At 34.7% G+C, this 1,153,433-nt stretch overlaps 14 protein-coding genes and 5 long non-coding RNA genes across 46 annotated transcripts in view; 10 read left to right on the top strand and 9 right to left on the bottom strand.

Annotated features, from left to right (window-relative positions):
* The window catches only part of gukh (NHS actin remodeling regulator GUK-holder), a 198,194-nt gene extending 70,894 nt beyond the window's left edge, over positions 1-127,300 (top strand). The window contains exons 2-7 of one of the 4 annotated variants that reach the window (XM_074129587.1): positions 91,702-91,937; positions 116,132-116,292; positions 117,157-117,363; positions 117,451-117,714; positions 118,721-120,486; positions 124,287-127,300. In XM_074129587.1, coding sequence (XP_073985688.1) covers positions 91,702-91,937; positions 116,132-116,292; positions 117,157-117,363; positions 117,451-117,714; positions 118,721-120,486; positions 124,287-125,110 — 3,458 coding nt within the window. In that variant the 3' untranslated portion in view covers positions 125,111-127,300. Of the gene's footprint in view, positions 1-91,701; positions 91,938-114,349; positions 114,451-114,563; positions 114,704-116,131; positions 116,293-117,156; positions 117,364-117,429; positions 117,715-118,720; positions 120,487-124,286 lie in introns of those variants that run through there. The other 3 variants (XM_074129586.1, XM_074129588.1, XM_074129589.1) reach the window with 3 other exon arrangements.
* A 2,340-nt stretch (positions 127,301-129,640) lies between these two features.
* On the bottom strand, positions 129,641-136,501 carry LOC141454900 (hypoxia-inducible factor 1-alpha inhibitor-like). Its single transcript, XM_074129596.1, has 6 exons — positions 136,361-136,501; positions 134,850-135,100; positions 134,607-134,755; positions 134,171-134,316; positions 131,229-131,399; positions 129,641-130,897 (listed from the first exon to the last, which is right to left on the bottom strand). Exons 1-6 carry the CDS (start codon positions 136,478-136,480, stop codon positions 130,733-130,735), a joined length of 1,002 nt encoding a protein of 333 aa, XP_073985697.1. The 5' UTR covers positions 136,481-136,501; the 3' UTR covers positions 129,641-130,732.
* A 140-nt stretch (positions 136,502-136,641) lies between these two features.
* mRpS31 (mitochondrial ribosomal protein S31) lies at positions 136,642-187,160 on the top strand. Its single transcript, XM_074129595.1, has 7 exons — positions 136,642-136,802; positions 136,895-137,012; positions 137,606-137,708; positions 137,788-137,938; positions 138,222-138,368; positions 139,061-139,284; positions 186,813-187,160. Exons 1-7 carry the CDS (start codon positions 136,771-136,773, stop codon positions 187,076-187,078), a joined length of 1,041 nt encoding a protein of 346 aa, XP_073985696.1. The 5' UTR covers positions 136,642-136,770; the 3' UTR covers positions 187,079-187,160.
* A 1,329-nt stretch (positions 187,161-188,489) lies between these two features.
* Positions 188,490-280,671, bottom strand: LOC141454906 (uncharacterized). 5 transcript variants are annotated; one of them, XR_012459029.1, is made up of 6 exons: positions 280,412-280,671; positions 259,531-259,594; positions 258,637-258,712; positions 234,917-234,970; positions 190,270-190,488; positions 188,490-189,492 (listed from the first exon to the last, which is right to left on the bottom strand). It is a non-coding gene; the product is annotated as an uncharacterized lncRNA (long non-coding RNA). The 5 variants fall into 5 exon arrangements; XR_012459031.1 differs by lacking the exon at positions 234,917-234,970; XR_012459028.1 differs by lacking the exons at positions 234,917-234,970; positions 258,637-258,712; positions 259,531-259,594; positions 280,412-280,671 and adding exons at positions 191,058-191,640; positions 192,504-192,642.
* LOC141454907 (uncharacterized) lies at positions 192,706-195,215 on the top strand. Of its 3 annotated transcripts, XR_012459035.1 has the most exons (5): positions 192,706-193,105; positions 193,353-193,465; positions 194,175-194,378; positions 194,493-194,867; positions 194,938-195,215. It is a non-coding gene; the product is annotated as an uncharacterized lncRNA (long non-coding RNA). The 3 variants fall into 3 exon arrangements; XR_012459034.1 differs by having other exon boundaries at positions 192,708-193,465; positions 194,142-194,378; XR_012459033.1 differs by having other exon boundaries at positions 192,710-193,465.
* Positions 256,847-273,396, top strand: LOC141454904 (uncharacterized). 4 transcript variants are annotated; one of them, XR_012459024.1, is made up of 5 exons: positions 256,847-258,475; positions 258,645-258,783; positions 261,982-262,157; positions 266,115-267,236; positions 273,283-273,396. It is a non-coding gene; the product is annotated as an uncharacterized lncRNA (long non-coding RNA). The 4 variants fall into 4 exon arrangements; XR_012459026.1 differs by lacking the exon at positions 273,283-273,396 and adding an exon at positions 259,534-259,597 and having other exon boundaries at positions 256,856-258,475; positions 266,115-267,572; XR_012459025.1 differs by lacking the exon at positions 273,283-273,396 and having other exon boundaries at positions 256,862-258,475; positions 258,563-258,783; positions 266,115-267,569.
* Positions 278,425-283,509, top strand: LOC141454903 (uncharacterized). Its single transcript, XM_074129603.1, has 2 exons — positions 278,425-278,576; positions 282,925-283,509. Exons 1-2 carry the CDS (start codon positions 278,565-278,567, stop codon positions 283,327-283,329), a joined length of 417 nt encoding a protein of 138 aa, XP_073985704.1. The 5' UTR covers positions 278,425-278,564; the 3' UTR covers positions 283,330-283,509.
* A 5,431-nt stretch (positions 283,510-288,940) lies between these two features.
* Positions 288,941-292,314, top strand: LOC141454901 (uncharacterized). 2 transcript variants are annotated; one of them, XM_074129598.1, is made up of 2 exons: positions 288,941-289,081; positions 291,140-292,314. In XM_074129598.1, the coding sequence occupies exons 1-2, from the start codon at positions 289,079-289,081 to the stop codon at positions 291,863-291,865; spliced, it is 729 nt and encodes a 242-aa protein (XP_073985699.1). In that variant the 5' UTR covers positions 288,941-289,078; the 3' UTR covers positions 291,866-292,314. The 2 variants fall into 2 exon arrangements, with proteins under 2 accessions (XP_073985699.1, XP_073985698.1); XM_074129597.1 differs by lacking the exon at positions 288,941-289,081 and adding an exon at positions 289,150-290,067.
* Positions 292,315-298,195: 5,881 nt separating this feature from the next.
* LOC141454958 (centrosomal protein 43-like) lies at positions 298,196-308,164 on the bottom strand. 3 transcript variants are annotated; one of them, XR_012459062.1, is made up of 8 exons: positions 307,820-308,164; positions 306,881-306,934; positions 305,517-305,724; positions 304,313-304,637; positions 304,053-304,192; positions 303,492-303,625; positions 302,356-302,476; positions 298,196-300,465 (listed from the first exon to the last, which is right to left on the bottom strand). XR_012459062.1 is itself a non-coding variant. In XM_074129684.1 (7 exons), exons 1-7 carry the CDS (start codon positions 307,898-307,900, stop codon positions 302,408-302,410), a joined length of 1,011 nt encoding a protein of 336 aa, XP_073985785.1. In that variant the 5' UTR covers positions 307,901-308,164; the 3' UTR covers positions 302,317-302,407. The 3 variants fall into 3 exon arrangements, 1 of the variants encoding a protein (XP_073985785.1); XR_012459063.1 differs by lacking the exon at positions 298,196-300,465 and adding an exon at positions 300,472-300,919; XM_074129684.1 differs by lacking the exon at positions 298,196-300,465 and having other exon boundaries at positions 302,317-302,476.
* Dora (zinc finger SWIM domain-containing dorado) lies at positions 307,526-347,614 on the top strand. Of its 5 annotated transcripts, none has more exons than XM_074129681.1 (27): positions 307,526-307,749; positions 308,602-308,822; positions 318,412-318,663; positions 322,123-322,295; positions 322,820-322,993; positions 323,316-323,452; positions 324,245-324,440; positions 324,521-324,748; positions 325,027-325,260; positions 326,041-326,186; positions 326,260-326,743; positions 327,043-327,261; positions 327,340-327,510; positions 328,165-328,351; positions 329,625-329,778; positions 330,191-330,423; positions 330,549-330,696; positions 331,224-331,504; positions 332,031-332,242; positions 332,330-332,458; positions 332,599-333,057; positions 333,595-333,618; positions 333,738-333,848; positions 333,952-334,141; positions 334,452-334,626; positions 336,114-336,263; positions 337,910-347,614. In XM_074129681.1, the coding sequence occupies exons 2-27, from the start codon at positions 308,624-308,626 to the stop codon at positions 337,977-337,979; spliced, it is 5,136 nt and encodes a 1,711-aa protein (XP_073985782.1). In that variant the 5' UTR covers positions 307,526-307,749; positions 308,602-308,623; the 3' UTR covers positions 337,980-347,614. The 5 variants fall into 5 exon arrangements, 4 of the variants coding, with proteins under 4 accessions (XP_073985782.1, XP_073985781.1, XP_073985783.1 ...); XR_012459061.1 differs by lacking the exon at positions 307,526-307,749 and having other exon boundaries at positions 308,228-308,822; positions 337,910-346,700; positions 346,794-347,614; XM_074129680.1 differs by lacking the exon at positions 307,526-307,749 and having other exon boundaries at positions 308,228-308,822.
* LOC141454959 (uncharacterized) lies at positions 312,657-321,191 on the bottom strand. Its single transcript, XR_012459064.1, has 4 exons — positions 320,900-321,191; positions 320,698-320,805; positions 317,808-318,136; positions 312,657-312,998 (listed from the first exon to the last, which is right to left on the bottom strand). It is a non-coding gene; the product is annotated as an uncharacterized lncRNA (long non-coding RNA).
* Positions 347,615-355,433: 7,819 nt separating the features above from the next.
* On the top strand, positions 355,434-367,533 carry LOC141454860 (uncharacterized). Its single transcript, XM_074129509.1, has 4 exons — positions 355,434-356,615; positions 356,814-356,974; positions 360,750-360,905; positions 366,336-367,533. The coding sequence occupies exons 1-4, from the start codon at positions 356,611-356,613 to the stop codon at positions 366,443-366,445; spliced, it is 432 nt and encodes a 143-aa protein (XP_073985610.1). The 5' UTR covers positions 355,434-356,610; the 3' UTR covers positions 366,446-367,533.
* A 2,714-nt stretch (positions 367,534-370,247) lies between these two features.
* Positions 370,248-397,713, top strand: LOC141454859 (U-reduvitoxin-Pr21-like). 2 transcript variants are annotated; one of them, XR_012458991.1, is made up of 7 exons: positions 370,248-371,946; positions 373,036-373,194; positions 379,315-379,443; positions 381,357-381,476; positions 381,584-381,703; positions 394,030-394,112; positions 397,656-397,713. XR_012458991.1 is itself a non-coding variant. In XM_074129508.1 (6 exons), the coding sequence occupies exons 1-6, from the start codon at positions 371,901-371,903 to the stop codon at positions 390,677-390,679; spliced, it is 684 nt and encodes a 227-aa protein (XP_073985609.1). In that variant the 5' UTR covers positions 370,265-371,900; the 3' UTR covers positions 390,680-390,795. The 2 variants fall into 2 exon arrangements, 1 of the variants encoding a protein (XP_073985609.1); XM_074129508.1 differs by lacking the exons at positions 394,030-394,112; positions 397,656-397,713 and adding an exon at positions 390,570-390,795 and having other exon boundaries at positions 370,265-371,946.
* LOC141454861 (uncharacterized) lies at positions 390,934-393,100 on the bottom strand. 2 transcript variants are annotated; one of them, XR_012458993.1, is made up of 4 exons: positions 392,007-393,100; positions 391,721-391,918; positions 391,517-391,648; positions 390,934-391,437 (listed from the first exon to the last, which is right to left on the bottom strand). It is a non-coding gene; the product is annotated as an uncharacterized lncRNA (long non-coding RNA). The 2 variants fall into 2 exon arrangements; XR_012458992.1 differs by having other exon boundaries at positions 391,721-393,100.
* A 3,494-nt stretch (positions 397,714-401,207) lies between the features above and the next one.
* LOC141454909 (U-reduvitoxin-Pr21-like) lies at positions 401,208-409,838 on the bottom strand. 2 transcript variants are annotated; one of them, XM_074129606.1, is made up of 5 exons: positions 409,684-409,838; positions 406,169-406,327; positions 405,917-406,063; positions 403,485-403,640; positions 401,208-403,347 (listed from the first exon to the last, which is right to left on the bottom strand). In XM_074129606.1, the coding sequence occupies exons 1-5, from the start codon at positions 409,727-409,729 to the stop codon at positions 403,337-403,339; spliced, it is 519 nt and encodes a 172-aa protein (XP_073985707.1). In that variant the 5' UTR covers positions 409,730-409,838; the 3' UTR covers positions 401,208-403,336. The 2 variants fall into 2 exon arrangements, with proteins under 2 accessions (XP_073985707.1, XP_073985708.1); XM_074129607.1 differs by having other exon boundaries at positions 406,169-406,324; positions 409,684-409,837.
* Positions 409,839-445,231: 35,393 nt separating this feature from the next.
* Positions 445,232-451,211, bottom strand: LOC141454893 (uncharacterized). The gene is made up of 6 exons (XM_074129581.1): positions 451,066-451,211; positions 450,821-450,952; positions 449,374-449,484; positions 447,208-447,309; positions 446,656-446,762; positions 445,232-445,656 (listed from the first exon to the last, which is right to left on the bottom strand). Exons 1-6 carry the CDS (start codon positions 451,106-451,108, stop codon positions 445,633-445,635), a joined length of 519 nt encoding a protein of 172 aa, XP_073985682.1. The 5' UTR covers positions 451,109-451,211; the 3' UTR covers positions 445,232-445,632.
* A 2,859-nt stretch (positions 451,212-454,070) lies between these two features.
* Positions 454,071-945,778, bottom strand: LOC141454934 (glutamate receptor ionotropic, kainate 2). 4 transcript variants are annotated; one of them, XM_074129640.1, is made up of 18 exons: positions 945,325-945,778; positions 695,691-695,852; positions 607,090-607,344; positions 605,889-605,909; positions 596,765-596,940; positions 583,484-583,537; positions 569,730-569,894; positions 540,592-540,744; positions 532,916-533,119; positions 510,067-510,267; positions 506,378-506,482; positions 501,309-501,566; positions 473,755-473,952; positions 468,872-469,097; positions 466,149-466,313; positions 464,313-464,413; positions 462,991-463,081; positions 454,071-459,509 (listed from the first exon to the last, which is right to left on the bottom strand). In XM_074129640.1, the coding sequence occupies exons 1-18, from the start codon at positions 945,413-945,415 to the stop codon at positions 459,457-459,459; spliced, it is 2,679 nt and encodes an 892-aa protein (XP_073985741.1). In that variant the 5' UTR covers positions 945,416-945,778; the 3' UTR covers positions 454,071-459,456. The 4 variants fall into 4 exon arrangements, with proteins under 4 accessions (XP_073985741.1, XP_073985739.1, XP_073985742.1 ...); XM_074129638.1 differs by having other exon boundaries at positions 462,991-463,143; positions 945,325-945,776; XM_074129641.1 differs by lacking the exon at positions 501,309-501,566 and having other exon boundaries at positions 462,991-463,143; positions 945,325-945,776.
* A 36,778-nt stretch (positions 945,779-982,556) lies between these two features.
* The window catches only part of LOC141454926 (glutamate receptor ionotropic, kainate 2-like), a 381,268-nt gene continuing 210,391 nt past the window's right edge, over positions 982,557-1,153,433 (top strand). For all 3 annotated transcript variants that reach the window (XM_074129632.1, XM_074129631.1, XM_074129633.1), the window contains exons 1-2: positions 982,557-982,737; positions 1,014,117-1,014,242. In XM_074129632.1, coding sequence (XP_073985733.1) covers positions 1,014,170-1,014,242 — 73 coding nt within the window. In that variant the 5' untranslated portion in view covers positions 982,557-982,737; positions 1,014,117-1,014,169. The remainder of the gene's footprint in view (positions 982,738-1,014,116; positions 1,014,243-1,153,433) is intronic.
* LOC141454993 (uncharacterized) lies at positions 1,004,403-1,005,689 on the bottom strand. Its single transcript, XM_074129784.1, has one exon. The coding sequence runs from the start codon at positions 1,005,687-1,005,689 to the stop codon at positions 1,004,403-1,004,405; it is 1,287 nt and encodes a 428-aa protein (XP_073985885.1).

Here is a 1,153,433-nt window from a genome sequence, read left to right as displayed (position 1 = left end):
TTTTGTGCACAGATCTAAAAAGGTAGAAGATATAAAGGGTTGAAATTTTTTTGGGTCATGTAATTCTGTAAAACTGTGCCCGTTCTATATCTCTCACTGTGAACCACGTATTGATATGGAATTTTGTTCTCTTATACACTTTGTTTTTCTCAATTATAAACTATAGTTATTTTGTGCACAGATCTAAAAAGGTAGAAGATATAAAGGGTTGAAAATTTTTTGGGTCATTAAATTCTGTAAAATTATGACCGTTCTATATCTCCCACTGTGAACCACGAATTCGTATGAAATTTTGTTCTCTTGTACACTCTGTTTTTCTCAATTATAAACTATAGTTATTTTGTGCACAGATCTAAAAAGGTAGAAGATATAAAGGGTTGAAAATTTTTTGGGTCATGAAATTCTGTAAAATTGTGGCCGTTCTATATCTCTCACTGTGAACCACGTATTGATATGGAATTTTGTTCTCTTGTCCACTTTGTTTTTCTCAATTATAAACTATAGTTATTTTGTGCACAGATCTAAAAAGGTAGAAGATATAAAGGGTTAAAAAAATTTTGGGTCATGAAATTCTGTGAAATTGTGGCCGTTCTATATCTCCCACTGTGAACCATGTATTGGTATGGAATTATTTTCTCTTGTACAGTTTGTTTTTCTCAATTATAAACTATAGTTATTTTGTGCACAGATCTAAAAAGGTAGAAGATATAAAGGGTTGAAATTTTTTTGGGTCATGAAATTCTGTAAAACTGTGCCCGTTCTATATCTCTCACTGTGAACCACGTATTGATATGGAATTTTGTTCTCTTATACACTTTGTTTTTCTCAATTATAAACTATAGGTATTTTGTGCACAGATCTAAAAGATACGAAAACCAAAAATTGTTCCTTTTTTTTTATTTGAATTTAATTTTAAGTTCTTGCTAAATACCGAATTTCAAATTATTTAATGTTAGTTTTCCGCGAGGAAAATATTTACATATAATTGTGTTCCGCGTCTATGAATAGGGTAAGAACCACTGGTCTAGAGACTCGTGAAGAACTACAAAAATTAACCGAAAAGTATTTATTGAAGACGCTTAGAAAAAGGGCCTCGCCAAAACGTGGTTCGAACCATTGGTTGAAAAGCCATAAAAGTGGATGATTAAATTAGTTTGATTAACGATTGAAATTGAACTAATTCGGTGATTAAAATCAATGTTCAATTTAATTCTCAGATTTAATCATGATTTTTTTAGTTTGATTAAATTAGTTTGATTAACGATTAAATCTGAAATTTAATTGATTAAATGTCATATGATTAAAATTACGATTAAATTCGCTGATTAAATTCTGATTAAAATTAAAAATAAATTTAATCAATTAAATTTAGAATTTAATTGTTTTTTTAATCAGTGCCCAACTTTGGCTGTAAGGGTATAAAGGTTCGAGCCTTAAGCGCTCGAGCTTTCAGGACTCAGTGGGTGGCTCGAGCTCAAAAGGCTCGAGCTTTTTTTTGTTTTTATATGAAGCATTTTATTTGCACTATTAATAAATTCATTTCTTAAAATAAAATCAAGTTATAGCAGCAGCTAATGAATATTTCAAACATATTTTTTGTATAAATGAATCCAATAATTTCTAAAATGGTCGTTGCTCATTGAAATTGATTAATCGTCATTCCTTAAGAATTTTAAAAGGCTCGCAATTGGTGACTGCCTTCAACTCCAGGTTTATGAGCCTCCAACTTCACAGCTTCACGGCTCCAGCTTCGAGGGCTATAAGGCTCGAGCTCTGAAGGCTCGAGTCAAAGCTCGACTCTGTTGAGCCTTCAGCTCGAACCTCAACTGAACAATTTGGTATAACCATATTTTGAAATAACCAATAGGGTTAGATTGGAGTTAACAACAAACAGCTTTGACGTTTCGCTTCCCTGAAGATTACTGCATTCTTGCCTTGAGAGATACTCTATTGCCCAAAATGTTGAATGTCTTGATCTACTCCTGAGTATTCTCCTCGACAGGGCACAGTAGTAGCGAGGAAACTGCGGTTTATTTAACATTTAAACTGCAGCTAGTCACTTTTACATTTCGGTTATTTTTTTGGTTTGTTTTCCGTTTAGAAAAATTTGGAAAAACCGCAAGAACTTTGTTCTTTCTTCATGAATAAAACAACCTGCTCAATTATAACCTAACCGCTTCCTGCTATAAAACAATTGAATTTTCCTGTTTTATGTCTGCGGTGCGAACCGACATGTTCTATTTCACACAGTCTTTTATTTATATACTCGTATGTACATATATATATACATCATAACATAATAAAGATTTATTTACTCACTTGTTGATCGGAAATGACTTACGTAACCATAACGATTATTATGAATTAGATTATAATTTGATAAGATCCTGTATAACAAGAAAAGATTATATCAGTATCAGTTTGAATAGACTTCATTGGTCAGATAATTGTGACAGAAAAGAGGGCTCCACTCATTCTGTTATAATTTGATGAAACATTTTCTTTCTCTTTTTGATTTAATCGATTTGTTTTATTAATATCGAAATGTTTTATCATATTATAAGAATCGCCCCCCCCCAGATAACAGCTAGAACATCGAATTTTATCATCTTAAAAGCAAACAATAGCTTTGTTGTCTTTAATATCATGTATAACAATATGGCGTTAAAAAAAAGATTGCTTCTTTTAGTGATTTATTAATGATTTAAGGTGCACTGCCATCCTCCGGTACAGTGTTCTCTCGTTACTGTCCATCAGCTGTTTTGTAAGCTTCTAGGAAGAGAAAAATCTAAGGACCAGCAGCTGGGTCCTTATAATTACGTTTTTATTTTTTCTTAACTACCTCTTATGGTAATTAAAAGAATGTTTTTAATAATCAGCTGATCTAATTAATCAGCTGTTTTTAATTTTATTTTTTATTCAACTTAGTTTTTTGTGTTCCTTTAGTTTTATTCGATCTCTTTCTGTTGTGGTTTGTTTCCTGTTTGAACAGTATCTCTCTTTCTTTCTTTCTTCGCTAGACTTCCTTTCTGGGCTCCAACTCTCCGAACTGAATTGGAGTCCAACCGTGCGCAGAGAGCTGTTTGGTGGCATCCATCTTGTCTAATGTGGACGGAATTAGCGCAGGTGTGGCCGTGTAGACTATTTCCTGTTCTGTGTATATCTGTCTGCCACTGTGTTGTTGTTGTCTAAATAAATTACTAATACTAACAGAATTGGCCTGACAGATTGACTTGATTTGCCTTTTTTATTTTTAATGCTTATTATTTACGCGTTGTTTTTTGTTTAGCTTCTGAAATTGTTCAAATGTATTATGTTGAATTGTTTGTAATTATTAGTTTACCTATTAAGTGTGCTATTTTCTTTGTTACAGGTAAGTAACCAGTTTATACGTTACTTCTTTCCGTTTGTACGTAAGTACTAGATAGATGTTAATTTTATATTAAAGTAATTTGCTTGTTGCAACAACTGTTGCAGTGGTAAATGACAATAAACGAAACCAAAATTTAACTCTAAATATCTCGTTTCCTGCTCGATAGATTTTTACGAAATTTTATACAATTATAGACAAAAGTTGTCTCCACATAGAAGTAAAATATAAACAAAATCTATCGAGTAGTTTACGAGATATTTGAAGTTAAAAGTTTCACTGTTTTAAAAGAAACCAAAATTTAACTCTAAATATCTCGTTTCCTACTTGACAGATTTTTACGAAATTTTATACAATTATAGACAAAAGTTGTCTCCATAAGGAGGTAAAATATAAACAAAATCTATCGAGTAGTTTACGGGATATTTGAAGTTAAAAGTTTCGCTGTTTTAAACGAAACGAAAATTTAACTCTAAATATCTCGTTTCCTACTCAACAGATTTTTACGAAATTTTGTACAATTATAGACAAAAGTTGTCTCCACATAGAGGTAAAATATAAACAAAATCTATCGAGTAGTTTACGAGATATTTGAAGTTAAAAGTTTTTACTGTTTTAAACGAAACGAAAATTTAACTCTAAATATCTCGTTTCCTACTTGACAGATTTTTACGAAATTTGATACAATTATAGACAAAAGTTTTCTCCATAAGGAGGTAAAATATAAACAAAATCTATCGTGTAGTTTACGAGATATTTGAAGTTAAAAGTTTCACTGTTTTAAACGAAACGAAAATTTAACTCTAAATATCTCGTTTCCTACTCGACAGATTTTTACGAAATTTTATACAATTATAGACAAAAGTTGTCTCCATAAGGAAGTAAAATATAAACAAAATCTATCTTGTAGTTTACGAGATATTTGAAGTTAAAGAATTCAATGTTTTAAAAGAAACAAAAATTTAACGCTAAATATCTCGTGTCCTCTAATTGCAGCATCCTCTAATTTAGCACAATGAAAATTCGAACTCCAGGTACCTCGAAGCGGGGTATTTTCTATGAAAACTTGAAAATCGTAAAAAAAAAAATCGACTTTTATTTTTTTTTAGTCAGACTGAGATCTGAATTTTCCATTTTAAACAATAAAACTGACGACTAATAACTCTGGCTGAAATCAGACTGCGAAGCGAATCTAATTTCTATTGGACGCCTTAGATGTTCAATGAGAGGGCAAAATTGATGGTTTGCGATTCTGGTGCAAGACAAGCATCGCCACAATGAGTAACGGTTTGAATGAGTTCGTATCGGCTGATTGAATTTTATTGTTTTATCATCTGTGAATGACTTCCTTTCATTTAGAAATTCCCTCCATTTTATATATCCGGTGCACAAATGTTTTTAACTGTTTGTCGAACACAAAATTTGAACAGAAATCAGATTGGTCGATTTCTCATCTATTTCGATCTAATATTTATTCTACGAATTTGCTTTCTGTGTTAATATGCTAGATGTAAGCATATGCTGTGCTTATCTGCACGTGTTTGTGTGATAGAAGTAGGCCTATAGCAACTTTCGATTTCATCAATGCATTATGCATAACAGCAACGCGCTCTTTCTGCATACTAAAAATCATGATATAATTTTTTGTATGGCATCTGTGCCACCATACAGATCACCATTACTGTATTTTTTTTTATTATTATTACATATTTATATAAAATATTACCAAAAATGGAGAAAAAATCTCAGTAAGTAAGCTTGCTGATTACGTGGTGGTTACCATGGTTACTGATTGTTTGTTTTTTTTTGCGCATCAACAGCTGAGGTCATTAGCGCCCGGAGCTTTTTCCAGTGCACTGCCGGCCTCCGGACAGTGTTCTCTCGTTACAGACAACACTGTCCATCACCGGACAGTGAGCTGTAAGAAGCTCCTAGGAAGAGAAAATCTAAGGGGTCAGCAGCTGGATTCGAACCCGGGACCTCCGCGTGGGAGTCCAGTATGCTAACCTCATAGCTAATCCCAGGTTACTGATTGTTTGATTTTAAACGAAAATCGCTAGCCGGAAGTAAGATTCTCTTAAAGCTTTTGGAAAATTGTGCCCTAGAAAATAACTAAGGTGACGTCCCCTCCTCCAAAACTAATTTTAACACTTTTTTGTAACTACGATTCTCAAGATCCTAACATTTTGTTTAAATTCTGATTTTTTTTTAAAAAAACATGTAATTCTTACTAACACGTTCAACTGAAATTACTCGTATAAAACTTCTTAAATCGTAATAGCCATTTACGAAAAAAATGAAATGAAAAAAATGTTTTAAGTTATCATTTCCGGTTGTAGAATATATCTTCAAAACATGGTAATTTTATCAATTCACTGGATTCCACTTTACAAGACGCAGAACCATGCAATATTCTAAAATTGTACAGTAGAGGATTCTGGGGCTAACGCTAAACATTGACTTCCGTTACAATTCATTCACGTAAGTTTTTTGAAAGTATTTTGTGATGAAAATTTGCTGAAAACCAAAAAAGTTCTGCTCAGTGAAGTAGCACTTCCGGTAAGCCTTTTTTCCCCTTAAGGCTCTGAATCGCAGCAATCAAATTTGGGCTTAACGCTATGTTCTGTTTTTGAATATACAAAGAGAAATGGACAATCAAAAAATCAGCACTAACGTAATCAATACTTCTTTCACTCCACGATAAGTATTACTTTAAACTTAGGCGCCACGGTAGCCGAGCAGTTAGAGGCGAGACCTGCGAAGCTAATATGTATTGTGGTACTGGGTTCGATTCCCGGTCTTTAGGCCTTGGATTTTATTTAATGGTTAATAAAAGAAATTTACAGTAAAGTATGTTTGCTAGTCGCCTCCGTCCACGACACCTAATTGGTAGTTGGACGTTAAGCCCCGCCTGAAAAAATAGGCGATTACTTTACTTTTACTTTACTTCTTACTTTAAACTTAGTATAAGAAGTAATTAAAAGTATTGAAAGGAAAAGAAGTTAAAGTCTATCGTCCCCATTCCTGTGTAGCGCCTCTTTGTGTAGACGTGAGCTTATATAAGTGATATCTGTTTACAAAGAGATAGCTGGCTGTTTTTATTGAGAGCACACAGGTAATATGATCCCAAATAAAAGGTGCTGGGCAGTAACCGAGAGATATGAACGGTTAGCCGTTTTGCTGCTATGTCCAGCTAGACGAGACAATTCCCCTACCACATCTAGTCTAGTAGGGTATATGATCCCCACATACTGCTCGAAGCACTCGGTGGCCATTGTTTGTGTAAAACTTACAACTTTGTATCTCTTGAAAGCTATAAAATGAAGAAAACCGTCAATGTAGCAATCATATTGTTTTTAGACGTAACTTCAAAGGTGAAAAACTAAATTGTAAAGTTGATGACATCGTAATACTTCCTGTTTACTCGAGATGAGAGACTGCAATAATGATTCTCTCAATTAAAAGAAAAAAAAAAAAAAAAAAGAGTAAAGTAATTGCCTACTTTTTCAGGCGGGGCTTAACGTCCAACTACCAATTAGGTGTCGTGGAGGAGGCAACTAGCAAACATCCTTTACTGTAAATTCCTCATATTAACCATTGGGAATATAGACTAGTACCTCAATACATCTTAGCTTTGCGGGTCTAGCCTATTACCGCCTAACATACTTTACTATAAATTTCTCATATTAACCATTGGGAATATAGACTAGTACCTCAATACATCTTAGCTTTGCGGGTCTAGCCTATAACCGCCTAACATACTTTACTATAAATTTCTCATATTAACCGTTGGGAATATAGACTAGTACCGCAATATATTAGCTTTGCGGGTCTAGTCTATATCCGACTAACATACTTTACTGTAAATTTCTCATATTAACCATTGGGAATATAGACTAGTACCGCAACACATCTTAGCTTTGCAGGTCTCGCCTCTTAACCGCTCGGCTACCGTGGCGCCTAATTCTCTCAATTTAAGAAATAGTTTGCTGATTCTTTTCACAAGAACATCAAATACCTACTTCCAGTATTTCCGAAAAATTCAACTGCGCAATTGATCATAATATTACCCACTTTAAAGATGTAACAGGATGAGAAAATAAATAACCTAACCTAACCTAATCTAACCTAACCTAACCTAATCTAGATGAGAAAAGGTTTATAATGTTCGCTTTGTGAAGAGAATTTCTTTTCTTTTCTTTTTCTATCGCCTGGAAACTGTTATCTTCATGGAAGGTTAAAGAACGGAAATGATACAGCATTATTTCTTTTTAGCACGGTGAGTTCCGCCGCTGTGAAGTGTACTGCCCTGTGAGAGTTTTTTTCTTGCCATAGCCTCTATAATTTCTGTTGCATTGTATTGTACAACTTTGTACAAAATATAAAAGTTTATGTTAAAAAGAAATAAATAAATAAAATAACAAAAAGGTTACGAAGATAAAGTGTTATCGTAGATAGTATTTCATGTAAGCAGAGCTTTTTCCAGTTACATAACTTATTTAAAGTATATTTTTCCCTTAAAGACATATTTCTTAGACAGTATGAACATTCTTTTTATGTAAGGTTTTATGTAACAAAGAAGCCATTTTGGGGAAAAGGAAATACGTAAAAATTCCGGTGTGTGAAACTCAATCCTGAACCCTTACTTACTTCCGGTGTTCACATGCTCAGCCATATTTCTGGATATTTTTCTTTAATTGTGGCCATCGGAAAAACTGGTTTAAAACAACGTTAATCATTTAATTATTAATAGAGTAATAAAGAAAATTGGTCCAGCTGTTTAACGTCGAGCGGAAATAGAAAATAAAAAAAAATGGCGGTTCAAGGTCGTTGACTTCATTATAATACGTCTTTACTTCGTAAAAAAAGGTTAGGTTAGGTTTTATGGGTTATTTGGAATAAAGTTAATGCAGTAATTACTGATCATTATTTTTGGCGACTGAATCATAGTTTCAATAGGATGAAAAAAATAAATGCCAGTTTCAGTCATGATAAACTTTATTATGCCGAGCTTTCTCGACCTAGGGTGATTAGGTTACATCTTCAGGGCTGTGGAACATATTTACAGTATGTTAACAATAATTATATAACAATGAATATGTATAACGAAATTTTACAAAAATATTTACCTAATTTACAATATACTGTTTTTACATCATTAGAGAGTTGGTATGTCTTCTGTCTTGTCTATGTTCGTGGACTGAATGTGATCGGTCTGTGTATGATTGTGTTTGGTTGTAAGGAAGTCTGTGTTGCCAATTGTCACAAGTATTTTGTAGTAAGTTGGCGTATGTGTTTTTTAAATTGTTCTTGTCAGTTTTGAAATTTAGACTGTTTTCTGCCTTAGATATGTATAATATATCATTTCTAGCACTTTCCCTTTTTCATGTGTTGGTTTCTGATTTAAGTATCTTTGTGTGTTTTGGGAAATCGAAAGTGTGATGATTTTCTGTGCTATGTAAGGAAAAATGCAGTAAAATTACTTAAATGATATCATGAAGTTATAATGAAAAGTTAGGTACCAGCTGATTTGTGTACCTATTATCGTTTAATCAACTCTTATTCTTAAAAATGTAAGCTTTTGTTAAGAAGATTACATAAACAAAGTGGAGTCCTGTGAAATTCAAGGCGTTGCCCGCACTCCAGGGCGGTCAGACCTCTGGAGGGTTGCAGATGAAATGACTGTGTGTTTATTGCATTGGAGTGTGTCTAGTGCAATGCAGGCTCTCCACGCCCCCCGGGGCCATCGACTCCTAGTTAGTGTACTCGTCGGGAAAATTGGTCGGCTCGTTTCTTTTTTTTCCCATCTTTACTCCGCTCTTTCCCCCTAGCAATTCGTTTTCCTATTTCAAGGGAACATCTCTTAGGGGAGAGTGGCAAAGATGGACTCTCTCCCCCTGGAGAGAGAGAATGACTCACACATAAGACGGTAGGACACAACTCCGTCTCTTAACTTGATCATCTTATCTCCCACATGAAGAAGTAAGTAGCAGCCACCAAAAACAACCATTATACACCATGTTTCCTTCTCTGTAATTCAGTTAGCAGGTACTTCCGTTATAGAAGGAGAGTTGAGATCGTATATAATTTTCTATTTCCAGTTTTTACCGGAAACGTTCAGTTTTAAAGTCCCCGAGCCCTCCTCAAAATTATATTTTATATACGCAGAAACTCCTAATTTAAGGGGCGCCACGGTAGCCGAGCGGTTAAAGGCGAGACCGGCAAAGCTAATATGTATTGTGGTACTGGGTTCAATTCCAGGTCTTAGGCCTTGGATTTTATTATTGGTTAATCAAAGAAATTTACAGTAAAGTATGTTTGCTAGGCGCCATGATAGCCGAGCGGTTATAGGCTAGACCCGCAAAGCTAAGATGTATTGCGGTGCTAGTCTATATTCCCAATGGTTAATATGAGAAATTTATAGTAAAGTATGTTTGCTAGTCGCCTCTGTCCACGACACCTAATTTGGTAGTTGGACCTTAAGCACCGCCTGAAAAAATAGGCAATTACTTTACTTAACTCCTTATTTAAATAAAGGAAGGGATTAGCTCAGTCGTCAGCCAATCTGCTGGAGCTAATTGGCTAGTAATACTGGAGATCCCAGGTTCGAATCCAACCGCTAACTCTTTTAGGTTTTCTCTTTCCGAGGAAACACTGTCTCGGAAGCCGGCAGTGCAACAAAAAAAAAAAATAATAGAGCTCCAAGCGCCAATGACCTTAAAAATGTTGACGCGCCTTTAAAAAAAAGAATTCTTCAGAAATTTAAGTGCTTTAGAATAACGTTGTGGAAAAAAAGGGGTTAACAAAGTGACTCTACCTTCGGCCCTTTACATTTCGGTCCCTTTATTGATAGCCTCAAGCATGGGATGGATATAGCAATGCTAAGTGCTGGAAACCCAATAAAATAAACTCCAGTTCCTGTAAAAATGAAGATTAGGTTGTTTACCCCGTTTCTCTTGTATTATTTTGAAAGTTATTGTGTGTATCTCTCGCATTGTTCTTCTCTCTTCTACTCTTTTTTTTGTTTATTATTTTTACAATCTCTTTTTACATCATTCTTTTAGAAAGTATTAACTGCTTTTGTTTTGTTTACAATTTATTTGTATATTTATTTTTGGAGCTGTAATAAATAAATGTATTTACTTATTAATTTATTACAGAAAGCTATGCTTAAAGCTAGTAAATCTAAATCCCATCTAAATAGAAAGCATTTTCTTTAGGGTTCACCCAGAATCCCTATCAGTACATTAAGATCTACCACATTTACCTGCATAGTGCAGTTAACATTTCTGAATAGCCTAACATTACCTACTTGTTTTTACTCTAATTACGTGGGTAGTAGAGGTTACAATGTTTAAGGTTATTTCTATGCCTTGTGGGAAAGTGCCTTTAATTACTTAGCTGGGAATTTAATTAGATCTGAACTTCACAATATTAGAGAAAACTTATCTTTGAAGGGTAGTAGTGGGAGCAAAACAAGTCCCCCTTTGGGGTTTAAGATGCATTTAAACTGAGTGAGTTAAAAAACTTTATCATCGATAATATTGTAGCTTTTCTATAAATCTACATATTTATGGGGAAAGAGGATGAAAAAATATATAAAAATGACCTATCACGTGCTCTTCTTTCTCTTTGATAACAAGTTAAAAAAATTGAAATATGATTCAATTAATATCCAGATTTTGAAATGGTCTAGCACCTTTAATTTTAAAGATATCGAATTGTGGTTTCCGGTTTCTTTCATAACTTTTTATACTCTTTAAAACTGTGTATAAGAAAATGGGGGTCAACTGCGGAACCCTCACTTTTGGACGCGCGTCTGCCGTGTATGCGGGCAGAAATCAAAAAATCAAGTCACATATTCTGAAACTAGAGGTGACGGGCAACAAATTTTTCCTCTACCATTTTTTTTGGCTCAGATTAACCGTTTAAGTATGAAATGAATTTGAGCCGTCTTAAAATGGGACACCCTGTATATTCAAACTTCTCCGTGAGTTACTTCAGTTGATGAAAAAATAGTTATTTATTTAACAAGTGTGGAAAGTAGTGAGGAAAATACTTTACACTAGAGTTAAATATTATATTTTTTCTGCAACCATTTATTAACTAAAAAAATTAAAAATTTCATTTTTACAGTCTACAAAAAGTAATTTATTTATTATAAACATTTATTGTTATATTACAATTATTTACATTACTTACGTATTTACATTACTTATTACATTTTCTGCTGTTTCTTTTATTGATGGAGGAGTGTTTTCTAAACAGGCATCACTAGAATCCATTTTAAATTTCTATAAGGTAACACTATAACCTTTTTAACTGTTATAATTAAAAATATCTAATTATTTATTAAAATATTATTTTTATTTCTATATTCCTTTCAATTTTTATTTTATTTTTTAATATTCGTTTTTTAATTATTTAAATAAAATAAATTTAAATAAGCTTATTAGAGTTTTACAGAAAATATTTAATAACAAAACTTCTTATATCAAGGAAGCACAATAAAGTTTTTTCACTCACTAGTGAGGAAAGTGACACTAATGGGAATTTTTCCCCACTAGTGAGGTAAAGTTGGGCATTACACAGCTGATTTTAATTGAGTAATGAGAACATTCCTACACGGTTGCAGAAAATAGTATATTAAATGTTTGTTTTTTTTTAAATGTTCTTCAACTTTTATTTATAAGACTTCCATGTTCCATGGCATTAATATCTCCTTCCGGAAAATTAAAATAAAAATTATAATCTCCTACAAGAATTAGTACTCGTATAAATAGGTAACCAAATTTTAAGAAATATCAACGAGAAAAATTTTCGAGAGCAAAAAAAAAGAAAAACTTTCTGGGAAATTCATTCCCAAGTCACGTCATTTTCATCGGCCTCACTTAATTTTTTTTTTGAGAACCGGAAATACATCCTAAATTTACACCAAATTAAATAATTTTTACTTCCGCTTTTCTCTTCAGTAATTATATAATTCTGGTGCAGATTTCCGATTCTGCGTTTTTCACCGGAAATACCCGTTTTTGTTTTTTTTTTAAGCTCGTAAGGGGATACCAGGAAACGGAAGTTAGCTGAATCTTCGCAATTTTAGCAATATTCAAGCTTACAAATACCATTTTAAGAATTAACAGTTTTTCTGCATGCTTCACTTCGTTCCATGTTGCTGACTAATGTGTTCAGAAAAACTGCCAGCTCAAATTTCCTTTTTTTATTTTCTATACGATTTATATATACGTGGGAAAGTGTTATTTGATGTTGCATTTTTCAAGGTGTTGGTATTTATATTTTTTAAAAAGTGCAAATAATATAATCGATCGATATATTTACAAATAACCTTGATTTAAGCAACAGTAATTTTTTTAATGAACTTTTAAGTTGTTCATTTAATTTTTGATTATGCTTTCTCCTATTTCCTGTGCTTTTAACTTTATCCTAAAGTAATCAAGTTAGTGACTTTTCTAATTTAAATTGCAAAAAAAAAAAAATTTGTACCAGCTGGAAACATTCTCTGCCCACTTTGCTGAGGAAACGAGTTGATCGCAACTCTTGTATTTCCACGTCTGATATCCGTTCGTTCGTGTATTATGATTTTTAACCAGATAAGCGGTGGAATTTAGTTTGAACCCCCCCCCCTCCCACACAGTCTGCGCGGAATTAAACTCAGACAATGACGTGTATACACGACGTCGAACGCAGGGGGCAAAACAACCAAAAGTTTACAACGTCACTGCAAGCGACTTTTTCTGCAATCTCTCTGGACAGGGGTGGGCAACCTATTTTAAGTAGAGAGCCATTTCTCCTTAAATAATTTTAATAAATCTTACCAAGAGCCGCAAGGATGATTGTGTAGAAACCTCTGAAGATCATTTGTATTCGCAAATTATAATTTTATGATTTTCAATAACATTTAAATGTTTTATATATTTATTTTCATGTATTGCAAAGTAAATAAACAAATAAATAATAACTTAAGGAATGAAAAGGCGGCAGTCTTACAATATAAATCAAGTACTTTATTTTGATATTGTGAAATTCCATTCAATTTCGAACCTATCGCATTTAAAATTATTTTTGAAAAAATACCTTTAATAAATGGAATTTTCATTCGTTTCAATAAAATTAAAATATACAATATATTTTGGACAGGCTGAAGAGCCACACAATTGGAATAAAAGAGCCGCATGCGGCTCGCGAGCCGCGGGTTGCCGACCCCTGTCTCTGGAGCTTACAGATTACCAGAGCATTCTGTGCTCATTCAAAAAATCTTGCACCGTCTTCACGTATGCATTGATTGCTCTAGTTAAATAGGGACGCAAGTTGCTTTTACTAGGTAGAAAAGAGCTTTGAATTCTGTGCAAAATGAAATCATGCTCGTACTGTGAGGTCTGAATCTCTACCTAAAAGGTAAAAAACGGGCATTGCACAAGGGTTGAGAGCTTCTATTTGTGTGCGTAATTCCCCAGTCTCTAATGCGGAGACCAAACATGTACCAACCACTTATCATTTGGCTGACTCCCACCAACCCCCTCCGTATAAAATACTTGGCAGTTCTATTGAGTAAGATAAAGGAAACATCCCACCAAATAATATTCTTATTGTATTTAATTAAAATTTCGAGTTTTTATAGTTAATAGTAATTTTATATTTCTTCACAACGAGTATACACGTCGAACGTACCGTAATAGAGATTTGTGGTTTGACGAGTATACTCGTCATACACGCTTAACTGGTTAATTGCGGAACTTACTTGATAGGAAATAAGTCACAGATAAATAAACTGCTTTAGATACTAAGATTTTGGGCTGAAAAGCTTCAACCGGAAGTGCGCCTTTACTGAGGCGGATTAGTCAGTAGATTAACTGTTACTCTGTTCGAATCTAAACGGAATCGGAACTTCCTTTTATTTTTCCATCTTTTAAAAGTCACTTTTGTCAACGGGGGGCCTTCAAAGGCTCTCAAAATGGTTACTTCCGGTTTGAAAACTGTAAAAAAAGACTCTACACGATTCCACAGAGTGCAGTAGATTTAATAAAACTCTCCCAAAGGATGGACGGGGTAAAAAAAATTACTTTACCAACATTCCAAATAATTGTCGTCAATCTTCCACCGGAAACTGAAATTTAGTTATAGAGTATCATTCTCATATAGCGTCACATTTCTCATGGCAGTGGCAGACAAGTTGCTATGGAGACAGACAGACTGTTGTGAAGACTGTTAGTGACAACTTTGCACAATATTATATTAAACCAGTTAACAGATACGGCTTCAAGTACAATGCGCGCTTAAATGCCTTCAGCACAGCTATTACGTCATTCATCACATTTTAATATCTGGTGCAGAAATTCGCCCCCCCCCCCCCACACACACACATTTTGGTAAGCTCTGACGTAGATTAAGTAATTACTTTTTCTTGTACTTATTTTTTTTTATTGCTTTTTTCACCGAAACTCTGGGGCAACAGGAAGTTGTGTAAATATTTACGTTAATTTTTTCGACTTTCCGCTTTTCACCGGAAATACATGTTTTGAGGCCTTCTTCTGGTTTCGAAACAACGTTTATTTTAGAAAATCTGTTTTGGAACAGAATATTCTTCTTAAAAAAAAAAAAAACTTTAAAAGAGAAAGTGATTCTTACAACATTTTCGGTGGTTTTCGAGTTTGGACTGCATAACTCAGGGACACGAGAAGTTAGATTTTTTATTTGATTTTATTGAGTGTCTCCTTTGGGGACGCATCAAATATCAGCTAACTGAAAAGGTCAATTCAGTTTTTACCCATTTTGGGGCCATTCAGTACTTATCTATATTCTACGGTTCTAACATTGCCATTAATATGAGTGTGAAATTTCTTAATATCAGTTCTACCGGAACAGAAAGCAGTCCAGAAAGAAAAGCGTTTTTTTTTTTTCCTGTTTTCTGGTGTTCGTTTTCTCTTACTCTCTGAAAGAAGAACCGTATTGGTTTCACTCTGGACATCATCATTATCTGCATCGAATTGGATTGCAGGGAGTATCAACCTGACTTCTTCACTCACCAGGTGTTTTGTAGCCTCTATCAAAGACGTCTGGTCTTTGTTAAGATTTTTGTTGGATGCTGTTAAGCTAAACAAAAATGGTTTTTTGAGAAATGTTTATGTTGGAAACATTCTGAGGTTTATCCTGTACGGTTACCCCGGATGTTCAAGTTTATCAATTTTGTCTGTAAGTTTGTTGAATTTTTGTTTATCAACTGCAGTGGAGTCTCGGTTATCCGTCATGTCCAAGACCGGATAGTCGAATAGACGGATAATGGAAAAAAACAGGAAAATTTCCAGATTCTTTTGTTTAACGTGTATAAAACTTTGTATTAACTGGTATACATATTTTATACGTCTATACGCTTAAGCCTTAAAGGTCAGCTATCTTTCATTATTCAATTCATTCTATTGTGTATTAAAATTAATGAATACAATGTCTGCGACATCTAATCGGTTTTGTGGGCGGTTTTGTTTGTGGTTGATCTTTTCAGGAAAAAAACCCACAAACTGTCGAATGATGGACAATTTTTTTTTTAAATTTATAAATACTGAGTACAGTGACGGCTAATTGGAATAGACGGATAAATGGGTGACGGATAACCGAGACTCCACTGTATTTCACACTTCTAGCTATAATGAACATTGATTGGTTCGTAGTGTGGTTACGAATGATCACCAGTTCGAATCTCGCATGTACCTACTTTTTATTTGTTAGCAATAGTAAAGTATGTGCTTCCGCCCCCCATCCACGACATCTAATTGGTAGTTGGACTTTAAAAACTAGACATTTTCTGTACTTTAATTTATTCTTCACTCGTGATTGGCCAACAAAAGAAGAAGCCGAGTATAATTGCCATTGCGGTGGCTGAAAATACAAAGTTAGGGTTCCGCAAGGATGGCTTCCTTCAGCTTTTGGCGGAGGGTACTAAAGCAGTAGTCTTGCCTCAAAAGTGGGAAAATTGGGCCAATTATTATCCCGTCAGATGGTTTCGTCCCCAAAACCACTATGGAAGAATACAGGGACTTCCTCGCACAGTGAGCATCACTTTTATTATTAGTATTATTACTTTTTTTTTAATGATTTAAGGCGCGTCAACATTTAAGGTTATTGGCGCCCGGATTTTTTTTTCAGTGCACTGCCGGCCTTTGGACAGTGATTTCTCTCGTTACAGACAACACTGTCCATCACCGGACAGTGAGTTGTAAGAAGCTCCTAGGAAGAGAAAATATAAGGGTCAGCAGCTGGATTCGAACCCGGGACCTCCGCGTGGAAACTAACCGCATAGCTAATCCCTTCCCTTAATAATAATAATTATTATTATTATTTCATTTCTAACTTCTTATTAGGGAAATCACTTAGGGGGGGGTGGACTTTGCCACAACCCCTTATCTAAATTACTATCTATCTCTCGGAGTTAAATACTAGATCCAAATAATAACGGGCTGCACGCGGCGATTGGCTGTATTGATCTGCTTAATGGGCAGCACTCAGGAACTTTCGGACGATACGTACCGTATCTAGGAGGACTGCCTTCTGCGCCTCTAAAACCAGATCAGTGGATAGGCCCAACTCATTGTCAGCAGTCACCGTTGTTCTGGGCACGAGGCCACTCGTGGAAAGTATTATAGGCGCAATCGTTGTTTTGTCCAGGTTGTACGTTTCTCTTAGTTGGAAACTAAGGTCCTGGTACTTCCGGATCTTTTCGCCCCGGCTTTTCTGCATGTTATCAACATTGGGTATGGCGATATCGACGATATGTGCCACTCTACCCTTCCTATCCATAACTAGTATTTCCGGCTTGTTGTTAGCAACACTCCTATCCGTTACTATCTGAGTGTCCCAATATACTTTTGTGTGCGCATTCTGCAGCAGCGTCGGCGGGTTATATTTTTATAATATGGCACTTCGGTCTTCAGCAGCCCAAACTTTGAGCAAAGTGCTTTATGGATAATTTTAGCCACATTATTGTGCCTGAAAAGGTACTCCTTCGGCGCAAGTACTGAACATCCTGAAACTATGTGCTGTACGTATGCTTTCCGAAGTGGAGTTGCACATTCTGCATTTATCGTGCACTAGACTTTCCCCTAGAACCCATCTTCGGTACGCCTTCGTACCTATCACCTGGTCCTGCATCGCCATTACGAACCCTTCCATATAATAATATAATAATAATAATAATTATTATTATTATTATTTATTTATTTATTCATTTATTCATACTTAATGAATGTGAAACCACTATTTCGCTGTTTAAGTTGTTAAATTGGTAGTCTTATTAGAGTACCTGTTATCAGTGAAGTATGTTCAATGTCGCAACAATGTATAACCAAATGTGATAAGAAATTCAGGTTATGTATCGAGCCAATTGGGATAGAACGCTTTCCATATTTTGTAATTTACTTTTTTGTTAATCGGTTTAATTTTCTCCTATTTCTTGTAAGGAGAAGGGGAAAGCCCCAACATTAAGTTGGGAATGTGCAAAGCCACGTGCAAAAACGTTGGGAGGGTGAACGCGTTCATTGTTGCGGTCATTCGCGGACGATTATCTGTTGCACTTCCTGCTTCAATGGCCACCCTCCCGATCTAGGGTCTCCCTTCTCAGCTTTTTGGGAGGGGGTGCTTCAAAATTCCAGCATTTTGTAGCTAACTTCTGACAAACTGAAGAAATAATGCCATAGAAGTTTTATTAAGTAACTGATATCTGGACGAATATTGTTTACAATTTTTGGTGTCGAAAGTTATTGTTACTGAATTCAGTAAAGTAGAATTTGGTATACCAAAGACAATTTTGGACTTAGCGAGCGAGCTTCGTTCTTAATTTATTTTGTTTTTCAATTTTCCGGTTTAAAACAGAAAAAGTTGCTTAACCACTAATAGAGCGATAACTTAGTTATAACTCGCCTTGATTGGATGGTAACGTCTTCCTTCAAGAAAATTTGACGTCTAAAGGAAAAATAGGCGCCATGAGAAGAAGTGACGGAAGTGTACAGAATCGATTTTTGTTTTTAAATTATATTGAGTCACCAATGGTTGCCGATAAACTTTCCGCTAATTACTATTCTCATCATTATGTTAATGAACCGGAAGTGATCAGTCATATTGACGTCATTATTATCATTGAAAAATTTTCTTGCGTTCTTTTTCCCGTAATTCTAATACTTCACTTTTTTAAAAAAATAAAATTATGTTACCCTACCATTATTTCTCTAAAGTTGGGTTTAGTTTACACGATATTGTTGTGTCAAGAAGGATGTGAGGTTAATGAAATGCAATAGAATATAGCGGGGAAAGATTGTTGCTGCTGTTACAGGGTTGGCGGGATTGTTCGCGTGTCGCTCGTGAATGTCCCTCTAAGTTCGCCAACCCAATTAAAAGCCTCCTCTTTCTCCATACGTGCGCTTGGCTTTGCACGACTTTAGTGTTTGCCTCTGACTATCCTCTCTTTCTAACGGGGCAAGCGGGGGCGGTGGGGAGGTTAGGGAAGGAAGTAGTCTGGTACAGACCCACGATTTTACTCTTAATACAAATCTCTAAAGATTTCTACAGACTTGGAATGTTTACTAAAGCTTGAGATTTTTTTGTTAACTACTGTTATGAAACTTCCCAGGCCAAAAAAAAATTCCTTCAGGTTTTCCATTTCCTTCAAATTCAATTTTTGAACAAATCTTTTAAAATTTAAATTTCTAGCAACACAATCCTCTTAAATGGAACGATAAAGTGGTACGTCCATACTTTTTACTCATAAGACGCACTTTAGAGGGGGGGATCTTAGCCCATATTCTTGAAGGGCTTGATGAATCTAATTTTTGAAAACCATTTCATTTGTTCGTTCCCCTAAATCAGTGATGGGGAACATATGACCCGCGGGTCAGACACTGACCCGCGCAAGCTTTTTCACTGATCCACAATTGCTAGGCAACCGTTTGTTTGTTTACGCGGGTTGATTTAGCCTTTTCTAATTGTTGTGGATAATTTATATTCTAACTGTATTTTTTTTTTCAATCACACATTGACACAAAAGCAATTTAAATGCTATCTAAAAAACCTTTAGTTTGATCATTACAGTTCTAAAACGCAGATGGCGACAAATGCTTTTGTAGTATTTTGAAATAAAGCAAAAGTGTTCACAAAATATCAAATAAAATGAATAATTTTACTCATATTTTGTTTGTTACAAAAAAAAAAATCGACAACCCAAAGCAAATAACCATATTTAGATTTTTCTTCAGATAAAACACACTTTTGTTCAGGTTTTGTTCAGTTATGTTTGTAAAAAAGAGACTTCCATAGCCACTTGTTTCGTCCCGTTTTACCCAGTTAAGCCAAACTGAATTTTAAAGATGTTTAGTTATGAAAATATTCAGTTTAAAATTTTTAAACTTAACTCTTGTGCAAATGGGCATTAGTGACCCAAGAGCTAGTACTAAAAAAAATGAACAAAATTTGACCCACGTCTCAAAAAGGTTCGCCATCCCTGCCCTAAATCTTTAGTGACTATAATTAGAATTAATACTTTTTTTTTAGTAATGGCGGAAAAAAAATTAGTTCCATTTATAAGTGCAAAGAAAACTCCAATAACAGAAAATTTGTTTAATCAGAACTTTTTACTGGCAGTTTTCATTTGAAAAGCGCAAAGCGTAAGAAAAGTTTTTTAGCTAATAAAATTTCATTTCCTTTTACGTAATATAGTAATCAAGTTGGCCGTTATTGTTTTTAATATTTCTTCTTTTTTCTTTTATTAACGAGATCATCTGTGTACGAAGTTAGTGGCGAAAGCTGTGTGGCTCAGATGGTAAGAGGGAAGACGACGATACAGTAGTTCTCTGCGCGGAGTGTAGCAGATGTTCTTCAGCCTGGTTGTGTGTGTCGCTCTTGCAAAGACTTCCTGCAGGTGTATATAGAGCCCTGCTTAGTTCGGCCAGCACGTGCTACTTAAAACATCTTCCTCCTCCTCCTCCACCACCTCCGCCTCGTACTGTCTTTGTCTCAATATTAATATATTATTTTTAAGTAGGAAATTCAGGTTTTCAGCATTAGGGTGTACTAGATGGAGGGAAGTTATTTTGAATAAAGCTTTTTCCCTCCTTTTTGTTTACTTCCTTTTTACTTTCGTCTTGAGAAGTAAATTGTAATTGGGCAGATTTCCTGTTTTTTGGAGCTTTTAACCACATATAATCGTTTTGAGAGAAAAAAAATAATAATTTTACCCAATCAGATTGTTTAATTTATGTAAACAAAATTCCAAATTTTGACCGGAAGTTGTTAGTGAGTCGACTTTTAGTAGATTTGCCGAGTCGATCTTTTGAATCAATTCTCTGTCTCCAATTTACATCTAACTTCTATTTCCTTCCTTTCTTAGTACCGAAGATTGTGGCACTTCTACTCCTTCACCCATCTCGCCGTTCTGAAGACACCTTCTCCTTGAAACCACCTGTTATTTACTCGTTTTTCGTTGATGTTAATAATATTTAGTGATTATACATTATGGAATGCTACAGTCCAAGGTTGAAATAAATCAATATTAACTCAAGCACCTACAAGTATTAAGCCGGAAGTGGTAAAGTATTAAAAAAAAAAAAAAAAAAAAAAAAACTTTAGCGGAAGCATTCTTAAATAAGGATAATAATCCTGTTACTCTGTTATTCTACTTGAACACCATGATGTACATGAGGTAAAGAACAAAAGGCCCTTGCTTTTACTGTTGAAGAGCCCTTTAGAACACTCTAAATTAGGGTTTTTTGTATTTTGTCACGCACTCCCGGTATTAATACAATTTTACATATCCCCTTTTTTCTTCTGTTCCCACTAACTCATATTAAAAGAATTATTGCTACGCCAAGACTAAGATATTGAATTCAAGCCGGGAATGTTTTAGAAGATTTCAGTCCCACTACTACGTTCTAATTCAATGGTGCCGTTTTGTTGTCCTACAGTAAGCTTACTTTCTTAAAGTTCATTCTAAAAAGTTCGCCTAAAGGTGCTTCAAAGAAATAAGTACAGTAAAGTAAAGTAATGGCCTATTTTTCCAGGCGGGTTTATGTCCAACTCCCAATTAGGTGTCGCGAACTGAGGCAATTAACAAACATACTTTACTGAAAATTTCTCTTATTTACCATTGAGAATATAAACTAGTACTGCAATATTGTGTAAATTTTAGTAAAAATCTATCGAGCAGAAAACGAGATATTTATAGTTAAAGTTTGTATCTGTCCATAAAGTGAAAACTTTAACTTCAAATATCTCGAAAACTACTCCATAGATTTTGTTTGTATTCTACATATATATGGAGACTACTATTTTATATAAATGTATAAATTTTAGTAAAAACCTATGCAGTAAAAAACGAGATATTTAGAGTTAAAATTTTTTCTGTTCTATAAAGTGAAAATATTATCTCGAAAACTACTCGATAGATTTAGTTTATATTTTACCTGTATATGAAGACTACTATTGTCTATAATTGTGTAAATTTTAGTAAAAATCTATCGAGCAGGAAAGATAGATTTTGTTTATATTTTACCTGTATATGGAGACCACTATTGTCTATAATTTTGTAAATTTCAGTAAAAACCTATCGAGCAGAAAACGAGATATGTAGAGCTAAAGTTTGTTTCTGTTCTATAAAGTGAAAACATTAACTTCAAATATCTCGAATACTACTTGATAGATTTTGTTTATACATCACCTGTATATGGAGACCACTATTGTCTATAATTTTGTAAATTTCAGTAAAAACCTATCGAGCAGAAAACGAGATATGTAGAGCTAAAGTTTGTTTCTGTTCTATAAAGTGAAAACATTAACTTCAAATATCTCGAATACTACTTGATAGATTTTGTTTATACATCACCTGTATATGGAGACTACTATTGTCTATAATTGTGTAAAATTCAGTAAAAATCTATCGAGCAGAAAACGAGATATTTATAGTTAAAATTTGTTTCTGTTCTATAAAGTGAAAACATTAACTTGAAATATCTCGAAAACTACTTGTTAGATTTTGTTTATATTTCACTTGTATATGGAGGCATCTTTTGTCTATAATTGTACAAGATTTAGTAAAAATCTGTGGAGTAGAAAACGAGATATTAAGAGTTAAGATTTTGGTTTCGTTTGAAACAGTGAAATCTTTAACTTCAAATCTCTCGAAAACTACTCAATAGATTTTGTTTATATTTGAGAACAGAATTTAGCATCGTTGGAGTTAACAAATATCATCCATCGTTAAGTGCTCAGTACTGAGGATCATGGATCCAAATGGCACAGCCCTGCAGTTTTAGAGTATTGATCTAGTTCTTTAACTATAGTGCGAAAAAAATTGGCCTCATTTGATTTTCCTTCATTTCTGGGCGTCAATATGATTCACACCACTTGCAGGAAGAACTGTGAAAAACTTAATACAGGAAATCAGTTAACAATTTTATATGCAAAGACTTTTCTTTAGAATAAATTTTCTTCAAATACTGCCACCTTGATTAGTTTCCGTGATTCCAAAAGTAGCCGGTTGGTGGCACTCTGCTGCGTTTTTAAGGAAAATTACTGATTTAGTAATATAATTGTCCCGCTCATTGTTTTAAAATCGGTAGTTTATCAGCATTTTCTTTAGCGCTTTTAATGTTAGCGTACGTTTGATAAAAAGCGCTATGCTTATGAATTCACCGCAGCTCCAGAGCACGTAACGTGACGTTGAATTTTGATCCTAATCAAAATATCTGGGCTATTTTCTGCAAATTGTGAACGTTGCGCAATGCTCGTCGAATAAACTTGTCAGCAAAATTATCACTTAGTTACATATCAGCAGTATTCATTATTTGCCTGCACACAATTAGTTTCGACAAAAAATTAATAAAAATAAATTATTAAATAAATATAAGACCCGCATTTCATTCATGGTGAATACTGCACGATTTGTTGTTTTGTTTAAACTTGCATGAAAATCGTTGGCCATGTTTGGGGCATCACGTTCTCACGTTTAAACCTAGCGACCGCGTTCGCCATACTGCCTATGATTACATTAATTTGTTTTTTCTTTCTCTTTCTTTTTAGTAAGAGGAAGTATTTAAAATTGAGTTGACACCGGAAATAAATGTTCTTTTTGCCCACTTTCTGTTCGTGGCGCTTCAGATAGTAAAGTTTTCAGTTTTCCTGAGTTTAGAATGAGATAGATACAATTTGAAAACATACAGGTGGCTTCCGGTTTTTTGTGGGAGATATGTAGCTCCTGATACACTTCCTTTTATTTTTATGACAGTTTCCAACGTTACCAGATAAATAAACAACGCGTCCACCAAAATGTAATATTAATATCTAATTGTAAAAATTATAAGTAGGATTGTTTAGTTGGATTAAGAGGAAGTCGTGAGAGTACCTACATCCTTTTTTCCCCCCTATTTTTCGCAATAAAATAATACAAGATTGTTATGTATATTCTAAGATCTACGTGTTAGGCGCCACGGTATCCGAGCGGTTATAGGCTAGACCCGCAAAGCTAGGATGTATTGCGGTACTAGTCTATATTCCCAATGGTTAATATCAGAACTTTATAGCAAAGTATGTTAGGCAGTTATAGGCTAGACCCGCAAAGCTAAGATGTATTGCTGGTTTAGTAGGTTCGATTCCCGGTCTAGCCCTTTAGATTTTATGTAATGGTTAATAAAAGAAATTTATAGTAAAGTATGTTTGCTAGTGGCCTCCGACCACGACAACCTAATTGGTAGTTGGACGTAAAACATGCCTGAAAAAATAGGCAATTACTTTACTAAGATCTGTGTGACATTTAAAATAAACAATTTTAGCCGTGGCCGAAATCGGAAGTGATTAGAAATCAATCAAAATTGAATGAATAAAAAATTTCTAGAATCCAGAGTAAATTGGATACGTCACTCACAATGGCCTTATAAATCAATACACTCTTCGATTATAGATTTGGGTGAATAACTAAATTATTATGAACAGTGAATAGCAAAGATAACGACCATTCAGGACAGATATCAGCGAACTGCAAGTCACACTTTAGTGAATCGATTTTCTGCAGCTTTTCCTACAATCGATTTTTTGGGGGTTTTCATGAAAGTAGCTCCTGTGATTTTTAATATTTAAAACCACTTTTTGTACTAATCGCTTACGTATGATCTATAAGTTTGGTACGAACAGGTTTTCTAGGAAAAAGTCATGTGAGTGGCACTTTTGAGAGGGAAGGGAAATCGTGTTAGTTTTTCTCATCATGTATTGAGTGAAAACTTAGGCGCCACGGTAGCTGAGTGGTTAAGAGACTAGATCCGCAAAGCTAAGATGTATTATTTTTATTTATTTTATTTATTTATTTCCAAGCTTATAGGTAAATACCTTTAGCAGGGAGTTGTAACAGTAATATACAAATAGTAAAAAATAAAAGTAAATAAATGAAAAATACAAAATACAATAATAAAATAAAATAAAGTAAAATAGTTAAATCAAATAACATTTCAATAATATAGTAATAAAATAAAGAAAACTATTGCTTGTGAGGTAAAAAAGTGGAAAAACTAAAACATAATCATTGACATATGTACATAAGTGAAAAATATCTTAATTATTTAGGCATAGATTACTCAACAGTTATCACTCTAAGAGCAAAGAACTTCTGAGCTTCAGAGCTTGGTGCATAAAACTATAAATGTCATTAATTTGGTGTACACTATTTATATTTAACAATTTGAGAAGGTTATCATTTTTAGATGCATTTAAAGAATAGTATGAGTTGAGAAAATGACTTCTGATGGGTAATAGTGAGGTACATTCAAAGAGGAAATGAAGAACTGAATCTGGAGAAAAAGAGTTACAGATGAGACAAAGATTGTTTTCGTCAAATTCATAATAGGTGTCATTAATACAGAATCTTGCCTTGGATAAATTGCACAGCCTTAATTGCACTACCACTCTCACTTTTTTAATATTTACTTTCCAATCCAGATATGGCTCTGGTAATCCGAGTGTAGCTAAGGATCTATATAAACAGTTGTATCTGGAGCTGAGTATGCAATCAATATCCTCACTGACACATTTATTTTTAAATTTGTTAATGAGATTGTGAAATTCTTTCCTCAGTACAGCAGCACTTTGACAGTGAAAGAGATCCAACGAACCCACAGAGATAAATATATTTTTCAAATTGGAGACCCAGTTGTTATCCTTACTAGAAAAAGAATTACCTAAATTAAAGAGAGCGTTATAAGAGGTTCTGAGCAAACGAAAGTGAGGCATATCTAAAATTTTAATAAGTAATGAAAGCATAGACTGAAATACAATTACTTTAACTGGGAGAAGATTGAATTCAGAACGTACATACGTGTTAGGAGTGTTTCTATTAAGTAAATAAATTTGTTTAAATAATTGAAGTTGAACAGTTTCTAGCTGATTAGTGTAATTATAGGCCCATATCCCACCGGCATATAATAAGGTGGTTTTAACTAAGCTATCCGTAAGTTTGATTCTAACTTGGTTCGAATTTGCTCCAGAATTAATTAAAATATTTTTGACTTTAGATGCCGCGGCTTTCCCTTTAGAAATAAAGTAGTGACAAGTTTGGTAAAATTTGCCAGATGAGCAAAAAAGAACACCTAAATAAATAATAGAATTCACAATTTCAACTGTTCTGTTGTTAATTACCAATCTTCTAAATCTCTTAGCACGAGTACTTTTTGAAAAATGAACCACCTTAGTTTTGCTTACATTTACAGTTAGCGAGTTAATTTTGCAGTATTCTTCTAAGACAGAAAGTTTCTCTTGCACATCAATAATTGAATTAGCAAAAATCACCACATCATCAGCAAAACACAGCAACAAAATCTTATTATTATTATCTATTGTCACTAAAGAGGCATTTCTGGACTTGAAGAAATCAACCAGATCTGAGAGGTAGAGACTAAAAAGCAAGGGTGACAGGGGTTCCCCTTGCAAAACCCCTGAGGAAACGCTAATATCATCGGTTTGGTCGTCAGAAGTAACCACAGACATTTTAGCATTATTATACAGGCTTATCAGGATATTAGTAATTTTAGAACCTACTCCCAATTTAATAAGTTTCTCCCATAATAACCCATGGTCTACATTGTCAAATGCTCTCTGAAAATCGACAAAGATGGCAAACAGAGGCACATTTTTTGATAACTTTATTGAAATTAAGGAAGATAAGATAAATAAATTATCGTTGCAACCTCTCTTCGCTCTGAAGCCATTTTGTTCATCAGGCAAAAGTGCGCAATTTTCCACCCATGTTGAAAGACGATTCAGTATGACTGATGTAAAAATTTTTGACAATGAATTCAAAAGAGCAATGCCTCTGTAGTTTCGTGGATCACTCACATCACCTTTTTTATAGAGCATTTTCATATTAATGTGAGACCAACTAACCGGAACTTTCTCTTTTTCCATTATTAAATTAAATAAACTTAGAATGTACTGCTCCCAAACCTCTGGCAGATTACGATAGAATTCATAGGGGATCGAATCTCTTCCGGGGCACTTATTATTTTTACATTTCTTCAAAACCCATTTAACTTCATCCATGGAGATAGCACAATCAAGAACTTCATTAGAATACAGCGGAAATGGTTCGTAAAGTATTTTAGGTGGGAATTGTTCTTGATAAAACTGGAACCAAATATTTATGTCAGAAATTGATTTTTCATATTTTATGGGAGAAGTCCGACGTACAACAGACCAAAATTCTTTGGAATTTTTCACATTTCCTATTTGCTCAATCGTCATTTTAAATAATTCCTTCTTTTTAAATTTAATAAGATTTCTATAAAAATTACGTGAATTAATATAAATTTGCAGCAAAACATTATTATCTTTAGAATGTTTCCAATTCTTATAAGTTAATTTTAGTGTTTGTTTAGCTTGAGAACACTCAACATCAAACCAAACATTATTTTTAAAATAATTATTTGTCGTCTTAACTTTGTAATGTTTAACCAAACCTAAGGAGATAGCAGAGTTAGTTATTGCAGAGTTAATGTTAAAGTTCAACATATCACAATCATCTGAACAAAAACAAAGCTCATGTGAATTAGACAACTGTTTACAAAATCTGGACCTTAACTCTTCATTCCAAGAATATTTCAGCCTGTATTTTTCATTTATTGGTTTTATAACAAAATTTTTAGATAACTTAAAATTTAGTGCACAAGTAAAATGTTGAAGTGTAAGAAACAGATTCTGAATTTCAAAATTAGTAATGAAGTCTATAGCCGTTACATTAATCCATAAATGATCAATTATACTAGAACCAATACTTGAGGCAAATGTAAATTGGGCCGGAAAATCAAGAGGAACACGGCCGTTAATAATAAAGAACCCATTATCTTCCATACATTCTACTAATAATCGTCCCCTTTTATTAATATGAACATCGGACGTTTCACGAATTGGTATTAGAATTGAACCATTGAAAATATCTTCGTCCAGATAATTTAAAGAACCGATTCGCGAATTGAAATCGCCTCCTATAAGAACTGGCAAGTTAGAATATTTAGTAGTAATCTCCTGGAGAAGCTCAGCTAATGTAGAGATATATAAATCATTTATTTTAATTGGCCTCCAGTATATCACTCCCAAAATAAACGAAAATGAATTTGTTCTTAACTTTAGCAAAACAATAGTATCATCTTTATAAATTAAATTAGAATTAAAAGAACATCTTCTATTTAACAAAACCATTATGCCGCCACTAGCTCTACCCAGAGATTTCTCTTTAACTGCCTCACTCAAAATTATATCAAAATTATTCTTTAGAAAATTTGGAACTCTAAATGCTTTCTTATAAATCCAAGTTTCAGTAAAACACAAAATATCAAAGTTAGAAACTATTGATTGCAAAGAGTTATCAAGATGATATATAGTATTCCAACCATTAATATTTTGAAAAATAATTGACGGGAAAGTAAATTTATTTGAATCAAAACCAGTATTAGGGGAATTATTTACCTCAATTACCTCAGAGAAACAATTGGACGTAGAGTTAACATTTTGTAAAGGAACTGTTGCAATATGTTTCCTGTTATTGATCTTATAATTACTTAAATTTTTACACACTGCTACACTTGAAGGTCCGGGGTTTTCTGCTGTTTCCTTAAAAAAGGGTGTAGAGAGCCAGATCCAGATGATTTACTGGTTTTTATCTTCCTCTTCTTTTTAATCTGAGCCTTATTCGGAGACAATGGAAGAGATGAGTCAGTTTCCGGTTCGTCAAATTCGGAAGTAAGTTCCATTTGTGAATCAGAAAACCTGAAGAAGTCATCCTTACATCTGATTCTGATAGCAGGCGATTTATCATCAATACGTACTAAAAGTCTGTTGTTTCTGAACCACACGTATTTTAGTTTATTAATACGCTGATATTGCTTGGCTTCCTTCAGTAGAGTGTAGAAATACGGGGACAGTAATTCATTAATATATATCCTTGAACTGTCGCCACTAGTAAATAAACGAGAAACTAGTTTTTCCCTATTCAATTTCTCCTTCTCTAAAAATTCACTCCTATCTCTCTCATTGATAAATTTCAAGATAATAGTTGGAGGAAAATTTGTATTCATTTTATTAAATCTAGAAATCAGTCTAAAACAATTAGCGAATTTATTCGTTTTAAAATCAAATTCTATAACATCGCAAATAATTTTAAGTTTGGCATATAAATCTTCATCAGCAGAATAAGGAATATTAGAAATTTTCACACCACTGAAACGTGAATACTGTAAATTTTCTTGTAGCATTACGTTAAGATTAATAATATCTTTTTCAAGTTGGCTTGTTTTTTTCTTTAAAGAAGCATTTTCTGAGCGGAATTTCTCTAAATTAGCCTCTAAATTAGTAGTAACCTGCTTAAAGTCATCTTTTATTTCTTTAATTTCCTTTTTAATATCAAATGTTTTAAGTTCTAAATCTTTTGTAATCAAATCTAATTTTGACATTATGGCACTGATACCGCTGCAGTCGACAGTTAAACTGTCACCACAATTTGATTGGCTAGATTCTTTAGCCCCACCACTATTCATGATAACTATAACGACTTACCAGTTTCTCAAAAAGTAATTTATTTTCGATAAATAATCCAAACAAAGTTTCTAAATCCAGTTTATTTCGTCACCTTGATAACCACTGAATCAAAGCTAAGATGTATTGCTGGTTTAGTAGGTTCGATTCCCGGTCTAGCCCTTTAGATTTTATGTAATGGTTAATAAAAGAAATTTATAGTAAAGTATGTTTGCTAGTGGCCTCCGACCACGACAACCTAATTGGTAGTTGGACGTAAAACATGCCTGAAAAAATAGGCAATTACTTTACTAAGATCTGTGTGACATTTAAAATAAACAATTTTAGCCGTGGCCGAAATCGGAAGTGATTAGAAATCAATCAAAATTGAATGAATAAAAAATTTCTAGAATCCAGAGTAAATTGGATACGTCACTCACAATGGCCTTATAAATCAATACACTCTTCGATTATAGATTTGGGTGAATAACTAAATTATTATGAACAGTGAATAGCAAAGATAACGACCATTCAGGACAGATATCAGCGAACTGCAAGTCACACTTTAGTGAATCGATTTTCTGCAGCTTTTCCTACAATCGATTTTTTGGGGGTTTTCATGAAAGTAGCTCCTGTGATTTTTAATATTTAAAACCACTTTTTGTACTAATCGCTTACGTATGATCTATAAGTTTGGTACGAACAGGTTTTCTAGGAAAAAGTCATGTGAGTGGCACTTTTGAGAGGGAAGGGAAATCGTGTTAGTTTTTCTCATCATGTATTGAGTGAAAACTTAGGCGCCACGGTAGCTGAGTGGTTAAGAGACTAGATCCGCAAAGCTAAGATGTATTGCGGTACTAGTCTATATTCCCAATGGTTAATAAGAGAAAATTACAGTAAAGTATGTTTGCTAGTCGCCTCCGTCCACGACACCTATTTTAGTAGTAGGACGTAAAGTCGGCCTGAAAAAGTAGGCATTACTTACTTCTTTACTTAATGTCAGAAATTTGTCACGATCGCAAAGCATTATTATACATTCAATGCAAGAATATCATCTCCCATTTTTTAAAGTTTGTATATTTTGTTTCTCCTAAATGTGGAAAATATATATTTAGCAGAACATCCCTTTAAAACAGGAAGTGAACCATGGCTATGGAGCTGACGGCGGAGGTGTGGTACAAGTCTGTGGCCGTAAGGGGCGGCTGAATCTCCACTTTTCTTCTGGTGGGGGCTCCGATGTTTACGTTGACAATGGGGCCCCCGGCGCTGTAACATTCGTATTATACGGCCACTTTTATAACCGTGGGCTTTTTTCTCTTTTTTATCTACAAGCCTACAGTACTGGGTGAGCTCCATGTTTTCGTATGCAGAACGCCAACCTAAAATAGACCTGGGTATGCAAAAAAAGGAGCACAATCTAGCTTAAATATTTTCTTTCAACCACAAAAATATATGTTGGTTTTGGCGAAAATAAAAAAGATCTACCACAGGGCTGTTGTTCCTTTTGAGTTATGTTAATTTAGTGAAATAATATAAAGAGAGATGATTTGTGTTTTGAGAATGTTATCTTTCACTGTTTTTCTCTCATCCTGTCTTCTTTGGTTATGATTCTCCTAACCTACTTCTCACCCACTAGGTAACCCACTTTTTCTTTACTAGGTAAGAAAAGTGTTGCAAACAGGAAAAGAACGAAGAAATTCAGGAGACTTCCCACTTTTTAATGAGTCAGTTTTCCGGTGTTTTTTTGCAGATTTTCTTTAAAAAAAAAACGACTCCAACGATTTTCCTTAAACTTTTATTTAAAAACAGTTTTCCCTGGGAAATTCTATTCAAGGGACTTTTCTAGGAGAGGAAATCGGTTAGGTTTCCCCCCCCTCTTAAAGTGCCGTTGCCATTACTGTTCATTGTGCCGGCTTACCACCTGTATAATATTAGTACGAATCAAATGTACTGAATTTCCACACTTTAGGAAAATTAGCTGACCGGAATGAGTCAGTTTTCCCAGTTCTTTGAAGATTTTCTTTTTAAAAAACCGGCTCCAAAGATTTTTCTTCGAACTCGATGTTCTAGTTGCACCGTGACATAAGATCGATAACTTCTATTCCAAACAGTTTTTCCAGGGCAATTTCCCAAGAGTTTTCCGCTTTTCACCAAAGTGCTAATACTGTCTTAGCACCTGTTTAGTATTAATACGAAATTAAATTTGGTTCTGAATATCGAAATTTGAGGAAAATTGGTTGACCACTTTTTAAGGGCCACTTTTCATTGAGTAGAATTTACCGTATTTATAGATTTCCTCGCTAATCGCTTTACTTTAAACTTTCTACAGTGATCACAAACACATAAATCTACAAACGTTTTATTCTGAGACTTTTCCCATTAAAATTCGAGTAAGGGGGTATTTCTTTTCAGAATGGGGCGAAGTAGTAGATTCCTTCGAAAGTGATAAGAATTGAATATCAAACGTTCGAAGTTTAACACGTTGACTGCCGACTCGAGATATCTCGCAGTACTAAAATTAAAGTTATTGGTAATATACGAGTACAAGGTGGGGCTATTAAATAACGAGACTTGCTGTAAAACATTTTATTTTATAAATTTATACATACGAGGTGTGTTCAAAAAGTAACGGGAATTTTTAAATTTCGCGGGTTTGGAGAGTCTGATTGTAAATATTTTTTTTTTATTATGTTGGTACACATGCCCCTGAAGTACGATAAAATTTTCAGTAATATTCATTGTTTACTTCTTAAGTGGCAGCCGTTAAGGTTAGACGTGTTTTTCGAGCTTGGCGATTTTTGTTTGTTAAAAAAAATGGATCAAAGAATTTGTATTAAATTTTGCGTAAAAAATGAAATAAAGTGTGTGAAATGTTAATAAAGGCATATGGTGAGTCTGCTATGAGTAAAACAAGGATTTACGAGTGGTATAAGCGTTTCCAAGATGGCCGCGAAAACGTTGAAGATGACGAACGACCTGGACGTCCAAGCACATCAACAACCGATGAAAACGTGAAAAAAGTGAAAGAAATGGTTATGAACGATCGCCGAATCACAATCAGAGAAGTCGCTGATGATGTTGCCATATCAATTGGCTCATGCCATGAAATTTTTTCGGATGTTTTGGGTATGAAACGTGTGGCAGCAAAATTTGTTCCAAAATTGTTGAATTTCGAACAAAAACAGCGGAGAATGGAAGTTGCTCAAGAGTCACTCAATGAAGTCGACAACGATGCGGATCTACTGAAACGTGTTATAACAGGTGACGAAACATGGGTTTACGGATATGATGTCGAAACTAAGGCTCAATCGTCCCAGTGGAGGCATTCTGGATCGCCAAGACCGAAAAAGGCTCGACAAGTGCGGTCGAATGTGAAGGTTATGCTCACTGTGTTCTTCGATTTTAATGGCATAGTGCATCATGAATTCTTGCCACAAGGTCAAACAATCAATAAGGAGTACTACCTACAAGTTCAACGCCGTTTGCGTGAAGCAATCCGAAAAAAACGCCCGGATTTGTGGCAAAACAATTCATGGATTTTGCACCACGATAATGCTCCTGCTCACACTTCATTGCTTGTTCGTGAATTTTTGGCCAAAAACAAAACTTTAACGATGCCCCAGCCTCCATATTCGCCAGACATGGCTCCATGTGACTTTTTTCTATTTCCAAACATAAAGAGAACATTAAAAGGCCGTCGTTTTACAAGCATAGATGACATTAAAAGCGAATCGCTGAAAGAGCTGAAAGCTATCACTAAGATCGAGTTTCAGAAGTGTTTCGAGGATTGGAAAAAGCGCTGGCACAAGTGTATTGTATGCGAAGGGGACTACTTTGAAGGCGACAATATTAATGTAGATGAATAAATAAATATTTTTTTCAAAAAACGAAAATTCCCGTTACTTTTTGAACACACCTCGTATTTAGTTATTATCCCCTTCAATATACACCCCTCCCCTATCCCTAACAACGCTCCACAGCGAATTTACCATTGTTCCCAAACAGTGCCGGAAGTCTTTTTTCTGTGAACTCCTGCATGACGCGTGCCGCTTTTTCTTTCACAGCTTCAACTGGATTGAAGAAATCGTGTTCCTTTTAATGCAGACTTTGACTTTGGGGAACAGAGTTCTAAAGTCACTTGGGGCCGCCAGGTCAGGCGGCGAATAAGGAGGATTGGCCTAAAACTGGGATGTTGTACTTGGCTAGAAACGTCGTCTTGACAGACACAATGCAGTGTGAGCCGGCGCCGGTTTGTCTTGATGGAGAACCCCGTGACTTGTTCTTCCACAAATCGGGTCGTTTTTTTATGCTTACTCTTTCACGGAGTTGAGCAAGCTGCTCACAGTAGTAATGTTGATTAATTACTCGTAATATGATTAAATAAAATTAGCTTCTTAGACCGGAATCCTGTAAAGTTCCGTGGCAGTCAACGTGTTAAAGATTAATTGGTGAATTAGAACTCTGAGAAAAAGTCGTGTGAGTGTGCTCACAAGATTTATTTTTGTTTTTTTCCTTTTTGTTTTATATTTCCTCAGAACAAAGATTTTGATGTCGTATATTTTGATGGGAAATTTCTATTATAAGTTAGTTGAAGGCGGTAGATAGGTTTTCCTTTAACGTACCATAATTAGTAGAATTTATGGTCGTAACACATAGTTTGGCAACCAGGAAGGGTTACCATTTTTGGCTAAAATTTAGGAAAGTTGCTCTACCGGAAGTTCCGATAGTGGCGTCTAAGAATTAAAGGGAAAAAAAGACAGCATCTTTGAATGCACATACGAGTATATCTGTAGCTGATCTTTATTTAATATTTCTGGTATACTTGTATACTGCGATTGAATGCACTTCGCTCTAAAGTGCCAAATGCTACTGCACAGAATCATTTTCTTTCTCTTCTTGCAATTGTAATATGTTAGTTTAAAATTATTATATTGAGAGGATGTCTGCTTGAATGCAGTTTAAAGTGCACATTATATTAATAAGAATAACCATAAAAGATAAAAACCATTGTGAGTTACTTTTTAACAATTGGCAGTAATTTGCCTAAGCTATAATGTCCACTTGATCTTTTAAGGTCAAATGAAAGGAAACAAAGATCAGAAGAGGCAGTCGTCATTCTTTTAACGTTTAAAAAGAAGAAGAAGAAAAAGAAGTCATGCGCACGCGCATTCACTTCATACAGACACGCACAAAACCATGTAAGAACATGTAAAGTGAATCATTATAATTGAGATCACGTGCGCTGCTGAACCGTCGTCATAACATATGCTCTCATTCTGCTCTGAAATCTTTTCAGATCGTGCTGAAAAGCCACAAAAAAGAAAAGAATGTTCAGAAAACTTTCAGGCTGTGTTTTCAAATTTTAAAGGTTTTCAGCTCTCTGTCTCATCTTGAAGCGATGCTTATCATCTCTTAATGCACTGTCAGAGTGCTCTTGAACTTACCCAGAAAATTAAAAGTTTCATTTACCATCCGTCTGAATTCGTTTCCTTTTTTTGAACTCCCCTCCAACTCAGTTTAGATTATAAATTAAGTAACTTTTCAATATGATTGTTGGGAGTTTTCCATTTTCAACAGCCAGTAAGACCCATTTTCCACTTCTTATTGAATCATTCCAGCATCACTTTTAGTTGGAAGTAAATAATATACTTATATTCAGCTGCTAGCCCTTAGATTTTCTCTTCCCTAGCAGCTTCTCTTCAGCATTTGACTGAAACGAGAGAACACTATGTCCGGGTTCTGTTTAAAAGTTATTCACACAGTATCCTCTTGGTAAGAACCAAGGACAGGTTCTGGACCATGTTCTCGAGGTGACTGGAGAAGGTGGCGTAACTCTTCCGGAAGGCTAAACAACCATCCTGCCCCTCCCCCACACACAATAGACCATGGGGACTCTACCCAATATCATTGCAATACCTCGACCACCGCGAAACCTTTCCTCAACTATGGTGAGCGTGGAGACAGAACTTCAGCAGGCTGTGGTTCACGATCCTGTGGAGTCTATGTCTCCTATACTTAAAGGCCTAGAATGGTCACTGGTCCACTCATGGATAACATGACTTACGGTTTCTCCTCATCCTGGTGTCAGCTTGGACTTACTACACCATTCCAGGTGAAGTTGGTATTCCGTACGGGGCGTCCCCTATTAGTCGCCTCTTACGACAGGCAGAGGATACCTAGGGGACTATTCTTTCCCCGCCCCCAAACGGAGAAGGTTCTGGGACCAGTGATAGATTTCTGGACTGATGATCCTCAACTTCGAAAACACCATTATGTCCCTTACCCAGGTACCCCGTATTCAAGGAAAAAATCTCTCAGCGCCGGGAAAGCCACCTCCAGGAACTTCCTTACATTCCCAAACGGGGGACAAGAATGATCACTACGTTGAAACCAAGTACTGCAGGGCACGCTATTCACGGTCATCATATATTCAGATAATTAGCTGTAATTAAAGTGAAAATAAGGACCATCCCCTAAGACAATCATCAACGAATTTAAGACTAACTCCAATATATTTGAAATTAGCCTATCACATACAAAGTGGGGGTATCCAAAAGATAAAAAATAGAATTTATTGATCGAGCCGATATATTAATTATTTCCTCTCATCTTATATTCATTTTTTGCATCATCCGTCAATGCGCTGAATCTAATTAGGTAGTATTGTGTGAACATGGTGTCAGCTTCCCTCGCTGCAACTTGAAACGGATAAATTAACGAATTAAAAAAGGGGCGATTTTTCATCCCTCTCACATCCCTCCTCTTTTTCATTCTAAGCTCATCCTCGGCGAACCGGAATACGCCTCGGGTTCAGCTTTTCGAAGATCTGTTATTCAAAAGAACTACGCCCGGCCTCTCGGTGTAAAAACACTTTCCACTATCTAGGTACATCGTACTGGTATTTCCGGAGAAAACGTGAAGTCGAAAATATGCCTAAAGTGCACTACTTCCGCTTTCGAGAAGGGAAATAAAGTAAAAAAACAAGAAAAATATGAAGAAATCAATAGAAATAATCAGGTTTTAATAAGAATTCCAATGGTTTTTGTGTTTGAAAAGTTAGACAACGACCGGTAAAAGATAAAATGAACTGACAAAATAAACCTTGAAACGTTGAATATCTTATTGTAGTTTTTTATTCCTTTTAAGATTCCTTTGTGGGCATGGGTTAAGGTCAAAGCGAACAAGCCTCTGGTCCGGTCCTTCGGGGCTCGACGGCGGGACGCTCGGGACGGTAGAGCTAGCTGGTCCACACAGCTGTACATTAACACTGGCCCAGGGCAACACTGCAAAGAAATTGGCGCCAAATTCTTTGGAGAGGTTTTTTTATTGTTATCTCTCTTCCCGCCCCCATGTTTTTTGTGTGTTGGCTCATTAAGTTTGTTCATTTCTTTTTCTGCACTTTAGTCTTTCGGCTATCTTGGCTCACTTAATGAGCTTTACCTGTCTTGGAGACTAAAGCCGTTGAATTCTGTACTAGCTGTTTTTTTTTTTAAGGAACGCCTATAGCTAATCAGAAGAGGTTTTGCAATCGTGCCAAATTTCTGGAAATGAAAAATCAAGTGTACAGGACTTCCTGTGATTCCTCAAGCTTCGAATTTTAATCTAGATTTACTAAAGCTAAAGCAACTACCAAAAATCAGTTTCCTTTAATCGTAAACTTTCAAAGCCAAATCCTAAAGGACTTTTTTCTGATCTCCGGAATATGCATAAGAGTATTGACTCTTATGTAAGAAAAATCCTTCAAGAGAATCACACTTCCTGTCAAAACAAAACAAAAATCCTTCAAAATATAGTTAGTTCCGCCTTGCTGGATAAGTAAAGAGTAAAGTAATGTAATCGTCTATTTTTTTCAGGCTGGGCTTTACGTCCAACTACCAATTAGGTATCGTGCTTTACAAACCAAACATGCTTTGCTACAATATAAATATCTTATATTAACCATTGGGAATATAGACTAGTACCGCAATACATCTTAGCTTTGCGGGTCTAGCCTATAACTGCCTAACATACTTTACTATAAATTTCTCTTATTAAACATTTAAACTTTGGGAATATAGACTAGTACCGCAATACACCTTAGCTTTGCGGGTCTAGCCTATAACCGCCTAACATACTTTACTATAAATTTCTCATATTAACCATTGGGAATATAGACTAGAACCGCAATACATATTAGCTTCGCAGGTATCGCCTCTAACCGTTCGGCTACCGTGGCGCCTACCTTTCTGGATAATAAACTAATCTCTTCCCTTGCTAAAATTTCTAACCTTCTTAGTTTCTTTCTAAGTTTTTGTTTAAACTTAAGGAAAAATTCTATTATCAACTTATCAAAATAAATCATCTACTCCTTACGATCGAAATTCTAATCGGAAGTCTTCCAAAAGCAGATTTTCCTCGATAAGAGACACAATTTAGAGAAATTATGCCACGATCTCAGTACTTCCCTCTTGACCTTGGAACAACATTCCGACATAACACAGACAGCCGTCTATAATTCCCCCCTCAATCACCAACCACCTGTTGTAGTGGATGGAGTTTCAAAGAAGGCTCCTCCTTTGCTATGTTTTAATTGTAAACACATGTTTTCCCTTTTTTTGCTGTGTTAGTTTTTCCCGTTGAGTGTGTGTGTGGTTATTTCCAGGAATCTTTTAACTAAAAAGGAAAATGACTAATCATACGTCACTATACTATGTGACGCTAGTTTTATAAAACTTACCACCAACTTGGTCAATGTTTTCAGTATGATGAGTACACGCAACAGAAGGGTCTGAATTGAATACGAAATTAAACTTTGAGCTCTAAAAACAAGAAAAAAACCTTTGTAAATGTTCTTTTGAGTAATAATAACTTTATTTGAGTCATACATTTCACATCCGGTCCTACTAAAACATCACTGTCCTATACTTCGTCCGTAAAACATTTTTTTACACACGGTGTAATTGTAAACGTATGGGGTTTGTTTAGAGGTAAGTTTTGTATAGATTAAGTGACGTAGTGAGTTCAACGGTATTAATCTTTTTTTGAAATTTGCGACTGCAACGATTGTTGCAACAAGCAAATGTGATATAATATAACAATGTCGTGAAAGAAGATAGGAGAAGGCACCCAGTGGCGACACTCCATTAACGTGAACAGATGCACTATACTGCTCTTATGAGGAGAGTAGATCGCGGGGCCATCTTCTCTTCAATCTCCTTGGAGGATTAACTGGCGTAATATGGAGGAAGATAGGTGTTCTATTAGAGGGTTAGGATGAGCTACTGGTAGAGTGGGATGAAATTTTAAGAAACAAGTTTTAGCAAGATCTTTAACGAAAGGGATTTTGAGATCATTATGGGTTGGTGAGGTATAGAATGGAACGTTAAGTAGTTTTCGTAGTATTTTTGGACTGTAAAGTCTGGATGCGTAGAGAATTGGAACGCTTAGTCGATCCCCATACTTCTGATGCCGTAGGACCAAATAGGTCATCGCAGTAACAAGAGTCTTCTGTTACGTAGGTTAAGTTTAGATGGTTTGTCAAGTAGTCTGGCGAGAAGTTTTGTAACGTTGGTTAGTTTCTTGTCTTTTCCAGTCTAGTCTAGGGGATTCCATGTCAACCGTTTGGTCTAGGTGCAGTCCAAGGTAGCTTGTCCACAGTTAGTATAGGAGTTTGGTTCAAGATGATGGGAGGAGGGATTTTCCGTCGTAAGAGTATATACTATATATTTTTGATTTCATAACGTTAGTTCTGATTCGCCATTTGAAAAGCCAGTCCTGAAAGTGGTTGATGTGTGTTTGTAGAGCTCGTGTAGCGATAAGAGGATCGGAATGAGGAGATAAGGTAGCAGTATCGTCAGCAAAGGTAGAAAGAATGGTATTTGGATGTTGAGGTATATCTACTGTATAAAGAAGTAAAGAAGAGGACCTAGGACACTGCCCTGAGGAACACCAGCTCTAGCTAGATGGATATCAGAGCCTGCTGCTCCACAGTTGACTCTGAAATATCGATCTTTTAGGTAGTATTGATTTTAGGTTAATAATTAAAATTAATTAGAAATTAGGTAAATCATTAAAATTAGCACCAATTCTTAGTCATTTAAAATCACTTTAAACTTCCGTACCATTTTTTCATAAAAAAGCTTACCACCATTTTTGTTTGACATTTTTTTATATTTTGTTTTGACGATTAATCGTTATTGAACGATATCAACTTCTCAGCAAACAAAATTTAGCAACAAAATCAATAAATAAAAATATTAACGCCTAATGTAACAATATTGCACAAGAAATAAACGATATCATTTCTAGTTCGATAATTTAATTTGATTTGGTGATTAAATAAATCGATATGCTTTTATAACTACACAATGTACGGAAATATTAAATAAAAGCCCGAAATATTAATAATAACTATACATTATATTATACTAAAAGTAATCATTCGTATTATTTGGAACCAATAAGGAATTTCTGTTCAAAATAAACCAGTCATAACATTACGGTCACCAACAAATACATGGTAACTTCCGATCTGGATTGGTGTAAGCGGAAGTTTTATTTTCTATTTCTACAGACATACAGGAAGCGCTGGGTATTTTCTATGTCCAACCCTATTTCCGGAATGTCCATCATGTTATGAATGCAGGCCAACGGTCAGATGTACTTTTTGTCGCTTCTATAGATCACTATTTAATTTATTAGGCATTATTATTAATATTATTATTTTTATTAGAAATTCCTTTCTTACTGCACAGGATATCTTCTTTAATATATGAAACTAGAATTATAATATTTCTCTCAATTGTTAAGGTGGTTATTCTCTATAATTGTGCCAAACTACATAGAATTCCGTGCGATAGAAATCGAGATATAAGGACTCAAAGTTTAAGGAAAACGAAAGGTTACAAAACTTTACCTTACTATATTTCATTTACTATTACATCTAGATTCATCATATTTCTCTCAATTGTTAAGGTAGTTATTCTCTATAATTGTGCCAAACTACATAGAATTCCGTGCAGTAGAAATCGAGATATTAGGTCTCAAAGTTTAAGGAAAACGAAAGGTTACAAAACTTTACCTTACTATATTTCATTTACTATTACATCTAGATTCATCATATTTCTCTCAATTGTTAAGGTGGTTATTCTCTATAATTGTGCCAAACTACATAGAATTCCGTGCGATAGAAATCGAGATATAAGGACTCAAAGTTTAAGGAAAACGAAAGGTTACAAAACTTTACCTTACTATAATTCATTTACTATTACATCTAGATTCATCATATTTCTCTCAATTGTTAAGGTGGTTATTCTCTATAATTGTGCCAAACTACATAGAATTCCGTGCAGTAGAAATCGAGATATTAGGTCTCAAAGTTTAAGGAAAACGAACGGTTACAAAACTTTACCTTACTATATTTCATTTACTATTACATCTAGATTCATCATATTTCTCTCAATTGTTATGGTGGTTATTCTCTATAATTGTGCCAAACTACATAGAATTCCGTGCGATAGAAATCGAGATATAAGGACTCAAAGTTTAAGGAAAACGAAAGGTTACAAAACTTTACCTTACTATATTTCATTTACTATTACATCTAGATTCATCATATTTCTCTCAATTGTTAAGGTGGTTATTCTCTGTAATTGTGCCAAACTACATAGAATTCCGTGCGATAGAAATCGAGATATAAGGACTCAAAGTTTAAGGAAAACGAAAGGTTACAAAACTTTACCTTACTATATTTCATTTACTATTACATCTAGATTCATCATATTTCTCTCAATTGTTAAGGTAGTTATTCTCTATAATTGTGCTAAAATACTTAGTATTCCGTGCAGTAGAAATCGAGATATTAGGTCTCAAAGTTTAAGGAAAACGAAAGGTTACAAAACTTTACCTTACTATATTTCATTTACTATTACATCTAGATTCATCTTCTTTCTCTCAATTGTTAAGGTGGTTATTCTCTATAATTGTGCCAAACTACATAGAATTCCGTGCGATAGAAATCGAGATATAAGGACTCAAAGTTTAAGGAAAACGAAAGGTTACAAAACTTTACCTTACTATATTTCATTTACTATTACATCTAGATTCATCATATTTCTCTCAATTGTTAAGGTAGTTATTCTCTATAATTGTGCTAAAATACTTAGTATTCCGTGCAGTAGAAATCGAGATATTAGGTCTCAAAGTTTAAGGAAAACGAAAGGTTACAAAACTTTACCTTACTATATTTCATTTACTATTACATCTAGATTCATCATATTTCTCTCAATTGTTAAGGTGGTTATTCTCTATAATTGTGCCAAACTACATAGAATTCCGTGCGATAGAAATCGAGATATAAGGACTCAAAGTTTAAGGAAAACGAAAGGTTACAAAACTTTACCTTACTATATTTCATTTACTATTACATCTAGATTCATCATATTTCTCTCAATTGTTAAGGTAGTTATTCTCTATAATTGTGCTAAAATACTTAGTATTCCGTGCAGTAGAAATCGAGATATTAGGTCTCAAAGTTTAAGGAAAACGAAAGGTTACAAAACTTTACCTTACTATATTTCATTTACTATTACATCTAGATTCATCATATTTCTCTCAATTGTTAAGGTAGTTATTCTCTATAATTGTGCTAAAATACTTAGTATTCCGTGCAGTAGAAATCGAGATATTAGGTCTCAAAGTTTAAGGAAAACGAAAGGTTACAAAACTTTACCTTACTATATTTCATTTACTATTACATCTAGATTCATCATATTTCTCTCAATTGTTAAGGTAGTTATTCTCTATAATTGTGCTAAAATACTTAGTATTCCGTGCAGTAGAAATCGAGATATTAGGTCTCAAAGTTTAAGGAAAACGAAAGGTTACAAAACTTTACCTTACTATATTTCATTTACTATTACATCTAGATTCATCATATTTCTCTCAATTGTTAAGGTAGTTATTCTCTATAATTGTGCTAAAATACTTAGTATTCCGTGCAGTAGAAATCGAGATATTAGGTCTCAAAGTTTAAGGAAAACGAAAGGTTACAAAACTTTACCTTACTATATTTCATTTACTATTACATCTAGATTCATCATATTTCTCTCAATTGTTAAGGTAGTTATTCTCTATAATTGTGCTAAAATACTTAGTATTCCGTGCAGTAGAAATCGAGATATTAGGTCTCAAAGTTTAAGGAAAACGAAAGGTTACAAAACTTTACCTTACTATATTTCATTTACTATTACATCTAGATTCATCATATTTCTCTCAATTGTTAAGGTGGTTATTCTCTATAATTGTGCCAAACTACATAGAATTCCGTGCGATAGAAATCGAGATATAAGGACTCAAAGTTTAAGGAAAACGAAAGGTTACAAAACTTTACCTTACTATATTTCATTTACTATTACATCTAGATTCATCATATTTCTCTCAATTGTTAAGGTAGTTATTCTCTATAATTGTGCTAAAATACTTAGTATTCCGTGCAGTAGAAATCGAGATATTAGGTCTCAAAGTTTAAGGAAAACGAAAGGTTACAAAACTTTACCTTACTATATTTCATTTACTATTACATCTAGATTCATCATATTTCTCTCAATTGTTAAGGTAGTTATTCTCTATAATTGTGCCAAACTACATAGAATTCCGTGCGATAGAAATCGAGATATAAGGACTCAAAGTTTAAGGAAAACGAAAGGTTACAAAACTTTACCTTACTATATTTCATTTACTATTACATCTAGAATCATCATATTTCTCTCAATTGTTAAGGTAGTTATCCTCTATAATTGTGCTAAAATACTTAGTATTCCGTGCAGTAGAAATCGAGATATTAGGTCTCAAAGTTTAAGGAAAACGAAAGGTTACAAAACTTTACCTTACTATATTTCATTTACTATTACATCTAGATTCATCATATTTCTCTCAATTGTTAAGGTAGTTATTCTCTATAATTGTGCCAAACTACATAGAATTCCGTGCGATAGAAATCGAGATATAAGGACTCAAAGTTTAAGGAAAACGAAAGGTTACAAAACTTTACCTTACTATATTTCATTTACTATTACATCTAGATTCATCATATTTCTCTCAATTGTTAAGGTAGTTATTCTCTATAATTGTGCTAAAATACTTAGTATTCCGTGCAGTAGAAATCGAGATATTAGGTCTCAAAGTTTAAGGAAAACGAAAGGTTACAAAACTTTAACTTACTATATTTCATTTACTATTACATCTAGATTCATCATATTTCTCTCAATTGTTAAGGTGGTTATTCTCTATAATTGTGCCAAACTACATAGAATTCCGTGCGATAGAAATCGAGATATAAGGACTCAAAGTTTAAGGAAAACGAAAGGTTACAAAACTTTACCTTACTATATTTCATTTACTATTACATCTAGATTCATCATATTTCTCTCAATTGTTAAGGTAGTTATTCTCTATAATTGTGCCAAAATACTTAGTATTCCGTGCGATAGAAATCGAGATATTAGGTCTCAAAGTTTAAGGAAAACGAAAGGTTACAAAACTTTACCTTACTATATTTCATTTACTATTACATCTAGATTCATCATATTTCTCTCAATTGTTAAGGTAGTTATTCTCTATAATTGTGCCAAACTACATAGAATTCCGTGCGATAGAAATCGAGATATAAGGACTCAAAGTTTAAGGAAAACGAAAGGTTACAAAACTTTACCTTACTATATTTCATTTACTATTACATCTAGATTCATCATATTTCTCTCAATTGTTAAGGTAGTTATTCTCTATAATTGTGCCAAAATACTTAGTATTCCGTGCGATAGAAATCGAGATATTAGAGCTCAATGTTTAAGGAAAACGAAAGGTTACAAAACTTTACCTTACTATATTTCATTTACTATTACATCTAGATTCATCATATTTCTCTCAATTGTTAAGGTAGTTATTCTCTATAATTGTGCCAAAATACTTAGTATTCCGTGCAGTAGAAATCGAGATATTAGGTCTCAAAGTTTAAGGAAAACGAAAGGTTACAAAACTTTACCTTACTATATTTCATTTACTATTACATCTAGATTCATCATATTTCTCTCAATTGTTAAGGTAGTTATTCTCTATAATTGTGCCAAACTACATAGAATTCCGTGCGATAGAAATCGAGATATAAGGACTCAAAGTTTAAGGAAAACGAAAGGTTACAAAACTTTACCTTACTATATTTCATTTACTATTACATCTAGATTCATCATATTTCTCTCAATTGTTAAGGTAGTTATTCTCTATAATTGTGCCAAAATACTTAGTATTCCGTGCGATAGAAATCGAGATATTAGAGCTCAATGTTTAAGGAAAACGAAAGGTTACAAAACTTTACCTTACTATATTTCATTTACTATTACATCTAGATTCATCATATTTCTCTCAATTGTTAAGGTAGTTATTCTCTATAATTGTGCTAAAATACTTAGTATTCCGTGCAGTAGAAATCGAGATATTAGGTCTCAAAGTTTAAGGAAAACGAAAGGTTACAAAACTTTACCTTACTATATTTCATTTACTATTACATCTAGATTCATCATATTTCTCTCAATTGTTAAGGTGGTTATTCTCTATAATTGTGCCAAACTACATAGAATTCCGTGCGATAGAAATCGAGATATAAGGACTCAAAGTTTAAGGAAAACGAAAGGTTACAAAACTTTACCTTACTATATTTCATTTACTATTACATCTAGATTCATCATATTTCTCTCAATTGTTAAGGTAGTTATTCTCTATAATTGTGCCAAACTACATAGAATTCCGTGCGATAGAAATCGAGATATAAGGACTCAAAGTTTAAGGAAAACGAAAGGTTACAAAACTTTACCTTACTATATTTCATTTACTATTACATCTAGATTCATCATATTTCTCTCAATTGTTAAGGTAGTTATTCTCTATAATTGTGCCAAACTACATAGAATTCCGTGCGATAGAAATCGAGATATAAGGACTCAAAGTTTAAGGAAAACGAAAGGTTACAAAACTTTACCTTACTATATTTCATTTACTATTGCATCTAGAATCATCATATTTCTCTCAATTGTTAAGGTAGTTATTCTCTATAATTGTGCCAAACTACATAGAATTCCGTGCGATAGAAATCGAGATATAAGGACTCAAAGTTTAAGGAAAACGAAAGGTTACAAAACTTTACCTTACTATATTTCATTTACTATTACATCTAGAATCATCATATTTCTCTCAATTGTTAAGGTAGTTATTCTCTATAATTGTGCCAAAATACTCAGTATTCCGTGCGATAGAAATCGAGATATTAGGTCTCGAAGTTACGGAAAACGGAAGGTTACTAAACTTTACCTTACTATATTTCATTTACTATTCAATCTAGAATAATGATATTTCTGTCAATTTTTAAGGTAGTTAATGAGAATACATTCCAGTAATATTAATTAGTGGTTATAATTTTTATAATTAGAATAAAGGTTAACCTTTTCGAACCTTGTTTTTGTGAATGGCTGAAACTAAGAGCAGATTTATTAATGAAATATTTTGTACTTGGTTATATCTTCTTTTAGCGTTTAATCAACTGCTTAAACTTTTAAGCTTTCATATTTCTTAATTTATTTACTTGATGTAAAAACCCTTTATAAAAGTTCTTGATGTATTGGTTGGGCCTTGTTTAAGTTAGCATCTTTGTCACGTCTATATTTGCTGACTTGATAAATGGGCTAACTTTTCTCTTTATGTGGGTTAAGTTTTGCTGCAATCTGCGGCTACTAAGTTTTAGGTAAGCTTATTTTGTTTTTACAGGGGTTTTCCTTTTTTGTCAACTAATTTCCGGTTTTACAAATTTCTGAAATTTATTTGTTGATATCGATAATTGGTCGTTTTGAGAGTTTCTTTGAGCGCTAAGTCTCGTGAGTTATTTACGTTCCCAAGTTAGTTTTTTTCCCCCTCCCTAATAAGAAAATCTGTGACCAGTGGTTTAGTTTCACCTTGACGTGTTGCGTCATAGTTTTCTTTTCACTTTCGATTTCCATTTTCCCCATTATTACGTAATATAGATTCTTCTGTTATTTTATCTGTTACCAGACAGTAAAATTTTTAGGTTACGTATATTGGGTTTCTTGTAAAACTTCAGTCAGTTACGAAGTTCTATGGACAAGAGGCTATCTCAGGATTTATTGGTTGTCTGACAAGCTTGATATAACATATGAGAGGAGTTACGTAGTGGTAACGCGATCGTATGTTTCTATATACCTTCCAGATTGGGCTATATTTTTACCTTCTCTCACTTACGATAAGAAAAACTTTTGCTATCAGTAGGAATTTCTCTTATCATTGTGATAATAATGAAGCAAAAATTAACTAAACCTCTAGCACTTGTTTTAAGGACTCTTGTACGTTTAATTACGGTTACAGATTATCCTAACATAAATAGGAAACCCTTAAGATTGGTATTCCGGTACGTTTATCGCTTCGGATTCTAAGATTTAGGCCTAAAATTGCGTCAATCTTCCGATTGGCGAATTTATTGATAAGGTTTTCAGTTATTTATCGATTTTCTCAAAAATTACCCCGTCGTTTTTCTTTACACTTGCGACTTTAGCCTTTCACTTTTTCCTATGGAAATTGATTTTACTGAGCTTTCTCATCATATTGGCATCCCTCTAAAGGGAAGGAAATATCCGAACAGTGTACAGTTTTATCAGCTATAATGTTTAATAGACTAAAACATTACAATTAATATCAAATATGGAGAAAAATCTGTACCGCCGGAAGTGCAGTAACTTTACAGATTAGATTCATGGGTTCTATATTTTCCAAAATGACTCCTGACGATGAATGTATTTTTATTTGGAATAGAAAAAAGCTCAACTGTGGCTGTGTCATGGACACAGCCGTGTGTTGTACGTGAATACAATCTCTACATTTGGTTTTGGCTTTACGACGCGTAAAGGCCGACATTATATATTTTTGATAATATTTTTTTATTCTGACACCTTATTATATTCACTGTCACTATTTTACACTAATGTTTTATGTACAATCGATAGATTGTGACGACAGCTGACGATTAAAACTTAAACGAACATCGTAGCTTCTCCGAGTCAAAAGTTATACTAATTGCAAATCTCGATATGCAGCAAAATGATCTCAAAATGGCGGCGCTTCCCTCTCCACCGCGCGTGATGTGTCTCAGTCCTCGCTTATCGTAATGAATTCTTTGACCCTTTAGCTATCCAGTGGTCTAATTTAATTTTGGATGTAGACGATAGATTCGAAACTATAATACCAAACTGTATCCCCAGATTTTGTTATCATTAGATTTTTTGGATTGCCACCATATGATTCAAATTTAAAGACGTATTCACGTCAAAAAAAAAAAAAAATTAGTTCAAGATTCTGGAACAAACAGGAAATCCAGAAATTTAAAGTATTCTCCCTGCTGGTGTCGCTCCCTATGTCGTGAGAGTGTAACTAATTTCCTCTATACTCGAAGGCACCCCCCCTAATCGATCCAACAGAACTTCAGTAAAATTAAATGAAATAATGTGTCAATTGTAATCACTTGAGAAAGAAGCCTTGTTATTGTACGTTCGATATTTAGATAACAAAGAATTAAGTGGTTAATTAAAAAGGAATGAACACCCTTATATGACAAGCTTACCAACCCATTTTCATTAAAAACAAAATCCCTCAATTACAGGGCGATCCCGCCCCCCCCTCCTGCTACTAAACATATTTCCTACCAAATCTTATTTTATATATTACGAGTACATATACATATATAAATCAAATAAAAAATAGATATCCATTCCAGATAAATCAAGTGTTACGAATTTAAATGGAGAAAGGTGGTTTTCGTGTGGCCCAGAATCTCTATGCGACGCACAAGGACATATGCGACATCTGCTGCTACAAAACTTACTTTTACTAAAATCCTTTCGCTGCGGCCTATTTGTATATAAAATGCCACCGCTGCCACAATTCATGTAGACTTCATTTATCATAACCAGAGTTCTATTTATTTTACGTATATATTTATATATTTGCTATTTAACTTGGTTCATAAATAATCTTCCTTGATAATGTTAAATGATATTATTTAAATGATTTTCCTCCAACGTTTTCCTTACGCTCGTAAGAGGAAGTAATGCATTTGGGTTCGGACACCGGAAGTTCTATATGGTTTTCCATGCTGAGATCATTAGTAAATGACTTTTGATAAAGGAAAGTTATTGGAAATTCGATTTTTTTGTCTGTTCTCTAGGGAAATTCTGATTTCTTGTAGGGGTTTTTCAAGGAACTAGACCAGTGATGGCGAACCTTTTGAGCTCGGTGTGTCAAAATTTTGAAAAATCGAAACATACTAATTTTCGTGGCGTGTCATCACACATCACAAAAGTAAAGACTAAAAATATTTATAATTTTTTTAAAGTTAATTATTTGTTTAATGCCATTTAAAATACAAAAAACCAAAAAATTATGAAACCAATGATTTACAATATTTGAATAATGAAATTTTTTAATTTTTGAAGATGCGCGTCACCAAAAATGAGCTCGCGTCATCACTGAACATAGAACATATTAGGCATTCCTCTTGACTAGAGTCCTAGAAAAAAAAAAAGACAAAAAGCAATCTTGAGTACGATTTCTCTTGAGTACAAAGTTTGTCCTAATATATCCCGAATTCTAAGAATTAGTACCTGGAGGAAAACTTCCTCATTAGAAGGTTTGGCAGGACTCATGGAATCATAACGGTACTTGCATTCTCGTATTTCCGCCTCGAAGAAGTAAGCAGAGTTTGTGTCCCGCTGATGGCTTTCCAAGAGCAGAGTTGGTCGCTACTATGGTTACAGCATCCAGCTTCTCGATTTCTCCCATTAACCAGTTAGCTCAGATTTTCTTGCAGCCGGCAATTATGCCTTCTTCTTTTTCTTATTCTTCTTTCCTGGCTCTACAACCCAGTGATGTGGGTCTTGGCCTCCTCAATATGTTTCCGCCAGTCGTCTCCTATCTCTAGCGGCCACCATCCAGTTACGCAGTCCGAGGATATTCCAACGCAGTCTAGGTCTCCCTAACCTCCGTCTCCGGGGTCTCGCGCAGCAGTTTGGAGGGAATCTCATCGGCACTCAGCCTCGCCACATGGCCTGCCCATCTCTGCCGGTTCAGTTTAATCCAGGCTACTTACTGGGGGTTCCTTCATTAGATCATATAACTCTCTATTCTTCCTACGTCGCCAGGTCGTGCCTTCTTCGGCAATTATGCCAAAAAGTTGAAATAGACCTAGAGGTTTACTCTTCTACTCCAAAGTTTTAATCTGCTGGAGAAGAACTCCAGTGTTCTGGACTCTGGATAGCTGTTTTTTTTTCCTCTAAATTCTCCATCTTGGGTGATATTTGGAGCCCATTTTTTTTTTTTGCCATTAAAGTGATCACTTCCGGGATCATAACGTTACGTAATGCCTAATAAAACTACTCCATCCCTCCTGCCTGATTACGCCGGAAAAGCTATACAAGAATAGTTTTTATTACTACTTCCTTTTTTTTTTTGCCTTTTAACGCAAACTTCGCTCTTCTTCAGCTGTTTTTAAAATTAAAATTACCTAGAAATTTTATTTAGCTACCTGTTCAAAATTGATTTTCTCCTACAATGCGTTCAAATTACTGACGAAATTCCAAAGTAGGCGAAGTTGGTTGCCCGGAAATGTGACTTTAAAATTTAAAAAAAAATGAGGCCGCTGAAGATTTCCAACTTTATGCGTAAATAGCTTACTTGGACTTCCTCATTTATGTGTAAATAGCTAACTGGGACTTCCTCACATTTCTCCAAGCAGAACAGAAGTACAGTTGTTTATAGTTGAAAAAAAAGGTTTTATAATAATGAGAGTTCATTAATTCTAAAAATACCACGAACAAAAATGTTAAGTTGATCTAATTTTATAATGACAAATATAGAAGGCAGTGCAACAGAATTAAAAGCACGCGCTAACCCTAACACACACACACACACACGATCAGCTGGAATGCATGCACATGTTCCTGTCTCTTGTCCAGCTGTTTTAATAATATTCTTTTCCTTTTTAAGAACATATGTCCCTTTGGTCCCTAATCTGGAAGAAGTTTAAGTTTTCTCTCTTTTATAGACGTCAGAATGACACGAGGAAGTAGAGAGCTTTAGAACCAGCTTTCAAGTTGGGTATTTTTAGGTACACAGAAGTAATCGAATTTTTAGATCTTTGTATAAGCTGAGTGTGTAGTCAGATCCTCTGTAAGCTGTACACAGACAGATAAATTGATCTCTAGTAAGCTATTTAAATTCTCTTTTATTTATAGTGTGATAAGAACTGTCTTTTCTTATCTGCGCGTTCTGCTTCAAGCCACCACATCTTATCTGCCTTTTCTTTAGTTTACTTTCAAGATCAAAAGCTAGCATTTTCTCTACAGGAGATAATTTATAATTTCAAAGGTCTTTATTTTAAACGATTTCCATCGAAATTTTATTAATTCATCAAAGCTCATTCAACCGTAAATGTAGATCTACTCTTATTTAAGGAATACCCTTTATAAGGCAGTTCCCGCTGCTGAGATAGAGTAAGTTTCCCTCTAACGTGTCGCCAAAGTGAAATAAGCAACCTCTTCACCTGTATAATATTAATAGCAAATTAATATAAAAGGAAAATTCCAAATTTTAGAAAAAAACGGTTGAGCGGAGAAGACACTTTACTGAATAAATTTTATAGTATTTATCAATTTTCCGGGGCCAAATAATTTCATGAAAATTTGGGAAAAGTTATGTGATTTTCATGTCAAGAGATCTAATTTAATTTGTTTTTTTTTTGTTTTTAGGTAAGTGTACCTTTTCCAATTCTGGTTCACTCTTATGACGTAAGTAAGCCTATGGATACGTAATAACACAGCAGCCACAGGAAGTACGTGATAAAGGGTTCCCCCCAAATAAAATCTAATAATTACATGATAGTGGGGGAATATTAATGTTAAACTTAAATTCATTCAGTCACAAGTCGACTTAAATAATAAAGTAAAGTAATTGCCTTTTTTTCAGGCGGGGCTTAACGTCCAACTACCAATTAGGTGTCGTGGACGGAGGCCCATTGGGATTATAGACAAGTACCACAATGCATCGTAGTTTTTTGGGTCTAGCCTATAACCACCTAAAATACGTTACTATAAATTCCTCATATAAACCATTGGGAATACAGACTAGTACCGCAATACATCTTAGCTTTGCGGGTCTAGCCTATAACCGCCTAACATACTTTACTATCAATTCCTCATATAAACCATTGGGAATATAGACTAGTACCGCAATACATCTTAGCTTTGCGGGTCTAGCCTATAACCGCCTAACATACTTTACTATAAATTTCTCATATAAACCATTGGGAATATAGACTAGTACCGCAATACATCTTAGCTTTGCGGGTCTAGCCTATAACCGCCTAACATACTTTACTATAAATTCCTCATATAAACCATTGGGAATATAGACTAGTACCGCAATACATCCTAGCTTTGCGGGTCTAGCCTATAAAAGCCTAACATACTTTACTATAAATTCCTCATATAAACCATTGGGAATATAGACTAGTACCGCAATACATCTTAGCTTTGCGGGTCTAGCCTATAACCGCCTAACATACTTTACTATCAATTCCTCATATAAACCATTGGGAATATAGACTAGTACCGCAATACATCTTAGCTTTGCGGGTCTAGCCTATAACCGCCTAACATACTTTACTATAAATTTCTCATATAAACCATTGGGAATATAGACTAGTACCGCAATACATCTTAGCTTTGCGGGTCTAGCCTATAACCGCCTAACATACTTTACTATAAATTCCTCATATAAACCATTGGGAATATAGACTAGTACCGCAATACATCCTAGCTTTGCGGGTCTAGCCTATAAAAGCCTAACATACTTTACTATAAATTCCTCATATAAACCATTGGGAATATAGACTAGTACCGCAATACATCTTAGCATTGCGGGTCTAGCCTATAACCGCCTAACATACTTTACTATAAATTCCTCATATAAACCATTGGGAATATAGACTAGTACCGCAATACATCCTAGCTTTGCGGGTCTAGCCTATAAAAGCCTAACATACTTTACTGTAAATTTCTTTTATTAACCATTGGGAATATAGACTAGTACCGCAATACACATTAGCTTTGCGGGTCTAGCTTATGACCGCCTAACATGCTTTACTGTAAATTTCTTTTATTAATCATTAAATAAAATTCAAGGCCTATGACCGGAGAATCGAACTCAGTACCACAAAACATTTTAGCTCTACAGGTCTCGCCTCTAACCGCTCGCCTGACCGTGACGCCTGACTTAAATAATAATAGGTTAAAGTACTGGACATAGAATGATTTCTATTGGTTCGAGTTGGTGGGTAACCTGTAAACAAAACTTAAAAAACAAAATATTGTAACCCAATAATAACCCAAATATTGTAGACATACAAATACAAAACCCTTTTTATTAACCTGTAGTAAACCATTCACTCATGGTTGTCGCTTTTTCATTGGATAAATTGGTCGGCTTAGTTAATACTCTGTGAACTTTTATTCGATGCCGTATTATATACACAGTTTATGATTGGTTCTCCTATCAACCATCATTCTATTGTCGTCAGAATCGTATTTGGGTTTTTGTGGTAACAGCAATATGATTGGTCTTTTTGCGTATATCTGTCTGTACCCAATCGTACGTTTTTGTTTGGTTAGTTAGGATGATTCTCATCTGTTCTTTATTCAGGGGACATCAAACACTTTTTACAGGATTAAAGGGATAATGCTTCAACCGACGACAGGCCATTATTCTGATTATACCCAATTGTTGCCAACACTTCTTGTTCAAATTATCGTACGTACACTTTTCTCCCTCTACAGTTTTTCATACTATTTCACGCATGATTATAGATAGACAATTTTGTGATGTTTATGCTATTTGATTTAAACAACTTTATCATAATACAGCATCAGTAAAAGAACTTCCGAATTTTTAATGTCGTCACATCTGTTTATTTTCTTTTGATGTTTCCTTTTATGCGATCCCTTTTTGTTTGACTCGAATGTATACATATTTTTGAACAGATTTTAGTAGAATAACAGCTCTGTTAAAGAAATAAATAACACGATTACAGCTGTAAACGACGACATCAACACTTCCGGTTTTATTAGTTGTAACAGAACGTAAAAGAACTTACTTCCTGCAGTAGAAAAAAAAAGTAATTATTCGATAGCCCCTCCCCCTAAATTGGGGGCCATTGAAGTGCATTAAATCAGTGCGCAAGATTAATGCATAAATCAACGCCGCTGCAAAGCGCCACCATTCGTCATCGACTTAATTTAAATCGATTTGTTCTTAACAATTATCTCAATTTCTGCTTTGCTTTAGCAAGCCCATATTTCATTCATTAATTTTAATCAATTACATTACTCTTTCATTCATCACTAAAAACAATTATTCTTCGTGAATGAAAAAAAAAGAAGGAGTTTCGATATGATTAACTCCAATCAGGCTACATTAAGATCGATTATGACTATCATCCAGTAGCATTTAAAATCACAAAAAAAAAAATCAATGACTTATTATTTTTATTTATTATTTCTAAATTCATCAGCTGTATCAGTCTCATAAATTATTCTAATTGCGAACAGGACGTATAGAAATTAGCGTGATTTTTATTTGATCTATCAGCTGATTTATAGTTTTTAATTATGAAGGCATTTGTGTGCATCGAAGTGCGTGTTTATTTTAACAGATGGTGAACAGAAGATTTTTGGTGTATCCGCAAAAAGGATTCTTTCTTTTTGGTAACAGGATGTACATCGATGAATTATGGTTCAAATTACGTGTAGCATGCCGGAAGTGCGGCTTTACTAAAACGGTTTTTCAAAGTTCTTCTCTTTATATTTAAATATTTTCCACTTTTATTTGAAACTTAGTTTTTTTGATGGAGTGGGCAGCCAACTGTAGCTACCCATCTAAAGATTCCTTTAAGAATAAAGTAGGCCTATTTTTTCAGGCGGGGCTTAACGTCCAACTTCCAAATTAGGTATCGTGGACGGAGGCTACTAGCAAACAAACATACTTTACTGTAAATTTCTTTTATTAACCATTAAATAAAAAATCCAAAGTCTAGAGACCGGGAATCGAACCTACTAAACCAGCAATACATCTTAGCTTTGCGGGTCTAGGTCTTTTAACCGCTCGGCTATCGTGGCGCATAGTAATAAAAGACAAATATTGCTTGTAAACTAGAAACTTTTCCCCGCAAAACGTAAGAGATATACCAAATCAGCTGCTACATAGTTTGTTAAAATAACCTGTACCAATTAAAAGAAGATAAACAGATGAGAGGTTTGCTATTAATGAAATAACACGCAGCGTCTATTTAAACAGCAGTAAACATATAATAAGAGCGGCAATAATAAAGTGGCACAGCTTGCTAACAGATGTTTTTATTTTTATTTTGACCGTGTATAGCGATTATGTAAGCATTGGTTTCTTTCACCTGGTCGCCGCTGTTAATTTGTGTCCTTTATTTTTAATGTTACCCCTTTTAGAAAAGATTACCAGAAATGATTACATAAATATATATTCCTCATATGGTAATAGTTGACCTATTTATTGGTTAGTGTAGGTGGGAGATGGTATTTACTGAGTCTTGCTTTACGGATGTTGAAATCTCCATTGAAGTACGATCATTTGTGCATAATGTAAATTCCTTGTGGCGTTGTATTCTTGTATTTATTGAAGGAACTAGGTAATAAAAATTGTCTTAGGATTTTATTATTTTTTAGTGATTACACAGTAGACCGGAAACTTTTTTAGTGATTACACGAAGTGGTTTACTTCTTTATAGAATAGAATCCATAATGTTATCCAGAAAACCTTCTTTATCCAGCAAAATGGTGAACTCTTATCAGACACTCTATTCACTCTGGAAAGGAGTTCTTGAGGCCACTATCTTGTAAGACGACGCCTTCCTCTTCTTTAAGGAAGAGTTCTAGAAGTTTTTCTGAGCTGATTACACCTAATTCCTCCAAACTGAATCGATTACTATCGAAAACCTTCATCAATCTACTCAATTTAATTTTCATTATTTTAATTTTACTGGAATTTACAGGGTGTTCATTTTAAGACAGCTCCATGCTTAAACGGTTGATCTTAGCCAAAAAATGGTAGAGGAAAAATTTGTTGCCCGTCACCTCTAGTTTCAGAATATGTGACTTGATTTTAGATTCCTGCCCGCATACGCGGCAGATGCGCGTCTAAAAGTGAGGGTTCCATAGATGACCCCCATTTTCATATACACAGTTTTAAAGAGCATAAAAAGTTATGAAGAAACCGGAAACCGCAATTCGATGTCTTTAAAATTAAAGGTGCTAGGCCATTTCAAAATCTGGATATTTCTAAATCATATTTCAATTTTTTTAACTTGTTATCAAAGAGAAAGAAGAGGTCATTTTTATGTATTTTTTCATCCCCTTTCTACTAAAAATATTGCCAAGGCAGTAAAGCTAGTATTTTTCCTAATATCGGGCAATAAGTCGTTTTCCGAGTGATTTTTCTAAGAAAAATCAAATGTTAAGAACTTTAGATGTTCTCAAGCATACACAAAATGACTAAAAAATAATTTTCCTTCCATCTGTTACAAACAAGAAGGTTTAATAATTATTTAGTAAGTTTGGGAGAGTTGCGTTTAATTACCGAAAAAATTGGAAACCTCCTGCCACATATTTGAGTGATCAATATCTTTCATGTAAATAATCAAACTTATTCCTTAATTTATCAAATAATGCACTTTACTCAACTTGTGCAGCATATACGTACTATGCCTTTAAAGGTGCCTCTTCTGGCTTGCTAGGAGGTTATCAACTGCTCTCTGTATCTGAGGAGGCATATTCTGAAACTAGAGGTGACGGGCAACAAATTTTACCTCTACCATTTTTTGCTCAGATTAACCGTTTAAGCATGAAATGCATTTGAGCCGGTCTTAAAATGAACACCCTGTATTTATTTTTTTAAAATATTTGTTTTAGCCAATTACCAGAAAAATTTGTAAATTGTTCTTTTAATGTAGTTTAATTTCTTTAAAAATGCTTTTAATTTTATTTTCAAATTGAAATAAAATAAAAACAAATGCGCATCTATTTTTTTTTTTTTTTTGCTTGCATATTTAATTTTTTGCAAAGTAAGTTTGGCAACACTGATTGATATATTAGTCAGCTGTTTTTATGTAGAATATCTTCATGTTTTCTCTTTAAATAGAGGGTCGTTTGAAAAGTCCGTGCAAAGTCAGAGAGATAGCACTACTGGCGCGTATCGAGGTTATGTTTAGTTAGTAGCATCTCTTGGAAGAACACACACCAAGTTTCAGCCAGATCGGTCTATTTCTTTGTGTTTGGCATTCGTTTGAATCGAGGAAGTCGAGTGATTTTCAAAAAATGGACGAAAAAGAATTTCGTGTGTTGATTAAACACTACTTTATGAAAGGCAAAACGCCTGAGGAGACTAAAGAGAAGCTTGATAAACATTATGGTGACTCTGCACCTTCGATTAGAACAGTTTATAAGTGGTTTCAAAATTTTCGGAGTGGCCATATGGGCACAAGCGACGCTGAACGTATTCTGGACGCCCTGTTGAGGTTACTACTCCAGAAATCATTGATAAAATCCATGATATGGTGATGGATGACAGAAGGTGCGTGAGATTGCTAGTGCTGTGGGCATCTCGAATGAACGGGTACATAATATTTTGCATCAACATTTGGACATGACAAAGCTATCCACAAGATGGGTGCCGCGATTGCTCACGCTTGACCAAAAACGAAATCGTGTGAAGTGTTGCAAGGACGGTTTGCAGCTGTTCCAGAAGAATCCGCAGGACTTTAAGCGTCGTTTCGTCACTGTGGATGAAACATGGATACATCACTACACTCCTGAGACCAAAGAACAATCTAAACAATGGGTTACCAAGGGGGAATCTGCGCCAAAACAGGCGAAGACCGTTCCTTCGGCCGGAAAGATTATGGCGACTGTCTTTTGGGATTCGCAAGGAATAATCCTCATCGACTATCTGGAAAAGGGTAAAACTTATTACAGGTGCATATTATTCATCGTTATTGGACCGTTTGAAAACCGAGCTGCAAGAAAAACGCCCACGATTGGCCCACAAAAAAGTCCTTTTCCATCACGACAACGCACCAGCTCACACCTCAGCAGTTGTGGTCGCAAAATTAATGGAAATAGGGTTCCAACTCGTTTCACATCCCCCCTATTCTCCAGACTTGGCTCCCTCGGACTACTATTTGTTCCCCAATATGAAGAAATGGCTGGCGGCAAAAAGATTTTATTCAAACGAGGAGGTGATTGCAGAAACGAATGGCTATTTTTCAGACTTGGACAAATCCTATTATTCGGAAGGGATCAACAAACTAGAGCAGCGTTGGACGAAGTGTATAAGCCTAAAAGGAGACTATGTTGAAAAATAAAAAAGGTTTACCCCCAAAAATTAAGTAGTTTTTATTTTTGCACGGACTTTTCAAACGACCCTCGTATATAAGGTTATGGATTACGTGTAGATAATATGTTTTTTTATGTTACCTTTGCGTAGGTTATAAAATGCAAAATTTTAAGTGGGTACAGCATTATGTAGGTTGGTTTTATATTTTGCTTTTGTTACTACAAATAAACTTGTATTACAAGTCCTTTTTTGTTTTGTACTTGTAATTGTTTTTATTTGTATTTTGTTTCATTGTGTTGGAGTTTGTTTCACATCCTGTGTTTAAATTTAACACCTGTTCCATAGTTTAATTTACATTTAGGATTTCTATTTTTAATTTTTTCTAATTTTGTCGTAATAAAGAATGTCTACTTTGAAACTGAATTTTTACATTTTCGTTTAAAAGGTTATGATCAAAAAGTTTAAGGTCAGGAACCGGTTTTTGTTAAACCACATTGGTAATTTTTCAGACTGCATATGTCAGAACTATTTTTTAAACCTATTATTTGACTATTCCAAAAAAAGAGTCTATTTTTTATTATTATTATTTAAGGTGCGTACATCCGGAGCCTTTTTTTCAGTACACTGCCAGCCTCCGGACAGTGTTCTCTCGTTACAGACAACACTGTACCATCACCAGACAGTGAGCTGTAAGAGAAGCTCCTAGAAAGAGAAAAAAATAAAAAAATCTAAGGGTCAGCAGCTGGATTTGAACCCGCGACCGACCTCCGCGTTGGAATCCAATAAAATGAGCAATATTGTTTGCAAGTTTTATGACTTAAAAAATCAATATTTTTTTATTACGTAATTGAATTTAACTTAAAAGGATTTACGAAGTAAGGATACCATAAAACATTTTCAAGGATTACTTAGAAAGTGCTTACTCCTAACCGAGGAGGATAATCTTACGGTATAGAATAGCCACAAATGATGTGGTCACCGGTTACAGGAGGAAACCATATTCAGTCTTGGAAACCATACATTGCTTTTCGCTGAGGTAAGCGCTGGTGAGTTTAGTAACTTATCTCAATGGGGAGGGGGGACTTTTAAAAACAACGGAAAATTTGGTTAAGTGAATAGACGTACTTATTTGCGGATTGTGCCTTTAGACAACTTTCTGATTTCATAATTTTATATTAAGGCATCAGGGCGCCACGGTAGCCGAGCGAGACCTGCGAAGCTAATATGTATTGTTAGTTAGTAGGTTCGATTCCCGGTCTTAGGCATTGGATTTTATTTAATGGTTAATAAAAGAAATTTACAGTAAAGTATGTTAGGCGGTTATAGACTAGATCCGCAAAGCTAAGATGTATTGCGGTACTAGTCTTTATTCCCAATGGTTAATATGAGAAATTTACAGTAAAGTATGTTAGGCGGTTATAGACTAGACCCGCAAAGCTGAGATGTATTGCGGTACTAGTCTATATTCCCAATGTTAATTATGAGAAATTTACAATAAAGTAAGTTTGCTACTCACCTACATCCACGACACCTAAATAGGTAGTTGGACGTTAAGCCCCGCCTGAAAAAAATAGGCGATTACTTTACTTTTTACTTTTATAAGGCATCAACTACGCATCCGAACCTAACAAAGTATAACTTATAAGAAAAGTTTTCAATTGAAAGGACCGCTTGGTTATGATAGAGCATCATTTTTATGGCCATGTAGCTCGTTCTTGGGCGTCCTTGCGGGCATCTCAGACTAACAACATGACTGCGATACGATCGTAGTACATCCCAATACGAATTAAAAGTCACCAAGTTCGTAAGCACAACGTTTTGTAGTGGACGATAGTAAATTGAAGGCCATTTGGCAAAATTCAGAACAAATTCACTGCTTTTAGGTCTCTATAAATTCGAATTTATACCCACTTCCTGTTCAGTGAGTCTTCAGCCGGAAGCGAGACGAAAGAATCCAAATGTTGCCACAGTTTTTATTTAATAATTTTTTGCTTCTTTTCATCATTTTCGTTTTTTACCTCCCATCATATTCTTTAATTCCCTCCTCCCTCGTAAAGATGTTCATCCGGCGGAAGCACGAATACTTCTTTATGAATGAACCGTTAATATTTAATGAATTAGGTGAAAGGGATGCTGTAATAAACGTATCGAACAAATTTTATCCACGTCAAAGAAACAAGATCTTTCTAATTAATATCGCAAAGCTAAAAGAAAATTAAACGTGTAACCCTTTTAGTAGAAAAATAAGTAAGTGGTGGGGGGTTAAATTAAATTTCAGCGCCCTCTTGATTTAATTTCCAGAAGCATGTTGTATCTCCATTAGGACTGCTTACAGCGCATTCTGCCCCAGCTTGATCCAACTCTAATCACTTTACACTTTCCCCCCTCCCGCTCTAGCCAGTTTAATCTGCAGATTTATTGCCGTCATCTATTTTTTACTACGTCATCATTTATTTTGCAGTTCTTGTTTTACCCCGTTCACACCGCTGATATCTTGGTTTATATTAATTTTAAAATAATAAAAAACATCTCTTCTTTAATAAATTCGAGAATTTTCTTGCCTCAAGACGGTCCAAAAAAAAAGTGGATTCAAAAAATTAAGAAAATTGCGAAAACTAAAGATTTGATTAAAGTGCCATCAAGGGACGCGACAGAAAAGTTTTTTTTTGCCTTTTCTTTGGCATCGACTTCCGCCATACAGCCAGCATCGTCTAGGTGCTTATCACTAAAATATCACTCACTCTCCATTCTTACTTATAAATACATTCGCTTCACACGTTCATCCCTCTACTATATACAACTATTTACATACAAACTTACAGCTAATGGATGGATCAGTACTCTATATTCCTGCCATCCTTATAGCTTAACCTGAATTAAAATCACCGTAATCCTTCTCCAATCATTTTCTTCCATTCATTCTAATCGGCTATAACTTTTAAATACATTCATATTTCATTGCCACCTCTGCTATAGATTTAAGCACATAGATGTTGGTGGAGAATATTATGTCTTCGTAGCGAAATGGTGCATCTAAATACCTGTATATGTCGTCAAACATTCGTTTCCTTTCCACCACATAACGTGGACATATTATTATATTGTCCTGAAATCCTCCTCCTCATTGCAATCTACGCAAAGAGGAGAGAGGACCTGACCGGAAGTCCCATTTCGCTGAATTCGTTTTTTAATTGTTTTAGTTTTCCCAGTCTTGGTATATTGCACACACACATAGATGGAAACGTTTTCCCGGAAAACCCCTTAAGATAATAGTTCGAGAGGCAGGTGGGGACTAGATTAGATTGATACGTAGATTAAAAACAGGAAGTGAATAATATATAAGTAAAATTAAATGAACAACCTAAATTCAATGGAGCCCAAAGCTTTTTTCGGTTCACTGCCAGCTTCCGGACTCTGTTCATCGTTATAGCTACACTGTTCATTACCTGACAGTAAACCATAAGAAGCTCGGCTGACCGCAGAATTAATCCGTCAAGGCCGCGTGGGGCTATAAGGATAATTGTTATTGCCTATTAACTGGGCCACTGCAGGCTCAGAAAACACATGCATTGCACGGGGCCTGGCAGATGATAGCCTCTGTAGGTTCTGTCAGGAGGAGGGGCTCGTTTGGCTAAGGATGTTACTTCTCGGGGAGAGGAAAAAACCAAGGTCTGTGAGCTTTACCCAGGGAGTCGCTCTCCAGCATTAAGAGTCTGATCAAATAGGACAGGTCTGGAGGGTGAGCTTTAGAGTGAGGGGAGCCACAATAGATCCAAAGCGGTCGCAGTGGCGTAGGCCTTAAGACCGCCCTAGTCTAATCTAATAAGAAGCTCCTTTTGGAATTGAGTATCTAAGGCATGGGGTCGCCAAACTGTTTTGATCATGGACCCCCCCTATATAATTTTCCGAAATCTCCATCGACCCCCCCCATAAAAATAATTCTCAGTTAATTAAAAATAAAACAATCTATTAGGTACTGTGTTTGTACATTCATTTTATGATTTTAAACATTTTGTTAAAGTAATTTTACATTGTGTAACAAATAGTTTTATGAAAAATATCTTCATGTTGAAATTTAAACACATTTAATACTTTTTAAATAATAAGTAATTATAAATAAGACCCCCTGGCTCAGATCGACCCTTACTTTTGTTAAGTAGACCCCTGGGGGTCTATATAGTCCACTTTGGCGACCTCTGATCTAAGGGTTGGATTCGAACCCGGGGACTTCTCCTGAGAATCCAGTAAGCTCATACAAGTTAATTAAAAACTCCTTTTTCGCTGCATTACCAAGTTTTATCAGCAATAATAATTGTAATAAAAAGATTTAGAACTTATTTATGGCAAAAGGATTGCATCTTTTTACCCTTAACCTGGCTGGGCTCCCAGAATTCAAACGAGATCCTACCCTAATCTCTGTCCTAAACTGAGAGAGAATTTTTTCATCCCTAATCCCTATCATATACTGTTCACAATGTCTATTTTATACGAAACCACTAAGACGTTCATACCTTTTGCTTGAGCTCCGCCTATTCGATTTCAGAACATGTATGAAACAACAGCCCCTTCCTACTTCGATTATCCTACACCCAGGTGATAGTGCTTGACATCGATTTTGTTTCTTCTTATTTCTTTTGCCCAATCATCTATTTTTCTTTTTCTCCCACCTTCCAAGGCAAGTTACTTGGCAGGAATTCTTATTGACTGAAATAAGCTTTCCCCAAACTTCATTAGTTTTCAGAGCTTAATGTTTAGGGTTTTTTTTCTAATTAAGGGAAATTGTCGTAAGGATTTACAATTTAGACGGGTGTACAGTTGTTTCTAGAATCTCTAATCAGCCTGCAGTAAATTTGTTTATATCGTTTAAATATCCTCGCTAAGCGGAAATAAAATCTGAGTCTTTATTGAAGGGGAAGTCGCAAGGACATGCTTCCGGGATGCTTATTAAAACTCAAGCTGGGGGAACTATGACTTCCTTCAACGTTGTTTTCTTCGTTAGAATTGCCCCCACTCTTAACAAACCCAATTTTTTTTTTTTTACCCAGGCGTTGTGAGACACTTAACTCCATTTTCTTTTACACCATTTTGTGCGTCTGTCTGTGCGTAAAAAAACAAAAAAAAAGTTATGGTTAGGCAAAGCCTCAAGATGATTGATAGTTTGATATCTAAGGCTATGTTCATAATAACGACAATGTCAGCCATTTTGTGTTCAGCTTCTTTCAGAAAACTTTCTTCGTACCCATAGTTTCAGGCCATTCAGTGCCCATTTTTGCAAATGCAAAAGTAGGTAGATATACTAAGTTTTCTTTTTTTTTTTTAAAAAAAAACCAGAAAAGTCACGACTCTTTCCCGCCCCCGCCCCCACAGTCCCTGGAAAAACCATTTTCATGTCCTGGACAGCCTTTTTATCACCCATATACAGTGTTAATGGGAATGGTGCCAAAAATCTGTCTTTCTAAAAAAAAAAGAAAGCATAGAGAATTTATTATTTCGCCTAGAGTATAAATGTAGTAGAAATAAAGTCGTGTGAGTGTGCAGGCCACCTATTTATTATTTATTTCTTTAAATTTATTTATTTATTATCCATTCTCAACGGCGCCTCCCTCTGAAAATTCTTCTTTTATTCAATGAATACACACGCAACAAAAAAGTAAAATCTTACCTATTAATGGCTGTTTAATACGAAGCTAGGATACAGCCTAGACACGATCTAGTCTCCCTAGGATTCCAGTCTTGCCTCGGCTCCTAAGCCCACAGTTCCTGTCCGCCTACGTAAAAATCCTCTCATGAACACATTCTCCGGAGACAACTTACAGATTGTAAAAGAAATCTTCTCAGTTTTAATATCATCTTTGTTTTTAATCGTAATATTTCTTTTTGTCCATCTTTTATTTTTGTATTAATTCGAAATTTATTCTGATTTTAATAATTTATACATACGCTACATGAGCGTGCTTGGGCTACGTCATAAATGTTTATTTATTTATTATTTTTTCAAAAAAAATAAAATACCCGAACGCTGTTAATACGTGACTTTATCACCGGTTATAATTTTAACTATTTGTGGATGTTAGGACGTCATAAATTTGTTAACTTTATTAGTTTTCATGTTAACTGGCTGCGTTTTAATGTTTTGAAGAAGTATTACGCAATGAAGTTTCTTTTACTACAAGTTACGTCATTAAATTTTTTTTCTGTTTCTTACAATTGAATTTAGAATTTCTGAGATTTACTCTCGAAAATAGCGCCTACATTGTCTTAAAAAAATTTCGAATACATCTTATCAATTCATTGCTTTCTAATTTTTAATTTAATAATTCTAGAAAAATTAGTTTTGGGATAGTTTCCCCGGGGGAAGTGACGTATTAAGATAATTTCTGTATGGCGTGTAATACGAGGGTCGTTTAAAAAGTCCGTGCAAAGTCAGAGAGATAGCACCACTGGCGCGTATCGAGGTTATGTTTAGTTAGTAGCATCTCTTGGAAGAACACACACCAAGTTTCAGCCAGATCGGTCTATTTCTTTGTGTTTGGCATTCGTTTGAATCGAGGAAGTCGAGTGATTTTCAAAAAATGGACGAAAAAGAATTTCGTGTGTTGATTAAACACTACTTTATGAAAGGCAAAACGCCTGAGGAGCCTAAAGAGAAGCGTGATAAACATTATGGTGACTCTACACCTTCGATTAGAACAGTTTATAAGTGGTTTCAAAATTTTCGGAGTGGCCATATGGGCACAAGTGACGCTGAACGTTCTGGACGCCCTGTTGAGGTTACTACTCCAGAAATCAAAGATAAAATCCATGATATGGTGATGGATGACAGAAGAGTGAAGGTGCGTGTGATTGCTAGTGCTGTGGGCATCTCGAATGAACGGGTACATAATATTTTGCATCAACATTTGGACATGACAAAGCTATCCGCAAGATGGGTGCCGCGATTCCTCACGCTTGACCAAAAACGAAATCGTGTAAGGACGGTTTGCAGCTGTTCCAGAAGAATCCGCAGGACTTTAGGCGTCGTTTCGTCACTGTGGATGAAACATGGATACATCACTACACTCCTGAGACCAAAGAACAATCTAAACAATGGGTTACCAACGGGGAATCTGCGCCAAAAAAGGCGAAGACCGTTCCTTCGGCCGGAAAGATTATGGCGACTGTCTTTTGGGATTCGCAAGGAATAATCCTCATCGACTATCTGGAAAAGGGTAAAACTATTACAGGTGCATATTATTCATCTTTATTTGACCGTTTGAAAACCGGGCTGCAAGAAAAACGCCCATGATTAGCCCACAAAAAAGTCCTTTTCCATCACGACAACGCACCAGCTCACACCTCAGCAGTTGTGGTCGCAAAATTAATGGAAATAGGGTTCCAACTCGTTTCACATCCCCCCTATTCTCCAGACTTGGCTCCCTCGGACTACTATTTGTTCCCCAATAAGAAGAAATGGCTGGCGGGAAAAAGATTTTATTCAAACGAGGAGGTGATTGCAGAAACGAATGGCTATTTTTCAGACTTGGACAAATCCTATTATTCGGAAGGGATCAACAAACTAGAGCAGCGTTGGACGAAGTGTATAAGCCTAAAAGGAGACTATGTTGAAAAATAAAAAAGGTTTACCCCCAAAAATTAAGTAGTTTTTATTTTTGCACGGACTTTTCAAACGACCCTCGTATTAGAGACTGTTTAACCAGTTAAGCGTGTTTGACATGTTCATACACGTCAAACGAAATTTCTGTTACGGTGCGTTTGACGTGTATATACTCGTTATGAAAAATATAAAATTGCCACGAACTATAAAAACTCGAAATTTTAATAAAATACAATAAGAATATTATTTGGTGGGATGTTTCCTTTATCTTACCAACAGAACTGCCAAGTATTTTATACGGAGGGGGATGGTGGGAGTCAGCCAAATGATAAGTGCTTGGTACATGTTTGGTCTCCGCGTTAGAGATTGGGGAATTACGCACACAAATAGAAGCTCTCAACCCTTGGGCAATGCCCGTTTTTACCTTTTAGATAGAGATTCAGACCTCACAGTACGAGCATGATTTCATTTTGCACAAGAATTCAAAGCTCTTTTCTTCCTTGTAAAAAAAGCTCTTGCGTCCCTAGTTAACTAGGCGCAATGCATAACGTGAAGCGGTGTAAAATTTTTTGAATGAGCACAGAATGCTCTGGTAATCTGTAAGCCCCCAGAGCTTGCAGTGATTATTACGACTATTGTAAACTTTTTTGGTTGTTTTGCCCTGCGTTCGTCGTGTATACACGTCATTGTCTGATTTTAATTCCCCACACTGTGGGGGGTTCTTTAAAACTAAATTCCACACTTAATTGGTTGTTGGGAAGTAAAACGCAGAGTAAAGTAATCGCCGCCTATTTTTTACAAGCGGTGCTTAACGTCTAACTACCAAATTAGGTGCCGTGGGTGGGGACGACGGAAGCTCATACTTTATTATAAACAATTTTTTCTAAAAAATAAAAAGTAGTACACTCGCGGAATTCGATCTGGCGATCTCCTACACATGAAGCCATGCTCTTGACCACTGGACCAGCTAGGAAGTATTTAATGGGCATGAAACAAATATAGAATTTCTTTTTAACCTTGACCTTTACAGTAAGAGAAAAGGTCATGTGTATGAGCAACCCCAGATTTTGGTATTACTTAATTCTCGTCACCCATTAAACGTCAAAACGTGTATTTCCGGCGTTAACTAAAAATAGAAACAATTGCACGTCACAAAAAAAAAAGAAGAAGCCCAATTGGATTATTCGATTATTCATTAAATCGATAGATTCGTGTACAACCAATCACTTTGGATGGATTCGTCCCAAAGTGAATGGAAACTTAAATAATGAATCAAGTGTGTTGCGTGTGAATAAAAGAAGAGAGCTGATGATGCCTGCAGTTCTCCTTCTTTCCCGCCCACGCAGACGACGTATCTTTGTATCATCATCATCATCACACACTCATACACACTTCTAGTTCTGGAACTAATCAAAATAAAGAACTAGAACATAAATTGTAGGGAATTTATTGTCCAACATTCCTGGCCATAAACACCTTAGCTAGGGGATTACGATCTTGAAACTATTGCTAGGAGTTTCGGGAACTGCATAAACACACTTGCTGTTAAGAATATTTTAGTAAAATAGCATAATTCCGTTGAGTTACGTCTGTTTCATGGTCTTATGTTAGGCAGTAAGACTTTTTTTTTTTGAAAGTCAATTGGTTATCGTGCGTAATCATGACATTTGATGCATACGTGTTCGTAAATATTTATGTAAATATTTTAATTGTGAGCGCCATTGCTACAGTGTGAATCCAAATCTTAGATTTCTTCATTTTGTTTTGTCCTGCACACTGCACTTTCATTGTTCTTCATTACTTCCGCTGTAGCCTTCAAATTTCTGATGCCATCTTCTTGGTGTATTAGCCAGTTTCCGCCGGAAATACGTATTTGTAAGGGGGTATTATATGGGATTCAACAAAATATCTGTAAAACCGGAAAAATCGCCGCGAACTCACACTTAGTTTACACCATTCAGATACTTATGATACTCATGATGTTTGAGGTAGTATTGCGATTTGGCTAAATTTTCTGTCTCTATCTAATGTTCACCGGAAATGGCCTTTCTGAAGTCTATTAAGTCTGTTAACAAAAAAAAAGTAAGTAAATAGTGTACGAGGTGTGTTCAAAAAGTAACGGGAATTTTCGTTTTTTGAAAAAAATATTTATTTATTCATCTACATTAATATTGTCGCCTTCAAAGTAGTCCCCTTCGCATACAATACACTTGTGCCAGCGCTTTTTCCAATCCTCGAAACACTTCTGAAACTCGATCTTTGTGATAGCTTTCAGCTCTTTCAGCGATTCGCTTTTAATGTCATCTATGCTTGTAAAACGACGGCCTTTTAATGTTCTCTTTATGTTTGGAAATAGAAAAAAGTCACATGGAGCCATGTCTGGCGAATATGGAGGCTGGGGCATCGTTAAAGTTTTGTTTTTGGCCAAAAATTCACGAACAAGCAATGAAGTGTGAGCAGGTGCATTATCGTGGTGCAAAATCCATGAATTGTTTTGCCACAAATCCGGGCGTTTTTTTCGGATTGCTTCACGCAAACGGCGTTGAACTTGTAGGTAGTACTCCTTATTGATTGTTTGACCTTGTGGCCTTGTGGCAAGAATTCATGATGCACTATGCCATTAAAATCGAAGAACACAGTGAGCATAACCTTCACATTCGACCGCACTTGTCGAGCCTTTTTCGGTCTTGGCGATCCAGAATGCCTCCACTGGGACGATTGAGCCTTAGTTTCGACATCATATCCGTAAACCCATGTTTCGTCACCTGTTATAACACGTTTCAGTAGATCCGCATCGTTGTCGACTTCATTGAGTGACTCTTGAGCAACTTCCATTCTCCGCTGTTTTTGTTCGAAATTCAATAATTTTGGAACAAATTTTGCTGCCACACGTTTCATACCCAAAACATCCGAAAAAATTTCATGGCATGAGCCAATTGATATGGCAACATCATCAGCGACTTCTCTGATTGTGATTCGGCGATCGTTCATTACCATTTCTTTCACTTTTTTCACGTTTTCATCGGTTGTTGATGTGCTTGGACGTCCAGGTCGTTCGTCATCTTCAACGTTTTCGCGGCCATCTTGGAAACGCTTATACCACTCGTAAATCCTTGTTTTACTCATAGCAGACTCACCATATGCCTTTATTAACATTTCACACACTTTATTTCATTTTTTACTCAAAATTTAATACAAATTCTTTGATCCATTTTTTTTAACAAACAAAAATCGCCAAGCTCGAAAAACACGTCTAACCTTAACGGCTGCCACTTAAGAAGTAAACAATGAATATTACTGAAAATTTTATCGTACTTCAGGGGCATGTGTACCAACATAATAAAAAAAAAAAATTTACAATCAGACTCTCCAAACCCGCGAAATTTAAAAATTCCCGTTACTTTTTGAACACACCTCGTATGTATGCGTTTTCAAACCGGAAGAATTTGATGACGTCAGGGTAGTATTTCATTTTGAAAAAGCCGTGTAATGAAAATTATACAGCTGATGTAGTTGACTATGTCATTGCTCATTGGATTGGTGTATCAACGTCATCTCTGGGCTTATCTAGGTTATGTTGCCAAGTCTTAGATCTGGGGAAGCGGGAGACTCCTAAGCATTCTTTTAAACTATTACTTTCAATGTAATGTTACGAAACTAAATCACATTCATGGGGCTAAGTGAGCTGCTAAAATTGTAGCTTTAAAAAAAGTCTGAATTAGCAAGTACCCTGAACTTCTTCAAGTTCAGTTTTTCAACAAATTTTTCCGAGAACCCATGGGATTAAACTCTTTAAATTTAATGTACTATACGTTTCCGGAAATCCTGCAAGTTACGTAGATCTGTTGCTCTCATTTCTTTTTTTTACTTCATCATCATTTTTGTTGCAGTTCTTGTTTTACCCGTTCACATAGCTGATATCTGGTTTACATTAATTTTAAAATAATAAAGTATACTATGAGTATAGTGATAAGAATAGTGAAGTATACTATGAGTATAGTGATAAGAATAGTGAAGTATGTTTGCTAGTCGCCTCCGTCCACGACACCTAATTGGTAGTTGGACGTTAAGCCCCGCCTGAAAAAGTAGGCGACTACTTTACTTTTAGTTTTAGTTTTAAAATAATAAAAAACATTTCTTGTTCAATTACAAGATACAATATCTTGTATCTTTGGAACTTTTTAGACCAAAGGAGATTGTAGCTCAGAAGGAACTGGTAGGGAAAGTCTTCAGCCTCTTTAGTAGGGGAGGTTTCGTCTACTAGATCCAAAGGGGAAGGCACAATAAGCCTCTTGTGGCTGCGGCGCCATGGGGCACATGTCCCACCCCGATATTCTAATCTAATCTAATCAAAATTCCAATTTTGCCGGAAATCCCCCAAAATATCCTCTATGGGAAGTAAAATTGGGGATAGTCGGGCAATACGAGGTGTGGGTTGCAAAATCATCATCGAAAATTGTGTCCCCAATCGCACAATAGTTTCTTTACTAGCTCTTTGCTAGGTGATAATAAAATCTGTTGACAACATATTCCGGAAGTAGAGGATCTTCGCGGAAACTTTCAAGGAAAAAAGGTGGCCATTACACTAATGAAGCCGCCCGCTAATGATCGTGTTTGTCGCTCAGTTTGTCTTAATAGCTAGTTCAGAGTATTCCTCCACCAACAACTTTCGATTAATTAATGGAGATGTAGTGAGTGGCCAGGCCGTGGAAGAGGCTGGACGTATTTTTGGGATACCTACCACAGGAGCAGTACTCGAGGGGTTGGTTCTTCCTTTACACGGTCCTTTAATATACCAGGTACATGTTTTCTTGCTTCCCTGATGTAATGAAGATTGCTTGGCCCCTGAAGTGGATGCCCCCAGGTGGAATAAAGGTGGGCCCAGTTCTCATCCCCTCCTCCAGTAGGACTTCTGCAATTTATTCTCATCAGTTTTAGTCAGATTTGTGCCTTTTATTAATATTTAGCAATTTAGAATTTCATCTATGTAAGAGAAATTTTTTTTTTTAATCTTTTCCTGTTCTGTGCTTATTTTGAACCGTCCATATATCTGTGCAGTTCAAATTCAAATTCTGAGAAAGTTTTTGTCGACTAAAAAGAGTATTCTGTCCCTTTTTAGTGATCGAATTCCATTAACATTTAATTCTTATCAATTTAGAAGGCAATTAACTCTTCTCACGAAGTATCCGTAATCAAATTTCCGGGAAAAACATGTAGATTTATGTGTTTGTAATCGCTAATCAAGGTTTAAGTAACATCGCAGCAGCTGATTGCGAGAAAATCTTTAAATAAGGAAAATTCTATGCGGAAAAGTGCCATTTCCGGTTCTGCTGATTTTTCTTTGATTTTGTAAATTCAGTTTAAATTCAACAGCTTATTTTTTTTCAATTTTGTTCAAGAGGCTGGACATCTATAATATAGCTTCTCCATTTTTGTGGATAAATTTAGCGATCAAAAACCGGAAGAATTTAAAGTGGCCAGGGTATTTCCTGTTTATTTATTTCATTTTAAATAGTCGTATAATGAAAATTATGCAACAGATGTAGTTGGCTGCGATTGGTGTACGTACATGAACAAAAAAAATTTACCTTATATGACCTATGACCAACGTCATCTCTGTGCTCGGGAGAGAACCTTTTCTTGCTGAACGAACACAAAGGCCCTTTTTTTCAGGGATAGAAACCCTCGGGAGTACATCCTTAAAATATAAACTTCCGGTTAAAAAAACTGAAAATGGAAAAGTCGGCAGAATTGAAATATTTCTTTTTACACAGGAAGTGAAGATTGGACCAAGACGTAGAACTTGGTGAGCAGGTCCCATATTCAGCGTGCTGTTGTTTTGTTCCTTCTTTTCGGTCCATTAGCTGCACCTCAATAAGTTTTGAGGTTCCCTCTGAGGTAATATTATTAAGGGTGTCCAATCGAAATGATGCGATCTATTTATATACTACAGATGTTGTTGCCCATTAATAGATTAGGAGGCCAACGGAAGAAGAGCTACGAGATGATAAATTCATTTTAAAAGAGCTCTTCTACTACTTTGCATGTCAAGCGTCCATTAGCGCCCTCTATTGTGGTGTCCGTCTATTTAGAGGGTATCAGCAATACGTCACTTTACTTTCATCGAGTGCACTTTACCTTTCTGATGCTTTAATTAGAATGGTTTATTCAATGACGTCATATGGTTTTTTTTCTACTTTACATTTGCTATATGCCAGTTGTAATTTGACATTCGGTAATTAAAATAAAGTAAAGTAAAGTGATTGCCTACTTGTTCAGGCCGGCTTTACGTCCAACTACCAAATTAGGTGTCATGGGCGAAGGTGACTAACAAACATACTTTACTATAAATTCCTCATATTAACCATTGGGAATATAGACTAGTACCGCAATACCTCTAAGCTTTACGGGTCTAGCCTATAACCGCCTAACATACTTTACTATAAATTCCTCATATTAACCATTGGGAATATAGACTAGTACCGCAATACATCTAAGCTTTGCGGGTCTAGCCTATAACCACCTAACATACTTTACTATAAATTTTAACTAACTTTATACTTAATATTAATATTTATTAATACTTTAATATAACGCTGTGACAGCGTTGACGATTTTAGTGAAAGTAGTGTAGGTGTTAATTCCAAATTTTGTTTACTGAGGAGAGGGTATTGTTAACATTAGTTTAAAATAACTAACATGTCTAAAACTAAAATATACGAAAAGAATTAGTTAACTCTTTCAACGTAAGGAGTGGTTCTGAACGTAAAACTTTCCTGTAATGCCTGTAGGAACAAATATTGTCTTATCTATTAGTGACGTAATGGGAGAGGTTTTCGTGTATTAGTTCCGTTCAAACAACCTGCTAGACACATGTCATCTTTAGTCGTCTGAGAAAATAGAAAACAAAAGATATTCAGCTAAAATAATAATAATTTCTGGTAGGAAACCTCGTTAGACCGGAAGCGAGAGAAGTAGAATGTACTTCCTTTGTAGTGGAGACTGATTTACACCAAAATTAATTTATTATAACCTTTTTGTAAATGTGTAAGTTCTAGTCACCATAGCAGTTAAAGATGTGATTTGTGGCCCTAAACTTGGACACATGTCTAATTTTGATCCTAATAGTATTTTTCACCGGATGTAGAAGGTTTTTCTTTTAAATCAGAAAAATTTTTGCATCCCCCGTTTTTTGGGGGGGGAGGCCGGTAATTTAAGGCGCGTTCAACATCTGAGCCAATCGGCGTCCTAGAGCTTTTTTTCATTATCTTTCTGGACAGTGTTCCTCTCGTTACAGGCAATGTCCGTCACAGGACAGCCTAATATAGGATCTCCACCGCGTTGGAATTCCCAGTACGCTAACTAACTCGGCTAATCCCTTCTCTTGATCATTGCTCCCGTTTCTGATCCTTACTACCAAAAAAAAAAAAAAAATATCCAGAATCTAGCAGGAGTTGAGCGGCTTTAAAGATGCAAGTTTTTCTATTTTCCGGAAAATTTGACCAAAAGATTTTCCTTAGCTGTTCATTATTTTTGGTTCATTATTCATAGTGTCAATAGGATGGAAAAATAACTGCCAGTTTCAGTCATGATATATTTTTATTCTGCCGAGCTTTCGACCCCTAGGAACTAGCTCATCTTCAGGGCTGATTTACAAAGTAATATTTTACAACATTTCAGGGTTGGTGTGTCTTCTGTCTTGTCTGTTCATGAACACACACAGACCGATCACATTCAGTCCATGAACAGACAAGACAGAAGATACACCAACCCTGTAATGTAAAATATTACTTTATAAACTAGCCCTGAAGATGACCTAGTCCCTAGGTCCGAAAGCTCGGCAGAATAAATGTATCACGACTGAATATTATTTTTTCATCCTATTAAAAGATTTTCCTTTAACTTCCGGCACTCTTCTGATTCAAGCATTTTCTTAGAAATGATTGGGCGAGTAGTTTTTCATGGATTTAGAACTTTAAGTACCCCCTCACCCTATAAAGTGCCAACCTGATACTATTCGATTTCGTCACTTATTTACTATTAGCAGTACGTTCTAGAGTTCCATATTTAACGGAAATGCTAATTTATAAACCTCAGCTAACTAAACATAACAAAACCTGTTTAGTATTGGTAGAAAATTTTCTCAATTACAATCGTGATTATTGGCTTGCAGGAAGTCATGTGAGTGTTCATTCCAGGGTCTTCCTGTTCAATTAAATTGTATTTTCTCATTAATAATAATAAAAAAAAGGGAATTAAATATCCTTACCACTAAGTTGGCAGCAAGTCACTAAGTAAACGTGGAATTTGACCTTTAAAAATAGATGCTTGCTTTTTAGGCCTTTCTAGATTGTACACTGTGAATGAACATGCTTAACTGGGCTACAGTTGGGTGCAAAGGTTTTTAAACACCTGTTCTTTATTTTCAAAATCTTTACAGTTTTGTGAAAACCAGATAAAACGTGCTTAGCTTGCTAAGATCTAAAGAATAAGGAAGTTGTTAGAAAAACAGTAATTGTTTAAGCTTACTACAGTAAGAGGAAGTGAACTAAAATAAAATAAAGCAGAAATCTCTATTCAGGTGGCACTGGGGAAGTTGTGTCGTAAGACACGCCTCCGCATTTTTTTTTCTAAACGAACGAACGTACCAACGACTGTTACATCACTCCAGATTATTCTATAAGTTTTTTTCTTTCTTTTTATTATAATTTTATTTTAACGCCCACCTTATTCTTCGCTGGGCGTCTTTTTATTAGAAGACCAGTCATACCAACTGTTTTCAAGTATAACGCCCCCCCTGACTGAGCAGATTGAACTGATGAACTCTTCAAATGAATCCTTCTGACTCAGCACTGTACATAACTCAAGAGTAAATTTAATGAATTTTTATTAAATTATTGGTGGGTATAATTACTGCATAATCAGCTGATTGCTTTTTTTATTTATATTGTCGTTGACAATATTCTGGCTGATGCACATAGCATTTTTAGCGACCACAGTTCACCGTATAAATGCTTAGAATCACATAGCAGTCTTTTTATACGAAAATTCGGTTAGTAAACTAGTCATAATAGTTCGAAATGTCGGAAATCTCCAAAAAAAATGCACTTAGTAGATCACTGGTTTGACAGCAACGTTTATATAAAGCTCCATAGGCGACTTTTGGTTCTCCGCAGGCTTCATTTACTGTTTAAAACAAGTAAAGTAAAAGTAATCGCCTATTTTTTCAGGCAGGGCTTAACGTCCAAAAGCTCATACTTTTTACTATCATATGCGGTCATACCGCGAAGTCATACACAGGATTCGAACTAGTGATCTCCCACTTACAAAGCCACGCTCTTGGCCACTAGATCAACACTCGCCCCTCATTTACTGTTTAAGTTGGTTATAAGTAAATATGTTTTCGAAAATTCACGAGTTTGTGAGTAAAAACCTGTAAGAATTGTTGCAAGAAGAAGTCCTATGATGATTGGTTGGATTAGCTTTTTTTTTTTAATTAATATAGAAACAGGATGTTTAAATAGTATTATATAGTTCTCTAATAAATAAGGACCCCGCTGACAGCAACATAAAGGTCGTACATTCCATATGTGGCGATATGAACAGATGTTAGGACGGTAGTTTGAACTCTAATGGGAATGGCTCTCTTGTAATTGGCCCCAATTGTAAGGAGTGAAGGTACCCGGTCCAATGCCACCTATATTTTGGAACTAGATAGGTCAATACGACTCTCTGGAATACAACCGGATGTTCATGCTCTTATCTAGGTTACACTCGCTTATCTAGATCTATTCTAATGTTATCATTTGTATTATTACTATTATTATCGAATATTTGTCATTTTCTATTATATTTATCAATTATTAACCAAGTTTAGTGAGAATCACTGAAGCCATTTTGTACCCATGTGAATCCACAATTTCCCTGGAAATTTAGATGAAGAGAGCCATTTCCGGGAGAGAGCGGCTTCCCTCTGGAGAAGCCATTTCAATTTAATGAACAGTTTCGAGTCCTACTTATTGTACAGTGTTGCCAAAATTCCGAGTTTAGTGAGAATTCTACAACCGGAAGTTGCCAGTTCGTTCAATGACGTATCTCTTTGTTAAAAAAAAAAAAAATTCTTTTCTCTGAGCACTAGTTTTTATAAATTTGTGGCGGATGTTTCGATTAAAGGGACTCATGATAGAGAAGGTGGGTGGGCTATTCTTCTTCCCTCACGAGTATCATTTCCAATGTACGGCTCTGCGTGTTTTGCATTATAAAGGGGTGGGCAGGGGGAATAAAATGCTCTGATTAAATTCAGAATTTGTTGAAAATTTTAAAACTACCGGAAGGAGTCACGCAATTCAATGGATTTTTCAAGATTCAGTCACCAACTCGCACATCACATTAGATCAGATTTGTTTTATCACAATACAGAGTCGGAGAAAGGTCGAATGGACCAATGAAGCCAATAAAGAGCCTTTGAAGGAGATAAAACTCCTTAAAACTTGTGTGAGCACAATCTCGCTCTCTAAGAGAGGCTGCATTAAGAGAAATCCTCTCCATGGTATAGGAGATCAGCTATTCTCTGGGCGGATGTGGGGAGGAAGTTATTCGAGATGGTAGAAACACTCTCAAATAGTGCTGCTGTCCCGCTGATGCTCAAGATGGTTCTACGCCAGATTCGTGACTAACACGCTAAATCTATTTTTTTCTCTAATATGGCAGAAAGGATATTACAGGCTCGCTGCTGTTGTTCCTGTACACCACAAATATTCCTTTATTTGTTTACTTCCTAAGGGAAGGAAACATTCTATACTGGAGGACATCGCCAGTTTACTTGCTTTGTTCATTTTAGGGCTTGACATTATTGGTTCCCATTTTTTTTTTTTTATTGAAGTTCAGTGGGAACACAAGTGAACTTCCTCATCGTTTCCTTGAGCTCCCGAAACTAGATGGCTGTGGATAATTGAGCAATGTAGAAGTTCCAAACAAGATTTCGGCCTGCAGTGTTGCTTAAAAAAAATTGCTTCATCTTAATTCGCTTCTCCTGTAAGGAGACTTTTCCGGGGGAAAAGGTTACGAATCTTCATCCATCTTCAGAGGTTGTTTAACCAATTAGTTGAATAAAATTTGACTACAACTGTGTTTCTATCTCACAGTACACTTGCTAACTAGTGATACAGGAGATAGACATGCTGCGTACCTGTGTAATACAGAATGTTAATGAAACCTACAAAAAAAAATACCTCTTTGGTTTCTAGGTTGAACTTCAGTATTCCAAAGAAAGGTACACGATGCGTGAGCTCTAAATGTTGACCTAACTTGAACCGAAATCGTTTAAGAACTGGGTAAATTATTGTCGTAGAAGGAAAAAAAATGACTGTTGTTATTATTAATCGCCTATTTTTTCAGGCAGGGCTTAACGTCCAAATACCAATCAGGTGTGGTGGACGAAGGCGTCTAGCAAACATGCTTTACTGTAAATTTTCCATATTAACCATTGGGAATATAGACTAGTACCGCAATACATCTTAGCAATGCCGGTCTAGCCTATAACTACCTAACATACTTTACTAACAAATTTCTCATATTAACCATTGGGAATATAGACTAGTACCGCAATACATCTTAGCATTGCCGGTCTAGCCTATAACTGCCTAACATACTTTACTAACAAATTTCTCATATTAACCATTGGGAATATAGACTAGTACCGCAATACATCTTAGCTTTGCGGGTCTAGTCTCTAACCGCCTAAATACTTTACTGTAAATTTATTTTATTAATCATCAAATAAAATCCAAGTCCTAAGACCGGGAATCGAACCAAATACCACAATACATATTAGCTTCAGTTCTTGTTATATCGTTACAAATAAATGCAGAAAATATTATTGGAAGATTCAGATGGTTATCCATTTGGTTGCCCCCCCCTGGTAAGGTCACGGCTGATTGTGAGGTGGAGATGGTAGAAGGGCAAAGAGATGCTGTGGGAGGCGGCGACACCGTCTATCTGTGAGTCTGTGAGTCGTGATCCCAGTCCTGTGTGGGGTGAGATATTCCTCCTGACAAAATAGTAAATAGGTCTTACCTATCCCGTCCATTATTACTATATACAGGAATATAATAGTGATTATCCTGTATTAGGCTGAAACAATACTAGCCAGGAGTATGCAGAGAGCAATCTTCAGTTGGTTTTCTGAACTAAACTAATCCAATTTTTTTTTTGGATTCCCTTTATTGGTTAGTCACAGGAAGTCTTGAGCTCATGTCCAGTTTTCTTTATAGAATTTTCACCGGGAAATATGGATTTTAAGTGTTTTTTTAAAAGTAAACAATGCTTTTCCGGATTAAATGACAGATTAACCTATCCTACTGCTTTAGAATGTATATTTACAAAAAGAAAAGGGGTAATTTTGTGTTAAACGGGGTTTAAGTGTAATTTGGGGATTTTTGGAGTTAGTGTACATTTCACACCGCTAACCATTTTCGCACCTTATTCAGAGGTCCCTGATGTTATAAGAACTGTTTTAAATTGTGGATGTTATATTCTATTGAGCTTATAACAAGTAATTGCATTGGTGTATTGCAGCGACCTTTTTTTTTTATTATGCTTTGCGTTCAGGTTTAAACTTGTTTGAACATGTAGAATTATTGATTGCTTATTGATAATCTGTCAATGTATTTTTTTTATGATTTACTTATTTTTCATTATCCTTATTTGCTAGTATTGATGTTGTTGAAAGTAAGGTTTAGTGAAATATTGTTAAGGTTAACTGAACGTTGAACTAAATATCTTCTTTTTAGAAAAGTTACAATTATAATAAATTCAGTAAGCGAAATTAGAAGTTTCGAACGAAGAATTTTCTGCTACAGCACATCAATTCAGTGTACAATGCGCTAACATAATCAACCATGAAAATAGTAAAAGATCTTTCTTGATCTCTTGTTGGTCCAGAATTCAGGGCAGTAGTTTATTGCAGCATCCTTTTGGTTGTTCCTATTTTGTGATGCAAATCAAATTGAAGAAATTAGGATTCCATAATAACTTTTAGTTCAGTGTGAATCTCTGTTTTCCAAATCGGGAAATTTGATGCCATTACAGCTGATTTAAGATCGCAACCAAAATATGAATATCATTGAGGTATTGCAGTCATAAGTTTTACTTCCTTTGTACAGGTAGGGAGAGACTTTGGATCTAGAGTTTTTACCAGGAACAATTCCTTTCAGATGTATGGAATCCTGAAAATACAAAACCAAAAATAACAGGGAATAAAATTATTCCTAAATTGAGATTTTTTTCCCCCCCTATTTACAGAGAACAGTTGGCAGTTCTGCACTTTGATTTTTCACACGACGTCATTGTCCAGTATTTTCCCCAGCACTACGTATACAGTGTGTAGAGGCCTTTACAAGGCCATTAAACTGGATATCCTGTAAAGGTAGCTGCCGTGACAATCGATTATCCATACCTGGATTACCTGGCAGTTTACACCAGAGTCTTGGTCACCTTAGTTGTGTTCTTCGCCAGAACTATTCACCTGTATTGTTGTCTTCCTACAGGAAGATACTATCCCTTTTGGGGGAAATATTAAAAAACTGAAGATTCTACGTATTTCTTGACTTATTATCTGATTATAGGTGTCATCGATTGGTTTCTGCTTCAGGAAAATTACCACCTAAAAGTGATGAATCAATTTTCCAGTTTTATTGCGGGGGAGGGGTGGGGAATTTTCTCGATAACAGCTCTCGTGATTTTCCTTTAAACTTTCTACAATTTATTGCGCATAACCGGATATATAGCTATTCAGGGCGATTAGAGTGATTGGGCTTCTCTCTTATCTGCCATTATTTACTCATTATCCACTATCAGTAATAATAAGCAATATATATGCAGCAAAAATTCCGAATTCGAAGAAAAATGGCGGACCGGAAGTGGCCATTCACTGAACAAATTTTTTAGCGTTGTTTTTGTTTGGAATATTGTGCATTTAAAGTCAAGAAACTTAAACTTTTTTTTATTGAGCTTCACATTTTGTAAATACATAAATGTATCGTGTGTACAGTAGGTATAATAGAAGTATTAGATCTTGAATACGCGCAAGACAAGATACATAAATTATACTCGTTGAAAACAATGTAAAAGACCTGTTCGCGCTCATCTTATCTAAAGATAATGAATATTCCATTAAAGAGTATTTATTTACTCAGGGCGCGCTGAGATAATAGTGGATACGGCTGGGATTAGACATTTTAAATTGATAACTTTTTAGTAAAAACTAGTCGTCAAAAAGAAGCGGATCCTTGCAGCATGGAACTATTAATTGATTATATCAAAATATCGAACTTAATTTTGGACTGCGTGTATCTACTCTTTCGTAGCACATAAAATAAAGCGGTACTTCTGATAGTTTTGGACTAAAGGGGGTATACTTCCGATAGTTTTGGAGTAAAGGGGGTATACTTCCTATAGTTTTGGAGTAAAGGGGTATCCTTCCGATAGTTTTGAAATACAATAATTTCCAGGAACTCTTTAATAAGTAGGAAACAAAACTGTTCATTATATATTCAATTTGTTCTGTAGACCTGAGGTCGCCAAAGTGGTCTATAAAGACCCCCAGGGGTCTATTTAACAAAAAGTAGGGGGTCGATCTGAGCCAGGGGGGGTCGAAGGAAAAAACAATTTCGAACCCAATATAGCGAACCTTACAAAGAAACACCAGGCACACCCATCTCATTAATTGAGAAGCAATACCTGTAGTTACTTTACTTATTATTTAATAAATATTAAGGTATTTAAATTTCAACATTAAGATATTTTTCATAAAACTATTTGTTACACAATGTAAAATTACTTTAACAAAATGATTAAAATCATAAAATAAATTGTACAAACACAGTGCCTAATAGATAGTTTTATTTTTAATTAACTGAAAATTACTTTTATGCGAGGGTCGAAGAAGATTTCGAAAAATTATATAGGGGGGTCCATGATCAAAAAAGTTTGGCGACCCCTGCTCTAGAGGAAAGTCCTATCCCGTCCCACTTTGAAAAAAAAGGATCCCACTTTTTCATTGACGCTGCAACTAGACAAAAGTACATGAGCTAAGTGTGTGGTTACAAAGTTTCCTGTGTATAAAAGTACCGTTACAGTATACAATAGAGACTCTACGTCAGAGATGCGTTGAACAACTCATCTTCCGCTGTTTTAGTCGAGTTGTCGCCGCTATACACTCTACTCTTGAATATGTTAAAAACCCTTTTCGCGAATCTATCACTAAAATTTTCGACATCTGTTTTGCTTATTATAGACGTCACAAGATTAATGTTCAAATACTCAATCGGCAATAATCGGTAATCTGTGGAGTAAGTTTCATCAGCTTCCAAATATGGTACTGTAATTTATGTCTACCTTGCGTTAGACAACAATGACGCAATAAATCAATTGATTTATTGACTAGATAATAGATCGCTAGCCTATTTTCCCCCACGAAGATAAATAATCTGCAAGAGATCTGTATAATCTAAGATTCAGTGTTGTGCATGTTCAAGACAAAATAGATACATGATTTACCTCTTTTTTTTTAGGGGTTTTCACCTCTTAATTTGACGCGATCTTATCAAAATATGCCAGGGATCTTCCGCTACCTCTTGTGAGATCAACTAAGTGAGAAAATGGAAAATCTTCTGCGTTCGGCTTTCTTGTATATACAATTCTCAGTTCTGTGAATTTTTCACGTTTTCTTGATGCATTTTCGGTATGAAGTTTTTACCAGATAGTAATCTTGAAATAAAGAAAATTCTTGTAAGGTTTTTTCCTTTCTCCGAAGTAACCTTAATGACGGAAAAGGTATTTTCCCTTATGTTCCCTTATACTTATCAAATGTACTTATTAAGTAAACCATAATTAATTTGTGAAATTCGATAGTTTGTACAGGAAATAATTGGATATCATCCAGCAAAATGTTGTACTATATTTCAGGGTAAGTAGGCAGAAGGGTAAGCTACCCTCCAGCAGCATGGTTAAACTTCCAAAGAAAATTTCTTCTACCGGTAGTTCCACGTTCAACAGATTGGCCTTTTTATTTAGTTTTCCTTGAAAATGGTTTCCCATGTCGTGTATATATTTGTGTTTCCAGTAGAAGTTGCTGCTGCAAGCGTGGCTTTCATCTAATGTCTTGTTTGAAATGTCCTATCGATTTAGGCACGTTTTTTTCGCTAAAATTTGTAATTCCCACACTTTTTTTTAAAAGAAAATGTCTATGGTGAAAAACTAGGTTTATAAAACGTTGATCGTAACAATTTTAAAGCTTTCATTAGATAAAATGGTTGGATTTCATTCTTATGCTGGAAAATCAGGAAGATTGTAGTTTGTATTAGAAGGGCGGTTCCACCAAAAAGGGGAAGGAACGCAGGCAATCCAAAATGGTTCCCAATGGTCCCCGCCCACCCCTCATCTCATAGGAGATACCGGGGTTTAAAAACAAATCCGGCTAAAATTTGCCAGATGCTAATATAATAAACTAATAAAGTAGTAACAGGACACTATGGAGCATGGCGACTCAATCGCCTCAGTGCACTGAATAAACCTAGAAAGTTCTGGTAAAGATTACCAGATGCCACAATCTCTGGTAGGGAAACATTTGACCTTCCGAAGACAAGGACTCTAGTTTTAGAATAAACTGGACACACCTCCACAAAGTGCCGCACAGTCTCACAAGACTCACCACAGCCAGCGCAGATTGGCGAGACTGGGTAAGGCCGCATTTTGAAAAGATGGTACCCTAAATTCGCATGTCCATTTAACCAAACTGAACCAACTGGCGGATCCGGGACCTGCTAAAAACCAACCATAGCCGTTTTTGACAGGCCAAGAATTTCTTTAGCCTGACGGCCGTCAGTTCCGGGGGGTATCTCCACCGTTTCCAGATGTTCCTTCAAAAATCCACTGCTCCACCTCGGTTCTACAACGTCTATAGCAGGTGTGGCCAAACTTTTATCCCTTAGGGGCTACTTATTCTGAAAAATTTAGTCTGCGGGCGACTTTAAATATGGGCAAACTATTTTAGAATTTTTCATTGATATTTTACTAAATACGAGTAATTAACAAGAATTTCAATTAAAAAAATATGACAAATAAAGAAAACAAATAATTTTTTTTTTTTTTGAGATGAAATACTTACTAACTTGAAAAAAAGTAGGTACATTGTAAATAAGCAAACGAATAACAATGTTTAATTGAACGATACCTGACACTGCGTAAGAGCAGCAAGTTTTTCAAAATTTGGCTCATATGAACTTAAGGCAATTCTCAAACATGATTCCAAATGTTGATTTGTTAATTGCGATCGATGTTTTGTTTTGATCGCATTCATAAATGAAAATGCGGATTCACAAAAATATGTTGATCCAAAGAAGGCATTAAAACGGGCAACAATTGTCCGAATATTTGGATATTTATCTTTATTTAAACAGTTTCCAAAAATTACAATCTGAAACCAGTGACTTAAGATCTACATATGTCCCATTTAATATTTATTATTTCTTCTCAAAGCCTGCTAAATTTGTAGTACCGAGTAAGTTGTTTAGTTTCTGAGCTACACTTTCAACATCGATGTTGTCATTAAATGGGCAAGACAAAAAACTGGCAATATCTTCAAGTTCACTTAATGTTAGAACTTCTTTCAAATTCTTTTAGAAGCAGTGCAATAATATCGGCATATTTGTTATAAGGAAGATTCTTTTTATTTTTAGACTCATCAGCCAGATTTTGATAATGCTTTAAATCACGACGTTTTAATTGCATTGCAAGCATATTAAGTTTCACTTTAAATGATTTCAAAATGCTTATCATATCTGTTACTGTTTCACCTTTACCCTGTAGTTGCAGATTTAATTGGTGTAATTTTTCAGTAACATCGCAGAAAAAAGCAAGATCAAGAAATCATTCTTCATCATTTAATTGTGGATATGAATCACCTTTAGTTCGTAAATATAAGCATATTTGTGGCAGAAGTTCTCCAAATCTCGTTAAAATTCACGTGCATTGTTCATCGGGATAAATACAAACATTATGGGGACATTGCACAGACAGCCTATTATTGTAAGAATAAATTATCGAATTAAGGTTTTCAAACATTAATTTAAGTGAAAGCAAGTTGTTCAACTTTAGCTTCGCGGGCTACTTTAAAAACCTTTGCGGTCGACCGGTCGACCGCGGTCGACGTGTTGGCCACCCCTGGTCTATAGGATGCAGGGGATAATGGGCTGAGGAATTATTGTTATCATCGCAGCTCCTTCTTTTGCTGTTTCATCAGGAAGTATTATATTATGTTCCTAAAGTTCAAATTTTTAAGAAAAATTATGAGTTCGAAACTTGAAAATTTTGTTTTTTTAAAGAAAAAGTCGTATGAGTGTTACACGCCTAATTTTAGGAAAATAATAATAAAGTAATGCCTAATTTCTTAGGCGAGCTTTAAGGCTAACTGCGAAATTACTAGGTTAAAAGAAAGTCAAAAATTTCAGTAGAAAAACTAAAATGATCTTCGGAAAATTAAAATCCTTACGAGGTAAACAAGAAAAAGAAAAAACAATATTAAATTGGACCGGAAGGATTTTCCTCAAGCGTGGTCAATAGAGGGAGAAGGCGTGTAGGAGTTGACATGAATGGTCTTAAAGAAGAATCGATTCGTTAGTTCGATTTGTTTGACGGGTTTGAGGAGGGAGTGGCTGTTTGTATTTAAGTTAGTTGAGAGATGAATGAGACATTGTGAGTGTGTTCGTGAGGAAGATGTGAAAGAAATGGTAATCTTGGTGAAAGAGAAAGACACTTCGAGTGTTAGGTGGTACAGACCTGAGGGGAACTTGGACCAAAGGTCTGGTGAAAGAGGTCGTAGGGTTGTCCAAGAGAAACAGAGAGAAGTGTCGGCCATCATATAATACACAACACCTACACAGAGTACCTTAAACTTCTCCGCACGGCTACAAGAAGATGGTGTTGGTCTCCAGCAGAGGAAGACGAGACCCTGTGTCGGCGGGGACAAAACCTGTTTCTAGGAAAGATGCTTGTTTATGGTCAGCGGATGGAATGTCTTGTGAGGCACCACCACCCACAGAGCGCCTGCCTCACTTCTTCATTACATTATCCCTCTACACATACTAATAGACAGCTTGGTCCATTTTCATGATCACTGAGTGGCAAATGGTTTCACCTACGGATGGAAAGTGGAATTTTTGATTGAAGTCCCTCAACTATTTTGATCTACTGTGGCATCCGTGAACTATCAACGGTCCTTAGTTCGGTCACTTCGTCCTTTAATTCAGGAAATCCACCACCCTGACATCTCTTTTCCATCTGATCCATGGATGAAAGTCCTAAACCGGTCAGAGATACGCTAAGCATGCGTGCTACGACCGTATAAAATCAAAGATATCACCCAGCACTACCAACCTAACCACATTTTCAATTGTAAAAAGTTGTTTACCGGAAGTACGATATTACCGAATAGAATTTCAGGAATTTTTAACTAAAAGTTTAGATTGGTTCTTCACTTATTGGAAGGACGATCTTTTGGTGGTGGTCTTGGCGTTATTTTGATCAACAAAACAGATTGAGTTTCATTTTTGGGTTTTTATCTAATACGAGGTGTGGCTATTAAATAATGAGACTGATGCTGCTAATGAGACAGAAGAACTATGCATGCGCCAAATCTTGACGACCGGCAGCTGTGCACAGCGTAAAGCCTTCTCTTTCGATTGCAGCGTCTCACGTGTTTGCAGAGAAATCTCGTCTGACCGGAACCGTCGTTTGTCTAAGAGGTGTAGAGTTTCATTTTGCCGAAAACATGATACTACACATGTAGTAGAGCAACGAATTGTCGTGAAATTTCACATCAAAACTTTGGTAAAACCGCTACTGAAACTTGATCTTTTATTAAAAGAAGTTTATGGCGATGAATTTTTGAGAGGTTCCAGATGGCCGAGAAGACGTCGGAGATGATGACCGCCCAGGTCGCCCTTCCAAGTCCAAAACGGATAAAAATATCGATTATAATTAATCAACATTACTACCGGTGAGGCGCTTGCTCAACTCCGTGAAAGAGTAAGAAAAAAAAAACGACCCAATTTGTGGAAGAACAAGTCACGGGGTTCTCCATCAAGACAACGCGGCGGCTCACACTGCATTGTCTTCAAGAAGACGTTTCTAACCAAGTACAACATCCCAGTTTTAGGTCTGACCTGGCGGCCTCATGTGACTTTAGATCTGTTCCCCAAAGTCAAAGTCTGCATTAAAAGGAATACGATTTCGGTCCGTTGAAGCTGTGAAAGAAAAAGCGGCACGCGTCATGCAGGAGCTCACAGAAAAAGACTTCCAGCACGGTTTCGAACAATGGTAAATTCACTGTGGAGCGTTGTTGGGATAGGGGAGGGGTGTATACTGAAGGTGATAATAACTAAATATGTATAAATTGAAAATAAAATGTTTTACAGCATCAGTCTCGTTATCTAATAGCCACACCTCGTACATGTTTTGTTTTTGTAAATAGAAATTGATAAAGACTAAGAATGCAGTGTAATAATTGAATACTGCAGGGCCGGCATTATCACACAAGAGAGAGATAAATATGAAGAGATGATAATCCCCTAGGATATTGAGTGCAGTGGGGGATGGGGGAATGGAGCTGTAAACATAAGTATGTCAATGAACTTGTCCGTAGACGTACAGACGGGAACTGTGCTGGCGCTGCGAGCGGCTGAGAGGTCCAGCCAAGAAGTGAAGCTGTGGAGCCCATGTTGGTGGTGGCTGTATATTACCAAGTTGGGAAGGGCGATCGCTCTCTGCAGCCTCCGTTAGTCTCACGCATTCCTTCCTCTAAAATAACCCTTTCGTCAGTCTCTCGTAAATGAGAGGAAATGTAGCGTGATTTTGTCAAAAGTTTGAAAATTGAGTTTCACCTGAAATGCGTATTTAGAAATATACACCTGAATACGAAACAGTTTTGTCTTTCCAGCGATCAGAATTAACTCGATGTGAGAATAACTCAGAACGAATGTATTAGAAGGAATCGAATTTAATTTTTCTGGCCAATCAATGATCCAAAAACCCTGCTTGTTAATTCCTGTAAATTCCTTAACGATTTCCAGTTAGTTGTAACTGGGTAATGACTGCTAGTCCAAGCCCTATTTTGCCAGACAGCATTAGTTCAGCCCAACTTAGGTCAGCTGAATAAATGAGTAAGCCCTTTACTCGTATAAAGTGGATTAATTCAACAGAAAACATCCGTATCCGCCTATACTTGGCATCAAGATAATTACAGTGAAGAATTTTAGTAACTGACACCTTTGAGCACCTGTCCGTCTTTCTGATTCGTGTTCAGTAGGTTACTTCCGGTTGTGTTTAATTAAAAATCCATTTGCCCCGAGAAATTTAGACTCCTAGGTGGACGGAGGCGCCACGGTAGCCGAGCGGTTAAGAGGCAAGTCCTGCAAAGCTAATATGTATTGTGGTACTGGGTTCGATTCCCGGTCTTAGGCCTTGGATTTTATTTAATGGTTAATAAAAGAAATTTTCAGTAAAGTATGTTTGCTAGTCGCCTCCGTCCACGACACCTAATTGGTAGTTGGACGTAAAGCCCACCTGAAGTAATAGGCAATTACTTTACTTTTAGGCTCCCTATTCACATTCACAATGTATTCGCTCCCTATTCACATTCACAATGTATTCATTATTTCCCAGTTTATGGGAATCTCCGATTTCCATTAACTGGACAAAGAGATAATGGAAATAATATCCAGGCCAGAAATGTTGACCTTTGATAAAAAGATAATTCTCGATAATCTATTGTGAATGGATCAAAAAGTTAAAGAATCTCTTCTTTGGAAATGGATGAATCAGAAATTTGAATGAATTGATTTCCTGTTACCACAGTTTTTACGTAATTAACTTTTCTTAAAACTTGCGATGTTTTTTTCCAAAAGTTTATTTCCGGTACCTGTTGATGGCTCTTTGAAACCCGATTTGAACTTCCGGTAATGGTTCGTTTGAAAGCTACGTAATCCACTTATTCTCTCACTCGCTCAAACTCACACTTAGAAACCACCGTGTGAGTGTCAATTTGGCCTTGAGTACTGCCAAAGTCATGTGAGTGGTTACACTTCCAGATTGGGTTTGTCTGTTTGTTCAGTTGAATCTTTTTTTCTTTTTTGTAAATATAAAATAATTCTTGAGCAAAAGAAATCTTAACAAGTTATAAAAGTGTAAATATATCCGGTCGGCGTCATATACGAGTACACATCTATTAAAGTTTCTTACGGCCATATTATACGGAACCTGTTTAGCCATATATGTCTCACGATTATATCTAGCCATATTATGCCAAATGTAAACACACGATATGGCGAGTTCTCTGTTTAATAAAAGACAGAGAGAGACAGAGATAGAAGTACGTAGTTTTTATTTTCACAACTTTGCTGTGCCATCTAAATATTTCAGCATCCACAGGGCAGGTTAATAAATAAGTTTTCTTTTTTTATAGACTTGCAGTTTTTACTGAAACATAAAATTATTAATGAATAGAGTTTTAGAGAGAAAGAGAGAGAGAATTTTTCCCGGAAACGTCGGAGGAAATCTCGAGATACGATTGGCTTAAATTTGAACCAATCATTTTTGTTTTCTAGCCCCGCCCATTCTTTTATAATAAATATAGACAAACCAATAAATACATTCGTAACTCATCTAACTCCTAACTGTACTGAAATACCTGCATTAATATTGCTCTTACGTAAGTATAAAAACATAAAAAACTAAATTATTATTATTAATAATTTCTGTCTTCCTAAATCGTTCATACACATTGAATACATCAGCGTTTCCCAATCTTTTTTGGCTCGCGTACCACTTTGTAGTAAATCACCCTAAATTCTACCATTTCGTAAAAATGAGTGTATTTCTAATGAATTAGCAAGATCGTAATTTGTGCAAAAAATTAAGCTTGGTGACGTAATTTGTAAGTTCACTTTAAAATGGCGTCTTGTTTTTAAATCAGCTGGTATAGTCGGCGCTTTTGATCTAATATTTTTTGAAATTTTGTTTACCTGGCGCGATCTTTTTTATTTTTTACTTTATTCATTTATTATTTTTTAGTTTTTGAACAGCGCGATTATTACGGACCAAAATAAAAAAAAAACAAATGTGTGTAAAGCGAGGCGAACTCTACAAGTGTTGTTTAATGACACGCCAACGGCAATAAATAATGTTACAAAACTTTTTTAAGTTGGCAATCAGCCAAGTTATCAGCTGTAACTGATTACGTTTTTTTTTTGTTTTTTTTGGCGGGCGTTTTGTTTTTATTTATGTCCAACACCATCTAGCGGACTGGAGTAAAATCAAAGCCATAATTTCACAATTCCGGTGTGAAAGGCTTTGCCACTTTCGTGTGCGGTTTGGGGGGGGGGGGGAGAGCAGCGAAATTTTAATACCAAATGTTAGTTTTTGCTCGACAAAAATTTGGCGTATTTTTCTTTTTAAAATTGATTTATATTTTAGACACTAACTGCTAACGTTTAGTTTTTCCAATTTCAGTTGCAAAACGTTTTTCCAGAAAATTTTTATTTAGGACACTTTTGGGAGTAGAGATTTTTCCTCTAACATTTCGGGGTCCTGTCACTTATAGACATATTTTGTTAGTTGGGAAAACTAGATCGCCGTTAAGTTCGTTAAGAAACGTCTTCTACCGGAAGTAGCACTGTGTGTGTGTGTGTGTGTGTGTGTGTGTGTGTGTGTTCGACAACTAAATTATTGAAAATGTGGTTAGGCCCCACAGTGTTGGATAATAATTTTTTGGCTTTATACGTCATAAAGTTTATTGTATCCCTGACCGTTTCGTAATTACATGCATTATCAGAGGTAGACTAATCAGTTTGGTATAAAGATTTCGAACTCACGTACGTTTCTTTCTGCTGACTTGTGATCAAGTTTCATATAGAAATTTCTGACCCCGACAATAAACATGCGTCAGATTAAATCCACAATGACGTAACTAAATATTTGAAGCAAAACTCTCTTAAAAAGAATGAAGTCGTGTGAGTGTAGATATTTCCGGTTAGTTTAAAATGCACATTGCCTATATGTGTTAGTTGAATGCGCCAATCACTGCAGTGACGATGTTGCACATACTAACCAGTTCCAATCTTGTAAATCTTAACTGCAGTCTCTTAAATCATCTAGAGCAAGGGGGTCTCTTGTGCAAAGGGTTGTCATTGATTGTCGGCCACTCCCCGTTCTCCAACCTCATATATAGAAGATTCACTCCTCATAACCACTGCTCCTCTGCGTTCAAGTATTTCTACGCTCATGTTTTTCAAATTATTCTATATTGGTAAGATTACAGCATCTGGAGGAGACCAGTGGCACAGCTTCTACTTAGGCCCTAAGACCTCCTAAACTAACCAAAATACTTTTTGGATAAAGAAAATATTGCTTTCATTAGTTTTTCCACAACTTTACATGAATTTGGATGAAGTTTGAAGTTCACGAAGTACTTAGAAGGATAATAATCGCGTAGTTTTCTAATCCTGGGGAAATTACATCTTGAGAATGCAGCCTTCGGGAGCTTTCAAAGTGCCGAAAACGATTTTGAACATAAAAGAAAAAACTAACCAATTCTCTATTATTTTTCCATTCAAAATGTTCGTCTGTTACTGGCGGTGTATCAAATCTTTTCTTTTGTATGCGTGGTCCAAATGTAAGAGTTACAGTCAGGTAGGAAAGAAAATCTGATCCTGAAGAATTATTTGTTTATGACGCAAAGTATGACTTTAACTGAAAAGGAAAATAGAATAGAAGTTTCAAAGGAAACCCTCAGTCTGTAGGTGAAGAAAAATTAAAAATTGAATTACAGAATCAGATTTTCGATTTGTGGAAATCGATTTCGTGCTTTGTGTACTAATTTGTTGCACCCTACTTATTCTACTTATTTAAATACATTATACTTAGTCAAAGATCATAACTTAAATAATTAACTGAATTAAAAACTGAGATTAAAAAAAGATAAAAATTAAAACCAAATATAAAATCCCATCGTGAAACAGCTGCCTTATAATCAGTCACCTGATTGTAACCATAACAGAATCATATAACCTCCATAGAATCATATGCCTTTCGTACAGTCACAGTTGAGGTTAGCCACACTTGGAAGGCATCAGCCTATAGCACGTCTATTTGGAAAATAAAGGAAATCGGAGTTTTCAAAAAGTAATGAGCCAAGGTGAGATCGATAATTGTTAGTCAACAACTCCGATTTGAGAAATTTAGTGTGATCGAACAGAATAATCGAAATTGATATTTCCAGTGAAAACTTTAAGTCGTAAATATGACTTTGCTTCCTTTACCTAGTAAGTGAAATATCAGAGGAAAAATTATTCTTTATTCAGTAAACAATTTGTACTTTTTTTTTATTTAATCAATTGTTATTGTATTGTTAATCATTCCAGTTGCACGAACATGTTACGACTTGTCTCTCAGTATGACGTCACGTAGAAGAACAATAGGTTTCTAACCCTGACGATGGTGTTCTCTGACCATTTGCTTCTTTTATTAAATATCATTGGTAGTTTCTATTGTTTACTTTTTCTTTTAATCCGTTACTATGGCAACTTTTTTTGTTTTATTTCTTATTTATTTGCTTAGTTTTTATAACAGCTGTTATTTACTCTTTATAAAATGTGTTTATCTTTAGAAAAATGTGGTTTATGCAAGAGAGAAAGAAAAGGGAAAATATATGACATAATAACATTAGAAAATCTCTTCAGATTCTAACTCGCTAATTTTATTCGAACAATATTTATATTTAATTCTTATTTATTATAACATCACTAAGAATCTATTCACGCCTTCTCAGATCTGTTCCATTAATTGAATTTTTCAATCAAATTTGTTGATTTATTGTTTGTAATTGAACGTTCAAGAAAATTTTAAAAGAGCGGAAACTCTATTAGGCAAAAAGTGGCACTTCTGGCCAGCTGATTGTGGAATTTCAGTGCCACTTTGATTCTTATTGAATTGGGCTGTTGGCAGGCCTGTACAATGTAAAGCATTGGCACTTTTAGAAGGAAAGCCCAGCACCTCCCCCACTCTCTCAGAAGTGGCCTTAATATCCCCCCTTTAATTTTTGACTAATTTCATTTATTTATTTATTTTTTCCTTTATTTTGTTTCAGCTGAAAGCGATTTGACTGAATTCTGGGCGATAAAAGACCATTACAAAACTAAGGTAAAACAGGAGACGTCTTTGTTTACCGAACAGACCAGACCAACCAGCGTGAAGAACTTGTACGATGCGGCCGCTTCACCGCCTAAAGAGCCGACCCTTAGACGACAAGGGTCTGTGTTCAACGTGACACCCGTCATCGGCCACAAGAAGAGGGCCGTCTGTAATGATATAGAAACTAGAAAGGTAAGTTTTTTATTTCTCTTTTTAAAAAAGGGCAAGGGTAGGCACAATGCCACCTCCACTAAAAAAAGGGCACTGCAAACTATATCGAGAACTATTTGCCCTCAACTGGCACTAGGGGTCTTGGAGAGATAGAAAGAAACGAATCACCTGCGGCTGTCGCGGCGTAAGTGATGGAGTGGTACTCCACTTCTTGGACTTAAGTCAACCCTCCTCTCAAATATTCCCTGAATTGGGTTCAATTTTTACGGTACATTCCCTTGTTTTAGGGCGGGGTGCCGCCCTCTAAGAGGGAGATTTAAGAGGTAGATCGGTATAGCCCCCCCCCCAATACCAGCCAATTTAATCAATTGTTACATAGCTATAATGGCTGTCAGAATAAATCGATTCATGTAGATGTTTGTGCCGGAGATGGAATGCTCTAGAATGCTGACAGAATATCAAATCGAGGCACCCTCAGGGCGATTTTTCTTCTAGAGAGATATTTTTTTTCGTCTAACAAATATGCGCGTTCACACTAATAATTGAATTTGCGTCCGCCATTCTAATTAAAAAGCGTTTAGAGTCCAGTTATTATATTTTTTGAAATTTTGACCTGTAATATTCCAAGAGCGTATTACAGATTGTTCTATCACGAATTATGAGAAATTAATAGAATTAGAATGGCCATTTAAGCTTAAGAAATTTTAGATATTATTAGATATTCCGATATTAGTTTCATTTATCGCACTATTTTATTTAAATAGATTATCAGAATGCAGGCGCCACGATAGCCGAGCGGTTATAGGCTAGACCCGCAAAGCTAACATGTATTGCGGTACTAGTCTATATTCCCAATGGTTAATATGAGAAATTTATAGTAAAGTATGTTAGGCGGTTATAGGCTAGACCCGCAAAGCTAAGATGTATTGCGGTACTAGTCTATATTCCCAATGGTTAATATGAGAAATTTATAGTAAAGTATGTTAGGCGGTTATAGGCTAGACCCGCAAATCTAAGATGTATTGTTGGTTTAGTGGGTTCGATACTCGGTCTCTAGGCCTTGGATTTTATTTAATGGTTAATATGAGAGATTTATAGTAAAGTATGTTAGGCGGTTATAGGCTAGACCAGTTTTCCGGCCTAAACATTTAGGATATGTCATGCCCAGAGAGGCTAAAATACCCTGTTTATGGTTGAATAATTACCATGGAGTTTGAACCCATTTAGTTAGTAAGGAATGCGATGGTGGTAATGCTGCAGTTGTCATGGCAACCCGTCGTGAGGCTAGTTGTTTTCCAAACCAGTGCCTGCTGAAGTTTAAGCATTCTCTAGATTTTTGTTTTCTTTCAGCAATTTTTGAAAATAAAATTTGCTTGCGAAGTCTAACCCATCTTCTCTACGCCCTTCACCCAATTTTACTGGAATACAATGTCAGTATCTACTTTCAAGTAATCACTGGACCTACTTTAAAGAAAATTGTTGGAGTAGTTCAGAAAATTTTCTTAAAAAGAAAACACGAACACTTCCGGTTTAATAAGATCTGCTTTAAACTTGGAACATCGCCGGAAAACGCACTTATTTCCTGAAAATTCAGGAAGTGAATTCTTGTTTTTCACCAAGTTTTACCAAAAAGCTTTAACTTTTTCTTTTTTACCCAATTGGAACCTTTTTGAGGACTTGCTTCCTGTTGAAGGAACTCTTTTAATGCGATAATACCTACTTAGAGGATAACAGTAAATAAATTCATCAAATATTTTGGGACGTATTTCTTTTTTATTTATTTATTTATTAAAGCGCCAGGGCTTTAATAAATCAACGCTGTAAACGCATTAATAATTATAATCTAGATTAGTGAGTCCACAGTTCGGTAAATAAAGTTTTTAGGATTTGATTTCGAAGTCCCCAGTCGGTCCAGTGCTGACTCCAAGTGGTAAATCATTCGTCTAAGTATCATTTGCATACTCCATTTCTAGACATTTATACTTAGTCCATTATATTAGGCAATTTACTAGCCAGCACTTATGCCTGATCACAGTCTTAATACGATTATGAAGGTTGTTGAAGCTGCCACGTCTTATCCAGGCTAAAATAGCCTCTTTTGTTGAACAATTTAATTGGATTTAATAAAGCACTCAATTGACCGGAAATCATTCAATAATAGGCTCAATCTGTGGAAATACTTTTTCTTTTTTTTTTTACTTTTTCTCGTAGTATTTTAAACCGAACAAATTTTTTGAAGAAATATTGCACCAGAAGTGCACGCTTTTTGAGCGCTCTGGTACCAAATAAAGTGTCCTTTTTTTAATTTATAGTAAATAGTTTACATGTGCCTGTTGAAATCTGCAAGAATTAGAGCTTCACACTATGCGTTACATTAAAGTGCCATCCTGCTCTTACACACCTAGCGCTGCAATCGTTTCTAATTATCGATATACGTCGATATAAGCAAGAATCAATATCCGCCCTTAAAATTAAAAACTAATTCCATGACGTAATATAAAAAGTTCTTAAAAAAAAAAGCTACAACAAGTTGCACATTATCGATATTTGTGTACACAACTGAAAAGCACGAAACAGATAAATCATGTACTGATTCTAACACATCATTTTTAGTAAATAAAACTCTGATTTTGAACTTATCCCCGCTACACTTTGTCTGAACTACAAGCGTACATAACATTAAATTTATAATTTCAGCAATATAACGTTTTACAGGAAATACTAAACGATTTGTTGTCCTCGTGTTTTTTGTTGTCTTCCTCTTCTTCGCAGTGGTGACATGATATTTTTAAGCAGTGATTTATAAAAGTGCATTTCCTTCCGCCTTAACATATAAGAAGCGTCTGCAATTATTATGCTGATTAGGGCAATCTGTATTCCAAGTTTTACCGCTCGATTTCTTTTATTTTTTATTGTCTTTCAGTGCCTTCCTTATATCTGTAATTTTTTTTAATTTTTCACGCCCTGTATTACGCGTTCATAATTTCTTGTAGTTTACAGCTGTTTAACTCGTACTGAGTGTTCGTGCTCTCTCTCTAAGATGAATCCATTTTTCAGTTTATTTATTTTAACGAGTTGAATAATCAGCTGATCAAAGGAGATCTATTTTGTACTTTATCTTTCTCTACTTTAATGATAGGAAGTATTGTAATCGTGCAAATTGTCGATTTTATTTTTTTTTTCACCGGAAATTTCTGTTCAGCGATTCGTTTAAATACCAGGAAGTAGTCCATAACTTTGTCTGTCTATAGAATATGTGATCAGCATAACTGTCAAACAAAAAGTTGCCGTAAGTTTTAATTTTTTTTTTTTTTTCATCCCGTTTAAGAGGTCTTCCCGTGGAGATCCGAGGGTAAGCTTGTTGGACAAAACCAGCCCAAAACGGAAGTGCCTTAAGATGGCTCCTTTACGATTTCTCATTATACTTGATACACGTATTGCTCTAGGGACGCGCTTGGACTTTACTCCGAATTACTCCTATTTCATGGTCGCATAATTAATTTTTAGAAAATGTGTTTAGGTTGGCAATGCTGGATAATATCCTTCTTTTTTTTTATTTTATTTTACCTGTTTATTGTATTCCTGGTCGGTGTCAGACTTTCGTCTATAATTAGAGGTAGATTAATCAATTTGGTGCTGAGATTTTGACTCAAGTCAACAAGTGTATTGCGTGACAGAAATAGTGAACTCGAAATCTCTACACCAAACGTTTTAATCTACCTCTGATTATAAATGGAAGTCCGAAGCTGTTCAGAGATACAATAAACCTACGTGCTACGACCGGATAAAATCAAAGATATTACCCAGCACTGCCAACCTAACCACATTTCCAATATATACTTATACTTATGTTCGTTACGTAAACACGATGGTTAACTCTAGCAAAAGGAGGGGGGCAAAGAAAAAACTGTGACGTCCAAGGGTAATAAAAGTGTAATTTCCTCTCTCTGAGAGCGATAGAATTGGTGTGATGCTGTGGAGACCTCTGGTCCACAGAGATTACACTGGTTACATTAGCGGACGTGAAGAGCGAGCCGTCGTGCTGTATCCAGCACCGCTCTAATCATCACATTCCAGGGCCCTACCTTTAGTTTATCTGGGCTCTACTATTTCTCTTCCTAGATGCCTTGTATCTTCAAAAGAAAATCTTCAATTCATTTCATTTTTTACATTTTCTCGTATTCTCCACGGTAATTATAACCGAACGTGATTTTTCCGATTGAATTTTCACTAAACAAGACTAAAAAATATATCTAGTGTAAGCACAAAAACGATTTTTCCCATACCGCAGTTTGCGTCATCAACATTTCCTTGTGACGTAGCAATCTATTCAGCATAAGTCACTTCCTGTCTGGCTAGCTTTCTGCAAAGTGGAATTTTTATCACTTATTTAAACCTTATTAACATTTAATAGTTGGTAAGTCCATACATTACACTTAAATAGAATATTAGAGGAAAAATAACTCGTCCAGATTTAATAGAATGTACCTAGCAAAATGTTTAAAAAAAAAAAGAAGATAATTGTAAACGATTTCTGGGGCATTTAGTATTTCCGCCCCACCAAAAGGAAGTGCTGGTTAATATCGCTGATTCTATTCGTCGCAGAGCGTGTGTTTTTAGTGTTCCTGGAAGGTACATTAATCAGTTTGGGGCAGAGAATTCGTCTTCAACATTGTTGACGTCACTTCCTGTCTCAAAACTGTTCTATAAGTAATACAAACTGGATCCCGTAGGGGGAAGTGGACTAGCCACTTCTTCAGGGAGCTTGGCGTCCCTGCGGGTATCCCAGTCTAACAACATTTCAACACTTACACTAACACCCCTTAACACTCACACACTACACTTAGGGCCTGCAGAGGTAGTTGATGTGTGCAGCTACTTGGGTTTAGCGAACCCACAGGTAAACTCGAGCTCCCCACCACACACACTCATTTACACCTAAACACTCACACTTTACAGACGACTACACACACTGCACGAACAAGGACACGCACTCGTCGAGAGTCAGAGTATAAATATCTCTCCCTCGCGTGCCGTGGCGAGGCTTTGGGGCTAGGGTGGAAAAGAGGATCCTGGGCATTGAGGGAGACGTCGACCTGCGGGCTTCTTATCCCAACACATGTCTTCGGCCTCGGCTTCACCCGAGAGCTCCACCTGGAGGATACCCCTACTTCAGGAAATCGGCTAGGGAACACTGTCTCAGACAGGTTCCTAGGGGTAGGAAGGGGGTCGCGGGGGCACGGGTCGGTACCTGGTACCGGAACGTTGTCTTCCGCGGCACCGGTCTATATTGGGGTGTGATGATCCATCCGGATAGTAACCGGATCCAATTGAGCGTCCGTGGAGGCGGGATCACGTGCTCTGATGAATCTTCGTTGATTATTATGGATAATCAATCAACCTTTTTCGGGCCTAGCCCACCAACTACCTCCCTTCACCCCACGAATCCCAATCCTTTCCTCTTACCTACATCATCCCAAATCCTCACCGTTCCTACTACCAATAATCTCCAAATCCCTAACCCTCAACCCCCTACGATGGATACTAACGGCGGAAAACTCGGCATGGACATGGACACCGATTTAGGAATATCGACAACTAGGGAGCAGATTACACTGCAACCCTATAGCCCTTCTTCCCCGCCAAGGAAGAAAGCCAAGGGTGGCCACAGGAAGGTAAGTGAATCAGGTTTTAAATTTATTAATTTAGATGAAGACAACTGGGGAAGATTTTTTGTTTTGAAAAAGAAGGAAGGAACATTTTCAAACGAATGTTCCTTTAAGCTTCATAAGTTTATTAAAAGTACTTTGGGTAAGACTAAGAGTATCAGAAAACTTAATGATGGTTCAATCTGTATTGAAGCGGATAATCGTAACCAAGTTAGAGCTATCTTAAACCTACAAAAATATATGGATACCGAATTGGAAGCTGGTCCCCATAAACGTTTAAATACTTCGCAAGGAGTGATAACTTGCAGGGACTTTCTCAATAGTAGCATAGAGGACATAAAAGAAGGACTAGCCGACCAAGGAGTTATAGAAGTGAGGAGAATAAAGAGGAGGCAAGAAGGGTCCCTAGTGGATACCGCCTCTTTGGTCCTCACTTTCGATCGTCCGCAGCCGCCGCAAATGGTAGATGCAGCCTTCTATAAATTAAAAGTGCGCCCATACATACCCTCGCCAATGAGGTGCTTTAAATGTCAAAAGTTTGGTCACACTGCAATGAGATGTAAGGCTGCAGAACCGGTGTGCATTTGTGGTAAATCTATTCATGAAGGAGATTGCACACCACCAATTACATGCGTGAACTGTGGCGGAGAACATACTGCCAGATCATCGGGGTGCCCAACTTTAGCAAGAGAAAAAGAAATACAAAAAATAAAGACTTTGCAAAACTTGCCCTACCTTGAAGCTAGGGCAATAGTGGAAAGCAAATCGTATGCGACAAAAGAAATATCCTATGCAGAAAAGATGAGGGCGCCCCTACCAGTGCCACACTCAATCGTAGCCCCTGCAAAGACCCGAATAGATCAAATAAATGGCCCTTCCTCGGCCTTAAAGGATTCTATCATCAAGGTGGGAGAAATCCCACCACCCCAGAGGCTCTCCCCATTTGTGGGGAGAGACTCTTCAAAGGTGGGAGTAATCCCACCACCAATCCAAAACGCCCCGTTAGGGGTGCTGGTGGTTGAAAGACCACCAGAAAACATTCCCGCTACTAGCGGGAGTGACTTAAAGGTGGGATCACGCCCACCGGAAAAAATGAATCCCTCTGATGGGGAGTGGAAGGTGGTAAATCCACCAAAACGCTCCCCCAAAAAGAAAACAGCAAAACACTCTTTGCCACCCCCTTTAAAGACAAGGGGGGAAACTAAAACATTAGAGCAACAAGCGTCCTCTGAGCTTGTTGTTAGCCTTCCAAAACAGCAAAGAGAATTGATAGAGACAGACATGGATGCTTCGGAATCGGAAGGTGGTGAAAGCACTTCTTCCCTCCTTCCAAGAAGAAAGAAAAAGGGTCTGCCCAGGGGTAAAACTGGGGACGATTGTGGCACTGACTACGAGTCAGCAAAATGAAGTATATAGCTCTTCCAATTCGATATTTATCTACAAAATATTTTAACATGTATTATCTTAAGACTTTTATCAAATGTATTGTTATTCTTGTAAATAGTCTATCCTTAGTATATAGAATATTCCTGCCAGGTCAGGCTACTAATAATACTTAAATGTGTGAGTCCATTCTTCAATGGAACATGCGGGGTTTCAAAAACAACATGGAAGGTTTGCGCAGAATTGTAGGAGAACACCGACCATTCGGGTTGTGCCTCCAAGAAACCAAGATTCGCCCAGGACAAATCATACGAATCCCTGGGTACACTGTTTACAGTAAAGAAGTGCAACCAGCCCCCGGTGGGAGGGCGCATGGCGGAGTTGCCGTCTGTGTAAGGGAAAATATCTCCAGCAGGCGACTACCTCTTCAAACTAATTTACAAGCCGTTGCCGTGCGCCTAGCTACACCACTGCAGGTCACTTTAGTTAGTATTTACCTACCAGATATCTATTGGCGAAGAGGTGACCTGGAGAATCTACTCTCGCAACTCCCTGCACCGGTGCTGCTAATGGGTGACTTTAATTGTCACAGCACCTGGTGGGGTTCCGTCAGAACTGACGCTAGAGGTAGAGCTCTTGAGGAGATTATAGACAACGCTAACCTGATGCTCCTCAACAGTGGTGAAGTAACTCATTTTAATGCACACTCAGGAGGATTCAGTGCAATTGACCTGAGTGTGGCAACTCCCACAATTGCAATTAGACTTGAATGGACCACACTAGAAGAATTATACCACAGTGATCATTTTCCAATATTAGTAGCAAGCTCCATCTCCAGGTCAGAATACGTTATGCCCTGGAGATACGACATCAAAAGAGCAAATTGGTCTGCTTATGCTGCCAAAGTGTTGATACCACCCCTTACAGGGGATGTCAACCTTGATACAAATTTGTTTACTAAAGGATTGACTCTTGCAGCTAGCTCCACTATTCCTAGGGTGGGCGGGAAGGTCACTAGACCCCCTGTCCCCTGGTGGACTTCGGAATGTCGGGCAGCTAATGCAGCAAAAAAGCGGGCCTTAAACAGATTCAAAAGACATCCGACGGAGGGAAATCTTATAAACTTCAAAAGATTAAGAGCCAGGGAGAGGCGTATAATTAGACATGAAAAAAAGGAAACTCTCACCTCATACTTGTCAAAAATCTCCTCAACATCGACGTTGAAAGAGGTGTGGAGTAAGATAAGAGCCCTCTCTGGTGGACGTAAAACCCCGTCGATACCAGTCTTAAAAATAAATGATGTCGTCGTCACCGAGGCAGAGGAGGTCGCTGGGGCCTTGGCTAGGCATTTTTCTCAAGTGTCTGGCTCGGGGAGCTATTCGGCGGAATTCCTTCGGCGAAAAGGTGACGTGGAGCAACAGCCACTCGATTTTGATGCCGCTATCAATGAAACATACAATGAACCGCTAACCATGCACGAATTAGACAATGCCTTACAGAAATGTAAAGACTCTGCCCCAGGAGTGGATGGGATCCCATATGCAATGATCAGAAATATGGACATAAATGGGAAGGTAGGCCTCCTCCAATTGTATAACAGCATATGGGATACCGGCCAATACCCTGATGGTTGGCGGGACGCTATTATTATACCGATCCCAAAGGAAGGAAAAGACCCTAGTAACCCCTCCAGTTACAGACCTATTTCGTTGACCACCTGCTTAAGTAAGGTCCTTGAGTCTATAATTAATTATAGACTAGTGTATTTGTTAGAAACGAGAGGACTTTACAGCCAGTATCAGGCGGGATTTCGCAGATATCGTTCCACGTTGGATCAGATGAGCCGCCTCGAGATCTATGTGCAAAACGCTTTTATGCGTAGAGAACACGTGCTGGCCGTGTTCTTCGATCTCGAGAAGGCCTATGATACGACATGGAGATATGCGATTCTGCGGAAGTGTCACGAGTGGGGACTGAGAGGGAGATTGCCGAAGTTCCTCCGTAGCTTCTTAGAACTGCGAAGGTTCCGAGTGCGACTGGGGTCGGTCCTTTCGGACCCACATGAACTACAAAATGGCATACCTCAGGGGTCGGTGTTGAGCGTTACGTTGTTCACGATAGCGGTAAACAGCCTTGCTGAAGTTGTAGGTGACCCACTACAAGTATCCTTATATGTTGACGACCTCGCTATTTATTTATCAGGTAGTGATATCGATGAGGTCGGGGAAACCCTACAGCAGGCTGTAGAGAGAGTGGCTGAAGAGGCATCTAGGAACGGATTTAAATTCTCTGAAACTAAGACCGTGTGCCTTCATTTTTGTCGCCTAAGACGGAACTGTAATCCTCCGACACTGGTACTAGATGGCACACTGATCCGCTATAAAGAAAGTGTCCGTTTCCTGGGCCTCGTATTTGATAGTAGGTTGACCTGGCAGGATCACATTGATTACATTAGCACTAAAGCAAGGAGAACCCTCGATTTATTGAAGTTCCTTGGAAGATACAAATGGGGGACGGAGCGGGAAATCTTGAAAAGTATTTTTATTTCACTAACCCGTTCCAAGTTAGAATATGGAGCCCCAGTGTATAGTTCTGCGCGCAAGTCTCGCCTGAAATTGTTAGATAGAATTTACAACGAAGGAGTTAGATTATTCACAGGCGCCTTCCGGACTAGTCCTTTGCAAAGCCTCTATGTGGAGTCAGGGATGCATCCTCCTCAGCTGAGGAGAGAGCAGCTCACCCTGACCTACATTGCCGGAATATGGGGAAAACGTTTTCATACTTTGTTTCCTGCCATATTTGAGAGCCCACATGAAGATGAATTTAGAAGACAACGCTCGCGGACGCGCCCCCTCGGGGTTCGGGCCAAAGAGCTCTTAGACACGGAAGGAGTGCAATTGTGTTCGGTGATGGATTGGGGCTTCTCGCCTTCCCCACCATGGACATTACCTTCCGCATGCGTCCGCATGGACCTGGCAATATTTAAAAAAGATGAAACACCACCCGTCGTTTACAGACAAAGACTTCTAGAGCTTTTAAACTTTTATTATGACTTCCGACCGATCTTTACAGACGGCTCGAAGGTAAACGACGGAGTTGGAAGTGCCTTGTACACGGAGGGAGTCACCCTCAGTTGGACACTCCCGCATTTTGCGACCGTGTACACGGCTGAGATTTATGCTATTTGCCAGGCCATAGAGTTCATTAAAAGAAATTATTACACAAAAGCATTAATACTTACCGACTCCTTAAGTGCAATAATGGCTCTCCGGGATAGATTCTCGACAGACCCAATGGTCATGAAGATATACTATTTATTGTCCGAGCTAAGCACACATGGTCGAAGGGTGGTGTTCGCCTGGGTGCCGGGCCACATTGGCGTGTCCGGAAATGAAAGGGCGGACGAGGCTGCAAAACGAGCAGCCTCTACACAAACTAGCCATACCATCCTTGTTCGGCCCACTGACTTACAAATATATATGAAAAATATTATAAATAACAAGTGGCAAAGTCAGTGGGATAATATTGACGAAAAACTTAAAGAATTTAAACCATGTGTGCGAAATGCTAAAGTCGAGAACTACCCGCGGCATGAATCTGTAATTTTAACGAGGCTAAGGATTGGGCATACACGTGTGACACATGGGTACCTCCTCATTGCCGAAAGAAGGCCGAGGTGCCCGAGATGCCGAGAAAGGCTGACAGTGTCGCACGTGTTGGAAGGGTGTCAGGCACTGCGAACACAGAGAGAAACAGCAGGTCTGCCACATGACCAGCGCGCAATTCTCCAAGAGGGTTCTCCTTATGTAAGGAGGCTATTTGATTTCTTAAAAAATATAAATTATTATAATAAAATTTAGGTATAGATTAGGTTAGCTTATAGTTTAGTTCTTATAAAGGGGAAAGGAATATCGAGTACTTTCCCCTTGTGTGAATGAGTAGTATGTTCTTTTTAATAGCGTGAGTGTATTTATTGACATGAAAGTATTTATTGGCGTGAATGTATTTATTGGCATGAAAGTATTTATTGGCGTGAATGTATTTATTAGCGTGAATGTATTTATTGGCATGAATGATTTTATCAGTGTAAGTGTATTTATTGCGAGAATGTTGGTATGAATGTTAGATTTAGTTTTTTTTTAATTCGGGGTTGAAAGAAATTTATAAAAGTATTTCAACCCCCCTTAGATTTAAATTCATTTAGGATTAGGTCACTTTTAGAGTGTGCAGGAACATTTGTTAAAAGTACTGCACACTTGAGTTAGATTCTACGAAATAGCCTCCTTAGGATAGACTATGTACATAATCTAGATTAAGCGTTATTACATATGTCATATATAATGTATTTGTATATTATTATGTATTATTATATAAATCGTTACAATTTTGTTTATTAATAGTTAAAGCAGAACCCAAAGTACTTTTAATTGCTTGAATTTTGGATAAACGTCAGCTTATGAAAATAAGAGATGGTACCATCGGCCAAATCGCATTCCCCCTCGTCGGCTAGACCGATGATGTAAGAGGGGAGCGCGGTCTGCTTCCGTTTGCCTAGGCTCCAACCTGCCTTGCTGAGCAAGATATGTGTGTGGCAGCCCGATAGGACAATAGGGTACCATCCCAGCTCTAGTGGCCTTCATGTGAGAAAAGAAACTGTGAGCAGGCGCTAATGGCCACAGACGTCGATGCGCCAAAAAAAAAAAAAAAAAAAAAAAAAAAAAAATACAAACTGGAGAAATATCTATCACAATCAAACAGACTTGCAGCAATTACAAAAAAAAAATCGTGTGAGTTAAATTTTAATTTTAAGAAACTAATAACCCCCACCACACAAAAAAATGCAACATTGATATACATACATGAATAAGGAAGCGATAAGTCTGTGACCAACAAAACTACTGTGCGCGTGATTTGATTCCCAACAGTAGTAAGGAGGCCATATCCCGAGGAAAACCCAAATGGGTTAACCACACACCCTCTCATCTTCCTCAAGGGAATTTACTGGAAAGCGTTGTTGTCCCCCAATCAGCGGCGTGCAAGGAGGTGGAAGTCCCTAATACATTACTCGCAGGCACATTCTGCTCCTGGAATTAATTATTCAAATGCATTATCCCAGAATCCCAGACTCCCGGAAACTAATCAGAGAGACAGAGAGAAGGAAGTAGTAGATGAAATAGAAAATGGTTTAATTGAATTAGTAAAAATGCGGTGAGAAGTAAAATCAATGAAGTTGAGGTTACTAATCGAATTACAGCTAAAATTAAAGTAAATACTCATGTGGTCCATCTATTCTGGTGGCTGATCATCGATCCAAGAGGAAGAAAGATTATTGCCGATTTCTGTCATAATTTTTTATTATTTCTTGCCAAGCTTTCGAACCTAGGGTCTAGGATCTAGGCAGTCTTCAGGGCTGAAGAACATGTTATGCATTATCTTATTGTTAATGAGTAAAGTAAATAAAGTAGTGCCTATTTTTTCAGGCCGGCTTTGCGTCCAACTACCAAATTAGGTTTCGTGGACGGAGGCGACTAACAAACATACTTTACTATAAATGCCTCATATTAACCATTGGGAATATAGACTAGTACCGCAATACATCTTAGCTTTGCGGGTATAGCCTATAACCGCCTAACATACTTTACTACAAATTTCTCATATTAACCATTGGGAATATAGACCAGTACCGCAATACATCTTAGCTTTGCGGGTCTAGCCTATAACCGCCTAACATACTTTACTATAAATTCCTCATATTAACCATTGGGAATATAGACTAGTACCGCAATACATCTTAGCTTTGCGGGTCTAGCCTATAACCGCTTGGCTACCGTGGCGCACTTTTTTAATGAGTAAATAATTTTTCATTGGCGGATTACTGACATACTTAACGTCTTATTCCAATTAACTTTCAAGACCAAGGCTGGAATTCGAAGCCAGTATCCGCAAGACAGTTCCGATTTCCTAACCGCTCGGCTACCCGTTAATGCTCTAGAAACCAAGATGTTCATCCACCTCTTTCTTACAAAAAACACCTGGGTGAACAACATGAGGGCTGGTAAAGAATGGGGCCCGTTCATGAACGCCCTACATGATCAATGTGCTTTTTATCACCCAACTTTTCCAACTTGCGTATTCTAGATTCAAACTTTCCTACAAGATAAGTATCTTAACCTCCCCCCCCCAAACCGTGTTGTGGTGCAAATTACACTCTGTACAAACTCGTCTAAAATTTCTCTGCAGAGATATCTGGTGACTAGAGCATAAAACTCCAGCATTACTTGGACTTCTATTTGCTACTTTGCCTCCACAGAAGGAAGATAAGCGAAGTAATGTAGACATTTTTAGAGTCTACAAAAAAAAAGTACCTTATTTTTTATTTAGTTATATTTCCTTCAAACTCGGAATTGTTACTTTAAAAAACGCAATACTCCGTCTCCCACAACTTTATCCAATACTCAGATTGTCAGTAGCGATATTTTATGCGTACAGGTACAAACCTGTACAAACAGGTTGATAAAACCAAACCTTTTCTCCGAAAACAGTTAAAAAATATCTTTAAAAAAAATTATTTTTCAAGTGAAACTTTTAGGTTCTTAAAATCCGTAACGAAAGTAAAGTAGCCGCTTCTTTTTCCGCAGGAAATTGCGGAAAACTAAATATATGACCAATTAGGGAAAATGGGGGAGGGGCATTACTGAGTCATTTTCTTCAGTCTCAGAAATTGAGCAATCTATCACTCATTTTTACTATGTGTTGGTAAATCCGTACATCGCACTAGAATGGCACTTTTAGAAGGAAATGTAACAAATTTTTCCCCCTTCTAAAGTATTAATTAATCGAATAGCTCCAGAAAAAGAAAATATTACAAAATAAAAGTTGTAGATATACTTACAACTAAAGCTAATATGCATTGTGGTACTGGGTTCGATTCCCGGTCTTAGGCCTTGGATTTTATTTAATAGTTAATAAAAGAAATTTATAGTAAAGTATGTTAGGCGGTTATAGGCTAGACCCGCAAAGCTAAGATGTGTTGCGGTACTAGTCTATATTCCCAATGGTTAATATGAGAAATTTACAGTAAAGTATGTTAGGCGGTTATAGACTAGACCCGCAAAGCTAAGATGTGTTGCGGTACTAGTCTATATTCCCAATGGTTAATATGAGAAATTTACAGTAAAGTATGTTAGGCGGTTATAGACTAGACCCGCAAAGCTAAGATGTATTGCGGTACTAGTCTATATTCTCAATGTTTAATATGAGAAATTTATAGTAAAGTATGTTTGGCGGTTATAGGCTACACCCGCAAAGCTAAGATGTATTGCGGTATTAGTCTATATTCCCAATGTTTAATATGAGAAATTTATAGTAAAGTATGTTTGCTAGTCGCCTCCATCCATGACACCTAATTGGTAATTGAACGTTAAGCCCCGCCTGAAAAAAATAGACGATTACTTTACTTCTACTTAAAAGTAATGAGTAAAAACAATTTTAAGAAAAGTAAAAACCTAATCAGAAAAACATGTGCCTACTTCCGGTTTAGAGAGTATTCTTCGCTAAGTTACTGTCAGATTCACACAATAAATGTGGGAATTCAAAGTCCCACAACATGGTGCGCAGTTATTTTCCCTGAATAGAATTCCAAAAATTGAATCACACTTGGAAGGCACATAAAACTATATTAAAGGTATACCAAATCTTAAGGTGGCAATAGTGGGGGGGGGGGGAGTTTAAAGTTAATAAACAGGAGTTTATGGAAGGAAATGAAAATTACTGGTGAAAATTAATTAATTGAAATCTTAATAACAGGAAGGAAGGAAGTTTGTGGAACCAGTGCTACCACTGAGGCTTATCGTTTTATGTCTCGTTTATAGTTGATCGTATATTCTCAAATTTAATATGTATGGTAAATAATTAAATTTGTTTTTAATCAACAATGGTGTATATACTCGTAAATGGAGACAATCTCAGCCAGCCAGTAGTTCTCTTTAGCTACTAAATCAGAGAGGGGCAAAAATTTAATCAATTAAATTCCAATTGAATCATGATTAGAATTTAAAAAAATTAATCCACTAAAATTAGTTGATTGAATTAAATTCACTTTTAATTTAATCGGAATTTAATCAATTAAAATGTTTAATTATAAAAAAAATTAATATTTAGGTAAATTAAAATTAAATAATCAGAATTTTAATTGATTGAATTAATTTCCAAATTTAGTTTTAATCACTTTGGACGATTAAATTTTTTTAATTTAATCAAAATTTGAGAGATTTAATTTTTGTAACCACAACTTTGTCATTGGTTGAACCAGCATCGGGCCAAATCTCTTACATTCTGTCTAGCTGGTGCTTCATCTCCATCACTTTAAATATCACTTTTCTGAAACTTGGCACCTTCATTCCACCAATACGAGTGCCATCAATTGTAGAAAGTGCTTGGAGAATTAGAAAAAACTTTTGAAATATTTTCTCTCTCTAACTATTGTTCACATCCTCATTTGTCCACATCTCAACATATTGTTGAGGTGAGCGGTTGTGGGTTATTGCAATCCCGGTCTTCAATCAATGTGAGTGTAAGGTACTCCCATATAGGTCTAGTGAGTGACAACATGATTAAATGTGAGTGTAAGGTAGTCCTATATAAGTCTTGTAATGAGTCACTAACATGATTAAATTTGAGTGTAAGATAGTCCTATATAAGTAGAGAATCGTCAACATGATTAAATGTGAGTGTAAGATAGTCCTATATAGGTCTAGTGAGTGACAACATGATTAAATGTGAGTGTAAGGTAGTCCTATATAAGTCTAGAGAGTCTTTAACTTGATTAAGTGAGAATGTAGAAACTAGAGTGAGAATGTTTACAGATATTGCCACTAGAGTTTTCAACCGTATGGAGTACAAAGTAAGGTTACAGCCTATTTAATGGCGGCTTACCAGTCTACAATGTGCCTATTTCTCTTAGGTCTATTTCACGATTAAACAATACAAATTCTCAACTTTTTTGTTTCTGTTAACGATAATTGAGTAAAACATGAGGTATCATACCCAAAGAAATATTATTTATCGTATTATTAAAGGAATTTTTTTTTCTTGCTTAAATCGAAAGTTTATCAAATACCTATGGGAGAAATGTATGGGAAATTTTTTTAAATTAATTATTTCATTGAAATTATCATGTTTAAAGTAGTGGCCAATCACAGCGTAGTAAGGTTGTAGTCTATGGGCGGGTCACGCCCACCTATAGTATAGTCACGCCCCGTCCAATGGAAACCAGTTATGGGCTGGTCAAAGCGAACTATAACAATGGTGCTTCAAGACCTTTCACTTATTTTTCTAAATCTTTTATTATTTTCTGATATTTCATTAACTTTTTTTTGTTATTTTAGTAATAATATTAATCTTACGTAGATATTTAATGCTAACAAATTATTCGAAAAATATATAATGCTCAATTTTCAAGACATTTTTCATGTTAATATCGTTTTCGAACAGTTTTCGCTAATATTCAACAGTTTCACTTCACTTTCTCATGAAAAGAATCTCGTATGAACACTCACATGACTTTTTCTTACCATAATTTACGAATATAATTGAATTTTCGTGTAACTTAGAATTATCTCTCTGAACCAAACTAATAATTGAGAAAAAATTACAAGTCAAATTGACATTTAAGCTTAAGTACGTCATTAGATCAGCTTCAGATGAATCCGTTTGGCAAATTCATAGTAAATTACAGAAAAAGTCTTTCTTTAAAATTGCACTTCCGGTGTATTATTTTTATTTCTTCCTGGAAGTTTAGTTAGAAATTTTTTTTTTTTTTTTTTGGCGCATCAACAGCTGAGGTCATTAGCGCCCGGAGCTTTTTCCAGTGCACTGCCGGCCTCCGGACAGTGTTCTCTCGTTACAGACAACACTGTCCATCACCGGACAGTGAGCTGTAAGAAGCTCCTAGGAAGAGAAAATCTAAGGGTCAGCTGCTGGATTCGAACCCGGGACCTCCGCGTGGGAGTCCAGTATGGTCCGAAAGTGTCCGTGTGTTATGTTTTAGTGAATAGTCACCTAAACATTCTGAATACCAAAAAAAAGAAATTTATTAATCAAATACTTGGAGGTGGTGAAACCTTAAAACATCTGAAATGGAAGTTTAGAAGTTAGAAAAACGAGAGTATAAGATGGTTCTATGTAGGTCTGTCTAGTGAGTCACCAACACGGTTAAATGTGAATGTAATTGTAGACCTATCATGGTTTAGTGAGTCATTGTACTTGTGAAGTCCAAGTTTGGAAAAAATTAATAGAAAAGTTTTGGTTGGAGATATTGAGAAAGGTGGCCTCGCCAAAACGTGGTCTGAACCATTATTTGAAAAGTCATAGTGAGTGATTAAAACAACTTATGATTAAATTGTATTTTTAATTAGTGCCCATCTCTGTTCTAAATCTGCAACTCTTTTAATACTCCTTCCCACAATATCCTAAGATATTCCTAAGTCCAGGAATTAGGATTGTTCACTGAAGAGTGTATGCCTCTCCTAACCGTGGTATCCACCCCAGGCTCTCTTGGAAAATCCCAAGGATTATGGAAGCCCATCAGTTCGGGATTTGGGTTACTTACTATTACGCGAATTTCGGTGTGGTTTTATGGACATCATGTCATGATATTTTTTAATCAATTAAAGTAAACAAAGACAAAATTTGATTAAAGTTTGAGGGGGGAAAGGAATTTATTGTAACAATGTAATCGGGAAGTGATGTTATTGCTGGAAATGTTTGAATTGAAGCTGTGTTGTGTTGTTGGGTGGATTTGTATAAAGAAGTGTGGAAAAGTCCCAATGGGATGCCCGTTGTGTTTGGATACTTGGGATGGAGAGGAAATGGGATGAAGATGCAATGTTGTTCTCGTGTAGATTACCAGTCTTCAATTTGATTAGTGATTTGGTTAGCGCCAAAGACGTACCGACTATCTGTGCGCGTAGAATGGAATCAATGTGATTGTGTGGAAGACAGACAAGAAGCGAGAACTAAGTCTTTTGCCACCGATATAGTTAGAGTATCTTGTTCCTCTCTCTATCTCGCCATCCACTGGAACAGTGTCTTTGAACTCTGACGACCTCTGGTCTCTCACAAGTATATAAAATAAGTAAGGACTATACAGTCCGCCTATACATATACACACACGACCACTAACAGCAGAGAGTCTATCCTATCTATACAGAAGAAATACCGAACGACAACACTACCTTATACGGCAAGTTGGCGGGATGACTCGCTCACTACGCAGCATCCTCTTGTGGTCATTCAAAACAGACCAGATATTGTCACTCACACTCTCCTAGATCATTGTGTCGTAATTTTCTGTTTTTTTCTTAAAATTAGTGTGGAAAAATTTTGTGAATTAAAACTAATGAAAGAAAAAGATTCTGAACATACAGAAAGCTGAGATGTATTGCGGTATTAGTCTATATTCCCAATGGTTAATATGAGAAATTTATAGTAAAGTATGTTAGGCGGTTATAGGTTAGACCCGCAAAGCTAAGATGTATTGCGGTACTAGTCTATATTCCCAATGGTTAATATGAGAAATTTATAGTAAAGTATGTTAGGCGGTTATAGGCTAGACCCGCAAAGCTAAGATGTATTGCGGTACTAGTCTATATTCCCAATAGTTAATATGAGAAATTTACAGTAAAGTATGTTAGGCGGTTATAGGCTAGACCCGCAAAGCTAAGATGTATTGCGGTACTAGTCTATATTCCCAATGGTTAATATGAGAAATTTATAGTAAAGTATGTTAGGTGATTGTAGACTAGACCCGCAAAGCTAAGATGTATTGCGGTACTAGTCTATATTCCCAATGGTTAATATGAGAAATTTACAGTAAAGTATGTTAGGCGGTTATAGGCTAGACCCGCAAAGCTAAGATGTATTGCGGTACTAGTCTATATTCCCAATGGTTAATATGAGAAATTTACAGTAAAGTATGTTAGGCTGTATGTCTGAAATTGGAAGATTTAACAAAAATGGGATTGTAACAGTATCCGAGAATTTTGCAAAAATTATCAACTGTTGTTGATATTATGAATTTATTAACAATTATCAATTGTTGTCTGAATTTGTGTGCATTAATTGTGTTACGTGTATTTTTTTTATCGAAATTGCATGACCGGCGGAAGTTTAAACGATTAATTTTGTGTTAATTTTATTTTTAAGGAGGATATCCGGAAACGTGATGTTTCGTTGGACAATCCGGTGAACCCTGCAGTGTAGCCAATTAACATTTAGTAAAAATTCAGACTGTGACGGAAAACTTTAAGAGCAGTTGAGTTGTGCGAATCACCGTCAATTGCACTGCAATGCAGGATTTATTTAAAATTAGACTGTAACTTTGTTCCCGCCCACATAGGCTGTATTGTTCCGTAAACTGAACTACAGACAAATAGTTGTTCCCTTTATTGTAACCGTAACTCTAAAAACTGCGCAAGCGTATGAAATTACTTTTATTACTACTCCAAAAGTTCCTCTAGAATTAGTTCTCCCTGTTTATGGAGAATACAATAAATTTCTTAATAGACCCATAAAAATGTTAGCTTTCATTATCTTCTGTTTTAGGTCCACAGTCTCTTTCTTCTGGTGACTTCAACAATCTACCTGTTACTATGCCGCTGTCACATAGTGACATCAATTACACGTGCACTTCAGCTGGCCGTAAACGGTTTTTCTTTCATCGTATAAGAAATGTTCTTACCTTAATAAAAGTAAATTACCGGAAATTCTACAGAAAGACACAGTAAATAACGGCAGCATTTATGTCTAATTATGTACTCTTAGGGGGGGGGGCCGCCATTGCATGGTAAAATGAAGTTGTTTGACGTCCACAAAGAATTTGTTTAAATAACGCATGTTTGTAACAAAATCTGCTGCAAATATTTGCGTCTTCGTCTCGCCACAATTACGTGATTAAAATGTTTCTTGATTCTTAGTGTCCCAAATAAATGTGTCTTTAGGCACCATGGTAGCCGAGCGGTTATAGGCTAGACCCGCAAAGCTAAGATGTATTGCGGTACTAGTCTATATTCCCAATGATTAATATGAGAAATTTACAGTAAAGCATGTTAGGCGGTTATAGGCTAGACCCGCAAAGCTAAGATGTATTGCGGTACTAGTCTATATTCCCAATGGTTAATATGAGAAATTTACAGTAAAGTATGTTTGTTTGTCGCCTCCGTTCACGACACCTAATTTGGTAGTTGGACGTAAAACCTGCCTGAAAAAAATAGGCAATTACCACTACTAAATGTGTCTTTAATATTATTCGTGTTCACAAGCGTTCTGTAATAATATAGTTCCGTTGTGATGTCACAGTGGAAAATTATTACGTAAGAAAAAGTTTCATACTAAAGCGATAAGCCTAACTTACATTTTGTTCAAGTTCAAATGTGGATATTTCTCTAGCAAACTCAAAAAGCCGTTCTGCATAGGTGCACCTGTGTTTTTCTGTCCAAATTAGGATCTGCAGCTTGCCTTCTTTAATATAGGTACTTTTTTTTTTATATATAATAATTGGTTTATAAAACTTGTTTTTGTTTTATTAGCGTTAATGAAGGTCAACCGGAAAGACGTAAAGTCCATATTGGTTTTATTGTTCTGTGGGTTGGTTTAGGTGGGCGCGTTACTTCCGGCTAAAACTTACACCACTAGACCGTCGCTCTCACTCAATGAAACCTTCACTCCCCCCCAGCCACCGTGTGCCGGCCATTATTACAATGAAATGAACGTTGTACTAGACACAGATAGACACGGATCAACAACACTGGACAAATAGACAGACAGACACAATGTCTTCTTATTGTTGTTTACAATTTAGGGCCAACTAACATATGTATCTAATGCCGGCTTTTTCTAGCCAACATAGTTTTAGATGAACATGAACATTATAAAACTTGCGTTTAATTACTAGGTCTTTAAGTTTCTCTTAGTCCTTTTTGAAGAGCAAGTATTGCAATCGAAATATCCTTCGAGTCCGAAAAAGTGGTCTTTAGATTGTGGTCAGGAAGTTGTACGAGCTTAAACTCAATAAGAATCTCAATAACGAAAAGTTTCCGGAAACTCAAACTTCATATTTCATTTCCTCCACGATAGAAACTTAACTATCACACCCTTTTAACGGATATACTATTTTTTAGGTTTTTCGAAAACAGCTGCAACTGTCTCTTTAAACTTATTGAACACTACCACCGAACTATATAGCAAACCATTAACATTAAATTAGAATTAAATATGTTGCGAGTTTTACGAAAATCGTCGGTGGAAAATTAATTTCAAGGGGAGGTTCTAGGAAATCAAGTTTTCCTCAGAGAATGATACAAGTAAATACATTTCAAGAGGAAGTCTTGTGAGTATTCACCCCAACAGTTTTTGCTGTGGGTGTCTTTGTTTAGGCATTGTTAGAAATCATGTCATCAAGAAAAGAGCCGTTGTGGTCTTGATGATTGATGGACGCATAAAGACGTGTGGGATATACGAGTATAAACTGGTTTTTTACCATTCTTTGATAGACAACCTCTAATGTAATCTCAGAAGGTCGTGTACCTTGAAGAAAGAATCAAAAGGGGGATGATCGTGAACTGAATTTCTTTTTTATTAAATAGAGATGATGCTCAATTTACTTTAATGGAGAAGATGATTCGGTAACTGAATGGGTAATTGTGTGTCTTCAATGCTTTCATCTTTAAGCACAGTTCATCTAAGGGATAACAACTATGGTTTTGGGAGGGATGATAAGCCAGTCAAGCTCGGGAGGAGGTTGGCAAGAATTCAGTTGGTTAACTATTTGATGAGAAACGTTCGCTTAATTTCATTTATGTATTCTTTTCAAAATAAAGTGATAAGGGATCACACGAGGGCCTACATTGACTGGTAAATCTCTTTAGCTTTTTCTCCAAACTTACAAAAAACATTTTTAAGAAATATAGTATATTGCTTGCTTGATCGTTTCTATTTTTATAATTATAAAAAATAACAAAATTGAAAGAAACAAAACTTGTATTAAATTATCAGCCCTTAAATTATGATTTATTGGCAATAGCCCTGAGGAAGTAGTTTTGGAAGACCAATTTCTTTGCGTTTCGGGGGGGGTACCCGTGAAGAAGGGTTTCTTCACGAGCTTTTTTATTTACGGGCAAGATGTGCCCGTAAATCGTATAGAATTTATGAATAATACTATTCACTAGATTGAAATAATTATTTTCATTAAAAAAAATTATATATTTTATCAAAATTGGTCAAATTAATAATAAAATATCTGAAATTAAAGTTAGTTGAAAAAAAAATGATAAGTTAAGTTGGCTACATTGGAGTAAATTATTCATGTTCTAATTTATAACCTACATTTAAACCTCCAAACTAAAGTGCTTAGTGTGTGATAAAAAATAAACAACCCTTCATTTAACATGAAATGATGAACAGAAAACATTAATAACAACAAACAGGTACACAATAATTAATGTGCATATTAATAAATGAGATCAGATATAAAAATTTGTTTATTTTATGTACAGTACGATTCAGAAATTGTAACACAAGTATTGGTGGCACATGCCTAGTGTTAAATTGTTTATTACTACTGCAGTGTTAAACAGATTGTTCAAGAAATAGTTTAAAGTTTATTAACAAAAAAGAAAAGTTATTGTTAGTTTGTGTTCATTAGTTGTGGGCAAGAAATTCATATACTTTCATCAATTGGTAAGTTTAGTTTAAATATTCGGGACATATGGATTGATTCAAAAGTTAAAAAAAAACTATGATGGATTCAACGGACAAATTTTTTGAATCACTTTTAATGAAGTTTAAAAAGTTGTTTTACCGATCACTTCGGGTCCTTCAGTTTAAATTTGGGTTGCAATATCTGTTATTCTGATTCTACTTAATTATTTTAGACTTCTTAAGTAATTATAGAAAGTTACTTTACATTTACCTTTTAAAATTATTATTCGCAAATTAGAATGTGATAAATGGCAGTAAATGAAATAAGAGTGAACATTCTTGCAAGATTTTGTTACAGTTTTAATTGAATTAAAAATTAATTATAAAAATTCCTTAAAATTTTACAATTAACACTAAGTTAAATCAACTTGAATAGAGTTGGTGTGGAAAGGCTGGAAAGGGCAAAGCAATTGAGGCAAATCCCCTTAAAAGTTGAATGTTTACGTTCGTTTGGGGACCCGCATTTGGTACAAATTAGTAACTTCCAAATGAAGGCCCTTACTGAACTTCATCCACGCAGCGACTGTCACATATTATTTATGCTGTGGTAGCCTCACAGTAAGTGTTGCGTTAATGGGTGTGTGTGGAGGTGGGACTTTTAGATGGCAGCGCAGAAGTAAACAGTCAGCGGAGTGTATGTCTGTGCGCCAAAAGAAGGGGATAAACGTTATTTAACCCTCTTGTCCGCCCGCATGTTTAGTTTTCCCCCTATTTTAGGCTAATGAGTTTGCTAATGTTATTTTGTATACATTTCGTTAGAGTTAATTCTCCTTGTAATTTTGTCATGACTGTTTTCTACCCATACTACCCAAGGGGTAGGGTATTTGCGTTTTGCAGATTTGCTTGGTGGAGCATGGTCTCGATGACTTACGAGGATATCTGCAGCATTTGGGCTATCTACAGCAGATTCTGTAGGAATTAGGAAATGGAATAGACTTCAATGCATCTCCTGATGAACTGCTAAGCCGACAAGGAAGATCAAGATACCTGGCTAGTAGTTTCGGAGGGGGACTAAGTGACTAATATCATCTCAGATTCTGTTTCAAATAACTTTGAAGCACTATAGTTGGGTTCTAAGGCGCCACGATATCTAAGCAGTTTAAGGCGAAGCCTGAGATGTAGTGTGGTACTGAGTTCAATTCCCGGTCTAGGCCTTGGATTTTGTTTAATGATTTATAAGGGATATTTGTGTAAAGTAAGTTTGTACTGACACCTTAATTTGGTAGTTGGAGGTAAAGCCCGCATGAAAACATAGGCTTCTTTTTTACTTCTTGGGTTCTACCTGACACCATTAAGAAGGATTAACAAGGGTTCTATGTAAAGTTCTTAGAGCGTTGTAACCGCCCTTGCTATTTATAAATAAATAAATTCATGCACTATGTAGTAATTCATAACTTTTGGTTACAGCCTGCTGTGCTCAACTGTTTAAGAAGATGGACATCAAGTGAAGCTCTGGGCAGTATGACAGTAGATCCTGATTGTACTATAAAAGTGTCGGCAACAGACTTTGATCTTGTAGATCATACATTACCATCGCCTGAAGAACAACTGCAGACTGTAGCTCTAAAGTAAGTCGAATTTCTCAGACGATATTTCTGGAAAGAAAAAAAAAAAACTTATGTTTTGTCATTCCTTTAGGAGATCTAGGATATCCAACAAAGTAACTTTTAACGGATTTACGGAGCCATTTCCTAAAGGAGGAAGAGCAGAGTTACTTCTTCAGAAACCGATGTATATCCAGATATACAGGATGTATACAAGCTTTGGAGAGACAGAAGATGTATGCAATTACTTTGTTTAGCATACCTCAGGCTAGCCCCACTTGTCATGCAGACATTCCTGTTTTGTATCATGACTAATGTTGGTACTTAAGAAAAGAAATGACTTCCTTTTGCTCGCTGAGGCTTTGGTTTTAGGAAAGTGGAATCCAGGGCATTGTGACCAACATAATTTGCCCCCATGCTTGAGTTGGATGTGTCCATTTTCAGTGGCCCGTGATTCGACATGAATAACTTCTTTCAGTGTTAATTCCCTACATACATTTTCACTTGACATAGTCTTGGTATTCTACATCAGTTCATAGCTCTGTTAGCTTCGTTCTTCTTAATGAACCATTCCTAGGAAGACAAGTCGCTTATCTAACCAACAGGTTCTGGCCCCCAAGAGGGACTGAAGCACCTTATATTACTATAGTTTCGTCCACCTCACTTTTTTCTAAACCATGATGCCTGCACTCGGAATAAGAATGGTTTGTATCTGCCTCCTGTTTAGATTTCCGCTGGAAGATGCTGGCAAAATTAGTCTTAGGCAACTAGTGCATGATATTTTGACAAAGTATTCCCTCCTCACAAAATCTTCAATATTCTACGCGCTTCGTTGGTTTAAATGTTCTAAATTAGTGCAGGATTTTCAGCCTTTATTACTTTTTCCAGATTCCCACCGGAAATGGTTGCTATAGATGTTTCTGGTAAAAGTTTCGAAAGGATGTGCAGCCAACGAAGATCAATGATCACTGGTGAAACTGCCGACGGATTCAAGCGAAGGACTAAAACAAGACGTTCACGTAGCAAGAGAAGAAATACAATCGCTGGAACTGATGCGAAAGAAATAGCGGCGATAGTTGGCGGATCGGTTCCGATGTTAGTATATTTTTAATCTTTACTAATATTATTAAGTTTTATTATTATATTTTGATTTAAAATTAGCTCTGGGATCTTCATTTGCAGTGAAACACCAGAACTGGGCAAGACAACACCAGAAGGAATGTCTTCTTCCACTTCTGAAAAGAAGTCGCACTTAGAAAATCTCAAAGAATGGGGCCGTTCTAGACTAAGACAGATAAAAAATATCGAACCTTCCGTTAGATTGAGATCAGTTAGCAATTCTCGACGTAAATGGGACAAAGAAGAACCAAATCCACATTCGTCTTCTGGAAATTGGAGCGCTTCTTCGGAAAGTGGTCATTCAACGGCTACATCTCATATTCCACGGTAAGTGTTTGGTTATCACGCGATGATTGGAAGGTACAGTTAAAAAAAATATGGAAAGTAGGTAATTTAATGATGGCTGCTGCGGATATTGTTTAATTATAAAGAACTGAGAAACAATTTAAGCTTTTTTTTTCCTCAACCTGATCTCAGATTTCTCAGAGAAGCCCAGGCATTCTACCAGTCTCTCCTACTAACTTCGCTGAAATCCTACATTTCGTGAAACTCACGGAACTTCAATCTCCATCTTTAAAATGAAGCAAGCATTCCATAAGGCAATGGTCCATTATGTTCGTCAATATACCAACTCGCGTAATCATCACAACAATCCCATCTTCTTATCGTGATGACCCAGTAATTATGCTAATAAACAGTCGGAGAACCCACATCAACTTCACTAATTATAAGTAATATTCTAAGTCCGCTCAAGATATTCCTTTCTTCAAAGATTTCAATCCCTTCAAGCCATTTACCTGTAAGGGAAGTACCTATTCAGTGCCATTTTTGTTTCCAAAATAAACATTCAATCCTCCAAACCAAAATAAAACCAATTGTAATCTTTGAATATAAACTAGAATAGATTTATACACCTTTGAAGCTTGTTCCAAAGAAAAATCTATTTTAGGAGCATTCAGAGAAAACCGCAACCTTGAACGGTCCTCTAATATGCCTCAACTGTACAATGTAACAGAAGTACTTTTGCGTAGTATTATACTTGATTAAAAGTATTGCTAAAATTGCAAGTTTGACGCGAATCTGGTGGCCGAATTGCGGCGTTCCAGAAAAAGTTTTCGGTAATTTTCTGGACTCTGTCCCCCTAACTATTTTTATTGATCCAGAACATTAGCCCAGAAACTATCAACTGCAGGTTTACAGACTCCTACTTCAACCTTCCAATCGCTGTAAAACTTTATGTGATTTTTTTTAAATTTTTTATTCAACTATTGGGACATAAAATTTAAATTTAATTCTTTTTATTTGTTGAGTGACAAGTTGTTTGTTATTTTAGGTCGAGCATCAGCAGTGGAAGTGTTTGTCCAAAACATAAGAAGCCTGTAGTTGTGTCTACATCGTCTTCCGTGACGAGCGAAAGTACAACATTGACACCTGACGATGGAGAAACATGTTCCATGTATTCCTGTGATACCGAAGGCTACTACACATCATTCCATCTTGACAGTGGTTTAAAAACATTACGCGAAGAAGAGCCTTGTACGCCCATACACTGTACGTCAGCGTTATCAGTAAATAGCCAAGTGAATCAAAGTGCCGCCGAATCTGAGTATGAACTGTTCGGTAAAGGTTCCACTTCGACGACAGCCAGTTCAGCTGGTACCGTATGTACAACGTTATTAGTTCCTCCTACAGCGCCTACAGTTCCGGAAAGGGTGTCCAGTCAACTGTCTGGCAATAAAACCTTGCCCGAACGGACTACACGTTCACATGATACGATAAACACGAGGGAAACCCAAAGTCTTAAACTTAATAAAAAATCCGACGCAAAAATGTTAACATTTGATGAAGTAAAACATATAAATGAATCAAAAGATTCGTCCAAATTTAATATTGAAGAAAAAAATTGCGTTATAACGGTTGACGTTCACCATGAACACAGGAATACATCGCCGGAAAAGTGTGGCGATTCACCAGATTCTGGACATAATACGTGCAGTTCCCCGGTTGATTCTATCGCTAGTCCATCATTAGATCTAGAAATGTCTGAATGTTCTGATTTAGAAGGCGTGGACAGAATGGAAAGGATTCGTGTGAAGACTACTATCAATTCTAGTAGGATTCCGTCCATGTGTGTAATTACACCGCCACAAAGTGATGATGAGGTGAGCTTAAATCAGTATAATAAGAGCATGGACTCGGGAGAATATGTTACGATAGCGGACGTCCGGCCTACTAATCCAACAACAACTTCACCGAAATACAACACGATTTCACCAATCATTATACGTGAATCGGAGTATGTATCTTTGAACGATCTACCTTCGGCCGAAGGTCTAGCAGAGCCAAAGAGACAAGGTGCTCGGGTTACGCTGAACGCAGAAGGTAAAGTGGTCTATTCTTCGGACAGCCTGCGCAGAAGAAAGGCTGTACACACTACAGGTACCTTTGAACCAGGTCCTTGCGTGACTAGAAGCGACAATAGCCCTGTACCGCAGCGGCAGACCAACGTTAGACCAGTGATAGCGCAGAGCCCATTGTTTGCCAACCGAAAAACTATAACTCCATCACCTGTGCAAAAAACGCCGCCGTCGAAATCACCAGTAAGCGAACGCAAAGACACTTCGTTGCGCCAACCGCTGACTACAGTGTCTACAAATCGAGCATTCTCGCCCAGTGGTCAAAAAAGGATGACCACTTCCACCAATCAGAAGCAATACTTCTCACAGTCCACCCTGGAGAAACAGGCAAACAACAGTTCCCGTCCATTGTCACCACTAGTGTCGCCTACAACGCAGAACAACAAAATCACCATACCAAATCCCATCAAATCACCAACACGTGCCGCATCGCCTAGGATGATCGTCAAAGCAACAACCAGCAATCGTGCCTTGAGTCCAGAAGCTGCAAGAGGTGCCTACGTCAACATGAATCAGATGGCCGAGGATTCAAAGTTTGCCATCAAGCGTAGCGATAGTTATCGTCTAGCTAATGAGGAAACAGTGTTCAATCCAAACTTGCTTGGCCGGAAACAGTACGGACCTGGTGTGATAGCCGGCCCAAGCTTGCTGTCAGCCATCCAGGCGGCTCGAACCAATAAAGGTAAAATTATTAAAAATGAAAACACTGAGATCTGGTAATTTAAGACAAAATTGTCAATTTAAAAACACATTATTTTATGATTTTTGGTTGATTTAAGCCCAAAATATTGCTGGAAATTGTTACGCTTGCCAGGATTTCACTTGGTATTAGTTTATGCGGGTATTTATTATTTTTGTTGTATAAGTAGAGCTTTCTCTTTCTCAAATTTTTAACGTCAGCTAGTGAGGCGCATTTCTCGCGAAGCCATTAAGTTCCTAAAAAACTTGCCTTAGAAACTGATTTTTATTTTACTTTTGCATAGAAAATAATAAATTTATTGACATAGTCAGTTTATTGACTGAAATTTTTAATCATTTCTTGACTGATCTTTCTTGATTGTTAATTTATTATTGTTCCCTCACTATATCGTTCCACGTTTCTTTGCCCTCATCAGAGCCGGATTTAGATGAAAAGAGGCCCTAGGCTATTCCACTTATGAGGCCCTATCACTGCCCATTTTTAAGTTTGTAAATTACATGAGAGATAATAAAATACATCACTACTGTGATACATCACTAAAACAGTGTTTTAGTGTTCACTGTTTTTAGAATAGTGTAATTTTAATTTTGCTAACTATTTGAATGTAGGCCCCCTCTTTATCTTGAGGCCCTAGACTGAAGCCTAGTTAGCCTATAGGAAAATCCGGCCCTGGCCCTAATATTTGTCTCCTCAAAGTTCTGTAACTCACAAGGCTTTCAAGTATTGGATATGTATATCAGTTCTTAGAAAAAGCTCGCCCTTTATGTAGCCGCCATAAGCGGGGGAGACATTATCAGCTAATTGGATTTTGTAATCTCTTATTTATATTTTTTGGTCCCATATATGTGGCCAATGAAGCTTTCAGCGTCTTGAAAGATTATACTTCCCCTTAATCAAGATTCTGAAATCTTTTATGATTCTCAAGTTGTTATTAAAATCATAAAATACGCTCATTTCATCGATTCTTCGATTCTTCTTTCATCTGATCCTCGCCACTGTCTTAACGAACACTTCGCCAGTCCCGTTCTACATCCACCTAAATTTATCTGGCATTTCCTTTTAGGTTCATCAAGTTTAAATTCTCTTCATTGGATATTAGTTTACTAATGATCCACCATTAAAGTTTCCTCCTCCTCCAAAAAAAATCAAACGGAACTTAAATTAAATAAAAAATGTTTCACCATGAAATTTACAGATTTTTATTGTATTAGGATAAAGGCAGAAATATTTTTATCACTTCACCATTTTACTTTTTTAAAAAAAAATAGATTAATTTGATTTTGCACTTTGCTTGCATGTTTTATTATTATTATTTATTTTATTTTTTGAAATGAATTAGAGTGTAGCCTATTTATTGTGTGATACGATTTTATTTGTTTCGCTTTATATGTTTTAGCTTTGTTTGTCCATCTAGTTTTGTCAAATTTTCAGCGGGGAAAGAGGCAATTATGGCTATTTCATATTTTTTTTTTTAAATTGATTTAGTAAACAACCAAAAATAATTGATTTTCATCATGTACTTTTGTAATAAATGCCAAAAAAAAATGTGTAGATTCCATTAGGAGTGTGTTGCATGTATATTATCTACTTTGTTGTTTTTTTTTTGTAAATACGTCCTATTTACAACTTATTTGATCTGGCATTTTCTTTTAGATTTGTAAAGTTTAAAATTTACATTAGGAAAGTTATTATAATTAAGTTTCTACGCCTTTAAAATTTGTTTTGCTAATATTGTCAAATACTCTGTAGATAGACGAGTGGAAATTTTGCTGAATTTGTTAATCATTTTTTAATTTATTTACTTCTTGAAAAAAAAGGATCATCGAAGTACTAAATGAGTCTTAGTCTAGAATAAACTGAATAATTTAGTAATTTTAATTATGAATTATATTTAAAAAGAGAAATCCGAAAAAAATGATTTGGGAAGCTTGAACCTTTATTTGCAGAACTTGAATTATATTATTGAAATATTGTCCAATTGTACAGCTTCTTCCAATAATTTTAATCTTAAATTTATTACGTTCCACCTTTCATTAATATTCTTATCTTCTAAAACTCATTTATTCAAAAGTTTTCTTCAAATACTAATTGTGTAACGTTGGTAATGTTTTATATGACATGAAATTTTTATCTTACTTGTACCTGTTAAACATTTTTTTTAAAAAGGTGTAATTTAAAATAATAAAACTCTATGCTTAAAATAATTAAATTAATATTATTAATTCATTATAACAAAATAATTTAAACCTATTTTTGAATAACTTTAAACAATTGAATTAACACATATTAAGAAATTAAGTCAGCAGGTTAGAAAAAGGTTATTTTGGGATGCAACCTTCCCTTTATTCTATAAGAATCTGTACCACATAGTAACGCTTCTATATTCTTTTTTTGGGGGGGGATTCGTTTATGCAGTTGTGGAAGAATAATCTACAAGTAAATGTATTTACACTGACTTAACATATATAACCTGTTTTGTTTATAACCTTTCATTTATTTATTTTAAATATATAATTCAGGTTTGATGTGCGTTGTAAATATTGTACATATATATTTTTTTTTGCAAGATTGCACGGCTTTATTGTATATATTATTTGCACTGGTAGTTGTCTTCTCTCACAATGGAGTTGGATATTCAAACAAAATAAAATATTAGTGTTACAAAGGTGAGCAAACTTTTTAACAAAATGCATGCTTCTATTTTGTGTTTGTGTTATTTTCAATGCACTTAGCACGCTTTTTTTTTTTCTTGATTTTTATTATTCTTGTTTTTATTTCATTTTTACTTTACATCATTTCCTTAGGGTGTACATTACGAAAAAGGGCATTTTATAAACGGATTGCACTTGTCAAAACTTGGCAGATTTTTGGGGTAAAGAGAAGTCAGTAAAACTTCTGAAGGCCTCTTGGGATGATTATTTAGTTGGTTCAAAAGCATAGTTACCTACCAGTCTATGCCCTTATTTTTGCTCACCAGATTCCTTTGAGAAACAGATTTGGAGGAGGGAAATATTGAAAGTCATGATGATTTACAAGATGTACGGTTTTTATATTTAGCTTGCGAAGAGAAGGGCAAACAAGTTTTAAAAAAATAATTATTCTGGGGCATTCTATGTCGCGGAGACTGAAAAACTTCATCAGCAAAATTTTGATGGACTTTATCAAGCTTTTCTGGTAACCGTTCATAGATGCGGGAATGTACGCAGGGTTGTGACGAAATCAATCTTTAGGTCCGTACGTAACAAATAGGCCTGGTAATCAAAGACAAGCGCAATATTTCTCAGTGTGCTTAGAAGATATAAGAATGGTCCATCTAGCAGGTTTTGCTGGAAGGCGCACTCCTTCTTTGCGAGGTTGTTGCAAGAGTTAGATTCTTTAATGTAGCATAAGACATTTCGAGGCGGTATGGTATGGTGCTTACAATTGCGTTAAAAATACATTTTAGCTGGGGGTGTTTTAGTGGATCATTATAGTATCACTTGGCTGGTCCACTTCTTTCTCATGGGCTGTTCTAAGGGCGCCACAGAATTGTTGAGGAAATTGTTTTTCTGTTAACTGGGGCACTTCTTCTCGGGCTGTTTTCCTTCTTAACCTTATTTTATATAATCGGTTGTATCCAATAAACAGCACTTAGAATACTTGTCGGTTCTATTTTATGCAGGCATTGAATCTATGAGTATTAGTTTATCTCTTAAATTGTAGGATCTTACTTTATTTTGCTTTGTATTATAATTTCCTTTTACTTTATGAGATATTACATTTTGGTTATTTTAATCTTTCAGCTGCTCAAGAGACAAGCCTAGAGAACAACCTACCGCTGCATAATACATCTGTGGAGAACATCTTAGGTAGTGGTGGCCAGTCTACCTGGCCGAGATCCACATCCACGCCGACTAAGAGCAATGTCTCATCATCAATGGATTTCTCCGCCACAATGCCATCGCCTATACAGAAGAGTGCCACACCGCCAAGAAATAGCCGATCTGCGATGGACTTATACGCTGTCATACATGAATCTAAAAAACGCATCCAAAACCTCCAAAAACCTATTAAGCAGAGTCCCATTTGGCCGAAGAGTATCCCGGCGAAAAGCGTATCGCCTATACCGCCAGAAGCTAGCGTGGGTCTACCCCAGCCAATGGCCCCGCTTACTGATGTTAATCAGTTGAAATATACTAAACAAAGTACGGGTGGTTATGGATCATTACCTAGACTGCAAGTACAAAAATTGGAGCAATCACCTAGGAATCTAGCTAGAAAATCTTATACCATGTCTAGGAAAACACCTCCAGTGATTGGCCATACAAATCAATCATTAGCATCCGACCGACATGGACCAATACAGCCAACTTCTAGAACTGATTTTAAGAAACTACTACTTCAAACCGGCTGGAGTACACCACAGTCGATTGGCAAAGAATCAGCTGTGGAACGTTTACGAAATCGAACGCCGACAAAACCTTTAAGATATGATGTTCTCTCGTCCACAATACCAGAAGATTGTGATGACGAAGAAGAACACACGCCTACTAACACTTCGAAAGCAAATAGTAATAATAGTTTAAATCTATTGTCAAAAAATCCCACTTTAGAAACAGCTTTATAATATTTAATTATTTTATATTTGGGCTATTAGTGTTCTCGCTTTGTTTTAGAACAACTAATGTTAAAAACAAATATATTGGACTGCGCGCGCATATCTTCCTTTAACCTCCTAATGATTTAGAAAATTGTCGCCCTACTCCAATCGATCTTTTTAAAAATTATATTCTTCAATTTTATACAAAATGAAAACGTTTATCTGATTCCTCTTATAAAATAAGGCTTCTAATTACAAAAAAAAAAAAAAAAAGTAAAAAAGGACAGTAGTAGAAATTACATAAAATGTAAATATAAAATTAATCGACATTTAAATGGCCTCTCAGAAACATTTTCTGAACTATTGAAAATTGGGGTAAGATTGTCTTATAAAATTAAATTATGATTTTTTTTAAAACAATAATTGTACAGTGTATTATAGCAATTTTTTTAAAAAAGACATTTCTTTTAAAGAATAAAAATGAAACGTTAAAAAATTTTAATATATTTTATCTTGCCATAAATAGAATTTTTCTTACATTCCACTTATGGTGTCGTAATTATTTATTTTTAATAATTTATTTTTAAAGAGATAATCTTGTTGTTTTGAGCCCAGAATTTTTTTTTTTTTAATTATTAAAACAACGAGTTTATTTTTTATACATTTATTATAACCGAACATAGAATTCAAACAAAAATTCAAAATCAACCTCCTTTGAGGGAGGGCCAATTCTTTTTTATTAGTGTTTATTTAATATACAAACAAATATTAATCATGATTATATTATAATTTTTATTGATTGAATAAAGTAGTAATTATTTATTTTATGAACCTTAGAGATAAAATTCTTAAATACAAAAGAATACCTAATCTGAGGTTTCTATTTAACCTCTAGTATGGTTACAGGTTAAATTGTCTTCAAGTCTGAGTGTAGTATTTAATTTGATTTCATATTTTAACAAATTGTTACCAATTATTGGAACCTACATAACATCTAAAGTTAATAACTTTTTTTTGTTTTTCATTGATTAGTTCAAGTTAATTGAACTAGTTAATCCAACGACTAGTTAATCTTTAATCATGATTCAATATTTGTTAATGTCAACATATATTTTAAGTCTCCTAAGAGTAATGTGTATACGTGATTCGAATTTTGCTAGAAACTAATTTGTCTTCAATGCTCTCGACCAATAAGACTGATGTGATCACCACAGACCTTCTACTTAGACTGATAAAGTGCTTTTAGATTAGAAAAGCATCGTAATACTTTAACCAAACTGCCCACCTAGAAACTGTCAAATAGTTCCAATACGTCCTTGGCAGTTTGCGAAGTGCGGCTAAGGGGACTAAGTGAATTCAAGATTTGTAGTGTGACTTGTTAATAATTTCGCATGCCCTAAGACGCTTTATCTAAATACTATTCTCAGAGTACCTTCTTGGTTAAGATTGAGGTAAGTTTGTATTTGATGTTACCTGCCGAGTCGGCTGGATCCCTTTTTCGGTTCTGCATGCTAAGTAAACGTAATAAGTGGATAATAAATTGGATTGATCATTTGCTTTTCCAATTCAGCTGCAGTTCTTGTGCCTTCAATGAATATGTAAATAAGAGGTTACATGTATATTTAAGCATTTCTAAATTCCAATGCTAAGAATTTAATACATTTTGTCCAATCGAAATTGGCAAAACGTTTTTGGATAAGCCACTTCCATTTATTCATGTTGAGCGTGTCATTTAAGGACATAGTTTTCATTACAATCTTGTTTTAGCTTTCTGTAGGAGACTCGTTTTCTTTCTCATCCTCATTTGACCAGGGCTAAGGGGAAGATTTCAGCTTTCAGTTAAGAAGCAAAGCGATTTCCTAAATTTTTTTTTTTTTATAAAATGTGGTTAGATGATCTCTTTTTCTCGCATCTTACCTGTTTGAGGTGAAACGAAAATAAATATCACTGAAAGAATTGGCCCTTCCCTCCAATTAAATTAAAAATATATATTTATTTCTATCAGTATTTCTCTAGTCTTTTCCGGTGTATCACACTCCAAAATTTTCGTCTTAATCTTCTACGACAAGATAAACCGTATATTTTTTTGTTTCTTGAAAAAAGTGCCTCTTTGTAGTAAAAGAAATTATAATAATGATTCAAACTGTAATAATTCATTACAATATATTTACAGTTTTATTATATCAACTTCAATAAACAATTTTTTGTGAATTGTAATTTTTTTTTTTTTATCTGATCCTTTAAAATTTAAACCTGTAAACTTATTCAGAGTTTTTGCTGAATAAACATTGTAGTTAAAATGTCCTCTTTGTTTTCAGCTACTTAACTTGGTTACTCGAGCAAATTTAATGATTAGGTAAGCAATTGTCATCAAAAATATTAGCTCTGCTAATAGGTTTCCCTCTGCGAAGCAATTTTATTACCTTCCAGCTATCTGCATATCCTAAAAGGGATGTTGAAGAGACTTCAATGCTTTCCTAGAGTCGACATGACATCTACAAGCTGTTACTAAGAATATAATGTGAAGTTAGTGAAGTGGAGAGGTGAGTTAATTGCTTCAATTTATTACAGAAACCTGATGTACGGAAGCAGTTGTTACAGTAATGCGTTGTCAAATTCTGCTTCAGAGATGCTTAATGTTTACGGCTAATCTGCTAAAAAAAAATAACCAAATTCATAGCATAGCTTCCATGTTTGCTTTTAAGTGGCGGTCTTAATATTAGGTGGAACTAGATGCAGCCAAGAGCTAACGAAGCCGCTTAGATGCAAGAGGTTCTTCAAACAAATATCCTAAAAAAGATTGGCATTTTATTGTAATTAGATTTTAGTACAAGGTAAGTATGTATTAAAGAAGACTTTGGCAAGATTTAGTTATTTATTACTCAAAAAATTCATAGTCCGTAGTTATTTTAATACTCGTACATACTAATATTTATGTAATAAACATATAATAGAACACAGAAATTTCTGTTTGGCAAAAAAAAATCTGTTTTAATACGAAAAAGACTTTTTTCTCCACAATTTTATTTAAAGATTCTTCAAACTTGCACTTCTTGATAAATGTTACTTTGCCAAAAATATATATTTAACAATGTGGTATTTATTTCTTTTCTAAACAGGTAAAATACAAAGAAATTATTTGTCTCGCATCTACTTCATTTTTTTCACGTAAATTATGAAATGCAAAAAAAGTAAGAAGGAACATAAGTAAAAAAGAAGCTCGTGAAGCATCAAAATGGACAGGTTTCAAAGCCAAAAAAAAAGTACTCGCAAATTATGAAAAATGGTGAAAAAGTTCAAATATTTTCCATCAGGTTGCAGCACCTAATGGATCTCTATATAATGCAACTACAAGCAAATTTTCTTTTAAGTTAATAAACTAGGAGACGTGGTGGGGCAGGTCGCTTTGTCTTTCGTCTCTCCAAATATATCATGTCTAGTCTTTTCCATAGTACAATGCTTTCATGAATAATAATGATTTTCAGATTGAAAGAGTCAATACTGGAATTACTACCTGCGAATTGTTCATCAAAGGAAGTTAAAATGAAAAAGACGTTGAGAAAACCGCTAATTAAAATGTACAAACAATTGTTATGGTTCAATTACCACAATTGTATTATTTTTCTTTATAACGTGTAATATGCATATTTATATCTCTAATTTAATTAATTATGTGAATGTTTTACTTTTATTAGAAAAAAAAATGTATAATTTAGTAAAAGAATAAAGAAAATCTTTAAGTTAAAAAAATATTTTTATTTACATAACAATTTTTTTTTTTATACATCGATTTAGTATTTATATTTTATTATTTTAAAAAAATTATATCTAATTTAATAAAATGCAAAGGAAGTGCTAAAAAAACATTAAAAATTGAGAGAGAAAAAAAATTAAATGGAAAACAAAAAATAAAGTTAGTTTCAAATGAATTCGTCAGAGAGAGCCACTTCACAGACTTAAAAAGTTTATATATTTGCCACCAGAGAGCACTGCTGTTACCTCTAACAAATTCTCTTGTAACAGTACGACTTGAGATGAATTGGGATAGATCGCTCGTCACTCCAAGAATATCTAGTCAATCATATCTCTTCAAGGCGGTCCAAAATCTTCAACAGAAGCCAAGACAAGATCTTGAACCCAAGTGTCCGCCCCTGGGCTTTTTCCCCTTTCAAAATAATCAAGCCCCCCCCCTCATTTTATCGAACTCGGATTAGTATTTCAATATAGATTCGTCTTTCTCCTCACTCATTTACATAAAAGAAGTACATACTTACATTCTTATGGTGGCACACTGCAAACAAACTCATTTTGAACAGTCAATCGCTTCCATCTTAATTTTACTCTTTAACAGGTACACACACGAAAATGGCACATCATGGTCTCCAGTTTTTTCCAAAGCTAAGAGTGTAAATCGAATCGAATTTTATGTTTCGCATGATGGCTACCTTTTAGTGGATAGGTTATGTGGCCAGTAGGGCCAACCTGCAATACGTACGTATTGTTAAAATTTTATTACTGTATGAACAAGCGCGGAATAGAGGCCAAACTACAGCTAAATAAAATATACTTGATTTTATTTGCACAAAACTGAAGCAATCTCTTACATAAACATGTAATGTTCAACATAAATAAAATTATTTTTTATATATATTTAAAAAAAAATTATAAGTCTGGTGTGAAACACACTCTTGACTTTCAACAAATCCTAATTTATGTAATATATAATTTTTTTGTAGAATTTATTCAATAAAGTGGCCCTTTCGATGAATCGATATTCTAAAAATTTTGGAAGTTTACTTACACACTTTTAATGCTATTAATATTGCACAAGTAACGAGGCTGTTTATTTAACTTAAGTAACACTATAGATCTTACATGCTTCTACTCCAAGAACTATCTTAAGTAGTATTTTCTTCGGAAAACGTTTTAAATAAAAATTATTTATCTGTATTTATCTAATGAACGTAGGTTGCTCAAAGAAAATCGATGAGTCGTTTTTGAAAAAATTCCAAAACAAAAAATAATCGATTCAGTAAAAATGGCACTTTCGATTGAATGATTTACTCTAAAAAGCTAATTAAATTTGTAAAAACAAATGGAAAATAGAAAATTTGTATGATCGCAATAACTTCGATATAGTCAAAAAAAATGAAATTACAAAAATTTAATTTTCTCTTTGGAATAAATACACTTTAATTATTTAAATGCACCTTATTCTTTAATTATTTATTTTTTAAATTTTACCAAATAAACAGATTTGATCAATTCTTGACCCTCAAAGTAGCTGCGTTAGGGCTGTTGCGAAAATAGACTTCAGGTTAATTCCTCGTTAAAGACGATGAACAAGAATAGAAACGGAAGATCCAATTTAGGATAGGAATTTGCCAAGCTGGACACAATGAGGACGATGCTTGGAGTTGTTTATTTGAGAGCGGTAGCCATCATTACCCATAAAATGATATCAGGTTATTATGCATGGAAAATAAAATCCGACAAAAGACATACACTTAACGCGAAATACACGAATTTGGCTGTAAATTCTTTCTCTCCTATCCCCTATTTATTCTTTACATTATTCATTTAATTAGCTTAATTAAAATTTGTATAAATATTAAAAATTATATGTATCTTAATTTAAAAAAAAAAAAATCAATCTTTATCCTCTGTATATCTTCCTAGAACGATAGCTCGTAAAAGTGGCCCAACTTCTTCCGTATCTTTCAAAGCTTCCACCAGCATTTTCTCTATATTTCGCATGATGGCTACCTTTTGATAACCTTTCAGTGGATAGGTTATGTGGCCAGTGGGGCCAACCTGCAAAAACAGAAATTATCGTATTAGAGTAGAATGGGTGTTTTGAATAGAAATATATGGAATGATTTTTAGTAAAATCCCTGAATTTCATGGATGATTATAAACATTTTTTTTGGTATATGCTTATAATAGGCTGTCCGCTCTTACTTATGTAGACACGTATTGTTAAAATTAAAACCATTTTTTTTCTATTTTTAACAAGTTTCGTATTTACATTAGTTTAGCGTAGAGAATTTGACTTTACTATGTTTCTATCCCCCATGACTCCTTAGAGGAGAGGAATTCAAATTTGTTTGCTCTAGAAATGCCAGAATTAAACTAGTTAACTAACCTTATACCAAAAATTGACGGACACAGTATAACCTCCTCTAAGCAAAGATTCTACATGATGCCACCAGTAAACAGGAATGTAAAGAACTTCACCAGGACCAACAATGGCTTCTTCACCTTTGGCTTCACTAAATTTTGGAAACTTTACAAAATCGGGTTCGTCAAAATCGATCTGAAAAAATAAATGTACAATCATTTATTGGAATACAATAATGGGGGGTATAGTATAGAGTATCTCTTTAACAAAAACTTACAGTTTAAATTGTTAAGTATAAGGGTTGATTAAACGCCAAAAGGTACACAAATCAGCTAGTACCCAACATTTCATTCATGCTTAGCTGATATAATTTAAGTAATTTTGCTGCATTAACTTTTTCTTCACATTTTTTTAGAAATTATTAGATGTCACAGACCCTTATGCTGGCCCTTTTCATCTACAAAATATTTGTTCAAGTAGCACTGTAGATTGACTGTTATATCTAGTTATTTATAATAATCAAACTATTAATTACAGGTGAAAAAGAAAAACGTTATAAAAAATAAAAAAAAATTATGAGGCTAAAAAATTCAAAACTTTTTTTTAAAAAATGCTTATATCAACATACATCAATGATTTTGTTTATTTTATTTATTTATTTTATTTTATTTATTTTTTTAAATCGTCGGTTTAAGTTCATTCTTCGATTAAAGTAATTGTTATTTTATGTAGTAGTCAAACGTTTGTAATAATAGGTAATAATTATCTGGCTTTATCGCAAATAATATAGTTTTCTTCAATTACACTCTCAATGTAGCTGTTCTTCTCACAATGTTGAATATATGTAATATATAATAAATAAGATATGCATATTTTTAGGACAGCTAATTATTCCAGTATTTTACTATAAGTAAAATTAGGGGGCCTAAATTAAATTACAATTGAGAAATGAATAATTATTGTTGAATAATCTACTGTGTGTTATTTGTGCTCACGAATATTTCGGTAAGACGAATTCAAGACTGAAATATTCTGTTAAATCCGTGATTCAAATTTAAACAGTAGCTGACTCTAACTTTGTTTTTCTCTACTTTAACATGAATGTATATGTGACTACTAAGAATAAAGGGCATATTAAAGAGAAATTTGAAGAATAATTTGAAATGGAGTTAAAATAAAGTACCTATTTAAAAACGAAGATATAATATACATTTTATCATAATTATAACAAAATAATATTATGATCTGGCCAGCATAAGGGTCTGTGACATCTAATAATTTCTAAAAAAATGTGAAGAAAAAGTTAATGCAGCAAAATTACTTAAATTATATCAGCTAAGCATGAATGAAATGTTGGGTACTTGCTGATTTGTGTACCTTTTGGCGTTTAATCAACCCTTATACTTAACAATTTAAACTGTAAGTTTTTGTTAAAGAGATTTTTGTACCTTTTGGATAGATTTTCATTTTTGTCTATTTTACAAAGTTACTTATCTGCTTCACAGATTTTTTTAAAATTTAGAATAAGCAATTCTATCATTATAACCTGATAAGGTGTTAAGTCGGAACCGTAACTACCATTGGAGAGATCTTTTTAAAGAATGATTATAGTTGCCATCCTCAATAACAATTTTTTTGAGAAAGCGTTTTGAATAAAATAGGAACGTATTTGTACGTAAAAAGCAAAATTAAACTGCGATTTCAGTACTTCCTCTTAAGAGGAGTAAGAAAAATAAACTGCGATTACAGTACTTCTCCCTAAAAGGCAAAAATTTTGAATCGAACGACTATTCATTAATGTAAATAGGTTCACCCATTGATAATTTTAACGATTGCAGTACTTCCTCTTAGTAGGTGCAAGAGCATCAGCAACGTAGAGGAGCTTTAACCACTTATTCGTGTTAAATTTTATCAAAATCGGACAAAGCGTTACAGAAATATTGGTAATAATAGTTTTAGAAAGGGCCTTACTTGAGTGGGGCAAACTCCCCTCTTTATGAGGCACAGCGTTCAGACTTTTAAAGTGCAAATCTGTAAAAAATTTCAATTCGAATGACACTTCATTCATGACAATCGGTTCTCGTGTCGATAATTTGAAACGATTGCTATACTTTCCCTTAACAAGTGTAAGAGCTGATCGCCGCTTTAATGTTACGTAGGGGAGCCCTAACTCTATCATCCTACCAAATTATTTCAAAATCGGGCTAAGATTTACAGAATAATTAGTAATAATAATTTTGGAGGGGGCCTTACATAAAGGGGGCTAACTCCTCTCCTATGCGATGTACAGCGTCGAGACCCCCAAAAGGCACATCTACATAAAATTCCGAATCGAATGACACCTCATTCATGAAAATCGGTTCCCGCGTTTAGGCGCTACGTAGTTTACAAAAAAGGTAACAACAACAACAACAACAACAACAAGAAGAAGAACAAGAACAACTTGAAAAAGCCGTTTTTGCTCATTTTCGGCAACTTTTTTCTCGAAACCTATTAGATCTGGGTTGTTGCAAAAAAATTGCAGCTATAAAGGAGGGTTTGCCCTATAATTTAAAGAAAATTTGGGAATTTTATCTTTTATAGAAAAAGAGAAAAAATTGTCAAAGTTGGGTGTTTTTCAACATTACGCTTTTTCGTGCAGTTTTTGACGATCAACCCTTATACAACTGTCCTACCGGACAGTTTTAATTTCTGAACATCAACCCGAGATAGTTCAAATACACTAAAACTGAAGATACTTAAATATTTAAAGAAGTCAAAACCAAAAATAACAGAGTGGTTGAGGAGATGTATCAATAAAACCATATATTAATGGTCAAGGGTCTAATTTGAACAAATATCGATTTCTAGCAAGAGTGCCTAGTATTATTTACGTCGGATCACGATTGTTTCAATTGAATGAAAAGTAGAGGAGTGTCAGTATCGAAAAAAAGAAACTGTAACAAATATTTTGAAGTCTAAAATACCTGACTCTGCCGATCGTGCGGATGGAATACCGGATGCGGATACAGACAGTCGAATTGTTCCGGCGGAAACAAGATTATTCTTTTATAACCTCTTACCTGGGCAAAGAGATTTTCTTGTTCGTCATAATGGCAAGGAGTAACGTTCCCTGAAGTGAAAAAAATAAAAAACAATATAATGAGAAACTTAAAAATCACTATCTCTTACTGAAGTGAGAATTCTATTTTGAAACGTTCCTCCAAACTAAGTGTACACAATCTAGGTAGTGGGAATTTAAGTTTTTTAAAAAGATGTTTCTAAGATAGATGATTGGTGTATACACTGCATACAACATGCTGTCTCTTTTAGTGATGTTAAGGAATCTTAAAAGATAACAATAGCGAAATGTTCAGGACATTCTGCGACATTCGTTCAAAAAATTAACCAATGAAACCATACCTTCCATTCCTATTAATAAAAGATTTGAAGTAAGCGGACCCCAATTCATTTTCTTTTGTATTCCATTTATCCAGTCCCATTTGAATCCCAAGAAATCACGTACTATTGAAGGTCCAACGGTGTCGTTTAAGGTTTGTTGAAGGTATAATCTGTAAAACAAAGAACAAAACAAATCATTCATCACACTCATATAAATTAATCACTTAGAGATTAAGTTCTTAATAACAGACTTTCAATACTTACTTATCGTTTCCTTTCTTCCACTCTCTAAGTCTTTTAGCAAATTCAGCCATTTTCATAGAAACTTTCTTAGTTGGCGGAGTGAATTTAGCTTTAATTGCTGGCGATATAGCTTTCTCGTCGTAGTACTTAAATTTATGATTTTTCGACGATATTACTGTACAATTGGTGCTGCCCATATGTTCTTGTAGATAGTTTAAATCCCACTTTGTAGACGGTGCCACAAGATCTGAGTCAACGATTATAACTGGTTTCTAGTAGAATAAAAGATAAATTTAATGTAAGAAAGTAAAGTTTGAGTATATTATATATTGATCAATTTGAGGGAATGACTCAAAAATCTGGCGTGAAATATTCGCCCAACCTACTCTTATGACACTGTTACTCGATTGTCTTTCATACCTAGGTTGTGTAGTAGGCTGCAATAAATTAAACCTGAGGGTGCCCGCTTTTTTATAAAAAGCCCACATTACTGGCAGCGCTTTTAAAAACTATGGAAGTGCAGATTCAATTTTTAAAGAATAAAACCTTAGCTCCCCAGTACGCTATGAAAACCATTTTTTTTTTTTTTTTTTGATTGGGGCATGTAATAAAAACGTTATCACACAAATTTTGGAGCAAAACACAGAAGCCATTGATACCAAAAATCTTAAAACTGTATTCGCCCTTAACATTACATGATTATTCTTTACAAAAAAACAATATCTGGAAAAAAGTTACTAATAAAAGTGGTAGATCTTCATATGAATCCGAAGTATGCAAAATTTAAAGAAATTCATTAGAGCCATTTTTGAGAAAAACAAGTAAGATTTGTTAATTACTTTTGGTTAATTAAATCGCATTTTCATTTGTCGGATTTAAGTCAAAACCCTAGTTTTATAAGAAGTGATTGCAATATCAAAACGGGAAGACCAAGTTGAAGCTTAAAAGAACAGTTTCAGTATTTGTGCAGTCTAGAAAGTAGCATGAACAACTTCCTTTAAAAACTTTAAATACACATAATTTTACCACTATTATCAAGAAAGTCATTTGAAAGAGTTTTTCTGGGAATGAAAGTGACAGGCTTTCTTTTTAAGTGGTACATCAGTATGTATACAACTTGTTCTGTGTAAAAAGAAATTACAAATATTCACCAAAGAGAAAAGTAGATAAATATCAACTGATCATAAAAGAAACTTCAAATAGCTTCAAGATTTTCTTAACATAAGAACAAAGAGCAATGAAAACGATTATTATTTTTGCTTTTAAACAAATATTTTTAATAAAACAATACTATTGTAAGAGCATTTTAAGGGATTTAACTTTCTCTTATCTCTTCTTAAAATTACAGTTTTAGGGTAAAAGAAAATTTGCGTTAGAAAAATGCATTAATAGAAAGAAATGTGAGTTATCATATCACATAATAGATTTATATTTTGAAAATGCGAAGAAATACTTAGAAATTTGTTATAATTTATGCCAAAATAAAACAAAAACAGAATTAATATGGAAAACAAATAGAATATTCCACTTACACGTGCAGCGATAAGTTCTTCTACTTTAGGATCAGAAACTTTATACTTTGGTACACTTTTTAACGATATGTCATATTTTCTAAGTTGGGTTTCATCCCAAACTCTCCTTTCTTGATCCATCACTCCAGTTTAGTGATATTTATAATTATAAAAATGTGTCATGATTATTCTACAGAGAATAATAAAATTGCTAACAGAAGTTAAATTAATAAATAAGTTTACATCACACTTATCAATTGTAAACACTTTACTTCAAGAACACATATCACATCCAACACTAACCTACATCACGAAACCAATAGGAAATCTCAGCACAACCTAGCAGCCACCTTGGACATTATGTATAACCTTACACTTGGATAACATCTTTAATTAGAGATTTCGCTGAACATAAGTAAAAACAACGTAGAATGTTTTTAGTTAATTATAGAAATTTATTAAGGTATATAACTTGATTAATTAATATCACCCAGAATTTCAGTGTATTGTGATATTTCTGTTTTCTAATTTGGATATCTTTAACTAATTACACAGGAGAACTACATGTGAAAAGAAAATAAGAACTATATTTTTAAGTGGTTGCCAAAAAGACGAAGATTCTAAAAGTCAAGCGGCAAAAAAACTAAATTCACTTTTACAATCAATAATCAAGGTAATATAATTGCTTATTCGTATAAATATTAATATATACTTAAGATTAGATACGGATTTGTAAAAGGGAGAAGCTGTAAAGTAAAATTTACCGTGACTTGAAAGATCTATCGTGAAATTATTTGCCCGGATTTTAATAAAATGTTCCGGCTATAAAAGTATGCAATGAGTAATTTTGAGTTAATAAATATGAAGATAATTTAGAGTTTCCATGTGTGTTTTTTGGTGAACTCAAATATTTGCAGATTCTGCAGGTTTCTGTGTGCATAATGTGAATGTTGGTTCTGTTACCAGTCTGAGGGACACCATCCAAATTGCTAAATGTGTCTTTTTTACTTGTTTTACTACATAAGATATTAGGGAAGAGATTAGCTGAGGGTTAGTGAATACTGAATTCTACCGCGGAGATCACGGGTACAAATCCAGCTGCTTGCCCAAGTTTTTCTCTTTCTAGGAAGTACTTACAGCTAACTGTCCGGCGATAGACAGTGTAATTTTATTCGCTTTGTTGTTCCTCCCAAATGAGTACACACTTCAAATAGTTGTGAATTGAAAATCTACTCCAATTTATTCATTATTTTTATTATGTCCTAGGATGACTCAATTTCTAAAGAGGCAGCTCCAGGAAAGATTGAGATTGCTACTACCAAATTTAAAAAGAGAAAAATTAAAAAAGAAGTTAAACCAAAAAATTTAGGTTAGTTGTATCATTGATTAACTTATCATTTTTTTTTTCTCTCCCTAAATTTTCTAACTTTATCTTTTAATATTTTTAGGTGAAAAAATTGTAGAAGCAGCTAAAAATGTTGCTGAAAATATTAAAGGTGAACCAGCGCTAACTGAAGCAGAGCTACTTCAAAAACTGCTGTACAAAGATGAAAATCTACAAAAAAGTGTACTCGCTGCTTCAAAGAATCAAACATTAAGGTTATTTCTGTTTTGTTTTTACAAATATCGGTTTATTAACTATTTTTAAGCAGTTATCCTAATCTAATATCATCTGCATGTCCATATTCAGTCGGCAAAATGAAATTTTACACATTTCTGATATATTAGGCATGATTATCGAAACTAAGATCTTCGGAGTTCCCGGTAATAGATCAAATGAATTGACTGGATATATATACTTTTGTATTCACAAGTATTTGAATTTTTGAATGGAAATACTCATTTAATATAATAAAATGTTTTGTTTGTATGTTAATTTTAGTGAATTAATTAGTGACATGAAAATAGAGAAAACATCTTCTGGCGAAAAGAAGAAGATTAGGGATGCCCAATACAGTCGTGCAGATCATGTGAGATCTCTGTTGGAAGATAAAGGCTCAGCAATTAGAAGAAAAGTACCAGCAGATTTGTAAGGAAGTGACTAAATTTTTTGGCACATTTGATGAATAGTTTTAAAGTTTACAAAAAGCGCTTGTAGAGCTTTCAAATAATACAATTTGAAACAATCTGGTTGAAGTAATTATTACTTCAATCAAAAAGGTACACTTATTAGAAATAGCGTAGCTACTTGCATCGAAAATCAAATTCTTAAGGTACCTCTTTGTTAGCCAACTTTCATTCATTTCTTGTGGTAATGAGCAAGACGGCAGATCTCTCTACAGTGTCCATGACCCAAGGCAATTATCTTAAATATTTGACGGTTAGAATGTTGTTCCTATCTAGATGGTGTAGATAAGACTCGATATTTTTCATCTTGCTTCCCAGATACACTATTTTTCTTTTATTTTCATCCTCAACAATTTCCGGAAGAATTTCAAAAACATTTTTCCATGAAAATGATTTTTAAGGCAGTACAGGAAATGGGGTATGGACCAGGCTTCTCTAAAATGTGCTCTTTTAGTGTAATGTACGGTTCTATCGCTTGCATAAGGGAAGTCTTGTTAGGGTTGACACATTATTTTATATATATATATATATATAAACCTTATTAATTTCCGCTATTAAAAATAATTTTCTCCCAGTTTATGTAGACTGTTCATGTAAAAATGAAAACTTTTGTTAAAAGAAACAAATTCTAATCTTTGTTTTTATAAATTTCAGCGGTCAAGATTTCAAATTGGATCTCTTCGGAGATAATCCTTTAAATATCTTTAAGCTAAAAGCTGAAAGTGTAGAAGATGAAGTTAAGCTTAACATTTGGGAACACTGTCGTGCTAGAGAAATTAGGCTTAGTGTTACTCATCCTCCGGCCAACATCTACGAACAAATGATCATTTGGACGGACAGAGGCATGTTGTGGAAATTTCCTATAGATAATGAACAAGGTATTTTTACTAATCTTTTTTTTTAAATTCGATATAGTTTAATTTAAAGGTATTATTTTATCGAAAGTTCAATTGTCGATTGTTGATGTGTTGTACGTTTTAGACGATTCCCGATAGATTGAACGTGTGAAGAGAGAATTATTTTAAGGTTAAATCTATTGTTTAATAACTATTCACTTAAGAGTATGTACAGAACTTTTACAAGTTTCAGTTCTCAATCTTAGAGGTTGTAACTAATATTACGCAAAATTTTCTGTAAAATTTCAAACGATTCGCTCTAAGCTTCATATTTGTAGTTGAAAAATTGAAACAAGAAAGTATCGAATTGATATGTTGCAATCATAGTTATAAAAAAAAGATTTAAATGATAATAATTAATTAATTGAATTAAATATAATTCAACATATTGTTCCATTGCACCCACAAAATGGTTGGAATCTCTAATTATCGCTGATTTCATCCATTGTAGGATGCATGTTTTTGGTATCTACAAATAGTTTCGGACTCTCATCTATTATCAGATATATAAATTAATCTAATTAAAAAACCAAGTTCCCAAATAGTACATGTATAAACCTGAACATGGATTACCGCCCCTCGTGCTTCTGCGCACCTATTCTCCTTCAAAAAGTACCTGCCAATGTGTTTCGTCTTCAACTTTAAACAATTAACTTCTTGAAATGTGGTAACGGATACAAATTACAAATTGTAAAACCAAGAAATTTGCCTAGTACAAATTAAAAAGGTATCCCAAGATATAGAAGGTTAAATTTTTAAGTTATTGAAATATGGAAGGTTTAATTTTCGTGTTTTTTTCAAATACGTTCAAATTTCAAACATTTGTATCTCTTTTTGCACTGATGAGAATTGAATGAATTTTGTACGAAATTGTAGAGAAAAGTAAACTCTATAACTGACATAAATCGCAATGTTTTCGCAACAATAGTTATTGAAATATGGAAGGTTTAATTTTCGTGTTTTTTTCAAATACATTCAAATTTCAAACATTTGTATCTCTTTTTGCACTGATGAGAATTGAATGAATTTTGTACGAAATTGTAGAGAAAAGAAAACTCTATAACTGATATAAATCGCAATGTTTTCGCAACAATAGTTATTGAAATATGGAAGGTATAATTTTCGTGGTTGTCAAATACGTTCAAACTTCAAACCTTTGTATCTCTTTTTGTACTGATGAGAATTGAATGAATTTTGTACGAAATTGTAGAGAAAAGTAAACTCTATAACTGATATAAATCGCAACGTTTTCGCAACAATAGTTATTGAAATATGGAAGGTTTAATTTTCGTGTTTTTTTCAAATACGTTCAAATTTCAAACCTTTGTGTCTCTTTTTGTACTGATGAGAATTGAATGAATTTTGTACGAAATTGTAGAGAAAAGTAAACTCTATAACTGACATAAATCGCAATGTTTTCGCAACAATAGTTATTGAAATATGGAAGGTTTAATTTTCGTGTTTTTTTCAAATACGTTCAAATTTCAAACATTTGTATCTCTTTTTGCACTGATGAGAATTGAATGAATTTTGTACGAAATTGTAGAGAAAAGTAAACTCTATAACTGATATAAATCGCAATGTTTTCGCAACAATAGTTATTGAAATATGGAAGGTTTAATTTTCGTGTTTTTTTTCAAATACGTTCAAATTTCAAACCTTTGTGTCTCTTTTTGTACTGATGAGAATTGAATGAATTTTGTACGAAATTGTAGAGAAAAGAAAACTCTATAAGTGATATAAATCGCAATGTTTTCGCAACAATAGTTATTGAAATATGGAAGGTTTAATTTTCGTGTTTTTTTCAAATACATTCAAATTTCAAACATTTGTATCTCTTTTTGTACTGCTGAGAATTGTATGAATTTTGTACGAAATTGTAGAGAAAAGTAAACTCTATAACTGACATAAATCGCAATGTTTCCGCAACAATAGTTATTGAAATATGGAAGGTTTAATTTTCGTGTTTTTTTCAAATACGTTCAAATTTCAAACCTTTGTATCTCTTTTTGTAGTGATGAGAATTGAATGAATTTTGTACGAAATTGTAGAGAAAAGAAAACTCTATAACGGATATAAATCACAATGTTTTCGCAACAATAGTTATTGAAATATGGAAGGTTAAATTTTCGTGCTTTTCAAATACGTTCAAACTACAAACCATTGTATCTCTTTTTGCACTGATGAGAATTGAATGAATTTTGTACGAAATTGTAGAGAAAAGTAAACTCTATAACTGACATAAATCGCAATGTTTTCGCAACAATAGTTATTGAAATATGGAAGGTTTAATTTTCGTGTTTTTTTCAAATACATTCAAATTTCAAACATTTGTATCTCTTTTTGTACTGCTGAGAATTGAATGAATTTTGTACGAAATTGTAGAGAAAAGTAAACTCTATAACTGACATAAATCGCAATGTTTTCGCAACAATAGTTATTGAAATATGGAAGGTTTAATTTTCGTGTTTTTTTCAAATACGTTCAAATTTCAAACATTTGTATCTCTTTTTGCACTGATGAGAATTGAATGAATTTTGTACGAAATTGTAGTGAAAAGAAAACTCTATAACTGACATAAATCGCAATGTTTTCGCAACAATAGTTATTGAAATATGGAAGGTTTAATTTTCGTGTTTTTTTCAAATACGTTCAAATTTCAAACCTTTGTATTTATTTTTGTACTGATGAGAATTGAATGAATTTTGTACGAAATTGTAGAGAAAAGAAAACTCTATAACTGATATAAATCGCAATGTTTTCGCAACAATAGTTATTGAAATATGGAAGGTTTAATTTTCGTGGTTGTCAAATACGTTCAAACTTCAAACCTTTGTATCTCTTTTTGTACTGATGAGAATTGAATGAATTTTGTACGAAATTGTAGAGAAAAGTAAACTCTATAACTGATATAAATCGCAATGTTTTCGCAACAATAGTTATTGAAATATGGAAGGTTTAATTTTCGTGTTTTTTTCAAATACGTTCAAATTTCAAACCTTTGTGTCTCTTTTTGTACTGATGAGAATTGAATGAATTTTGTACGAAATTGTAGAGAAAAGAAAACTCTATAACTGATATAAATCGCAATGTTTTCGCAACAATAGTTATTGAAATATGGAAGGTTTAATTTTCGTGGTTGTCAAATACGTTCAAACTTCAAACCTTTGTATCTCTTTTTGTACTGATGAGAATTGAATGAATTTTGTACGAAATTGTAGAGAAAAGTAAACTCTATAACTGATATAAATCGCAATGTTTTCGCAACAATAGTTATTGAAATATGGAAGGTTTAATTTTCGTGTTTTTTTCAAATACGTTCAAATTTCAAACCTTTGTGTCTCTTTTTGTACTGATGAGAATTGAATGAATTTTGTACGAAATTGTAGAGAAAAGAAAACTCTATAACTGATATAAATCGAAATGTTTTCGCAACAATAGTTATTGAAATATGGAAGGTTTAATTTTCGTGTTTTTTTCAAATACATTCAAATTTCAAACATTTGTATCTCTTTTTGTACTGCTGAGAATTGAATGAATTTTGTACGAAATTGTAGAGAAAAGTAAACTCTATAACTGACATAAATCGCAATGTTTTCGCAACAATAGTTATTGAAATATGGAAGGTTTAATTTTCGTGTTTTTTTCAAATACGTTCAAATTTCAAACATTTGTATCTCTTTTTGCACTGATGAGAATTGAATGAATTTTGTACGAAATTGTAGAGAAAAATAAACTCTATAACTGACATAAATCGCAATGTTTTCGCAACAATAGTTATTGAAATATAGAAGGTTTAATTTTCGTGTTTTTTTCAAATACATTCAAATTTCAAACATTTGTATCTCTTTTTGCACTGATGAGAATTGAATGAATTTTGTACGAAATTGTAGAGAAAAGTAAACTCTATAACTGACATAAATCGCAATGTTTTCGCAACAATAGTTATTGAAATATGGAAGGTTTAATTTTCGTGTTTTTTTCAAATACGTTCAAATTTCAAACCTTTGGATCTCTTTTTGTAGTGATGAGAATTGAATGAATTTTGTACGAAATTGTAGAGAAAAGAAAACTCTATAACGGATATAAATCACAATGTTTTCGCAACAATAGTTATTGAAATATGGAAGGTTTAATTTTCGTGTTTTTTTCAAATACGTTCAAATTTCAAACATTTGTATCTCTTTTTGCACTGATGAGAATTGAATAAATTTAGTACGAAATTGTAGAGAAAAGAAAACTCTATAACTGATATAAATCGCAATGTTTTCGCAACAATAGTTATTGAAATATGGAAGGTTTAATTTTCGTGGTTGTCAAATACGTTCAAACTTCAAACCTTGGTATCTCTTTTTGTACTGATGAGAATTGAATGAATTTTGTACGAAATTGTAGAGAAAAGTAAACTCTATAACTGATATAAATCGCAATGTTTTCGCAACAATAGTTATTGAAATATGGAAGGTTTATTTTTCGTGTTTTTTTCAAATACGTTCAAATTTCAAACCTTTGTGTCTCTTTTTGTACTGATGAGAATTGAATGAATTTTGTACGAAATTGTAGAGAAAAGAAAACTCTATAAGTGATATAAATCGCAATGTTTTCGCAACAATAGTTATTGAAATATGGAAGGTTTAATTTTCGTGTTTTTTTCAAATACATTCAAATTTCAAACATTTGTATCTCTTTTTGTACTGCTGAGAATTGAATGAATTTTGTACGAAATTGTAGAGAAAAGTAAACTCTATAACTGACATAAATCGCAATGTTTTCGCAACAATAGTTATTGAAATATGGAAGGTTTAATTTTCGTGTTTTTTTCAAATACGTTCAAATTTCAAACATTTGTATCTCTTTTTGCACTGATGAGAATTGAATGAATTTTGTACGAAATTGTAGAGAAAAGTAAACTCTATAACTGACATAAATCGCAATGTTTTCGCAACAATAGTTATTGAAATATGGAAGGTTTAATTTTCGTGTTTTTTTCAAATACGTTCAAATTTCAAACCTTTGTATCTCTTTTTGAAGTGATGAGAATTGAATGAATTTTGTACGAAATTGTAGAGAAAAGAAAACTCTATAACGGATATAAATCACAATGTTTTCGCAACAATAGTTATTGAAATATGGAAGGTTAAATTTTCGTGCTTTTCAAATACGTTCAAACTACAAACCATTGTATCTCTTTTTGCACTGATGAGAATTGAATGAATTTTGTACGAAATTGTAGAGAAAAGTAAACTCTATAACTGACATAAATCGCAATGTTTTCGCAACAATAGTTATTGAAATATGGAAGGTTTAATTTTCGTGTTTTTTTCAAATACGTTCAAATTTCAAACCTTTGTATTTATTTTTGTACTGATGAGAATTGAATGAATTTTGTACGAAATTGTAGAGAAAAGAAAACTCTATAACTAATATAAATCGCAATGTTTTCGCAACAATAGTTATTGAAATATGGAAGGTTTAATTTTCGTGGTTGTCAAATACGTTCAAACTTCAAACCTTTGTATCTCTTTTTGTACTGATGAGAATTGAATGAATTTTGTACGAAATTGTAGAGAAAAGTAAACTCTATAACTGATATAAATCGCAATGTTTTCGCAACAATAGTTATTGAAATATGGAAGGTTTAATTTTCGTGTTTTTTTCAAATACGTTCAAATTTCAAACCTTTGTGTCTCTTTTTGTACTGATGAGAATTGAATGAATTTTGTACGAAATTGTAGAGAAAAGAAAACTCTATAACTGATATAAATCGCAATGTTTTCGCAACAATAGTTATTGAAATATGGAAGGTTTAATTTTCGTGTTTTTTTCAAATACATTCAAATTTCAAACATTTGTATCTCTTTTTGTACTGCTGAGAATTGAATGAATTTTGTACGAAATTGTAGAGAAAAGTAAACTCTATAACTGACATAAATCGCAATGTTTTCGCAACAATAGTTATTGAAATATGGAAGGTTTAATTTTCGTGTTTTTTTCAAATACGTTCAAATTTCAAACATTTGTATCTCTTTTTGCACTGATGAGAATTGAATGAATTTTGTACGAAATTGTAGAGAAAAGTAAACTCTATAACTGATATAAATCGCAATGTTTTCGCAACAATAGTTATTGAAATATGGAAGGTTTAATTTTCGTGTTTTTTTCAAATACGTTCAAATTTCAAACCTTTGTGTCTCTTTTTGTACTGATGAGAATTGAATGAATTTTGTACGAAATTGTAGAGAAAAGAAAACTCTATAAGTGATATAAATCGCAATGTTTTCGCAACAATAGTTATTGAAATATGGAAGGTTTAATTTTCGTGTTTTTTTCAAATACATTCAAATTTCAAACATTTGTATCTCTTTTTGTACTGCTGAGAATTGTATGAATTTTGTACGAAATTGTAGAGAAAAGTAAACTCTATAACTGACATAAATCGCAATGTTTCCGCAACAATAGTTATTGAAATATGGAAGGTTTAATTTTCGTGTTTTTTTCAAATACGTTCAAATTTCAAACCTTTGTATCTCTTTTTGTAGTGATGAGAATTGAATGAATTTTGTACGAAATTGTAGAGAAAAGAAAACTCTATAACGGATATAAATCACAATGTTTTCGCAACAATAGTTATTGAAATATGGAAGGTTAAATTTTCGTGCTTTTCAAATACGTTCCAACTACAAACCATTGTATCTCTTTTTGCACTGATGAGAATTGAATGAATTTTGTACGAAATTGTAGAGAAAAGTAAACTCTATAACTGACATAAATCGCAATGTTTTCGCAACAATAGTTATTGAAATATGGAAGGTTTATTTTTCGTGTTTTTTTCAAATACATTCAAATTTCAAACCTTTGTATCTCGTTTTGCACTGATGAGAATTGAATGAATTTTGTACGAAATTGTAGAGAAAAGTAAACTCTATAACTGACATAAATCGCAATGTTTTCGCAACAATAGTTATTGAAATATGGAAGGTTTAATTTTCGTGTTTTTTTCAAATACGTTCAAATTTCAAACATTTGTATCTCTTTTTGCACTGATGAGAATTGAATGAATTTTGTACGAAATTGTAGTGAAAAGAAAACTCTATAACTGACATAAATCGCAATGTTTTCGCAACAATAGTTATTGAAATATGGAAGGTTTAATTTTCGTGTTTTTTTCAAATACGTTCAAATTTCAAACCTTTGTATTTATTTTTGTACTGATGAGAATTGAATGAATTTTGTACGAAATTGTAGAGAAAAGAAAACTCTATAACTGATATAAATCGCAATGTTTTCGCAACAATAGTTATTGAAATATGGAAGGTTTAATTTTCGTGGTTGTCAAATACGTTCAAACTTCAAACCTTGGTATCTCTTTTTGTACTGATGAGAATTGAATGAATTTTGTACGAAATTGTAGAGAAAAGTAAACTCTATAACTGATATAAATCGCAATGTTTTCGCAACAATAGTTATTGAAATATGGAAGGTTTATTTTTCGTGTTTTTTTCAAATACGTTCAAATTTCAAACCTTTGTGTCTCTTTTTGTACTGATGAGAATTGAATGAATTTTGTACGAAATTGTAGAGAAAAGAAAACTCTATAAGTGATATAAATCGCAATGTTTTCGCAACAATAGTTATTGAAATATGGAAGGTTTAATTTTCGTGTTTTTTTCAAATACATTCAAATTTCAAACATTTGTATCTCTTTTTGTACTGCTGAGAATTGAATGAATTTTGTACGAAATTGTAGAGAAAAGTAAACTCTATAACTGACATAAATCGCAATGTTTTCGCAACAATAGTTATTGAAATATGGAAGGTTTAATTTTCGTGTTTTTTTCAAATACGTTCAAATTTCAAACATTTGTATCTCTTTTTGCACTGATGAGAATTGAATGAATTTTGTACGAAATTGTAGAGAAAAGTAAACTCTATAACTGACATAAATCGCAATGTTTTCGCAACAATAGTTATTGAAATATGGAAGGTTTAATTTTCGTGTTTTTTTCAAATACGTTCAAATTTCAAACCTTTGTATCTCTTTTTGAAGTGATGAGAATTGAATGAATTTTGTACGAAATTGTAGAGAAAAGAAAACTCTATAACGGATATAAATCACAATGTTTTCGCAACAATAGTTATTGAAATATGGAAGGTTAAATTTTCGTGCTTTTCAAATACGTTCAAACTACAAACCATTGTATCTCTTTTTGCACTGATGAGAATTGAATGAATTTTGTACGAAATTGTAGAGAAAAGTAAACTCTATAACTGACATAAATCGCAATGTTTTCGCAACAATAGTTATTGAAATATGGAAGGTTTAATTTTCGTGTTTTTTTCAAATACGTTCAAATTTCAAACCTTTGTATTTATTTTTGTACTGATGAGAATTGAATGAATTTTGTACGAAATTGTAGAGAAAAGAAAACTCTATAACTAATATAAATCGCAATGTTTTCGCAACAATAGTCATTGAAATATGGAAGGTTTAATTTTCGTGGTTGTCAAATACGTTCAAACTTCAAACCTTTGTATCTCTTTTTGTACTGATGAGAATTGAATGAATTTTGTACGAAATTGTAGAGAAAAGTAAACTCTATAACTGATATAAATCGCTATGTTTTCGCAACAATAGTTATTGAAATATGGAAGGTTTAATTTTCGTGTTTTTTTCAAATACGTTCAAATTTCAAACCTTTGTGTCTCTTTTTGTACTGATGAGAATTGAATGAATTTTGTACGAAATTGTAGAGAAAAGAAAACTCTATAACTGATATAAATCGCAATGTTTTCGCAACAATAGTTATTGAAATATGGAAGGTTTAATTTTCGTGTTTTTTTCAAATACATTCAAATTTCAAACATTTGTATCTCTTTTTGTACTGCTGAGAATTGAATGAATTTTGTACGAAATTGTAGAGAAAAGTAAACTCTATAACTGACATAAATCGCAATGTTTTCGCAACAATAGTTATTGAAATATGGAAGGTTTAATTTTCGTGTTTTTTTCAAATACGTTCAAATTTCAAACATTTGTATCTCTTTTTGCACTGATGAGAATTGAATGAATTTTGTACGAAATTGTAGAGAAAAGTAAACTCTATAACTGATATAAATCGCAATGTTTTCGCAACAATAGTTATTGAAATATGGAAGGTTTAATTTTCGTGTTTTTTTCAAATACGTTCAAATTTCAAACCTTTGTGTCTCTTTTTGTACTGATGAGAATTGAATGAATTTTGTACGAAATTGTAGAGAAAAGAAAACTCTATAAGTGATATAAATCGCAATGTTTTCGCAACAATAGTTATTGAAATATGGAAGGTTTAATTTTCGTGTTTTTTTCAAATACATTCAAATTTCAAACATTTGTATCTCTTTTTGTACTGCTGAGAATTGTATGAATTTTGTACGAAATTGTAGAGAAAAGTAAACTCTATAACTGACATAAATCGCAATGTTTCCGCAACAATAGTTATTGAAATATGGAAGGTTTAATTTTCGTGTTTTTTTCAAATACGTTCAAATTTCAAACCTTTGTATCTCTTTTTGTAGTGATGAGAATTGAATGAATTTTGTACGAAATTGTAGAGAAAAGAAAACTCTATAACGGATATAAATCACAATGTTTTCGCAACAATAGTTATTGAAATATGGAAGGTTAAATTTTCGTGCTTTTCAAATACGTTCAAACTACAAACCATTGTATCTCTTTTTGCACTGATGAGAATTGAATGAATTTTGTACGAAATTGTAGAGAAAAGTAAACTCTATAACTGACATAAATCGCAATGTTTTCGCAACAATAGTTATTGAAATATGGAAGGTTTATTTTTCGTGTTTTTTTCAAATACATTCAAATTTCAAACCTTTGTATCTCGTTTTGCACTGATGAGAATTGAATGAATTTTGTACGAAATTGTAAAGAAAAGTAAACTCTATAACTGACATAAATCGCAATGTTTTCGCAACAATAGTTATTGAAATATGGAAGGTTTAATTTTCGTGTTTTTTTCAAATACGTTCAAATTTCAAACATTTGTATCTCTTTTTGCACTGATGAGAATTGAATGAATTTTGTACGAAATTGTAGTGAAAAGAAAACTCTATAACTGACATAAATCGCAATGTTTTCGCAACAATAGTTATTGAAATATGGAAGGTTTAATTTTCGTGTTTTTTTCAAATACGTTCAAATTTCAAACCTTTGTATTTATTTTTGTACTGATGAGAATTGAATGAATTTTGTACGAAATTGTAGAGAAAAGAAAACTCTATAACTGATATAAATCGCAATGTTTTCGCAACAATAGTTATTGAAATATGGAAGGTTTAATTTTCGTGGTTGTCAAATACGTTCAAACTTCAAACCTTTGTATCTCTTTTTGTACTGATGAGAATTGAATGAATTTTGTACGAAATTGTAGAGAAAAGTAAACTCTATAACTGATATAAATCGCAATGTTTTCGCAACAATAGTTATTGAAATATGGAAGGTTTAATTTTCGTGTTTTTTTCAAATACGTTCAAATTTCAAACCTTTGTGTCTCTTTTTGTACTGATGAGAATTGAATGAATTTTGTACGAAATTGTAGAGAAAAGAAAACTCTATAACTGATATAAATCGCAATGTTTTCGCAACAATAGTTATTGAAATATGGAAGGTTTAATTTTCGTGGTTGTCAAATACGTTCAAACTTCAAACCTTTGTATCTCTTTTTGTACTGATGAGAATTGAATGAATTTTGTACGAAATTGTAGAGAAAAGTAAACTCTATAACTGATATAAATCGCAATGTTTTCGCAACAATAGTTATTGAAATATGGAAGGTTTAATTTTCGTGTTTTTTTCAAATACGTTCAAATTTCAAACCTTTGTGTCTCTTTTTGTACTGATGAGAATTGAATGAATTTTGTACGAAATTGTAGAGAAAAGAAAACTCTATAACTGATATAAATCGAAATGTTTTCGCAACAATAGTTATTGAAATATGGAAGGTTTAATTTTCGTGTTTTTTTCAAATACATTCAAATTTCAAACATTTGTATCTCTTTTTGTACTGCTGAGAATTGAATGAATTTTGTACGAAATTGTAGAGAAAAGTAAACTCTATAACTGACATAAATCGCAATGTTTTCGCAACAATAGTTATTGAAATATGGAAGGTTTAATTTTCGTGTTTTTTTCAAATACGTTCAAATTTCAAACATTTGTATCTCTTTTTGCACTGATGAGAATTGAATGAATTTTGTACGAAATTGTAGAGAAAAATAAACTCTATAACTGACATAAATCGCAATGTTTTCGCAACAATAGTTATTGAAATATAGAAGGTTTAATTTTCGTGTTTTTTTCAAATACATTCAAATTTCAAACATTTGTATCTCTTTTTGCACTGATGAGAATTGAATGAATTTTGTACGAAATTGTAGAGAAAAGTAAACTCTATAACTGACATAAATCGCAATGTTTTCGCAACAATAGTTATTGAAATATGGAAGGTTTAATTTTCGTGTTTTTTTCAAATACGTTCAAATTTCAAACCTTTGTATCTCTTTTTGTAGTGATGAGAATTGAATGAATTTTGTACGAAATTGTAGAGAAAAGAAAACTCTATAACGGATATAAATCACAATGTTTTCGCAACAATAGTTATTGAAATATGGAAGGTTTAATTTTCGTGTTTTTTTCAAATACGTTCAAATTTCAAACATTTGTATCTCTTTTTGCACTGATGAGAATTGAATAAATTTAGTACGAAATTGTAGAGAAAAGAAAACTCTATAACTGATATAAATCGCAATGTTTTCGCAACAATAGTTATTGAAATATGGAAGGTTTAATTTTCGTGGTTGTCAAATACGTTCAAACTTCAAACCTTGGTATCTCTTTTTGTACTGATGAGAATTGAATGAATTTTGTACGAAATTGTAGAGAAAAGTAAACTCTATAACTGATATAAATCGCAATGTTTTCGCAACAATAGTTATTGAAATATGGAAGGTTTATTTTTCGTGTTTTTTTCAAATACGTTCAAATTTCAAACCTTTGTGTCTCTTTTTGTACTGATGAGAATTGAATGAATTTTGTACGAAATTGTAGAGAAAAGAAAACTCTATAAGTGATATAAATCGCAATGTTTTCGCAACAATAGTTATTGAAATATGGAAGGTTTAATTTTCGTGTTTTTTTCAAATACATTCAAATTTCAAACATTTGTATCTCTTTTTGTACTGCTGAGAATTGAATGAATTTTGTACGAAATTGTAGAGAAAAGTAAACTCTATAACTGACATAAATCGCAATGTTTTCGCAACAATAGTTATTGAAATATGGAAGGTTTAATTTTCGTGTTTTTTTCAAATACGTTCAAATTTCAAACATTTGTATCTCTTTTTGCACTGATGAGAATTGAATGAATTTTGTACGAAATTGTAGAGAAAAGTAAACTCTATAACTGACATAAATCGCAATGTTTTCGCAACAATAGTTATTGAAATATGGAAGGTTTAATTTTCGTGTTTTTTTCAAATACGTTCAAATTTCAAACCTTTGTATTTATTTTTGTACTGATGAGAATTGAATGAATTTTGTACGAAATTGTAGAGAAAAGAAAACTCTATAACTAATATAAATCGCAATGTTTTCGCAACAATAGTTATTGAAATATGGAAGGTTTAATTTTCGTGGTTGTCAAATACGTTCAAACTTCAAACCTTTGTATCTCTTTTTGTACTGATGAGAATTGAATGAATTTTGTACGAAATTGTAGAGAAAAGTAAACTCTATAACTGATATAAATCGCAATGTTTTCGCAACAATAGTTATTGAAATATGGAAGGTTTAATTTTCGTGTTTTTTTCAAATACGTTCAAATTTCAAACCTTTGTGTCTCTTTTTGTACTGATGAGAATTGAATGAATTTTGTACGAAATTGTAGAGAAAAGAAAACTCTATAACTGATATAAATCGCAATGTTTTCGCAACAATAGTTATTGAAATATGGAAGGTTTAATTTTCGTGTTTTTTTCAAATACATTCAAATTTCAAACATTTGTATCTCTTTTTGTACTGCTGAGAATTGAATGAATTTTGTACGAAATTGTAGAGAAAAGTAAACTCTATAACTGACATAAATCGCAATGTTTTCGCAACAATAGTTATTGAAATATGGAAGGTTTAATTTTCGTGTTTTTTTCAAATACGTTCAAATTTCAAACATTTGTATCTCTTTTTGCACTGATGAGAATTGAATGAATTTTGTACGAAATTGTAGAGAAAAGTAAACTCTATAACTGACATAAATCGCAATGTTTTCGCAACAATAGTTATTGAAATATGGAAGGTTTAATTTTCGTGTTTTTTTCAAATACATTCAAATTTCAAACATTTGTATCTCTTTTTGCACTGATGAGAATTGAATGAATTTTGTACGAAATTGTAGAGAAAAGAAAACTCTATAACTGATATAAATCGCAATGTTTTCGCAACAATAGTTATTGAAATATGGAAGGTATAATTTTCGTGGTTGTCAAATACGTTCAAACTTCAAACCTTTGTATCTCTTTTTGTACTGATGAGAATTGAATGAATTTTGTACGAAATTGTAGAGAAAAGTAAACTCTATAACTGATATAAATCGCAATGTTTTCGCAACAATAGTTATTGAAATATGGAAGGTTTAATTTTCGTGTTTTTTTCAAATACGTTCAAATTTCAAACCTTTGTGTCTCTTTTTGTACTGATGAGAATTGAATGAATTTTGTACGAAATTGTAGAGAAAAGTAAACTCTATAACTGACATAAATCGCAATGTTTTCGCAACAATAGTTATTGAAATATGGAAGGTTTAATTTTCGTGTTTTTTTCAAATACGTTCAAATTTCAAACATTTGTATCTCTTTTTGCACTGATGAGAATTGAATGAATTTTGTACGAAATTGTAGAGAAAAGTAAACTCTATAACTGATATAAATCGCAATGTTTTCGCAACAATAGTTATTGAAATATGGAAGGTTTAATTTTCGTGTTTTTTTCAAATACGTTCAAATTTCAAACCTTTGTGTCTCTTTTTGTACTGATGAGAATTGAATGAATTTTGTACGAAATTGTAGAGAAAAGAAAACTCTATAAGTGATATAAATCGCAATGTTTTCGCAACAATAGTTATTGAAATATGGAAGGTTTAATTTTCGTGTTTTTTTCAAATACATTCAAATTTCAAACATTTGTATCTCTCTTTGTACTGCTGAGAATTGAATGAATTTTGTACGAAATTGTAGAGAAAAGAAAACTCTATAAGTGATATAAATCGCAATGTTTTCGCAACAATAGTTATTGAAATATGGAAGGTTTAATTTTCGTGTTTTTTTCAAATACGTTCAAATTTCAAACATTTGTATCTCTTTTTGTACTGCTGAGAATTGAATGAATTTTGTACGAAATTGTAGAGAAAAGTAAACTCTATAACTGACATAAATCGCAATGTTTTCGCAACTATAGTTATTGAAATATGGAAGGTTTAATTTTCGTGTTTTTTTCAAATACGTTCAAATTTCAAACATTTGTATCTCTTTTTGCACTGATGAGAATTGAATGAATTTTGTACGAAATTGTAGAGAAAAGTAAACTCTATAACTGACATAAATCGCAATGTTTTCGCAACAATAGTTATTGAAATATGGAAGGTTTAATTTTCGTGTTTTTTTCAAATACATTCAAATTTCAAACATTTGTATCTCTTTTTGCACTGATGAGAATTGTATGAATTTTGTACGAAATTGTAGAGAAAAGTAAACTCTATAACTGACATAAATCGCAATGTTTCCGCAACAATAGTTATTGAAATATGGAAGGTTTAATTTTCGTGTTTTTTTCAAATACGTTCAAATTTCAAACCTTTGTATCTCTTTTTGTAGTGATGAGAATTGAATGAATTTTGTACGAAATTGTAGAGAAAAGAAAACTCTATAACGGATATAAATCACAATGTTTTCGCAACAATAGTTATTGAAATATGGAAGGTTAAATTTTCGTGCTTTTCAAATACGTTCAAACTACAAACCATTGTATCTCTTTTTGCACTGATGAGAATTGAATGAATTTTGTACGAAATTGTAGAGAAAAGTAAACTCTATAACTGACATAAATCGCAATGTTTTCGCAACAATAGTTATTGAAATATGGAAGGTTTATTTTTCGTGTTTTTTTCAAATACATTCAAATTTCAAACCTTTGTATCTCGTTTTGCACTGATGAGAATTGAATGAATTTTGTACGAAATTGTAGAGAAAAGTAAACTCTATAACTGACATAAATCGCAATGTTTTCGCAACAATAGTTATTGAAATATGGAAGGTTTAATTTTCGTGTTTTTTTCAAATACGTTCAAATTTCAAACATTTGTATCTCTTTTTGCACTGATGAGAATTGAATGAATTTTGTACGAAATTGTAGTGAAAAGAAAACTCTATAACTGACATAAATCGCAATGTTTTCGCAACAATAGTTATTGAAATATGGAAGGTTTAATTTTCGTGTTTTTTTCAAATACGTTCAAATTTCAAACCTTTGTATTTATTTTTGTACTGATGAGAATTGAATGAATTTTGTACGAAATTGTAGATAAAAGAAAACTCTATAACTGATATAAATCGCAATGTTTTCGCAACAATAGTTATTGAAATATGGAAGGTTTAATTTTCGTGGTTGTCAAATACGTTCAAACTTCAAACCTTTGTATCTCTTTTTTTACTGATGAGAATTGAATGAATTTTGTACGAAATTGTAGAGAAAAGTAAACTCTATAACTGATATAAATCGCAATGTTTTCGCAACAATAGTTATTGAAATATGGAAGGTTTAATTTTCGTGTTTTTTTCAAATACGTTCAAATTTCAAACCTTTGTGTCTCTTTTTGTACTGATGAGAATTGAATGAATTTTGTACGAAATTGTAGAGAAAAGAAAACTCTATAAGTGATATAAATCGCAATGTTTTCGCAACAATAGTTATTGAAATATGGAAGGTTTAATTTTCGTGGTTGTCAAATACGTTCAAACTTCAAACCTTTGTATCTCTTTTTGTACTGATGAGAATTGAATGAATTTTGTACGAAATTGTAGAGAAAAGTAAACTCTATAACTGATATAAATCGCAATGTTTTCGCAACAATAGTTATTGAAATATGGAAGGTTTAATTTTCGTGTTTTTTTCAAATACGTTCAAATTTCAAACCTTTGTGTCTCTTTTTGTACTGATGAGAATTGAATGAATTTTGTACGAAATTGTAGAGAAAAGAAAACTCTATAACTGATATAAATCGCAATGTTTTCGCAACAATAGTTATTGAAATATGGAAGGTTTAATTTTCGTGCTTTTCAAATACATTCATATTTCAAACATTTGTATCTCTTTTTGTACTGCTGAGAATTGAATGAATTTTGTACGAAATTGTAGAGAAAAGTAAACTCTATAACTGACATAAATCGCAATGTTTTCGCAACAATAGTTATTGAAATATGGAAGGTTTAATTTTCGTGTTTTTTTCAAATACGTTCAAATTTCAAACATTTGTATCTCTTTTTGCACTGATGAGAATTGAATGAATTTTGTACGAAATTGTAGAGAAAAGTAAACTCTATAACTGACATAAATCGCAATGTTTTCGCAACAATAGTTATTGAAATATGGAAGGTTTAATTTTCGTGTTTTTTTCAAATACGTTCAAATTTCAAACCTTTGTATCTCTTTTTGAAGTGATGAGAATTGAATGAATTTTGTACGAAATTGTAGAGAAAAGAAAACTCTATAACGGATATAAATCACAATGTTTTCGCAACAATAGTTATTGAAATATGGAAGGTTAAATTTTCGTGCTTTTCAAATACGTTCAAACTACAAACCATTGTATCTCTTTTTGCACTGATGAGAATTGAATGAATTTTGTACGAAATTGTAGAGAAAAGTAAACTCTATAACTGACATAAATCGCAATGTTTTCGCAACAATAGTTATTGAAATATGGAAGGTTTAATTTTCGTGCTTTTCAAATACATTCATATTTCAAACATTTGTATCTCTTTTTGTACTGCTGAGAATTGAATGAATTTTGTACGAAATTGTAGAGAAAAGTAAACTCTATAACTGACATAAATCGCAATGTTTTCGCAACAATAGTTATTGAAATATGGAAGGTTTAATTTTCGTGTTTTTTTCAAATACGTTCAAATTTCAAACATTTGTATCTCTTTTTGCACTGATGAGAATTGAATGAATTTTGTACGAAATTGTAGAGAAAAGTAAACTCTATAACTGACATAAATCGCAATGTTTTCGCAACAATAGTTATTGAAATATGGAAGGTTTAATTTTCGTGTTTTTTTCAAATACGTTCAAATTTCAAACCTTTGTATCTCTTTTTGAAGTGATGAGAATTGAATGAATTTTGTACGAAATTGTAGAGAAAAGAAAACTCTATAACGGATATAAATCACAATGTTTTCGCAACAATAGTTATTGAAATATGGAAGGTTAAATTTTCGTGCTTTTCAAATACGTTCAAACTACAAACCATTGTATCTCTTTTTGCACTGATGAGAATTGAATGAATTTTGTACGAAATTGTAGAGAAAAGTAAACTCTATAACTGACATAAATCGCAATGTTTTCGCAACAATAGTTATTGAAATATGGAAGGTTTAATTTTCGTGTTTTTTTCAAATACGTTCAAATTTCAAACCTTTGTATTTATTTTTGTACTGATGAGAATTGAATGAATTTTGTACGAAATTGTAGAGAAAAGAAAACTCTATAACTAATATAAATCGCAATGTTTTCGCAACAATAGTTATTGAAATATGGAAGGTTTAATTTTCGTGGTTGTCAAATACGTTCAAACTTCAAACCTTTGTATCTCTTTTTGTACTGATGAGAATTGAATGAATTTTGTACGAAATTGTAGAGAAAAGTAAACTCTATAACTGATATAAATCGCAATGTTTTCGCAACAATAGTTATTGAAATATGGAAGGTTTAATTTTCGTGTTTTTTTCAAATACGTTCAAATTTCAAACCTTTGTGTCTCTTTTTGTACTGATGAGAATTGAATGAATTTTGTACGAAATTGTAGAGAAAAGAAAACTCTATAACTGATATAAATCGCAATGTTTTCGCAACAATAGTTATTGAAATATGGAAGGTTTAATTTTCGTGTTTTTTTCAAATACATTCAAATTTCAAACATTTGTATCTCTTTTTGTACTGCTGAGAATTGAATGAATTTTGTACGAAATTGTAGAGAAAAGTAAACTCTATAACTGACATAAATCGCAATGTTTTCGCAACAATAGTTATTGAAATATGGAAGGTTTAATTTTCGTGTTTTTTTCAAATACGTTCAAATTTCAAACATTTGTATCTCTTTTTGCACTGATGAGAATTGAATGAATTTTGTACGAAATTGTAGAGAAAAGTAAACTCTATAACTGACATAAATCGCAATGTTTTCGCAACAATAGTTATTGAAATATGGAAGGTTTAATTTTCGTGTTTTTTTCAAATACATTCAAATTTCAAACATTTGTATCTCTTTTTGCACTGATGAGAATTGAATGAATTTTGTACGAAATTGTAGAGAAAAGAAAACTCTATAACTGATATAAATCGCAATGTTTTCGCAACAATAGTTATTGAAATATGGAAGGTATAATTTTCGTGGTTGTCAAATACGTTCAAACTTCAAACCTTTGTATCTCTTTTTGTACTGATGAGAATTGAATGAATTTTTACGAAATTGTAGAGAAAAGTAAACTCTATAACTGATATAAATCGCAATGTTTTCGCAACAATAGTTATTGAAATATGGAAGGTTTAATTTTCGTGTTTTTTCAAATACGTTCAAATTTCAAACCTTTGTGTCTCTTTTTGTACTGATGAGAATTGAATGAATTTTGTACGAAATTGTAGAGAAAAGTAAACTCTATAACTGACATAAATCGCAATGTTTTCGCAACAATAGTTATTGAAATATGGAAGGTTTAATTTTCGTGTTTTTTTCAAATACGTTCAAATTTCAAACATTTGTATCTCTTTTTGCACTGATGAGAATTGAATGAATTTTGTACGAAATTGTAGAGAAAAGAAAACTCTATAAGTGATATAAATCGCAATGTTTTCGCAACAATAGTTATTGAAATATGGAAGGTTTAATTTTCGTGTTTTTTTCAAATACGTTCAAATTTCAAACCTTTGTGTCTCTTTTTGTACTGATGAGAATTGAATGAATTTTGTACGAAATTGTAGAGAAAAGAAAACTCTATAAGTGATATAAATCGCAATGTTTTCGCAACAATAGTTATTGAAATATGGAAGGTTTAATTTTCGTGTTTTTTTCAAATACATTCAAATTTCAAACATTTGTATCTCTCTTTGTACTGCTGAGAATTGAATGAATTTTGTACGAAATTGTAGAGAAAAGAAAACTCTATAAGTGATATAAATCGCAATGTTTTCGCAACAATAGTTATTGAAATATGGAAGGTTTAATTTTCGTGTTTTTTTCAAATACGTTCAAATTTCAAACATTTGTATCTCTTTTTGTACTGCTGAGAATTGAATGAATTTTGTACGAAATTGTAGAGAAAAGTAAACTCTATAACTGACATAAATCGCAATGTTTTCGCAACTATAGTTATTGAAATATGGAAGGTTTAATTTTCGTGTTTTTTTCAAATACGTTCAAATTTCAAACATTTGTATCTCTTTTTGCACTGATGAGAATTGAATGAATTTTGTACGAAATTGTAGAGAAAAGTAAACTCTATAACTGACATAAATCGCAATGTTTCCGCAACAATAGTTATTGAAATATGGAAGGTTTAATTTTCGTGTTTTTTTCAAATACGTTCAAATTTCAAACCTTTGTATCTCTTTTTTAGTGATGAGAATTGAATGAATTTTGTACGAAATTGTAGAGAAAAGAAAACTCTATAACGGATATAAATCACAATGTTTTCGCAACAATAGTTATTGAAATATGGAAGGTTAAATTTTCGTGCTTTTCAAATACGTTCAAACTACAAACCATTGTATCTCTTTTTGCACTGATGAGAATTGAATGAATTTTGTACGAAATTGTAGAGAAAAGTAAACTCTATAACTGACATAAATCGCAATGTTTTCGCAACAATAGTTATTGAAATATGGAAGGTTTATTTTTCGTGTTTTTTTCAAATACATTCAAATTTCAAACCTTTGTATCTCGTTTTGCACTGATGAGAATTGAATGAATTTTGTACGAAATTGTAGAGAAAAGTAAACTCTATAACTGACATAAATCGCAATGTTTTCGCAACAATAGTTATTGAAATATGGAAGGTTTAATTTTCGTGTTTTTTTCAAATACGTTCAAATTTCAAACATTTGTATCTCTTTTTGCACTGATGAGAATTGAATGAATTTTGTACGAAATTGTAGTGAAAAGAAAACTCTATAACTGACATAAATCGCAATGTTTTCGCAACAATAGTTATTGAAATATGGAAGGTTTAATTTTCGTGTTTTTTTCAAATACGTTCAAATTTCAAACCTTTGTATTTATTTTTGTACTGATGAGAATTGAATGAATTTTGTACGAAATTGTAGATAAAAGAAAACTCTATAACTGATATAAATCGCAATGTTTTCGCAACAATAGTTATTGAAATATGGAAGGTTTAATTTTCGTGGTTGTCAAATACGTTCAAACTTCAAACCTTTGTATCTCTTTTTTTACTGATGAGAATTGAATGAATTTTGTACGAAATTGTAGAGAAAAGTAAACTCTATAACTGATATAAATCGCAATGTTTTCGCAACAATAGTTATTGAAATATGGAAGGTTTAATTTTCGTGTTTTTTTCAAATACGTTCAAATTTCAAACCTTTGTGTCTCTTTTTGTACTGATGAGAATTGAATGAATTTTGTACGAAATTGTAGAGAAAAGAAAACTCTATAAGTGATATAAATCGCAATGTTTTCGCAACAATAGTTATTGAAATATGGAAGGTTTAATTTTCGTGGTTGTCAAATACGTTCAAACTTCAAACCTTTGTATCTCTTTTTGTACTGATGAGAATTGAATGAATTTTGTACGAAATTGTAGAGAAAAGTAAACTCTATAACTGATATAAATCGCAATGTTTTCGCAACAATAGTTATTGAAATATGGAAGGTTTAATTTTCGTGTTTTTTTCAAATACGTTCAAATTTCAAACCTTTGTGTCTCTTTTTGTACTGATGAGAATTGAATGAATTTTGTACGAAATTGTAGAGAAAAGAAAACTCTATAACTGATATAAATCGCAATGTTTTCGCAACAATAGTTATTGAAATATGGAAGGTTTAATTTTCGTGCTTTTCAAATACATTCATATTTCAAACATTTGTATCTCTTTTTGTACTGCTGAGAATTGAATGAATTTTGTACGAAATTGTAGAGAAAAGTAAACTCTATAACTGACATAAATCGCAATGTTTTCGCAACAATAGTTATTGAAATATGGAAGGTTTAATTTTCGTGTTTTTTTCAAATACGTTCAAATTTCAAACATTTGTATCTCTTTTTGCACTGATGAGAATTGAATGAATTTTGTACGAAATTGTAGAGAAAAGTAAACTCTATAACTGACATAAATCGCAATGTTTTCGCAACAATAGTTATTGAAATATGGAAGGTTTAATTTTCGTGTTTTTTTCAAATACATTCAAATTTCAAACATTTGTATCTCTTTTTGCACTGATGAGAATTGAATGAATTTTGTACGAAATTGTAGAGAAAAGTAAACTCTATAACTGACATAAATCGCAATGTTTTCGCAACAATAGTTATTGAAATATGGAAGGTTTAATTTTCGTGTTTTTTTCAAATACGTTCAAATTTCAAACCTTTGTATCTCTTTTTGTAGTGATGAGAATTGAATGAATTTTGTACGAAATTGTAGAGAAAAGAAAACTCTATAACGGATATAAATCACAATGTTTTCGCAACAATAGTTATTGAAATATGGAAGGTTTAATTTTCGTGTTTTTTTCAAATACGTTCAAATTTCAAACATTTGTATCTCTTTTTGCACTGATGAGAATTGAATAAATTTAGTACGAAATTGTAGAGAAAAGAAAACTCTATAACTGATATAAATCGCAATGTTTTCGCAACAATAGTTATTGAAATATGGAAGGTTTAATTTTCGTGGTTGTCAAATACGTTCAAACTTCAAACCTTGGTATCTCTTTTTGTACTGATGAGAATTGAATGAATTTTGTACGAAATTGTAGAGAAAAGTAAACTCTATAACTGATATAAATCGCAATGTTTTCGCAACAATAGTTATTGAAATATGGAAGGTTTAATTTTCGTGTTTTTTCAAATACGTTCAAATTTCAAACCTTTGTGTCTCTTTTTGTACTGATGAGAATTGAATGAATTTTGTACGAAATTGTAGAGAAAAGAAAACTCTAAAAGTGATATAAATCGCAATGTTTTCGCAACAATAGTTATTGAAATATGGAAGGTTTAATTTTCGTGTTTTTTTCAAATACATTCAAATTTCAAACATTTGTATCTCTTTTTGTACTGCTGAGAATTGAATGAATTTTGTACGAAATTGTAGAGAAAAGTAAACTCTATAACTGACATAAATCGCAATGTTTTCGCAACAATAGTTATTGAAATATGGAAGGTTTAATTTTCGTGTTTTTTTCAAATACGTTCAAATTTCAAACATTTGTATCTCTTTTTGCACTGATGAGAATTGAATGAATTTTGTACGAAATTGTAGAGAAAAGTAAACTCTATAACTGACATAAATCGCAATGTTTTCGCAACAATAGTTATTGAAATATGGAAGGTTTAATTTTCGTGTTTTTTTCAAATACATTCAAATTTCAAACCTTTGTATCTCGTTTTGCACTGATGAGAATTGAATGAATTTTGTACGAAATTGTAGAGAAAAGTAAACTCTATAACTGACATAAATCGCAATGTTTTCGCAACAATAGTTATTGAAATATGGAAGGTTTAATTTTCGTGTTTTTTTCAAATACGTTCAAATTTCAAACCATTGTATCTCTTTTTGCACTGATGAGAATTGAATGAATTTTGTACGAAATTGTAGAGAAAAGAAAACTCTATAACTGACATAAATCGCAATGTTTTCGCAACAATAGTTATTGAAATATGGAAGGTTTAATTTTCGTGTTTTTTTCAAATACGTTCAAATTTCAAACCTTTGTATTTATTTTTGTACTGATGAGAATTGAATGAATTTTGTACGAAATTGTAGAGAAAAGAAAACTCTATAACTAATATAAATCGCAATGTTTTCGCAACAATAGTTATTGAAATATGGACGGTTTAATTTTCGTGGTTGTCAAATACGTTCAAACTTCAAACCTTTGTATCTCTTTTTGTACTGATGAGAATTGAATGAATTTTGTACGAAGTTGTAGAGAAAAGTAAACTCTATAACTGATATAAATCGCAATGTTTTCGCAACAATAGTTATTGAAATATGGAAGGTTTAATTTTCGTGTTTTTTTCAAATACGTTCAAATTTCAAACCTTTGTGTCTCTTTTTGTACTGATGAGAATTGAATGAATTTTGTACGAAATTGTAGAGAAAAGAAAACTCTATAACTGATATAAATCGCAATGTTTTCGCAACAATAGTTATTGAAATATGGAAGGTTTAATTTTCGTGTTTTTTTCAAATACATTCAAATTTCAAACATTTGTATCTCTTTTTGTACTGCTGAGAATTGAATGAATTTTGTACGAAATTGTAGAGAAAAGTAAACTCTATAACTGACATAAATCGCAATGTTTTCGCAACAATAGTTATTGAAATATGGAAGGTTTAATTTTCGTGTTTTTTTCAAATACGTTCAAATTTCAAACATTTGTATCTCTTTTTGCACTGATGAGAATTGAATGAATTTTGTACGAAATTGTAGAGAAAAGTAAACTCTATAACTGACATAAATCGCATTGTTTTCGCAACAATAGTTATTGAAATATGGAAGGTTTAATTTTCGTGTTTTTTTCAAATACATTCAAATTTCAAACATTTGTATCTCTTTTTGCGCTGATGAGAATTGAATGAATTTTGTACGAAATTGTAGAGAAAAGAAAACTCTATAACTGATATAAATCGCAATGTTTTCGCAACAATAGTTATTGAAATATGGAAGGTATAATTTTCGTGGTTGTCAAATACGTTCAAACTTCAAACCTTTGTATCTCTTTTTGTACTGATGAGAATTGAATGAATTTTGTACGAAATTGTAGAGAAAAGTAAACTCTATAACTGATATAAATCGCAATGTTTTCGCAACAATAGTTATTGAAATATGGAAGGTTTAATTTTCGTGTTTTTTTCAAATACGTTCAAATTTCAAACCTTTGTGTCTCTTTTTGTACTGATGAGAATTGAATGAATTTTGTACGAAATTGTAGAGAAAAGTAAACTCTATAACTGACATAAATCGCAATGTTTTCGCAACAATAGTTATTGAAATATGGAAGGTTTAATTTTCGTGTTTTTTTCAAATACGTTCAAATTTCAAACATTTGTATCTCTTTTTGCACTGATGAGAATTGAATGAATTTTGTACGAAATTGTAGAGAAAAGTAAACTCTATAACTGATATAAATCGCAATGTTTTCGCAACAATAGTTATTGAAATATGGAAGGTTTAATTTTCGTGTTTTTTTCAAATACGTTCAAATTTCAAACCTTTGTGTCTCATTTTGTACTGATGAGAATTGAATGAATTTTGTACGAAATTGTAGAGAAAAGAAAACTCTATAAGTGATATAAATCGCAATGTTTTCGCAACAATAGTTATTGAAATATGGAAGGTTTAATTTTCGTGTTTTTTTCAAATACATTCAAATTTCAAACATTTGTATCTCTTTTTGTACTGCTGAGAATTGAATGAATTTTGTACGAAATTGTAGAGAAAAGTAAACTCTATAACTGACATAAATCGCAATGTTTTCGCAACAATAGTTATTGAAATATGGAAGGTTTAATTTTCGTGTTTTTTTCAAATACGTTCAAATTTCAAACCTTTGTATCTCTTTTTGTAGTGATGAGAATTGAATGAATTTTGTACGAAATTGTAGAGAAAAGAAAACTCTATAACGGATATAAATCACAATGTTTTCGCAACAATAGTTATTGAAATATGGAAGGTTTAATTTTCGTGTTTTTTTCAAATACGTTCAAATTTCAAACATTTGTATCTCTTTTTGCACTGATGAGAATTGAATAAATTTAGTACGAAATTGTAGAGAAAAGAAAACTCTATAACTGATATAAATCGCAATGTTTTCGCAACAATAGTTATTGAAATATGGAAGGTTTAATTTTCGTGGTTGTCAAATACGTTCAAACTTCAAACCTTGGTATCTCTTTTTGTACTGATGAGAATTGAATGAATTTTGTACGAAATAGTAGAGAAAAGTAAACTCTATAACTGATATAAATCGCAATGTTTTCGCAACAATAGTTATTGAAATATGGAAGGTTTAATTTTCGTGTTTTTTTCAAATACGTTCAAATTTCAAACCTTTGTGTCTCTTTTTGTACTGATGAGAATTGAATGAATTTTGAACGAAATTGTAGAGAAAAGAAAACTCTATAAGTGATATAAATCGCAATGTTTTCGCAACAATAGTTATTGAAATATGGAAGGTTTAATTTTCGTGTTTTTTTCAAATACATTCAAATTTCAAACCTTTGTATCTCTTTTTGTAGTGATGAGAATTGAATGAATTTTGTACGAAATTGTAGAGAAAAGAAAACTCTATAACGGATATAAATCACAATGTTTTCGCAACAATAGTTATTGAAATATGGAAGGTTAAATTTTCGTGCTTTTCAAATACGTTCAAACTACAAACCATTGTATCTCTTTTTGCACTGATGAGAATTGAATGAATTTTGTACGAAATTGTAGAGAAAAGTAAACTCTATAACTGACATAAATCGCAATGTTTTCGCAACAATAGTTATTGAAATATGGAAGGTTTATTTTTCGTGTTTTTTTCAAATACATTCAAATTTCAAACCTTTGTATCTCGTTTTGCACTGATGAGAATTGAATGAATTTTGTACGAAATTGTAGAGAAAAGTAAACTCTATAACTGACATAAATCGCAATGTTTTCGCAACAATAGTTATTGAAATATGGAAGGTTTAATTTTCGTGTTTTTTTCAAATACGTTCAAATTTCAAACATTTGTATCTCTTTTTGCACTGATGAGAATTGAATGAATTTTGTACGAAATTGTAGTGAAAAGAAAACTCTATAACTGACATAAATCGCAATGTTTTCGCAACAATAGTTATTGAAATATGGAAGGTTTAATTTTCGTGTTTTTTTCAAATACGTTCAAATTTCAAACCTTTGTATTTATTTTTGTACTGATGAGAATTGAATGAATTTTGTACGAAATTGTAGAGAAAAGAAAACTCTATAACTGATATAAATCGCAATGTTTTCGCAACAATAGTTATTGAAATATGGAAGGTTTAATTTTCGTGGTTGTCAAATACGTTCAAACTTCAAACCTTTGTATCTCTTTTTGTACTGATGAGAATTGAATGAATTTTGTACGAAATTGTAGAGAAAAGTAAACTCTATAACTGACATAAATCGCAATGTTTTCGCAACAATAGTTATTGAAATATGGAAGGTTTAATTTTCGTGTTTTTTTCAAATACGTTCAAATTTCAAACCATTGTATCTCTTTTTGCACTGATGAGAATTGAATGAATTTTGTACGAAATTGTAGAGAAAAGAAAACTCTATAACTGACATAAATCGCAATGTTTTCGCAACAATAGTTATTGAAATATGGAAGGTTTAATTTTCGTGTTTTTTTCAAATACGTTCAAATTTCAAACCTTTGTATTTATTTTTGTACTGATGAGAATTGAATGAATTTTGTACGAAATTGTAGAGAAAAGAAAACTCTATAACTAATATAAATCGCAATGTTTTCGCAACAATAGTTATTGAAATATGGACGGTTTAATTTTCGTGGTTGTCAAATACGTTCAAACTTCAAACCTTTGTATCTCTTTTTGTACTGATGAGAATTGAATGAATTTTGTACGAAGTTGTAGAGAAAAGTAAACTCTATAACTGATATAAATCGCAATGTTTTCGCAACAATAGTTATTGAAATATGGAAGGTTTAATTTTCGTGTTTTTTTCAAATACGTTCAAATTTCAAACCTTTGTGTCTCTTTTTGTACTGATGAGAATTGAATGAATTTTGTACGAAATTGTAGAGAAAAGAAAACTCTATAACTGATATAAATCGCAATGTTTTCGCAACAATAGTTATTGAAATATGGAAGGTTTAATTTTCGTGTTTTTTTCAAATACATTCAAATTTCAAACATTTGTATCTCTTTTTGTACTGCTGAGAATTGAATGAATTTTGTACGAAATTGTAGAGAAAAGTAAACTCTATAACTGACATAAATCGCAATGTTTTCGCAACAATAGTTATTGAAATATGGAAGGTTTAATTTTCGTGTTTTTTTCAAATACGTTCAAATTTCAAACATTTGTATCTCTTTTTGCACTGATGAGAATTGAATGAATTTTGTACGAAATTGTAGAGAAAAGTAAACTCTATAACTGACATAAATCGCATTGTTTTCGCAACAATAGTTATTGAAATATGGAAGGTTTAATTTTCGTGTTTTTTTCAAATACATTCAAATTTCAAACATTTGTATCTCTTTTTGCGCTGATGAGAATTGAATGAATTTTGTACGAAATTGTAGAGAAAAGAAAACTCTATAACTGATATAAATCGCAATGTTTTCGCAACAATAGTTATTGAAATATGGAAGGTATAATTTTCGTGGTTGTCAAATACGTTCAAACTTCAAACCTTTGTATCTCTTTTTGTACTGATGAGAATTGAATGAATTTTGTACGAAATTGTAGAGAAAAGTAAACTCTATAACTGATATAAATCGCAATGTTTTCGCAACAATAGTTATTGAAATATGGAAGGTTTAATTTTCGTGTTTTTTTCAAATACGTTCAAATTTCAAACCTTTGTGTCTCTTTTTGTACTGATGAGAATTGAATGAATTTTGTACGAAATTGTAGAGAAAAGTAAACTCTATAACTGACATAAATCGCAATGTTTTCGCAACAATAGTTATTGAAATATGGAAGGTTTAATTTTCGTGTTTTTTTCAAATACGTTCAAATTTCAAACATTTGTATCTCTTTTTGCACTGATGAGAATTGAATGAATTTTGTACGAAATTGTAGAGAAAAGTAAACTCTATAACTGATATAAATCGCAATGTTTTCGCAACAATAGTTATTGAAATATGGAAGGTTTAATTTTCGTGTTTTTTTCAAATACGTTCAAATTTCAAACCTTTGTGTCTCTTTTTGTACTGATGAGAATTGAATGAATTTTGTACGAAATTGTAGAGAAAAGAAAACTCTATAAGTGATATAAATCGCAATGTTTTCGCAACAATAGTTATTGAAATATGGAAGGTTTAATTTTCGTGTTTTTTTCAAATACATTCAAATTTCAAACATTTGTATCTCTTTTTGTACTGCTGAGAATTGAATGAATTTTGTACGAAATTGTAGAGAAAAGTAAACTCTATAACTGACATAAATCGCAATGTTTTCGCAACAATAGTTATTGAAATATGGAAGGTTTAATTTTCGTGTTTTTTTCAAATACGTTCAAATTTCAAACCTTTGTATCTCTTTTTGTAGTGATGAGAATTGAATGAATTTTGTACGAAATTGTAGAGAAAAGAAAACTCTATAACGGATATAAATCACAATGTTTTCGCAACAATAGTTATTGAAATATGGAAGGTTTAATTTTCGTGTTTTTTTCAAATACGTTCAAATTTCAAACATTTGTATCTCTTTTTGCACTGATGAGAATTGAATAAATTTAGTACGAAATTGTAGAGAAAAGAAAACTCTATAACTGATATAAATCGCAATGTTTTCGCAACAATAGTTATTGAAATATGGAACGTTTAATTTTCGTGGTTGTCAAATACGTTCAAACTTCAAACCTTGGTATCTCTTTTTGTACTGATGAGAATTGAATGAATTTTGTACGAAATAGTAGAGAAAAGTAAACTCTATAACTGATATAAATCGCAATGTTTTCGCAACAATAGTTATTGAAATATGGAAGGTTTAATTTTCGTGTTTTTTTCAAATACGTTCAAATTTCAAACCTTTGTGTCTCTTTTTGTACTGATGAGAATTGAATGAATTTTGAACGAAATTGTAGAGAAAAGAAAACTCTATAAGTGATATAAATCGCAATGTTTTCGCAACAATAGTTATTGAAATATGGAAGGTTTAATTTTCGTGTTTTTTTCAAATACATTCAAATTTCAAACCTTTGTATCTCTTTTTGTAGTGATGAGAATTGAATGAATTTTGTACGAAATTGTAGAGAAAAGAAAACTCTATAACGGATATAAATCACAATGTTTTCGCAACAATAGTTATTGAAATATGGAAGGTTAAATTTTCGTGCTTTTCAAATACGTTCAAACTACAAACCATTGTATCTCTTTTTGCACTGATGAGAATTGAATGAATTTTGTACGAAATTGTAGAGAAAAGTAAACTCTATAACTGACATAAATCGCAATGTTTTCGCAACAATAGTTATTGAAATATGGAAGGTTTATTTTTCGTGTTTTTTTCAAATACATTCAAATTTCAAACCTTTGTATCTCGTTTTGCACTGATGAGAATTGAATGAATTTTGTACGAAATTGTAGAGAAAAGTAAACTCTATAACTGACATAAATCGCAATGTTTTCGCAACAATAGTTATTGAAATATGGAAGGTTTAATTTTCGTGTTTTTTTCAAATACGTTCAAATTTCAAACATTTGTATCTCTTTTTGCACTGATGAGAATTGAATGAATTTTGTACGAAATTGTAGTGAAAAGAAAACTCTATAACTGACATAAATCGCAATGTTTTCGCAACAATAGTTATTGAAATATGGAAGGTTTAATTTTCGTGTTTTTTTCAAATACGTTCAAATTTCAAACCTTTGTATTTATTTTTGTACTGATGAGAATTGAATGAATTTTGTACGAAATTGTAGAGAAAAGAAAACTCTATAACTGATATAAATCGCAATGTTTTCGCAACAATAGTTATTGAAATATGGAAGGTTTAATTTTCGTGGTTGTCAAATACGTTCAAACTTCAAACCTTTGTATCTCTTTTTGTACTGATGAGAATTGAATGAATTTTGTACGAAATTGTAGAGAAAAGTAAACTCTATAACTGATATAAATCGCAATGTTTTCGCAACAATAGTTATTGAAATATGGAAGGTTTAATTTTCGTGTTTTTTTCAAATACGTTCAAATTTCAAACCTTTGTGTCTCTTTTTGTACTGATGAGAATTGAATGAATTTTGTACGAAATTGTAGAGAAAAGAAAACTCTATAAGTGATATAAATCGCAATGTTTTCGCAACAATAGTTATTGAAATATGGAAGGTTTAATTTTCGTGGTTGTCAAATACGTTCAAACTTCAAACCTTTGTATCTCTTTTTGTACTGATGAGAATTGAATGAATTTTGTACGAAATTGTAGAGAAAAGTAAACTCTATAACTGATATAAATCGCAATGTTTTCGCAACAATAGTTATTGAAATATGGTAGGTTTAATTTTCGTGTTTTTTTCAAATACGTTCAAATTTCAAACCTTTGTGTCTCTTTTTGTACTGATGAGAATTGAATGAATTTTGTACGAAATTGTAGAGAAAAGAAAACTCTATAACTGATATAAATCGCAATGTTTTCGCAACAATAGTTATTGAAATATGGAAGGTTTAATTTTCGTGTTTTTTTCAAATACATTCAAATTTCAAACATTTGTATCTCTTTTTGTACTGCTGAGAATTGAATGAATTTTGTACGAAATTGTAGAGAAAAGTAAACTCTATAACTGACATAAATCGCAATGTTTTCGCAACAATAGTTATTGAAATATGGAAGGTTTAATTTTCGTGTTTTTTTCAAATACGTTCAAATTTCAAACATTTGTATCTCTTTTTGCACTGATGAGAATTGAATGAATTTTGTACGAAATTGTAGAGAAAAGTAAACTCTATAACTGACATAAATCGCAATGTTTTCGCAACAATAGTTATTGAAATATGGAAGGTTTAATTTTCGTGTTTTTTTCAAATACATTCAAATTTCAAACATTTGTATCTCTTTTTGCACTGATGAGAATTGAATGAATTTTGTACGAAATTGTAGAGAAAAGTAAACTCTATAACTGACATAAATCGCAAGATTTTCGCAACAATAGTTATTGAAATATGGAAGGTTTAATTTTCGTGTTTTTTTCAAATACGTTCAAATTTCAAACCTTTGTATCTTTTTTTGTAGTGATGAGAATTGAATGAATTTTGTACGAAATTGTAGAGAAAAGAAAACTCTATAACGGATATAAATCACAATGTTTTCGCAACAATAGTTATTGAAATATGGAAGGTTTAATTTTCGTGGTTGTCAAATACGTTAAAACTTCAAACCTTGGTATCTCTTTTTGTACTGATGAGAATTGAATGAATTTTGTACGAAATTGTAGAGAAAAGTAAACTCTATAACTGATATAAATCGCAATGTTTTCGCAACAATAGTTATTGAAATATGGAAGGTTTAATTTTCGTGTTTTTTTCAAATACGTTCAAATTTCAAACCTTTGTGTCTCTTTTTGTACTGATGAGAATTGAATGAATTTTGTACGAAATTGTAGAGAAAAGAAAACTCTATAAGTGATATAAATCGCAATGTTTTCGCAACAATAGTTATTGAAATATGGAAGGTTTAATTTTCGTGTTTTTTTCAAATACATTCAAATTTCAAACATTTGTATCTCTTTTTGTACTGCTGAGAATTGAATGAATTTTGTACGAAATTGTAGAGAAAAGTAAACTCTATAACTGACATAAATCGCAATGTTTTCGCAACAATAGTTATTGAAATATGGAAGGTTTAATTTTCGTGTTTTTTTCAAATACGTTCAAATTTCAAACATTTGTATCTTTTTTTGCACTGATGAGAATTGAATGAATTTTGTACGAAATTGTAGAGAAAAGTAAACTCTATAACTGACATAAATCGCAATGTTTTCGCAACAATAGTTATTGAAATATGGAAGGTTTAATTTTCGTGTTTTTTTCAAATACGTTCAAATTTCAAACCTTTGTATCTCTTTTTGAAGTGATGAGAATTGAATGAATTTTGTACGAAATTGTAGAGAAAAGAAAACTCTATAACGGATATAAATCACAATGTTTTCGCAACAATAGTTATTGAAATATGGAAGGTTAAATTTTCGTGCTTTTCAAATACGTTCAAACTACAAACCATTGTATCTCTTTTTGCACTGATGAGAATTGAATGAATTTTGTACGAAATTGTAGAGAAAAGTAAACTCTATAACTGACATAAATCGCAATGTTTTCGCAACAATAGTTATTGAAATATGGAAGGTTTATTTTTCGTGTTTTTTTCAAATACATTCAAATTTCAAACCTTTGTATCTCGTTTTGCACTGATGAGAATTGAATGAATTTTGTACGAAATTGTAGAGAAAAGTAAACTCTATAACTGACATAAATCGCAATGTTTTCGCAACAATAGTTATTGAAATATGGAAGGTTTAATTTTCGTGTTTTTTTCAAATACGTTCAAATTTCAAACATTTGTATCTCTTTTTGCACTGATGAGAATTGAATGAATTTTGTACGAAATTGTAGTGAAAAGAAAACTCTATAACTGACATAAATCGCAATGTTTTCGCAACAATAGTTATTGAAATATGGAAGGTTTAATTTTCGTGTTTTTTTCAAATACGTTCAAATTTCAAACCTTTGTATTTATTTTTGTACTGATGAGAATTGAATGAATTTTGTACGAAATTGTAGAGAAAAGAAAACTCTATAACTGATATAAATCGCAATGTTTTCGCAACAATAGTTATTGAAATATGGAAGGTTTAATTTTCGTGGTTGTCAAATACGTTCAAACTTCAAACCTTTGTATCTCTTTTTGTACTGATGAGAATTGAATGAATTTTGTACGAAATTGTAGAGAAAAGTAAACTCTATAACTGATATAAATCGCAATGTTTTCGCAGTAATAGTTATTGAAATATGGAAGGTTTAATTTTCGTGTTTTTTTCAAATACGTTCCAATTTCAAACCTTTGTATCTCCTTTTGTACTGATGAGAATTGAATGAATTTTGTACGAAATTGTAGAGAAAAGAAAACTCTATAACTGATATAAATCGCAATGTTTTCGCAACAATAGTTATTGAAATATGGAAGGTTTAATTTTCGTGTTTTTTTCAAATACATTCAAATTTCAAACATTTGTATCTCTTTTTGTACTGCTGAGAATTGAATGAATTTTGTACGTAATTGTAGAGAAAAGTAAACTCTATAACTGACATAAATCGCAATGTTTTCGCAACAATAGTTATTGAAATATGGAAGGTTTAATTTTCGTGTTTTTTTCAAATACGTTCAAATTTCAAACATTTGTATCTCTTTTTGCACTGATGAGAATTGAATGAATTTTGTACGAAATTGTAGAGAAAAGTAAACTCTATAACTGACATAAATCGCAATGTTTTCGCAACAATAGTTATTGAAATATGGAAGGTTTAATTTTCGTGTTTTTTTCAAATACATTCAAATTTCAAACATTTGTATCTCTTTTTGCACTGATGAGAATTGAATGAATTTTGTACGAAATTGTAGAGAAAAGTAAACTCTATAACTGACATAAATCGCAATGTTTTCGCAACAATAGTTATTGAAATATGGAAGGTTTAATTTTCGTGTTTTTTTCAAATACGTTCAAATTTCAAACCTTTGTATCTCTTTTTGTAGTGATGAGAATTGAATGAATTTTGTACGAAATTGTAGAGAAAAGAAAACTCTATAACGGATATAAATCACAATGTTTTCGCAACAATAGTTATTAAAATATGGAAGGTTTAATTTTCGTGTTTTTTTCAAATACGTTCAAATTTCAAACATTTGTATCTCTTTTTGCACTGATGAGAATTGAATGAATTTTGTACGAAATTGTAGAGAAAAGAAAACTCTATAACTGATATAAATCGCAATGTTTTCGCAACAATAGTTATTGAAATATGGAAGGTTTAATTTTCGTGGTTGTCAAATACGTTCAAACTTCAAACCTTTGTATCTCTTTTTGTACTGATGAGAATTGAATGAATTTTGTACGAAATTGTAGAGAAAAGTAAACTCTATAACTGATATAAATCGCAATGTTTTCGCAACAATAGTTATTGAAATATGGAAGGTTTAATTTTCGTGTTTTTTTCAAATACGTTCAAATTTCAAACCTTTGTGTCTCTTTTTGTACTGATGAGAATTGAATGAATTTTGTACGAAATTGTAGAGAAAAGAAAACTCTATAGCTGATATAAATCACAATGTTTTCGCAACAATAGTTATTGAAATATGGAAGGTTTAATTTTCGTGTTTTTTTCAAATACATTCAAATTTCAAACATTTGTATCTCTTTTTGTACTGCTGAGAATTGAATGAATTTTGTACGAAATTGTAGAGAAAAGTAAACTCTATAACTGACATAAATCGCAATAGTTTCGCAACAATAGTTATTGAAATATGGAAGGTTTAATTTTCGTGTTTTTTTCAAATACGTTCAAATTTCAAACATTTGTATCTCTTTTTGCACTGATGAGAATTGAATGAATTTTGTACGAAATTGTAGAGAAAAGTAAACTCTATAACTGACATAAATCGCAATGTTTTCGCAACAATAGTTATTGAAATATGGAAGGTTTAATTTTCGTGTTTTTTTCAAATACATTCAAATTTCAAACATTTGTATCTCTTTTTGCACTGATGAGAATTGAATGAATTTTGTACGAAATTGTAGAGAAAAGTAAACTCTATAACTGACATAAATCGCAATGTTTTCGCAACAATAGTTATTGAAATATGGAAGGTTTAATTTTCGTGTTTTTTTCAAATACGTTCAAATTTCAAACCTTTGTATCTCTTTTTGTAGTGATGAGAATTGAATGAATTTTGTACGAAATTGTAGAGAAAAGAAAACTCTATAACGGATATAAATCACAATGTTTTCGCAACAATAGTTATTGAAATATGGAAGGTTTAATTTTCGTGTTTTTTTCAAATACGTTCAAATTTCAAACATTTGTATCTCTTTTTGCACTGATGAGAATTGAATGAATTTTGTACGAAATTGTAGAGAAAAGAAAACTCTATAACTGATATAAATCGCAATGTTTTCGCAACAATAGTTATTGAAATATGGAAGGTTTAATTTTCGTGGTCGTCAAATACGTTCAAACTTCAAACCTTTGTATCTCTTTTTGTACTGATGAGAATTGAATGAGTTTTGTACGAAGTTGTAGAGAAAAGTAAACTCTATAACTGATATAAATCGCAAAGTTTTCGCAAAAATAGTTATTAAAATATGGAAGGTTTAATTTTCGTGTTTTTTTCAAATACGTTCAAATTTCAAACATTTGTATCTCTTTTTGCACTGATGAGAATTGAATGAATTTTGTACGAAATTGTAGAGAAAAGAAAACTCTATAACTGATATAAATCGCAATGTTTTCGCAACAATAGTTATTGAAATATGGAAGGTTTAATTTTCGTGGTTGTCAAATACGTTCAAACTTCAAACCTTTGTATCTCTTTTTGTACTGATGAGAATTGAATGAATTTTGTACGAAATTGTAGAGAAAAGTAAACTCTATAACTGATATAAATCGCAATGTTTTCGCAACAATAGTTATTGAAATATGGAAGGTTTAATTTTCGTGTTTTTTTCAAATACGTTCAAATTTCAAACCTTTGTGTCTCTTTTTGTACTGATGAGAATTGAATGAATTTTGTACGAAATTGTAGAGAAAAGAAAACTCTATAGCTGATATAAATCACAATGTTTTCGCAACAATAGTTATTGAAATATGGAAGGTTTAATTTTCGTGTTTTTTTCAAATACATTCAAATTTCAAACATTTGTATCTCTTTTTGTACTGCTGAGAATTGAATGAATTTTGTACGAAATTGTAGAGAAAAGTAAACTCTATAACTGACATAAATCGCAATAGTTTCGCAACAATAGTTATTGAAATATGGAAGGTTTAATTTTCGTGTTTTTTTCAAATACGTTCAAATTTCAAACCTTTGTATTTATTTTTGTACTGATGAGAATTGAATGAATTTTGTACGAAATTGTAGAGAAAAGAAAACTCTATAACTAATATAAATCGCAATGTTTTCGCAACAATAGTTATTGAAATATGGAAGGTTTAATTTTCGTGGTTGTCAAATACGTTCAAACTTCAAACCTTTGTATCTCTTTTTGTACTGATGAGAATTGAATGAATTTTGTACGAAATTGTAGAGAAAAGTAAACTCTATAACTGACATAAATCGCAATGTTTTCGCAACAATAGTTATTGAAATATGGAAGGTTTAATTTTCGTGTTTTTTTCAAATACGTTCAAATTTCAAACCTTTGTATCTCTTTTTGTAGTGATGAGAATTGAATGAATTTTGTACGAAATTGTAGAGAAAAGAAAACTCTATAACGGATATAAATCACAATGTTTTCGCAACAATAGTTATTGAAATATGGAAGGTTTAATTTTCGTGTTTTTTTCAAATACGTTCAAATTTCAAACATTTGTATCTCTTTTTGCACTGATGAGAATTGAATGAATTTTGTACGAAATTGTAGAGAAAAGAAAACTCTATAACTGATATAAATCGCAATGTTTTCGCAACAATAGTTATTGAAATATGGAAGGTTTAATTTTCGTGGTTGTCAAATACGTTCAAACTTCAAACCTTTGTATCTCTTTTTGTACTGATGAGAATTGAATGAATTTTGTACGAAATTGTAGAGAAAAGAAAACTCTATAACTGACATAAATCGCAATGTTTTCGCAACAATAGTTATTGAAATATGGAAGGATTAATTTCCGTATTTTTTTTAAAATCGTTAAAATTTAAAACCTTTGTATCTCTTTTTCTAGTGATGAGAATTAAATGAATTTTGTACGAAATTGTAGAGAAAAGTAATCTCTATAACTGATATAAATCGCAATGTTTTCGCAACTATAGTTATTGAAATATGGAAGGTTTAATTTTCGTGGTCGTCAAATACGTTCAAACTTCAAACCTTTGTATCTCTTTTTGTACTGATGAGAATTGAATGAATTTTGTACGAAATTGTAGAGAAAAGAAAACTCTATAACTGATATAAATCGGAATGTTTTCGCAACAATAGTTATTGAAATATGGAAGGTTTAATTTTCGTGTTTTTTTCAAATACGTTCAAATTTCAAACCTTTGTATCTCTTTTTGTACTGATGAGAATTGAATGAATTTTGTACGAAATTGTAGAGAAAAGAAAACTCTATAACTGATATAAATCGCAATGTTTTCGAAACAATAGTTATTGAAATATGGAAGGTTTAATTTTCGTGGTTGTCAAATACTTTCTAACTTCAAACCTTTGTATCTCTTTTTGTACTGATGAGAATTGAATGAATTTTGTACGAAATTGTAGAGAAAAGTAAACTCTATAACTGATATAAATCGCAATGTTTTCGCAACAATAGTTATTGAAATATGGAAGGTTTAATTTTCGTGTTTTTTTCAAATACGTTCAAATTTCAAACCTTTGTGTCTCTTTTTGTACTGATGAGAATTGAATGAATTTTGTACGAACTTGTAGAGAAAAGAAACCTCTATAACTGACATAAATCGCAATGTTTTCGCAACAATAGTTATTGAAATATGGAAGGATTAATTTCCGTATTTTTTTTAAAATCGTTAAAATTTAAAACCTTTGTATCTCTTTTTCTAGTGATGAGAATTAAATGAATTTTGTACGAAATTGTAGAGAAAAGTAATCTCTATAACTGATATAAATCGCAATGTTTTCGCAACTATAGTTATTCAAATATGGAAGGTTTAATTTTCGTGGTCGTCAAATACGTTCAAACTTCAAACCTTTGTATCTCTTTTTGTACTGATGAGAATTGAATGAATTTTGTACGAAATTGTAGAGAAAAGATAACTCTATAACTGATATAAATCGGAATGTTTTCGCAACAATAGTTATTGAAATATGGAAGGTTTAATTTTCGTGTTTTTTTCAAATACGTTCAAATTTCAAACCTTTGTATCTCTTTTTGTACTGATGAGAATTGAATGAATTTTGTACGAAATTGTAGAGAAAAGAAAACTCTATAACTGATATAAATCGCAATGTTTTCGAAACAATAGTTATTGAAATATGGAAGGTTTAATTTTCGTGGTTGTCAAATACGTTCTAACTTCAAACCTTTGTATCTCTTTTTGTACTGATGAGAATTGAATGAATTTTGTACGAAATTGTAGAGAAAAGTAAACTCTATAACTGATATAAATCGCAATGTTTTCGCAACAATAGTTATTGAAATATGGAAGGTTTAATTTTCGTGTTTTTTTCAAATACGTTCAAATTTCAAACCTTTGTGTCTCTTTTTGTACTGATGAGAATTGAATGAATTTTGTACGAAATTGTAGAGAAAAGTAATCTCTATAACTGATATAAATCGCAATGTTTTCGCAACAATAGTTATTGAAATATGGAAGGTTTAATTTTCGTGGTTGTCAAATACGTTCAAACTTCAAACCTTTGTATCTCTTTTTGTACTGATGAGAATTGAATGAATTTTGTACGAAATTGTAGAGAAAAGAAAACTCTATAACTGATATAAATCGCAATCTTTTCGCAAAAATAGTTATTGAAATATGGAAGGTTTAATTTTCGTGTTTTTTTCAAATACGTTCAAATTTCAAACCTTTGTGTCTCTTTTTGTACTGATGAGAATTGAATGAATTTTGTACGAAATTGTAGAGAAAAGAAAACTCTATAACTGATATAAATCGGAATGTTTTCGCAACAATAGTTATTGAGATATGGAAGGTTTAATTTTCGTGTTTTTTTCAAATATGTTTAAATTTCAAACCTTTGTGTCTCTTTTTGTACTGATGAGAATTGAATGAATTTTGTACGAAATTGTAGAGAAAAGAAAACTCTATAACTGATATAAATCGGAATGTTTTCGCAACAATAGTTATTGAAATATGGAAGGTTTAATTTTCGTGTTTTTTTCAAATACGTTCAAATTTCAAACCTTTGTGTCTCTTTTTGTACTGATGAGAATTGAATGAATTTTGTACGAAATTGTAGAGAAAAGAAAACTCTATAACTGATATAAATCGCAATGTTTTCGCAACAATAGTTATTGAAATATGGAAGGTTTAATTTTCGTGTTTTTTTCAAATACGTTCAAATTTCAAACCTTTGTGTCTCTTTTTGTACTGATGAGAATTGAATGAATTTTGTACGAAATTGTAGAGAAAAGAAAACTCTATAACTGATATAAATCGGAATGTTTTCGCAACAATAGTTATTGAAATATGGAAGGTTTAATTTTCGTGTTTTTTTCAAATACGTTCAAATTTCAAACCTTTGTGTCTCTTTTTGTACTGATGAGAATTGAATGAATTTTGTACGAAATTGTAGAGAAAAGAAAACTCTATAACTGATATAAATCGGAATGTTTTCGCAACAATAGTTATTGAAATATGGAAGGTTTAATTTTCGTGTTTTTTTCAAATACGTTCAAATTTCAAACCTTTGTATCTCTTTTTGTACTGATGAGAATTGAATGAATTTTGTACGAAATTGTAGAGAAAAGAAAACTCTATAACTGATATAAATCGCAATGTTTTCGAAACAATAGTTATTGAAATATGGAAGGTTTAATTTTCGTGGTTGTCAAATACTTTCTAACTTCAAACCTTTGTATCTCTTTTTGTACTGATGAGAATTGAATGAATTTTGTACGAAATTGTAGAGAAAAGTAAACTCTATAACTGATATAAATCGCAATGTTTTCGCAACAATAGTTATTGAAATATGGAAGGTTTAATTTTCGTGTTTTTTTCAAATACGTTCAAATTTCAAACCTTTGTGTCTCTTTTTGTACTGATGAGAATTGAATGAATTTTGTACGAACTTGTAGAGAAAAGAAACCTCTATAACTGACATAAATCGCAATGTTTTCGCAACAATAGTTATTGAAATATGGAAGGATTAATTTCCGTATTTTTTTTAAAATCGTTAAAATTTAAAACCTTTGTATCTCTTTTTCTAGTGATGAGAATTAAATGAATTTTGTACGAAATTGTAGAGAAAAGTAATCTCTATAACTGATATAAATCGCAATGTTTTCGCAACTATAGTTATTGAAATATGGAAGGTTTAATTTTCGTGGTCGTCAAATACGTTCAAACTTCAAACCTTTGTATCTCTTTTTGTACTGATGAGAATTGAATGAATTTTGTACGAAATTGTAGAGAAAAGATAACTCTATAACTGATATAAATCGGAATGTTTTCGCAACAATAGTTATTGAAATATGGAAGGTTTAATTTTCGTGTTTTTTTCAAATACGTTCAAATTTCAAACCTTTGTATCTCTTTTTGTACTGATGAGAATTGAATGAATTTTGTACGAAATTGTAGAGAAAAGAAAACTCTATAACTGATATAAATCGCAATGTTTTCGAAACAATAGTTATTGAAATATGGAAGGTTTAATTTTCGTGGTTGTCAAATACGTTCTAACTTCAAACCTTTGTATCTCTTTTTGTACTGATGAGAATTGAATGAATTTTGTACGAAATTGTAGAGAAAAGTAAACTCTATAACTGATATAAATCGCAATGTTTTCGCAACAATAGTTATTGAAATATGGAAGGTTTAATTTTCGTGTTTTTTTCAAATACGTTCAAATTTCAAACCTTTGTGTCTCTTTTTGTACTGATGAGAATTGAATGAATTTTGTACGAAATTGTAGAGAAAAGTAATCTCTATAACTGATATAAATCGCAATGTTTTCGCAACAATAGTTATTGAAATATGGAAGGTTTAATTTTCGTGGTTGTCAAATACGTTCAAACTTCAAACCTTTGTATCTCTTTTTGTACTGATGAGAATTGAATGAATTTTGTACGAAATTGTAGAGAAAAGAAAACTCTATAACTGATATAAATCGCAATCTTTTCGCAAAAATAGTTATTGAAATATGGAAGGTTTAATTTTCGTGTTTTTTTCAAATACGTTCAAATTTCAAACCTTTGTGTCTCTTTTTGTACTGATGAGAATTGAATGAATTTTGTACGAAATTGTAGAGAAAAGAAAACTCTATAACTGATATAAATCGGAATGTTTTCGCAACAATAGTTATTGAGATATGGAAGGTTTAATTTTCGTGTTTTTTTCAAATATGTTTAAATTTCAAACCTTTGTGTCTCTTTTTGTACTGATGAGAATTGAATGAATTTTGTACGAAATTGTAGAGAAAAGAAAACTCTATAACTGATATAAATCGGAATGTTTTCGCAACAATAGTTATTGAAATATGGAAGGTTTAATTTTCGTGTTTTTTTCAAATACGTTCAAATTTCAAACCTTTGTGTCTCTTTTTGTACTGATGAGAATTGAATGAATTTTGTACGAAATTGTAGAGAAAAGAAAACTCTATAACTGATATAAATCGCATTGTTTTCGCAACAATAGTTATTGAAATATGGAAGGTTTAATTTTCGTGTTTTTTTCAAATACGTTCAAATTTCAAACCTTTGTGTCTCTTTTTGTACTGATGAGAATTGAATGAATTTTGTACGAAATTGTAGAGAAAAGAAAACTCTATAACTGATATAAATCGGAATGTTTTCGCAACAATAGTTATTGAAATATGGAAGGTTTAATTTTCGTGTTTTTTTCAAATACGTTCAAATTTCAAACCTTTGTGTCTCTTTTTGTACTGATGAGAATTGAATGAATTTTGTACGAAATTGTAGAGAAAAGAAAACTCTATAACTGACATAAATCGCAATGTTTTCGCAACAATAGTTATTGAAATATGGAAGGTTTAATTTTCGTGTTTTTTTCAAATACGTTCAAATTTCAAACCTTTGTGTCTCTTTTTGTACTGATGAGAATTGAATGAATTTTGTACGAAATTGTAGAGAAAAGAAAACTCTATAACTGACATAAATCGCAATGTTTTCGCAACAATAGTTATTGAAATATGGAAGGATTAATTTCCGTATTTTTTTTAAAATCGTTAAAATTTAAAACCTTTGTATCTCTTTTTCTAGTGATGAGAATTAAATGAATTTTGTACGAAATTGTAGAGAAAAGTAATCTCTATAACTGATATAAATCGCAATGTTTTCGCAACTATAGTTATTGAAATATGGAAGGTTTAATTTTCGTGGTCGTCAAATACGTTCAAACTTCAAACCTTTGTATCTCTTTTTGTACTGATGAAAATTGAATGAGTTTTGTACGAAGTTGTAGAGAAAAGTAAACTCTATAACTGATATAAATCGCAAAGTTTTCGCAAAAATAGTTATTGAAATATGGAAGGTTTAATTTTCGTGTTTTTTTCAAATACGTTCAAATTTCAAACCTTTGTATCTCTTTTTGTACTGATGAGAATTGAATGAATTTTGTACGAAATTGTAGAGAAAAGAAAACTCTATAACTGATATAAATCGCAATGTTTTCGAAACAATAGTTATTGAAATATGGAAGGTTTAATTTTCGTGGTTGTCAAATACGTTCAAACTTCAAACCTTTGTATCTCTTTTTGTACTGATGAGAATTGAATGAATTTTGTACGAAATTGTAGAGAAAAGTAAACTCTATAACTGATATAAATCGCAATGTTTTCGCAACAATAGTTATTGAAATATGGGAGGTTTAATTTTCGTGTTTTTTTCAAATACGTTCAAAGTTCAAACCTTTATGTCTCTTTTTGTACTGATGAGAATTGAATGAATTTTGTACGAAATTGTAGAGAAAAGAAAACTCTATAACTGACATAAATCGCAATGTTTTCGCAACAATAGTTATTGAAATATGGAAGGATTAATTTCCGTATTTTTTTTAAAATCGTTAAAATTTAAAACCTTTGTATCTCTTTTTCTAGTGATGAGAATTAAATGAATTTTGTACGAAATTGTAGAGAAAAGTAATCTCTATAACTGATATAAATCGCAATGTTTTCGCAACTATAGTTATTGAAATATGGAAGGTTTAATTTTCGTGGTCGTCAAATACGTTCAAACTTCAAACCTTTGTATCTCTTTTTGTACTGATGAGAATTGAATGAATTTTGTACGAAATTGTAGAGAAAAGAAAACTCTATAACTGATATAAATCGGAATGTTTTCGCAACAATAGTTATTGAAATATGGAAGGTTTAATTTTCGTGTTTTTTTCAAATACGTTCAAATTTCAAACCTTTGTATCTCTTTTTGTACTGATGAGAATTGAATGAATTTTGTACGAAATTGTAGAGAAAAGAAAACTCTATAACTGATATAAATCGCAATGTTTTCGAAACAATAGTTATTGAAATATGGAAGGTTTAATTTTCGTGGTTGTCAAATACTTTCTAACTTCAAACCTTTGTATCTCTTTTTGTACTGATGAGAATTGAATGAATTTTGTACGAAATTGTAGAGAAAAGTAAACTCTATAACTGATATAAATCGCAATGTTTTCGCAACAATAGTTATTGAAATATGGAAGGTTTAATTTTCGTGTTTTTTTCAAATACGTTCAAATTTCAAACCTTTGTGTCTCTTTTTGTACTGATGAGAATTGAATGAATTTTGTACGAAATTGTAGAGAAAAGAAACCTCTATAACTGACATAAATCGCAATGTTTTCGCAACAATAGTTATTGAAATATGGAAGGATTAATTTCCGTATTTTTTTTAAAATCGTTAAAATTTAAAACCTTTGTATCTCTTTTTCTAGTGATGAGAATTAAATGAATTTTGTACGAAATTGTAGAGAAAAGTAATCTCTATAACTGATATAAATCGCAATGTTTTCGCAACTATAGTTATTGAAATATGGAAGGTTTAATTTTCGTGGTCGTCAAATACGTTCAAACTTCAAACCTTTGTATCTCTTTTTGTACTGATGAGAATTGAATGAATTTTGTACGAAATTGTAGAGAAAAGAAAACTCTATAACTGATATAAATCGGAATGTTTTCGCAACAATAGTTATTGAAATATGGAAGGTTTAATTTTCGTGTTTTTTTCAAATACGTTCAAATTTCAAACCTTTGTATCTCTTTTTGTACTGATGAGAATTGAATGAATTTTGTACGAAATTGTAGAGAAAAGAAAACTCTATAACTGATATAAATCGCAATGTTTTCGAAACAATAGTTATTGAAATATGGAAGGTTTAATTTTCGTGGTTGTCAAATACGTTCTAACTTCAAACCTTTGTATCTCTTTTTGTACTGATGAGAATTGAATGAATTTTGTACGAAATTGTAGAGAAAAGAAAACTCTATAACTGATATAAATCGGAATGTTTTCGCAACAATAGTTATTGAAATATGGAAGGTTTAATTTTCGTGTTTTTTTCAAATACGTTCAAATTTCAAACCTTTGTATCTCTTTTTGTACTGATGAGAATTGAATGAATTTTGTACGAAATTGTAGAGAAAAGAAAACTCTATAACTGATATAAATCGCAATGTTTTCGAAACAATAGTTATTGAAATATGGAAGGTTTAATTTTCGTGGTTGTCAAATACGTTCTAACTTCAAACCTTTGTATCTCTTTTTGTACTGATGAGAATTGAATGAATTTTGTACGAAATTGTAGAGAAAAGTAAACTCTATAACTGATATAAATCGCAATGTTTTCGCAACAATAGTTATTGAAATATGGAAGGTTTAATTTTCGTGTTTTTTTCAAATACGTTCAAATTTCAAACCTTTGTGTCTCTTTTTGTACTGATGAGAATTGAATGAATTTTGTACGAAATTGTAGAGAAAAGAAAACTCTATAACTGATATAAATCGCAATGTTTTCGCAACAATAGTTATTGAAATATGGAAGGTTTAATTTTCGTGTTTTTTTCAAATACGTTCAAATTTCAAACCTTTGTGTCTCTTTTTGTACTGATGAGAATTGAATGAATTTTGTACGAAATTGTAGAGAAAAGTAATCTCTATAACTGATATAAATCGCAATGTTTTCGCAACAATAGTTATTGAAATATGGAAGGTTTAATTTTCGTGGTTGTCAAATACGTTCAAACTTCAAACCTTTGTATCTCTTTTTGTACTGATGAGAATTGAATGAATTTTGTACGAAATTGTAGAGAAAAGAAAACTCTATAACTGATATAAATCGCAATGTTTTCGCAAAAATAGTTATTGAAATATGGAAGGTTTAATTTTCGTGTTTTTTTCAAATACGTTCAAATTTCAAACCTTTGTGTCTCTTTTTGTACTGATGAGAATTGAATGAATTTTGTACGAAATTGTAGAGAAAAGAAAACTCTATAACTGATATAAATCGGAATGTTTTCGCAACAATAGTTATTAAGATATGGAAGGTTTAATTTTCGTGTTTTTTTCAAATACGTTTAAATTTCAAACCTTTGTGTCTCTTTTTGTACTGATGAGAATTGAATGAATTTTGTACGAAATTGTAGAGAAAAGAAAACTCTATAACTGATATAAATCGGAATGTTTTCGCAACAATAGTTATTGAAATATGGAAGGTTTAATTTTCGTGTTTTTTTCAAATACGTTCAAATTTCAAACCTTTGTGTCTCTTTTTGTACTGATGAGAATTGAATGAATTTTGTACGAAATTGTAGAGAAAAGAAAACTCTATAACTGATATAAATCGCAATGTTTTCGCAACAATAGTTATTGAAATATGGAAGGTTTAATTTTCGTGTTTTTTTCAAATACGTTCAAATTTCAAACCTTTGTGTCTCTTTTTGTACTGATGAGAATTGAATGAATTTTGTACGAAATTGTAGAGAAAAGAAAACTCTATAACTGATATAAATCGGAATGTTTTCGCAACAATAGTTATTGAAATATGGAAGGTTTAATTTTCGTGTTTTTTTCAAATACGTTCAAATTTCAAACCTTTGTGTCTCTTTTTGTACTGATGAGAATTGAATGAATTTTGTACGAAATTGTAGAGAAAAGAAAACTCTATAACTGACATAAATCGCAATGTTTTCGCAACAATAGTTATTGAAATATGGAAGGTTTAATTTTCGTGTTTTTTTCAAATACGTTCAAATTTCAAACCTTTGTGTCTCTTTTTGTACTGATGAGAATTGAATGAATTTTGTACGAAATTGTAGAGAAAAGAAAACTCTATAACTGATATAAATCGGAATGTTTTCGCAACAATAGTTATTGAAATATGGAAGGTTTAATTTTCGTGTTTTTTTCAAATACGTTCAAATTTCAAACCTTTGTGTCTCTTTTTGTACTGATGAGAATTGAATGAATTTTGTACGAAATTGTAGAGAAAAGAAAACTCTATAACTGATATAAATCGCAATGTTTTCGCAACAATAGTTATTGAAATATGGAAGGTTTAATTTTCGTGGTTTTCAAATACGTTCAAACTTCAAACCATTGTATCTCATTTTGTACTGATGAGAATTGAATGAATTTTGTGCGAAATTGTAAAGAAAAGATAACTCTATAACTGGTAAAAGACGCAATCTTTTGTTATTATTATTTATTGAGATATGGAAGGTATAATTTTCGTGGTTTTCAAATACGTTCAAACTTCAAACCATTGTATGTGTTTTTTTACTGATGAGAATTGAATGAATTTTGTACGAAATTGTAGAGAAAAGTAAACTCTATAACTGATATAAATCGCAATGTTTTGGCACAATTAATTATTGAGATATTGCAGGTTAAACATTTGTGGTTTTCAAATATGTTCATATTTTAAATGTTTAACATATAACTGTTTTTTCGTCGCTTGGTTTTCAGGAGTTTTTTTCCGTATCATAGAGAAACGTTTCCTTTTACGAGTAGCGATGTTTTTGCCATATTATCGCAGACAGATAATCACAAATAAATTTATAAAAAAATACTTCTTTTGCTCTCAGGGAAACTCAAAATTTGGTAAAAATTTTTAAACCAGTAAATTTGAAGCGATCTCAGTACTGAGTATATGAGAAAATATAAGTTATCTGAGCTGGATTTCTCTTTTTTGTAATACGTTGAGCTAATTCGCTCATTTGACATAATCTCCTCATCAGTTCCTGATCAATTTAATTGTAATCGTATAGCTGAAAATCTAGAGTAATGTTAACCATGCCATTATTTAAACCCTTATACAACTGTCCTACCGGACAGTTTTAACCTATCTGATAACCATTATTTACTAATATTCCCTTTTTGTTTTTTTAACAGGTTTGGAAGAAGAGAAAAAGGTTTCCTTTGCCGATCATGTATTTTTAGAAACCCATTTGGAAGACTGGTGTCCAGAACAGGGACCAATTAGACACTTCATGGAACTAGTCTGCGTAGGACTTTCCAGAAATCATTGGTTAACTGCTCAAGAGAAAAACGATCATATCCTGTGGTATAAGGATTATTTCTTGCAGAAAAAAGAACTGATAAAGGAATTAGGCGCTGGTATGGTTCAGCTGTCCACTTCTGTTGAAAGTAGTTCATAAGTTTTTGTAGTATTTGTTACATTGATTTGTATAAACATTTTAGTAAATTTATCATTATAATAAATACTTCTTTTTTGTAAAATTGTTTTAGTTTTAACTAACTTAGTAACTATCTTTTTCATAGATTTTATTTTATTGAATCTAATGAAAAAATAATAGAAAAAAATTACCCTCAAGAAGCCCCTATTGAATGTTAAGAAAAGAAATTGTTTAGCCAAAAAGACGTAAGCTAGCAAAATGGAATTTAAAATAAATGTTTTGTTTTAAACAAACCTTAAAGTTGGGCTCAGATTATAAGCTCAGAAAACATGGAGCAAGTTCTCTTGTTTGTTCCCATTGGCCCGTTCTTCTGACGGTTGGGATGTTTAACATAAACCTGTTTTTAACAAATTCTAGAGGTTTCCGGTTGGGTATTTTTAACGTACTATTTTTTTTCTGTACTCCAAGGGTCCATGTTTATGGTCAGCTTAGTTTTAAAATATGAGGAAACAACTCGATTTGAGTAGAAATGTTAAATTTTAAAAAAAGTAAATGAAACTAAATTGTATACAGAAATATCGATTGGGAATAACAAGATTATGTGGGCAAATTTGATGTATTAGTCACTGAAATGTTTGAATGGAAGCAATTGGTTTTACTTTGAACGGTCGATGCTTCTATCTGGTGGCCAATTACTGAACTAATTTGGTTGGTTGGCTATATGAAGAATGCTGGAAGTTTTTCGTTATACTGAAGATTATATTTTGAGATTTTTTGAATGAAGTTCACCTTTATTATTATAAGTTTCGCTTATTTAACATTCTTTTGGATAATTTCTATTAATAATTTTAAATATTTCTATAAATATCTATTTACAACTTTTTAAAGTGCAATTCATGAAATGAAGATCAGATTTTATTAATAAAAGGGAAGTATTTAATTGTATCAAATGTTTGAAAATGAGTTTTTTGTCCGGAAGTACTAGTTTCAAGAGTAACCTGAACAGGAAAAAATAATTAAAACTTTTTTTTGAATAACAAGGCTGAACCAATTTCATTCACACATCTTTTCATATCCCTTGAAATCAGAGCTCAATCAGGATAGTCTCTTCTTTTTCACAAACTTTACGAAAAAAAAGGATTGGTATGAGCCCGATTATGAAGTGCTGAATTTTTGAAAACAAAAAACCTAGCAAGGAATCTCTTCAATTAGGAATATGAGAGATGCCTGTGAATATCACAGCATCGATAATCCAAATACAGGTACGCCACAAATTGTACACGGTTGTTCTAGACCAAATAGCTAGTGAAATAAAAAGATTCTACAGTTAAAATACATCAGCTGAAATACCAAGTTGGATATAATCAATATATTTGTGAAATCCACCGGAACTTATCACAGGAAATCCTTACTCTAGAATAAACTTTATTCAACATTTTAAGGTATATATTTAACATTTTAAGGCATATATTTAACATTTTAAGGTATATATGTACATATGGAGTTCCAGTATAAATACTATAACCTCCAGCTAATTACATAAATTGTTACTAAAGTATAAAAGTAAGTAATGAGGGGAAAAACAATGAAAAACCCTCAGCCTCCAAGGAAAGTTTCACTTCAGGGAATCCCTAACTCTCCTGTGTCTGTGCAACGTGTCCAAACTATAGTCCTCTAATAGTCTGCAGAGGTGATAGTTGATTCACACTTACTGAGGAAACCAGTAGCGAGGTACTTGATGTAGCGTTCTACATAGTCCATGTTGGTGTTAGAGTGTAAGTCTATAATATGGTCTGTAGCGGGCGGAAGTTGTCACAAGCCTGAGGAATTTATTTTGGATGATCTGCAGCGAGGCGATATTGGATCGACATGTCAGACTCCAGGAGGGACAAGCATAAAGTAGCATAGGCCTGACCACTACCTTGTACAGGAGTTTATTCTCTTAGGGACAGTTTAGAGTCCCCGCAGAACAGCGGGAATAACACTCAAATGGCTGCCTTACCCTTTATTGACTCTATCCTTTATGTGGGGGGTAAAAAATCAGCCCACGATCCAGTAATACCCCCAAGATACTTGATAGTGGCAGCCCACGGCACAATTCGTCCCCTGAAGTGGACATGTCGATACAAGATCTGCCTGCGCTTAGTAAAAAGAATAGCCTCTGTTTTTAAGGGGTTAATTTTTATTTTCCACGAAGTGAAAAATCGGTCCATACATGACATGGCCCTAGTAGACTTACTCTAGTAATGCTTTTAGCGTGTTGTTGTGAGTTCAGACTGGTAAGTAGATTTCTCAATTCGAGCCCAGTGTTCTTAAGCTACTTGCTTATTTATTTGTAAAATGTTTCCAGCATGAGTATCCTCTCCAAAGTTCACACTCACTACTTCAGTAGTTGTGGCGTTAAGTCCCGTGTGGAAAACCAAGAGTATAAGATTCTGGAAAAAATTTGTACAGATTAGAGATAATATTTATTGCTTCCAGACTTCACTAATAACCGATAAGATAAAGTAGCGCATAGATTTTTTTTCCCAACGAAATTATATCCTACACCCGCCTAAACAGTGATAATTACACAGCTGGTATAGAGAGATAAAGTTGTTTAAAAAAACAATACAGCTGACCATATTTCACCCAGCAATCTTATTGTTCTCGCTCTATGACCGACTATATTATCGAAATACCGTGGGTGTAACACAACGCATTGTTCGCTTTCAGTTTATCCCTTATTCGATTAAAAAATAAAATTAATTTAAATATTGTTTGGCCAATATTTCATTATATAATTCTTATTATTGATTTGGTTATTTTTAACCTGAACAATACTAATATGACAGCAATTGTGTAACAGTAATAAGTATGTATGATTCATCAATTTCATTACTTTTTAATGCAATTTTAACCTTACACCAGCAATTTGCTTCTTTTTATTTTAACAAAACAAAATGGTAACCTTCTCAGCTGTTTTCATTAAATCCGTTACGAAAACGTATCAGCTGGCTGAACGCCATAAAACTAGATAATGACCTAACTACTAATTGAAATCCAAATAGAATTCAACATGTAATTGGGTAAAATAGCCATTGGCTGTTTCTCCAAATTTAATACACTAGGCACAAAAACACACACAACAGCCAATAGCTTTTGACCTTTTGTTGTAATTTTAAAACTAATGTATATTTTTTTTTTTTTTTACTTTACATAAATATACATACATGTATAGTTAATGAATTGCTTAACAGTTCTGGATAAAATAGCTACTTAAGGCGTAGTTAGTGTTATTGTGGGTTAATCCTCTTTATGTTTTCACAAGCTTTTGCGGACTGGTTGGTTTTTCTTCTTTCTTTTCTTGCTCCAGTTAAGGAAAAGTATAGCGATCGAGTAGAATTTTCCAAATGAGTTCTCAGCCGAACCATATTTTATGCAACAGCTTCCTGCGAACGAGAAAAAAGAAGATTTTTAGAAACAGAAATAACTATCAATGTGCACAGTGTATGGTGTTATTTGGTGTATGGAGTTTTGTTTGTTTGTTTTGGGGTTTTGTAAAGTGCGCAACAACAAGGGTCCTTTGCACCTAAACTATACTGTAGAATAGACACTTTACTACACAGCCTAACCTACACCTAGTCAATCTGATCGATACAAACCTAACGGTTGGCCTAACTCCTATTTTCTTCTAACCTAACTAACTAATGTTGGGGTGGAGTACTCGATATTCCTCGCACCCCATAGTATGGAGTTTTATAACAGAGATTTCCATGTTTTAAGCAACCATCTGTACGAAAATTTCTCATCTCAAAAAACGAAAAATTACTAAAAGCTCAAGTACCCAGGTACTTACATAGATGGCTCCAGAGAACTGGACAGTAAGGTTTGGTCAATATTTTTTGAGCCCAAAGTACAAATGATCTGATCGGATTTTTCACTTTTTAAATATATTTTCTCGAAAATGGTTGCAACGCTTTTCTCTGCAAGAGAAATCTACTCATGATTATGTACTTACCTTTATTTGTCATGCATGTAATTCACATTGGATTTCCTATTAACCAGTTAAGGGTGTTTGACGTGTATACACAAACCAAATCTCTATTACGGTGCGTTCGACGTGTATACTCGTTGTGAAAAATATAAAATTGTCATTAGCAATAAAAACTCGAAATTTTAATAAAATACAATAAGAATACTATTTGGTGGGATGTTTCCCTTTATCTTACCCAATAGAACTGCTGTGGGAGTCAGCCAAATGATAAGTGGTTGGTACATGTTTGGTCTCCGCATTAGAGATTGGGGAATTACGCACACAAATAGAAGCTCTCAACCCTTGTGCAATGCCGTTTTTACCTTTTAGATAGAGGCTCAGACCTCACAGTACGAGCATGATTTCATTTTGCACACAGAATTCCAAGCTCTTTTCTTCCTTGTAAAAGCAACTAGAGCAATGCATACCGAAACCGATAGTAAGTTTTCGTCAATCATTGTCAAGGGTTCAAACGTTTAAATTCCTCAGGGTTATGCATGATACACTCGTCATTCCTCGGTAGTCCGGCTTGTATTTTTGCTTTTCCTTGGCAATTGAACTAAAGAGTCTAAAGAATCAAAATATACTTAAAATCTCTTTTAGAAAAACTAAATAAAATAACATTAATAGTAAATAAAATATTATCTAAAAGTCATAAATACTAAAAAATAATTATAAATAATAACAATAGTTATTGAAGTGAATAATATTTTCAATTATAATAAAATACTAATAAAGCGTAAAAAAATAAATTGCATGTCAAATGATGCACACGGTTAGGCAGATAGGAAAATACTATTAGTCACAGTTCAAAGTAAATAGGAGAACTATCGAAACACTATACTTGACCGTATATGAACGAGCGTAAAATATTTAACATTTGAACTATGTAAATTGAGTTAAGACACCTCCTATGATGAGGCCTCTGGCACATTCTGAGGGTCATAATTGATTGCAACACTTAGTGTAAAAAGTATAATTAGACATAATTCTGATAATGTAAAGTTCATTATATTAATATCACTTTATTGCCTCAATAATTGTAATAGTAATGAGGGCAAAAAAAAGAGTTTTTTTATTGATGAAATGTAACAATTTTACATTATTTAAGGGTCTAGGATGTCCTGGATTAGTGGTTTTTGACCTTTAATAGTGGATTGCGAAAATTTGTGTTCAGTTTTTTTTTGGAATTTCATGCCCTATATAATGGAGTACCCAGAAATAGGACCCTACTCAGCGAAATACACCGATTAGATAATTTTACGATGACTGCATAGTTTGTTACATTGGGCAGATTTCATAGCGTTTGGAAAATAGAACATGAATAACAGAAAAAAAAAGCGTATATGTAGCATAGCAAATCCCGCTACATAGCACTGTCAATTCAACGCCAACAATCGTAGGATTATGGACAAAAATATATATACTTACATAAGTTATGTATTAAAAATGATATGCCACAGCACCGAATCTCAATTAATTAAAGAAATAATCTTAATAACTTAAAACTAAATAAATAACCTCAAGGAGGATACGGTAAAAATCGTTTGAACAATAACCTGCTTGTAAGTATAACAGAGAGTAACCTTCAAAAGCAGTAAACTATGGACGTTGAAGCCTGCGCATTAAAATCAGATCTACAGTGGGTACGACCTGTGTTTCTTTTTCTGAATCCACATCAAAAAAAAAATCAAATAGTTAAAGTGGGGACAGTTCAACAAGTAAATCAGTGTACGTTTGTATATTAACTAAATTACTTTCGTTATTTCTGGTGCATGACTTGTCAACAAGCCTTGCATTTCAAGAGAAAGAATGTCCCCCCGGCAGTGATATTACTCAAATTCGGAAAATCAAATTTTACGTGTACTTCAGAATTCGAAAATTTGCCACTTTTGCAGAAATGATAAGAAAAAGTAAACAAATAGATTGTCTCTATAATCACAAAAACAAACTTCACCTTGGAATTTTAAAGAACGTGATTTGTGTTCCATAATGTCTCTCACTTAGCCAACACTTTACGGTACTAAACACAGGTGAAGATTAATGGTCTACATTTACCTTGACGAAAAAAAAAAAATGTGTTTAAATAATATAAATAAAATGAATTAACAGTAAACAAAAAGGTTAAATAAATGTTTGGTTATCTTTTTCCTAAGTAAATAACATTAGCAATGTATTTATTTGGAGAAAAAAAGTAACTCGTGGGATTGTGAACATATGCAAATGATACTTTCGGATGATTTGATTGTTGATTAATTCTCACCAGTGATTTGTTTGAAGGTTAACGTCGATTGTGCAAGTTGGTCAGTAGTAAACAACTGCAGAGTGCAGTGCTCGCAAAAATGGCTAAAAGGTGGAGCAGGATGTGTCCTGTCTTTAATATGTCCTGACAGGTAATTTATTAGCAGTAAAACCTTAACCAGTTTAAGCGTGGAATTTAGTTTTTAAAAAAACCCTCCCACACAGTGTGCGGAATTAAAATCAGACAGTGACGAGTATACACGTCGAACGCAGGGCAAAAGCAACCAAAAGTTTACTAAGAAAACTCACTATCGGTTCCGGTAGTAGAACTTAATCTAAATATTATTATAAAATTTTTTTTAAAAAACTTTGGATTCAAGAGGTAACAAAACTGTTATTTCCGGGGGAAAAAATTCATTTTCCAAATTTACCACAATAGCAACACGTTTCTTACCTCAGTGTAATTGTAAAAGGAAGTAAAAAAAATTAAATTAAAAAAAAAAACAAATGCCTTGAATAAAATCTTTCAAAAAGAAAAAGTTATAAACTATACTTTGTGAATGGTGTGAATAATACTTTTAAGATCGTTCAGTTATGAATTAGGCACTAGTAAAAGGTCGATTGGGTCAAACTGTCTATGAAACACTATTTTTTATTGGCACGAATTTCATTTATTTTAGTTCTGTGTTTAGTTGGAACACGTACTTAATAATCATTTTTGGATGTTTTCGTTATAATTTTAGTTATTTATTATTTGCCTATAAATTTTATTTGTATTTTTGATATTATCCAACTTACTATCGCATGTTTTATTGGTATCCCTGAAAGGTTTTCCTGATTTTCATTCACCATCTGTGGTAGATTTGATTAGATGAGTGCAGAGAGATTTTTGACTTCACTTTTATGGCCCTACACTTGTTGATTGCTGAGTGCTGAGAAGGAAACTTAACGGAAATCGAAAAAAATCTACAATAAAATGATTAATTCAACTCTGATGATGCATGAAAGTGTGAAAACGATCCAGGAAACAAATAGACATGCGCACTACGACGGATAAAATCAAAGGTATCCGCCAATCACGATTTTCAAATGTTATTTGTGCATAAAATTAAATTTTTCCTCAGAATATTTCGCGTAATATGGTGATTTGATGTTTTTTTTTTTTTTTTTTCTTGTTAGCAATGATCTTGATAGAGTTTCGAATGGACACCGGAAATACCTGTTTTTAAGGTCTCCTGAGTCTGGAAAAAAGTGTTACTAAGGAAATTGTTGAACAAAAAATAAAACCACAGTAAGTTGTGAAAGTCGATTGGGTGCCACAACATGGACTAGACCGGAAGAACTTAAGACATCAATATCAGAAGTGCAATTTTATGGTGAGTAAAGTGTGACAGCCTCTATAAAACTTGACAATCAATCGAGAGAAGTTAAGAGGAAGCAGGAATTATGGCAGGAAAGATCGCAGAATCTTTTAAATTAAAAAGTATTTCCTCTTTTTCCCATCAAAGCCTGATCTCTGACGGAAACAAGAAGAAAAATTATCGCACATTGAAGGTACCTATATATTGAAAGAATAAAACAAGGTTATCCGAGTAATAATAACCAATAGAATGTTTTTTTCTAGGAAATAAGAAACAATAGGAATCTTTAGATGGTCAGCTGATATATTGTAAATCTAAAAGAATACAGCATCTCCATAATAAAGAGTTTGGTCATGCGTGCAGTGGAGGAATAATTTGAAAGATAACTTTTTTTTTCAACTATATATGTAAAATATCCAAAAATGAACAATGAGGATAAAGCAACATATTTATTTTATTCATTTATTTTTATTTTTTGCAAGAATTAAAGAGTTCCCAAATGATTTGCATATGAAATAAACATTATGAGCATGAGTAATAATAGGTAGCATTACTATAACCTTCTCATTGTGAAATACGGACTTCAGCCTAACCTACAAAGTTGTGCGATGAGTGATGATGTGCTAGAGAATAAATAAAAAAGGATGTAAAAGAACTTCAGAGTTAACCCAGCTCGCTTTTTCTTCTCGGTAATATCACCCTAGGGTGTCTACTGACTTTTTTGTTGACGTATAGTTAAACAATGTTTTTTGTCAGAGAGAGGTGCTACTTAAATACTGAACTGGTAAATCCCTTAGGATCGTGACTCCCCGCCACAAATGGCTGCTACAAGATGGATATCGAGAGCAATGTTTTTTCTTTTCACATTCCATCGAGTCATGACAAAAGAAGCTAAAATTAAAAGGGATATGGAAGGGCTTATGAGAAATTTATGGTTCACTAAATGAGGGTGGAGGCGCCACGGTAGCTGAGCGGTTATAGGCTAGACCCGCAAAGCTAATATGTATTGCGGTACTAGTCTATATTCCCAATGGTGAATATTAGAAATTTATAATAAAGTATGTTAGGCGGTTATAGGCTAGACCCGCAAAGCTAAGATGTATTGCGGTACTAGTCTATATTCCCAATGGTTAATATGAGAAATTTACAGTAAAGTATGTTAGGCGGTTAGAGACTAGACCCGCAAAGCTAAGATGTATTGCGGTACTAGTCTATATTCCCAATGGTTAATATGAGAAATTTATAGTAAAGTATGTTAGGCGGTTATAGACTAGACCCGCAATGCTAAGATGTATTGCGGTACTAGTCTATATTCCCAATGGTTAAAATGAGAAATTTATAGTAAAGTATGTTTGCTAGCCGCCTCCGTCCACGACACCTAATTTGGTAATTGGACGTAAAGCCCTCCTGTAATAATGGGCAGTTCTTTTAACTTTTAAATGAGGATTGTCATTTAAAACACCTGAGGCGATAGTTCGATGAAGAGGACATCCCTTACATGCATTAAAGAAAAAAAAAGTAAACCTATTAGGCGGTGGTGGATTTGTGGAACAAGATAAAGGCAGAGAGATTCTCCAGTTGCAGGATGTATGGAAGTACTGGTTGAGCTAGGAAACGGGGAAGATCCTGTTTGGCGTGATGACAAAGTAGAGGATAGTTGACAAAGTGGAGGATGTGAGTGAGAAAATGGAGAAAGTGATGAATGGCCACAGATCTTTGAAGAGGCTGAAATCCTTTCAGGATCGTAGCGACAGCCAGTTGAAGAAAAAGCAAAAGAGATTATTATTTAAGAAATCTGGTGTGAATATCCATTATTAAATTTCCTTTAAATATGGAAATCTGGATCCATATTTACTCCTAATCACGCAATTTTAATAATTGATAGGTGTGCTCACTTCATTGGAACGGCACTTTAGTAGGAATCCTAGAAGTGCCTCATCCCTCACGCCTAAAAGTGCCTCATCCCTCACGCCTAAAAGTGCCTCATTCCTCACGCCTAAAAGTGCCACTAATAGCATTTTCTGTGAAAAAAGAATTTAACTAATATTGCAGTAAGCGTAAATAACAACAGCCATCTTGAAAAGTTGTTTTCCGTTCAAATTCACCACGTGTTACGTCACTAGGGGTATTTCGACTTTTTTGTTCTGAGTAAATTATAACAATTATCATAATTGAAATAAAATTATGATGTTCGAGGATTATTTTTAACATTTACATTACACATTCTGAAATTAGATTATTTCGATTAAAGGTTGAAGCTTCTAAAATGACAGGTGTTTCACAAAGTGAAGCCCTGAACCCGGATACATAACCTGTGTAATCATCTTATTTCTTGGTCATTTTTTTTTCTTATTCATCTTAATAACAAGATAGATAATTAAAGATCATTTTAACTGGCATAATCTTTTATCTTGAACGATTCCTTGTAACATGTCTGTACCTTTAATGTTCCTTAATTGGTTTCCCCTTGTATTAATTCCTTTCTAACACCTTATTTGTGTCTGAAATATTTTACTATTCGTAAAAAATGAGAGTCATATTTGTTTAAATTATGTCCTTAGACGGAAAGTACAGGATTCAACAGGAATGATTGTGACGTACAAGACTGGCTACAATTGTTGACGTTTAATCAATATAAAAATTGCCATTTCATGGATTTAACACGTTTCTCTTCGAACGGTTAAGAATAAACCATTCCATTTTGCAGGGCATCTTTTATCTTATCTTGTTTAAGCATCAACATAAAGGGTTTAGGCTAAGAGGTTTCTGGATTCCAACGAAGAGGTCGCAGGTTCGAATCCAGCAGCTGCTTTACAGCTCACTTTCCTGGTTATACAAACATAACCTGAAATAATGGTTACTATGGTAACATTGGCAAACAATTGCAAAAAAAGATTGTTTCATGTTAAAATATCGACTAAAAATGAAAATTAAATAAATTCCAATTAGAATTAACATGACAGGAAACAATTTAGTACTAAATATTATACCAAATTGCTGAAATTTTAACGATCTGAGAATTCGAGAGTGCACTAAGTTTCAGTGTGGTTAGGTTTGGCTTGGTTTGGTTAGGTTAGGTTAGGTTAGGTTAGGTTAGGTTAGGTTACTCGGAAAGATACCAAGGTCTGAAGTAATGATCTTCTAGCCTACTTATCCCTTGGCGGAAGTACGTACAGTTTTTAAAATGCTAATTAATAAATGAAAATATATTTCCTTCTCAACTACATTAAAAAAAATAAAAAAGTTCATAGACCTACCTACATGAAGACAATTTATCTGAAAATAAGACACTTTCACTCTATATATGGAGGTTATGCAGATATTAGCGCATCTTATATTATGAAATAGTTTCAATTTAAGATCTAAGATGTTCACATCTAGTATTAAAACTTTTTATTTTTTTTTAAACAAATAATCTGTAACTATTTTATATTAATGGAATAATCTATTTTTTAAACACCATATTTGGCATTTCTTGTACAGTTACCATTAAAGTTACGTAAAAATTAGCTGAAAATTTCTTTTAAAAAAATTAGGTAAGTAGAGAACTGGGATGTGTAAATTTATTACTTATATTTTTAAATATATTACTACTTTTTATTTAACTACTTTAAAGTTTTAGTTAAAGAAGGGGTTAAAGTTCACCAGTTCTTAGTTCATAACCTTTAAAACCAGCTGATTGACTGCTAGCAAGTGGGTTCTATCAGTTAATTACCAAATACATCTCACTGGAACTTTGTTTCAAATCGGCAATTGTAGTAGGGAGTGCTTTTTTAACTTTTCTCTGCTATTTTGTTAACATATTGGGGTGTTATTATTGTTATGTAAAATTAACATAATTTATCCATTAGGTCCTTACTACTACTTCTTTTTTTTTTGATTGAATTCCTTAACCGGCTTTTTCTTACGTTCCTTAGCCCTTAATCCGGTTTAAGGACTTTAAAGGACTTGTTAAAGCTGTATTTAGCAGCAATCCTATCCTCTGATAATCTAAAATAGCAATCCGTGGTTTGCCTCCAGCTCTTAATGTAACAAAGCACAGCTTTGTGAGGAGGAGACCTAGCAAATCTTTTATTGGTAACTATTCATTTGATACCATTTTTGGGTGATAGCAATAATTTGATGAATCGATTACAAATTGGCAATAATTCTTGATTGTTAATCGTGTTTAGGGAAAAATATGAAAATTAATTTTGTAGCCAATATCAATTGCTACACGGCCATAGTTTGGTAATAATAGAAAATAAAAAAAATCAGTTAGCAAAAACTGTGCAATAAAGAATTGGTCCATATTTTTTTTCTTTTTTTGAGATGCTGGGCAAGTCCAGTAGACTTTCGGCTCAAAATTGAAATCAAACAATTTGATCAATTATTAATAAGTATAGTGCAATTCGGAGGCGAAAGAGGGGCGGGCACCAATGTTATTTGGAAACCGCCATTATTGCGTACATACTCCACAGCTGCTAGAAATAATCTAGAAACTCCATCTAGTATTTAGTCTGCAGTTGTTTGAACTCTTTTATTATCTCTTTTGGAATTTAAAGCAGATGATTACATACATTTAAATATTTCTTTGTTTTACTTTCGTATTTCACAAAAGAAAAAGAAATAGGTAATTGAATATTTTCTTATCTAATCGGCTAAGATCATATTATTTCCAAAGAAAATGTATTTTTTTTAATACTTTTTTGTGTATGTACATCAACGACGTGCTATGACGTAAACTGGGATGTTTGCATCGATTCCCTAACTTCTGACATAATATCCTAAAAATATAAAACAAGTTTGATGGGTAGATTAAGAAAAAAATTCAACGACCAACAATTTTTCTGAAAGGCGATAAATGCTGTCTATAAATTTTGTGATATTTATTAGTTGTTTAAACAAATTGTTACAACGATGAGAAGTAGCAATAGATTTGGCTGGATCGGAAGAAGGGGTGGAGATTTTATTTACAGTGATGGCAAGTCCATCTCTGAAATTGGATATATGAAAAAGATCACTTCCTGAACTTTTATGGTATATGATTAGGAGCATAGACTAGTACCGCATTACATCTTAGCTCTGCGGGTCTAGACTATAACCGCCTAACATACTTTACTATAAATTTCTCATATTAACTATTGGGAATATAGACTAGTACCGCAATACATCTTAGCTTTGCGGGTCTAGCCTATTACCACCTAACATACTTTACTATCAATTTCTCATATTAACCATTGGGAATATAGACTAGTGCCGCAATACATCTTAGCTTTGCGGGTCTATTCTATAACCACTCGGTTATCGTGGCGATTAACAAACATACTTTACTTAACGAACTGATGCGTCTTTTTTTTTGGTGCATCCCTTTCCGAAATTCCATCCATCATCAGAGGTTTATTAATAACTTAGGTGTAGAGAGTTTAACTTCGTTTTCGTCTCACACTACTATGGTTTTTACTTTCGAGGAATAAGAGATGTAAAGAACAGGTGGTCAGAGAGAAGTTGCATTAGTCTTAATTTTGTTATCCTACTTATAGTTTATTTTATTGGAGGACGATGTCGTGAGAATGGTCAGTACGAACACCAGCGACCCAAACGGAGAGAATGCTAATTGGCGTTGTGTGGTTATGAGGTCATGGTCAATAACGTATTCAAGCTAAATAAGAAGGCGCTTCTTTTGACTAATATTCTTCATTTTTATCATCTTTTATTTATTTATTATTTATTATTTTTATTTATTTTATTAGATAAATACATTTGTGAAAAATTAATTTAATTTTCGTAAAAGTAAACACATAAAATTGTAATTTCACCTGGGAAAAAACCTAGATAATGTTACTAACAGTTCAATATGTTTTAAAATTCTGAATTTTATTAAATTTGTGAGTAAGCAGGCGAGCATTGTAGTGACAGGAATGCGTTTGAGTATGCACACCGGAAATTATCTATCCAAATATTCACGAAGAAACAAAAATATTTTTTATATTCCTTGGGTTTTCCCTAGAAAAAAAGAAAATCACGAATTCCTTTTATTATAATTTTTTGATGCTGATTTGAATTTCCAATTCAAATTATATGATTTAGTTAAGATTCACATATAAACATCAATTTAGTTGTCTATCATGAAGAACATCGATCATTCGCGAATAACCTTGTAAAATGTTTGCAAAACGTCTCACTAAAGCCACTATATTCATAACGTTAGCCATAGTGTAAACCCATAGTTTGTAGAATAGCCCAGGAGGCATTTTGGACGAAATGAACAATCCATTGAGTAAAGAGGGTACCAGTTCCGGTTTTACTTCGATTCAGCAGCACATTCAACTCCCCCATAATGGTACACAAGAATTAGGTAACTTGATTTGATAGCGTGACAGGTGATCTTGCTGTTGGTTCCCACTATTATATTCATAGTTTTAGTTAAGTAAAAAAGTAGTACCTATTTTTCTAGGCCGGTTTTAAGTCCAACAACCAATTAGGTGACGTGAACGGAGGCAACTAGCAAACATACTTTATTATAAATTTCTCACATTAACCATTGGGAATATAGGCAATACATCTTAGCTTTGCGGGTCTAGCCTATAACCGCCTAACATACTTTACTATAAATTTCTCATATTAACCATTGGGAATATAGACTATTACCGCAATACATCTTAGCTTTGCGGGTCTAGTCTATAACCGCCTAACATACTTTACTATAAATTTCTCATATTAACCTTTGGGAATATAGACTATTACCGCAATACATCTTAGCTTTGCGGGTCTAGTCTATAACCGCCTAACATACTTTACTATAAATTTCTCATATTAACCATTGGGAATATAGACTATTACCGCAATACATCTTAGCTTTGCGGGTCTAGTCTATAACCGCCTAACATACTTTACTATAAATTTCTCATATTAACCATTGGGAATATAGACTATTACCGCAATACATCTTAGCTTTGCGGGTCTAGTCTATAACCGCCTAACATACTTTACTATAAATTTCTCATATTAACCATTGGGAATATACATTAGTACCGCAATACATCTTAGCTTTGCGGGTCTAGCCTATAACCGCCTAACATACTTTACTATAAATTTCTGATATTAACCATTGGGAATATAGACTAGTTCCGCAATACATCTTAGCTTTGCGGGTCTAGCCTATAACCGCCTAACATACTTTACTATAAATTTCTGATATTAACCATTGGGAATATAGACTAGTAACGCAATACATCTTAGCTTTGCGGGTGTAGCCTATAACCGCCTTAACATACTTTACTATAAATTTCTGATATTAACCATTGGGATTATAGACTAGTAACGCAATACATCTTAGCTTTGCGGGTCTAGCCTATAACAGCCTAACATACTTTACTATAAATTTCTCAAATTAACCATTGGGAATATAAACTATTACCGCAATACATCTTAGCTTTGCGGGTCTAGCCTATAACCGCCCGAGAACATAGACAAAGGGGACAGTTCTCTTGTTTCAACTAACGCTATTCACGTTTTGATTTCTCTTCTAAAGCCACTTATATCCAAAACCAGGCGTTGTACAGAAGCCCAAAAACCGAAACACTGGGTTATAGCGCCATTTTCCATACACATAGTTATAAAAGTCGTGTTCAGTGTAGAAGATATTTTTTTTTTGTTGCCATCTACAAGAGGATCTCAAATTTGCGCTGTTAAGTGGCCATGAAGTTGATGTGCAGTGATTTATCAATCAGATAGTACTTAATTAGCTAAGTTTTACAATTAACTTTAGTTGATGAACTTAGCGCAAACTGACGTCATTCTTCCTCTTCCTTATTAGAATAGATTCTTTCATATTTTTTAATATTTTCCTACCAAGTACTCATTTTTCATCTTTTCTTATTTATTTTTAAATTATAATTATTAATATTTAATAATTTTTTACGTAGGGATATTAATTATAATTTTGAAATTGAAAGTCAATTACTCAGGTTAAATAAATCTCTTGGTATCATCAGTACTTCTAAGATTAATTACTTTAAATAAAAAAAAATAAATAAATGGAAGATTTTCCAACGGCGCCATTAATTTATTTATTTAATTTATTTTTCTGTATTTATATAATATTTGTTGCAACCTGTTCTATTTGGAAGGCTGTGCAAATGATATATATTTTCTTAGAAATCCGCCTTTCTTTTAACCTTTAACATAAATTTTTTTTTTATTATTACTTCTTATAAGGTAATACTCGTAATAATTGTGTCATCATTGGCTAGTAAATTAATTTCAATAACTATAATAAATAACTTTACGTTTATTTCATTGTTAAATTTATCTTTTTTATCTTTTTAAACATATTTATGGAGATGGAAAAGTTATATACTCGTATATTGTGGTTTTTCCTTTTAAAATTTTCCTGTGAACGTGAAATTTTTCTCCAGTTGTCAAAGTCGTATTTCGTCTATTTAATATTTATTGGCTAATTTTGAAAATGAATCTGAATTGTTAACGATTTAGTAGAATTATGTTTAAAGCTTTTTAGATGACAAAATTGATTCGTGTGGTGTACTTCAGGGACGAATACCACTTAGCTCTGTATACTTTATTACTAACTTGGGTGATACATTGAATTTTTGTATGATTTTATTGCTTATTGATTCAAATCTTTTGCAGATCTTAAGAAGGGCGGGGCTATCTCTTTCGTAAGACCAACATGTTTTTCCTACTAGCAGTTTTGCGTTTATTTTTTCTAGAGAAAGGGAAAAATTTGGCTTAGAAAATGAAAATTGTCCCTAGAAAAATGAACTTTGTAAGAGAGAGATTTTTCTTAGTATATTGTGCCTTAAAAATACATTAATTCCAGCCTTAGATCAGCGTAATCCAAGGCAACAGCTGCAGCCGAGATACTGCCGAAACTATGAAAAGGTGTATACCAATTATTGCCTTGACTAGAAGAAGGCTAATGGAATTTTATGGGTATGTTGCATGATGGTCTTAAGAAACTACTTCTATAGCAAATAAACTGCAGAGGCTATAGGCAGCAGTGGTATCCCTTGGGAATAACCGTCAGCTCGTCTGTGATAAGGACCGATTACCTACAAAGTATTGTGCCTCTAGCCTATAAACGTGAACAATTTAAAAAATATCTGCTTTGCAAACTCACACGACTTCCTCTCAAGGTTTCGAACTCATCAATAGCCTTCAAAACTCGGAAATTTGACTCGTAAAAAATTATTTCCGGTAGCGAACTTTTCACCAAAACTCAATTTTTAACAATACATTTGAGCCTAAAATAAATTGGACATTCAGAAATAGGGTACTTTTGAGAGAATCTATCCACCCCTTCCTCTCAAAACTACCCTATAGAGTTTTCCGGACAAATACCGGAAATAGCTCCGACGATATACGTTTGAAATCACTAAAGGAAATCGCCGTAGCCGTTTCCGGGGGAAATCTTAAAATACTAAATCATCTTTTCAGTAATGTGGCACCTCCAGCCAGCCGATTTACTTCAAATTTGGAAATTTAGTCTCACATGCGATGTTTAAAAAAAAAAATTAAGTAGGTTTCAAGAAAGCACAAAACCCCCCAAAAATGGCACTTTAGAGGGAAGAAGCCCAACTAATCGAATTTTTCTGGGAAAATAAAAGTTATCGATTAGTAAAAATCATTTTTTCAAACTCAGTGATCACTTAAAACGGGTATTTCCGGTGAAAGCGCAAAATGGTAGAATCTCCACGATTACAAAACTTCCTTTACTAATTACAGTAAGAGAAAGTAAAAGAATCTGCTTTGCTGCAATCTTCTTAAACACCTGCAATTTGGCTTGAAAAACTCTACTTTTTATGTAACAATACCTGTATTACTTACAAATATGGTGTATTTTAAAATAAAATATTACGATAAATACAAATAAAGTGTGTATTTAAGTAGTGCATAATATATCATTAACGTATGTTTAATCATATGTTAGATATCTCAACAGCTGTAAATATTATAATGACAACAATTACATACATTTGTAGTATGCAATTCTAATAAGTGTTCTGGAGAATAATTTACCTTTCGTATATAACATTCTAGATTAAAAATTGTAAATACGTGAGAATTTTCCGAAATAATATCATAGTTTTCAATATTGAGATCAATAGTTTCATGGAATTATTTTGTTAATGTATCGATGTATTATCGATGTATTATCGATATATTATCGATACATTATCGATATATGTGGAAGTGGATGTGCATATATGAAGGGTATCGAATCTATTAAGAGTATAAAAAAAGTATAACGTAAATGTATGAAAGGCGTATCAATATTATGGCCCTAGTAATCTAGAGGAAGACAGCCATGTCGGCAAGTGTCCCTTTGAATATCCCATCCTAACATAGACAACGTTTACAGTAGTCTCTGTCGGCTTACTCTATTTACCTGTTTGAGCAGACAAAATTAGGGGCCTTTTAATTCTTTTTTAGGGGCCTTAGGTAGTCGGTGAGCAACGGTGAGTTCAAATTTGATAAAGTTTTGAGTCAAGCTCGATCAAACGGAAGCGTTAGGTATTTTTCTCCCCCAAAAACGTCTGAAAACATTTTCTTAGAATTGGGTTACTCAGATTGCACATAGGTTTATCTACAACTTTCTATCCAATTATTTAAAAACATTTACTGCACTTTTTGTGCAATAAAGATGAGTGGGTTATGTTTCTAAAGATACATAACTTATATAATATTAATAAAAATTTAATGAGTTTCTGAGATTACGAATTTTGAGAGAGAGAGAGAGAAAACGAAAAACAGCTTAACCGGAAGTGATCATTTCATGTAAGCTTTCCGTGATTTTGCTAACCTAAACTTGTACTTAAAATTTCCTTTTAACCACGTGTATAACACGTGTATGTGTGCATAACACATGTTTGTACCTTTAACTGGAGTTGGTGGTAATACGCGTTTTATGATAATGTAGAAGCCAATTATATCGTTCATGGGCAATAAAATTAAAGTAGGTTTAATTAAAGAAGGTTCTGATTGGTAGACGGTACATTTATATTTATTTATTTATTTTACTCCACAAGGTTAAAATATTTAAATAATTTTCTGGCTTTTAAAAAGTATTACGACCTTCTGTAGTTAATATATATTTAATAATAATGATCTAATATGGAGTATTCTAACAGTGGAGGAACTTACCTCGTCCAGCGAGGAACTAGGAAAGGTCAATCGGTCTGCTAGTTCGGTAAATTGGTCTCCAGTAAAAGGGAAATGCAGAAGCTGTACCGCGCCCGTGCAAAAACCTTGAGACAATCATCATTTTGCAATCATGAAATCATTGTAACCAAGTTTGAGAGGAGCCAATGATTGTTCTCTCTCTTTGATCTTAACCAATCTAGTTCACAGCATTCACTTTATTGCAAGTAACTAGGAAGTTTGATTCTGGAATGATCGATCTGTATTTGTAAGCGGCCAATATCGAATGAAGGGGGAATGGCGATGTTATCGATTTGCTCTTGTCCTATTAAGTAAATAAATTGGATCTGAAATTTTCATACCCTAAAATGATATTTTCCATTAATTTTCTTTTTTGGAAATTTTAATCTAGCAAACTATTACGATAAAGTCATGAGTAATCGCACCAGATTCTCTTTTAGATGCACTCACAGCCTCATAAAACAAGTATTTCCGGTTCTGAGACGCTACAAACTTCCTCTAACTGTGGATCAGTAATTTATGACAATAAAAATTTTTTTTTAAAAGCTCTTTTTAATGACTTAACTTTTTATAAATAAATTAACATTAGTAAATAACGTTAAAAACACCTGTTAACTTAATTATATCCACTATAACAATTATTATCACATTAAAAACCTAGTGGAATATGACCTTGAAGAAACACCTTTACAGGTGATTATTTCGCCAAGTTGGTGCTCCTTTCTATCGCCCGGTTTTTTTACTATTTTATTTTTCGAAAGATTAGTACAGCATCAAAATATGTCGGCATCAATCAAAAAAGAAATATTTATATATATAGTTTTATATACGAGGTGTGTTCAAAAAGTAACGGGAATTTTTAAATTTCGCGGGTTTGGAGAGTCTGATTGTAAATTTTTTTTTTTTATTGTGTTGGTACACATGCCCCTGAAGTACGATAAAATTTTCAGTAATATTCATTGTTTACTTCTTAAGTGGCAGCCGTTAAGGTTAGACGTGTTTTTCGAGCTTGGCGATTTTTGTTTGTTAAAAAAAATGGATCAAAGAATTTGTATTAAATTTTGCGTAAAAAATGAAATAAAGTGTGTGAAATGTTAATAAAGGCATATGGTGAGTCTGCTATGAGTAAAACAAGGATTTACGAGTGGTATAAGCGTTTCCAAGATGGCCGCGAAAACGTTGAAGATGACGAACGACCTGGACGTCCAAGCACATCAACAACCGATGAAAACGTGAAAAAAGTGAAAGAAATGGTTATGAACGATCGCCGAATCACAATCAGAGAAGTCGCTGATGATGTTGCCATATCAATTGGCTCATGCCATGAAATTTTTTCGGATGTTTTGGGTATGAAACGTGTGGCAGCAAAATTTGTTCCAAAATTGTTGAATTTCGAACAAAAACAGCGGAGAATGGAAGTTGCTCAAGAGTCACTCAATGAAGTCGACAACGATGCGGATCTACTGAAACGTGTTATAACAGGTGACGAAACATGGGTTTACGGATATGATGTCGAAACTAAGGCTCAATCGTCCCAGTGGAGGCATTCTGGATCGCCAAGACCGAAAAAGGCTCGACAAGTGCGGTCGAATGTGAAGGTTATGCTCACTGTGTTCTTCGATTTTAATGGCATAGTGCATCATGAATTCTTGCCACAAGGTCAAACAATCAATAAGGAGTACTACCTACAAGTTCAACGCCGTTTGCGTGAAGCAATGCGAAAAAAACGCCCGGATTTGTGGCAAAACAATTCATGGATTTTGCACCACGATAATGCACCTGCTCACACTTCATTGCTTGTTCGTGAATTTTTGGCCAAAAACAAAACTTTAACGATGCCCCAGCCTCCATATTCGCCAGACATGGCTCCATGTGACTTTTTTCTATTTCCAAACATAAAGAGAACATTAAAAGGCCATCGTTTTACAAGCATAGATGACATTAAAAGCGAATCGCTGAAAGCTATCACAAAGATCGAGTTTCAGAAGTGTTTCGAGGATTGGAAAAAGCGCTGGCACAAGTGTATTGTATGCGAAGGGGACTACTTTGAAGGCGACAATATTAATGTAGATGAATAAATAAATATTTTTTTCAAAAAACGAAAATTCCCGTTACTTTTTGAACACACCTCGTATATATATTTTTTGTACAATTTTTTTGATTTTGGAAAAAATGATTATGCATGATTATGCATTAAATTTTATAATTAACTGTTACGTTCTGCAGCTTGTTCATTCCGTGAACGTTTATTTTTAAAAAGAAGGTATAAAATATATTTAAAAAAGTGATGGAATCGATATAAAAATTTATGTATTAAGTACATTCTCAGACAATATAATTTACTTTTCAAAATATATTTTTGTATTGATAAATAAAATAAAGGTACAACCCGCCAGTCGGAACATTCAAATCCATTTAAAGCTTCTCGAAACCTGGTTCCGGTCAAATGGAAAATAAAAATTAATGAGTAAAACTCAGTGCACATTACTTTTACATTACGAAAATAATCTGCCTTGTTCACCAGTTCAACTGAACGGTGTAACGATTCCTCCAGTACGATACTTAGGACTGTACATTGGACAAGAGACTCACGTGGAACCCCACATACTCTACTGAAACGACAAGACGTGAACAGACGCTACTAGCTACTTGACTAGACTACTTGACCACAGATCTAAACTCGATTTGAATCACAAACTGACAATTTACAAGACACTGTTAAGACCCATATGGAACATACGGAGCAGAAGTGTGGGGCTCAACCAAACCCCTGTTAACTCTAAACGCCTGCAGACACTACGCAGTCTAAAATCCTACGGAAAATCCTGGAATGCTCCATACTACATTTCTAACCTTACCATACACACTGACCTTCACATCCCCTTTGTCTCTGATCTAATAAAGTCTCGCTACCCGCAACTTTCACAGCCTCCTAGCTCTCTCCATCCTAATCCTCTTGTACAACAACTTTCCTGCTCCTCACCTTTTCGACAATCCTCCTCGTCGTTTGAAGCGGAAGTGGCCTAGAGATTTATTGCGATTAAATCATTGTGAAAGAGTTTCACCAGTGGGTGATTGCTTTTAACCATGACATTACAAGTGAACTGAACCAGTAAGATCAAATTTACTTGATGCAACATTTGTTGCAGTTGTAAATGTGGCTAATAAAGTGAAAGAAAAAAAATTAAAAAACAAAAGATACAACCCTTAACACTAAACCTTCTAAGTAAGTTTTTAAGCTAAGTAACATCATATTTATTGACGTCTCATCTTTTTTTAAAAGTGGAAGTATTGCAATTTAAATTTACGTTTAGTCCGGAAATTGGAGGCTTTTTTGGGTCTCCTGTGTACGAACAAGCTGTTTTTCCTAATAATTTTCAGTCTGTAAGTTTGTGGGTGCACGCACAAGGTGGTTACAAACCAGAAAAAAAAAACAGGAAATAGCAGAAAGCTCAAATTTTGGATCTACGAGTTGGGAACGGAAATTGTTCAACTGATTGACTAAATTATTTATTTTGGAGGGGGGATTTAATATTTTTAAGAGATTTGTATTAATGATTCCCTTTAGACTTTATTTTTGGTTGCACCCTTTAATTGTGGCCCTAGCGGGGAGGGAATTACTTTAATGAATCTCAAAACAATGTCTTTATTACATTTTTTATCTCCATTGCAGTGTAATTAACTATATCAAGCGTGCGACATGTGTATACCTCACAAAATCCCCAGCTTTATATTCTAATGAGGCATGTTTGAAATCTTGATGAACATTTGGATAAAAGCTACGATAGCTCCCAGTTGGCGGGGCGCTCCCTATAGTTGGATAATTGCTGGGCGAACCGGGAAGTCGGCTAATGAAAGGCTGATAATCTCCAGGGAAATCCAAGGACTCTTCCAGAAAACCCATCACTAAGTTAATTATCAAAATAAGATTAAATATTTGCTACAGTTTGTCTATAGTATAAATTAAAAATTCAAAATCCAAACCTAATGACTAGTAATTATGCAATTATGAATTTACCACCAACTGGTCCATATCAGCGGGAAGCTGTGAAGGATCTAGTTACTGTAAAGAAAATCCAAGGAAACTTGATTTAGTTCTTCAGTTTCTTGCTGTTCTATTGGATAAGCTCTTTTTTCCCCACCTGGTTGCCTAGTTATTTTCTATTCCAATTAACAGGAATTAGCCCAGATTTTTTTTCCGCTGTGGGACATTTAGATTTATTCCATTGCGAGGTTACAATTTGTCTATTGTTATCTTCGAAGATTAACCTAAAATATCTGCTTCTCCATTTTCATTTAATTAGTACTTCTGTTTGCAGGGGGGCACTCGACCGTGTAAAGATAAATTGTAATTCTTACGAATGATCTATATCTAGAATAAAACTCTAGTAAATTATGTTCTCAGATACGGATATTTGAGTTACTTATCTTATCATTTGTTTACGTAAGAGTAAAATTAATGTTTGCGTATAATGTACGTAAAAGGGAAGCTAATTGCGTTGAAACCGGAAGTCTAAGGTTTTTGTCGAATTCTAACTCCTTCTAAACTCTTATTTGTTTAGAAGGAAGAGTACCCAGTCAAGACTACCCAGCCCCCCCTCCAATTAGACAATAATGTTGACCTTGTCTGTTCCGCTCACCGTCCCTTTTACAACCCGAGTTATCGAAGTAGAATTCGCTTCCGCCAAACCTTACGATCTAGTTTAGCCATTGAACAGGATTGAACTCGCAATAAAGTTTCTAATTCTAAGTGATGGCTTGAGTGCACTGCATAGACGTTAACAAACTCGCACTGAAAGATGAATCATATTATTGCGGAAATAGTAGAGCGGATAGCACTTCTTAAAGAGGAGAGCGTTCTTTATGTTCACCTTCTTTGGATAAGAGGACATAGCGGTGTTAAATGGAATGAAGTAGGTGGATACACTCGCTAAAGTTGCCTCTGAATATGGAGGATTGGAAGAGTACAAAGTTCCAATGTCGGATTTAAGAGGAAGAATCGCCATCACCGCATTACAAATGTGGCAAACAGAGTACAGTAATACGAGTATAGACTAGTACCGCAACACATCTTAGCTTTGCGGGTCTAGTCTATAAACGCCTAATACTTTACTATAAATTTCTCATATTAACCATTGGGAATATAGACTAGTACCGCAATACATCTTAGCTTTGCGGGTCTAGTCTATAACCGCCTAACATACTTTACTATAAATTTCTCATATTAACCATTGAGAATATAGACTAGTACCGCAATACATCTTAGCTTTGCGGGTTATAGCCTAACATACTTTACTATAAATTTCTCATATTAACCATTGGGAGTATTCTCATATTAACCATTGGGAGTAATGTGGCAAACAGTACGAAGGGATAATTCTACAAGCGTATGGTGAACTAATTGCCTGAAAAGAGCTTGGTGTAAAAGGTACAGGCATGAACAAAAGATTGGTTACTACAATTAGCAGATTTAGTGCGAACCAAGCAGTCTACTGGTCGTACTTACATCGAATCGGTAAACGAGCTACTCCGTTGTGCGAAAAGTGTAAGCAGGAAGAAGATTTTTAAACATGTCGTCATGGAATGCCCACTTTATAAGAAAGAAAGAGATGAACTGTTCAGCTCGTTGTACAAAAATTTGAGAGCTCTGTTTTTAGATAGACGAAGACATCGTCTTTTCTAATAGTGTCTATGCCCTGAAACCTGTTGAAGACGTGATTAATGAATATACTTGTGAATAGGAAGTTACATAGTTAAGATCAAACAACCTGGGAAGGAATGAACTTGAAGATGCTATTCCTAACCCTAAATATCCTGGAAGAAGATAATAACTGCAGAGTATTGTTAGGAAGACAATCTTATTACAATTCCTTTTTTTAATTACATTTCTTGAGATCAGTTGCAGCAAGGGAAAGGGATCTACCGCAGCAGCTGATTAAAACTAAAGGTCAAATGTATATTTTATGTAAGCAATACAGTCTAATACACTTTAGTTCTGGCTAATCTTAATTTTCTTTATTTACGTATTACTAGTTTCCATTACGCTAGTTTAGTAGTTCCATTCTCCAGGAATTATCAATTACTATTACAACAGCAGCAATTATATATTTACTTTGACATGCACGCCCTCTCTAGCGTTTCCCATCAAACTTTGACCTACAAAACAGTTATTATTGATGCTCTGGTAAATTTTGATTTCGTCTCTGCAGCAATTCTTCTAGTAATTGCTTATTACAGTAAAATGTAAATCATTGACCTAATTACAATGATTCAATGTCCTCTCCCCCTTTGTAAGTGGAGGGGGAAAGGTCAAGATTGTATTTCTTTTTCCCCTCTCTGACTCTTCCCAATTTGCATACAACGGATCTCTAGAATTGTCTACTACTCATTTTTCTTTGATGAAAGGAACAATGTATTTTACTCGTTTCCCCTCCCCCCTCGGTAAATCTATCTAAATGATAAAGTTGAAAAGTTCTCAGCCTTGCGCAGAGACGGCGTTGTTATGGCTACGGAGGAAAATCTGTAGGAGATGTTTTCTGAGATTTTTCTTACGCTTTCAATATCTCAGATAAGTAAGAGAAGGCAATTTTTTAAAAAAAGTAATTGCCTATTTTTTCAGGCCAACTTTACGTCCAACTACCAAATTAGGTGTGGTAGACGAAGGCGACTAGCAAACATACTTTACTGTAAATTTCTCATATTAATACATCTTAGCTTTGCGGGTCTAGTCTATAAACGCACAATACTTACTATAAATTTCTCATATTAACCATTGGGAATATAGACTAGAACCGCAATACATCTTAGCTTTGCGGGTCTAGTCTATAAACGCCCAATACTTACTATAAATTTCTCATATTAACCATTGGGAATATAGACTAGAACCGCAATACATCTTAGCTTTGCGGGTCTAGCCTATAACCGCCTAACATACTTTACTATAAATTTCTCATATTAACCATTGGGAATATAGACTAGTACCGCAATACATATTAGCTTTGCGGGTCTAGCCTATAACCGCTCGGCTACCGTGGCGCCTGAGGAAGCAATTATGTTCCCAAGTAAAATAAAATAAAAGCCTTCACAGAAACAGTCGCAGTTAACTTTCGCTCTTTATTCGACTGTATTCCATTTGTGTTCTTACCTCTCGACAGTTTTTTTTAAACCTTCGCTTGACCTAACTTCTGCGAACTGACGTACAAAAACTTGCAGATTAAGAACTTTGAAAGTGAAATATTTGGAATAAATTAAAAATAATTACGACACGCTATCATTAAACAGTCAAAAATATCATATCGTGTTTTGAGACCACCATAGCTAAAGAGATTGTGTCTTGCAGTTTCATTCTCTTATTGTATAGTATGTTGCCATGGCCACAAAATGTTCTCTCTAAAAAAAAAATCCAATTAAGGTTGTATATTTCCTCCGTTGAGACTAATAACACTTGTTTTTTTTTGGTTTGTATATGAAACTTTTAAATGTATATTTCGTGATTCTGTATTTTCTGAACTTTTGCCAGTTCTTCTGATTGTAAAGAGCACTTTGATAAGTTAAAGTAGGTGAAAGGTCTTCCTTTAAACGGTGTATTGAGGGTTTTAGTTGGTTTTCCCCTTTACCTTCTTGGATTAAGGGTAAGAGAGGAGAGGTGGGTGATATTCACAAAAGTGCCATTTTTGGGGGAGGGGTGTAGCTTATCTGTAGAAGGATTATGTGTTACAGCTAAAAATTCCGTGTTTGAATAATTTTCCTCAAATGAAAATATGTCTTTATTCATTTAACATTTTCTTTAGGGCAGTTCATGAAGCGGATCTGGAGTAGGCTTACCCCTTTTAGGGCAGTTCATGATGCGGGTCTACTTTTTAAGAAATGTTATCAGAATAAACCACTTATAGAGTAATTAAATATCCTAAAAGGTAAGGTTACCATAAGGGTGACCATTTAAAGCTCGAAAATGGCTTCTTAAAGAGGTAATCTTGATGCGTAACTCTTCTTTCCAAATATATCATGGATACTTATTTATGGAGTAATTAACTTATTGTTTCAATGACATCATTATCCATAAAAATTATTAATTGTCTACTTAATCTATCTGAAACTAATGATCTATCTTTTACTTTTTTTTTTTTTGGAGATCTTTGCTGTGAACCAAAAAGTAACCCCTTCCCCGAACCAATTTACTTACGATTTTCCGCGAAAAGTTTTTGAAAGAAAATTTATGACCACCGTCAGGCTTGTGTGATTTCTAAATTTAAGAAAAACAGCTGGACTGTGAAAACTGGAGAAAACCCTTTAGGAACTTTTTATTGGTTCCCATACCACAGGCATAAACACCAAGAACAATTTTTCAAATCCGTTTTTTTGCTCAACCTAGGAGTGTTGACTTAAGAAACCAGAATATCGCAGGGTCGCCTAAGTTTTCGAGAACAGTTTATTGAGAGTGTTAATACACGGATTAATGGCTTACAATGGAGGGAGGGGGGCAGAAATTTGGAATGTAATTTTTGTAAAACGGAAATGGGCGAGATTGTGTATGATACGGAATATTTAGATTGTTATGGATTGTATGGTTGGAGACGTAAAAGGGAGCATTTTCTTTCATTCTTAGGATTCTGGATTGGATTTGAATTAGGATTCGGTGGAGTTGAAGACGACTTAGAATGTTACGGTTGGTGTTGTCGACATGAGATTGAGTTAAGGACAACTGCGCTAGGATCAGGTCGCTAGGTCAGCCAATACAATAGCGGTTTCGGCGTACTTAAGTCCATAGAGTTGTCAGAGGTTCCTAGAAAGAGGAAATCTAATGGGAGCCAAATGGATCGAACCCAAGCATGTTACACTTCGTGGGAATCCATTTCACTATGCTAATTTCGCAAATCATCTAATTATTATGATTATTATTAGTTACATTTTGACGGATTTAACCTTGTCTGTAGTGTTCCATTCCCCTGGACTGGAAAAAAAAATGGCCTTGTTCACTTGGGGTTCACAGATTGTTCGGCAAAATGTGATGTTGCGCGCTCTCTCTGAGTAAATAGACACGTCATTTCGACATTACCAGCCGCCAGCTGGAGAGAGAGAGAGAGAGAGACAGGGATAGAAGTGGGTTTGTCTGTTTATGTGAGTGAATGCATCGCAGAAGATTTGACTGAGCACGCTAACCACATAGTCTCTTTGGGCGCTCTATGTTACAAAATAATCCGTGTGCTAGTATGTCTGTTCGTAAGATTAAACTACAGGATATGAGTTCTACTACTGTTTACTTAATTTATTCATAAACCGGAAGGAACTATTTTACGATATTTTGCGAACTAATCGAAACTAGCGTAAACGAGGACAAGTCAGCTTAACATTAAAAGATGAAAGGTCTCTAAATAAGCGCTTAAATGCAAAGTCCTTGTAATAAAAATAAAAATCTTTCAATATTATGACGTTGAATCAAAAGCGGTTAATATGATTGGCTACTTATTTTACTTCAGTTTCTTGCACCTTAAAACAGGAAATCATGATTGCAGAAATTACCTTAGCTTTTATTTTTAACCTTAGAAAAAACAAAAAACTTAAAACTGCAACAAACCAACCGACGTGCTAATTTTGCACAAAGTAAAATGTTAAATGTGCAACATTTATTCTGATTATTGGAAGAGAGAAAGGTAACTGAGATGCTGAGATAATGGGGAGCCATAAGATAAAATTGAAATAAATTATATGGTCCAAATATCAGATGGGAAAATTTTTATTAAAGAAAAGGGTAAAAACGTTTCCAAGGTTTTTCTTTTGGGTGGTAATTATGATGTCAAGTTATACTCATTTAGTTTTTTTTATCTTAATCTTTAACTTAACATTTCTTTCTCTAATAAAAACTGGCCAATACGACAGGTGATCGTCGTGGAAAGTGTAACGTAGATAGACACCCAACTTTGACAATTTCCCCTCTTTTCCTATAAAAGATAAATTACCCAAATTTTCTTTGAAATAAAGACTCCTCGTTGTATAATTTTTTGCAAAAGTTTAGATCAAATAAATAATCAATATACAGGGTGTTCATTTTAAGACGGCTCAAATGTATTTCATTCTTAAACGGTTAATATGAACGAAAAATGGTAGAGGAAAAATTTGTTGCCCGTCACCTCTAGTTTCAGAATATGTGACTTGATTTTAGATTCCTGCCCGCATACGCGGCTGACGCGCGACCAAAAGTAAGGGTTCGCAGTTGACCCCCATTTTCACATACACAGTTTTGAAGAGTATAAAAAGTAATGAAAGAAACCGGAAACCGCAATTCGATATCTTTAAAATTAAAGGTGCTAGGCCATTTCAAAATCTGGATATTTATTAATCATATTTCAATTTTTTAACTTGTTATCAAAGAGAAAGAAGAGCACGCGATAGGTCATTTTTATGTATTTTTTCATCGCCTTTCTACTGAAAATATTGACAAGCCAGTAAAGCTAGTATTTTTCTTAATATCGGGAAATAAGTCGTTTTCCGAGTGATTTTTCTAGGAAAAATCAAATGTTAAGAGCTTTAGATGTTCTCAAGCTACACAATGGCTAAAAATTAATTTTACATCTGTTAATAATTACTTGGTAATTTTGGGAGAGTTGCGTTTAATTACCAAAAAAATTGGAAACCTCCTGCCACATATTTAAGTGATCAATATCTTTCAAGTAAAGGATTAATCTTATTCCTTAATTTATCAAATAATGCACTTTACTCAACTTGTGAAGCATGTACTGTGCCTTCAAAGGTGCCTCCTCTAGCTCGCAAGCCAGGTTAGCCAGGAGGTTTTCAACTGCTCTCTATATTTGAGGAAGCCCATTCTGATACTAGAGGTTACGGGCGACAAATTTTTCCTCTACCATTTTTCGCTCAGATCATCCGTTTAAGCTTGAAATGCATTTCTTAAGCCGTCTTAAAATGGGACACCCTGTATAGGTTTTTATTTTTCTCTCATAAAATAACGGTTGACATTAATTTTATATTTTGCCCGATTAATCTGACGTTAAACATCGCTCTTACTATAGTTTGCATACTTCTACGTACAAATTACAAACTCGCAAGTTTAAAAAAAAAAGAAAAAAAAATGGCACTTGAACATTAAACAGTTTTATTTACAATAATCTGAACAGTAAATTATTTCAAAGACGGTTTTTTGATGAATGGCAACAATTAAAGAGGAAGTTTAATCAGGCTTTACGTCACCACACGGTTAACCAAGAGCGGACCTCGAAACTGCTACTTCCGGTGGAGCTCGCATGATGTCATCATTTTCTTTTACTGCAGTAGCGGGTAAAACATCTCTTTTTTTGGGGAGGGGCCTCCAACAGTTATTTCCTGTGTAAACAGGAACTTAATACTTCCTCTATTTAGGCTGAGGAGGAATCAATCAATCGGTACAGTTCTTTAAGTTGGCGTTCATACTGGAATAATAATTCGAAAATTAGGAAAAATTAATTTAAGGAAATGTTAAAACGTTAATAAATAATCAGGAACGTTGCTTTGATGAATTACGACAATCAATCGTTCAGCATGAGCGTATCTAATGGATAGCGTACCGGAAGTCATAATTTTTTAAAAATTTATTTAATCCTACCCCCCTATTACTGGAAATGACTGGCTGAAATTTGACTTTCAATCTTGTATGAACGTTAATTTCCTCATGCTGAAGCAATTTGTGGCAATTTTTTTTGGCATTTTGGCATTTTGTTTAAAATTAAGTACGTACATATAATTAATATATGACACTGATGATACAATGATTATATTTATTGACAGACAGATGATTAGTTGATACAAAAGGATGATTTATCTAAAGCGATTATAGGCTACAGTCTACGACCTTGTCATAACAGTAATTTGGTAGCAAAAAAATAAAAATAAGATTTCAAATATTTTTATCTTAAAGTTATTTGAAAAGTGAATCTTTTTTTTGTTTTTTTTGAGAAACGGAAGTTTATTTTTCACTTTCTCTCATTAGGTTAGAAAAGTATCGCGATGCCGTTTTTGAGTAAGTCGTCTTTTAAAAAAATCTTAAAAAATTGATCAAGTAATATAGTACTTTTGGTTTACCATTTTTGGCCAAAATCTCATTGGAGCATCGTCCTTCTGGTAGCAACCAGCGGAATATCAGAATTTAACTTTCTGCGCGATATTTTGGTTTTCAAGTTACGATTAGAACATATACAAACATATAGTACATGCTTTTGACCAATTAATAAATCCAGTTTTTTCGTACTTAAGGGACATCAAAACGGATATTTACGGTTATGGAAAGCTAATAAATTCAAAACTCTGCACGATTGCTACTCTCCTTTCTTAGTCGATTAATTTATTAAGGTAGAGTAAGTGGAGGTTGATTGAACAAGATCGAAAAAAAAATAACAGATTTACAGTAATTTTCTCTGTTTAATGTTAAACACATTAACGAGGTAGCCAGCCAGCTGTGGAAAGGTTAGAATCAGCCAAATTATTGGTTAGTTAATTTAAGAGGCGGTGAAACGCTATTTAGCTAATAGTGTCTGTTACGTCATCGTTGTTAACTATCATAAGACTTCCGTTTTTCTTTCTGTATCTGCAGGCAATTTTTAGGCTACGATCATATTAAACTATTTTCTTACTCTTGTACTAGAAAGATTTGCCATCGTGAAGATTTTCGAATTTTACTGTTACACGTTGAGTGCCGTGCAAGCTGGCCAATAGTACGAGGGTCGTTTGAAAAGTCCGTGCAAAAATAAAAACTACTTAATTTTTTGGAGTAAACCTTTTTTATTTTTGAACATAGTCTCCTTTTAGGTTTATACACTTCGTCCAACGCTGCTCTAGTTTGTTGATCCCTTCCGAATAATAGGATTTGTCCAAGTCTGAAAAATAGCCATTCGTTTCTGCAATCACCTCCTCGTGTGAATAAAATCTTTTTTCCCGCCAGCCATTTCTTCATATTGGGGAACAAATAGTAGTCCGAGGGAGCCAAGTCTGGAGAATAGGGGGGGATGTGAAACGAGTTGGAACCCTATTTCCATTAATTTTGCGACCACAACTGCTGAGGTGTGAGCTGGTGCGTTGTCATGATGGAAAAGGACTTTTTTGTGGGCCAATCGTGGGCGTTTTTCTTGCAGCTCGGTTTTCAAACGGTCCAATAACGATGAATAGTTTTAACTAATAACCTGTAATAGTTTTACCCTTTTCCAGATAGTCGATGAGGATTATTCCTTGCGAATCCCAAAAGAAAGTCGCCATAATCTTTCCGGCCGAAGGAACGGTCTTCGCCTTTTTTGGCGCAGATTCCCCCTTGGTAACCCATTGTTTAGATTGTTCTTTGGTCTCAGGAGTGTAGTGATGTATCCATGTTTCATCCACAGTGACGAAACGACGCTTAAAGTCCTGCGGATTCTTCTGGAACAGCTGCAAACCGTCCTTGCAACACTTCACACAATTTCGTTTTTGGTCAAGCGTGAGCAATCGCGGCACCCATCTTGCGGATAGCTTTGTCATGTCCAAATGTTGATGCAAAATATTATGTACCCGTTCATTCGAGATAACAATCTCACGCACCTTCACTCTTCTGTCATCCATCACCATATCATGGATTTTATCAATGATTTCTGGAGTAGTAACCTCAACAGGGCGTCTAGAACGTTCAGCATCACTTGTGCCCCATATGGCCACTCCGAAAATTTTGAAACCACTTATAAACTGTTCTAATCGAAGGTGCAGAGTCACCATAATGTTTATCAAGCTTCTCTTTAGTCTCCTGAGGCGTTTTGCCTTTCATAAAGTAGTGTTTAATCAACACACGAAATTCTTTTTCGTCCATTTTTTGAAAATCACTCGACTTCCTCGATTCAAACGAATGCCAAACACAAAGAAATTGACCGATCTGGCTGAAACTTGGTGTGTGTTCTTCCAAGAGATGCTACTAACTAAACATAACCTCGATACGCGCCAGTGGTGCTATCTCTCTGACTTTGCACGGAATTTTCAAACGACCCTCGTATATGGTTTGTAAAATCAATGATCATTTACGCATTTATGTATGTAGTTGCATAAAATCAAAAATCAATGAATAAGTTAAAAAAGATCGCTAACGGAAGTCAAAATGAAAAAGTAATTCAACCGATGAAAGGTGGACGAACAGAAAATAAAAACTATATTATAACTACGTCAAAACTCAATCAACGCATTGAGCAATCACGTTGGGATATGACATCACCACTAATTAGTACCAAACACTGGCCAATAATATACGTAATCTTTTATTGTTCACATGCAATTAAAAGTAATAAATTAATAAAATGTATTCTTTTATTTCTTTCATGAGAATCACTAACAAATATTGAAATAGCCCAAAAATAATTGGTCTTAAAATTGTAATTACAAGATTCTGTTAATTATGCCTATTTTCTACTCCACCCTCTCTCCCTAACACTTTTACTACGCTAGTGTCCCACACACATACACTCTTGCTACGTCAGAGCCGCACAGTTTCTTTTGTTTTACGGTGAAAGTATTGGTGATTGGAAATTGTGAAAATAAACTTCGTAAAGAACTCAGGAGGCCATGTTTTTTTAGTAACCTCCAGCTGAGAAATGGATATTTGGTTCTGATGAAACGGGTTATTGTTATAATTGTGTTAAACTTTGATTGGAAGACGTAGCTCTGTAATGTCCACAATGTAGTTAGGTTGGCAGTACTGTATAATAAACGCTGATTTCATACATCGTGGCACGCACGTTTATTGTCTCGCTCTGGCCTTGAACTGAGATAGAAACCGACAAAGAATTGTGGTAAAATAATGCTAGTGTGTGGAGCGATACATCTTTTTGTTGTATCAAGGGGTTGGTCTAGTGGTCAAGAGCGTGGCTTCATAAGTGGGAGGTCGCCAGATCGAATCCCCGCGTATGACTACTTTTTTATTTCTTAGAAAACAATTTATTACAGCTTCCGTCGTCCACTTTCACTTAATTGGTAGATGGACGTTAAAAACTCCGCCTGCAAAAAAAATAGGCAATTACCCTGCTTTTGTATCACTGACACAGTTCCGGTCTTATTCGTCCATCATCAGGGGTAGGTTAATCCGATTGGTGCAAAGATTTTTGGCTTCATTTCTGTTTCCATCAGTCGCCCTCCACATGCTGAACTTATAACATCAGCACTACTTACAGCAAGTATAGTACGAGATGGAAATACGAAAGTGAAGTCGAAATCTCTGATGATGGAAGAAAAAGCCCCCCCCCCCCAAAACAGATCAGAGATTCCAATAAACTTGCACCCCTACGATGAATAGTAAGAAAGATTCCCAAATAATTCTAGCAACCAGATTCCAGACCAAGTTTCACATTATCAGAAAAATTTGAAAGCGATCAAGTAATAGAAGAAAAAAGCAAATTTACCAAACCTTTAGAGGTTATTTTTAGAAAAATTTTAAAGTTAATTTAAATTAGTATTCTATACTTGAGGTTTAAACAATTTTGCAACCAATCATTGACAAAAATATTTTACAACAGGTAACCTAACAAATGCATTGAGGCAATTTTATGCAATAAATACTAAAATACCAAGTAGTAATGGATGTCAACTATTCTCAATACTACAACAATATTGTCTACTATCCATATATTCATAAATTAACAAAGATTAGCTAAAAACATTTTTAAATATTTGAACATTAAATTTAGCTTCTAGCTTTACAAAAAGCCTACTTCTACTTTTGTCACAATTTGTAAAAAAAAAATGTAAAAATCAGACAAAAAATAGAATCTTCTGAAGGTGGTTGCAAAACAGATTATGAAGGTTTAATAGTCAATTATAGTTTCATTAATAGCACCAATTTAACAATACCCACACAATCACAAAATGGCCATAAAAATTCGAGGAAAAAAAAAATATTATTTTTTTTTAAACCAATTATCTATTTCACAACTACTTTCTTATATAGCTCGTAAAAAAAAAACATGGCCGTTTAAAAGAAATAAATAAAGAAATGCGGGTAATTAATAAATATAAATGTTTTATACCATCAAGAAGGCGTTACAAAATAGAAATATGATGTGTGAACACATTTTATAACAGTTCTCTTACAGCTGTAAGTAATGATTCTGTAAATTTTAAGTTTTAAATTGCAGTAAAACGATTTAACCTATTTCCTGTGATGAAATAGTAAAAAAAAAAAAAAAATGTCATGTTAGAAAAATGCCCCGCCAAAAATTTTTCTGAAAACAATTTTTCACGAGCTTATAAAGGAAAAACTCATAAGTTATCACGTGAGATTAAACTGATTTTTTTTTAAAAGATTTTTTTTCTGCAACCATGTGGGGAAGTTCTCATTACTCAATTAAAATCAGCTGTGTAATGCCCAACTTCCCACACTAGTGGGGGGGAAATTCCCATTAGTGTCACTTTCCGCACAAGTGAGTGGAAAAACTTTATTGTGCTTCCTTGATATAAGAAGTTTTGTTATTAACATAAATATTTTCTGTAAAACTCTAATAAGCTTATTTAAATTTATTTTATTTAAATAATTTTTTTTTTTTTTTTTAAATCTTTTATTGCAATTTACCACTGCAACAGTTGTTGCAACAAGCAAATACGGTGAAAGGGAAAAGAAATAACGGGAAATCATGATTGGAGAAGGCACCCAGTGGTGCCACTCCAGTAACGTGCTTAAGATAAGAGAAGATCACGAGGCCATATTCTCTTCAATCTCCTTAGAGGATTACCTGGTAATGTGGAGGAAGATAGGTGATCTATGAGAGGGTTAGGATGAGCTGCTGTAGAGGAATGAAATTTGAAGAAACGAGTGTTAGCAAGATCTGTAATGAAAGGAATTTTGAGGTCATTATGGATAGTGAGGTTAGATACATAGAACGGAGCGTTAAGAAGTTTTCGAAGTATTTTTGACTGTAATGTCTGGAGGCGTAGTGAGTTGGAACGCTTAGTCGATCCCCATACTTCGATGCCGTATGACCAAATGGGTCGCAGTAACATTAGATATAAGAGTCTTTTGTTACGTAGGTTAAGTTTCGAACGTTTGTCAAGTAGTCTGGCGAGAAGTTTGTAGCGTTGGTTAGTTTCTTGTCTTTTCAGTCTAGTATGGGGATTCCATGTCAACCGTTTGTCTAGGTGCAGTCCAAGGTAACGTACTTTGCCCACAGTTGGTATAGGAGTTTGGTTCAAGATGACAGGAGGTAGGATTTTCCGTCTGAGAGTAAATACTATAAACTTAGACTTCGTAACGTTGGTTTTGATTCTCCATTTGAAAAGCCAGTCCTGTAAGTGGTTGATGTGTGTTTGTAGAGTTCGTGTAGCGATAAGAGGATCGGAATGTGGAGATAAGATAGCAGTATCGTCAGCAAAGGTGGAGAGGATAGTATTTGGATGTTGAGGTATGTCTGCTGTATACAAGGAGTAAAGAATAATTAAAAAACGAATATTAAAAAATAAAATAAAAATTGAAAGGAATATAGAAATAAAAATAATACTTTAATAAATAATTAGATATTTTTAATTATAACAGTTAAAAAGGTTATAGTGTTACCTTATAGAAATTTAAAATGGATTCTAGTGATGCCTGTTTAGAAAACACTCCTCCATCAATAAAAGAAACAGCAGAAAATGTAATAAGTAATGTAAATACGTAAGTTTTTTTTTTTTTTTTTTTTTTACCTTCATTTAGATTTTTACCACTGCACAGAAATAAATGCAACAAGCAAAACAGATAGCCGATAATAGAGTGTGCTGATAGGCTAGGCCAACAAGCACACATTGACATGTCTGACATGAACGACGGCCATCCAGCGATAGCAGTCGTAATATGCCATAATAGCAGGAGAATCACGACTGTCTCACTAGATAGCCGACGCTACATTCGCAGATGGTCGCGAGACCACCGACGCTTCAAACGTTGTGGAGGATTAGTTGGAAGAGTGGAGGTTGTGAGGGCTTGGACTAAAGGATTCATGTGAGAGGATAGTTGGGAAATGGAATTTTATGTAACGGGATTTGGCGAGGACAGAGACGAAGGGAATTTTAAGGTCATTGTGGATAGTATGGTTAGAGACGTAGAAAGGAGCATTGACAAGGGTACGAAGGATTTTGGATTGAAGGGATTGGATACGATGAAGGTTCGAGTGTTTGGCTGTCCCGTACAGTTCTATTCCATATGTCCATATAGGGGCTAGTAATAAGTAGTACAGCTGGCTTTTGTTACGTAGCGTCAGTTTTTAACGTTTGTCTAGTAATTTTTTTAATAGTTTATATCTGTTATTTAACTCAGTTCGTTTTAGTCGAGTATGAGGATTTCAGGTTAGTCGCTTGTCGAGGTGAAGTCCAAGGTCTACTTTTTGTAGACTGTAAAAATGAAATTTTTAATTTTATTAGTTAATACCTAAATGGTTGCAGAAAAAATATAATATTTAACTCTAGTGTAAAGTATTTTCCTCACACTCGGCAATTTGCACTTGCACTCGCCTAGCTTCGCTCGCTCGTGCGTGCAAACCCTGCCTCGCGTGAGGAAAAGTACTACTTTCCACACTTGTTAAATAAATAACTATTGTTCACATAGTTTTCAAGGAAAAACTGGTTTGTTTGCAGGTTTTCATCTTAAGATAGCTAAAAGTTATAAGCTAACCTTTAAAATAATTTAAAAAAGATTAAAAAAGTCAAAGTTAAATATTATTATTAAATATTACATTTAATAATAATTAAAATAGAGGTAATTTCGAATACGTGCTAATTAAACTGATGAATCATATCTGTTATTAATTATGACCTATTAATAATAGAAGTATTTAATTGACTTTTTTTTTATTTGTATGAAATAATATTATATCAGCTGTTAGAGTAATACCAACTTAGATGTATTAAATAAAAATTATCGTATTGAATAAAATGTTCTCCTGAACAATTCTATTGTATGAAATAATGTTTTATCAGCTATTAGAGTAATACCAACTTAGATGTATTAAATAAAAATTATCGTATTGAGTAAAAATGTTCTCCTGAACAATTCTATTATAATGTATTGTATGAATCATCACGTAATATTTAGGAATTATTATATCATGATAATAGATTGAGTATACTTATTGTTTTGTTTCAAATAATGTTTTTTTATTACTTTAGATTATTTTCTAAAAGTAATTAAGAACCATAGAAATAAGTGTTTTCTTCGCTTTTTCGTTCTAAGCTAATGGTAATTTATTTTGATTGGTGAATTTCTTTTTTTTGGGATCACCAATAGTTTATGGCCAATTATCTTGTTAATAGTTTCAATAGTAAACTCTATTCACGGTTTAACAAGTGAGTCAATAGTTAATCGGTAATTTAATAACGTTGAAGAATTATTATTTTTTTTAAACAGGCATGAATGATTTTTTGATTGTATTGATCCCACGTTTTGTTGGATGTAAAACTTGAAAAGTACCATAATTACTAAACATTTCGGCAAAGTTGTGTGCTTTGATCCATTACTTTGGGGCGGAAAGTTCTACGTGACTCGAGTGTATGACTCAGGTGGAGGTAATATTCTGTTGTGGTTACATTTTAGGTGTAAGTTATGCTGTTTCCGACCACCTATTTTTTTTTTTTTTTAATAATAACAAAATATGGGCTTTGAAAACTCACGACCATTTCCTCTTAACGCTGTTTATACGACGTCAGAGCTCCCCATAGAACAGCTATTATATATACACGAGGTGTGGCTATTAAATAACGAGACTATTGATGTAAAACATTTTATTTTAAATTTATACATATTTAGTTATTATCACCTTCAATATACACCCCTCCCCTATCCCTACATCGCTCCATGCGAATTTACCATTGTTCCCAAACAATGCTGGAAGTCTTTTTCTGTGAGCTCCTTCACAGCTTCAACTGGACTGAAATCGTGTTCCTTTTAATCCAGATTTGACTTTGGCGAACAGATCTAAAGTGACATGGGGCCACCAGGTCAGGCGAATAAGGCGGATGGCCTAAAACTGGAATGTTGTACTTGGCTAGAAACGTCGTCTTGGACAGAAAATGCAGTGTTGAGCCGGCGCGTTGTCTTGATGTAGAACCCCGTGATGACTTGTTCTTCCACAAATCGGGTCGTTTTTTTTCCTTACTCTTTCACCAGAGTTGAGCAAGCACCTCACGGTAGTAATGTTGATTAATTATAATCGATATTTTCATCTGTTTTGGACGTGAAAGGGCGACCCGGGTGGTCATCATCTCCGACGTCTTCTCGGCTTGAACCACTCAAAAACTTCGTGCGCAAGTGATTAATAATTCATCGCCATGAACTTCTTTTAATAAAAGATAAGTTTCAGTAGCGGTTTTACCAAGTTTTGAAGTGAAATTTCAGGACAATTCGTTGTTCTACTACATGTGTAGTATCATGTTTTCGGCAAAACGAAACTAACACCTCTTACCCAAACGACGGATCCGGTCAGACGAGATTTCTCTACAAAATACGTGAGGCGCAGCAATCGAAAGAAAAGGCTTTAGGCTGCACAGTTGTAATAATCGATATTTTCATCCGTTTTGGACGAGGAAGGGCGAACTGGGCGGTCATCATCTCCGGAAGTCTTCTCGGCCATCTTTGGAAACGCTTGAACCACTCAAAAACTTCGTGCGCACGTGATTCAACATTCATCGCCATAAACTTCTTTTAATAAAAGATCAAGTTTCAGTAGCGGTTTTACCCAAGTTTTGATGTGAAATTTCACCGACAATTCGTTGCTCTACTACATGTGTAGTATCATCAAACGACGGTTCCGGTCAGACGAGATTTCTCTGACAAACACGTGAGACGCTGCAATCGAAAGAGAAGGCTTTACGCTGTGCACAGCTGTGCAGATCGTTAGGATTTGGCGCATGCATAGTTCTTCTGTAGTAGCATCAGTCTCGTTATTTAATAGCCACACCTCGTAAAGATTAAGGACGTGTAAAACAAAGGAGAACTTCCGGTGAAAATTCTGAATCTAAAATCTACACAATCGCAGTAAACAGGAAGTGACTAGAAATAAAAGAACATCTTCACCCAAAATACGCCATTGACATCATTAATAATAATGTTACGTACTCGTATAGGACGACCTTGTGTAAACTAGACGTACAAACTCATTTACTATGTAGCAATATTTATTGTGCGTAAATAAGTAAAGAAGGAATAATGAATAATAAGAAAAGAAGAAGATAATTGATGGAAAATAAACAAACAGTAAAAGACTTTTTAAAGGAAACATTATAATAATGGGATGCGTGATTTCAAAATGTCTTGAAAAACAAAATAATAAAGAATTTCATGCTTTCCGAATTCTATTAACAAAACTTGTCGGCCAATTTATCACCGTATTTAAAATGAAATTTTTTGTTATTGGTATTATTATTATTGGTATTATTAATATTTATTTCAATTTATTTATTTATATCAATTTTCTATTCGGCACGTTTCGCTCATCTCCGTTGAGTACTATCATCCATCAACAGAGGTAGATTTCGACGTCATTTATGTTTTCGTCAGACAATTGCCGTCGAAATCTCTACACGAAACTAATGAATCAACCACTCAGGGATACGATAAACATGCCTGCTGTGACGGATAATGCCAACGAAATAAATAATAACACTAAGAGGTTTTCCGTTCATAAACGTGAAGATAAATATCTCTACCATGTAGAATATCACGTGTTACGTAGAATCCATGAAAATGCCACGAAATTTGTTAATATGTGACTAGAAACTTTTTCTGGGTTACTCGGGAGGACATTCCCGAATAGAAGGTAATGTAGGAAAGGAAAGCTTAGGATTGTCGACTCTGTTCCCTAATCCCGAACCAGCGTACGAATACAAGGAAAAAACGAAGGCTGGGAAGTCAAGAAAAGGAGAATATTAATGTAGTTGAAGAAGCAGTGGAGGTCACAAAATGAGAAGGGTTATAAAAAGGAGTTCAGAAGTTAATTCTTGTTTCTGAGTAAGGGCTCTATAACTGAGAGTGTGTGCCAGTCTAAGCACGCTTGTGTGGTTGGTCTTCTTATAAAAGTTCAGTCTTGAATAGTGAAGTGTGATGAAGAGATTGGAATGACGTTTGCCCTAAATTGAGATCAATGTGCTCATTTGATGAGCACGAGTTCAGTGGTTGCTTACTCGCTTTAAGGGATGCTTTTACAGTTAGGGATATTGTATGATCTTTGTAGGCATTACGGTAAGATATTTCTAGAGGATCTTTAATATTTTTTGACAGATAATCGCTCGCTACACCTATAGACAACTCGCTAAAAAAAATTTTCCCACATTCAGAGCAGTTTAAAACATGTCATTCAATTAAAAACCACGATTTCGGAAATTAGATTTGAATAAGCGTACTTCCTTTTAACAATCATTGGAGGAAGTAACGGATCTTTGTACTATTAAAATACCAAAATCAATACTAAATGTTTGCATTTTGAACATAATTCTCAATTCACCCACCTGTTGCGTATTAAAACTAATAAACCTTGCCTGATATTATTTTTCGTTTACTTCATTTCCTGTTACACCTTAAACAAAGAGTTCACCTACTTTAATAATAATAAGCATAATTTCAACATCGCATACAAAAATAATTAACTTAAAAAATCAATTAAAGTAATATATCTATAATCGATTCATTTTTATAGTGTCGATTCCTTTTCAAATTTAGATATACTTAACAAATTATAGCAAGTATATAGTGAGAGAAAGCTATAGGGCCACTGTAGCCGAGCGGTTTTAGAGACTAGACCCGCAAAACTAAGATGTATTGTTGGTTTAGTGGGTTCGATTCCCCCGGTCTAGCCCTCGGATTTTATTTAATGGTTAATAAAAGAAATTTATAGTAAAGTATGTTAGGCAGTTGGAGGCTAGACCCACAAAGCTAAGATGTATTGCGGTACTAGTCTATATTCCTAATGGTTAATATGAGAAATTTATAGTAAAGTACGTTAGGCGGTTATAGGCTAGACCCGCAAAGCTAAGATGTATTGTGGTACTAGTGTATATTCTCCTATGGTTAATATGCGAAATTTATAGTAAAGTATGTCAGCGGTTATAGGCTAATACCCGCAAAACTAAGATGTATTGTTGGTTTAGTGGGTTCGATACTCGGTCTAGGTCTTGGGTTTTATTGAATGATGGATAAACAAAGGAACTTTATAGTTACGAATGTTTGCTAGTCCACCACATCAAATTTGGTAGTTGGACGTAAAACCCGCCTGAAAAACTAGTCATTGCTTTACTTAGTAAGACAAAGTAAGAATAAGTTTTAAACACTCATAAGACTTTAAATCATTGAAATTCCCACGGTTCTAACCCATACATTTGCTTAGAATTCAATAGTTGTGAAACTTATTGTACCACTAACTAACTTTGTACAATATATAACTAACAAATTAAGACATTAAACGAAGGAAGTCCCCCTAAAGTCCCAGAACTACCCTTTCTCTATAGAAAACTGGTTAAAATAAAACTTATCTATATTATGTACATTAGAGAAAAAATTAGCTATTTTCGAGAAGAAAAATAAGTGAAAAATCCGAGATAAAATTATATTTCCGGTTTAGGTGTTTCTGTTGACACTTTTTCCTCACGCAATATTGATTTTAGAGGAGCTCTGAGCGAACAGTGACGTCATAAAAACCCTTTATATTTTAGAGAGCCTGTACAATATTGACGTCAATTACTTTGCCCAGGAAAAATACTAAATTTGAAGAAAATTCAATTACGTAAATGAAAGCCATTGTGACCAACAGAAATTATTTTATATCATTTTTCAAATATTTTCTATTAATTTATAAATATTTCCAATAAAATTAAAAAAAAAAAAAAAAAATAGTATAAAATATGAATCTAGTTGCGTGTATGAAATTTACTATTTACAATTTACGCAATTTATAATGATGGAAAGTACTTTTATAACACGCATAGTAGACACCTGTTGTGTGGATTGTATGTCCGTTTGTCTGTCAGTATTTATTATAATGTGTAATAAAGTAAAAATAATTCTGCGCTATTAGTTGACAATCAACAGTAAAAATAACCTTTATTTTTCTCGTTTGCGCACAAAACAAGGACACATTTAATCTTTTGCCGTCTCTGTTCCATTTTGAAATGCTTTATTGGAATTGTTTTCATAGTTAAGTAACTCAAATTTTATCAAGTTCTATGAAGTATCCATTCTATGGTGGATAGACTAGATCTTTATGAAAGCATAATGAAAGCTCTCCTTTTAAAAACTTTGCTCTAAGATTTAAATTTCAGCATAAATTATGGTTTTAAATTGTTATATTGTTGGAAAGAATAAAATAGGACTTAAAATTCCTAAGTATGAAGAAAATTTGTTAAGTTAGACCCTTGAGTAAGGGAAAAAATAATTTTCTTGAAACTTAGATAAGTTCAATATTATATTCGTTCGCTATAAAGGAAACATTAAAATAAAAATCGTATGATCCACGGCTGCATCAATTAATTCTATTATCAATAACACTGATATCGATTAATCGATTTATTTTAGTCAGGGTGAGAGGTTATGATGCTAGCCTCTCTCTTTCTAAAACTTGTGCCTCCAAACAAATGCAAGCTCGTTAATTTGTTGCCTAACTTTTGGTCCATTGAGTACACCAAAATCAAAGTGCCTAATCCAATCAATATAGTTTTAAATACCCCAAAAAAATATGAACCGCAAAATGCTAATGGACAATTTAACCCCAAAACTGTACATTATATACTTACATATTATAACTAAATATAAAAAGGTCAAAAAAAAAAATTGAACCTCAACATTTTGAACCTTGAACTTTTTGAACTTTATACTTCTTTATGGAATAAAAAAATAAAAAAATAAAAAAACTTATGCTTTCCTTAGATTTAAGATAAATCATTATGTATTAAAATAAATGTTCAGAAAATAAGGTCAGACGGTAATCATATGTCAGATGGTTTTGTAATACAACAGCTGTATTCACTGAATATTATGGAATTAGTAGCTTTAATCGTGCTGATATTCTACATCGAACGAACCCGCCGGAAGTTCCTGGAGCAACTTCCTCTCAATTTAGGGCAGCGGACATCTCTTCATGACGCAACACCATGCCGGGGATATGAAGGGATGATCTTCAGCATCTTTAGAGCCGCATTTAAATTAGAGAAAGTAAAAAAGCGACAGTAATCCTTGAGATTTCTTTCAAGATTTAAGGACAACTTAATTGTTTAATATTAATTATCCTGAAGGAAGATTTTTAGACAATCAGATATCATGTGTTGTTCTCTCTCTCATACAGACACACATGCACAAACTAATTATCAAAATAAGCTAATCTCTTTCTCACCAAAAAAAACTTAAGTGGGAAAACAATAGATTAAATCTTGGGTAAATAAAAAAAAAAGTTTTAAACGATTAGGTGGGAATCGAACCAATAACGTTTTATGCAATACCAACTAATTAATTCCTTTAATCTTGACCGTAAAGTGATTTACGTACTTTTTAAAAACCTTCACCATCAAGAAATCATTAAATAAAGAGTTGAAATTTACTAGTATAAAAAAAGTTCAACTTTTATAACCTATAAAGGTACAGAAAAACAAATACCAAACTTGTATAAACTTGCTTTAGGTAGGCAAAACCTTTAAGACAACAAGCTTGTGCGGGTTTAGCATACACTCTCTGTAACCTATATGTTCACTAGAAATGTAAACAAAATAAATGGGCACTTTGGGTAATCTAATTTATAACAGATAAATGAACAGAAATTATTACATTTATGCAGTTTTTTCCATTTTCTTTTATCGTTCGAGAAAAAAAAGGAAGTAATGCGTACGCATGCGCTAATTTACAATTTTGTGAATTTCACCGGTAATTTGAGATCCTCTACAAAAAAGAGAGAAAAAAAAGAAGTTTTTAAAAAACTGCTGTGTGCCAAACAATTCCAACTTAGTTCCTGTCTAAAGTGCGAAACATTTTTTGACACCGGAAGTGGCACCTTATCATTAGGGTTTTTTTTTTAGTTTATGGGATTTTTTTTATTTTATTTTTTGGAATGAGAAAGGTGGTACTACTGTTTATTGTACTATCAATCTGTATAATATTAATTATCTCCTTAACAAAAACTTACAGTTTTAAAAGTTAAGTATAAGGGTTGATTAAACGCCAAAAGGTACACAAATCAGCAGTTCCCAACATTTCATTAATACTTCATTGATATAATTTAAGTAATTTTACTGCATTAACTTTTCCTTCACATTTTTTAGAATTTATTAGATGTCACAGACCCTTATGCTGGCCATATTTATCTACAAAATATTTGTTCAAGTAGCACTGTAGATTGACTTTAATATCTATTAATCTATAATAATCAAACTATTAATTACAGGTTAAAAAATTCAAAAACTTTTTGAAAAAATGCTTACATCAACATACATCAATGATTTTGTTTATTTTATTTATTTATTTTATTTTATTTATTTTTTTAAATCGTCTGTTTAAGTTCATTCTTCGATTAAAGTAATTGTTATTTTATGTAGTAGCCAAACGTTTATAATTAAAGGTAATAATTATCTGGCTTCATCGCAAATAATATAGTTTTCTTCAATTACATTTTCAATCTAGGTGTTCTTCCCACAATGTTGTATACATGTAATATAAAATAAATGAGATATGCATACGTTTAGGACATCTAATTGTTCCAGTATTTTACTATAAGTAAAATTAGGGGGTCTAAATTAAATTACAATTGAGAAATGAATCATTATTGTTGAATAATCTACTTGTTATTAACTGTGTGTTATTTGTGCTCACGAATATTTCGGTAAAACGAATTCAACACTGAAATATTCTTTTAAATCCGTGATTCAAATTTAAACAGTAGCCGACTCTAACTTTGTCTTTTTCTACTTTTGCATATATCGTATATATGTGACATCTCAGAATAAAGGGCAAATTAAAGCTAAATCCGAAGAATAATTCGGAATAGAGTTAAAATAAAGTACCTATTTAAAAACGGATATAATATACATTTTATCATAATTATAACAAAATAATATTATGAATGAACTGGCCAGCATAAGGGTCTGTGACATCTAATAAATTCTAAAAAATGTGAAGGAAAAGTTAATGCAGCAAAATTACTTAAATTATATGAACTAAGCATGAATGAAATGTTGGGTACTAGCTGATTTGTGTACCTTTTGGCGTTTAATCAACCCTTATACTTAACTTTTAAAACTGTAAGTTTTTGTTAAGGAGATTTTTGTACCTTTTGGATAGATTTTCATTTTTGTCTATTTTGCGAAGTTACATATCTGCTTTACAGATTTGTTTAAAATTTGGAATAAGCAATTCTATCATTATAACCTGAAAAGGTGTTAAGTCGGAACCGTAACTACCACTGGAGAGATCTTTATAAAGAATGATTATAGTTGCCATCCTCAATAACAATTTTTTTGAGAAAGCGTTTTGAATAAAATAGGAAGGTATTTGTACGTAACTAGCAAAATTAAACTGCGATTTCAGTACTTCCTTTTAAGAGGAGTAAGAAAAACAAACTGCGAATACAGTACTTCTCCCAAAAAGGCAAAGAGGCAAAGATTTTGAATCGAACGACAATTCATTGATGTAAATCGGTTCACCCATTGATAATTTTAACAGTTGCAAGACTTCCTCTTAGTAGGTGTAAGAGCATGATGGCACTTCACTGCCACGTAGAGGACCTTTAATCACTTCTTCGTGCTAAATTTTATCAAAATCGGACTAAGCGTTATGGAAATATTGGTAATAATAGTTTTAGAAAGGGCTTTACTTGGGTGGGGCAAACTCCACTCCTTATGAGGCGTAGCGTCGAGACTTTTAAAATGCAAATCTGTACAAAATTTCAATTCGAATGACACTTTATTCATGAAAATCAGTTCACGTGTCGATAATTTGAAACGATTGCTATACTTCCCCTTAACAAGTGTAAGATTAGATCGTCGCTTTAATGTTATGTAGGGGAGCCCTAACCCTATCATCCTACTAAATTTTATCAAAATCGGGCCAAGATTTACAGAGTAATTAGTAATAATAATTTTGGAGGGGGCCTTACATAAAGGGGGCTAGCTCCTCTCCCATTCGATGTACAGAGTCGAGACCCCCAAAAGGCACATCTACATAAAATTCCGAATCGAATGACACCTCATTCATGAAAATCGGTTCACGCGTTTAGGCGCTACGCAGTTTACAAAAAAGGTAACAACAACAACAACAACAACAACAAGAACAAGAACAACAACAATTTTTGAAAATGGCGTTTTTGCACATTTTCGGCAACTTTTTTCTCAAAATCTATCAGATCTAGGTTGTTGCAAAAAAATTACAGTTATAAAGGAGGATTTGCCCTACATTATAAAGAAAATTTGGGAATTTTATCTTTTATAGAAAAAGAGAAATAAATTGTCAAAGTTGGGTGTTTTTCAACGTTACGCTTTTTCCTGCAGTTTTTGATGATCAACCCTTATACAACTGTCCTACCGGACAGTTTTAATAACCAAATTTGGGACTAAATTTTCCCTTTAAAAAAAAATCTGGTGAATCAGAACTTTGAGAATAACAGTACGAACCAGATTTTTCGTTCAATCATCAAATCATTTTCCTTTTTTATTTGGGTGATCATCCAAACCAAGGATGATTCCTTAATTCTATCCTTCCCTCTATCCAACAGCTGTGCGCATGTTCAATTTGACCTTTTTTATCATATTTATTGAGGTTTAGATCGTCTTCATGCTAATTTCCTATCTAATTATCCCTACCCAAGTATATTTTACAGGAAATTGATCATGAGTCAAAAAAATTTCTTTTTTTTTGATCCCATAAAACTAACTTTTTGAGGTGAAGGTACTTTGAGTGTGTCTAGACAGTCTTGGGGCTTACTAAATCTTGTTTTTTTTCTTCTTAGATTTCAAGAAGATTAAACCGTTAATCATGAAACTCTACGTCATCATATAAACCTTGAGGTTATATTTTATTTTCACCTTATAATTGGTTACATACATTTTATTTAATTTAAAATTGCAGTTCGCATGCATTAACGTAAGACAAATAGTAAAGCTTACCTTCTCTGGACCGGAAGTCCAGTTTCCGGTTAGAGCATCATCCTTACACGAACCCTGAAAAGAAATCAAAACTTGTGATTGTTTCATTAATTTATTTGAAATGTACGTCGACTAAAGTGGAGGAGGGTCAGAAGTAAGCGTTGTACAGGATGCCAACGCGGAGATTTCGGAGTACCAAACCCAGGCTCTTGGATTTCCTCTTCCCCTAGGGTGCTTCTTCGTTAGCCGGAAGTGTGCCCGTTTATGTGAGTCTATGACAGGAGAACTCTGTCCAGAGACACCTGCAATGCACTGGAAAAAAGCTCCTTGTGCTAATAACCACAGATAATTTCGTGCCTTAAAATAGTAGGGTGACAATAGAAACCTAGTGGTAATCCTCCGGAAGTAGTACACGACTTTTTTTAATACTACGATTTAAATTTAGCATTGTTGTCATATTTCTGTGAAAATGCATTTATAATTTAATCTTTCCTGCCTAATGTAACCCTAATGTACGAGGGTCGTTTGAAAAGTCCGTGCAAAAATAAAAAACTACTTAATTTTTTGGGGTAAACCTTTTTTATTTTTCAACATAGTCTCCTTTTAGGCTTATACACTTCGTCCAACGCTGCTCTAGTTTGTTGATCCCTTCCGAATAATAGGATTTGTCCCAGTCTGAAAAATAGCCATTCGTTTCTGCAATCACCTCCTCGTTTGAATAAAATCTTTTTCCCGCCAGCCATTTCTTCATATTGGGGAACAAATAGTAGTCCGAGGGAGCCAAGTCTGGAGAATAGGGGGGATGTGAAACGAGTTGGAACCCTATTTCCATTAATTTTGCGACCACAACTGCTGAGGTGTGAGCTGGTGCGTTGTCGTGATGGAAAAGGACTTTTTTGTGGGCCAATCGTGGGCGTTTTTCTTGCAGCTCGGTTTTCAAACGGTCCAATAACGATGAATAATATGCACCTGTAATAGTTTTACCCTTTTCCAGATAGTCGATGAGGATTATTCCTTGCGAATTCCAAAAAACAGTCGCCATAATCTTTCCGGCCGAAGGAACGGTCTTCGCCTTTTTTGGCGCAGATTCCCCCTTGGTAACCCATTGTTTAGATTGTTCTTTGGTCTCAGAAGTGTAGTGATGTATCCATGTTTCATCCACAGTGACGAAACGACGCTTAAAGTCCTGCGGATTCTTCTGGAACAGCTGCAAACCGTCCTTACACGATTTCGTTTTTGGTCAAGCGTGAGCAATCACAGCACCCATCTTGCGGATAGCTTTGTCATGTCCAAATGTTGATGCAAAATATTATGTACCCGTTCATTCGAGATGCCCACAGCACTAGCAATCTCACGCACCTTCACTCTTCTGTCATCCATCACCATATCATGGATTTTATCAATGATTTCTGGAGTAGTAACCTCAACAGGGCCTCCAGAACGTTCAGCGTCACTTGTGCCCATATGGCCACTCAGAAAATTTTGAAACCACTTATAAGCTGTTCTAATCGAAGGTGCAGAGTCACCATAATGTTTATCAAGCTTCTCTTTAGTCTCCCGAGGCGTTTTGCCTTTCATAAAGTAGTGTTTAATCAACACACGAAATTCTTTTTCGTCCATTTTTTGAAAATCACTCGACTTCCTCGATTCAAACGAATGCCAAACACAAAGAAACAGACCGATCTGGCTGAAACTTGGTGTGTGTTCTTCCAAGAGATGCTACTAACTAAACATAACCTCGATACGCGCCAGTAGTGCTATCTTTCTGACTTTGCACGGACTTTTCAAACGACCCTCGTATTTCCAGAAAGCTGCATATCAAATATATCAATATATAGGTTTCGTGACCGTAAATTTTTAAACTTAGGATTCAAGATTGGCGAGGAATCGGTCCAAATGAAAAACAAACTCGTCTTCTTGCCAACGTTTCAACAAATATATTGTCTTCTTCAGGGCGTGGCTATGCCGGGTTGGTTGAGTTACAGAAACTGTTGTTTTATTTGACCGATTCCTCGCCAAATCTTGAATCCTAAGTATAAAATATATTCTTTAGGGATTTTTCTTTTTCTATGAACTTACGCTGTCCTCAAAGGGGCCCACAAAATTGACCAACTATGCAAAAAAGAAAAAAACATTAGTTTAGAGGAATTACCAAAACAGATACTTCCAGTGGAAAAGTCGATATCGATAATTTGTCTCGATATCCAGAGTAAAGAAAAATTATTAGAGCCACTTTTTTCCCCGGAAAACCAGATTCAAAAATTATAATACTATTTTTTGAGGCTCAAGTATCAAAATTTGACCTTTCCGTTTTAGTGATCAAAGAAACAGTACAGGAAGCTGAACCGTAAAGGAAGTGAGGTTGAACAAACGAAGAGACTCAATCACGATCAGCTGACAATCACACATAACCTAAATAATATATTTTTTTATATGTATATTTTATGCATTAAGTTCACAATTCAATTAAAACTATGATTAATCGATATTATGAATGTAATTTAAATATATAAATAAATAAATGCAATAATAGACACCTAATTGCATAAAAGTGATTGTAAAAGTAGTTGTTATAATTTTTTGCTTAACAAATTATGCAATTATATAGACAGAATTAGGGGCACTTTGTTTTTTAAGAGTTTAAATTATTTTATAATGTTGTACAATGAATAAGCTACAAGGGGGTTAATAGTAACCTAGATAATTGTTAGAATTCTGTAATATACTTGAGAGAATGATGGATTGTGATTGGCTGGAATTTCATACGAACACAGTTTAACATACGAAAGTAATATAGAACCATAATGGAGAGTTGAAGCACTACTATTAACCACAATCCAACCTTGGGTCCCTACCCGCATGTAAGAAGTATTCTAGACTAAAACTTAAGTTCTCTTGGTTATAAATAATATAAGCACAAAAGGCTAAAGTATTTCTTGCTTTAATTAAATAAGGTTTTTCTTATGTTTTTTATGCCATAGTATTTATGTTTGGAGCATTTAACAAAGTAAATATTAAGGTTGCGGAAAGAATAATACGCACTGCCGCCTAATACATCCCTTTGTATATCTATTTGCACAACTATTTTTAAATTTTAAATAAACTTTTTCAAATTCAAATTCAGTTATCGAGATATAGAAGGTTAAATTTAGAAGTTTTGCAAATGGGTAAAAATTTCAAACCTCTATATCACTCTTCGCATTGTTCCAATTTTAATCATTTCATTACAAAATTGTAGAGAAAAGTCTATAGCTGTCATAAATAGCACTGTTTTAGTATTAATAGTTAATAAGATATCGAACGTTAAATTTTCGTAATTTTTAAATAAGTTCAAATTTCAAACTTTTATATCTGTTTAAATAGTTATAAGAATACAATGATTTCTTTACCAAAATTTAGAGAATAGTTAGCTGTATAACTGGTATAAATCGCATTGTTTTAGTGATAATAGTTAATGAGATATGGAAGGTTAAATTTTCATGTTTTTCAAATACGTTCTAACTTCAAGCCTTCATATCTCTCTAAATAGTTATGAGAATACAATGATTTCTATGCTAAAATGTAGAGAATAGTTAGCTGTATAAATGGTATAAATCGCATTGTTTTAGTGATAATAGTTAATGAGATATGGAAGGTCAAATTTTCATGTTTTTCAAATACGTTTTAATTTCAAACCTTCATATCTCTCTAAATAGTTACGATAAAACAATTGTTTCTTTACCAAAATGTAGAGAATAGTTGGCTGTATAACTGGTATAAATCGCATTGTTTTAGTGATAATAGTTAATGAGATATGGAAGGTTAAATTTTCATGTTTTTCAAATACGTTCTAATTTCAAACCTTCATATCTCTCTAAATAGTTATGAGAATACAATGATTTCTATGCTAAAATGTAGAGAATAGTTAGCTGTATAACTGGTATAAATCGCATTGTTTTAGTGATAATAGTTAATGAGATATGGAAGGTTAAATTTTCGTGGTTTACAAATACGTTCTAATTTCAAACCTTCATATCTCTCTAAATAGTTACGATAAAACAGTGATTTCTTTACCAAAATGTAGAGAATAGTAAGCTGTATAACTGGTATAAATCGCATTGTTTTAGTGATAATAGTTAATGAGATATGGAAGGTCAAATTTTCGTGGTTTACAAATACGTTCTAATTTCAAACCTTCATATCTCTCTAAATAGTTACGATAAAACAATCATTTCTTTACCAAAATGTAGACAATAGTAAGCTGTATAACTGGTATAAATCGCATTGTTTTAGTGATAATAGTTAATGAGATATGGAAGGTTAAATTTTCATGGTTTACAAATACGTTCTAATTTCAAACCTTCATATCTCTCTAAATAGTTACAATAAAACAGTGATTTCTTTACCAAAATCTAGAGAAAAGTAAGCTGTATAACTGGTATAAATCGCATTGTTTTAGTGATGATAGTTAATGAGATATGGAAGGTCAAATTTTCATGTTTTTCAAATACGTTCTAATTTCAAACCTTCATATCTCTCTAAATAGTTACGATAAGACAGTGATTACTATGCTAAAATGTAGAGAATAGTAAGCTGTATAAATGGTATAAATCGCATTGTTTTAGTGATAATAGTTAATGAGATATGGAAGGTTAAATTTTCATGTTTTTCAAATACGTTCTAATTTCAAACCTTCATATCTCTCTAAATAGTTACGATAAAACAATGATTTCTTTACCAAAATGTAGACAATAGTAAGCTGTATAACTGGTATAAATCGCATTGTTTTAGTGATAATAGTTAATGAGATATGGAAGGTTAAATTTTCATGGTTTACAAATACGTTCTAATTTCAAACCTTCATATCTCTCTAAATAGTTACGATAAAACAGTGATTTCTTTACCAAAATCTAGAGAAAAGTAAGCTGTATAACTGGTATAAATCGCATTGTTTTAGTGATAATAGTTAATGAGATATGGAAGGTCAAACTTTCATGTTTTTCAAATACGTTCTAATTTCAAACCTTCATATCTCACTAAATAGTTACGATAAAACAGTGATTTCTATGCTAAAATGTAGAGAATAGTAAGCTGTATAAATGGAATAAATCGCATTGTTTTAGTGATAATAGCTAATGAGATATGGAAGGTTAAATTTTCATGTTTTTCAAATACGTTCTAATTTCGAACCTTCATATCTCTCTAAATAGTTATGAGAATACAATGATTTCTATGCTAAAATGTAGAGAATAGTTAGCTGTATAACTGGTATAAATCGCATTGTTTTAGTGATAATAGTTAATGAGATATGGAAGGTTAAATTTTCGTGGTTTACAAATACGTTCAAATTTCAAACCTTCATATCTCTCTAAATAGTTACGATAAAACAGTGATTTCTTTATCAAAATGTAGAGAATAGTAAGCTGTATAACTGGTATAAATCGCATTGTTTTAGTGATAATAGTTAATGAGATATGGAAGGTTAAATTTTCGTTGTTTACAAATACGTTCTAATTTCAAACCTTCATATCTCTCTAAATAGTTACGATAAAACAATGATTTCTTTACCAAAATCTAGAGAAAAGTAAGCTGTATAACTGGTATAAATCGCATTGTTTTAGTGATAATAGTTAATGAGATATGGAAGGTCAAATTTTCGTGGTTTACAAATACGTTCTAATTTCAAACCTTCATATCTCTCTAAATAGTTACGATAAAACAGTGATTTCTTTACCAAAATCTAGAGAAAAGTAAGCTGTATAACTGGTATAAATCGCATTGTTTTAGTGATAATATTTAATGAGATATGGAAGGTCAAATTTTCATGTTTTTCAAATACGTTCTAATTTCAAACCTTCATATCTCTCTAAATAGTTACGATAAAACAGTGATTTCTATGCTAAAATGTAGAGAATAGTAAGCTGTATAAATGGTATAAATCGCATTGTTTTAGTGATAATAGTTAATGAGATATGGAAGGTTAAATTTTCATGTTTTTCAAATACGTTCTAATTTCAAACCTTCATATCTCTCTAAATAGTTATGAGAATACAATGATTTCTATGCTAAAATGTAGAGAATAGTTAGCTGTATAACTGGTATAAATCGCATTGTTTTACTGATAATAGTTAATGAGATATGGAAGGTTAAATTTTCGTGGTTTACAAATACGTTCAAATTTCAAACCTTCATATCTCTCTAAATAGTTACGATAAAACAGTGATTTCTTTACCAAAATGTAGAGAATAGTAAGCTGTATAACTGGTATAAATCGCATTGTTATAGTGATAATAGTTAATGAGATATGGAAGGTCAAATTTTCGTGGTTTACAAATACGTTCTAATTTCAAACCTTCATATCTCTCTAAATAGTTACGATAAAACAATGATTTCTTTACCAAAATGTAGACAATAGTAAGCTGTATAACTGGTATAAATCGCATTGTTTTAGTGATAATAGTTAATGAGATATGGAAGGTTAAATTTTCATGGTTTACAAATACGTTCTAATTTCAAACCTTCATATCTCTCTAAATAGTTACGATAAAACAGTGATTTCTTTACCAAAATCTAGAGAAAAGTAAGCTGTATAACTGGTATAAATCGCATTGTTTTAGTGATAATAGTTAATGAGATATGGAAGGTCAAACTTTCATGTTTTTCAAATACGTTCTAATTTCAAACCTTCATATCTCACTAAATAGTTACGATAAAACAGTGATTTCTATGCTAAAATGTAGAGAATAGTAAGCTGTATAAATGGTATAAATCGCATTGTTTTAGTGATAATAGCTAATGAGATATGGAAGGTTAAATTTTCATGTTTTTCAAATACGTTCTAATTTCAAACCTTCATATCTCTCTAAATAGTTATGAGAATACAATGATTTCTATGCTAAAATGTAGAGAATAGTTAGCTGTATAACTGGTATAAATCGCATTGTTTTAGTGATAATAGTTAATGAGATATGGAAGGTTAAATTTTAGTGGTTTACAAATACGTTCAAATTTCAAACCTTCATATCTCTCTAAATAGTTACGATAAAACAGTGATTTCTTTACCAAAATGTAGAGAATAGTAAGCTGTATAACTGGTATAAATCGCATTGTTTTAGTGATAATAGTTAATGAGATATGGAAGGTCAAATTTTCGTGGTTTACAAATACGTTCTAATTTCAAACCTTCATATCTCTCTAAATAGTTACGATAAAACAATGATTTCTTTACCAAAATGTAGACAATAGTAAGCTGTATATATGGTAAAAATCGCATTGCTTTAGTCATAATAGTTAATGAGATATGGAAGGTCAAATTTTCATGTTTTTCAAATACGTTCTAATTTCAAACCTTCATATCTCTCTAAATAGTTATGATAAAACAGTGATTTTTTTACCAAAATGTAGAGAATAGTAAGCTGTATAACTGGTATAAATCGCATTGTTTTAGTGACAATAGTTAATGAGATATGGAAGGTTAAATTTTCGTGGTTTACAAATACGTTCTAATTTCAAAGCTTCATATCTCTCTAAATAGTTACGATAAAACAGTGATTTCTTTATCAAAATGTAGAGAATTGTAAGCTGTATAACTGGTATAAATCGCATTGTTTTAGTGATAATAGTTAATGAGATATTGAAGGTTAAATTTTCGTGGTTTACAAATACGTTCTAATTTCAAACCTTCATATCTCTCTAAATAGTTACGATAAAACAGTGATTTCTTTACCAAAATGTAGAGAATAGTTAGCTGTATAAATGGTAAAAATCGCATATCTTTAGTGATGATAGTTAATGAGATATGGAAGGTCAAATTTTCATGTTTTTCAAATACGTTCTAATTTCAAACCTTCATATCTCTCTAAATAGTTACGATAAAACAGTGATTTCTTTACCAAAATGTAGAGAATAGTAAGCTGTATAACCGTTATAAATCACATTGTTTTGGTATTAATAGTTAATGAGATATAAAAGGTTGAATTTCAAACCCTTATATCTCTTTGAATAGTTATGAGTTATGAATAGATAATGAGATATGGAGGGTTAAATTTTCGTGGTTTTCAAATACATTCAAATTTCAAATCTTAATATCTCTTTAAATATTTATGCGAATACAATGATTTCTTTACCGAAATGTAGGGAATAGTTAGCTGTATAATTGTTTTAAATCACATTGTTTAAGTGATAATACTTATTGATATATGGAAGGTTAAATTTTCGTGGTTTACAAGTACGTTCAAATTTCAAAGCTTTATATATTTCCTCATGAGTTATAGAAGTTTGTGTCCTTTTTAGTGTTGGAAAATAATCGTTTTGGGAGCTTATCGATTTTTGGTGATTGGGAAAAAAAATATTCGTCATCAAATTGGTCTTAGTGAAGATAAGGAAATTAAGTGTGTACGATTTAACTGAATAGTTATTTCTGGATTTTCTCGATCTGTAGCAAAGTTAAGAGTTCTCGAACACTGGTCATATGATCCCTTGGGATAGAACCTTTTCTTCTTGCTCAATTGGTCTCTCCTACTATCACAGCTGCTCGTCAATACTTTAGGTCATTGACAGGATATAAAACTGTTTTTTCTCCCTTTACATTAAGGGAAGAGACAATAATAGCTGTACAGTTGGATCGAAAATTATGATATTCAAGTGAGATTATACACAACCAATCATTTGATTTATAGAAAATAAGTAAATCAAATAAAAGTGACAAGAAAAACGGAAAATAGTTTACTTTTAGATCTGAGCTGAGCTGTGGGGCACTGCGAAACCATCCAACATCCAAAGAATCCAAATTCTTTCAATCTAAAGTCTTTCGGCATATCGTCAAACGCTCCTTATTGTGTATCCAATTTTATCCCTCCATAAAGACCTCAATATCCCTTTTTGTAAGGGCGCCACGGTAGCCGAGGCGAGAACTGCGAAGCTAATATCTATTGTGGTACTGGGTTCGAATCCCGGTCTCAGACCTTGGATTTTATTTAATGGTTAATAAAAGAAATTTACAGTAAAGTATATTTGGTAGTCGCCTCCGTCCACGACACCTAATTGGTAGTTGGATGTTAAGCCCCACCTGAAAAAATAGGCTATTACTTTACTTTTACTTTACTTTACTATCCCTTTTTGTCAATGACCTAATCCATTCTAGGATTCCTTAATTTCCATAATAGCCCTAACCATACATCCTAATCCCACAGCACAAGCCTTATCCACAACAACCCATCCCGACAGTCCTCTACGACGCCTGGAAACGTCGTTGGCCTCCCACCTTTTATTTCAATCTTAACCTTCTATACAAACTCCAGATAGTTCCAGCATTGGCTGGCCTCACCTCAACATGACTCCTCGACTATGGCGCACCAGGATTCACCAGGATTCAGCAAACAATCTGTGCTTTAGGTGTTAAGTTATCGAGATATAGACTACATTTACAAGTTGTAAATAAAGAAAAAATAAACTTTTTTGGATCGATTTTCGAAAAAATCGGCGATAAATTGAAAAATCACTTTAGTAAAGCCGTACTTCCGGGATGACGGGACTAAAAGAGAACTATATCAGAAGCGCCACAAGCATCGACCAATGGAAGTATTTCTGCGTTTGTTGTTTACTTTTGAAATATTCTATTAACATTTACACGCTAGCTCATGTGCTTAGTGTTGCTATTAAGCCCCGCCGCTAGAGGTTACACGTCTATAAGCTATAAAAAAAAGCTATAAAAATGGAAATAAAGTTATACTAACCGGACAGACAAACTGACAATGGCTATTTGTACATTCATTCAACTGGCTAGAAAAACAAGTGGGACAATGATATCATCCTTTCTTACGTAATCGGATTACTGAAATCTCAAAAAAAAAAAAAACTATGTCCGGTTTGGGTCGTTTATTTAATAGTGGATAGTAATTTAAAAAAGTAAATATTTCTATATTCGGTTGGAAGTAAAGTTTTCAGGTTTTGACATGTCTACTTTTGAAAACGTTTTTCTTAATGAAATACGAGGTGTGGCTATTAAATAACGAGACTATTGCTGTAAAACCATTTTATTTTAAATTTAAACATATTTAGTTATTATCACCTTCAATATACACCCCTCCCCTATCACTACAACGCTCCACAGCGAATTTACCATTGTTCTGAAACCGTGCTGGAAGTGTTTTTCTGTGAGCTTCTGTGCATGACGCGTGCCGCTTTTTCTTTCACAGCTTCAACTTGACTGAAATCGTGTTCCTTTTAATGCAGATTTGACTTTTAGGGGAACAAATCTAACACACACATATGGGGCTGCCAGGTCAGGCAAATAAGGCGGATGGCCTAAAACTGGGATGTTGCACTTGGCTAGAAACGTCGTCTTGACAGACACAATGCAGTGTGAGCCGCGACGGGTTGTCTTGATTGAGAACCCCGTGATTTGTTCTTCCACAAATCGGGTCGGTTTTCTTCCTTACTCCTCACGGTAGTAATGTTTGATTAATTATAATCGATATTTTCATCCGTTTTGGACGTGGAAAGGCGACCCAGGCGGTCATCATCTCTGACGTCTTCTCGGCCATCTTGAACCACTCAAAAAACTAGCGCACGTGATTAATATTCATCGCCATAAACTTCTTTTAATAAAAGATCAAGTTTCAGTAGCGGTTTTACCAAGTTTTGATGAGAAATTTCACGACAATTCATTGCTCTACTACATGTGTAGTATCACATGTTTTCGGCAAAACGAAACTAACACCTCTTACACAAAACAACGGTTCCGGTCAGACGAGATTTCTCTACAAAATACGTGAGACGCTGCAATCGAAAGCGAAGGCTGTCACGCTGCACAGCTGTCGGTCGTTATGATTTGGCGTATGCATAGTTCTTCTGTAGCAGCATCAGTCTTGTTATTTAATAGCCACACCTTGTATTTACTTTCAAACACCTTTTTAGCGAATTTTCAGCTTGTTTAGAATGTGCCCCATTTTGTTTTTCTTATCCTTTATTGTTTTTCCAATTTTTCCCGAACTATTGTAACATGTCGAGGTGGGAAGTTTCTTGTGAATTTGCTATTATCTAGGTTAGTAACAAAACAAATTGTATTAAGAGAAAATGAGATTTTTCTCATAAGACCAGACGGAGGACGGTACTTGCAGCATTTTGCAGCAGAAGATGTGCAGCCAATCAAGGAAGACTTTTTGGAAAACTTTTAGGTGAAGTTATTATGTATCTGTAGGCTTAAATAAATAATACATCAATATATTATATATATATTAAACACTAATATACGAAAAATAAATGGAAACGCTGTTATTATGCAAGTATAAGTTTGGTAGAGAGAGAGACCCCCAAATAGGCCGTTTATCTCGCTCGCTACGTTCACAACATAGAGCGCAGGAGAAGGGGGAAGCGGAATAACAACAATAAATTTAAAGATTAAACAATCTGTGAACTGCATTTCTTTAGAAGATATTTATTATTTATCTCCACGTTCTAAGATACTTTAAAACAAGACCCTGTTCAACTTTGCCGCTGCTTTAATGATGTAATAATATTTTAGTTCCGTACCCACTGCCATTTATATCTGTTTTTTTTTTTAACATCTGAGGCTGGCTATTGGCGCCAAATTTTCGGTCCCCTACTGGCCGCCTCGGACAGTGTTCTCTCCTAAGAAACCAAACTTATTTTTTATCACCAGACAGTAAGCTGTTAGAAGCTCCTAAATAAGTGAAAGTATAATTGACCTACTGCAGGATTCGAATTCAGGATCTCCGCGTACGATAACGCTAACTACTGTACGTTATCTTTTTTTTGGCAATCATTTAATTGATTCACCAGCGGAAACAGACTTGCACACCACACCAGAGTAGATAAAAAACAGACAGTTGTTTACAAGTCCAGAAATCAGGTGCGCCTCTAGAATCTGTAGTCAAATGCATTTTAAAGAATGCATCTCTTCAAAATGATTGCATCATAGTATAGCAACAATGCTCCTTATTATGTGTAAAATAGGTTTTCACTTATCATTTTCTTGCATTACCACTCTCACAGTAAAATGAAAATTTATTTTTAAATCCGACCCCTTTGAGCTGGACTGATTCTACTATTTTTTGAAAGCTTATTATATGCTTAAACGTCCTTGAAACGAAATAATATATATATATTTTTTTAAATAATATAAACACGCCAACAACAGCAAATTTAAATTCAGTTGGCATAGTTATTTTTTTTTACAAAATATCGCAATTCAACGGAAATGACCTGTTAAAGTCATGTCATGTAACTTTTGAATACTGATTAACTATTATTTAATTTAAATTTAGCATTTGAATTAATTATTTAATTTATACGAGGGTCGTTTGAAAAGTCCGTGCAAAGTCAGAGAGATAGCACTACTGGCGCGTATCGAGGTTATGTTTAGTTAGTAGCATCTCTTGGAAGAACACACACCAAGTTTCAGCCAGATCGGTCTATTTCTTTGTGTTTGGCATTCGTTTGAATCGAGGAAGTCGAGTGATTTTCAAAAAATGGACGAAAAAGAATTTCGTGTGTTGATTAAACACTACTTTATGAAAGGCAAAACGCCTCAGGAGACTAAAGAGAAGCTTGATAAACATTATGGTGACTCTGCACCTTCGATTAGAACAGTTTATAAGTGGTTTCAAAATTTTCGGAGTGGCCATATGGGCACAAGTGACGCTGAACGTTCTGGACGCCCTGTTGAGGTTACTACTCCAGAAATCATTGATAAAATCCATGATATGGTGATGGATGACAGAAGAGTGAAGGTGCGTGAGATTGCTAGTGCTGTGGGCATCTCGAATGAACGGGTACATAATATTTTGCATCAACATTTGGACATGACAAAGCTATCCGCAAGATGGGTGCCGCGATTGCTCACGCTTGACCAAAAACGAAATCGTGTAAGGACGGTTTGCAGCTGTTCCAGAAGAATCCGCAGGACTTTAAGCGTCGTTTCGTCACTGTGGATGAAACATGGATACATCACTACACTTCTGAGACCAAAGAACAATCTAAACAATGGGTTACCAAGGGGGAATCTGCGCCAAAAAAGGCGAAGACCGTTCCTTCGGCCGGAAAGATTATGGCGACTGTTTTTTGGAATTCGCAAGGAATAATCCTCATCGACTATCTGGAAAAGGGTAAAACTATTACAGGTGCATATTATTCATCGTTATTGGACCGTTTGAAAACCGAGCTGCAAGAAAAACGCCCACGATTGGCCCACAAAAAAGTCCTTTTCCATCACGACAACGCACCAGCTCACACCTCAGCAGTTGTGGTCGCAAAATTAATGGAAATAGGGTTCCAACTCGTTTCACATCCCCCCTATTCTCCAGACTTGGCTCCCTCGGACTATTATTTGTTCCCCAATATGAAGAAATGGCTGGCGGGAAAAAGATTGTATTCAAACGAGGAGGTGATTGCAGAAACGAATGGCTATTTTTCAGACTTGGACAAATCCTATTATTCGGAAGGGATCAACAAACTAGAGCAGCGTTGGACGAAGTGTATAAGCCTAAAAGGAGACTATGTTGAAAAATAAAAAAGGTTTACCCCAAAAAATTAAGTAGTTTTTATTTTTGCACGGACTTTTCAAACGACCCTCGTAAAAGATAATTTTAATTCCTCTGATTAACATCTGTTGTTTTCTTAAGAGGCTAATTGCTTTGGAGTTTCAATTATTATAAAGCTTTGTAATTAATAATACAAAAAGGGAGGGGCTTAACTCAGTGGTCAGCGTATTCTTGAATTTGACGTGTAGATCCCAGGTTTCGAATTCAACAGGTACACCTTTAGATTTTCGGTGATTTTAACGCGCCACAACTATAATAATAATAAAACTTCCAACATTATTCACACTTTTAATTGGTCAAAATGATACCTTAGCGGGAGGGAGACATATCCCCATCACTGAAAAATGGAAAATCCAATCTGCAGTGTGGTACTTCCGTTTGTGGAATTATCGCATCACTAGAGATGTTTAGCGAAACATTGATTTCTCTCTTTTATATTGTAAAAGACACAGAGCCCAATATAAGTACCGCGATGGTACTTGGATGTATAGCCTATCAACCCTTTCCCTCCAAGATTGTCCTGGACAATTTTTCCAATTAGAGTTGTAGACGTACTTTCCAAACCTAGAAGGAGAATTTGAACAAACTCTGGTGTGAAACAAGAACTTACTTTAAACTTAAAAATTTGAACTAAGCATTTTAACTAAATAGTTAAAATTCACTTAAGGGATCACTTAAAGAAAAGAATTTTGTGGGCAGAGGCTCCTCCACTGGGATATCGATATGACTATCGAGTGATGAAAAGGATTTCAATGAAATGTGATGAGTTCCGAGAAGAGGGGGGGGGTCCAATTAAAGGGATCGTCACCAAAAAACTTTTTCTTTTAACCGATGGGGGTTGGATAATCCAAGAGCCCTTACGCCTCGCATATCTTATTTAACGGCGTTGCAATCGCTAGGTTGAGTTTTAAGACCTTTAGGTACCAGAAGGGAGATAATCTAGCAAAAAAAAAAGACTAGTAAAGGTAAACTCTTAGTCCTCGCAAAAGAGGGGCTCGATCTACTAAGACAGGGGGTCGCTAAACGTTTTTGATCATGGACCCCTATATATAATTTTACAGAAATCTCCATCGACCCCCATAACAGTAATTTTCAGTTAATTAAAAATAAAACTATCTATTAGGTACTGTGTTTTGTACATTTATTTTATGATTTTAAACATTTTGTTAAAGTAATTTTACATTGTGTAACAAATAGTTTTGTGAAAAATATCTTCAATGTTGAAATTTAAATACCTTAATATTTATTAAATAATAAGTAATTATAAATAAGTAAAGTAACTACAGTATTGCTTCTTAATTAATGAGATGGGTGTGCCTGGTGTTTCTTTGCAAGGTTCCGCTATATTGGGTTCGAAATTGTTTTTCCTTCGACCCCCTGGCTCAGATCGACCTCTAGTTTTGTTAAATAGACCCCCGGGAGGGTCTATATAGACCATTCAGGCGACCTCTGTACTAGACCTTCACAGGGCACGGCCTGACAATAAGCCGCTTTGACTGCGCAGTACCTTAGGGGAAAAAAGGACCCTCACCGTGTTTGAATTCCCCTACTTCCGGCGAACGTAAACCATCACTTTTACTGAACCAACCACAATTTGCCCTACAATTAATTTCACATTACCGTTGATGAGAAAATGCTAATTTTAATGCCAACATGTTGATTTTATCGCTACAATATAACAATAGTGGAGACCGAGGAAGGAAGTGGTTTGCTAAAACAAAAAAGACGTGTAAATAAGAAAAACTCGTAATTGGATTTTCCCTGACAGAGCACTGTTTTCCCTTCTAACCTTTTTAAATGGTTGGAAAATATGCCAAGAATTTCCTGTAATTAAGTCTATTTTCTTGAGATATTGTGGTTAAAGAAAAAATCAAAAATATATTAATTTTCTTGTTTACTTTTTCCTCATCCTTGCGCGGGTAAAGGAAAACTCAGATCTCATTCATAAATTCTGTTAAATTTTCGATTTTCATCTGTAACCTTAACCACAATACATATTAGCCAAAGAAATCGGAAGTTGGACGTAAATACCGGTTGCCAAAAATAGGCATTACTTTACAAAGCCTAATTTCTTTCCCCATCGTGTTGAAGCAGCTCTTCAGGGTTTTTATTTTTATTATTTTTTATTCTTTAAGGCGTAATTTACACTTTTTCACGAAGTATAAAGCTCCAAGGCTGGAATAATATTAACTCTCCGTGTAGTATAGCGTCTGCATCATGGGATTCTGTGCACATTCCATGTATTTACATTTTATTCAACTACGTTTAAAAACAATTTTTTTTTTCAACTTTTTCCTCATTTACCATCACCATTACCAATTTTTTATTTTTCTCTTGCCTTTTGGAAAAGGAAGTATTGAATTCTACAGATTTTCGATTCTTGAAAGTTACTAGATGATAACCTTCTTGTATCCATGTTTGGGTTACTAACTGAAGCCATCGACTTTTTTTAGGTTTTGGCTTCTTAATAGGAAATTCCGATAATAGGCTAAGAACTTAATCGACTTTTAGGTTCTTCGATGTGCCTAATCGCACAAGTATTCTTAGATCAGCGTTTTCTAACCTTTTTTTGGCTCGCCTACCACTTGGTAGAGTACTCGTACATCATGCTAAATTGTACCACTTCGTTAAAATGATTGTATTTCGTGAAATTTGTTATTCCGACTGTGTTATTTTATTATTTGTACAGAGATAACATACAATGCATCTGTTACAAAGGAGTCCAAAGTTCATGTTCACTTTATAAACTTTGTAAAGTGTAAGATCTTAGTTCTAAAACTTTTTTTAAATAATTAAAAATTACGTACATATTTTTACCTTCAAAATTATTAATTAATTTACAAAGTTCTTCTTTAAGGATTATTATATTTGTGCCCAAATCTTCTAAATTAACTTCTTTTAAGCACTTAACTACCTGTAAGTGCCAATTAAATTTAATGTTGCTTGGACAGAGCTTACTCATTACAATCCAGTCAAATTTAAGCAGATCTTTACATAGTTATCATTTAAGTTCTGTCACATGATAATGCTATTAAATTTTCTTTATCTTTTATTGATAATGATGTAGCATTTCCTAAATTTTCTTTATAGAAGGGGTTTGAAATCCAATTATCATTTGTGTTTTCGGGTTTTGGGAAAATTACTCCATGAAAGACAATTTTAATCCTGTAAAATGTGCTATTATATTTTCTCGTATGTATATCTTGAGATAGACCTAACCTTCTTACTTGTTCATATTAACAACTTTACTGTATAATATTATTAATTAAAATAATTTTTATGAATTATAGGAAAAAACGTTTCTATGATATTTTTATGATCTAATTTTTTATGTCCGCCATTACCACCAACCAGCAACTCGCTTACCACGCTCTGTTAGATAAATCAACGTCACTATGTTACAAGTTACAGGCAGCTGTTGATAATATACAGGTCGGATATTTGTATCCTTTGAAATGGCTAAACGGAAATAGAGACAGAAATACTACTAAAGAGTTTAATGAGACTAGCATTAGCCAAAATATAATGAAAGATTTACACCAATCAAATTAAAGAAACTGATCAGTAAATTACCAGAAAAACGGTTAAACGAAGGTGGTGACTGAATATGGTCCTGATAAATACTAAGGATTGTTATGATTTCAATAGATCAAAGCGGATGTTCCTGTTGTCCCTTATTTAGTGGACTAGAGAGTGGGAGAAGTCTGATTAGCTGCCATCAACCTGTAGTTTGTCTTATCAATCTTCCAGCACCGGTTTTCTCCAAAAACGCCCCTGGATGTCAGCATCACAGAGACATTAATGCGATCTCTTAACCTTAAGAATAAAGTTTTTTTGTTGCTTTCAAAATTTAAAAGGAAAACTATTTGAAAATTTGTATTGGCATAGTTTTTCCTCAAAGATAATATTTTTTTTTTTTCTTGTTGTCCACATTGTAAAATTTAATAATAAATGTAAATTAGAAGTCGTGCAGAAGAATAAGCAATAAAAAGAAGAAGGAAAACACAGCCTTATGTATCTATAAAATGATATAGACAAAAAGAGAGAGAGGAAGAGAGAGAAAAAAAGGATACAGGAAGCAAAAGCATAAAAAATAGTTACCAAGATTTCTGTACGTAATTGAAGAGTTGGTTTTCAAATGCTATCGATTGGTTACTACGTCGAAATTGCATCGTATTTTCCTTCTTGGTCTCAACTATACGTGTCTTCTTCTGCAGAGGTCTTCAGCTGACCTACTGACCTCTGTCGGACTGAAGGTCTGCTCTTTAACTCCTTCTTCCTCGTTATTATCTACATTTTTATCATTATTTTTTATTTTTTTCACGTGAATCTCTGTAGTACAAGATAATCATTTTATTTATTTTTTTATAACTTTGTTGTAACTTCCCAAGATCAAGGTTGCTGTGCTCATCTTGCCTGACGGATATGGAAGGAGGTATGCGAGTATAATTATAGATATAAAACACACACCTTCTTTGTCTTGCATTTATATCACTATACAGGTATAAATAAGGTGCATAGATCCAAAGTTGTCTGTTTTTTCTTAGATCTATACTGCAGAGGATCTTCAAATAAACAACGTACATCATGAGAATTTATGTAGGTACCTTTTTAAATTTGTTTTTGTTTATTACATTTTGATCAGGAAAAAAAAACCGGAAATAAAGTTTTAGAAGCCCTTAAGAAAAAGCGATCGTAACAAATTGGTCTGTATGTCATATCTTCCGACCGGAAATCCACAGAATGTCCAAAATCGATGTATGTTCAGTTCAAATAGAACAAATCAGTAAACCGGAAGTGTTTTCAATTTTCTCGAAAATTGCTCGAATAATTATTCTCTCGTATTTTAAGGCGACATTTTGTTTTATTAACGCCATGATTCCAAATCGACATTAAAAGATCAACTCTCTCTCTCTCACTCTCTCTCTCTCTCTGTTTTATATTTTAATTTGCGTTTGATTGATTTGATTATCCAGAATAGGAAGCTTGATAAAGATAAATCAGAAGAATAATTTTTGAAATAGATTTTAAAATATTGAGATCATCTCAACTTTGCATATAACCATTTGCGATCAAGTAGGTTTACAAACTTTTGAAAATATGGATAGGTTGCCAGTACTGTAAAAAATCCGTTTCTTTTATCCGTCGAGCACGCATGTATAAAAGTAAAAAGTAAAGTAATTGCCAATTTTTTTTCAGGCGGGCTTTACGTCCAAACTACCAATTAGGTGTGGTGGACGGAGGCGACTAACAAACTTACTTTACTGTAAATTTCTCATATTAACCATTGGTAATATAGACTAGTACCGCAACACATCTTAGTTTAACGGGTCTAGCCTATAACCGCCTTGCATACTTTATTATAAATTTCTCATATTAACCATTGGGAATATAGACTAATACCGCAATACATCTTAGCTTTGCGGGTCTAGCCTATAACCGCCTAACATACTGTACTGTAAATTTCTCATATTAACCATTGGGAATATAGACTAGTACCGCAATATACCTTAGCTTTGCGGGTCTAGCCTATAACCGCCTAACATACTGTACTGTAAATTTCTCATATTAACCATTGGGGATATAGACTAGTACCGCAATACACCTTAGCTTTGCGGGTCTAGCCTATAACCGCCTAACATACTGTACTGTAAATTTCTCATATTAACCATTGGGAATATAGACTAGTACCGCAATACACCTTAGCTTTGCGGGTCTAGCCTATAACCGCCTAACATACTGTACTGTAAATTTCTCATATTAACCATTGGGAATATAGACTAGTACCGCAATACACCTTAGCTTTGCGGGTCTAGCCTATAACCGCCTAACATACTGTACTGTAAATTTCTCATATTAACCATTGGGAATATGTAATAAATATTTCATCATTATTTTAACAAAACATTTATTATGAATGAAAATGGCCATCATTAAGGGGTCTGTGACATGTAATAAATTCTAAAAAAAATATTAATGTAAAGTTAATGCAGTAATCATTAGTAAAGTAAATGATATCAATTAAGCATGAATGAAATGTTTGGTACCAGCTGATTTGTCGTTTGTGAAGTTACAGTTCAGTTGTAACAAAGTGTTTAAAATTAATTTAGTGTTTATAAAAAAAAAAACCTGTTAACGGAAGTGCGGAAGTTATCCCGTGTTTGAGTGGACTTTCCGGTTCTTTTTTTTTCGAAAATGGTTCCTTCGTTTCCTTATTCTTAAAAGAGAAAATTATCGTAATCTTGCAGATAATCGATTTCTAGATCGAGAAAGTTGCAGAAAGTTCTAATTTGATGTTTCGACTCTGCTACTAAGAGAGCCACAATCGATAGGAATCGCTTCAGCTTCTCCACTTACCCAAAATCAATTGTAATCGAAAAAGACTCTCAAGTATTAACTTTAAACTTTGCATAACCATTAGCGATCAAGTAGGTTTACAACTTTTTAAAAAAAAATAGGTTGGCAGTGCTGTATAAAATCCGTTACTTTTATCCGTCGAGCACACATGTACGACTCGTATAATAGATAGATTTCTTATTTGCAACCATTATCAGAGGCAGATAAAATCAGTCTAGTGCAGATATAGTTGTGGTAGAGATTAATTTGAGTGATGTAGAGATAGCAATAGTGCAGTGCAAATCGGAAACATCAGTGAAGTAGATATCTTTACACTAAACTGTTTAATCTTCTTCTGACAATGGATGAAAGTACGAATTGAAAGGAATACAATACACACGCAATTTTTAGCTTTTATTTGTAACATTTTTTTCAAGGAAAATGATTCTTAAATGCAATTCCACAGGAAGGAGTCAAAACTCCACTCTAAAGAATCATTTCAAGTGAAGCTTAAGCTCGCCTACAAAGTCTGTATTCACCGGAAATTCCCATTTCAAGGTCAATTGATGAGAATAAAAAAAAAAAAGCTTCCTTTTTTCCAAGTTGGTCATTTTGCTAAAATGTTCCGAACAACCGGAAGTGCTGAATTTAAAGAAAGTAGTTTCATGCCAGAAATTGTTCGCTTACTTCCGCTAGTTCATTGCCCAGTAAAAAGTGAAGTAATCGCTATGTAATGAAATTTTTTTTCAGGCGGGACGCCAATTACCAATTAGGCGTCGTGGTGGAAGCTCATACTTAACTATAAACAATTTTTTCTAACAAATAAAAAGTAGATATACGCGGGATTCGATCTGGCGACCTCCCACTTATGAAGCCATGCTCTTGACCACTAGACCAACCCCTTGATACAATAAAAAGATGTATCGCTCCACACACTAGCATTATGTTACCATAATTCTTGTCAGTTTCTCTCTCAGTTCAAGGTCAGAGAGAGAGAGACAATAAACATGCGTGCCACGATGTATGAAATCAGCGTTTATTATACAGACAGTACTGGCAACCTAACTACATTTTCAATTATTGTGGACCTTAAAGTGCAAGTCTTCTAATAAAAGTTTAACCTAAGTATAACAATAGCCCGTTTCATCAGAACCATATACCGTTTTCCCAGTAATACAGTCAAAAAATAATTCAATTTGTATTGCAGGCAATATTCCTGTTGCTGTTAGCAGTATTAGCGGCCGTCCACTCAGCCAGATATTACAATCGTGGTGGTGGAGGCAGGTACAAATATAAAGGCGGCGGAGGCTACTACAGAGGTGGTGGAGGTTACTATAGAGGCGGCGGTGGCTACTATAGGAAACATGGGTGAAAATGAGTTTCCCTTGAAGATAGCAGTCATCATCCTGACAAGTCTGCTTTTATACCACAAGATGGCCAATCAGCCATTATTCATCATTAGAGGATTTTTTTTCTTGTAAACATTAACAATTTAATTTTTAATTTATTAAATTTGCAATTTAACAAAATAGATATTTGTACCAAATACTGTAAAAAAAATAATTAAAAAAAAGTTTATGTGTTTGTTTCTTATTATTATTTATTTTTCTTTTTGTAATTAAACAAGTTTAATGGAATCTTGGGAGAAGCCATCGATTGAGAACATTTGAGAGTACTGAAAGAGCTAGTCATCGATATCTTCATGAGTCGTCGATTATCTTCGATCTAGTATCTTCCTTAGTGAGTAGAGAAACTGTGGTCGTGAAAATGTTCCTTAAAACTTAAAAACTGCACGAAAATCTCCCCATCCCAAAAAATCACCAAATTTGATAATAGTAAAAAAAAAAAAGTGGAACTTTGGCTTATCAATTTCTTTCAAACACACTATCGATTTCCCTTAACACAATTCTATAGCATATTATTAGAGAACTTGTATTTTGCTAAAACCTTTTTTTTTGGGGGGGAGGCAAGGGGTTAAGGTCAATCCCTTAATTTTTAGGATACGCTTGAGAGTAAGTAAAGTTATTGCCTACTTTTTTTTTTCAGGCGGGCTTTACGTCCAACTACCAAATTAGGTGTCGTGGTCGGAGGCGACTAGCTGTCATACTTTACTATAAATTTCTCATATTAACAATTAAATAAAATCCAAGGCCTAGACCGGGGGAATCGAACCCACTAAACCAACAATACATCATAGCTTTGCGGGTCTAGTATCTTAACCACTCGGCTACCGTGGCGCCTGCTTGAGAGTATACTTCAAGTAATAATTACTAATTTGAAAGAAATTTTTTGTGTGCCATGTTTAGAATAGTTTTTCATAATTGAAAAAAAAACCCAAATGACTCTATTAATAGAAAAGTAGCCAAGTGTCACAATAAGATGTGAGGATATTCTTCACTAATTGTTATACGGAAATCCCCAGCCTAGTAAATAATGTTTCCATTATTTCAGATATATTTTTACTTTGTCAATACCAGTTGACACTATATTGACAACAATGAGCCAATGCCAGTTGCATAATGTGGACAAGATGAGAATGTTTTCTAGCGTCTTTTTTTTTCTTTTTTTTTTTTTGGTATTTCCGAAATTTGAGCATTCCCCGGAAATATGCGTTTTTGAAGACAAGGTGGGGCTTGTTAGCTCGGACTCGATTGAGTCAGAAAGAGGAGGAAACGGGCCTCTCGGAACATGTTGTTTGATTGCGTTGTAATCGAGCGGCTGCACTATGAAACCTTTGGAACTCTGAGACCAAAGGAGACTGTAGCGCGTAAAGAACTAGTAGGGAAAGTCCTCAACCTCTTTAGTAGGGGAGGTTTCGTCTACTAGATCCAAAAGGGGAAGACACAATAAGCGACTTTTTGGCTGCGATGCCGAGGGGCGTAGGTCTCGTCTCGCTTTTGAAATCATAATCGTAAGTTAAGAATGGCAATGCGACTGCGCAGATCACTTCTAAAGAAATGCACACGGTCCTAATCTCTTGCGTTACTATTAAGGGTGTTTAAATGCTTTGCTGAAAGCCAGTTTGCAGAAAACCATTCCTACGGAAGCAACGTTTCATTAAAACAGCTGTACACATTTTCCAAAATGGCTTCTAACCTTCTTCATTTTCATTTATCATTTTTAGAGTAAAAAATAATTTTAAGGCTGCACTCGGGAAGGGTTTACTAACTTACGGATAAGTACTGACGTTAGTAAAACTGCAAGTTATGTTCAAAATTAAATGCTATTTATCGCCTTGGCAGCACTGTAGTGCATACAGAATGAACATTTCCACAGCAAGAATGGTACTCCTCACTCTAGACTGTTTTGGACGGATCATTTAAACATTAAACAACAAAACAAATCAAATTCCAATTAAAAGCAGAAAGAAACAAAGAATTTTGAATAATTTTCTCAATTTCATTTATCAACAAAGAAAGTGATTACAAATTAAATTCATAGAGTAGGTTTGCTTCAGTGCATGGATCATAATTTGTGGGAGGGGGCTAATTTCCCTCCAAAAAACTGTGAAAAGTAACTACATGTAGGTTTTTAATAGGTTATGTTATTTTGTGATTCTTCTGTTTACAATTTTTGGTTTTAGTGTACAGTTAATTTAGAAATAGTAATTATTTAAGTAATATCAACTAAATCAAAAATTCAGGTAATGGCATTTGAGCTAATGGTTAAAGAAATCATAAACAGTTCAAGCAAGTCGTAAAAGGTATGTTTTGCATACAACCTACTGCAAGTTATAATCTATTCATTTTTTAATATAAATAATCACTCCTTATGATCTTGCATTTCTTAGGAAAGCATACTGCTAATTTTGAAGTTACTGATTTACAAAAGTTACCATAAAAATCTAAAGAGTTCTTTCCTTACCTGGTTAGATTATTGCTGCACCTTCAACATTGTACACTCAGAAAAAAGAACAGGACACCATATTCACTGCACAAACCTGCAATTAAAAGAATTAGTTCAAAAATGACGAAAGAAGTTAAGTTCAGCAGATTGGAAATAAAATTAAGAGTAAGTTATAAAAAATCTATAGGTTAGACTTTTTACTAAATGTTAAATTGCATGTGTTTCAAGTTGGTTTTATTAAATAAATATTGGTGCATTCAAAGATGATGATGCCCTTGGTGACTTAATAAGAATATCAAGAGAAACTATCCACTTAAGAGTTATTCTGAACAACTCATTTGTTACCATTAATATTGTAGAGGTATTAGTAACAAATAAGTAGATACTAAAATGTGGTTAGGTCTGCTACACATCTTTTTTTCTGTAAAGCCAACTTTTTTTGCTTATTAAAATCGAAAAATATCTTCACTTACGAAAGAAACATCAATTGTAATCACTTTTAAGTGCTCGTATTAAAATGAGTGACTTTTAATTCCATAATGAAATGATGTTTCATAAGTTATACTTAGTATTTCGAAGCTGAATATTATAAAATGATGGTACCTTTTTTTACAAATAATGAAATCTATTCATGAGATACCCACATCCTTTCAAATGTTTTTAGTTAATTGAGTTTATAATGTTTTATTGGTAATAAAAACTTGAATGTCTTATAACATTCTTGATCAATGCGTTTGTTTCTTTCATAAATGGCCCCATCTTTAAATCCGAATAAGTTGAATAACCAAATTTTCAACAAATTGATTATTGATTTAATACTTTTGAAGTATTTTTTTTGTTTACCTTTTTATGAGGAAAATTGATTAAGTTTTAATATCTTATAAATTAAATAATTATTTAATTATTACTCACCAGAAAACGACTGTCGTTGGTGAAGAAGCAACTCGATACAGCCAGTGTTAAATCAGTACTGTGTCTTGTAAGAACATATAATTTCTATTACAAATATGTATATACACACTCAACAGCAAAAAAAAACCGGACACTCAGATTTGGTCTCATAATTTTGTTAAATACGTTAATCTTTTTAATTTATGGTAAGAATTGGTTTATTTATAAGTTATTTACATAAAATCTGCCACAAATGAATAAGTTTTATTAATTATTTACAAAAAATTATAAAATAAAGTAAAAATAAGTAATTAACACATTTTTTTAAAAACTTTATTCTTCATTTTTAACAGGTTTTCTGACAAGGGATGTTCTTCTAATAGCGGGTATTTTTCCCTTTTCAACGGCGAAGGGCCCTAACCCTGTCAGGCATTGATGAAATGAAATTTTGGACGTACTCCACCGGCAGAGCATCCCATTCTTCACGAAGAGCAATTTAGAGCTGATTAAAGTCACTAGGAGGAGAATGACGATGTCTAACACGCCTTCCTAAATTATCCCACAAAATGTTCTATGGGATTCCTATCGGGATTCGTACAGGCCAGTCCAGAACTGTGATTCCCAATTGCTTCAAGTATTCGGTAACAATTCTGGCCTGTATGTGGGCGAGCATTTTATCCTGCATCAAAATGAATTGGTCACCAATAAATGGAGCAAACGGGATCACAGCCTCTAGGAGCACTTCCTCAATTTACCTCCGAGCAGTCAGAGCCATTATCAATGAAAATTAGTTCAGTGCGGGAGTGGAAATTGATTCCACCTCAAACCATAACTGATCTCCTTTCGAAAGATCGTGACTCGCGAGGAGTGCATTAAGCAAATCGCTCCCCTGATCATCTCCACACTCTGTCTCGATCGTCTGAGTGGTATAGATCAAAGCGAGACTCATCTGTGAATAAAACTGTTCCACATTGCACTACAGTCCAATGAAAATGCTGGTCGGCAAATAATACCCCTTTCTCTATGATGCCTTTCCAGGAGTTGGGGCCCTGTCGCGGGGCGCCTTGCTTCCAGTCCACCACTCCCTCAGTCTCCGCCGTACTGTGACCGAGCTAACATGCGTATTCGCGCCACTTGAAGCCTGTCACGAACCACAGGAGCAATTAAATGGCGGTCCCTTAATACTGAAAGCGTGATAAATCGATCGTCAACTTCAGTTGTGGCCCTTGGTCGGCCACTGCCAGCCCTCCGCTCGTAACTGCCAGTCTCCCGGAAACGCCGGAAGTGCATCTTTAATGCATCAGCTCGGGCAACGTCTACATTCGAAAGAACCATTATTCTGGACCAAAATTTAAAAAAACACGTCTATTAATGACAGAAGAGGCATGGTTAATAAATTAAAGATCTTTAAAGGTGCGAAAACCTGCTTACATTTTAGAAGAGTTCTGTCAGGTAAAGCAGCCTCAAGACAAATAAGCCACATCTGAGTCTTATCTCATGCCCTACTAATCCTGAAGGGATTAGTTCAATGGACTTAGACCCTTCCTTCTCTGTAATAACCAGATTACCCACAAAAACAAACACATTACTGATAATCAGCTTTTAATATAAAAAATATTAAGTGTCCGGTTTTTTTGCTGCTGAGTGCATGTAGCTTATAAAGAAATTTTGCAAAATATAAAATTTAAAGTAAAATCATTGAAGTTCTAGTTATTGAATTTTAAAATAGTTATTTATTTAACAAGTGTGGAAAGTAATACTTTTCCTCACGCGAGGCAGGGTTTGCACGCACGAGCGAGCGAAGCGATGCGAGTGCAAGTGCAAATTGCCGAGTGTGAGGAAAATACTTTACACTAGAGTTAAATATTATATTTTTTCTGCAACAATTTATTAACTAATAAAATTAAAAATTTCATGTTTACAGTCTACAAAAAGTAATTTATTTATTATAAACATTTATTGTTATATTACAATTATTTACATTACTTACGTATTTATATTACTTATTACATTTTCTGCTGTTTCTTTTATTGATGGAGTGTTTTCTAAACAGGAATCACTAGAATCCATTTTAAATTTCTATAAGGTAACACTATAACCTTTTTAACTGTTATAATTAAAAATATCTAATTATTTATTAAAGTATTATTTTTAATTCTATATTCCTTTCAATTTTTATTTTATTTTTTAATATTCGTTTTTTAATTATTTAAATAAAATAAATTTAAATAAGCTTATTAGAGTTTTACAGAAAATATTTATGTTAATAACAAAACTTCTTATATCAAGGAAGCACAATAAAGTTTTTCCACTCACTTGTGCGGAAAGTGACACTAATGGGAATTTCCCCCCACTAGTGTGGGAAGTTGGGCATTACACAGCTGATTTTAATTGAGTAATGAGAACATTACTACATGGTTGCAGAAAAAAATTATTACTTTTTTCACAATTTTTTTTGTGCTTTTGTTTCAGAAAAAAGAACCTCATGACGTCGTGATTTTTGAGGCCTTTTTCTTTGGGTTTCTAATTAAATTGTAAAGTGAAGTTTTCTTTCCCCCCCGAGTTTTAATTGAGAAACATATTTTCTCAGATGTGATCGTAAATATTTTCCATGAATCATTGTGGTTGTTGGATCAATCAATAAATAAGTAAGTGTTAAATTTTAGTAATTAAATTTAAATTACATTTATGTTCTTTGCATTCATTTGAATAGTAATTTTAAAAGGCATCAGTCATTTATTTTCAGACATTTTTATGATTATTTTTATTAAATTTTTATTTTTGGCAACGCAAATAAATTTGTTATAAGAAAAATAAAAATTACATTATTAGAGTTATGATTCTGTTCTTTGAAGAGAAGGTTTTGCTGCTAAATTTTTTTGAAATTTTTGCTTCCCACTACGCATAAAAAAAAGTTATTGTAATTATAACATTGAATCAACAATTTCTTATTCTGTAACTTAGCCAAAAAATTCACTTCTTAGACTAATACCCATATCAAAAATCATTTAATGAACATTTTAAAATGTAAAGATTAAATAAAGCAATAATTATTTTACCCACGTTTTGACGTTTTAATTATATTTTGGCATAATTTTAAGCAATAATTTTGAGTGAATAACATTTGGATATTAGTTACACATTAATTTTTGCACAATAAGAGTTAATCTGTACAATAATTTTGATTAATACTGGGATTTTCTATCAATTCATTTTTACTGTAATTTTAAGGTGTATCTCGTCTAGAAAATACATTCTTTTCAATCCAAAGTCGTCAGGAAAATCTATGATACTCTTTTCTACGTTTCCATAAGTACCTAAAAATACTGTTTATTATTTTAATTAATACGCTCTTGTTTTTCTTGATTTTCCTATTCCCTTACTAGCTTTCAGTGGAACACTACCCTCGGAATTATGTATTCACTAATCATTATGTACTTAAACTGTTTCAGCCCTAGATTTAATCCTTTAATCCATAATTAATTCCTAGTTTGGATGATCTTGAAGTTTGCAAGCAGTTCATTTCTGATGTTATTCTGTCTTTTCTGGGTAGATGGCAGCCTCATTCTTCCTATTTAGCAAAGTTTCAGGTTTCTGCAATTATTCTTTCAAAGATATGCCACATATATGTTTCTATATGGTGTTTTGTGTTGTTTGAACTATGAAGAGTCTTTGGAAGAGGTCAAATAAAATAAAATAAAACTCCTAAAGGAAAGGGAAGGGTGGGGACGCCACCGACACTCAGAATACCTTAAATGATTGAGACAAATACAATAAAATTTTATATATTTACCAAGTAAGATACAAATTATACAAGGTCCTAGAGTCTAAATAATATATCATGGTCATGACCAGAGTAGACTTTAGAGGCACAAAATCTCACTAGACACATGCGCCTGCCGACGTGCCATAAGGCAAAAGATGGCTGAACTGCAGACAAGACTGATATGCATATACGCCCCTATACTCTCCTGAGAAGCCCAAGGGCAACTGGCTCGAGCTCCCAGGCACACGCTGGAGCCCCCTCTCCGTTGTCTTCTCCAGTGCCGCCAACCGGACAATGCTGTGCCAAAAGATAAATTCTAGGCCGGGGGGCCGCACATCCCTTCGAGGATCGAACAAACTATTTAGATCAGGGGTGAGCAACCTTTTTAATCAATGGGCCAATTTAAATTTTTTTTTGGCGGGCCGCACATAGATTAACTCTTATTAATAATTTACGAAACGTCCGTATTGCATGTTTGAACAAGTCACCGACAAGTGTGTATCTCGTCACAAAAAAATCGCGCAGACGTGACGCGTTCGTATTGCATGTTTAAAAACGTCGTCGACAAGTAACTCGCCATAAAAAAATATTTCGGTTTAGTATGTACTACCATTTTATTATAATTAATTTTATAACAATATATTGATAAGAGAAAGTCGATAAAATAAATTCAATTTTAGAAATGCTTGGCGGGCCGCGTGTTGCTCATCCTTGATTTAGATCTCTAAATAGTCGCCTTTTTGCCATAATATGGGATCTTGATTATGAAAGTTTATTATTTCATACAAAAGTAAGATGACTCTCGAGAGGGCAAACATTAAAACCCTTAGTTGATTTGAAAAATGAAGTAATGTTGTTTTTATCAGATAGTAATTCTGAATATGGAAATTTTTTTTCACAATAACATTTGGCTTTGTAAATTATGCTATTTATCTTTTTGAGTATCTTTCTCTTCAGGGAGAAAATACTAACATTCTCGATGTGATAAATAAAGTAAAAGCATTAATAATAAAATTAATCATTTGGAAAACTAAAATAGAGAGCAACTCCTATGAAATGTTTTTTAACAGCATCACGTGACTTTATTATTTATAACTATTTAAGTTTAAGCTGTCTTCAGGAAGTACAACAGATTATACTTGGTCACCTGGACAACTTAGAAAATCAATTTCAAAAATATTTACATTCAGATATTGTCTCTAATCAGTTTGATTGGATATTGAAACCATTCCTGATAGAAATGGATCGAGTACAACATTTATCACTCATTAAAGGCACAGCAAGAATTTACAGAACTTTCTGCTGATGATGAAGGGCTTAAACTTGAATTTCCCCGAGAAAAGTTTAGCAACTTTTTTTGATTGGAGTTAAAAAAAAGAATATCCAACCATCTTTGACGTAGCATTGAAAGTGCTTTTGCCATTTGCCACCACACACTTATGTGAATCATCATTTTCAACTTTAACACGTCAATAAAAACAAAGTACCGTTCTAAAATATTGAAAATGTTATAACCTTCGATAACCTTCAATAACAAATATTTATCCCAGATTTAATTTATTGTGTGAAGGTAAACTAGCACATCCTTCTAATTAAAACTAATTAAACGATTCTAATACGAAACATTTTTTTTTATGGTTTTCTAGTTTTACAATAAAAGTTTATTTGTGATAATCTAAAATAAAATTTATATTAATGTTCTTATATCTTTAAAAAGTGTTCATATTGATTTGATGTTTTAATTGCTTTTATCAATATAAAATTAATATAAGGTTTTTCAATTTTTTCAAACTTCAATTTTTTTTCCTGTTAAAAATTTACCTCACTGTGTGGTTGTTTTCTGTCTATCGGGTCCTAGGATGAAGCGTAACGCTGATTGCCCAATATGTGTAAAGGGTTGATCCTACCCATAGACACTACGTAATAACATGCTAAAATGTTATAAAGTGCTAAGATAAATCAAAGCGGATAACCTACTCAATTAATCTTCCATGTGGTTTGCTCTTTTTCGAAGGAAGGTTACAATCAGCGACAGTTGTTTACAGATCATTTTAAACAGTCACGAACGTATACTAAAACTTTTATGTTCTTTTGAAGTTTTTGCCAATTTCTGATAGTTTTTCACCTTCTTAATTTTTTTTTGTTTGTTTGTTATTTTCTTTCATTTACTTGTACCGAATACAGGACTGTCTCTGATTGCGTCATAGAAATAAGGCCATCACGAAATATTGGATGTTTATTTTACTTGGGTTTGTGTATGTGTTTACGGTGCATTCTGTGCGGTCCAGACTGGTCAATTTACAACCTTGAGGTAGAATTCCCTTTTTTTTTTTTACTTTCTCTTACTCTCTAATGAGTGGAAGCAATGTAATCGTGCGCAGATTTCCGATTTTTGAGAGCTAACCGGAAATATCCGTTTTAAGGTCGGTCCCCTGAGTTCGAATGAGTGATTTTTACGAATATTTCTTCCTCCTCTCCATCTGTATCTACGTGTGAGTGTATAAAACCACATCCATCATAACCCAAGAAACAGAGGAGAATATCGGAAGGTTGAAATTTTAAATTTATTTTAGGGGGGGAGGCTCAGACTTAAGCAACTACGTCACTGTTTACAAAAACAAACTAAAAGAGAAAGCAATATTTTGCAAAAGGTGGCCAAAAATGAGCTTTTATACTTTACCGTGACCTTGACATTGTGGAATTTATTTTAGAAATGATATTACAGTGCAGGCAATGTGTAAAATAACCACAATAGCTAGTGATTAATAGTTCCTTCGATATTGTTTAATGCCAGAGTAGTTTTCATTTTTATTATTATTAATTTTTCTCTTTTTTCCAGAGTTCTGGAAGAGCTAAAAAACAGAGAACAGCTGTTTTGCTTGTTGCTTACAGGCAGTTGTGACTTAAATAAAGTGGTTTTAGAAGAAAAAGTGGTTTTTTCAAGTTAATGATGATCAATGCGCTTGCGTGTCAATGCTCTAAGTTCAAAAACCAAATCGTCATCACAGGAAGTTCAATTTAGCGAAGTAAATTGCCCAACCGGAAGTCTACGATTGGTTTAGATTTTTCTGGAAAATGGCTGCCAAGATTTTCACTCCTGTAGATCTACAGCTTTTTATTTAAAACATTTTCCAGGTGTAATTTGATTAAGGGCATTTTTGGGTGAGCTGGATAGAGTGCCTCTAAAGTGCTATTACAGTTCACTTCTACCTACGCTGTATTCAAGGTTTGAATTTATAGAGTGGATGTTTCACACTAAAATTATTACTTCATACAATCGTCTCGGGACTTCCTTTATAAATACACTTAGCTCTGAAATATTTATTATTGCAATAAAGTTACTAAAGTAATCGCCTATTTTTTCAGGAGGGGCTTAACGTCCAACTACCAATTAGGTGTCGTGGACGGAGGCGACTAGCAAATATACTGTACTGTAAATTTCTTTTATTAACCATTAAATAAAATCCAAGGCCTCTAGACCGGGGAATCGAACCCAGTACCACAATACACATTAGCTTCGCAGGTCTCGCCTCTAACCGTTCGGCTACCGTGGCGCCTCAATAAAGTTATTAAAAAGTAATAGTTTTAGGGCAATTCTGGGTGCAAATGGAGAGGTTTAGGCCTCCCAATTTCAGTGAATACTTTTATAAACAATATGTCAAGGAAAATGAAAAATGTTTAAAAAAAAATTGTTATTTTGAGCATTGGGACCTCAAGATTTGAAGCAACAGGAAGTCATATGAGTATTTAGCCTTGATTTTGAATTAAGAGAACCTCTAGATCCAAATTTCAGTTGAAAACTCATTTCCGCTAACTTTCTTCTTTTTTACCAGCCAATACGAGAAGCAGAAAACAATGGACTGAGCAAGTTGCACTTTATTGGCACCAGAGGCCATTTCTTGGAGCCTTCAAGGGTTAGTCACCTTTCTAAGGACGATTGAATCACGACCACAATTAATATGTATGGATATTGGCATGATACTCCATTATTAGTAACAAAACAAAAAACTGAAAATAATAGTATTAGATCAATGGCTAGACAAAATTTATAACACCTATTAGTTGTTAAACACAAGTCGAAAACTTTTTTTTTTGCAACATTTCTCACGTATTTATTTTTTTTCTGGTTTTTACGCGAAGTGGTCGAATAAATCATACAATGGCAGTGGATCAGCTGTTATAACCTTCCTTTTATTTTCTTTGAAATCAGCTGGCTATTATGTTATCAATTTAAGTGAATAAGGTCGTAAACTATAATTTTATTATTATTGTGTAGAAGAGAAAATTTAAAAAAATAAAATTCGTGTAAATTAAAAAAAAATTAAGTGTTTAAGAATTTCCAGTTTTTTGATTGATTTTGTTTTAATGTAAATTTTTTTATCTGTTTCATCAGTATTTTATTTTAGGATATTATTGAATAAGGCTGTTCTGGTGAACGAATCATTCGATGACAGATATTAATCAAATCTTAAAATATGATTTCTCTGGACTATAATTTTTTTAATCTTATGTTTGTGTTAGTTTATTCTAAACACATATTTCATTACCATTTGTTCTGGTAAAAGTATTATTAGAAGTTACAAACCTCAAAGCCAAATATTCTTAAGTAAGATTGCTTCAAATAGAAATGATCTTCTACAATATCCACCAAAAGAAGATTCTAATAGTCTACGTACATTTTTTTTGTAAATCTTGTACATTACAATGAGAAGACAACTAACGCTTTGTTTCCATAGCATACTTGTTGTGGACTTGTTGAATTCTGAAGTGGTGGTTCTTTCAAAATGATGTGGTTATCTAGTGATGAGCGAGTACCTCTAGATCCAGTCGAATTTCTCTTTTTTTCCTGATACTCTCAGGGGAACATCCTGTGGATTTGTTTACTGACTTATCGTACCTTCATTCGAAGTGGATACCCACAACCCATTTTGTAAAATATATACTTTTTCGGTTTCACGAATTCATTAATATTTAATAGAATGGCCAAAATATGTAATAACTGGGTTTTAGGTGGACGAAGCAAACAGCTGGTAGTTTCTCGCTGATCGATGGCGTTTTCAATGATGCCAATGAATTTGTTGGTCTTTGGGTTTAAGACGATTATTCCCAACATGCATGAAACATGGGATAGTAGTAATAGTTCTTTTACGCAGAGCGGGATTAGGTTTATTAGAAATCGATCTAAATCGATAGTAGATAGATATTGTAGATAGATAGATACATTTTTTTTATTTCACATATAAAATACATAAATAAATACATTGGCGTGCCAGTTAAGTATAATACTATAACCTCCAGACATAGTTTATTACAACAAATTTATTAAAATTCTATTCTAAGTGGAAAACAATGAAAACCCCTAGCTTATAAGAGAGATTTCAATTCAGGAAGTCCTTAACTCATCTGTGCCTGTGCACCGTGTCCAAACTATAGTCCCCTATTTGTCTGCATAGGTGGTTGTGACTTGATTCACACTTACTGAAGAAACCAGTAGCGAGGTACTTGATGTAGTGTTCTACATAGTCCATGTTGGTGTTAACATGAGTGTCTATAATACGCGTGTAGCGGGGGGAAGTTGTCACAAGCCTGAGGAATTTATTTTGGATGATTTGCAGCGAGGCGATGTTGGATCGACATGTCAAACTCCAGGAGGGACAAACATAAAGCAGCATGGGCCTAACCACTACCTTGTACAGGAGGAGTTTATTCTCTGAAGATAGGAACAGGAGTCCTTGTAGAACTGCGGGAATAACACTCGAATGGCTGCCAAATCGACAGTGTCCAGTGTCGTAGATAATCGCATTTCCGATAGTTTCATTCTAATTAAGTAAAAGATAGAAATTACAGTAGTTGGCTGAAAAGTTTTTCCAAAATGTCGAGATTCTTTTTTGAGAAAACTGCACGAAGAAGTTCCAGTTGAAGTTATGAAGGCAGCCTTTCTAAGGTTTATCCAATTTTAGAATGGTTTAAGGAGTTGTGTAGTGCAGACGTTTCTATCATGTTTCTGGTACTTAGATTCCACAAGCGATCGATCTATTAGAACGAGAATGAAGAAGAGAATCTCGAGATAACCATCATTCCAGACTAGAAACTCGATCTTCCCAGCTTCCTATCCGCGGAAATGATGGGTGAAACTAGGGGCCATCTTGAGAGTGGGTCCCACTTCCCTGACCAATAAAGAAAGAGTAAACTACTTTTTAGAAAAATATCTTGTTGAAGAGTCTGGTTTTTTAAACCAGTAAACCAGCAAAAGGTTCAGTAGAACAGTTACCGAATACTTTACATAACCAGGAAATGTCTGCTGCAGAAGACTGTATTTGCAAAAGGTTAAGTTCATACCTATTTAAAGAAAAAAAAATAAGTAAACTAAGTCCAGTTTAACTGATCTTGTTTTATTAAAGAGGGACTACTTTTTAATGCTCTGCTTGAATGCATAATCGTGATTTGACTTCCTGTTATATAAACATTAATACAGTACAGCTGCATATACTGAAAATATATTTTTAGAATAACTAGATAATGGGCATATAGTATTACCAAAAATAAGACTAAAATATATCAATTAAAATTAACTATGGCACAAGAACTGGTTTATTAGAAATCAATCTGAAATAGTACAGTGTCCAGCGGGTGATTTTAATGGCCAAAATATGTATAATAACTGGATTTAGGTGGGCGAAGCATGCAGAGCTGGTAGTTTTCACCGCTGATCGATGGCATTTCCAATGATGCCAATGAAGCCGTTGGTCTTTGGGTTTAAGGACGATTATTCCCAACACGCATGATACATGGGATAATAGTTCGTTTACGTAGAGCGGGATTAGATGGTCGCAGCTTGGGTATCCCAGTCAGTAATCATTTTATTTGGCATACTATTTCAAATATGGTGCCATTTCGGCACTTTTACCACTTATCGTCTATTAAATATTAATGAAGAATAAATAGGGTAAAGTCGGGTGAGATGGCCACCATTTTATTTGGAGGGTGCCCGCAAAATTTTGGTAAGGGCTAGGCTTACTTTATTATTATTATCTTTGGAAACCTCATACGCTCACAAACATAAGATAAGGAAAAAATTTCAGTAAAAATGCTGAGGGAAACATTTTTTTATTCTTACAAAAAAAAAAAAAATAGCAATTGGCCCTCTATCCCCACTGGGTTGGGTGAGTTGGCCAATGTAACTTGGGAGAGATGGCCACATATTGTAAATGAAATTGCACTGGTAAAACGTAAAAATAACAGAAAAAAATGAATGGTTACTTAATATTTACTTATTCTTCTTATTTTTAAATGCGCTTTTACTACAATTTTGGCAAGCGTATGCAAAAGAAGAGCAATTTTTGTGGAACCACTTCCGGCAAATTATGCATTCCAACCAATCTCTTTTTCTGGTCTTGTTGCAGCTTTCCCCATATCCTGTTACAATCAGTTTCATCGATTTCTAAAATGGCATCACTTTCCTCTTCAAATTCGATTCCTGTTTCGTCCTCTTCATCAGAACTTGGAGGAAGGTGAGCGTTTACTTTTCCGGACAATCCTTTCTTTCAGAATTGTCTCTTTGGGGGATGGTATTTCAAAGTTGGTTTGGATTTCTTTGCAACTCTGTTTTTCACAACAGCAATGTGCTCGAGAGAAGTTAATAAAGTGGCAACAGACGTTTTCTTGCAGGGACGACAGTTTGGGTGTGAGGTTAATACTATCAGTATAATTTCGGCGATTAGTGTTCCGTCTTTTATGCTGAGTTGGCATTTTTCTGGCCATCTCACCCGACTTTACCCTACGTTACAAAAATACTAAATTCGAAGGAAATTTTTAGGTGATCGGAAGTGTGTTTCACCGAATAGATTTTCGTATTTTTTTTTTCTTAGCGATGATTTCTTGTAAAAATTACTTCTTAAAAATAAATAAAAGGTTAAATTAGACCACGAGTAAACAGAAGGCGATTTTGGTAGACCTTCAACTGGATTAAAACTGTGCGTAAAATTGCACCTGTGTTTTTTGTCCAAAGAAATGTACCTGTCACTAATTAACACCAGTGCTAAACCAGCCTAATTAAGATCATAGCATTGCCAAACACAGTATTAAATATAAAATAATAATTATTATAGTTATACCGGTATATTTTTTATTTTATTTTTTACTTTCCTTAAAATTATTATACATTTCTACTTTCCTTGTGTTTACACAACATCACAGGACTTGTGAGTGTAATTCTGTGTGAAGTTTTTATTAACAATACATTATTTTTTAAAATAAACTTAACTTTCATAAACATTTTGTAATAAAAAAGCAGGTTTTTTAAAAAAAACATTTTTAGGAGTTATAATTAATACAAGTATAATTTTTGATCCTTTCAAAAGTAAACTTAATTTTAGGAGAATATAAAAGTCACTTCAGTGTATTTATATAGTTTTCGAAAAAATCTGGATAATGTTTGTAAGAATTCAATATGTTTTGTATTTAAATTAATAATTTACGTCTATTAGAGGAAGTCGTGGGAGTCACACCTTAATTTTTTTTACAAAAAATACGTCATTTAATTATTTTCTATACATTTTGTGTACACGCTGCTGCATCCGGGCAGATACGAGGGTCGTTTGAAAAGTCCGTGCAAAAATAAAAACTACTTAATTTTTTGGGGTAAACCTTTTTTATTTTTCAACATAGTCTCCTTTTAGGCTTATACACTTCGTCCAACGCTGCTCTAGTTTTTTGATCCCTTCCGAATAATAGGATTTGTCCAAGTTTGAAAAATAGCCATTCGTTTCTGCAATCACCTCCTCGTTTGAATAAAATCTTTTTCCCGCCAGCCATTTCTTCATATTGGGGAACAAATAGTAGTCCGAGGGAGCCAAGTCTGGAGAATAGGGGAAATGTGAAACGAGTTGGAACCCTATTTCCATTAATTTTGCGACTACAACTGCTGAGGAGGTGAGCTGAGGTGCGTTGTCGTGATGGAAAAGGACTTTTTTGTGAGCCAATCGTGGGCGTTTTTCTTGCAGCTCGGTTTTCAAACGGTCCAATAACGATGAATAATATGCACCTGTAATAAGTTTTACCCTTTTCCAGATAGTCGATGAGGATTATTCCTTGCGAATCCCAAAAGACAGTCGCCATAATCTTTCCGGCCGAAGGAACGGGTCTTCGCCTTTTTTGGCGCAGATTCCCCCTTGGCAACCCATTGTTTTTAGATTGTTCTTTGGTCTCAGGAGTGTAGTGATGTATCCATGTTTCATCCACAGTGACGAAACGACGCTTAAAGTCCTGCGGATTCTTCTGGAACAGCTGCAAACCGTCCTTGCAACACTTCACACGATTTCGTTTTTGGTCAAGCGTGAACAATCGCGGCACCCATCTTGCGGATAGCTTTGTCATGGTCCAAATGTTGATGCAAAATATTATGTACCCGTTCATTCGAGATGCCCACAGCACTAGCAATCTCACGCACCTTCACTCTTCTGTCATCCATCACCATATCATGGATTTTATCAATGATTTCTGTAGTAGTAACCTCAACAGGGCGTCCAGAACGTTCAGCGTCACTTGTGCCCATATGGCCACTCCGAAAATTTTGAAACCACTTATAAACTGTTCTAATCGAAGGTGCAGAGTCACCATAATGTTTATCAAGCTTCTCTTTAGTCTCCTGAGGCGTTTTGCCTTTCATAAAGTAGTGTTTAATTAACACACGAAATTCTTTTTCGTCCATTTTTTGAAAATCACTCTACTTCCTCGATTCAAACGAACGCCAAACACAAAGAAATAGACCGATCTGGCTGAAACTTGGTGTGTGTTCTTCCAAGAGATGCTACTAACTAAACATAACCTCGATACGCGCCAGTAGTGCTATCTCTCTGACTTTGCACGGACTTTTCAAACGACCCTCGTATAGTGCTTATAATTGAGATTTTTTTTTTACATGATTTTTTTTAAGCAGGACACAGGAATGAAGCAGGAAGTTTTCTTTTTCAAATAAAGTACCTTTTTCAAATATACTGCTGTCATAGGAAATTTGGGAAGAGACTTGGCAAAACTGGAAACTGAAAATAAAACTTTAATTTCGTAAATTACAATGAGGGGAAGATAGAGTTAGTGTTCACACAATTCTAGTGGAAAATGTACGTATAAAACTTATAGTAGTTTTCGATTCAATTTTCAAACCAAAATAAAAGAAATAGTAAAAGAAAATTGTGCCAAAATAAAAGTTAATTTATAAAAAAAGAAAAAAAAAATTCAACTTTGCGAAAGAGCTAAAGTTGCCAAATTCTGGCCTGCGCAGTTAAACTGGTTACCAGTAATTTACATTAGCCGCTAAAAGATTGCGCTGTCTCTACAGCTGTTCGAATTGCAGCTAGGTTACATGTATACCAGGTTCCGTTCTTAGAAATTCTTAAATTATATGTTTTTATCTTATGTACATAACGCCGCATGCTCTGTATATATATACCTACATAATGTGGAGTTCAGATTAAGATCATATCTGTTATAGTGAACCTTTTTTCTTTTTTTCCTATTGTTTGAAATAACAAAAGAATATCAAGATCATATATATAACCTCTTTGGAATATATAGTTTCTGTGCTGAATTACTTTTGATAAGAAGAAATCAATTTGCTAGCCTTTCATCGTCCATATTCTATTTCAGTTGTAAAATTTACCAAACTCTGCCTTTAGATAAGCATTTTCCCTGAATTTTCTTGATGTTTTCCATCTGTTGGTTGCAGTTTTAGGGCAGTATTTGATCTTAAAAAAGGCATTTTCTTGTTAGAAGATCATTCGTTCATCTAGGGTACCTCTAAACTAAGCTTATGATTCGGAGGTTGTTCGGAAAAGCGTTGGGTTTTTCTTTCAGTAAAGTCCAGAAGTCACCTACGCCTAATGCCTTTGGCATCCGACTACGTAATAACTGATGTAACTATTAACGACCTCGTTTAAATTTGGCCGTCCATTTCTTTACAACTGAAAATTAAGAATTAATTTCATTTTAGATATTTTAAGGTTTTATTACCTCCAAGTATTTGATTATTAAATTTCTATCCAAACTTCCAAGAAGAAAGGTAATCAATACCCCGGAAGTGCAATTTTAAAGAAAGGCTTTTCCTGTAATTTACTATGAATTTGCCAAACGGATTCATTCGAAGCTGATCTAATGGCATACTTAAGCCTTAAATGTCAGTTTGGCTTGCACTTATTGCTCAATTAATAGTTTGGTTCAGAGAGAATGTGTCGCATTCTATCAACATTATTATTAAAATGATCTCATTTTTCTTTTTATAATGCAATTATAAGTTACAGTAAAATTCAATTATATTCGTAAATTATGGTAAGAAAAAGTCATGTGAGTGTTCATAGGAGATTCTTTTCATGAGAAAGTGAAGTGAAACTGTCGAATATTGGCGAAAACTATTCGAAAACGATCTTAACTTAATACAAAATTTCTTGAAAATTGCGAATTTTATATTTTCCGAATAATTTGTCAGCATTATTTCTCAATACCTAGGTAAGATTAATATTATTACTAAAATAACAAAAAAAAAAAAAAAGTTAAGAAAACATGAGAAAATAATAAAAGATTTAGAAAAACAATTGAAAGGTGTTGCAGCGCCATTGTTAAGTACGCTTTGACCAGCCCATAACTGATTTCCATTGGAAGGGGCGTGGCTACACTAGAGGTGGGCGTGACCCGCCCACAGACTGCAACCCTACTACGCTATGATTGGCCACTACTTTAAACGTAATAATTTCAATGAAATAATTAATTTAAAAAATTTTCCCAAACATTTCTCCCATAGGTATTTGATAAACTTTCGATTTAAGCAAGACAAAAAATTTCCCTTTAAAATACGATAAATAATATTTCTTTTGGCACGATACCTCATGTTTTACACAATTATCGTTAAAAGAAACAAAAAACTTCAGAATTTGTATTGTTTAATCGTGAAATAGACCTAAGAGAAATGGGCATACTGTAGACTTGTAAGCCGCCATTAAATAGGCTGTAAGCTTACTTTATGCTCCATAAGGTGGAGAACTCTAGTGGCAATTTCTGTAAACATAAATGCAGTTTATACATTCTCACTTAATCAAGTTGACGACTCTATAGACTTATATAGGTGTAATACTCACATTTAACAATGTTGGTGACTCGTTAGACATATGTAGGACCACATTACACGCACATTTAACCATTTTAGTGACTCACTAGACTTACATAGGACTATCTTACACACATATTTAACCATGTTGACGACTCTCTAGACTTATACAGGACTATCTTACACTCACATTTAAACATGTTGACGACTCACTCTTTACTCTCACATTTAACAATGTTGACAATTGTTTAATAATGTTTCAAAATGGTAAAAACAAGCCTAGTACATAAATAGGTAACATTTGACGCGGTAACAAATAAGTTAAATGTGAGTGTAAGATAGTCCTATATAAGTCTAGTGAGTCGCCAACATGATAAATATAAGTGTAAAATAGTTCTATACATATAGGTCTAGTGAATCACCAACATGATTAGATATGAGTGTAAGGTGGACCTGTATTGGTCTAGTGAGTCGTCAACATGGTTAAATGTGAGGGTAAGATAGTCCTGTATAAGTCTAGTGAGTCGTCAACATGATTAAATGTGAGTGAAAGATTGTCCTACAGGGGACTTCATCCTTGAAAGAAAAGAGGCTTAAATTACTCCAAAAAAAGTGATGACAATTTTTTTTCAAAATAAAAGGATGGACTAAGTGGAGAAGTGGCCCTAACCACAGTTCATGAAGTACCCGTTCGGTAGAAGGATATCCTCACCTAGGGTGGTATTGGTTCAGTAACTGATCTTGGTTCAACCATTGGCAAAGTTGTGGTTATAAAAATTTAATCGTCTAAACTGGTTAAAACTAAATTTGGAGCTTAATTCAATCAACTAATTTTGGTCGATTAAAGTTTTTAATTTTAATAATGATTAACAAATCAAAATTTGTTTTACATGACTAAATATTTGTCCATCTCTGTAGTTTTACAGAGGAACTATTTATTGTGAATTCACCTTTTTGCTATCAATTTATGTCCATGGTCACTGCTGCACTACGTAAGAGGAAGTATGATGATGGTGTCAAATTTTCGATTTCCACTTTACACCGGAAATATCCATATTGTGGTTCCGTGAGTGAAAATGAAAAGTGTTTTTTGGTTTGTACATTTGTCTGTCCATCTTGAACGATTCCCAATACCTCTTCTTTTTCAGGAAGAAGTGGTTAGGCATCTCTCTGAAGCGCTATTCTAGTGTAACATGATCCAAACATTTGCTTACCCATTATTGGGGGAACATTTCGATAGTTATAGTATCGAGTTTGTAGAATTGCTCTTGACCGGAAGTGCGAATTTACTAAAACTATTTCCCCTGATTTATGCAATTTCAAAGGATTCCATGGCTACGCATAAAAATCCAAGAAAATTGCCTGTACTCCTTCATAAGATCAAATGGAAATGACTAATTAAGGCCGAAACGTCGACTTAATAAACAAAATAAATAAGAACTGAAGATGACGACATAGTTTTTATTGATCCTAAGCACCTAAGTAAATTATTTAATGCGTGAAAATGAAAACTAATGTTCTTTGGTTAATTTCTATTTAACAATCTATTATGCAGCTAACACATTCTTAGTCTATATTATTTTGTTCAAGGTCAGCGTAAAAAAAGAAAAGAAAGTAATATCTTTTGTTTGTTTGGTTATTAACAGAGAATATCTTCTTATTTTGTGAAAAAGAGGTATATTTCTATAGTTTGGTTTTGGGAAAATTAAAAAAACAAAACAAAAAATGGGGAAAAATCTTTTTAGAAAGTTGGTACTCCTGGATAACCGTTTTTGAACAAAACTCTAGTAGCACGTACTGGGAGGGACTCATGTTACCGCTAAAACGAAATCTACGTTTTAGTGTTATGATTCACAAACACAAATTAACTACAGACGAACCTCCTCATTGACCAATTTTTCAAAAACTGTTTATTTTACGTACAGAAAAGGAACTTGTAAAGCCAGTGGTTTTAAACCAGTGTAAAAGTTTAAATAACTAAAAATCAAAGTGTTACTTTTTTGAAATTTAGAAATTACTAACCTATTTACTTGCTATTAGTAAATTATGCTGCACATTAATCCTGAAATAACACTCTAAAGAAAAGCTTAATCTTACCTCTCCCCCTGGACAGCTTTAAGCAGCATTTACCTGGGAAATATGTTCCAACTAAAAGCTTTACAGATCTACATGCAAACAAGGAGTGAGCTAAATCGGAAATATTTTTTTTTTAGAAAAATCTAAAAATTACAAAACTATTTCAGTACGAAGCACTTCCGGTTGTTTAATTTAATCCAAAAAGCTTATTGTTCGATCCTAAATTAAATATCGATATTGTAAAAGCAGCGATGTTTACCTTTTTCAAGTTATTGTTAATAAATACATACTTCCTGACGGACTTACTATCCAGACCACATTTTCTGACTCTGGGACTTTTAAGGAGTTCCTGATAAGTACTCAAAAACGCAGGTAATACATTCTCTTGCGAAGAGAAAGAATAGAAAAAGAAAGAAATGTACACAAATACATTTATTTTATAAAAAAAATACATTATGTATTAGAAAAATACTACCTAACATAATTTACACTGGACGTAAACACTACTACAGCCAATAAAATAAAATCTCCCGCTCAAAACGCACTTCAGTTACGCGGTAAAAATACGATTATAACAGCTGACTAATTCCTTGCTAATAAACAAAAAGAAAATAACCTAAATACGTGATAAAACATTTGCAAACTTACAAAATAAAAAATAGGTCAAGCTAAAAAAAAAAATAAAATAATGTTTACACTATGCATTGACCATGCGAACAGTCTGATGTTCCCAATAATTCTGTAAGAAAATGATTAGTTCAGCCACAGTGGTAACTAGAGTAGGCGAAGAAGGGAAAAAATAAAGAAATATAACCTCTCCCTACCCTTCTCACGTAAAGAAGAGTGTTCAGGTTATGCTGTTTTCTGTTTATTATTACATTGAGATATCTAAAGACAATAAAAATAAAAAAAAAATACAAACAAAAACAGAGGGGGATGTTCGCGATCCCAAGGGAAGTTAGGCAAGCCCCGGACACCCAAGGACTCTGTAGTTTTTTTTACCCTCACCTCTCGACTGGGCTAGTGGTTGTTGGTCGAGTATATATAGTCTGGGCGTCCGATCATATAGCGTACACAAACAGACAAACCACCGTCAAATATTTACCTACATCTACAGCCATGAAATCTTACGTATGTATTCTGCTTTTGTTTACTTTTATTTATTTTTGGTTAGACTAATTATTTTAACCTTAAAAACTGTTTATATAAACTTTTATACAATTTAGTTGTTTTTGAGTTTATAAGACTTTAAAACTGCAGTTCTTTTAGCCTGTAATGTTTTCTTAAACCTTGCTTTTTTACTAAATCACTAACGTCACTATTACTTAGGCCGCAGAGAAAGAAGTGTCCCTTTAACCTTTCTAAAAGACGAGAGTAGGAAGTTCTCCTTCTTGAAACCCTTCTTGTACAAATTTTTCCGGAAGTCAACCTAACACATACACATAATAAGATAAAATTTATCTTTTAAATCGGCAAACAAAGAACTCTGATATGGACACACACTTTGACTTCCTGCTGTTCTCGAAGTTCCAAAAATAAATTTTCTTCAAACGCCGTTAAATTTTCAATTCTTCTTAATCGAATTTCCTGGAAAACTGATGCCCAATGAAATTTTTAGTTATTTGTTGGCAATTTCTATACAAAGTTTAAACAATATCATAAGAGCCATTTCCGAGAAATTTCTAAATAATTGAAAAATTTATCCAATAAATAACAACCAGAAATTCGGACAACTGATTTTATTCAAATGCGAAATTTTGGCCATGAACTTTGATTAATATTCTTATGTTTATGCATTTTATCAGAAATAATATCTCTTGAGATAATTTCTGAGGCCCTTCAAATTGATATTTAAAATGGAAAAATTATATTTACAAAATAAAAAAATCATTGAAACTGAAATTTTTGTTATTGCCTAAAGACGCCATTCCTCTGCCGGAAGTAGAAGGGATTTTTCACTTTCTTTAAGGCAATAACTTTCCTTAAAGTTGGCACTCTAATTGCACATAAATAGCCTAAACTTTTATTTGTCACATTAATCCAGGGAAACTCGTTTAAGAGCCTTTCTAGTGGTGGTGGTGGGGGGGGGATAATCGGCTTTTCTCTAACGTTCCTTTCCGGTACCACCTGAATACGATTACGCAGCATTAATTCTGCTGCAGCATTAATAATTTCCAAGAAAATTCCGCAACTGAAAGTACACCTTTACCAGTTGGACTTAGCTCTGTGCGGGAAAATGCTGCCTACGGTTTTTCCTAAAATTCGTATGTCCGACTATATCTATAACTTTCATATATATATATATAATTTCCTTTTAAAAAAAAATGCTTTTGGCTTAGTTTTAGAGTCGAAATAAAGATAAGAGGCTATACTGAAATGGAGTTCATTTGAGTAAATCTCTGTAATTTGTTTACGGGCAAATAAGACCTTAAAATTTGCAAACACTTGTAACGCGACACTATGCCTAAGTGTTTGTAAATAGTGGACCGGAGACTACAAGCATACAATCGCATTTCAGCGATATCAGTCAATTATTTCAATGAACAATTATTTCCGTTGTATCTCAGTCAAAAACACATTTTTTTCAACAGCTGTAATTGCCAATAACAAAAAACAAAAAAATGCGTTCTAATGTTTTCAAATTAGAAAATTATACGCCACGTACGTAATTATCACTTAAAGTTGCTTTAATCAAGTGTTGTTAACTCGACATGTTTGCGTAAACATGTTAACGAAATAAACCCTAATCTTTACGTCGACTTTATATTATCAGATACTTTTATGAATTAGTTTTAATTTATGATGGAACCGACCAGAGTATATTTGCTCACAATCCTGTTAAATACAAAATTTAATCTACCCGCATTTATTTCAGCAAAAAAATAAATAAAAGTTCTAGCGACATTTTCACTTTCATCAATTACACACATAAATTATCGAAACAGTTGAACTATTGTTCTACTTACTAATCATTACGTGATCCTAACGAAGTTCTAAAAGCTTCCTTTTTTTTTAAAAGCGGCGGATGTTTTCAAATGCACTTTAATCTGTTTAAAAAGAAAATAAACACGAGTACATTGGGTCATTTTATAAAGCACCTATGTTAGTGTTGGGTGTGTCAGTAAGATAACCTAGTACATTTACACATTGTAACCTTACTTTCAATATCTCTTTGGTAATACGTACAAACAGAGCGGTCAATGTACAAGTAGTTTTTTTCCCTGTATTTATTGCGTCATTTGTATTTCAAGTTATTAAAAATTACAAGATACATGTAATATAAAAGTCCGGCTGATAGTAGTTTTACTTTCTTTAACAATAATAGTCAGGAGCAAGCACTGTGATTTGGGTCCGATTTTCGATATCGATTTTTCAAGGCAATGTTCGTTTAAAGGTCCCCTGAGTCCCCCAATTTTTGTTTGTTGATAAATTTTTGAATGTACGTGCGTTGAGCGAAACTCCTAAACAAAACAACCAGAGAGTTCGAATTTGATTCTAGAAGCCACCATCAACATTGGAAACAAGGTTTTGGACAGAATCAACCAACTAGTAATGTCACTTTACTGAATCGATTGTTTCCAGATTTTTTTGAGATAAATCGTGAACAAAAAAAAAATCGAATCAATAAAATGACACTATTTCAATAAATGTTTACTCATTTTTTTTTTTTTTTTTACAACTATTCAAATGAATTTGAACGTTCCGCAATTTTTCATTTTGGAATTATTGTTCAAACAACATTAACGTAACTGCAAATATCTGTTTCGGATTTAATAGACCTGAAAATACGAATCCCCCTCACATTGGCAATACCCCTGTACAAGTAAGAGAAAGGAATAATAATTTATTTATTTTAAAAAAAATCAGCTGTCAGCAAAATTGAAAGTTTTGTGTTAACCATGATGTAACCTTCCAGAATGTTTGGATTAAGTAGGTTTTTTTTCTAAATGTCATTCATACGAACTTGTATTAGGTATGTTATAAAGTGAGGCAGTGATGGTTTTGCATTCTCTATGACGAAATTTTATTAAATCTTTCACTTATTATTTATTGATGATGATGATTGATTAGACCTCTTATTGGAAACTTCACTTGTTCTCTGGGTTGCCTTCAAATTGTTCCTAGATTTGCTGAGGTTTTGGTGATCCTGTGTGTCTAAGACTAAGTACCTTTTTTTTCTAAGTACTTTTTCTAAGATCCTATTTTCTTTAGACGAATTTAGATTCCTACTCTCTTATTTTCTCGTAGATAAAACTTGCAAGTTCTGATATTCATCCGCAGAAAACCAAAGAGAAGTTAAAAAAAAAAATGCTGTTAATCTTATTTAATCAAATTTTAAGAAAAACAATCACTAATTTCCTGTTCATCAATTTCATCCGTAACCTAACAAATTGAACAAAGGCTATTATCATTGCTCTAAAACTTAACCTTCTTTCGCTTCAACTTGTAATTATTTTGACATTCACGGACTTTTAGCAGTAAAAGGTAAACAAAGTTACTTATTATTTTGTAAAACATTAACACTGTAAATATTTATTCTGATAAAACATGACATTTTACTTAGACCTACTTAACTTTGTTATTGATCTGCGTCCAATTTACGATGTTGAGATTTTAAAGGTTTTTTTTTTTTTTGAGGTCACCTGTGCCCAAAATATTGGTCTTTACAAATCTCTGTTCATGTTAGTTTGTATGATTTTATAAATTCACACATATGTAAAAGTGTTTCCGTTTACTATTTGTACTTTCGGCGAATTATGGTCGAAAATGGTACCTTTAAAATGAGAGCGCATGATGTTGAAGTGAAATACATTTTAGTATTAAGTTCCGAGAAAATATAATTACGTAAACTGCGCTAAGTGTACACGTCATATGTTTTTTTATTTATCATAGACTTTTTTTAAGCTGCAACACTGTACAATTAGTAATCGATTTATTATTCTCTACTCAGTGATATAAGTGAGGAGGTTCTTAAAATGGTTAATTCACAGGGCCCCCTCCGCGAGTGCTTGGGAAATATTTGTGTGGTCGCTTTTTTTTTTAAATTTAAAACTGAATTAGTATTCCAGAGAGTATTTCTAAATTTATCTGGTTTAAAAGCGGTGCGCATTACTGGATGCAGTGATTGCAATCATTGCTGCCACACTTAAAAAGTAAACTTGATGTTTTTTTTTGTATTAATTAAGTTAAAAATGTTTGCGAGAAATAATTGCAGCACTGGTTAAAATTATTTAGGAAACAAATTGTTAGAAACTAAATGTTTACATTTTCTATTAAGAGTAGGTATTGTGTTCGTGCGGATTTCCCTTTTAAGTGTTCGCCGGAAATAACCTTTAAGGTCACCAGTGTCTGAAAAAGTGTATGTACCCACCTTAAGTCCGAGAAAGTGTTTGGTGACACAGTTCTGATTTATTACTTAGGCAACACTGGATTTTCCCAGTCTTCATACAAAAAAAAAATCTTGTTTTAAATGTTCTAGGTAGCAGCAGCAGTCCTGCTAGCCACTCTGGCGGCCGTACATGCCGGCTACCTTAGCGGCGGATATTCCGGCTGGACCGGAGGTCTAGGCTACGGAGGCGGCTATGGAGGTTATGGTGGCGGATATGGTGGCGGTTATGGAAGCGGCTGGAAGGGAGGCTATAGTGGCCTTGGAGGTTATGGTGGATACGGAGGATACGGAGGCGGTTACGGAAGCGGCTGGAAGGGAGGCTATAGTGGCCTTGGAGGTTATGGAGGATACGGAGGCGGTTACGGAAGCGGCTGGAAGGGAGGCTATGGTGGTGGATACGGAGGTTATGGAGGCGGATATGGAAGCGGCTGGAGGGGCGGATACGGAGGATACGGAGGCAGCTATGGAGGTTATGGCAAAGGTGGTTGGTGGTAAACTTCTTGAAGCCACCAGTACATTGCACCATATTCTTAGTATACGGCTCTCCGTTCCCCACCATCAAACACAACTTCCTCTTCCACCTTAAGAAGTCCGCAAGCGTTCCCTTTTTTGTACTTTTTACCAAAATGTATATAAAATTATTTTATACCCAATAAACCATACAGTATTCTTTTCTTTTTTTTTTTTTCTTTAAATCTTTCTTTTTATTTTTTATAACCTGCTAAATTATAACAGATTAATTAACTTCTTCAAATCACGACAATCAAGACTATCATGTTCATGATTACAAAACGTAGAGTTTTAAGATTTATTTTTATGGCTTTATGTGGGAAGAGGGATATCTTTGTCTTGAAGTCGATTTGTGTTAGATCAACGCTCCAAGTCGATTATTATAGAAGTGAAGGGGGGACGATTATTGTCGTTCCTAAGCTAAAAGGTTGGAGACGGAACGATCCGTATCCGGCTGAAAGGAGAAGAAAAAGTTTCCTCACTGAGAAGTTTCTGAAGAGCGGTTTCCAAATACAGGACAAAGGACTGAGACAGGCTTGCTGTAAAGTACCATTTAACCCCTTATTGTCATCCGCACATTACTAGTGAGAATTGAAAATGTTGCAATACCGAAATGAAGAATATTTCCTGAAGGTGTGAATCTCAAACTATTATTTTTTCAACCTTCCCTTTGAAATCTATGCATGATAAGAACCTCCTAGAACTGAAATCAATTAACATTACAAAAAAAATCGAAACTAGAATCGAACCGTAAGAATAGCAATCAGAGAAAATTGGCGCCCACACACCAGATTTTTTTCGTTTCTCGACTTTGAAGCACTTCCGGATGAAAGTCAAACCGAACATCATGACGTCACTTCCAAGAGTGAGAGAATAATCTGTTTTTACCATCACATTACCTTACTACGAGTCTAACTCACTCATAATTTCTATTCAACAAAATCTTATAGTTTAAAAAGTTAAGCATAAGGGTTGATTAAACGACAAAAGGTATACAAATCACCTGGTATCCAACATTTCATTCATACTTCATTCAGACCCCTTAATGATGACCATTTTCATTCATATTATATTTTTTGTTGAAATATTACCAAAATGTAAATTCGGAAATAGAAGTAATAGCAAACCTGCTTTAAATCTATTTCCAATTATAGATCCTTACTGTGCTCTTTATACTTAACAATCATTACACACAGACAACGAACTATAACACTATTATTATCACGTTTCACACTCATCAGATTATTATGAAAACGTGAACAATAATAGGGTATATCGAAGATCAAGCTGATGAGCTTATGAAACTGTGAGAAACTTCATCATGCGTTATCTGGACAGAAGGCGAAGATCCTGTCAAAGACGTTTCGTTTCCTCTATCATTGAACTAACCCCATGACCCACCTGGAGCCAGAATGTACATTAAGACCGCGCTAGTTGAGTATGGGATATGACAGTACGTTTTAAAAATCGTTTTCTTGGCTCATCGTCACAGCAACATAATGATCGTTAAACCAGCGAACCAAAGATATTCCAGGCGATAATAGATTGTTTCTCAATAAAATGGTTTTAATGGTGCTTAATGAAAAACAGGGATTAATGGTGTTGATAGCAAGTTAATTGCAGCCGAAATCCGGTGCAATCACTTTTAACGTTTACATAAAAAGTGCATTAGTCAGTCGTAAAGTTCCTTGTTTCATTGCATTCTTACGAGGATATGAAGTAATTGCAATATTGTTTTTTAACAATGAAGTTTTCATGCAAAAATGTTTACTTATAATCTCTAATTCTCTAATATTGCGTTGGTAAATAGCCATTCTTTTCGTTTTCAAGTATTCCCAGAAATCGGGGAGTAGGTAGATTGGGATTACCACTCCCAAGGTCTAAACACCTCTCCCCTCTAATGGAGGGTGTAACCTTCCGATAACTACGCTAGCTTTCAGAGGAAGACAAATTTTCTACTAACAAGCTGTGATCAAGATGGGCTATTTACGCCGAGGTTACGTCCAGCAAGGATGGCGCTGAGGAAGAGAAGAAAGCATGAGACAGGGTTATCTTTCTTCCTTCCAACCTCCCAAATATCTTCTCCCACATAGTCTAAGGATGGCCTCATTGTGGCTTTCAGCAAATTCAAGACCTGAAAGATTGAAAGATTACCTCGTCTTTGGTGGCCTGCGCCTATCTGGGAAGTTTCCGGTTGTAGAAAATTTAACTCTTAAATTTAAATTAGAAAAACACCTCAATCATTACACCAAATTGTTCAAATCACCGTAACAACTTCAGTAAGGTTACAAATTATATCGATACATCACTTTTAGAAACTGCCGACTGATGCGGAATTTCGTGTGATTTATAAAGATCGATATTTCTTATAGTTCTTCTTTTAATTAATGTTCAAATCCATGGAGTTTTGTGGCATTGAAGATGCTAATAACATTTCTACCATTTCTCAGTATCAAGGTTAATGAACGTTAAGATGCTAATTACGTAAAACTTCCTAGATGTTATCTTGGGATTATGCATTCGGATATTTACACTAATTAAACCGAAAATTGAAGGTTAGATTTTATAAAATTTTATGGAACTAATTAAATGAAAATCAAGTTGCTTCAATTAAAAATGCCAGATTATTTGTGTATCTCAAGTTAGTATCCCAAATCTATGGAGTGCTTTTGTATCCTTTTAAGAAAAGCCCTACCACCCTCATTTAACAGAACTTTTCTTTAATTGAATTTTCCTACAAAAAATTTTCCAAATAGTGAGTTCTAATGGAATTAGAATGACAAGTTTAAAGTAAATGGATCCATTTTCAAGAAAACCTTTTTCAAAGTGGCACACAAACTTTCATTAGAGCAATAACTACCCGTGGACGGATTCTGAAGGTTAAGTTACAGTCGGATCGCCTTGCGAGATCCAATTGGCACATAAAATTCCAATTCCCTGGGATTTTTCCGCCTTTGAGATATTTCGGTCACATACACAGACTCACTATATGCTCAGATTTGAATTGAAAGGTAATTTCTCTTTTAAACAAATCGTTGTAGCAAGGTTTAAAGAGGGTTGAAGCCCAGGTAGGGCTCAGAAGAATGCCGAAGAATCAGAGTATGGACGCCAGACCACTGCTCGGAACACTCAATCGCATTCAGGCATTGCATTCACTCACTGCGGATCCATTCTTAGCCTCTCTTCACGACCTTACTCTACTCTAGTTGGTTACTGTAGTTTATTATACCTTACTACCTGCTAATGCTAGCCGTTAAAATCTTTCTCAGCAATTTTATCTTTTATTTCCTTCTGCATCCTCCCTAACCAAAGCTAATTATCCACTCGCAAACAAATATTCCAATATTATATAATGTATAAATCATTAAAAGTAAGATCAATTACACCAATCGCATTTATTCCATTGTATAAGCGATAACAGGATAGTGCAATTTATTTTATTAGGATCAATTACATAAGTAGACTCACCAAGTACTGAAGATATTGACTTACATAAACGGCTTTGATAGTGGTTCTAGCATTTCTTCTGATTACTTTCGAAGTTTCGCCCTGCGACTGTCTCTTAATTTCCTCTCTTCAAGTAGATCTTTACTTTAATAACTTTACCAGCAAAATAGTTTTCAAGGCATGCCGAGGAAAAACAGGAACAAATTATGTTGTAGGAAATAATTTTTGTTTTAAATTTATTTAGAGATTTGTATACAATAAGTAAATATGATGATGATGATGTAAATGGTGCGTGAAATGCTGGAGGAGAGAAGCACTCTCAACAGGATATCGATATTATAATGATGACTATCATCATCTTAGACTGCAAGGAAGTCCCGGAGTCATTGGCGATTCAGTCGACGTGGAGGATTGTTAGGAATGAAATAGAAGGCGAGAGACTGCACGAGTGGATTAAAGCAAGTAGAGAGAGCAGTATGGAACTTGCGATATTTCGTCTTGGCGAGTTGTACGAATGGAATGTTGAGATCTTTGTGAAGAGTGAAGTTAGTTACGTAGAAAGGAGCGTCAGCTATCTGTCGGCAGTAGTTTTGATTGAAATATCGAATTCAGTCTGTATGTTTGTAGGTTTGGCTGAACCTCACGGCTCTAGTCCGTAAATCCACATAGGTTTGAAGATAGTACTACATAGATCAATCGTTTCGAGTTCTACAGCCAGTTTGGAGCGTCTTCCAAAGAAAAAGTTTTACACTTTTTGCCATTACTTGCCTTTTAAGTCTTGCGAGTGGGTCCCAAGTGAAGTGTTTCGCCTATGTAGGGCCCAAGGTAGTGCACCAGTTCTGTAAGAAATAACTGTGTAGTAAAATACAGAGTTTGATTAAATAAATGAGTTAGAACTCGATGAATTGCAGCAAGAGAAAGAGATAAGAGAGTTGTCACCAAATGTTAATTTTATAACTTTTAGCAAACTATAATAACTAATCTAAATTCATAGTTTAAGCTATTCCACTATAGCACTGTCAAAAGAACTATTTAGAGCATTATTTTAGGTTAGGAAATAAATAAATTATGGTTAAATATAAAAGCAAATTTATATTCAAGGTTTATTTATTTTATTTTTGTTTATTTTTTGAAAATTCCACTTTGGGACAGGATGGAAGAAGACTACAAATTTCTGAAGGGGGATTGGTACTAGCTATGCAATTAGGCAATCAGGCTGTGCGTTCAGATTGTGCAACATTATTTCACCTGTCATAAATCTAAATATTAGGGTCATCTGTTTTGATTTTTTTTTTTGTAAACTAACTATACTTTTAATTAAACTAAAAAAATCTGATTGAATTCTCACTTAACTTTTTCGTTTTCTCTTTTCAAAATTCATAGCTTTCGTTAAAACACCGTTTCATTAAAAACAAACATTATTTAGTCAGTAAAACCTCTTTGTCCTAGAATGATCGTTAAGAGAAGCCTTCTCCAAGGCTTCTAATAAAAATCATGGTTAGACATTTACGAAATATACCATTAACTCAAAATTTTAAGAAAATCGTGAGAGTTTTCGAAAAATTCCACAAAACGCAAGACCATCGATATATCGAATTTTTCTGAAAAATATCTCTGATTAACTTTAAATATTCTTGTAAAGAATTCGATAATCATCCAGTTAAAAAATTATAATAAATAACTAATTTCATATTTTTAGCATTAGGGTTTGATTAAACTTCACCTCACTATCGTTCTATCTTTTTAATCGATATAACGTCATAAGTGAATGCAAACTTTACGTAATTATTGCAAACTTAAGGAAGGCAGCTAAATGTAAAATAAATCTTACAAATTTAACTTCCTGTTTCTCCATGCCCTTTACATGTATTTGTAACTGGTAAATACATATATATTATGTGCAATATTGCAAATAATAAAAAGGCATTTTAACCTCAACTATTCTTGCGCAAGAAGAAGCCTACAAGTCTACGAAATATCTCGTCCAGTCTAGGCTCTAGAGTAACTATGTGCTGTTTGAACTTTTACTACTTCACTATTACAAAACATTCATTTCCGTTTCACTTAGTGTAAAAAAAAAAATACTTCATGTATGTGTCATCTAGAACTGCGGGTGTAACCTCGTGGGAGGTTATATAAACAGTAGGTACAGATGTGTTAAAGTTACAGAAGTGTATTCACTAATAACTATGTCAATGTAAAAATGACAGAACAATGGAACTGTGAAGTAGTTTGTACTATGATAATATTAGCTGGGAAGTAATTAAATCAGTATTTTTAAACATTTATGGTGCGTATTTGAAGATTGTTCTTTGTTTTTTGTACAATTTTGAAACATTAGGTTGAATGCCGTTCTACTTCAGGATTTTCTGTTTTCTCTTACTTCTTTGCATTGCAATTGTGACCAATGTTTGAAATTGAGCATTCTTTATAAATATCTCGGGAGATTCCCTGAGTCCACAAAAAGTGGTTTTGTATACATTAAGTGGTCCGCACTTCTAACGCGAAAAAGTCTGTTAATGTGGGTGTGTAATGAGAGGGAGGAAAAAATCTGTATGTGAAGGGTGGGATCAGTATAACATTCAATAAATAAAAACTCACAAATTATCTGTGAAAAACTAATGTTGAATTGCGGAAAAGTTACGTTGATAACGTTTTTGAAAATCATTTAAGGAACCTCTGGTTTTCTATTCATACCATACTTGTGTAAACTGTTCACGGAAAAGACGAAATTACCCTTAAACTTCTGTAAACGCGCTATAATCATACAGATCTGTATGTTTTATTGGTAACATTCTAAGAAAATTCTTCTGAAGAAAACTCTAGATGAGAGGTGAAGTGCCTATTAAATGTAATTTCCGGTTTTCATACTTGTATACGTATTAAATATGGAAATGAAATTTAGAATTTAGCGGAAGTGATATTTTATATTTTTTTCGTATGTATTCATATACATACTTAATAGTTTCAAGAAAATTTCCCGACCTGAATTGTGTGTAGAAAAAATCGTGAATTGTGTAGTTTACAATCAAAATTAGTTAGATTAAATAGAACAAATCTCTTAGAAATGAGTTACTTTTTTTACAAATTCCCCTGAGGTTATGGGGCCGTCTCATAGCTGGTGCAAGTGGTCCGGTTAGTTGAAACTTCCGCGTGGGCTGAACCCCAAGTTGCAGAACACATTATTTTGTAATTTGACATACATTTTCTCTTTCAATTGGTACGCGGGGTGTTCAGTCTTTAGCAGAAGATCGTATGGAGAACATGGTCGTTAAGGTACTTTCACTATTTTTGTTGTTATTGTAATCTTATATTTTTTATCTTCACTTACCACAGTGAGAGGATATCTTGTGAGTGTTCCTGAAACTGAGTTTTAAATGTTTCTAGTTCCTCTTAGAGAGTATTGCGATCGAATATCCTTTTGACACCTGCACATGTATTCAAAGATTTTCCTTTAAGATCGATAAATCTGTTATGAAACCTCCAATGAATTCCTCTTACACCCTTACATTTCAGATATGACCCAGTTTTTTAAGGATTTGTTTGTGATAACAGTGATAAATGTCAATAGGAAGATTAGGGCTAAGAATTAGCCTTAGTCAATGACTGGCCGCCTATTACGCGAAGTCTACGGCAACGTATCTAATCTTAACTTTCACCTCATTCTCCAAAATTGGAGATATTTTCAAAAAAAGAAAAAAGAGTACCATTTAAGTGAAAAATCCATCGAAATAAAAAGTTTCCGCTTCCTGTGTTTAGGGTGATAGATACACACCGGTTACTTTCTTTAAAATAACTTTTTCGAACACTAGGAACTTCAAAACGAGGTTTCAGGTGAAAACTTGAAATCAAAAATTTTACACGATCGAAATAAGAGAAAATAATGACGAATGAATGGAAAAATCGGACTATTTTTCAAAAAAACAAAAAACCTCAGAAACCTATTCTGTAAATAAAACTGTACATTGTTCTGATGTGGTACTTTAGAAAACATACCTATGAGTGCACGCCTCTGAAAACCTCTTATATTAAATTTTCCTATCCGTAAAACATGTATTTCCGTTTAAAACCTTGTTTCAAAATTTTGTCATGATTACGTACTTCCTCTTGTGAGAAATTGACAATTTGCCATACTAGTTTCTCTTGCAGTAGCAAAAATGTCATCAGTCTTGAGTGTGATTTCATATGTTTTCCGGAAAACTGTAAATACAAATGATTTTCGTGAATGGATCTTCAAAATACTGCTCCTCTTCAGCGGGTCCTAAAATGCATCTCCTGAACTGATTACTATTACTTTTGATTGCATTTCATTTAGGTAGAGATTTCATGGTTAATATTAAATTTTCAGCTTACGCTGTGGATGCTGTTGGCAACATCATTATTAACGGAACTATCATCCAGTCCTATACAGTTCCCAGATGACAGTACTCCTGGAAAATCTGTGGAACCGTACTTGCAAGGAACCGGTGAAGCTAAATTCCATTTCACCTCATCGCACAAACATAAGAAAAAGAAAAGAAAACGGAAAAAAGGATGTCTATTCGCTTTGCACAGAGGTCGGGAGGCCGGCCGAACGAATCCAGAAGGGAGATTTTTCTTTGTGCCGTTGATAAATTATTACGACACAGATATTTATGTGTTCAATGGACTGACGGGCGGCGGCGGTAAGCCGGGCGGTGGAAGCGTGGATCCGTGTTCATCGTTGGTAAGCGGTGCTGGAAGTGTGGTCAGTACTGGCGGAAGTGTGATCAGTGGACTGGGCGGTCTGTTGCCGGCAGGAAGTGGGTCTAGACCGCCGTCTCCTGCGCCAGGCGGAGGAACAACAACTCCTAGCGGCGGAGATGGAGGCGACAACACTGACGAGGATTACGACTACAGTGATGGTGGTGACTCAGACTCCAACAGTTCGGACACGCCTACGTTCTTCAGCAACGCTCCAGCGCCACTCACCAACGTCTTCAGCTCCATCACTAACGGTATTCGACCTTTGTTTGATCGACCTAATCGATACTTTGATTACTATGTAGTTAGGCCTTTTAATAGGTCAGTTAGTCAACTTTTTAGATGGTTTTAAGTTATATATATATATCTATATATTTTTTCAAGATATAGATACCCTAACCTGTTATTATTTCTTCACTAATATGTATTTAACATTTGTTGAGCAATAACAGGGGTCCAGTTTTGCTTTATTAAATATTATTTTTTTAAAATTCGTATCTCATGAGCCTTAGGCAATATTGAGAATTCTTTCAAAATTTTAATTCATGTTACTACAGTATTCTGTAAATTTAGATTCGCATATTTTTTTGAAAAATCAGATGTGAACACTGTGGCGACTTACTACCATCTTCGGAATTCTAATTTACACATTTTTTCAAATTCCATATTTGAAACATATTTAATTATTCCAAAACATCTCTAGATTATAAAGCGACACATAACACTGAAATGATACTAAGTGAAACCGACATCCATACGTTTTCATACGTAGCCTTAAAAATAAATATTGCTGGAAAATTATTCAATTATTATTGATTCCCAATATGTATTTTTTTTTAAAGTCTTAGAAAGGTTAGATGTGAACCATTTTTAAAAGCTGCATTTCCGGTCGTTAGGTGAAACTCTAACTAAATTTTTGGATAACATTATTTCTGCTTTTTAATGTATAAGAACCGAACAGTACATAGAACAGAATCAGTTGGAGATAGAATTTAAAAGGAAAGCAATCTCCCCTCCGAAAAGAAAGGGGGCCTTAATCGAAGGATGCAGGAAAAAATGAATTGAAATAAGTTTGTTGATTAACATGAGTGCAGTAAGTACGCAAAGTTTGGTGGAAATCAAGAAAATAAAGGTACAAAGTTCGGTAAAGTGGTACTTCACTAATTTACAGCCGGGTCTTTTGGTGAAACTCAAATCGGGTTTTTCATTTTCAGAGATATCTTGTAAACATATTTACTCGCACATGTATTTCATCGTTCACACTTTTTTTCTGATTCAGGGGACCTTGAAACGGTGAAAATTCAATTTAGAAAATTTTTTAATGGTCGTAATTGGTACTTAGAGAAAGTAAACATAGTTAAGTTTTGATGTTCGCTGAAATAATTGTAAAACTATCCTGGTAACTGCATGACGGCATAGCTCTTCCAGAATCCTACAAAAATACGTATGTTTCAAACCAAAGTGCCCAGAACTAATCAATGATCTTTTAAGTTCAAATGAAACTCCCTACTTTTGCTGCTGTTCTGGTGGACTGAGATTCTTATTGCAACACAAAACAAATTTTACTTGTGCGAATCTATTGCTGCATATTTTTAAAAAGTGTAGTGTAATCTAGTAACTGTCTACGAGTTAGTTGATTTACCATATTTCTTAATTTATAATTGAACCTGATCTTTAAATATGAACTCATTTCTTTGTCTAAAAGTTTTTTTTTTATGAAAGACAGCAAAGAATATATTTTTCTAACTGGGACAAATGTATCTCCATTAATGTAAACTCATGGTCACTTCTAGTAGTTTCCCACAAGTAAGTATAATGTACAAATCATGTATAACTCTTAATTTAACATGCAGGGAAACGTATAAATACAATTTCAAGTTGATAGAATAAAATAAAAAATAATAGTCTACGTAATATTAAGAACGTTTCCTGGATTCTCACTTTCGTAAGATAAATATTTAGAACTGAAATGCGATATAATATCGTAGATTTCTATCTTTTGTGAATTGCTTATCGAAATTTATCTAACTAAATTTATTATTTAACCCTGAATTAGAATTATCATCTTATAAAATAAGATACGACATACTGGTAGTCAATACGTACATATTGGTAGTCAACAAGTGAATGCTCCTATACTCTAGCGGTCACTTGTAGAACTAGTAGTCATCTTTAAAGATGGTGGGTTAAGTTCTGTTATTCAAACTTCATGTTTAAAATGTTCTAAGCTCTGTGGTTATATACTAAAGGCGATTGATGTATAGGCCATTGTTGAATTTAGAAGAGTATAATTTGTACTTGTTTGTTAATAATGAAGTTAGAGCCCTTCTGATTGGGTATTAAATTTGGAGTATGCAGTTTCAGAAAATTCAGAAGAGTAAGTTTTCATAAATAAATAAATTTAGGATTTAAAATCATTAAAGATCGTCAAAAACCATTTTTTTTTCTTTTAAGTTGCATCAAGAGGGAGGTTCTACGCACATGTAGGAACCATACGATCTATTATGACTCTCGTCAGTCAAAGAAGATATTTTGTAAACTGAATAGGTTGTGAATTTGAGTTAGCCTTTATAGACGCTAACCCGTAATTGTTTAACACATTAGCTATCGGTGAACAGTGAAATTGTTGGAAGGGAGTCAAGTATATAAGTTGTTACCCTCAGAGAAAATAAGATCTCTGAAGAAATATTCTGTGCCACAGGAGGATCTACTTAAAGCGGATAACTTTCTTCCTTACCCCCTTGGGAAAAGCCAAGAATCTACGTTCTTCGGAGTTCTGGGCGTCCCCAGCTGTTATCTCAGGCTAGAACACTTTCTCACATTTCTATTTACATACAAAACATGCAAAGGGTGCAGAGATAGCGGTTGAGTGTCGTTATATTGAGTTTAATGCAACTGTCGGGAAACTCTGCTTCATTTTCTCAATCATTCATTCGCTCAGAAGTAGTTGAATAGAAAGCTAGAAAAGATTGGACAGTGTTGGATTAGTTTCCATAGATTAATAATGAAAATATAATCATAAAACTTTTCATATGTTTAACCTATTATAATTTTGGGGAAAGCTTATTCCTTGCCTTATGCCTTACATTTACGGTCGGAGCATTTCCCATTGTACTGCTGGTCTCTCTTTACAGAAATCACTGTCCATTACTAGTCAGAAAGCTGTAATAATTTCCTAGAAAGAGATCGATCTTAGGTCAGACATCGAACCGTGGAATCTCCGCTTCGGAATCTTTTGCCCAAACTAAGCCTTAGCCAATATCTTAACCCTTCCCTTAATAGTTATCGGTAATAAGAAAATGCTATTACTTCATTTGTATTTGCGTCAGTACATATAATACTATCTAGTAGATTATAATTTTTTTTAAAAAAATAAGTCTTTATTAAAAGTTTGAAATAAGAAGGCTTGTTAAAAATATAATTTTCTAAAATTGTGAAAGACAAAATCAAGGATATCTTCCTTTATTCGAGGAATATTAACCTTCATAATGCAATCTTTATCTTGTGGGGAACTCAGTCAAGGAAGTTTCGATCGTAATTTTGTTTAAATTTCACTGTGTTTGACATTTATTTTATACTGAATTCTGACATTATTAACGGTGTTACAAAATCTATTTTTCCATTAATGAATTCATCTGCAGCCTAGCGGCCATTTATAGTACTAGTTTCTTTAAAGAGAACAAAAATTGATGTTAAATTTATACTTCTTTATGAATATTTCAACTATATAAAATTATAATAATGTTTAGCTGTTTAGAATTAACGTTACCATTTATTAATTTTAATCGATAAATTCTAAAGTAATATGCTCTTGTAACGTAGATACAATTTAAGAAGTAAAAGCGTAGAAATAATATTAGTAGTATAAAAAAAAAGTTACCATTCATTTAAATGTGTTTGTATAGTTTATAAATCTTTCACTTAAGCTTTACTTCTTTAACTAGGATAAAATTTAAATCGCACATTTAAGCTGTACTACAAAAGACTGAAATTTTCCCATTATTTGATACAGTTATGTTTGTAATTACAAAAATAAAGAAAAATTCAGATATTAACTCCTTTCTATGCTTTTTTATTTATTTCTTTTATTAATATTATTGTTTAATTTGTTTCTACTGTTATTGTGTGTGTTATGAAATGAGTGAATTTTTTTTTTTATATATATTTATTTAAATTTTTATTTATACAGGGTGTTTCAGGGTTAAGTGTCCTAACTGAAAATATGAATTTAGGACCTCAAAACAAGAACAAATTTTCCTATGAAGGTATGCCCGTAAACGCTTTGTTTAAGAGATATTCACGTCTAAGGATTTTAGGACGAATGATAAATTGATTGTATAACTGCTAAAATCACCTTGTACCTCTAACTGCACATACCAATAGTGACATTTTACGGAAAAATACCATCTGGAATTTGCACTGTGGACTTTCTAAATAATAACTCTTTCTCAATAACATTTATCAGTTTGACGCTTTTACAGAGTTTGCATCATCACAGTGAATATGCCGATATGGTGTTTGTGTATGGTTTTTGCAATGCTGCCCGTCGTGAATATTCCAGTGCGATTTCCGAATAAAAGATTACTGTACAATACTATCTTTAGGTCCACATTTCATCGTCTCAGAGTAACTGGCATATTTGCTTTAATGCCACGTGCAGATGGAGCTCTTGCCCCTTAATGAAATGAAAGAAGTGCGACAATATTACAATATTTTGATAATAATCCATCCGCCAGTTACGAAGAGCTGCAGCTGAATTACATACTAAGCCAACTACAGTTAGGAGAACTCTCTCTCTCCTTGATAGACGTCACCCATAGCATTATCAACGGTATGACAATTATAATCTCAAGAAGAATTTGGTCAAAGAAATTTTTCCGATTGGTATTTAAATTAAGTTGATCTTAAGCCACAATTTTCGCCGGACATATTTTCTGGACGGATGAAGCTACACTCACGAGAAATGTTCAACCAAAAAAATTATCATCTCTGGATGCTCGAAAATCCTCATACAATTTGTGAGCACCATTTTCAGCGAGAGTTTCAGTGATATTAGACAATATTTTAATTGGTCCGCATTTCCTACCACCTAGGCTTAATGCGGACACATTTCTGCAGTTTCTTAGTAATGATTATTACATTTTGATTGAAGTTGTTCCGCCTTAACTCAGAAGGAACTCATGGTTTCAATTAGATGGTTGTCCAGCACATTACGGCAGAGGTCCAGGAAAGTGGTTAATCAACATTGGATTGGCCGAGCAGGACCGACGGCTTAGCCTGCACGCTTTCCAGATCTGACACCAATGGATTGTTTTTGCTTGGGGTGCCATTAAAGGAAAAGTCTACGAAATGCTGATCAATGATCTTCATTCTTTAAGAAGAAGAGTAAATGAATCAATAACAGCAATCCAGTGCCGTTCGGCTATTGCTGCTGTGGAAGAAAGATACCGATTCCTCATTTTCTTTATTATTTATTTATTTACTTTTAATTGTCATTATTTTCTATTAATAAAGTAGTTGGAAGACACTATTAATTTTTTTTTATTATAACTTACCTAATAATAATTCATAAAATGGAAATCTTTAGACGTGAATATCTCATAAACAAAGCGTTTACGGGCATACCTCCAGAGGAAAATTTTGTCTTGTTTTGAGGTCCTAAATTCATATTTTCAGACCCTGAAACACCCTGTATATTATATTGAATTTAAAGGCTGTTTTACCAATAGTTATGTCACTTTTCAGTGAACTCTGAATTCAACGACGACAATACTTGCATAGATTTTAGAAGCAAAGAATACTTCCTCAAAGTTGTTTATTCATGTTCATTGATGGAGCTGTTTTAACAAGTATTAGGGCACCATTCTTTGTACAATGATGTATTTATGACCAATAGCAAAATGAAAAAAATGTTTTTGGTGTCATTCTACAAAAATAGGACATCTCAAAAGGAAAGTGTACCAAGAAATAAAGAGAATTTCGGTAAAAATGATAAAACATTTGAATAAAATCCAGGTTAAGTTCAGAAATAAGAGTTTTATAATTAGCATTGCAGGAGTTAGGAAGAGAGAAATAAACTGGTAATGGTTCCCTTCCCTAAAAATTCATTTTCTTTACCATAAGTTTAGGCTGCCCTATGTAACAAATGGAGAAATTTCAACAGAAAATAATTTAACTCTCTCTCCAGCTTCTATTTATTCAACAGATTTAATAAGTGAGCTAATAATCTGCACAATTCTTAAATATTATTTATCGCTTATTAGGTATACAAACTCTTAGCTTAAGAGTGTGCTAGCTAACGTTCATTTTTAAGTATTTAGTAGCAGTGTACAATGCTTTTAGAGTAAATATGAACGGTGTAGAATAGTGTTACACAACTGACAATCTATGTACTGGCGCCGGTTTGCGAAACAAATTTACCTCTTGGCCTCAAAATATTAACAGTCAGTTCTTTTGTTGCCAATTTTTAGAAGAAATTTAAATATATTGTGCATTTTCGGGCATAATTATTGGTTTTGCACTATTAGGTATAATTTATATTTTTTATCCTGGCATATTTTTCCATAATTTTGAGGATTTCTCAACGCAGTACCAAATCTTACCTGTATTTGCTTCTTCAATCATTCAATACTGATTTCCAAGAAAAGAATTAACAATATAAAATCAATAATAATTGAACACATTATGGAACAAATGCTTTTATTTTACAAAATATCCATTCAGAAAAAAACATAACACTAATTAGGCTTAAAATTTGCCAGAAAATATAAAATACTATTAAGTACAAAAACAAAAAAGCACTTAAAAACAAACAAGTAGTGAGCAAAATCAGAAAAGAAAAAACAAACAACTCATTAGGAATTCAAGATTAAAAGACGGATTTTTAAATTTTACTAATTTCAAAAAGGCCACTTTTAAATTGACAAGAAGATCTCACTGTATGTATGGGAAGAAAAAAAAGAAATTGTTTAGGGTTGCCAAATTATAAATTAAATACATATTTACAGGCCTCTTAAGAGATGTATTTTTTAATATTTACAACCTTTATAGGTGTATAAAATTACTGGTGTTTCATAAGTTGAAAAGAAATGGCCAAAAACACAGTCAATTTTAATACGAGGAATAAGCCTTTACCCCAACACTAGGACGCACTTTTTTCACAGGAAAGTACTTCTTTCGAAGCTGTTCTTCACCCAGGATTTCAAGCTTTCCGTTCATCAGATCTAAACCGGAGATCTCCCGCTTCATAACCATTATACAAACTCCCAAAATCATAGAGACATTTTAAGAAAAAAAAAAAAAAAAAAAAATAGAGAATCGTACAAAGAAATTGAGTCAATTCTAGCTTATAAGTGTGTAAATAGCCAGGTCATCTTCAGAATCAAGATGAAAGGCGAGAGAATTGCTTTTCTAGTTCTCCTATATGACGGAGATGGCCAATGTTACGAGGATGAAGTTTTAAAAGATTTCTTAGAAATTAGTCTAAAATATTCTCGTACTAAATTACAGCCATCAAGTCCGATGGACTGAAGTAAACCTGAGAAAATCCTAAGAAAAATAGGACGGAGTAATTTAACCCATTCGCTGCCAAGCCTAAATTGTACGAAGTTATTCGCTTTGCCATTTCTATTTTGAGTGTTATTGTTTCTAAGTTTTATTATTTCAAGATAAATACTCATATTTTGTCATAAATCATAAATAATCATTTAAATGTATAAAAATCAAACACGAGTATACTCGTGGTTGGCAATGGGAATGCAACAGGACTCGATATCCTTTTTCTTATTTGCGCACGTTTAAGCAAAAAAACAAATGAATCACACAAATTGTAATGCTATTATACCAAATAATACCATTATTACAAATAATAATACTAAACAAATCTTTATAATATAAAGTATAATATAATATAAAGAATATATTGAAAGTATCACGAGTATATTCGTGCTGGCAATGCGTAACACCCTGTCAACCTCGAGTATATTCGTGGTTGGCAGCGAAAGGGTTAATTTAATGGCAGTAAGATCCTTAAATTATTAACATTTTAATTGGATTATTTAATGATTTATTGCGTTGACTGCGGCACGCTTTTTTTTAACCTAAAATATCAGTAATGTGTGAAAAAAATGAAAGTTATTTTGTTTGGAGAGAAAATAAACTGTGTCAAAACTAGAACTTTAGTTCACCAACTCGTTCGTAGATAGCTGAAAAGGACACCAAACTTACTTTATTCCCGGGAATATGTATCACAGAACAGAATCAACTTAACCTTCTCTGGGAGTATATAACGCAGGGTACGACCAATTTTCTGTTCCGCAGTTAACGTGTTCAGTGAACTCCTTAAAGGACATGTTTAACTTGAGAGTATTTCAATGTATTATTATTTTAAGAGTGCAATCAAAATAGGAAAAAAGCTTGAATGCGTTTCAGCAGGTTTGATAATTTACCTTTTCAGCTTTGTGCGCAAGTTTCTTGCTTATTTTAACCTTATATGGCAACCCTATTTACATAATATTTTATTTGTGTTTATTATTCTTCATTTCATACAGTTTCAACTATTGTAAAATAAGTTTAAAATGTGTAAAAAACTCTAAACATTATTCTTTCGTCCACTTAACAGAACGATTTTTCATTTAATTTTAAACTATAAAAATCTTGAAGTATTAACAAACTTTGAAAAGAGCAATAATTTTAAGAAAATATGGCATAATTATGAAGACTAGATAAATTTAAGTACACATTTACAAATATTAGAACAAGTCTTATGTAAAGAGTGAACACTCATAAAATCTTAGAAATTATTTATTACTTTTGATGACACCAATATTTATTACTTGAGAAATACGTATCACACAATAACTTCAAAACAAAACAAAAAATGTATTTAAGGCCACTTTAAATATTTTTACATACGAACTTACCATCTAATTAAAAAAAAAAAATGTAGACAACCTGAAATTGAAATATTAAAAATAATAATAAAATGAGCAATTAAGTGAAGAAAACTCCAACAATTTAGGCATAATTTCAAAGCGTTTTTTAAGTAAATTACAACTTTTACGTTAAGACGAATAGTTTTATAACATTAATTGTTATTATTACACTGAAATATCCTTAACAATTATTATAGATTTAGTAAAGCATGTTATTTAAGTACACATTAAGAACAGCCATTAAGTTGAAGCAAATTTGCTAACAGTCAGTTTTTAAATAACATAAAAATGAAGTACATACTTTCATTTTTATTTTTTAGATAGGTATATGGAAATCATACGCTTTAAACCAAGAACCAACTATCGAAAAGCCTAAAATAGTTGATTGCAATTATTTAATAGATGTATTTTTATCTGAAACTCGTGAATTCAAGGGATAAAAAAACCCTTGAATGCAAAAAATGCAAATACATCTGAAAAAACGAGCCTCAGTAATTAAGTAATTAATTTAGTTTAAAGTCATCTTAATAGTTAATTAAAATTAACAATTTTTTCTGTATTAAGAAAAGAAAAACCATATATTTCCAAAGGCAAACTTTATAGAATATATTAAAAGTCTCGATGAAATACAAAATGTTTGGAGTCATTTTTAAGCCTATATGGTGAGATATATATTTAAGAATAGTGAATTTCAAAGATACGTATCTATTAATATCGACAATTTAATGTGCGTCATATTTTCTTGGGCGATCGCTAAAACAGAAGCAGTGATCTAATTTATGTATATCACGTTCATTGCTAGATGAGAAAAACTATTATAAGTTGTTGCTTGAAATTGTTATTTCGATCAAAGTTCAGAGATAAAGTACGGGAGTCCAAATGAGTGTTTTCTCAAAATAATATATCAGAAAAAGGACTAAAATAGGAAATATCTTCCTCCAGAAAGTATCAAATCATTCGGCCTGCATTCATCAGCGAAATGCCTTATAAGCCATTAAAGCAGGGGGAACAATGATGAAAAAAAAAGTAGCGGAAACCCCAGGACCCCAAAAACCAACGGACAAAGTAATCGCTAAGCTCTAACTATAACCCTTCAAAGTTGCACTTTCACCATTTACTTCACTAAGATGACTAGGCCTACTTATGGGCGACTCCAGAAGTAAAGAGATTCATCACTTGGATCTAGGAACGATAACAAGATCAATATTACGATCTAATCTGGAAGAAAAGGAAACTACGTTCCAGATATATGTCTGAGAGGAAAAAGTCAAGAATTGAAACTTCCATAGGAGCTCCTAATCAGAGTAATAAGTTAATTAGAGAGGACAAAGAAGTTGATGCTCTTCAAAAATTGTGCATGCTGCAAAAGGACATTTCTCAGTATGAAATCTAACTGTCTAACTTCGAATAATTAAGTCTGCTTCTTGACTCTTCATTCCAGATACATTTTATGTCTAAACTCTCGATTTCTCATTACTGCATTTTAAAAGACCAAACCCTATCTGTTTTCCTAAAATGAAACAATGTGTGGGCCCACAACATTAACTTTACCTAATATCTTCATACAAGCAAAACACTCAAATAAAATAATCATTTTCTGTTTTAACCATTCTCCAAGATTTTTCATAAAATAATATCTCAAGAAGATTGTAAATATTCTACATTGATAAGACTTTCTAATCAGAAATGTACTTGGAAAAGCTAACTGAAATCAAGTTCGAAACTTTTATCTCTTAAAAACTTTACGTGATATAATCATATATGAATCATCTCAAAATGTTCATCATCTATCTCTGGATTCATTGGGCGTAAACAATTTTTTAACTTCTGCATAACTTTTTTACATATATAAAAAAAATAATAACAGAAAAACGATTATCACTAACCATTTATTTCAAAAAACACTTACGCCAATTAACCGAATAGCACCCTTTTCTTCGAAATAATAAATTGTAAAATTTTCATAAATTTTCCATATAATCACCATGACCGCTTGCTTTTGATATTGAAATATCCGCTGTGTTGTCGTCCTGTAAGAAATTTTTCAATTAGTTGTTAAAAAGTTACATCCGGTGATCACGAACTCTTTTTTTTTAAGAAAACACAAGAACGAAGTAAATTCAAATTCAGTTGTCTGATTAATTCAAGCGAGTTTTCCTTATTTAAGGGTACAAATTAATAAATAAATAGTATAATTTTAAATTTTGTCAATACTAAAGTTATTACTAAATATTCGAAGTTATTACTAGATGATCGAAGTTATTACTAAATAATCGAAGTTTTCAAAATTACATTCCTACCCTAGAAAAATAAAGGACTACTCTCCCAAGCCTAACACTTATCTGGGTAGTTTTGAAAGGATGGTTTTACATATAATACTTTAAAGCCGCTGACGGGTTTCTTCATGGAACCCTAAAGAAGCTGCATCTCAGGCTTAGAATCTGCACCAGTGAAATCTTGGACAGACTAGGATGATCCCAATGCATCTCCAGTTAAGCTTCATTTAGAGAAATTTTAAAGGCGAGGTTAGAGTTCCCATTTTTTTTAAATGTTCTTCAGTACTGAAATGCATCATTTAATCTACATCCCAGTAGGCGAGTTATCACATCTTTATCTTTATCACAACTGGCTGTTGTGGTCAAAAAGAACCACTTTCTAACCAACACACAACAAATAATTTGCGTCCTAAAATATTTTTGAGATGGAGTTTGAGCTTCTTCCTTATTGTAAACCATCCGTCTTCGTTCCTTTGGATTAACATTTACTTCGATACCATGGCTAGAAATTTTACTACGGAAGAGGAGGTGAAGGCACGTTGAATTTGAATGCTTCGCTTCCAAAGAACCTTCGTTGAACTAAAGAGGAAATGAATTAACGACAAAAAAAAAAGGTTTATGGAATGGACTATAGTTTGAAGAATAAACTGGTAAGTCTTAATATAGTATTATGTGAAAATGAGATCAGTAAAAGGAAAATTTTATGATTGAAATGTATCTTCGCGGTACCAAAGCAACATTTTCCCTTGATAAACTATCACAAACTTACCAACTGCTCAGGCAAATTAGAAATTCCAGATATTTCCTCTTCAACTTCACTCTCTTCACTTCCTGTTTCAACTTTACTCCCCTTCTTCATATGATCACTCTCAGATGATATGAAATCATCCTCATACTGTTTCTCTAAAATGTACAAAAATGTATATATTTAGAAACAAGAATCATTGCTTTTTATAGTATGATTTTTTTGTAATTTATTTCTACCCCTTGTAAGAAAGATTAATTCATGTATATTTCGTATTTTACTTCTAAGACACGTGTGAGGTCCTTCGAGCTCGAAAAAGAGATGTTAACAAAAAGAATTGTTATATTCATTGCACACATATCCACTGACTACTAAAAGTTACAAAAATTTGCGGAATTAATGTCTGAATTTGATCTACGTAATCCACCAATGTGAACTAGTCTTATTATTATTTTTTTATCACTTTCCACAATTAAGGTGACAAAAAGTTTATTTCTGATGAAAATTCAAGGTCAGAGTTCAGTTATTTATTATACTAGAAGTAAAGAGAAAGGGGAAAAAAGGAAGAAACCCGTGTTGACTTACCTGGACTTAGATCAAGAAGTGACTTCAAGTCATAAGACTCTTTCTTCTCTTTACCATCCAACTGGCTTGTTCTACCTATAGGCGGCAGATTGCTCAGAGATGACAAAGATCCACCAGCAACCACTGTAGACTCTTTAGTCCTGATTATACAAATACGATAGTTAGTAAAAATAATAAATAAATCGATACATTATTTTACGATAATAATCAATAAATTATAATAACTACTAAAAATAAATTAACAAACACTTTTAACTAACACTTTATCATTAAATCTATCCTCTAGTTTATGATTAAAATTTATATGTGACTTGTTATTTGTTTCTGATGAATTTTGTGAAATAAATGCCTCTGGGAAAATATCTTTTACGTTCGTTCTATGTGCTTCTCCAATATTATCATTACTTGCAAATGGTGATAAGATATTATGACTCGTATCATTGCAAATTGTTCCAGTTTTTGTTATAACTGTCGGCGTGGCTGCAGACGATTCTTTGAATAAACGTTCATCTTTATCTGAGTGGGTATCATTTAAACGTGCTTTTGATAGTTTCAGTATATGTCCCAAAAGTGGTTGACTTTTATCTAAAAGAAATAAAGAAAAATAAAAACATGATACGTTTAAAGAAATTACATGAAAAGTGTTGTATAGTGCACTTAAAAATGGACTGTTAAGGTTAATGACGGTTGTGATCTCACAATGTTTTCTTTGTTTCATATGAAATGTTCAGATCTTGATGAAAGTACCAAAAATCTAACCATAAATTTTCTAGAATTTAAAACTACCAAAACCTTACCTTTGCATTTAACAATAACATTGTTTGACACGAATTATGTACATAATCATATTCTATTTTGTATTTAAAATTCAACTTTTCATTATTAAAAAATCAGTTTATGAGCTTAAAAGTAGTGTGGGTTTTTAAAATAAAAACATGCACAAATAATGATATACTGGTTCTGTTCTGCATCAAGCAGTAAATCTGCAATGGGTGGCGCATTAGAATAAATTACTTAAAACTTAGGCTATTCTGTTCACCAAGCACAGGCTGGTAGTTTCATCATTTCTGATTCGGCTGAAATCATTTCTGAAAGAGTCAGCTGCTGTCTAGGGCAGTCACTGTTAAATATCTGGCCGTCAGTGATTCTTGACAAGAAACTTCCTGCATAAAGGACCACTGATGAAAGGCGACCACCATTTTAGACACGTTAGCCTTGTTTGGTAGGAAAGTTTTGACTGTAAAAATGTTTCCTACAGTGGCAGATTGGATCATTGCAGAATAAGATACAGACCAAGTTTTTTTTTTCTGATTTTATAAAAAAAATATAAATTTAGCAGTTGTCCTGTCCAAGGCTCGAGTTGGGGACGTTCATTATGAGAAGAAGAACTATTACTTATATCTACAGAATCTGATAAAAGATTGAGTATTAACAATATTAAAAAAATATATTTGCTATTCTTACCATTATGATCAATGTTGAGTGAACGAGCTAGTTTTGAACGACCTTCATAATTATAATCCAACCCTGCATGAGTTTCTGGATCAAAAACCATTGAAGCAAATTCAAGATTGAAGAATTCTAAAAATTCTCTAACCAAAGAAATAATTGTTACACCATCTGAAGATTTTAGGAAGTCTTTTAGTGGTTTATTAATAAATGGTGATTTATCCTGTAAATAAAAAATAAAAAATTGTGTATTGGAATTGTAAAATAATATTTTTGGTTTGATGTAAATATTCGTCCCGTTTTAATTTAGGTTTTCTTTTACTGACAGTAAACAATATTATACAAAAATGTAGCCAGCACTATTCTCTGTTTCAACCACAATAACTTGTGTGACTGTGGCTAAATCTTTGTATGAAAGTAGTTCCTGGAGTATGGAATATCAAGTCGACATGTGGTAGGACTCGCTAATATCCGTAAAAAAAAGGGTTTGTACGTTTTCGAATAATCAAGCTGCTTTAAACATGCTTAACTCTTTTTGTTTTCATTTCTAGACAGATTTAAGAACGTTCTAAAATATTGGAAGAGCAAGCTGCTTTTAAAAGAGTTCTTCTAGTATAGATTTCGGGTTATTTGAGGATTTCGAGTAACGGAAGGTAGACAGGCTCGCAATATCGTAAAAAAAAAAAATGATGCTCAGCCCGAACCTTTCTTTAGAATTGGTGAGATGAAAGTGGGTAATCCATCCATCCATCTTTTGACGATTGTTTTGCTAGGTTCAGGATCTTTTGTTCGAATACGAGAAGGTTGTTGCTCGATTTGTTCGGACAGCTGTGACTGTTAAGTGATTCACGTCTGGGAATGGATTTTTCCATTTTCTTCACTCGATTTGATGCTTATTGTTTTATTTTTTTTGAGGTAACTATATACATCCAGAAGGGCTTTGAATAGCGCAGGGAAACTCTCCCTACTGACAAAAATAATAGGTAGACATGACGTTTCAATTCCGAAATCTTCTACTTAATGAGTTTATCAGGAGACTCTCAACCTGGACAAGTTTTTTCTATGCATAGGATGGTATTTTATTGCATTCCGAAAGTAGTTTGGTCTTGAAAAACATCTGCACACTACGTTACACTAGGTTGAATCACTTTGAACAAATTGATTAGTAAGGAACGGTCAATTCACTCGGGAATTTGCCACAATGATTGAGAGTGTCCAGAGTATAGCTATGTGTCATTAGCAACGCATTGAAAAGGAAATAAGAATAAAATGTAAACCATGACCCTACTAACCTAACTGCATTAAATTCTAAAAAGGTTCTATTAATTTAATGTGTGTTACATTAAAGAAAGTTATAATTCAAAATATATTTATACAACCTTAAAAACATCTTGTTCCTCGAGGGCGAGAAAAACACTTGCACGTATTTCTGCCTGAAATTTTCAACCAAAAGTTAAAACAAAAAAAACTGGTATAAATGTATAGCCGGTTCTTGTTTAATCTTCGTATAGTTGAAATAAAACCATGGTTATTTAATTATTATTATTATTTTTACATTACAAATACTATACATTTTCTAATTTTATCAAGGAATGTGGGAGTCCATTTCTGAAACAGAAATTGCAACATTCTGGAGCCATTCTCTGTAGAAACAAAATTAATATGGTTTCTAAAAATGCACTCTTGGGGGAATCAGGAAGAGCTGCCCTATCTCATGTTCTTTTTTCCAGAAGGAAAGAACCTTAGAAAGAAAGTTAGGCAAAAGTTTTGCTAAGTTTGCTGGAACACCACCTTTGAAGATTGTCATCTAGGGATGACATTGATTTTGGCAACTATTTTAAATTTAAATAAAAACTATTTCCTTGATTATGGTCATATATATAACAGTTGTTTCTTATTTCAATCTTACCCAATACTCCATTCGATTTTTTATATTATCAGATGGATCTCCAAAAATAATTTTAGTCTTAAATATACTTTTATAAACAGCTTTCTATTCTCCAAACTTAGCCTTAGTCTTTCAGATTATTACTTTGTTATAGTCGAGCTAGAAATAATTCAACTTAACCTGCAGTACATAAATCCCGCAGCTTTTCTCTATAAATGGCCCAGGTATATCCACAATAGAGGTTTTTTAAAAAAAATCTACGAGATTGGAAAAGCTGTATTTATTAAAAACGACAGAATCTAAAGCATCAAATACTCTCGGAACAAGTCCAAGAAGAAAGCTATATTGTTAAGTACTACTGTTAGTTGGTTTTATTTCAGCTATACACTAAGATTTAAACAAACTTTTATTTAAAAAAAGGTTAACCTACTTGTATTCTACTTAAAACACCTTTAGTCTGCAAAGTTTCTGATACTAAATCACGTAATTTTTTATTTTCTTCTTCTGGCATATTGAAAGCACGAGAACTTTGTTATCTTTCACTACACTTAAAAAAGGAGGTTGCAAAAATTTAAGGATAAAAGGCCGTTAAATTACATTTACTCACTTTTTAAAATTATTTAATTGTAATTTTAGTGGTTGGAAAATGGAACAAATTCACTTGTTTAGATAATGAGATGTTGAATTTATTATTTGAAGCAGTTTTAAATTACAAGTTTCTAACGGACTAAGGCTATTGACGTTCCTTGCTCCTGCGGGATGCACAGGCATGTCATTTGGAAGCCAGATTTCCCATGGTGCTGTGCGCCGAGTTGAGACCTGGCAAGGCGGCCATATTTGTTGTTATGTGTCTGTTATGTCTGTTGCTGTTGAACTAGGTCGTATTTGACAGAAAAAGATTAGGTAAATTTTGTTTTTGGGGGCCTATGTTTAACCAAATTTTATGTTCGTGCCGCATCATGTACAAATTCAATACGGGAGTGAAACTGTTTTAGCGATTTAACGCTGAACGTTTTTTTTTATCCACCAAAACTATTTTTCAAAGAAGTGTTTCCTTTGTCCCTATGTTTGCCTAGGGGGAGAGAGAGGTCATAGTCCCTTTACTTAGATCTAAATCTCCCCCGCATATTTATTTATTTGGGTTCTTTAAATAATAAAAAGTGCATAGTTTTTTGATTTATTAAAATATATATATATTTTTTGCCAAAATAGCAGCAAACTTTTGTTTGCTGGAATGCCACAAGTGGCTTGTGAAATGCTTGAATTATGGCCAGAAGAGCAAGATAGGTTCTCCTTTGAAGATTCTGACAGATTCGAGGAGGACTCCTTGTGTAGTTGGAGTACAGAGCCTGAATCCGTTTGTAACAATTGGAGAGGCTGGAAACGTCCTACAGGTTCAAACTCCGTCTATAATGGGAAGAAACTCTCAAGTGGTATGTTATTTTGGTTTTGTTTGTTTATAAAAATATTACATTAACATATCTTATTTATATTTTAATAACAACTAAGAAATATAGTATTTTTACTTGCCTAAAGATCAGTGTTAAAACAGTCGTTTCATTTTATTTCCTAATTACTTAAAAAGTTCAAAATTATTAAAAACACTTGACACTTTAATTGAATTAATAGAGGAGAGCTTTTATACTCAAAGTAGGTACGTAGGCGTATAGTGACATTGTTATATTTTGTTTCCTTGCTTAACATTGGGAGTTCAAAATTTAAGAACCTTCAATTACCCTTTGGTTTAATATTTTTTAATAACACTTGAATTTTATTATTAGTATTTATCTGTTACCTTGAACGAGCTTAAAATAATCCCTTATACTTTTTTTTCAGATTACGTGTAGTATTTTAATATTTCTTAGAAAAAATACTTCAAAAGCTGCATTTCATTTATGATTTTTTAAAATAATCTGTTTTAATTTTGTTAACGCTGTTCTTGTTAGGCTAGATCACTATAACATAATTTATTTCAGTATTATCATAAATTCTGAAATTAATCCAACTTGTAACCAATCTTTTTAAATAATGGTAGCTTGGGATATTGTGGATGAGTTTGTTTTTGCTTTGACGTGAATAGGCGCTACTGAGCAATACACACAGCTCATAAAAGAAAGTATTAAAATTGTGAAAAAAGTCTATTTGAAGTTTTTAACATTAATACGAGGATGAAATGTCCAAAGGGTCCTTACTACCAGCTTCTACTGGAACTTTTCCGAATCGATTTTTTTTTTTTTTTTTCTAGTTGTAGGAGGTTGTTCAAGAAAACTTTTAAAAGCTGTACAATTTTAATTAATTTCTTTGTACTAATTACATACATGGCAGATCTAAAACTTTTGTTTGAAACGTTTACCTATAAAACTTTATGTAAGCGTATTTGTTAGATTGTCGTGAAGTTAAGGTATTACTTGTACCGTGTAAGTATATTGTACTGTTCTAACATCTTGTGTGATATGTTCATGAAAAATTGGAATATTAAGGCAATCAGAAGTGGAGTTTTTTCACAATTTTCAAGGCATTTACCGCAACAGTTTCACATCTGCCATAATGCTCGTAAAGCTTGGAAATTTAGTCCCTGGAATTATTGGTTTTTAATAAGGTTGACGAAATATTCAATATCTTCACTGAAGTACTATTTTCTTGCATTTTATGTTACAAGAAAAATTGTGTAAATTGCTTCAAAAGAAAGTTATGATTTTTCACTGCTGGTTTTCTCCTTTTTCTTTTTCTGTTAGGCTGTCAGCCTATACTTTCAGTAAACTTAGGATGTTGACGTTATTATTTTATTTATTTATTTTAATGGATTTGGTTTTTACATTGACAAATTTATGATGCGCTCTCATGTTGTTTTTTTGTTTTTTTCTAATCGTCGTTTACTATTACTGGTAACAAATCTAAGTTTCACTAGAACATGAATTTATTTATAAAACGTCATTACCCACGTTTAAAGGAAGGTACATTATACATTCAAGAGACCGTTGAGTTGAATGTATTCTATGGCAGGAAAAGAATTCAAGGACTTCACTTAAACATGGTTAATGACACAAGTTCAAGAGACCTAAGAGGAGAAGACTTTACCCAGTTGCCTTCTTAATACACAAAGGACTTACAATCGAATCCAAAAGTGGGTAATAATTTTCTACAAATCGTTGATTTTATCTCTCGTAGCAAGCATTTGAACAGTTTGGGACTTGATTAAAGTAAAGTTTGGTGGAATGATGATGGACTAAGGCCAAAATCTAAACCAGTGAATGCTATCAACAAACAAAACTTTAAATAAATAAGAGTTGTTGAAAAGAAATGGAAAGTTCGTGGGAGATGTGAGCGTGTGATTGTATGTAACAGTAGAAAGTTAACTTTCACCGCCTCCTCAGGGATCTTCATCTTACTTCCAGGAGATCCTTACGGCACCAAACCGCACCTCACTTTCTCTCATATATTTCATCGTCCGCCTGCCAGATTTGTTTTTTTTTTTTCTCCCAACTATTGTGTTCTAGGTCCTCCTTATTACACCTACTCTTGTTAAGGGGAATTCTAAACTCGTGTCTAGTTTATGATGTTGTCCTTTCACCCGGAAGTGGATATTTTCATGTCGCCTGAACATGAAAAAAAAAATGTTTAGCGTATGATATGTGTCTGCGTGAAAATATTTTTAAAAAAGTTGCAGTATGTTCAAAGCATGGCATTGCGTGTTCATATTATTATTGTCGCTTCTGAAAGTTAAGGTTCGGTTTGAATCCATCTACCTGATGGAAAAACTAATTATTCGGGGATTCATAAAGGAATTGAACACCCCTCAACTGTACACCTTCAGAACAAGTTACAAGCTCGTCGCCTGTACAGTACTACTAAATAATACTCAAATTGTTGATGTTATTCCAAATTAAAGAAAAGTCAAGTTTCTAGATTAGACCAGATTTCTTTTTAAATAAAATTTCATGCCGAAGAGAACTGGTTGAGTATATAAAAAAAATCTTATGTATCTGAGGTTGGGTACGAAATGTACGTGTAATGTATAATTCATATCAAATAGATATTGTAATATTCATAGGTTTATTGATCAGTCTAATTTATTTCACATAGCATGATGACATATCTCCGCATTATTGGACAAGCTATATAATAGAATAGTTACTGGCTTCTATAGTCTGGACCTCTGAGTCTGGATAGTGGGTTTCTAGCAATTGGCCAATTATGTGCGTCTGTAGGCTTTACTAGAGGGAAAAAAAGTGATCACACTCACACGACCATCGCTTACTACATTTCTTATGATTTTAACTTTTGTTACAAACACATATATGAAAATTTTAAGTTATATTTAGTTTTTGAAACTGTACATTACAGCGTAATGCAACTTTAGAGTGCTTTCCCCCTCTATCCTCAGAACTTTGATAAAACTGTAGTAAGAAAAGGCTGGTGTGAACACTTAGACGACTCTCTCAAACCATGATTTACATAATTAAATTTTCTTAGACACTTTTTTACTAAAAATTGAATTCAATAGAATAAATGTTCATCTTCAAAGTATCACTTTTGAAAAAATTGCTAAAATTACAGAAATCTATTCCAGTAAAGGGTATTTTTCGTACTTAAATTGTGTTGACCTACGCCCCCCCCCTCCACTTGCACTCACATATGGCTTAGAAATAGTTGCCAGAAAATATGCTTCAATTAAAGGTTTTATTTTCTACATGTATGTTGTTACAAGAAAATCAGGCGCCACGGTAGCCGAGCGGGTTAAGAGGCGAGACCTGCAAAGTTAATATGTATTGTGGTACTGGGGTTCGATTCCCCGGTCTTAGGTCTTGGATTTTATTTGAAGGCTAATAAAAAGAAATTTAATAAGAAGCATGTTTGCCGTTCACGACCCTAATTGGTAGTTGGACGTAAAGTCCGCCTGAAAAAAAATAGGCAATTACTTTACTTTAAAAGAAAATCATTTTAGAGAAAAACTTTGAAAAATCTGTACTGGAAAATGGCATTTCCCTGTTTCAATTGTAGGAGTCCATTTTGATTTCTAAATTGAATTTTTAAAGTTGAGTTCACTGCATTTTTTCTATTTTTAAGTCAAGCTCTGAGGTAGGTGTAGTTCATTTTGTAAAAATTTAGTTTTGTGGTGTAAAAACTGAATGCGGAAAATGTGATACCAATTGATAACCTTGCTAGAGATAAAAATGCTGGAATAATAAATTTAAATAATAATAAAGAGAAAGAAATTCTTTATTGAAATAGAATAATCTATTTTAATGGAAGAGAAGAAGGCGTCGCGAGATGGCAGTTTCTCAATTAGGTATAGATATTCTCCTGGGAGCAATCAATTTACCATCTCCTGAGGAGAGTGCCAGCGTGGTTAACAATAAGGGCCATCTCTCTCTCTCTCTCTCATCTCTCTTTTCTATCATTTCTCTTATTGTATTGGACCCTACAGAGCTGACTGGCATCCCCTTTTTTTTATTGGGTTCATCCCTTCTGGGTCTGTCTGAGATCTCCGGCCTCTAGCTCATCATTCTTTAAATATTTCTTCTCCTTGACGATAATCTCTCTTTCTATTCACACGCTACCTTTCTGCTTCTCTAACTCCTTCTTCTTCTTGAGTATTCTATGAAGTCCTATTCAAAAGGGGATTGACTTATTTCTGTGCATGAAATAGAGAGGAAGAAAAGGTAGATCGTTATCCAGTTCATAGACAGCCTTAGTAGCGATTTATTCTCCTTTGACAATAAATTGCTTATAACTGTAAGACAAGCGGTGAAAAAAAGAGAAAGCAAGATCTGGAGAGAAACAATTCTCACAGTTTTCTCTTACTGGAATCTTTTTCTGGAAATATGAAATTTTATGAACAGTTTTATTTAATTCGCAAAATTAATTGCGAACTTATTAATGTTCTTGATCGTGTCAAATGTTATGAAGAATCCCTGAGTAAAAATAAAATAGGGTTTGAAAACTTGGAAGTTACTGTCCCTTACTAATAATGCAAAAAGTTGACCGCCGGCAAACCGAGAGGTCTTTTACTCCTCTTACTGTCTATGTTTGCCCAAGGGTTCTTGGTTTAATCACCATTTCCCTGAGTGGAAAAGAACCTTATTGTAAGGACCCCTTGTAGCTTTAATGAAAAAAAAAATCTCACCCTTTTAGACAGGTCTAGGGTATTCTAGACCTGTCTGCTCAGGAGTTCAGTTGGCGGAAGCTTAAACGCCAACCAGCGATTGCAGTATAGTCTGAGTAGGTGTAAGGTACATCGCTTTTCCTGCCATAGTCTCCACCAAGAGTTGCACGCTCGTGCACTACGGAACACCCTTTTCAGATTTTTTTTTACTTGTCATGGCTAGTAAAAATGTACAAGGCCTTATTTAGTTGCCATGGACACTTGGCTCAGTCCGGCTCAACCCCTGAAACCGTTGGAAGATCCGTTCGATGATTTATAAATATGTGCTATCTCAAGTTGTAATCTCTGAACAGTGGAGTATAGTCTGAACTAGTGTTAGGATTAATGATATCTCGATTAATAATAATGAAGATAAATAATTAAGAAGACTTTGTATCTTATCTTTGGTGTTAATAACCTGTATCTTCCTTTCTTATATACTTATGTAAACATTAAACGCTTGGTAATCAGCAGATAACTCCACAATCTTATAAACATTCCTTTACACTCTTTACTTTTAGATTGAATTCTGTTTAAATGGATAGTTTGCCAAAATTAATTTATCCGAAGGGGAAAAAAATGAAATAAAATTGATTAAAGTAGTATACAAATTTTAAAGGAAATCTATAAAGGTGTATAAACCAAATCTCAAAATTGAACTTCGTGCCTTCTTCTTCTGTTTTTGAGTTATGATGAGCATATTAAAAAGGCCGAGTGTGCTACCACTAGAGCGGCTATGGAAGTCTTGCTGGGCTTTGCCCATTATCCTCACATCCTTGGTGAAGCCAATAATAATCGATCAAAAGATATGAGATGAGTTGCCGGTTGGGGTTTTTTTCCCCCGGACATGCTTACGGGATCGTAGGGTCCTAAAGTGAAACTAAAGGAAGCATACCTAAAAGAAACGAGCCCAAATGCAAACTAGATCAAAATAGACCAATTATTCTGAAGGTTTCAAGATCCTACAAGAGATTAGAGCTGGTATTTACTTCCCACAAGCCGAAATTACATATCTGGTTGGGGTTTGGGCATAACTACACCTGCATAGCTTCTCGAAACATATTGTACCAAGAAAATATAGTACGAAATCTCCATGACAAGACGAGGTGATAGTCAGGCTAGCAGTTACAGACCTCATAGACAGCCAAATCAATATTTGGCTGGTGTGAAACTGCATTTCAATTCGAAACACAATTTATCCTGGACGCCAGAGCTTACCGAACATGTGGATAATGAGAAGGCAACCCAGAGAACCTTTCCGCTGCAAAAATGAACCCAAAAATGGCAAAAGCATTGTCCTAAAACCGTAGCAAATATCCCGGATGTTAATTATCACTGGGCCAGTAACAGCCGACAGTGTTTTTTTATACGAAATACCGGAAATAGAAGTACTCATTTACAGCTCCCTCCACAGCGCGGTTATAATCGTCATAATAGCGGAAGGAAGTTTTTTTTTTTTGGAGGAAGTGAAATTACTCATTTAGGCTACAAAGCCATACAGGCGCTGAGTCACTCTTTGCATTCTCGGTAAATTTATTTTTATTGGCTGATAAATAATAAGCAAAAAACGGAAAGAGGACCATTAAGAGTGTTAAAATTAATTGCTTCGTTTTTTATAGCGCATGTTTTATTGACAATTAACGTTGGAATGTGTTAATTACTTTGAATTGTAAATTAGCCCCGTGATGAGTGTTACAGAGAGTGTGGATGTTCGTGTTTGGATTTGTTTAACGTTCAGCTTTCATGCTGGCTTTCTTCCCCCCTGAAACTAAGAATTGTGAGCGAGTCTAAATCTACGTCAGAGTGACAGAGGTTGCAAATCGGAAAACAGCTGATATCCATGAAAATTATGTGTAAGCGGGAATGTGCGAGTAAGACGATGCGTGGGCGGTAAGTAGTCGCTTATTTTATACCATTTTCCCTGAAAGTCACGGATAAGTGAAAGAAAATAATTTTCTATCGTTGCCATTCTGCTTGCCATCATGTTTAGGCTGATTTTGGTGTGGGGTCGTTAGGCCTCCAACTCAAGTCGTTCGACTTCTAGAAGTGAGTAGCTGGTTGCACATCTCAGAAGAGTGCCCATTCACCTTGGATACTGATGGAACTAGAAAGTTGGTTACCAAGAACAAGAAAGCGATATCCGCTAGCCTTTGTAAAAGCAGATCTTGTCTTCATCTCTTTTTAGATTGAATTCTGTGTAGTGGTCAGAATAGTGTGCGGACGACTATAAACATTGCATTGTCCTTTGTTCTTAATTATTAAAGGAGATTTCTGGTCCTACTTCTGTTATCCTGGCTGTAGATTGGTGCCCAGATCTTGTTACTGGGTCCGAGAGCATGTACCAGTGCTGGATGTTAGCCATCCGTCCTAGTGACCCCCTTCACAGTAGCCCAAATTGTAGGAAACAGCATCCCAGACGTTAATTAAAGCATTGTTTCCTGCTGCTTCATCACGACGTCACCACAGTGGTGGAAAGAAAAAGGGACACTCAGCTAAGCAAGGAGTTTTATCACTTGTAAGAGAAAGAACTCTTCCTTACTTGAGTTTCATCGGAAATAAACATTCTCAGCCTTCTTGCGTAGAAAAAAAGTGATTTCCAGAAATGGAGTACGCGTGTTAGTCTGTTTCTAGAAGTGCCTATGAAAGGTAAGCCACATGTACTAAAAAAAGAATCACAACCTGATTCGCTAATTTGTTACCGTGGATGAGACATTGGTTCCACCATTACCCACATCAGAATGATACAGCAATCAAAGCTGTAGAAGGATGTTGATGGTTCTGCTAGTCCTAAAGAACAAAAGTCGATTTCATCAACCCGAAAGGTCTTAGATTTCTGAGATCCAAATGGAATTTTATTTTTCATTGTTTACCAGTGAAAGGTAAGAACAATAACTGGCAAATTCTACTCCACAATCATCACGACCAATACAACTGCCAACAAATGTGCTTCGTTTTAAGAACAACGAGAAGTTCTAAGTACGAATCGTTGGGATATCCACTTAATTCAATAGATTTGGCTTTTCCATTTTCATTTTTTTCCCCCAAAAAAGACTTGTTGACTTAAATTTAACTTAAAACGTTTTCAGTAAAATGAAAAGGAGATAACAGCCATTGAACTACCACTGAACTAAAATGTTATCATCTTGATAAATAGATGTATTTTTGAACAAACACAGCCTATATTGCTAAGCAAGGAACTTTTTTAACTTGCCTCCGAAGTTATCAGTTTGCCCTTGAATAATATTCAAGCGAACTAAGTGCCACTTAAAAATTATAAGTTGATAAAATTGTATAAGTCTCGCTTCGAGTATAAGAAAATAAAGTTTGAAGCACAAATAAGTACATTCTTTAAAATAAAGTATATCCCTATTTCTTTAGCAATCATTTCTTAACGTTAAGTAACATTTAGTAGCCTCTGCAGCTTATTGCTCGGTAAATACAGAGTTCGTACCGAGGAAACACTATTAGGAGAGCAGGCAGTGTACCGAGAAGGCTCCTTGCATCAATGTTCTTAGTGTTTATAGCTCTCTAAATTAAAAAAATTGTAAGCTAACTGTCAAAATCTTGTTGTAAATCATTAAAGACTTGGTACAGGGCGATTTGGAAAATACAATTAATTGGTTCAATAAAGATGGAATAAATAAAGTATAAAATTCTTGTTGTATGTAAATAAGTTATACAGGAATATTCGTGTCAAACACGCGCCCCCGATATTGGTGATTATCAATCGATAAATTCTTTGTATGGAAACCTGTTGTCTGCCAATAACCTTATTGCTGACACTTTATTAAACTGTATTTAATTGGTTCTCTTAGCAGATGGATAGATTGTCAGATTAAATGGATTCATTAACGTAAATTTAATTGGTTAAAATGAGTTTCATTATTAATGAGTTGTGGAAACTTTTTGGCAGAATGAGTTTGTGAACAATCATTGCCTGGGATTATTTTAATGAATTTGGAATCGCATATTGTGGGGGGAATGTGGAAGAATTAGTTTGAGTATAACATTAATCATTGTCCCTAGCAGAAAGAGTTTCAAATTTAATCTAGGATCGGAAACTCCGCCCGGACGCAAGATGTGCACTTAGGATCATTGTGCTCCCCGTAGAAAATAGCTAACATTTGCCCTGCATCATTGAAGGGAAAGCAAGTGAGTACTTGCGACTCCCAGTTCAGCTTTGGATTACCTGCTTTAAATATTAGGAATTATTTAAAGATTCATTAATGTATGTTTGACAGAATTTCGTGGTAACTTTTGAGTAAAAACTGACTAAGACTGCGTAGGAGATATAGATGAGCTGCAGTGAATCCTGATGGTGCTTTAGATTTCATCTTGGTCCTGAGAAATGATAGTAGACGGGGTAGCGTTGGCCTGCATAGACACAGAGTTCCTTTGGGCTCTGCACAACATCTGAAGTTGGCCTCACTGAAGATGGTCTCACAGAAAATAATGAAACGTGCAGATGAAAGTTGAAGCGACTTGCCCTTCTCTTCTTGCTCCTGTGATGGACAGTGTTCATTGTGACGAGAGAACACTGTCCGGAGATCGGTAGTGCACTGAAAAATCTCCGTTCGCCATTAACCTCGGATGTTGACGCACCTTAAATAAATATAAAAATATAAAGTGCATGTATGGAGACTGAAGGTTTTTAAATTGTTCTATTTTAAATTTAAAGTGAAAGAAGGGTACTTTTATTAAAGTCTCCGAACAATCTACATTGAATTAGATCTCCATTTAACCTATATATTTTTCATGATTACTTCTTGTTAACCGACACTTGTCTAAACTAAGAACAGATAACCTTCATCAGAACCTATCATTTAACACAAATAATATTATAATAAATGTTTGTCTTGTTCTTTGTTTTTTTGCAGAATCATCACGAGTACCACCACTTTGCGAATTGGCTGCAAGATGTGTAGCTTCACATATACCTTTTGAATTAGTTGAACACGTATATCCACCAGTACCCGAACAGTTGCAGTTGAGAATTGCATTTTGGAGTTTTCCAGACAACGAAGAAGATATACGATTATATTCATGTCTAGCTAATTCAAGTGCAGATGAATTCCAACGTGGGGAACATCTTTTTAAATCGCGCGCTGTTAAAGATCCACTTCAAATTGGTAAATGTTTTATTATGATTTTTTTTTTTTAATTTATTGAATTTTGCTGTCTTTTTAACCCAATGGAAAAATTCTTTTTCACAAAAATAAGTTACAGTGTTTACAAGGACACCAGAAAGTCCTTGCATAAATATTTGGTATTCTTAGTTTTAAGAGTTCAGCTCGATTCGAAGAATTTTATCGGAGTCTTTACCAAAAAAAAATCTGAGAAAGTATTAAGAAAAATCGGTTGAGAAAGTATTAAGTAATGCTAGGTTAATGTTCAGTCTTGTGAAGTCGCGAAAACGAACAATAAAACTCGCTGTTTTTTTTTTTTAATTGAAGCTGTAGCGTGACACGGAGAGACTAATTTTCTGAACCCATTTGTTTCTTTACAGCTTCTATTTTTTGTTGTCCAACCATTCCTGAAAGTAAACATGAAACGAGCATATGAATTTCTAGCCATTAATTTGACGCATATTTTAATCGATTTTGACAGTCAAAATCGATTAAAATAAAATCGATTTGCTCGATGTGTATGAGATGAAGTTATTATAATTTTTTAAAAAATTGGTATTCGTTTAATTGGAAGCTGTATGAAACGATATTATCTGTCATAAAAAGTAGGCTATTATACACCACCGTCGTCTAATGAAAAATTAAATGTTCGTTCGTTTGGTGCGATTAAGTTTACTACAGCTTTAACCCTGTAAAGTTAGTGATAAAAATCGCTATTTTCTCGTACATTTTTAAGCTTAAATCGTAATTTATAAGAACTTTTTTTTTGCCTCAAATGAGGTCCCACATCCTCACCTAGGACAACTTCAAGCTTCAGGTTGATTAAAAAACTTCCTACATCGCTTTTTAAATTTTAAATTGCGTTTAGAAAGTTTGAGACATTTACTTTTTAAAATTAATTTGGTAAATTTTAATCCCTAAACAGCAAACACTCTTGTACCTACTTAAAAAAAAAAAAAGGAAGCCCGACTGTATAAGCATCCTCCAAGGCATTTTGCTTAAATCATCCACCCTCACCCTCAATATTGGAATTCTGACCCAGTTAGTTGGGGGGGGGGGGCGACGGTTTCCAATAACCACAGAAGCTAGAGCAACGCCGTTATTGCATAATGGGCTTTAGTTGAACGATTGCCTCTTCTAGCATTACTTAACTACTTCAGAGATAGCTAATATATCTTCAGTCTTGAATTGGAAATTGTTCGGGGGAGGGGGGAATTTCCGTTTATTATCTTAAATATTTTGGTCTAAAATTAACTGGTACATCATTAATGACCGTTTTAGCTCAATTTGGCCTCTGATAAAAATAAGTATAAATTGAGCACACTGCTTACGAACTTTTTTAACCATCGCGTGTTGCCTGCCTTGAGATACCGTAACTTATTTTTGCGATAAGAACTTTGTTTTTCCATACAACACCTTAGCTTCTAGATTCGAAATTACTATCGAAAATTCAAAATTTAATCTGTCTTCAATAGTAATAAGCATATTTAAATTTTTCTACATGGATTTGTAAAATACTTTCTAATAATTTCATAAAAATCGCACCAACTCGAAATGGCAGAAATGAAATTGCTGCGATTGGTCATTTTTGCATTGTTCTAACCAAATATATCAGACCAATTTGTAAAAAAAAATACTTTATCCGATTCTGGGGGGCCTCAAAATAAATTCCTTCTATGAAAACTCAAAATAGAAACTTTGAACGATCCTAACATCTCCCGCACCCCTAACAAGGAGTAAGAGGAAGTGTAAATGCATGCTGTTCCCCCCCCCCAAAAGTCCATGTCTGGAAACGAATTGATTTCCCACGGTGTAATGCTTGGTCTATCACTTAAGGAGCATTAACTGAAGAAGTTCTAAACTTCTTAGTTTGGAAAAAATCCTTCAATTGGAAATGCCAAAGATTTTGATTTTTTGGCCATTTTCTCGGAAACAGTACTTATGAGTTTATCCAAAAATTATTGGATAACCTGTACAATGCTTCTCAGCTTTTGTAATCATAATTATTCTTGAAAAAAAATTAGCTTTATGGCAGACCTGGAGTAATGGTGAAGGGGTTACCCATTTCTCGTAATATGTCGTTTTAGTAGGATGTATAGTTTTACAATGTGTATATCCGGAAGTAAATGTCGGAGTTTGAATCTACTGTAAAAGAAAGAAAGAGATTAAAAAAAAAAAAAAATCAATTCAGAAGTCTCAGGCTTCGTAATACTTGTAATAGTTTAAAAGTTGAAAATACCAAATTATCCACAATCAGGAGAAAACCGGCCAATAACTATACCACATTTGGATTCATTATTCTGAAATCCTCGTTTCTAAAATTAAGTACTTAGCTTCTTTTTTTTTCAACTAAGTTGGCAACAAATCCAGAATTGCGAAAGTGCAGTATTCTTCCAGTATTCAGTGACTCGTACAATGCAAATATACAACAACTATAAAACTATTTATTTTAAAACTGGTAAATTTCGACTAAATGGAAGGTAAAAAGTTCATATCGAATGGATAGGAATTATATACAAAAGAAATAATCGATAGAACAACCGTCCTCTCCAGCTGTATGTATATTACATGAGATTATTGATTTTTTTTTTTAGAGTTGTCTTCGATGTCAATCACCAATTATTACTACTATTATATTAAGAATTAAAATTAAATTTCTTATTAAATAAATAAATTAATGAACTTTTTAAGGTTATTATATTTTTACCTTCTCTTACTCTACTACTAATTAGAAGGTATTGTAATAGTGCACATTATCGATTTTGGGGTTTCACAGAAAATAATTGTTTTGAAGTCCCAAGTGTACGAATAAGTGGTTTATCTATATAACTCAAAAACTATTTTTTTTAAATATTTTATTAAAGGATTTTGGTCAAAAAGTGGTCCACCGAAAATGCCCCTTAATTATCTGAAAATTTTATTTCAGATATTGAGAATTACTCGAAAACGAATGCTACAATTTTCTATCAACATTGTTTACTAATTATACAATTATTGATGTATAACTTTAATTTAACCTGAATAATTCGATTGATACCTTTGTGAAAGGGGATAAAGTAGCTTTCTGTTTAAGTGTCATTTTTCTGTTAAGTACGTTCTGTTAAGAATTTGTGAAGAAAGATTAAGTGTGTAACTAAAATTGGGTTAAAAGAAAATTAAAAGACTCCTTGGCTTTTCTAGTCTATAAACTTCGAATGTATATTTCATGAACATACGTAGGTTTTATCTTTTATTATTTTCTAGAAAAATTTGTTTTTAGGGCAGAGTTTCGAGAGAGATTGGAGTAAGGTTTCATGTAAGATTACAATTCAGTTTACTGTGCGGTTACAAACTATATAGTATTGGTAAAATTTATTATGACTCTATTATTCAATGTTTAAAGAACATTTTTGTTATATCTTTGAGAATAGTAGTGTGTGTTCTCAACTGATGTATATATATTTTTTTAATATTTTGTTTTAGGATTTCACCTGAGTGCAACCGTATGCCTACCGGCAACCTACAGTCAACGGGGCCAGTACAATGTAGCCGTTGCATTTGATAGGAGACGCATTACTTCATGCAACTGCACATGCAATTCCAGTGCATATTGGTGTTCACACATAGTGGCGGTTTGTCTACATCGGATACATTTGGTATGATCTTCAAATTATTTTAATAAGTATTATTTATTTATTATCAAATTCTGTAATCATTAGATGAGAAGAGAATAAATTATTTAAAGAAACTAGTTCACATTAACCGTTAACCAGTTTTACTGGGAAGTTCTGTTTTTGGTACCTTTGTTCAGGAAAGCCGTATCAATGGCTTCTGGTTGAACCGGACCTTAAGCCTTGCACCTGATATTCTCTTATCCTAAAGTGCTTCGTAAACTTCCTTCCGCAAAAGGACTGTCATAATTTTTTTGGGTTTTTAGATTGGAATTTGTTAATTGCCATTTTGACATTTTCTTAGCTTACTGATGGCCAATGATACATTCTCCTTGCCACAAAAAATAAAAAAGTTTTTTAAAAAAAGGATTTACAAACGATCGAAACGTCAATAAATAAGCCAAATTTAAATGTGATAAAAAACTTGGTATGACTGTATAAGGTAATCAATTGCAAAAAAGTAAAAATCCATCTAAACACTGGATAACGTTATATTTTCTTTGTTTCAGCCAAATCAAGTATGTTTACGAGCACCTGTTAGTGAATCTTTGTCACGGTTGCACAGAGATCAGCTACAAAAGTTCGCCCAATATTTAATCAGCGAATTACCTCAACAGATATTGCCTACAGCTCAAAGAATACTGGATGAATTGCTTTCGTCACAGCCGTCTGCAATCAATTCGGTAGGTTGCGATTTCTGTTACCGTAACCGTAATTTTAAAAAAGAAAAGACAGTAAGAAATAATAGCCAGTGCATTGATGATCAAATTAATAAAAAAGGTATCAAGTCGTACTGAAGCGACATCTTGTCAGAAACAACGCTCTATATGTTGTTGGAATGATTTTCATCACTAAAACACATTTGAAGCAATTTTTCTAAGTGTTTCTTTCAATAGTTGTTTACAAACAAAAATAATGTCAAGAACAATTTTTGAAAACGCCGTGATTGCTAATTTTTGGCATCTCTTTTTTCCCGGAAACTATTCCATCATTTTCTAATTTCAGGTATGTGGTGCCCCAGATCCAACAGCAGGTGCGTCCGTCAATGAACAAACGTCATGGTATTTAGATGAGAAAACGTTACACGATAATATAAAGAAAATCCTTATAAAATTTTGCGTCCCAGCTCCTATGGTTTTTAGGTAATTATTCATTGAACCGTTTTTTATACATTTTTTTTTCATATCTCTTTATTTTCTGATGAAAGGGACTATTGCAATCGTGTTCAAATTCTCGTTATCGAGTTTTCAGCGTAAATCTAGTTGCGGAACTCCTCCGAGACAAAAAGAAAAGAAAAGTAATTTCAGAAAATAGTCGTGAGGGAGATAAATTTGTAAGATATTTTTACTCCCTAGTGGCCATTTCAGAGCGGAGTATCTCATAAACGAATACGCACAGGAAGTGAAATTTTATATTACATTTGGGTCTTATCAGGAGTTCTGACTTTAATTTAGTGATTTGCTCTTTTACTTTTCTAGAAGTTTTCTCAAAATTGGCTTCAACGATTTTCTTTAAATTTGACAAATTGAATAGTCATACGTTAAGTTTTTATAATTTTATTTGCAACATTTTTTCGTGAAAATTATTTAGGGCAATGGAGGGTAGGGATTTTTCTGCTTTCCTCTCTCTAAAATGACGTATGTGGTGCTATCCGAAATTATTTAAAAAAAAAGAGAAGATTTTGGGGCGTCTCGCTTTCTCTATCTCAGAAGTCCTCTCATTCTTAGAATATTAGTCCTATTATTGATGTATGGTATAAATTTGAAGATTGAAATAAACTTGGAGGTTTTGAGTAAGAGATAGTCGTATTGTTCAAAGCAGATTATGTCTTTGTGTATTTCTACTTTTACCATATATCTATTTGGTCTTTTTTTTTTATAAATTATTAAAAATTTAGATCTGTTTATAATAAATACTCTTTTGCTTCCTTTAAGCGATGTTAATTACCTGAGTACAACAGCACCTCCTGCAGCTGCAGAATGGACAAGTCTTCTACGACCATTGCGAGGTAGGGAACCAGAAGGAATGTGGAATCTCTTGTCCATAGTTCGAGAAATGTACAAAAGAAGCGATAGAAATGCATTACCTCTACTGCAGATCATTACTGATGAATGTCTGGCTTGTGATCAGGTATGAAATCTTTTAGAACAATTTTTGACTTAAAATTTAATTTAACAATTAATTTTATATACATATATTTTTTTTTTCAGATAATGGTTTGGTGGTTTAATACGAAAGTTGCGCTACACGTGGGCGTCAGTAACGGTGGTAAACATAGTAGTGTGAACAGTAATGGCACACAACATGCTTGCGCATCGTTATGCGATGAAGTTGTCGTACTCTGGAGACTGGCCGCCCTGAATCCTGCCCTTTCATCGCAGGAAAGACAACTATTTCAGAATCAGTTTAACGAGTGGCACACTAAAATTATTGAAAAGGTAAGTGATTTTTACTTTGTCTTCCTCCCATCAAAATAACGACTTTCCCGTCTCAGTGCACTTATTTGCATTGGGAATAATGAGACGCTTATCACTTAGCCCATCGTTGACTGGCCATTCAGATAAATATGCCTCTTGACGTACCACTCCAGACTAGAAAACAGATTGGTCTGGCAATGTTAGCAGGTGTAGGTTTAGTTACAAGTCTACCTGAATGTTCATTCTTGCCTACATCACTTTTGAATTTCGTAAATATTAACACATTTTGCTTATTACAGGTTGAAAAGAGCAGATCTTTGCATCCGAACAGTACCTACGACCGAGCTACCAAAAATATGTCCACCAGTATAGATGTGTTCAGCGGTTTTAAGCCGGCCATTGCCGCTTGTCAATTGGACTGGGATGATTATCAGATCCCTGGGGTCACATATCAAAGCGGTGCAAATTGGCTGGCACAACCGATTACTTGTTTTAAAAATAATGACTCTAAAAGCGATATAACTGTAAATCAGGTAAGTAGGATGTGATTGTGATCTTTATTACTTCCTAGCTTTGGATAAGAGGGAGGGTAGAAAGGAGATCACATGGTCAAGGGACGTTTCAAACGTCGCGGTGGATTGTCGGTTAGAGATTGTGCTTACGGCCAGGATGATCCTGTTGGTTGGTTTAAATGATTAAATCGGAAATAGATTAATTTGGTAATAAATGGAGCATTGATGTCGTGATAAAGGTGAAAGGTGAAACCGTAATCGGGTGCATTAACTATTCGGCTCAGACTATGGATTGGAAGGATTGTATGAGGTTTATATTTGGAGGGTTTGGTGGAGCCCTACAATTATCTAGATCTATATTGTGTTTTGTGGTATCCAAGTACATGGTAGATAATTTTGTTCAAGGAGTCCCCTGAGAAGTCCTGTGACGCGGAAGTAACAAGTTTCAATGAGTTAAGATACTCTTGTAACAAAGTAGAGACGTGATTGGGATTAGAGTGGGAGGACAGGATGCGGCATTGGTAGTGATTATTGTTTGGGGATTTGTAAATAAGTCGGATATGCAGATGTATGAAAGATAGGTTCCAGAATACTGCACTGTACTGTCAAAATAAAACAACTTTTCATCAAATAATAGGAGTGGAATAAAACCTAAAATTATGTAAAATTAAATTACAAATGACTAATGTAAAATGCGTAACAAAACACACACACAGAAAAACATTAGATCGATCGCCTCTTAAGATAAGTAAAAATTGCATATCTCGAATCATCATTTTTTACTTGTGTTATAACTTATAGGTCAGTTCTTCTCAAGCTGTACTGTACCAGAAGGCACCTCATCACCTTGTGGTTGATTGGTCTCTCTATCCAAGAACATGGCGAGTTGAACAGAAACAACTACTGCATGGCTTCGAATTACCTACGTATCAGTTAACAGTTTCAGGGTATAAATTCTTTTAAAATTAAATCTAACTTAACTTCTTAAGGATTAGACTAAACTAAATAGTAACTTCACAGTTCGCAGGGTATTGCACTGGCCATGGGCCTTGGTGGTTCAGCTTCTGGCAATAGATCTTCCGTGTCCAGCGAAGGTTTCTGTGAAAATGATCAAGATCAACCAAATCAAGAAGAAGATTCACAAGAAGGTGGTTTCGTTTCGGGTGGTAGTGAATCTTCGTCATCTAGTTGTTCAGAAGCTGCTGGCGGAGAACCAATCATGCCTCCACTTGTACTGCCGCCACCTCCAGCTTCGGAGACGCCTTCAGGCGATGAATCTGAAACCAGTAAAGGAGACAATAGTCTTGGTGGTGTGGATCCAACGAACGATCCTCGTCGACTTTCAAAGGATGATTCACTGTCCTCTAATTCTGATTCACAACAATCGAGTGATGAATATTTTGTTTATTACTACGATCCTAACAAGTCTGCTGGTAAAGAATCTACGAGTAAAGATGCTGGGAGTTGTGGCTCCAGCGGAGTTGGATTAAATAGTGAGAAAAAGGTAAATATTTAAACTAAATTGAATTATTTCTTTAAGATTCTGTTTATTTGATGTTATTTGTGTCTGTTATAAGTTTTTTTCTTTTTTATTGTTTTATTTGGTGCCTGTTTTACTTGATTCTGGATTCTGAGTTTCCATAAGGAATTTAGTGGATTTTTTAATGTTTCCTTCAGTACACTTTTGTGGGAAATTTAACACACAAAATAAAATCTGGAAAATTATGGAATTTCTAAAAATATCTGAGAGGTTTTGTAGCTGTTCATTTTACAATGTTTTTTTTTTTTTTTTTGTTTATCCAGGATGGCGGTTGTGACAAACCAACTGATCGTGTTGGAGAGGTGAACGGTCCTAAAGATCCATGGGAGATCCTATTTGCCAGGGCAGAAGGACTTCACGCCCATGGACATAATAGAGAAGCATGTCTTCTAGGTGTTAAACTGGCCGAGCAGTTGTTAGAAAACCCTCCAGATCTTATGGTGGAACTACCGCCAATACAAACTAAGGGGAAAAGGAAAAAGGTATTTCCCTGAAAATAGCCATTATTTCTTTTAAAAAAACAACAACAAAAATACAAATAAATTAATTATTTAAAACAGATCAATCCAGCTTCGCATCAGCTCAGCGTAATGGCATCAGACACTTTGGCAAAATGTGGATTTCTTTGTACTGTATTGGCAGAAAATCCAGAGCATTATCATCTTGCCTTTAGAGTTGGACTTTTCGGTCTAGAAATGCCCCGTCCACCTGCAACCACAAAACCTCTGGAGGTATGAGTTTAAGGAACACTTCCTTTTTTTTTTTTTTGTAGATATGAGAATTTCTTTTCATTTTTTCTTTAAAAAATATATAAAACATTTATTGAGAAAATTACATTTACATATACGAGTAAATCCATGCCATCCAGAAAAATAGGGAAGGGATTAAAACTGGGATCCTGTTATTTTCTTTCGGCTTGATTTATTGAAAGCGTATAGTTTTATTTATATATTTATATATATGAACTGCATACATATAGCTTTATATTTTTTATTTGTACATCTTTTCCGCAAACTTCGTTTAAACGGATTTCTTTCGGAAATCCGAATGGAGTAATCAAGTGAAGTTAAAGTTTCATTGTTGGACTGAATGTTTCGGAAAAAAGTGCTCGTTGGGAGAATTCTGATTCACCAGAAGTGACTTTACTGAAGTTTCTTCAATTTACCTATAGTTATCTAATTAACTTGACTTGCCATTTGATTTGAATATAATATTCGTTAAGGAATTGTTTTGTTTCGAATCTTTTTTTACTTATTTTGAGGACATGGATTTTAATGAAGCTCCTCTCTAATATCAGCTATGGAACAGTCCTTAGTACTTTTCATACTATTATTTGAAGAAAAATAAAACAAAAAAAAAATTTTTACTCTTTTATTTTGTTATAGGTAAAACTGTTCAATCAAGAATCTGAATTAGTGAATCTCTTGAAAAGAATTCCGTTGGGTGTAAAAGAGCTGACGATGATACGAGAACGAGCCGAACTACTTCGTGAAGGACAACTGAGAACACGGGGCGAAGCTTTATTACCAATTACCCTAGCCAGTTTTATTCTAGATGCACTTACCATGCCATGTAAGTATAATTTTTGATTGTGTAAGCTGTAATTATGGAAGTTTATTTCAAGATAGAAATTATTCTTTAGTTGCAAAAAACATTTTGAAAAATTGGTTCAAATAAAATCTTTTGACAAGTTCTCATTTTAACGAATTAATTAAATTACTTTACATTTTTGTTCTTTTAAAGATTTTTGTTTTAATTTTTAAGCTCGAAACTATAACTTCTGTAAGTTATTCCTACGACTTTTTGCCAACGTTCCGACAAATATATTGTCCTCTTCAGGGTCTGGATATTACAAATACTAAACAATTTACAGAGTCAGTAACATAGAAAAAACAGGGAAAATCAGTAATACAAAAATAAACAGTAAAATACACTAAATTCTTTATAATTATTGAAACTTACGTGGCTCTGCGGGTTGGTTGAGTTACAGAAACTAAGAGCCAGAAATGGAGAAGCAGGTATATATATATATACAGATATAGCGGGACTTACACGGGAATTTTGGTAATTACAATTGGACAGATACAATAGACTAGTTACACCAAAAGAGTAAATACAATAAATATTGGGAAATTTCTTTAAACAACAAAAACCGTTAAACCCAAAACACAGGAGAAACCAGATAACCCTTATGCACTAAATAACTAATAACCAAAAGATTTGAAGTAAATTTAAAAAACCCAGCAATAATTATGTACAAAATTTGGATATCTATTTATTTTTTAATGATAAAATTGTAGCAGTTGGCCAAATTCGACGTGTCTGTCCTAAAGTTTACTGTGTTGTTCTGTTTTACTATGTAGCACATTTCAAGAAAATTTCGCTTATAGTGGTTTTTTTCCCTATCGAGTACTGTCACATTCTGAAAGTCAAAATTGTGTTTGTTGTCAATGTGGTGTCTAAGTAGCGCGGTGGAATTGTCGTCTTTTTTTGTCTTACAATCATACTGATGCTGGCACACCCTTGCCTTGAGATACTGACTTGTCTGGCCTATATAACAACTGTCACAATCCTGGCAATTTATTTTGTAAATTGTGTTAGATAGTTTGTCTGTTTGAATTTTGCTCTTTGTTTTGGTGAAAAATTGTTTAATGGTGTTCCCCGATTTCCATGCGGGTATTGTATTTGTAATATCCAGGCCCTGAAGAGGACAATATATTTGTCGAAACGTTGGCAAAAAGACGAGTTGTTTTATTTGACCAATTCCTCGCAAATCTTCCATCCTAAGTTTAACAATTTGCGGTCACGAAAACTATATATTCGTTATTCCTATGATTTATTACAGGCCGAGAATCCAAATGTCAACTTCTATCGCCAAATTTAAGATTGATAACTGATGAAACACTGGGTTTTGATGCGGCAACTGCTGCTCTGGGTTTAAAAGCGAATGTGTCAGAAGCGGATCATCCACTTCTTTGTGAAGGAACTCGAAGACAAAGGTAATTAAATGATTTTTAAATTTCTTTTAAGTTATTTGACATTCATTGGTCTCAGATACGTAAGATAACTTGCAAGTTGTGATTTTTTTACTCTTCTTAACATAGGTAATGGAAGTGTTGCGATCATAAACTGATGATAAACTTTCGGATTTAAGTTTTCATTGAAAATATTCATTTGAAGTCTGGAAAATCCAGATCCCTCTATCGAAAGTACCACTTTGCTGAATGGATTTTTTTTCCCTGAGATTTTCAGGGAATCCCTTTCATTTGAATAATTTCTTTAAGTAACTTCGTAGTAGTTATTTTGAGGTGGAATATTATGTTCCTATAAGTGAACATCTCAAGAATTAGAGTAAGAGCAGTAAGTCGTTTGAGTGTCCTCACTTTATTATTATTATTTTTGTTTAAACAGGGGCGATCTTGCAGTAACTCTACTTGTACATTATAAGGATAATCCCTCACGAATTGCTCACATAATGGAGAAACTGTTAGATCGAGAGGTACATCAGCTAACGAAGACACCATTGTCTGCCACCTATTATACAGCACATCCGCCAATCAAAAGTTCACATTGGAACAGCGATCGTGGTGCTATTGACCATTCACATCTTGCTGATCCGCTCTTACCAGATCCATCACATTCAGGTGGTTACTTTTATAATTTTATTCAATAATAATATTTGCATCTTTTAGAAGGTGGGTGCTTTGGGATGAAAGAAATTGAAACTTGCATCATTTTTTTAATTAATGTTTTCTTCTTGTTATTAAAGCATTTCAAGCCAACGGTACGAGTTCAATAGCCGGAAGAGATGGTGAATCCTGCCTGCTGCCTCCGAGTAAACCTATCAGCATTCCCCATGCGACCACTAGCTCTTCAGCATCATTAACTACAACCACAAGAACTAAGGAAACAACCAGGTAAACCTCCTAATGATTAACGTCTAAATTGGATGCATGAAAAATCTCGTATGTTTTTATGTTTGATGCTTTTCTAATCTAAGAAGTTCCAACATTTAAAAACTATTCACAAGTTTACATGTACGATACTTATATTAATCTGCTCTTATGTAATAATACTCAAGCTGTGGGGCGTGCCCTCTTCAAGGGATTCCATCCCTTTCATACGTCCAACTCTTTTTTAAAATCTATATTGCGGTACTTCTGAGTGCTTGATACAGGAAGTGAAGAGAATGGGTCTACAATTGCTCTTTTAGTTTGTGGAAAACCCAATAGTGGTAGCCCAGGTTAAATATGACGTAGAATTCATGTTAGGGAGCTTAAAAAACAGCCTTTTATGATCTATGAAGCAAGAAAATCAATTTCTCCAAAAACAGAGTACATGGATTTAAGGAAATAATGAGAAAGAGAAAAGTCAAAAAAAGAAAAGACAGCTACTAAAGTAAATCCGTCATCACAAAGACGTAATACCTGGTTACTATTTTCAGGTTCAAAGGAAAACGTGTTTATCCATCAGTACCAAACCAGCCATCAGAAGCCGGTGCTCATTTCATGTTCGAACTGGCCAAAACGGTACTAGTGAAAGCCGGTGGTAACAGTTCTACATCTTTGTTCACACAACCGTCAACATCACGTGACCATCACGGACCGCACAGAACTCTGCACATGTGTGCATTCCAGCTTGGACTGTACGCTCTTGGACTGCACAATTGTGTTTCACCGAATTGGCTCAGCAGAACGTATTCATCGCATGTGTCTTGGATTACAGGTGAGTGCAAGGAAGTGCTGTTTCTAATTTTGAATATTTGACAACGACGCAATTGTGTGAATACTTACGCGACTTTTTTATGTCTTCAATGATGTAACAGTTATTCTAATCAATAAAATTACTTTAACCGTTTTGTTTTCGTCAAATAAAAATACAGAAAGTGAAGAGAATGGGTCTCACATGTACACATGCTTGTTTTGCAGGTATATTAATGTATCAGTGTCAATGCACAGTTCTTCAACAGTCAGTAAAGAATACTACGCCCTTTTAAGATTCCTAATTATAAATACTTTAGACTGTTTTTTTTGGGGGGGGAGCATTGGCTTTCGCCATACAGCCATCGTCTATGTATGCAGCCAGCATCGTCTAGGTGCTTATCACTAGAATAACACTCACTCTCCATTCTCACTTATAAATACTTTCGCTTCAACATTCATCCCTCTACTATATACAACTATTTACATACAAACTTACAACTAATGGTGTTAATTTTGCTTAAATTCTTTTTTCCTTCCCTCCGCCAAAGGACAAGCAATGGAGATTGGTGCTCCAGCAATTTCATTTCTTCAAGACACATGGGAAGGCCATTTGACTCCGCCGGAAGCAGCAAGTATGGCAGATCGTGCTTCAAGAGGATTTGACCGGAACATGACTCGGGCCGCAGCTGAATTGGCGTTGTCATGTCTTCCTCACGCCCATGCGTTAAATCCTAATGAAATACAAAGAGCTATTTTACAGGTTTAATATTGTATTATTTTATTACATTTATCTTCTTTCGCATTTTGATTTATGTAATTTCATTGTTACTTATTTTGTTCTGTACAGTGTAAAGAACAATCGGACAACATGTTGGAACATTCCTGCCTAACTGTGGAAGGTGCAGCGAAAGGTGGCGGAGTCTATCCGGACGTATTATTTCAAGTAGCCAAATATTGGTTTGATTTGTACGTCAGGGTATGTGTTCTATGAATGTATTTTAGTATCTCTTGATTTGAAATTTTAATTTCTGTACGTACAGTTTCGCAGATGGTTTATATGGATTAATATGTAAAGTGCTTAATAATTCACTCATTTTTGCTGTTGTTTGATTGCAGTATGCCCCCCATGGAGAAGTGTTCAGTGAAGAGCCGACCCCTGCTCCGGTACTAGTAGAACACGTGGTTGTGGACCAACAGCCTTCGGCCGGAAATGGTGGAGCCTCAGGACCGACTCCAGCTGCACCGCCACCAGCCGTGCTTACCTGGGTGGAGACTCCGGCTGCTGCAGCAGCGGCGGCCGCCGCCAGTGGTGGTCCCCAGGCGCCGCCTCCACCGCCTCCCCAGTACGGAGTGCCGCCTCTCACCTTGCCACTGTCCCTGCTGACTGCCATTCCACCTCGAAGATTCCAGCTGGCACCACCTCCGCACCACCATCCGCCGCCACATCATCAGATCACTCTGCAGACCCAGCCGGCCTCACATCCTCTGCAGATGTACCACTTGCCCACCCCGCCCATCCAGTTCTACCCACCTCCACCGCCTCCAACACACGTTTTCTCCGCCACTCCTATACAGGTAGCTTTTTTATTCATTTTGACGTTTCATATGTTAATTTTAGGATTTAAGATTTAGCTCTGAGAAAGACCGAGATATGCTAGTGTCTAATTATGCAATAATTACATTCTCTTACTGTGAGGAAGGAAATATTGCGGCCGTGTAAAATGTACACCCGGATGCTGTCATCTTAATTTCGGGAATAGTAATGTCCCTCTTATCTTATCATTTAATAAGTAACTACTTACGCAAAACCAGAAGTGCAAATTTACCTACAGCAGATTTCTTTAAACTTGATAAAGTTATTCATCAGAAGAGCTATAACTAGGCTTCCTTCTAAGTGTCATTTCACTCAACTGTGGGGAAAAAACACACGGACCATATTCTAAGAAACGTTTTCGAACTCAGGGGACTTCAGAAGGGTATTTCCGGTGAAAACATAAACGCAATACTTTCCTTGTCAGTAAATAGTCTTGAGAATTTTTTTAAAATTTTTATTCGTTGATTTATTTAAAAATGGATTTATGTAAATTTATTATTTTTCTGCTGCAAACGCAGGAAGGATTGCCATCTTACGTCCAAGTATGTATTTCAGATCATTTAAGCTCTTAAAGAAATCACACATATTTAGAAAGATGTTTTCTTTTCTAAAAATTTTATAAATTTTAAAACAAACAAAAAAATCCTTGGAAAATTTGTAGGTTGGCGGTGCAGTGACTCAGGTGTCTTTAGCGCAAGCAGCACCGCCTCCAGTCACTCAGCCTCAGGTTATAACGGTAGCAGCGCCAGTTAGACCTCAGCAACAACAACAGGTTTGTGCTGAGTGAGGTTTTGTGTTGAATAGGTTGCAGCTTGTGTGGATTGTTTTTGAAAAAAAGTAAAAATAAATAGATATTTTTTTTTTTTTCTGATTAGATACAACGGACACAACAGCAGATCACGCCAACACAAGTGCGGTATCTGCTCTCAGCATATCGTGTAGGTATGCTGGCAATGGAAACTATTGCCAGAAGAGTGCATGATGATCGACCTAATGCCAAATATGCTAGGAACCCTCCATATGGTGATGATGTAAAATGGCTGTTACGAATAGCAGAAAAATTAGGTAAGCTATGAAATAGTTATTATGGTAACAGATTGGAAATAGATCATACGAATTCACTGGTTATTTATTTCTCTAATTGCTCTAGTAAGAGAAAGAAGGTATTGTAACTGTGGAAATTTTCGATTTTGCATTTTCATAGGGCGCAATTTCCTCAAACGGAAACACGACTTTACCTTTAAACTTGGAGAGATATATTCGTATCAAAACATTAATTTCATCTATTTTGCCAGAAAAATAAAAAAATCAAGGGGTTTGCTAAAATGAACCTGTTGTAATTTTAATATAACATACTCTTCAATTATTTTTCTAGGTACACAATATCTGCAACAGTTTTGTGTTTCTGCAGTAAATAGTATTGTTTCTCCATTCATTTTGCATGATGTTGCAATTGAAGCCGCCCATTTTCTTGCAAGAAATAATCCAACACTTGCATTACAACACCTTAGAACTACCTTAACTCCCATTGTACAAAAATGTCAACAAATGTAAGTACCATTTTTTTTTCAAATAGTAATAATTAGTTCGAAATAATTAATAATTAATTCGAATATTTGGTCAAAATGAATAGATTATTGCGAACGTCAGTCCTTTTTAGGTTTTTCTCATGATTTCGATCTAAGAACTTATGTTGACAAATTAAAATTGCATATTGGTATAGATTTCATATTTAAATCTTACTAAACGTTCTTAACCAGCTATCATGCAACAAATCTTACATGAAGATGATCTTTTCCTTTGGCAAAAACAAAAGCAAAAAAGGTCTGAAATTAGCAATTATGTATACGTATTATATCTCGGAAGAATCTATCTATTATACCCTAAAGCAGGGATGAGCAACACGCGGCCCGCCAAGCATTTCTAAAATTGAATTTATTTTATCGACTTTCTCCCATCAATATATTGTTATAAAATTAATTATAATAAAATGGTAGTACATACTAAACCGAAATATTTTTTTATGGCGAGTTACTTGTCGACGACGTTATTAAACATGCAATACGAACACGCCGCGTCTGCGCGATTTTTTTGTGACGAGATACACACTTGTCGGTGACTTGTTCAAACATGCAATACGGACGTTTCGTAAATTATTAGTAAGAGTTAATCTATGTGCGGCCCGCAAAAAAAAATTAAAATTTAAATTGGCCCATTGATTAAAAAGGTTGCTCACCCCTGCCCTAAAGTATAATAGTAAACTAAAATAAAAGCTTGGGAAAGAACCAGGAAGAACTAGACAGTTTTAGTTTTTCAATAAGGAGTGCAAAATGGTAAGTTGGAACTATTTCACTCAAGATTTCTTTATTTTACATTCATCGAGGACCCTTAGTTAAATGGTTGATCTAGTTTTCTTTGTTCTCGTTGAATAGTTTATGGCAAAGCTAAAGTCGTAAGCTCTGTTTAAGCTGGGCTTAATCAATGTTGAACGTGACGTGGATAGGGTGATTGATTACTGTGATTATTAGATTATCATTATCGTGCTTCTAATTATAAGATAAGTAGTTGTTGTAACGTGTTCTAATCAAATCCGAAAGCGAGGCTTACAAAAGAAACGAATGTGCACCATTAATGGCCACAATTTGAGCTCCATAGAAAACAAACTAAGTCAACTCTGAATCATTCAGTACCGCTATTCCATTTTGTAGGAAGTGTGACAAGATTTGTACACTTTTCGCCTACCTTTTATTTGAAAGTTTAAATTTTGCTCGTGGGCATGATATTTCCTAAAATATTTTGCGACAGGAACGCTGAGATTCTGAGACAGATTAGGTGAAATCCAAGAAAAGGGGCTACACAATGGAGCTACCTTAGATTGGGGTTTTAAACCTCTCTTGTGTTTCCCCCGTAATAAAAACAAACTCTTATTTATCTAAATATCTTAACATCATTATATATAATTGAATAATATTTATAGAAATTAATTTACTTATCGTTAAACTTGCTTTACTTGCATTTTTTTGCTTTTGTTTTCAAGGTACATTCAATGTTTACATCAGAAACTGTATCATCTTTCAACAGCTGAGTATGATGAATTCGTCAGCATTGTACTGTCAGCTAGGGCAGCATTCCAAATAACTCCCGAGGGAACGCAACAGTTTAAGGAATGGTTACAATCCATTCGAAGGTATGTTCAACTTAAAAAAAAAAAATTGCTTGTCTTACTTGTTTAAATTCTTTTTAAATTTACTATATTTTCTTTGCGGTCAAGTTAATTTGATTTACCGATTTCTTTTGTTTAATAATTACATCAAAGGAGAATCAGAACTTATTATTTTTTTATTTTAAATAGTTCTAATGATTTTCTATAAACTTTGTGTACTCTCTACGTACATACACTTTTATTTGTGAGTTATTTATTTGTGATTTATTTGTTTTATTTATACAAGAAACTTTTGATTAAGGGAGGGGGTAAAAATACTTGTATTTGCAAAAATTTCCCAGTGAAATTAGTTGTAAGTTAATATATATTTAAAATTCTGAGTTGGAAGAGTGTTAGTCAACCGGAATTCGAGAACAGCTGTTTACGTTTTCCAAGAAGCCAGAAGGTTTCATTAGAACAGCGTTTCCCAACCTTTTTTGGCTCGCGTACCACTTGGTAGTACATCATGCTAAATTGTACCATTTCGTAAAAAAGATTGTATTTCGTGAAATTTGTGTATTCCAAGTATGTTATTTTATTATTATTATCTTTATTTGTATAGATAGATAATTTATCTGATACAAAAGAGTTCATGTTCACTTTATAAACTTAGTAAAGAGTAAGATATTAGTTTTAAAACTTTTTTTAAACTACATTTATTGTTGCTTGGATATAGAGCTTACTCATTACATTAGCCTCAGTCTCTTTAAGCAGATTTTTACATAGTTATCATTTAAGTTCTGTCAGTCACATGATAATTCTATTAAATTTTCTTTATCTTTTACTGATATTGATGTAGCTTTTCCTAAATTTTCTTTATAGAAGGGGTTTGGAATCCAATTATAATTTGTGTTTTCGAGTTTTGGAAAATACTCCATGAAAGACAATTTGAATCCTGTAAAATGTGCTATCCTTATTTTCTCGTATATCTTGAGACAGATTTAACCTTACTATACATATTAACAACTTTACTGTATAATATTTAATTAAAATAATTTTTATGAATTATAGGAAAAACGTATCTATGATATTTTTATGATTTAATTTTTTATGTCCGCCATTATTGATTATTTTTCGCATACCATCAACTAGCAAGTCGTGTACCACCAGTGGTACGCGTACCTCAGGTTGGGAAACGCAGCATTAGAACATAGAAATACCATACATATCTTAAGCCAGTGATTTGTTTTAATTTTTTTTTTTTTAAAGTGAATCTTCATTTTAAAGGGAAACTACGGGTGCTGTTATGTCATGCTTTCTTCAACATTCATCATTTTATTTTAGTGAAATTATAATATTGAACATGACTATTTTTTATTTTTATTTTTTATCCTTCTTTTTGTAACTTTATTAGTACAAAAAACTTTGGAAATTTGGGTGATTTGGAAGAATCAAGATCCAAGTAAGATACAAAAACAAAATCATTTATGAATAACATACTCTTTTTGCTTTTAAAAGCAAAATTTTTATATTGGTCTAAAAAAAAAAAAAGTTTCTGTCTTGAAGATTTCAGGAATCATCTTGTTTTGGAGAATTAAACGACTTTTGGATTAAAATGTCTGTTTGAAAAAAATTTTTTTTTCAATAATGAGATGATCTCTTTTTAATTATTATTATTTTTTTTTAACCAGGTCGAAGTCATGCAAGAAAGAATTGTGGGCACAGATCAGTATGCTATTACAACCATCCAATGGAAAGTGACACAGGTTACCCCAGCCGCATTTCTGGGCACCCCCAAATTATTAGGCAAAAGGAAAAAAAAAAAAATCAAAGGAAAAATAAATAAAAATTAAAAAAAAAAAAATTAAAAAAATAAAAAAAAAATATACACGACAAAAACTCTACCAATCAGCTCACATCACATGAATTATTATTTTTTACTATTTTTTTTTTTTTTTTTGTTTTGTATTATTTTTTAATTCTCGTTATTTATTATTAATTAATAATTACACTCGTTATTAATTTATAAAACAAAATTAGTTATTAATTTTTGATCGTATTTGTTGACGCACATTCAACTTTTCTTCTTTTCTTTTTTTTCTTTTAAAATAAATAAATACAAATTAAGGGGTTTAATTAAATAAATTTTTTTAATAATAATAAAACAAAGAGATTAGTTTTTAAATGATGTTTCTTTGTGTGAGTGTGTGTGTGTGTGTGTTCGTATGTATGTGTGCGTGCATGTTTGTAGTAAATTTTGTAGTAAAACATTTTTTTTTTTCGCGAAGTTTAAAAGTGCTTCGTAAAATCTTTTTTTTGTTTAATTTTTACAATCCTAAGGAAAATTAATTGAGAAAATTAAAAAAATATATATGTATATTTAATTAGTAAATAAAACAATGAGGGCTTAGGAATGAATTTTCCACTTGAAATTAGTTGTTAAAACTTTTTATTTTTTGTTGGAAAAAAAGTGAAAGAAAAGAGAGAAATTCCAAGTTTTTCAAATCCAGTTTTCTTTTATTATGAGAAAAATTAATTTCATCTTAAGAGAAATATTCGTCAATGTCAAATCCAAGAAAATTTCAGTCCAATGACTCAAACATTTTCTTAAAAATAGATGACTTGTAAAGAGAGATCAATCATAATTTGACATAAAAATCGCTATATATTTTTTTTTTCCTGAGTGGACAGTTTCCTTTTATTTTAAATAAATATTATTTAGTCTGTTTTAAAAAATGTATTAAATATTTGGACATAGTCCCTCTTGCTCAACATTTAAAAATATATGTTTCATTGCTCAAAATGTAGTTTAAAACAATACAAAAAGAAAAGTATATTTATGGAGTAAATCAGTATCGTGAAAAATGGCCATTTTTTACATTTATTTTATTTTTTTTTGTTCTTTTATTTTACACTGATCAAAAAAAACAAAACAGAAGTTTCAATTTTGAATAAAATGTTTGCAGTTAATATGGCTTCCAAATAGTGGTGCTTTTCTTAAGATAACAGGGCAATGAAAAAAAATAACTCTTGATCCATGGATACCCGTTCTTCGGATTAGAGAAGAAGCTTTTAGCTAGTAAAAAAAAAAAAAAAAGCATGGTGTCCTGGATTTTTAGCGGTTTAGAAAGGCCATATCCATGATTGATACACATTTTTGCTAGCTGAGGTTTGCAGTTGTTGGTCTTTGTTCTTATTGCTAGAGCAATTCATGTTTTTTTATTTTTAACCTAATCATGCGCTGAACGACTTCAGAAAGTATCTTCTCCGGTAGATGAGAAAGGATCCTCTCAGGCTCTTCTATTTGCTTCCTCTTTAAATCAATAACTCTGTCCTTTCTTCTGCTATTTTGATTATCATTACTTCCAACTCTTCCTTCTTGCTCCATCTTCTGGTCTTGAATCTTCCATCCTTTCTATCTAACTCTGTCTTAGCATTCTACTATTATCCGTAGCTTGAGTGGTAGTAGTATGTATTGATTCGCACTTGTTCATTTAATTGACAAAATTTCGGCATTACCCCTTCTTTTGTGGCTAAGTTGTAATATGGAGTTATGCAGCAACTCTGAGGCATTACCATCTTCTTCTTCTTTTTTCTTACATCCCTTCGTTCAAGGCCAGTAGGTCAGGAAATCCCCGGATTCAGTTTGGTGAAAGGAAATAGATTTTCATGGCCTCCCCCCCCCCCCAATTTCCAGCTGTAAACTAACTTCCTCCTGCTTTAGTTGCAAGGTTTCGCGGCCAGTCCATTAACTGCTTCTGTAATTTTGTATTATTTATAATTCTCACTTCGGCTTATTGCCCTTTAATATCACAAAAATGTACATAACGAGAAATTGTCTTTCTGCATAGTGACTGACATATCTCCGTTATTGTAGTGTTATGGATTTTACCAATTTTGTTTTTTCGTCCTTGTTTTTGTCAAAGAAAAATAATTTCCAAAACTTACAAAATTTATGACAAGCTTTTAAATTTTTAAGAATAAATTTACACCATCGAGGATTTTAAGAATGTAATGATTGAATAATCAAGTTTTATTTTCTATGATTTGTTTATTATTTTATATATAAAAAAAAATTATTGCAAGACCCTCAAAAAAAACTCTATATATATATATATGTATACCGCTGATCTTACTGCATACACAAACTGACGATGTTTCTATCTACAAAATAAATACTATTTCACTATTTTTTTTTATTTTCGTACTGCTAAAATTTAAAATTTCACAAAAACTTAAAAAAATGTATAGACATAACATTTTTTTTGGTTTTGTTTTGTTTTAAAGTCGAAATCAGTCCTAAATAATATTGTTATTAATTTAGTTTTTCATTTTCCAGCAATTTTAATATTAACAGATTAATCTATAATATTAAATTTAATAACAGCCCCAAAAATAATACTGTTTTTAGGTTCTTTTTTATTATTATTATCTATTTATTTATTTATATTAGTTTCAAATTGAGAGATATAAGATCTGATTATATAAAAAAAAAAGTGTATTTGTATATATTAAATATATATTTTCTCTCTCTTTTATTTCAATTTTTAATAACTGCTAGGTTTTAAATATTATTTTAGCGTTAAAAAACATTATTTAAAAGAAGAGAAATTGAAAATGTCGGTTTTTTTTTAAAGAAAAAGATAAATAAATAAAAAATTATAATAAAAAATACGATGGACCTAATTAAATAAATTGATAAAACTATTTTTGCATTTCATTTGAATCGTATAATTAGTTGCTGTTTTTATTTGCTTTGATTATTAATTATTATTTAGCATTGTATTTACTTAAGAGTACATAATTCTTAGATAATTATAAATATTTTTGTAAATATATTTACACTCCAACAGAATTCTAGTTAGTAAATAATGAAAGAAAGGAAAAATGCATTATTTTGCAACAATGTAAACAATATTGCATTTTAGCATTTAAACACAAAACAAATCATTCTCATTGTAGTAAATTCTTAAAATAAGTTCTATTATTTAAAAACAAAAAAAAAATATATCTTTTTATATTTTTAGTGTATAAAATGAAAGGTTTAACCAAAAAAAATATACAAATATCATATTTCAAGCTTTAGACTTTTTTTTAAAAAAATAAAAATAAGAACTGCTCTTTTTGGTTATAAAACTATAAATGAATCTTTTTAAAAAAGTAAAAAAATTGCAGTCTCAAAAGAAACAATAAAAACGTGAAATTAAAATTATTTAACAGTGTGTTAACAGAATTTAACTTAATTTTTCTACTTTATTTTCTTATATAGAAGACAAGAGTTATTTTACTTTTTCAAATTGAAATTCTGGGCATAGATAGTCTCAAGCTGCATTGTTGAACTTTTACCAATGGCGTAAAACTTTTACAAACATTTTTCCTCAGGATTGATTTAGGTTTACGTGTTCTTCTTTGGACTCACCGCATGGGTTTGGCGTTACCACACTTCAAGTCCTCTTCCAATCATTTTCATCCTTCACTTCACCCTCTTTCTTCCATCCTATCCTTAGCTTCGTCTTTTAAGAATGTTACTTTTTACTAAATTTCAAACCATCAGTGCTGTTGATTTTTTACTGCTCATAAGACACGATTCCATAATATGTACTGTTTCACAACCATGTAATCCATCATACAATTATCATGTCTGCTCCCTCTCGCCTAGTGCACTACGCTATCTACATAGATTTATTTTGACTATTAACCTAACAGCACTCAGTTTTGAATTAAGATATCTTAGGGATTGCAGAACCTAGAATATCTATAGGTGGGTATGGTCTCCTGTAATGTACAAAGTTCAGCAAAACCACCATCATTCGTAGCATATTTTTGCTCAATCATGAACAAGTCTTAGATCTCTTCCAGCTGTAATCTCTTCATTCAAGGACTAAGCTGGTCAAATTTCTGAGAAGTCATATCAGTAGGCTCATATGCTTTCATCTATATTACTGAGCTGCTCATAGTGAATTCTATCAGTTATCCCACCGAACGATTTACATTTTTTGGTACATGGGGTACCATTAACCCCTATAAAAATATTATGGTATCTTTTCTGTAGGTTCATAGCGAAGGGTTAGATTACATTTAAAAATTAACTGTAAATTCACCAGTAAACTTAAAATCCTGGAATTCAGTTCTTTCTACACTTTGAACAGTAATGGGTCTTACTCCATCCAGAAGTAAACTGTTTCATCCATTCTCTCACCTTGCCTGTGGGTCTTATACATTACGCCTTTCTTTTACCGCCCCGCCTCATTTACCAGGAAAAGATGAGGCGTGCAATTTTTTTTTTTATCTCGCAGCTATTGAAGGTTTCGATATGATTAATCTGGGTAAGCAGAAATCAATTACCCCTCACCCCCAAAAACGAGAAATCAACATCGATCGTTCCTAATAGAGTAAAATCATCGATTGCTACTTTTTTTTTCTTACAATTGCAATTCAAAAATCACCATTGATAAAGACAAAAACATAAAATAACCTCTTGTTTTCTTTAACATCCGAGACATTCCACCTAAGGTTATATCTATAAGAACTGTTTATTTTTTTTACTGGCTGAACTTTTGAGAGCTATGCCATGCATCCATCGACATTATCGTAAATTATTACGTCTTATTTACCTTTAAATTTAATGAAATTCATTCCTTCCTGTATGAACTTTTAAACACGAAATATTTATGGTACATATAAAGGATATTGAAAGAAAAACAGTTCAATTGAATTTTTTTTTATAATAAAGTGAAATAAACAAATAAAACAAAAAATGAGCCTCATATTCTGCTCTCAAGACTTCAATAAAGAACAAAAATTAGATATTTCTCACTTAAGGATTGAGCTCCGTTTCTACGACTTTGTTTATTGTTGGTTATGTGATGTTAACCTTTTCGTAACAATGATAGATTAACCTACATACATATATTAATGATTAAAAATATTATGTACTTTTGTGTTAATTTATTTAACAAAAATACTGCTGCATTTTTCCTCATCAAAACTACTCAGCGCGAGTAATTCTTTCCATTTTTCAGGTATCATAATTTTTCATTGCAAAGTTATAAATAAGATAATACACATTCTTCCTGAAATAAACTACTTCTAACACCTCTTATAACGGGTTGTTCACTTTATTGCCGTGATCAATTAGACATACAATGTATCAGGGTTTACTTTTATGCGGTTGGTATATATAGTATTTTAGGGTTTTAGTATCCAGCATACAAATATATGCTAATTGGCTCTGATCAGCAAGTATTTTCACTCTTTTTATTATTATTATTTTTAGGCGCCACGGTAGCCGAGCGATTAGAGGCGAGACCTGCGAAGCTAATATGTATTGTGGTACTATTGTGGGATTCCCGGTCTTAGGTCTTGAATTTTATATAATGGCTAATAAAAGAAGTTTACAGTAAAGTATGTTTGCTAAGTCGCCTCCGATCACGACACCTAATTGGTAGTTGGACGTTAAGCTCCGCCTGATTATTATTATTTTTGAATATAATGAAGGTAGAATACAGTTTTAATTTATTTGCTTCATTTGGTAAGTCAAGTAGTAATTTAAATTTAGAATTAGGCAATCCCATTTCAGCAGAAAAAATGAGTACTTTTTTTCCAATTTATATACCTTTTAAAAATGAAAACCAAATTTTCCGGTAAACAAAAGCCAAAGAAGCAGTCGTTAAACTCATTCATCAAGTGAGAAGTATCTGAATTTAAATAGAAAGAATCAAATCAACTGACATACAATATACATATAAAATATATATATATATATATATAAATAAATATACTTATAAAAAATATATTATAATCATAATATGTTTTTTGTAGTTTGTAGTATATAAAAATGTGTGTTCGTACTTCTTTATAGAAAATATAAAAAAAAACATTTTGCCACGAGTCTTACTTTTTAATTTTTGTTTAAAAACAAAAATGTATTATTCAGGTAATTATTAAATAAGAAAATATTTCTCACAGTTTTTCATTACTAATTAGAGAAAATTCATTTGAAACACAACAAAATGTGAATATAGGTTTATTTTCTCTTGTGTTTTTTTGTAAAAATTACAATTTTGAATGTTAGCTATATGCATCTAGAATAAGTATACTTTTTGTTTTAAAATTAGCTTGTTTTTTTTTTTTTTGTTTTTATGACTTTTTGAAGTTTTTACGAGTAAATTAGAAATTGTTGATTTTTTTTTAAATAGTTTCAAATGAAGCATTTTGTTTCATGTTTGAGAGGGAATCATATATTCCAATTTTTGATTAACTGTATTTAATTTTTATACAAACTATCTATTAAGAAAGCACACTCGAAAACATGAAATGTAAATACTGTGTACAAGCTAATTTTTTGACAAAATATAAGTTTTTAGATGTATATATAAAATTAATTTTTGATTTTCTTTTGAACTTAAATTAAAAAAAATAACTTTTATGAAAATTGAAATCCGTAGCTAAATTGTAGTTTGTGACAAGATATATCTGTTTTCTTTTTTTCTTTTTTTTTTGTACTCCTTCGATTATTTTTTTTTTTTTACAAATAATAAAATTAGTATAAAACTATTTTTTAAAAAAATTAGGCTTTTAGTGCAATTTTTTTTTTGTTGATATTTTAGTATTATTTTAAAAAAGGAGATAAACAACATGTAAACGTAAGATAGGATTACGTGAAATATAATTTAAAAAAATCTAGTTGTAGCGTAGAAGAAAAGCTTTTTCTAAAAAAGGAAAAGTACATATTGTTTTACTTTTTTTTTGTATATACAGTTAACAGAAGGGAAGTTTTCTTGGTTCCGGAGATTGACAGTTTCCGAAGTGATTTATAGTTACTGAAAGTATGATAACTTACCGTTATATGAGTGATCAACTGATGTATTAATTCTAGGTTCTATTATTGCTTTCGAATCGTGATCATTCAGATAAATTTATTTTAAGTTAGGGCTTTTTTTTTTCCTTAAAAAATCTCAATTTATAATAAATTATAAAACTTGTTGTTGCAGTCCGCGTTAAGAGTAAAATGTTATCACAAACCATTTGGTGCATGAACGTAAACTTTCTTGGTGAAGCAGTCACAAATTGATGAAAACTATTTCTTTGATTATGATTTTTGCACACTGTAATTAATTTCCTTTTAGGTAGGCTTCGGAAAAATGTTTATCAATGGCCGAATAAATTTGTAAGCCATTATCTTTTTTTTTAAGTATCCTTCTTGACATTTTTGTCTTTTAAATTCATTTATCAATTAAAGGCCTTCATGGTTAGTGCATGGGTTCCTATGCCGAATTCATGTTCCCAGCTGCGTGTCCTTAGATTTTCTTGGATACAAATCCTCAATTACAGAATGACGAATGTTATCCATAAACCAGAGAACACTGTCCTGAAATTCTATAAAAAGGGTGCCTACGACCTCATCTGTTGCACGATTTGACTTTTAAAATATTCCAAACTCCTAATTGCTTTCCATTACACCTAGAAACACCGAAAGAAAGCGTAAGCGTCAAATTTTTGAATTCACTTTTCATTTACTAAAATGCAAGTTTTGAGGTCTCAGCATTTTGAGATCGCTTATAAAGGGCACCAACTTTATCTTAAACAGAACCAACTACAAAAATTTACTGAAGCCATTACAGAACTTTTATTTAACTTTCACTTTTCATTTTAAAAAAATCGGTTTGTAAATTATTAGATCATAGATCAAACAATGTGATTTGTGATAAACTGTCCGATGCCTTTTAAATCTCGAAAGCAATGACTGAACTTAAAAATTAATTCTTCCAATAAAGAAGTAAAGGAATAATTGAAAATTGCAGGTGTTTTTTTATAGTACGATGAAATAATATAATTTATAGAAGTAGTTTATACAAAAACAAAAACTAGTTTCCATTATCTAAAAACTGTGAAACTTTTTCACTTATTTTTCCACCAAAAACAGATTACAACCCCATTGAGTACAGCGTTTCTGATTAACGTACTTTCCAGCAATGAAAAGATGGCGAAGTAGAAAAATATATTTTTAAGGCTCCGTCTTTTGGTCTTAATTTTTTTTTTGGTATCCTCAACAATGATCATTAGCGCCCATTATATTATTGTCATCACAAACTTTCGTACACTTTATGTCCTCTCTTATTATCCGTAATCCCCTTTTTATACCTTTATGAATTTATTTATTTTTAATTTTTGTTTTTGATCAGTGATTTAAAAATTGTATTCCTTCTTCATTTTTTATTTGTAACTAAGAATATCCGAATGGACCACATTATTGATGATCTAATTGGTCTTGATTATATCTAATCTTCATGATGTTACACATGTAACTAAATATGGCTGCCGGTAACTGGTAGAGAAGACGTGTCAAATGGGAATCAAAATCCTAAAAAGTGCTAACTAAACGTTATTTAGGACAAAGTTGCGGTTAAAACTTAGAAGGTAGAAAACTCTTGAAACCATTCTCTAAAACGAAGCAGGCCGAGTAAAAATTTAAAATACCAGGTAATATGTTTAACCTAAAACCAATTGTTCGTGAAACGTGATATTTAATAATTATTAATATGAGTTGTGGACTAGAAATAAATATTTGTTTAGGTGCCAGTTGTTAACAGGGTTGTTTTTCTTCTGTTCTATTTCTCGTCGGGGGCATAACTGACATCTGATTTAAGATATTCGCTCTATCTGTCAAGAGTTTTTCTTGCTAAGTTTTGGAAATACTACATTTCAACGTCCACAAAGTACCTTGTATTTAATTTCTTGGTCCTGGTTATCGATTCGATATTGAAGATCGCAATCTCACGCGTTGCATCTTGGCGCTGAAGAATTTTTCACTTGATGAGTGACAAATGGTTCCAATAAAAATAATTGTGCATCTCTGAAGATTATGATTGAACTATAGTTGCCCTAGATAAAAACAATTCTTCTCAAAGCAATAGAGGAACTTACAGCATTGATATATTTCTCTGGTGAAGAGTAGTCTCAGTAATAATCACATAAAAAGCAAGATATTTTGAAAATGGAAAACAAAAAAAGATCTCTGTTAAATTAAAAACTAGTTTATTCTGTATAAACTATGAATTCTGTTGATTTATTTGCAACATTAAATTTGTTTTTTTTTTTTTTTTGCCGAAGTCCAAATCAGTGCTATAATATGCTTTAAAAAAAGTAAGTCATTAAAAAATTCTATGTCCCTTAAAAATTATAATTGCTGTAAAAAAGAACTACAATTGAAATTGAAAACTTCCCATTTATTTTTATTAGCATGATTTATTTTGTAGTAATTATTATAAATATAATAATTGAAACATATTTCGAATAAGGTCCATAGTACAATCTATTTTCGAACTATTTACAATATAATATATATATTCTCAAGTAAAAATGTTTGTATTATTAAATTTAAAAAAAAAAAAAAACTGATGAAAAATATATTAAAAGTTAAGTTAAAAATTTAATTAAAAACAAACTATATATACAATTTTTTGTACACTTAATTCGTAGTTTGAAAAATGTACAGTACTTTAAAATATATATATATATATACATCTGTGTATATATATCTATAAAATCTTCCAAAACAAATAGTTATTCATTGAAGAAAAAGTCAAGAAAAATTGTAAGAAGAAACATTTGTAAGTGCTCTTAAATCTCTTAGTATTAAAAAAAAGAGAAATCTTGAAGATAAAATTGAAAAACCATCCCTTTAAATACTTTTCTTAAAAAAAAAGAAGAAAATTAAAAAAAAAAAAAAAATCTGTTTTCTCTTATTTATTCATCATTTTTTTTTTGTCTTAATTTTTATTTAGTTTTCTCCGGGAAAATCAAAGAAATAGCAATTAAAACAAAAAAGAAAGTAAAATATAATGAAACTCTATTACTGTATAATGCATACAACTTTTTATATTAAAAAGGAAATTTAAAAAAAATATTCGCGAGGGAAATTAGTAATGGAAAAATTTCTTTTAATAATTATTTCTAGTAGTTTTTAGTGAAAATGGTTGTTAAATACAAGAAAAAATAATAATAATAATTAAAATATAAAAATATTTAAATTGTGTATATTATTTTATGTCTCTTAATCCAATAATGTACTTTTTTTTTCTTTTTTTTTAAAGTACCTAATGGAAAATTAAGGAAAACTTTTTTCTGGCTTAGAGTAGACCAAACTATTAAACTAGATCATGGAAATTAGTTCAAACCAAAAAAGAAAAAAATGAAATTTAAAAAAAATTTAATTTTTCTGTTTAATTTTAACTGATTTTTTAAATTAAGCATCTGTGGCCATTATAATGCACATACAAAATAATTACTTCTGTCCTCCGTTTTGGCCAGATAAAAGAATTTGAAATCTACATACGTAATTAGAAATATAAATATTTGGGAAAGAAGCTGAAGTAAGTTCAAAAAGACGATCATTTTTCAAAAATACACTCAAAAACAAAAATGTGGGCAAACATTGTTATTATTTAATAAGTATTTGAAATCATATATTTAAGAAAATTAATTGAAAATAGCGTTTGAATTTTATAATTGTTAATTTTTTTTTTTTTTATGTTCAAAACTAAACGTAAGCTTGTATTTATATACGTACAGTACATTCTTTGGGTCCTTGTTGGTATTCAGTAATTATAGTTGGACTGTTTCTTGAAGTATTGCAGTCATGGAAGCATTAGATCTAGCCTCCAGTTTTTTTTTACGAGGTTTTCCCCCACTAAACACTACGCAAAGTGATCTTTTGGTCTTAATGTGCCTGAGATCTCATGCCACAAACTAGCTATCTAAGAGGGCCATTTCTTTCACCTCCAGAGAGTGTCTGAACAAGTAGACTCTTAGTTATTCAAGGTGAACGAAAGAGTTCACCTTAATTTTTTTTTTTTTAAACATAAATCTATCCAACGAGGATAAAGGTGCTCTACAGATGCCGAAGGAGACTATTTTCTCCTACAGCCCCCCCACCCAACCCATAGGTGACGGAACAACAACTCTACTCAGGAATTTTGTTCTGGTAGTCTTTTTCTGTTCGGCATTTTAAAAGTTTTCTCGCAAGGCAGCTTAGCATTGAATGTGAATAAATTTCGTTTTTTACTGGCCTACAAAAAACCCATCTTTATTTAGAGATTAACATGTAAAAAATCTGTTATTACTTCTTTTAATTATAGCTCACTTTCACGTCAATTAAAATGAAATGAAGTCTTCTGACCTGGAAGACTCCTTTAACTTCTCTCTCTTTCTCTTCAAAGTCGAAACCTCGTGAAATTTCTTTACATTTCTTTTTTATTTTTCAAGTAAATATTTTACACCACAAAAATAAAACTATAGCAAAAGAAAAAAGGTTGTGAAAGAAAAATTTGATTCCAGAAACTCTTTAAAAAACACTCTACAAAACTTGTTCATTTATTATTTATTTTATTTATTAAAAAGTGTTCACTCACAAAGTTTTAAGTTTTAAAATTCCAAGAACTAAAATTTTAAAAAATCAGTCCTAAGTGTTATTTCGTAATAGTGGTCTATATTCAATGTTAAGATTGGTAGTAGCGACTAGTGTGTTAGGTTATTACGTCTCTATTATTATCATTATTATTATTATGATTATTATTACTTAAATTATGATTATTTATTTTTAGGGGTCTTTATTAAATTTTTCCTTAAAGGGAGAAAATATAAAGCCATATTATTTTTTGATCTCGTTTGATAATTATTAATAATAATTAGTTATTTATTGCAGTTTAACAATTTTGTTTTTATTAAGAATAATAACTGTGTTGATTTTTATAAGAATTATTATATAATGATCATAAGAATCGCCATTGAAACACGAACACATAAAAATCTTTAAAAAGAAAAGATTAAAACTAATTTTTTAGTCCATTTAAAGCTTAAATTTATGAGACGAGGAAAACAATATTTTCAAAATAATATTGCGAGAAAAAAAAAGTAAATATTTGTAAATACTTATATTTTTTAAAATGAAAGAAAAGAAATAAAAAAGAAAATCCTTTTTATCCAAGAAAAACCTCAAGATAGAAGTGTAAAGGAAAATAAAAAACAAATTGTGCGCCCCCACCTAAATAAAAATAAAAATTAGAAAAATAGTTGTAAATATATGAAAAACAAAAAATGCACATAAAAACAACACAGTTATAATAAATAAATGAATAAACAAATTAAATAAGATTTTTAGAAGTTCAAAATTTTTACTTGATACAGTCTCATGTGTCCTTTATCTCTTTAGATTATGTAAGAAAATGTATTATGTAATTTTTATGAATAAAGAAGCATGGTCTGGTTGTCTTGTAATTGAAATATTATTATTATTATTATTAAAATAAAATTAGTAGGATTAATTACAAAAAAAAAAAATTGTAACATTTTCATAAAAAAAGGAAAAAAAGAAAAGTCTATGTTTATTTATTTAAAATTTACCTTTAAAGATTAATTAGGTACAGCAGACTCTGAAACAGACGTGTGTCTACGGCCCGCTTTACATTTTTTATGCAGTCCTTGATTCGAAATTGAATTAAATAATTAAACTGTGGCTGTATCATGGACACGGCCGTGTGTTGTACGTGAATACGTTTACGTAACGGGTTAAATTTTTTATATAAAATATTTTTATTTATGTATTTAGGATGAAAATCAAGGAAATAAATAATTACAGTTTTACAATATAACGTTATTGATTATAGGTCTTCAGAACACTCAACTCCACTCTAAAGCGGAGTGATCATTCCCCGGCCTACCAAATATAATATGAGGAAATGCTACCAGTCAGAAGAACTGATGCACAGTACTTAATTTTAACAGTCAGTGCATATTAAATCACTTATAGAAGAAAAAGAAAAAGTCTTTATTTATAATAGCCTAAATATATCCACATACATATGAAAAGAAAGAAAATCAACAATATAAAAAAAACACTTTTTACTATAAAATACAAAACAAGAATACAATTCCATAAAGACAACAACATTGTCTTTGACGGTCATTGACCGTCCGTGGAGTCTATGTTTCACAAAATGTGGATGTGTCATGGACACACGGCCGTGTGTTGTACGTGACGGGTTATATTTTTTATATAAAATATTTTTATTTATGTATTTAGGATGAAATCAAGGAAACAAATAATTACTGTGTTACAATATAACTATTAATTATAGGTCTGTGATACGAATAGTACGACACAAATGGCATACAAGATACATCGAGATTTCTGGTAAAAGTTAAATCAATATAGGTATTACCTAACGTTGTTGGAGAAGTTTCAATATTATGAAGTCGGGCAATGAGCGGTTTTGTGAGACATCAACATTAAAGTCTCGCAACTATCATAATTGGTGTAGTAAGATCATTACATAATTTTAGAGATGTTTTTGGAATATTTTATCAACGATCGTAACATAAAGAGTTTAATTTCTGCTAACGCTGTGCCCGGATGGATATACACACACACACTCCAGTACGAATTTGAAGATGCCATTGGCCTTTGTTCGGTTACTAGACAGACATCACCAGCTTTTGCGTCTTTCATTTCCAAATAAATTTCCGAAATGTCAATGTTAACTCTATTACAATCAGTGAAGCTATTGATGTTGCGATATATGGCGACTCCACCGGCTTTGCGACTTTTACCATCTGGATACGTTCCGGACAATCAAAGAAGAAATAACGTCATAGAGCCCAGTGCTTTTTTTATTAAAGGTAAATAAAAGGTTTTAAAGGGAAAGGCAAGCCTATTCGCGATTATTAAAAGAGCAAGTCCCGAAATCAACAAATTTTCTAGGCCACTGGTAGCTACAGATGTGAAAGTTGGCGCGTTTTGAAAGTACTAGTGAAAAAAACTACGCACGAAATCATAAGTTTCCTTTATTTTGACAACGAATAGTACATTTTCAGTCTTCTACATTCTTCATATCCAGGCCTCGCGTAGTTAGTATACCTTAGGATGGCCAGTTTTGGAAGTACTACTAGTGAAGAAAACCACGTTCGAAATCATATGTTTCCTTTAATTTTACCACGATTAGTGAATATTCACTGTTCTTCATTATATTTTACGATAATCACAGTTAGTACGAGTAACCATGTCTAGTTTTGGAATTACACGCGAAGAAAATAGCGTTGGAATCACATGGTTCCATTCATTTGACAAGAAATAGTGAACATTCTCTTATCTACTTTCAATTCACAGGCTGTTCAAGAGGTATAAATTAAAAAAAAAAAAAATCAATTTAAATCACAAATTCCCTTTAATTTAACCAGGAATAGTACATTTTCTAACATTTACATTATATTCCCTTGCCACGGGTAGTTAGAACAAGTAAGGTTGTCCTATTATGAAAATACTACTAAAGAAAACTGCATTAAGTTCCTTTTACTTTCTCCACGAGTACTGAATTTTTCACTTCTACAGTCTATTTTATGCCAATCTCAGTTAGTACAAACTTGGCCAGTTTTGAAGTACAAGTGAAGGATATAAGCGTTTAAAGTCACATGGTTCTTTTAATAATTTAAGTAAATTTTCTCTGTTGAACATTTTTTTTTCTAGGCCGCAGGTAGTTAATAAAGAAGATATGATTGGCCTGTTTTGGAAGTAGAAGTGAAGAAAACAGCGTTCGAAATGAATAGTTTCTTTTAGTTTTTTTTCCAACGAGTATGGCATTATCACTATTTTACACTCTAATGCCAGAGATGTAGATTGCAAGCAGTTTCTATTGTAGAAGCCGAGAAGTACATCCGATGACTTTGTCTCACGATCGAGAACGTCTGATGACTTCTCAGCCTCGCTTTCCTTAAAGGAATGTTCTTTATATTTTAGAACCAATTGCCAAACAAAAGATTACAGCTAAAAGAAGATAAAATAAATTTATTTACTCTTATGAAAACTCATCAAGGATGGCAAACTTTGTCAGCACAATGTTGAACAAGGCCATCTGCTCGGCAGAAACACCAGTTACAATTGTCACCTTTTGGTAGAATAGGTCCTTGCTCGCTGACAAATTCGTTAGATGCGTCTGTACAAACAGAAGTTAAACTTATTATTAAAGAAATGTTTTTTGTATTCAGGAAGATTTTTACAAAAGATTTATCATTCTAAATACTATTCACTTTCAGCTTCCTTTTCTTATTCAAATTAAAGGAAGAAGAAAATATTTCTTAACCTACAAGGCGACTCATAGTAGATACAGAAATTTCGCTCATTTTTGGAGTTCAAAAAATTTCTTTTGGATTAAATTTGAACAATTGTGGTGCAGATCTGCAAGGGGTGCAGCCTCAAAAAAAAATGGTGCCGATTGCTGGGAAACAAGAGGGAAAATTTATTTTTCTCACAAGAAATGGGGGGGGGGTTATCCTTCAGTTGCTTTTTCATTTTGTCTACTCTGTCGCAAAGTATCCATTGCAACTCAGATTGGCAGGTTTGTCCTACTCCTGCCATAGTCCGTTTAAAGACTAGAAAATAAAAATGATCCCACTCAGTCGACAATCTGCGGAGTTAGCCGTCCACTGCTCTCTTTGCAATGGTACTGTATGCTTGCATTTTCTCTTCAACAATAAATGTAGTTCAAGTTTTTTCATATAAATTACTATATAATCTCTACAAGAATTCGGCATTAATCCTTTTGATCAGGTAGATATATTGCCAACCTAGTCTTTTTCACCATTTTTTTTACCTTTTTCTTAGCACGCTAGGCAAAAGAAAGAATTTGCGATCTTGTTACGATTTTGATTTTAAATATACACCGGGAATATTTCCGTTTTAAGATCTTCCGGGAGTACATACCACAGATTTATTTATATTGGAGTTTAGAAATTCTCTTCACAATCGCACAGATTAATTGCTAGTCTTCTTTTCGCCTTCACCAGACTTTAAAACACGAAAGTTTGATGTAATCGCCTAAATTACCTTAACAAATAAATAATTTTGCTGTTAATTAATTCTTTTTGAAGTAAAAAAAAATTAATGCCTATTTTTTTCTTTGAGGGCCAACTACCTAATTTATGAGTCGTGAAACGGGCTAATTTACATGTTTTACTTTGAATTTTCATAAACTTTTGTTGAAATATAGTTTTTTTTTCAAAATTGATCAATACTTACCTAATATGCAGTGAGTATCATTTTGATTAAACTGATTTTACAGCTTTCATTACATAGAAAGGTTATGTCGTATTTTAATATTGATTGTAAATATTTTATTAATGTCGTAATAAAATTGAATTAATTATGTGGGTTGCCGTTTTATTAACACATTGTTACGCCGTTTTAAAATAAATTAATTGTTTGAATTTACGTTTAACTGATCTTGTTATTTATTTATTTTTTTTTATTTTGTTTTTATTTATTTAGTTATTTTTTTTGAGATAATTACTTACGATTTTTCGGAGATGACTTTATAGTTCTTTTTATTATTATTTTTTTTAAATTGCTCTTTTTTTTGGAAGAGTTAGATTTTCTCTTGATCAAAACATTCACATTGATAGATCCATCAATCGTGATTTTTACTGCCTCCCTTATCCATCAAAAGGGGAATATTGCAATTCTGGCCGATTTACCGACCATTTGTATAGAGTTTGTATAGAAAATATATGTTTTGAGGTGCACCGAATAAGAAAAAATGGATTTTAGTAAATAGTCTGTGTCTGTCAGCATAAATTAAGAAATTCACTTGAGTTTTAAAATCGTACAACCCGAAGTTTCATTATTAATAATTACTAGGCATGTCCAGAAAGTAAGTGTACTGAGGTTCTCACGGCCGGAGGGAATTTTTTTTCGACATGTTGGCTACACTGCCGTGTAGCCTGATTCCACCCCTCCACAACGAGCCCGGTTCGAGGTCAGTGCGTTGAGAACTGTCATAGCGACAATAGGTTTCTTGAAAAATGTCAAACCATTCTCCCGCCAAGTGCGAAATACGCGGCGTCATCCGTTATCTCGTTTGGAAGGGAAAAACTCCAGTTGAGGTTTATAATGAGGTAAAAACTGCATATGGTGATAAAGCTATGAATTGTACGAGTGTGTTCAAGTGGTGTCGCGAGTTTAAAAACGGTCGTACGTCTTTAGATGATGATCAGAGGAGCGAAAGATCTTCAGTTGTGAAGGACGAATTTGTGGAAAAAATCGAAAACGCGCTCCGTGATGATCGCAGATTGACTGTGGATGAACTTTCTGCCATGTTTCCGCAAATCTCCAGATCTCTGCTACACGAAACCATCACAGAAACTCTCGGATACCGGAAACTGTCCGCGAGGTGGATCCCAAAACAACTGACAGTCCAACACAAGTTGAATCGAGTGGAAGCCGAGCAAGAGTTTCTGAGACGCTGCAAACTCCATGGAGATGAATTTCTCCGTTCCTTTGTTACTGGAGATGAAACTTAGGTTGCACACTACACACCTGAAACCAAAAAGGCAGTCTCAACAGTGGCGTCACACCGCTTCACCCTCCGCCAAAAAGTTCAAAACCACAATTTCAGCCAAGAAAATCATGGCATCCGTGTTTTTAAGTAAGGCATAATTTTAATTGAATATATGCCTCAAGGGGAGACCATCAACTCTGCAAGACCCTAAAAAAATTGCGAAGGGCGATTCAGTACAACAGAGGAGGCATGCTGACAAAGAGACTCTGCCTGCTGCACAATACCAGCCCACACACGGCCAATGCCACGAAGGAACTGCTCGCCTCGTTTAAATGGGATGTCCTGGACCATCCCGCGCATTCCCCTGACCTAGCACCTTCAGATTACTATCTCTTTACCCCCCCTTTGCACATGGGTGGAAAAAGGTTTTCAACCGACGTGGAGGTGAATGGAGAGGTGGGGAAGTGGACAAAGGGGTTGGCGGGAAACTACTTCGAAAAAGGCATAAAAAAATTAATGATTATAAAATAATATTTACATTATTAGCAGGCTACTCTCCATGTGCAAATTTCTTATCATTTGGGTAACTATGATGGTTTCAGAATAGCTTCGAAATCAGCTTCCACTAGGTCCTCTTGGACAGACGTGCGCAGTGGGCATAGTTAGACCAAATCATTAAAACCTAGTTCCGAGGGATATCATATTGAAATGGGAAGTTATTTAGATCCAGATTATGATAGGCAAGTCCATCCTTTGTTTATAGCTATCTGTCGAAATGTTCTACAGGCGAAGATCTTTCTAGTTTAAAAGGGCACAATGTATAAGGATGGAAAGAATCAAATAGCGAAGGGCGATAATTTATTTCGTATCGTCTGATAGATCTCATGAGGAATGGTTAAACTCAACGAGTTTGATGGATAAGATGGGCCCCCAAGTATCGCTTGGATTGGCATTCATATTCTAACAGAAAGGTTAATGTAGTTTCCAGGAAACTGCAAGTCATAGCCTGGAGAAAAGTATCTGGAAGGAGCAATTCTTGCAGGCATTCTGTTGGAGATTTCTCAATGAAGTTAGTAACAAAATTTTGTCCTCATTACCATTTGTTGAAAGTATTAATTGTTTATGATATTTCAAGTAGTTCAAAAACTTAATTGACTATAAAAAAAATGGCGTACTAATTATAGCTACTAAAATCTAAAATATTTAATTGCAGATAATAAATTATTTAATGTATGCTAGCTAAAGTTATTATTTATTATTCATTAAGGTACTCCCTCCACAACGGATACAATAAATACCTTTGGAACCACTCGGTTGTCCAAGCAGATATAAGGAAATGCTCGGCTCCCGATCTCTTAATAGGCAGCAAGGCGTTCAGCAAGATGTTTAATGTTTTAGCGATACTGTTTGCGATCATTTATGTTGCTGGTGAGTGGTAACTAATTGCAATTTAAATAATGAAATTTTGATAATGGGATAGGTTATACAGATTGTTGTGGCCGTATGTCCTTTTAAGGTGAACCGTTTAAACTACGATGTTTTTTTTAATTTGGCTACAATTATTTTGAAAAGTGACTCCTTACAGCTCAGCAAATACTCCTTTTTTTACAAAGATTTTCTGATGTTGACTATTGATTTCTAAAGCCTAGGTTCAAATGTTCCTATACTACCCATGCAGGGCGGCCTTCTTGGACACTCTAGGGCGCTCTGACAACATACACTTACGCACACAAAATGTATTTCTACAATCTATGCTGTTTTTATTCTATTGGTAAAGCTAAGGATATAAGTATCTAAAGCGAGTCCTCAAAGACAGAACTCTGGAAATGTTCCTATACTACCCATGCAGGGCGGCCTTCTTGGACACTCTAGGGCGCTCTGACAACATACACATACGCACACAAAATGTATTTCTACAATCTATGCTGTTTCTATTCTATTGGTAAAGCTAAGGATATAAGTATCTAAAGTCGAGTCCTCAAAGACAGAACTCTGGAAATGTTCCTATACTACCCATGCAGGGCGGCCTTCTTGGACACTCTAGGGCGCTCTGACAACATACACATACGTACACAAAATGTATTTCTACAATCTATGCTGTTTTTATTCTATTGGTAAAGCTAAGGATATAAGTATCTAAAGTCGAGTCCTCAAAGACAGAACTCTGGAAATGTTCCTATACTACCCATGCAGGGCGGCCTTCTTGGACACTCTAGGGCGCTCTGACAACATACACTTACGCACACAAAATGTATTTCTACAATCTATGCTGTTTCTATTCTATTGGTAAAGCTAAGGATATAAGTATCTAAAGTCGAGTCCTCAAAGACAGAACTCTGGAAATGTTCCTATACTACCCATGCAGGGCGGCCTTCTTGGACACTCTAGGGCGCTCTGACAACATACACTTACGCACACAAAATGTATTTCTACAATCTATGCTGTTTTTATTCTATTGGTAAAGCTAAGGATATAAGTATCTAAAGTCGAGTCCTCAAAGACAGAACTCTGGAAATGTTCCTATACTACCCATGCAGGGCGGCCTTCTTGGACACTCTAGGGCGCTCTGACAACATACACATACGCACACAAAATGTATTTCTACAATCTATGCTGTTTCTATTCTATTGGTAAAGCTAAGGATATAAGTATCTAAAGTCGAGTCCTTAAAGACAGAACTCTGGAAATGTTCCTATACTACCCATGCAGGGCGGCCTTCTTGGACACTCTAGGGCGCTCTGACAACATACACATACGTACACAAAATGTATTTCTACAATCTATGCTGTTTTTATTCTATTGGTAAAGCTAAGGATATAAGTATCTAAAGTCGAGTCCTCAAAGACAGAACTCTGGAAATGTTCCTATACTACCCATGCAGGGCGGCCTTCTTGGACACTCTAGGGCGCTCTGACAACATACACTTACGCACACAAAATGTATTTCTACAATCTATGCTGTTTTTATTCTATTGGTAAAGCTAAGGATATAAGTATCTAAAGTCGAGTCCTCAAAGACAGAACTCTGGAAATGTTCCTATACTACCCATGCAGGGCGGCCTTCTTGGACACTCTAGGGCGCTCTGACAACATACACTTACGCACACAAAATGTATTTCTACAATCTATGCTGTTTCTATTCTATTGGTAAAGCTAAGGATATAAGTATCTAAAGTCGAGTCCTCAAAGACAGAACTCTGGAAATGTTCCTATACTACCCATGCAGGGCGGCCTTCTTGGACACTCTAGGGCGCTCTGACAACATACACTTACGCACACAAAATGTATTTCTACAATCTATGCTGTTTTTATTCTATTGGTAAAGCTAAGGATATAAGTATCTAAAGTCGAGTCCTCAAAGACAGAACTCTGGAAATGTTCCTATACTACCCATGCAGGGCGGCCTTCTTGGACACTCTAGGGCGCTCTGACAACATACACTTACGCACACAAAATGTATTTCTACAATCTATGCTGTTTTTATTCTATTGGTAAAGCTAAGGATATAAGTATCTAAAGTCGAGTCCTCAAAGACAGAACTCTGGAAATGTTCCTATACTACCCATGCAGGGCGGCCTTCTTGGACACTCTAGGGCGCTCTGACAACATACACTTACGCACACAAAATGTATTTCTACAATCTATGCTGTTTCTATTCTATTGGTAAAGCTAAGGATATAAGTATCTAAAGTCGAGTCCTCAAAGACAGAACTCTGGAAATGTTCCTATACTACCCATGCAGGGCGGCCTTCTTGGACACTCTAGGGCGCTCTGACAACATACACTTACGCACACAAAATGTATTTCTACAATCTATGCTGTTTTTATTCTATTGGTAAAGCTAAGGATATAAGTATCTAAAGTCGGGTCCTCAAAGACAGAACTCTGGAAATGTTCCTATACTACCCATGCAGGGCGGCCTTCTTGGACACTCTAGGGCGCTCTGACAACATACACATACGCACACAAAATGTATTTCTACAATCTATGCTGTTTCTATTCTATTGGTAAAGCTAAGGATATAAGTATCTAAAGTCGAGTCCTCAAAGACAGAACTCTGGAAATGTTCCTATACTACCCATGCAGGGCGGCCTTCTTGGACACTCTAGGGCGCTCTGACAACATACACATACGCACACAAAATGTATTTCTACAATCTATGCTGTTTCTATTCTATTGGTAAAGCTAAGGATATAAGTATCTAAAGTCGGGTCCTCAAAGACAGAACTCTGGAACCAATTTACTTTTTTATCTTCAATACTGAAAAATCTGTGACTATGAAATAAATCTAAAGGAAAGGGAAGGTTGGGGACGCCACCGACACTCAAAATACCTTGTCAAATTAAACAGACACAATAAACTTTTATTTTGAACTTGCATGACTGATTAGGAGGATCATGATCCAGGACATAATGACTTACTTAAAATAAATTGACAATGTTTTGACTTAGATTAATCAAACTTAATTGGCATAACATTAACAATTAATTGATATGACAACACTTGGTATGTGCACAACTTGATTCTGAATAAAATTTCATATAGACAGTTGATTCACACAACACAGGTCAGGCCGACCTCCTTAGAACGCCATCTTGCCGGGCGGACAGCAAAAAAGAACAAAGACGTACACTTCCTTCGTAGTGACCAGTTGAGAAGCCCAAAGTGCAACTGGCTCGAGCTCCCAGGCACAAGCTGGAGCCCCCTCTCCTTCCTCTTCTCCAGTTCTGCCAACTGGGCAATGGTGCGCTATTAGCGCCAAAAGACAAATTCTAGGCAAGGGGGCCGCACATCCTTTCGAGGATCGAACAAATACTACGGAAAGTTATTCCGTTCTCTCACCTTTGCCCCATTTATTTAACATGATCCTACAGCCAGTTTGCTTTATTGGAAGGGAGTACCACTGCTTGTTCGTTTTGATCATGAATGGGACTAATGGTAGTTTACTGTTACTCTGATACTTATTTTAAACTTTTAACCATTCTGTAATTTTGGCTTTCCGGACCTGGAATTAAGTATTCTCGTGGAATTTGCTTAGGTATCCGTAGGTCCACGGAAGTTTGGGATAGGCTGGTAGGCTTCCCTTAAAGATTATTTATTTGCTTGGTTGAAGGTTTTAGTTAGTAAGAACCCAATCAGATTCAGTTCCCTCGTCATTTTAGACTTGCCACTATAATTATTTTTATCTTAATTGTAATTTACAGATGCAACCACCAAATGCAAGCCTAGAACCATGGTAAGGCAAGCAGATGGATGCAACTTTTGCATGTGTTCACGAAGAGGGGAGTTGGGAGCTTGTACTCTTAGAGATTGTAAAGATGTTTCTGTACATCGTTACAAGAGAAATTTTCCTATACTTGGTAACAAAAAAATCTTGAAAGAAAGACTCAAAATAAAATTTTAATTGAATGAATCACTCATAGGTATTTTTTTCTTGCTAAAAAAATTGATAAATATCAATTGTAGTAGAGCCGCATGAGTTCATTATAATAGTTTAGAATAGGGGTTTCGAAACATTTTTCGATCGCGGAAACCTTTCTGAAAACAGTTACCTTCTCAGAATTTATTTAGTGATTTATTTACAAGTGAATGTAATAGAAGATATGTATCTTCTAGATCAAATGAAATCATTTGAAAAGAGTGCCTACAAAATTATAGGTAAGACAAATTCGCTAAGTAAAAAATTGTAGTTCATGTTGACATAAGAATTTTTTAGGTATACTATTTTTTTTAATCTATGTCAACTATTTTTAATTATTTAATAGTCTAATGAACCCCCACATAATATTTTTAATTTTGATGGGTTGTTCGTACTTAAAAACGCTCTCTAAACTTTGAAAATTGAAAAAGTGTAGCATTTGTAACAGAATTATTATTTTTAACATTAACTTGTACGATTATTATACAGGGTGTTTCAGGGTTAAGTGTCCTAACTGAAAATATGAATTTAGGACCTCAAAACAAGACAAAATTTTCCTCTGGAGGTATGCCCGTAAACGCTTTGTTTATGAGATATTCACGTCTAAAGATTTCCATTTTATGAATTATTATTAGGTAAGTTATAATAAAAAAAAATTAATAGTGTCTTCCAACAACTTTATTAATAGAAAATAATGGCAATTTAAAGTAAATAAATAAATAATAAAGAAAATGAGGAATCGGTATCTTTCTTCCATAGCAGCAATAGCCGAACGGCACTGGATTGCTGTTATTGATTCAATTATTCTTCGTCTTAAAGAATGAAGATCTTTAACCGGCATTTCATACACTTTTCCTTTAATGGCACCCCAAGCAATTCAATACATTGGTGTCAGATCTGGAGAGCAAGCAGGCTAAGCCGTCGGTCCTGCTCGGCCAATCCATCGATTGGGATAATGTTGATTTAGTCACTTTCGTGGACCTCAGACGCAATGTGCTGGACAACCATCTAATTGAAACCATGAGTTCCTTCTGAGTTAAGGCGGAACAACTTCAATCAAAATGTAATAATCATTACTAAGAAACTGCAGAAATGGGTCCGCATTGAGCCTAGGAGGTAAGAAATGCAGACAATATTGTCTAATATCCATAACTAAACATTCCCCAGAAACTCATGCTGAAAATGCTGCTCGCGAATTGCATGAGGATTTTCGAGCATCCAGAGATGATAATTTTTTGGTTGAACAATTCTTGTATGAATGTAGCTTCATTGGTCCAGGGAATATGAAAATTATGGCTTAAGATCAACTTGTTTTAAACTAATCGGAAAAAATTCTTTGGCAAAATTCTTGAGGTAATAAATGTCGTACCCGTTGATAATGCTGAGTTACATCCATCTGCAGAGAGAGTTCTCCTTACTGTAGTTGGCGTAATATGTAATTCAGCTGGAGCTCTTTGTACACTGGCGGACGGATTATCATTAAAATATTGTAGTATTATCGCACTCCTTTCATTTCATTAAGGGACTAGAGCTTCACCAGCACGTGGCATTAAAGCAAATGTGCCAGTTACTCTTAAGACGTTGAAATGCGGACCTAAAGATAGTCTTTTATGGTAATCTTTATTCGGAAATCGCACGGAATATTCACGACGGGTAGCATTGCGAAAACCATACACAAACACCATATTCATTATTACAATAAATGCGATACATAATGATGCAAATTCTGTAAAAGCGTCAAACTGATAAATGTGATTTAGAAAGAGTTATTATTTAGACAGTACAAATTCCAGATGGTATTATTCCGTAAAATGTCAATATTGGTATTTGCAGTTAAGTGACACAAGGTGATATTAGCAGTTATACAATCAATTGATCATTCGATCTAAAATCTTTATTGACCGTGCAGGACCGGCGGCTTGGCCTGCTTACTCTCCAGATCTAACACCAGTGGATTTTTTTTTGCTTGGGGTGCCATTAAAGGAAAAGTGTATGAAATGCCGGTCAAAGATCTTCATTCTTTAAGATGAGGAGTAATTGAATTAATAACAGCAATCCAGTGCCGTTAGGCTATTGCTGCTGAGGAAGAAAGATACCGATTCCTCATTTTCTTTATTATTTATTTATTTACTTTTAATTATCATTATTTTCTATTAATAAAGTTGTTGGAAGACACTATTTATTATAACCTACCTAATAATAGTTCATAAAATGGAAATATTTAGACTGAATATCTCAAAAACAAAGCGTTAACGGGCATACCTCCAGAGGAAACTTTTTTCTTGTTTTGAGGTCCTAAATTCATATTTTCTCCTAACTGAAAAAGTGATAAGTATTCTCTGGCAAGGTCATATCGCACAAAGAACAGCGGGAACCTTCATCATCTCTAAAAAAAATCTATAATTAAGATCTCCTTAACAAAAACTTACAGTTTTAAAAGTTAAGTATAAGGGTTGATTAAACGCCAAAAGGTACACAAATCAGCAGTTCCCAACATTTCATTAATACTTCATTGATATAATTTAAGTAATTTTACTGCATTAACTTTTCCTTCACATTTTTTAGAATTTATTAGATGTCACAGACCCTTATGCTGGCCATTTTCGTCTACAAAATATTTACTCAAGTAGCACACCATTTAACTTAGATTGACTGTAATATCTATTTATCTATAATAATCAAACTATTAATCACAGGTGAAAAAGAAAACGTTATAAAAAATATAAAAAAAATAAGAGGCTAAAAAATTCATAAACTTTTTTTACATCAATAATTTTATGCATTTATTTTTATTTTTAAATAAAAATCATTGGTTTAAGTTCATTCTTCGATTAAAGTAATTGTTATTTTATGTTGTAGTCAAACGTTTGTAATAATAAGTAATAAATAATCTGGCTTTATCGCAAATAATATAGTTTTCTTCAATTACATTCTCAATCTAGGTGTTCTTCCCACAATGTTATATATATGTAATATAAAATAAAGAAAATAAAGATATGCATATTTTTAGGACAGCTAATTATTCCAGTATTTTACCATAAGTAAAATTAGGGGGACTAAATTAAATTACAATTGAGAAATGAGTAAATATTGTTGAATAATCTACTTGTTATTAAATGTATGTTATTTGTGCTCACGAATATTTCGGTAAGACGAATTTAAGACTGAAATATTGTTTTGAATCCTCCGTGATTGAAATTTAAAAAGTGGCCGACTCTAACTTTGTTTTTTTCTACTTTAACATGCATGTATATGTGACTACTCAGAATAATTCATCACTCATTTTATCATAATTATAATAAAAAAATATTATGAATGAACTGGCCAGCATAAGGGTCTGTGACATCTAATAAATTCTAAAAAATGTGAAGGAAAAGTTAATGCAGTAAAATTACTTAAATTATATCAATGAAGTATTAATGAAATGTTGGGAACTGCTGATTTGTGTACCTTTTGGCGTTTAATCAACCCTTATACTTAACTTTTAAAACTGTAAGTTTTTGTTAAGGAGATTTTTGTACCTTTTGGATAGATTTTCCTTTTTGTCTATTTGCAAAGTTACGTCTGCTTTACAGATTTTTTAAAATTTGGAATAAGGTATTCTATCATTATAACCTGATAAGGTGTTAAATCGGAACCGTAACTACCACTGGAGAGATCTTTTTAAAGAATGATTATAGTTACGGTCCCCAAACCATCCTCAATAACCATTTTTTTGAGAAAGCGTTTTGAATAAAATAGGAAGGTATTTGTACGTAAATAGCAAAATTAAACTGCGATTTCAGTACTTCCTTTTAAGAGGAGCAAGAAAAATAAACTGCGATTACAGTACTTCTCCCTAAAAGGCAAAGATTTTGAATCGAACGACAATTCATTGATGTAAATCGGTTCACTCATTGATAATTTTAACGATTGCAGTACTTCCTCTTAGTAGGTGTAAGAGCATGATGGCACTTCACAGCCACATAGAGGAGCTTTAATCACTTCTTCGTGCTAAATTTTATCAAAATCGGACTAAGCTTTGTAGAAATATTGGTAATAATAGTTTCAGAAAGGGCCTTATTTGGGTGGGGCGAACTCCCCTCCTTATGAGGCATAGCGTCGAGATTTTTAAAGTACAAATCTGTACAAAATTTCGATTCGAATGACACTTCATTCATGAAAATCGGTTCACGTGTCGATAATTTGAAACGATTGCTATACTTCCCCTTAACAAGTGTAAGAGCAGATCGTCGCTTTATTGTTAGGTAGGGGAGCCCTAACCCTATCATCCTACCAAATTTTATCAAAATCGGGCCAAGATTTACAGAGTAATTAGTAATAATAATTTTGGAGGGGGCCTTACATAAAGGGGGCTAACTCCTCTCCCATTCAATGTACAGGGCCGAGACCCCCAAAAGGCACATCTACATAAAATTCCGAATCGAATGACACCTCATTCATGAAAATCGGTTCACGCGTTTAGGCGCTACGTTGTTTACAAAAAAGGTAACAACAACAAGAAGAAGAAGAAGAACAACAAGAACAAGAACAACAACAATTTTTGAAAAAGCCGTTTTTGCTCATTTTCAGCAACTTTTTTCTCAAAACCTATTAGATCTGGGTTGTTGCAAAAAATTACAGTCATAAAGGAGGATTTGCCCTTTATTTTAAAGAAAATTTGGGAATTTTATCTTTTATAGAAAAAGAGAAAAAAATTGTCAAAGTTGGGTGTTTTTCAACGTTACGCTTTTTCGTGCAGTTTTTGACCATCAACCCTTATACAACTGTCCTACCGGACAGTTTTAATACACAAGTTCGCCTCTCGTTTTTATAATCCAGGAGATCTGATCTAGAGAGTACTCATTGTTCATACGACTTATTTTCTCCTAAATCATAGCTCAGTTCCCCTTGTACAGTCTTCCAGAAGAGGAGTTTCTAGCATTAATAACAAAATTCTGCTTAAAGTTATATTGCAATATAATCACAAATTTTATGAAATCTACAATTCAAATTAATTATACATTCTAAATCAAAATTAGCTAAATTAAAAGCGGGATCATATTTCTGGAAAAGTATTTTCAAATTTTTACCCCAAGACAAGTTTCTTTTAATCAATTCATGCGATAGTATTTTGGGATATCTACGGTTTTCCATTATTGCTATTTTCCCAATGTATTTTCTTAAAAACTATTATAAGAGACGGTTTTCCCTCAGGAAAATTCTATTAAGAGAACTTCTGGAAGAGGTAGTTTGGGATAGACTTTCCTCTGAAGAACTATTTGTGTAAAAAGTACAATTTTTTTGTATCCTAAATATCGTAAGAATATGTAAGAATCTAGCTTGAAAATTTTCAAGTGTATAAATATTTGAACATCTGTTTGTTTCACAGCCAAACATGAACCATGTGATGTGTACGGCGATTTTACATCAGAAGATGGTACTCCTTGCTGGTGCATGCGGAACGTGGGGGTTGCATTTTGCAACAACAAAGAGCAATAAATAAAAACAGCGTTATTTTCTTATTTTTGATTTGAATGCACCTTTTTCTTTTTTACTAACTTTATTATAAAACTTTTATGAAATAGAAATTGTAATAAATATAGTGTGCTCATTAATTGATTTGTTTTATAAACAGTTTCACAGAGTTCACTTTGAGTCTTTTGTAATATGAATTCCCATTTATTTTTCAAATATTCTTGCGAAAACTATCTTATAAACTAGAAATTTTGGAAACAGTGATTTCGTCCTCTTGATATTTCCTTCATAGAGGTTCCAAATTAGGTCTATTTTTTACGTTTTGATGAGATATTGATTACTTTTTTTAAATTTACCCTGCAATTTCGCACCTCAATCTTTGTTCTAAGGAGATTGTCGTTTAAAGGACCTCTAGAAAGAGAATTTAAAGTGACTACTCTCGATTGTAACTGGTAGAGCTACCATCTACCAAAGAAGTTCTCCTTGTTCAGGTCTAGATGTTCTCCAGGTAATGATGAGATTTCGAGTAATGAGAAGATGGATAGATTGGCCAATAGAGCGCTACATTTTCCTTAAATTGTCTTCTTGGCGTAGACAGCTTCGAGGTATTCATTCTTATAGTCTAGTTGTTGGTTATCTTAATGGTAGAATTCGGGGCTCGTTCAGGACCTATTGTGATATATTTTTTTCATACACCACTCTCAGGTGATTGAAGTTTGAGAAGACTTACGTGATGGGTTTATGCCGGTCCTCTTGAGTAGAGCCCATGATATACCTGTAGAAGTGGAAACATCCAATCTTTTCTCAGAGCATGTTATCAATTAAGTAGCTTTAAATATCAATTAAAATTTCACCTTATAGATTGTTGTCCGCTTCGTTTGGACTGCTGTGCTTCAATCTTTTATCCACCTTTATTAATCTCGTCAAGCTGCGATGATTGGTTAGGAAGCTTACCCAATGGATGCTTTTTTTCCTGTTTTAAAAACGGCCGAATACATACGTGTTATTAAAAAGAGGAAGTTCAATTGCTAACAACAAGTCTCAAATCGGGTACTCTTACCTGCTTATCCTAACTAATAAATTCTCCTTATAATCTTTTTTCCTTAAATCTGTTTCTCACCGAATTAGATCCGTACCAAATGTTCCTGAATTTATTATTATTATTTTTTTTTGGCGCCTCAACAGCTGAGGTTATTAGCGCTCGGAGCTTTTTCCAGTGCTCTGCCGGCCTCCGGACAGTGTTCTCTCGTTACAGACAACACTGTCCATCACCGGACAGTGAGCTGTAAGAAGCTCCTAGGAAGAGAAAATCTAAGGGTTAGCAGCTGGATTCGAACCCGGGACCTCCGCGTGGGAATCGAGTACGCTAACCACATAGCTAATCCCTCCCCTCCTTCACTATTATTATTATTATTATTATTATTATTTTTTTTTTTTTTTTTTTTTTTTTGGCGCATCAACAGCTGAGGTTATTAGCGCCCGGAGCTTTTTCCAGTGCACTGCCGGCCTCCGGACAGTGTTCTCTCGTTACAGACAACACTGTCCATCACCGGACAGTGAGCTGTAAGAAGCTCCTAGGAAGAGAAAATCTAAGGGTCAGCCACTGGATTCGAACCCGGGACCTCCGCGTGGGAGTCCAGTATGCTAACCTCATAGCTAATCCCTTCCCTTATTATTATTATTATTATTATTATTATTTACTCAGCTATCTGATTCAACAGTCCTCAAAGTAAAAAAATTGGTGAAAAAGACTAGGTTGGCAATACATCTACCTGATCAGCAACAGCTGACACTATATGTAGGCTCGGAGAAGTGCTCTACAATCCAGAACTATGTATCTGTTTCCGCGGGAGAGAAGACAAATGGATCTGTGCTCCTAAAAATTGCCATGGAGGACTTTATAGGAAGTACGAACACAACGGAGGTAAGATGGATGACTCTTTAAAATTTCGAAAGAAAACCTCACACATGAAGTAGGCTGTAGAACCAAAGTTAACAGTTTTGAATCAGCATTACTATACACTGTACCTAATTCCAACCAGGTAGCCATTTTCGATAAGAGATTTGACAAAAAAGATATCCATCTGATATTGTAATATACAGACTGGTTTGGAGAAACTACTAAGGTTGTGTGAAATGTACAATTTTGAAGATTAGGTTAACTATAAATATATACAACTGAAACTCTTAATGAGTTAATTATTGTTGCCTTGTAGGTTAAGAAATAGTTTCTTCTTCCTTTAATTTGAAAAAGAAAAGGAAGCTGAAAGTGAATAGTATTCGGAATGATAAATCTTTTGAAAAAATCATCCTGAATACAAAAAAACATTTCTTTAATAATAAGTTTAACTTCTGTTTGTACAGACGCATCTAACGAATTTGTCAGCGAGCAAGGACCTATTCTACCAAAAGGTGACAATTGAAACTGGTGTTTCTGCTGAGCAGATGGCCTTGTTCAACAAGGAAAGGGAGGCTGAGAAGTCAGACGTTCTCGATCGTGAGACAAAGTCATCGGGAGTACTTCTCGGCTTCTACAATAGAAACTGCTTGCAGGCTACATCTCTGGCATTAAATAGATTGTAAAATAGTGAAAATTTCCTACTCGTTGAAAAAGAAAACTAAAAGAAACTATTCATTGCGAACGCTGTTTTCTTGACTTGTACTGCAAAAAAAATCGGCCCAACTTTCGTGCACTAACTACTCTTGATTGGCATAAAATAGACTGTAGTAGTGGAAAATTCAGTACACGTGGAGAAAGTTATTGTTATTTCGAATGATGATTTCTTCACTTCTACTTCCAAAACAGGCCTACCATACCTTCTTTTATTAACTACCTGCGGCCTAGAAAAAGAATGTTCAACAGAGAAACTTTTTTTCCATTACAACTCAGTAACCATTGCAACTCAGATTAGCAGGTCCTACTCCTGCCATAGTCCGCTTAAAGACTAGAAAATAAAAATTATCCCCCTCAGTCGGACAATCTGTGGAGTTAGCCGTCCACTGCTCTCTTTGCAATGGTACTGTATGCTTGCATTTTCTCTTCAACAATTGAAGTTTAAGGTTTTTCATATAAATTACTATATAATCTCCACAAGAATTAGGCATTAATCCTTTTGATCAGGTAGATATATTGCCAACCTAGTCTTTTTCACCATTTTTTTTACACCTTTTTCTTAGCACGCTAGGCAAACGAAAGAATTTGCGATCTTGTTACGATTTTGATTTTGAATATACACCGGGAATATTTCCGTTTTAAGATCTTCCGGGAGTACACACCACAGATTTATTTATATTGGAGTTTAGAAATTCTCTTCACAATCGCACAGATTAATTGCTAGTCTTCTTTTCGCCTTCACCAGACTTTAAAACACGAAAGTTTGATGTAATCGCCTAAATTACCTTAACAACTAAATAATTTTATTGTTAATTAATTCTTTTTGAAGTAAAAATAAATTAATGCCTATTTTTTTCCTTGAGGGCCAACTACCTAATTTATGAGTCGTGAAACGGGCTAATTTACATGTTTTACTTTGAACTCTCATAAACTTTTGTTGAAATATAGTTTTTTTTTTCAAAATTGATCAATACTTACCTAATATGCAGTGAGTATCATTTTGATTAAACTGATTTTACAGCTTTCATTACATAGAAAGACCGTGTCGTATTTTAATATTGATTGTAAATATTTTATTAATGTCGTAATAAAATTGAATTAATTATGTGGGTTGCCGTTTTATTAACACATTGTTACGCCGTTTTAAAATAAATTAATTGTTTGAATTTACGTTTAACTGATCTTGTTATTTATTTATTTATTTTTTTTTGAGATAATTACTTACGATTTTTCGGAGATGACTTTATAGTTCTTATTATTATTTTTTTTAAATTGCACTTTTTTTGGAAGAGTTAGATTTTCTCTTGAACAAAACATTCACATTGATAGATCCATCAATCGTGATTTTTACTGCCTCCCTTATCCATCAAAAGGGGAATATTGCAATTCTGGCCGATTTACCGACCATTTGTATAGAGTTTGTATAGAAAATATATGTTTTAAGGTGCACCGAATAAGAAAAAATGGATTTTAGTAAATGTGTCTGTCAGCATGAATTAAGAAATTCACTTGAGTTTAAAATCTAACAACCCGAAGTTTCATTATTAATAATTACGAGGCATGTCCAGAAAGTAAGTGTACTGAGGCTCTCACGGCAATTTCAGCCAAGAAAATCATGGCATCCGTGTTTTGGGACTGTCAAGGCATAATTTTAATTGAATATATGCCTCAAGGGGAGACCATCAACTCTGCAAGACCCTAAAAAAATTGCGAAGGGCGATTCAGTACAACAGAAGAGGCATGCTGACAAAGAGACTCTGCCTGCTGCACAATACCAGACCACACACGGCCAATGCCACGAAGAAACTGCTCGCCTCGTTTAAATGGGATGTCCTGGACCATCCCGCGCATTCGCCTGACCTAGCACCTTCAGATTACTATCTCTTTACCTCCCTGAAGCTGCACATGGGTGGAAAAAGGTTTTCAACCGACGTGGTGGTGAAGGGGAGGTGGAGAAGTGGACAAAGGGGTTGTTGGGAAACTACTTCGAAAAAGGCATCAAAAAATTAATGATTATAAAATAATATTTACATTATTAGCGGGCTACTATCCATGTGCAAATTTCTTATCATTTGGGTAACTATGATGGTTTCAGAATAGCTTCGAAATCAGCTTCCACTAGGACCTCTTGGACAGACGTGCGCAGTGGTCCAAATCGTTAAAACCTAGTTCCGAGGGATATCACATTGAAATGGGAAGTTATTTAGATCCAGATTATGATAGGCAAGTCCATCCTTTGTTTATAGCTATCTGTCGAAATGTTCTACAGGCGAAGATCTTTCTAGTTTAAAAGGGCACAATGTATAAGGATGGAAAGAATCAAATAGCGAAGGGCGATAATTTATTTCGTATCGTCTGATAGATCTCATGAGGAATGGTTAAACTCAACGAGTTTGATGGATAAGATGGGCCCCCAAGTATCGCTTGGATTGGCATTCATATTCTAACAGAAAGGTTAATGTAGTTTCCAGGAAACTGCAAGTCATAGCCTGGAGAAAAGTATCTGGAAGGAGCAATTCTTGCAGGCACTCTGTTGGAGATTTCCCAATGAAGTTAGTAACAAAATTTTGTTCTCATTACCATTTGTTGTAAGTATTAATTGTTTATGATATTTCAAGTAGTTCAAAAACTTAATTGACTATAAAAAAATTAGCGTCCAAATAGCTACTAAAATCTAAAATATTTAATTGCAGATAATAAATTACTTAATGTATAGCTAGCTAATGTTATTATTATTATTTTTCATTAATTTACTCCCTCCACAACGGATACAATAAATACCTTTGGAACCACTCGGTTGTCCAAGCAGATATAAGGAAATGCTCGGCTCCCGATCTCTTAATAGGCAGCAAGGCGTTCAGCAAGATGTTTAATGTTTTAGCGATACTGCTTGCGATCACTTATGTTGCTGGTGAGTGGTAACTAATTGCAATTTAAATAATGAAATTTTGATAATAGGATAGGTTATACAGATTGTTGTGGCCGAGTGTCCTTTTAAGGTGAACCGTTTAAACTAACGGTGTTATTTTTTTAATTTTGGCTACAATTATTTTGAAAAGTGACTCCTTACAGCTCAGCAAATACTCCTTTTTTTTACAAAGATTTTCTGATGTTGACTATTGATTTCTAAAGCCTAGGTTCAAATGTTCCTATACTACCCATGCAGGGCGGCCTTCTTGGACACTCTAGGACGCTCTGACAACATACACATATGCACACAAAATGTATTTCTACAATCTATTCTGTTTTTATTCTATTGGTAAAGCTAAGGATATAAGTATCTAAAGTCGAGTCCTCAAAGACAGAACTCTGGAACCAATTTACTTTTTTATCTTCAATACTACGGAAAGTTATTCTGTTCTCTCACCTTTGCCCCATTTATTTAACATGATCCTACAGCCAGTTTGCTTTATTGGAAGGGAGTACCTCTGCTTGTTCGTTTTGATCATGAATGGGACTAATGGTAGTTTACTGTTACTGTGATACTTATTTTAAACTTTTAACCATTCTGTAATTTTGGCTTTCCGCACCTGGAATTAAGTATTCTCGTGGAATTTGCTTAGGTATCCATAGGTCCACGGAAGTTTGGGATTTTATATGCAGACTGGTAGGCTTCCCTTAAAGATTATTTCTGTGGCTTGGTGCAAGAAGTGCCAATGTCAAAAAAAGGATTACGAATGTACATCCTCTTTGGTTTTTTCTGGAGGGGGGAAATATTGATGCTAAATTTTGACATTGGCACTAGTAAGTTTTAGTAACTCAGTTACTACTTTGAAATTGACTTCGGCACTCCTTGCAAGAAAACTTTTGATGGTTATTATATCAAAACAGAGTTTTTACTCATTTTTACAAAAATCTGACATTGGCAGTTCTTGCACCAAGCCACAGATTTATTTGCTTGGTTGAAGGTTTTAGTTAGTAAGAACTCCCATCAGATTCAGTTCCCGCCTCATTTTAGACTTGCCACTATAATTATTTTTATCTTAATTGTAATTTACAGATGTAACCACCAAATCATGCAAGGCTGGAAGCATGGTATTGCAAGCAGATGGATGCAACTATTGCAAGTGTTCACCAAGAGGGGAGTTAGAACCTTGTACTATTAGAGATTGTAAAGAAGTTGCTGAACATCTTCGCACGAAAAAGTTTCCTCCATTTGGTAACAAAAAAATCTTGAAAGAAAGATTCAAAATAAAATTTTAAATGAATGAATCACTCATAGGTATTTTTTTCTTGCTAAAAAAAATTGATAAATATCAATTGTAGGAGAGCCGCATGAGTTCAGTATAATAGTTTAGAATAGGGGTTTCGAAACTTTTTTCGATCGCGGAAACCTTTCTGAAAACAGTTACCTTCTCAGAATTTATTTAGTGAATTATTTACAAGTGAAAATAATAGAAGAGAGATAAAAAAAACTGCCTACAAAATTATAGATAAGACTTAAATTCACCAAGTAAAATATTGTAGTTCATGTTGACGTAAGAATTTCTAAGGTATACTATTTCTTTTAATTGTTGTTCATTATTTTTGGTGACTGATTCATAGTTTCAATAGGATGAAAACGATATATCAGTTTCTATGGTTTGCTACAACAAGTAAATTCACAGAAAATTTTGTCTCAGTATTTAATAATTAATTCAGGTCATTTTAATCGACTTGTGATAATTTGGAGCTTTAAATATTTATTATCCACACATATTTCTTAGACTGTGCGTATCTGCGATTGAGTGCTGCGAAGCAAAGTCAAAACTCGGTTGTGAGTGACAGTGTCAGTGCGCTGTGGGTTTTGTGTTTGTGTAAGGATATTTTCCGAATATTGCCAGTCTCCCCCGTAAACCGTAAGAAGTTGCATTAGAGGGAAATGTCGGCAGACAGCGGGGGCCAAGGGCCCCCCGAAAATACTAGCAAAATTTCAGATAAGTCATCTTTTAGTAATGCTAATATTAACCCAAATGTTTCTAACACAATAATCAATCATAATAATAATACTAACTTACTTACTAACATGATGGAAGTAATAAGTACCAATACTGATAGCGACAATAATACTAATAAAAGTACTCTAAAGGCAAATAAACGCCCGAATGAGGAAAATATTGCATACAGTAAGTCAAAAGTCCATGTACAAGAGGCTAACTCAGGTACCCTAAAATATAAAAATGACTACGTGAAAAATGCACTAAAAAATAGATACAAAGTAGGCGATAAAGGTCCCTATATTGTGAATTTAGAGGGCAATAAGGGTAATCTGGGCAAGGTTCATCGTATGGCAATAGGAAAGTGGCTGCTAAAGTCATCTATGACCTGATAAATCACATTCAGTCCATGAACAGACAAGACAGAAGACACACCAACCCTGAAATGTAATAGTATTACTTTCTAAACTAGTCCTGAAGATGTCACTAGGTCGAAAGCTAGGCAGAATAAATTTCATAATGACCGAAACTGTCATTTATTTTTTCATCCTATTTTTTTTAGTCTATGGCAACTATTTTTAATTATTTTATAGTCTAATGAACCCCCACATAATATTTTTAATTTTGATGGGTTGTTCGTACTTAAAAACGCGCTCTAAACGTTGAAAACAACAGGTTGAGAAACGCTGTTCTAGAACATTGCATTGAATATCTCATGAACTATTATCACTAAAACATTGCCTTTTTTACCAAATATAAAGCTAACTTTTCTTTTCATTTCGGTAAAAAAAAAAATCAGTTAGATCTGACAAATACAGAAATAGATATAAACATTTGAATTTTTAATGAATTTGAAATCCTCAAAAAATTTAACCTTTAATATCTCGTTAACTAATATCGCCAGAACAATGCAGTTTGTACTAGTTATATACCTAACTTTTCTCTACATTTCGGTAAAGAAATCATAGAATTCTGATAAATATGAAAAGAGATACAAACGTTTGAAATTTCACCGAATTCGAAACGAAGTTGAAGATGCTAATGTTTTCAGAAAATTTTTTTTTCCAGATTTTCTTTAAGGGGTTATAGGCAGTCAGAGGCGCCAAAAAAGTCATTTTTTCAAATTTTTTTGGGGGAAAAACGTTACTTACTTTTTAAACGTTTACTTTTTTATTCGGGAACTTTTGCGTCATATCAGTCGGGAACTTATTGTAATTTTTTCGCTACAAATTAATAATAATTGTACTAATGGCGATTATTTTAATGCCACACGTCAAAAAAATGCAACCCTCTCGTGGACATGACAAATTAATAATAATTGTACTAATGGCGATTATTTTAATGCAACACGTCAATAAAATGCAACCCTCTCGTGGACATGATATCTTGAGACTGGATCATCTGAAATCAAAATTTCGAAAAGATTTCGTTAGTAGATGACTTTATCTCGTAGATTTTGAGATATCGTGTCCACCGACTTTGAAAACGTAGTTTTGAGAAAAACGCGTTTAAAGTTTTCAGCGGTTAAAGGTTTGCGAATAAAACCTGGATAATCTTTTTTTCAACTTACACAGTGTCATCGATTCCAGGCCCATAATATAGGTCCTCCATGTCTTCCAAAATGTCCAAGTTTTTCGATTTCTGCTGTCTGCGTAGGATTCGTGCCTCCAGCATAGCAAGTTGAGCTCTGTGCTCAGCGATGGTAATTCGAACGGTCGGGGCTTGTAAACACTTTCACTCTTACAATTTTGCTCGGATCGACTTGAAATTTTAGGACAACATTCCTGAGATACTATACTTTAATATATACTTTAATATATATATATATATATATATATATATATATAAATAGATTTTTTCAAATTTCTGACTGCCTATAACCCCTTAACTCCAAATATTTTTGCCATATTTAATTTTTAGCCAACATTACAAAGTTTGTAAAATCTTACAATTCACTAAACATTTAACCTTTAGAAGAAGCACATTTAGTGTGCGGGCTTCACCCGCAGTAATTTTCTAGTAAAATAATAATTTGTAGAAAATGAAATTTTGGCTAATCATCCTCAAATCTATAAATACAGAATTCATTTTACTTTCATTTAGTAGACAAAACAGTGTACCTTATGCATTTCTATACAGGGTGTATACGGAGGAGTGGTCGAAACTTCGGGAGGTGATTCAGCAGCTCAAATGCAACAAAAAATATTCTCTTCACTTTGGCCCGATTCTCAATAGTGTCCAAGATATTTGCATTTTTAACTTTTCCGTCGATATTCGCGTTTTTCACCATAAAAACGGAGGTAACTTTTCTATCCTTTATCCTAAAACAAATCTGCTTATTCCAAACGAAAGAGCATTAAATTTCCTATAAATCTGCTTGGTACAGAGCCTCAAAACGATTCTTATAACAATGAAATATTTACTTGAATGTCTAAAAATTTCGATCTCGATGATTTTTGTTAAAATTTTCAACTGTATTTTTTCAATGGTTAATGAATCAAGGAATCACATAATTTCAGAAAAAGTTGGGCATTTATTGAGCTTCAAGATCATATGGATGTTTTTGGTTTTAATAAAACCCTACCCCTAACAGAGGGGTGTAAATGCAGAAAACTGGGATTTTGCAAACTGACTTTTCATTACTAATTTACTCAAATGTCAATTTTTGGAGAAGGAACAAAAAGAAAAGTCACCATTTTAGTTTTTAACAATTATTATTTAATAAAACGGCAGTAAAAAATAAAGTAGCAATAAAACGCAGTAGTTGACTACAATTGTTGGTGCAACTTATTTGAATGACTTAATGGAGGTTTTTTTTATCAAAGTTAATTAATAATAATTCAAAAATAAAATGGTTATATTCTTTTTGTTCCTTCTCCAAAAATTGATTAGTTTTGAATTATTATTAATTAACTTTGATGAAAAAAAACCTCCATTTTGTCGTTAAAATATGTTGCACAAACAATTGTAGTCAAGAAACTAAACATTTGCCACAATTCTTTGCCACTTCCTTGTTTGAATAGTTTTTTGTAACAATTTTAATTAGGCACCTGCCTATTGTACTTTTTCACATCTGTGTTTTATTGCAACTTTATTTTTTACTGCCGTTTTATAAAATAATAATTGTTCTAAATTAAAATGGTTACTAAAATGGTAAAAATTGATATTTGAGTAAATTAGTAATGAAAAGTCAGTTCGCAAAATCCCAGTTTTCTGCATTTACACCCCTCTGCTCGGGGTAGGGTGTTATTAAAAACCAAAAAAATCCATATGATCTTGAAGCTCAATAAATGACCAACTTTTTCTGAAATTATGTGATTCCTTGATTCATTAACCATTGAAAAAATGCAGTTAAAAATGTTAACAAAAATCATCGAGAACGAAATTTTTAGACATTCAAGTAAAAATTTCATTGTTATAAGAATTGTTTTGAGGCTCTATACCAAGCAGATTTATAGGAAATTTAATGCTCTTTCGTTTGGAATAAGCAGATTTGTTTTAGGATAAAGGATAGAAAAGTTACCTCCGTTTTTATGGTGAAAAACCGAGTGTGGTCGGAAAAGTTAAAAATGCAAATATCTTGGACACTATTGAGAATCGGGCCAAAGTGAAGAGAATATTTTTTGTTGCATTTGAGCTGCTGAATCACCTCCTGAAGTTTCGACCACTCCTCCGTATACACCCTGTATAGTTCAGAAATGGTAAGAAATATGTGATATTCATACTATTTCAATCTTGCCAGAATACGATATTTGTTTAGTGATATCTATGTTCATAAACGTGAAGTTAGCAAGAAGTCCGAACGAGCTTCACCCCTACTTTTAGTTTTAGGCGATTTTCGTAGCATTACAATTTTACTACATTTAATTTATTTATTGTAGGCGCCACGGTAGCCGAGAGGGTTAAGAGCCGTGATCTACAAATTGTGGTAATGGGTTTCCGATTCCCGGTCTTGGCCTTGGATTTTATTTAATGGTTAAATGAGAAATAGTAATGTACGTTTGCTAGTCGCCTCCGTCCACGACACCTAGTAAATGTATAGTTGGACATTTACCATTAAGCCCCGCCTGAAAAAAATAGGCGATTACACTTTACTTAACTTTACTTTTTACTATTTATTTATTGTAACAATTATTTCCATTTTTCAAGGAACAGAAGAAGCGAATTTATCGTCCAGCGAAATTCCGGCAGAACCTACTTTAAGAAACACTGATTTAAGAGGTGTTCTGAAATATTGTTGGAGAAAGCTTACGTCTCGTCCGTTTAATTGTGAAAACACATTTTCTTTAATAGAATCTCATTTTTTTCAATTTCTCTAACAGTTTTTCTCTTTACTAAAGTGAGCGCGAGATAGAGAAAAATAATAAACTGCAAGAGAAAGTCTGTTCCTGTCCTAGATTGTTTGATTTATTACGTCAGACTCAGGAGTCGAATTTTTCGCAAAGGTTTTCGCTCTGGTCTCCCACTTCACAACACTCAACTCCACTCTAAAGCGGAGTGATCATTCCCCGGCCTACCAAATATAATATGAGGAAATGCTACCAGTCAGAAGAACTGATGCACAGTACTTAATTTTAACAGTCAGTGCATATTAAATCACTTATAGAAGAAAAAGAAAAAGTCTTTATTTATAATAACCTAAATATATCCACATACATATGAAAAGAAAGAAAATCAACAATATAAAAAAAAACACTTTTTACTATAAAATACAAAACAAGAATACAATTCCATAAAGACAACAAAGGCGGTCATTGACCGTCCGCGGAGTCTATGTTTATATACAGGGTGTTCATTTTAAGACGGCTCAAATGCATTTCATGCTTAAACGGTTAATCTGAGCAAAAAATGGTAGAGGAAAAATTTGTTGCCCGTCACCTCTAGTTTCAGAATATGCCTCCTCAGATACAGAGAGCAGTTGATAACCTCCAGGCTAACCTGGCTTGCGAGCTAGAAGAGGCACCTTTGAAGGCACAATACTTGCTTCACAAGTTGAGTAAAGTGCATTATTTGATAAATTAAGGAATAAGCTTGGTCCTTTACATGAAAGATATTGATCATTTAAATATATATGGAAACTAGAGGTGACGGGCAACAAATTTTACCTCTACCATTTAAGCATGAAATGCATTTGAGCCGTCTTAAAATGAACATCCTGTATACATATGTTATATGTAATCTATTTATTTTCTCATTTATTTTATTATTATTACTATTATTTATTATTTTATTTTATTTATTTATTTTTTATTTGCCCTTGATAATGTACTTCAGTCCCCTGAAACTCTATTTATACCCCATTAATAAATTTATTCATCTTTTAATAATTATAAATCGGTAGATATAACTAAACATCGTTACAGCCAGGGAAACGGGATGTCTAGTAGGAAGAAGGATGATAAGTATTGATGACTGTTATACATGCTATTGTCGAGCCGGTAAGGTCTTCCGTTGTTTCGACAATCCCATATGCGGAACAGAAGAGCAAATCTGTAAGTAAATTGTTTTTTTGTAGATTAATAATATTAACATTAATAAGGAATGAGTATTGAAGTCGAAGGTGGTTCAATTCTACTGAAAGGGCTTTAAGCCCTTTACAAATCGAAGTCTAGAATCGGCTTATACTAAAATAATAATCGAAAATATGTTTAAAGCACTTACGGATGGTCTGCCCATAAGTTTGTTGGAACTCCAATTCACTAAAACACCTTCTCACTATGGGCAAGTTATCCTGGAATTGTTGCCAATCGCATTTTATCAGTAGTGACTTATTTGCCTATTCAGGCTCCTGACTCCATTTGTTCTCTGATTGACGAAGGAAAAACGCTGATAAAACTTCTGCTTCTTCTTTTATAGACCACCCCACCAAGACTATGTTAGATTGTGCCCCTTGCAATCCTATCTGTTTCTGGCTGTGATTCTCGACCGCCTATCTCGAAGAAAATTTGATGCGCCTTTTGGAATGGCCACTCTTTTGCCATAGAAGCGTAGTCTCATCGTTTTTTGGGTCTACATGGTCTAGTCAACTGATTTGTTCCTTAATCCGTTGAAGCGATTATGTTATCCTGTGATATACGAATTCATTTGAGTTTTGATTGGTTATTATGCGGCAGACGCCTCGCTCACTTAACGGGCGCTCTTGAGCGATTGAAATTATGCCAATCAACCCTTACCAAACAATTTGAAAAAAAAAAGAAGCTCTACTGTGGCTGTGTCATGGACATGGCCGTGTGTTGTACGTGAATACGTTTACGTAACGGGTTATATTTTTTATATAAAATATTTTTATTTATGTATTTAGGATGAAATCAAGGAAACAAATAATTACTGTGTTACAATATAACTTTATTAATTATAGGTCTGTGATACGAAAAGTATGACACAAATGGCTTACAAGATACATCGAGATTTCTGGTAAACGTTAAATCAATATAGGTGTTACCTAACGTTGTTGGAGAAGTTTCAATATTATGAAGTCGGGCAATGAGCGGTTTTGTGAGACATCATCATTAAGGACTCCAACTATCATAATTGGTGTAGTAAGATCAGGCTCGTAATCGGGTATAATTTTAGAGATGTTTTTGGAATATTTTAACAACGATCGTAACGTAAAGAGTTTAATTTCTGCTAACGCTGTGCCCAGATGGATATATATACACACACACTCCAGTACGAATTTGAAGATGCCATTGGCCTTTGTTCGGTTACTAGACAGACATCACCAGCTTTCGCGTCTATTCATTTCCAAATAAATTTCCGAAATGTCAATGTTAACTCTATTGCAATCAGTGAAGCTATTGATGTTGCGATATATGGCGACTCCACCGGCCTTTGCGACTTTTACCATTCGATTATTCTTGAGAAGCCCTTTCCAACCGTATACGATCTCTATATTTGGTTTTGGCTTTTCGACGCGTATAGGCCGACATTATATATTTTTTTATTCTAACACCTTATTATATTCACTGTCACTATTTTACACTAATGTTTTATACATAATCGATAGATTGTGACGACAGCTGACGATTAAAACTTAAACGAACATCGTAGCTTCTCCGAGTCAAAAGTTATACAAATTGCAAATCTCGATACGCAGCAAAATGATCTCAAAATGGCGGCGCTTCCCCCCGCCACCGCGCGCGATGCGTCACAGTGCTCGCTTATCGTAACGAATTCTTTGATCCTTTAGCTATCCAGTGGTCTAATTTAATTTTGGATGTAGACGATAGATTCGAAACTATAATGCCAAACTGTATCCCCAGATTTTGTTATCATTAGATTTTTTGGATTGCCACCATATGATTCAAATTTAAAGACGTATTCACGACAAAAAAAAAAAAAAAAATCCGTTTTAATTTTACTCCATGTTCTTAAGTGTTGCTTATCAGTTCAATCTCATTTTCAGTTGATGAAGATGGTAAATGTACTGTACCTGGACTAAAAATTAGAACTAGAAATTATTGCAAGCAATGTATTTGCAATAAAGATGGAACTTTAAGTTGCCATCTCAATCCGGAAAAATGTCGTAGGTTTATTTTTTTATTTTGATTTTGGGTTTGGCAGTGTGGGAATAATTTTTTTTAAAAAAATAAAAATAATAAAGTTTTACAAATTTTCTATTATTATTTGCAGGCATATGTTTGCCTGGGAAACATTTCATGCCAGACGGTGATTGCAATATATGTAAATGTTCTGATGATGGTATGAGCGCGCTTGGATGTACGAATGAAAAATGTACTGAAGTAAGATCAGGTAAGTTTTTCTTTCATTTCCGTTCAATACCTACAGCAAGTATTAGAATTGATGCTAGGTAAGGAAATTATTGCAGTCATATAGTATTTTTGATTTCGCATTTCCGACGATAATCCCCGTTTTGAGTTTTCTGAGAATCCCTGCGTCCGGAAAATGTTCTCTCTCTCTCTCTCTCTCTCTCTCTCTCTCTCTCTCTCTCACAGTGAGTGTGTGTTCAAAATATCTAAAGAATTATTATTAATAATAATAAAGCCTTTTATTGGTAAATCTTTAGAATAGCTCCCCAGAGGCGTGGCCTAATTCGAAGTGATTCTGATTCGCTGTTACTATAGAACCCGCCATATTCAAATATAAATATAAAACTATTTCTTTATTTTATATTTACACTTAAATCTAGCGGGTTATATGGTAACAGCGAATCAGAATAACTTCGAATTCTTTATTTATTTCTTAATGGGGGGGCTTCGCCCCCACACCCCCTGATTTTTTCTTTTTGGGGGCTTCGCCCCCATACCCCCCTCCTAACCTACCTAATCACCTCAATTTTTTAATTTGTGTCACACTATTCATTACAATAATTACACAGAACAACAAAAAAGAAACTACCTTATTCTGTGGAGTCCTTTTCCTGAGGAGGGTATATTTGTCGAACTCCATTCTTACTCACACTACAATCATGCTTTAATTTAAAACAACCCGCAAATTTAAAACGCTCATACTCATAAAGTTACAAAAAAACGGCACCTCCGGTCACATACAGAACACTCGCGGGAACTATTAATACATTAAACAGGAAGCAGTTGCTATGCAGTATGTGTACTGCGCATGCGCGCTACGAAATTCGCACCATCCGCGCATTGGCGGGAGGTAGTTTTAATTTTCCCCGGTAGGTGCGCTGTACTTCCCACCCCCTAAAAATAAACAGGCCACGCCTCTGGGGCGCTATTCTAAAGATTAGCCCTTTTATTTTTAGAAAGAACAATAAATGCAAAAGAAATTTCATTCTTGAACAAAATAAATAAAAGATATTCACTGGGTCCAAAAGACCATCCGCGGGATTGTTGCCTACAATAATATACTTAATCATCACAAAATATTACTGAATATGTACCATTGTACCATTATTTATTAGAATTTAATTGAATTAGATAATTATGACGGAAATTCCAAGCAGATTTACAAAAATTTATAATTGATTTCCATTCACGATAACCATTTAGATATGTTATTAACTGCTCTTTTGTGAGACTCTCCTTTTCAAAAAAGCAAATGCGAAACTCTTTAAGTGCAGGACATTCAGCGAGAAATATGATAAGCATTCTCTGGCAAGGTCATATCGCACAAAGAACAGTGGGAACCTTCATCATCTCTAAAAAAAGAAATCTATAATTAAGATACACAAGTTCGCCTCTCGCTTTTATAATCCAGGAGATCTGATCTAGAGAGTACTCATTGTTCATACGACTTATTTTCTCCATAAATCATAGCTCAGTTCCCGTTGTACAGTCTTCCAGAAGAAGAGTTTCTAGCATTAATAACAAAATTCTGCTTAAAGTTATATTGCAATATAATCACAAATTTTATTAAATCTACAATTCAGATTAATTATACATTCTAAATCAAAATTAGTTAAATTAAAAGCGGGATCATATTTCTGGAAAAGTATTTTCAAAGTTTTAACCCAAGACAAGTTTCTTTTAATCAATTCATGCGACAGTATTTGGGGATATCTACCATTTTCCATTATTGCTATTTTCCTAATGTATTTTCTCAAAAACTATTGTAAGAGACGGTTTTCCCTCAGGAAAATTCTATTAAGAGAACTTCTGGAAGAGGTAGTTTGGAATAGACTTTCCTCTGAAGAACTATTTGTTTATAAAGTACAATTTTTTTTGTATCCTAAATATCGTGAAGAATATCGTAAGAATCTAGCTTGAAAATTTTCATAAGAAAATAGCTTGAAACTTAGTACCAGCCCTGCAATCCTATAAATAATAGGCCGAAAGGATTATGTAGCTTTTTACTTATTATTTAATTTTCAAAGTGTACTTAATTATAAGAAAAAATCAAGGTTTGAATACTCGCGCGAAAACACTCAGCTGGTACATTTTCACTTCGCAAAGCCTTAAAAGAATTTTCCAAGAAGAATCATTTAAAATAAAAGCTTATAATTTACAAACGATCAGATTAGAGAAAATCGATAGAGGTATTTTTGCAAAAATCTATTGAAAGAGTAATCGATTCATTAAAAAAAAAAAATAAACCTTCCGTTTAAGGGATTTGGTTCGCTTAAGAACAGTCAGGTGCTTAGTGGTAGGACCTAATAAAAAGTTACAGCTTTGTGCAATTTAAGGGTTTTAAGACTTTTTTTTACATACTTTTTTAAAACTATTTTTTTGGGATTGAGATTACTTTAAAACGGAAATTTCCGTTGAAAACTAAGAGATCTGACGTGATCGTAACAATTTTCCTGCCTATTTAGAGAGTTTTTTTTTTTTTATATTTTTTTTTTATTTTATGGCTTCCTGCTGAGACAGATTAGCCAGTGATTACCTATGTTCTGATGGATAATATTTATTCATACTATTCTGGTGACATTATTATTATCATTGTAATTATTATTAGTACTACCACCATCATCATCATTACTATTATTATACCACCAATATAGTTTACCTACTTTATTACCACCGCCTTTCCCACCATTAACACAATTGTTGGGGTTGCCACTATTGTGCTCTTAAACAGGGATGTCATTTTTGATTATGAAGTCATAAATAGCCAGATACAGTTCATGATTTGGTTTAGTGAGGATAGTGTGCAGGTTGGCGGGTAGTGGACGTTTTGTTCCAATTATTACATTCCAAAATTAATTTCTATCTTTTTGGTAGCTCTTACAGTCCAGGATCAGATGGTTGGCATCAACTACTGATTCAGAAGAACATGAACAGTTACTATGTGCAGAAATACCAATACGTGACAAGTGATGAGGGGAGAAGTTGTGATTGAATCGGAGTCTAAACATTGTTGTAAAAAATCTATTTTCGCAGTATTCTTTAAACCATGGTATTTTTGGTTTTGTTGGTTAGAGGGAGGGGTAAAATTTTCCTTTAAGGATTTTAGACTTTTCTAAGGACCATTCCTTATAATGGGAGATCTTTGCAAAAAATTTTATGTCTGAGGGTAACTGATTTTCAGATTGGAGGCACTGCAGGTTTATCGCCTCCTTTGCTCTAGAATCTGCGATCTCATTGCCGGGAATTCCTGAATGACCCTTTATCCAGATCAACCGAACCATTTTACCATCACGGATCGCCATATTTACTAGGTGTGCGGTTTCAAGCATAATGAACGCGGAGTTGAGGCCGTTTTTTTTTTAGTTTGGTCAGGACACTTTTGCTGTCAGAAAGTATTATTATAGACTGAGCTGCAATTGACGGAAGTGAGTGTAGGCATTTGTTTATGGCAGTGAGTTCTGCAGTAAAAACTGAAGCATTACAGTGGAGCTTGTACAACATGCTGGAATTGCTTTGCGGATCATAGACAGAGCAACCGACCCCCCTCCGAGGATTTTGACCCATCAGTATATAAATAGTAAGCACCAGGGAAACATAAACATAGCTGCAATTTTAACATTAAGCTTTCAGTATTGGCCGACTCAGGAATTTCTTTGTTGTAACGGTAAAAATTAGAACATATTCCGGTATACCCAGAGTACATTCCAACTCGAAAGAAAAGGTAGGAAGGTTTTCAGTCCTGTGGTGGGATACCATGAATTGCGACAGTGTACAGAATCGATCTACTAGAATTGGTGTTCTCTTTCTTGGCCAATAACTTTCAGTAAGGATTCTGGGAGCGAGTCTACTTATCCTTCCGATGACGGGTTGTTTTATCAAGGACAATGTATCAGCTAGGAATCGGGAGGCTAACAAATTCCTTCTAACTTTCAATGGAGCCTCTTTCGCCTCCGTTAACAGCGCGTTTGTGGGAGTAGAGTTCAGAGCGCCCAGGCATGTTCGCAGGGCTCTGTATTATATGCGGTCAACTTTTTGGAGGTGTGAAGGTGAGGAGTCCCCGTAAAGGAAACAGCCGTAATCGATTTTAGAGAGTATCAACTGGCGATAAATCATCAGAGACGTCTTTATGTCTGCTCCATACTTTTTATGATTTAAAAATCTTAAAAAATTAAGATTCTGTACACACTTAGCAACTAGATATTCTATGTGTGACCTCCAAAGGAGTTTTCCGTCCATATACACTCCCAACGTCTTCATCACCGGTTCTATGCGAAGGCCGAATTTTCCCAGCACCACAGGAGATGTCAGGTTGTACTTTCTACGTCTTGTGAAAACTGTTACGCTGCTCTTGCTATCGGAGACAGTCATGCCCACATTGTTGCACCAGTCACTAAATGACTGCATAGCTGTATCAAGCGCTTCGATGGCTGCTTCAAGCGATTTCGTCTGACTATATAGAATTATATCGTCAGCAAACTAAGAAATTTTGACATCAGCTCTTGGAATGGTACTCAGATCCGCTGTGTACAAGTTGAATAAAATAGGGCTGAGCACTGCTCCCTGCGGTAGTCCTATATGTGTGTAACGTGGTCCATGTACTTTTCCTTTATAACGAACTGATATCAGTCGTTCATGGAACAGGTTGTATATATGGGATGTTATGCAGGATGGAACTCCCATAATTATTAATTTTTTGATCAGTAAGGTTATGCTGGCGTTGTTATATGCACTCGTCAGATCGATATTGGCCGCCACAGTAAACTTATTTTCGGAGAATGCGTGGTGAATATCCATTACGAAGTTAGATAGTGCATCCTGTGTGCTACGTTTTTTCCGAAATCCATTTTGGAAACTCGGAAGTTTGCATTCCGCTTCTATCCACCACTCAAGGCGAGTTTTTATGAGGCGTTCATAAGTCTTACAGACACACGATGAGAGAGCTATAGGCCTATATGACTGGAAATCAGCAGGATCTTTCTTTGGTTTGAGCAACGGTATCACAATTTGTTTCCTCCAGTCCTCAATGTCTGTGTGGTTCATCCATATGTCATTAAACAGGCGTAGCAGTGTTCTTTTTCCCCGTTCCGATAGATGAAAGAGCATTGGGTATGGTGCCAACTCCCGGTGAGGTGTTGGAATTCGTTTTGAAAGCATGGAGCAGTTCTGCATTATTAAAAGGGTCAGTTACTTTATGGGGACATAGGGGGATTTCAGGTACTATTTCAGGTGTGAGAGAGTCGAGGAAATCGGGAATCCACTTGCCATCAGTTTGAGGGGAAGGGATATGCCCGCGGCTGAGAGCCCGCACCCCATCCCACACTTGTTTTATAGTTGTCTGCGAATTAAATGAATTACAAAATTCGACCCACTTAGTTTGTTTTTTAGCCTTATATGTTTTCCGACAAAGCGCAGTGCATCGTTTGCTATTTATAAAGTTTGATAGTGTAGGAGATTTTTTGAATTGTTTAAATGTTTCAATGTTAGCTCTTCTGACCCTGTCGCACAGGCCACCACGGCTTTCTCGGGGCAGCAGGCTTATGGCCCTTATAGGGTTTTGATTGCGGTATAGTTTTCTCAGCGGCTCTGAGAATAGAACTGACAAATCTATTGTAATTGGTTTGGATATCAGAGGTAAATTCTAAGGTAGAAAATAGCTGGTCGGCCTCCAATGAAAACTCCTCCCAGTTTGCAGATTTCAATTTCCATTTTTTAAATTGGGAGTTTGAGTTGGTTGGAGCTTGGAATCTATTTTTGTCTATGTCAATATGGATGGCCAAGTGATCTGATCCAAGGGGTTCTGTTATTACCTGCCACTCGCATCTTGCTAATAGAGAGAATGAGCAAAGAGATACATCAATTGCAGATGGTCGACAATCTAATCTACTGAATAAAGTGGGGGACCCATCGTTCATTACGCTTAAGTTTTCTGAATTAATCGCGTCTATTAATTGTCTGCTTTCGTAGTCGTCAAATGCGCATCCGTAACTCCTATGGTGGGCATTAAGGTCACCACATATGAGAACCGGTTGTTTTACTGATCTCATTAGCGGTACCCAAAAGTTAGAGGAGATTTTATGTTTTGGTGAGCAATTGATGGAGAGAATTTGTAATTCTATGTTACGAATGTTCAGAGAAATTCCGGATATTTGGATGGTATGGTTGTTAAAATTGTCACTAATTTTAAGCTCAGAAAAATACAATTTATTTTTAATTAGGATGCAGGAACCACCGTATCCATCTTTCCGATCCGCTCGAACTATAGAGTAGCCAGAAATACGAAATGTTCTATTACGCTTGAGCCAGGTCTCAGATAATATAGCGACATCTATATTATTTATCTTTAAGTAAGCCTCTAAATAGTTTCTATTGCTTGAAATGCTGCAAATATTTAACTGAAGTATTAAAATCGTCATTTGACGTCGAAAAGGTTGTTAACAGATGTGTTAAACGATTGAAATATGTTTAGTACTAGTTTGGGAGGACTTGATATTGGTTTTATATTGTTTGGAATGAGAAGTATTTCTAAATCATTACCATTAATTTGAATTATCAGTCTGATAGTTAACTGCAGTATATTAATAATGTTTAAAGTTTTATTATATTTGAAAAGCCCGCCATCGAATCTTATTAAGTGATAGATTACAGAAAAATTTCATTTTGTACGTATTATAAATGAATATAGTAAAGAATGTTGAGTGAGTATTAGTAATATTATGGTTTGTGTTGTGCTGAGTGGTGTGCACTATTTAATTCACCTTTATCAGTAGTATTGTTTATGGGAGGAATTTGTTTAGAATCTGTACTTATTCTGGCACTATTATTAAACTTAGAATTTCTTTCAAGTTATAAGTTATGAATTTAAATAACTAGCTTTTATTGGAATGTACATTTTTGATTTTGTGAATTAAGTGCAAAATATATTCTAAATTACTATCTTGAGAATCATCTGTGATAGGTGTATCGATCTGTGGATTCTGTTGTATTAAGTTGGTAGTTTGTTTGTCTGTCAGTCTGTTCTGACGTATAACGTCTGTAGTTTGTCTGTATATCTTATTGGTTGATTGGTTTGTATTCTGCTCACTGTTATTATAAGCTGTTTGATTTTCATTACTGAGTTTATTTGATTTCAATGAATCACGATACTCTTTGGACAAAATTTCTTTATTGGCGGGTTTAACTTTATATGAATTTTTTACTATTTTTCTTTGTGTTAGTATTTTGGAGCTAGTTTCAGGTAAAACAGGAAATTCATCATCGCTAAGGATGTCAAATTTATTTTTTGTGATAGTGGCGAATGTGTTTTTGGTTATAATTTTATTTTTTTATAGCATTATTTTGTGCCATTTTGACAGGGCAGTCTCTGAATGTAGATCTGTGCTCTCCATGGCAGTGCACCCATACCGACATTATAGCCTCGGCCACAGGACAATCGCTGATATTGTGATTTTCTGCGCAATGTTCGCACCTAGTTTTGCTTCGGCACTGGTCTTCCGAGTATCTGAAGCGCAGTTTTTACACTGCCTTATAGAGGGAATGTAGGGTTCTAATTTGCATCTTGCACCATATAGTGATGCAAACTGTGGCAGAGTATGGCTGTCAAAATCAATAAAACATACTGGAAGTTTTTCAGTTAGAAGATTGTTATTAATATACGTTTTACGAGTAAGTCGTCTAATGCTAATAGCAAAGAAGGGGGAGATGAGTTCAGCTAAGATCTCACTTTCCTCCAAATCAACCTCAACATCTCTGATGACACCCGTACATTGAACTCTAAAATTGGGTATTTACGCAGTTATTTCTCTTTCTTTGAAAATGTCAAGATTTAACAATTCGTTAGCGGCCTGTGGGGTTCGTGTAGTTACTTTTCATCCTGTTCTGACCACTGACTGATATATCGATTATGTCGTCTTTATGTGCGCTAGCTGATTTAAAACAGCCACTTACCTAAAGCCATTCTAAGTACTTTACCTAGATTTCCCTTATTACCTTCTAAATTGACTACATATGGTCCTTTATCCAGTATTCCTATAGCGATTTTTAATGGCTTTCGTAATATAATCCGATTTGTTAGAAGGTTGATTTTTATTATGAATAGTTTTGATTTCATGTACATGCACTTTACTAATATTACTTAAGACAATGTCACCAGATCTTTTATGTCCGCGCACCACAGATTCATCCAACATAGTTGGGGTTAATTTAGGGTTAGTAGATGGGCTGGAGATGGAAGGTTCCACTTCCATATTATTAGGAGCATTCTCACATTTATTTAAATTAGTATTAATTATGTTAATGGTATTATCGGTACTCCCATTACCAACACACAACTTATCTGAGTTTGTATTCGTGGGCGGAGGCCCAGGGCCCACGCTGTTTGCTGACATTTTCACCAGAAGAGGATGTTAATTGTTGCTTGAGGAGCAGAAATGATTTGAAAAACGAGGAAAGATTGAGGAAATAAAGAGAAGAGACAGAAAGATGGAGAGTGGTAGAAATTACGTGAGAAAAAAGTAAAAGTAAAGTGAAGTTAAAATGATTATATAGTTGAGAATAGAACACAGTGCAGTAGACACTTTTTACCGATGTTGATTGTACGAAGTTCAGACAACGACTGTGATTTAGAGAGTTGGTATGTGGGAATATCGGTTAGTGAAAAGAAAACGAAAACTATCAATGGAGGCTTATTTTCAAGTAAGTTGCAATTCCAGTTAAACGATTCCATTTTGAACTTGGAATTCCAATAACGGTTGTCTTTTATTTAATAATAAATTCATTCGTCATGCAGTGTGGAATAAAACTTATTTTTATTTAGTTACTGATAAATATTTGAACATCTGTTTGTTTCACAGCCAAACATGAACCATGTGATGTGCACGGCGATTTTACATCAGAAGATGGTACTCCTTGCTGGTGCATGCGGAACGTGGGGGTTGCATTTTGCAACAACAAAGAGCAATAAATAAAAACAGCGTTATTTTCTTATTTTTGATTTGAATGTACCTTTTTCTTTTTTACTAACTTTATTATAAAACTTTTATGAAATAGAAATTGTAATAAATATAGTGTGCTCATTAATTGATTTGTTTTATAAACAGTTTCACAGAGTTCACTTTTGAGTCTTTTGTAATATGAATTCCCATTTATTTTTCAAATATTCTTGCGAAAACTATCTTATAAACTAGAAATTTTGGAAACAGTGATTTCGTCCTGCTGATATTCCCTTCATAGAGGTTCCAAATTAAGTCTATTTTTTACGTTTTGATGAGATATTGATTACTTTTTTTAAATTTACCCTGCAATTTCGCACCTCAATCTTTGTTCTAAGGAGATTGTCGTTTAAAGGACCTCTAGAAAGAGAATTTAAAGTGACTACTCTCGATTGTAACTGGTAGAGCTACCATCTACCAAAGAAGTTCTCCTTGTTCAGGTCTAGATGTTCTCCAGGTAATGATGAGATTTCGAGTAATGAGAAGATGGATAGATTGGCCAATAGAGCGCTACATTTCCCTTAAATTGTCTTCTTGGCGTAGACAGCTTCGAGGTATTCATTCTTATAGTCTTAATCTTAATCTTGGTTATCTTAATAGTAGAATTCGGGGCTCGTTCAGGACCTATTGTGATATATTTTTTTCATACACCACTCTCAGGTGATTGAAGTTTGAGAAGACTTACGTGATGGGTTTATGCCGGTCCTCTTGAGTAGAGCCCATGATATACCTGTAGAAGTGGAAACATCCAATCTTTTCTCAGAGCATGTTATCAATTAAGTAGCTTTAAATATCAATTAAAATTTCACCTTATAGATTGTTGTCCGCTTCGTTTGGACTGCTGTGCTTCAATCTTTTATCCACCTTTATTAATCTCGTCAAGCTGCGATGATTGGTTAGGAAGCTTGCCCAATGGATGTTTTTCTCCTGTTTTAAAACGGCTGAATACATACGTGTTATTAAAAAGAGGAAGTTCAATTGCTAACAACAAGTCTCAAATCGGATACTCTTACCTGCTTATCCTAACTAATAAATTCTCCTTATAAGCTTTTCTCCTCATCAAGTTTTGTTCCTAAATTATGAGTGTCCTGCCTTCACAAATATTTATCTCTTTGGATCTTATCAAAGGTCAAAGGTATGTTAAAAAAAATACTTTTATGTTTTTATTAATAAACATTGACATGAATTGCCAAGTTTATCCAAAATAACTTCTGAAATGAAAACATTTAGTAAAATTCCGAAGTCCAATCTTGGTAAACTGCTGGAAGGTATGCAATAAAAGTAAAAAATATTAATTACTCTTCAATAATTGTTACAATACTAATTCTATTGTCTTTAAAGCATCATTGTTTTTAGTTTTATTACAGTTGATTGAAATATATTACATTTTATTGATATCATAAATACAGGCAATAAATATATATTTATTTAGTAAGGCTACACATTTGCAAATTATGACCAAACTTGTATTACTGTCTTTAATTTTTTTTTATTGCCCTTCAAAGATGCACTTAAAATAGTGTACGCCTAATTCTTGGCGTATAATTAAATTGTATTAATTTTAATAATTAAACCAAAAGTTTTATTGTAGTCTATAATTTCCAATCTTCTTACACATTCTGGCGAACACAGCTGGAAGCGCAGGGTTGTTAATTTTATTCTTCTTTATGTTTACTCTCAGCTAGTGTTGTTATAACTCTCAATAGCAGAGTTAGGTGCTGTCAATCTCAAACCTGCTAGCTTGAAAGATGAACTTAGAGTGCTTCACATTACTCCTATTGAAAAGATTTTTTTAATTCGGAAAGAACAGGAGAAGAGCAACGTAAGAGTGACTAGTGACATTAATTAACTCCGGAGAAAGTCTCAGCGTTCCATTTAGATTTTAATAATATTTTTCCAACCATAAAAAAATGTTTTAAGACAAAGGGCATTCTTGATGTGTAAAGTGTTGACAAACTTTCCTCTTGTTATTTCTTCATTTGAGGAGCCATCAGCTTCTGAAGAGTCTATGACTATGAAATAAAACTAAAGGAAAGGGAAGGGTGGGGACGCCACCGACACTCAAAATACCTTGTCAAATTAAACAGACACAATAAACTTTTATTTTGAACTTGCATGACTGATTGGGAGGATCATGATCCAGGACATAATGACTTACTTAAAATAAATTGCAATGTTTTGACTTACTTAGATTAATCAAACTTAATTGGCATAAAGTTAACAATTAATTGACATGACATTAACACTTGGTATGTGCACAACTTGATTCTGAATAAAATGCCATATAGACAGTTGATTCACACAACACAGGTCAGGCCGACCCACGCTTAGAACGCCATCTTGGCAAGCGGACAGCAGAAAAGAACAAAGACGTACACTTCCTTCGTAGTGACCAGTTAGGCTGGAAACATAGTGGAGCGGCGCGCAAAGCGGCGCTGATAGCGAAGAGCGAAGCGGCAAAAACAAAAACTAGAAATAGATAGAGTTGCTCTATCTTCGCTTTGCTCGCCACTATGCGCGGTCCCATATGTTAACTTGTGTTTGATTTCGCCGCTTCGCTCTTCGCTATCAGCGCCGCTTTGCTCGCCGCTCCACTATGTTTCCAGCCTTAAGAAGCCCAAAGGGCAACTGACTAGAGCTCCCAGGCACAAGCTGGAGCCCGCTCTCCTTCCTCTTCACCAGTTCTGCCAACTGGGCAATGGTGTGCTATCAGCGCCAACAGATAAATTCTAGGCCGGGGGGCCGCACATCCCTTCGAGGATCGAACAGCTTCAAAGGTTTTCGAAGCAGAGTACCCTTTGATTAGGTTCCCATTTAATACCAGATCCTCCTGTTCATATTCCTTGTAGATAGGTACGTTTTCTTGAAAGTCCAACCTACTTATACTTTCACTAGTTCCTTCCAAACATTACTTTGTCTAAACATATCTGGATGGAAAACTTAGCAACTCTTGCGGGTTGTTTTTTTTTTTTATTACTGCAACTAGTTTCAGAGTTGTGCTCATTAGGGAAAAAAATAAAATAAAAATTGGGATTTTTTTTTTGTTTCTTTATTGTAATTAATTTCATAAATGATTTTTAAAGATGAAAAATAATTATCAATTACATTTAAGCCGAAGATTAACCAAAGCTGCCACTACAATGATTTAGTAATATTTAGTTCAAAATATGCTTGTAAAATTTGAGAAATCAAATAGACGAAATCACTTGAACGTTATTGGACAATTCGCGCACCACGTTTGCCCCCCCAAATTATAATATTTTATTGCAAAATGTTTATAAAGTGAAATTAAAAGAACTAATAAAACATAATTATTCTTTAGCCACCGTTTGAATAAGTTGCTGATTTTATCAGAAGACATGAATCTTATCTTACTTCTACTGCTGGTGATCATAGAAGTTGTATGTAAGTAATTATATTTCTTTAAAAAAATAGAAAACAAAATGAGTTAATTTATGACTCGTCCTGCCTGCAAAGCAGGTTATTTACTGTATTCCCACCCCCCAGATTGTGATTGTATTCTCTTGATTTTATTTCCGGACATCCTTCAAATACCCAACTTTCTATAGATTCTGTTTTTTTTCTTCTTTTTTTTCTTTGAAGTATGAGCCGATCATAATTCTAACACGAGAAATACTTCATACTGTTCTCTCAATTGCTTGCAAGCAATGAATGCATCGTGTGGTCTTCATGAAGTCTACATCCAGGGGTGTCAAACTCGCGGCCCGAGATGAACATTTTTGCGGCCCAGTCAGTATATCCGATGCAAAGTAAAAATAAAATAGAAATGTGAATTGGAAACGAAACCAGTATATAAAATTATTAAAACTGTCCGGTATAATATACTTAATTTATAAACTATACGGATCATTTTAAATTGTACGCGCGAAAATGTAAAATTCTAATTGGCTGAAATGGTGTCCGTTTCACACTAAGCTATCAACGGCAAACTGCTACGCATCAGCTGATACACCTAACCTAATAAGACGTAATTATTAAAACTGTCCGGTAGGACAGTTGTATAAGGATTGATCGTCAAAAACTGCACGAAAAAGCGTAACGTTGAAAAACACCCAACTTTGACAATTTTTTTCTCTTTTTCTATAAAAGATAAAATTCCCAAATTTTCTTTATAATGTAGGGCAAATCCTCCTTTATGACTGTAACTTTTTTGCAACCACCCAGATCTAATAGATTTCGAGATAAAAGTTGCCGAAAATGAGCAAAAACGGCATTTTCAGAAATTGTTGTTCTTGTTCTTCTTGTTGTTGTTACCTTTTTTGTAAACTGCGTAGCGCCTAAACGCGTGAACCGATTTTCATGAATGAGGTATCATTCGATTCGGAATTTTATGTAGATGTGCCTTTTGGGGGTCTCGATGCTGTACATCGAATGGGAAAGGAGTTAGCCCCCTTTATGTAAGGCCCCCTCTAAAATTATTATTACTAATTACTCTGTAAATCTGGGCCCGATTTTGATAAAATTTGGTAGGATGATAGGGTTAGGGCTCCCCTAAGTAACATTAAAGCGACGATCTGCTCTTACACTTGTTAAGGGAAAGTATAGCAATCGTTTCAAATTATCGACACGTGAACCGATTTTCATGAATGATGTGTCATTCGAATCGAAATTTTGTACAGATTTGCACTTTAAAAGCCTCGACGCTGTGCCTCATAAGGAGGGGAGTTTGCCCCACCCAAGTAAGGCCCTTTCTAAAACTATTATTACCAATATTTCTATAACCCTTAGTCCGATTTTGATAAAATTTAGCACGAAGTAGTGATTAAAGCTCCTCTACGTGGCTGTGAAGTAGTATCATGCTCTTGCACCTACTAAGAGGAAGTACTGCAATCGTTTAAATTATCAATGAGTGAACCGATTTAAATCAATGAATTGTCGTTCGATTAAAAAATCTTTCCCTCTTTGCCTTTTAGGGAGAAGTACTGCAATCGCAGTTTATTTTTCTTACTCCTCTTAATAGGAAGTACTGAGATCGCAGTTTAATTTTGCTATTTACGTACAAATACCTTCCTATGTTATTCAAAACGCTTTTTCAAAAAAAATTGTTATTGAGGATGGTTTGAGGGACCGCAACTATAATCATTCTTTAATAAGATCTCTTCAGTGGTAGTTACGGTTCCGACTTAACACCTTATCAGGTTATAATGATAGAATTGCTTATTCCAAATTTAAAAAAATTTGTAAAGCAGATATGTAACTTTTCAAAATAGATAAAAAGGAAAATCTATCCAAAAGGTACAAAAATCTCCTTAACAAAAACTTACAGTTTAAAATGTTAAGTACAAGGGTTGATTAAACGCCAAAAGGTACACAAATCAGCAAGTACCCAACATTTCATTAATACTTCATTGATATAATTTAAGTAATTTTTTAGAATTTATTAGATGTCACAGACCCTTATGCTGGCCAGTTCATTCATAATATTTTTTGTTATAATTATGATATCTTCGTTATTAAATAGGTACTTTATTTTAACTCTATTCCAAATTATTCTTCGGATTTATCTTTAATATGCCCTTTATTCAGAGTAGTCACATACACATGCATGTTAAACTTGAAAAAGACAAAATTAGAGTCGGCTACTGTTTAAATTTGAATCACGGATTTAAAAGAATATTTCAGTCTTAAATTCGTCTTACCGAAATATTCGTGAGCACAAATAACACACAGTTAATAACAAGTAGATAATTCAACAACAATTATTGATTTCTCAAAAGTATGCATATCTTATTTATTTTATATTACATACCTGTATACACAACATTGTGAGAAGAACAGCTACATTGAGAGTGTAATTGAAGAAAACTATATTATTTGCGATAAAGCCAGATTATTACCTATTATTATAAACGTTTGACTACTACATAAAATAACAATTAATTTAATCGAAGAACGAACTTAAACAGACGATTTTTATTAAAAATAAAATAAACAAAATCATTGATATATGTTGATGTAGGCATTTTTTTTAAAAAGTTTTTGAATTTTTTAGCCTCATAATTTTTTTTATTTTTATAACGTTTTCTTTTTAACCTGTAATTAATAGTTTGATTATTATAGATAAATAGATATTACAATGAATCTACAGTGCTACTTGAACATTTTTATAACGTTTTCTTTTTAACCTGAAATTAATAGTTTGATTATTATAGATAAATAGATATTACAATGAATCTACAGTGCTACTTGAACATATATTTTGTAGATGAAAATGGCCAGCGTCTGGGTCTGTGACATCTAATAAATTCTAAAAAATGTGAAGGAAAAGTTAATGCAGCAAAATTACTTAAATTATATCAACTAAGCATGAATGAAATGTTGGGTACTAGCTGATTTGTGTACCTTTTAGCGTTTAATCAACCCTTATACTTAACATTTTAAACTGTAAGTTTTTGTTAAGGAGTACATACGTTATCTTACAAATGGTTATATGAACGCTCACGTTGGGTCAATTTTGAAAGTAGTCTCGGCCAATAAAATTTCTCCCGAAATAGGAAAGATAGTATCAGAGAAGAGATGTCAAGTATCAGGACGTAAACAATAATTTAACTTTATATATGCTTATTACAATGTATTAGGGAAATAAAAATATTTGTTTCTATGAACATTGATTTTTTTTGCGGCCCCCCTAAAGTTAAGCATTGTTTATTTGGCCCAAGTTAGCTTTTAAGTTTGACACCTCTGGTCTACATTGAGAGAGTTTAGAATGAGAAAGATATGCTAAATTAATTAGTTTAAACATTCTTAAAAAAACCGAAGAGGCGGAAAAAATGGAAAATATTTCTGTAGATGTAAATAAGTTTTCAATCTCTTTCAAAAATTTAATTTTTGCATTTTGTTCCGGTTTAAGAAAATCTGTTACGATCGCCTCATCTTATTATTTTACTTACTTCAAATAAATAATAATAAATTGTAATTCGCGTTTAGTTGCAGACAATAATTGCGAACCTGGAAAACCGGTGCTCCTCAACGAAGGATGTACTAGTTGTAATTGTACCGAACAAGGAACTATTGGAGAATGTGTGCCTATTGCTTGCGATAGTAAAAGAATTGCTATTGTCAAGAGGCTATTGTCAAGTAAGTAAATAGGCGAACAATGTCCAGCGTTGAGCAATGTCACAGAAAATATTATGTTAGCCTGGTGTTCAAAGCAGCCTCCAAAACTATCTGATAGGCATCTCAGAATTTAGCTTAGACGCAATAGTCAAATTGAAGCCCAGCTGAGAAATATCTCTCCTTTGTTTACAACCTTGCAATGGCAAAATCTAGTGGTGGAATGCTTTATGAAGTGTGGATTTGTAAAAGGGAGTCACAAGTCTCTACTTTTATTTGTACTAGTAAGGAAAAAAATGGTAACAGTAAAGTATGTGATTCCGCTCGCACCCTGGTCACTTATTTGGTAATTGGGCATTGAAGCACGCCTGAAAAATAGGCTATTACTTTTTACTTTAATAAAGTCGACCACACTGCCAATGTAATATTTATTCTTAAAATAAAAAATCAGGAAAATTAGAGGATATTAACTCAAATCTATGCAGACAAACAACGTCAAATACCCCTTTCTACAATGTCACAAAAATTCCTGTGACTTATTTGAAGATCCTTGTCGACAGTTCCGAGCATTTTCTCAGATCCATACGCCATAAGAGAATATATTACTTTTAGCTTTATGGTAACTATTCCCTTTATGCCATTATCCTCATATATTGACCTAATATTCTTAACCTGAATTCATCTTCTTGAAAAAACATCGCTTTCAGTAAATCACTTCTACTCTTCTTACTTTAGTGGCCAGTGACGTCATGGCCTAGTTTTAGGATTCCTTTCGACTACGGAATAAAGTATCCTAAATTTTCAATAAATTATTGTTATATATTTTCCCTGTAGTACGAAAAATTGGGAAGCTGAAGATCAGGAAAATAATTGAATATTTTAAATTTTATTTTAGTAAAACGATGCGCCCCTGGTGTCACACTAGATGCAGGAGACGGATGCAACAAGTGTATTTGTTCAGAGAAAGGAGTGGTTGCAGATTGCACTCGCATGGCCTGCCCAGGCGTTGTTCAGTCGGAGGTATAACAAGCAGATGGCTTTTTCAAATTTTGTCTGAAAACTGTTAATATTAATTTTTCCTCAGAATCTTTTTTGATGTAAAAGTTATTGATGATTTGCTTTAATCAAACTTTGTTTTCTTTTTTTTTTGGTGAAAAATAGATTTATTTTTAAATTTTATTAACTATTAATTATTTTTATTTCTGGCTATTGCATATATTTTATTTTATTGCTAGTTACTTTGCCCGTTCAGTTGATGAATTGATCATTAAATATAGTAAAACACTTCCCAGTTCAGTTTATTATTGACATTTTACCTATGATTTCCTATGGACTCAAGAGACTTAAAACATTTCTTGGCGCATTCTAGAAACGAAAAGTGAGGGAAGAAGGATTTAGTATACCGTTTCATTAATATTTAAGGGTTGAAGTTCTTTGTCTTTTGTTGATCCTAAACTCCTGCGTTGTGGCCTGCTTTCTGGGACAGGTTACTTAGTTTCAGATGTAAGTTTTGGCAATGTTAGTTTGCACTTAGTTTAGATTTAACGATATTATTGTAACCGTTATTTGTGAATATTGTTCGAATGGTGTTCAGTTTTCGATTTATAGTTAGTTAATCGGTAAGAAAGTAGTATGCTTTTCAATTTGTACGTCAGATGTCCGAGGGCGGCGTTTATACAGGGTGATCCATTTAAAACGCACCAATCGCTAATAACTTTTTAGGAAAGCGAAATTTCGAAAAAACCCACAAAGTAAGCTATATGTTTTTTTCGGTCTAGTTTTCAAATTTTCTACTCCTGATGCTGTATCTTCATTTTTGGCGGAGTTACGGCCAAAAACCTATTTGGGGTTTCATAAGGACCACTGGTTTTAACAATGATTACAAAAACTACATAAAAAATTGTGAAAAATGACGTTAACCCCGTTTTGATATCCCTAATATTTGTTGAGATATTTAAGATCAAAGTTACAATTTTATCTTATTCATGATCGGTTTTCGAAATTCATTTTCCCCTAGAAATACACGTTTTGGGAGGTCCTCTGACTGTAAAAAATGTTATTTGTGACGCAAAGAACAAAAATAAGAAAAATCGAAGATTTTAAAGAATGTAGTAGAGTAATGTTATGGTTTTGGGTGAATCAGGATACATTTGTTTTATCATCAAATAAAAGCAATCATCACATCATTTTAATGCACCAGTATGCAAGACTCCTTGACCTAACATTACGGTAGGAATCTCTTGCCAGGGTGTTGGTTTAGTGGTCAAGAGCGTGGCTTTGTAAGTGGGAGGTCCTCAGTTCGAATCCCGCGTATGACTACATTTTATTTAAAAAAGTATTATGATTTTTTAAGCAATAACAATGACTGCATATACGGGATTCGAACTGGATATCTCCCACTTACAAAGCCACGCTCTTGACCACTAGATCCACACTCTTGAACACCCGTCCATCCTTGGTAACATATTCTTACTGTAATCATAGCTCAAGAGCTGGTCTCGCATACAGGGTACATTAAAATGATGTGATGATTGCTTTTATTTGATGATAAAACAAATTTATCCTGATCCACCCACAACCATTACATTACACTAGATGTTTTAAAATCTTCCATTATTATTATTTTTGTTCTTTGGTCACAAATAATGTTTTTTTGCAGTCAGAGGACCTCCCCAAAACGGCGTATTTCTGGTGGAAAATTAATATTTAAAACCGATCACGCATAGATAAAATTGTAACTTTGACCTTAAATATCTCGACTAATATTAGGTATATCAAAATGAAATTAACGTCATTTTTTACAGTTTTTTATGCAGTTTTCATAATCATTGTCAAAACCAGTGGTCCTTATAAAACCCTAATCGGTTTTTTGGCCGTAACTCCGCCAAAAATAAAGATACAGCATCGGGGGTTGAAAATTTGAAAACTAGACTAAAAAAAACATATAGTTTACTTCGTGGCTTTTTTCAAAATTTTGCTTTCCTAAAAAGTTATTAGCGATTGGTGCGTATAAATAGAGCAGGATGGTGGGTACTGTTGTATATATGTCAAAGGCCATCTGTTTTCTTTGGATTGAAAATTTCATAATCTAATTCTAGTAAGTGGGATATTCTGGAAGTTAAGAGTTTTGTCAACTCTGTTATCTTTATGTGTCCCACACTTCATCAACATTTTAAACAACACAGTTACCTCCCTCATACAGTTAGCAAGTGTAGCGTGATTGACTTTGTTGGCTATTTCGTTTCCTCTGTCCCATTATCCATTCAAAAGCTACCTTACTGCACCAGATTTCCCAAAAACAAATCCACACTTCATAACCACTACACCAAAACCCGCCTTTAGATTTAGGCGCGATTATTGCTTGTAACTTTTTTTTTTTAAGAATGAATAATGTTAATAATGAGACTTTCAATTAAATAAAGACTGTTGATTCTATGTTTTTATTTCTAATTCTTTGTTCACATTTTTCCTAAGTAAAGCAACGAGTTTTGCAGAATTTTCCAGTGTAAATGTCTTTCCCAGCAGCGCAGTAGCACCACTTCCATTCCTTGCTGAGTCATTCCATGTCAAATCAACACAAAAAAAGACCATTTTTGACCTCACCATCTCGGATTTTCTTAAAATTTGGCACATGTGTACTATTGGTACAGACTTGGAAAAATATGAAATTTTACTGTGATATGTCAACTGGTTTATGAGTTACAGGGCTGTAAAGTTGCCAAAAATGGGCCGAAAAACAGGGAACCCCGTGTTTTTGAATTACTGTAGAAGCTTTCCTAATTGAGCTACAGACTTGGGATTGGTGTCATTTTATAGCATATATAATGCCCTTTCCTGTGATATGCGACACCATATGGGTTAGAATAAATAAAGTTTGTTAAATTTAAAATTTAAATTTTAAATTTTTTAAAAAGTACATATTTTAAAATTTTAAAATTATTTCCATGAATAGTAGTGTTATGAATCACTGGGCAAAATATTAATTTGGGACGACAATGGCTTCATTGTTAAAAAAATTTAAGACTAAAGCTCCTTTTCATGGAAAATATATTTTAATAAAATTAAAGTAATAAATAAATTGAAAATAGTAATAATGAATCAATGAATCATAATTAATAATTATTAAGATTTAAAATATTGATTTTGAAATCATTTTTAGAATTAATAATTATGATTACAGTAATTATTCATATTAATATATATGAAAATAATATATTATTTTAATGAAATTATGCAGTTAATCAAATTATACAAAAATAATTCAATTCAATATCTTTGTTCAAGAACAGTCTTCTTTGGCTGAGATAACAGCCTCTTAAAGGTGGTTTAAGTCGGCAAAGGGCCTTGTGATGGCGTAGGGGGTTCGGTAAAGAGACTGGCAGCTCGTGCCAGTTTGCAACGACCCTATGAAAATCAAATCTAAACTTCACTACAACTTTTTGAGTGGGCAGTAGAAAACATCACCAACATAGACTTTGCATATTTAACCCAGGAAGACTATGCTGAATCTGAGTGTTTTTTAAAAAATCGGTTTGCTCAAGCATTGGCTATTAAAGGAACACAGCAATACCATGCTTTCATTCCCTGAATTAAATCCAAAATATTGGTTAAAAACTTTTCTATGAACTCAGAAGCTTGCGAAATGGAAGTTTCAAAATTCCCTGATAAACTAAAATTAGCCGACATATCAGGTTATATCAGTGTAGTCTATAAAGAAACTGGTGGTTTGGATATGTTTTAGAGAAAAATGAAGAACTTGACGAAGTAAAAGTACCTTTTCTTCATCCAGCTGGACCCTCTAAATCATCTCGCATCCAAGAAATGCCGATATTCTTTGGGTCTCAGTAGTGGATGTTTTGATAAAAATTGATCCTGTGACTCTGACTGGAAGAACTTACATATGGCCTACTAGAAAGTGATGCATGTCAAACAAATGAAGCCTTTTCAAGCTTAAAATAATAAAGAGATCCTATTACTTAACAGTATGTTTCACTTTGGACTTATTAGTGGAATTATTATTAGCAATATTGTATTAACATGAATTCAGAGTTGAATTAATTGGATTGGAGCTTTAGTCTTAAATTTTTTTAACAATGAAGCCATTGTCGTCCCAAATTAATATTTTGCCCAGTGATTCATAACACTACTAGCTATTCATGGAATTAATTTTAAAATTTTAAAATATGTACTTTTTAAAAAATTTTAAATTTAAATTTAACAAACTTTATTTATCCTAACCCATATGGTGTCGCATATCACAGGAAAGGGCATTATATATGCTATAAAATGACACCAATCCCAAGTCTGTGGCTCAATTAGGAAAGCTTCTACAGTAATTCAAAAACACGGGGTTCCCTGTTTTTCAGCCCATTTTTGGCAACTTTACAGCCCTGTAACTCATAAACCAGTTGACATATCACAGTAAAATTTCATATTTTTCCAAGTCTATACCAATAGTAGACATGTGCCAAATTTCAAGAAAATCCGAGATGGTGAGGTTCAGACCCCGTGTTGATTTGACATGGAATGACCCTGCTATAAATTGATCCAAGATCTCATTCTGGTTCTGAAAAAATTAAAATAACTTTAATAACTGCAATTACTAATTCTATTTGTAATTGATAATTAAACATTTTGTCAGTAAAACCTTTTTCTATTCCATTTAAAGATATTATTTTTGGTACAAAAGTGTCAAATATTTACCTTGATTAATTTTTTCTGCATATTTGTAAAAAACCTTTTCTGGTGGGCACAGCGTAAGGGTACAAACAGGGCTAGTTCCTTCAGGACCGCAAATACACCAGCTGCATCCGTCTTCGGCCAGAAATTTTTTCCCAGGAGGGCAGTTATTCAAGGTGACTGCAATTTCGTTAACAGATTTTAACACATTTTCTTTTTTCTTGCGGGGGGGGGGCAATTGTTGCAGTTTTGTCAATTATAATTAAGACATTTTTTTGTATTTTCTCATACTAGTAAGAGAATTTTAATCCTGTATCTCTTCAAAATTGAGCTTTCTCTAAATGAAAAATTTCAAGGGTTTTTTGTGTTCGAAAACAAGGTTTTAAAAATTTGGCCTTTGTATTTATCCAAGAACGAGTGTTTTTATTTTATTTTGAATCATAAATTATTTTGATGAATTGATTTTCAATTCCTTTAAAAGTCTTTTAGTAATATATATTTTATTATTTAGATGTAGATCTATAGCTTTTTTAAAGCATTTTCTAAGAAAATTCATTTAAAGGTCGCTTTCTCGGTGTAACTAGGCTTCCCTATGAAAAATTATTTCAATTAAAAATTCACAGATCTACAATCTGCATTATATTAAAGACAATTATTTATATTGCTCAATTTAATTAGGAATTTAACAAAACAAGAATTAAATATGTGTTAAGGAATAAATGAAAATATTAAATTGGCGGAGGCAGCACTGGGAAATACACGAGGGAGAACCTGGGAGATGAGGTTACACGATACACGGTGTTGTGTAGTTGTTGACAAGTCTTAGGTGTTAAGCTGTACTCGTAGTTGCGTGTTCGAGTTGATATAGAGCACTTTTATAATTAACTGTAGTATTGAGTTCTTGAGTTAATATTGTGGTTTTTCTGGATTGAGTTTTGAATTGACAGTTCTATCTGAGTGGTCCTTGATGTAAGTATATAAATGTATGCCTATATATTTTTCGAGCTCTCCTGTTTTTATAATAAACTGAGTTAAATGTTACTTTTTGTGTATGTTTTTGTGTGTTTTTTACCCCCTTCACTCTATTTTATTTTTAAAATACAGCAAGTATAAGTAATTAATTAAAAAGTTAACATATATGTAAAGAAAATCCATAATTATGGATGGGATACATTTTTTGTGGTAAGACAAAATATTTGGTGACAACTAGGAGAGCAAGAAGATTTGGCAGCCTACAAGTTGCTCAGCACGTTTTTAATGGTGTAAATAACTTGTAAGTATTTGGGTGCCACCCTCACTTCAAAAAAACGAGGTAAAGGAGGACATAACCAGTCGGATTGCAGCTGCAAATAAGTGCCTATGGACATTAAGCCCGATCCTCCGAAAAAGGGACATCCCGAGAAATGCTAAACTCACTATTTACCAGACCCTTATCAAACCAGTCCTATTATATGGCTCAGAAACATGGACGCTAACCTCAGCGGATGGAAAGTACGCTGAACTGCTGGGAGAGAAAGGTATTGAGAAGGATTTATGGCCCGGTGGTGGAGAATGGTACTTATAGATGTAGGAAAAATGCTGAGCTGAGGGAGCTTTTTAAAGAGGAGAACATTGTAAAGAGCATTAAGCTGAGAAGACTATGCTGGTTGGGGAACCTCCACAGACTGGACCAAGGTAGAGCACCTCGCATCGCCTATGAAGGGTATCCCGGAGGCAGGAGAAGGCCAAGACTAAGATGGTTGAACAAAATGGAGGAGGACCTCTCCAAGTTAAATGCGGGAGGATGGAGAAGTAAAGCGAGTGATAGAACGGCTTGGAGTGAATTGTTGAAGGAGGCCAAGGCCCTACAAGGGCTGTAGAGCCATGGAGTAAGTAAGTATAGATTTTTTGTAGCTTTTTAGCGTGTATTAACTATGAAAAAAAAAGTTGATGTTTTAATTGAAAATTTTTATACCGAGCCAAATAAGTGAATACAAAACTTTTTATATGGAGGTCTTGGGTAGTTGTAGGGGCGATCGTAATGGGGGTAAATGAAACCTGTAAAAGTAGTATTACCTCTTGATTGAAAAAACAAACAGTTTTAATGCTTGACAAAATCTTTTTCTTTATTATAAATTGTACCTTTAAAGTGAACATGTTAATACCAATGAAATTAACACGAGTTTTTTGTTTTTTTTATTTTCTCAAAAATGCCTAAAAGATTTGTTAAATTTGACAAGATGATTCCTTTTTCTTTGAAACATTTTTCATCAAATTTTACGAGTTCTGAATAAATGGAGAAAAAGTCTTATGTTTTGAAGACGGACCAAGCCTAAATTACAATGCCTTCTTGTAGATCACGTCTAGATTATGGCCTTATTTCGGTGGTTTCAATAAACATTTTTTGGTGTAGACTTAGTTTCGAAAAATAGAAAACGCTCGCAATACCACGAAAAAATAAAAAAATAATGTCATACTCTCAGACTTGGACAGTCTATCACGCTTTGCTGGGCATAACATTAAAGTGCATGCAGCATTGCTGCCATCTCTGTTGCACACACACCAGTTGCATCCATCTTCAGATAAGAATCGTTTACCTGGTGTGCAAATCTTTTCTGTCTTATCTAGAAATAATCACATATAATTTTTTTTTAAAAAAAATTGGCTGATTAATCTAAACATATTACTTAAGCATGTAAATAATAAATTTAAAAGTTAATTACTCTAACCTGTTTTAATTGTTTTAAGTAAGTAATTATTCACTTTTGGCCGGCAATACCTCTTAGTGCAAATTGCAGTCTTGCCATTAGCCAGACAATCGCACCAGTTGCATCCGTCAGCACTCATAAACCGTTTACCAGGTTTGCATCGCTTCTTTGCAGTTACTGCTAAAAAAAATATTTCGTCAAAAGTAAGGAAACTTTGAAAATTATTTATACTCTTTTAAAAAAAATATATATATACGAGGGGCACCACTTATATTTTGAGCCTTGGCAACACTGAGTGTTGTCAGGTGCTACCTGACGTTTCCACTTGAAAGTTGGACATTTTTGACCATAACCTTCTTCAGAACGTTTTGTTATTTGAGCGCGATTTGTGTTGTTTACAGTCACTTGAAAATTGTGTCAGTCAGCGAAAAAAATGGAATTAACTCGTGAAAATTTTCGTGCAATGATTTATTACGACTTTCGACGTGGATTATCAAGACAGGAGTGCATCGATCAACTTACTTCCACTTTTGGGGATAAAGCCCTGGGGCATCCTTTGCCACTGTGACACGCTGGTGTAACGAATTCAATCGTGATCGTCGTTCGCTCACCGACGAAAGTCGTGAAGGTCGTCCAAAATCAGTTGTTGTGTCAGAAAACATTGATGCTGTGCAAAAACTAATAATGCAAGATCGTCATGTGACATACTGTGAGATTGAGGCAACCTTAGGCATTAGTTTCACCAGCATATATAAAATATTGCATGATCATTTTTTCCGTGAAAAAGGTTTGTTCTCGTTGGATCCCACATAATCTGACAAAATCTCAAAAAAATGTACGTGTCTATTGATGCAAACAAATGCTTAAAAAATACAATGGCGGTGCTTCAAAAGACGTGTATAAGATTGTAACAGGTGACGAATCATGGATATATGCGTATGAGCCGGAAGCTAAAAAGCAGTCGACTGCATGGGTGTTTCAAGATGAACCAAATCCAACAAAAGTTGTTCGCGCTCGAAGCACTTCGAAACAAATGGTCGCCTGTTCTTTCAGAAAAACTGGTCTTGTGGCAAGAGTGCCTTTAGAGGAACGTAGAACGGTCAATTCTGAATGGTACACAACCAGTTGTTTGCCGGAAGTCTTCGATGAAATAAGGAAAACGAGCGCCGTCGGATCATTCTTCATCAAGACAATGCCAGCTGTCACACATCTCGTCTAACAACCGACTATTTGAGCACTCAAAAAATCGAATTAATGGGTGATGACGCCCTACAGTCCTGATTTGGCACCAAATGACTTCTTTTTGTTTCCGAACGTCAAGAATAAATTACGTGGACAATGATTTTCGTCGGCAGAAGAAGCCGTTGATGCATTCAAAAACCATGATTTGGAGGTGTCTCAAGCGGAATGGAAAAAATGCTTTGATAAGTGGTTCGAACGCATGCAGAAGTGTATAGATCATAAAGGAGAATATTTTGAAAAACAATAAAGTCATTTTCAATGACAAATTACTGTTTTTTTTATTAGGCTTAAAATATAAATAGTGCCCCCTCATATACCCAAAAAGCAGCCTGTCAAACATGGAAAATTATGAGAGAGTCATCATTTTCTGGTAGTCTGAAAGTATAATTAAAAGCTGGAAATTCTAAAAAAGGGAAGTTTATTCCATTTAATTAATTCTTCTAGAAACTCTTCCAATCCTCAAGTATCAATCACTAGTTCTTTATCTATCTTACTTAGGCATCAGATCGACAACCGTAGCCATTTTTCAACGTTGTTACTTTCTCTGATAAGTAATTAGTATATAATTACTATAAGGGCACATTTGTGAAAGACAATGGTTTGGCTGTTCTCAAAAGCGTCCATTATTCTTTATTCCAAGAATGAAAATTCTTCAATCCCAAGTTCATCTTTACTCAATGGATTATTCGAGAGAAAGAGAGAAGATTTTCTCGAAAATGGTTCTTAGGATTTCCCGCAAACTTACCTACACATAGACTTTGTACACACACATATGCATACACATTTGTACTTTTTGTGAAAGGTATTGGTGTAATTTTTATTATTTTTTGACGTGAATACGTCTTTAAATTTGCTATCATATGGAGGCAATCCAAAAAATCAAATGTAACAAAATCGGGGAATACAGTTTGGCATTATAGTTACATCCAAAATTAAATTAGACCATTGGATAGCTAAAGGATCAAATAATTCATTACGATAAGCGAGGACTGTGACGCATCGCGCACATTGCTGCGTATCGAGATTTGCAATTAGTATAACTTTTGACTCGGAGAAGCTACGATGTTCGTTTAAGTTTTAATCGACAGCTGTCGTCACAATCTATCGATTGTATAAAAAACATTAGTGTAAAGTAAGTGACAGTGAATAAAATAAGGTGTTAGAATAAAAATATATTATCAAAAATATATAATGTCGGCCTATACGCGTCGAAAAGCCAAAACCAAATACAGAGATTGAATACGGCTGGAAAGGGCTTCACAAGAACAATCGAATGGTAATAATAAAACACCATATGACCGAGTCAAGCTGTGCCCGGAAACGTAAAAGAATTAATGCGGCCAAGCGGATCAACGACGGCTGGGGCGGTTGAAATTATGCAAGTGGATGATGAAATCGCTTCTACATCGACAACGGACTGTATAGGCATAGATTGTGTTCGATCGTCGATTATGAAGACACATTGTTTCATCCTAAATACATAAATATTTTATATAAAAAATATAACCCGTTACGTTAACGTTTTCACGTACAACACACGGCCGTGTCCATGACGCAGCCGCAGTTTTTTTTTTTGAATGATTTAAGGCGCGTCCACAACTGAGGTTATTAGCGCCCGAAGCTTTTTACTGCCTGCCTCCGGACAATGTTCTATCGTTTGCAGACAACACTGTCCTTCACCGGTCAGTGAGCTGTAAGAAGCACCTAGAAAAAGAGGAAAGCCTAATGGTCAGCAGCTAGATTTTATTGGTGTAATGTTTTAAAAACTTTAAAACGTTGATAAGAATTAAATAAAAATATTTCTATTTAAAGAAAATTGTGAGTTAAGAACTTTTGAGAGTAACAGGAAGCCGTGTTGGTCACATCACATTTTATTATAAATATATCCTTAGTTACTATTGTAAATCACTCGTACAAGTTATTAAAATGTTTAATCAAAAGTGTACTCTTAATTCCAAATCTTAAGGGCCTGCCAGTTAAATTCTACTATTAAACATATTTACAGGATAGAAATTTTAATTAACCTACAACATCAAGATACATAAACATCAATCAATTATCTAACGCTTAATTATGTACTTAACTCAGGTAAATAGATAAAAACCAATGAATTCGACATAGTTACGTATTTGGTTCAAAAATATAAAATTTTACTGGACTTTTTCACATAAAACTGTATTGCAAAATGAAAGAAAAAATAAAAAGACTATAGAAAAAGATTATTTTAGTCTAAATAATGGTCAATTTTAAACTAAGAGAAAGAAATTCATAAGATAAAGCATCATGAGACTTACCAGCCAAAATGCAAGCAACCAGTATTATAGTTATAATGCACTTCATGATATAGAGACTTTTTCACAGATCACGCCAATAATTTTTCAAAATTTTTGTTGCTTTACAAAAGAGGAAAAAACTTTTAAAAAAAATCTTTAATTACCATTTAATTATATAAGAAATTTTAATCAAAATATTTTACTTATCAATAATTGGCAACGATAAAAGATAATAAGATTGTGTAATGTTTAGTTTTTTTTCTTTTTGTTTATTTACTTATTTGTTATTTATTTATTTTTTTCGAGATGAATGACTATTCCCAGATAAGTTGAAAATTTCTCTGTTTCAAACGAAACCAATATTTAACTATAAATATCTCGTTTCCTACTCGACGGATTTTTACTAAATTTTAAACAATTATAGAAATGAGATGTATCCATATACAGGTGAAATATAAACAAAATCTATCGAGTAGTTTTCGAGATATTTGATGTTAAAGATTTCACTGTTTGTAACGAAACCTAAGTTTAACTCTAAATATCTCGATTCCTACTCGAGGGATATTTTATACAATTATAGACAAAAGATGACTACATATACAGGTGAAATATAAACAAAATTCATCGAGTAGTTTTCGAAATATATGAAGTTAAAGATTTCACTGTTTCAAACGACACCCAAATTTAACTCTAAATATCTCGATTCCTACTCGAGGGATTTTTACTAAATTTTATACAATTATAGACATGAGAGGTCTCCATATACAGGTCAAATATAAACAAAATCTATCGAGTAGTTTTCGAGATATTTGATGTTAAAGATTTCACTGTTTCAAACGAATCCAATATTTAACTACAAATATCTCGTTTCCTACTCGACGGATTTTTACTAAATTTTATACAATTATAGACATGATATTTATCCATATACAGGTGAAATATAAACAAAATCTATCGAGTAGTTTTCGAGATATTTGATGTTAAAGATTTCACTATTTGTAACGAAACCTAAGTTTAACTCTAAATATCTCGATTCCTACTCGAGGGATATTTTATACAATTATAGACATGAGATGTCTCCATATACAGGTGAAATATAAACAAAATCCATCGAGAAGTTTTCGAAATATATGAAGTTAAAAATTTTACTGTTTCAAACGAAACCAAATTTCAACTATAAATAACTCGTTTCCTACTCGACGGATTTCTACGGAATTTTACACAATTATACACAAAAGATGACTACATATACAGGTGAAATATAAACAAAATCTATCGAGAAGTTTTCGAGATATTTGATGTTAAAGATTTCACTGTTTGTAACGAAACCTAAGTTTAACTGTAAATATCTCGTTTCCTACTCGAAGGATTTCTACGGAATTTTACACAATTATAGACAAAAGATGACTACATATACAGTTGAAATATAAACAAAATCTATCGAGTAGTTTTCGAGATATATGAAGTTAAAGATTTCACTGTTTCAAACGAAACCCAAATTTAACTCTAAATATCTCGATTCCTACTCGAGGGATATTTACTAAATTTTATACAATTATAGACATGAGATGTCTCCATATTTAGGTGAAATATAAACAAAATCCATCGAGTAGTTTTCGAGATATATGAAGTTAAAAATTTCACTGCTTCAAACGAAACCAAATTTCAACTATAAATATCTCGTTTCCTACTCGACGGATTTCTACGGAATTTTACACAATTATAGACAAAAGATGACTACATATACAGGTGAAATATAAACAAAATCCATCGAGTAGTTTTCGAGATATATGAATTTAAAAATTTCACTGTTTTAAACGAAACCAAAATTTAACTCTAAATATCTCGTTTCCTACTCGTCGGATTTCTACGGAATTTTACACAATTATAGACAAAAGATGAATACATATACAGGTGAAATATAAACAAAATCTATCGAGTAGTTTTCAAGATATTTGATGTTAAAGATTTCACTGTTTGTAACGAAACCTAAGTTTAACTGTAAATATCTCGTTTCCTACTCGAAGGATTTCTACGTTATTTTACACAATTATAGACAAAAGATGACTACATATACAGGTGAAATATAAACAAAATCCATCGAGTAGTTTTGGAGATATATGAAGTTAAAGATATCACTGTTTGTAACGAAACCTAAGTTTAACTGTAAATATCTCGTTTCCTACTCGAAGGATTTCTACGGAATTTTACACAATTATAGACAAAAGATGACTACATATACAGGTAAAATATAAACAAAATCTATCGAGCAGTTTTCGAGATATACGAAGTTAAAGATTTCACTGTTTCAAACGACACCCAAATTTAACTCTAAATATCTCGATTCCTACTCGAGGGATTTTTACTAAATTTTATACAAATATAGACATGAGATGTCTCCATATACAGGTCAAATATAAACAAAATCTATCGAGTAGTTTTCGAGATATTTGATGTTAAAGATTTCACTGTTTCAAACGAATCCAATATTTAACTACAAATATCTCGTTTCCTACTCGACGGATTTTTACTAAATTTTATACAATTATAGACATGAGATGTATCCATATACAGGTGAAATATAAACAAAATCTATCAAGTAGTTTTCGAGATATTTGATGTTAAAGATTTCACTGTTTGTAACGAAACCTAAGTTTAACTGTAAATATCACGTTTCCTACTCGAAGGATTTCTACGGAATTTTACACTATTATAGACAAAAGATGACTACATATACAGGTGAAATATAAACAAAATCTATCGAGCAGTTTTCGAGATATATGAAGTTAAAGATTTCACTGTTTTAAACCGAACCCAAATGTAACTCTAAATATCTCGATTCCTACTCGAGGGATTTTTACTAAATTTTATACAATCATAGACATGAGATGTCTCCATATACAGGTCAAATATAAACAAAATCTATCGAGTAGTTTTCGAGATATTTGATGTTAAAGATTTCACTGTTTCAAACGAATCCAATATTTAACTACAAATATCTCGTTTCCTACTCGACGGATTTTTACTAAATTTTGTACAATTATAGACATGATATTTATCCATATACAGGTGAAATATAAACGAAATCTATCGAGTAGTTTTCGAGATATTTGATGTTAAAGATTTCACTGTTTGTAACGAAACCTAAGTTTAACTCTAAATATCTCGATTCCTACTCGAGGGATATTTTATACAATTATAGACATGAGATGTCTCTATATACAGGTGAAATATAAACAAAATCCATCGAGAAGTTTTCGAAATATATGAAGTTAAAGATTTCACTGTTTGTAACGAAACCTAAGTTTAACTATAAATAACTCGTTTCCTACTCGACGGATTTCTACGGAATTTTACACAATTATAGACAAAAGATGACTACATATACAGGTGAAATATAAACAAAATCCATCAAATAGTTTTCGAGATATATGAAGTTAAAGATTTCACTGTTTGTAACGAAACCTAAGTTTAACTGTAAATATCTCGTTTCCTACTCGAAGGATTTCTACGGAATTTTACACAATTATAGACAAAAGATGACTACATATACAGGTGAAATATAAACAAAATCCATCGAGTAGTTTTGGAGATATATGAAGTTAAAGATATCACTGTTTGTAACGAAACCTAAGTTTAACTGTAAATATCTCGTTTCCTACTCGAAGGATTTCTACGGAATTTTACACAATTATAGACAAAAGATGACTACATATACAGGTAAAATATAAACAAAATCTATCGAGCAGTTTTCGAGATATACGAAGTTAAAGATATCACTGTTTGTAACGAAACCTAAGTTTAACTGTAAATATCTCGTTTCCTACTCGAAGGATTTCTACGGAATTTTACTCAATTATAGACAAAAGATGACTACATATACAGGTAAAATATAAACAAAATCTATCGAGCAGTTTTCGAGATATACGAAGTTAAAGATTTCACTGTTTCAAACGAAACCCAAATTTAACTCTAAATATCTCGATTCCTACTCGAGGGATATTTACTAAATTTTATACAATTATAGACATGAGATGTCTCCATATTTAGGTGAAATATAAACAAAATCCATCGAGTAGTTTTCGAGATATATGAAGTTAAAAATTTCACTGCTTCAAACGAAACCAAATTTCAACTATAAATATCTCGTTTCCTACTCGACGGATTTCTACGGAATTTTACACAATTATAGACAAAAGATGACTACATATACAGGTGAAATATAAACAAAATCCATCGAGTAGTTTTCGAGATATATGAATTTAAAAATTTCACTGTTTTAAACGAAACCAAACTTTAACTCTAAATATCTCGTTTCCTACTCGTCGGATTTCTACGGAATTTTACACAATTATAGACAAAAGATGAATACATATACAGGTGAAATATAAACAAAATCTATCGAGTAGTTTTCAAGATATTTGATGTTAAAGATTTCACTGTTTGTAACGAAACCTAAGTTTAACTGTAAATATCTCGTTTCCTACTCGCAGGATTTCTACGTTATTTTACACAATTATAGACAAAAGATGACTACATATACAGGTGAAATATAAACAAAATCCATCGAGTAGTTTTGGAGATATATGAAGTTAAAGATATCACTGTTTGTAACGAAACCTAAGTTTAACTGTAAATATCTCGTTTCCTACTCGAAGGATTTCTACGGAATTTTACACAATTATAGACAAAAGATGACTACATATACAGGTAAAATATAAACAAAATCTATCGAGCAGTTTTCGAGATATATGAAGTTAAAGATTTCACTGTTTTAAACCAAACCCAAATTTAACTCTAAATATCTCGATTCCTACTCGAGGGATTTTTACTAAATTTTATACAATTATAGACATGAGATGTCTCCATATACAGGTGAAATATAAACGAAATCTATCGAGTAGTTTTCGAGATATTTGATGTTAAAGATTTCACTGTTTGTAACGAAACCTAAGTTTAACTCTAAATATCTCGATTCCTACTCGAGGGATATTTTATACAATTATGGACGTGAGATGTCTCCATATACAGGTGAAATATAAACAAAATCCATCGAGAAGTTTTCGAAATATATGAAGTTAAAAATTTTACTGTTTCAAACGAAACCAAATTTCAACTATAAATAACTCGTTTCCTACTCGACGGATTTCTACGGAATTTTACACAATTATAGACAAAAGATGACTACATATACAGGTGAAATATAAACAAAATCCATCAAATAGTTTTCGAGATATATGAAGTTAAAGATTTCACTGTTTGTAACGAAACCTAAGTTTAACTGTAAATATCTCGTTTCCTACTCGAAGGATTTCTACGGAATTTTACACAATTATAGACAAAAGATGACTACATATACAGGTGAAATATAAACAAAATCCATCGAGTAGTTTTGGAGATATATGAAGTTAAAGATATCACTGTTTGTAACGAAACCTAAGTTTAACTGTAAATATCTCGTTTCCTACTCGAAGGATTTCTACGGAATTTTACACAATTATAGACAAAAGATGACTACATATACAGGTGAAATATAAACAAAATCCATCGAGTAGTTTTGGAGATATATGAAGTTAAAGATTTCACTGTTTCAAACGACACCCAAATTTAACTCTAAATATCTCGATTCCTACTCGAGGGATTTTTACTAAATTTTATACAAATATAGACATGAGATGTCTCCATATACAGGTCAAATATAAACAAAATCTATCGAGTAGTTTTCGAGATATTTGATGTTAAAGATTTCACTGTTTCAAACGAATCCAATATTTAACTACAAATATCTCGATTCCTACTCGAGGGATATTTACTAAATTTTATACAATTATAGACAAAAGATGAATACATATACAGGTGAAATATAAACAAAATCCATCAAATAGTTTTCGAGATATATGAAGTTAAAGATTTCACTGTTTGTAACGAAACCTAAGTTTAACTGTAAATATCTCGTTTCCTACTCGAAGGATTTCTACGGAATTTTACACAATTATAGACAAAAGATGACTACATATACAGGTGAAATATAAACAAAATCCATCGAGTAGTTTTGGAGATATATGAAGTTAAAGATATCACTGTTTGTAACGAAACCTAAGTTTAACTGTAAATATCTCGTTTCCTACTCGAAGGATTTCTACGGAATTTTACACAATTATAGACAAAAGATGACTACATATACAGGTGAAATATAAACAAAATCCATCGAGTAGTTTTGGAGATATATGAAGTTAAAGATTTCACTGTTTCAAACGACACCCAAATTTAACTCTAAATATCTCGATTCCTACTCGAGGGATTTTTACTAAATTTTATACAAATATAGACATGAGATGTCTCCATATACAGGTCAAATATAAACAAAATCTATCGAGTAGTTTTCGAGATATTTGATGTTAAAGATTTCACTGTTTCAAACGAATCCAATATTTAACTACAAATATCTCGATTCCTACTCGAGGGATATTTACTAAATTTTATACAATTATAGACAAAAGATGAATACATATACAGGTGAAATATAAACAAAATCTATCGAGTAGTTTTCAAGATATTTGATGTTAAAGATTTCACTGTTTGTAACGAAACCTAAGTTTAACTGTAAATATCTCGTTTCCTACTCGATGGATTTCTACGGAATTTTACACAATTATAGACAAAAGATGACTACATATACAGGTGAAATATAAACAAAATCCATCAAATAGTTTTCGAGATATATGAAGTTAAAGATTTCACTGTTTGTAACGAAACCTAAGTTTAACTGTAAATATCTCGTTTCCTACTCGAAGGATTTCTACGGAATTTTACACAATTATAGACAAAAGATGACTACATATACAGGTGAAATATAAACAAAATCCATCGAGTAGTTTTGGTGATATATGAAGTTAAAGATATCACTGTTTGTAACGAAACCTAAGTTTAACTGTAAATATCTCGTTTCCTACTCGAAGGATTTCTACGGAATTTTACACAATTATAGACAAAAGATGACTACATATACAGGTGAAATATAAACAAAATCCATCGAGTAGTTTTGGAGATATATGAAGTTAAAGATTTCACTGTTTCAAACGACACCCAAATTTAACTCTAAATATCTCGATTCCTACTCGAGGGATTTTTACTAAATTTTATACAAATATAGACATGAGATGTCTCCATATACAGGTCAAATATAAACAAAATCTATCGAGTAGTTTTCGAGATATTTGATGTTAAAGATTTCACTGTTTCAAACGAATCCAATATTTAACTACAAATATCTCGATTCCTACTCGAGGGATATTTACTAAATTTTATACAATTATAGACAAAAGATGAATACATATACAGGTGAAATATAAACAAAATCTATCGAGTAGTTTTCAAGATATTTGATGTTAAAGATTTCACTGTTTGTAACGAAACCTAAGTTTAACTGTAAATATCTCGTTTCCTACTCGATGGATTTCTACGGAATTTTACACAATTATAGACAAAAGATGACTACATATACAGGTGAAATATAAACAAAATCCATCGAGTAGTTTTGGAGATATATGAAGTTAAAGATTTCACTGTTTGTAACGAAACCTAAGTTTAACTGTAAATATCTCGTTTCCTACTCAAAGGATTTCTACGGAATTTTACACAATTATAGACAAAAGATGACTACATATACAGGTAAAATATAAACAAAATCTATCGAGCAGTTTTCGAGATATACGAAGTTAAAGATTTCACTGTTTCAAACGACACCCAAATTTAACTCTAAATATCTCGATTCCTACTCGAGGGATTTTTACTAAATTTTATACAAATATAGACATGAGATGTCTCCATATACAGGTCAAATATAAACAAAATCTATCGAGTAGTTTTCGAGATATTTGATGTTAAAAATTTCACTGTTTCAAACGAATCCAATATTTAAGTACAAATATCTCGTTTCCTACTCGACGGATTTTTACTAAATCTTATACAATTATAGACATGAGATGTATCCATATACAGGTGAAATATAAACAAAATCTATCAAGTAGTTTTCGAGATATTTGATGTTAAAGATTTCACTGTTTGTAACGAAACCTAAGTTTAACTGTAAATATCACGTTTCCTACTCGAAGGATTTCTACGGAATTTTACACTATTATAGACAAAACATGACTACATATACAGGTGAAATATAAACAAAATCTATCGAGCAGTTTTCGAGATATATGAAGTTAAAGATTTCACTGTTTTAAACCAAACCCAAATTTAACTCTAAATATCTCGATTCCTACTCGAGGGATATTTACTAAATTTTATACAATTATAGACATGAGATGTCTCCATATACAGGTCAAATATAAACAAAATCTATCGAGTAGTTTTCGAGATATTTGATGTTAAAGATTTCACTGTTTCAAACGAAACCAAATTTCAACTATAAATATGTCGTTTCCTACTCGACGGATTTCTACGGAATTTTACACAATTATAGACAAAAGATGACTACATATACAGGTGAAATATAAACAAAATCCATCGAGTAGTTTTCGAGATATATGAAGTTAAAAATTTGTCTGTTTCAAACGAAACCAAATTTTAACTATAAATATCTCGTTTCCCAGTCGACGGATTTTTACTAAATTTTATACAATTATAGACATAAAATGTCTCCATACACAGGTGAAATATAATCAAAATCAATCAAGTAGTTTTCGAGATATTTGAAGTTAAAGATTTCACTGTTTCAAACTAAACCCAAATTTAACTATAAATATCTCGTTTCCTACGCGACGGATTTCTACGGAATTTTACACAATTATAGACAAAAGATGACTTACATATACAGGTGAAATATAAACAAAATTTATCGTGCAGTTTTCGTGATATTTAAAGTTAAAAATTTCACTGTTTTAAACGAAACCAAATTTTAACTATAAATATCTCGTTTCCAACTCGACGGATTTTTACTAAAATTTATACAAATATAGACATGAGATGTCTCCATATACAGGTCAAATATAAACAAAATCTATCGAGTAGTTTTCGAGATATTTGATGTTAAAGATTTCACTGGTTTAAACGAATCCAATATTTAACTACAAATATCTCGTTTCCTCCTCGACGGTCTTTTACTAAATTTTGTACAATTATAGACATGAAATTTATCCATATACAGGTGAAATATAAACAAAATCCATCGAGTAGTTTTCGAGATATATGAAGTTAAAAATTCACTGCTACAAACGAAACCAAATTTCAACTATAAATATCTCGTTTCCTACTCCAAGGATTTCTACGGAATTTTACACAATTATAGACAAAAGATGACTACATATACAGGTGAAATATAAACAAAATTCATCGAGTAGTTTTCGAGATATATGAAGTTAACGATTTCACTGTTTGTAACGAAACCTAAGTTTAACTGTAAATATCTCGTTTCCTACGCGAAGGATTTCTACGGAATTTTACACAATTATACACAAATGATGACTACATATACAGGTGAAATACAAACAAAATCTATCGAGCAGTTTTCGAGATATATGAAGTTAAAGATTTCACTGTTTCAAACGACACCCAAATTTAACTCTAAATATCTCGATTCCTACTCGAGGGATTTTTACTAAATTTTATACAATTATAGACATGAGATGTCTCCATATACAGGTGAAATATAAACAAAATCTATCGGGTAGTTTTCCAGATGTTTGAAGGTAAAGATTTCACTGTTTCAAACGAAACCCATCTTTAACTCTAAATATCTCGATTCCTACTGGAAGGGTTTTTCACTAAATTTTTTACAATTATAGACATGAGATGTCTCCATATACAGGTCAAATATAAACAAAATCTATCGAGTAGTTTTCGAGATATTTGATGTTAAAGATTTCACTGTTTCAAACGAAACCAAATTTCAACTATAAATATGTCGTTTCCTACTCGACGGATTTCTACGGAATTTTACACAATTATAGACAAAAGATGACTACATATACAGGTGAAATATAAACAAAATCCATCGAGTAGTTTTCGAGATATATGAAGTTAAAAATTTGTCTGTTTCAAACGAAACCAAATTTTAACTATAAATATCTCGTTTCCCAGTCGACGGATATTTACTAAATTTTATACAATTATAGACAAAAGATGAATACATATACAGGTGAAATATAAACAAAATCTATCGAGTAGTTTTCAAGATATTTGATGTTAAAGATTTCACTGTTTGTAACGAAACCTAAGTTTAACTGTAAATATCTCGTTTCTTACTCGATGGATTTCTACGGAATTTTACACAATTATAGACAAAAGATGACTACATATACAGGTGAAATATAAACAAAATCCATCAAATAGTTTTCGAGATATATGAAGTTAAAGATTTCACTGTTTGTAACGAAACCTAAGTTTAACTGTAAATATCTCGTTTCCTACTCGAAGGATTTCTACGGAATTTTACACAATTATAGACAAAAGATGACTACACATACAGGTGAAATATAAACAAAATCCATCGAGTAGTTTTGGAGATATATGAAGTTAAAGATATCACTGTTTGTAACGAAACCTAAGTTTAACTGTAAATATCTCGTTTCCTACTCGAAGGATTTCTACGGAATTTTACACAATTATAGACAAAAGATGACTACATATACAGGTGAAATATAAACAAAATCCATCGAGTAGTTTTGGAGATATATGAAGTTAAAGATTTCACTGTTTCAAACGACACCCAAATTTAACTCTAAATATCTCGATTCCTACTCGAGGGATTTTTACTAAATTTTATACAAATATAGACATGAGATGTCTCCATATACAGGTCAAATATAAACAAAATCTATTGAGTAGTTTTCGAGATATTTGATGTTAAAGATTTCACTGTTTCAAACGAATCCAATATTTAACTACAAATATCTCGATTCCTACTCGAGGGATATTTACTAAATTTTATACAATTATAGACAAAAGATGAATACATATACAGGTGAAATATAAACAAAATCTATCGAGTAGTTTTCAAGATATTTGATGTTAAAGATTTCACTGTTTGTAACGAAACCTAAGTTTAACTGTAAATATCTCGTTTCCTACTCGATGGATTTCTACGGAATTTTACACAATTATAGACAAAAGATGACTACATATACAGGTGAAATATAAACAAAATCCATCGAGTAGTTTTGGAGATATATGAAGTTAAAGATTTCACTGTTTGTAACGAAACCTAAGTTTAACTGTAAATATCTCGTTTCCTACTCAAAGGATTTCTACGGAATTTTACACAATTATAGACAAAAGATGACTACATATACAGGTAAAATATAAACAAAATCTATCGAGCAGTTTTCGAGATATACGAAGTTAAAGATTTCACTGTTTCAAACGACACCCAAATTTAACTCTAAATATCTCGATTCCTACTCGAGGGATTTTTACTAAATTTTATACAAATATAGACATGAGATGTCTCCATATACAGGTCAAATATAAACAAAATCTATCGAGTAGTTTTCGAGATATTTGATGTTAAAAATTTCACTGTTTCAAACGAATCCAATATTTAAGTACAAATATCTCGTTTCCTACTCGACGGATTTTTACTAAATCTTATACAATTATAGACATGAGATGTATCCATATACAGGTGAAATATAAACAAAATCTATCAAGTAGTTTTCGAGATATTTGATGTTAAAGATTTCACTGTTTGTAACGAAACCTAAGTTTAACTGTAAATATCACGTTTCCTACTCGAAGGATTTCTACGGAATTTTACACTATTATAGACAAAAGATGACTACATATACAGGTGAAATATAAACAAAATCTATCGAGCAGTTTTCGAGATATATGAAGTTAAAGATTTCACTGTTTTAAACCAAACCCAAATTTAACTCTAAATATCTCGATTCCTACTCGAGGGATATTTACTAAATTTTATACAATTATAGACATGAGATGTCTCCATATACAGGTCAAATATAAACAAAATCTATCGAGTAGTTTTCGAGATATTTGATGTTAAAGATTTCACTGTTTCAAACGAAACCAAATTTCAACTATAAATATGTCGTTTCCTACTCGACGGATTTCTACGGAATTTTACACAATTATAGACAAAAGATGACTACATATACAGGTGAAATATAAACAAAATCCATCGAGTAGTTTTCGAGATATATGAAGTTAAAAATTTGTCTGTTTCAAACGAAACCAAATTTTAACTATAAATATCTCGTTTCCCAGTCGACGGATTTTTACTAAATTTTATACAATTATAGACATAAAATGTCTCCATACACAGGTGAAATATAATCAAAATCAATCAAGTAGTTTTCGAGATATTTGAAGTTAAAGATTTCACTGTTTCAAACTAAACCCAAATTTAACTATAAATATCTCGTTTCCTACGCGACGGATTTCTACGGAATTTTACACAATTATAGACAAAAGATGACTTACATATACAGGTGAAATATAAACAAAATTTATCGTGCAGTTTTCGTGATATTTAAAGTTAAAAATTTCACTGTTTTAAACGAAAACAAATTTTAACTATAAATATCTCGTTTCCAACTCGACGGATTTTTACTAAAATTTATACAAATATAGACATGAGATGTCTCCATATACAGGTCAAATATAAACAAAATCTATCGAGTAGTTTTCGAGATATTTGATGTTAAAGATTTCACTGGTTTAAACGAATCCAATATTTAACTACAAATATCTCGTTTCCTCCTCGACGGTCTTTTACTAAATTTTGTACAATTATAGACATGAAATTTATCCATATACAGGTGAAATATAAACAAAATCCATCGAGTAGTTTTCGAGATATATGAAGTTAAAAATTCACTGTTACAAACGAAACCAAATTTCAACTATAAATATCTCGTTTCCTACTCCAAGGATTTCTACGGAATTTTACACAATTATAGACAAAAGATGACTACATATACAGGTGAAATATAAACAAAATTCATCGAGTAGTTTTCGAGATATATGAAGTTAACGATTTCACTGTTTGTAACGAAACCTAAGTTTAACTGTAAATATCTCGTTTCCTACGCGAAGGATTTCTACGGAATTTTACACAATTATACACAAATGATGACTACATATACAGGTGAAATACAAACAAAATCTATCGAGCAGTTTTCGAGATATATGAAGTTAAAGATTTCACTGTTTCAAACGACACCCAAATTTAACTCTAAATATCTCGATTCCTACTCGAGGGATTTTTACTAAATTTTATACAATTATAGACATGAGATGTCTCCATATACAGGTGAAATATAAACAAAATCTATCGGGTAGTTTTCCAGATGTTTGAAGGTAAAGATTTCACTGTTTCAAACGAAACCCATCTTTAACTCTAAATATCTCGATTCCTACTGGAAGGGTTTTTCACTAAATTTTTTACAATTATAGACATGAGATGTCTCCATATACAGGTGAAATATAAACAAAATCTATCAAGCAGTTTTCGAGATATTTGATGTTAAAGATTTCACTGTTTGTAACGAAACCTAAGTTTAACTGTAAATATCACGTTTCCTACTCGAAGGATTTCTACGGAATTTTACACTATTATAGACAAAAGATGACTACATATACAGGTGAAATATAAACAAAATCTATCGAGCAGTTTTCGAGATATATGAAGTTAAAGATTTCACTGTTTTAAACCAAACCCAAATTTAACTCTAAATATCTCGATTCCTACTCGAGGGATATTTACTAAATTTTATACAATTATAGACATGAGATGTCTCCATATACAGGTCAAATATAAACAAAATCTATCGAGTAGTTTTCGAGATATTTGATGTTAAAGATTTCACTGTTTCAAACGAAACCAAATTTCAACTATAAATATGTCGTTTCCTACTCGACGGATTTCTACGGAATTTTACACAATTATAGACAAAAGATGACTACATATACAGGTGAAATATAAACAAAATCCATCGAGTAGTTTTCGAGATATATGAAGTTAAAAATTTGTCTGTTTCAAACGAAACCAAATTTTAACTATAAATATCTCGTTTCCCAGTCGACGGATATTTACTAAATTTTATACAATTATAGACAAAAGATGAATACATATACAGGTGAAATATAAACAAAATCTATCGAGTAGTTTTCAAGATATTTGATGTTAAAGATTTCACTGTTTGTAACGAAACCTAAGTTTAACTGTAAATATCTCGTTTCTTACTCGATGGATTTCTACGGAATTTTACACAATTATAGACAAAAGATGACTACATATACAGGTGAAATATAAACAAAATCCATCAAATAGTTTTCGAGATATATGAAGTTAAAGATTTCACTGTTTGTAACGAAACCTAAGTTTAACTGTAAATATCTCGTTTCCTACTCGAAGGATTTCTACGGAATTTTACACAATTATAGACAAAAGATGACTACACATACAGGTGAAATATAAACAAAATCCATCGAGTAGTTTTGGAGATATATGAAGTTAAAGATATCACTGTTTGTAACGAAACCTAAGTTTAACTGTAAATATCTCGTTTCCTACTCGAAGGATTTCTACGGAATTTTACACAATTATAGACAAAAGATGACTACATATACAGGTGAAATATAAACAAAATCCATCGAGTAGTTTTGGAGATATATGAAGTTAAAGATTTCACTGTTTCAAACGACACCCAAATTTAACTCTAAATATCTCGATTCCTACTCGAGGGATTTTTACTAAATTTTATACAAATATAGACATGAGATGTCTCCATATACAGGTCAAATATAAACAAAATCTATTGAGTAGTTTTCGAGATATTTGATGTTAAAGATTTCACTGTTTCAAACGAATCCAATATTTAACTACAAATATCTCGATTCCTACTCGAGGGATATTTACTAAATTTCATACAATTATAGACAAAAGATGAATACATATACAGGTGAAATATAAACAAAATCTATCGAGTAGTTTTCAAGATATTTGATGTTAAAGATTTCACTGTTTGTAACGAAACCTAAGTTTAACTGTAAATATCTCGTTTCCTACTCGATGGATTTCTACGGAATTTTACACAATTATAGACAAAAGATGACTACATATACAGGTGAAATATAAACAAAATCCATCGAGTAGTTTTGGAGATATATGAAGTTAAAGATTTCACTGTTTGTAACGAAACCTAAGTTTAACTGTAAATATCTCGTTTCCTACTCAAAGGATTTCTACGGAATTTTACACAATTATAGACAAAAGATGACTACATATACAGGTAAAATATAAACAAAATCTATCGAGCAGTTTTCGAGATATACGAAGTTAAAGATTTCACTGTTTCAAACGACACCCAAATTTAACTCTAAATATCTCGATTCCTACTCGAGGGATTTTTACTAAATTTTATACAAATATAGACATGAGATGTCTCCATATACAGGTCAAATATAAACAAAATCTATCAAGTAGTTTTCGAGATATTTGATGTTAAAGATTTCACTGTTTGTAACGAAACCTAAGTTTAACTGTAAATATCACGTTTCCTACTCGAAGGATTTCTACGGAATTTTACACAATTATAGACAAAAGATGACTACATATACAGGTGAAATATAAACAAAATCCATCGAGTAGTTTTCGAGATATTTGAAGTTAAAGATTTCACTGTTTCAAACTAAACCCAAATTTAACTATAAATATCTCGTTTCCTACGCGACGGATTTCTACGGAATTTTACACAATTATAGACAAAAGATGACTTACATATACAGGTGAAATATAAACAAAATTTATCGTGCAGTTTTCGTGATATTTAAAGTTAAAAATTTCACTGTTTTAAACGAAAACAAATTTTAACTATAAATATCTCGTTTCCAACTCGACGGATTTTTACTAAAATTTATACAAATATAGACATGAGATGTCTCCATATACAGGTCAAATATAAACAAAATCTATCGAGTAGTTTTCGAGATATTTGATGTTAAAGATTTCACTGGTTTAAACGAATCCAATATTTAACTACAAATATCTCGTTTCCTCCTCGACGGTCTTTTACTAAATTTTGTACAATTATAGACATGAAATTTATCCATATACAGGTGAAATATAAACAAAATCCATCGAGTAGTTTTCGAGATATATGAAGTTAAAAATTCACTGTTACAAACGAAACCAAATTTCAACTATAAATATCTCGTTTCCTACTCCAAGGATTTCTACGGAATTTTACACAATTATAGACAAAAGATGACTACATATACAGGTGAAATATAAACAAAATTCATCGAGTAGTTTTCGAGATATATGAAGTTAACGATTTCACTGTTTGTAACGAAACCTAAGTTTAACTGTAAATATCTCGTTTCCTACGCGAAGGATTTCTACGGAATTTTACACAATTATACACAAATGATGACTACATATACAGGTGAAATACAAACAAAATCTATCGAGCAGTTTTCGAGATATATGAAGTTAAAGATTTCACTGTTTCAAACGACACCCAAATTTAACTCTAAATATCTCGATTCCTACTCGAGGGATTTTTACTAAATTTTATACAATTATAGACATGAGATGTCTCCATATACAGGTGAAATATAAACAAAATCTATCGGGTAGTTTTCCAGATGTTTGAAGGTAAAGATTTCACTGTTTCAAACGAAACCCATCTTTAACTCTAAATATCTCGATTCCTACTGGAAGGGTTTTTCACTAAATTTTTTACAATTATAGACATGAGATGTCTCCATATACAGGTGAAATATAAACAAAATCTATCAAGCAGTTTTCGAGATATTTGATGTTAAAGATTTCACTGTTTGTAACGAAACCTAAGTTTAACTGTAAATATCACGTTTCCTACTCGAAGGATTTCTACGGAATTTTACACTATTATAGACAAAAGATGACTACATATACAGGTGAAATATAAACAAAATCTATCGAGCAGTTTTCGAGATATATGAAGTTAAAGATTTCACTGTTTTAAACCAAACCCAAATTTAACTCTAAATATCTCGATTCCTACTCGAGGGATATTTACTAAATTTTATACAATTATAGACATGAGATGTCTCCATATACAGGTCAAATATAAACAAAATCTATCGAGTAGTTTTCGAGATATTTGATGTTAAAGATTTCACTGTTTCAAACGAAACCAAATTTCAACTATAAATATGTCGTTTCCTACTCGACGGATTTCTACGGAATTTTACACAATTATAGACAAAAGATGACTACATATACAGGTGAAATATAAACAAAATCCATCGAGTAGTTTTCGAGATATATGAAGTTAAAAATTTGTCTGTTTCAAACGAAACCAAATTTTAACTATAAATATCTCGTTTCCCAGTCGACGGATATTTACTAAATTTTATACAATTATAGACAAAAGATGAATACATATACAGGTGAAATATAAACAAAATCTATCGAGTAGTTTTCAAGATATTTGATGTTAAAGATTTCACTGTTTGTAACGAAACCTAAGTTTAACTGTAAATATCTCGTTTCTTACTCGATGGATTTCTACGGAATTTTACACAATTATAGACAAAAGATGACTACATATACAGGTGAAATATAAACAAAATCCATCAAATAGTTTTCGAGATATATGAAGTTAAAGATTTCACTGTTTGTAACGAAACCTAAGTTTAACTGTAAATATCTCGTTTCCTACTCGAAGGATTTCTACGGAATTTTACACAATTATAGACAAAAGATGACTACACATACAGGTGAAATATAAACAAAATCCATCGAGTAGTTTTGGAGATATATGAAGTTAAAGATATCACTGTTTGTAACGAAACCTAAGTTTAACTGTAAATATCTCGTTTCCTACTCGAAGGATTTCTACGGAATTTTACACAATTATAGACAAAAGATGACTACATATACAGGTGAAATATAAACAAAATCCATCGAGTAGTTTTGGAGATATATGAAGTTAAAGATTTCACTGTTTCAAACGACACCCAAATTTAACTCTAAATATCTCGATTCCTACTCGAGGGATTTTTACTAAATTTTATACAAATATAGACATGAGATGTCTCCATATACAGGTCAAATATAAACAAAATCTATTGAGTAGTTTTCGAGATATTTGATGTTAAAGATTTCACTGTTTCAAACGAATCCAATATTTAACTACAAATATCTCGATTCCTACTCGAGGGATATTTACTAAATTTTATACAATTATAGACAAAAGATGAATACATATACAGGTGAAATATAAACAAAATCTATCGAGTAGTTTTCAAGATATTTGATGTTAAAGATTTCACTGTTTGTAACGAAACCTAAGTTTAACTGTAAATATCTCGTTTCCTACTCGATGGATTTCTACGGAATTTTACACAATTATAGACAAAAGATGACTACATATACAGGTGAAATATAAACAAAATCCATCGAGTAGTTTTGGAGATATATGAAGTTAAAGATTTCACTGTTTGTAACGAAACCTAAGTTTAACTGTAAATATCTCGTTTCCTACTCAAAGGATTTCTACGGAATTTTACACAATTATAGACAAAAGATGACTACATATACAGGTAAAATATAAACAAAATCTATCGAGCAGTTTTCGAGATATACGAAGTTAAAGATTTCACTGTTTCAAACGACACCCAAATTTAACTCTAAATATCTCGATTCCTACTCGAGGGATTTTTACTAAATTTTATACAAATATAGACATGAGATGTCTCCATATACAGGTCAAATATAAACAAAATCTATCGAGTAGTTTTCGAGATATTTGATGTTAAAAATTTCACTGTTTCAAACGAATCCAATATTTAAGTACAAATATCTCGTTTCCTACTCGACGGATTTTTACTAAATCTTATACAATTATAGACATGAGATGTATCCATATACAGGTGAAATATAAACAAAATCTATCAAGTAGTTTTCGAGATATTTGATGTTAAAGATTTCACTGTTTGTAACGAAACCTAAGTTTAACTGTAAATATCACGTTTCCTACTCGAAGGATTTCTACGGAATTTTACACTATTATAGACAAAAGATGACTACATATACAGGTGAAATATAAACAAAATCTATCGAGCAGTTTTCGAGATATATGAAGTTAAAGATTTCACTGTTTTAAACCAAACCCAAATTTAACTCTAAATATCTCGATTCCTACTCGAGGGATATTTACTAAATTTTATACAATTATAGACATGAGATGTCTCCATATACAGGTCAAATATAAACAAAATCTATCGAGTAGTTTTCGAGATATTTGATGTTAAAGATTTCACTGTTTCAAACGAAACCAAATTTCAACTATAAATATGTCGTTTCCTACTCGACGGATTTCTACGGAATTTTACACAATTATAGACAAAAGATGACTACATATACAGGTGAAATATAAACAAAATCCATCGAGTAGTTTTCGAGATATATGAAGTTAAAAATTTGTCTGTTTCAAACGAAACCAAATTTTAACTATAAATATCTCGTTTCCCAGTCGACGGATTTTTACTAAATTTTATACAATTATAGACATAAAATGTCTCCATACACAGGTGAAATATAATCAAAATCAATCAAGTAGTTTTCGAGATATTTGAAGTTAAAGATTTCACTGTTTCAAACTAAACCCAAATTTAACTATAAATATCTCGTTTCCTACGCGACGGATTTCTACGGAATTTTACACAATTATAGACAAAAGATGACTTACATATACAGGTGAAATATAAACAAAATTTATCGTGCAGTTTTCGTGATATTTAAAGTTAAAAATTTCACTGTTTTAAACGAAACCAAATTTTAACTATAAATATCTCGTTTCCAACTCGACGGATTTTTACTAAAATTTATACAAATATAGACATGAGATGTCTCCATATACAGGTCAAATATAAACAAAATCTATCGAGTAGTTTTCGAGATATTTGATGTTAAAGATTTCACTGGTTTAAACGAATCCAATATTTAACTACAAATATCTCGTTTCCTACTCGACGGTCTTTTACTAAATTTTGTACAATTATAGACATGAAATTTATCCATATACAGGTGAAATATAAACAAAATCCATCGAGTAGTTTTCGAGATATATGAAGTTAAAAATTTCACTGCTACAAACGAAACCAAATTTCAACTATAAATATCTCGTTTCCTACTCAAAGGATTTCTACGGAATTTTACACAATTATAGACAAAAGATGACTACATATACAGGTGAAATATAAACAAAATTCATCGAGTAGTTTTCGAGATATATGAAGTTAAAGATTTCACTGTTTGTAACGAAACCTAAGTTTAACTGTAAATATCTCGTTTCCTACGCGAAGGATTTCTACGGAATTTTACACAATTATACACAAATGATGACTACATATACAGGTGAAATACAAACAAAATCTATCGAGCAGTTTTCGAGATATATGAAGTTAAAGATTTCACTGTTTCAAACGACACCCAAATTTAACTCTAAATATCTCGATTCCTACTCGAGGGATATTTACTAAATTTTATACAATTATAGACATGAGATGTCTCCATATACAGGTCAAATATAAACAAAATCTATCGAGTAGTTTTCGAGATATTTGATGTTAAAGATTTCACTGTTTCAAACGAAACCAAATTTCAACTATAAATATGTCGTTTCCTACTCGACGGATTTCTACGGAATTTTACACAATTATAGACAAAAGATGACTACATATACAGGTGAAATATAAACAAAATTCATCGAGTAGTTTTCGAGATATATGAAGTTAAAGATTTCACTGTTTGTAACGAAACCTAAGTTGAACTGTAAATATCTCGTTTCCTACGCGAAGGATTTCTACGGAATTTTACACAATTATACACAAATGATGACTACATATACAGGTGAAATACAAACAAAATCTATCGGGTAGTTTTCCAGATGTTTGAAGGTAAAGTTTTCACTGTTTCAAACGAAACCCATCTTTAACTCTAAATATCTCGATTCCTACTGGAAGGGTTTTTCACTAAATTTTTTACAATTATAGACAAAAGATGACTACATATACAGGTGAAATATAAACAAAATTCATCGAGTAGTTTTCGAGATATATGAAGTTAAAGATTTCACTGTTTGTAACGAACCCTAAGTTTAACTGTAAATATCTCGTTTCCTACGCGAAGGATTTCTACGGAATTTTACACAATTATACACAAATGATGACTACATATACAGGTGAAATACAAACAAAATCTATCGAGCAGTTTTCGAGATATATGAAGTTAAAGATTTCACTGTTTCAAACGACACCCAAATTTAACTCTAAATATCTCGATTCCTACTCGAGGGATTTTTACTAAATTTTATACAATTATAGACATGAGATGTCTCCATATACAGGTGAAATATAAACAAAATCCATCGAGTAGTTTTCGAGATATATGAAGTTAAAAATTTCACTGCTACAAACGAAACCAAATTTCAACTATAAATATCTCGTTTCCTACTCCAAGGATTTCTACGGAATTTTACACAATTATAGACAAAAGATGACTACATATACAGGTGAAATATAAACAAAATTCATCGAGTAGTTTTCGAGATATATGAAGTTAAAGATTTCACTGTTTGTAACGAAACCTAAGTTTAACTGTAAATATCTCGTTTCCTACGCGAAGGATTTCTACGGAATTTTACACAATTATACACAAATGATGACTACATATACAGGTGAAATACAAACAAAATCTATCGAGCAGTTTTCGAGATATATGAAGTTAAAGATTTCACTGTTTCAAACGACACCCAAATTTAACTCTAAATATCTCGATTCCTACTCGAGGGATTTTTACTAAATTTTATACAATTATAGACATGAGATGTCTCCATATACAGGTGAAATATAAACAAAATCTATCGGGTAGTTTTCCAGATGTTTGAAGGTAAAGATTTCACTGTTTCAAACGAAACCCATCTTTAACTCTAAATATCTCGATTCCTACTGGAAGGGTTTTTCACTAAATTTTTTACAATTATAGACATGAGATGTCTCCATATACAGGTGAAATATAAACAAAATCTATCAAGCAGTTTTCGAGATATTTGATGTTAAAGATTTCACTGTTTCAAACGGAACCCAACTTTAACTCTAAATATCTCGTTTCCTACTCGTCGGATTTCTACGGAATTTTACACAATTATAGATAAAAGATGACTACATATACAGGTGAAATATAAACAAAATCCATTGAGTAGTTTTCGAGATATATGAAGTTAAAGATTTCACTGTTTTAAACCAAACCCAAATTTAACTCTAAATATCTCGATTCCTACTCGAGGGATATTTACTAAATTTTATACAATTATAGACATGAGATGTCTCCATATACAGGTCAAATATAAACAAAATCTATCGAGTAGTTTTCGAGATATTTGATGTTAAAGATTTCACTGTTTCAAACGAAACCAAATTTCAACTATAAATATGTCGTTTCCTACTCGACGGATTTCTACGGAATTTTACACAATTATAGACAAAAGATGACTACATATACAGGTGAAATATAAACAAAATCCATCGAGTAGTTTTCGAGATATATGAAGTTAAAAATTTGTCTGTTTCAAACGAAACCAAATTTTAACTATAAATATCTCGTTTCCCAGTCGACGGATTTTTACTAAATTTTATACAATTATAGACATAAAATGTCTCCATACACAGGTGAAATATAATCAAAATCAATCAAGTAGTTTTCGAGATATTTGAAGTTAAAGATTTCACTGTTTCAAACTAAACCCAAATTTAACTATAAATATCTCGTTTCCTACGCGACGGATTTCTACGGAATTTTACACAATTATACACAAATGATGACTACATATACAGGTGAAATATAAACAAAATTCATCGAGTAGTTTTCGAGATATATGAAGTTAACGATTTCACTGTTTGTAACGAAACCTAAGTTTAACTGTAAATATCTCGTTTCCTACGCGAAGGATTTCTACGGAATTTTACACAATTATACACAAATGATGACTACATATACAGGTGAAATACAAACAAAATCTATCGAGCAGTTTTCGAGATATATGAAGTTAAAGATTTCACTGTTTCAAACGACACCCAAATTTAACTCTAAATATCTCGATTCCTACTCGAGGGATTTTTACTAAATTTTATACAATTATAGACATGAGATGTCTCCATATACAGGTGAAATATAAACAAAATCTATCGGGTAGTTTTCCAGATGTTTGAAGGTAAAGATTTCACTGTTTCAAACGAAACCCATCTTTAACTCTAAATATCTCGATTCCTACTGGAAGGGTTTTTCACTAAATTTTTTACAATTATAGACATGAGATGTCTCCATATACAGGTGAAATATAAACAAAATCTATCAAGCAGTTTTCGAGATATTTGATGTTAAAGATTTCACTGTTTGTAACGAAACCTAAGTTTAACTGTAAATATCACGTTTCCTACTCGAAGGATTTCTACGGAATTTTACACTATTATAGACAAAAGATGACTACATATACAGGTGAAATATAAACAAAATCTATCGAGCAGTTTTCGAGATATATGAAGTTAAAGATTTCACTGTTTTAAACCAAACCCAAATTTAACTCTAAATATCTCGATTCCTACTCGAGGGATATTTACTAAATTTTATACAATTATAGACATGAGATGTCTCCATATACAGGTCAAATATAAACAAAATCTATCGAGTAGTTTTCGAGATATTTGATGTTAAAGATTTCACTGTTTCAAACGAAACCAAATTTCAACTATAAATATGTCGTTTCCTACTCGACGGATTTCTACGGAATTTTACACAATTATAGACAAAAGATGACTACATATACAGGTGAAATATAAACAAAATCCATCGAGTAGTTTTCGAGATATATGAAGTTAAAAATTTGTCTGTTTCAAACGAAACCAAATTTTAACTATAAATATCTCGTTTCCCAGTCGACGGATATTTACTAAATTTTATACAATTATAGACAAAAGATGAATACATATACAGGTGAAATATAAACAAAATCTATCGAGTAGTTTTCAAGATATTTGATGTTAAAGATTTCACTGTTTGTAACGAAACCTAAGTTTAACTGTAAATATCTCGTTTCTTACTCGATGGATTTCTACGGAATTTTACACAATTATAGACAAAAGATGACTACATATACAGGTGAAATATAAACAAAATCCATCAAATAGTTTTCGAGATATATGAAGTTAAAGATTTCACTGTTTGTAACGAAACCTAAGTTTAACTGTAAATATCTCGTTTCCTACTCGAAGGATTTCTACGGAATTTTACACAATTATAGACAAAAGATGACTACACATACAGGTGAAATATAAACAAAATCCATCGAGTAGTTTTGGAGATATATGAAGTTAAAGATATCACTGTTTGTAACGAAACCTAAGTTTAACTGTAAATATCTCGTTTCCTACTCGAAGGATTTCTACGGAATTTTACACAATTATAGACAAAAGATGACTACATATACAGGTGAAATATAAACAAAATCCATCGAGTAGTTTTGGAGATATATGAAGTTAAAGATTTCACTGTTTCAAACGACACCCAAATTTAACTCTAAATATCTCGATTCCTACTCGAGGGATTTTTACTAAATTTTATACAAATATAGACATGAGATGTCTCCATATACAGGTCAAATATAAACAAAATCTATTGAGTAGTTTTCGAGATATTTGATGTTAAAGATTTCACTGTTTCAAACGAATCCAATATTTAACTACAAATATCTCGATTCCTACTCGAGGGATATTTACTAAATTTTATACAATTATAGACAAAAGATGAATACATATACAGGTGAAATATAAACAAAATCTATCGAGTAGTTTTCAAGATATTTGATGTTAAAGATTTCACTGTTTGTAACGAAACCTAAGTTTAACTGTAAATATCTCGTTTCCTACTCGATGGATTTCTACGGAATTTTACACAATTATAGACAAAAGATGACTACATATACAGGTGAAATATAAACAAAATCCATCGAGTAGTTTTGGAGATATATGAAGTTAAAGATTTCACTGTTTGTAACGAAACCTAAGTTTAACTGTAAATATCTCGTTTCCTACTCAAAGGATTTCTACGGAATTTTACACAATTATAGACAAAAGATGACTACATATACAGGTAAAATATAAACAAAATCTATCGAGCAGTTTTCGAGATATACGAAGTTAAAGATTTCACTGTTTCAAACGACACCCAAATTTAACTCTAAATATCTCGATTCCTACTCGAGGGATTTTTACTAAATTTTATACAAATATAGACATGAGATGTCTCCATATACAGGTCAAATATAAACAAAATCTATCGAGTAGTTTTCGAGATATTTGATGTTAAAAATTTCACTGTTTCAAACGAATCCAATATTTAAGTACAAATATCTCGTTTCCTACTCGACGGATTTTTACTAAATCTTATACAATTATAGACATGAGATGTATCCATATACAGGTGAAATATAAACAAAATCTATCAAGTAGTTTTCGAGATATTTGATGTTAAAGATTTCACTGTTTGTAACGAAACCTAAGTTTAACTGTAAATATCACGTTTCCTACTCGAAGGATTTCTACGGAATTTTACACTATTATAGACAAAAGATGACTACATATACAGGTGAAATATAAACAAAATCTATCGAGCAGTTTTCGAGATATATGAAGTTAAAGATTTCACTGTTTTAAACCAAACCCAAATTTAACTCTAAATATCTCGATTCCTACTCGAGGGATATTTACTAAATTTTATACAATTATAGACATGAGATGTCTCCATATACAGGTCAAATATAAACAAAATCTATCGAGTAGTTTTCGAGATATTTGATGTTAAAGATTTCACTGTTTCAAACGAAACCAAATTTCAACTATAAATATGTCGTTTCCTACTCGACGGATTTCTACGGAATTTTACACAATTATAGACAAAAGATGACTACATATACAGGTGAAATATAAACAAAATCCATCGAGTAGTTTTCGAGATATATGAAGTTAAAAATTTGTCTGTTTCAAACGAAACCAAATTTTAACTATAAATATCTCGTTTCCCAGTCGACGGATTTTTACTAAATTTTATACAATTATAGACATAAAATGTCTCCATACACAGGTGAAATATAATCAAAATCAATCAAGTAGTTTTCGAGATATTTGAAGTTAAAGATTTCACTGTTTCAAACTAAACCCAAATTTAACTATAAATATCTCGTTTCCTACGCGACGGATTTCTACGGAATTTTACACAATTATAGACAAAAGATGACTTACATATACAGGTGAAATATAAACAAAATTTATCGTGCAGTTTTCGTGATATTTAAAGTTAAAAATTTCACTGTTTTAAACGAAACCAAATTTTAACTATAAATATCTCGTTTCCAACTCGACGGATTTTTACTAAAATTTATACAAATATAGACATGAGATGTCTCCATATACAGGTCAAATATAAACAAAATCTATCGAGTAGTTTTCGAGATATTTGATGTTAAAGATTTCACTGGTTTAAACGAATCCAATATTTAACTACAAATATCTCGTTTCCTACTCGACGGTCTTTTACTAAATTTTGTACAATTATAGACATGAAATTTATCCATATACAGGTGAAATATAAACAAAATCCATCGAGTAGTTTTCGAGATATATGAAGTTAAAAATTTCACTGCTACAAACGAAACCAAATTTCAACTATAAATATCTCGTTTCCTACTCAAAGGATTTCTACGGAATTTTACACAATTATAGACAAAAGATGACTACATATACAGGTGAAATATAAACAAAATTCATCGAGTAGTTTTCGAGATATATGAAGTTAAAGATTTCACTGTTTGTAACGAAACCTAAGTTTAACTGTAAATATCTCGTTTCCTACGCGAAGGATTTCTACGGAATTTTACACAATTATACACAAATGATGACTACATATACAGGTGAAATACAAACAAAATCTATCGAGCAGTTTTCGAGATATATGAAGTTAAAGATTTCACTGTTTCAAACGACACCCAAATTTAACTCTAAATATCTCGATTCCTACTCGAGGGATATTTACTAAATTTTATACAATTATAGACATGAGATGTCTCCATATACAGGTCAAATATAAACAAAATCTATCGAGTAGTTTTCGAGATATTTGATGTTAAAGATTTCACTGTTTCAAACGAAACCAAATTTCAACTATAAATATGTCGTTTCCTACTCGACGGATTTCTACGGAATTTTACACAATTATAGACAAAAGATGACTACATATACAGGTGAAATATAAACAAAATTCATCGAGTAGTTTTCGAGATATATGAAGTTAAAGATTTCACTGTTTGTAACGAAACCTAAGTTGAACTGTAAATATCTCGTTTCCTACGCGAAGGATTTCTACGGAATTTTACACAATTATACACAAATGATGACTACATATACAGGTGAAATACAAACAAAATCTATCGGGTAGTTTTCCAGATGTTTGAAGGTAAAGTTTTCACTGTTTCAAACGAAACCCATCTTTAACTCTAAATATCTCGATTCCTACTGGAAGGGTTTTTCACTAAATTTTTTACAATTATAGACAAAAGATGACTACATATACAGGTGAAATATAAACAAAATTCATCGAGTAGTTTTCGAGATATATGAAGTTAAAGATTTCACTGTTTGTAACGAACCCTAAGTTTAACTGTAAATATCTCGTTTCCTACGCGAAGGATTTCTACGGAATTTTACACAATTATACACAAATGATGACTACATATACAGGTGAAATACAAACAAAATCTATCGAGCAGTTTTCGAGATATATGAAGTTAAAGATTTCACTGTTTCAAACGACACCCAAATTTAACTCTAAATATCTCGATTCCTACTCGAGGGATTTTTACTAAATTTTATACAATTATAGACATGAGATGTCTCCATATACAGGTGAAATATAAACAAAATCCATCGAGTAGTTTTCGAGATATATGAAGTTAAAAATTTCACTGCTACAAACGAAACCAAATTTCAACTATAAATATCTCGTTTCCTACTCCAAGGATTTCTACGGAATTTTACACAATTATAGACAAAAGATGACTACATATACAGGTGAAATATAAACAAAATTCATCGAGTAGTTTTCGAGATATATGAAGTTAAAGATTTCACTGTTTGTAACGAAACCTAAGTTTAACTGTAAATATCTCGTTTCCTACGCGAAGGATTTCTACGGAATTTTACACAATTATACACAAATGATGACTACATATACAGGTGAAATACAAACAAAATCTATCGAGCAGTTTTCGAGATATATGAAGTTAAAGATTTCACTGTTTCAAACGACACCCAAATTTAACTCTAAATATCTCGATTCCTACTCGAGGGATTTTTACTAAATTTTATACAATTATAGACATGAGATGTCTCCATATACAGGTGAAATATAAACAAAATCTATCGGGTAGTTTTCCAGATGTTTGAAGGTAAAGATTTCACTGTTTCAAACGAAACCCATCTTTAACTCTAAATATCTCGATTCCTACTGGAAGGGTTTTTCACTAAATTTTTTACAATTATAGACATGAGATGTCTCCATATACAGGTGAAATATAAACAAAATCTATCAAGCAGTTTTCGAGATATTTGATGTTAAAGATTTCACTGTTTCAAACGGAACCCAACTTTAACTCTAAATATCTCGTTTCCTACTCGTCGGATTTCTACGGAATTTTACACAATTATAGATAAAAGATGACTACATATACAGGTGAAATATAAACAAAATCCATTGAGTAGTTTTCGAGATATATGAAGTTAAAGATTTCACTGTTTTAAACCAAACCCAAATTTAACTCTAAATATCTCGATTCCTACTCGAGGGATATTTACTAAATTTTATACAATTATAGACATGAGATGTCTCCATATACAGGTCAAATATAAACAAAATCTATCGAGTAGTTTTCGAGATATTTGATGTTAAAGATTTCACTGTTTCAAACGAAACCAAATTTCAACTATAAATATGTCGTTTCCTACTCGACGGATTTCTACGGAATTTTACACAATTATAGACAAAAGATGACTACATATACAGGTGAAATATAAACAAAATCCATCGAGTAGTTTTCGAGATATATGAAGTTAAAAATTTGTCTGTTTCAAACGAAACCAAATTTTAACTATAAATATCTCGTTTCCCAGTCGACGGATTTTTACTAAATTTTATACAATTATAGACATAAAATGTCTCCATACACAGGTGAAATATAATCAAAATCAATCAAGTAGTTTTCGAGATATTTGAAGTTAAAGATTTCACTGTTTCAAACTAAACCCAAATTTAACTATAAATATCTCGTTTCCTACGCGACGGATTTCTACGGAATTTTACACAATTATAGACAAAAGATGACTTACATATACAGGTGAAATATAAACAAAATTTATCGTGCAGTTTTCGTGCTATTTAAAGTTAAAAATTTCACTGTTTTAAACGAAACCAAATTTTAACTATAAATATCTCGTTTCCAACTCGACGGATTTTTACTAAAATTTATACAAATATAGACATGAGATGTCTCCATATACAGGTCAAATATAAACAAAATCTATCGAGTAGTTTTCGAGATATTTGATGTTAAAGATTTCACTGGTTTAAACGAATCCAATATTTAACTACAAATATCTCGTTTCCTACTCGACGGTCTTTTACTAAATTTTGTACAATTATAGACATGAAATTTATCCATATACAGGTGAAATATAAACAAAATCCATCGAGTAGTTTTCGAGATATATGAAGTTAAAAATTTCACTGCTACAAACGAAACCAAATTTCAACTATAAATATCTCGTTTCCTACTCCAAGGATTTCTACGGAATTTTACACAATTATAGACAAAAGATGACTACATATACAGGTGAAATATAAACAAAATTCATCGAGTAGTTTTCGAGATATATGAAGTTAAAGATTTCACTGTTTGTAACGAAACCTAAGTTTAACTGTAAATATCTCGTTTCCTACGCGAAGGATTTCTACGGAATTTTACACAATTATACACAAATGATGACTACATATACAGGTGAAATACAAACAAAATCTATCAAGCAGTTTTCGAGATATTTGATGTTAAAGATTTCACTGTTTCAAACGGAACCCAACTTTAACTCTAAATATCTCGTTTCCTACTCGTCGGATTTCTACGGAATTTTACACAATTATAGATAAAAGATGACTACATATACAGGTGAAATATAAACAAAATCCATTGAGTAGTTTTCGAGATATATGAAGTTAAAAATTTCACTGCTACAAACGAAACCAAATTTCAACTATAAATATCTCGTTTCCTACTCCAAGGATTTCTACGGAATTTTACACAATTATAGACAAAAGATGACTACATATACAGGTGAAATATAAACAAAATTCATCGAGTAGTTTTCGAGATATATGAAGTTAAAGATTTCACTGTTTGTAACGAAACCTAAGTTTAACTGTAAATATCTCGTTTCCTACGCGAAGGATTTCTACGGAATTTTACACAATTATACACAAATGATGACTACATATACAGGTGAAATACAAACAAAATCTATCGAGCAGTTTTCGAGATATATGAAGTTAAAGATTTCACTGTTTCAAACGACACCCAAATTTAACTCTAAATATCTCGATTCCTACTCGAGGGATTTTTACTAAATTTTATACAATTATAGACATGAGATGTCTCCATATACAGGTGAAATATAAACAAAATCTATCGGGTAGTTTTCCAGATGTTTGAAGGTAAAGATTTCACTGTTTCAAACGAAACCCATCTTTAACTCTAAATATCTCGATTCCTACTGGAAGGGTTTTTCACTAAATTTTTTACAATTATAGACATGAGATGTCTCCATATACAGGTGAAATATAAACAAAATCTATCAAGCAGTTTTCGAGATATTTGATGTTAAAGATTTCACTGTTTCAAACGGAACCCAACTTTAACTCTAAATATCTCGTTTCCTACTCGTCGGATTTCTACGGAATTTTACACAATTATAGATAAAAGATGACTACATATACAGGTGAAATATAAACAAAATCCATTGAGTAGTTTTCGAGATATATGAAGTTAAAAATTTCACTGTTTCAAACGAAACCAAATTTCAACTATAAATATCTCGTTTCCTACTCGACGGATTTCTACGGAATTTTACACAATTATAGATAAAAGATGACTACATATACAGGTGAAATATAAACAAAATCCATCGAGTAGTTTTCAAGATATATGATGTTAAAGATTTCACTGTTTCAAACGAAACCCAAATTTAACTTTAAATATCTCGTTTCCAACTCGACGGATTTTTACTAAAATTTATACAATTATGGACATAAGATGTCTCCATATACAGTTCAAATATAAACAAAATCTATCGAGTAGTTTTCGAGATATTTGATGTTAAAGATTTCACTGTTTCAAACGAAACCCAAATTTAACTTTAAATATCTCGTTTCCAATTCGACGGATTTTTACTAAAATTTATACAATTATGGACATAAGATGTCTCCATATACAGGTGAAATATAAACAAAATTTATCGTGCAGTTTTCGTGATATTTAAAGTTAAAAATTTCACTGTTTTAAACGAAACCAAAATTTAATTCTAAATATCTCGTTTCCTTCTTGACGGATTTCTATGGAATTTTACACAATTATAGATAAAAGATGTCTCGATATGCAGGTGGAATATAAACAAAATCCATCGAGTAGTTTTCGAGATATATGAAGTTAAAAATTTCATTGTTTCAAACGAAACCAAATTTTAACTATAAATATCTCGATTCCTACACGAGGGATTTTTACTAAATTTTATACAATTATAGACATGAGATATTTCCATATATAGTTCAAATATAAACAAAATCTATCGAGTAGTTTTCGAGATATTTGATGTTAAAGATTTCACTGTTTCAAACGAAACCAAAATTTAACTCTAAATATCTCGTTTCCTTCTTGACGGATTTCTATGGAATTTTACACAATTATAGATAAAAGATGTCTCCATATACAGGAGAAATATAAACAAAATCTATTAAGTAGTTTTCAAGATATTTGATGTTAAAGATTTCACTGTTTCAAACCAAACCCAACTTTAGCTCTAAATATCTCGATTCCTACACGAGGGATTTTTACTAAATATTATACAATTATAGACATGAGATATTTCCATATACAGGTGAAATATAAACAAAATCTATCGGGTAGTTTTCGAGATATTTGAAGTTAAAGATTTCACTGTTTCAAACGAAACCCATCTTTAACTCTAAATATCTCGATTCCTACTGGAAGGGTTTTTTACCAAATTTTATACAATTATAGACATGAAATGTCTCCATATACAGGTGAAATATAAACAAAATCTATTGAGCAATTTTCGAGATATTTGAAGTTAAAACTTTCACTGTTTTTAACGAAACCGAAATTTTAATCTAAATATATCGTTTCCTATATGACGGATTTTTACTAAATTTCCCACAATTATAGACATGAAATGTCTCCATATACAGGTGAAATATAAACAAAATCTATGGAGCAGTTTTCGAGATATTTGAAGTTAAAAATTTCACTGTTTCAAACGAAAACAAAATTTAACTTTAAATATCTCGTTTCCTATTTGACGGATTTTTACTAAATTTTACACAATTATAGACAAAAGATGTCTCCATATACAGGTGAAATATAAACAAAATTTATCGCGCAGTTTTCGTGATATTTAATGTTAAAAATTTCACTGTTTTAAACGAAACCAAAATTTAATTCTAAATATCTCGTTTCCTTCTTGACGGATTTCTATGGAATTTTACACAATTATAGATAAAAGATGTCTCCATATGCAGGTGGAATATAAACAAAATCTATCGAGTAGTTTTCGAGATATTTGATGTTAAATATTTCCCTGTTTCAAACGAAACCAAACTTTAACTCTAAATATCTCGTTTCCTACTCGACGGATTTTTACTAAATTTTATACTATTATAGACATAAGAAGTCTCCATATATAGGTGAAATATAAACAAAATCTATTGAGCAGTTTTCGAGATATTTGAAGTTAAAAATTTCACTGTTTCAAAAGAAACCAAAATTAAACTCTAAATATCTCGTTTCCTACTCGACGGATTTTTAAGGAATTTTATACATTTATAGAAAAAAGTTGTTTCCAGGTACAAGTGAAATATAAACAAAATCTATGTAGTAGATTTCGAGATATTTGAAGTTAAATATTTCATTGTTTTAAACGAAACCAAACTTTAACTCTAAATATCTCCTTTCCTTCTTGACGGATTTTCGTAAAACCCTAAAAGGTTGTTTATTGAACCGTTATACTTAACATTTTAAACTAAGTTTTAGTTCAGGTGATTTTTGTACCTTTTGGAAAGATTTTTTTTTTCTGAATTTTGCAAAGTTAGGAGTACACATCTGCTTTACAGATTTTTTTTAAATTTGGAATAAGCGATTCTATCATTATAACCTAATAAGGTATTGAGTCGGAACCGTAACTACCGCTGGAGAGATCTTTTTAAAGAATGATTATAGATGCGGTCCCCAAACTATGCTCAATAACAATTTTTTTGTGAAAGCGTTTTGAATAGAATAGGAAGGTATTTGTTCGTAAATAGCAAAATTAAACTGCGATTTCAGTACTTCCTATTAAGAGGAGTAAGAAGAATAAACTGCGAATATATTACTTCTCCCTTAAAGGCAAACAGGTAAAATTTTTTTTTAGTTCCAACGTGACTTCTATAAATCCAATATTCGAAAAAATAATGGGTCGAAGAGTATTTTGCAAAAGAATAACCCAGTGAAATTTTTGATCTGAACAAAGAGTTGTTATTGGTAGATTTTGTCAGCATTATGTAGTTATATTTTCCTTTATACTCTTATCACTGCGTTTCTATAAATAAACATTAATTATCCACTAAATCAGTGTATAGTAGTGTTCATTAATGCCAGTTCATCTATTTTTTTTTAAATTCTAACCACTTACCCGTTCACCATATTAGCTTGTATAAATTTTTTGAGCATCTGTTCTATTAAGATTTTGATTATTCTCCAAACAGATTCGAAGCTTCGCAAATAAATGAAGCTAAGGATGTTTGCACCATAGCTACTCCGTTAATGTACGAGGTGTGTTCAAAAAATAACGGGAATTTTTAAATTTCGCGGGTTTGGAGAGTCTGATTGTAATTTTTTTTTTTTTATTATGTTGGTACACATGCCCCTGAAGTACGATAAAATTTTCAGTAATATTCATTGTTTACTTCTTAAGTGGCAGCCGTTAAGGTTAGACGTGTTTTTCGAGCTTCGCGATTTTTGTTTGTTAAAAAAAATGGATCAAAGAATTTGTATTAAATTTTGCGTAAAAAATGAAATAAAGTGTGTGAAATGTTAATAAAGGCATATGGTGAGTCTGCTATGAGTAAAACAAGGATTTACGAGTGGTATAAGCGTTTCCAAGATGGCCGCGAAAACGTTGAAGATGACGAACGACCTGGACGTCCAAGCACATCAACAACCGATGAAAACGTGAAAAAAGTGAAAGAAATGGTTATGAACGATCGCCGAATCACAATCAGAGAAGTCGCTGATGATGTTGCCATATCAATTGGCTCATGCCATGAAATTTTTTCGGATGTTTTGGGTATGAAACGTGTGGCAGCAAAATTTGTTCCAAAATTGTTGAATTTCGAACAAAAACAGCGGAGAATGGAAGTTGCTCAAGAGTCACTCAATGAAGTCGACAACGATGCGGATCTACTGAAACGTGTTATAACAGGTGACGAAACATGGGTTTACGGATATGATGTCGAAACTAAGGCTCAATCGTCCCAGTGGAGGCATTCTGGATCGCCAAGACCGAAAAAGGCTCGACAAGTGCGGTCGAATGTGAAGGTTATGCTCACTGTGTTCTTCGATTTTAATGGCATAGTGCATCATGAATTCTTGCCACAAGGTCAAACAATCAATAAGGAGTACTACCTACAAGTTCAACGCCGTTTGCGTGAAGCAATCCGAAAAAAACGCCCGGATTTGTGGCAAAACAATTCATGGATTTTGCACCACGATAATGCACCTGCTCACACTTCATTGCTTGTTCGTGAATTTTTGGCCAAAAACAAAACTTTAACGATGCCCCAGACTCCATATTCGCCAGACATGGCTCCATGTGACTTTTTTCTATTTCCAAACATAAAGAGAACATTAAAAGGCCGTCGTTTTACAAGCATAGATGACATTAAAAGCGAATCGCTGAAAGAGCTGAAAGCTATCACAAAGATCGAGTTTCAGAAGTGTTTCGAGGATTGGAAAAAGCGCTGGCACAAGTGTATTGTATGCGAAGGGGACTACTTTGAAGGCGACAATATTAATGTAGATGAATAAATAAATATTTTTTTCAAAAAACGAAAATTCCCGTTACTTTTTGAACACACCTCGTATATTAAATACAGGGGTTGTGGACTGACACAAGAAAAAAGAAATAGAACAAAAATCAAATGTCTTATTAACCTTTGACGACTACAGTAAGAAATATTTCAGCTCATTGACTGACTTCATTTCTTTTAATAGACATGTTACAATTTAAAAGATATGTTTGCCAATTAAATAGTGATAAGCTCTTTTATTTTTTTAATTTTTAGTTCTAATGAGAAATCAGCTGAAATAACTTTGTTGAAATGTTCATAACGATAGAAAAGGTATTTCAAAAGATTTCAATAAATGCAGTTACATTGATAAATGGAGTTTTAATAAATCAATTCTTCATTTGTATTGATAATACTTCGATAATAATCATGGTGAGTCTTACTGATGACACGTTCTCCTCTACAACAATGATGAAAGCCATATCGAATCGCCAGTCAAGTAATTCGTGTTCAAAATGTTATTTCTTACATGATGAACAAGACTGGAAAATAAATTAAACAAAATTGAAATTAAATTAAATTAATGACAAAGAATACTTTTACTTTATTAAAAGGAAATATAGTTAAAGGACTCTTGGTTATGAAAGAGCAACAGGCGTTGCTCTGTTAGGTTATATTAAATACAGTCGCCTGAAGTTCGGCCAGATCAGATCCATGAACGATTCCATCAGTATATTATTTTAATATGAAAGGAGGTATGCTCTATTTTTTCCATGACTGCCATAGGCTTAGATTATAGATGTGGCAGTATGTGGGTGGGGTGAACTTTTTTTATAACATTCACTTTCTCTAAAGAACTCCATTGAATGGCTGCCCTTATCATTTTCAGTTATGTGGTTTTTGTCACATAATAACTATTAGATTGAGAAACGATTAGGTTTTTTTTCTGGGTGGGGATAGCGTTAGCACTTCTTTAATTAGTTCTATAACGCCCGTACCAGCCAGGTGTGATCACAATTCCAAGCTGTTCCTACCCTGGGTAAGACTGTTATGCCCTCATCTTCATTCAGCGTAATATACTCCTATTTTAATGCATCTTAAATAGTGCCAGTTCGGTTCAATGATTTTATCGAATCAGTGAGGTGTTTTCATTTCTGTCAGACTCCATTGTAGTGGAGAACTAGTTTTTTACAGAATTAGTTAAGAATATATGAAAAAAGTAGGATACTTGTTTGTATATGTGCGTTTAGCTACTAATTTACTATTCAGGATACATTTCTGGAGCAATTAAGCAATAAATATAACAGAAAACAATACGTCGTAATTATAAAAACTATGATGGAAGAACAAAAAGTACGGATTAGGTAGAATATCAAGAATAGAAGATAGTACAGGCTGCGAGATCTAGTCACGCGAGAGCGCATTCTCAATGAACCAGCTGGAATGCCAGATTCTTAACTGGGATAACTAGCAGGAGACCTTTTTTTTTTTTTTTTAGCAGTTGCAATTAACACAATAGTTGATTTAATCGTTCAACTTACCTTCGGAGGGCAAGCCATCTTGGTACATCCTCCAATTGTACCATCGTCCTGACAAAAGCAAGAATTACATCCATCTGGAGCAGTTACTGAAGTACCAGGTTCACAGCCTGCAAAAAGAAGTTAGGGTTTTTTTTTTTCTTTTCAATGGTTTTTTGAAGTTTAGGAAGTTATTTAAGTTATTTTATTTATCTCAGAGGTTGGGGTAATTAAAATGAACAAAATGTGTTTCTGCATGAATTTAAATCTAAACTTGCAAATGGACAAATAAATATGAAACAATAATTACAAGACTGAGCAAATCGTACACGTATGGGCGCCAGTTTGCGTTCTGTAACGTCGACTGCTCATAATATCCAACCTAAAATCGTTCGTACATACACAGCAACGTAACAAATCGTCGATTGTAATCTCGTCCTAAGCTAAATACGTGTAATTGTTCATTCGAAAGTATTGCTTATTTCCAAGTAAATAACTCACTACTCTAACTGAAAACTTTGTATTACCTGTTTATTAAAGTTTTTAAATTCACAAAGCATAAAATGTAACACTCACTTGGACATGTTTGCAAAGTGCAATATCCAACTCTGCCATCCTCAACACATGTACAATTATTACAGCCATCTCCAGCAGGTAGGACATCACCTTTTTTACAAGCTGCAATCAAATAAGAAATTAGAAAAAATCATCGTATTAAATATGAAAGTGTTTTTAAAGTAATGTAACAGCTGATGTAACCTCATTCATGATACTACCTATCGATATGTTCTTTTTTTTTCTATTCTAAAAGGTTTTTGATTTTTATTCAACATCAAAGATTGATTTATTGATCATAGGATAAATTTTGGAGTAGATAAATAAACCAGTAGACCTTTTGATAGGGGTTTTGCGGAAATTCAGCCAGTTTAGTATTTTTTTTTTTATTTGTCTTTGAGAAGTATTCCCGTATGGTTCAAGCAGGAGTAATTAAAAATAAGCAATTATGTTAATTCCTGACCGAATCCTAAAGGATTGGGAATTCTCACCCCTTTGTGAGCATGTTTTGCCCCCGCCCCGCTTTCCAATAAAAAATCGCACTAAAAGCAAAAGCGCTTCTGAGGCATAGTTTCTTGAAGAAGTTTGGAAAACTTTTTTGTGATTTAAAATCTTCCGAGAAAGTCACTTTTTTTCTTGGAGTACTGTTGGCTTGTTCTTCAGAAAATTAATGTATTATTAATATTATTTATAACTGCAGCTGGGGGTTGGTGTTAAGACTCCAAACTAACTTTCACCAAACATTTATAAATACAGTTTGTGATAAAGCAATAGGTATTTATGCAGTCTATTTTCTCTCTTAAACCGCAACTCTAACATAGATTTTCTTAATAAAAAACTAATTTATTATCTCTACTTCCGGACCTGTACTTTTATATGCAGCCCCTGTGTGGTCCAATACTTGTCGCACCAACTATGGGAAGTTACAAAGTGTCCAAAATAAATGCTTAAGGCTAGTTGGGTCAAATCCCCGGTGGACAACCATAGATTATTATACAACTAGCACTTGATGTTGCCAGCGTGTCTACATTTATCTATAGCGCTACTCACAAATTTGTAGCTTTCTGCAAACATAGTCCGTACCCTCAAGTAAGAGGTATTGTAGACTACAACTTAATTTCACTCAGTTAAAAAAAATATAAGCACAAAAGGCTAAAGCATATCTTGCTGTAATTAACTGTATATTGTAAGGTTTTTTTAATGTTTTGACGTGAATACGTCTTTAAAGTTGAATCATATGGTGGCAATCCAAAAAACCTTATGTTAACAAAATCGGGGGATACAGTTTGGCATTATAGTTTCGAATCTATCGTCTACATCCAAAATTAAATTAGACCATTGGATAGCTAAAGAATCAAAGAATTCATTACGATAAGCGAGGACTGTGACGCATCGCGCGCGATGGAGGGGGAAGAGCCGCCATTTTGAGATTTTGCTGCGTATCGAGATTTGCAATTAGCATAACTTTTGACTCGGAGAAGCTACGATGTTCGTTTAAGTCTTAATCGTCAGCTGTCGTCACAATCTATCGATTGTGTATAAAACGTTAGTGTAAAATAGTGACAGTTAATATAATAAGGTGTTAGAATAAAACAATATTATCAAAAATATATAATGTCCTATGCGCGTCGAAAAACCAAAACCAAATATAGAGATCGTATACGGTTGGAAAGGGCTTCTCAAGAACAATCGAATGGTAATAATAAAACACGTAAAAGAATGAATGCGGCCGAGCGGATCAACGACGGTGTCAGTATATCTGCTGCTGGGGCGGTTGAAATTATGCAAGTGGATGATGAAATCGCTTCTACATCGACCACGGACTGTATAGGCATAGATTGTGTTCGATCGTCGATTTGTTTTTCCTTGATTTCATCCTAAATACATAAATAAAAATATTTTATATAAAAAGTATAACCCGTTACGTAAACGTATTCACGTACAACACACGGCCGTGTCCATGACACAGCCACAGTTTTTTTTGCCTTAGAATTAAGTTTGACAGATTTACCAATGTAAATATTAAAGTTATGGAGTGTATAACATATAGGCACTGCAGCCTGAAACCTCCTTTGTATAATTTGTAATATTTATTCTATTTTAAACTGTAAATAAACTTCTTAAATTCAATTCAATTAGTCAACAGCAGTACACTAAACTTACTTATATCTAATAAAATATACCTACGTTCAATTCCTGGACAAGCTTTTAAAGTACAGGGTCCAATGTTTCCTTCGTCTGTGCAAGTACAATCATTACAACCATCCCCTGAAGGTACCTTTGTGCCTGGAATGCATTCTGCAGGCAAGAAAGAGAATTAAAAGTTTTTTTTTCTATCTTAGCATTTTTTAATTTTTTTTTTTTTTGGCGCATCATCAGCTGAGGTCATTAGCGCCCGGAGCTTTTTCCAGTGCACTGCCGGCCTCCGGACAGTGTTCTCTCGTTACAGACAACACTGTCCATCACCGGACAGTGAGCTGTAAGAAGCTCCTAGGAAGAGAAAATCTAAGGGTCAGCTGCTGGATTCGAACCCGGGACCTCCGCGTGGGAGTCCAGTATGCTAACCTCATAGCTAATCCCTTCCCTCATTTTTTAATTATTCCTACAACAGTAAAAAGTATTGAAATAGCGGCTTATTTTTGAAAACTGGTTTTCATTCAAATTAAATAAATAAATAAAATAATAATACTAATAAAACGAACCGAAATCCGAGTGCCCAGTGCAATATCTACTTAAAGATTACACTGTTTCAAACGAAACCCAACTTTAATTCTAAATATCTCGTTTCCTACTCGACGGATTTTTACTAAATTTTGTACAATTATCGACATAAGATGTCTTCATATACAGGTAAAATATAAACAAAATCTATCGAGTAGTTTTCGAGATATTTGAAGTTAAAGATTTCACTGTTTCAAATGAAACCAAACTTTAACTCTAAATATCTCGTTTCCTACTCGAGGGATTTTTACAAAATTTTGTACAATTATCGACATAAGATGTCTTCATATACGGGTGAAATATAATCAAAATCTATCGAGTAGTTTTGCTGTTATTTGAAGTTAAAGATTTCACTGTTTCAAATGAAACCAAAATTTATCTCTAAATATCTTCCATTACGGTTTTCTAAAAAAAGTCTAAATTCAAATTTTGACGGATAAAAACTGTATAAGAATTGTTGACTCATCTGTAAGAAGTTTGAAGGAAATTTGTGTGTCACGAGAGAACCTTGAAAATAGCGGTTATTAGAGGGTAAGTATCAGATCTTTTTTAAAAAAACTTATTTTATAAAACGCATAACTCACATATCTCTCAAATGACAAATATCAATTCTAAATTGATGAAATCAGATCTGTATTAATTGTAATTTTCAAACTAGTAACTGTTACAAATCAATTTTGTTCTATAGAAAATGTCTAGGTTCGCAGTGCTGGTATACAATCACCGATATTCTACTTTCCAACACAAAATGGTTCTTCATGCATTCGTCGATCGGCATATTTTTAAGGAGCACCTTATCGTATCTTCTCATACCATCCGATCCCCGGATACAAATTTTGCGTCCAACCTGGGTCACCCACTGATCAAATAAGGGGGAAAAAAGAAAAAAAAAAAAAACAAACAAAATAAAAACCTTGTAATAGACAAGATTTCTCAGTGCATACTACGGTTCCACCTTCGTCACAACTGCAAGTATTACAACCATCTTCACTGGGAAACTGTTCGCCTACATTTCCACATTGTTCACTATATGAGCACAAGGTAACTGGAAAACAATGAAAAAAAAAAAAACAAGAACATAGAAAATTTGCAACTTAAACTAAAATAAAGATAAAAGAATGAATGAACTTCTTTGAAGGAAACAATAAAATTATTTACCTGTGATAAAGAATATGCGGACCAAAGCAACAAGTGTCTTCATTGTCGACTCCGAAGTTCCCCCAGCTGATGGTTGACTGAAGGTTAACTGTTCAAACCATGTGGTTTTAATACTTTTTTATTTTTCCCCCCCATAGAAGTATTAAATAGATAATTATACAAAAAAAAATTATTTTTATCTTTGACATTTTCTTTTTTAAACAATTATTGTATTTCATGCACATGTTTCCTCTTTGAACACTTCCTATTTTATTATCTATTAGAGCTAGGAAAATTGTCTTGGTTGTTTTTTTAAATAATATTATTTTTTGTACGTTTGCATGTTATAAGTAATTTCTTTCACTACCTCATTCCTCACAATTCTTTATTGCGTATTTATTATAGTTCTTTTTCACTTTGTTCTCTGTTAGTTTTTCCTTTTTTGTTAATCAACTTTATTAGTTTTTGTTTTAATTGCTAATATTCAAAAATAAACAACGAACAAAAAACAAGCATCTCCTGAAAGCTGTGGAAGATGCAGATTTGAATCTTTCACGTCTGTTTACAACAACTTAAGTAGCAAACGATTTTTAAGGGGAGAATAATGACGAAAAATTGTAGAAAAAATGAAATGATTAAATCGTCATAGTTTCACGATCATGTTTAGACATGCTTTGATTAGAGGCGCGATTTTATTATTATTTTTTATCATCCCAGGCATGCCCAATGCTGCTCCTTGTCCAGCCATATATGTATACTATAATGGATTTAAAGCAATGATCGAACTGGCCTAGGCATCATTTTTCTACCTATTCTTGTAGAAAAAATGCTACAAGAAGGAAGACGAGCATTTCATTTCTAGATATTTTATCTATTTTGGGAGTAAAACAAATCTTAATGGTGAATAAAATATATTTTTAATAAAAACAAACACAATGTAATGAGTAAGTACACCCGTTTCATGAAGTCTGGTGAAAAACTTCACTCTTGAGAGATGTCTGAGAAAAATGGAGTAGTAAAATCCATAGGCCATTGAATCCTCTAGATTCAGTGTTTCTCAACCTTTCTAATGCCGTGACCCCGCAATGCAGTTCCTCATGTTGCGGTGACCCCAAACAAAAAAAAAAATTTTGGTGGCTACTTCATAACTGTAATTTTGCTACAGTTATGATTAGGAATGTAAATACCTGATATGCATTATGTATTCTCATTGCTACAAATCAAACATAATTTAAACACAGTGATTAATCACAAAAAACAATATTTATAATTATATATTGAGAAATATTTATTACTAATCCCAGTAAATAACATTATCGGCCATAACGGCGAGCGTTCCAGCCGAATAGCGCTGCTGCAGACGGTAGCGCGGCTTCTCAGCGGCTAAAGCCCTGAGGAAATATGTATTTTCCGATGGCTTTAGGCGACCCCTATGTTTTGGTCGTTCAACCTCCCGCCGGGGTCGCCACTCATAGGTTGAGAACCGCTATTCTAGATGGTTAACAGGGCCGAAGGATTGTACACCCAAACATTCTCTGTCTACCATTTTAGTAGAACTTCCACAGAGAACTAGGGCAAGTTGTAGCATCACCTAGGGTGGTCCCCTGTAGGATAAAATTATCGCAGAATGACTAAACTTGACATTGACAACGGTATAGAACTGTACAGTTTTATGTAAAACATAAAACTGTTATCAACTAAGATTTTTATTGCCCAGTGATTCTTTTGTTATATCAGACATAAATTATATTTAACTGTTTTGTTTACAATGCAAGATAGTTTTTTATTATTATTACTAATCTCTGTTGAACAGCTTGTTGAAAACCTGTAGCTGTGGTTAACAGTTTTTTAAGGTTTTTCTTTTTTAAATTTTTGGTGTATTTTCCTTATTAGTTTTCCTAATGGCAAAGAGCTGATAAAATATCTTGTTTTGAACTTTATCACGTTTTCCTCTTTTCACAATTTAAAATTTTATTTATTTTTATTAGCGAAGTTTTTTTTTTTTTTTGTAAAGGAAATGGGAAATTCACTTTTTCGCACAGATACTTGCCCATTCGCTCATCTCACGTTGACAACACCTGAACTCGGAGAGTGTAAAAGCACGATTTCTTCACTAGTACCTAGGGTGCGTTCCACTAAGCGACCACAACGACCACGTTCACGACCGCGATTTTGCCCGTTCCACTTGCTTGCGAGCGTTACAATCGAAAACTCAAGTGGAATGGACTATTGGGCGTTTCAATCGTTCACGTAAACATTACAAATGGCTACCTCGAAAATAAGTTAGAAGCTTGAAGAGGTTATTTTTTAATTTTAACCCCGTTTATAAGCAGTTATAATAAACTTTATTAATTATTGGTAAAGTTGACTTATATTAAAAGAATATATATAATTCAATTTTTTTATATTACATTTATAAAATTTAGGTTAAAATTAAAATGTCTTTTGTGGCAACAGTTGGATATTTATTAATAATGCTTTAGAAAGTTCTTTATCTAGTTCCGATTAGAGTGGAATGTAATTTTACAAAATCGCAATGATAAAAAGCGAAAACTTAGGCCACGTATTATTAGCTATCAGTGTAATTGATCTTTATTCTGATGAAGAATTTAAAAGTTATTTCAGGTAAATGATTTTGTGTTATTCAGTGATTTAGTATGTAAAGGGATAAGTAATTATTTATTTATTTATTTTTTGTAGACTTTCGAGAAACACATTCTATTATTTACGTGAAATAATACTTTTCATTTACATGAGATAATTTTTTTCGGTCGCCATATTTTGTTTTAAAAATTGCGCCATATTTCTGAACGCCCACTACGACCCAGCTCTATAGATGGGGCGTTGAAGGGCTTCGCGTGAGCGAAAATAGTGACGTCATTAGTGACGTTTTCGCCACGACCACAACAACCGCGGTCGCCAAGTGGAACGCCTGAAAGGTATGTTTTGATCGTTGTGGTCGCTTAGTGGGACGCACCCCTTTAAAATAACTAATCTTACAAAGAATAAGTGAAAATCAAAACAGCTGATGTAAAAAATTTTATTTTCAAAAAAAGAACTCAAAACTTTCTTAAAAACATTTAATTTTTTTTGAACTAAAACAATAAAAAATATTTGAAGCTAAAAAAATTATATAAAATACACTAAACTATATATAATTGATTAAAAATAATCACGATATCATGAAATCTTATCAACATTGAATTCATTACGCTTTTGTTAAGCAATTTTCACTCTTCTGTACCAATAACAATCAACCTTATTCATCCTCTTTATCAATTTTGTTTCCAGACCATAATTAAATTTAACAGAACAAGAGATAAAACAAATTCGGAACAAAAGAGAATAGTTCTTTTTTTTTTTTTGTTCTTTAAATTATTTACAAAATAGAAATTTTTGTTCTATACATATAATATTACAATACACATACATACAATTGGAATAACAATAATTATATATTTATTTATTTATTTATATATGTAAGTAAAAAAAAGTTTTGTTACTTTATTAATTTTCGCTCTGCTAAATAGTAAAACACACATTCATACATTTAATATTTTTCATTTCGTTTCACGTTTATCTTAATCCTAAAATGTAGGAAAAACATGTATTTTTTTTGTTCATTTTAAAACTAATTATTAAATAAATTGTTATTATTTATAGGCACTTACGATTTTCTTTTTCTTTTTGTTACAAAACGCATCCATAATCAAACAAAAGAATGGCCCCCAGCCATTTAAGAAAATAATCTTTTTTCCAAAGATTTTTTTACAATTTGACGAGTTCATTCAAATAAGAGGGGATCGGTAAGCGCTTTTGGGGAATTTCTTTCTCATTTTGTGGAGATGACGTTAAAAATCTTGACAATGAAAGCATGTTAGAAAAAAAATTTAAGTGGGACAATAAGCGTGGTCTTGCCGAGGTAAAGGATGCCTCATATAAAGATGATGTAATAAACTTTGTTGGGGTAAACCAACTTCTGAAGACCAAGCATTTTTTTTTTATTTGCTATAGTAGAATCACTTAAAAAGCTTTACCATCAAATATATGAGAAACCGTTTATTGGACGATCAATGATGCAGAAGTGGGTAGGGGAAGAGACCACCAAGAGGGGGATGTTGGTCTAAGTGTGGGGGTTCCTTGCGGCCACCGAACAAATCGAAACAGCCAAAACTCCTCCACCGACAAGATCTTGAACTAATCACGTCACACCCTAATCATGCTGAAGAGTACAGAATCCTGTCAGACCTACTAGGACAGAAATCAGCATTTTAGGTTGCCAACACACGTTATCCGTTTATCTATAAGAAATATATAAGCTAAGAGGCACAAATATGCTGTGATGCCCCCCCCCCCACCCGATGCTGGGAGCTAGATAAATGTTTTACAAAAACTCGCTTTTGGGGACAAGAGACGCCTTACAAAGCAAGGAGGAACAACACGAAGAGAGCCTTAGCTAGATCAGAATGGAGTGAGAAATTGGTTCAGCAATTAATATTTGGTTCTAGATGAGCTCAGTCCAAATTGTTGATTCGGGTAACCGTCCACAGTCGATTGTGAGGTGCTATCCGTTCTTTCAAGAACTTATCTCAGTTACCCATGGTTTGAGCCCAACACAGGACGTTTTCTTTTTTAAAAAGTCACCTCTACAAAATAGAACACATTTCTGCTCCCTCCTTCTGTAGAGTTTATCAGACGGAGGAGCGAGCACTCGTCTTAAGAAGGATTATTTAAGGTGTAAGAAGGTAAGGTATAGGGATCCTTGTCGGAATAGATTCAGGTGGATGAGCTGAGATTTGTTGCTCGATTTATTCGGAGTTATGATTTGTAAGTGGTTCCAGGATCTTCATCCGGAAGGAAATTGGATAGCATTTCCCTACCTATTGACGAATGATAATTATAAAGATAAATACAGCTTTAAAGAGTTAACAAGAATCTATTGTGGAATCCCCGTTTCATCAAGGGTTAACTGTATTTAAACATGGGTTCGTTGTACTTTCAGATTCACATAAGAAAGCTTTAGGAGATTACCGGAGAAATTCCTCTCTAGTTACACGCATGCTCATTGCAGCACACTCTCGAGAGAATCGCATTCTTGTTACATTCTTGTACAGAAGAACCTCACTCCCTTATTTAGTTAATTAAAAAAAAAAACTTCAAACTTGGAAGAAAGAAACAACATTGCTATTAAGAAGAAAAGAACCTTCTCTTTCTGAAACCTCTTAACCTGAACAACGTTTGGAATGTGAGAAATAAAAAATTTTAATGACTTTAAAAAAAACTAAATATAAAAAATAGCCTTGTCATTGAAAGGCCACTCTTTCATTTTCATTATCAAATACCAAATTAATTTACAATAATTATTAAATATCTACACATTGGCTGTGATATAGCAATTACTTCTTTTTTTTACAATTACTGTCAGTATATTACATTCAATTTTACAGTTATTATTTATGGTCTAGTAATCAAGCAATACAAAAAAATCATTACCAAAACAAAATACAAAAATTTAGGCCTTTACTTCCGTATATTTTGAGAATTTTGTTCAGATTTGCTACAAAATACAAAAACAACACCATTTAAAATAAAAAATACTTAAAATGAAATAATATTATTTAACTCCCAGATATGCTGCGCTAATCTGACCAAAATTTTTTTAATTTTCTAAGAGCAACAGTAATTACAGAATTCCTACAGTCTGTAGATCCTCTGAATGTAGAAAAATGTTTTCCAGTTGTTGGCGGGGTCCAGTTCCCAAGGAACAGAAATATTTTTAGTGCCGACCTCCCCCCCATTTAGGGAAAACTCTGCTCTCGGACTATTGCAACGAATCTAATAGAATTTAAGATGTCCTACCGCAGGCGTTCTACTGGACCATACAAAAGCATGGTCTAGGAACAACTGTCAGGTATATTGGACACAAAATAAACCATTACGGATGGCCGAAGATCCCCTCTCCTACCATAAGCCTAATTTGGGTAGCAAGATTGCAGACTAAACACCCATCTCAAAAACTAAGTATCCATTAGGCTTCATATAATCATCACATTTACAAGGCAAAGTTTGGAATAGAGAAGTTATTAAGTATCATCGACTTGTAAAACCTTAACTAAAAAAAATAAGCAATCTTAGTAAGTCTCAATTTTATACTTCATTAAAAAGTTACCAGAGTTTCCCAGACAATAAATTTTGGTGGTTTGCCGTTTTGGTATTTATCTCGAGGGATTTTCCTGAAATAGGCTACAAAGTTTTTTATTTTTTTAAATTTTGTACTGATTATTTTTATTTTGTAAGAATCAAAGAAACTTTTCATGAAGAAGGTTGTTTAGAGGACACAAATAGAGAGGATCATTCTCTAGCCAATGCGATGACCAAGGCAGATGAACGAGAGCCCTTTCGCTTTTTGAACGGAAGGTACTCCGTAGAACTCTATGGTCCTACACGCGTTTGGACCGAATTGGAGAAGTAGGAAAAACCAGGAATTGTAACAACACTCTCTTCACGGATCCTGATATAGTAAAAGTAATAAAGCTTGGTCGACTGCTGCGATGGGCAGGACACGTAGCTAGGATGAGTGAAGATGAGATTCCTAAGAAAGTGCTGGAAGGAAACATGCAGAAGGATAGGCAGACCCTAAGCTGCGCTGGGAGGATAGTGTGGCAAAGGATGCTGCATCTATGTTAGGGCGGCTGCATAGGAAAGAGACGCCTGGCAGGCATGTCTTGAGGAGGCCAAGACTCTTGAAGAAGAAGAAGATTCTCTAGCCAATATTATACTACAACCAAGAGAAAGACAATTGTGAAAGGAGTAGCTCCAATTAATAAGTTTTGGTCGATTTTGGATTTGCGAAAAAAGCTAATCTTTTAGTAGGTCTGAATGCTGCGAAGTAGTCTTGTTTCCGGAAGCTGAACAAGGGAGTATACGCTAAACAACGAGCCGGAAATAATAAAGAGACAAGAGAGGCACTTTATTTTGATAGGAACCAAAACCGTAAATAATACACAAATCGGCCTGTAGAGGAAAGCCTACCAACTTTTCCCCTCTCATAGAAACGTTTTAATCGTGAGGAAAATGTTTTAAAATGAAGAAACGTTTACCAGCTTAAGCACAATGTGTGTTTGTTCAAAGCTTATTGGAAATCGTTTGGATCCGGTTTTGAAAAAAAAAAAAGCAAAAAACAAAAATCCATTTCGTAAAGTTGTACTTCCGGATGAAGTATTTTAAGGTTTTCCCTTGTTGGACCCAATCAGATTATAAAGTTTCAACTTCCTGCGATTTTTAGGGTTTTATTACATTTAGTTCGCACAACGCACAGGAAATTGCCACAACCATTTTCTAAAAACTTTTTTTTTTTTTTTGGATTCAGAGGATCTCAAAACGAGTACTTCCTGTGGAAACTCGAAAATTTTAAACAATTGCAGCAATAACTTCCCGTTCACCTAGTAAGTAAAACAAACAGAAAAAATAATTAAAAGCAATCATTATTCTACAAACATTTCGACGACTCCATCAGCAATTTTATTTTGTATAAATTTCTGCATTTTTTTTATACTCTTTTTGAATCGATAAATTTATTCTTAGTAAAATAAAAAATGATTTATATTATAACACTTATTTATGAATGTACATATATATTATAGTATCATTATGTATTTAAAAACATTTGTTTATTATATTGTAAATATATCTACAATCACAATAGTCTTTTTGTTTAGTTGTTTTAAAATTTATTAATTTTTTCCCTTTGTAAATATTTGAACACTTGTAAATAGAAATATTATCTTGTAAAGTCATTTTCGTTATATTTACAAAGACATAAAATATTCACTTGTTTCTAGAAATTAAAATTTTTTTTTTAAACAATTCCACGCTAGAATTAATTCAATGTTCATAGTTCAATTTATTTATATTATCTTTCACTTTTTGTTTAAATTAGTTTTTTAGTAAAGAAATTAAGAAACATCGACACATTTAATTGACACAGGCTTACTGGCACTAAATAAACACACTATTGTCTAATAAACAAGCTGTTCACTATCATTAATAACAGTTTTTCTCCTTTAAAAGCCTTTCTCTTCGAATTTTCCAATTTTGTTTTTGGTAGAAAAATATATATTTTATACATTACGTTGTTAGTAAATAGTTAGTGTTCATTTTTATTGTTTTTTTTTTACTTTTTAGATCTTTATATAAATTACTTTACTTTTCTCTTGCGGTTACCTGCAGCTAGGCCTGTGTTAAGTATACGTCTCTTGATAGGTGGAACAATGTTGCGCCAGATCTAGACACGGCGGCTGGACTTGCTCTTGGGGCCAATAGAGTCTGGCTGCTGTTCCTAAAGCGGACTCGGCGCTCTTGTTCATCATCATACAAGGCACTGAGTCCTCTAGCGTTCACTAGGTGTCCGTATCATAGGGCAAAGAGGGTTTCTTCATTTCCATCAATGGTAGGATACCGGTTTCCTGAAAGTGAGAGAGATGAAAACCAGAATTAATGTTCAATTAAGGAGTTTCAAATTTAAAATTTCAGGTAGGTTTCTAAGTTGCCCGCACAAATGTTTACATATATTGGGTTGGTGCAAAAATATGCAGGTTTTTATATGCCAAAAAAAAAATTTATTATAATTTGTATAAAACTAAGATTATTTATTCAAAATATGTTCCATCATTATCAACACTTAGTTGCCAACGTGTCAGAAGCATTCTTATTCCAGTTTCTAAAAAATCTTTATTTAAACTCTCAATAAACTCGCGGAAGGCATTTTCGGTTTCACTTTGGTCCCTAAGATTTTTTCCTCTTAAGAAGTTGTCCAAATGTCTAAATAAGTGGAAGTCCGTCGGCGAGAGATCGGGGGAGTATGGAGGGTGCGGAAGTGTTTCATATTTCAATTCCTGAAGTTTCCTGAGAGTTGGGATTGCGATATGTGGCCTGGCGTTATCGTGAAGAAGAATTGGTCCTTTCCGATTCACCAATGCTGGACAAAGATTTCGCAATTTCCTATGCATTTTGTCAATTTCTTGACAATATGTTTCAGCCGTGATTGTTTCGCCAGTATTTAGGAAGCTGTAATGAATAACACCTGCAGTAGACCACCACACTGTCACCATTACTTTTTTTGGGTGCAGGCTTGGTTTCGCGAAATGTTTTGGTGCTTCATCCTTGTCCAGCCACTGGCCTGACCGTCTCCTGTTGTCGTATTGGATCCATTTTTCATCACATGTCACGATTCGATTAAGAAATGGTTCATTTTGGTAGCGCAACAGAAGAGAATTGCAAATTTCAAAACGCCGATGTTTTTGGCTCTGGGTCAATTCGTGAGGTACCCACGTGTCGAGCTTTTTAACTTTACCAATTTGTTCGAGATGGCGAACGACTGTTGAGTGGTCAACACTAACTTCTCTCGCAAAGTCCCGAGTGGTTTTGCGAGGGTTATCTTCCACCAATGCCCTAAGATGGTCGTGATCAACAACAGAGGGCCTACCGCGACCTTCCTTGTCTTCGAGATCAAAATCTCCAACACGAAATTTTTGGAACCATCGCTGCACTGTACATTCACTGATGCTTCCTTCACCCCAAACAACATTGATGTTACGCGCAGTTTGAGCCGCACTTCGACCAAGTTTGAACTCGTAAAAATAAATTTGACGAAAATCTTGTTTTGACATGGTGAATATCGGAGGTCTTAACTCATACAAAATGGAACACAAACTAAACTGATATTTGAGGAAAAACAACATTAATAAACATTGTTTATAATCCATTACCTAGACTGGAGGATTATCTTTGTTTACTTGGCAAGCAGAAGTAAACAAAAGATGAAAGTTCAAAAACCTGCATTATTTTTGCACCAACCCAATACAATGCTCTTTTTACATACAGTATTGTAACGAAGTTGACCTGAGCCTGAGGAGAAAGGCTATATTGTTCAGGGAGTTTAGTAACCGAAGCCTATAACGGTCCACCACTGTGTAAAAGCCAAGGGAGCGGCCCCCAGTTGGGGTGAGGGCAGTGTGTGTTTTCCTCAGCCAGTGAGTCGCAGGGGGGGGAGTGAGACAGTCGGAGTTGGAGTGGGAGAGTCGCAGTTTGGGGTGGCAGCCAGTCAGTTGCAGTGAGTCGCAGTTTGGGTCAGTCAGTTTTGAGAGAGTCAGTGTTGCGGAGTGTTTCAGAGTTAGCCAGTTAGTGAGTAGAGTTTCGTCAGTGCGGTTGAGTCTAGTGTGGACCAGTTGTCAGTCGTGGAACAGTTTTGTGGTGTATTTACGTAGTGAGTAAGTAACAGTAAACTGTTGTAAATGGTAACTGTAAAGAATAGCGTTAGTTGCTAGTAAATGTTAATGTATTAATAAATCAGGTTACTACTAATAAGTTAGCGAGTTTTATTATTATTTATCGAACCCACACTTATTTTGTTATTAACTAGTGGCAGTCACTAGTTGTAGTTAAAGTTTTTAGTATAAGGACAAAAACTTTACAGAATAATTACTTTGTTAATGCAAATTTGACTGCTTAATTATTAACAACACGTGAACGTTAGATGGGCCTATAATGATGGTATTACCATTGATAGTATCGACTTTAACACCCGAAGAACCAAGTGATATTAGGCTGCCAGAAGGCTCTTGTCAGAGGAATAGAACAAAGGAACAAAACCTAAGATTTCTTAGGCTGGAAACATAGTGGCGCGGCGAGCAAAGCGGCGATGATAGCTGCTTCAAATCAAAGAGAGCGACGAGCAGCGAGCAAAGATTCGCATGCACATAGTGACGAGTTTAGACGCGTTTCTCCTTTCGACGATACAAGATGGAGGAACTATTTTTATATGAAAATTCTTCGTTGAAACTTTGGTATTTGCAGCAGCTTAGTAGTAGGAGCTGCAGTGTACATGACATAAATAGGTCTAGAAATGAACTTGGTGAATTTCATCACTTGTACCAACAACTTCGGGAGCATCCTGGCAAGTTTCATGCGTATTTTCGAATGTCTATATCAACATTTGATTACATACTAGCCCAGTGTAACCCCATTAATCAAAATCAAATTTTATTGTTTTTGAGTAATACAGCTCATAACATGAGTTAGGCATAATATAGAAAAATTAACTATGTAGGTTATTTACTAAATACAAATCTGTGTAACCCCATTAATCCTAGCAGTTACTTTAAGATAAGAAAATAGAAATAAAATAGAAATATATACAGATAAAAAGAAATTAGTCAATTAAAAAAACACAATAATTTTATTAAATCACTACACCATGATTTGTCGTAAATTAATGTTGTTCATCTGAAAAACTGGAGTAGTACGACGCAACAGAAGAAGGATTGGAGAATTCGTCCTGATCAGAAGTAGTAGGACGTGAAAATGTAATTTAATTTTGCCTAGTATTTAGATGAAAGTTAGCATTAAGGGATTGAGAACCAAATTAAATGTAGCAAAAATTACCTGAATTCTCCATTAACTACTAATTGTTAATTAATTTAAACTATTAATTATTAAAAACTATTGTAGCTTCACAAATACTATGGCCCCACAGAGGTTTCTTTAAACAAACTAAACCAATAAATGTATCAATATCCATAACCTTTGAAAAATAACCTTTACAAATTGAGCGCGATTAGAGCGAAGAAATCAAACATGTCATAACGCTTTGCTCCACTCTCTATAGAGCGTTGCTCTATCTTTGCTTTCTCGCCACTATGCGCGGTCCCATTTGTTTACTTGTGTTTGATTTCGCCGCTTTGCTCTTCGCTATCATCGCCGCTCCACTATGTTTCCAGCCTTAAGAGAATCAAAGAGGAGAGTATCATGTTTTTACGTATATACATTTTAATTGAAATATTTCCAACTGTTTTTTCTACACTTTAAAACCACAATTGGCCCATTAAATAATCCTCAAACAAAACAAAAAAACTATTATTAGAATAGAAAAGAATAAAAACTACTAACTCCATTGATATGTTGTATTTCCAGTGCCGACGGGACGTACGTGGTACCCGGGGAACATCTGGTACAATTTCGTTTCAGAGCCGGCCTTTGCCTAGAACCATGGCATCGTATTGCAAATCTTAATTCTTCAGCCATTTCAGAACATAATGATTGCTGGAAAATAGAAGATTAATAAAATCGAAGTATTTGAGTGCTTAAAATTATTATTTTATTTTATTAATTTGAACACCACGGCCCGAGTAAATGATCAATGTTTCAGTCAAGTCTCTGCATATCGTTCAAACATTCTAAACATGAACCCGTACCGCAACAACAATCAACGCATCAGTGATTGTTACAATTATAAATCTAGAGCACTGATCAACAAAAATCCTCAAAAGAAGTTGTATCTTCTTTAAATAAGCTTGTAAAACAATCGACTTTGTTTTCTAAGAATTGGAAGCCCAGAATTCTACAATCGATTTAAACGGACAATATTTGACCACTTAAGGCTTAATAGCAACCAACTATTGAATTTTCTATCATTTAACGAAAATACTTTTGATTCTATTGCATACTTTAATGGCACACTGTAATGATCTGTTCAGGTATTCGTTAATTTTTTAAGTACGAAAGGTTTTATTCTATTTTTTATAGAAGTTACGAGTACTTTGCTTTCACTTCTCTCTTATTTTGTAAGGAACGCAAATTTGAAACTAAATCTATCTTCCGAGGCGTTAGGTCAAAAAAATAGTTTTTTGAACCTATGAAATAAAGGAACACTGAATAAACGTGGGCGGCACTCAATCTCTTTGCAGACACTTGGTAAAAGGACAAAGAATACGAAAATGAAGCTTTCGCATAATACAAAGTGAATAGTAATTGTAATTCGAAAGGGCTTTAATCTAAGTTCTTAATTAAGAAAATATAAAACAAAATTAAAGTTGGTATATCATTCAGTAAATCGATGGGCAAGTAGGTAAATCGTGGACCCTATCAAACTGTAAAACCATTTTGTGGACTCACCTTTATTGGGCGTAGGTCTTAAAACAAAAAAAAACGTTATTATGCATCGCCATATCGTTCAGCACTGATTCAACTTCTCGTACATATGTATCAAAACAAAAGAACATACTGAGTGGAGGTTACACTCTACTGAGATCTCGAACTGGTAGCAGCTAGATACAGACTGCAATCACCAGAATATAACCTCAACACAGTATAACCTATACGCATAATACACCTTGGAACTAAGAAGGCATGTATCAACTTTAAAAGGATTAGATTAAAAAAAACCTTAAAGATTATTAAATTCTGAAAAACAAAATGATACTATTACTTACACGATCAGTTTGGGCATTTTTCTTTGAATTCCAGCAGAACTCTAAAATGGCTACTAATATGGCTAGCGCAAGACCGCATAGTAAGACTACGAACACCCCGCCTGAAAAAAATAAATACTGTATTAGAATGATAAAGCAACAGAAACAATGAATTGGTAATATTAAGTGAAATTTATAAGGTTGCTGCTTAATAACTTTCTTTTCTGTTGAGATGCAGAACTGGAGAAAAGCAGCAAGAAATTATTGAAACTAAAACTTTTCCCAAAATTCAAGTCCCGATATCTCACTTCCAATTCATCAGCTCTTAAAGAAAATTCAACCATTTGTAGAGAACATCAGTCACGATGTACGAGTACAGTAAAAACTGAATAGATGAATTAGTTTATGAGATATTTATAGCTAAAATTTTCCTAGTTTTTAAAGATGTCCAAAATTCAAGTCCCGATTTCTCACTTCTAATTCATCAGATCTTAAAAGAAAATTTGTAGAGAACATCAGTCCCTATGTACAAGTAAAATATAAAGTGAATCGATGAATTGGTTTATGAGATTATGAGTTTATACTATACTCGTGTATAGGGACTAATGTTTTTTTAAAAATAATAATCTAATGTAAGTAAAGTGAGAATTGGGACATATTAAGTCAGTAAAAATTTAATTGATACTTTAAAGGAACTCTGGTTTTTATTATTTACTTAAAAACTGAGAGCTGAAAGAACCTACTATGAATCTTTCAGTCGCCGTGCTTGTTTGGAAATTTCATTATCTCCTAAAAAATTATAGGTGTTTTCCTGATGTGATGCATCTTTTCAACATTTCTTTATTACTTATATTTGATTGCTAGGTTATTATGATATTAGAATGAGATCGCGATAAGTTTTACTGATGTATAATTTGGAGTTATAGCCTTCTTAACTTGTATAACCTTAACCTACACAACATGTTGGGTGCGTTCCACTAAGCGACCACAACGACCAAAACATACCTACAGGCGTTCCACTTGGCGACCGCGGTCGTTGTGGTCGTGGCGAAAACGTCACTAATGACGTCACTATTTTCGCTCACGCGAAGCCCACAACGCCCCATCTATAGAGCTGGATCGAAGTGGGCGTTCAAAAATATGGCGCAATTTTTGAAACAAAATATGGCGACCGAAAAAATTATCTCATGTAAATGAAAGTATTACTTCACGTAAATAATAGAATGTGTTTCTCGAAAGTCTACAAAAAATAAATAAATAAATAATTACTTATCCCTTTACATACTAAATCACTGAATAACACATAATCATTTACCTGAAATAACTTTTAAATTCTTCATCTGAATAAAGATCAATTACACTGATAGCTAATAATACGTGGCCTAAGTTTTCGCTTTTTATCATTGCGATTTTGTAAAATTACATTCCACTCTTCATCGGAACTAGATAAAGAACTTTCTAAAGCATTATTAATAAATATCCAACTGTTGCCACAAAAGACATTTTAATTTTATTTAATCGCAAATTTTATAACTACTCCACTAAAATGTAATATAAAAAATTGAACTATCCTATATATTCTTTAAATATAAGTCAACTTTACCAATAATTAATAAAGTTTATTATAACTGCTTATAAACGGGGTTAAAATTAAAAAACAACCTCTTCAAGCTTCTGACTTATTTTCGAGGCCGCCATATGTAATGTTTACATGAACGGTTAAAACGCCCACAGTCCCATTACACTTGGGTTTTCGATCGCAACGCTCGCAAACAAGTGGAACGGACAAAATCGCGGTCGTGAGCGTGGTCGTTGTGGTCGCTTAGTGGAACGCACCCGTTATGAAAAAAATGTTACCTATGTTTTCTACGCCGAGTGCATTCGCTTTAGACTCTTTATTCTTATCATCACGACTGCAAACATCACCAGTATTCTTCCACCATTTATCATATAGTATCTGTATGACGCCTTTCTCTTGAAGTTCCAAAATGGCCAATGAAATCTTGTCACGCCATGGTGAACCTAAAAGTAATAAAATAAAGGGGAAAATAACCATCACGTTAACCAACCTAATCATGAAATTATCTTCATAGGTCTTAATTAAAAAGTTGTTTTTTTTTTTTTTTGCAAAAAAAGAGAAGTTATTTAAACAGTTAATTAAACAAACTTTTTAAATTTTTTTTTTGTTTTAAAGTTAAGATAAGCAAAGAATAGGAAAGTTTTCTACACGCTGACAAGCGAGCCAAGCACGTAACATTTTTTTTTATTTGTTTATCAACAAATTAAATTTGTTACAACGCTATAAAAAATAGAAATAAAAAAAGAAGTGAGATGTGTTGGAAAGATGCAAGCAAAGTGGGTGGCTGGGATACTCTTGTAAGTCAGTAATGGAAGGGCAGTTAGTTTCTGGGAATCAGGTTTGGGAAAGGGCAACTCCAGGCCAGAAAACTTTGAACCAGAATGGCGCCCCCCCCTCACGGCCAGCAAAGTAGAAAACTGGAAGGAAGCCAGAAAAGATCAAACCCAGTTTACAACAAGCTGAGGGCCGACTGCTGGAGAATTTCATCACAAGCTGCTAGTTTTGCTACAAACGCTAATATGGTTACCACGACTTTTTTTTCTTGGCAACCAATCCGTTTCCTAAAATAGGCCAAAACTTTTATATTTTTTAAAAAAAATTGTAATTGATTCTTTTCCTCTTTTAAGAAAAGCACAGATTATAATGGCGTTAAATTTAATAATTATTTTAAAGATCCGTCCATTTAGGACATCAATATAAATGTGTACGTGAACATATCGGACCCTCTTTTAATTATTTAGTAAAGTCTTTTAATTATTTAGGTGTGCCACTGTCTTCATCGGGAAAATTTAGAAAAGCTTGCGATTATTTTGTGAATAAAAGCGAGGTGGTTATTCCTAGAGTAATGAACATATTATCTCGCTATAAATCTGATGGTTGGAACTCTAAAGTTCAACTCTTTAAGTCACTAATATTGCCGACCCTACTGTATTCCTCCGAAAATTGGGCTGCTGATTACTCGGATATATTAGAAAGAGTACAATTAAGATTTTTCAAATACTTGCTACATTTATCTTCCAATACCCCAAATAGTTACATCCGCTTAGAAGTAAATAGTTATCACCTAAAATGTTATATATTCAATAGAATGATTAAATTCTGGCACAAACTGTTATCATTACCTAATAATCAAATTCAGAAAATCTGTTATTTAAAATTAGTTCAGGAAAATAATAATACAAATATTCCTTACAATTGGTGTTCACGTTTAAAAAATATGTTGTACAGCATCGGTGCCATAGATATTTGGAACAGTCAAAATCCAGTCCTTCTAAAGAACAACCTCACCAATTTAAAAATTTCATTTCAGAATAACCTTTTGTGTAAGGATGTAAATAATGTTCTGAACTCCAGGTTTAACTTTCACTACAGGTTAGTAAGTGCTTTAGGCATCGAGGAGCACTTTCTTAATGTTAACATGAGCATTGCAGTTTTAAGATTATTTGTGCAGTTAAGGCTTGTTAGCAATAAATCTCCAAGTTTTTTCATAATGGGGAGGAAATTTAAATTTAAGCCAGAAAACCTCTGTTTTACCTGTTCATTGTTTAAATCTGACACGTTAGAACATTTCTTAATAGAGTGCCCTTACTACAGTCCCTTAAGGTATCAGCATTTGAATAAATATACATTGGAAATAGTTTCCCTTTTGACTTTCCACTCTAAATTAGAGTTACAGAATTTATACCATTTTGTAACTCAAGCTTTGGAAAAGCGGCAAAAAGCAGGTGTAATATTAGGGCTCAAGTAAAATTCACAGTTGAGTATATTAATTTAAGGAAAAAAAAATTGAAATAACAATAATTTTTAGTGAAATGTATCATTTATTTTTGTTTATGTTTATATTATTATTATTTTTTTACATTATGCTCATTTAATGTAGTACACTGAAGTTTATTTATGTTTAACCAACTCATTGCAAAAAGTTGTAAACTTATAAGCAATAAAGTTATTTATTTATTTTATTTATTTAATAATTATTTTAAATTCATGCTAGTTCATCCAACGGTAAAACTCCTTTTTCTTATGCTATCTTCAAGTTCGTGCTGGACCATATTTTAGTTAAACTACTGGGAGGAAAAGAATTGAGATAGAATAAAATTGTTAAAATTAATTTGTACCAGAAATAACCCTTTTTAACGTCTCCTTAGTCTTAGATTTCGACTTGGCCTCCTTAAGCTTCCTACTGGAAACACCATTTGCAGAATAGACTGTTCCACGGTGTTCTTTAACATAAAAAAAGGTTACCCGTAAAATTTGACTAAAGTTTCGGGTTCCCTCTAAACCACCATTTCATCAGGTCTAAATTGAGGCTGCAAGCTTTCCCAGACTGGTAACGTACCTTTTACTTTGTGATAAAAAAAAAAAAAAATCACGGGCATGCAGGGAATACAAGGCTAGGAGAGGTTGATATAAATCTTCCAGTTAATGAAGAGTAGTCCAATCCCTTCAATAAGGACAGAAATCAAAGAAATAAATAAGAAAGCCAAGAAATGGGACTTACCTTTAGGCGTAGCAATACCATATCCTTTTGAATCTAATAATCCACCAATCTGTGTCAGATTACAATCCCTTTGTACGGCATAGTCCAGCATTGTGGATTCCATTAGGAAAGCGTAATTTCCTTCAAGCACCCTTTTAATCCCGTCTTCGTACGAGGGTACAAACACTGATGGCTTTTTATTCTCCATGTATCGCCACATTTTTTGATATATTCCAATTTTAGAGTCCTGAATTGATAAGAAAAAAAAAGAAAAATTAGGCATTAGATAAAACAACGATAACATATAAATCGATTTTAAATTTACCGATTTCTGAGGAATCGTTTCCCATCATTATTAACCATATTAAGGGTTTATATTAATATTTATAAAGGGTTTTATAGGCGCCACGGTAGCCGAACGGTTATAGGCAAGACCCGCAAAGCTAAGATGTATTGCGGTACTAGTCTATATTCCCAATGGTTAATATGTTATGAGAAATTAACAGTAAAGTATGTTAGGCGGTTATAGGCTAGACCCGCAAAGCTAAGATGTATTGCGGTACTAGTCTATATTCCCAATGGTTAATATGAGAAATTAACAGTAAAGTATGTTAGGCGGTTAGAGGCTAGACCCGCAAAGCTTATAATTATATTAGTACTATTATTATATTAGTGCACTGCCTGTCTCCAGACAGTGTTTTCTCTCGTTACAGACAACACTTCCATCATCGGGAGCTATAAGAAGCTTCAAGGAAGGGAAAATCCTGCGTCTAGGTACTTTTTTATTTGTTAGAAGAAATGTTAATGAGGTGCTTTCGTACACTTCCAGGAAAAATTGGAAGTTGGGACATTAAGTTCCACCTGAAGACATAGGAGGTTACTTCACTGTACTTACTGACTTACTTTTAGTTAAATTAATGGCACTATTTTCCAAAAAAAGAAAAGTGTGAAAACTGAATATGAACCACAACTTAGTAGTTTCTAAAAATTACAGCGTTTTAATGGATGTGAAAATTTAATTATCTCTCCAGTCTGGAATGTGGCTGGAAGTGATGATACTGTGGGGGGGGGGGATAGTTTAAAATGGCCGAATGTAATAATTCACGGAAGGGCTAGCAAAGCATCTAATCTAGTGTAGGATTTGTTAGGAAGTTGGTATATATACAGTGTTACACTTCCCTTAACCACTTTAAACCAGCCCTTTACCCCCGGGGGCGCCACGACTCCCTGTACTAACCTCCTGCCCTCGTTCGTCGTCCACACACCCAGAATCTACTCGGCGACGGTGTTTCCTTTTCAGCTCCAACTCACCACTGGGGCATTGTCCAACGGTCTCGCTATCTCAAACCCTTCTCTACTAAAAAAAACAAAAAAAAAAACAGCCCATCGTAGTTAGTAAGTACCCCTAGCAAACATTCCGCGGACCTTATCTTCACAGCAAAACCATGGTACTCTTAGTGACCCACATAGTACCCAGAAAGTGTCTACCTTTCCGGCTCTTCCTACCCGTTCACAGACTAAGGGACCTCATTCGCCAAAAAAACCAACCGTTATATCCTTGCAGATGTAGTTTTACCTAAACTTGCCACAACGAAGGTTGAGCCCCAACTTTTTTTTTCTCTTGCTCTTAGGAGAGTCATGGAAATGTACTAAATTTTCGTTGCACAGTTTTTACAGGAAGTACACATTTTTCTTTGAAGTGCCAACTCCGACCGCTAGGTTATACAGAGATTTTCGTCTAAATCGAGAAAGGTTTCCGTTAACCGGAAGGACGAAGTTCTAAACCCTTTTTTTCCATTTTATTTTTTACCCTCTAATGCCCTATTAATTTTATTTGAAAAATTGTACAAGAAGTGATTTTTTAAGTGGGTTACGAACGATAAAGCATCTAAGATGATATAATGTGCTATTCACAGCCTGCTGCATTTTGGCTAGCGTTATTTCCCGCGTTAATATATTTATTTGAGGGAAACTTAACCCCGGAAAACTGAAATCCCAGTTAAACCGAATACACAGTATTCTCCGGGAAGATAATAAAATAATGCCGGTAATTTTCCATAAAAATATTACATATAACCGTGAAGTTGAAAGTGAACCATTTACGACACGTAAATCCCATGTCTTTTGTAAGATCTTTTGTAAGACCGTGGTAAATCCCAAGAAATTCGGTACTAATTGCACCATATTTTGGGGTTTTACATACCTACATGAACATAATGACCCTTCAAGAAAATCAGGTATAAGAGAGTTGCTGTCACGCCTGCGATTATGTTACATCGGAAGGCAAAAAATTTTTCCTGTCGCCACCGAAAATTAACTTTTGTTTCGGCGCCGATCTGAGGCGCCGTTCTTATGATGACTCAACATGATCCCGGTTAATCCGAATCCCGGTTAACCGAGGGCCGGGTTAATCGAGATTGCACTGTAGATGTTTTTTTGTTAAGGATGTTACTATGTCTCAGATTCCAGGCTGGATTTCTTCCTGGGCAATGCAGTTTTTACAGGACCTTTCTATTTACCAAGGGAGGTAGATTTTCCAGACCAGAGTAAACTCTATGTTAGAGTTTGGGATCAGATTCAAGGTCTCTGGTCCCTTGGAAACCTCTGGGGTGAATCATTTATTTAAAAAAAAAACTAAATTTATATTTTTCTATGAAATAATTAACACACAAACCACAATTTTTCCCCAGAACGACTACTTCCGGGAATAATACACTTTTAAAATTTTTTTGACGAGACCTCAATACTTCCTGTAATAACAAGAGGCTGTAAAAGTTTTATCTTCAGAAAACTAAGATGAAAGAGTAAACCAGAAAAACCGGAAAAAATACAAAGTAAATAACTGCAATAAAAAAGAAAAACCTCCCTTTTATCAAAGGAAATGATAATTTTCATTTAATCCCCCTCCCAAAAAGTCGGATCAAGGAGGAAGTTGGATCTACCGGTGAAGGAGGGGAAAACATAAAACAGTAAAAGCCAGGAAGAGAAAGATGGAGCTAAAAAACATTACGTGGAAACAGCTGGGCTCCCACTCGACTACCTCGCTTTTCTCGACTTTTCTTCCCTTCTCGACTTTTCACAACCATTTTCCTTCCTTTAAAGATCTCCTCCCTCCTCAACTCCTACTACTGCACTAACACTCAAGTCATTTTTCTTGTGGTTTGGTTATCCACTTCCCGCTTATTACCCCGGCACACCGCTGTTCTTAAAATTAAAGATGCATGTTTATCGTGTCTTGATAAAACTTCTTCAATTTTCATTTCCTCTTGGGAGTCCACTTTGTTCCGCTACATAAATTATTATTATTGTTTTTGTTTTATTCTTTATCTGTACTTCTTATTTTGTAGCGTTCGTCAGATTAATAACTGAGAGGTAGAGAAGAACTAACCATCCCTTTCTTTTAACGTATTTGCCACAACTAAGTGCTAAGCGCTTAACCGAGAACGTTCATCTACTCCTCTATATAGCCTAGGTACTAATACCTGTCGCGTGCTTACGGGAATAATTACCTTCCCCAACTATCTGAGAAAAGAACGTTTACCATTTTAAAATTTTCGAATTCGAGTAAACACACAGAAGACTCCCCTGAATTTTGAGGTCCCTTTGAGTCCCATGAGTCCTCCTGAGTGCCTAAATAAAAATGTGAGACATTGCACAAAGCTAAAATTAATTATTTCGATTGAGTACCTACAAAGGGATACAACTTAATCCTAGATAACTTATCTCTAAACCGGATCTAGCACTTTTCCTCAGAGCTTTTTCTAATTTCCCCCCCAAAAAATGGTTCCAACGATTTTCCTTAAGCTAAAGTCCACAGAGTGGTCCTCAACGCTCATTTGGATAATTCAGAAAATTACGATTAAGCACACACTTATGGGAGAGGTGGTAGGAGATACTTCTCTGATACTTTTTCTGTACCCAATTCAGTGTAATGTACACGGTTCTATTTGTATATACATGTTAAGGTAACAGAAATTTGCTGCCTAAAACTCACAAGAATGAAGAAATTTCTACCTTCCGGTAAAAGAAAACCACTTTACTGTAATGCACCCGTATAATACATACATACTTATATACATATGTACATTCATAGGTACAAATGTACTATGTAATACTGTGAATTCGCTAATATGTATTGTTACTGGGTTCGATTCCCGATCTTAGGCCTTGGATTTTATTTAATGGTTAATATGAGAAATTTATAGTAAAGTATGTCAGGCGGTTATAGGCTAGACCCGCAAAGCTAAGATGTATTGTGGTACTAGTCTATATTCCCAATTGTTAATATGAGAAATTTATAGTAAAGTATGTCAGGAGGTTATAGGCTAGACCCGCAAAGCTAAGATGTATTGCGGTAATAGTCTATATTCCCAATGGTTAATATGAGAAATTTATAGTAAAGTATGTTAGGCGGTTATAGACTAGACCCGCAAAGCTAAGGTGTATTGTTGGTTTAGTGGGTTCGATTCCTACTCTAGGCCTTGGATTTTATTTAATGGTTAATATGAGAAATTTACAGTAAAGTATGTTTGCTAGTCGCTTCCGTCCACGACACCTAATTGGTAGTTGGACGTTAAAAATAGGCGACTACTTTACTTTACTTTTACTGTGTATTCGGTTTAACCGGGATTTCCGGGTTGGGTATAGCCGGAGGTCAGTCCGGTTAATCGAGGTTGTACTGTATTAATATTATAAAAATTCAGAGTCTGAAAAAGTGCGCAAGTTCGCATCTCTCAAGAATTTTATTGTATCAGGAATTCATGTGAATATTCAGACGAGAGATTTATTGTTTTTAGGCTAAACATTACTATGCCTGAGCTCTTCCAAAAAAATAAAAAAAAAATAACCACACCGATATATCCAGCTGATAAAATCAACTTTTAGAAAATAAAAACCAAGCTTACCCTAAAAAATGTCATCGTTGAACCACCTTCCAGTGTACCGTAGGCGATTTCAGTCTGTTCTGAAAGGTCGGCCGCACTCTCTATCGGCGTGATCATCCGTTCAACGGTGAGAAATGCGGCTAGATTCGCTGTATAAGAGGAGATGATGATTAACGTGAAAAACCACCAAATTCCGCCGACGATTCGTGTTGAAGTGGCCTAAAATTTTTTGTAGTATTTACTTTTTCTTTTTAAAAAATATTTATTAAAATCAATCAACCAGAGTAAAAACAAAAAATCAAAATTTGTGTTTATCTTGTAAGATAATTGTAAAAAAATATACGGGACTAAAAATTAAAACTACAAATGATTTGTGCAAAGCAGACTTCAATCAACAATCAACAAAGCAAGTAAAGAGAACCAAAAAATAAGCAGAAAGTACACAATACCAGATAAAGCATGCAAATTGTTTGCAGAGTGCGGTTTTACGGGGTGCAAAGTGCAAAGTGCAATAAATAATACTTTTCTACATAATTTTTTTTGTCTCTTCTTTGATTGGGTAGAAAAGTCGATGACGTTTTAAACGGTCTTTTTTTTTATTTACTTCCTTCTTAACTTATGGCGATGGAAATCTCACTCAACTTAAATTAAATGGCTTTTTGCGTCTTTTTAAAGGTTTTTACTTGAAAAAATCATTCCTTTAAAGTATACGTCTGTCAAGGGCAGTAATGTTTAACCACTGTGTCGCGGCACACAACGTTTATATATGATTAATAAAGTAAATGAGGAATACGAGGTATGGCTATATTAAATAACGAGACTGATGCTGCAACAGAAGAACTATGCATGCTCCAAGTCCTAATGACCGACATCTTTGCAGCGTAAAGCCTTCTCTTTCGATTGCTGCGCCTCACGTGTTTGTAGAGAAATCTGTCTGACCGGAACCGTCGTTTGTGTAAGAGGTGTTAGTTTCGTTTTGCCGAAAACATGATACTACACGTGTAGTAGAGCAACGAATTGTCGTGAAATTTCACATCAAAACTTGGTAAAACCGCTACAGAAACTTATCTTTTATTAAAAGAAGTTTATGGCGATGAATTATTTATCACGTGCGCTGAGTTTTTGAGTGGTTCAAGTGTTTTCCAAGATGGCCGAGAAGGCATCGGAGATGATGACCGCCTGGGTCGCCCTTTAACAACATTACATTACTACCGTGAGGTGCTTGCTCAACTCCATGAAAGAGTAAGGAAAAAAACGACCCGATTTGTGGAAGAACCTGTCATGAGTTCTCTATCAAGACAACACGCCGACTCACACTGCATTGTGTCTGTCAAGACGACGTTTCTAGCCAATTATAACATCCCAATTTTAGGCCATCCGCCTTATTAGCCTGACCTGGCCCCATGTGACTTTAGAACTGTTCCCCAAAAGTCAAAGTCTGCATTAAAAGGAACACGATTTCAGTCCGTTGAAGCTGTGAAAGAAGAAGCGGCACGCGTCATGCAGGAGCTCACAGAAAAAGACTTCCAGCACGGTTTCTGAACAATGGTAAATTCGCTGTGGAGCGTTGTAGGGATAGGGGAGGGTTGTATATTGAAGGTGATAATAACTAAATATGTATAAATTTAAAATAAAATGTTTTATAGCAATAGTCTCGATATTTAATAGCCACACCTCATAAGTGCGTCATTAAATTTCTGGATTTGAAGGAAATCACATGACCGGAAGGACAAACTAAGCCAGAACCTGGGGAATATTGACAAATAAAAGAGGAAGTCGCGTTTTTGTAGCACCAAGACTTGACATTTTACCAACTTTGTACGCGTTTAACGATAGAGTGATTAGTAACTCTACATTTACAATTAATCGCCCCGTAGTGGCAGCAACCAAAGCCTCTATTTCTTATTCAACATGCTCTGCTAGCCTAACAAGTCCAATCCATACACAGGGGATGTGTATGTTAACTTTCGTATTTAACGCAGAGTTAATTACATAATTCTACTGCTTTTATTTACATCGAAATGTATTCATGGTATGTTCTAATACTCAATTCATGTACAGCATCAATCTTTCATGCATCCAAAGTATAATAAGCGAATCAATTCAGTTTAATTAATTTATTATATATGTTTAACTTACTTTAGCAATCCTATATAATAAACAATAATTTTCAATACAGGAATTCAGCGAAAACTATATTGTAACAGTACAAATTTAATAAACCACAATCCTGGAAAACTGAAGTCCATATTTTCATTTACAGAAGGTTATTTTAAGGGTGCAGGCTTTTCCGTTTAGAGTTTTCACTGGAAATTTTCCATTTTGAAGTTAATCTGGGTGGGGAGAGGGGGTTACGAAGAAAAAGTGAAGTGAAAATGGAAAATTTTTCCCGGAAGTAGTACTTTAATGAGTAGATATTTCCTCCTGCTATTTCCTCCTACTTCTATGGGTGCGTCCCACTAAGCGTTCACAACGATCACGTTCACGACCGCGCGGTTTTGCCCGTTCCACTTGCTTGCGAACGTTACAATCGAAAACTCCAAGTGGAATGGACTATAGGGCGTTTTAACCGTTCGTAAAAACATTACAAATGGCGACCTCGAAAATAAGACAGAAGCTTGAAGAGGTTGTTTTTTAATTTTAACCCCGTTTATAAGCAGTTATAATAAACTTTATTAATTATTGGTTAAGTTGACTTATATTAAAAATATTATATATAATTCAATTTTTATATTACATTTTAGTGAAGTATTTATAAAATTTTACGTTTAAATAAAATTAAAATGTCTTTTGTGGCAACAGTAGGATATTTTTTATTAATGCAACGTAATAATGCTTTAGAAAGTTCTACATCTGTTTCCGATGAAAAGTGGAATGCAATTTCACAAAATCGCAATGGTGAAAAGCGAAAACTTAGGCCACGTATTATTAACTATCAAAGTGTAATTGGTCGTTATTCAGTGATTTATTAAGTAAAGGGATAAGTAATTTTTCATTTTATTATTTTTTTGCAGACTTTCGAGAAACACATTCAATTATTTACTTGAGATAATACTTTCATTTAGATGATATAATTTTTTCGGTCGCCATCTTTTCTTTGCGCCAAATTACTGAACGCCCACTTCGACCCAGCTCTTAAGGTGGGGGGCGTTGTGAGCTTCGCGTGAGCGAAAATAATGACGTCATTAGTGACGTTTTCGCCGCGACGACCACTATGACCGCGGTCGTCAAGTGGAACGGCTGAAGGTATATTTAGATCGTTGTGAGCGCTTAGTGGAAAGCACCCTATTTCCGACTTCTACGCTTTCATTTAGACTTCCTGGAGTGATTACAAACATATAAATCTACAGCTTTTTTTTATTTTTATTTTTAGAAATATTTCTCGTCGACAAATTTGATTTGAGAGAATTTCCGGAAGAGAGGCTGGATAGATTCCATCTGAAGTGCCATTTTTTTGGGGGGGGCAAACCGGAAATGGTACCTTTAAAGTACAGTACAGTATTAGTGGCGTGTTTATACCAGATTTTGGTTTAAATCACAGTGCATTTTTATTTAGTATTACAAATTTTTAAATTAAAATCACGAAAACTAAATAAAATTTGTAAAGATTTGCAAGTAAATTGGTAAATTAAAAAAGTAAGAAGCAACCACCCCCCTCACCATAGCTTGTCATCCTTACAGATGAACTATGGGAACAAATTAACATTTTTACAAGAACTTTTTAGGGAGAAATAAGCCTTAGAATTGGAATCTCCAGGATTTTATTTATGCCCAATTCACACGCACACATACACACACACCGGGAAGTAAATTTCAGGATGTTCTGTTTATGAAGGCATTTCCAGTCGTCATCTACAAAGAGTTCTGTCCAACAACTTCTTTTTTTTAGCAGACTTCTTCTAACAACTTCTTCTACTCCTCTATTTCTGATAAGATTGTTAAGACGTTGATAATAAGGGTTGGGTTACCAAAATGCCAATCGAACCTAGATCTAATATTTATTTTAAGAATGCTTTTTGGAAGTGAAGAGGAAGCTTTTAAAGTTTTCATTATTTTGAAGATTTTTCTTTACACAGGATTTCCCAATGAAAACAATGACGTCAATTCAGCTACTTCCTTTTATGCTAAAGGGTTTTAGGTTAGTAAACAATTTAAGCACGAACACGCAGGTGTTAGAATATTATGGAGATACTTTACATGAAAAACAGCTGGTCTTTAACGAACAGCTGATACAAATTTCTAAGCAATGATACCAACTGAAAAAAAAACAAAAACAAAAAAAATTACCTTAGGATTAAGATCACAACCTTGTTGCATCAATGAGCCCAAAGTAAACCAAAAAGAATTTGCCAAAGTGAAATCATTTTGTAAAACATTTTCATAACTGATATAATAATCATCAATTTCATCATCATTATCTTCATCAACATCATCATCATTATCAGTAGAATTTAAACAATCATCAGTTAAATGATAGTTTTGATCATTGATTAATGTATGAATATGATCATCATTTTCACATTGGTCCTCATTGTCTGCACAATAATTGCACACCATTGGTGGTAACCATTCACTGGGCGAGAATCTAGCCACTAACCATATGGTCGTTGATACGACTATATAAGCGATCGCCATCCATATCCATATGTCCATGGCTAATGGATTTAAAAATGAGAACATACGATTGGGCATCGGTTTGCTTACCTGTTGGAAAATAAATTTGTAGGGTAAAGTTAGAACTTAAAGAGAGAGAGGGAGTGAGTAAGGGAGAGGGGGAAGGGGAGAGAGAGGGGTAAGAGGGATAGAGGGAGAGGGAGGAGTGAGGAAGAGAGTGAGAGGGAGAGGGAGGAGAGAGGGACAGAGGGAAAGAGTGGGAGTGAGGGAGAGAGAATGAAAGGGAGGAGAGGGAGAAAGAGGGGAGGGGAGAGAGAGAGGGAGAGAGAGGGGAGAGGGAGAGGGTGAGAGAGTGGGGAGCGAGGGATAGAGGGATAGGAGGAGAGAGAGGAGTGAGGGAGAGAGTGTGAGAGAGAGAGGAGATAGGGAGAGAGAGGGAGTGAGGGAGACAGAGCGAGAGGGAGGAGAGGGGGGGAGAGAGAGGGATAGAGGGAGAGAGTGGGAGTGAGTGGGAGTGAGGGAGAGAAAGTGAGAGGGAGTGAGTGGGAGTGAGGGAGAGAGAGTGAGAGGGAGGAGAGGGGATAGAGGGAGAGTGTGGGAGTGAGAGAGAGAGAGAGAGAGTATTTACTTAATAAATAATTTTTTTTGTAATACAACTTCCGTTTTTGATATTTCGCCGCATATCCTGTCAACCTTCGTCTTCAGCCATACGCAGTTAGTTGCTTATGTTAGCAACTTGTGTTAGTAATTTTCCATGAATTCGTGCAACTTTCAGGGGATAGGCAGGCACCGAACTGATGCTTCTAAGTAGGTATATTCGTAGGAAACTGTTATCAGAGGTGTTCGTTGCCATGCCGAAGAGTTAACAGCTTAAGGATCATTAGAAGAGGAGCCCATACTCCCTAAATAACCTGGATATGATGGTAGACAACGATGGTCTCAATTTCTCCTTTATTTTGAAGATAATGAAGATTCTATTACCCAGGGATCCCTTTTCTAAGCTAGTAACAATCTTCCACTTTTAGCATATCGGCCTAAACCAATTAAACATGGATTTCCGGGCTATAAACTCTTCTTATATTCTAAGTACTGTCATCATACCAGACTGAGATATCAATCCTCTAGCCGAAACAGATCTGCACAATGCTAAAAGTACAAAAGTTACTCCAGAAGATGTAGATCTTGCAATCGGTTCCCATGGCAACTAACCATATTTTCAATTCCTAAGAATTTCCATTTCATTTCTGTGCTGATCCATTAAGGGCTTCCCACCACGATTGGGCCGACTCCATTTACCAGGCCAATAAAAATATGGAGGAAGGAGTTGCGAAGAATGATTCCTAATAATTTTATTTATTATTATCTAACTGCAGAATTGATGAGGCAAAGGATACTATGTTGGACGAATAAAATACCTTTACGGGAACAAAACGAATAGAATAATTGGTTCAGATTCCAGGAGCATCTAAAAACAAGAACAACCTGGAAAACATCAACTTTTCTTGCCCTTAAAAACGAGAACACAATGAACAAACAAGTACTGAAAATGGGACCCACGCCCAAAAGAACAAGAAATTCCCCAACTGGGGTTACCCTGGTGAATTACTTAAGGAATTAAACAAGTTTGCCGTAACAGAGAGTGGTAGAGAGACAGAGACACTGGAGCAAGTTTAACGTTTAAGAAGGAGACCATAAACAATAACAACAAATGATAAAGTTTTGGGTAGAAGCGAGATATTCTACAGTAACCAACAAGAGGGACGCTTTAGAGAGTGGAGGGCGGGGTTAGGTTTATCTCTGTTGTGTCATCTTGCTGGCCTGGCACGGGAACTAAGTGCAAAGATTTGGAGGTCTCTGTTGGTAGTTGTCCTCATTGGCCATGACACAAGAGCATGGCAAAGTGAGCATAAGCATAACATTCAGCGTCAGTTAGCACACGACCATTCTATATCATCTAGACACTACACTGTATCGACCTTCTGTTTCGAGCAGCTGATCTCCCGAATAAAACGTTCTGTTGTCCCCAGATCCCATTATCTACGATGTACTCCTCCTTCCACTGTTCCTAGTTTCAACCAATATTCCCAGTTTCAGCAGAAGTAGGAATAAATGCACATTGCACATAGAACGATTTTAAAAAAGAAAAGAATTGCAAGAGACTTGCAGTCTACCGATTCTATCAAATTTGGAATTTGGTATTGAATGCCTATTTTTAATAAAAAAAGAAGTTAGAAGAAGAACATTTAAATGAAATGAGACTTTAGAGGAAGCTTAGACCCTCCATTTTCTTCTTAGGACAGCCCTACAGTGAACTTTCCCAGAGGAAAAACGTTAACAAGATTTCCAGCTTTTTATAAAACCAGCACTTAACATACAAAAAAAAAAAATAAAGAAAATTCATCCCAAATGGTTTTCGAGGATAATCACGAAAACTGAAAGAGCCTCCTACAGGAAAATTCGTACTTCCGGTCGCACAGATTTTTGTTTTGTTTTGTTCAAACACGCTATTTTAACAATTCATTAAACACTGATTAATAATAATAGAAATAATAAGTTGACCTGTAGCTTTCGTAGTGAACGGTTGTGCTAGTACGCTCTGCATTTATTTTATGTTTTAAGTGATAAAAAGGATGATTTTTAATTGTTTTTTATGATCAAACTTGTTAAAAAACTATTTGCTACATAAATGTCCAAAATTTGTTGACAATTTAAAGTGAAATCTGTGAAAAATCGTCTAAATTTGAGTGGAAACTGTAAATAATAGTTAATTTTTATAAACATAAAAGGGCAAAAGTATCATATCAGTTGAAAGTTGGTGGGGTCTTTATCTATTCTGAAGGAGTGGGAGTTGAATAGTTGAGATCTATGTAGTGCCACGCCCACCGTCATTCTCGCTGAAGTAAGAATACAGATAACAGTAAATTGGATATATTATGAGCCAATGTTCAGGTAATGAAAAAATTAAACATAATATTAAAAAGAACGGTACTCCTAGTAAAATAACTAAGCGAAGAAGGTGTCTTAGCTCACCGGAAGAGGCCTCGAAAATTACGAAAAAATTAAGTTCCGATATGATGGACATTGATGATACCGTTATGGATAAATTGAGTGAATTGTTAGATTCAAAACTGTCTATTCATTTTCAAGTTTTGAAAAATATTGAGTGCAAATTAGAAAACGTTATGGAAGTTAATAAACAGTTAACTAAAGAGGTAGCTGAGCTCAAGGAACAAAATAAGGAAGTAAAAAGAAATGTGGAATTTTTGATGAGGAGATCAAAGGCCAAAAATATTATATTTAGGGGATTTTCTGAAATTAAGGAAGGTGAAAATATGACTAAGTTAATTCAGGAAATGTGCAAAAAATCATTTGGTATAGAAAATGTATTGATTGTTAGAGTGTACACCATAGGGCCGGATCGTACATCAATTCTAGTTGAAATGATTAAAACTTCTGATGTACAGCATATATTGAAAAATGGCAAAAATTTAAAAAATACAGGAATATGGGTACACAGAGATCTCATACTTAAAGATAGGATAAGAAGGAAAAAACTGCTGGAGATGAAAAGACGCATATTGGAAATTGATAAAGAGGCTCGAGTACTGGTTAGAAATGATTACTTTCTATATCAAAACAAAAGATTTTCTTGGGAAGAAGGTAGTGGTTTTACAGCGGCTAATGAAGAGGATATGGTGTTAATTAACGGCTATCTAACCCCAGAGAAGAGGAATGAAGAGCAAAAAAATGTGAAGTAGTCCGTTTGCAGAAGGCGGAGAGTTATGTGTGTGGTGTTAGTGAAATTTGTGAAAATTCTGAGATTAGTTTTTCCATTGTCAGTTATAATGTGGCAGGTATTCGCAGTAAGTTAGATAAAGTAATGTTCTTTAATTTTATTAAAAGCTCAGATATTTTTTTATTATTTGAAACATTCGTAGAAGAAAAAGATTTTAATTTCTATGAAAATTCGTTTGAGGGATATGATTTGTATTGGATAAGTGGTGTGAGAGATAAATCATTTGGCCGAGCGAAATGCGGAAGTTTGTACGGTATTAAGAAATGTTTAAATTCCCTTTTTAAATTTATAAAACTTGATAATTACACCGTGATTCATTGCAAAGTAGACAATCATGAATTCTATATTATGCCAGTTTATTTGAGAGGTGCGAATTGGTCGGAGGATTTTGAGGTAATAAGCAATATTTTAAATAATAATGCAAATAGTAAATTTGTCATTTTAGGAGACTGTAATATTAGAATATCTAATGCACAAGAAGTGTATTCTGACGTGGTTTTAGATGAATTTAAATTTAATTTAAAGAGAAATTCGAAAGATTTTGTTAAAAATAAAAAAGGGGATACTTTTTTGGAATTGTGTGAAGATTTTAACCTAGTAGTTTTAAATGGGAGAACGCCAGGGGACAGTGAAGGTGAGTTTACGTTCATAGGAGGTCCAGGGAGCTCAGTGAACGATATATGTGCCGTATCATTTGATCTTACAAATACTATTCATGATTTCAAAGTATTGCCTCAACATTACTCCGATCATATGCCCATTCAGTTATTGATTGAAGCTGCCTCCAAAAAAAGAAAAAATGAAGTATTTCCATTACTGCCTAAATTGATGTGGACAAATGTCGATGAACAAAATTTTAAAAAGAAAGCGGAAGTAAAGGTAGATAGTTTGAATTTGAGCGTTTGTAATGCGCAAGAAAATATAAATATATTAACAAATATCATAAGAGATTCAGCGTGTTTAGGTCATTTTAAACAGAATAGTGCATGTTCCGTTAGTAAACCAAAACAGATATGGTATGATTCAGAGTGTAAAAATAAAAGAGTACAATCATTTGCCCTGTTGAACCTTTATAGAAAATATAATGTAGACCTCTTTAGGCGTATGTATGTTCAGTGTAATAAACAGTATAATCAGTTGATTAGGAAAAAGAAACAACATTTCTATTTATCATTATATGAACAGTTCAAAGAAATAAAATATGGAAACAATTTTTGGCATGTAATTAAATTTTTTAAAAAATCTAAATTTTTGTGTGGAACTCAAATTCATAGCGAAGATTGGGTTAAACACTTCAATAATTTATTAAATCCGCATCATGATATTTGTTCTATTAGTTATGTTTCGCCTTTTATCACCTTACCCTCTGTTGATAAAAATTTTACACTTTGTGAGCTAACAGACGTAATAAATTCCGCAAAATCTGGAAAGGCACCCGGAAATGATAGAATTCCGTATGAATTCTTTAAAAACTGCCCAACTAATTTTATTGAAGTGTTACTAAAGGTATTTAACAATATGTATGGCACTGCCAATATTCCGGAAACGTTTTCTCACTCAATAATATTCCCACTGTATAAAAAAGGTGATGTAAATGATGTTAGAAACTATAGGGGTATTTCATTTTCTGATTGTGTTTCGAAGCTATTTACAGGTTTGCTGTTGAAAAGAGCACAAGCGTGGGAAAACGAAAATAATATTCTTAGTGAGTCGCAGGCGGGTTTCAGAAAAGGATATTCTACAGTAGATAACATCTTCAATTTAACGAATATTATAAAGCTTAAAGTGGGCAGGAAGGGCCACAAACTGTATTGTTTTTTCATTGATTATAAGTCTGCGTTTGATACTATAGACCGAAATTCTTTATACTGTAAACTATATTCACTAGGGCTGTCTACTAGATTTATTGAAACATTAAAGGGTTTGTATAGTGATACTAGATCATCGGTATGGACCCCTAACGGATTAACTAGTACGTTTAAAACTCTAAATGGGCTTAAACAAGGATGCTTATTATCGCCGTTATTATTTTCATTGTACTTAAACGATATCGAACATTGTTTGGGAGGTGGTATACGTGTGGCCGGTGTAACTGTAAAATGTTTGTTATACGCCGATGATGTCGTGATTGTGGCTAGTGACCCAATAGTCCTTCAGAGTATGATAAATAGATTGTCCGCTTATTGCGAAACTTGGAATTTGTCGGTTAATCTTGATAAGTCGAAGGTTATGGTTTTCAGACGAGGAGGGAAATTAGCCAGGAATGAGAAGTGGTATTTTAACAGAACGGAAATAGAAGTAGTCAAACAATATAAATATTTGGGTGTTTGGTTAACTCCACAATTAGCTTTCCGACACCACTTTGAAGATCGACTTCGTGCGGCTAAAGCAAGTATTATGGCGAATTACAGTAATGTATTCAATAAAAATGGTATACCGATTTCAGTTAAATTTGAAATGTTTAATGCAGTAGCTAGAGCCATAGTTAGTTACGCCGCGCAGACTTGGGGGTTCCTGTGGAGTGATAAAATAGAAAGTTTAAATACTTTTTTCATTAAAAGATTGTTTCTGTTACCAAAGAACACGCCCAGTTATGTTATATATTTGGAGTCGGGTTTGACACCTATATTCGTTTTTACACTGAGCTTACATTATCGCTACATCCGGAAAGTGCTTACTTTACCAAATACACGATTACCAAAGATTTTAGCGGAACAAATTATAAGAGAAAAAATATTTTGGTTTAAAGAATTTAATGATATTTGTGAAAGGCAGGATATGGAATTAATAAAATATGACAGTGGAGGAGAGCATCAATTTGAACTTTTAGTTGAGAAAATAAAACAGTCATTTAAAAGAAATTTGATGGCTAAAGCTGCGGATTCGACTTTTCATTGTTTGTATAAGGAGTTAACTATAGATCTGGGTGAAAATCATTACATTAAAGATACTAACAAGTTACACTTTATGCAAGCTATGATGAGGTTGAGAGGGCAGCTAATAAATTTAAACTACAGAGTGGGTCGTACAAGCGAGAGTCACCTCTGTTCAATGTGCAATCTCAATGTAGTTGAGGATTTATTGCATTATGTGGCTGAATGTCCAGTTCTTAAAGAATTTAGAATCCGGTGGTTCAATAAGAAAACGCTGACAAAAACAGAAATAATTAGTTATCTGAATGGGCAGAATAATAGTTTTAAGCGTCTTTATTGGTTCCACTTGGAAGCAGCTAATTACAGACAGTTTTTGATTTCTAATTATAATTTTTAATTTTATTTTTTTATAAGAAGGTTTTTAATAGAATTTAGCGGATTTCATTAATCAATTTAAATTTGTTTATATTATTTTTGCAATTATTTTAATTTTCTGTTACAAAGAATCTTATTTGTTTATGTAGTAGTTTATGAAAAATATCTATAATAATGTATAATTTTGTAAGTGAGGTCAACCTCTGCAGACGGACATAATGTCCATGCATTGTGTGGTTTTCTTAGTTTTCTGTTCTTTATTATTTTGTATCGTTATTTAATATTAAATAAACACACATTATTATTATTATTATTATTATTAATAGAAATAATAATGTTCCTTGCAAGTAATTGGTACTTTAAAATGTAAACCATATTTTACCCCGGCCCAAAAGGGTCGTAAAATGAGTTTTTCTGCGTAACATCTTTTAAGTTCCGCTACTACTTACATCTAATTACGTCTAATAATAATCAGAGATGTGTAATTCAGTTTGAAACGTCGGAAAAACCAACACGGTTACTTCCTCTTTCGAGTCAAAAATTTAGGAAATCCATCAACTATTCTTTCCTTTTTTTTGTTGGTAGTAGTGAACTAATCGCCTATTTGTTCAGGCGGGGCTTTACGTCCAACTACCAATTAAGTGTCGTGGACGTAGGCGACTAGCAAACATACTTTACTGTAAATTCCTCATATTAACCATTGGGAATATAGACTAGTACCGCAATACATCTTAGCTTTGCGGGTCTAGCCTATAACCGCCTTACATACTTTACTATAAATTCCTCATATTAACAATTGGGAATATAGACTAGTACCGCAATACATCTTAGCTTTGCGGGTCTAGCCTATAACCGCCTTACATACTTTACTATAAATTCCTCAAGTAAACCATTGGGAATATAGACTACAATACATATTAGCTTTGCGGGTATAGCCTATAACCACTCAGCTATCGTGGCACCTCCTTTGTTGTAGATAATAAACAATCTTTTATTTTATATTAATATAACGCAAAGGTTATTCCAGAAGGGTCTTTTGTGCTTCAAAGATACAGTCTAAGAGTGAAGAATATAACACTGCAGAGGCTGCAAACAGATTGCTGCAAGAATTGCGGCCATTTATTTCACTTTAATTAAATGAAGGAGTAATTAGTTTTAAGTTAGATGCATGGATCAATAATTAAATTGACTTAGGAAATGTGGTTGATTATTGTGGCATAGGGTGCTTAGATTCTGTCCTGTTACCGATTATTTAAGGCATGAGATGGAAATATAAATAATCGAAAAATAAAGAAAACATCCTCAGTTCTTTCTTACCGCAAAGATCGGCAATAATTTTAACTAAGACTCTTTGGAAGGGACTGTAAGCCAGTGGGGAGATGGTATAATAAAGCTTTCTAGACGCAGAGCTAGGGAAAGATGCGTCCGGCTTAAGAAGTAATGAGGTCATTCGAGATTCCGGGTGCCCAAAAAATTGTAGCGAAAGATTCTCTAGCATTTATATGGGCTAGCACAGTTACATACCCACTAACGATGCGAGAAAATGATAGAATAAGTTTTGGCGCCATTGGGTTGTATATATACAGAAAACAGGAAAAAAAAGAAAAGTTGAATAATAGAAGAAGGGAGAGAGCAATATTTCCGGTCTGGTAGTGTGTGTGTGCGTGGTAAATTTGTAGTGACATGTGTACACTATCAAGGGAGGAGGAATGATGAAGCTGTACACAACTATCACATCTACGAGCTCTACCGCCTCTCCAGCAAGCGATGGATTTTGGTGGACCCTACCACAAAGGGCTGCCAGTATTTTCCAACTAGAGGACACGCGGCTAGTGCAGGTTTTTTTTTCTTTTTTAGAGGCTTCGCAGGGCATATAGCCTTCCCTTTAGCAATACATAGTATAACCTACTCGTCATGCCGTCAGCCGTTTCGTTGTATAGCCTCCACCACTGCAGACATGTTGATGGATGGACGGTTGTTCAAATATTCATTAAAACCGTTTTTTTTTTTTAAGAGAGGGGGTGGAAGAGGCTAAAGCGGGGATAAACTGGACCACCACTGTATATAGAGTATGTACAAACATACATACGTACAAAAAAAATACAAGATATATATTTACATATACTATATCACCATTAACATACACCGCAACGTACTTAATTACACTGCTTAAACTTATTTTAACATTAGCTTAAATTTGACTATTAATGTCGATAAAAAAATAGTTATTTATTTAACAAGTGTGGAAAGTAGTACTTTTCCTCACACGAGGCAGGGTTTGCACGCACGAGCGAGCGAAGCGAGGCGAGTACAAGTGCAAATTGCCGAGTGTGAGGAAAATACTTTACACTCGAGTTAAATATTATACTTTTTCTGCAACCATTAGGGTTATTAACTAAACAGGAATCACCATTTTAAATTTCTATAAGGTAACACTACAACCTTTTTAACTGTTATAATTAAAAATATCTAATTATTTATTAAAGTATTATTTTTATTTCTATATTCCTTTCAATTTTATTTTTTATTTTTTTAATATTCCTTTTTTAATTATTTAGATAAAATAAATTTAAATAAGCTTATTAAAGTTTTACAGAAAATATTTAATAACAAAACTTCTTATATCAAGGAAGCACAATAAAGTTTTTTCACTCACTAGTGAGGAAAGTGACACTAATGGGAATTTTTCCCCACTAGTGAGGTAAAGTTGGGCATTACACAGCTGATTTTAATTGAGTAATGAGAACATTCCTACTCGTACATGGTTGCAGAAAAAAGTATTTTTCGTCTACCACTGAAGTAGAATTGCTTCGATTTGCCAATTTTAGCATTATTTTTACCTTCATTTTTATAAATTAAACCCTTTCAATAGCTAAGGTTATAGCCGCCCTAAAGTTTCCTGGCTAAGAACCAGTGTTCCTTTGTCAGGAACAACACAGTCCATCTACCGGTAGTAGAAGAGAAAATTCAAGCTAACTGTACGGCGAAAACTGCGATTGTACAAGACCCTGATCCACCCAGTCTTGACATACAGCTCTGAAACCTAGACCACAATTAAACCAGATGAGAGAGGCCTCCTCCTAGTCTTCGAAAGGCGAAATACTGCGGCGAGTTTTCCGGCCCAGTGGTTAAATCCATGAAATTGGCTAGACTTCAGTGGGCTGGGGGGCATTTGGTTAGAATGAGGGACGCGAGGACATCCCAAAGAAGGTGACGGATGAGCACCTCTATGGAGTTAGCGAGAGTTGGGAGGCCGAAGCTGCGCGCAGGGCGGACGGTGTTGCAGGTGATGCTAGGTCGTTGTTGAATATCTCCAACTGGAGAGCGCCAGCACAGAGTAGGACTGATTGGCCGGAAACTGGTTGAGGAGGCCAAGACTCAGCAATGAGTTGTAGCGCCATTGGATGATGATGATGATGTACCGCGAAAACCAATCCTAAAATTCTTGTGAACTCCTAACAAGGCGTTGCCTAAAGTGCTTAGGACTTAGGAAAGCGGATATGTACTTCACAAGAGTGTAAGTTCATCTTAGGGCTCAGTTTCAACTTATTGTACTAAGTCGTAGACTTGTAATTAAATCTGTGGCTTGTTGTAAGAAGTGCCAATGTCAGATTTTTGGTAAAATTGAGTAAGAAATCTGTTTTGATATTATTAGTCATCAGAATATTTCTGGCAAGGAGTGCCAAAGTCAAGGAGTTCAAAGTAGTAACTGAGTTACTAAAACTCAGTAAGTGCCAATGTCAAAATTTAGCATCAATATTCCCCCCCCCCCCCCCAGGTAAACCAAATAGGATGTACACTCGTAATCCTTTTTTTTGACATTGGCACTTCTTGCACCAAGCCACAGAATAAATAATAATAACAATTACGAAGACTTCTAACAAATTTATCAATTTGTAAATTTAAAATCTAAAGATTTGTAGTTTGAGTAAGTCAAGTTGTGCCCACCCTGGCGGTTTTTTTCTTTCTCCTTTTAAAGGAATTCCTCTGATAGTTGAAGGGTGGTCAAAGTCGTAGAGTAATAGTAGGCCATTAGATAATGTGAAGGAGTTCAATTCGAGGATTCTCGCTCCAAAATTTACGGGAAGCCCTTCTTAATCTCTGGGCTGGATGGCTCTCAAGAGTTATGGTAGGGGCTGCTGACTGGTCCATGCTGACGATATATGGAACCCCTGGCTTGGAGACTGGCTGGTCGATGATTGGTCATCCAAGTACTGCACGTGACCGGAAGGAGGTTCCTCAAGCTGTCCAAACTTGGAGGAAATGCCATTTATTGTACATTACGAATAAATGAAAAAAAAAAAAAACTGTAAAATACCAAAAATAAACTAAATATCAGATCATCAAGTTCGAGTTGTAGTGACTTTTTTGCTGTATTTATAACGTCATGATACATTTACAACGTAATCTCCTGTCCATGGTCGGCTACAGTGGAATTGATCTAATTTTTGTTTTTATCTCTAAATCTGTCTCAGTTGGGTTTTCAGTTTGTGTTCACATTACTCTTCAAAATGTCAATCCCCATTATATCCTGCTTTTCCGTTCCCAGATTCAATCGGGGGAAAAAAGGAAGAAAAACCAACAGAAAATCCAACAGAAATAAAAAGGAATCTGATATAGCATTATTGGTGCTTGGTAACTTTATTTGTACAGCAGACTTCCGCTTATATATATACGTACTTCCTCTTATTTCTAGTAACAGGAAGTGCAGTGACAGTTTTCACCGGAAGTGTGTGTGTGTCCAGAGTACATGGTCAGCGGATGTATACTAGGTAAAGTTCTCTATCTTGCAGCACAAGAGATGTCGTTATCAATGAATGTTTAGGTCAAGTTGATGAACGTTTCTAAACAAACAAACGTGAATATGCATTACTTGATCTATTTTGAACAAAACCTTTGAGAGCAACTGAGCCTGAATTAGTGTTTCGAAAAATGGTAAATATAAGTGGATGAACCATAAGGAAGATTATCTCGCTCTCCCACAACTTTAAGAAGTAATCCCATCTTCTTCATCATCAAAGACCCATACTGAATGCGTGCAAAGTAGGTAACCTGGGATTATACAGCTACCGTCAACTCACTTAACAGGAAAATACAGTACAACCTTGATTAACCGGCCCTCGATTAACCGGGATTCAGATTAACTGGGATCATGTTGAGTCATCATAAGAACACCTCAGATCGGCGCCAAAACAAAAGTTAATTTTCGGTGGCGACAGGAAAATGTTTTGCCTTCCGATGTACCATAATTGTAGACGTGGCAGCTACTCTTTTATGCCTGATTTTCTTGAAGGGTCATTATGTATGTATGTATGTATGTATGTATGTATGTATGTATGTAAAAAAAAGGATTGCCGTCTAAGATAAGAGTTGATCTCTGGGAAGAAACAGTAATGTATTACTATGTAATACTGTGTGTATTCGATTTAACCGGGATTTCAGTTTTGCCGAGGTTGGTATAGCCGGAGGTCAGCCCGGTTAATCGAGGTTGTACTGTACTCTAAACCCTAAACTGCTAAGCGTTCCAATCAACGCCCTAACCCAAAATGGTTCCTCCGAATCAAGGGATTTCCTCCCCGTTACGCTTCCCTACCAAATGACCTTAATGACCCCCTTTTTGTTGTCGATCTGGTTACCTCTTGAAACAGGAAATTCCACTCTAGCCATTGCGCCCTCACAGATCCTCATGATCAGAAAATATAAGGCATTGCCTAAATTGCTTAGGAGTTCATCTCAGGGCTCAGTTTAACTTATTGTACTACGTCGTAGACTTGTAATAAAATAAAATAAAAAAAATAATGCCGAAGGCAACTAACAAATTTATCAATTTGTAAATTTATAAAATCTCGAGATCTGTAGTTTGAGTAAGTAAAGTCGTGTCCACCCTGGGGGGTTTAATTTTTCCCTTTTAAAGGAAAAATGTATATGTAAATTTTATTGAAATAGAGAGTGCAGATTCACTGGGAGGACGTTTTGAAATGAACTCTCTGAAATGCTGGACATTTTACTACTCTTAAAAAAAAAAATAAAGGGGGAAAATGCCAAATCGGAGTTGCGAACCTGCAACCTTGAATATTCATACAGTAATATATATATATATACAGAGATTGCTTTATATATATATATATAAAGCAATCTCTGGATATAGAAAGTGATGACAAACGTTGAGGCGGAGAGTGGGAAACTCCCAAGGATTGGCGATAGAAAGGAGAGAAAAAAAGAGGCCTATTTTTTGGGGGGGGGGGGGCTGGAAGGAAGGTCCCGTTGTAGGGAACGTTAGGAAGCCCTACTGCGTTCAAGGACCGAGCCGCCATCGTTTCCAAAAAAAAAAATTTACATATCCGCTATGAATGTTGATTACATATCCACCCTGGCGTAACCTCCAACCCCTATCCTTTTACTATACAACCACAAATGAGTGAATATGTCCGCAGAGAGGACTCAGTTAGGAGATGATATTAGGGAAAAAGGGGAATGGACAGAGGAGAGAAGTGGATGAACCCGGAATGTATAAATTCTTGCGGGCGTTTTGCGGGTGGTGCGAGGATGTGCACAGAACGTGGAGGGTCATTAATGTAAAATGTATTTTTGTGGCTTTGTGTATGTATGACGTCATAGTGCGACGGATATATGTATGGAGTTTGCGTAGGTTTTGGTTTTTATTTATTTTATTTCCAAGTTGCGTACAGTTTATGTATTTATTTATTTATTTTTCCCCCCTCTCCTGCATTCTTTCTGTGGTATTGTGCGGCTAGAGTCGGCCAGCTGACATTGGGAGCGTAATATTATTCAAAGTTGCTAGTATTTACTTTAAGCCGCTTGCCTTGTTCTCTGTACTAAGGGCTAAAAAATAAATAAAATATAATACAGTTCATGTTTTGTATGTTTGTAGCTTAAAAAAAAGAAGTCTTATAAAAAAAAAAAAGATTTTTATAATTCTCAAACTACTCAAAATGTTAGTTGCATTAGAATCCGAATCCATGTATTACAATGAAACAGTACAGAAGAACTACGCATGCGCCAAATCCTACACCGACAGCTGTGTTAATCTTTCGATTACAGCGTCTCACATGTTTGTAGAGAAATCTGTCTGACCGGAACCGTCGTTTATGTAAGAGATAAAGAGTTTCGTTTTGCCGAAAACATGGATACTACACATGTAGTAGAGCAACGAATTGTCGTGAAATTTCACATCAAAACTTGATAAAACCGCTACGGAAACTTATCTTTTATTAAAAGAAGTTTATGGCGATGAATTATTAATCACGTGCGCAAGTTTTTGACTGGTTCAAGCGTTTTCCAAGATGGCCGAGAAGACTTCGGAGATGATGACCGGCTCGGGTCACCCTTCCACTTCCAAAACGGATGAAAATATCGATTATAATTAATCAACATTACTAGCACTGAGGTGCTTGCTCAACTCCGTGAAAGAGTAAGGAAAAAAACGACCCGATTTGTGGAAGAACAAGTCACGGGGTTCTCCATCAAGACAACCGCGGCGCCGGCTCACACTGCATTGTGTCTGTCAAGACGACGTTTCTAGCCTAGTACAACATCCCAGTTTTAAGCCATCCGCCTTATTCGCCTGACCTGGCGGCCCCATGTGACTTTAGAACTCTGTTCCCCCAAAGCCAGATCTGCATTAAAAGGAACACGATTTCAGTCCGTTGAACCTTGCGAAAGTAAAAGAGGCACGCGTCATACAGGAGCTCATAGAAAAAGACTTCCAGCATGGTTTCGAACGATGGTAAATTCGCATGGAGCGTTGTAGGGATAGGGGAGGGGTGTATATTGAAGGTGATAATAACTAAATATGTATAAATTTAAAATAAAATGTTTTACAGCTTCAGTCTCGTTATTTAAATAGCCACACCTCGTATTTAGCACAAAAAGCACAGAACCCCTAAGTAAAATGACATTTAAAGATGTGATTAGGTCTATCGCAATGCTGGTGAACATTGTTGACGTCATCCGTCGTAACACATCAAATTTTTAACTTCCATTACATTAAATTCTGCTCCAAATTCCTCTGAAAATCCGAAATCAGTCAGAAACTAAAAAAAATACATACGCGTGTACTATAGTGATAAAGTGATACTTCCTGAGATGAATTCAATGACCTGTGCAGAGGAAATAAAAAAAAAAATCACCCTATTTTTGGGGAGACTGGGCAAAACCTTTAGAGTGTTTCCCAGATTAAAATCCTCATCCCAAATTATGGTGTTTACATCCCTTAAATAAATTCAATCAGCCAAATCATTTTCATGCGTAAAAGTAAATAAAAGTTACAGATATCCCACATGGGTGCCCGTGAGGAAAATTTAATTAATTTTAAATTTAATTAAAAAAAACTGAGAAAATTGTTTTAGTAAAATATCACTTCCGGTTTTCTGATTTTAGCCAAAAACCTGACAGCTGGCATCGAGTCAAAATAGCAAACATCAAAATTTTCATATTTCCGTTTGTAAGTGATGTTACACAGAGAAAAAGACACACAGCTGTAAAGAAAAACCACTTTTCCGAGCACTAGTTTTTTTTTAAAAAAAGAATTTCCCGGGTTGTCCGATTGGTTGTCGGTATACCAAGCATCTTAAAATTGTGAGATCAGACAAACAGTGATTGACGAAAAAAAACTGCAGACAAGCCTAACTACTTCCTAACAAACACGTCACAATCTTGTTCTTCTTATGCTTTACGAGAAGAAGTTTGAAAAAGACAAAAAAAAGAAAAAAAAAAGAAAAATCACGTAAACTTTTGCCGAAAGAAAAGTGCTAAGTCCGCATCAAAGAGCCACAGGGTGGGGGGACTTTATTAAGTGCACACTTACTTTGGTTCACTTGGAACGTTAATTTTTTATCAAAGTTCTTAGTACTTAACAATTCCTTAAGCAGCTAAGCTCACTGCTTTTACGATTTAAAAAGTTATAATTATGTCGTGCAAAATACATCTAACTAAAATGAGATCTGAGAGACAAATTTTCATAATTTTTCAATATCGAAAAATGTGAAAAACAAAAATAATAAATAACAGAAACAACACTTTGAAGAGAATCCCAAATTTTCGTTCCTCCTAAAGTACAGGGAACATCCAAAAGGAATGCCGTTCTTGTCTGGACCTCATTCGTGAAGATTCTACCAGCGAGTTATCCTGGTGTTTGGAAAGATAAATAATGATTGATTGGCCAGAGGTGTCCTGAGGAGTGTGAAGCAGATCTTCGATCCCAAAAGTTAATAAACTTTTGGACAGTGATTTGTAAGTTTTGTCATGAAATACGTAAAATTAAGTAAGGCGGGGTTTTACGTCCAACTACCAATTGTCGACGACGACCAGGTGTCGTGGACGGAGGCGACTAGCAAATATACTTTACTGTAAATTTCTTTTATTAACCATTAAATAAAATCCAAGGCCTAAGACCGGGAATCGAACCCACTAAACCAACAATACACATTAGCTTCGCAGGTCTCGCCTCTAACCGCTATGAAATAGAATTAAAGTAATTGCTTTAATTTCCAGGAAATACCACTTGGCAAAGGATGGTTTTGCAGGTTGCAGTATTTGGGGGATTGAGCATTGTCCAATCACTGTCCAGAAAAGTTTCCTGATGCCGAAAAGAGGACCAGTTTTTCTCCCAGCTTTACCAGTGTGCCATCAACATCAGCAATGTGTGGCTAACTTCCAGTTCCTCTGCTATCCCCAGATCCGTCATGGGTCCAGCTATTCATCATGATGGTCCTCACCGCTACCTGCCAGATCTTAATCTCTCGGCCAGAGATCTCTAATAAATTAGTGCCGAAAATGCTATAAATTTCAAGTCACCTCAACAATTCCTTTTTCTCCCATCCGGAAAAAGAACATTCTCCCAAAGCGGAAATCCCGACAGCATCCAGAGATAGTGCACCAGCAATTACACGGTATTAAGACAATAAAAGTAAAGCAAGTAAAGTAATCGCCTATTTTTTCAGGCGAGGCTTAACGTCCAACTACCAATTAGGTGTCGTGGACGGAGGCGACTAGCAAACATCCTTTACTGTAAATTTCTCTTATTAACCATTAGGAACATAAACCAGTACCGCAATACATCTTAGCTTTGCGGGTCTAGCCTATAAGCTCATAACATCCTTTACTGTAAATTTCTTTTATTAACCATTGGGAATATAGACTAGTACCGCAATACATCTAAGCTTTGCGGGTCTAGCCTCTAACTGCCTAACATACTTTACTATAAATTTCTCTTATTAACCATTAGGAACATAAACCAGTACCGCAATACATCTAAGCTTTGCGGGTCTAGCCTCTAACTGCCTAACATACTTTACTATAAATTTCTCTTATTAACCATTAGGAATATAGACCAGTACCGCAATACATCTTAGCTTTGCGGGTCTAGCCTATAAGCTCATAACATCCTTTACTGTAAATTTCTTTTATTAACCATTGGGAATATAGACTAGTACCGCAATACATCTAAGCTTTGCGGGTCTAGCCTATAACCGCTTAACATACTTTACTATAAATTCCTCATATTAGCCATTGGGAATAGACTAGTACCGCAATACATCTTAGTTTAGCGGGTCTAGTCTCTAACCGCCTAACATACTTTACTATAAATTTCTCATATTAACTATTGGGAATATAGACTAGTACCGCAATACATCTTAGCTTTGCGGGTCTAGCCTATAACTGTCTAACATCCTTTACTATAAATTTCTTATATTAAATCCATTAAATAAAATCCAAGGCCTAAGACCGGGAATCGAACCCAGTACCACAATACATTGTTAGCTTCGCAGGTCTTCCAGAAAATTTAAAAAAAAAAACTTTTCAAAAATTACTCAAGTCCACAAACTTTCCCAGCATGGAAACATTACAATACTGCAGCACACGCTCTTTTGTTGTTACAACTTGGAACAGGATAAAGTTAAGTTGTCTTGCTGGTGTAGAAGAAGAAATGTACAAGAGGTTCTAAATCTGTTCCTTTTTCTTTCGTTATCCCTAACTATACTTTGTGTTCCCGCTACAGGAGGGAGTGCTACAGAGTACGGGCCGGCCATATAACCCACAGGGTCACGTACTGCACATATTTTCCCCGATAGTCCTGTGGTCCTTCAACTAACTGATCCTTTTGTCTTGTCTTGGCCACATTACCCTCTCTACTCTCCTTCTTCATGTCCAAAAACATCCCTTAGGTTTTCTTTTTCTTCCTCTTTAAGGGAAAGGAAGAGATTTTTTTTTTGTTATACAGGTTCTGTTAACCTCCGGTTTATTTTTTAAAAAAATGGTTACCAAAGCAAGGAATATTGGTATGTCCATAAACGAAACTTCTAACTTCCAGGAAGAAGTTTTTATTCTTTTCTTCCAAGACCAATATGGTGGGAGGAGGAAATGTGGTTCAGACAAGGGGACGTCTCATCATTATCCCAGAAATGATTCAGAGACAATTGCGGCTTCTGAGCACGATTCCGTCATAACGCTATGTGTTTGCCAAACTTGTTTTCTTCTTGGGAGGGGGTGGAGGAAGGGTAGTCCAACTCCGTATAATGGCCCATAATAGTGTGCAAGGAAATCCAACATGGTGCCTGCCGCACCACCATTTCAAGTCCTGCAGGATTGAACTGCTAATTCGAAAAACGATATTACCGGAAGATATAAACCTTTTCCTCCTCCATTTCTTTACGAGCTTTCTATGGTTCTCCATTGGCTGAATGGTGGCAATCCAAAAAAAAAATAGAAAACTCATTCTTTTATTCCCTGTCGGATGTTACGAACACCTGTCTCCATTTTTAGATTCCTGATCATACATGGAGATTGTTGTAACAACACTCTTCTCCTTCTCCAATAACTTCTTACACTCTCAGGAGTGGGATGGTTTAGGACAGCGTTTCCCAAACTTTTTTGACCGCGGCCCGGTACGAGATTTTAAATTTTTTCGCGGCCCACCTTATAAAAAAAACATTTATTTACAAAACAAATTTTATTTTTTAATACAAATCAAAATTCAAGTTATTTGTTTGTTTAATTATATAACAAATACATAAGTAATTAAAGACAATCCATTATCCATTATCTTCATTTTGTTTTACATATTTTGACCTTAGTGCCATCCATCGATGTTGTTTTTAATCACATATGTAGTAATTTCAAATTAGGACTTAATGATGTTAATTTTATTCTCAAATTAGGTTCGACATCCAATCTGTTTCGATACTTACTTTTTAAGTACACCAAGGCTGAGAACGCAGTTTCACACGTATAAGTGGGTGACAAAAGGCATTAAAAATTGTATCGCTTTTTCGCTTACGCTTGGATATTCCTTTTGACAGCGCAACCAAAAATTAATTAGTGGTACAGTTTCAAACACTTTTTTAAGATCGGTGTCGCATGAAATTTCAATTAAATTATCAACTTCTTGTTCACTAAGATTAAGCATTTCTTCCTTTTCAATATCGACAGAAGGCACTGAATGACTGAATCGAAATCAGCCAATCAGAGCATCCGAATTTAAACGGTCCGTTAGGAAACGGTGGTAAAGGATTGCCACCTGCCAGTACTTGAAAAAGTTTCGAAAAATATTAAATTTAGAGCAAAATGTTATAGATTTTTTTTGTGTTTTTTACAATTTTTGCCACGACCCAGCTGGATTTTTCTGCGATCCACACTTTGGGAAACGCTGGTTTAGGAGAGGAGAAGATTGGTTTGGCTTTCTTTTAGTGGTGTTTGTTTTGTAATTGCAATTATCTATGAGAGTCATCTTCGTTGTCTGCGACGGTTGTTAATTTCCTGTCTTCTAAGTTCAATACGTGGATTGCGAGTCCGTTTTCTCAATACTTCCTGTTCCAAAAACATGCTTTTCCAGTCAAAACAGTAACTTGGAAAAATTTACTCCAATTTGCAATATATTTAAACAGAATAAAATAAAAATAGAAATTATAGTTTAGCTCTATAAATAAATTAAAAATAGCAAAAAGTTGTTGGGTACAAATTCCTAAGTTGGTAATTGTTGCCCACTAGATCTTTTTTTGCCTTCACTAAATGCCCAGCGGTTATGGGGGAAAGATTTATGTGACAACTCTAATCGGCTAGCCAAAACCACTTTTTTCCATTTACCCATGTTCTCCAGAGTGGAACAGAGGGGGGGTTGGTTTCCCAGAGAGAGAGCGCAGAATAGAGCCACAGGAAAAAAGAAGGACAAAACTACAAAACCTGCCCCCCCCCAATCGCAACAGAAAAGTGCCTAAAAGTGAACATGAGTATATATACATATATATATAAAATAAAAAGGTTTCCGTATCAGTGCGCGTTGTAACCCACAGACCCCCTCCAACTTTTGGTTACCCTAACTGAGAATCTCATGAGGCTCCAGTGCGCTGCTGATGTCCAACCTCTCTGTCTCTCTCTCTCTCTCTTCGTGGTAGCCGTCCGGACTAGCTATACTAACTGTTCATGAGATAATGAAAGAAATACATTTTATCTGGACGGGGGTCACTTTGGAAATTGCTTTGTACTAAGTTTGGGTGGAGCCTCCCTCGACAGCACCCCCCCCCCAGCCACTAACAGTTAGACACAAACTCTCCCTTCCACTCATGTGACGACATCTACAATTTATTTCACCATGTACGAAATAAATAATAAATTTTAGTTAAATATTGTATAATATAGATTTTCTAGAATAATTTATTAGATTACTTCTATAAGCTGTGAATATAAACCAAACTGAGGAGCTCCCCCCCCCCCAATAATCTCTGGCATGAAACACTCACACGACTTTCTTTTACAACGATTCTCAAGGTCAAAAACACGTTCATTCTCTCCTGACTTCCTGCTTCCTGCATTATTTATTTAATTCTAAATAACATAATATTTAGTCTATATTCCCAATGGTTAATATGAGAAATTTATAGTAAAGTATGTTTGGTGGTTATAGGCTAGACCCGCAAAGCTAAGATGTATTGCGGTACTAGTCTATATTCTCAATGGTTTGTATGAGGAATTTATAGTAAAATATGTTTGGCGGTTATAGGCTAGACCCGCAAAGCTATGATGTATTGCGGTACTAGTCTATATTCCCAATGGTTAATATGAGAAATTTACAGTAAAGTATGTTAGGCGATTATAGGCTAGACCCGCAAAGCTAAGATGTATTGCGGTGCTAGTCTACATTCCCAATGGTTGGTGAGCTGATGAAGAAGTAAACATTTTGTTTTTTATAAAAAAACAACAATAAAAATAACCGTCATTTTATACAAAATTATTAACAGAAATTAACTTAACATGAAGAAATAGAATTGCGAAACATTTGTTAAGTTTAAAAGCGAGCGGTTGGTGGCGGCAACGGAGGCGGCAGAGGCAGAAAATGTGAAGGAATAACTTAATTATTCAAATATTCGTGAAAGGAGGTGTCTGCCTCCACCGGCGGCGGAGAGGCCTGGCCAAAGTACACACCCACACTTTGCCCAGTTAGGCTAATGTGTAAAGTTAATTTTGTAGAAATCTCTCTCACGGCCTGCCTCCATGCCTGCCTCTTTTGCTGCCGGCAGAGCCAGTGTATCCATCCCACTCGCGGCTACTAAAAACTTCTCCAGTTTGTTCATCCATATTTTATATCTAATACACAGATAATAAGTGACGACGATCATTTTATTCAAGAATTTATGGTGTGTGTTCATTTATGGGGGAATAAAATGTAAAACATTTAAAGTTGGCAGAATTTGGTTTATTTTATTTTTTTTGGGGGGGGGGGGGCTAGAGAGGGGCCGAAGAACAGTTTAGTTATGGCACCTCTTGTCCATCCAGTCATCTCCATCCCTAGGGTGTCGCGTCTAAATAAGGAAACTGCGAATGAGTAGTACAAGAAATAGAATATTAACAAGAAACTTAGGATGGAAGATTGGCGAGGAATCGGTCAAATAAAACAACTCGTCTTTTTGCCAAAGTTTCGACAAATATATTGTCCTCTTCAGAGCGAGGATATTACAAATACAAAACAATTTATAGAGTCAGTAACATAGAAAATCAGTAATACATCGAATTTAGCCAACTGCTACAATTTTATCATTAAAAAATAAATAGATATCCAAATTTTGTACATAATTATTGCTGTGTTTTGTTAAATTTACTTCTAATCTTTTGGTTATTTGTTATGTAGTGCATAAGGGTTATTTGGTTTCTCCTGTGTTTTGTGTTAAACGGTTTTTGTTTAAAGAAATTTCCCAATATTTATTGTATTTACTCTTTTGTTGTAATTAGTCTATTGTATCTGTCCAATTGTAATTACCAAAATTCCCGTGTAAGTCCCGCTATATTTGTACATAAATCCAGTTTTGGCTCTTAGTTTCTGTAACTCAACCAACCCGCATAGCCACGTAAGTTTCAATAATTATAAAGAATTTATTGTATTTTACTGTTTATTTTTGTATTACTGATTTTTACTGTTTTCTCTGTGTTACTGACTCTGTAAATTGTTTTTGTATTTGTAATATCCAGGCCCTGAAAAGGACAATATATTTGTCGAAACGTTGGCAAAAAGACGAGTTGTTTTATTTGACCGATTCCTCGCAAATCTTCCATCCTAAATTTAATAATTTACGGTCACGAAACCAATATATTCACATTAACAAGAGACTGAAAGCAAACCGGTTTGAGAGGTAACCACTCCAGGTATTTATTATTTACTACTTAAGAGCAGTAACTCCTTAGCTTCCTAACTTGTCTTTCACTTAGCTAATCTACACAGACGGCATACCAGAAGAACAAAAAATTAAGTAAAAACCAATTTTATGAAAATCTTTCAAAAATAAAAAAATTCTAATCTCATGCAGAACCACATTTAAAAGCCAAGCACATGCAAAAAAAACAAAGACTTTAGAGATCAAAGTTATTTCACTGAAAATAAACTCTCCAAATAAAAAACAGAAAACTACCTTCGGATTCAATCCAGAACCTTGTCTCAAAAATGTACCAGTAATAAACCAAAAACTATTTGAAACAGAAAACTGGTTTTCAACAATATGCGCTTCCGGTGAACAAGGATGCGGATTGTTCCATTCGTATGGTGAAAATCTGGCCATGACGAACAAGGTGAAACTGACCAATAGATATGCGGCTAGTACGTATAACCAAATTTCCACGGCTAATGGATTCATGAAGGAGAAAAGTCTAGTCGGCTGTGAACTGGGTACCTAGATCAAAAAAATTTTCTCTTTTGAGAGGGGGGGCCTTAATTTTGGTAACACTGAAAAAAATAAGGGGTTTAAGAAATTTTTATTCCTGAAGACGCGATGCTGAACGCATAATTGAACGGGAGTTTCTACTATCTGCTCACAGGAAGAACAACGCATCCCAGGTCCAGAATCTTCAGCTGCCCTTTAAGTCGACTATGACTAGTGTGGAAAACCAAAATCAGCTTTAGTCTTCACTCAAAGTCAAGGCACAGCTTCGGCTTCCAATTACCCAGACCCAGTTCTTCGTCTATATCTAAGAACAGGAAGGCTTGACTAGAACGTCTACCGTGTTTCTCATTTCGCTTCTCGCCACCCACAGGAAATCATAGCACACTTCCCACAAAAAAAAAGGTAAAGGACACTATAAAAGAGTTTTTGCGACTTGTCCGTGACAGAAGCTCACGACCACTCATACGCTAACACGCCTCAACAAACTTGGTAACTGTGCTAACTCTGCAAAGTCACTCCTAAAGTTGAAAAGTACAGGAGTTCAGCGCTTTGATTGAATCCTGGAGGCTGTCGTAGGGGATAACAAATCTCCAGGTCCCAATAGAAGGTTTTTTTCTTCATTTTTTGTGGGCACTGCCAGCTATTGTACAGCTTTCTCACGTTACAGACAATTCTGCCCATCACCGGACATTGAACTGTAAAAAGCTCCAAGCTAAGGGGCCAGCAGCTGGCTTCAAAAGCAGGGATAAAATAATTGCTTGTTTCTTATAACTTCTGTGGTGGTCAGGGGTAGACACGAGACAATCGTGGCTGAACTCATGCAGGAAGCTCTCAAGGTTATAGAAAATTGGTGTAGAAGGGTAGAGCTTTTAGTGAACCCTTCTAAAACTACCCTGGTTCCCTTTACAAGGTGAAGGGACAAAGAGCGCTACAAAAACCTTCGATTTTTTGGTAAAACTCTGGATGTGTCGGGTGAGGTCAAGTATTTGGGTATTGTCCTGGACACCAGACTCACTTGGAAGGCGCAGATAGAGAGAGTTACACTAAGGGCTAAACAGGCCCTTTGTGGAATAACTAGAACCTGTGGGAAGACATGGGGTCTTAGCCCAAAGATGACCCACTGGCCCACCCACACGTACAGTCATACCTATCATCACCTACGGTTCAGTGGTGTGGTGGAGGAAGACTGAACAACAGACGGCAATTAAGGCTCTAGCAAGGGTGCAGAGACTGGCCTGTCTGATGATCACGGGGGCCTTTAGTAGCACCCCTACAGGAGGTACTTCTGGGGTTGGCTCCGCTTCAATATGTTATTCAGGCGGAGGCAAGGGCCAGTGCGTACAGAATGGCGAGCAATGGGCAATGGAGGCGTATAAGTTCCTGCATTGGCCATATGAGTATTTCAGATAAGGTCGACCCTGGGCCGGTTATTGACATGGCAGGGGACAGTATCTGTCCTAAATACAGTTTCGAGACTCCTTTTCAGGTGTGTATTAAACCGAGGACTGAATGGAGGGTAAACTGGACGGACCAGTACCGGAAGGGAGGCATTTGGTTTACCGATGGCTCCAAGATGGACTGTGGGACTGGGTCTGGAGTGTATGGGGTTAAACCCGAGGTACTCTGAGAGATCTCTTGGGAGATACGCCACAGTCTTCCAGGCCGAGGTTTTTGCTATTAAAATATGCGCTGAGGAAAACTTGCGGATGGAACCTAGAAATAGGGAGATTCGTATCTTTTTGGACAGCCAGGCTGCACTGAAGGCTCTCGTATCCTTCAGAATTACCTCTTCCCTGGTCTGGGAATGCAGGAAGGCCCTAGAACTACTGGCGCGGCACAACAAAGTTCGGTTGGAATGGGTGCCGGGTCATGTGGGTATTGAAGGGAATGAAAAAGCTGATTATCTGGCCAGGAATGGAGCTAATACTCCTTTCATTGGTCCAGAGCCTGTCCTGGGGGTCACCAGGGGTTCGGTTCGTGCGGCTCTCAGAGATTGGATCTGGAGGGAGCACGAAAAGAACTGGATGACGTGTCCTGGGATTAAACACAGCAAGACCTTGATGCCTTGGCTGTGTAAGCAAAGATCCAAAGAGACCCTGTGTTTGGGCAGAAATCAGATTATTCTGATTACAGGCCTATTCACGGGGCACGGTAGGTTCAAGAAGCATCTGCGCAAGGTGGGGCTTATCAGCTCGGAGCCGTTGTGCAGATTATGCCAGGAAGAGGAGGAAACGGCCTCTCACCTGTTGTTCGATTGCGTTGCAATCGAACGTTTGAGCTATGAAACCTTTGGAACGTTGAGGCCGAAGGAGATAGTAGCGCAAAAAGAACTAGTAGGGAAAGTCCTCGACCTCTTTAGGAGGGGAGGGTTCGCCTACTAGAACTAAGAAGGGACTGGCACAATAAGTCTTCTGTGGCTGCGGTGCCTTGGGGCATAGGTCCCGTCCCATCTACTATCTTATCTTATCTTATAACATTATTTTACGAATTCAAGATTGGCTTTGAAATCGGTCCAAATAAAAACAACAACCCCGTCTTTTAGCCCACGTTTCGTCAAATAATATTGCCTTCTTCAGGGCGTGGCTAATGCCGGGTTTAAGAAACGCCTTCAGGTTTAAGAGATTACAAAAAAAAAAATGATTCGTGTTTGTCGCAATCAGGCTATAGTGATTTATACGGAAGTGATTTACAGCTTAGATCCCTTTTTTTTTTTTAAGGATTGTCCTTAAAAAGCTCATCAACATGTACAAAGGACAAACCAATCATCAAGGAGAACGTCCATCCTATGAGAACATATATTCTGAAGAAGCAGTAAACTGACAATACATTTCCTGGTTAAAAATTTATGCGTCCAGCAGCCCGTAAATGATAACATTCATTAAAATGTAACTATAATTTATTTGTTCAGAGAGAGAGAGGGTGAGAAAAATGTATTATAGCATCAATTTTATTCCCATAAGTGTAGAATAAATAATACGAGAATATTGAAGAAATAAAGCTAAGATATGGGAAAGTCAATATTTATGTTAGAGCGACATTTCTCTTGTTCCTAAATTTTATGTATTCACTTCAACAACATAATCTATTATAAATAATATGTTGCTCAAACTGCTAGAGAATATTTTTTTCAAATATTTATCAGCGCTAGATTAAAACAAAAACAAAAAATTATACGAGGGGGGCCCTATTTATATTTTGAGCCTAAAAAACAGTAATTTGTCATTGAAAATGACTTTATTCACTTCTGCATGCGTTCCAACCACTTGTCAAAGCATTTCTCCATTCCGCTTGAGACACCTCCAAAACATGGTTTTTGAATGCATCAGCGGCTTCTTCTGCTGACGAAAATAGTTGTCCACGTAATTTATTCTTGACGTTCGGAAACAAAAAGAAGTCATTTGGTGCCAAATCAGGACTGTACGGCGGATGACCCATTGATTCGATTTTTTGATTGTTCAAATAGTCGGTTGTTAGACGAGATGTGTGACAGCAGCTGGCATTGTCTTGATGAAGAATGATCCGACGGCGCTTGTTTTCCTTATTTTATCGAAGACTTCCGGCAAACAAATGGTTGTGTACCATTCAGAATTGACCCGTTCTACGTTTCTCTAAAGGCACTGTTGCCACATGAACCAGTTTTTCCGAAAAAACAGGCGACCATTTGTTTCGAAGTGCTTCGAGCGCGAACAACTTTTGTTGGATTTTTGGTTCTTCTTGAATCACCCATACAGTCGACTGCTGTTTAGTTTCCGGCTCATACGCATATATCCATGATTCGTCACCTGTTACAATCTTATACACGTCTTTTGAAGCACCGCCATTGTATTTCTTAAGCATTTGTTTGCACCAATCGACACGAGTGTCTTTTTGAGATTTTGTCAGATTATGTGGGATCCAACGAGAAACAAACCTTTTTCACGGCTTAATGATCATGCAATATTTTATATATTCTGGTGGAACTAATGCCTAAGGTTGCCTCAATCTCACAGTATGATCACATGACGATCTTGTATTATTAGTTTTCTGCACAGCATCAATGTTTTCTGATTTCACAACAACTGATTTTGGACGACCTTCACGACATTCGTCGGTGAGGGAACGACGACCACGATTGAATTCGTTATGCCAGCGTTTCACACGGGGCAAAGGATGAGGCTTTATCGCCAAAAGTGGAAGTAAGTAGATCGATGCACTCCTGTCTTGATAATCCAGGTCGAAAGTCGTAATAAATCATTGCACGAAAAACGAGTTAATTCTATTTTTTCGCTGAGACACAATTTTCAAGTGACTGTAAACAACACAAATTGCGCTCAAATAACAAAACGTTCTGATGAAGGTTATGGTCAAAAATGTCAAACTTTCAAGTGGAAACGTCAGATAGCACCTGATGTTGCCAAGGCTCAAAATATAAGTAGTGCCCCGTATTTAACTTTTTTCTTTTAGTTAATTTATTTCACTTGATTAATTAAATTAATTAAAGGTAGATGAGAGATCAGGGCCCTAAACTCAATAGTGGTAGAAGTTTGCCAATATTTGCCAAGTAATTAGATAATAGGTTGCCCTATTTAAAGGGCTAGTTTAGACAGGGCTGTAGGTAGGTTGTAAATGTGCCAATAAGTTAATTCATTTGGAAAATAGGTCATACTTCTATTCAACTTCTCGAAGTTAACTAAGTGAAATAGACTGGAAATTAACCTTAAACTACATTCTGGCTTTAATTAAGAACATCAATAAAAAAAAAAAGCACACATCAATTTTCTTTTGATTTTCAACAAGAAAAAGGAGAAAAATTTTTTGTAGAAACAAAAGGAAAAGCTTACCTTAAACAAAATACCAATACCAAGGTTCATGAATGGTTTAGTAAAATCTATTACACTCTCTCTTGCATAGTTTATTGTCATGGATGCTACAGCTAAATCGGCTCTCTGTTAACAAAAACAACAATAATAATAATAATCAGCTGATTTCAAAATTTACGGCATATCCAAAAAAAACCCCTGTGTTCTGATTTGCAGCAATTAGATTAAATTATACATCCAGGTGAAAAGGAGCAAAAATAAATATATTATTTGAGATAATCACTTTAACAAACTTCCTTTTACGGCACAGGAAGCCATAAAATTGCGCCGATTTTTCTGAATTTTGAATTTTCCCAGTAAGTAATCAAATCTTTCATTCTTCTTGTACCCGGAACGGGAAAAGGGTTGCGAAATAGATGATAGCTAGCTCTAGATGTAGCCGACACTTTGAATAGCGTTTCAAGACGCGTTTCCGGAAGGGCGTGGTATCATATCTGGTACTCTATTCAGAATTACTGGGATAGGGGATTCATGATGCTGTTTGGCCTGAATGAATGTGTCTCTTTGTAATTGCCTATTTTTTCAGGCGGGGCTTAACGTCCAACTACCAAATTAGGTGTCGTGGACGGAGGCGGCTAGCAAACATACTTTACTGTAAAATTCCTTTTATTAACCATTAAATAAAATCCAAGAACTGAAGACCGGGAATCAAATCCACTAAACCAACAATACATGTTAGCTTTGCGGGTCTAGCCTATATCCGCCTAACATACTTTACTATAAATTTCTCATATTAACCATTGGGAATATAGACTAGTACCGCAATACATCTTAGCTTTGCGGGTCTAGCCTATAACCGCCTAACATACTTTGACATAAAGTTCTCATATTAACCATTAGGAATATGGACTATTACCGCAATACATCTTAGCTTTGCGGGTCTAGTCTCTAACCGCCTAGCATACTTTACTATAAATTCCTTTTATTAACCATTAAATAAAATCCAAGAACTGAAGACCGGGAATCAAATCCACTAAACCAACAATACATGTTAGCTTTGCGGGTCTAGCCTATATCCGCCTAACATACTTTACTATAAATTTCTCATATTAAACCATTGGAAATATAGACTGGTACCGCAATACATCTTAGCTTTGCGGGTCTAGCCTATAACCGCCTAACATACTTTACTGTAAATTTCTCATATTAACCATTGGAAATATAGACTGGTACCGCAATACATCTTAGCTTTGCGGGTCTAGCCTACAACCGCCTAACATACTTTACTGTAAATTTCTCATATTAACCATTGGAAATATAGACTGGTACCGCAATACATCTTAGCTTTGCGGGTCTAGCCTATAACCGCCTAACATACTTTGACATAAAGTTCTCATATTAACCATTGGGAATATGGACTATTACCGCAATACATCTTAGCTTTGCGGGTCTAGTCTACGATATAACCGACTAAGAAACATTCTTAACTAAAAACCATTAAATAAAATCCAAGGCCTAAGACCGGGAATCGAACCCAGTACCACAATGCATATCACCTTAAATGTGTCTCTTTATTCATTCATTCATAACAAAATATCTTGAGCAGCATATTAAAATACGCTGGACCCACTTCGTGTCAGATTGTTTGAAAAATTAGTGTAGCCCAGAAGAATTTCAATTTATCGGACAATTGCCCCTTCAATTTCGAACTACGAGTGATATCCGCTAATTCAAGAAAAAAAAAAAGCGGAAGATCGCTGGAAGTTTCCGTTTGCTAAAAAGTGATTAAGAGGATTGATTGATTGATCGACTGCATAAACGTGTTGATTGGGTGCGATTTGGGGAGAATTCTAAGTTATCTTCCTTTAAGAATTGATGTTATGTCACAAACAATTACTGTTCGCAATAAGCTCAGTTACCGAGAATAAGTCTTTCTGACTCTGCCTCCCAAAAGCTCTACACCAAGCCGTTAAAACGCAAACTCCATCAACAAAGTCTTCTAGTAGTTTATAAGAGAGCTTCAGTCCAGTATTCAACCAGAACTTTCAAATCAACTTAGTAATCAGAAGGACGTTGTCTGTCAAGACACGCCCAACTTCAAGTGTACTATCCCATACAAAACTCTTAATGATCTTCGCTTAACGAGGCACGTTAGCATTGAAAGCACCCAATCAGCAAAATGAAACAAATCTTAGTTTCGCAGACTAGAATAGTTTGTGATATAGCAAAAATATAGCAAATATCTACTCGTATTTAGTGCAAGAAAAAACCTCTAAGTATCTGATATTCCCGCATTTCTCCCTCTCTTTCTGTCCCCTTGAACCTTGCCATCCCAATCTGAAAGAATACCACAATAACAGTAAAAGTTCCCCATGGTTTTTAGTGCAAAGTTTTTGAAATATAGTCCAGAACTTACTTGAAGAAGAATCCAGAAAGTTGTGGTGCAAGTATTAGATAGGGAGAGGACTTCTTGTACGAGTCCAGAAAGTCCTAGCATCCTCTCAATAGGGTGTTACAGGGATTCAGTTTCTAGTTATATTAACATAAAGGGTACATAAGGGAACATAAGTAGGCATTTAAGGAATGTGCATGTTTTGTGCGTAGGTGATGTTTTAGATTCCTAAAATTGGAAGTTGAGAGAACGTAAGCGCAGGTACACGCGTCGATAATTTGGACCGATTGCAATACTTCCTGCTAATAGGTGTAAGAGCAATTTAATGTTACGTAGTAAAACTCTAACCCTATTCAATTCTAATTCTTCTAGCCGCAGATTACAATTGATGCTGCGTGTGTATATACAGGGTGAACCAGTAAGTATTGTCCATAGGCCTACTATGTACATCTAAAGTGGAGTTCAATGACGTATAGGCCAACTTCATATTTCCTACTGTTCTTGAGTGACGTCACTTCAGTTTTTTTTTCTAAAATCATTACTTTTTTCCAATAAAAATGTTATTACTCAGAAAGTTTTAGTCCGAATTCGATCCTGATGACACGGTTAGAAAGACAGATAAATTTACTAAAAATTGACACCATTTTGAAGCATAAATTATTCTCCAAGCAGTCTTAATCATCCTCCGGAAACTGGGAAAATAAAAGTAATCGAAATTTTTAAGAAAAAACTCATTAGGCCCTTATGTGATCATTATCGGACCTGGGTGCTGGGCACTTTTCTATAAAGGTTTCCTGGTTTAATGGGCTTTCAAACGGTATATCATTTTCCAAGATTCCTTTTATCTTCGTATGAGAAATTACGTTTGTTTCACAAGAAAACGTGTTCACGAGCACTCAACGGTGTTTTAGTTTATCAAGTTATTGATTAATTCATTGAAAACTCTTTTAGATGGACCAGTAGTCAATTTTTAAAGTAAATTGTCTTAAAATAAGGAAGTCAAAGGTTGCAAATTGCACTTTAAACTTTTACTTCTGCTCTCACTGAAATATTTGAGACAATGTTAGGAAATATTTAAAAAAAAAAAAAATTAAGGTGACGTCACTCAAGAACAATGGGAAATATGGAAGTTGGCCAATACGTCATTGAACTCCACTTTAGATGTACTACACACAGTAGGCCTATGGACATTGACTTACTGGTTCATCCTGTAAAAACACATTTTTTCCTGATGGATCCTTTTCATTTTAACTGATTCCTGAAAGGAAAGAAAGTAAAAGGAACAGAAAAACAAAACAAAACATAAGTAATCCATTACCTTGTCCATTAGTTCTTTAACAATTCCATTCCATTGCTTTGTATCTGGATCGTACACGCCGTACATATGGTCCGGAACTAAACGGATCGCATACTGGAATCCCACTTGGCCAGCAACGAATTTCAACAGATCTATGCAGAATCCTTCATAGCGTGCATTTCCTGTAATATTTCCTTCGCGAACCATGACGTATGGTTTTTCCTGGAAATGAATAAAAACAGAAAATGCAATTATTGTAAAAATAATATAAAAAAAAAATCTTTTTTCTGCAACCATGTAGTAATGTTCTCATTACTCAATTAAAATCAGCTGTGTAATGCCCAACTTTACCTCACTAGTGGGGAAAAATTTCCATTAGTGTAACTTTCTTCACTAGTGAGTGGAAAAACTTTATTGTGCTTCCTTGATATAAGAAGTTTTGTTATTAAATATTTTCTGTAAAATTTTGATAAGCTTATTTAAATTTATTTTATCTAAATAATTAAAAAACGAATATTAAAAAATAAAATAAAAATTGAAAGGAATATAGAAATAAAAATAATACTTTAATAAATAATTAGACATTTTTAATTATATCAGTTAAAAAGGTTATAGTGTTACCTTATAGAAATTTAAAATGGATTCTTGCGATTCCTGTTTAGTTTTTTTTTTTTTAGTTAATAACCCTAATGGTTGCAGAAAAAATATAATATTTAACTCGAGTGTAAAGTATTTTCCTCACACTCGGCAATTTGCACATGCACTCGCCTCGCTTCGCTCGCTTGTGCGTGCAAACCCTGCCTCGTGTGAGAAAAAGTACTACTTTCCACACTTGTTAAATAAATAACTATTACGCAACTTTAGAAAATTAAGAAACAGTTTAGACAGAAGTTTAAGTTATCAAACTTAATTCATTTTATTTATTCTTCAAAGATTTGGATAAAATTTAATAATTAAGTTTAAATTGAAGTTTATAAATTATGTCATAAATACTGCGCAGGTATCGATAATGTTTTATGGATTTTGTGGCAAAAACCACTTTCTTTATTTTTTTTCTTTTTTTTAAAGATATTTAAGCTTTTGTAAAGCTTAAAATATAAAATTATTTTATATAACAGAGGAAACGTTCAGAGAACTTTTGAATTCTAAAATAAACTTTTAGGCTAAGCAAAAACAATTAAATAGCGAAAGATGTGCATAAGCTAAGATTAAGATTTTAAAAGGGCCAGTGTTATGTAAGAATTATAACTAAATATTTTTTTCCCCTTCTTGTTAGAAGCTCTACACTCTGACTTTACACGGAAATTATTAAGATCAGTTTTGAAATTGAGCCAGAAAAATCCGTTTTTAAGGTTCTTTCAGAATCAAAAGAAAGAATCGCTGAAAGCTGGATACCATGATTTTTGATTTAGTCCAACAGGAAGAACTCAGCGATCCAAATTTTGCGAAGCGTAAGTACCACTGTGGTAAATGGATTTTCTTTACTTCCTGTTTTTTTTTTGGTTCTCAGGCTTCCTAGAAAAAATTTTTTTTTGTCACGGAGAATCCAATTTACAGAAGAACTAGAGGAGAGATAAGGGCAGACTTCTTCCTCCTTATCAATTAATTCATCAATTCATCAATCTTGATGAGAGTAAGAGATAAATATAATATGAGATTTCGAGATTGAACAAAATTTACAGTCTAGGACTTTGGGAATAGTAGTAAGAGATATATCTTTTTTTTTTTGTTTTAACCCAACATGGTCCAGAAAAATGACAAAGGACAACATCTTGGCTGGCTTCCTAAAGACAATATAAGCTGGATAATGGAATATGCTTGCCAAATTTTGGCGTGTGCCTGCTAGCATAAAGTGATTCGCCACACAATTTCTTTCATTATAACGATAGATGTCTGCACCAGATATATGGTAGTTACCAGTTAAACAATCTCCAGACAATATTGCATTGTAGATATTGCATTCTAAATTGTTTATTATTACGTATTTACCAAACTCTATGTAGGGTCAATGAACCCCCTTGCAGTAAAAAGAGCAAATGAAACGAGTTATAATTCTTTTCTTTTGTTTTCTTTATTTTCTGTAAACAGTTCATTGAACTTTTCTTTCTTTTGATGATTCTGTAACGAGATAAAAGTAACAAGCGAAGCAAAATTTGAAAAACTGTTTTTTTACACTTTTCCGTTAATTAAAGGAAGTTGCTATAAAAACCTAATTAATCAGCAGGCATTATTTTCAGCAGGCAAATAATGTAGTAAAGTAATTGCCTATTTTTTTTAAGGCCAACTACGAAATTAGGTGTCGAGGAAGGAGGCGACTAACAAACATACTTTACTATAAATTTCTCATATTAACCATTGGGAATATAGACTAGTACCTCAATACATCCTAGCTTTGAGGGTCTAGCCTATAACCGCCTAACATACTTTACTATAAAGTTCTCATATTAACCATTGGGAATATAGACTAGTACCTCAATACATCCTAGCTTTGAGGGTCTAGTCTATAACCGCCTAACATACTTTACTATAAAGTTCTCATATTAACCATTGGGAATATAGACTAGTACCGCAATACATCTTAGCTTTGCGGGTCTAGCCTATAACCGCCTAACATACTTTACTATAAAGTTCTCATATTAACCATTGGAAATATAGACTAGTACCGCAATACATCTTAGCTTTGCGGGTCTAGTCTCTAACCGCCTAACATACTTTACTATAAAGTTCTCATATTAACCATTGGGAATATAGACTAGTACCGCAATACATCTTAGCTTTGTGGGTCTAGTCTATAACCGCTCGGCAACCGTGGCGAGCAGACAACATACTCTATAAACGTACGTACGAGCAGGTAGATTTCCAATTTTCAGTTTTTAACGGATATATCCGTTTTGAAGTTATCAAAATGATTTCCACAAGTTGATCTGCGCATGTGAGCTTAACTGATAAACGGAAACTAAAAGAAATTTTAAATATAATAATTTTTAAATCGGTGCTAGCAGAGAACCAATAATTAGCACTTAGACCAAAATAACTCAATCTGACGTACCAATATTGAGAATCGACTTTGGGTAAGTTTTAAGATTTTTTTCTCAACATTCTAGGGACTGTATATTGCAACCCACTCAGTATTTGTTTGAAACCTTTTTCTTTTCCCCCAGGAAAACTTAATTCAGGGAGAGAGGGATAAAGATTCAGGGACAGCCTTTTTCTCTTATTTAGTTGTTGTGGTTGACAGTCAGCCAGCCTGCTAGAGCTTTTAATTAGAGCTGGTCTAAAGCTTTCTAGTAAACATCTGGTCCTGGCCAAACTAAACTTGAATTTCCTCAAAATTCGCAATGCCTTTGCCAAAAAGAAAAAGAAAATTCTAGAACAAAGTTTTTCTAAAATATAAAAAGTAATTTTCAAGAAATTATAAAACAATTTTCTTAAAAAAAAAAAAAAAATTTTAAAAGAAATGAGGAAAATAAAGGAAAAACAATTTTCCTAGACTGAACGCTGAAAAAAAGGACAGAGTATGAGAGGGAGAGAGAGACTCAGTAGCTGGAAAATCAAGTTTGTAAATTTATATAGATTAAACGGAAAAGAAATTAAAGGAGAAAGAATGGTCCAGGCAGATTGGCCGGAGAGGAAGAGCGAGAGAAGAAACTGATGTGAAGAAAAGGAGAGTGAAGTTGAAGAGGAGAAGCAGCGAGAAGGATGCGGTGGTACATTGCATGATTGTGTTCTTGTCTTGCGGGAGAGCCGAAGTGGAAGCTGTGGACAAGAAGGGAGGAGAGAAGTTAGTGATACCCTGTACAGAAATGGGGGGCCCAGCTGCTGCGATGTGAGCCTAAAGCAGATCTAAAACTAAATTAACCGACCAGCAAAGACCAAGAAGCAAGAAATGAACCTCTTAACGGCCCCCATCCTAAACTAAAAAAAAAACTAAATAATTTGTTGAGATTCATCAGTCAAACTGACTTACGGACTTTTACTTGGCCCCCCCCACTTCCGCCTTCAATCTCACTTCCTTTTTTTCGGTTTTATTTTCCGCTTCCCCTTCTTACATTACTTGTAATTCACGGACATGACGTCAACACTTATATTTTATTACAGCTTCTATCTTCTTCGTCTTCTTTATAAATTACACTTACACCATAATCATCTTCATACTAAAGATTGATTGCACAAGTAATTAAATAAATAGAAGGTTTACTCACTAGCTTTATTTTGTACTTTTTCCTTTAATATTACAAAAACAAAAATAAATTAGTATGAACACACTCGAAATTCTCAATTATAGAGAATAACTACCTTAACAACTGAGACAAATATGATGATTCTAGATGCAATAGTAAATGAAATATAGTAAGGTAAACTTTAGTAACATTTCGTTTTCCTTACACTTTGAGTCCTATTATCTCGATTTCTATCGAACGGAATTTTATGCAGTTTGGCACAATTGTAGAGAATAACTACCTTAACAATTGAGAGAAATATGATGATTCTAGATGCAAAAGTATAGGAAATATAGTATAGTAAACTTTAGTAACATTTCGTTTTCCTTACACTTTGAGTCCTATTATCTCGATTTCTATCGAACGGAATTCTTTGCAGTTTGGCACAATTATAAAGAATAACTACCTTAACAATTGAGAGAAATATGATGATTCTAGATGGAATAGTAAATGAAATATAGTAAGGTAAAGTTTTGTAACCTTTCGTTTTCCTTACAATTTGAGTCCTATTATCTCGATTTCTATCGAACGGAATTCTATGCAGTTTGGCACAATTATAGAGAATAACTACCTTAACAATTGAGAGAAATATGATGATTCTAGATGCAAAAGTATAGGAAATATAGTATAGTAAACTTTAGTAACCTTTCGTTTTCCTTAAACTTTGAGTCCTATTATCTCGATTTCTATCGAACGAAATTCTATGCATTTTGGCACAATTATAGAGAATAACTACCTTAACAATTGAGAGAAATATGATGATTCTAGATGCAAAAGTATAGAAAATATAGTATAGTAAACTTTAGTAACCTTTCGTTTTCCTTAAACTTTGAGTCCTATTATCTCGATTTCTATCGAACGGAATTCTATGCAGTTTGGCACAATTATAGAGAATAACTACCTTAACAATTGAGAGAAATATGATGATTCTAGATGCAATAGTAAATGAAATATAGTAAGGTAAACTTTAGTAACCTTTCGTTTTCCTTAAAATTTGAGTCCTATTATCTCCATTTCTATCGCACGGAATACTGAGTATTTTGGCACAATTATAAAGAATAACTACCTTAACAATTGAGAGAAATATGATGAATCTAGATGCAATAGTAAATAAAATATAGTAAGGTAAAGTTTTGTAACCTTTCGTTTTCCTTAAATTTTGAGTCCTATTATCTCGATTTCTATCGCACGGAATACTGAGTATTTTGGCACAATTATAGAGAATAACTACCTTAACAAATGAGAGAAATATGATGAATCTAGATGCAATAGTAAATGAAATATAGTAAGGTAAAGTTTTGTAACCTTTCGTTTTCCTTAAATTTTGAGTCCTATTATCTCGATTTCTATCGAACGGAATGCTATGCAGTTTGGCACAATTATAGAGAATAACTACCTTAACAATTGAGAGAAATATGATGATTCTAGATGTAATAGTAAATGAAATATAGTAAGGTAAAGTTTTGTAACCTTTCGTTTTCCTTAAACTTTGAGTCCTATTATCTCGACTTCTATCGCACGGAATTCTTTGTAGTTTGGCACAATTATAGAGAATAACGACCTTAACAATTGAGAGAAATATGATGATTCTAGATGCAATAGTAAATGAAATATAGTAAGGTAAAGTTTTGTAACCTTTCGTTTTCCTTAAACTTTGAGCTCTAATATCTCGATTTCTAACGAACGGAATACTGAGTATTTTGGCACAATTATAGAGAATAACTACCTTAACAATTGAGAGAAATATGATGATTCTAGATGCAATAGTAAATGAAATATAGTAAGGTAAAAATTTTGTAACCTTTCGTTTTCCTTAAACTTTGAGCTCTAATATCTCGATTTCTATTGCACAGAATACTATGTAGTTTGGCACAATTATAAAGAATAACTACCTTGACAATTGAGAGAAATATGATGATTCTAGATGCAATAGTAAATTAAATAAAGTAAGGTAAATTTTTGTAACCTTTCGTTTTCCTTAAACTTTGAGTCCTTTTATCTCGATTTCTATCGAACGGAATTCTATGCAGTTTGGCACAATTATAGAGAATAACTACCTTAACAATTGAGAGAAATATGATGATTCTATATGCAATAGTAAATGAAATATAGTAAGGTAAAGTTTTGTAACCTTTCGTTTTCCTTAAATTTGAGTCCTATTATCTCGATTTCTATCGAACGGAATTCTATGCAGTTTGGCACAATTATAAAGAATAACTACCTTAACAATTGAGAGAAATATGATGATTCTAGATGCAATAGTAAATGAAATATAGTAAGGTAAAGTTTTGTAACCTTTCGTATTCCTTAAACTTTGAGTCCTATTATCTCGATTTCTATTTCACGGAATACTATGTAGTTTGGCACAATTATAAAGAATAACTACCTTGACAATTGGGAGAAATATGATGATTCTAGATGCAATAGTAAATGAAATATAGTAAGGTAAAGTTTTGTAACCTTTCGTTTTCCTTAAACTTTGAGCTCTAATATCTCGATTTCTATCGCACGGAATACTGAGTATTTTGGCACATTTATAGAGAATAACTACCTTAACAATTGAGAGAAATATGATGATTCTAGATGCAATAGTAAATGAAATATAGTAAGGTAAACTTTAGTAACCTTTCGTTTTCCTTAAAATTTGAGTCCTATTATCTCCATTTCTATCGCACGGAATACTGAGTATTTTGGCACAATTATAAAGAATAACTACCTTAACAATTGAGAGAAATATGATGAATCTAGATGCAATAGTAAATAAAATATAGTAAGGTAAAGTTTTGTAACCTTTCGTTTTCCTTAAATTTTGAGTCCTATTATCTCGATTTCTATCGCACGGAATACTGAGTATTTTGGCACAATTATAGAGAATAACTACCTTAACAAATGAGAGAAATATGATGAATCTAGATGCAATAGTAAATGAAATATAGTAAGGTAAAGTTTTGTAACCTTTCGTTTTCCTTAAATTTTGAGTCCTATTATCTCGATTTCTATCGAACGGAATGCTATGCAGTTTGGCACAATTATAGAGAATAACTACCTTAACAATTGAGAGAAATATGATGATTCTAGATGTAATAGTAAATGAAATATAGTAAGGTAAAGTTTTGTAACCTTTCGTTTTCCTTAAACTTTGAGTCCTATTATCTCGACTTCTATCGCACGGAATTCTTTGTAGTTTGGCACAATTATAGAGAATAACGACCTTAACAATTGAGAGAAATATGATGATTCTAGATGCAATAGTAAATGAAATATAGTAAGGTAAAGTTTTGTAACCTTTCGTTTTCCTTAAACTTTGAGCTCTAATATCTCGATTTCTAACGAACGGAATACTGAGTATTTTGGCACAATTATAGAGAATAACTACCTTAACAATTGAGAGAAATATGATGATTCTAGATGCAATAGTAAATGAAATATAGTAAGGTAAAAATTTTGTAACCTTTCGTTTTCCTTAAACTTTGAGCTCTAATATCTCGATTTCTATTGCACAGAATACTATGTAGTTTGGCACAATTATAAAGAATAACTACCTTGACAATTGAGAGAAATATGATGATTCTAGATGCAATAGTAAATTAAATAAAGTAAGGTAAATTTTTGTAACCTTTCGTTTTCCTTAAACTTTGAGTCCTTTTATCTCGATTTCTATCGAACGGAATTCTATGCAGTTTGGCACAATTATAGAGAATAACTACCTTAACAATTGAGAGAAATATGATGATTCTATATGCAATAGTAAATGAAATATAGTAAGGTAAAGTTTTGTAACCTTTCGTTTTCCTTAAATTTGAGTCCTATTATCTCGATTTCTATCGAACGGAATTCTATGCAGTTTGGCACAATTATAAAGAATAACTACCTTAACAATTGAGAGAAATATGATGATTCTAGATGCAATAGTAAATGAAATATAGTAAGGTAAAGTTTTGTAACCTTTCGTATTCCTTAAACTTTGAGTCCTATTATCTCGATTTCTATTTCACGGAATACTATGTAGTTTGGCACAATTATAAAGAATAACTACCTTGACAATTGGGAGAAATATGATGATTCTAGATGCAATAGTAAATGAAATATAGTAAGGTAAAGTTTTGTAACCTTTCGTTTTCCTTAAACTTTGAGCTCTAATATCTCGATTTCTATCGCACGGAATACTGAGTATTTTGGCACATTTATAGAGAATAACTACCTTAACAATTGAGAGAAATATGATGATTCTAGATGCAATAGTAAATGAAATATAGTAAGGTAAAGTTTTGTAACCTTTCGTTTTCCTTAAACTTTGAGCTCTAATATCTCGATTTCTATTGCACGGAATACTATGTAGTTTGGCACAATTATAGAGAATAACTACCTTAACAATTGAGAGAAATATGATGATTCTAGATGTAATAGTAAATGAAATATAGTATGGTAAACTTTAGTAACATTTCGTTTACCTTACACTTTGAGTCCTATTATCTCGATTTCTATCGAACGGAATTCTATGCAGTTTGGCACAATTATAGAGAATAACTACCTTAACAATTGAGAGAAATATGATGATTCTAGATGCAATAGTAAATGAAATATAGTAAGGTAAAGTTTTGTAACCTTTCGTTTTCCTTAAATTTGAGTCCTATTATCTCGATTTCTATCGAACGGAATTCTATGCAGTTTGGCACAATTATAGAGAATAACTACCTTAACAATTGAGAGAAATATGATGATTCTAGATGCAATAGTAAATGAAATAGAGTAAAGTAAAGTTTTGTAACCTTTCGTTTTCCTTAAACTTTGAGTCCTATTATCTCGATTTCTATCGAACGGAATTCTATGCAGTTTTGCACAATTATAGAGAATAACTACCGTAACAATTGAGAGAAATATGATAATTCTAGATGTAATAGTAAATGAAATATAGTAAGGTAAACTTTTGTAACCTTTCGTTTTCCTTAAACTTTGAGTCCTATTATCTCGATTTCTATCGAACGGAATTCTATGTAGTTTGGCACAACTATAGAGAATAACTACCTTAACAATTGGGAGAAATATGATGATTCTATATGCAATAGTAAAAGAAATATAGTAAGGTAAAGTTTTGTAACCTTTCGTTTTCCTTAAACTTTGAGTCCTATTATCTCGATTTCTATCGAACGGAATTCTATGTAGTTTGGCACAACTATAGAGAATAACTACCTTAACAATTGGGAGAAATATGATGATTCTATATGCAATAGTAAAAGAAATATAGTAAGGTAAAGTTTTTTAACCTTTCGTTTTTCTTAAACTTTGAGTCCTATTATCTCTATTTCTATCGAACGGAATTCTATGCAGTTTGGCACAATTATAGAGAATAACTACCTTAACAATTGAGAGAAATATGATGATTCTAGATGCAATAGTAAATGTAATATAGTAAGGTAAAGTTTTGTAACCTTTCGTTTTCCTTAAACTTTGAGCTCTAATATCTCGATTTCTATTGCACGGAATACTATGTAGTTTGGCACAATTATAAAGAATAACTACCTTCACAATTGCGAGAAATATGATGATTCTATATGCAATAGTAAATGAAATATAGTAAGGTAAAGTTTTGTAACCTTTCGTTTTCCTTAAATTTGAGTCCTATTATCTCGATTTCTATCGAACGGAATTCTATGCAGTTTGGCACAATTATAAAGAATAACTACCTTAACAATTGAGAGAAATATGATGATTCTAGATGCAATAGTAAATGAAATATAGTAAGGTAAAGTTTTGTAACCTTTCGTATTCCTTAAACTTTGAGTCCTATTATCTCGATTTCTATTTCACGGAATACTATGTAGTTTGGCACAATTATAAAGAATAACTACCTTGACAATTGGGAGAAATATGATGATTCTAGATGCAATAGTAAATGAAATATAGTAAGGTAAAGTTTTGTAACCTTTCGTTTTCCTTAAACTTTGAGCTCTAATATCTCGATTTCTATCGCACGGAATACTGAGTATTTTGGCACATTTATAGAGAATAACTACCTTAACAATTGAGAGAAATATGATGATTCTAGATGCAATAGTAAATGAAATATAGTAAGGTAAAGTTTTGTAACCTTTCGTTTTCCTTAAACTTTGAGCTCTAATATCTCGATTTCTATTGCACGGAATACTATGTAGTTTGGCACAATTATAGAGAATAACTACCTTAACAATTGAGAGAAATATGATGATTCTAGATGTAATAGTAAATGAAATATAGTATGGTAAACTTTAGTAACATTTCGTTTACCTTACACTTTGAGTCCTATTATCTCGATTTCTATCGAACGGAATTCTATGCAGTTTGGCACAATTATAGAGAATAACTACCTTAACAATTGAGAGAAATATGATGATTCTAGATGCAATAGTAAATGAAATATAGTAAGGTAAAGTTTTGTAACCTTTCGTTTTCCTTAAATTTGAGTCCTATTATCTCGATTTCTATCGAACGGAATTCTATGCAGTTTGGCACAATTAAAAAGAATAACTACCTTAACAATTGAGAGAAATATGATGATTCTAGATGCAATAGTAATTGAAATATAGTAAGGTAAAGTTTTGTAACCTTTCGTATTCCTTAAACTTTGAGTCCTATTATCTCGATTTCTATTTCACGGAATACTATGTAGTGTGGCACAATTATAAAGAATAACTACCTTGACAATTGGGAGAAATATGATGATTCTAGATGCAATAGTAAATGAAATATAGTAAGGTAAAGTTTTGTAACCTTTCGTTTTCCTTAAATTTTGAGTCCTATTATCTCGATTTCTATCGAACGGAATTCTATGCAGTTTGGCACAATTATAGAGAATAACTACCTTAACAATTGAGAGAAATATGATGATTCTAGATGTAATAGTAAATGAAATATAGTAAGGTAAAGTTTTGTAACCTTTCGTTTTCCTTAAACTTTGAGCTCTAATATCTCGATTTCTATCGCACGGAATACTGAGTATTTTGGCACATTTATAAAGAATAACTACCTTAACAATTGAGAGAAATATGATGATTCTAGATGCAATAGTAAATGAAATATAGTAAGGTAAAGTTTTGTAACCTTTCGTTTTCCTTAAACTTTGAGCTCTAATATCTCGATTTCTATTGCACGGAATACTATGTAGTTTGGCACAATTATAGAGAATAACTACCTTAACAATTGAGAGAAATATGATGATTCTAGATGTAATAGTAAATGAAATATAGTATGGTAAACTTTAGTAACATTTCGTTTTCCTTACACTTTGAGTCCTATTATCTCGATTTCTATCGAACGGAATTCTATGCAGTTTGGCACAATTATAGAGAATAACTACCTTAACAATTGAGAGTTATATGATGATTCTAGATGCAATAGTAAATGAAATATAGTAAGGTAAACTTTAGTAACATTTCGTTTTCCTTACACTTTCAGTCCTATTATCTCGATTTCTATCGAACGGAATTCTTTGCAGTTTGGCACAATTATAAAGAATAACTACCTTGACAATTGAAAGAAATATGATGATTCTAGATGCAATAGTAAATGAAATATAGTAAGGTAAACTTTAGTAACCTTTCGTTTTCCTTAAACTTTGAGTCCTATTATCTCGATTTCTATCGCACGGAATACTGAGTATTTTGGCACAATTATAGAGAATAACTACCTTAACAATTGAGAGAAATATGATGAATCTAGATGCAATAGTAAATGAAATATAGTAAGGTAAAGTTTTGTAACCTTTCGTTTTCCTTAAACTTTGAGTCCTATTATCTCGATTTCTATCGAACGGAATGCTATGCAGTTTGGCACAATTATAGAGAATAACTACCTTAACAATTGAGAGAAATATGATGATTCTAGATGTAATAGTAAATGAAATATAGTAAGGTAAAGTTTTGTAACCTTTCGTTTTCCTTAAACTTTGAGTTATTATCTCGATTTCTATCGCACGGAATTCTTTGTAGTTTGGCACAATTATAGAGAATAACGACCTTAACAATTGAGAGAAATATGATGATTCTAGATGCAATAGTAAATGAAATATAGTAAGGTAAAGTTTTGTAACCTTTCGTTTTCCTTAAATTTTGAGTCCTATTATCTCGATTTCTATCGAACGGAATTCTATGCAGTTTGGCACAATTATAGAGAATAACAACCTTAACAATTGAGAGAAATATGATGATTCTAGATGTAATAGTAAATGAAATATAGTAAGGTAAAGTTTTGTAACCTTTCGTTTTCCTTAAATTTGAGTCCTATTATCTCGATTTCTATCGAACGGAATTCTATGCAGTTTGGCACAATTAAAAAGAATAACTACCTTAACAATTGAGAGAAATATGATGATTCTAGATGCAATAGTAATTGAAATATAGTAAGGTAAAGTTTTGTAACCTTTCGTATTCCTTAAACTTTGAGTCCTATTATCTCGATTTCTATTTCACGGAATACTATGTAGTGTGGCACAATTATAAAGAATAACTACCTTGACAATTGGGAGAAATATGATGATTCTAGATGCAATAGTAAATGAAATATAGTAAGGTAAAGTTTTGTAACCTTTCGTTTTCCTTAAATTTTGAGCTCTAATATCTCGATTTCTATCGCACGGAATACTGAGTATTTTGGCACATTTATAAAGAATAACTACCTTAACAATTGAGAGAAATATGATGATTCTAGATGCAATAGTAAATGAAATATAGTAAGGTAAAGTTTTGTAACCTTTCGTTTTCCTTAAACTTTGAGCTCTAATATCTCGATTTCTATTGCACGGAATACTATGTAGTTTGGCACAATTATAGAGAATAACTACCTTAACAATTGAGAGAAATATGATGATTCTAGATGTAATAGTAAATGAAATATAGTATGGTAAACTTTAGTAACATTTCGTTTTCCTTACACTTTGAGTCCTATTATCTCGATTTCTATCGAACGGAATTCTATGCAGTTTGGCACAATTATAGAGAATAACTACCTTAACAATTGAGAGTTATATGATGATTCTAGATGCAATAGTAAATGAAATATAGTAAGGTAAACTTTAGTAACATTTCGTTTTCCTTACACTTTCAGTCCTATTATCTCGATTTCTATCGAACGGAATTCTTTGCAGTTTGGCACAATTATAAAGAATAACTACCTTGACAATTGAAAGAAATATGATGATTCTAGATGCAATAGTAAATGAAATATAGTAAGGTAAACTTTAGTAACCTTTCGTTTTCCTTAAACTTTGAGTCCTATTATCTCGATTTCTATCGCACGGAATACTGAGTATTTTGGCACAATTATAGAGAATAACTACCTTAACAATTGAGAGAAATATGATGAATCTAGATGCAATAGTAAATGAAATATAGTAAGGTAAAGTTTTGTAACCTTTCGTTTTCCTTAAACTTTGAGTCCTATTATCTCGATTTCTATCGAACGGAATGCTATGCAGTTTGGCACAATTATAGAGAATAACTACCTTAACAATTGAGAGAAATATGATGATTCTAGATGTAATAGTAAATGAAATATAGTAAGGTAAAGTTTTGTAACCTTTCGTTTTCCTTAAACTTTGAGTTATTATCTCGATTTCTATCGCACGGAATTCTTTGTAGTTTGGCACAATTATAGAGAATAACGACCTTAACAATTGAGAGAAATATGATGATTCTAGATGCAATAGTAAATGAAATATAGTAAGGTAAAGTTTTGTAACCTTTCGTTTTCCTTAAATTTTGAGTCCTATTATCTCGATTTCTATCGAACGGAATTCTATGCAGTTTGGCACAATTATAGAGAATAACAACCTTAACAATTGAGAGAAATATGATGATTCTAGATGTAATAGTAAATGAAATATAGTAAGGTAAAGTTTTGTAACCTTTCGTTTTCCTTAAACTTTGAGCTCTAATATCTCGATTTCTATCGCACGGAATACTGAGTATTTTGGCACATTTATAGAGAATAACTACCTTAACAATTGAGAGAAATATGATGATTCTAGATGCAATAGTAAATGAAGTATAGTAAGGTAAAGTTTTGTAACCTTTCGTTTTCCTTAAACTTTGAGTCCTATTATCTCGATTTCTATCGAACGGAATGCTATGCAGTTTGGCACAATTATAGCGAATAACTACCTTAACAATTGAGAGAAATATGATGATTCTAGATGCAATAGTAAATGAAATATAGTAAGGTAAAGTTTTGTAACCTTTCGTTTTCCTTAAATTTTGAGCTCTAATATCTCGATTTCTATTGCACGGAATTCTATGTAGTTTGGCACAATTATAAAAAATAACTACCTTGACAATTGAGAGAAATATGATGATTCTAGATGCAATAGTAAATGAAATAGAGTAAGGTAAAGTTTTGTAACCTTTCGTTTTCCTTAAACTTTGAGTCCTATTATCTCGATTTCTATCGAATGGAATTCTATGCAGTTTGGCACAAGTATAGAGAATAACTACCGTAACAATTGAGAGAAATATGATAATTCTAGATGTAATAGTAAATGAAATATAGTAAGGTAAACTTTTGTAACCTTTCGTTTTCCTTAAAGTTTGAGTCCTATTATCTCGATTTCTATCGAACGGAATTCTATGTAGTTTGGCACAACTATAGAGTATAACTACCTTAACAATTGAGAGAAATATGATGATTCTATATGCAATAGTAAAAGAAATATAGTAAGGTAAAGTTTTGTAACCTTTCGTTTTCCTTAAACTTTGAGTCCTATTATCTCGATTTCTATCGAACGGAATTCTATGCAGTTTGGCACAATTATAGAGAATAACTACCTTAACAATTGAGAGAAATATGATGATTCTAGATGCAATAGTAAATGAAATATAGTAAGGTAAAGTTTTGTAACCTTTCGTATTCCTTAAACTTTGAGTCCTATTATCTCGATTTCTATCGCTCGGAATACTGAGTATTTTGGCACAATCATAGAGAATAACTACCTTAACAATTGAGAGAAATATGATGATTCTAGATGCAATAGTGAATGAAATATAGTAAGGTAAAGTTTTGTAACCTTTCGTTTTCCTTAAACTTTGAGCTCTAATATCTCGATTTCTATTTCACGGAATACTATGTAGTTTGGCACAATTATAAAGAATAACTACCTTGACAATTGGGAGAAATATGATGATTCTAGATGCAATAGTAAATGAAATATAGTAAGGTAAAGTTTTGTAACCTTTCGTTTTCCTTAAACTTTGAGTCCTATTATCTCGATTTCTATCGAACGGAATTCTATGTAGTTTGGCACAACTATAGAGAATAACTACCTTAACAATTGAGAGAAATATGATGATTCTATATGCAATAGTAAATGAAATATAGTAAGGTAATGTTTTGTAACCTTTCGTTTTCCTTAAAATTTGAGTCCTATTATCTCGATTTCTATCGAACGGAATTCTATGCAGTTTGGCACAATTATAGAGAATAACTACCGTAACAATTGAGAGAAATATGATAATTCTAGATGTAATAGTAAATGAAATATAGTAAGGTAAACTTTTGTAACCTTTCGTTTTCCTTAAACTTTGAGTCCTATTATCTCGATTTCTATCGAACGGAATTCTATGTAGTTTGGCACAACTATAGAGAATAACTACCTTAACAATTGAGAGAAATATGATGAATCTAGATGCAATAGTAAATGAAATATAGTAAGGTAAAATTTTGTAACCTTTCGTTTTCCTTAAACTTTGAGTCCTATTATCTCGATTTCTATCGAACGGAATTCTATGCAGTTTGGCACAATTATAGAGAATAACTACCTTAACAATTGAGAGAAATATGATGATTCTAGATGCAATAGTAAATGAAATAGAGTGAAGTAAAGTTTTGTAACCTTTCGTTTTCCTTAAACTTTGAGTCCTATTATCTCGATTTCTATCGAACGGAATTCTATGCAGTTTTGCACAATTATAGAGAATAACTACCGTAACAATTGAGAGAAATATGATAATTCTAGATGTAATAGTAAATGAAATATAGTAAGGTAAACTTTTGTAACCTTTCGTTTTCCTTAAACTTTGAGTCCTATTATCTCGATTTCTATCGAACGGAATTCTATGTAGTTTGGCACAACTATAGAGAATAACTACCTTAACAATTGGGAGAAATATGATGATTCTATATGCAATAGTAAAAGAAATATAGTAAGGTAAAGTTTTGTAACCTTTCGTTTTCCTTAAACTTTGAGTCCTATTATCTCGATTTCTATCGAACGGAATTCTATGTAGTTTGGCACAACTATAGAGAATAACTACCTTAACAATTGGGAGAAATATGATGATTCTATATGCAATAGTAAAAGAAATATAGTAAGGTAAAGTTTTTTAACCTTTCGTTTTTCTTAAACTTTGAGTCCTATTATCTCTATTTCTATCGAACGGAATTCTATGCAGTTTGGCACAATTATAGAGAATAACTACCTTAACAATTGAGAGAAATATGATGATTCTAGATGCAATAGTAAATGTAATATAGTAAGGTAAAGTTTTGTAACCTTTCGTTTTCCTTAAACTTTGAGCTCTAATATCTCGATTTCTATTGCACGGAATACTATGTAGTTTGGCACAATTATAAAGAATAACTACCTTCACAATTGCGAGAAATATGATGATTCTAGATGCAATAGTAAATGAAATATAGTAAGGTAAAGTTTTGTAACCTTTCGTTTTCCTTAAACTTTGAGCTCTAATATCTCGATTTCTATTTCACGGAATACTATGTAGTTTGGCACAATTATAAAGAATAACTATCTTGACAATTGGGAGAAATATGATGATTCTAGATGCAATAGTAAATGAAATATAGTAAGGTAAAGTTTTGTAACCTTTCGTTTTCCTTAAACTTTGAGTCCTATTATCTCGATTTCTATCGAACGGAATTCTATGCAGTTTGGCACAATTATACAGAATACCTACCTTAACATTTGAGAGAAATATGATGATTCTAGATGTAATAGTAAATGAAATATAGTAAGGTAAAGTTTTGTAACCTTTCGTTTTCCTTACACATTGAGCTCTAATATCTCGATTTCTATCGCACGGAATACTAAGTATTTTGGCACAATTATAGAGAATAACTACCTTAACAATTGAGAGAAATATGATGATTCTAGATGCAATAGTAAATGAAATATAGTAAGGTAAAGTTTTGTAACCTTTCGTTTTACTTAAACTTTGAGCTCTAATATCTCGATTTCTATTGCACGGAATACTATGCAGTTTGGCACAATTATAATGAATAACTACCTTGACAATTGAGAGAAATATGATGATTCTAGATGCAATAGTAAATGAAATATAGTAAGGTAAAGTTTTGTAACCTTTCGTTTTCCTTAAACTTTGAGCTCTAATATCTCGATTTCTATCGCACGGAATACTGAGTATTTTGGCACAATTATAGAGAATAACTACCTTAACAATTGAGAGAAATATGATGAATCTAGATGTAATAGTAAATGAAGTATAGTAAGGTAAAGTTTTGTAACCTTTCGTTTTCCTTAAACTTTGAGTCCTATTATCTCGATTTCTATCGAACGGAATGCTATGCAGTTTGGCACAATTATAGCGAATAACTACCTTAACAATTGAGAGAAATATGATGATTCTAGATGCAATAGTAAATGAAATATAGTAAGGTAAAGTTTTGTAACCTTTCGTTTTCCTTAAATTTTGAGCTCTAATATTTCGATTTCTATTGCACGGAATTCTATGTAGTTTGGCACAATTATAAAAAATAACTACCTTGACAATTGAGAGAAATATGATGATTCTAGATGCAATAGTAAATGAAATAGAGTAAGGTAAAGTTTTGTAACCTTTCGTTTTCCTTAAACTTTGAGTCCTATTATCTCGATTTCTATCGAATGGAATTCTATGCAGTTTGGCACAAGTATAGAGAATAACTACCGTAACAATTGAGAGAAATATGATAATTCTAGATGTAATAGTAAATGAAATATAGTAAGGTAAACTTTTGTAACCTTTCGTTTTCCTTAAAGTTTGAGTCCTATTATCTCGATTTCTATCGAACGGAATTCTATGTAGTTTGGCACAACTATAGAGTATAACTACCTTAACAATTGAGAGAAATATGATGATTCTATATGCAATAGTAAAAGAAATATAGTAAGGTAAAGTTTTGTAACCTTTCGTTTTCCTTAAACTTTGAGTCCTATTATCTCGATTTCTATCGAACGGAATTCTATGCAGTTTGGCACAATTATAGAGAATAACTACCTTAACAATTGAGAGAAATATGATGATTCTAGATGCAATAGTAAATGAAATATAGTAAGGTAAAGTTTTGTAACCTTTCGTATTCCTTAAACTTTGAGTCCTATTATCTCGATTTCTATCGCTCGGAATACTGAGTATTTTGGCACAATCATAGAGAATAACTACCTTAACAATTGAGAGAAATATGATGATTCTAGATGCAATAGTGAATGAAATATAGTAAGGTAAAGTTTTGTAACCTTTCGTTTTCCTTAAACTTTGAGCTCTAATATCTCGATTTCTATTTCACGGAATACTATGTAGTTTGGCACAATTATAAAGAATAACTACCTTGACAATTGGGAGAAATATGATGATTCTAGATGCAATAGTAAATGAAATATAGTAAGGTAAAGTTTTGTAACCTTTCGTTTTCCTTAAACTTTGAGTCCTATTATCTCGATTTCTATCGAACGGAATTCTATGTAGTTTGGCACAACTATAGAGAATAACTACCTTAACAATTGAGAGAAATATGATGATTCTATATGCAATAGTAAATGAAATATAGTAAGGTAATGTTTTGTGACCTTTCGTTTTCCTTAAACTTTGAGTCCTATTATCTCGATTTCTATCGAACGGAATTCTATGCAGTTTGGCACAATTATAGAGAATAACTACCTTAACAATTGAGAGAAATATGATGATTCTAGATGTAATAGTGAATGAAATATAGTAAGGTGAAGTTTTGTAACCTTTCGTTTTCCTTAAACTTTGAGCTCTAATATCTCGATTTCTATTGCACGGAATACTATGTAGTTTGGCACAATTATAAAGAATAACTACCTTGACAATTGAGAGAAATATGATGATTCTAGATGCAATAGTAAATGAAATATAGTAAGGTAAAGTTTTGTAACCTTTCGTTTTCCTTAAACTTTGAGCTCTAATATTTCGATTTTTATTGCACGGAATTTTATGTAGTTTGGCACAATTATAAAGAATAACTACCTTGACAATTGAGAGAAATATGATGATTCTAGATGCAATAGTAAATGAAATAGAGTAAGGTAATGTTTTGTAACCTTTCGTTTTCCTTAAAATTTGAGTCCTATTATCTCGATTTCTATCGAACGGAATTCTATGCAGTTTGGCACAATTATAGAGAATAACTACCGTAACAATTGAGAGAAATATGATAATTCTAGATGTAATAGTAAATGAAATATAGTAAGGTAAACTTTTGTAACCTTTCGTTTTCCTTAAACTTTGAGTCCTATTATCTCGATTTCTATCGAACGGAATTCTATGTAGTTTGGCACAACTATAGAGAATAACTACCTTAACAATTGAGAGAAATATGATGAATCTAGATGCAATAGTAAATGAAATATAGTAAGGTAAAATTTTGTAACCTTTCGTTTTCCTTAAACTTTGAGTCCTATTATCTCGATTTCTATCGAACGGAATTCTATGCAGTTTGGCACAATTATAGAGAATAACTACCTTAACAATTGAGAGAAATATGATGATTCTAGATGTAATAGTGAATGAAATATAGTAAGGTAAAGTTTTGTAACCTTTCGTTTTCCTTAAACTTTGAGCTCTAATATCTCGATTTCTATCGCACGGAATACTGAGTATTTTGGCACAATTATAGAGAATAACTACCTTAACAATTGAGAGAAATATGATGATTCTAGATGCAATAGTAAATGAAATATAGTAAGGTAAAGTTTTGTAACCTTTCGTTTTCCTTAAACTTTGAGCTCTAATATCTCGATTTCTATTGCACGGAATACTATGTAGTTTGGCACAATTATAGAGAATAACTACCTTAACAATTGAGAGAAATATGATGATTCTAGATGCAATAGTAAATGAAATATAGTAAGGTGAAGTTTTGTAACTTTTCGTTTTCCTTAAACTTTGAGCTCTAATATCTCGATTTCTATTGCACGGAATACTATGTAGTTTGGCACAATTATAAAGAATAACTACCTTGACAATTGAGAGAAATATGATGATTCTAGATGCAATAGTAAATGAAATATAGTAAGGTAAAATTTTGTAACCTTTCGTTTTCCTTAAACTTTGAGCTCTAATATCTCGATTTCTATTTCACGGAATTCTATGCAGTTTGGCACAATTATAGAGAATAACTACCTTAACAATTGAGAGAAATATGATGAATCTAGATGCAATAGTAAATGAAATATAGTAAGGTAAAATTTTGTAACCTTTCGTTTTCCTTAAACTTTGAGTCCTATTATCTCGATTTCTATCGAACGGAATGCTATGCAGTTTGGCACAATTATAGAGAATAACTACCTTAACAATTGAGAGAAATATGATGATTCTAGATGCAATAGTAAATGAAATATAGTAAGGTAAAGTTTTGTAACCTTTCGTTTTCCTTAAACTTTGAGCTCTAATATCTCGATTTCTATCGCACGGAATACTGAGTATTTTGGCACAATTATAGAGAATAACTACCTTAACAATTGAGAGAAATATGATGATTCTAGATGCAATAGTAAATGAAATATAGTAAGGTAAAATTTTGTAACCTTTCGTTTTCCTTAAACTTTGAGCTGTAATATCTCGATTTCTATCGCACGGAATACTGAGTATTTTGGCACAATTATAGAGAATAACTACCTTAACAATTGAGAGAAATATGATGATTCTAGATGCAATAGTAAATGAAATATAGTAAGGTAAAGTTTTGTAACCTTTCGTTTTCCTTAAACTTTGAGCTCTAATATCTGGATTTCTATTGCACGGAATACTATGTAGTTTGGCACAATTATAGAGAATAACTACCTTAACAATTGAGAGAAATATGATGATTCTAGATGCAATAGTAAATGAAATATAGTAAGGTGAAGTTTTGTAACTTTTCGTTTTCTTTAAACTTTGAGCTCTAATATCTCGATTTCTATTGCACGGAATACTATGTAGTTTGGCACAATTATAAAGAATAACTACCTTGACAATTGAGAGAAATATGATGATTCTAGATGCAATAGTAAATGAAATATAGTAAGGTAAAATTTTGTAACCTTTCGTTTTCCTTAAACTTTGAGCTCTAATATCTCGATTTCTATCGCACGGAATACTGAGTATTTTGGCACAATTATAGAGAATAACTACCTTAACAATTGAGAGAAATATGATGATTCTAGATGCAATAGTAAATGAAATATAGTAAGGTAAAGTTTTGTAACCTTTCGTTTTCCTTAAACTTTGAGCTCTAATATCTCGATTTCTATTGCACGGAATACTATGTAGTTTGGCACAATTATAGAGAATAACTACCTTAACAATTGAGAGAAATATGATGATTCTAGATGCAATAGTAAATGAAATATAGTAAGGTGAAGTTTTGTAACTTTTCGTTTTCCTTAAACTTTGAGCTCTAATATCTCGATTTCTATTGCACGGAATACTATGTAGTTTGGCACAATTATAAAGAATAGCTACCTTGACAATTGAGAGAAATATGATGATTCTAGATGCAATAGTAAATGAAATATAGTAAGGTAAAATTTTGTAACCTTTCGTTTTCCTTAAACTTTGAGCTCTAATATCTCGATTTCTATTTCACGGAATTCTATGCAGTTTGGCACAATTATAGAGAATAACTACCTTAACAATTGAGAGAAATATGATGAATCTAGATGCAATAGTAAATGAAATATAGTAAGGTAAAGTTTTGTAACCTTTCGTTTTCATCAAACTTTGAGCTCTAATATCTCGATTTCTATCGCATGGAATTGTACGCATTTTACGCATACTGTATATTTTACTGAATATTTTTTGTTAGTATTCGCGTCTCATGTATTAGATTTGTGTTAAATAAATGTGGCAATGAATTACAACTGTGTTTCAAAACGAATGTTATTAGTAAACACAATGATGGAAGGTATAACGAAAGATTTTAGAATAATATGTTTTCTTAAATATGGTGGATATATTCTCCGTTATCTTCTTAAAGGCGGGTTGTTGTGATTTTATTTTTTAAACTCAGTGTACTAATTGAGCCTTTGTAGATTTACTTTTGGTTGAAAAGTTTACCGAAAAAATTCGACAATAGGGTATATTGTTTCTAAAGTGATATGTATTAAATAATACTGATACTTCCGTTGACTGAGGATGGATTTTTGTAAATGAAAATGTCGTGCGTGTGTAAAAACTTTATCTAATCCTCATAATTGTGAAATGAGGTTTAGAGGAGCCGATTGGATTGGTCGACAAGAGGAATCTTGATTGTCGGTACTAAGATGATGATTATTGTGTTATGAGGTGTAGTGGGAGTGAGCGAGGTGGCTCCCGTAAACGATCCGGTCATAAAAGGAAGAAAAGCTTCGAATGACTGGCTTTACAGTTAAAGAAGAAGAAGAGTATTACCTTCCTAGTCATGACGACCAAAGTGATGTTGGGCGAGGCGGTCTCATAGAATGCGGTACTGTCCGTGATGTTGATACCCCCAGATGGTGTCCATTCACCAACTTTCCTCAGCTCTTCTCGTTTCAATTTGAGCAGATCCAGTTTGAAATTGCTGCGCTTTCCTTCGTTAAACTGTATCCGGCCAGTCAGTCCATTGACAGTTACCTGCGCATCAAAGCTATACACGTGTGAAATTTAATCAGAAATTACAAAAACTAATTTTAGGATAAGAGTAAAAAAAACAAAACAGATTCGGCAGAGTGTCCAGAATTCGATTCTACAGATATTTGGAAGCTTCAAGTATATTTCTATAATACTAGAAGAATTGTTTAGATACTTGGGATGAATTATTAGTTTCCATTAGGGAGAATGTTATGTAGTTAAATTACCATTCACTCCTTTATTAACGTTTCGGGAGTCTCTATATTAGAATAAAGGGAGCGGCATATAAGACCTTCTTTTTCACAGGAGAAAACAATTTTCTTTGTCATCGGCGTAGGTTAAAAGTATGAGATGGGGTAGCAGTAGCAGCGGTGTAAATAACATTGTGTAAGGACCTTTCCCTTGGGAAACCCCAGTGCACGAACTGAGAAGGAGAGTGGATATTTTCACAAGTGACAATAAAAATGAAGAGATGCAATTAGATATGCTGTAGCATGCACTTGAGTTAGCTTGCAATTATTGGATTATTTCAATTTATTACTTTTAAATAATTGCTTGCCTGCTTCCGTAATTTGAAGTAAACCAGCTGGCAGGTCCATTTTACTAGACTACATATTTCCTGTAAGGTGGCGGCTAATATTCATTATATTTTATTTTACAGTTCACATTAACATTGCAAAGCAGGAAAATTGAAAGTTACTTAAAAACAGATTTAATGGTGTTTTTCTTTTATCCAATTGGAGTTGAAATAGCAGTAACAAGAGAGAAACATAATTAGATTGGAGCATCCATTTGGTTAAAATTGTAGATAAGGGATGTCTAGTTAAAAGTAGAAAAATAGATAAAGGGGAAAAACCCAGGACAATTTGGGACCAGAGTGTTAGTGTGGATGCGGCGTCTTTGAAATGGAAAACAGATATACACACATACATTGGGCAACAAAAATTATAATACACGCAATGAAGTATTAGTAAAAGCTCTAAGGAAAAATGGAAAATTCTAGGGGGACTGTTGTAAACAAGAACTGTGAAAGCTTTTATTTTCCATCCAAAAAGAAAAAGATATTGGCCTTTATCCAAAGCACAATTTTCCCCAAACTAAACCAGAAGTGTGTGGTGGGTACGGCTATAAACATTGACATAAAGTGATGTTGGAAAAACTATAAGGAAATTTCCACTTTCTTTTGTATAGGCTTTTCCTTCTTTTCTTTTCCTTCGTTACATTCACCTCCTGTCACCGTCTCTTTGTCTTCCAATTTTATCCCTATATTTTCTTACGCACACCACTTATTTGATATAAGAGAATTTTCCACATGGTTACTTATACGTAGAGCTGAAGTTTTCTAAACTTGGTTTTTCCTTCATTTTTCATATTCTATTTTTGTATTAATTAATAAAATTTTATTACTATAATAATGAAAATTTTCTGAAAGTGGAAAAACTTTAGTAGAAAACAAGGTATATGTATTTATTGGCGAGAAAGTCGTATGTACGAGGGTCGTTTGAAAAGTCCGTGCAAAAATAAAAACTACTTAATTTTTGGGGGTAAACCTTTTTTATTTTTCAACATAGTCTCCTTTTAGGCTTATACACTTCGTCCAACGCTGCTCTAGTTTGTTGATCCCTTCCGAATAATAGGATTTGTCCAAGTCTAAAAAATAGCCATTCATTTCTGCAATCACTTCCTCGTTTGAATAAAATCTTTTTCCCGCCAGCCATTTCTTCATATTGGGGAACAAATAGTAGTCCGAGGGAGCCAAGTCTGGAGAATAGGGGGGATGTGAAACGAGTTGGAACCCTATTTCCATTAATTTGGCGACTACAACTGCTGAGGTGTGAGCTGGTGCGTTGTCGTGATGGAAAAGGACTTTTTGTGGGCCAATCGTGGGCGTTTTTCTTGCAGCTCGGTTTTCAAACGGTCCAATAACGATGAATAATATGCACTTGTAATAGTTTTACCCTTTTCCAGATAGTCGATGAGGATTATTCCTTGCGAATCCCAAAAGACAGTCGCCATAATCTTTCCGGCCGAAGGAACGGTCTTCGCCTTTTTTAGCGCAGATTCCCCCTTGGTAACCCATTATTTAGATTGTTTTTTGGTCTCAGGAGTGTAGTGATGTATCCATGTTTCATCCACAGTGACGAAACGACGCTTAAAGTCCTGCGGATTCTTCTGGAACAGCTGCAAACCGTCCTTGCAACACTTCACACGATTTCGTTTTTGGTCAAGCGTGAGCAATCGCGGCACCCATCTTGCGGATACCTTTGTCGTGTCCAAATGTTCATGCAAAATATTATGTACCCGTTCATTCGAGATGCCCACAGCACTAGCAATCTCACGCACCTTCACTCTTCTGTCATCCATCACCATATCATGGATTTTATCTATGATTTCTGGAGTAGTAACCTCAACAGGGCGTCCAGAACGTTCAGCGTCACTTGTGGCCATATGGCCACTCCGAAAATTTTGAAACCACTTATAAACTGTTCTAATCGAAGGTGCAGAGTCACCATAATGTTTATCAAGCTTCTCGTTAGTCTCCTGAGGCGTTTTGCCTTTCATAAAGTAGTGATTAATCAACACACGAAATTCTTTTTCGTCCATTTTTTGAAAATCACTCGACTTCCTCGATTCAAACGAATGCTAAACACAAAGAAATAGACCGATGTGGCTGAAACTTGGTTTGTGTTCTTCCAAGAGATGCTACTAACTAAACATAACCTCGATACGCGCCAGTAGTGCTATCTCTCTGACTTTGCACGGACTTTTCAAACGACCCTCGGATGTTTAGGTTAGGTTATTTATCCCGGGGTTGAAAGAATCTTTATACGAATATTGCAACCCGATTAGGTTAATTATATTTAGTTCTAGTTTATTTTAGGATGTGCAGGAATATTAGTTCAAAGTACTGCACATCCAACTACTAGTAGAGTAAATAGCCTCCTCGGATTTAGTATAAAATAAAGCCCAAGCAAACAATAAATGTAGAAGTTATAAGGACCCAGTATTACTTTTGGTTTTCCCTAAAATGAATATAATAGCATACAATTAAAATTATTTATTCAGATATAGGATATTTGTAATAAAAGTTAGTGTAGTCAAGGGATGACACAATCATATTCCACCCTTCGACGACAAGGTCGATGAAATAAGAGGAGATATGTGAAGACACTCTTGCAGACCCAGGCTGAACCCTAACTTGTTGAGCAAGGTGTAGTGATTGGAAGCTATGGGTTCTGCACACGTGTCATCCCAGCTCGTGTAGTATAAGGTAAGAGGAAGAAGCTTGATATGGGCGCTAATGACCGTAGAAGTCGATGCGCCGGAAATAAAAATCAAGAGTCAAGAGAAGCTGAGAAAATGCGACAGAATTAATTAATATAGAAATGGCGTGCAAGGTGGGTGTAAAAGGTAAAGGTTCACGTAGATAAAGGACAAAGGCTGATAGTAACCAGCTTAGTTACATTTAAGGATTATACAAGAAACTCACCAGCTACCTGAGTTCACCATTATATGTAGTTTCGACATTCTACCACTATTTACCGTTCAATGTTCTCTTAATCTTGAATCCTAATTTGATTGGCGAGTTCAGAAACTGTAATTATCTCTCGTTAATTTTGAGTTAATGACATAAACTATCCTTTTACAAGAAGATATTATATGTTGATTCGATCAGCAACAGTAACTACCAAGTTTTACACCATTTCTTCATACTGTGAGGTGAGCTAGAGTATTCTAACTAACTGGGAAAGTGGTACTATTCTAACTAATGCATAACTGACGATACACAGACGATAACTAAAGTACAAATTAAGTTGTAGTATCTAACGTGGATAATGTATCCCATCTTGTGAAGCCTCTGGCATCTCTGGAATTCTATCCTTCGCTGTGAACTAGGGTGAAGGACTTTAAGCAATGTATAATGGTTGCAGGGGTTAATAGCTTGTGAAACCGGAAGCAGAAGTGAAGACGAGACACTTTAAAGGGGTGAAGGTACCTATGAGGGGAGGAGAGAGAGAGAGAGAGAGAGAGAGCGGAACAAAAATCAATTCTCCTGTGGCAAAAGTTTCGCAAACAAAGCGACGTGGCATTCAAGTGACGTGGGGCCTCAAATGGCGTATTTCCTGTGGGAAGTCAGAGCAAAAAATTAGCACGATTGCAATGTTGCAGATTTTGCCCGAATGCTCTCACCTGTAGCTAAGAGAAAGTAGCAAAGGTCCTCTCTCTTTTCATCCTAAACAACTACAGTGCAACCTCGGTTAACCGGGATCATGTTGAGTCATCATAAGAACACCTGGATCGGCGCCGAAAACAAAAGTTAATTTTCGGTGGCGAAAGGAAAATTTTTTTTGTCTTCCGGTGTAACATAATTGTAGGCGTGGCAGCAACTCTTTTATACCTGATTTTCTTGAAGGACCCATCATGTATGTATGTAAGACACTACTAAGACCCATCTGGACCTACGTAGCTGAGCTGTGGGGTTCTGCGAAACCTTCCAATATCCAAAGAATCCAATCCTTTCAATCTAAAGTCCTTCAGCATATCGTCAAACGCTCCTTATTATGTATCCAATTTAACCCTCCACACAGACCTCAATATCCCTTTTGTCAATTGACCTAATCCATTCTCGCTCCCTTAATTTCCTTAATAGCCCTAACCATACATCCTAATCTTCACTGCATAAGCCTTATCCACACAACAACCCATCCCGACAGTCCTCTACGATGCCCGGAAACGACGTTGGCCCCGCGACCTTTTACCAATTTGCTAAACTTCCTTCCAACCTCTAGAGAGTTCCAGCATTGGCTGGTGGTCCCTCTCAGCATGCCTTCCCGATTGTGGCGCTGGATCCTCGGATTCAGCCTACAATCTGTGCATAACTAAATGAAGATCACATTTACATAATGTATATATATATATGTACAGGCTGTAAATAAATTAAAAAAAAAAAAAATGTATGTATGTAAAAACCCAAACTATGGCGCAATTAGTACTGAATTTCTTGGGATTTACCACGGTCTTAGTACAAAAGACAATGGGATTTACGTGTGGTAAATGGTTGATTTTCAACTTCACGGTTATATGTAATATTTTTATGGATAATTACCGTCATTATTTTATTATCTTCCCGGTGAATACTGTGTATTCGGTTTAACCGGGATTTCAGTTTTGCCGGGGTAGGTGTAGCCGGAGGTCAGCCCGGTTAGCCGGAGGTTGTGCTGTAATTCAATGCTAATTCTATTTGAATGGCCATTTCATCAAAAGTTTCCATAGAAATTTAATATTAATATTATTACGAACGAAGAAAACTTTTATCATTAGAAAATTAATGAATAAAAACAATATATGGAACTAGAAGTAGCCTTAAAAGGATGAGTAGGCGGAAGTGAAATTAATGATGTAGAGAAGTGGAATATAGAAGAGAAGACTTCCTGTACAAAGTGAACAAAATTTCCAAAAGGCAATGGAGATTGTTCGTAGTAACATCTTGTTTTCTGGGAGTTTAAAATAATAAATTGGGAATGAAAATGAGGATACGGAGGTGGGAAATAGAAGTTAAGGTCGAGAAGTGTCGAGGCTGAAGAAGGTTGACTGATACCGGAGGTCTGAAAGTTTTGAGAAGGAAAAGTGGGCGAATCAATGCCGGAGTTCCTGAAGTGTTAGAGTACGCTCTAACGAGCAGCGCCGGGATTCTCCATGCCTTCCAGTGGTTTTGCTCCAGAACTTACTTCCCTGTATTACTTTCCGCCCTGCTGTTTTTCCCTTGTCTCTCATCTCTGTAATACCTCTCACCCTCTCTCTGTCTCTCCTTTATCAAATTTATTCCACACAATCACCCATTAATAACTGGTTGACTAACAACCAACCAACTTGGAGACTGGACCCCTGGAGGGCTAGCCACTTCCTAAATATTCATCTCTTCTCCAAACTGTGCTCAGCACCTGAAAACCCTCTTTTCCCTTCAGGTAAGCTTTTAACTGGCCGTAATTTCAACAGTTTTTCAAGTGGTTCCCTTTTCCATGTCACAGAGGTTCTCTGTGTCACTCCTCCTCCTACTAAAAATTGAAATGGTTCCAAATCACCCTCCTCATACTACTACATTCTGCCTATTATTCAGTTCGTAATTAAAATCTTTGAACATTTAATATTCTCTGTAAATCGTCCATTACAGTAATTAAGGGTACTTTATAATTGCAAATTTTAATCACTTTGAAATTTGGGCCTCATTTTATAATTCAAAGCTAATTATTTGCATATTTTCATTTGATCTTACTACCGGGAAAGCACTGCGACCTTTTCGCCATGTACCTCAAAATTTACGTGCATACAAATAAAAATGTTTTTTCCCCAATTGGAGTTCGTCGGGAGGTCTGTTCCCACTCCTGAAAAACGGAAAATCGCAGATAGCTCAAATTTGATATATCGATTAGATGCATTCAAGTGAGCCGATAATAAAGGTGTACGATAAAATCGATTAACCAGAAGTTACCTAAACAACCATGGTTTAAGGGAACTGTCACTAATAAATGGGTTGTTACGACAATAAGCAGGCTGAGAGCGAACCACGCGGTGTGTGTGTGTGTGTGGATCCGTATCTTCAAAGGATCAACAAAAGGTCCTTCTTTACGTGGATTGCAATGAGGAGGAGGACTTCAGGACAATATAATAATGATATGTCCACGTTATGTAGTAGAAAGGAAACGAATGTTTGACGACATATACAGGTATTTAGATGCACCATTTCGCTATGAAGACATAATATTCTCCACCAACATCTATGTGCTTAAATCTATAGCAGAGCTAGCAATGAAATATGAATGTATTTAAAAGCTATAGCCGATTAGAATGATTGGAAGAAAATGATCAGAGAAGGATTACGGTGATTTTAATTTCGGTTAAGCTATAAGGATGGCAGGAATATAGAGTACTGATCCATCCATTAGCTGTAAGTTTGTATGTAAATAGTTGTATGTAGTAGAGGGATGAATGTGTGAAGCGAATGTATTTATAAGTAAGAATGGAGAGTGAGTGATATTCTAGTGAAAAGCACCTAGACGATGCTGGCTGTATGGCGGAAGCCAATGCCCCCCAAAAAAAACCAAAAAAAAACCGGAAGCACAATTTGTTTGCTTTATAACAGCGATTAAAAAAAAAGAGAAGATTTTCAAAGTCAAACTTTACAGAACCGGAAGAACTTATTCACTAAAGATTAAATTAACTCTAAAGTTATGTTTTCACTTCACCAATATTTCCGTCTCGCTTTTTCTAACTCACTAAGTTCAGCAAGTTTATTGCGTGACGAAAACATTGGTGAACTCAAGATTACTCTGCACTAAACTATTTAATCTACCGCTGAGGATGGATGAAAAATCAGAAAAGCGGTCAGGGATAAACAATGGACATGCGCACTAAGATGGATAAAATCAAACAGGCAATGTGAAATTTTTAAAATTACTTCTTTACGTTTTACTCACAGAATTAATATAGTTGTAGACGCTGCTACCATCCTGCCATGGTATTTCCAGATCGCAGGACAGATTGGCCGGTTTAAGGACATGGGACGCTTCCAGCGAGGATAATCCAGCGGCGAATACGTGCACCGAATCGAATACTAAAGCTGGTTCCGCCTGAAAAAAACATTGAATGAATAATATAGTTATGTAATAAAAAAAAAAGAAGGTCAATTTTTACGCGGAACAAATACGAGTATTTTTGTATGGACGATTGGATGTTGGTAAAACTGTACTATTCAATAAGCTGCCGGTTATCCAGAATTAAGTACACTACAATTGCCTGGGAATCACTGCGGAGCTGGGCAGTACCCTGGTTCAAAGGAATTTGCAGATAGAGCAGCCTCCACACTTTTCTGGAAAATATGGGAAAGTGAAAACTCAATTTTGGAAAATTTGACACCATCACGATACTTCCTGTTTTATCTAGCTCAGAAACAGGAAGTAAATATTCTAAATTAAAAAATGCAGGATATCCGTAGAGTACAGTTTAGAACAGGTTGCATTTCCTTTTTATAACAAATATTTTCGGATTTTATTTTCTTTTTTTTTTTATTAAATTTTCACAAATTTTAATTAAATTCTTGGCAATAATTTTCCTATCAAAGTGTAATATCTACAACAACAACAGCAGCAGCAACAACAACAACTATAACAATAAACATTTTAGCCTTCATCTTGTTGCATAAATGTATTAAATGGTTTTTAATAAAAGCAGAAAACAATATGTACGCTTTTAGGGGAAATGGTTGTTTTAAAGAAAAATTTTAATAATGGGAAAAGCTATATGTTAGAATGGCTTAGCTTTTCCGGCTGGACGGCTAAATCTATTTAGTTGTTATAGTTAATATGGCGGCCATTATTATAACGTTAAATATTATGACGCGTTATTTTTTTAATATTACACATTGCAGGTAGTTTTATCAGTTTGTTGTAGATATTTCGACTTCCAAATTATGTTTCCCTCTCGTACTACATCTGCTCACTGAGTGTGGGTGTTGTACGGCTCTACACTGAACTGGTTAGTCTATAAATATTAATTTATCTAATATGAGTATGCAATATATACGAGGTGTGGCCATTAAATAGCGAGACACTGATGCTGCTACAGAAGAACTATGCATGCGCCAAATCCTAACGACCGCGACAGCTGTGCAGCGTAAAGCCTTCTCTTTTGATTGCAGCGTCCCCTCGTGTTTTGTAGAGAAATCAGTCTGACCGGAACCGTCGTTTGTGTAAGAGGTGTTAGTTTCGTTTTGCCGAAAACATCGATACTACACTTGTAGTAGAGCAACGAGTCGTCGTGAAATTGCTCATGAAACTTGATAAAACCGCTACTGAAATTTATCTTTTATTAAAACAAGTTTATGGCGATGAATCACGTGCGCTGAGTTTTTGAGTGATTCAAGCGTTTCCAAAGATGGCCGAGAAGACGTCGGAGATGATGACCGCCCGGGTCACCCTTCAACGTCCTAAATGGATGAAAAATATCGATTATAGTTATAATCAACATTATTTACCTTGAGGTGCTTACTCAACTCCGTGAAAGAGTAAGGAAAAAAATGACCCGGTTTGTGGAAGAACAAGTCCTCAGGGTTCTCCATCAAGACAACCAGCGCCGGCTCACACTGCATTGTCTGTCAAGAAGACGTTTCTAGCCCAAAGTACAACATCCCAGTTTTAGGCCCCATGTGACATTAGAAATCTGTTCCCCCAAAGTCAAATCTGCATTAAAAGGAACAAGATTTCAGTCCAATTGAAGCTGTGAAAGAAAAAGCGGCACGTGTCATGTAGGAGCTCAGACAGAAAATGGAAGTCTTTCTGAACAATGGTAAATTCGCTGTGGAGCGTTATAGGGATGGTGGAGTGGTGTATATTGAAGGTGATAATAACTAAATATGTATAAATTTAAAATAAAATGGTTTTACAGCATCAGTCTCGTTATTTTAATAGCCACACCTCGTATTATACAGTTATAAAATCAAAATGACGCCCACATGATATCCAAAAGTTATTGTGCACAAAATAATATTCAAGAATAGCTAACTGTTCGACTTCCTATCTAGATCTGCCAGCACTTGTATTTTCAAAAACTACGCTAATCCAATTCACACCACTAATGCTCCAATCAAAATTCTGAACTTCAACTACTCTAGTCAAGTTACTGTCATTGGTGTCGGCCTTTTTCAAACAATTTTGTTTATTTTTTTTTGTTTTTCCATTTTTTTTCAATTCCAATTTATTTCCCCACTCCGGAAATAATTAATTACGGAAATGGTGGTGGAAGCCGATAAGAGCAATTATCTGAATTTTCACTTCACTCTGTGTGGAAGGAAGAAAAGAAAGAAAAAGGAAAAGCGAAGGAAGAAAAATCTAGAAAAGAAAATGTGGCGGAAAAGTCTCCGTATTTGGGCATGATGGATATTCCAGCAGGGGTAATGTGGTTGGTTTCGTTGGTGAGGGCAATAAAGGAAGGAAAATTCATTGATGTTTAAAAAGGAAATTGTAGAAGGGAAAGCCAATTTTGGGTCCGTATGTGTGTTAGTGTGTGTGTGTGTGTGTCTTAACAAAGCCTCCCTTACAACCTCCCAACCGCTGCTCATCATCCCCAAGCTAATTCTACCCCAAGTTGTCTAACTTCCAGGACCAATCTATTTTCCAGTGTTAGGACCAATCTCAGACCCTGAAAAAAGCTGGTCATTTTGTCCCTGTTTTCCTTTGAGTAATTTTCCAATTTTTTTTGAGGAAAATGAAGAGTTTTCACTTAAAATTTTTCGAGAAACTATTGCTTCTGTAGCAATTTTGATCAGAAAAAGGTTGATGTGCCAAGTGTATCCATCACTGAACGATTCCACATACCTTCAAAGACACAAAAAAAAGTGCCAAAGAACTTAGTGGCTGCCTTTCGAGGAGAACTTGAGGACCAAAAGGAAGAGAGGTTTCCCCCTGTTAGTTGGCCAGCGTGGGGGTACGCTAAGCCAAAAAGTAGTTTGCACACTAGTGACTCTCGGCGCAGGTTTTGAGAATTTAGATGTCCATACTGAGTGTTGTTCGTATTGTTAGGCTGGGGATACCCACAATCAGAGAGGCCAAGATCCAAGTAGCAGTGGCTATATTCCAGGTCCTCCATACTTTAAAGTGAAAATTCTTATCATTTCCTGTTTCACAAACTTGTGTTATTTTAAAAAATCTTTATCGACGAATTAGATGCCATTACCAGTTACTAGTCTCTAGTAAACAGATTAGTGTAAAGTTATCATAAATAAAACTATTAGAAACGTTGTTAACAAACTATTAACGTGCTGATGCGAAGACAAGTTATTCATGACAATTTAACGATCTCCCAAATAATGGACCCAAGGTGTAATAGTATTTTTAACAGCTGGTTTCTAAATAAAACATATCTTAACATAAATTGTTTGCAAATTCAATAAACAGAGTTTTTGGCCAGTAAAAACATTCCTGTGGCTCCAACAGCCTCCTTATTCGCCTGACTTGAGTCCTTGTGAATTTTTTTCTCTTCTCGAAGTTTAAAAAATCACCTCAAGGGAACTCATTTTGGGACAGTCGGAAAACATTCAAACGGCTGTAACCGACCAGCTGAAGGCTATTCCAGTATCGGAGTTCGAGCACTGCTATGAGGAGTGGAAGGAACGTCTCCAGCGCTGTGTGGCTTCAGAAGGAAGTTATTTTGAAGGTGACAATATAGAATTGTAAATCTTTTTGAATAAAAAAAAGCATTAATCAGTCTCATTACTTAATTTACTGACCTCGTAAGTTTAATAATCGGCATTAATTAATTAATCGGTAATATTAATAGCAATTAAATATGAAACAAAAATTGCGAATTTGAAAGGAAATCGATTGAACGAAAAAGCCACTTTACTTCCGTTTGTTGTTTTAGCTACTTTTTTTTTTCCACGCACCAAATACTTTCAAGAAAATCTAATTGCGTTGAGAGAAAAGTCATGCGAGTCTAGGCATGACAAGCAAGATTAGTGAGTGACCATCCGGTGAGTATCTCGCAATAGACTGTGTTATTGTTATTGCACTTCCGCTCTGATATATATATATATATACACACGAATAATGGGATTCCCTAGAAATAAAAGATAATTCTTGTCAACAATAAAGATAAATGTTTATCTTTCGAGAGATTACTGATGATGCCATTATATATAGTGATAAGCACGAGTAATGCCAGAGTGTGACAGGAACTTAGCGAGAGTAGGAGGCTTTACTAGTTTCCTGGCCACGTACAGCAATTTGTCTTACATTGTTAACGATTTTGGGGGGGGGGCGGTGAACAGAGACGGAGGTTCAGGTGCTCATATATTATTTTTAACGGAGACATTTTGATGATGGAGACCGTATAAGACTTTTTTTAGTGGCTACAATAATTTTTCCTCAAATACTTGGAATAATAAAATCTACGGATTTTTTGAAACTTTTGGCTTCCGGTCAGAAAAACTTATCTGTTTTTCTTTTTTCCAAGAAAAAAAAAAAATTCTTTTAAAAGCAACTTTAGGGTAAAGTTTTGGCGGAAGCTTCCTTACATAATGTCCGGTTTTACAAACTAACTAAGTTAATAAGAATTCAATTATTCAGAATCTGAAGAAAGAAAAATTTTTGAATTGAAATTTGAGAATTACTCGTAATATGTAGAGTGAGTAAAATTTGAGAATTACTCGTAATATGTAGAGTGAGTAAAATTTGAGAATTACTCGTAATATGTAGAGTGAGTAAAATTTGAGAATTACTCGTAATATGTAGAGTGAGTAAAATTTGAGAATTACTCGTAATATGTAGAGTGAGTAAAATTTGAGAATTACTCGTAATATGTAGAGTGAGTAAAATTTGAGAATTACTCGTAATATGTAGAGTGAGTAAAATTTGAGAATTACTCGTAATATGTAGAGTGAGTAAAATTTGAGAATTACTCGTAATATGTAGAGTGAGTAAAATTTGAGAATTACTCGTAATATGTAGAGTGAGTAAAATTTGAGAAAGTCGTATTATAAATTTTGTTTATCACTGAAGAAGAGATCTGCAATATTAAAATTGCAATAATTATTACAGTGTGGGCTCTGCAAAAAATAAAAAATAAATAAATAAAATAATAATAATAATAATAAAATAAAAAATAGTATACGATAAATTGCAGTTGCAAACAGAACTAGGTTGGCAAAACTTTTATGCTTTATATCTTTAAAATTTCTTCTACTACTGGTGGGAGATGAACGAACGAATGGAATCAGTGATATCATCATAAAGAGAGTCTGTGTGTGAGTTAGTCACAGTCTGTTTAGTGAGTTCTATAGTTAAGTGTTTATATGACTCAATATGTTGATAATAAATGAAACTAGTGAATTCAGTAAGTACTTAGTTGTTTACTAGTATAACACAATTAAAATAATAATATTATCGATAATCATGTTAAAAATTTACGTAAGAAAAAATCGAAATAAATCATATTGTGCAATAACAAAACCAAATCTCGTGGACTATTTTACTACGAACAATGAACAAACGGAAATTTTAAAAGATTTTTCTGGTTTAAAATATTTACCAGAATGTTATCTTAAAGGAAATAGATTATGGGAAAATCAATCTGTTTATGTGAAATTCAGGCAACCATTAATTTATGAACTTCCGTTGAATTCACTTTGGAATTGGGTAGAAATAAATGAAAATCAACTTTATATACAAAATACGGAATTTATAACCTGTAGTAATGTATTGAGTAACATCATGATTACACCGTTTCGTCAAAAATGGCGGCCAGAATTTTACATTAAAGCAAGGCTAAAACATAATAAAATTTTATTATATGAAAGTAATGATCTTGAAAAAATACAAGATTATTACAATCGCACTTATACGCTCGACTATGTGGATCAATTTAGATTGTACAATTATAGAAGATTTCTATTCAATAATAGGCCTCAAATTGAAGATCCTCCACTTTTACATATCAGCGAACAAATTACTAAAAATCTCTTTTATGAGATCTTTGAAATCAAAGTGAACAATCACAAGGTGATCTATACGAATGAAGTTGACGGAATCTACAATGATAATCTGATTGAAACTATAGAAGAATTAAGATTAGCCAATCATTTTGAAGCGGTTCTTTACTACAAAAATCGTAAATATTTTAATTGGAAAAAAAGACGTTTAGAAAATTTTGATCATGCTTTAATATTATGGGCTAAATGTAAATTAAATTTAGCTGGTCAAATATTAAAAGCAAACTATACTGATGGTGGACAATCAAATCTAGAAAGATTAAACAATATGAAAACAATAAGTATAGATCGATTGCCCAGAAAATGTGCCAAAATTTGGAATCCAACTAAAGCTGTGAGATTTCTGAATGAATTTCTGAATACTGTGAAAAAATCTGTGAGAAATGACAATCTGACTGAGAATGAACTAAATACAACTGAATGGATCTTTAAATGTTCACCAAATTTTAAGATTACTGTGGATATTGTTCAATAAATTATTAAGGTAAATATATAGATATATATAATTACTGTTCATTATTTTTGGTGACTGAATCATAGTTTCAATAGGATGAAACAATTAATGCCAGTTTCAGTCATGATATACTTTATTATGCCGAGCTTTCGACCTAGGGCAGGGGTTGGCAACCTATTTTAAGTAGAGAGCCATTTCTCCTTAAATAATTTTAATAAATCTTACCAAGAGCCGCAAGGATGATAATGTAAAAAACTCTGAAGCTCATTTGTATTCACAAATTATTATTTTATGATATTCAATAACATTTAAATGTTTTATATATTTATTTTCACACATTGCAAAGTAAATAATAACTTAACGAATGAAAAGGCGGCAGTCTTACAATATAAATCAAGTACTTTATTTTGATATTGTATAATTCCATTCAATTTCGAACCTATCACATTTAAAATTATTTTTGAAAAAATGCCTTTAATAAACGGAATTTTCATTCGTTTCAATATAATTAAACTATACAATATATTTTGGACAGGCTGAAGAGCCACACAATTTGGATAAAAGAGACGCGTGTTGCTGACCCCTTCGACCCTTAGGGGCTAGGTCATCTTCAGGGCTAATTTACAATGTCCATGAATAGAAGACAAGACAGAAGACATACCAACCCTCAAATGATGTAAAGCAGTAGATTTTATTAGTTATTTTTATTAGGCAGTTATTTTTCATCCTATTGATACAAAATATATGTATAATTTTTTTAAATTTAGTTACGTATGATAGTTTTTGGTTTCGACTGTTCTTAATTGATGATTTTGGAAATATTGAGGTACAGTCCAATCAATAAATTAGAAAACACAAATTTTTGTTACATTTTACCAACGTTTCGGTAAATCTATTACCATCTTCTTCTAGTGCTGCACGAGACCGAGACGAGGCGAGACTTTATGCAGTCTCGATCTCGGTCTCGGTCGCTCAAGTCTCGGTCTCGGTCTCGGTCTCGGTCTCGGTCTCGTCGAGATATCTCGGTCTCGGTTTTTTGAATTTTTGTTTAAGTATTAAAAGCGGTTTGCAATTAATAATCTTTTCAAAAAATGTTATTATTTTCTAATAATTATTTTAATTTATATATTGGTAATGAAAATGTGTGTAAAAGAAGACAACTACTTACACTTCAATGCATCATATATTACTATTACTGTTATATATCTTTATATAATTTCAAAAAGATGTTAAAAACGCGCCAAATGAAAGACCCAAATAACATATCTGCCTCCTATAACAAGTCGATTCGTGAAATAAAAAATACACCTCCCAACAAACTTCCCGCTCCATTAGTTATGGCTGTTGGTGAAGATAAAGAATCTGGTGATTCACCTTTTGACGACGACGAAGACTGCATCAATATTTTAGCACCATTTGCTCAAAAATCAGCAAATATCACCGAAGCATGGAAGACAGAAATAATTAATTATACCAAATTAGACCAAGCACCAGTAGACGTTGACATTTTAGAATGGTGGAAAACACTTGAGAATTCCTTCAAAAATTTGTCTAGAATGGCAAAAGATATTTTTAGTATCTGTGCAACTTCAGTGCCATCGGAAAGATTATTTTCGCAAGCTGCGTTGATAATGACCAATAGAAGATCTTCTCTAACTTCTGACTCAGTAAAAGCTCTTTTATGTATCAATGCTTGGGCAAAGTGTATCTTAAAAACGAAAATTTGTGGCAATATTTTTTAGGTGCATAGATAGTCTTTTTTTTCAAATTCACTAATTCCAAAATTCTAAAATATAATTCAAATAATATCAAAGTTCAAAGTATTAGATTATTAATAGTGAAATTTATGTAATTGAATGAATGAATGATATGAATAGTGAAATTTAGTGAATTTATGTAAAAATTATGTAATTCGAAGGGGGCCGCCACGGTAGCCGAGCGGTGCGAGACCTGCGAAGCTAATGTGTATTGTGGTACTGGGTTCAATTCCCGGTCTTAGGCCTTGGATTTTATTTAATGGTTAATATGAGAAATTTATAGTAAAGTATGTTTGCTAGTCGCCTCCGTCCGCGACACCAAACTGGTAGTTGGACGTAAAGCCCCGCCTGAAAAAATAGGCGATTACTTTACTTTGCTTACTTTACTTAGTACAGATCACGCACTTTTGTGTTCGTTATACTGTAGTGTTTTGATTGAGGTTTGCTATTAAGCTGTGTTTGTGTTATGGAATGACTTTAGAGTGTGTCAGAGTTATAGGTTAATTTGGTCATTCATAGTGTTTTGGCGAATTGGCTTTCTGTTTGTTCATTTGTACTAAGTCAAATAGAAGTAGTAATATTGTACATATATAATAAAATCGTATCTTTTAATAATTAATTCAATACCCGTAATGATTATTTATTAATAAAGAACACAATTTTATAATTTTGTAGCTAAAAATTAATATTTGAAAAACCGAGACGTGACCGAGATTTCTCGACGAGATATATATCATGTTTCGATCTCGGTCTCGGTCTCGGTTGCTCAAGTCTCGTCTCGGTCTCGGTCTCGGTCTCGGTCTCGGTACCGAGACCGAGACCGAGATTTGTCTCGTTTCTCGTGCAGCACTAGATGAAACAAAATTTTGTGTTTAAATTTATTGATTGACCAATAATCCCAAAATCATCGTTAGTTACATATCTTGCAACTGCACACAATGGATGCAACAAGCAAAACTGCTGAATAAGTGAGAATATACAGACACATACAAGCATTGTAACGAGAACGGCGATCAACAACCAGTATCGGTAGCAATCAGTCAGCCAGCTGTTACAGCGGAAAACCAAGGACATTTCAAGGTTATGTAGTTAAATTGGTCACCAGGGCCATCAGCCCAGGTATTAGTCGAGTGTATTCTGGTTAGAGCATTGTAATAGGAAGCCCGTTATATATATATATATATATATATATATATATAAAAATCCCACCAAATCCCTGTGCAAAATCCCACCCTAATCCCTTAGGCCGCCACCTTTTATATGGCGCACCATTCCAGGACAACTCTCCCTTCCACAGGCGGTTAAAACGCCAATGGATTTGCGATTTCCTCATCGAATGATAAGAACAATTAGCTCAGCAAGAAGCTGGGTAGCATCTTCTCTCAAAGTGGTCGTTTAAGTGGGCATCCAGTAATTACCTTATAACATTTCAAATGATGTAACTCTATATACATATATATATATAATATTGCAACAATTTAGCTCAAGTTTCTTCTTTCTTTTTTTGTCACAGAGATTTACTGATAAAATTGCGGAAATCTGCTGACAATAACAATCATGTCGGAAGAGATTCAGATTTCAACGAACCGTGTATCCGAACTTAGTAAAATCATGATGGATCATTGATCATTGTTTATCCAAAGAATAAATTTGGTTAAAGGTCCACTGCGCTGGATAAGATCTTTGATTTTATCCGTCGTAGCATGCATGTTTATTCCTGCTCTGCCACGGACTATCATCCACATCAGAGGTAGATTGTTCAGTTTGGTGTAGAGATTTCGAATTCAAATAATGTTTCCTTCTCGCAGTAAACTTTGCTGACCCTCTCGCTCAGTGCTGAACTCTTGTTGAAGTCGAATTCTCCTCTCCAAGCTGATTAAAATTCACTTCTGCTGATGGCTGAAAGTCCGAAACCGGTCAGAGATACACTAAACATGCGCGCTACAAACGGTTAAAATCAAAAACATAGAAATTCTGTTAGCTTAATAAAGTATGAATATTGTATTTGAATTATGGTTTTATTAAATTATTATTGTATTCAAAATTCCCTATAAGAATAAAATCAATAAATATCAATCAAAATGTATTTGTAGCCAATATATTTTTTAATTTTTATATTTATAAACACTTTTATAAATAAATAATTGTATGAAAAAAAATATTGAAATCTTATTTCTCGAAGTTAAAGTTAACTAATTTCATTAAATAAAAGTCTGCACAAGTTCACGTTCATCACGTCGTAAAGAATTTGCTGAAAGCTTAACAGCTAACTATATCTTAAGCTCATAAAACGCTTAAAATTTATAAGAGAAAATTTTCTCAATGAGTTTACTATATCCATTCCAGTCTAGTCTAGGAATTCTTATCTATAATACTTTAGGCGCCACGAGAGCCGAACGGTTATAGGCTAGACCCGCATAGCTAAGATGTATTGCGGTACTAGTCTATATTCCCAGTGGTTAATATGAGTTTACAGTAAAGTATGTTAGGCAGTTATAGACTAGACCCGCAAAGCTGAGATGTATTGCGGTATTAGTCTATATTCCCAATGGGTAATATGAGAGAATTTATAGTAAAGTATGTCAGGCGGTGATAAGCTAGATCCGCAAAGCTAAGATGTATTGCGGTACTAGTCTATATTCCCAATGGTTAATATGAGAACTTTGTAGTAAAGTATGTTAGGCAGTTATAGGCTAGACCCGCAAAGCTAATATGTATTGCGGTACTAGTCTATATTCCCAGTGGTTAATATGAGAAATTTACAGTAAAGTATGTTAGGCGGTTATAGACTAGACCCGCAAAGCTGAGATGTATTGCGGTATTAGTCTATATTCCCAATGGGTAATATGAGAGAATTTATAGTAAAGTATGTTAGGCAGTTGTAGACTAAACTCGCAAAGCCAGATGTATTGCGGTACTAGTCTATATTCCCAGTGGTTAATATGAGAAATTTACAGTAAAGTATGTTAGGCGGTTATAGGCTAGATACGCAAAGCTAAGATGTATTGCGGTACTAGTCTATATTCCCAATGGTTAATATAAGAAATTTATTAGTAAAGTATGTTAGGCGGTTATAGACTAGACCCGCAAAGCTGAGATGTATTGCGGTATTAGTCTATATTCCCAATGGGTAATATGAGAGAATTTACAGTAAAGTATGTTAGGCGGTTATAGGCTAGACCCGCAAAGCTGAGATGTATTGCGGTATTAGTCTATATTCCCAATGGGTAATATGAGAGAATTTACAGTAAAGTATGTTAGGCGGTTATAGGCTAGACCTGCAAAGCTAAGATGTATTGCGGTACTAGTCTATATTCCCAGTGGTTAATATGAGAAATTTACAGTAAAGTATGTAAGGCGGTTATAGACTAGACCCGCAAAGCTAAGATGTATTGCGGTACTAGTCTATATTCCCAATGGTTAATATGAGAAATTTATAGTAAAGTATGTTAGGCGGTTATAGACTAGATCCGCAAAGCTAAGATGTATTGCGGTAATAGTCTATATTCCCAATGGTTAATATGAGAAATTTATAGTAAAGTATGTTAGGCAGTTAGTGGCTAGACCCGCAAAGCTAAGATGTATTGCGGTACTAGGATCGATCCCCCTTAGCTAGAATTATGTGTTAAATTTCTTCCTGCATTAATTTATTCTAGCTCATTGCGTTGTGCAAAAGTGCATGACCCTGAGGCTACAATCATAGTTGCAACAGATAGTAAACTAACCTAATCAACCTTCTGACTAATTTAGTCCAATTTAAACGTCTAGCACGATTTCTCAGTTTATTCGCAGTGTCTTAATTAACAAAATATTCTTTTGTAAATTTCTCCTACTTCTACAGTTAAACAGGAAGTGGGCTGCTATTTTGCAGATTTTCAAATTTCCGAAAATACCAGTTTTTGTTTCGACTGAGAACTTTGTGTTTTTTAAAATTAGCTTCGCCTTAAAATGTTTATGGGCTTCTGGAAAAATGTTAAAAAGGTTAAAAGTGTCATTTCTGTGCTTTTTTAAAAAATAATCTGGATAAAGATGGTAAAAGTTTAATACGTTTTGAGATTCAGTTTCAAATGCATGAATTCAAAACTGCGATCATAACAGCAAGTTTCGAGTTAGTTCACTCCAGATTTTTTGTTCAGTTTGTTTAAGTTTGAGAAATTAACTTAAAAAAAAACTTAGAAATACTTTTAAAAAGCGGAAGTAAGTACTTCTTGCGTCAGATCTTTCTAAGCATTTTTTTCAAACACTCAGCGTCTGCTTGGTAAGTAGATAATTTTAGTAAACATATCATTTTGAATGCCTTCAAGATTTAATTTCTTTCTTTCTGATATTTTGTATGAGTAAATAAACAAACTCTAAACAGGAAACACTTAAGTTGTTTACATTTGAACTGAAATGGTTGTCGGAAGAGAACGCACAGGAAGTTCCATCGAAAAAAGAAAAATCTAAAGTGAAATATTTTCTTGAATTTTCTCTCCAAGTAAATTTTCTTGAATAGTGGACTTTGTTCTAAAGAGTCATGATTGAAGTCAAAAGACTTCAATATTAAAGCCCGACTGAAAAGAAAAAAAATAGGCATTACTTAACTTTTTTAGTTATTACCATCGAAGACAATGGAGGAACTGGGCAAAACGTAACTGTAATATGTGGACCACTTCCGACAAAATAAATTTATCAAAGTGGTTCATTTGATTAAAAGGCGATTGGCCAAGCTGAGGTGGTCACATGCCCAAAATGGAAGATTAGGAAGTGCCGAAAATTGTTGACAATTCTGGATCTGCCTTGAGAAAAAAGTCGTTAAGGGTTGATTATATTGATTATAGATTATAAAAGAAGCCAGAAAGTGGATCTGGAAGAGTCTTTTTATAGACCTGAATCCTTTTGTGACGTTCTAAAATGCCTTTAATCAAACCATCGTCTCTGCCAACAAATCGCCGGGAATGATGTTGGAAAACTCAATGACCAGTAGCATGTCATTGTAGACTGGAGAAAACATTAACATCACATAGTATTGAATCAAGAGAAGAGAGGAAAAACGGCTCCGCTAAGAGGAAAACTCAAGAGCCTTAAAAGAGCTCCAGAAAATCCAGATACTCCATGGAAGGAATCTACAGTTAACCCTGAGAAGTCACACAAGAAACTCGAGGGCGACCGCTCAAGGCCGAGCGCAAAAAACAGCTTTTTCTTTTTAACTCTGGAAAAGCTCAACAATTTCCAGCGAGAACTTACAAAATAAAAAATGCTGTTTCCTCCAATGAGGGGTGAGAGTACTACAGTTAATTGCAGTAGATGAACGAGATGTTAAACCTGAACAGTTTTAAAGTTACGAAATATCACAGATAAAGTAAAGTAATTGTCTATTTTTTCAGGCCGGTTTTACGTCCAACTACCAATCGTGGACGGAGGCGACTAGCAAACATACTTTACTGTAAAGTTCTCATATTAACCATTAAATAAAATGCAATGCCTAAACCAGGGGAATCGAACCCACTAAACCAACAATACATCTTAGCTTTGCGGGTCTAGCCTATAACCGCCTAACATACATTTCTCATAATAACCATTGGGAATATAGACTAGTACCGCAATACATCTTAGCTTTGCGGATTTTGCCTATAACCGCTTGGATGTCGTGGTGCCTATAATATCACAGATAAAATCCCACCAATTCATAGTTGATTACTGGTACGAGTTCTACAATGTGAACTTCTACGGAACCAGTATTACAGAGCTAGTTGTCTAGTCAAAGACATCTCTGTAATTTAGATTATAGAGTCGCTTGGTTTATTAGACCACAAAATTGTAGAATGTCTACTCTTCATGGATCCAGAGCTAGACTAGACACAGACTGATCAATAGATCAAACAAGCCCAAACGCACACACTAACTTGGGCGGAAATGTTCTCTTTGAAATTACGTTCATCACCCTCCTACTTTTCTAACACTTCCGTTTTATGTAGGGTCCAACACATGGGCAAGTAGTGGTAAGTTTTGTGTACGAATTTTGACTTAACACTAGAATTAAACTAAACGGAAATCATAGTTTTAGGTATGCTATGTGCCTAAGGACTGCCAATTTGCAAATTCCTTGATAACTTAACAGCCCATCATCAATAAATCAACGGTATTAGCGTACAGTGGCCTACTTGATCAGACACCGACTTCTTCAAGTTCAGTAACGGCCATGGAAAAATCAAGTAATCTACTTCTTGCGAATGGGCATTTTGTATCAACATAAGGTTCAGCGCCAATTGGCTTCTTTCCATCCATTCCTTACAAAGAACCGTTCATTATACTCAATTGGTACTTTAGATGAGATCTAGGAGTTTGGAAATTCATGCCTGACAAGTACCCCGCTTAAATCAAGTTTCTTAGAAATAAAATTGATGTATATATAGGTAAGTAGAGTGTGCGCAAAATATACTTTTGTCCCCATAAGGTAATTCAAAATTCTGTAAAGACTAAAACACGTGATGTGTCCTGGAGGGAGCAAAAAATGAATGCGACTCTATCCCTGTACTGAGATATTTTATAGGATAAATTTCCCTACCTTGTTCGTACTTTTTTCCGATTACATATTAAAATCCATAAGTGATAAAACTGTTCTTTAAACCGAAACGACTTTCTCTCCAGCCGTTCACCTGAAGTGCCCTTAAATGAAAAATAATTTTCAAGAAAACATGCCACACGCTTCCGGGTGCGTAATTTTTCTATTACATAATTGTCGAGTACTTCTGTAGCCCGGGAATCATATATCAATGTTGACACTTCGCGATTCTTCAGTTTTGAATTCGCTATTTCCAGAAGGCGAATTTGGTGAAAACACTTTTTCGTGTACAGGAAAATCGATTGCAATACTTTCTCTTCCACTTCTAAACTGAACATTACCCTTACAGACTCTCGATTATTGTAAAGTGTTTCTTTCGTTTAATTGATAGTGAAATATCGTAAATTAGATTCTCTGTGACTAATCAGTGGGCGTACTAAATCCGTCTAAATCTGGGCGTTAGTGGTGATTAGAGTTTAAGAGACTAGATTAGAAGTGGTGGAAATCTTTGCCTTCAACTAACTATAGAGCTGCTGGAGGCTCTGGATTTCATGGGGGCTTGTTGGCTGGCAAAGCGAAGATGAAGGAGGCAGACGAGTCATGGGAGGAGAGATTGCCAAGATAGGAGCCTGGAGACTGGGTAGCGGGCCGAAATGTCTTCCAAATGCTGCTAGCTTCAGGATTTATGGAGGCGCTACGGCCTTACTGACTACAGGTTCTAACGTGTCCACCATCCAACTGCAGAACGCTTCCTTCTCCAGTTATACCAACTCCCACTTCTCGGAGCACTTTACACCGCACACATACACACTAATTCACTCCTTAATTATAATTGCTGATTCTAGTAATTACATATATTTATCACTAAGGCGCCACGGTAGCTGAGCGGATAGAAGCTAGACCTGTAAAGCTAATATGTATTTTGGTACTGGGTTTGGCCTTAGATTTTATTTAATGGTTAATAAAAGAAATTTACAGTAAAGTATGTTAGGTGGTTATAGGCTAGACCCGCAAAGCTAAGATATATTGCGGTACTAGTCTATATTCCCAATGGTTAATATGAGAAATTTATAGTAAAATATGTTAGGCGGTTAGAGGCTAGACCCGCAAAGCTAAGATGTATTGCGGTACTAGTCTATAATCCCAATGGTTAGTATGAGAAATTTATAGTAAAATATGTTAGGCGGTTATGGGCTAAACCCGCAAAGCTAAGATTGTTGCGGTACTAGTCTATATTCCCAATGGTTAGTATGAGAAATCTATAGTAAAGTATGTTTGCTAGTCGCCTCCGTCCACGACACCTAATTTGGTAGTTGGACGTTAAGCCCCGCCTGAAAAAAAGAGGCAATTACTTTACTTTACATATATTTATCACTAGATAACAATAATAATTATTGATAAGTTTAGAAGACGTCTCGGCTCCAAAAAGTTGCTCATTAAGGAAACAGATGTGTACTTGCATAATGAGCGTGGGTCTCAAAATTCCTCAAATTCGGAATTCTACTTTACTTTGATCTATAAAGGATGCAAAATTTATTTCGATTTTTCCTAAAGCGAGTAAAGCACTTTTCGAGAAGTAAGATGGCAGGCTAAACTTTAAATAGCCATTTCACTGATATGTACGATAATTTCGTTACTCTTTTTTTCCCTTATTTTTTAAAAAAACGTTTCAGTAAGTGGGAGGTTAACAGCTGGTTACAATCAGGTGACTGCAATTGCAGACTCTGCCTTCTTGATTTAATTATCTTTTCTCTCATTCATTATTCTTTTGTACCATTTTATTTTATTTTATTAATCTGTGGCTGCATAATCTGTTGCAGTAAATTTTATTAAGTTGATCTGTTGATTGTGCAATGTCCTTTAAATTGGATTCGCCATTATTCATTAAGATGAATTCAAGAACAAATTAAAGGAGAGAAATTTCTCATTAAATTTAATGTGAATGTTTCACACCCTTCTTTTATGGATTCCTGAGGGACCCAGCTTTCCACATCTATAAACCACGTAACTAGTTGACCTCCATCTATACTGGAAACTGGATATCTAGGGCAATGATAACTAGCCATGTAGAGAGTAAGATAGTAATGGGACAGTAGAGATGTTTAAGGCTGGTCAGGTAGCTGTCTTACTTCATCCAAAAAGACCAAGGTGACTAGAATATTTGATCAGTCTGAAGCAAGAAGGAAAACTTTCTAGTTTGGAAAACCATCTCTAGTTTGGGAAAGCTCTAGACCAGTGTCTTATTACAAGGAAAACTACACTAGCTTAGAGAGAGATAGAGGGAGAGATTGAGAGAGAGGTTTTGTACGCGGAGGATGGCCCTCCGGCTTAGAATGTTGAAGCAGTAGTGAGTGGAAAACTTCACTGAGACCAGGAGAAGTGCATGACTAAACGAAGGAGTTTTCCCAAGGTGATTACAAGCCCTAAATACCCCTTCAGGCGTTACCCTACACTATCCATTGAAAAATTGAGGTTGTATTTATTTTTTTAAATTCACAACTACATAATGTAAAGTAAAGTAATTGGCTATTTTTTCAGCCAATTTTTTCAGTCCAACTACCAAATTAGGTGTCGTGGACGGAGGCGACTAACAAATATACTTTACTATAAATTTCTTATATTAACCATTGGGAATATAGACTAGTACCGCAATACATCTTAGCTTTGCGGGTCTAGCCTATAACCGCCTAACATACTTTACGGTAAATTTATCATATTAACCATTGGGAATATAGACTAGTACCGCAATACATCTTAGCTTTGCGGGTCTGGCCTATAAACGCCTAACATACTTTACGGTAAATTTCTTTTATTAACCATTGGGAATATAGACTAGTACCGCAATACATCTTAGCTTTGCGGGTCTGGCCTATAACCGCCTTACATACTTTACTATAAAGTTCTCATATTAACCATTGGGAATATAGACTAGCACCGCAATACATCTTAGCTTTGCGGGTCTAGCCTATAGCCGCTCCATGATGACCAAAATTCCACCATCGCTATCGTCACGAAGAGATAGAAGTGAAGTAGTTCTAACTAGAATTGGGGTATTTCTAATCTATGCAGAAGCCTGCTGCCTCCGCTTGGGCCAAAGAAGCTAGCATTGCCGCCTTCACAATTGGTTACAAATTAAATTTCCTTTCTATTCAGATAAATTTCATTTTATTGGTAACAAATTTTGTGAATAAATCATGAGAACAATGATTGGCTCTACCTAATTTTGTTCAACGGGAGCCATATGCGAAAAAATAGCCAATCAGATGCTACATTGTTTTACGACAAAAAATAAGGTAAAAAGAGTTAACAATATGGAGAACATCTAGAACAAGAATTATTTTGGTTAAAGCCGTTTTTCACCTATTTTTGTCGAAATATATTCGGTCTACGTCGTCTTGATAAAAGAAGTACCCTTTTCTAACAAAAATTATGCGCTCTTTTTGGAATCCTATTTCCATTAATTTTGCGACCGCAACTGCTGAGGTGTGAGCTGGTGCGTTGTCGTGATGGAAGAGGACTTTTTTGTGGGCCAATCGTGGGCGTTTTTCTTGCAGCTCGGTTTTCAAACGGTCCAATAACGATGAATAATATGCACCTGTAATAGTTTTACCCTTTTCCAGATAGTCGATGAGGATTATTCCTTGCGAATCCCAAAAGACAGTCGCCATAATCTTTCCGGCCGAAGGAACGGTCTTCGCCTTTTTTTGGCGCAGATTCCCCCTTGGTAGGTAACACATTGTTTAGATTGTTCTTTGGTCTCAGGAGTGTAGTGACCATGGAGTATCCATGTTTCATCCACAGTGATGAAACGACGCTTAAAGTCCTGCGGATTCTTCTGGAACAGCTGCAAACCGTCCTTGCAACACTTCACACGATTTCGTTTTTGGTCAAGCATGAGCAATCACGGCACCCATCTTGCGGATAGCTTTGTCATGTGCAAATGTTGATGCAAAATATTATGTACCCGTTCATTCGAGATGCCCACAGCACTAGCAATCTCACGCACCTTCACTCTTCTGTCATCCATCACCATATCATGGATTTTATCAATGATTTCTGGAGTAGTAACCTCAACAGGGCGTCCAGAACGTTCAGCGTCACTTGTGCCCATATGGCCACTCCGATAATTTTGAAACCACTTATAAACTGTTCTAATCGAAGGTGCAGAGTCACCATAATGTTTATCAAGCTTCTCTTTAGTCTCCTGAGGCGTTTTGCCTTTCATAAAGTAGTGTTTAATCAACACACGAAATTCTTTTTCGTCCATTTTTTGAAAATCACTCGACTTCCTCGATTCAAACGAATGCCAAACACTAAGAAATAGACCGATCTGGCTGAAACTTGGTGTGTGTTCTTCCAAGAGATACTACTAACTAAACATAACCTCGATATGCGCCAGTAGTGCTATCTCTCTGACTGCACGGACTTTTCAAACGACCCTCGTATATTATTATTTTAATAGAATCATTGTTAACAATCTGTAAACATGTTCCACAGCCCTGAAGATGAACTAAATCCCTAGGTCGAAAGCTCGGCAGAATAAATGTATCACGACTGAAATGGCAATTATTTTTTCATCCTATTGGAAAAGTCTAAAGTTAGCAATTAAAAAAAAAGCCCTGTGAAAAGGTGAACTATTTTCCCGAAAACAAAATATATCAAAATAGTAAAATAAGTTGCAAGAAAATGCTAAGCTCAACATCAAGTCCATGATAATATTTAAATGGACGCCCTAAGTAGAGCTATATCCGGGTAGTTATTACCAGGCCACCTGTTGAACGCCATAGAAATGATCTCCCCACTCGCTCCCGATAACTGGACGCCCCCATTACAGCATCTCCTCCTTCCACTCAACCCCGAAGTACCGAAGAACATATTTTTAAGTTAATACTTAAACTTTCAAGCACCTACTACATATAAACTTTGTTTTAGGCTCACTTAAAGGAAGAAGCTTCACGTACAAAAACTTAAGTTTTTTTTTCTTTTCTTTTTATCTTCTTGAAGATATTGATTGTAAATTGAATTTCAATTTAAGAGGAAAAAATAAGTTCAACTTTTTTGAACTGTTTCCGTACTTCAGAAAGAAAGTAGTGCAATCTTTTTGTGCTGCTTAAATACTCTAGAACAGAGATGGCGAACCTTTTTGAGACGTGGGTCAAATTTTGTTCATTTTTTTTATTTTTTAGTACTAGCTCTTGGGTCACTAATGCCCATTTCACACAAGCGTTAAGTTTAAAAATTTTAAACTGAATATTTTCAAAACTAAACATCTTTAAAATTTAGTTGGCTTAACTGGGTAAAACGGGACGAAACAAGTGGCTATAGAAGTCTCTTTTTACAAACTGAACTGAACAAAACCTGAACAAAAGTGTGTTTTATCTGAAGAAAAATCTAAATATGGTTATTTGCTTTGGGTTGTCGATTTTTTTTAACAAACAAAATATGAGTAAAATTATACATTTTATTTGATATTTTGTATACACTTTTGCTTTATTTCAAAATACTACAAAAGCATTCGTCGTCATTTGTGTTTTTAGAACTGTAATGATCCAAACTAAAGGTTATAGATAGCATTTAAATTGCTTTTGTGTCAATGCGTGATTGAAAATTAATACAGATAGAATATAAATTATCCACAACAATTAGAAAATCTAAATCAACCCGCGTAAACAAAACAAACGGTTGCCTAGCAATTGTGTGGGTCAGTGAAAAAGCTTGAGCGGGTCCTGTGTCTGACCCGCGGGTCATAGGTTCACCATCACTGCTCTCTAGAATATGGCCATAATATGTGCACTCATTTACTTACATAATCTATAGATTAAGTTACCCCGTGCTTAGGGGATTTTTTAATTGATGGGGGTTAGATTAGCTTTATTGGTAGCTTTACCCAGGTAATGACTCTTGGGAGGGGGGTGGTGGAGACGCAGCTCTTTTGGGAAATCTAATGTTTTAGTATTTTTTATAACAAACATAAAACAGGAGCTTTTGTAAAATAAATAAATATAAAAAGCAAGCAAAAAAAGTTGAAAGGATTCTATTATATAACAATAACAAACAACCAGAACGCCATCATGAAGAGACGGAGAGGGAGAAAGAGAGAGGAAAAACGTTGTGATAAGCCAGGAAATGCTGGAAAAATAGGATGAGTGATGGAAGAAAAATATGTCGTAAGTGCTCGCATACAGGAAGACAACCACTCTATCCGCTTTTCCGCCGGAAAAACATATAAGTATCCTTTAGAAGTTCTTCTACTCATTTTCCAGGATTCTTTTTTTTTTGTTTTTCTTATAAAGTAGCTACTTACAAGTAATTCTTCCCACTGCCCGGGTTGAAGGGTTTGGAACCCCCCCAAAAAAAATTTGATTTGATTGGCGAAGAGTTTGGCTCGTAACCATTGTCGTAGGACAAGTACTTCCTACTACTGTCTGAGGAGGACATCCTGGATTTATGAGCATTAATTTTTTTTTTAAAAGAGATCTTTTACTGATTAAGCAAGTTGAAAAGTGCTTAGTTCTAACAATGAAATTTTGTGTTCCATTTATGTTGGTACGTATGCCGAATTAGCTTACGTCAATGTTCAGGTTCAAAGATGGATCTAAAAAGACGAGGTTGGTTTAGCGTGAACTTTTTATTGTACTAAGAAATTGATAATGACTAACATATTAAGGTTACCATCAAAGTTAGTAAACAATAAACCAGGGGTCCCCAAACTACGGTCCGCGGGCCACATGCGGCCCTCTGAAGAGTACATTTATCCGGGCCCTCAAGGCCGCACTTCCGGAAGGGGCCTTCTCTTTCACTAGGTGGTCAAATGAGAGGAGCACTTATATGTGGCGGTGCCGCAAAGCGCTGCGTCGCTCATGTAACAGTACTACTAGGCGCCACGGTAGCCGAGCGGGTTAAGAGGCGAGACCTGCAAAGCTAAGATGTATTGCGGTACTAGTCTATATTCCCAATGGTTAATATGAGAAATTTAACAGTAAAGTATGTTAGGCGGTTATAGGCTAGACCTGTGAAGCTAAGGTGTATTGCGGTACTAGTCTATATTCCCAATGGTTAATATGAGAAATTTAACAGTAAAGTATGTTAGGCGGTTATAGGCTAGACCTGCAAAGCTAAGATGAATTGCGGTACTAGTCTATATTCCCAATGGTTAATATGAGAAATTTAACAGTAAAGTATGTTAGGCGGTTATAGGCTAGACCTGCAAAGCTAAGATGAATTGCGGTACTAGTCTAGCCCTTGGATTGTATTTAATGTTTAATAAAAGAAAGTTACAGTAAAGTACGTTTGCTAGTCGCCTCCGTCCACGACACCTAGTAAATGGTAGTTGGACGTTAAGCCCTGCCTGAAAAAAATAAGCGATTACTTTACTTACTTTTACAGTACTACTTCCGATGACGCGGGTCGCACGCGTCACGACTCCGAAAACAGTGTAAAATAACAGCCAGAAGTAGGAAGAAAGTCCAAAGCACTATAACTAAACCGGACATTGGACCATCTCATTAGCCAAAAGCAGGCCTATAATTCCCACAGAAATACTGGGCAGTTTGGTGATTTAAATTTACTTGTTCTTTATTTGAAATATTCTATTTGTTCCCGTTTTGTTTTTTGTTGTTTTTACTTTAAAATAGTTTTTTTTTATAGTCCGGCCCTCCAACGGTCTGAGGGACAGTGAACTGGCTCCCTGTGTAAAAAGTTTGGGGACCCCTTACAATAAACAATGAGAAAAATCGTTTGTCACATTTTTGAAGAAAACCTCAAAAACTTGGAAAACTATTGAGTAAAATTGCCACTTCCTGTAGTAGATTTTTGTGTCCGTGCCCTCGTGATGACAGGAAATTTGTAAACATTTTGTGTTTTTTGATAACAAAAGTACAGACAAACAGACAAAAACTTCGCCAATGGCCAGATGGGGGCCCTCAAAGCGATGATTATTACCGGTGAGAATATAATGTAGAAAATACGTACTTTAGCAATCTTACAGGAAGTGAAAGAAAATAAATTGTAATAGTAGCAGAATGAGGTGAAGCTGATAAACAGGAAACAAGGAACTAAAGTGAATAGCTAGTAGCTATAGTTACTATGGGGAAGATTTCCACACGTTTAGAATTTCCACAGTTTTCCATTTAGCAGAGCAGAATATGGTTAAGGCGCTTATCTGAATGGAGGGGGGGTACTCCATCTTGATTTAGTGTGCAGCGGTGTGTGACTGTTAAGGAAGGTCTATATATAATGCAAGTCTTGCATAATAATACACGTACTTCTCACTTACAAGACACAACATGCGTATTGCTTGATAAGTTTTAATTAATGGAGGGAGATTATCAACAATTAATAATTATTTAAAAATTTTAATTACTTCCGGCGCAAAAATTCGTCACTAGAATCGAGGAAGATAATTTCTGTAACTTCTGTAAACTGTTAGTCAAATTTTTCTAAAACAAAAATTGATGAAATCATCACTGATCAGCTGTTTTAAAAAAGCTCCTATCAGGTTTCGGGCTATTAACCTTCATCAGGGGGTAGAGTAATTAGATTAGATTACTGCGATCCCTTTGGATCTATTGTGGTTCCCCTCACTTTAAAGCTCGCCCTCCAGACCTGTCCGTTTAATCAGACTCTTGATGCTGGAGAGCGGCTCTTGGGTAAAGCTCACAGGCCTTGGTTTTTCCTCCCCGAGAAGTAACATCATTAGCCGCAAGAGCCCCTCACACTGACACAACACGTGCAGTGGCGTTTCCTTCTCTTCCTGACAAAGGCTATCATCTGCCAGGCCCATGCGATGCATGTGTTTTCTGAGCCTGCAGTGGCCCAGTTAATAGGCCTATAATCATCCTTATAGTCCCGCGGCCTTGAATGATTAATTCTGCAGTCAGCCTCGGCGAATCGCCTTAATGATCTCCTTCGGCTGTCTCTGCCCCGTGGTAGCAAGCCACCACTCTTGAGTGCACCCATAAGTTAATGGCCGCAGTCTTCACACACTTCGGAACCTCAAAACAGGGCTCCGGGCCAACGAAGTGTCCCGCAGAGCCCTCCCGGGCCAATAAATCTGCCGCTTCGTTTCCCTTATAACCTGAATGCCCAGGTACCCAAACCATAAAGACCTTATTATGGTCACTAATTACCTTCAGAGCACCCAGACAACAGTCTCAAACCAGTTTTGAGTTGACGGGTAGAGCAATAGTTTGTTGATTAGAATTCAACTTTAGTTACATTAGCGCCCCACATTACACTTGCTGATTCAGGTAACATTAATCTCAGGATGTCAGAAAAATTGTAGTGTAAGACAGGAACATAAGTGACGTCGATTTCTCTACTTAAAACTGAGTAATCAACATCTGATGGTGGGCGGAAGTCGGAAAACGGTAAGAGAGAGAGAGATAGAATAAAACACGCGCACAACGACGAACAAAGTCAGCGATATCCACCGATAAGCCTAACTGACATTTTCACCTGGTTAAACATAAAAAAAAAGATCATAAAAATGACGCGAACAATATGGATCCAATTATTAAAAATTAAATTACCTGCAACAACCAACGTAAATGACATGAAATCACATGAAAATCTCCATGGATAACTCTAGACGAAAGAATTTATACGTACAAGCATATTCCAACAAAATATCTATCCATAAATATGGGCACAAATTTCACAACACATATTAACACAATATCGCTAATCACATGGTGCTGTAGTCCGCTAACGCACGGCTAAACCGGATATCCTCTCTGACCCAGTTTTTACTCGTCCACCCATCGTATTTTCACATCACAGTCCCCAGGTTCTGTCGGCTTCCTAGTGTACTGCCGTAGATATAGCAACGGAACCGGAAATTGAATGATGGAACACACTGATTAGGAAGAAGAAAGAGAGAGAAAAAGAGAGGAGGTGAAAGGAGGGGGGCCGTAATATTATTACGCACTCACACACAAAAACAAAGCGAAATTTTCACGAAAATCTCTAATTCCATTATTTTAGCATTTTCCTTCAATAAAGCAGTTTTTGCAAATTATGCTTTACTGTTGTATTAGTTACGATAAAACTGTCCAAACTACTTGTTTCCGGGTAACAACATGTAAAGCATAAATTAATGAGATAATTAATGGAGTTAAAAGGTTACGACTGTCAGTAATAACATAAATAATAATTTGATTTTAAGAAAAAAAGAAAATGAAAATTAAAAAACAAAAAACAATTTCTAAAGAATAACATTGAATATTGGATTAATTGGGAGAAAATCGTGGAAAATTGAGATTTTAAAGGGGAAAAAAAGAAAGCTATAGAGGGAAAAAGAGCCTTACAAAAGGATCAGGGCAGAAATGATTTTTCTTTAAATTGGCGACAGACTGCCTAAGAGAGATGGAGAGACTGACTGGAACAGCGGCAGAGATTTCCCTAACGAATTGTATATCTGGAAAACCTACAGCCTCCTCCAGTGCCTTCCGTTTCCATATCAGATCTCGTTAAATGACGCCAATTCTCAGCATAAATGTCAAGACTAGAAATCAATTTATTTGCTTATTAAAAACAATTTTCTAAACTGCTTATTCACTTCGCCTTGGATTGCCAAATAACTTTGGCACCGAATGAAGCACGCACCTTGCGGTAAGTCCTCCTTAAGTTAAAGCAAGTTAGATTATACATAAATGATTCCAGGGAATATGGTAGCTGATAATGAGTAGGTATATCACAAAACTTCGCCAAAACAGAGAAAGAGCCATTTGAATGGAAGTAACCAGATCGGCAATGAAAGGGCTAGCAAATGGTTTTGGGATGCAACGCGGAGAGCTTAGTAGAAACCGTAGTAGCAGCTCCTAAGTCCCAGATAAGTGATAGAGAGAGTTTAAAGTATTTTCCTAGTTAACTAAGGGTTAATTAGATTCGATTCTCGGTCTAAGATTTTATTATAACTTTACAGTAAATTATGTTCGCTATTCGCTTCCGTCTGCGACTCCTAATTAGGTAATAGGAAGTAAAGCCCGTCTGAAAAAATTCAGGCATTACTTTACTTCACTTTTTAATGCCTTAATACAGAAATTATTTAAGCCAAAATAACGTTAATTCAAGTAAATTATATAAATGTACTCCTTGTAATAATAATAATATTACCAATAATAATAATTATTTTTTTTTAAAGAGGGGTGAAATGCCCCCGCGGCCTACCGGCTAAAACACCCCCCTACTGCCGAGCATAGCCCGGATTCGCTTATGCAGCACTACTTCAGGCTAGGCTCCAGTTCCTTACCCCCTAGGGGTTAGCCTACTCTCCACCCAGATTTCGCCTTTTGAGGGTTAGTACTTCCGTTGTGAAAACTGCCACAGCATTCCACTGCGCCCTGCCAGAGAACATTATGCTTTGGAAGCGCTCGGGAACCCATTGACCCACTCTTCTTTCCAGATCCCTTCTGGCACGACCCCATCTTTCGCGCACAAAAAAAAATGTGTGATGGGCGTCGTCCCTCTTTCCTACGCAGAGGGGGGCAATTTCCCTCTGACCGCTTCCCTATCTTCCGTAGAAACTCCTGGAAGTAACCGTGCCCGCTGAGGAGCTGGGTGAGTTAGTAATCCACCTCCCCAAAACCCCTACCGACCCAGCTTCTGATATCTGGGAGCAGGACTGCCGTCCACCTGCCACGGGTTTCCTCCGTCCACGCAGCTTGCCACGCAGCCATAGTGCGCTTTCGTTCTTCTCGAGCGGCTGCTGCCCTATCAGCTTCCAATCTTCTTTTGAAGAGCCGCTTCCTTTCACTAGCTAGCAGCGCAACGGGGATAACTCCCGCGATGACCAAAATGGCTGGTTCAGAGACTGTTCAGTAGGCAGAGGCAATCCGCAACGCGCCAACCCTCTGGACCCGCTCCAGCCTCTCTCTGTATACTACTTTTTGAAGCGCGTCTGCCCAGATCTCAGCCCCGTATAACAGTATGGAGTGCGCCACTCCCATTAGCAACTTACGGGTATCAGCCCTCGGGCCTCCTACGTTAATAATACCAATTAATAATAATAATAATAATAATAATAACAATAATAATAACACATGATGTTTGTATTTATTTAATCATACAGTACAACCTCGATTAACCGGGCTGACCTCCAGCTATACCCATCCCGGAATACTGAAATCCCGGTTAAACCGATTACACAGTATTACATAGTAATACATTACTGTTTCGTCCCAGAGATCAACTCCTATCTTAGACGCATCCCGGAAAACTGAAATCCCGGTTAAACCGAATACACAGTATTACATAGTAATACATTACTGTTTCTTCCCAGAGATCAACTCCTATCTTAGACGGCAATCCTTTTTTTTTATTTTTTACATACATACATACATAATGGAACTTTCAAAAAAATCAGGGAATAAAATAGTTGCTGCCACGCCTACAATTATGTTACATCGGAAGACAAAAAAATTTTCCTGTCGCCACCGAAAATTAAACTTTTGTTTCGGCGCCGTACCAGCTGTTCTTATGATGACTCAACATGATCCTGGTTAATCCGAATCCCGCTTAACCGAGGGTCGGTTAATCGAGATTGCACTGTAGTTACGATAGATAATTTTTATATTTGTAATAACTGAAGCTTTAGGTTGCTATATTAGTGTCGCACCGCTGAATCCAGGAGATGAAGTCCAAAAATATAGTAAATACCAGGAGGAAATTAGTAAATACAATAAAAATTATTAAACTATTTTCTAAAGACAATATTGACGTCATGGAATTGTGTCTCAGACAAAAGGCTAAAGTTGCCTTGTCAAGACAGGTAACTTTAGCACACGCAACGTAATTGGTGGATGGCAGTTAGTAACAAGTTTCTTCGGGAGTAAGAAGGAGTGGGGATAACGCTAACCAACGAGGGAGAGTTTAACTCATCTCCCACATCCACAGATATGCTTCATCTTACTTGGCCACCCACCTCTCTAAGTAAGAGTACATTCTCTGCTCTCAAAACTTGTTTTATACGTCAGGATGAATGCTGAGGCTTCTGGAGTAGAATGCGATAGAGTGGAACGGCTAGACAGTCGGGGGTTTTAACCCGGGGTTAGAAGAGGCAGCCAACACCCTGGGGACAATTCAAACTTATCTTTATCCTTTAGTTGTTCCCCACGCACTATCTGCCTCCTCTTATTTCCCGTCTTCCTTCTCTTATCTTCTTTTCCAAAAGGGAAACTTAACGCCAACCCTTTGGCGCTAATCTTTTTTTTTTCTCTCCCTCTTTTATTTTCTCTCACAATGAGCTGGAAAAATAATAGAATTTTTCCCCAATCTAATCAGTTACACCAGAGAAAGATATTTCATAATAACCTCTTTGCTACATCTGTTAACAAAAATTTTCCTGTCACTGATAGCGATTTAGAGCAATAATTTGTGAATAATGTTAAAAAGAAGTTCCCAAAAATGTATCAGATAAATTAGTTCTACAATTAATTTAGTCTAAATTTGAATAACAACTTTAGAACCACTGAATAACTTGTAAAAGAATTGAAATCGAGGCGTTGATAAGAATTTGACGCTATCTTTTAGAACAAGAGTGACAAGGGCGCCACGGTAGCCGAGCGGTTGTAGGCTAGACCCGCAAAGCTAAGATGTATTGCGGTACTAGTCTATATTCCCAATGGTTAATATGAGAAATTAATTGTAAAGTATGTTAGGCGGTTATAGGCTAGACCCGCAAAGCTAAGATGTATTGTTGGTTTAGTGCGTTCGATTCCCGGTCTTTAGGCCTTGGTTTTATTTAAGTTAATAAAATAAAATTTACAGTAAAGTATGTTAGGCGGTTATAGGCTAGACCCGCAAAGCTAAGATGTATTGTTGGTTTAGTGGGTTCGATTCCCGGTCTTTAGGCCTTGGTTTTATTTAACGGTTAATAAAATAAAATTTACAGTAAAGTATGTTTGCTAATCGCCTCCCCGTCCACAACACCTAATTGATAGTTGGGCGTTAAGCCCCGCCTGAAAAAATAGGCGATTACTTTACTTTACTTTTTACTTTACAAGAGTGACAAAGAAGCGCAAGGCTCACTCATTCATGCCATTCTCTGAAAATCACTTCTTCCGCCTCACAGAACCTGAAAATGAATAAATTTCAGCATAGAAAATCTAAATTAATGTTTGCGAACCAGTAGAAATTTATGGACAATCAGGATTTAGCCAAAAGATATAATTAGATTGAAATTTAGATTTCCCGTAACAGTATCTGGATTGGTCAATAAGGAATATTGACGTCCTTAAAAAATGCACTGAAGCCAATGAAATATCTTCTTTTTTTTTTTAATTTTTTTACCAGCTATTTTAATTGAGTCCTCTACTTACCCGAATGATGCCAGTCTTGTTTAATATAGAATGTCCGATTGGTTGAAATCTTTCCATCTGATGTAATAGATCGGCCACTTTCTCATTCTCCACGTCCACAATTCTGAACGCTGTCATATTGACGGAATTATATTTAAAATCTTCTAAATCAAACGTCTCGATATCCTGGAACAAAGTAGATGAATATTGACGATGTAGTTCGTGTTAATTTAAGATGTAGATGTTTTATTTTCACTTTACATATTCCTTATTTAATACAACAGATTCTCTTATTTAGTAGCGTAAGATAAAACGAAAAAAATGAGACATAATAGCAATACTTTTTCTTAGAGGAGTTAGAGAATCAAAGACTCTACACCAGTGCTTCCTAACCTTTTTCTGGTCATGGCACATTAGTCAGATACCAAACAGTAAACGGCACACAGGAACTGAAATGCTGCCATTTCATTTTAAAATGACGTATGCTCAACTAGTGCTGTAATAGCCTACAAAAATACAAGTTTTCGTGGCAGGCTGTAACATTAATAACAAACCCAATCATTCACCCGTCTATCCCATTCTCTGTCAATACAATTAAACTACATGTACACAGTAGCAATGAATCTTATGACAAAGAAATTCTTAATTTTAATGCCCATTATTGATGCCATCAAGAAGTGCCTGTAATTCATCCGTAACTACAAAGAAAGTGATTAAAAGCCCCTCTAAATGAGATCAAAGTTACCAAAAACTAAACAGTCAATGAAGAAGAACGAAAGCTTTGAGACATATTTTACTAATTCTCCATCTTGAATCCTCTTGAAGCAAGTTAACTCCAACAAGCAGAACTCTGATGAAATGAGGTTTGTATTGTTTAGAAACTAATGATATTTCCGCATCATTTTATGTTTTATTTCATTACAGGAATATGAGGTTATACTATTTTAACTTGTAGTTAATTTTAAAGGAACACCATTATAATTTTATAATTATTTTTTTTTTTTAACTTTTTGTCACGTCACACTTCTACAGTTGTGTGCCGCGACGCATAATGTTGGGAAACACTGCTCTACACGATGGAAAAAAAAGATTCATGACTTTATTTGGCCGCCATTTTGAAGCACCACAAAGCTCCATGTTGAAAACAGATATACTATCATTAGTACAATACTGAAATGGATCTGTTTCTCAGCAATTAGGCTATCGCCGCAAAGCTCCTGCATTATAGGAACTCCTGATACAAGTACTGTTAACAGCAACCTCCCACTTGACTTTCCGACTTGTGAGAAAATGAGAAAAGTAATAATGATATATATATTTTTTTTTTCTTAAACTTTATTAAGAAAAATCTAATATGCAAATTGAGCAAAAGTTTTTCCTCTCCTACGTCATAAAAAAAAAGAAAAAGTTGGGCTGGAAAAGATTACATGAAATCAAGGAAAATATTATTAAAATTGCCCTTTGCCTTTCCCCCCGTCCCTAAATGGTTCCTTTTTCTTCCTTCCATTTTGAATAACTTCTAAATAAATATATATTTTAATCTTAATGAGTTTTTAAATTACAGAAAAAAAATGGCTGAATTTTGCATTTATATATCCAAATGTTTCTTTTTTCTAAATGAATATTCAATATGGTGGGATTTCAATATTTTAATGAAATAGAAAAAAGGATATCCGTTTTCCAATGACGAAGATAAAAAAAAAAAACAATCACGTCATAAATCTGAATTTATTAATTTTTAATCGAAGATAAATATTCTATCTGGTCTTTGTATATTTGGTTGTGTAATTCAGCCTGTTATTGTAAGGGAAACTTGTGGAATTATTATTGCAAATTGTAAAAAATATGGAAAAATGTGCTGCTGGATAATATCTTTGATTTTATCCGCTAGCTAGCTGAGTCAAGTCAGTGCAGGACGACAAATAAAGTCGAACTCTCTACCTCTGATGATGGGTGAAAATCCAAAACCAGTCTGGGAACGCACTGAGCATGCGAACTTCAACGACCGGTAAAATCAAAGATAAAGAAAACATGATAACTTTTAATCTTTTATTTATCAATCATACTACCACCTACGCACGTAGGAACATCAGCTTCATCACTGCTAGTGAACGGAAGAAAGCCGAAATGCCCACTGTGTAGAGAGAGACTGACCGTGATCCACATGTTAGAAGAGTGTCAGGCACTTAAAGGAAAGAGACAAAGAACAGGACTACCTTGCTAAACTATACTAAAAGAGGGTTCCCCTTATATAGGAAGGCTATTTACTTTTTGAAGAGTAGTAACTTGTATAGTAAAATTTAGATCAGTTAGGTTAGGCTAGGTTAGGATATCTTAAGCGAGGAGTGGAATATCGAGTACACTCCTCCAGAGTGAATGTAGAAAGCGTGTATGTACGTATTAGTAAGAATGTATTTATTGGTATGAATGTACTTGCTGGTATAAATGTATTTATTAGTAAAAATGTATTTATTGGTATGAATGTACTTGCTGGTATAAATGTATTTATTAGTAAAAATGTATTTATTGGTATGAATGTACTTGCTGGTATAAATGTATTTATTAGTAAAAATGTATTTATTGGTATGAATGTACTTGCTGGTATAAATGTATTTATTTAGTTAGTGCTTAGGTAATGATTTCGTAAGCAATCCCCTGATCTTAGCTAGAGAATGGCGCGAAATGTTAGACTGACTTCTCCCCGTCGTCGGATGCGATGGTAAAGAGAGTAAGTCAAGACCATAATACCATACCTCCTTAGCTCCCTCCGCCTTTGACCATTCAAAGGCGTTGTTTTGGATGCTGGGTATTTTGGGCAAGCGCCATTCTAGTTCGAGTGGAAAGGAAAGAGTGTGAGTCGCTAATAACCTTGCAGTTGATGCGCCGGAAAACAAAAAAAAAATCAGCTTCATCATTAAGGTTCCCCAACTCCGGCAGCCAGATCAAAGGTCTGGGATAAATCATAATCTATTTAGATACTAGTAAAGAGAATGCGATGCGACACTGTAATTACAATCGAAATTCATTCTATCTGGAACCTGCAGAGCTGGTTACTGAAAATCTGTGGCTGAAGTTACGCATTGTTGATATGGCTAAGGATGTTACTCCTCGGGGGAGGAAAAACCGAGGCCCTGAGAGCTTTACCCAGGAAGCCGCTCTCCAGAATTAAGAGTTTGATTAAAAGGACGGGTCTGGAGGGTGAGCTTTAGAGTGAGGGGAGCCCACAATAGATCCAAAAAGGGGTCGCAGTGGTGTAGGCCTTGAGGCCGCCCTAGTTTAATCTATCTATCTACGCATTGTTGATGGCTGATGTAGCTGAAACGAGAATTGAGGAGGGTATCTTCGAGGTGATGACTCAGTCTGCGTCAAGTGAGTCATACCGGAAGCTTAAATTAGAACGGAAGTTTCGAGTTTTCAGCGATTTTTTTTTTTAACAGGAAATTTGAACTTTAGTATAAATTTTTCTCTCACTCTTGTAAGAGTAAGGTACTCCTTACATTAATAGAAAGAGAAACAGCAATTACTGAACTAGGCCAATGGAAAAGAGAAAAGAGATGTGTGCTGTAGAGATGGTAATTAGAATGTTATTTTGGCCGTAGGATGTGGTGATGAGAGTTTTCCAACTGCAGAGATCATGTTATTGCTGTTATCGTGTGTGTGTGTGTGTGTGTGTGTGCGTGCGTGCGTAAGTATGCTGCGCTAATTACCGTATTGTGCAAACGATCTGTTAGGATGGTAACTGCTGCAGAGTCTGGTATAGGTCCAGTTAGCCAGCATCCCAGCACAGCCACCAGAGAGGGTTTGGTCACATTACAATTGTGTGCCTATGAGGGTTGTATATGGTATGTTTTAGTTCGTGTTCGTGGTGGCGAATGAGGGTTAACCACAGTTTAACGCTCAGCGACAATAACCGAAACAGAACCTACAAACACACATGGTAACAAAACATATTGTGTACAACGTTTCCCCTCCGAATCAGCGCAACTATCTTACAAGTAAGTTAGCCACTATGTCCCCCCTTCTAGTACAATACAATCACACTGGGGGCTAGCTGTAACCGCACTAATTCAACCTTCAGAACTTGCCCATCACTTCCTCTAACAAGATATTGGGGGAACACTCCTTGTGCAACACTGTAAGCCGTTCGCTCATCAGCATGCATTAATCACTACTAACAAGGGACGACCTAAATATATGCATCCCCAAGTAACTAATCTTCCACAGAACAACATCTGCTCTATGAGTAGCGAAATTGAATACTATCACTTCAATCAACTAGCTAATAATATTCATCGCTAAGTTGAACTAGCTAACCCGTCAGTTAAGCTCGAAATGCTAAAAATCGCAGGATGCACATCGCCATCAAGAAAAGAAGAACTTTAAATTTTCTTCAAAAGAACTTCAACGATCTTCCTTAAACTGGGACACTAGTTGCCCTTCGGAACATCCGCACCAAGTACTCTGCTACTGCGGGCTTTAGGTCTTGCTTAGGGCTCGAAACTATTGGTTTTTTAACGCTGTTCAACCAGAAGATGTTAAAATTTAGAAAATTACAAATGGAAAACAAAGGTTTACTCATTCTTCACATGCTCGATCCTAGGTTGACAGTATGGTTCAAAGCCTTTGAACAAGGCTTGCTACCCCCCTCCACTACATCCAAATTAAGTTAAGTTACAAAAAGTAAAGTAATTGCCTATTTTTTCATGCGAGCTTTACGTACATTCAACCACCGATTAGGTGTCGTGGACGGAGGCGATATTAACAAACATACTTTACTATAAATTTCTCCATTAGAAATATATAGACTAGTACCGTAATACATCGTAGCTTTGCGGGTCTAGCCTATAACCGCCTAACATACTTTACTATAAATTTCTCATATTAACCATTGAGAGTATAGACTAGTACCGCAATACATCTTAGCTTTGTGGGTCTCGCCTCTAACCGCTCGGCTACCGTGGCTCCTAGTTAAGTAATAATATATTAATGCCATTATTCTCCCAGTCACATAGAAAAATGATTACAGGAAAAGATACAAAACCTATTTACGTATGACGCCCAGTTTTCTTTTAACACTTTCCTCTCTTTTTACTTAGTGAGAACATGACGGAAAAGTCTCCACATTTACTGGGGAGCTTAACGACAAAATAATATCCCCTCTTTCACTGGTGCTTTAAGGATAGTGGTTTTTCTTTTTAGTGCTGGCACTAAGGACGTCCCGCGAAGAACCTAGAAGCTGCAGCCAATCTTAGGGATGAGGAAGGTTATTATGTGTGAAATAACAGTAAGAAAGGTTAAACATTTCGCATTAACCTTTCTTGAATTACTGTTTATTTTTGTTTTCTTATTATTATTTTTTTTTCATCGACTTTTCTTCCTTAGCGGGACTTTTCTTAGTGAAATGGTGGGTGGGGGGCATTATGTGGCAGGGTAAAAGTTCTTCCGACGTAAAGGGAAAGCAGGAAGGAAATTTACGTGAAAAAGGGGTACTTAAAGTGAAGTTGATGAAACTGGTAATACTTTTATATCAACGTAAAGAAGTTTTTTCCTCGGGAAAGTGGGGAAAAGTTATTTTTATTTATTTAGTTCTTTTACGATGTTTCTTCATCGAGAGGTCGGAAAATGAGGGTAAAAGTTTTTCTCTACTCCCTCCCGAAAATATCAAAGCGAATTTTAAGGAGTTTTTCCCTTTCAGCTGGGAACAGGCACACACATGTTTATCCTCTCTCTCTCTCTCTCTCTCTTCTGAATTTCTTAAGTTCCTATAAAAACTAATTTTCTTTAAACTCGGGAAATTTAAACAAGTTTTCCTGGTAGTTGTAGTCGGGTGCTCGATTCCAGAATTTACACTTTTCCCAGTTGAATTGGGAGGGAAAAAACCCCTTCCTGCGAGATTATTACAAGTAACTAGAACCGAAATGTTGAATTTCAAATAGAGATCTTAAATCAGAATCAAACGTTTGATTGCTTATGTTCAAGGGTTATTCTGAACACAGAACAACTGTTATAAGTGAGAACCTAGTTTTTATAATCGGAGAGAGATTACAAAGAGGATAAGAATTTTTTCTGGTAGGCTGTTTTGAACGTGTTCTGAAAAGAGTCCAAATCAGAGGGAGGATGTAGAGGAATTTTGAAGAAAAGTGGATGAATGGAAAAGAGATGAGATGATGTTGAAGTTTGCAGCATACCTTAGCATAGAGGTGCCAGTGAGACTGAGTAAGACGCACTTTGAAACTACAGCCTTGACTGCAAGACCCACGTCTAAAGCCAAAAAGTTATCTTTCGTCTATTCTAAAACACTGATGTGAAGTCAGAAGCAACGGAGCAAAGTCTATCACCCTGAACGACGCACAATTATTACTAACCATCATTTGTCTGCAGCATGAATGCACAAGACTGGGTTCCACGAAATGTTGTTGAAGACCACGAAGTGGGACTTGAACTACACCCCAGGAGATGTAGCAGATCATATGGTATTATCTTTAGAAGCTTCAACATGGACTAAGGGCTATGGGATTCAGTCCTATCATTTCTGTAAATTCCTTACAGAGTACACAATTTTGATGTGCATAGTTCTGATCCTTTCTGACTGCAACATAGCAACACAGGATCTTTGAAGGATCCCGGTAGTGTAGCGTACGTTGCCTTAGCAGCAGTAATAATATCCGTCAATGGTAAAATTGTTATAATAAAATCAGTAGCTGTACAAAGTCGACTTATAATTTAAAAAACCACAATGAAAGAAACGCAAGCTACCTAATGTAGGTAGATAGGAAAAAGCTGTTCCCGAAAGTCTAATTTACGATGTTTAGGATAAGGGCTTTTGAAGGGCATTCATCCAGAACATCTACCGAGTATAGAAGGCCACTCTATTTTATTCGCTACTTTTGTAAAGATGTTTCTTAAAAAATGAAACGTAAAAAAATATGGTTCTCTAAGGAAAATGAAAATTTTTTAAGAAGAAATATTAAAGATTAGAAAGAGGAGTTTTATATTTAAAAAGAAAAATAAAGGAAAATTAAAATGAAAATTATGAAAAAAGAAAACTAAATAAAGAAAACAAACAACAAAAACAAAAATTACGAAACAAAAATTACAGTAGCATGATAACAAGTAAAATGAAGACTGCTGGGAAATGAAAGATAATTAGAGAGCTGGTATTTTGGATGAAAAGTGAAAAAGGAAAAGCTAGGCAACATCTAGAATTACTGCTGGTCCTGGAGCATCCTGAAGGAGATGGGATTTCTGTTCATAGAAAAAGTTAAGGAAGGCTTAAAGTGTTAAAAAAGATATTTTTTTTACAAAATTAGATCTCAGTAAAATAAAAAAAAGAATCCGGAAATATGGTAATAACACTGAAATTTTCGTAAAATAGACCCAAATTAGGTTATTCAACAGGTAAGTTCGGATATAATTCCAAACATGTTGCTAACCCTTATTAATTTAAGGCTTAGCGAAAAAATGTATTAAACCGTTGAGAAAGTTCTAAAGTCCCGGATATATAAGTGTACCGGAAACCTAAACTTCCGGTACTTTAGTAAACAGGAAACAAGTAATACGTTGAATAAGATTTGGTGAACACACTCACATGACATTAAACCGCAATTTACGTCATAAAATTTTGATGTAAACTGTTCGAAAAAAAAAAATGATAAAAACTTTTAAAAAATACTGAATTCTCTCTTGTAAAATCTTTGCAGCATCTTTTGTTCTCATGTCCTCAGTACAATCCGTACAAAAAACATTAATTTAGACAAGTACTTCCCTCTTGGTAATTATTGTCTTGCCCAACTTTCAATCAATGGTAAACTGCAGAAGTTACTACATATATATTCTTCTTTACTATTACTTCTTTTAAATTGAACAGTTGGTAGAAGAGGAAAGAGAGTTTTCTGTTCACCATAATTTCCTTTGAAGTTGAGCCAAAAGAAAAGCCTCTCTAGTAAAAACAATCTTGTTTGTTACAAAGTTCAAACGGTACTTCCGCCCTGTCTATTTCCTTTAAATTCAAAATTCTACTTACACATTGCATTCCAATTGTTTGGGCGATGTACATTATATCTCAATGGGCTAGACCCGCAAAGCTAATATGCATTGTGATTCCGGGTTCGATTCCCCGGTCTTATGTCTTGGATTTTATTTAAAGGTTAATTAAAGAAATTTACAGTAAAGTATGTTAGGCGATTATAGACTAGACCCGCAAAGCTAAGATGTATTGCGGTACTAGTCTATCTTCCCAATGGTTAATATTAGAAATTTATAGTAAAGTATGTTAGGCGGTTATAGGCTAGACCCGCAAAGCTAAGATGTATTGCGGTACTAGTCTATATTCCCAACGGTTAATAAAAGAAATTTATAGTAAAGTATGTTTGCTAGTCGCCTCCGATCACGACACCTAAAAGATAGTTAGGCGTAAAGCCCCGCCTGAAAAAAATAGGCAATTACTTTACTTATTATATCTAAATGACCCTTAAAGGGAGCCATAGCCGTACTTAAACTCTGGTACTGCCATAAGAAGCCAAGAAAATATTACAAACAAAAGTTGCAGATCTGTATGTGTGTAATGGGGTAAAGCTAGTTCAAAGAAAATGGAAAAATAATGTGTATAAATGCATCTAATAAAGATAGAAGGATGTATTGTCTCTATACTACAGCTTATACAAAATAGTTACACGAAATAAAACAAGGCGTTGCTCCTTTCAAGTGCTGAATAGAACTGGCTAAATTTTATTTATGTAACAATATTATTCACAGAAAAATAATAATAATCATATGTCTTATTAGAAGAAAAGTATTTAGTTCCATATGGGAGTTGAATTCTTTGAATTCTTTAGAGTGCTGCCGCCACACCAGAGGACCTTACGCACTTTCTCCATAACTCTGGTAAATTAGAGAAATTACGCTAATGGTCAACCCAATTTTGTTAACTTCGAATCACAATCGTCGTTGGGAAGAAATTGGTTCGAATTCCTTCTATAAAAAAAGAACAGTTATACAGTTACGGGCTCTGTGGGCCCACACGCCGCTTTCTGGCTAGAGATCTTTCAAGGATAAAACTGAGTTTTACACTTTTCTCTATACAGCCCGCCCACCCACACAATCCGAACAAGCTACATAAAAAGAGAAATCCAGTTATTATCCTGGAGACAAGGGGACATTACAGCCGTCCGCACCGTGTAAACCATGGCCCAAGCTGGAGGGAATGGATTAACGTAACTGGTTCACTTAAGTGTATAATTTAATGTGGCAATGTTTTACTACTTTTTTGGAGGGGTTGGGGGCAGGGGAATATAAGAGCAAGTTTTAGCGCCGGACGTGTGGAGCTCCGTGTGGATGAGATAGGGGGCCAAGATATGGAAGGGCTGTGGTAGTGCAGGAGGGAAGGAACATCCCTCCTCCAAAGGGCCAGATAGCGGAAGAGACTTTCCGGTGCCCTTCTGTCGGGCGGGATGGTGCAGAGTCCTGTTAGTCCTTCCCCCCACCCACCATAATAAACACCCAACCCTTAAAACCCGCCAGTATCCAAACTAGGTTTCCTAACCAACCTCTCCTAAACCGCGGCGGCGATTTTGTATTTCATCTAGTCACCCCTTCCATCTCTGCACTAAAGTTCACTGGCTAGTCCACCCTCAGGGCCCCTAACCTCAAGTTAATCTAGGACCCAGTTTATAGAGATAATTAATTATTTGATTTATTATTAATGTAAAGTTATGGAATTTTGATTACGTACCTATCAAGGAGGGGAGTGGGTTTCAACATGGTGAAATTAGTAGTTACACTATTAAAATATTGATAAACTTTTATATCTCATGTATTGCGGTACTAGTCTATATTCTCAATGGTTAATACGAGAAATTTATAGTAAAGTATGCTAGGCGGTTATAGGCTAGACCCGCAAAGCTAAGATGTATTGCGGTACTAGTCTATTTTCCCAATGGCTAATATGAGAAATTTATAGTAAAGTATGTTAGGCGGTTATAGGCTAGCCCCGCAAAGCTAAGATGTATTGCAGTACTAGTCTATATTCACAATGGTTAATACGAGAAATAACTGAGTCATACTCCGGGAACTGTTCCGAAAATATTATTAAAAGTTCAAAGGAAGAAGAAGACACACGTGTACATGAAGATGTTGGTGCCGATATCCCTCGAAGGGTAAGTGTCACTCTGCCAAAAAAAAAAAGAAGATGTTCTCAGCTCTACATAATGATCGACGACTACGGAAACTCTTGAGGAACGGAAATACTACTAACGGCTACCGAAATAAATCAGGAATCGTCATTCAAAGAGGTTGTGGATAATCTTGAATCATATTTTGAATAAACGATTCGTGTACAAAGTCTTGATGTACAATAATAGTCTAGATAGGTTTGCCTAGATGCCGCGCCGAGTCTTATTACCAAACATTTATAGTTCAAAATCTCATGCCGTTTTTTGAGAAGTTTTCAGAAGAAATGAAGACCATCACAAAATTACCTTTCAATGAAGACGCGTATTACGAAGTAAAGTAAAGTAATTGCCTATTTTTTTCAGGCGTGCTTTACTTCCAACTACCAAATTAGGTGTCGTGAACGCAGGCGACTAGCAAACATACTTTACTATAAATTTCTTTTATTAACCTTTACATTAAAGGTGTAGACTGGGAATATAGTCTAGTACCGCAATACATCTTAGCTTTGCGGGTATAGCCTATAACCGCCTAACATACTTTACTATAAATTTCTCATATTAACCATTTGGAATATAGACTAGTACCGCAATACATCTTAGCTTTGCGGGTCTTGCCTATAACCGCTCGGCTACCGTGGCGCCTTCAATGAAGACATATTACGAAGGGTTCAAAATAAATACAAGCAAAATTAAATTTAATCTGAATTAATAATCACTTCAAATTAAGAATTGAAACAGAAATGTAATTAATTCCAGTTGATAATCAGCTGCACTAAATCTGTAGTTAATTTAAATGCAATCGAACGTTCACAGGACTGTAATGAATTGGTAGCAACTGATCTGATTCAGGTTGTACTAATGGGCTAACGAAATAGGGGAAAAGGGTTGTTACACTCCATTAAACCTAATAGTGGTGTGTACTTATCCTTTTGGAAGATCGTAATAATGAAATTCCTAAACATCCTGGGGGGGGGGGGACTTGGACTTAACTGCCCCTAACTTAATGAAATTTAGTTACATAATATTCCGTATGGCAGAACTGTTCTGTTCTTCGGTTCTAAATGGATTTTATAATTCGAAAGGCGGAAGCGATAACGCATTCTGGGACACGTAAAAAAAATAATCTGTTCTAACCACTCACACGACTTCCTCTTACTAATATCCTTAAAGTTCTAACTCACCAAATTTTCTTCAAAACCCCAAATATTTGGATCCACATTTAAATTCTTACGCAACATTTTACAGTTTGTAACACCACCCACCCTGGACGAAGTTTTAAAGAAAGATTATACTAGTATATAACTAACTGTATAACTAACAAATCTATGTGTACGGTTTACCAAACGGAAAGCCCAGTAGCCAATTTTGGAAAAAAGTTTACAATAAGACTACGTGTGCAACGTTTCCGCCTTAGGTGACCACACAAACATCTTACTTCCTGTGAAAAAATTCCATCTCCCAAAAATTTCAAAATCAATCATAAACTCAAACATATGCTCTTTACTAAATTAAATCACAATAAACACTTCGCCAGTAAATATTATTCAAATGGCAGTGTTGAATAATTAACAACAGATGCTGAACTAGTTGATATTATTATACAATGATCGTCCAATCTGTAGCTTAGGACCGTGGTAGTTGCTTTCATAAGCAGATCATTGCCAACAAACTCCATTTAGTTAACATGTTGAACGTAGGGTTCTAATGATGCTGACAATAATATCTGAATCTCTATATTATGATTGGAAATTTCCCAGTGGACACAGAGGCTAGAGTTGAATGCATGTATCCACCTCTCATTCAATGCATGTACAGAATTTTCGATAACATCGATTGTTTAATAACAATAAATTAATATAATTTTAGTTTTTTTTTAGTGTGTGGGGAAAACACGCTTCATATATCGATAAGAAAATTGTTTATTCTAAAAACGCTTTGGGGAATATTAACCGGAAAAGCGTTAGACCAAAGTTACCTGGAGAAAGCGGAAAAACTAGTACGAAAAACTTACACGGCCATCTCTTACAGAAATTACATCATATCAAAATTAACAAAATTTTCATCAAAGCTGGTAAAACAATGTAGAAAAGAAAAGAGATAATAAATTAGATCTGAAGAGGAACGGTTCTCTGAGTTTCAGGGCATTATGGGATCCAGGACGTGCTGACAGGATTAGATTCTTCTCATCCCTTCGACGGCTTAACCTCTGGGAACTATCGGGCAGCCAGAATCACAGTGTGAGAATCACAACTAGCGTGGGGACATGGGATTGCGTTCAAATAACCTCTGGTGTCGAGACGAAGGGTTTTCTGAAGTTGAATATCTTTCGATATTATACGTCATAGCAATCATGTTTATACCTGTCCGGATTCAGACTTCCATTCATCATTAGAGGTAGTATTAATCAACTTTGGTGTAGGGTTTTTAACATCACTTATGTTTCCATTTTTCACTACACTCTACTCCTTGCAGTGGTCGGCATAATAAAATGCCTCTACAGTTTCCTAGAGGAATATCCCCGTCCTGTCCACTCTGCTCTAATCTAAAAGTAAAAATTCTGGATTGAATACACTCACATGACTTTTAGTAAGGTATATTTCTTTAACGAGAGAGTTCTTAAGTGTAAGGAACACTTGGAAGTCTTCGCGCAAAGAGATTTGGGACTTTATTGACTTGATTCTTGATATGGTTCGCTAGCTTGAGCCCACTGATTGTTCAAAAGGTTTCAAACTTTCGTCTAATAGTTCAAGCAGAAGTCACATGTGAGTTGATCGTGTTTCGTTTTCCAGTTTTTCATATGAGAATTCCTCGGGCAAGTCTTACGACCCAAAGACACATTCTTAGGTAGTTTGACGATATCAGCAACTGGACGGATATTATGCCCCCGTATAGGATTTCAATTTTCAAATCCAGAAGTGGTTTTGGATGTTTAAGATGGATGATGTCAGAACTTAAATCGGTAAAAAAGGAAGCCCGGATGAGGAAACGGATCTTAAAATGTAAGATTTATAAGTATAAATATCTAATTAAATATTCATTCAAAAAACTGGCCACACACAATCTCAAATTCAAATAAAATCAATACAAATACAGAATAAATAAAGGAAAAAGTTATTTATTTTTTTTTAAACTGGAGAAATCTCAAGTACATTTCAGGATAGATACCCCCATTCCCCATTATTTCAAGCACATGAGCTCAAATACCCAGAAGCAAGTTATAATCCCATAATTTCCAGTCCATAAACTCAGCTTCAGCGCTCTCTCCAAATATAATTCACGCTGATTCATGATATATTCGCGATTTCCTTTATTTGTTTTATTTATTTATTTATTTGTATTCTTTTGCAACCATCTTCTTCACAGCAGTAAGTGAGGAAGGTTCAATTTATTTGATTTATCTTTTTATACATTTTTCTATTGCTTTTAATATCTTTTCTCTTAAAAATTCTATCGATTTTTTACTTTTAGATTGGTTATTGAAGACTGGAGAGACTTAAATTTTTCAACGAAGATTTCCGGTTAACCAAAACTGAGCATTGGCTCACAAGAGACTGTCCAAAATAGACGGCAGATTAGATAAAACTAATGAAAAATCAATTTACTTACAAAAGTTGTAAACATATAGTGGTATCGATAGTCGTTCATCTGGAGTTGTAAAATCTGGAAAATAAAGAATAAATTTTTAGTTTATCAATTATCAATTATCATCAGTCGTGCAATCAATTACAATCAATAATCGAGGGAAGGGATTAGCTATGCGTTTAGCGTACTGGACTCCCACGCGGAGGTCCCGGGTTCGAATTCAGCTGCTGACCTTTAGATTTTCTCTTCCTAGGAGCTTCTTACAGCTCATTGTCCGGTGATGGACAGTGTTATCTGTAACGAGAGAACACTGTCCGGAGGCTGGCAGTGCACTGAAAAAAGCTCCGGGAGCCAATAACCTTAGATGTTGACGCGCCTTAAATCAATAATCATCAGTGTACAATCAATTACCATCAGTCGTGCAGCCAATTATTATCAGTAGTGCAATCAATTATCATCAGTCGTACAATCAATTCAAATCAATTATCGTCAGTCGTACAATCAATTATCATCAGTCGTGCAATCAATTACCATCAGTCGTGCAATCAATTATCATCAGCCGTGGTATTGCGGATCCGAATTCCAAAAATTCAATTACGGAACTCCTTCCTACTTGGAATAAGAGGAAATAATATTTTTAAATTACTGGAAGGGCACTGGAATTCCACTCGGCTACAGGGCAGAAGAGAGAAGAGGGAGACGTTCCAACTTTTTTCAGTAGAATAAGAGTTTAGTTTTATCGTTAGCAAGAACTGTGTAGTCAACTATTGGTGGATGTAAGTATATATAATGCTACCACTTCCAAACAACTATGTCTCTGCCCTACCAAATACCATAGTCACCAGGCCCTTTTTCTTTCTTCTGGTAGTTGTAGTAACTACATGGGCTTTATAAAGGACCACAGGATCTAAACTTGGTGCTCTTAGTAAGTTAGAAAAGGGAGAGTGAGTTTAAAAAGAAGTCCTTATACACACACACACACACACACACACACACACAAGCCCACTCGACCCTATTCAGCCCTTTCTCCCAAGTTTTCAACATTCTGCGATTATTGCTAGACCAACTCTAGCCAAGGACATTGTATCTTCCTATCAAAACATCTTACAACTTTAACTAGATCTGGCACTCTGCTAAGTATCTACGACGTAATCTAGTTTTCTACACTTTCTGCAACTGTAAATGTTAAAGTTAATTTTTTTTTTTTGCTTGTAGTGGAGAAATATTAATATAAATAAATTTAGAATCTAAAAATTATTTGAACAAAATGAAAAATTATAATAACAATAATATGATAACCATACCAGTCTAAGCCTTGGACTTTATTTAATGGTTAATATGGGAAATTTACAGTACAGTATGTTAGGCGGTTATAGACTAGATCCACAAAGCTAAGATGTATTGCGGTATTAGTCTACATTTCCTAATGGTTAATATGGGAAATTTATAGTAAAGAGTTTGGCGGTTATAGGCTAGACCCGCAAAGCTAAGATGTGTTGCGGTACTAGTCTATATTCCCAATAGTTAATATAAGAAATTTATAGTAAAGTATGTTTGCTAGTCGCCTCCGTACACGACACCTAATTGGTAGTTGAACTTAAAACCTGCACCAATCCCTCTACTCCGCACTACCTTTGCTTGCCTAATCATATTATTTATTGTCGTTAATTTAGTTAGCTCGGTTATTGTTAAGTTAATATCATAATATATATGCAGTAAAGTGTAGATTGCCTTATTATTGTGATTAATTACCTCTTTCATATTCTACAACTCATCAGAAATTCAATAACTTGTTATATTCATTCCCGAACACAATAAATGTAATCTATAAAGTCGACTTGATTACCCTGAGGAGCGTTGGGGAATGGCTTCCTCCAACAGCCTGCTTACCACTCACCAGTAATAGAGCCAGGGTGGATACCAGGGTGTAGAACCTATCTAGAACCATCTTAAGTACTTAAATTTGGTAACCAGGGTGCTTATTTGGAATATCTGGGAAGTGTGTTGGAGAAAAAGGGTGCGTAGCACTCAAGAGAATGGTCATTCCAGCTAGCGAGATCTTGCCTTTTCCCAGGACGTTTCTTAAGGGACTTTGGTTCCTTCGGAACAACACGGGGAACGTTAAAGGGTGGCATAAATTGCTCTAAGAAGAGTTTATACCTAGCTACTGACGTCCTACTTTTCCTGGATTGGATGGATATCCTTCGAAAAATGATCTATTTCTACCATACTCTACTTCTTCAGAATACATATGAAGGGCATTAACCTCTGCGCAAGAATGCCGCACCACCATTTGTGCCTGCAAATATTCCAACAAACAAACAATAAAAATGTAAATTAAAAGAGAGAGAGAGAGAGAGAGAGACAGATTTCCAGCAGGAAGTTAAGAAAAAGGACCTCTGATAAAAATGAAGAGTTACAAGGCGGATAATCCTGAACGAAGGACACGCTGACGCTGTAACTTAACATGTTCGTGGAGTCGATGCAGAAGGTTTTTCCCCCACAGCTCTGTATCTATCTACAGACTTGGGGGACGTTGAAAGAGTGAGAGGCCCCGTTATAAGAGCGAGAAAGTGTGGGAAGGGGAAAGAGATAGAACAAAAAAAATAGTTCTTGAGTAGGAATAAATCAGCTGAGTGGAAGGTTCTACTAGGTTACATCTTTCCCGCCACTCTTAGCCCATTTTTTTCTTTCCCGCCATATATCCACATATTTTCCTCCCCACCCACCCCTAGATTCACGCTAGACCGCCGCACAACTATATTTCTTCCAATATAGCTTATATATAGAGCGTTGCGTCCATTGTCGCTTTTCATATCGCCTTAACACTAACATTATTTTTCATGTTCTCTACCATATATACAGGAATATATGTGTGTGTTTATTTTCTAATCAAGTAGGCACAGTTTATGCTTTCATCTGTTTTATTTAACTTTTTAAAACACAAGATGGTGCTCTGCGCAAGGTTAATTCGATTCAGTTATTTATAATTTCTCATCACTTCAAATCTTGCACTTAAAAATTTATTCTCTCGGAAAATCTGGGGGTACATATTTCCATAAAGATTTCCTTTTAAAGAAGGGAAAAACTTCTCGTCTTCTGGATTAGATCCTTTCGTTTCACCTAAAAGACTCTTCCATATCTAAAAGATTTATCCCAAAATTACATTAAGTATTTAAGGGAAGAAAGATTGTAACCAATTTCAATCGTAATTTTCATTTGTTTTCCAAGCTTTCGATCTAGAAGGGCAAGGTCATCTTCACGGCTGAGAAACAGCTTGGAGCCTAAGCCAACTAATAAGAGCTCATCAGTTAATGCAGCCCCCACTAAAAATAATCTAAATTATTCCGTAAATCAGCGCTCAGACATATTTATTTCTATGAATATTATTCAAGTGATGAGATCGTACATTTTACTCCGAAGTGGTATACTCTCTAGAGAAAAGCCTGCCCCCCTCCAAAATTTCCCTCATGCTCCAAAAATGAACACAAATTTTAGTGGGAAAATATTTCAAAGAAAAAATTCTAGAATTCTTTCACTTATATCATGTTTTTAAGAAAATCTGACCAGTCTGAGCTGGTTTCGAGAAAATGAAAACTCGATACAGTAAAATGTCGGAAAAACTGTTGTCCAAAAATATATATAGGGAGAGGGGGCACATTTGAACAATTTCAAATTTCTCGCCAAATATTTAAAACCATTTATGATTGGTAATTTTCTCCATATTTATTGTGGTAGACCTGTTGTATAATTGACAAAGTTTCCCTTCATTTTCATTGTTCGGTAAAGTCCAGAATTGAGGAATATTATATTCTGTAAGGTGGAAGTAAAAATTTTTTGTTGCAGCTTTGGGAAGTGTATTGTGAAGATTGTAGTGGACAAGGTGTAAGTATTGTTAGTCCCCATATTAACATTTGGAATTCGTATTTTTAAATCTAGTATTTACAGAAAGTCCATTTGCTTGCACAAAAAGTGTTGGATATTATATTTTCTTTTATGGAAGGAGAGGGGGCACATTTCTACATCACCAGTTAAAATGTGCCGCCCCACCGACCTCTGCAAGTTTGTGACTTTTTTTTTTTTTTGTTTAATCGCAGAGAAGGGGAAAGTGGGTCCGAACCTACCATTAAGAAGCGCAACAAACAGAATATTTTGTTCAAACTTCCCTAAACCAATCACCACTTCGGGTACAACATCCCGAACTGAGTCATTCTTGATTTTTTGAACTAGATTTCAGTGGTTTAAAAGAGAAAGTAATGTAGTAGAGAGAGAAATAACTGATAGAAGGTAGATTCAGAGTAAAGTAATAGCATTTCTTTCTATTTTATATTGTGTTCAAAGGTGACCCCCACCAATGGGGCAGATATTAACATTTGACATTTTTAAATTTAAAAAACATAGATAGGTATGTAAAGTACCAACTGTTTATTGATATAGATCTGTTAAGAAGACTTGAAAGTTGTAGAAAACAAAATAAAAAGGTTCAATAATACGATTCTGCGCACTCTGCAACAGAAAATGTAAATTCTGTTCAAATGTGCCCCCCCCTTCACCCCTATAGCTAGTGAAAACTAATTTTCCGAAAATGTTCATGTTAGCAATATTTTCCACCTTATGAGAAAAATGTAATTAAAAATAAGTGCTAAGAAAATGTACAAAGAAAAAAAAAGGAATTAATCACCAAATGGATGTGGAAAAATTTGCCCCCAGCACTAATATAGTTCGTACAAGAATTGTAATTAAAGGAGAAAAGAATGGCGGAGGAAAGGAAGGCGAGCCAGGATGAAAGCGAGTAGGGCTCCTTAGGTTCCTTAGGGATCCTACAGAATGGGTTTATAGCTCTGCAGTACAAGATGATAGCAATTCCAGGCCCGTACTCTATGGCGTTCCTTCTTTTTCACCAGCAAAACCATTGCTTCCATTTAGTTCCCAGGAAATGGGCCGAGTATAATTGTTTGGTTAACTTCCGGTGAGGGGGGGGGGAAAGGCTCATTAATAAAGGAAGTTATAAAGACCGGGGAATTTTTATAATTTTTAGTTGTCGGACTAAGGAAGTTTTCAACTGTAAGGCATTCCTAACTATGCTTTTTCTAAATTGCATTTGTTTTCCCTCAATTTTTCCAACAATAATTTAGCGGATACAAAATAGAAAATTAGTGTTTCTGGGGAAAAAAAAAAAATTATGAGCACCAAAAAGTATTCGCTAAACGTAATATTTCCCAGCTAATGAAAAGTGAATATGCTAATGCAAAGAGAAAAACCATTTTTAATTAGTTTTCCAGTTCAGATCTCTCCTCTTTCCAGCCCCTTTAATTGCTTCTAGTTAAAAAAAAAAGGAAATTGGTATAAATCAATCAATTTATCTAATGAAATTGCCCTTCATCAATGGACCAATCTGTTCAAAAAAACAAAAAGTAAAAAATAAAAAAATAGAAAGAATAAAAACTTTCTTGTCAGTTGGGAACCCTGCAATAATTTAAAACAAAGTTCCGGTTTTATACAGCTGTTACACTTTCCATGTGTCAAAAAATGAATGATTGAAAACGTATTTATGATTGGAATAATTTTAAATTGGAAAAATCATTAATATGAATTCATTTAGGATTATCGTGAAAACATATGTTAATGATTTTAGAGTGAAAGAAAAGTTTTACGCATAATGATGTATGAACTTTTTAAAGCGTTTTTTTCCCAAATGACGTATTTAATTAATATCAATATATAGTTTTCGTGACCGCAAATTGTTAAACTTAGAATGGAAGATTTGCGAGGAATCGGTCAAATAAAACAACTAGTCTTTTTGCCAACGTTTCGACTAAATATATTGTCCTCTTCAGGGCCTGGATATTACAAATACAAAACAATTTACAGAGTCAGTAACATAGAAAAAACAGTAAAAATGTTAACAACACAGTTAACTTTAGGACAGACACGTCGAATTTGGCCAACTGCTACAATTTTATCATTAAAAAATAAATAGATATCCAAATTTTGTACATAATTATTTCTGTTTTTTTTTTAAATTTACTTCAAATCTTTTGGTTATTTGTTATTTAGTTCATAAGGGTTATTTGGTTTCTCCTGTGTTTTGTTTTTAACGGTTTTTGTTGTTTAAAGAAATTTACCAATATTTATTGTATTTACTCTTTTGTTGTAATTAGTCTATTGTATCTGTTCAATTGTAATTACCAAAATTCCCGTGTAAGTCCCGCTATATCTGTATATATATATACCTGCTTCTCCATTTCTGGCTCCAAGTTTCTGTAACTCAACCAATCCGCATAGCCACGTAAGTTTCAATAATTATAAAGAATTTATTGTATTTTACTGTTTATTTTTTGTAACATATTACTGATTTTCTATGTTACTGACTCTGTAAATTGTTTTGTATTTGTAATATCCAGGACAATATATTTGTCGAAACGTTGGCAAAAAGACGAGTTGTTTTATTTGGACCGATTCCTCGCCAATCTTCCATCCTAAGTTTAATTAATATCATTTGGTTGGTTGGACTATTTAATAGCAAATTTTCTACTTATTTCGTCCAGCATCAGAGGCAGATTTCCACTTCACTTTTGTTTTCAACTCGCACTACACCTTGCTGGACTTACGAATGCGATCAGGGATACAGGGAAACATGCGGGCTACCACGGATAAAACCCAAGATATTATCCCGTACTGTGCAGTTGATCACAATTTCAATAGGATGAAAAATAAATGCCAGTTTCGGTCATTATAAAATTTATTTTGCCAAGCTTTCGACCCCTAGGGACTAGGTCCATCTTCAGGACTAGTTTAGAAAGTAATACTATTACATTTCAGGGTTGGTGTGTTTTCTGTCTTGTCTGTTCATGGACTGAAGTCCATGATATTCAATCACTGCTAACAAAGTTACCAAATTATATCAGTTTCTCTCAAGTGTAATGGTAATGTAACAGTTATATTGTTAGAAGACTTTTTTTTAGTTATATTTAATGAATATTTAATAATATTTAATGAATTGAGTCCATGAACAGACAAGACAGAATGATACACCAACCCTGAAATGTAATAGTATTACTTTCTAAACTAGCCCTGAAGATGGACCTAGTCGAAAGCTTGGCAAAATAAAGTTTATAATGACTGAAACTGGCATTTATTTTTCATCCTATTGAAACTATGAATCACCAAAAAAATTTTTTTTTTTCACTTTATTCGTATATTTACAACTGCAACAAATGTTGCATCAAGTAAACTTGATCTTACTGGTTCAGTTCACTTGTAATGTCATGGTTAGAGCAATCACCCACTGGTGAAACTCTTTCACAATGATTTAATCACAACAGATCTCTAGGCCACTTCCGCTTCAAGCGACGAGGAGGATTGTCGGGAAGGTGAGGAGAGGAGAGTTGTTGGACAAGAGGATTAGGATGGAGAGCTAGCAGGCTGTGAAATTTGCGGTAGCGAGACTTTATTAGATCGGTGACAAAAGGGATGTGAAGGTCAGTGTGTATGGTAAGATTAGAAATCTAGTAAGGAGTATTCAGGATTTTCCTTAGGATTTTTAGATTGTAATGTCTGTAGGCGTTTGGAGTTAGAGGGTTTGGTTGAGCCCCACACTTCTGCTCCGTATGTCCATATGGGTCTTAACAGAGTCTTGTAAATAGTCAGTTTGTGATTCACGTCGAGTTTGGATCTGCACCAAAAAGAATGAATACACAATTTCAACTTATCCTAAATGTTTAGCATTAGATTTGACTCTCTCAAAATATTTCTTAAAAGAATAAACCCATTAGAAGAAGTAGAAGAAGAAATGGTTACAGTATCTAGAGATCAGCGGCTATCTAAACACGTATCTCCGGTTAAAATATAAATCTCAAAAATCAGACTTAATCTCAATAAACCTTCCCCTTTTTTCTAGGATTAAGTGAAAGTAAAAAAAACTTCTAAAAATCCCAGAATTATTACTCTTTATCCCTACAAAAAAAAACAAAAAATCCTTCTAAAAGTTTTTGCTCATAATATTTTTATTATAACAGATGGAACTTCAACTCCATCGGAAAAACCATCTCATAAAATCATATTTTATGAACTTTTTTTTCTCTTTCCGGTTATGGTTAAGTCATAACAGTGGAAAATAAAGATATTAACGTAAAAAACTTTTTTTCATGACAAAAAAGGGGGCGGCCTGAAGATTTCGTTTATTACGCTAAAAGAATGTAAGGAATAAATAAGAGCAAAATCATGTTTGATAATTTTATTCTTTATTCTTTGCCTTCAGGAATAAAAAGACCAACGGAAGTAGGCGAGGTAAAATAGATCAGAAAATTCTAAAAAAAAAAAAAAAAATCGTAAGTACTAAATTTCTGAGGTTTTTTTGGGGAGGATTTCTCTTGATTTGACTTTTCTTTAATATTCTAGAACAAGAACGTGAACGCAACTTCCCTTAAATTCCATTTCCTTTCTTTTCTGCGATCATTTCAACAATTTAGAAGAATAACTCTGAAAAAAACCTTGACGAATAGCTAGCTACCCGCTGAAAGTTAGATAGCTTATTGAGAACTTAGAATATTGAATTCAAGCACACTTTTGAAAAGACTACTTGACCAAAAAAGATCCAAGTAGTGTCATTTCGGGGATTCTAGGTCAATTTTTTTTTTGAGCCTGGTAATAACTGTGCTGAGGGGCTGCAAGGGGAAGCTTTAGAATTGCGTGGGCGTGCGTAATACAGATATGTATTTAACACCCATGTTTCGTACACGTAGAAAATACTATACGTATCGTCTTATACAGGAAAATCGTCTTATATAAAAAACAGGATGTTAAATACTACATGTAGTATTTCCTGCCAGATGCACGAAAGCGCACGCGTGCTCAATTTTCAGAGCTTCCCCCTGCAGCCCCACAGCACAGTTCTTACCAGGCTTAAAAAAATTTGACCCAGAATCCCCGAAATGATACTACTGATCTAGACTCTCAACCAACAACAAACTAGGGGGGTGGGAAGGGATTAGCTATGGCGGCTGGCGTATTGGATTTGGAACGCGGAGGTTCCGGGGTTTAAATGAATCCACCTGTGGGCCCTTTAGATTTTTCTCTTTCGAGGAGCTTCTTACAGCTCGCTGCCTGGTGATGGTACAGTGTTGCCTGTAACGAGAGAACACTTCAGTCCAGAGGCCGGTAGTGTACTGGAAAAAAGCTCCGGGCACCAGTAACCTCGAGATGTTGATGCGCCTTAAATCATTACAATAAAGAAAACAAACTACTTAGATACAATACCATTTTAAAACCTACCTGCAGGTACTGGAATTGAACTTTAGGGTTCAAGCAAACGTTCCAACTATCAGAGATTCAATTCCCTTCTATGTTTCCGATTTAACCATCCACAAATATTGGGAAATTCCTTTCGAAAATCTAGCACAGCCCACCAATCCCTGCAAATCGTACTCTAATCCGCTTCTTTTCCTGGATCATCTCAGGATGGTAACCCTTCCTGGCCAGTTAAAAACGCCAGTTTGGCCTCACGATTTCCCCCCTCCCCACAAGCGTCGAGAAACGTTACCCTAAGCAATTGGGGAAAGTTACCATTGCTAATAGAGAGAACTTATATGAATTATTTCGCTGCAAGTAGGTGTGGTAGTATATTATGGAAGTAGGGTAACAAATTACGTAGCCGAAGTAACTGATTAGAGAATTAAAAGGAGTTTGTTCAAAAGCGGCAGGATAGAGAAAGGGGTTTAAACGCTCCCAATGGGGATCATTAATTTTCAATGGTTCAATTAAGCAGGAGAGAAAAGTGTTAAATTAAAACTGCAGCAGTGCGTGCAAGAGAGAGACAGAGGGAGTTTTTCTAGCGGGCTGGGAAAACCCAAGTGAAAATTACTACTAGAATTAAAAGACTAATTACTAGTTAGGAGTATATCTATGGCGCGGTCGAACGAATATGGTTCTAATTTCCCTTATCACTCTGAGGAAATTCAAAATTTAATTTTCACTTCTGAATCACCATATCAAAAAAATAACATGTTCTACATGGGAAGTCAAAAGATCGGAAAGGTGGTATTTCCTTTCTGAGCTACATCCACTCTCTGATGATGGTGACAGAAAAAGCACAAGCTTTACTGCGCTCTTGCTGCAGTCATCAAGTGCTTAACTGACGACATATAAACCACGATCTCCTCGGCAACCTGGATACTCCAGGAAAACAATCAGGAAATCTGCTTGAACCTAGAAGCACAGAACTTGTATATATCCTGAAACTAGGAGTTTCACTAAAACGTGACAATAATGATTCGGAAAAAAGTAACTCTGCAGATAAGACTAGAAGATTCAATAAGATTGATATGGAAACAGATTGATCTAAGAAGGAAATTCAACACCTGATTCGTTTTGTGGGGGATTCGGTTATACTGAGCAGGCGGAACTGTTACAGATAAAACCTATTCTTCTACTTAGGAGAATAGAAGTTACTCAATCGTAACTAATCGTCACATGGATTGCCTGTTCTATTTCCGGCCGCAATGGCTTCTCTCTCAATGGCTGTAAAGTGCTTAAGTTATTAAGCCGGAAAAAGGCTCCTCTATCAGTTGTTGTTTTAGTTTTTTTTTTTTTTTGTACCCTTACACCCACCCGTGCAAGCATCTAGGGACCATTTCCCAAAGAAAAAGTCATTCATCAAGATCCCTCTCAGGGAGGTAGTGTGGTACGAAAAAAAAAAAGATCACTAAATTTTCTTCTAGAGGGGGCTTAATTTTCTATTTTTCATCTTGCTGGGTGGCGTTGGAAGATAATGTTATCGAACGACCAGTAAATTGCCATTTATCAGAAGTAAAAAACCCCAATTTGAAGATGGTGACAAGAATTGGCAAACCTTATTTCTCCTTTACTTTAAAACATAATAAGTAGAAGACGATAGCTTTAAATATTAAGGACACTGAGTGAGTACGAATGAGCGAAAAGGATAATCAAACAGCGAAATTAAGGAATAAAAGACAATGTTCATGATGTCACTAATTTATCGTATGTCTATTGGTACACCTGACCGAAAACGGGCTACCAACCATTCTCAGAGGAGATTAAACCATTTGGTGCTGAGATTTCGACTTCCTGAATTTTTTGACATGAAGTATGCAATTATTTAAAAGCGTACATTTTATAAACTTAGTTTACGAAGTTTTAAAAGCACTTCTACCGCTTTAAATATTGTATATTTTAATGATCCATTGTATTTGCAGGATTGTAATTGAGCGAAAAGGATAATAAGGTAGCGAAACTAGGGAAGGGATTAGCTATGCGGTTAGCGTACTGGATTCCCACGCGGAGGTCCCGGGTTCGAATCCAGCTGCTGATCCTTAGATTTTCTCTTCCTAGGAGCTTCTTACAGACAACACTGCCCTTTGAGGGACAGTGTTGTCTGTAACGAGAAAACACTGTCCGGAGGCCGGCAGTGCACTGAAAAGAGCTCCTTGTCGCGCCTTAAATCATTAAAAAAAAAAAAAAGGTAGCGAAACTACGTAGTTTAACTAAATTAAGGAATTATAGTCAATAAAAAGATAATTGTAATGATGAGATAATGATAATGATGTGATAATGATGTCACTAATTTATCCATCGTACTACGTATGTCTATTGGTACACCTGACCGGATACGGGCTACCATCCATTCTCACAGATAGATTAAACCGTTCGGTGCAGAGATTTCGACTTTCTTAATTTTTTTGTTGACAAAGCATGCAATTTAAAAGCGTGCATTTTTATAAACGTTTGGTTTACAAAGCTTCAAAAGCTCCTCTACCGCTTTAAATATATTCATAATGATCCATTGTATTCGTAGGATTGTATTGTAAGAAAATGTATTTTAAGTTCATCCCAGTGATGCAAATTACATACTTAATTTTCTTGTAAGTTCCTAATATTAATATTGAATTACAACGCAAAATATAAGCTACATATAATCTAGTATGTAAACACTGCGTTACAGATTTAAGTACAAAGTTTACGCTTATGTATCACGAGTGGTAGGTGTGTAATCTATGGAATTCTACACCTCTACTGACATAGCGTATCGTTTTCTGTCGCTCTGCTATTGACATACGTAACAATGCAAGTTTAAATAACATGTTTTTCAGTCTATTATAATGTGATAAGACTTTGACGTAATAAGATGATGCTGTAGTCTTATTTGTTTTGAATTATAGGAGAGAACGATCGTAAGGAATTTTTTTTTTACTTTATTTGTGTATTTACAACTGCAACAATTGTTGCATCTAGTAAACTTGATCTTACTGGTTCAGTTCACTTGTTATGACATGATTAGAGCAATCACCCACTGGTGAAACTCTTTCGCAATGATTTAATCACAACAGATCTCTAGGCCATTTTCGCTTCAAGCGACGAGGAGGATTGTCGGGAAGGTGAGGAGAGGAGAGTTGTTGGACAAGAGGATTAGGATGGAGAGCTAGGAGGCTGTGAAAGTTGCGGTAGCGAGACTTTATTAGGTTAGTGACAAAAGGGATGTGTAGGTCAGTGTGTATGGTAAGGTTAGAAATGTAATATGGAGCATTCCAGGATTTTCCGTAGGATTTTAGACTGCGTAGTGTCTGCAGGCGTTTGGAGTTAGAGGGTTTGGTTGAGCCCCGCACTTCTGCTCCGTATGTCCATATGGGTCTTAACAGGGTCTTGTAAATAGTCAGTTTGTGATTCACGTCGAGTTTGGATCTGCGGTCAAGTAGTCTACTAAGTAGCTTGTAGCGTCTGTTCACGTCTTGTCGTTTCAGTCGAGTATGTGGGTTCCAGGTGAGTCTCTTGTCAATGTACAGTCCTAAGTATCGTACTGCGTCAGCTGGAGGAATCGTTACACCGTTCAGTTGAACTGGTGGACTCGCAGATTTTCTTAGAGTAAACGTAATGTTTACTGACTTTTGTTCATTAATTTTAATTTTCCATTTTCGGAACCAGGTTTCGAGAAGCTTTAAGTGAGTTTGAATATTCTGACTGGCTTGCACCGGATCGGAGTGAGATTAAAGTATAGCGTAAGGAAAATAAAATTGAAAACCTACTTTGACCACTCGCACGACTTCCTGTCACTCTCACAAATTTTTTTCAAATAACAATATTTATTTTCCATGGGTAAGTTGCCACTTTACTAGAAATAGATTTTCAAATTTTTCCAGTTTTTCTCGAAAATAGCACAAATGATAACTTTCCAGTACACCACACCCCCACGCTGATATTTTGAAAAAACATAATTATTAATTATTTCCTTGATTACCCTAATTAAAACTATAAAAATATAATAATATAATGGGAAAACTAAAAAAAACTTACCGCTCTAAAGAAAAGGTTCATATTGTTTGGGTTCGTGTCGACGATGAGTTTGAAGATCTCCTTTTGGCGAATTTCTCGCAGGACGTGTCTATAGGAGGATGGATGCGCTTGACGTATGTACATTTCCGTTCTAGAACCAGGAGGCGCTTTTACCAGTTCTTGTAGTTTGAAAAGTCCTGGAGATGAACACATAAGAAAAGTTGAAGAAGTTTCAAATATAAAATAAAATATAAATAATTAAGTATAAATTCTTAAAATATTTATTTAAAATAAATAAATAAATCTGGTGCGCACACTCACACGACTTTCTCTTACTGCTTTTCCTATGGTTCGAACCCATCAAAGTTCAGAGTTTGAGCCATACTAAAATTCTAACCAACATTGTAAAAAGCCTTACACGGTAATCTAAACTTTGCGGGAGAGCTCACCCTTCTTCCCTGAAATCCAAATTCTAATCTTCGGCACCTTTAAGATCCTAACAAGACTAGGGAGGAAATATCTAACAGATGATTGGTTGGGAATCTTTATTCAGACCAAGATGACGATCTTAGAGCACAGCCTGCAGTTTCCCTTTGGCATCCCTTTTTTTTTTACCGCATCATTGTCCGATGTCTTTGGTTTAGTTTAAGTCCCGATAAAAGTTGCCAATGTAGTTGTTCCTTCAGGTGGATGTGGTAGTTATTTTAATAATAGTTTTCTTTATTAACTTTTTTTTGGGGATTTTTTCCCGAAATGATTTCTGCAATTTTAAAGAATCCCTCGACTCACAGACGGACCGAATATCTAGCACAAAACTTCTTGTAACGCTGCAGGAAAGAGGGCGTAAAAATACGTTCATTAAACCAAAGATAATATGCCAGTAATTAATCCAATCATGAATGGATCTCAAATATAAATTGGATCAATATTTTTTTCCAATCATAATTAAAAATAAAAAAAATCTGGTGAAATATTGAATAAATATACTATAAACATGACTTTAATTAGACTGGTCTCACATTGATTGGTGAATGGTGCGTAGGGGGTTGGATGAGGGTCTCTACAGATGGAATTTAATTTAGGTCAAAAATTCATTAATGCGATCTGGTGTGTGTGTGTGTGTATGTGTGTATGTTTGTTTAGATTTAAGAGAGAGTGTAAGTATTAGTACCGAGTAGTACAGTGAAGTGGATTATTTATTGTATTTCCGCTCTTTAAGGGTTCAAAACGGTTAATTTTAGTAATTCCGAAACCGGTCAGAGATACAATACGTACTATCACGGATAAAATCACAGTTATTTAATTTTATGTTTGGAAGTGCATAATTTCATAATACGGTACAATAATTTATGTTATTGAATTGAAAAGTTATAAATTGCATGTAAATGTTATGTAATGTGCATGTTGAAACAAAGATTTTAAGTTTTAAAAAGAACGAGGGGGGGGGGGAGAGAGGACACTTTGTAAAAACAACTGTTTCGGACTCCAGGGACCTCAAAATGGGACATTTCTTGCCCAAAACTGAAAATCGTAAATCTACACGATTAGAAAGGCGCCTCGATAGCCGAGCGGTTACTATAGGCTAGACCCGCAAAGCTAAGATATATTGCGCTACTAGAATATATTCCCAATGGTTAATATGAGAACTTTATAGTAAAGTAGTTAGGCGGTTATAGGCTAGACCGGCAAAGCTATGATGTATTGCGGTACTAGTCTATATTCCCAGTGGTTAATATGAGAAATTTACAGTAAAGTATGTTAGGTGGTTATAGGCTAGACCAGCAATGCTAAGATGTATTGCGGTACTAGTCTATATTCCCAATGGTTAATATGAGGAATTTACAGTAAAGTACGTTAGGCGGTTATAGGCTAGACCCGCAAAGCTAAGATGTATTGCGGTACTAGTCTATATTCCCAATGGTTAATATGAGAACTTTATAGTAAAGTAGTTAGGCGGTTATAGGCTAGACCGGCAAAGCTAAGATGTATTGCGGTACTACTCTATATTCCCAATGGTTAATATGAGAAATTTACAGTAAAGTATGTTAGGCGGTTATAGGCTAGACCAGCAATGCTAAGATGTATTGCGGTACTAGTCTATATCCCCAATGGTTAATATGAGAACTTTATAGTAAATTATGTTTGCTAGTCGCCTCCGTCCACGACACCTAATTAGGTAGTTGGAAGTAAAGTCCACCTGAAAAAATAGACATTATTTTACACGATTAGAATTACTTTCTTTTACTTCGAAGAGGATGAAGTACTAAAAAAAAAGGAACTCAGAATAAAAATTTAAAAAAGGACTGAAATTAAGAAATGCTGTACTCCGCAGACAAAGTAATAAAGCACCAGTTCTTGGAAACGAAGAAATAAAGAAGAAGACAATGAAATCACGGCTCAGAGAACCCGGTTGCTGTGTGTCAATACTAACAATTCCTGTGAGACATTTTTCCTCATTAAAAATAACCGAAGCACAATCTAAGAGCCATAGAATCGTTTCTTCAGGGAATAGCAACAGCGATGGGGGGGGGGAGAAAAAAGAGACCAAATTTCTTTTAATTAAGTTCTTTTAAAGTCTTTTAATAAAATTAATGATAATGAATTAATTTATCATGAAAAGAACTTCGTAACTTTTGAAACAAATTTACATATATAGTATAATATCCCCCCTTCACTTTATGGGGGGAAAGGAATCCTGAAAACTTTTTAGTATGCAAAACAACTTTATAACTTGTCCTCAAGTATTATAGTTAGCGAGCGTTTTAAACTGAATGAATTAAATGCTGTAATCTCTTTCAATGAAATGGAAATAATTCAAAGCTGAAGAGAAATTAGATAATTATATTTTTATTAAAAAAAAGAAAAAAGAATAACAGATGTAATTAAGTTTTGAAAAAAGGGATAATATTGACCCGGAGGGTGTGTTAGTCTATTGGTTATGAAACTTGGATTTTGTAAGTGGGAGATCACCAGTTCGAATCTCGCGTGCTGCTATTAACCGTTGGGAATATAGACTAGTACCGCAATACATCTTAGCTTTGCGGGTCTACCCTATAACCGCCTAACATACTTTACTATAAATTTCTCATATTAAACATTGGGAATATAGACTAGTACCGCAATACATCTTAGCTTTGCGGGTCTAGCCTATAACTGCCTAACATACTTTACTATAAAGTTCTCATATTAACCATTGGGAATATAGACTAGTACCGCAATACATCTTAGCATTGCGGGTCTACCCTATAACCGCCTAACATACTTTACTATAAATTTCTCATATTAAACATTGGGAATATAGACTAGTACCGCAATACATCTTAGCTTTGCGGGTCTACCCTATAACCGCCTAACATACTTTACTATAAATTTCTCATATTAAACATTGGGAATATAGACTAGTACCGCAATACATCTTAGCTTTGCGGGTCTAGCCTATAACTGCCTAACATACTTTACTATAAAGTTCTCATATTAACCATTGGGAATATAGACTAGTACCGCAATACATCTTAGCATTGCGGGTCTACCCTATAACCGCCTAACATACTTTACTATAAACTCATATTAAACATTGGGAATATAGACTAGTACCGCAATACATCTTAGCTTTGCGGGTCTACCCTATAACCGCCTAACATACTTCACTATAAATTTCTCATATTAAACATTGGGAATATAGACTAGTACCGCAATACATCTTAGCTTTGCGGGTCTAGCCTATAACTGCCTAACATACTTTACTATAAAGTTCTCATATTAACCATTGGGAATATAGACTAGTACCGCTATACATCTTAGCATTGCGGGTCTAGTCTATAACCGCTCGGCTACCATGGCGACTAGCGAACATACTTGACTATAAATTTCTCTTATTAACCATTGGGAATATAGACTAGTACCGCAATACATCTTAGCTTTGCGGGTCTAGCCTATAACCGCCTAACATACTTTACTATAAATTTCTCATATTAAACATTGGGAATATAGACTAGTACCGCAATACATCTTTGCTTTGCAGGTCTCGCCTCCAACCGCTCGGCTACCGTGGCGCCTAGTTGGAAGTTGAGTTTCAGCTGAAAAACTGGAAGATTGTTTTTTTTTTTTTTTTTTTAGTATTAACTTAGGGGTGAGAAACACAACCTCCAAAAAAAGAAGTTGAGATTGCAGCTCTTGAATGTGAAATTCAGAACTACTTTTCCTGTACCAGAACTTCTAGGAGTTTCTACAGGATGTTGAATAAGAAGTCAATGGTAATTTGGTAGTACATAAAATTCAATTTCGTTCAATCGGCTTTAGGCGGATATAGCTCGCCCAGATTCCTGGAAGATGGAGCAAAAAAAAAAAAAAAAAAAAAAAAATGGAGGAAGCTATCCTGAATGGATTCCAACAACAGGAAACCATCTTGAACCAGTTCATTATTTCTCACGCCTGATCTAGGACTTATTCACAAACCTCTGAACATGGTCAATATTTGGGCCGTGGCTGGAAGTTAATGGATTGTAAAGGATGTAAATATAATGAGAGATCCACTTCCATAACATGTTTGGTTTGTTCACAGATCGTCGACTTATGTACAGAGTTAGTCCATGCTAGTCGTTTGCCTATGATAAGATAAGAGCCCTTATTTATGTTTTATTTTTTAAAAACGGAAATTGGAGTTGATAAAATGAACACCTATTCATTGGAATAAACAAAGATTTTGTTATTAAATTAAATTAGAATGGCATCCATATTGAATATGAGCCAATAAAAAGTACCAACCATTGTTAATACTGTTTTTTTTACCCAGTGAACACCGCAACCACCCACATAAATTTATATGAGGTTGTGTTGATGCAGTTTATTGAAATGATTGTGAAGTTGAATAAATTCAACTCTACAAATAAAAGATTGTATTATTTTATTTATTTGGTTTGGTTTTTATTTTATTCATTTTTTATTATTCTAAAAAATAATTCAGTCAATTACACTCGTACAACATGTTTCCCTTTGTGTACACCTGTTATTCATTTCCTTTTAATAAATAATGCCATAGAAATTGTTTTTTACCTGTTATAATTAAACTACTGAATGTTAAATTAACAAAAAAAATAAATAAATAAATAACAATTTGGTCAAAGGGCTACAAAAAGGGCCGTCCATGTAATTTTTTATTTTTTTTAAGGGCGCGATATCTGTGATCATGGATCTTTTTTTAAGCGCATTGCCAGTAACTTGTTACATAACCGGTGATTATTTACTTTACGAAGTCCTTGATAGAATACTAAAAGAAAGTATTTAGTACTTACACATCTAAAACTCTCCTCCAACTTTAGAATCAAGTCATAAGTTTAATCAAATAATACTAATACTAATAATGATAGTAATAATAATAAAAAGAAAAATAATAATAATAAGAAGGGAAGGGATTAGCTGTGAGGTTAGCATACTGGACTCCCACGCGGAGGTCCCGGGATTGAATCCAGCTGCTGACCTTTAGATTTTCTCTTCCTAGGAGCTTCTTACAGCTCACTGTCCGGTGATGGACAGTGTTGTCTGTAACGAGAGAACACTGTCCGGAGGCCGGCAGTGCACTGGAAAAAGCTCCGGGCGCTAATGACCTCAGCTGTTGATGCGCAAAAAAAAAAAAAAAAAAAAAAAATTATAAGAATAATAATTATAAGAACAATAACAAGAAGAAGAAGAATAATAATAAAAAGGATAAGAATAATAAGAAAAATAATAATAAAAAGGATAAGAATAATGCGAAGAATAATAATAAAAAGAATAAGAATAAGAATAATAAGAAGAATAATAATAAAAAGGATAAGAATAAGAATAATAATAAGAATAATTAAAACTCTCCGGTAGGGCAGTATAAGTCAAAAAAATGCACGAAAAAGCGTAACGTTGAAAAACAACCAACTTTAAGAATAATAATAATAATAGTAATAATAAAAATAATAAGGGAAGGGATTAGCTATGAGGTTAGCATACTGGACTCCCACGCGGAGGTCCCGGGTTCGAATCCAGCAGCTGACCCTTAGATTTTCTCTTCCTAGAAGCTTCTTACAGCTCACTGTCCGGTGATGGACAGTGTTGTCTGTAACGAGAGAACACTGTCCGGAGGCCGGCAGTGCACTGGAAAAAGCTCCGGGCGCTAATAACCTCAGCTGTTGATGCGCCAAAAATAATAATAAATAAATAATAACGGCAATAATAACGGAAGCTGTGGCAAGCGGAAATCAGGTGAGTATGCACATCAGATTTTGTACACCTTCCCTCATTCCACTGTCAGGAAAGGTGTTTTTATTTAATTTTGGGCACTCCATAATCTTGGGAAATATTCTTCATTACATAAAAATGGACTTCATTAATTTATAATCTTTTTTTGGAGATTCATTTCGGTTCATAATTTTTTATTGGCCAAGTTTTCGGTCTAAGGACTAAAGGTGATCTTTCGAGGCTTTATACTTAATAGCAATTATAATATTTTTTACATTTTTAACATCAAAGGTTGTTGAGTTTTCTGTCCTCACCTACCTAAACAGTACCTAAATCTAAATCACCTAAACAGCCAGGAGAGAAAACACACCTACCTTTGTAATATTATAGTTGATAATCAGCCTTGAAGAAGAACCAATCCCTACAGGTCGAAAGGTTGGCAAAAAGTAAAAAGTTATTTCTTCCAATTTAATTTTAAATCATTTTAAAGGATTCACCATTAATCAATAAAAAAAACTAGAAGGAGGGGAAATTAGATTTTTCTTTCATTTGCCCCCAATAGATATTGGGCTACAATTTTAATCTCAATGGCCGGAAAAATAAAAGAAAATGGATAGAACGTTGGCTTGGGCGGTATACGGAAAAGTGCCCCAGTCGGCACTTTGGTGGCTGTTGCCAAGCTGGCGGCTGAAATTGAATTACAATCTTTAACCCGCTCAAGGAAACGCACGGTTGGGTAAGATTAGGACAAGGGAGAAGGTTGCGACCGAACCGGTGGCAAAGTACACAACTAAAAGTAAATACTTTGGGTCACCATCGTTGCTAATATTTTTAACTTTTTTTTTTGTTCTCCTAGGATAAACATTGTATGCTATATATAGAAATGGTTCATTGTATATTATACAAGGAATTATCAGTAATAATTCCTAGTATAAATAAGGAATTTGTTGCCTCCAGGATCTTTACACATTTTACCAATCACTTCTCAGCCGACCTCAACGTGCTTTCTTCCAATTTTTGATTTTTAGCAGGTTTCGTATTTTTATTCAGTCAAAAAATTAAATTGGTTCATCAAACATTTTGATTATCCCTTATTTTAAAACCTCCAGGAAAACAGTAAAGGCTGGAACTAGCTAGATAGTTTTCATTGCCTCATCGACAGATCTCTCGTTGAATCGCTGGGGTCGTACGAGTACGTCTGCAAGGAGAAGAAGACTCCCGCAAGAATTGCATCCAAGAAATGCCATGACTATTCCTCTCTGTAGAGGGATGCCATTTCTACGCCTCTACAGTTAGGCGGAATAAAGACCCGACCTAAAGAACCATTTAGAGAGAAGCTGTCTTAATTCGGACTGTACAAATTGGGAATATAGACTAGTACCGCAATACATCTTAGCTTTGCGGGTCTAGCCTATAACCGCCTAACATACTTTACTATAAATTTCTCATATTAACTATTGGGAATATAGACTAGTACCGCAATACATCTTAGCTTTGCGGGTCTAGCCTATAACCGCCTAACATACTTTACTATAAATTTCTCATATTAACCATTGGAAATATACACTAGTACCGCAATACATCTTAGCTTTACAGGTCTCGCCTATAACCGCCTAACATACTTTACTATAAATTTCCCATATTAACCATTGGTTTATCAAACCAATTGTTTGAGTAGGCCTTATTTAAAAACCTCCAGGAAAACAGTAAAGGCTGGAACTAGCTAGATAGTTCTCATTGCCTCATCGACAGGTCTCTTGTTGAATCGCTGCGGGTTGTACGAGAACGTCTGCAAGGAGATGACTCTCGCAAGAATTGCATCCAAGAAATGCCATGTCTATTTCCTCTACAGTTAGGCGGGATAAAGACCCGACCTCAAGAACCATTTAGAGAGAGAAGCTGTCTTAATTCGGACTGTACACATCAAGAAACAGTCCACGGTCACCTTGAACGTATATTTAGCATTTCAATCATTTTAATCTGTGCACATTGGAAGTAACAAAGTAATGGACTCGTTCAGTATCAAATTAACCAACGATGTGTACTTTTATCAGTGGCTCTGAACAGTTGGGAAGTTCTCTACGTAATAATCCGTGGAAAGTAAAAGAAAAATAACAGCCGTTCACATTTCCATCACTCTAAAAAAAAAAAAATCATCTCGCTTTGAACGAGATTTCTCAACTGAATTTACAGAATTTCAGCATGGTTTTTCATGGAATCTACCAGTAACGTTCCCGTATTTTTGGTCTCCCATAAATTCCTGAAAGTCATCAAAATGTTGGCAATATTCAATAGTTTTTTTTTTGGTTAAACATAGGGCAAAGCTCGAAACCTTTTTATGTACAGATATACATCATTATAAGAGAGAAAAAAAGATGGCAGCATACATGCAATTAATTTACAGCAAATTAATTTTAATTTCTTAATTAAAAATTAATTTTGTTTTTCAGTTTATAACAGAGAAACTGATTATATATTTCAAAAAATTTAAAAAAAAAAGTGAAGCATTTAAATTAATAATAATTAATAACTCAATTAACAAAAAAAAAATTAATTATATTTATATTACCCTCATGCATTTTAAAAATAATAGTCCTCAGTGAATTTAAATAACATTCTACCTAATCAAATTAATTACACCTATACCATTACTAATTAATTATTCATATAATTAATTATATAAAATAATTAATTCCTAAAATTAATTAAATCAGTATATTCTGTTATACTTTAATTAAAAAAAAAAAAAAAATAGAAAAAAGAAAAATGAAAAAGCTTTTTTACAGTTCTTATGTTTAATTACTGAAAAATATCAAAAAAAATTAATTATATAGAGAAAATTACGCTATCTACAAAGCAAAAAGTAGGAAAATTGATTCTTTTTTAAATAATTTTTTTTTTTTAATGAAAACCAAAAAGAGAAAACTTTTTTCCTGACCTTTAGCGCTGATGGACTTTGCTGTTTAAAGGAAAAAACAGAAAAAAGAAAAAAAAAATCTAAAATGAAACGGTAAGGAAAATTATTTTTTCTTTAATTTTCAAGACGCGTTAAAATTTTTAAAATTGATTCCTAATTTAAAATATAAAGTTATTTATCTTATTGAATTTTGGTTAAACACTTAATTTGTAGGGGGGGGTGTTCTTTTTTTAATTTTGATTTTGGTACACTTAAATTTTAGCTTTTTCTTTTTTTTTTTTGAAATTTGTTTTGAAGAATGCAGATTTCAACAAACTGAAAATGATTACTGTTTGAAATTGATAATACTGAAATGTTAATACTGATAATGATATTATTTTTTTGTCTGGTTGCTCGTCCAAACAATATAGGACGACAGGAAGTAGATAGCATGGCCTAGGCGAGTTCCTGTGGAATTTTCAAGATTATCATTTCCATTTTGTGTCATTGCAAAATACTTCGTGGTTTAATCAAGTAATTATTATACGAGATAGCGCACAGATTCCTTAATTTGGGCACCAATTTTCTTAAAATCATCAATTTTTTTTTTGTCTATTTAGGTTTTCCGGAAAGTGCCTTCTATTTAAAGGATGCACTTTTGGAAATCAACATTTTTGTGGTGGAAAATTTCTACTAAGTTCATTTCTCTAGGAGAGAGCATTTAGTAATTTCCCTCTAAAGAGCCTTTCGAGACGTTAGAGTGTAAATCCACCACTTTCATTAAAGTTAAATGAGTTGCTGAAATAACTAATTATGAAAATTAACCTGCCGGAAGTATGACATCACTAGATTATACTTCCTTTTTTAATTTTATCAGTTTTTGAGTTATCGCCGTCTACAAGATAAAAGTAATGCGCCAAAAAGTTAGTACCAGATAAGAGTCATTATTTCGACCATCTGGAGCTTCGAATACGTTGTTAAGACCCCCTAGTTTATTGTATTAACTGAATAAGACCCTCCCATCCAAGCATTGTAAATAAAATTTGTGGGCTAATAGAATCAGCTGATAACTCGACAGCTGTTTAATTTTTTTTAAAAATATGATCAGCTGATCACTCCAATAAATAATTAATAAAATATCAAGTGAAATTTGCATCCTTTCAGTTATTTTTATTTGTCTCTAAGAATATTAATGAAAATAAATATGTCATAATAAATAAATAAAAATAAAATCTCTACTCACCATAATCTTCTTCATAAACAATAGCCACCCTGGTCCAGTTTAAGAAGGTGATTAGATCTTTGATAGCTGTATTGATATGTGCTTGAGATGGATGTAGATTTATAGAGAATTCTCTATAGCCGGACGGTTCTAGATCTAGACGTGCTTCTAGATGTGGTAGATCTAAAGCTTCGCAAAGGCTTTGTACATGAGCGCCAAGCACTGGTTCCCATGGGCCGAACATTCCTTGTACGCCAAGCTCTACTTGGTTGCAAGCTGAAATAACATAGGGGGGGGGGGGGGAAATTAATAAATAATAATAGTTCAAAGATTTTTTAATTTTTTTTTTCTAACTTTACACAAGTAAGGAGAACTAATGCCATCTTGATGCAATTATCTACATTGAGTTCTTCACCGGAAATGTTTGTTTTTAAGTCCAAAAATAGTGATTTCCGGTATTGCTTTTTTTTTTTGTATTTATTTACATAAAGGCGCAGTTTTAGAGCTCACCTTCGTGTCGGCCCTGAAATGTATGGCCGCTGCTTAAGTGATAGTAACGCGTCAACCAGCAACGGATGCGTAAAACTTAACATCCTGTAATGATGACCAATAGTTTTTATCTCCACATGGAGCAGCACCACATTGACTTACAAACTAACACACACATTCACAGCCTGACTAAGAGTAAAGCTGAAACGATCCAGTTGAACTCCTGGAAAGGTCCATTATATCTATGATTCCAGCATCCAATCTCCTTATCCTCTCCCCAACAACAATCCTTAACCTCTTCCTGTACTTTCAACTCTATTTTGGCCTCACAAATTTCTTCCTTTTTTTTTTTTTTATTTAAATAAAAAAATAAATTGAGACTAATAAAGGTCCCAAAACAGGACCCTGGAGCTCTCCACCACTCCTGGAAGAACCATGAAGAGAACTTATCAGACAGGGAGAGAAAGAGAGAGGAGAGATTGGGGGCCGCTTAAACATAAGTTGAGCTTCCAGTTCATATAAAGTTCAATGAGTTGGATGTTTACGCCCATAGAATCAGGAGCATCGTTCAGGGTCGGCTAATGATTTGTAAACTCTAAGATAAGGAAAAATCTTGCATAAAATTTCCATTAGAGGAAAGTCTTAACCTTTTTTTCCTTAATTTTTGAACAAAACATAGGTTGTATTTATGTTTGTTCAAAAGAAAAGATCATTACCAATAATTACAGTCGTAGTTTATTTACCTATATAGCCTTCGACCTAGGGGCAAAGGTCAACTTCAGAGCTTATTTTTATAACCAATTATATTTTTAACATCAAAGATTGTTCAGTCTTCTGACCTCTGATCCCTCTACAGATTATAAATACCAACATATATATGATAAATGTAATAAAAGTAAAGTAATTGCCTACTTTTTCAGGCGGGCTTTACGTCCAACTACCAAATTAGCTGTCGTGGACAGAGGCGACTAGCAAACATACTTTACTATAAATTTCTTTTACTAATCATTAAATAAAATCCAAGGCCTAAGACCGGGAATCGAACCTACTAAACCAACAATACATCTTAGCTTTGCGGGTCTAGCCTATAACCGCTTAACATACTTTACTATAAATTTCTCATATTAACCATTGGGAATATACTCGTTGACTAGTGCCGCAATACATCTTAGCTTTGCGGGTCTAACCTATAACCGCCTAACATACTTTACTGTAAATTTCTCATATTAACCATTGGGAATATAGACTAATACCGCAATACATCTTAGTTTTGCAGGTCTCGCCTCTTAACCGCTCGGCTACCATGGCGCCTTGATAAATATAATACGAGTATATAAACAGCATAATTTAAAAAAATGGCCGACTTCTCCCAAAAATAAAATAAAAACAATGTATGAATTTTGATAAGGGAAATTATCTCCAAATATCATGCCAGCCAATCAAATAAATATGTGATCCGCCAATAACCAATGGGATATTCATTATGCAGATTAAAGTACACAGGACCAATCTTTACTTATTTTAAGTAAACACTGAATTAAATTATCTAGTATTTATCCAATGATATTAATTATTTGTCAGAAGCTTTAAATTCATATTAAATTACAAAGTTATTAATTTAAAAGTAAAACCAAAATGATATTAAGTCTAATGATGTATCTATTAGCCAAACAAATAGAAGTCAAAAGCTAGCGTGAAATCATTTTGGAGAGAGGGGAGAGGAATTTGAAAGAAAAGTTGTTACTTCTTCCGCGATTGGGCGCAAATCCAGAGAGAGGGGGGTCTTTTTGGGGGTTACTAACCACGCCCCCAAACTGGGGAAATTAAGTGTTTTTCCACAATGAAAGTGAAAACAACTTGAGGCAGCCGAGCGGTTAGAGGTGTGATGGTAAAGCAGCATACTGCTTGAATCTACAATAGAGGACCTACTATCACGCCGAATGGCCGCCCAAGTGTCTTGTTGTGGTTTTTTGGCAGCAGGAAGTTTGGACAAACAGTTCGGCTTGGTTGGCATCTACGTCGGGCCTAATTATGAATTCTAGGCAATATGGAAATGCATTCGATTAGAAAAAAGTGTAGAATAAATGAAAAATAAAAATAAAGATGGGAGAAAACTCACAATAACTAAAACACATAAACCATAATAATAATTTACTTAATACTCATAAGGGTTTGAATAAACACTAATTAACATAAATATAGTTTATTCACATAATTCATAAGACATAACATTCATAAAGCATAACTTCCATAAAGAGTGACCAAAACTAAACTCAACTCAACTAAGGAATGTCTCCAACTACCTGCTACCCTCTAGCTACCCTTAACGGTCAGCCCTTCTCTTACACCCTCAACAGGGTTGCCAAATATCCAACATTCCAATACATTTAAATTGACTACAAAAGCAAAGTTTTTTTTTGCTCCTGTTTTTCATTTTTTTCGTGTTTTCAACCGGAAGTCGCTCAGTATTGTTAGAAAGTGCATGTCGCATTGCTTTAGAAGACGAAAATGATTTGACGCAATAAGTAATCATATAAAATGTGTTTATTTATGTAGTTACTAACTAACTAACTGGCGCTACAACTCGCTTGCGCGAATCTTGGCCTCCTCTATCAAAGTCTGCCAGTTGTCCCGGTCCAATGCTGCCGGCCACCCATCCAGTTTCGGACACCAAGGAGAGTTCTTGCATCACCTTCGAAACACCATCACCTCCATCGCGACCTCGGTCTGCCCACTCGGTCGCGTACCATATATATTTTCTTTAATTATCTTATATGGTATTTCCTCGGGATTCGTTCTGCCTACATGTGCTGCCCAACGAAGGTGTCCAAGCTTCACCAAACTCACCCTGTACAAACTCCTTAGTTCTGCGTGTTACTTCTCCGTCTCGCATATTTCACCATCCAAAATGGCTCCATAGATCCTTCGAAGAATTTTTTTTTCTTTCGAACCTAAGGAGAAGAAAAAGCTCGTCATTTCTGGCGGTGACCCAGCACTCTGCGGCGTACGTTAAAGATGGGTCGGATATGGGTCTGTGTAAAGCCTTACCTTAGTCGACCTGGAGAATAACTGACTTTTAAAATGATGATTTATGACGTTAATTGCACTAATTATTATTAGGAGATTCGGGTCTATTCCATTTTTTACTCTTAATTACTGCCAATGCCATTAAAAATAAATTGAAATCAAACAATATTATTAATCAAGCTATATACTAATCGTAATTAGCTTTCACACGCTATTGATGACTGTTAGCTCGTTATATTATCAATATTTCTATTGTTGATAATAACTGTACGGAATTCACAATAGGTGGGTACATGTGGGTAATACGGTACTATTTCCGGGAAAAACACTTTAAAAAGTAGAAAAACTATTCTTTCCACCCCCCCGCCAATTGTACTCTTTAATACTTCCGGTTTAAAAAAAAACACGAAATCGAAAATTTGAGAGGATTTAAAATGTAATTAAACAGCTGATATTATTAAGAATGCAATATAATCACATGGGAGCGTGTTTGCTTTTTGTAAACACAAAGTTAGTTACCATTAAACCAGCTTAAGGTGAACTACTCCATTGTTCAAAACTGTAAATTGTAACATTGTGTGTAAAATGTAATCAAATTGAAGTTTCCTTGCTGCCTACTAACACGTATAATAACAATAACAATAATAAAGGAAACCTCAACATGAGCAATGTATACAATAAAATTATGTATACATGGTTGGAAATTAACATAACGTTTACTTTACAAGTAGAAACTACTGCTTTTGGGTTTTCCTGGGGTACTATGGAAACTCTGGCTCTTACCAAATAAGGAAATGAAAATTTTTCGATTACCGAGTTTTCACGTAAGAAAAAAATAAAATCCTGTTTTGAGGTTTTTTCCTAAGATCGAAAAAGATTTATTCCAAAAATTGTCTGTCTTGTGTGTTTGTGTTTCGACGAAACATCTTCTAAACAAAACAACAGCAATGTACTACACTTCGTTGAAACTTCATCATGCCAATGTGATCCCACAATTTGGTACCGAACTGTAAACTAGCGAGATCCAAATTCCTAAATCGGATGTACCAATTTACAGCATTTTTAATTTATTTATTTTTAAAGTAAAATTATTCAAACATCTTTATTAAAAAAGTAGTAAAGTAATTGCCAATTTTTTCAGGCAGGCTTTACGTCCAACTACCAAATTAGGTGTCGCAGTGGAGACGACTAGCAAACTATAATTTACTGTAAATTTCTCACATTAACCATTGGGAATATAGACTAGTACCGCAATACATCTTAGCTTTGCGGGTCTAGCCTATAACCGCCTAACATACTTTACTATAAATTTCTCATATTAACCATTGGGAATATAGACTAGTACCGCAATACATCTTAGCTTTGCGGGTCTAGCCTATAACCGCTCGGCTATCGTGGTGCCTCAAACATCTTTATTAAACATTTTTCATATCATTGGTGTACTATTTTCATTCTAAAATTACCCCCACCGCCAAAGTAAATCGATTAAAGAAAGTAGCAGAATAATGCGCTATAGAAGCGAGCTGTAGAACTGCAGGGAAACTTTTACCATTTAATAGTAAAGTTCCCGGTTGTTACAATATTAAGGTAAGCTATCCCCCCCCTGTGATAAAGGGAAGAGCAGTAAAAATGTGGTTGACAGAAGAACGTGCTTAGAGCGGAGCTCTAATGTAAGCAACGAAGTAAACCACAGAATCTGTTTTTTTTTTTTTTTTTTTTTTTGCAGCCAACCTGACAACACCAGCGATGTCTGGTGCTAAAGCAGAAAAGTGACACCTTATTGTCTCATATCCTTGCACCCCCCTTTTCACACAAAACACCACTCATATTGAGAATGGAAATCTTTTCATCCTTAAAAATAGTGACAACTTCACACTTCATCCTTCTTCTTGTGTGCTTGAAGGTGAAATTGTCCTGTTCCTCTTTGGAGGAACAGGACCGTCAAATAAAACAACATAGCCTTGGGATTATGTCATATCCTACGGGCATTTATGTTTTTCTTCTATTATAACTGCTCCCACACTTGACATAGTTATCTTTGCTGAACAGACTAGTTTTACTGTTATATTTATTCAATCGTCTTTCTTGCAAATCTTCTTATTCCTCTTAACTTTCCAAAAGTAAGGGAAAAATCAATCGATTTTTCTTGTTCTTACTTTTACGACCATCTTGAAGAGTAAAGTAAAGTAAAGTAATCGCCTATTTTTTCAGGCGGGGCTTAACGTCCAACTACCAATTAGGTTTAGTTTACGGAGGCGACTAGCAAACGTACTTTACTGTAAATTAACCATTTTTATTAACCATTAAATAAAGTCCAAGACCTAGACCAGGGGAATCGGACCCACTAAACTAACAATACATTTTAGCTTAGCGGGCCAAGTCTATAACCGCCTAACATACTTTACTATAAATTCTCTCATATTAACCATTGGGAATATAGACTAATACCGCAATACATCTTAGCTTTGCAGGTCTAGTCTATAACCGCCTAACATACTTTACTATAAATTCTCTCATATTAACCATTGGGAATATAGATTAGTACCGCAATACATCTTAGCTTTGCGGGTCTAGCCTATAACCGTTTAACATATTTTTCTCATATTAACCTTGAAGATGGCTCCTACAATTTTCTTTTAAAGTTAATATGTTCTCTGTTATAGTAAGACAAATATCTTTAAAAAAAACAAATATTCTAAGTTTGGATTTCAAAACAAATACTTCCGGTAAAAATTAATATGATATGAACAAAAATTTGGACCGACGTAATTCTTATTTATCCGTCGTAGAATGCATGTCCGGTTTCGTTTTTTGAACCACCATCAGAGGTAAATCACCTCACTTTTGTGAAGAGTCTTAAGACTTTTAATCAGCAAACTGTATTACAAGACGAAAACATGAATGAAGTCGAAAATTTCTACCCAAAACTGGTTAATCTACCTCTGATAATGCATGAAGGCCCAAAATGGGTTAGGGATTCCATAAAGTTGCGTGCTACAAGAGATAAAAATCAAAGGCACTAAGGTACAAGAAGATTATTCGTGTTGCTAATTGAGCGATACCTCCCATTTATTTACAATTAACTTATGCTATTCTAGTGGAAAGTACCTACTTTAAAGTTATGGATGTGCAGGAAGTGAAGACAGACACACAGCATGAGAACCGGAACTAGACAAACTAGAGTGGAGAAAAGAAGAGTCACACTTTTGGTCATATTATAACTGAGTTAGCAACAATCCTTACAAAAGTAGATTTTGTGGTAGTGTAGTTGATCTAACACCCAGTTAGCTAACCAATGAGATTACCAATTAAGTTTTTAGAGAGAGAGGAAAAGTGGTAAGAACAAGGTTAAGTCTTTAACAAGTTCTTCTAGGTATTTGTCGAGAAGAATGGAAAGAAGTAGAAGACAAACTACGAACAAAACTCTTCCGTTCCTAGATATGTGAATGGTCTTGTTTTAGAAAGTATCAGCAGAGGTGATGGAATGCCGAGGAAAGGAGGCTGAAGGGAGTAGGACAGTACGAACTGGATGGGCACACTAGAAAGGTCCTCCAGGAGAGAAGAAACTAGAAAGAAGGCTTTACTGTTCTCCCAAACACCCGGGAGGATGATAGTTGCCAAACTGGGATTATGACTTGTTCGTACGAGTTTTTGCCCTTCCAAGGATTTAGGGAAGAAGCTTTGCTGAAGTACCTACCCACTTCCCACCGCAAGAAGACACTTAAGGGAAGTAAAAAAAAAAGAAAAGCCAAATCCTCTTTCCTTTTCAGCAATAAATTAACATTCTAATTGACAAATTACTTTTCCTTAAAATTTTGCAAGTTTCCCAACAGTGACCCTATTTTCCCTTTCTCTTGATAAATAGGGAAAGTATTCCGTTAGTTTAGGGCTTTGATTTTGAGTTTACACCGGAAATAATGGGTTGGCTGTCCCTTTAGTACCAAAAAGTGCTTTTTTAGAAAATGGTCTGAATATGTTAGTGAGAAAAAAAAAAATTCAAAAACTTCTAAAAGCGCTGGAAGCTCAAAAAAAATAAAAAAAATTTACTTTGAAGTAATTAGAACTGAACTGGAGAACTGCGCATGCGCAGTAGGCTCAAAAAGCGGCAGCCTTTAGTAAAATTCTTAAACGTTCATGCTTCGCTTATTCGTATTGAAATATGCATATAATAATGCTGAAACTATTGCCGAGTCATAAAAAGTCTACAGTACAACCTGGATTAACCGGGCTGACCTCCGGCTGTGCCCACCCCGGAAAACTGAAATCCTGGTTAAACCGAATACACAGTATTACATTGTACATTTGTACCTATGAATGTTCATATGAATATAAGTATGTATGTATTACACGGGTGAATACGTTTACGTTTAGTACCAGTTTTCTTAACGGATTCCATTGCGTAAGTGAAATAAAAATTCGACCGAAAGGGGGCAAACGAAAGATGTTTTCTCTAGGACAGAACTGATTAACACTGAAGACTATTTTGGGGTCTCCAAGTGTCTTAAGACTGCAGCTATTAAGCTATGGGTGCAGACTAGGTCTCAGGAGTGGTGGCTTGCCACCACAGGGCAGAGACAGGCGAAGGAGTTCATCAAGGGCTATTCGTCAAAGCTAACTGCAGATTTAATCCTTCAAGGCCGTAGGGCTATAAGGATGATTGTAGCCCTATTAACTGGCCACTGCAGGCTCAGGAAACACATGCATCGCATGGGCCTATCAGATGATAGCCTTTGCAGGTTCTGTGTCAGGAAGAGGAGGAAACGGCACTGCACGTGTTGTGTCAGTGTGAGGGGCACGTATGGCTACGGATGTTACTTCTCGGGGAGGAAAAACCAAGGCCTGTGAGCTTTACCCAGGAGTCGCTCTCCAGCATTAATAGTCTGATTAAGCTGATGGGTCTGGAGGGTGAGCTCTAAAGTCGGGGAGCCCCAATAGATCCAAAGGGGTCGCTGTGGCGTATGAGGCCGCCCTATTAGAATCTTAATCTTAATTTTAACACTGAAGACTAGCTTGAGATTAGGCTGCTCTCTGAGAAGATTAAATTAATGCCGGTAATTTTCCATAAAAATATTACATATAACCGTGAAGTTGAAAATCAACCATTTAAGACACTTAAATCCCATGGTCTTCTGTAAGACCGTGGTAAATCGCAAGAAATTCAGTACTAATTGCACCATATTTTGGGTTTTTACATACATACATAATGACCCTTCAAGAAAATCAGGTCATAAAAGAGTTGCTGCCACGCCGCCTACCAATTATGTTACATCGGAAGACAAAAAAATTTTCCTGTCGCCACCGAAAATTAACTTTTGTTTCGCGGCGCCGATCCAGGTGTTCTTATGATGACTCAACATGATCCCGGTTAATCCGAATCCTGGTTAATCGAGAGCCGGTTAATTGAGGTTTTACTGTATTTTGGAAGGAAAGTTTTGCGTAATTCTACGTTTATTTTTTGGGCAGGGTAGGCTAAACTCTGAAGCTGTGCCATTGGACAACTAGAAATATTTTCAAGGTTTATCCACGGCAAATTTAACATTCTATTTCAATTATTATTGTCTGCGTTTTCTGATAACATCTCTGAAAAAGTATCAGAGTCTCCGCCACGAAAACTAGCAAACTCAGTCGGTTATGCCAAAACAAGTTTTCTGCACACAATTCATTTCCAGTTGTTGTTTAGCTGGTACCGTGGGTTTGTATTCATTACTAGTACCCACAAAACCCAACTCTTGAATAATTATGGTAAGAGAAACCCAATTTTCCCATTCTCTGAATCCAGACGGAAGTGATGCCAGTTTTTGGAATGTAGATGTCGCCCAACCATGACATGTAAATTTTGTATACATTTCTATTGTTAGTGTTATGAATTATTAATATTTCATTTATTTTTTCTTGCCCCAGGTCCCTTCCTGGCATCCTCTAAACATGTTGTGTTTCCTCCTGTTATCGATGGCATAATTCAGCATATCCATCCTGCGAGACCCATGAGAACGACGAGAATTGATAGAAGGAGAAAGAAGTCATGTGACTTTTTCACATGATTCTGTAGCGTATACGTACTGACGCATATTGGACAGTCAGTCACCATGTTATTATCTGTCTTTCGCAGGATTCGCAACAACATACAAAACATACATATGTACAACATGTATACGTCATCAAACAATAACCTTCCCCCCCTTTTTCTTCGACTATCTCTCCCCTAATATAAAACTGGGAGAGAGAGAGAATGAAAGAGGGTAAACTCATATCCATCATGTACGTGAAATTTATACGAACCAATCCCAGCACACATATATTGTCCCAATGCTCATTTGTGTAAATGTAATCTCCCCGTTGCTCCCAAATATTGGGCATGACGTAAGAACATTAACTTTTTTTTCTTTCTACTTATTTCATCAATTTGTTTTTAAATTTACTTTCTAGAATCTATTCATAATGAAATTCATTCGGTGTGAACACTCACACGACTATATTGCGGTACTAGTCTATATTCCCAATGGTTAGACCCGCAAAGCTAAGATTTATTGCGGTACTAGTCTATATTCCCAATGGTTTATATGAGAAATTTATAGTGAAATATGTAAGGCGGTTATAGGCTAGACCCGAAAGGCTAAGATGTATTGATGGTTTAGTGGGTTCGATTCCCGGTCTAGGTCTTGGATTTTATTTTATGGTTAATACGAGAATTCAACAGTAAAGTATGTTAGGCGACTAAAGATTAGACCCGCAAAGCTAAGATGTATTGCTGCACTAGTCTACATTCCCAATGGTTTAATTTGGGAAATTCACATTAAGGTATGTTTCTTAGTCGCCTCAGTACACGACACTTAGGCCTAGGGCACACAAAAAGCGGTCTGTCACGGCGAGCAACGACTCCTACCGAGATCTAGTAGGCTACGGACAGAATTGATATCACAAAAATGTCCAAAATAAACATGTTTTATTTAAATATTTACCAGAAGTAAAAGAAAGTAAAATCTAGATCATTAAACGAAAGTGAAAGAACACCATTTTATGTACTGGATAACTGTGCTTTGATTGGCGAGAGAGTGGCTTACGTTGTCACTACGTCATCAGCTACTATCCGCCTACTCACGCATCCGGTTCGCCAATGAGATTAGCTAATCGTTTTTGGTAATTATTTCAAGGAAAAATACTATTTAATTTTTTTTTACTAATTTTTCCCCCGTAGGTATTTGATAAATTATCAAATAATGCAATAAAAATTGATATAACAAAAACGTCCATAATAAACATGTTTTCAACATTATATTTCCGGTTTCATACTTCTAATGTAATGAAGAATTAAAGAAGTTAACGAAATATTTACCAGAAAAAAAGAAAGTAAAATCTAGATCATTAAACGAAAGTGAATGAGCACCATTTCATGTACTGGATAACTGTGCTTTGATTGGCGAGGGAGTGGCTTACGTTGTTATGCGTCATCAGCTACTATTCGCCTACTCACACAACCCGTTCGCCAATGAGATTAGCTAATCGTTTTTGGTAATTATTTCAAGGAAAAATACTGTTTAAATTTGTTTTACTAATTTTTCACCCATAGGTATTTGATAAATTATCGAATAATGCAATAAAAATTGATATCACAAAAACGTCCATAATAAACATTTTTTCAACATTATTTATCCGGTTTCATACTTCTAATGTAATGCAGAATCAAGTAACTTAACGAAATATTTACCAGAAAAAAAGAAAGTAAAATCTAGATCATTAAACGAAAGTGAATGAGCACCATTTTATGTACTGGATAACTGTGCTTTGATTGGCGAGCGAGTGGCTTACGTTGTTATGCGTCATCAGCTACTATCCGCCTACTCACACAACCCGTTCGCCAATGAGATTAGCTAATCGTTTTTGGTAATTATTTCAAGGAAAAATACTGTTTAAATTTGTTTTACTAATTTTTCACCCATAGGTATTTGATAAATTATCGAATAATGCAATAAAAATTGATATCACAAAAACGTCCAAAATAAACATTTTTTCAACATTATATTTCCGGTTTCATACTTCTAATGTAATGCAGAATTAAAGAAGTTAACGAAATATTACCAGAAAAAAAGAAAGTAAAATCTAGATCATTAAACGAAAGTGAATGAGCACCATTTTATGTACTGGATAACTGTGCTTTGATTGGCGAGGGAGTGGCTTACGTTGTTATGCGTCATCAGCTACTATCCGCCTACTTACACAACCCGTTCGCCAATGAGATTTGCTAATCGTTTTTGGTAATTATTTCAAGGAAAAATACTGTTTAAATTTGTTTTACTAATTTTTCACCCATAGGTATTTGATAAATTATCGAATAATGCAATAAAAATTGATATCACAAAAACGTCCAAAATAAACATTTTTTCAACATTATATTTCCGGTTTCATACTTCTAATGTAATGCAGAATTAAAGAAGTTAACGAAATGTTTACTAGAAGTAAAAGAAAGTAAAATCTAGATCATTGAACGAAAGGGAATGAGCACCATTTTATGTACTGGATTACTGCTTTGATTGGCGAGGGAGTGGCTTACGTTGTTACTACGTCATCAGCTACTATCCGCCTACTCACACATCCCGTTGCCAATGAGATTAGCTAATCGCTTTTGGAAATTATTTCAAGGAAAAATACTGTTTAAATTTGTTTTACTAATTTTTCCCCCATAGGTATTTGATAAATTATCGAATAATGCAATAAAAATTGATATCACAAGAACGTCCAAAATAAACATGTTTTTAACATTATATTTCCGGTTTCATACTTCTAATGTAATGCAGAATCAAAGAAGTTAAGGAAATGTTTACTAGAAGTAAAAGAAAGTAAAATCTAGATCATTAAACGAAAGCGAATGAGCACCATTTTATGTACTGGATAGCTGTGCTATGATTGGCGAGGGAGTGGCTTACGTTGTTACTACGTCATCAGCTACTATCCGCCTACTCACACATCCCGTTCGCCAATGAGATTAGCTAATCGTTTTTGGTAATTATTTCAAGGAAAAATACTGTTTAAATTTTTTTTACTAATTTTTCACCCATAGGTATTTGATAAATTATCGAATAATGCAATAAAAATTGATATCACAAAAACGTCCAAAATAAACATGTTTTTAACATTATATTTCCGGTTTCATACTTCTAATGTAATGCAGAATCAAAGAAGTTAACGAAATGTTTACTAGAAGTAAAAGAATGTAAAATCTAGATCATTAAACGAAAGTAAATGAGCACCATTTTATGTACTGGATAACTGTGCTTTGATTGGCGAGGGAGTGGCTTACGTTGTTATACGTCATCAGCTACTATCCGCCTACTCACACAACCCGTTCGCCAATGAGATTAGCTAATCGTTTTTGGTAATTATATCAAGGAAAAATACTGTTTAAATTTGTTTTACTAATTTTTCACCCATAGGTATTTGATAAATTATCGAATAATGCAATAAAAATTGATATCACAAAAACGCTTAAAATAAACATGTTTTTAACATTATATTTCCGGTTTCATACATCTAATGTAATGCAGAATCAAAGAAGTTAACGAAATGTTTACTAGAAGTAAAAGAAAGTAAAATCTAGATCATTAAACGAAAGTGAATGAGCACCATTTTATGTACTGGATAACTGTGCTTTGATTGGCGAGGGAGTGGCTTACGTTGTTATACGTCATCATCTACTATCCGCCTACTCACACAACCCGTTCGCCAATGAGATTAGCTAATCGTTTTTGGTAATTATTTCAAGGAAAAATATTGTTTAAATTTGTTTTACGAATTTTTCCCCCATAGGTATTTGATAAATTATCGAATAATGCAATAAAAATTGATATCACAAAAACTTTCAAAATAAACATGATTTTTACATTATATATCCGGTTTCATACTTCTAATGTAATGCAGAATCAAAGAAGTTAACGAAATGTTTACTAGAAGTAAAAGAAAGTAATATCTAGATCATTAAACGAAAGCGAATGAGCACCATTTTATGTACTGCATAACTGTGCTTTGATTGGCGAGGGAGTGGCTTACGTTGTTATACGTCATCAACTACTATCCACCTACTCACACAACACGTTCGCCAATGAGATTAGCTAATCGTTTTTGGTAATTATTTCAAGGAAAAATACTGTTTAAATTTGTTTTACTAATTTTTCACCCATAGGTATTTGATAAATTATCGAATAATGCAATAAAAATTGATATCACAAAAACGTCCAAAATAAACATGTTTTTAACATTATATTTCCGGTTTCATACTTCTAATGTAATGCAGAATCAAAGAAGTTAACGAAATGTTTACTAGAAGTAAAAGAAAGTAAAATCTAGATCATTAAACGAAAGGGAATTAGCACCATTTTATGTACTGGATAACTGTGCATTGATTGGCGAGGGAGTGGCTTACGTTGTTACTACGTCATCAGCTACTATCCGCCTAGTCACACAACCCGTTCGCCAATGAGATTAGCTAATCGTTTTTGGTAATTATTTCAAGGAAAAATACTGTTTAAATTTGTTTTACTAACTTTTCACCCATAGGTATTTGATAAATTATCGAATAATGCAATAAAAATTGATATCACAAAAACGTCCAAAATAAACATGTTTTTAACATTATATTTCCGGTTTCATACTTCTAATGTAATGCAGAATCAAAGAAGTTAACGAAATGTTTACTAGAAGTAAAAGAATGTAAAATCTAGATCATTAAACGAAAGTGAATGAGCACCATTTTATGTACTGGATAACTGTGCTTTGATTGGCGAGGGAGTGGCTTACGTTGTTACTACGTCATCAGCTACTATCCGCCTACTCACACAACCCGTTCGCCAATGAGATTAGCTAATCGTTTTTGGTAATTATTTCAAGGAAAAATAGTGTTTAAATTTGTTTTACTAATTTTTCCCCCATAGGTATTTGATAAATTATCGAGTAATGCAATAAAAATTGATATCACAAAAACGTCCAAAATAAACATGTTTTTAACATTATATTTCCGGTTTCATACTTCTAATGTAATGCAGAATCAAAGAAGTTAACGAAATGTTTACTAGAAGTAAAAGAAAGTAAAATCTAGATCATTAAACGAAAGTGAATGAGCACCATTTTATGTACTGGATAACTGTGCTTTGATTGGCGAGGGAGTGGCTTACGTTGTTACTACGTCATCAGCTACTATCCGCCTACTCACACAACCCGTTCGCCAATGAGATTAGCTAATCGTTTTTGGTAATTATTTCAAGGAAACATTCTGTTTAAATTTGTTTTACTAATTTTTCCCCCATAGGTATTTGATAAATTATCGAATAATGCAATAAAAATTGATATCACAAAAACGTCCAAAATAAACATGTTTTTAACATTATATTTCCGGTTTCATACTTCTAATGTAATGCAGAATCAAAGAAGTTAACGAAATGTTTACTAGAAGTAAAAGAAAGTAAAATCTAGATCATTAAACGAAAGTGAATGAGCACCATTTTATGTACTGGATAACTGTGCTTTGATTGGCGAGGGAGTGGCTTACGTTGTTATACGTCATTAGCTACTATCCGCCTACTCACACAACCCGTTCGCCAATGAGATTAGCTAATCGTTTTTGGTAATTTTTTGTAGGAAAAATACTGTTTAAATTTGTTTTACTAATTTTTCACCCATAGGTATTTAATAAATTATCGAATAATGCAATAAAAATTGATATCACAAAAACGTCCATAATAAACATGTTTTCAACATTATTTTTCCGGTTTCATACTTCTAATGTAATGCAGAATTAAGTAAGTTAACGAAATATTTACCAGAAGTAAAAGAAAGTAAAATCTAGATCATTAAACGAAAGCGAATGAACACCATTTTATGTACTGGATAACTGTGCTTTGATTGGCGAGGGAGTGGCTTACGTTGTTACTACGTCATCAGCTACTATCCGCGTACTCACACAACCCGTTCGCCAATGAGATTAGCTGATCGTTTTTGGTAATTATTTCAAGGAAAAATACTGTTTAAATTTGTTTTACTAACTTTTCACCCATAGGTATTTGATAAATTATCGAATAATGCAATAAAAATTGATATCACAAAAACGTCCAAAATAAACATGTTTTTAACATTATATTTCCGGTTTCATACTTCTAATGTAATGCAGAATCAAAGAAGTTAACGAAATGTTTACTAGAAGTAAAAGAAAGTAAAATCTAGATCATTAAACGAAAGCGAATGAGCACCATTTTATGAACTGGATAACTGTGCTTTGATTGGCGAGGGAGTGGCTTACGTTGTTACTACGTCATCAGCTACTATCCGCCTACTCACACAACCCGTTCGCCAATGAGATTAGCTAATCGTTTTTGGTAATTATTTCAAGGAAAAATACTGTTTAAATTTTTTTTACTAATTTTTCCCCCATAGGTATTTGATAAATTATGGTATAATGCAATAAAAATTGATATCTAAAAAATGTCTAAAATAAACATGTTTTATACATTATATTTCTGGTTTTATACTTCTAATGTAATGCAGAATCAATGATTTTTATTCCTACTTCTAGTCATCTTCATAGTGCGTTCCTCTCACTGGACGCTGATTGTTTCATTATAATTATTTCTCTTATTAAGCACGCGCGAAGGCGAGGGTCATGGCCGGAAGTGACAGGATAACTCCTGCAGATGAAGATGGAGAAAAATCGATGCTGAAGAGATGAATATGTAATTTAATGGTGCAATTCTGAATAAACAGCTTTACTTTATTTTTTTTTACTGTACGGGTGGTAAGACTGTATAAATTAACAGATATTTCCGGTGGAAACTCTTAATCAATAATCAGCACGATTATTTCTTATGATCAGAATAAGAGGAAGTATTTACGATATTATGTGATGTCACAATTAGCGACCTCTTGTAGCTGATTAATTACGTATTTCCTTTTTAGAAAATATAACCTGCATGAGGTTATTTGTCATATCCATTACGCAACCATTATTAATTCACATCGGATTTTCTACCGAAATATGATCGAAGAATATTATTCTTATTCATGTTAAGAAAAAAATAATTGATTAAGTGATAATTGTAACAATTAATGCTGAATAAAAATCGATCTGAGAAGGTCCCTAGAAGATTTTATTTTAGGCTGACATTCTACCAAGTAGTAAGCTCAAGATGCAGGTTTTGCCAAGATTAAGGCAAAAGCGGGGGTGAACATTAAAGGATGAAATGAGAAATCCATAAAAGAGAACCTTTAGTACACATATATGCGTCTTAATATTTCAGTTGGGCTGTGGCAGGAAGCAAGACGGTAACATAAGGAATCCTTATTAAGGATATCTGTGTGTGTGTGAATATTTGCCCTGGATACTGTGTTACCGCTTCCGTTTGTACCCGAACTGTAAAAGGCAATCTTCACAGCCTACCAAAATCTACTACTAACACTTCGCAAACCTTCTCCATCTGGCTTCATATAAAATTCATCAAGGCTGATGAAGCCAATCAGGGTGGAACTGTGTGGGCCAGAAATATAGAGGAAGTGGAAAAGAGGAGAGGGGGAATATTGGTCTCTATCAATACCTACCTCTATCTCCGTTCTTCCAATATAACTTCACTCGCCCTCTCTCATTTCTGTACCAGAAATAGAAAAAGGAAACCAGATAGAAACGGAATTAACTTCCTGGTAATCTGATAACTTCCGGTTCCATTTCTTTTCAATGATTCCTACAGATCTTTTAATTCCAATTAAGGAGTTGAAGTGAGGATAATGAGTAAAATTTAACATAACAGGAAAGAGAAAAAACTCCATTTCCTAGCTTTTTCCTTCAAATCGTGCAATATACTGAAATGGACATCCTGCAGGAAAGCCCCGGCTCGAAGACATTGTTTAAAAAAAAATATAATAAGTTTAAAGTTTGAAATGCGGTTTGGAGCAGTCGAACTGCTGGAATGTTTTCTTCCGTTTTCCCCTCTGTGTCACCCAGACATCTTTCTTTTAGTGTTGAGCCATTGAATCTTTATTCGTGTGGTGGTGAGCTTGAGTTTGTCTGTGAGTGAGCTAAACGACCAACTATCTGCGAAGCTAATATGTATGGTTGGTTTAGTGGGTTCGATTCCCGGTCTTATGCCTTGTATTTTATTTAATGGTTAATAAATGAAATTTACAGTAAAGTGTGTTAGCCGGTTATAGACTAGACCCGCAAAGCTAATATGTATTGCGGTACTAGTCTATCTTCCCAATGATTAATAGGAGAAATTTATAGTAAAGTATGTTAGGCGGTTATAGGCTAGACCCGCAAAGCTAAGATGTATTGCAGTACTAGTCTATATTCCCAATGGTTAATATGAGGAATTTATAGTAAAGTATGTTTGCTAGTCGCCTCTGTCCACGACACCTAATTGGTAGTTGGACGTTAAGCCCCTCCTGAAAAATAGGCTTTACTTTACTTTTAAATTGGAAGACTATAAACAGTTTTTAATACAAATGCCAAGATTAAAAATATAAACAAATTTACAAAGAAATACATGCGAATAGTTCACACTGAATATTACTATGTGTAAAAAATATGTCAGTTATCATTTCCAAATCAAAATCATGTTTACCTATTTCTAACTGATTGATTCTCATTGGTTTGTGTAGAAAACATTAGGTTTTGCAAATAAGTGGGTGGGGGTAATATGTCGCTGGCAACTGTGTGACGTCATTTCACCATTATTTTAACAGGAAATGCCCACACGTAATAAATTTAATTTGATAGATGTTTGAAGACAGATTCTTTCCTCTACCCTTTATCCTGTATGTATGTATGTATGTCTGATTTGAAAGTAAGATTTATGGGCAACGTTATTCCCTTAGTGGATTGCAGAAGGGAATTCGTTATTCAGTGACCCTTCTTTCCCAGAACTGTCAATACATATTGAATCAAATGTCATTTTATATGGTGCCCTAAACTAGATTGGTCAGAAGTACAAGTAAAATCGGAACCATCTTAAATAACACAGGACATTTGAAAAAAACAACAAAAAACCTTATTTCCGTTATAATCAGAAAAGCCTTGAGAAACTCAAACTTCCGAGTAACTAAATGTGGACTGGTTTTCTTGCCCTCCACAAGCAGCGCTACTGCGGAGTAATGCTCTTGGTAATCAAGTAAAAAGTTGCATGTTAAGTTAACTGCTGGCCGACCCAATAATGTTTCTACGGGATGTCCCGTAAATTTAGGGCCAAACTCTTCCCGTTATCACTCTGTTTTCTATTTCCAGGTAAAAGCTGGGCAAAATATCTTTTTTTTTTAAAGAAATTTATTTTTGTTACTAAAGCTTTAACAATCTTTGCGGAAGCTGCTGGAGAGGAGATTCTTCTTCTTCTTCCTGTTTGGCACTACAGTCCAGGAAGGGACCTTGGCCGCCTTAATAATCTTGTGCCATTCATCCCTCTCCTCCATCTTCATCTCCATTAGCACCAATTCGATGTTATTGGTGATTAGGGTGCCGTTATGCCAGATCAGAGCGATCACTGCCCAAGTGATCGGTATACACGCCAAGTTTCTATATGACGTCTCCCCTGAGTGTAAGGCTATAGTATATCGATCTACAGACATGACGTAGACAAATTGATTCACACTATTGGCAGCATATGGTTTTCAGACCAGAGCTCCGTTTTCTCTTCTCCATCTTCTTACGCCCAAAACCTCTCAGGTCCCTCATTGTCATAGTCCAGCCATCTCACCCGGGACCTCCCTCTCCTTCTAACCCCTCCTGGATGTCCAAGAAATAGTTTTTGGGCTGCTCTTTCCTTCCCCATTCGTTCCAAGTGACCAAACCATCTAATTTCTACCTTGCTTAATAAAGCCAACTAGGTCCTGATCAGCATAAAGGTCACTGACTTCCTGGTTGGTCCTTGTCCTCCATCTTATCCCCCATTCCAGAATGGGGCCACATATTCTTCTCAAAAATCTTCCGCTCCCAGACACTGAGAAAGCGTTCATTCTCCTTAGGCTGGAAACATAGTGGAGCGGCGAGCAAAGCGGTGATGAGAGCGAAGAGCAAAGCGGCGAAAACAAACACAAGCTTTGCTCTTCGCTCTCATCACCGCTTTGCTCGCCGCTCCACTATGTTTTCAGCCTTAGTAAGAGCCCACGTTTCGCTCTCGTACATCCACAATAGGTCGCAAAATCGTCCTATAAGCATGCAGCAATTTGGCTTCTCTCGACAGAGTTCTAAAGCGCAATACTTTCTGTAAGAACCGGAAAGCTCCTTATTTCCTGCCATAATTCTCGCTTGTATTTCCTAGCTATTATCATTATTAGCCGTAACAAGCGTCTCGTAAGTATTTGAAACTGTCCACACGTTCGAGCCCAGGCTCTTTTGACCTGCTATGCTGTATCCAGTACAGTGTCTGGGGAAGAGATCCTACAGCATAAAAAAAAAAACAAAAAAAATGGTCTGGACCCACACACGACTAAATCTTACAATTCTCTCTTTATTTTTAAAAAGAACAGTTTTTAAATCCTCTCAAAATGCCCAAAACCAAATCCTCCCCCCACCCAAATAACCCAAATAAATGAATTTTATTAATACAATATTTAGAGAAAATTTACGAGACATTTCCCAGCCCCCAAATCCTAGTAATGTGGAATAAATCCATTGTGCTTCCGTTAGTTTTGGAATCTTCCAAAAACTCAGGATTTAACCCGATACCTAATCTAAAAATCGCCCCCCCCCGATGAGGAGCTCCAGTTCAATCCAATCACAGCATTCCGAAGTTCCTACAAATACAAAAAGAGGTATTTCCGTTTGTATTACGATAATATATTTGTTGAGCAAATTAAAACTAAATTGCGTCAATTTAGGATCGTATTGATCTCGAATAAGTTGTGCTATTCTCGAATTTACGTGAACATGTCCAACTTTCTCCCAATTTTGTTTGGGTAAATTTTAAAAAAATTGATTAATATTTTTCAGCATTCAAATGCAACGTATTGTACTTGTACTTCCACTTTGAATAGCGCTCCCTGCAGAATGAACGACACCCTAACATTCATGGCCGGAAAGGCTGGACTACTGGACAGGATAATATCCAGCCAGCCCTGGGGCCTAGAGATATGGCCGACTGACAAACTGCGACACAATACGCTGTGAAAGAGGATGTGGGTTCTGGTGAGTATTGTATCAGAAAACCATATGCTGCCAATAGTGTGAATCAATTTGTCTACGTCACATGTCTGTAGGTCGATATATACACTCCGGGGAGACGTCATATAGAAACTTGGGAACAGGCTTGGCGTGTATACCAATCAGTTGGGCAGTGATCGCTCTGGTCTGGTGTAAACGACACCCTAATCGCTAATAACATCGAATTGATGCTCATTAGAAGTGCGTTCAAATGGAAAACTACCCAGATCCGGTTTTCACACATCGATTACTTTCCTGCAGTATTCCGTGTTAATGTTCCAAGCGGAAATAATACGATAACTGAAACTATTCTAGAGGAAACAATACATTTTATTTACAACCTATGGAATACAATCCTAACAATAGCCCTAGAGGAAAGAATGTGCTCATTGGTTACTTGGCCGGATTCCCATGCGGAGATGCCCGATTCGGAGGAAGATGTTGTCGGCCCGGTTAAATTGTTGGATTTCCACGCGGATTCCAAACCAGATATGGGCCCTTAAATTTTCTCTTTTTAGAAACTAAAAGAGCTCAACCTGAAGGCCTAATACGAAAATAAAGAAGATTAAAAACGCTTTTAGGCGCCAATTTCCCTCAGAAGTTAAGGCGCCTTAAACAAAAAGAGTGTAGCTGAAGATGTGGTTAGATATGCAGTGCAGGATAATATCTTTGATTTTATCCGTAGTGGTTTCGAATTTTCATCCATCACCAGAAGTTTAGATTAGGTACAGTCTGCACCAAAATGACTGATCTACCTCTGACGTTGGATGAAAATCCTAAACCGGTCAGGGATACAAAAAAAAAAAACAAAAACAAAACGCATGCATGCTACGACATGCAAAATAAACGATAAAAATATAAATCCAACATAGTAATCCACAATTTACAGTCATCAACCGATTTTGAAACGCCTTGGAGAGGCTGCCAACATTTAGAAAAAGTCCAGGCTCGAATGCCCTAACACAGGGGTTGGCAACCCGCCGCTCGCGAGCCGCATGCGGCTCTTTTATCCAAATTGAGTGGCTCTTCTGCCCGTCCAAAATAAATTGTATATTTCCATTTTATTGAAACAAATGAAAATTTCATTTATTAAAGTAAAGATATTTTTACAAAAAGAATTTTAAATGTGATAGGTTTGAAATTGAATAGAATTACATTAAAATACAGTACGTAATATATAGGACAGCCGCCATTTTCATTCAAACATAGGATTAGTTATTATTTATTTGTTTATTTACTTTGCAATATGTGAAAATAAATATATAAAACATTTAAATGTTATTGAATATCATAAAATAATAATTTGTGAATACAAATGATCTACAGAGTTTGTTTACATTCTCATCCTTGCGGCTCTTGGTAAGATTTATTAAAATTATTTAAGGAGAAATGGCGCTCTACTTGAAATAGGTTGCCCACCCCTGCCTAACACAATAGATCAGTCCATAGGTTTCTTGTAATTTATATAAATAGTATTATAAAGGTTGACTCAGAAGAATCAGAGAGTGTCCGTGAACTTATTTTTTCATTTTAAAACCGTTTGATTGGCTAAAGTTAAATGATAAATGCTAAATAAGAGGGGGAATGAATCTGTAGATCCAATCCTGGTCCATGGGTAATTGACGGAGTACTTAGAACCTTAAAGGGTTCCTCCTGCTGGTTATATCGATAGTAAAAGCCCCGTAGCAATAATACGAGCGAATCCAAACAATCCGGATTAGTGTACAGCTTTCGATTATGTGCTACAACAATAACTTTGGCTTAAGCACAACTACAAATTAGTTTCTCAATTTAATTACATGACATGGGATAATACTTTAGTTAATTATTGACGCGAGTTACTGTGGAAACACTAGCAACTATAACAAAGCGTTTTTTGAAAATTCAAAAATATTAATAAAAATCTCAAATATGCCTACTAAGTCAGCTAAGAAGGTGGTGAACGTGGCTGGAAAGCGTAAAGGGACGGAGAGTGGATCGGTCCCTACCACTAGAAGCATGTTGCGCCAACCGGATGTAAAGGTAGCTATGGAACTGACTGAGGTAAGCACCAACCAAGAAGCAAACAAGGTAAGTGATGAACAAATTTACACCAAGGCGAACAAAAGTACAAATGGATACACAAATATGGCATATCAAAGTACGGATTTAGGACCCTTTTATGTTATAGTGGAAAGCACTAACAAGGACAAAAAGGGGCTTTCGAGGGTGCACCCAATGTCAGTTGGGAAACTATTATACGAAAAACACATAGACATTGCCAAAAGTATCGACGGAATTAAAAAGCTCGGCGTAAATAGAATGAGAGTTGAGATGAACAATGGGGTAGCGGCCAACAGATTAGTGAGTTCCGCAATTCTAAAGGAAAAGGGGTTCCGAGTATACATACCCAGATATTTATTGCAGAGAAGGGGAGTAATTAGGGATGTAGACACGGATCTGACAGAAGAGGAGATAAAGGAGGTTATGAGGGGCCCATTAGGGGCTGAATACCAGCTAATAGAAATCAGAAGATTAAAGCGAAAAGTGATAGACAGGGATACGAAAGAAACAAAATTCGTTCCCACTCGGTCGGTTTTGTTCTCGGTTAGGGGACAGCAGTTACCACAATACGTTCACCTCAAACCTATTTCTTTTGGTTTTCCTCTTATAAGAGATGGTAGACGCGAATGGCCTATTATCGTTACCTACGAGTTTATTTAGTAAGGGGAATTCTTTTAGACTATCTAAAGTGGGGGCTTGTTTTTCCGCTAAGACAGCAAACGAGTTACTGGATAGCAATCTTCTTGCGTCCAGGTATGAGATGTTCTTCTCGCCCATTAATTGCTTTAGAGTTTTCTCTTTCTTATATTGGGGACACATATTCACGTTAGTTGCCAAATGGCTAGCACTACCGCAATTCACACACTTAGGTGTGTTATCTTTACATTGAGATGCTTCATGATTCTCCCCACATTTCCCACATCTTGCATTCCCTTTACATTGGTCTTTAAAGTGACCAAATCGTAAACACTGTTTACATTGTATAACATTTTGAACGTAATTGTGCACTTCGCATCTTACGTAATGTATATACACGTATTGTGGTAGTAGTCAAATTAACGATAACAGGTGTTTTTCGAAATCATAGTATTTTTGTTTTGGGAGGGGAGAGAGTCCTTTATTCCTTTATCTTATTTTCGAAAATTGGGACCTTCCCAAAAATGTAGCCAATTGAAAAAAAGAAACACTGAATACCATGAATACATTTTTTTTTCAGTTTATTTATTTTGCAACTGTATACATTCGCGGTGCACATGCATGCGAGATTGGGCTATTTCCAAAAACGAGAGGAATATTGAGATCAGAGTGTATAGTATGATTGGAGACGTAGAAGGGAGCGTTAACTATTGTTCTCTCGGGATTTTAAACTGCAAGGTTTGATGTTCGATTTTTTGGCACTTCCGCTGTATTCCGTACGTCCATATTGGGGCAAGTAGAGCGGTATATAGTCTTTTTTGTTCGCCAGGGTCAGTTTAGAACGTTTGTCGAGTAGTCCTTTTAACATTTTATACCTTACTTGGAACCCCCATACTCGACTTAAGCGACAGGAACTTTACTTACGTCACCGAATGACTAAAAGACTCCTGTCTTTACCCTGGACAAACGCTCCAAATTATTTCTTACCAACTGTACACAGCTCTACTAGCTCCAATCTGGATATACGGACTTGGAACTGTACGGTACTGCAAAGCGTTCCAATCTCAACCGCATCCAATCCCACTTCAATCGAAAATCCTACGCACAATCCTTAACGCTCCTTTCTACGTAAGCAATCACACCATCCACACTGACCTAAAAATCCCTTTTGTCCTTGATCTGGCCAAATCTCCCGTTCCCACCAAATTTCATTCCAAACTTTCCCAACTCTTCAACCCACTCATAAACAATCTATCCTAAACTACTCTTCCCTCGAATTCTCGCCCGAAGACTGAAGCGTCGAAGGCCTCCTGTTCGCTTGATAGAAAAGGGCATCCTTCGAATTCACTTCAACGTCATCCTGTGTTAGTCGGACTCATGATGGTTATCGTTGGATGGCCTTCATTCAAATCTTTCCAGCCATTTTTATTAATGTATTGTAATCCGATTTACTTGTTGCCAATAGGCAGTTGTAATTTTTATACCTCAGATTGGGGTCAATCTTTTTGACCATAAATATGTATATGGTCTATGTCTAAATATATAGTTTTCACACTCAAACGACAAACTCCATCACCTGTCTTCTTACATCATACACCTATCCCACCAGCCGACCATGTGCGGTACCTTGGAATGTACCTAGACAAGAGACTTACCTGGAACCCCCTATACGAGACTTAAACGTACCGAACTAAACAAACGATACAAAACTTCTAGCCAGACTACTCGACAAACGCTCAAAACTCTCACTACAGAACAAACGAGACGACTCTATACAGCTCTTCTCACACCAATATGGACACTTACGGACTCGAACTTTACGGAACAGCTACAAAATCCATCATCAATAGACTGTGTAAACACTCCAATCCAAAATACTCCGCCGCATAGTAGACGCTCCATTCTATGTTAGCAACCACACACAAATACATACAGATCTCCAAATTCCACTCATCTCCGAACTTGCCAAAATTCGATATAAAAATTTTCACCAAAAACTCTCACTTCATCACAACCCTTTAGCTACAAACTTATCTTCAATTACGCTACCCTCCAATCCTCGAAGGCGGCTGAGGCGCCGTTGGCCCCGTGACCAACTGGGTGACTAATGGCGGCCATCACTGGATGACCGTCATTCACGTCTGACATGCTATTGATTTATACCTATCCCATTTACCTATTGTACCCTGTAGCTACAGGTGTAAATCTCATTAAAAGGATAAATAAAAAAAAAAAATATATGTATATAGCTATTTGTGCCACAAAATTAATTCTATTCTATTTGACATCAATTTCACTTTTTTCTTAGTCAAAACATGAAACATGAGTCAACTAAAATGAATAAAAATATTCAATATTCATATTCATACAGAATATGGTTAATTAAAATAACGAATTGTTTCAGAAATAAATTAAGATTTATAATACAAAAAGAACAATACAATTACAAAGTAGAAACAAGAGAGAAAACAGCGGAAACTTTTTTCCAGAAGTCAACCTCGTGAGACAAAAATAAAATTAGCTTCTTTTTAATTTTCATTTTCATATTTGTAACCAAGAGAAATATTTTATAGGCTGAAAACATATTTTTTTAATTAAAATATTACTTTACTAAGAAGGGATGAATTCAGCAGTTTTTCTTTGAAACTGCTGCGTTGGCTTCTTTTTTTTTTAATTTTCCCCGTTACTCTTGGGTAAGAAAATGGTTGCCAACAGAATTTTCTTTCTTTAATAAATGGTTTTTATGCACAGCGGATATTCCCATTTATCCAGAAATTATCCCGTCTTTTTTTTTTTTTTTTTTTTTTTACCTAAGCAGTTGACATGGCAATTCTAAGAGATTTAATACAGTGGCTTACTGAAATCACCAATCTCTTCGGGAAAATTGGAAAATTCAATTCAATGGATCCCCCCAATCAAATCTATCATTTTCCGCAATTCCACCGCATAACTCCCCCAAAAATTTAATTCCAATCCCCTTAATATCTCGCTAATGTTCACTAAATGTTAAAGAAAACCCTAAATTTGACTGTGTGTACCACAGATATTTCTCTCTTTGCCTTGTGATTTCTTTTCCACAAGCGATTTGTTAAATGAATTTAGATACATGTGTTTCAAAAAGTAAAAGTTTAAATCAGTGGTTCTCAACCTTTCTACTGCCGTGACCCCGCAATACAGATCCTCATGTTGCGGTGACCCCAAACAAAAAATAATTTTGGTGGCTACTTCATAACTGTAATTTTGCTACAGTTATGATTCGGCATGTAAATACCTGATATGCATTATGTATTCTCAATGCTACAAATCAAACATAATTTAAATATAGTGATTAATCACAAAAACAATATTTAATTATGTATTGAGAAATATTTATTACTAATTCCAGTAAATAACATTAACGGACATGACGGCGTGCGTTCCAGCTGAATAGCAGTAGAGGTAAAATGGCGGTTCTGGCGCACCTAAATTGTGCCAAATCCAAACACCTCCAAATCTGACCGGGTAATCATCCAGTTCAACGAAGCTGTAAGCCATACTCATCACCACCATTCTACCCCCCCCCCCCCATATCATCGAATTTGACGAGGCTGAAATCCGCACCATCACAAAAAAAAAGAAGAGGAATCGTTTTAAAAGATCTAAAGATTTAAAAGATTTGAATCGGTATAGATATACTCAGATCTCAGAACTGTTAAATAATAATTTTGTTCAGAATAATGTTTCAAATAAATAGGTTTATGACAGAGAAGTTTCAAATAAACAACAGACTAAAGATTTTTTTTAAGCGTATGCTTATTTTTTCGAAAAATGAGATTAAAAAAGCACTCACACAAAACAAATAGGGTGAAGGGACCGGTAATTTAGAGCTTAAGAAAAAATTCGAGTTTCGTTTAGAATATCTTCCGTTATTTTGGCTCCAGGTATTGGTTGGTACAATTGTGCCGCTCCTTTAGATTGTATTATGTACATATGCAGTAAATTCGATTTTTATGTCAACCAAAAATTATTACTTTTTTTAAAGTATTTCAATGACCCGGTGATTGACATACCGAATTTTCGGTGGTAGCAGTGTTTGACATGGGGTGGGACCAGTAATTGACAACAAGTATATTTCTGAAACGACCTAAAGAATTCAAAATACCTAAATCACTTTTCCACTTAGATTTTTAACAAAAAAATCAGTCTTATTCATAAATAATAACAATCGGTTTTTAAATTGGCCTACCTAAATAAGGTAATATTTTTCAACATGACGCTTTTTCATGCAGTTATTGACGATCAACCCTTATACATCTATAATACCGGAGAGTTTTAATTTCGTTCAAACCTTCTAGGGCATCTGCGTCATTCAATTATCGAAAAACTTCATTATACAAAACGTTCAAACTAGTATGGGTTACTTTGGCTCAAGAAACAGTTCGCTTATCCTTCTTGCAATGATAGGATGACGGCTCCGGAATGCTTTCTACCAAGATTTACCTGGTAGGTTATTATTGAAAGGGATCAGTATATCTAGGTTTTTAATAAGTTGCCACACACTCATCAGTAGAAGGCATTTAGTGATGGGAAACCCAGCTCTTGCAACGGACGTGATCCACAAAACTAAAAAAAATCCTCTATCGCAGAGAAGAGTTCTGTACATGGCTCCATACGTCTGCTGACTGTAGATTTACCTTTAACATTGTACAGTAGGGTAACTCGAACGACTGGGTGCTTTTTAGCAGCTTTACTAATTGATGTTCCATGACCTACAACAACCTCCGGCAGTTAAGAACACATTATTGACATGAAATTTTGTTCACATATATACTACACTTTACTGAGTTGTAAGTTATACGCTGTAGTTTTCTTTAGTACAGATCCATTAGTTGAGAAAATATTGGGAGTTGAAATTTTTTTGGGTCATAGTTTTGCTGTGAAATGGGGCCTTATAATTCCCACAGTAAACAACAGATTATTCGTATGAAACTTTGTGCTCTTACACACTCTGTTTTACTTAATAGTATGCTATAGTTTTCTTGAGTACAGATCCATTAGTTGAGAAGATATTGAGAGTTGAAATTTTTTTGGGTCATGGTTTTGGTGTGAAATAGCGCCCTTATAACTCCCACAGTAAACAACAGATTATTCCTATGAAATTTTGTGGTCTTACACACTCCGTTTTACTAAGTAGTATGCTATAGTTTTCTTGATTACGGATCCATTAGTTGAAGAGATATTGAGAGTTGAAATTTTTTTTAGTCATGGTTTTGCTGTGAAATGGGGCCCTATAACTCACAAAGTAAACCACAGATTATTCGTATGAAACTTTGTGCTCTTACACACTCTGTTTTACTTAATAGTATGCTATAGTTTTCTTGAGTACAGATCCATTAGTTGAGAAGATATTGAGAGTTGAAATTTTTTTGGGTCTTGGTTTTGGTGTGAAATAGGGCCCTTATAACTCCCACAGTAAACAACAGATTATTCCTATGAAATTTTGTGGTCTTACACACTCCGTTTTACTAAGTAGTATGCTATAGTTTTCTTGATTACGGATCCATTAGTTGAAGAGATATTGAGAGTTGAAATTTTTTTTAGTCATGGTTTTGCTGTGAAATGGGGCCTTATAACTCACAAAGTAAACAAGAGATTATTCGTATGAAACTTTGTGCTCTTACACACTCTGTTTTACTTAATAGTATGCTATAGTTTTCTTGAGTACAGATCCATTAGTTGAGAAGATATTGAGAGTTGAAATTTTTTTGGGTCATGGTTTTGGTGTGAAATAGGGCCCTTATAACTCCCACAGTAAACAACAGATTATTCCTATGAAATTTTGTGGTCTTACACACTCCGTTTTACTAAGTAGTATGCTATAGTTTTCTTGATTACGGATCCATTAGTTGAAGTGTTATTGAGAGTTGAAATTTTTTTGGGTCATGGTTTTGGTGTGAAATAGGGCCCTTATAACTCCCACAGTAAACAACAGATTATTCGTATGAAACTTTGTGCTCTTACACACTCTGTTTTACTTAATAATATGCTATAGTTTTCTTGAGTACAGATCCATTAGTTGAGAAGATATTGAGAGTTGAAATTTTTTTTAGTCATGGCTTTGCTGTGAAATGGGGCCTTATAACTCCCACAGTAAACAACAGATTATTCGTATGAAACTTTGTGCTCTTACACACTCTGTTTTACTTAATAATATGCTATAGTTTTCTTGAGTACAGATCCATTAGATGAGAAGATATTGAGAGTTGAAATTTTTTTGGGTCATGGTTTTGCCGTGAAATTGTCCCTTTATAACTCCCACAGTAAACAACAGATTATTCGTATGAAATTTTGTGGTCATACACACTCTGTTTTACTGAGTAGTATGCTATAGTTTTCTTGATTATGGATCCCTTAGTTGAGAAGATATTGAGAGTTGAAATTTTTTTGGGTCATGGTTTTGCTGTGAAATAGGGCCTTATAACTCCCACAGTAAACAACAGATTATTAGTATGAAATTTTGTGCTCATACACACTCTGTTTTACTTAGTAGTATGCTATAGTTTTCTTGATTACGGATCCCTTAGTTGAGAAGATATTGAGAGTTGAAATTTTTTTTAGTCATGGTTTTGCTGTGAAATAGGGCCTTATAACTCACAAAGTAAACAACAGATTATTCCTATGAAATTTTGTGGTCTTACACACTCCGTTTTACTAAGTAGTATGCTATAGTTTTCTTGATTACGGATCCATTAGTTGAAGAGATATTGAGAGTTGAAGTTTTTTTGGGTCATGGTTTTGGTGTGAAATAGGGCCCTTATAACTCCCACAGTAAACAACAGATTATTCGTATGAAACTTTGTGCTCTTACACCATCTGTTTTACTTAATAATATGCTATAGTTTTCTTGAGTACAGATCCATTAGTTGAGAAGATATTGAGAGTTGAAATTTTTTTGGGTCATGGTTTTGCCGTGAAATTGTCCCTTTATAACTCCCACAGTAAACAACAGATTATTCGTATGAAATTTTGTGGTCTTACACACTCTGATTTACTGAGTAGTATGCTATAGTTTTCTTGATTACGGATCCCTTAGTTGAGAAGATATTGAGAGTTGAAATTTTTTTTAGTCATGGTTTTGCTGTGAAATGGGGCCTTATAACTCACAAAGTAAACAACAGATTATTCCTATGAAATTTTGTGGTCTTACACACTCCGTTTTACTAAGCAGTATGCTATAGTTTTCTTGATTACGGATCCATTAGTTGAAGAGATATTGAGAGTTGAAATTTTTTTGGGTCATGGTTTTGGTGTGAAATAGGGCCCTTATAACTCCCACAGTAAACAACAGATTTTCGTATAAAACATTGTGCTCTTGCACACTCTGTTTTACTTAATAATATGCTATAGTTTTCTTGAATACAGATCCATTAGTTGAGAAGCTATTGAGAGTTGAAATTTTTTTAGGTCATGGTTTTGCTGTGAAATTGTCCCTTTATAACTCCCACAGTAAACAACAGATTATTCGTATGAAATTTTGTGGTCTTACACACTCTGTTTTACTGAGTGGTATGCTATAGTTTTCTTGATTATGGATCCCTTAGTTGAGAAGATATTGAGAGTTGAAATTTTTTTGGGTCATGTTTTTGCTGTGAAATGGGGCCTTATAACTCCCACAGTAAACAACAGATTATTCGTATGAAATTTTGTGCTCATACACACTCTGTTTTACTTAGTAGTATGCTATAGTTTTCTTGAGTACAGATCCATTAGTTGAGAAGATATTGAGAGTTGAAATTTTTTTGGGTCATGGTTTTACTGTGAAATTGGGCCTTATAACTCCCACAGTAAACAACAGATTATTCAAATGAAATTTTGTGCTCATACAAACTCTGTTTTACTAAGTAGTATGCTATAGTTTTCTTGAGTACAGATCTATTAGTTGAAGAGATATTGAGAGTTGAAATTTTTTTGGGTCATGGTTTTGCTGTGAAATTGTGCCTTTATAACTCCCACAGTAAACAACAGATTATTCGTATGAAAGTTTGTGGTCTTACACACTCCGTTTTACTAAGTAGTATGCTATAGTTTTCTTGATTACGGATCCATTAGTTGAAGAGATATTGAGAGTTGAAATTTTTTTTAGTCATGGTTTTGCTGTGAAATGGGGCCTTATAACTCAGAAAGTAAACAACAGATTATTCCTATGAAATTTTGTGGTCTTACACACTCCGTTTTACTAAGTAGTATGCTATAGTTTTCTTGATTACGGATCAATTAGTTGAAGAGATTTTGAGAGTTGAAATTTTTTTGGGTCATGGTTTTGGTGTGAAATAGGGCCCTTGTAACTCCCACAGTAAACAACAGAATATTCGTATGAAACTTTGTGCTCTTACACACTCTGTTTTACTTAATAATATGCTATAGTTTTCTTGAGTACAGATCCATTAGTTGAGAAGATATTGAGAGTTGAAATTTTTTTGGGTCATGGTTTTGCCGTGAAATTGTGCCTTTATAACTCCCACAGTAAACAACAGACTATTCGTATGAAATTTTGTGGTCTTACACACTCTCTTTTACTGAGTAGTATGCTATAGTTTTCTTGATTATGGATCCCTTAGTTGAGAAGATATTGAGAGTTGACATTTTTTTGGGTCATGGTTTTGCTGTGAAATGGGGCTTTATAACTCCCACAGTAAACAACAGATTATTCGTATGAAATTTTGTGCTCATACACACTCTGTTTTACTTAGTAGTATGCTATAGTTTTCTTGAGTACAGATCCATTAGTTGAGAAGATATTGAGAGTTGAAATTTTTTTGGGTCATGGTTTAACTGTGAAATTGGGCCTTATAACTCCACACAGTAAACAACAGATTATTCAAATGAAATTTTGTGCTCATACAAACTCTGTTTCACTAAGTAGAATGCTATAGTTTTCTTGAGTACAGATCCATTAGTTGAAGAGATATTGAAAGTTGAAATTTTTTTGGGTCATGGTTTTAGTGTGAAATAGGGCCCTTATAACTCCCACAGTAAACAACAGATTATTCGTATGAAACTTTGTGCTCTTACACACTCTGTTTTACTTAATAATATGCTATAGTTTTCTTGAGTACAGATCCATTAGTTGAGAAGATATTGAGAGTTGAAATTTTTTTGGGTCATGGTTTTGGTGTGAAATAGCGCCCTTATAACTCCCACAGTAAACAACAGATTATTCGTATGAAACTTTTGCTCTTACACACTCTGTTTTACTTAATAGTATGCTATAGTTTTCTTGAGTACAGATCCATTAGTTGAGAAGATATTGAGAGTTGAAATTTTTTTGGGTCATGGTTTTGCCGTGAAATTGTGCCTTTATAACTCCCACAGTAAACAACAGATTATTCGTAGGAAATTTTGTGGTCTTACACACTCTCTTTTACTGAGTAGTATGCTATAGTTTTCTTGATTATGGATCCCTTAGTTGAGAAGATATTGAGAGTTGACATTTTTTTGGGTCATGGTTTTGCTGTGAAATGGGGCCTTATAACTCCCACAGTAAACAACAGATTATTCGTATGAAATTTTGTGGTCTTACACACTCCGTTTTACTAAGTAGTATGCTATAGTTTTCTTGATTACGGATCCATTAGTTGAAGAGATATTGAGAGTTGAAATTTTTTTGGGTCATGGTTTTGGTGTGAAATAGGGCCCTTATAACTCCCACAGTAAACAACAGATTATTCCAATGAATCTTTGTGCTCTTACACACTCTGTTTTACTTAATAATATGCTATAGTTTTCTTGAGTACAGATCCATTAGTTGAGAAGATATTGAGAGTTGAAATTTTTTTGGGTCATGGTTTTGCCGTGAAATTGTGCCTTTATAACTCCCACAGTAAACAACAGATATTCGTATGAAATTTTGTGGTCTTACACACCCCGTTTTACTAAGTAGTATGCTATAGTTTTCTTGATTACAGATCCATTAGTTGAGAAGATATTGAGAGTTGAAATTTTTTTGGGTCATGGTTTTGCTGTGAAATGGGGCCTTATAACTCCCACAGTAAACAACAGATTATTCAAATGAAATTTTGTGCTCACACAAACTCTGTTTTACTAAGTAGTATGCTATAGTTTTCTTGAGTACAGATCCATTAGTTGAAGAGATATTGAAAGTTGAAATTTTTTTGGGTCATGGTTTTAGTGTGAAATAGGGCCCTTATAACTCCCACAGTAAACAACAGATTATTCAAATGAAATTTTGTGCTCATACAAACTCTGTTTTACTAAGTAGTATGCTATAGTTTTCTTGAGTACAGATCCATTAGTTGAAGAGATATTGAGAGTTGAAATTTTTTTGGGTCTTGGTTTTGCTGTGAAATTGTGCCTTTATAACTCCCGCAGTAAACAACAGATTATTCGTATGAAATTTTGTGGTCTTACACACTCTGTTTTACTGAGTAGTATGCTATAGTTTTCTTGATTACGGATCCCTTAGTTGAGAAGATATTGAGAGTTGAAATTTTTTTTAGTCATGGTTTTGCTGTGAAATGGGGCCTTATAACTCACAAAGTAAACAACAGATTATTCCTATGAAATTTTGTGGTCTTACACACTCCGTTTTACTAAGTAGTATGCTATAGTTTTCTTGATTACGGATCAATTAGTTGAAGAGATATTGAGAGTTGAAATTTTTTTGGGTCATGGTTTTGGTGTGAAATAGGGCCCTTATAACTCCCACAGTAAACAACAGATTATTCGTATGAAACTTTGTGCTCTTACACACTCTGTTTTACTTAATAATATGCTATAGTTTTCTTGAGTACAGATCCATTAGTTGAGAAGATATTGAGAGTTGAAATTTTTTTGGGTCATGGTTTTGCCGTGAAATTGTGCCTTTATAACTCCCACAGTAAACAACAGATTATTCGTATGAAATTTTGTGGTCTTACACACTCTCATTTACTGAGTAGTATGCTATAGTTTTCTTGATTATGGATCCCTTAGATGAGAAGATATTGAGAGTTGACATTTTTTTGGGTCATGGTTTTGCTGTGAAATGGGGCCTTATAACTCCCACAGTAAACAACAGATTATTCGTATGAAATTTTGTTCTCATACACACTCTGTTTTACTTAGTAGTATGCTATAGTTTTCTTGAGTACAGATCCATTAGTTGAGAAGATATTGAGAGTTGAAATTTTTTTGGGTCATGGTTTTACTGTGAAATGGGGCCTTATAACTCCCACAGTAAACAACAGATTATTGAAATGAAATTTTGTGCTCATACAAACTCTGTTTTACTGAGTAGTATGCTATAGTTTTCTTGATTACGGATCCCTTAGTTGAGAAGATATTGAGAGTTGAAATTTTTTTTAGTCATGGTTTTGCTGTGAAATGGGGCCTTATAACTCACAAAGTAAACAACAGATTATTCAAATGAAATTTTGTGCTCATACAAACTCTGTTTTACTAAGTAGTATGCTATAGTTTTCTTGAGTACAGATCCATTAGTTGAAGAGATATTGAAAGTTGAAATTTTTTTGGGTCATGGTTTTAGTGTGAAATAGGGCCCTTATAACTCCCACAGTAAACAACAGATTATTCGTATGAAATTTTGTGGTCTTACACACTCTGTTTTACTGAGTAGTATGCTATAGTTTTCTTGATTACGGATCCCTTAGTTGAGAAGATATTGAGAGTTGAAATTTTTTTTAGTCATGGTTTTGCTGTGAAATGGGGCCTTATAACTCACAAAGTAAGCAACAGATTATTCCTATGAAATTTTGTGGTCTTACACACTCCGTTTTACTAAGTAGTATACTATAGTTTTCTTGATTACGGATCCATTAGTTGAAGAGATATTGAGAGTTGAAATTTTTTTGGGTCATGGTTTTGGTGTGAAATAGGGCCCTTATAACTCCCACAGTAAACAACAGATTATTCGTATGAAACTTTGTGCTCTTACACACTCTGTTTTACTTAATAATATGCTATAGTTTTCTTGAGTACAGATCCATTAGTTGAGAAGATATTGAGAGTTGAAATTTTTTCGGGTCATGGTTTTGCTGTGAAATGGGGCCTTATAACTCCCACAGTAAACAACAGATTATTCAAATGAAATTTTGTGCTCATACAAACTCTGTTTTACTAAGTAGTATGCTATAGTTTTCTTGAGTACAGATCCATTAGTTGAAGAGATATTGAGAGTTGAAATTTTTTTGGGTCATGGTTTTACTGTGAAATTGGGCCTTATAACTCCCACAGTAAACAACAGATTATTCAAATGAAATTTTGTGCTCATACAAACTCTATTTTACTAAGTAGTATGCTATAGTTTTCTTGAGTACAGATCCATTAGTTGAAGAGATATTGAGAGTTGAAATTTTTTTGGGTCATGGTTTTACTGTGAAATTGGGCCTTATAACTTCCACAGTAAACAACAGATTATTCAAATGAAATTTTGTGCTCATACAAACTCTGTTTTACTAAGTAGTATGCTATAGTTTTCTTGAGTACAGATCCATTAGTTGAAGAGATATTGAGAGTTGAAATTTTTTTGGGTCATGGTTTTGCTGTGAAATTGTGCCTTTATAACTCCCACAGTAAACAACAGATTATTCGTATGAAATTTTGTGGTCTTACACACTCTGTTTTACTGAGTAGTATGCTATAGTTTTCTTGATTACGGATCCCTTAGTTGAGAAGATATTGAGAGTTGAAATTTTTTTTAGTCATGGTTTTGCTGTGAAATGGGGCCTTATAACTCACAAAGTAAACAACAGATTATTCCTATGAAATTTTGTGGTCTTACACACTCCGTTTTACTAAGTAGTATGCTATAGATTTCTTGATTACGGATCAATTAGTTGAAGAGATATTGAGAGTTGAAATTTTTTTGGGTCATGGTTTTGGTGTGAAATAGCGCCCTTATAACTCCCACAGTAAACAACAGATTATTCGTATGAAACTTTTGCTCTTACACACTCTGTTTTACTTAATAGTATGCTATAGTTTTCTTGAGTACAGATCCATTAGTTGAGAAGATATTGAGAGTTGAAATTTTTTTGGGTCATGGTTTTGCCGTGAAATTGTGCCTTTATAACTCCCACAGTAAACAACAGATTATTCGTAGGAAATTTTGTGGTCTTACACACTCTCTTTTACTGAGTAGTATGCTATAGTTTTCTTGATTATGGATCCCTTAGTTGAGAAGATATTGAGAGTTGACATTTTTTTGGGTCATGGTTTTGCTGTGAAATGGGGCCTTATAACTCCCACAGTAAACAACAGATTATTCGTATGAAATTTTGTGGTCTTACACACTCCGTTTTACTAAGTAGTATGCTATAGTTTTCTTGATTACGGATCCATTAGTTGAAGAGATATTGAGAGTTGAAATTTTTTTGGGTCATGGTTTTGGTGTGAAATAGGGCCCTTATAACTCCCACAGTAAACAACAGATTATTCCAATGAATCTTTGTGCTCTTACACACTCTGTTTTACTTAATAATATGCTATAGTTTTCTTGAGTACAGATCCATTAGTTGAGAAGATATTGAGAGTTGAAATTTTTTTGGGTCATGGTTTTGCCGTGAAATTGTGCCTTTATAACTCCCACAGTAAACAACAGATATTCGTATGAAATTTTGTGGTCTTACACACCCCGTTTTACTAAGTAGTATGCTATAGTTTTCTTGATTACAGATCCATTAGTTGAGAAGATATTGAGAGTTGAAATTTTTTTGGGTCATGGTTTTGCTGTGAAATGGGGCCTTATAACTCCCACAGTAAACAACAGATTATTCAAATGAAATTTTGTGCTCACACAAACTCTGTTTTACTAAGTAGTATGCTATAGTTTTCTTGAGTACAGATCCATTAGTTGAAGAGATATTGAAAGTTGAAATTTTTTTGGGTCATGGTTTTAGTGTGAAATAGGGCCCTTATAACTCCCACAGTAAACAACAGATTATTCAAATGAAATTTTGTGCTCATACAAACTCTGTTTTACTAAGTAGTATGCTATAGTTTTCTTGAGTACAGATCCATTAGTTGAAGAGATATTGAGAGTTGAAATTTTTTTGGGTCTTGGTTTTGCTGTGAAATTGTGCCTTTATAACTCCCGCAGTAAACAACAGATTATTCGTATGAAATTTTGTGGTCTTACACACTCTGTTTTACTGAGTAGTATGCTATAGTTTTCTTGATTACGGATCCCTTAGTTGAGAAGATATTGAGAGTTGAAATTTTTTTTAGTCATGGTTTTGCTGTGAAATGGGGCCTTATAACTCACAAAGTAAACAACAGATTATTCCTATGAAATTTTGTGGTCTTACACACTCCGTTTTACTAAGTAGTATGCTATAGTTTTCTTGATTACGGATCAATTAGTTGAAGAGATATTGAGAGTTGAAATTTTTTTGGGTCATGGTTTTGGTGTGAAATAGGGCCCTTATAACTCCCACAGTAAACAACAGATTATTCGTATGAAACTTTGTGCTCTTACACACTCTGTTTTACTTAATAATATGCTATAGTTTTCTTGAGTACAGATCCATTAGTTGAGAAGATATTGAGAGTTGAAATTTTTTTGGGTCATGGTTTTGCCGTGAAATTGTGCCTTTATAACTCCCACAGTAAACAACAGATTATTCGTATGAAATTTTGTGGTCTTACACACTCTCATTTACTGAGTAGTATGCTATAGTTTTCTTGATTATGGATCCCTTAGATGAGAAGATATTGAGAGTTGACATTTTTTTGGGTCATGGTTTTGCTGTGAAATGGGGCCTTATAACTCCCACAGTAAACAACAGATTATTCGTATGAAATTTTGTGCTCATACACACTCTGTTTTACTTAGTAGTATGCTATAGTTTTCTTGAGTACAGATCCATTAGTTGAGAAGATATTGAGAGTTGAAATTTTTTTGGGTCATGGTTTTACTGTGAAATGGGGCCTTATAACTCCCACAGTAAACAACAGATTATTGAAATGAAATTTTGTGCTCATACAAACTCTGTTTTACTGAGTAGTATGCTATAGTTTTCTTGATTACGGATCCCTTAGTTGAGAAGATATTGAGAGTTGAAATTTTTTTTAGTCATGGTTTTGCTGTGAAATGGGGCCTTATAACTCACAAAGTAAACAACAGATTATTCAAATGAAATTTTGTGCTCATACAAACTCTGTTTTACTAAGTAGTATGCTATAGTTTTCTTGAGTACAGATCCATTAGTTGAAGAGATATTGAAAGTTGAAATTTTTTTGGGTCATGGTTTTAGTGTGAAATAGGGCCCTTATAACTCCCACAGTAAACAACAGATTATTCAAATGAAATTTTGTGCTCATACAAACTCTGTTTTACTAAGTAGTATGCTATAGTTTTCTTGAGTACAGATCCATTAGTTGAAGAGATATTGAGAGTTGAAATTTTTTTGGGTCTTGGTTTTGCTGTGAAATTGTGCCTTTATAACTCCCACAGTAAACAACAGATTATTCGTATGAAATTTTGTGGTCTTACACACTCTCATTTACTGAGTAGTATGCTATAGTTTTCTTGATTATGGATCCCTTAGATGAGAAGATATTGAGAGTTGACATTTTTTTGGGTCATGGTTTTGCTGTGAAATGGGGCCTTATAACTCCCACAGTAAACAACAGATTATTCGTATGAAATTTTGTGCTCATACACACTCTGTTTTACTTAGTAGTATGCTATAGTTTTCTTGAGTACAGATCCATTAGTTGAGAAGATATTGAGAGTTGAAATTTTTTTGGGTCATGGTTTTACTGTGAAATGGGGCCTTATAACTCCCACAGTAAACAACAGATTATTCAAATGAAATTTTGTGCTCATACAAACTCTGTTTTACTAAGTAGTATGCTATAGTTTTCTTGAGTACAGATCCATTAGTTGAAGAGATATTGAGAGTTGAAATTTTTTTGGGTCATGGTTTTGGTGTGAAATAGGGCCCTTATAACTCCCACAGTAAACAACAGATTATTCGTATGAAACTTTGTGCTCTTACACACTCTGTTTTACTTAATAATATGCTATAGTTTTCTTGAGTACAGATCCATTAGTTGAGAAGATATTGAGAGTTGAAATTTTTTTGGGTCATGGTTTTGCCGTGAAATTGTGCCTTTATAACTCCCACAGTAAACAACAGATTATTCGTATGAAATTTTGTGCTCATACACACTCTGTTTTACTTAGTAGTATGCTATAGTTTTCTTGAGTACAGATCCCTTAGTTGAGAAGATATTGAGAGTTGAAATTTTTTTGGGTCATGGTTTTACTGTGAAATTGGGCCTTATAACTCCCACAGTAAACAACAGATTATTCGTATGAAACTTTGTGCTCATACAAACTCTGTTTTACTAAGTAGTATGCTATAGTTTTCTTGAGTACAGATCTATTAGTTGAAGAGATATTGAGAGTTGAAATTTTTTTGGGTCATGGTTTTGCTGTGAAATTGTGCCTTTATAACTCCCACAGTAAACAACAGATTATTCGTATGAAAGTTTGTGGTCTTACACACTCTGTTTTACTGAGTAGTATGCTATAGTTTTCTTGATTACGGATCCCTTAGTTGAGAAGATATTGAGAGTTGAAATTTTTTTTAGTCATGGTTTTGCTGTGAAATGGGGCCTTATAACTCACAAAGTAAACAACAGATTATTCGTATGAAACTTTGTGCTCTTACACACTCTGTTTTACTTAATAATATGCTATAGTTTTTTTGAGTACAGATCCATTAGTTGAGAAGATATTGAGAGTTGAAATTTTTTTGGGTCATGGTTTTGCCGTGAAATTGTGCCTTTATAACTCCCACAGTAAACAACAGATTATTCGTATGAAATTTTGTGGTCTTACACACTCCGTTTTACTAAGTAGTATGCTATAGTTTTCTTGATTACGGATCAATTAGTTGAAGAGATTTTGAGAGTTGAAATTTTTTTGGGTCATGGTTTTGGTGTGAAATAGGGCCCTTGTAACTCCCACAGTAAACAACAGAATATTCGTATGAAACTTTGTGCTCTTACACACTCTGTTTTACTTAATAATATGCTATAGTTTTCTTGAGTACAGATCCATTAGTTGAGAAGATATTGAGAGTTGAAATTTTTTTGGGTCATGGTTTTGCCGTGAAATTGTGCCTTTATAACTCCCACAGTAAACAACAGACTATTCGTATGAAATTTTGTGGTCTTACACACTCCGTTTTACTAAGTAGTATGCTATAGTTTTCTTGATTATGGATCCCTTAGTTGAGAAGATATTGAGAGTTGACATTTTTTTGGGTCATGGTTTTGCTGTGAAATGGGGCTTTATAACTCCCACAGTAAACAACAGATTATTCGTATGAAATGATTATTGAAATGAAATTTTGTGCTCATACAAACTCTGTTTTACTGAGTAGTATGCTATAGTTTTCTTGATTACGGATCCCTTAGTTGAGAAGATATTGAGAGTTGAAATTTTTTTTAGTCATGGTTTTGCTGTGAAATGGGGCCTTATAACTCACAAAGTAAACAACAGATTATTCCTATGAAATTTTGTGGTCTTACACACTCCGTTTTACTAAGTAGTATGCTATAGTTTTCTTGATTACGGATCCATTAGTTGAAGAGATATTGAGAGTTGAAATTATTTTGGGTCATGGTTTTGGTGTGAAATAGGGCCCTTATAACTCCCACAGTAAACAACAGATTATTCGTATGAAATTTTGTGGTCTTACACACTCTGTTTTACTGAGTAGTATGCAATAGTTTTCTTGATTACGGATCCCTTAGTTGAGAAGATATTGAGAGTTGAAATTTTTTTGGGTCATGGTTTTGCTGTGAAATGGGGCCTTATAACTCCCACAGTAAACAACAGATTATTCAAATGAAATTTTGTGCTCATACAAACTCTGTTTTACTAAGTAGTATGCTATAGTTTTCTTGAGTACAGATCCATTAGTTGAAGAGATATTGAAAGTTGAAATTTTTTTGGGTCATGGTTTTAGTGTGAAATAGGGCCCTTATAACTCCCACAGTAAACAACAGATTATTCAAATGAAATTTTGTGCTCATACAAACTCTGTTTTACTAAGTAGTATGCTATAGTTTTCTTGAGTACAGATCCATTAGTTGAAGAGATATTGAGAGTTGAAATTTTTTTGGGTCTTGGTATTGCTGTGAAATTGTGCCTTTATAACTCCCGCAGTAAACAACAGATTATTCGTATGAAATTTTGTGGTCTTACACACTCTGTTTTACTGAGTAGTATGCTATAGTTTTCTTGATTACGGATCCCTTAGTTGAGAAGATATTGAGAGTTGAAATTTTTTTTAGTCATGGTTTTGCTGTGAAATGGGGCCTTATAACTCACAAAGTAAACAACAGATTATTCCTATGAAATTTTGTGGTCTTACACACTCCGTTTTACTAAGTAGTATGCTATAGTTTTCTTGATTACGGATCAATTAGTTGAAGAGATATTGAGAGTTGAAATTTTTTTCGGTCATGGTTTTGGTGTGAAATAGGGCCCTTATAACTCCCACAGTAAACAACAGATTATTCGTATGAAACTTTGTGCTCTTACACACTCTGTTTTACTTAATAATATGCTATAGTTTTCTTGAGTACAGATCCATTAGTTGAGAAGATATTGAGAGTTGAAATTTTTTTGGGTCATGGTTTTGCCGTGAAATTGTGCCTTTATAACTCCCACAGTAAACAACAGATTATTCGTATGAAATTTTGTGGTCTTACACACTCTCATTTACTGAGTAGTATGCTATAGTTTTCTTGATTATGGATCCCTTAGATGAGAAGATATTGAGAGTTGACATTTTTTTGGGTCATGGTTTTGCTGTGAAATGGGGCCTTATAACTCCCACAGTAAACAACAGATTATTCGTATGAAATTTTGTGCTCATACACACTCTGTTTTACTTAGTAGTATGCTATAGTTTTCTTGAGTACAGATCCATTAGTTGAGAAGATATTGAGAGTTGAAATTTTTTTGGGTCATGGTTTTACTGTGAAATGGGGCCTTATAACTCCCACAGTAAACAACAGATTATTCAAATGAAATTTTGTGCTCATACAAACTCTGTTTTACTAAGTAGTATGCTATAGTTTTCTTGAGTACAGATCCATTAGTTGAAGAGATATTGAGAGTTGAAATTTTTTTGGGTCATGGTTTTGGTGTGAAATAGGGCCCTTATAACTCCCACAGTAAACAACAGATTATTCGTATGAAACTTTGTGCTCTTACACACTCTGTTTTACTTAATAATATGCTATAGTTTTCTTGAGTACAGATCCATTAGTTGAGAAGATATTGAGAGTTGAAATTTTTTTGGGTCATGGTTTTGCCGTGAAATTGTGCCTTTATAACTCCCACAGTAAACAACAGATTATTCGTATGAAATTTTGTGGTCTTACACACTCTCATTTACTGAGTAGTATGCTATAGTTTTCTTGATTATGGATCCCTTAGATGAGAAGATATTGAGAGTTGACATTTTTTTGGGTCATGGTTTTGCTGTGAAATGGGGCCTTATAACTCCCACAGTAAACAACAGATTATTCGTATGAAATTTTGTGTTCATACACACTCTGTTTTACTTAGTAGTATGCTATGGTTTTCTTGAGTACAGATCCATTAGTTGAGAAGATATTGAGAGTTGAAATTTTTTTGGGTCATGGTTTTACTGTGAAATGGGGCCTTATAACTCCCACAGTAAACAACAGATTATTGAAATGAAATTTTGTGCTCATACAAACTCTGTTTTACTGAGTAGTATGCTATAGTTTTCTTGATTACGGATCCCTTAGTTGAGAAGATATTGAGAGTTGAAATTTTTTTTAGTCATGGTTTTGCTGTGAAATGGGGCCTTATAACTCACAAAGTAAACAACAGATTATTCCTATGAAATTTTGTGGTCTTACACACTCCGTTTTACTAAGTAGTATGCTATAGTTTTCTTGATTACGGATCCATTAGTTGAAGAGATATTGAGAGTTGAAATTATTTTGGGTCATGGTTTTGGTGTGAAATAGGGCCCTTATAACTCCCACAGTAAACAACAGATTATTCGTATGAAATTTTGTGGTCTTACACACTCTGTTTTACTGAGTAGTATGCTATAGTTTTCTTGATTACGGATCCCTTAGTTGAGAAGATATTGAGAGTTGAAATTTTTTTCGGTCATGGTTTTGCTGTGAAATGGGGCCTTATAACTCCCACAGTAAACAACAGATTATTCAAATGAAATTTTGTGCTCATACAAACTCTGTTTTACTAAGTAGTATGCTATAGTTTTCTTGAGTACAGATCCATTAGTTGAAGAGATATTGAAAGTTGAAATTTTTTTGGGTCATGGTTTTAGTGTGAAATAGGGCCCTTATAACTCCCACAGTAAACAACAGATTATTCAAATGAAATTTTGTGCTCATACAAACTCTGTTTTACTAAGTAGTATGCTATAGTTTTCTTGAGTACAGATCCATTAGTTGAAGAGATATTGAGAGTTGAAATTTTTTTGGGTCTTGGTTTTGCTGTGAAATTGTGCCTTTATAACTCCCGCAGTAAACAACAGATTATTCGTATGAAATTTTGTGGTCTTACACACTCTGTTTTACTGAGTAGTATGCTATAGTTTTCTTGATTACGGATCCCTTAGTTGAGAAGATATTGAGAGTTGAAATTTTTTTTAGTCATGGTTTTGCTGTGAAATGGGGCCTTATAACTCACAAAGTAAACAACAGATTATTCCTATGAAATTTTGTGGTCTTACACACTCCGTTTTACTAAGTAGTATGCTATAGTTTTCTTGATTACGGATCAATTAGTTGAAGAGATATTGAGAGTTGAAATTTTTTTGGTCATGGTTTTGGTGTGAAATAGGGCCCTTATAACTCCCACAGTAAACAACAGATTATTCGTATGAAACTTTGTGCTCTTACACACTCTGTTTTACTTAATAATATGCTATAGTTTTCTTGAGTACAGATCCATTAGTTGAGAAGATATTGAGAGTTGAAATTTTTTTGGGTCATGGTTTTGCCGTGAAATTGTGCCTTTATAACTCCCACAGTAAACAACAGATTATTCGTATGAAATTTTGTGGTCTTACACACTCTCATTTACTGAGTAGTATGCTATAGTTTTCTTGATTATGGATCCCTTAGATGAGAAGATATTGAGAGTTGACATTTTTTTGGGTCATGGTTTTGCTGTGAAATGGGGCCTTATAACTCCCACAGTAAACAACAGATTATTCGTATGAAATTTTGTGCTCATACACACTCTGTTTTACTTAGTAGTATGCTATAGTTTTCTTGAGTACAGATCCATTAGTTGAGAAGATATTGAGAGTTGAAATTTTTTTGGGTCATGGTTTTACTGTGAAATGGGGCCTTATAACTCCCACAGTAAACAACAGATTATTCAAATGAAATTTTGTGCTCATACAAACTCTGTTTTACTAAGTAGTATGCTATAGTTTTCTTGAGTACAGATCCATTAGTTGAAGAGATATTGAGAGTTGAAATTTTTTTGGGTCATGGTTTTGGTGTGAAATAGGGCCCTTATAACTCCCACAGTAAACAACAGATTATTCGTATGAAACTTTGTGCTCTTACACACTCTGTTTTACTTAATAATATGCTATAGTTTTCTTGAGTACAGATCCATTAGTTGAGAAGATATTGAGAGTTGAAATTTTTTTGGGTCATGGTTTTGCCGTGAAATTGTGCCTTTATAACTCCCACAGTAAACAACAGATTATTCGTATGAAATTTTGTGCTCATACACACTCTGTTTTACTTAGTAGTATGCTATAGTTTTCTTGAGTACAGATCCATTAGTTGAGAAGATATTGAGAGTTGAAATTTTTTTGGGTCATGGTTTTACTGTGAAATTGGGCCTTATAACTCCCACAGTAAACAACAGATTATTCGTATGAAACTTTGTGCTCATACAAACTCTGTTTTACTAAGTAGTATGCTATAGTTTTCTTGAGTACAGATCTATTAGTTGAAGAGATATTGAGAGTTGAAATTTTTTTGGGTCATGGTTTTGCTGTGAAATTGTGCCTTTATAACTCCCACAGTAAACAACAGATTATTCGTATGAAAGTTTGTGGTCTTACACACTCTGTTTTACTGAGTAGTATGCTATAGTTTTCTTGATTACGGATCCCTTAGTTGAGAAGATATTGAGAGTTGAAATTTTTTTTAGTCATGGTTTTGCTGTGAAATGGGGCCTTATAACTCACAAAGTAAACAACAGATTATTCGTATGAAACTTTGTGCTCTTACACACTCTGTTTTACTTAATAATATGCTATAGTTTTTTTGAGTACAGATCCATTAGTTGAGAAGATATTGAGAGTTGAAATTTTTTTGGGTCATGGTTTTGCCGTGAAATTGTGCCTTTATAACTCCCACAGTAAACAACAGATTATTCGTATGAAATTTTGTGGTCTTACACACTCCGTTTTACTAAGTAGTATGCTATAGTTTTCTTGATTACGGATCAATTAGTTGAAGAGATTTTGAGAGTTGAAATTTTTTTGGGTCATGGTTTTGGTGTGAAATAGGGCCCTTGTAACTCCCACAGTAAACAACAGAATATTCGTATGAAACTTTGTGCTCTTACACACTCGGTTTTACTTAATAATATGCTATAGTTTTCTTGAGTACAGATCCATTAGTTGAGAAGATATTGAGAGTTGAAATTTTTTTGGGTCATGGTTTTGCCGTGAAATTGTGCCTTTATAACTCCCACAGTAAACAACAGACTATTCGTATGAAATTTTGTGGTCTTACACACTCCGTTTTACTAAGTAGTATGCTATAGTTTTCTTGATTATGGATCCCTTAGTTGAGAAGATATTGAGAGTTGACATTTTTTTGGGTCATGGTTTTGCTGTGAAATGGGGCTTTATAACTCCCACAGTAAACAACAGATTATTCGTATGAAATGATTATTGAAATGAAATTTTGTGCTCATACAAACTCTGTTTTACTGAGTAGTATGCTATAGTTTTCTTGATTACGGATCCCTTAGTTGAGAAGATATTGAGAGTTGAAATTTTTTTTAGTCATGGTTTTGCTGTGAAATGGGGCCTTATAACTCACAAAGTAAACAACAGATTATTCCTATGAAATTTTGTGGTCTTACACACTCCGTTTTACTAAGTAGTATGCTATAGTTTTCTTGATTACGGATCCATTAGTTGAAGAGATATTGAGAGTTGAAATTATTTTGGGTCATGGTTTTGGTGTGAAATAGGGCCCTTATAACTCCCACAGTAAACAACAGATTATTCGTATGAAATTTTGTGGTCTTACACACTCTGTTTTACTGAGTAGTATGCTATAGTTTTCTTGATTACGGATCCCTTAGTTGAGAAGATATTGAGAGTTGAAATTTTTTTGGGTCATGGTTTTGCTGTGAAATGGGGCCTTATAACTCCCACAGTAAACAACAGATTATTCAAATGAAATTTTGTGCTCATACAAACTCTGTTTTACTAAGTAGTATGCTATAGTTTTCTTGAGTACAGATCCATTAGTTGAAGAGATATTGAAAGTTGAAATTTTTTTGGGTCATGGTTTTAGTGTGAAATAGGGCCCTTATAACTCCCACAGTAAACAACAGATTATTCAAATGAAATTTTGTGCTCATACAAACTCTGTTTTACTAAGTAGTATGCTATAGTTTTCTTGAGTACAGATCCATTAGTTGAAGAGATATTGAGAGTTGAAATTTGTTTGGGTCATGGTTTTGCCGTGAAATTGTGCCTTTATAACTCCCACAGTAAACAACAGATTATTCGTATGAAATTTTGTGGTCTTACACACTCTCATTTACTGAGTAGTATGCTATAGTTTTCTTGATTATGGATCCCTTAGATGAGAAGATATTGAGAGTTGACATTTTTTTGGGTCATGGTTTTGCTGTGAAATGGGGCCTTATAACTCCCACAGTAAACAACAGATTATTCGTATGAAATTTTGTGCTCATACACACTCTGTTTTACTTAGTAGTATGCTATAGTTTTCTTGAGTACAGATCCATTAGTTGAGAAGATATTGAGAGTTGAAATTTTTTTGGGTCATGGTTTTGCTGTGAAATTGTGCCTTTATAACTCCCGCAGTAAACAACAGATTATTCGTATGAAATTTTGTGGTCTTACACACTCTGTTTTACTGAGTAGTATGCTATAGTTTTCTTGATTACGGATCCCTTAGTTGAGAAGATATTGAGAGTTGAAATTTTTTTTAGTCATGGTTTTGCTGTGAAATGGGGCCTTATAACTCACAAAGTAAACAACAGATTATTCCTATGAAATTTTGTGGTCTTACACACTCCGTTTTACTAAGTAGTATGCTATAGTTTTCTTGATTACGGATCAATTAGTTGAAGAGATATTGAGAGTTGAAATTTTTTTGGTCATGGTTTTGGTGTGAAATAGGGCCCTTATAACTCCCACAGTAAACAACAGATTATTCGTATGAAACTTTGTGCTCTTACACACTCTGTTTTACTTAATAATATGCTATAGTTTTCTTGAGTACAGATCCATTAGTTGAGAAGATATTGAGAGTTGAAATTTTTTTGGGTCATGGTTTTGCCGTGAAATTGTGCCTTTATAACTCCCACAGTAAACAACAGATTATTCGTATGAAATTTTGTGGTCTTACACACTCTCATTTACTGAGTAGTATGCTATAGTTTTCTTGATTATGGATCCCTTAGATGAGAAGATATTGAGAGTTGACATTTTTTTGGGTCATGGTTTTGCTGTGAAATGGGGCCTTATAACTCCCACAGTAAACAACAGATTATTCGTATGAAATTTTGTGCTCATACACACTCTGTTTTACTTAGTAGTATGCTATAGTTTTCTTGAGTACAGATCCATTAGTTGAGAAGATATTGAGAGTTGAAATTTTTTTGGGTCATGGTTTTACTGTGAAATGGGGCCTTATAACTCCCACAGTAAACAACAGATTATTCAAATGAAATTTTGTGCTCATACAAACTCTGTTTTACTAAGTAGTATGCTATAGTTTTCTTGAGTACAGATCCATTAGTTGAAGAGATATTGAGAGTTGAAATTTTTTTGGGTCATGGTTTTGGTGTGAAATAGGGCCCTTATAACTCCCACAGTAAACAACAGATTATTCGTATGAAACTTTGTGCTCTTACACACTCTGTTTTACTTAATAATATGCTATAGTTTTCTTGAGTACAGATCCATTAGTTGAGAAGATATTGAGAGTTGAAATTTTTTTGGGTCATGGTTTTGCCGTGAAATTGTGCCTTTATAACTCCCACAGTAAACAACAGATTATTCGTATGAAATTTTGTGCTCATACACACTCTGTTTTACTTAGTAGTATGCTATAGTTTTCTTGAGTACAGATCCATTAGTTGAGAAGATATTGAGAGTTGAAATTTTTTTGGGTCATGGTTTTACTGTGAAATTGGGCCTTATAACTCCCACAGTAAACAACAGATTATTCGTATGAAACTTTGTGCTCATACAAACTCTGTTTTACTAAGTAGTATGCTATAGTTTTCTTGAGTACAGATCTATTAGTTGAAGAGATATTGAGAGTTGAAATTTTTTTGGGTCATGGTTTTGCTGTGAAATTGTGCCTTTATAACTCCCACAGTAAACAACAGATTATTCGTATGAAAGTTTGTGGTCTTACACACTCTGTTTTACTGAGTAGTATGCTATAGTTTTCTTGATTACGGATCCCTTAGTTGAGAAGATATTGAGAGTTGAAATTTTTTTTAGTCATGGTTTTGCTGTGAAATGGGGCCTTATAACTCACAAAGTAAACAACAGATTATTCGTATGAAACTTTGTGCTCTTACACACTCTGTTTTACTTAATAATATGCTATAGTTTTTTTGAGTACAGATCCATTAGTTGAGAAGATATTGAGAGTTGAAATTTTTTTGGGTCATGGTTTTGCCGTGAAATTGTGCCTTTATAACTCCCACAGTAAACAACAGATTATTCGTATGAAATTTTGTGGTCTTACACACTCCGTTTTACTAAGTAGTATGCTATAGTTTTCTTGATTACGGATCAATTAGTTGAAGAGATTTTGAGAGTTGAAATTTTTTTGGGTCATGGTTTTGGTGTGAAATAGGGCCCTTGTAACTCCCACAGTAAACAACAGAATATTCGTATGAAACTTTGTGCTCTTACACACTCTGTTTTACTTAATAATATGCTATTGTTTTCTTGAGTACAGATCCATTAGTTGAGAAGATATTGAGAGTTGAAATTTTTTTGGGTCATGGTTTTGCCGTGAAATTGTGCCTTTATAACTCCCACAGTAAACAACAGACTATTCGTATGAAATTTTGTGGTCTTACACACTCCGTTTTACTAAGTAGTATGCTATAGTTTTCTTGATTATGGATCCCTTAGTTGAGAAGATATTGAGAGTTGACATTTTTTTGGGTCATGGTTTTGCTGTGAAATGGGGCTTTATAACTCCCACAGTAAACAACAGATTATTCGTATGAAATGATTATTGAAATGAAATTTTGTGCTCATACAAACTCTGTTTTACTGAGTAGTATGCTATAGTTTTCTTGATTACGGATCCCTTAGTTGAGAAGATATTGAGAGTTGAAATTTTTTTTAGTCATGGTTTTGCTGTGAAATGGGGCCTTATAACTCACAAAGTAAACAACAGATTATTCCTATGAAATTTTGTGGTCTTACACACTCCGTTTTACTAAGTAGTATGCTATAGTTTTCTTGATTACGGATCCATTAGTTGAAGAGATATTGAGAGTTGAAATTATTTTGGGTCATGGTTTTGGTGTGAAATAGGGCCCTTATAACTCCCACAGTAAACAACAGATTATTCGTATGAAATTTTGTGGTCTTACACACTCTGTTTTACTGAGTAGTATGCTATAGTTTTCTTGATTACGGATCCCTTAGTTGAGAAGATATTGAGAGTTGAAATTTTTTTGGGTCATGGTTTTGCTGTGAAATGGGGCCTTATAACTCCCACAGTAAACAACAGATTATTCAAATGAAATTTTGTGCTCATACAAACTCTGTTTTACTAAGTAGTATGCTATAGTTTTCTTGAGTACAGATCCATTAGTTGAAGAGATATTGAAAGTTGAAATTTTCTTGGGTCATGGTTTTAGTGTGAAATAGGGCCCTTATAACTCCCACAGTAAACAACAGATTATTCAAATGAAATTTTGTGCTCATACAAACTCTGTTTTACTAAGTAGTATGCTATAGTTTTCTTGAGTACAGATCCATTAGTTGAAGAGATATTGAGAGTTGAAATTTTTTTGGGTCATGGTTTTGCCGTGAAATTGTGCCTTTATAACTCCCACAGTAAACAACCGATTATTCGTATGAAATTTTGTGGTCTTACACACTCTCATTTACTGAGTAGTATGCTATAGTTTTCTTGATTATGGATCCCTTAGATGAGAAGATATTGAGAGTTGACATTTTTTTGGGTCATGGTTTTGCTGTGAAATGGGGCCTTATAACTCCCACAGTAAACAACAGATTATTCGTATGAAATTTTGTGCTCATACACACTCTGTTTTACTTAGTAGTATGCTATAGTTTTCTTGAGTACAGATCCATTAGTTGAGAAGATATTGAGAGTTGAAATATTTTTGGGTCATGGTTTTACTGTGAAATGGGGCCTTATAACTCCCACAGTAAACAACAGATTATTCAAATGAAATTTTGTGCTCATACAAACTCTGTTTTACTAAGTAGTATGCTATAGTTTTCTTGAGTACAGATCCATTAGTTGAAGAGATATTGAGAGTTGAAATTTTTTTGGGTCATGGTTTTGGTGTGAAATAGGGCCCTTATAACTCCCACAGTAAACAACAGATTATTCGTATGAAACTTTGTGCTCTTACACACTCTGTTTTACTTAATAATATGCTATAGTTTTCTTGAGTACAGATCCATTAGTTGAGAAGATATTGAGAGTTGAAATTTTTTTGGGTCATGGTTTTGCTGTGAAATGGGGCCTTATAACTCCCACAGTAAACAACAGATTATTCAAATGAAATTTTGTGCTCATACAAACTCTGTTTTACTAAGTAGTATGCTATAGTTTTCTTGAGTACAGATCCATTAGTTGAAGAGATATTGAAAGTTGAAATTTTTTTGGGTCATGGTTTTAGTGTGAAATAGGGCCCTTATAACTCCCACAGTAAACAACAGATTATTCAAATGAAATATTGTGCTCATACAAACTCTGTTTTACTAAGTAGGATGCTATAGTTTTCTTGAGTACAGATCCATTAGTTGAAGAGATATTGAGAGTTGAAATTTTTTTGGGTCTTGGTATTGCTGTGAAATTGTGCCTTTATAACTCCCGCAGTAAACAACAGATTATTCGTATGAAATTTTGTGGTCTTACACACTCTGTTTTACTGAGTAGTATGCTATAGTTTTCTTGATTACGGATCCCTTAGTTGAGAAGATATTGAGAGTTGAAATTTTTTTTAGTCATGGTTTTGCTGTGAAATGGGGCCTTATAACTCACAAAGTAAACAACAGATTATTCCTATGAAATTTTGTGGTCTTACACACTCCGTTTTACTAAGTAGTATGCTATAGTTTTCTTGATTACGGATCAATTAGTTGAAGAGATATTGAGAGTTGAAATTTTTTTGGGTCATGGTTTTGGTGTGAAATAGGGCCCTTATAACTCCCACAGTAAACAACAGATTATTCGTATGAAACTTTGTGCTCTTACACACTTTGTTTTACTTAATAATATGCTATAGTTTTCTTGAGTACAGATCCATTAGTTGAGAAGATATTGAGAGTTGAAATTTTTTTGGGTCATGGTTTTGCCGTGAAATTGTGCCTTTATAACTCCCACAGTAAACAACAGATTATTCGTATGAAATTTTGTGGTCTTACACACTCTCATTTACTGAGTAGTATGCTATAGTTTTCTTGATTATGGATCCCTTAGATGAGAAGATATTGAGAGTTGACATTTTTTTGGGTCATGGTTTTGCTGTGAAATGGGGCCTTATAACTCCCACAGTAAACAACAGATTATTCGTATGAAATTTTGTGCTCATACACACTCTGTTTTACTTAGTAGTATGCTATAGTTTTCTTGAGTACAGATCCATTAGTTGAGAAGATATTGAGAGTTGAAATTTTTTTGGGTCATGGTTTTACTGTGAAATGGGGCCTTATAACTCCCACAGTAAACAACAGATTATTCAAATGAAATTTTGTGCTCATACAAACTCTGTTTTACTAAGTAGTATGCTATAGTTTTCTTGATTACGGATCCATTAGTTGAAGAGATATTGAGAGTTGAAATTTTTTTGGGTCATGGTTTTGGTGTGAAATAGGGCCCTTATAACTCCCACAGTAAACAACAGATTATTCGTATGAAACTTTGTGCTCTTACACACTCTGTTTTACTTAATAATATGCTATAGTTTTCTTGAGTACAGATCCATTAGTTGAGAAGATATTGAGAGTTGAAATTTTTTTTGGTCATGGTTTTGGTGTGAAATAGGGCCCTTATAACTCCCACAGTAAACAACAGATTATTCGTATGAAATTTTGTGCTCATACAAACTCTGTTTTACTAAGTAGTATGCTATAGTTTTCTTGAGTACAGATCCATTAGTTGAAGAGATATTGAGAGTTGAAATTTTTTTGGGTCATGGTTTTGGTGTGAAATAGGGCCCTTATAACTCCCACAGTAAACAACAGATTATTCGTATGAAACTTTGTGCTCTTACACACTCTGTTTTACTTAATAATATGCTATAGTTTTTTTGAGTACAGATCCATTAGTTGAGAAGATATTGAGAGTTGAAATTTTTTTGGGTCATGGTTTTGCCGTGAAATTGTGCCTTTATAACTCCCACAGTAAACAACAGATTATTAGTATGAAATTTTGTGGTCTTACACACTCCGTTTTACTAAGTAGTATGCTATAGTTTTCTTGATTACGGATCCATTAGTTGAAGAGATATTGAGAGTTGAAATTTTTTTGGGTCATGGTTTTGGTGTGAAATAGGGCCCTTATAACTCCCACAGTAAACAACAGATTATTCGTATGAAACTTTGTGCTCTTACACACTCTGTTTTACTTAATAATATGCTATAGTTTTCTTGAGTACAGATCCATTAGTTGAGAAGATATTGAGAGTTCAAATTTTTTTGGGTCATGGTTTTGCCGTGAAATTGTGCCTTTATAACTCCCACAGTAAACAACAGATTATTCGTATGAAATTTTGTGGTCTTACACACTCCGTTTTACTAAGTAGTATGCTATAGTTTTCTTGATTACGGATCCATTAGTTGAAGAGATATTGAGAGTTGAAATTATTTTGGGTCATGGTTTTGGTGTGAAATAGGGCCCTTATAACTCCTACAGTAAACAACAGATTATTCGTATGAAATTTTGTGGTCTTACACACTCTGTTTTACTGAGTAGTATGCTATAGTTTTCTTGATTACGGATCCCTTAGTTGAGAAGATATTGAGAGTTGAAATTTTTTTGGGTCATGGTTTTTCTGTGAAATGGGGCCTTATAACTCCCACAGTAAACAACAGATTATTCAAATGAAATTTTGTGCTAATACAAACTCTGTTTTACTAAGTAGTATGCTATAGTTTTCTTGAGTACAGATCCATTAGTTGAAGAGATATTGAGAGTTGAAATTTTTTTGGGTCATGGTTTTACTGTGAAATTGGGCCTTATAACTCCCACAGTAAACAACAGATTATTCGTTTGAAATTTTGTGGTCTTACACACTCTGTTTTACTAAGTAGTATGCTATAGTTTTCTTGAGTACAGATCCATTAGTTGAAGAGATATTGAGAGTTGAAATTTTTTTGGGTCATGGTTTTGCTGTGAAATTGTGCCTTTATAACTCCCACAGTAAACAACAGATTATTCGTATGAAAGTTTGTGGTCTTACACACTCTGTTTTACTGAGTAGTATGCTATAGTTTTCTTGATTACGGATCCCTTAGTTGAGAAGATATTGAGAGTTGAAATTTTTTTTAGTCATGGTTTTGCTGTGAAATGGGGCCTTATAACTCACAAAGTAAACAACAGATTATTCCTATGAAATTTTGTGGTCTTACACACTCCGTTTTACTAAGTAGTATGCTATAGTTTTCTTGATTACGGATCAATTAGTTGAAGAGATATTGAGAGTTGAAATTTTTTTGGGTCATGGTTTTGGTGTGAAATAGGGCCCTTATAACTCCCACAGTAAACAACAGATTATTCGTATGAAACTTTGTGCTCTTACACACTCTGTTTTATTTAATAATATGCTATAGTTTTCTTGAGTACAGATCCATTAGTTGAGAAGATATTGAGAGTTGAAATTTTTTTGGGTCATGGTTTTGCCGTGAAATTGTGCCTTTATAACTCCCACAGTAAACAACAGATTATTCGTATGAAATTTTGTGGTCTTACACACTCTCTTTTACTGAGTAGTATGCTATATTTTTCTTGATTATGGATCCCTTAGTTGAGAAGATATTGAGAGTTGACATTTTTTTGGGTCATGGTTTTGCTGTGAAATGGGGCCTTATAACTCCCACAGTAAACAACAGATTATTCGTATGAAATTTTGTGCTCATACACACTCTGTTTTACTTAGTAGTATGCTATAGTTTTCTTGAGTACAGATCCATTAGTTGAGAAGATATTGAGAGTTGAAATTTTTTTGGGTCATGGTTTTGGTGTGAAATAGGGCCCTTATAACTCCCACAGTAAACAACAGATTATTCGTATGAAACTTTGTGCTCTTACACACTCTGTTTTACTTAATAATGTGCTATAGTTTTCTTGAGTACAGATCCATTAGTTGAGAAGATATTGAGAGTTGAAATTTTTTTGGGTCATGGTTTTGCCGTGAAATTGTGCCTTTATAACTCCCACAGTAAACAACAGATTATTCGTATGAAATTTTGTGGTCTTACACACTCCGTTTTACTAAGTAGTATGCTATAGTTTTCTTGATTACGGATCCATTAGTTGAAGAGATATTGAGAGTTGAAATTTTTTTGGGTCATGGTTTTGGTGTGAAATAGGGCCCTTATAACTCCCACAGTAAACAACAGATTATTCGTATGAAACTTTGTGCTCTTACACACTCTGTTTTACTTAATAATATGCTATAGTTTTCTTGAGTACAGATCCATTAGTTGAGAAGATATTGAGAGTTGAAATTTTTTTTGGTCATGGTTTTGCCGTGAAATTGTGCCTTTATAACTCCCACAGTAAACAACAGATTATTCGTATGAAATTTTGTGGTCTTACACACTCCGTTTTACTAAGTAGTATGCTATAGTTTTCTTGATTACGGATCCATTAGTTGAAGAGATATTAAGAGTTGAAATTATTTTGGGTCATGGTTTTGGTGTGAAATAGGGCCCTTATAACTCCTACAGTAAACAACAGATTATTCGTATGAAATTTTGTGGTCTTACACACTCTGTTTTACTGAGTAGTATGCTATAGTTTTCTTGATTACGGATCCCTTAGTTGAGAAGATATTGAGAGTTGAAATTTTTTTGGGTCATGGTTTTTCTGTGAAATGGGGCCTTATAACTCCCACAGTAAACAACAGATTATTCAAATGAAATTTTGTGCTAATACAAACTCTGTTTTACTAAGTAGTATGCTATAGTTTTCTTGAGTACAGATCCATTAGTTGAAGAGATATTGAGAGTTGAAATTTTTTTGGGTCATGGTTTTACTGTGAAATTGGGCCTTATAACTCCCACAGTAAACAACAGATTATTCGTTTGAAATTTTGTGGTCTTACACACTCTGTTTTACTAAGTAGTATGCTATAGTTTTCTTGAGTACAGATCCATTAGTTGAAGAGATATTGAGAGTTGAAATTTTTTTGGGTCATGGTTTTGCTGTAAAATTGTGCCTTTATAACTCCCACAGTAAACAACAGATTATTCGTATGAAAGTTTGTGGTCTTACACACTCTGTTTTACTGAGTAGTATGCTATAGTTTTCTTGATTACGGATCCCTTAGTTGAGAAGATATTGAGAGTTGAAATTTTTTTTAGTCATGGTTTTGCTGTGAAATGGGGCCTTATAACTCACAAAGTAAACAACAGATTATTCCTATGAAATTTTGTGGTCTTACACACTCCGTTTTACTAAGTAGTATGCTATAGTTTTCTTGATTACGGATCAATTAGTTGAAGAGATATTGAGAGTTGAAATTTTTTTGGGTCATGGTTTTGGTGTGAAATAGGGCCCTTATAACTCCCACAGTAAACAACAGATTATTCGTATGAAACTTTGTGCTCTTACACACTCTGTTTTATTTAATAATATGCTATAGTTTTCTTGAGTACAGATCCATTAGTTGAGAAGATATTGAGAGTTGAAATTTTTTTGGGTCATGGTTTTGCCGTGAAATTGTGCCTTTATAACTCCCACAGTAAACAACAGATTATTCGTATGAAATTTTGTGGTCTTACACACTCTCTTTTACTGAGTAGTATGCTATATTTTTCTTGATTATGGATCCCTTAGTTGAGAAGATATTGAGAGTTGACATTTTTTTGGGTCATGGTTTTGCTGTGAAATGGGGCCTTATAACTCCCACAGTAAACAACAGATTATTCGTATGAAATTTTGTGCTCATACACACTCTGTTTTACTTAGTAGTATGCTATAGTTTTCTTGAGTACAGATCCATTAGTTGAGAAGATATTGAGAGTTGAAATTTTTTTGGGTCATGGTTTTGGTGTGAAATAGGGCCCTTATAACTCCCACAGTAAACAACAGATTATTCGTATGAAACTTTGTGCTCTTACACACTCTGTTTTACTTAATAATGTGCTATAGTTTTCTTGAGTACAGATCCATTAGTTGAGAAGATATTGAGAGTTGAAATTTTTTTGGGTCATGGTTTTGCCGTGAAATAGGGCCCTTATAACTCCCACAGTAAACAACAGATTATTCGTATGAAATTTTGTGCTCATACACACTGTGTTTTACTGAGTAGTATGCTATAGTTTTCTTGAGTACAGATCCATTAGTTGAGAAGATATTGAGAGTTGAAATTTTTTTGGGTCATGGTTTTGCTGTGAAATTGTGCCTTTATAACTCCCATAGTAAACAACAGATTATTCGTATGAAATTTTGTGCTTTTACACACTCTGTTTTACTAAGTAGTATGCTGTAGTTTTCTTGATTACGGATCCCTTAGTAGAGAAGATATTGAGAGTTGAAATTTTTTTGGGTCATGGTTTTGCTGTGAAATTGTGCCTTTATAACTCCCACGGTAAACAACATATAATTCGTTTGAAATTTTGTGGTCTTACACATTCTTTTTTACTGAGTAGTGTGCTATAGTTTTCTTGAGTACAGATCCATTAGTTGAGAAGATATTGAGAGTTGAAATTTTTTTTGGTCATGGTTTTGCTGTGAAATGGTGCTCTTATAACTCCCACAGTAAACAACAGATTATTCGTATGAAATTTTGTGCTCATACACACTCTGTTTTACTGAGTAGTATGCTATAATTTTCTTGAGTACAGATCCATTAGTTGAGAAGATATTGAGAGTTGAAATTTTTTTGGGTCATGGTTTTGCTGTGAAATTGTGCTTTTATAACTCTTACAGTAAACAACAGATTATTCGTTTGAAATTTTGTGGTCTTACACACTCTGTTTTACTAAGTAGTATGCTATAGTTTTCTTGAGTACAGATCCATTAGTTGAGAAGATATTGAGAGTTGAAATTTTTTTGGGTCATGGTTTTGCTGTGAAATTGTGCCTTTCTAACTCCCACAGTAAACAACAGATTATTCGTATGAAATTTTGTCCTCTTGCACACTCTATTTTACTAAGTAGTATGCTATAGTTTTCTTGAGTACGGATCCCTTAGTTGAGAAGTTATTGAGAGTTGAAATTTTTTTGGGTCATGGTTTTGCTGTGTAATTGTGCCTTTATAACTGCCACAGTAAGTAACACATTATTCGTATGAAATTTGGTGCTCTTACACACTCGGTTTTACTAAGTAGTATGCTATAGTTTTCTTGAGTACAGATCCATTAGTTGAGAAGATATTGAGAGTTGAAACTTTTTTGTGTCATGGTTTGTTGTGTCTTAAGAAGCAAATGAAGAAGTAAATGGTCTAAATAGAAAAAAGAAAATATCACAGAACTATTTAGTACGCAATGTGCATGTGATGTTTAAAGAGATTAACAAAAGGAACCATTTTTGAGGAAATCTTTCCCCCCCTTCAAAAACTGAAAAATCGATTTAGTAAAGTTGGAACTGGCAGCTGATTTTTTCCCCAAAATTTTTGCGCTAATGTTGACATTGTTTCGGAATAATTTCCGTTAAAACAAAATGGATATATCCCGTAAAAATTTGATACGATTGTAAATATTTCCTCTTGCTCAGAGTATGGTTGGTGGGTGGAAATGACGAGAAAACGTTTTGTTCGTATGTGAGGAAATACTTTTCTGACCTAAAAACAACCCTTTAACCTCTTCGTAACGTTGCTGTCTTTGACGTAACTTAAGTACAGAATATAGTAATTGAATGGCCTAAAAATTAAAGAATAATTCCCTTGAGTTCATTCTAGAAGTAAACCATGCCAATGTTATGTCACACTGAAGTGAATGGCCTGAAAATTGTATGTAATTAAAATAATTAATTAAAGAATAATTCCCTTGAGTTTATTCTAGTGGTAAACCATGCCAATGTTATGTCACACTGAAGTGAATGGCCTGGAAATTGTATGTAATTCAAATAATTTATTAAAGAATAATTCTCTTGAGTTTATTCTAGTGGAAAACCATGCCAATGTTATGTCACTGTAGATCAACTCTGAAGACAAGAAATGGCGTCCAAGGATGTAAACACCGTACCACTCCACAAATTCTCCAGAATGGACTGTTACCAAGTACTTACACTCTCTGGTGATTCCTTTGTGTAAACTCAATTCTGAATAATAGGGCCATATTCCCTTGACCTGCATACTTTTTTCCACCCAAAGAACGTCTTGTAGGGCGACTATGAGAATGGAAATGGTTCGATTAGTTGGAGGAGGGAGAAGCTGTAATCTGCAAGCATATCCTTTTGCTGACTTGCTAAGGTTTTGGCAGAAAATAAATTTTTATGTAGGAGGCTTTGTATGGTTATTTTACTGCTCCTTACATTTTACGTGGCAGCGGGATCAATATCCTACCAGCTACGGTCTTGTGATCCCTCCAAATAAGCGTCAATTCTGCCCGGTTCCAAATCTAAATGAACTATTCAATCTATTCCAATCAATTAATTGAGGTTGAAGAATTTCAATCAATATTAATGAACTGGACCAATAATATTGCTTCTCACTTCCTCTTCCAGATAGTGGCCTCCATTAGCCATTAGCTATTGGGAGCTTTGAATACTGTTTCGGTTGCTTGGGTCTCCTGGTCACTCTGGGATTCTAGGTAACGAACTTGCTGATGAAAGGAGCAAAGGAAGGAGCTGCGTTGATAACAATGACTCCTCAGCCCATTATCCCTGCTTCCTATCGACGTTGGAGCAGTGGATTTTTGAAGGAACGGTGGAGATACCGAGCTGACTGCCCGCCAGGCTAAAAAAATTCTTGGCCTGTCAAAAACCGGCTATAGTTGGTTTTAGCAGGTCCAGGATCCGCCAGTTTGGTTCAGGTTGATTGAGTGGACATGCGAATTTAGGGTATCACTCTTTTTTAAATGTGGCCTTACCCAGTCGCCAATCTGCGCAGGCTGTGGTGAGTCTAACTGAGACTGTGCGGCACTTTGTAGAGGTGTGTCCAGTTTATTCTAAAACTAGATCCCTCGGTCTTCGGAAGATCAAATGTCTACCTACCGGAGATTGTAGCATCTGGTAATCTTTACCAGAACTTTCTAGGTTTATTCAGTGCACTGGGTGATTGAGTCGCCATGCTCCCTAGTGTCCTGTTACTACTTTATTAGTTTATTGTATTGGCATATGACAACCTTTAGCCGGATTTGTTGGTCTTGAAGCCCCGGTATCTCTTATGAGGTGAGGGGTGGACCGGGGAACAATGGGTATTTTGGATTGCCTGAGTTCCTTCCCTTTTTTGGTGGAACCGCCCTTCTAATATAATCTACAATCTAGCCATTAGCTATGAGAATGTGTCATTGGCAAGTTTCTATCAAAAGCATCAAGGTAAGAAGTACTCCTAGAGTTAAATCTTAGCTGAATGTCCTGTCCAACTAATTGTGTTTTAGGAGTTCAAATTTTCCAATGAGTTTTAGAAGAAAGAGAAGAGGAAACTTCAATTTACTGGAAATGGTAACTTCTTTAAGGATTTCTCTTAGGGGGTGGGAAGATGCCAGACATTCCTGTGGGGATCCATTGCATCATTAGGGAAGAAAATTAATTTAATTTTCCCTTCAACTTTTACCTTTAATATCGCAGAGTGCCAGCTTTCCTGGAATTTTACTTTTAAGTACCTTCCTGTATTTTTTTTTGTAGAGGGCGCCACATTAAGCTTTCTTCTTCAACTGGATCTCCAAGCGTGTTTAGAGCAGCGTATCCCAACCTGTGGTACGCGTACCACTGATGACACGCGAAAAATATTCAATAATGGCGGACATAAAATATTAAAGTATAAAAATATCATAGAAACGTTTTTTCCTAAAATACATAAAAATAATTATTATTTTAATTAATAATTATTTATACAGTAAAGTTTGTTAATATGTACAGTAATAAGGTTGGTCTGTCTCAAGATATACGAGAAAATATAATAGCCCATTTAACAGGATTAAAATTGTCTTTCATGGAGTATTTTCCCAAAACCCGAAAACACAAATGATAATTGGATTTCAAACCTCCTTCTATAAAGAAAATTTAGGAAAAGCTACGTCATTATCGATAAAAGATAAGGAAAATTTAATCATATGACAGAACTTAAATTATAAACTATTGTATGTAAAGATCTGCTTAAAGAGACTGGATTGTAATGAGTAAGCTCTATCCAAGCAACATTAAATTTAATTGGTACTTACAGGTAGTTGAATGCTTAAAAGATATTAATTTAGAAGATTTGGGCACAAGTTCGTAAAGAAGAACTTTGTAAATAAATCAATAATTTGGAAGATAAAAATATGTAAGCAATTTTTAATTATTTAAAAACAGTTTTAAAACTAAGATCTTACACTTAACAATTTTTAATAAAGGGAACTTGGGACTCCTTTGTAACAGATACATTGGTATCTCTATACAAATAAAGATAATAAAATAACACACTCGGAATAACAAATTTGCACGAAATACAATCATTTTAACGAATTGGTATAATTTAGCATCATGTTACTATCAAGTGGTACGCGAGCCAAAAAAAAGGTTGGGAAACGCTGTTTTAGAGGAAAATTGTTTTTTCCTGTACATTTTTTGTCTAGTGTTCCGGAAAAAACTGGTAGAAATATTACATAGTTCAAGTCGTAGTTAAATTTCCAGGATTAAGGCTCGATTTTCATTAACTCAGTATCCTAATAATTGTAATCTAACCCTAGATCTGGAACTTTTATTGGTAACATTTTTTTGCCCGGAAAATTAAATTCTAAGAGAGGAAATCGGTTATCATTTCCTTTAAAAAGCTATTACAGTTGATTGTAATACCGTTGATTGTGACCATTGATTGCCACTTGTATAATATTAACAAGAATCAAAATTTTAGAAAAATGAATGACTAAAATTGATAAAAATCAAAGAGGCCGGAAATATCACTTTACCGAGAATAGAATTTCCTGTATTTTAAAAATTATTGCGCAAAAACGGCTGCTGTGATTTTATTTAAAATTTTGTACAGTGTGATTACTGATAACATAATCCTACAATTTTTACTTGGAAACATTTTTTTCCCCCTGAAAATTCGATTAATGGTACTTCGGTGAAAAATAGGGAACCGATTGATTCCTTCTTAAGTGAATCAGAATGGAATATGACTCAAATGTACGGCGTTTGAAAGAAAATTTGTGAGTTCGAATTTTGAGAATAACAGAAAAAGGAAGTCGTGTGAGTGGGCGCAACTAGATTTATTTTTGTTTTAAATTTGTCTACAACGTGATGTCATCATTATCTGCTTTCTTCTTTTTTCGACAGAAAGAAGTTGACGGAGATCGTAAGATTGCCGCCGGAAAGAGAGGCGCCGCAAAAAGAGACAGACAGACAGACTTATCTGGCAAGAAAATGGCAAGAGTTTTCTATGTGCAAGGCAGAGTGACGTGGAAAATACGTCCGATAACAAAGAGGTCACAGAGATAACCACTACGCCTGGCAGGTGTAACGATAACTAGTTTATATGAAGTATTCCGTTAGCGCTGTTAGATAAGAAAAGACTTGGATAAAAAAATATAAAATAAAATGATCTGAATTTAAGACACAAACGACTATTTCTTGCTACTAATCTCAAAATACTGATTTCTAAACAGGGGAATCATTTGCAAAAAAAAAAAAAATTAAGGGAAGTCTTCTCCCATCCGTTCCCCTAGAACTGTCCTGTACAAGTAGTAGTGTTTACAAGTTGATTGCCTCTTTTTACTTACTTGATGTACAAAACCCATACTTAAGGTTCATTGCTATGTGGTTTAGGATTCTGGGGACATTATTTAAGCTGCGTTCATGGCGGGTGATGTTAGGGGTTTACCTAACACTGTGAATAGAAGCATGCCCCATTTTACTAACGGTGAATAGTAATGAAGTTCAGCCATTGTGTGCTTCTTCTGTGTGGTAAATATGTACATAGGAAGACACTCTCTTCGCCTTTCATACTTGTTCTACGTCACACACCCCCTTAGCCTGGAGCTTGTTGCCAGAGACTTGAAACACTCTCCAGTGATTGCATAGTGTATAAAGCATCCCGGGCTCTTCCCTTTTTGTCTTCCTGCATGTTCATAGAGGACTTCTTAAACATCCTTTTTTTTTTTTTTTTTAAAAAAAAAGTAACATTCCAATCACACTTCAAGTGAAGTTCCCAGTCTATCCCTTCGAGGGTAACACTATGTAAACTCCTTTTATCTAGTCACTTTTAGCTCTATATTGGGCTTGAGTATTTCTTTGGTACGCAGAATGGTTTCTCTAAATCCTTGTTGAATATCAAGATATTCCTGCGGGAGTTTTGGTTAAGCCTTGGCCACTGCTCATTATACCAGTGATTCTCAACCTTTTTTTTTGTTTTGTCGCGGCACACTTTTAACAATTTTAAAATTTGGCGGTACACTAACAATAAGATAAGTTTAAAAGTATTTTACTTATCCCATAATACACAGTGTAAAATAGTTTATGTTTATTTTCCAATATAAAATAAAATAATATGTACTACAAAAAACAACAGTATATGTTTATTAAGGGATTAATTACAAGTTAATAATAAGAATACTTTTAATGAGAAATTTGAGCTTGATGTTTTTTGATAATTACAGTTTATATTTGGTCGTATAAAATGATAATGCTATTCTCAAAATCTTCTTCTACATTTAATATATAATTTTTATTGCATGCATTTCTAAAATTTGGCGGCACACTCCAAAAAACTTTTGCAAACACAGTGGTTGAGGAGCATCACTGCTCCAGACCCTAGCCTAGGGAAGATGACAACGCTTCCAGATAATGCTTCTCAAAAGCTAAAATCCAAAGGCACACTTAGGGTGCCTTCCACTAAGATCGTTCACAACGATCACGCTCACGACCGCGGTTTTTACCCGTACCACTTGCTTGCTAACGTTACATTCGAAAACCCAAGTGGAATTGGACTATGGGGCGTTTTAACCGTTCATCTAAACATTACAAATGGCGACCTCGAAAATAGGTCAGAAGCTTGAAGAGGTTGTTTTTTAATTTTAACCCCGTTTTTAAGCAGTTATAATAAACTTTATTAATTATTGGTAAAGTTGACTTATATTAAATATATTATATATAATTCAATTTTTATATTACATTTTAGTGAAGTATTTATAAAATTTACGTTTAAATAAAATTAAAATGTCTTTTGTGGCAACAGTAGGATATTTATTAATGCAACGTAATAATGCTTTAGACAGTTCTTCATCTGGTTCCGATGAAGAGTGAAATGCAATTTTACAAAATCGCAATAGTGAAAAGCGAAAACTTAGGCCACGTATTATTAACTATCAAAGTGTAATTGAGCATTATTCAGTGATTTAGTATGTTAAGGGATAAGTAATTTTTCATTTTATTATTTTTTTGCAGACTTTCGAGAAACACATTCAATTATTTACATGCGCATCCTTCCTAGCACTTATTATCTCATACTCAGCTCTTATCTCTCTGACAGATTCTTCCAAGTTCTTCAAGGCACTACTCACTCTTCCATCTATCCTGTCCTTGCTGGTGTGCCACAGGGAAGTGTCTTAGCTCCTCTACTTTACACAATCTACACTGCCGACTTACCTTCTAACCTTAATACCTCTATTTACACCTTCGCTGATGACACTGCCATTCTCTCCACACACTCTGACCCTATCCTCGCAGTACGCTCTCTACAGTCTCACCTTCACTCAATAGAACCTTGGTTAGAAAACTGGCGTATAAAAATTAACCCAACTAAATCTAAATACATAGTCTTCACACTCAAACGTCAAACTCCACCACCTGTCTTCTTACATCATACACCTATCCCACCAGCCGACCAAGTGCGGGTACCTTGGAATTTACCTAGACAAGAGACTTACCCCATACAAGACTTAAACGCACCGAAACTAAACAAACGATACAAACTTCTAGCCAGACTACTTGACAAACGCTCAAAACTCTCACTGCAGAACAAACGACGACTCTATACAGCTCTTCTCACACCAATATGGACTTACGGACTAGCAACTTTATGGAACAGCTAAAAAATCAAACATCAATAGACTGCAAACACTCCAATCTAAAATTCTCCGCCACATAGTAGACGCTCCATTCTATGTTAGTAACCACACAATCCATACAGATCTCCAAATTCCACTCATCTCTGAACTTGCCAAAATCCGTTATAGAAATTTTCATCAAAATCTCTCATTTCATCCCAACCCTTTAGCTGCAAACCTGTCTACAACTACGCTACCCTCCAATCCTCGAAGACGGCTGAGGCGCCGTTGGCCCCGTGACCAACTGGGTGACTAATGGCGGCCATCACTGGATAGACGTCATTCACGTTTGACACGTTAATTGTTTATACACTCATCGCATTTACCTATTGTACCCTGTGGGTACAGGTGTAAATTACATTAAAAGGATAAAAAAAAAAAAAAAAATTATTTACATGAGATAATTTTTTGGTCGCCATCTTTGCTTTTAAAAATTGCGCCAAATTTCTTGAACGCCCACTTCGACCCACAGCTCTTTAAGGGTGGGGCGTTGTGAGCTTTGCGTGAGCGAAAATAATGACGTCATTAGTGACGTTTTCGCCGCGGTCGTCAAGTGGATCGGCTGAAGGTACATTTTGATCGTTGTGAGCGCTTAGAGGAACGCACTCTTAATAAAAAAATAGGAAATTCGCAGGATTGTGGGGGTTGGGAACCTCTTGCTTATCGCAGTAAGTGTAAGAACAGAATAATTAGCCACCGTCAAGAATAATTCGTAGATGGTTTATTTATTTAAGTTTATTTTTATTTTTTTTTATGTCAGAGAGCCTAGAATCGCCCCAGCGAATTGCGAAGCGTGTGCTTAGATATTACACTTTACAAAAGATATCGTACGCGTTTATTGTATTAATATGCAAATGTGGACCACACAAAACTATGATGTCATAACAAAAGTATCCGCCAGGCTGGTGTGATAATGACGTCAACACCAAGGAAATAGGTTGGAACGAGTGGGTGAAGAGTTAGGGGGGGATGGAAATGCGGTTTTTAGATTTGTGTGTGTGTGTGAGTGAGAGAGAGGGAGGAAGAGAGAGAGAGAGATTTTCCCCGTTAAGCCGATTTTTTTTCCCCTTACCAGCTAGATATTACAAGAGAAACAAACCGCTTTCATTGTTGCCAACCCCCTGTGACAATATTTCCCATCTAGCATAGCACTCGTAGCTCGTAAATCAGTTTGTTCGCGTTCACAGTTACACACTCCTTCACAGACACACACTCTCCTTTCATTCCTCTTCTCTGGCTACTTCCTTTTTCGGCCACCACAACCATCTAGATAGCTACTTTCTACCCCCTCCCTCCAATCAGTGAACCCAGTTTAAGTTAACCACAAAATATATTTTTAATTTTTCTTCTGCCAAAAACTTTAAAACTAAAATTAGATAATTGGTTATAATGTTACACTAAGTTCCCAATAAGAAAATGGATACTGATGATAAAATTTTACAAGAAGCAAGACTCCCAGCTCCTCCTCAGCTTCCACTCAAATTCAATTCAATATTCTTAGAGAAAACTTTTGAACACAAAGTTTTATTTGTCTTACGTCATGCATTTTAGTACAAATTGAAACGCTTGGGACTTACATAGCTAGGAAAATAAGAGAAAACTTTAAACAAAATTTGCCTCAAGTCAATCAAACTTCCGGTGACCTATATTTCCACCAACTTGGCATTTTTAACAAATTCATTTGGTATCCATAAATGTTCTGTAGGTATTAGAACGGTGACGTAATTATCTTTTCTTACAACTTAGAAATTACACTAATAAGTTCTCATTCAAAAGAATTATAAATGTTTCTCATTAAAAAGATTATTGGAAAAAAAGAAATCATCGCAAAAATCTCAAATAATAATAATAATAATAATATTAATAATAATAAACTAATAATAATAGTAAGTGAAGCTAAGATGTATTGTTTTTTTAGTGAGTTCGAATCCCCCGGACTAGGCCTTGGATTTTATTTAATAGTTAATATGATAAATTTTAGGTTATAGGCTAGACCCGCAAAGCTAAGATGTATTGCGGTACTAGTCTATAATCCCAATGGTTAGTATGAGAAATTTATAGTAAAGTATGTTAGGCGGTTATAGGCTAGACCCGCAAAGCTAAGATTTATTGCGGTACTAGTCTATAATCCCAATGGTTAATATGAGAAATTTATAGTAAAGTATGTTAGGCGGTTATAGGCTAGACCCGCAAAGCTAAGATGTATTGCGGTACTAGTCTATAATCCCAATGGTTAATATGAGAAATTTATAGTAAAGTATGTTAGGCGGTTATAGGCTAGACCCGCAAAGCTAAGATGTATTGCGGTACTAGTCTATAATCCCAATGGTTAATATGAGAAATTTATAGTAAAGTATGTTAGGCGGTTATAGGCTAGACCCGCAAAGCTAAGATGTATTTCGGTACTAGTCTATAATCCCAATGGTTAATATGAGAAATTTTAGTGTATAAATCAAAAATTTTGACATGATCACTATTTCCGCTTACGTAGCTAGAAAAATTAAAATAAATCATTTATTCACGTATCTTTGGCTCATCAATAAATAAATAAATAAATAAATAAAAATAGAAAGTGGGATTAAGAAATGGAACTAACATTTTTTTATACTCGTCCCACATTCTGAATCAATTACTTTTAAAACAATTGATATAAAACGATCAATTTAATACGATAAAAGAGCTTATCACAAACAAATATCACACAAAATCATTGATATTCTTTTGTTTTTAAAGGGTATATCAACGGGGTGAGGGGAGGAATCCGTTTTTTTCCAGGAATAAAACGCGTTCGAGTTGGGGGGGGGCGGTTGGATAAATCCGGTCTAGATCAAGGATCATTCAAAAGTATTACCCGAGACTAAATCACAATGAAAAGATTTTTTTATTATTTTTTGTACTTCCTTTTATTTTATTTCTTCCGGATTAAAGAAAATTGCCCACTGTAACGGAAAAACCCATTTTTACACATATAAATAACGCATATTAAAAAAAAAGCACGGCCATCCTCCGTGGGAAAATTCCAGCAATAAAGTTGGGAAATTGTTTATTTTATATAACATTTTCACACAAATAACTTGCAAATGATACGTGTTAATAATCCTCACGTGAAAAACTGAGATTAATATGACTCACACGAATTCCTCTTGTTTTCCATACTTAAGGTTCTCAAAAAATGAATTTTCCGAAGAGAAAAGAAAAAAGTAATGAACTGATTTTCCATTCTTCGTAGATAAAATCTTGACAAGAAAAGCGGATGATGTTTTCCAAACTGTACACAATGTATTGTGAGGTTGACTAATTTCGGGATTAGATAAATAATCCCAAAATAGAGAACAAAAGTTAAATTGTGTTTAGGATGCATACTTATCTCAGAACTTCAATTGTGAGCATTCCAAAACATCATTAATCACTAACTACTTTGGGCAATCTATCGAAGTTACAGACAAGTGGTGTTAATACGATTTTAAAGGTATCTGTTTAAAGGATTTTAGTTCTAGTAGAAGGCAGATTGGAAAGTAGTTTTAGAAGCGCTGCCATCACAAACAAGCAAACGATAAGGATATATCGTTAAACACACTCTTGCCAGTATAAACATGTTTGAACATGCACTAGCCAGATATAGGCCTTTCTATGTATATATATATATATATATATATATTTACAAAATGGTACTAGTTTAGAATATAATTCTATTTGTAATCAAAGTGTAAAGTGAACAAAGTTTGCCCATCATCAGTGACGCCTCGCTGCTTAATTCTAAACTTAAGTTTAACTCTTCCCCTATCCCATATCGGTGGGAACTGGCTAGTAAACAGGTTACACCGCCTATGTATTGTTCATGGCTTTTACTTAAGCAAAATACTAATGGTGGGAAATGTATGTGCGTTAATTAACTAGTTAAGATGGAGACATAATTGATTTTTGTCTCATCAAAGAAAACTAGCTAACACATTTTCCAACTTGGAATTTTTACTGAAAAAAATTAAAAATTTTTAAACTTTGATCAATAAAATAAATTTCTGATTGATACGTGATGTAAAATAGATGGAAATAGAAGATGAAAAGCCGGATAGAGATTTTGTGAACTCACAGGCCATGGGTGGGTGGGTGGTTGGAGGAAATCCAGAGCATTTTCTCTGGTGCAATATTGGCCAAAAAGTGGAAGAGCTTTTCATGGGCAAAAACCTGTAAGCACAAAGGGATAATTGCTTTCCACCCTTTATCCTCTGGGCCCTATTTCTTTCTCTAACCTTTTAACACACACACACACACACACACACACACACACACACACACAGTGAGAGAGAGAGAGAGAGAGAGAGAGGAAAAACTCCAACACAAAACCCAATACTGAAGGACTCACTAAAAAGTGAGTCGACCCTTGATGACAACATTGTGGAGCCCCAGCAAAATCTGGTGTTGCATGAATATAGTTTGCTTCAACATGCTTTGTTTAGATCAAAACGTTTGTTGTTGTTGGCTAACATCCTGGGGTGGAAATGTCTAAACAGGTCGTCGCTATTTTCGACCATTCTAGCTGAACAACAGGCACGTTATTTCGATTATCCACCCATTCCTCTCACACACACTAACCCCTGGACAACAACAACAATACCACTTACAGTTATAGACTCTTCAACATAGTTACATATTGGATTACCATTGTAACTTCATCCCATCTCTTGGAACTAGAGGTTTTCATATTCTCCCGTAACTTATAAAATAGGAATTGATTACTTTTCCTTCCTGCAGGTAAGTGGAAATCTTGCGCTTTATCAAATTTTCAGAAATTGAATCACCACCGGAAGTACAATACACCAAGCGGTGATATTTACATGAATCCCCCCTCAAAAAAAAAAGGGATATAAGAATATACAGGGTGTTCATTTTTAAACGGCTCAAATGCATTTCATGCTTAAACGGTTAATCTGAACAAAAAATGGTAGAGGAAAAATTTGTTGCCCGTCACCTCTAGTTTCAGAATATTGGACTTGATTTTAGATTCCAGCCCGCATACGTGGCTGACGGGCGACTAAAAGTAAAAGTTTGCAGATGATCCCCATTTTCATATACACACTTTTAAAGAGTATAAAATGTTATAAAAGAAACCGGAAACCGCAATTCCATATCTTTAAAATTAAAGGTGCTAGGTTATTTCAAAATCTGGATATTTATTAATCATATTTCAATTTTTTAACTTGTTATCAAAGAGAAAGAAGAGCACGCCATAAGTCATTTTTATGTATTTTTTCATCTCCTTTCTACTAAAAATATTACCAAGGCAGTAAAGCTAGATATTTTTCTTAATATCGGGAAATAAGTCGTTTTCCAAGTGATTTTTCTAAGAAAAATCAAATGTTAAGAGCTTTAGATGTTCACAAGGATACAAAAAATGGCTAAAAATTAATTTTACATCTGTTACAAACAAGAAGGTTTAGTAATTATTTGGTAATTTTGGGAGAGTTGCGTTTAATTAACAAAAAAATTGGAAACCTCCTGCCACATATTTAAGTGATCAATATCTTTCATGTAAAGGATCAAACTTATTCCTTAATTTATCAAATAATGCACTTTACTCAACTTGTTCAGCATTTACTGTACCTTCAAAGGTACCTCCTCTGGCTCGCAAGCCAGGTTAGCCTGGAGGTTATCAACTGCTCTCTGTATCTGAGGAATGTACCAATAGTGGTGATTCCTAATAGCTAACTCCATCACCCTATACGGGAGTTCCCCGGGGAGTTTTTATAGTTACGATTTGATGGAAATGGAGTAAAAATCTACATAGAAACTATTTTGAGGGGGAACATTTTTCAGAATTTTTAGAAAAGGCAATGAAAGCGATAGATGAGTTGACTCTAAGGAATGGTTATCCATAATTTCCGGCTCACCTCTTCCTTGAAATTCCCTGGAGAACTTAATTGAGTAATTCGTTCTTGTAATACTAGGGTGACAATGGTCGCTGCGCAGAATAAACCATTTAAAAAAAATAAAAAAAATCTTTGATAATTTGATCCAGAATTAGGGACAGAACTCCATACTCATTAAACTCAGTTCATTACCTTTGCTCATTAGAAGATGCTATTTGAGCCAGTCCTGAAAAGGAAGCTGGAGATAAAAGGAGGTTGAGGGGGGGGGGAAAGAAATAGAAAATTGAGTGCGGAAGCAAGCAGCTTCTAATTCAGTCGTGATGTAGAATTCCCTTCATGAAGGTATTCGAGCCGTTGTACCACGGAGCCGGGAATGGTTGGATGTAGGGAGTCTCATTTGGAATAAGTGACATGGACTGGAAAGACCTTACGGCTACTGGATTCTTACTGGAGAGAACGACACAAGAAAGAAAAAGACCTTAGTCAATTTGCAATGTAGGTGGGGACATTGGGCACGGATAAGGGTTATACCCGCCTACAGTCTCGGTCCTTAGCCAGTGATCCACACTTCCTGTACGTGCCCTAGCCACAGGACCTTTACTAAAGGTGGAGAACCTTCCCCCTATAAGAGTCCTGGAATTCTATTCATAGCATCCCTAACATCCCTCGTCTTTTAATGCTAAATAGTGAAGTGAAGATAGGTCTTAGGAGAAAAGAGAATGCGTCTCCCTCTCTCCCTTTGAGTACATGTTTGCACCCTAGTTTTCCAAACTGCCCTTCGAATCATCTACTTCTGGCTGGATAGAAAGGGCTCTCTTTTCTTCTTCTTTCTTTTTTACTTAGCAATCGTATTACCTACCCACCTACAAACCTCGTATCCTCTTCAATATTCACATTCCAGAATATTCAGATAAAAAACTATAATTGTGGGACCAACAATGCATTACTCTGGAAGCTTTGTGCATCCAGGATATTTTTTGGCAATCTGGTTCATGTAGCTGTACCAGGAACTTCTTTTCCTAAAACAATAGTTCAAAGATTTTTGTCCTGACTTTCAAAATAAAAAAATTCATTGTAAATTATATGATTGTCAACAAATACGAGGTCTGTAAATTAAGCAATGAGACTGATTTTTTTAAAAAAATTTTATTCAAAAATAATTACAATTCGTATATTTGTCACCTTCAAAATAACTTCCTTCTGAAGCCACACACAACGCTGGAGACGTTTCTTCCACTCCTCATAGCAATGCTCGAACTCCGATACTGGAATAGCCTTCAGCTGGTCTCGGTTACAGCGGTTTGAATGTTTTCGACTGCATCCCAAAATGAGTTCCCTTGAGGTGATTTTTCAACTTCGGGAAGAGTAAAAAAGTCACAAGGACTTGTCAGGCGATTAAGGAGACTGTTGGAGCCACAGGAATGTTTTTACAGGGCCAAAAACTCTGGTTTATTGAAATTGCTGTGTGACAAGAAGCATTATCGTGATGCAACTGCAACCACTTGTTCTTGATGTTTGATCTCACACGAGAATGACCCTTTTTCGAAGTTTTTCGAAGAACCTCTCGGTTAAAGTTGACCGTTTGACCTTGAGGTAGAAACTCTTTGTGGATATCGAAAAAAACAAATCAACATGCATTTGATCTTCGACTTCGCCATCCTTGCTTTTTTGGGCCTTGGAGAGGGGTTGAAGTATGCCACTCCATGCTCTGGCGCTTGGTTTCTGGGTCGTACTTAAACATTCCTGTGGCTCCTCAGCCTCTTTATTCGCCTGACTTGAGTCCTTGTGACTTTTTTTCTCTTCTCGAAGTTGAAAAATCACCTCAAGTGAACTCATTTTGGGACAATCGAAAACATTCAAACGGCTGTAACCGACCAGCTGAAGGCTATTCCAGTATCGGAGTTTGAGCCACTGCTATGAGGAGTGGAAGAAATGTCTCCAGCCAATTCTTGGGTAAGTACATGCTTACGTAAGAGTGAATTGAACGGATCTGTTTTATTTATAGTACAATACATACATCCTACCTTTTCTAGTATGTTAAGTAAGAAATAGGTTGCGAATACAAAGATTTCCTCGGGGCCATCCATTTTCCTGTCCGGCCATTGAGGTGAATGAAGCAATCCCTTGGAAAAGCAAAAAAGAAAAAAGGGGAAAGAACACAATCTATGTGAGTGGTACACTTGTAAGGAAATGTACCTTACTTCCTGCACAAACTTCAGGATACTCTCACCCCCCCACTTACACACACACACACACATCTCCCCCCCACAGGGAGTCATCAGTCATGTTCAGTCTTGCCAACCTGCCGATTTCTCACCGCACAACTAAAGCTTTTTATCCGCTACAAAGTTCAATTTTTGAAAATTGCTTCCACTTTTTTTTCTTCAAAGATTTTATTGTTTAATACACATAGAAATGTTTCGAGTATTTAGAGGGGGTACCCGGAGTTCACCAGAGAGAAATCTGAGAAGTTTTTCCACAATTAGTGAAAGTATTTAACGGGGAAATTTTCACGAAATCTTGATAATGCTTACGGCTTAAATCAGGATAACCTTTCGGATACTATTCAGTATCCCAATAAACAATAGGGATCCAAAATTGTAAGGACACCTTGAAATTCACTAAGAAAGTGTTAGAAAGAAAGGCATTCACACTTCCAGGGAAGAAGAGAAGAGAAGATAGAACAAAAAGATATAAAGTCAGATATAAAAGGTACTTCCGTTCCCCCAGCAAACTATATTGAAAAGCAATCTCTAGCAGAGACAAACGCTTCCAGTAACGCTGACTTGATATCAAGTAGAATACAAATTACTTATCTACAAAACACCAGCGTATCGCCTAATGTTTATATTTAGTTCTCTTAGTCCAAACTTCAATTGCCTTATCTTTTGTACTAAGTGTTTCCTGTACCAAGGCCGACCTCAAGATAACAGAGAGTCGGGCTTCCTTTTCGCACAGATAACAAGTCTTTACGGGGTTCCGTCTTGGCAAAATTTGTCATGGGGCGGTAACTTTATTCAAACGTATTCCACAGTCTTCAAAGGCTGTTGCGCACACACGCAAGCATGCAGACAGGAAATCTTTAGGCAGCCAGTTGTAAAATAAATCACAACTTCTCTAACTCAAATTCTAACTCATGAATAATTTCTTCATACCTCACAAACTTTTCAGTAATAAATAGTTATTTAAAAACATTTTACTGTTTTTAAAAAAAGAAAGCATTACTCTGAAATTTAACCTTACAATTTTGTAAGGTCCCTATCCTAATTTCTCTGCAAGAACGACCACAACCCTAGCAACACATTTAAACCATTTCAACAAAACACAAGAACCGTAACTGTGCATTGCATAAAAATGCTACCAAAGAGAGAATATCTACCCACTCCTCACTCCCAGAACACCCATGACAGAATTTTCCGGAAAGAAAAGCTTTAGATATAGAGTATATTTACTGGTATATTCAATCAGACATCAAGTTTAGAGGACTGCTAAGGAGAAAAAAGCGCCACGATAGTCGAACAGTTATATGCTGAACCCGCAAAGCTAAGATGTATTGCGGTACTAGTCTATGTTCCCAATGGTTAATATGAGAACTTTATAGTAAAGTATATTAGGCGGTTATAGGCTAGACCCGCAAAGCTAAGGTGTGTTGTGGTACTAGTCTATGTTCCCAATGGTTAATATGAGAAATTTACAGTAAAGTATGTTTGTTGGTCGCCTCCGTCCATGACACCTGGTAGTGGGACGTAAAGCCCACCTGAATAAATGGGCACAATTTGATTTTTTTCAATCAAAGATTGTAATAAATAATTAAATTGAAGCATTTAAAAAAGGCAAAATGTATAAAAAAGGTAACTGCACTTTTATTTGCTGGGACAACATTTATTTTAGCGCGATAGAGGACGGTTCACTTGACAATCCAAATTTATAGTTTTGTGAACTTTGATAGATTTAATTTCGTTTCGTAGCAATTGAATTTCCACTAGCTGTAATTATTCTTGGACACTGACTCGACGTAAAAACGTTTTTTCCAGAGTGACTTTTTTGGGGGCAACACACTCTCTATTTTCTCTCCCCCCCTCTGTTTTTTTTTGTTCAGTACTACCAATTTACCATCACTAAATTCCACCCAGGGTACCCAACATTCACAATACGTTTCATTGGATTGTAGGACATTCGTTCTACAGTTTTTTGCCTTAATTGATATTTCATCGGATGGATGCTGTATAAACCTAGCAACCCACTTCACCTACATATCCTACTTCGTTTCTAAATCTCCCCCTCACCACTTTCTCCAGCTTCTCTCTTTGTCTAACTCTCTCTCTCTCAATTCACACACACACACACACACACACACACACCCAGAACACGGCGAAAACTAAATGGCTGGGATATTGATGGTCTCCACCCTCCCGATAGCACCAGAGTATGTAGCCATTAAAATGGATAACATTCTCCACAAGGGGTAAGAGAAAATATTGACAGAAAAAGGTTAACTCTGTCCGAATCCCCCCACACCAAAAAAAAAAAAAAAAAAATCCCATCAGGGCAACCACTTTGTCCATATTTGTATATTTTATCTAATAGATTATTCTAAAAAATCTAATTCACAAGATCGGCCGTCCGCTTCAATGATTTAGGATTACCCTTTAATGTTACAAACACGACTATGTGTAGTACTGGTTAACAGTTTAAATATCCCGCCGGAAAAGGAAATCGGATTTAATCCAAGGCTAAGGAAAACTTTAAAGAAAACGCTCATACTATTTCTCATTTCTTCAGCAATGTTTTCCCATACACAATGGGTTACAGTTTATTTTGCTCCTGATCTTCAATGTTTATTCTTATTAACAATAATATTTTGTTCGTGGTTGTACATCAAAGGTTAGTGTGTTCTTCCGTTTTGACTGTTTACGTACTGTTTGGGTACCTACAATGAGTACCTAAACAGCCAGATCAGGAGAACCTACCAATCTTTAATATTAACAATGGAAAAAAATATTACTGTTGATAAGCGTAAGTCCTGAAGAAGACCTAGTACAATGATCGAAAGCTTGGTAAAAGAAAATATATAGCCATAATTTTCTTTCCTTTTCTTTGCATGATTAACGTGAAAAATAAGGACTTATAGATCTACCAGTGGACGGAGGCGACTAGCAAACGTACTTTACTATAAATTTCTCATATAAACCATTGGGAATATTGACTAGTACCGCAATACATCTTAGCTTTGCGGGTCTAGTCTATAACCACCTAACATACTTTACTATTTTCTCATATTAACCATTGGGAATATAGACTAGTACCGCAATACGTCTTAGCTTTGCGGGTCTAGCCTATAACCACCTAACATACCTTACTATAAATTTCTGATATAAACCATTGGGAATATAGACTAGTACCGCAATACATCTTAGCTTTGCGGGTCTAGTCTCTAACCGCCTAATATACGACCTTACTCGTACCTTACTATAAATTTCTTATATTACCAATAAATAAAATCCAAGGCCTAAAGACTGGAAATCGAACCAATGCATATTAGCTTTGCAGGTCTTCATCTACCAGTAATTATAACCAATTTCCACCAACACTGGCATTTTCCCTGTCCCGAGTGACAAAAACTAAAAAAGAAGAAAAACGTTCCGGCTCCGTGTAGAGCATCAACGATGCTCAGTTGTCTCAGATAACTCAGTTGAGAAATATGATTTTCTCCAAATTAAGCAAAATTTCAGGCTGGCAAAATACCAAACTAAACAATTAATTAACAACAAACATTAGCCAATTATTCTGACAACATATCCCCAAGGTATGGCTAGGTACGTTTATCAAGATTGTTCTACATAGATTACCTAACTACATACATTATGTACGCACATAAATAATATTGAAATATAATTGCTTCATCTTTATGTTAACATAAGTTAGAAACGCTCGCATATATAGTTTGTTACTTGATTACATATTCGAATACCCAAGTTCCCTGATTGTATAGGCATAAATATGTGAAAGCGTTAAATCAGAAGTTTGAGAAATCAAACTTAATTTGCATAATTTGCACGATACGGTGTAACAAGTGCATTATCTCCGTATGCAGTGATGGGGTCGGCTACACAAACATTCCCAACAATTACATATCATAAATTTTAGAGTAGGCACCTACCTTCTGATTAAATTTAAGCTCCATCCACCTTAAATTACAACAATAATCATTGGTTCTAGTTAGGATATTGTTTAAATAATTGGGCGAAGGTTAAAATTCAGTTTATTCAAACCGCGGTAACACGCGCGTTACAGTTTTAGGAAGGGAAATGGCGGTCCATCGGAAGTTGAGTTGAACCAGTAATTGGTGTCTTATATTCACGAAGTATTCCACGTTCAATTTTGAGAATAAAAATGGCAAATCAATTGCTAAATAGACTTGCACTCCTTAACCCGCCATCTCCCAAATCAAAGATTCCTCAAGAACTCCTGATCTTGTCAGACGTCACGCCTCAAAAAAACTCCTCAAACTAGTGATAAAATAGTTAATGAGATATGAAAGGTTAAATTTTAGTGGTTTTCAAATGTCGTCAAAATTAAATGCTTTATATCACTCTTTGTATACTTAAGAATGAAATGAATCTTTTACCAAATTGTAGAGAAACGTTTACTCTATAACTGGTAAAAATCGCAATGTTTTAGTGATAATAGTTAATGAGATATGAAAGGTTAAATTTTAGTGGTTTTCAAATACGTTCAAATTTCAATGCTTCATATCTCTCTTCGTATTCAATAGAATTCAATGATTTCCTTACCCAAAATGTAGAGAAAAGTTAGCTTTATAACTGATATATATAGCTTTGTTTTAATGATATTTAAAACTGCCCAGCAGGACAGTTGTATAAGGGTTGATCGTCAAAAACTGCACGAAAACGCGTAACGTTGAAAAACACCCAACTTTGACAATTTTTTTCTCTTTTTCTATAACAAAATTTAACCTGTATATGGAGACAACTTAAGTATATAATTGTATAAATTTCTTAAAAATCTGCCGAGCAGAAAACGAGATATTTTGGGTTAAAGTTTGTTTCTGTTCTATAAAATGAAAATTTAATCTTCAAATATCTCGTAAACTACTCGATAGATTTTGTTTATATTATACCTGTATATGGAGACTACTTTTGTCTATAATTGTGTAGAATTTCGTAAAAATCTATAGAGCAGAAAACGAGATATTTAGGGTTAAAGTTTGTTTCTGTCACTATAAAGTGAAAACTTTACCATCAATTATCTCGTAAACTACTCGATAGATTTTGTTTATAATTAACCTGTATATGGAGACAACTTTTGTCCATAATTGTATAAAATTTCGTAAAAATCTGCCGAGCACAAAACGAGATATTTAGGGTTAAAGTTTGCTTTCGTTTTGCAGTGTGAAAATGTTGAATTATACGAGGGTCGTTTGAAAAGTCCGTGGAAAGTCAGAGAGATAGCACTACTGGCGCGTATCGAGGTTATGTTTAGTTAGTAGCATCTCTTGGAAGAACACACACCAAGTTTCAGCCAGATCGGTCTATTTCTTTGTGTTTGGCATTCGTTTGAATCGAGGAAGTCGAGTGATTTTCAAAAAATGGACGAAAAAGAATTTCGTGTGTTGATTAAACACTACTTTATGAAAGGCAAAACGCCTGAGGAGACTAAAGAGAAGCTTGATAAACATTATGGTGACTCTGCACCTTCGATTAGAATAGTTTATAAGTGGTTTCAAAATTTTCGGAGTGGCCATATGGGCACAAATGACGCTGAACGTTCTGGACGCCCTGTTGAGTTTACTACTCCAGAAATCATTGATAAAATCCATGATATGGTGATGGATGACAGAAGAGTGAAGGTGCGTGAGATTGCTAGTGCTGTGGGCATCTCGAATGAACGGGTACATAATATTTTGCATCAACATTTGGACATGACAAAGCTATCCGCAAGATGGGTGCCGCGATTGCTCACGCTTGACCAATAACGAAATCTTGTGAAGTGTTGCAAGGACGGTTTGCAGCTGTTCCAGAAGAATCCGCAGGACTTTAAGCGTCGTTTCGTCACTGTGGATGAAACATGGATACATCACTACACTCCTGAGACCAAAGAACAATCTAAACAATGGGTTACCAAGGAGGAATCTGCGCCAAAAAAGGCGAAGACCGTTCCTTCGGCCGGAAAGATTATGGCGACTGTCTTTTGGGATTCGCAAGGAATAATCCTCATCGACTTTCTGGAAAAGGGTAAAACTATTACAGGTGCATATTATTCATCGTTATTGGACCGTTTGAAAACCGAGCTGCAAGAAAAACGCCCACGATTGGCCCATAAAAAAGTCCTTTTCCATCGCGACAACGCACCAGCTCACACCTCAGCAGTTGTGGTCGCAAAATTAATGGAAATAGGGTTCCAACTCGTTTCACATCCTTCCTATTCTCCAGACTTGGCTCCCTCGGACTACTATTTGTTCCCCAATATGAAGAAATGGCTGGCGGGAAAAAGATTTTATTCAAACGAGGAGGTGATTGCAGAAACGAATGGCTATTTTTCAGACTTGGACAAATCCTATTATTCGGAAGGGATCAACAAACTAGAGCAGCGTTGGACGAAGTGTATAAGCCTAAAAGGAGACTATGTTGAAAAATAAAAAAGGTTTACCCCAAAAAATTAAGTAGTTTTTATTTTTGCACGGACTGTTCAAACGACCCTCGTACAATAGTGAATGAGATATGGAAGGTTATATTTTGGATGTTTTTTAAAGTAGCCAGCATAAGGTCAGTAACATTTACCACATATTAAAAATTATTAATGAAATGTTAATACAGTAAAATTACTTGACTGATATCAGTGTAGTTTTAATGAAATGACTGGTCCCAATGATGCTAACCATCTACTTTGTCCGGAAGTGTTCTTAATCGCAATTTTACCGGAATAACTGCTGGTTTTGTTTAAATGATTATTCTCGTGGACTCATGGTAGGGTACCTTAAACTAGATATCGTATTCTAGGTTAATGCGATTTGTGGTTTGTTGACCGCATAACCCAAGTACTAATCGATTTTCAAAAAAATCTGATCTCTAATGTGTGTTATTTAAATATTTATGTAATTAAAATTTTATATTAATAATAAAATGTGTAAAAATTAATTAAATAGAAAAAGAAAAACTAAATTTCTTTTTTTTTGTGTGGAAAACTTGTTGAAGAAAATCTTGAAAGTATAAATAAGTAAACATTTGTACAATTAGTTGAAAAAGTAAAACAAATTGAACTAATTTAGAAAGGGTCTGTAATTAAAGTTTTTAATTACTTCTGTTGAATGAATTAAACCAGGATCTTGTCTAATTGAACACAAAATGTACACAAGAAGACTTTAATTATTTAGAGCAACTATTCTATTGAAATGAAATAACACGACCGGGTTGCAAAAAGTGGTAGTGGAGGTGGGCTCTTTGATTATTTGAGATTTAATGTGCCATTCAGAGAACATTTACCTGTCTTTTTAATACAAATAATTTATTTTTTAAGATAATTACACAAATTACAGTACTAAAATCATTAAAAATGAGAAAAATCAGCTTCTCTATGAACGAGAGAGAAATTTTCTTTTACTATTAATTACTTTTTAGATAGGATTAATTTCTCCGATGGTTAAGGATGGGGGAGAAATCAGGACGTAATGAGATTGCCCTGACTCATCTGGGTTCTTCTTTATTATTTATTAATTTCTTTTAATTTAAGTCACGACAACATCTGAGGTCTTTGACGCCCAGAGCTTTTTCTTTTTTAAAGCGCTATCCACCACAGTGAGCTTAAGAAGCTTTGAGAAATAGAAAATCTAATTGTTGTTCATTCTTTATGGTGACTGATTCATAGTTTCAATAGGATGAAAAAATAACTGCCCTTTTCAGTCGAGAAAAATTTATTTTGCCAAGCTTTCGACCTAGGGTGACTAGGTCATATATTTACAGTTTGTTAACAATGATTCTATTGTTGAGATCAAAGAACAGAGGCCGCGTTTTGTTATTAGATTATTTTGAAACATATGCAGTCATTGGAGGTGGTCAGAGCTATTTCATTGCACTGCCTTTAAAGGCAATACATCACAGTGGGTTGTAAGAAGATTAAGAAGAAAAAAAAATTTTGGCCATCTGTATTCGAACCCTGGATCTCTACATTGGAATCCAGTATTCGCTAACCTCTTCAAACCATTATTCTTAACATTCTAACTCATAAATTTGCTTTAAATGCTGAACATTTGAGACATATTTAATACTTATCAACATTGCACAGTTTGTAAAGCTGGTCATTACAGATGGAGTACCTTGAAAGGGAAGGTTAAATTTCTACAGTCCATTGGGAATATAGACTAGAACCGCAATACATATTAGCTTTGCGAGTCTAACCTATAACCGCCTAACATACTTTACTAAGTAAATTTCTCATATAAACCATTGGGAATATAGACTAGTACCACAATACATCTTAGCTCTGCGGGTCTAGCCTATAACCGCCTAACATACTTTACTAAGTAAATTTCTTTTATTAACCATTGGGAATATAGACTAGTACCGCAATACATCTTAGCATTGCGGGTCTAGCCTATAACCGCCTAACATACTTTACTAAGTAAATTTCTCATATAAACCATTGGGAATATAGACTAGTACAGCAATACATCTTAGCTCTGCGGGTCTAACCTATAACCGCCTAACATACTTTACTAAGTAAATTTCTTTTATTAACCATTGGGAATATAGACTAGTACCGCAATACATATTAGCTTTGCGAGTCTAACCTATAACCGCCTAACATACTTTACTAAGTAAATTTCTCATATAAACCATTGGGAATATAGACTAGTACCACAATACATCTTAGCTCTGCGGGTCTAGCCTATAACCGCCTAACATACTTTACTAAGTAAATTTCTCATATAAACCATTGGGAATATAGACTAGTACCACAATACATCTTAGCTCTGCGGGTCTAGCCTATAACCGCCTAACATACTTTACTAAGTAAATTTCTCATATAAACCATTGGGAATATAGACTAGTACCACAATACATCTTAGCTCTGCGGGTCTAGCCTATAACCGCCTAACATACTTTACTAAGTAAATTTCTCATATAAACCATTGGGAATATAGACTAGTACCACAATACATCTTAGCTCTGCGGGTCTAGCCTATAACCGCCTAACATACTTTACTAAGTAAATTTCTCATATAAACCATTGGGAATATAGACTAGTACCACAATACATCTTAGCTCTGCGGGTCTAGCCTATAACCGCCTAACATACTTTACTAAGTAAATTTCTCATATAAACCATTGGGAATATAGACTAGTACCGCAATACATCTTAGCTTTGCGGGTCTAGCCTATAACCGCCTAACATACTTTACTAAGTAAATTTCTTTTATTAACCATTGGGAATATAGACTAGTACCGCAATACATCTTAGCTTTGCAGGTCTAGCCTATAACCGCCTACCATACTTTACTGTAAATTTCTCATATTAACCATTGGGAATATAGACTAGTACCGCAATACATCTTAGCTTTGCAGGTCTAGCCTATAACCGCCTACCATACTTTACTGTAAATTTCTCATATTAACCATTGGGAATATAGACTAGTACCGCAATACATCTTAGCTCTGCGGGTGTAGCCTATAATCGCCTAACATACTTTACTATAAATTCTTCACATTAACCATTGGGAATATAGACTAGTACCGCAATACATCTTAGCTCTGCGTGTGTAACCTATAATCGCCTAACATACTTTACTATAAATTCTTCACATTAACCATTGGGAATGTAGACTAGTACCACAATACATCTTAGCTCTGCGGGTGTAACCTATAATCGCCTAACATACTTTACTATAAATTCTTCACATTAACCATTGGGAATATAGACTAGTACCACAATACATCTTAGCTCTGTGGGTGTAACCTATAATCGCCTAACATACTTTACTATAAATTCTTCACATTAACCATTGGGAATATAGACTAGTACCGCAATACATCTTAGCTCTGCGGGTGTAGCCTATAACCGCCTAACATAATTTACTATAAATTTCTCATATTAACCTTTGGGAATATAGACTAGTACCGCAATATATATTAGCTTTGCGGGTCTAGCCTATAACCGCCTAACATACTTTACTATAAATTTCTCATATTAACCATTGGGAATATAGACTAGAACCGCAATACATCTTAGCTTTGCGGATTTAGTCTATAACCGCCTAACATACTTTACTATAAATTTCTCATATTAACCATTGGGAATATAGACTAGTACCGCAATACATCTTAGCTTTGCGGGTCTAGTCTATAACCGCCTAACATACTTTACTATAAATTTCTCATATTAACCATTGAGAATATAGACTTGTACTACAATACATAATAGGCTTTACATGTCTCGCCTCTAACCACTCGGCTAACGGGGCGCCTCACTTCGGGCACAGTTTTTTTTTTTTCAAGAAAATCTGGAAATACTGAAAAAAAAAATCTATCCAAAGATCTTGTCCTTCATTTCCGACCCATGCTTCTCTGGAAGAGAGAGACAGTTCTTCAGGAGATATCGGCCGATAACAAAAGTTCCAATCCTTTGTCCTTTTACCCCAATCTATGGATCACCAATTATTTTCATTTTCTGGAGAGAACTTGTCGGGAAAACACTAAACTTTCTAGCACTTAAATTCATTAGTATTTTCAGCACTTTTAAGCTATGAGCCGAGTAATTGGGACGTATTTCTAGTTATTAGTTTTAGTTGAGTTAAAGTGAGGAAATGAAGGGAGAAAGGGGTATAAAGGTACAGGTGTACTTAATGAAGGGACTTCAGTTCATAAAAAAAAAAAAATGTTTAGTTCAAAGATATTAGAGAATAACCAACCGTAGAAAATAATAGGTATCACTTAGGCGAACCGGGATGAGATAAGGGATTTTTATGGGTATCCATGTGGGTTTATATGTGGTAGGGAGCTGTCGTGCTTGTAAGTTTAGTAAAAAAGTACCAGACCCTTAGGTACACTAACCTTTACATAACTCTTGCATTACTACTAACCATGCACTCACACAATGAAATTTACACACACACTTTTACCTAACACAAAGCAGACCTTTTCAAATAAATAAAAAAATAGTATCGATAGAAAACGGAACATGTACCATACTCAGCAAATCGTTAACAACCTGTAAAGAAACGCGTTACATAGAACGGGCTGGGTCGTCCTTGTTTGCTGGGTAGACGAAGAGGGTTACACTTGTCGTAGTAACTTTGGGGATGGAAGGCTACCAAAAAGGGAAGTGTGTCTGTAAGATGGATGTGTGTGTGTGTTTGTATCTTTTTTTTTTTACCCACATTAAAGACGTTTCCGGGTGAATTCTAGTTTATTTTTACCCCTAAAGAAATGCGTGTGAACACTTCACACGGGCAAACCCTAATTCAATTAGACGTTTAGTTAACTGTTAAATGCAGCTTGCGCTTTCTCCCCTGCCCTAATCTTGTAGTTGGACGTTAAGCCCACTTGAATAAAGAATAAAGAGATCAAGGAGGCCATTATCTTTATTATTATTAATTTTTTGTGGGTAAGAAGTCATCGTGTGGTATAAAAGAAAATAAAATTGTTGATAAACTTTCAAAGGAAGCCACCAACAGTGGGGGAAATGGCTAACTATAAATTACCATACACCGATATCAAGTGTACAAATTGCAAAAGCAGCACTACAAAAAATGGCAGACCGATTACAGTAATGGTAATAAAGGGAGGATTCTATAAAACTCAGATCAGTTACCTAGACAACCATGGTTTAAGGGGAACTGTCACTAATAAATGGGTTGTTTACGACAATAAGCGGGCTGAGGACGAACCACTCGGTGTTTGGATCGTATCTTCACAGGATCAACAAAAGGTCCTCTCCCCACTTTGCGTAGATTGCAATGAGGAGGAGGATTTCAAACATGTAATAATGATATGTCCACGTTATGTGGTAGAAAGGAAACGAATGTTTGACGACATGTACAGGTATTTAGATGCACCATTTCGCTACGAAGACATAATATTCTCCACCAACATCTATGTGCTTAAAAATCTGTAGCAGAGCTAGCAATGAAATATGAATGTATTTAAACGTTATAGAATGAATGGAAGAAAATGATTAGAGAAGGATTACGGTCATTTTAATTTTCGGTTAAGCTATAAGGATGGCAGGAATATAGAGTACTGCTGCATCCATTAGTTGTAAGTTTGTTTGTAAATATTTGTATATAGCAGAGGGATGAATGTGTGAAGCGAATGTATTTGTAGGTAAGAATGGAGAGTGAGTGATATTCTAGTGATAAGCACCTATTTTCTAAAACTTGTTTTTAAGAGAAAAAATAGCTTTTCTCTTACTGTTCAAAGAGAAGTTATTGTAATGGTGCAGAGTGCTGATTTTTCACCGGAAATGCCCGGTTTTGAGGTCGTCTAAGTCCGAAAAGAATGGTTTTTTTTTTTTTGCAACAACGTCTCACTTCCTCTTTCTCTTTGTGGGAGTGAATGAGGAAGAGAGAGACAGGGTCTACCGGAAGTACTATTTAATTGAATCAATTTATTTTTTTTAAAGGATTTTCTGTAAATCGACAACTACGCAATCGACTCCTACGCATGTTGATCCATAACATTTATTTGGGACATTTCCCCAGGGAAATTCAGGCACTATGGAAAAGAGAGGTGCATAGTTTTCCCTCTAAAGCTCCATTATTGTGTATAGTACTTGGTGGAAAGCCTGACTAGAATAAAATGTGAAGCTATATTCTTAAATTCACTTCCGGTCTCGTTAATATTAAATAACTAATAGAACCGCTCTAAAAACTCTAAATATTGGTATTAATTAATTTTCATTATAGAGTGTTTAGAATGTATTTATAAGTAAGAATGGAGAGTGAGTGATATTCTAGTGATAAGCACCTATTTTCTAAAACTTGTTTTTAAGAGAAAAAATAGCTTTTCTCTTACTGTTCAAAGAGAAGTTATTGTAATGGTGCAGAGTGCTGATTTTTCACCGGAAATGCCCGGTTTTGAGGTCGTCTAAGTCCGAAAAGAATGGTTTTTTTTTTTTTGCAACAACGTCTCACTTCCTCTTTCTCTTTGTGGGAGTGAATGAGGAAGAGAGAGACAGGGTCTACCGGAAGTACTATTTAATTGAATCAATTTATTTTTTTTAAAGGATTTTCTGTAAATCGACAACTACGCAATCGACTCCTACGCATGTTGATCCATAACATTTATTTGGGACATTTCCCCAGGGAAATTCAGGCACTATGGAAAAGAGAGGTGCATAGTTTTCCCTCTAAAGCTCCATTATTGTGTATAGTACTTGGTGGAAAGCCTGACTAGAATAAAATGTGAAGCTATATTCTTAAATTCACTTCCGGTCTCGTTAATATTAAATAACTAATAGAACCGCTCTAAAAACTCTAAATATTGGTATTAATTAATTTTCATTATAGAGTGTTTAGAATGTATTTATAAGTAAGAATGGAGAGTGAGTGATATTCTAGTGATAAGCACCTATTTTCTAAAACTTGTTTTTAAGAGAAAAAATAGCTTTTCTCTTACTGTTCAAAGAGAAGTTATTGTAATGGTGCAGAGTGCTGATTTTTCACCGGAAATGCCCGGTTTTGAGGTCGTCTAAGTCCGAAAAGAATGGTTTTTTTTTTTTTGCAACAACGTCTCACTTCCTCTTTCTCTTTGTGGGAGTGAATGAGGAAGAGAGAGACAGGGTCTACCGGAAGTACTATTTAATTGAATCAATTTATTTTTTTTAAAGGATTTTCTGTAAATCGACAACTACGCAATCGACTCCTACGCATGTTGATCCATAACATTTATTTGGGACATTTCCCCAGGGAAATTCAGGCACTATGGAAAAGAGAGGTGCATAGTTTTCCCTCTAAAGCTCCATTATTGTGTATAGTACTTGGTGGAAAGCCTGACTAGAATAAAATGTGAAGCTATATTCTTAAATTCACTTCCGGTCTCGTTAATATTAAATAACTAATAGAACCGCTCTAAAAACTCTAAATATTGGTATTAATTAATTTTCATTATAGAGTGTTTAGAATGTATTTATAAGTAAGAACGGAGAGTGAGTGATATTCTAGTGATAAGCACCTATTTTCTAAAACTTGTTTTTAAGAGAAAAAATAGCTTTTCTCTTACTGTTCAAAGAGAAGTTATTGTAATGGTGCAGAGTGCTGATTTTTCACCGGAAATGCCCGGTTTTGAGGTCGTCTAAGTCCGAAAAGAATGGTTTTTTTTTTTTTTGCAACAACGTCTCACTTCCTCTTTCTCTTTGTGGGAGTGAATGAGGAAGAGAGAGACAGGGTCTACCGGAAGTACTATTTAATTGAATCAATTTATTTTTTTTAAAGGATTTTCTGTAAATCGACAACTACGCAATCGACTCCTACGCATGTTGATCCATAACATTTATTTGGGACATTTCCCCAGGGAAATTCAGGCACTATGGAAAAGAGAGGTGCATAGTTTTCCCTCTAAAGCTCCATTATTGTGTATAGTACTTGGTGGAAAGCCTGACTAGAATAAAATGTGAAGCTATATTCTTAAATTCACTTCCGGTCTCGTTAATATTAAATAACTAATAGAACCGCTCTAAAAACTCTAAATATTGGTATTAATTAATTTTCATTATAGAGTGTTTAGAATGTATTTATAAGTAAGAATGGAGAGTGAGTGATATTCTAGTGATAATCATCTAGACGATGCTGGCTGTATGGCGGAAGTCGATGCCAAAAAAAAAAAATCTTTTAAAGGATGTTCTTGTTGAGTTGCAAGGATGAGTTCTAGAAGAAAGACTTTGAGCTAGAGGATTTGCATGTAATTGCAGGTTGTAATGGAGTTTCCTGTATCCGGTTTTTTGGCGATTTGGATGATAAAAGAAATATTAAGATCTGTATAGGCTGGTTAGAGATGTTTAAATAAAAAAGAGCGGTTATACCATAGTTTGAAGTATTTTTAGATTGTAGCGATTGAATTCTTTAGAGATTGGTGCGTTTCGTTGATCCCGCACAAGCTCTTACTATACTTGAACGTCCTGATAGGTTTCAAAAATAGAAGAATAAATAGTTTTTTTTTTTTTTTTTTCTTGTCCAGAGACCATTAAGATCTCAATCCAGAGGTAATACTCCAATACATTGAACTATTAGTTATTCTTTTCACAGAGAAAGAAGCTCATGAGCCCCACTGTCATTTAAGACCTCTTATTGGGTGTACAAAATAGAGTTCTAGAAGATTCTGAAAGAATTAGAGGATTTTCGAGCAAAGGTAGGCTGTAGAATTTCCTGAACACGGGTTTTTGTGGCGATTTGGATGGACAAAAGGTATTTATTTAAAAAATATAGAATTACAAAATTAAAATACGATTTTTCCCCACTTACCTTTCTTTGTAGTCCTGAAACTGTCATCCTTAGGCACGTACTGAATATCGTACATCAACGTGGTATTAGGTAGTAACTCTTTATCCTTGTTTATCCTGTAGACTGCATATTTGAAGGCAAGCTCAGTGCTGCTCTCTTTCTGATCTTGGGTGAAAATGGCACCTGTAAATAAAATTAATTATTAATAAATTGAAAAATGAATGTCTTCTTTGAAAAATCATTACTAAACTTCCGCCCTCCCCCCACCCAAAAACTGTAGTCAGAAGAAACTCACCAAGTTTCTTTCTCAAGAGAATTTTTCTCGTGAAAACACCTTTGAGAATTATAACAAGAGAAAGTTGCTCACCTGAGTTCCAACTTTCTCATGTTATGGCTGTGTACTTACTTAGGTCACACTAAAAATAAAGCTCGACAATTTTCAGCTTTGGTGACGGGGGGGGGGGGGTGGATACGAGCACTACAAACTGACGCAACACTTCCCCGCAGATGGGCTTTAAGGAAGTTATACTTATCAGTTTATGCAAAACGAACTTATTTGAATATTCTACTCCACTACGTTCATGAATTTTGCAAAACCAGTACCGCTATGTTCTGTGTTAATAAGTACTAAGCGAATGTAATATTCAGGAAATGTAATATAACTACCTCCCCTACACAAACCAATGCCTGTACAATCTAAACACTCTGTAATGAAAATTAATTAATACCAATACGAGGGTCGTTTGAAAAGTCCGTGCAAAAATAAAAACTACTTAATTTTTTGGGGTAAACCTTTTTTATTTTTCAACATAGTCTCCTTTTAGGCTTATACACTTCGTCCAACGCTGCTCTAGTTTGTTGATCCCTTCCGAATAATAGGATTTGTCCAAGTCTGAAAAATAGCCATTCGTTTCTGCAATCACCTCCTCGTTTGAATAAAATCTTTTTCCCGCCAGCCATTTCTTCATATTGGGGAACAAATAGTAGTCCGAGGGAGCCAAGTCTGGAGAATAGGGGGGTTGTGAAACGAGTTGGAACCCTATTTCCATTAATTTTGCGACCACAACTGCTGAGGTGTGAGCTGGTGCGTTGTCGTGATGGAAAAGGACTTTTTTGTGGGCCAATCGTGGGCGTTTTTCTTGCAGCTCGGTTTTCAAACGGTCCAATAACGATGAATAATATGCACCTGTAATAGTTTTACCCTTTTCCAGATAGTCGATGAGGATTATTCCTTGCGAATCCCAAAAGACAGTCGCCATAATCTTTCCGGCCGAAGGAACGGTCTTCGCCTTTTTTGGCGCAGATTCCCCCTTGGTAACCCATTGTTTAGATTGTTCTTTGGTCTCAGGAGTGTAGTGATGTATCCATGTTTCATCCACAGTGACGAAACGACGCTTAAAGTCCTGCGGATTCTTCTGGAACAGCTGCAACACTTCACACGATTTCGTTTTTGGTCAAGCGTGAGCAATCTCGGCACCCATCTTGCGGATAGCTTTGTCATGTCCAAATGTTGATGCAAAATATTATGTACCCGTTCATTCGAGATGCCCACAGCACTAGCAATCTCACGCACCTTCACTCTTCTGTCATCCATCACCATATCATGGATTTTATCAATGATTTCTGGAGTAGTAACCTCAACAGGGCGTCCAGAACGTTCAGCGTCACTTGTGCCCATATGGCCACTCCGAAAATTTTGAAACCACTTATAAACTATTCTAATCGAAGGTGCAGAGTCACCATAATGTTTATCAAGCTTCTCTTTAGTCTCCTCAGGCGTTTTGCCTTTCATAAAGTAGTGTTTAATCAACACACGAAATTCTATTTCGTCCATTTTTTGAAAATCACTCGACTTCCTCGATTCAAACGAATGCCAAACACAAAGAAATAGACCGATCTGGCTGAAACTTGGTGTGTGTTCTTCCAAGAGATGCTACTAACTAAACATAACCTCGATACGCGCCAGTGGTGCTATCTCTCTGACTTTGCACGGACTTTTCAAACGACCCTCGTATTTAGAGCTTTTAGAGCGGTTCTATTAGTTATTTAATATTATCGAGACCGGAAGTGAATTTAAGAATATAGCTTCACATTTTATTCTAGTCAGGCTTTCCACCAAGTACTATACACAATAATGGAGCTTTAGAGGGAAAACTATGCACCTCTCTTTTCCATAGTGCCTGAATTTCCCTGGGGAAATGTCCCAAATAAATGTTATGGGTCAACATGCGTAGGAGTCGATTGCGTAGTTGTCGATTTACAGAAAATCCTTTAAAAAAAATAAATTGATTCAATTAAATAGCACTTCCGGTAGACCCTGTCTCTCTCTTCCTCACTCACTCCCACAAAGAGAAAGAGGAAGTGAGACGATGTTGCAAAAAAAAAAACACTCTTTTCGGACTTAGACGACCTCAAAACCGGGCATTTCCGGTGAAAAATCAGCACTCTGCACCATTACAATAACTTCTCTTTGAACAGTAAGAGAAAAGCTATTTTTTCTCTTAAAAACAAGTTTTAGAAAATAGGAGTTAACAAAAAAATAAAAAAATTTCAAAAATTTTGAAACTTTACGATAACGTTAATAAAACGGAAGTCATGAGAGTATGCAGACTGAATTTTTTTTTCTAGCTGTGAAGAAATATAAATAAAAAAAATATTACAGGAAACAACACAGCATCAACAGAAGATTGATTGGCCAGAGAGCAACATGAGACAGCGTGATGAATGAATTTCAAGTTCCTTCTAATTAAGTCAGTACAGGATCCCTTAACCGTTCTCAAGGCAACTTCGGCTAAGCCGATTACTAAAGTTAATATAATTAACATAAACAGGTATCTATATTATTTCCTGTACCTAAAGTTTCCAGAAGTAGGTGATAAGTTGGGTTTCAGATTTTCAGAACCATTAAGGAAAAGTTTTTGTGGTCAAGTCAAATTTCTGTTATAAGAGTTTCCCATCGTGGAAAATTGATCGTTTTGTGGTATCCTAATTCTGGGAAATTGGTTTTAAGAAAATGATCTGTTTATACGAGTATAATTAAGTACGAATGAAACAGCTGGAAAACAAGCTTGGGAATCCAAGTTAAAGCTTCGAAATAACATCTTTCATTCGGAAGTACACTTTAAAGAGAGTTTTCCCCCGTTTTAGAGATTCTCTCTTTCCTGTTAACGGTTCTGACAACTTCCTGTCTACTTGGTACTATAAACACTCAATAACTCTGGAGTCAGATGTTTCGGCAAAGTAGAATTAAGCATGACAATGCTAATAGATCAATTTTTTTAAAAAAATTGTTTATTTAGTAATTTACAATCTGTATAAATATATACAATAAGTAAATAGGAGGTAAATATGATGAACTGGTGCGGGTGGAGAGCAGGAGGAGAGAAGCTACCCAGCGGTAGCACTCTCTGTATGAGAGAGGAGAATGTGAGGAGGAGAGAGGATAGAGGCTTATAGGAGAATAATGATTTTTAGGTTTTCAGACTGCAAGGAAGTCGCGGGGCCACTGGCGATTCAGTCGGCGAGTAGGATTGTTAGGGATGTCAGAGGAGGCGAGAGACAGTACAAGAGGATTAGAGCAAGTAGAGAGAGCAGTATGGAACTTTTGATATTTAGTCTTGGCGAGTTGGTCTATGAAGGGAATGTTGAGGTCGTTGTGAAGAGTGAGTTTAGTCACCGTAGAAAGGAGCATCAACTATCTATCGGCAGTAGTTTTGATTGAAATGTCCTGTATAGTCCGTATATTTGTAGTCCCACGCTCTAGCTCCGTAAGTCCACATAGGCTTGAGAATAGTTGATTTTTGGGGAATATCGAGTTTAATGTAGTTGTTTATCAACAGTTATGATAATGTAGCTCTACATTAAACTTCACAAACTTTTGTACAATACCCTGGAGAAGGTAGTAAAAATTACCGAAACGTTGGTATAAAGCAAAAAAAGTTGTATTTATTGATGAGCGCACCTCGATATTCCCCGGAAATCATCTATCAACAACGGTCGAGAAAAAAAACCAAAACCATCTTTGAGAATAGTGTTGTCTATTAAGCGTTTGAGTTCAATGGGCAATTTAGAGCGTCGTCCAGAGTAGTCCTGTAAAGCAGTTTCGCACGTTTTTTTGTCATTGCTTGTCTTTTAAGTCTAGTGTGTGGGTTCCACGTTAGTCTTTAATAGATCACTTAAATAGGAAAAGATTGGCTACATTGTTAAATAAATTTAACCGTTCAGCTATTAATTATAGGAAAATTTTTAATCCATCAATTTAATTATTAATTGGGTATGTGCGCAGACTAAAGCGGCGTTGGCCACGCGACCATCTCAACACAACGCCGACCTCCTAGGATGGTTGCTGTGTATGCTTGCCAATCAGGCGAACTAACGGCTTCCATCACTGGATGGTCGTCTTTCACTCCACTCACGCCTCTTGGCGCACATGCATATGCGCGCGCGTGTATGTAAGTGCATATAGTATGTGTGTGCGCGTGTATTTGCGCCATTTCCTTACTCTCATCCCTTTTGCTTGTTATATCTATTATAGTTGCAAAATAAATAAGCAAATTAAAAAAAAAAAAATTGTGTATGTGTGTGTGATTTTCTACTCTAGTTTTGGAGTGTTACCACTGGGTAACTTCTCCACTCGTATTCTTCTGTTATTTGTTGTTACTGTTATCACTGTTACTTATAGCGCTAACGCGCTGATTGTAGCAAAAATAAACGCAAAAAAAAAAAAAAAGAAAAGTTTTTCCAGCTGCTCCCACAGTAGTTAGTGTATTGCATCTTGACGAGAAGGAAGTGATGCATAGGACCCGCAGAATCCTCAATATAATGGTAGTTTGAACTTTTTAGTAGGTGTAGGGACTAGCACAGAAGTGGCCCATAGAATATGGGGGGGGGGGTCCTTTACAGGGAGTTGTTACTAACGCTGGATAGTTTTCTTTAGAGGATAGTTTACAAGTTATTCTTTCAATTGAACCATAAATAATTGATAGACTCTTTCTCTTAAAGTCTATCTATCCGTTTCTACGAGCCGAAACTCCCGAAATGGAACGTGTCTTTCATATTTGCAGCGGTTACTATTCCATTCCATTGGCCCAATCTGTTAACAACCCTCTCTCCCCTTCCCCTAAAAAAAAAAAAAACACTAAGAAGAGCATCGTTAAAAACGTCTCATTACACAAATATAACGATTTTTAGATGAATCTCTCTTTTCTCTAGCCCGCAGCTTGTTACAAGACTTATGATGATTGCAATGATGATTTAGATTGGAAGAGAGAATGAGATAGAATGAGAAATAATGGTTAAAGTATGCTCGCTGTATGAACCCATATCAATTCCCCAAAAGCTATATTACGCTACTAGTAGAAAAGCTCTCTGTTTGTCACTATAGTAACGCGGCAATTAACTTGTACACCCAAAAATCATTACGTTGCATTGAGGATACAATATATAATCTGTGGACTGTCCCAGGCACTCTCATAATGTTCAAACTGAAAGCAGTTATACGATAGCACACATTCACACACGCCGAAGCAAAAACAGAGACCAAAGGCTTAGTATTCAAAATGGACCACAGCATCCCCCTCCTTCGTCTGAGGCACTCTCAAGTACCTATTGAACGGCCTCTTTGTAGTAGGATCCATTTTAATTAAATTAATGTACTAAGCCCTGTATTTGGTAAAGCCTCAAACTAAACCTTCTTTAAATACATAAATTAATATAATTTCAACTAATTATTAATGAAATAAATTATTCATCATTAAGTTGTATAAATTAACCAAGAATTGAGTGTTAAACTAAAATTAAACTAAAGAGAAACTATTATGGAATATGGCGGTTATTGCTTAATTATTTCATTTCAAGTCTTCATACAATTTATAATATAAACTAAAACAAATTATCTTAATAACTAACAAAAATTAGAAGACACAACTGCTTGCAAGCGTCGCCGGAAGTGGTCACCAGAAGACCACTGCTACTTTCAAATAATTATAAATTAAATTTAATCTTCAAATAAGAACCAAAGAGACCCTGTGTTTGGGCAGAAATCAGATTACACTGATTACAGGCCTATTCACGGGGCACGGTAGGTTCAGGAAGCCACCTGCACAAGGTGGAGGCTTATTAGCATCGGAACCGATGTGCAGATTATGTCAGGAAGAGGAGGAAACGGCCTCTCACCTGTTGTTTGATTGCGTTGCACTAGAGCGGTTGCGCTATGAAACCTTTGGAACGTTAAGACCTAAGGAGATAGTAGCGCAAAAAGAACTAGTAGGGAAAGTCCTCAACCTCTTTAGGAGGGGAGGGTTCGCTAACTAGAACTAAGAAGGGGCTGGCACAATAAGTCTTTTGTGGCTGCGGTGACGTGGGGCGTAGGTCCCGTCCCATCTATTATCTTAATCTTAATCTTAATCTTCAAATCCCTTAAAGCAAACGTACCAACTTAAATAATAATAATTATACATAATGATAATATTGACACTGATTAATATGATAATATTAATAATACCTTTATTCTTGAGATAATATTAAAAAGATCTTAATTTTTACCTAAAGTAATACTCGTATAACATAAATAAGTAACTTATTCCTTTGTAATTAACAAATCAATCGATTAAAACAGGACATCCAAAATAAATCTAAACTAAACACTCGATCATAATCGCATACTGTCTGAACAACATTACTCAGCACTATATTTTATTAAATTAATAATCGCTTTATACTTTTTATGATTTTTTTTTTTTAAATTTATTAGTTAAGTTACACCAGCGCTAGATACAGCTATTAGTAACAATGACAATAACTGACACCACTACAAACTCCACTAATTGACGGGGATTACCCCCAGTGATAACACTCCCTAAGTCGACTCCAGGATTAGCTACTCTCTTCAGAAGAGAGCGAAAATCGCGAGGCCACTAGCTGATTTTAATCGTCTAGGGAGGGTGATCTGGATGGTGATGGAGATGATAAATGGCGGACAAGAGGATTGGAATAAGAGTGATGAAGTTCTGATGAAAGCTTTTATAGCGAGTTCGAGCAACCTGGACCAACAAAAACGGAAATATGAAATGTATTTTTAATAAATGTATTTATTATACATTTAAAAACTTCCCTCGAAGTTCATAGGCCTCTTTACAATAATTTATCAAGCTGATCCAGTCAGCTCCATTAAGAAGATCTATCATTTCTTCAACCAATACAGTTTTTTTCGCTGAACCATTTACTTTTAATATCGCTAAGAGTGCCACTCCTTATCTTCATAATAAGCCTTACACTTTCTAAGGGGAGATTATTGCTTAATTAGACAACTGAATTAAGTTTTAAAGTTTAAAGTTGATAAAAATTTTACTAAATTGATGAAAATCTCAAAATAGATGAAATCCAAACTCCAAAAAAATAGGAACTGCATCTGACTAATCACCTGTTAACTATGAGTCCTACAAAATGGAGTTATCACATATTTCTTATCATCGTATAGCGGAGAAGTTGTATAATATGACAATCACTTGTATTTACAATTAGATTTTGGATTGATTTGGAGGCTGCTGCAAAGTGAAGTCCTATCACAACAAATTCTTGTGTTTTTTTTTTTTAAAAAAAGATTCTGTTAACGTCAGAGAAAATTAGGACATCCTTCTCCAATTATAGATTCAAAGCATTGAAATTCTACAAAATGGTAACCCAACAAAATAAGACAGGAGAAAATTAATCTATAAATAGCTTGAAAATTAGGACACAATAAATTTGGGAACCTCTGGAGAAAGAGGGAGAGACAGAGAGAGAGACAGAAAGAGACAGAGTGAGAGACAGAGAGAGAGACAGAGATAGAGAGAATGTCTTCATTATTATGTAGGCCACGTGAAACCATTTTACTAAGCGTTAGGGAACACGGCAAGATCTTTAAGACTAAGAAGTACAGATAGGTCCTGGTACTGGCGGGTTGCCCCTTACTCGATGGAAAGCTTGTACATAACATCCCTGTTCTAACTGGGGTTCTATACTTGGCTGTCAAAAAAAAAAAAAAAAAAGAAGAGAAAAGAGAGTAAAAGGTTTTTGGAGAAGGATGAGACGCGGCCCAGAGGTAATAGTCAGGGGTCTGGGTGAGCAGGAGGAAGATAGTTATTGCCTTCAAAAGAGTAAGGATGCTGGTACGATGAAGGAGTGTAGGTACGCATGGAGAATTTTAATATCTTGTCGAAAGTTAATACCAAGCAGAAAGGGGGATCGCATAAGCTCCTGGTATAGGGGGCAAAGAGCTGACACTGGGTGGCGGTGGGGGGTTTTGGGAAAGAGAAGAAGATGGTTTTAAGGTGATGGCTTGAAAGATGCCCAGACTAGGAGGCGATGGATGGAAGCTGTATAGTGGTGGGAGAACATCAGAAATGGATGTCTTTTGGTGGCGGGGGAGAACGTAGCTGTGTGGCTTTGGAGGCGTAGAGTAAAGTTCGGCGAAGTAAAGTTGTCCAAAGTTGTAAAGCACGGGGGGGGGGGGAAATCAAATACTTTACTTTTTTAAAAAACGGAAGAAAAGTTGACAGTTTTCCATTAGCTACGTTCGACGTCACTTTCTCCTACTGTTCGCAACGTAGCCCATCACAAGCAGCGTCAACATTAAAACCGGCAGTGAAGTGGTCCACACAATCCCATTGGCTAAATAATGGATCAGTCAGGTGATGGTCACAAATATCCAGGTTCAAATCGGCTTAATAAGAAAAACTGTGGGCTAACCTTTTTTCCAAGGCAGGGCATATTTCCCCGAATAGCCACCAAATAGGATCAAAAGCCAGTAATGCTGGTCCGAGTCTAATGATGTGATAAAATCCGAGAGGACTAAATATGTCTGTGTAAAATGATCCAGAACCTGCACCAGTAATGCTGGTCCGAGTCTAATGATGTGATAAAATCCGAGAGGACTAAATATGTCTGTGTAAAATGATCCAGAACCTGCAGCTCCCGAATTATGTGTTTAAATAAGGGAAATACATCTTCTTGTATTAATCCTCACTTCTCTCCTAGTGAAGTGTGATTCAGGTCACAAGAAATCCTCCAGTAGATTAGATTAAGGCGGTCACACAGCCTACGCCACTGCGACCCCTTTGGGTCTATTGTGGCTCTCCAACTTTAGAGCTCGCCCTCCAGACCCGTCCGTTTGATCCAGGGGTCCCCAAACTATTTACACAGGAGGCCAGTTCACTGTCCCTCGGACCGTTCGAGGGCCGGACTATAAAAAAAAACTAATGAACTAATCTCTATGCGCACTGCACATATCTCATTTTAAAGTAAAATAACAAAACGGGAACAAATAGAATATTTCAAATAAAGAACAAGTAAATTTAAATCAACAAACTGCCCAGAAACGAATGTTTGACGACAAGTACAGGTATTTAGATGCACCATTTCACTATGAAGACATAATATTCTCCACCAACATGTGCTTAAGTCTATAGCAGAACTAGCAATGAAATATGAATGTATTTAAAAGTTATAGAATGAATGGAAGAAAATGATTAGAGAAGGATTACGTGATTTTAATTTCAGTTAATCTATAAGGATGGCAAGGGATATAGAGTACTGATCCATCCATTAGTTATAAGTTTGTAGTATATAGTAGAGGGATGAATGTGTGAAGCGAATGTATTTATAAGTAAGAATGGAGAGTGAGTGATATTCTAGTGATAAGCACCTAGACGATGCTGGCTGTATGGCGGAAGCCGATGCCCAAAAAAAAGGTAAAAAAAAAAACTGCCCAGTATTTCTGTGGGAACTGTGGGCCTGCTTTTGGCTAATGAGATGGTCAATGTCCGGTTTAGTTATAGTGCTATGACTTTCTTTTTACTTCTGCCTTATTTTACACTGTTTTCGGAGCCGTGACGAGTGCGTACCGTGTCACCGGAAGTAGTACTGTACGTGAGCGATGCCGCCACATGCCACCAATGAAAGAGCTGCCCGTCCGGAAGTGTGGCGGGGACCGGATAAGTGGCCTCAAGGGGCCGCATGTGGTCCGCAGGCCGTAGTTTGGGGACACCTGGTTTAATCAGACTCTTAAGTCCGGAAAGCGACTCCCTGGGTAAAGCTCTCAGGGCCTGGTTTTTCCTTCCCCGAGAAGTAACATCCTTAGCCAGAAAAGCCCCTCACACTGACACAACACGTGCAGTACCGTTTCCTCCTCCTCCTCCTCCTGACAGAACCTACAGAGGCTATCATCTACCGGGCCCATGCAATGCATGTGTTTTCTGAACCTGTGTAAATAGTCCTACAATTATCCTTATAGCCCCACGGCCATGATGGAAATCCTCCAGTAGGGCAATAATTTATTATCAGGAATTAAATTAACTTAATATTGTAAGGGTCCAGAAATAAATTGGCCATCCCAAGTTGCACTCCTGCAATGATGGTATTGATGGTATATGTAACCACAACCAATTTAAAGTACGCAGTAATTCCTTCACCTTAAGTACCCCACTTAATAACACCAACTTCAGCGCACTTTGCTACACTCTACCCAAACAACTGTACTTACTGAACCAGAACAGTACTCCCGTACTTCAAATTTCTCTACAAACAACTGACACGACATTATGCACTAACAACCCCATACCCTTTTAATAGCTAACCATTTATAAGTACAAACATATACTAATCGCATGCCGTGTTCTTCCATAACCCTAGACAGACAGAAACTATTAGAATCCTCCAATCTTGGACATAGAACCCTTTTGGCCAGCCTAAACTTTGCCGGGTGCTTAGAACCGAGAATTAACCACCATCCCTAAAAGCACAGATCAGCGTCCTGTATCTTCTGGTCATCTTTCTAATCAGATAGCTATAAATTTCTCTGTTAATAATTACAAAAATTAAAAGATAAACAGTTTAGTTTGTGTATAGGCCAGTGTAATTCTAGTTTTAATTGCATACTATGTAGTAATAGTTTAGTATAACTTTACAGTAGACTGACCTTATCTACAGAATAGCACGTGTAACTTCCCCCATAGTAACTTGTATTTTGGACCAGAAAATTAATGGCAAAAACTTGATCGTTAACCATATATTTCCGGCCCGAGAGTTCCTAAAAACAATGACCCCCCCCCCATTCTGGACCATTTGGCCATAAAATGATAATATCTCTCCCCTCCCCTCCATGCAAATAAACACCCTTTTGCGCACGAACAATTTGACCACCATCTTTCTTATACATTGCTTTAAATGCTTTGTTTGATATTTACCACGAACAGTTTGGGCTTAGCCCTACTAATACGAAGTTGTATGGGTTATTTTTTCTCGTTAACATTTCCGGTCTTTGCATAAACCATTAATTTGTTAATGGGTATCACTTTGGTTACAAGTATTTCGAGGGTGGTAAAGTTTTTAATTATAACCAATTTCCCATTGGATGGATCGGAGGCTTTTTGGAGAAAAGGAAATCTGATTTAAATATCCGGCGGAAATTGACTACTTCTTAGTCAATTTCCGCAACTTTATTTTAGCAAAAGTATGATCAAATTTTACCATGAGATGTTCTCTAGTAATTTTTTTTTTAATGATTTAAGGCGCGTCAACATCTAAGGTTATTGGCGCCTGGAGCTTTTTTCAGTGCACTGCCTGCCTCCGGACTGTGTTCTCTCGTTACGAACAACACTGTCCATCACCGGACAGTGAGCTGTAAGAAGCTTCTAGGAAGAGAAAATCTAAGGGTCAGCAGCTGGATTCGAATGCGGGACCTCCGCGTGGGAGTCCTGTACGCTAACCGCTTAGCTAATCCCTTCCCTTCTAGTAATTGGAATATAATGAGCGTAACCATTTTACTAAATATCACAATTTAAAGTCAAACAAATGACGTAACTGTGGGCACTAGAGCACCGATACATAATTTGTCTAAAGCTCAACTGCGATTACACAGTGTGAGAGACCACAAAAGAGATTCCAAGAGTACATGGGTCTCCCAAGTGGGGAGCCCTGGCAAAGAACATGGTGCGGAGAGTGCGGAAACTAGAGTCCCCGCGGATGGGAATTAACCTGTTTTGTAGACCCCGCTCTTGTGGCGACCGGAACACAATCCCTTTCTAAAAACTTTTCGTCCAACTAACAAATCTCTGGTTTAACAAACTGACAAACAACCTCCACGTCAGCTCTACCTCTTACAGGAAATCCTCTAAAAGATTTCTTCCTACTAAAAACTATTATATATTTACTTTTAAAAGATGTGAACATTTCACTGCAGTAAAGGACCCTCGCCATATTCTAAGGGGCCATTTCTGTGCTACTAAAAAGTTTAAACTACCCGCTTAACAACACTACCATTATATTGAGGATTCTGCGGGTCCTGTGCATCACTTCCTCTTCGTCAAGATGCAATACACGAACTACTAAAACTTGACTTCCAGTACGAGAATTTAATATCCTATTTCCCTCATAGAAAACGTTTAATGAATAGTTGGCTATATAAAACGTCAGCTATTAAATCTTATTACACTGTTTACAGCTGATTTGAGTAATACAGCGTAATAAAAGTTTTTTTTTTTACCATTTAAAGCTCACAAAAATATTCACCTTTAAATATAAAGCTCCATTCTGTAAGGGCACGCCTTGCACAAAAGCTTAAAAACGACAAAAAATATTCAGTTAATTCCGTTCAATCAATCTCTTTTTGAAAAGTTCGGAAAATTTTTAGGACAACGTTTTGCGCAGGTCATCCACAGTCAAACGAAGATCCAGGGAAGGGATTAGCTATGCTGTTAGCGTACTGGACTACCAAGCGGAGGTCCCGGATTAGAATCCAGCTGCTGACCCTTAGATTTTCTCACTTCCTAGGAGCTTCTTCTTACAGCTCAATGTCCAGGTGATGGACAGTGTTGTCTGTAACGAGAGAATACTGCCTCCGGTTGCCGGCAGTGCACTGAAAAAAGCTCCGGGCGCCAATAACCTAAGATGTTGACGCGCCTTAAATCATTAAAAAAAAAAACGGAGATCCAAACAAAGATGCGTCATTAGGGTGTTTCAAAAAATGCTGACTTTTAAATTTTAAAGAACGCCGGGCGGAAAATCGAAAGTTCATTTAAAAACAAAAAGTTTGGGTCCGTAGTAGAGCGAAATCGATTAATATTTAGAGGTCGCTACCATCGATCAAAAAATGTTTGTTTTAATAAAAAATCCTTATTAAATGTTTTGTATCTTTTCAAATTATTAGCAAAACATGTAATTGTACAAAGTTTATTTAAATATAATCTGCTATAAAGACAATGCAGTTGGAATCATTTTGATGGCCATTTTATATTCAAAGTTATGAATAATTAAAGAAGCTGTATTTTTGAAAAAAAATATTAAGAAAAATATACATTTTTGAAAAATTTCGATTAATTAACGTTCGTCTACTTAAAAGACTCTTAGACGACAGATCAAAACTCTCTCTGGACAACAAAAGACTGATTTATACTTCTATTTAAAAAAAAAAAACCATCTGGGGGTATGGAATAGAGCTGAGGAGTTCAACCAAACGCTCCATTCTACAAAGAATTCAATCTATACAATCTAAAATACTTCGAACTATCGTAAACGCTCCATTTTATGTCTCCCAACCTGGACTATATCGTACGCACTGCACCTTAACATTCCTTTTATCGCACAAGTCGCTGAAAACATGATACAGAAAACTCCCACTTCAACCTGCAATCTCATATAAATCCTCTAGCTCCAAAATCTCTGCTTCTAGAACTCTTCCTGATAACCCGGACAAGACTCCTTAAAAGACAGTGGCCTCGTGATCTCCTCTCCAGTGAAGAGAGTGACTAATAGCCTAATATTTTGGAGTGTTACCGCTGGGTAACTTCTCCACTCATTACCTTATCATTTGTTACTCGGTTATCACTGTTACTTATAGCGCTAACGCCCTGATTGTAGCATAAACAAACGCAAAAAAAAAATAAAAAATAACGTTAAAATCACTTCATTTTTTATGTGTTTCGTACAGAATTTAAAAAAACAAATAACTATTGGTTACTGAAACGTCTAAATTAGGGAATATTTTGCATTTATTGTTATAATTTGAAATTAATTTACTCAATCATTCAATGAATTTCAAATTACTAGGGACGAAAATTTTTCTTTTCAAATTTGAGTTTCCGCCCGGCGCTCTTTTAAAATTTAAAAGTCAACATTTATTGGAACACCCTAATGGCCACCGATTTTGTTCACAGATCATCAAAAATTGATCTTTCATTTTGTCACATCTTCTCTTGACCATTATGTTCTCCCCATAAACTGAACCGACTGCATATTCAGGTTGCATTCAGGTACTGTTCTGCTATGCGCTCTTGGCCGTAAATAGAATGAGGATAACCATCTTTTAACCTTAAGCGACGCTACAGTAGAAAAGCTACTGATATCCAACGCAGCTGGTTCACTTCAGCTGACGTTCCGCTACACAGCAGTGGTACCAAATTTTTTTAAAAAAAAGTCCCAGCGAGAGCTGAGCTCCTTTTAGTGATTTTGACCTTTATGAGGTCAACCCGGAAAGTAGGGTTGACCTCTTAAAGGTCAATCACTTTTTCAGGGAAAATCCATTTTTTTTTTTTATATACAATCACTCCGGAAGTATAATCAAAATGGATACGGCAATTCCCCCACTACCCAAAAAAGGAAGATAAGTCGTGCGAAAAATATTAAATCACATAAACAAATTCAGCGAGCTTGTAGTACCCCACACGATTGGTGGTTACGAAGAGAGATGTGTGGCCAAGTGTAAAGCTTGTCACCATGGCAACACCTTCCTCTACGTCATAGTCACTTCCGCGCGCCACCCCATTCTTTTTTTGTAAATCATACTGCATGTCGCTCACTCACTTAACCTATCTTGTGCTAGGGTGTGTTCGTCAGTACGGTATAATTCTGCAATTTGTTCTCTACTAGTACTTCTTATTCTGTTCCTTCGTTCCAGACTGTGCTACACTCTCTCGCGGCTCATTTCATCGCGTCCCAACTTTTACACACCTTAGACTAACACCATTTCTCACTTAGTCAAGCGTTCAATTCTCTCCTCTATCCACCCCTCACCGCTCTATGGAAAGTCATAAAAAGAAGAGGCTTTTCTCTTTACAGAATGTGAGAGAGAAATGAGCGCTTAAGAAAGTTTTATTTTACAGCCTCATTAACGAAGAAGAAGTAGAAGAAGAAAGGTAAATATTCTGGGTGCTAATTTCCGTCGAGCATGAACAGGAAATCGCCAAAGAAATACTTCTTCCTGGAATTTAAATTCAACCAATTAAGAAAGACAAAATAAGGAGTGATCCATCTCACCTTACATTGAAAATCAAGCTAAATATTTAGCGGCGACAAGAAAGGAAAAAGCTTAAGGCGAGATAACGCGTAGCGCGAGAAAGGGTAAAATGAGAAAGAGACAGAAACAGGAAAAAGGGTGAGAGGGAAAACCGTCAAACAGTACCGCCAATGCCTGCGCCTTAACAAGTCCCTTTATCTGAGAAGCTATCTCCAAGGGGATGGTAGCCCCTTGGGTGTCTATTGTATATGTCTTAATGCGCTTGATTGCAGTGTAACAGTATTGTGTGTCCCTATTGTACAAGTGAAAGTGCATGCATGGAGTACTGTACTAGCAACACCCGTGGGGCTGCAACACCCACCCAGGAATACATGCATGTAACAGCAACCTCCTGAAGGAAGGAAGTATATTACTGTACTTAAATTCCAAGTTTAAGCTTAAGCTTTATATTTGAATATGATTATCCAAAATACTCTACAGAATCTAAAGATTAATATAATATCAATTTTTTAAACAACCAATGAATGTGCATGGATTATGGAATCAACGCAATGCACAGAATTACTTTAGACAAAAGAACTGCTGCTCAAACCGGAAAGGCTAATCCGAACCATTATCTAAACAGTCCATCGTTTATAGAAAAAAAAACAAAAAAAAACGTAAAATCGCCATTTCCCCAAAAGTGGGTAAATTTTAACCGTCAACCCTGTTGAGGTTATAATGTAGCCCCACATTTCCTCGTTTATTTAAACTCCTTTACCGTCTACTAATTAACATGTACAGATTTTCCTCATTGAGAATGTGGACACCAAAGTCAAATATTTGCATGTGGTGCACTAAAGAGGATATTGCATGTTTCCCCAGAACTTCCTTTTGGTTGGTTCTCCCATTCCCCCCTCCCATATTTGTCTTTCTCTTGATCCACATTACTGTCGGGAGTATTTATTGTAACTACTAAATTACTAATTCATAATGTATGTTACATGTTCACATATATTTGTTAATATACGTATAACTCAAAGCATTTATATTTTTGGAGACCACTTCCGCTATCACTCATTCCTGGTGTTTCCTTTTACGAATTTCACACAATCATTATAGTAGTATGATTTCACCGATTCCTGGACGAATTTTTGAGCAGGAAGTGATGACGCCCCTGCGTTATCATGACGTCACAGGACATACCCCTCATCCTAATTTTGTGGTCCAAATGGATGAGGGGGATAGGGGTGTGACGTCAACACTACGACACAATACGCCACGATGACGCAAAATGATAGAGGTATTTTCCTTGTAGCGCATCTCCTAAGTCACAAGAAACGCAAGTCCTACGTCACAAGGCATACCCCTCATGCCGTCCGAAAATGGGTGAGGGGCTAGGGGCAGCGTGTACGTCACATGTTTGTCCTGTCCCATGACCATGCATGCGCATCTCCTACGTCACAAGGATTTTCACAAGGTGGAAAATAGTATTCACCTTAATCAGCGTTTAGTTACAACTAAACTCTTTTTTAAAAAAAGAAAAAGCAAGTAACCGGAAATTGTTAATCGATGATATGGGTAAAAATACGTAAATAATAAATACAGTATTTGTTTGTAGAGCAATGTACGTATAAAAGTTATTCGTGTGTTATTGTTTAAAATGTTCACGTTCGTTTAGAAACATAGTCAAGACAGAGCGACATACGGACCTAGGTAACATTCATCTTGATTAGAGTTAAGAGTTATTAGTGATGGTGGAGGGTGAATGGGGGGAGGAGGAGGAACTGTTACTTTCACTGCCATCTAGATTTGTGGACGTAAGCACTTAGCCGCCATCTGTGTATTGTTTGCCAGTACAAGATGTGTGTGTTTGTGTGTGGCGAAGACATATGTATATATAGTGTCAACAAGATTAATAGTTTACTATATCCTGGATAATCCAGGATGCTGCCCGTACCCTAGGTTTGTGAATCTTAGTAAGGTTATGTGGGAGGAAAAGCCTACCTCCCATACAAACACACAAATTAGAGATTTACCTAAGTATTTCTGTCGGTTAAACGTCATTAATGCTTTACTTTAGATGCAGTTTCAGTGATTAATAGATTTGAATAGATTCAAAGGATAGCTAGTGGCCATTTGGTCTGGCAAACTGCAGGTAAGCTGAACGGCAAGTAAAGACATGAAATTTACTACAGATCAATTTGATCGAATTACAAATACTCCGATACCTATATAATGATAATAATAATCCAAAAGAAACAATTCAATCTGTTCTTGATGAAGAGGTTGATAAGTCAAGTAGAATAAATAGTAGTACAATCTGTGTCTTCATAAGCAAATAACCAAATGACTACTTTAAGCGAGAATCGATTCTGTGAATCGAACACAATATCAGACAAAAAAAAATAAAGAAAAAGGAAACGCTCTGAAGTTTTCCTTCCAGTTAATAAAGTTCTTGTTGTGATCCCTTAATCCCATGGAACGGAAAACGCTATTTTCCTTTTGTGATCTGATCATTTTCCAATAAATGCTTTTAACTTTTCTCTTTTTTCCCTTTTGAATTCTTTGTGACTACTTTAGAACTTTTTAATATTTGAGCATATATAAAAAGTCCTTCTTTAAATATAGGAATAAAAAAGAAGTCTATAATATTTCCTGGGACGACTCTTGATGGGCTTAAATGCGATCCCGGATGGTAGGCGTGTACTTTGAGCATCATTTTCCATCACTTCCAATTTTCCTGACAAAAGACTGGGATCTGACAGGGATTATTTTCTTTCTATTTTCACCAACTTCAGGAAATTTTGATTATATCAGTTCCCTTTCCCTCCCTTCCCCCCCCTAGTTTCACTCGCTGTTAGGCTTTCACAGGGACTTTCCTGTTTTATTGGTGCCCTTAGCTAAAAGGATAAAGTGGTTTGTAGAGATTGGGGCAGTAAGTTCAGGCTCAAAACCAGCCGACAGAATGAGCCCTTTCCCCTATAACAGGTTCTTTTTTTTCCAAGGGAAGAAAGATTTCAGTCTGGATCGACTGAAGGGACTGAAGGGACTGAAGAAAATCTTCAGGGTTTTTATACACGTATTATAAATATGAATATCTAGGTTTTGTCACCGTAAATTATTGAATTAAGGATTCAAGACTGGCAAGGAATCGGTCCAAATAAAAACAAACAACTCATCTTTTTGCCAACGTTTCGACAAATATATTGTCTTCTTCAGGGGGCCTGAATATTACAAATACAAAAATATAAACAATTTAGAGAATCAGTAAAAAAAATCAGTATTATAAAAATAAATAAAAACGTTATAAACAATTCTTGAGTTTTTTGTTGTTGGTGACTGATTCTTTGATCGAAAAAGAAAATCGATTGTTACTAATTTCAGTCTTTATTTACTTGTATTATTGTCAGGCTTTCGATCTAGGGACTAAGGGCATATCTTCAGGGCTGTGGAACGTATTATAAAACTTAAAATAAATAAATTTTAAAGCCTGTCAATAATACAATAAGGGAAGGGATTATTATTATCATTATTATTGTGTTCTTTTTAAAGGTGCTCAATACTTAAGGTCCTTCGCACCTGATAATGTTGCTGAATGACACTACACTAGCTCATCCTAAACTAAAACAATCATTCTACTAAAGAAACACTCATGCGTAGAAATACATTCATCCAAATAAATACAATCACACACATTAAATCTAATCGCGATTCGTGATGGAGTACTTGATATCCCTCGCATCACATTAATAACCTAATCTAAGATAGAAACTTATTTACATACATTCATACGACCATTCACACTTATGTCGGGGTGCCAATCCCGACGCAGACCCACCCTCCAGATTACAATGGCTCCTGTAATGAGCGGAGAAGTCCTTTCCCCGAAGACTGGAAGTTTGCCACCCCCCGGAAGGGATTAGCTATATGCGGTTAGTGTACCTGGACTCCCACGCGGAGGTCCCGGGTTAAAAATCCAGCTGCTGACCCCCTAGATTTTCTCTTCCTAGGAGCTTCTTACAGCTCACTGTCACCGGTGTTGGACAGTGTTGTCTGTAGCGAGAGAACACTTCGTCCGGAGGCCGGCAGTGCACTGAAAAAAGCTCCGGGCGCCAATAACCTTAGATGTTGACGCGCTTTAAATCATTAAAAATAATAATAATAATACAAGTAAATAAAGACTGAAATTAGCAACAATCGATTTTTTTTTCCGATCAATGAATCAGTCACCAACAATGATGAACAATTTTTTATAACGTTTTTATGATGAATGGTTAAAACGTTAATTAGGTTGCGCTAATTATTATTTTCTTTTGTACTTGGAAAAATAATAATTAATACGTCATTTCCCCAATGTATTAATTAAAATAGGAACTATTTATGATTGCATTTTTTTTTTGTTTTAATTAAAATTTCCATAAGCACGTGCAACAGGGAGATTTCAGAGTGGGCAGGTGATTCGATAAGCACGTTTAGCGCTATTAGATGCTTACAGCACCAGACTTTTTATTAACTCTTTTTATTATGAAAACTGTGGAATCATTTGCATACTAAACGAGTCGTAAGCATAGACATATTTATATTAAAAAATAATATATGTATTAATAAACTGGATCATATTTTGAAAAATAAAGTTGGACACATTCATATCCACTAAACTAGGCAGATACAATGTAACGGAAAATAACATTTTGTTAGGCTCTTTAGTTAAAAAGAGAGAAGCTAGAACGTAATTTTTTAAAGTTCCATTGTAAAACGTTCGCCCGCTGCGAACAATATTAGAGAATATCTCTAATTATCTAAAATCAAAATCTATTGTACTAGCGCTACATAATAGGTAGTCTGAAAGCATAATTACTGCTTTTAAAATTAATTAAATTTAGGGTTATTCTTTTTGACAATAGAAAATAAATTTTCATGAAATATTGGAGCCAGATTGGGACTGATGCTTTCATACCTCTTCCCTGCTCTCCCCTAGCCCCATCCAGGTTTTCAAGCGACCCGTACCGAAGGAAGAAAGACCTAGGAGTGACTGGGAAGAAAAGAGGCTTCCCGTGCGTCGCGTAGGAATAAGTACCAGTTCGTGGGAAAGCCTTTCACTTCCTTAGAGAACCTTTATAAATGTTTGGCCGGTGGAGAAAGTATAAACCCTCTCTTAGAGGGAGGACATTAGTCCCAATTAGCCGGCTTCCCACATATTCTAGAGATTCCCCGAGATTCAAATGGCCTCCCAAGTAATTAAGAACAAGTCTTTAGCTACAAGGTGTGGTTGTGCCAATCTGCTAGTTTCTCCATTCTGTAGAATTGCTCCAGAGAACCTGGATACGATTGAAAAGGGAGGTGTGTAGACTCCTTAGAACGCTCCCAAACTATTTTTTTTGGGGGGGGGTGAATTTTTAAGCATTTTATCGGGAGCAACACCAAGGACGTAATACTTGATCCTCTCAAACCTAGTATTCCCCCCCTCACAAAGTGGTTGGTTTCCTTTCGATTTGGGGGTGCCATGCTTCCTAAAGAGCCTAGGTAGTTAGCACCAGGTATCATAAGTTGTTTTGTCTCAGGGCTTTGCCAGTCCCGAAGCCGTTTGCAAAAACGTGAAGAAAGCTGTAGAGATGGAAACATGAAGCAAACTCCAACACACAACCTGACTGAATGTGGTGCCAATATCCAAGAGAGAGATTTAGGCACCTGCGGAACAAGGATATATATACGAGGGTCGTTTGAAAAGTCCGTGCAAAGTCAGAGAGATAGCACCACTGGCGCGTATCGAGGTTATGTTTAGTTAGTAGCATCCCTTGGAAGAACACACACCAAGTTTCAGCCAGATCGGTCTATTTCTTTGTGTTTGGCATTCGTTTGAATCGAGGAAGTCGAGTGATTTTCAAAAAATGGACGAAAAAGAATTTCGTGTGTTGATTAAACACTACTTTATGAAAGGCAAAACGCCTCAGGAGACTAAAGAGAAGCTTGATAAACATTATGGTGACTCTGCACCTTCGATTAGAACAGTTTATAAGTGGTTTCAAAATTTTCGGAGTGGCCATATGGGCACAAGTGACGCTGAACGTTCTGGAGGTTACTACTCCAGAAATCATTGATAAAATCCATGATATGGTGATGGATGACAGAAGAGTGAAGGTGCGTGAGATTGCTAGTGCTTTGGGCATCTCGAATGAACGGGCACATAATATTTTGCATCAACATTTGGACATGACAAAGCTATCCGCAAGATGGGTGCCGCGATTGCTCACGCTTGACCAAAAACGAAATCGTGTGAAGTGTTGCAAGGACGGTTTGCAGCTGTTCCAGAAGAATCCGCAGGACTTTAAGCGTCGTTTCGTCACTGTGGATGAAACATGGATACATCACTACACTCCTGAGACCAAAGAACAATCTAAACAATGGGTTACCAAGGGGGAATCTGCGCCAAAATAGGCGAAGACCGTTCCTTTGGCCGGAAAGATTATGGCGACTGTCTTTTGGGATTCGCAAGGAATAATCCTCATCGACTATCTGGAAAAGGGTAAAACTATTACAGGTGCATATTATTCATTGTTATTGGACCGTTTGAAAACCGAGCTGCAAGAAAAACGCCCACGATTGGCCCACAAAAAAGTCCTTTTCCATCACGACAACGCACCAGCTCACACCTCAGCAGTTGTGGTCGCAAAATTAATGGAAGTAGGGTTCCAACTCGTTTCACATCCCCCCTATTCTCCAGACTTGGCTCCCTCGGACTACTATTTGTTCCCGAATATGAAGAAATGGCTGGCGGGAAAAAGATTTTATTCAAACGAGGAGGTGACTGCAGAAACGAATGGCTATTTTTCAGACTTGGACAAATCCTATTATTCGGAAGGGATCAACAAACTAGAGCAGCGTTGGACGAAGTGTATAAGCCTAAAAGGAGACTATGTTGAAAAATAAAAAAGGTTTACCCCAAAAAATTAAGTAGTTTTTATTTTTGCACGGACTTTTCAATCGACCCTCGTATATATATCTATATATATGACTTTCTTACATTAACCATTATTTTTCAAATTAGATAAAATCCAAGGCCTAGATCGGAATCAAACCCAGAGTCATGATACACATCTTAGCATTGTTGGTCTCGCCAATAACCGCTTGGCTACCGTGGTTTACTCAAGGTTTACTCGTGGTTTAGCGCCACTGTAGCCGAGCGGTTAAAGACTTGTAAAGCTAACAATGTATTGTGGTACTGGGTTCGATTTCCCCGGTCTTAGGCCTTGGATTTTATTTAATGGTTAATAAAAGAAATTTACATAGTAAAGTATGTTAGGCGGTTATAGGCTAGACCCGCAAAGATAAGATGTATTGCGGTACTAGTCTATATTTCCAATGGATAATATGAGAAATTTATAGTAAAGTATGGTAGGCGGTTATAGGCTAGACCCGCAAAGCTAAGTTGTATTGCGGTACTAGTCTATATTTCCAATGGATAATATGAGAAATTTATAGTAAAGTATGATAGGCGGTTATAGGCTAGACCCGCAAAGCTAAGATGTATTGCGGTACTAGTCTATATTTCCAATGGATAATATGAGAAATTTATAGTAAAGTATGTTAGGCGGTTATAGACTAGACCCGCAAAGCTAAGATGTATTGCGGTACTAGTCTATATCCGCAATGGTTAATAAAAGAAATTTACAGTAAAGTATGTTTGTTAGTCGCCTCCGTCCACGACACCTGATTTGGTAGTTGGATGTTAAGACCTGCCTGAAAAAATAGATTACTTTACTTTTTTCTTTTTTTTACTCGTGGTTAGCGCCTCACTAAACTCGAGCAAACAAAAAAATAATAATAAACCTTAATAAGTTTGTTACTTTTGTTTGTACAAATTTTAATTTTTTAATTGCGAAATATTTACTTCATCCCAGGTTGGAACAAACTCTATCGTAGATAATGCACAATTTTTGTTCAAAATATTCTTTCGAAGTTCGAGAACAAAATGAGAATATAGAAGAAAGAAAGAGATAGAAATGGGAAGTCAAAAATTTTTTTTTTGTTTTCCTTTAAAACTAGGCCTAATTATTCGGTGAAAATAATACTGTTAACCGGTAGATGGGTGGATGGGTGGATAGGATGGGATAAAAGGTGGACAGACGATTAGTGACGTCCCATTTTTTTTTTGTACCCACTTTTGTGTGGTTAGCTATTCGCCAGAGTATGTGAATGTATGTACGTACGTCCAATGATTGTGGTTAAAAACAAAATTTACATTTTACGTACATGAAAACAATGGCCATTTTCCTAAATACATACGTATATACATATATCTGTACACAGCATGTTAACCAAAACTCTGTTTTGGCCAATATTATCCATCAACAGAATAATAGGTTCCACCAATGTTTATGATCATCGATAGATAGGATGTTGGGGGGTCTTATACGCGATATTGTGAACATCCGGAAGGATGGGTGAACAGAAATCGTGTATCCTTTCAATAAATTTTGTGACCAAAAATAAATGGTTTTTTTTTCCACCCCCTCTCATCCAGCCCCATTCCCTCTCCCGAACTGTTCCATTAAAAATTCTATGTTTGCCATTTTATCGTATTGGTAGTTCCGCCCCGTTTTTTTTTTTTTCTGGTATGGTGTTTGTCTGTCTGTTGTTTCAGTACCCCCTTTCTACTAAAACCCGCAATTCACCGTCACACCGGATTGGTGTAGGATGTAACCACTTCGTTAGTGAGACGCTAATGAGAAGCCATGTTTGGTTTTTCATTACGTTACTTCCACAATCATCAAATACTCTTCTTTTTTTTTTAATCCTCTGTTTCTGCTTCCAGAAACTTTCAATACTTGAACAAATTCTATACAGGGTGACCAGAGTTATATGCTCCACCCACCCACCCACTTTTTTTTTTAACGGCGGGAAATTTCGAAAAAATAAAAAAACACATATTTAATCATTTTTAGTCTAGTTTATTTTTAGTGCTTGACCCATTTTTTTTGAACCCCTGTATCTCGAGATACAGCATCTAACTTTGTTTTTTCAAATGGAACGTTATATATATATATATATATATTTTCATATTTTTATAGTATTTGAGCTCCTAAAAAAAACAAAAATAATTTTTTTTGAAATCGGTTAGGTTTTTCAAAAGTTATGGTAGTTTAAAATATGGTAAAATAAAAATTTCAGTTTATTGACAAAATTACGTTATTTTTCTTAAAGAATCTGTTCAAACTGGGCACAATCAACGGATAGGCAAGCCTAAACTCTGGACTCCCACGCTCTGTTTGTAGCAGCACTTATTGTGGCGAAGTCAAGATCTAGGCAGGCTAGAGTTATTCGACGTTCAGGTGGTTTATTCAACAAACGTTTGGTATGGAGTTTTAGGAAATCAATTTTTCCCTTATCATATTCTCCCTTAATTGAATTTTCCGGAAAAACGTTTCGAATAAAAGTACATTTATATGTTTGTAATCACTCCAACATGTTTAAATAAAATCGTGGAAAGACAAGGTTTAAGATAAATAAAAACAGAATTACTTAAAAACATTTCAGTACCTTATTTTAAGGCAAAAATACACAGAAATGGCACTTCAAAGAAAAGCTATCCCTATGTTTTACCAGAAGTTCCATTACTGGAATTTTCCTGGATTTTTACTTGACTATTATTCGATCTATCTGGGACTTTGGGGTTAAAGCATTCCTAATTTCTGACGCATCTAGTCATCCTAATCCGAAATTCTCCGTAGATTGTAGATTGTACTGAAAGGGCGGGTCCACCAAAAAAGGGGTGAAGGAACGCAGTCAATCCCCAAAATGGTTCCAATTGTTCCCCGCCCACGCCTCATCTCATGAGAGGTACTGGGATTTCAAAACCAACAAAATCCGGCTAAATGTTGCCAGAAGGCAATACAATAAACTAATAAAGTAGCAACAGGACACTAAGGAGCATGGCGTCTCAATCGCCTCAGTGCACTGAATAAACCTTGGTGAGTTCTGGTAAAGATTACCAGATGCCACAACCTCCCGAAGACGTAAATCCTAGGAGAGATTCCCTTAAATATCATCCATAATGACCACAAAATCTGCTTTCCTTTCCGATTTGACCACAACTAGTAACCGAATGTTACCAGTTCCTCCTTCTCCACCCATGCCAATCATCAATATCATCTCCACAACTCTTTCTTAAAACCATAGACATCACTTGTGGCGCAAGCAAAGAAGCACGGTTTTCTAATAGTACGAGGGTCGTTTGAAAAGTCCGTGCAAAGTCAGAGAGATAGTACCACTGGCGCGTATCGAGGTTATGTTTAGTTAGTAGCATCTCTTGGAAGAACACACACCAAGTTTCAGCCAGATCGGTCTATTTCTTTGTGTTTGGCATTCGTTTGAATCGAGGAAGTCGAGTGATTTTCAAAAAATGGACGAAAAAGAATTTCGTGTGTTTATTAAACACTACTTTATGAAAGGCAAAACGCCTCAGGAGACTAAAGAGAAGCTTGATAAACATTATGGTGACTCTGCACCTTCGATTAGAACAGTTTATAAGTGGTTTCAAAATTTTCGGAGTGGCCATATGGGCACAAGTGACGCTGAACGTTCTGGACGCCCTGTTGAGGTTACTACTCCAGAAATCATTGATAAAATCCATGATATGGTGATGGATGACAGAAGAGTGAAGGTGCGTGAGATTGCTAGTGCTGTGGGCATCTCGAATGAACGGGTACATAATATTTTGCATCAACATTTGGACAGGACAAAGCTATCCGCAAGATGGGTGCCGCGATTGCTCACGCTTGACCAAAAACGAAATCGTGTGAAGTGTTGTAAGTCTATATTGGACTAACATTTACTAAAAATGATAAGTTTGTATAAAACCATGAAAATTACAGTGGATGATTCAAATTACATATTTTTCCCGTATTAATAAAAAAAATCCTACTACTGCGGGCAATTATCCAGCTAGGGAACTCAAGAGAAAAGCGGGCCCAACTCTGCCATCTAGCGCCAGATCTGGATGATTCGTCTCCTAAAGCTTATTTCAATATATAAACCAGCTCAAGTGGATAATTGTAAGCTTTATAATTGGGCAGCTTATACAGTATAATCTTACATTTAGTAGCACGCTTCTTGGCCGGTGAACTGTTAACATGTGAACAGTTAATACCGTATTAGCTACCTGAGCTGTATAATGTGTATTACAACAGATGTATGCCGGTGCATATTCAATTTGGGTATCGCAATCGCACTGCTTAACATAATATATCTAAGCTGGTTAAATCGTTGCTATAATCGATTATCGAGGCCAGAGTTGTTAATCTAAATAGTGACTTAATCTAAATAGTTACTATTAAATATCGTTATGTAGTTTGTATCCTCTGCAAGATTTTGGAAAAAACGTTGAACGTTTATTTTTGTATTGAAAAGAGTGAATTTATTAGAGAGAATGTAGATGCTGGACAAACAGTAACCATGTTAGATAGGACGTAGTTATTAATGTAAGCGTTGTTCGTGTTGTTAGTCTGGGATACCCGCAGTGGCGCCTAAGATCCTTGGAGAAGTGGTTATTCTAGCCCCCCTCGTACGGGAATAACAATTAAATTATTTATATTAATTGAACATTGTTTTCCAGGGGGGCGGGTGTTGGTCTAGTGGTCATGAGCGTGGCTTTGTAAGTAGGAGATCCCCAGTTCGAATCCTGCGTATGACTACTTTCTATTTGTTGGAAAAATTGTTTAAAGTAATGTATGAGCTTCCTCCTCCGTCTACGAAACACCTAACATTGGTAGTTAGACGTTAAGCCCCGCCTGTAAAAAAATAGGCGATTACTTTACTTCAAGTGTTTACCATATTCTTCAAGATTTCTGATGCTGGGCAATTACGGGTTCCCTTCAAGATTTTACCCAGCAAATGATTAAAAAAAAAACAACTTTGATAAGGAAATATTCTCTATAAAATGCCAAACCTAATCAAAACATTCAAAGGCAATGATGGGGGCGGAGGCCATATTGAAGAAGTTTCTATCTTCTCCAGCTGGTTTCCGTTTTTTTTTTTCCAAGGGGTATGAGGGGGGAATAGAACTTAAGATTAGTTTTTTTGCCTAAGAAGAAAATTTTGCTTCTCTTCCTGTTTAATAAGGCTTACTTCCTTCGGCTAGCTGAAAAGAGTGGGCTTCCACTTCCGATTTATGTCTAAACGGAAGTAACTTGATAAAGAAATTTTAAAGCTTTGCATTAATGAATATATATATATAGGTTTCGTGGCCGTAAATTATTAAATTAAGGATTCAAACTTGGCGAGGAATCGGCTCTTTTGCTGAATCCCTCGCCAATTTTGAATCCTTAGCCTTGTATTAATGAAAGAAAAGTCCCAGCATTTTTCAGCAGCTCTTACAAACATACTGGCATCCTTCAAAATAAATTATTGGCTCCTAATTCTGGAAAACAAGAAAGATTTTATATATTTACTATATTAAATAGCAGCCTTGGTTTTCATTTGGAGAGGTTTCGAATTTTCCACCGCCTTCAAGTGATTGGCCACTTTCTTTATCTTATTAGGATAAATATCTTCGAGTTCAAAAAGGAAATTTTTAGAAAATCGCATGAAGATAAAAAATTATATTATACGACTGTACGACTAGCGATGAAAATTCTTGAACCAAAAATATCGACTTAACTAACAGATTTTTCACTTAGTTTTGTGATTTCCTTAACTGAAAACTGTATTCTTGCTGCTATAAGCCCACATTTCTAAGCGTTTTTCTTGAAAAATCCGATAAAAGGGGGGACTTCCGTTAGTGGAAGATGATAGGCTCTCCTCAAAATTTCCATTTCAAGTATAAGGTTCTATGTTGATGAAGCAACGGAAATCAGAGCAAAAGGAAATGCGGTTATATGTAAAGGAAGTGTAAAAAGATGTGAAAGAGAAAAAAGAAGGAAATGGTGTGCTTTAGGGGGAAGAAAGAGCGGAAGGAAATGAATCCATCCCATCTTGGATGAAAATCGCCTATTCATTACGCCAAAAGAAAACGCTGAGTGGAAAATTTTTATCCCAGAACGAGACAATGGGAGAATTTAAATAACAACCGCTCTCCAAATATGATATAGCATACGCACTCTTTCTTGTTTTGCATATCTGTCGTGCAAATTTCTGAAAAAAATATTTTTTATTTCAAAAATGATCTTCCTTAACATAACTGACAAGACGGCTCTACAAGAATCTTCAGGTTAGACGAAAAAACATCTTGGTTTATCTGCAACAAGTTCTGGGAAATCATGTGAAAAGATATACATGTTAGAAAACCCAGCAAACATACTCTAAATCCACATTTTTAACTTGTTCAAACTCAACCTTAACTTGATGAACCGTTCAAGTAGGCAACGGGGGCAGGGAGAATTTAGGAAAGTAAAAAGAACCATGAAAACGATTTACACATCTTTGAATGGAATTTTCATAATTTAAGCTATAAATCATTACAGCAGCTGAAGCTTTATCAGAGACCTGCCAGTCTCAAAGCAGTGTTCTTTAGTTTCAAATAACAATGTCCAATACTGGACAGGGAGGGGGAAAAACCAAGGACTTCCGCATGTGAATCTATAATCCCAATTTTCTGAGTTATCCAATTCCCTCAAACTTACACCCACGAACACTTGCCGCGCAATAGAAGTAATAATAATAATAAAAGGAAGAAATCAGGTATGTGGTTAGCGTACTGGACTTCCACGCGGAGGTCCCGGGTTCGAATCCAGCTGCTGACCCTTAGATTTTCTCTTCCTAGGAGCTACTTACAGATCGCTGTCCAGTGATGGACAGGGTTGTCTGTAACGAGAGAACACTGTCCGGAGGCCGTCAGTGCACTGAAAAAAGCTCCGGGCGCTAATAACCTGAGAAGTTGACGCGCCTTAAATATAAAAAAATAAAATAATAATAATAATAATAATATTTTTTCCGAGGGGGAAAACTGCCACAGGCACCTTCCAGATTAAGTCTGGGTTTGTGGGGCTCCACCCACTAAAATCCCTCTCCTCATCAGGCATAACGTCCATCCCGGAACCGCCATAAGCATTACTTTTCAGGATGGTGCCTCGTATTAAATGCAACTATCTTTGATTTATATCATTGTCTGGGTCATAGGTCTTATCGACGGTCTAGCTCCTTCTTCTTAGTTCTAAGCACAGACCTCACAAAATAGGAAACTTCCTCCCATAGGTCGTAGACCTAGCTAGCCAGCATAGTATTCACTATACTGTGCGGTGATAGCGGACCAGTTCTTTCCTGCAGTCTCGTTCTTTCCTCCGCCCAAATTTTACATTCGAAGAAGGTGTGATTTGCATCATCGTGAGCTGAATCCCCGAAAATACAATCTTGTCTGGTTATATTACCCATTTTGCCAAGATACGAGCATAAGTATCCATGGCCGGTTAGGAACTGGGTTAGATAGTACCCTCCTCAATAATAATAATAATAATAATAATAGAGGGAAGGGATTAGCTATGAGGTTAGCATACTGGACTCCCACGCGGAGGTCCCGGGTTCGAATCCAGCAGCTGACCCTTAGATTTTCTCTTCCTAGGAGCTTCTTACAGCTCACTGTCCGGTGATGGACAGTGTTGTCTGTAACGAGAGAACACTGTCCGGAGGCCGTCAGTGCACTGGAAAAAGCTCCGGGCGCTAATGACCTGAGCTGTTGATGCGCAAAAAAAAAAAAAAAAAAAATAATAATAATAATAGAGGGAAGGGATTAGCTATGAGGTTAGCATACTGGACTCCCACGCGGAGGTCCCGGGTTCGAATCCAGCAGCTGACCCTTAGATTTTCTCTTCCTAGGAGCTTCTTACAGCTCACTGTCCGGTGATGGACAGTGTTGTCTGTAACGAGAGAACACTGTCCGGAGGCCGGCAGTGCACTGGAAAAAGCTCCGGGCGCTAATGACCTCAGCTGTTGATGCGCCAAAAAAAAAAAAATAATAATAATAATGAGGGAAGGGATTAGCTATGAGGTTAGCGTACTGGACTCCCATAAAATCAAAGTATGGAACTCGCCTGACGATCATTTGATCAAGGCGCCAAATGTATGAAGAAAAAAACATGCAAACATTATTTTCCTCAAAAACATTTATAATAATAATACTGGACTCCCACGCGGAGGTCCCGGGTTCGAATCCAGCAGCTGACCCTTAGATTTTCTCTTCCTAGGAGCTTCTTACAGCTCACTGTCCGGTGATGGACAGTGTAACGAGATAACACTGTCCGGAGGCCGGCAGTGCACTGAAAAAAGCTCCGGGCGCCAATAACAATTGACGCGCCTTAAATCATAAAATAATAATAATAATAATAAGACTAATAATTATAAACTTTATATTCAGAATATACATCGTATCCAAAAATTGAAAATGAACTTTTTAATAGTAGAATAGATTTAATAATTATATCCAGTAGCTGGAAGGCCAAGGTTTTCCATCAATTGTACGCCATTTCCAAGAGGAGGAAATTGCTAATGATGTTTACAGCAAGTATAATGTTATTTTCTTTTAACTGAAGCTGATTTTCCAAGTGAAAATTGCAAAGAAATACGACCTTAATGAGCTGCTAACGTGGCTTTTTCTTTTAACTTTAAAACAACCATTTCTATTGGGCTTTATTAAATGTTCCTGGAAGGACCATTGAGGGAGATAAATCTGTTATTAAAAATTAATTGATTTTAGAAAATGATAGATTGTAAAGGAACAAATATGTGAGTTATAAAAGAATAAACTAATTCTCCGAAATAATTACTAGAGATTTTCATAAAATATTTTGTGTGGGAAGGGATTAGCGTACTGGTTACCAACGCGCAGATTCTAGGGGGCTTCTTGCAGATCACTGAGAATTGTTTGTAACGAAAGAACAGTGTCTGGAAGCCGGCAGTACTATGAATAAAGAAGCTACGAGCGCCAATAATCTCTGGATTTGACGCGCATTAAATTATATATAATATAAATCACAGCAATTGTGCAGCAATCACAATTGTGAACTTAGTGTGAATTTTCTTCAAACATCGAATGAAAATTTTCTAGAAATATAAATAAAAAGTTATAATGGTGTAGATTTTTTTCTGGCCAAGCCTTGCGGAATTTGGTATGTAATGTATATTAGAAGTTTGCGAAAGTGGTTAGGAGTTATACATGGGAAAAAGAAGAATGCATTGAGTAAAAGAAGTGGAGGACTACCCATAAGTGCCGGTAATCGTGAAGTGGCCCTTCCGGTAAATAAGCAAATTGACTTTAAACGTTGGAAATTTAGTACCATATTTGATTCTCATTATACGTGGCAAGAATGTACAATATACAGGAAATACTATACCAGAGGGAAGTACGTCAAGGACCGGTCGATAAACGATCTAAACTTACTCTACACATAACCAACTTTCTACAAAACTTTGCCTGCGACCTATATGAACTTACGGGCTAGAGTTGTGACGGTTCCGCTAAGCATTCAAACCTTTATCGAATTCATTTCTTACTATTCCTAAATCCTATCCGTGACAGCTGATATTGTGCTCGCTCTGTGGTGCATGGGAAAACGGCACACTCTACGAGGGTCCATATTTACACGTGCACACACAATACATTCAAATACATGTCGCAACGATTCCCATCATCTGTATCTAAAAAATCACCAATGTTTATAATTACGTATCCAGTAAAACCCTACACAATGATCTATTTCCTTCCTTTCCGATCTGCTAGAATTCCAGCATCAAGGATTCCACAACCCCTTATCCTATCATCACGATCCTCTTGTACAAACAGCTTTTCAATTCTAACCTTACCCCAATACTCCCTTTAGGGTGCGTTCCACTAAGCGCTCGCAAACGATCAAAATATACCTTCAGCCGTTCCACAAGACGACCGCGGTCATAGTGGTCGTGGCGAAAACGTTTCTAATGACGTCATTATTTTCGCTCACGCGAAGCTCACAACGCCCTACTTTAAAGAGCTGGGTCGAAGTGGGCGTTCAGAAATTTGGCGCAATTTTTAAAAGCAAAGATGACGACCGAAAAAATTATATCATGTAAATGAAAATATTATCTCATGTAAATAATTGAATGTGTTTCTCGAAAGTCTAAAAAGAAAAATTACTTATCCCTTTACATACTAAATCACTGAATAACGACCAATTACACTTTGATAGTTAATAATACGTGGCCTAAGTTTTCGCTTTTCACTATTGCGATTTTGTAAAATTGCATTCCACTTTTCATCGGAACTAGATGAAGAACTTTCTAAAGCATTATTACGTTGCATTAATAAATAACCAATTGTTGCCACAAAAGACATTTTAATTTTATTTAAACGTAAATTTTATAAATACTCCACTAAAATGTAATATAAAATTGAATTATACATATATATACTCGTATATATTTAATATAAGTCAAATTTATCAATAATTAATAAAGTTTATTATAACTGCTTATATACGGGGTTAAAATTAAAAAATAACCCCTTCAAGCTTCTGACCTATTTTCGAGGTCGCCATTTGCAATGTTTACATGAACGGTTAAAACGCCCCATAGTCCATTCCACTTGGAGTTTTCGATTGTAACGTTCGCAAGCAAGTGGAACGGGCAAAACCGCGGTCGTGAACGTGATCGTTGTGAACGCTTTGTGGAACGCACGTTTAGTCTGCTGAAACATCGCCAATGGTCTCATTATCATCTTAACTAATTCCAACGTCATGAAGTGATACCACTAGGATATCTTATTCAAATTTTATTCATGTCATTTTATTCTAGTATCACATTTGCTTGTTACAAATTTTTTCAGTTGCAAATAATGGATGATAACAGGGAAGCCTTCAACTTGTGCCCATATATGAATTTTACTGGAATATTAATAGGGATCGCTCCAGGTTTTGTGGTTGCTTTTAAAGAGGAAGGAGATTGGACAGTGTTTTCCCAAACGGTCGTTAGTTTTGTCTACGTCAGTCTGTATTATTGACCTAAACAATGTCTGTTAATGGTGCCATTATGACGTGTTTGTCGTCAACTAAAAAAAAAAAAAATCTAAAACATAAAAACTTTTTTTCACGTTTAAACATGAACAAAAAGTCGTGTGAGTGTTTCAAAATAGATTTTATTCCCATCTTGTAAAACATGAATTTTAACCACTTTATAAACTGTTAAGAAAAAAAAAAATACCGAAATTATGATAAATGGCCCACTTACTGTGGTAAATCTAAATTAGCTAAAGGCGGGTGCAGGAAAATTAAAATCTGAGCCTAGGCTATACAAATTATGCTCGAGTACACACGCACAAACACCCTAAGGTTAAGCTTGACACTAGAGAGAAAGTTTTTCTTCTGAAAAAAAAAAGAGAAAAAAAAACAAGATGAAAATTAAGTCATTTTGCGAGTAAATTATTATTGTGTATCATCATTATTTCTCTTTAATGAGAGTAATATTAGTACTGACCAAGGACTACTTGAGGCGCTAGTTGTTCTTTGACAAGGCTTGTTTTACGCTATAAATCAACAATTAATTAATATTAATAAGCGTTAATTTAGCCGGAAAAGTGTGTGTGTGTGAGTGTGTATGTGTGTAGAGTCTTGGGAAAGAATATTTTACAAAGCATCTTGATTTTCCTCTCGTAGAAAAGGTTTGTTTTCCGCCCTTTCTTGTCGTCGCCCGTTCCCTTAAAAAAAAAAAAAAAGAATCCCCAACTTCTTTCTGCAGTCTGTTTAAGTAAGCCAGCCTGTTTTTAGGTCGTTTCCACCCACTAATGTTAACAATAGATGGGGGTCCCTTAGGAGTTGTAGGGGATGATCTCATTCTAACAGAATGGCTAGATGTCTTTCTTCCAATTCTTATTTTTTTCCCCCACCCCTCAAAGAAGGGCCCGAGAGAGAGAGAGACAGAGATAGGGTTTTTCCTCTTCTTCTACCCTTTCTCAACTGCCCTTTATGATCTTTATCAAAGGGTTCTTTACTAGGGCAACGACCAGAAATATCTAACAATCAAAGAAACAAAGTATCAGAGAAAGTGCGGCGGCCCTTTTTGGTTTATTAAAGAATCGCTCGTACTATATTTAAAGAAGCGGAAATCAATACCATCTATTTTGTTCCTTAACTTCCTCCGAAGATTGTGAGCATATCTATTCTTACGCTTACTTTATGTTGTACAAATTAGGGCGTTTAAATTTTAGTATTATTTTTTTAAAAGGAAATAAAGAATTAATACTATCTATTACTTACATACAAATAGCCAAATTTGCATTAACCACCAGGTACTTACCTGTAACAAAAACAACGAGCATAAAATTATGTTAACGTATTAGCAAAGTTAATAGACAAAAAATACGTAATTTAGTGCAAAAACTCACGCGTGATCTTCTCTTATGATAGGTAACGGAAGTTACTTAAACTTTCAACTTCTACCGCCGCACAATGGTCCATTTTCCCTTATACGTACCCAACCGGAACCTCTTCCGTAATAACCTCAATACACCTTACCTGACCAACGTAACCACAATCCGCTACTAGAAATTCCACAACACCTGAATCCTTTAGTCTGCCTGCCACCTTTCTTAGACGTCTTGAACGCAAATTGGTTCGTGATTTGTAGGAAAGGTACCAATGATATCAAATCCCTTATGCCATTGGCCAGTTTCTCCCCTCATTAATATTTTTTTTTTTTTTTTTTTTTTATAAATCTTTTATTGCAATTTACCACTGCAACAGTTGTTGCAACAAGCAAATACGGTGAAAGGGAAAAGAAATAACGGGAAATCATGATTGGAGAAGGCACCCAGTGGTGCCACTCCAGTAACGTGCTTAAGATAAGAGAAGATCACGAGGCCATCTTCTCTTCAATCTCCTTAGAGGATTACCTGGTAATGTGGAGGAAGATAGGTGATCTATGAGAGGGTTAGGATGAGCTGCTGTAGAGGAATGAAATTTGAAGAAACGAGTGTTAGCAAGATCTGTAATGAAAGGAATTTTGAGGTCATTATGGATAGTGAGGTTAGATACATAGAACGGAGCGTTAAGAAGTTTTCGAAGTATTTTTGACTGTAATGTCTGGAGGCGTAGTGAGTTGGAACGCTTAGTCGATCCCCATACTTCGATGCCGTATGACCAAATGGGTCGCAGTAACATTAGATATAAGAGTCTTTTGTTACGTAGGTTAAGTTTCGAACGTTTGTCAAGTAGTCTGGCGAGAAGTTTGTAGCGTTGGTTAGTTTCTTGTCTTTTCAGTCTAGTATGGGGATTCCATGTCAACCGTTTGTCTAGGTGCAGTCCAAGGTAACGTACTTTGTCCACAGCTGGTATAGGAATTTGGTTCAAGATGACAGGAGGTAGGATTTTCCGTCTGAGAGTAAATACTATAAACTTAGACTTCGTAACGTTGGTTTTGATTCTCCATTTGAAAAGCCAGTCCTGTAAGTGGTTGATGTGTGTTTGTAGAGTTCGTGTAGCGATAAGAGGATCGGAATGTGGAGATAAGATAGCAGTATCGTCAGCAAAGGTGGAGAGGATAGTATTTGGATGTTGAGGTATGTCTGCTGTATACAAGGAGTAAAGAATAGGACCTAGGACACTGCCCTGAGGAACACCAGCTCGAGCTAGACGGATATCAGAGTCTGCTGCTCCACAGTTGACTCTGAAATATCGATCTTTTAGGTAAGATTTGAGGATGAGGTAGTAAGTATGAGGAAGAATCTCCCTCAGCTTAAACAGTAGTCCCTCGTTATTTCCTAAATGTTTTTCCTAAATGGATGCAGTCAGAGTGGAGTGAGTCAATTCTAGTGCGTCGGGAAGAAGCAGTCGCAAGTCTTGAACTCAAGTGTAGGTCGTAATTTTCTCGGATAGCCAGGCTACTCTACGAGCTATTAGTTCCTACCAGGTCAACTCAAGGCTGGTTTGGGATTGTCTGGGTGCCCTGAAGAAAATTAGTGACCAAAATAAGGTCTTTCTGGTTTGGGTACCTGGTCATTCAGGGCATAAAGGGAAACAAAGTGGCAGATTTATTGGCCCGGGAAGGCTCTGCGGGACACTTCGTTGGGGTTCCGAAGTGTGTTAAGTCTGCGACCATTAAGTTTTGGGTGCAGAGTAGGTCTCAAGAGTGGTGACTTGCCAACACTGGGCAGAGACAGGCGAAGGAGTTTATTAAAGGCTATTCGCCGAGGCTGATTGCAGAATTAATCCGTCAAGGCCGTAGGGCTATAAGGATGATTGTAGGCCTATTAACTGGGCCACTGCAGGCTCAGAAAATACATGCATCGCATGGGCCTGGCAGATGGCTCTAGCCTCTGTAGGTTCTGGTCAGGAAGCGGAGGAAACAGCACTGCACGTGTTGTGTCAGTGTGAGGGGCTTGTCTGGGCTAACGATGTTACTTCTCGGGGAGGCCTGAGAGCTTTACCCGAGTCGCTCTCCAGAATTAAGAGTCTGATTAAACGGACGGGTATGGAGGGCGAGCTCTAAAGTCGGGGAGCCACAATAGATCCAAAGGGGTCACAGTGGCGTAGGCCTTGTGGCCGCCCTAATTTAATCTATTCTATTCTAGTCTTGAAGTTTCTTTATGTTGGTACTACTAATCATGCTCCAGGCGGAGCTGTCATAGAGCAACATCGGCACCGGCCGACTGAACTACAAAGGCAACGAACGCGTTTCGCGTCGTAAATTGAACCATAATTGTTCATACAACAATAGGACAAACTAAAAAAAGTTACATCGCTTAATCTTTAACGTATAATATAAACTATAAGTCCGTTATAAGTAGCATCAAGTTGATCCGACTAAGTACAGCATCGTGCTGAGCATCTTTTCTGATTTAAAATATATATATATAAAATAAACAATTGGGACTCCGAAGGAAGAGTGGTCCCAAACAGGATGAGAGAAATCTTTCGTGTAGATAATTTATTAGACTTCCGGTGAAGATACAGATAAAGGGAATCGTTGCGACATGTATTTGAATGTATTCTGTGTGCACGTGTAAAGATGGACCCTTTGGTAGAGTGTGCCGTTTTCCCATGCACCACAGAGCGAGCACAATATCAGCTGTCAACTATGACGCCATAACTCATGCTCGGGGCGCACGCTCTTATTTCTCTCCCCCTGCACCGCTAACCCCCGGCCCTTCACCGCTTAGTCTTCGCGACCAGAGATTCTACTACCACTACTTCCAGCAGGATACACATCCCTAAAACCATCCCCTCTAACCTACATGTACATCCCGGTTCGTTACAAATACCCGCCTCCTTCACCTCCGTTGAAACCTACCTTTACTTAAAGCCTCCAGTTATCCTCCTAAAACAGACGACCAAAATACCAAACTACATTCACACAACTACAGTTCTGTTCTGGTCTCGACGACGTTCGCGCTTCATCACTCCCTTCTCGCCCACCGGTCCCGCTTCGCATCTCATTCCCCTTAATAGGTTCATTTGCATTAATACGCAATTAACCAACAATTTATGGCTCTTTCATCCCCTCCACAACCAACACGCCACAATTTCCTCCTCTGTCTCACACACTTCGGGATTTCCCCAGCCAACAGCGTGCGTATTCTTTCCACCCGGGAACTTCTAGAAATATATTTTCCTCATTGCATTTAATTTATTAGATTTTCATTGTCTCTTATCGCCCTTTATATTTATATAATACATATTTCCCTTCTAGGCTTTCATAAAATAATAAAATTCAGTCTGGCTATTTCAAAGGGCTTTTCTACATTTTTATTTTTTAAAAGATTTAAATTATTTTTTTTATTCAACCATACTCTCCTTTCATTTCTAAATTCTGTTTGAAATAAGCTGGCTAGAAGCTTTCTCATTAAACTTACTATAATGGAAAACTTTGTAAACTTTAAAACCTTTGTTTTAAGAGAAAGGATTAGCTCATTGTACTGGTATCCTACGTGATGATGCTGGATTCCAACCCAACCACTGACCCTTGGACTTTACGAGAATGGTAGCGTCGGCCGTCTGTCTCGTTCACTTATCCATGGAAACCAATCGACAACCAACCATGTTCTTATCATTTTAATAACAAAAAAAAGTAAAAAGAGAACGTCTCAAGATTATTGGCGCTCGGTGAGCCTGGGAAGGTTAGCTACGGTCTTTCAGGCGGAGCTAGTCGCGATTATTATCTGCGCTACCGAAATAAGAAGGCGGGGAGTGTATAACTCCAGAGTTGTCATTTATTCGGACAGCCAGGCTGCTCTGCGGGCAATTGACTCGTGGGAGATCAGCTCAAGGCTGGTGTGGGACTGCCTAGGTGCACTGAAGGAAATCAGTAGCCATAATAAGGTCTTCCTGGTTTGGGTACCTGGGCACTCGGGTCACAGAGGCAATGAGGCGGCGGACCGCCTGGCCCGGGAGGGTTCAATGAGAGCGCTTATCGGGCCGGAGCCGTTCTGCGGTGTCTCAAGATGCCTCAGGAGTACATCCATTAAGCTATGGATGCAGGACCGATCAAGGGAATGGTGGGTCAAAACTCCAGGCCAGAGACAGGCGAAAAAGTTTATCCATAGCTACTCGCCCAAGCTAACTGCAGAACTACTCCAACTAGGCCGGGTGGCCATAAGGATAGCAGTTGGCATTCTCACTGGCCATTGTAGACTAAATAAGTACATGCATCGCATGGGCCTGGCAACGGATAGCCTGTGTAGGTTTTGTCAGGAAGAAGAGGAGACGGCACTGCATGTGGTATGTCAGTGCGAGGGGCTGGTCTGGCTAAGGTACCGCCTCTTTGGCAAAGAGAAGCTGGTGCCAACAAGCCTCAGCCAGGGCCCTCTCTCGGACCTATTAAGGCTTTTAAGGCAAGCAGAACTCGAGAGGGTGCTCTGATGGCAGGTGCTCTGATCGACCACCTGGGAGCCCCCCCCCCAATTCCACAGTTTGGTTAAGGACAGGATAGGGAGAGGGTCTTCAACTAGGGGGATGCCACAATAGATCCTTGGGGTGTCGCGGTGGCGTAGGCTGAATAGCCAATTCCCCAGATGGAATCTAATCTAATCTAATCTAAACTTTATAACCTTTGTTTTAAGAGAAAGGATTAGCTCATTGTACTGGTATCCTACTTGATGATGCTGGATTCGAACCCAACCACTGACCCTTAGACTTTACGAGAATGGTAGCGTCGGCCGTCTGTCTCGTTCACTTATCCATGGAAACCAATCGACAACCAACCATATTCTTATCATTTTAATAACAAAAAAAAGTAAAAAGAGAACGTCTCAAGATTATTGGCGCTCGGAAAATTTTGTGAAGGCATTTCCAGTTTTCCAGGCAGCGTGCTTTTGTTTCTGACTGTACTGAATATTTCCCGGATAATGATCTGTGAAAGACTTTCTTCTTTTTTCTGGAAGAAGAAACAATCCGTGATTGAAGGCTGGACTTGAACTCCTGGATCTCTCGCAAGGGAGAGTCCTGTGCGTTAACCATTATTTTTCTGGGAAATTTTGATGTTTGTTAAAAAGGAAACAGCTCCAGAATAGTGGTTAAGAGGAAGTCGTGTGAGTTGTCGTTGCAGTTGAGAATTTAAAAAATAAAATCATTTTAAAATTAAAATAGTATTTTTTTTTGCGTTTATTTAAGCTACAATCAGCTATACAATAGAGTAATTTCTCGAAACCTATTAGATCTATGTTGTTGCAAAAAAATTACAGTTATAAAGGAGGGTTTGTCCTATAATTTAAAGAAAATTTGGGAATTTTATCTTTTATAGAAAAAGAGAAAAAAATTATCAAAGTTGGGTGTTTTTCAACGTTACGCTTTTTCGTGCAGTTTTTGACGATCAACCCTTATACAACTGTCCTACCGGACAGTTTTAATAAATGATAAGGTAAACGAGTGGAGAAGTTACCCAGTGGTAACACTCCAATACAGACTATTACTCATTCCCTTCACTTGAGAGGAGATCACGAGGCCACACTGTCTTTTAAGACTTATTGCCCGGGTTATCAGAAAGAGTTCTAGAAGCAGAGATTTTTGAGCTACAGGATTTATATGTGATTGCAGGCTGAAGTGGGAGTTTTCTGTATCGTGTTTTCAGCGACTTTGTGTGGTAAAAGGAATGTTAAGGTCCAGTGTGTATAGTCCAGGTTGGGAGACATAAAATTGAGCGTTTACGATAGTTCGAAGTATTTTAGATTGTATAGATTGAATTCTTTGTAGAATGGAGCGTTTGGTTGAACCCTGTAATGGTTTTAGAGGAGATGTTGGTTGTAGATGTTGATGGATAAATAACACTTTTAGTATCGGTATAAGACTTTGTATATTTATATGACTGACTGCCAAGGACTGTATACTTTACACTACAAGAACAGAACAGACTGACTAACGTGGCTAAATGATGTGTACAACTGAAGTGTAAGACTTTGAACCGAATCTTCGAACTGAATCCTCGAACTGAATCTCAGAACTGAATATAATCTTTGACTTTCCTCTTGTTCTTATATACCTTCACCGAGCCTCCCCTCTCTGTGTGCCAAGGGGGCTCTGTGTGCCAAGGGGGCTGTCTCTCTCTCTCTGGCTAGAGTGGATGAGTGGTGGGGTTTCACTACCCCTACGCTAGAGTGGATGAGTTGTGGGGGGTTCACTACCCCTACATCAACCCACAGCTCTATTCCATACGCCCAGATGTTTTTTTTTTTTTAAATAGAAGTAAAAAATCAGTCTTTTGTTGTCCAGAGAGAGTTTTGAACTATCGTCTAAGAGTCTTTTAAGTAGTCGATAGCGTCTGTTTAGTTCTGTTCTTTTAAGTCTAGTGTGGGGGGTTCCAAGAAAGTCTTCAGTCTAAGTAAAGCCCAAGGTAGCCAGGCAACGTTCACTACTGGTAGAGGTGTTAGGTTATAGACTGACTGGAGGAAGAGTAATGCGCCGAAGAGTGAAGGTGATGTTTTGCGACTTAGTTTCATTGAGTTTAACAGCCCATCTCTTGAACCAATAAAATAGTATTTAAAACATTAAAGTGTTGAAAAAAAAAAAAAAGAAAATTGCAGAGAGGCGCAACAAGTTACTGTAAACAGGAAGTTGGACAGCCTGTTTAAAAAACCACCCAATTAGAACCAAGTTCAGTGCATTTCCTGATCAATCTTCCTAGCTGACGTGTATTTCCGGTAAAAAATTCAATTTAGGAATTTTTTCTGCAAGATTAAAATACTTTTTCTTACGAACTAAAAGAAAATAGTAAAGAGAAAATAAATTGAATAAAACCACTGTATGACATCATTGAATTTTCCTACGTGAGAAAATGGAAAAATCCCTCCTCACCCAAAATACGCATCTCATATTTGCCGCTAGTTCAAATAACATTCCATTTCCATCATGTAAATTTACAATTTCAAATTGGTTTTTCTTTTTTATCCGCCGATTCTTATTTTTCTTCAATTATATTTTAAACATTGAACTTTTACTGTAACCTGGAAAAATATTTTCTTGCTAAAAGGAAAAAAAAGAAAATCCTGATTATGTAGATTTTATTTATTTAAACAGGGTCATAAATAAAATGAAATGTTTTTCTTAAGGAAACTTTATTTTCCATTAAAATGAAATTTTTTTAAAAACTATAGGAAAAAAGAATGTACTACTTTAGGGTGCTCTACAATTTTAGAGTACGCCGAGGCGGTAATCTATGTGACGTCGATATCTAAACCCTAATCGGATTAATCTACTTCCGATAACAGATAAAAGACGGAAATCCGCCAGGGATACAATAAGCGGATAAAATCAGGGATTTAATAGGTTTTTTTTGTCCCGAATATTCATTTGTGTGAATCATTCGAGGCCATTGGCGCTTAAGATGTCTAGGACAGGAGCGGCAACCCGCGGCTTGCGAGCCGCATGCGGCTCTTTTATCCGAAGTGTATGGCTCTTCAGCCTGTCCAAAATATACTATATATTTCAATTTTATTGAATCAAATGAAAATTTCATTTATTAAAGTAAAGATATTTTTTCAAAAAGAATTTTAAATTGAGATTTGGTTTGAAATTGAATAGAATTATATTAAAATACAGTACGTAATATATAGGACTGCCGCCATTTTCATTCAAGTACAGGTTTAGTTATTATTTATTTGTTTATTTACTTTGCAATATATGAAAATGAATATATAAAACATTTAAACGTTATTAAATATCATAAAATAATAATTTGTGATTATAAATGATCTACAGAGTTTTTTACTTGCGGCTCTTGCTAAGATTTACTAAAATTATTTAAGAAGAAATGGCTCTCTACTTAAAATACTTTGCCGACCCCTGGTCTAGCAAGATCGTCTAGAACTGTCCGGGAAGAGAAGAGAGACGATAGACTAAAGTATTCTAATGTGCGGATAACGTGCTGTAGAATATATTGAGGACGTCAAACAGTAACAAGGAATATTGAGGTCACTATGAATGGTCCCCTTGGGTTGGATAGATAAAAGACGGCATTGAGGATTTTCAGGAAGATTTTTGATTGCAAGGTTTGGATTCTCAGGGAGCTGGACCGCTCGGCGGAAACCCTTAGTTCCTCAGATATCCTTAACATAACTGCAATTTACTTAATTCACTTTTTCGTACAAATCTAAGGTTTTTCAGGAAATTTCTTAACGCACATTGTGGTGAAAAGAAATCATGCGAGTGTTTACCATTTATTTAATTTTAAAGAATACGTCTTTAAATTTGCTATCGTATGGAGGCAATTCAAAAAAACTTAATGATAACAAAATCGGAGGATTTAGTTTGGCATTATAGTTTCGAATCTATCGTCTACATCCAAAATTAAATTAGACCACTGGATAGCTAAAGGATCAAAGTATTCATTACGATAAGCGAGGACTGTGACGCATCGCGCACGGTGGAGGGAGCAGCTCCGCCATTTTGAGATCATTTTGCTGCGTATCGAGATTTACAATTAAGCATAACTTTTGACTCGGAGAAGCTACGATGTTCGTTTAAGTTTTAATCGTCAGCTGTCGTCACAATCTATCGATCTATTGTATATAAAACATTAGTGTAAAATAGTGACAGTGAATATAATAAGGTGTTAGAATATTATCAAAAATATATAATGTCGGCCTATACGCGTCGAAAAGCCGTAAACCAAATACAGAGATCGTATGGTAATAATAAGACACCATATGACCGAGTCAAGCTGTGCCGGGAACGTAAAAGAATGTATGCAACCGAGCGGATCAACGACGGTGTCAGTACGTCTGCAGCTGGGGCGGTTGAAATTATGCAAGTGGTTGATGAAATCGCTTCTACATCGACCACGGACTGTATAGACATAGATTGTGTTCGATCGTCGATTACTTTCCTTGATTTCATCCTAAAAACATAAATACAAATATTTTATATAAAAAATATAACCCGTTACTTAAACGTATTCACGTACAACACACGGCCGAAGTCCATGACACAGCCACACGTTAATTTTTTTTAAACTTATTATTATTTTGTTCTTCCCTCTATATTCAGTGTTTGCTATTGTAAATTCCTAAACTCAGAATCTCTCAACAAATACAAATTATTAATTTAAATTAATATTTGGTAGATATCGATAAACAGGTCGTCCATAAAGTGAATGCCAATAATTTGGTTTTAAATTTCTGTCACTTTTTGTCTGATATTCTCTTTTTTGACTTGAAGTTATCGTGCATAATTTAAGGTTGACCTATATTTCATACCAATATAGAGGAAAGCGATTCCAGTTCAACTGGAAACGAGCAGGATATCTCTCTCTCTATCTATCACTTTATCTCTTTCTCTCTCTCCATAAGCGTGCGTTTGACAGCATTTTACGTTAACACTTGCCTAATTCCTTGACTGTCATTGTCTCCAAGCGTGAATATTTCTCTCTCTATCTATTGTGGGCAATTGTAAAGGGTGAACTATAATAAATAAAGTCACAAATCGATTCTAGTGTTGGGTAATCGATTAAAAGAAATAGATCAATAGTTTGTCTACGTAAGAAATGATCGCATATGTGAAACAATAACAGCGAGTTCCCTCCCACTTCTCACGATCTGGGTACTTCCGGTTCATCAATATTCTTCACATTTTCTTAAATAATTAATCCCCAATAGCAATTCAGCACGATTTATACTTAAATGTACTTGAATGACACTCGATTGATCCATCTTTCTAGGGGGGACTTCCCAATTTAAGTTACAGTGGTTAGCTCCGCAGTGAGTTAGATCTCTCGAAGCATTGCATCCATGACCGTTTTCGAACTTACATCCATCACCAGGGGGAAGGGAGTAATCAGTTTGGTGTAGAGGATTCGCCTCCACTTCTTGCTTCTCTCACACACAACACTTGCTGACTATACAATAAAATATACTCGTAGTATCCTATGGCGAAATAACGAGACTGATGCTACTACAGATGAACATGCATGCGCCAAATCCTAACGACCTAACAGCTGTGCAGCGTAAAGACTTCTCTTTCGATTGCAGCGTCTCAAGTCTTTGTAGAGAAATCTGTCTGACCGGAACCGTCGTTTGTGTAAGAGGTGTTAGTTTCGTTTTGCCCGAAAAACATGATACTACACATGTAGTTGAGCAACGAATTGTCGTGAAATTTCACATCAAAACTTGATAAAACCGGCTACTGAAACTTATCTTTTATTAAAAGAAGTGTATGGCGATGAATTATTAATCACGTGCGCTGAGTTTTTGAGTGGTTCAAGGGTTTCCAAGATGGCTGAGAAGACGTCGGAGATGTGAGGTGCTTGCTCAACTCCGTGAAAGAGTAAGGAAGAAAAAACGACCCGATTTGTGGAAGAACAAGTCACGGGGTTCTCCATCAAGCTCACATTGCATTGTCTGTCAAGAAGACGTTTCTAGCCAAGTACAACGTCCCAGTTTTAGCTCAACCTCCTTATTCGCCTAACCTAGCCCCATGTGACTTTAGATCTGTTCCCCAAAGTCAAATCTGCATTAAAAGGAACGCGATTTCAGTCCAGTTGAAGCTGTGAAAGAAAAAGCGGCACGCGTCATGCAGGAGCTCAGAGAAAAAGACTTCCAGCACTGTTTCTGAACAATGGCAAATTCGCTGTGGAGCGTTGTAGGGATAGGGGAGGGGTGTATATTGAAGGTGATAATAACTAAATATGTATAAATTTAAAATAAAATGTTTTACAGCATCAATCTCGTTATCTAATAGCCACACCTCGTGGTAGTTAAAGTAGTGTCGCGGTGGTATTACTGGCGATGTTCCTAAGTGACTTCTTTCTTCTGTCTCCCTAACAAGTTTTCTTCCCTCAAGCCGGGGGATGACTTATACGTAACTGGTAATCCCTGCCATTACTCCCTACTTAAGACAGCAGAGATTGTACCTCTACAGCCTCTTAGTTTTGAGATGAAAAGCAGCAGCAATCAGTAACCAGCAAGTACAGAGTGAGGCATGAAGTTAACTGAAGTCGAATTCTCAATAAGAAATTGGTTAAGCAACCCCCCAGTCCAAAACTGGGTCACGAATACAATAAACATGCGTGCTACGTTTGGATGAAATCAGCGATTGAGTAAGTTTCGAAAAAAAATCGATATCTTTAATCGTTGGAGTTGTCTAAAGGGAACAAATAAAAATCAATACAACCATCTGGCTGATTTTGGCAAAACGCTTAGTGCTGAGTCTAACGGTGACACCTAACCTGAAATCTAAAATTTTTTGACCTTTCAACTGTTAATTTTGGGCAAAACATTTTGTATCTTTATTTCTCCTTTTCCCAGAGATTGGACGACTGTTCTTTGCCCAACTACTTTTCTTTTCACTTCTGTGCGTATTTTAATTCGAAACTTTCACCCACTTCCTTTTTTTAGTAAAGCAAAAAATCTAATGACCTCACTAGACTGGTGACCAGCTGATCTAATAAACAAAGGTGCTCTGTCGTTAATTAATTAGAAACACGAGAATGTTGAAGACGGACTCTTTATGATTTGGCAAGATATCAATGTTATCAACACTGCATGGGTTACATTGGACAGAACACATCCAATAACATCATTTAATATTCAAGCTTCACATTAGAGAAATATGTATCGATCATCGAACAGTAATTAGAGTGTTTATTTAATATATTTAGTACAATCGATGGCAAGACTTTTCGACTAAAGTAATGTTAAAAATTATGGCGAATAAAAAAAATCACAAATCTGTTGCAAAAATTCCGAGTTTTCAGAAACTTTCTCATAACTGTGAGAGAAACAGAGTAAGAGAAAGTGCTCAAAACATTCACTTCCGGAGAAAAACCAAGTTTTAATACGTCAAGATTGGCATACTTCCTCTCTTCCAACTGTAGCAGGAAGTAAAAGAAAAAACAGTCATTTAAATAATCAAGCTTGGAATTAGAAACAAAAGCGGAAATAAGATAAAAGTAAAAGGAAATAGTTTTAAAGAGTTTACGTGTATTTTAAGGCGGAAAAAGGTTTGGTCCAAATAATACTGTGAGGTGCGTAAAGAAGATTGAAAGAAACACCCTCCGCCTCCTATATTTGGGAGAACCTGGAAAATTTCTGTCAGTCTGTTCCCCGCTTCTCACACTCTCTTGCCAGCCTTCTTCCGGCGATTCACAAAACACCTTAAAGGCCTTCCGCCCAGACATTCTGTAGTACTATTAATGAGAATCTTAACTCACCAGAAGGATAGAGAGAGAGCGTTCGAAAGGTAGTGGAGAGAGTTAGACGAGGTGTTCCAGATACTGGAGATGCTTAAGTCGATGATTGGGCGAGACCTTGGAGGGGGCTTTCCTGGACCTCTTTGCCAGTGCTAAGTAGGCTTCTAGTTACCTTCGCTTGGCTGTCCCTGCTCTAATACAATGGTTCCACCTTAATGTTTTCTAGCACTACTGAGAGAAAATCTTATACAATCCCCTCCTATCAAGGGAAACCCCTATTACCCCAGTGAGGGTAGAAAAGTTTCCCTTAACCACTTTCATTCTACCTTATTTTCACCACTTAGAAGGTTTAGAACATTTCCTCAGCCCTTTTTACAGCAAAACTACCTCAAAGTCTACATTAAAGGGAGGACAAAAAAAAAAGGGTACGAGGAAACGATCCCGTTATGAGTCCCCCCAAAAACCCTTTTATAGCCCCATCTCAGAATAATATCAACTGGGTTTTTCCAAATTTACATTGAAATAAAATGTGTTTAAACAAGACTGGGTAGGATTCATGCAAAAAGCAGGTCGAAAGCTGGACCGCTTTAAATAAATATTTTGAAAGAATGTTTTCCGCAAAGTTTTTGTCAGTTTGTTAAGATTAATTTTGTGATTAAATTCTTTTGAGAATTTCAGTGTACAAAAGCAGCTGCGTCTCTCGCGCAGCATCCATATTTCTTAGGATTAGAGCTTGTAGGCGAGCCCTGTTTCCACGGTTTACTGCACCTTGTAGTCCTGTTAGAAGAACTAGAATGCTTTACAAGTCTGAGATCCAGGAGCATCCTGTAGTCCTGGTTAGAACAAGCATGCTTTACAAGTCTGAGTCCCAGGATTTGTATTTAAGGATAGAAGGGGAACTGGAGCATCTAATCCCCCTATAGCAAATAATCTAACTTCCTAGGATTAGTGCATGGGAGTGAGTCCTGTTCCCTCGGTTTACTGCATCTTGTTATCCTGTTAGAAGAACAAGAATGCTTTACAAGTCTGAGGTCCAGGATTTGTATTTAAGGTTAGAAGGGGAACTGGATCATCTATTCCACCGATTCCCCTATCTAATCCCCCTATAGCAATTAATCTAATTTCCTAGGATTAGAGCTTGTAGGCGAGTCCTGTTCCCTCGGTTTATTGCATCTTGTTGTCCTTTTAGAAGAACAAGAATGCTTTACAACTCTGAGGTCCAGGAGCATCCTGCAATCCTGGTTAGAACAAGCATGCTTTACAAGTCTGAGGTCCAGGATTTGTATTTAAGGATAGAAGGGGAACTGGAGCATCCATTCCATCGATTCCCATATCTAATCCCCCTATTGCAATTAATCTAATTCCCTAAATGATTATTCTAAAACTGGTCACGACTTGAAACTAGCGAATCGGAAAAGTGGGTTTTCTTTGTCAAGATCTGTGAATTGGGTCTAATATCATTAGGACGACCTTACTATCCATCTCGATCTAGTACAAACAAAGTGAACAGCTGGCCTCGGGACTGTGTTCTCTCGTTACAGGACAGTGTTGTTGCAAGAAGCACCTAGGAATAGAAAAATCTAAGGAAGGCCAGCAGCTGGATTCGTATCCAGGTTCTCCATTACGCACTGAGCCTCCTCTTCCCTTTCAGACCAGGAAGGGCGTCTCTAGGCCGAGAATGGTTTGTCCCAGATTCTAGACAAATGAATCATTAGGGCGCTTCAATGCCCAGCTGTAAGCCCTTTCTCTTTCTAACAGTGTCCAATCCCGCCCTATCCACTCAATCACTCTCCCTTTCAGCCATCCCTCATTCCCGAAGGCTGTGGAGGAGTGGTGAGAGAGGGAAGCCTACAGCGACATCTGCAGAATTATTAAAAAACTTGAGAGAGAGAGTACTTCATTACAGATAATTTATTCACCCCCATAAAAACAAATCCAATATCGGTTTACTGTTTGCCTAATCAGGCTGTTTGAATTGAATTTTCAAAATTATTAAAAAAAAATCGCCATATTGATGACATCAGATCGCTACTAGAGGTACTGATGATGTAATGAGCTGGCTCTTCTGAAGCGATAAATTATAAAAATCTGGTGTTATCTTACTTTTAATCTCAAAGTTTTAACTCAACAATATTTCTGTTCATTATTTTTGGTGACTGATTGTTTCAATAGGATGAAAAAATAACTGCCAGCTTCAGTCATTATAAACTTATGCCGAGCTTTCGACCTAGGGTGACCAGGTCATCTTTAGGGCTGTAGAACATATTTTACAGTGTGGTAACAATAATTATATTATAATGAATATGTATAATGTAACGTAATTTACAAAATTGTTTACCTAATTTATAATGTAATATTTTACATCATTAGAGGGTTGGTGTGTCTTCTGTCTTGTCTTGTTCATGGGACTGAGTGTGATCGGTTCTGTGTGTGTGATTGTGTTTGGTTGTGAGGAAGTCAGTGTTGCCAATTGTCATAAGTATTTTTTGTAGTAAGTTGGCGTATACGAGGGTCGTTTGAAAAGTCCGTGCAAAAATAAAAACTACTTATTTTTTGGGGGTAAACCTTTTTTATTTTTCAACATAGTCTCTTTTTAGGCTTATACACTTCGTCCAACGCTGCTCCAGTTTGTTGATCCCTTCCGAATAATAGGATTTGTCCAAGTCTGAAAAATAGCCATTCGTTTCTGCAATCACCTCCTCGTTTGAATAAAATCTTTTTCCCGCCAACCATTTCTTCATATTGGGGAACAAATAGTAGTCCGAGGGTGCCAAGTCTGGAGAATAGGGGGGATGTGAAACGAGTTGGAACCCTATTTCCATTAATTTTGCGACCACAACTGCTGAGGTGTGAGCTGGTGCGTTGTCGTGATGGAAAAGGACTTTTTTGTGGGCCAATCGTGGGCGTTTTTCTTGCAGCTCGGTTTTCAAACGGTCCAATAACGATGAATAATATGCACCTGTAATAGTTTCATCCTTTTCCAGATAGTCGATGAGGATTATTCCTTGCGAATCCCAAAAGACAGTCGCCATAATCTTTCCGGCCGAAGGAACGGTCTTCGCCTTTTTTGGTGCAGATTCCCCCTTGGTAACCCATTGTTTAGATTGTTTTTTGGTCTCAGGAGTGTAGTGATGTATCCATGTTTCATCCACAGTGACGAAACGACGCTTAAAGTCCTGCGGATTTTTCTGGAACAGCTGCAAACCGTCCTTGTAACACTTCACACGATTTCGTTTTTGGTCAAGCGTGAGCAATCGCGGCACCCGTCTTGCGGATAGCTTTGTCATGTCCAAATGTTGATGCAAAATATTATGTACCCGTTCATTCGAGATGCCCACAGCACTAGCCATCTCACGCACCTTCACTCTTCTGTCATCCATCACCATATCATGTATTTTATCAATGATTTCTGGAGTAGTAACCTCAACAGGGCGTCCAGAACGTTCAGCGTCACTTGTGCCCATATGGCCACTCCGAAAATTTTGAAACCACTTATAAACTGTTCTAATAGAAGGTGCAGAGTCACCATAATGTTTATCAAGCTTCTCTTTAGTCTCCTGAGGCGTTTTGCCTTTCATAAAGTAGTGTTTAATCAACACACGAAATTCTTTTTCGTCCATTTTTTGAAAATCACTCGACTTCCTCGATCCAAACGAATGCCAAACACAAAGAAATAGACCGATCTGGCTGAAACTTGGTGTGTGTTCTTCCAAGAGATGCTACTAACTAAACATAACCTCGATACGCGCCAGTGGTGCCTCTGACTTTGCACGGACTTTTCAAACGACCCTCGTATGTTGTTTAAATTGTTGCTGTTATTTTTTTGAAATTTATACTGTTTTCTGTCTTTGATATGTATATCGTTTCAACATATTCATTGTTATATAATTAATTGGTAATATAATTGTTAGCACACTGTAAATATGTTCTACAGCCCTGAAGATGTGACCTAGTCACCCTAGGTCCGAAAGCTCGGCATAATAGAGTTTATAATGACTGAAACTGGCAATAATTTTCATCAATAATATTTTCCAAACTGGGAATATTTGGCCAAATATTAATAATGATTAATAAAACTGTAGATTACAGTGAAATACAACGTTACTGGGTAGTCTGACACAAACTATACGAAGCTTAGTCTTGAATAGCCTAGAAGTGAAGGGATACGTGAACCTAGGTCGGATTGCCTGGGGCTTCACCATGCCTCACTGGTTGAGTTATTATTGGTTGGAGCTGCTAATCAGGTAGAGTAGACCATGAAAGATCGCAGTTCGATAAAAAAAAGGACGTAGCTCTAGGGGCGCTAACGACCACAATCGTGGATGCGCCAAAAGCTGGGGGCGGGAAGGAAATAGCCTAGGAGCCATTTTCGTGAAAGTGAATCCATCCGTTGGATCAAGGGGAGTATTTCCGGTTCAGGAATTGTCTTGAAACGCGAAAAGTTTAGCACCAAAATGGTACTTTAAACGAAATCCTAACTATACCTCTAAATTAAATCATAAAAATATCATAGTAACGTTTTTTCCTATAATACATAAAAATTATTTTAATTAATAATATTATGCAATAAAGTTGTTAATATGTACAGTGAATAAGGATAGTCTGTCTCAAGATATACGAGAAAATATGATAGCACATTTAACAGGATTAAAATTCTCTTTCATGGAGTATTTTCCAAAACCCGAAAACACAAATGATAATTGGATTTCAAAACCGCTTCTATAAAGAAAATTTAGGAAAAGCTACATCATTATCGATAAAAGATAAGGAAAATTTAATAGAATTACCATGTGACAGAACTTAAATGATAAATATGTAAAAATCTGCTTAAAGAGACTTGATTGTAATGAGTAAGCTCTATCCAAGCAACATTAAATTTAATTGGTACTTACAGTTAGTTGAATGCTTACAAGAAATTAATTTAGATGATTTGGGCACAAAATATAATAATCCTAAAGAAGATCTTTGTAAATTAATTAATAATTTTGAAGAGAAAAATATGTACGCAATTTTCAGTTATTTAAAAAAAGTTTTAAAACTAAGATCTTACAGTTTATAAAGTGGACATGAACTTGAACTCCTTTGTAACAGATCGTACATTTACGAATAAATATCTATACAAATAAAGATAAGTAAACAACACGCTCGGAATAACAAATTTCACGAAATACCATCATTTTTTACGAAATGGTACAATTTAGCATGATAAGTACATCATCATGCAGTAGCCAAGTGCATTCTAATCGAATTATTCCAGAAAAATGTATTAAATAGAAATCGATCTTAGCACCCCCACCCCAGTTTAAAGAAAAAGCATCCTTTTCCTTGGAAATTCTAAAATTATCTAAAAACTGACTTATTGTTGCCTGCCTTAAGGCACATTAAAGCATAAGGCATATTCAATTTTAGTAAAACTAAAACCTACTTTTTCGATCTCAGGGTATGTCAAAGTGGATATTACGATTATTGTATTATATTATACAATCATAGTGATTGAATCAGCAAAATATACTCGGCAATGTGTGCGTGCACATTATTATGTAATTTAGCCTAGTATTGTTGAAACAGGAGAGGAAATACTGATAATAATAGTTGATTTCCAGCTGTTCTTGTCAAGAATTACTTTAAAGAAGGCATTGACAACAAAGTGGTTAGGGGATACCGGATATGTGTGTGTGAGAGAGACAGATAGACACATCATTACCTTAGTAGAACTTAAGATCTCATCTCTCATCAGAGAGAGATAGATAAATGGATGTAATCACAGATAAGTATGTTTGTCTGTAATATTTGCGACTAATGTGTAATGTGCTTTGTCACATTGATGATAAATTACGAATTACGTAGCTTCCACCATCACTAGAGTACTACCCTGCAATTCCCTCTCACTTCCTGTTCCATACTCCCGCTCACTCACTTTCTAGCTTCCTTTTTTTTTTAAATTGATATATATATTACTTATTAATCTTCATCAAAAGTTCGTAATTAATGATTACGTGGCAATCATTTTGTACAAGTACATGTTCTTTTATTTTTCTGATCCTTTTGAACATACGTACATATACAGGATGATACACTTTTTAGGGAAAGCGGAAATCTGGAAAAACCCACGAAGTAAACTATATGTTTTTTGGGTCCAGTTTTCAAATTTTCTATCCCCCGATGCAGTAGCTTCATTTTTGGCGGAGTTACGGGCAATAAAACCTGATCGGAGTTTCATAAGAACCACTGGTTTTGACAATGATTAAGAAAACTACATTAAAAATTATGAAAAATGACGATGGCCCCGATATCCCTAATACTTATCGAGATATTTAAGATCAAAGTTACAATTTTATCTTTTTCGTGATCTGGTTTTCAATATTAATTTTGCCACCAGAAATACACCGTTTTGGGGAGGTTCTCTGACTGCAAAAAATGTGTTATTTGTGACACAAAGAACAAAAATAATAATAATTGAAGATAGGGTAGGGATTAGCTTTGCGGTTAGCGTTATTCCCACGCGGAGGTCCCGGGTTCGAATCCAGCTGCTGACCCTCAGATTTTCTCTCTTCCTAGAAGCTTCTTACAGCTCACTGTCTGGTGATGGACAGTGTTGTCCGGTAACGAGAGAACACTGTCCGGAGGCCGGCAATACACTGAAAAAAGCTCCGGGCGCCAATAACCTCGAGATGTTGACGTGCCTTAAATCATTAAAAATAATAATAATAATAATGAAATGAAATGGTTGTGAGAGAATCAGGATAAACTTGTTTTATCATCAAATAAAAGCAACTTCTTGACCTATGATTACGTTAAGAATATCTTGCCAGTGTGTTGGTCTAGTGGTTAAGAGCGTGGCTTTATAAGCGGATGATCCCCAGTTTGAATCCCGCGTATGACTACATTTTATTTAAAAAAGTATTATGACGTATTAAGTATTAAGTACACGGGATTTGAACTGGGGATCTCCCACTTAAAAAAGGGAGACATGTTTTTTAAGTACATATGTTTCATTTTTGGCATTCAGCAAAATTTCTTGCGTATATTCAATCTTCAGTGAATGTTCCTGTACGTAAACGCCCCAGTGTAAATCGATCAAGTATAAATCAGGAGATTTAGAGTCCTGGTTACAGCGTCCTAAGTGCCATTGTTTTATGCGTACTTACAGGACCCGTTATTTTATTTTCTTGACTTCCAACAGTTAAGCAGTGTAACACTACATATTTTTGGAGAGTATTGCGACACCCAAATGTATTAAAGCTCCGCCAAAATATCCAGAAACACTGAAATTCTCTCCACAGGGGTGCCAACATTATTTATATACCCATACGCAGTCGCACTATATTTCCTTTATATACAATAATATATAGTAAGGCTAGTTGCGAGATATGAATCCACCACAGTAATGGGGATCAGAAAGAAGTAAGGGAAAACCTCGAGAAAAAGGGGCAGAGAGAGCCAGAGTGAGAGAGAGGGGAAAAGGAAAGAATTGCCGCTGAGAAAAAGTTTAATGTAGCGTAAAGTCTGAAGAGTGTGCTTAGCCAGAGAGAGCCACAGTTTACGAGCTTTCCAGAGTGGACGAGGGCAGCGCTGTCACTGCTGTTGGAATCGCAGTGAAAATGCACTACTAATTCCTCTCCCCCCACCCTACACAAACTCAAGAGTTTCCCAACTTTATTTTCCCTTTTTCACTCCAATTCTTCGAAGTGTATGAAAATTAAATGATTTTTTTTCTTTTTTTTACCCATTTAGTGGTTTTTTAATTGAAAATTCTCATGCAAGTTACCATTTCCACGGTCTTTTCTACGAAAAGATCCTTGATTACCGCTTTCTTTATAAGCTGGTAAATGAAAAACAATGAGATTGAGCTTCTAATAGAAAATGCAACATTTAGAATTCCTTCAGTTTGAAAATAGATATTTTGTTTGTAGGCTGGGGTATCCATCCTCCAGAACCTATGAACACATAATGAAGTACCTAAAATTTTCCACGATACCTAATTAGGCAGTCGGACGTAAAGCCAGCCTAGAGAAAAAGTACCTAAAACTTGTACATAGATAATAATACTTGAATCCACATATAATACAGAAATAAAATGTTTCCTATTCAAGTAACCATTGAATAAAAGCTCGAAACTAAACCAATTTTTGATGAGAGACTAAAGTTATGAGGTTCATGTAAGCGTGTTAATATCCAATGCCTCTAAAAAAGTTATGCAATGCCTATTTATTCAGGCTGGCTTTACGTCCAAATACCAAATTAACCATTGGGAATATAGACTAGTACCGCAATACATCTTAGCTTTGCGGATCTAGCCTATAACCGCCTAACATGCTTTACTGTAAATTTCTCATATTAACCATTGGGAATATAGACTAGTACCGCAATACATCTTAGCTTTGCGGGTCTAGCCTATAACCGCCTAACATGCTTTACTGTAAATTTCTCTTATTAACCATTGGGAATATAGACTAGTACCGCAATACATCTTAGCTTTGCGGGTCTTGCCTATAACCGCCTAACATGCTTTACTGTAAATTTCTCATATTAACCATTGGGAATATAGACTAGTACCGCAATACATCTTAGCTTTGTGGGTCTAGCCTATAACCGCCTAACATGCTTTACTGTAAATTTCTCATATTAACCATTGGGAATATAGACTAGTACCGCAATACATCTTAGCTTTGCGGGTCTTGCCTATAACCGCTCGGCTATCGTGGTCCTTTGTACAATAATATTATAATCCTTACTTTTTATAATTGTGCACTTGGAATATTAAGGGATAACTATATGTTCAGATTTTAAAATACAATATATATTTCCGGTTTGAATAGTTTCGTGTAACGCAATTTCGAACATGTAAAAAGATCACAATGCTTTCGATTACACGGAGTTACAGTAACTATCAAGGCCAAAAAAAAAGAAGAAAAGATCTTTAAGAAAGGATTTATAAACAGGTTTAAGTGAAAGATTTGAATTACTGGATAATGGATAAAGGAGAATGGATTGAGTCGGGTGTTGAGGAGCAAAACAAACTTAATACGAGACCTACTTTGGGCAAAAAAGGGTCGAGAAATGAAAACAGCTGATGATTTTCTGGGAATCCCAATATAAAAGGAAACTAATTAGCAACGGCCGAAATTCAGAATGATTCTCCCCACCTTCTTTTTTTTTTTTCTGGGTGAGACGTTATAGACTAGGAAGCAAAACTGGAAAAGGAAACGAGAGTTCTAAAGGCGTTTGATTAATAATCCTGGTCCCCCTAACTGTTTAAGGACAGGATCGACCCTGGCCAAGGAAAGAGTTGGATCTGTTTGAGATTAATGAGCCGTGCTTTTGCACCCCGTCCCTCCGATTACCAAAAAGCTCCGTACCTCAACTAAACCCAGAAACAGAAAGGAGTAAATTCCCTTTAGCTAAAATCAAAAGCTTTTACCAAAATCGACACACTCATTAAAAAAAAACACGTAAAGTAAAGGAGCAGCTTATCGATATGCTGTTTTCAGCCTGAGCTTTCATTGGTGATAATAATTTAGTTCCAAGCACAAAGAAGACCGTGGAAGGTAAAGTCCACTAGATCAGGCTATGAAGTCAGTTCAAAAGGTTAAAAGTAACAATAAAAGGATTAAAAACCAAAAAAAGCTCTTCTAAAAGTTCGTATACTCTCAGTTCCAATTCACGCAAGCGCCCTCACCTTTAACCTTAACCACCAACCCACAAATTAAACCCCCTTCTAAATCATATACAAAAAAAATTGCCATTGACCGCAAAACATATTTATAAATAAGTTAATGTTAGCTATATACCAACCTAAAAAAGCTTTAACTTTTATTAGAACTTCTACCACTAAAAGCGGCGCAATAATTATGTTCAAAATAAACATAAAATTAGTTGGATTTTCAGAATAATGATTTGGCTATTAAATAGGATTAACATAAAATATGTTAATGAGAAAATTTTAACAAATATAATAATGGACAGTTATTGCTTTTTTGTTTTATAAAACCCTAGCCATGATTCTGTTTATAAAATTAATTAAAGGGACAAACAAAAGCCATTACGATGTTTGGCTGTGTTAATTAAGCCGAATTGGTATAAAGTAGGGTTTAGTGGCTTGTGGAAGACATTGTTGCAGCTGGTGAGGAATGGGAGAAGGAAGAACTGGAGATAAAGGCAACTAGGGGAATTCAATGGACGACAAGGGACACAGTAGCCTGCTTTTGATTGACACAAAGTCTGTAGCCCCTTAACTAGCCCTTTCTCTCTTCGGCAACTCCTTCCATTGTGTACATTGTCCGGGTACTTAATGGGCGTCTACTGGATACTGAGTGCTCTGAACTTATGTAATTAAAAGGGAGGTCAGAGGTTAACATAGTATCAAGAGATCTGGTACATTCCATAGGCGGTTTTCACTTGAATGCCATTTCCAGTAAGTTCTGATAAGCTCATTTTAATCTAAACTTAATCTGGAAACGGAACTCTAAGTGATGAAGTTACTATTAGGCGACGAACGGGTGGGACTATTATGCCTCGCCTGAAGTAACTTACATCCATTGGCTAGCCAATCAAAACTAGCATAACAAAAAAAAAAAAAATACAGAAGTTTAAGGTGAAAAATGGATCTGTGGTGGCTGCACTCCAGGATGCTGGCTGTCAATGATCTTGTCCCAAGGATAGGAAGTATGCTAAGGTTGTGGCTGTTTAATAACGAGACTGATGCTGCTACAGAAGAACTATGCATGCGCCAAATCCTAACGACCGACAGCTGTGTAGCGTAAAGCCTTCTCTTTCGATTGCAGCGTTTCACGTATTTGTAGAGAAATCTCGTCTGACCGGAACCGTCGTTTGTGTCAAGAGGTGTTAGTTTCATTTTACCGAAAACCTGATACTGCACATGTAGGAGAGCAACCAATTGTCGTGAAATTTCACATCAATACTTGATAAAACCACTACTGAAACTTATCTTTTATTAAAAGAAGTTTATAGCGAAGAATGTTAATTACGTGCGGCGAGGTTTTGAGTGGTTCAAGCGTTTCCAAGATGGCCGAGAAGAACGTCGGAGATGATGACCGCCCGGGTCGCCCTTTCACGTCCAAAACGGATGAAAATATCAATTATAATTAATCAACATTACTACCGTGAGGTGCTTGCTCAACTCTAGTGAAAGAATAAGGAAAAAAACGACCCGATTTGTGGAAGAACAAGTCACGGGGTTCTCCATCAATACAACGCGCCGGCTTACACTGCATTGTCTGTCAAGACGACGTTTCTAGCCAATTATAACATCCCAATTTTAGGCCATCCGCCTTATTAGCCTGACCTGGCCCCATGTGACTTTAGAACTGTTCCCCAAAAGTCAAAGTCTGCATTAAAAGGAACACGATTTCAGTCCGTTGAAGCTGTGAAAGAAGAAGCGGCACGCGTCATGCAGGAGCTAATAGAAAAAGACTTCCAGCACTGTTTCGAACAATGGTAAATTCGCCGTGGAGCGTTGTAGAGATAGGGGAGGGGTGTATATTGAAGGTGATAATAACTAAATATGTATAAATTTAAAATAAAATGTTTTGCAGCAGTATAGTCTCGTTATTTAATAGCCACACCTTAATTCCCAAGATTTCAAGGAAAGATGACTGGAAGAAGGAAAGGGAGAAGATTTTCTTTACAGTACTTTCTTAGCTCAATCCAAGGCGTATTTCCTTCCGGATTTCTCAGGGGTAACTGGATCATAAAGGAGTAACCGAGCGCCCGCCCAGGGTTCTTCATCCAGTTTTATGAAGAAATTACGATTTCACTTAGGTTTCCATGTCTTACACTACACTTGGTGACTCTGAGTCAAGGATGTCAAGTCCAAAAACCGGTCAAGAATACTATAAACACAGTAAAAATCAAAGAAAATAAATTGTAATTACCAAAAAGTTAACCAAAATTTTATCTGCTTTTATTCAGGTCAAACTTTTAAAGCTTTTAAGAACAGGTAACAACATGCAAACATGTAGAAAAAAAAAGTTCCTATTTTTAATAAAAAGTTGTTCATTAGAATAAACATGGGTAAAAAAAAAGCTTGCTGACCATTATTATTTTTTTGCCTAACTGGTACTTTTCCTATTTGTGCTTTTAACAAGGAGCAACCTTATTTTACGTATTTTCCTCTTCGTTACAGGTACCAGCTTTCCTTCTCAGCCAGCTAACTTTTCAGTAATCCAAATTGTAATAACGGTTTTCATGGAGCAACATGTCTTGACAGGCACAGGCATTTTTACTGCTTCGTGATCATTATTTCATAAAGCTGATGTTTTAAAAATAAACTTCCGCCCGTCTTCGATTAATTATTTATTATACATTCGGAAGCCAAACTTTTCTATTTTTGTTTTAAATATTTTTATTTAAAAAATAATGATGTTGGAATTTATAAACGATTAGTCGCCACGATAGCCGAGAGGTTATAGGCTAGTCCCGCAAAGCTATGATGTATTGTCTATATTCCCAATGTTTAATATGAGGAATTTATAGTAAAGTATGTAAGGCCGTTATAGGCTAGTCCCGCAAAGCTATGATGTATTGCGGTACTAGTCTATATTCCCAATGGTTTATATGAGGAATTAATAGTAAAGTATGTAAGCCAGTTAGAGGCTAGACCCGCATAGCTAGGATGTATTGCGGTACTAGTCCATATTCCCAATGGTTAATTTGAGGAATTTATAGTAAAGTATGTAAGGCGGTTAGTGGCTAGACCGGCAAAGCTAGGGTGTATTGCGGTACTAGTCTATATTCCCAATGGTTAATATGAGAAATTTATAGTAAAGTATGTTAGCTAGTCGCCTCCGTCTACGACACCTAATTTGGCAGTTGGACGTAAAGCCCGCCTGACGAAAATTTACTTTACTTTTTTCTTTTATAAATGATTAAGTTTCCCAAAAATGGATTAAATTTTCCAAAAAAAATCTAATTTTAGCATTTTCTTGACCTATTCGTAATGATTTTACCTTAAACTTATATACCATATATGTGTTCTGAACCTTTTGTTAGCTCGGTCCCTTTATATTCCTTTCTTTGAATATTGAAAGGGCAACCGGGATTCAATAATTTACTCGTTGAATTATAAATTATCTGAAACCAATCAAAATCCAGAACCAATTTGACTAGGCAACTCTCTTTAGGGAAATTTTAAGGGAACTATTATTTTCTCTCCATGACCAAGAAAACAAAAAGAGGGGGGATTCGGGCTGTTACAATCATGATAGAGTTGGCAAGAAAGGCAATTAACCTTACATTAATGATAGCGAAGTCTAGCTTTGTGATAGGTTAGGATAGGAGGGGAAGTTTCATACTGTTATATTCTAATGAGGAAAAGGGCACCGTACTTCTCCAGCAGTTCCTCCATCAACTACCTTCCCCAACCCCCCGAGAGGTCTTCCGAGAAAACATAGACCACACCGACTTCCCAGTTGGGCTTCCAGTACAAACTATTCTCCACAAAAGCTTGTACGTATATTCTGGTTCTTGAGCTGGTTGGCCTGTCCAGTGTTAAATTATTCAACCGCTACTAACTATCCTGTCCAGGACGTAGACGTCTTCTTGACCAACCCCTACTTAGCAACCATTCTCTCTCTTCTTCTACTTCCACTTCTTCTTGTAAAGCATCCCATTCATTTCACCATCTTCCATCTTACAAAACCTTCACCATCTACTATTTCGCTTATTTCTTCCACTTCTTGCAATGCATACGTATTTGCAATGCCAAGCAAGACCTGTCAGTTACACCAGCCATGTCAAAAACAGCTATAACCTATAAATAAAATCTACACCCAGCAACCAGCCCTTCTTTGGTTGTTGGATTCGTTAATTTATAAGTAAGTAGGTTAAAAGTTCATCCTTTACCGTCATAAAAGCATGCCGAAATAGGCTGGGTCTTCTCGAATTCCTCATCTCTGAGCATGAAACATTTACAGATTGTGTACACTCGCACGACTTCCTGTTACTCAAGTTTCGAACTCACTAATATTCTACAAACTCGGAATGTTTGACCCCATCTCCCACCAACATTATATTTGGTGAAACCGTACATTACAATGAACTGTGACCTACACCAAACATTTCAAAGTTTACAAATCAAGCCAAGGAGGTTATACGTATATCATCTTATGCTATTATTTTTTTTTAATTCTTAAATAATAGATTTTAATGACCTAATAAAAAAGTCAAAACCCACTTTTTCTCCCAAAGAACTTTTATTTCCTGTAAAAATTCATAAAATTCGAACGATCGTGGCACTTCCTTCTACCGGCAGTAAGAATAGCAAAATAATATTGGAATGACATAAAGGGTTTGTCGCTTACACTTGTTAGCAAGGACAGATCGTCTAAAAAAAAGAAAAAGTGTTTCTTTCCTTCCTGTTACGCACGAACATCTCATTTATTGAATGACCCTATTGAACGGTAAAGGGCCGACAATATGAAAGGAGGGCTTTCCGCCAGGGCTGCCCAGGACAAGAGTTCTGGGACCCCTGCAGCGGAACTACCAGCTGAAAACTCTCTCTACTTCTTCTTCGCAAGTTAGTTGAACACAAACTCTTGTACTCCACGGCCATGTCGGGGCATGTCCGTTCAAACTGCTCGCTCCTGCTTGTAGCCAATTTACCAACTTCGGCCCCCGGACTACTTAGACCAATTTGTTAACATTTAACAAGAACCTCTAAGGACTTCCTCTACACCGGCCTTTCAGTGGTAAAATTATGGTGAATGCTAGAAAAATTAATTTGTTTTAGTTGTTTCATTCATTTCCTGTCCTTAGTTTATAAAGGGGAACTGCTCGAGGATATAAAGACAGATGGAAGGGCGAAAAAAGACGTCACGTACATCAAATATGCCTCAATATAAGAGATCTTCTCAGATTACTGCCACGATTAAGAAAATGATCTCTCGTTCTGTAATTCGCCCTACCAGACAATAAAATTTCAAACTTGTAATGAAATCGATCAAAAATGCAGCAACTTTTCTTTCCGTAGATTGCAATGAGGAAAAGGATTTCAAACATATAATAATGATAATGTCCACGTTATGTGGTAGAAAGGAAACGAATGTTTGACGATATATACAGGTATTTAGATGCACCATTTCGCTACGAAGACATAATATTCTCCACCAACATATATGTGCTTAAGTCTATAGCAGAGCCAGCAAAGAAATATGAATGTATTTAAAAGTTATAGCCGATTAGAATGAATGGAAGAAAATGATTAGAGAAGAATTACGGTGATTTTAATTTCGGTTAAGCTATAAGGATGGCAGGAATATAGAGTACTGATCCATCCATTAGTTGTAAGATTGTATGTAAATAGTTGTATATAGTAGAGAGATGAATGTGTGAAGCGAACGTATTTATAGGTTAGAATGGTGAGTGAGTGATATTCTAGTGATAAGCACCTAGTCGATGCTGGCTCTTTGGCGAAAGCTAATGCCAAAAAAAAGACAAAAAGAAAAAAAAAGTAAGAGTTGTAAGAAGCTTCTAGGAAGAGAACAATCTAAGGGATTAGAAGCCAAGACCTGCGCAATGGATATACGCTAATCCATTCCCCCCTCTAAAATTTGTATTATTTTTGGTTCTAAAATTTTTAGAAGCCGATCAAACTTGATGAATTTTTTGGGATTTCATGGATGTAAAGGCAGGACTTGTCCAAGAAAAGGGGTTGTAAAGTAAAAGTAAAGTAAAGTAATCGCCTATTTTTTCAGGCGGGACTTAACGTCCTACTACCAATTAGGTGTCGTGGACGGAGGCGACTAGCAAACATACTTTACTGTAAATTTCTTTTATTAACCATTAAATAAAATCCAAGGCCTAAGACAGGGAATCGAACCCACTAAACTAACAATACATCTTAGCTTTGCGGGTCTAGCCTATAACTGCCTAACATTCTTTGCTATAAATTTCTCATATTAACCATTGGGAATATAGACTAGTGCCGCAATACATCTTAGCTTTGCGGGTCTAGCCTCTAACCGCTCGGCTACCGTGGCGCCGCTGAAAAGGGGTTGTTTGATATTGCATTCTCGAGCGGAAATATTGGTTTGGTGTTCTTTGGAGTCCAGAGCGAAGTGTGTGTGTGTGTGGCTGTTGGATGAAGGGGCTCTTCCGGGGCACGGGAAGGTAAGCTTCCCTCGTATAATTTAAAGTACTTTAAAGTGCAGCTTTAGAATCGATTGGCGATTAAAACCCCGAGCAAATTGTACCAGTAAAACTATCGATTCACTAATTAACATCAGTCAATTTATTATGCAAACGCACTTAATGATAACATATTCATTTAGATAGGGGGCGGGGCGAGTTTCCATCAAATTTTCATAGGGAAAAGTTTCCTGAGGATGGTAACCACAGGAAACTGTGAAACTACTTCATCAAGTGCGAATGACCTTAAACTAGGAGCTTTTTCCACACGCCCTGCTGCCATCTTTACAAACTGTACATAAGTAATGATCCCTAAAAGTGGTGCGAAAACAAACTAGGAAAACTTTCCTTGGCGCTCCGCCCCCCCCCGGGGGATCTTTTAAAGGCTAAAGCCTTCGGGGAAAACAACACTACCTGGAACACCTGTTTTGATAAGAAGCTTTAAAAAAAAATTTGGAGTGGGACAACAAGTGAACTTCGGTTTTTTTTCCACCTTTTTATCTCAATTTACCTTTAATTCTCCTCCTAAGACCCAACTTTTGGGTTTTCTTACATCATTCATTTTTACTTTCTGTGTTATCCTACAGGAAGAGGAAGTACTTGACCATCGCGAGGGTTTTTTTCTAAGTGCAGCCTTCGTGCACAGTTCCTGTGAATTCAAACTCTTTTTTTTACTTTACAGCATCCGCAATCCTGAATATTAACATAAACAAAAATTGCCCAAATTACAGTAATATTAACAATTTTCAGAATGTAAAACTTAGGTTAACTTAACTACTTTATTTTAAATGAATATTTCTAAAGAAAGAGATAAGCCTAAATTTTCCTAAATTTTTGGGAATCAAATTGTGCGTACGGAAAATGAGTTCAAGTCACAAAAAACGGGGTTTTCCGCTCTTTTGGACTCCCAAATGATTAACACTGATTTTCTACTTAATCGTAAGAAAAAAAAAAAAAAAACTGCGGCTGTGTCATGGACACGGCCGTGTGCTGTACGTGAATACGTTTACGTAACGGGTTATATTTTTTATATAAAGTGTTTTTCTTTTGTTAGAGAGTGTTTTTCTTTTGTTAGCTTCAATGAGCGCAGAAACCATAGACGATCACACACATCACTCTTATGTCCGAATGGATTGTTGACAAATGTCGTAGTGAAACGTGCACTAGCTGCTGCCCAATATGTTTTCATAATCGACGATCGAACACAATCTATACCTATACAGTCCGTTGTCGATGTAGAAGCGATTTCATCATCCACTTGCATAATTTCAACCGCCCCAGCTGCAGATGTACTGAGACACCGTCGTTGATCCGCTCGGCCGCATTCATTCTTTTACGTTCCCGGCACAGCTTTACTCGGTCATATGGTGTTTTATTATTACCATTCGATTGTGCTTGAGAAGCCCTTTCCAACCGTCCAACGATCTCTGTATTTGGTTTTGGCTTTTCGACCGAGTATAGGGCGACATTATATATTTTTGATATTTTTTTATTCGAACACCTTATTATATTCACCGTCACTATCGATAGATTGTGACGACAGCTGACAATTAAAACTTAAACGAACATCGTAGCTTCTCCAAGTCAAAAGTTATACTAATTGCAAATCTCGATACGCAGCAAAATGATCTCGAAATGGCGGCGCTTCCCCTTCAACCGCGCGCGATGCGTCACAGTCCTCGCTTATCGTAATGAATTCTTTGATCCTTTAGCTATCCAGTGGTCTAACTTAATTTTGGATGTAGACGATAGATTCGAAACTATAATGCCATACTGTATCCCCCGATTTTGTTATCATTAGGTTTTTTGGATTGCCTCCATATGATAGCAAATTTAAAGACGTATTCACGTCAAAAATCAATAAATTGTTGCAAATAATTGCATAATCAAGAAAAAGAGTGGGTACTGCTAAATAGTCTATATCTATCTGCAGGAATTTGGGAGAAAGAACTAAGAAACCTGTAAACCTGATTATCCTTATCTCTTCACCTCGGAATCCAGGCGAATTTCCCCAAAACTCTTGGAATCCTTAACTAATATTACGTTATTTTTTCCCCCATTTAATTGAATTATTTTATTATTACCTAATTCTATTTTAAATTTTAAGCTAAAATAGAAATAAAATTTAAAATAAAAGCTAAATTTTCCACTCTGATGAAAATTACAAAATACATGTACCGCGCCCTTCTATTAGCATACATTGCCTGGGTAAATCTAATTGACATGGGAAATGGAGAGCTGCTTTATGGGAAACTCCCTCGGGAGTTGAAGGGAGAATTTTTTTTAATGGATATTACAAGAATATTAAATATAGAAGAAAAATTTAAAATTACTGGAATTTTAATAGAAAAATATAAAAATAAAATAACCGAGTTGGGAAAAGCTAAGTTTAAAATGGGAAAATGGCCTCAATACGACCTTTACTTCCCTGCCAGTCCTGCTGTATCCTCTAGAACAGGGATGGCGAAACCTTTTTGATACTTGGGTCAAATTTTGTTCATTTTTTTTTTAGTACTAGCTCTAGGGTCACTAATGCCTATTTGCACAAGAGTAAAGTTTAAAAATTCTAAACTGAATATTTTCAAAAGTAAACATCTTTAAAAATTCAGTTTGGCTTAACGGGTAAAACGGGACGAAACAAGTGGCTATGGAAGTCTCTTTTTTTACAAACATAACTGAACAAAACCTTACAAAAGTGTGTTCTATCTGAAGAAAAATCTAAATTTGGTTATTTGCTTTGGGTGTCGATTTTTTTTTTTTTTTTTTTTTTTTTTTTTTTTTTTTTTTTTTTTTTTTTTTTTTTTTTTTTTTTTTTTTTTTTTAAACAAACAAAATATGAGGGAAGGGATTAGCTATGAGGTTAGCATACTGGACTCCCACGCGGAGGTCCCGGGTTCGAATCCAGCAGCTGACCCTTAGATTTTCTCTTCCTAGGAGCTTCTTACAGCTCACTGTCCGGTGATGGACAGTGTTGTCTGTAAAGAGAGAACACTGTCCGGAGGCCGGCAGTGCACTGGAAAAAGCTCCGGGCGCTAATGACCTCAGCTGTTGATGCGCCAAAAAAAAAAAAAAAAAAAAAAAAAAAAAAAAAAAAAAAAAAATATGAGTAAAATTATACATTTTATTTGATATTTTGTAAACACTTTTGCTTTATTTCAAATACTACAAAAGCATTTGTCGTCATTTGCTTTTTAGAAATGTAATGATCAAACTAAAGGTTATAGATTGCTTTTGTGTCAATGTGTGATAGAAAAAAATAATACAGATAGAATATAAATTATCCACAACAATTAGAAAATCTAAATCAACCAGCGTAAACAAACAAATGGTTGCCTAGCAATCAGTGTCTGACCCGCGGGTCATAGGTTCGCCATCACTGCCCTAGGATGGAACCATCGTTATATTCTTAGTCCCATAGTAGTTGGTATATTCGCTGGAGGGAATAACCTGGACTGGCTCGCTTTTCCAGCAACTGGAGCCTATAGTTCTTACCCTCTGAATGACACACTAATACAGCAACCTGCGTTACTATAAGTTTGCTTCTTTCTTTTTGGACCCAATTTTCTTGTTTTTCCATTTAAAAAAAATGTAACTTTTCAGATTGAAACTTATTGAAATAAAAGTTATTTCACAATTTTCCAATTGGTTTTTCTTTAAGGTGAACATGTCTCGGAATTGAGCCACCTGAGATCCACAACTGCCCAAATAAATATACATAGATCATCGAACCTTAAGGAAAACAGCACATGCTTTTCCATCATCAATTTTATTCTGCAGCTCCTCCACTATCTATCTATCTAATTGGCGTTACAATCCTTGGTGGGTCCTAGCCTCCCCAATGAGTCCATCCCAATGAGTTTCCGGTCATTTGCAGCCGCTTCTTTCCAATTTCTCACCTTTAACAGGTTTCTTGCGTCACTGATGACACCATCCTCCCATCAAAACTTTGGTCTGCCTACTCCTCTCTTTTCTCTCCTCCTCACTCTGAATAATTCCTCAAGAGAAATCTATGATGATATCCTCAACTATTTTTATAGTTTTTTTTTTTTTTTTTATTTTCAAAGAATTACTACAGGATCCCATTTTGTGTAGGTGTCTACTTAGTTTTAATTTTTCTTTCTTTCTCTACTGCAGTAAGAGAAGCTGCTGTTATTGTGGCGATTTTCGAGAATCACCGGAAATAACCGTTTCATACTTCCATGAATTAGAAGAGGAAACAACCTTTTTTATGCGATCGCATAGCTGACTCCTTTCATTTCCATGATGTACCAAAATGGGCTGTGCAACTAGGAAAAGTTGGGTATTAGTTCTTAGAGAGACAGTTGAAGACAGGCACACGCACAATTAGCAGAGTAATCACGAACGTGCGGAAGTCCCTTGCTACGCACGTAATGAGAAAAAAGAACCCATTATCTGGACGGGTATTCGGCCCAAGGGTTTCTTTAACCGGAATAGCCGTCCATTTTTTTGGAACACCTTTAGGTGATATCTATGATTCGGAACTAAATGAAAACGTTTTCAAAAGTAAATCGGGTAAAGTAAATAAATAAAATATAAATAATAAATATAAATAAATAATATACTGGGTGACCAGAGTTATATGCTCCACCCACTTTTTTTTTTAAACGGCGGACTAATCATTTTTAGTCTAGTTTATTTTTAGTGATTGGCCCATTTTTTTTAAACCCCTGTATCTCGAGGTACAGCATCCAATGATCTGAACCGTCGAATAATTCTAGCCTGCCTAGATCTTGGACTTTGCCACCATAAGTGCTGCTACAAGCAGAGCGTGGGAGTCCAGAGTTTTGGCTTGCCTATCCGTTGATTGTGCCCAGTTTGAACAGATTCTTTAAAAAAACAAACGTAATTTTGACAGTAAACTGAAATTTGTTTTTCATATTTTAAATTACCATAACTTTTGAAAAACCTAACCGATTTCAATTTTTTTTTTGTGAGTTTTTTTTAGGAGCTCAAATACTATAAAAATATGCAACAAAAAATATAACGTTCCATTTGAAAAAACCAAAGTTGGATGCTGTATCTCGAGGGTTTAAAAAAATGGGCCAATCACTAAAAATAAACTAGACTAAAAATGATTAAATACGTGATTATTATTTTATCAAAATTTCCTGCCGTTAAAAAAAAGTGAGTGGAGCATATAACTCTGGTCACCCTGTATAATATAAATAAAAAAAACAAATTAACTGAAAATAATACATAAATAAAATATCAAATACATTCAGCATATCGAATATTTATAAATTTGTGAAGCTGTTTTACAATAAATGAACTGCTTTATTTCATAAGTTGGAACACAATGAACACCAAAAAAACACGCAAAAATGAGAGAACATTCCAAAGCAAACAATAACCGCACAATTAAATGCTCAAAAATGCTCTCCCCCCTTTAATGGCGTTTCAGCCCCCCTTTAAAAAAAATAAAGTGTCTGACGCAATATGACGCTTTTATACAATCATCATTGGGTGGAAAAATAAAAAACAAACGAACGAACAAATGAACAAAACAGTTATTTATAGCACGAGTGGGGGGCGTTCAGGTTTTGTGCGACATGAGCGTAGCGGGGGGGGGGGTCCACCGGATGTGGAAGTGAAAACACCACTTCCAGGTGGGCAATTTTTTTTAAAAAAAATTTTTGGCAATCGTTTTTAAGTCGTAAAGTTGTATTGTACAGTCCGAATTTTCTATAAATGCAATTTGTTTTTGCAGGTGTGCTTGTTAAATTGAAAGCACATCAAAGATTTAAGGTCATTCCCGCCAGGAGCTACAGGAAGAGACACTCTAAAGACCTAGCTGCTGGATTCCCTTCCCGGGAACTCCGCGCGGAAATCCAGATCACTACCACTCAGCTAATCTATTCCCACTCAGTAAATGCTTCGCAGAAATATATACAATATATTTTTTTAGTTTTAAAGTAATGTTTACCAAAAAAATTACAAATGACGCGAAAGAATATAGTATTACAGTAGTCGCGTTGTTAAAAAAACGTTAATTTCCAGGGACAGTCGTTAGAGAGTAAAGTTCGGGATCAAATCTTGAATATGATGTAAATGAAAGTTTAAAAACTTTTTTTTTTGCCTTTTTTTGGCATTAACTTTCGCCAGACAGCCAGCATCGTCTTATGTATACAGCCAGCATCGTCTTATGTATACGTACAGCCAGCATCGTCTTAAGTATACGTACAGCCAGCATCGTCTTATGTATACGTACAGCCAGCATCGTCTTATGTATACAGCCAGCATCGTCTTATGTATACGTACAGCCAGCATCGTCTTAAGTATACGTACAGCCAGCATCGTCTTATGTATACGTACAGCCAGCATCGTCTTATGTATACGTACAGCCAGCATCGTCTTATGTATACAGCCAGCATCGTCTTATGTATACGTACAGCCAGCATCGTCTTATGTATACGTACTGCCAGCATCGTCTTATGTATACGTACAGCCAGCATCGTCTTATGTATACGTACAGCCAGCATCGTCTTATGTATACAGCCAGCATCGTCTTATGTATACGTACTGCCAGCATCGTCTTATGTATACGTACAGCCAGCATCGTCTTATGTATACAGCCAGCATCGTCTTATGTATACGTACTGCCAGCATCGTCTTATGTATACGTACAGCCAGCATCGTCTTATGTATACAGCCAGCATCGTCTTATGTATATGTACTGCCAGCATCGTCTTATGTATACAGCCAGCATCGTCTTATGTATACGTACTGCCAGCATCGTCTTATGTATACGTACAGCCAGCATCGTCTTATGTATACGTACAGCCAGCATCGTCTTATGTATACGTACAGCCAGCATCGTCTTATGTATACAGCCAGCATCGTCTTATGTATACGTACTGCCAGCATCGTCTTATGTATACGTACAGCCAGCATCGTCTTATGTATACGTACAGCCAGCATCGTCTTATGTATACAGCCAGCATCGTCTTATGTATACGTACTGCCAGCATCGTCTTATGTATACGTACAGCCAGCATCGTCTTATGTATACAGCCAGCATCGTCTTATGTATACGTACTGCCAGCATCGTCTTATGTATACAGCCAGCATCGTCTTATGTATAAAGCCAGCATCGTCTTATGTATACGTACAGCCAGCATCGTCTTATGTATACGTACAGCCAGCATCGTCTTATGTATACAGCCAGCATCGTCTTATGTATAAAGCCAGCATCGTCTTATGTATACGTACAGCCAGCATCGTCTTATGTATAAAGCCAGCATCGTCTTATGTATACGTACAGCCAGCATCGTCTTATGTATACATCCAGCATCGTCTTATGTATACAGCCATCATCGTCTTATGTATACGTACATCCAGCATCGTCTTATGTATACAGCCAGCATCGTCTTATGTATACAGCCAGCATCGTCTTATGTATACAGCCAGCATCGTCTATGTATGCAGCCAGCATCGTCTTATGTATACAGCCAGCATCGTCTCATGTATACAGCCAGCATCGTCTATGTATACAGCCAGCATCGTCTTATGTATACAGCCAGCATCGTCTAGGTGCTCATCACTAGAATATCACTCACTCTCCATTTTTACTTATAAATACATTCGCTTCACACATTCATCCCTCTACTATATACAACTATTTACATACAAACTTACAGCTAATGGATGGATCCTATACTCCTATATTCCTGCCATCCTTATAGCTTAACCTAAATTAAAATCACCGTAATCCTTCTCTAATCATTTTCTTCCATTCATTTTAATCGGCTATAACTTTTAAATACATTTATATTACTTTGCTAGCTCTGCTACAGATTTAAGCACATGTTGCTGGAGAATATTATGTCTTCTTAGCGAAATGGTGCATCTAAATACCTGTATAAGTTGTCAAACATTCGTTTCCTTTCTACTACATGGCATGGACATATCATTATTATATGTATTGTCCTGAAATCCTCCTCCTCATTGCAATCTACGCAAAGAGCAGAGGACCTTTTCAAAACTTGAATGATAAACCAATGAAGGTTCGAAATTGATTATTAGGGATTATTAATTTTTTTGTAATTATTGTTCAGCCCTTGACAGTAAAAAGTCTTTAATTCAATTATCAGTTCTAATTATCTTCAAGTGTTCCTTCCTGTTTAAATTCAATTAAAGCGCACGATTTAAACTTCCAATTAAATAATAATTTAATTTTCAAAACACTTTGGGAATGAAATTAAAGTCGAACAAAAAATGATATTAGGTAGAAGGTCTGTGTATAAAGTTTCAGTTATCTCCGTTTGGAGGGGGGAGGGCCCAGTAGTCGTAAACAAACAGAAGCTAACTTTTTCTGTTCAGAGGGGGGCTATTTTTTTTTCTCTCTAACCATTAGCGTCACCAGTAATTACTTTCTGAGACCGCTCTCAGATGGATGAATATTCATCAGAGAGCTCCTTATTGACAGAACTTTAAGCTAAATTAAAAAAAGAAAAAAAAGGCAAGACACTTTAATGAAAAAGCTCAGCCTTTCTAGTTCACCTGGCAACATCAGAGAGCTTGTAAAATAAATTTTTTTACCTTACTCTTAATCGGTTAAGAGAAGTTATTGTTATCGTGTAGATTTTCGAAATTCCGAGTTCGAGAAACAAAAAAATGGTCAACCTTAACTTAAAAATGAACAATTTCTTAAAGTTCAAATTTAATAATTAAATACAAGAAAATCTGGACGTAAGTTTCAATAATTATAAAGAATTTATTGTATTTTACTGTTTAACTGATTTTTACTGATTTTCTATGTTACTGACTCTGTAAATTGTTTTGTGTTTGTAATATCCAGGCCCTGAAGAAGACCATATATTTGTCGAAACGTTGGCAAAAAGACGAGTTGTTGTTTTATTTGGACCGATCTCTAGTCAATTTGAATCCTTAGTTTTTGACGTGAATACATCTTTAAATTTGCTATCATATGGAGGCAATCCAAAAAACCTAATGATAACAAAATCGGGGGATACAGTTTGGCATTATAGTTTCGAATCTATCGTCTACATCCAAAATTAAATTAGACCACTGGATAGCTAAAGGATCAAAGAATTTATTACGATAAGCGAGAACTTAAAACCAATTTATTTATTCACAAACTATAATATTAATACGAGTATGGGTTCAAACATTCCGAGTTTGTGAAGAATATTGAAGAGTTCGAACCTTGAGAATAGTATTAACAGGAAGTCGTGTGAGTCAACACGCCTGATTTTTTTTAAATTTATTTAATTTTATTTATATATATAAAACCTGGAAAATAAGAAATTAGAGAATAATAGGAGAAAGTTTAGTTAAGAAGAAGTTGAGTTAAGGGAGATGAGCTTTAAAGAGAAATCGGCCGGAAGTTGGCGAGAGATACGGGAAGGTCTTAAATAGAAACATTTACAGCCTTAGGATGGTACGTGCCCACACGATCCACCATAAAACTGGAATGAAGTTGTAAATGTTCCAATACCACCCACCTTTCTAGGAGAGCATTCCACATTCCCTGCACAAGAGCGGAAAATAGAGTCACTACTATTTGATGTGGAAATAGCGTGGGGGGGGGGGGTGGAGGAGTTAAGGGAAAGTTTTTCCCCATGGTGAGTGGTCCAAGGACTAGCTATCCCAATGGAAGTTATCCTGTCTCCGCTCAATGTCCGACGACAATGATGAATAGGGAAAGAGTGTGGAAGAAGAGGAAGTGGAGGCGGCGGAAAGGCTGAAGCAGAGTCCAGGAGAAAAGGGACTAGGAAGATATCCTGGTTACCTAGGAGAAGAGTTTGTGTAAGAATTGAGATACACATACACAGCATCCAACAAGCAAGCAAGTTGCTCTCAGTACAACGTACCACACAAAGGACATCTGTTTCCTTACCGCATACAATCCCTTGTTAGAATCGGGTACACGCCCTAGAACCACCACTAGAAGAAACCATAAAACCCAGCTCCTTCATGTGGCTACTTCTCCTTCTTCTAAGCTCCCTTAGGAGATTGTTCATCCTTCATAAATGACCATCAGTCCTCAGTGTACACATTTTTATCCCTTCTCCCACCTACATCTTAGTTAATGACCCAAATAGATGACTTCAGCAACTTTTTTTTTTTTTTGTTTTATTACCCAATTGGAAAAGAAGTACCCATCCCCTCTACACTCCTCATAAAAGCCCAAAAACAATAGCTTCCTTCATAACAATTTAATTACAACATAAACACAAATACATAGATACGTAAAGGCTATCAAGAAAAGTGCTATATAAAAGTTATTGAAGCCGATTTTCCCGCAAAACTAGCCCTATTAAAGCCATAATTACTTTGCTCTAAAAAACATAGAATAACAACTTTGGTTATGGCGACAGGAAAAAATCAGTCCACAGTTTTCCTAAAAACAAAAGAAAAACACAAATTGGTGAACATGCACACGACTTTGTATTACTAGATTGTAGATTGTATTAGAAGGGCGGTTCCACCATAAAAAACGGGGAAGGAACGTTGCCCGCCCACCCTTTTCTAATCTAATAAGAGTCACCGGGGCTTCAAAACCAATAAATCTTAAGACGATTTCCGGATAGCAGAACAGTAAACTAATAAAGTAGCAACTGGACACTAGGGAGCATAGCTACAATCGCTACAGTACACTGGAATAAACCTAGAGAGTTGTGGTAAAGATTACCAGAAGCCACAATCTCCGGTACGGAATCATTTGACCTCCCGAAGACGAGAAATCTAGTTTTTTTGGTCTTACTACTGTTGACGTAAGTACATTTTCAGGAAATAGATAGTTCATACAAAAATCTCCTTAACAAAAACTTACAGTTTTAAAAGTTAAGTATAAGGGTTGATTAAACGCCAAAAGGTACACAAATCAGCTAGTACCCAACATTTCATTAATACTTCATTGATATAGAGAGAGAAACATTTTAATGCAAATATTTGCAAAACAAAGGGTGCTGCCCAAATAGATCGGGTTGCTAGACACACAGCGTACCAATCAGTCAATCAAGATATATAGATAAAGTGGAAAAAAAAAAGAAATTAAGTAATTTTACTGCATTAACTTTTCCTTCACATTTTTTAGAATTTATTAGATGTCACAGACCCTTATGCTGGCCAGTTCATTCATAATATTATTTTGTTACAATTATGATAAAATGTATATTATATCTTTATATTTTTTATAACGTTTTCTTTTTAGCCTGTGATTAATAGTTTGATTATTATAGATAAATAGATATTACAGTCAATCTAAGTTAAATGGTGTGCTACTTGAGTAAATATTTTGTAGATGAAAATGGCCAGCATAAGGGTCTGTGACATCTAATAAATTCTAAAAAATGTGAAGGAAAAGTTAATGCAGTAAAATTACTTAAATTATATCAATGAAGTATTAATGAAATGTTGGGTACTAGCTGATTTGTGTACCTTTTGGCGTTTAATCAACCCTTATACTTAACTTTTTAAACTGTAAGTTTTTGTTAAGGAGATTTTTGTACCTTTTGGATAGATTTTCCTTTTTTGTCTATTTGCAAAGTTACGTCTGCTTTACAGATTTTTTTAAAATTTGGAATAAGCTATTCTATCATTATAACCTGAAAAAGTGTTAAGTCGGATTTACTACCACTGGAGAGATCTTTTTAATAATGATTATAGTTGCGGTCCCCAAACCATCCTCAATAACAATTTTTTTGAGAAAGCGTTTTGAATAAAATAGGAAGGTATTTGTACGTAAATAGCAAAATTAAACTGTGATTTCAGTACTTCCTTTTAAGAAGAGCAAGAAAAATAAACTGCGATTACAGTACTTCTCCCTAAAAGGCAAAGATTTTGAATCGAACGACAATTCATTGATGTAAATCGGTTCACTCATTGATAATTTTAACGATTGCAGTACTTCCTCTTAGTAGGTGTAAGAGCATGATGGCACCTCACAGCCACGTAGAGGAGCTTTAATCACTTCTTCGTGCTAAATTTTATCAAAATCGGACTAAGCTTTGTAGAAATATTGGTAATAATAGTTTTAGTAAGGGCCTTATTTGGGTGGGGCAAACTCCCCTCCTTATGAGGCACGGCGTCGAGACTTTTAAAGTGCAAATCTGTACAAAATTTCGATTCGAATGACACTTCATTCATGAAAATCGGTTCACGTGTCGATAATTTGAAACGATTGCTATACTTCCCCTTAAAAAGTGTAAGAGCAGATCGTCGCTTTATTGTTACGTAGGGGAGCCATAACCCTATCATCCTACAAAATTCTATCAAAATCGGGCCAAGATTTACAGAGTTATTAGTAATAATAATTTTGGAGGGGGCCTTACATAAAGGGGGCTAACTCCTCTCCTATTCGATGTACAGCGCCAAGACCCCCAAAAGGCACATCTACATAAAATTCCAAATTGAATGACACCTCATTCATGAAAATCGGTTCACGCGTTTAGGCGCTACGTTGTTTACAAAAAAGGTAACAAGAAGAAGAACAACAACAACAAGAACATGAACAAGAACATTTTTTGAAAAAGCCGTTTTTGCTCATTTTCGGCAACTTTTTTCTCGAAACCTATTAGATCTGGGTGGTTGCAAAAAAATTACAGTTATAAAGGAGGGTTTGGAGTAAGATTTAAAGAAAATTTGGGAATTTTATCTTTTATAGAAAAATAGAAAAAAATTGTCAAAGTTGGGTGTTTTTCAACGTTACGCTTTTTCGTGCAGTTTTTGATGGTCAACCCTTATATAAAAATATAGTCGATTGCTATATTGCACACAATCATTTTGAATGATCGGATTCTCAAGAAAATCATCAGAAGCTTCACAAATCTAAGTCAGTGGAAGGTCACTTCCGAGCAGCCTACGCCACTGAGACCCCTTTGGATCTATTGTGTACTCCCCGACTTTAGAGCTCGCCCTTCAGCTTCAGACCCGTGGAGAGTGACTCCCTGGGTAAAGCTCTCAGGGCCTTGGTTTTTCCTCCCCGAGAAGTAACATCCTTAGCTAGGACAAGCTCCTCACACTGACAACACGTGCAGTGCCGTTTCCTCCTCCTCCTCCTGGAAGAACCTACGAAGGCTATCTCATCTGCCAGACCCCATGCGATACATGTGTTTTCTGAACCTGCAGTGGGCCAGTTAATAAGCCTACAATTATCCATATAGCCCCACGGCCTTGATGGAAATCCTCCAGTAGGGCAATAATTGATTATCAGGAATTAACTTAATATTGTAAGGGTCCAGAAATAAATTGGCTATCCCAGGAGTTGCACTCCTGCAATGATGGTAATGATGGTATATGTAACCACAACCAATTTAAAGTACGCAGTAATTCCTTCACCTTAAGTACCCCACTTAATAACACCAACTTCAGCGCACTTTGCTATAACATTATAATGAGACTACTCTCTACCCAAACAACTGTACTTATTGAACCAGAACAGTACTCCCTTATACTTCTGGACACCATCAAATTTCTCTACAAACAACTGACAGACATTACGCACTATCATACCTCCCACCATTTTAATTGCAGGATTAATATAATTAATTCAGGAAAACAATACAATAAACTAATAAAGTAGCAACAGGACACGGCCTTGACGGGATTAATTCTGCAGTCAGCCTTGGCGAATAGCCTTTAATAAACTCCTTCGCTTGTCTCTGCCCATTGGTGGCAAGCCACCACTCCTGAGCCCTACTCTGCACCCATAAGTTAATGGCCGCAGATTTAACCCATTTCGAAACCACAAAACATTGCTCCTGGCCAACTTTAGTGTCCTGCAGAGCCTACCCGGGCCAATAAATAGGGCCACCTCGTTACCTTTATGTCGTGAACGACCAGGTACCCAAACCAGAAAGACCTTATTTTGGGCAGCCTATAGCTTCGTATTATTTAAACTTTTGAAGATTTGATTTGGGCAGCAGTGACAGTGTGGCAAAAAAGACGAGCCGTATTGTTTTTATTTAAACTGATTCCTCGCCGATTTCGGATCCTTAATATAATACTTTTACGGTCTCTAAAACCAATATTATATTCATTGTAATCTTGACCAAACATGGCTTTTTGAATACTTTTGTACCCAAAGTGGGCCAAGAATACTTTCAGACAAGAACAAGGGTGAAGCGATGGAAGAAAGATTTCCATCTATGTGTGCTTGAATAGAAATGTTTGCCAGAGAGGAGGGAAGAAGCTGAGAGACGGACATACATCCAAAAATGGATAGAAACCAGCCAAGCAGAACTTAGAGGAAAAGTTGATGTAAAGTGATTGGTGCAGTGAACAGCCCAAGACCAGGAAGTGTGTACACTTTGATAAGAAGGACACACTCTTCCCTAAGTGAAAAAGGGGCTACCCACTCCCCTTCTGGAGGGTCTAATGTAGGAATAGTCTTGGGGGCTAAGAAAACTTCAGGGGGGGAACCATCCTTTCCCATTCACTATGGTAGCCTCAGTAGCGTCTATCTCTCCTTTCACTCCGTCCAAGTAAAATCCCCGTTACTCTTTGCAGAAACACAGTTCACTCCTTTGTGTAGTTCTTCCACCAGACATCTGGGCACCAAGTCATCCCCCTTTTCCCGAGCAAGGACAAAAAAAAAAAGAGGAGAAAGTCCAGGAAACTTTTCCCCCCATCCACTTTCTTCCCTCTATTTCCTGTTCCTTTTGATCCAAATGTTCTTCTCTGTCCCTCAATAACACGTGTATCTTCCCCCCCAAAAAAACTCATTCAGCCCTAGATCCACTAGTACAATATTCATTCCCTAGGTTTTCCTTTTTTGGCAAACTAGATAGATCTTTAACTAAGCATTTCTATGGTGGAATCCATCCACCTTCTTGCCAGCAGTAGACCCACTCATTCAAAAGCAAACCCTTGTCCGACATAGAACTTCAGGTCCGGAATGTGATTCTGTTATCCCATACGACTCCAACTCTTTCCAACCAACTTCCTTTCACTCCCAATAAATCCATCCTCTTCCCCCATAGATTTTCACTTCAGTTGAATTCCCTCCTTTTTTTTTCTCTCTCTCCCTTTCTTTTCGGTCAATTTCTTCAAGACCCTTCGTGTCCAATCAAAGAAATTTTCAAAGATGAAAGACTAAACCAAGGAACGTTACTTTTCCAACAATATCATTTCTTTGTTATACCAAATACAATAGATGGATTTAGCAAAACTTTTTTTTTTATACCCTAGTTATGCCCGCAAGTTCAGCACTATTCCATTGTAAAAAGATTGATGCCATTATTATAGTTCTTTGTATCCTGTTTCCTCCTGAGCACCATTTCCTATTGTTCCGCCAAAAACTTGTTCATTATCTCCTTCCCTTGCTATTCCGTGGGTTTTACAAAATGGTATTGGCTAATGTTGTCCTAATCTTCTTACATGAGCTTACAGATCATTGGATAATATTAATGAGATGAAAACCTCCGTTTAACAGGAATTATTAGAGTAATTACTTATTCTAATATAAAGTAAAAAGTAAAGTACACGCCTATTTTTTCAGGCGGTGCTTAACGTCCAACTACCAATTGTATATAATAGTGTCGTAGACGGAGGCGACTAGCAAACATACTTTACCATAAATTTCTCACAATAACCATTGGGAATATAGACTAGTACCGCAATACATATTAGCTTTGCGGGTCTAGTCTATAACCGCCTAACATACTTTACTATAAATTTCTCACAATAACCATTGCGAATATAGACTAGTACCGCAATACATATTAGCTTTGCGGGTCTAGCCTATAACAGCCTAACATACTTTACTATAAATTTCTCACAATAACCATTGGGAATGTAGACTAGTACCGCAATACATCTTAGCATTGCGGGTCTAGTCTATAATCGCCTAACATACTTTACTGTAAATTACTCATATTAACCATTGGGAATATAGACTAGTACCGCAATACATATTAGCTTTGCGGGTCTAGTCTATAACCGCGCGGCTACCGTGGCGCCTCTTATTCTTATATATTACGCGCAACTAAAACCATTAAAAAAATAAAAGCTTACGACATTGTTTAGTTTACTGGCCGAAATATGAGATAATTGGTTTTGTCTAGAAACTGAAGCTTGGCCCTAAACCAAGAGATAGTATTACTCTTTCAGGCTAATATGGGCCTTAGTATCTTTCAGGCTAATATGGGCCTTAGCATTTTTCAGGCTAATATGGGCCTTAGCATCTTTCAGGCTGTTATGGGCCTTAGCATTTTTCAGGCTTATGTGGGCCTTAGTATCTTTCTGGCTATGGGAGAGGCCTTTGCCCAGAAATGGGCATAATTTCATAATCTAAGCATCTAAATTATGTTTATTTAAATTATTTTTAATTAGATAAAATTAATAGTAGGTATTTGTGTATTAGTTTTTTTATTATTATAATTATGTAAAGTGTAAACCTTTTCTTTTTCTAGTTATTAATCTTGCTAATTAAAATTTATAACAGTGAAATTTTATTAAATTGGTTTATTTGTTTGGAATTAATAAAGGCTATTTTGATTTTATTTATTTATTTTTTATCTTTCTGGCTAATATGGTTCTTAGTATCTTTCAGGATATCATTGTAATAATTGTAATGGCCAAAATAAACAATTTCCAATGGTGTTAAAGAAATAAAGATAATTTGAAATTTCAAAGTGGACCCCCCCACACTATAAACGAGTTTAAAGTTTCTTTTTTTTGTATTTTTTTAACGATCGATGACTTGAATTAAAAAACAAAAATATAAAGAAAAACTTCTCAAATTACATTTATTTAATTAAACCTCTCACTAGAATCAATAACAGTGGACCTATCTAGAAATCAATAATCTATCTAAAATACAATTAAAAAGAATTTTCATTAGAAAAACTGGTTTGTTGCTACAATTAATTCAATTGATTCAAAGAATTTTCCTTTTTTAAAGTGCTGTTCCAATCAATTAAATTGAGCTACACCAATGAGAGGTACACCCAATGAGAGGTACACCTATGAGAGCTACACCAATGAGAGGTACACCCAATGAGAGGTACACCTATGAGAGGTACACCAATGAGAGGTACACCCAATGAGAGGTACACCTATGAGAGCTACACCAATGAGAGGTACACCCAATGAGAGGTACACCAATGAGAGGTACGCCTATGAGAGCTACACCAATGAGAGGTACACCCAATGAGAGGTACACCAATGAGAGGTTGTCTTTAAAAATTCAATTGGTTTTCCAGCCAATGTAATTTAAAGTACTTTTAAAGGTGAATTTTATCCATTTTTTTGGCAACAAAAGAAGTATAAATAAAATTGAAAACTCAATAGACTTTTTATTTTATCGCGAAAAACCGAATATCGCTTCCTCACTTCCTCTTTAAAACATCACAAACACTCACACGACTTTAAAAAAAAACATGTTGAGCTCATAATAACAAAATATGTGAACAGGAAGTTAAACTGTAGCTTAAACATTCCCATTTCCCAAGAAAAGTCCTCATATTAGAATTTCCTTGGAAAAGTTATTAAATTTGCATGAATACAATTACTTTACTGGGTTAAAGGAAAATCGTTCGTCTTTTTTTTGTAAGTATGTATACAAGGAAAATCTCAATAAACTTCCGTCACTTCCGGTAGAATGAATTTGAAGAATAGCTTACTTCTGGGCCCCACAATGGAGAGACAGAACTTATTTCCTTCAGCGAATTGGAAATTAAAAAAAAAAACTAGACGATTGTTACTCTCTAGTAATAAATGAGAACATATACAGGGTGTTCATTTTAAGACGGCTCGAATGCATTTCATGCTTAAACGGTCTCGATCTGAGCAAAAAATGGTATAGGAAAAATTTGTAGCCCGGTCACCTATAGTTTCAGAATATGTCACTCCTCAGATACAGAGAGCAGTTGATAACCTCCAGGCTAACCTGGCTTGCGAGCCAGAGGAGGCACCTTTCAAGGCGCTGTAAATGCTTCACAAGATGAGTAAAGTGCATTATTTGATAAATTAAGGAATAAGTTTGATCCTTTACATGAAAGATATTGATCACTTACGTAAATATGTGACAGGAGGTTTCCTATTTTTTTTTTTTTTTGGTAATTAAACGCAACTCTCCCAAAATTACCAAATAATTATTAAACCTTCTTGTTTGTAACAGATGTAAAATTAATTTTTAGCCATTTTCTGTATGCTTGAGAACATACATTTTTCCTTCTTAGGAAAAATCACTTGGAAAACGACTTATTTCCTGATATTAAGAAAAATACTAGCTTTACGGCATTGGCAATATTTTTAGTAGAAAGGGGATGAAAAAATACATAAAAATGACCTATCGCGTGCTCTTCTTTATCTTTGATAACAAGTTAAAAAATTTAAATATTGGTTAATAAATATCAGATTTTGAAATGGTTTAGCACCTTTAATTTTGAAGATATCGAATTGCAATTTCCAGTTTCTTTCATAACTTTTTATACTCTTTAAAACTGTGTATAAGAAAATGGGGGTCAACTGCGGAACCCTCACTTTTGGTCACGTATCAGCCGCGTATGCGGGCAGGAATCTAAAATCAAGTCACATATTTGAAAACTAGAGGTGGCGGGCAACAAATTTTTCCTCTACCATTTTTCGCTCAGATTAACCGTTTAAGCATGAAATGCATTTGAGCCGTCTTAAAATGAACACCCTGTATATTCTTCTCAGTTGGTACACTGTGCTGAACGAGCCAGGAAGCTGCCATTAAACAGTCAGTACGAACAGGATATCCTAGTTTGGCCTGGCTGACTAATTTAATCTAGATTGGCTCGACTTCAACAGCTAAGCAACATCCCCTAGTAAGAACCAAAGAAGTGTACGCCTAATCTCTTCTTGAGATTTACCTTCGGTGGCAAGGATACACCCAGGCAGAACTCCAGGAAATGTGTGTGGATCATGAGTACAGGAAGTGGAAGTGCGTCAGTGTGGCGCGTGTTTTACTGAGAGAGAGTGAGAGTGAGCCGGCCATTTGTCTCTCTTCAACATCTGACTAAGACACACCTCCCTCTTGCAAATTCTGGTAAATTGTAAAGCTCGCCTCTAAGGCAGCTCCCGGTGGCCGGGAGAGAATGTGCTTTGAGCTTGACAGCCACTTCTCTACCCCCCCCACTACTAACTTGTGTAACAATGCTTACTCTGTAAAGCTCAGCTTTATTCATATAACTAAGTACCTATGGCTCTACTTTAACTTTGCAATTTACATTTACAGAATTTGAAAGCCAAATCCAGCTATTGCTGTTTACATCTATCACGTTATTTCAATTTGCAGGATATATCTGCTTGATCAATTCATACTTAAGGGCGTTGAAGGTTCAATACTCTCCATTAAAGGTCAAAGGATAAAGGTCACATCATCACCAAGTGACTTTATTCAAATCCCTTTTAAAAAAAAGTGATTATATTCGGGTATATTGAAATGTTTCTCTTGGTTTTAGTATATAATAAGAATAAGTAAAAACAAATCCTTTTTTTAAAACGTATCGATCCAGAATAAGTGCCAATGATAGCTAAGAAATGAACCCAGATATAAACTAGAACTAATTGAGATTATACGCATTGGAAATTACCTGTTTTTCTACTAGGTACATCTCCCCGAACCAAGGGCTAACCCGTCGGAACGGCCAGAGATGGATAATATAGCTCAATAAATCCATTATCCGTTGACTTGTACAGGACAAGGGGCTCTGTCTACTAGATTTATTCGTTCTTCCCTGTCCTAAGCTTCAGGGCACGTTCTGTCAGCTCAACGTTCCTCTCCACCCCCCACCCACGGCTCGTTTTGACTGTGTCTGATTCCCCTCTACAGTCTACCTCACACCTAACTACGTTTATAGAGGATACCTGCGGGCATGCTAGGGAATCAAATTCTGCCCCTCCAACCAATCTCGCGCACTCCTTTTGTACATGGCCGTCCAATAACTCTGGCTCATGCTTTATTAGCTGGACTTGATTTATTTACGATCTATTGAGTTCCGTTTTCATGCTGCTAAATCTACCATCCGTTCCCAGGAAAATGGAAAAAATTAGGTTTGTGGAGGAAAAAAAAAGAAAGGAAAATAGAAAAATCCATTGTAAGAATGAGAGAAAAAGAAAAGGAAGTCAGAGCTTGTGCCTTTGGGAAAAAGGAGCAACTTCCTGTGACAACTTTATGCTAACAGTTTTATGGAAATTGGATGGAGTGGAAAATATGTAACACTATTGGCCAAAAAAGATGGAAAATTTATTCCTCTTCTTCCTTTTTTTTATTAAAACTGTCCGGTAGGACAGTTGTATAAGGGTTGATCGTCAAAAACTGCACGAAAAAGCGTAACGTTGAAAAACACCCAACTTTGACAATTTTTTTCACTTTTTCTATAAAAGGTAAAATTCCCAAATTTTCTTTAAAATAAAGGGCAAATCCTCCTTTATGACTGTAATTTTGTTGCAATAACCCAGACCTAATAGATTTCGAGAAAAAAGTTGCCGAAAATGAGCAAAAACGGCATTTTCAGAAATTGTTGTTGTTCTTGTTCTTCTTGTTGTTGTTGTTGTTACCTTTTTTGTAAACTACGTAGCGCCTAAACGCGTGAACCGATTTTCATGAATGAGGTGTCATTCGATTCGGAATGTTATGTAGATGTGCCTTTTGGGGGTCTCGACCCTGTACACCGAATGGGAGAGGAGTTAGCCCCCTTTATGTAAGGTTATTACATTGGAAGCAAAAAATAGTATAATATTTTATTCAACGCCTAACTATGGAATAAAATATAATAAATAAATGATAATATTTTCCAAAAACCATTAAAGTGGAAATCTCGAGGAAAAACTCCGAATATTCAATAAATAATTTGAATTTGATCCTTTTTCCATGATCATTGAGGGGCTTCACCCGGAAATGCATTCTTTGAGACGAAATAAGAATTAAAAAAGAAAACTACAAGTTTTTCACACTAATACGAGAGTCGTTTGAAAATTCCGTGCAAAAATAAAAACTACTTAATTTTTTGGGGTAAACCTTTTTTATTTTTCAACATAGTCTCCTTTTAGGCTTATACACTTCGTCCAACGCTGCTCTAGTTTGTTGATCCCTTCCGAATAATAGGATTTGTCCAAGTCTGAAAAATAGCCATTCGTTTCTGCAATCACCTCCTCGTTTGAATAAAATCTTTTTCCCGCCAGCCATTTCTTCATGTTGGGGAACAAATAGTAGTCCGAGGGAGCCAAGTCTGGAGAATAGTGGGGATGTGAAACGAGTTGGAACCCTATTTCCATTAATTTTGCGACCATAACTGCTGAGGTGTGAGCTGGTGCGTTGTGATGGAAAAGGACTTTTTTGTGGGCCAATCGTGGGCGTTTTTCTTGCAGCTCGGTTTTCAAACGGTCCAATAACGATGAATAATATGCACCAGTAATAGTTTTACCCTTTTCCAGATAGTCGATAAGGATTATTCCTTGCGAATCCCAAAAGACAGTCGCCATAATCTTTCCGGCCGAAGGAACGGTCTTCGCCTTTTTTGGCGCAGATTCCCCCTTGGTAACCCATTGTTTAGATTGTTCTTTGGTCTCAGGAGTGTAGTGATGTATCCATGTTTCATCCACAGTGACGAAACGACGCTTAAAATCCTGGCGGATTCTTCTGGAACAGCTGCAAACAGTCCTTGCAACACTTCACACGATTTCGTTTTTGGTCAAGCGTGAGCAATCGCGGCACCCATCTTGCGGATAGCTTTGTCATGTCCAAATGTTGATGCAAAATATTATGTACCCGTTCATTCGAGATGCCCACAGCACTAGCAATCTCACGCACCTTCACTCTTCTGTCATCCATCACCATATCATGGATTTTATCAATGATTTCTGGAGTAGTAACCTGAACAGGGTGTCCAGAACGTTCAGCGTCACTTGTGCCCATATGGCCACTCCGAAAATTTTGAAACCACTTATAAACTGTTCTAATCGAAGGTGCAGAGTCACCATAATGTTTATCAAGCTTCACTTTAGTCCCCTAAGGCGTTTTGCCTTTCATAAAGTAGTGTTTAATCAACACACGAAATTCTTTTTCGTCCATTTTTGAAAATCACTCGACTTCCTCGATTGAAACGAATGCCAAACACAAAGAAATAGACCGATCTGGCTGAAACTTGGTGTGTGTTCTTCCAAGAGATGCTACTAACTAAACATAACCTCGATACGCGCCAGTAGTGCTATCTCTCTGACTTTGCACGGACTTTTCAAACGACCCTCGTACACCGAATTTCCCAACCAAAAAAAAAGATAAACGCAGACAAATAAACTTAATTTTCCAGGCGCCACGGTAATTGAGCGGTTAAGAGGCGAGACCCGCAAAGCTAATATGCATTGTGGTACTGGGTTCGATTCCCGGTCCTAGGCTTTGAATTTTATTTAAAAATTAATAAAAGAAATTTACAGTAAAGTATGTTAGGCGGTTAGAGACTAGACCCGCAAAGCTAAGATGTATTGCGGTACTAGTCTATATTGCCAATGGTTAATATGAGAAATTTATAGTAAAGTATGTTAGGCGGTTAGAGACTAGACCCGCAAAGCTAAGATGTATTGCGGTACTAGTCTATATTCCCAATGGTTAATATGAGAAATTTATAGTAAAGTATGTTAGGCGGTTAGAGACTAGACCCGCAAAGCTAAGATGTATTGCGGTACTAGTCTATATTCCCAACAGTTAATAAAAGAAATTTATAGTAAAGTATGTTTGCTAGTCGCCTCCGTCCACGACACCTAATTGGTAGTTGGACGTTAAGCGCACCTGAAAAAATAGGCTAAACATATTTTTCCGACACGATACCGGATGTTGTTTCCGGCTGTTGATAACTAAAAGCTTATTTTCGGGTTTGAATGGCAGTTTTTAAACCAGATATTAAATGTGAACGATATCCGTTTTTTTTTCGTATTGAGTAATGCGGAAATCTTTCTCTATCACACACACAAACGCAGAGTCCAATTTGTGAAAACCACTTTATTTCCTGTGAAAATTGTATGGACTGACAACTCAAGTCCATTTCCTAGATATACGTCATTTTATGAAATTATATTCCAAAATCTGACGCGACCTAAAAACCCAATGAGAGAAATTGGTACAGTAAATAAAGTATGAACTAATTAAAATGAGATTTTCATAAATTATTTATGGTGTTATTTCCCATTTTTCTCTTAACGCTGGTGATACAGCGTTTATTTCATGGTATTCATCACTCGCTGTTGGGGCATGTGCTTCCGGTTTCCCTCCCTCTCACTCCCTCTCTCTCTGGCATCGTTTAAAATTGTAAATATTCATTGGTTTAGCTGGTGCTCAGAAGAAGGGAGGGGCTTTAGCATAACATTAGTATTCTTCCATACTTGTAATTATAATTATTCATTTACCCGCGCTACGTTTTCCGCGGGCCTAAATAGCGGGACTTTATTATTTAGCTTTTCTATTTCCAACTGTAATTAATAACTTTATGGGGGAAATTTTTTTCACTTAATGCTCAAAATTATTTGAATTTTATCAAATTTACGAAACTGTAAAGTAAAACTGATGTACGAGAGGCAGAGAACGGTAGAAAGCAAAGTCCAGAACTTCCTGGCCGAGCCACGTAAAGAAGAAACCATATTATATAATGTTGTAAATCAGGCGCCATGATAGCCGAGCGGTTAAAAGCTAGACCAGCAAAGCTAAGATGTATTGCGGTACTAGTCTATATTCCAAATGGTTAATATGAGAAATTTATAGTAAAGTGTTAGGCGGTTATAGGCTAGACCCGCAAAGCTAAGGTGTATTGCGGTACTAGTCTATATTCCAAATGGTTAATATGAGAAATTTATAGTAAAGTGTTAGGCGGTTATAGGCTAGACCTGCAAAGCTAAGATGCATTGCGGTACTAGTCTATATTCCCAATGGTTAATAAAAGAAATTTATAGTAAAGTATGTTTGCTAGTCGCCTCCGTCCACGACACCTAATGTAAATCCATTACTATTTGTACCTTTAAAGATTCAAATCACTTCTATGGCTGGCTTAAGCGTCATCATTGCGTAGTACTATTGAAGGACACCAAATCAGATCTTATATGTAGATTAATATGGTATAGATCTTGAATAACACTGCCCTACTAACTGTTCTAGATAAGTGTAGATAGTTAATTATTCTAGATATTAGTTACGCTAGTTAATTTAATGTATCTACGCTATTTTGGAAGATTTATGCTGGGATTTAAACGCGTAAATTTCATTTGATAGCATCATTTACAAACTATCCGGACTATATATAGCAAAGCCCGTTCGTCAGTCAATGAACGAACTAGTGATAGCGTGTACAGGTAAAGATGGGAGTGGATTTCATGCATCAGCAAGTGACGACGTCATTTATTACGCTAATATGGTACTGTAGAGCAAAGCCTGTCTAAACCTGTCCAATCCCCCCCCTCGAAAAGAGTCCATGAATGAATGTTTTTCGGGGGGGGGGGGGGGTGGATAATGTTGCAAATAAAATGTTGATTTACAAGTTATTGGTAGAAAGTATAACCAATATTTGTATAATAGTAATGAACGATTTATCTTTCTATTAATAGAAATGTAAGTGACGCGTAACTGCGGAGGCGTCTTCCTGTTTATGTAATTCCTCTTTCGGGGAGTAATGTCGCAGGGGAGAGGACAGTAGAGCTGTGCCACTGTGTGCGGGCGGGGTCAGTAATTGTTAAGGAAAACTAAGGAGGAAATAAGTAAATTCTGTTTAGATTTCTACTTCCCCCAGCAGTGTGTAAGGAAAATTGCCTAACAATAGAAGGAAACCTCCGGAAAAGCAAAAGAAAGAAAGGAAGTAAAGACGAAAGATAAAGTTGGAGTTAAAATGTGAAAGGGACATTAGGTTGTAGGAAGGAGATTTTTTCCCCCTCTATTCTGAACTATTCCCCCCTCCAAAAAAAAGAGGAGACATCCTGGTGCCCGAGCTTTCCCTAATAAACATGCTAAGCTCCTTTTTTATCCTTATTTTTATTTTTTATGAACTTTTCATCCTTCACAAAATTTGGGCTTTTATAAAATACTCTTTCTTTTATCCGAAAAGAAATCAATGGATATTGACCTTGAATTTAAAAAAAAAAGAAAAAAGGAAATCCTTAAGATGAAGTAATAAAACTGCGTAATCTCAAATCACATGTTTCCTTCAAAACGGAAAACTCATTCTCGAATCACTGATTCCCAAAATCCATCTCTTTTACCAATGACCAGAAAAAGAATCATTTAGTACATTATCTTTGATTTAATTCGACGTAGCGCGCATGTTTATTCCTGCTCTGCCATTTGATTTGGATTTTTTCACCCATCATCAGAGATAGATTATAATCAGTTTGATGTAGAGTTTACGGTTTCACTTACGTTAATATCTCGCACCACAACATTTGTCTTCACTGAAACAGCGTTGGGTAACTCTAGAGTGGAAATTGCTACAGCAAACTGATTATAAACTACCTCTGATGATGGAAAAGGACCTAAACCGGCCTACCAACCTATACAATAAATATGCGTGTCTACGCAGGATAAAATCAACGATGTTATCCAGGACTGCCAACCTAACCACATTTCCAACATACTGAACATTACTTTCAAAATTGCTCCTCTATAAGATAACACAAAACAAATCTATAAACGTATGACTTGAAACACCCAATCCACGAGAAGTTTTCTTCAAGTTGTTTGAAGAAACAGGATGAACTCTTGGAATTACTGTTGGAATGGTACTTCCTGCTTTATTCCACCACCGGAACACACCCACAAAAAGCTTCAGGTACCGAGGATTACTGTCGCTTCCGCTGGAATTTTCAATACATCTCTCTTTACTAGAAAGGTTAAACCGGATATCATTCTAACACGCGCCATTGCCTAAATTGTTAAAGGAAGGGAGATTTCTTCTACTTCAATCTGCATAAAGAGGACTGACTTAAGGCTCATTATTTGTTCTAGAAATTCCATCCCCAGCACCACCAAATTATGTAAAAATATTCTCAAGTTTACTAGGAATATTCAATATTCATAATCAAGATACTAAATTTAGTCTTAGAGAGCAAACCAAGAAGATAGAACGACATTGTCAGCATAGTAATAGCAAAAAAGCGGATGTTAAACTCACTAAACAGGAAAAGATCGAATAAATCTTCCAACCAACATGAAAGAGAAGTCCATTCACTGCTGCAGAAGTCTTGGCGTCCCAGCGGGTTTCTCAGAATAGCCAAATAAACTGAAATCAATTTTGATAACCTCAAAAACTCACAAAAAATCACGTAGCGCTTTCGAAGATTTATCCAAAACGAGTTCATATCAAATTCCTATCAATTAATATAATTTAAAAAAATCCTGTGTCCTGTTTTTACCGGACAGGGAAGCTCCTAGGAAGAGAAAATCTAAGTGGCCAGCAGCTGGATTCGAACCTGGGATCTTCGCGTGGAAATCCTCAGTACGCTAACCGTTTAGCTTCATATTTAGTTGAAACCAAACGTATGAAAAAGCTTTCTCATTATATTTGTCAAAATAAGAGAAATAATTGCAGCAAGAGAAAGTTGGCAGTGTTTTTCACTAGATTTGTTACATTCTCTCTCTCCCTCTCTCTGTAATTTTTCTTTTATCGCTTTTCTTTAGTTATAGAAAAGAAATGAAAGAAAAATAGAAATATTGAGTTGAAAAAAAAAATATATCAACTCCATCTGTATTTGAACTCCTAAGTAACAGGTGAAACTTATGAGGGTACTTCTCACTTCCGCAAGCACCCACATTCTGCTGCGGAGCAAAGTACTGAAGGTCAAAACTTTATAAAGAAATGTCTTTATATCGCTTCTATATTATTGATTAAGAGGTGTTATACAGTAGATGGAGTTGAAGGGGGAGCAGCAGGTGTGTGCGGGTGTGCGTGAAGAGACAGAGTTGGAAAAACGAAATAATGAAGGAAAAGCTGAAGAGGATAAGTAGTTTAGAATGAGGGAAAAGCGAGGAAATGGATCAATTGTAGAGTATCGATCTTATTATTTTTTTTCTTTTTCTGATTGATTCATTAATCTCAACGGAGAGAAAGATTATTGGCGATCTCTTGTTATGTCCTAGCTTTCAAGCCCAGTGTCTAAGCCATCTTCAGGGCTTATACTTACTAACAATTGTAATTTGGATGCCAGCATCCAAGTTTAGTTTAGTCTTCTGTTTCTAAAAGTATTTATCTCTTTCCACGTGAAGTGCCCTTCAGCGGATATCCCTGACGAATGTTCCAGATAAAAGTCCTAGATCTACATATTTACAGTTAGCACACCAGGTTTAAAGGGAAATGGTTGGAGCCATTTTTAGAGAAAACCAAAGAGATAGAGCTCAATATTAACAATAGAAGCCCTTCGGTAGTGAGAATTACAGAAAAAAAGAAATAAAAGCGGTAATATCGTAAAAAAAGAAAAACAACATCTTCGAAAACAGGAAATCTCAAAATCGGAAACCTTCGAGTTACTCGAAAAGTGGAGAAAGAGGAAATGGAAAAAATAGAGATTTTGAAGGAAGTGTTACCAATGATGGTGCAGCAATACAGAAAACGGCTCATTAAAATCATAAACTTAAACCGCTGACAGAGTTAATCTCTTCGCGTGGAAAGCTCGCTACCGGGATAAAGTTTGGAACCAGCAAAGGCTAGGAGGGTAAAGCTTGCCTCACCCTGAGTAGTTGATATTCTCGCCCAACCCATTTTAGGCTGAGGATGGGTGTATTTGCGGCTGGTGTTGCCAGTGTGGAAGTGAATGGTGCGTAACTTTCAGTACAGGGTAGTCCTTCTCCCCTTACTCTTTGCCCTTTAATTCACGCTCTTCTTTCCCTCAAAATCTCCACATATACACACACGCACACGCATCATGAAGAAGCGGAACCAAATCCACAAGAGTGGATAAGGTTGTGACCTCCTTTTGCCAAAATAATTAACTCTCAAGTAACACCTAGTTTAGCATGCTTCGCCCAATAAGCTCCTGAGAGAATATCGCAGTTTTAGCGATAATAGTAACTTCAGTATTCAATAGAAACTATACTTTCAACATATTCAGTACTGACTCCTTCATGACGTAATTTACGCGATCATGAATTTTCAAAATTTGTACAAATAAGACAGTTGACTTGATAGCCCCATTAAATGATCAACGATGCCTTCGTAATCTTAATCAACATTATATGAGAGAAACACCAAACTAAAGGATTTGGGCTCAATATTAACAATAGAAGCCCTTCAGCGCTGATAATTACGGGGGAAAAAAAGCTGTACCACATATTCACACACTTCCGGGCACCGATTTCTTTCTTACTAGTAATTTCCTAATGAATTCACGAATAATGGTGGCATTGGTGGAAAACTGGAAATACTTCACAACCATAATTCACTAAAAAGAAGTTTTTCCACCTCCCCCTAAACTTAGAATTAGCATGGAAAAATTGCCGCAAAGCTTCAAAATTTTAAACGATAAAAAGTGGCACTTCCGCTCAAATCTGCTTCCTTCAGATTAGGGAATTAACTTAACTTGGTTTTCGACCGTTGTTAATTGATAATTTTGGGGAATATTGACGTTATTACAGTTATCGATGATGTAGCTTAACATTGAACTCCACAAATTTTTACAAAACCCAGAAGAAAGGTAATATATTGTAACGAAGTTGTCCTGAGCCCGAGAAGAAAGGCCTAGATTGTTCTGGGAGTTCTGAGTGATCAAAGTCTATAACGGTTCACTACTGTGTAAATACAAAAGGCCAGACTTTACCTGAGCCGGAGAAGAAAGGGGCTAGATTGATCTGGGAGTTTAGTGACCGAAGCCTATAACGGCCCACCATTGTGCAAGCTAAGGGAGCGGCCCCAGTTGTGTGGGGGGCAGTGTGTGTTTTCCCAGTCAGTGAGTCGCAGGTGGGAGTGAGACAGTCGGAGTTGGAGATCAGGTTTGTAACAAGTTTAGCGAGTTTTATTATTTATCGAACCCATTTATTTAATAACTAGTGGCAGTCACTAGTTGTAGTTAAAGTTTTTAGTAAAAGGACAAAAACTTTACAATATTTACCAAAACGTTGTGGTTTAAAGAAAGAAAATTTGTTAGTGAATTTATTGTGAGCGCCTCAATATTCCCCCAAAAAAGTTCCTCAGTTCGCAGGAAAGGCGAAAAACGGGAATGAAGTTCTGAGGGTATTCATGGTAGGAAGCGTGAAGTACAATTAGGATCTTCCCTTAACTGTATTTACAATGTAATTTACGCTTTAGTAAATAAAAAATTGTGTAAATAAAAATAAATATAATCATAAATAAAATAAGAAGAAAAAACTTTACAGCAAACTTTGAATGCTAACAACTTTAACTTAGTGGTTGCTGGTGTTTTAAGTGATGAATTCAAGTTGCATCCAACTTTTACTTTATTAAGTTTACTGGGTGTAAACTACTTTACAGAGTGTAAACTAGTTTACAGTTTACAAATTTCCAGTATCCTTAAAATTGCATTTTTTTCTAAATGGACCTCATTTGATCAACTTCATTTGATGTTAAACAAGTTAATTATTCTAACCCAGATTTAAACTCGTATATGGAGAAATCACCTGTAAGTCCAATATCAGAACTGCCTAAAGGTAATAACAAAACAAGTCCCTAAAGACTGGCAATGAACTTGTCGTGATGTAAAGATTTGCAAGGGACAAATTGGGGAAAAATGCATTTTCCACGAAGCAGAAAAGTTTATTTCCCTTTACCCGCTTTGTAGAAATATTTGGGGGCGGAACACGCTAGGGTTGAGCACAACAGACCTCGGGAGGGCAAGCAAAGATCTTATATACAGGCAGCTTACATTCCAGAAAGCAAAGGAAGTACATTTGAATATACTCGTACATATTCTTGAAAAAAGTGCCCATTTTACTTTCGTTTTATTCTGCCTATCGTACTACTTGATTAAAGAACTTATTGCGATCGTGCAGACCTTTTTGATTTCAACTTTTGCAATCGTGCAGTCTTTTTGATTTCAACTTTTGCAATCGTGCTGTCTTTTTGATTTCAACTTTTGCAATCGTGCAGTCTTTTTGATTTCAACTTTTGCAATCGCGCAGCCTTTTTGATTTCAACTTTTGCAATCGTGCAGTCTTTTTGATTTCAACTTTTGCAATCGTGCAGACCTTTTTGATTTCAACTTTTGCGGTCGTGCAGTCTTTTTAATTTCAACTTTTGCATTCGTGCAGACCTTTTTGATTTCAACTTTTACTAACAATCCTTAATCTGTAATCTCACTTTAAATATGGATAATATTTCTCTGGACACAGGCTCCGGGCTCCCATGCCAAAAAAAAAAAAAATCAATAAGGAACCAGAAGTAAACCGAACAAAGTAACTAAAAAATGAAACTCAAAGAAATTAGAAAACAGGATAATCTTAGCCCTAGGGATCCCACACGTCCCATCCTCTTTTATCCTTAAACTTTTTTTTTTTTTTTCTTTGCAACGCAATTTCATTTCCGTCACGGAAGTCCAGAATTATTGGACTAGTATTTCCTGTACACTGCAGAGTGAAAGAATTACAACCAAACAGCGGCCACCGGTCTGTTCATATTAAGTTATTTAACACTGGTCATCTGAGTCAACTAGTGTTGTGCAAGACGGAAACTTAAGTAAAGTCGGAAATCTCTACACCAAACTGATCTAGCCTCTGACAATGGATGAAGGTACTAAACCGGTCAAGGATACTATAAAACATGCATGCTGCGACAGGATAAAATCGAACGGAATTTTCATCATGATCACCATTACTTTTCTTTTTCCAAAGAAAGGAAAGAAAGTACCAAATAAAATTAAATTTTAAATTGTAGTAAAATGGAAGTAAGGAAAAAAGATTTCCATCAGCAAGGAGAAAAACTTTTCCAATATTGAAAGCAAGAGTAAATATTGACTGTAAAGTAAACTGAATCCATTTCCATACTGTTCTTCAAACTGTATTTCCTAACAATTTACTACATTTCAAGTAGCATACAGAGAAAAACAAACATTCTGGAAAACATGCTTACATTACATGCATGAAATGCAAATAAACATGAAAATCCAAAATAAACACATTTACACAAATATTTATAAACTTATACATAAATTTACACAAAACTTAATAAAACCATTGAATATTACTAAATGTTAGAAAGCTAATATGAGACTTTGTTTACCCCCTCCCCCTTAAAAGGGAAAATTGAGTATCAATATTTTATTGAAGGAACGAAATATTTACAGTTAAATGAAAATTTAGAAAAATAAGTACAATTTTCACTAACCAAAAGAAAAACTTTACCGTATGAATGGGGAAGCAAATGTTCACAAAACCAGAAAAAAAAGCGAATACTTTTATTTAGTTTTCACTTGAATTAGTTTCCTGGAAAAATGCAAATGTAAAAACATTTTACTTCCTCTTTCTGCTTAAAAAGGAAGTACTATTATTGAACCCAAATATTTACCGGAAATACATGTTTTGAGATCAAATTTAAAAAATAAATAAATAAAAAAGGTTGAAAACGAACACATTCTCTGGCTAAACTAAATCCCAAATTCTCTTCTAACCCTAAACATATATTTAATTTATAAGGACGTAATCTGTTTGTAACCGTATATTACACTGAAAAGGACAGGTTTCAGGGCGAACAACCCTTGACTCTTCCTGCAGAACTCTCCTTAAACGAATATTTATTTAAAAAAAAAGACAGATGAAAAAGTTATTCTAAGGTGTGGCTGTTAAATAACGAGACTGATGCTGTAAAAACATTTTATTTTAAATTTATACATATTTAGTTATTATCACCTCCAATATACACCACTCCCCTATCCCTACAACGCTCCAAAGCGAATTTACCATTGTTCAGAAACCGTGCTGGAAGTCTTTTTCTGCCTGAGCTCCTACATGACACGTGCCGCTTTTTCTTTCACAGCTTCAATTGGACTGAAATCTTGTTCCTTTTAATGCAGATTTGACTTTTGGGGAACAGAGTTCTAAAGTCACATGGGGCCTAAAACTGGGATGTTGTACTTGGCTAGAAACGTCGTCTTGACAGACAATGCAGTGTGAGCCGGCGCCGGTTGTCTTGATGGACTCGTTCTTCCACAAATCGGGTCTTTTTTTTTTTCCCTTACTCTTTCACGGAGTTGAGCAAGCGCCTCACCGGTTGATTAATTGTAATAGATAATTTCATCCGTTTTGGACGTGGAAGGGCGACCCAGGCGGTCATCATCTCCGACGTTCTTCTCGGCCATCTTGGAAACGCTTGAACCACTCAAAACCTCGCCGTACGTGATTAATAATTCATCGCCATAAACTTCTTTTAATAAAAGATAAGTTTCAGTAGCGGTTTCAACCAAGTTTTGATGTGAAATTTCACGACAATTCGTAGCTCTACTACATGTGTAGTATCATGTTTTTCGGCAAAACGAAACTAAACACCTCTTACACAAACGACGGTTCCGGTCAGACAGATTTCTCTACACAAACACGTGAGACGCTGCAATCGAAAGAGAAGGCTTTACGTTGCACAGCTGTCGGTCGTTAAGATTTGGCGCATGCATAGTTCTTCTGTAGCAGCATCAGTCTCGTTATTTAATAGCCACACCTCGAATATCTATGCATGTACTCGTATATATTAAAACAGATAGAAAGAGAAATCCCTTTGTTTCCCTAGGCAAATCCTTGACGTCATAGTTGGATGACCTAAGGATGCCTGCTTCGAAAACTGAGCCACTAAGGAGCTATTGTATCACGGGATTGAGTAAATGTTCCTTACTAACACGGTCTTGGGAGGAGTATTTGATACTTCCCTAGCTTACCAAAACTCAGCTCGTTCACCATTATGTAAGAAAAAGAAGAAGAAGAAGAAGAAGATGTAAAATAAGAACTTAAAGAGGAATGGTGTAAATAATAGCAAGAAAACAAAAAAAATCAAAACTCGGATGGAAATATTCCAGAACACGATAATAAGGTTCCGTTAATGAGTAAGTTCTTGTGCTGGATCCTCTATTGTTTTACAGTCATATCCATTAATTAAGAACTACCCTACGTCGCTCATACAAAGAATCTATAAAGCAAAAGGAAGTATATTATTTCATTAAAGTAACGCCGGATATCAGCTCAGCTATCATGTATACTGTCTTATTTTAAAGTATCTAGTTCTCAACAAGATCCTCTTACTCTAATTATTTCCGCCACAAACACAAGATAATCTTTCCGCTAATTATTTAATTATGCAGCTGATTCAGGAGAAAATCACAGTATTTCCGGTCAGCAGTCCCAAAACTTTCTCTTAAGATCTTAATTTTCTTTCAAGATCTCCTTCCGGTAAGTTTTTTTTTAATAAAATTTATTGTAATAAATATAACTTCTTTTAGCTTTAACAGGATACCCTGTTGATATTTAGCGAAATTATTATTATTATTTTTTAAATCGAGACTTAACATTTGTATCGCTATTAATCATGATGAAAAATTACGTAAAACCAAAAAGATATAGTAGGGAAAAAGGAATCACTAATAAAAATAGAACAGAGTAAGAAAACTAAAAATCTTAACGGAAATACGAGAATTATAAATACAAGAATGAGATAGCACGGAAACGCCCAACAAGAAGAAACTATAAATGAAACCTAGCAAGGAGCAAAGGTCAAATATAAAGTCAAAAGAAGCGAAAACATAAGGGAATCCAAAAAAAGCTAACATAGAATGCGACAAAAAAAGAATACTACAAGGGAAAAAAAAGGTCAAAGGGTAAAAAGAACAGAACAATCGCAGCGTTTTTAAGTGGGCGTCTTTCTTTAAAATAAAGTTAAGATTCCAACTATGAAGAAAAGCGGTTCGAGCGAAGCGCTAAGTTTCAAGAAATTTTCATTACGTAAATTTAGGTAATAGGAAGTCATGTGAGTCTCCAAATGGTTCAAAACTGCCGTCATCATTCCTTTAGTTAGTTCAAAAGTTACCTGTTTTTTTTTAACCGACCTCTTCAATTTAATTCTGACTCCTTTTTCTTATCAGTTACTGATAACGAACAAAAGATTCCAAAAGTTATTTTTAAAAAAAATAATAATAAGTAACTCAAAATTCATTTGAAAATAATCAGAAAGCATTCCTAACAAAGACTCGGTGAGATTCTACAAAGGAAGATAGAGGTAACAACTGACTAGAATACTGTTCATTATTTTTGGTGACTGAATCATAGTTTCAATAGGATGAAAAAATAACTGCCCTTTTCAGTCATTGGTATAATTTTATTATGCCGAGCTCGAGACCTAGGGACTAGGTCGTCTTCAGGGCTAATTAACAATGTACTGTTTTACATCATTAAAGGGTTGGTGTGTCTTCTGTCTTGTCTGCTCATGGATATTTTTAGTATCTGTGCAACTTCAGTGCCATCTGAAAGATTATTTTCGCAAGCTGCGATGATAATGACCAATAGAAGATCTTCTCTAACTTCTGACTCAGTAAAAGCTCTTTTATGTATCAATGCTTGGGCAAAGTGTATCTTAAAAACGAAAATTTGTGGTAATATTTTTTTAGGTGCATAGATAGTCTTTTTTTTCAAATTCATTAATTCTAAAATTCTAAAATATAATTCAAATAATATCTAAGTTCAAAGTATTAGATTATTAATAGTGAAATTTAGTGAATTTATGTAAAAATTAGGTAATTCGAAGGGGACCGCCACGGTAGCCGAGCGGTGCGAGACCTGCGAAGCTAATGTGTATTGTGGTACTGGGTTCGATTCCCGGTCTTAGGCCTTGGATTTTATTTAATGGTTAATTTGAGAAATTTACAGTAAAGTATGTTTGCTAGTCGCCTCCGTCCGCGACACCTAATTGGTAGTTGGACGTAAAGCCCCGCCAGAATAAATAGGCGATTACTTTACTTTGGTTACTTTACTTATGTAATTCGAAGTCAAATAGATGTAGTAATATTGGACATATATAATAAAATCGTATCTTTTAATACTTAATTCAATACCCGTAATGATTATTTATTAATAAAGAACACAATTTTATAATTTTGTAGCTAAAAATTAATATTTGAAAAACCGAGACGAGACCCAGATTTCTCGACGAGATATATATCATGTATCGATCTCGGTCTCGGTCTCGGTTGCTTAAGTCTCGTCTCGTCTCGGTCTCGGTCTCGGTACCGAGACCGAGATTTGTCTCGTTTCTCGTGCAGCACTACTCGTATAGCGTTCCAAATTAAATATGATCCAACTTTTAGGAGAGTTTTCTAAATCAAATTTTGTGAGTTAGCACTTTGTGAGCAGTAGTATGTTAAAAGCAAATAACATTGAGTTATTTATATTGGGCTGCAAGAATCGCACGGTCCAGATCATAATTAAAACAGGAAATAGTCGCCCTAATTAAAAAAAAAGGTGGTAAATTTTGATTTAGTGTGTGTGTGTTTTTTAACCCACAGCTACACCAATCAAATTGTGCATTTTCTTCTTTTTTTTCTAATTACCAAGATTTTGTTACTTATTGCATTTTCGGGCATCAAATGAACAATTAGGGTTACATGATTCATTTTGCATGGTGAACATCATTCCACTACTCTCTCTCTCTCTCTCTCTCGCTTTATCTGTATTTCTATTTTCTTCGCAATTTCTCGTGAGAAAATAGGAAATGCGCTTCCTGTTTGCTGGAAAGTATTTCTTCCTCTTTTGATAATTTTATTTTACACTGACACAGATTCTTAAATATAGGAAGCTGATTAAAATTCAAATGATCTTTTCCACACCAACCAAACGTGGAAAATGAAAAAAACAAGAAGAAGAAGAAAAACCATTCATATTATAATTGTTTTAAATGAGTTTCCATTTCCCATTCCTCTCACAATTTTCCTATTTTTCCTTTTCACATTTTAATGCATTAATTAAAACGTTTTGATGTTTTTGCTTTATTAATTAAAAGAAAGGAAAAGGAAGCACAAAATTGAACAAACATAGTTTTTCACTCTGCTGTAAGGCCAGAGAGAAATTAAAAGTTTTGCGCTTTGAGGAAAGAAATAAAGAAACGGAAGTGAACCGCGCCCGGCCATTTGGTTAGCTGGTACTGGGAGAAGAAGGAAGAAGATTGCTTAAGTTTTTTTGAAGTAGTTGAATTATTCAGAACTTCACCGTCCAAGATCTACTGACTTCTGGGCAGGTTCTGGTTTGGCTTTTTGGGGACAACCAGCTCGGCCATTAATATTTATTTATTTTGTGCGCGCAGGGTGGGGGAAGAATTCCATCATCGTCAGCCATATTTATCGCGCTCCACGTTTAGCTAATTAATTGCACGATTCTTTTTCTTTTTTTTTTTTACTTCCTCTTTTTTTTTTTAACGGAAGTAGGAAGATTTTCACCAAAAAATAGCTCCACCTTCGAACTCGAAACACTATTGTGCCCCCCCCTCCACCATAGGTATGAATACACTACAGCCAACCTGCCAGGAAATTTGGGGAGTTACCCTCATCTCTACCAATGTATTCCCTAAACATTCTGAAGAAAACTGCTCAAAGGTTTCTTAAGTAGGAGGATATATTTCCCTCTAATATCTGTTCACTATCCTTGTATGTCCTTCAGGATGTATGAGGGTTTTTTACTCACACCAAATCTTCAGTTGTTGTCAGTTGGTTGGTTGGTTGGTTGGTCGATTGAAAGTGAACCAAGACCTCCAAGGGAAGGTCCTGGGCGGTTGCCAGGATTAGATGGGTGTATTTCCTCAATTTGGACGCCCCCTAAACTTTTTTTCATTAGGGACTAATTTTGTAATATTTGGAAAGGGCCTTTATGAAAAGCCGTGAGGACGTGCAGGTGATTCTCAGAACTTTCCGGGTGAGCTTGGTTTTCTTTTTTTGATCAAACAAGTGATGGGTAGCCGGTAATTAGAACTCCCTGAGCATTCCCTTTTTAACCTGTCTCTCCGCAAAGCCTTCACTGAATATTATCCAAAACTGACTCCAAATAAAAAGATTCATGTGTGTTCTAGACCCTTTAAACCAGGTAACTGCCCCAGAAAGTCTGGGAAGCCGATAGATTAGGACAACCTCTAACTGACGCCCGATCTCTTCGTCACCAATTCCTCCAGGGAAAAACATGTCCCCTCCTATCGTCTAACAGCTTTTTGCAGGGATTTTTCACTTTTCTTTGCACTGTTCTTGAAAATAGTTACAATTTTTTTAAACATTTGGTTTTCCTTGCCTAACCACATTTTCAATTAAGTATTATTTGAATAATGCTTCTCACAATATTTATTTTATTACAAGAGTTGGTTAAATGTACTATTTCAGTATTATGGACAGTTTTACTATCTGGATACAAAGAGTTAATTATATTTTAAATTGCCAAGTTTGAAATTAAGTACAAAGTTAGAATCTCGAGAATAGTAGTTAGGGTTTAAACCTAGGATTTCAAAGATTAAAGCCATGGATCTACCTAGCTGAAACATATCCACGATGAGCCAAGGTTATCAATCATTCACTGATAGTTTACGGTGCTAAGTCGTCTTAATTGGACCGCTCTGGCTTCTCTAATTACCATTTGCTTCATTGAATAGATAATAGGAGTGTACTAAATTTTGGTCAGTATTAGGCATGCATTCATTTAAATATTCGCCATGAGTTGGTCCATGATGTCAACAATTACATCGTGCAATTATGTAATCTACAATTTGTTATCATTATTATTTTACATAAAATAACTATTTGCACAAAATTATAGAATAAACACAAGAAAATCACACTAGTGCCGCCCACACAAAGTCACAAAGTTGTATATTTCAACCAACTTCTTTTTCTTTGAATTTATAAAGCTCATGCAAAATGCATAAGGTTATGCAAATATATAGTTAGTAGGCTTTGTGGCCTACTGCGCAAGCGCACAAATATAAACTTCAGGCAGTGACATGAGCACTGCTGACTATGCGATAAAACAGTGATTTTATGAACTGGTGATGTAAATCAGGCTTTTTTTTTTTCTGATTTATTCTGATTGGTTCAAGATTTTCTTTTCTTTCCCCAAAAAATATCTTTGAGAAACTAATAAATTATCTATTTAACTCTGAGTAGCTTCAAGATTGGCTACAGAAGCTTTTCTTCTTGAACTTGAGAGGGAAAGTTAACAGTTTACTGTCCTAAAACGAATTTCCCTTGTAAACTTATTCAAATAGAAGTTATGATATTTTAAAAAGAGGTTTAAAGGAAATCTTGATTAACATTTTTTAAGAAAATCTCGTAACAAACGGGAAAAATCACATAGAAAAACTTTTCGTTATCAGTAAAGTCGTACTTTTGGTTGAGGAATTTCTTCCCAACTTGGAATATCAGGAAACTTAACTTTCCAATTGCAATGTATGACAAGATCGTACATTATTCTAAAGTATGCTTTAGAGGGAACTCTCCCTAATCATTACTCGTAAGTGCTTTTATTTAAAAAAAAATAAAATGTAAGGCCCGTAAAATTTCTGAGGTCATTTACGCCCGAAATTCTTCTTTTTTTTCTAGTGCACTTCCGGCCTGAGGACAGTCTTTCCTTGGTACAGGACAACACTATCACCGGTTGGGGGGCAGGTGTAGTGGTCAAGAGCGTGGTCTTTGTAAGTGGGGAGATCCCCAGTTTGAATCCCGCGTGTGGCTACTTTTTGTTTGTTAGAAAAAAATTGTTTATAGTAAAAAGTGGGAGCTTCCGGCCTCTCCGTCCACGACACCTGATTAGTAGTTGGACGTTAAGCCCGCCTCAAAAAAAAGACACATTGAGTTCTAAGGAAACTTGAGTTTTGGTCAGCTAACGTTTCGAACTATATTTAGTTTTGAACTTTATTTTTTCGGACTAATATATTATTAAATAATCTAAGTCTAGGCGCCACGGTAGCCGAGCGGTTATAGGCTAGACCCGGTTCCATTCCCGGTCTTTAGGCCTTGGATTTTCTTTAAAGGTTAATAAAAGAAATTTACAGTGAAGTATGTTTGCTAGTCACCTCCGTCCACGACACCTAATTTGGTAGTTGGACTTTAAGCCTCGCCTTCAGATCAAAAAGGGCGTAAAGATTTTATTTATAAACTGACCAAAGCACAAGATCCCTTAACGTTTCCACCATTCTTGTCGTTGGAGGCTTGATGCGGATTCCATGTCAGGCAGCCGTACTCGTACTTTGCTTATAACTAAAACTTTTAAATTCTATGGGATGCTAGTTTGAAAAAAAGGGAAACATAAAGGTAAATGTTCATAAATATCAGAATTTTAAATTTTATTCTTAGACGACCTACATGTCTCCCAGTTTATCTAAATCGGACAACAGTTCCTTGCCACAACTTTTTATCGAATCATAAAAAAAAAAAATTGAAACAGAAATTACAATAAAATTGTACTTTGCGGGAATCAGGAAACACAGATTCTGGAAAGGACCCCTGAAAACAAAAAGAGAAAAAGATAAGCAAGGCATCTTAATGCTTGGAATGAACTTATATTTCGGTCCAGTAAGGCAACTGTCTGGATTCAGCTCATACTGACCCTATTCTCCAGGGGGAAAAACCAGACTAAGGCAGTGGAAGAGAATAAAAACAGCGCAGGACTACAGTCGCTCGTTTGCCAAGAACATTCCTTCTGTAAAAACGTTTTTGGCCATTAAGTCTAAAAGAGGTTTTTCCAAGCTTCAGTTTGTGCAAATACTTGTCCTAGATTTTTCCAAGTGGCGCGGATGTGATTTGTGACTGTAGGTAATCAGGTGAAACGAGCTAACACCTCCAGTAAAATAAACACATCATCCTGGAGAAGCTTGGAGTGTAAGATCTCAAGTTCCTTCACACTCACTCATCACTGTTCCCGAAGGAAAGCTTTACGTTCCTCCTCCACACCCACACACAGTTCTCAGGGAATGAGCTAAGTACATACACACACAAACAAGAAGTACTTAAATCACAAAACAACTTTCATGCCCAGACGTTAACAACTTCCTTTCAAAAAGAAATAAAGTATAACTAGTACCAGTATTTTACACCCACAGGAAATAGCGGTATATACTCATTCGTACACAGCCAGCTAAATTTTGAATCTAGATTTCCTGTCTGGGAAGTGTGTATACTCAACACTTTATTAACCAGCGGAAAGGAAATTTCCACTAGGTTATTTATTTCCTTCCAATACTTTATCTCACAAGATGAGAAAAGTATTGAGATCAAGTCTAAGTTTCGAATCAAGATTTACCCCGTAAATATCCCTGAACAATGTACTTGCCCAACATTATAATTTACATTTTATATAACTTATTATTGTAAAACTTAAATTTCTTGGTATAATTTTCTGAGTGGTGCGCCACTGTGCCGGAAGTGACACAAATTTAATTTTAAAAATAATTGGCACTCAAAGACTCGCAAGCTTGAATCGCCTGTAAATTGTTGAACAATTACAGCGCTACCTTTCATGAATAACAGGAGGGAATTCAATCTTCTATGAGTTTCCGCTACAGACATTTTGATGCCCCCTCTCCGCTGCCTTTTTACTTGAATTAATGACTCTCTAATCTATTTGGCTCTCTATTGACTGAAATTACATCTTTTTGTTTGTTTAACTATTCCGCTAAATTTGCTAATCTGTACTCGCCGTCAGCAATTGAACTAAATTACAGATTACATTTTGCTATCAGCTGAAGATAATTAGAAGCATAGGTGAACTTTTGACCTCTACATATTGAATCATCACTTTTGAATAAGTCCCCAGCCCCCACAAGTTGGAAGCGATTCAATGGCAGCTTTTGAAATAGTTTCAAAGTTTAAGAATACATTGAATTTTACGCACTAGAATCTGAGAATCTCTGGATCTTCCCTCTCCAGAATATGTATTATATATATATATAAGCGAATCGAAAATTCGATTAAGAGCTCTTTCCAGCTGCTGGCCCTTAGATTTTCTCTTTCTAGGAGCTTTTTAGAGCTCACTCATTGTAAAGTAACTTACTTAGTAATTACTTATTACGAATGCGCTGCTGTAACTGAATTGAACTTAGTGGAAATGACGTATGAGGGTCAGCAAAGCATTCCAATATCTACCGCCTTATCGATCTTATCAATCTGAAGTACTTCGCCTTAATAACTAAGTAAAGTAATGCGTAATATTTTTGCAGGCGGTACTTAAATGCCCATCTAAAAAAGTTAAGTGTTCCTGAATGGAGGTCGAAAGCACTTTACTAACAATTAAATGCAAGCAAGATTCAAACTTGTCTGGCTAAGGATGTTACTTCTCGGGGGAGGAAAAACCAAGGCCCTGAGAACTTTACCCAGGGAGTCGCTCCCCAGAATTAAGAGTCTGATTAAAAGGACAGGTCTGGAGAGTGAGCTCTAGAGTAGTGGGAGCCCACAATAGATCCAAAGAGGTCGCAGTGGCGTAGGCCTTAAGGGGCCGCCCTATTAGAATCTTATCTTATCTTAAGATTCAAACTGGTAATCTTCCAAAATCTCCCCCAAATCTTCGCCATCACTAACCACCACAATCATCTTAACACACCATTCATCAAAAACATCATCTCCTTCTCTCTCTCTTCCGGCCATCCTAAATCCCGTTATTCCATTAGCTCTCATACTCTTCTTGAAAATTCTATTAAACGCTTCAAGCGGCACTGGCCAATCGCTTTTATAGCCGATGGAGATCAGTAATTAATTTTGGAAAGTCACCACTGGGGTAGAGGTCTCCATTCCAATCATGTCTTTGATGTTATAGCTGTACATATTCCTCTTTTAGGACATTATATTAATATGAAAATCATTGGTTCACAATATATTCATTTTCATTATTACGTCATATATTATTCCTTTATTCTAATACAGTATTTTATTCATTCGCGGAAATATTTTAATTTGAATTTCCATCGCTGTTCCAGTCATTTCACTTCACTGAACATAACACATTCATTAGGATTTTCTTTTACAAAAGAGACGAGAATTAGAGCATTGGAAAATTTCTATTTGAAAATATATATATTTTACTCGCTTTTCCACCAACAAAGAAATTTAAAAACCGTTCAGAAGCGGGAATTTAATGTGAATTGCATGAAAACTTAGCAATCAAGTTAAGTGCATACTTTAATAATAAATAAGTTCCCACTCAAGTGTGTTGAATGTAGTATTGTTAGGACTTACAGGAAAAGCACAATCAATGCTTTTCTTCGCTTTAAATTTCTCAGCATATCCATTAATTTATATGGAAATCTCATATTTAATGAACATTAGGTGTATTCTCTAAATAACAGGAAATCCGTTTAATTGTTTACGGAAGTGGATGTTCGACTGTCGCGTGCTTATATAACCTAGCTATGAAATGAAATAGCATTTTGGAGGCTGTAAATGTTTAGTTTTCAGTCACCGGAATGGGTGCTTTACTGAATCCCTAAGCTTTATCTGTGTTTATATACGAGTACCATTTTTCTCATTTGTAATGTGGGAACCCATCTATTGGTTACTGTTAAGGTGGGCTATTTATTTATTGTGTTTTTGGTCTGGTTTCTACAATATTGTGCATGAGGTATTATCCACAGCTACTACTCGTTGGCTTCTAATGCCTTAAGGAGGGTTAATATCTACTTAATCATCAACCACCTCATCGACCTTGCGGTCTTGTGGTTTGACAGAAAGATCGCTATCTGTCTCTAACCAAAGAAAGTCCGGTTTTCCTTTTTCTTGTATTCTGTTTGATTTTGGAAATGTTAGGGGAAGATTGACCCCGCGTTCGCTAGGGGAGGGGGTCGGCAATCCGCGGCTCTTTTGTGGCTCTTCAGCCTGTCCAAAATATATTGTATATTTCAATTTTATTGAAACAAATGAAAATTTCATTTATTAAAGTAAAGATATTCTTTCAAAAAGAATTTTAAATGCGATAGGTTTGAAATTGAATAGAATTATTTTAAAATACAGTACGTAATTATAAAAGACTGCCGCCATTTTCATTCAAACACAGGTTTAGTTATTATTTATTTGTTTATTTACTTTGCAATATGTGGAAATGAATATATAAAATTGTCAAAGTTAGGTGTTTTTCAACGCGTTTTTGACGATCAACCCTTTTAGAAAATACTGTAGCGAACTAAAACTTAATTTTCACTATAAAAAGGAAATGTATCGTAACTTTTCTTTTTCAATTTTTTACCCTGGGTAGTCTAAGAAAAACACTAGTGTTTTTCTCTTTGTACATAAATTTGGTATTAAAAAAAATAAATAGTACTTTTGGATACCTTAAGTTTATACAAAGTTATAATTGGCAGGAAATGCCCGTCTGATGCTTAATTAATAGAAATCAACATTCAGAATTTAAAAGTAATATTCCTGGGTAGATGCTGGGAAAGAAGGTCGAACTTTTGGGGGAAGGAATCACTAGAATGCGAAGGTCAGAGAGGGATTATCCCTGTGTTCCCACTTAATGGTCCCAAACAATTTTCATCCCGGATTAACCATTCCTCTTACTGTCCATTTTATTTTATATAAGCCTCATTGTGCAACTATTTCTTAATAGCCAATTAAAGTGTACTTGGTTTCAAAGGAAACTTACAGCCACTAGCTGAACGTAAAAACAAATAATAAGTAGGGGCCGTGTACAAATCGGCTAACTTCAACCACTTCTTCGGCTAGCACGATCAAACCGGAAGAGGATTGGTGCGAAGATCTCGATCTAGGTGTCGGAAATAGAAATGGCGAGCGCGATTCCAGTCTGAGAAGAAGCTAGTCCTCATGAAGATGAAAGTTGTGAGCCACAAATAACCTAGATGTGAGGTCTTTTTTTTTAAACGGTTTTCAGACAGTTTTAAAACATTTAAATGTTATTGAATATCATAAAATAATAAATTGTGAATACAAATGATCTACAGAGTTTTTTTACACTATCATCCTTGCGGCTCTTGGTAAGATTTATTAAAATTATTTAAGGAGAAATGGTTCTTTAGTCTGTCGTCCCTTGGTATAGTGTAAAATGGAAGAATTGCCTTCCGTCAGGCCTCTTCAGGAGTTTTGTACGCGATTAAACTCCTACTTCCTGTGACGATCTCTGATGGCCTGGATCGAGTTTGAAGACGGTTCCTCAACCGGAAGTCGCTCTAGGTTCATTTTTCTCTTATCTTGTTATAGTCTTATTTTATTACTCTCAACTGTTATTAAACATTTTATTGTAAAGAAGAAAATTACAGCAACAATTTAGAAGAGATTAAGAAATGCAATTCGATGTGTGGATACTTTTTGTAAGGCGAATATATTTTAGTAAATACTAAAATACCAAGGGCGTGAGTGGAGTAAACGACGACCATCCAGTGATGGAAGCCGCAAGCTTATGCAGCAACCCATCCTAGGGGACCAGGCGTTGTGTATCGAAATGATCGCTATCAGCCGCTTTAGTCTGCGTTGTGAATTTGAAGGAAGTGTTGTGTATCCAGAGGCTTGTAGTGATTGTGTAGATTTGAGTGGAGTTTTTGGGCAATCCGAGATTGGGACTATTTCCAGAAACGAGAGGAATATTTAGATCAGAGTGTATTGTGTGCTTGGAGACGTAGAAGGAAGCGTTAACTATTATTCTTGGAAGTAGGGCGTTATATAATTTTCTTTTGATTACTTTTTTAAACTTTCTTTAAACTATGTGCGCTGCTATAGGAGGAATGAAATTTGGAAAAACGGGTTTTCACAAGATCTTTCTGACAGAAAGGGCTTTTTAAAATCTGCCACGTCACAATATTTTCTCTCATGAAATTAAAAATACAGAATTAACGGAAAATTATATTTGGGCAGGTTTTCAGTCAATTAAGAAATTGTTTATTTCCATGTATAGAAATTATTGTCCAAGTATGTGAGTCTCTAGTCAAAATTATCCCCGGAGAACAACAGTACAGCATCGTATGACTCTTTGATCTTTTTGATCAACAAAATCCAGAGGGCCAAAGTTTTCAAGCTAGCTCTTGATTAAACCATAGTTTTAATAATTTCCAGAAGTTTCCCCTTGTGATGTAAATACAACAAGGTGGGCGTGTTACAAAATGAAATTTTCATATGTCATAAGCAAATAAGTGTTTTTGTTGTTGAAGGTTAAAAGTGGAAATTCTAGACGGGATTTTCTTGAGTGACGTTGAAAGGTCACTGCATCAGACCAGATGGTAAAATGTATATGTAGTCCTAGGGATGGGGGTGGGGGGGCCTCGTTAATGGGGAGAGCAAAAAGGGAAATAATTGGAGGGAAATTAGAGGAAGGGGATACCCAGGATAATATGCCATTGGGAGGCTTTTGGGAGTGCGTTCAGGAATATTTGGAGGTTCACCGCACTCTGGAGTGACGGGGGGAAGTTGATCCCTCTCCAGTTTTAGTCGCTCTGAGACTTACTTCCCCTCTCTGAACTGAATGAATCCCCTTAGCTTCTCTCCCTGCCCGCGGCAACTGATATATTAATTGTCCCATACAATGTCCCCTTTCAAAAGCCTCATCCCAGTTCATTTGGCTGGCTCTTTGTTAGCCAGTGTCTTGATGATTGCGACTCAGACTTGCAAGGGCCCCAGAGTTATCCCATTTGGCGGGGCCTTAGAGTGTCCATTCATCTACTATTATATTGGACTTAATATATTCACCAACTTCCCTCTTTTCCTGGTTAGTCCATAATAATGTTGTTGAAAAGTGTGTATGTGTCTGTGTGTGCGTATATATATAGGGGGAGCTAACAGCCCTGATGACTTACACCAACACCAAGACCTTCACTGGCCACCCTCCTTGCGACAGTGCTGCTGCTATATTAACGCCCAGATAACTAAGGGTAGAATATCTCCACAGTGCCAACTAGATCGTAATAACACTGCCGCCTGGCTACCATGTTTTGGTACCAAAAACGTACCCAAAATGAGTTTTCACTGTATAATTCACATAGTACTGGGCCTAAATATATTAGGAATACACACTACTATAGAAGGTCTGATAACACCAAAATGTTCATAATGTTTTTGGGTAAAGTGCAGCTTGTGCTGGAGAGAGAGACTGGAATTCCAGGGCGAATAGCCCTTCCATTAACGTGGGAGCACCTCTAAGGTTCCCCCCCCCCATACTGCCTTCACTGCATCTAAAATTTACATCTGTATACCGTTTCCTGTATTCACTAAATACTGGGCATATTTAAGAGATATAATTATAAAAAGGGCGTGGTTAAGGGCTACACCCTTACCATTCTATTTTCCAGGCACCTTATTCTCAAAATGAAAATCTCTAGAAATGCACACACTACAATTAAAAGGCAAGCCATAACTAATCAGGACAAACGAAGATCTAAACTGCCGACGGAACTAGAAAGACAAATATACAATTCTGTGAAAAAATCTATGTGGATCTACAGATCAGAAGTCTGGGTTTCAGCCAAAACAGATAAACATACGAACATCATTCAATCTAAAATACTACGACAAATAGTTTGTGCTTCTTTCTACGTCACAAAACTGACACCATCCATTTCGACATTCCTTTATTAAAGCAGCTAGCCAAGAATGAATACCAGAAATATGAGATTGCTCATTGCCCTAATCATTCCGACCAGTCTCTCGCTTCTATCCACCATTCTTGGCAATCCTCCTGAAAGCACCTCTCGAGATATCCTTCAGGATTGACCATCAAAAATGGGTAACACTGTCATTTGGTAGTTTCTCTTCTCCTCCTGCAACTACCGTCTAACAGATTTCACTGTTCTCATTTTTACTTCCTGAGGTGACCTAATTGATTCTGCCCTAATTGGTTGGCATTAATTGCCTATATTAAAGAATCTATGGCAGGCATTTACTCGTAGAATATTTTTAGTGAAAAATTTCAATGATTAAATATTATTACCAACCCATGTCTTGGTTGTAGCTTTGATTATTATTATTTTTTTTTTTTTGCGCATCAACAGCTGAGGTTATTAGCGCCCGGAGCTTTTTCCAGTGCACTGCCGGCCTCCGGACAGTGTTCTCTCGTTACAGACAACACTGTCCATCACCGGACAGTGAGCTGTAAGAAGCTCCTAGGAAGAGACAATCTAAGGGTCAGCAGCTGGATTCAAACCCGGGACCTCCGCGTGGGAGTCCAGTATGCTAACCGCATAGCTAATCCCTTCCCTATATTTATTATTATTATTATTATGGACACATTCAGTCCATGAACAGAAAAGACAGAAGACACACCAACCCTCTAATAATGTAAAAAACAGTATATTGTAAATTAGCCCTGAAGATGACCTAGTCACCCTAGGTCCGAAAGCTCGGCATAATAAAGTTTAAAAATGACTGAAACTGGCATTAATTTTTTTTCATCCTATTGAAACTATGATTCAGTCGCCAAAAAATAATGAACAGTAATTTTTTTCCAGATGTTGAAAACGGCTTTTTGAAAACTTGGTGTTTTCATCGATTAGTGGGAAATTCTATATAACTTAAATTTTGGAAATTTTCATTTAAGGAGAGAAAGGGTTAGTGAAAACTTACCTCCAAAATGTCATTTAGGAAAACTGATTCACCTGATTAGCCCATTTTATTACGTACAGATATTTTCCAGATGTTTTGCTACTTTTTTTCCTTCTTCTTCTTTTGAAAATATTTCTCCAAGAAAACTTTGTATATTTTCCTCGACAACAAACCATTTTTTTTTTCCAGGAAAGTTCTATGGAAGGAGTGCAGTAAAAAATAAAAAAAAAAAAAACTTCTCCCAAACTTTACTTAGAGATTTAAATTAAGTTTTTAAAGACTTTACAAGTTAGAAGATACATATTAAGTGTACTGTATTCCTTTATCAGCATCCCTGGCGGCTAAAAAAAATTGTTTTATCCTTTTAGATAAGGATGTAAACAATGTTTTAGCCTCGTGTTTGGTTCACTCTACATGACGTCATTAAAAAAAAAACAACATGGTGTGTTGGAACCCCAACTTCACTTTGCTGCATAATTGAACAGCTACATAATTTTTGTAAATAGGGAAAAAATAATTTTTATATGTATATAGAATTGTTTATTAAAGAAAAATAAAAATGGAAAAGAGGCAAATAGCCCATTTTAAAAAGTCTTTCTCAAGACTCTGGAATGGCAGTGTGGTTCTTTGGACGGTACAGAGATAGCGACGCAGTCGCGACGCCAGGGCGCGGCACGGTCGACTTCGCTATAAAAAGGGCAGAATCGGCCGTGTCTGCATCAGTCCAAGAGAATTTTTCAACGGGAAAACATCCACAATAGCTACCTTAGCTGGAAGATTGCTGACTGGGCCTTACTCACAACCTGGATCTCTGTACCGGCCAAAGGACCTCACTGTCCGGACCAGAACAAAAAATCGATCACTTAACCCCTGTATTTTGAAGAAAGAAGAAAGAAGGAAGTGCCGCACACGAGACGCCTTGGTTTACCAGCTACGAAGGCAAGCGAATCACCAGCGCTGCCACAGTGTGAGATACGAGCGAGGACCAGGCCAATTGGTACCGGGGTTTATCGGGGTGCTGGCCACACTACCGGGGCTCCCAAAGCCGGTTGACTGGTATTAGCGAACGGCCCTTTTCAGGGCCTCTCACATCCCTTTGGCTGTGGCCTTGCGCTGGGATCAAGCCATTCTCGGAGCGGCGCAGTAACTTCAACCAACAGTGTGAACGGTCCTTTTCAGGGCCACCCAACTGTACGGCTTCCCCGCTACGGGAGCGCCATAGGCGAGTCAAGCGCCGACATATTTTTTGTGAACGGTCCTTTTCAGGGCCATCCAGTCACTTGTACCTGCGAGCGGTGAGAAGAAGAGCTTGTATACTGGACTTCATCCCTCGGCCGCATTAGTATACAACATGGTGTAAAACACCCCCACTTCTTTGCCACCAACAACCAATCCCCTTATACAGACGTACTTACCAGTACAGTTTCAATTGGTTTCTGCAGTAATCAGAAAGTGGTCATGCAAGTTGTGTGCACTCTCTCTCTCTCTTTCCAGTTCTTCATCTTTAATAGATAGTAAAATGGCAGCAGATAAAAATGAAAAAATACGCTCAAGTGATTCATGCTTTTGGCAAAGCGTTTTTCTTTTTAGCTGGGGGGGGGGAGTGCTATTCAAGCGGAAAATTGCCACTTCAAAAATTCCTAAAAATACTTGTAGATATATTGGAAAACCTTTTTCTTTTTTTACAAAAGAAAATTGGTCGGCATTGAAAAGCTCTTCAAATTGGCGGAAAATCAAATTACTAGAAATATAACTAAAAAAGAAAAACTCACTTATTTTTCAAATGATGTCGTATTTTACTTAAAAAAATACTTTATTCATGAATATGCAGGAAAAATTTTTGTGGCCATCAAAGAGGAAAATTAATTTATTTAATGCATATATTCTTTATTTTATTTTTAAATACATAAAAAGAAAAGTTATATTATTCCCCCTCACCGCCCACCCACACGGAATTTAATGTATTAAATTGAATAAGTTTATATATATATATTTTTTTTTTTGACCAACCAATAAAGTAAAAGTAAATAACATTTAATTTTCACTTTCCATGCTAAAGCAGAAGAATTTCCCAGTATTTTTGCTGATAAAATATATTTCTGTTTGTGGAAAAAGGAAATTTAAGAAAAATACTTTTTCAGGGTACAGATAAAAAGGAAAATACTATAGTGAAGTAAAACTTAATTTTCACTATAAAAAGGAACTGTACCGTAACTTTTCTTTTTCAGTTTTTTTACCCTGTGTAGTTTAAGAAAAACACTAGTGTTTTTCTCTTTGTACATAAATTTAGTATTAAAAAAAAAAAAAATAGTACTTTTGGATACTTTAAGTTTATACAAAGTTATAATTGGCAGGAAAATGCCCGTCTGATGCTTAATTAATAGAAATCAACATTCAGAATTTAAAAGTAATATTCTTGGGTAGATGCTGGGAAAGAAGGTCGAACTTTTGGGGGAAGGAATCACTAGAATGCGAAGGTCAGAGAGGGATTATCCCTGTGTTTCCTTCTTAATGGTCCCAAACAATTTTCATCCCGAATTAACCATTCCTCTTTAGTTTTTAAATTAAAAAGAAAACCAGCTATTTTTTTTTTTCAAATAATCCTCATTGTGCAAATATTTCTTAATAGCCAATTAAAGTGTACTTGGTTTCAAAGAAAACTTACAGCCACTAGCTGAAGATAAAAAAAAATAATAAGTAGGGGCCGTGTACGAATCGGCTAACTTCATCCACTTCTTCGGCTAGCACGTTCAAACCGGAAGAGGATCGGTGCGAAGATCTCGATCTAGGTGTCGGAAATGGAAATGGCGAGCGCGATTTCAGTCCGAGAAGAAGCTATTCCTCATGAAGATGAAAGTTGTGAGCCACAAATAGCCTAGATGTTGAGGCATTTCTTTTTTTTTAAACAGATTTTCTCGGAAAATGGTTTTTTCTATACATTTTTTACACTAATTTCAAACGAGTTGTAAACAATTGTTTAGATACACTCTTGATTAATAGTTTTTTTTTGTTTTTTTAAAAATTTTAATCCATATCAGGGGACGCACACAAAATGTTACGAGTTCCTAGTCTAGACCGGATCACGAGTTCACGTTCCTAGTCCTAGACCGGGTCGCGAGTTCACGTTCCTAGTCCTAGACCAGGTCGCGAGTTCACGTTCCTTGTCCTAGACCGGATCACGAGTTCACGTTCCTAGTCCTAGACCGGGTCGCGAGTTCACGTTCCTAGTCCTAGACCGGATCACGTGTTCACGTTCCTAGTCCTAGACCGGGTCGCGAGTTCACGTTCCTAGTCCTAGACCAGGTCGCGAGTTCACGTTCCTAGTCCTAGACCGGGTCGCGAGTTCACGTTCCTAGTCCTAGACCAGGTCGCGAGTTCACGTTCCTTGTCTAGAAAACGTAAAAAAATCTATGGAGGCACTACATTGCACTCCTTCTTTAGAATCAACTTTAAATAAATTTTCCTCAAAAAAAAAAGGCTAATTTGTTGGAAAAAAAGGAAAACGCGATCAAAAGAAAATCAAGCGAATGAATCAATAAAGAATTTGGAGTTCACAATAAAGAGTTCTATTTCCACAATCAAATGGCCCATACAATTGAAGTCTGGTTTTTTCACGATTGTAGTAATCTAAGGCCATAAAAAAATAATAAAATAATAAAAATTTCTCCGTAATATCTTTTATTACACGGTAATAAAACGAAGTTTACAGGTAAGAGGAAGTCAATAGTATCCAATATTAGTTCGATTTGAAATTATAGTTTTCCGCTTGGAAATTTATTACCTTTCATAAAATCTGACCAATCTATTAGTTTTATCATCATCACCATTATTATTTCATAGAAGAAATTCATGACATTTGTAAAAACATAGAAAGATTACAGTGGGGGTATTTTTGGGGTTAAGTAGTTCGTAATCAGCTTAAGATTTTTTCTTTCCTGTAAAACTAAGCATAATCCGGTGTGGGTCATTCAAAACTCAAATCTCCGCCTCCAGTAAAAATTCACCTTTTTCGAACTCAGGAGACCTTAAAACGGTTTTTTTCCGGCGAAAACTCAAAATTTAAAATCTGAAAATCATTGAAAATTAGCATGAAAGCAATACTTAGTAGAATAAGAGAAAGTGTATTGGGTCCATTTCAGCATCCAGCTTTAACTGTGGGAGCTGGAAACAATCATTCCGCTAATATATAAATCACGTCTCTTCGACAGATATTTTAGGGATAGACCTCAGTCTCTTGCTAGGAATAAGAGGAAACAGTAGTTTTTTTTTTTATAAAAATTTATCTTGGTAACATTAAAGAATCCACTGAAATCAACATAATATGCTCAAATTATTAATCACTTCCGCCGACACGGGGACCATAAACAAACAATAGACCCTGAAAATAATGCCATGAAACACATAAACCATCAGTGAAAGCAAATTTTAAATTCATTTATGGTTGCTATTGTTTGTTTCAATTTTCCGGAATATAAAATTTAAGAGTGCACAATAACAATAACTTCAATTTAACAGCAACAGTGACAATTTAAAGTTTGACAAATTTTCTCCATGGGTAAAACTGAGCGGTTATAGGCTAGACCCGCAAAGCTAAGATGTATTGCGGTATTAGTCTATATTCCGAATTGTTAATGTGAGAAATTACATTACTTTACTATAGTAAAGTATATTGGGCGGTTATAGACTAGACCCGCAAAGCTAAGATGTATTGCGGTACTAGTCTATATTCCCAATGGTTAATATGAGAAATTTATAGCAAAGTATGTTAGGCGGTTATAGGCTAGACCCGCAAAGCTAAGATGTATTGCGGCACTAGTCTATATTCCCAATGGTTAATATGAGAAATTTATAGCAAAGTATGTTAGGCGGTTATAGACTAGACCCGCAAAGCTAAGATGTATTGCGGTAGTAGTCTATATTCCCAATGATTAATATGAGAAATTTATAGCAAAGTATGTTAGGCGGCTATAGACTAGACCCGCAATGCTAAGATGTATTGCGGTAGTAGTCTATATTCCCAATGATTAATATGAGAAATTTATAGCAAAGTATGTTAGGCGGCTATAGACTAGACCCGCAATGCTAAGATGTATTGTCGGTTTAGTGGGTTCGATTCCCGGTCTACTTTATGAAATTTATTTAATGTTTAATATGAAAACTGTAGCAAAGTATGTTTGCTAGTTGTCTCCGTCCATGACACCTAATTATGTAGTTTCAAATCAGCTCTGAATTTATCACCATCGAAATGTGATTAGGTTAGCCAATAATATCTCTAATTTAATCAATACTTCATACTTTTCTTGACGGTCAATAAGTGCGTAACTGGACAGAAACATGGTTAAAGTAGAATAAAAATAAATTAATCAAATCTCTGATCATGGATGAAAATCCTATACTGGATCCAAGGTTGCAATAAACATGCTTGGTTGCTACGTTGGTTGAAATCAGCAAGTTTAACAACATCATTTGTCAAATGCTCATGTCAGTTTTGCGGGCGACTTGCAGAGCTCTTGTGGTTGACCGCCCACCCTCTTTGTTATAAGGGATAGGAGGAGATTTAAACCACTCTCTCTCTCCCGATTAAGACCCTTAGCAGAAATTCCTCGAATATGTTTCAGATAATAGAAACGTTCTGACATGTTCGAATATACCAAGTTTAAATAAAAATAGGGTAGTTTTTTTTTTTAGGAAATCTGAAAAAAAAGTAAATAAAAAGAATAAGTTCAATAATGAGGTACTTCCGGTTTGATGAATGTTCACCGTTATGTTCGCTATATCAGGTCCTGAGGATCTTTGGAAATGAAATATTCATAATGCCAGTTTCCGGTGATCTTTCGTATTTTAACTACAGCACATATTGTTTACACAAAGATTGCGCTACTAATAGTTTGGATGGGGGACCCTTTTTTTGGACTGAGGGTATCTCAAGGTGCCTACTTCAGGTGCTTGCTCGATATAGAAAATTTGTCACGAATCGCAATACTTTAGTTGTTTTGATGAAGCGAAGTTAAAAGTAAACGAAAGCATAAAAGGGCAATAGATTGCAATTAGAAAAGATTTAATTTGAAAAACAGGAAAACATATGTTTTCCAGAAGAAAATGGAAAATGTTTTAAGTTGTAATGTTGGCTGGACTGAGTTTAATTTAATAATACTATCTAGGATTGCAGACTTAGAGCCAATTAGGTCTCACAGTTTGTCCGCCATTGTTAATAAAGTAAATAAAAAGTAGTTGGCGCGGCAAAATACTCATCCGGGTTATCCTAAAAGCTTTTAACGTGAAAAACAAACCAAATTAGGCCCCTGACCCTCAGATGTGACCTTTTGCTGGGGGGGGGGAGGAGATGACCCAAAGATAAGCTGCACGTGATGACGCTCTCTGGGATAATTAACCTTTTTCTCTGTAAATAAAAGAACCAAAAAATTGTTTTAGCACCAACAAAAATGCATACTTCTTTCCGGAAATACGGGGGCAAGTTTAGATTCTTTGCTCTCCCATTACAGTACCAGGCTCTGTAATTGTGCAGGTTTTGGATTTTGTGTTTACTCCATGAGTTTTGAGGTGTTTCTGTTTATATGTCCAATATAACTCGAAAACCAAAAATCCTATTTCCGATTTCTCAGTTTCTTTTGGGGCGGGGGGCGGGGTGAGTTTACAAGAAACTGCCTTCCTGTATTTCCTTTAATCTTGGCCTAAATACTCTATTCATCCAGATCTATTTCCTTTACTGGCATAAATTGCCAAGAAAACATTATTTAAGCGAGAGTTCCAGGGCAGGGATGAAATTTTACTTAGTATTGTCTTTTCGTTATAATTTACGATTCTAAAAACCTGTATAATGTTAAGTGATTCAAAATGTTTAATCAAAAATTACGAGCTAGAAGACAGCCTATCGGAAGTACTTTTCTAGTTTTCTGTATTTTTTTTTGTTAGCAGTGGACAAACTATGGTTTAAAATTGTTCCCAATCAATATTGATTAAAGAAAGGTTCTGAAACATCATAAAAGAGGCTGACAAAGGATTTGGACTTTCAAATTTCTTATCTAGGCATTTAATTATTAATTAAATTTACAGTAAAGTATGTAAGGCGGTTATAGGCTAGACCCGCAAAGCTAAGATGTATTGCGGTACTAGTCTATATTCCCAATGGTTAATATGAAAAATTTATAGTAAAAAATGTTAGGCGGTTATAGGCTAGACCCGCAAAGCTAAGATGTATTGCGGTACTAGTCTATATTCCCAATGGTTAATATGAGGAATTTACAGTAAAGTATGTTAGGCGGTAATAGGCTAGACCCGCAAAGCATCTTAGCTTTGCGGTACTAGTCTATATTCCCAATGGTTAATAAAAGAAAATAGTAAAGTATGTTCGCTAGTCGCCTCCGTCCATGGCACCTAATTAGGTAGGTGGACATAAAGCCGGCCTGAATAAATAGACATTTCTTTACTTCCTATTTTTTTTCCTTAATGCTTCAATATTGCCCGAATTTCAAAATTTAATTCAATTATATTAGAATTTATTCAGTTAAAACATAATTAAGTACTGTTATATACTGAAAAATGAATGGCAAGCAATTTTTTTTTTTTTTTTTTTTTTTTTTTTTTTTTTTTTTTTTTTTTTTTTGCCTACCAACAGTAGCCCTGCTGATAGGGAGTTTATTTACAGTATCGCATAACATGTACCACTGTTTGTACATGTTATTATATACAATGCAATCCATAATTAAATACTAAACTATATATACATAATAGTAATAATAAACTACATATACCTAATAATAATAATAATAATATTAATAAACAAACTATTTATACATAATAATAATAATAAACAATAAAATATATATACATACTAATAAACTATATATACATAATAGTAATAATAAACTACATATACCTAATAATAATAATAATAATATTAATAAACAAACTATTTATACATAATAATAATAATAAACAATAAAATATATATACATAATAATAAACTATATATACATAATAATGCAGAATTGTATCTACAATTTCTAATATACATACATGCAATACATAAAACTCTTTACAATATATAAATACACCCTAATATACAATATATTTAATACAGTCTAATATATGTACAATATATTTATAATACACTCTAGTATACAATATATATACATTTATAATACATAACGCTATTTACAACATTTATACATATTATAATATTTTTTATATACATAACATAATGCGTACCATTTCCAACAAAAATTTCAGTCAGTCTAGTCAAAAAATGTCTGTCGATATTGAATGTATAAATTTGTCAAATGTTGGTAACTTGTCTCTTGATAGGAGTAAAGATCTCTCGATGGGCCAGTTGAGTCCTGTTGTCGTAACGTTTTGTATTAGTTGATGTCTGTACTGGTCCAGAAGCGGGCAGTCATATATTAAGTGGGTCCAAGTTTGTTCTTTAGTATTGTCGCAAGGGCAGCTGCTGTCGTCAATTACGATATATGAAATCTGCGCAAGTAGTGTCTAGTTCGTCCATGTCCTGTACTGACAGTACTGACTGCGTTAGTTTGTAATTAATTTTAAAATGTCCCATTTGTTTCCGGTCTTGTATCGTCGGTATGAACTTGTGTGTCTCCCTGCCCTTAGTCGTGTTCTGCCAGTCTTCTTCCCATTTCTCCACACCTAATGCTTTCAGTTTGTTTTTCAGATAAGCTTTAGGTGCTTTGTGGTAGAAGACTATAGTTCATGTTGCGTTGTCGCTTCTTTAGCCAGAGTGTCAGCTAACTCATTGCCTAAAGTCCCGACGTGTGCTTTTGTCCATTGTATTTTGAGTGTGTTATTTGTGGCGAGCAATTGTGTAATGATAATTAAGTTTAATTTAATAATAATTGAAGTAAAAGATCAAGAGCTGGGTTTTAAATGATCAGTTCAATTGAAAGAAAAGATTTAAATACTTCTGTTACATGTGATTTTCCGTATTCAGCGTGGCTCAACTCCTTATGCTGGCAGCCTTTACCTCAAATAACATACATACTTTACTACAAATTTCTCCTTTTAACTATTAAAGATATAGAATGGGAATCGAACCTATTAAACCAACAATACATCTTAGCTTTGCGGGTCTAGTCTATAACCGTCTAACATACTCGTACTTTACTATAAATTTCTCATATTAATTATTGGGAATATAGACTAGTACCGCAATACATCGTAGCTTTGCGGGTCTCTCCTATAACCGCTCGGCTATCGTAGTGCCTAACAATATTGGTAATTAAAGTTCATAAAATGTTCTTAACAGAATAAATAACATTATAAATTCTAAAGTAATGTATTTTTTTTTTCTGGATGGTGCTTTAGAATTCTGTTGCCATAGAAACGTTGAGTACTTACACAAAAAATTTAAAATGAGATATTATGACGAAGAGAGAGTTTAATAAGCTTGTTGAAGAGCTGTAAAACCTGAATTTTTTTGCCCATTTTAATACTTCATAACAATGATCTTTTTAAGGTTATACTCCTTGAAATAGAGGGGGAAGCTTGTTAAAAAAAAAAAAAAAAAATTAAATCAGTTGCGCAAGCTTCATGTGACAGTTTCTGATCAATAAAATATAACATACTTTACTGTATATCTCTTTTATTAACCATTAAATAAAATCCAAGGAGTAAAACCGGGAATCGAACCCAGTACTACATCCACAATACATATTAGCTTTGTGGGTCTCGGCTCTAAACGCTCGGCTACCGTGGCGCATAAAATAAACTACTAACATGCTCTCTTAAAAGCCTTGGCATACGGAAGCTGGATACTTTCTAGCGAACGTTCGAGATAGGAGGGGATAAGGATAATAGTAAATGATAAGGACATAAATGATAAACAGGACTTACCTCGACATACGTCAAATTATGACATAAAAAATTTGATCCCGAGTCTTTTATTGAGGCCATCCAATATAGAAAAGATTTCTGTAAAGAAATATGTTCCCCTTTTTATCGACAGTGGAGTACAGCCGTGCTGCTGAGCACAATATATCCCCATCTATCCTCTAAACGTTCCCATATTGCATGCTATGTAAATAGAGGAGAGCGAGAGAGAAATACAAGTATCTGACAGGAAATGTCATTCTTATTGGTGACAATAAATTTTCCGCACCACAAAATAAAGTTCAGGAAATAAACAATTTTTTATTCAAACTAGTGGAATTTATTATATTTATTTATTTATTTCTTACTCCATTACAGCGAGTAAAACTTTTGAAATCACGAAAAATTTTAATTTTGAATTTCCCACCTGAAATGTTCCATTTTCAAGTCCGCTGAGTGCGAAAAAGTATTTTTTTTTTTACGTATTGGTCCGATGTCCATCCCTCTGTAAAGTAAAGTAATTGCCTATTTTTTCAAGGCGGCTTTTCGTCCAACTACCAAAATTAGGTGTCGTGGACGTAGGCGATTAGCAAACATACTTTACTATAAATTCCTCATATTAACCATTAAATAAAATCCTAGGCCTAGACCAGGGAATCTAAGCCAACTAAACCAACAATACATCTTAGCTTTGTGGGTCTAGTCTATAGCCGCCTACCATACTGTACTATAAATTCCTCATATTAACCATTGGGTATATAGACTAGTACCGCAATACATCTTAGCTTTGCGGGTCTAGCCTATAACCGCCTAAAATACTTTACTAAAAATTTCTCATATTAACCATTGGGAATATAGACTAGCACCGCAATACATCTTAGCTTTGCGGGTCTAGCCTGCAACCGCCTAAAATACTTTACTATAAATTCCTCATTTTAACCATTGGGAATATAGACTAGTACCGCAATACATCTTAGCTTTGCGGGTCTAGCCTATAACCGTCTAACATACTTTACTATTAATTTCTCAAATAAACCATTGGGAATATAGACTAGTACCGCAATACATCTTAGCTTTGCGGGTCTAGCCTATAACCGTCTATCATACTTTACTATTAATTTCTCAAATAAACCATTGGGAATATAGACTAGCACCGCAATACATCTTAGCTTTGCGGGTCTAGCCTATAACCGCCTAAAATACTTTACTATAAATTCCTCATTTTAACCATTGGGAATATAGACTAGTACCGCAATACATCTTAGCTTTGCGGGTCTAGCCTATAACCGTCTAACATACTTTACTATTAATTTCTCAAATAAACCATTGGGAATATAGACTAGTACCGCAATACATCTTAGCTTTGCGGGTCTAGCCTATAACCGCTCGTCTACCGTGGAGTTTTCGTCCGTCTGAATTTGTTAAACTAAAAACCAAAGAACTTTGATCTTCCACTTAGGTATACAACCAGAGAATGCCCCATTAGGGTTTTCGTCAAGAATTTTTTTTTTTTTTTTTTTTTTTTTTTTTTTTTTTTTTTTTTTTTTTTTTTTTTTTATAGAACAATTTCTTTTAAAATGTTCTTACACTATTTACAAAAAAAAAATTGAATTGAAATTGTTTTAGGGTTGTGTAAGGCTATGTGTTGAGGACTTTTTGATATCTTTTAGGATAAGTGGGATTTTCAAATTAATCTATGAGGACCCTGATTCTTTGAATTACTATGCCACTGATGGTGGAGTGAACCAGTTTCCAGCATCACCACATAGTCCAGCGGTGAACAGAAACGACGATCTTTTTATGAATCTCACATGGACTCCTTTAATTATTTCCAGGGTACCCAAATCCCCCAAATTTCTACACCGTAAAGAAGGACTAAAAATATCAGGAAATTAAATAGCTGAATTTGGGGCTTACCAAGTTTTTGAGCAGATTGTAAAGAAAAAAAAATAAAAATAAAAATGAAAACCAGCCACCAAGATGAAGGTAAACCGACAAGACCAAACAATATACAAAGAATTGACGAGTAAGGCTTTCTAAATAGAAAAGTGAGGTTGGGGGAGTAAATGCAAAGAAAGTATATATGTAGGGCTCAAGGTATGAGTCCCTTTACTAGTATTTGACTAGAAGGTCTTGGTGAATGGCATCAATGCTTGAGGAGATAGACATTCTGGTTTGGGGTGACAGATTACAGAACACTTACCGCGTCCTAAGCCACTCGTATCCCCCCCACCAGCTCTCTGTCTATCTCCCCACTAACCCTCACCTCCCCCACTTCATCACCAGCTATCCAAAGTTTACCCACTGATCCTATTTTCTACAATATTTAAAGCGAGATTAAACATACTGTCATACCTTCATCAAAAACCTTATTTGCTTCTCCAGTCCACATTCAACCATCCATGTTTTATACAACATCGCTCCTAATTCCCACACTCATAAGCTCCGAATAATTTTACTACGCTCCTTGTATGGTAGATTATTAGCTATTCACTATAAATGTAATGAACGTAAAATAAAGCTTGTTGAGCAAAGATCTATTGTTCATAAATAATGATACAGATTCGCTACACTATGGGAGCGGATTAGTTAATTATATTCTAAGGATCAAAAGCAAGTACCAAAGCCGATTTGAAATTAACAGTTTCTCATTAAAGATCTTTGGCCCAAAAAAATGGACTGAAATTAATAATTGCAGAAAGGCAGTTGAAAAATAATGAACTGTAATTTTTACTTACAAAATAAATTTGTCTAAATAATGCAATTGTAAAAAAAAGTGTTCAGTCAATGAAACTTATCTATGAATCATCTCCACTACTGTTTATTGTCTTCTACAAAAATTTGTCACTACCTGTTCCAATAGTCCGTACCCTCATATTGTAGCCATTGTAAATTATAATATTAAGTTCTCTTGGCCATAAAAAATATAAACATAAGGGCTTTGATCATATTTTGTCGTGTATACCTGTAAATCAAGCTAAGGTTTTTTGTTATTTTTCCCCTTAATATGTAAATATGTTCCCTTTTAATCTGTACTAATATTGATCTGATGAAGGTTTATAGGCGCTAAGCTTAAGACCTCAATTTCATTATTGTGTACATATGTAAAGTTTTGTAAATAAATAAATAAATAAATAAATTATTATTAGGCGCCACAGTAGCCGAGCTGGTTAAGAGGCGAGACCTGTAAAGCTAATATGCATTGTGGTACTGGGTTCTCGATTCCCGGTCTTGGCCTTGGATTTTATTTAATGGTTAAATGAGAAATAGTAAAGTATGTTTGCTAGTCGCCTCCGTCCACGACACCTAGTAAATGGTAGTTGGACGTTAAGCCCCGCCTGAAAAAATAGGCGATTACTTTACTTTACTCCTCATTAATATTTCAGATCATGCTCGAAATGGCCTCCACCATTAGAGATGCATAGACATGCTCTTTCCTGCCAATTGTCCCTTACTGCCAAAGAAATAGATTCGACTTTAACCGAGTTACAGGCATCTATTATTCTTTGCTTTAGTTCATCTAATTAACAACATATCGTATTTTTTTTTCACAATTTAAAATATTTTCTTATTTTTTATTACCAATGGAGATTTCATTTGTAAAGGCGTAGTCTATTTGATGTGAGCGTGGCCAGTTTGATGTGGGCGTGGCTAGCTATTACTAAAGTGGTTTCCTATTGGCTTAACAAGCCGCCTACTTTCCCATTTTCATTTTCTTCATTCTGAATGGGCACTTTTTCACTGGCAACTATTTCCTATTAAAATAAATTGTAAAAGCTTTTTTTTCTATTTTTCTCCTGTAGGTATTTGATGAATTTTCAAAATATGTAATAAAAATAAATAATTAAATCGAGTTTTTTCTTGCTATACTTGAATATTTCCTGTTTGATGTTATTATTGCAAGCGGAAGTGGGAAAGTTAGGTATATATATATATATATATATACTTTCGACGTATATTCAATTTAACTTCTAAAAGATCAGCTCAAGGAAGAAGGACAAAGAAATATACGGTGAAAAAAGAAGGAATTGACTGAAGAAGACGTCTCTTCTATAGTTGCCCCATCTCTTATTGTGTCACTTCGCACAAGAACTAGAACCGGAAGCGATGCATTAAATAAGAGCGACTTGAACATCACTTCAACTAAAGAAAGAGAAAAAGCACTCCAATTGTTACAGAGAGTTCACCTCTCACTCTCACCGACACTTTTCTCGGTGCTTTAAGTGATATACTTAAAATGGAACACTAGAGGTTACGCAATAAATTGTTGTACTTAACGGACCGCTAAGCATCAAAAAAGCAACTTAAACCATTTCTATAGAATGTTTCAATTTTTTTTTATTTTTAGTAGATTACTTTTTTTTTTTTAAGTGGCTTTATCAATGTCCATGGTTCTCCCTCACAACTCCAGTAATTGTTGGGTGTTACGTGGAGCGATAATTTTTAGAGTTAGGTTTCTAATTAGGCTTGCAAGACATCTGACATAGGGATATCCCTGACTGGTCCAGTTTCAGAGACATGGCAGCTATTCCAGAAGATTATCCATTACGCTCACTCCATGGAACTTACGGGATAGAATTGTAGTTACTAGTGCTGCACGAGACCGAGACGAGGCGAGACTTTATGCAGTCTCGATCTCGGTCTCGGTCTCAGTTGCTCAAGTCTCGTCTCGGTCTCGGTCTCGGTCGCTCAAATCTCGGTCTCGGTCTCGGTCGCTCAAATCTCGGTCTCGGTCTCGGTCGCTCAAATCTCGGTCTCGGTCTCGTCGAGATATCTCGGTCTCGGTTTCGGTATTTTGAATTTTTGTTTAAGTATTATAAATGGTTTGCTATTAATAATCTTTTCAAAAAATGTTATTATTTTCTAATAATTATTTTAATTTATATATTGGTAATGAAAATGTGTGTAAAAGAAGACAACTACTTACACTTCAATGCATCATATATTACTATTACTGTTATATATCTTTATATAATTGCAAAAAGATGTTAAAAACGCGCCAAATGAAAGACCCAAATAACATATCTGCCTCCTATATCAAGTCGATTCGTGAAATAAAAATTGCACCTCCCAACAAACTTCCCGCTCCATTAGTTATGGCTGTTGGTGAAGATAAAGAATCTGATGATTCACCTTTAGACGACGACGACTGCATCAATATTTTTGCACCATTTGCTCAAAAATCAGCAACTATCACCGAAGCATGGAAGACAGAAATAATTAATACTATACCAAATTAGACCAAGCACCAGTAGACGTTGACTTTTTAGAATGGTGGAAAACACTTGAGAATTCCTTCAAAAATTTGTCTAGAATGGCAAAAGATATTTTTAGTATCTGTGCAACTTCAGTGCCAACTTAAATATTATTTTCGCAAGCTGCGTTGATAATGACCAATAGAAGATCGGTTAGAGGCGAGACCTGCGAAGCTAATATGTATTGTGGTACTGGGTTCGATTCCCGGTCTTAGGCCCTGGATTTTATTTAATGGTTAATAGAAGAAATTAACAGTAAAGAATGTTTGCTAGTCACCTCCGTCCGCGACACCTAATTGCAAGTTAGACGTAAAGCCCGCCTGAAAAAATAGGCAATTACTTTACTTTACTTATGTAATTCGAAGTCAAATAGATGTAGAAATATTGAACGTATATAATAAAATCGTATCTTTTAATAATTAATTCAATACCCGTAATTATTTTTCATTAATAAAGAACACAATTTTATAATTTTGTAGCTAAAAATTAATATTTGAAATACCGAGACGAGACCGAGATTACTCGACGAGATGTATAAAATGTCTCGGTCTCGGTCTCGGTCTCGGTTGCTCAAGTCTCGTCTCGGTCTCCGAGATTTGACTCGATTCTCGTACAGCACTAGTAGTTACTTACAGCTAGCATACAGGCGCCACGGTAGCCAAGCGATTAAGAGACTAGACCCGCAAAGCTAAGGTGTATTGCGGTACTAGTCTATATTCCCAATGGTAAATAAAAGAAATTTATAGTAAAGTTTTTTAGGCGGTTTAGACCCGCAAAGCTAAGATGTATTGCGGTACTAGTCTATATTCCCAATGGTTAAAATGAGAAATTTATATTAAAGTATGTTAGGCGGTTATAGACTAGACCCGCAAAGCTAAGATGTATTGTTGGTTTAGAGGGTTCGATTCCCGGTCTTAAGCCGTGGATTTTATTTAATGCTTAATAAAAGAAATTTACAATAAAGTATGTTTGCTAATCGCCTCCATCCGCGGTAGATGGACGTAAAGTCCGCTAGAAAAAAGTAGGCATTACTTTACTTACTTTTCTTTACTTAGAGCTAGAACACTTAAGTCCCTCCCACAAGCCTTCTGCTAATCAAAGAAATTCTTACCTCCAGGAACTGGCTGACTCTGGCTAGGCTACTTAATGAGTGGGTCTAGTTTTTGGCATAATTAAATTCTTTCAGAGAACTTGTATAAAAAAAAGGAAGAGTGTGTTTTATCCGCCTTCGATGAGACGGAACGTTGCATTGGCTGCCACTGTGCCAAAGGAGGATTAAAATCCAAAACTAAGTCTTGAACAAAGACGGATCATCGTATTCAACTTTGAGGAGCTTTAATTAGTGCTTAATTAGGGTAATAAAAGCTCATCAAACAGCCCTAGAGATAACTCAAAGAATTCATCCCAAAGAAAACTCACACACACACCTTTGGAACGATTTTCTTCCCAATTTTCCATCCTTTTGCGTTAGTTTACGATCTAATGAATTTCAATGATCTTATCCCCGTCCAATTGCCACTACCACGAGTTGTTCCCTTCAGCGACCGGAAATACCATTTATATCTGGTTTAATTTGCTTGCTTTATTTTATTTTATTTATTTTTATTTTTTTTTTTAGCGCATCAACAGCTGAGGTTATTAGCGCTCGGAGCTTTTTTCAGTGCACTGCCGGCCTCCGGACAGTGTTCTCTCGTTACAGACAACACTGTCCATCACCGGACAGTGAGCTGTAAGAAGCTCCTAGGAAGAGAAAATCTAAGGGTTAGCAGCTGGATTCGAACCCGGGACCTCCGCGTGGGAATCGAGTACGCTAACCACATAGCTAATCCCTTCCCTCTTGCTTTATTCTTTACTTTAATAGATCTTTACTTTTGTTGTTATATCTCCCGAACAAATACTTACAGTTTAATGGATATACAGTTTATATCCATTATCTAAGAGCCTCAGTTCAGAGTCTGTTCTACTAAGTCGTCTTTGGGGATTCCAAGAAAGTCTTCGGTCTAAGAAAAGCCTAAGTTAGCGCTCGGAAAGCTCAATTAATTTATTGTTAATTAATCCCTTGAAACTGAAATCCGTAAGAGGTATACTATGGCTTAATAATTCAGCAAATTAGGCTAGATACAAGAAACATTTTGGACACTCATGAAAATAAAATATACGAGTACACAATTTTTTAAATAAATTGCAAATATCCTCGTCTCGAATAAATAAATAAATAAAATAAAAATCAAACCAACGAAAGCAAAGTTGCATAATTAGCACATTTTTATAATGCACAATAATTTCCTATAAACCATTAGACAAAAGAAGAAGAGTGGGGGTATAGACCATAAAGTCATGAAAAGCTTAAACGCAAGAATTTAAACGGTTATTTTCTTTTATGAGTTTCCACAGCGTTTTTCTACAGCTTGTTACAATTGCAAGCTTTCCAAGCTCGCCGTTTTCCTGAGTTTTTTTTTTTTAAAGCTTCATTTCCTGTTGCTTTAACAGAAGTAAAGCCGATCCTTGTTTCTCTAGCTACTATAAAAGAAGGGGGGGGGCAAGCTAACTGGGGAGTAGATAATCCTTTATCCTTACACAGTACCCGCACGGCCACGAAAATTCCAAACAGTTATTGCACGGAATTTTCATTAACTTTTTCCGCACTCACATTCATACACACACACACACCTTTGGAACGATTTTCTTCCCAATTTTCCATCCTTTTGCGTTAGTTTACGATCTAATGAATTTCAATGATCTTATCCCCGTCCAATTGCCACTACCACGAGTTGTTCCCTTCAGCGACCGGAAATACCATTTATATCTGGTTTAATTTTCTTGCTTTATTCTTTACTTTAATAGATCTTTACTTTTGTTTGTTATATCTCCCGAACAAATACTTACAGTTTAAAAAGCGTTAAAAGTTATGAGTAAAATATAAACTGAATTGTTGAATTAGTTTGAAGATATTTGAAGCTAAAGTTTTCATAGTTTTAAACATCCCCAATTCAACAGATCTTTATGAAAATTTAACCATTTGTAGCGAATGACAGTCTCTACAAACTACCGAAATATAAACTGAATCGATGAATTAGTTTGGGAGATATTTAAAGTTTTCATAGTTTTAAACATGTCCAATATTCATATCCTGATATCTTGTTTTACATTCACCAGGTGATTATGAATAGTTTAAATTTAATTAAATTTTCCTTAGTAACAGCTGATCTGAACCGTTTGTACAAATCAAGCTTTTCCCAGCAGTTATACTCAATCCATACTCTTAAAGATTTTCTTACGTGTCAAACATATCTCGAACTAAATGTACCTCTGAAATTTATTAAATTTTTTGCAGAATTTAGGCTTTGTAATAATTATTTTATGAAATTTAATATTAATAATATAATTTACAAAATAGACCCTATAAAAACATGTATGTTATGTAATCTGAATGAAAAGGAAGATCTTACACACATTCTATTAAATTGCACTTTGTACACTAATATGAGAGATGTAATAAATGTTAACAGTAGTGACTCACCTCATCAAATTATAGTTAACTTCAAAAACAATTATTCTAAAGCTAATATTTTTAATTTATACAAATACTTCTCTGCCATTCTAAAAGTCCGCTCTTCTTCTATTTTAAACGATTAAAATAGAAAAAAAAATTACTTTATACTTTCTATGAACTATTTTCTTTATTTGATGGAAAAAAAATTATTTACAATAAGTATTTTTTATTTTTTGTGTGATTATGTATTGTACTCATGTCAGCAATCAACTCACTTGTAACAAGCTATATGCTTAAATACAATAAAGTTTATCTATCTATCTATTATGAATAGTTTTCCTACTAATTCATAAGAACCAAAATCCTTATTGGTTAAATTAGAAGTTGGCTTTCTTGATCATTTTCTTCTGATCACGAATACACCTGTAGCTTATTCATTAAACAGTTTCACGAAAACGTGATTGTTGAGGACAGCTAACCTCCGCCTTACCAAGATGTCGGCCATTTTGTATGCAATATTTTGACAATATGTTTGCTAATGATCAAATTACTACGTGCAACATATTGATCAAGTTCCAGACTATTGTTCAAGGTACCAATATCCTGAAGTATCAATATTAACGTATCATACATAACGATTTCCTGTATTTCCTATGCCTTTTAGAGAAAAGTATTATATTCGCAGTTTATTATTCATAGTCACCGTAAAAGGAAGTACTGAAATCGCAGTTTATTTTGCTATTTACGAACAAATACCATCCTAATTTATCCAAAACGGTTAAAGTTAAATCTTAGTTTCGTTTGAAACAGTGAAATCTTTAACATCAAATATCTCGAAAACTACTCGATAGATTTTGTTTATACCTGTATGTGGAGTCCTCTGTTGTCTATAATTGTGTAAAATTTAGTAAAAATCCGTCGAGTAGGAAACGAGATATTTAGAGTTAAAGTTTGGTTTTGTTTGAAACAGTGAAATCTTTAACATCAAATATCTCGAAAACTACTCGATAGATTTTGTTTATATTTGACCTATATATGGATACATCTCATGTCTATAATTGTATAAAATTTAGTAAAAATCCGTCGAGTAGGAAACGAGATATTTAGAGTTAAAGTTTGGTGTCGTTTGAAACAGTGAAATATTTATCATCAAATATCTCGAAAACTACTCGATGGAATTTGTTTATATTTCACCTGTATATAGAGACATCTGTTGTCTATAATTGTGTAAAATTTAGTAAAAATCCGTCGAGTAGGAAACGAGATATTTAGAGTTAAAGTTTGGTTTCGTTTGAAACAATGAAATATTTATCATCAAATATCTCGAAAACTACTCGATAGATTTGTTTATATTTCACCTGTATATGGAGACATCTGTTGTCTATAATTGTGTAAAATTTAGTAAAAATCCGTCGAGTAGGAAACGAGATATTTAGAGTTAAAGTTTGCATTCGTCTCTTTACGATATGAAAATTTACACGGAGTTTGTTTAGTTGTTAATTTTTAAATTAAATATGGGGGGAAAACCACAGTTGATTGAATTAATAAATCGATTACAGAATATAGAACGTTAAGCCCAAGCAAAAGAAAATGCTTGTTTATTGAAAGAGAAAAGTCTTTCTCAAATAACGAGACCATTTAAGTGGATTTTTCGCTCTAAATTGAGTCGGAAAAACGTTCTAATTCAATCCGGATAAGACCTAACGTAATGTTTTTAAAAGCATTACTTTAATTTGCATTGTAGATGAATATGAATTTTTCTAATCTGTACTCGCAGCATCAGTACTAAAACTTATTATCTTTTGATTTTTCACTTTTTTTTACTCTTCTACTAGTAAGAGAAGTAAATCGTTCGTCTAAAATTTACAGTTTTTTTAAGTATTTGAAGATTTTTACATATGTAGATGGAAATTTGGTGATAATCTGGAGTTAATTCTCAGCGAGGTGAGGCTTCTTTTTGTATTAATAGAGATAAAAAAAAAGGAACAGATTCTCTCAAGCTTATGTAATAAATATGGATAAAACTACCATGTTAAAGAAATCATCCAACAACATGGTGAACCATTATGCATCATTTCAGCATAATACTTAATGCATTCGTATAGGTATCAGAGCGGTTACACCCGCTACACCCGCAAAGCTAAAATGTATTGCGGTGCTAGTCTATATTCCCAATGGTTTATGTGAGAAATTGATGGTAAAGTTGTTATGTTAGGCGGTTATAGGCTAGACCCGCAAAGCTAAAATGTATTGCGGTGCTAGTCTATATTCCCAATGGTTTATGTGAGAAATTGATGGTAAAGTTGTTATGTTAGGCGGTTATAGGCTAGACCCGCAAAGCTAAGATGTATTGTGGTAATAGTCTATATTCCAAATGGTTAATATGAGAACTTTACAGTAAAGTATGTTTGCTACTCGCCTCCGTCCACGACACCTAGTTTTGAAGTTGGATGTAAAGCCTGCCTAATAAATAGGCAATTACTTAACTTTACTTTTTATGTTTATGCATATATTGAAGAAGAAAATTTTGTTTGTAGATATAACATCCCCGTTTGGGGACATTTTGTTTGACTTTGTTTGCAAAGAGTTTGGAGTTCGGTAACTGTAAAATTACACATTCGTTCCTGGTTGGGTTCAAAGTAAAGTAAAGATGGGGGTGTTGGCCAGCTTATTACACGACACTAACGCTGTCTCTCTTCTCACATGTTCGTTCTCCTTTCACTTTATCCCTTTGCCTGCAGCATCCTTGCTGCCAGTAACTTGTTGGAAGGTTACCCCATCAACACGCCAGGTTTATATAGGGACGAACGGGCAAACGGGGATTTTCTTGTGTCCACATTCCCCTCTCCACACTTTGTTTTACATTTACAAGCAAGGACCAAGGTGTACGTGATCTGCTTCTGCATAGTTCTAAGTTGCTAACTTGTTCCGGCGATCGCCCTAGTGGCAGTAAAAGTAACTGTAGTTGGGGAGGGGATTACTTGTGCAAGAGGTGGGGATGGCTGGTTACCTGAGACTGAGGTAAAGTGTGCTTAGCGTAATTTCATTTTAATGCAAAATGTAATAAATGTTGAAATAAAAATTCTGGAATGAAAACCGGAAGACTAACACGATTTACTTTTATTCTAAAGGTTCTAATTAATTTTCATCAAACTTGGAAAATTACGACTTTTTTTTTTAGAAACAGCTACCAGCTACCACTTTTTCCGGAAAGTTCGATCTAGTGTATTTCTCGTCTGAGAAGAGAATGGAATACATTAGCCGTGCGGTTATAGGCTAGACCCGCAAAGCTAAAATGTATTGCGGTAATGGCCTATATTCCCAATGGTTAATATGAGAAATTTATAGTAAAGTATGTTAGGCGGTTATAGGCTAGACCCGCAAAGCTAAGATGTATTGCAGTACTAGTCTATATTCCCAATGGTTAATATGAGAAATTTACAGTAAAGTAAGTTAGGCGGTTATAGGCTAGACCCGCAAAGCTAAGATGTATTGCAGTACTAGTCTATATTCCCAATGGTTAATATGAGAAATTTACAGTAAAGTAAGTTAGGCGGTTATAGGCTAGACCCGCAAAGCTAAGATGTATTGCGGTACTAGTCTATATTCCCAATGGTTAATATGAGAAATTTACAGTAAAGTAAGTTAGGCGGTTATAGGCTAGACCCGCAAAGCTAAGATGTATTGCAGTACTAGTCTATATTCCGAATGGTTAATATGAGAAATTTACAGTAAAGTAAGTTAGGCGGTTATAGGCTAGACCCGCAAAGCTAAGATGTATTGCGGTACTAGTCTATATTCCCAATGGTTAATATGAGAAATTTACAGTAAAGTAAGTTAGGCGGTTATAGGCTAGACCCGCAAAGCTAAAATGTATTGCGGTACTAGTCTATATTCCCAATGGTTAATATGAGAAATTTACAGTAAAGTAAGTTAGGCGGTTATAGGCTAGACCCGCAAAGCTAAAATGTATTGCGGTACTAGTCTATATTCCCAATGGTTAATATGAGAAATTTACAGTAAAGTAAGTTAGGCGGTTATAGGCTAGACCCGCAAAGCTAAGATGTATTGCGGTACTAGTCTATATTCCCAATGGTTAATATGAGAAATTTACAGTAAAGTAAGTTAGGCGGTTATAGGCTAGACCCGCAAAGCTAAGATGTATTGCGGTACTAGTCTATATTCCCAATGGTTAATATGAGAAATTTACAGTAAAGTAAGTTAGGCGGTTATAGGCTAGACCCGCAAAGCTAAGATGTATTGCGGTACTAGTCTATATTCCCAATGGTTAATATGAGAAATTTACAGTAAAGTAAGTTAGGCGGTTATAGGCTAGACCCGCAAAGCTAAGATGTATTGCAGTACTAGTCTATATTCCCAATGGTTAATATGAGAAATTTACAGTAAAGTAAGTTAGGCGGTTATAGGCTAGACCCGCAAAGCTAAAATGTATTGCGGTACTAGTCTATATTCCCAATGGTTAATATGAGAAATTTACAGTAAAGTAAGTTAGGCGGTTATAGGCTAGACCCGCAAAGCTAAAATGTATTGCGGTACTAGTCTATATTCCCAATGGTTAATATGAGAAATTTACAGTAAAGTAAGTTAGGCGGTTATAGGCTAGACCCGCAAAGCTGAGATGTATTGCAGTACTAGTCTATATTCCCAATGGTTAATATGAGAAATTTACAGTAAAGTAAGTTAGGCGGTTATAGGCTAGACCCGCAAAGCTAAGATGTATTGCGGTACTAGTCTATATTCCCAATGGTTAATATGAGAAATTTACAGTAAAGTAAGTTAGGCGGTTATAGGCTAGACCCGCAAAGCTAAAATGTATTGCGGTACTAGTCTATATTCCCAATGGTTAATATGAGAAATTTACAGTAAAGTAAGTTAGGCGGTTATAGGCTAGACCCGCAAAGCTAAGGTGTATTGCGGTACTAGTCTATATTCCCAATGGTTAATATGAGAAATTTATAGTAAAGTTTCTTTGGCGATTAGAGACTAGACCCGCAATGCTAATATGTATTGGAGTACTAGTCTCTAATCCCAATGGTTAATATGAGAAATTTATAGTAAAGTATGTTAGGCGGTTATAGGCTAGACCTGCAGAGCTAAGATGTATTGCGGTACTAGTCTATATTCCCAATGGTTAATATGAGAAATTTACAGTAAAGTAAGTTAGGCGGTTATAGGCTAGACCCGCAAAGCTAAGATGTATTGCGGTACTAGTCTATATTCCCAATGGTTAATATGAGAAATTTACAGTAAAGTAAGTTAGGCGGTTATAGGCTAGACCCGCAAAGCTAAGATGTATTGCGGTACTAGTCTATATTCCCAATGGTTAATATGAGAAATTTACAGTAAAGTAAGTTAGGCGGTTATAGGCTAGACCCGCAAAGCTAAGATGTATTGCGGTACTAGTCTATATTCCCAATGGTTAATATGAGAAATTTACAGTAAAGTAAGTCAGGCGGTTATAGGCTAGACCCGCAAAGCTAAGATGTATTGCGGTACTAGTCTATATTCCCAATGGTTAATATGAGAAATTTACAGTAAAGTAAGTTAGGCGGTTATAGGCTAGACCCGCAAAGCTAAGATGTATTGCGGTACTAGTCTATATTCCCAATGGTTAATATGAGAAATTTACAGTAAAGTAAGTTAGGCGGTTATAGGCTAGACCCGCAAAGCTAAGATGTATTGCGGTACTAGTCTATATTCCCAATGGTTAATATGAGAAATTTACAGTAAAGTAAGTTAGGCGGTTATAGGCTAGACCCGCAAAGCTAAGATGTATTGCGGTACTAGTCTATATTCCCAATGGTTAATATGAGAAATTTACAGTAAAGTAAGTTAGGCGGTTATAGGCTAGACCCGCAAAGCTAAGATGTATTGCGGTACTAGTCTATATTCCCAATGGTTAATATGAGAAATTTACAGTAAAGTAAGTTAGGCGGTTATAGGCTAGACCCGCAAAGCTAAGGTGTATTGCGGTACTAGTCTATATTCCCAATGGTTAATATGAGAAATTTATAGTAAAGTTTCTTTGGCGATTAGAGACTAGACCCGCAATGCTAATATGTATTGGAGTACTAGTCTCTAATCCCAATGGTTAATATGAGAAATTTACAGTAAAGTAAGTTAGGCGGTTATAGGCTAGACCCGCAAAGCTAAGATGTATTGCGGTACTAGTCTATATTCCCAATGGTTAATATGAGAAATTTACAGTAAAGTAAGTTAGGCGGTTATAGGCTAGACCCGCAAAGCTAAAATGTATTGCGGTACTAGTCTATATTCCCAATGGTTAATATGAGAAATTTACAGTAAAGTAAGTTAGGCGGTTATAGGCTAGACCCGCAAAGCTAAGATGTATTGCGGTACTAGTCTATATTCCCAATGGTTAATATGAGAAATTTACAGTAAAGTAAGTTAGGCGGTTATAGGCTAGACCCGCAAAGCTAAGATGTATTGCGGTACTAGTCTATATTCCCAATGGTTAATATGAGAAATTTACAGTAAAGTAAGTTAGGCGGTTATAGGCTAGACCCGCAAAGCTAAGATGTATTGCGGTACTAGTCTATATTCCCAATGGTTAATATGAGAAATTTACAGTAAAGTAAGTTAGGCGGTTATAGGCTAGACCCGCAAAGCTAAGATGTATTGCAGTACTAGTCTATATTCCCAATGGTTAATATGAGAAATTTACAGTAAAGTAAGTTAGGCGGTTATAGGCTAGACCCGCAAAGCTAAAATGTATTGCGGTACTAGTCTATATTCCCAATGGTTAATATGAGAAATTTACAGTAAAGTAAGTTAGGCGGTTATAGGCTAGACCCGCAAAGCTAAAATGTATTGCGGTACTAGTCTATATTCCCAATGGTTAATATGAGAAATTTACAGTAAAGTAAGTTAGGCGGTTATAGGCTAGACCCGCAAAGCTAAGATGTATTGCAGTACTAGTCTATATTCCCAATGGTTAATATGAGAAATTTACAGTAAAGTAAGTTAGGCGGTTATAGGCTAGACCCGCAAAGCTAAGATGTATTGCGGTACTAGTCTATATTCCCAATGGTTAATATGAGAAATTTACAGTAAAGTAAGTTAGGCGGTTATAGGCTAGACCCGCAAAGCTAAAATGTATTGCGGTACTAGTCTATATTCCCAATGGTTAATATGAGAAATTTACAGTAAAGTAAGTTAGGCGGTTATAGGCTAGACCCGCAAAGCTAAGGTGTATTGCGGTACTAGTCTATATTCCCAATGGTTAATATGAGAAATTTATAGTAAAGTTTCTTTGGCGATTAGAGACTAGACCCGCAATGCTAATATGTATTGGAGTACTAGTCTCTAATCCCAATGGTTAATATGAGAAATTTATAGTAAAGTATGTTAGGCGGTTATAGGCTAGACCTGCAGAGCTAAGGTGTATTGCGGTACTAGTCTATATTCCCAATGGTTAATATGAGAAATTTATAGTAAAGTTTCTTTGGCGATTAGAGACTAGACCCGCAAAGCTAAGATGTATTGCGGTACTAGTCTATATTCCCAATGGTTAATATGAGAAATTTACAGTAAAGTAAGTTAGGCGGTTATAGGCTAGACCCGCAAAGCTAAGATGTATTGCGGTACTAGTCTATATTCCCAATGGTTAATATGAGAAATTTACAGTAAAGTAAGTTAGGCGGTTATAGGCTAGACCCGCAAAGCTAAGATGTATTGCGGTACTAGTCTATATTCCCAATGGTTAATATGAGAAATTTACAGTAAAGTAAGTTAGGCGGTTATAGGCTAGACCCGCAAAGCTAAGATGTATTGCAGTACTAGTCTATATTCCCAATGGTTAATATGAGAAATTTACAGTAAAGTAAGTTAGGCGGTTATAGGCTAGACCCGCAAAGCTAAGATGTATTGCGGTACTAGTCTATATTCCCAATGGTTAATATGAGAAATTTACAGTAAAGTAAGTTAGGCGGTTATAGGCTAGACCCGCAAAGCTAAAATGTATTGCGGTACTAGTCTATATTCCCAATGGTTAATATGAGAAATTTACAGTAAAGTAAGTTAGGCGGTTATAGGCTAGACCCGCAAAGCTAAGATGTATTGCAGTACTAGTCTATATTCCCAATGGTTAATATGAGAAATTTACAGTAAAGTAAGTTAGGCGGTTATAGGCTAGACCCGCAAAGCTAAGATGTATTGCGGTACTAGTCTATATTCCCAATGGTTAATATGAGAAATTTACAGTAAAGTAAGTTAGGCGGTTATAGGCTAGACCCGCAAAGCTAAAATGTATTGCGGTACTAGTCTATATTCCCAATGGTTAATATGAGAAATTTACAGTAAAGTAAGTTAGGCGGTTATAGGCTAGACCCGCAAAGCTAAGATGTATTGCTGTACTAGTCTATATTCCCAATGGTTAATATGAGAAATTTACAGTAAAGTATTTAGGCGGTTATAGGCTAGACCCGCAAAGCTAAGATGTATTGCGGTACTAGTCTATATTCCCAATGGTTAATATGAGAAATTTACAGTAAAGTAAGTTAGGCGGTTATAGGCTAGACCCGCAAAGCTAAGATGTATTGCGGTACTAGTCTATATTCCCAATGGTTAATATGAGAAATTTACAGTAAAGTAAGTTAGGCGGTTATAGGCTAGACCCGCAAAGCTAAGATGTATTGCAGTACTAGTCTATATTCCCAATGGTTAATATGAGAAATTTACAGTAAAGTAAGTTAGGCGGTTATAGGCTAGACCCGCAAAGCTAAGATGTATTGCGGTACTAGTCTATATTCCCAATGGTTAATATGAGAAATTTACAGTAAAGTAAGTTAGGCGGTTACAGGCTAGACCCGCAATGCTAAGATGTATTGCGGTACTAGTCTATATGCCCAAAGGTTAATATGAGAAATTTACAGTGAAGTAAGTTAGGCGGTTATAGGCTAGACCCGCAAAGCTAAGATGAATTGCGGTACTAGTCTATATTCCCAATGGTTAATATGAGAAATTTACAGTAAAGTAAGTTAGGCGGTTATAGGCTAGACCCGCAAAGCTAAGATGTATTGCGGTACTAGTCTATATTCCCAATGGTTAATATGAGAAATTTACAGTAAAGTAAGTTAGGCGGTTATAGGCTAGACCCGCAAAGCTAAGATGTATTGCGGTACTAGTCTATATTCCCAATGGTTAATATGAGAAATTTACAGTAAAGTAAGTTAGGCGGTTATAGGCTAGACCCGCAAAGCTAAGATGTATTGCAGTACTAGTCTATATTCCCAATGGTTAATATGAGAAATTTACAGTAAAGTAAGTTAGGCGGTTATAGGCTAGACCCGCAAAGCTAAGATGTATTGCGGTACTAGTCTATATTCCCAATGGTTAATATGAGAAATTTACAGTAAAGTAAGTTAGGCGGTTATAGGCTAGACCCGCAAAGCTAAGATGTATTGCGGTACTAGTCTATATTCCCAATGGTTAATATGAGAAATTTACAGTAAAGTAAGTTAGGCGGTTATAGGCTAGACCCGCAAAGCTAAGATGTATTGCGGTACTAGTCTATATTCCCAATGGTTAATATGAGAAATTTACAGTAAAGTAAGTTAGGCGGTTATAGGCTAGACCCGCAAAGCTAAAATGTATTGCGGTACTAGTCTATATTCCCAATGGTTAATATGAGAAATTTACAGTAAAGTAAGTTAGGCGGTTATAGGCTAGACCCGCAAAGCTAAGATGTATTGCGGTACTAGTCTATATTCCCAATGGTTAATATGAGAAATTTACAGTAAAGTAAGTTAGGCGGTTATAGGCTAGACCCGCAAAGCTAAGATGTATTGCGGTACTAGTCTATATTCCCAATGGTTAATATGAGAAATTTACAGTAAAGTAAGTTAGGCGGTTATAGGCTAGACCCGCAAAGCTAAGATGTATTGCGGTACTAGTCTATATTCCCAATGGTTAATATGAGAAATTTACTGTAAAGTAAGTTAGGCGGTTATAGGCTAGACCCGCAAAGCTAAGATGTATTGCAGTACTAGTCTATATTCCCAATGGTTAATATGAGACATTTACAGTAAAGTAAGTTAGGCGGTTATAGGCTAGACCCGCAAAGCTAAGATGTATTGCGGTACTAGTCTATATTCCCAATGGTTAATATGAGAAATTTACAGTAAAGTAAGTTAGGCGGTTATAGGCTAGACCCGCAAAGCTAAGATGTATTGCGGTACTAGTCTATATTCCCAATGGTTAATATGAGAAATTTACAGTAAAGTAAGTTAGGCGGTTATAGGCTAGACCCGCAAAGCTAAGATGTATTGCGGTACTAGTCTATATTCCCAATGGTTAATATGAGAAATTTACAGTAAAGTAAGTTAGGCGGTTATAGGCTAGACCCGCAAAGCTAAGATGTATTGCGGTACTAGTCTATATTCCCAATGGTTAATATGAGAAATTTACAGTAAAGTAAGTTAGGCGGTTATAGGCTAGACCCGCAAAGCTAAGATGTATTGCGGTACTAGTCTATATTCCCAATGGTTAATATGAGAAATTTACAGTAAAGTAAGTTAGGCGGTTATAGGCTAGACCCGCAAAGCTAAGATGTATTGCGGTACTAGTCTATATTCCCAATGGTTAATATGAGAAATTTACAGTAAAGTAAGTTAGGCGGTTATAGGCTAGACCCGCAAAGCTAAAATGTATTGCGGTACTAGTCTATATTCCCAATGGTTAATATGAGAAATTTACAGTAAAGTAAGTTAGGCGGTTATAGGCTAGACCCGCAAAGCTAAGATGTATTGCGGTACTAGTCTATATTCCCAATGGTTAATATGAGAAATTTACAGTAAAGTAAGTTAGGCGGTTATAGGCTAGACCCGCAAAGCTAAGATGTATTGCGGTACTAGTCTATATTCCCAATGGTTAATATGAGAAATTTACAGTAAAGTAAGTTAGGCGGTTATAGGCTAGACCCGCAAAGCTAAGATGTATTGCGGTACTAGTCTATATTCCCAATGGTTAATATGAGAAATTTACTGTAAAGTAAGTTAGGCGGTTATAGGCTAGACCCGCAAAGCTAAGATGTATTGCAGTACTAGTCTATATTCCCAATGGTTAATATGAGACATTTACAGTAAAGTAAGTTAGGCGGTTATAGGCTAGACCCGCAAAACTAAGATGTATTGCGGTACTAGTCTATATTCCCAATGGTTAATATGAGAAATTTACAGTAAAGTAAGTTAGGCGGTTATAGGCTAGACCCGCAAAGCTAAGATGTATTGCGGTACTAGTCTATATTCCCAATGGTTAATATGAGAAATTTACAGTAAAGTAAGTTAGGCGGTTATAGGCTAGACCCGCAAAGCTAAGATGTATTGCGGTACTAGTCTATATTCCCAATGGTTAATATGAGAAATTTACAGTAAAGTAAGTTAGGCGGTTATAGGCTAGACCCGCAAAGCTAAGATGTATTGCGGTACTAGTCTATATTCCCAATGGTTAATATGAGAAATTTACAGTAAAGTAAGTTAGGCGGTTATAGGCTAGACCCGCAAAGCTAAGATGTATTGCGGTACTAGTCTATATTCCCAATGGTTAATATGAGAAATTTATAGTAAAGTATGTTTGTTAGTCGCCTCTGTTCACGATACCTAATTGGTAGTTGGACGTAAAGCCCGCCTGAATACTTTACTATACTTTTATTTAAAAATAAAATCAATTAAATGTATTCCCAAAATTCCGACGCCGTGAAAAGGTAATTTTTCTAAAAGCTTTTTATCTTAGAATTTTTGTACCCAGCTTTTCACTTAACAAAATTAACCCATGCAGAAGAAACTTTCCTTTACCAGAAAAGTTCGTTATAATAAAAAAAATTTTTTTAATAAAAGATTTGTTAATATAATTTTTTTTTTTATTGTTTCAGATAGTGAGTGTTGGATTTCCGGGAGTGATTATAACGGAAGTGCTTTCTTCAATAATAAATGATATAATACATTTTAATAGGTGCGCGCAAAAAAAAGTAATGCTGGTATTTTGAATTCCGATTTTTTGTATTTTGAATTGTGACAAAGATTGTGATAGAGAAATAGCAGTAGACATCGATAGATAAGTTACATGTAAGAAATTGTTACATAACTCACCTTACAAAGGTGAAAAGGTAAGCTGGGAATTTTTAGAAAATTACCTTCAACTGTTGTCTTCTTTTTAATTCAGATTCAATTTGAGTAAACCACCGATGTTCCATTTGTCTGTATGTTCTTTCTATATTGAATGTTCCAACATTTCTTTCTTTTGTATGATATAACTTTAAGAATATATAACAATATTTACGAATTTATTGTTTATAATAAGATGAAAATAAATGAAGCAGAATAAGACAATGAATGATGGTAAACTCTGCCTATTAATATTACTATACTATATATTACTATACTTTACTATAAATTTCTCATATTAACCGTTGGGAATATAGACTAGTACCGCAATACATCTTAGCTTTGCGGGTCTAGCCTATAACACAATCACTCTCTGAAATCTCTAATTAAACTAACATACCTCTGGAGATGGATGAAAGTTCGAAGCTGGTCAAGTATTCAATAAACATGCTTACTACGGCAGATGATAAATTATTATTATTTTTTTTTTTCAGACTCCGCTTAACGTCCAACTACCAATTAGGTGTCACGGACGAGTTCTCCCTCCACTAGTGTAGTAACTGGATGTAAAGAAAAAATATGATTGCAAATTAGGTTCTGCTTACCGGAAATTAAGGTTTAAAAGAAAAAAAATCACCTCTGTAGTCCCATTAAGGTAGGCATAGGTCTTTCTATTTTATTCCCCAGCCCTTTCGTCGAAATATAATTATCTACATAAATTACAGCCAGTACTCTTTTATCTCATTCATTTTTCTGTATTAACCTTTTTTCTTTTTTTTGCCGGAAACGGAACGAGGGACGTGTATATAAAATCCTAATTATATATATATATATATATATATATATATATATATATATATATATATACACCTTTTTTAATTTAATAACCTAATGCGATTTACGGGATTCCTTACAGGTGAAAATGTAATTTTTCTAAAAGCTTTTTATCTTAGAATTTTTGTACCCAGCTTTTCACTTAACAAAATTAAGATGTCCAAGACATGTTTGTGCTTTTTTGGGAGAGTGGGGGGGTGAGGAGAGGGTCTTTGGAAGGGCCAAAAAGTTTACGGAAAAATAATATTAAGAATTCTTTTTTTTTTCTATTTTCACTGGAATTACCATTGTCTTCTTAATATTGTAACTTCTTTTTGTATAAGAAAAAAAAGATAATATTACATTCGTAAATTATCGTATTTGAGTCTTCGGTTCTCACTTTTTTGAGATATGTCTGATTTTATCCTGGTTCTTCAGCGAGGATAGAAAAAACGCGAATGCTGTTTACAGAGAAGAGCATTTTAATCTGAGGGAGGAATTAATGTCTAGGTAATTAAGTAAGTAATGGCCTATTTTTTCAGGTGGGCTTTACGTCCAACTACCAAATTAGGTGTTGTGGACGGAGGCGACTAGCAAACATACTTCACTATAAATTTCTCATATTAACCATTGGGATTAGAGACTAGTACTCCAATACATATTAGCATTGCGGGTCTAGTCTCTAATCGCCAAAGAAACTTTACTATAAATTTCTCATATTAACCATTGGGAATATAGACTAGTACCGCAATACACCTTAGCTCTGCAGGTCTAGCCTATAACCGCCTAACATACTTTACTATAAATTTCTCATATTAACCATTGGGATTAGAGACTAGTACTCCAATACATATTAGCATTGCGGGTCTAGTCTCTAATCGCCAAAGAAACTTTACTATAAATTTCTCATATTAACCATTGGGAATATAGACTAGTACCGCAATACACCTTAGCTCTGCAGGTCTAGTCTATAACCGCCTAACATACTTTTCTATAAATTTTTCATATTAACCATTGGGAATATAGACTACGTAGTACCGCAATACATACATTTTAGCTTTGCAGGTCTATTCTATTAACCGTTCGGCTAGCGTGGCGCCTTATTAATGTCTATGCTGAGTAGATTAATAGACCAAACAGCCAGGGGTAAAATTGTGGGTTTAAAGGGTTTAAATGGGGATTTCTCGCTTACGAAGCCACGCTTCGTAACCACTACACCAAAATGCGCCCTACGCACAAATACTCGTAATTGTAACTATTTAATACAATTGCCCTAACTCCATCGTAAATATACATATTGAAAAGATTATCTAATTTACTAAGTAACTTTACCGCCAAACAAGTTATAAACTAAAAAAATTTTGTACAAAGTTTTGTTTGATACCAATCAACACAAACAAAACAACCAAATTATACAGCCAATCATGCATACTATAGCGTTTACAGACAAACAAACATACCAAAGCCGTCTTTCTGTTTGTCCGTTAAAAGTTCACTAAGCTGAACCTGCATACGAAAAAGGGAAATCTCTCTGGACTAAGAGAGCTCTTTGTTTGGGTGTTTCTATATTTCTATGGGTGCTTCTTGATCTAGTCTACAGTCACAATCGTATCTGTCGCATTTCAAAGGTTTCCTTTCCGTTCTGGCAGGATGTTGGTGTTAATAAGATGAAAATAAAGTAGATAAATATAGAACTTGTCCTTTTGCCATTTAGTGTATTATTGCGAGTAGCTACTTACTCTAATAATAATAATAATAATAATAATAACAACAACAACAATAATAATAATAATAATAATAATAAAGAAGGAGGTCCCGGGCTCGAATCCAGCAGCTGTCCCTTAGATTTTCTCTTCCTAGGAGCTTCTTACAGCTCACTTTCCGGTGATGGACAGTGTTGTCTGTAACGTGAGAACACTGTCCGGAGGCCGGCAGTGCACTGAAAAAAGCTCCGGGCGCTAATAACCTCAGCTGTTTGATGCGCCAAAAAAAAAAAAAAATAATAATAATAAAGGGAAAGGATTAGCAATGCAGTTAGCGTATTGGATTATTCCCAAGCAGAGGTCCCGGGTTCGAATCCAGCTGCTGACCCTTAGATTTTCTCTTCCTAGGAGCTTCTTACAGCTCACTGTCCGGTGATGGATCCGGGTGCCAATAACCTTAGATGTTGACGCGCCTTAAATCATAAAAAAAAAAAATATAATAATAATAATAAATAATATATATAATATAATGTTACACATTCTATAATATACTATGCTTGCAGTATATTTTAGGGATTAAGTATTAATCCTATACAGTAATTAAGATAATTAATTTTCAATTATTTATATACATAAATGAAGATACTTAAGAGTATCAGCTTAAGCATTAACCTCCTCCCCAGCACATTAAACTAGAAATTTAAACTTCTGATCCCTTAAGCATGTTTTTAGGAGAAAGTCTCTTAAAAAGCCTCTCAGGGGAGAAGTATCAGGAATCTGACGGAGCAAAGCTGGAATATAAGAGGCTGGGATTTATGGATCTTGCGGTAAATAGCGCAGATCTTATCCTTTAAATTGTAGAGGGAGGGGGAATTTACAATCTTTGTATATCTTTTCTCGTTTAATCAATCCTTATAATTATCCTTATCTAATTTTTAAACCATAAGTGGTGAGAATTTAGTACGGTTTTGGCAGTTTTCTGGAGTTGTGTGTTAGGGTTTCAGGATAAGCGAGCAGTCAATGTACATTACAAGAGATATCTCACCTGGTCAACCGTAAGAAGTCAAAGAGAGAGAGAGAGAGACTGTGTCCGTCTGTAGATGTTGAATGTAATGCGTATCGATTGATCTATTTTTATCCAACATCATTTCTCTCTAGAAAGGATTCAGAGGAAATGACAGGATCTTGGTTTGGCAAGAAAACGTGTTCACGAGCACTCAAGAGTGTTAGTTTATCAAGTTGTTTAATTCATTGAAGACTCTTTTGGATGGACCAGTAGTCAATTTTAAAGTAGGCTGTCTTAAAATAAGGTAGTCTAAGGTTACTTATTGCACATAAAAAAATTAACCAATACGAAAAACTAGGTGCCTTACAAATGAACTTCCCTTATCTGTTAGACTTGGTTTCAAAATTTTCTATTGTACCATAACACTGTTGAGTGCTCGTGAACACGTTTTCTGGTAAAACAAACGTAATTTCTCATACGAAGATAAAAAGAATCCTGGAAAATGATAAGTATACCTTTTGAAAGCCCATTAAACAAGGAAACTTTTATAGAAAAGTGCCCAGCACCTAGGTTTGATAATGATCACATAAGAGCCGAATGAGTTTTCTTAAAAATTTCAATAACTTTTATTTTTCCAGCAATCGGAGGAAGATTGAGGCTGATTGGAGAATAACTTATGCTTCAAAATGGTATCCATTTTTAGAAAATTTATCTATCTTTCTAACCGTGTCATCAGAATCGAATTCGGACTAAAACTTTCTGAGTAATAACATTTTTATTGAAAAAAAATAATGATTTTAGAAAAAAACTTTAAAGTGACGTCACTCAAGAACAGAGGAAAATATGAAGTTGGCCAATTCGTCATTGAACTCCACTTTAGCTGTACTTCACACAGTAGGCCTATGGACAATACTTACTGGTGATAGTGATATTGATAGTTCTGAGTATTAGATGTAGTTAAGTATATAAAAACGATAAGAAAAAAAAAGACTAGTCTCTAGAAAGGAGACTTATAAGAAGCTGTTCAATACGATCTACAACCGTCGTACATTCTTGGCCTAAGCAGGGTATAAGGTGGTTTGCGGGTAAGTTATCCTAAGAAGATAAGGATGTACATATATTTATATATATATATATATATATATATATATATATATACTATATGGGTGTATGTATAGAGGGGTGCTACAGTAGAAGAAGAACAGGAGGCAGAAAGATGGACTGATGTATATATGGAGGGGATAATACTGTCCCTCTATAGTATATACACTGCAGGCCACATTATTTCCGGCTAACATGTGAAATATTTGCCCCCTTCCGCACCTTTTTCCGGTTAGGAAACAGTTGATCTCATTATAATATACAAGGGTAGGTTCAATATACATTATTTTCTTGTAATATGTAAAATATTCCCATAAAACCATTTTTTAAAAAAAACAAAAAAAACACCCTTGTTCCCAGAAAATTTTGACATAATTCGAAATCTAATTTTCACAAAAAACTCATACAAAAATGATCATTACGTCTACGCCAATAATATTTATTGAAAAATTGTGTGTTTAAAGAGATGAAATTTTTTGCCCAAATCAGATTATTAGGTACAAACTTCAGGCGGATAACAATAAAACAGAATTGTTGTTCATTCTTTTTGGTGACTGATTCATAGTTTAAACAGTCCATGAACAGACAAGACAGAAGACACACCAACTGTAATGTAATGTAAAAATATTACTTCGTAAACTAGCCCTGAAGATTACCTAGGTCGAAAGCTCGGCAGAATGAATCTATTAAGACTGAAATGGCAATTATTTTTTCATCCAATAAAACGGAAGTTACTATTATTATAATATCATTAAATTTTATTACTTAATTAATAGTGAAAAGCATCACAAATATATTATTTATCTATTAAATGAGTACCTCCACTTTAAGTGCCGATGGGTGTATTCTGGAGAAAAGTTTGAGGCGAGAGTTTTAGGCTCAAATATTTTGAATGAGAACTCGAAGCTACTTGGTGTAGAATCTTCGGATTGTTGACGAAAACAATTGATTGAGATCTTATGAAAGATTTTAGATTGGATTGATTGGGGATCAATTTAGGAGAAGATGCTTAGTATTTCTGTAGTGTATCAGTCGTGGACGTCACACTGGACTTAGTAAGTAAAGCACTGGACTTTGATCGGTAGTGATAATTCAGAGAGACCGATCTAGGGAAGAGTCTGTGTAATTAAGTTTGACCCTCAGTAGGTTCCTTTTGGGTTCCCTGTTTAGAAAAAGCTAAGGGTGATGCACATAATTAGCTGGATGAATGAGGCATATTATGATAATACGAGGTGTGGCTATTAAATAACGAGACTATTGCTGTAAAACATTTTATTTTAAATTTATACATATTTAGTTATTATCACCTTCAATATACACCCCTCCCCTATCCCCTACAACGCTCCATGCGAATTTACCATTGTTCTGAAACCGTGCTGGAAGTCTTTGTGAGCTCCTGCATAACGCATGCCGCTTTTTCTTTCACAGCTTCAACAGACTTTAAATCGTGTTCCTTTTGATGCAGACTTTGACTTTGGGGGAACAGAGTTCTAAAGTCACATGGGGCCGCCACGAATAAGGCGATTGGCCTAAAACTGGGATGTTGTACTTGGCTAGAAACATCGCCTTGACAATGCAGTTTGAGCCGCGGCGCGTTATCTTGATGGAGAACCCCGTGACTTGTTCTACCACAAATCGGGTCGTTTTTTTTTGCTTCCTCTCACGGTGTTGAGCAAGCACCTCACCGGTAGTAATGTTGATTAATTATAATCGATATTTTCATCCATTTTGGACGTGAAAGGAAGACCCGGGCGGTGATCATCTCCAACATCTTCTCGGCCACGTGATTAACATTCATCACCATAAATTTCTTTTAATAAAAGATAAGTTTCTGTAGCGGTTTCACCAAGTTTTGTTGTGAAATTTCACGACAATTCGTTGCTCTACTACATGTTTTCAGCAAAACGAAACTAACACCTCTTACACAAACGACGGTTCCGGTCAGACTGATTTCTCTGACAAACACGTGAGACGCTGCAATCGAAAGAGAGAAGGCTTTACGCTGTACAGCTGTCGGTCGTTAAGATTTGGCGCATCCATAGTTCTTCTGTAGCAGCATCATTTTAGGAAAACAGAAAAATCAAAGATTTTCTTCAAGATTGATTTATTCATTGCTCCCTTCTTTAGCATTTTTCACCCTTAGGAAAATTATTTTTATGGCCAATCGATATGATTAACCCTTTTGAAGGGCCATTTCAGTGTTTGGGGGGGGGGGGGGAAATGAAATTAGCCTTTACAATCTTTTATTTCCTTCTTTTAGTTAAAATAAGTTTGCGATCTCCATGGACTCATTATAAATCTTCAAACAATCTTGTAAAAGAAAGTAAGACAAAACATTTTCATTCTTTACTCAATTTTCTTTTTTCTTTAAAAAAAAAGAGAGAGAAAAGGCAAGAGTGAGAGAGAAGCGGAAATGAAATTTTCATTGGTAAAGTAAGGAAGTCGAAAAACTGGCTGCTGGTATCCGCTAGTTGGACTAGAGAGTTACCGCTTCCAATCTAGCGCTCTTTCTGCTTCTTTATTCCCTTTGTTACATTTTATTCTGTTTATTCAGCACCACAGCGCTCTCTATAACGCATAACTAACTTATGGATTCTGCTTCTCTTTTTTACTTTATTCACTAGTGAATTTTTTTTTTTTAGTATTTAAAATCCCTGTTATTTGATTGCAAACTAAATTCCTTTATTATTCCCGAGAGAAAAATCTCTCCCTTCCTGGATATACAACAAAAAACCAAAATATCATTCATTCATTGAACCCGAAATCTGTGAAACCCACTTCAGGCAGAGCGGGATGGTTAGGGGAATTTTTTTTTTTTTCTAAAGTGCCATTATTGATTATTGTTCAGATGTGCCAATGAATGCGAGTCTGGATTTGAAAACCGGCAGACCGGAAATGCCACATATCCCAATCGAATTTTCGGATTTTCCCCGCTATCTTCCCCACCTTCGATTTTATTTTGAACTTTGTACAGTGATCACAAACACCAGTTACTTGCAATATTGCTTCGGGCACTTCTGTATTATGGGGTGGGTAGATTCCTTTTAGAGTGATCAAGAATTAAATATAACTCAAATTTCCAGATATTGGTGAAAATTTTGTGAATTAGTTACTGAGAAAGTCGTATGAGTGATCATACTAGATATTTATCTTATATTCTATGATCATGAGGAGATGCAAAAAACGAAGCAGTTAACATTACTTCTATTCCTTTATTTTAGTTCATCTTGAGAGGCGCCACTATAGCCGAGCGGTTATAGACTAGACCCGCAAAGCTAAGATTTTTCGTCCAACTAACAAGGTGTCGTGGACGGAGGTGACTAGCAAACATACTTTACTGTAAATTCCTTAAATTCATTTTATTAACCATTGGGAATATAGACTATCGCCGCCATACATCTTAGCTTTGCGGTTCTAGCCTATAACCGCCTAACATACTTTACTATAAATTTCTCATATTAACCATTGGGAATATAGACTAGTACCGCAATACATCTTAGCTTTGCGGGTCTAGCCTATAACCACTCGGCTGCCGTGGCGCCCCCAGGGTTCGAATATATGAAGGATGAGGCTATATGTATTGGATCACAAGTAAATCTAATTTTAAGAAATTTGAACAAATAACCAAATTGTTATTCCACTATTATTATTATTGCTTGATTCCTTTTATTAAAGTTTAAAAGTGTGCGGTAGGGGTGGGGGAACTAGAAGTCATATATTAAAAAGGACTAGCTAGTAATAAAATCACAAACTAACTGACAAGTTGATACAATTTTGCTAGAAAACTTTGTAAAAAGTTTTAGATACTGGAAAAGTTTTATCATTATCAAAGTTTTAATCTGGTTTAATTTGCGATCCAGTTAGTGTGCTATCCATAATTCAGGGGCTGTAATTATTTAGCATATATATATGTATATATATGGGGAATAGGTTTTGTAAAATTTAGTTTATTAACGAGGATAACAAGCAATAAAACACATATACTAACTCAATTACAAACAAACCCTTGACATAGTTGGCAACAGCAACACCAGAGCGACAAAAGAAGGAAATGATTTCAGTAAGGATATGTATGTATGTGTGTATATAAATTACATGGATATTGTTACAAAGTTAAAATACGATGCACATACAGACTTTGTAAATTTATCGATGTAATATCTGTGCCTTATATTGAAGTCTATAACAAAGGAAAAAAACAAAAAACAATTTCCCCCACCCTCATTTCATTTTAATAAGGTCAATTCTGTAAAAACTTTGTGCAATAAAGGCTAGTAAATTTTAAAGAGATCTACAGTTGTAAATAACTGTTAGGCTAATAGGGCTAAGGGATGATTTCAGGCGACAGTGCAATGGTCTTTCTGCATGCGGGGGTCCAGCTGGTTGTTCTACAAAGCCTCTTATCACAAATAGAAAGTATTGTCAGAGGCGACAGAACAGTGCTTGGTGACCTGCAGTGACCTATGAAGGCATCAGACACCGAATATCTCTTGATTTAAAACAAAGACTCCGCTTACTGCCATTCAGAACTATTTTTCAAAGTCCGAAATATTTTAGACATATTTAATTATTACCAACATTAGACAGTTTGTAAAATCTATCATTACATTACCCCTGAAAGCCTATAATAACCTCTCTCTCCAAAGACGGCTACTTTCAACTTGTTTTTAGCAAAACTCTTCTTAACATCACACAAGAAACAGGAATATAGATTTTACATAGAAGGCACATTAGAGGGAATCTAATCATCCTCCCAGAAGAACCCTGAATTTTCAAAATAGACGTTTCAAATAAAGTTAATAGTTCAGTTACTACAGGAAATTTAAAGAAAATTGAAGGATAGCCAATTTTTCTTTTAAACATTTTTCTAGACAAATTTTCATTTTATTCAGAGATTTTCTGTGAGAGAGGGAGAGAAGGTTTCTCTCTACAGTGCTACTTCTATAAATCGAACAGTGTTGCCACCAATTTCCAATTTAAAGAAAATCTACAGACTGAAAGTGTCCTTAAAAAATAAAAAGATGTAAAGTAATGCCTATTTATTCAGGCAGGCTATACATCAAATTACCAAATTAGGTATCGTAGACGGAGGCGTCTAGCAAACATACTTTACTGTAAATTTCTCATATTAGCCATTGGGTATATAGACTAGTACCGCAATACATCTTAGCTTTGCGGGTCTAGCCTATAGCCGCCTAACATACTTTACTGTAAATTTCTCATATTAACCATTGGGAATATAGACTAGTACCGCAATACACGTTTGCTTTGCGGGTATAGCCTATAACCTGTTGTCTTTCGTAGCATATTTTCCAGCAATCTCTTATTTTACTTCACAGTTGACAGTAATTATGCAAGATTAGAAACTGCTACTAGACCATATCATTCCAGTGACCTTTCTCCAATGTTTCAAGATTAATTTTAAGTAATAAGAAAACTATTTTACGGTAATTTCGTAACCAGGTCATACACAAAGTATGATAGTACATAATGAAAGTGTGTGTTCTAAATATAGAAAAACCATGGTTTAATAACCTATTATTTCCAAGAAAGCGTAGAAGGCCCTTAGCAACTGGTGCCAAGCTGATCCCCGTTTTTCTTTCTTTTTGGGTCTAACGCCACCTTAATTGGATCTACCATTATGCTGCTTTAGTTGCCCCATTCATTTAATTACACTTCGTATACAATATTTAAGTTTATTGTTGTACGTGAGACAAGTTGGAGGGGGGGGGAGATCGCAGGAAAAAGAGGAAATGAGATTTAGTTCGGCTAGGGTATAAAATACAATTAGTTTTTGTAAGCAGATAATTACAGATAACACCACTGAGGGGCGGATTTTCCTCCTCCTCTCAATATATTGTGTAATTACATTTTCCTCTAACCACAAAAATCATTCTAAAATTTGCAGGATTTCCTTTTAATGAGATATTTATAATTGCGCTTTACTTTAAAGTCCCATTTGAATACAATGAAGTATTACAAAGAGTTTCAAAAACTTTTGAGTTCCATTTTACTCTATTTTTAATTTTTCTTAAAAAATGGTTCATACGATTTTAGATTTAAAAAAAAGTTTTCATTCAACTGGGAAAATTCTACCAAATTAGGTGTCGTGGACGGAGTCGATTAGGGAACAAACTATACTGTTAAAATTCTCATATTAACCATTAAATAAAATCCAAGGCTAGACTAGTACCGCAATACATCTTGGCATTGCGGGCTTAGCCTCCAACCTCCTAAAATACTTTACTATAAATTTATCATATAAACCATTGGGATTAAAGACCTAGTACCGCAATACATCTTAGCTTTGCGGGTCTAGCCTATAACCGCCTAACATACTTTACTATAAATTTCTCATATTAAACATTGGGAATATAGACTAGTACCGCAATACACCTTAGCTTTGCGGGTCTAGCCTATAACCGCCTAACATACTTTACTGTAATGTCCTCATATTAACCATTAAATAAAATCCAAAGCTAAACTATTACTGCAATACATCTTGGCATTGCGGGCTTAGCCTACAATCGCCAAATTCTCATATTTACCACTAAATAAACTTCATGCTTAGAACGGTAACTCAGTCGGCATTTTGAGATGTATGTTAAATAAGTTCCCATCAGTTCAGTTGAGAATTTGTAGTAACAAAAAGTCGTGTGAGTATTCAAAGCAGATTATTTTGTATCTTTGTTCACAGAATCCAGATATTTTTCTGAATTTATGGACAAATTCACCAGAACCAGCTTCATAGTCCATAAAAATTCTTGACACAAATTTTTCGTTGTATTCAAATCTAAATGGTAGGGAGGGATTATAGGGGGACAGTTGAAATGTTAGGAGGGGATTACAAGTGGAGAATACGCGGGATAACAAAAAAGAAAAAAAAAAACAAAAAATTAGAGAAAAATACCTCATTTTTCACTCTAAATGGGATCCCATAAATCGCACATAAAAAACCTCCACCAAACCGTTCACGCACTCAGACACAAATATTCTGGGATGTTACCTTCCCTTATCGCAGCGGCTAATGACCATGTCCCCACTCCAGGTTTTTTTCCCACTTTTTAAGCACTCACCCAGTTCCTCTTTCCCAGTATTTCTTCCAAATCTATTTTCTTTTCCGATTTCTTTCCCAGAAATATCTAGGGCGTTCCGTTTTCCCTTCACTTCTCCCTTCAGTTATAAATTTCCCTTGTCTTGTCTTCAGTTGTCAATAATTAATTGTGGTTATAAATTAATATACAGAAAATATTTTACGAGGAAGACGTAGCTATTTTTCCGGTCTGACGTCCTGCAATTAGCTCTTCCCCTATTATTATTAACTATTTTCATCTGGAAGATTAATTTACTGTTTTCTGTTTGTGTTTTGCTTTTTTGCTTCCTTCAGATATCGCCATAAATCAATCCTTACATAAACCACCAATAAATGAGCTGCTAAAGCCGAATGAGTTTAAAAAAAATTATATTTTAAATCTCTTAAAAGACATTTCTTATCTGCAGTTATTTAGGATTTATGAATTCTTAAAAACGTCATTTTTTTTCAGAAAAAAAATGGCCGCTTCCATTCAGCTTTATTTTGTGCAGTCGATTTCTACCATTCATCTCTTAAAGTAGATTTCTGCCATCAGCTTCTTTCGGAAACCTTCCTCTGGAGCTCAGAGGAACCGCCTAACATTCTTTACTATAAGTTTCTCATATTAACCACTAAAGATATAAACCATTAGGAATATAGACTAGTACCGCAATATATCTTAGCATTGCGGGTCTAGCCTATAACCGCCTACTACATTTTACCATAAATTTCCCATATTTACCATTGGGAATATAGACTAGTACCGCAATGCATCTTAGCTTTGAGGGTATATTCTATAACAGCATGCCACAAAAAAAAAGTTCAGATCCTCTGCAGGCTCTAGAATCTAGCCATCATTTCCAGTTTTATTCTTATTTCTGTCTGCATTATTAAATTTCCAGGCCGTTTCCCGGTTTTCTGATAAATCAACCCTTGATTTGACCCTTAGAACAGGTGCATTCCAAGCTGATCTCTCTTTCTTTCTCTCACTGAACAGAGAGAACATTTCGCCGAAGCTGAGATAATCCATGAGTTTCCAGTCCTAGCTGCTGGAACCGCTTCCAGTCTTTAGGCAAACAAAAAAAAACATAAAACAAATAATAGTCAAATAAACTAATAAATTCCGACAAGAATGAAAGATTTCCAGGATGCAAAACGGGAATAGCAGAAACATTTTTTTTTTTTGTACGATATTATCACAGCGTAATGTTTGTAGCCCTGTTCTATTGGGAATGGGGAGAAAAAAAAAGAAGGTTTACCCTGGTATTGGATCCCCCCCTCTCATTCGTTACTCCTTCACCCCTAACCCTCACTCTTCTTCTATTTAAAGCACCACAGTGATCTGTGGTCTCCGGGAGGCTGCAAACCTGTATAGAATTTACAATGGACGGTCTTCCAATCGCTTTAACCAGACTATTTTTTTTCTGTAAATACAGGATACCCACTCACAAATACACAACAAATATAAAATACATGCGAGCAGAACGAAAATAAAAAAAAGGAATCTCTCAACAAAATCCTGTATATTTCCCGCTGTTCGTATGTAAGTGCAAATGTAGGCATGAATGATTGCTTTCGCTGTTTTGTTAGTACTTGGGAATCTTCAATGAATGAATTTTATTAATTAATTTATTTATTGCTTTGAAGTACATAAGAAATTTTATATATTTTTAAGAGAAAATGGATATTAAATATATAATTTCAATTCGAGACCTACAAAGCTAACATGTATTGTGGTACTGGATTCGATTCTCCCGGTCTCTTCGCCTTGGATTTTATTTAATTTTTAATAAAAGAAATTTATAGTAAAGTATATTAGGCAGTCATAGGCTAGACCCGCAAAGCTAAGATGTATTGCGGTAATAGTCTATATTTCCAATGGTTAATATGAGAAATTTATAGTAAAGTATATTAGGCTGTCATAGGCTAGACCCGCAAAGCTAAGATGTATTGCGGTAATAGTCTATATTCCCAATGGTTAATATGAGAAATTTATAGTAAAGTATGTAAGGCGGTTATAGGCTAGACCCACAAAGCTAAGATGTATTGCGGTACTAGTCTATATTCCCAATGGTTAATATGAGAAATTTATAGTAAAGTATGTAAGGCGGTTATAGGCTAGACCCACAAAGCTAAGATGTATTGCGGTACTAGTCTATATTCCCAATGGTTAATATGAGAAATTTATAGTAAAGTATATTAGGCAGTCATAGGCTAGACCCGCAAAGCTAAGATGTATTGCGGTAATAGTCTATATTCCCAATGGTTAATATGAGAAATTTATAGTAAAGTATATTAGGCAGTCATAGGCTAGACCCGCAAAGCTAAGATGTATTGCGGTAATAGTCTATATTCCCAATGGTTAATATGAGAAATTTATAGTAAAGTATATTAGGCTGTCATAGGCTAGACCCGCAAAGCTAAGATGTATTGCGGTAATAGTCTATATTCCCAATGGTTAATATGAGAAATTTATAGTAAAGTATATTAGGCTGTCATAGGCTAGACCCGCAAAGCTAAGATGTATTGCGGTAATAGTCTATATTCCCAATGTTTAATATGAGAAATTTATAGTAAAGTATGTAAGGCGGTTATAGGCTAGACCCACAAAGCTAAGATGTATTGCGGTACTAGTCTATATTCCCAATGGTTAATATGAGAAATTTATAGTAAAGTAAGTTAGGCGGTTATAGGCTAGACCCGCAAAGCTAAGATGTATTGCGGTAATAGTCTATATTCCCAATGGTTAATATGAGAAATTTATAGTAAAGTATGTAAGGCGGTTATAGGCTAGACCCACAAAGCTAAGATGTATTGCGGTACTAGTCTATATTCCCAATGGTTAATATGAGAAATTTATAGTAAAGTATATTAGGCAGTCATAGGCTAGACCCGCAAAGCTAAGATGTATTGCGGTAATAGCCTATATTCCCAATGGTTAATATGAGAAATTTATAGTAAAGTATATTAGGCAGTCATAGGCTAGACCCGCAAAGCTAAGATGTATTGCGGTAATAGTCTATATTCCCAATGGTTAATATGAGAAATTTATAGTAAAGTATATTAGGCTGTCATAGGCTAGACCCGCAAAGCTAAGATGTATTGCGGTAATAGTCTATATTCCCAATGGTTAATATGAGAAATTTATAGTAAAGTATGTAAGGCGGTTATAGGCTAGACCCACAAAGCTAAGATGTATTGCGGTACTAGTCTATATTCCCAATGGTTAATATGAGAAATTTATAGTAAAGTATATTAGGCAGTCATAGGCTAGACCCGCAAAGCTAAGATGTATTGCGGTAATAGGCTATATTCCCAATGGTTAATATGAGAAATTTATAGTAAAGTATATTAGGCAGTTATAGGCTAGACCCGCAAAGCTAAGATGTATTGCGGTAATAGTCTATATTCCCAATGGTTAATATGAGAAATTTATAGTAAAGTAAGTAAGGCGGTTATAAGCTAGACCCGCAAAGCTAAGATGTATTGCGGTACTAGTCTATATTCCCAATGGTTAATATGAGAAATTTATAGTAAAGTATATTAGGCAGTCATAGGCTAGACCCGCAAAGCTAAGATGTATTGCGGTAATAGTCTATATTCCCAATGGTTTAATTTGAGGAATTTATAGTAAAGTATGTTTGCTAGTCGCCTCCGTCCACGACACCTAATTTGGTAGTTGGACGTAAAGCCTTCCTGAAAGAAATAGGCAATTACTTTACTTTTTTTTTTTTTTACATAATTTCAATTATCACATGAAAAGAAAAACTAAATAAATATTAAGCTTCTAATTATATATACAATAAAAACATCAGAAGAAGAATGTACGAGCAATTCTCCTTGAATAGAGGGAGTATTCTGCTGAATTGCCCAGAAATTTGGGGTTTTGCCGTCATTCAAACGATTTCGGAACGTACCCGTATGTGTTTTTTTCTTTAAGGCACTTTCTATGCTTACTTCTACAAACTCCTGCCTATATCAGATTGCAAAACTAGTCGATGGCATACTAAGTTGAAAATGTTTAAATGAATGCTAGAGTCGAATTGCTCTCTATAAAATATGCTGGATTACCCAAGAAATGTTTAAAGAGATCAATTGAAATTTTAAAAAAATTTTGTTCATTCTTTAAACTGGTTCTCTTCAACACTCTATCATTGGTTATGATCATTTATTGTTGAACAGTAATGATCTCATTTTTTTGTATTATTTAAATGATATACGAATGATATCGTAATTCAAGCTTTTGATAATCATATATCTAGTAAGGATATTGATTTCATATATAATTCTTCTTTTAGACTCTTTTATAGAAGTATTTGTTGTTTCTGTTCAATAGAAAATTATCTTTTATTTAACTCCAACATTGAAAAATTTAGACTGGTAGCTCAAACGCGTTTAATGGGTCGAATATTTTGTAGAATTATTATTAAAAATGAGAAACGTTCAATTTAATCCGGATGATATTTGTTGATTGTGCACTCGAAATTTAAATGATGATCTGTACCATTTTATTTTCGATTGTTTCTTCCAATTTTGATTGTACAAAGATAGATATTTAATTTATTACATTTTAAAATACAATGCCAACAGGGATTATTTTGGTATCTATTAAATATTGGAAATAAATTCGAACTGAACAATATATTTTTATACACCATTAAGCGTTTAATTAAAAGATACTCTTGTTTATGTTAGGCGCCATGATAGCCGAGCGGTTATAGGCTAGACCCGCAATGCTAATATGTATTGTTGGTTAGTGGGTTCGATTCCCGGTCTTAGGCCTTGGATTTTATTTAATGGTTAATAAAAGAAATTTACAGTAAAGTATGTTTGCTAGTCGCCTCCGTCCACGAGTTAGTTATAGGCTAGACCCGCAAAGCTAAGATGTATTGCGGTACTAGTCTATATTCCCAATGGTTAATAAGAGAAATTTATAGTAAAGTATGTTAGACGGTTATAGGCTAGACCCGCAAAGCTAAGATGTATTGCGGTAATAGTCTATATTCCCAATGGTTAATTATAACAATTTTATTGTAAAGTATGTTTGCTAATCGCCTCCGGCTACGACACCTAATTTGGTAGTTGGACATTAAGCCCCGCCTGAAAAAATAGGCGATTACTTTACTTTACTTTTTTACTTTACTCATGTTTAAGTTGATGCTATCACTACTGCAAGTAAGCTGCTAAATTGTTTAGTCTTCCGAATTTTGTTACTTCCACTTTAATTTTATTATGGAGATCGTGTTCAAATTTTGAAATTTAGTGTTTAACGGAAGTAATAATTTTTGAGATGCGTAACGTGAGAAACCCAGTCTTTCTTTTGTCAGTATAAATTCAAATAAGGAACAATCTCATGATAATCATATTTTCTTCAAAACTAGGATATATAGATTACATTTATTACATAAATTACAAATCATTCAATCGGTTTTGTAAAAAGACAACGACTATTCTGATCTATTGAATCATTCCCACTTGTTGAAGAATAAATGTTTTAAAATGCTTAGATTGATTGTTCGATTTAAGGACCTTTTGATGATTTTGGTCTTATCATAACAAAATACGTAACGTCTTTAATCTCAGACACATCCACTCCACATCCGGGATTCCTTCAGAGTCAAATTTCTTAATAAGAAAAGATTTACTGCAGACCATCAACATTCGAAAGAGGGGATATACGTAAACAGGTATGAAAAAATAATGTGAGACAATCTTTAGAGCACTGTGAGATAGAAAATGAACACTTTTTTTAAAAAAAACAAAAAAACTGAGGCTGTAAACGGTTGAGGCACACAGGAAGGTAGGTCACTGTGTTTGTAGAAAAGGGTATTTGTTATTCCAGTCCCGGAAGTAGTTTCTAATTTCAGGTCGAGAGAGAGAGAGAGAGATGTGTCAAGTGCAGGTGAATCAATATAAAGAGACTGGGTGGTTCTGTTGTTGTAACAGGATATTGCGGCAGTATTGCCAGAGGTCCCCTGAGGAGCCCTCGTTAACGGTGCCAGCCACACGGCACGTATCCAGCGTTTACTGGCTGTGGACACAGCCCCACATACTGCCTACATTACGGAGGTGGCCCCCAACTTCTTCCGCTGCCCCAATCGTTGGATTTTTTTTTTGCCAAACCTCAAAATTACTTTCAGTCCTCTGAGTTCAGATGGTGCTCAAGTCGAGCTTAACACCGCTATTAGGTAGCCCGTTAATTAATCACGCTGAACCGCGATACATCAGTCTAGTTTGTCTTGCAGTACACTTCCTCCAAATTCAAGCCAATCATTTATTTAGAAGTTTTACTTGTTTTAGGGTAATCTAGGAAGTCATGTTTCTTATATTGTGAATTTCCGGTGAAAAATTAAATGGAGGAGGAAGAAATATAAATAATTTTAATAAAAATTAAAAATCAATAAAAAAAAGTAAAGTAAAGTATTGCCTATTTATTCAGGCAGACTTTACGACCAACTACCATTAAGGAGTTGTGGACGGAGGCGACTAGCAAACATACTTTACAATAAATTTCTCATATTAACCATTGGGAATATTGACTAGTATCGCAATACATCTTAGCTTTGCTGGTCTAGCCTATAACCGCCTAAAATACTTCACTATAAATTTCTCATATTAACCATTTGGAGTATAGCCTAGTACCGCAATACATCTTAGCTTTGCTGGTCTAGCCTATAACCGCTCGGCTACAGTAGCGCCTAAAATATCAATGAGTACTGTATTACGTTATATTTGAATATTCATTTTAATCAATTCTGAATAACGATTGATTGAGCACGTAAACATATTGAAATCAATGTTTATTGAAGACTTATATAATTAATAATCCGAATTATTAATATCACATCACGTTCACAATGATTTGATGAACATCGTAATTATTAATTACAGACTCTTTCATTACTTAAATTATTATTATTTTTTTTTGTAAATCCATAATCAAATAACTTCCTTAATTACGTAAAAAGAAATCGCAAAGGGAAGGGAGTTCTTATTGAATGGAAAAGTTCATTTTTTGTCAATAAAACTTCCGTGTGGACTTCCTTGAACCGCGCGAATTGACTCTAAAGTTTACTTCCGGTTACCATTGATCAGTGGATGTTACTCCACAGCTTCTTAGCTTCTGTCTCCTTCTTCAGCTCATTTTGCAATAGGAAATGGGAACTCATGACAGGAATGGAAGAGAAAATGTCATAGAGGATGCGGAGGACGGACTTATCAGCGACGGAAGAAGGTCTATCACTGATTGTAGCGGCGTGAATTAAGTATATTATTTCTGCCTAAATGTTATGCTAAAATAAAATTTAATTTAAAAAAATAATAATAATTTTATGAAATTTGACGTAAAAATATGCTAGCTAACCCGAGAATAGAAGACAACCGATTTTTGAAAGCAGTTAGGCTGAGTTACAGAACGGGATAAACGGGCTACGGATAGAAAATGTTTGCAGAGCTATTGAATTGTGCAAGATGGCAAGAAAATGACGCGATGAGGACTTAGGACGGAATAAAATCTCTGTGGAAAACAGGATATAGAATATCTTAAAAAAAAAAATGAGGGCGAACTTAGTATGTAATAGAGGGATAGAAGTGAGGGATGCTGACACTAACATCGGCCCTTTAAGGGCACAACTCACCCCGCCTACGCCCTACGGCCGAAAGGGATCGCCCATCCCTCTATGCCTGTACATCAAACTTCAAACTGTATCCCGTAACCTTATTTACACTAACTCGGGTTACATGAGCAATAAAAATTGATTTACTCGGTTTTCTCCCTCTATCGCAATTCTCTGAGACTACTGAGTATTTGACTTCCTTTTACTCCTTGTAAGAGAACGAATTGCAACTGAGCGGATTCTAAATTTTTGATAGATTAGGCGTAAAGCCTTATCCAGAAAAAACTAGTCATTACTTTACTAGCGCCAATGCTCCCATTAACTTGGTCCTCATTCTGGAAGTACCTTTCAAAAGAATGGAACCAGGTTATATTGTGCGAATAACCAGTCACCTTTGGTAGTAAATACCTTGTAAAAAAGTAATAAAACTTTGATGATTTCCATTGGATGACAACATAAGTAAAAACTTTAGCAAAAAAAAACAAAGTAAGTACCAACATGTCCCGGACTTGACAAAAGACGATGCTTAAGAAGCCGATTGAGAATATGCAGGCCTGGTATTTGAATTTCTGGTTCATGGAGGAAGTCCACACGTGTTCCTGGACACACCAAATGTTTGTGAGAAAGTTCCCCCACTATATCGGAGGGGAGACATTTAATAATATAATCTATTAATAAGGACTTTACTGCATCATCAACGGAAATAAGATTGTAGAAAGTTCCCGTGGAAACTTTAAAATTCTGGGAATTTTTTTTATTATTTAGAATTTCCATTAAAACTTTCTATTGACTACATTAGAATAGCAATTGAAGTTCATAATGTTAAGCCGTGGTAACCCTATTGACTTCAAATAATGGAGTAATTCATCAGAGTATTAGTTTGAAAACTATTTCGTTGTGGTTTCGCAGAAGCAGCGCTAACGCTCTCTAACTTTGAATACAAGTTCATCATGTAATTTTCTCTAAAACATTGTTTATTCAATGCATTCTTGGATTTGGATATATATATATTTTTTATTTTTTTTGTTTTTTTAATTCTGTACTAGTCTACATTCCCAATGGTTAATATGGGAAATTTATAGTAAAGTATGTTAGGCGGTAATTGGCTAGACCCGCAAAGCTAGGATGTATTGAGGTACTAGTCTATATTCCCAATGGTTAATAAAAGAAATTTATAGTAAAGTATGTTAGGCGGTAATTGGCTAGACCCGCAAAGCTAGGATGTATTGAGGTACTAGTCTATATTCCCAATGGTTAATATGAGAAATTTATAGTAAAGTATGTTAGGCGGTAATTGGCTAGACCCGCAAAGCTAGGATGTATTGAGGTACTAGTCTATATTCCCAATGGTTAATATGGGAAATTTATAGTAAAGTATGTTAGGCGGTAATTGGCTAGACCCGCAAAGCTAGGATGTATTGAGGTACTAGTCTATATTCCCAATGGTTAATAAAAGAAATTTATAGTAAAGTATGTTAGGCGGTAATTGGCTAGACCCGCAAAGCTAGGATGTATTGAGGTACTAGTCTATATTCCCAATGGTTAATAAAAGAAATTTATAGTAAAGTATGTTAGGCGGTAATTGGCTAGACCCGCAAAGCTAGGATGTATTGAGGTACTAGTCTATATTCCCAATGGTTAATAAAAGAAATTTATAGTAAAGTATGTTAGGCGGTAATTGGCTAGACCCGCAAAGCTAGGATGTATTGAGGTACTAGTCTATATTCCCAATGGTTAATAAAAGAAATTTATAGTAAAGTATGTTAGGCGGTAATTGGCTAGACCCGCAAAGCTAGGATGTATTGAGGTACTAGTCTATATTCCCAATGGTTAATAAAAGAAATTTATAGTAAAGTATGTTAGGCGGTAATTGGCTAGACCCGCAAAGCTAGGATGTATTGAGGTACTAGTCTATATTCCCAATGGTTAATATGAGAAATTTATAGTAAAGTATGTTAGGCGGTAATTGGCTAGACCCGCAAAGCTAGGATGTATTGAGGTACTAGTCTATATTCCCAATGGTTAATATGGGAAATTTATAGTAAAGTATGTTAGGCGGTAATTGGCTAGACCCGCAAAGCTAGGATGTATTGAGGTACTAGTCTATATTCCCAATGGTTAATAAAAGAAATTTATAGTAAAGTATGTTAGGCGGTAATTGGCTAGACCCGCAAAGCTAGGATGTATTGAGGTACTAGTCTATATTCCCAATGGTTAATAAAAGAAATTTATAGTAAAGTATGTTAGGCGGTAATTGGCTAGACCCGCAAAGCTAGGATGTATTGAGGTACTAGTCTATATTCCCAATGGTTAATAAAAGAAATTTATAGTAAAGTATGTTAGGCGGTAATTGGCTAGACCCGCAAAGCTAGGATGTATTGAGGTACTAGTCTATATTCCCAATGGTTAATAAAAGAAATTTATAGTAAAGTATGTTAGGCGGTAATTGGCTAGACCCGCAAAGCTAGGATGTATTGAGGTACTAGTCTATATTCCCGATGGTTAATAAAAGAAATTTATAGTAAAGTATGTTAGGCGGTAATTGGCTAGACCCGCAAAGCTAGGATGTATTGAGGTACTAGTCTATATTCCCAATGGTTAATAAAAGAAATTTATAGTAAAGTATGTTAGGCGTTAATTGGCTAGACCCGCAAAGCTAGGATGTATTGAGGTACTAGTCTATATTCCCAATGGTTAATAAAAGAAATTTATAGTAAAGTATGTTAGGCGGTAATTGGCTAGACCCGCAAAGCTAGGATGTATTGAGGTACTAGTCTATATTCCCAATGGTTAATAAAAGAAATTTATAGTAAAGTATGTTAGGCGGTAATTGGCTAGACCCGCAAAGCTAGGATGTATTGAGGTACTAGTCTATATTCCCAATGGTTAATAAAAGAAATTTATAGTAAAGTATGTTAGGCGGTAATTGGCTAGACCCGCAAAGCTAGGATGTATTGAGGTACTAGTCTATATTCCCAATGGTTAATAAAAGAAATTTATAGTAAAGTATGTTAGGCGGTAATTGGCTAGACCCGCAAAGCTAGGATGTATTGAGGTACTAGTCTATATTCCCAATGGTTAATAAAAGAAATTTATAGTAAAGTATGTTAGGCGGTAATTGGCTAGACCCGCAAAGATAGGATGTATTGAGGTACTAGTCTATATTCCCAATGGTTAATAAAAGAAATTTATAGTAAAGTATGTTAGGCGGTAATTGGCTAGACCCGCAAAGCTAGGATGTATTGAGGTACTAGTCTATATTCCCAATGGTTAATATGGGAAATTCATAGTAAAGTATGTTAGGCGGTAATTGGCTAGACCCGCAAAGCTAGGATGTATTGAGGTACTAGTCTATATTCCCAATGGTTAATAAAAGAAATTTATAGTAAAGTATGTTAGGCGGTAATTGGCTAGACCCGCAAAGCTAGGATGTATTGAGGTACTAGTCTATATTCCCAATGGTTAATAAAAGAAATTTATAGTAAAGTATGTTAGGCGGTAATTGGCTAGACCCGCAAAGATAGGATGTATTGAGGTACTAGTCTATATTCCCAATGGTTAATAAAAGAAATTTATAGTAAAGTATGTTAGGCGGTAATTGGCTAGACCCGCAAAGCTAGGATGTATTGAGGTACTAGTCTATATTCCCAATGGTTAATATGGGAAATTTATAGTAAAGTATGTTAGGCGGTAATTGGCTAGACCCGCAAAGCTAGGATGTATTGAGGTACTAGTCTATATTCCCAATGGTTAATAAAAGAAATTTATAGTAAAGTATGTTAGGCGGTAATTGGCTAGACCCGCAAAGCTAGGATGTATTGAGGTACTAGTCTATATTCCCAATGGTTAATAAAAGAAATTTATAGTAAAGTATGTTAGGCGGTAATTGGCTAGACCCGCAAAGCTAGGATGTATTGAGGTACTAGTCTATATTCCCAATGGTTAATATGAGAAATTTATAGTAAAGTATGTTAGGCGGTAATTGGCTAGACCCGCAAAGCTAGGATGTATTGAGGTACTAGTCTATATTCCCAATGGTTAATAAAAGAAATTTATAGTAAAGTATGTTAGGCGGTAATTGGCTAGACCCGCAAAGCTAGGATGTATTGAGGTACTAGTCTATATTCCCAATGGTTAATAAAAGAAATTTATAGTAAAGTATGTTAGGCGGTAATTGGCTAGACCCGCAAAGCTAGGATGTATTGAGGTACTAGTCTATATTCCCAATGGTTAATAAAAGAAATTTATAGTAAAGTATGTTAGGCGGTAATTGGCTAGACCCGCAAAGCTAGGATGTATTGAGGTACTAGTCTATATTCCCAATGGTTAATAAAAGAAATTTATAGTAAAGTATGTTAGGCGGTAATTGGCTAGACCCGCAAAGCTAGGATGTATTGAGGTACTAGTCTATATTCCCAATGGTTAATAAAAGAAATTTATAGTAAAGTATGTTAGGCGGTAATTGGCTAGACCCGCAAAGCTAGGATGTATTGAGGTACTAGTCTATATTCCCAATGGTTAATAAAAGAAATTTATAGTAAAGTATGTTAGGCGGTAATTGGCTAGACCCGCAAAGCTAGGATGTATTGAGGTACTAGTCTATATTCCCAATGGTTAATATGGGAAATTTATAGTAAAGTATGTTAGGCGGTAATTGGCTAGACCCGCAAAGCTAGGATGTATTGAGGTACTAGTCTATATTCCCAATGGTTAATAAAAGAAATTTATAGTAAAGTATGTTAGGCGGTAATTGGCTAGACCCGCAAAGCTAGGATGTATTGAGGTACTAGTCTATATTCCCAATGGTTAATAAAAGAAATTTATAGTAAAGTATGTTAGGCGGTAATTGGCTAGACCCGCAAAGCTAGGATGTATTGAGGTACTAGTCTATATTCCCAATGGTTAATAAAAGAAATTTATAGTAAAGTATGTTAGGCGGTAATTGGCTAGACCCGCAAAGCTAGGATGTATTGAGGTACTAGTCTATATTCCCAATGGTTAATAAAAGAAATTTATAGTAAAGTATGTTAGGCGGTAATTGGCTAGACCCGCAAAGCTAGGATGTATTGAGGTACTAGTCTATATTCCCAATGGTTAATAAAAGAAATTTATAGTAAAGTATGTTAGGCGGTAATTGGCTAGACCCGCAAAGCTAGGATGTATTGAGGTACTAGTCTATATTCCCAATGGTTAATAAAAGAAATTTATAGTAAAGTATGTTAGGCGGTAATTGGCTAGACCCGCAAAGCTAGGATGTATTGAGGTACTAGTCTATATTCCCAATGGTTAATAAAAGAAATTTATAGTAAAGTATGTTAGGCGGTAATTGGCTAGACCCGCAAAGCTAGGATGTATTGAGGTACTAGTCTATATTCCCAATGGTTAATAAAAGAAATTTATAGTAAAGTATGTTAGGCGGTAATTGGCTAGACCCGCAAAGCTAGGATGTATTGAGGTACTAGTCTATATTCCCAATGGTTAATAAAAGAAATTTATAGTAAAGTATGTTAGGCGGTAATTGGCTAGACCCGCAAAGCTAGGATGTATTGAGGTACTAGTCTATATTCCCAATGGTTAATAAAAGAAATTTATAGTAAAGTATGTTAGGCGGTAATTGGCTAGACCCGCAAAGCTAGGATGTATTGAGGTACTAGTCTATATTCCCAATGGTTAATAAAAGAAATTTATAGTAAAGTATGTTAGGCGGTAATTGGCTAGACCCGCAAAGCTAGGATGTATTGAGGTACTAGTCTATATTCCCAATGGTTAATAAAAGAAATTTATAGTAAAGTATGTTAGGCGGTAATTGGCTAGACCCGCAAAGCTAGGATGTATTGAGGTACTAGTCTATATTCCCAATGGTTAATAAAAGAAATTTATAGTAAAGTATGTTAGGCGGTAATTGGCTAGACCCGCAAAGCTAGGATGTATTGAGGTACTAGTCTATATTCCCAATGGTTAATAAAAGAAATTTATAGTAAAGTATGTTAGGCGGTAATTGGCTAGACCCGCAAAGCTAGGATGTATTGAGGTACTAGTCTATATTCCCAATGGTTAATAAAAGAAATTTATAGTAAAGTATGTTAGGCGGTAATTGGCTAGACCCGCAAAGCTAGGATGTATTGAGGTACTAGTCTATATTCCCAATGGTTAATAAAAGAAATTTATAGTAAAGTATGTTAGGCGGTAATTGGCTAGACCCGCAAAGCTAGGATGTATTGAGGTACTAGTCTATATTCCCAATGGTTAATAAAAGAAATTTATAGTAAAGTATGTTAGGCGGTAATTGGCTAGACCCGCAAAGCTAGGATGTATTGAGGTACTAGTCTATATTCCCAATGGTTAATAAAAGAAATTTATAGTAAAGTATGTTAGGCGGTAATTGGCTAGACCCGCAAAGCTAGGATGTATTGAGGTACTAGTCTATATTCCCAATGGTTAATAAAAGAAATTTATAGTAAAGTATGTTAGGCGGTAATTGGCTAGACCCGCAAAGCTAGGATGTATTGAGGTACTAGTCTATATTCCCAATGGTTAATAAAAGAAATTTATAGTAAAGTATGTTAGGCGGTAATTGGCTAGACCCGCAAAGCTAGGATGTATTGAGGTACTAGTCTATATTCCCAATGGTTAATAAAAGAAATTTATAGTAAAGTATGTTAGGCGGTAATTGGCTAGACCCGCAAAGCTAGGATGTATTGAGGTACTAGTCTATATTCCCAATGGTCAATGGTTAATAAAAGAAATTTATAGTAAAGTATGTTAGGCGGTAATTGGCTAGACCCGCAAAGCTAGGATGTATTGAGGTACTAGTCTATATTCCCAATGGTTAATAAAAGAAATTTATAGTAAAGTATGTTAGGCGGTAATTGGCTAGACCCGCAAAGCTAGGATGTATTGAGGTACTAGTCTATATTCCCAATGGTTAATAAAGAAATTTATAGTAAAGTATGTTAGGCGGTAATTGGCTAGACCCGCAAAGCTAGGATGTATTGAGGTACTAGTCTATATTCCCAATGGTTAATAAAAGAAATTTATAGTAAAGTATGTTAGGCGGTAATTGGCTAGACCCGCAAAGCTAGGTGAGGTACTAGTCTATATTCCCAATGGTTAATAAAAGAAATTTATAGTAAAGTATGTTAGGCGGTAATTGGCTAGACCCGCAAAGCTAGGATGTATTGAGGTACTAGTCTATATTCCCAATGGTTAATAAAAGAAATTTATAGTAAAGTATGTTAGGCGGTAATTGGCTAGACCCGCAAAGCTAGGATGTATTGAGGTACTAGTCTATATTCCCAATGGTTAATAAAAGAAATTTATAGTAAAGTATGTTAGGCGGTAATTGGCTAGACCCGCAAAGCTAGGATGTATTGAGGTACTAGTCTATATTCCCAATGGTTAATAAAAGAAATTTATAGTAAAGTATGTTAGGCGGTAATTGGCTAGACCCGCAAAGCTAGGATGTATTGAGGTACTAGTCTATATTCCCAATGGTTAATAAAAGAAATTTATAGTAAAGTATGTTAGGCGGTAATTGGCTAGACCCGCAAAGCTAGGATGTATTGAGGTACTAGTCTATATTCCCAATGGTTAATAAAAGAAATTTATAGTAAAGTATGTTAGGCGGTAATTGGCTAGACCCGCAAAGCTAGGATGTATTGAGGTACTAGTCTATATTCCCAATGGTTAATAAAAGAAATTTATAGTAAAGTATGTTAGGCGGTAATTGGCTAGACCCGCAAAGCTAGGATGTATTGAGGTACTAGTCTATATTCCCAATGGTTAATAAAAGAAATTTATAGTAAAGTATGTTAGGCGGTAATTGGCTAGACCCGCAAAGCTAGGATGTATTGAGGTACTAGTCTATATTCCCAATGGTTAATAAAAGAAATTTATAGTAAAGTATGTTAGGCGGTAATTGGCTAGACCCGCAAAGCTAGGATGTATTGAGGTACTAGTCTATATTCCCAATGGTTAATAAAAGAAATTTATAGTAAAGTATGTTAGGCGGTAATTGGCTAGACCCGCAAAGCTAGGATGTATTGAGGTACTAGTCTATATTCCCAATGGTTAATAAAAGAAATTTATAGTAAAGTATGTTAGGCGGTAATTGGCTAGACCCGCAAAGCTAGGATGTATTGAGGTACTAGTCTATATTCCCAATGGTTAATAAAAGAAATTTATAGTAAAGTATGTTAGGCGGTAATTGGCTAGACCCGCAAAGCTAGGATGTATTGAGGTACTAGTCTATATTCCCAATGGTTAATAAAAGAAATTTATAGTAAAGTATGTTAGGCGGTAATTGGCTAGACCCGCAAAGCTAGGATGTATTGAGGTACTAGTCTATATTCCCAATGGTTAATAAAAGAAATTTATAGTAAAGTATGTTAGGCGGTAATTGGCTAGACCCGCAAAGCTAGGATGTATTGAGGTACTAGTCTATATTCCCAATGGTTAATAAAAGAAATTTATAGTAAAGTATGTTAGGCGGTAATTGGCTAGACCCGCAAAGCTAGGATGTATTGAGGTACTAGTCTATATTCCCAATGGTTAATAAAAGAAATTTATAGTAAAGTATGTTAGGCGGTAATTGGCTAGACCCGCAAAGCTAGGATGTATTGAGGTACTAGTCTATATTCCCAATGGTTAATAAAAGAAATTTATAGTAAAGTATGTTAGGCGGTAATTGGCTAGACCCGCAAAGCTAGGATGTATTGAGGTACTAGTCTATATTCCCAATGGTTAATAAAAGAAATTTATAGTAAAGTATGTTAGGCGGTAATTGGCTAGACCCGCAAAGCTAGGATGTATTGAGGTACTAGTCTATATTCCCAATGGTTAATAAAAGAAATTTATAGTAAAGTATGTTAGGCGGTAATTGGCTAGACCCGCAAAGCTAGGATGTATTGAGGTACTAGTCTATATTCCCAATGGTTAATAAAAGAAATTTATAGTAAAGTATGTTAGGCGGTAATTGGCTAGACCCGCAAAGCTAGGATGTATTGAGGTACTAGTCTATATTCCCAATGGTTAATAAAAGAAATTTATAGTAAAGTATGTTAGGCGGTAATTGGCTAGACCCGCAAAGCTAGGATGTATTGAGGTACTAGTCTATATTCCCAATGGTTAATAAAAGAAATTTATAGTAAAGTATGTTAGGCGGTAATTGGCTAGACCCGCAAAGCTAGGATGTATTGAGGTACTAGTCTATATTCCCAATGGTTAATAAAAGAAATTTATAGTAAAGTATGTTAGGCGGTAATTGGCTAGACCCGCAAAGCTAGGATGTATTGAGGTACTAGTCTATATTCCCAATGGTTAATAAAAGAAATTTATAGTAAAGTATGTTAGGCGGTAATTGGCTAGACCCGCAAAGCTAGGATGTATTGAGGTACTAGTCTATATTCCCAATGGTTAATAAAAGAAATTTATAGTAAAGTATGTTAGGCGGTAATTGGCTAGACCCGCAAAGCTAGGATGTATTGAGGTACTAGTCTATATTCCCAATGGTTAATAAAAGAAATTTATAGTAAAGTATGTTAGGCGGTAATTGGCTAGACCCGCAAAGCTAGGATGTATTGAGGTACTAGTCTATATTCCCAATGGTTAATAAAAGAAATTTATAGTAAAGTATGTTAGGCGGTAATTGGCTAGACCCGCAAAGCTAGGATGTATTGAGGTACTAGTCTATATTCCCAATGGTTAATAAAAGAAATTTATAGTAAAGTATGTTAGGCGGTAATTGGCTAGACCCGCAAAGCTAGGATGTATTGAGGTACTAGTCTATATTCCCAATGGTTAATAAAGGAAATTTATAGTAAAGTATGTTAGGCGGTAATTGGCTAGACCCGCAAAGCTAGGATGTATTGAGGTACTAGTCTATATTCCCAATGGTTAATAAAAGAAATTTATAGTAAAGTATGTTAGGCGGTAATTGGCTAGACCCGCAAAGCTAGGATGTATTGAGGTACTAGTCTATATTCCCAATGGTTAATAAAAGAAATTTATAGTAAAGTATGTTAGGCGGTAATTGGCTAGACCCGCAAAGCTAGGATGTATTGAGGTACTAGTCTATATTCCCAATGGTTAATAAAAGAAATTTATAGTAAAGTATGTTAGGCGGTAATTGGCTAGACCCGCAAAGCTAGGATGTATTGAGGTACTAGTCTATATTCCCAATGGTTAATAAAAGAAATTTATAGTAAAGTATGTTAGGCGGTAATTGGCTAGACCCGCAAAGCTAGGATGTATTGAGGTACTAGTCTATATTCCCAATGGTTAATAAAAGAAATTTATAGTAAAGTATGTTAGGCGGTAATTGGCTAGACCCGCAAAGCTAGGATGTATTGAGGTACTAGTCTATATTCCCAATGGTTAATAAAAGAAATTTATAGTAAAGTATGTTAGGCGGTAATTGGCTAGACCCGCAAAGCTAGGATGTATTGAGGTACTAGTCTATATTCCCAATGGTTAATAAAAGAAATTTATAGTAAAGTATGTTAGGCGGTAATTGGCTAGACCCGCAAAGCTAGGATGTATTGAGGTACTAGTCTATATTCCCAATGGTTAATAAAAGAAATTTATAGTAAAGTATGTTAGGCGGTAATTGGCTAGACCCGCAAAGCTAGGATGTATTGAGGTACTAGTCTATATTCCCAATGGTTAATAAAAGAAATTTATAGTAAAGTATGTTAGGCGGTAATTGGCTAGACCCGCAAAGCTAGGATGTATTGAGGTACTAGTCTATATTCCCAATGGTTAATAAAAGAAATTTATAGTAAAGTATGTTAGGCGGTAATTGGCTAGACCCGCAAAGCTAGGATGTATTGAGGTACTAGTCTATATTCCCAATGGTTAATAAAAGAAATTTATAGTAAAGTATGTTAGGCGGTAATTGGCTAGACCCGCAAAGCTAGGATGTATTGAGGTACTAGTCTATATTCCCAATGGTTAATAAAAGAAATTTATAGTAAAGTATGTTAGGCGGTAATTGGCTAGACCCGCAAAGCTAGGATGTATTGAGGTACTAGTCTATATTCCCAATGGTTAATAAAAGAAATTTATAGTAAAGTATGTTAGGCGGTAATTGGCTAGACCCGCAAAGCTAGGATGTATTGAGGTACTAGTCTATATTCCCAATGGTTAATAAAAGAAATTTATAGTAAAGTATGTTAGGCGGTAATTGGCTAGACCCGCAAAGCTAGGATGTATTGAGGTACTAGTCTATATTCCCAATGGTTAATAAAAGAAATTTATAGTAAAGTATGTTAGGCGGTAATTGGCTAGACCCGCAAAGCTAGGATGTATTGAGGTACTAGTCTATATTCCCAATGGTTAATAAAAGAAATTTATAGTAAAGTATGTTAGGCGGTAATTGGCTAGACCCGCAAAGCTAGGATGTATTGAGGTACTAGTCTATATTCCCAATGGTTAATAAAAGAAATTTATAGTAAAGTATGTTAGGCGGTAATTGGCTAGACCCGCAAAGCTAGGATGTATTGAGGTACTAGTCTATATTCCCAATGGTTAATAAAAGAAATTTATAGTAAAGTATGTTAGGCGGTAATTGGCTAGACCCGCAAAGCTAGGATGTATTGAGGTACTAGTCTATATTCCCAATGGTTAATAAAAGAAATTTATAGTAAAGTATGTTAGGCGGTAATTGGCTAGACCCGCAAAGCTAGGATGTATTGAGGTACTAGTCTATATTCCCAATGGTTAATAAAAGAAATTTATAGTAAAGTATGTTAGGCGGTAATTGGCTAGACCCGCAAAGCTAGGATGTATTGAGGTACTAGTCTATATTCCCAATGGTTAATAAAAGAAATTTATAGTAAAGTATGTTAGGCGGTAATTGGCTAGACCCGCAAAGCTAGGATGTATTGAGGTACTAGTCTATATTCCCAATGGTTAATAAAATTGGCTAGACCGCAAAAGCTAGGATGCTAATTGAGGTACTCAGTCTATGGATGTCATTGAAAAGGGTTATAGGCTATCATTCCCATTGTTAATAAAAGAAATTTATAGTAAGTATGTTTGGCGGTAATTGGCTAGACCCGCAAAGCTAGGATGTTTGACGGTACTAGTCTATATTCCCAATGGTTAATAAAAGAAATTTATAGTAAAGTATGTTAGGCGGTAATTGGCTAGACCCGCAAAGCTAGGATGTATTGAGGTACTAGTCTATATTCCCAATGGTTAATAAAAGAAATTTATAGTAAAGTATGTTAGGCGGTAATTGGCTAGACCCGCAAAGCTAGGATGTATTGAGGTACTAGTCTATATTCCCAATGGTTAATAAAAGAAATTTATAGTAAAGTATGTTAGGCGGTAATTGGCTAGACCCGCAAAGCTAGGATGTATTGAGGTACTAGTCTATATTCCCAATGGTTAATAAAAGAAATTTATAGTAAAGTATGTTAGGCGGTAATTGGCTAGACCCGCAAAGCTAGGATGTATTGAGGTACTAGTCTATATTCCCAATGGTTAATAAAAGAAATTTATAGTAAAGTATGTTAGGCGGTAATTGGCTAGACCCGCAAAGCTAGGATGTATTGAGGTACTAGTCTATATTCCCAATGGTTAATAAAAGAAATTTATAGTAAAGTATGTTAGGCGGTAATTGGCTAGACCCGCAAAGCTAGGATGTATTGAGGTACTAGTCTATATTCCCAATGGTTAATAAAAGAAATTTATAGTAAAGTATGTTAGGCGGTAATTGGCTAGACCCGCAAAGCTAGGATGTATTGAGGTACTAGTCTATATTCCCAATGGTTAATAAAAGAAATTTATAGTAAAGTATGTTAGGCGGTAATTGGCTAGACCCGCAAAGCTAGGATGTATTGAGGTACTAGTCTATATTCCCAATGGTTAATAAAAGAAATTTATAGTAAAGTATGTTAGGCGGTAATTGGCTAGACCCGCAAAGCTAGGATGTATTGAGGTACTAGTCTATATTCCCAATGGTTAATAAAAGAAATTTATAGTAAAGTATGTTAGGCGGTAATTGGCTAGACCCGCAAAGCTAGGATGTATTGAGGTACTAGTCTATATTCCCAATGGTTAATAAAAGAAATTTATAGTAAAGTATGTTAGGCGGTAATTGGCTAGACCCGCAAAGCTAGGATGTATTGAGGTACTAGTCTATATTCCCAATGGTTAATAAAAGAAATTTATAGTAAAGTATGTTAGGCGGTAATTGGCTAGACCCGCAAAGCTAGGATGTATTGAGGTACTAGTCTATATTCCCAATGGTTAATAAAAGAAATTTATAGTAAAGTATGTTAGGCGGTAATTGGCTAGACCCGCAAAGCTAGGATGTATTGAGGTACTAGTCTATATTCCCAATGGTTAATAAAAGAAATTTATAGTAAAGTATGTTAGGCGGTAATTGGCTAGACCCGCAAAGCTAGGATGTATTGAGGTACTAGTCTATATTCCCAATGGTTAATAAAAGAAATTTATAGTAAAGTATGTTAGGCGGTAATTGGCTAGACCCGCAAAGCTAGGATGTATTGAGGTACTAGTCTATATTCCCAATGGTTAATAAAAGAAATTTATAGTAAAGTATGTTAGGCGGTAATTGGCTAGACCCGCAAAGCTAGGATGTATTGAGGTACTAGTCTATATTCCCAATGGTTAATAAAAGAAATTTATAGTAAAGTATGTTAGGCGGTAATTGGCTAGACCCGCAAAGCTAGGATGTATTGAGGTACTAGTCTATATTCCCAATGGTTAATAAAAGAAATTTATAGTAAAGTATGTTAGGCGGTAATTGGCTAGACCCGCAAAGCTAGGATGTATTGAGGTACTAGTCTATATTCCCAATGGTTAATAAAAGAAATTTATAGTAAAGTATGTTAGGCGGTAATTGGCTAGACCCGCAAAGCTAGGATGTATTGAGGTACTAGTCTATATTCCCAATGGTTAATAAAAGAAATTTATAGTAAAGTATGTTAGGCGGTAATTGGCTAGACCCGCAAAGCTAGGATGTATTGAGGTACTAGTCTATATTCCCAATGGTTAATAAAAGAAATTTATAGTAAAGTATGTTAGGCGGTAATTGGCTAGACCCGCAAAGCTAGGATGTATTGAGGTACTAGTCTATATTCCCAATGGTTAATAAAAGAAATTTATAGTAAAGTATGTTAGGCGGTAATTGGCTAGACCCGCAAAGCTAGGATGTATTGAGGTACTAGTCTATATTCCCAATGGTTAATAAAAGAAATTTATAGTAAAGTATGTTAGGCGGTAATTGGCTAGACCCGCAAAGCTAGGATGTATTGAGGTACTAGTCTATATTCCCAATGGTTAATAAAAGAAATTTATAGTAAAGTATGTTAGGCGGTAATTGGCTAGACCCGCAAAGCTAGGATGTATTGAGGTACTAGTCTATATTCCCAATGGTTAATAAAAGAAATTTATAGTAAAGTATGTTAGGCGGTAATTGGCTAGACCCGCAAAGCTAGGATGTATTGAGGTACTAGTCTATATTCCCAATGGTTAATAAAAGAAATTTATAGTAAAGTATGTTAGGCGGTAATTGGCTAGACCCGCAAAGCTAGGATGTATTGAGGTACTAGTCTATATTCCCAATGGTTAATAAAAGAAATTTATAGTAAAGTATGTTAGGCGGTAATTGGCTAGACCCGCAAAGCTAGGATGTATTGAGGTACTAGTCTATATTCCCAATGGTTAATAAAAGAAATTTATAGTAAAGTATGTTAGGCGGTAATTGGCTAGACCCGCAAAGCTAGGATGTATTGAGGTACTAGTCTATATTCCCAATGGTTAATAAAAGAAATTTATAGTAAAGTATGTTAGGCGGTAATTGGCTAGACCCGCAAAGCTAGGATGTATTGAGGTACTAGTCTATATTCCCAATGGTTAATAAAAGAAATTTATAGTAAAGTATGTTAGGCGGTAATTGGCTAGACCCGCAAAGCTAGGATGTATTGAGGTACTAGTCTATATTCCCAATGGTTAATAAAAGAAATTTATAGTAAAGTATGTTAGGCGGTAATTGGCTAGACCCGCAAAGCTAGGATGTATTGAGGTACTAGTCTATATTCCCAATGGTTAATAAAAGAAATTTATAGTAAAGTATGTTAGGCGGTAATTGGCTAGACCCGCAAAGCTAGGATGTATTGAGGTACTAGTCTATATTCCCAATGGTTAATAAAAGAAATTTATAGTAAAGTATGTTAGGCGGTAATTGGCTAGACCCGCAAAGCTAGGATGTATTGAGGTACTAGTCTATATTCCCAATGGTTAATAAAAGAAATTTATAGTAAAGTATGTTAGGCGGTAATTGGCTAGACCCGCAAAGCTAGGATGTATTGAGGTACTAGTCTATATTCCCAATGGTTAATAAAAGAAATTTATAGTAAAGTATGTTAGGCGGTAATTGGCTAGACCCGCAAAGCTAGGATGTATTGAGGTACTAGTCTATATTCCCAATGGTTAATAAAAGAAATTTATAGTAAAGTATGTTAGGCGGTAATTGGCTAGACCCGCAAAGCTAGGATGTATTGAGGTACTAGTCTATATTCCCAATGGTTAATAAAAGAAATTTATAGTAAAGTATGTTAGGCGGTAATTGGCTAGACCCGCAAAGCTAGGATGTATTGAGGTACTAGTCTATATTCCCAATGGTTAATAAAAGAAATTTATAGTAAAGTATGTTAGGCGGTAATTGGCTAGACCCGCAAAGCTAGGATGTATTGAGGTACTAGTCTATATTCCCAATGGTTAATATGAGAAATTTATAGTAAAGTATGTTAGGCGGTAATTGGCTAGACCCGCAAAGCTAGGATGTATTGAGGTACTAGTCTATATTCCCAATGGTTAATAAAAGAAATTTATAGTAAAGTATGTTAGGCGGTAATTGGCTAGACCCGCAAAGCTAGGATGTATTGAGGTACTAGTCTATATTCCCAATGGTTAATAAAAGAAATTTATAGTAAAGTATGTTAGGCGGTAATTGGCTAGACCCGCAAAGCTAGGATGTATTGAGGTACTAGTCTATATTCCCAATGGTTAATAAAAGAAATTTATAGTAAAGTATGTTAGGCGGTAATTGGCTAGACCCGCAAAGCTAGGATGTATTGAGGTACTAGTCTATATTCCCAATGGTTAATAAAAGAAATTTATAGTAAAGTATGTTAGGCGGTAATTGGCTAGACCCGCAAAGCTAGGATGTATTGAGGTACTAGTCTATATTCCCAATGGTTAATAAAAGAAATTTATAGTAAAGTATGTTAGGCGGTAATTGGCTAGACCCGCAAAGCTAGGATGTATTGAGGTACTAGTCTATATTCCCAATGGTTAATAAAAGAAATTTATAGTAAAGTATGTTAGGCGGTAATTGGCTAGACCCGCAAAGCTAGGATGTATTGAGGTACTAGTCTATATTCCCAATGGTTAATAAAAGAAATTTATAGTAAAGTATGTTAGGCGGTAATTGGCTAGACCCGCAAAGCTAGGATGTATTGAGGTACTAGTCTATATTCCCAATGGTTAATAAAAGAAATTTATAGTAAAGTATGTTAGGCGGTAATTGGCTAGACCCGCAAAGCTAGGATGTATTGAGGTACTAGTCTATATTCCCAATGGTTAATAAAAGAAATTTATAGTAAAGTATGTTAGGCGGTAATTGGCTAGACCCGCAAAGCTAGGATGTATTGAGGTACTAGTCTATATTCCCAATGGTTAATAAAAGAAATTTATAGTAAAGTATGTTAGGCGGTAATTGGCTAGACCCGCAAAGCTAGGATGTATTGAGGTACTAGTCTATATTCCCAATGGTTAATAAAAGAAATTTATAGTAAAGTATGTTAGGCGGTAATTGGCTAGACCCGCAAAGCTAGGATGTATTGAGGTACTAGTCTATATTCCCAATGGTTAATAAAAGAAATTTATAGTAAAGTATGTTAGGCGGTAATTGGCTAGACCCGCAAAGCTAGGATGTATTGAGGTACTAGTCTATATTCCCAATGGTTAATAAAAGAAATTTATAGTAAAGTATGTTAGGCGGTAATTGGCTAGACCCGCAAAGCTAGGATGTATTGAGGTACTAGTCTATATTCCCAATGGTTAATAAAAGAAATTTATAGTAAAGTATGTTAGGCGGTAATTGGCTAGACCCGCAAAGCTAGGATGTATTGAGGTACTAGTCTATATTCCCAATGGTTAATAAAAGAAATTTATAGTAAAGTATGTTAGGCGGTAATTGGCTAGACCCGCAAAGCTAGGATGTATTGAGGTACTAGTCTATATTCCCAATGGTTAATAAAAGAAATTTATAGTAAAGTATGTTAGGCGGTAATTGGCTAGACCCGCAAAGCTAGGATGTATTGAGGTACTAGTCTATATTCCCAATGGTTAATAAAAGAAATTTATAGTAAAGTATGTTAGGCGGTAATTGGCTAGACCCGCAAAGCTAGGATGTATTGAGGTACTAGTCTATATTCCCAATGGTTAATAAAAGAAATTTATAGTAAAGTATGTTAGGCGGTAATTGGCTAGACCCGCAAAGCTAGGATGTATTGAGGTACTAGTCTATATTCCCAATGGTTAATAAAAGAAATTTATAGTAAAGTATGTTAGGCGGTAATTGGCTAGACCCGCAAAGCTAGGATGTATTGAGGTACTAGTCTATATTCCCAATGGTTAATAAAAGAAATTTATAGTAAAGTATGTTAGGCGGTAATTGGCTAGACCCGCAAAGCTAGGATGTATTGAGGTACTAGTCTATATTCCCAATGGTTAATAAAAGAAATTTATAGTAAAGTATGTTAGGCGGTAATTGGCTAGACCCGCAAAGCTAGGATGTATTGAGGTACTAGTCTATATTCCCAATGGTTAATAAAAGAAATTTATAGTAAAGTATGTTAGGCGGTAATTGGCTAGACCCGCAAAGCTAGGATGTATTGAGGTACTAGTCTATATTCCCAATGGTTAATAAAAGAAATTTATAGTAAAGTATGTTAGGCGGTAATTGGCTAGACCCGCAAAGCTAGGATGTATTGAGGTACTAGTCTATATTCCCAATGGTTAATAAAAGAAATTTATAGTAAAGTATGTTAGGCGGTAATTGGCTAGACCCGCAAAGCTAGGATGTATTGAGGTACTAGTCTATATTCCCAATGGTTAATAAAAGAAATTTATAGTAAAGTATGTTAGGCGGTAATTGGCTAGACCCGCAAAGCTAGGATGTATTGAGGTACTAGTCTATATTCCCAATGGTTAATAAAAGAAATTTATAGTAAAGTATGTTAGGCGGTAATTGGCTAGACCCGCAAAGCTAGGATGTATTGAGGTACTAGTCTATATTCCCAATGGTTAATAAAAGAAATTTATAGTAAAGTATGTTAGGCGGTAATTGGCTAGACCCGCAAAGCTAGGATGTATTGAGGTACTAGTCTATATTCCCAATGGTTAATATGGGAAATTCATAGTAAAGTATGTTAGGCGGTAATTGGCTAGACCCGCAAAGCTAGGATGTATTGAGGTACTAGTCTATATTCCCAATGGTTAATAAAAGAAATTTATAGTAAAGTATGTTAGGCGGTAATTGGCTAGACCCGCAAAGCTAGGATGTATTGAGGTACTAGTCTATATTCCCAATGGTTAATAAAAGAAATTTATAGTAAAGTATGTTAGGCGGTAATTGGCTAGACCCGCAAAGCTAGGATGTATTGAGGTACTAGTCTATATTCCCAATGGTTAATAAAAGAAATTTATAGTAAAGTATGTTAGGCGGTAATTGGCTAGACCCGCAAAGCTAGGATGTATTGAGGTACTAGTCTATATTCCCAATGGTTAATATGGGAAATTTATAGTAAAGTATGTTAGGCGGTAATTGGCTAGACCCGCAAAGCTAGGATGTATTGAGGTACTAGTCTATATTCCCAATGGTTAATAAAAGAAATTTATAGTAAAGTATGTTAGGCGGTAATTGGCTAGACCCGCAAAGCTAGGATGTATTGAGGTACTAGTCTATATTCCCAATGGTTAATAAAAGAAATTTATAGTAAAGTATGTTAGGCGGTAATTGGCTAGACCCGCAAAGCTAGGATGTATTGAGGTACTAGTCTATATTCCCAATGGTTAATAAAAGAAATTTATAGTAAAGTATGTTAGGCGGTAATTGGCTAGACCCGCAAAGCTAGGATGTATTGAGGTACTAGTCTATATTCCCAATGGTTAATAAAAGAAATTTATAGTAAAGTATGTTAGGCGGTAATTGGCTAGACCCGCAAAGCTAGGATGTATTGAGGTACTAGTCTATATTCCCAATGGTTAATAAAAGAAATTTATAGTAAAGTATGTTAGGCGGTAATTGGCTAGACCCGCAAAGCTAGGATGTATTGAGGTACTAGTCTATATTCCCAATGGTTAATAAAAGAAATTTATAGTAAAGTATGTTAGGCGGTAATTGGCTAGACCCGCAAAGCTAGGATGTATTGAGGTACTAGTCTATATTCCCAATGGTTAATAAAAGAAATTTATAGTAAAGTATGTTAGGCGGTAATTGGCTAGACCCGCAAAGCTAGGATGTATTGAGGTACTAGTCTATATTCCCAATGGTTAATATGGGAAATTTATAGTAAAGTATGTTAGGCGGTAATTGGCTAGACCCGCAAAGCTAGGATGTATTGAGGTACTAGTCTATATTCCCAATGGTTAATAAAAGAAATTTATAGTAAAGTATGTTAGGCGGTAATTGGCTAGACCCGCAAAGCTAGGATGTATTGAGGTACTAGTCTATATTCCCAATGGTTAATAAAAGAAATTTATAGTAAAGTATGTTAGGCGGTAATTGGCTAGACCCGCAAAGCTAGGATGTATTGAGGTACTAGTCTATATTCCCAATGGTTAATAAAAGAAATTTATAGTAAAGTATGTTAGGCGGTAATTGGCTAGACCCGCAAAGCTAGGATGTATTGAGGTACTAGTCTATATTCCCAATGGTTAATAAAAGAAATTTATAGTAAAGTATGTTAGGCGGTAATTGGCTAGACCCGCAAAGCTAGGATGTATTGAGGTACTAGTCTATATTCCCAATGGTTAATATGAGAAATTTATAGTAAAGTATGTTAGGCGGTAATTGGCTAGACCCGCAAAGCTAGGATGTATTGAGGTACTAGTCTATATTCCCAATGGTTAATATGGGAAATTTATAGTAAAGTATGTTAGGCGGTAATTGGCTAGACCCGCAAAGCTAGGATGTATTGAGGTACTAGTCTATATTCCCAATGGTTAATATGGGAAATTTATAGTAAAGTATGTTAGGCGGTAATTGGCTAGACCCGCAAAGCTAGGATGTATTGAGGTACTAGTCTATATTCCCAATGGTTAATAAAAGAAATTTATAGTAAAGTATGTTAGGCGGTAATTGGCTAGACCCGCAAAGCTAGGATGTATTGAGGTACTAGTCTATATTCCCAATGGTTAATAAAAGAAATTTATAGTAAAGTATGTTAGGCGGTAATTGGCTAGACCCGCAAAGCTAGGATGTATTAAGGTACTAGTCTATATTCCCAATGGTTAATAAAAGAAATTTATAGTAAAGTATGTTAGGCGGTAATTGGCTAGACCCGCAAAGCTAGGATGTATTGAGGTACTAGTCTATATTCCCAATGGTTAATAAAAGAAATTTATAGTAAAGTATGTTAGGCGGTAATTGGCTAGACCCGCAAAGCTAGGATGTATTGAGGTACTAGTCTATATTCCCAATGGTTAATAAAAGAAATTTATAGTAAAGTATGTTAGGCGGTAATTGGCTAGACCCGCAAAGCTAGGATGTATTGAGGTACTAGTCTATATTCCCAATGGTTAATAAAAGAAATTTATAGTAAAGTATGTTAGGCGGTAATTGGCTAGACCCGCAAAGCTAGGATGTATTGAGGTACTAGTCTATATTCCCAATGGTTAATAAAAGAAATTTATAGTAAAGTATGTTAGGCGGTAATTGGCTAGACCCGCAAAGCTAGGATGTATTGAGGTACTAGTCTATATTCCCAATGGTTAATAAAAGAAATTTATAGTAAAGTATGTTAGGCGGTAATTGGCTAGACCCGCAAAGCTAGGATGTATTGAGGTACTAGTCTATATTCCCAATGGTTAATAAAAGAAATTTATAGTAAAGTATGTTAGGCGGTAATTGGCTAGACCCGCAAAGCTAGGATGTATTGAGGTACTAGTCTATATTCCCAATGGTTAATAAAAGAAATTTATAGTAAAGTATGTTAGGCGGTAATTGGCTAGACCCGCAAAGATAGGATGTATTGAGGTACTAGTCTATATTCCCAATGGTTAATAAAAGAAATTTATAGTAAAGTATGTTAGGCGGTAATTGGCTAGACCCGCAAAGCTAGGATGTATTGAGGTACTAGTCTATATTCCCAATGGTTAATATGGGAAATTTATAGTAAAGTATGTTAGGCGGTAATTGGCTAGACCCGCAAAGCTAGGATGTATTGAGGTACTAGTCTATATTCCCAATGGTTAATAAAAGAAATTTATAGTAAAGTATGTTAGGCGGTAATTGGCTAGACCCGCAAAGCTAGGATGTATTGAGGTACTAGTCTATATTCCCAATGGTTAATAAAAGAAATTTATAGTAAAGTATGTTAGGCGGTAATTGGCTAGACCCGCAAAGCTAGGATGTATTGAGGTACTAGTCTATATTCCCAATGGTTAATAAAAGAAATTTATAGTAAAGTATGTTAGGCGGTAATTGGCTAGACCCGCAAAGCTAGGATGTATTGAGGTACTAGTCTATATTCCCAATGGTTAATATGAGAAATTTATAGTAAAGTATGTTAGGCGGTAATTGGCTAGACCCGCAAAGCTAGGATGTATTGAGGTACTAGTCTATATTCCCAATGGTTAATATGGGAAATTTATAGTAAAGTATGTTAGGCGGTAATTGGCTAGACCCGCAAAGCTAGGATGTATTGAGGTACTAGTCTATATTCCCAATGGTTAATAAAAGAAATTTATAGTAAAGTATGTTAGGCGGTAATTGGCTAGACCCGCAAAGCTAGGATGTATTGAGGTACTAGTCTACATTCCCAATGGTTAATATGGGAAATTTATAGTAAAGTATGTTAGGCGGTAATTGGCTAGACCCGCAAAGCTAGGATGTATTGAGGTACTAGTCTATATTCCCAATGGTTAATAAAAGAAATTTATAGTAAAGTATGTTAGGCGGTAATTGGCTAGACCCGCAAAGCTAGGATGTATTGAGGTACTAGTCTACATTCCCAATGGTTAATATGGGAAATTTATAGTAAAGTATGTTAGGCGGTAATTGGCTAGACCCGCAAAGCTAGGATGTATTGAGGTACTAGTCTATATTCCCAATGGTTAATATGAGAAATTTATAGTAAAGTATGTAAGGCGGTTATAGGCTAGACCCGCAATGCTAAGTTGTATTGCGGTACTAGTCTATATTCCCAATGGTTAATATGAGAAATTTATAGTAAAGTATGTAAGGCGGTTATAGGCTAGACCCGCAAAGCTAAGATGTATTGCGGTACTAGTCTACATTCCCAATGGTTAATATGAGAAATTTATAATAAAGTATGTAAGGCGGTTATAGGCTAGACCCGCAAAGCTAAGATGTATTGCGGTACTAGTCTACATTCCCAATGGTTAATATGAGAAATTTATAATAAAGTATGTAAGGCGGTTATAGGCTAGACCCGCAAAGCTAAGATGTATTGCGGTACTAGTCTACATTCCCAATGGTTAATATGAGAAATTTATAATAAAGTATGTAAGGCGGTTATAGGCTAGACCCGCAAAGCTAAGTTGTATTGCGGTACTAGTCTATATTCCCAATGGTTAATATGAGAAATTTACAGTAAAGTATGTAAGGCGGTTATAGGCTAGACCCGCAAAACTAAGATGTATTGCGGTACTAGTCTATATTCCCAATGGTTAATATGAGAAATTTATAGTAAAGTATGTAAGGCGGTTATAGGCTAGACCCGCAAAGCTAAGATGTATTGCGGTACTAGTCTATATTCCCAATGGTTAATATGAGGAATTTATAGTAAAGTATGTTAGGCGGTTATAGGCTAGTCCCGCAAAGCTAAGATGTATTGCGGTACTAGTCTATATTCCCAATGGTTAATATGAGAAATTTATAGTAAAGTATGTTAGGCGGTTATAGGCTAGACCCGCAAAGCTATGATGTATTGCGGTAATTATTAGTTAATAAAAAAGCTTTTCTATCTGTTTTTTTCTATATAAATAATCTACACATATTGAGTATTGTGTCAACAGATTAAAACTGGTTGATAAGGGAGGAAAAAAACTAGAAAACTTTAATAAATTTCCAGTATCTCGGCTAAACTTTATGAAAACGTGAGAGAAATAAACGTAATAAATACAGTTTAATTCAATAAAAGGCAGTAAAGTAGAACATGAGGAAAATAAAATAAACATGTTAACTTAAGCAGCGGCCCAATCGCTTTGAGCACCAGTCGTGTAAAAAAAAGGTCTATATAAAATAAAGAGTATTTATTTCTGACACAATGAAAAGATTATTTACACAGCACTGATTCATTCTATTTACTGGAAACTGTGCTTTTTCTGAAAATGTAGAAAAACCTGATACGGTTTTTTTTTCATTAGAAGAGATTATTCAGTTTCATTGACTTATTTTCATTATATTCTAATGTTTTGTTCTCTTGGAAAAGCTTATATTTTGTAGTACTCGTATTTCGATGATGGAAGATATTTTATGGTTGACTCGGGCTTTTCATTAATATTTTGTAAATTTCTACTTATATGTGCGATCATAGAACTGTGCGGACATTTTACGTGGAAATTAAAAGCGGATTTTCTTATTAATTTCAACTTTCGGAAACTTATAGTTCATTATCTCTTAGAATGAGTAGCATTTGACTTTTACAAAGTTAAATATTTGGGTCACCTTCTTGATGATGAAAGCGATGGTAAAGTTTACATGAAAGATATTGATCACCTAAATATATGGCAAGAGGTTTCCAATTTTTTTGGTAATTAAACGCAACTCTCCCAAAATTACCAAATAATTATTAAATCTTCTTGTTTGTAACAGATGTAAAATGAATTTTTAGCCATTTTTTTGTATGCTTGAGAACATCTAAAGCTCTTTTCTTAGAAAAATCACTCGGAAAACGATTTATTTCCCGATATTAAGAAAAATACTCGTTTTACTGCCTTGGCAATATTTTTAGTAGAAAGGGGATGAAAAAATACATAAAAATGACCTATCGCGTGCTCTTCTTTCTCTTTGATAACAAATTAAAAAAATTGAAATAAGATTAATAAATACCAGATTTTGAAATGGCCTAGCACCTTTAATTTTGAAGATATCGAATTGCGGTTTCCAGTTTCTTTCATCGCTTTTTATACTCTTTAAAAGTGTGTTTATGAAAATGGGGGTCAACCGCAAACTCTTACTTTTCGTTGCGCGTCAGCGGGCAGGAATCTAAAATCAAGTCACATAATCTGAAAGTAGAGTTGACGGGCAACAAATTTTTCCTCTACCATTTTTTGCTCAGATTAACCGTTTAAACATGAAATGCATTTGAGCCGTCTTAAAATGAACACCCTGTATATTATGTAATATTTATACTCGTCTTTAACATCAGGTTGGATGTGTCTTCTGTACTAACCTACACTAAAAAGTCAGAATATTCAGGCATAAGCCCTAATGATGATCTGGTCCTTAAGGAAAGAATAAAAAAAATAGGATCACTGAATGCTGTTCTTCAAAATTACTTTCTTTGAGTGGACACTCCTCCTTAACTAAGACCTTAAAAGGGTATGTTTACGTAAATATTAATCGAACAGTTGGCTGACACACTTCACCAAGCTTGCCAACCAACACTCGGAAAAGTTACAAATTTCCTGCAACAAGCATCGCCTTCGCTAAATATGTAAGACTGTTTATTTATTGAATGATACTCCGCAGATCGTTTAACAATTCTAAATTTGCAGCAATTTAAACTGCAAACAGCATAACCAAACAGCCTGTCTGTCAATACCATTATATAAATCATTGGATCACATAAACGTTGGAAAAAGCCTGCTCCATGCTGGGAAAGGACGAACTACCGTCAACAATACGAACAACCCCTCCGTATAAAATGGGGTCGACCAAAGAGAGAGAGAGAGAGACCTGTTTATGTAAACCAGCTGACGTCCTTTCTTCCGTTCCTCTCCCATCCATTCTCCTTCCGGTTCGCCGTCACTTGCGCTGGAAACATTCTGTTTATTATTATGATCTCTTCTATCCCCATTTATTGATATCATAATTCAAATTAGGGATATCCAGGTGCTTCTGTTCTCATCCTCATTCCAGATAAATATTATCTTCCACAATAATGCAGATTTAATAATTTTATTTAAATTCAGTAATAGATTTAATGAACTTCCGGGTACATTTATGGCATTGCACCTTGCTTGCATAATTAATGTAACTTCAAATTACTTTGTAATAATATTAGAAATGCATGTCAAATATTATAATTATTACTCCCACTTGTTAGCTCTTCTTCAGTCGTTCTTATAACGTGAACTTCCCATCTTCTTTTTTTTTAACTCTCTTTATTTAATTTACAACTGCCTATTGGCAACCAGTAAATCGGATTACAATACATTAATAAAAATGGCCTGAAAGATTTGAATGAGGGCCATCCAACGATAACCGTCATGAGTCCGACTAACACAGGATGGGGCTAGTAGAGCTGTGTAGATTTTCTTTTTGTTGGTAAGAGACAATTTGGAGCGTTTATCGAGGAGTCTTTTGGTCATACGGTAACGTAAGTAAAGTTCCTGTCGCTTGAGTCGAGTATGGTGGTTCCAAATAAGGCGCTTTTCGAGAAAAAGTCCAAGATAACGCACCTTATCTGCCGGAGTAATAGGAATATCATTTCCCATCTTAGCCTGTTCAACTGTCTCATCATTGCTTTTACTATAAACCGAGTGCCAAAAGCCATGTTTTTCATGATGGCCAGCAAAAATAGATGTTGTGGCATTAATATTCCAGCAGATTTCCTGAATCGCAGCAAGATTCAAGTAATATTAGTTATTCTCATTAAGATGGAATTTAAGTCCTCCTAAGTCTATAAAGGGATAAAAAAACCCTATTCCAAAATCCTATTTTTTAGACAGTAAGAAGTTTCCAGGGTCTATTGCCAGGTATCAATCCGTTCTACTCCTTGCGGTCTTGTAATCATGAAAATTTAAAGCGTATAAGTGATTATCCATCAGCACCTGAGTCTGGTGTGGGAGGGGCTACCTCTGTGGAACTTCCAGGCTCCCCCATCAAGGGCTATTAAAGTAATCGCCTATTTTTTTTTTAAAGGCGGGGCTTAACGTCCAACTACCAATTAGGTGTCGTTGAAGGGGGGCGGAAGCTCATACTTTTTACTATAAACAATTTTTTTCTATCAAATAAAAAGTAGACATACACGGGATGCGAACTGGGGATCCTCCCACTTACAAGGCCACGCTCTCGACCACTAGACCGACACCCGCGCCTCAATGGGCTATTATCTAGGGCAGGGGTCGGCAACCTATTTTAAGTAGAGAGCCATTTCTTCTTAAATAATTTTAATAAATCTTACCAAGAGCCGCAGGGATGATAGTGTAAATAACTCAGTAGATCATTTGTATTCACAAATTATTATTTTATGATATTCAATAACATTTAAATGATTTATGTAAAATTTATTTTCACATATTGCAAAGTAAATAAACAAATAAATAATAACTAAACCTGTGTTTGAATGAAAATGGCGGCAGTCCTATATATTACGTACTGCATTTTTAATATAATTCTATTCAATTTCAAACCAAATCTCAATTTAAAATTCTTTTTGAAAAAATATCTTTACTTTAATAAATGAAAGTTTTATTTGTTTCAATAAAATTGAAATATATAGTATATTTTGGACAGGCTGAAGAGCCATACACTTCGGATAAAAGAGCCGCATGCGGCTCGCAAGCCGCGGGTTGCCGACCCCTAATCTAGGGGGTTTATATGTAATTTAAGTGTGGATCTGTAGGTATAGGTATACCGTCTCAATCGCCTCTTACTACAAGCGGAGAGTACTGAAGATATATTCTAAATCCCCATCTTCAGGAACAACGGATAACCTCTACCTGGTGCAATTCACACCTCACCTCCGCAAAAAAATTCCTAAGCTGATTGAGAGGTTCCCATGTTAAGAGAAATAAGTTCAAGGAAGAGAGAAGAGTCCGTTAGCTTGAGGTTATATCGAAAATTACCCCCCAAATTATGAAATTGGTCGGGTTCAAGAAAAGGATATGCACCAATCGAATCATAAAAGGAAATAGAGAAAGTCGTGCGAGTGTGACCCAAGATTTTTCGGGTTCATGACCTTTGAACTACATTTAAGGTGAAAACTGAATAAAAAATGCAATATTGTACTACTTTTTCTCTTAGAAGAAAAGAGAAAATGAAAAATGAATACTCAATTATTCACAGGCAAAACGCACAGGAAGAAAATCCTAGTAATGAAACGGAAGAAGAACACCCTGCTGGAAAAAGAAAACTACTTGCAATAAAGAATCTGTGAAAATGTGCGAGTGAAATGTAGACAAATAAATGTGACGGACAGTCTAAGTGACTTAAAGAAAAACAAAAGCACTGATTTATCTCCTCCTTATGTCAGTTGAAGACGTTGAAGGAAGGGCCATAAAGACCAGCTGGAAAATCTCATTATAGTACTTAGACTGTTGACAAAGCTACGAACAATGTCATCCTAGTGGGAGTACAGGAATGGAGAAGGAAAAATAAAATCCAGTTTCTGCTTAAATACTGGAGATAATGGCTTGGCACAATAAAGTTAGGATGGAATGGGTGCCGGGGTCATGTGGGGATTAAAAGTGGAATGAGACAGCTGATCAACTGGCCCAGGAATGGAGCTAACATTTCTTTCATCGGCCCGGAGCTCAGAGATTGGATCTGTCGGGAGCACGAGAAGAACTGGGTGAATGTGTCCTGGGGTTAGCACACAGTAAGACTATGAGTGTTGGTTGTGTAAACAAAGAGCCAAAGAGACCCTGGTCTTGGGCAGACATCAGATTATTCTGATTAAAGGCCTATTCACAGGGGCTATGTAGGTTCAGGAAGCACCTGTACAAGGTGGGGGTTTATTAGCTCGGAACTGTTGTGTAGATTGTGTCAGCCCTCTTATCTTTTGTTCGATTGTGTTGCAATCGAGCGGCTGCTCTATGAAACCTTTGGATCTTTGAGACCAAGGGAGATATTAGCTCAAAAAGAACTAGAAGGAAAGTCCTCAACCTCTACCTAGTAGGGAAGGTTTCGTCTACTAGATCTAGGAAGGGGATGGAACAATAAGCCTCTTTTGGCTGAGGTGCCGTGGGGGATAGGTCCCGTCCTGTTTCTAAATCTAATCTAATCTAAATACTGAAAGATTATCTCCTGCATATTTTTTTCTAACATATTTATCCGTATTAGGGAAGTAAAAAAAAAAAGGAAGAGAAAATATATCCCAAAAAAGTATTGCAAGTATCTGCGGAGATCGAGGAGAATGATCCCCGCTGAAGTAGCGTAAGTCTGCTGGCAAGATAGACTGCCAACGCAGGGTTGCCAAAGTTAATACCAAAAATGGATTCCATTCTAGTTTTTTTTGTTTTTTTTTGGCATGTAGTGTGCCAAGTCGCTGTGAATGGATTGTTAGTCGCCAGCTTCCAAATTTAGAGCATCTCTTCCAGTGTCTTTCCTGCAAAAGAATACAGACTCTTTCTCTAAGCTTAGACAAGCACATAATATTGTTAAAAGTATAGCCCACTCGCTCACTCACTGTTCTGTCTTATTTTATATCCCTGTTTCCTTTTCTCCTCCTCCAGGACTTGCTCTACTCGTCCCCACTTCCTCACAGTTCCACCAGCTTTGTCTTAAAGAGATTTCTACTTAATCTTAAACAAAAAAGGAGTCGCTACCACACTAATACATTGCATTGTATTTGGAATTCTAGATATCTTCTTTACCAGGCATGGAATAAAAAAGAAAGAATGTCACCCGATTTACCCCCCCCAAGTCACCCGATTTACCCCCCCCCCCAAGTCACCCGATAACCCCCCCCCCATCAGAGATCAAAATTCCTCAACCGGAAGTAAACTTTACAAAATAGATTTTTCAATTTTTTCTAACGATTTCCATTAGACTAAACGTATGTACACACATTACTACATATGGTGTATCCCTACAATGTTTATTTATAACATTTTATTCCAGGGATATTCTATTAAGGGCCCGCCCTACTAGGAGACATCTTAGGGATACGCATTCTTCTAAAATGCAATTTTAGGAAAAATTCAGGAAATTCCTATTTTGATAAACGGTATGAAAATTTCCACAATTAGAAATCCCATTTTACTGTATATAGTTTTACTTTTGAAAATGTGGTTACTATCCGCAGCATCCCAGATCGGTTTCGGACTTTCGTCCATCTTCAGAGGTAAAGAGTCAATTTGGTGAAGAGATTTTGACTTCATTTAGGTTTCCATCTTGCGCTACACAAAGCTCACTCATACGAGGTCTGTAAATTAAGTAATGAGACTGATTTTTTTAAAAAAAATTTTATTCAAAAAGAATTACAATTCTATATTGTCACCTTCAAAATAACTTCCTTCTGAAACCAAACAGCGCTGGAGACGTTTCTTCCACTCCTCCTAGCAGTGCTCGAACTCCGATACTGGGAATAGCCTTCAGCTGGTCTCGGTTACAGCCGTTTGAATGTTTTCCGACTGTCCCAAAATGAGTTCCCTTGAGGTGATTTTTAAACTTCGGGAAGAGAAAAAAGTCACAAGGACTCAAGTCAGGTGAATAAGGAAACAGGAATGTTTTTACTGGGCCAAAAACTCGTTTATTGAAATTGCTGTGTGACAAGGAGCATTATCGTGATGCAACACCCACTTGTTCTTGATGTTTGGTCACACACGAATGACCCTTTTTCGAAGTTTTTCAAGAACCTCTCGGTAAAAGTGTTGATTGACCGTTTGAAAAACTCGTATATGTTTGATACAAATTTTTTGATTGCAGAATTTCTAACCAAGTACAACTTCCAAGTTGTATGAATATCTAGCGGAAGTACTAAACGCACAAAATGGCTGAAATTACAGTGAACATACACAAATATTGAAACCAATTATCTTTTCAATAAAAATGCTATGTTTTTAAGAAAAATTTAATAAAAGTCCCCCAAGGAGGTTGTCTGCTGTAAACGTTTGCATAAGTAGGATTTGCGTACTGTACAGCGGAAATCTCCATACGTTTTATTATACTAAGAACCAAACTGAATGATGTATAATCCGGTTTATCTTAAATGGACTAGTAAATAATCAATTTTTATTGGATAGTCCTGCAATAGTAATGGGATGTAATTTCACACTTTATTTACCAGAAATTAGGGACAAACTGGGACTAACCTACATACACACACACACACACACACACACAACTTGCATTCACATGTTTATGTTTACGTTGAGAGTAGGTTTATCTGAATATATATATATATATATATATATACACCAGCCAAAGAAGATTTGGTTTATTTAGTAAAATGAGATTTTTCCTTCTAAGTTTTTTTTTTTCAGTTTTTCCCAAGGAAATTTCTTTTTCCATGATGCAACAACCATTTTCATTCAAGAGCTCAGGTTTTCCCCCCTATCTCACCAACCTCACCTTCTCCTGCAGCTTCTTCTTCTTCAGTTCCTACGGTTTTTCTCTCTGTACCTTCATCTCGTTTTATTAGTCTCTAGAGGGTTTTTCTTTATTTATAACAGTTTTCCCCTTAGTCAGCAGTGTGGAATCAAAATAAAAATTAATTAAAGCAACTGATGTTAGACTGGTGGAATTTTTGTAAATAATAATAAATAACGTTCCTAAATAATGAAATAGTACGTATAAATAAATATTTTCAAAAACATGCTCGGTACATTTAATACACACACACATACAATTCTTACAAATTTATTATTTATCCAGAAAATTTTCCGGGAAATTAATTTTCGCGAGATAGGGTGCAAAATATTAAGATCGCGTCTACTTTTCCACTTTTCAGTTTTAAGTTACTTTCTTGGAACCCCCAGACTAGACTAAAAAGAACAGAACTGAACAGACGATATCGACTACTTAAAAGACTCTTAGACGATAGATCAAAACTCTCTCTGGACAACAAATGACTGATTTATACTTCTATTTTGAAAAACCCATCTGGGCGTATGGAATAGAGCTGTGGGGTTCAACCAAACGCATCAAATCTCCGAAAGGATTCAATCGTTACAATCTAAAATACTTCGAACTATTTGTAAACGCTCCATTTTATGTCACCCAACCTGGACTATACACACTGGACCTTAACATTCCTTTTATCGTACAAGTAGCTGAAAACACGATACAGGAAACTCCATTTCAGCCTGCAATCTCATATAAATCCTCTAGCTCAAAATCACTGCTTCTAGAACTCTTCCTGATAACCCGGACAAGACGCCTTAAGAGACAGTGTGGCCTCGTGATCTCCTCTCAAGTGAAGAGAGCGACTAATAGCCTAATGTTTAGGAGTGTTACCACTGGGTAACTTCTCTACTCGTTTACCTCTGTCATTTGTTGTTACTGTTATCACTGTTACTTATAGCGCCAACGCGCTGATTGTACCAAAAATAAACGACACAAAAAACAAAAAGTTTTAAGCAATCTTTTTCCTAACATTCTATACTCATCGCTACGGAAAATGCATTAAATGAAAACAGATATTATTCAGGAGTTCTGTGTAAGTCACATTTCCCAAGTCCTTTAATTTATTATTTGAACTAAAATTAAATCCATCGTACTTTTAGTACAATTTCCAAGATTGAAAATAATTTTAAGGATTTTAATAAAGAAAAACTAAAGAGAAATTTATATATATATAAAATAATTTTCCACATTTAAACTTGTCAAAGTCAATTCCAAAAGCAATCGTCTCACTTCTGGAAAAATTAATTTTCTCGGATATCTGCGTCTCTGTGTGTGTGTGTCTGTGTGTGTGCGCACGGTTATTTGTGTAAATGACATCTTTCTCTAGATTTCCAGTTTCCTATCACTGTTCCATTCCGGAACAGTGCCATCTTGATATCACTATATCTTTTATCTTTCCAACAGACGATTCCAGTAGAGTTACTCTTTGATTGCTATCGTTTAGAAGATCGATATGTTCGCATTTAATTAAAACTGTCCGATAGGACAGTTGTATAAGGGTTGATCATCAAAAACTGCACGAAAAAGCGTAACGTTGAAAAACACCCAACTTTGACAATTTTTTTCTCTTTTTCTATAAAAGATAAAATTCCCAAATTTTCTTTAAAATGTAGGGCAAATTCTCCTTTATAACTGTAATTTTTTTTGCAACAACCCAGATCTAATAGGTTTCGAGAAAAAAGTTGCAGAAAATGAGCAAAAACGGCTTTTTCAGAAATTGTTGTTGTTCTTCTTCTTCTTGTTGTTGTTGTTGTTGTTGTTCTTCTTCTTCTTGTTGTTACCTTTTTTGTAAACTGCGTAGCGCCTAAACGCGCGAACCGATTTTCATGAATGAGGTGTCATTCGATTCGGAATTTTATGTAGATGTGCCTTTTGGGGGTCTCGACGCTGTACATCGAATAGGAGAGGAGTTAGCCCCCTTTATGTAAGGCCCCCTTCAAAATTATTATTACTAATTACTCTGTAAATCTTGGCCTGATTTTGATAAAATTTGGTAGGATCATAGGGTTATGGCTTGCCTACGTAACATTAAAACGATATTCTGCTCTTACACTTGTTAAGAGGAAGTATAGCAATCGTTTCAAATTATCGAGACGTGAACCGATTTTCATGAATGAAGTGTCATTCGAATCGAAATTTTGTACAGATTTGCACTTTAAAAGCCTCGAGGCTGTGCCTCATAAAGAGGGGAGTTTGCCCAACCCAAGTAAGGCCCTTTCTAAAACTATTATTACCAATATTTCTATAACGCTTAGTCCGATTTTGATAAAATTCAGCTCAAATAAGTGGTTAAAGCTCCTCTACATGGCAGTGAAGTGCTATCACGCTCTTGCACCTATTAAGAGGAAGTACTGCAATCGTTTAAATTATCAATGAGTGAACCTATTTAAATCAATGAATTGTCGTTCGATTAAAAAGTCATTGCCTCTTTGCCTAGAAGTACTGCAATCGCAGTTTATTTTTCTTACTCCTCTTAAAGGAAGTACTGAAATCGCAGATTAATTTTGCTATTTACGTACAAATACCTTCCTATGTTATTCAAAACGCTTTTTCAAAAAAAAATTGTTATTGAGGATGGTTTGGGGGACCGCAACTATAATCATTCTTTAAAAAGATCTCTCTAGTGGTAGTTACGGTTCCGACTTAACACCTTATCAGGTTATAATGATAGAATTGCTTATTCCAAATTTAAAAAAATCTGTAAAGCGGATATGTAACTTTGTAAAATAGACAAAAAGGAAAATCTATCCAAAAGGTACAAAAATCTCCTTAACAAAAACTTACAGTTTAAAATGTTAAGTATAAGGGTTGATTAAACGCCAAAAGGTACACAAATCAGCAAGCACCCAACATTTCATTAATTCTTCATTAATATTTAAGTAATTTTACTGCATTAATATTCATTAATATTTTTTAGAATTTATTAGATGTCACAGCCCCTTATGCTGGCCAGTTCATTCATAATATTTTTTTATTATAATTATGATAAAATGAGTAATGAATTATTCTGAGTAGTCACATATACATGCATGTTAAAGTAGAAAAAAACAAAGTTAGAGTCGGCCACTTTTTAAATTTGAATCACGGAGGATTTAAAACAATATTTCAGTCTTGAATTCGTCTTACCGAAATATTCGTGAGCACAAATAACACACAGTTATAACAAGTAGATTATTTAACAATTATTGTTTCTCTATTGTAATTTAATTTAGTCCCCCTAATTTTACTATAGTAAAATACTGGTATAATTAGCTGTCCTAAAAATATGCATATCTTATTTACTTTATATTACATATATACAACATTGTGGGAAGAACATCTAGATTGAGAATGTAATTGAAGAAAACTATATTATTTGCGATAAAGCCAGATAATTATTACCTATTATTATAAACGTTTGACTACTTCATAAAATAACAATTACTTTAATCGAAGAATGAACTTAAACCGACGATTTTTATTTAAAAATAAATAAATAATATAAAATAATTAATGTATGTTGGTGTGAACATATTTTTTTTAAAGTTTTTGAATTTTTTAGCCTCATATTTTTTTTCTTTTTAACCTGTAATTAATAGTTTGATTATTATAAATAAATAGATTCTACAGTCTACAGTCTTGAACCAATATTTTGTAGATGAAAATGGCCAGCATAAGGATCTGTGACATCTAATAAATTCTAAAAAAATATTAATGAATATTAATGCAGTAAAATTACTTAAATGATATCAATGAAGTATTAATGATATATTGGGTACTTGCTGATTTGTGTACCTTTTGGCGTTTAATCAACCCTTATACTTAACATTTTAAACTGTGTTTTTGTTAAAGTATTTAATAAAAGTTAGCATTTCCGTTGCTATTTTTCTTTTGCTCACTAGAAGAAAGGGTTGTCGCGATATTTTCTTAGTTTTCTAAACTGTACTTTCAGCGGAAACACTAGTATTAAGCCCTAGAAGTATTTCCGTCTTTTACGTAAATAATTTTTTTTTTTTTACAATTTAAAATTTTTACGAAAAAAGATAGTTGGCTTTAATGATTTACCTTAAAAAAATACTGTCAAAGGAAGCGAGCAACATATTTTAAACCACCAAGTACTAACTTCCGTTACGCTGAAATTTTCAATGAAACTCTCTGGTTATTGTCTAGAACAGCGTATCCCAACCTGTGGTTGGTGGTACGCTAAAAATAATCAATAATGGCGGACATAAACAATTAAATCATAAAAATATCATAGAAACGTTTTTTCCTATAATTCATAAAAATTATTTTAATTAATAATATTATACAGTAAAGTTGTTAATATTTACAGTAATAAGGTTAGTCTGTTTCAAGATATACAAGAAAATATAATAGCACATTATAATTAAAATTGTCTTTCATGGAGTATTTTCCCAAAACCCGAAAACACAAATGATAATTGAATTTCAAACCTCCTTCTATAAAGAAAATTTAGGAAAAGCTACGTCATTATCTAGATAAAAGATAAAGAAAAGTTAATAGAATATCATGTGACAGAACTTAAATGATAACTGTGTAAAGATCTGCTTAAAGAGACTGGATTGTAATGAGTAAGCTCTATCCAAGCAACATTCAATTTTATTTAAAAAAAGTTTTAAAATTAAGTTCTCACACTTCACAAAGTTTATAAAGAGAACATGAACTTGAACATCTTTGCAACAGAATCATTTGTATCTCTATATAAAATAAAGATAATAATAATAAAATAACACAGGGAAGGGATTAGCTATGAGGTTAGCATACTGGACTCCCACGCGGAGGTCCCGGGTTCGAATCCAGCAGCTGACCCTTAGATTTTCTCTTCCTAGGAGCTTCTTACAGCTCACTGTCCGGTGATGGACAGTGTGGTCTGTAACGAGAGAACACTGTCCGGAGGCCGGCAGTGCTAATAACCTCAGCTGTTGATGCGCCAAAAAATAAAAAATAAAATAAAATAACACACGCGGAATAACAAATTTCACGAAATACAATCATTTTTACGAAGTGGTACAATTTAGCATGATGTACTACCAAGTGGTACGGTGAACCACAAAAAGGTTGGGAAACACTGGTCTAGAAAATTGAAAGAAAACCTGAAAATGCTGTTCTGTACGTTGCACTTCCGGTATTTTTGAGGTACAGGAAATTGTAATAATACAAAATATTATTCACTTTAAAGGAGAGCTTAAATACACCACCTTACTAAGTGCAACACTGCTTAAAAATAAACTTTGCTTTTGTTTAAAAAGCATACTTATATATTTTTGTATTATATTTTTTAAGTGCGTCTACACGTGACGTAATTGACGCCCGGAGCTTTTTTTTTCAGTGTTCTCTCGTTACAGAGAACATTTGAAAGAGACAATCAAACAAACAGAAAGGCCGGCAGTTCGATCTGAATCCGAAATCTCCACGTGGAAATACAGTACGCTAACCACTGACGCTAATCCCTTTCCTGTACTGCTTCAAATAAAAAACGATCTATAAAGTATGAAATCAGTGAATCACGCTTAGAGAAAATCATTATTTCCGTTTTCAGTAAAAACGGAAATAACTCAAAATCTAATCTGAATTATACTAATTGGTTACAACCCGGTTGATTAAATTTGGCAGTAAAGTTGTTTTCCCTGATAGTATCTTTAAAAAATAACAACAAAAAATAATAGTAAATTAACATTAAAAAAAACAAAGATAAATCTTTACTGTTATTTTTCCCTATTTCCTTTGTTGTTACGTCATCCCTATTACGTCAAAGTTACAAACTCACTTACACTAGGTGAAATAAAATGTTTGTTTTTTTTTACTGTAACTATAGAGAGCAAGCTTTGCCAAAGCAAGTGGAGTGTGAGGGGAGTAAAATAAAGAAAAATATTTCTTTGAAGAAAAAAAAAAATCTGTGACGTAGTCACCGTATTTTACACCGGAAATGCAATAAAATTTACTATCTATTGGATCTGGACATGCCAATATCAATTTGTAACAAAGTTCGGTTAGAAACCATAAAATAAATAAATAAAAACAAACGAATTGAACTGTCAAATTGACTAAATCGGAAACAGTGTCTAACTTCCTGTCTGCCTGACATTCTTCATAGGAGTTTTTTTTTTTTATTTTAATTCGTAAAAATATTTTATGGCAGCGCCTCTCTATTTTTACAAGTCAACATCAATTTACTCAGATCTTAAGTTGGTTAGCAACGTACAATGCCCTGAGCTTTCAGACTCTCTATAAATTCCTCATATTAACCATTGGGAATATAGACTAGTACCGCAATACATCTTAGCTTTGCGGGTCTAGCCTATAACCGTCTAACATACTTTACTGTAAATTTCTCATATTAACCATTGGGAATATAGACTAGTACCGCAATACATCTTAGCTTTGCGGGTCTAGCCTATAACCTCTAACATACTTTTTTATAAATTCCTCATATTAACCATTGGGAATATAGACTAGTACCGCAATACATCTTAGCTTTGCGGGTCTAGCCTATAACCGCCTAACATACTTTACTATAAATTCCTCATATTAACCATTGTGCATATGGACTAGTACCGCAATACATCTTAGCTTTGCGGGTCTAGCCTATAACCGTCTAACATACTTTACTGTAAATTTCTCATATTAACCATTGGGAGTATAGACTAGTACCGCAATACATCTTAGCTTTGCGGGTCTAGCCTATAACCGCCTAACATACTTTACTATAAATTCCTCATATTAACCATTGGGCATATAGACTAGTACCGCAATACATCTTAGCTTTGCGGGTTATAGCCTAACATACTTTACTATAAATTCGTCATATTAACCATTGGGAATATAGACTAGCACCGCAATACATCTTAGCTTTGCGGGTCTAGCCTACAACCGCCTAACATACTTTACTGTAAATTTCTCATATTAACCATTGGGAATATAGACTAGTACCGCAATACATCTTAGCTTTGCGGGTCTAGCCTATAACCTCTAACATACTTTACTATAAATTTCTCATATTAACCATTGGGAGTATAGACTAGTACCGCAATACATCTTAGCTTTGCGGGTTATAGCCTAACATACTTTACTATAAATTCGTCATATTAACCATTGGGAATATAGACTAGCACCGCAATACATCTTAGCTTTGCGGGTCTGGTCTATAACCGCTCAGCTACCGTGGCGCCTTAATAACAATAATGTTCTTAAAATAATGATTACTTTATCACCATTGAAAAAAAAGAAAGAAAACAATTACAAATAAAATTCCTTAAATTAATTACAATAATTGGTATTGTAATTTTAAAGACGATTTGGATGAACATTGGAAGCTGGCAGACTGGCTGATCTCATCGCCGAAATGTGCATTTCGTGAATTTGATGTTCCTCTTGGTGTTCACGGTCATTTCAGAGGTGAGAAGATCAACCAGCATGCTACAGCCTCTTTGCTTTATTTATTTACTTTTTATTTATTTATTTTTTTTTATGAAACATCTTTTTTAACTTTATCTTTAACTTTTTTAACTCTTCTGAAAGATCTCTTCTTAGAGTCCATCGTTCTGGTCCTTTCAGCCTTTTGTTGGTCTTCTTTTTTTGTCAGACTTCCTACTAACTTCTTCCTCTTCTTTTCGTCAGGGTGAGACTCGAAGGGCCGCCATTAGAACTTTTTCGCAGCTTTTCCTAACTTTCTTTTAACCTTCAAGCTAAAAAAAAAAATTACTTACTGTCTACATACAATTATATTTACTTTGTTCTTTCAACTATTGAAGCAACCATTGATTTAAATGATAATGAAACTCAACTCAACTTGACATTCATACCTTGTGTGAGCTCTCACCCATTTTATTCATTCACCACTTAACATGCACGGGTACAGAATCATAAATTAGCTTTAAGTATAACATGTTTAATGACTTCTACACAGAATATATTGTATCAAAATTTTGTTTAAACATAACAATTGAGCCAATTAAATCAACAATTTACTTGAATAAACTGGACTTTATTAAGGCCGTGTATGTGTTCAAAGTCTAACCGGCTTTAAGAAAATTAAACAATTTTCAAAAAAGGCTTTTTGATTTGATACTGTAATCTGTGGCTCTAATCCCAGATATTGATCTTGGCCCAGGGTTCAGGCTCTGCTCAAGAGTATATGGCTAAATGAACAAAGAGATTGAATTGTCTATTTTTGGAACCTTATGCTCAACTGCTACTACAAAATCTAATCAAAATGATATTTGTGGGTTACTATTATTTAGTTTTAGTTTTCGTAGAACAGGTTTCTTGATCGATTTTCTGGTACAAGGCCAGTTTTGAGATAGTCTCAATTGTTTACTCTGAATTGTTACACCTCAATTATTACATATTTCATAGCTCTTACTAGATTAAAACATCTTACTTTTTTTTACACTTTATCTGCAAAATCATGCAACCTAATCATTTACAAATCATAATTTTTCTTTATGGTTACATTTTTCTTAAACAATCACCTGGTGAAATTGATTTATTGATAAAATGAAGAAAACAAAATTCTAATTTTCCGAGTCAATTTATCGATTATTATCGATACTCAAGCTATTGAATGGTTGAATCCAATTTATGGAAATTATTTTCTTTAAACAAATCAATTAATTTAAATCTAGATGTAAAAATAATAATAAAATAATTAAAAATGAGATTTTCGGCGTCATGTTTCGACCAGAGGAGCAGTGGCCCCCTCCAAGAGCGAGATACCCTTTTTCATTTCCGGTACAACGTGATGCTGTTACAAAGAGAAAGCTGGGAGTAGTTTTATGCAGTTATGTTTCTAAAGCCTGCCACTGAAATTGGGGACTATTTGACCAATTTATTCGGCCCTAACGGCGGGACTATATTGCTAGGGACACCCTCCATATATTCATTCCCCTTGGTGCTTCTGGGCTGAAAGAGATGGTTACTTAGGACCAGTATGCTGCGTATTAAGTCTTTCAGACAATGGTTTATTCTTCACAAGGTTCAAGTCTAAATCTATTGTAGTCCAATAGAGACTGAGTTCAGCACCTCTGCAGACGATAAAAGGCTGAACCTAAGCTATACTTGTTACCACCACTTTTATGTACATAAATCGTAAATAATTCCGAAATTTAAGAAAATGCGCCTTTCAGAATTGCATAATAATTGCAGAGTAGGGTGCCACGGTAGCCGAGCGATTAGAGGCGAGAACTGCGAAGGCCTTCGATTTTATTTAATGGTTAATAGAAGAAATTTACAGTAAAGTATGTTTGCTAGATGCCTCCGTCCACGACACCTAATTGGTAGTTGGACGTTAAGCCCCACCTGAACAAATAGGCGATTACTTTACTTTACTTAGTAAATGCAGAGTAATAGCACAAGTATGTTTCGCAACAAATGTTTTTCTTTGTTAGCAGAAACAGAATTCAGTGGAAAAAACCATTTAACCATTTTATCGGTCACTTTTCCGTTATTGTTCTTAAAAACAAAGAAAAAGGAATTCTTGGACCGCAGAAAGGGGAAAATAAAACCTTTAATTTTCCCTTTTTTTTATTTCTTTTATCTTTTTTTTTTTTTGTTTTTAACAAAAGTAAATTGGTAGCACTGTGGTAAGAATGAGTTGGTTCTTTTTTTTTTCTTTTGGTATGGGAAAGAGGGATAGCAGTGAATCAAGATTGGCGTACTGATTTAGCAGTGTGGCCAATGATAAATGGGAAGGGAAAACTGTATGAGCAAGGTTTGTGCTGGCAGGACTTATAAAGAAAAGGGGGGGAATAAAAGAGAACCTGGCCGAATACTACCTTCCCTATTTCTAAAAATAGAAAGCCCTTTAGGGCAGCAAGTTCGGTTAAGCTACCGTTGAATACTGATCGTTTTTTTTCTTTTTCTGAAGTTGAAAAGTAAATTTGTGGCAATGTTGGATTCAACTTCTTTTAAGTTTACATTTAACAATGATTACAGTATGGTTCTATATCAGTAGGAAATCCTTCCTTTCAGGAGCCACCAAGAGCGCGTGCTCGGGGTCTCCATTTTCAAAAAAGGCTTCGAAATTCATTTAAGTATTTCGAAACCTATAAAGCAAATATGTATAGTGGTACTGGGTTTGATTCCCTGTCTTAGGCCTTGGATTTTATTTAATGTTTAATAATAGATATTAACAGTAAAGTATGTTTGCTAGTCGCCATGGTAGCCGAGCGGTTATAGGCTAGACCCCGCAAAGCTAAGATGTATTGCGGTACTAGTCTAAATTCCCAATGATTAATATGAGAAATTTATAGTAAAGTATGTTAGGCGGTTATAGGCTAGACCCACAAAGCTAAGATGTATTGCGGTACTAGTCTATATTCCCAATGGTTAATATGAGAAATTTATAGTAAAGTATGTTAGGCGGTTATAGGCTAGACCCGCAAAGCTAAGATGTATTGCGATACTAGTCTATATTCCCAATTGTTAATATGAGAAATTTATAGTAAAGAATGTTAGGCGGTTATAGGCTAGACCCGCAAAGCTAAGATGTATTGCGGTACTAGTCTATATTCCCAATGGTTAATATGAGAAATTTATAGTAAAGTATGTTAGGCGGTTATAGGCTAGACCCGCAAAGCTAAGATGTATTGCGGTACTAGTCTATATTCCCAATGGTTAATGTGAGAAATTTACAGTAAAGTATGTTAGGCGGTTATAGGCTAGTCCCGCAAAGCTAAGATGTATTGCGGTACTAGTCTATATTCCTAATGGTTTATTATATGAGTAATTTATGGTAAAGTATGTTTGCTAGTCGCCTCCGTCCACAACACCTAATTTGGTAGTTGGACGTAAAGCCCGCCTGAAAAAATAGGCAATTACTTTACTTTACTTTTTACTACTTTCATCTAAGTAAAAAAAACTTCTTTTTTTTTTCGATTCACACCTTGGATAGATCAATAAATACCAGAATTAATAATCGATCCCCCGTTCAATTGGTACATTGATTGAAAATCCTTCAACTGTGCCAATTTCCATGCAAAACCCCCTCTCCTTGTCTTGCCACCCCTGCTTACCAAATCAAATCAACAATTTAAAAAGTTCTATTGGACGTTTTCACTGGTTCATCAATCATTTGGAAACGTTATCGTATCTCATTTTGTAAATCTCTACTTAATCGACTCTGTTTCACGTGCGATAACCATTTCCCTTCTTGATTCTCTCTCTGTCTCTCTGTCTAGCGCGCTCTCTTTCTTGCTTTTATCTTACAACAACAAGACAAAGAGAGAGTAAAACCTTCTCTTTTATCTCATGCAACGTTTTCTCTCTCTCTCTTTTTTTTACAGAATTCTTACAATTTCCACCATCATTTCTTACAGGCGCACGTCAAGCAATATATATACACGTGTTCAAGTATATATATATAGACATTATCCCTTTCTCTCACACTCTCGAACATGATCTTCCTCCCGCTCGCGCTTTGTCAGCTGCCAGCAGACAATGTGATTAATGATCTACGGCTAAGAACAAGCGCACGAGCCAAGAAGACAACGAAGAACACTGTTGACAGAATCCTTTCCTAACAGATCATTTTACACATTTCTTCTATTGTGAACCAACTCTCCTCTTCCCTTCAATTGTTTTTATTGTTCTTCAGAAAATAAATATTTGATTCAAAGAAGATCTAAATCTAACCTATTATTTTATTCTTAGTTTTCAATTTTCCAACGTGGAAAAGTGGAAAAAGAAACTATTACTATTATGCCAGAATTTCGAAACTGAGTTTCCAATAGAAATATATGTTTTAATTTCGGAAAAATTGAGTTCCATTCGCAGGAAAACCCTGGTCCACTAACAGACCTGTCTCTAATCTGGATCAGGAAAATTCCTTAACAAGAAATATCTCTTTACGATTTTGAGATTTTCCCAGAAATGGCACCAGAACGATTTTTCTTCATACTCCAACTTGTACTTGGGCGCAACGACAGCCGAAAACATTTAGAGGCCTTGCCCGATAAAGCTATGATATATTGTGGTACGTACTTGGGTTCGACTCCTGTTCTAGGCCTTGGATTTTATCTACAAGTTGGTAGCGGTTACAACTAACTTCACCAAAAGTTGGCCATGAAGCATGGACCTTCTTAAAAAGAAAGAATATCCTAGCATGCCTGTACGAATATATTTTTAGTAGACAAGATATTCCTGGAATAAATTATGAAAATACTGAGCAGCAAAGTATCAGCAAAAGGATTGGGGAGATTTTGTCGCAGCAGCCTTGATACAGTTCTCATTGGAAAGGGCGTAGAGAAAAGTCATTGGGGGAGATTTCGTCGCGACAGCCTTGATACAGTTCTCATTGGAAAGGGCGTAGAGAAAAGTCATTGGGGAGATTTCGTCGCGACAGCCCTGATACAGTTCTCTTTGGAAAGGGCGTAGAGAAAAGTCGTTGGGGAGATTTCGTCGCGACAGCCCTGATACAGTTCTCTTTGGAAAGGGCGTAGAGAAAAGTAAATCTGCCCGATATAGCTACGACCTCCCTGACATCCAACCCTGAGCGGTGGTATTTAAATGGGTAAAACTGGCATCTCAATTTGCTGTAAGCTATGTTTGAGGGGTTTAGTCTGAGGATAATAGTTCCATTGCCCTTACCGGCGTTCTACAAGACGATGCTTGATAATAAGCGGACTCTTAGGTTGCCTGTACGAGTCTAACCGAACAGAAGGCAATTCAGTTCATACGTACAGTTCATACTGAGAGAGTCGTTGGAGTCGAATCAGTAACAGCTGTGCTCACCACAATTTACTGGCTAGATTTCATCCCTTGGGAAGTTCCTGGACTGAGTTATCGCCGTGCAAAGTACCACAGTAGAAGAGAAGATAGCAGTAGTACATTAAATAACTTATATTTTAAAGTTACAATTAAAAGAAAACGTAAAACATTTAACCCAAAATTATAACCACAAGGAACTTCGTAAATACACCCACACAAACGGTTACTAATATCGCTCTAGATGCTGCATATTGAATATTGTAGATATTCTGAAATTAAATCAGCTGTACATTGTTCAATATTCAATATATCGAAAAGTTATACATATTAGAATTCACTTCTTTGAACTCCCACAAAGTTTATTCATAAATAATTTTATGGGTTTAGTCTGAGGATAATAGTTCCATTGTCCTTACCGGCGTTCTACAAGACGATGCTTGATAATAAGTGGATTTATAAACAGGTTATATTAAACATTCATAAAAGTTTTAATATTATTATTCATATGAATGAATCTGTATTCGAGTAAAAAAAAAAAAAAAACCATTGAGTTCGAGTGTAATGTCATTAATTATAATAGGATGAAAAAATAATTGCCATTTCAGTCGAGTAAAATTTATTTTGCCGTGCTTTCGACCTAGGGACTAGGTCATCTTCAGGGCTGTGGAAGGAAAGTGCTAGAAATGATATACATATCTAAGACAGAAAACAGTTTAAATTTCAAAACAGACACAAACAATTTAAACAACATATACGCAAACTTACTACAAAAATACTTGACAATTGGCAACACTGACTTCCACACAACCTAACACATATCACACACAGAATCTATCACACTAAGTCCATGAACAGACAAGACAGAAGACACACCAACTCTATAATGTAAAAATATTACTTTCTAAACTAGGTAAATAATTTTTGTAAATTTCATTATATTATACATATTATATTATTATTTTAATAGAATCATTGTTAACAATCTGTAAACATGTTCCACAGCCCTGAAGATGACCTAGTCACCCTAGGTCGAAAGCTCGGCAGAATAAATGTATCCCGACTGAAATGGCAATTAATTTTTCATCCTATTGGAATTATGAATCAGTCCCCAAAAAGAATGAACAACAATTCATTAATTACGATTAAAAGTAGAATTGGTTCTATTAGTTTAAGACAGTTGCAAAATAAAATATTATAAAAGAAAAAATCACTTTTTTAAACACTGGCCAAGTTCATTCATAAATAACAAATTTTTGGATCAAACTATATTCGATTAAATAGTCATGAGTGAAGCAGACAAAATCGATGTCGGTGGTGTGAAAATAGCTATGGATAATGTGATAATTGCAATTGAAATGTGAAACAAACAGTGGATAGAAAATCGAACTAGATGCTAGGGATGTAAAGTCACAGTCTGGTTTAGCAATTATTGGGTAGGTATTGCAGTTAGTAGGGGATACAGGAGTAACAGAGAAGGAATGATATAGGGGGACCACAGAGAGGGGGTGAGGGAGAGAGCGGGAATCCAATAAACTGGCGTTAGATGGTCTCTTCTCCCTTGATTAGACAGGGGAATTACCGGGCAATCAACGGCTTCACTTGTGGCGGGGTACCTTCGAGTTTCGAAGTGGGTCTGTTTGAATAAGAAGGAGTTTAGGGAGCTGGAGGAGTCAACAAAGTGGGTAAATGGCCTCCCTCCCCACAGCGCACCTAAGTAGAGCCTCCCCTAAGGGATCTGGCAAGATAGTGAATACGTAGGACCATTTCCTGTAGAGTGGCGCTCCAAGCTGCTCCTGAGATCAAGGTAACAGGGCCAAGGGAATTCCCTAATTAAATGAAGGATTAACAAGAAATTTAATAACATGAACATTACAGGATGTGTAAACCCAGCCAATGGCCATGCTCGCCCTTATCTAAGGCCAACTAGCAAGCTCTCCCAGGATATGCAGAGAGAAATCAACAGTTTTGGGTTTTAATGAATAACTGTAAGTGTTAAATGTTTTAACTCAAGAGTTGTTGAGTTATAACGATATATGAAGCTTTCCTTTAAAATTGTCGATTCCGATTTATCTACAAAAAGCTTTGTAGCTTGGATGAACAAACAACTCAAAAAGCTTAAAAACCAAGAAGCTTAAACTTGATATTCCAACTCCTATAAGAGGTCTGTAAATTAAGTAATGAGACTGATTTTTTAAACATTTTGTATTCAAAAAGAATTACAATTCAATTATTATCACCTTCAAAATAACTTCCTTCTGAAGCCACACAGCGCTGGAGACGTTTCTTCCACTCCTCATAGCAGTGCTCGAACTCCGATACTGGAATAGCCTTCAGCTGGTCGATTACAGCCGTTTGAATGTTTTCGGTTGTCCCAAAATGAGTTCCCTTGAGGTGATTTTTCAACTTCGGGAAGAGAAAAAAAGTCACAAGGACTCAAGTCAGGCGAATAAAGAGGCTGAGGAGCCACAGGAATGTTTGAGTACGACCCAGAAACCAAGCGCCAGAGCATGGAGTGGCACACTACAACCTCTCCAAGGCCCCAAAAAAAAGCAAGGATGGCGAAGTCGAAGATCAAATGCATGTTCGATATCCACTGAATCGTTCACAAAGAGTTTCTACCTCAAGGTCAAACGGGTCAATCAACACTTTTACCGAGAGGTTCTAGAAAAACTTCTGAAAAAGAGTCATTCGTGTGAGACCGCCAAACATCAAGAACAATTTGGGTGTTGCATCACGATAATGCTCCTTGTCCACACAGCAATTTCAATAAACCAGAGTTTTTGGCCAGTAAAAACATTCCTGTGGCTCCTCAGTCTCCTTATTCGCCTGACTTGAGTCCTTGTGACTCTTCCCGAAGTTGAAAAATCACCTCAAGGGAACTCATTTTGGGACAGTCGAAAACATTCAAACGGCTGTAACCGACCAGCTGAAGGCTATTCCAGTATCGGAGTTCGAGCACTGCTATGAGGAGTGGAAGAAACGTCTCTAGCGCTGTGTGGCTTCAGAAGGAAGTTATTTTGAAGGTGACAATGATAGAATTATAATTCTTTTTGAACAAAAAAATTTAAAAAAAATCAGTCTCATTACTTAATTTACAGACCTCGTATCTGCTACAAAAAATTTTGACCAAAATTCGTGAAACAGAAATGCAATCTTTCACTAACAACTTAGAAAGAACTCGAGTTTTAGTAAAATAGAGCTTTTTGCTATAATGGAATAATACATAATCCTAGACAGCGGAAAAAGAATACATTTTTTACTAGAATTTACAGGAAAGCTTCACAAAGCAGTAAATTATGCATTCTTTATGAACTACTTCCGCCATTACGGACATTGAGGAAGTGGTATGTTTCACAAATACGCGGGGAATACTTCCTGTTTCCATCTTCCTTTCTTTTTCTTCATTCCAAACGGGTTTTGACGTAATTTTTATTACGTATTTCTTTGTTTACATGGTTTTGATTTTTTTTTGACGTGAATACGTCTTTAAATTTGCTATCATATGGAGGCAATCCAAAAAACCTAATGATAACAAAATCAGGGGATACAGTTTGACATTATAGTTTCAAATCTATCGTCTACATCCAAAATTAAATTAGACCATTGGATAGCTAAAGGATCAAAGAATTCATTACGATAAGCGTGGACTGTGACGCATCGCGCGCGGTGGAGAGGAAACCGCCGCCATTTTGAGATCGTTTTGCTGCGTATCAAGATTTGCAATTATTATAACATTTGACTCGGAGAAGCTACGGTGTTCGGTTAAGTTTTAATCGTCAGCTGTCGTCACAATCTATTGATTGTATATAAAACATTAGTGTAAAATAGTGACAGTGAATATAATAAGGTGTCAGAATAAAAATATATTATCAAAAATATATAATGTCGGCCTACGCGCCGAAAAGCCAAAACCAAATACAGAGATCGTATACGGTTGGAAAGGGCTTCTCAAGAACAATCGAATGGTAATAATAAAACACCATATGACCGAGTCTAGCTGTGCCTAGGAACGTAAAAGAATGAATACGGCCGAGCGGATCAATGATGGTGTCCAGTACATCTGCAGCTGGGGCGGTTGAAATTATGCAAGTGGATGATGGAAATCGCTTCTACATTGACAACGGTCTGTATAGACATAGATTGTGTTCGATCGTCGATTTGTTTCCTTGATTTCATCCTAAATACATAAATAAAAATATTTTATATAAAAAATATAACCCGTTACGTAAACGTATTCACGTACAACACACGGCCGAAGTCCATGACACAGCTACAGTTTTTTTTCCCCTTTATTACCGGCGACCTGTAAGATATAGTATGGCTACTGTGTCTAATTTTCGACTTTTCGACAAAGTAAGACTTTAAAAGATGGAATTTCGATGCTTTCCGCCACAGTAATTCATAAACGTCAGTGAAAACGATTTTAACTAACGACTTTAGTAAATGAATTTTCCCGTTTTTCCAGGAATTTCTCATAAATAATTATTAAGATTTTCATTTTATATTGAAATTATGTTCCAGAAATAATTTGAAAATGTTGTGCTTTAAATTCATTTCAGAATTAATTCTAAATTTATCTCTGTCTCAGTTTAAGATTTAAACAATCATAGATTTTGTTAACATTTAGATTTTAATGAAGGGGGTAATAATATTTGGGTAAAGTTTTAGCTGTAGTTGGGTCTTGGACTTGTAAGTCTCTGTGGAACAGAGTAAACTGGGAAATAAGTTATCCTATGTTAGGGTCTTCGAAAATTGTTATATATTTCCGTGTAGAAGGGATTCGAAAACGGACTGGAATAACCATTGAAAGGGTAGTAGATGGAACTAATTCCTGTTTCTATCTCTTTTCAGCGGTTGCCATTAGCGGTTAAGTGGTTGGGCGTGCGAGAGAGAGAGAGAGAGAGAGACAGTTATTGGGTAAACTGGGCACCCATTGAACGGAATGAACCCACTATCCCAGCTGGATTATCCTCTACCATTCTCATCATCAGCCCCAATGCTCTTACAAACTACAGTTGGTTGTTGGGTTTAAAGATTTGTTCTGTTGTTACCAATCAAAAAAAGTGAATACATAATCTAATCAGTTTAATATGAGAGAAGTACAGCAGAAGCACTGTATTTAATCAGTAAGCGGAAACTGTAACTTTCAATTTTCGACTTAACACCGGAAATGACCGCTTTCATAACCCTTGAAGGCTCACTCTGTCCGAATGTGTTCTTCAGCATTGCTCAAATCATCTGCTGTGATCAATACTCACATGACTTTCTCGCGCTACAATTTACGTAAAATTAAACTTAATGATAACTTAAATTTTACTAAAAATTAGTAGAATTCCAAATTATACATGTTTAAAGGTTTTCGAAACGGAAAAACTACAGGAATCTATTCAGTGGCACTTCCTGTCAGCCCATTTCCGTCGAATGTATGGCGAGAAAAATAAAACTGTTGAAAGGTGCCCCCTGATCAAATGTGTCCCTCTCCCCTACTTATTATGATGAGTGACGTAGTACTTGAAAATGTATAATTATAAAAAGTTGTAATGTTTCCCTGGAAATGGCAATGATTTTGATTAAAATGATATTTAAAAATCCCAAAAATAATCGTCTATGCATCGTCTAATGTATACAGCCAGCATCGTCTATGTATACAGCCAGCATCGTCTATGTGTACAGCCAGCATCGTCTATGTGTACAGCCAGCATCGTCTATGTATACAGCCAGCATCGTCTATGTATACAGCCAGCATCGTCTATGTATACAGCCAGCATCGTCTATGTATACAGCCAGCATCGTCTATGTATACAACCAGCATCGTCTATGTATACAACCAGCATCGTCTATGTATACAGCCAGCATCGTCTATGTATACAGCCAGCATCGTCTATGTATACAGCCAGCATCGTCTATGTATACAGCCAGCATCGTCTATGTATACAGCCAGCATCGTCTATGTATACAGCCAGCATCGTCTATGTATACAGCCAGCATCGTCTATGTATACAGCCAGCATCGTCTATGTATACAGCCAGCATCGTCTATATATACAGCCAGCATCGTCTAGGTACTTATCACTAGAATATCACTCACACTCCATTCTTACTTATGAATACATTCGCTTCACACATTCATCCCTCTACTATATACAACTATTTACATACAAACTTACAGCTAATGGATGGATCAGCACTCTATATTCCTGCCATCCTTATAGCTTAACCGAAATTAAAATCACCGTAATCCTTCTCTAATCATTTTCTTCCATTCATTCTAATCGGCTATAACTGATAAATACATTCATATTTCTTAGCTAGCTCTGCTACAGATTTAAGCACATGTTGCTGGAGAATATTTTGCCTTCGTAGCGAAATGGTGCATCTAAATACCTGTATAAGTCGTCAAACATACGTTTCCTTTGTACTATATAACGTGGACATATCATTACTACGATATATTGCCCATAAATCCTCCTCCTCCTCATTGCAATCCACGCAAAGAGGAGAGGACCTCCCAAAAATAATAATGACAATAATAATACTTTATTTAAAAAAAAAAATTCATCATTTTTTTAAAAATATATTCGGCATGGCTACATGTAGCCGTCTGCCAAAAATATCCCAACATATGTTTACTTGTTAAATATAAATTAAAATGGAGTCAATCATTAGAGTATTTCATGGATAATATTTTTATTTTACTTTTAAAAAATAAATTAATAATAAATCTTAATACAAAATAGAACTTTATACTTAATGCTTTTTCAATTTTAACTTCTTTTTCACATCGGTATTAGTGTGTTTCTCACAGAGACATGAGAAACAATTTGATATTGGTCAATGTGGCATCACGCCAAAAACACTCCTCCCTTCTCCTCTTCACTTCGCTCCCCCCAACCCCCCACGAAAAAGAACTAACAAATGACAATGGGGACTTTTAGATTAAAACTTTAGAGGGGAAATTTTTTTTTTTGTCCCTCCTCTCAGATAGTGTGGCAGTACTGCCGCTTACTCTATCTTACTCCAGATTCTGATTCTGGTTTTGTTGTAGCCGTGCTAGGTGACTATCTGTATATTTCTTGTATCGGCTGAGACCCATACCTCTAGATATGTTCCATTTCCATGATATTTCTCTATCAAGGTGGTATCACTTAACTGGAATAGAGAAGGTGAGATTTCACTTGGCAGTTTTGTAGTTCAATTTTGGAGTGTGTTTTCCTATCAACTAATATTTAATCTTTTTACGATGGTCTCCGTTTTCAGATATATGGTTTAGCGCTAGAAGATTTTAATACTTAGTCACCCCCCCCCCTAAATAAATACAGTTGCTTGGGGGAAAAAAACGATTGCTATAAATGTACTCGTAATTTTTTTTTTTTTTTTTTGGCGCATCAACAGCTGAGGTCATTAGCGCCCGGAGCTTTTTCCAGTGCACTGCCGGCCTCCGGACAGTGTTCTCTCGTTACAGACAACACTGTCCATCACCGGACAGTGAGCTGTAAGAAGCTCCTAGGAAGAGAAAATCTAAGGGTCAGCTGCTGGATTCGAACCCGGGACCTCCGCGTGGGAGTCCAGTATGCTAACCTCATAGCTAATCCCTTCCCTGTACTCGTAATATTCCTAAATGTATGTAGTGTGTAAACAGAGTTTAAAAATTTGTTTAATTCAATTGAATTAATTGATTCTGCCCATCTCTGGTACATTTATCTATTCGGATCACAGCCTCTCTTCTGACACTCATAACGTAAATTCACGGAGCGTAAGAAAAACTTTTATAAACATTGTGTTAAGTAGGTAACATTTATTTTATTTATTTATTTTTTAATCTTTTATTGCAATTTACCACTGCAACAGTTGTTGCAACAAGCAAATATGGTGAAAGAGAAAAGAAATAGAAGAAAATCATGAGTGGAGAAGGGACCCAATTGGTGCCACTCCAGTAACGTGCTTTACTCTCACGATAAGAGAAGATCACCAGGCCATCTACTCTTCAATCTCCTTAGAGGATTACTCTGGTAATGTGGAGGAAGATAGAGATGTTCTATGAGAGGGTTAGGATGAGCTGCTGTAGAGTGGAATGAAATTTGAAGAAACGAGTGTTAGCAAGAACCTGTAATGAAAGGGATTTTGTAGGATCATTATGGATAGTGAGGTTAGATACATAGAATGGAGCGTTAAGAAGTTTTGCGAAATATTTTTTAACTGTAATGCCTGGAGGCGTAGTGAGTTGGAACGTTTAGTCGATCCCAATACTTCGATGGGCCGTATGACTAAATAGATCGCAATAACAGTAGACATAAGAGTCTCTTGTTATGTAGGTTAAGTTTCGAACATTCATTTAACTTAAAATTTGGAAGTTGCACTAAAAACAAAATAATAACAAACAAAGAGTCCCGGGTTCGAATCCAGCTGCTGGCCCTTAGATTTTCTCTTCCTAGGAGCTTCTCTTACAGCTCACTGTGTCCGGTGATGGGACAGTGTTGTCTGTAACGAGAAAACGCTCTGTCCGGAGGCCGGCAGTGAACTGAAAAAAAAAGCTCCGGGCGCCAATAACCTTTGAAGGGCAGTCGGTCCAAGTGAGTGCGCGCTTATCACATCTGAGTGTATACTCCACGAAAATTAAACCATTTCAAGGGTTACTTGTTTGTATTCTAATAATGGATATATCCATTCTGTGTAAATTATATCATGTAGCTATATAAAGGGTACCCTGTAAGTAAATTAATCTATTTCTAATGTGTGAGCTCTCAATAACAGCGATCATACGTATTATTAGCTGCTAGTAGCATATCTAATAATTGTATCATATCGAATAATTATATCGTATCTAATAATTGTATCATATCGAATAATTATATCGTATCTAATAATTGTATCATATCGAATAATTATATCGTATCTAATAATTGTATCATATCGAATAATTATATCGTATCTAATAATTGTATCATATCGAATAATTATATCGTATCTAATAATTGTATCATATCGAATAATTATATCGTATCTAATAATTGTATCATATCGAATAATTATATCGTATCTAATAATTGTATCATATCGAATAATTATATCGTATCTAATAATTGTATCATATCGAATAATTATATCGTATCTAATAATTGTATCATATCGAATAATTATATCGTATCTAATAATTGTATCATATCGAATAATTATATCGTATCTAATAATTGTATCATATCGAATAATTATATCGTATCTAATAATTGTATCATATCGAATAATTATATCGTATCTAATAATTGTATCATATCGAATAATTATATCGTATCTAATAATTGTATCATATCGAATAATTATATCGTATCTAATAATTGTATCATATCGAATAATTATATCGTATCTAATAATTGTATCATATCGAATAATTATATCGTATCTAATAATTGTATCATATCGAATAATTATATCGTATCTAATAATTGAAATATACAATTTTCTTATTCGCATTGTGTTTAGAACAATATAAGGGGTTTCCTAGATTCAATTCTCCGTTGATATTTTCCAATATTTATGTATCTCTCGTATTTCTACTCGTAAATGTCACGAAGTGTGTCCAATACAATAGAATGGGGAAAAAATGAAGTTAATGTACGAGAAATAGAAAAATATTCAACAAGTTACTGAAACATTATTTGTTAAGCTAATTCTCGCTTGGTGCTTTTTTTCTAGATTTTTTTCGTTTTTCTTTGCCTAAGAAAATTGTCTGTCCGACCAGCTTCACGCTGTTCACCAATTTAATCGAATGAGAGCAAAAAAAAGTGGCTGTGTCATGGACACGGCCGTGTGTTGTACGTGAATACGTTTACGTAACGGGTTATATTTTTTATATAAAATATTTTTATTTATGTATTTAGGATGAAATCAAGGAAACAAATCGGACGATCGAACACAATCTATGCCTATACAGTCCGTTGACGATGTAGAAGCGATTTCATCATCCACTCGCATAATTTCAACCGCCCCAGCTGCAGATGTACTGACATCGTCGTTGATCCGCTCGGCCGCATTCATTACCAATCGATTGTTCTTGGGGAAGCCCTTTCCAACCGTATACGATCTCTTGGTATTTGGTTTTTCGACGCGTATAGGCCGACATTATATATTTTTGATAATATTTTTTTTTATTTTAACACCTTATTATATTCACTGTTACTTACTTTACACTAATGTTTTATAAAAAATCGATAGATTGTGACGACAGCTGACAATTAAAACTTAAACGAACATCGTAGCTTCTCCGAGTCAAAAGTTATACTCGTACTAATTGAAAATCTCGATACGCTCCTCGCTTATCGTAATGAATTCTTTGATCCTTTAGCTATCCAGTGGTCTAATTTAATTTTAGATATAGACGATAGATTCGAAACTATAATGCCAAACTCTATCCCCCGATTTTGTTATCATTAGGTTTTTTGGATTGCCTCCATATGATACAAATTTAAAGACGTATTTACGTCAAAAAGAGGCGCAGAAAACTGTGGAAAACTTCAGTTTTGATCAGAATGATATTTAAAACAGAATAATTTTGGACTCAACGAATCAAGCAAGAAGATCAAGTTAAGCTTCAAAACTAGATGTTGAGCTCAAGGGAATTTTGGAATTAAACTCTATCCTTGTCACTTTTCTGTTGATCCTGAGAAGAGGATAGTGGAAACCTGATACCCCCACTTTTTTCCTGGTCTTGTCAAAAAAAAAATTGGGGAGTAAGAAGTAGGAGAATTTTCAATTGGCATTATCCACTTTCCCTCAGAGCCCTTTTTTTCTTTACAGCTACTTGAGATAAAGCGATGAAGGTCTGTTGAAGAAGGAGAGAGAGAGAGAAAAAAGGGAATATAAGGGTTGGCCCCAAAAAAATCCCGACACCTTCTATTGTCAATTTACTCAGGATATTATCGCAATACACTTTGCTCCTCCTTTGCAGCATTTTCCAACCCTTCTGTCCACGCCGGGATAAGAGAATATTAAAATATCACTCAAAAACTTCCAGTCTGGTTTCATCTTCCTACTGGCGGCTCTTCTTCTTCTTAGTAATCCTCCACTCGGCAAGTCTCAAAAGTATTTACAAGTTCACCCATCCCCTTTTCTTTAAAGTCGCTTTTCAACAAAGCATAAGGTCTACCCTATTCCTTTCTTCATTACTGTTCTTTACTTTTCTTTTTCATAAACTTGTTCTTTTTACTTGATTTATGTTTATATTTGAAATGGATTCTCTCAAGTTATTTTATTTTTTTTTCTTTTTTAAACTTTAAAAGAATAAAACTTTCTTTTAAGTTTTTCATTTATTTTGCACGGATTTAACACAATTTGTGGCGGAAAAATAAACAAGTTTTTTTTTAAAGGAAAATTTGAGTTTTCACAACTTATTTACATGAATAATTTTCAAGAAGAAAATGAAGAAGAGAAGAAATGATATTGAACATAAGAAACGAATATAAGTAAAACTTTCGTTTCAAATAATTATAATAATAAAAACCCCAGAAAGGAGAAATAAATTTAACAAAAATAAGAGGATGAATACTAATACAATCAGCTGAAATAATAATCTTACGAATCAGCTGATTTGAATCAGCTGATTTTAATATTTTATTAAAATGTTTAATATCTTTTTTCATTCATTTCTTTATAAGAATAAAAACAAATTATCTGCCGGAAACCCTCATGACCTTTTCATACTGCAGTTTTTTCGAATTGCATACATAATATTTTATTTAACATGGAGTTTTTATTGATGTTAAGTTTCTTTATGGCTCCTATACCCTGAACTAAGAACACAATTATATTACTAAGACGATGCGTTGACAATTTTGATGTTAGAGTAAGAACGCTTCATATAATCAGGAAGTGAAATATATTTGATGTCTAACCCTGTTGCCGAAAGTGTGGACCAGAACCAACTTACAATACTTTGGGCTACCAAAATAGATCTTTCAGATTAGATTAGTTTTATAGTCTTCAACAAGTCTCTTTACGATCCACAATCTCTATTTGTAGTCTTGGTTTTGTTTTGTAGCTGTTCACTTTGCTTTGTAATAATCCGAAATACAAGTAAAGTTTTCCAAGTGAAAAAGACAATTGAAAAGAAAAGTGTAGGAAACTTATTTATGGAGTTGTAACATTTCCTCGGAGATTTTTAGTGCATATTCCAGCCTAACAATACAAAACTACTCGACAGCCCTGACATACCATAGATAGTTGTTGTTATGTGCAGCTGTCATGTTTTGACGGATTCTCGGCTAACTTCTAGCTGTCCATCGCAGACGGGTCGCACTAGGGTCTTTCAGTCACTTCATTTTATTTTATCGTCACAAATAACAGCAACATCTACGAAACATGTTTAATATTTGCGTAGATCAATGCTGCACTAAACTAGACCAGCTTTATGCGTACTAATAGTTCATTATAGTTGGAATAACTGGGTGCCTTTCATTCGGACTGTGATACAATTTGATTCAATTCATAGGAACTAATTCTATCAAATGGAAGCATTCATTAAATTCAATGGAACTAATCACATGAACTGGGGGGGGGATACCTCTATTCAGAAATCTATTTAGAAATATTTAATCGAGGTCATTTGTAATTTTAATGAGTGCTTATAATTTTTATGTTTATTGCCAATGAGAGTAGCCGAGCGGTTATAGGCTAGACCCGCAAAGCTAAGATGTATTGCGGTACTAGTCTATATTCCCAATGGTTAATATGAGAAATTTATAGTTAAGCGTGTTAGGCGGTTTCGAGGCTAGACCCGCAAAGCTAAGATGTATTGCGGTACTAGTCTATAATCCCAATGGTTTATTTGAGAAATTAATAGTAAAGTATGTTAGACGGTTATAGACTAGACCCGCAAAGCTAAGATGTATTGCGGTACTAGTCTATATTCCCAATGGTTAATATGAGAAATTTATAGTTAAGCGTGTTAGGCGGATTCGAGGCTAGACCCGCAAAGCTAAGATGTATTGCGGTACTAGTCTATATTCCCAATGGTTAATTTGAGTTTACAATACAAAGTTGCTAAAACACGATACAGAAAACTCCATTTCAAGCTGCTCAATAAATCAATCTCATATAAATCCTCTAGCTCAAAATCACTGCTTCTAGAACTCTTCCTGATAACCCGTACAAGACGCCTTAAGAGACAGTGTGGCCTCGTGATCTCCTCTCAAATGAAGAAGTAACAGTCTAATGTTTTGGAGTGTTACCACTGGGGTAACTTCTCTACTCATTCATTACATTATCATTTGTTACTCTGTTATCATTGTTACTTATAGCACCAACGCGCTGATTTTAGCACAAATAAACGCAAAAAAAGAGGTCGTAAAAACAGGTTATGGGTATTTTTCTCTTCGTCAAACATTTTAACATGGATGGTTTGCTTTTATTTATGGTTTACTCTGATACAGAGGTAAAAGAGTATATGGTATATTTGATTATAAAATACAATATAAGAAGAATGGTAACTACTGTTATGCCCAAGCTTATATTTACATGAATGCAATGGCGGCAGCTTTCTTCATATTGCGGCGAATAAAAGCTAAAGCTGTATTTTCTTTATAGTTCTTCATGTTTTTCTCCCCTCGTGTTTCTTTTGTTTTTCGTCCAAAATATTATAAAGTTTGTCCAAATGTACACGTGCTAGCATTTCGTGGAAACAATAAAATAATATGAAAAAGATGTGAAAATCTAGAAAGTTAAATTGCAGTCTTTACACTTTTTCACGACATAATACCAACAATTCGAGAAAATTATTTGGTAATGTTCAAAGTAAGAATATCTCTGAACATCAACCAAAATTCGCTCTGCGTTTAATGCAGTCCATTTTGTCCCTGACCTTAAATATTTGAAATGCACATTCAAAAATTGCATTTGAACTCCTACCGTCTGCCATACAATTATAATTGCAATATTTCCGTTGAGAGAAAGTCGATTGAGCGTTCCAAATGTCGAGTGAGAGTTCCAAGTGTCGGTTAAGAGTTCCAAGTGTCGAGTAAGAGTTCCAAGTGTCGAGTGAGCGTTCCAAGTGTTTAATAAGAGTTCCTAGTGTCGAGTGAGCGTTTCAAGTGTCGATTGGATGCTCCAAATGTCGATTAAGAGTTCCAAAAGTCGAGTAAGAGTTCCAAGCGTCGAGAGAGTGTTCCAACAGAAAGTAAGAGAGAGAAAGTAAGTGTCGAGTGAGTGTTCCAAGTATCGAATGAGTGTTCCAAGTGTCGAGTAAGAGTTCCAAGTGTCGAGTAAGTGTTTCAAAACACATTTTTGCTTCTTTCTGAAGAGAAAAATATTATTATAATTCCTTCCCCCTTCCTCCTTTCCATCCCATCCCAAACTAAAAACCTTGTCTACCATGTTTTCAAGTTTACAATGTTAATTCAATTTATAAAACCTTATTCTATAATAATCACCGTTTACAAAAGGTAATAATCACATTAAATTATAGGTGCTTAACGCTGTAGAATGGAATAATTAACGGAATAATGGATTTAATGCAGACTAAAGGTGACCACCTCATCCATTTATTTGGGGTAATGAGCGGAGGATATTTTTTAAAAATTAGATTGTAGCTACAGTCTCCCAACGTTTTTTTTACCAAAGATAAAATAAATAAATTCCGCGCTGATTGATACATTTTGTGAATTGAAATTTTACTGAAAATTTTGCGGATTTTAAATATCCTAAACTGTGTTATTAAACTGGTTTCTGGATTCTGAACCACTATACGCTGGAAATTCATAGAAACTAATACATCAAATTCAAAACGGCGCAAATATATCTATGTAATGAGGCGCCACGATAGCCGAGCGGTTATAGGCTAGACCCGCAAAGCTAACATGTATTGCGGTACTAGTCTATATTTCCAATGGTTAATAAAAGAAATTTACAGTAAAGTATGTTAGGCGGTTATGGGCTAGACCCGCAAAGCTAAGATGTATTACGGTACTAGTCTATATTCTCAATGGTTAATATGAGAAGTTTATAGTAAAGTATGTTTGTTAGTCATCTCCGTCCACGACACCTAATTTGGTAAAGTAAATAGGCATTACTTTATTTTAATTTTTATTTTACTTATTTTATTTTATAGCGCTCAAAGCAAGATTGGGTAAACTCTGGCATTAGTTCCCACTGTTTTCTAGGATGCAAAAAGCAAAACAAAACCTGGCGAATACAGGGCAAGTGTAACTGGAGCAACTGGATGAAAGAGGCATAAGAAGACCAAGATTAGCGGACAGTGAGCTGTAAGTAACTGCTAGAAACAGGAAATCTAAAATTTTGGTTTGGGACCCGGGTTCTTTTCGAGGGGGAATCCAGCCCATTAACCATTAATTCCTTCCCTATTTTGATTGCGTCAAGGTTATTGTCAATTCTTTCTTTTACATCACCATCCCTCCACTTACATACACCACATTTGTCGTATAAATTTTTTTTATAAATTATGATTTAAGGCGCGACAACATCTGTGGTTGTTGGCGCCCAGAGCTTTTTCCAGTGAACCGCTGTCTCTCGTTACAGACAACACTGTGCATCACCTGAGCTGTAAGAAGCTCCTAGGAAGAGGAAATCTAAGCTGAATTCGAAGCTGGGAACTCCGCGAGGGAATCCAATACTCTGACCCCATAGCTAATCCCTTCCTTTTGGGTAATGAAAGCATTACCTTTCAAGGAGGGAAAATAGGATGCTGTTAATCAATTCATTCACGATTAAGAAAATAAATAAATCGCAGTAGAATTGAGTGAAGCTTATTCCACTAAGACATAGTACTAAATAAAGAAATTTACTGAAATGCCGAAATATATATGTTTTATTAGATTCCATATATTTGATATTTATACATACACAATGCAGGGAATTTACTGACGTATTTTAAAAGAATATACCGTAAAGAGAACTGGGTATAAAAAAGTAAAAAAAAGGGTGTACATAAGTAACGAGAATAGACGAGAGAACCCTTTTTTATGTACTTCAGGGTTCGTACGCTTAGAGGCTCGCTGGTATAGCCAGGGCGTGCATAAAGTCCTACGGTCCATATCATCGCGTCATCACTCCACTTTATTACGTCATAGTCTTTTGGTTGAGAGAATGGTGAACCACTAGGTTCCGCTTGGAAAATGTTTAAACTATGGGCTAGCCAGCGTATCTAGAGAGAGAGACACACCACGACCTCTACGCCACCAAAGCTGGGGCCGTTTTATCCGACGCCCCCCTATACCCCGCCGCCCCCACCGCGGGGGGTACAATTTATTATACCGCGTTGCAAAACCAACGGACCATTCTCCAGTACGTTTCCAGCACTAGGACACCCACTCTTTTATAGCTTATTATTATTCTTTTTTTGCTGGTTATGTATTCTGTATATATTTACTGTAATCACTTTAGCGAGCAAGAGGGAGAGCGTTAGAGTGAGTGAAAGAGATTGGATGGCACAGCCTCTCAGATCTACCTGACATAAAAAGACTTCTTACTTTGCGTAAATCCTATGATCTTTTTTTTATTATATTTTTTTGACTTACCATTTCACAAAGAGGATTTTTATCTTGCTTTTAGTTAAACAGTTTGTGACTTTTTTTTTTTATTCTATTTTATTTTGCTTTCATTTAATTTTTTTACTTTTCGATATTCTACTGTAGTAGAGAGAGAGAGGATACTGTAATGGAGAGAGAGGATACTGTAGTAGAGGGAGAGGATACTGTAGTAGAGAGAGAGGATACTGTAGTAGAGAGAGAGGATACTGTAGTAGAGAGAGAGAGAGAGGATACTGTAGTAGCGAGAGAGGATACTGTAGTAGAGAGAGAGGATACTGTAATAGAGAGAGAGGATACTATAATAGAGAGAGAGGATACTGTAATGGAGAGAGAGGATACTGTAGTACAGTAGAGAGAGGATACTGTAGTCGCGCAGATTCGTAATTTGAAGTTTCTACCGGAAGTAATCGGTTTTGAGTTCCTCTAAGTCATAAAAAGTGATTTTTCCCCCCTACCAAAATGATTTTGTGTGTGTCTGCCAGTTCGTATCCACCATAGCTCAAAATATAAATTTAATTTTTATTTTATTCTCAGTGAATATAGTGCGTTTTTTTAATATTTCATTTCACGTAATTGTTGAAGCTAAGTCTCTCTCTCTCTCTCTTTTTTTTTTAAGAACAAGCCCCAGTTTCACAAAAAAGTTAAATTATGTAAAAAATTATGGTTGTTAACCACAAATAAATTCACACCAGATATTTATCCTTTTTAATAAACCCTTTTCTATAAGGGCCATTAAATCTAAAGAAGGGCCTCCTCCCTACATCTTGTAGGGTACATTGCAAGTGAGCGAACTGTAGTAAAGTTTTACAACTACTTATAACTACTTTTTAATCTTTTTCCCTCCTTCGTGAAGAAAAAGGTTTAAGGAAAAATAAAATAAAATTTCCACTTAAAAGAAAAATTTCTTGCATAATTTAGTTTCCTTAATGTAGTCTGAAGCTGCGTCTTTATTTCTTGTAGTCATTAAAGAGTTAATCTAAAGCTTTAAAGCCACCATTTTATTAAACTGCATTCTTTGTAATTACAAGTTTTAAAAAGAGACTTCTTTTAAGCTTTAAAAATTCATTACAGATTTAGGAATTACTTTTCCTAAGGTCGTGGTGAAAATCAGTTTTTATCCCTTCCTTGTACGAGTAAGGATAGCATTTCTTTACGACAAGAAAATGATTTTCCGCACTGTGAATATGCCCACTTATTGATATCATCTTTAAAAGTAGATTACCATAGTGCGGATCACATCTCTCACGATGTGATATAACTTACTGGCAAGAAAAGCACAACTTTTCGCACTAATCAACAATTAATATTTACATTTTCTTAGAATAACAATTTACTTATTCGTAACAAACTTCTCTTCGAAATTATACATGATATCTATTAGATCTGGGTTGTTGCAACAAAAAATAATACATTTATAAGGGAGAATATGCCCTATTATTATTATTATTTTTTAATTAATGATTCAAGCCGCGTCAACATCTAAAGTTACTGACGCCCGTAGCTTTTTCCCGGTGCACTGCCGGCCTCCGGACAGTGTTCTCTCGTTACATTGTTCATCACCTGGACAGTGAGCTGTAAGAAGCTCCTAGGAAAAGAAAATCTAAGCTGAATTCAAACCCGGGACCTCCGCGTGGGATAACCACATAGCTAATCCATTCCCTTCTGATATGCCCTATTATTTTAAAGAAAATTTGGGAATTTTATCTTTTATAGGAAAAGAGAAAAAGAAAAATTGTCCAAGTTGGGTGTTTTTCAACGTTACGCTTTTTCTGTATAGTTTTTGGTGATCAACCCTTATACAACTGTCCTACCGGATAATATTTATATTTGTACTTAATGTAGTACAAAACAGTGTGGCGGGTCCAGAACGATCAAAAGAGGATGCATCTTTGAAATCCGGCTACATTAATCGGAATATTGGCCAATATTATTTGTTAATATACTGTAATAATAATAAGTTGATATTAAAACTGTCCGGTAGGACAGTTGTTAAGGGTTTCAGTAATAAGATTTGATGATTTGGCGACAATTTGTTCATTATTGCCAATCAGAACTCTAAATAGAAGACAGAAGTCTTTATTCAGTTCAAAAGATAATAACTTATAATTTTTTCTAAATATGTATAAATTGTAGAATTCAAAAATTATTAATTCAACTAATAATAAGAAAGACAAAAAAACTAACTATTTTCTGCAACCATGTAGGGAAGTTCTCATTACTCAATTAAAATCAGCTGTGTAATGCCCAACTTCCCACACTAGTGGGGAAAAATTCCCATTAGTGTCACTTTCCGCACTAGTGTGTGGAAAAACTTTATTGTGCTTCCTTGATATAAGAAGTTTTGTTATTAACATAAATATTTTTTGTAAAACTTTAATAAGCTTATTTAACGTAACTAAATAATTGAAAAACGAATATTAAAAAATAAAATAAAAATTGAAAGGAATATAGAAATAAAAATAATATTTTAATAAATAATTAGATATTTTTAATTATAACAGTTAAAAAGGTTATAGTGTTACCTTATAGAAATTTAAAATGGATTCTAGTGATTCCTGTTTAGAAAACACTCCTCCATCAATAAAAGAAACAGCAGAAAATGTAATAAGTAATGTAAATACGTAAGTAATGTAAATAATTGTAATATAACAATAAATGTTTATAATAAATAAATTACTTATTGTAGACTGTAAAAATGAAATTATTAATTTTTTTAGTTAATAAATCTAATGGTTGCAGAAAAAAATATAATATTTAACTCGAGTGTAAAGTATTTTCCTCACACTCGGCAATTTGCACTTGCACTCGCCTCGCTTCCCTCGCTCGTGCGTGCAAACCCTGCCTCGCGTGAGGAAAAGTACTACTTTCCACACTTGTTAAATAAATAACTATTAATTTTAATTTGTCGACTTGGAATTTTTACTTACATTTAGCCATAAAGACGTCCGACCACATGGTGCTCTGACCGTCAGAAGAGTCTGCTTCTCCAATAACTCTAAATATCGATGTTTTAAGATTGAATTTGAATCAGATTCGATTGTATGAGGTTCGATTTACAATAAATAAGGAAATAAGAATTTGGTTTTGTTTTTCTTACTGGGCCAGAAGGTGAAAAGCTTCCGGCCATGCGCCGTGATGGCGTTACTATCAATCAAATATTTGTTCTTATTCCATACACGTCTTACTATCACGTAACAACCTCTGAAGAGGTAACTCCAAACTCCAGAATAGTTTTCTGTATACGTGTTTTTAAAGTTCACGTGCGAATTACGATATTATAGGGAAAATTGAAATATTCAGACGTCATGAAATTAATATCAGGTGAATGTTTACTCCCAATTTTGTAATATCGGTACCGAATTAATTATGGATAACCGTTCGTGTCAACTAAATAAACAGCTCAAACTACTGAGTGGTAGAGTCATTCACCAATCTCCTAAACAGCCACTGGGCTAAATTATACTGGAACTCCTAGTTTAAAGATGAAAATTGATCAATTGGGTTTTGATGATGGTGTAACAAATACATGAATAATTAAACAATATAGGATACACCGAAAATTTATGAAAATTAATGAAAATTGCTGAGAGAAAGTATCAGTTTATTATTTATTCGCAGCAGATACTTTTCCATTTCAATATCAACGCCAAAAAAAAATTAAAAACTAAGAGGAGTGGGTACGACTTTTTCCAGCACCACCATCTCGAGATACTAGGTACACAATTTCCACTCTCGGAATTATTAAAAACAATTCATTTCTCACTAAAATTCTCCAGTTAATAGATCTGCACAATGCACTGAATGAAAATAAAGTGGTCCACCACCTTCACTATGCCCCAAAATGAAAACTTCTTAGAAACATTGGTATGAAATAACAGTTATTGCAGAACTGGTGAGGGAAAAAAGAAAAAAGAGAAAACCCCAGACGACATTTTGAAAAGAAAAACACCATAAATAAAAAGTTCCTTTGAAATTAAAACCTTTATATCTCTTTCTGTGTTGATCAGAATTCAATGAATTCTTCAGCGAATTGTACAGAATAGTATTCTCTATAAGTGGTATATATGGCATTGTTTTAAGTATAATAGTTAAAGAGAAATCGGAGGTTAAAATTTTGAAGTTTTGTAACACGATCAAATTTTGAACCTCTATATCTCTGTTTGTATTGATCAGAATTCAATGAAATCTTCAGCGAATTGTAGAGAATAGTATTCTCTATAACTGGAATAAATGGCATTATTTTAGGTATAATAATTAATGAGAAATCGGAGGTTAAATTTTGGAGGTTTTGTAACCCGATCAAACTTCAAACCTTTATATCTCTGTTTGTATTGATCAGAATCCAATGAAATCTTCAACGAATTGTAGAGAATAGTATCCTCTATAACTGGAATAAATGGTACTTTTTTAGGTTTAATAGTTAAAGAGAAATCGGAGGTTAAATTTTGGAGGTATTGTAACACGATCAAATTTCAAACTTTTATATCTATTTTCGTATTGATCAGAATTCAATGAAATCTTCAGCGAATTGTAGAGAATAGTATCCTCTATAACTCGTATAAATGGCATTGTTTTAAGTATAATAGTTAATGAGAAATCGGAGGTTAAATTTTGGAGGTTTTATAAAACGTACAAACTTCTATCCTCTATATCTCTTTTCGTATTGATCAGAATTCAATGAAATCTTCAGCGAATTGTAGAGAATAGTATTTTCTATAACGGGTATAAATAGCATTGTTTTAAGTTTAATAGATAATGAGAAATCGGAGGTTAAATTCCGGAGGTTTTATAAAACGTTCAAATTTCAAACCTCTATATCTCTGTTTGTATTGATCAGAATTCAATGAAATTTTCAGCGAATTGTAGAGAATAGTATTCTCTATAAGTGGAATAAATGGCATTGTTTTAAATACAATAGGTTATGAGAAATTGGAAGTTAAATTTTGGAGGTATTGTAACAAAATCAAATTTCAAACTTTTATATCTCTTTTCGTATTGATCTGGATTCAATGAATTCTTCACCGAATTGTAGAGAATAGTATTTTCTATTACTGGAAAAAATGGCATTGTTTTAGGTATAATAATTAATGAGAAATCGGAGGTTAAATTTTGGAGGTTTTGTAAACCGATCAAAATTCAAACCTCTATATGTCTGTTTGAATTGATCAGAATTCAATGAAATCTTCAGCGAATTGTAGTGAATAGTATCCTCTATAACTGGTATAAATGGTATTGTTTTAGGTTTAATAGTTAAAGAGAAATCGGAGGTTAAATTTTGGAGGTTTTGTAACCCGATCAAAATTCAAAACTTTCTATCTTTTTTCGTATTGATCAGAATTCAATGAAATCTTCAGCCAATCGTAGAGAATAGTATTCTCTATAAGTGGTATAAATGACATTGTTTTAAGTATAATAGTTAATGAGAAATCAGAGGTTATATTTTGGCGGTTTTATAAAACGTACAAACTTCTATCCTCTATATCTCTTTTCGTATTGATCAGAATTCAATGAATTCTTCACCGAATTGTAGAGAATAGTATTTTCTATTACTGGAAAAAATGGCATTGTTTTAGGTATAATAATTAATGAGAAATCGGAGGGGTAATTTTGGAGGTTTTGTAACACGTTCAAAATCCAAACCTTTCTATCTTTTTTCGTATTGATCAGAATTCAATGAATTCTTAGGCGAATTGTAGAAAATAGCATTCTCTAGAACTGGTATAAATGTCATTGTTTTATGCATTATAGTTAATGAGAAATCGGAAGATAAATTTTGGAAGTTTTGTCAATCGTACAAATTTCTATCCTCTATATCTCTTTTCTTATTGATCAGAATTCAATGAAATCTTCAGCGAATTGTAGAGAATAGTATCCTCTATAACTGGTATAAATGGCATTGTTTTAAGTATAATAGTTAATGAGAAATCTGAGGTTTAATTTTGGAGGTTTTGTAAAACGTTCAAATTTCAAACCTATATATCTCTTTTCGTACTGATCAGAATTCAATGAAATCTTCAGCGAATTGTAGAGAATAGTATTCTCTATAATTGGTATAAATGGCATTGTTTTATGTATAATAATTAATGTGAAATCGGAGGTTAGATTTTGTAGGTTTTGTAATACAATCAAATTTTGAACTTCCATATCTCTTTTCGTATTGATCAGAATTCAATGAATTCTTTGGCGAATTGTAGAGAATAGCATTCTCTAGAACTGGTATAAATGGCATTGTTTTATGTATAATAGTTAATGTGAAATCGGAGGTTAGATTTTGTAGGTTTTGTCAATCGTACAAATTTCAAAACTATATATCTCTTTTCGTACTGATCAGAATTCAATGAAATCTTCAGCGAATTGTAGTGAATAATATTCTCTATAACTGGTATAAATGACATTGTTTTAAGTTTAATAGTTAAAGAGAAATCGGAGGTTAAAATTTGGAAATTTTGTAACACGATCAAATTTTGAACCTCTATATCTCTGTTTGTATTGATCAGAAATCAATGAAATCTAAAGCGAATTGTAGAGAATAGTATTCTCTATAACTGGTATAAATAGCATTGTTTTAAATACAATAGGTTGTGAGAAATCGGAGGTTAAATTTTGGTGGTATTGTAACAAGATCAAATTTCAAACTTTCATATCTCTGTTTGTATTGATCAGAATTCAATGAAATCTTCAGCGAATTGTAGAGAATAGTATTCTCTATAAATGGAATAAATGGCATTGTTTTAAGTTTAATAGTTAAAGAGAAATAGGAGGTAAAATTTTGGAGGTTTTGTAACCCGATCAAACTTCAAACCTCTATATCTCTGTTTGAATTGATCAGAATTCAATGAAATCTTCTGCGAATTGTAGAGAATAGTATCCTCTATAACTGGTATAAATGGTATTGTTTTAGGTTTAATAGTTAAAGGGAGATCAGAGGTTAAATTTTGGAGGTTTTGAAACCCAATCAAAGTTCAATCCTCTATATCTCTGTTTGAATTGATCAGAATTCGATGAAATCTTCAGCGAATTATAGAGAATAGAATCCTCTATATCTGGTATAAATGGCATTGTTTTATGTATAATAGTTAATGTGAAATCGGAGGTTAGATTTTGTAGGTTTTTTGTAATACAATCAAATTTTGAACCTCCATTTCTCTTTTCGTATTGATCAAAAATCAATAAATTCTTCAGCGAATTGTAGAGAATAGTATCCTTTATAACTGGTTTACATGACATTGTTTTGAGTACAATAGTTAATGAGAAATCGGAGGGGTAATTTTGGAGGTTTTGTAAAACGTTCAAATTTCAATCCTCTGTATCTCTGTTTGTATTGGTCAGAATTCAATGAAATCTACAACGAATTGTAGAGAATAGTATCCTCTATACATGGTATAAATGGCATTGTTTTAAATATTATAGGTTATGAGAAATCAGAGGTTAAATTTTTGAGGTTTTGTAACACGTTCAAAATCCAAACCTTTCTATCTTTTTTCGTATTGATCAGAATTCAATGAATTCTTAGGCGAATTGTAGAGAATAGCATTCTCTAGAACTGGTATAAATGTCATTGTTTTATGCATAATAGTTAATGAGAAATCGGAAGATAAATTTTGGAAGTTTTGTCAATCGTACAAATTTCTATCCTCTATATCTCTTTTCTTATTGATCAGAATTCAATGAAATCTTCAGCGAATTGTAGAGAATAGTATCCTCTATAACTGGTATAAATGGAATTGTTTTAAGTATAATAGTTAATGAGAAATCTGAGGTTTAATTTTGGAGGTTTCGTAAAACGTTCAAATTTCAAACCTATATATCTCTTTTCGTACTGATCAGAATTCAATGAAATCTTCAGCGAATTGTAGAGAATAGTATTCTCTATAAATGGTATAAATGGCATTGTTTTATGTATAATAGTTAATGTGAAATCGGAGGTTAGATTTTGTAGGTTTTGTAATACAATCAAATTTTGAACTTCCATATCTCTTTTCGTATTGATCAGAAATCAATAAATTCTTCAGCGAATTGTAGAGAATGGAATTCTCTATAACTGGTATAAATGGCATTGTTTTAAGTTTAATAGTTAAAGTGAAATCGGAGATTAAAATTTGGAAGTTTTGTAACACGATCAAATTTTGAACCTCTATATCTCTGTTTATATTGATCAGAAATCAATGAAATCTTCAGCATATTGTAGAGAATAGTATCCTCTATAACTGGTATAAATGATACTGTTTTATGTTTAATAGTTAAAGAGAAATCGGAGGTTAAATTTTGGAGGGATTGTAACCCGATCAAATTCAAACCTCTATATCTCTGTTTGAATTGATCAGAATTCAATGAAATCTTCAGCGAATTGTAGAGAATAGTACTTTCTATAAGTGGTATAAATGATATTGTTTTAAGTATAATAGTTAATGAGAAATCGGAGGTTAAATTTTGGAGGTTTTATAATACGTACAAATTTCTATCCTCTATATCTCTTTTCGTATTGATCAGAATTCAATGAAATCTTCAACGAATTGCAGAGAATAGTATCCTCTATACATGGAATAAATGGTATTGTTTTATGTATAATAGTTAAAGAGAAATCGGAGGTTAAATTTTTGAGGTTTTGTAACACGTTCAAATTTCAAACCTTTCAATCTTTTTTCGTATTGATCAGAATTCAATGAATTCTTTGGCGAATTGTAGAGAATAGCATTCTCTAGAACTGGTATAAATGGCATTGTTTTATGTATAATAGTTAATGTGAAATCGGAGGTTAGATTTTGTAGGTTTTGTCAATCGTACAAATTTCAAAACTATATATCTCTTTTCGTACTGATCAGAATTCAATGAAATCTTCAGCGAATTGTAGTGAATAATATTCTCTATAACTGGTATAAATGACATTGTTTTAAGTTTAATAGTTAAAGAGAAATCGGAGGTTAAAATTTGGAAATTTTGTAACACGATCAAATTTTGAACCTCTATATCTCTGTTTGTATTGATCAGAAATCAATGAAATCTAAAGCGAATTGTAGAGAATAGTATTCTCTATAACTGGTATAAATAGCATTGTTTTAAATACAATAGGTTGTGAGAAATCGGAGGTTAAATTTTGGTGGTATTGTAACAAGATCAAATTTCAAACTTTCATATCTCTGTTTGTATTGATCAGAATTCAATGAAATCTTCAGCGAATTGTAGAGAATAGTATTCTCTATAAATGGAATAAATGGCATTGTTTTAAGTGTAATAGTTAAAGAGAAATAGGAGGTAAAATTTTGGAGGTTTTGTAACCCGATCAAACTTCAAACCTCTATATCTCTGTTTGAATTGATCAGAATTCAATGAAATCTTCTGCGAATTGTAGAGAATAGTATCCTCTATAACTGGTATAAATGGTATTGTTTTAGGTTTAATAGTTAAAGGGAGATCAGAGGTTAAATTTTGGAGGTTTTGAAACCCAATCAAAGTTCAATCCTCTATATCTCTGTTTGAATTGATCAGAATTCGATGAAATCTTCAGCGAATTATAGAGAATAGAATCCTCTATAACTGGTATAAATGGCATTGTTTTATGTATAATAGTTAATGTGAAATCGGAGGTTAGATTTTGTAGGTTTTTTGTAATACAATCAAATTTTGAACCTCCATTTCTCTTTTCGTATTGATCAAAAATCAATAAATTCTTCAGCGAATTGTAGAGAATAGTATCCTTTATAACTGGTTTACATGACATTGTTTTGAGTACAATAGTTAATGAGAAATCGGAGGGGTAATTTTGTAGGTTTTGTAAAACGTTCAAATTTCAATCCTCTGTATCTCTGTTTGTATTGGTCAGGATTCAATGAAATCTTCAGCGAATTGTAGAGAATAGTATCCTCTATACATGGTATAAATGGCATTGTTTTAAGTTTAATAGTTAATGTGAAATCGGAGATTAAAATTTGGAAGTTTTGTAACACGATCAAATTTTGAACCTCTATATCTCTGTTTATATTGATCAGAAATCAATGAAATCTTCAGCATATTGTAGAGAATAGTATCCTCTATAACTGGTATAAATGATACTGTTTTATGTTTAATAGTTAAAGAGAAATCGGAGGTTAAATTTTGGAGGGATTGTAACCCGATCAAATTCAAACCTCTATATCTCTGTTTGAATTGATCAGAAATCAATGAAATCTTCAGCATATTGTAGAGAATAGTACTTTCTATAAGTGGTATAAATGATATTGTTTTAAGTATAATAGTTAATGAGAAATCGGAGGTTAAATTTTGGAGGTTTTATAATACGTACAAATTTCTATCCTCTATATCTCTTTTCGTATTGATCAGAATTCAATGAAATCTTCAACGAATTGCAGAGAATAGTACTTTCTATAAGTGGTATAAATGATATTGTTTTAAGTATAATAGTTAATGAGAAATCGGAGGTTAAATTTTGGAGGTTTTATAATACGTACAAATTTCTATCCTCTATATCTCTTTTCGTATTGATCAGAATTCAATGAAATCTTCAACGAATTGCAGAGAATAGTATCCTCTATACATGGAATAAATGGTATTGTTTTATGTATAATAGTTAAAGAGAAATCGGAGGTTAAATTTTTGAGGTTTTGTAACACGTTCAAATTTCAAACCTTTCAATCTTTTTTCGTATTGATCAGAATTCAATGAATTCTTTGGCGAATTGTAGAGAATAGCATTCTCTAGAACTGGTATAAATGGCATTGTTTTATGTATAATAGTTAATGTGAAATCGGAGGTTAGATTTTGTAGGTTTTGTCAATCGTACAAATTTCAAAACTATATATCTCTTTTCGTACTGATCAGAATTCAATGAAATCTTCAGCGAATTGTAGTGAATAATATTCTCTATAACTGGTATAAATGACATTGTTTTAAGTTTAATAGTTAAAGAGAAATCGGAGGTTAAAATTTGGAAATTTTGTAACACGATCAAATTTTGAACCTCAATTCGCTTTAGATTTCATTGATTTCTGATCAATTCAATGAATTCAATGAAATCTTCAGCGAATTGTAGAGAATAGTATCCTCTATAACTGGTATAAATGGTATTGTTTTAGGTTTAATAGTTAAAGGGAGATCAGAGGTTCAATTTTGGAGGTTTTGAAACCCAATCAAAGTTCAATCCTCTATATCTCTGTTTGAATTGATCAGAATTCGATGAAATCTTCAGCGAATTATAGAGAATAGAATCCTCTATAACTGGTATAAATGGCATTGTTTTATGTATAATAGTTAATGTGAAATCGGAGGTTAGATTTTGTAGGTTTTTTGTAATACAATCAAATTTTGAACCTCCATTTCTCTTTTCGTATTGATCAAAAATCAATAAATTCTTCAGCGAATTGTAGAGAATAGTATCCTTTATAACTGGTTTACATGACATTGTTTTGAGTACAATAGTTAATGAGAAATCGGAGGGGTAATTTTGGAGGTTTTGTAAAACGTTCAAATTTCAATCCTCTGTATCTCTGTTTGTATTGGTCAGGATTCAATGAAATCTACAACGAATTGTAGAGAATAGTATCCTCTATACATGGTATAAATGGCATTGTTTTAAATATTATAGGTTATGAGAAATCAGAGGTTAAATTTTTGAGGTTTTGTAACACGTTCAAAATCCAAACCTTTCTATCTTTTTTCGTATTGATCAGAATTCAATGAATTCCTTTGGCGAATTGTAGAGAATAGCATTCTCTAGAACTGGTATAAATGTCATTGTTTTATGCATAATAGTTAATGAGAAATCGGAAGATAAATTTTGGAAGTTTTGTCAATCGTACAAATTTCTATCCTCTATATCTCTTTTCTTATTGATCAGAATTCAATGAAATCTTCAGCGAATTGCAGAGAATAGTATCCTCTATAACTGGTATAAATGGCATTGTTTTAAGTATAATAGTTGATGAGAAATCTGAGGTTTAATTTTGGAGGTTTTGTAAAACGTTCAAATTTCAAACCTATATATCTCTTTTCGTACTGATCAGAATTCAATGAAATCTTCAGCGAATTGTAGAGAATAGTATTCTCTATAACTGGTATAAATGGCATTGTTTTATGTATAATAGTTAATGTGAAATCGGAGGTTAGATTTTGTAGGTTTTGTAATACAATCAAATTTTGAACTTCCATATCTCTTTTCGTATTGATCAGAAATCAATAAATTCTTCAGCGAATTGTAGAGAATAGAATTCTCTATAACTGGTATAAATGATATTTTTTTGAATGTAATTGTTAATGAGTAATCGGAGGTTAAATTTTGGAGGTTTTGTAACACGTTCAAATTTCTATCCTCTATATCTCTTTTCTTATAGATCAGAATTCAATGAAATCTTCAGCGAATTGTAGAGAATAGTATCCTCTATAACTGGTATAAATGGCATTGTTTTAAGTATAATAGTTGATGAGAAATCTGAGGTTTAATTTTGGAGGTTTTGTAAAACGTTCAAATTTCAAACCTATATATCTCTTTTCGTACTGATCAGAATTCAATGAAATCTTCAGCGAATTGTAGAGAATAGTATTCTCTATAACTGGTATAAATGGCATTGTTTTATGTATAATAGTTAATGTGAAATCGGAGGTTAGATTTTGTAGGTTTTGTAATACAATCAAATTTTGAACTTCCATATCTCTTTTCGTATTGATCAGAAATCAATAAATTCTTCAGCGAATTGTAGAGAATGGAATTCTCTATAACTGGTATAAATGGTATTTTTTTGAATGTAATTGTTAATGAGTAATCGGAGGTTAAATTTTGGAGGTTTTGTAACACGTTCAAATTTCAAAACTATATATCTCTTTTCGTACTGATCAGAATTCAATGAAATCTTCAGCGAATTGTAGTGAATAATATTCTCTATAACTGGTATAAATGGCATTGTTTTAAGTTTAATAGTTAAAGAGAAATCGGAGGTTAAAATTTGGATGTTTTGTAACACGATCAAAATTTGAACCTCTATATCTCTGTTTATATTGATCAGAAATCAATGAAATCTAAAGCGAATTGTAGAGAATAGTATTCTCTATAAATGGAATAAATGGCATTGTTTTAAGTTTAATAGTTAAAGTGAAATCAGAGATTAAAATTTGGAAGTTTTGTAACACGATCAAATTTTGAACCTCTATATCTCTGTTTATATTGATCAGAAATCAATGAAATCTTCAGCATATTGTAGAGAATAGTATCCTCTATAACTGGTATAAATGATACTGTTTTATGTTTAATAGTTAAAGAGAAATCGGAGGTTAAATTTTGGAGGGATTGTAACCCGATCAAATTCAAACCTCTATATCTTTGTTTGAATTGATCAGAATTCAATGAAATCTTCAGCGAATTGTAGAGAATAGTATTTTCTATAAGTGGTATAAATGATATTGTTTTAAGTATAATAGTTAATGAGAAATCGGAGGTTAAATTTTGGAGGTTTTATAATACGTACAAATTTCTATCCTCTATATCTCTTTTCGTATTGATCAGAATTCAATGAAATCTTCAACGAATTGCAGAGAATAGTATCCTCTATACATGGAATAAATGGTATTGCTTTATGTATAATAGTTAAAGAGAAATCGGAGGTTAAATTTTTGAGGTTTTGTAACACGTTCAAATTTCAAACCTTTCAATCTTTTTTCGTATTGATCAGAATTCAATGAATTCTTTGGCGAATTGTAGAGAATAGCATTCTCTAGAACTGGTATAAATGGCATTGTTTTATGTATAATAGTTAATGTGAAATCGGAGGTTAGATTTTGTAGGTTTTGTCAATCGTACAAATTTTGAACTTCCATATCTCTTTTCGTATTGATCAGAAATCAATAAATTCTTCAGCGAATTGTAGAGAATAGAATTCTCTATAACTGGTATAAATGGTATTTTTTTGAATGTAATAGTTAATGAGAAATCGGAGGTTAAATTTTGGAGGTTTTGTAACACGTTCAAATTTCAAAATTATATATCTCTTTTCGTACTGATCAGAATTCAATGAAATCTTCAGCGAATTGTAGTGAATAATATTCTCTATAACTGGTATAAATGGCATTGTTTTAAGTTTAATAGTTAAAGAGAAATCGGAGGTTAAAATTTGGAAATTTTGTAACACGATCAAATTTTGAACCTCTATATCTCTGTTTGTATTGATCAGAAATCAATGAAATCTAAAGCGAATTGTAGAGAATAGTATTCTCTATAACTGGTATAAATAGCATTGTTTTAAATACAAAAGGTTGTGAGAAATCGGAGGTTAAATTTTGGTGGTATTGTAACAAGATCAAATTTCAAACTTTCATATCTCTGTTTGTATTGATCAGAATTCAATGGAATCTTCAGCGAATTGTAGAGAATAGTATTCTCTATAAATGGAATAAATGGCATTGTTTTAAGTTTAATAGTTAAAGAGCAATAGGAGGTAAAATTTTGGAGGTTTTGTAACCCGATCAAACTTCAAACCTCTATATCTCTGTTTGAATTGATCAGAATTCAATGAAATCTTCTGCGAATTGTAGAGAATAGTATCCTCTATAACTTGTATAAATGGTATTGTTTTAGGTTTAATAGTTAAAGGGAGATCAGAGGTTAAATTTTGGAGGTTTTGAAACCCTATCAAAGTTCAATCCTCTATATCTCTGTTTGAATTGATCAGAATTCGATGAAATCTTCAGCGAATTATAGAGAATAGAATCCTCTATAACTGGTATAAATGGCATTGTTTTATGTATAATAGTTAATGTGAAATCGGAGGTTAGATTTTGTAGGTTTTTTGTAATACAATCAAATTTTGAACCTCCATTTCTCTTTTGGTATTGATCAAAAATCAATAATTTCTTCAGCGAATTGTAGAGAATAGTATTCTCTATAACTGGTATAAATAGCATTGTTTTAAATACAATAGGTTATGAGTAATCGGAGGTTAAATTTTGGAGGTATTGTAACAAGATCAAATTTCAAACTATTATATCTCTTTTCGTATTGATCTGAATTCAATGAATTCTTCACCGAATTGTAGAGAATAGTATTCTCTATAACTGGAAAAAGTGGCATTGTTTTAGGTGTAATAATTAATGAGAAATCGGAGGTTAAATTTTGGAGGTTTTGTAACCCGATCAAAATTCACACCTCTATATGTCTGTTTGAATTGATCAGAATTCAATGAAATCTTCCGCGAATTGTAGAGAATAGTATTTTCTATAACTGGTATAAATAGCATTGTTTTATGTTTAATAGATAATGAGAAATCGGAGGTTAAATTTTGGAGGTTTTGTAACACGTTCAAATTTCAAACCTTTCTATCTTTTTTCGTATTGATCAGAATTCAATGACTTCTTAGGCGAATTGTAGAGAATAGTATCCTCTATAAATGGTATAAATGGTATTGTTTTATGTATAATAGTTAATGAGAAATCGGAGGTTAAATTTTGGAGGTTTTGTAAAAACGTTCAAATTTCAAACCTATATATCTCTTTTCGTACTGATCAGAATTCAATGAAATCTTCAGCGAATTGTAGTGAATAAGGATTCTCTATAACTGGTATAAATGGCATTGTATTATGTATAATAGTTAATTTGAAATCAGAGGGTTAATTTTGGAGGTTTTGTAAAACATTCAAATTTCAATCATCTGTATCTCTGTTTGTATTGATCAGAATTCAATGAAATCTTCAGCGAATCGTAGAGAATAGTATTCTCTATAAGTGGTATAAATGACATTGTTTTAAGTATAATAGTTAATGAGAAATCGGAGGGTTAATTTTGGGGGTTTTGTAAAACGTTCAAATTTCAATCCTCTGTATCTCTGTTTGTATTGATCAGAATTCAATGAAATCTTCAGCGAATTGTAGAGAATACTATCCTCTATAACTGGTATAAATGGCATTGTTTTATGTATAATAGTTAATGCGAAATCGGAGGTTAAATTTTGGAGGTTTTGTAAAACGTTCAAATTTCAAACCTATATATCTCTTTTCGTACTGATCAGAATTCAATGAAATCTTCAGCGAATTGTAGAGAATAGTATTCTCTATAACTGGTATAATTGGCATTGTTTTATATATAATAGTTAATGTGGAATCGGAGGTTAGATTTTGTAGGTTTTGTAAAACATTCAAATTTCAATCATCTGTATCTCTGTTTGTATTGATCAGAATTCAATGAAATCTTCAGCGAATCGTAGAGAATAGTATTCTCTATAAGTGGTATAAATGACACTGTTTTAAGTATAATAGTTAATGTGAAATCGGAGGGTTAATTTTGGGGGTTTTGTAAAACGTTCAAATTTCAATCCTCTGTACCTCTGTTTGTATTGATCAGAATTCAATGAAATCTTCAGCGAATTGTAGAGAATAGTATCCTCTATAACTGGTATAAATGGCATTGTTTTATGTATAATAGTTAATGCGAAATCGGAGGTTAAATTTTGGAGGTTTTGTAAAACGTTCAAATTTCAAACCTATATATCTCTTTTCGTACTGATCAGAATTCAATGAAATCTTCAGCGAATTGTAGAGAATAGTATTCTTTATAACTGGTATAATTGGCATTGTTTTATATATAATAGTTAATGTGGAATCGGAGGTTAGATTTTGTAGGTTTTGTAAAACATTCATATTTCAATCATCTTTATCTCTGTTTGTATTGATCAGAATTCAATGAAATCTTCAGCGAATAGTAGAGAATAGTATTCTCTATAAGTGGTATAAATGACATTGTTTTAAGTATAATAGTTAATGAGAAATCGGAGGGTTAATTTTGGGGGTTTTGTAAAACGTTCAAATTTCAATCCTCTGTATCTCTGTTTGTATTGATCAGAATTCAATGAAATCTTCAGCGAATTGTAGAGAATAGTATCCTCTATAACTGGTATAAATGGCATTGTTTTATGTATAATAGTTAATGCGAAATCGGAGGTTAAATTTTGGAGGTTTTGTAAAACGTACAAATTTCTATCCTCTATATCTCTTTTCGTATTGATCAGAATTCAATGAAATCTTCAACGAATTGCAGAGAATAGTATCCTCTATACATGGAATAAATGGTATTGCTTTATGTATAATAGTTAAAGAGAAATCGGAGGTTAAATTTTTGAGGTTTTGTAACACGTTCAAATTTCAAACCTTTCAATCTTTTTTCGTATTGATCAGAATTCAATGAATTCTTTGGCGAATTGTAGAGAATAGCATTCTCTAGAACTGGTATAAATGGCATTGTTTTATGTATAATAGTTAATGTGAAATCGGAGGTTAGATTTTGTAGGTTTTGTCAATCGTACAAATTTTGAACTTCCATATCTCTTTTCGTATTGATCAGAAATCAATAAATTCTTCAGCGAATTGTAGAGAATAGAATTCTCTATAACTGGTATAAATGGTATTTTTTTGAATGTAATAGTTAATGAGAAATCGGAGGTTAAATTTTGGAGGTTTTGTAACACGTTCAAATTTCAAAATTATATATCTCTTTTCGTACTGATCAGAATTCAATGAAATCTTCAGCGAATTGTAGTGAATAATATTCTCTATAACTTGTATAAATGGTATTGTTTTAGGTTTAATAGTTAAAGGGAGATCAGAGGTTAAATTTTGGAGGTTTTGAAACCCAATCAAAGTTCAATCCTCTATATCTCTGTTTGAATTGATCAGAATTCGATGAAATCTTCAGCGAATTATAGAGAATAGAATCCTCTATAACTGGTATAAATGGCATTGTTTTATGTATAATAGTTAATGTGAAATCGGAGGTTAGATTTTGTAGGTTTTTTGTAATACAATCAAATTTTGAACCTCCATTTCTCTTTTGGTATTGATCAAAAATCAATAATTTCTTCAGCGAATTGTAGAGAATAGTATTCTCTATAACTGGTATAAATAGCATTGTTTTAAATACAATAGGTTATGAGTAATCGGAGGTTAAATTTTGGAGGTATTGTAACAAGATCAAATTTCAAACTATTATATCTCTTTTCGTATTGATCTGAATTCAATGAATTCTTCACCGAATTGTAGAGAATAGTATTCTCTATAACTGGAAAAAGTGGCATTGTTTTAGGTGTAATAATTAATGAGAAATCGGAGGTTAAATTTTGGAGGTTTTGTAACCCGATCAAAATTCACACCTCTATATGTCTGTTTGAATTGATCAGAATTCAATGAAATCTTCCGCGAATTGTAGAGAATAGTATTTTCTATAACTGGTATAAATAGCATTGTTTTATGTTTAATAGATAATGAGAAATCGGAGGTTAAATTTTGGAGGTTTTGTAACACGTTCAAATTTCAAACCTTTCTATCTTTTTTCGTATTGATCAGAATTCAATGACTTCTTAGGCGAATTGTAGAGAATAGTATCCTCTATAAATGGTATAAATGGTATTGTTTTATGTATAATAGTTAATGAGAAATCGGAGGTTAAATTTTGGAGGTTTTGTAAAAACGTTCAAATTTCAAACCTATATATCTCTTTTCGTACTGATCAGAATTCAATGAAATCTTCAGCGAATTGTAGTGAATAAGGATTCTCTATAACTGGTATAAATGGCATTGTATTATGTATAATAGTTAATTTGAAATCAGAGGGTTAATTTTGGAGGTTTTGTAAAACATTCAAATTTCAATCATCTGTATCTCTGTTTGTATTGATCAGAATTCAATGAAATCTTCAGCGAATCGTAGAGAATAGTATTCTCTATAAGTGGTATAAATGACATTGTTTTAAGTATAATAGTTAATGAGAAATCGGAGGGTTAATTTTGGGGGTTTTGTAAAACGTTCAAATTTCAATCCTCTGTATCTCTGTTTGTATTGATCAGAATTCAATGAAATCTTCAGCGAATTGTAGAGAATACTATCCTCTATAACTGGTATAAATGGCATTGTTTTATGTATAATAGTTAATGCGAAATCGGAGGTTAAATTTTGGAGGTTTTGTAAAACGTTCAAATTTCAAACCTATATATCTCTTTTCGTACTGATCAGAATTCAATGAAATCTTCAGCGAATTGTAGAGAATAGTATTCTCTATAACTGGTATAATTGGCATTGTTTTATATATAATAGTTAATGTGGAATCGGAGGTTAGATTTTGTAGGTTTTGTAAAACATTCAAATTTCAATCATCTGTATCTCTGTTTGTATTGATCAGAATTCAATGAAATCTTCAGCGAATCGTAGAGAATAGTATTCTCTATAAGTGGTATAAATGACACTGTTTTAAGTATAATAGTTAATGTGAAATCGGAGGGTTAATTTTGGGGGTTTTGTAAAACGTTCAAATTTCAATCCTCTGTACCTCTGTTTGTATTGATCAGAATTCAATGAAATCTTCAGCGAATTGTAGAGAATAGTATCCTCTATAACTGGTATAAATGGCATTGTTTTATGTATAATAGTTAATGCGAAATCGGAGGTTAAATTTTGGAGGTTTTGTAAAACGTTCAAATTTCAAACCTATATATCTCTTTTCGTACTGATCAGAATTCAATGAAATCTTCAGCGAATTGTAGAGAATAGTATTCTTTATAACTGGTATAATTGGCATTGTTTTATATATAATAGTTAATGTGGAATCGGAGGTTAGATTTTGTAGGTTTTGTAAAACATTCATATTTCAATCATCTTTATCTCTGTTTGTATTGATCAGAATTCAATGAAATCTTCAGCGAATAGTAGAGAATAGTATTCTCTATAAGTGGTATAAATGACATTGTTTTAAGTATAATAGTTAATGAGAAATCGGAGGGTTAATTTTGGGGGTTTTGTAAAACGTTCAAATTTCAATCCTCTGTATCTCTGTTTGTATTGATCAGAATTCAATGAAATCTTCAGCGAATTGTAGAGAATAGTATCCTCTATAACTGGTATAAATGGCATTGTTTTATGTATAATAGTTAATGCGAAATCGGAGGTTAAATTTTGGAGGTTTTGTAAAACGTTCAAATTTCAAACCTATATATCTCTTTTCGTACTGATCAGAATTCAATGAAATCTTCAGCGAATTGTAGAGAATAGTATTCTCTATAACTGGTATAATTGGCATTGTTTTATTTATAATAGTTAATGTAGAATCGGAGGTTAGATTTTGTAGGTTCTGTAATACAATCAAATTTTGAACCTCCATATCTCTTTTCGTATTGATCAGAATTCAATGAATTCTTCAGCGAATTGTAGAGAATAGTATTCTCTATAACTGGTATAAATGGTATTTTTTTGAGTGTAATAGTTAATGAGAAATCGGAGGTTAAATTTTGGAGGTTTTATAACACGTTCAAATTTCAAACCTTTCTATCTTTTTTCGTACTGATCATAATTCAATGAAATCTTCAGCGATTTGTAGAGAATAGTATTCTCTATAAGTGGTATAAATGGTATTGTTTTAAGTATAATAGTTAATGAGTAATCGGTGGTTAAATTTTTGAGGTTTTGTAACACGTTCAAATTTCAAACCTTTCTATCTTTTTTCGTATTGATCAGAATTCAATGAATTCTTAGGCGAATTGTAGAGAATAGTATCCTCTACGGAGGGTTAATTTTGGAGGTTTTGTAAAACGTTCAAATTTCAATCCTCTGTATCTCTTTTCGTACTGATCAGAATTCAATGAAATCTTCAGCGAATTGTAGAGAATTGTATTCTCTATAACTGGTATAAATGGCATGGTTTTATGTATAATAGTTAATATGAAATCGGAGGTTAGATTTTGGAGGTTTTGTAATACAATCAAATTTTGAACCTCCATACCTCTTTTCGTATTGATCAGAATTCAATGAAATCTTCAGCGAATTGTAGAGAATAGTATCCTCTATAACTGGTATAAATGGCATTGTTTTATGTATAATGGTTAATGAGAAATCGGAGGTTAAATTTTGGAGGTTTTGTAAAACGTTCAAATTTCAAACCTATATATCTCTTTTCGTACTGATCAGAATTCAATGAAATCTTCAGCGAATTGTAGAGAATAGTATTCTCTATAACCGGTATAAATGGTATTTTTTTGAGTTTAATAGTTAATGAGAAATCGGAGGTTAAATTTTGGAGGTTTTGTAACACGTTCAAATTTCAAACCTTTCTATCTTTTTTCGTACTGATCAGAATTCAATGAAATCTTCAGCGATTTGTAGAGTATAGTATTCTCTATAAATGGTATAAATGGTATTGTTTTAAGTATAATAGTTAATGAGTAATCGATGGTTAAATTTTTGAGGTTTTGTAACACGTTCAAATTTCAAACCTTTCTATCTTTTTTCGTATTGATCAGAATTCAATGAATTCTTAGGCGAATTGTAGAGAATAGTATCTTCTACGGAGGGTTAATTTTGGAGGTTTTGTAAAACGTTCAAATTTCAATCCTCTGTATCTCTTTTCGTACTGATCAGAATTCAATGAAATCTTCAGCGCATTGTAGAGTATAGTATTCTCTATAACTGGTATAAATGGCATTGTTTTATGTATAATAGTTAAAGAGAAATCAGAGGTTATATTTTGGGGTTTAATTTAAATCAGAAGTTTATGTTTTACATAAACTTAGAGTTTGAAAAGTCAAGTATAAAGGTTGATTAAACGTTAAAAGGTGCACTAATGAGGGTCTGTGTTATTTAATAAATGCTGAAATATATTAATTTTTAATACAGTTAAATTACTCAAATGATATTAATTATGTATTATTGAACTGTTTCGTACTTCCTGATTTGTGTACCTATAATCAACCTTTATACTTGACTTTTCAAACTGTCATTTTTTTGTTAATGAGTTTTCCCTTTAATAATAAAAAAGAAAATTTTTTGTTTTAATTACAAATTTTCCTGTTTAATTAAAATTTTAAACGGTTATGGTTAACAACTAACTTTGATTAACTGTTATTCCTATTACATATAACACTAATTGTTATTTTAATGTTTGAAGCTGCGGTAATTAATTGAAATCATCTTTATCATGTTTCAAAAATAGAATAATAATTAAATGAATAAATGTAAATAATTACGAAAAAACAATCATTGATGGAATTAATTAGTATAAATTAAAATATTTTTAATTATCTTTATTTAAATTATTTGGTTAGTTGTATTGAAGTAATTGTTGTGTTTCATGAAATATGTGGCATTTTGGTTATTATTAAAAATAAAATTTTTGGAGCAGGGCGCGTCTGAAAAATTTGATCGATCAAATTTGATCAATACTTTTTAAATTTTTATAAAATACTAAAAAAAAAAAAAATCTTGAAACTAGAATGTTTTGTTAAAAAGAGAAAGAAGGAGGTGGAGAAGGATAAAAAAAGGAAGTCTAACTTCAATATTTTACGCACGTTTCCATAATATAGTGATGATACCTTTGAAGAAACCGTGACGACACACACACGTATCTCCTACCAAGAACCCTTGGCTGAAATCAATACTCACTCTCCTTGTAAACAAGATTCAAACCAAATATAATTTTGGTCTAGACATATGTTTTGAACGTGTAGTTCGAAAATAATTATCGATTTTCAGAAAATTTCGATATAAAAAAACAAAAACTGTTCGAATTTTGGAACTTTTGTTCTGTAGCCGGGGCCCTTCATGGAATTTTCTTACTGGTATCATTTTGAATAACAGTGATTTTTCTTTGTTATTATCTTTTTCCATAATAGCAAATCTTAAAAATTGTTTTTGTAATATCTAAATATACACTTCCTATGTATGTAATCTACACAGGGTGAACCAGTAAGTATTGTCCATAGGCCTACTGTGTGTTTAGTACATCTAAAGTGGAGTTCATTGACGTATTCACCAACTTCATATTTTCCACTGTTCTTGAGTAAGGTCGCTTTAATTTTTTTTTTCTAAAGTAATTACTTTTTTGCAATAAAATGTTATTACTCAGAATTCTGATGACTTGAACTCAATTCTGATGACACGGTTAGAAAGACAGATAAATTTTCTAAAAATTGATACCATTTTGAAGCATAAATTATTCTCCAAACAGCCTCAATCTTCCTCCTGGATACTGGGAAAAATAAAAGTAATCGAAAATTTTTGAAGAAAACTCATTCGACTCTTATGTGATCATTATCAGACCTGGATGCTGGGCACTTTTCTGTAAAAGTTTCCTTGTCTAATGGGCTTTCAAAACGGTATATCATTTTCCAGGATTCCTTTTTTATCTTCGTATGAGAAATTACGTTTATTTTTGCAAGAAAACGTGTTTAGGAGCACTCAACAGTGTTAGTTTATCAAGTTGTTGTTTAATTCATTGAAAACTCTTTTTAGATGGACCAGTAGTCAGTTTTTAAAGTAGATTTTCTTAAAATAAGGAAGTCAAAGGTTACAAATTGCACTTAAAAAACAAAAAAAAAATCTGTTCGAATTTTTGAACTCTGTTCTGTAGCCGGGGCAATTCATGGTATTTGCTTACAGGAATCGATTCAAGTAACAGTGATTTCCGTTTGTTATTATCTTTTCCATAAAGCGAACCTTAAAAAGTTGCTTCAGTTTTATCTAGATATACGCTTCCTATCTATGTATCTATATACATTTACGGTTAATGGATTTAGACCAAATCCTTAGTGACGAAACTAAGAGATTCTAAAAAAAAAGTAGGCATTTCCGGTTAAAAAAATGAATTTATCACAAAAAAAATTATTACGTACTTCCTCGTAATATTTCCTCTTGAGAAATTTAAACAAAGATTTACCTCCTTGACTATAAAACCTCTCCATTATTGTTAACTTCTACTGTTTCCATAAGTTAAGTAATGTATGCTCATATATTTCAACAATTACTTAGTAGTTCTTAACAGCATTACTTTGCTGAAGCAGCGATAAAGTAAACGCATGCTTCTCTACATCAGTTCGGGTATTAAAATTTATCGTATTTTAAAGCGGCTTGCATTTATCTTCAGTAACTAGTACAGTTACTATCTTCATCTTGTAACTTGTGGAGGGTGAAGGAGGCGTTATTTTTGAGGCGATTTGATTAGAAGTCTGCGCGTAATAAATATTCCAAAAAGAGCTGTTATTTTCTAGTAAAATATTAACCAATCATTGTTCATTGTTTTACGAGAATGATTTATTAAGCCAATGGGGAAGAAGGATTAGTAGCCAATTTCAACTATAATTTTTTTATTTATTTTTGTTAAACTTTTGACCTTTTGACCTGGTCAGTTTCAGGGCACTTTACGTTACAATCAATAAATAATTCGATTGTATTTATCATTAAACAAAAACAAAAAAGCAATAACAATAAATAAATTAGGCTTTTAAAAATTATTTTTAATTAAATTAGTTTCAATTAGATTTATTAAAAAAACATTTAAATTATGAACAAACAATGCTAGATAGCATAATTGTTTTATTGTTGTTGCTTATTTTCAATTAATTTATAAATTCTTGCTTTAATAGAATTTGTTATAGTTAATTTAATTGTTGAACTAAAATAGCAACTATTGTTACAAAAACGCACATTTAAGGATGTTGTTGACAAAAAAAAAGGAAGAAACAACTACAATATGTAGACTTTACTCAGGGGGCCTTCAAGTGATAACGAGGGTTCTTAGGAAGAGTTGTGTGATGATCATGGGGATATACTAGGAGGATTGGCGGTAGTGAGAAGGCTGGAGTGGAATTTTTTTGTTTCTAGTCGCAATCGAATCGAAAATGAAAGGGATATTAAAGTCAATATGGATGGGAAAAGGTTGGAGACATAAAGGGTACGTGTTCTGCGATTCTAAGGGAGGATTTTGGATTGGTATGACTGGAAGCGACAGGAATTGGGAATGCTTGAACCCCATCCATAAGTTTAGATCGGTGGAATAATTGTCAAGTAAATGAGTCTTTTGTTTTGTACTGGGCTTTTATAGTGCCTTTTTAATCTCAGCGTTGGAGTATTCGCTAATCCCTTCCCTTTCATTAATTGTTATTTTCCATTAATGAAAGCATATTTCAAGAGCCGCGTTTCTGGTAAGACTCTTTTTGCGACAACCGGATCAGTGTTTCATCAGCGAAGCAGGATAGGATTGAGTCATGATGGGTAGGAGTATCAACTGTGTTTATTTCGTCGTGCACCTAGTCCGTTAGGGGCTACTCTTTCAACTTAACTTGGCAGGAAAGATTGCAAGAATATTTACTTCCGTTCTAGCAAACGAAATGCTTCAATTATTCAGTTAGCTGATTAATAGGAGTCCATTTAAAATCGATTATCACAATTTACGGTTAAAACATAATATTGGCATACCGAATGTACATATAGTGATAAATAAGATAGTTAAAAACGTAGGCGCCACGTTAGCCGAGTGGTTATAGACTATACCCGCAAAGCTAAGATGTATTGCGGTACTATTCTATATTCCCAATGGTTATTATGATATATTTACAGTAAAGTATGTTAGGCGGTTATAGGCTAGACCCGCAAAGCTAAGATGTATTGCGGTACTAGTCTATATTCCCAATGGTTAATATGAAAAATTTACAGTAAAGTATGTTAGGCGGTTATAGGCTAGACCCGCAAAGCTAAGATGTATTGCAGTACTAGTCTATATTCCCAATGGTTAATATGAAAAATTTACAGTAAAGTATGTTAGGCGGTTATAGGCTGACCCGCAAAACTAAGATGTATTGCGGTACTAGTCTATATTCCCAATGGTTAATATGAAAAATTTACAGTAAAGTATGTTAGGCGGTTATAGGCTAGACCCGCAAAGCTAAGATGTATTGCGGTACTATTCTATATTCCCAATGGTTATTATGATATATTTACAGTAAAGTATGTTAGGCGGTTATAGGCTAGACCCGCAAAGCTAAGATGTATTGCGGTACTAGTCTATATTCCCAATGGTTAATATGAAAAATTTACAGTAAAGTATGTTAGGCGGTTATAGGCTAGACCCGCAAAGCTAAGATGTATTGCAGTACTAGTCTATATTCCCAATGGTTAATATGAAAAATTTACAGTAAAGTATGTTAGGCGGTTATAGGCTGACCCGCAAAACTAAGATGTATTGCGGTACTAGTCTATATTCCCAATGGTTAATATGAAAAATTTACAGTAAAGTATGTTAGGCGGTTATAGGCTAGACCCGCAAAGCTAAGATGTATTGCGGTACTAGTCTATATTCACAATGGTTAATTATAACAAATTTATAGTAAAGTATATTTGTTAGTCGCCTCCGACTACGACACCTAATTTGGTAGTAGGATGTGTAAAGTCGGCCTGGAAAAACTGGCATTAATTTACTTTACTTTAACTTAATTGTAGTCGTTCGATTTTTATAAGCCAGAATTAGCCCTGGATTTAGGAGTTTCTTGCAGACAACTTAATAGACTTCAGAAGTGTCAGACGAAATTGGCGGAAAGAATAGTGAAATATTGTCTATAAACAAATAAACATCAAGAGGCAATAAACATCATTAAAAGAGGCAATCTTTAACAGCATCCATTTTCATTTTCTTTGTGTGAGTATTTTATTTTCTTTAATCAAAGAAAATGGGGGAAAAGGTAACGGAGCCGGGCTTAAATCTGGATACAAAGAGGTATATTATTATTTTCTCTTCGTTTTCCTCTTCTCATTGTTATTATTATTATTTTTTTTTTAAAGAAAAATCATTATTTTAATTTTTATTATTTTTTCTTTTCGTTAATGTTAAAGAGTTTTTCTTCCCAGGATGTCTTGCATTTTAAATTTAATTATTTAGCTTTAAAAGAAAAATGAATCTGTAGAAGCAAAATATCGTAACGATGGCTATTCAATGGTTTTCAAGAAAAAAAAGATTTTTACTAAAAACGAGATATGTCTCACCAGCGTGTGAAAATAGGGTGCTATTAAGGGATAGGGTCTAAAGGGGGAAAGAAGGGTGAAGAGGGGATGAGTTCAGAGTTTAATGTCAGCTGAGTAGATAAAGCATAACAAAGCTCATATTTGTTAGATTTTTCACTTAGTTTTTTTCCTTTGACAGATGAAAAATTGGTTAATAATGAGATAAGTAAAGCATTTTTGCCTACCTTTTTTCTGGCGGGGCTTAACATTCAACTACCAATTAGATGTACTAATTATAACCTTTTATAACGCCAAATATGCGGATCTATCTCTGTTATAGTACATAGTATCTCGTACTTAGTATGACATTAAGGAAATTTACGGAGTTGGAAATATTCAATTATATCTGTCGATCGGAAGTGCGATTTATCAAAACGATTTATAAGTTTCCTATTATCAAAATCGGACTTAGGGTTATAGAAATATTGGTAATAATATTTTTTAGAAAAGGCCTTATTTGGGTGGGGCAAACTACCCTCCTAATGAGGCAAAGCGTCGAGACTTTTAAAAATCAAATCTATTCAAAAATTTCGATTCGAATGACACTTCATTCATGAAAATCGGTACACGTGACGATAATTTGAAACGATTGCTATACTTTCTCTTGACAAGTGTAAAGAGCTGTTCACCGCTTTAATGTTACGTAGGGAAGGCATAACCCTATCATCCTACCAAATTTTATGAAAATCAGGCCAAGATTTATTACAGAGTAGTATTAGTAATAATAATTTTGGAGGGGGGCCTTACATAAAGGGGGCTAACTTCTCTCTACCAGCGACGAGACCCCCAAAAGGCACATCTACATAAAATTCTGAATCGAATGACTTCTCATTCATGAAAATCTGTTTAAGCGTTTAGGCGCTACGCAGTTTACAAAAAAGGAAACAAGAACATTTTTTGAAAAAGCTGTTTTTGCTCATTTTCGGCAACTTTTTTCACGTAATCTATTAGATCTGGGTTGTTGCAAAAAAATTATAGTTATAAAGGAGGATTTGCCCTATATTTTAAAGAAAATTTGGGAATTTGATCTTTTATAGAAAAAGAGAAAAAAAATTGTCAAAGTTGGGTGTTTTTCAACGTTACGCTTTTTCGTGCACTTTTTGACGATCAACCCTTATACAACTGTCCGACTACCAGACAGTTTTAATAATTGCCTAGGCTGCCGCCAGAGAGCTTTATTTAAAGTTGAGCTTAACATAAAGTTTTATTCTTAAAAACCTAACGCTACTTTCCACAAAATCATTTCAACAATCTTAATTAAATTCTCTTTTAAGTACAAATTCTAAGTCCCTAAGTAAAATGTTATTTATTTGAATTGCGAAAAGAGGAAGTGATGTTTGCACACACAGGATAAGAGAAAAACGAAAAAAAAAAAACGCCGGAAGTTGCAACTTGATTTCTAGATACGGCCATGAGATTAGATAATAGAATTTCTTACATATGACTCCTTTCTAATTTCTTTAAACTTGGTGTGTTTACTGGAAAAATAAGTTGTGTTCATTAAGGAGATGAACTGGGAGAGGTTCGGCTTCCCTCTACACTGCTATTACCATGAAATGTACAGTATCACCCACCATATTATAAATCTTTCATCATCTTTCGTAAATCGCCTTCATAGGTTTCTTTTCATGAAAATGAATGAAGTATTTAGGGATAGGTTCTAGGAAGGGATAGGTTCCCTATAAAGTTCTTTTACTTCTAAAAAAAAAAATTGAGATTAATCAGTTATTCATTTCAGAGTTGTCTAAAATTCCAGGGCTATCACTACAAGGGAAACTATCGATGTGTTTGTGAACAGAATATCGCTAAACTTGTTACTTATTTGAAGCTTTGAAACACTGAGCTTACGATCGAATTCTGTTAAACCGGAAATGCTGCTTTAATGAATACGTAATTTTCTTTTACCCAAAATCCCATTTTCTTTAATGAGCGTCAAACTCTGGGTGGAAATATTATCACTTAAAGAGAATTTTCCTATCTGCATTCAATTTCATATCAAGAAACATTACAGGCCATTGCTGGGAAATTTAAGTTTGAGGGAAATTGATTAATAAGAAGGAGCAGTTTTTTTTTTAATTTTCATGAAAAACAGCTGAAGCGATTATCATCAAAAATGGCTGTTAATTCTTAATTTATTTGGAAAAATCGTGATTTTTCTTCAGAAAATCAGTAATAAATTAAGAATATTTCCATGACTATTTTTTTGTTTTCGTTTTACAAATTTAAGAACTATACAATTTTTTTTCCAGAAATGTGAAAAAAAGTTTTAAACAACCAGCTGAGAATTTCAAATTATGAATTTAAAATATTAAAATTTTAAGAAAAGAGAGAAAAAAAAGAACAAGAAAAGTAAGAAAAAGGAAATACTTAAATTATTAATAATAATAAGAAGAACAAAGATTAGAGAAATAGAATTTTAAATTTTAACATACCAATCCTGATAACTGGAGGCAGAGCAGCATCAATAAAGCTGATGACAGTACACAGAAGCAATGAAACGTTCACGTAATCACTAGCAAACATTGCCCCGGGTTCAAAAACCGGATATTTTGATTTTATTATTATTATTTATTTATTTATTTGACAAATTAATTATTTTTTAAAAAAAGTTTTTTATTTTTAATTAAAAAAAATTATAATTATTAGATTTTATAAGTCCATATTAGAAGTGTTTATAGTATAAACTAACAGTAATTGTGTTAATAATAATAATAGTGACGTCATTACACTGATTTTTTGGGGGGGACAAAAATTTAAGCTTTAAAGTCGCACAGTTTTTTGTTTTTTAATTTTTTTTAATTTCAATTTTTATTAAAAAATAATTAAAAAAAAAAAATTACTTGAATTAATAAATGGGGGGGGAAAAATTGATGGGGGAGAATTGTGTAATTTATTTATTTATTTAAAGTTTACACGAAATTTAGAGTAGCACACGCGTTGGTAGAGCTTCACAGACTGGCCATACAGAGCCGTCTTGGCGCCTGCCCATTGAGGGGGCACTCCTCCTCTCCAGGGGGGCCCGAGGGCTTCTACACACGCACGCACCCATCCAGCCACCCTGGGCTTCCATCCCCTCTTTCTCGTGGGTTTTTTCATCTCCCCCACCCGCTGGTCTGTAAACGGAACACAGTTTCCACCCTTCTACAACGAAATACTAATACAGGGGTAAAACTTCATCTCCTTCTTCAGTAGGACTTACTACGCTGGAAGAGTAACTAGTCCACTGGAACAGTGTTCTCCGGGAATGTGCACATTCTCAACTACTTCGCTCGCTGGCCACTTTTTTTTTGCCGTGAAGGGTTATCAGCTAGGTCTATAGAAACCCAGTATATTCTATTGCCAAAAAAAAGAAAACCCGAACCTAGTAAACATCTTCCCAGTTCAACTCTGGGCACGCGCTCCCCCTTCCCCTGCAAGTCCCCGAGTTCAAGTACTTCTTACAATCTTGAAAGATCACTGCGCAACTATGATCTAGTAATTCTGTTTATTCAGTTTCTTTTAACTAGCAGCAACAAGAAGAATTAACATAGGTTTCAGACGGCCACGTCTAAAAATGGGTGGCGCTGCAAGTACGGCAGCGTTGTACATTTTATGGTTTATATTATATCACGATTATGTCTTGATGAATGACAGACGCGATTATGAGAACAGAAGAGTTTTTAAGCGATATCCGCATCGAGTTGTCTTTTTGGGTGGCAGCAGCAAATTCGCCCTTCTGCACACCTACTTCATGGTTTTCAAAACCATCTAACACCACTTTATTGGTCTAGCCAACTATAGTCTCAAGGAAGATTACTCATAAATAAATAGGCATTAAAATTTGCAACAGCTATTTTTTTTTAACCTTCCATCTTACAAGGCGCCACGATAGCCGAGCGGTTATAGGCTAGATCCGCAAAGCTGAGATGTATTGCGGTACTAGTCTATACCTTTAATAGTTAATATGTAAAATTTATAGTACGAGTAAAGTATGTTAGGCTGTTATATGCTAGACCCACAAAGCTGAGATGTATTGCGGTACTAGTCTATACCTTTAATGGTTTATATGAGAAATATACATTAAAGTATGTTAGGTGGTCAGAGGCTAGACCCGCAAAGCTAAGATGGTTTGCGGTACTAGTCTATATTCCCAATGGTTAATATGAAAAATTTACAGTAAAGAATGTAAGGCGGTTATAGACTAGACCCGTAAAGCTAAGATGTATTGCGGTACTAGTCTATACCTTTAATGGTTTATATGAGAAATATACATTAAAGTATGTTAGGTGGTCAGAGGCTAGACCCGCAAAGCTAAGATGGTTTGCGGAATTTTATTTAATGTTTAATATGAGATATTTACAGTAAAGTATGTTTGCTAGTCGTCTCCGTCCATAACACCTAATTCGGTAGTTGGACGTTAAAGGTTGCCTGAATAAATAGGCATTACTTTACCCTTTTTCTCAAAACTTACAATACCGCCCTATTATTTCACAACTTCTATTACTCAAACCTAGGAAAAATCTTCTTTCCACCATAAACCATAAGAGTGGCTGTTATAGTCTACAATAGGACTAACTTCATCCGTGACACATTGTCTGCTTGAATGATAAACAAATGTGCTATAAAATTATTTTGACTGTTTTATCTGTTAAAAAATAAGCACTTTACTTATATATGTATATTGTTACTTTTTTTAAAAACCTTGTAAAAGGAAGTATTGCAATCCAGACGATTTAGTAATTTAAATTACCGCCGGAAATCCACGTTTTGAGGATCCTTGATCTTTTCCTTTTTACAAAAAGATATTTGCGTGCGTGAGCGTGAACGCGAGGGCTTAAAATCAAAACAGTTGATTTCAAGTAAGGACATTACTAGAATTGTTATTCATGAGCTAAAATTTGTTAAAATACAAAATGAAAACCAGAGAGTAAAGAAAATGGACATCCTAGCAATAACCAAAGATGCATTTATTCATAAGTTTATTTTCCACATTGTGTAGATTGGGCTACACAGTGTTGTGGTGAACCACAAAATCAACAGTTTCATCTGTTGGAAATTTTAAATGAGCACATTTCCGTAAATGTTGCAGATGTTGTTGTATCGTATACATAAACCCCAAATTTTAACATATTCAATTTGGGGGAAATCATTTTACGAGTATATTGTTTACATGTTTGGACAGGACTAAAATGTATTCAACGATAATTGGTTGAATTTTAAGAAATTCTGTAAAAAAAAAAAGAAAATTAAAATTCCTATATATTTGCATATTTTTTTAATCTCATATATTCCACACTTATACAGAATTTAATGTTATATAAATTCGGATGAAAAAATTAAAATCTAAATCCAACTACTAATCTACCCTCTGATGATGCATGAAAATCTGAAATCGGTCAGAGATATAATAAACAAACGACTGCGCACCTAACCTACACTTTCAAAGATTACTAAGTTAATTTTTTTTTTAAACTAAATTAAATTTACACATCAATGGCTTGCAGGTGACGTCACCTCCAATTACGGAAGTTGTAACCACCAGAGATCATTCCTTAAAAAGAGGGGTTCATCTTTTTAACCCCCCCCCTTCTAAAATATCGTGTTTCTTCAATCCCCAAGGCTTAAACTTATAACTTTAAAAAAAATCAATCTTTTTGTTGCATTAAACTTTTTCTATTAAGTTCAGTTTTTTAGGCCCAATCTGCTTGTTTCATTTATCTGTGCGAAATCGCTTTTGAACATCGACTTTATGCTGTACAAAGATGTTACCATTTTTTTTTGTCATTTTATGAATATAAGTTGACGTTCTAAGACTGCCTGAAATTATTATTTAAAAAAATAAGGTGCCTCCCACTAAGATTAGATTAGATTATCGGGGTAAGACCTACGCCTCACGGCACCGCAGCCAAAAGAGGCTTATTGTGCCCTCCTCTTTTTGGCTCTAGTAGATGAAACCTCCTCTACTAAGAAAGTTAAGGACTTTCCCTACTAGTTCTTTAGTAAACAACAACTCGTCTTTTTGCCAACGTTTCGACGGATATATTGTCTTCTTCAGGGCCTGGATATTACAAATACAAAAGAATACAAACAATTTAGAGAATCAGTAATATAAAAAACCAGTAAAAAAAAATCAGTAATATAAAAATTAAAAAAAAAAATTTATTGTATATAATTTATGTATAATATCCAGGCCCTGAAGAAGACAATATATTTGTCGAAACGTTGGCAAAAAGACGAGTTGTCGTTTTTAGTAAAGTAAAAGTAAAGTAATCGCCTATTTTTCCAGGCGGAGCTTAACGTCCAACTACCAAATTAGGTGACTAGGACGGAGGCAACTAGCAAACATACTTTACTATAAATTTCTCTTATTAACCATTGGGAATATAGACTAGTACCGCAATACATCTTAGCTTAGCGGGTCTAGCCTATAACCGACTAACATACTTTACTATAAATTTCTCATATTAACCATTGGGAATATAGACTAGTACCGCAATACATCTCAGCTTTGCGGGTCTAGCCTCTAACCGCTAGGCTACCTTGGCGCCTAAGTTGTTGTTTTCATTTGGACCGATTCCTCGCCAATTTTGAATCCATAAGTCATCAACATACGTACGTTCTTCTCTCCAACTGATGGTCACTCGCCGTGGGTTTTCTTACAATCCTATTGCAATTTAGTCCCAGGAACCGCATATGTATCGCCTGGTCTGCCAACGAAAAGACAGTAGGTTTTGCAACGAAAAGGAGATACAGCATCTCAGATAGGGCAATCTATTTTTTTCAAGCCCTGAAGAAGACTATATATTTGTCGAAACGTTGGCAAAAAAAACGAGTTGTTTGTTTTTATTTGGACCGATTCCTCACCAATCTTGAATCCATAAGTTAATAATTTACGGTCACGAAACCTATATATTCATATGTTGATATCCTTTATTTAAATACTCCCGCCAAGTGCATGCAGAAGTACAACTACAAACTCCATGGAGATGAATTTCTCCGTTCCATTGTTACTGGAGATGAAACTTGGGTTGCACACTACACACCTGAAACCAATAGGCAGTCTCAACAGTGGCGTCACACCGCTTCACCCTCCGCCAAAAAGTTCAAAATCACAATTTCATCCGTGTTTTGGGGACTGTCAAGGCATAATTTTAATTGAATATATGCCTCAATGGGGTGACCATCAACTCTGCAAGATACTGTGAGACCCTAAAAAAAATTGCGGAGGGCGATTCCAGAACAAGAGAAGAGGCATGCTGACAAAGGGAGTCTGCACTGCTGCACGACAATACTAGACCACACTCGGCCAATGCCACGAAGGAACTGCTCGCCTCGTTTAAATGGGATGTCCTGGATCCCGCGCATTCCCCTGACCTAGCACCTTCAGATTACTATCTCTTTACCTCCCTGAAGCTGCACATTGGTGGAAAAAGGTTTTCAACCGACGAGGAGGTGGAGAAGTGGACGAAGGGGTTGGCGGGAAACTACTTCGAGGAAGGCATCAAAAAATTAATACCCCGGTTCACCACCTGCACTGAGAGGAATGGTGACTATGTCGAAAAATAGCTTACATGTGTACTAATGTAACCAGGTAATGTTTTTGATCAAATAAATCTTTTTGTAACCTACAAAAATTCAGTACACTTACTTTCTGGACATGCCTCGTACATATATATCTGGATACTCCCAACAGAAGAATAGATCAAGGTTACTCCTACTGTCTTAAGGTAATTCAAGAAGTGAAAGTAGACACAGAGTTATCTTGTTTAAGCTTTTTGTTTTGAGCCACTTACACATACACACGTACACCACGAAGGAAAATAAAGGAGCTTCTTAAAAGAGTAGGAAAAAGAAACAGGAGAAATAGGGTGCGAATGTAGAATAGTCACGGCTCTATGTGAGAACCAAGCAATACAGTTAAGATGAAGAAGAAAAGTCGATGTGGCTTTTCCGGTATAGAAAGGAGAATTGTGGAACGGAAAGGAAAAGCCGAGGCAGGAAAAAAAAGAAGAAAAAATGATGACACCATCATTACTCTCAGTGGAAAGCCTAACTTTTCTTATTTTTACTCCTAGTAAAGTGTCATATACATGCACACGCACACATCGTAGTTAGCTCCAGCCAAACCCAAGATACTCACCCTTTTGCTCAGCTTTCCTCCCACTTATTCATCTTACCTGCTATTCTGGGCTATCACACCAGAACCAGTTTTACGATGAACAAGGAAATAAAGAGGTTTTCCTACACACAGAAACACACACAACAATAATACTTCCGGTGTCTTTCTGCTAGAGGTTCACTATACTAACCCACTTACGTCTCAGCTTTCTGAATACAATTTATCCTTCTTTTTCTAAGATAAGAAGAAGCACAGGTAGAGGGAGCTCAGGTAGAGGGAGCTCAGGTAGAGGGGGCACCCTCCATATCAAAATTATTGTAATATTACTTATGTCTTTGTAGTAGTAATAAATTACACTTTCTAGGTTACCCTTTACTACCACAGAAAAAACCTAAATCTTATATATGAACTAGTCAAGTGCCATCACTCAAATTTCCATTTTAAGCACTTTTATTTTAAACATGGAGTTTCTTCTATTCCCTTTATCGTAACAGCAAAGTGTTCATAGTATTCCCTATTTTTGAGTTGTTGTTTTTGCCACCATATTTACAGTAACAGTAAATACAATTTTTTATAACCTCTTCTAGAGAGTTTCAATATGGTGCAAATCTGGTGTGAATTTCATTAATCACTTCCGTAATTAAATTTTCTCGAGACTCGTAATTTTTAAAATAATTTTTAAATCGCTAATTATCGCTAACTAAAATTGGTCAACAATTTTGTTTCAAATTTTGTTTTTTAATCTTCATTATTGCCAGGCAATAAGTCCTTACAATGCACTTGAATAACATTTTCTAGGGAATGCTAGCAATCCCATGCTCTCCCAGAAGTATCCTTAATTGATTCCCCCTCTCCCAAAAAGGATTACAACAAAAGTTGTAGATCTGAATGTGTTTAATCAATCAATAGGTCAAATTTAAATAAAAGAGTTAAAAACCTTTTTTAGAAAAAGGCTAAAAATATTGTAAAATCGATTTTATCGAACCCCTCCATCTCCATCGATCTCTATAGAAGTAATTTTCAGTTAATTAAAATAAAACTATCTATTAGAAATTATGTAATATGTTTGTATATTTACTTTATGATTTTAAACATTTATTAAAGTAATTTTACATTGTGTAACAAATAGTTTTATGAAAAATATCTTAATATTTATTAAATTATAATTATATATATAAGTAATTATATATAAGACCCCCAATCGACCCCCTGGCTCAGATCGACCGCTACTTTTGTTCAATAGACCCCTGGGGGTATATATAGTCCCCTTTGGCGACCTCTGGCGTAAAGTGATACTTCTGATTATCCGATTTTAACCGTTGTAATTGTTGTTTGAATAGTAGAATAAATATATATTACAAAAATATATACATAAAATAAATAAAGAAGTGAAAATGTATTATACATTTCAACCTTCTTAGCAAAGTAAATAAGAGAAAAGTTAGGTGAGGAGGATTGGAATGCAGGGAAAAAAGGAGAGGAAAAACCTTCAGCTAGTGTAGAGAGTTAGAGTAGGATATGTTTTAGTCTTCTGTGTCTGTATGTTGTAGAAGGATCTGTAGGAGGCTATGTCGCGGCATAGTGGATTAGGATGGCAGCCTAGGATGGAAAGGAGTTTGAGCAGACGATTTTGGATGTAGGAGTGTACTAGGGGAATAATGGACGCAGTCACCGTGGAGTGAGTCAATTCTAGTACGTCGTGGAGAGAGTCTGTCTGCGAGTCTCTCAGAAATTTGTTTTGCGTTATCCTGGAGTTACTTGATGTTGCTATTACAAGTGTCCAGGCTCCAGGCGGAGCAGGAGTAGAGCAATATCGGCCTAATGACTACTTTGTAGAGGAGTAGTTTGTTAGTCACAGTCATTTTTGGAGTCAAGTGAGAGAAGAGGAAATAATAGTCGTGTAGTCCAGTTTGCCTGCGTTTACGTTTACATTACGTTGCGTTTACATTGTTGTTTGTAACTACTCTGATGGTAACCAATCAAAATATGAAAAATTTGAACTTACTGCCACGTTTAGTGGATACATACTGAACAAAATTACATTCGACCATAGAATTTTGAACACACGCACCAATTCTTAAAAAAGAAAAATACCACCTTATCGCAACTGATGAAGTTTTAGTTAATTATCGATAATTAATAAAAAATTTTTGTTCCAGTAGGTCCAATTAACTTCCTGCATGCAAACTTGGCTGAAGATAGACGGACATCCTTCGGTGGTTTGATTGGAGAATGGTAAGAAGAACAATAGACTGTCATTAAAACCCAGAAATGGATCTTAAAATCGATATTTTCGATTTAAAATCAAATCTGAAAATTTTGTTAGTTCCCAATGATTTCTTTTTAAAGTAAATTATTAGATGTAGATGATGAAGTTGAACAGAAATAAAAACTACCTGTTTTTTTTTTTAAAAAATAGGCCCTAAAACTGTTAGCATTTCACTAAACAATAAGCTTTGTAATAATAACGACCTCTTTCACTAATTGTTCCAATTAGCGGAAAGCGTTTATTGCATTAAATACCGGAAGAAGAGAATGAGCAAAAGAGAAAATTGAGAAAAAGGGTAAGGAAAAGTACTTAACTGAATCTCAGTAGATAATGAGATAAGGTCAGTGAGAATTGGCGGGGAGAGGAGGAAAAAAACCGGAAGCAAATTAATTCTACCTGCAGGCGAGACTTCCCGCTTTAAGGAAATTCTCTTTTGTCTCAGCATCTCTCTCTCTCTATTGCGCAGAGTGTCCTTTTGCGTCGCCACCACTTCTTCCTGCCACAGTTCATCCCCAACTTCAGTCGCCTTGAAGAAACTTATTTCCTTGGGAAGGCAGACTCGGCCAGCATGCTTGACAAGTCTTTAGGCCTATTTCAGTGTGTCTTTCTTCTCCAGTTTTCTATTAAAGGGAAAAAAGAAAACTATGCCCGCCTCTCTCCTTGCGGTTACTTCCTATCCTTTCTCTCTGTTATTCTCCCTATTATTGGGCACGTTTAATTTACTTTCTCTCTTTTTTCTTTTGGTTTTCTTCTTTAGTTCCTGTTTCTTTCTTTCCTCTAATTGTTCTTTTGTTTTGTTTTTTGTTCTGAATTTGTTTTCCATTTTGCTAAAGTGAGAGGAAACTCAGAGAAAGAAAACTTGCGTTACACAAGTACCACTTTCTCTTTTATACTTCTTCCCAAGGGAAAAGAAAAATCGGGGCATTTTCCGTTTATAAAAGAAGGGTATTGCGATTGAGAAGATTTTCTATTTTGCGTTTTCACACAGAACTAACCAAGAAACCAAGAATGCTAATTTTGAACTCACAGTCGATTAAAAAGAAAAGATCAAAGTATACTTTTAAAAAGGTTCAGAAATCAATTCCAAAAAACATTTTGTGGGAGACCAAGAATGCTAATTTTGAACTCATAGTCAATTTATTTATTCTTTTTAACCTTTTATTGCAATTTACCACTGCAACAGTTGTTGCAGCAAGCAAATATGGTAAAAGAGAAAAGAAATAGAAGAAAATCATGAGTGGAGAAGGCACCCAGTGGTGTCACTCCAGTAACGTGCATTGCTCTCACGATAAGAGAAGATCACGAGGCCACATCTTCTCTTCAATCTCCTTAGAGGATTACCTGGTAATGTGGAGGAAGATAGATATGTTCTATGAGAGGGTTAGGATGAGCTGCTGTAGAGTGGAATGAAATTTGAGAAAACGAGTGTTAGCAAGATCTGTAATGAAAGGGATTTTGAAGTTTCATTATGGATGGTGAGGTTAGGTACATAGAACGGAGCGTTAAGAAGTTTTGCGAAGTATTTTTTTGACTGTAATACCTGGAGGCGTTGTGAGTTTGAACGCTTAGTCGATCCCCCCCCCCATACTTTGATGCCGTATGACCAAATAGGTCGCAGTAACAGTAGATATAAGAGCCTTTTGTTATGTAGGTACAAGTTTCGAACGTTTGTCAAGTAGTCTGGCGAGAAGTTTTTTAGCATTGAGTTAGTTCCTTGGTCTTTTCAGTCTAGTATGGGGGATTCCATGTCAACCGTTTGCTTCTAGGTACAGTGCTAGGTAGCGTACTTTGTCCACAGTTGGTGCAGGAGTTTGGTTCAAGATGACAGGAGGTAGGATTTTCCGTCTGAGAATAAATACTACAAAACTTTGACTTCTTAACGTTGGTTTTGATTCTACATTTGAAAAGCCAGTCCTGTAAGTGGTTGATGTGTGTTTGTAGAGTTCGTGTAAGAGGATCGGAATGTGGAGATAAGATTGCAGTATCGTCAGCAAAGGTGGAGAGGATAGTCAATTTAAAAAAAAATTATAGAGCTAACTTTTCTCTCTATAATTGGGTACAGAAATCATTAAAATCGAAACAACAAGAAGAGAGATATTGTTTAATGGTGAACTCAGGTAGCTGATCAGTTTCTTGTATAACCCTTAGAGGTAACTAAGCCGGTTACTATCAGCCTTTGTCCTTTATCTACCTGAACCTTTACCTTTTTACACCCACCTTGCACACCATTTATATATTTATTAATTCTGTTCCGCTTTTCTTGACACTACAAATGTAACACTTGAGGGACGGATGTTGGTCTAGTGGTCAAGAACGTGGCTTCGTATGTGGGAGGATACCCAGTTCGAATCCCGCTTATGACTACTTTTTATGTGTTAAAAAAAATAGTTATTTATTTAACAAGTGCGGAAAGTAGTACTTTTCCTCTCACGGGGCAGGGTTTGCACGCACGAGCGAGCGAAGCGAGGCGAGTGCAAGTGCAAATTGCCGAGTGTGAGGAAAATACTTTACACTCGAGTTAAATATTATAGTTTTTCTGCAACCATTAGGGTTATTAACTAAAAAAAAAAACTAAACAGGAATCACAAGAATCCATTTTAAATTTCTATAAGGTAACACTATAACCTTTTTAACTGTTATAATTAAAAATATCTAATTATTTATTTAAATATATATATATATATATTTTTTTAAATGTTTTAAGGCGCTTCAACATCTAAGGTTATTGGCGCCCGGAGCTTTTTTCAGTGCACTGCCGGCCCCCGGACAGTGTTCTCTCGTTACAGACAACACTGTCCATCACCGGACAGTGAGCTGTAAGAAGCTCCTAGGAAGAGAAAATCTAAGGGTCAGCAGCTGGATTCGAACCCGGGACCTCCGCGTGGGAGTCCAGTATGCTAACCTCATAGCTAATCCCTTCCCTTTATTTATCTCCTTAACAAAAACTTACAGTTTAAAAAGTTAAGTATAAGGGTTGATTAAGCGCCAAAAGGTACACAAATCAGCTAGTACCCAACATTTCATTCAAGCTTAGTTGATATAATTTAAGTAATTTTGCTGCATTAACTTTTCCTTCACATTTTTTAGAATTTATTAGATGTCACAGACCCTTATGCTGGCCAGTTCGTTCATAATATTATTTGGTTATAATTATGATAAAATGTATATTATATCTTCGTTTTTAAATAGGTACTTTATTTTAACTCTATTCCAAATTATTCTTCTGATTTATCTTTAATATGCCCTTTATTCTGAAGTTGTCACATCTTATACATGCATGTTAAAGTAGAAAAAGACAAAGTTAGAGTCGGCTACTGTTTAAATTTGAATCACGGAGGATTTAAAACAATATTTCAGACTTGAATTCGTCTTACCGAAATATTCGTGAGCACAAATAACACACAGTTAATAACAAGTAGATTATTCAACAACAATTATTCATTTCTCAATTGTAATTTAATTTTACTTATAGTAAAATACTGGAATAATTAGCTGTCCTAAAAGTATGCAATACTTATTTATTTTATATTACATAACATATATATAACATTGTGAGAAGAACAGCTACATTGAGAGTGTGATTGAAGAAAACTATATTATTTGCGATAAAGCCAGATAATTATTACCTATTATTATAAACGTTTGACTACTACATAAAATAACAATTACTTTAATCGAAGAATGAACTTAAACCGACGATTTTTATTAAAAATAAAATAATCGAAATCATTGATGTAAGTTGGTGTAAGCATTTTTTTAAAAAAGTTTTTAAATTTTGTAGCCTCGTAATTTTTTTTATTTTTTTTATACCGTTTTCTTTTTAACCTGTAATTAATAGTTTGATTATTATAGATTAATAGATATTAAAGTCAATCTACAGTGCTACTTGAACAAATATTTTGTAGATGAAAATGGCCAGCATAAGGGTCTGTGACATCTAATAAATTCTAAAAAATGTGAAGGAAAAGTTAATGCAGCAAAATTACTTAAATTATATCAACTAAGCTTGAATGAAATGTTGGGTACTAGCTGATTTGTGTACCTTTTGGCGCTTAATCAACCCTTATACTTAACTTTTTAAACTGTAAGTTTTTGTTAAGGAGATTTTTGTACCTTTTGGATAGATTTTCATTTTTGCCTATTTTGCTAAGTTACATATCTGCTTTACTGCTTTTTTAAAATTAGGAATAAGCAATTCTATCATTATAACCTGATAAGGTGTTAAGTAGGAACCGTAACTACCACTGGAGAGATCTTTTTAAAGAATGATTATAGTTGCGGTCCCCAAACCATCCTCAATAACAATTTTTTTGAGAAAGCCTTTTTATATAAAATAGGAAGGTATTTGTACGTAAAAAGCAAATTTAAACTGCGATTTCAGACCTTCCTTTTAAGAGGAGTAAGAAAAATAAACGGGCGATTACAGTACTTCTCCCTAAAAGGCAAAGAGGCAAAGATTTTGAATCGAACGACAATTCATTAATGTAAATAGGTTCACCCATTGATAATTTTAACGATTTCAGTACTTCCTCTTAGTAGGTGTAAGAGCATGATGGCACTTCACAGCCATGTAGAGGAGCTTTAATCACTTCTTCGTGCTAAATTTTATCAAAATCGGACAAAGCGTTATAGAAATATTGGTAATAATAGTTTTAGAAACGGCCATACTTGGGTGGGGCAAACTCCCCTCCATATGAGGCGTAGCGACGAGACTTTTAAAGTGCAAATCTGTACAAAATTTCGATTCGAATGACACTTCATTCATGAAAATCAGTTCACTTGTCGATAATTTGAAACGATTGCTATACTTCCCCTTAACTAGTGTAAGAGCAGATCGCCGCTTTAATGTTACGTAGGGGAGCCCTAACTCTATCATCCTACCAAATTTTATCAAAATCGGGCTAAGATTTACAGAGTAATTAGTAATAATAATTTTGAAGGGGGCCTTACATAAAGGGGGCTAACTCCTCTCTAATTCGGTGTACAGCGTCGAGACCCCCAAAAGGCACATCTACATAAAATTCCGAATCGAATGTCACCTTATTCATGAAAATCGGTTCTCGCGTTTAGGCGCTACGTAGTTTACAAAAAAGGTAACAACAACAACAACAACAAGAAGAAGAAGAAGAAGAAGAAGAACAACAATTTCTGAAAATGCCGTTTTTGCTCATTTTCGGCAACTTTTTTCTCAAAATCTATTAGGTCTGGGGGGTTGCAAAAAAATTACAGTTATAAAGGAGGGTTTGCCCTATATTTTAAAGAAAATTTGGGAATTTTATCTTTTATAGAAAAAGAGAAAAAAATTGTCAAAGTTGGGTGTTTTTTAACGTTACGCTTTTTCGTGCACTTTTTGACGATCAATCCTTATACAACTGTCCTACCGGACAGTTTTAATTTCTATATTCCTTTCAATTTTTATTTTATTTTATTTTAATATTCCTTTTTTAATTATTTGGATAAAATAAATTTAAATAAGCTTATTAAAGTTTTACAGAAAATATTTAATAACAAAACTTCTTATATCAAGGAAGCACAATAAAGTTTTTTCACTCACAAGTGAGGAAAGTGACACTAATGGGAATTTTTCCCCACTAGTGAGGTAACGTTGGACATTACACAGCTGATTTTAATTGAGTAATGAGAACATTACTACATGGTTGCAGAAAAAAAAAAAAATAATTATAGTAAAGTAAGTTTGCTAGTCGCCTCCGTCCACGACACCTAATTGGTAGTTGGACGTTAAGCCCCGCCTGGAACAAAATAGACGATTAATTTATGTAAGACTTGAAGAGAAAGATTTTAACCTTAGATTATTGGAGATTGGAAAAAAAAAAGTTGTGTCACAGAAAACACAAAAAGTTTGAAACTTTGTGAATCACAATAAGAAAATCCTAAGAGTTCATCTCACAAAAACACGATCGTACTTTCAAGAAATTTTGAAGTTTTATTTTTAGAATGCTAGAAGAAAAAACAAAAAAAACTGGTTTTATAAGCTTAAATTGTTTTTTTACAAAAAGTTTGAGACTACTTCGTTTGTTGAATGTTTACAAACAAAGTTGGTTAGTTTATTTTATGTTTTTTTTTAGCCCGAGGTATCTATCTGTGCCTGGAGCTGGAAGTAATGGAATTAATTAAGGAAGTAATTGAGGGAGACGAAGAGTGGGGGGAGCCAGCTCTCGCGTATTTTCCAGGGAGGGGCTCTTTAAAAAACAAACAAAAAACAAAAACAAACGGAAATGAATACTCACTTAATTATCATTAATTTAATTAGCTAATTATTAATTAAAGGCTCAACACGGTTTCCGGTCACACAAACAAATCACTAGCGCACTCTGGAGTAGGCGCTATATATATATATAAAAGCAATAGCTAAAGCTATAAATCAGCCATGAATTGGCAAAAAGCAAAACTAAGCTGGGATGGAAACACAAGAGTTGGCTTTATTATAGATTTCTCTCAGTGTGGGAATAACCCCATAACCCTCGGGTACCAAGAGAAACGTCACCACACACACTAATTACGGCAAAACTGTCCCCACCCCCAAACCACCAGCAAAGGGTGTGCGTATTTCCTATTTACATCCCTTTCCTGAAAACTGGTCTAAAACTTCCCTTACAAGTCCAACCTTTTGCGCCCTGCTTTTCACCTTAAGACCCTATTAAGTATATTAAGTTCTCACCTAAAGTTTGAAAACTGTAAATAACTGTACTCTCATCTGTGTAACCTCCCTTTCAGAAGTTAATTCTTTAAGAAAAAGAAGAAGATAAATGGTAATATTTCAAATTAATTAGGCCATACTTCCGCTTTCTCCGACTAAAGAGAAGATATTTTAATCGTGCAGATTTCCGGTTAGAAGTTTTCACCCCCTCTGCTTCACTTTGAAATCCTCTGCTTCCGGAAAAAAAAAAGTGTTGAAATTAGATAACTTGCATTAATGGCAACATGAGACCCGATAAATAAGTTGCTTTTTTTGGACCACCGGAAGGGCTTCTTCACTGAATCGTGGATGAGGGAAAAGTCGTGTCAGTGTTTACAAGATAAATTTTATGAAAAATAATCTAAATTTATAAACAAAACTAGACTGCTAGGGCGGAGATCAGCTATGAACGTACAGAATAATCTGACTGTATACTAGACACTACTAAGATACATCTGGACTTACGGGAGCTGAACTGTGGGGCTTTGCGAAACCATCCAATATCCAAAGAATCCAATCCTTTCCATCTATAGTCCTTCGGCATATCGTCAAACGCTCCTTATTATGTACCCAATTTAACCCTCCATACAGACCTCAATATCCCTTTTTTTTGTCAATGACCTAATTCCTTAATTTCCATAATAGCCCTAACCATACATCCTAATCCTTATCCACAACAACCCATCTCGACAGTCTTCCTCGACGACTGGAAAATACGTTGGCCTCGCGACCTTTTACGTATCACAATCCTAACCTACCATACAACCTTCAGAGTTCCAGCATTGGCTGGCCTCAGTCAACATTACTCCCTGATTGTGGCGCTGGATCCACCAGGATTCACATTTACATGTCGCAGTTTATTCAGATTGTAAATAAATAAATTATAAAAAACCAACAACAACAACGACAACAAGAAAGCCTAAAATTATGTATATGCTACACAAACTAATATGTATTATTTCAAACATTTACAATAGAAAGAAACATTTTTGTTATTATATATATTAGATTTGGTGTGATCTTATTAAAAGTGACAAGTTGGCATTGTTAGGGAAGAAAAAGTGTGACGTCATATTTGGAAAACTGCCATACTGTCTTGTGTAGAGAGAAGGCGGCCAAGTTAAAAAGGAAAACAAGCCAAAGAAAAGCTTCATAGAGAATAACGTCTGTATTTTCCACATAGAGATATGTTTTCACTTTATTTCACACCATATATATGTAGCATTGTCTCTCTCTCTCTACCCCCTCCTCTGTATGCTTACTCCCCCCCTCTTTGCGCTTCATCCAACAGCTTCTTAAAGCTCTCTCCAGCTAAACAAAGCTTCTGCTTACATACATACTCTTGGGAATTCCCTCTAAATTACAGTTTCCATTCTTCCCGCTATATTTTCCATTGTTTTAGTTTAAAATTAAAAAGATTTTTGCGAGGGAATGAAACATGGTTGCCTCTATTTGTTCCATTACTGTTTGCATTGTTGCTAAAGTGATTTAAATAAATTTTCAAGGTAAGAGTCATTGCGTTATTATTATTTATTTTGTTTTCCACCATCTTTAGTTGTTTTTCTAAAACTAAGATAGGAAGAAAGATGTTCAACAATGACCAGAGAAAATCTTCACGAAAAGTAACAAAAAAAAAAACATTTTATTGGAGCTCAACTTTTCGATTACCATTACTGGCCACTTCCATCAGGAACTCCTGGAAATTAATAATCAATTGGGGATAGAATATTTGGCTTTATAAACTTTAAAGTTGGTAGTAAAGTAATCGCCTATTTTTGAGGAAGGACTTAATCTTAGACAAGGAAATTAGGTATCGTGTAACCAGGGTAGCTTAAAAATATATATATGTAAAATGTAGCATTGTCACCGGGTAGATTGGTAGATTTAACCCGACAGGGTAAAGTCCATCCAAATAACGCTACCCACTCCGTGCTCCCTGTATATGTATCTTACTATGTATCTCCTCTCTTAGAATAGCAAATTATTGTCTCCGTATTATTATTATCACTTATAGCAAACTATTGTACATACTGTATTATATATCTCTGAAATTGCCTTCAATATATAGAGCTTATGGAAAAAGAGTGATTTTTGGTGCACTTATACGGATCCCTCCTTTCCTCACCTGGTCTGGCCGAGGAGAAAAATTTATTATTTTTTTTGAACTGGAAAAGCCAGGTGAGAGAAAAATCTTAGTACCTTCTAGGCTGGAATTTTCCGGGTCATAGTTGACAGGGTCGGAAGTGCATTTAAAGGAGGGGTCGCCAAACTGTTTTGATCTTGGACCCCCCCCCCTATATAATTTTTCGAAATCTCCATCGACCCCCCTTAAAAGTAATTTTCAGTTAATTAAAAATAAAACTATCTATTAGGTACTGTGTTTTTATATTTACTTTATGATTTTAAACATTTATTAAAGTAATTTTACGTTGTGTAACAAATAGTTTTATGAAAAATATCCTAATGTTGAAATTTAAATACCTTAAAAAAAGAAGAAGTAATTATAAATAAGACCCCCTACTTTTGTTAAATAGACCCCTAGGGTGTCTATATAGACCACTTTGGCGACCTCTGATCTAAAGTATCTGAACGGATTCGTACTTGGGAATCTCTCGTAACTGTTCGTGTTTAAGTAATAAAGGGGTGATTGCCGAACATCCCTTTCTATTGAAATTTAAGGCCAGAAATATTATGAATCTGTAATTGCCAGTTTTCAGTCGTGATACATTTATTCTGCCGAGCTTTCGATCTAGGGACTAGGAGTCATCTTCAGGGCTAGTTTACAAAGTAATATTTTTATATTACAGGGTTGGTGTGTCTTCTGTCTTTTCTGTTCATTCACTGTTCATCTGTTCATAGACAAGACAGATGACACACCAACTCTGTAAACTAAAATATTACTTTGTAAACTAGCCCTGAAGATGACCTAGGTCGAAAGCTCGGCAGAATAAATGTATCACGACTGAAATGGCAAACATTTTTTCATCCTATTGAAACTACGAATCAGTCACCAAAAAGAATGAGCAACAATTATGAATCTGGTTTCTCTAAATCTGTTTAGGAAGTATTACAATCATTATTTCCGTTGTTTCTGCAGGAAGACAATTTTCCTTATAAATTCCACGTATTTTTTTTTTTAAATTTTAAAAGAATTCATAAATTCCTTTAGTGAATTCTTCAGAGTTCTTTGAAAAGGACAACTCAGTAAGATTTTCTTGTAGTGGTTTATACATAATATAGTCTTACAGGACCTATATAATATACGTTCTTCCTTTTTTTCTTTTTTTACTCAAGGAGTAAATATCAAGTCACTTTGTAACGAGTCTGTATGAATTGGTACTTTCAGAGGAAAGTCTGTAACAAAGAGACACCCTTGGGATAGTTTGGTTTGTCGGTTGGAAGTGTCCTGTTTCCTTTAAAGGACCGGAACTTCTTGATAGAATAGGGTCAAGGTTTTTTCTTTTGTCTTCTAAGCAGGAGTGTTTAGAAACAGTGAATATATCTTTAGATAGATCAAAAAGATTTTTTCTCTTTGTTTCTCTTTGTGTGTGATATCCTACAGTCTCTTTACACAAACACGTTCACACATAAAGTACAACTACGACAGAAATCTTTTCTTGCAGTTTTCCTGAATGACGAAGAATTTTATTCTGCTTCATTTACAGATCGGGTTACTAGATGTATTTTCTTTATTTTACCAGTAGCTTATTTCTGCTTACAAAACTACAATCTCCATCTCGATAGAGTTGGCTGCCTAAGACTCTGATACATCTATCTTAATTTTTAGATTTATGTGCGATGTTCGGGGTTTAGTCTTATGGAAGACATTTGTAAGCCAATGAGTTTTGTAATCCAAAAAAAGTTTTCTGAACACTGCATTTTTCCACTATGGTCTTTCAAAGAAAAAGCATACAGTTGGAAAAATTCAACTTTCGGATTGTCTGGAGCTGGAAGAATGAGGACACTGTATCCTTCGTCAAAGTTCCCCGAATGAATCCAGTTCAGTTCGGACAAAGAGAATTTCTTCATTGCACCCAGTAAATCTTTTGGTAATGCTTAAAAGAACCCCTGATCCATTCCTGTTCATCGCACTATAAGACCATTTTCCAGATCATTGCACATGTATGACTCTGTTGAGATAGGTTCAAATCGAGGTATAGATGTGCTCTCCATTCTTTCAGGAAAGCTAGAAAAGCACTTCAGGAGGTTTTTCTCTTTTCTTCAGCCAACTTTTCCCCCAGTGTATACCTTTTCACTTTCCTTCTTTTTCTTCTTTTGTTAAGTTTTCTTTAAAGGATAAACATTTTTCCTTAACCTTATTGATGTTGTTTGACTAAAAGGGAAGGAAAATCTATTTGAAAACTGATTAAATGAAAAATCTGCCATTAATCAGTAATATTCATATTCTAAGTTGATAATTGAAAAGAAGATTATTGTATTATAGTCGTATAGACATATTATTAATGCAATGTACAGAATTATTGACGTTTAAAACGCTTACAACACAATTACTGCAATTATGTTATGCAATTGTGTGCTAAAATTTGAAGACACCACTTCTAGTCTAAGCCGGACGTAAATTACCCAATCAAAAATGATTCGTTCTGTACATAACGACAGCGTAAGATCTTAATATGTACCTTTATTTTCAAAATAATAATTTAATTCTGAAGAAATTAAAATACATAATTTTTAAGGCTAAAATAATAACTAAATAATTATTTTATGCTGAGAACTTTTTTAATATTATACAGGAGCTTAAAGTTATAAGTCTTCCGTATTAGACAGGAAACTGAACCAACTAGTCGCACCTTTGGCTTCACCCGGTTTCTATTTTTAATGCTAGTTATATAACTGTATTTCATATTTAATTTCATTCTAGAAATACAAAACTTAGTAAGCAAATATATATTGGTTACTTAGTAAGCAAATAGATTGTAAATTGTGCAGTCTGGAATGAAAAGGCCACTTGGTTTCACTTCCTGTACAAAGTACATGTGTCTATAATCGCGGAGACTGGATAGGTTGAGCGAGTCTTAGACACTTACGACGTCAGCAGCACCAAACTCTGCCTGGAAGACACATCTACACATCCAAGTTTATATTTCTGGAATGGGCTAAAGCTTGTATTTAAGAACTATTTCTATTGGACCAGGAGACCCACAGCATCCAGGGAATGTCCATACAAGGCCACTAGTAGATGGTTGCTTTCCCCTTTGGGCAGCTGTATAACCACCTCGGCTCAGAACCTACACTTTTATAGTGACGTGAAAAAGCAGAAAAATTCACGCAGAACTGTAGTACTTACTTCCGGTTGAGGAATTTATATCGCTAAGTCACTAAGTATTTCCGGTGAAAATTCGGAAAATCGGAAATGAGCAACATGATCGCAATATTAGTAAGAGGAAGTGTAAAAAAAAACCAAAAACCAAAATTTTCAAATCTAAAATTCTAAATTGCTCAAGAAAAAAAATTGAAATCATTATTGGTGAAAAGCTTGTGCACTTCAAGGAGGATGTAATAAGGAAGGAAATGAAAGCTTAGGTCAAGTGTGTGCTTGAGAACTTGAGTACTTTGCCAGAAGATAAAGCACGAACTTTTGAGAAGTGCTGTCTTTCAGAGATTTTTATTATAAACGTAGGTAAAACTTCACGTGGCAAAACAAGTATCTCAGCTGTTTCAACATGTAGTCAGCGTTTGGTGGCGTAGTATACGAGGGTCGTTTGAAAAGTCCGTGCAAAAATAAAAACTACTTAATTTTTTGGGGTAAACCTTTTTTATTTTTCAACATAGTCTCCTTTTAGGCTTATACACTTCGTCCAACGCTGCTCTAGTTTGTTGATCCCTTCCGAATAATAGGATTTGTCCAAGTCTGAAAAATAGCCATTCGTTTCTGCAATCACCTCCTCGTTTGAATAAAATCTTTTTCCCGCCAGCCATTTCTTCATATTGGGGAACAAATAGTAGTCCGAGGGAGCCAAGTCTGGAGAATAGGGGGGGATGTGAAACGAGTTGGAACCCTATTTCCATTAATTTTGCGACCAAAACTGCTGAGGTGTGAGCTGGTGCGTTGTCGTGATGGAAAAGGAATTTTTTGTGGGCCAATCGTGGGCGTTTTTCTTGCAGCTCGGTTTTCAAACGGTCCAATAACGATGAATAATATGCACCTGTAATAGTTTTACCCTTTTCCAGATAGTCGATGAGGATTATTCCTTGCGAATCCCAAAAGACAGTCGCCATAATCTTTCCGGCCGAAGGAACGGTCTTCGCCTTTTTTGGCGCAGATTCCCCCTTGGTAACCCATTGTTTACATTGTTCTTTGGTCTCAGAGTGTAGTGATGTATCCATATTTCATCCACAGTGACGAAACGACGCTTAAAGTCCTGCGGATTCTTTTGGAACAGCTGCAAACCGTCCTTGCAACACTTCACACGATTTCGTTTTTGGTCAAGCGTGAGCAATCGCGGCACCCATCTTGCGGATAGCTTTGTCATGTCCAAATGTTGATGCAAAATATTATGTACCCGTTCATTCGAGATGCCCACAGCACTAGCAATCTCACGCACCTTCACTCTTCTGTCATCCATCACCATATCATGGATTTTATCAATCATTTCTGGAGTAGTAACCTCAACAGGGCGTCCAGAACGTTCAGCGTCACTTGTGCCCATATGGCCTCTCCGAAAATTTTGAAACCACTTATAAACTGTTCTAATCGAAGGTGCAGAGTCACCATAATGTTTATCAAGCTTCTCTTTAGTCTCCTGAGGCGTTTTGCCTTTCATAAAGTAGTGTTTAATCAACACACGAAATTCTTTTTCGTCCATTTTTTTGAAAATCACTCGACTTCCTCGATTCAAACGAATGCCAAACACAAAGAAATAGACCGATCTGGCTGAAACTTGGTGTGTGTTCTTCCAAGAGATGCTACTAACTAAACATAACCTCGATACGCGCCAGTGGTGCTATCTCTCTGACTTTGCACTGACTTTTCAAACGACCCTCGTACGATTCCTTTTATTATTATTACAAAATATTTAAGCCTATTTTAAGCAAAAATTAATATTATGGAATTTATTAATTTGGATCTTTTTAATAAAAGTTTATCCATTCATAAATTCAATAATTACTAATCGAGGGAAGTGAACTGGATAACGCGTTCGAATCCAGCTACTGACCCTACCATTTCTATGTCTGGAGACAAAAGAAAGCTCCGGGCTGCGACTAATGGCAGGTAAAAGCCTTATTATCTTGGATTTGCAAATCCAAAAATTATCTTCAAAAAAATAGATTATTTATTATTGCAGTAGACATGTTCTCTATATTATCGCAGTATTGCTGCGATCTAAAAATAGTAAAAAAAAAAACTACTCAGATATCTATAAACTAATAAATAAGTTAAAATAAATAAAAAAAACCCTCCAGAGAGGGCTATTATCTAAAAACTATAAATCATTTTTTCCAGCGAAAAGAAAATATGGATAGTTTTTCCATGTTTTTTTTTGGGGGGGGGCATACCCCCATGCGATAATGCAGCGTCTACAAAGAGATTAGCGATGGAGAAAAGAAAACTGGTCCATGTACACAGTGATTCACACCCAGAACTGCTTTTTTCCCGGAAAATAGAAAAAAAATAGAAGAATTAAAGGGTGGCCAAATACTCGTAGATTAGAAAACATGTTCTCTATACAACATGTGTACGCAGTGCGCATGTGCAGTGGTCCCCTATGTGCACCCCATTCTTCATAAAAGCGAAAAATGGAGAGAGAGATAGAGAAAAAAAAAAAAGCGTTGAAAGTTCAACGCTCTTGGCGAAGAGGAAAAGAAAGCGAAGAGACCTTTCTTTGTGCTCAGCCTCTCTTGCTCTGCGGGCCAAAGAAAGCCAAGCTCTCATGCCCATTCATCTAGTTTATTTATAATCTGACCTTCTAGCCTTATCCCTTTTGGCCACTCTTCATTATGAATTATTTTTTCTAATATTTCATTCTTTTTTAAGATATATTTTATTGCCTTCCTTTAAATTTATTTTAACGTTCAATTTAGATTTGGTTGAACTAATATTTAAACTTCGCCCCCTCCAATTACTGTTAATAGCAAGTATTAAGATTATACCAAAGTTTCTAGATTGTGTTTACAGCAGAATTGTTTGGAAATTTGAACTCCCCGAGCCCCAAAAGACGAAAAAATCACAAAAAGGAAACCAATAATTTTTATATTATTTGGGCACCCAATCTTTGGTGAGATGTAAATCTCTTCAACTCTATATAATATGTAGACCTTGCAGATTTTTGATTTTTTTTTTTTTTGAGGTACCCTAAATCCGGAGAATCCGCTTTTACATCATATTGGTCTCCGTGTTATGACTGTGCGTTTATGTTTCTAATTTTGACGTAACTCACAGACAAAAGATAGTAAAGTAAATGTGAAGTAAAGTAATTGCCTATTTTTTCAGGCTGGGCTTAACGTCCAACTACCAAATTAGGTGTCGTGGTCGGAGGCGACTAACAAACAAACTTTACTGTAAATTTCTTTTATTAACCATTGGGAATATAGACTAGTACCGCAATACATCTTAGCTTTGCGGGTCTAGCCTATAACCGCCTAACATACTTTACTATAAATTTCTCATATTAAACATTGGGAATATAGACTAGTACCGCAATACATCTTAGCTTTGCGGGTCTAGTCTCTATCTGCCAAACATACTTTACTGTAGATTTCTTCTATCAACCTTTAAATAAAATTCAAGGCCTAGACCAGGAGAATCGAACCCAATAAACCAACAATACATCTTAGCTTTGCTGGTCTCGCCTCTAACCGCTCGGCTACCGTGACGCCTAAGTCAAAAGATAGCAGATAGTTTCCAAATTTTGAAATTTGAACCCACAGGTGATGTCATAAGGTTTTGTCAAAAGATAGTTGGCCGGAAGTATTACTTTACTTTTGGTAGATTTTTCAGATTTTTTTTTTTTTTTTTTAATACGGCTGATACAATTTACTTGTAACTTGATGCGCTAATTGCGCATGTGCGGAGAAATTTAGAGAAAGATGAGACAGAATGAAGGAAAAGTGAGAGAGAGAGAATAATCCAATTGTACCACTCAGGCTGATAAGGACATCACAGACCCCAATTTGAATGGCATTGAAACGCAAACGAACCTTCAGCTTTCCCCCCCTACACTACTTACATCCGTCTTGAAAGCAAGAAAGCCAGATAGATACTTAGATCAAAGAAGCGCGAGGAAAGCAGTTCCTATCATTGTTAGCCAGGGGTGGAGCGGAAGAAGTGGGAAAAAAGAAATGAAAATGGTTTGTGTTTGAGAGGGACCGATGAAGTAGTCGACTACGTTTTCACTCCGCAGGAAAGCCCCCCCTTCTTTTTTCTTTCTAGCATTGCTGCCAACCTGTGAGTCTCCTTTTCCCCATCACTGCTGCGCACGCACATACGCACTCGCTCGCCCCCCACCACAGTTGCTCCTGTTCGCTCATTTTCCTTGCCTACTAATTCTGCCCTTGTTTTAGGACCCTTCAAGCGAATAGCCCTTAACTCTCACACCCTTTAACTCTTTTTTTTTTTTATTCTCATCGCCACCCTGCTCTTTCCCCCAACTTGGGTCTTCTTCTCCGCCCAAGAAGGAAGCTAATGGGTCAGCTGCACACACTAGCTTGGTTTCATTGCTACTTCTCCTCCTTGTTCTGTCTTTTCACCCGAAGTCTCTCTCGCACTTCCCAATTTCTCAATCCATCCATTGATAGGACAGACAAATTGTAACCATGTCCTTTTTTTCTTTCTGTGGTGCCTCAATTGGGCCGCATTCCCTTTGTGTTATTTCCTCCTTCTTTCTCTCTTTTTGTATTCTCTATCTCATTTTTATTGTCTTTACTTTTTCCTTTTTTGTCCTTCAACGATTCACTCGTTAAGCTTGTACTTAGATAACCTTTTTTTTCTGCCATTCATCGCTCCATAAAACCTCGAATGTTCCCAAAAATGTGGCCTCCCTATTTTCCCTAGAAATTTCTAATCTCTCCCAATTGACACAATCTACCCGTAATTGAAGCTTCCTGTAAAAAAAAAGAGAAGATATAAACCAAAGCAATAGACCGGATATAACCTCGGTAGAATCTACAGGAAGCGAGCTAGCTAGTTAATTGCTAATAACTGCAAAAATTTTGCAACAAAATGTAGTCGACTGCACTGCATTAGAGGTATAGAGGCTGCACTAGCATTCTTTTCAATTACAGGGTGTGTTATTTTTTATTATTCTGTAAGAAGATTTTTCTAATTGGTTGATTATTTAGAAATGAAATGATCACTACATTTAGCTTAGACTAGGTTTCCGTTTCGAGTCTGTGTAGGGACTCTAGCTGAGATGGCACAGCGTGGCTGTTGCGTATTGGATTCCCACGCGGAGGTCCCGGGTTCGAATGCAGCTGCTGACCCTTAGATTTTCTCTTCCTAGAAGCTTCTTACAGCTCACTGTCGCCGGTGATGGACAGAGTTGTCTGTAACGAGAGAACACTGTCCGGAGGCCGGCAACGCACTGAAAAAAGCTCCGGGTGCCAATAACCTTAGATGTGGACGCGCCTTAAATCATTTAAAAAAAAAATAAGAATAGTATTCAAAGATACTTTGAGGCGATAGTTTTGACTTGAGTGTGCGTATGGGGATATGTATGTGAACAGTGTAATTCAAATTTGGGGGGAGGGGGAAATGACAGGAACTTTATTTTATGAGGGAAACCATTGAATAATCAAACCGGAAGTTTTTAGCGTGTTTTTTTTTTAGTTACTTCCGGCGGTTTCTAACTTCCTCTGCGGTCACAGGGCAGTACCCTGTGCATAACTACCTGTGCTTTAGGACGATTATTCATATATTGACATCAAGAAACCTTAAAAACAGGCGTTTCCGGTGAAAACTCGACATTCGACGCCATTGCTCAAGTTGCGCTTGTACTTCCTCTTATAACAGGAAGTGACAAATAATTATAATTATTACCAATAAAAGACAGATGAGCATTGTGTCTATTTAAGTGTACAGTATTTGTTGAACGCAATAAAAAGACAAATGTAAAATACCTGTTGATCGTTGTAGTGTTGATGTTTTGCTACACGGACGACCTGGGGCGCGGGAGAGTTGCTGTGGCCATAAGAAGGGTTCATCCCCCCTGGGGAGGATGTGAATGTGAATCTAATTCCTTCACTAGCTGATGTTTTCGTTTTTTTTTTGTTTTTTTTGCCACAAAAAGTGCCCTCCGTTATCGGGTCACAAGGGAATGTTTTTCTTACTTTTTATCACTCCCTTATTTCTGTCCCTTTTTTCCCCCATCATTTTTTGTAGTGGGATCATCCCATATTTTTGTAAGTATACATGCATGAGACAGAAATAAATGGGATTTTAGTTGTAATCCGGAGATATGTCCGCTAGATGTTAGATAACATTGAGCCAGTCAGTTTTTTTTTTCGTTTTTGGCCAATTAAAGTTCTTTAAATATGTAAAAGGTTTTCCTTTGAAGGTTTTTCCCTAATTTGACCTTTGTTTTTCTTCTTGTTGGTCTCCTTTTGTTAAACCCCCAGATTTAGAGTTCCATCTTAATATAGGATTATTATACCATTGTCAGATATAAATCAACAAGATGTGTGACTTATCCGGCAACTCTGATATGAAATGAAGTTAACCGCGGAACAACGTAAAAAATTTGAATAACGTTTTTTGCAAAGTAAAAATGTTCATGTATTTAATACGAGGTGAAAAATTGGGGTAATATCGCGAATATTGAGAATAAAAACGTCCCAATTTGGACGAAATTATGACGAACAATTTCCAAAACACTCGCCGCTTCATAAATCGTATTAGTTTGATTTTGATATTATAAAAAATTCTTACTCACTTACTGTACTTTTTTTTAAAGATAACGGTATATTTCTACAACAAGTGAAGCTGATGTAACATGATACATAGAATAAATACATGAGTAACTTGAGGGAAGAATTCACCCCATTGGTGGAACTCCCAAAGAGGTACAGTCCACTGGCACTTACTTCATAGAGTAAGACTTGTGGCCACCTGCGCTTCAACCGTCTTGGAGTATTTCCAGACAATGCAGTAAGTTGGGATACTTGTACAGATTCGGATGTGAAGTGATTGATGTGTGGAATTTAATGTAACTGGATCTTGCAGCTTCTGAAACATAGAGGAACGAGGAAATCTTGGTGTAAGGAAGAGTTTGACACAAAGTAAGGAGCTTTAGCAATTCTACGGAGTGTTTTTTGACTGGAAGGATATAATACATTTCTCAGCATTTAAACTATAACCTACCATCTTTAAATAGGTTAGAAAAGGATACTATCCGATCACCATATAAATAACAAGATCGATACTACCCAGGTTAAATTATCGAATCAAATCTCCCCAGTTACCTGTAAAAACCAGTTGCTATGGAGAGAATACTGTAATAAAATACAATTCAGCGATTTACTAGCTGTTTGTTGATTGGTACAACGGCTAAGGTGAAATACCTTAAATAAATTTTCCCTTTTTCAAGAGGCGGAAAAGCGAATCCTTAAACCCGGACTATAATCCAAACTAGCTTTGGAGATAAAGGTGGGGAGTAGAGTGTTTTATTTTCCAAGAAAGAATTCGTCTGCGGTCTCTGGAGAAACGTTAATCTGAGAAGAAGTCAAGGGGATTCTGCACTTCTCTTAGAAGAGTTGGCTCTTACAGTTTTATGTTCTGCTGTACCATCTGTACAATAGGAGCTATTACTTTCTGGCTTTGTTTGTAAATTCTGTTAGCTTTTGTTTTGCTAAAATCCTGGTTATAAATCTTCTACAATTACAGTTCGTAATCTTCTTCTAGTACTTGCATACCAATTCATGCAAAATGGAGGAGTCTCTAGATCAGCTCAGATTTTCAATCTGGTATTGGCTAAATCATTAAACTGATGCTGAAATTGAAGTCCTTTAATAGTATGACGATTTTTTATTCAACTTGAAGGCGCCACGATAACCGAGCGGTTATAGGCAAGACCTGTAAAGCTAAGAGGTATACTATAAATTTCTCATATTAACCATTGGGAATATAGACTAGCACCGCAATATATCTTAGCTTTGCGGGTCTAGCCTATAACCGCCTAAAATACTGTACTATAAATTTCTCATATTAACCGTTGGGAATATAGGCTAATACCGCAATATATCTTAGCTTTGCGGGTCTAGCCTATAACCGCCTAACATTCTTTACAATAAATTTCTCTTATTAACCATTGGGAATATAGACTAGTACCGCAATACATCTTAGTTTTGCGGGTCTAGCCTATAACCGCCTAACATACTTTACTGTAAATTTCTTTTATTAACCTTTAAATAAAATCCAAGGCCTAAGACCGGGAATCAAACCCAATTACCACAATACATATTAGCTTTACAGGTCTCGCCTCTAACCGCTCGGCTACCGTGGCGCCCTATTACAGGAAGTAATTACACTTTAATTGCCGTAATCAATGGAAATGAAAAATAGAAAAAGTGTGGTTATGTAGTTAATGAAACTAATTCACAGAATTTTATTATCTTTCTCTTTTTTGGTTATTTCTTTTATTTTTCGCGCACATAGTGAAACAAAGCGGAAATGAAAGAACAAGAGAAAGAGAGAGGGAGAATAAAGGAATAAAAGCGGCGGAAGTTAGGTCTCTCAAGAGGGTTTAATTTACTCCCCGCTAAAGAGTTGGGTTTGCTTCAATTGGATAGTCGGTAGAGTGTGCACGTGTCTGTAAGTTAATAAGTTCTCGGCTGCAATGTGAATTGTGCAGGGGTGTTCTCCGTTTAGTGTTTACAACCCTAACTGGAACCCTGTTCTGTTCCAGCGGAACCATTCATGGAGCTGTGAAGAGAGAGACGGAGAGAGGAACTGCAGCAAACAAATCTCCCCCCTTTGCTGTCCTAGGACCCCTTCCGCTGCTTTGCCTTTCCAACTGACCACATAACTTTTAATCAAATTTTACACATTCTAACGGTTTCGAAATTTAATTTTGAAACCTGTGGATGGTGCAGTGACGCGATGAAAGAGTGAGAGGGAGGCTTGTTTAAATTTTACAAATTGAATTAACACGCCCTCTAAAACAATGGAAATTATTACGTAATTTGATTGGTTAAAATGTCAATTAAATAATTGTATTTACTTTTAATAAAGTCCTTTAATCCAGAAATATAAATATTTCGCCCTCTTTGGCGTGAAGGAGCTATTTTTTTTCCGAATTCAGGGTTTTCCCGTACCCTAAATAGGTAGGTAGAGATAGGATTGTGGTCTCGGATGCCTGTCAAGTTTGGGTTGCCGTAGGGAGCGTCCTCTTAGTTGGCGACAGGAACTAGGTGTTTCTAACCTGGAGGTGACCTTTTCCAGCCCTTAATGGGGAGGAATTCTCATCTTGTGAAGCCTCTACGGCAACTCCTTATCTAACCAAAACTTCAAACGATTTTCCATTGTCCCTCATAGGGATTGGAAGAAATGGTTATATCCTTTTGAAAGGATAACACAGAGGAGAGTGTGTGCAGACAACAGAGTATACCTAAAGACGGGATTGAGAGAGCATTTTGAGTTTCCCAGAAAGGTTTAGGAGGAGGTTGTACTCTCTATTAGAAGGACAGGGCAGTTTGAGCTTTGGGCAGTAATAACCCAATCAACCGCTCCACTCTCTGATTCTAGGGCATCCCTAGGGGAGATGGGTGTTGGAAGTTGAATTTATTCTGCCTAAGGGTGAGATTGTTGGCGAAGTGTTTGGCACAAGGAGTGTTTTTATCCTAATTTGCCACCTCCACGATCTCTGGAATTTGGCTAGAAAGACTTGGGGGGGGGCATACCAGGGATGAAGAGTATCTCCCTGAAACCATTCCAACATTCAGGGTGCCAACTTTATCTGCTTTAGACAGTCTGCATACTGGTGTTGGAAGGGGATAGCACATAGATCACAGGAGAGTGGTTACCGTGGGCTCCTCTTTCTCATCCCAAGAACTTCCCAATGGAGAAGAGCCTGGGTAGTTACCAGGCGTTCTAGAGAAACATAACGTACGTACAGTACAACCATCTTGGGTGGAGCTTTTTGCTGAGTATTTTTGGGGAGAGCAAAGAGGAGGAGAACCCAGTTGGCGCCAAGGAGGACAATAACATAAATTAGACCCATTACTGCGGGTAGTGGAGATCAGGGGAAGCTGTAACATCCCTCTCGTTCTAAGGAAATCATTTTCTTACAGCAAACTAGCTCAATAACGAAGTTAAATTTTCCTTAATTACATTCCTTATTCCTCGAAGTTCTTGCAGATTTTTTTGAAGCTGAATTTTCTAATTCATTTTCTAATCTCTCAAATTCTAAAAAATTGCTCTTTTTCACAAATCGCTCTCTTGAGTATCATGGTAGGATCAAAAACTTTTGATCAGAGAAGATTTTGATTTCAGTAGAGTTTCAAGACACTGTACATTTTTTGCTCAATGCTTTGAACTCTCAACTCAGCTCAACTATGGCACTACGGCCCGTGTAGGACCTTGGCCTCCGCCAATACCTGACCCCAAGCCCCTCTATCCAAAGCTCCTTCCTTCTCCACTGTCTTACATTTAGTTCCTGGAGATCCTCTTCCACATCGCACATCCAACGCAGCCTAGATCCTCCCTCTCGGTCTACTGCCTCCAGGGTGACCCTCCAGCGCTCTTCGTGGTGCTCTCTCACTCTCCATCCTTAAAAACTCAAACCGGAAAATATTTCACAACGGAAATAGTTCTACTAACGAGTAACTATAAAAAGGAAAAATTAGCTCAGATACAAAACTTTTGATTTCGTGCCCAGCATTTCTACCTTTAAGACGGTGGCTTTTAAGTCCACTTCCTGCCCATAGTCGCTTTCAGCTTTACAAAGCTCTTTATGCTCCCCATTCTATAGGATAACCAAAAGCTTTGCTCCACGAACACACGTTCTGGCTACTTCCAGAAAGAAAGGGTTTTTAGCTACAGGGAATAGAGAGAGATATAGCCTAGTTCCGGCCGCAAGACAATCGTCAATATCCGGGGCGTTAGAACTCTTTAGGGTGGAAGTTAATTAAGCGAAACAAGTAGGTTTCTCTCCCTACTAACTCACCCTTTATATGCCACGCCCAAAATACTTGTATCAAGGTGGCTATGGCTATTATTGTGGAACACTTGGAGTTAAATGAAATGTTTAGATTGTTGGTTTATTTAATTATTTTATTTATTAATTTTATATAATTGTAAATCATTCATCCAAAAAGAACAAAAATAAATTATCGCTAATTGTTCAGGCATGGATTTACGTCCAGCCGCCAATTAGGTGTCCCTTCAACGAAATCATTTTATTCCTGAGGACATGAGTGCATGTTAATGAGGTTAGTTATCTTTTTACTTCCTCCTACTTCCCTGTAGTAAGAGGAAGAACTGTAATCCTGCGGATGTCCGAGTTCAACACCGGAAATGTATCCGTCAATTTCTCTGCATTTTGTTTATGTACATCCATCAAAGTTGTGTAGAGAATTCAAATTTAATAGAAAACTAGAACCATGGTTTTGATCACAATCAGCCAACCGGAAGTACCACTTTTCTGAGTCAATTTTCCGGTTTATTTTATTTTGGAGGGGGGTGGAAATGGCTCCAAAGATTTTCTTTAAACTCAGTGCGCTACTGGCATCTTCAGTATAGTTCTGTAACTTTTATTTGAAACATTTTCATTTCCAGGCACCTTTTTGGGAAAGATGATTGGTAGATTTCGTCCAATGAGTCAAGTTCGTGTATTCCACGGTCTAGGGTTAAGTAATGTTGCTATAACTTCCGTTTTAGGGCAGTTCCTAACGAATGGCTGGGATTGGTAGTTCCGATAAGATGATATTCGTGTGGAATTTAAAGTTTTACTAACTGTTGCTGCCCTAAAAGTTCAGAATGGGAAGAAAATTGTTAAGTTAGAATCCTGAAAGCAGAAGTCTCGGGAGTGTTTAAACCGGATTTGTTTTAAATTCTGTTTTTTTAAGGAAAATTTAAATTCGCGATTATCGATAAGAGAAAGCATATAATTTTTTTTTATTTATCGACGCTTAGTTACATAAATTTTTGCCCTTTATGGACATATCATAAAGATGTAGTACAAGTAAAAATAAAGTTAGTACATAATTAGTCTAATCATGTAATCCTGGTGCCCAAAAAACAAAGAGAAACCGTGAGAAAGAGAGTGGGAAGGAAATGAAGTGTTAAAAGAGACCACTTTACACCCGTCACCATGGTGACAAGCCTCTAGAGAGAGAGAGGGGCAGACAGAGAAAAAACGCCGACAGAAGGATCCAGAGCCGTGTGCATGTACCATGTACCCAATGTACCCAAAAGAAGTAGCACTTAATGTGACAGTAACTCAGAGAACTCTCTCTCTATCTAGTATAACAACCTTCTCTCACCAAAACTTTGCTCACTTATAACCTCTTCTTCATGGTTATATCATGAACATGAAAGAACATGATTCAGCTTGTTTTTTTTTTTTTTTTTGTTCACCTGTTTCATTTTGGCGACATTAAATGGTTATACGTTTAAAAAAAATGGATTTAAAATATTATTTCTTGTAACTTATTTACTGCGACATTTATGGAAGACGCCATTTTAAAATTTACTAATGACTCGCACGGTTGAATAATAAAATGAAAATTTTTTGTTAGTGATAGAAAGATGGCGGAAACGGTTGCTCTTTTAATATTACTTCCTTCCTTTATTCTCGGGACTTTGGTGTGCTTAAATGGTTGATAATGTGGTCTGTCTGACTGGGAGATCCAATTCCTTTCCAGCTGATTATTTTCGTGATCGAGCTATGGGATTGCCTTAGATCGCTCATGTTTGAAAGTATCGAAATATCTAATTAAAGTCGGGACTAAATAAAACCTTAAAAAAAATAAAAAGAAAAGCGTAAATTAACCAAGGAATGCGGACAGAAAAGAATCGGATTAGTAATAAAAAGTTTCTTGCTAAAAAGAAAACACTTTTCACAATTTTCCATACAATTTCATTAACAGTACTACGTTAAAAGAAAAATGACTGGCATAAAAAGCAAAAATGGATGGAGGATGAGAAAGAGAGGGGCTAAATGATCGTTAAGATTAATATTTCGGGGGAACAAATATGAAGTGCCTTGAGTAGAGCATTCAGTGGATCCTACGATCTGCTGGCTTGAATTAACCATCATAATGAAGATGGATGCAGCGGTCGACTTTTATTCCATTCTATACTGATTCACTTCCGTTTTTTTCTTGCTTTTTGTTTCGTTAATTAATATTTCATCAGCACGTAATCATATTACAGCAATTTATTTATTATATTATTACTAAATGATATAACAGGTGGTCGTTAATATCGTAAATAGATAACATTAACTACAGAAATAAATATCAAGGGTTGTATTAACTGTTATGGTCTTTATCTTGCAGTATTTTGATAATTTGTGCTAAATTAAATAATTATTTGGTTTAACAATCTTGGAAGCTAAGCCAGTTATGTACATAAGTATAAGTAAAAAAAGAGTAAAGAAATGCCTATTTTTTCAGGCGGGCTTTACGTCCTACTACCTAAATTAAGTGTCGTGGACGGAGGCGTCTAGCAAACATACTTTATTATAAATTTCTCATATTAACCATTGGGAATATAGACTAGTACCGCAATACATCTTAACTTTGCGGGTCTAGCCTATAACCGCCAAACATACTTTACTATAAATTTCTCATATTAACCACTGGGAATATAGACTAGTACCGCAATACATCTTAGCTTTGCGGGTCTAGCCTATAACCGCTCGGCTACCGTGGCGACTGGCAAACATACTTTACTATAAATTCCTAATATTAACTATTGGGTATATAGACTAGTACCGTAACACATCTTAGCTTTGCGGGTGTAGCCTATAACCTCTCGGCTATCGTGGCGCCATCAGAGAACTGTTTTTTACATCGTAACTTTGTGCACCTTTGGAAACATGCATATATTACGTAACGTATCTTTTAATTCTCCCGGATTCTGCTTATAATGACTACGTTGACTTCACTACGTTCAAAATCGGTGTTACCTGTGATTAGCAGATCGTCAAACCCTTGTTGTTCTTCTAGTGATCACCAAGTAATTAGTTGTATAAGTAAAACCAAGAAGTGATTGTGTTCTCTCCAGAAGAGAGAGAGCCAAAAAGAAATGGTAAGTTCAAGAAGAACTTTGGAAGATAAAAAGGAAGTTGAGTTCCTTATCTCGTTCAGTAGAGCTTCCAAGGATGGTGAATAAGGAGAGGAACAGCTTTGGAATGGCTCCTTTGGGTGAAAACTCTGTCAGACTTCTGGGCATTTAGCTACTCCGGAGGAGACAAATTAATAAGAAAAGAAAGATAATGTGGATAGTGATGATGCACTCAAGGTTCTGGGTGAACTTGGAGTTAGTTCCCAACTGTGTGAATGTAGAAGACATGATAGCCTGATTAGCAAGCTGTTCTGAAGAGGACTAACTTGTGACTTTTTTGGGGGGAACCCGAATCTATGGGATCAGTAGCTCTGAGTGAGTAGAAATTGACCAAGTACCTCTACATCACTTCCGCGCTTCCACTTACTGAGGTTGTCGTCTATTTTGTGGCAGAGGAAATGAAAACTGAAGTATAACGGAGTTGAAAGAGCACAATCTGTCAGTGACGTAGATAGAGAGCACGGTTGATGCGGCTATATGTTCTACATAATGAATAAACATCAACAGAAGTTTGAATATATATTCAAACATAAAGGATTCTCAACTTCAAAACAGCCCCCACTCTCGTGCATTCTTCAGTTAACATAAAAGCCAGTCAAGAAAAACTGTTGTTAATAAAATTAAAAGCAATAATAAAAAAAATAACAAGATTTTCCACGCCCTAATAAAAAAGAATGAAATTTTTCTTTCATTTTAAACGGTTGGGGGTGAAAAGCCTATTTCCCCCCTTATTACGTTTACATTTTTATTTTATTTGGCCACAACAGGAAAAAGGAGGAGAAAAAAATGGAGGATGAAAGAAAACAGAGGGGAAATTCATTGGTACACCACAGTGTGTACACAGGAAGTATCAGCCGACCCTTCTGCATAAAATTTTTCCAAACCATTTCACATTAAAGTGTTCATATATTTTTTTTTTTGTTTTTTGTTTAAGAAGTTGGTAATACTCCTCTACTTTGTAATGTTGGCAGCACACGTTAAATAACTACGTACTTTTTGCTTATTCCTTTTCAATTCGCTGCTTGAGGAATGAATTCAAAACGTTGCAAAGAGAAAATGTACGATTTTTGAAAATTTATCTTCTGAAAATACTTTGTAACTGAAAAATAAAGCTATCGGTGAAAAATCGATATCGACAATTTTATTACTTAACCGGTATCGAGAAGCAACCTAAAAAATAATCTATCTATTTCACAAAAAGGCTTAGCCTCGAATTTAAAATATAATTTCGTAAATGGCTAAAATGAATATTCATTATTTTGAGAATTTAAATGCATAAATAACATTTCACAGGATCTTTTTTCTTTTTGGTTATATGTTTTAGTTTCCACATTTTGGAAAGCTTCCAACATCGAGATAGGTTTTCCTTTTTTTTACTTCCTGTTTCTTGCGACGGAAGAACGTTACAAAATATATGGGGTGAAAATGTCCTAGTTTGGCGGAACAAATACAGCCTTAGTTGTTTAGTCATTTAGTAGGAGCACACACAATTTACTGATCAATTTTGACTATGTCTGGCGCAGTAAATAGGCACCTTTTTTTTTTGCTCGTCCTTCCTAAGAGTTGTTTGTGAAGATTTCCGATTTTGAGTTGTCAAAGGAAATAGACTTTAAAGTCGTATGAGTAGCGCAAAAGAGCTTTAAGAGTTTGATGAAAGTTTAGGTTATTATACTTTTTTTTGTTCATTTTGCACTCACACCTTTAGAGCCATTTATTGGTGGTTATAAGGCGCCACGATAGCCGAACGGTTATAGACTAGACCCGCAAAGCTAAGATGTATTGCGGTACTAGTCTATATTCCCAATGGTTAATATGAGAAATTTATAGTAAAGTATGTTAGGCGGTTATAGGCTAGACCCGCAAAGCTAAGATGTATTGCGGTACTAGTCTATATTCCCAATGGTTAATATGAGAAATTTTTCACTAAAATATGTTCGTTAGACGCCTCCGTCCTCGACTCCTAATTGGTAGTCGTACGTAAAGCATGCCTAAAAAAATAAGCAATTACTTTTTTACTGGGGTTATGGTCTCAAGACTGTTCATGCCTAGACTAGTTGCCTTACTTCCCACCATCTAACCGAATTCCACCATAAACCCAATGTTAGTACACAGGGGAGTGTTGTAAGGCTTAGTTACCAGGAAAGACGACAAGTTTCCTGTGGAAGTGGCTACTCTACTTCCTTCTACGAAGGCTGTTATTCAAAAAAATCAGGAAATATCACAGATATAAACCAGCAGTTCAAGAAATATGGTTACTTTATAAAGCAATACATATCAGTGATGCGGGTATAGCATAACGCTAAACTAGACATTGAAAGACGAACGTTTACTGTTTAACTTCCAGTATAAATGTTGGTCACAATGTGCTGATAATATTTTATACGGCTTGCTTACTTTTCACTTCCGTTTATCTGGGTCCTCGACAGAGAAGGGTTTGTCCTTCCCCAGGATCTAAGGATTTGCAATATCGTGTAAACGAACGAAGGTTTTAAAGTACATTGAATTTTTTTCAGTTAGAAAATCGATTAGTTTCATTTTCTTTTATAAAATAAGGAAACTAATTGAATTTCCGGTTTCTAGTTTTCACCGGAAATGCCCCTGACTAAAAAAAAAACAACATACCAGAAATACTACTTTCCAAACTCGATTTCTCGCCTTTTTTTTCCGAGAATTTTTCGACGTACCCCTGATTTTCAGCACTACGAGTATGGACTTGAATATCCACAGAGAACTGGACCATTCAAGGCCATTCACACTCACACGACCAAACTAAGAGACAACTTCTTCCTCTCTCTTCGTAAACTGCCACATCCACATCACCTTGCCAATAATCTTGGCGAGCCTATAGCTTTCAAGAAGACTGTGAAACTGTGAGACTGTATTAAGATCTATGAAGAACTGAACTCCATTTAAAATATTTATTAGTGAGCTGCGAGAAATTTAAATGTGCATATAAATTTTTCACATAAAGCACAGATGCACTTCATTCGCAATAACAAAAACCTTGCACATTTAAAATTCAATTCTGTTCAATGGTATTGTACTGTTTATTTTCAAATAGAACACAATAGAACTGTTGAAATTGGGCATAATAACAAAAGAATAAAAAAAGAACAAAAACCAAAATAAAAGTCAAAATAAACACAAGAACAAAAAAAAAGAACAATACAAAACAAAAAAACCCATTTTTATGCCTGCAAAACAACAAATAATACATCCACTTTTTATTATTAACATTATGATAAGGGTGGCCACATTGTAGGTGGGCGGTAAATGGTTAAAGGTTTGAGGCGGTGCCTAGTGGCGAAAGCGTGTACTACGGTAGTATCGCTGGCGCTTCAGTCAGCTGTTCGCCAGCCTGGGTTACGTACGTGGCCGCGTCAAACGTTTTTTTTTTCTCTCGTCCAAACACGCGTATTTTATTCAGTAAAGGAAAAGTAAAAAATAAAAATAAATAATAAAGGAAAGCTTATATTTTTCGCATTTTCCGGGAATAAAAGCAAATAAATCTTCGTAATATTTTCAACTATAAAAACTGGTTAGTATCACATTTTTTATTTGATTATTTATTTATTTATTTTTGTAAATGAATGAGTCACCAATTTACATTTAATTTAGTTTTTTATAAAAACTTTTTATTTATCTTCTTTTGACTATTATTTTGACTATTATTTTGACTATAATTTTGACTATTATTTTGACTATTATTTTGACTATAATTTTGACTATTATTTTGACTATTATTTTGACTATAATTTTGACTATTATTTTGACTATTATTTTGACGTCAATTTTTGGTTGTAATTGTAATTTTTTTTCTGGCTTATATTAGATATTTTTTCTTTGATAATAAAAGTATAATTATAATGAAGTCTTTCAGAGTTAAATGTGGCAGTCAGTTATTTATTTTTCTTACTATTTTACAGTAATATAAATGTTTAATATTTTTTTTACGTGAAAATTTTAAATAACTCGTTTTAAGTAACTCGTAAATATAGTTTTTATTAAAGAAAATCCATAAATTGAATGGATTTTCTTAGAAAAAGCTCTATAATTTAGAATTTTCTTTTTTCCAATTTCTACTTCTAGAACGAGGTCGCTGGTTCAGTGCACTTATATTGCATTTTGTTTTTTTCTTTTTTATTTCTCCTCTCCCCCCCTCTCACACACTATTCCTGCAACGTTTTATGCAACAACAATGTGTCATTTTTATTACAGTGCACTTGTAATAAATTTTTAAACCTTAGTATATTTACTAGTATCTATTTTATATATCGATTTGTTTGCAGTATTTTAATTAAAAAAAAAAAGGAGGGGGAAACATTAAATTATATATGTATATTTAGTTAGGTTGGTAGTGCTGGAAAATATTTTTGACTTCAACCCATTGTAGTACGCATGTTTATCGTATCCCTGAGCGGCTTCAAACTTTCCACCATCATCAGAAGTAGATTAATCAGTTATACATATTACCGTCTCGCACTACCCATGATGTCACTGAGTCAATGTGGAAAGTCTTAAACCGATTTAGGATCCACTAAACAAGCGAGCTGCTAAACAATGTGCTTCAAAACTTTTAGCAATACGTAATGAAGAACATTAATACACAATACTACAAGCCGTAAAAAAAAGATTTATTTTTAAGAAAAAGTTGTTTATTAGAGGAGACATTTAAAAAAAAAAAAAAAAGCTTGCAAAAGTTCTTCGAAGTTAAAAAGTCCAAGTATTCAAATTTCCCTAAAAATCCGCCCTCACTTGAAAATATTTTTTACAAATAAATAAATTCGTGTAAAAAAAAGAAGTGATGTAATCGCCTATTTTTTCAGGCCGACTTTACGTCCAACTACCAAATTAGGTGACGTGGAAGGAGGCGACTAAAAAACATACTTTACTATAAATTCCTCATATCAACCATTGGGAATATAGACTAGTACCGCAATACATCTTAGCTTTGCGGGTCTAGCCTATAACCGTTTAACATACTTTACTATAAATTTCTCATACAAATCATTGGGAATATAGACTAGTACCGCAATACAGCTTAGCTTTGCGGGTCTAGTCTATAACCGCCTAAAACCCTTTACTGTAAATTCCTCATATTAACGATTGGGAATATAGACTAGTACCGCAATACATCTTAGCTTTGCGGGTCTAGCCTATAACCGCTCGGTTATCGTGGCGACTAGCAAACATATCGTACTTTTTACATATAAATTTCTCTTATTAAACATTAAGTAAAATCCAAAATATCAAACAGATCTAGGGCGCGAAGTTTAGGCAAGTTCGACGATTGTAATAAGACGAGATAAAAAATTTGAGCGTTCTACGACGAAATTTTCGTTTTATTCTCAAACGCAAAATACTCTCTCACTCACTCTCTCCCTCTCTCGCTCTGTCACACACACACACACACACACATACAGAGAGGGGGGGAGAAAGAGAGAGAGTAAACATTTATTTTTGTATTTCAAAATTAGTATTTCCTTTAATAACTCAAGTCCAGCAATTCTTTAAAAGGTTACAAATTAAAGTGATGGGTTTCCCTACTTCCGTTTTACGATTTTACTATAAAATCATAAACTAGTCTTGAATAGGCAAAATTCATTAATAAATTGAGCCGAAAATGTTTTCTTTTTCACTTTTCCAAATTGAAAATTAAATATTCATAAAGGTATACCATCCTTAAAAGCCTATCTACATCCATCTTGTTTTACGGGAAACTGTACAGACAGTTTGCAACTTTGAGGCCAAGATAAATCAACCACTTGTATGCTTGTACGAGGTTTTGTTAATCCTCCTTCACAGCAACATGATGTGTGTTTGTGATCACGTAGATTTCCACTAGAATTGTGACTCAAGATGGATTACAAACAGAAAATTTCCAAGCATTCATGATATATTAATTACGTAACTTTATCTATCTAAAGTCAGCTGGATCGTAGTTGACAAAGTCTTCGTTTGTTTATTGTATTCAAACTTAAAATTAAAAAAACACTTAGGAGTATAAATGTTAGCTTGTGGATGCGATGTGTGTTTGTGATCACGTAGATTCTTTTTTTGATAGAGTTGTGTCTCATGGGATGTCACGTTTAATGTGGGTACAGTACCATCACGTTGCATTGCCGCAGGAAAACGTGTTTAGACCGGTTTTTTTTTTTTTCAAACCATTATTCACCAGATCTCCCAAGAGCATTAATCAATCAATTCAATTCTTCACGAATTCTGCACCACTCGAATGATGATCGAATTTGGGTATTGTGGGATTGTAATGCTGCTAGACGATTTAACTGTAGCGAAATGAACTCTTAGAGAAACTGAGAAAAATTGATTATATTTTAAAGTAAAGTAATGCCTATTTTTTTTTTTAGGCAGGATTACGTCCACCTACCAATTAGGTGTCGTGGCCGAAGGCGACTAACAAACATCCTTAATTATAAATTCATTTTATTAACCATTAAATAAAATCCAAGGTCTAAAGACAGGGAATCGAACCCACTAAACCAACAATACATCTTAGCTTTGCGGGTCTAGCCTATAACCGCCTAACATACTTTACTATAAATTACTCATATTAAACATTAAAGGTATAGACTATTACCGCAATACATCTTAGCATTGCGGGTCTAGTCTATAACCGCTTGGCTACCCTTGATTATACTTTATATTAATTCTATTTTAAATATCTTTTTAAACATATTATATATATGTTCCTAAGTATGCTTTTTTAAACTATTTCCCTCTCTTAAAAGAAGTATAACTCAGACGTCATGGGACTTCGGGATAAATTCTTCAGTAATGCAATAATTAATTATTGCAAATTAATTTATCAGGGTTCGAACCCCAAATACTCAAGTACTCAGCAGGAATCAATACAATAGGCACGATCCTCATCTGACTTCCTGTTCGCATCACTTTATTTAAATATCTTTTTAGGTTCGTGTTTATGGATACGAGTTCTACCTGGAGCACTTTCAGCTTGTGCGGGATGTTTCTTTAAAAAAAACTATCGGCTGAAACCAAACTGCGATTAGAGCTGCTAATTACGCTTTCTTACGAACTGGATCGAGATGTGCCCAGATTTTCAATTTTTTTACAATACTTTAAGACACTAGAATTGGTCTACGCGTATCTAGTTTAATTTTAGTTTTAACTAGAAATCCAGATTTGATTATTTTGTGCCCTTGCAATTAAAACAGGAAGACCAGTCTCTACTGGACCACGTATATTGAGCAATTTAATTAAATTTTACGACTAGGAAACTAGTCGCACCCAGTTTCCAAACATTTTCCCCCCAATAAATTTTCTTCCCCCTCTCTTCCCACTTTAACAAAACTTTGATCATTTTGCAAGGAAATAATTAATCCAAATTTAGTAATTAATATGAATTATGCCCTGCCATTTAGTTTCGAAAGTAATCTATTGTTTTAATGGCACGCGTAAATTTATTTAGGTCCGGTCTTGTAAAGGGGAGAGTTTGTGAAGCCTGCTGGATTCTAGGGAAAACTATAGAAGCCATTGAAAACTATGGTAACCATTAAACAGTGGGGGGCTGGTTACTTAATTGACCTAATAACTATTATGTGAAGGAGAAACAGTGTTTACTTTATATGCGCGATGTGCGTAAACAAACACTTGTGCGCATGGAACACTTGTCAGGGGGAATAATTTTGTACCCATAAACTTCTTAAGTTGCTATCATATATCTTTATTTTCAGATTCACCTACAAAATTTCCCGTAAGGAGCAAGCACTTTAGTTTATATCCTTGGATTTGGTGGGATAAAAAAAAAACCATAACAATGTAATCAATTGCCGATTGAGGTTTATGTGGCAAAGCTGACTGTACTGAATCAAGGATGTAAAAATGCGGAAACGCTTAGACTGAAGCGGAAGTAGATGTGGTTTTGAAGAGATTTTCCTTTTTCCTCTATCCTTCTTCTCTTCTTTACCTGTTTTATTTTAAGACCGTACCTTTTTTTTATTATAGGGGGAAATAGTTATATTGAGAGGCACGATTTACTATGAGCAAGGCTACAGATGCAAATGGATCTAGAGCATAACTTAAGCTTGGCCTTTTGAAGAGCAGATTTCATAAGGCCAAACGGGACGTACTTCTCTGAGTTCTCATATCTATAGTAAAAGAACAAATACTCTAAAGCCAAAATCTAGACTTCGTTCTTAAGCTATCTGGAGATTCATAACTGTCCGAACAAATTGAACAATAACCTTACCTGTTCCGATCTCCTCACATTTCGAATAATCCATCAAAGAGGAGAATGGCTATTTTCTCCACTACTTTAACAAACCGCCACGTTGGGTAAAGATATATCCTTGAACCCCCAAAGGTACAGTTAGGGATCCGATCAGTAGTCGGCGGTGAGATGACCTTAACCCATACACAAGCCTCTCCGGACGAATGCTGTGAATATAAAGACACTCAGCCTAAGGCGTACATCCCTTTTGAAGATGAGATACGGACACATACGAAACACAACGTTAAGAACGGAAGGTCAGTTGTCCATTCACCCATAATAATAATGGACATCCCCAACCCACGCTGGTTTATTCGCATGTCGTGAAGAAAACAGGCTTAGTTTTATGTCGATAATGGGTAAGCATCTCAACTCTACCGGATGTGGTCACACTTACCTATGTATTACAAATTATTAAGAGTCCCGAAATCATATCCGTTTCATCAGTGAATCTCATACTAGAAGACTTTCTCAGATAGTCTGGCAATCGTCAGGTCGTCGGCTGGTGCTCACACTGATACAGCCAAATGCCTCGCTGTCTCAAACTAGACTGCTCTAGACTTTCAGTCTATTCTGGAAAAGTCCGCGTAAAACCTGAAGAAATTATCAAGTCTCATTCCGGATGGAACTATCAAAAAATACGTGAACAAAGCACAATTTCAACGCTACGATTGAATAAGACGTTATTTAATGAAATGAGAATCGTGAAGATTACTGTTTAATGATTTTTGAGGAATATTGAGGTGCGGTCAATAAATTCAAAACCAAACAGTTATGATGATGTAGCTTAACATTAAACAGGCGCCACGGTAGCCGAGCGGTTATAGGCTAGACCCGCAATGCTAAGATGTATTGCGGTACTAGTCTATATTCCCAATGGTTAATACGAGAAATTTATAGTAAAGTATGCTAGGCGGCTATAGGCTAGACCCGCAAAGCTAAGATGTATTACGGTACTAGTCTATATTCCCGATGGTTAATATGAGAAATTTATAGTAAAGTATGCTAGGCGGTTATAGGCTAGACCCGCAAAGCTAAGATGTATTGCGGTACTAGTCTATATTCCCAATGGTTAATACGAGAAATTTATAGTAAAGTATGCTAGGCGGCTATAGGCTAGACCCGCAAAGCTAAGATGTATTACGGTACTAGTCTATATTCCCGATGGTTAATATGAGAAATTTATAGTAAAGTATGCTAGGCGGTTATAGGCTAGACCCGCAATGCTAAGATGTATTGCGGTACTAGTCTATATTCCCAATGGTTAATACGAGAAATTTATAGTAAAGTATGCTAGGCGGCTATAGACTAGACCCGCAAAGCTAAGATGTATTACGGTACTAGTCTATATTCCCGATGGTTAATATGAGAAATTTATAGTAAAGTATGCTAGGCGGTTATAGGCTAGACCCGCAAAGCTAAGATGTATTGCGGTACTAGTCTATATTCCCAATGGTTAATAAAAGAAATTTACAGTAAAGTATGTTTGCTGGTTTCCTCCGTCCACGGCACCTAATTGATAGCTGGACGTTTAGACCCGCCTGAAAAAACAGGCGATTACTTTACTTTTTTTACTTTAATGATAAGTAGAGTCCACAAATTTTACAATACCCTGAAGAAGGTAATATATTTACCGAAACGTTGGTATGAAGAAACAAAACTTGTTTGCGAATTTATTGACCTCATCTCAGTATGTCCCCAGAAACATCAGTTTACAACGGTCGAAAACCAAAACTATCATTACTGTTTAAATCGAATAATTCGTTAGCTATGGCAAAAATAAAATTATCTGGTTAATTTTTCAAGAAAAAAGGAAAATAGGTGCAGGAAAATCCAGTTTGCAGATAACCTTCATCAAAATTAATTAAAGGTGTCAAAATTTCATTTACCGCAGAGGGATTAATTTGTAATTTAGGTGGTGTAATGCCATTTAACTGGGAAGGCCGTACTAAGTGTATCCCCACTCCAATTAATTAGTAGTGCTCTCCACGAAGTTAATAGTCCACCAAGTCGGCGATAGAGAAATCCTTACATCCAACCTCATGTTCGAACCATGAAGAGCCATCAATTTTACATGGAAAAAAGTACAGATCTTTACTTATAATGGTTGGAATATACCTTCTCTCTTTAAGCTACAGGAAACGTTTTTTTGGTTTTGCGTCATGACAATGCATACTGGACTCCCACGCGGAGGTCCCGGCTGCTGACCCTTAGATTTTCTCTTCCTAGGAGCTTCTTACAGCTCAATGTCCGGTGATGGACAGTGTTGTCTTTAACGAGAGAACACTGTCCGGAGGCCGGCAGTGCACTGAAAAAAGCTCTGGGCGCCAATAACCTTAGATGTTCACGCGCCTTAAATCATTAAAAAAAAAAAAATGACACCTGGGATACTTTACCTAAATTTCAAAAGAGGCTACAGCCTCCCCGCAAAAAAATAATAGACATCCCCAACCCACGCTGGTTTATTCGCATGTCGTGATGAAAACAGGCTTAGTTTTATGTCGATAATGGGTAAGCATCTCAACTCTACCGAATGTGGTCACACTTACCTATGTATTACAAATTATTAAAAGTCCCGAAATCATATCCGCCCCCCACATACTGCTTACCCCCGATTCATCAGTGAATCTCATACTAGAAGACTTTCTCAGATAGTCTGGCTATCGTCAGGTCGTCGGCTGGTGCTCACACTGACGTAATTTCCACCATTTGGAACATCACTAAGATCGACCTTCACTTTCACTTTTGCAAATAGTTCGTGATATCATTGATACAATTATTATCACTTCAAAGCTTGCAAAAGGCCACCTGGAAGGAAGGAAATGCAATTCTGTTTTTCCCTTCCAAGGATTTTTGCATCATCCTACAAATTTCCCTTGAGAAAGGGATTCTGCTACCAGAAGCTTATTCTTACCCTATTGATTATTCAGAACGTATACCTCCATTATTTTTATTTGATTTGTTTTTCTTTTTCAAATGAAAATGTGAGTGATGGGCGGTTGCTGTAGAATCAGTTCATCGTAATGTAAGATTGAATACGTAAAAGTAAAGTAATTGCCTTTTTTTTTTTTCAGGCGGGCATTACGTCCAACTACCGAATTAGGTGTCGTGGACGTAGGCGACTAACCAACATACTTTACTATAAATTCCTCACATTAACCATTGGGAATATAGACTAGTACCGCAACACATCTTAGCTTTGCGGGTCTAGACTATAATCGCCTAACATACTTTACTATAAATTTCTCATATAAACCATTGGGAATATAGACTAGTACCGCAATACATGTTAGCTTTGCGGGTCTAGTCTATAACCGCCTAACATACTTTAATATACATTTCTCATATTAACCATTGGGAATATAGACCATTACCGCAATACATCTTAGCTCTGCGGGTCTAGCCTATAACCGCTCGGCAATCGTGATGCCTGTAAGATTGAATAATTTAGTAAGAATTAAATAGGTTTTGAAATTTGAATTTCGTGGTAGATGTATAAGTAAGAATTTCTTGAATTAGATTATGAGAAATCTTCTTATTTTGGAGATGTTCCTAAAAACTCCAAGTAGCAAATTTAATCTCCTTCTACTGAATTAAGGGAGATGGAGAGTGAGTAAGTGAAATGCAAAAGTGGCCCCCCCAATAAAGATCAAAACTACAAATGTAATGTTGTGGCATAATGAGACAACAAGGCTGAACACCATGATACTGGAGTGGGGCTGGCTGGAGAAAGATGGAAGTAGCCAGCTCCGCCCACCGCACTAAACATCACCACTAGTTTTCCTCCATGAAAACATTGTTAAGCCATACTGAATTTGTAAATGCTGTTAGTTGTTTTCTTCAGGCGAGTCGAGCAGTGGTGAGTGGGGTTACAACTTGTAAGCGGGAGAAATGAGCATACAGAACACTGTGTTGGGTTGGGTTTTTGGGTTCTCTAAACGCTTGTTGGAAATCCAACAACCTACCTCATATTCTAAAACGGGGGGGGGGGGTTGTTAGCCGATGAATCTTTTAACTAGTCTACTCTAGTCTACATGGGTCTCATACCAGGTTGGACAGGATTCAATCGCTAGTTTCTTTGTTATGTTGTTCGGTTGCAGAGTAAAGTAATTGTACCAAATGTATAGATCTCGTTTAAATAGAGCGCAGTTTGGCATACATTATGCACGAACTTCAGGAGGTATACTGAGGCTTCATTTGGAAACCATTTTAGATTACCGTATATTCTGTTTGCAAACATTTCAGCTTACCGTACGTATATTCTGTTTGCAACCATTTTAGCTTACCGTATATTCTGTTTGCAACCATTTTACTTTACTGTATTTTCTGTTTGCAACCATTTTAGCTTACCGTATATTCTGTTTGCAACCATTTTAGCTTACCGTATATTCTGTTTTATTATTTTTTAAATGAAGGAAGACTAAAAAACAATGAAATTCTATCTACTAAATATTTTCTGATTGGCAAATGTTCAGATCATATCTCGGATCTGTTATTATTTTGAGATAACATGGCTTATTATGTATCAACAATTTTCATAGATATATGCTTATAATGTTTATAATCTATCTATTTTCCAGTAATATAATAGTACCATCTGCTTTACCTAGGTTTTCCAAGCGGGTTTCAGGAGTTAGCAAGTGTTTGGCAGGAATATTCCACTATCCTATATAATGGGAAGCTATCTGTAGAATAATTATGAATTTCTGGAGGAATGGGAGTGAAATGACTCCAGGGAGTGGTTATCCCTAACTGCCCAATTCTTCTCCTAGAATTTCCCTAGAGAAAAACTTGGAATGACTCAATTGGAGAGGGGCTACAGTATGAGTAGTTCCATCTAGAAAAAGTGGGGGTTGGTTATATAGATCTACAGTTTGCTGGTATTGCGGAACATCCCGCTTACGAATAAATGGACTCTGGAGATTAAAAAAAATCTACTGCCAAAAACAAGGGACATTATGGATGTAAAACAGGAAATAACTTGTTCAGGATGAAATGAAATGATTAACAGTTTCTAAAGGAAGCTGTATTGCTACGAATGGAAATTGTTAGACCCAATTATTTAACCAAATAGTTTTGCGACCCCCCCCCCAAAAGGCTGAGATATCTGCATGGAGTCCAAAATATTTACAGGGTGACCATATTTTTGAACCCCTTAATTACCTGTCTCCAGTTTTGCCCTTTTGGCCTGAGAATCCTTACCTTATAATGTCTAATTAATCTACTGAAGGATAGGAAAACAGCTCCACCTTAAACTCTACTGGAAAATTCATTATTACCTAATACTTAGAAAATCTATTTTCATGTGGTTATCGCGGCTGGCAAAAGAGAGCTATAAATGTAGAGTAAAAGAAATTTGAGTAGAGACATTTGGTGATGAAAATTTTAGCTGGTATACCTGTTTAACCACTACAAAAGGTTCATTATGTACGTACTTTTTACCTTTATTCTAAACAGATACTTGCTATAAAATCAATATTGTTGCTAATAATTTTTATTAATGCAAAAGCTAAATTTTACATAATTACGTGACTTTCATTTGAAATACTTGTGAAGTTGCTTTTTTATTGCAATTTCACATCACAAACTACTGAGTCACGAAATCAATTATATTTAATTAAATTTATGTCATTCTTCATGATGTTTAAAGTTATTGATGTCCCCATAAATGGGGTTCGTCTCGCAATTTATTAATTATTATTGTTAATTAACAAATTATTAAGCAGTTTTCTCTCATTTAATAAAATTAATTTGATTATTAACATTTTTTATTGTTTAAAGAAATTTTGTTTTTCTCTTTCACGACCAGAAATCAGCCAATTACTGATTCGTCTTGTTTGAAATAACTTATAGTAACTATAATAAAGGTTTTGAGGCGCCGAGCGGTTATAGGCTAGACCCGCAAAGCTAAGATGTATTGCGGTACTAGTCAATATTCCCAATGGTTTATATGAGAAATTTATAGCAAAGTATGTGAGGCGGTTATAGGCTAGACCCGCAAAGCTAAGGTGTATTGCGGTACTAGTCTATATTCCCAATGGTTTATATGAGAATTTATAGCAAAGTATATGAGGCGGTTATAGGCTAGACCCGCAAAGCTAAGGTGTATTGCGGTACTAGTCTATATTCCCAATGGTTTATATGAGAAATTTATAGCAAAGTATGTGAGGCGGTTATAGGCTAGACCCGCAAAGCTAAGGTGTATTGCGGTACTATTCCCAATGGTAAATATGTTTGCTAGTCGCCTCCGTCTACGACATCTGATTTGATAGTAAAACCCACTTTAAAAACTAAAGATTTCTTTACTTTACTTTAACAAAGGTTTCTTAACATTTTAAACAAACGGATGTTTACAGATAAACTCGTTGTGTTTATACTCTACGAGCGAGAAAACAAGAGCTGAATGACAAATGGAAACCTAAAATCCCCTAAATGAAGGGATTTTCTTTCTGAGGGAAGAATGCACTCTTCAGGCTGGCTCTAGCCTTACTGGGAGCTACCAGGCTAGTCTGTTATCATCTTTGTCCTATCCCATAGCACCCTTATCTTTCTTCCATCTCTAGACCACACACGCTTTCTTGAACAACTTGGTCGCACAGACACTCTCTCCTCTATCCGTCGCAGAAATACTGGCCATTTCCAGGCCACTTTCTTCTTCTCCATTCCCTACACCATCTTTATGCTAATGAAATTAACTTTCCAACAATTTCATTGCTCTCTTACATTGTTAACTTCTTTCGTCTTATTACATTAAATTACAGTCCTTAGTATACTATCTTTATTTTAATTTCTTTTATAGCAGTTTATCATTTCTTTGAGTAATAAAATTTCTTTCACATCTACAAGGTTCCCTCTACCAAGTACATCAAAGCCTGTCTTAAAAAATAGGCATTACTTTACTTTTTGTTACATTATTTTTTAAAAATTTGAAGTTCGCAACAAATTCTAAGTAGAATCGAAACAATTATGAGAATTTCAAGAAGATAAAGTTATCTGAGTTCGATATCCGAGAAAAATTGAGGTTAGTTTAATTTACGAAGCTTAACGAACTAACTAGTGTTGTTTTGCGTAAGATTAACTTTTGAGCAAAGAAGCTATTGAGAGGGAAGAATGCTAAAGCTTTAGATTGGAAAATTATATGTTTACATTTAGTGTTGAAATTGTTAAGAGTTGATTTTGTAACAAATAGCAAGAACATAATCTTGTAGGCTGTGTTAACAATGTTGTCCTTCCATTCACCGCACCCCTCGTGATAGCTCTTCCATAATTACATTATCCCTCATTTCAAAGGCCTCCAGTGCTCAATCCCTTTTCATTCAGTAATTACTATTTGCACAAGGACTTCTAGTAAGATTAGACAATGAATTTTGTGGTTAACCAGTTTGTGGTGTTTTGGCGAGATCAAAAAGGTATATTAAAACAAAAAATATATATATTAAAATTTATGTTATGATACATTTATTCTGTCGAGCTTTCGACCTAGGGACTTGGTCATCTTCAGGGCTAGTTTACAAAGTAATATTTTTATATTACAGGGTTGGTGTGTCTTCTGTCTTGTCTGTTCATGGACATACATGATCCATCGGTTCTGGTAGTCCATGAACAGACAAGACAGAAGACACACCAACTCTGTAATGTAAAAATATTACTTTGTAAACTAGCCCTGAAGATGACCCCTAGTCCCTAGGTCGAAAGCTCGGCAGAATAAATGTATCACGACTGAAATGGCAATTATTTTTTCATCCTATTGAAACTATGAATCAGTCACCAAAAATAATGAAAAACAATTAAAATTTATGGTTAGGTTAAAAGTGCTGCTTATAGTTTATTTGGAAACGCAGTGGGCAGAAGCGAAGACAAGAGTTATGTTCCCAAGAAAATGCTTTGGACATTTAGAATTCAAGGATTTTGTAGGGAAAAAAATCAAAGAAGAGCCAAGAAAGAGTGTGGTCAGAGGATAAGAGCTCCCGCACCGCTTGGCGTTCCTAATAATAGCAATATTCAGAGGTCCTAATTTCATTGAAGATTCCAATTATTATGAAAATAAGCCATTAGAACCATCTTCTTTTATGTCTGTCCACTCCTTTAAATCCTGGCCAGACCAATAAACCGCTAGAGGCTTGGTGTTTGTACTCTGGGCACAAAAGGAGAAGATTCTTTTAAGGGCGCTGGCGGGCGGAGCTTAGTAGGGCTCCATTCACAGAAACTATTCGTACGTTTTGCCGATGGTCAATGACATGAAAGCTAATTGGGTTTAACCCCTGCCACACCAACACAAATACCTAAAGCCTTATATGTATATCCACACACTTAGACAATTCCCTCTGCTATAACCCTTACTTGCTTCTTCTTTTTGCAGTCAACTACGCTATACAAATGAGCTATTTACAAAAGAAGAGTTCCTAATAGATCTTTCAGTTTCCTGCTCGCAGTGTAATTGACTTTGCAACTATCCCTTCTACACTACTGTAGTTGGGAGGGACTTCTTTAGACACCAGTTGTTGTAAATGCTCGAAGCAAGTAAATGAGACTCGTGCAATTTTCCGGTAGATGTTTTCATTTTGAAATTGGCAACATAGAAATTACAGAGCAGCCAACTTAATTTAAAAATACATGTTAACATCTTTTTAGGAAACACTTGAAGCCAAGTATAAAAAATTTTTAACTTCCTGAAATAATGAAAATTCGATAACCTACCCAGATTACAGTACTTCCGTTTAACAAGTGGAAGATGATCATAAATTGTTAATGTCTCTCCCAAAAAGGGTGGGGATGATTTAATGCTTTTGATTTTACACCAAATGAACAAAAGACAATCTCATTATCGGCCTTTATTAATCATTTACACTGTTCTAAACAGACGAGCGTCCCCCTGACTGGAAGACGGAGTAACTTTCACAGGAAATACAAGAACAGTTTTGTATGGTAGCCATGTTTCCCCAACTGGGAGAAACCTTGGCCATAAGTGTGGGAATTGCAGGGTTACAACAAACTGAATAGTATACAATGAGAGAGTGTTGGTGAACACTGGCTGGCGGCGATTCCCTCAGAGCCAACAAGGAATTGGAATGAGAAAGGAAGAAGTGACTGGGGAGAGCAGCTTACATGGGTAAGCATCTCGAGGAACAAGACCACCACCGCAGCAGCAGCCTCTGCTAGGTGTTGAGGTGAATGTCAACTGGCGGACATCATGCATATTGAATGCTTTGGAGGAAGACCTCTAGTCTTCTCTCTCACACACAACTCAGATACACTCTGTTCCTCCCTCTACTTGTTCCGGTGTAACAGCATCCTCTCGGAGTAGACCCAGTCGGTCGCCGGGGGGGGGGAGTGAGAAATGGCAGAAACTGCCATTACCTGGGGGAGCTTTGCGCGCGCAAGTTCGCTCTTGGAAAGCTCTATCCATCCTACTTCACCTCTTAAATACTTAATAAAGCTACCAAGCCTTTCCTGCTACATTTTGTACACACAAATCTCTAAGTTCAATTCACTCGGCTAAGTTCCTAGGACTTGACAATCAGATTGGGCTTAAACTAAGCTTATTGTACAGTAATAATCATCTAATTTCTACTTTAATAATAACAACCTATGAAAGTGTGAGATTGCAAGGAACAGTCTAATTCCTTGGTTTCTTACAGTCTACTGCGGGATCTTCTATTAGATTATCCAAAAATCCTTTCCAAGCGATCGCTTTTTCAAAATTACCCAACGCTCATCAACTCCCTTTATGCGTCAAATCTTTGCTACAGAGTGCTTCAAAATTGTGCATACTGACGACCCGATTTGTACAAAGTTTATATTGCAGGAATCCTCATGCATCCCTGAAGGAGCTTGAAGGATTCGGCAATTCCATCGCCTAACACTTACTGGAATTAAACCAGGAATTTTCATCGTCTAAACATTCTTGAATACTCTTAAAATGTAAAGGCACCGTCCAAAATGGCTTATAATTAACAGAGATCAGAAGTGGCAGCGAAATCTGGATGCTGACAATGTATGGCAAGCCGCTTGAAGCAAGAGAGCAAGGATAATCCCAGTTTGGGTGGTAGAATGATGTCCAAGATGAGCTCTGAATATGGATTAAAAGGTCTGGTTCTGGTCAGGAAGAAGAGGAAACGGCACTGCACGAGTTGTGTCAGTGTGAGGGGCTCGTGTGGCTAAGGATGTTACTTCTCGGGGGAGGAAAAACCAAGGCCCTGAGAGCTTTACCGAGGGAGTCGCTCTCCAGAATTAGGAGTCTGATCAAAAGTACGGGTCTGGAGGGGGAGCTTTAGAGTGAGGGGAGCCACAATAGATCCAAAGGGATCGCAGTGGCGTAGGCCTTGAGGCCACCCTAGTCTAATCTAATCTAATTGAAAGAAGGTACCACAACGATCGAGTGGAATGGAGCGTCGTTTTATCTAGGAGGCCTAGGTCCAGTTTATGTACTACTGAAAAGTTCAAGCAGAATATCTGCTGGATACTGCAAGGGTAATTTCAGAAGAATGGGTTCTCAGAAAATGGCAGAGTGCGCACGCGCTGAAGTTGGTTTTCCAGTGTTGTTTTTTTTTTTTTATTCCTGGACTTGGACAAACATTGGTGTAGAAGTTTTTAAACTCCAAAATTCTGGAATTATTACCCATGCTATTGCTAAACGTAGCGCACTTGATTCGCAAGCTGGATGTCACTGGTTCGAATCTAGGTTGTGGTATTTTATAGAAATACAATTTTAGACTAAAGTTCGGAGACCGCAGTTCGCCTGACAATGTAACAGGCACAAATGAACTTAGATATCCACGCTCATTAATACAAATAACAGCACTAACTAAAGGAGATCAATATCTCTTTCTTAGAAAATTAAATAAATAAAAAACTTAAAAAAAAGTAAAGCACAATTATCGTTTATGTAACAAACCCAAGAATCTTTCCTCACTTCTACCAATAAAAAAAAAAAAAAGTCTTACAGTTAAAATCGATTCATTACATCGATAAATTCTATCAAGGCTAAGATATAGTTCTACAGAAGAAAGGGTTCTCAGCCCTTGCATTAAAAATATTTTCATTCTTAATGACCCTCGCTCCAAGCCCTAAATATTCTCCCTTTGGCTGGCTGCCTAATGATTTCCAATTTAGAACGTCAGTTTTTCTCTTTTTCACCTCTTCTTGTATTTGTTTTTCTTCATTTTCTTCTTCACAGTAGGAGAAAGTATTGCCACTTTTTTTTTTTTATACTGAGTTTTCACGTAGAAATAGACGATTACAGGGTCTTTGAAGCTCAAAGAATTATTTATCAATAAATAGTGTCGTAGTAAAACCCAAATATCTCTAAAAACGGCGAAAAAGCACGAGAAAAATAAGATTTTGGGGGGGGGGTTCTAGCTCCCTACTATTTCCTTAGACTTTTAATCCCATAATTTGAAAACTTGAGTACAGATACTTTGGAAAAAGGGAGAGTTATTTCCCTAAATCGCCCTTTTTTGTTATTGCTATGAATGCTTTCGTCGTAATAATATCTTTTGAATGTAAACGTTGTAGCATGCATGTTTATTCCTGCTCTGTCACGGACTTTCATCCACCATTAGAGGTAGAGTATAATCAGTTTGGTGTAGAGATTTACGGCTTCACTTAAGTCACCATCTTGCACTGCACTAGCTGTACACTACTGACCTCACCATCATTTTCAAATAATATTAACTAATAACGACGAATGAGTGGTTAAAATCGCTGTGTATAAAAACCGGAAAGTAGTAGGGTTAAGCCGTTTGAGGGTCTTTTTTTGGAGCCGCGTCCTTATGTGCGACAGGGTGAGGGAATGCAGGGGGGTACCCCCGCTTCCTCACCCCTGTCCACACTAGGATAGCGCTGTGCGCGTCCGTGCGCGGCCCCCACTCCTAGCACTCCTTATGGCCGAGGTTGTGCGCACACGAGCGTCCGTACGCCCTAGGTTGCGCGCGCACGTGACGTCATCATACGACATCTTATCACAGGATATGGAAGGATTAAAATATATTACACCTATTAAGACATTTTTTATCAAATATTTTAATGATAGGATGTTAATCTTGTCGCTTTTAGCCACAATAAACACTTGGAATATGTTCGTAATAATATTTTTTATTTATTTTTTTTTTTTTTATTTAATATTTACCAATAACGAGCGATTTTTTTGTGTAAGGTTATGGATAACCTAATGTAACCCCCCTGAATAATATGTACGATTTAAACCTGATTAGGGTTGTGATTTAACATGAGTATATTTTTTTATCATTAAGAGGATAATCTTGACACTTTTAGCACAATAAACACTTGGAATATGTTCATAATAATAATAATATTTTTAAATATACTTACCAATAACGAGTGATTTTTGGTGTAAGGTTATGGATAACCTAATGTAACCTCCTCCATTATTATTATTATTATAATACCCCACCGCCAGGTTCACACATAAGAAGGTGACTAATAAATAACGAGACCTGCCGCAGGAGTGCGCTGTAGGTGCACCCTTCATGTGACGTCATACAGCATCTTATCACAGGTTATGATGGGTAACAAAGATTAAGATATATTACACCTATTAAGTCATTTTTTTATCAAATATTTTAACACATTTTAATGTTATTTTTATATATTACTTAGATTAACCGTTTTTTTTAAAGAATAATATGTATGATTTAAGACCTGATTAGGGTTGTGATTTAACATGAGAATATTTTTTTTTATCATTAAGTGGATAATCTTGACACTTTTAGCACAATAAACACTTGGAATATGTTCATAATAATAATATTTTTAATATACTTACCAATAACGAGTGATTTTGGTGTAAGGTTATAGATAACCTAATGTAACCTCACACATCCATTATAATGTGTTTTTGGCGCTTTTATTTTTCATTAGAGGATAAATATTAACGTTTTTTTTTTTTAAAGAATAATATGTACGATTTAAGACCTGATTAGGGTTGTGATTTAATATGAGAATATTTTTATCATTAGGAGGATATTCTTGTCACTTTTAGCAAGATAAACACTTAGAATATGTTCGTAATAATATTTTTAAAAAAAAGAATAATATGTACGATTTAAGACTTGATTATGGTTGTGATTTAACATGAGAATATTTTAATCATTAGGAGGATAATCTTGTCACTTTTGGAACATGATTATAGGTTTAAGAAATATATAATTTGTGTGCTGAGTATCAAGTTTTGTGTATGTATGGAGTAATTAAGTAACATGTTTTAAGTTTTTTTGTGTAAGTATGAAAGATTGGAACATGATTATGGTCTAAGAATTACATAATTTGTGTACTGAGTATCAAGTTTTGTGTATGAATGAAGTAATTAAGTAATGTGTTTTAAGTTTTTTTTGTGTAAGTAGGATCAATTGGAACATGATTATGGTCTGAGAAATACATAATTTGTGTATTGTGTATTAAGTTTTGTGTATGTATGGAGTAATTAAGTAACATGTTTTAAGTTTTTTTGTGTAAGTATGAAAGATTGGAACATGATTATGGTCTAAGAATTACATAATTTGTGTACTGAGTATCAAGTTTTGTGTATGAATGAAGTAATTAAGTAATGTGTTTTAAGTTTTTTTGTGTAAGTATGAAAGATTGGAACATGATTATGGTCTAAGAAATACATAATTTGTGTGCTGAGTACCAAGTTTTGTGTATGAATGAAGTAATTAAGTTATGTGTTTTAAGTTTTTTTGTGTAAGTATGAAAGATTGGAACATGATTATGGTCTAAGAATTACATAATTTGTGTGCTGAGTACCAAGTTTTGTGTATGAATGAAGTAATTAAGTTATGTGTTTTAAGTTTTTTTGTGTAAGTATGAAAGATTGGAACATGATTATGGTCTAAGAATTACATAATTTGTGTACTGAGTATCAAGTTTTGTGTATGAATGAAGTAATTAAGTAATGTGTTTTAAGTTTTTTTCGTGTATGGAGTAATTAAGTATGAAAGATTGGAACATGATTATGGTCTAAGAAATAGATAATTTGTGTACAGAGTTTTAAGTTTTGTGTATGAATGAAGTAATTAAGTTTTGTGTTTTAAGTTTTTTTCATGTATGGAGTAATTAAGTATGAAAGATTGGAACATGATTATGGTCTAAGAAGTACATAATTTGTGTACAGAGTTTTAAGTTTTGTGTATGAATGAAGTAATTAAGTAATGTGTTTTAAGTTTTTTTGTGTAAGTAGGATCAATTGGAACATGATTATGGTCTGAGAAATACATAATTTGTGTATTGTGTATTAAGTATATTATTATTGCTTACTTACTATTTTAAGTATGGGAATGAATGGAAACATCATGAGGGGGTTAAAAAAAAAAAATTTATGTAATCCATGTTGATAACCCAACCATGTTCTCATCTTGCATACTTAATTACTCCATACATAGACAAAACTTAAACATAATTTTAACATAAACATAAACTTAAAAAAAAAAAAATACATAATTTGTGTACTGAGTTTTAAGTTTTGTGTATGTGTGGAGTAATTAAGTTTTATGTTTTAAGTTTTTTTGTGTATGGAGTAATTAAGTATGAAAGATTTGGAACATGATTATGTTCTAAGAAGTACATAATTTTTGTGTACTGAGTATTAATTGTTAAGTATATTATCCATTACTTACATTTAAATAGAACATATCTAAATAACAAAAAAAAAAAAATAAGTAATCTATAAAACAATATTCAACATAGGAACTAGAAATATCTCTCACATTAAAACCACATTTCGGTTAGATTTTGTGTTTTATTTATTAAGCATTGTAGTGGGGTTTAGAATGTGTGTGTGTGAAAAAAAAAGGAAGTTCATATCAACGATAAGTTTTGGGGTATAAAAGCAAGCTGTCCACGATTTCAGAACAAAACAATGGATGGAAACGCGCACCAGTTTGTAAGTACCTTTGACAATCTTTATTATGTACAAATTGTTTGAAAAAAAAAAAAAAAAAAAATATATTTTTGGAATCTTTCCAAAATTCGTGTGTATGTTTTCTGTTACAGTTCACAATTTTCTGTTACAGTTCACATGTACGGCGTGTTTCACGCTTGTTTGTATGCCCGCATCCTGGGCACCTCCCCGGAGGTGTCCAGGATGCGGGGCATTAGGCACGCTAAGGCCTATGATGTAAGTTTGTTTTTTAAATTAATGATTTAGCAAAAAGTTTGTTTCCAATGTGTGTTTCCTAATTATTTGTTGTTTTTCTTTCCATAGTATAAATGCATATCCGACGCCCCCGCCAACGCCGTGAGGAGGATGGTGGTGGGCTTAAGGTAAGAGGTTTCTCTACTAAAAAAAAAAATATGATAGTTTCTATATATATATATATATATAATAATACTAATTGTGTTTTTTTTTTTTTCCACAGGCATATGAAGAATTTTTTGTTTTTTTTTACTTTTATTTTACTTTTATAATATAATTTTTTTAAAATACAAAATTTAAAAATATATGGTTTTTTTAATTGCATTCCCCCTAAAAAATACATTATTTTAAAAATAAATATATATACATAGGTAAAAAAAAAAAAAAAAAAAAACAATACATAAATATTACAAACATTACATGTGGATAGTGTGAGTACTAAAGGTATTTACAAAAATATATATACTATATCACTCAAAAAATTCATACATATATGTGAAGGATATTTTTTTATTTTTTTTTTTTTGCACACATCATAGTATAAAAATGAGATTTGTACATGATTCATGTATCTTTTTTACACACACACACACACACAGCCGACATCACAAACAATTGGTGATAAGCGCTTTAAGGCTTTTAATTTGTAATGAATCAGAGTTATTAACTAATGGAAGTAAATAATTATTATGAATTATACAACAACAACTACTACGATTTATTCTCAATGAATATTCGTAATTGCTTATCGTTAAAGGACCTTGTGGTTTACATCTAATGATAAAAATGGTTGCATTGTTTCTAAACGTTAGACACGGAACACCATTCACTATTTCTCTTTCTACAAGTGTTAATGTGTTAACTGCTGACAATATGATTGGTACGAATCTCCCCGAAAAAAAGTTCTTGATGTTTATGAAAATGTGGTATTCGTTGCGTTCGAGGTCTTCTATTGCCAGTGCAGCAATATTCAAATTATTAAACACATGAAGAATTTGTCTAACAGTGCTGATGTTCCCAACCATTGGGTGAAAGAAAATTCTTTCAATTATCTGCGCATGTGGATGAAACAAAAAAGTAAGTTTACTTATTTTTTTTTACCAAAACCAAAAAAAAAAAAAAATTGTACTAGTATTTTACTTACCTCAAATGTGTTGTTCATAGCGGAATCTTCTTCACTCATTTAAGTATAAATTAAATAGCTATCCCTAAGAAATTGTCTGCATGTTGCGCACGCGGTACTTGGTTTATATTGAAATAAGTATTTTTCACATATAAAACACTTACCTAAGCGCTTGTGAAGAGTGCTATTGCGTCTCAATAACACACCATGTTCAATATGAAACGTTGCGTTAAGATCGGTAAAGTGATGTAAGTCTATGCATGGTGGACCGCAATTAAAACAAAAGCTAAGCATATCTTCATCATCCCAACCTACATAACTTTCCCGATTATTTAAATATTTGAATTGAGTCGCAATAAACTCTCCACTAATGCATAAATATTCCGTATAGGGAACAGCATCTAAATAACTTGAAAGTGCACTATTTGTAACTGGCATAATGTGTGCGTGTGTGGCATAATAAATCTATGTGAAAAAATGTGCCTAATTTATACTCTGTATGATATCCGCTTATCCGCCGCAAATTTCCTTGATTATGGAAACCTAAGCGAAGATAAGCATATAAGAAAAAATATCCCAGGGTTAATAAAATAAAAACCACATTCTTTATACAATATTATTTTATTTAAAAAAAAAAAAAAAAAATTCTTTATAATTTTTTTTATTTATTTTTTACATTTAATATCTTTGCACTAATCCAGATAATGGTACATAATGTAAAAGCATATCGTGAATTATTAAACAGTAGGCGGATGTTTTGGGCGCAAACGGTTTATTGGTATCAATTTGTATATGAATGTCAACTACACCGGTATTCAATCTATCTGGTTGTTTTGCACAATTAATTACCACAAAAGGTGTTTTGGAAAAGCCTTTTCTATCAAACAACGCCTCACTTCTCCCCACTCCATAGTATTCTTGACGAAAGCGAATATATTCTTCAAACAGCTGCGATATCCTGCCGGATGTGAAATCTAATTGCATATCATTATATGGATATTGATTGTCGTTCAAGTATAATTTAACGTTGCGTATGTCCGCTGAATCGAAAATAGAACGATTTTTAGCAATATTATCCTTCCTATCAGTTTGAAATGCTATAATTACATATCTTGGTTTGTGTAATTGATTTGACGTTTTCACATGCCATGAGAGTTTATTAGTTGAAGGTAGATTTGGATATTCATGCAATTCTGAAGATCTAAAAGCTAGCGGTAAGGGTTGTGCGCTTTCAATTATTTTATAAATTTGTAATTTTGCACTATCCGATAGCTTAACATGTGGAATATTCCAAATAACTTTCTCCAATTTAATAGTACAATCTTTAGCCGTTATTGGGTCACCAACTAGTGCGTCCACATCACTTCTTGATCTTTTCAATATTAACTCTTGTTTCACATTTACCAATATCTTCTTATAATCTTCGAAAAAATTCAACAGATAGCTGAGTGGTAGGCAAACGTTAAATCTCTGGTCTTCCTCATTTATGATGGATGAGGAGGAGGAGGAGGATAATGTCATGTTATCAGAATTATTATTTGGATCAACAATTCCAGCATTTTCTAAAGCTCTAATTTGATTGGGGAAAACACATGAATAGATCTTCAACGTACTAGCAATTCCAACATTTCTAATACTGTCCACTTCAACGGAATTTATTTCAAATCGAATTTCATCGAATAAAAATGCAAAAGCATTGTTTATTAATTTAGCATAGGTGGCGGCGGGGTCGTCGGCAACATCACCACCACCACCACCGCTTTTCTTATTCTTCTCCAATTTGCCCTCGATGAAGAGATAACTTTCACTGGGCAATGTAAAAATGTCATTTTGAAACATGGAAATCCTTATCTCATCGTTAGAAGAAAGACTGTCGGCGTTAAATGGCCGGTAAGAATGAAATTGATAATTTTCAATATTATCATTGAAAATAACCTCTTGATTAATGTTTAATATGTGATCCATATCTGTTCACCCTATATCCAAGCGTTTTTAAAAATTTAACGTTACGTAATGATAATGGCGGCGGCGGCGTCGGCGTCGGTTGTTGCTTGTCACCTTTCACATACGCACTGCTGTCAACACTCTTTGTCTGTTTAGCTTTAAGCAAAGAAAAGGATGATGATGTGGAGGAATTATTATTTATGAAATCAATACCCATTATTATCCTTTAAATGTAGACTAAGTGTAATTCTTTCCTTTCTAAAAGAGATCAATCGACCAGTTTGATCCACCAATCTTACACTAATTTCATCAATATAATTAGTATTAATGGGTAAATAGATAACTGGTGTGGGTGTTTCCACTATTTTATAGCCAGGGGCCACTAATGGTGAAAATGTGTGCAAACTATGGCTTAACTGTCCGTTATTATAAGATGCGTTCACAAGGTTACATTCAACACTGATTGCATTCACGGGTGCTATATCGATAATATTGTTGGATATGTGTGTTTTGTTGGCCGCCAGCAACACCTTGTCAAATCCTAGTAATGTACCTATACTGTGAGGTTGTGAAAAATCTATATCAAATGTTGCTTTAATACTAGTTTTTAAGGTGTTATGATTTGGTGTTAAATGAAATACACAACGTTTATTTAAAGCCAATATTTGCGTTCTAAGGTACTTTTCAATAGCGTTAATCTCATATGTACCTGTTGGTATTTCCACAATGTGAGGTGTATTGTTGAATGAGAAATGAAATTTATTGTTTACCTCTTCTTGCACATTTGGTATGGAATTGTACGTCTCTAGCCGCAATAGTCCAATGCTATAACTTTTATTAGCATCCAATTCCAATGGTGGAAACACATTTGAGTGTAATATAGAATCACAATTGGTTAGAAGAAAAGAATAGCTGCTCATTGTTGTTGTTGTTGTTGTTGTTTTCCTGACGGCGGCGGCGGCGGCGATGCTTCTCTAATTAAAAATTGTAATGATAGATGGCCACAATTCCAAGGGTTTCGATGTTGAAAGCGTTCCCTATTATAATAGATATCACAACCTTTTAAATACTTTATCAACTCTTTAGGTGGTCGTAAATTGCCAAAACTATCAAAATAGAATACTTTATTTCCTTTTTTTGAATACGCCGTCCAATGTGTACCGGCGTTGTTGGATGAGTCCAAATTAATTATACCCTGTTCTCGGGTCCATGGTTGCGTGGATGGTAGATTATCTCGCATAAATACTCCACGGAAATGGGGTAAATATTTGTTAGCAACTCTAATTATATCATAATTTGTAAGCGCCCGATGGGGTAAATTTAATGATTTGTTTTGTTTTTCCGGTAAAGGCCTAAACCTTTTCCATATGGTTTGAGATAGAGCCCTTGACCTACTTTCTGCGCCTCCATAACCATATTGTGTCTTTTTTGTTCTTGAAGTGCTTTTTTCGCTTGATCTACATCTTTTACCGTTCTTGCTATTGTTGCCGCGCCGCCAGCAAGAGAACCTAATGCGGAAAGTCCTGCTAGAATCGGAATAATGGGTAGTACACCTCCCACCCATCTTTTTCTCCTTAATGGAATAACTCTTGGTGGTGGTTTAATATTATTATTATGTTTTTTTAGATATTTTTTAGCTTTTTTCAAGGCAAGTTGAGATGATTTTACTAAATCACCACCAGTCGTCGTCTCTGTAACACCCGCAGCCTTTACCAATTGATTAAATGTTGGTCGGTTTTTTTTTCTATTCCCAGCTCCTAATTTAACCTTAGCTTTCATCATATTTCCCACCATTAATGCACTAGTTTTTTCCAATAATGAGGAATTTTTGGCTGTAAGACGTTTCCAAGCTTCCTGCTCCAACAATTGATCAGCTTTATGTCTTGATTCTAAACTTTTACTCTGTGAATACGCAATATCGTGAGCTTTACAAGCATCATCTAACGGATTTATACCAGTTTGATGTATTCTATGTTGTAATTTAGTTCCAGGCCCACAAAATCTATAACCTGGGATATGTAATTCAAAAGGAAGATTGTTGATTACAGAATTGATAATACCCTTTCCTCCTACTCCTGTTAACACAAACGGTTTATCCATACTGGTAGAAATGTGTTAATCTTGTTTTATTTTAAATAATTAAATAATTATTATTAGAAAAGGAAATGTGTCAAAAAGTAAAATTATTGAACTCAACAAATTTACACGTGCACATGTAGCTAGTTAACCACACAAACACTATTTCCTGTTGTTTAAAAAAATTGTACGGCTAAAAAAAACCACATACACGGATGTTAATAATAATAATAATAATAATACGATAAACAAGTTGAGTATTTTTTTAAACTTATCTTAAAAAAAAAAAAAAAAAAAAAAAAAAAAAAAATTATTTAACGCTAAAGGAAACAACACATAGATTAATAATTAAAAGAAATAAAAATGTATTTAAAAAAAAAAAAAAAAAAAAAAAATAACAATAATTACAAAAAGAATAAATTTTATTTACAAAAAAAAAAACACTTTTCTATAATATTAAGTCTTTGTTTTTAATCCAACCTTTACTCTTCATTCCTAAATACTTTACGTAAACTTTATCTGGTGGTTTCCGTTGCAACACTTTTTCAATTAAATAAACTTTATCATGTTTAACCGGTGATAACTCTTCACGGTACCATTTACCTTGAATAATTTGTTCATTTTCATCTTGTAAAGTGTACGTAACCGGATTTGTATTATGTACTGAAAAAATATGAAAAATCTCCGTTGACCAGTTACCCTTATACCCTTTAGCAAATATATTTTTAATTTTTGATATTCTCACAGCATCGCCAACATTATATGTAAACCCCCTCCTCCTCCTCCTCCTCCCACTACTCGCTTTTAGGTAAACATTTTTCAAAAGTCGTTTTTCATTTTCCTTATTAACCTCTTCAGGTTTCATATGAATTGTTCTATGCACCGTATTATTATATTCATCCACAATTTGAGGTAATATATGTAAATATTTATATGAAGCATTATATTGAAATTGTTTATAGAGTTTTTCCAGTAATGTTCGATTAAATCTTTCCACTATTGAGGCTTTCATTGTTGAAAATGTGCTATAATGATTTATTTTATATTTTTCCATAAGCGCTTTAAATTTAGCATTATAAAATTCTGAACCTTGATCCGATTGAATATTCTTAGGTATTCTACCATCTTGGAATACTTTTTTCATAGCATTGGTAACATCATTTGCATTCTTTGTCTTCACTGGTACGGCCCAAGCATATTTGGAAAAACAATCGATTACAGTTAAAATGTAATTATGATTACCATTGAGCTTTGCATATTGTCGGAAGTGAATAAGATCAATCTGGTGGAGATCATCTATCCCTTTAATGATTGTTTTCCTTCGTTTGTATCTGATCCTAACCGGCCTCATTAACTCATCAATTATTTGCTTTTTTATGTCACTCATAATAATATTTAATAAGTAAAAAGATCTTTAAGTATCTTAATGGAAACATACATATGTTCTGGCCATACACTAATTCTATTTCTAAACGTGCTAAATATATCACGTAGAAGTTTTTGCACAATTTTCACTCTTTTATCATCATATTCTTTAATAACTTTTTCCAGATGTGTTTTGGTGACAAATTCCTCTTCATCCAATCGTTTTCTAGTGATTATATCCAATTTAGTTAGATAATTTTCCAAGTAAGCTTTATTGACCACATCAGAATCCTTTTTGGGATCATTAACACCAGTTAATGATTTATTTTTGAAATCAATATATATATCATTATCGATAGTATATGTATCCAATAAATCACTTTGATTATGTATTTCTAATGACCTACCAAATTTATCGATTGGCATTTTCTCACTCTCTCTCACCACACACCTGTTGATGATTCTTAACTGATATAACCATCTTCTTGCAATTCACTTATAATCGATAGTATTTCATTTCCTAAACGGTTATTTCCACTTTTTTGTGATGCTAGACATAATTTTAATCTATCTACCAATTCGTTTGGATTATTGTAATATTCATAGCTTATCGATGACTCACCATCACCACCATCATCATAATCTTTCATGAATCCGCGACCTAATTTATGTTTGGTGGTGGTGGTGGTGGTGGTGGTGGGGGTTGACGTGCCAGGAAATAGTTTTGATATGATAAAAGTATATTTTTTCCCACGATTAGCATTAATTCGTTTATCGTTGCTATATTGCCTTTTATGAGCATTTGACATTAACAAAATCTGTTTATATGCTTTTAAATCGTCTTTAGTGTAATGTTTTGGTTCTATTTTAAACAATAATTCATATAACCCTATTGTTCCCTTAAATCGTTGCTTATCGACAATAAAATCATCTCCATCTTTTCGAATCTCTTTATTACCAATCATCATCATTTTACCTTCATCATCTGTTTTTATACCATATTGTGAATCACGTTCTGAACCCTTTAAATTGATATATGATTTCAATATATTTTCTCCTTCTTCTTCTTCTTCTTCTTCTTCTGAGAAATCTTCCACTTTAATGTCATCTTCTTCATCATCATCAACATCATCTACATCTGTGAAATCTTCCAGTGTGACGTCACCATCTTCCTTAACTTTTTTTGGTTCACCATCTGCTAGTAGTGGTAGGGTGGCATCTTCCACAACATTATCTTTTTTCTTTTTTCTAACATTTAATTGCTCTAATGGTTCTATAATTGGTTTCAATTGTTTCTTGATAAAACTCTCTTGTTCATGTTCTTGTTGTTTTAAAAGTTTATATTTACGTTTTAACGAATCAGCAGCTTTGATCACGTTTTCCGTTGTTTTCATTACACGCTCCATCTTAATACTAATGCACATGTGTGTGTGTAGGGGTGGTGGTGGTGGAAGGGGTGGTACAAATCTAATTGGATATGTCAGTAATATATATGTCAAACATTTTACGATATCTACCATTATTTAAAGGTTTATCCTTATCAATTACCAAAAATCCATACTTATCATTCCAACAAAGACAACATAACTCCTTAAATTTCTTCCATTCCATGTCAACATTAACATGATCATCATAAATATGTTTTAAATTTAAATCGTCCATTTTAAAAGCAATAATTAAGTTGGCATTGTCACGTAGCATATGTTTCTTTGCGTACGCATATGTTTGTATTAGGTAGAATATATCAACGTTTTGATGTCTGCCTCTGGTGAAGAATTCACTAATCACATTTTGACTACCTATACCACAATCATCGAAGACAATTAGCGAATTAGGTTTAACATCCTGTGGGCTAATTATTTCATCCATATCATTAAATCTATAATAACCAAGTTTGGGCACATGTTTCATCACATGGCTTAAATACTCATATTTTGGTTGATTTAGTGATTTACTATAAATGTAAAGATTGGTGAATCGTAGACCATTCTTTTGAATAATTAAGGTTAATAATAAATTGGTTTTCCCACAATTACTTGGACCACATATTAGACATCGAATAATGTTAGGCAATAGTTCACTATGTCTTGATATAATAGTTCTTTTGTTTTCACCAATTTTTGAATCATTATTTATGATAGGTAAAACTATATGATGCTTCTTCAATTTCATGGTCCTCCTCCTCCTCCTCCTCCTCCTCCTCCTCATACACTAGCGCGAGAGTGAGAGAGAGAACATCACATACACACACACTAACATACTTTCCTAGTTAATGTTTTAGTAATATTTATATATGGTAAGATGTATATTCCCAATTTTATTATTATTATAACCTTTAAGATGCTATTTTAGGTGACATTCAAAGCACCAAAAACACACATATTATAATGGGTGAGGTTACATTAGGTTATCCATAATCTTACGTCTCTCTCTCTCTCTCTCTCTCTCTCTCTCAGTAAGATGTTGTATTTTGTGTTAAAATGGTGACATATAGGTAAGATTTTAGATTACTATGCTATCCACGAAGCAGTTTCAGCGACAATAAATTGAATTCCGAAGATTGACGTGTTTACCCGAGGTCCTTCCAATATTTTTAATAAATATTTATCATCATCTTAACCAAAACAAATATTCTCATAAATTTAAAAATAACATATGGGGAGGTTACATTAGGTTATCCATAACCTTACACCAAAAATCACTCAGATGCCGTATGACGTCACATGAAGGGTGCACCTACAGCGCACTCCTGCGGCAGGTCTCGTTATTTATTAGTCACCTTCTTATGTGTGAACCTGGCGGTGGGGTATTATAATAATAATAATAATGGAGGAGGTTACATTAGGTTATCCATAACCTTACATCAAAAATCACTCGTTATTGGTAAATATTAAATAAAAAAAAAAAAAAAAAAATATTATTACGAACATATTCCAAGTGTTTATTGTGCTAAAAGTGTCAAGATTAACATCCTATCATTAAAATATTTGATAAAAAAAATGTCTTAATAATATATCTTAATCTTTGTGTTATCAGTGTGGATAAGAATGACGTCACGTGCGCGCGCAACCTAAAAAATGTCTTAATAAGTGTAATATATTTTAATCCCATGTTATCACTGTGATAAGAAGAATGACGTGCGCGCGCAACCTAGGGCGTACGGACGCTCGTGTGCGCACAACCTCACCCATAAGGAGTGCTAGGAGTGGGGGCCGCGCACGGACGCGCACAGCGCTATCCTAGTGTGGACCGGGGTGAGGAAGCGGGGGTACCCCCCTGCATTCCCTCACCCTGTCGCACATAAGGACGCGGCTCCAAAAAAAGACCCTCAAACGGCTTAACCCTACTACTCCGGAAATGAAAATTTTACGCAGACTCCTTACAGTTTTCCGTGAGTTTGTGTGACAGAGAGCGCGAGCGAGTGACAGAGAAAACATGAAAATGAGTATTGCAATTATATTCTTCTTAGAATTGACAGATTTTTATTAGGCCTTTCCTTTCTTTTTTGAAAAAGAAAAACTGTATTTATAAATGAAAACTCTCTTCCTTTTGATCACTGTTCACTTAACTTTAAACGGAAAAGGAAGTAGGAAAATGAAATATATATTTCACTGGACGAGGGAAAGCCCAATTATTTCTACCAATAAACAGGCTATAAAAAGAAAACCCCCTCTTTTGGTTTTTCCACATTATAACTAAGCATTGAAGAAAAACCTCGGGAAATGAAAATAATAAGGAATAAATATAAAGTAATAAGATTTTTCTTTAGATTTAATTGTAAATAAATAAGAAATATACTTATTTGATGTTTCGTACATTTTGTTCTGGAAAATAAAGGTAAGTATATTTCCCTTGGAATTATAGGTACAAGTGTAAACCTTTCTTAATTTAGGTGAATGGTATAACTGTAAATTGCTCTAAAAGGCACATTAGGAGTAAAAGTTTTGCCCCTTTTGTTTAAGAAAAGCGGACTTAATCAAATTTTTTGAAGGGGAAAAAATCTCTAACCAAAATTTAAAGTTAAATTTAAGTTGTATACTTGTTCAATTTTGAGAACGAAATTTAAGGCAAAATTTTTGTGAAAGTTTTCCAGGAAATCTTAATAACAAAAATTTTCTAATGGATTTTCATCACTAAATTTCCTTTAGATCTCAAGCAAGTACCTAAAGGTAGTATACAAATTTTCACAGCTCACATTAGAGTGTTTGCATTCACATAACGCACAAATAACCATACAAACAAACATACAAACAAATATTTTTCTTACTCAGGGGAAAAAGAAAATTCAGAAAAACTGGAAAACAAAGTTATCAGAAATTTGTCACAATCGCAACACTTTCCTTAAATGGTAGCGACCTTTTTTTATCTTCTAAACTTAAGCTAAAGGAAAGCTTAAGCTTTAAAATAAAGAAAGAGATCCGTAATTTTAGCAGTCGTAAAAAAAAAAAAAGAGGAAGTCATGTAAATATTCGAACTCATATTTACGGAAATACACGGATTGAAAAGATCGCCAACATTACAGAGCAAGGCTCTGTTTATATGATTTCAAGTTTTAGCGAAAAATGTTTTATATCCGGCCACATTTACCCATTACATTTCAGGTTAGTTTCCTTTCGAACAGCTTCATTCAAATGAAATGCTGGCTTTTCACCAAAGATCTAACCACGTCCCCCCTCCTGGGTAAAAACAGCTGTCATCAACAGGTACTGCAGATGAAAATGCCAAAAGAGAGAAATGTTTCAACATTTTAAATGTTGAAGAAAAAGGAAAATTTTTTTCTCTCTTCCTGTTTCAAAAGATATTTTTTTGGGGGGAATCCAAAATATAAACAGCGTTTTTCCCTGGATTCGATTGTAATTCCTACTTAATCCTACTTCATTTATTATTTCCAACCTACTTTAATGGAAAAAATAAGATTTATCTCATGATTCGTGATCTCAACTTGTACATTTTTAGAGCATTGATGGACTAATGGAGAGTAATTTCATGCTGTCATATTGTCAACAGAAGGATGAGCTAAGGAGTGGAGCGGAAGTGATTGCTGCAATGTGGATTGCAGTATGACATCGGCAGTTATACTGTGGCTCAGCCTTGTAGCCATGGCACAACCTCTTCCGCCGGTCATCAAAATTGGTGAGTCCTATTTTTCTGAGAATATTCTAAGAGAAATTTAGATTTCTTTTTTATAGATCCTTATAAAATATGAAGAATTCATGTTTTTCGCTCCCCTAAATAGGATGCATTTCGAGAGATTTGTTGGTTGGTAGAACTGACTGGTAACATAGCCGTTCATCTGTTTCCGCAAAGCGGTTCAGTTATTGTGACAGGAGAGTTGGGAAAATGGTGTAACATTTTTTTTCAGTCTCGGTGCACGATCCACCAACTTCAAGATTTATTCACTCCGGAATGCTGTGCGATTTTTACACCATCCTGAGAGGTTGCTAGCGGAGGTCTCTTAGGCTTTGGAAGTGGCTAAACTGCTGGAATAAGCACTTCATCAGGCTTAGGGCATTAAAAATTTACAGTTTTCTCAAATTGTCTAATTTGAGAATGATAAGTTTTGAAACTCTGAATAAGATGCTTGAGAAATATAAGAGGAAGTCTGGTGAGTGTTCCAAGATTTCAATTTTAACAGTCGACAATCAAAGCTCAAATAATTCTTAGTAACTGACTGAGTGGAAGTCATGAGAACACCCCGTTTTGTCTGGATTCCCACATTAGACGAACCTATTCATTTTTCAGATTCAGACATGGTATGGGTGTCAAGATCGACAGATCATGGTAGTTTTACAGGCGTCAGACGATTGTGTGGAAACATTTGCATTTAATCAGGGTTTTTTTAGAGGACCCCAGAATTTTCATCCCGAACCCCACGTCTCCTCCGTCCAGGAGTGAAACTACTAACTCTCTGAGAAATTAACCCTAAGGCAGTTAATCAGTGTAGACAGGATGTAATGGTGGTAGTGTGTGTGAGGAGAGAGAGGCACGGCCTAGTGGGCTGTGGGTGGCCCCATCCTCTGCGTGTCACACCCGGATAGTGGCCATGTTGGGACCCACTTTGACCCGAACCTTAATTAAAACTAAATCCGTAGAAACCTCACTCTTCCCCTCCCGTTTGCTTTGCCCAGAAATCCCCCTCCCCCCACTGCCGTTCACAAAGAGAATCAGTTTTGCAACAGTTCCTAGAACTGCTGGAACCAATCTGGGGTCCCTGGGTATGGCCTAACAGCTAACAAATGCCAAATGTGTTTAGTACATGCTATAAACAATTTCTATTGGATAAAGAAATGGCCACACATATAGCTGAATTCCTTTTCTAAATAGGGAACTAGATCGTATTGAATTATTACATGTATTACTCCCGAAATACATAATACACTCGAGCCTCCTATAAAGGACACTCTCACTAGCGACCACCTCCATTTACGGACAGTTTTTGGATTTTGCCCCGTTTTACCCCTATACACTTTCTATAAAAAAATAACCTCCGCCGTCTAACGGACACTCTACATAGCGACCGCGGACATTGATTTTAGGGAACGGATCAAATGTTTCACCTCCCACCAACGACCACCTTATTCTTGAAAGTTCGTTTGACGCGGTGATCAAAATAATTTATCCCCTCTCAAGTTTTTGTTTTTTTTTCCTGGTTTTCCCTAAAGTTTCCTATATAAGCTCCATACATCTTGTACCATTTTTCAATATTACTTTGGACGTACAATATTATTTTTTCCGAAATATGTCTCTCAAACGATAGTGGTTTAACTCTAGAAGAGAAAATAAATCGTGTTAGAAGATTTTGCAAAAACCAAATCGAGCCATCATCAACTTACCGAAAGGTTTGTTCTATTTTTCTAATAATAGATGATAGTATGATGATAAATTTACCATAAATTATTATTGTTATGAATTTTTTTTTGTTTTGATGATTTAAGGCGCATCAACATCTAAGGTTATTGGCGCCCGGAGCTTTTTTCAGTGCACTTCCGGCCTCCGGACAGTGTTCTCTCGTTACAGACAATACTGTCCATCACCGGACAGTGAGCTGTAAGAAGCTCCTAGGAAGAGAAAATCTAAGAGTCAGCAGCTGGATTCGAACCCAGGACCTTCGCTTGGGAGTCCAGTTCGCAAACCGCTTAGCTAATCCCTTTCCTTACGAAAAAATGTGATGATTATTATAAAAATTGTTATAAAAATTATTAATTAAGTCAATAATATGTAGTTTGTTGATCATTTTTTTTTTTTATATATTTAAGAAAAACTTGATGCATATCATATAGCTGCAATAATTATGCAATTATGCACGTTTTTAAATCTATTAATAATAAACAATTTTTAAATAGATATTTGGGGGGGAAAAAACCATATTTTTTCATTATAAAACTTGCCTACACTCCTTCTAACAAACCACCTCCAAATAGCGGCCACTTTGCTTTCCCCCCCAGTATCCGTTATTGAGAGGTTCGACTGTAGTTTTAACTGTAGTCTTCCCTCACTGTAACTTTAATGCATAACCAAGCACCAAGATTTCCAAAACCACGATGAAAATGTTTTTCCACTTCCTTTCTTATTTCTTAATTATAGGAAAAATGCTTGATAAACTTTATAATAAAAGAAGATTAAAGAAGAAAAGCCTTTCCCGCAAAGAAATTAAAGAAAACACAATGAAAAATAGAATAAAAAAGAAAATACACCAAAACACAGAAAAATAAAAAAGGAAAACTTATTCAAGGTAGAAAAGTCTGATGAGTGTTTTTCCCCCCTTTGAAATAGTTGAATGAGCTCTTTTCCCCTTAAATTTATTTCTTTAAATTTAAGTTTTATCCAAGCAACCAAACAAGGGTTTCCACATTCTGTTGTGAGCAGAAGAAGTAGACGTAAGGGCTATTTTTTGGAGTGCTAACTTGTACAAGGGTGTAGGTGGTTGTGGTTAGGTCCAGTACGAAGGGCGGTACGAAAATAAAAGAGTTTTCCAGGCTCAATGAAAAGTGATGAAGGGAGAAGAAGAAGTCCGGGCTTGCCTTTGGTTGCCTTTTTCCACGTTATATGAAAGGGGGGGGGAGGAAATCTTCTAGAGAGAGAGAGAGAACAGGAAGTTAGAGAAACAGAACGGGATACCCTTAAACCCATTCTTCTGGGTTCTCAGTCTGTACTGGAGCCTTTATTATTATTGCTCCAGTACAGACTCATTCCCCCCAAGACAAATACCCATTTTCCAGAATTACTTCTTTTAGTCTTAATAACGGATGGAGTGGGTGCGCTCATCGGATTACGCAGAAGAAAATATAATTCTTATATCCTTACATTCTGGAATTATTATTTTCATGATTTCTTTTTTCCACCCTTTCTCTGAATCCACGTAAACAGGAAGTATTGCGATTATAAAGTAAAAAGGAAGTGACTCATTTCCTGCTAGTATAACCTTAAAAATCGCCTAGTCAATTTTCTTCTTCTTTCATTTTCTGAAAATTAAATTTACGTGTTCCAAATAAATAAAACATAATATAAAAAAAAATTTTAACAACTTTGTGAATCACTAAAGATGTTAAGAAAAGGAAGAGACTAAAAAATAAAATAAATAAATAAATGAAAGGAGGTGAATAAAGTAGAAAAATAGGGGAAATATTAGGAAAAAAGAAGCGTTGCAGTATTTTCCTTCTTTCAGAAAATTGAATCAGTCGCAAGCAGAGTAAATTGAGTTCTTTGAATCAAATAAAGTGATTCCTTTCACTCTAAGCAAAAAAAAAGTTGCAGCTTTTGCGTTGTTTAAGATTTATAATAATTTGATTTAATGATTTGATTTAATTTAATTTATAATACTTGATCAATAAAGTTGCTACCTGATTTTATTTAATAATTGTAAACAGTGTAGAAATAATGGTTATTCAATTCAAAAAAAAAAAATTGTTAAGATGTCTAAAAAATTAAAAGATCTATTGAATCAATGGAGCACCAATCATTGAGAATCCTGGAGATATCCAAACGTAGATATACCCTGAACTTGAATTAGCATTTCAGTCCATGATCAGACAAGACAGAAGACACACCAACCCTCTAATGATGTAAAACAGTAGATTGTAAATTAGCCCTGAAGATGACCTAGTCACCCTAGGTCCGAAAGCTTGGCATAATAAAGTTTTGTAATGACTGAAACTGATATTAATTTTTCATCCTATTAGCATTAAGGTTTTTGCGAAAGGTTGGTAACCAGAATTGGGAAACTAGAAAGCTAGCCTCAGTCTGAAGGGTCTGAAAGGCTTGCTTTGGGTCCTTGAGAAGGTTTCCCTTAAAAAAAAAGCACTGTCGACTCCAGAGGACACCTGAATTAGCTGAGACTAGAACGAGATGGAGAATCGGAATTGCCAATAATGTGTTACATTACCTGATGGAGAATCAGAATTGCTAATAATACACCCACCTGAGGGAGTATAGGAATTGCCAATAATACACCATCTGATGGAGAATCGGAATTGCCAATAATACATGACCTGATGGAGAATCGGAATCGCCAATAATTCACCATCTGATGGAGAATGGGAATTGCCAATAATGTGTTACATTACCTGATGGAGAATCAGAATTGCCAATAATACACCCACCTGAGGGAGAATAGGAATTGCCAATAATACACCATCTGATGGAGAATTGGAATTGCCAATACACCAACTGATGGAGAATCGGAATTGCCAATACACCACCTGATGGAGAAACGGAATCGCCAATTCACCACCTGATGGAGAATCGGAATTCCCAATAATACACCACCTGATGGAGAATCGGAATTGCCAATAATTACCCTCAGACTAAGAAATTCCTTAGGATGTCTTAATTTGGAAGTCTATCTCGCTTTAACTTAAATAAGCGTAGTAAAGTTATAGGAAGGATTCGTTGGGTTGGAACATCAACGAAGTGTTTGTATGCTTCATTCTTTTCGCACTAATTGCATATAGGTTGGCCAACAGTATTTTGGTGAATGTATAATAACGGAAGTAAAATGAATTGTAAATTACAGGAACTCATGCGAGTGTTAACAGTAGACTTCCTTTGGAAACTCGCAATAAAATGGAGACAATTTTTGGAGGCTGTAAAGATTTATTTTTCAGAGCCTCTCCTGATACCTTATATTTGTGCAAAATGATCACGCTTTTCGGACGGACACACGTGTGCAAAGTCATCAGCTCAAGGTCAGTCACGTGGTAGTTACTCCACTGTACACACACACACGTGTACACTAATATTTAGAGGAAGATTGGTGTTACTGACGTGGAGGAGGGGTTTTGGGCTGGACGCCTAACTCCCCCTTTACCAATTTTTTTTTTTTTTTTGCTCATCTAAACCTCAATTACAATTACGTGGCCCAATTTTTTTTTTTTTTGTAACCATCCCGTTTTTGCATTATAACAGGTGACCGAGCAGGTTGTATGGATTTAGTGTACGATGAAATGAGCACAACGGGGTTGGCAACAGTGTCACAGTGAGTGTGAGGCGATGTGGAAAGAAGAAAGTGTTGACAGTGTACCAAAATACTATGAGGGGGATTTTTTTTTTTTTCTTTCTTGTTTCTGGTTGTAAGTTGGTAGGCTTGAACATCACGTAGAGCGCGGTGGCGGGAGGGTTCCAGAATGTCTGCTCTTGGCTCGTATTTCTGCCACCGTTACTCCTCCTCCTCCAAATAAATGTTCCTGTCATCCTCCCTTTCTTAAAGGGTCACTTACTTTTGATTTAACTCCTAATATTTCTTATTTACTAAATTTTTGTCGGCCCCCCCTCCCCAGAGATGCACCCAACATCGTGTCCTGAATTTTTGGCCTAAGAAAAGTAATCGAACATACGTAGGATATGTATTTTTAAAAACTGCTACGTACTTCCGAGAATGATGTCATTTTATAATAAATTTTAATACCTTTATGAGTTTTCTGACCCCTCAGATACAGAGAGCAGTTGATAACCTCCTGGCTAACCTGGCTTGCGAGCCAGAGGAGGCACCTTTGAAGGCACAGTACATGCTGCACAAGTTGAGTAAAGTGCATTATTTGATCCTTTAAATGAAAGATATTGATCACTTAAATATGTGGCAGGAGGTTTCCAATTTTTTTTGGTAATTAAACGCAACTCTCCCTAAATTACCAAATAATTACTAAACCTTCTTGTTTGTAACAGATGTAAAATTAATTTTTAGCCACATTGTGTATGCTTGAGAACATCTAAAGCTCTTAACATTTGATTTTTTTTAGTAAAATCACTCGGAAAACGACTTATTTCCCGATATTAAGAAAAATACTAGCTTTACTGCCTTGGAAATATTTTCAGTAGAAAGGAAATGAAAAAATACATAAAAATGACCTATCGCGTGCTCTTCTTTCTCTTTGATAACAAGTTAAAAAATTGAAATATGATTAATAAATATCCAGATTTTGAAATGGCCTAGCAACTTTAATTTTCAAGATATCTAATTGCGGTTTCCGGTTTCTTTCATAACTTTTTATACTCTTTAAACCTGTGATATGAAAATGGTGGTCAACTGCGAACCCTCACTTTTGGTCGAGCGTCAGCCGCGTATGCGGGCAGGAATCTAAAATCAAGTCACATATTCTGAAACTAGAGGTGACGGGCAACAAATGTTTCCTCTATCATTTTTTGCTCAGATCAGCCGTTTAAGCATGAAATGCATTTGAGCCGTCTTAAAATGAACACCCTGAGATACATAGCTGAGATACTTAATATAACAAATTCCTCGATCCATCACCATGAACCGAAATACTCGTACAAGCAATTTCTAAAGTACAGACAAGCAAAAAGAAAAAGAAGATTTGTTCTTTAGTGGTACGTCAGAGATAGTTTGGAGCCGGGGCGGGGGTATATCTCCTGGGTTTTGTAATCCAGGGATTGTCACCTGGGTATCCCAAGCCTATCTGTTCTCCCGCTCCATTTACTAAACCACCGACGCTATGAACTAAGCTACGTACTACCCATAGTTGGCGGAAGTTTAAATTAACTCTTGTTTTCTTCCCTCCCATCCAGGAATGTCGGAAACCAATCTCTTTCACAACTTCCGCTAGTGTATATATATATATATATATATATATATATATATATATATATATATATATATCGCTTTCTTGCTTCTAGAGCAAATTTTATGGCCAAAAAAGTTGTAGAATTTTTGTTTGTATTCGATTAAAATTTATATACTTTTTCTCGGATTAACGATTCTCTTGATACTTCTAATCTTCGGAATCCTCTATATTATGGGAAGGGGGAGGCTTTCTTACTACTATTGAGAAATGAATGTGCGAAGGGTTTCCATGAGTTTCATTTCCGCTTTATGCCCCCGCAATCAGACAGGATATAAAAGTGCCTCTTTTCTCCCCCTGTAAAAAGTAAAAACGTAAAATAAAAGTAAAGTAATCGCCTATTTTTTCAGGCAGGGCTTAACGTCCAACTACCCATTAGGTGTCGTGGACGGAGGCGACCAGTAAACATACTTTACTGTAAATTTCTTTTATTAACCATTAAACAAAATCCAAGGCCTAAGACCGGGAATCAAACCCAGTACTACAATAAATATTAGCTTTGCAGGTCTCGCCTCTAACCGCTCGACTACCGTGGCGCCCTTTCTCCTCCTGTTAAAGTCTGCACACAGGCTAGATCCAATATTTAGTGTGCGGTTCTTTTCTCAGACTATCCTGACCAAAAAAAAAAAAAAGTCCAGATTAAGACGGCATAGGCACGGTCAGCAAAAAAAGCCCCTAAAGATCAGTACGCCAATTGTCTTTTTACAGCAAAATGGTTATTGGGTTAGACTTATAAGTCACACAACTGACCTTAAAACTCCAAAGAGCCTTTTACCCTTGGGAGTATCACTAAGAACAGGTGCCAGGCCTTGGCGACTGGTTCCAGTGAGGGAAATCTCCCTATGCTGGACCGATCCAGGATTCTTCCTTTCGTCATCCTAAATTTCCTCAGCTCCCATCCCAGTCTAGAAATCTAACACCGGTACAAGGTAGGGATCACGTGATGCGAGACTCTCGCTTGTTAATAAATTTGTAGATAGTTTATAGTTAGATAGATTAGACTAGGGCGGCTTCAAGGCCTACGCCTCTGCGACCCCTTTGGATCTATTGTGGCTCCCCTCACTCTAAAGCTCACCTAAAGCTTTCAGGGTCTTGGTTTTTCCTGCCCCGAGAAGTAAAGTTTATAGTTATATATTGTTTCAGAAAAAAGATCTTTTGAACTGGAGGAAGCTTGTCGGAAAACCCTCCAGTATTCCTAATTTTTCCAGTTTTTTATTTTCCATAAGTGAAAATATTTTATCCAACATTTGTTAAGATAAAAACCGATTAAATAATTTTGCACAAAAAAATAGAGAAAAAAAAAATATTGAAACAAGTGAGTAAAGTACTTATTTTATTTTCTATCTGGAGGTAGTTCCAATATTGACCCCAGAGGCGCGCTGCAGCGATCATAAATACACTCTATATTATACAGACTTGATGGACACAAAATATGATATAGTGTATGTCAGAATTTTAGTCCTCTAAACTAAATGGCCTTTTAGCTCTCACTCTCTCTCTCACTCTCTCTCTGTCTCTCACCCCCACCCTTACTCCGTTTTGTACGCACGTCTAGAGTTTCGCTCGCCGTGATATGATACCCAGTTAGGTATTTTAGGTATACCCCAGTTTGGGCAGGTAGCTGGTATTAGGCTTTCTACTCAAACATCTGGCCTCCATTTAACTTTATACTCTTCACGTAGCCCTTGTACGTCATTAATCATATTGTTGTGTGACGGGGGAATGGGGGGCTAGCCCTTCTAGACCCCCCTCCACACACACCACATGATGAGACCTCATCACCTCTTAAATCACTCATCCACAGTGACTCATCACAAGGTGTACTCTGATTTCGTCTTTGTACCTTGTTCGTTTGGCTTCGTAAAATCATACAATTTCTTGATAAAAACTAAAAAAGAAATGGCAGAATTTATTTTAGAAAGCTCTAGTTAAGCCAAAATCTATCTAAATTGAGTAGATTAGATTAGACTATCGGGTGGGACCTATGCCCCACGGCACCGCAGCCAAAAGTGGCTTATTGTGCCTTCCCCTTTTTGGATCTTAAATTTTTTTTAAATAAATAAAGCCTTTCATTGTTTGTTCGTTTGTTTTTAATTAATTAAACAAATTAATTTGAAATTTTGAATTATCTACTCACACACAGATCTTTCCCCACTCAAAGGTAAAACAGACATCAGATTGCTCCTCCCACCCGTTTATCTGAACTCTGAGATTGTAAGTATGGAGGGGACTTACTTGGTTTAAGCTCTCTTCTCTTCTCTCCTGAATTCTCTTGTTTACTAAGCATAAACTTTGCACTGAACAGTTGCCTTTTTTTCTTTAAGTTTTAGATTGTTTCTACTAATTATAAATGTTAATTACTCAAAAACCATTCGATACATTTTTAAGAAACTTTTTGTACAAATCCACAGTAATTTAAACCAATACTGAGCCAATTTTCACTACAATCCGAAACTTTTAAACCCATTAAATAATTAAAAATATAGAGAGCACATTAAAAGCTCCTCACTCGTTCAAAGCTAGATGACGACTTATATTAGTTGAATTATTACAGATAACAAATATAACTTACTTTATCTTCAACCACTATTTCTGTTAATAACTGATTAAGATGGATCAACAAATTAAAGAGTTATTAACTAAATTTAAAGATGAACTAAAGCAGGATATGAACACTCAACGTAATTTAACTGTTTCTGAAATTAAAGAGTCAATAAATATTATTAATGATAAGATTGAAAAATTAAATATTAAAGTTAATCAAGTGGAAAGGGAATCGCGTAAGCGAAATTTAATCATATTTGGTATTTCAGAAGAATTCCAAGACTACTGGGATCTAGAAAGTTTTGTTATTTCTTTCTTAAATGAAAAATTGCATCTTACATTAGATGTCTCTCACTTTGATTTTGTAAGAAGAGTGGGAAAATTTCAGGAAAATAAAGCACGACCGATATTGTTCGGTTTAACCCAGTTGCGCATAAAATTCATAATTATCAAAAATAGTCCCAAATTAAAAGGTACTAATGTAAAGATATCTGAGGACTATTCTAAAGAAGTATTACAAGTAAGAAAAGCACTTATGCCAAAACTCATTGAGGCGCGCGAAATGGGAAAATTTGCTGTAATAAAATATGACAAGCTAATAATTAAAGAAAAAAATACTTCGGACAACCTTCCAACACATTTGAAAAAACGTCAGTTATCATATTCCCCTCCTTCAATTCGTGCTTCAAGCTTAGAAATAAACAAAGTCAATGTACCTAAAAAAACTAAATCTGAAAATGATTCTAGTGTGGTAAGAGAGAAACTCCAACAATATAGTTACGTAGCTCGTATGGCACGGAGTTCTGATTCGGAGCAACTAGATAGGAAATCTGACGTACCAACAACTGGAGCGACAAAATAGCAGTTATCCCAGGGGAAACGGTTTCTTCAAGTTCTGGCTTATAACATAAGAGGATTACACAGCAAAAAACATAATACACATTTCATTTCATATATAACGCAGTTTGATGTTTTCTTTCTTTTCGAAACCTTTGTGGAGCACGAAAATATAAGAGATTATGATAACCTTTTTCAAGATTACGACTTGTTATGGATTCCTGCAACAAGGGAGACGAGATATGGAAGAGCATCGGGCGGACAGCTATATGGTATCAAACTACAAGGTACTTGGAGCAATTTAGTTTCTTTTTGTAAAGTTTCTAATAGAGACCTAATAATATTCAAAACTGGGTTGCACTCTATCTATATTTTTCCTATTTATTTGAATTGTAATTTTTGGTTAGAGGAATTTAATAGAATGTTTGACTTTTTTTCTGAAAATCAAAACTTAAAAATTTGCCTTGTGGGAGATCTGAATGCTAGGGTAGGTAATTTACAAAAACTTCCTAAAAAATGTATTCACTTTAAAATTCATTCTGTAAATAGAAACTCAAAAGATCTAGTTGTTAATAGTAATGGAAGTAAATTGTTAGATTTTTTCGATAATTTTGGATTAGTAATTCTTAACGGTAGAACTGAAAAAGACCTAAACGGTGAATTTACATACATCAGTGAAGTAGGGTGTTCCATGATTGATTTTTCGTGTATTAGTATCGGGGCTTTGCCGATAATTAGTGATTTTATAGTGGATTACCAACTGTTTTCCGATCACATGCCGATTATCACCTCGTTTTCAATCAATGATAGTTCCATTTTTTCTAATAATAATACACTTCCTCTTTTGCCAAAACTAAACTGGGCTAGACAAAACTTATCAGATTATCAACATAAAATATCTTTTTATTTAAACTCTATTGTTTTCGTTTCTAATAATGGGGAAGAGGAAGTTCATTTCTTAACTAACATAATTAAAAGTGCGTCTATATCTAATGAAAATAACAAACGTCAAATTATTCGTAAAAATAATTGGTTTGATAAAGATTGTAACACGGCAAGATCTAAATCGTTTAAGCAACTTAAACTATTTAGAAAAACAAATGAGATGAAAGATAGATTATTATATTTAAATTACAACGTTATGTATAAAACTTTATGTAGGGATAAGAGAAAACAATACTACTTAGATTGTGCTCGACAATTGTGCGAAACTAAAAACAGTAAAGAATTCTGGCAAAAGATCAAGTTGTTTAAACATGAGAATTCCTGGACAGTAGGTAACGTGTGTGCCGAAGATTGGTTATGGCACTTTAAAAACTTACATAATCCGTCATTAATTACTGGTAGATTTTCTTACGCTGAACCCCACTTTATCAATGACCACTTAGACAGACCGTTTCTGTTAGAAGAGTTAGACATAATACTGAGTAATTCTAAAGAGAACAAAGCGCCCGGGACTGATCGAATAGGTTATGAGTTTTACAAGTACGCACCAAAAGATTTCGTAATAAGGTTGCTGAAATTATTTAATAAATTATTCGAAACTGGTAATATTCCAGCCTCCTTTAAGGAATCGATTATATTTCCCTTGTATAAGAAAGGCAATAAAGATCAGGCAGCTAGTTACAGGGGCATATCTTTTATTAATGCCATCAGCAAGCTGTTCTCAGGGCTAATTTTAAATAGACTGACTAGTTGGGTAGAAAATAATAATATACTGCATGAGTGGCAGGCTGGCTTCAGGTCGAATTATTCGACAATAGATAATATATTTAATTTGACCAATCTAATTAAGCTAAAATTAAGTATGAAAAAGCAAAAAGTTTATGTATTTTTTGTTGACCTTTCTGCGGCCTTCGACAATATCGATAGATTTGGTCTAATCTATAAACTGCACTCTTTAGGTATCTCCTCAAAAATAGTCAAGATTATAAAGAATTTGTTAACTGACACAACGGCTTCGGTTATGTGTAAAAATGGTCTATCTTCGAGTTTCTTTACTGAAAGAGGGGTGAAACAGGGATGTCTTCTCAGCCCCTGCTTGTTCTCGTTGTTTGTAAATGACCTAGAGAGCTATCTGGGGGGAGGTGTAGTCGTTAACAGCAAATGTAAGATAAAGATGTTGGCGTATGCCGACGATATTGCCCTATTGGCCTCGGATCCGGTATCACTCCAACTAATGATAAACTCCCTCGACGAATATTGCCAATTGTGGAGCCTGAAAATCAACCTAGAAAAGTCCAAAGTTATAGTCTTTCGAAATGGCGGTAGACCAGCCAAAAATGAGAAATGGTTTTTGGGCTTAAATAGAATTGAAGTGGTCAGTGAATATAAATATCTCGGCATAGTTCTTACCCCCACATTATCTATGTCTAAACACTTAAAAAGCAAGTCATCAAAAGCAAAATTGAGCGTAAACTTAATATGGTCACAATTTATTGATAATAATAATATTTCATACTCATCAAAAATTAGAATTTTCAACTCAGTTACTAGAAATATCATTTGCTATGGTGCCCAATTGTGGGGATGGAAAAGATATGACGAGGTTGAGAGGGTTCTTTATTTTTTCATGAAGAAGTTAATGAGATGCCCAAAGTACGCACCCTCAGCGTTAATACATTTCGAAACCAAATTACCGCCTATTTACCTTTACACATTAAAACTGCACTATAAATATCTACTCAGATCCTTAAACCTTTCCGAAAATAGATATCCCAAAATTTTAGCTACTGAAATAATAAAAAAGAATATTTTTTGGTTTTCAGAAATTAAGAGTCAAGCTGAAAAATTTAATATTAATTTTAATTTAAACTTCACAAATTGTAACAATAGCGTTTTGTGGAAAACTACGCTTAATATTATAATTGAATCTTTAAACAGTGATTTTAATAACATTTGCAAACTGAAGGTATTTAATACAAGTTATTACCCATTTTATAAAGAACTTCATTATACTTTAGAGGATAAATTGTATTTAACTGATGATTTTTCTTTGAAATCAATGAGATGGATATTTAAAATTCGAGGTGATCTATTACCGTTGAATTACAAATATTTTAAGAATACCGACCTTGAATGCAATCTATGTGTCAGTAATGAGTATGAGGACCTGTTTCACTTCCTGGCGGATTGTCCAGCATTGGCTGAACTGCGCGGTCGTTACTTTGGTTCGCCTACTCTTTCTAGACAGAGCTTTGTGGATTATTTGAACGGCAAAGACTGGGTTGCTTTGGTTCAGTATTGTACTGTAGCTTATGCAAAACGAGTATCACTTATTAATCCAGGATAATTATAAATCTATTTTTTGTTTTCCAATTTTCGGTTTAATGCTTTATGTTTTATATTGTATAGTTAAGACAGAAAGAAGGAAGTATATAAGGTAATAATAATAATAACAGTATAAAAATAATAATAATAATAATAATAATTTAAAAAAATATATATATATATTGATATATATATATTTATATATATATATACAAAAATAAATAAATACAAAGTGCAACAATAAATCATAGACTCCACGGACGGTCAATGACCATGTTGTTTGTCTTTATAAGGAATTTATTTTTAGTTTTATTTAATTTCACTGTAATTGAAATACTATTTTACATGTATGTAATTTTGTAAATTAAATAAAGACTTCTTCTTCTTCTCTTCTTCTAATTTGAAATTTTCATTTGACTTTTTGTTGTAGATTTTGTTCTAAAACAAAACGATGTGGGTCACTTGAATCTGTATTTCTAATTTATTTGTAATATATGTTTTCATTATAAAGTTAAATTCACTTTTAATTAAATATCGTACATTTAGAGATTTATTTCCTTTGATAGAGTGCTAGTTCAGTGGATGATTAAATTACGCGCCGGAAGTACAAGTTTTGAAAATTACTCCGAGGCTGAAAAAGTGGTTTTAAAGCTTTGAATTTGTTTTGTGCCTTTTTCTACCGCAGGTTTGAGTAGGGAATGTGAAACTCAATTATTCGTCAGCTGGTTGCAAATAAAGTATTTATTAATAACTTTCAGACTGCGCACTGCATTTCGAAACTAATCAAATAGTCTGTTCAGTTTTAAAACACGATAAATTGAGCAATTTACATAAATAATTTTTTTTTTAACCCGGAATTTATACTGATTGTTGACTTCAATATTGTATATTCTCTATGGAAACCGGTTTATTGTTGAAGAAAGCGTGACGTGACACATCACTTGTAGGATCATTAAAATCAATATCTGGTGAGTAAATGGTTCAAATCAAAGTACGAGTAATAAGGTAGGTTGCCCTAAGTTCGCCGCCTGCATTTTTAAACAAGATAAAAGATTAGTCCGGAAGATGACAGCAGGTACTGGGTGTCTGCTACCTCAAAACTCTGTATATAACAATCGAGAGTGAGGCTAGCATAGCTTCTAAGGAGACAATAGCCATATTGTTGTGGAATGTGGTTTGTGTTATAACTATAACTATTGCCTCGGATAGTATCCGTTTTATTTTGTGCAATCTGCAATATATTTTAATAGTGTGTGGTATGTATTTTAAAAGTATATTTTATTTAATTTCCGATTGTGTTATCAATAATTTAATTTTTGGTAGGGATTTGGTGGAATTTGGTGATGTTAATGAACTGTGCTCGGGTTCCTAACTTCGCCACTGCGGCCAACTGTGATGGCGAAATTAGGAACACCTGTTTTATCATACGATCGTACATAACTCTTGTCAACACTTTATAAGACTGTCATTTCTATCGTTGGAGACAATCATCTGGAATGGATGCTGAGGAAAGTTACGGGATTGTGATGATGTACGAGAAGGGTGGGCAATGCGTTCAGATTTGGGATATGGGAGATCGGAATGTTCAATGTTCGATGCTTAAAAAAAAGAGGATCAGAGTTATATTAAAGCGTCCGGATTAGATGGAGATGTAGGGACATTTCGCTGAATTCCATAACTTCGAGACCGTAAGTTCAAATTGGGTTATTTAGTGTTAGTTTCCAAGATCAGTAGTTGCTTGAGTGGGTAGTAACTATTTTATCACTTCGTGACGTTTCAGTCTTGTGTTCCGCGAGTTCAGGAGTATGTCTATGTAAAGTCCGTAGGTATATTGCTGTATTAATGTTTTAGCCGTAAGGCTCGGTTCATAAGATGTGGAGGGCAGGTTTCTGTGTAAAGGTTATGTTCTCGCTTTAGCGGACGTTGACTCTCATTCTCAATATTCGAAACTACAGTTTCTAGGGATTGTAGGAAGATTATGAACGCTAAGGATCGAATCAGGATTTGGAGCGAGGATAGCTGTGTTAGATGATGAATAGTACGAGATCAAGGATACTTCTCTGCAGGACATCAGCAACCAAAGAATTAGGATTGAATTTTTGAGGGCAGAGGACATCATGTTTTTCATAAAGACACTCAGATTTTCCTAAAAAAAATCACTTCCGTTTTATTCAGGGAAAAAACCAAAACAAGAGTATTTCCAGCGGAAACCTCTACATCAAAATATTGGACATGATCGAAACGTTTACAAAGTATAAAAAGGGAAGTGTACACTGGGTAGAATTTTTCCTTCTGGTGGTTTTCAAAGGAAAGAAAATGTTTGGGAAATTCCTACACAAGGTAAAAGTGTTCTGTTTCTTAAAAGAGTAGTTAACCTGTTTTCATTTTCCTTGATTTTCTTTACTTTCCTTTTGATATATACGTAATTGCTAGTGTTTAGTTAATGCTATACTCAATGATTTTCCAGAGTTTTCCCTTAAACTCTTTGTGGTTGTGCCTTTATTGTGGATGGATTCCAGGATAAACTTCTACTTGAAATAAAAGTGAGTTTTGAAGTACTCACTAGAGATCAGAGCACTCCCTCCTCCACTTTTACAAAGTAATGTTACTCAGACTGGTTTGTTCCAGAGGTTCTATACCAAGGTATAGAAGGCAATACTTGGTATCTTGAGAACTTTCATATCTTCTATCTCCCACGCCCTCAATCATTCTATCCTTCTCACTCTTCTAATACCACCCTTTCACTAACACTAACCACATATAATAACCTCTATATACATATATATATATATGTGGACATACTTCAACAAAAACACACTTCTAACTCAGTTTGGCCAACCTACAGCCATTACAGATGTAATATCGTATCAAAAAGTTTTCTGTACTATCATCACATACCTATATATCTATATACAGATTATACAACTCGATGAAACTGTCATAATGTAGAATACCACGGTCTATAAAGGATTATGGCACTGGAATAGCCACTTTTAGCCACTTTTATTAGGAAAAAATGACGTGGTCACTCTCATGACTTTTTCTTACAACAATAATCGAGCAATCGATTTATAGACTTTTTAAGAATATCTGAACAAACCTTTAAAAATGCCTAATTTGAATTTTTACCAGAAAAATGATTCAAAATAAAAACTTTTAAACTAATTAGGAAGTTAATAGAAAATTTAGGTGGCTTTTTCGAAAAATTAAAAAAATACAATTCGGTGTATTGGTGTTTCCGGTAATTTTTCGAATTTTCCAACGATCTCGGAATTTTATCAAAACATTTAACAGCGTGTCCAGCGATTTCCATCTATTTTGACATAAAATATGTTCCAAGGACAATAAATATCCCGGAATGATCATGTTAAACCCTTAATGAAACAATATATAATAAATCCAGGACTCTCTAGGTAATTGCAAGCTGGCTCATTGCAAATGCATGAGGATCTGTTTTATGAGGTCATCTAAAATTTAACATTTAACATAGTAAAATTTTACTGACAATTTATAGCTTATCTTAGTGTAAATAAAATTTTAAACGAGCTTACGATTAAAATTTCAATAATTTATTAATTGGAAGCAGAGATTTTGGTTGGCTAATACGGACAGTAAGGGCGGTACCAAGGAAGTTCATCTACCTACTCCCAGGGTGTGCCCTTAAAATAAATTTCTCTTGGAAAAAAAAGTGTTAAATTAAATAATGATAAGCTCTCAGTAGAAAAAGTTTAAAGAAAACTGATGATGTCATGGAGAAAATTGGTGGTTCAGAAGGAAGTCTTTCAACACTTGGAATTTTTCAAAAAAAATCTCGCGACAAATGGACGAATTGCGTGCTTTAGTTCTGTAATAGCCTTTTCTCGTCAAATTTTTCCATATCCGACAAAGGAGGTGGACCACCAGAATTATCTGAACAGCAAGTAGTGTCAGCGATAAATAGGCTAAGCGTAGAATGTTTTTGATGCAGCATTCTACCGGATTTCACTTCCCCATTTCGAGACAAATGGACGAATTACGGGTTTCAAGTTTCAATTCTGTAAGAGGCTTTTCTCGTCAAGTTTTTCCATATTCACCAAAGGATGCGGACCACCAGAATTACCTGAACAGGAAATTGGTTATACGTAGAATGTTTTTGAAACAGCAGTCTAGCGGTTGGACTTCCATACTGCGAACACCAATCTGGTTGTACCATCAAACCAAAGAAGATTATAAGTCATTAGCACATCAACTTAGTGGATAATCGCCGAATTCTTGCTGGAGATTTTCCTCCTATTGCCTGAAAGTTCAAAGAAAATCATTTAACCGAAAAAGTGACCAAATACTGGAAAGGTGTTGAACCAAAGAGTCGGCGAATTGTGGCCGTAACCACAGCATAGTCACGTGCAAACGGTAACCAAATTGGCATCACAATTTGTGCTTCAACATGACGCCATTTTAAGTTGCCCTATTTATAACTCCCACCACAAAAAAGCCCACATCGGCTAAAAAACTTTTATTTTTATTCGAACTCAAAGCCTAATGCTCAAATTGCCTATAACTAGTGAAAAACACCAATAACAAAAAACATTTTGGCACGCATACAATAGAAAAGAAGTAATAAATGATTATTACAAAAGTTTAATTTGTAATCGTCTGTGCAAAATTTGCTGGTAATAAATGGAAAATTCATATAAGGTTGGCCCAAGCGATGAAATGGAGCGTATACAGGATACATTTAACTGGACCAGGCTACAGGGAGGTAGGGTCGAACCCAGAGCTATCGGGGGGGGGCAACAAATTACACAATTACACACGTACCCCCACTCGGCGGCGATGCTGTTACAGTTAACTGCACTAAACGCCTAGTTTCACCCACCAATAAGCAAGCAACATATCTAGCTTGTGTACTAATCTTCTAATATTTAGAATAATAAGTAAATAACGGCGAATAAATCATTTTTCATTTAATCATTGATTTAAAACCTATATGTATTTTAAAATTATATGGATCTCTCAGCGCCCCAACCTAAAATAAAAAAGTTACAGACTAATTACAAGTACAAATGCTGTCTTGATATGAGTAATAGATGGATTTTAAGTCTGTCTGAGTATGCACTTTAGATAAATCATGTGTGCCATTGGTACATCAATAGTGGACATGATGTTTAATTGTGCTTTTGCCTGTGCCAATCATTAAAACAATGTTCCTCTAAGACTGGAAGGGGAAGACTGATTGATGGCATAGATTAATCAATACGCCTAGACTAACTGCGACCTTAGCCATCCTATTGTAGTACCAACTTTAGGTAATTTGATAAGACTTAGGGTTGTGGAGTGAATCTTAAGAGTATGATAGTCTTTTCACGCGCCCATAGTTTTTTTTTTTTTTTCCCCCAGTGCATTGCTCAATACAGACAACATTGTCCATCACCGGACAATGAGCTGTAAGTAGCTCCTAAGAAGAGAAAATCTAAGGGGCAAGCAGCTGGATTTGAACCCAAGACCTTCGTGTTGGAATCCAGTATTCGCTAACCACTCAGCTAATCCCTTCTCTTCTGTCTACCAACTCGTACATCAATTCAAAACATTAATGACAAATAGACGTGTTGAGGTTATACTATACCCGCACAACCTATATGTCTTGCTGTAATAGAAACTTGGTTTTTCTTCTCAATGTATTGTAGTTAATATTTAATTTCTGTTATGTTTCTACATCTTTTGATGTAGATCATTTGATCTTAAGATCTTCCTTAGTACAGTGTCAGAATGTACAACCACTTTAAAAAAAAAAAAAAAAACAGGCCCAAAAAATTCCTGCAAATTGCCAATAATGTTGACAATATTCCGATATTATTTTAGTCATTTTATTTTCTAAACTGTAAATTTCAAATGAAGTAAAATCTGCATGTTCATCGTCTCCTAAAATAATACATAACTTTGCGCAGTAGATGTTCTCGTATTCACAGTTCATTACGTCATTGTCATATATATATATTGATAGTGACCGTGTGAGTGAGAGAGACTACCCATATATGACGTAGTTTACACATTGTTATTGTTGCATAATTGTATAAACAACATTGAAATTGTCAGCAAACATCTGCTTATGGTGATTCATTAAAATATATATATATTAATGGGGTAGGTTTTGTATTTTTTAGATATTCCATTGAGTCACGTTATGTCCGTTCGTACATTGTTGTGTCTTGTAGTTTGTTTTGATGGAATTGTTTTTTTTAAAAGCAGACCATTCCAAAACTATAGAGGAATATGTTGCATATTATTCCTACAAGCGATTTCCATCTGGAATAATCTAAATCAATCTAAGAACTTACTTTGACAATAGCTAATATTTGATAACACTTCTAATTCACGGGGCGGTAAAAGGGAAGAAAACTTTATCTAATAGAATTTTCCGATGATAAATGTTTTCTTAAAGAAATGCAAGCTATTGTAAACATAATGGAACTGGAGATGATACAAACAAAATGTAATCCCTGTTATCTACAGTAGAACAGAGTTCAGAGGGGGGGGGGCTTGTCAGAGAAAATTCAATTTATTCGAGATTTACTTAATCTAATACTTTCACTTTTTAAATGTTACTTTATTCCTTAATCTCGCCGAGAGGAACAAAACGTTGCTGGTGTGACTCCCTGAACTTAAAACACTTTCATTGTTTTTTTATAAACGTGGAAGTTTTACTGAAGGTCACGTCAATGTAGTTTCACTTCAATTGTACATGCATTTTTTTTGGAGATGTAGTGAGGCTGAGTGATGCTTGATGTATTTGGTAAGAGCCACTTAGGTACGAGCGGTTAATTTATTTAGGGAATAAAAGTTACAAAATTTGGGACTTAAAAAGAAATGAGGGAAAACTTAAAAACAACTTATTTAATGACTGAACATTTACGAGGTAAGAATTAATATAAAATGAGCAAAAATAAGGCAGAGTAACGGCAACGAAGTATATTCAGTCTATGTGGACTTCCTTGAGCTTTGTATAACTTTTTGAACATAAGTCCTAAGATTATTAGCAAGCTGGTCCTAAGTAATGCCTCTCCAGGTCAAAAGCTTCAATTGCCTCAGGTGGAAAGAAAAGATTAGATTAGATTAGGGCGGCCTCAAGGCCTACGCCACTGCGACCCCTTTGGATCTATTGTGGGCTCCCCTCACTCTAAAGCTCACCCTCCAGACCCAGACCTTTTAATCAGACTCCTAATTCTGGAGAGCGACTCCCTGGGTAAAGCTCCTCAGGCCTTGGTTTTTCCGCCCCCGAGAAGTAACATCCTTAGCCACACGAGCCCCTCCACACTGAAACAACACGTGCAGTGCCGTTTCTTCCTCTTCCTGACAGAATCTACAGAGGCTATCATCTGCCAGGTCCATGCGATGCATGTGTTTTCTGAGCCTGCAGTGGCCTAGTTAATAGGCCTACAACCATCTTTATAGCCCCACGCGGGTCTTGACGGATTAATTCTGCAGTCAGCCTCGGCGAATAGCCTTTAATAAACTCCTTTGCCTCAGGTGAAAAGGAAAGTGAACTGCAGTACGATCTTTGCTGCCGAGCCGTTTGCATTATTCAAGTGCATTACCCAACCACGTCTCCAGAAATCGTGATTAATCGACCCAAAATTAAGGCAACTACAGCATCATCCCAGACTAGAGTCTCTATCTTCTCTAAATACTAATCTTTGCCCTTCTTCATGAAAATTAAGGATATTTTAAGGGGGAGGAAAAAACCTGTGATGGAGGTGATTACTACTTCCGGTCATGTGAGTGATTGTTCTGAAAGATCAGCAGTGATTTAGAGGAAATCATGGAAAACGGAAGAACTCCCCCTGGAAAATTGGTATATCCGTTTTCTTTTCATTTAAATAAAAGTCGTAGAGTTGCAGAATGCAATAACGAAAGTGTAAACAAAAAAATATATTGGGTTCCTTTTCAACTGAGAAAATTACAAAAATGAGAAATCGATTCAGTAAAAAGGTATCACCGTAGGATCGATTTTTTTAATCACAAAGTTTTAATGCAGGAGTTCACTAGAAAGAACCTAAAGGAAATACTGACCGTGGATCGGCACACAGACCAATTATTGATAAAACTCTTTTTCTAGTTGAAGAAGTCTTAAGAACGTGTATTTCCGGTTAAAAATTCAAAAAAAGAAAATCTGCTCTAAAATATTTCCTCCAAGAAGAGGAAACAGGAAGTTACGATGCACGACTTCTTGTCCACTGATCATCAACTGCAAATGATTTTCAAAAATGAATTTTTCACCTCCAAAAAAAAAAAAAAAAAGAGTTAGAGTATATCTTTACAGTTTTTCCTGATTTTCATAGAAAGTATCATTCAGGAAAATTGCACTCAAAGGCTTTTCCTGAGAAGATAAAAAGCCTTGAGTAACAAGAGCTTTTGGATATATACTTTTCACTGTATCTTCGGTAGATGCACAGGTATTCACTTGTGATAAAAAGGAAAATCAAGAACTTTCCACTTTCCCGTATTATCATTCATGACGACGGCCATTTGTAGGACACGTGTCAGACCCGTGTCTCGAACATAAAGCGATAAAGAAACTGTTTTGCTAAAAGAGTACATTCAAACTTCAAGTCCCATCGCTTGAATGCTAAATATCTGTTTTTGTCAACAAAAGAAAAAAATATATTATCTCTAAAATCAATCTTTTTAATACTATCCAATGGAATTAAGGTGAAATCTTTATCTGATGATGCCAGATGAATGGATGGGTGGGTGATATATGTGAAACTAGGATGCTATAAAGTAAACAATACAAAATTAAGAAAAAGCTGCAACAGAAAATGAAGTACTAAAATGCAATTATGTTTACTTATCTGTAATAGAGCTTTTACAGATTTACATATAATATACATAAAAAGGAACTGAAGGTGACTTTAAAGGAAGTATGGCCCTACAGACAGAGCAGAGGAATGTAGAAAAAAAGAACAATAGAATAGAAAATAAATTTATTATCCTGGGACCTTAGAATAAATACATGTACAGTTTGGAGGCCCTATTGGTTTGGTTTATATTTCAGATATTTATAAACCAAAAAATAAGCAAGTATTTACAAAAATAAGAATTAAAATTATGGAGATAAATGCATTTATTCAGAAGGGAGCCTGAGTAGAAAGGAGGATTAATTGAACAGAAGGGATTTAAAGATGGAAAGGGTAGGAGCATGGCGGACAGATGAAGGCAAGGAGTTCCAGAGAGAGGTAGCACGTATTAGAAAGGATTTGTCAAAAGATGAAGTACGATTTGAGGGAATATAGCGATCAGAGGAACGAGATCTAGTATTACGAGAATGGATCGAGGATTTGGAACTTGAAGAGTAGTGAAATATAAGATGGTCTTTGAGACTAGGATAACTTGGAAAAGGAAGATGCCACGGTAGCCGAGAGGTTAGAGGCGAGACCCGCAAAGCTAATATGTATTGCGGTACTAGTCTATATTCCTAATGGTTAATATGAGAAATTTATAGTAAAGTATGTTAGGCGGTTATAGGCTATACCCGCAAAGCTAAGATATATTGCGGTACTAGTCTATATTCCCAATGGTTAATATGAGAAATATATAGTAAAGTATGTTAGGCGGTTATAGACCAGACCCGCAAAGCTAAGATGTATTGCGGTGCTAGTCTATATTCCCAATGGCTAATATGAGAAATTTAAAGTGAAGTATGTTTGTTAGTCGCCTCCGTCCACGACACCTAATTTGGTAGTTGGACGTATAGCCCGCCTGAAAAAAATAGGCATTTACTTTACTTTACTTTTACTTACTTGGAAAAGGAATGAAGGCAAAAAATACTGGCGGCTGTAAACAGGGGAAAAGCCACTTCAACTCACCGAAATTCAATGTAGGGTTCGTTCGGTGTTAGCTTTCACAGCTTCCTTGGTAAAGTCTAGCAGAAAACCAAAAGACCCTTGGATTCTGTACTGTAAAGCCATAGCCTAACAAACCACCAATTGTGAATACGTTAGTTGCCTTACAGCACAGAACTTTGTGGTGCCTTTTTCCGTGAATTCCAAGAGCCCTAATTCACGACACTTCTCCATAAGACCATGTGAGCAATTAAGGATTTTCAATAATGACGTGTCCATTAAGGAGGGGAAAAAGAAGGGCTTATTTCTGGAGTACTGACGGTGCAGGGTGGGGGACCCATTATAGCTGAGATGGTCGGCCAAGAATTTAGGGTAAGTTCCTAATTATTGTACCCCTAATTCTTTTCAACGGACCCCAAAGGCGACGTTTCATTTCCTCACACCCCCAAAAACCCCCATGAGTCCCATTCACTAAATGAAATAGCAATTATCGCTTTATGGAGCGGTCAGCGATAAATTGTTTTGTTTTGGTTTTTAGGGGAAAAGTTATTGGCACAAAAACACATAGATACATAGAAAACTTGATGACGTTTTAATGGAAACGCTAGGCGTGTAAGTGTGAGGGAGAGAGAGGATCGGCTGTACTACTAAATACCAAGTTGTACACTAGTTTGTGGTAGTGAGAACTGAGTTTAGAAGCTCCTGTTTTTGGTGTCCTCCACATTGTGGAACACCCACACTGGATGGGCGAAGCGCACAACAGGCTAGAGTACACAGAAGCCGCACTGCACAGAATCATTGCGGCGCCATAAAGCCCTTTCCCCGTCCTTATTTCGCCCGTTCAGTGCCCTATTTTCATCGCATTCATGTTGCTCCTCTTGAAAATCCTACTTAATGAAAAACGCCTAATGTAGAAAATAAAATTTACTACGCTTTCCCAACTAGCTTTTAGTATAATTTTCATCTTTTATTTTTAGTGAAATTTTTCCTTTCTATAAAAATCCTTATTTATAGACCTTACAGACTCCAAATTTATAAGAGCTTCTGGAGTTAATAATTGTCACGCCAATGTTGAAAATCAATTTAAAAAAAATACCCCCCCCAAAAAAGTGAGACAATTATGGCCACTTAATACCAAAGAAGGAAAGAATAAAATATCGCCCTTCAATAGCTACAATTTTCTATAAATTTGGGATTCTAGCAAAGGTCATGCTGAAATTTTTAAAGCACGAAATAGGTATTTCATAAAGTGATTAGAGGCGAGACCTGTAGCGGTTATAGGCTAGACCCGCAAAGCTAAGATGTATTGCGGTACTAGTCTATATTCCCAATAGTTAAAATGAGAAATTTATAGTAAAGAATGTTAGGCAGTTATAGGCTAGACCCGCAAAGCTAAGATGTATTGAGGTACTAGTCTATATTCCCAATGTTTAATTACAAGAAATTTATAGTAAATTGTGTTTGTTTACGGCACCTAATTAGGTAGTTGGACGTAAAGCACGCCTGAAAAAAAATAGGTACTTCACAATATTCTTTGGAATTACAAAACTTTTACTAAGAACATGGCAACACCTACTCAATAACTATTTCCCCTAAACTACGTCATCTTAAGTGAAAGCAAAAGGAGTCGAGAATCAAAACATTGGTGGCTGTTGGGAAATCTCCCCCAAATCTAAATAACCAATTTGAGTTTCAAACACCAATGCAGAGAATTTTCTCATTCAGCTCTAGTTATCAGCAAATTCAAGCCTAATTAAAAAGCAAAACGATGAAACCATCATTAAACTCCAACGTTTCTGTCAGATAAAACGACTAAAAAAGCTATAAACGTGCAACAGAAGCGGAAATTATGATTCTTTCAGACCATTAATATGCCTCGCAATGGAAAGCAGGGGGCCTCTTTCCGGTATTAAATATACTAACTGGATTTATATGATTAAAATGTAAAATGGATAAGAAACGAGATGATGGTTTGTTATGAAAACAGAGGAGACAGGAAAATCAAATATAATATATATTATGTAGGTACGTGTATCATTTATGCATAATGAAGAGAAACGGATGGAATATTAATACAAAAGAGGGCCAAGGAGTAACAGAGGAAATCTGCGCGTTTACATTTTAGAGTAAAACAGATCTGAGCGATCGATACATAAGTGAAAGAGAATTGGAGATTTTTTAATTTTTTTTTTAATATTAAACATTTCGATTTAATTTTTTTAATATTAAACTATTAGATTTTTGAGCTCTAATAATTGCATTTGTCTCAATTTTGCAAGCAAATCAACTTACGAAAATTCACTATTCTAGAAGGCTATGAATAGTGCAATAATTAATGCACCATAGTGACCAAAAGAAAAGTGTTTCGAAGTGGGGAATCATGGAAAATTAATTCACCCTAAACATGAACTCCAAGTATGTTACTTGAACTTTTCTCTAGAACTTGTACACACAGACAAACGCACTGAGGGCCCGTTCAGCCTTATTTAAACTTTTACTACTGAAATAATACAAGCATTACGAGTACTAACTTTGTATTTAAACTGGCCGTCTTTATTTTAAGCTTTTTATAAAGTCTCTGTTATTAGGCATTTATGTGGTGCTGAAATAAATAATTAGTATTTAGATGTTAAGTTCCGCCTGAAAAATTGGCAATTACTTTATAGATATACAAGGTGTTCAGCATAAGACTTCGGGAGGCGATTCTGGGCAACATTTGCAACAAAAAAATCTATATAAACTATGGCTCGATTCCGCTCCGTTTTATAGATATTTTTAATTTTATGTTTTGTCTAGGTACTACTACTTTTTAGCAAACAGTTGTCTATATTTCTCAAACTATAAAAGCTACAGCTATTTCAATAAGCTCCCCTGTAATGTATACCCTGTATACAATATAAGTGCTGGTATTTAAAAAATAATTGAATCTGAAATTCAATCTTTTCATTGGCCTTATTAATTGGTAGTTAATAGTGTTGATTATATATCAAGGGTTAGTCTGTACGGTTTGAGTACAAAAAGTGGTATTAGGTATTTTATTTTAATGGTTCAACAGGTGGTCGCTAATAATCAATAATGATTTTCTATATTTTATTTTAGAAGTAAATATCAAGAATTATACTACTAATCATATTACCTGTGTCTGTTACATTTCAAAAACTTTAAAGAGTTTTTAGACGATAGATAACCAAAAAAAAAAAGAAGAATTTATACTTCTATTTTAAAAAACCCATCTGGGTGTATGGAATAGTAGAATCCATCTGAACTGTATAGGGTTCGACCAAAACAATTTACTATAAATTTCTCATATTAACCATTGGGAATATAGACTAGTACCGCAATACATCTTAGCTTAGCGGGTCTAGCCTATAACCGCCTAACATACTTTACTATAAATTTCTCCTAATAACCATTAGGAATATAGACTAGTACCGCAACACATCTTAGCTTGGCGGGTCTAGCCTATAACCGCCTAACATACTTTACTATAAATTTCTCATAATAACCATTGGGAATATAGACTAGTACCGCAACACATCTTAGCTTAGCGGGTCTAGCCTATAACCGCCTAACATACTTTACTATAAATTTCTCCTAATAACCATTAGGAATATAGACTAGTACCGCAACACATCTTAGCTTGGCGGGTCTAGCCTATAACCGCCTAACATACTTTACTATAAATTTCTCATAATAACCATTGGGAATATAGACTAGTACCGCAACACATCTTAGCTTAGCGGGTCTAGCCTATAACCGCCTAACATACTTTACTATAAATTTCTCATAATAACCATTAGGAATATAGACTAGTACCGCAACACATCTTAGCTTAGCGGGTCTAGCCTATAACCGCCTAACATACTTTACTATAAATTTCTGATATAAACCATTGGGAATATAGATTAGTACCGCAATACATCTTAGCTTAGCGGGTCTAGCCTAATATACTTTACTATAAATTTCTCTTATTAACCATTGGGAATATAGACTAGTACCGCAATACATCTTAGCTTTGCGGGTCTAGCCTATAACCGCCTAACATACTTTACTATAAATTTCTCATATTAACCATTGAGAATACAGACTAGTACCGCAATACATCTTAGCTTTGCGAGTCTAGCCTATAACCGCTACAGGTCTCGCCTCTAACCGCTTTGTGTAATACTATTTCGGGCTTTAAAAATTTCAGCAGAACCTTTGCTAGAATCCCAAATTTACAGAAAATCGTAGGAATAGAAGTGCGATATTTTATTCTTTCCTTCTTTGGTATTAGGAGGCCATAAATTTCTCACTTTTTTGGAGGGTATTTTTTTAATTGATTTTCAATATTGGCGTGACAATTATTAACTCCAGAAACTTTTATAAATTTGCAGTTTGTAAAAATAATAATTTTTATTGAAGCGTAAAAAAAACTATCATAACCATTACCCCAACCTCATACATACCCAATTTGTATGTACAAGTGTGAAAAAAACACAATTTTTTCTATGGTGTGTATCTCCAGATTCCCTTCTAAGGTATACATGGCAACATCTGCAGGGCTAGCTTTATTCGTGCCAAAAAGTTTCTATTACCTTCGATTAGTTGGCAAGTGTCCCATTGTTTGGCGTTGTTTGCTAGACTCCGCAATTTGGCACAATCACATTCTAAAAACCATGTTCAACGATATACACTCCTTTATCCCACAGTAGTTCGGCCAAATTGACCTAGAAAAAGTAGTTCTCAGCCTAGGAGTGAGTAAATCCTAGAAAGTTTTTAAGCCGGAAAGTTGTGAATCTACGCTCTTATATTGTTTACTATCTCTTATCCACTACAAGAAAGTAATGTAATCGTGCTGATTTCCGGTTTTGAGTTTGCATCGAACCGTTTTGAGGTCCCCGAATAGAAAAATCCACGTGTTTCCGTCTCTATCCCTCTGTCTTTCAGTTTTGAATGTATCTCTTCTAACTCAAAAACAAATTTAAAAAAACGCAGGAAGTCCCAAATTTAATATTAGCAAACAAAGAACGTCCCAAAATTTTGATTCAAATCGGTGGAACCGGAAGTACCACTTACGTCAATTTTTCAGAATTTTATTTTATTTTTATTTTTTAGGATTCTTTGCTTTGAATTTTAAATTCATAAAATCAGCAGTCCTTGAATTAAATTCTAGTTTGGGGAACTAACTCTTCACATAAAACTGGAATATAGATATTTTACGATGGGGCGTTCTGGTATATGTTTATTCAGGTATATATATATATATATATATATATATAGTGGCTGTTTATTTTACAGCTTCCCCCCTCTATAGGTTATGTTGGTTCAGAATATTGCTGCAAACAGCCACTCAATTTACAATCGGGCGTCTCAACACTAGAAATATGGACAAGAGTGAGGGGTTCTGGCTAAGCATTCCAATACTTTACCGAATCCTAAAATCCTTACAATACTTATATATCCTGTACAATGGACTTATCCAGATTCTTAGTGCCCGATCAGTGAAAATTCTTTTATCAAAGATTACAGAATTCCTTATGCCTATCCATCACAATACTTTTGAAAGTCAACTTTTAAGCCTAACCTTACCCAAATACTCCAGTTAGACTGCAATGTTTGACGCCACGCTAAGGTGTATTGCGGTACTAGTCTATATTCCTAATGTTTAATATGAGAAATATACAGTAAATTATCTTAGGCGATTAGAGACTAGACCCACAAAGCTAAGATGTATTGCGGTACTAGTCTATATTCCCAATGTTTAATATGAGAAATATACAGTAAAGTAGCTTAGGCGATTAGAGACTAGACCCGCAAAGCTAAGGTTTATTGCGGTACTAGTCTATATTCCCAATGTTTAATATGAGAAATATACAGTAAAGTAGCTTAGGCGATTAGAGACTAGACCCGCAAAGCTAAGATGTATTGCGGTACTAGTCTATATTCCCAATGGTTTATATGAGAAATTTATAGTAAAGTATGTGGTTAGAGACTAGACCCGCAAAGCTATGATGTGTTGTGATACTAGTCTATATTCTCAATGGTTAATATGAGAAATTTATAGTAAAGTATGTTTGCTCATGACACCTAATTTGGTAGTTGGACTTAAAGTACCGATATGAAAATAGGTATTACTTCACTGCATACTCCCGGTAGACGACTTAAGCGCCAGTGGCCTCGTGATAATCTTCACTAATTCCCACGTCATGAAGTGGTACCACTGCGTATTTTCTTCAAATGTCATTTTATTCTAGAATCGCATTCGGTTGGTGTAAATAAATAAAATGATAAGAAAAAAAAAGTTATTTGAGCATATAAAAGTATGTACTACAAAACTTTTAAAAGTATAAAGTGAAAGGAAAAGTAAAAACTGTTAAAATATATATATATATGGGAGCAGAAATAAAAAATGTTTTCACTTTTAGTTTTGGAAACGAGGAAATCCTAGGGTGGTAGTTAATACCTCCAGGAGATGGCAGACCGATAAGAGACTACAGGGAGTTAGTGAGGGAGGAACTCGACTGGTGGACAGGAGCACAAGTTAAGCGAGTCCTAACTGGAGCACCCGGGCCGCAGGATTGCAGATAAGTGTGTTAGCGGGCACGCTCTCTCTTCCTTCCTTCCCTTCCCAGGAGAGTTCGCCGCCCCCGCTTCCTGAAGGAAGAAAAAAAGGAACTCTGTCCTGCGTAATCACCAACAACTTTTCCTTTTTCGTAGTTTTTCTTCTTCTCCTTTTTTTTTTTTATTCCTGTGGTAAAAGGGGGAACTGCGAGGAAACTGCTCGCAGAAATACTCTGAACATGTTCTCCTGTCCCCTGATGGGGGCCTAACACCATGTATTAATCAATGTAGTTACTTTTCATTGCTATTAAATTAAATTAATTTACTTCCTTGTTTTCTGAACTTTTGAAGCACTCTTTTGAAGTAACCTTTCACCAAACATACGAACTAAATCTAGTGCGCAGACGCACACGACTTCCTCTAACTACGATTCTCAGCATCCTAACTCACCACCAAATTTTTCTTCCAATTCCAAATTCACTTTAAAAAAAAAAAGAAGAATCAACCCAACTACTCTCTCAGAAAGTTATCTTAATCACTCGGTGCACTGCGGATTGCCTCGGCATACCGCACTGTATCTGAGCCTGCTATCATGGTAATTGCTGGGCTAATCACTATCGCCCTTTTAGCTGGAGAACGTAAGAGGCTCTATAAGAGGAGACCGCCAATCAACAGGGAAGCCGTATCCAGGGAGGAGCGTTTCCGTACCGTCCTGGAATGGCAGGCTGCTTGGGACGAAGAGCCGCGTGGCCGATGGACCGCCAGGCTTAAATATTATGTTCCCCGTAGCCCGTCGTTAACATTTCTTCAGCCTGATACTGTGTCAAACTGAAGAATGGAAAAAAAGATTCCTATTAAGATATTGTAAAACATAATTTTGAAAGAAAGATTTAATATGTTGCTAAAATTTGATTTTTAAAGATTTTTTTTTTTTTAATTATGACGTTGTAAGAGAAAAGCGAGAGCGTTTCATAGCACGGAAAATTAATAAAGGAAAACCTTTACGAGTTCAGCAAGTTTTGGCAACGTTACATTATCAAAAGGTTAACCAGAAAAATTAAAAAAAAAAAGAAAAGATAGTGGAAAAATTAATGTAATTTATTTCTCTGATGTTTTCCTAAACACTCAATGCCACTGTATTTCTGTCCAACATCCGTTCTCCATGTTTGTACAGCTGGTCCACCCTCTCCAGTTACAATCTAGTTAATGTCAACTGTTTCTCTTCTCGATGGCACTGGCAAACACCGCTAACAATATTAACTCAAAGCGAACAACCGTTTGGACTAGCTTTTCCGGAAATCGCCTCATTTTACTCCCAGAAATATCCAAACCCCAGAACGTTGTGTTAATCTATTCTCTCTCTCTCTCTCTCTCTCAGTCCTCTCTCTCTCTCGCTCCCCACCCTCCTACTGAGCGAACAAAACATAACCACATTCCGTCATCGTTAAATAGCAAATTGTAATTACACTAGTCTATATAGCTTTCGCTCGTCGTTAATTAACGTTATGTTTAAACAAGTATCTCTCAGCGTACAATGTACTAATGTATGTGTAAAATTTTAACGCAACAATAGTTTCTATTGAAACAAGAGAAGAAGAAATGGAACAGCTTTGGCTGCATCAAGTTTTACCTAAATGACGAGTAATAAATTCGTTTGCTAATTTCATGATGAGATATTTATCACAGCCTCTGTACTCTGTACCAGGGATAGCCAACTTTTCTGTATATAAGATCTACTTTTTTATCTTAAAAGTGTGTCACGATCGACTTGTTATCATAGGCGTTGTCTAAGGGGTTGAGAAGGGGTGTGAAGTGCACACTATGTTTATACACTGTGTTTCAGTAAAAAGTAGGTATTCCAGCGAGGTATGGGTAGATAAGTAAAATATATTATTTTTTAAATCACTTATTAAGTTTTCGAGATATAGGCTCATGAAGAAAATAAATTGCCAGACCCAACTTTTGATAGCAGCATTCCCCGTACATGCGGTTCCTAAAAAATTCTATTTTTTCGACACTTTTTCAAGATAAATTTTTACTAACTTAAAATGCAATTTAATTTTTTGTATCAACTCGCACACACGACTTAAACGAACTGAAGTTAACAGACGTTATCGACTACTTAAAAGACCAGCTAGACCAGCGATCAAATCTTTCACTTAATAACAAAAGACTGATTTACAATTCTATTCTAAAACCCGCCTGGACTTACGGGTATTGAACTGTGGGGTTCAACGAAACGCTCAAATCTTTTAACGAATTCAAATTCTTCAGCCTAAAATTCTCCGCTCTATCGTTAACGGCCCCATATTTTACGTTTCAAATCTAACCATCCACACAGAACCTAGAAATTCCGTTTGTAGGTCCAGGTTGCACGAACTCGCTACTCTTGTCCGCTGCCATTTATCACCTCCATCACCTTCCAGATCATCCTCCTAGAGATGATTAAAATCAGCCTGTGGCCTCGCGATTTTCTCTCTTCTGAGGAGAGTAGCTAATCATGGAGACAACTTAAGGAGTATTATCACTGGGTAGCTTCTCCCCTCAATTAGTGAGGTTGTAGTGGTGTCAGTTATTGTCATTGTTACTAATGGTGCATCTAGCGCTGGTGTAACTTAACAAATAAATTTAAAAAAAAATATCAACTGCAATGTGTAAGTTGTTGTACTATTTGTTCGTAAATATGGAAAAGTTGTTATAAAAATGCACAGTATGGCTGATAATTTGATTTCAATATTTCACTTTCGCGTTCTTTTTTTGGGCCAGGAAAATTTATCATGAAAGAATAATATGACTTACTTTTTGCTAATCTATCAATAGCTCGCTGAGTACACCTCGTACTGAAATATAGATATACGGCTTATCTACCTACGTAAAAAACAACAACAATAATTATTTAAAGGGCCAAAAAAACTCACATCCAGGGCAATTAAAAGAACATGGATAATTATTAACAATATTTATTAATTCAAAGTAGCTACACATAAAGACAGATTTTAGAATTTACTTTGTTGTCTTAACATTAATGGGAAGACTGAGTTTGCATGCCTCGATCGACCAAAACTAGCCTCGCGTTCGACTTGTTGGCCATTCCTGCTCTATACAATCTATTTGGAAATTCCGCCCTATAATTGATACTTATCCTTAACATTAACGTACAGTTCAAAAAGATAAGTATAAGTTTTGAATAAACGACAAAGGTGGTGCCAAGCCAGTTCTCCAAAAGTAATGGCACTATGGTTTAAATTGTTACACATAAAACTTATAGACCTAACATATGTCTATGCAACTAGTAGACAAAGTCTAATGAAAATCATTGCACCGATTACGAAGATAATACTGAAAAACTTGGAAATGGTATATTTTCTTAATTGTGCTCATGGTTAAATCTTTTGATAATATAATGCTGTACTAAACTAACATCAATGATAAATCAATGCTAATTAACATAAAGTACAAATCATAAGGATCATAACTATATGAAGTTAGGAGAAGCTCGTAAATCTTCCCTTAGGAAGGCGGCCAAACAGGGAACTGCTTTCTGTGTAAAGGAATCGCTTAATGCAAGCAACTGCTGCCACTAAATCCTTGAAAATAATTTCCCATTCTCCAGGAAGTTACTTCAGTATCATTGATTCATAAACTTTTCCTTATGGAAAGGAATACACATGAAAACACTAAAAATTTACCTATTTAAAATCTGTAAATACCCCAGCATAAAGAGCGTACATTAAATCACATCCTTAATAATGATTGAAGTCAGCGTGCTTCTAATAATAATGAGATGGTGCTTCGTTAATACTTTGGGATATATCACATAGCAGCCAGCTTTACAATATCTTATGCACAGAGGAAAATCCTAGCAGGAGCAAAGCCTCCCTCCACCTACCTTCTCTATCATGTGGGAATTAATTTCGCTTCCGTCTTAACTTATGAGAGATTGAACGGCATCTAAAACTGAAAGAGAGATGAATTTAACTCAGCTGATATCATGAAGAGATTTTTAGATAAATTTGAGAGGCTTTGGGTGTAAAAAAAAGAGGGGGAAAAGGAGTCTGCACTAGCTTTTCCATTACTTCCGCTCTACATGGATTGCCAACAAACCAAACGGGATCACATCCGGCCGACTCTAGAAAAGGAAAAAAAAGTTTGGAAAGGAAGTTGTATTGTTATACACATGTCCTTTCACACAGGATCATTGTCCTCGTAGACCCACACTTCCTGTTTATCGAAATACCTCAAAAAAATCCTTACAAGAAAGTAGCACTATTATCTCAAATGTTAACAATTGTAACAATTTTTTTATACAGGGTGTTCTTTTTAAGACGGCTCAAATGCATTTCATGCTTAAACGGTTGATCTGAGCGAAAAATGAAAGAGGACAAAATTTGTTGCCAGTCACCTCTAGTTTCAGAATATGTATCTTGATTTTAGATTCCTGCCCGCATACGCGGCTGACGCGCGACCAAACGTAAGGGTTCCGCAGTTTCATATACACAGTTTTAAAGAATATAAAAAGTTATGAAAGAAACCGGAAACCGCAATTAGATATCTTGAAAATTAAAGGTGCTAGGCCATTTCAAAATCTTGTACATATTTATTAATCATATTTCAATTTTTTAACTTGTTATCAAAGAGAAACAAGAGCACGCGATAGGTCATTTTTATGAATTTTTTCATCCCCTTTCTACTAAAAATCGATGCCAAGACAGTAAAGCTAGTATTTTTCTTAATATCGGGAAATAAATCGTTTTTGGAGTGATTTTCTAAGAAAAATCAATTGTTAAGAGCTTCAGATGTTCTCAAGCGTACACAAAATGGCTAAAAATTAATTTTCCTCTTAAATACCATAGGGTTTTTTCCTCGAAGAATTGGAAATGTTTTCCAAAAACCCACTGTGGGGCAGTGTTTTCTCGTAGTAGACATTACTATCACCGGAAGTGAGCTGTAAGAAACTTTTAGTGAAGACGAATATCTAAGGTCCCGGCAGCTGGATTCAAAACTAGAGCGAGGGCTAATATAATTAGAAAACTTCTTGGTTATTCTATCATTAGATCCCTAGATAGTGAAGTGAGAAGGATCTCCAGTACGCTATCCACTGAGCTTATCTCCTCCCCCATAAGATATTAGAGACTGATAAGACTATTAAATGAATAAATGATAAAACATTTAAAAAAACAAATTCGAAACATTCACACCCCACAATTTTGTCAGACATTGCGTGCAATGAATTGCACATACACGTAATAACAAACATACCATATATATACAGAGACATACATACAAACTTTTGATTGTGTTAAATGTTTGTAGATGACAGTTAGATAGCCTAACTACCACTGCTGCGGCTAGATTTATGTTACAGACACTTTTGGTTTAGATAGGTTACAATTATGGTTTTGTATTTTCCAGAGGAACAAGTGCGAAGAAGGTTCTGTTAAGTAACATGGGGGGAAAAAAGTACAAAAAATAGGGTTTCATTTTCACTAAATTCTTTCAAATATTTTCCCGACCGGACGTACTTTTCTTTACCCCTCCTACTCCTTGCCAGAGGAAGTACCGCAATCGGGATAAATACGTATACTAAGGGGATTTTTACTCCTGGTTTACGTTGTTTTCAGTTAATGTCTTTAACATATGGTTTAAACTTAAATACAATGTTCTCTACTGAGTCAAAGGTTTCTACCGGAAGTAAAACATTAATGAAGCAATTTTCCATGATGTCCTCGAAACTGAAAGCAATAATTTTCAATTGAACCCTGAACGGTACATTATATTAAGCTGGATACCTTGAGAACTGGTCAGAAATACTATAGTCACTGAGGCTTGGAGGTCTATGGTGGTGGCACACATTATTCTTGTAGTCTTTTATGTAGGACTTACTTAGGGATACTCCTTGGAATAGGACTAGAGCAAGGATTCTGGTGAGGGTACTTCCGGAAAATGTTTTTCTCTCCTCCGAAGAGCTGACTTCGAGCCGTACACGGCTGTTTTTCTCCTTCGCCAACTTCGAGCGGCCTCCGTAATGAACAATGCGTGTACTGACGTTTCTTATTCTTCCTGAAAAAAACAAAAAAAAACCTGTACAGGCTGGACAGGATAAAGAACAATGGGTTGACAGAATGATTGAACAAAGGATTATGAGAAGGAAATTTACATAGAATGAACACTGATCACGTCAGTAGGATGAAAGAATTGGAATGATTTTATTGAATGAGTGTACTTGGTAGCGACATTGAGTGCAGTAGACAATATTAAGGAAATGGATGGGCGCCACGGTAGCCGAGACCTGCGAAGCTAATACGTATTGTGGTCCTGGGTTCGATTCCCGGTCTTAGGCCTTGGATTTTATTTAATGGTTAATAAAAGAAATTTATAGTAAAGTATGTTAGGCGGTTATAGGCTAGACCCGCAAAGCTAAGATGTATTGCGGTACTAGTCTATACTCCCAATGGTTAATATGAGAAATTTATAGTAAAGTATGTTAGGCGGTTATAGGGTAGACCCGCAAAGCTAAGATGTATTGCGGTACTAGTCTATATTCCCAGTGGTTAATATGAGAAATTTACAGTAAAGTATGTTAGGCGGTTATAGGCTAGACCCGCAAAGCTAAGATGTATTGCGGTACTAGTCTATACTCCCAATGGTTAATATGAGAAATTTATAGTAAAGTATGTTAGGCGGTTATAGGCTAGACCCGCAAAGCTAAGATGTATTGCGGTACTAGTCTATACTCCCAATGGTTAATATGAGAAATTTATAGTAAAGTATGTTAGGCGGTTATAGGCTAGACCCGCAAAGCTAAGATGTATTGTTGGTTTAGTGGGTTTGATTCCCAGTGTCAAGGTCTTGAATTTTATTTAAAGGTTAGTAAAAGGAATTTACAGTAAAGTATGTTTGCTAGTCGCCTCCGTGCACGACACCTAATTTGGTAGTTGGACGTTAAGCCCCGCCTGAAAAAATAGGCGATTACTACTACTTAAGGCATTGGAATGAAGGTCTACCAGGAAGTAACGTACGGAATGCGGCAACTGCAGTTAAATAAACTTAAATTCCATGGAGTTGACTAAAAAGCCTGGACTAAGCGATTCAAATGGCCGACCAATTAGAGCACCAGTTCCAGGTTTGCCTGTCCAATTAGACCTACGATTAGACTTACGAGTCTGGCGAAGAGCTGCTGGACAATGTGTGAAAAGCAGAACTTTGAGCCCTTCGCACTTCTAGCGTAGAAGCATTTCCTGACGAAAAACCTACGAAGACTCTACACAGTACTGGATACCCCTTCTTAGATTACCGTCTACCAAGAGAAAACTTGATTAAGAGAGAAGAACAATCCAAAATATAATAATAATAATAAAATGAAAAAAAAGAAAAGAAAAAATGCAGAGAGAAAAGACGACTGGTGTTCTAACAAATAGAGCGCAATCTCCAGGAATAGGGGCAGTAATTCATTCTTGGCAGGCCCCCTTTGGGAAATTTCTGCCTCCACATACACATACAAGCAGGGGAAGTTTCTACTCTTGTGCTGTGTGTGACATTAAGCAATCTGCTAACTTCGTTACGTTTCTACATTTGTCTGGAGGAGTCCCAGAAATGGGAGAGTTGGTAAAACCACTGCTCATATCCTTATTTTTTGTTTTTTGTTTTTGTTCCCAGAGCTTTTGTTCTCTCTACATGAGTTTCTTGTTCTTGTTAACCTCCCTTTTTTATTAGCTTCGCCTTTGCCATAGTAGACACGGGTACCCTCCCAAAGAAATGAATATGTACACGTTTCTACCGAAGGTATCCTGTTACAAATATTATTCTCTCCAAGTGTATATGTTCCTGAGTAATGACATAAAAAAACCAGGTAGATCTGTCAGAGGCCTAGAACAGGCTTACTTCTTGAAATGAGATCCTATCTTCGTTGGTTTTGTTTTAGAAATGTAAAAAAGATAACTTAGTTCTACAAAAACATTTTCCTTGCATTTTCTTCCTTTCTACCTTTAAAAGAGACTGTGGTCTTATTGTAGACTCATTTAATCTACGAGTCGTAATCTAAATCTAGAGTTGTGACTTCTGCTGGTAACAATCTGTTCTTACATCCATGTGCCCTTAAAAACCAATCGCATTAGCCCTGATCTTTCCCATAAAGGCTATGCTTTATAAAGGCATAAATTTCCAGTTTGGGCCTTTCTCTCCTATTTTCTCCTGATGATGATGTTTCCCGAATAGTTGTCCCACAGCTAATCCCTTCGCCCTAACCAACATAACGACTACTCCCTAAGAAGAAAGATTAACTTCACCCCCAACCTAAAAAAGGCCAGTTAAATACAGTATCCTGTTAGGGTTATAGTTCGATTTGTTCAAACAGGAGTGACTCTTAGTGATGATTCAATTTCGGGGTTAGATTAGATAAGATTTTTAATGGGGCGGCCCTTAAGGCCTAAGCCCCTTTGGATCTATTGTGGCTCCCACTACTCTAGAGCTCAATCACCATACCTGTCCTTTTGATAACACTCTTAATTCTGGAGAGCGACTCCCTGGGTAAAGCTCACAGGCCTTGGTGTTTCCTCCCCCGAGAAGTAACATCCTTAGCCAGGACAAGCCCCTCACACTGACACAACACGTGCAGAGTGCCGTTTCCTCCTCCTCCTAACAGAAGCTACAGAGGCTGTCATCTGCCAGGCCCTTGCGATGCAAGTGCTTACTCCTGCAGTGGCCAGTTAATAGGCAATTACAATTATTCCAGTAACCACACGGCCTTGACCGGCCTCTCAAATCTGGTGAGCCTGCAGTGGCCCAGTTAATAGGCAATTACAATTATTCTAGTAACCACACGACCTTGACGTCCTGTCAAATCTGCAGTCAGCTTTGGTGGGTAGTCCATCATGAACTCCTTCGCCTGTCTCTGGCCAGTGGAGGGCCAACCACCCACTCCTGAGACTTCCTCTGCACCCATGGGTTGTATCTTTGTCTTGAACTCGTTATTATGATGCTGTTGTCCTCCTTTGGGATAGTTCTAGACAGAAACAGTGAGAATTCGGCTAGCTATAAACCTATACCAACCTCAAAAGGAATACTCTGATGAAAACAACTCAAAATCAGCCGCGCAATAAGGAGGAATCATGAAATTTATGCTCACCATAATTTGGTTGGTACCTTTCACTCAACCTTGTAAATCTTCCTTTTTTTGTGAGTTAATAACCATGAAATCAACCCTTCATGGTTTATTTTTTTTATCATAGAGCAATAAATAAAATAAAGTTTGTTTTTTTTACGAGTTAAAATGAAACCGACACCCTGAACGATAAATAACAGTAACAACTTTACACTTCCTTTTATGGAAGGAAGGAGGTTTTTAAAAAAAAAAAAAAAAAAAAAAAAAGGAAATGGACTGAAAAACAAATGGATTAATAAAATAAAGTGGTTATATTGTGGTGAACCAATTGCGGCGGCCATTCTGCTCTAAATATAAAATAAACCCCATACACAAAACAACCATAGTTCAAATACCAGCTGATTATGTTAGCTTGTCTAATTAATAAAACGATGTTTTTTTTTTTTTTTGGTGGAACAGCTGATGCAGAAATAAATTTTGACGTCATAAATTAAATACGTAATTATTTTCAAACCTAAAGCTGTGGGGGGGGGGGGAGGGCTTGGATATATCACAGTACCACCATGTTATTTTTTGCGAAGTTATATTAGATAGATAGATAGATAGATAGATAGTGTTTTATTTAAAAAAATAAAAGGAAAACTTACACTTATTATATACAAAAAACACTTAAGACAATGGACAATTTGTCCGTCTGCCAAGTTACCTTCTAATTGAAAATAAAATGATTTTTAATTATTACAAAATAAAATTAAAACTGTCCGGTAGGACAGTTGTATAAGGGTTGACCATCAAAAACTGCACGAAAAAGCGTAACGTTGAAAAACACCCAACTTTGACAATTTTTTTCTCTTTTTCTATAAAAGATAAAATTCCCAAATTTTCTTTAAATTATAGGGCAAACCCTCCTTTATCACTGTATTTGTTTTGTAACCACCCAGATCTAATAGGTTTCGAGAAAAAAGTTGCCGAAAATGAGCAAAAACGGCTTTTTCAAAAAATGTTCTTGTTCTTGTTCTTGTTGTTGTTGTTGTTGTTGTTGTTGTTGTTGTTGTTGTTCTTGTTACCTTTTTTGTAAACAACGTAGCGCCTAAACGCGTGAACCGATTTTCATGAATGAGGTGTCATTCGATTCAGTATTTTATGTAGATGTGCTTTTTGGGGGTCCCGACGCTGTACATCGAATGGGTGAGGAGTTAGCCCCCTTTATGTAAAGCCCCCTCCAAAATTATTATTACTAATTACTCTGTAAATCTTGGCCCGATTTTGATAAAATTTGGTAGGATGATAGGGTTAGGGCTCCCCTACGTAACATTAATGCGGCGATCAGCTCTTACACTTGTTAAGGGGAAGTATAGCAATCGTTTCAAATTATCGACACGTGAACCGATTTTTATGAATGAAGTGTCATTCGAATCGAAATTTTATACAGATTTGCACATTAAATGTCTCGGCACCGTGCCTCATAAGGAGGGGAGTTTGCGCCACCCAAATAAGGCCCTTTCTAAAACTATTATTACCAATATTTCTATAACGCTTAGTCCGATTTTGATAAAATTCAGCTCGAATAAGTGGTTACAGCTCCTCTACGTTGCTGATTCTCTTGCTCCTACTAAGAGGAAGTACTGCAATCGTTTAAATTATCAATGAGTGAACCGATTTAAATCAATGAATTGTTCGATTAAAAAATCTTTGCCTCTTTGCCTTTTAGGGAGAAGTACTGCAATCCTAGTTTATTTTTCTTACTCCTCTTAAAAGGAAGTACTGAAATCGCAGTTTAATTTTGCTATTTACGTACAAATACCTTCCTATGTTATTCAAAACGCTTTCTCAAAAAAATTGTTATTGAGGATGGTTTGGGAGCCGCAACTACAATCATTCTTTAAAAAGATCTCTCCAGTGGTAGTTAACACCTTATCAGGTTATAATGATAGAATTGCTTATTCCAAATTTTAAAAAATCTGTAAAGCAGATATGTAACTTTGTAAAATAGACAAAAAGGAAAATCATCCAAAAGGTACAAAAATCTCCTTAACAAAAACTTACAGTTTAAAATGTTAAGTATAAGGGTTGATTAAACGCCAAAAGGTACACAAATCAGCGAGTACCCAACATTTCATTAATATTTAAGTAATTCTACTGCATTAATTTTCATTAATAAGTTATTTTTTAGAATTTATTAGATATCACAGACCCTTATGCTGGCCACTTCATTTATATTATTTTTTTGTTATAATTATGATAAATCACATATACGTACATGCATGTTAAAGTAAAGATAAAGTTAGAGTAGGCTACTGTCTGGAATTCGTCTTACCGAAATATTCGTGAGCACAATTAACACACAGTTAATAACAAGTAGATTATTAAACAATAATTATTCATTTCTCTATTGTAATTTAATTTAGTCCCCCTAATTTTACTTATAGTAAAATACTGGAATAATTAGCTGTCCTAAATATATGCATATCTTATTTACTTTATATTACATATATACAACATTGTGGGAAGAACACCTAGATGAAGAATGTAATTGAAGAAAACTATATTATTTGCGATAAAGCCAGATAATTATTACCTATTATTATAAACGTTTGACTACTTCATAAAATAACAATTGCTTTAATCGAAGAATGAACTTAAACCGACGATTTTTATTTAAGAAATAAAAATAAATAAATAAAATAAACAAAATCATTGATGTAAGTTGGTGTAAGCATTTTTTTAAACAAGGTTTTGAATTTTTTAGCCTCATATTTTTATTTTATTTTTTATAACGTTTTTCTTTTTAACCTGTAATTAATAGTTTGATTATTATAAATAACTAGATATTACAGTCAATCTACAGTGCTACTTGCACATATATTTTGTAGACGAAAATGGCCAGCATAAGGGTCTGTGATATCTAATAAATTCTAAAAAATAACTTATTAATGAAAATTAATGCAGTAGAATTACTTAAATATTAATGAAATGTTGGGTACTCGCTGATTTGTGTACCTTTTGGCGTTTAATCAACCCTTATACTTAACATTTTAAACTGTAAGTTTTTGTTAAGGAGTAAACTAATTAGTTTGAATTCAAAATAAAATATACATTTGAACCTTAAAATTTTCAGGTCTTTTTACCTTCCTTACGACCTTCTTATAGGTCTTTACGTGAATGAATAATGAATAATTCTTTATTCATTCATTATAGTGGTCTATTAAAAATTTTCTATATGTGGATGCCCTGGTCACGTACTGGTATAGATGGTTCCAGTTTTTACCATTTAAATATTGAATCACTTCCTCCCTTGACAACTGGGCTTTCCCCAACCACCTGCTACGGTACTCATTCAGCACAGGACATACCGCTAAAAAGTGAAAACAGTCTTCTTTTTCAGATCGATTGCACATGGTACAAAGTCCGCTCGAGTCCGGAGAAAAGGGTTTACTCGCTTCGGCGGTACATATACTAAAATTGGAGCGAAGTTATATTATTTATGGCATACAAAAAATCCACCATTTTGTTTTATTTGATAGAAATTGCTGTTATATGTCACACCAAAAATCATTTGTCAAATTAGTTATCATTGGCTAATAGACTTCTTCATGAAAATATCAACAACCTTTTTGTTGCCTAAGCCCTACAGCCAGGGGTTGCCAAACCCTTTTTTGATCATGGGACCCCCATATATCAATTTTTCGAAATCACCATCCCCCCCCCCACATAAAAGTAATTTTCAGTTAATTAAAAATAAAACTATCTATTAGGTACTGTGTTTGTACAATTTATTTTATGATTTTAAACATTTTGTTAAAGTAATTTTACATTGTGTAACAAATAGTTTTATGAAAAATATCTTTTTTTTTAATCTATAAATTGAAATTTGCGACTGCAATAGGTTGTTGCAACAAGCAAATGTGATGTAATATAGTGTCTTGATTGAAGATTGGAGAAGGCACCCAGTAGCCGCACTCCATTAACGTGAATAGATGCACTATACTGCTCTTATGAGGAGAGAAGGTCGCGGGGCCATCTTCTCTTCAATCTCCTTGGAGTCTGGTAATGTGGAAGAAGATAAGTGTACAATTAAAGGATTAGGATGAGCTGCTGTAAAGGAATTAATTTTTAAGAAACGAGTTTTAGTAAGGTCGTTGATGAAAGGGATTTTGAAATCATTATGGGATGGTGAGGTTAGAAATATAGAATGGAACGTTAACTAAGTAGTTTTCGTAGTATTTTTGATTGTAAAATCTGGATGCGTAAAATATCTTAATGTTGAAATTTAAATACCTTAATATTTATTAAATAATAAGTGATTATAAATAAGACCCCCTAATCGACCCCTGGTTCAGATCGACCCCCTAATTTTGTTAAATAGACCCCTCAGGGTCTATAAAGACCACTTTGGCAACCTCTGCCCTACAGTATCTGAAGCCTCTTTAGGGTTCTTTTAGGTGCCCTAAAGAAAAATACCACCCAAGAAAGTGCAGACCAAAAAAAAAACAAAACAAACAGCCCCTGTCTTCCGGCCACAAGATAAAGTAACGTTAAGCATCTGACGTCAGGAGTCTTGAACTTTATCTTCTCTCACTTCAAACAATCCGAGATGAGTTTACTAGGGTTTACCCAGATTTATCTCACAAACTCTACAAAAGGAGCCTTAGTAAGTATCGGCCCAGTCTAGAACACCAAATCAGTATTTTAGATTACCAAGTACACCACTATGCTCATCTAATGATTTATGCTAAAAAGCCGTTCCATTTCTAGAAGCCTAAGATACGTCCAAAGATACTTCAAGGCAGGTGAGTAACCTCTTTATCAACTTCCACCCTCTCCATCAAAACCTCTGACTTACCTCACATACTCACTCTCTCACACACACTCTCTCTTTCACACACACACACACACACACATACAAAGAGAGAGAGAGAGTTTGGCTGGATTCTAAACTTAATTAAGGAAATTTACATTCATACCTGGATTTAATCAATTGGCTAGATAATAGGGAAACTAAAACGTACGGGAAGTTTATCTCATTCACATGCCGTTAGAGACAATACTCGCCTTTAGGAGGTTTCCATATTGCAGGGGCTGCATATACTAAAAAGACAACAGTTAAATGCCCTACAATAGTCAGGTAATAGGTAAATGGTTTTAATATAACTGTTCATGGACGTCGAATAAATCAGTAATTTAACATTAGTTTTACATCAAGCAAAAACGGAAGTGAGGTAATCAAGGCCAAATTTTGAATTTAGTTATCACTGGAAACATAATTTTGCGACAAACATTTAAGAATGACTTACTCTTACTTGATTGTAACAATTTTCTTCGTAAAGGAAATTAGCGAAACATAGGTTAATACACCGTGATGCTTGAGACCAAATATTATCATACTCTGATGGTCATTAATACCATAAAACTATTGAAATTGTATTAACACTTCTTAAAAGTTTAGAAGAAGAAGAAAAAGAAGAGATATAGTGAGTTGAAATTTAACCAAACATCAAGAAACAAAAACTTTAAACCTTTATATCTCGCATTCCACTGCTCAAAATTTAACGAAATTCTATACAATTGTAGATAACTTTCTAGCTCTACAAATGTATACAATATGAACGTTTTAGCTTGTTTAGAAGAAGAGATATAGTGAGTTGAAATTTAACCAAACATCAAGAAACAAAAACTTTAAACCTTTATATCTCGCATTCCACTGCTCAAAATTTAACGGAATTCTATACAATTGTAGATAACAACTAGCTCTACAAATGTATACAATAAGAACGTTTTAGCTTGTTTAGAAGAAGAGATATAGTGAGTTGAAATTTAACCAAACATCAAGAAACAAAAACTTTAAACCTTTATATCTCGCATTCCACAGCTCAAAATTTAACGAAATTCTATACAATTGTAGACATTAACTAGCTCTACAAATGTATACAATATGAACGTTTTAGCTTCTTTAGAAGAAGAGATATAGTGAGTTGAAATTTAACCAAACATCAAGAAACAAAAACTTTAAACCTTTATATCTCGCATTCCACTGCTCAAAATTTAACGAAATTCTATACAATTGTAGATAACAACTAGCTCTACAAATGTATACAATAAGAACGTTTTAGCTTGTTTACAAGATAAGATATAGTGAGTTGAAATTTAACCAAACTTCAAGAACGAAAAACTTAAAACCATTATATCTCGCTTTCTACTGCTCAAAATTTAACGAAATTCTATACAATTGTAGATAATAAGTAACTCTATAATTATATACAATATGAACGTTTTAAATTAATTACATTATTTCGCATGATCTCATATGAAGAAATGTTAAAAGTAGATGTTTGAGGAAATATCATTACTCATTGTTGTAAGGATCTAACTGTAATTTACAGAATATTGTGTGAAGAAAATTAAATTTTTCATATTTTTGGAAAACGTGAAGTTCAATTGCGATCGCAAGATTTCCTTCCTTTTTTAAACTGGGAGCTTTTCTTTGGATTGTGTTTTTTAGACGTTATTGAACTAAGGAAAGAAATAGATTTTATGCAAACACCAACTGTGGTTTTAGGCTACCTCATTAAAGACTAAAGTTTATGTTTTTAACAAAATAAATAAATAATGGTGAGTTTAGAAGGAAAAAATGTAGCTAAGAATAAAATAGATAATAAATGTTAGCTGGAAATATACGGCGGTTACAATTACATCACGTACTACATTAAACAATAAACAGGATTGCAAAATGTTAATAATTTACTTGAACCAATGTTTATTCAAAGCAACGAAATCTGGCGACGTGTTTGAATTACGCTGCCAATGTCCGGTAGTAGAGTTGCAGAAAGACGAAAATTTTAAGATGCATATCCTGTGTTGAACTCCTGCTTTAAACACCCTCTACCCTTGTTTGCTCTTGGGGGAGAAAGAAAAATAATAAGAAAAAAGGAAGGTAAAATAAAGAAAAGCGGATGGGATTAAAAGTTTGTTTGTTTTCTTTCTTTTTATGTTGCCGATTGTGGAAGCACTGACTCTTTGTTCTGGAGATTTAAATGCGGCGAACGAAAGAACAGACAAGGGGATAATAAAAGAAAAGGAAAAGGCTAAGAAAGAAAATTAAACAATAAAAACTAAGAAAAAAGAAACTTTGATTTGATCACGTTTTCCTCAAACCTATTTTCGGCTTAACACCGCCTAAAAGCTTCCTTGAAAATATTTAACTTCCTTCCCCTTTTCTTCCAAGATTAAACAGACTATAAAAACCAAAAAAATGAAATTACATAACAATTTCAGCTACATTGTTTACATGAACACAGCTTTTAGTAAAAATTTACAAGTATTAGCTTTTTCTGCACGTAATAAGCAACAAAAGTATTCTACTGATTTCTTTGTTTGCATTTATATAACCTAAATTAGCTCTCTTCGTTTGTTATTTAGATAGAGAAAGGTTAATGGTGGAAGGAATAGGGTCCAATGCAATGGGCTTTACGGTCTTTTATTGCAACCTCCGTAGCTTGCATATTTGTTGTATCCCTTCCGGTTTTGGACTTCCATTCATCATCAGGGTTAGATGAATCAGTTTAATGAAGAGATTTCAGCTTCCGCTAACGACTCGTACTGAACTTGGTCATTGAGTGGGGCAGGTTAAATAGATAAGATTTTCATTAAACTATGTTATGTTTCCAGGAAGTTACCTCTAAATGCAGTTCTAGAGTAGAGATAGATAAATAGCTTCCGTCTAATCATTTGCGAACTCATTACCTTTCATAGTACTAAATGATTTCATTACGTTAATAAAGAAAATCAGACGCCACGTTAGCCGAGCGGTTATAGCCTAGACCCGCATAGCCAAGATGTATTGCGGTACTAGCCTATATTCCCAATGATTAATATGAGAAAAGTCATAGTAAAGTACATATGTTAGGCGGTTATAGACTAGACCCGCAAAGCTAAGATGTATTGCGGTACTAGTCTATATTCCCAATGGTTAATATGAGAGAATTTATAGTGAAAGTATGTAAGGCGGTTATAGACTAGACCCGCAAAGCTAAGATGTATTGCGGTACTAGTCTATATTCCCAAAGGTTAATATGAGAGAATTTATAGTGAAAGTATGTAAGGCGGTTATAGGCTGGACCCGCAAAGCTAAGATGTATTGCGGTACTAGTCTATATTCCCAATGGTTAATATGAGAGAATTTATAGTGAAAGTATGTAAGGCGGTTATAGGCTAGACCCGCAAAGCTAAGATGTATTGCGGCACTAGTCTATATTCCCAATGGTTAATATGAGAGAATTTATAGTGAAAGTATGTAAGGCGGTTATAGGCTAGACCCGCAAAGCTAAGATGTATTGCGGCACTAGTCTATATTCCCAATGGTTAATACGAGAAATTTACAGTAAAGTATGTTTGCTAGTCGCGTCTGTCCTCGACAACTAATTGGTAGTTGGACGTAAAGCCCGCCTGAAAAAATTGGCGATTACTATACTCTTCTTTTAAAGAAATTCAGTTGAACGGAAATGCACTTTACAAAATAAAGTTTGCGTAAATTCAAAAATTTCATAGCGGAAATTACGATAAAAGGAAGTCGAGTGAGTTTTTGCACCAGACTTATTTTTGTTATTATTAGATACTCAAGTAAAAGCATGAATTAGTTTTTATTACTATTTTGCTTTGCTCATTTAGTTTTACGACGTCTGCTTTGTATTTTTTTTTTTTTTTTAGGCAACAAATGAGCGAGCATGTAGAAGAAAAAAAGAAAATGAAACAGCTGAAGAAAATGACTTTTCTTTTCAAACCTCTTGTAAGGAGGATGGTCGCCATTGTTTCTAATCAGCTGACGCAGGATTTGGTGTGTGTGTGTGTGTGTTTGTAGTGGTTTTAACCATAAACTGCGCTTTTCAAGTACACCGTTGAGTTGCTGGTAACGCTAACCATGTCTTCTAATAATAACACACAGACAGACAAAACAAATTGCTTTAAACAATTACAGAAGGAGACAATTATGAGGGTATTGCCTACGTCTTTCAAAAACAAAAGGAAAATACCCACATAAAGGAGCTGAAAGTCAAGTTGCTCTTACTCGCAAAACCCAACTCCTTGTGGCTTTCTCTTATTTCTTTCATTCCTCTAAAAGTACTTTTTTTCCACCCCACACCCCCTTTCAACCATCTTCCTCTTCCGCCATCTCTTGCTGTTTCTGGTTTCATGTACGTATAACATCACCACGCAGTGCGCCTTCATTAAGTTGTTTTTAATAAGAACACTTCACTATCTTTGTTCATCTTATTTTGTCTCCTACCAAACCAACTTCATCTGATTTTCCCCCCCCCCTCTTCTACAAACTCTACTACTCATATCGTAAAATCAAGTTTTTCCATCTATAAAAGATCTAATATGTACTAGAAATTTTACAAATACAATATTTTCTTTCACGCTTCAAGCTAAGAAAAGTCCGGTCATCTTTCTTTTTGCTTTCATCATTCAGAGATCTTGTTAAACATCTAAAGCCTAACTCGCGACATTGTTAACATGAACTTATCAACGCCATTTACTCTTTCTAAAAGCGTTCGTCAATGTTAGGACAATTAGAATGTAGGAGCCAATCATAATTAAAGAGACATAGGAACCTTTGTAATTTCTATATATCTTTTATACGTAATGGCCTCAGTAAACTTTTGTGGCCAAAATGTAAGCTAGCAGCTTACATAGGATGTAAAAATAGTTGCCAGTTTCAGTCAGGATATATTTTTTATGCCGAGCTTTCGACCTATGGACTAGGCAGGGGTCGGCAACCTAATTTAAGTAAAGAGCCATTTTTCCTTAAATAATTTTAATAAATCTTACCAAGAGCAGCAAGAGTAATACGAGTGTAAAAGCCTCTGTAGATCATATGTATTCACAAATTATTATTTTATGATATTCAATAACATTTAAATGTTTTATATATTTATTTTCACATATTGCAAAGTAAACAAACAAATAAATAATAACTAAACCTTTGTTTGAATGAAAATGGCGGCAGTCCTACACATTACGAACTGTATTTTAATATAATTCTATTCAATTTCAAACCAAATCTCGTTTAAAATTCTTTTTGGAAAAATACCTTTAAGAAATGGAATTTTCATTCGTTTCAATAAAATTAAGATATACAATTTATTTTGGACAGGCTGAAGAGCCATAAAATTTGGATAAAAGAGCCGCAGGTCATCTTCAGGGCTAATTTACAAAGTAATATTTTACAACATTACAGGGTTGGCGTGTCTTCTGTCTTGTCTGTTCTGTTCTGACTCTAAGGGTGCGTTCCACTTTGGCGACCACAACGACCAAAACATACTTTCAGGCGTTCCACTTGGCGACCGCGGTCGTTGTGGTCGTGGCGAAAACGTCACTAATGACGTCACTATTTTCGCTCACACAACGACCACAACGCCCCTACTTAATAGCTGGGTCGAAGTGGGCGTTCAGAGTTGGCGCAATTTTTAAAACAAAATATGGCGACCGAAAAAATTATCTCATGTAAATGAAAGTATTATTTCATGTAAATAATAGAATGTGTTTCTCGAAAGTCTAAAATAAATAAATAATTACTTAGCCATTTACATACTAAATCACTGAATAACACAAAATCATTTACCTGAAATAACTTTTAAATTCTTCATCTGAATAAAGATCAATTACTCTGATAGCTAATAATACGTGGCCTAAGTTTACGCTTTTTATCATTGCGATTTTGTAAAATTGCATTCCACTCTTCATCGGAACTAGATAAAGAACTTTCTAAAGCATTATTAATAAATATCCAACTGTTGCCACAAAAGACATTTTAATTTTATTTAAACGTAAATTTTATAAATACTCCACTAAAATGTAATATAAAAAATTGAATTATATATATATTCTTTTAATATAAATCAACTTTATCAATAATTAATAAAGTTTATTATAACTGCTTATAAATTGGGTTTAAATTAAAAAATAACCTCTTCAAGCTTCTAACTTATTTTCGAGGCCGCCATATGTAATGTTTACATGAACGGTTAAAACGCCCACAGTCCGTTCCACTTGGGTTTTCGATCGCAACGCTCACAAGCAAGTGGAACGGCCAAAATCGCGGTCGTGGTCGTGGTCGTTGTGGTCGCCAAGTGGAACGCACCCTAAGAGTGTAATTTTGTAAAATATTACATTAGATAAATTAGCCCTTAAGATGACCTAGTCCCTAGGGGTCAAAAGCTCGGCAGAATAAATATATCATGACTGAAACTGGCAACTATTTTTTGACCCTATTGAAACTGTGAATCAGTAACCTAAAACAATGAACAGTAATAATAATATGTAATACTTTATTTTTTAAAAAAATATATGCATTAATTTTCTAGAAAAGAGTATATAGGCAAGGCTACATGCCAGAGTTTACTATAAATGAAAAAAATATATATCTTTCTTGGTAAAACAAAATAAAAAATAAAAATAAAAAGTAAAATATAATAAAAAAATATAAATATAAAATAATAATAGTAAGCTGTTACAAAACAATAAGAAGAAAACAACTTTAATAAGAAATTAATTTAGAAAGTACAAAGAAGAAGACGGTACAAGCTAACGTAAATATTGTAATGTTTAAAACTCCTCGATGCAACCGTTTTGGAAACCACAAATTCCATTGAGAAACTTCAAAAAAAAGCCTGGACAAATAACCTGGAAAACGGAAGTAATTACCTTCTACTCGTGTTTTCTCTTGGATGAAAACAGAAGAAAAGCGGATGGGATTAGAAGTTTTCTTTCTTTTATGTTGCCGATTATGGCAACGCTGACTCTTTGTTCTGGAGATTTAAATGCGGGGCGAACGAAAGAACAGACAAGGGGATAATAAAAAGAAGGAAAAGGCTAAGAAAGAAAATTTAAACAATAAAATTTGTTTAAAAAAACTTTGACTTCATCACTTTTTTAGGTGGAAATTTAGTGGGGAAAACTACTGGAAAAGAAAAATAAGATTCCTGCGATTTCTTCGTGTTTGGTTTAGTGTTGCCTGTTCCTGAATGCTGGCCATGGCCAACTGCAGAAGTACGTGACATCCATACGAGGGAGGCCCTTCTTGTTATAATCGAAACAGAAGTTTGTTTACAGCTCTGCCACGAGTTTAGGGGATATTGCAGCTAGAAAAAAGTAAACAATTTTGAAGAGGATATCATTTATATTGGGGATGCTGGAAGTAAAATGGTCTAAAGGATCAAAGATTAGCAGCATTAACACCAAAAGTGCCCATAAAACCATGAAAAGGTTTTAAAGGAAAGAGAGGCTTTCATAGATGAACATGTATGCTGTGAACGCATAAAGTTTTTTGTGAAGACAAAGGAAGAAATCTAGTGAGCAATAATAGATTTCAGAATTATTGGCAGAGGGAAGGGCAATAAATGATGATATGATGTTCAGTATTGCAAGTGACTACGAGATTGGAGCAGTTCTAACCCAGGACATTATGTCTACTGAGTATGTATGAGGGCGGATATGTACAACCACATAAATATGTGATGAAGGAGGCGTTGGCTACAAGATAGAGTGACTGGTACTAGCAGTGCGGGGGAAAACAAGTCACCCTTCCCATTGGTTACAGACACAGGACGTTCATCCCGGGAGTATGTTAAGGAGATGTTGCCAATACAAGGGGGACCCAGGGGTTGTAACTATCACACACGGGCATCCTAGAACTACTGTGCCTTACAAACACCAGGGGGTGTTCCAATGGTTTACATGTACGTAGCTCTAGGAGATGCGTGTTTGTTGTGAAGGGTGTTCTTGTGGTACTATCTCCCTTTCTACCCATGTATATTCCACCCTGGTATACCCAGGGTATGTAGATCAGTACGACCATATACTATCTAGGACACATTTACCTTGGCCCCTACCACACTACTGATAACGTTGCCACAGTAGATCACAAAAGGGGCTTGTCTATCACTTTACTAGAGAAGCCTTCTCGACGTCACGTACAGCCTTCTCGTTTTCTCGAACTGCATCACTCGTTCTGGGTTCAACTATTGTTTCTTTTTCTCTTTCGCCATATTACACTATTTATGTTCATTGCAAGACAATAGACGAAGCAAATTTTTTACTTCTCTTCTCCTTAACTCGTTATGAACAAATTGCTCTGACGTTCAGGTCGACTAAAGACAGAAAATCGAATTGGATTTTTTTAAATTTAATTGCCACCACTTCTAATATGATTTCAAATTAAAGTAGCTTTACAGGAAATGCCATTTCAAAATCAATTTTTCATTTCCTTGTGACTTGTTCGTGTAGGTTCCTAACAATTTTTTGAAGCTTCATTTTGCTAAAGTGAACTTCTGTGGAACAGAAGAAATAATTAAGCATTTCCCTAAAGTACCATTCTAGTGCAATGTTTAGATCTACCACTTGAATACTTAAACAATAAAAAACAAGAAATTAATGACGCTGAAATTCAGAATTCACAGAAAATGATGTAAAGTGCAAATTTCCTGAACGGTTTTACATTTTTCTAAAAAATTTTCTCGAAGTCACACTATCTGATGTCTTTAAACATTAGGGCACTAACGATTCATACAAAGGGCTGCAATTTTTTGTTTATTTGAAACTATTGAAGGGTAATTAATTTTAGGTCAGTGAATTGTGATCGTTAAGTATAAGTACATTCCTCCTTAAAGTATAATTTCACTGAATTGTTTGGTTTTAACAACTTTTTCGAATTTTTTTTTGGTGAAATTTAAATATTGAAATTTCGACATTAAGGAAATCCGACTTTTAAGTATTACGGTAATACTTAAATCAAGTGGGATAGACTTAAATATTCTTGTCTTATAGAGTTCCTTATCTGAGCCTAAATTGAGACTTTTTCCGTGACATTTTCGTCACTTTGTCAAGGCCTAATCATGCACTATTATTAACCACAACATGCAAGTTAAAATACATGATTTAGCTGCTGACAGTAGGTGCCTAGAAAAATGGTGACATAGGTCTTCTAGTGTTTACCCTACTTCTGGTCACGTATATTGTGCTTAAATTATTGCATTATATGAGCGTATTTGTAGCGTATTATCTTGGGCTACATGAACAAGGTTATGTATAAAATACAGGAAGCCACGTAGCCCAATTTGTACTATATATGTTCTGTATATTGTGTATCACATATTTATGTACTAGTGCAGATCGGGTGTACCAAATAACACGTCCCAATCCGCAACTTAATATGCTGGCTACCCAATGTGTGAATATACACCGTAGTCAATTGCACATTGGGCTCAAATGATGGCCTATGCTCTACGTGCTCAAACATGTACCAGTATACCTGGAGATGGTATTGTCTTTAGTTAAATACAACATTAGCGCAATTGGTGTTTTACAAGAACAGTTTCTGTAACTCAACCAACCCGCATAGCCACGCCCTGAAGAGGACAATATATTTGTCGAAACGTTGGCAAGAAGACGAGTTTGTTTTTTTATTTGACCGATTCCTCGCCAATCTTGAATCCTAACTTTAAACGTACCAACTTTAAAATAAATATGTTTTCTTTAGTTATTGCAATTTCGAATATACATATCCATATATTTAGGTTTTAGGTTCATTATTTGTAGTTGGAACTTTCCAATATATCCTTGGGCGCTCAAATGATGCTGTATGTAGCGTTTTTATAAAAGCGTGCCCTACATTTACAGATGTAGCATTACGCTAAGATCGGCTGGTGCCATGGCAGGAGAGACAGAGAACTGGTTGGGATTTTGCCAAGACTTGGTCCACACTCCGCTGGTATGTAGTTACAAATCAGCCGGCAGATCACCCCCAACCCCCGTCACTATTTCCTTACAGTAAACACACTATCCTTGATCTCCGCCGCCCGCAGAAGGATGCGGGGTGAAACCTACTATTTCTCCGCTGCCAGCATTTTCTCCAGCATCTTCTTTAACCAGGATCTTTTCCATCTACGAAAAGAACACAGAGGAGATAAAAATCCTAGAAGGAGAAAAAGACACTGTAGCAGCTGTGATCTCTAAATTTTGGGGTTTTTTTACCATCTCTTTTTTTTTCCGTTCAATGGACTATAAACTATAGATATATATTTCTCTCTCTCTCTTCCCCACGCTCTTTGTGAGTAAGTCTGTCTGTCGGTAACCACGGTAACTCAAAAACACAAAAAATCGTAGAAAGTTTAAAACTTGATATTACGCTTAGCGCTAATAGCGGAAATCACAATAAGGTTTCCGGTCAAAATACGTCAACCGGAAGCACTGCATTACTAAATCAATTTTTCAATTTTTTTTTTCAATTTTCTCAAAAACTGCTTCTACGATTACACTGAACTTAAAGTAAAGTTGCATTTAAGTAGATCTACAACTTCTTTGAACTTAAAGTTGCATTTAAGTAGATCTGCAAATTTTACTTCTAACATTTTCCCAGGAAAATTCTATTAAGGGCACTTCCTGGAAGTAGAGATTTAGGCTTTTCTCCATATAGTTCCATTACTGTTGGTCGTGACGTCTGCAAGGTGCATGATAAGAAACAAATTCGAAACTAAATTTTTAAATTTGATGGAAATAATTGTTTGTAATCATTTATGCCCCAAGCGGGTGAATTAGACCAGCGTTGGAGGCCACCGTTACCTCGGGACAACTGGCTTATTTCCTAGTCAGGAACATTTACCTAACTAGGTGAATCCTTAGGGACGGTAGTCCAAAGGTGTGTACTGTTGGTGACCTTGTCTGTAGTGAACGTGTTGTAGTATTAGTGTACTATGTCCTGGTTAAGATGAGGGTACATGGTGTAATGAGCTTTGGTAACCCGTGGGTTAGCTACTCCCCAAGTGTCTGCGTGCATCAGACACCCCTTGCGGAGATGGCAGAACCTAGGTACCTAGGAGTCTTGTTTAGCCGGGATGGCAGAATTGATGAAGAGTTGCTGAAACGGGTGGGAGTGGCCAATAAAGCCTATGGTCTGATCAGGAATACTGTGTGGTCGGTAAAAGAGAGGTCAGCAAGAAAAAGTAAAAATGACCATCTTCAAAACCGCTTACCTAACTCTTTTTCAGTATGGGACAGAATGTCCGTGGACTATGCTGGATAAGCATGCAAGCCGGATTACAGCTGCCGAAGTGAGATATCTCCGCCGGGTCGAAGGGAAAAATAAGCGTGATAAAAAATAGAAATAAGGACAATAAGGAGCAGCTTAGAGGTACTGGACCCTTCGTAACCAAGTTGGAGAATCGGTAGCTGGTGGGGTGGTTTGGCCACGTCTGCAGGAGAAGTGGAAGATGAGAAGATTAGGTACTTGATGGAGGCCAAATCAGAAGGCCGCAGACCAAGATTTGGGCTATTTGGATCACATCGGACGGATTGGCACAAAAGCGAGGCCAGACAAGGTCTTCTGTCCGAAAATTGGCAAATAACAGAGAAGAGTCCATCCGTTGGTTAAAGGCCTAAGTTATTTCTAGACGCTGAAAGGCATAAGAGCGAAGACCAAGAAAAAGAAGAAGAAGAAAATTGACCGACTGGAAAAGCTACTTTCCTAAAAGAATTTTCCAATGTTTTTCAGATTTCCTCGTAAAACGGATTTCTGATGGATGAAAAATCTGAGGAAGACCGGAAATAAGTAAAAACAAAAAACATGCGTGCTCTAAAAGATCAAATGACAATGATGTAATTGACAATAATACAAACATTAAAAAAAAAAAATTTTCTTTGTGAAAACAGAGAGCATGAGAAAATTGACTTCAATAAATTATTCGGAAAAGCAGAAAAAGGAAATCCTCTTTCAAAACGTATACCTCTCCCCCCCATAACAAACATAAATGTAATATCCTAAGTGGATCATATAATTTTCCAGAGGCCTAAGGAGACGATGAAAAAAGGCGCTTTCCTTTGCATTTAAATAGCTCTGGAAAAGTTAACCTTATTATTTAAAATAAATGGTATAATTTGTACGTTTGGTGGAAATAAATAATGTTTTTCTCATTTCAGGAAGGAAAATTATACAAAAAATTGGGAAATTCATTTTCATAGTTAATTTATAAAAATCTTATGAAATCTGATAGACTACTTCTTCTACTAGAATTCTAATTAAAATTTATTTGAAAAGTATAGTTTAAAGAAATACTTTAAAGACTATTGAATTGGAAACGGGAGTTTAAAGATTTAGGATACCCAAAAGATTTGCCCCAGGAGCAGTGAGAAGCTCGGTCTAACAACTGCAGCCTTCAGGACATAATTTTGTAACAGGAAAATTAGGGAATCAAAAAAAAAACCAGGAGTAAAAGAAAAGTACTCAATTTGCTCAAGGAGAGTATCCTTGATCTGTCTGCGCTGCCACGCTTGCACTAATATCCCAGGGGAAGATGAAATTAAATCTTCCCCGTATATTGCCTGAAACTGGCGGCTATGTTTTGTGGAAATAGGATGTTGATTAACTTTTCAACAAATTTGCAGGATCTTAAGCAATTATATTAAAAGATACGGCCAGCAATATTACGCTAGAGCGTCTTCAGGCTATAAGTATATTGCTCTTTTATATGTTTACTTGGCTTGAATAATTAGTTTCAATAGGCAGTTTAAATTTAATTAAATGTGCACTAAACATGTAGGCCGAATGGTAGTAAGGGTATGTTGAGTTGAGAGGGTTGAGGGGGTTACTGATGTCCATTAAAACGGGAATACCCTGTCCATTTTGTGGCAGACAGGGGAAGCCATGCTAGTAGCTTCAGGCTTCTGTTTATATAAGCCTAAACTAGTTTATCTCTCGTAGTATCTCTGTACAGCATCAATAGCTGGTCTTCTACAGTGTTGTAGCAAGTTCATTTAATTTCATCAAAGAACCACCACTCAATTTTACAAATTAAATTTATTAAGTTGAATAATTGAGTTGCGACATTTTTATTGGTTTATTTGGACGAATCATAATTGGGGGATTGGCGCTAACTGTAGAAAATACTGCAAGGCGCCATGGTAGCAGAGCGGTTATTGGCTAGACCCGCAAAGCTAAGATGTATTGCGATACTAGTCTATATTCCTAATGGTTAATATGAGAAATTTAACAGTGAAGTATGTTTGCTATTCGCCTCCGTCCACAACACCTAATTTGGTAGTTGGATGTAAATCTTGCCTGAAAAAATAGGTCATTACTGCTACTACTAGAAAATATATTGCAGAGAGGACCTAAATTATGCCCAACAAGACATGCGCTAAAAGTAGAGTGCCCTAAATTGGAAATTAGGAAAATATCTAGTAGTGTGCACGTCACGAAGAAAACTCTCTCTGAATTTCGCAGATAAAGTTTATTCTTTAGTTTTAGCTGGGAAATACCTGGAGTGAACATTTTCACGACTTTTTCCTAATACTATTCTCAAAGCTGTAACCAATAATATTTCTTTCGGAAAATGGAAAACACGAAGCGCCAATCAGGATTAAAGATAAAATCAGCGAATATTTGGCGGTGGAAAAAACGGGTGAAATTACTGGACAGGTAACAAACAACACTGTCCATCAACGGGCAGTTTGCCGTCCTGCAAAGGGATAACAGGATTTCAACCCGGTATCTCCACGTGAGAGTTCAGTGTACGCTAACCACTGAGGTAAGTCCTTGCCTGTTCTAGTTAGTAAAATAATTAAGTCCCATATTTGGGCTATACTTTGAAGTCAAGGAAATTTTTAAGTATTTTCCAACCAATCCAGCCCTCGCTCTTTACCTCCTCGTCCAGAGCCCTGTTTCAACTCCACTCGCACCACCCCACCCAAAAACTAAAAACTAAACCCAGTAAATTCTAGGGAAAGCGTTATCAATTTTTAAAGCTAGAGGTTTTTCTTGGCTAGAGTATCGCTTTTCCTACGTATTGCTTTCCTTAGCGCAGCACGTGCTAAAACTATTCTTCTAACCTAGTTTTGTGTTTTTGTGGAAACAATTTTTGGCAGCTATTAGTTTTACTAGTGTAATAATAAATCTTCTAGGATATGCCAAGCAAATGGCCCAGGACGGGACGGCCTGGAATGGAATATTGGCATACAGTCGCCAAGACTACCGCCCAGGCCAGACACTACTACTGCAAACTATTCCTGTTCAAAATTTATCTACACTTTGGTTTCGAGGCTAAATTTATAAAGTAACCAAATAAAAGCTGAGTTAGTTGTGGCTCGAAATTTTTGGGGCAAAAAAATGGATCACATCAAATTTTTTAAATTTTCATGGCGCTGCCATATTTGTTGTTTAACTGGTTGTGCATTCTAAACCGGTTGTTACCGTTGCTGTACCGGATATGATATTTCTTTGATGATCTCCTGGGAATATCGTAATAAATCGTAGACAGATGTATTCACTGAGCCATTAATGTAACAATTGTTTCTCCAAATCACCTCATATTTTTAGGTTTCGAACATTTTCGACTCGAACTTCCACCCACCCCCTGAAGTAAGAACACAGTGAAAGTAGAAAGCTCACATTAAAAGCGCAAATAAAGCAACATTTATACTAAATATTGATTCAAAAGCCCATTCTCATTCATTAAATATTCATCGAACATGTTTGAATTATTCATTCAAGTGTGGTTTTCGCTTTGGGCTGTGTTTAACCGCCGGCGGGACAACCCATGGTAGTCATGGTTTCGAATCCAGGGATTGCTCTTCTCTCTCACTCTCTCTCTCTCTCCTGTTATTTCACTCAATCTCTATTTTCATTCCGTTTCTCGTTAGGTTAGATTTGTTGCAAGAGTTAAAAAAAAAAAAAAAACTGCGGCTGTGTCATGGACACGGCCGTGTGCTGTACGTGAATACGTTTACGTAACGGGTTATATTTTCTATATAAAATATTTTTATTTATGTATTTAGGATGAAACAGTGTGTCTTCATAACCGACGATCGAACGCAATCTATGCCTATTCAGTCCGTTGTCAAAGTAGAAGCGATTTCCATCATCTACTTGCACAATTTCAACCGCCCCAGCTGCAGATGTACTGGACACCGTCGTTGATCCGCTCGGCCGAATTCATTCTTTTACGTTCACGGCACAGCTCGACTCGGTCATATGGTGTTTTATTATTACCATTCGATTGTTCTTGAGAAGCCCTTTCCAACCGTATACGATCTCTGTATTTGGTTTTGGCTTTACGACGCGTATAGGCCTACATTATATATTTTTGATAATATTTTTTTATTCTAACAACTTATTATATTCACTGTCACTATTTTACACTAATGTTTTATATATAATCGATAGATTGTGACGACAGCTGACGATTAAAACTTAAACGAACATCGTAGCTTCTCCGAATCATAAGTTATACAAATTGCAAATCTCGATAAGCAGCAAAATGATCTCAAAATGGCGGAGCTTCCCCCTTCACCGCGCGCGATGCGTCACAGTCCTCGCTTATCGTAAAGAATTCTTTGATCCTTTAGCTATCCAGTGGTCTAATTTAATTTTGGATGTAGACGATAGATTCGAAACTATAATGCCAATCTGTATCCCCCGATTTTGTTATCATTAGATTTTTTGGATTGCCTCCATTTGATAGCAAATTTAAAGACGTATTCACGTCAAAATTAAACAAGAGATAGCACCATACATTATACCAAAAAAATGCTTCTAATCGCAATTCTCAAAATAACGTTTCAAACAAAAGTAGTAGATTTATCTGTTCGCAATCATGATACGAATGAATCATGGTATAATATAACCTTTATCATCCAGCTCTACCCTGGCGTTGCCCTAGATAAATTAATAACTAATAATTAATAAGGTTGATTGTGGATGGAATATTTGGGACTTAATTTATGAATAGAGCAGACAGCTGAAATAACTGGGCTCCAACTCAAAGCAGCTAGACACAGACTCACTTGATACCTAATTTTGGCACCTCAAACAAAGCACCACTAATCATGCGCCCAATACGTGTTACACGTAATGCAAGTTGTACTTTAACAGTGTTCACAAAGGAAGCAATGTCTACATTTACTAATAGATCGTACAGGCAAAATGTACATCTCAATTATGTTGGCACTGAACTTGATTAAATTGTCTTTTTATTTTTTTTTTTTTTGTAGCTCACTTAAACAGTAGTAAAACTATGCCATGTTGAATAGTTCTGTGTATGTTAGATTCTGTTAGATGTAGGTCGCCTTTGTTTGTACGTAGAATGGTTATGGTAGAAGTCTCAACGTTGAGAAACTTTCAACTAAGTTACTTATTAAGTCTTTCGTGACTTTCATAACTTTGAACTAACTGTACTTGATATCAACAACACACTTTAACAAGGACAATATCTAAAACGATCTTCAGAGAATATAACAATTTTCCAAGGGGCCTTATTCAAGTATTAACCAATCCATGCTTAAGGAGGAATTACTGAAGCTGCGTTCATTGGTGCGGAGGGCGAGAGAGATTACATTTTAACCAATCAATCTGTAAAATCATCTAAAACTCAATAAATAACTCTTCTAATAAAACTTCTGAAAATAATGAACATATCTTCCATATTACATTGGGGACAGAACACCGGAAATTGTTGGGTTTAATGTCTTTTTTTTTTTTTAAGACAGTCGGAAGTCTAACCATCGACCTAAAAAATATTGACCTCGCGTCTAACTATCGATATTGAGTCTTACCGGAAATATCTGACTTTTTAATGTCCTGTAAATATATATAAAAAATAGTTTTTATAAATTAGACTCGTTGTCTTCCTTTGGAGTATGTAGGCAGGAAATCATAACTCAAAAATCGAAACAAGTTCAAATTTGAAACTGAAATATAAGTGAAATCGAAATCTCTACATGAAAAGATTTTTTTATTTATTACATGAAAATAAATACATACTCGTATGTACATTTGAGTGCCAGTACGAATACTATAACCTCCAGCATAATAATTACATAAATTGTTGCAGAATATAAAAATTGGATAATGAGGTAAAAACCTCACAAAAAAAACCCTCAGCCTCCAAGGAAGATTTTACTTCAGGGAGTCCTTAACTCTCCTGTGCCTGTGCACCGTGTCCAAACTATAATCTCCTAGTTGTCTGCATAGGTGGTTGTTACTTGATCCACACTTGCTGAAGAAACCAGTAACGAGGTACCTGATGTAGTGTTCTACATAGTCCATGTTAGTGTTAGAGTGTAAGTCTATAATACGGTATGTAGCGGGGGGAAGTTGTCACAAGTCTGAGGAATTTATTTTGGATAATCTGCTGCGAGGCGATATTGGATGGACATGTCAGACTCCAGGAAGGACAAGCATAAAGCAGCATGGGCCTAACCACTACCTTGTACAGCAGGAGTTTATTCTCTGGGGACAGTTTAGAGTCCCTGCAGAACAGCGGGAATAGCCCTCGAATGGCTTCCCTTGCCTTTATTGACTCTATCCTTCATGTGAGGGGTAAAGGTAAGACCACGATCCAGTAATACTCCAAGATACTTGATAGTGGCAGCCCTCGGCACAATTCGTCCCCCCGAAGTGGACATGTCAATACAAGATCGGCCTGCGCTTAGTGAAAAGGATAGCCTCTGTTTTCCACTTGGTGAAAAAATCGGTCCATTCAGGATATGGCCTTAGTAAGCCTGCCGACTATCGTGTCCAATCTCCAGGACAAAGCATAGATATCGACGTCATCAGCTTACAAGGCCAGTCGAACATCCTTTGGTCGAGGCATTGGGTTGAAGTAAATAAGAAATAAGACCGGTCCTATTATTGAGCCCTGAGGCACTCCAGCGGTTGCTTCATGAGGAAGAGACAAGGATGAATTTAATGAGACGCGAAACTTTCTATTATTTAAGTATGAGTGAGAAATCTCCACACCAAGCTGATTAATCTACCACTGATGATGGATGATATCAACCTCTGATGATGGATGATTAATCTACCACTAATGATGGATGATAATCTACCACTGATGATAGATGATAATCTACCTCTGATGATGGGTGAAAGTCCGAAACCGGTCTGAGATACAATAAACATGCGAAACTAAGGCGAATAAAATCAGCGATACCATCAGCCTGTATTTAACAGTTATTTTATTCTCTTTCTTGTGATAAACGTTTTCCCCAACACTTTTCTCCTGGTTAATTCAATTAATATTCAGTTAAATTTGCATTTCTTTCTCTCTCTCATCTCCTCTTAATAAATGGACTTTTATGGGACATTAAAGAATGGAAAAAAAGGAAAGAAAATTGCACTGAGGGTTTTGGATAATCCACTATGTTTTTCTTCTAACCACTTAGAGACTTCTTAAGACTTGTTTTTCCCTCTTTTTTTTTTTTTGCTGCCTAGTAAATCCTTGGGAATGAATATTAAGGCGAAGGAACTCCCTGCTCTCACTGGGTTAATTAAATGGTGTAGATTTAATGCTGCTAGCGGGTGATGCAGACAGGAAGAAGTGTGTTCCAAGAATGAGCTCTTTCCAGGGATAATGTACTAAAGGAGAGTTCATGGCTTCTATAAACTCTTGTCAGTAGTGAGGCGGGTAGGTGGTTACAGCTGCCAGATGGAGAGTGGTCTGGGGGAGGGGGTATTCTTTTAAAGACTCTCGAGTCTAAAGAGTTTTCCTTCTTTTTTTTCCTGGAGGGAGATGGTTGGAGGGGATGAAAATGATGATAGGATGCATGGTCTTTGTAAAATGTTTTGTAGAGTCTTGTATTTTATGAGCGTAATAAGTATGGAAATGAGAATGTGGAAGCGAACGGCTAAGAAGGTCTCTCTAGCTAAGAGCCTAGATTAAAGGTATTACGAGAAGTGGCAGTACTGCCAGATGGAGGATGCTGGTTTGGAGAGATTCGGGATGAAACAGAACTGAGGAGCAGTCCGGCATTTACAAACTTTCCCCGGCAGGAATGAAACATAAATTTCGGCCTCTTATTTTAAGGATGAGTGGATAAGGAACCAAATTAGGCTCTAGTCTTTGGCCGTTCAAACAACATACGTCATAAAAAAAGAAAAATCTACTATTCTCAGAGTAATAACTCACAGATTTTCTTTTAAATCATGGTAAATTCTTATTACTGTAGAAGGATTCTACCTAAATCTTCTCACAGAATACCCTTAATGGAATTCATGAGAAAAATATTCAAGTAAAAGATTTAGATTGATGTGTTTCTAATTACTAAAAGTAAAGTAAAGTAAAGCCTATTTATTCAGCCAGACTTTACGTCCAACTACCAAATTAGGTGTCTCGGACAGAGGCGACTAACAAACATAATTTACTACAAAATTTCTCATATAAACGATTAAAAAAATCCAAGACCAAGACTGGGGATCAAACCTACTAACCAACAATACATCTTAGCATTGCAGGTCTAGCCTATAACCGCCTTAACATACTTTACTGTAAATTTCTCATATTAACCATTGGGAATATAGACTAGTACCACAATACATCTTAGCTTTGCGGGTCTAGCCTATAACCGCCTAACATACTTGAAATTTCTCATATTAACTATTGGGAATATAGACTAGTACCGCAATACATCTTAGCTTTGCAGGTCTAGTCTCTTAACCGCCTAACATACTTTACTATAAAGTTCTCATATTAACTATAAAATAAATCCAGGGGCTAAGACTGGGAATTGAACCCCGTACTTAAAAATACATCTTAGCTTTATGGGCTTCGCCGCATACTGAAGCAATACTCTGGGGGACCTCAAAACGATTGTTTCCGGTAAATTAAAACTCAAAATCGGAAGTCTGCACGATTACAGTGCCTTCTGTAGTAGAGTAAAAGGTAGTAATAATTGACGTGTTTCCTTCCATCTATATTTGTGTGTGAACTTTTTATGGATAACTTTTTAAGTTCAGATGTGTTTTGCGAACAATTGTCCCTTTAGAAGAGAACGGAATGCTGAAGCAATACTTAAGTAATTCCAATTCTCGAGTATATAAAGTCCCCCTAATGTATTAAGTTTGTTACAAGAACTTTAAATTCTTCTTTCAGGCTGTTGAATAATAAGTTAGTGAATTGCTTTTGAAGCTTTTTTTTTGGCGATGAAGAATGAACAGAAAAAGAGAGAACAGAACAAAGAAGATAGTGAGGCACAATATTTATAAGAGCACAATCCCTGGCACAGATAACTGAACAGAAATCTTTTTATGTTTTTGGTTCTCTTTCGAAAGAATAAAGAATCCAAATTATCTAGTTTTAACTGCTCTCTACAGCTTCCCTTACTGTCGAGTCTTTGAGCCTCTTCTCTAACGTCACGGGGGAAATAGAACCAGAAAGAAATTTTCACTTTTCTTTAGGGCCATTTGGTAAATCGGAAAATCATAAATACTGTAAGACAGGTCCGGGAAAAAGGGTTCAAAAAGAAAAAAAGAAGATTTGAAGAGATAGTTAAATACTTTTTGCCAAGTTGTATGTATGCCTAGTGTACTACAAGCATCCTCTCGCACTCTCCCCTTTGGAGAAAAGGGAATAAAGAATAAAAAGACGGAGGATGGGATTTCTCCTTTTTTCTTCCAGAATAAATAGGAGGTGGTTTGTAAGTCCGCTGGAGGAGCGGTGGGCGATCTGTAACCAAGAGCTTGAATAATGCAACACATCTCCACTATACTTCTCACTTCTACTTCTTCTACTTCCTGTCCGGGTACTTCTCTCCTACTCTGATCCTCCAGGCTGGGGAGTCATACTTGCTCTTTAGCAACGTGAACAAGGACTTATGTAGATACCTTATATCTAAATTCTCTTTAGTTTTATATATTTTCTCTTCGGTACCATTCTCCAAGTTTTTTTGCCCCATCTTCAGTCACTGACATCCAGCGATATCCCGTAAAGTGGTGAGTGAAGCGTTTGAAGAGAGAGGGTGCAACGAGAACTTATATACTTAGCTTCACTTTTTTATATGGGCTTCATTTTTCTTCTTCTCTTTGACTTTTCACACAAACACACACACACACACAAAATCGTATTCATTCTTCACAGAGTTGTCGTCCTCTTCAGTGGCCAAAAGTAAAAGAAAAAAGACGTAGAAAACTCTGCTTTAGTGCCTGTTTGAACATGTAAATTTTATGCTTGCTACTGAAGCGGACAAATCTGGAATCGTTCATCATTCTTTGATGGAATTTTATCCTTTATTAATAGATTTACTTCCTTTTTCCCCCCTTATCTATAGTAGCTACTGTTATCGGACTTCCGTCCATCGTCAGAGGTAGTTTAAAAAGTTTGGTGTAGAGATGTCGTGTTCTTTTATTATGTTTCCGTTTTTCATACTCACTGACTGCACAACACATTCTAAGGGAATTTTTTTTAAAAAAAAATACCTCTCTGTTTCTGAACGGCTCCGAATTTTGATTCATCATCAGAGAAAAGATTTTTCATTTTGATGTATTCTTGAGAGTCAGAGATTAGCTAATTGGAGGCGATAAATGGCCAGAAATTTTAAGATTGAGCTTCCCCAAAATTTGTCCCAAAACTTACAACTACTGCTCTTTTGGTCTGTGCTAAAGCTATCCAGTACTAAACACACATTTTCAACAGGAACTATTAATTTCACCCGTTTCCATGGGGGTAAATGTAATTTAATAATTTTTTACTCATCTTGAAGATCATTTTTAATGTCCACGTGGATATGTCCACGTTATGTTTGACGACATATACAGGTATTTAGATGCACCATTTCGCTACGAAGACATAATATTCTCCACCAACATATATGTGCTTAAGTCTTTAGCAGAGCTAGCAATGAAATATGAATGTATTTAAAAGTTGTAGAATGAATGGAAGAAAATGATTAGAGATGGATTACGGTGATTTTAATTTCGGTTAAGCTATACGGATGGCAGGAATATAGAGTACTGATCCATCCATTAGTTGTAAGTTTGTATGTAAATAGTTGTATATAGTAGAGGGATGAATGTGTGAAGCGAATGTATTTATAAGTAAGAATGGAGAGTGAGTGATATTCTAGTGATAAGCACCTAGACGATGCTGGCTGTATACATAGACGATGGCTGTATGGCGGAAGCCAATGCCAAGAAAAAAAAGCAAAAAAAAAAATTCTTTGCAGCCAATTATGTCTATATCTTTTCTTTTTGGGCGTTTATTTTTGCTACAATCAGCGCGTTGGCGCTATAAGTAATAATGATAGAAGTGAATGGTAGATACAAACCTAATGGTAACACTCCAAAACATTGTTAGTCAACTCTCTTCACTTGAGAGGAGATCACGAGGCCACACTGTCTCTTAGGGCGTCTTGTCCGGGTTATTAGGAAGAATTCTTGAAGAAAGATTTTTGAGCTAGAGGATTTAAATGAGATTTCAGGCTGAAGTGTAGTTTTTTGTGAATGAATGTTAAGGTCCAGTGTGTATAGTCCTGGTTGGAGACATAAAATGGAGCGTTTACAATTGTTCGAAGTATTTTAGATTGAAGATATTGAATACTTTGGAGATTGGAGCGTTTGGTTGAACCACACAGCTCTATTCCATACGCCCAGATGGGTTTCAAAACAACAGTATAAATCAGTCTTTTGTTGTCTAGTGAGAGTTTAAATCTATCGTCAGTCTTTTAAGTAGTCAATGGCGTCTTTTTAGTTCTGTTCTTTTAAGTCTAGTTGTGGGGAATGTCTATGTCTAAGATGAATAAATAGTGTGGTTAAGCGTAAAATAAGAACCACAAATATGTATCTTTAACGATGTATTTCTCGTACTTAGTACATACAATCTTTTTGTTACTTCTTAACAGCTCCTGGTCTTTTATAAAAACCTACATATGTATTATTGACAAAAAAACATGTGTATAATATTTAAATGAATAAAAATAAATCAACTAAAACACATTTTCGCCTCCTCCGAGCCCGAGGCAGTCTCATGCCAACAGTGGGCCGCCACAATAGTGTACTAAAGGAGTTACATAATCTCCTTGTAGAATCACTCAGTTCCATTCTATTACCCAGTTCAAACCGTAATATGATTCTAAAATCAAGTTTGTGCCTGTCCGTTCATGTCTATCCATTTACTCGCCGCCATTATTTATCTTCAGCCAATCCTAGCTTTGTCAAACTAACGGTGATGGATGTTGCTAAGGAATTCTTGATTAGAGTGGACATTAGACTGGCCGAGTCAGTTGTCTGAGTTCCATTGAGATCTCTCCATTGTGCCAGATACACACACAATTGAATCATACCCTTCAAAAACCTTTCTGGATGAATTAGTGGATTGTTTCGATGATTTGAATGTAATTTGGTATGGCCTTGGTGGAAATAGATTTTCGTCTACGAAGTACCGTATTGTTTGCCAGACGAAATGGCACTATATAAATTCTCAACTTTCAGGAGAGTACAGAGGAGAGCGGTACTTCATAATTACTTCACTGGTAGAGCTCGCAAGGGGTTTTCTTACAAATTGCCTGCTTAGAACTTCTTGTTTAAGATTTCCTCGTGATCTGGTTTTTAAAATTCAAAGGCTTCCTTTTTCCACTTGAAAACTTGTCAAATACTTGACATCTTTCTAAGAGACGTCGCAGGAAGCACATGTTGCCTTGAAATAAATATATCGTCAGCATGTACAGCGTGAACTTAATTTACGAAAGTGAAAAAGCCTGAGTAATGTTTGCCTTGATAACTCATTGGGTCTAGAACCTCAAGTTACCAAGTTCTGTGGGAATGAAGTTAGCATCTTTTCTTAAAAAAAAACAAAGAGTATCTTTTTTGATTCTCGTTGTAGTCAAGTTCTTCGAACCTAACTGTGCCGAATACTGAAACTATGGACAACTGTCGCGCACTGTTTCAGTTCAAACCCCTCTTCACCACCTTCTGTATATTGTGTTAAACTGCTTACCCAAACATACACATTCACTCTCACAGACGCAAAAACACAGCCTAATTTAGTAGGCTTCAAAGTGGATACTTTCGATAATATCGTTGATAATCAATGATCTTTGAAAATCGATAATCTGCACGATTACAATTCCCCTGCTTCTTACCAGAGAGAAAATGTAACGAGAGAAAGTATCAGAGAAAGTAATTAATAATTCAAGTACAATAACATTAAGAAAACAATCCTAAGTGAAGCTAGAAATAACTTGCAAACAAATAACTATGACGTAATGTATATTTCGTAAACATAACATATATGTTATACAGAATTTCTGTTAGTGGCATTGTTGTAGATACGAGACCGTAACAAACATGTTGGCCGGCCGTGGTTTACTCTGGTAAACTTTAGTTTGAACTTAACTCCCTTAGTTTATTCTCACTAACACACTGGATAAACCTAAACATGTGAAGTTTAATTGTTAAAGTCGAGCTTAATTGATAATATCAAAATTATATTCATGATAAGAAGAAGTGCCCCACAATAAGATTTAAACATTTGCTGATAATATTGTGTTATTTAAATTGGGAAAGCCATTGTAAGTATGCAAGGTCGTCTATATTGACCCCCAGGGGTCTATTTAACAAAAGTAGGGGTCGATCTGAGCCTGGGGGGTCTTATTTATAATTACTTATTATTTAATAAATATTTTTGTAATCTTTTATTAAAATTTGCGACTGCAACATGGTTGCAACAAGCAAATGTGATGTAATATAATGTCGTGAATGAAGATTGGAGAAGGCACCCAGTGGCGACACTCCATTAACGTGAACAGATGCAATATACTGCTCTTATGAGGAGAGCAGATCGCGGGATTTCTCTTCAATCTCCTTGGAGGATTACCTTGGTAATGTGGAAGAAGATAAGTGTTCAATTAAAGGATTAGGATGAGCTGCTGTAAAGGAATGAAAATTTTAAGAAACGAGTTTTAGTAAGGTCTGTTAATGAAATGGATTTTGAGGTCATTATGGGTTGGTGAGGTTAGAAATATAGAATGGAGCGTTGTTTCGTAGTATTTTTGATTGTAAAGTCGGAATGCATAAAGAATTTGAACGTTTAGTCGATTCCCATACTTCGATGCCGTATGACCCCAAATAGGCCGCAGAGACAACAGGTAAAAGAGTCTTTTGTTATGTAGGTTGAGTTTAGATCGTTTGTCAAGTAGTCTGGCGAGAAGTTTGTAGCGTTGGTTAGATTCTTGTCTTTTCAGTCTAGTATGGGGGATTCCATGTCAATAATAAATGTTTAAAATCATAAAATAAATGTACAAACACAGTACCCAATAGATAGTTTTATTTTTAATTAACTGAAAATTACTTTTATGAGGGGGTCGATGGAGATTTCGAAAAATTATATAGGAGGGGGGTCCATGATCAAAAAAAGTTTGGCGACCTCTGGTCTAGACGAAGATGGAGAAGTTGAATTCGAGATTACTTGCAATGAAAATGGAGCTGGTAAGTATCCAGATTGTTTAGAATTCAAAAATTTTTTTGGTAAATGGTCAAAGTAAGGAGTCTTACAATGGTTTGATATGGATTAAAAGAGTGGTAAACTCGCTCGAAAAGAGGAAGAAGTCCGAGAAAGTTCTTGTGTGGGATGACTTAGAAGGAAGAATGACTACGAAGATGACTTTAGCTGGGAGTATGAAACGAGAGGAAAAGTTATAGAAAATTGCAATGAGGAAAAGCAGGATGAATTTCCACATCAGTGTTTTTTCGAGTAAATCATCCTTTTTAAGGAAATCGTGTCAATTTCCTTTGGAAATTCCCTAAGAGATTTTTTAGCACCTGCATGCACAATGTACATGGAACACGGTTATAATATTTATAGTCTTATGTTTGTTCAACCTTGATAACAGTATTAATGAATTCATAAATATGCAAATTGTTAAACAATATTAAAATGTAGAGGAAATATGAATTTTAATAAGAAACATCCATTTATAAATTCTGTATACTCGTAGTTTATGGTACCAGCTGTTTTTATTTCAATTTATTTTTGGGCCGGAAACAGGAATAAGTGATTTTCAAAAATTCGTCTCATATTTGTGGGTGCCACATAAGGAGAGGAGTTTGCCCCATAAACTGTATAATGTTGCTAATTATTACCAATATGACTTTAGATGTTCCAGGTTTGAGGGGTGCGTTTACTCCAACTTTTTTACTGAACCAATCTTCTGAACGCAATTTTGCTAAATTTACTGGAAAATCAAGAAAAGTGTTAATAATACCATTTTAGATGGACAAAAGAAAAGCCAATCAAGTGAGGAAATTATTTGCTGGTGAAAAACCAAAGCAAAAAAAAAAAGAAAACGTCGTTAATTAATGGTTAAAAATTTGTTTGAATGAGGGTGGGGGAGAAAAACGGAAGCGGAAGTACAAAAGTACTTTAAAAGTTTGTTTTCAGATTGATTTTACCATTTGTCAACAAACCTCCTTCCCAGAGTGCTGCCACTTGTACCATTAGAGTGAAAACGCTTCCAAGTGACTCGTAAAGTCTTAGTGTCTGTTGGTAACGTACACCCTGCTTAGTACTTCCGGCTGCCGACAAAAAAAAAAAAAAGGAAACACTGAACTCATTTCTTTTCTTTTAATGGACTTTTACCAAAGTTCGTATTGTTCGTAAACAAAAAAAAACAAAAGCTAGAAAGAAGTGGGGGAAATCTGAAAGGTAAAGGGTAGGAGAATATTCTGAGTCATTCCCAGCATCTTTTCTGCGAGATGATCTACTTTTTATTGGCTGCAGAAACTTGGGGATAACCCCTCGTTTTAATTTTATTTTTATTTTTTTTACTTTGCAACGAGATAATGGAGAGATCGAGAATGTTTAGCCTGCAGAATCTTTATTTGGGTATTTCTTGGTAAATGGCCATGATTTAAAAATGATTCCTCAAGGAATATGGGGGCCACTTCCATCATTTATTAGAAAATATTCAGTCTTCAAAAAAACCGGCTCTTAATGAGGCATTGCAGTCCTAGAAGGAGAAGTTTTCACGTACTTCCGGTTCAATGATGCTTGGAATGGAATCATCATTTGCTTGAATTGATTTCCGTAGGTGGACTAGCCACTTGGCGTCCCTGCGGGTAGCCCCAGTCTAACAACACTGCTATTCGCAAACATTCACACTTAGGGCCAACTTTGGGTACACTTCTTTTTTTGAGTTTATCGAACTCAAGCTAATCTTGCATACATTAAACTTACTAGTTCACTTCTTAGACATCTATACTATCTATGCACAATCACTAAACCTTGAGGCAACCACCATAGATCTTCTAGGAGGCTGTGTATTTTGGCTTAAAGCCAATCTCTTTTTTAAAAAAAATCTACAATCAATACTAGCTGAAATTGATGCGTGCTTACGCCCAGGCTGTCCAACTTAGGCTAACTTCCTTTTTTATTGGAAACACTCTTCAGAATAATGTTATCTTGATTTCTTATTAAGTTCGAAACTTAAGGATTGAAGTAAGAAAAAGTCATGTGAGTGTTCACGCTAAATTTTCGAAGTTTTTCTCAAAAATAACTAACTTCTAAATAAATGCCTTTTTTTTTTTTGTACTGCCATATTTGCCTTGCCACCTGTATTATAATTATAAGAATTATTTAATTATATTAAGATATAATCAGCTGACTTAGAAGTGCCTCTTAACCAGTGACGTAACTGTTTATGACGAAGATATTCGTCATGCGTTTTCAGTATTGACCATCGGCAGTTAATTTTGCAATTTTAGTTTAGTCTAAAATATATTCCTAAATTGAATTTTAATGTTTTTGGAACCTATTTATGTTAATATAAATAAATGAATAAATGTACATGAAATAATATAACGCAATAAATATAAAAGTCATTTCATTGCAACCCAATTTCATATCAAACAAACATCTGGGTTTGACGAATATATTCGTCATCGCTTAATTTTGTACGACGCACGTCGGGAAACACAATTTTCCAACAAGTTCGAAACAAGTTAACTGGTTAATGAATAAATTTTCAGTATTTTAAAAAATGTCAATTTTCTTCAAATATGGCGTACTAATTGTTTATTATTAAATCTACGTTGTTGCAAAAACACAGACTATTTTTTGTTTTGTTTTAATGATTCATGGCGTGTCAACATCTAAGGTTATTGGCGCCCGGAGCTTTTTTCAGTGCACTGCCGGCCTCCGGACAGGGTTCTCTCGTTACAGACAACACTGTGCATCACCGGACAGTGAGCTGAAAGAAGCTTCTAGGAAGAGAAAATCTAAGGGTCAGCTGCTGGATTTGAACCCGGGACCTCCGCATGGTAGTCCAGTACGCTAACCGCATAGCCTACATTGTTTATTATTCGTAATTCTGTAACTGTTCTCGTAAAAGGACCGAATTATCCCGGTGTAGATTCGCTCTCTAGGGCCATTTTTGGTGTAATTTCCGTTGGTAGTAGTAGTGAAAGGGAATCGTGTTTGTTTTCACGTTAAATTTTTTTATTGAGTTACGCTACTGACCAACCAACAGAAACGTGATCAAGACATCTTAATCTTAAGATAAGGAAAAAGGCATTAAAAGAAGTAAACTGTTTGAGCAGTTTTTCATCCATCATAATTTTCATCAAGACAAGAAAAGCATTAATTCTATTAATTTAAGAGTATGAGGTAGCAGAGAAAATATGGCGCGCGCTACCACTGTATCTGAATAGAGGGGCTGACGGCCCACATAAATGTGTGAATGTCTGCCTAATGCAGAAGAAACTTTAGTGAAGTTGACACTCCGCATTATTCATAGAACTAGGGGACCACCTCTGAATGTAGGGCTTAGTAGGAGTGTTAGTAGGAGAAGGACTTAGGATGCGGGTTTTTGTTGAAGGCGTTGAGGTGATGAGCGATGTCACAAAATATAAAGGAAATATGATTCCAACTCGCCTCTCTGTAGAGCCGGAAATGAAGTGGTTTCACCTACAGACACTTGCACATATCCAGACACTTCTTCACACTTCTAAGTTCTCCAGTGTTATACACTGCCTGACAGAGTACCCTAGTTATCTTGTGCGATCTTAAAGGGTTTTTTTCCTTTCATCCGCCTTGCCAATTTTCCACTCTCAAAGTGGATGGAGAAATCCATCATCAATAATATTCCTTATGGACTGCTTCTCCCTTTTTTTTTTTGTTGTTAATTTAGGGCGCATCAACATCTGAGGTGATTGGCACCCAGAGATATATTCAGTGTACTGCCGTTCTCCGGACAGAGAGTTACAGGGAACACTGTACCATCACTGGATAGGCAGCTCCTAGGAAGAGAAAAATCTAAGGGTCAGCAGCTGGATTCGAACCTAGGAAACTCAGCGTTTTAATCCAGTATACGAAAACCACTGAGCTAATCCCCTCCCAAACAATATAGTTGTTAATAATTACTGACAAGTAAGAACAAAAAAAAACTGTGACTGCGTCATGGACACGGCCGGGTGTTGTACGTGAATACGTTTACGTAACGGGTTATATTTTTTATATAAAATATTTTTATTTATGTATTTAGGATGAAATCAAGGAAAAACGTCATAATGAAACGTGCACTAGCTGCTGCCCAATGTGTCTTCATAATCGACGATCGAACACAATCTATGCCTATACAGTCCGTTGTCAATGTAGAAGCGATTTCATCATCCACTTGCATAATTTCAACTGCCCCAGCTGCAGATGTACTGAGACATCGTCGTTGATCCGCTCGGCCGCATTCATTCTTTTACGTTCCCGGCACAGCTTGACTCGGTCATATGGTGTTTTATTATTACCATTCGATTGTTCTTGAGAAGCCCTTCCAACCGTATACGATCTCTGTATTTGGTTTTGACTTTTCGACGCGTATAGGCCGACATTATATATTTTTGATAATATTTTTTTTATTCTAACACCTTATTATATTCACTGTCACTATTTTACACCAATGTTTTATGTACAATCGATAGATTGTGAGGACAGCCGACGATTAAAACTTAAACGAACATCGTAGCTTCTCCGAGTCAAAAGTTTTACAAATTGCAAATCTCGATACGCAGCAAAATGATCTCAATATAGCGGCGCTTCTCCCTCCACCGCGAACGATGCGTCACATTCCTCGCTTATCGTAATGGTTTCTTTGATCCTTTAGCTATCCAATGGTCTAATTTAATTTTGGATGTAGACGATAGATTCGAAACTATAATGCCAAACTGTATCCCCCGATTTTGTTATCATTAGGTTTTTTGGATTGCCTCCTTATGATAGCAAATTTAAAGACGTATTCGCCTCAAAAATCAATTCGAATTCTGCATACAAATTATAAGATAGTACTACTGGCCTAATATTTTACATGGATACATTTTGATACTAAATACACAAAAATAAAAAATAAATATTACATTTATAAACAAAACCAATGAAATACGAGTACTAATGAAAGGGAACGTATAGGGTTTACTACATTAAAGTCTACATCTTTAATGTTGTAAGATCTGACTTTATATTTATAAAACTCTGAGTTTTTACTGGCAGCAAGATGAACATTTATCTCAACACATTTAGAGAGAATTTAAAAAAAAATTAAACTAATTCATGAAAAACTATTTATCTTTTAAGCCTTAATACAGTACTCTACAATATTGTTTCAATTTTTAAATAAGATAACATCCGTTCATACAAAAATGCTCCCCAAGTCTCAATACTATTTCCATCTTTAACAAACTTAATGCAAACTTTAATATAGGGGGCACACGGAAATGAAATGGAACAAAACTGCTCAATCTGGTGAAGTGACTGAGTGGTGGGCGGGGGAGGATACAGGAAATGTAATAATGCTGCGTGTATCAATGGGGAGGAGTTTAATAAAGGGGCTGGATTATACAGGCTCCTACAGGACGATTCTAGTTTTTACTTCCTGCAGCTAAAGAGAATCCTAGAAGTACAATTCAGTTGGTGTGGAAATTAGTAGAAGAAAACTCTAGTTGCGAGGAGAGGGGGTTTGAAGCTTTTACTCAGGCAAAACTCAGGAAGATTGTCCAGTCCTGATGGGGGCAAGAATTATGACGAAGGAGTGCGTGATGTGCCAGTTGTGATCTGCCAGATTTAGGTTTCATCTAGGTAATGCTCACTTTCAAGGAAAAGCTCAGGAGATTTGGAGCTGAAAAAAATATTTTTTGAGACGGCAAAGTTGACTGAAACGTTGCCGCTGAAAGCGTACTCTTGTCGGTCTCTTTTTTGGGAAGATTTGATTGGAGCTAAGCGAAATTAAAGAACTTTACAAATAATTTTGAAATTTAATGTCTTATTTTTTGTTGTTTTATTTCATTAACTTCTTTTAACCGATAATAAAGCAATGCGATCGTGTATAATTCAGTTTCCGCGTATTCACCGGAAACGTACATTTGTTCAGGCCCTTTGAATCTATGCATTTGTCTGTAGATGAGTAACAAGAAAAATAGAAGTAGTTTTATGTTCGTTCAGACTCTGGTTAGTTTAAAGTCGAACATTCTCGATAATAATTACTAATTTTTAAGCCATTAATAAAGTTATGAAATGGTTCTGAAGAGTTAAAAAAAAAAAACATGTCCTTTGTCCTAACAACATCAAATAAAATATAAAAGATGAAACTGTTATTAACAAAATTCCCATACTGAAAGTTTAAATAAAATCGATTTATTTATTAACCTCGGTATCACTTTCGACCAAAGCCTATCCTGGAAAAAAACCGTGTTTCCCAAATCTCTCGCCGCTCCCATCCACGTCCTAAAGCAGTTTAATAGTTCCCCGTCACCTTTTTCCCAATTAAGACCCCGGAAACTCCTAGTTTCCTCTCTTCGATTTCGTTTTTGGTCAGCGTGAGCAATCGCGGCACCCACCTTGCGGATAGCTTTGTCATGTCCAAATGTTGATACAAAATATTATGTACCCGTTCATTCGAGATGCCCACAGCACTAGCAATCTCACGCACCTTCACTCTTCTGTCATCCATCACCATATCATGGATTTTATCAATGATTTCTGGAGTAGTAACCTCAACAGGGCGTCCAGAACGTTCAGCGTCACTTGTGCCCATATGGCCACTCCGAAAATTTTGAAACCACTTATAAACTGTTCTAATCGAAGGTGCAGAGTCACTCCTAGTTTCCTCTAGCCCCCCAGATGGTTGCTCAGTGTATGACCGGCATTTCTGGTGATCTTGAAGCTAAGCTCAAGCGCCTCCATGAACTGCTTCATAAGATTCATTTTCAGCATTCCCAGAGACACTCGTATTTCGTTACTACTACGATGAGTTGAAATGGCTTTTTCCTGTCTATCGCCGCCAGTATTTTTTGCCTTCATTCCTTTTCCAAGTCATCCAGTCTCAAAGACCGTCTTATATTTTTCAACTCTTCAAGTTCCAAATCCTCGATCCATTCTCGTAATACTAGATCTTGTTCCTCTGATCTCTGTATTTCCTCAAACCGTACTTCATTCCTTTTCCAAGTCATCCAATCTCAAAGACCATCTTATATTTTTCAACTCTTCAAGTTCCAAATCCTCGATCCATTCCCTTAATATGTACTAGATCTCGTTCCTCCGATCTCTATATTCCCTCACACCGTACTTCATCCTTCGACAAATCCTTCCTAGTTCGCGCTACCTCTCCCCGGAACTCCTTACCTTCATCTGTCCGCCATGCTCCTACCCTTTCCATCTTTAAATCCCTTCTGTTCCGTTATCTCCTTTATACCCAGCTTCCTCCGAAACTATCATTGTATTCTTTTATTTCTTTAATTTTAATTATTCAATTTTGCAAATACTTATTTTTATTTATAAATATTATATTTAAAAGTTAGGCCAAACTAATAGGGCCTCCAACTGCACATGTATTTATTCTTAGGAGAAAATAGTCCATGAATGATAAATTGATTTTCTTCTTCATAAATGCCTCCCCTCACCAGTTTTCACGATCGCTCCGGAAAATTAAAAGGTAATACAAGAATTAGAAATATGAGAAAAGTTTTATTTTTAAAAAAAATAATAATAAGCAAACAAAAAATACGTTTTTTATAACTGGACATTGTCATATGTTCGTACCATTTTTGCCGCCGGAAGTGTTTCCAATTGCCACAGTGGGCCACATGTTTTTGTTTTTTTATTTACACAACCAATTTCCCTTTTTCCCATTCTTCCTGTTCGCGCCAAGTGCCGTATTTATGAATTAATAAAAGAAAAAAAGGTATTGTTTTTCATTAGGAGAACAATTTTAAAATCATATTCCGTATGACCCATTATTCTTCAGGTGCTGAGCTTGTACTAAATTAAACTCGTAATAAAAGGGGATGGAGAAGTGAAATTGTACAAAATGGCGGTAGAGAGTGCTTGGGTGTCCATGTGAGATTACAAAAATACAAAATGAAATGAATGAAAAACTGGAATTGCTTGTACAGGACTATAGAAAATTATTTTTCCATTCAAAATGGACCAATCTGTAGTAAATTCTTGTTTTTCTTGCTTCCTTTTCCTTTTTTCCTTTACATCTCTTTCCCGGGAAGATGTAATCAATATTAAGATATTGAGGATCAATACTTAAACTTAAAAACATTAGCGAATGTTTTGTTAGTGAGAGCACTAACAATACACTTGTTTGTAAATTATTATGACTCAATAAATTTATTTACCTTAAAACAGAAAGCAAAATAAAATGCTATAAAACCAACTTTCCATTGCCATAATTCAACCAAAATAATCTGGTTGAAGAGAGTTAATGCAAACTATTAGAAAACATAAAGCAAAATTAGTGTGAAACTAAGTTTTCATCATTCAAGAGAAAAATCAACACAAAATAGTGTAAACTTCAAAAATAAACTTTCTATTAGTGAATTAAAGCTTTTGATTGGACGTAGTAAAGTTGGTTGAAGAATGATGTTTAATTATGTTAATGAAAGGTTTTAATGAAGGATTGATTTAGTTTGATTGCAAGAGATTAGGTTAATTGTTCAGTTTTACTAAAAATTGCTAGATCCACAATCAATCACACAATTTATGATACTAAAAATTTGAGGATCAATACCTAAACAAGTTTATAGAATGAGCTGTCTATAGTTAGGTTTAAAAGATATGGAATATATAAAAATATTAATCAAACTAATGTATAAACTTAAATTGTAGTAATTACTCTTAGACCTGCGGACGTAATATGTATTGTGGTACTGGGTTCGATTCCCGGTCTTAGGCCTTGGATTTTATTTAATGGTTAATAAAAGAAATTTGCAGTAAAGTATGTTAGGCGGTTATAGGCAAGACCCGCAAAGCTAAGATGTATTGCGGTACTAGTCTATATTCCCAATGGTTAATATGAGAAATTTATAGTAAAGTATGTTAGGCGGTTATAGGCTAGACCCGCAAAGCTAAGATGTATTGCGGTACTAGTCTATATTCCCAATGGTTAATATGAGAACTTTACAGTAAAGTATGTTAGGCGGTTATAGGCTAGACCCGCAAAGCTAAGATGTATTGCGGTACTAGTCTATATTCCCAATGGTTAATATGAGGAATTTATAGTAAAGTATGTTAGGCGGTTATAGGCTAGACCCGCAAAGCTAAGATGTATTGCGGTACTAGTCTATATTCCCAATGGTTAATATGAGGAATTTATAGTAAAGTATGTTAGGCGGTTATAGACTAGACCCGCAAAGCTAAGATGTATTGCGGTACTAGTCTATATTCCCAATGGTTAATATGAGAAATTTATAGTAAAGTATGTTAGGCGGTTATAGGCTAGACCCGCAAAGCTAAGATGTATTGCGGTACTAGTCTATATTCCCAATGGTTAATATGAGGAATTTATAGTAAAGTATGTTAGGCGGTTATAGACTAGACCCGCAAAGCTAAGATGTATTGCGGTACTAGTCTATATTCCCAATGGTTAATATGAGAAATTTATAGTAAAGTATGTTAGGCGGTTATAGGCTAGACCCGCAAAGCTAAGATGTATTGCGGTACTAGTCTATATTCCCAATGGTTAATATGAGGAATTTATAGTAAAGTATGTTAGGCGGTTATAGGCTAGACCCGCAAAGCTAAGATGTATTGCGGTACTAGTCTATATTCCCAATGGTTAATATGAGAAATTTATAGTAAAGTATGTTAGGCGGTTATAGGCTAGACCCGCAAAGCTAAGATGTATTGCGGTACTAGTCTATATTCCCAATGGTTAATAAAAGAGATATACAGTAAAGTATGTTAGGCGGTTATAGACTAGACCCGCAAAGCTAAGATGTATTGCGGTACTAGTCTATATTCCTAATGGTTAATGTGATAAATTTGTAGTAAAGTATGTTAGGCGGTTATAGACTAGACCCGCAAAGCTAAGATGTATTGCGGTACTAGTCTATATTCCTAATGGTTAATGTGAGAAATTTATAGTAAAATATGTTTGCTAGTCGCCTCCGTTCTCGACACCTAATTTGGTAGTTGGACGTTAAGCCCCGCCTGAAAAAATAGGCGATTACTTTACATTTTACTTTAGTAATTACTCTTCTATTATTAACAGTTGCATCTCAATTGAACCACTAAAACTGGGAGCCAATCCCTAGACTCTTGATGCAATGAAATTTGCAGATAAAATAACTAAGAACAATGCACCAAAAGTGTGATGACAACAATACCAAAACTGGGAAATACGTCCATCGTGGAGAGTACATTGCTGTATGGAAGCAAGACCTGGACTCACTGTCGAAATGGAGAAGGTCAGCGCGATGTTCAAGAGCACAACGTGTGAGGTGGTCAGAAAGAATAAGAAGGCTCACGATGTAATAGTCCGGAATCTACCAAAAGAGCTTTAACATGGATATGGACACATACAGAGAATGAGAGACAACGAAGGATTACCCGGAAGATGTTTGGAGGTGGCAACCGCTCTTGAATAGAACCAGAGACGGGACTGGCAGCAGTGCATTCAGGAGAGGTTATGGCCGGCTGCAGGACAGTGACTGCCCGGATAGAGTGTTTTTGGAGAGACAAGATCCTGTGCCGGCAACCTTCGGGAGACGCCTGAGTAAAGTAAAGTAAAGTAAGTAACTAGCAAATAGTTTAAACGAACCTTACACTTAAAAAGAGAGATACAGAATAGAACTGTAAAATTTTGCTCACCAACACATGTACATACCATTTTCTCTGACTCAGAGGACCTCAAAGAGAAAAAAAAAAAAAATTGTGCAAAAGCCTTACAACAAAAATAAACATGCGCGCAGTAAATAATAAAAATAAACCACGTTTTCTGTGAAACGTTTCAGTCTGGGTCACGTGACAGAGGTTGGTAACAAAACAGGGAAATTGTAGATAAGAAGATGCTGCGAAGACACCCCACATGATGGAGAAGATGTTAACCAGAGTGAGAGGGAGATAGTGAGTGGCGATGAGTGGGAGGGGGCTGCTTGAAGTCAATGGGAGAAGATGAAACTCCGCCAAGCAACAATCACCAAACGAGCTTTATAATGCTGCTATAATTCAAGATATGCTGATGATATTTCAGCATATTTTTCCACCCAAAAAAAAAGCAAAAAAAGAAATGAGAAAAACATCTGATAATTATTTGTGAATTTTCTTTTTCATTTCCACAAAATTTATTATGCAGCCATATTGTACCTTTTCTGTTCCATATTTTTGTGAAAAAAACAAAATAAAAGATAAGCTTGTATATAATATATACATAGAAACATGTAAATATAAGAGAGGGGCTTTTTAAAGATTATGTATAACTAAATACGTATATACCTATCCCAATTCTGGTGTTATCTGGCATGTTTACGCTTTCTGCTTCCATTTCATGTATTTATATCGAGATACATAATCTGTTTAGTTTGGCTACATAATAGATTTAAATACATTATGCTTAAACATACCTGATACGAGGGGGGAAAAATGTATAAAAATAATTATCATTGTGTTCTAAATTTATTTTTTTGTAATTACAAAATCTGGAGGGAGGAACACTCTCCCTAAATGGAATTTTTGGGATCTAAACTTATTGCAAGGTTTAGCTAAATCTTTTCAAAGAGCTACTTTTCGTGCAACAACCGTAAAAAGAGAATGGAATTTAGATGGAAGATAATTGGCAGGAATATGTGCTATGTTGCTCCCCATTGATGAAACCTGAACCCTTTTTGTTTGGTGGGATAATTGTTAAGTGTCACCCAGCAGAAGTTTGGAAAAGAAAAAGGGATGTGAAAGACCAGAGGAATCTTGCCAAAACTTTAAGATATCTTTGTGTAATTTAATGTACCGTAGAAGATCTGAAGAATGCGTTGATCGGATTTAAATTAGTCTTCTCGTATTGAGGAGAAGCTAGACCTAAAGAGCACCTTGGTATTTTCCGATTTTCTCAGGAGAAGCCCTACTTAACGGAAGCAATATTGTTGTCCTAGGTCAGGGGTCGGCAACCCGCATGCGGCTCTTTTATCCAAATTGTGTGGCTCTTCAGCCTGTCCAAAATAAATTGTATATTTCAATTTTATTGAAACAAATGAAAATTCCATTTATTAAAGTAGAGAAATTTTTTAAAAAGAATTTTAAATGTGATAGATTTGAAATTGAATAGAATTATATTAAAAATGCAGCACGTAATATATAGGACTGCCACCATTTACATTCAAACACAGGTTTGGTTATTATTTATTTGTTTACTTACTTTGCAATATGTGAAAATAAATTTTACATAAATCATTTAAATGTTATTGAATATCATAAAATAATAATTTGTGAATACAAATGATCTACAGAGTTTCTTTACACTATCATCCTTGCGGCTCTTGATTTATTAAAATTATTTAAGAAGGAATGGCTCTCTACTTAAAATAGGTTGCCGACCCCTGTCCTAGGATGATTTGAAAGTCGTAACTAGTACCAAATATTAGACCCCTTCCAAAAATCTGAGATTACTTTTGGTAGCATCTGATAGGAAAGAGGTCTAAATTGACCCTTTAGAAATTAAGGACTTACATTGGTTACTTAAAAGAACAAAATCGGAAAAATAATCGGATTCGAAAAAAAAAAATATTTTAACAAAGCCGAAGTTCATGAGCCAGTTAAATGACAAAAAGACTTCCGCAATACGTCTTCTAGTGTATTAGCCTCTTTAAACAACTTCCGGTTTCGCTCTTAAAGAAGCAATTACGGAAACTGCTCTTCTGCTATGTTCCTGTAACCATGATTCTATTTTCCTGTTCAATTTTCAGAAATAAATAAATGTATTTATTTATTCCTAAATATGAATGAAGTAAATGTGACTAAATACTTATTCCTACTCTCACAATGTCGCCATATTTATTTTAACTCATCTGATACTAATAGTTTATACATGAATCTATTACAATGTTTTAAGTCATGCGCTTTGGAAGCAAATTTAATTAAAATCAGGAAAAATCCTGTAAAAAAAACTATTAAAGATAAAGTGTGGTACAATGGGGAGTGTAAGTCTGCAAAAAAGCTCGTTAGGAATTCACATCGACAATTAAAATTGAACAATTATTCTGAAGAATATTATTTAGAGTTTATTAAAAGTAGAAAACATTATAAAAAAACTATTGAAAAGGTTAAAGAGTCTTATTTTTCATGTTTACTAAATGTTCTTGCTAAAGTGAGGGATTCCAAACAATTTTGGTCTGCGGTAAAAAAAATTAAAAAGTTCAATTTTCAAGAGAGCTCACTTAGTATTGCAAGGTTTGTAGAGTACTATAATAATTTTTATACCCCAAAAGTTTTGATCTGTGAATTTAGCTTTAATATTATTAATTCATATCTAGATAGTGATATATCACTGGAGGAGCTGCAAACTGTTATCGGAAACTGCAAGCTAGGAAAAGCTCCTGGGTCAGATGGTTTATCGTATGAGTTTTATAAGTTGATGCCACCGGAGTGGGAACATTATCTTTTAAACCTCTTCAACTGTATTCTTCATTCAGAAATAATTCCTGAAAAATGGACAGAAATCTTGATGTTTCATCTATTCAAAAAAGGAGATAAAAAAGATCCGAGCTGTTACAGGGGTATAGCCTTAATAAATACCATCATGAAGTTATTCACTTCTATTTTGGCCACACGCATAATGAACTGGGCAAATCAAAATTGTATCATACCAGAAGAGCAAAATGGATTCAGGCCTGGTAGAGGGTGTGTGGATAATCTGTTTATTCTCACTTCTGCTATCGGTATAGGCTTGAGGCTCAAGAGACGCATAGTATACGCGGCCTTTATAGATTTTCAAAAGGCATTTGACTCTCTAGATTACGTGAAACTTTGGCCAAAATTAAATAATTTGGGGTTGAGCTCAAAAATAATAAAAATTTTAATGAATGTTTATGATAAAGCCCATATTATATTGAAAGATGAAACAACCAATTTCACTATTAACGTCACTCAAGGGGTGCTGCAGGGTGATTCATTGAGCCCGCTTTTATTCTCACTATTTGTAAGTGATCTGGTTTCTTTTTTTAAAGAGCACGGCAGTTTGGGTATCGGTCTGAGTGGAGATCTTGATCTGGTGGCTCTCCTCTATGCGGACGATTTAGTTCTTGTAGATGACAGTTGGACAGGCATGAATAATAAATTACAATTATTATCTGATTACTGCAATTCTAATTCTTTAGTTGTTAATATTGCCAAAACTAATATCGTCCCGTTCAGGAGAGGCGGTAGACTGAGGACCAATAGAGCATTCTATTTTAATAATTCTAAAATCAGTACTGTAAAAAGCGTGAATTACTTAGGCGTCAGGTTCTCATCTTCAGGTGTATTCTCCTTGGCCGCTGGGGAATTTGTAAGGAAAGCAAAACTAGCCTCGTTTAAAGTTAAAGAAATTCTTGTATCCTCTAAATCTGACGCTTGGGAGACTAAATGTGAGCTTTACAGAGCGATGGCCAGTTCAGTCTTACTATATTCTTCAGAGATATGGGCCCCTTTATATACCGATAAAATAGAATCCGTTCCGTTGCAATATTTTAAATCAATTTTCAATTGGCCTCTTCATACTCCTAACTATATTGTGCGCCTGGAAACAGGATGTTTTCATGTCGAGGTGGAGGTTCTTAAAAGAATGATTAGCTGGTGGGCGAAGATTTTAAATATGAGTAATGAGCGACTCCCTAGAATATGTTTGGAAAAGTTAAAGTACTTGGATAAACTCTGCAACAATGACATAAGATTCAACTGGTTTTCGCAATTAAAAAATAAACTATTTACAATTGGTGCTAACTATGTTCTTAATATTTCAGACCCTAATTTAGTCCATCGCGAAATTTCAAACATAGTTGAAAAAATTAGAAACCACAAGGTATCCATAGATATAAATTCTGTTATGAATTCAAATTTCAGTCCATCCTACAGAAAAATAAGCAATTTAGGATTTGGAGAGCCTTATCTAAAATTTAGAACTAATATTTCAAAACAAAAAGTAATTAGCCAGATAAGAGTCGCCAAATTTAATTTCTGCAGACTGCTCATTAAAGGAAAGCTCTATATATTTGATGGTGAACAACGTTGCAACCTTTGTGACGAACGCTCGCCGGATGATATTCGTCATTTCTTGCTCTCTTGTGCCCCACTCGCCATTATTAGAAATAGATTCCTCACTAGCTACATAGATAGTAATGTAAGTTTGGATGAAAATGTTTCTAATTTACTGTTTATTGATAATGCGGACAAAATGGATAATGTTTATTTTTTTGTAATGTCAGGCCTATCTATTAAATTCTAAATTTTTAATAAAAAAAATTTTTTGTATTATCATTTTATTTTTTATTTTTACATAAGCAGAATGTCAATTGAATTTTATTATTTTAATTGAAATTTGAAAAAGATAAATTTATTACTATTATTATTATTATTACTATTATTATTTTACTTTGTTTTAAAGAGCATATAATATATTTTATTATATTATAAATTTATATATATATATATATTTTATTTTTATTTTGTATTTATTTTTCAAGAAATGTATTCTGTTTTGTCACTCAACTCCATTTGTATGAGGAATTCCTCAAAACAAAATAAATAAATTATTATTATATTATTATTATTTATTTATTCCGTATTTTTTTTATATTATATTAATTATATTAAATTAATTTTGTAATTTTAAATAGTTAAAAACAGCTGGTACCCATTTTCAATATTTCTCACAATTAAATTTAATTAATAAATTCCACATTGTAAATGTTGATTAATATTTTTTAAATAGTTGTTTTTTTTTTTAATAAATGAATTTTTAAAATAAATTTAATTTATTAAAGTTTTGCGCTTTTTAATTAATCAAAACAAAGAATCAAAGAACGAGCTTGAAATTAAATTAAATAATGAATAATGTAAACAAAATGAATAAAACTTGAGCTTGTAATTAAAAGTATGAATAAACTAAATTGCTTATATAAAAAATAAAAATAAATAACTAAATATTATATCAATTTATTTTTAATAAATAAAAATTTTAATTAATCCAATATTTCATCTATTTTCAGGCAAATTAAATTTCAGCAATAGTCTAGTACACAGGGAGTCCCCAAACTTTTTACACAAGGGGGCCACAGTTCACTGTCCCTCAGACCGTTGGAGGGCCAGACTATAAATAGTTATTTATTTAACAATTGTGGAAAGTAGTAATTTTCCTCACGTGAGGCAGGGTTTGCACGCACGAGCGAGCGAAACGAGGCGAGTGCAAGTGCAAATTGCCCCTGTGTGAGGAAAATACTTTACACTCGAGTTAAATATTATATTTTTTCTGCAACCATTAGATTTATTAATTAAAAAAATTAAAAATTTCATTTTTACAGTCTACAAAAAGTAATTTATTTATTATAAACATTTATTGTTATATTACAATTATTTACATTACTTACGTATTTACATTACTTATTACATTTTCTGCTGTTTCTTGGGAGGAGTGTTTTCTAAACAGGAATCACTAGAATCCATTTTAAATTTCTATAAGGTAACACTATAACCTTTTTAACTGTTATAATTAAAAATATCTAATTATTTATTAAAATATTATTTTTATTTATATATTCCTTTCAATTTTTATTTTATTGTTTAATATTCGTTTTTTAATTATTTAGTTACGTTAAATAAGCTTATTAAAGTTTTACAGAAAATATTTATGTTAATAACAAAACTTCTTATATCAAGGAAACACAATAAAGTTTTTCCACTCACTAGTGCGGAAAGTGACAAAAATGGGAATTTTTCCCCACTAGTGTGGGAGGTGTGTGTATTACACAGCTGATTTTAATTGAGTAATGAGAACTTCCCTACATGGTTGCAGAAAAACAAACTATTTTAAAGTAAAAAAAAAAAAAAAAAACGGGAACAAATAGAATATTTCAAATAAAGAACAAGTAAATTTAAATCACCAAACTGCCCAGTATTTCTGTGGGAATTATGGGCCTGCTTTTTGGCTAATGAGATGGTCCAATGTCCGGTTTAGTTATAGTGCTTTGCCTTTCTTCCTACTTCTGGCTGTTATTTTTCGGAGCCGTGACGCGTGCATCCTGCGTCATTGGAAATAGTACTGTACATGAGCGACGCAGGGCTTTGCGGCACCGCCACATATAGTGCTCCTCCTCTCACTGACCACCAATGAAAGAGATGCCCCTTCCGGAAGTGCGGCGAGGGCCGGATAAATGTCCTCAGGGGGCCCGCTTGTGGCCCGCGGGCCATAGTTTGGGGGACCCCTGTTCTAGAAGGTTAATACGATATCTGGACCAAGAAGTAATTGCAAGCTAGAATTGTCTATTAAAGGGAGCAATTTACTCGAGAATTAAATATTTAAAATTAATTTGGGAGATTTTCTTTGGTTTTTTTTTTTGTTTTTTCTTTTAATTTAAGGCACGTTAATAACTGAGGTTATTGGAGCCCAGTGTTTTTTTTTCAGGGTACTGCCAGTTTGTGGACAGTGTTCTCTCGTTACAGAGAATGCTGTCCATCACGGGACCGTGAGATGTAAGAAGCGCTTAGTAAGAGAAAAATCTAGGGGCCAAGCAGCTGGATTCGAACCAGTGAACTTTGTTTTGAAAAGCAGTATTCGCTAACCACTCAGCTAATCTGTACCATTATTTTTTTTGTGTGTTTTATAATTTTAAAATAATACTTCAACATTATTTTTCCTATAATCTTCAACCATTTTTACAAAGAATAAAAATTCAACAGTAAAATAATAAAAAGTGTAGATGCTTTGACGCAATTATGATTTAAGTATTAGAAATAATAAATGTTCAGAGAAGGCCACGTGTTCTGGGCTAATATTAAAGCATACTAGTTCAGTTAAAATTAAACCCCCGCCCAGTCCCGCCAGGGCGGGCCGGAAAGGGCTGTCCGGAAAGAAGAGCCACGACACAGACTCAGGGAAATATTCCCCCCCACCACCACCACCGCCACAAGCTTCAAGCTTTCCCTACCTTGAGTTCTGATAAAATAAATATTTAATCACCTGTTTTTCCACCGTTTTCCATTTGAGATTAATGTTTAATTAAAAACTAACCAACCTAAATATTAGAGAGATGGAGTTTTCCCTTTGTACGGTTGGTTTGTCTCTTCTTTCGCTTTACTTGCACAATTATATCCTGTTTATCACTGAGCTATTCATTTTCCTAGATCTGTGTCATTTTCATTTAGTTTTATCAGTGTACTTGAATCATTAATTGCAAAGAAAACAGTCTGGGGTGAACAATCATAAGACGTGTTGTTAGCTGCAGATGAGGAGTACAGCCATGAAAATGAGATTTAAGTGGCTTTTAACTTATTGGCAAGAGCGGAAAATTAGATTGGATTAGAAAAACTGAAGGGCTAAATGGAATAAAAGTTAATATTAGCTAATAAAGGCTACTAAGAAGTTTGACTAAACTGAATGACGAGTAGAGTAAAGTCGTGAAGAGAGGCTAAGAATGGATCCGCAGAGAGTGAATGCAATGCCCTGAATGCGATTGAGGGTCCCTAGTTTGGCTTCCCTATTTACTCTAGTAGAGAGAAATTGGCTGTTCTTGCGCACCTAAATTGTGCCAGATCCAAACACATCCAAATCTGACCGGGTAATCATCGAGTAATTTCAGTGCACATCTGAAACTTCTGAGGCAAAAAAAAAAAAATCGATTTGTAAATATCGCTTCTTGCACAAAGAACGAAAACTCTTTTTTGTCATGAACTTTTGAGTGATCTGGACTGAGTATTCGGACTTTTTAACGTTCAGTCCAAATAATTTCAGTGTTTATCAAATAATAAACGGTGGGTATTACAGTTAGAAAATTACGGGCCTAAATTGGTATAGATATACTCAGATCTCAGAACTGTTAAATAATAATTTTGTTCAGAATAATGTTTGAAATAAATAGGTTTATGACAGAGAAGTTTAAAATAAACAACAGACTTAAGGGTTTTTTTAAGCGTATTTTTTTCGAAAAATGAGTTTAAAAAAGCACTCACACAAAACAAATATGGTGAAGGGACCGGTAATTTAGAGCTTAAGAAAAAATTCGAGTTTCGTTTAGAATATCTTCGGTTATTTTGGCTCCAGGTATTGGTTGGTACAATTGTGCCGCTCCTTTAGATTGTATTAGGTATTCAGTAAATTCGATTTTTATGTCAACCAAAAATTATTACTTTTTTTTTAAAGTATTTCAATGACCCGGTGATTGACATACCGAATTTTCGGTGGTACCAGTGTTTGACATGGGGTGGGACCAGTGATAGACAACAAGTATATTCCTGAAACGACCTAATGAATTCAAAATACTTAAATCACTGTTCCACTTAGATTTTTAACAAAAAATCAGTCTTATTCATAATTAATAACAATCGGTTTTTAAATTGGCCTACCTAAATAATGTAATATTTTTCAACATTACGCTTCTTCATGCAGTTATTGACGATCAACCCTTATACAACTATAATACCGGAGAGTTTTAATTTCGTTCAAACCTTCTAGGGCATCTGCGTCATTCAATTATCGAGAAACTTCATTATACAAAACGTTCAAACTAGTATGGGTTACTTTGGCTCAAGAAACAGTTCGCTTATCCTTCTTGCAATGGTAGGATGGCGGTTCCAGAATGCTTTCTACCAAAATTTTCCAGGTAGATTATTATTGAAAGGGTTCGGTATATCTAGTTGTTTAATAAGTTGCCACACACTCATCAGTAGAAGGCTTTTAGTGATGGGAAACCCAGCTCTTGCAACGGACGTGATCCACAAAACTAAAAAAAATCCTCTATCGCAGAGAAGAGTTCTGTACATGGCTCTAATCGTCTGCTGACCGTAGATTTACCTTTCACTTTGTACAGTAGGGTAACCTGAGCGACTAGGTGCTTTTTAGCAGCTTTACTAATTGATGTTCCTTGACCTACAACTACCTTCGGCAGTTAACAACACATTATTGGCGTGAAATATTGTTCACTTATATACTACACTATACTGAATTATAAGTTATATGCTGTAGTTTCATTGGGTACAGATACATAAGTTGAGAAGATATTGAGAGCAGAAATTTTAACTCCCACAGTAAACAATAGATTATTCGTATGAAATTTAGTGCTCTTACTCACTCGGTTTTACTGAGTAGTATGCTATAAGTTATCTTTAGTAAAGATCCATTAGTTGAGAAGATATTGAGAATTGAAATTTTTTTGGGTCATGGTTTTGCTGTGAAATGAGGCCCTGATAACTCCCTCAGTAAACAACAGATTATTCGTATGAAATTTAGTGCTCTTACTCACACGGTTTTACTGAGTAGTATGCTATAGCTTTCTTGGGTACAGATCCATTAGTTGAGAAGATATTGAGATTTGAAATATTTCTGGGTCATGGTTTTGCTGTGAAATGGGGCCCTTATATCTCCCACAGTAAACTACAGATTATTCGTATGAAATTTAGTGCTCTTACTTGCTCGGTTTTACTGAGTAGTATGCTACAGTTTTCTTGAGTACAGATCCATTAGTTGAGAAGATATTGAGATTTGAAATATTTTTGGGTCATGGTTTTGCTGTGAAAAGGGGCCCTTATATCTCCCACAGTAAACAACAGATTATTCGTATGAAATTTAGTGCTCTTACTCACACGGTTTTACTGAGTAGTATGCTATAGCTTTCTTGAGTTCAGATCCATTAGTTGAGAAGATATTGAGATTTGAAATTATTTTGGGTCATGGTTTTGTTGTGAAATTGGGCCCTTATAATTCCCACAGTAAACAACAGATTATTCGTATGAAGATTAGTGCTCTTACTCGCTCGGTTTTACTGAGTAGTATGCTATAGTTTTCTTCAGTACAGATCCATTAGTTGAGAAGATATTGAGATTTGAAATATTTCTGGGTCATGGTTTTGCTGAGAAATGGGACCCTTATATCTCCCACAGTAAACTACCGATTATTTGTATGAAATTTAGGGCTCTTACTTGCTCGGTTTTACTGAGTAGTATGCTACAGTTTTCTTGAGTACAGATCCATTAGTTGAGAAGATATTGAGATTTGAAATATTTTTGGGTCATGGTTTTGCTGTGAAATGAGGCCCTTATAACTCCCTCAGTAAACAACCGATTATTCGTATGAAATTTAGTGCTCTTACTCACACGGTTTTACTGAGTAGTATGCTATAGCTTTCTTGACTACAGATCCATTAGTTGAGAAGATATTGAGAATTGAAATTATTTTGGGTCATGGTTTTGTTGTGAAATTGGGCCCTTATAATTCCCACAGTAAACAACAGATTATTCGTATGAAATTTAGTGCTCTTACTCGCTCGGTTTTACTGAGTAGTATGCTATAGTTTTCTTCAGTACAGATCCATTAGTTGAGAAGATATTGAGATTTGAAATATTTCTGGGTCATGGTTTTGCTGAGAAATAGGGCCCTTATATCTCCCACAGTAAACTACAGATTATTCGTATGAAATTTAGTGCTCTTAATTGCTCGGTTTTACTGAGTAGTATGCTACAGTTTTCTTGAGTACAGATCCATTAGTTGAGAAGATATTGAAATTTGAAATATTTTTGGGTAATTGTTTTGCTGTGAAATGGGGCCCTTATATCTCCCACAGTAAACACCGGATTATTCGTATGAAATTTAGTGCTCTTACTCACTCGGTATTACTGAGTAGTATGCTATAACTTTCTTGAGTACAGATCCATTAGTTGAGAAGATATTGAGAATTGAAATTTTTTTGGGTCATAGTTTTGCTGTGAAATGAGGCCCTCATATCTCCCACAGTAAACAACAGATTATTCGTATGAAATTTAGTGCTCTTACTCACACGGTTTTACTGAGTAGTATGCTATAGCTTTCTTGAGTACAGATCCATTAGTTGAGAAGATATTGAGAATTGAAATTTTTTTGGGTCATGGTATTGTTGTGAAATTGGGCCCTTATAATTCCCACAGTAAACAACAGATTATTCGTATGAAATTTAGTGGTTTTACTCGCTCGGTTTTACTGAGTAGTATGCTATAGTTTTCTTCAGTACAGATCCATTAGTTGAGAAGATATTGAGATTTGAAATATTTCTGGGTCATGGTTTTGCTGAGAAATGGGGCCCTTATATCTCCCACAGTAAACAACAGATTATTCGTATGAAATTTAGTGCTCTTACTCACTCGGTTTTGCTGAGTAGTATGCTATAGCTTTCTTGAGTACAGATCCATTAGTTGAAAAGATATTGAGAATTGAAATTTTTTTGGGTCATGGTTTTGCTGAGAAATGGGGCCCTTATATATCCCAAAATAAACAACAGATTATTAGTATGAAATTTAGTGCTCTTACTCACTCGGTTTTACTGAGTAGTATGCTATAGCTTTCTTAAGTACAGATCCATTAGTTGAAAAGATATTGAGAATTGAAATTTTTTTGGGTCATGGTTTTGCTGTGAAATGGGGCCCTTATATCTCCCACAGTAAACTACAGATTATTCGTATGAAATTTAGTGCTCTTACTTGCTCGGTTTTACTGAGTAGTATGCTATAGCTTTCTTGAGTACAGATCCATTAGTAGAGAAGATATTGAGAATTGAAATTTTTTTAGGTCATGGTTTTGCTGTGAAATGAGGCTCTTATAACTCCCACAGTAAACAACAGATTATTCGTATGAAATTTAGTCCTCTTACTCACTCGGTTTTACTGAGTAGTATGCTATAGTTTTCTTCAGTACAGATCCATTAGTTGAGAAGATATTGAGATTTGAAATATTTCTGGGTCATGGTTTTGCTGAGAAATGGGGCCCTTATATCTCCCACAGTAAACAACAGATTATTCGTATGAAATTTAGTGCTCTTACTCACTCGGTTTTACTGAGTAGTATGCTATAGCTTTCTTGAGTACAGATTCATTAGTTGAGAAGATATTGAGAATTGAAATTTTTTTGGGTCATGGTTTTGCTGTGAAATGAGGCCCTTATAACTCCCTCAGTAAACAACCGATTATTCGTATGAAACTTAGTGCTCTTACTCACACGGTTTTACTGAGTAGTATGCTATAGCTTTCTTGAGTACAGATCCATTAGTTGAGAAGATATTGAGAATTGAAATTTTTTTTGGTCATGGTTTTGTTGTGAAATTGGGCCCTTATAATTCCCACAGTAAACAACAGATTATTCGTATGAAATTTACTGCTCTTACTCACTCGGTTTTGCTGAGTAGTATGCTATAGCTTTCTTGAGTACAGATCCATTAGTTGAAAAGATATTGAGATTTGAAATATTTTTGGGTCATGGTTTTGCTGTGAAATGAGGCCCTTATAACTCCCTCAGTAAACAACAGATTATTCGTATGAAATTTAGTGCTCTTACTCACACGGTTTTACTGAGTAGTATGCTATAGCTTTCTTGACTACAGATCCATTAGTTGAGAAGATATTGAGAATTGAAATTATTTTGGGTCATGGTTTTGTTGTGAAATTGGGCCCTTATAATTCCCACAGTAAACCACAGATTATTCGTATAAAATTTAGTGCTCATACTCGCTCGGTTTTACTGAGTAGTATGCTACAGTTTTCTTCAGTACAGATCCATTAGTTGAGAAGATATTGAGATTTGAAATATTTCTGGATCATGGTTTTGCCGAGAAATGGGGCCCTTATATCTCCCACAGTAAACTACAGATTATTCGTATGAAATTTAGTGCTCTTACTTGCTCGGTTTTACTGATTAGTATGCAACAGTTTTCATGAGTACAGATCCATTAGTAGAGAAGATATTGAGAATTGAAATTTTTTTAGGTCATGGTTTTGCTGTGAAATGAGGCTCTTATAACTCCCACAGTAAACAACAGATTATTCGTATGAAATTTAGTCCTCTTACTCACTCGGTTTTACTGAGTAGTATGCTATAGTTTTCTTCAGTACAGATCCATTAGTTGAGAAGATATTGAGATTTGAAATATTTCTGGGTCATGGTTTTGCTGAGAAATGGGGCCCTTATATCTCCCACAGTAAACAACAGATTATTCGTATGAAATTTAGTGCTCTTACTCACTCGGTTTTACTGAGTAGTATGCTATAGCTTTCTTGAGTACAGATTCATTAGTTGAGAAGATATTGAGAATTGAAATTTTTTTGGGTCATGGTTTTGCTGTGAAATGAGGCCCTTATAACTCCCTCAGTAAACAACCGATTATTCGTATGAAACTTAGTGCTCTTACTCACACGGTTTTACTGAGTAGTATGCTATAGCTTTCTTGAGTACAGATCCATTAGTTGAGAAGATATTGAGAATTGAAATTTTTTTTGGTCATGGTTTTGTTGTGAAATTGGGCCCTTATAATTCCCACAGTAAACAACAGATTATTCGTATGAAATTTACTGCTCTTACTCACTCGGTTTTGCTGAGTAGTATGCTATAGCTTTCTTGAGTACAGATCCATTAGTTGAAAAGATATTGAGATTTGAAATATTTTTGGGTCATGGTTTTGCTGTGAAATGAGGCCCTTATAACTCCCTCAGTAAACAACAGATTATTCGTATGAAATTTAGTGCTCTTACTCACACGGTTTTACTGAGTAGTATGCTATAGCTTTCTTGACTACAGATCCATTAGTTGAGAAGATATTGAGAATTGAAATTATTTTGGGTCATGGTTTTGTTGTGAAATTGGGCCCTTATAATTCCCACAGTAAACCACAGATTATTCGTATAAAATTTAGTGCTCATACTCGCTCGGTTTTACTGAGTAGTATGCTACAGTTTTCTTCAGTACAGATCCATTAGTTGAGAAGATATTGAGATTTGAAATATTTCTGGATCATGGTTTTGCCGAGAAATGGGGCCCTTATATCTCCCACAGTAAACGACAGATTATTCGTATGAAATTTAGTGCTCTTACTTGCTCGGTTTTACTGATTAGTATGCAACAGTTTTCATGAGTACAGATCCATTAGTTGAGAAGATATTGAGATTTGAAATATTTTTGGGTCATTGTTTTGCTGTGAAATGGGGCCCTTATATCTCCCACAGTAAACACCGGATTATTCGTATGAAATTTAGTGCTCTTACTCACTCGGTATTACTGAGTAGTATGCTATAGCTTTCTTGAGTACAGATCCATTAGTTGAGAAGATATTGAGAATTGAAATTTTTTTGGGTCATGGTTTTGTTGTGAAATTGGGCCCTTATAATTCCCACAGTAAACAACAGATTATTCGTATGAAATTTAGTGCTCTTACTCACTCGGTTTTACTGAGTAGTATGCTATAGCTTTCTTGAGTACAGATCCATTAGTTCAGAAGATATTGAGAATTGAAATTTTTTTAGGTCATGGTTTTGCTGTGAAATGAGGCTCTTATAACTCCCACAGTAAACAACAGATTCGTCGTATGAAATTTAGTGCTCTTACTCACTCGGTTTTAATGAGTAGTATGCTATAGCTTTCTTCAGTACAGATCCATTAGTTGAGAAGATATTGAGAATTGAAATTTCTTTGGGTCATGGTTTTGCTGTGAAATTGGGCCCTTATAATTCCCACAGTAAACAACAGATTATTCGTATGAAATTTAGTGCTCTTACTCACACGGTTTTACTGAGTAGTATGCATTAGCTTTCTTGAGTACAGATCCATTAGCTGAGAAGATATTGAGAAGTGAAATTTTTTTGGGTCACGGTTTTGTTGTGAAATTGGGCCCTTATACTTCCCACTGTAAACAACAGATTATTCGTATGAAATTTAGTGCTCTTACTCGCTCGGTTTTACTGAGTTGTATGCTATAGCTTTCTTGAGTACAGATCCATTAGTTGAGAAGATATTGAGAATTGAAATTTTTTTGGGTCATGGTTTTGTTGTGAAATGGGGCCCTTATAATTCCCACAGTAAACAACAGATTATTCGTATGAAATTTAGTGCTCTTACTCGCTCGGTTTTACTGAGTAGTATGCTATAGTTTTCTTGAGTACAGACCCATTAGTTGAGAAGATATTGAGATTTGAAATATTTTTGGGTCATGGTTTTGCTGTGAAATGGGGCCCTTATATCTCCCACAGTAAACAACAGATTATTCGTATGAAATTTAGTGCTCTTACTCACTCGGTTTTGCTGAGTAGTATGCTATAGCTTTCTTGAGTACAGATCCATTAGTTGAAAAGATATTGAGAATTGAAATTTTTTTGGGTCATGGTTTTGCTGAGAAATGGGGCCCTTATATCTCCCACAGTAAACAACAGATTATCCGTATGAAATTTAGTGCTCTTACTCACTCGGTTTTGCTGAGTAGTATGCTATAGCTTTCTTGAGTACAGATCCATTAGTTGAAAAGATATTGAGAATTGAAATTTTTTTGGGTCATGGTTTTGCTGAGAAATGGGGCCCTTATATCTCCCACAGTAAACAACAGATTATTCGTATGAAATTTAGTGCTCTTACTTGCTCGGTTTTACTGAGTAGTATGCTACAGTTTTCTTGAGTACAGATCCATTAGGTGAGAAGATATTGAGATTTGAAATATTTTTGGGTCATGGTTTTGCTGTGAAATGGGGCCCTTATATCTCCCACAGTAAACAACAGATTATTCGTATGAAATTTAGTGCTCTTACTCACTCGGTTTTACTGAGTAGTATGCTATAGCTTTCTTCAGTACAGATCCATTAGTTGAGAAGATATTTTTTTTTTTTTTTTTTTTTTTTTTTTTTTTTTTTTTGGCGCATCAACAGCTGAGGTCATTAGCGCCCGGAGCTTTTTCCAGTGCACTGCCGGCCTCCGGACAGTGTTCTCTCGTTACAGACAACACTGTCCATCACCGGACAGTGAGCTGTAAGAAGCTCCTAGGAAGAGAAAATCTAAGGGTCAGCTGCTGGATTCGAACCCGGGACCTCCGCGTGGGAGTCCAGTATGCTAACCTCATAGCTAATCCCTTCCCTCCGAGAAGATATTGAGAATTGAAATTTTTTTTTTTGGGTCATGGTTTTGCTGTGAAATTGGGCCCTTATAATTCCCACAGTAAACAACAGATTATTCGTATGAAATTTAGTGCTCTTACTCACACGGTTTTACTGAGTAGTATGCATTAGCTTTCTTGAGTACAGATCCATTAGTTGAGAAGATATTGAGAAGTGAAATTTTTTTGGGTCACGGTTTTGTTGTGAAATTGGGTTCTATAGTTCCCACTGTAAACAACAGATTATTCGTATGAAATTTAGTGCTCTTACTCACTCGGTTTTACTGAGTAGTATGCTATAGCTTTCTTCAGTACAGATCCATTAGTTGAGAAGTTATTGAGAATTGAAATTTTTTTGGGTCATGGTTTTGCTGTGAAATGGGGCCCTTATAACTCCCTCAGTAAAGAACAGATTATTCGTATGAAATTTAGTGCTCTTACTCACACGGTTTTACTGAGTAGTATGCTATAGCTTTCTTGAGTACAGATCCATTAGCTGAGAAGATATTGAGAAGTGAAATTTTTTTGGGTCACTGTTTTGTTGTGAAATTGGGCCCTTATACTTCCCACTGTAAACAACAGATTATTCGTATGAAATTTAGTGCTTTTACTCGCTCGGTTTTACTGAGTAGTATGCTATAGTTTTCTTGAGTACAGATCCATTAGTTGAGAAGATATTGAGATTTGAAATATTTCTGGGTCATGGTTTTGCTGAGAAATGGGGCCCTTATATCTCCCACAGTAAACTACAGATTATTCGTATGAAATTTAGTGCTCTTACTTGCTCGGTTTTACTGAGTAGTATGCTATAGTTTTCTTGAGTACAGATCCATTAGTTGAGAAGATATTGAGATTTGAAATTTTTTTGGGTCATGGTTTTGCTGAGAAATGGGGCCCTTATATATCCCACAGTAAACAACAGATTATTCGTATGAAATTTAGTGCTCTTACTCACTCGGTTTTACTGAGTAGTATGCTATAGCTTTCTTCAGTACAGATCCATTAGTTGAAAAGATATTGAGAATTGAAATTTTTTTGGGTCATGGTTTTGCTGAGAAATGGGGCCCTTATAACTTCCACAGTAAACAACAGATTATTCGCATGAAATTTAGTGCTCTTACACACTCTGTTTTACTGAGTAGTATGCTATAGTTTTCTCCAGTACAGATCCATTAGTTGAGAAGATATAGAGAGTTGAAATTTTTTTGGGTCATGGCTTTGCTGTGAAGTTCGGCCCTTATAACTCCCGAAGTAAACAACAGATTAATCGTATGAAATTTTGTGCTCTTACACACACTGTTTTACTGAGTAGTATGCTATAGTTTTCTTCAGTACAGATCCATTACATGAGAAGATATAGAGAGCTGAAATTTTTTTGGGTCATGGATTTGCTGTGAAATTGGGCCCTTATAACTCCCACAGTAAACAACAGATTATTCGCATGAAATTTAGTGCTCTAACACACTCTGTTTTACTGAGTAGTATGCTATAGTTTTCTCCAGTACAGATCCATTAGTTGAGAAGATATAGAGAGTTGAAATTTTTTTGGGTCATGGCTTTGCTGTGAAGTTCGGCCCTTATAACTCCCGAAGTAAACAACAGATTAATCGTATGAAATTTTGTGCTCTTACACACTCTGTTTTACTGAGTAGTATGCTATAGTTTTCTTGAGTACAGATCCATTAGTTGAGAAGATATTGAGATTTGAAATATTTTTGGGTCATGGTTTTGCTGTGAAATGGGGCCCTTATATCTCCCACAGTAAACAACAGATTATTCGTATGAAATTTAGTGCTCTTACTCACTCGGGTTTGCTGAGTAGTATGCTATAGCTTTCTTGAGTACAGATCCATTAGTTGAAAAGATATTGAGAATTGAAATTTTTTTGTGTCATGGTTTTGCTGAGAAATGGGGCCCTTATATCTCCCACAGTAAACAACAGATTATTCGTATGAAATTTAGTGCTCTTACTTGCTCGGTTTTACTGAGTAGTATGCTACAGTTTTCTTGAGTACAGATCCATTAGTTGAGAAGATATTGAGATTTGAAATATTTTTGGGTCATGGTTTTGCTGTGAAATGGGGCCCTTATATCTCCCACAGTAAACAACAGATTATTCGTATGAAATTTAGTGCTCTTACTCACTCGGTTTTACTGAGTAGTATGCTATAGCTTTCTTCAGTACAGATCCATTAGTTGAGAAGATATTGAGAATTGAAATTTTTTTGGGTCATGGTTTTGCTGTGAAATGAGGCCCTTATAACTCCCTCAGTAAACAACCGATTATTCGTATGAAATTTAGTGCTCTTACTCACACGGTTTTACTGAGTAGTATGCTATAGCTTTCTTGACTACAGATCCATTAGTTGAGAAGATATTGAGAATTGAAATTATTTTGGGTCATGGTTTTGTTGTGAAATTGGGCCCTTATAATTCCCACAGTAAACAACAGATTATTCGTATGAAATTTAGTGCTCTTACTCGCTCGGTTTTACTGAGTAGTATGCTATAGTTTTCTTCAGTACAGATCCATTAGTTGAGAAGATATTGAGATTTGAAATATTTCTGGGTCATGGTTTTGCTGAGAAATAGGGCCCTTATATCTCCCACAGTAAACTACAGATTATTCGTATGAAATTTAGTGCTCTTAATTGCTCGGTTTTACTGAGTAGTATGCTACAGTTTTCTTGAGTACAGATCCATTAGTTGAGAAGATATTGAAATTTGAAATATTTTTGGGTAATTGTTTTGCTGTGAAATGGGGCCCTTATATCTCCCACAGTAAACACCGGATTATTCGTATGAAATTTAGTGCTCTTACTCACTCGGTATTACTGAGTAGTATGCTATAACTTTCTTGAGTACAGATCTATTAGTTGAGAAGATATTGAGAATTGAAATTTTTTTGGGTCATAGTTTTGCTGTGAAATGAGGCCCTCATATCTCCCACAGTAAACAACAGATTATTCGTATGAAATTTAGTGCTCTTACTCACACGGTTTTACTGAGTAGTATGCTATAGCTTTCTTGAGTACAGATCCATTAGTTGAGAAGATATTGAGAATTGAAATTTTTTTGGGTCATGGTATTGTTGTGAAATTGGGCCCTTATAATTCCCACAGTAAACAACAGATTATTCGTATGAAATTTAGTGGTCTTACTCGCTCGGTTTTACTGAGTAGTATGCTATAGTTTTCTTCAGTACAGATCCATTAGTTGAGAAGATATTGAGATTTGAAATATTTCTGGGTCATGGTTTTGCTGAGAAATGGGGCCCTTATATCTCCCACAGTAAACAACAGATTATTCGTATGAAATTTAGTGCTCTTACTCACTCGGTTTTGCTGAGTAGTATGCTATAGCTTTCTTGAGTACAGATCCATTAGTTGAAAAGATATTGAGAATTGAAATTTTTTTGGGTCATGGTTTTGCTGAGAAATGGGGCCCTTATATATCCCAAAATAAACAACAGATTATTAGTATGAAATTTAGTGCTCTTACTCACTCGGTTTTACTGAGTAGTATGCTATAGCTTTCTTAAGTACAGATCCATTAGTTGAAAAGATATTGAGAATTGAAATTTTTTTGGGTCATGGTTTTGCTGTGAAATGGGGCCCTTATATCTCCCACAGTAAACTACAGATTATTCGTATGAAATTTAGTGCTCTTACTTGCTCGGTTTTACTGAGTAGTATGCTATAGCTTTCTTGAGTACAGATCCATTAGTAGAGAAGATATTGAGAATTGAAATTTTTTTAGGTCATGGTTTTGCTGTGAAATGAGGCTCTTATAACTCCCACAGTAAACAACAGATTATTCGTATGAAATTTAGTCCTCTTACTCACTCGGTTTTACTGAGTAGTATGCTATAGTTTTCTTCAGTACAGATCCATTAGTTGAGAAGATATTGAGATTTGAAATATTTCTGGGTCATGGTTTTGCTGAGAAATGGGGCCCTTATATCTCCCACAGTAAACAACAGATTATTCGTATGAAATTTAGTGCTCTTACTCACTCGGTTTTACTGAGTAGTATGCTATAGCTTTCTTGAGTACAGATTCATTAGTTGAGAAGATATTGAGAATTGAAATTTTTTTGGGTCATGGTTTTGCTGTGAAATGAGGCCCTTATAACTCCCTCAGTAAACAACCGATTATTCGTATGAAACTTAGTGATCTTACTCACACGGTTTTACTGAGTAGTATGCTATAGCTTTCTTGAGTACAGATCCATTAGTTGAGAAGATATTGAGAATTGAAATTTTTTTTGGTCATGGTTTTGTTGTGAAATTGGGCCCTTATAATTCCCACAGTAAACAACAGATTATTCGTATGAAATTTACTGCTCTTACTCACTCGGTTTTGCTGAGTAGTATGCTATAGCTTTCTTGAGTACAGATCCATTAGTTGAAAAGATATTGAGATTTGAAATATTTTTGGGTCATGGTTTTGCTGTGAAATGAGGCCCTTATAACTCCCTCAGTAAACAACAGATTATTCGTATGAAATTTAGTGCTCTTACTCACACGGTTTTACTGAGTAGTATGCTATAGCTTTCTTGACTACAGATCCATTAGTTGAGAAGATATTGAGAATTGAAATTATTTTGGGTCATGGTTTTGTTGTGAAATTGGGCCCTTATAATTCCCACAGTAAACCACAGATTATTCGTATAAAATTTAGTGCTCATACTCGCTCGGTTTTACTGAGTAGTATGCTATAGTTTTCTTCAGTACAGATCCATTAGTTGAGAAGATATTGAGATTTGAAATATTTCTGGATCATGGTTTTGCCGAGAAATGGGGCCCTTATATCTCCCACAGTAAACTACAGATTATTCGTATGAAATTTAGTGCTCTTACTTGCTCGGTTTTACTGATTAGTATGCAACAGTTTTCATGAGTACAGATCCATTAGTTGAGAAGATATTGAGATTTGAAATATTTTTGGGTCATTGTTTTGCTGTGAAATGGGGCCCTTATATCTCCCACAGTAAACACCGGATTATTCGTATGAAATTTAGTGCTCTTACTCACTCGGTATTACTGAGTAGTATGCTATAGCTTTCTTGAGTACAGATCCATTAGTTGAGAAGATATTGAGAATTGAAATTTTTTTGGGTCATGGTTTTGTTGTGAAATTGGGCCCTTATAATTCCCACAGTAAACAACAGATTATTCGTATGAAATTTAGTGCTCTTACTCACTCGGTTTTACTGAGTAGTATGCTATAGCTTTCTTGAGTACAGATCCATTAGTTCAGAAGATATTGAGAATTGAAATTTTTTTAGGTCATGGTTTTGCTGTGAAATGAGGCTCTTATAACTCCCACAGTAAACAACAGATTCGTCGTATGAAATTTAGTGCTCTTACTCACTCGGTTTTACTGAGTAGTATGCTATAGCTTTCTTCAGTACAGATCCATTAGTTGAGAAGATATTGAGAATTGAAATTTCTTTGGGTCATGGTTTTGCTGTGAAATTGGGCCCTTATAATTCCCACAGTAAACAACAGATTATTCGTATGAAATTTAGTGCTCTTACTCACACGGTTTTACTGAGTAGTATGCATTAGCTTTCTTGAGTACAGATCCATTAGCTGAGAAGATATTGAGAAGTGAAATTTTTTTGGGTCACGGTTTTGTTGTGAAATTGGGCCCTTATACTTCCCACTGTAAACAACAGATTATTCGTATGAAATTTAGTGCTCTTACTCGCTCGGTTTTACTGAGTTGTATGCTATAGCTTTCTTGAGTACAGATCCATTAGTTGAGAAGATATTGAGAATTGAAATTTTTTTGGGTCATGGTTTTGTTGTGAAATGGGGCCCTTATAATTCCCACAGTAAACAACAGATTATTCGTATGAAATTTAGTGCTCTTACTCGCTCGGTTTTACTGAGTAGTATGCTATAGTTTTCTTGAGTACAGACCCATTAGTTGAGAAGATATTGAGATTTGAAATATTTTTGGGTCATGGTTTTGCTGTGAAATGGGGCCCTTATATCTCCCACAGTAAACAACAGATTATTCGTATGAAATTTAGTGCTCTTACTCACTCGGTTTTGCTGAGTAGTATGCTATAGCTTTCTTGAGTACAGATCCATTAGTTGAAAAGATATTGAGAATTGAAATTTTTTTGGGTCATGGTTTTGCTGAGAAATGGGGCCCTTATATCTCCCACAGTAAACAACAGATTATCCGTATGAAATTTAGTGCTCTTACTCACTCGGTTTTGCTGAGTAGTATGCTATAGCTTTCTTGAGTACAGATCCATTAGTTGAAAAGATATTGAGAATTGAAATTTTTTTGGGTCATGGTTTTGCTGAGAAATGGGGCCCTTATATCTCCCACAGTAAACAACAGATTATTCGTATGAAATTTAGTGCTCTTACTTGCTCGGTTTTACTGAGTAGTATGCTACAGTTTTCTTGAGTACAGATCCATTAGGTGAGAAGATATTGAGATTTGAAATATTTTTGGGTCATGGTTTTGCTGTGAAATGGGGCCCTTATATCTCCCACAGTAAACAACAGATTATTCGTATGAAATTTAGTGCTCTTACTCACTCGGTTTTACTGAGTAGTATGCTATAGCTTTCTTCAGTACAGATCCATTAGTTGAGAAGATATTGAGAATTGAAATTTTTTTGGGTCATGGTTTTGCTGTGAAATTGGGCCCTTATAATTCCCACAGTAAACAACAGATTATTCGTATGAAATTTAGTGCTCTTACTCACACGGTTTTACTGAGTAGTATGCATTAGCTTTCTTGAGTACAGATCCATTAGTTGAGAAGATATTGAGAAGTGAAATTTTTTTGGGTCACGGTTTTGTTGTGAAATTGGGTTCTATAGTTCCCACTGTAAACAACAGATTATTCGTATGAAATTTAGTGCTCTTACTCGCTCGGTTTTACTGAGTAGTATGCTATAGTTTTCTTCAGTACAGATCCATTAGTTGAGAAGTTATTGAGAATTGAAATTTTTTTGGGTCATGGTTTTGCTGTGAAATGGGGCCCTTATAACTCCCTCAGTAAAGAACAGATTATTCGTATGAAATTTAGTGCTCTTACTCACACGGTTTTACTGAGTAGTATGCTATAGCTTTCTTGAGTACAGATCCATTAGCTGAGAAGATATTGAGAAGTGAAATTTTTTTGGGTCACTGTTTTGTTGTGAAATTGGGCCCTTATACTTCCCACTGTAAACAACAGATTATTCGTATGAAATTTAGTGCTTTTACTCGCTCGGTTTTACTGAGTAGTATGCTATAGTTTTCTTGAGTACAGATCCATTAGTTGAGAAGATATTGAGATTTGAAATATTTCTGGGTCATGGTTTTGCTGAGAAATGGGGCCCTTATATCTCCCACAGTAAACTACAGATTATTCGTATGAAATTTAGTGATCTTACTCACACGGTTTTACTGAGTAGTATGCTATAGCTTTCTTGAGTACAGATCCATTAGTTGAGAAGATATTGAGAATTGAAATTTTTTTTGGTCATGGTTTTGTTGTGAAATTGGGCCCTTATAATTCCCACAGTAAACAACAGATTATTCGTATGAAATTTACTGCTCTTACTCACTCGGTTTTGCTGAGTAGTATGCTATAGCTTTCTTGAGTACAGATCCATTAGTTGAAAAGATATTGAGATTTGAAATATTTTTGGGTCATGGTTTTGCTGTGAAATGAGGCCCTTATAACTCCCTCAGTAAACAACAGATTATTCGTATGAAATTTAGTGCTCTTACTCACACGGTTTTACTGAGTAGTATGCTATAGCTTTCTTGACTACAGATCCATTAGTTGAGAAGATATTGAGAATTGAAATTATTTTGGGTCATGGTTTTGTTGTGAAATTGGGCCCTTATAATTCCCACAGTAAACCACAGATTATTCGTATAAAATTTAGTGCTCATACTCGCTCGGTTTTACTGAGTAGTATGCTATAGTTTTCTTCAGTACAGATCCATTAGTTGAGAAGATATTGAGATTTGAAATATTTCTGGATCATGGTTTTGCCGAGAAATGGGGCCCTTATATCTCCCACAGTAAACTACAGATTATTCGTATGAAATTTAGTGCTCTTACTTGCTCGGTTTTACTGATTAGTATGCAACAGTTTTCATGAGTACAGATCCATTAGTTGAGAAGATATTGAGATTTGAAATATTTTTGGGTCATTGTTTTGCTGTGAAATGGGGCCCTTATATCTCCCACAGTAAACACCGGATTATTCGTATGAAATTTAGTGCTCTTACTCACTCGGTATTACTGAGTAGTATGCTATAGCTTTCTTGAGTACAGATCCATTAGTTGAGAAGATATTGAGAATTGAAATTTTTTTGGGTCATGGTTTTGTTGTGAAATTGGGCCCTTATAATTCCCACAGTAAACAACAGATTATTCGTATGAAATTTAGTGCTCTTACTCACTCGGTTTTACTGAGTAGTATGCTATAGCTTTCTTGAGTACAGATCCATTAGTTCAGAAGATATTGAGAATTGAAATTTTTTTAGGTCATGGTTTTGCTGTGAAATGAGGCTCTTATAACTCCCACAGTAAACAACAGATTCGTCGTATGAAATTTAGTGCTCTTACTCACTCGGTTTTACTGAGTAGTATGCTATAGCTTTCTTCAGTACAGATCCATTAGTTGAGAAGATATTGAGAATTGAAATTTCTTTGGGTCATGGTTTTGCTGTGAAATTGGGCCCTTATAATTCCCACAGTAAACAACAGATTATTCGTATGAAATTTAGTGCTCTTACTCACACGGTTTTACTGAGTAGTATGCATTAGCTTTCTTGAGTACAGATCCATTAGCTGAGAAGATATTGAGAAGTGAAATTTTTTTGGGTCACGGTTTTGTTGTGAAATTGGGCCCTTATACTTCCCACTGTAAACAACAGATTATTCGTATGAAATTTAGTGCTCTTACTCGCTCGGTTTTACTGAGTTGTATGCTATAGCTTTCTTGAGTACAGATCCATTAGTTGAGAAGATATTGAGAATTGAAATTTTTTTGGGTCATGGTTTTGTTGTGAAATGGGGCCCTTATAATTCCCACAGTAAACAACAGATTATTCGTATGAAATTTAGTGCTCTTACTCGCTCGGTTTTACTGAGTAGTATGCTATAGTTTTCTTGAGTACAGACCCATTAGTTGAGAAGATATTGAGATTTGAAATATTTTTGGGTCATGGTTTTGCTGTGAAATGGGGCCCTTATATCTCCCACAGTAAACAACAGATTATTCGTATGAAATTTAGTGCTCTTACTCACTCGGTTTTGCTGAGTAGTATGCTATAGCTTTCTTGAGTACAGATCCATTAGTTGAAAAGATATTGAGAATTGAAATTTTTTTGGGTCATGGTTTTGCTGAGAAATGGGGCCCTTATATCTCCCACAGTAAACAACAGATTATCCGTATGAAATTTAGTGCTCTTACTCACTCGGTTTTGCTGAGTAGTATGCTATAGCTTTCTTGAGTACAGATCCATTAGTTGAAAAGATATTGAGAATTGAAATTTTTTTGGGTCATGGTTTTGCTGAGAAATGGGGCCCTTATATCTCCCACAGTAAACAACAGATTATTCGTATGAAATTTAGTGCTCTTACTTGCTCGGTTTTACTGAGTAGTATGCTACAGTTTTCTTGAGTACAGATCCATTAGGTGAGAAGATATTGAGATTTGAAATATTTTTGGGTCATGGTTTTGCTGTGAAATGGGGCCCTTATATCTCCCACAGTAAACAACAGATTATTCGTATGAAATTTAGTGCTCTTACTCACTCGGTTTTACTGAGTAGTATGCTATAGCTTTCTTCAGTACAGATCCATTAGTTGAGAAGATATTGAGAATTGAAATTTTTTTGGGTCATGGTTTTGCTGTGAAATTGGGCCCTTATAATTCCCACAGTAAACAACAGATTATTCGTATGAAATTTAGTGCTCTTACTCACACGGTTTTACTGAGTAGTATGCATTAGCTTTCTTGAGTACAGATCCATTAGTTGAGAAGATATTGAGAAGTGAAATTTTTTTGGGTCACGGTTTTGTTGTGAAATTGGGTTCTATAGTTCCCACTGTAAACAACAGATTATTCGTATGAAATTTAGTGCTCTTACTCGCTCGGTTTTACTGAGTAGTATGCTATAGTTTTCTTCAGTACAGATCCATTAGTTGAGAAGTTATTGAGAATTGAAATTTTTTTGGGTCATGGTTTTGCTGTGAAATGGGGCCCTTATAACTCCCTCAGTAAAGAACAGATTATTCGTATGAAATTTAGTGCTCTTACTCACACGGTTTTACTGAGTAGTATGCTATAGCTTTCTTGAGTACAGATCCATTAGCTGAGAAGATATTGAGAAGTGAAATTTTTTTGGGTCACTGTTTTGTTGTGAAATTGGGCCCTTATACTTCCCACTGTAAACAACAGATTATTCGTATGAAATTTAGTGCTTTTACTCGCTCGGTTTTACTGAGTAGTATGCTATAGTTTTCTTGAGTACAGATCCATTAGTTGAGAAGATATTGAGATTTGAAATATTTCTGGGTCATGGTTTTGCTGAGAAATGGGGCCCTTATATCTCCCACAGTAAACTACAGATTATTCGTATGAAATTTAGTGCTCTTACTTGCTCGGTTTTACTGAGTGGTATGCTATAGTTTTCTTGAGTACAGATCCATTAGTTGAGAAGATATTGAGATTTGAAATTTTTTTGGGTCATGGTTTTGCTGAGAAATGGGGCCCTTATATATCCCACAGTAAACAACAGATTATTCGTATGAAATTTAGTGCTCTTACTCACTCGGTTTTACTGAGTAGTATGCTATAGCTTTCTTGAGTACAGATCCATTAGTTGAAAAGATATTGAGAATTGAAATTTTTTTGGGTCATGGTTTTGCTGAGAAATGGGGCCCTTATAACTTCCACAGTAAACAACAGATTATTCGCATGAAATTTAGTGCTCTTACACACTCTGTTTTACTGAGTAGTATGCTATAGTTTTCTCCAGTACAGATCCATTAGTTGAGAAGATATAGAGTGTTGAAATTTTTTTGGGTCATGGCTTTGCTGTGAAGTTCGGCCCTTATAACTCCCGAAGTAAACAACAGATTAATCGTATGAAATTTTGTGCTCTTACACACACTGTTTTACTGAGTAGTATGCTATAGTTTTCTTCAGTACAGATCCATTACATGAGAAGATATAGAGAGCTGAAATTTTTTTGGGTCATGGATTTGCTGTGAAATTGGGCCCTTATAACTCCCACAGTAAACAACAGATTATTCGCATGAAATTTAGTGCTCTTACACACTCTGTTTTACTGAGTAGTATGCTATAGTTTTCTCCAGTACAGATCCATTAGTTGAGAAGATATAGAGAGTTGAAATTTTTTTGGGTCATGGCTTTGCTGTGAAGTTCGGCCCTTATAACTCCCGAAGTAAACAACAGATTAATCGTATGAAATTTTGTGCTCTTACACACTCTGTTTTACTGAGTAGTATGCTATAGTTTTCTTGAGTACAGATCCATTAGTTGAGAAGATATTGAGATTTGAAATATTTTTGGGTCATGGTTTTGCTGTGAAATGGGGCCCTTATATCTCCCACAGTAAACAACAGATTATTCGTATGAAATTTAGTGCTCTTACTCACTCGGGTTTGCTGAGTAGTATGCTATAGCTTTCTTGAGTACAGATCCATTAGTTGAAAAGATATTGAGAATTGAAATTTTTTTGTGTCATGGTTTTGCTGAGAAATGGGGCCCTTATATCTCCCACAGTAAACAACAGATTATTCGTATGAAATTTAGTTCTCTTACTTGCTCGGTTTTACTGAGTAGTATGCTACAGTTTTCTTGAGTACAGATCCATTAGTTGAGAAGATATTGAGATTTGAAATATTTTTGGGTCATGGTTTTGCTGTGAAATGGGGCCCTTATATCTCCCACAGTAAACAACAGATTATTCGTATGAAATTTAGTGCTCTTACTCACTCGGTTTTACTGAGTAGTATGCTATAGCTTTCTTCAGTACAGATCCATTAGTTGAGAAGATATTGAGAATTGAAATTTTTTTGGGTCATGGTTTTGCTGTGAAATTGGGCCCTTATAATTCCCACAGTAAACAACAGATTATTCGTATGAAATTTAGTGCTCTTACTCACACGGTTTTACTGAGTAGTATGCATTAGCTTTCTTGAGTACAGATCCATTAGTTGAGAAGATATTGAGAAGTGAAATTTTTTTGGGTCACGGTTTTGTTGTGAAATTGGGTTCTATACTTCCCACTGTAAACAACAGATTATTCGTAAGAAATTTAGTGCTCTTACTCGCTCGGTTTTACTGAGTAGTATGCTATAGTTTTCTTCAGTACAGATCCATTAGTTGAGAAGTTATTGAGAATTGAAATTTTTTTGGGTCATGGTTTTGCTGTGAAATGAGGCCCTTATTACTCCCTCAGTAAAGAACAGATTATTCGTATGAAATTTAGTGCTCTTACTCACACGGTTTTACTGAGTAGTATGCTATAGTTTTCTTCAGTACAGATCCATTACATGAGAAGATATAGAGAGCTGAAATTTTTTTGGGTCATGGTTTTGCTGTGAAATTGGGCCCTTATAACTCCCACAGTAAACAACAGATTATTCGCATGAAATTTAGTGCTCTTACACACTCTGTTTTACTGAGTAGTATGCTATAGTTTTCTCCAGTACAGATCCATTAGTTGAGAAGATATAGAGAGTTGAAATTTTTTTGGGTCATGGCTTTGCTGTGAAGTTCGGCCCTTATAACTCCCGAAGTAAACAACAGATTAATCGTATGAAATTTTGTGCTCTTACACACTCTGTTTTACTGAGTAGTATGCTATAGTTTTCTTCAGTACAGATCCATTACATGAGAAGATATAGAGAGCTGAAATTTTTTTGGGTCATGGTTTTGGTGTGAAATAGGGCCCTTATAACTCCCACAGTAAACAACAGATTATTCGCATGAAATTTAGTGCTCTTACACACTCTGTTTTACTGAGTAGTATGCGATAGTTTTCTTGATTCATTCAGTCAATATAACTGTCACTACTTACCACATTTAAACTTTTATACTGTTGGTGGAATTCGCTGTTTTTAACTTTTTCCTGAAGGATTGTGACGTATTGTTCACATAATTTGCCAATAAACTCTTTCAACCATCTCAAGTGCTTATATATACTCTTATTGTTTTGGGCAGCTTCTACTGTTCTGAGCCCTACCTGGTCTTTAAACCTTCTAAAAGAATTGGGCTTAACTGAATGACGAGTAGAGTGACGTTGTCAACAGAGGCTAAGAATGGATCCCCAGTTTGTGAATGTAATGCCCTGAATTCGATTGGGTGTCCCTAGTCGAGAGTACTTATATTCTCCGTTTCTTGGACATCTCCTAGGCTTCAACCCACTTTAAACCTTTCACAATTATATTTTCCTTATTTTTCTATAAGAATTTCCTAATTCTGTGAAACTTCACTACCTAATCTCAAGATTTTAGCTCACTAATTTCTCTTCAAATGCTGAACGTTTTGATCGTTGTTATTTAATTCATTAACAACAACTACTAAGACCTTGTTAAAAATTGCACAATTCACTGAAACCTTAACAATATGGTGAAGCGAAAATCAACACCTCCTCGATATTCATCGAAAACAGATTTTTTCTAGAAAAATTGAATGTATAACACATTCCAGTACAGGAAGTAACTCATTGCATCCTTCCGGCATCTAATTTTAATCCTTAGAGTGAAAGGAAATCTTGTGAGTTATGTGTTGCGATTTATTTATGTATAACTAATTTTTGAATGGACTAGAACCAATTAGTAGGGAAGGCTTGAGACCAATCTGTTTGACCAGAGACTGAACCAGCATCTCACTTTGAGCGAAGGCAAACAAAGTACAGTTTGCGTGTTATTCAGGCATGAATGGAAGACCACCTGTAGCCTTCTTGATGCCTTTGGTTTTCACACATATACCACGAACACTACCACGAACCTCATACACTCACACGGCCGGAAATGGTTTCAGTTTTCCTTTTTTTTTTTTTGTTTACAGTTTACTCACATTGTTTGCATTTTTCACGCTTGGGTTTTCCCTTAATAAGTTAGAAAACACTGGAAACTTCATGATATCTTTTTTTATTTAAATTTAAAATAAAAGTATCATTTCCTGTAAAATACGTGCTTCTTTTGGCTATTATTATTAAGTGACGTTTAATACTTCAGTCAGTACGTCTGCACGTACGAGTATAATACATCAGTTCTCAGAGTGTAATAGAACGATTGAGATGGATTAGATCACGATTAGAGTATAAGAGCATTCTGAGCAAGAGGATGAATAGTCTTACCCGGAAGTTCAGGGTTGTGGTTAATTCAACCAAAAGAAGATCACTTACTTCTAAGAGAATTTATTGCAGTAAGTAAGAGAAAACAGAGATAAACCGAGACCAAAAATGTGCAATACACCGATTATGTACATAGTATATCTAGCGATAAAAATAGCTCAGAGCACTTCCACAAGCCCCCAAAACTGACTGAGAGGCGCTTCCGTTTATGCTCGCAATGGTAGAGGCTAAGGAAGTGGATTCATTTCCTTCCTTGGCCAAACTTAGATCCAGACACACTAAACGCCATTACCTGATCAGCACATTGGACATAGATGAGATGCGTGTCCATCTGTACAGAGATAAGGCCTCTGAAGCCACTCTTTCCAGACTAGGAAATCCCCAATCTTTCTCCATTCCCGATTCTAATTCCCATTTCGAAAAAAGGCATGTTTCTAAGATACTACACATCAGGTACATTAGGCAGTAGACCAAACTCGGTGGATGGTAAACGTAAGCCTATCGGAGGGCCACAATTTAGTTTATTTTTAAGCTCAATTGCCAGGAAATAAGGTCGAACACAAAGTGGCCGTGGTTTAAAAAACTCCAATGATTCTAGTATTGAACTGTGCGGAAGAAGATTCGCGTGATATAAAATCAACGATGGTGGCGAATTCGATTAAAATTATAGATTTTTTTTTTTTACTTTCTCTGACTGCACTATAAAAGGAAGTATTGCAATCGTGCAGACATTTCGAGAATAAGATTTCACCGGAAATAACAGTTTAGAAGTACGTTGAGCCCCTCCCCAAAAAAAGTGTGAGTTGACGAATTGGGCTGTACATCTGTCAATCCGTGGAATGAGCGGTCAACGGAACTCAACAACGAAACATTGCCGGAAGTTCAAAGTAGATACCACCGGAACTGACAAAACGCTTTTGGATAAAATCAACCAACGGGAAATGGCCACTTTACTGAATTTCTATCTTCCTGTCTTCCAATAGTTTCCCAAAAAACCGACGATTCCTAGGAGTCTCTATAAACATAGTACACATATTGCTTGGGATAAGAGAGCATTCTGAGCTAGAGGACATATTGTCTTACCCCCAGTAAGTGCAGGGTTATGGTTAATCCACGCCGCTTGACCCCTAAAAGAAGATCACTTCCTTCTACGAGAATTTATTGCAGTAAGAGAAAGCAGCATCACATCAAAGCAGATTTCTCTTTTTGTGTTTATGTTTTTTTCACAGGAAGGCGCAGAAAGAAAAAGACAAAGAGAACCTTCTAACAAAAGTAAGAAAGATATTCTGTCTTTGGGCGCTCATTCTCATCATTGACTCAGTCTGTCAGTCCTCTCCTATCCAAACTACTTATTATACGGACTTCTCGCACTCCTCAACGGACTTCTACCTCCTTCTTTTTCTCTTGAAAGCGCCAGAACTTAATTGAAGTGTGTTGATGTTCCTTCTGTTTGATGTGCCGCTCGCAGTTTTAAAGGGCTTAGTTTTATTCCCGGCTATTTTCTGGCATTCTTCCAGCGTGTTTGGTTATTGGCTATTTTAACTTATTTTTGGTATTAATGTACCATTTGTAGAAAGCAAAAAATAATAACGGAATAACAAGATACCAAAGCGAACAAGAACTTGGACTCATCCCGGCATCCAGAAACTGTCTATTAAAACTATAGAAGACCTTGATCTTAATGTAAGAGCCAACATTGATGGACAGGTGCACATGTCCCGTTCCTAGTTCTGAGACTTATTATGTCGTTTAATCAACCCTTAAACTTAACTAGTTAAACTGTTAAGGTTTTAATAGTTAAGCAGAAACAATAGTTTGGCTTTAGATAACATCTCTGGAGACCCTTATTCTAAGGCTAATAATTCTTTTCTATATCCGCTTTCCATCCGATTTAGATGACAAGGTAATATGTGACTGCAGCCTTGATAAATTGGTGCCAATATCTTTATATAAACCTGATGATTAGGTCTCTGGAGATGGATGAAAATAAGAAAAATAAATAAAAAAGCAGGTCGGAATGAAAGATGCTCTATTATTGTCCTGCTTCATCGAGGAACCAATTATATTTTCTTTTCTTTTTTTTCTTGTTTTTTTAATTTGTTTATTTATTTTGCAACTGTATCTATTTAGTACAATAGGCAAAAGTGATGAGAGATAAGGGATGGCGCAAATACACATGCACGCATATATGTAGGAAAGAAGAGAGTAGACACTAAATAACAAGAAGGAAAGAAAGAAACACAAGGAATCACTGATGATACAATAATATATTTCAATCGCCTTTACACCTTTTCGTCTTAAACACACATTAAATCTGATATATTTTATAGCGCCTTGAAATTAATATAGACAAAGGAATATAGTCGCCATGGCCATCAATATAAATATGTTCATAAAATAGTATTTTAAATGAAATAAATTTATAAGGGGCTGCCTCCTCGGATTTCTATTCCACAGATATATTATATATACATACATACACGCGCACATGCATCTTCACCTAGTGGAGTGAACGACGACCATCCAGTGATGGAAGCCGTTAGTTCCGCCACGTTGGCAAGCTTACACAGCAACCATCCTAGGAGATCGGGTGTTATGTGTTGAGATGGCCACCGCAGCTTCAGTCTCTGCGCTGTGGATTTGAAGGAAGTGTTGTTCTCAACTAATGGATCTGTACTGGAGAAAACTATAGCATACTACTAAGTAAAACAGAGTGTGTAAGAGCACTAAATTTCATACGAATAATCTGTTGTTTACTGTGAGAGTAATAAGGGCCCCATTTCACAGCAAAACCATGACCCAAAAAAATTTCGACTCTCAATATCTTCTCATGTAATGGATCTGTACTGAAGAAAACTATAGCATACTACTAAGTAAAACAGAGTGTGTAAGAGCACCAAATTTCATACGAATAATCTGTTGTTTACTGTGAGAGTAATAAGGGCCCCATTTCACAGCAAAACCATGACCCAAAAAAATTTCGACTCTCAATATCTTCTCATGTAATGGATCTGTACTGAAGAAAACTATAGCATACTACTAAGTAAAACAGAGTGTGTAAGAGCACCAAATTTCATACGAATAATCTGTTGTTTACTGTGAGAGTAATAAGGGCCCCATTTCACAGCAAAACCATGACCCAAAAAAATTTCGACTCTCAATATCTTCTCATGTAATGGATCTGTACTGAAGAAAACTATAGCATACTACTAAGTAAAACAGAGTGTGTAAGAGCACCAAATTTCATACGAATAATCTGTTGTTTACTGTGAGAGTAATAAGGGCCCCATTTCACAGCAAAACCATGACCCAAAAAAATTTCGACTCTCAATATCTTCTCATGTAATGGATCTGTACTGAAGAAAACTATAGCATACTACTCAGTAAAACAGAGTGTGTAAGAGCACATAATTTCATACGAATAATCTGTTGTTTACTGTGGATCAGAGAAGTTGTAATGATTTGAGTGGACTTCTAAGTAGCGAGATTGGGACTATTTCCAGAGACGAGAGGAATATTTAGATCAGAGTGTATTGTGTGATTGAAGACGTAGAAGGGAGCGTTAACTATTGTCCTTAGAAATCGGTTGATGTCCGATTTTTTGGGCACTTCCTTAGGGTTGCATTCCGAACGTCCATATTGGGGCAAGTAGGGCGGTATATAGTTTTCTTTTGTTCGCCAGGGTCAGTTTTGAACGTCTGTCGAGTAGTCTTTCCAACATTTTATACCTCAGATTGGGGTCAATTCGTTTGAGTCTCGGGTAAGGGTCCCGTGTTAGTCGTTTGTCAAGATGTAGTCCGAGATATCGTACTTCGAATTATATTTTCAAAGAAAAAAATGATAAGTATATTAATTCGTTTAAGGGGAATAAAGGAACATCACATATTTAAAAACTGTAATGGAAAGAGAAAAATTAAATACTTCTCTGAATTCTCTTCTAAGACCAATAAAGAGAATGGACCCCCTCGAATAATATTTTTTTTTTTTTTATATCTTTTATTGATATATTGATAATGAATATTATTCAAAATGTATAAAAAGCGATTAAAAAACAAAACACTAACTAAATTCAAAAAAGTTAAACATAAAAGTTCTTTTAGAGTTGCAATAGAATATGAATAAAGTTTTCTTTCGTAGAATAAAAGTTGAAAAGCTATTAAGAAAAGTGGATGTATGTGTGAGAGGTTGATAGCTTGATGGAAGAAATCTTGAAGACCCAGCGAATGGTGTGACAAAAATGTGCTTACAGGCTCTAGTCTTAGAAATAAGCAAGTTTTTTTTTTTTTTTTTTTTTCTTTCACAAAATGAGATTCTGTCTGTTCGGAAGGGGATGGGGAAAGAGAGGTACTTTTCAGCTCCGTCTGGAAGCCCAAGGTCGGTATTATTCTCACGATCTTTTACTAGTTGGAGGCCACCAGCTGAAAACTGTATACAATCTTAAGGCGACGGCACACTATTGGAGAAGCTGTAGTAGGTTTGGTGATGAGCATCTCTAGCGGATAAAGTGGAGCCTTGGAGGTGGCTGGGGAAGGGCAGGTCAGTCCACTCTCTGTTCGCGAGGAGAGATTCCCATCTTCCTCAATCTCTCTCAGTCGCTCCCTAATCTTCTCTCGTTCGGTTCATCTCTCTCTCTCTAAATTGAGCACTAATATTCAGTCTCCGTTATATTCCCAATCTCTTTCTGCTATAGCAACCCGACGAAAAGGATATAAAAGTGTATGGCTTCCAATCTAGCCCTCAATTGTAGTCGCTTGTCTTATTAATTAAAGTAATAAAAGTTTTACGATTACAGTTCGATGGTCGCTACGAGTCAAACTTTTAATATACTCGTATATAATACAAATTTTAAGACCTGTTTTTTCATGTGAAAGCGATGAGAGCCGGGTACTGACAATTGAAAACGTCTGATTAGTATTTGGTGCTATTTTTGGGAGATAAAATTTCTGAGAAGAATTATCGAATCTGTTCAGGATGAAGATGAAAGAACGGTAAGATCTAATCAGGAATTGGGATCACGATAGAGGATGGTTTTTTTTGGGGGGGGGGAGATTATCGTTAATTTTATCCCTGTTTATAGTATCCCTGTCTGGTCTCGGACATTCATCCACCATCAGAGATAGATTAATCAATTTGATGCAGAGATTTTGACCTTCTTCTTATGTTTCCCATCTTCGGCTGAACTTGCTGAGATTCAGCGGAGTCCCATACAGTCTGCTCAGAATATTTTAACATTCTAATGGTGTTGTACAAAAAAAAAAAAAAATACTTCTCTGCTTTTAACCGATTTCGGATTTTCATTCATCACCAGAGGTTGATTTTTTCATTTTAATTGATTTTTAAAAGTCAAACATAGCTAATCGGAGGCGTTAAGTGTCAGGAATGTCGTCTTTTCAAACACTGGTCATTTTACTACGTAAAACCAGTTTTTAGTCAAACTAGTTTTTAGTCAAAATAGTTTTTAGTCAAACTAGTTTTTAGTCAAACTAGTTTTTAGTCAAACCACTTTTTAGTAAAACCGCTTTTTAGTAAAACCACTTTTTAGTAAAACCACTTTTCCAGACTCAGGGAAACTCAGGGTCCAGATCGAAAATTTTGACGTAATCACAATACTTGACTTTATGAGATATCATAAAAGAATTTATGAACTTTACACTGTAATAAAAGAACATAAAATTTGATGTAAACATAAGAAAATCTACAGTTATGTTTATGCTACTTCTAAACTAAAATAGAAACCCATAATATTGCGCGCAAAGATGTATACTCGTACATAAGATGGACGATGTTTTATAGAACTGGCGCCAAAAGGTCGTCATATCCGCCTAGAACTAGACAAAACCTTTATATATGTACTCAGAAAATATAGTTGGCACAATACTTTTACTATTCCTATCTTCAGAAAAATAAAAATAAAATAAAATAAATCCAGAAACACACCCATCCTGCATAATGGTCCTGTAGGACTAGAACCGGATATCTCCATTCAAACACAAAATATAAACTATCCTGGGGCTTCAGGACAAACTTCTTTTTATTGGGTCTGTCCCTAGTATTTGATTCTCTTTACACTCGCCGGGGTCAAGGGTAATCTGTATTTTTATCCACTTAACAATAAAAATGCTTATTTAAGGGCTTACGTAACTGGCTGCTAAAGAAAAAGGGGACGAAGGATTTCTTTGGATGTATTTATTGTAGGGTTTTAGTATGTGCTTAGAGGGAATGAAATTAAGGATTGTCCCTACTGAGGAAGATCAGTGGCGACCTCTCTCTCCTCCTTTTTCTTAGATTTCCTCCAGGAGTCCTTTCTTAACGTGATAGATGATTTTTTTGGAAGAAAGTTTCAGAATTATTGGACTATTTCCAGCAATCTTTGCAGGCTAGTTTCAAGCATTTTTATTTCAGGCTGCTTTTCCGAATAAAATGGAATATTTAAAACGGGATCCAGGAGGATCTATGTTATGAAGGCCATGATGGGAAAAGCAGAAAATAATATTAAAAAAAAAAAAAATAGGAGGGAGCAACGAGGAAAGAAAAGTGCGACAAAACGGATATGGCAAGCTGGAGAAGAGGAAGAGTAAAGAAAATTTGAAGAATGATGGTTAGAAATAGTGGAGGAGGTTGGCGGGGGGTGGCGATCCTGTTCCAGGTGAGGGGGGGCCATACTCGGGCACAAAATGGAAGGTTTTATTAATTCGTGTCTGGCTGGGCCCCAAGAATTCAGTCAACGCTTGACGTTCAAGCTTGAATGTTAGCCACGTACACCCATCTTCCAAGGAACGTCTGCTTTTCTGCCAGCCGGGGACAGGAGGCTTCACGTTCCCCAACTAATCATAAACTGCGGGCGGGGACGGGAAAGGTTGCGGGTTGGAAGCTTCTGTTCCAGAAGGAATTGGATGCCAGTTTATTCGATAAGGCTGACAAAACGTACCATCCTCTCCCACTCTCGTCAGGGGAAAAACGTTCGTCCCATGTCCCAGAATCTTCTTTATAATCCAAAGAAATATCTTGGGGCAATATTTCTTAAAAATTAAAATTTCATAAACCTCTTTGCTGAGGAAAAATAGAGAAATCTGGTAGCGCGATTAGATGACTCCATCCTTTCTTATACGCTCAGCTGGCTTTAATATTAAGTCCATATGTTTAGAGATTCCTACTTCCGGTTTTAAAAAGATGGTTAATCATTAAATAAAGAATTTTAAACGAATTTTAAACTTACAGATGTCTTTAAAACTAAACCGTAAAATTGCGGACCATAAAAACGCTAGAGCAGAGATTGTACTATTTACGATTTCTAAGTTTCCTAACTTCATTATATCCACGTTCCAAAATTGGTTGATTTTCCTAGTAAAATAATGAAAATTTTAAAAAGGAAAAGCGTTCAGTAAAATCGCTTTCCCAATAACTGTTTCTCCCTCCCGGATTTTTTGGCATTCATAAATTTAAAACAGGTGGTTAGAAGCCATAAAATATTTTGAGAAAGAAATTTACAGGGCAGATTAACTCCTAGTCTTTTCATAATCCCAATTGTTAATATGAGAGATTTACAGTAAAGTATTTTAGGCGGTTATAGACTAGACCCGCAATGCTAAGAAGTATTGCGGTACTAGTCTATATTCCCAATGGTTAATATGAGAAATTTATAGTAAAGTATGTTAGGCGGTTATAGGCTTGACCCGCAAAGCTAAGATGTATTGCGGTACTAGTCTACATTCCCAATGGTTAATATGAGAGATTTACGGTAAAGTATGTTTGCTAGTCGGCTTCGTCCACCACACCTAATTGGTAGTTGGACGTAAAGCCCGCCTGAAAAAATAGGCAATTACTTTACTTTTATTTTTTTAATTCCAAGAGGCTAGTTGTGCTAGAAATCTCCTCGCGGAGATCTTGGATCCAGCTCTTTTCTTTTTTCTTTTCCTAGGTGCTTCTTAATAGCCTCACTGACCGGTGGTCTCTCTGAGACGAGAGAGAGAGAGAGAACACAGAACCGGAAACTAACAGAGAACTGGAAAAAGCTACGGGCACCAATGACCGCGGATGTTGACGCGTCTTAACCTAAAAAAATAAGAAAAAGCAAAATCATCATTTCCACAAAAGAAAATATGTCCTTATAAGTCCAGTTTTTTCTCGATTGATGGGGAAATAAATCCGTTTTTATTATATGCGATGTCCATATTCAGTGATTTAATAAAGCCAATCAATTGATTGGGGTAAATTTCGATGATTTTTTCCCCCTCTTTTTTCTTACAGCATCCAATATTACTAACAGTTAAATGTAGAACCAATATTTTCCAAACTCTTCCCCCCCCCCCACAGTTAGTGGAAAAACTCTCTATTGAAATAACCAATCTTGGAAAAATGAATTACACAGAATTGGAAATCTCTCTGGTGTAAATGGTTCTTTTTCACTTTGATGGCCAGAACATCAAAGGATATAGCCTAGCTATGTTGCTAACCAGGCCAAACCTTATTGGCTGGCCGACAGAGCCGACACATTAAATTGAAATACCAATTCAGTAGATATTCGTTACCACTCCATCAAGGCTTTCAAAATCAATTTTAGTGGTGAGCGTGGGGGGTGGAGGAGAAAGAGAGAGAGAGAGAGATAGAGAGTGAAGTGAATCAAATAAAAGCAATCTAACTAAATCGATCCGCTGGTGATTTATTTTTCTTCGGGCGATGCTTTTGTTAAAACCGGAAAAGAAAAAAATATGTTCGCTATTTGGGTCCTTTAATCTAGACTTCCGTTAGTTACCAGTGAGAAAGCTAAATGCCGAATTCATTTTGATCAGTCTGGGCTAGTTTCTGTTAAAAAATAGTTTGAAAGGTTGGTAAGCAAGAATTTAGGTAAAAGGAGAAGTCTCTGACAGATCTAGTATTGGGGTAATTGAAATGATTCTAGACAGAAGTAGGACTGAAGCCTCGGTAAGCCTAGGCTGGCTCTGTTCTTCAAGGCAAAGCTAGTATTTGTGGTCCAGAGATGGATTTTTGCGAGAGATAGCCAATTCTCAGAGTCGTACTGAGCCGAAGCTGGAGGATCCGAGGACTTCTGGCAGCTCCGTATATACAGATGATCGTATCGTTACTGTTGTCGTCCAACTGATAAGAGTTAAGTTTCTCAAAGTAAATTCAATACTGTTATTATTATATACTGTAAATATAAATTATTAATACTTAAAATATAATATTCTAGTTCTGACACAATTAAAGTTACAAGTATTTTTTGTGATGAATGTATTTTTTTTGTAATATGTCATCTCTTGAACTAAGTTTTGTAGCAAATTTATGGCAAGTCATGGGAAAGTTAGTGATGATAGTTAACGGGGGACATTCCAGGGATGCTTTTTGATGGGGTGGACAGAGGTACGAATTTGGGGGACTGTTTCCCCGGGAAACCAGGACGTCTGGTAACCTTACTTTACAGGCAATTAAGTCTTAGGAAGTCTGCTGAAGACTATGGAGTGGAAAACGTTTAGGAATAGATAGTCAGAATAAGGTTTCACTCGCGAATTTGCTCGGATATTCGGGATTACTGTAACAATGGGTCACTTTTGCCTAGAATGGGTAGTACTGGAGTTTACTAGTTTACAGTTATGACGTCACCCAGCCTTTCGCCGAAAACAAAAGAGAATATACCTTTCTCTTGAAGATACGATATCTATCACAAAGCTATCAATGTAAATACGTAACAATAAGTAAGATCTAAGGGAATATGTATTATCTAAGATTATTGGTATCTATGTGATAGTGTAAACTGTAGTTAACATATAAGGACATGCAGTTATGAATATAGAGATCAGTCAAGTATTAGTCGAGACTTAGTGAACTATTAATAGTATTGTACCTTACTAGAAGTTAGCCTGTATATAAATGTTCTCAGTTTGTGTATAACAAAGGGTTTTTCCCCAAAAAAAACTTTACTTACACAACTAGTGCCTGCCACTAGTTATTAAATATGTGGGTTTGATTAACTAATAAAACTCGCTAAAGTTGTAAGTAATAACCTGATTTATTAACACGTTAACATTACTCACATTAACATTTACAAGCAACTAACGCTATTCATTACAGTCACCATTTACAACAGTCACAACAGTTTACTGTTACTTACTCACTTCGTAACGCCACAAAACTGTTCCCCGACTGACCACTGGTCCGCACTGCACCGAACTGCACTAGTCTCAGCTGCACTAACACAGCTCTACTCATCAACTGACTAATTGCCCAACTAGCTACCACTGAAGCACTCCGCAACACTGACTCTCTCAACACTAACTCCGAACTTGACTAAAACTCTCTAAAACTTGATTGAAACTCGATTAACACTTGATTGAAACTCGATTAACACTTGATTGAAACTCGATTAACACTTGATTGAAACTCACTTCTCCAGCTATGTCTGCCTCCTTTTAACTGCGTGCCTCCCTCCAACTGGGACTGCCCTCCTCCAACTCTCTGAGCATAAGTTTCCACGCCCTCCTGACGTTCATTGGCTGGAGAAAACATACTGCCACCACCTCAGCTGTGAGCCGCCTCCTCCCATTCTCCGTCTCTCTCCAACTCCGTCTGTCTCACTCTCACCTGTCAATCACTGGCTGGGAAACACATATGCCACCACCCCAACTGAGGCCTTTCTCTTAGCTGGCTTTTACACAGGTCACTAACTCCTTGAACAATCTAGCCCCTTTCCTTTCTAGTTCATGTATAGACCGGCCCTTTTGTCTACACAGTGGTGGCCTGTTACCGACTTTGGTCGCTTAACCCCTAGAACAATCTAGGCCTTTCTTCTTTGCCACAAGTAGATACCGCCCCTTTTGTTTATGCAGTGGCGGCCTGTTACTGACTTTGGTCGTTCAACCTCTAGAACAATCTAGGCCTTTCTTCTCCGCCCAGGTCAACTTCGTTACACTGCTCCCCTCTTAGAACTGTTCGTCCCGAACAGAAGTCTCCTTCGTGATGTAGGGCAGCAATCGGTCCAAGTGTACCACCTTCATCTTGGATCTGGGCGTGCGTTGAATCCGTTACACCAGGTCGTTGAGCCGTGAGACAGTGGTGTAAGATCCTACCCAGCAACTTAGGAGGTTTTCCCTTTTTGCGGACACGCTTGTACGACCAAACTTTCCCACCTCTCTGGAACGTTCTTCCGATGGCCTGCCTGCCATACAAAGTCCTCGTCCGGCCACCCTCCTGTTTCATTCTATCGTGTACCTGTCTACGTGCGGCTCTCCACTTATGGCAAAGGTCCGCAGCACAGCTATCCACGTCCACTTCGTCCGTTCCTAGGCTGCCAATTAAAACGTCACTGGGTCGTCGAAACTCCCAGCCAAACACAATGCTTGCAAGCATTCGCTCTGTGGTCTCTGGAACTGCTGATCGGTTCGCCATCTTTAGGGGAGGCGTATGTTCATCCCAGTCCCCCGGATGTTCATTCCCCAAAGACCTCTGATGGCCTTCTAGGGTCCTGATGCTTCGCTCTACCATGCCGTCAGAGTGAGGGTGTAGCGGCGTCGTCCTTGTCCTCCTGACGCCGAGGATCTGGTAGACCGTCGATGCTGCAGCTGCCGTTGACGCGTCCTGATCTGCTACGCCGTGGGCCTCTGCCCACTTACTGAAGTGGTCCCTCGTAAACAGGTTACAGCGCATTCTTCGTCTGTAATCAGGAGAAGGTCCTGCCATATCAATGGCTATCCTCTTGCACGGAACTCCAACCTTGTATTGCCTCAGGGCACCATGGGTTTCGCGGCTGGGTCCCTTCCTTGCTACCCACTCGGTGCACCGACTAGCCCAGTCTGCACCATCTTCCTGGTAGCCTACCCAAGAGAACCGCTGCTTCCGCTTGGCCCATGCCCTCTTCACTCCAAAGTGACTCCCGGCGATACCTCCGTGAATTTCCGCTGATAGCTCCTCTTCCTTTCTCGATGCTAGCAGGATTACCCGTTTCCCCTCTTCTTTGCTGTCCACCCTTTTCCGGGCTGGTTCTTCCTGACATTTGAGCACAGACACAATGTTCTCACCCTGGAGTTGTTCCTCCCTGGTCGCTTCAGTGCTACATTCCACTCCTGGTTTAACAATAGTTCCCTTACCTTGGTCTTGCTCTTCCTGTCCGTTGCAGTTTTCAATTCTTTCTTCTTCCCACGCAGCTTTCTGAACTTCTACATGGCTACGTCCTCGTTTAAACTGGTCACCTTCTAAGTCTGACCTGCTATCTGCATCATCCTTACTTCCTTCATGTTCCTCTTGTACGTTCTTTGCTTCTTGGCCCTTGTTTGGTCCGGCCTTTATTCCTTCAGGTATGTCGTTTACTTCTCTTTTTATTTCACCTTTTATTCCGTCATGGCCTGTTTTCATCTCGTTCCGCCAGTTTCTCATATCTTCTCTCATTTCGTCTTTCCACTTCCTATGATCTTCTTTTATCTCCTTCATCATTGCTATTAACTCTTCCATGCTGGGCTTCTTAGTACTCACGGGCATACAACACTCGTCGGTTTTCTAGAACTTCCAGCAATTTACCCGATCTAATAAAATCAACACTTACTCGTCTAGCAGTTTTACTATATCCCACTTCTGACACCAATGTAAGGGTTTTTCCCCAAAAAAAACTTTACTTACACAACTAGTGCCTGCCACTAGTTATTAAATATGTGGGTTTGATTAACTAATAAAACTCGCTAAAGTTGTAAGTAATAACCTGATTTATTAACACGTTAACATTACTCACATTAACATTTACAAGCAACTAACGCTATTCATTACAGTCACCATTTACAACAGTCACAACAGTTTACTGTTACTTACTCACTTCGTAACGCCACAAAACTGTTCCCCGACTGACCACTGGTCCGCACTGCACCGAACTGCACTAGTCTCAGCTGCACTAACACAGCTCTACTCATCAACTGACTAATTGCCCAACTAGCTACCACTGAAGCACTCCGCAACACTGACTCTCTCAACACTAACTCCGAACTTGACTAAAACTCTCTAAAACTTGATTGAAACTCGATTAACACTTGATTGAAACTCGATTAACACTTGATTGAAACTCGATTAACACTTGATTGAAACTCACTTCTCCAGCTATGTCTGCCTCCTTTTAACTGCGTGCCTCCCTCCAACTGGGACTGCCCTCCTCCAACTCTCTGAGCATAAGTTTCCACGCCCTCCTGACGTTCATTGGCTGGAGAAAACATACTGCCACCACCTCAGCTGTGAGCCGCCTCCTCCCATTCTCCGTCTCTCTCCAACTCCGTCTGTCTCACTCTCACCTGTCAATCACTGGCTGGGAAACACATATGCCACCACCCCAACTGAGGCCTTTCTCTTAGCTGGCTTTTACACAGGTCACTAACTCCTTGAACAATCTAGCCCCTTTCCTTTCTAGTTCATGTATAGACCGGCCCTTTTGTCTACACAGTGGTGGCCTGTTACCGACTTTGGTCGCTTAACCCCTAGAACAATCTAGGCCTTTCTTCTTTGCCACAAGTAGATACCGCCCCTTTTGTTTATGCAGTGGCGGCCTGTTACTGACTTTGGTCGTTCAACCTCTAGAACAATCTAGGCCTTTCTTCTCCGCCCAGGTCAACTTCGTTACAATATCAATAAAAGTTTTTTTGTGATTCTGCTAGTCACGATTCTTTAATTGATCTAAACCTTGATCTTGTATTAAGATTGTTGATTCCATGACTTGGAGTCAGTCATGAGAGTCTTTAAAAAATTAGAAAATCAACAAATTTTCCCCACAAAAAGTTGCCTTCCAGAAGTACAGCAAACTGCTGAGCAATAATTAGTTTTTCACAGTAAATTTTCCTCTAGAACCTGACATTCCATTAATTAATATTTCTCCATACCGAAATAAAGAAAAAACAACAAATATTCTTAAATCACAATAATTTCTCCTAAATCATTAAATGGAATTTCCCGATGCAAAGAAAAAATGAAATTATCGTCTTTTTTTTTTAAATTGGAAAGCATTTATAATATTTTCCGACCAAAGTTAAGAAGTTGAATTATTGGAAAGTACATTAAAAATAATCAAGAAAAGTGAGGGGAAAAATAAAAATTAATTTTCACGTAAAGGAAATGGCTGTCGGATTTATTTTTAAATACAATTTTTATGAACTGCAGCTTTTCTTCTCCATTTTCTCTATTTTCTCATTCTATTATTTCCGCTTCCACCAAACTAAATATTATCTTTACTAAAGTTTAATGTATTTAATAGATTTTAGTTATATTTTCACGCCGTAAGTGATGAATTATGTGTCAAGAAATAATCTTTTATAAATATAAACTTTATAAAATATGACGCTTTTGAGTTTTAAAATAATTTATATCCATTTTAGTAGGTTATTATTTAGATAGGAATCATTCTCTATCTCCTTTTAGGTGATCCATAAGGGCGCCGCTATCCGCCTTTTAGTCTTCTACCCACAGACGCGCCAGGGCTTAGGAGTTCATCCTAAGTTTATTGCAAAGTTGGATATGGATAAAGTAATTTTATTTCCATTTATTTCAAACCATATTCCAAGGGTTTGGGTTTGATGAATTGTTTTAGGTCAGCAAAACTCGGCGGACGTCGAGGAGTTCGCCTTAAGGAACTAGATAATTAAGATTGCAACGGCAATGGAATTAGGGCAAATGTTTTTTTTTATTTTTAAGGTTTTGGCACCTGATTGACTGTCCCAGTAAATATATCGGGAGCATTCTGCTCGAACAGAGGCAAAATTCCTGCATTTGACATTTTGGCTATAAAGCTAGACGTTTTCCCCGTTTTTCTTCCCCCTGTTAGCCAGCTAGGATATGGTTAAAACATCTAGCAGTTGCAGGCTAAGAATGCACAGCATATGGTCAACATCATTGCTACAGAATCGGCCATCTGTAGCAGCAACATGGCCTCATTGTGTGCCTATAGCAGGCTCCAGTGTGGGGCTGCGAGTGCCATGTTAAATGTGCTATGGACAGTTTTGTAGAAAAGTAATCCTTCCAGACCATTGGATCCGCATGTGTGCGTGTTTGGCAAAGTGCTCCAGGGTGTATCTCCATTCTCTTTCCGCCTGATCTTTGTACTCTTCCCCCCCCCCCTCCGCCACTAAAAACCCTTTTTTTCCCTTACATAGCCCCACATCACGTATATCCGGTTGTGGTCTGGTTGTAGTACTTTCCTGTTAACGCACATAAAATCTTTACTACGTAGGCAGACCCTTTCAAACTCAAATAGTGGTCTTTATCTTCAAGAAACTTTAAGGCTTTAGTGCTTAGTTTGTCAAGCCTTAAAAGTAGAACTTGTAAAGGCTGACTGTATACGTCTTACATAGTAAGTACAGTAACTAGCAAATATTGGTAATTTTAAAAATAGATAAGATAAAATGGATAATCTAGTTAATTACTAGATTAAATAGAGCTTCGAAAGAAAGTTCAGTGGTTCCCACTAAGAGCCCTATCTGCTCAATTATACAGCAGGAGTTTGATGAGAGGCTCCTGGGCGAAGCATTCCCAAGAGCAGAAAATGAAGCCCTCGCCAAGACTTTTCAGAATAATATTGATCCAAAAGAGTTGAGTCCCGACCAAAACTTCGCAGCTCCATTTATTCCTTGAAGGCCCAAACGATCTGCCACCTTATAGTTACTTGAATGCCCCGGTTTAACCCACCCACAGTCCGGGGAAAGACCTTATTCCCTTTGGTCACCGATTCTTGTCAGGATTTCGATACAGTACCTACATCAGGCCAGCTTTGAGAAGCCTTCATAGGATTTCGCTATGAAGATATCAGTTAGAGTAATTACGTTTTTACTGTTCATTATTTTTTGCTGACTGATTCATACTAGTTTCAATAGGATTAAAAAATATCAGCCAGTATCAGTCATGACAAACTTTATTATGCCGAGCTTTCGACCTAGGGTGACTAGGGGATCTTTAGGACTGTGGAACATATTTATAGTGTGTTAACAATAATTATATTACAATGAATATGAATAATGTAACGAAATTTACAAAAATTATTTACCTAATTTACAATATACTGTTTTACATCATTAGAGAGTTGGTGTGTCTTCTGTCTTGTCTATGTTCGTGGTCTGAATGCGATCGGTCTGTGTGTGATTGTGTTTGGTTGTGAAGGAAGTCAGTGTTGCCAATTGTCACAAGTATTTTGTAGCAAGTCGGCGTATATGTTGTTTAAATTGTTCGTGTCAGTTTTTGAAATTTAGACTGTTTTAGACTGTCTTAGATATGTATATCATTTCTACATTTTTATTTTTTTTTATGATTTAACATCATCTAAAGTTATTGGCGCCGAGAGCTTTTTTCAGTGCACTGCCGGCTTCCGGACAGTGTTCTCTCAGTGTCCATCACTGGACAGTGAGCTGTAAGATGCTCCTAGGAAGAGATCATCTAAGGGTCAGCAGCTGGAATCGAACCTGGGACCTCTGCGTGGGAATCCAATACGCTAATCGCATAGCTGATCCCTATTATTATTATTATTATTATTATTATTATTATTATTATTATTATTATTATTATTATTATTGTGTTCGGGCGACCCTACCGGGCCCCCCGCAAGCACTCCCAATATAATCGGAGTGTCATACGTTGGGGCTTGGTGGGTAATTGGACTTTTTGCTTGCGGGCTAATCGGAGGCTCCTCCAATTCAACTCCCTTCTCCTCAAACACCGCTCCAGTTTTAGATGGCGTAGTAACCGGCGGAGTTCTTTTTAACTTCGCACTCCTCTGAAATGGGCTGGTGTCAGCAGCCGACGAACACGCTGCCTCAGACACTCCTCCTACACCTCCTGCTCCTCCTACACACTTCTGCACCTTCCTCTGGGGTAGGGAACCCCAACAAACAATTTCTTGCGCTTTCAAACACGTTTTATTATTTGAACTTTTCATTTAAATTTTTTGAAATCCTCACCTATCTTTAAACTCCGACAGAAAGAAAAAAGAAAAAGAAGATAAAATAAAAAAGAAAAGGGAAAGGAAAAGAAACAAAAAAGGAAAAGGAACCGGCCTAGCACCCAGCACCGAAGACATGGATGGAGAGGAGGATAACCCCTAGTGGTTAAGGAACAGGAGCCTTATTATTATTATTATTATTGAGTAATAGAAAAGGACAAAGCTGTTCGCTCTTTTGAGTACCCTTTCAGCTTTTCCAGTGCGACTGTGGGTGTTTGAATTGGTGTACGTTGAAGTGCGAGTGATGTTGAGCTAGAGTTCGCCTGTGGGTTCGCTAAACCCATATAGTTGTACCTCTATAGGCCCTCTATAGTATTGTGTGAACCTCCAGGTAGAAGGCCCAGCATGTGTGAAGATGATAACTAGAACTATGAACAGGGAGGAGCCCACGTCTGCCTCATTATCATGTAGAGGGCAGCTCTACCATGAGGTTACCTTTACTGCTACCCCATCTGTGATGGATTCACAGCCTCACATTGGCGCCCGGCCTATTTCACCCCTAATTGGCCACAATCCTCTCTTCATATCCCCACCGTAACTGTCTATAAAATAACTACACCAACAGGAATGAGTTAGCTCTTTTACCTTGGTCTATACCAGTTCTCATCCTGGGTCTTACCAGCCCCAACTGGCAATTCGCTCGCCCCAACCACACCTAAAGGGTGGCCAAAGAGGTCTGCTGAAATGTTTAATCAGGTGAAAAGTCAATCTCCATCTCTAGGCCCTGTGCTAACTAGAGATTCTGTTCCCATTGGTGGTTCATTCCAGTTAGCCCTAACTAATACACTAAAACCTCATTCCCCTTCTAGTGTTTCCCTTCTTCCACACTTTCTCACACTTCTCCTCCTACCCAGGGACCCAATTCCACATTCACGTTTTCCTCAATTCACGACCCAAGTTAACTGGACAGCAATTTGCCCACTAAATACAGGAGGAACCGCAGCCAATACCGGATGCTTTTAAATTAAATCCTTGGAACATAATCACCAAGTACGCGCCATTTTGCTTCTCTAAAATTAATAAACAATATTCACAAATGCCAAGAAAGTGATTTTTGTCTGCCAAAAAAAACACACTTGCAGATAATCTAAACTATGTGATAATTTATTCTATGCCAAAAAAGGGCAATCAAGAACCTTTTAAAACCGACCACTCAGTACTTAGTAATCATAAAGGACCAAACTTAAAGACAAACAAGCACAATGTAAAACAACAATTGTTAATAAGAGGCGCCACGGTAGCCGAGCGGTTAAGAGACTAGACCCGCAATGCTAAGCTGTATTGCGGTACTAGGCTATTTTCCCAATGGTTAAGAGAAGAAATTTACAGTAAAGTACGTTAGGCGGTTATAAACTAGACCCGCAAAGCTAAGACGTATTGCGGTACTAGTCTATATTCCCAATGGTTAATATGAGAAATTTATAGTAAAGTACGTTAGGCGGTTATAAACTAGACCCGCAAAGCTAAGATGTATTGCGGTACTAGTCTATATTCCCAATGGTTAATATGAGAAATTTACAGTAAAGTATGTTAGGAGGTTATAGACTAGACCCGCAAAGCTAAGATGTATTGCGGTACTAGTCTATATTCCCAATCGTTAATAGAAGAAATTTACAGTAAAGTACGTACGTTAGGCGGTTATAGGCTAGACCCGCAAAGCTAAGATGTATTGCGGTACTAGCCTATATTCCCAATGGTTATTGTGAGAAATTTATAGTAAAGTACGTATGCTAATCGCCTCCGTCCACGACACCTAATTCGGTAGTTGGACGTAAAGCCCTCCTAAACAAATAGGCAATTAAAAAAAAGTGGTTAATAAGTATAAGCCCTGAAGATGAACTTAGTCATAGGCCGAAAGTTTGCATTACAATAAATAAAAAAAAATTGACTGCATTTGGCAATAATCTTACTTCCTCTGAACTATTTAGGTGGCCTTGGCAAGTATAAGTAATGGCAGGCCGGTCCATTTTCTCAGAGATTATTAGAACATCAATAATCAATAGTTTGTTTAATTAGAAAAAAATTAAGGGTAATAATTGCAGTTTTTAAAAATCATGAAAGCATCAAGTCTTGGAGAGCTTTTCTCTGGCGTGTGGAAAGCTAAATTTTCGTCACTGAAGAAGAAATGTTTTGCCAATCTATATTTATGCAACCTCTTACAAGAGTACGTCGAACTACTTTAGTTCCTATCGTGGAATTCAGGTGTTACACAGAAGGAAGAAATTTTAGATTGAAGGCAAAGGTACCATTAACTTATCTCTCCTTAGGGGAAATCACACTCCATTAAAGGGAAGTGTGTAGCTGGAAAAAAGGAAAAGTGAGAGGAAAAAAAGGAAGAGAAAGTACAGTCCTGTAAAAGCCTGGAGCGTGACCATGGCAATGTTAATAAGGTCCCTAGTTTTCTTCCTTGGTACAGCCCAATAGAGTACAGGTGATAGTGGAAGGACAGTGTGAGATTGTGGGTGGTAGTGCAGTTCAATCTCCCGTGGCGAGGGCGAAGTAGCGTCCACAGAGGTGTATTCCTGCAGGATTGGCTATGTGTTGGTATAGTTATATAGAGAGCCAGGGATTCCGACCGACATCAATTTGTATCGAAGGTTGTGGAGTTGGGGAGAAACTTCTAACCTTCTAACTCCCCCGCAATCCCTACAGAAATCTATCCCCTTTTTACTATTTCCTTTTCATCTTAAACATGCACACATTAGGCCTACAAAATCTACAACTTTACTAGCTCCTTTTGTACCAATTTTATTTTTACTCCTTCGCCGTCATTCTTCTATTTTACAAATCTACTACGTGTAAGGCAGTTCTTGTTTTATAGCACTAAATCGTATCAAGGCTGCTAATAAAGTGCTGAAAACTGTTATCAGTTCACAAATCCTTTAGGAATGCCTTGCAAAAACTCAATGAACTAGTAAACAGAAGCCAACAAACACTGGACATATTAGCATGTAGGAAATAAGGAGTCTTGCACACCGACTAGTTAAGGGAAGCATTCCCTGCAAAGAACTCTTAGGGTGAGTTAAAAGTGGGCAATTTCCTAAACTCTGGGAAAGCAAAGATCTCTCTGGGCAAATTATAACCGGGAAAGATCTGCTGAAGATGGCCTCAGTATGTGTAAAAATAGACTGTATATGTTTACAGATTTTGGGCTAGGCCTAGAATGCAGCTCTTCAGCGAGGAATTGAAGGAAACACCAGTCCACTTCCTGTGAGAAGCTGTTCAGATTCCCCATCCCTTTCAATCTCTTAATTACATAATGTTACTAAGCAATAATGGTACTTAGCCTAAGCTAAAGTCCTTACTAAAACAAACCCCCCTTCTAAGCTCGTTCTGAATTTAAGTGTACAACCCCCCACCACAAACTTCTGAAGTTACCTGTTGAGTTGTATTACTCAATATTCTTCCGCCTCAATTGACGTAATCAAGACTGCACCATTTCCATCTTTTCTTTTATTCTGAGCAACGTATTTTCCTGAGTAGACAAATTTTATTCACCGATAACTCACAGAAAATATGATTGTACCCAAAGCGGTGCCATTACGATTTAGGACGACAAAGAAGATTGGGGTGCCCAATTTACCCAACCTCTCTTTTCATTTCTTGCCATCTCCAGATAGTAGAGGATCCTCTTCGATAAAAAGAACTTTCAAGACATTTCAGCATCTACTTTAAGACCCCAAGAATCTTCAGCACAACTCTAGTACACAAAGCAGTCTTACAAAGCCCTTTAGGAATTTAATTTCTAGTCTGCTGATAAATATTCTCACAAGATGCGACATTGGCGTTATTCGAAGAAAAAATAGCTATCCAGTAATTTTGGATGTAGAGGATAGATTCGAAACTATAATGCCAAACTGTATCCCCCGATTTTGTTATCATTAGGTTTTTTGGATTGCCTCCATATGATAGCAAATTTAAAGACGTATTCACGTCAAAAATCAAAAAACTGTTAAGCACGAAAACTTTCTCAGACTTTGGACAAAGTTTAAGCTTCTTGCTGCCAGTGATCTCGCCAGACACACAAAGCTACTCTGAAATCCATGGTGATAATTTAAAATTTTGAATGAATTTAGTCAGTAAAGCAGAAAAGGGAAATAAAATATAAATAAATAGCAATAAAAGTTCTGAAAGTTTTATGCTTTATGTTTTCAGAATAAAACTGTCACAGATTTATTTTTTTGTTTTATTTGACACGTCTCTTATGATCATAGCATCTAGAATAAATTTTCATTGTGTATTTCTTTATTCTTTTATTCAGCACTCGATTTATTTATTGTCTAAATTTATTTTTTTTATTTTTTTTATTTTTTTATTTAATTAATAAAATTTGCGTATTTAATTTTTTTCAAAGTGCAACATTAAAAAGAATAACAAATTAATAAGTTTTAATCAAATTACAGCATTAATTATGTTCGAACATGTTGTAGATTTTCTGTTCAAAATGATCTTTTGGAGAAGGAATTTCCTGTACAAATATTAAATCAAATAAAGTAAAGTAAAGTAATCGCCTACTTTTTCAGTCGGGGCTTTACGTCCAACTACCATTTACTAGGTGTCGTGGACAGAGGCGAGCAAACATACTTTACTGTAAATTTCTTTTATTAACCATTAAATAAAATCCAAGGCCTAAGACCGGGAATCGAACCCACTAAACCATCAATACATCTTAGCATTGCGGGTCTAGCCTATAACCGCCTAACATACTTTACTATAAATTTCTCATATTAACCATTGGGAATATAGACTAGTACCGCAATACATCTTAGCTTTGCGGGTCTAACCTATAACCGCCTAACATACTTTACTATAAATTCCTCATATTAACCATTGGGAATATAGACTAGTACCGCAATACATCCTAGCTTTGCGGGTCTAGCCTATAACCGCCTAACATACTTTACTATAAATTTCTCATATTAACCATTGGAAATATAGACTATTACCGCAATACATCTTAGCTTTGCGGGTCTAGCCTATAACCGCCTAACATACTTTACTATAAATTTCTCATATTAACCATTGGAAATATAGACTAGTACCGCAATACATCTTAGCTTTGCGGGTCTAGCCTATAACCGCCTAACATACTTTACTATAAATTTCTCATATTAACCATTGGAAATATAGACTAGTACCGCAATACATTTTAGCTTTGCGGGTCTAGCCTGTAACCGCCTAACATACTTTACTGTAAAATTTCTCATATTAACCATTAAATAAAATCCAAGGCCTAAGACCGGGAATCGAACCCAGTATCACAATACATATTAGCTTTACTCCAAGTAAAGCTTTTCGGCCTTTTGGCTAAGATCAAAGTGTAGTAATAAATCATATATTTAACTAGAACGGAACCATCTTTTTATTTAGTTTTCAAGTAAAAGTTGTGGAACTATTTTTGCTAAATAATTATTATAGGTATTGAATTTTAATGAAACTAGTCAAAGCCTTTTTATAGGAAATCTCAAAAAAGAAAAAAAAAAACAAACTAAAAAATTGGTTTAGTGGTAAAATTGACATTTGTGGTTGGCTAATTTGTGTCCTCAAAATCAGAAATGAGATTTCAACTTCCTGGATTGTTACTATTTTTGAGTTACGTTGTCCATACAAACAGATAGACAGACAGACAGAATAAAAAGCGTTTTTCAATGAAGACTCAAAATCCCAAAAATATGATTAAATGGGTCAATCAATAGACGGAGTTTTGGGCAAACAAATGTAATCTTAGATCTGAACAAAAATGGGGTTTTTCCGTCATTATAGAGAGAAAGAACTAAAAGAAAAGCTCCGATTAAATCCGATTAGGTTGACTTTTCTTTTGTTTTTTTTAATTAGAATAATGGTTGTTTTTAATGGTTTCCCTAACAGATCAACTAAGAAAGGAAAGAAGATGCAATTAAGTAAATTAAAGAGGCGAGGAATACAAGAAAGATTAAATACTTACCAAGATTGCGACGAAAGAAGACAACAACAACAACAAAAATTCTGATAGCGAACTAAATTCCAATGGCCCAAGTCTGAGGAATTGGACAAGAGAAGATCACTGGCAGAGGAGGTGAATGCTACACCCTACAGAACCATTATCTCAGAAACCTACAGAATCCTGGGTCACCTGGGCTAGCCCACTGATACCGTGCGCGTCACTGGAAGTCTATGGGTACCCAATCATGGTGTACCAATTAATACTATCATGGCTTCCGGTTTTTGTCACTCTATTGCACACGCACAATGTTCTTCATGATGTTATGAAACACTGGTTATCAGTAATTCCTCAATTAGATGTAATAATTGGTCTATTACAGAATTTTCCAGCAAATCCCACGGCCTTTGGGTATATTTTATAATTCAAATTTTCGAACTTTGTTTCTGAAATACGTGTTTCGAATAAAGTATTCAACATTTGTTTTTTTACAAAAAAGAAGAAAAAAAAAAACTGCGTAATTTTTCAGAGTTTAAAATTTTTGATCATCCGGAAGTGCGATTTTACAGAATAGACTTGTGACGTTTCTGACATTTCATGATCAACCAATCATGATAAGTAAAAAAAAACATCCGAAACCAGAAATTTGAAAAACTGTCTAACCTAGGGGTGAGCAACCTTTTTAATCAATGGGCCAATTTAAATTTTAATTCTTTTTGGCGGGCCGCACATAGATTAACTCTTACTAATAATTTACGAAACTTTATTTATAATAAATATTAGAATAAAAAATATAAAATTTAAAAAAAAAGTAAAGATTTCAAATACAAATTTTAATGGAAGATAAGAACAAACAAGAAAAGAACAGAAAAACGAATTTACTTGAAATTTTTAATGAGAAATTTGGCACTGTTTTTTCGATACAAGCTGATCGATATTAGATCAAATTCAATTTTAGAAATGCTTGGCGGGCCGCGTGTTGCTCATCCTTGCTCTAACCAACCACGATTAGCAATAAATAATCAAATTAGTTCAGTTAGATCCTTACTACATTCACGGTGATGCTGGTTGGGTATAGTGAATCAAGGTCAGAGGAAGTCGAAGAGAGCAGGCTCACGAAAGAATTAACCGGAAATATACTCCATGGACTTAGAATACCACATAATCTTCTTCTTCTTCTTCTTCTTCCCCTGGTGCTACAGTCCTATAGAAAGACCTGAACCGCATTCAAGAGATAGTGCCAGTCTTCCCTGTCTACAGCTTTTAGGCGCCATCTTCTAACACCCACCTTTCGCCGATCTCTTTCCCGCGTCATCCAATTATCATTATCCTGGGACGACCTCTACGTCTTGCGGCCCCCCCAGGGTGTCCATATAATACTTTTCTTGGAACTCAATGATGGGGTACCCGTGGCAACATGGCCGAGCCGCCTCAGTCTGCCTTTTTTTTTGATACAAGAAACTATGTCCGGGTTCTCCGTATGATTTTTTTTGAGTTCTTCCTTCTTTCGGAGCCTCTATTCACGCGTCGACCACACAATCAAGCCTTGGGAGTGATCAAGTTCCATAACTAGGTCTAAACCAACCCTTTGGTAAGAAAGCAAAGGATATCCAGCCATTAAAATAAACAATAAATAATATTCCCTATTTAGAACTGTAGATTCCGCATCCAAACTCAGTTTTTTCGTATTAAAAATATGCATTTCCGGAGATAGTAAATTAGTTTTTTGGGTATTTAAACAAGCAGAACATATGTGGATACAACCAGTACATCCCTCGCAAATGTATCCCTGATTCTCTGGAGTAGGGGAAAAGATTTATGGTTAAAACAAAAAAAAATTTCAATCTATAAAGACCCTGATTAAAATGAAAATATCAACTCTACAGGTTGTGCCTCTGTGTTTTGTTTTTTGCTTCCGCTCTCTCTCTCTCTCTCTCTCTCTCTCTCTCTTCCTCTAATATAGTCTGCATTTTCCTTTTTCACTTGCGATTTTTTTTTTTTTACCCTCTCCTTGTACAAAATATATTAGAGTTAGGGAAAAACATGGAATTTGCATGTTATTGAATATCTGAGGAAGACGTTTTTTGTTTTTTTTTTTGTTTAAATTTATGTAGTGGCAACACTGTACGGTTTAATATTGTACAAACAATAATTTAATCCTTACTTAAGTTGAAAATCTGTTACTTAGATGCAGTGAACTGGCTTAAAAGATCTGAGGCATCTAAACAGGATGAGGGGTACTCAAAATGAAGTGAGGCTATTTAAAAAGTAATTGCCTATTTTTCCAGGCGGGCTTTACGTCCAACTACCAAATTAGGTATCGTGGACGGAGGCGACTAGCAAACATACTTTACTATAAAGGGAGTAGCGGAATAAGAGGGGTCTGGCGGCCCCCACCGGTTTTGAAACAATCGACCCAAAAACTTTGGAGGAGACCGAAAAAAAATTTTTTGAAATTTTTTCCGACCCTCTCCAACCCCACAAAAACCCGTAAACGAGAAAAATGTGTTTTTTTGATATTTTAATTTTTTTCGAGCGTTCTAATCCTTTTAAAGCGGTTCCAACGCAACTAAAAATTTATTTTGGATGTGTAGATGTTCCCTGAATTTTTTCGGTTTTTACTGTACAGTTAAATGAAGTGAAACATAGCTTTGAATCCAAAAAAATCGTTAAAAATCGGGATTTTTTAAAAACAAGTCTTCGGCATTTTGGGCTGACTTGATGGAAAATGACGGCCTAACTATGGTTGAAAGATACACTCTTACTCTACAAAATGGCGCAATTGAAACTCAATTTGGTTGCTTGTTGTCTGCGATAACTCAATTTGAGTAAAACGCGAATTTAAAAGGTATGCGATTTTGGCGTATAAAATAAGTCACAATTTAATTAAACAAAAAAGCACCAAAAATAATGTTCGTATAAAGGTATTCTAAATCGCTGATCAAGAATTTGATGTCAAAACCATGTTTCGACAATTGACAGCTGTTAAAAATGCTGTCAACAAAAAACGAAGAATTCATTTTTTTCAATTTTTTTTAAATGCACGGATAATTGTTTTTATTTTCAATTCATTGAGGTAATTATAATCTTGAATTTGATGATAAAAGTATATGTTGATAAAACGTCATATCACATTTTTTTAGTTTGATTTTGTCGAAGATGTTAATTTTTTGAATTTTTTTTTCGCTAAAACAGAGATGCCACCAAAAAAACGAAAACTTCCAATTGATGAATGAATGATGAACCTGTAAAAAGGATCTTCAAATCTTTTTCTGTCATTTCGGGAAAGTCTGATACATCGTCTGATGTCAATGGTTTGAAGATCCTGATGCTGACAAGTTTGAGAGTTCTGATAATTGTCGTTCCACACGATCACGATCTTGCGGAAAAGTTTCGTGATGACTGTGGCTTGTTGATGGTAAATTCGGATCCGCACTGACTAGACGAGTTGAACGACGACATTTTCCGCACAGAACGTTTCCTACATCCACTTCTTTGTCCAGTTCAACCGAAAACAAGTTGGCTTCTTCTTCTGAAGTAATGACTTTTTTTTGCCCGGTGCCGTATCGCAACAGTAGGTCGCATTTTATGCACCTTTCATCATTTGGAAGTTTTCAAATCCAATTCCTCGGATTCGAATCTACCATCAACAAGCCACAAGTAGATTATTCAACAACAATTATTGATTTCTCAATTGTAATTTAATTTAGTCCCCCTAATTTTACTTATAGTAAAATATTGGAATAATTAGCTGTCCTAAAAATATGCATATCTTATTTACTTTATATTACATATATACAACATTGTGGGATAAATACCTAGATTGAGAATGTAATTGAAGAAAACTATTTTATTTAACAGCAAAAATAGATGTTAACACTCGGAGGGTTTGACATGAATACAATCGCAGGAGAGCGTGTAAAATGATTAAGAGTACATCAGAACATGAGCATAAGCAGCGTAAGAGCGTAAGAGCATACGAGAGTAATGTGGGAAAAATAAGTGTATATATTAATGTGATTCTGCGGAGTCAGCTCGAGGTGTCAGGCTCGTGATGGTAGATTCGAATCCGAGGAATTGGATTTGAAAACTTCCAAATGATGAAAGGTGCATAAAATGCGACCTACTGTTGCGATACGGCACCGGGCAAAAAAAAGTCATTACTTCAGAAGAAGAAGCCAACTTGTTTTCGGTTGAACTGGACAAAGAAGTGGATGTAGGAAACGTTCTGTGCGGAAAATGTCGTCGTTCAACTCGTCTAGTCAGTGCGGATCCGAATTTACCATCAACAAGCCACAGTCATCACGAAACTTTTCCGCAAGATCGTGATCGTGTGGAACGACAATTATCAGAACTCTCAAACTTGTCAGCATCAGGATCTTCAAACCATTGACATCAGACGATGTATCAGACTTTCCCGAAATGACAGAAAAAGATTTGAAGATCCTTTTTACAGGTTCATCATTCATTCATCATTTGAAAGTTTTCGTTTTTTTGGTGGCATCTCTGTTTTAGCGAAAAAAAATTTCAAAAAATTAACATCTTCGACAAAATCAAACTAAAAAAATGTGATATGACGTTTTATCAACATATACTTTTATCATCAAATTCAAGATTATAATTACCTCAATGAATTGAAAATAAAAACAATTATCCGTGCATTTAAAAAAAATTGAAAAAAAATGAATTCTTCGTTTTTTGTTGGCAGCATTTTTAACAGCTGTCAATTGTCGAAACATGGTTTTGACATCAAATTCTTGATCAGCGATTTAGAATACCTTTATACGAACATTATTTTTGGTGCTTTTTTGTTTAATTAAATTGTGACTTATTTTATAGGCCAAAATCGCATACCTTTTAAATTCGCGTTTTACTCAAATTGAGTTATCGCAGACAACAAGCAACCAAATTGAGTTTCAATTGCGCCATTTTGTAGAGTAAGAGTGTATCTTTCAACCATAGTTAGGCCGTCATTTTCCATCGAGTAAGCCCAAAATGCCGAAGACTTGTTTTTAAAAAATCCCGATTTTTAACGATTTTTTTGGATTCAAAGCTATGTTTCACTTCATTTAACTGTACAGTAAAAACCGAAAAAATTCAGGGAACATCTACACATCCAAAATAAATTTTTAGTTGCGTTGGAACCGCTTTAAAAGGATTAGAACGCTCGCAAAAAATTAAAATATCAAAAAAACACATTTTTCTCGTTTACGGGTTTTTGTGGGGTTGGAGAGGGTTGGAAAAAATTTCAAAAAATTTTTTTTCGGTCTCCTCCAAAGTTTTTGGGTCGATTGTTTCAAAACCGGTGGGGGCCGCCAGACCCCTCTTATTCCGCTATCCCTTTTCTTTTATTAACTATTAAATAAAATCCAAGGCCTAAAGACCGGGAATCGAACCCACTAAACCAACAATACATCTTAGCATTGCGGGTCTCTAGTATCTTAACCGCTCGGCTACCGTGGCGCCCAAGTGAGGGCTAGTTCTTACTTAGTAAAGCGAAACATGCAGAGGGCCCAAAATTGTTTAAACTGAAGACACTTAGTATCGCAAACCGGAAGTCCACGGACCAGTAGGCCTACTAGCACACAAAATTCTAAAAAGTCTCGAATGAACTCATTTATGTGAAAAACAACGTCACAATCAAAAGGTATGTCCGAGTCCAACTAAAGATAATATGGCAAGCATTCTGTTAATGAAACAGATCGCAACGCAACGTTAAGGCTTTTTCTAATTGAGGCACCCATGAATTAAGTTAACTTCGATCAATCATCCTATAAT

Source organism: Rhodnius prolixus, unplaced genomic scaffold, assembly GCF_049639745.1.
Source record: "Rhodnius prolixus isolate KJV_2025 unplaced genomic scaffold, Rpr scaffold_15, whole genome shotgun sequence".
Classification (NCBI taxonomy): Eukaryota; Metazoa; Arthropoda; class Insecta; order Hemiptera; family Reduviidae; genus Rhodnius; species Rhodnius prolixus.
Note: the sequence above shows the minus strand (reverse complement) of the source record. Positions and strands in the feature narration are given on the sequence as shown.

What these genes read in the sequence shown, in the direction of transcription:
- LOC141454900 (XM_074129596.1), bottom strand. Translation starts at nt 136,480, where the DNA reads ATGGATCAAGAAAGGAGAGTTTGGGATGAAACCCAACTTAGAAAATAT. An exon ending in AAGAACTTATCGCTGCACGT is followed by an intron (nt 135,101 to 136,360) that starts GTAAGTGGAATA and finishes TTATTCTACTAG; the next exon opens with AAACCAGTTATAATCGTTGA. An exon ending in TGGAAGAAAGGAAACGATAA is followed by an intron (nt 134,756 to 134,849) that starts GTAAGTATTGAA and finishes TTTGTTTTACAG; the next exon opens with ATTATACCTTCAACAAACCT.
- mRpS31 (XM_074129595.1), top strand. Translation starts at nt 136,771, where the DNA reads ATGTTTTTAGTTAATTATAGAAATTTATTAAG. An exon ending in AATTATAGAAATTTATTAAG is followed by an intron (nt 136,803 to 136,894) that starts GTATATAACTTG and finishes CTAATTACACAG; the next exon opens with GAGAACTACATGTGAAAAGA. An exon ending in TCAAAGAATCAAACATTAAG is followed by an intron (nt 137,939 to 138,221) that starts GTTATTTCTGTT and finishes TGTTAATTTTAG; the next exon opens with TGAATTAATTAGTGACATGA.
- LOC141454901 (XM_074129597.1), top strand. Translation starts at nt 290,047, where the DNA reads ATGGAGAACATGGTCGTTAAG. An exon ending in TGGAGAACATGGTCGTTAAG is followed by an intron (nt 290,068 to 291,139) that starts GTACTTTCACTA and finishes TTAAATTTTCAG; the next exon opens with CTTACGCTGTGGATGCTGTT.
- LOC141454958 (XM_074129684.1), bottom strand. Translation starts at nt 307,900, where the DNA reads ATGCCAGAAGAAGAAAATAAAAAATTACGTGATTTAGTATCAGAAACT. An exon ending in AGGAACAAGATGTTTTTAAG is followed by an intron (nt 305,725 to 306,880) that starts GTTGTATAAATA and finishes TTTTATTTACAG; the next exon opens with GATAAATCACCATTTATTAA. An exon ending in CTAATTTGCCTGAGCAGTTG is followed by an intron (nt 302,477 to 303,491) that starts GTAAGTTTGTGA and finishes AATTTCTTACAG; the next exon opens with GACGACAACACAGCGGATAT.
- Dora (XM_074129681.1), top strand. Translation starts at nt 308,624, where the DNA reads ATGCCACAAGTGGCTTGTGAAATGCTTGAATTATGGCCAGAAGAGCAA. An exon ending in ACACTAAAATTATTGAAAAG is followed by an intron (nt 324,749 to 325,026) that starts GTAAGTGATTTT and finishes TGCTTATTACAG; the next exon opens with GTTGAAAAGAGCAGATCTTT. An exon ending in TCTCCGCCACTCCTATACAG is followed by an intron (nt 333,058 to 333,594) that starts GTAGCTTTTTTA and finishes CTGCAAACGCAG; the next exon opens with GAAGGATTGCCATCTTACGT.
- LOC141454860 (XM_074129509.1), top strand. An exon ending in TGCGATCATTTATGTTGCTG is followed by an intron (nt 356,975 to 360,749) that starts GTGAGTGGTAAC and finishes TGTAATTTACAG; the next exon opens with ATGCAACCACCAAATGCAAG. An exon ending in GAGAAATTTTCCTATACTTG is followed by an intron (nt 360,906 to 366,335) that starts GTAACAAAAAAA and finishes TTTGTTTCACAG; the next exon opens with CCAAACATGAACCATGTGAT.
- LOC141454859 (XM_074129508.1), top strand. Translation starts at nt 371,901, where the DNA reads ATGTTTAATGTTTTAGCGATACTGCTTGCGATCACTTATGTTGCTG. An exon ending in GAAAAAGTTTCCTCCATTTG is followed by an intron (nt 373,195 to 379,314) that starts GTAACAAAAAAA and finishes ACATCGTTACAG; the next exon opens with CCAGGGAAACGGGATGTCTA. An exon ending in CGGAACAGAAGAGCAAATCT is followed by an intron (nt 379,444 to 381,356) that starts GTAAGTAAATTG and finishes TCTCATTTTCAG; the next exon opens with TTGATGAAGATGGTAAATGT.
- LOC141454909 (XM_074129606.1), bottom strand. Translation starts at nt 409,729, where the DNA reads ATGAAGTGCATTATAACTATAATACTGGTTGCTTGCATTTTGGCTG. An exon ending in ACTTAAAACAATTAAAACAG is followed by an intron (nt 406,064 to 406,168) that starts GTTAGAGTAATT and finishes GATTATTTCTAG; the next exon opens with ATAAGACAGAAAAGATTTGC. An exon ending in TAGACTGTCCAAGTCTGAGA is followed by an intron (nt 403,641 to 405,916) that starts GTATGACATTAT and finishes ACGAAATTGCAG; the next exon opens with TCACCTTGAATAACTGCCCT.
- LOC141454893 (XM_074129581.1), bottom strand. Translation starts at nt 451,108, where the DNA reads ATGAAGACACTTGTTGCTTTGGTCCGCATATTCTTTATCACAG. An exon ending in CCGCATATTCTTTATCACAG is followed by an intron (nt 450,953 to 451,065) that starts GTAAATAATTTT and finishes ATTGTTTTCCAG; the next exon opens with TTACCTTGTGCTCATATAGT. An exon ending in GAAATCTTGTCTATTACAAG is followed by an intron (nt 449,485 to 450,820) that starts GTTTTTATTTTG and finishes TCTTGCCTGCAG; the next exon opens with AATGCATTCCAGGCACAAAG.
- LOC141454934 (XM_074129638.1), bottom strand. Translation starts at nt 945,415, where the DNA reads ATGTTTGCTAGTGATTACGTGAACGTTTCATTGCTTCTGTGTACTGTC. An exon ending in ACAAGACTGGCATCATTCGG is followed by an intron (nt 540,745 to 569,729) that starts GTAAGTAGAGGA and finishes TGTTTTTTTCAG; the next exon opens with GCGGAACCAGCTTTAGTATT. An exon ending in TCTACAACTATATTAATTCT is followed by an intron (nt 533,120 to 540,591) that starts GTGAGTAAAACG and finishes TTTGATGCGCAG; the next exon opens with GTAACTGTCAATGGACTGAC.
- LOC141454993 (XM_074129784.1), bottom strand. Translation starts at nt 1,005,689, where the DNA reads ATGGATCACATATTAAACATTAATCAAGAGGTTATTTTCAATGATAAT.